General features: G+C 44.3%; 9 protein-coding genes, 1 long non-coding RNA gene and 3 other non-coding genes across 31 annotated transcripts in view; 5 read left to right on the top strand and 8 right to left on the bottom strand.

The window, feature by feature from the left end:
• Positions 1-13,266: 13,266 nt before the first annotated feature.
• LOC115471856 (inter-alpha-trypsin inhibitor heavy chain H4-like) lies at positions 13,267-162,082 on the top strand. 2 transcript variants are annotated; one of them, XM_030205730.1, is made up of 23 exons: positions 13,267-13,374; positions 15,451-15,611; positions 26,906-27,010; positions 27,693-27,855; positions 30,616-30,726; positions 32,309-32,440; positions 36,224-36,340; positions 41,690-41,858; positions 43,761-43,886; positions 54,694-54,875; positions 59,358-59,543; positions 61,315-61,454; positions 71,912-72,066; positions 77,577-77,627; positions 92,128-92,172; positions 99,167-99,220; positions 108,417-108,464; positions 128,293-128,337; positions 131,553-131,666; positions 141,097-141,265; positions 143,300-143,454; positions 151,932-152,034; positions 161,625-162,082. In XM_030205730.1, the coding sequence occupies exons 1-23, from the start codon at positions 13,300-13,302 to the stop codon at positions 161,695-161,697; spliced, it is 2,679 nt and encodes an 892-aa protein (XP_030061590.1). In that variant the 5' UTR covers positions 13,267-13,299; the 3' UTR covers positions 161,698-162,082. The 2 variants fall into 2 exon arrangements, with proteins under 2 accessions (XP_030061590.1, XP_030061591.1); XM_030205731.1 differs by lacking the exon at positions 92,128-92,172.
• LOC115471857 lies at positions 37,868-55,398 on the bottom strand. Its single transcript, XR_003942434.1, has 3 exons — positions 55,385-55,398; positions 40,417-40,434; positions 37,868-37,961 (listed from the first exon to the last, which is right to left on the bottom strand). It is a non-coding gene; the product is annotated as an uncharacterized LOC115471857 (long non-coding RNA).
• Positions 162,083-198,890: 36,808 nt separating the features above from the next.
• Positions 198,891-378,477, bottom strand: LOC115472989 (inter-alpha-trypsin inhibitor heavy chain H3-like). The gene is given in 24 exon segments (XM_030207558.1): positions 198,891-199,169; positions 205,341-205,452; positions 208,075-208,247; positions 210,261-210,465; positions 222,462-222,575; positions 224,822-224,878; positions 240,323-240,343; positions 249,278-249,283; positions 250,305-250,462; positions 264,622-264,752; positions 275,903-276,012; positions 276,015-276,087; positions 284,305-284,483; positions 293,469-293,594; positions 302,142-302,190; positions 302,192-302,311; positions 315,222-315,338; positions 337,901-338,026; positions 347,731-347,841; positions 353,989-354,151; positions 356,289-356,393; positions 365,096-365,262; positions 368,482-368,508; positions 378,364-378,477. Coding segments are annotated over 24 exon segments (2,682 nt in total). The 5' UTR covers positions 378,457-378,477; the 3' UTR covers positions 198,891-199,030.
• Positions 378,478-443,922: 65,445 nt separating this feature from the next.
• Positions 443,923-529,012, top strand: NEK4 (NIMA related kinase 4). Of its 2 annotated transcripts, none has more exons than XM_030206088.1 (16): positions 443,923-444,097; positions 460,226-460,492; positions 464,733-464,930; positions 465,502-465,609; positions 466,619-466,773; positions 479,120-479,246; positions 481,347-481,757; positions 484,496-484,552; positions 486,156-486,278; positions 491,018-491,146; positions 491,253-491,319; positions 512,449-512,558; positions 514,088-514,176; positions 520,458-520,663; positions 521,597-521,730; positions 528,089-529,012. In XM_030206088.1, the coding sequence occupies exons 1-16, from the start codon at positions 443,960-443,962 to the stop codon at positions 528,179-528,181; spliced, it is 2,412 nt and encodes an 803-aa protein (XP_030061948.1). In that variant the 5' UTR covers positions 443,923-443,959; the 3' UTR covers positions 528,182-529,012. The 2 variants fall into 2 exon arrangements, with proteins under 2 accessions (XP_030061948.1, XP_030061949.1); XM_030206089.1 differs by having other exon boundaries at positions 520,458-520,648.
• Positions 529,013-537,995: 8,983 nt separating this feature from the next.
• Positions 537,996-555,367, bottom strand: SPCS1 (signal peptidase complex subunit 1). The gene is made up of 4 exons (XM_030207675.1): positions 555,259-555,367; positions 543,216-543,275; positions 543,054-543,140; positions 537,996-538,220 (listed from the first exon to the last, which is right to left on the bottom strand). Exons 1-4 carry the CDS (start codon positions 555,292-555,294, stop codon positions 538,101-538,103), a joined length of 303 nt encoding a protein of 100 aa, XP_030063535.1. The 5' UTR covers positions 555,295-555,367; the 3' UTR covers positions 537,996-538,100.
• Positions 555,368-555,380: 13 nt separating this feature from the next.
• On the top strand, positions 555,381-627,026 carry GLT8D1 (glycosyltransferase 8 domain containing 1). 5 transcript variants are annotated; one of them, XR_003942596.1, is made up of 11 exons: positions 555,783-555,876; positions 568,178-568,237; positions 568,317-568,415; positions 580,998-581,214; positions 586,735-586,852; positions 590,368-590,452; positions 603,355-603,467; positions 605,475-605,641; positions 607,872-607,984; positions 618,631-619,296; positions 627,016-627,026. XR_003942596.1 is itself a non-coding variant. In XM_030207673.1 (10 exons), the coding sequence occupies exons 2-10, from the start codon at positions 568,219-568,221 to the stop codon at positions 618,819-618,821; spliced, it is 1,122 nt and encodes a 373-aa protein (XP_030063533.1). In that variant the 5' UTR covers positions 555,381-555,447; positions 568,178-568,218; the 3' UTR covers positions 618,822-619,595. The 5 variants fall into 5 exon arrangements, 3 of the variants coding, with proteins under 3 accessions (XP_030063533.1, XP_030063534.1, XP_030063532.1); XR_003942595.1 differs by lacking the exon at positions 627,016-627,026 and adding an exon at positions 619,516-619,553 and having other exon boundaries at positions 618,631-619,424; XM_030207673.1 differs by lacking the exons at positions 555,783-555,876; positions 627,016-627,026 and adding an exon at positions 555,381-555,447 and having other exon boundaries at positions 618,631-619,595.
• Positions 626,482-726,361, bottom strand: GNL3 (G protein nucleolar 3). 2 transcript variants are annotated; one of them, XM_030207670.1, is made up of 15 exons: positions 726,232-726,361; positions 725,690-725,748; positions 718,732-718,869; positions 713,614-713,712; positions 705,890-705,985; positions 683,363-683,498; positions 677,584-677,687; positions 676,644-676,782; positions 667,531-667,618; positions 659,169-659,343; positions 651,669-651,811; positions 633,119-633,255; positions 632,488-632,696; positions 631,642-631,738; positions 626,482-626,841 (listed from the first exon to the last, which is right to left on the bottom strand). In XM_030207670.1, exons 1-15 carry the CDS (start codon positions 726,242-726,244, stop codon positions 626,744-626,746), a joined length of 1,731 nt encoding a protein of 576 aa, XP_030063530.1. In that variant the 5' UTR covers positions 726,245-726,361; the 3' UTR covers positions 626,482-626,743. The 2 variants fall into 2 exon arrangements, with proteins under 2 accessions (XP_030063530.1, XP_030063531.1); XM_030207671.1 differs by having other exon boundaries at positions 676,644-676,779; positions 726,232-726,360.
• LOC115473592 lies at positions 650,931-651,001 on the bottom strand. The gene has a single exon (XR_003942689.1). It is a non-coding gene; the product is annotated as a small nucleolar RNA SNORD19 (small nucleolar RNA).
• On the bottom strand, positions 656,021-656,091 carry LOC115473593. Its single transcript, XR_003942690.1, has one exon. It is a non-coding gene; the product is annotated as a small nucleolar RNA SNORD19 (small nucleolar RNA).
• On the bottom strand, positions 683,238-683,311 carry LOC115473591. The gene has a single exon (XR_003942688.1). It is a non-coding gene; the product is annotated as a small nucleolar RNA SNORD19 (small nucleolar RNA).
• A 201-nt stretch (positions 726,362-726,562) lies between the features above and the next one.
• On the top strand, positions 726,563-969,414 carry PBRM1 (polybromo 1). Of its 8 annotated transcripts, none has more exons than XM_030207669.1 (32): positions 726,563-726,717; positions 738,958-739,113; positions 747,148-747,245; positions 749,251-749,398; positions 750,182-750,328; positions 753,112-753,228; positions 753,784-753,852; positions 760,182-760,280; positions 768,062-768,147; positions 778,693-778,784; positions 794,460-794,522; positions 794,709-794,928; positions 808,847-808,988; positions 824,661-824,758; positions 834,604-834,880; positions 835,787-835,892; positions 841,453-842,095; positions 857,410-857,621; positions 861,235-861,420; positions 864,997-865,154; positions 865,943-866,209; positions 872,338-872,483; positions 873,418-873,575; positions 880,811-880,994; positions 891,535-891,745; positions 899,517-899,732; positions 899,884-900,085; positions 901,307-901,477; positions 928,138-928,296; positions 957,367-957,437; positions 959,693-959,909; positions 967,174-969,414. In XM_030207669.1, the coding sequence occupies exons 2-32, from the start codon at positions 738,973-738,975 to the stop codon at positions 967,344-967,346; spliced, it is 5,277 nt and encodes a 1,758-aa protein (XP_030063529.1). In that variant the 5' UTR covers positions 726,563-726,717; positions 738,958-738,972; the 3' UTR covers positions 967,347-969,414. The 8 variants fall into 8 exon arrangements, with proteins under 8 accessions (XP_030063529.1, XP_030063523.1, XP_030063522.1 ...); XM_030207663.1 differs by having other exon boundaries at positions 726,640-726,717; positions 928,138-928,263; XM_030207662.1 differs by having other exon boundaries at positions 726,640-726,717; positions 872,341-872,483.
• A 16,190-nt stretch (positions 969,415-985,604) lies between these two features.
• Positions 985,605-992,513, top strand: SMIM4 (small integral membrane protein 4). Of its 4 annotated transcripts, none has more exons than XM_030207678.1 (3): positions 985,605-985,637; positions 991,145-991,329; positions 992,234-992,513. In XM_030207678.1, the coding sequence occupies exons 2-3, from the start codon at positions 991,179-991,181 to the stop codon at positions 992,323-992,325; spliced, it is 243 nt and encodes an 80-aa protein (XP_030063538.1). In that variant the 5' UTR covers positions 985,605-985,637; positions 991,145-991,178; the 3' UTR covers positions 992,326-992,513. The 4 variants fall into 4 exon arrangements, with proteins under 4 accessions (XP_030063538.1, XP_030063537.1, XP_030063539.1 ...); XM_030207677.1 differs by having other exon boundaries at positions 985,610-985,651; XM_030207679.1 differs by lacking the exon at positions 985,605-985,637 and adding an exon at positions 985,879-985,949.
• Positions 992,514-996,781: 4,268 nt separating this feature from the next.
• Positions 996,782-1,153,433, bottom strand: part of STAB1 (stabilin 1) — a 299,279-nt gene continuing 142,627 nt past the window's right edge. The window contains exons 34-69 of one of the 2 annotated variants that reach the window (XM_030205497.1): positions 1,152,913-1,153,044; positions 1,152,523-1,152,651; positions 1,149,517-1,149,573; positions 1,145,120-1,145,209; positions 1,141,859-1,142,051; positions 1,133,550-1,133,645; positions 1,132,317-1,132,362; positions 1,126,329-1,126,417; positions 1,125,551-1,125,676; positions 1,123,190-1,123,263; positions 1,117,580-1,117,654; positions 1,114,945-1,115,064; positions 1,112,326-1,112,373; positions 1,109,147-1,109,230; positions 1,105,864-1,106,013; positions 1,101,865-1,102,002; positions 1,096,758-1,096,817; positions 1,094,305-1,094,481; positions 1,089,764-1,089,850; positions 1,083,444-1,083,590; positions 1,080,128-1,080,184; positions 1,074,492-1,074,681; positions 1,058,494-1,058,643; positions 1,057,160-1,057,264; positions 1,051,568-1,051,675; positions 1,045,277-1,045,470; positions 1,043,172-1,043,316; positions 1,029,021-1,029,154; positions 1,026,613-1,026,778; positions 1,025,584-1,025,690; positions 1,025,220-1,025,339; positions 1,015,273-1,015,425; positions 1,010,886-1,010,990; positions 1,004,499-1,004,645; positions 998,057-998,167; positions 996,782-997,418 (exon numbers count right to left, since the gene is read on the bottom strand). In XM_030205497.1, the coding sequence (XP_030061357.1) occupies positions 997,362-997,418; positions 998,057-998,167; positions 1,004,499-1,004,645; positions 1,010,886-1,010,990; positions 1,015,273-1,015,425; positions 1,025,220-1,025,339; positions 1,025,584-1,025,690; positions 1,026,613-1,026,778; positions 1,029,021-1,029,154; positions 1,043,172-1,043,316; positions 1,045,277-1,045,470; positions 1,051,568-1,051,675; positions 1,057,160-1,057,264; positions 1,058,494-1,058,643; positions 1,074,492-1,074,681; positions 1,080,128-1,080,184; positions 1,083,444-1,083,590; positions 1,089,764-1,089,850; positions 1,094,305-1,094,481; positions 1,096,758-1,096,817; positions 1,101,865-1,102,002; positions 1,105,864-1,106,013; positions 1,109,147-1,109,230; positions 1,112,326-1,112,373; positions 1,114,945-1,115,064; positions 1,117,580-1,117,654; positions 1,123,190-1,123,263; positions 1,125,551-1,125,676; positions 1,126,329-1,126,417; positions 1,132,317-1,132,362; positions 1,133,550-1,133,645; positions 1,141,859-1,142,051; positions 1,145,120-1,145,209; positions 1,149,517-1,149,573; positions 1,152,523-1,152,651; positions 1,152,913-1,153,044 (4,167 nt within the window). In that variant the 3' untranslated portion in view covers positions 996,782-997,361. Of the gene's footprint in view, positions 997,419-998,056; positions 998,168-1,004,498; positions 1,004,646-1,010,885; positions 1,010,991-1,015,272; positions 1,015,426-1,025,219; positions 1,025,340-1,025,583; positions 1,025,691-1,026,612; positions 1,026,779-1,029,020; positions 1,029,155-1,043,171; positions 1,043,317-1,045,276; positions 1,045,471-1,051,567; positions 1,051,676-1,057,159; positions 1,057,265-1,058,493; positions 1,058,644-1,074,491; positions 1,074,682-1,080,127; positions 1,080,185-1,083,443; positions 1,083,591-1,089,763; positions 1,089,851-1,094,304; positions 1,094,482-1,096,757; positions 1,096,818-1,101,864; positions 1,102,003-1,105,863; positions 1,106,014-1,109,146; positions 1,109,231-1,112,325; positions 1,112,374-1,114,944; positions 1,115,065-1,117,579; positions 1,117,655-1,123,189; positions 1,123,264-1,125,550; positions 1,125,677-1,126,328; positions 1,126,418-1,132,316; positions 1,132,363-1,133,549; positions 1,133,646-1,141,858; positions 1,142,052-1,145,119; positions 1,145,213-1,149,516; positions 1,149,574-1,152,522; positions 1,152,652-1,152,912; positions 1,153,045-1,153,433 lie in introns of both variants that reach the window. The other variant, XM_030205496.1, reaches the window with a different exon arrangement.

Genomic DNA, 1,153,433 nt, shown 5'->3' on the forward strand with positions numbered 1-1,153,433 from the left:
GAGAGGTGTGGTAGCCATGAAAGCTAATCAAGAAATGTATTAAGTTATGTCCAATAAAAAAGTTATCATCTTATTTTCTTTTCCATTTTTTATTTTGTTTGATTGCTATTGATTACCCATGAAGAAAGAGCTTCTAATATTGTTAAAGAGGTTAACAACAGAATTATAATAAGCAGGACTACCGGTAATTGTGCAGTGAGAAAGGAATTTGTCATTAATCACAGAATCATCTGATGGTCATGTCATTAAATTAAACAGAAGAGTAAGTAAATCAAGTATCTAAAAAGGGCAGTTCTATAACTTAGTGCCTGTGGTTATGCACATATACGCATAAGAACCCTAAGTACTATTCTATTCTATTTATTTATTTGTTGCATTTGTATCCCACATTTTCCCACCTATTTGCAGGCCCAATGTGGCTTACATAATGCAGTAGTGGCAGATGCCAATACCGGCAAGAACAGATACAAAGTGAGGTTAAGACAGGCTAATGATCAGATTTGATAGACATATTGGGGGTCAAGGGGAAGAGTAGGTTAGGTTATGTCCAACATGAACATTTATATTGATGTATTACAGGGTTAGGCATTTAGGTTGAGTCGTTGGAGTATGCCTTTTTGAACAAGTAAGTCTTGAGGAGTTTCCGGAAGATTAGGTGGTCGTAATATAAGAGCAAGCATTAACCTTCGGCTTCTATATAGCACTCCTAGCATTCTGTGCTGAAATCTAAACGTATTCCATATTGACATGCATAACTTAATTGGTTTAACAAGCCAATCAGCGTTGATAACAGCACCTAACAAACAATAATGAGAACTAATTGGCAACAATTAGAATTTACGCTCACAACTCGCTAAGCATATTCTGTAATGAACTGGTTATGGGTGGGGAAACGGGCATTTCGTGGGCGTTCCAAAATTTACAGGCACAGTTATAGAATATGGCCCAGTGGGCGTAAATCTATACGCAGGGATTTATGCCAGGTTTTCACTGGTGTAAATGGAAGTGTGTAGTTTTAGGCGCTAGGATATCAACTAAGCATATTCTACATACTGCATCTAAATATAGGTGCCCCTTATAGACTACGCTTAGGCGGAAATGTTTTCCATGTGGATGCTGATTTTTTAGGCGCCATACATAGAATCTGACCCTAAGTGCTATGGTACGTAACTGCAAGGGGGGGGGGCTTATATATGAAAGGAGTATAGGTGGGGCTCCAAGTTACACCTGTAAATAATATGTGCCATTGTCATATTTAGGCATCCACAGTTATACCAGGTCCATGGCTGGTGTAATTGCAGGTGCCTAAATGTTAGCTGCGAAACAAAATAAAAGTGAGGAGAACCAAGGAGGATACAAAAAAAACTTTATTGGGTAATTAAAAAACGACCCGACATGGTTTTGTAACTGACAACATGATAACTCTATAAGAGAGGAGACCAAAGAAGTCTTTGATTTAACAACATACTTTCATCGGTGTATAATATTACACTGCAACATCTAAGATTGATCAAGACCCCTGAGGCAGGCCTTAGGGGCTTTGAATGAAGTTGCAAAAACCCCAGAAAGGCAGTATATCAAGTCCCAGTCCCATTTCCCTTTCCCTACATTAACTCTATACAAATCTCGCAGTTGGGCAGTAAGTATAATACCTAAAGCTCCCCGTAGCCCATTTCAAAGGGAATTCTCCGGAAGCGTTGGCAACCCCTCTGACTTATGCTTATTCAAACAAAATCCCAAAAAAGATCCAAGTGGCAGGAGAAGACAAATGCACCAGCAAATCGTCTGCAAACGCGGATATCTTAAACTCAGCTGTACCCATATCTAGGTGCCCCCCTTTGCCCGTAAGGACTATTGTACTGGTGTACACAGTGGCGTAGCCAGACTGCCAATTTTGGATGGGCCTGAACCCAAAGTGGGTGGGCACAAAATTTTCTCTCTACCCCCCTCTCCCAGCAAAATTTAGTCATGCTAATCAGATGCATTTGTCACACAGGGTAAAGTGCTGCTTTTCAGTGCATCAGATTTCAGAAAATGTATTTAATAGCCTAACACCCTTTTCAATGAGCTTTCAGAGGCCAAAACCTCCTGCCTCAGGTCAGTATAATGCTGTTACGGTATCCTCGCCTGACCTAAGGAAGGAAGTATTGGTCTCTGAAACTTCATTAACACAGGTACCATATTACTTTATCCTAAATTAAAAATAAAATTATTTTCTTTACCTTTCTTGTATGGCCATTTACTTTTTCTCATTGTGTCGCTCCCAGTCTCTAGATTCTGCTTTCCTTCGTTTTCGCTTAACTCTTCTGCCACGGTTTCCTGGCCATTTCTCATTTTTCTCTCCTTTTTCTTTGCTTTCTTCAATATTTTTCTGCCTCTCTCTCTCTGTCCTGATGTAATTCATTCTTACTATCCATTCTTTAATTTCCTTCATCTACTTATGGCTTTTCATCTTTTTCTCACCCTTGTTCTCCCCATGCCCCTTCCTCTTATTCTCCAGTCTTTCAGTACTCTCCTTTTCCATCCAGCAGCTCTCTTCTTTCTCTCCCCATCCTTCCAATCTCCCCTCTCTCTCCCCATCCTTCCAGTAGTCTACCCTCTTTCTTTCTGCATCCTTCCGTCCAGTGTCACCTTTCTCCCTACCCTTCCATCCAGCGTCTTCCCTCTTTCTCTCCCCATCCTTCCATCCATCTATCCTCTCTCCTGATCCTTCCGTCTAATGTCTCTCTCCCTCTTTCTAACCAGTGTCTCTGTATCACTCTACCCTTTTCTGTTCAGTGTCCCTTCTCTCTCCACATCCTTCCAGTCTCTCACCTTTCTCTGCATCCTTCCAGTCTCTCCCCTTTCTCTCCCCATCCTTCCATCCAGAGTCTCTCTCCCCATCCATCCGTTTTCCCTCTTTCTCTCCCCATCCTTCCATGTTTTCCCTCTTTCTCCCCATCCTTCCATGTTTTCCCTCATTCTCTGCCATCCTTCCATCTGTTTTCCCTCTTTTCTCCCCATCCTTCCATGTTTTCCCTCATTCTCTGCCATCCTTCCATCTGTTTTCCCTCTTTTCTCCCCATCCTTCCATGTTTTCCCTCTTTCTCGCCATCCTTCCATGTTTTCCCTCATTCTCTGCCATCCTTCCATCTGTTTTCCCTCTTTTCTCCCCATCCTTCCATGTTTTCCCTCTTTTTCTCCCCATCCTTCCATGTTTTCCCTCTTTTCTTCGACGAGGCCCGCCCTGCATGCCAGCGCCAGCCCCCATTGCCGGCCACTGCTGCTTTTCCTGTTGAGCAGCAGGGCCGGCGCTACAAAAAAGAAGAAGCGCTAACGGCGCTAAGGACGAGAAATGTTAAAAAAAAAAAGAAAAGCGCGGCACCGGCAGGCACTGTCTCGGGAGCCTTGAGGCATTGGCTGCTGGCTCGCAGGCTCCTCCCGTCTGCGGGAGGAGCCTGCGAGCCAGCAGCCAATGCCTCAGCAGCCAATGCCTCAAGGCTGCCGAGACAATGCCTGCCGGTGCCGCGCTTTTTTTTTTTTTAACATTTCTCGTCCTTAGCGCCGTTAGCGCTTCTTCTTTTTTGTAGCGCCGGCCCTGCTGCTCAACAGGAAAAGCAGCAGTGGCCGGCAATGGGTGCTGGGGCTGGCGCTGGGTGGGCCTGGACTGAAATTGGGTGGGCCTGGGCCCACCCAGGCCCACCCGTAGCTACGCCCCTGGGTGTACAGTTGTGGGTAGTGGGTTTTGGGGGCTCAGCACACAAAGTAAGGGAGCTATGTACCCAGACAACAGATTTTGGGTGGGCCTAGGCAAGAAGTGGGTGGGCACCAAGTGTTCTCCCCCCCACCCCCAACCGCCACCCAAGAAATATCTCAGCTGGTGGAAAAATGCTTCTTTCCACCTTGGCAGTCTGCAGCAGCATGCGCAGGTGCCGGTATCGTGGAGAGTAACATTTTCATTACCATCAGGAGAAAGTCTTCAGCTGACCAAGCTTGGGATCCCATCAGCTACCATTAAACGTGTGCTACTGTTGGGTGAGCCTGAGCTCTGAATTGGTCGGCCCCGGCCCACCCAGGCCCACCTGTGGCTATGCCACTGCCTGGGAGCAATTTATGAAGTCCACTGCAGTGCCCCCTAGGGTGCCCAGTTGGTGTCCTGGCATGTCAGGGGGATCAGTGCACTATGAATGCTGGCTCCTCCCACGACCAAATGGCTTGCATTTGGTCGTTTCTCAGATGGACGTCCTTGGTTTCCATTATTGCCAAAAATCAGAAACGACCAAGTCTAGGGATGACCATCTCTAAGGGCGACCAAATTTCAGGATTTGGGCGTCCCTGACCGTATTATCGAAACAAAAGATGGACATCCATCTTGTTTTCAAAATACAGGTTTCCCCGCCCCTGGATGGGGATGTTTTGGGAAGACGTCCAAATCGAAACGAGGATGTCTCTTTCGATTATGCCCCTCCACATGTTATGAAATGTCAGAAAAAGAGAGATTGAGAGAGAGAGAGAGAGAGAGAGAGATTGATCCAGAATGACGCCAACATTTTTGATGAAGTCTGAGAAGGAATGAAGAATATATTCAAAAGAAAAAACAAAAAAAAAAAAACCCCAAAACAGAAGAGAATGGGGAAAGCGGGAGCGAGAGGGTAAGAAGATAAAGAGATCTTTTTGAGGCATTGAGTACATGGAATAAAGTTGGTGAGCACAGTGTGATAAGTAGCTTCAAAATAAGAAAGTTTAATATTTAAACAACATGTCTACACACCACCTACATATTAGTAAGTGATCAACTGAGTGCCAGAAAGCAATTTCTCAATTTTGTGCCTGCATTTCTGAAATGGATGGACAAGTGTTCACTGTAATTCTGGCAATTTCATCAATCATACTTCCATCAAATTCTTTTGCAAGCAAGGTATTGAGTTTCATTTTTTACATATATTTTATATGCAATGTTATGCGATAAGGAGGACAGTTTTCAGAGCCATCTCCCTGTAAATATAGGGCACAATATTCAAAGCACTTATGCTCCTAACTTGGAGAGTTATACTCATAAATTGACCTCTTTGAAAATTTACTTTGGCTGACTGCATACATTTTTGGTCAAAATTTTACTAACCTCTTAAATTTAGCAGCATAAAAAGTAGGTGGCAATAGGGGAAAATATAGGGTGGGGGAAAGTTAGGAGCTTCAGCATTAGGCTCATAAATCTAGGCAAAAGAATAGCAGGCCTAAATTTATGAACTTAACTTTTAATCTCCTAAATTAAGATGAATTTTCACCTGAAAAGTTATGCTCCTAAATTTGGCTGAAAACTAACTTGCAGCATAAATTTAGGAGCTCAGTATTTTCTGAGGTTATAGTGGCCTGCAGTAGTGTGAGCGCATCTTTTTGCAGGGCCGGTCAAAACCGGTAAGCGGGGTAAGCCCCGCAGGGGGGCGCCTGCCTTCAAGGGCGCCGCTGCGGTGCTGCGCCGCCATACCGCGCCGCCCTTGGTGCTTTAAATCTTTTAATTTACCTCCGTTCCAGCAGCCGCATCATTTGAAAGCCCTGCCCCGTCTCTAGCCTTCCCTCCCTTCGTGAGTTCGTTCCGCAGTCCCGCCTTCTGATGTCATTTCCTCGAGGGTGGGACTGCAGAACGAACTCATGAAGGGAGGAAAGGCTAGAGACGGGGCAAGGCTTTCAAATGACGTGGCTGCTGGAACGGAGGTAAATTAAAGATTTAAAGCACCAAGGGCGGCGGGGGATGCGGGCGATTCGGGCAAAGGAGAATCGCTGGACAGGGGCAGGGTGGGAGAAGAGAGAAAGGAGATGCTGGGGGGGCAGGGCATGCAGGTGCTGGAGGGGGGGGGCGCATGGGCGCCAACTCATCGCCTGCAGGGGGGTGCCAGAGACCCTAGGACCGGCCCTGTCTTTTTGTAACCCTAAGGGGTTATAATGGAATTTTTTTTTTTAGTTGTCTCAGAGTTCCGTTGTGGCCAGCACTGCAGTCCTTAGAATTTGCTGAGAGCCGAGACTCCATTGTCTGGGAAACATCTTGCTGGTCAGCAGAGGAAAAGGGTGAAAGCAGTTGAGAAAGAAGGATGTGCTGAGAGAGTGTCTGAGGCGGAGAGTATGAAAGAGCAGTTGGAAAGTACTTAAAAGGAAAGTTTTAAGTTAAGCAGAGTAGTTGTGACTCTTGCTAAGTGTAATTAGTTACACTGGTGAATGGTGGTAGTTCTAAAGAGAATTTATAAAGAGTTGGTCAGTGTGAATGAGTAGGAGTGAATTTTGGGATAACATAATTTATGAAAAGGAATTCCATGTATTGAGAAGCGAGTCAGGCTGCCCTGCTGTGTGTCAATATAGGTTTTGGTGGGAGTCTGAAGGGGTTGAGGAGTGTCTGTTGGGACCATTGAAAGGGTTGCTGGTTAGGTTTGAGGATGATTGGATGTGCCCTTCTTTAGCATAGGGAAACAGTAATAAAGCTCAGGCCTGGAAGACAGGGACATAGTAACATAGTAACATAGTAGATGACGGCAGAAAAAGACCTGCACGGTCCATCTAGTATGCCCAACAAGTTAACTCATATGTGCTAATTTTTGTGTATACCCTACTTTGATTTGTACCTGTGTTCTTCAGGGAACAGACCGTATAAGTCTGCCCAGCACTATCCCCGCCTCCCAACCACCAGCCCCGCCTCCCACCACCGGCTCAGGCACAGACCGTATAAGTCTGCCCAGCACTATCCCTGCCTCCCACCAACGGCTCTGGCACAGACCGTATAAGTCTGCCCAGCACTATCCCCGCCCCCCAACCACCAGCCCCGCCTCCCGATCTTGACTAAGCTCCTGAGGATCCATTCCTTCTGCACAGGATTCCTTTATGCTTATCCCACGCATGTTTGAATTCCGTTACCGTTTTCATTTCCACCACCTCCCGCGGGAGAGCATTCCAAGCATCCACTACTCTCTCCGTGAAAAAATACTTCCTAACATTTTTCTTGAGTCTGCCCCCCTTCAATCTCATTTCATGTCCTCTCGTTCTACCACCTTCCCATCTCCGGAAAAGGTTCATTTGCGGATTAATACCTTTCAAATATTTGAACGTCTGTATCGTATCACCCCTGCTTCTCCTTTCCTCCAGAGTATACATGTTTAGTTCAGAAAGTCAGAAAGTTCAGAAAGACAGGGACATTTTAATTAATTTAATTTGTGTATAAGTTCAATTGGCCACAGTGTTTTAAAATTCTTTAAAAGTCACCTAGAGGAGTTCCTTTGAAGAGTGACAGGAAGATAGGGTTTTCTTTCCAGTTTTAATTTGATTAAGTTAGGTTTAGGAAGAAGACCTACAAGGAAAAGAAGTGGAAGAACGCTATTTGGATCTTCATCGGGCCCCCACGCAAGAAAAAGTTCTACAACTCAGCTTTTCTCTGGAGAATAATTTGCTCGACCACAGCTAAGTAACTATGAAATGAAAATAAACTGAAATACCTAGTCTTTGGGTGGTCATGTGGTGAATTCTGCAGAGACATAAAAGTACACACAGAGAATCAGATTCTTACAAAAGAGGGAAAAATAATAAATGAAATATGAAAGTTTGTAAAAGAAATTGAAATATTTCAAAGCATGAACTTATCCGATGGTTGCCCAGATTCTAGGGTATTGGTGATAGCCCTGTTAAGAGAATGAAAAGAAATCTTTAAGTAAATTTTTATAAGCTCATATAGAGAAATTTTGTGTTTAAATATTAAAAAAGAAAAATATATTACTGAGTTGCTAAAAAAAAAACAATTTGAAAAATAAAAAAAAAATTTGAATACTTACCTGATTGAGATAGAGGAAAATAAAATAATTATCTTAAAGTTTGGGTCCGATTATTACAAAACAAAATGTTTGACAATTTGATTTTATTATTAATACTCTTAGGCATTGTTTTCTTTAGAAGAAGTTAAATTGATTGTATTTCCTCCCCTTGCTCTTGCTAGGGTCACTCCAAACACTTGGTTATTAGACTACAAACAATAACATCAGGGACATTCACCCTTATGCTGAGGGTCCAAAGGGGTGGGGCTTACATTTTGGGCACGCACTGGGCCATTTTTTACCACATCTAGGAAAAAAAGGTCTTTTTTAAGGGGCCAGAAAATGGACGTACATTAAAATTGAAACCAGTGCACATCCATTTTTGACCTGAGACCTTATCGCCACCCATTGACCTAGCGGTAAGGTCTCATGAGCAACCCGTGCGGTAAGCATGTAGTGTGCTCCAACTGCTGTTTACTACTGGGTAAGTGGCCCATGGTAGAAAAATTATTTTCTACCACAGGATTTGGCACACACCAAATTCGGAATTAACACTTGGCTCACTTGCTAGCCAGACGGTAGTGCCGATTTGGTGCATGCTGTAAGCGCATATAGGCCCTTACGCAGCTTAGTAAAAGGGCCCCTAAGTGTAGTTACATTCGTAACTGCAAATTAGTGTCAATGAACTCTAACTATAGCCAATTATTGATTGTTAATGCCAATTAGCAGCTAATTTTATTGTTATGTGCGTAACTACCAGTGTTCTACAACACGAATGTGCAATTTTGCATACTAGCCCCTGGATTCTATAAAGGCCACCCAAAATTGGGGTGGATTCCAGATTGACACCCAAAATAATTAGTTAATTTGTGCCAATGATTTTAATTATTGGAGCTAAGAAACACTTAATTGGCTTTAATTATGATTTGGGTGGACACTATTCTAAAACAATACGTACCTCAATTGGATTGTGTGCAACTCAAAAGGGGGCATGGCCATAGGAAGGGCACAGACTAGTCAAGGACCTTCACAAAAGATTCACGCTGTATTATAGAATAGCAGGGATTTGTGAAGTTCTTGTGCCCACAGTTGAGTGCCGAATTCAGCACCTAAATTCAGTGCTCAACTCTATTCTATAAAGAGTGTCCATTCGCTCATTCTGAAGCGCCTGTAGTGTTGAGTGTTGAATATTTTTGGTGCTGGATTTTTGGCACTATTTATAGAATCTGGCCCTAAGCATGAAAATGTACACACAGATTAGGGGAATAGAGAAAATAACTTATTGGATTTCATTTTGTGTCAATTTAAATATATTCATTTCATTTTCAGAAAGACATTGATATCTACAGTGTTCATGTGGACTGCCGAGTTTTTTCCCGATTTGCTCGCACTGTTATTACGAGCAGAGTGGTCAACAGAACTAATGAATCTAGAGAGGCATTATTTGAAGTTGAGTTGCCTAAGACAGCCTTCATCGCTAACTACAGCATGTATGGATATTTTGTACTCTCTCATTTACATTTCTCTTTTTTTATTAATTTTATACAATTTTCCAAGAACAAGTCTTAACAGAAAAGATGATTATTCTCATATTAATTTCATATTTTTAGCAAGCAATATTTATCCAATATAACATAATTCTTCACTCATCTATAGTCCACAATGTTGAGGGCAACTCTCAATACTTAAGAAAATAAGTAATTCTATCTCTACAAACAGTTATTAGAGGCTTGAGGGAGAGATTGCAGATTAATTAACATAAATTACAGAGTTGACGTAATTACAATTCTTCAGTGTGATTTAGGTGTAGTCACCATTTTAGAATCTAAGAATGTACTTAACTGTTTATCATTTTAAAAAAACATATTTAACTGAGTTCAGGTTTAATACACATTTACACGGGAAATTTAACCAAAATAAAGCACCCAATTGCAAATTTAAGAAATTCTTGTCTTTCATTTTTATTTCTAAAGTTGTGTCTGCAAAGACATGCAAAACAAATTGATGTGCCTTGTCAACATCGTGGAAAAAAAATCATAAAAGAGTTAGGGGCCCTTTTACAAAGGCACGGTAGGCTCCATGCGTGTGCAGTGTGTGCCAAAATAATACTACCGCCAGGCTAGTTCGCCCCCTGGTGGTAATTTCAGATTTGTTCCTGTACATAAATGCCCTTGAGATATTTAAACATTTCTATCATGTCTCCTCTCTCCCTCCTCTCTTCCAGTGCATACATGTTGAGGTTCATAAGCCTGTCCGTATAATTTTTGCATTCAAGACTGCTTACTAATTTCGTAGCCGCCCTCTGGACCGACTCCATCCTGTTTATATCTTTCCGTAGGTGCGGTCTCCAGAACTGCATGCAGTACTCCAAATGAGGCCTCACCAGAGACTTATATAAGGGCACTATCACCTCCTTTTTCCTGCTGGTCATGCCTCTCTTTATGCACCCAAGCATCCTTCTGGCTTTGGCCGTCGCTTTTTCTACCTGTTTGAAAGCTTTAAGGTCGTCAGACACAATCACCCCCAAGTCCTGCTCTTCCTTCGCACACTGAAGCACTACACCCCCTATACTGTACCGTTCCCTCGGATTTTTGTGACCCAAGTGCATGACCCTGCATTTTTTGGGATTAAACCTTAGTTGCCAAATATCGGTCCATTCCTCTAGCTTCGCTAGGTCCTTCCTCATGTCATTCACACCCTCTAGGGTGTCCACCCTATTGCAGAGTTTAGTATCATCTGCAAAGAGACAAACCTTACCAGACAGCCCTTCCACAATATCGCTCACAAAGACGTTAAAAAGAGCCGGCCCTAGGACCGATCCCTGCGGTACTCCACTGATGACCTCCTTTTCTTCAGAGCAAGCTCCATTTATCACCACTCTCTGTCTCCTACCATTCAACCAATTTTTTACCCAATCAGTTACTCTAGGTCCCACACCGAGGGCACTCAATTTATTTATCAGTTGCCTGTATGGAACCGTGTCAAAGGCTTTGCTGAAATCCAAGTATACCACATCAAGCGCCCCTCCCACATCCAACTGTTTGGTCACCCAGTCGAAGAAGATAGTCAGATTCGTCTGACACGACCTGCCACTAGTGAAGCCATGCTGCCTCGGGTTCCGCATTCCATGTAGTTCAAGAAATGTCACAGTCCTCCTTTTTAGAAGTGTTTCCATTAGCTTACTCACCACCGAGGTCCGACTGACAGGTCTGTAATTCCCAACCTCCTCCTTACTTCCACTCTTGTGCAAAGGAACCACATCCGCCCTTCTCCAGTCCACCGGGACCACTCCAGTTTCTAAGGAAGCATTGAAGAGGTCCGTCAGCGGAGCCGACAGAACCTCTCCGAGTTCCTTAAGCACCGTCGGGTATATCAAATCAGGCCCCATCGCTCTGTCTACTTTTAGTTTGGCAAGCTCCTCACGAACACAGTCCTCTGTAAACGGGTCTTGATCTACCATACATCCCTCTCCTTTAGCCTTTGTTTTCTGTAGCCCTACCCCCGGTCTTTCATTTGTGAACACAGAGCTAAAATAATCGTTAAGCAGTTCAGCTTTATCCTTATCATCTTCCACATAGTTCTCTCCCTCAGCTTTGAGCCTCTCAATGCTATTATGGCCCTTCCTCTTGTCACCTACATATCTGAAAAAGGTCTTGTCCCACATCAATAGCTTCAGATTGTGGAATTGAAGTGTAGAGTGCTACTGTGGGGTGGAGTCATGGATAGTCTCACCATCCAGTAGCGTAGGAAGGGGGGCGGTGGGGCGGTCCGCCCTGGGTGCACGCCGCTGGGGGGTGTCGGCGCCTCGCTGGTTCCTTGCTCTCTCTGGCCTGGAACAGGTTACTTCCTGTGCCGGGGCAGAGAGAGCAAGGAACCAGCGAGGCGCCGACACCCCCCAGCGGCGTGCACTCAGCGGATTGGCCATCCCGCCCGCCTTGCACCGCCTTCCAGGTATGTTCTCGTGGGGGGGGGGGTTGTACTACGGAGGGGGGAGGGTGCGTCGCGCTGCACCCGGGGGGGATGCACAGCGGCGACCCGCCCCGGGTGTCAGCTGCCCTCGCGACGCCACTGTCACCATCCCCTAAGGTTGGCCCTGTTTGAGTACCAGCACCTTATATATATATATATATATATATATATATATATATATATATATATATATATATAATATTTTAAAAAACACTGATTAAAAACAGTTCTGGCACGACAAATGTGACAAAGCCCATAGGAATTGAATAGGCTTTGTTGTATTTGCTGTGCCAGAATTGCTAGCTCAGCTTTATAAAAGGAGCCCTAACTAAGATATTTAGCACTTAGCTGCGGCTGCCTAAGCAAAACTGGACAAAGATAGGACTGTGCTTTACATGGTCTAATTTGTCCAATTAACTTAGGGCCCCTTTTACTAAGCTGCGGTAAAAGGGGTCCTGCACATGCAGCAGCATGAGTTTTTACTGCATGCAGTCCCCTCTTACCACAGTGGGTAAAAAGGTGGAAAAATGAAATGGCTGTGTGGTAAGTTCGCACTTGCTGCACGGCCATTTCGATGTGGAGCATTTACCATCACCCGTTGAGGTGACAGTAAGGGCTCCCGTACTAACCCAGCAGTAACTGGGCAGCGCACGATGCTGCCGATTACCGCCGGGTAACCCCCTGTGGAAATATTTGTTCAATATTTCCACTAGAACCGGAAATGGTGCACACTGGGGGTGGAGCTACCCCCAGCACCCGTGTTGGGGCAGTTAAGTGCTGACTCCGCCCCCAGACCACTTACAAAATAGCCAGCTTTGCTTTTGGTGATCAGTGCTGATATCAGCAGATTGCGTCGCACAAGCGATTTAACTGGCCAGGAACCTCTTCTGCCTGGTTAAATCACTTTAAATATTGACCCCCAAGGTCTAAAAAGCAAATGGCAAGAGTCAAAAGAAGTGAGGGTCTAGAATGATGCCAAAGGTTCTGCTGCAGTCTGAGATGGAATGAGAAATATATCTAAAAGAATGAAAAACTAAAGAGAGGAGAAAGGGAAGGAGGAGCTAAAGAAAGTTTTTCTTTAAGCATGTAGTTAGACTCTGGAACTCGTTGCCAGAGAATGTAGTGACAGCAGCTGGCCTTACGGAATTTAAAGGGGGTCTGGACAGATTCCTGAGGGAAAAGTCCATTGAACATTATTAATTTTTTTTTTTTTTTGGGGGGGGGGGGGGGTTGGTTGCCGGGTTCTTGAAGCCTGGATTGGCCGCTGTCGGAGACAGGATGCTGGGCTTGATGGACCCTTGGTCTTTTCCCAGTATGGCGGTGCTTATGTACTTATGTAAGCAAAAATAAAGAGAATCTTTTTGAGACATTGAGTACATGCAATGGCTTATATAATTTAATATACTGCAACTTCATTACATAAACAGCGAGCACACTGTGATAAGTAGCTTCAAAATAAGAAGTTTAATATTTAAACAACATGTCTACAAACCACCTACATGTTAGTTAGTGATTAACTGAGTGCCAGAAAGGAGTTTCTCAATTTTGTGCCTGCATTTCCAAAATGGATGGACAAGTGTTCACTGTATTTCTGGCAATTTCATCAATCTTACTTCCATCAAATTCTTTTGCACGCAAGGTATTGGATTTCATTTTTTATATATGTTTTATATGCTATATTATGTGATAAGGATGACAATTTTCAGAGCCACTCCCTCCGTACATAGAGCACAATATTCAAAGCACTTATGCTCCTAACTTTGAGAGCTATACTAATAAATTTACCTCTTTGAAAATTTACTAGGGCTGAGTATATAAATTTTTAATCATAATTTCACTAAACTCTTAAATTTAGGGGTTTAAAAGGTAGGTGGCAACAGGGGTGAATTTAGGGCAGGGAAAAGAAGTTAGGAGCTTAGCACTGATTTTCAACACTAGGCTCATTAATCTAGGCAAATGAATGGCAGGCCTAAATTTGTAAGCATAACTTTTAAGCTTCTAAATTAAGATTAATTTTCACTTGAAAAGTTAAGCTCCTAAATTTGGCTGAAAATAGGGCTCAAATTTAGGAGGCTAACTTGGAGCATAAATTTAGGAGCTCAGTATTTTCCAAGGTTATCAGAATACTAAGGGGTCCTTTTACAAAGTTGCAGCAAAAGGGGGCCTGTGCTAGCATCAGCGTGTGTTTTTGACGAGCGCCAAGGCCCCCTTTTACCGCAGTGGGTAAAAGGCAGGTCTCTTTTTAAAGAAATGGCTGCGTGGCAAGTGCTTCACTTGCCACGCAGCCATTTCATGAGAGAGCACTTACCGCCATCTCAGGGATCCCATGCTAAACTGGCGGTAACCGGGCAGCGCGCAGCACTGATTGATTACTGCCAGGTACACACTAGTGCTATAAAAATATGAATATAAATATTTTTGTAGTGCCGGAAATGGTGTACACTGGGGGGGTGGTAACTACCACCGGGCTGCTGTGGTAGCCTGGCAGTACTTCAGTTTTAGTCAGTGGTAAGCCCATGTTGGGCTTAATGCCGCTTTGTAAAATGGCCCCTGTTAGGCGCATAACTGTAAATTAGAGCTAATTAGTGCAAATTAACTCTAATTATAGGTAATTATTGATTATTAATGCCAATTAGCATCTAATTTAAGTAAGGAGTGGAGTGGAGGAGTGGTTAGAGCACTGGTCTTGCAATCCAGAGGTGGCCAGTTCAAATCCCACTGCTGCTCCTTGTGATCTTGGGCAAGTCACTTAACCCTCCATTGCCTCAGGTACAAACTTAGATTGTGAGCCCTCCTGGGACAGAGAAATATCCAGCGTACCTGACTGTAACTCACCTTGAGCTACTACTGAAAAAGGTGTGAGCAAAATCTAAATAAATAATAAATAAGTAAAGTTATGTGCATAACTGACAGTGGTCTACAATGTGTGTATGCAATTTTGCACACTACAACCAGGATTCTAGAAAGATCACTGAATTTTGTGTACCAAATTTTGATCTTGAGATGTGCACACAACAGAATTAGTTAATGAGCCAATTAACTACTACTTATCATTTCTATAGTGCTACAAGGCATAGGCAGCGCTGCATTAACTGGCAATTTTTTAGATTTGCGCACATTTCTGTCTGCGTGCTATTGTAGAAAGTAATGTGCCAATATTGTCTAGCGCACAGCCCAAAAGAGGGCATGGCCATGGGAAGAGCATTCCCATAATTTAGTTGCAATGTTATAGAATTCTTGGGTTGCATGCTCAACTTGTGGGATTTGCACCAGATTTCACTTGGTATAAGTTCATGCGCCTAAAGTTGTTGGCACTAAGCACTTTTCTATATAGTGCACCCCATGCCAAGCACCTTTTATGGAATACGAATTCAGTACAGATCTTTCCAGTGCCTAACTTTCAATGCCATTTAATGAACTCAGTCCTAAGCGTGAAAATGCGTGCCCAAATTAGGGGGATAGTGGAAATAGGTTATTGGAATGTTTCTCAAACCTGGTCCTGGAGGCACCCCAGCCAGTCAGGTTTTCAAGATATCCACAATAAATATTCATGAGAGAGATTTACATGCACGGTCTCCAAATCTCTCTCATGAATATTCATTGTGGATATCTTGAAAACCTGACTGGCTGGAGTGCCTCCAGGACCAGGTTTGAGAAACACTAGGTTATTGGATTTCATTTTGTGTCAATTTAAATATGTTCATTTCATTTTCAGAAAGACATTGATATCTACAGTGTTCATGTGGACTGCCAAGTTTCTTCCCGATTTGCTCGCAGTGTTATTACGAGCAGAGTGGTCAACAGAGCTAATGAATCTAGAGAGGCATTATTTGAAGTTGAGTTGCCTAAGACAGCCTTCATCACTAACTACAGCATGTAAGGACATTTTGTACTCTCTCATTTACATTTCTAAAGTTGTGTCTGCAAAGGCATGCAAAACAAATTGATGTGCCTTGTCAACATCGTGGAAAAAAATCATAAAAGAGTTAGGGGCCCTTATACAAAGGTGCTGTAGGCTCTTTGCGTGTGCAGTGTGTGCCAAAATGAGACTACCGCCAGGCTAGTGCGCCCCCTGGTGGTTATTTCAGATTTGGCGTACACCCATACTGCCGGGACAATTTATTTATTTATTTCTTACCATGTGCAGCGTTTCCAGCATTAATTGGCAGATGGCACGCACTGACCTGTAGCACTTGAGCTCTTACCGCTAGATCAATGGGTGGTGTTCAAGGCTCAGGCCGAAAATAGGCGCATGCTGGTTTCAATTTCACCACAGGCCCTTTTCCTGGCACATTGAGAAAAAGCCCTTTTTCCCAGACACGGTAAAAACTGGCCCGGCATGCACCAAAAATACGTGCCCACACTATTGTAGGTCATGTTTTGCCACGGCTTAGTAAAAGGACCCGTTAGATTCTTATAAACACTTTATTTTATAAAATTGAATATGGTATTTTTTTAGAAGGTGATGATATACAGCTAGTGGTTCTAGTGGTGGAGTCTATAAAGTTGTTTTTTTTTCTTAATCACTGTATTGCCACTTAATAAAAACTCTCAGTCTTTTAATCTGTTTAAAACAGAGATTTGGGGGGGGGGGGGGGGGGGGTTAACCAGAATAGTAAATATTGATGGTTTAGAAGTCCTTTATACAAAATCAGGGTAACTGGAACATTATAGGAGAAGTCTGTTAGTGGGGGTGCACTGGACTCTCATTAAAAGCATACATTAGGAAGTGACCAGAGCTGCTTATTTTTATTTATGTAGATTTTGCTCACACCTTTTTCAGTAGTAGCTCAAGGTGAGTTACATTCAGGTACTTTGGATATTTCTCTGTCCCAGGAGGGCTCACAATCTAAGTTTGTACCTGAGGCAATGGAGGGTTAAGTGACTTGCCCAAGATCACAAGGAGCAGCAGTGGGATTTGAACTGGCCACCTCTGGATTACAAGACCGGTGCTCTAATGCTCTAACCACTAGGCCACTCCTCCACATTCCATGTAGAATCACCAATAAGCAACATTCCATGTACAATCTTTAACATTTATTTATTTTATTTATATTTTGCTCACACCTTTTTCAGTAGTAGCTCAAGGTGAGTTACATTCAGGTACTCTGGATATTTCTCTGTCCCAGGAGGGCTCACAATCTAAGTTTGTACCTGAGGAAATGGAGGGTTAAGTGACTTGCCTAAGATCACAAGTCGCAGTGGTGGGATTTGAACCAGCCACTTCTGGATTGCAAGACTGGTGCTCTAACCACTAGGCCACTCCTCCACTCTATTTTAAATTGCAGGCACTGCAAAGGTGGACCTAATGTCTTGCCAAAAATGAATTTCAAACATTGTCATTGGTCATGTTGGCCTAGTCTCTGTTTACTAAAATGCACTAAGAGGTTAGGACGGGATTTAGCACATGTTAACCATTGGCACCGGCCTGTGCTAACAACTAACTAAAAATAGCCAGTTCAGTAGAACTCCCGCATTAACTGCTTAGCACAGGATGGGGCAGGGACTGGTCAGAGGATGGGCAGAAATTGGGCATGGACTGTACATTGCAGTTAGCACACTGTAATTAGTATGTATTAACTGTCACCTGCTTGAACCGTTAGTTGGTTAAAGGAACAAATAGAAGTTTAAAAAAATCTATTTGTGTGTCTGATATTGGCAGCTGAGGTACATAACCTATCTCATGTCCAAAGATGAAGACTCAGGAACAGTGTCAGAAAATATGTTTTTTTGTGGAATGGGTGGTGGATGCCTGGAATACTCCTATGAAAGAGGTGGTGAGGCAGTGAGCAAAAGAAATTGAATAATTCTGAGAAATCATATGAAGGGTTAATTTTGTTTAAAGGTGCTCAGATATTATTTTAAATTCTCAGTTCTGCTAGCAAGTGAAGGAATGTTATCTGGTTTAAGTTATTTACATTTGCTGGGCTGGGTTAGAAAGGTCAGACACAGGAATTTCTTTCAACCTTGTGAGGGATGGATTGCTAAGCAAACACATGTATTCTATTATGAGCCGGTATATAGCAGGCTGTTTGTTTAGGATTAGTTTAAAATGCTTAGAAGAAATACTGTTTAGAGAGAGGCAATAGATTAGTATTTACAAGTTTTTGATATTTAGAATATGTTTACTCTGTGTAGTTAAATGTAGAATGTCTGTTAAATTCTGTATTACTCTTTGTCTGCTGTTTAAGACTGCAGTTGAGGAGATCAACATGTGGTTAGACTTATCTGCAGTTCTGGCTGGTTTAATATATAAGCTGATAGGTGAACGAGGTCAGGGCTAGTTAGCTCTCGTCTCCTTGATTAATTATAAGCTAAGTGTAGGACTGGGTCAGTTTGAGGAATACCAAACCTATGTAACTGATATTTCAAAAGTAATGATTGGTTGAGGCAAGGTGACCAATCTATTCCTTAAACCAATTGGGAGTAAAGGGGGCTAGGCTAGGAGGAGGGCTTAGGACCCTATTTAAGTAGGAGCAGAAGCAGTTTACGTCAGAAGGAGCTCAGAAGAAAGGAAGAAAGCTGGAAGACAACAGGAGAGACAGCATAAGAAGAGAAGCAGCTGGGACAAAGACACAGAGAGCTGAGAGAAAGACACAAAGAGCTAAGAGAGGAGAAGAGAGCTAGAACTGATGTCCTGCTTTGTTTGCTGGCAAATAAAGAAGATTTCACTCTCATTCTGGTGTGTGCTGTCTGACTCCTGAAGCATCACAAATTCCTATCCCAATTCCTGCAACAATTCTTGGTGGCAGCGGTGGGATAAATCCTGCATTAATCCCAGCACCCAACTGACTGGAGAACATTTGCCGGGTATGTATTCTGTATTTTGTATTGTAATCCTAGCTAGGAAGTTGTAAACCAGCCCCTCAAGAAAGAGGGAAGGAGAATCTGATCAATTCTCAGCAAAGGCCCTAGTACCTTCTAGTCGCGGGGACTAGAAGCGAAAACGCTTGAGCTTATCTGTATCTGAGAAATTTGAAATTGTTGGGTGGGATTTTCTGTATGGGATGTGTGATGCTTGAATGTTAGAAGAGTGCAGACCTCTTACTGCATTCTCAAAAACTCCTTCCCTCTTTGTGTGTTGTAACTGTAAGCATTATGGGTGGGACATCATCTAGAACAATTGCTACCCCCCTAGATTGTATGCTTAGAAATTTCAAAAAAGGATTTTTAATTAATGACTATGGACAGACTTTAAGCTCAGGTACTTTAAGAACCTTGTGTGAAGTTGAGTGGCCATCTATGGGAGTGGGGTGGCCCCCTAGTGGCAGCTTAGATATTGAAGTAATCCGGAAGGTCTACAGCATAGTAGTAGGAGGACCAGAATATTCTGAACAACTCCCTTATATAGATTCCTGGGACAGCCTTGTGACTGACCCTCCCTCTTGGTTGAAAACTTATATGGGATCCCCAGTAAAATTCATGTTAGGCCGTGTTCAAAGAAAGATTAGAAAATCTAAACTAGAAGAGGGAAAGAGCCCTAGGAAGCCTACCACCCAATCGGTGGCCTCCGCCCCTACCCTGTCTGAGAAACCCATACTCTCTGATGACCCCTCAGACCTTGAGCCGCCACCTTATGGCCCATTGTTGGGGTTCCGTGCCGCCCCCAGAGATCCACGCCACCCAGCCCAAGCCTCTCCAGCACAGGCTTCTCCGGATAGTTCTTCCCCTCCTGTGCCAAACCTGCCACACCCTAGGTTGGACTTTTCACCTGGCCTCTACCCTTCTGTGCCAAATCCTCTCCTGTTAACCTCTGAAGACCCGTTTTGGGTTCCACTCCCTGACTCCTCAACTCCCGACAGCCCAGCCTCTCCTTCTAATACCCCTACCCACTCATCAGGGGCCCGGCATCCCTTTCAATGGACTGATTCACCTGTGACCACCTCTCAGTCTATGAGTACCCCTCCCCATCCCTCAGGGGTTCAACACACCTCCACTGAATGGGTTAGACCTGCTGCAATTACCTTTGAGCATGATAGGAGGGTAGCTCCTAGCTCTACCTCAGGTTCCATTCCCACCTCCTCGAGAGTTCTGCCACTTCGTCAGGTAACTACCACTCGACCGGATCCTAATAATCAGGGTCAGGTTATACAGGCACAGGCCTATCAGTATGTACCCTTCACAACCACCGATCTCCTGAATTGGAAGACGCATTATCCCTCTTATACTGAAAAGCCTCAGGCGGTGGTGGACCTAGTGACTAGCATTATGGCCACCCATAACCCAACCTGGACTGATTGTCAACAACTTCTCCTGACCCTCTTCACAACTGAGGAGAGGCGGAAGATTTTGCAAAATGCTGAGGCCATCACGCGAGAGCGTGTCCCCGGGGGGATACAGGACCCAGAGGGATGGGTTAGAGCTCGGTTTCCTCGCGCAGCTCCAGATTGGGATCCGAATGATGGGCAGCACTATGAACTGTTGTCTGGCTATTGCCGGGACTTACTGGAAGGTATGAGGAAAGGCATAAAGAGGCCCATTAATCTGGCAAAGGTCTCTGAAATTCTCCAAGGGGCAACTGAATCCCCTGGGGCCTTTCTAGAGCGACTAATTGAAGCCTACAGAACATACACCCCATTTGACCCTGAAGCCCAAGAAAACCAGAGAATGGTGAATAGCGCATTGGTGGCCCAGAGTATGCCAGATATCCGGAAGAAGTTGCAGCGTCAGGAGGGATTCGCAGGGATGAATACCACCCAGCTAATTGAGATCGCAACCAAGGTTTTCATTAATAGAGATCAGGAGGTGCGCCGAGAGGCTGACCGGAAGATGCAGAAGAAGGCCGACCTTTTAGCGGCAGCCATTACTAATTCCACTCTTAATCGAGGTCGACCTCTAGCTAATGGGAAGCCAAAGTGGGACCCCGGACCACCAGCCAGGCTCCGAGATTCCTTCAATCAATCCCGGCCAAGGGGGGAGAATCCCAGACCAAGATTGGAGAGGGATCAGTGTGCCTATTGTAAGGAAAGAGGGCACTGGAAAGATGAATGCCCCCAGAGGCGCCAGGGACTGAGAAGGGGACCAGGAGATCGAGGAAGCCGAGGCCGAGTTCGAGAGGGAAGGTATGAGCCTCCTGAATCTGACATCATCGGGATAGCCGAGATGGCAGAATGGGACGAATAGGACAGACCGGGTTCCTACAAACTGGGCTCCCAGGAACCTATGGTCAAGTTAACTATAGGGAGCCGCTCAATTCCATTCATGATTGATACAGGAGCGGAACATTCTGTTGTGACGGAGCGATTAGCGCCTGTGTCTGGAAAAACTGTCCGAGTGGTGGGTGCCACGGGGGTGCAGAACCGGAGGCCCTTCCTGACAACCCGTAGATGCCAATTGGGCTCACACATAGTCACTCATGAATTCCTGTATATGCCAGACTGTCCAATCCCTTTGTTAGGTCGAGACCTGCTGTCCAAGCTTAGGGCCCAAATTTCCTTTGACTCTGATGGCCAGACTTCAGTCTCCTTTCGGCCCCCAACATCCAGCCCTAAGGGTATACTGAGTTTCTGTTGCCCTCTTGAAGAAGAATGGCGGCTGCATCAGTCGCAGGGCCAAGTTGACCTACCCCTGGCAGACAGCTTTCAGGTCAGTGGGGTATGGGCAGAAGATAATTCCCCAGGGTTGGCCCGAAATATTCCTCCTGTACATGTAGACTTACTTCCAAGTGCCCGGCCAATCCATCTTCGCCAATACCCAATTCCCAGAAAGGCTCTGGAAGGGATTCAAGCACATTTGAATCGTCTGTTATCCCATGGAATTATTCGTCCTTGCCAGTCTCCATGGAATACGCCACTATTGCCAGTTCAGAAGCCAGGGACTGAGGATTACCGGCCAGTCCAAGACTTACGAGTGGTTAACAAATCCACTATTTCATTACACCCTGTAGTGCCTAATCCATATGTCCTGCTAGGATTGATACCTTCTGGAGCTACCCATTTCACAACACTAGATTTAAAAGATGCCTTCTTTTGTATTCGGGTGGCCCCCGCCAGTCAATTGCTTTTTGCCTTTCAATGGGAAAACCCAGTAACAGGAAGGAAGCTTCAGTATACATGGACCCGCCTGCCACAGGGGTTCAAGAATTCCCCCACTATTTTTGGGACAGCCCTAGGACAAGACCTTAAGACTTTTAAATCTGAGCCTTCCAGGCGAGTTTTACTTCAGTATGTAGATGATCTCCTGATTGCAGCAGTGACTCAGGAAGAGTGTTTTGAGGCTACCAGAGAATTGCTGGAGCTACTCTTGGATGCAGGCTATAAGGTCTCACGCTCAAAGGCCCAACTTTGTCAGTCAGAAGTGAAGTATCTGGGCTTTTGCATTTCCCAGGGAAGTCGGAGATTGGATGCTAGTAGGAAGCAAGCAGTAGCTGCAATTCCCCAACCCAAGTCCAGAAGGGAAGTTAGGGAATTTCTGGGAGCAGCCGGATTCTGCAGAATTTGGATTCCAAATTTTGCATTGATGGCGAAACCCCTATACCAAGCCACAAAGGGGGGTGAAAAGGAACCATTTGAATGGGGATCTACTGCTCAACAATCCTTCATTGCCATAAAGAAAGCCCTACTCCAAGCCCCTGCGTTAGGCCTTCCTGATGTGGAGAAACCTTTCTCATTGTATGTCCATGAGAGACAGGGGGTTGCTCTGGGTGTGCTGACCCAGATGATGGGATCCTGGCAGAGGCCTGTTGCATACCTGTCTAAACAGCTGGATGGAGTGGCTAAAGGATGGTCAGCCTGCATGAGGGCCATTGCAGCAACAGCCTTACTGGTCCAGGAAGCTGATAAGTTGACCTTGGGGCAAGAACTGGTTGTTAAAGTCCCCCATGCAGTTCTCACCCTCATGGAGTATAAGGGCAACCACTGGTTTACAAATAACCGCATGGTTAAGTACCAAGCTAGTTTGTGTGAGAATCCACGGATACACCTGGAAACAGTGGCTACATTCAATCCCGCCACTCTTTTGCCAGCATCTGAGGGACCACCGGATCATGACTGTATCCAAACCATGGATGAAGTGTATTCCAGTCGACCAGATCTTAAAGATGTTCCATGGAGGGACCCAGATGTAATTTATTTCACAGATGGAAGCAGTTATGTGGAGAACTCCAAGCGACTGGCAGGCTATGCTGTGGTGACAGAAGATAAGGTGATAGAAGCAAGAGCCCTGCCCCAAGGAACTTCAGCTCAGAAAGCAGAACTTGTGGCCCTCATACGAGCTCTGGAGTTAGCAGCAGGACTGGTAACCAACATTTATACTGATTCCAAATATGCCTTCACAACTCTACATGCTCATGGAGCTTTGTATAAGGAAAAGGGACTCATAAATGCTGCAGGCCAACCTGTTAAGTATGGACCTGAAATACTTCAGTTGCTAGAGGCTGTGTGGGCCCCTAAGAAGGTAGCTGTCATTCATTGCAGGGGACACCAAAGAATAGATACTCCAGTGGCCCGAGGGAACCGCCATGCTGATCGGGTGGCCAAGGAAGCTGCTCGAGGACCCCCAGCAAGTACTGTGACCCCCCTGTTCCAAATTCGATTGCAAGAATGGACACCTATGTATACCCAAATGGAAGAGAAATGGGCTCAAGAAGAAGGTGCAGTAAGGAGACCTGATGGCTGGTTACATCTCCCTGATACCAGAGTTCTGGTGCCACGCCACCTAGCTTGGCCTGTAGTGTCTCAAGCTCATGACCTATCACACTTAGGGAAAACAGCACTAGCCCGCCTACTCAATCGAGTAGTGGTGCTGGAAGGATTGGATAGTCTGGTTGCCACTGCCTCTGCCCGATGTACTCTCTGTGCCCAGAATAATGCTCGTCAGGGACCCCGTATTCCACCAGGAGTTCAGTTTAGAGGACTAACACCCTTTGAGTCCCTAGTTATAGACTTCACAGAAATGCCCAGGAGTGGTAGGTTCCGATACCTCTTAGTCATGGTCTGTACCTTTTCTGGGTGGGTGGAAGCATATCCTACAGTCACTGAGAAAGCCACAGAAGTAGCTCGAGCCCTCCTTAGGGATGTCATCCCCAGGTATGGACTGCCTCTTGCCATAGGTTCAGATAATGGTCCCGCCTTTGTTGAAGCTACACTTCAGGCCCTGTCCCGCGCTTTGCGCATTACCTGGAAATTGCATTGTGCCTATCGTCCCCAGAGTTCAGGGCAGGTTGAGCGGGCAAACAGAACCTTGAAAAATAGCCTAGCAAAGATTTGTCAGGAAACCCAATTGAAATGGCCACAGGCACTGCCACTAGCCCTTTTCCGTCTCCGATGCACTCCAACTAAAGGAACAGCCCTCTCTCCCTTTGAAATTGTGTATGGGAAGCCCCCAGCCATTTTACAGGGAATTAAGGGAGACATAGGGATTTTAGGGTCTGCCCAGGTGCAGGAGCAGGTAGCCCTCCTGGGTAAGATAATTTCTGAGCTTCAGTCTTATGTGAGAGAAATAAACCCTGTCCCCTTCCAGGCTCAGGTACATTCCTTCCTGCCAGGGGATAGAGTTTGGGTGAAAGACTGGAGGCTCCAGCCTTTGGGGCCCCGATGGAAAGGACCTTTTACTGTTTTGCTTTCTACCCCTACAGCTGTGAAGGTCGCAGGGATAACTCCATGGGTCCATTGGTCTCGAATTAAGTCTGCTGACCAGACTGAGCCCAGCACGGATCAGACGGAGCCTAAACAGTGGAGAGCAGAAAGTGATCCAGCGGAGCCATTGAAGTTGCGCCTGACCCGAATCAAAGAATCTACTAGCTGAAAAGAAGGGTCAACTGCATACTGCAGGAGCGGCTGAACTTCGGCTTCATACTGAGACTCTTTCTTGCCTGATTCTGGCTTTCTTGGAATTTGAAAGCTTGATCCTTGTCAGTTGAGGGTCTATCCCAACTGGTATAAGAACTCAAAGACTGAGAACATTATATGAGAGTAATCTGTGATTAGCACAGACTGTTGAAATATTACTGCTTAATTAGTTTGCTGTATTTGTTTTAGATTAGGAAGAAAGAAAATGTTATTCCTAGTTAGGACCACTATAATCTCCAGAGTCTGAGTTGTGAGACTTATCTCTGCATAAGCTGATTTTAGTCTCAAAGGGGGGGAATGAGGCAGTGAGCAAAAGAAATTGAATAATTCTGAGAAATCATATGAAGGGTTAATTTTGTTTAAAGGTGCTCAGATATTATTTTAAATTCTCAGTTCTGCTAGCAAGTGAAGGAATGTTATCTGGTTTAAGTTATTTACATTTGCTGGGCTGGGTTAGAAAGGTCAGACACAGGAATTTCTTTCAACCTTGTGAGGGATGGATTGCTAAGCAAACACATGTATTCTATTATGAGCCGGTATATAGCAGGCTGTTTGTTTAGGATTAGTTTAAAATGCTTAGAAGAAATACTGTTTAGAGAGAGGCAATAGATTAGTATTTACAAGTTTTTGATATTTAGAATATGTTTACTCTGTGTAGTTAAATGTAGAATGTCTGTTAAATTCTGTATTACTCTTTGTCTGCTGTTTAAGACTGCAGTTGAGGAGATCAACATGTGGTTAGACTTATCTGCAGTTCTGGCTGGTTTAATATATAAGCTGATAGGTGAACGAGGTCAGGGCTAGTTAGCTCTCGTCTCCTTGATTAATTATAAGCTAAGTGTAGGACTGGGTCAGTTTGAGGAATACCAAACCTATGTAACTGATATTTCAAAAGTAATGATTGGTTGAGGCAAGGTGACCAATCTATTCCTTAAACCAATTGGGAGTAAAGGGGGCTAGGCTAGGAGGAGGGCTTAGGACCCTATTTAAGTAGGAGCAGAAGCAGTTTACGTCAGAAGGAGCTCAGAAGAAAGGAAGAAAGCTGGAAGACAACAGGAGAGACAGCATAAGAAGAGAAGCAGCTGGGACAAAGACACAGAGAGCTGAGAGAAAGACACAAAGAGCTAAGAGAGGAGAAGAGAGCTAGAACTGATGTCCTGCTTTGTTTGCTGGCAAATAAAGAAGATTTCACTCTCATTCTGGTGTGTGCTGTCTGACTCCTGAAGCATCACAAATTCCTATCCCAATTCCTGCAACAGTGGTAAAAAAAGAAAACAGTAGCAGAATCCAAAACGGTATGGGATAAACACTAAAAGATCCTTAGTAGCAAGAGGATGGAAATAAGTACTGGCTAATCTGTCTAGAGTAGCACTTACAACCCAAAAACATCAAGATTGCATTGGGCTAAACTAAATCAAGACTTCCTTATGAGAAAACATTGAGAGCTGTCACTTCCTCTCAAGAACACTCCCTCACAGTGTCAGGGCCACCTTAAATCCTTATTCCCCTCCAAGGGGAAGTGACATGTGAGGGGTGAAGCCATGACCCAGGAAGTATAAAAGGCCAGGCCAGAGCTAGACTGAGGAGGCCCAGAGGGAATCAGTGGTGTCTACTACTGATGTTCCACCCTGAAGCTGAGAAAATGTAACCACTACATTCAGACTGGTAGCGCTATAGAAATGATTTATAGTAGTAGTAGTAGTAGTAGTAGTAGTAAGTAGGCCAAGTTCAGCTTAAAGCCTTGAAGCATTTTTGTTTTATCCTGGCCATCTGTAGGCTAGCCTTGTGTACCTGTTAGAGACTGTGCTGGTATCTCTAGATCCAGAGACCAGTAAGAACTGTTGCTGAGAGAAAGATACTCATGTATGCTGTGGCCATGGAGGAGCAGGTCACCCGAGGATACTGTTATATTTACAGAACTAGTTTTGAGTATTGATTCTTCCTTTCCTGTGAAGTGAACAGAAGCCCTTACCTGTCACCTTTAATAAATATTTGTTTTCACTGTAACTTGCTGAGTGTGTGTGGCTTGTCTTACCTGGTCCCATGGCCTGCCCTCACTCATGATACCACATACAACTTTAATAGCTTAGGTGAGGGACATGAATAAAGGGAAGTGGGTGTTGGACTCCATATGAAAATCTGAATGATCATCTAGCCAAAGTGGACAAACAGCTGCTAGGCAGACTAAATAGGGACATTTTGGTCTTTATCTGCTGTCATTTACTATTCTTATATGCTAACTAAAGCAGTGATTTTTGCAATGAGGGTCTTATTTGGCTTTAAGTGGTCTTATGTGATATCTTTGCAAACACTGGATTTCTGATTCGTTCTTAAGCATTACTGAGTGATCATCACGCTATCAATATTATCATCTGATTTCAGGACCATCGATGGAGTTGTATACCCTGGAACAATAAAGGAAAAAAAGGAAGCCCAGCAACAGTATGACACTGCAGTTTCTCGGGGACAAAGTGCCAGCCTAGTTAAGTAAGCCACAATCCCAGTTTTCTACATTTATAAGACTGTCATAACTTTCATTGCTAGACCTATTATTTGCAAGGAAAGTCCCTCATGAGAGAATCCTGAGAAAATTAAAAAGCCATGGAATAGGAGGCAATGTTCTGTAGTGGATTACAAACTGGTTAATGGATAGAAAACAGAGGGTAGGTTTAAAAAGCCGGGTGCTGTAACAAGTCACTTGGGTACTTTCATATTAAGATAATGATGTCAGCACTGTCTGCATTGTTGAGAAGTCTGCGGTCATTTGTATGTTTGGATTTTGCATCAGGACATGTGTGCTTTCCTTTTGAAAACTACCTAAAGAAAAAGTACCTGCCAAAATTTGCATCTAGTTTTTCTGCGAGTACCTTTTCCAGCAAAAACAATAGGCACAGATTTTGTAATTAAAAAGCTACGTTCAATGTTGAAATTTCAGCCCTAACCATGGCCCCAGAGAAGCTTCCATTCAACGCAGGTACAAGTATGTGTGTTGTGTTTTACCTGCAGAAATGGCTTTAAAAATTGTCCTTTTCTTTGAGTAGGAACAACCCTCCTCTCCAGACATAGGCAGTACACTTAAAATACTTTTCCTCTCTTTAATTGGAAGCATTTTATTTTAGAGTAGATAAACCAAAAGAAACAATAAAAATGGAATTGTCTACATTTTCAGAGCTACTGGAAGGAAAATGGAAAACTTTGAAGTTTCAGTCAACATAGCAGCAGCTGGTAAGGTTGTATTTGAGCTTGTCTATGAGGAACTATTAAAGCGACAGCTGGGGAAGTATGAACTGCTTATCAAGGTCAAGCCAAAACAGCTTGTCAAGCACTTCCAGGTAAATTCAAGTCAAACCCCTTCCCCTCCAGGAATCAAGACATGGTTGAAATCACTGGCATCTACAATGAATGAGATTCTAGTTAGTAGTAGGGATGGGCAGTCGCAAACAACGACATTCCCTCTCGTTTCCTGTTGCTGACAAATGAAGAGGAGCAGAATAAAAAAACATGTCATGTTTTTTCGTTTTTCGTCTGTCATTGCAGAATGTTTGCCCTGATATGGCTAAGGATGATATTCAGCCCACCATGTGGTTTGCTAGCTACATGGGGGGGGCTGATTAGTGGCCATGGCCAAATCAACCATTGCCAAGATCCAGTCTTCCTCCGTGATCAACTCCCCTTTGTGTAAGCCCTCTGATTTAGGCTCTCCCAAGCACAAACCCCACCCCCAGATTATGCCCCCTTCCCCCACAAAGTCTACCTGAATACCCACCGAGCCTATCTGAATATTTCTGATGGTCCATTGGGATTGTGTGTACATACGTTTGTAAGTACCAAAATTGTGCCTAAGCTTCATTCTGCAAATATCCACTTAACTTACATAGCGTTTACTTCCAGGTTCCAAGGGGGGATGAACACATAGGTGGAGCTTGGATGGGGCATGGGCGGGGCTCCATCTTACACAAATAATTTACAGAATGCTATAGGTTCCACAGGTATCTGTGGCATTTAGTTGCCAATACTTACACAGATTCTATATCGGGCATAAGTGCTTGCACCTAAGAGCCTACAAATGTATATACCCAGTTACAGTAGATTCTATAACCTAATTGTCACCACCTTGCTCTAGAACTGCCCTTCACATGCATAGCTATGAAGCTTAATTTATGACAGCATTATTCTGTCCTGACTTAAACAGCTCAAGTATACATATAGGGATCAATATTTAAAGGGGTTTAACCAGACAGGAGAAGCTCCTGCTTGATGAATCCCTGCTGAACTGGTCGGCTGATGATATTCAGCAGCACGTAATCAGCTAGGTTAAGGACGGTCTGGGGGTGGGATTTGTGGTGATATTCAGACTGTTAACCAGCTAAGTAAGCGGATAAAATTAGGACAACAAAAACACTGTCCTAACTTTATCTGCTGAGTTAACCAGGCACCGGTCTGAATATCAGCCAGTGTCTGGTTAACTTCCAGGTTGCAGGAACAACAACAAGGAGAACCTCCATGTAGAGAGTCCAATCAAAATAAAAGTAGAAGGTTGACAATGGACACTCCAATATAGGAACTAGTGCTTAAAAGTCGTTTTACTGGGTGCTAGTACAGCAGGACCTGACACGGTCCGTGTTTTGGCGTAATAAACCACCTGCCTCAGGGGTCACATATTCTAAAAACATATAAAAACATAACATCAATCATTACATATAAAATAACACATCTTACATTGTTGCATATTGCAAATACAAAGCATATTAAAATCAAAAAACAATTTTTTGTGCACATGCACTTAACAAATAAAACCACTTGTAAAATATAAGATAACAGCAATGACAGTAGAGATTAAAAAAAGTATATCTTATATAATAAAACGCACCTCCAACATTCTGAAGCTGACTGCATGACTGAGGCATTCCTGCTCTCTGTATCCATCTCCTGAATTGACATCACGTACTTCCGGGTTCGTCACAAGCAGAAGTGACCAACCACACAAGGTTTCTCGGCTTCAGAATGTTGGAGGTGCATTCTATTAAATAGGATTGGTCAGTTCCTTGAAGCACAGCCAGAGCTCAGTGTCCTGCACAGTAACGACACCAGAGAGAGAGAGAGGGGGGGGGCCTGACACCAGAGAGGGGGGGGGAGGTATCTCTATCACACACACTCTCTCTCTCTCTCTCTCTCACAGTCAATGTCTTTCTTTCTCTCTCTCACTCTCACACACTGTCTCTCACACACTCTATGTCTCACACTGTATCACATTCACTCTCTATGTGTCACACAGTCACTCACACACTCTCTTGGTCTCATACACTCAGTCTCACAGAGAGTCTGTGTCTCACACACACTCTCTCTCTCTCACACATTGTATCTGTGTGAAACACACTCTCTCTCTCTCTCTCACACTGTGTCTCACATACGCACTTGCACACACTCTCATTCTCACACACACACTCTTTCTCTCACAGACACACTCGCACCCAGACTCACTCTCTCTCTCTCTCTCTCTCACACACACACACTCACACATTCACTCTCTCACACACAGTCACTCTCACATACACTCTCTCAAACATACACACTCCGAGGAAAACCTTGCTAGCGCCCGTTTCATTTGTGTCAGAAACTGGCCTTTTTTAACTAGTATGATAATAAAAAGTATAGAGGGGACTGCATTATGAAAAATAAAATTATATCTCAAATTTGAACATTAGAAAAAAGTCAAATCTTTTTTATCTCCATTGTGATTTTCATTGATTTCAGTTCCATGTTGCTTCACTAATCTGGATATTCAATGCTAGAGGTTGGATATCTGTTATTAATTCAGTCTGAGGCTGTGAGTGGCTTGACAAGCCGTTTACGTCTGTGGGCTGAATATCACCACTCTCCGTACAGCTGGGTGAAATGCCCTCTCTGGTCACCAGCACTACTTGGATAGTGTCTGAGCTGTCAGGGTAAATTTTCGGTAGCATTATTCATATAGGAGGTGCTTCTATATAGTGGGTGTTCACATTTATGCACATTTGAAAGTTGCAGTGCCTTCTTACTTTTATCTCACACTCCAGGCATGATTATCATTTTCATTTCTTTTATCGTTTCAGATTGATGTTCATATTTTTGAGCCACAAGGCATCAGTTTTGTGGACACTAGCAGTACGTTCATGACCAATGATTTATTTGAAGCTATCACAAAGTCGGTGAATGAAACCAAGGTATTGTGAATGTTACCGCTAAGCCCACATTGTCACACGTGAGGAATCATTTCAAGATTACGTTTTGTTTGACCCAGTAATTTCTTCCTGTTCGTTTGGGTTCTCAGCTGATTTGGAATCAATCTCCACTAGGACTAAGACAGCACAAATGAATATTCAGTGGCACAGCTGCTGTTTAAACATGTAACTTACACTTTTATATGTAGTTTTTAGTGGCACCTTCCAGATAAGTACTAACTTTGAGAATCCACAAATAACTAAGGGGCCCTTTTACTAAGCACGGATGAGCGTTTACATGCGCCCAATGTGTGCCAAAATGGAGTTACTGCACGGCTACCACGTGGCCCTTTTAGTAACTTCATTTTTGTCCTGTGTCCACTATGCGCACCCAAAAAATATTTTTCATTTTCTGGTGCCCGTCAGTTACATGCGCCAAGTGGCATTTGGTGTGTATAGGTCATTACCACTTGGTTACCACGTGAGACTTTGCTGCTAGGTCAATGGCTGGCGGTAAGGTCTCGGACCCAAAATGGACGTGCGGCAAATTTCATTTTGCCGCACATCCAGTTTCGGCAAAAATTTAAAAAAAGGGCTTTTTTACAGGAGCACTGAAAAATGGATTGTTGTGCACCCAAAAACCCACGCCTACACTACCACAGGCCATTTTTCAGTGCACCTTAGTAAAAGGATCCCTAAATGGATAGTTATATGTGTAAAGTTAGATCTGCTATTTAAGCATCACTACTTAGATTTAAAAGGTAATTCAATATGAAGCCTCCTAAAATTAGGCAGCAAGTAGACACGTAAATGACTAGAATTCCATCATATTTACACATGTGTTCACATATGCACGTAAATGATCATTTTCGGCTATAAGTGTGTGCATATCATCAATAGTGCGTACGTTGCAAGTGGGAGGTACATGGGCAGGGCACACATTTACATGCAAGCATTATAAAATCCTGTAATCTAGATGTGTAAGTGGTTGTCCTAAGATCTGTTAGGCTGATATTCTCTAAAGAAACGTGGTGTCTACCTTTCTTTATAGCATAGACTCCAAAGGTGCTTACTTGCCACCTAACAATCGCTGCACTGTTATTACCCTTATCAGCTATGCATTCAGCACTTGAATTTGGACTCTGAATATCTAAACATTTCTGCCACCCTTGCTCCACCCCTAAACTATGCCCCTTTTAAAAATGTACAACTGAGTATTTTACTAATAAAACAACCAGTTTGCACATACCAGTGCCAGGAATTCTTTTAGAAAAAGTACTTGGTGGTATAATTACTTTTGAATATCAATCTGATGAGTTTTCATTCACAGCCGCCCTGAATTTTTTCATTATTTTATTTTTCTCCACATCACATCCAACATGATGATCATGTACTGTTTTTTGTCTCTCTCTCTCTCTCTCGGCATGGCGGTGAAAGCTGTCTCTGCAGTATCCCCAGCCATTCCAAGTAACAGAAGCTGACCTCAGGAGTCAAACTCAAGTGTCCTGTATGACACTGTGTCGCCATGCTATTTGTCCCTTCTGTGTTATTTCTAGCCTACAATTTATTTCATTTGCTTTTATAGGCTCATGTTTTATTTAAACCAACAATAGATCAACAGCGTAAAAGCCCAGATGGGGAAGAGAGTCTCATTGATGGAGACTTGACCATCAGCTATGATGTAAAAAGGAGCGACATGTCAGCCAATGATTTACAGGTATTTAATTTAATATCAGTGCTTATATTTTGCTCTGTTAAGGATTGCCAATAGAAAAGAGACTGGAATCTGTGTTTGGATTGTTAGGGATGCAGGAGCTTTTCCCAGCAGCCTGGCTATTCTTGTGCAATTTAGATGTATTCAAGGCAATTCTATAAACTAGATGCCAACATTTACGTACATGTTTAAAATACTAGCACATATGCACATATGTGTATATGCCAGCACGTCACTAAGTGCTATTCTGCAAATAGTCACATAACTTATCTAGCATGTATGTGCATAGGGGACGCACATAGACAGGGCTCCCACTTAATCACATAACTTACCCACATAACGTATAGTGGTCTGTCTTTTGCATTGGATGTTAATACTTACACCAGTCATGTTAATATTCTAAAAGGGAAAGCAGGTGCCTATATTCCTTTACAGTACAGGCTCCTACTGGGCACCCCCCAGACATCTAATTTTAAGGACCCTGTTACAGAATTTCCACCATTGTTAGATACAGGAAAGAGACAAAAGAAGTCATAATTCTGCAACAGAAATAATTATTTTTGTAGAAAATGAATTCCATTCAGGAGCAAAGGGTTGGACTGAAGTAGTAAATGTACTTTTCCACCTGTCTTTCCAAACAATGTTTAAGACAGTTCACAGAATTATTAATATTCAGGTCCCTGTCAGGAGCTTATATTCTGCACTGCTGACAGACGAGGTGAGGTGTAGTGTAGAAACAATGCTCTGGCTTCAGAGGCTGTTTAGAAAACTGATTTTTGTGACTCCTTCCCTGTTGAGTGCATGTTTTGAAAGGTTTTATGTTTACACAAAACACGTGTCTTCTTGTGTACCTTCAGATCATGGCCTCTTCATTAACAGCACCTTCACATAGCCAAATCCAGAGGAGAAGCTAAGTCAGGAATATTTTAAAATATATTTTGTTTTAATTTCATTCAATCTCTATTCGCTATTTCATAGCATGTAATAATCAAGAATATTGGACCAGATAATGAAAATGGCTTAATCAAGCAGGAGAGACTTTCGCCCAGTTAAACTTTACTGAGCTAGTCATCTGACAATATTCAGCGGCACAGAAGTGGTTAGTGCTGCTTAATATTGCCTGTGACCACCGAAACACTGCCTTCTAGTTGGCTTATGATGGTTTTTTCCCCATAGAAAGGTATTTGCTCCAGTGGCGTAGCCACAGGTGGGCCTGGGTGGGCCGGGGCACACCCAATTAAGGCTCAGGCCAGGGGTGTGCTGGTAAATTGTTAACAGGGGGCTCTCTCTCACCAGCAAAGTAGAAGAGAATTCAGGAGGGGCCCAAGCCCACATTTTGGGATCCATTTGTTAAAGTAGCCATGAAGAACCGGCTCCCAAAGTTCTTAAAAACTTAACAAACGGCTCTCGAGAGCCTGTGAGAGCCTGCTCCAGCACACCACTGGCTCAGGCCCACCCAACAGTAGCACACATTTTGCGGTAGCTGGTGGGGATCCCAAGCTCCGCCAGCTGAAGACTTCCCCCTGAAGGTAATGAGAACACTATTCTCCATGATACTGGCACCTGCGCATGCTCAGTTTTCAGCGCATGCCTGCTGCACACTACTAAGGTGGAAAGAAGCTTTTTCCCTCCAGCTGAGATTTTGTTTGGTGGTGGGTGAAGGGGAGGACACTTGATGCCCACCCACTTCTTGCCTAGGCCCACCCAAAATCTGTTGTCTGGCTACGCCCCTGATTTGCTCAATAGTTTCAGGTTAGCGTGCGTCAACGGGCATCCTCTTCCCTTCTCAGCAGTGTGTTGAGTACTGTATAATTTACCTTTAACTGACCATTGCACTTGAGTGGGGAGGGCAGATTATTAAGGGCAGCCAGGAACCAAGCAGTTGAAAGAGAGTGATAAACAATGAAGAAAGCAATCCTTTATTATTTTAGTGGATATATGTTGGGGTAGAGAAGAGTGTAGAATGCATTTTGACTTGACTAACTAGTCATTCATTCATTATGTGTTAGATTTTCTAAAAGGTGCAATTGCATTACCACATGTTAGCATACAATAACATGTGTTATTTACTGCAGGTCTCATTTTATGCGCTGTGACCTCTTTACTAATAATGATCTCTAATGACATTAGCACATAATAAGGTGGTAGCGCAATCTAGTAAAACAAGCGTCTATTTTACCTCTTCCTTATATTTGAGTTAAGCAATCACTTTTCCTAGATAAGTTACAATCATACATACATGTGGAGGGGCATTTTTGAAAGGGCATCCAAGTCAGAGTAGAGACATCCAGCTCATAACATCCAAAATGGATGTCCATTTCACATGTATTTTCTAACAGGAAATACATGAGATGTATGTCCATGTGCTGAGGACATCCAGCATGAACAGCCATTTTACAAACTAGAATGCCCAACATATGAGCTGCAAAAAAGCAGGGACGAGGATAGCTGTCTGGCAGCATTCTTAGAAGAATGGCCACACAGACATCACTGCAGAGCAGAGGAGTAGCCTAGTGCTTAGTGCAGTAGACTTTAAACCAAGAGACCCAGGTTCAAATCTCACTTTAATTCTTGTATTTTGTAATTGTGAACCCTCTAGAATAGAAAGATATGTACACAATTTCAATAGCCTTCAGGCTTGCAGGTGGTTTATATATTTAGGTACAGTAGGTATTTTTCTGTTTTTGGAGGGTCCACAATACAAAAAGTAAATAAATGAATTAACATAGGATTTGAACGAGTCCCTGGGTTTACAGTTCACTGCACTAACCACTGGGTTACTCCTCAGACTTGTTTCTTACCGTGCTAAAATAGGAGCTGAAGCTGTCATAGAACTTGGTATCCCCTTTCAGTTTCACTTTCAGAGAAGAGGGAGGGGGCAGCAACCACTGGGGGATTAAGGAGATGTCATGTCTTAATCCTTCCAATGGATAGCTACTCATTCATGGGCAGATAATCGAAAACCCTGTTCAGGGGGGCTGGAGATCTGGTGGGTCTCCAGCCCCCTAACTCCCCTAGCATCCCTTCAGATGTCCCTGGCGGCCCTTCCCCACTCCCTGTATATATGGTGTGAAGCCCTGCCCAGCGCATCCCAGGATGCACTGGGCAGGGCTGGGTGCCGCTATTTTCAAGGCGGTGCCGATGGAAGAGGAGGGAGGCCACCTCCTTCCTCCAACTGAAGGTAGGGGGTGGAGAAGGGCCACTAGACCACCATGTCGGGGGGGATTGACCCACGGCCCACCAGGGACATCTGAGGTGTTGCTAAGGGGGGTTAGGGGGGCTGGAGACTCACATGCTACTTGAGCTAAGAGCCCTGTTTTGCATGCATTTGCATTCTAGTTGCATTCAGAGCCTGCGTTGTTTCACGGACTTGGGGGCTTTGATCATGGGGCGGTAGCAAATGCAAGCACTAGAATGGCACTAACAGCCTCTAGCGCCTAAGTTTGCTTCTGATCATCGGCCTATCAGAGTATCTGTTTGTACCCTGGATGTGACTGAAACAGGTCTAACTAAGGATTCCTTCTTTTTAGGCTTGGACGTTTCTTCCCATTTGGTGTTTGCTGTGGGTTGTCCTGATTTTAGGCCGTCCCTGGTCCCACCCAAAATATGCCCCCTTGCTATTTGGATTTACTGTAGTGTTGGACATCCCATTTCTGCCTTTGCAAAATCTAGATTTGGACATTTCAAGCATGTGGACATCCATTTGAGTATCTTGAGATGTCCATATGCTTCGAAAATAAGCTCCATTGTATATTAAATTCTTATAACCCATTTTCTTTTTTCCAGATTGTAAATGGATATTTTGTACACTATTTTGCTCCTCCCAACCTGCCAAAACTCCCTAAAAATGTTGTCTTTGTTATTGATAGAAGTGGCTCTATGGCCGGCAGAAAAATTGAACAGGTAATTAATTTTTCTTTGTAGACAGTATGTTTTCCTTACCTTGCACTCTGTTCGTTGGCGATAGTTGGATAATAAAACAATGTATTAAGCATGGCTGATCCTTACTATTACACAGCTGCATCAGATCAAGTCTCTCTCGGATACAGCTATGTTGATCGTTCATGTTCTGTTTGAAAACAAGATGTGACAAACTAAGGTATTGGGTGGGTAAACAGCACAGACTAGCAGTTGCAACCCTACCCACCTTACAGGGCAGCCTGGATGGGGCATTTAATCTTTATCCAAATCCAGACTGCCCCAATTTGATTGCCCCTATCGGACTGACTGTTCACTTGTCTTTTAGATTGTAAGCTCTTTGAGCAGGGACTGTCCCTCTATGTTAAATTGTACAGCGCTGCGTAACCCTAGTAGCGCTTTAGAAATGTTAAGTAGTAGTAGTAGTTTATCTGTTGTCATCTGATATGTTGCTATGTTATCAAGGGCTAGATTTACTAAATATGTTACCACATTAAGGCATGCTAATGCTGTCAACACAGTTGACCCAAAATAAGTAAGGGACCCTTTTACTAAGCCGCGTAAGCATCTATGCACGCCAAACGCGTGCCAAAACGGAGTTACCGCCCGGCTATCGCATGGCTCTTGCGGTAATTTCATTTTTAGCGTACATCAGGTGCGCGTATTGGGCACACGTCAAGTGGCATTTGACACGCGTAGGTCATTACCGCCCAGTTGCCGCGTGAGACTTTACCACGATGTCAATGGCTGGTGGTAAGGTCTCAGACCCAAAAAGGACGTGAATCAATTTTTATTCTGTCACACGTCCATTTTCGGCAAAAATTTTAAAAAGGCATTTTTTGCAGGTATGCTGAAAAATGATTCTGCGCGCGCCCAAAAACACACATCTATACTACCGTAAGGCATTTTTCAGCGCACCTTAGTAAAAGGACCCCTATGTAAATGACAATGTTAAAGAAGTTGAAATGCGGGAAATTAGTATTGTGTCGGAAAGAGGAGATCGCGCTCTCATCTACTCTGGTGTAGTTTAAAGACTAGACAGAGACCTGAGCGATGATATTGCAAAGGTGGTAATGAAAGAAAATGAAGAAAGCCAAAGCATGATGACTGAAATGCTAGTTCCACTTATTCAGATGCAGAAAGACCTGAAGAACCATAACAATCATGACCCAGGCCTCAGAAGCCTAAAAGAACATTGCATTAAGGAGAAGAAGAAAATGTAGAGTTTAGTTGTTAGTGTGAATGGGCAGACTAGGCATATGGGGGTTAATATTCAAAGCAATTTAACTGGCCAGAAATGGTTCCTTCTCGGTTAAATTGCTTGTTTGGGGCTACCCACTTCAGTAGAACTTAACCAGTTAATGCTGCTGAATATCACCAGAGACTGCTAAAGTGAAAGTTGACTATTTTGTGAGTGGACCAGGGGCAGAGTTGGCATTTATGCAGTTAAGTGACGGTATTCTGCACTTAAGTGCCTAAGGGCTTCTTTTACAAAGCTGTGCTACCGATTCTCAGTGCAGCAAATGAGAGAAAGCCCATTCAATTTCTATGACCTTCCTCTCATGTGCCTTGCAGGAATCACTGGCGCGGATTTGTAAAAGAAGCCCTAAGTTAAGTGACTATATCGGACCACATTAAAGTCAGTCCTATTTCTTGAGGTGTTACTTAGGTAGTTAATTGCTGAGTATTGCACTTAACCACATAAGAGATAGATGACCTCATAAACCTGGATATTCAATGCTGGTGCCATGACATGGCCCAGCATCAAATATCTGGGAATAAAGCCTACGGTGGCTAAAAAAAAAAATGGTCACCGCCGCTAGCTGAGTATTTACCTCATGGTCTTTATCTGTCATCATTTCTTTGTTTCTATGACAGGAAAGTGATGCTTTATAAGCTGAGAACTATAGGGAGTAAAGAAGATGGGGGAGGAATGGTTAAGGGAAAGGGGAAGAACAATGTTTGTAATTTGGACTGCATATTTGGTTGTGGAGCTATATTTATTTTTATGGTAAGCATAATTTACTGCAAGCACCAAGGATAACTAGATAAATAACTAGATAGATAAATAGTACAATAAAGGATTCTGAGCTGATCAATGTATTTGGGTTTGAGAAGGAATTTTTCAGTGTCACAGAACTGACAACAAAAAGCACTTTCAGATCAGAGAAGGGGGGGTTATTTGATTTTCCTCTAGGAAACTGAGTGAGGACAACTATTAAGAGATGAGAACATTGGACTTGGTTAGCTCTGGTTTTCTTTTACTCTATCCAAATACGTACACCACCTTGAGTGACTTCTTTCAAAAAAGGTGGTAAATAAATCCTAATAAATAAATAACTGCTTACCCCAGAGGAGGATACTGCTTACAAATAATTTAATTGCTACTACCAAGTTTCAGTTCTTAACTAGAGAGGTGTGGTAGCCGTGTTAGTCCACTTTTAAAGGTAATCAATAGAAATCAAACAAAATAAAACATGGAAAAGAACATAAGATACCTTTTTTACTGGACATAACTTAATACATTTCTTGATTAGCTTTCGAAGGTTGCCCTTCTTCGTCAGATCGGAAATAAGCAAATGTGGTAGATGACAGTATTTATAAGTGAAACATCCAAGCATTTCATAGTCTAACAGGGTGGGGGTGGGTAGGAGGTATGTATGGGAACATCAAAGCATTTCAGTGATAGTCTAACACTGTGGGCACATTCTACATGCTACCCAAAATCCACAAACCTAGAAAACAGGGCAGACCAATCATATCAGGTATTGGCACACTCACGGAGGAAATATCTGGACTTATAGAGGGAATTCTGAAACCTCTCATGCACAAAACAAACAGCTTCATACAAGACACCACAGACTTTCTGAATAAATCGAAAAATATCAAGCAATTACCACCAAACACCCTTCTGGTCACGATGGATGTAGAATCACTATACAGCAACATTCCCCATGCGGATGGCATAGCTGTATGTGGGAGACTCCTAAAAACATCCACACTGGACCATCAATACTCACCAGAAACTATTACAAAATTAATCAAATTTATTTTAACTCACAACTACTTCCGCTTTAACAATGATATCTATCTACAAATAATGGGCACTGCGATGGGCACCAGGTCAGCACCCCAATATGCCAACCTTTTTATGGCTGAGCTGGAAGAGACATTTCTGAATACATACCAGACTAAATCTCTAAAATACTACCGGTACATTGATGACATTTTAATGATTTGGAAGGAGGGGGAAGAAACTCTGAAACAATTTTACTATTCCTTCAATACATACCATCCTACAATCAGATTCAAAATTGACTACTCCCCAGAAAAAGTCAATTTTTTGGACACCACAGTCTCAATCAGTGATGGCTATATACAAACATCTATATACAAGAAACTCACAGACAGATGTAGCTACCTCCACAACTCTAGCTTCCACCCTTCACATACAAAGTGATCCATTATTTACAACCAAGCCACAAGATACCACCGTATCTGCTCTGACCCAAGGGACAGAGACAGACATCTTGAAATCCTGACCGCATCCTTCGAACGGAAAGGCTACAACCCCAAAATAATCTCCAAAAATATTGCCTCCTCCCTCAAAACACCCAGGGAAAATCTGCTACAGTACAAAGAAAAAAAAAGCCACAGACAGAATCCCCCTTATAGTGACATATAAACCAGAGCTGGAAAAATTAAGAAAAATCATAAAAGATCTTCAGCCTTTACTCCAAGAGGATGAATTACTGTAAGAGATATTCCCAGCCCCACCAATGCTGGCCTTCCGACAGCCACCCAACTTAAAACACAAGCTAATCAGAAGTAAACGCACAACACAGACTGAAAAAGAAGAGAAGGGCACACATCCTTGCAATATATCCAGCTGCAAGCTATGCCAGAACATTTCACAGGACCCCACAGTCATTCACAAAGGAAAAATATTCAACATAAAGGAATCTTTCACATGCTCATCTTCCAATGTGGTATATATCATTCAGTGTAAAAAATGTAACAAAGGATGCGCTCTGCCATCCGCATTAAGAGAAACTTCCGACCATGCCCTGTTTAAGAAACTCCTCAAGACTCATCTATGTGATAAAACCTACTCAGTTGTTCCTTAACTTCCTGCCGTCCCTCCTGGCTTCCCCTGTTGTTCCCCCCTCCCCCCGATGTACCTTTCCTTTGCTCCGCCCTTCCATTTGTTTGATGTTCATCCTCTATATATTGTTAGCCACATAGAGCCTGCTCTGTTGGGATTATGTGGGATATAAATGTTCTAAATAAATAAATATTGGAGAAACAGGCCAGATGCTAAAGACAAGATTTAATCTACATAGACATCACATGAAGAATGCTGGTGCCAGCCTGGTTCCCACTCCTGTGGGACAGCACTTTACAAAACCAGATCACTGTACCATTGACTTCATAGTAAGAATCCTGAGAGGTAACTTTAAAACAATACAGGAACGTAAGACCTTTGAAGTCAGAATGATTGAATATTTTGACACCCAACAGACAGGACTTAACAAGGATCTGGGTTTTCTAGCCCATTATAAACCATAAAGTTGTATTGCTCTGTTTATCACCCTCCTCTCACCTATCCACCCCCATCCTGTTAGACTATCACTGAAATGCTTTGATGTTCCCATGCATACTTCCTACCCACCCCCACCCTGTTAGACTATGACATGCTTGGATGTTTCACTTATATATACTGTCATCTACCACATTTGCTTATTTCCGATCTGACGAAGAAGGGCAACCTTTGAAAGCTAATCAAGACATGTATTAAGTTATGTCCAATAAAAAAGGTATCATCTTATGTTCTTTTCCATGCTTTATTTTGTTTGAGTTCTTAACTAGGAAGGGGAATTGTGAGCCAGGCCATACAAGCAAGGGATCTTTTCATCCCATGATAAAGATTTTTCTTTCATTAGTCTATGACAAAAACTTATCCCTGCAGGCACTAAGTAGAAAGCAAAAGTCAGGCTGTCATCTCTGTGCCCAAGTGTGAGTCCAAATTAGTCCTTGCTTGTTTGGATCCACTCCCATCCTACCAATGTGTTGATGTCTTCAGACTGACTCTAGTGCTATCTGTGCACCTTCAGTTCAGCCACTAAGGGGGGAAGTTAGCAATATGGCCTACCATTAAGACGTTATTCTACCGTTAACTCATGCTCTTTTAGTACAAGTCCCATTTTATGCAGTGAGAATTAGTCATTAATTACTGGGGTTAATCATAAAGTAACCCGTCTTAACATAGCCCATGTTGGTAACTTCCCCCTTGAATGACAAGAGGGAAAGCTAACTTTTTTCTTCTTCAAATAGACAAGAGAGGCCCTTATCAAGATTTTAGCTGATATAAGTCCAGAAGATCATTTCAACTTTATCGTCTTTAACTCCATAATACAAACATGGAGGACATCATTGTTTCCAGCAACTGAAGAAAATGTGAATGGTGCAAAAGATTATGTTCAAAAAACTAGACCTGTGGGAGGTAAATCAAAATGTTATGCAAATAGATTGCATGCAGGCACAGCATCTGAAGGAGGGGCGGGGAGGAAGGGTGAGCTTCCCTCTTCTAGCCTTTAAAAGCAATATGTTAATATAGCCAGCTTAAAGGTCCTTCATTTTGAAATGTGTTCCCAAAACTGTATAATATTATTTTATAGTTCTATTTATTAGGGAAATGCTCTGTTAAAAAAAATGGACTCAATATTCAGTGAGATTTATGTATTGCATTTGTATCCCACATTTTCCCACTTATTTGCAGGCTCAATGTGGCTTACATAGTAACTGTGATGGCGATCGCCAGTTCCGGTATAACAGATACAGAGTGACAATGTAGAAGGTTCGTGTAGGATAAACACATCAGGGAATAAGGAGGAAGGGTTGAGTTGTGATCAATTCGAGTCTTAGTTTCGTTGCGTTGTGGGATCGAGGCATTTAAGTTGGGTCATCAGGGTATGCCTTTTTGAATAAGTAAGTTTTTAGTGATTTCCGAAAGTTTGATAGGTCGTGCATTGTTTTCAAGGTGTTTGGTAGTGCATTCCATAGTTGCGTGCTTATAAAGGAGAAGCTGGATGCATAGGTTGATTTGTATTTAATTCTTTTGCAGGTGGCATAAAAGTTCACTCCATAGTTGTTCGGCTACACATAGAGCTGAGCCGAACAGCTATGGAGTGAACTTTTATGCCACGGACCCTGACGAAGTTAGCGAAACTTTGGCCATTGTCGGCCGTGGACGGCTGGAGGAGTCTGTACATCCTCATAAGCTAAGTAGAAAGCTTTATTGGACTTTGTTTAAATAAATGTTTGGGAGGTTTGTAGCCAATGATGACAGTAAGCACTCCTATAATTGATTGGCTCTGTTGCCAGGAAGGAGCCTGAGGCTTTTCCTCCCTATTTTTAGAACAATTGATAAAAATTGAGTAAAATGGATAAAAAGTGAAAATATATAAATTCAGTAGTACTCATTGGAACAGGATTATTTTTGAGTTGTTCACGATATAAGCTATCCTCAGAAGTTTCCTAAATTCAATGTGCATAGTAGAAGTGTGGTCATGTCGGAGGCATTACTCAAATTTACGCGCATGGTTATAGAATTTGGGGGAATGCACCTACATTTAGGGGTTTTCAGTGGCGTAAGTAGCCATACCTAAATGTAGTCCTGTTCCCCAGCCCTAATGCGCTATTCTATAAACTGCACCTATATTTTAGACGCCATTTACAGAATCTGGCCCTAATTGTGTACCTATCCAGATAAAGTTAGGAAAGCTAAAAGCTGTCCCAAATTTATCCAGGTAGTCATTTTAGACGCATTCTGATGTGTAAAGAGCAGCTGTTAAACGTGTTGCTTGCCTTTATATTTACACATGGTGATCCACATCTCATTTAGGGCCTCTTTTACCAAACCACGCTAGCAATTCCTGATGCGATAATGCCAATAAAGCCCATTCACTTTGAATGGGCTTGGTCGGCAGTGCCCTGCAGGAATCGCTAGCATGGTTTGGTAAAAAAAAGGCCCTTAGATAACAAGCAAATGTGGTCAGGGCATGGAGACAGAGAGGTTTGGGTGGGCCGAAAACACCAATGTTATTCCCCATTTTACAAGGGAAATACTTTTGATCTGAAAATTCTAGACACTGGCATTTACACCTGTCTTAAAGCATACATAAAAGCTGCTAATATCTTGGTTTAATCTGTGAATACTTGGAGTTGATGTCATTATATAAAGATTTTTCCAGAATATCTACAGAATTAGAGGTTTTTTAGTCTTCACTGTAAAACTGTGTAATTGTATTAGCAAATTAGTATATTAGGCTTCCTGTAAAATGTGTAATTGTAATATGCACTCCGTAATATTCACTCTCCATATGTTAATACTTGTTTTGTGTAGGAACAAATATCAATGATGCATTACTTGCTGCAGTAAGAATGTTAACTAAGGCCAGTGAGGATGGAAAGCTATCAGAGAGAAGTGTGTCCATGATTATTTTGTTAACAGATGGTGAGCCTACCTCTGGTAAGTAACTAGCACCAACTTACTGCTTTCCTGCCTTTTACTTTAGTATCTCAGATTCCTAATTGCTAGTTCTAAAAGTTACCTATGATTTTAAAACTTTGAGGAACATCATAATATCTGCCAGTCAACCCTCATTTGTAGAATATCTTTGTTTGAAAGCAGGTGTCCTATTTAGAGGTCATACAAATTTTGGTTTTGGATTCAACATTGAAATTGACCCGAATTCCAGGTTTGGGTTTCGGCTGAAAACGTCTGTACATTTTCAGCTGAAACAAAAACTTGGCCCTCCCCATGATGACTCCCATCTCTCCTCCCTGCGATCACTCCCACCCTCACCACAATTACTCCCTGCCCCCCCCACTTGTCACCAGTAGACCCTCCCTGGTCCTACCTTAGGAAGCCCTGGTGGTCTAGTGGTCCCATGCGCTGCTCCAATGTAAATGGCTACTGAGACTTTTGCTGCAGGAAGTCCCGGCAGCCATTTTGTGGAGGGGACTGGTTCCAATTGTAAAATGGTTGCTGGGACCTTCTGCGGCAGTCTCACAAGACTGCAGTGGGAAGTCTCAGGACCCATTACCATTGGAGCAGTGCATGGGGCAGGAATGAATGGGGTGCATTCCTGCCCCCAAAGAGACCACTAGACCACCAGGACTTGGTAAGATAGGACCGGGGAGGGCCTACTGGTATTGGGCGGAGGGGAGGGAGGAAGGCCGGGAGTAATCATAATGGGGGGTGATCATGGGAGCGGCTGCTGCTGCCACAGCCACTACTAGGGGGTGGGCATTTTTGGTTGGGTGTGAGGGGGCATTTTTGTTTACGGTTTCAGTTTCTGCCAAAACCAAGCAACCAATTTCAGTCACAGATTCCGTTTCGGCAGAAACCAAAAATTTGGGGTTTAATTGGACTCTAGTCCTATTTTAATTTTCCTTGTCAACAAATATATACAAATAGACAGGAAGGTCCATTTTACATAGGACATGAGATTGAAATTGAGACATCCTGTTCAGGACATGCTCAATTCCAGTAGTATTTTAGAAAAGGCTCTGCCAGTTCAAAGCCTTTTGTAAAATACCTGCAAGAGTGCATTTGCCATCATATCCAGTAGGAGCAGCCACTTCAGAAATATATCTGTGATGAAAGTGAACAGTAAAATCCCAGTAGCATCCATATGGAAATCAATTTCATAAGTTCTACATGTGAGCAGTGGCACTCACATGTGTATCTGCCTACAAACCTATATATGTAAGTGCCACCAATTAAGTAGTGAGACTGCAATTTATATTTTGTTTCATTTTGAACATTGAAATAAACAACAGAGAATTAAGGAGTTTTGGCACAAGAATAAGCTACAGTAAATTAATTTTGCCTTGAAGAATGAAACTAATTGCATGGTTCAAAACTGAAAAAAAATGGACTGAGTGTGTTTTGGAAAAGTGCTCGTCATAGAAACATAATAGATGATGGCAGATAAAGTCCTGTACAGTCCATCCAGTCTGCCCAATAAGATAAACTCATTACATATGGAATGTGATTCTTCCTATGTATACCTGGTCTTGATTTATCCTTGCCATTTTCAGGGCATAGACCCCAGGGTCGGCGCAACCCGGTAAGCGTGGTAAGCATGACAGGGGGGTGCTGACCTCTGGAGGGTGCCACATTGCAAGCCATTCTTACTGGCAGCTCAGGGTTCCAGTCTCAGCCACAGCCCCCAGGTCCCCACCTGCCCACCCTCAGATCCCGCGACAGCGCCCTTTTTGTTTCTGCCGCCCTGCATTTAAATCTCTTTTACCTCAAATTGGTAGCATCAGTGAAGGAAGCAGGCTTCCTCGGGCCTTCCCTCACTCTGTGCCACCCTTGCAGAAACAGGAAATTACATCAGAAGAGGGTGGGACACAGTGAAGGAAGGCCCGAGGCAGCAGGAACAAAAAGGGGGCAGGGGCTGTCACAGGACCTGAGGGCGGGCAGGTGGGGACCGGGGGTGCTGACTAATAGGCTGCAGGGGGGGGGGGCGCCAGAAACTCTAGCACCGGCACTGCAAAGATCACAGAAATCTGCCCAGCACTGTCCTTGTTCTAAAATTTCTGAAGTTAACGTCAAAGCCCCTGAACAACTCCACTCCATCCCATCGAAATCTATTCAACCAGGATCAGGGCACAGACCTTAGAAGTTTGCCCAGCTCTAAACCTAAAACGGAATCTGTCCAACCACGATCAGAGCACAGTCCATTGAAGTCTGCCCAATACTGGCTTTGTTTCCCAATTACCAGTGTTGCTTCATGATCTCTGCTAAGCTTCTTTGGATCCATTCCTTCTAAACTAGATTCCTTTATGTTTATCCCACGCTTTTTTGAATTCTGTTATCGGTTTCATCGCCACCACCTCCCACAGGAGGATATTCCAGGTATCTATCATCCTCTCCATGAAAAAAATACTTCTTGACTTTATTCCTGAGTCTGCCCTCTTTCAACCTCAATTCATGTCCTCTCGTTCTAGCGCCTTCCTTTCTCTTGAAAAGGTTTGTTTGCAGATTAATACCTTTCAAATATTTGCACATCTGTATCATATCACCCCTGTTTCTCTTCGATATTCAGATTGCCAGATTTATTAACCAAATAAATCCATCAACTCCTCTGATTTATTTTATCCACATGTAACAACTGTTCAGAAAGTTTCAATATGATAATCATATAGGTGTAAGCACTGGGTAGCAGCACTCTCTTTCTTCAAAATCTATCAACTTTTACTGGGCCTCATACTGGGTGTCCTGCACTGATTGCAAGATAGCATTTTCAGCCTTGTAGTTCTCCTCAGTCATTTGACACTAACATGACTCTACTCCCACTCGTTCTCAACTAAACACTCCCAACCTCTCTTTAGAGGCATTGGACAGCACACCTTCACTTGTATAGTCTTTAGCTTCTTCTTTCTCTGTACCGCTCAACAGTGGCGATCCTTGGTCGGCTGCCACCCGGGGTGGATTGCCACTGCGCACCCCCCCCCCCCCCACCGGGTGCAGTGGCGTCCCCGCCCCAGGTGCATTCTTACCTGCTGGGAGCAGTCGTGCAGCTGTCGGTTCTGCTGGTTCCCTGCTCCCTCTGCCCCGGATCAGGAAGTAACCTGTTCCAGGGCAGAGGGAGCAGGGAATCAGCGGAGCCCACCGCCACGCAACTGCTTTCTGCACCCCTCCAGCGGCATGCACCTGGGGCAGACTGCCCCGCCCTTGGTATGCCACTGCTGCTCAACCAATCCCACTGGATGCCTCCCTGGACTTTGTAAGTATAATCCAATCCAATCCATGTCTTGTATACTGCTCTATCCCAGCAGGAGGTTCCAGGTGGTTTACAGCAAAATGAGGAATTACAAAATTACACAGTCAATTATACAATAAACTAGAATTTTAACCATCATATTTATCAAATAAAAAACAAGTTTTCAACCTCTTATTCAAATGCATATAATTCTGATCTAATCGTATCATACCTGGTAAATTATTCCAGATAGCAACTGCTTGAAAAGAAAACTTACAACCAAGTTGATGTTTATTTTTTTTAATTTTTTTTTTTATTTGTAGCATTTGTATCCCTCATTTCCCCACCTATTTGCAGGCTCAATGTGGCTTACATTATGCCATGATGGCGATCGCCATTTCCGGGTACAGAATTTCAAATAGTAATACATTTAGTTGTATACATACATGGTAAAGAGGAATACATTGTGGTATTGCATACAAATGATTTTGCATCAAGGTGCATACATACATGGTACAGAGGAATGCAATATGGCATTGCATCGAGGTTTCTAAGTGATAAAATGAGTTGTAGCATAAGTTAGGTCATCGATTATAAAGATGTCATCTTCAATTTAGGAAATAGATTGGTAGTGCTTATTGTGAAGCTTTCTTTAATAGCAGTGAGGTTAAACAGTCCAGTGACAAGAGTTTGGTTTTGTCTAGTTCGTGTAAAGTCTATTTATTTTGTATATAAGATGGAACATTATGGTAGGCCTTCTTGAACAGGTTCATTTTCAGTAGTCTACGGAAGATTGTTAGGTCATGTATGTGTTTTTGAATGCAGGATATTTTAATTGCAAACTATCATGAACTCGGGATGACATATAAAAACAGTGAGAAAAAACTGAATTAATAATACAGAACTATTACTATATACTATCTGAAAAACTAAGCATGCAACTTGAAAAGATATCTGCACACGTACATGTCTGGGATGAGTTTTAAGCTTAATAAAATGGGGGGGCTTGTTGCAGCAGAGTTAGACATATCGCGCAGAGGACTTGTTCCTGGTCATAAGGAGACTTTGGGCTTTCGCTGCAACGGGCCTCCCAGGTGATGAGATAAGGGCCTGAAATTCCTGACCAGTAATGTCGTATGTATAATATGTAAATATCTGTCTTATAGCTTTCTTTTAGTTAGATGATTTAATCATTATATATATATATATTATTCATTGTAGAGTTTAGCACCTCTAATAAAGGTCTCATTTACCTAATACGAATCTAAAAGAATCCACAGTAATTATTGAGTAGTCTGTGTCAGTGAGACAGGCTGTAAATCCATAGTAGTACACCCCTTAATTCTGTAACAGGTCACCTGCAGTTAGGCACCAGTTGTGCTCCTAAGTTTTATAGAATACTGGCACTTAGGCACGTGATTGTAACAGTTATGTACGTAAGTGCTAGCTGTGCACTCAGCTGCATTCTGTAACTTATGCATGTAACTGCCTTAACGCGTAATGTAAGGGGGCATTCACAATGGAAGGCGCATGGGCAGGACATGGGATTGTCTCCCACTTACACATGTATTCTGTATGTTTTGCTAGTAAGTGCTACATTTAGGTGCGCATATTTACACCTGCTATAGACATGGCGTAAGTGGATGCACCTAAATTTAGGCACGTTGATGCCAACTTATGCTAGTGTTCTAGAATGGAATCTGGGCACCTAGATTCCATTATAGAATTAGGACCAAATTCTATAAATAGTGCTGAAAAATTGGCACCGAAAAAATAATGCGCTAAGCGTGATTCCAAAGATGGCACTGAAAGGTAGGTGCCTTTCATACAATATGCTTAGCACCAGGATTTGCGCCTAACTTTAGACGTGAGGATGTACACCAAGTAAAACCTGGAGTAAATCCGTGCGTCTAAATTAGGGGCAGATCCCCCTTATTATATAACAGCATGCATAAATTCTAGGAACGCCTCTGATCCACCTATAACCCTCCTATGGCCACACCCCATTTTTGAAGCTGTGAGTAAAATTTACACACAAAGCTCCGCAACTAAAAATGTGTGTGTAAATTTCAATTAATACCAATTAGTGCAAATAATTGATTATTAGCACCCAGTTATCAGTGCTAATTGGCTCATTATTCTATTAAATTGCACGTGCAAATTGGGTACACACTATTTATAGAATTTCAGGGCTAGCGCTTATTGCACTGCATTTAAGTACCTAACTTTTGGTGCTCTTTATAGCATTGCTACGCTAGCGGTGTCATGTAGGTGGGTTGGTCTGGTTGACTATTCATCTCTTTTGTGAAGCGGGTAGGTGCAGCAGATTGTTGTTGTTGTTATTATTATTTATTATTATTATTATTATTGAAAAGCCACATGTACCTAAAAAGTCGTACGTTCAGGCAATGGCCCACAATGGTGCTGATTCTAGTTTGAATTATTGCAGGGCCTTCTGGTTAGATATGGGAAGGGAAGGGATGCTGGGTATGAGCTAGATAGGTCTGCAAGATCCCCTATCTACCCAAAAGGATGGAGTATGAAGGAACAAGATGACAAAAGCTGTCTTGGAAAAGAACGATATGCTGCAGGTGCTCACACTTTGTGCTGACAGCTGGGATAGCTCTTGACAGTGTGAACAGAGATAACTGGGCAGATTGAATGTGTTCATTGGTTTTCTCCTGCCATCACCTACTAGAGTATAGCTATGGGTATTGCATTTGATATATCGCCTTTGTATGTTGCTGTCTGAAAGTTCCTGCCATGTATTGTATGGTGCTGCTCAGGATGAGGGCAATTTTATAACAGGCATATGTGCTACAGGGATGAGCATAAGTTGCAGCACTTTTAACAAGGGAACATGTGCCCCTGCGTGATCGTTTACCATTGCCTCTTGGGAAGTACTTTTACACATTTACAACTGCTCAGAGACATGCACAAATTTCCTGGTTTAGTTTACACACGTATGAGGGCTTTTTTAAAAATAAAGTACCGGTATGTTGTAAGTCCAAAGCCCACTGCAAGGAACAGCTCTGCTCAGATCAGAGAATCTTATGCAGATATAGGGTTTATGTGCATAATTATAAAGAGACAATAGTAAGAGGATTACCATACAGGACTCCAAGATGTAAGGTCACCAAACATATAAAGAGGAATCCAATAAAATTTATATGGAAATATAATGTTTTGATTTTAACAAAATATTTCTAAAAAGCAAGGAAAAGACCTCAAAACGCCCGACCACTTACTTTCAGTTTTCAGCAGCTTTAACTGGGGGCGTGGTGTTCATCACTGGTCATAAAAACTTTGCTTGATTTTAATTTTTAATTTATTTCCAAATAGATTTTAACAATTTTACTCTTTTTGCAAAACATTTTTTTTACAAGAAAATTTTTTTAAAGATATTGACAATATCAATGCTAACTTCAAATTTACTTCGGTTCATAAAAACCTTCACTGATTCATTAGAACATTACAGCTCAAAGTATTTTTTGACAATACATCTGTATCTGAGCAAAGCACTTTTAAGCTCAAATCAAACTGGATGCCACCTGGTCCTTTGGATCCCACAATTTCAACATTTCATCAAGTTGTTCTCAATGAAATATCTAAAACAACTTTCAATCACAGGAAGAACAATCTGACTAAAGAAGAAAGATCGGCACTTAAATCACTGAAAGAAGATGAATCAATCATCATTAAAAAAGCTGATAAAGGAGGTTCAATAGTAGTGCAAAATATGGTTGATTACATAAAAGAAGCAGAACGACAACTTTCTGATACCAACACATATAAGCTTCTGAAATTAGATCCAACTATTAAATTACAAAAAAGAATAAATAGTCTTGTTACTGATGGAGTTCGGCATGGTTTTATCTCTAAAAGTGAGGCCAAGTTTCTGAACAACTCAAATTCAACAATACCAGTTTTGTATTTACTCTCTAAAGTTCATAAAAATCGTGAACTACCACCAGGACGTCCAATTATTTCAGCTCACGGATCCCTTTTAGAATCACTGTCTATTTTTGTGGATTTTTTTATCAGAAATGAAGTTGAAAAACATCCTGCTTATATCAGAGATACAACACACTTTTTGAATATCTTAAATGAAATTCAAGGTGAAGACCAAACATTTCTTATGGTAACACTAGACGTCATTTCATTATATACATCAATACCCCAAGATGAGGCGCTTACTGTTCTTAGAGTGATTCTGAATAAACGTGATAGGACACATAAAGTTCCAACAGAATTTATCATTGCTGCAGCAAGGATCGCGATGAAAGAAAATTTTTTTCTTTTTAATGATCAACTTTACCATCAAATATCCGGGGTTGCTATGGGGGCAACTTTTGCCCCCTCTATAGCCTGTTTATTTATGAATAACTTTGAAGAACAATGGATCTTCAAATCACCTTTTGTGGAACGTATTTATTCATGGCATAGATACATTGATGATGTTTTCCTATTGTGGAAAGGAAACATTGCTGAATTAAAATCTTTTGTACTCTGGGCAAATTCCTGCAACTCTGCAATTCAATTTACCTACAAATTTTCTTTTGAACAACTTAATTTTTTAGATGTTGATATCATACAACAATATTGTAAATTAATCACTAAAGTTTACCAAAAACCATTGAACAAAAATACTCTGTTGCATTTTACAAGTTGTCATCCTAAACATTGCAAAGATGCATTACCATTTTCCCAATTTCTAAGATATAAAAGAATCTGCACAAATGATGAGGATTTTAAATATCAGTCCAAATTGTTAATTAAAGATCTGAAAAAAACGTGGTTACAAAAAACATCTTCTAAAAAAAAGCATACAAACGTGCAAAATTCAATGACAGACAATGGCTTTTAAAAAAATCAATGAACACCACAGATACTGATAATATTCTTACATTTATTAGTAGATACAATAATGCAAGTCCGAGAATTTCAAGGATTATTAAAGAACAATGGCACATTATGCAATCACATGAGAAATTTAAAAATACTTCCCTCAGAACGTCATACTCAAGAGGAAGAAATATAAAAGAGATTCTTAGTCCATCATATCTCCCTACAAAGAAGACTACTGTCAAGAATAAGATCTTAGGGCACTACAAATGTGGACAATGCAAAAACTGTGATGTCACTTTACAATGTAAATCTTTTAAAAATCCTTTTGACAACAAAATATATAATTTAAAACATTTCAGTAATTGCAATACTGCATATGCAGTATAAGGAATTTTCTGTCCCTGCCATCGTTTATATATAGGGAAAACCACAAGAAATTTCAAGCTTAGATTAAATGAACATCGCAGTAATATTAAAAGACTAAAATTGGAGGCTCCATTAGTTGATCATTGCTTGAAATTTAATCATGGATTTGGACAACTCAAATGTTTCAACATTGATTTAATCAAACCTAATATCAGAGGAGGTGATCGTGCAAAACTTTTGTTGAAATTGGAACAGAGATGGATACATAGATTGAACACTTTGGAACCCTCAGGTTTGAACAATAACATTGAATGGAGGGTATTCTTTAATTAATTATGTTTATTCAAGCTACACAAAGTATTGATGCTCTCCTGCAGTAATTTGTTACCAATTCTAACATTAGTAATAAAGTATAAACCAGTTAATCTGTCAAGTAAATATATCACAGTCAGCATTAAGGGTAAAAACCAAATGTGATCTAATTGAAAAAGTGTGGGTTTAGACTTTCTTACAATGTTTGGGTAGGAATATATCAATCAAACAACTGAGACAACATATAGTATGCTTCATATAACTAACGATTAATATTATCCGATGAGATTTAAAGACACCAATTTGAGATCAGTTGTAATTGATAGGTGTTGATTTAATGATCCAACAAACATATTACAACTAGGTATCATTGAGTCTGTCAGGCATTGGCTATATTAACAAACAAGTTGTTTTTGTTATTTATTCATTTAACAAAATTTTGAAAGCCAAATAGAGTAGATTGGCAGTGTAATGTGATCAGGCCTTCAGTGTATTTAGACTCCAGTGGCTAATAACCAAAAGAGTTGTCAACACAAGCAGAGACTGCTTCATTATCATTTGCTCTCACCACAATTTGTCTCAACGAGACAATTGAGAAAATAGACTCTAGTATTGAAAGGGTATATAATTGAAATAAAGTGTGGATCAAATTTTCTTATAATGACTAGATTTTCAATGTATTTAGGACTTTAAAAGTTAACAACTAAGAGTTGCTAATATAAGCAGAGATTGTCTCATTACTATTTGTTTTCACCACAATGCGTTGCCAATGAGACTATTGATAAAATGGAGATAAGTACTGAAAGGGTAAATTAATGCCAATTTATATAATATTACATCATAGTTTTAAAACAGATTGTGATTGGCTTATCTATCAGGTTCTCACAAGTTAAATCAATACAAGCAGAGATTGTTTCATTACTGTTTGGCCCTATTACAATGTGGTGTCAATGAGACAATTAAGAAAATGGACATCAGTACTGAAAGGGTAAATTAAGCCAATTTATATAACATTACATCATAGTTTTAAAACAGATTGTGATTGGCTTATCCATTTGGTTCTCACAAGTTAAATACTGTGTTGAATGATGGGGTTCTTTGTTCAAAGCAGCACTAAGTTATGGTCAGATCAAGAGATAGGGTTAGTACAAAGAGTATTCTTTATTTGTGATGTTCATATGAGTTTTCAATGTTTAAATCTTAGTCATTGTTCTTACAATGCTAGGTTTGAGTAATCTTTCCAATCATTAAATCTAAAAGCTGTGTGAAAATGAAAGTTCTTTGTTTGAAACAAGCAACCAGTCATGGTTAAAATGAGATAAAATGCAAGTTTAAAATACAGCTCTTAACTTGCATTTTTATAGCAGTTTTTGTACATTAACTTTCCAATTGTTTCCCTTATAATGAAATATATGGTAAATATTTTTCAGAAAAAAATTTTCTTAATGCTTTCCCTGTCGAAGCACAGCCCTTGAGAAAGCCCACAAGCGAAAACGGATGGGGCCACCGTCGGGCAACAGACAAGTGCTCGACTTTACTTTATTTTTGTAAAGCTGCTTTAGAGCACTTCATGAGAATCAGTGAAGGTTTTTATGAACCAAAGTAAATTTGAAGTTAGCATTGATATTGTCAATATATTTAAAAAATTTTCTTGTAAAAAAACCTTTTTGCAAAAAGAGCAAAATTGTTAAAATCTATTTGGAAATAAATTAAAAATTAAAATCAAGCAAGGTTTTTATGACCAGTGATGAACACCATGCCCCCAGTTAAAGCCGCTGAAAACTGAAAGTAAGCGGTCGGGAGTTTTGAGGTCTTTTCCTTGCTTTTTAGAAATATTTTGTTAAAATCAAAACATTATATTTCCATATAAATTTTATTGGATTCCTCTTTATATGTTTGGCATAATTATAAAGAGCCATTTCTGCACATAAAATAAAATTTTCATGAAGAAATAAATGCGTTATAGAATTACCCACAGTGGTCCTAAAAACTCCTGTTTATAACATGTAATAAGACATTTTTTTCCCTAAACAGGTGTTACAAACCTTGCAACTATACAGAAAAATATTCAAAGGGCAATTGAGGGGAGGTTTACACTGTACTGTCTGGGTTTTGGCGGTGACGTGGATTATAAATTTTTGGAAAAGTTGGCTTTGGAAAATGGAGGTTTGGCGAGGCGTATATATGAAGATTCTGATTCAGCCTTACAACTTCAGGTATGCAATAGGCCAGGAGGCGTAAAAGGCAATTCTATAAGTTAATACCTATGGTTATACGCCAAATACTTGCTTATGTTACCAAATACTGGAACATATGCAGGTAAAAGGTGCCATTAATTGGCAATTACCCATGTATCTGCTAGCCATGATTCTATAACATAAACAAGCATGGGAGGGCAATGGGCGGGTCTAACTGATATGCACGTAACTTACAGAATACTGTACATTATGCACTAATGTGGTGCCACATAGCACTTACGCATTAACATGGAATGTTTGCTGCTACATATTCACACATAGGTGGCACCTTTGTCCAGTATTCTATAATGGCACATACCCAAGTGCTTTGAGAAATTACTCACAAGGCCACTTTGAGACCTGGTAGTGCCCTCTACAAATGGGAGGAGTGGTGACTTATGCGGCTGGAAGATTCAGGAGATCCAGAATGTTCCTGCTCCAAAGGCAACACTTACCTTTTGGCAGTATCGAGATTTATATGTCCAAACGTAAAATCTTTGCTAGTCCAATATTCTGAGATCAATAAGTCCGCATAAGTCCTTTTGAATATTGACCAGCAGTGTTTTTGGACAATGGCCTTGCTATTGTACAGATGATAGAAAACTTAATGACAAGAACTGGAAGAGGGCATATGTATGGGACTGTAAAATTTGAAAATGATAAAGCCTATGAGTGGGGGTTGTGAGGTGAGGAAAGGGAGGGGAGTATCACTGTAAATGAAATCTAGGCATGCTTTGGTGAGATATGGAAGGCAGTGGTAGGAACAAGGTTGAGATTGTGATCAAATCTAGTGATATAGAAGGCCATGGAGTATCTAGATTGCTACTGACAGCCACAACATTCCAAAAGTCAACCAGATTGTGTTATGATTGGGGTCTGAACCCCTCTCAAACTTACCTCTTTCCTGGGGGTCAGCTTCTTAGCTGGCTTCTGTTTCTTTGTCTGTCCTTTCTGAGCTGGCTCTGTCTCTCTGTGCTGGCAGCTTCCAGCAGCAGGGCTCTGATTGTCTCTTCACTGCAGCTGTGGGTGTAGTCTGAGTTGCTCTAACTCTCTTTGGGTGTACTGGCTTCAAGTGTTTCACGGTTTTGCATTGGTGTGGGTTGGGCCTCTCTGGGTCAGTGTGCTTTTTCCTAGGTCTAGGGAGTGTGACATCATCAGGGAGGGCCTTGATAAGGAAGTGGTCTTGTTTCCTTCAGGGCCTTTGCAACAGTGGTGTTTGCTTTATGTAGGGTGGTGCAGTGTGCACTTCTGACCTTGTGTCTAGTTTCCCTGCTTGCTTTTGCTAAGGGCCAGGTTAGTGTTAGTGCAGTGTGCACTGGTGACTGTGTGTTTAGCTTTCTTGCTTTTCCCTCTTGGTTTTGGAAGCATTGCTGTGTGTAGGGCTTTGGAAGCTCTGTTGCTGATAGAAGTACTTCAGGGTTTGGTGTTGTTAGGAACACTGCAGAGTTTGCTGTTAGAAGTACTTCTGGTGTTTGTGCTATTGGGAGCATTGCAGTCTTTGCTGTTGGTGTTTGGTGATTTAGAATCACTTCTGGCTTATGTGTTAGCTTCCCTGGTTTTCCTTGTAGCTCCCTTGTCTTCCCTTTTTGTGCTAGGAGCTCTTCTGGTTGCTTACCAGAGTAGTGCTTAGGAAGCACCTTGTTAGTTGTTTCTAGCTTGCTAGAGCAGTGCTTAGGTAGCTGGTTAGTTCTGTGTTTAGCTTATTAGTGTAAAGCTCTGCTTGTAGCTTGGTGCTTAGTAGCACCTGTGTTAGCTTTGTGTTTAGTTCCCTGCTCTGTTAGTTTAGGGCTTAGGAAGTCCCTTTCTTGAGCAGGGCTTAGGAGCTCCTGGTTAGCATAGGGCTTAGGAAGTCCTTTTGTCAGTTTACTGTTAGGAACACTCCTGCTGGTTTAGGGCTTGGGAGCAAGTAGATCAGTTTAGGTTTAGGAGCACTTCTGTTTCCAATCCTGGTCCCTATGTCATCCGGTATCCAGTAAGTCCTGTCGGCTACTCGAACCCAGGAGCTCAACTTCTGGGGGGCTTAGTAGCTAAGTGCAGGTGAAGCTGTGTGGACCAGTCCAGTGTGCTCCAGTCCCGTGTTCCAGTCCTGTGTCCTCCAGTCCGGGGGACCAGTCCAGTGTACTCCAGTCCAGTGTGTTCCGGTCCGGTGTGGGTTCCAGTCTGGTGTGCTCCAGTCCAGTGTGTTCCGGTCCGGTGTGTGTTCCAGTCCGGGGGATTGCAGTCCAGTGTTCCAGTCCTGTGTCCTCCAGTCCGGGGGATTCCAGTCCAGGTGTTCCGGTTCGCTGGGCAGTGCCTGCAGTCCCTGCCGTTGTGCTTACCCAGTGTTGGTTGGTGGGTTTTGCCTGCTGCTGTCGCTCCTCGTCAGCAGCCCAAGGGCTCACGTTTGCTCCAGAGCCCAGTCCCGCGGGCTCTGAACCTGAGAACCTGACAGATTGGATCCTAGGTGATTGGGTGTATGGCTTTACTGATTTAATGACTGCTTGGATTGCTGAATGGTGTGGGGGTAAGATCGTATGGGGTAGTAAGGGGGGGCTACAGATTGTTGATTGTTGGATTTGGCATAGAAAATTCTGTACTTAACAGACTGCAATAGTAAAGAGCCAAAGAGGAAGAGAACAAACACTGACTTGAATAAAGGAAGGGATTTTATATGTAGCTCATACCTTTTTCAGTTCAAGGTGAGTTACACTTAGGTTTAGTAGGTATTTTTCTGTCACTGGAAGACTTATAGTCTAAGTTCACAGATGAGGCAAAGGAGGTTTAAGGAAACAATTCCATAACTGGGGATCTCCATTTAGGCACCGGGATGCCCAGATGTCATAGAATACTAGAGTAACCCAGTATCGGCACACCTAATATTTATATGCCTGCACTTACACCAGCCGCAGAGCTGGAGGACACGCAGGGTCCTAAATGCAGCAGGGACAAATTTAACATACAGCATTGTCTAAGTTACATGCATAATTGGGAACTTTGCCCACATCCACACCCTCCTTGCATTTACATTAAGCTTAAGCATACCAGTATGGAATGGCACTCTGGCACCCTGCTGGTACATTCGCGGGTAGGTGTACACTTCACACACAAGTGCTAGTATTCTAGACTAGTAGTTCTCGGGGCACACCCAGTCAGTCAGGTTTCCAGGATTACCACAATGGACATGCATGAGATAGATCTGCATGCCCTGCCTCCTTCATATGTAAATCTATCTCATGCATATTCATTGTGGATGTGCTAAAAAAAAACAAGGACTGGTTTGAGAACTGTTCTAGACATTTAAGCACATGGAGTGCATAAATGCAGGTGCTTAGATTATAGAATTGCTTTTTTATGTGACTTGTCCAAAATCACAAGGAGCAGCAGTGGGATTTGAGCACACTTTCTTGGTTCCCAGCCCGCTGCTCTAACCATTAGGTTACTCCTCCACTCCTGATGTCAAGTGCCTGTGGTTGACAGCTGGGATGTATCATTAGCACTGGCCCAGAATAACTCTTCAGTTCTGATGGCTCAGCTGGCGTCTTTCTGCTATCATTTACTGTGTTATTATGTGACACTAGCTAGACAATGTAGCAACAAGAAGCACAGGTCCTGTTATTGGAAAAGCAGCATCTCGGAGTCCTGCTCTTCAAATGTCCCTTGTAGATACTACAGTTTTCCAGATTGTAAGGTGCCTATAAATTGGTGCCTCATCTTAGGCATCACAAAGGGACATGCTTAGCGCCAATTTTTTAACAGCTTAAGGGCATGCCTAAGTCATTTATAGAATATTAGCGCAAAGCTGCCCTGGTGTGCCAAAAGTTAGGTACGCCGACTTATGACAGGACAGTGGGTGGAGTAAGTGGGCGTGCCTAAGTGCAGAACTGATAGTGTTCTCTAAGTTTCGTGTGTGACTTGGCGACATGCCCATACTCTGTCCACGTGTATTGCCCCACCTCACCCTCTGACAGTTGCACTAAGCAATTTATTTATTTGTTGCATTTGTACCCCACATTTTCCCACCTATTTGTAGGCTCAGTGTGGCTTACATACTACCGTCAAAGGCGTTTGCCCAGTCGGTGGATAACAAATACAAAGTTGTATAGTGATCATATGAGGTATAAGTGGAAGGTCGGAATGGATGAAGATTGCGTGATGCCCTGTTTGATCATAGTCATGCTGTGTTGGTAGGTGAAGAGGGTTACATGGGGTCATTGGGGTAGGCCTTTTTGAAGAGGTTGGTTATAGAATAGCACCTAGCATTTGCACAAATAACTACCAACTATTGGTACCAATCATGCACTTGAGCTCTACTGTTCTATAAAGATGGTTTACTATTGGTGCCTAAATTTAGGTGCCAGTTTATGAAATTGCCTTTCACGTTTCCTACAACGGCACATTATGGCATCATATCAAGTGGTGAAGGTGGAATGAGGCTCACATCTGCTTGCTATAATGTTACTCACGGGCCTGCTTTTTCTTCAGGGCTTCTATCAAGAGGTTGCAAATCCCACACTAATGAAGATTGAACTACAGTATCCAGAAAATACTGTTTCAGAATTAACAAAGAACAACTTTGGGCAGTTTTTTGATGGCTCTGAAATTGTTGTGGCTGGACATATTATCAAAGACAAACTCAATATTTTCACTGCTGAAATTAAAGCTCAAACGGTAAGTAATGTTTGACATAGTAAGTAGCATTGCAGTCTTAAAATGCTGAGAGAAAATATCTACAGTTTCCTTTTCTTTCTTTTTTTTCAATTTAAATTTTATTGAACTTTCTAATGCAAACATTTTCTTCCTTTCATTCAACTATCTCCATTCTGTCTGAGTGTATCTCATCTTCATCACTGTCATCATACATCTTCTACTTTTCTCCGTACTCTCTTGCTCCTTCTCCTACTCTCTGCTAGGGATATCAATCCCAATTCTGGCACTCCAAATCAACTCTCACCCTACTCGTGCAGGCCACACCACAATGTCTCAAATATTAATTCTGTCCTCTCTTTTCCCCTTCTTCTCTGCCTTTCTCATGTGCCCTGTGGAATGCCCGCTCTGTCTCCAATAAGCTTGCCTACATCCATGATCTCTTTATCTCTTTTAACATTCATGCTAATGACCCCTTTGACTCTTATGCCTCTCAGTTTCTTGATTTAACATCCTCTTTCAATCTTCAGCTGTGCTCCATTCCCCTACTCACCAGAATGTCCACTGTCTTGATCTTGTCTTCTTCTCTAACTGCTCATTTTCCAATTTCTGCACTTCCATTCTTCCCCTCTTTGACCATCATCTGATAACTTTCACACTTAATCACCCTTTCCCCTCCAGTCCCATCAAATCTCCACCAATACGTTTAGGAATCTTCAGGCTATTGACCCTTGCACTCTCTCCACCAGTGTTTCATCCCTCTTCTCAACCATTATGTTATCCAAGTCTGTCAATGAGGTTGTCTTTTCCTATAATACTATTCTCTCCTTTGCTCTGGATGCTCTCGCTCCTCCCATTCCCCATTCTGTAAGGCATACCAAACCCCAGCCTTGGCTGACCTCTGGAATCTGCTACCTACATTCTTATACCTGATTATGCTGAACACCTTTGGCTGAAATCCCGTGCCCATGCTGACTTCATTCATTTCAAATTTTTGCTGACCTCCTTCCAGTCTGCTTTTTCACTTGCCGAACAAGACTACTACATCCAGTTGACAAACTGTCTTGGCTCAAACCCTCAACGTCTCTTTGCCACACTGAACTCTGCCCTCAAAATGCCTTCACCTCCAACCTCCCCCCCCCCCCCCTTTCACTTTCTCCCCAGACTCTGGCTGAGAACTTTCATGATAAGGTTCACAAGATTAACCTTGAGTTCTCAACCAAGTCACCTCCACCTCCCCTTCCCCCAGCCCAGTCTCTCAACCCTTTTTCAACCTCTCCCACCTTTTCTTCCATTTCATAAATCAGTGAAGAGGAAACTGCACATTTTCTTTCCTCTGCCAAACTGACTACCACTCTTGAGCAGGTGTAAATGTCATTGTCTGAGTTATGCAGGTACACACCTAGATTAGTGTATGTCTTAATCTATGTCCCTGCTTACAAACTCTGCCCCAGTACATGCCTACCAGCAAAGTATGTGCCATCATATCATGGTGTGTATTTTTACATTGTTTGGTATTTTATACACAAATGTATTCACATATGAGCAAAAATGACTTTGAATTTAGATTTATAAAATTACCTTCTTAATGCATGTTATCCATTTAGTGGTTGAATTTTACACTAAACAAATAAACCTTTGGCCCACAACAAATCTCATCCAAGTTTTATACATACAGCTTTTGGCTTATAACTTATGCATCCAACGTTATGGGGTCAGAACCACTGCTGACTGCTTAACTGCTTCTGAACATCGACCTGGAAATTTTCATATCTCCCTTCTTCATTTGACTTAGCATGCCAGTGATTTGGTTCTTCAAGTTGAAGCTAATGTTGCAGAAAAGGAAGACACATTCAAACATCAACATTATATTTTTGGAGACTTCATTGAAAGACTGTGGGCTTATCTAACCATCAACCAACAGCTGGAGAAACTGTAAGATACTGCTTAATTATTTACTGTAGCTTTTAATCATTGTGGGGGCAATTCTATAACCGGATGCCAGAAGTTAGATGCCTAGACACAGTGCTCTAAGCGCTAATTCTATAATATCATCTGGGCACCCAGATCCTTTATAGAATACTAGCGTAAGTCAACATTTACGCTCCCACTTATGCCGTGCTTAACTTACAGTATGCTGTAAGGTGTGTGCATGTGGGAGCCATGCCCATGGCCCACCCATGCTCCTCCGCCTTGTGAATGCCCCCTTGCATTTGCGTGCTAAGAGAGTTGCTTGTTAAAGTTATAGAATACAGCTAACATACCCCCTAGCAGTTATGCTCGTAACTGTAAAGTGCACAATCAGTGCCTACATTTCACAACTTTATAGAATGGGGGGGGGGGGGGTGTATGTTTACTAATTGGTGTCTCTTATGTACATGATAAACTACCATTCTAATAAAATGGAAGCTTAAGGAAAACTACCAGTTTATGTTACCAACACCTAAAACTTCCATTACTTCATTTTGTCTATCCTCCATTCATTTTGGCGACGGGTGAGGAGGCCAATCTCTGAACTCCGAGATCCTGAACCCTGAGACACAGATCTACAGCCCTGCTCCCCTACTTCGAGTGTTGGGATCTCAGTTTGAAAACAACCCATGGAGCACAGTAACCAGGGAGCACCATCTTACCGCTGTCGGTCTCATGGAGCAGGGGAGACGAGGAGGGCGAACTCACATCCCCCTCGTGGCAGGCACGACAGGGCAGTAGAACCAGACAGAGCAAGGTGAGGACCATCAGGGTGCGGTGACTGAACTGGCGAGACGGCTGGGACCACAGCATGGCCACACGTCGCAACAGATAGTGACCCAGGAGCTCCGCAGCACTGCTGAATACTTCTGGCGAATTGTGCTTGGCAGTGTTCACCTCCCCCCTCACGGCCCAACTCGAATAACTGGTTGGCTCGAGGAGGAGACCTGCTGCACCAACAGAGCCTCCAACTCGAGCACTAGGGGGAGTGGAGCAGGGTTACTGCGGGAGAAAGGCAGAGGACTGAACAGAATTTGGACACACCACCCAAACGGACGTAACCCGCACCAAGAACAGAAAGGCTCCCCACACCATAGCTGGGCAGCAGAGGAGCCTCTGGCAAATGCAGCAGGAGAGACAAGGGAAAATCAGACCACAGCAACACCACTGCCACAAAAGCAATACTGCTAAAAGCAGCTGATGAAACCCAGCACTGGCCCAAGTCTATAAGTTTACCTTTTGGAATTGGAACAAACGGTCCAGGACCCACATATCTATTATCATTACACAATTGAATAAAATAGAAGCTCTCCAATGCAGCACACTTTGCACAGAAAGCCACCAACCTGACAAAACAGCAGAAATTTCAGGAAGGGACTTAAGCAATATAGCTTACAAGAGGGCCCATTATATTCCAGGAAATAAAATCTAAGACAGTCAAGTTACTACTGTTGCTCACAATCAAAAATATTAACACTCACTATCCCAAATACACACACACCCCAAATAAATAAATAAATAAATAAAACCCTCTAGCAGATCCTAGAAAAGACCTCACCTCACAAGCAACAAACCAATTAACACACAACACCACCACCTCGATCTTGGCCCATAGAGACTACTACTCGATCTACACAGATTTCATGGGTAAGAGCACATCCGAAGTCACTCAACACAACACTACAGGAGACAAAATGAACACCGTAAAACTAGTCCTAGGAATTTACTCCCTAAATCTGATCCAAACAATAATAGCCACACCTCGTGATGAAAATAATATCATATCCATGCTATACAACCAATCCAGAACAACCAGGCACACCAACTTCCATCAAACCGACAACAGAACCTACCACAGAAAATTATCATCCTACGAACAAACTCTACAAACTGGAAAAAAGGGACCAAACAAATCTAAACCAATAAACAAACGACAATAAGTCACCAGAATCCCAAATATAGAAGAACCAGACCATATAATTAAAATAGGTTACATTAACAACAGATCCGTAGTAAACAAAGCAGAAACACTAACAGACTGGATCACAACGGAAGCCATTGATTTACTGTTCATCAATGAAACATGGATCCATGACCAAAATGATCCCATAATCCTTGGACCAGAGAGGGAAAAACAGGAGGAGGCATCACTCTAATCTACAGATCTCACTTCACCACTGAGACCACTGCAAAGTGAATAACACCTCAACTCGAAATTGCCTCAATCAGGATTCAACACAAAACCCTATCTGACCATCTGAATTGTCATATTCTACAGACCACCAGGTAACTGGAACGATGCCCAGACAAACTTCATTGACTTCATATCAACCACTTGTACATCTAACTCAAATGTACTGGTCTTAGGAGATATTAACCTCCACTTAGAAGTCCCAAACACAAACGGTGTGCAAGAATGTAAGGAATTCTTCTAGCTGTGGGACTTCAAATGGCCATACTCCAATGCTACCCACATAAAAGGTCACACACTTGACTTACTAGCACATAAATTTGCAACAGACCGAAACTTCATAATAATAGAACATAAATGGTCAGACACACCATGGTCCGATCACTTCAAATTAAATCTGATCTTACAATGGCTGAAGAAGGGACATCACCAAGCAGAAGAAACAACATCATACAATACAAGAGGTCACGTGGATGCAAAAACATTTTGGCAATCGATATACAACAACTGGTCAGCTCCAACTGATTCTATATCCTACCTCGCGGAATGGAAAAAGAGATGCATTTCCGTTCTAAATGAAATAGCCCCTATATGAACAAAAACCTCATACAAACCCAATAAAACACCTTGGTTCAACGACGATTTGAAAAAACTAAAAACAATATCTAGACGACTTGAAAGAGTGTGGAGGAAAAATAGAAATGCACAAACACTAAACATATGGAAAGAATCACAAAGAAAATACAAAAATGAGATTAAAAAATCCAAACGGAACTACTATAAAGTACAAGCAGGGCCGCCGAGAGGGGGGGACAGGGGGGACAAAATTCCCCGGGCCCGGCGCCACAGTCCGGCCCGCCCACCCTCCATCGCTCCCTGGCATTGAACTTAAGCACCTCACCTTCGAAAGTGCAGCAAGCAGTGGCAGACCACTCCTTCCTTCCGTGTCCCGCCCTCACCTGACGTAACTTCCGCGAGGGCGGGACACGGAAGGAAGGAGTGGTCTGCCACTGCTTGCTGCGCTTTCGAAGGTGAGGCGCTTAAGGTCAGATCAGAGGGCCCGGGGATGGAGAGAGGGCCCGGTGGCGGGTGGAGGGGGGCCCAGTGACCTCCAGTGGGGGGGCCCCCAGGGGCGGCCTTGTCCCGGGCCTGGCCCAGTCTCTCAGCGGCCCTGAGTACAAGTAGGAACAGACTACAAGGACATGAAGAAACTATACAAGCTAAATAGATACTTCTGTTTTCACAGAAGAAAATCCTGGAGAAGGACTGCGATGGATTGGAAAGTACAAATGAGATTGAAGTGGATAGAGCACCGTTCACGGAAAAGAGTGTGTATGAACAACTTGAAAAGCTAAAGGTGGACAAAGCCATGGGACCGGATGGAATCCACCCTAGGATATTGAGGGAGCTCAGAGAGGTTCTGGCGGGTCCTCTTAAAGATTTGTTTAATATATCCCTGCAGACTGGAGAGGTTCCGAGGGATTGGAGAACAGCGGATGCGGTCCCTCTTCACAAAAGTGGTGATAGGGAAGAAGCTGGAAACTACAGGCCGGTAAGCCTCACTTCGGTTATTGGAAAAGTAATAGAAGCAATGCTGAAGAAAAGGATAGTGAATTTCCTGGAAGCCAATAAGTTGCAAGATCCGAGACAACATGGTTTTACCAAAGGGAAATTGTGCCAAATGAATCTCATTGAATTCTTTGATTGGGTGACAGGAGAATTGAATCAGGGACGAGCTATGGACGTAATCTACTTAGATTTCAGCAAAGCTTTTGACACAGTTCCCCATAGGAGGCTCTTAAATAAACTGGATGGGCTGAAGATAGGACCCGAAGTGGTGAACTGGATTAGGAACTGGTTGACGGACAGACGCCAGAGGCAGGTGGTGAATGGAATTCGCTCGGAGGAGGGAAAGGTGAGTAGTGGAGTGCCTCAAGGATCGGTGCTGGGGCCAATTCTGTTCAATATATTTGTGAGTGACATTGCCGAAGGGTTAGAAGGTAAAGTTTGCCTATTTGCAGATGATACTAAGATCTGTAACAGAGTGGACACCCCGGAGGGAGTGGAAAACATGAAAAAGGACCTACGGAAGCTAGAATGGTCTAAGGTTTGGCAATTAAAATTCAATGCGAAGAAATGCAAAGTGATGCACTTAGGGAATAGAAATCCACGGGAGACGTATGTGTTAGGTGGGGAGAGTCTGATAAGTACGGACGGGGAGAGGGATCTTGGGGTGATAGTATCTGAGGATTTGAAGGCGACGAAACAGTGTGACAAGGCGGTGGCCGTAGCTAGAAGGTTGTTTGGCTGTATAGAGAGAGGTGTGACCAGCAGAAGAAAGGGGGTGTTGATGCCCCTGTATAAGTCATTGGTGAGGCCCCACCTGGAGTATTGTGTTCAGTTTTGGAGGCCATATCTTGTTAAGGATGTAAAAAGAATTGAAGCGGTGCAAAGAAAAGTTACGAGAATGGTATGGGATTTGCGTTACAAGACGTATGAGGAGAGACTTGCTGACCTGAACATGTATACTCTGGAGGAAAGGAGAAACAGGGGTGATATGATACAGACATTCAAATATTTGAAAGGTATTAATCTGCAAACGAACCTTTTCCGGAGATGCGAAGGCGGTAGAACGAGAGGACATGAAATGAGATTGAAGGGGGGACAGACTCAAGAAAAATGTCAAAGTATTTTTTCACGGAGAGAGTAGTGGATGCTTGGAATGCCCTCCTGCGGGAGGTGGTGGAAACGAAAACAGGAACGGAATTCAAACATGCATGGGATACACATAAAGGAATCCTGTTCAGAAGGAATGGATCCTAAGGAGCTTAGCCGAGATTGGGTGGCAGAGCCGGTGGCGGGAGGAGGAGATGGTGCTGGGCAGACTTATACGGTCTGTGCCAGAGCCGGTGGTGGGAGGCGGGAATGGTGATTGGGAGGCGGGGATAGTGCTGGGCAGACTTGTACGGTCTGTGCCGGGGCTGGTGGTTGGGAGGCGGGGATAGTGCTGGGCAGACTTATACGGTCTGTGCCCTGAAAAGGACAGGTACAAATCAAGGTAAGGTATACACAAAAAGTAGCACATATGAGTTATCTTGTTGGGCAGACTGGATGGACCGTGCAGGTCTTTTTCTGCCGTCATCTACTATGTTACTATGTATGTTACTGGACAAACTACTAGACACCAAACCAGTTACCACATCAAGTACCGGCATTCCACCAGCAGAAGAACTTTCCTAATACGTTAAAGAAAAAATTTCCAACCTACGCAAAACCATGTCTCATGAAAACACTAACCTTGATACCTTCCTTGATGAACTAGACCCACGCTCTGGAGAATAACCAGCAGATCAGACCTGGTCAAACTTCACCCAGATTACAGATGAAACAGTTGCACAGGTGATCAGTAAGCTCTCCACTGCTCATTGTCAACTGGACGCATGTCCCAACTATTTAAAGAAATCACCACCTGATCGATTCATTGCAGATCTCGCATCCTGTCAAAACTACATGTTCCAACAAGGTTCCCCAAGGACAAAGGCAACATTTTACTCACACCATTATCGAAAGACACCAGGAAGAAAACAAATGATATCACCAACTATCGTCCTGTAGCATCCATCCCATTGACAACCAAATTGATGGAAAACATCGTAGCCAAACAACTCATGGAGTATATCGACAAATTCTCAATACTTCATGAATCACAATCCTGTTTCAGACCCCTCCATAGTACAGAAACTGTACTAGTAAATCTCCTGGCGAAGTTCAAGCAAGAAATTAAACTAGATAAAAACATACTCCTACTCCAATTCGACATGTCAACCGCATTCGATATGGTAGATCATAATATAGTACTAAGAATATTCGACAAGATAGGAATCGGAGGGAATATACTCAAATGGATCAAGGGGTTTCTAACTACACGATCATATCAAGTAAAACTCAAACATTTCTCCACCCTGGGAAACTGACTGCGGAGTACCTCAGGGATCACCTCTCTCACCCATCCTTTTCAACCTAATGATTACCCCCCTTAGCCAAGTCTCTTTTCAATCAAGGCCTTAACCCTTTTCTGTATATGGATGATGTCACAATAAATATACCTTTCAAATTGAACCCTTCAGAAATCACCAATGTAATAAACAGAGTAAGCATAATGGACACCTGGGCAATGGCATTCAAACTAAAACTCAACAAAGAAAAAACACACTGCCTCATTCTTTCATCCTAACATTTCACAAACCACCCCAGAGCCATACACACCCTGGAACATTCTCAGACAACTTGAAAATCCTTGGCATTAATATCGACAGCAACCTAATTCTAGAGAACCAAGCCACTACCACTACAAAGAAAATGTTCTTCACAATGTGGAAACTCAAACGGGTAAAACAATTCTTCCCGAGGGAAACTTTCGCAACATGATTCAAACAATGGTACTAACACATGTCGATTATTGCAATGGAATATATGTGGGTTGCAAAGAACAAATCTTAAGGAAACTACAGACCGCTCAGAATACAGCAGCCAGGCTTATCTATGGAAAAACTAGATTTGAAAATGCAAAACCCCTCCTGGAAAAACTGCACTGGCTACCAATCAAAGAACATTTTGATTTTAAGATTTGTACCTTTGTTCACAAAATAATACATGGTCTAGCTCCGAGCTATATGACTGAACTAATCAACGTACCAATTAGAAACACAATTGAATCATCCAGAAAGTACCTAACCCTTCACTTCCCAAGTTGTAAGGGCCTGAAGTATAAATCAACGTATGCGTCCAGTTTCTCCTACATATGCACACAGCTCTGGAATACACTATCAAAAGGCCTGAAAACCATCTAAAATTCCAAAAAAACCTAAAGACTCACCTATTCAAAAAGGCATACCACACAGAACCGATATAAATACCGAATAATGAAACATAACAATTAAACCAGGAAACGGACAATACTCAACCCCTGACACATGATCCCACCCTAGCAATTTGCTTGGGATAAACCACACCAGATCTATTTACTGATACTTCTTTACTGTATTTGTCACTGTAACGGTACCCCTACACTGTATTTCTTCACACCGGAGTCTATAACCACCTCTCCGGAACTATGTAAGCCACTTTCAACCTACTAATAGGTGGGAAAAGGTGGGAGACAAATGTAACAAATAAATAAAATTCTAGCTTCTAACAAAACATATTAGCATGGAGGGAAAACGTATCTCTGTGGGATAAGAGATATAGAGACATATTTCAAAGCAGTTAGACTTACAAAGTACCACAGTAACCTAAGTAAGTCTAAGTACTTTGAAAATGAACCCAAAAGGGGGCCAATGTACTAAAGGTGCTCATTTTCAAAGCACATGGATATCTTAAATGCCTAAAAAAGATCCATCTGCTAAAAACATCCAAATCCTGATTTTAGAAAGTCAGAATTTGGACGTTTCACACTGCAGTTCATCCAAATGGCAAGGGGTGTGTTGTTGGCATGTTTTGGGTGAGACTAGGGAGGTCCCAAAAGTAGCACATTCAACAGGAATTTTCTAATGGGAAGAAATGTCCATGTCTAAAAAGAATGATGTGATCTTCAAAAAGATGTAAATAGGATGGAATCTGTCCAGAGGGTAGCTATTAAAATGGTCAGTCGTTTTCATCATAAAGCATATGGAGACAGACTTAAAGGTGTCAATATGTGTACTTTGGAAGAAAGGTTAGAGAATGGAGATATGATACAGAGATTTAAATACCTCCATGGCATAAATACAGAGGAGATTTAATTTAATTTATTAATTCATATACCCCATATTATACAAACCAGAGGCTTGGGTCAATGTGGTTTACAGTGTAACAGGGATGAATACAGAGAACAATAAATGACAACATAACTCGGTGTAACTAGGGAAGATGCTTGAAACAATGGGTTACAGTGTAACTAGGAAGGGGCATATTGCAGTAGCATAACAGATTAACGGCATCTTAACAAAGTAGCCATGGATAGCGACATTAAAACATTAATTTAAGAAACTGATTAAGCTATGCTAGATACTTAATCATTGCACTAGTGAGAACATTCCTTTCAATCAAAAGAGTTGAGTCTCAATCGAAAGGAAGCTCTGAAATAAGGGGACATAGGATGAAGGTGAAAAGGGACAGACTCAGGAGTAACCTGAGGAACTACTTTTTTATGGAAAGGGTGGTGAATTTGTGGAACAGCCTCTAGTGGATGAGGTGCAGATGAAAACTATCTAACTTTAAGAAAGCTTGGGACAAGTACATAGGATTTCTAAGGGAGAGGAAGGGATAATAGATGGCATAGATAGGTAGACTGGATAGGCCATGGTCTTTATCTGCCTTCATTTTTCTATTTCTTTAAAGTCCAATTTTTCATTGGTTATTTAGAAATAAAATAATACAAGTTACATTGAACATAACATCTAAACACAAATAAGAGTGGTTATGTATCACCTCTCTTACATCGTCTCCATTGGCTCCTTATTGAATTTTGAATTATATATAAGATTCTTATATTAAACATAAAGTTCTACACACTGTTATCCCCTCTTATGTTGCTTCTTTGATCATTCCATACACACCTCATACTCTTCGATCACAATGGACTCGTTCTACCCCATCCCTCTAGAGCACGATGTGAGTCCTCCCGGGTATCTGCCTTTTTATTTTCTTGCACTCGCCCTCTGGGACTCATTTCCTTAACATTTATGTCTTTAATTCTTTAGCTTCTTTTCGAGCATCATTGAAAACTTACTTTTTCAATTGGCTTTTGAACTTTGATGCTCGTTTTGGTTGGCCTTTAAGCAGTGAGGGAAGGAACCCAGTTTTATTATAAACTACTCCCTGTGAGATTGTAGTAAAGTCCAATTTTTGTTGAATGAATGAGGAACCGCTCTTTCTTTCTTTAAATTGGTTTTGATTGGTCTGGGATGAATGTGCTTTCCTATCAATAAATTACATTTTTCAGTTCTTAGTTTTTATTGCATTGTAAACCATTTTGATTTGGCTTCAATGAGAAGCGGTAAAGAAAACTCAGTAACCGATTAACGTGTGGATATATTATGAAATTTAAGTTGTTCGAACTGGCACAGACTGACAATATAAAAGATGTGCGATATGCAAGTCAGGAAATATTTTACATGGGTCTAAAACACTGTGAAGTATTAGAGTTCAGGGTGAATCTTCCTTTAATATGTGATCTTAACGTAAATTATTCCTAAAACCGCAGTTGATATTTTGTATGTTTGTTTCATATCTGTAAATGAGCAGAACCAAGTGCCACCAGAAGTAATCATTTAACATGTTTAGATTTTTAATATTCTGCATGCGGTTAGGATATGTAGAAGTTTCATGTCATAGTCATCTAGTTCTATTGGTGCAAGTAAGGGGTTGCTACATGTCAAAGGTAAAGTGTTGAATAGTCCTCTTGAGATAGTTTCAAATTATAATTTATGCATGTCTAGGCACAGGCATGTACCCCAGCTATGGGGCTGGTGTAAGTGATTGTGCCTATAATATAAGTGCATTTTCTGCCACCTGTGTTAAAGTAGGCACTTAGAGGTCCTTTTACTAAGCTGCAGGAAAAAAGACCCTGTGGCAGTGGCGGGGGCCGGTTTTCCCCCACACCAGGGCCCTTTTTTCTGTGGGTTATCGCCACACAAGCCATTTCCAGCGGTTTTCTTTTTCCCCCAGAAATGGTGCACGCTTGGGGAGGGACTACCACCAGTGACCGCGTTGTGCCGGCGGTAGTCCTGGAACAGCAAGCTATGAGCCCGTGTTGGCTTACGGCTGCTCTGTAAAAGGCCCCCTTAATTTTCTTTATAGAATAGGCTTGAAGTAGGTGCCTGCTTACCCTCATCGTAAGGACCATTTTGTAGAATTACCCTAAGTATGACCCAATTTGCAATTAAAATTCTGATTGTACACTGAATACATTTAATAATAGTAGAATTATTTCAAAAGTATTAAATCAGGGATGTCAAAGTATAATCCTAGAGGGCTGCAAGCCAGTCAGGTTTTCAGGATATCCCTAATGAATATTCCTGAAAGTGATTTGCTTGTATTGGCCACACTGTATGCAAATCTATTCATGCATATTCATTAAGGATATCACTGGTTTGTGACTTCGGGATTGCATGTTGACACCCCTTTACTAAATGATGATCAGTAATGTTGGAAATGTCAGATGTCTATGTAAAGATCTTTCCTTGTTCAGTGTTTCCTTAGAAGGGGACGAGAAGACAAGTCTTCAAAATCAAACTCTGCAGTTGTCCTTGAAATATGGCTTTGTCACCCCTCTCACATCAATGGTTGTTACCAAACCGGATGATCAAGAAAAATTTCTTTTGGCAAACAAACCAGAGGAAGGAGGTAACCTTAAAACTGAGTAATGGGAATCTGTATTTCAGTATATCATTCTCTTCTTATTTTATTTTTTTAGTGTATAGAGATGTTGGCAGCTGATTGTTTTGGTGATTAAATAATATAGGGCCTCTTTTACTAAACCACTCTAGCGATTCCCATGTGGCAAATGAAACACAGCCCATTCAAATTGATTTGGTTGTGTTTTCTTAACCAAAGAGAAGTGATCTTGCACATGTTCAGGATGCATGAGGTGGTTCTTCAGCCTGATCATCAGACCCCCTCTACCCTACAGCAAATTACATTTTCAGGGTAAACAACATATGCAGACCTAACCCAGCTATAGACCTGGAAACAGCACCAACCTCATAAATCTCTTTATTTTAAAATCCAATGCATTTAACTTTGGCTATTTTATTCTCGAAATAGCTAGTTATGCATCTGAAAAAGGGGTATGGTTCAGGATGGGGTGAGGGTGGCAAAAATATTCAGCAGTAAAATACAGCCACTGAACTTATCTATCCAAGTGCAAAAGAGTAAAAAGCAAGTATAACTTTTTAAACATCTATCTGTTTAAAATATACATTTATTTTTCGAGGCAGCACTTGGGGAGTGAGGGTGGGGGCATTATCAACATGGATTGACATTAAGATGTATTTTACTGTTAACCCCAGCTATTAGTAATTAGCAGGCATATTTTCGAAAGTGATCGCCGGGCATCTTCCGACATAAATTGGGAGATGGCCGGCGATCTCTCAAAAGCAGCGAAATCTATATAATCGAAAGCTGCTTTTTTGACAGCATCGCTGCTTTCCCGTCGCCGAGCCAGCAAAAATTCAAGGGGGTGTGTTGGCGGCATAGTGAAGGCGGGACATGGGCGGGCATGGGCGTGGCTACCAGATGGCCGGTTTTCATGGATAATGGGGAAAAAAAAGCGGCGTTCATCAGTATTTCGCCGGGTTTACTTGGTCCTTTTATTTTCACGACCAAGCCTCAAAAAGGTGCCCCAACTCACCAGATGACCACCGGAGGAAATAGGGAATGACCTCCCCATTCTCCCCCAGTGGTCACCAACCCCCTCCCACACTAAAAAAATAAAAATCAAAACCTTTTTTGCCAGCCTCAAATGTCATATCCAGCTCTCTGACAGCAGTATGCAAGTCCCTGGAGCAGTTTTTAATGGGTGCAGTGCACTTCAGGCAGGCAGACCCAGGCCCATCCCCCCCTACCTGTTACACTTGTGATGGTAAGTGTTGAGCCCTCCAAACCCCCCTCCCCCAAAACCCACTGTACCCACATGTAGGTTCCCCCTTCACCCATAAGGACTATGGTAGTGGTGTAGAGTTGTGGGGAGCGGGTTTTGGGGGGGATTTGGGGGGGGGGGGGGGGTTGGGGGATTCAGCACCCAAGGTAAGGGAGCTATGCACCTGGGAGGTATTTGTATATTTTTAAAAAAGTTTTAGAAGTGCTCCCTAGGGTGCCCAGTTGGTGTCCTGGCATGTCAGGGGGACCAGTGCACTACAAATGCTGGCTCCTCCAATGACCAAATGCCTTGGATTTCGCCGGGTTTGAGATGGCCGGCATTTTTTCCATTATCGCTGAAAAACAAAAACGGCGATCTCAAACCCGGCGAACTCTGGCATTTGGCCGGGCTAAACCGTATTATCGAAAAAAAGATGGCTGGCCATCTTTTTCGATAATACGGTTCCGGCCAGTTATTGCGTCGCCGCCAAAATAGATCGCCGGCGACCTATTTTGCCGGCGACGTTCGATTATTTTCCTCTAGGTCTCATTGCATAAAATGGGACCTGAGCTAAAATATCACGAGTTAGTGGTAAAATAACACATCTTAACAGTAGCCCACAATTGATAAAGGCAGCCTCACTTTGCTTCCAGTTTTTCAGGCCATCTTCTCAGCCTGCTTCCAGTGCTCCACTGGTTGGAAGGGGGTTATATGTGTGGAGGAACGGGTGAACAGCGTGTTAAGAGCAGAACGCAACAAGTTGTATATGTGTGAGACCCCGAGGAGAGATTTTGTATTAGCAGGAGGGGAATGAGTTGTATAACTTTCCCTATCAGCTGCATGGGAGTTCCCCAGTTGTGTTTCTGCCAGAGGTGCTTGAATATCATGTTTTCTGCTGCAAACCTCTGAATCTTTTTCACACTCAAAATGACCTTCATTCAACAGGCTTTCAGAAGCAGCCCTAAAAGGTGATGTTAATGTATGCACATACCCTACTCATGTGCTCATCTATTTTGTAAAATATGCACATATATTGCGGTTCAACTACAGCAGCACCCAAACACCACCCCGGGAGCACCTTCACATGATCCCCCAAAGTCTATATATGGCGCCTTAAGTGGCCACACAGCCAAATTGCTGGCACAACTTAATTGATTAACAAGCCAATTAGCACTGATAATTGGTACTTAACAACCAATTAGTGGCACTAACTAATTAGAATTTACGTGCAAAACTTTCTAGGCATATTCCAGTGTGCACAGTCGAAAAGGGGGTATCTCTATGGGCATGGAATGTGTGGGTTGTGGGCGTTTCAAAAAAACTATGCGCACTATTATAGAATACACCCGATCTTGGTGGCCTAAATGGGTGCACCTAAATTTTAGTCACAAAAACAGCGCATGAGCGTAATCTATAAACTGTGCCTAAAGGCATAGTTTATAGAATCATGCTAACCGCGTGGTTTTATGGCGCTGATTTTTAATGCGCCATTTATAGAATTTCCCCTGATGTGCAGAAAAACACTTCCACAAATGGCCACACAATTTTATAACAACCTTTTCCACATGTAAAACTGGCTATAAATGTGGAAACATAGGAGTCAACTTTTCAAAATAATTGGGGGTGTTGAAATTTTTTTTTTTACAGGTGGTACATTCCGCTGTCCCCCCTCCCTTCGAGTTCCAGGCCCCTCTCCCTCCCTCCCTCCCTCCCTCCAAGGTCCAGCCCGGCGGCAGCAGTGAAAGGCGAGCAGGCTTGGCGCTTCACCCTTCCCTTCTCTCTTCTCAGCTCTGGTCCTGCCCTTGCAGAAACAGGAAATGAGGGCGAGACCAGAGCTGAGACTAGAGAAAGGAAGGCTGAAGCGCCAAGCCTGCTCGCCTTTCACTACTGCCACCAGGACCCCGAGGTAAGATGACTTTTAAAATTCTGGGCGGCACGCAGGAAGGCGAGGGCGGACCGGCAGAGGACTGTTGAGGGAGAAGAGGGTGGACACAGGCAGGTCAGGCTGGCAAAGGGAACTTCCAGTTCTGACTTCTGGTGGGCGAAAATATTGGGGGTGCTCGAGCACCCACAGCACCCACGGAGTCGGCGCCTATGTGTGGAAACACATTTATAAAATTGCCCCCTAGAAGTGGAATCCATAAAGAGGTCCATTTACTAAGCTGTGATAAAAAGTGTTCTTAGTGCACCCCTAATGCAGGTCTTTCCCGCACGCTATGGCCATTTTTCTGAAGCTGTAAAAATGCTTTTATTCTATTTTTTCATTAATAACCATGGGCTGATGTTGCTATTAGTGTGCAAACAAAAAAAAGAGGTCCACAATGCTGTAATCCAAATTTGTCACAAACAGAGCAGCAACAATGAACCAGTTGTTTTTTTTTTTTTAATAAAAAATCTTTAATGTTCTCAAAACAACCTTGTGACAAATGAAAATACTGGATCCAAAATACTTTTGATTCATTCATTAGTCCAACATGTTTCGTGTACTGCCTGCTTCAGGGGCAAATTAAAAAATAATTTGGATCAACACACTACCTAGGGCACTGCCTATAATAAATACCTCATAAGATCACACAGGGGGTCTTTTACAAAAGCACACTAGTGTTTTTAGTGTGCACTAATGATTAGCATTCGCTAAAAGCTAGAGACATCCATAGGAATATATGGGCGTCTCCAGCGTTTAATGCACGCTTATTTTTAGTGCATGCTGAAAACACTAGCGAACCTTAGTAAAAGGACCCCAAAGTAAACAGTAACTTAAAAGAGGTCACCAGAGATGCAAAATTCAAAATCAGCCACAGGAGCTTTGAAAAAGCCTAGGTGGTGTGCTAATTCAATTTATTTTATAATTTGCCCCTGAAGCAGGCACTAGCCAAAACATGTCAGGCTAATGAATTAATCAAAAGCAGTGGCGTAGCTACATGGGGCCATGGGGGCCTAGGCCCCCATAGATTTGGCCTTGGACCCCCCTGCCGACGACCCTCTTGACCCCCCTCCCGCCGCCAACCCGCCATCGCCCACCTTTGCGGCGGGGGACCCCAACCCCCGCCAGCTGAGGTCCTCTTCTTCCGGCGCAAGGCTTCATTCAGTTTCTGCGCCGGAAGAAGAGGACCTCGGCTGACAGGGGTTGGGGTCCCCCGCTAGCAAAGGTAGGCGGCGACAGTGGCAGCGAGAGGGGGGTCGAGAGGGTCATCGGCGGAGGGGGGGTCAAAGTTGGTGGTAGTGGTGGCGGCGGGGAGGGTCGGCAATGGCGGGGGGGCTCTAGACCCCCCCCTTCCGCCGCAGTCTGGCTACGCCCCTGATCAAAAGTATTTTGGATCCAGTATTTCCACTTGTCACAAGGTTGTTTTGAGAACAGTAAAGATTTTTTATAAAAACTAACAACTAGCTATTAGTGTGCAGCCAATTTTGACAATTACCGCATGAGCACTGAGCGAACCCATTTCGTAGGCAGTAAGGATTCACTCTGTGTCTGTGCACTAACCAGTTAGTGTGGGGTAGCTGGTTAGCACAGGAACACTCACTCTCCACCCCTGTCTTGGCCTCTCAAAAAAAAAAAAGCGAAGAAGAAAACTTTTAGCACGTGCTTAGCGTAAACATATTTCAAAGTTACCGCAGGATGTACCATTTTTCCATGTGCTAAGTCCTCATTAGGTTTTAGCGCACCTTAGCAAAAGGGCCCCTAAACTCTGTATGACATTTTTAGTAAGATGGATTCTTCAGGGTTCTGGTTGGGGGGGCAGCAATTGTTTCTAGGACCCACCCTGCTTCAGTAAAAATCAGACCACAACTTCAAAAGAAGAGGGCGGACTGAGTAGTCTGGGCCCTCAGGTACTGAGGGTGGACTAGACCCCCCCCCCCCCCGCCCGACCGCTGCCAGACACCCCCTACTGCCGCGCTGCTGCCTCCTACCGCCACAGCCGCAGCCAATGCCCCCGCTGCCCCGAACACAACAAGTAACTCTTTCAGGCACTCCGTCCAATTGGTTTTCCCAACAGGGTTTTGGCAGGAAGCCCCTGCCTGTTTCTGGAGTCTCAAATTGTTCCAAAAATGATTGCTCGATACCTTGCTCAAACCAACACACTATGGTGTGCAACAACATAATTTGTCCTAATTTATTATCTCTGATATCCTTCTCATTGGTTTGGTATAGAGCAAATTGTAAACTCTGCTTTATTGTGAACACAGGTGGGAACTTAATCTTTTATCCACGGTTTCTCAGTAAAAGTCAGGTCATATATGTTTTTTGAAGCTCTCAACTTGTCTTTACTTTCAGAAAAGGAGAACTTTCCTGATACAATTCTGACATCACAAATAAGCTCTGCGGGTAAGTGAACATTGCTTGCTGGGAAATTGGGGGGCCTTTTACGAAGCTGTGGCAAAAGGGGGCTGTTTTTGACACGTGCCGAGGCCCCCTTTTACTGCAGTAGGTAAAAGGCAGGTCTTTCTTTTTTTCAGGAAATGGCCACGTGGCAAGTAAAGCACTTGCCATGTGGCCATTTTGGGGGAGAGCACTTACCGCCACCCATTTAAATATTTTTGTAGCACCACATATCAACAAAGTGAGAGAGACCACTGTGGCTCTAATAAGTCAAATCTATATCAATAATTGAAGAGACCAGTGTTACAATAATATATATTTGCTGCTAATCTTATTAATCCACAAGGTGGAGACCTCAATACACCCGGACGCTAATTTTATTTTTCACGTCTTCAACTGGGGTGATGTGCAATCATCATTGGTCTCATTTCCTTCGTAGGATTTTTTACAAAAATACTTTTAAAATCCTCAATCTTCTTAAATTTTATTCCATAATCTACTTTTTATGACTTTATATAGCTTATTCAAAATAGAGATTGAATTTGTGGCCACAGCTAAGTGCTCAACAATCTGTGCTAACAAACAGTGTGACTCAATACTAATGGGTTGGTCATATGGTTTCAAATCTCATGAGACTTGAAACTACAAGAGCTCCCAAAATTCCTGCATCATGCGATTTAAGCTTGAAGAGAGCCAGAGTCGCAGCAGGGAAGCCAGAATTGTGCGGGGTTAATGCATCTGAAGCCAGCCAAGGTGGGCCAGATAGCAGCACTTGGCAGGCTGTAGGTTGGACAAGCCTGGACTAAATGAATGGGGGAGATACTTATATCAAAAATAGTATTTAATGGTGATAGGTTGGAGGAACTGAAACAAGCCTGGAAGATATGATGGGGCAATTTAACAGAGAAAAGAGTACAGAAAGAACTAAAAAATGAACTTGCACTATTATTAGTAATATGTAATTTATCTTTAAAGTCAAGCATACTACCAGAAGATAGGAGGGTGGCCAATGTAACACCAATTTTTAGAAAGGCTTCTAGAGGTGACCCAATTTATAGATCAGTGAGCCTGACATCAATGTGGAGCAAAATGGAACACACTACTTAAAAGAACAAAATTACTCAGTATATATATATATATACTAGTGAAAAAGGCCCGTTTCTGACAGAAATGAAACGGGCGCTAGCAAGGTTTTCCTCGGAGTGTGTATGTTTGAGAGAGTGTGTGTGAGAGAGAGTGAATGTGCGAGTGTGTGTGTATGACAGAGTGAGAGTGGGTGAGAGTGGGTGCGAGTGTGTTCGTGAGAGAGAGAGTGTGTGTGTGAGAGTGTGCGCCAGGGGCCCCTCCCTCCTGTCTCGCAGTTCCAGGGTCCGCCCTCCATCCCTCCCTCCATCCGTCCGACTTCCAGGGTCATCCTCCCTCCCTCCCTCCCTCCGAGTTCCAGGGTCATCCCCCCTCCCTCTGAGTTCCAGGGTCCCTTCCAGTTTCAGGGTCCCCCCGCCACCCTCTCTCAGAGTTTCAGGGTCACCTTCCCTCCCTCCCAGTTCCATTGTCTGACTCCCAGTTCCAGGGTCCCCCTACCAGTTCAAGTGTCCCTCCCCCTCCCTCTCAGTTCCATGGTCCTGTGCCCTCCCTTCCTCCCTCCCTCCGAGGTGCTTGGTGGGGGGGTTGCTATTTGTCAACCTAAGGAGACACTGCTTCTGGCATCCAGCAGCTAAGTCCTGTCCTGACCCACAGGCAGCTGGAGCTCCCTCATACTCTTTCAGTGACACACATTGACAGGCAACGGCTGGATAAAGTGTTTGAGTGATATTTAGTTTAGATTTCATGATATTCATATGTACAGATGTGTAGCTTTCAAATAAATTAAAAAGATGTGCAGTAAGAAACCAAAAAGAATAACCTTTTGTCCTGTACCTGTTAAGGCGCAGTTTATCCAGTAGAAACAGCTTTAGACGTGTTTCAGATGGAAGAAGGGGGGAAAAACGACAATATCAGCAGCTCGTAGGTGTGTTTGGTTTTGAGTGTATGGGAATGACGGCTGTGTTGGGGAGTGGAAATAGAGATTAACCAATGGGCCTCCTTGCTTACATTGTAGTAGATTGGGCCAGTTCCAGTCGTGTGTAATAATTGTCCTGCTGCATGGCCAGAGTGGGAGAGGAGAGGGGGGTGCGGCGGAACGGTGAGCGAGTGGCTGCGGGGGGACGGGGTGTAGTGGCGATTTTGTTTGGTTTTGAGTGTATGGGAATGACGGCTGCGTTGGAGAGTGGAAATAAAGATTAACCAATGGGCTTCCTTGATTCGTTGATTGTTTGTGCTCCGCCCTAACGTCATCACGTTTGACGTGAGGGCGGGGCAGATACTCATGGGATCTTACAACTACAAATTTAGAACGTTGAAATGTTGGAGGCTTCATTAGAATGTTGGGGTTGTGAATTATGTCTGGATGGGGCGTGGCTGAGGGCGGGTCTATGAGTGAGAGTGAGTGGTGCTGACAGCCTAGCCTACCAACAGTACAGGGCTTCAGTGTTTCCCTGCCACAGAGTGAGCTTCAGAACATTGAAGGTGAGAGTGGTGGATGCTTGGAATGCCCTCCCGCGGGAGGTGGTAGAGATGAAAACGGTAACGGAATTCAAACATGCGTGGGATAAACATAAAGGAATCCTGTTCAGAAGGAATGGATCCTCAGGAGCTTAACCGAGATTGGATAGCAGAGCCGGTAGTGGGAGGTGGGGCTAGAGGTTGGGAGGCGGGGATAGTGCGAGGCAGACTTATACGGTCTGTGCCAGAGCCAGTGGTGGGAGGTGGGACTGGAGGTTGGGAGGCAGGGATAGTGCTGGGCAGACTTATACGGTCTGTGCCAGAGCCGGTGGTGGGAGGCGGGGATAGTGCTGGGCAGACTTATACGGTCTGTGCCCTGAAGAGCATAGGTACAAATCAAAGTAGGGTATACACAAAAAGTAGCACACATGAGTGGTCTTGTTGGGCAGACTGGATGGACCATGCAGGTCTTTTTCTGCTGTCATCTACTATGTTACTATATAGATATATATACAGTGCAATCCACTTAAGTGCAAGGGTCTGGGACCAAAGAAATGCATGCAGTTAACCGGAGCGTGCACTTAACTGCCCAAAGAGGCTTGACATCTGATAAACATATGTACAGTACTGTTTATTATACGTACAGTATACAGTCTCCGTTAACTGACGTTAGGCTTACTTGAAGTAATCAGTTATAGTCCTCTGTACACTATTGGGTCTGTGAGTTCCATAGACTATGTCTGCCAGACAGTAAAAACTGTCATAGCACTGACATCCAGTGGCCTTCAGATAGGCCCGCACAGTGTTGAGACTCTAGCGCTCTTGCAAAAGTGACAGGAGGAGGTTGTTGAATTTCGTCAGCATGTGCCTCACTGTTCATTTCATCATCTGTTTCATCATCAGCCGTTGTTGCCTGAGTGTAGGCGCATATCTCGACATCAGTGCTGTCGTCAGCTGTTTGTAGATCGTAATCAACAGCTACATAGCAATGAAACTCCTCTTCAGTAACATCAGCTGGGATGTCAATAACCTGTTCATCTGAAGCATTTGCAACACCTGCATCTGTTTCGTCCCTCTCCACATCCTTAACAAAGCTTGCCCGCTTGTAGCAGTTCACAATGGTTGCCTGTGTAACATGATTCCAGGCTTCTTTCTGCATATGTAAGGAATCCAACAGTGATAGATTACAAGCCAGTTCAACAGCAAGTTTATCCTTGCCAGTCTGGTCATCCATAATGCTCATCAGATGACATAGCACAAGAGCACAATAATGTTGTTTGAAATTGGCTATTATGCTCTGATCCATAGGTTGGATCAGAGAGGTAGTGTTTGGTGGCAGGAAGACCACCTTGACGTTAGACAGCCTGACATCATCCCTGTGTGCAGCACAATAATCACAAAGCAACAAAATCTGACGCTTTTGTGCCCGCATTCTAGTGTCTAACTTCTTTAGCCACTGCTTCCAAATTTCACCAGTCATCCATGAATTTGCGTTAGCCTCGTATGACACAGGAAGTCGCTTAACTTTCCTGAAGCAATGGGGCTGTTTGCTCTTTCCAATGACGAGGGGTTCCAAATTCTCACTCCCATCCATATTGCAGCAAAGGAGGATCGTCAGTCGGTCCTTCGACGTTTTACATCCAGTAGTTTCGGCATGTTTGAATGCAAGTGTTCCATCAGGAATCGCTCGCCAGTAGAGTCCGTTTTTGTCAGTATTGAAAATGTCACGAGGTGCAAACTCGTTCAATATGGTAGGAAGAACTGAAACAACCCAATTTTCAGCACCAAAGTCATCAGCATCTTGTTTTTCACCATGCTGTTTCTTGAATTTTATGTTCTTCTCCTTCCATCATTCCAGCCATCCAACAGTGGCTTTGAATTTATTTAGTTAGTCCAAGACTTTCAGCTAGCTGGTTAGCTTTCTCCATAAGCAGTGGACCACTGACAGGAAACTGTCTGCTCCTGACTTGAGAAAACCACCGAAGAAGAGCATCTTCTAACTCCTCAGCTTTTCCCGCCCTTTTTCGTTTCCGTTGTGGATTTGTATTGTTTTGCCAGTCTTCCAGAAGCTGGTCTTTCTGTTTCAGGACATGTGAAATTTCACTGGGATTGACACCATATTCTTTAGCAATAGATGCTTGACTTTGTTTTCTAATTTTTCAAGAACTTCTATTCGTTCAGCCAGTGTTAAAGTCTTACAGTTCTGCCGCGACAACAACCCCAGTGTACACTCTTAACAACATTCTTTCGCTTATTCTACCTGTGGAAGTTAAAGGGGCAGTAAATTTGAAATCTTGTTGGTTGTCACGCGCCAATTGGCTTCTATATTCCATGCTTGTGCTTATGCAGAGTCTTTCCTGCAGAGGAGCGGTCTTAAACAATGCATATAAGTGAATCTTGCACTTATCAGTGGTGCACTAAACCAAAGTTTGTCCCCATAGAAATTGATGGTGCCAAAAACGGGACAGAAGTACGGCATGCAGTTAAACAGAGCATGCACTTATCTGACGTGCACTTAAATGGAGAGCACTGTATATATATGTATGTGTATATCTGTATGTGTATATATATATATGTGAATTAATGGGACAAGTCAACATGGATTTAGCCAAGGAAAATCTTGCCTCAACAATCTGCTACATTTATTTCAAGAGGTGAATAAACATGTAAATAAAGTTGAGCCAATTGATATCGTGTATCTGGATTTTCACAAGGCATTTGACAAAATACCTCATGAACGAATCCTGAGGAAATTAGAAAGTCATGGCAATGTCCTATAGTGGATTGGTTTTAAAGATAGAAAACAGAGAGTAAGGTTAAATGGTCAATATTCTCAACGGAGAAGGGTAAATAGTGAGGTTCCACAGGGGTCTTTATTGGTACCATTGCTTTATAAATGGTCTGGAAATGGGAATAATGAATGAGGTGATTACATTTTCTAATGACATATAGTTATTCAAAGTTGTAAGTTGTTAAATCACAAGAGGAATGTGAAAATTTGTAAGAGGACCTTATGAAACTGGGAGAAACTGAAACAAAATAAAAGGAAACACAAGAGTAGAGGATGGCCAACAGACATTCCAACGCAGGAAATAGTACTTAAAAGATGCTTTATTCACCAGTTGCACAAAAGGACCTGACATGGTCCGTGTTTCGCCATAATCAAATGTCTGCCTCAGGGTTCACAATGATATTCTAAAAAACATATACACATATATCAAAAACATAGGACACACTTTATTTATTTATTTATTTATTTATTTATTTTATTTGTTACATTTGTATCCCACATTTTCCCACCTATTTGTAGGCTCAATGTGGCTTACATAGTACTGGAGAGGCCTTTGCAGGCTCCGGTGTGAACAAATAGGGGGGGATGTTGTGGTAAGATCAAGTTCATGTGGCACAGCCACATTAGGGAATCGGAGAATGGAAGAGTTGTGTTATGTCCATTACGTGTTTTAGTTTGGTTGTGTTGCAGATTAGGCATTTAAGTTGGATCGGTAGGGTATGCCTTTTTAAACAGGTTGGTTTTTAGTGATTTCAGGAATTTTAGGTGGTCATACGTCGTTTTCAAGGCTTTTGGTAATGCGTTCCACAGTTGTGTGCTTATGTAGGAAAAACTAGATGTGTAAGTTGTTTTGTATTTAAGACCTTTGCAGCTTGGGTAGTGCAGATTTAGATAAGATCGTGTTGATTCGGATGTATTTCTAATTGGTAAGTTGATCAAGTCTGTCATGTAACTCGGGGCTTCTCCATAGATGATTTTGTGAACCAGGGTGCAGATTTTGAAGGTGATGCGTTCTTTGATTGGGAGCCAGTGTAGTTTTTCGCGGAGGGGTTTTGTGCTTTCAAATCGCGTTTTACCAAATATAAGCCTAGCTGTCATGTTTTGAGCGGTCTGAAGTTTCTTTAAGGTTTGTTCTTTACATCCTGCACAAATTCCATTGCAGTAATCTAAGTGGCTTAGTACCAGTGATTGTATCAGGTTGCGAAATGCTTCCCTCGGCAAGAATTGCTTCACGCATTTGAGTTTCCACATTGAGTGGAACATTTTCTTTGTTGTGGATGCCACTTGGCTCTCTAGTGTTAAGTTACGGTCCATTGTAACGCCAAGGATTTTCAAGCTGTCTGAGATAGGAAGGGTGTGATCTGGGGTGTTGATTCTTGTGGGGATGTCCCTTAGGTAGAGGAACTGGTCAGTCACCTTGTTTATATATTATTTATTTTTTAAAAAAAGCAAATACGGAAAATAGACTTAAAACAATGAGGAGCCCTTTTACTAAACCGCGCAAGCGCCTATGAGTTCCCAACATGTGTCAATTTGGAGTTACCGCCTGGCTACCATGTGGCCCTTGAGGTAATTTCATTTTTTGCACGTGTCTGCCGCACGCACTGGAAAATAATTTTTATTTTCTGGCGCTCAGCAGAAACAAGGCGGTAATCATCATTCCAGTTGCATAGATTATTACCGCACTGTTACCGCGTGAGACCTTACTGCTAAGTCAATGGCTGGTGGTAAAGTCTCAGACCCAAAATGGATGCGTGCCAATTTTTATTTTGCCGCACGTCCATTTTTGGCAAAAATTTTAAAAAGGCCTTTTTTACAGATGTGCTGAAAAATTGATCTGTGCATGGCCAAAATATGCACCTACACTAGCGCAGCCCATTTTCAGTGCACCTTAGTAGAAGGGCCCATATGTAATGTGGAGGGGCATAATCGAACAGGGCCGGCCATCTATATGGGCGGCCATCTCCAAGGCCGCCCCCAGAAAGCGGCATACCCGACCGTATTATTGAAACAAGATGTCCGGCCATCTTTTGTTTCGATAATACAGTCAGGGCCGGCCAAATCTCAACATTTGGGCCGGTGTTAGAGATGGCCGGCGTTAGAGATGGCTGGCGTTAGAGATCGCCGCCATTGGTTTCCCGCCGATAATGGAAACTAAGGGCAGCCATCTCAAACCCGGCCAAATCCAAGGCATTTGGTCATGGGAGAAGTCAACATTTATAGTGCAGTGGTCCCCCTGACATGCCAGGGCACCCTAGGGGGCACTGCAGTGGACTTCATAAATTGCTCCCAGGTCCATAGCTCCCTTACCTTGTGTACTAAGCCCCCCCCAAACCCCCCAAAACACCACTCCCCACAATTGTACAACACTACCATAGCCCTTATGGGTGAAGGGGGGCACCTACATGTGGGTACAATGGGTTTCGGATGGGTTTTGGAGGGCTCACATTTATCACAAGTGTAACAGGTAGGGGGGATGGGCCTGGGTCCACCTGCCTGCCTGAAGTCCACTGCAGCACCCACTAAAACTGCTCCAGGGACCTGCATACTTCTGTCATGGAACTGGGTATGACATTTGAGGCTGGCATAGAAGCTGGCACAAAAATGTTTAAAAAACTTTTTTGGGGTGGGAGGGAGTTGGTGATCACTGGAGGAGTAAGGGGAGGTGATCCCCGATTCCCTCCGGTGGTCATCTGGTCAGTTGGGGCACTTTTTTGAGGCTTGGTCCTAAAAATAAATGGACCAAGTGAAGCCGGCCAAGTGCTCATCAGAGCCAGCCTTCTTTTTTCCATTATAGGCCGAAGCCGGCCATCTCGTAACCACGCCCCGTCCCGCCTTCTGTACCCTGCCAAAACGCCCCCTTTAACTTTGGCCGGCCCTGCGATGGAAAGCAGTTGAAGCCGGCCAAAATCGGCTTTCGATTATACTGATTTGGCCGGGTTTAGTAGATGGCCAGCCATCTCCCGATTTGTGTTGGAAGATGACCGGCCTTCTCGTTCAAAAATAAGCAGGATAGTAACATAGAAAGTGTTGGCAGAAAAAGACTTGTACAGTCCATCCAGTCTGCCCAACAAGATAAACTCATATGTGCTACTTTATATGTATACCTGACCTTGATATTTATCTGCCATTTTCAGGGCACAGACCGTAAGTCTGCCCAGTACTAGCCCTGCCTCCCAACCACTGGTATTGCCAGCCAATCTCCACTAAGCTTCTGAGGATCCATTCCTTCTGAACAGGATTCCTTTGTTTATCGCACGGTTTTTTGAATTCCATTACCGTTTTCATCTCCACCACCTCCCTCGGGATGACTTAAAACAATACACTTACCCCCCACATCTATCATACCATACTGAACTAAGGACCCCATTTACTAAGGTGCTTTTGCATTTTTAACGTGCCTACAGTTAATATGCGCACTAACTGTGTAGGCGCCTATAGGGGATATTGTAGGCGCATACACAATTAACGTACATACATGGTTAACACATGTTAAAAATGTTAACGCGCCTATAACGTGGCTTAGTAAACAGGGCCCTAAATGTTGAATACTAGTTAGGTGTTACTTGGAGTGTAGACTAAAAAATCACCAGCGTAAACACAGTCAAAAAAAAATTGTCAAAAAATTTATTATTTCAGGCAAATCAACCGCAGAATTGAGGAATAGGGTCTGCTCACGGAAGTGCCTCTATTCTATTACAAAGTCATAGATTTTTAAAAAAGGCTGTTGTATTATAGAAAAAAAAAAACTAAACGAACTGCAGTACACGCATAACATAATATCGGTAAAAATGACACCGATGGGACCTAAAACCACCGATATTGCATACTTTCAGAATAGAATAAATAAATAATCCACTATCACTGTGAGTGAAGGATTAAAAGAAAGGTAAGTGTTGGGTCCTTTTGTCTAAGTGGTGAATAAAGCATCTTTTAAGTACTAATTCCTACACTGGAGTGTCTGTTGGCCATCCTCTACTCTTGTTTGTTTGCCCTTTCTACATAGAGGTTCTTCCTGTTTGCTGTTCCTGATTCCCGTCTCCAGAAACTGAAACAAACCTAGAAAATATAATTGGGCAATTTAACAAACTAAAGAGTAGCAAATCACCTGAAACAGATGTATACTTCCCAGAGTACAGAGAGAACTAAAAAATGAACTATTAGTAATATGTAATTTATTTTTAAAATCAAGCAGTACCAGAAGATTGGAAGGTGGCCAATATAATGCCTCTAAATGGTAGATAACATTTAATGTGAGCAAATGCAACGTGATGCACGTAGGAAAGAAGAACCAAAACTATAGCTACATGATGCAAGGTTCCTCATTAGGAGACCTCCACCCAGGAAAAGGATTTAGGTATCATCATTGATGATTCATTGAAACCCTCTGTTCAGTGTGCAGCAGTGGATAAGAAAGCAAATAGAATGTTAGGAATTATTAGGAAAGGAATGGAAAACAAAACTGAGAATATAATTAGGGCTACAAGTTAACCGCAATTAACGCCACTATTAATGCATTAATTATTCATCACAGCTTTAAAATGTAATCACAATTAATAATTTATTTTATTTATTTATTGCATTTGTATCCCACATTTTCCCACCTATTTGCAGGCTCAATGTGGCTTACAGAGTTTTGTTATGACATAGTCATTACATGATATCAGATACAATTAGTAATGTACAGAGAATAAGTAAGGGAAGAGAGAAGGAAGGTGTTATGGAGGATGGTATAGAAGGTGGACTTTAATAACTGGGTGGATTGGTGAGGTGATTTTGTGAGGCTATGGGTTCTCTTTGTAGGCCTTGTTGAAGAGGTGTGTCTTCAATGATTTGCAAAAGTTAGTTATTTCAGCAATAGCTTTCAGGAATGTGGGTAATGCATTCCACAATTGCGTGCTCATGTACGAGAAGGTAGTGGCGTGTATCAGCTTGTATTTTAGTCCTTTACAGCTGGGGAAGTGCAGATTGAGAAATTTGCTTAATGATCTTATGGCGTTTCTGGGAGGCAAGTCCACGAGGTTTAGCATGTAGATTGGGGCGTCTGCATGAATGATTTTGTGTACATTTGTGCAGATCTTGAACGCAATGCGTTCCTTAAGTGGGAGCCAGTGGAGTTTCTCTCTGAGGGGTATTGCACTTTCATATTTAGTTTTTCCAAATATGAGTCTGGCGGCGGTATTCTGGGCTGTTTGGAGTTTTTTGATAGTCTGCAGCCAGCGTATAGTGCATTGCAGTAGTCCAGATGACTTATTACCATTGACTGTACCAAGGTGCGGAAGATATATCTCGGAAAGAAAGGTTTTACTCTTTTGAGTTTCCACATGGAGTGGAACATTTTTTTCGTTGTGTTCTTCACGTGATCGTCAAGTGTTAGATTTCGATCAATGATGACGCCAAGAATTTTCTGATTTTGTGCGACGGGGAGAGAGCAGTATGGTGTAGTTATGGTGGAGTATTTATTTTTATTGTGTTGTGAGGTGAGTACAAGACATTGCATTTTTTCTGCATTCAGTTTTAGCTGAAATGCATCCGCCCACGAGTGCATGATTTGGAGGCTCTGGTTGATCTCGTTGGTGATTTTGTGTAGATCGTGCTTGAACAGGATGTAGATCGTGACATCGTCTGCGTATATGTAGGGATTGAGGTTTTGATTGGCTAGAAGTTTGGCTAAAGGTATCATCATTAGGTTGAAGAGAGTTGGTGAGAGGGGGGATCCTTGGGGAACTCCACATTCGGGTATCCATGGGGGTGATATGTCCTCATTCGTTGTTACTTGATAAGATCTTGTGGTCAGGAATCCTTTGAACCATTTGAGAACTGTGCCTCCTACTCCAAAATATTCTAGTATATGTAATAGTATTCCATGATTGACCATGTCGAAGGCGCTGGACATGTCGAATTGTAGGAGGAGTATGTTGTTACCAGTTGCAATTGCTTGTTTGAATGAGTTCATTGCGGATACTAGTACTGTTTCGGTGCTGTGATTTGACCGAAATCCTGATTGAGACTCATGCAAAATTGAGTGTTTATTTAGGTATTCAGTGAGTTGTTTCGTCACTATGCCCTCCATGAGTTTGGTTATTAGCGGAATGGATGCTACTGGGCGATAATTGGTTAGGTCCATTGTGCTTTTCTTAGCATCTTTTGGCAGCAGGGTAAGTAGGATGTTTCCTTTCTCCGTGGGAAAGAGACCATTTTGAAGCCTGTGGTTTATATGATTCATGAGGTCTTCTTTGAATTGTTTGGGGGCAGATCTTATTAGGCTAGTGGGGCAAATATCTAATTTGCATTGTGACTTGGCGTATTTTCCGAGCCAGTGTGAGATTGCATCTGATGATATTGTGTCAAAGTTGGTCCATGATCAATCTGCTGGGCATTCCCCAGGTTTTGAATGAAGGCATTGAAGGATGCTTGTGTACTCAGTGGTGTTGGTAGGTATCTTGAGTCGGAGCTTTATAATTTTTTCATTGAAGTAGTTCGCTAGATTGGTTGCGGATGGTGTGTCTATGTTGTTAGTGGTAACTGGTGTAGTGTTTAGGAGTTTATTTACGAGTGAGAAGAGTTTGTGTGTGTAACCTGTTCTGGGGCAGAGGGAGCAGGGAACCTGCGGAGCCGACCCCCCCCCCCCCCCCAGTGGCGTGCACCCGGGGTGGACCGCCCCTCCCGCTCCTCCACCACTGGAAGGGAGAGATGCCAGACCATGCAGGTGGGGGAGGGAGGTAATTGAAAGAGAAGCAGGTGGGCAGTGGGGGAACCGGGTAGGCAGTGGTGATGATGGTGGCAGGGGAGGGGATTAAGAGAGAATCACAGGCAGGAGGGGGAAGAGGAGGGATGGAACCTCGGGTGGCTGGGGGAAGGGAACTGAGAGAGATTATTTAGTGGCCAGGGAGGGGAAGGGGGTCAGGGAATTGAGAGAGAGATCCTAAGGTGGCCAGGAAGGGGAGGGGGTCATAGAATTGAGAGAGAACTTGGGTGACCAGGGAGGGGAGGAGGGAATTGAGAGAGAACCTCTGGTGGCCCGGGGGGGGGGGGGGGGAGAGAACAGTGGGCAGGACCAAAAGGGGATGGAGAGATGCTAGACTGTGCATGGGGGGGGGGGGGGTGAGGGAAATAGAGAGAGATGCTAAATTGGGGGAGAGAAGTGGGGAGTGAGAGGGAGAGATATTGGGCTCAGAGAGAAGGAGAGAGAGAGAGAGAACGGACCAGAGTGGAGGGAAGGGAAAAAAAAAAAAAAAGAGAAATGTGTTTAATGAGGGGGGAGGGTTTGGGGGAGAGGGACGAGAGAGAGCTAATGGACCTGGGGGTAGAAGGGAGAGAGAGTTGGACCTTGAGAAAGTGAGAGAGAAAGAAAGAACCTCCACCCTGACGAAGTTGTGAAACCTGGCCAAGTCGGTTGAGGTTCCTGATGCCTTGTGCTTTGCTGCCAGTTAAGTAAATGAATATGCGTAGAACTGCATTGTTGCAATTAAGAAATGGGTTGCAAATAAATAAAACAGGAGATCTTTGAAGAATAGAGCACTAAAAAATTAGAAAATATATTAAAAAATACACATCACAGGATCAATGACGATTTGCACCTGGCTGCCAGAAAACTGTGCATTAAGCAGTCTTGATGCATGAATTTTGAAGATCCTTCACAACATATAAACATATACCATAGAAGTATCTTTAGGTGTGGGCATTTGCACCACATTTTTGTTGGTGCAAATAGCTGCACTCAAAGTTAGGTGTGATTCCCGGGAGTAAGCACTATTCTATAAACCACACCTAGCTAAGTGGGTTTATAGAATAGAGGGTTTTTTTGGCACAATATATAAAATCTAGCCAAAAATGTTCACTGGCACTGATTGCAGAAGAATGAGCTAACTACGCCTCCTCAGATCTTGCATTAAAACCCCAGCATTACACGCACTGAATAGTGAGCATTTCCATTACATGGGATTTTAGAGTGCTTTAGGCACTCATGCACAATACTCATTTTTACATTGGCTGTCCACAAAGTTGTGTGCTAAGCCGAGCTAACCTGTGCACAAAGCCAAGTGCATATTACTGCATTGGCAATCAACTTTTAAGCAGTTTGCCAAGCAACCAGGCTACCACACTGCCACCCAGCAGCTCAGAACCCCAGTTTTGTTTTTCTTCAGGCTGCTGAAAAGAGCCTCCCTCCTCTACTCCATAAGATCATCTGATAAGTACACACATTTGTGCTAGTAACTATAAAGTAATGCAGGAATAGTGGTACCCCTGAAAGATATTAAAAATGGGGCTGAGTTAACCTCTAAGACTATCAACTAGTAGGTAGGCTAAAGAGGTTAGGGCTCTTCAGCTTGGAAAAGAGATGGATGAGGGGGGGATACGATTGAGGTCTACAAAATCCTGAATGGTGTAGAATGAATAGAAGTGAATTGATTTTTTACTCATTCAAAAAGTACAAAGACTAGGGCACATGCAATGAAATTACATGGAAATATTTTTAAAACAAATAGGAAGAAATATTTTTTCACTCAACAAATAGTTAAGCTCTGGAACTCTTTGGAGGATGTGGTAATAGCGGTTAGCATATCTGGGTTTAGAAAAGGTTTGTACAAGTTTCTGGAGGAAATATCTATAGTCTTTTATCTTGCTGCACCTCACGCCAAGTCTGTACGTCTAGCCCCGTCTCTGGCCGTTTTCAAGTCCAAACTTAAAGCCCACTTCTTTACCACTGCTTTTGACTCCTAACCACTACTCACTTGCCCTGTCCGTTTATCCTCACCTCTTTATTCCCTTACCCTTAATTGTTCTGTCTGTTTACCTGTCTTATCTAGATTATAAGCTTTTTGAGCAGGGGCTGTCTTTTTGTGTATGGTGTACAGCGCTGCGTATGCCTTGTAGCGCTATAGAAATGATTAGTAGTAGTAGTAGTAGTAGTCTGCTATTGAGGCAGACATGGAGAAGCTACTGCTTGGCCTGGGATTGGTAACATGGAATGTTGCTACTATTTGGGTTTCTGCCAGGTACTTGTGACCTGGCTTGGTCACTGTTGGAAACAGGATACTGGGCTAGATGGACCATTGGTCTGACACAGTATGGATATTCTTATGTTCACTCCCTTTTACATGTATTTCAGGCATGATATACATTGAGCAGCTTTAGAGGTAACTTTCCATACTTGAATACCTCTCTTTACAGGCCGAAGCCAACGACCAACCATGGCTAGAAGAATTAAGCAGAAGAGTAAGTAAGCCTCCTCAATGTGTAGGTTTTCTGTCAAAAACAAACCCCTCCCCCTGATATTCAGCTGGCAATGGTGAGCATTTTGCTGCCCACAACCAGCGTTATTCCTGAATATTCAGTGCTGGGCCCTGTCCAAGGTTTGGCATTGAATTTCCTTTTTTTTTTTTTTTAGCCAGCTAAAACATAGCTAGTTAGGAGAATATTCAGCCCTTGACTGTATAAGCCAAACTGCTTAAAAACAGGACTGCTATTTATGCATCCTGCTTTCAGTTGGTGTCCCCCAGGGTTCTATCCTTGGACCCCTCCTTTTCTCCATCTATATCTCTTCCCTTGGTACCCTGATTTCATCTCATGGTTTTCATTACCATCTTTATGCAGATGACTCTCAGATCTACATCTCCACCCCTGAAATCTCACCTGTAATCCAGGGCAAAATTTCATCCTGCTTGTCTGACATTGCTGCTTGGATGTCTCAATGCCATCTGAAGCTAAACAGGACCTAAATTCCCCCATTCTCTATCTCTGTTAATGGCTCTCACATCCTCCCTGTCTCCTCGGCTGGTAACCTTGGAGTCATCTTTGATTCCTCTCTCTCCTTCTCTGCGCATATTCAGCAGATTGCTAAAACCTGTTGTTTCTTTATCTACAACATTAGCAAAATCCTCCCCTTCCTTTCTGAATATGCTACCAGAACCCTTATCCAAACCCTTGTCACCTCTTGTTTGGATTATTGCAGTTTACTTCTCACTGGTCTTCCTCTCCGCCATCTCTCTCCTCTCCAGTCTGTCCAAAATTCTGCAGCGTGACTTATTTTCCTCCAAAATCGTTATACCCACACTAGTCCACTCCTCAAGTCACTTCACTGGCTCCCTGTCCGCTTCCGCATACAATTCAAACTTCTCTTACTGACCTTTAAATGCATCCATTCTGCAGCCCCCCATTACCTCTCCACTCTCATCTCTCCCTACATTCCTTCCCGTGAACTCCGCTCATTGGACAAATCTCTCTTGTCATCCCCCTTCTCCTCCACTGCTAACTCCAGGCTTCGTCCCTTTTCCCTCGCGGCACCTTATGCCTGGAATAGACTTCCTGAGCCTGTACGTCTAGCTCCATCTCTACCTGTTTTTAAATCAATGCTAAAAACCCACTTTTTCACCACTGCTTTTGGCTCCTAGCTACTACTCAATTACCTCCCCTTGTTCCTTCTCACCCTGTACTTCCCTCGCCCTTAATTGTCTTGTCTGTCTGTATTATTTTTAGATTGTAAGCTCTATTGAGCAGGGACTGTCTCTCTCTATGTCAGGTGTTCAGTGCTGCGTGCGTCTGGTAGCGCCATATAAATGTTAATAATAATAATAATAATAAATGGTTTACTTATGCGGTGAGGAGCTGAATATCAGCACTTAACCTGACTCTGCCCCTGGAATGCCCACAAGTTAGCTGCTTTTGAATTCAGTGGTGACCAGTCATTTTCAGCGAAGATAACCAGTTAAGAACTGGTGAAAATGACCAGATAGTCATGGACAAGTAATTTTAACAGGTCAGTGGCTGTTTTTGGCCAGTTCAATCATTCTGAATATTGGCTGGTAAAAGTTAGTCTAGAGTACCAAACTGGAGATAGGCTCCACTTATTCTCAGGCACTTGTTTATTCTCCTTGGTCCCAGAATAGCTTTGGAGTGGAGGAGTAGCCTAGTGGTTAGTGCAGTGGACTTTGATCCTGGGGAACTGGGCTTGAGTCTCACTGCAGCTCAAGTCCCATTCCCATTGCCCAGGCAATGGGGCTTCAATTTGTGGAGCACGAGGCTCAAAGGGAGCTCTTTTTAGAATCTCAGAGATCGCTGCTCTGGAACACACATAGCAGTGGAAGAAAGAAGAGGTTGGACAGTATTTTTCTTCTGTAAGTCTTGGGGTGGTGGAGTTTTAGTCTACTTGTGAGTGGCAGTGGCTTAGCCACGGGGGGGGGGGGGGGGGGAGGAGCTGTGGGGGTCTGGTCTCCACACTTTGTGCTTGGGCCCCCTCCAGAACTGCAACATCCCTTTTAATGACTGGCTGAGATGCTGAAATCCTGCCAGCTAAATAAATACAATGCCTGAGCCGCTCCCCTCCTCCTCACGCAGCTTCCTTGTTACAGAAGTCAATGGCATACCTTCAGGTGCCGATGCTGGAACTTCTCACTCATACTCAAACTGAGCATGCTTGGGGAGCCCTGGAGTCGGTGGCTGGAAGCATGCGACTGACTTCTGCATTAGGGAAGCAGCGTGAGGAGGAGGGGAGCGGTTTAGGCTGGTGGGGCCTTGGCAACCTCTCTAGCAAAGCCATGTTTTACGAGCGTGTGAGGGGAGAAGGAGGGAGGAAAGCATTGCTCTCCAGTCCACCCCTTGGTGCCCCAAAAATTGGAGAGCTGACTACACTCCTGGTGAGTGGTAAATTTATCTTCAGGTAGAAAGCATGGAGTCTGGGGGGGGGGGGGGGGTTATATTACTTACTGTACACCGCCTTGAGTGAATTCCTTCAAAAAGGTGGTGAATAAATCCTAATAAATAAATAAATGTTGTAAAGTAGATACGGCAGTTTATGTTATGGGAGCATGCAACGTGGTTTTCTTTGGTAGTAATGCCAGAGGAACAACAAAGAAGGACCAAAACCTAATGAAGAAACAGTGCATGGCAAAATAAATCAAACAGCTGTTCTTGGGATTAAGACAGCCTATCGCAGTGATTGGTTATCCATCCCATTTTTCACACTGACAACCAGAGGTAATTTTCAATCAGTTCATGCCTGGCCACTGCTATGGAACTGTTTTGAACTTGTTTTCCACAACCCCCATCCCTCAAAATGGCAGCTGAAGAGGCATGTAGAAGCTTATATTGACCCACACCTGGTACTTTTTTTCTTGTTAAGAAAATGACCACTTTTGACAACTGATTTTTCAGGGTTAGCTATGTGTTATTACTCCTTGAAAATGGAAGAGTAGTCTGATGGTTAGAGCAGTGGGCTATGAACCAGGGAAGCAGAAAATGTGAAGGCCCACATCCTGGTTCACAAAATCACACAGTCACTGTCTGACTAAGAGTCATCAGATTCTGAGCAACTACGTTCCTCTATACCAGAGTGTCGCTCATCTAAAAAAAGCAAGCCTAAGGTAAAGCATGCCACAGAGGCAAACTGCCACCACAGTGAGCCACACTCTCGCATTCATAAGGATGCACTTTCTCTGGCTCTCGTTCAAGGAAAGCACACCAAGGGAAACACTTCATTTCAACCACAGACTCTGGTGCTACACCGGAATTGAGCAAAACACCCTGTGATTAAGCAAGAGTCACCTGCCCAGCCACACTCCATGCCTGACTTCAGACAAACTCCAGCACAGCCAGCCACGGGTACCTGCTGCCAGTGCAATAGAAACTTCAGAGAAAGAAGATTTCACAACCTATGTGGCTCGCAAAAAGATGGTAAATATGGGGCTCACAGTTCAATGACTTCCCTGAAAAGTATAGAAGATGGAAATCTAATTTTAAGGAGGTCATGGCAATCATGAAGCCTACCCCAAACCAAGAAATGAACCTGATAATAAAATGGCTGGGAACAGAATCAGACAAGCGGGTGCAGGGAATACCAGATGCATATTTGCACGACTCCTCAAGAGGATTGAAAGAAATATGGGAGATACTTGACCAGTGCTATGGCAGCCTAGAAGCTATCCAACAGGCACTGATAAAAAGAAAAAGGAGTTTCCTAAAGATCACCAATAAAGATAAATTACAGATTGGGAGACCTTCTCCAGGAACTGGAATCATTAAAAGGCTGATCCAAACCTACCTGACCTGTACTACTTAGATACAGCTTGGGGCATAAATGAGATTATATCAAAGCTAACACATGAAATAAGAGAAAAATAGTCATCAGTTGCCACAAAGCATAAAGAGGACCACCAAGAGAGATTTCCTCCCTTCACTGTCTTTGTGAAGTCCATCTGGGATAAATGATCCCAGCTTCATGTTTGATGTGCTGAAGCAGTCAAGACAAGCTACTTCCTGAGTGAAAAGCCGGTCAAGTATAAACACCAGAAAACCTATAGCAGTACACATAACAGATGTGTCACCCACAACAATACCACCAACTGATTGTCCTACTACTACACAGAAAGTAGAGGATCAAGACAGACAGTGTCCTATACACAAGAAACCTCATCCTCTCAAGCATCCAAGCACATGGCTAAAGACTATGAGGCAGCCATCAAGTGTATAGAGTGCAATAGTGACCAGCATATCAGTGCTCTACACCCTGATAAGAGTAAACCTAGGGAAATCTTGCCTCACCAATCTATTACATTTCTTTGAAGGGGTGAACAAACGTGCATAAAGGTGAGCCGGTTGATATTGTGTATCTGGATTTTCAAAAGACGTTTGACAAAGTACCTCATGAAAGACTCCAGAGGAAACTGGAGAGTCATGGGATAGGAGGTAGTGTCCTATTGTGGATTAAAAACTGAATGAAAGATAGAGAGTAGGGTTAAATGGTCAGTATTCTCAATGGAGAAGGGTAGTTAGTGGGGTTCCCCAGGGGTCCATGCTGGGACCGTTACTTTATAACATATTTATAAATGACGTAGAGATGGGAGTAACTAGTGAGGTAATTAAATTTGCTGATGACACAAAGTTATTCAAAGTTGTTAAATCGCGAGAGGATTGTGAAAAATTACAAGAGGTCCTTATGAGACTGGGAGACTGGGCGTCTAAATGGCAGATGATGTTTAATGTGAGCAAGTGCAAAGTGATGCATGTGGGAAAGAGGAACCCAAATTATAGCTATGTAGTGCAAGGTTCCATGTTAAGAGTCACGGACCAAGAAAGGGATCTAGGTGTCGTCGATGATACGTTGAAACCTTCTGCTCAGTGTGCTGCGACGGCTAAGAAAGCAAATAGAATGTTAGGTATTATTAGGAAAGGAATGGAAAACAGAAATGAGGATGTTATAATGCCTTTGTATCGCTCTACGGTGCGACCACACCTCGAATATTGTGTTCAAGTCTGTTCACCGCATCACAATAAAGGTATAGTGGAATTAGAAAAGGTGCAGAGAAGGGCGACAAAAATGATAAAGGGGATGGGACTACCCCTATGAGGAAAGGCTAAAGTGGCTAGGGCTCTTCAGCTTGGAGAAAAGAGAGCTGAGGGGAGATATGATAGAGGTCTATAAAATAATGAGTGGAGTGGAAAGGGTAGATGTGAAGCGCCTGTTTATGTTTTCCAAAAATACTAGGACTAGGGGGCATTCAATGAAGCTACAAAGTAGTAAATTTAAAACAAATCAGAGAATCTTTCTTCACTCAATGTGTAATTAAACTCTGGAATTGATTGCCAGAGAATGTAGTAACGGCAGTTAGCCTAGCGGGTTTAAAAAAAGGTTTGAACGGCTTCCCAAAGGAAAAGTCCATAGACCATTATTAAAATGGACTTGGGGATACTCCACTGCTTATTTCTGGGATAAGCAGCATAAAATGTTTTGTACTTTTTGGGATCTTGCCAGGTATATGTGACCTGGATTGGCCACTGTTGGAAACAGTGGACCTTTGGTCTGTCCCAGTATGGCAATACTTAAGTACGTAAGTACAAATCTGCAGGATCCCAGCCCCAGAGTCAAGTCACAACAGGGAGAAGGAGATAGAGTAAGCGTCACCACAAAACATTACTACAAACTGCACACAAGTGTGCGTAGGAGGCCACAGTGGACAGTCATGCACCAAGATATGTGTAGGGGGAGTATAGGGGGATCCTGGAGTGCAGCATAAACTCAGGCTGAGTAAATGAGTATTTGCTGCCATTATAAGTGGCAACTAAGAAGGAGTTAGAGCTTCTGGTGGATGAGGGAAATCCAGCTTGTAAGCAGGAACCTGAGCAGGGGAAGCCTGTTCAAAGCTAGGGTGCAGCCCTGTGAGGTGCATTACTGGAAGAAGGACAGCCTAAAAGGGCTGTGCCTGAGGGAAGTGGATTGGTAGCATGATTACAGGAGCAACCTTGAATTATTGCTGGCCCAACAGGATGGGTAATGGACAGGCAGAGGAGTGGCCTAGTGGTTAGAACACCAGTCTTGCAATCCAGAGGTGGCTGGCTGGTTCAAGTCCCACTGGTGCTTCTTGTGATCTTGGGCAAGTCACTTAACCCTCCATTGCCTCAGGTGCAAACTTAGATTGTGAGCCCTCCTGGGACAGAGAAATAACCAGTGTACCTGAATGTTACTCACCTTGAGCTATTACTGAAAAAGGTGTGAGCAAACTCTAAATAAATATGTATATACTTTAATTTGGCACAAGGAATATAGTGGATGTATGGCTGAGGCTTTTACAAATGGTCTTGGATAGACAAAGGAAAACCTCAGAAAGCACTTGCATGCTGTGTGTAAGGAGTTACCAATTGCTTTGTTTGCCTGTTGCAAAACGTTTAGTAATGTAACAAGTTGACTTGAATTAAATAAAGAATCCTTAGAGTGCAGAGTGGTCACTGGCGTGAGAGTGAGTGCCACTGTGAAGCCAATACCTCAGATCTGTATTCCGGACCATTGATCCACTCCCAAGCTCGACTGCAGGCAAACTGGAGTGTGGTGTGCATGTCCCTGTCTTTTGGCTTGTGTCAGCTATCTGCTTGCTTGGAATTGGGGTTTGGAAGAGCGATTGAGGCATTTACAAATGTAAGATGCAGCATCCTCCTCTTATACGTGCAGGTGCTGCTATTTACATGCACAAAGCCCTGAGTGATGCCATTGTTTTTTGAATATCTATTTTTCCAAAAGGCCAGCTCTTGAGTGTTCATGCCAGTTCTGCATACAGAAAAAGGCTTAAGAAAAAATGGTATATTTTAAGATGAGAATGCTATATATATATATATATATATATATATAACAGTGTACATAGTATTGTTACATTGAAAATATAATGCTGAATAGTATCTCTGCAGCTTTGAACATTTTAAAATTGTTGCCTTTTTTTCTCTTAAGGTCATATACCTGATGACTCTTATTCATTTTTACGTCCCATGAAAATTCAAACGGGTAAGTTAAACAGGGTCCACATTCTTTATTGCACCTTCTAACATGCAACTTATCCTTAAACTCGAGTGTGGTACCGGAAGATTGGAGGGTGGCCAATGTAACGCCGATTTTTAAAAAAGGTTCCAGGGGAGATCCAGGAAATTATAGGCCAGTGAGTCTGATGTCGGTGCCGGGGAAAATGGTAGAGGCTATTATTAAAAACAAAATTACAGAGCACATCCAAGGACATGAATTACTGAGACCAAGTCAGCACGGCTTTTGTGTGGGGAAATCTTGCCTGACCAATTTACTTCAATTCTTTGAAGGAGTAAACAAACCTGTGGACAAAGGGGAGCCGGTTGATATTGTGTATCTGGATTTTCAAAAGGCGTTTGACAAGGCACCTCTTGAAAGACTACAGAGGAAATTGGAGGGTCATGGGATAGGAGGAAATGTCCTGTTGTGGATTAAAAACTGGTTGAAGGATAGGAAACAGAGAGTGGGGTTAAATGGGCAGTATTCACAATGGAGAAGGGTAGTTAGTGGGGTTCCTCAGGGGTCTGTGCTAGGACCGCTGCTTTTTAATATATTTATAAATGATTTAGAGATGGGAGTAACTAGCGAGGTAGTTAAATTTGCTGATGACACAAAGTTATTCAAAGTCGTTAACTCGCGACAGAATTATGAAAAATTACAGAAGGACCTTGCAAGACTGGGAGACTGGGCGGCTAAATGGCAGATGACGTTTAATGTGAGCAAGTACAAGGTGATGCATGTGGGAAAAAAGAACCTGAATTATAGCTACGTCATGCAAGGTTCCACGTTAGGAGTTACGGTCCAAGAAAGGAATCTGGGTGTCGTTGTCAATAATACACTGAAACCTTCTGCTCAGTGTGCTGCTGCAGCTAGGAAAGCGAATAGAATGTTGGGTATTATTAGGAAAGGTATGGAAAACAAGTGTGAGGATGTTATAATGCCGTTCTATCGCTCCATAGTGCAACCGCACCTTGAGTATTGTGTTCAAATCTGGTTGCTGCATCTCAAGAAAGATATAGCGGAATTGGAAAAGGTGCAGCGAAGTGCGACTAAAATGATAGCGGGGATGGGACGACTTCCCTATGAAGAAAGACTAAGGAGGTTAGGGCTTTTCAGCTTGGAGAAGAGACGGCTGAGGGGAGACATGATAGAGGTATATAAAATAATGAGTGGAGTGGAACAGGTGGCTGTGAAGCGTCTGTTCATGCTTTCCAAAAATACTAGGACTAGGGGGCATGCGATGAAACTACAGTGTACTAAATTTAAAACAAATCAGAGAATCTTTCTTCACTCAATGTGTAATTAAACTCTGGAATTGATTGCCAGAGAATGTGGTAACGGCAGTTAGCCTAGCGGGTTTAAAAAAAGGTTTGAACGGCTTCCCAAAGGAAAAGTCCATAGACCATTATTAAAATGGACTTGGGGATACTCAACTGCTTATTTCTGGGATAAGCAACATAAAATGTTTTGTACTTTTTGGGATCTTGCCAGGTATATGTGACCTGGATTGGCCACTGTTGGAAACAGTGGACCTTTGGTCTGTCCCAGTATGGCAATACTTAAGTACGTAAGTACAAATCTGCAGGATCCCAGCCCCAGAGTCAAGTCACAGCAGGGAGAAGGAGATAGAGTAAGCGTCACCACAAAACATTACTACAAACTGCACACAAGTGTGCGTAGGAGGCCACAGTGGACATGTCCTGTTGTGGATTAAAAACTGGTTGAAGGATAGGAAACAGAGTGGGGTTAAATGGGCAGTATTCACAATGGAGAAGGGTAGTTAGTGGGGTTATTTATTTTATTTATTTTTTTTTTTTGTTACATTTGTACCCCACGCTTTCCCACTCATGGCAGGCTCAATGTGGCAGGCAATGGAGGGTTAAGTGACTTGCCCAGAGTCACAAGGAGCTGCCTGTGCTGGGGATTGAACTCAGTTCCTCAGTTCCCCAGGACCAAAGTCCACCATCCTAACCACTAGGCCACTCCTCCACTGTGGACCAATAGAAGTTACCGAGGAAAATCACCCACCCAACCCACAACCACGGTGGCAAAAACCGCCCAATTCCCTGTGACCCACGACATTAAAAAAAAACCATGATGGGTCATGGGAAACCTGCCCAATTCCACGGGAAAACCACGGAATTGGCAACTTTGGAAATGTGGAGGGGGTGGAGGGGCATAATCGAAAAGGACACCCAAGTTTTGCTGAGGACGTCCTCGCAAAATGTCCCGGTGGAGGGGCGGAGAAACCAGTATTATCGAAACAAGATGGACGTCCATCTTTCATTTTGATAATACGGTCGGGGTCCTTAGAGATGGTCGTCCCTAGACTTGGTCGTTTCTGATTTTCGGCGATAATGGAAACCAAGGACACCAATCTCAGAAATGACCAAATGCAAGCCCTTTGGTCATGGGAGGATGCAGCATTCGTAGTGCACTGGTCCCCCTGACATGCCAGGACACCAACCGGGCATCCTAGGGGGCACTGCAGTGGACTTCAGAAATTGCTCCCAGGTACATAGCTCCCTTACTTTGTGTGCTGAGCCCCCCAAAACCCACTACCCCCAACTGTACATCACTACCATAGCCCTTATGGGTGAAGGGGGGCACCTAGATGTGGGTACAGTGGGTTTGTGATGGGTTTTGGAGGGCTCGCATTTACCACCAGAAGTGTAACAGGTAGGGGGGATGGGCCTGGGTCCGCCTGCCTGAAGTGCACTGCACCCACTAAAACTGCTCCAGGGACCTGCATACTGCTGTGATGGACCTGAGTATGACATTTGAGGCTGGCATAGAGGCTGGCACAAAATATTTTGAAAGATGTTTTTTGAGGGTGGGAGGGGGTTAGTGACCACTGGGGGAATAAGGGGAAGTAATCCCTGATTCTCTCTGGTGGTCATCTGGTCAGTTCACCTTTTTGTGGCTTGGCCGTAAGAAAAACAGGACCTTTTTTTTCCATTATGGGTCGAGGACGCCAATGTGTTAGGCATGCCCAAGTCCCGCCTTTGCTAAGCCTTCGACACGCCCCCTTGAACGTTGGTCATCCCCCCAACGGAAAGCAGTTGGGGACGCCTAAAATTGGCTTTCGATTATGCCGATTTGGGCGACCCTGCGAGAAGGATGCCCATCTTCCGATTTGTCGAAAGATGGGCGTCCTTCTCTTTCGAAAATGAGCCTGAAAGTGTCACCCAACCCCCCTCCCCCATCTCACTCTGACCAACCCTTCTGATCATAACCCAAATCCCTCCCATCATCACTCAACACAGAAGGGAGGGGGCTAGGAGAAAGAAAGGGAAAATGGCTACACAGGGCTACAGGGAGAGGAGACATTTTTTTTCTTTTTCTAATAATTTTTTTTAACTTTACATTTTTCTAATAATTTTATAAGTCATACCACTTTCTGGCTATTTCTTTCCTGTCAAATGTTTGTAGTTCCTAACATTACCCATTGTAAACCGCTGGTGAGCAGTATATCAAGACCTAAATTAACTTGAAACTTGAAAGATGGTGCCCAGTAGGAGAGGGGGAGAGAGTTGGGTGATGGTGGGGGGAGGGGTTTGTGATAGGCAGTGGTGTGCTGGTAAATTTTTAACAGGCTCTCTCCCCGGTCCACCTCGGCGCCCCCCCATCCACCTCTGCGCCCCCCGTCCACCTCTGCGCCCCCCCAAAAAAATTGCACAGCTGGCTATAGCTGGGGGGGGGGGGGGCAATGCATTACTCTCTCCAGGAAAAAAAAATTAAATGATCCCAGGTTCTAATCTAATTCATGTTTAATATGGGATAAAATGCCATAAATAAGTAAATAAATATAAACTTTTAACGTTCAGCACCTGATTCTCAAAGTGGACATATTCCAAACACTATAATGAAAATAAAATTTCTTTTCTACCTTTGTTGTCTGGTGACTTTGTTTCTCTGATCATGCTGGCCCAGTATCTGATTCTGCTGCTCTCTATCTGTTCCCTTGACTCCGTTTCCAGGGCTTCCTTTCCATTTATTTCTTTTCTTTCCTCCTTTCTTCTTCATTTCTGGTCCTCCACAGACTTGACTGTACAGTGGATCCAGCTTCTGCCTATTTTCTCCATCCATGTGCAGTTTCTCTCCTCACCTCCTTTTCCCTCATCTAATCTCCTTCCTCTATCTTCCCTCCGTGTCCAGCATTTCTTCTCTCTCCCTTGTCCTTTCCCTTCCCTCCATCCATGTCCAGAATTTCTCTTGCCCTCCCCTCCATCCATGTCCTGAAACTCTCCTCTCTCCCCTGCCCCCCTCTATCCATCCATACCCAGCAATTGTCTTCTCTCCCCTGCCCCCCTCTATCCATCCATACCCAGCAATTGTCTTCTCTCCCCTGCCCCCTCTACAGAAGGAGTGGTAACCAAACAACTCACAAGTTATCTCGACAAGTTCTCAATACTGCATGACGCCCAATCAGGATTCCGTTCGAATCACAGCACAGAGACAGTATTAACTACCCTACTGACCAAATTTAAGCAACGGATCGCAACTGGCTCCAATATACTCCTCCTACAATTTGACATGTCAAGTGCCTTCGACATGGTCGACCACGGAATCCTATTACACATTCTTGAATATTTCGGCATCGGAGGCAATGTCCTAAATTGGTTCAAGGGGTTCTTAACCTCACGCTCATACCAAGTCACATCAAATTCAACCACATCTGCTGCATGGACACCTGAGTGCGGAGTACCGCAGGGATCTCCCCTCTCACCTACAATTTTCAACCTACTGATGACCCCACTAGCAAAACTTCTATCAAACCATAACCTTAACCCTTACATATATGCCGATGATGTAACGATATATATTCCTTTTAAACAAAACATTAACGAAATCTCTAACGAAATCAACCAAAGTCTACACATCATGAACACCTGGGCAGATGCATTCCGACTGAAATTGAACGCAGGAAAAACTCAATGCCTCATACTAACCTCCCAATACAATACAACAAAATATACTACTATCAACACACCTAAACTAAACTTGCCAATTTCAGAAAATCTAAAAATCCTTGGAGTAACAATCAACCGCCACCTTACACTTGAGACTCACGCGAACAACACAACAAAAAAGATGTTCTTCTCCATGTGGAAGCTGAAAAGAATAAAACCATTCTTTCCAAGATCTGTCTTCCGCAACCTGGTACAATCACTCGTATTAAGCCATCTGGATTACTGCAACTCATTATACGCAGGCTGCAAAGAACAAATAATGAGAAAACTTAAGACAGCCCAGAATACAGCAGCCAGACTCATCTTCGGAAAACCAAAATACGAAAGCACAGGGAACGTGTCACCTTTAAAATATGCACATTAGTGCACAAAATCATTCACGGTGAAGCCCCTGCATACATATCTGACTTGGTAGACCTGCCACCCAGAAACGCCAAAAAATCATCCAGAACTTTCCTCAACCTCCACTTCCCTAAGTGCAAATGCATAAAGTATAAAGGACTACATGCATCAACCTTCTCCTACAAGAGCACGCAACTCTGGAACGCACTGCCACGCGGCCTGAGAGCGGTCTATGAGTTGACAGACTTCCGCAAACGATTGAAGACCTATCTCTTTGACAAAACATACCGCAAGGATCAAAACATATAAATCCCATATACATCATAACAATGCCTCAAGATATTACCCCACGTACTCCACGTCCCCGTACTCTCTCCCATTCAATATCTACCCACAGATAAAAACTGTCTACCCCATCGCTCACTTGCTATTATTCGATCAGCGTAGTTATTCCCCTACACCATATCCTTTAGTTTCTACGCCCCAAAGGCGACTGATCTGACTCTGTCTTCCTAATCTATTCACAATATAACCCATAATCGGATTGTAAGAAACTGTATTTCCATCATTTACAATGTATTGTAAGCCACACTGAGCCCGCAAATAGGTGGGAAAATGTGGGATACAAATGCAATTAAATAAATAAAATAAATAAAATCCTTGCCCAGCAATTGTCTTCTCTCCCCTGCCCCCTCTACCCATCCCTGCCCAGCAATTGGCTTCTCTCACCTGCCCCCTCTACCCATCCCTGCCCAGCAATTGGCTTCTCTCCCTTGCCCCCTCTACCCATCCCTGCCCAGCAATTGGCTTCTCTCCCTTGCCCCCCTCTACCCATCCCTGCCCAGCAATTGGCTTCTCTCCCCTGCCCCCTTCTACCCATCCCTGCCCAGCAATTGGCTTCACTCCCCTGCCCCCCTCTACCCATCCCTGCCCAGCAATTGGCTTCTCTCCCCTGCCCCCCTCTACCCATCCCTGCCCAGCAATTCTCCTCCCTCCCCTGCCCTCCCCTCCTGCTCCCAAACATGTGCAACGATTTTCCTTCTCCCCCACCGTCCCCTCCCACTCCCATCCATCTTGTTTAGTACCTCTCCATTGAAGTGCCGCCTTATTTAAGCCCTGTTGCGTCTCCAGCCTTCCCTCCCTGCTTGCTTCGATGAGTTCGTTCGTCGTGCCCTTAATCCCGCCTTCTGACGTATGACATCAGAATGAACTCATCGAAGCAAGCAGGGAGGGAAGGCTGGAGACGCAGCAGGGCTTAAATAAGGTGGCGCTTCAACGGAGAGGTACTAAGCAAGATGGATTGGAGCAGGAGGGGACGATGGGGGGTGAAGGAAAATCGCTGCACATGTTTGGGAGCGGGAGGGGAGGTAAGCATGGCGCCCTCCTGCCATGCTTACCTTTGTAATGGAGCTGGCTCGCCCCAAACAACCGGCTCGCAAGAGCTGTCAAAAATTAACAAGCGGCTCTTGCGAGCCGGACAGAGCCGGCTCCAGCACACCACTGGTGATAGGCATCATGTCACTGAGGCCCAGATGCACTAAACTTTAACAACCCTTTTACAACCCTTTAACAAACAAGTTTTAAACCATGACATGCATTAAAGGCCTTTTTCTGACGTAGGTAGCAGCTAACGAAAATGGAATGCAGATGCGCAATTTGTGTACAAACCCCATTGTAATAAGGTGCACTAACATTGTCCGATTGCCTTAATGCAGGAAAACGCAGGAAATCTAACGGAGGTCTGTACCTCTCGTTAGAGCTGCCCAGCTGCCAAAATGTAATGAAAAAAAATCGGGAGGGAGGGGGAAAAACGGGCGTCAGGAGCATCCTTTATTGACGCCCGAGGTCCCTGCTGTTCCCCGCTCCTCCTGCATTTAAAAAAAAGGGGGGAAAAAGGATCGGGATGGGGCAAAGGCGCTCGTCAGGAGCGTCCTTGCCCCTCCCCCCACCGCCCGAGGTCGCCGCTGCTCCCCGCTTGCCAAAAATCCAAAGTTTAAGCTGCCCCGACTCACCCCTCCCTTCCTCTCTTCTCTTTCTTCCCAGTTCCGCCTCCCGCTATTCTCTGCCCCGTGCCCCGTGTCCAGCAATAATTTTGACCTCCTGCAATCCTGATGAAATCAGTTTGACAATATTAAACCACCTTCTGACCTCTGATAAACTCTCCCCCCATCTCCTGCAGGAACCATTGAGGATGAAATGGGCCAAATGGTGCTCAGAGAGGCCTGATAACCCTTTGTGTTCTCAATTACTCTTGATTAACATACCTTTTGTTCCATATGGGAGCAGGGCTTCAGAGCAACCAAAGCTAGACATAGAGGCTCCATCACTAGGGATTTCAAACAGGACAACCTGTGAAAGTTGTCACCTTTCCTGACTTCAGAAAGTATCTGGAGTTCTGTAAAGGAAATAACTGGGAAAGAGAGAAGTTTTTGATCTCTCTCTGCTCCTGTTCCCTCTCAGTTCTTATTAGGTATAAAGCAGAGCTCACTAGGGCTCTCTCTCTCTCTCTCTCTTTCTCTGTGCAGCAGAGCATAGAGCCCAGCTTAGGATCTACTGCCCCCCCCCCCCTCTCTGTCCCGGGCACTTCTCTGTGTCCAGGGCACTAGGTCTCCCTCTTTCTCTCTCCCTGCAAGCAGAGCACACTGGGCTCTGCATGCACTTTTTCTTTCTCCCTCCCTCTAAACACACACCCCAAGACAGCTTGTACCCTTTTTCCTGTACTAAATGCTGTGAGCCAATGCATATATGCAAATATAATATACTTTATATATCCAAATCCGTGTGGATTGCGTATTCTTTGGGAACCCACTGCCTCTGTGAAGTGGACCCTGGGACCAACCCTAGACAACAATAGCTGACAACCCGCCCCCCCCCCCACCCTCCCTGAAGTCGTCGCCGCCGTTTCCCCCCCTCCACCGGTGCCCCCCTCCTTGTTACCGGGCCGTACAGCGCCTCTCACCTCTGTGTGAGAGCACTGCACGGGGAAGAACAGCTGATCGTCTCCTCTGCAGTCTCCGACGTCCCTCCTCCCTCCTGGGCCCGCCTTCGTCTGGTTACTTCAGAGGAGGGCGGGCCCAGGAGGGAGGAGGGACATCGGAGACTGCAGCGGAGACGATCAGCTGTTCTTCCCCGTGCAGCGCCCTCACACAGAGGTGAGAGGCGCTGCATGGCCCAGTAACAAGGAGGGGGACACCGGTGGAGGGGGGGAAAGGCGGCGATGACTTCAGGGAGGGCGGCGGGGGCGGGGCACTGGGCGGAGAATAGCGGGAGGCGGAACTGGGAAGAAAGAGAAGCGAGGAAGGGAGGGGCGAGCCGGGGCAGCTTAAACTTTGGATTTTTGGCAAGTGGGGAACAGCGGGGAGCAGCAGCGACCTCGGGCGGTGGGGGGGCAAGGACACTCATAAAGGACGCTCCTGATGAGCGCCTTTGCCCCCTCCCGAAACACAAGTGTTTAGGGGTTTTTTTGTTTTGTTTTTGTTTTGACGTTTTGGGACATGCGTAGAGCAGCCAGCATAACGCTTGGCTGCTCTACGCATGCCTTACAGGCCGATTACGGACGTTTTTACCGAACGGTTAGTGAATGCAAGTGAGCTGCAATGAACAGCTCATTTGCATTCCCTATCCTTCGTGCATTCTTCGTTTTTTTACATTCGGTAACTTCTTTAACGTTTTAGATTTTTTTACTTACGGTTGATGCATCTGGGCCTGAGCATGGCCAATTTGAGCCACAAGTTCCCAGCAGGATCTCAAACAAAAGATCTCCTCTAAAACTTTTCAAGGAATTAGAGAAGCAAATTCACACATTTGAAATTAAGAAGTAGACGGTGTTGATGACTTGCCAAACAAATTCTGTTTTTATACTGCAGGTTATGGGAATATGTTCGATTTTGTGAAACTTCTTGCCACAGAAACAGGTAAGTCTGCACTGAATAATTTGCCTTAAGTAACATCCCTAGAGGGATTTGTATTGTTCTCTGACCTGCTATGATACCACATCTACATTACTGTGGTGGTGGGGGGGGGGGGGGGGGGGGGAATGAACTGCAGACAGACCTGAATCTATTACTGAATGCTAGCACAGAACCTACGGTCACAGGCAAGATGCTGATCTGAAGTTAAATGAAAGTAAAAACCATCAAGGATGGCAGTCAGGAAGGGCGGCCCAATGGTTCAGTGAGCCCTGGGTAAGAGAATAGTAGATAGTGTGGGTCACACATTTTTAAATAAATAAAATCTCAGTTCTTGCACAAGAGTGCTACCTATTAGCCAGACTCGTCTGGGTGCATGTCTAATTGGTTCTTGGAGCAGTTGAATTCAATGGTCTCTGACTGAGGCCAAGATGCACTAAACAAAACGAGCCTTTAACGACCCTTTAACGAACAAGTTTTAAACCGCGGCATGCACTAAAGGCCATTTTCCAACAGCGATAGCAGCTAACGAAAACGGAATGCAGATGAGCAAATTGTGCAGAAACCCTATTGTAATGAGATGCACTAACCTTTTCCAATTGCCTTAACGGTGGAAATTGCCGGAAAATTTAACAAGAGGTTGTACCTCTCGTTGGGGCTGCGCTAGATCGAAAAATTGTCAAAAACGTATGTCATATATGCCGCCCAAAGATGCTGTGCCGCTCACCTCCCCGTTTTTCAATCAGCTGATATCGGAGAGTGCAGTTGAAAGCGTCCATCAGAAAAATTGCCTTCCATTTTGGCCGGGTTTTCAATCAGCTGATATCGGAGAGTGCAGTTGAAAGCGTGCATCAGAAAAATAGCCTTCCATTTTGGCCAAATAATAAAAACGTCCTTTTTGGCCGTGCTTCACTCAACTGAGAGACCTGGAAGTCTCTGAGCCAATCACAGCACGTTTACCTTCCAGATCTCTTAGCTGACTGTGAAGCACGGCCAAAAAAGACATTTTTATTATTTGGGTGTGAATAATGGCCAAAATGGAAGGCTATTTTTCTGATGCACACTTTCAACTGCACTCTCCGATATCAGCTGATTGAGAAACGGGGGTGAGCGGTGTCTTCAGGCAAGGTGATATCACAGGTTTGGCGATTGTGCGCATGCGTTTCCTATACCGCTGGCGGAGATTACATCAGATTAACGATACTTTCATGCATCCGATGTTTGAATAGCGCGCCGAACATGTGCGTCTTTTTTTTTTTAGTGCATCCTTCGTTTTTTCTAAAACGGTAATGACTTTTACGTTTTTGGTTGTTTTACGTTTTGTTGATGCATCTTGCCCTGGGGGCTGTTGCAGCATAGCTGACAAATAAAACAGTGAGGTAGATCCAAGGAGGATGTAAAATAGTCTTTATTGGGAACAGGTAAAAGACGACACGACACGGCTGTGTCTGTTGTATCTACATGGAAACAGAAATAGATGTGTAGCATCCATAAAACAATATCATCAGGTTGTTAAAAATGAAAATAAATAAATAAAATAAAACAATGAATATACAAATGAAATGAATTAATATAAAAGAGCAATAAAAACATTGAAATTCGAATTGATGTATAAAATGAAGTGACAAATAATTTTGGTGCATGGCAGCAAATACAATAAAAACATAAAATGAACCAGATAAAAAGTTGGTTAAAAAAATGCCCAGAAACTCTGCATGCTTGCAAACTAAGGGTGATGATATTACAGACCATATCAGAAGCCAGTTAAGATTCATCTGGAAGACCAAGGAGACCTCCTCCCTTCCCTCCCCCTCAATCCATAGTCTAAGAAAGGATGTGGATTGATGAGGCTAAATTAACTATTGAAAGGAATTTTCAGGGAGGCCTGGATAGGTTGCTGGTACTTGTTATACTCTGAACTCCAGAAGAAAGTTCTCTTTGGTACAATACAAATAATGCACTAAAATTGAGAGACTGAGTTCATACTCCATATACCTTGGCTTAGGAGTGAAGTTCATTACTGTCATGGTATGCACAAAACTAACCCATCTGAGGACATCGCCCCATGTAAACAGCAGAAGCTTGTAATGAAAAATTGGCTTCTAGATTTACCTGCACTGAAGAAAACTGAAAATGGGATGGAACATAAAAATTAAGAGAGATAGAATACAAAGAAGATCTTAATTAACAAGAGTTCATTCAGGGCAAGTTTCATTATCTATTGTTGCTCATAGTTGCTCAGATACAGGGCACGTAAAATGGACTGTTTCAAATTTGTCTTGGTCAGGCTGGAGCCCTTTCACTAAGCCGCATAGACACCTATGCGCACCAAATTGGAGTTTCCGCCCGGTTACTGTGTGTTCCTTGTGGTAATTTCAATTTTGGCGCGCATCCGCTACGCGCATCCCCAAAATATTTTTTATTTTCTGACGCGCGGCAGCTACACGCATCAAGTGGAATTTGGCGCACGTGGACCATTACCGCCCAGTTACCACGTGAGACTTTACCACTAAGTCAATGGCTTGCGGTAAGGTCTCAGACCCAAAATGGACGTGCGGCAATTTTCATTTTGATGCACGTCCATTTTCAGCAAAAATTTTAAACAGGCATTTTTTGTAGGAGCACTAAGAAATAATTCTGCGCACACCCAAAACACGCGTCTACACTGCCGCAGGCCATTTTTCAGCGCACCTTAGTAAAAGGACTCTTCTAATAGTAACCTATATGAGTCACCAAATTAAATCAGTCAGGAGAAAATCAGATTCTTTACTAAATGGATTTTGTGACCTACTTTTAATATCTTGTGCCGTGGAAGATCATGTCTTGAATATCCATCTTAGAAATATTTCAAAACTACACAAAATTCCTGGACAATTTCACAACAATTTGTATTTCTTAAGATAAAAAAGATGAAACACAATTTTCCACTTTAGACTAAATAAGAACGTAATCAGTGGGGTAAAATGGAATGGGTCTGCTTTATTTTCTAATCCATAAGTAGTACAAGAGAATTAAGAGTTGTTGGAGAAGGTGTGACATCACTGTCACTGTGGGCAGGACCATTACAAGAGCATCTGATGCCCTATGTGAACTTTCAACCATGTGCCTCCCAGCCCCACCCAAGGAATGGCTCAAAACCCTCTTCCCTATGTCCAGCTTATCATAAGAGTCGGTTCTGTGAGTGCCAGTGTCCGATGAGCACCCCAGTATTGATAAAGCTCCTTCATTGTGTCCGGGTAGCAGTGGCGTAGCAGGGGGGCTGCCACCCGGGGCGGGGCGGTTCGCCGTTGCACCCCCCCCCCCCCGGGTGCAGCACGATGACACCCCCCCCCCCCCCGACCAGCTCTCGCACCCTACCTTTAAAAAAAATATCGGGAGGCGCTGCGCCCTGCACATAAAGGAAATGTGGACCGTCGGGTCTTCCCTCGCTGTTTGTCCCGCCCTCCACTGACGCAACTTCCTATTTCCGCAAGGGCGGGACAGACAGCGAGGGAAGACCCGACGGTCCACATTTCCTTTATGTGCAGGGCGCAGCGCCTCCCGATATTCTTTTTAAAGGTAGGGTGCGGGAGCTGGTCGGGGGGGGGGGGAGGTGTCTATTCGCCGAGGGGGGGGAGCTGGCAGGGAGCACCCCCCCCCCCCCCGAGCTGACACCCGGGGCGGACCGCCCCTCCCGCCCCCCTCTTGCTACGCCACTGCCAGGTAGTGGTAATTTGTATTTTGTATGACACTCCCAATTATTTTGAAATGTTGATTTCTATGGAGCATATCCCTTTTCCTTTCCTACCTTTCTGTAGTCTAGCATATGCCCTTTTCTCCATTCCTCCCCCCCCCCCCCCCCCCCCCACACACACAAATTGTTCTAATCTAATCCTAGATTTATAGACCACATTTTCCCCTGAAAGGTCCAAAGGAGTTTACATTAAAATACTGAATTACAGTTACAATCATGAAGATAAAAAATATAAAAATCAACCCTAATTCAAAAACTGGCTCCCTATCCGTTTTCGCATCCTGTTCAAACTTCTTCTACTAACCTATAAATGTACTCACTCTGCTGCTCCCCAGTATCTCTCCACACTCGTCCTTCCCTACACCCCTTCCCGTGCACTCCGCTCCATGGATAAATCCTTCTTATCTGTTCCCTTCTCCAGTACTGCCAACTCCAGACTTCGCGCCTTCTGTCTCGCTGCACCCTACGCCTGGAATAAACTTCCTGAGCCCCTACGTCTTGCCCCATCCTTGGCCACCTTTAAATCTAGACTGAAAACCCACCTCTTTAACATTGCTTTTGACTCGTAACCACTTGTAACCACTCGCCTCCACCTACCCTCCTCTCTTCCTTCCCGTTCACATTAATTGATTTGATTTGCTTACTTTATTTATTTTTTGTCTATTAGATTGTAAGCTCTTTGAGCAGGGACTGTCTTTCTTCTATGTTTGTACAGCGCTGCGTATGCCTTGTAGCGCTATAGAAATGCTAAATAGTAGTAGTAGTAGTAGTAGAAGTTTTTAGACTTCTGTCATCAGTAGAGAGAGCTCAATCTAGGTCTTAACAGCTGTATATGATAAAAATGATGCCAATATCTTTTTATATTGGATGCTCTTAAAAGATGGAAAGATTAATAAATAAGAACATTTTGACCTGGAAACTTTTCTTACTGAAGGAAATGCCACTAACTAAATCAAACTTCCCCTTCCCTTTTCCCCCTGCTCTGAAGTACTCATTGTGTCCTCTTCCTTCATTCCCTGCACCCTGACATGTTCAACACCTCTCCTTCCCTTCTCCCCCCACCCCAAGGTGTTCAGCATCTCCCCTTCCCTCAGGGCTGGCTCAACCTATAGACCAGGTGAGGCAGTAGCTCAGAGCATGGGAGATAAAGGACACCAAAACTCCAATCCAGCATCTCTTCTCTCTCTTCCTTTCTCTCTGCAGGTGGGGGTGAGGAGAGCGAGAGATGCCAGATTGGGATTTGGGATATTAGCACCCCTTTATCACTGTGTTGGGTGGGGGGGGGTATGTCTTCTGAGAGAGGGGGAGCTACTGGATCTCAGGCGGTGGAGGGGATGCGCGAATGCAAACGTTAGTTCATGGCGCCACAGTCCATGAACTGGCCCTGCCTTTCCTCCTCCTCCTCCCTGTCCCCCATGGAGTGTTTAGCATCTCCCCTTCTCTCCTCCTGAGCTGTTCAGTATCTTCCATCCATTACCCTATCTGGAGCGGCAACAATATGACTGTCAGAGCATTTCTAAAGAAGACTCATCACAACCAGAGCAGGACCTTGAACATCTATGCATGCCCAAGGCCTACAGAGTCTCGCCCGCTCCCCCCTTGAACAAATATAAGAAAAATGTCTCCATTCAGTGCGGGATTGGTTCAGAAATACTTTGGATTTTATGCCAAATGAGTTAGTATCATCCCTCTTGGCTCCAATGTCAAGTTCCTATGTTTCTATGCACTCACTGTTGAGTCATGTCCTGTAAATTTATTTCCAAAGTGTTTCATGGTACAGAACCACTGCTTCATGGATTTAGAATCCCAGTGCTCTCTTCTGTGCTCAGTGCTCTTCAGTGCTCAGTTCCTTAGAGAGCTAAAATATAAATTCTTACTTAGAACACGTGATATTTCCCCCTGGAGAGCATACAAGGCACATTTAGGCACATATGAATGTTGCTTCAAAACTTGGTGCAACGAAGACCATTCTGGGCCATATATTTTGGAAATAAGTGCTGGTGGAGGAATTATGGAGAAAGGAAGAAAAACAATAAGTGTAGGAACAGCGATCCCTATAACCGTAATGGACAAACCAAGAAAGTAGGGTGAAGGGGCTGGCACTTCCAAACACCACGAGAAGATTCTGAAATTTAAATTTTATTAAGGGTGCACTAAAAAGCAAGTGTTCGCGATCACAAATTTTAATCGTGCAGTTAATCGCATAAAGTGCCCCCCTCACATTTTCACCTGTATACTGCAAGATATAGACTGCAGATGTAAATTCTCAAAACTGACATATTGTACTTCAGTTACTAAACTGAAAATAAAATCATTTTTCCTACCTTTGTTGGCCGGTGATTTTATTTTTCTAATCATCTTATTTCGTCTCTGGTCCTGTTCTTCTGTCTGTGCTCTGAACACTATTTTCAGGGCCTCCTCTCTCCTCATTATTTCTTTTCTCTCCTCTCTTCTTCACTTCTTCCCCTATAACATCTTTCACATTCAACTTTCTGCCATTTTCTTCCTCCTTATTTCTGTCTTGTTTCTATCCCTTCCGTTCCCCTTCACCTATGGGAACTATCTCTTCTCTCCTGTCTCTCCTCCCCTCCCCTCCATGGGTACCATCTCCTCCGGTCTCTCCACCCACCTTGTGGGCACCATCTCCTCTCTTCTCTCTAGCATCTGACTCCTGCAGCAGGAAACAGGATGTTTCATCAGAGAAGTCAGGACACTAGAGAGGGAGGGCTCCGATTACAGAGAGGAGTGGAGCAGTGTGTGCTTAATGCTGCTGTGTGTACAAGGCAAGTTCAAAGTGTGGTGGGTGGGTGGGATGAGATGCCAGAGAGTGGGGTGGCGGGAGAGAAAAGGCTTTCAGTGTACAGTGGCGGGTAGGAGAGAACAAGTTGCAAGAGCACCGGGGTCAGAGGGGGCAGCAGTAGGCGAGAGCAGCATAATGCAATTAATCAAGTTAAAATTATTAGCACAAGTAACAAATTTTAACATGATTAATCATGTTAAAACGCATTCAATGAGCAGCCCTAATAAAAATACATATGATACCAAAAGCACATTAAAAACATATCAAAATAAATGTTACAAATATGAAGAACATATTAAAAATATATAGCTTTTAAAAACTAAAGATATAAATCAATATTAAAAGAATGTGTATATTCAGAAATTATAAAAAAATTATAAAAATTACAGTGCATTGACTTGAGGGCATAAAAGGTCCCAGGGAACTCGCTTATGAATAGAGAAAAGAAGTACATTTGAAAACAATTCAACACTTATATTGATTATATATATATATATATATATATATATATATATATATATATATATATATATATATTAATAAATCCCACCTTGAACATTCTGAAGCTCACTCCAAGGCAGAGAAGCTCACTCCAAGGCAGAGAAGCACAAAAATCCTGTAGTCTTCATAGGCTAGGACCAGTCACCCTCACTCATAGACCCGCCCTCAGCCACGCCCCATCTCTCTATATAAAACGCACCTCCAACGTTCTAATGAAGCCTCTCTTAGCAAAGTGAAGGGGGTGAGATCGCATTGTGTCTGCCCCGCCCACGCGTCAAACGTGATGACGTCGAGGGCGGAGCAATGACACAACCAATCGCATCGCTCGGCAGCGAAGCGTCAGGGAAGGAGGCGGCGCTCTCGACGTCTAGCCTTCCCTTCGCTGTGTTCCGCCTTCTTCTGACGTCAAGGATGACATCAAAAGAAGGCGGAACACAGCGAAGGGAAACCTAGACGTCGAGAGCGCCGCCTCCTTCCCTGACGCTTCGCTGCCGGAACCGCCACGGAGGTAAATTTTACAAGAAGAAAAAAAAAAAAAAAACGCATGTTGGGGGGACAGAAGAGGGTGGCCAGTAAAGTACAACAATGGGAGCGGGAGGGCAGGGGAGAAACGACAGCATGGATGCCAAGGGGGGGGGGGGGAGAAGAGGGCGGGCCAGGCTGGGACATGGGAGAGAGAGGAGCATGGATGCGAGGGGGGGTCATGGAAGGGAGAGAGGGGACTTGCTGGAAAAGGATGAATGGAGGCGGCAGGGGACAGAGGAGCATGGATGGCCATGGATTGGGAGGGGAGGGCTCAGGGAGAGGGGAATTGCTGGAAAGGGATGAATGGAGGGGGCAGGGGACAGAGAAGCATGGATGGGCATGGATTGGGAGGGCAGGGCTCAGGGAGAGAGGGGAATTGCTGGAAAGGGATGAATGGAGGGGACAGATGGGCATGGATGGATATGGATTGCAGGGCAGGCCTCAAGGAGAGAGGGGAATTGCTGGATAGGGATGAATGGAGGGGCCAGGTGACACAGGAGCATGGATGGGCATGGATTGGAAGGGCAGGACTCAGGAAGAGGGGAATTGCTGGATAGGGATGAATGGAGGGCACAGATGGGCATGGATGCATATGGATTGCAGGGCAGGCCTCAGGCAGAGAGGGGAATTGCTGGATAGGGATGAATGGAGGGGCCAGGTGACAGAGGAGCATGGATTGGAAGGGCAGGACTCAGGGAGAGGGAAATTGCTGGATAGGGATGAATGGAGGGGACAGATGGGCATGGATGGATATGGATTGCAGGGCAGGCCTCAGGGAGAGAGGGGTATTGCTGGATAGGGATGAATGGAGGGGCCAGGTGACAAAGGAGCATGGATGGCCATGGATTGGAAGGGCAGGACTCAGGGAGAGGGGAATTGCTGGATAGGGATGAATGGAGGGGACAGATGGCCATGGATGCATATGGATTGCAGGGCAGGCCTCAGGGAGAGAGCGGAATTGCTGGATAGGGATGAATGGAGGGGCCAGGTGACAGAGGAGCATGGATTGGACTCACACTTTCACTCTGACTCACAAACAGTCACTCTCACATACACTCTCCCAAACATACACACTCCGAGGAAAACCTTGCTAGCGCCCATTTCATTTGTGTCAGAAACGGGCCTTTTTTACTAGTCTGTACATAAAACGCTACCTCAACATTCTGAAGACAACCTGCTGAAGCCATCTGCAAAATCCCTAAACAGTTCGTAAGTTCATGGTGGTGAAGCCATCCAACTCACCATGTCTCTCTGCCCCGCCCTCGAGGGCAGAACACAGAGAGTAAAGGGATCCATAAAGGCACCCCTACCAACTGGCAACCCCCTCCAACAAACAACGACCCAGGCAGGGGGAGTGTTTCCGTACTCCTCCCCCTGCCTAGGAATCGCTACAGACTGCTGGCAAACTCCCCAACCACACGACCACAAAAGCCACCCGCAACCCCCCCCCACACAAACACACACACACACACATAAACACACACGCAAACAAACACACACACACATAAACACAAACACACACACAAACACACATACACACAGAAACACACACAGAAACACACATACACAGAAACACACACACACAGAAACACACAGAAACACACACACACACACAAACGCATACACAGAAACACACAGAAACACACACACACACACAAACGCATACACACAAACACACATAAACACACACACACAAATGCACACACACACAGAAACACACACACAAACGCAAACACATAAACACACACACAAACACAAACACATAAACACACACACACAAACACACACAAACACACGCAAACGCGCACACACACACGCAAATGCACACACGCAAACGCACACACAAACACACACACAAACACACACGCACACACAAACGCACACACACACATAAACACATACACAAACACACATACACACAGAAACACACACAAACGCAAACACACACACACACACGCACACACACAAACGCACACACACATACACACAGAAACACACACATACACACAGAAACACACACACAGAAACACACAGAAACACACACACAGAAACACACACACACAGAAACACACAGAAACACACACACACACACAAACGCATACACAGAAACACACAGAAACACACACACACACACAAACGCATACACACAAACACACATAAACACACACACACAAATGCACACACACACAGAAACACACACACAAACGCAAACACATAAACACACACACAAACACATAAACACACACACACAAACACACACAAACACACGCAAACGCGCACACACACACGCAAACGCACACACAAACACACACACAAACACACACGCACACACAAACGCACACACACACATAAACACATACACAAACACACATACACACAGAAACACACACAAACGCAAACACACACACACACACGCACACACACAAACGCACACACACATACACACAGAAACACACACATACACACAGAAACACACACACAAAAACATACACATAAACACACACGCAAACACAAACGCACACACACACAAAAACACACACAAACACACACACACAAACAGCCTCGACGGTGCACCTCTAAGTGCCCCCCCCCGCCGCATCGCCACAACAGCCCGTGCAACGGGGCATCAGAAAGCCCCTACCCCCTTCCCTCCTCGCTGCATCACCCAACCCCTCCCCCGCCGCTTCACCAAGCCCCTCCCCCGCCGCTTCACCAAGCCCCTCCCCCCCACATCAACCGCCTCGCCACCCGCGACCGCTAATACAAACTCTGTCCGGCGGCTGCTGCTGCTTCTACTCAGCAGCAGCAGCCCGTACCTAAAGAAAACAAACAAACAAAAAAAAACCTCCTAAAACGCACCTCCATGGAGAACCATCTCACATTGGCTGACGTCTCTGCAGCCGCTCCTCCTCTCCCCTCAACATCAGTGCCCCTGCCGGAAGACCCCGGAGAAACGCCGAGACGTCAGAGGGGAGAGGAGGAGCGCATGCTGAGACTTCAGCCAATGTGAGATGCTTCTCAACGGAGGTGCGTTTTAGGAGGATTTTTTTTTTGGTTTTCTTTATGTACGGGCTGCTGCTGCTGAATAGCAGAAGCAGCAGCCACCGGACACAGTTTGTATTAGCGGTTACGGGTGGCAAGGGGGTTGATGAGGGGGGAGGGGCTTGGTGATGTGCCACGGTGGGGGGGGGTCGGGTGATGCGCGAAGGGGGGGGACAAGGGGCTTTCTTTGGGTGCTGTGCCAGCTGGGGGGGGGGGGAAGTGGGGGTCTCGCTGGACATGGGTGGCTGGAAGGAAGCAGGGGGAGGGTAGGGAAGGGTCGCTGCACGGGGGGGGGGGGCAGGGAACAGGGAGATAGGGATGGGGCTCCACACACCACATGGGTGCCTGCAAGGGGGACAGGGGATACAGAACGGACACTGCAGGGCGGGCAGGGGGACAGAAGGGTTGGTGGTCATCAGGGGGGACAGGTGGGTCGCTGGACATGACTGGCCACAGGGGAGGAACAGGGAAAAAGGAGAGGGGTGTCCTCAGACATGGGTGGCTGCACAGGAGAGGAGGGTCGCTGGACATGGGTAGCTGCAGGGGGGGCAGGGGGACAGAAGGGTCGCTGGACATGGCTGGCTGCAGGGGGGACAGGGGAGAGAGGAGGGACGCTGCACATGCGTGCCTGCAGGGGGACAGGAGGGATGCTGAGGGGGGGGGGGCCTGAGACCACATGGGTGGTTGCAGGGGGAGCAGGGGAGACAGGAAGGACGCAGCAGGGGGAGAGGAGGGTTGATGGGCATGGGTGGCTTTAGGGGGATGCTGGACATGGGTGGCTGCAGGGGGAACACGGGGAGAGGAGGGTCGCTGCACATGCCTGGCTGCAAGGGGGCAGGGGAGAGGGAGGGGGTGAGGGGGTTCCTCACACAACACACACGCAGTCACTCATTCTCTGTCTGCCACATACACTCTCACTCACACACTCACTGTCTTTGTCCCTCTCTCTCACACAGTGTCACACAGAAACACAAACATTGTCTCTCACACACTCTCTCTCTCGCACAAACACATACACTCTGTCTCTCTCTCTCTCACACATTCTCTCTCTGACACACACGCTCCATCTCTCACACACGCTCTTTCTGAAACATACACTCCAAGGAAAACCTTGCTAGCGCCCGTTTCATTTCTAACAGAAACTGGCCTTTTTTACTAGTATATATATATTTCTTATACTCCTGAAGCAGGTACTGATGTGCCAAAACACAGCTGCTGTGTCAAGTCTTTTTGATGTACCTATAATAAAATTCAAATACCAGATTCTTTTTGTCTTCCTTATGGTGTTTGGAAGTGCTAGTGCCTTCAACCTACTTTCTTGGGAGGGATTTTGGAAGCAGATTCAGACATTTTGCAAATCATTAATTAATAATAGTGACAATAATTCTTTCTGTTTTTCTACTATGCTTTTTTGAGAAGGGACTAGAGTCCTCTCTATTATTGGAAGGTCAGGGAATCTTTCTGAAGGTCATTTTGCTTTCCAGGAGGGAGAGGTACCTTCGGACTTTCTGCAATAGAAAAATCATCTTTTTGACATGGCGCTGTAAGAGCATAAACATACAGGATCTGGAGATGATCAGAGATGAACGATCTTTCAGATTTTGGAGTTTTCTGCTGCATAGATAATTTGAGTATTAACTAACTCACTAATAGACCAGAGTTGGAGGGAGGGTTGTATGTTTGTTTTTGTTTTTTTTTTTTTTGGGGGGGGGGGCGGGAGGATAGACAATACAACTTAAAATCAATATTTAGGCATGTTTTACTACCTGAACTGTATAGTATTCCTTTCCTTGTTGGACACATGTTGGCAGAGGTTAAGTTCATTTAGTATCTGTTTCCTGCAGCACCTTTGCAGTTTATGTTCATTCTCCGAGGACAAGCAGGCTGCTTGTTCTCACTGATGGGTGACGTCCACGGCAGCCCCTCCAATCGGAAACTTCACTAGCAAAGTCCTTTGCTAGCCCTCGCGCGCCCGCGCGCACCGCGCATGCGCGGCCGTCTTCCCGCCCGAAACCGGCTCGAGCCGGCCAGTCTTCTTTTGTCCGCACTCGGTACGGTCGTGTTTTCGCCGTGTCGAGCCCCGGAAAGTCGACCTCGCGCGTCCAATTGTTTGAACGTGTTTTTTTCCTTCGGGAAAGTCTTGTCATAGTCGGGAAGTGCTCCGGAAACCCCCCGCCGGGTTTCGTGTAAATCCTCCCCGTACTTCCAGCTTTTTTGCCCCGGTAAGTTTTCTTTCGTCGTCGGGGTAGGCCTTTTTTCGGCCTCGGTCGAGATTTTTTCTCCCTCTAAATTTGGTGCTTCGAATTTCGCCATTTCGGCTTTTGATTTCGCCGGCGTGATTTTTCCGCCCATGACATCGAAGCCTTCCAGCGGCTTCAAGAAGTGCACCCAGTGCGCCCGGGTTATCTCGCTCACTGATCGACACTCGTCGTGTCTTCAGTGTCTGGGGGCCGAGCACCGCCCTCAGAACTGCAGTCTGTGTTCCCTGCTTCAAAGGCGGACTCAGGTAGCGAGACTAGCCCAGTGGAACGTGTTGTTCTCGGGCTCTTCGTCGGCATCGGCACCGGGATCTTCGAGTGCATCGACGTCGTCAGCGTCCAGACCATCTTCCTCGGCCGCCCCTGCATCGAGTGCATCGAGGCATCGGGCCTCTGCATCGGCGCCGAGACATCGGATAGCTGCATCGACGTCGGTGGTACCAGGACCTCGTCTGCTGATGTCGTCGGACGGTGGTGCATCGGGTGGAGTGCAGGTGAGGGCTGTCCATTCCCCTGCTGGTGGCGGTGAGCCCTCGGGTGGGTCTCCGCCTACCCTGAGGGCTCCTGCGGTACAGCCCCCCCGAGATCGACCTTCTTCAGTCTCGGCCCCGAGGAAGCGACGGGTGGATTCGACGTCCTCCTCGTCGGTGCCGGGGAGCTCCGGTGACATGCTTCGGAAGAAATCGAAGAAGCATCGACACCGGTCTCCTCCCCGTGTCGGCACCGAGAGCTCTGGGTCGCCGAGGGATTCGGCACCCAGCAGGCATCGGCACCGAGAGGACCGCTCACCCTCTGTTCAGGAGGTGTCGATGCGCTCCGCTCTGGACAGCCCGGAACAGCCTCCACGCCCGGAACAGGTACTGACGTCGACGCCTGCATCGACCCCTCAGCCTTTCTCTGCAGCCGCTCTAAACGAGAGCCTCCGGGCCGTTCTCCCAGAGATTCTGGGAGAGCTGTTGCGCCCTACCCCTCCGGTACCGGCGGTGCTTGCGCCACCGGTACCGTCGAGCGTGGCGCCGGCTGGCCCATCGCCCAGGTTGAGGTCCCCGACGTCGGTACCGCGTGCGGTACCGACCGCGGCCACCTCCCAGGAAGGCTCCCCGACTACGTCGGCGGAGGGAGCTTCGCCGATGCGGGCGAGGGAGTCTACCTCTCGACGCCCCCATCGTGGACAGGGTTCCACGGAGTCGAGCAGGGCGAGGTTGCAGACACAGGTCCGTGAACTTGTGTCTGACACCGAGGGTGAGGCCTCGTGGGAGGAAGAGGAAGATCCCAGATATTTCTCTGACGAGGAGTCTGGGGGTCTTCCGTCTGATCCCACTCCCTCTCCTGAGAGACAGCTTTCTCCTCCCGAGAGTCTGTCTTTTGCCTCCTTTGTCCGGGAGATGTCTACGGCCATCCCCTTCCCGGTGGTTGTGGAGGACGAGCCCAGGGCTGAAATGTTTGAGCTCCTGGACTATCCTTCTCCACCTAAGGAAGCGTCCACTGTTCCCTTGCACCATGTCCTGAAGAAGACATTGCTTGCGAACTGGACCAAACCATTAACTAATCCCCACATTCCCAAGAAGATCGAGTCCCAGTACCGGATCCATGGGGACCCAGAGCTGATGCGCACTCAGTTGCCTCATGACTCTGGAGTTGTGGATTTGGCCCTAAAGAAGGCTAAGAGTTCTAGGGAACATGCTTCGGCGCCCCCGGGCAAGGACGCTAGAACCTTAGACTCCTTTGGGAGGAAGGCCTACCATTCCTCTATGCTCGTGTCCAAGATCCAGTCTTACCAGCTCTACACGAGCATACACATGCGGAATAATGTGCGGCAGTTGGCGGGCTTGGTTGATGCTCTTCCCCCTGAGCAAGCCAAGCCTTTTCAGGAGGTGGTCAGGCAGCTGAAGGCGTGCAGAAAATTCCTGGCCAGAGGAGTTTATGACACTTTTGATGTTGCGTCCAGGGCCGCTGCTCAAGGTGTGGTGATGCGCAGGCTCTCATGGCTGCGTGCCGCCGACCTGGAGAATAGAGTCCAGCAGCGGATTACGGACTTGCCTTGCCGTGCGGATAACATTTTTGGCGAAAAAGTCGAGCAGGTGGTAGAGTCTCTCCACCAGCGGGACACCGCATTCGACAAGTTCGCCCGCCGGCAGCCTTCAGCTTCTACCTCTACAGGTAGACGATTTTTCGGGGGAAGGAAGACTGTTCCCTATACTTCTGGCAAGCGTAGGTACAATCCTCCTTCCCGACAGCCTGCGGCCCAGGCTAAGCCCCAGCGCGCTCGCTCTCGTCAGCAGCGTGCGAATCAGCAAGGCCCCGCGGCTCCCCAGCAAAAGCAAGGGGCGAGCTTTTGACTGGCTCCAGCAGAGCATAGCCGACACCCAAGTGTCAGTGCCGGGCGACCTGCCTGTCGGAGGGAGGTTGAAAGCTTTTCACCAAAGGTGGCCTCTCATAACCTCCGATCAGTGGGTTCTCCAAATAGTCCGGCAAGGATACTCCCTCAATTTGGCCTCTCAACCTCCAAATTGTCCACCGGGAGCTCAGTCCTACAGCTTCCAGCACAAGCAGGTACTTGCAGAGGAACTCTCCGCCCTTCTCAGCGCCAATGCGGTCGAGCCCGTGCCATCCGGGCAAGAAGGGCTGGGGTTCTATTCCAGGTACTTCCTTGTGGAAAAGAAAACAGGGGGGATGCGTCCCATCCTAGACCTAAGGGCCCTGAACAAATATCTCGTAAAAGAAAAGTTCAGGATGCTTTCCCTGGGCACCCTTCTCCCCATGATTCAGCAAAACGATTGGCTATGCTCTCTGGACTTGAAGGATGCCTACACACACATCCCGATACTGCCAGCTCACAGACAGTATCTGCGATTTCAGCTGGGCGCACGCCACTTCCAGTACTGTGTGCTACCCTTTGGGCTCGCCTCTGCGCCCAGGGTGTTCACAAAGTGCCTAGCTGTGGTAGCAGCGGCGCTTCGCAGGCTGGGGGTGCACGTGTTCCCATATCTCGACGATTGGCTGGTGAAGAACACATCCGAGGCAGGAGCCCTGCAGTCCATGCAGATGACTATTCGCCTCCTGGAGCTACTGGGGTTTGTGATAAATTACCCAAAGTCCCATCTTCTCCCAGTGCAGAAACTCGAATTCATCGGAGCCCTGCTGGATTCTCGGACGGCTCGCGCCTATCTCCCAGAGGCGAGGGCCAACAACTTGTTGTCCCTCGTCTCGCGGGTACGAGCGTCCCAGCAGATCACAGCTCGGCAGATGTTGAGATTGCTGGGCCACATGGCCTCCACAGTTCATGTGACTCCCATGGCCCGCCTTCACATGAGATCTGCTCAATGGACCCTAGCCTCCCAGTGGTATCAGGCCGCCGGGGGTCTAGAGGACGTGATCCACCTGTCCACGAGTTTTCTCGAATCCCTGTATTGGTGGACGATTTGCTCCAATTTGACTCTGGGACGTCCCTTCCAAATTCCTCAGCCTCAAAAAGTGCTGACCACGGATGCGTCTCTCCTGGGATGGGGAGCTCATGTCGATGGGCTTCACACCCAAGGAAGGTGGTCCCTCCAAGAAAGCGATCTACAGATCAATCTTCTGGAGTTGCGAGCGATCTGGAACGCTCTGAAGGCTTTCAGAGATCGGCTGTCCCACCAAATTATCCAAATTCAGACAGACAATCAGGTTGCCATGTACTATGTCAACAAGCAGGGGGGCACCGGATCTCGCCCCCTGTGTCAGGAAGCCGTCAGCATGTGGCTCTGGGCTCGCCGTCAAGGCATGGTGCTCCAAGCCACATATCTGGCAGGCGTAAACAACAGTCTGGCCGACAGGTTGAGCAGGATTATGCAACCTCACGAGTGGTCGCTCAATTCCCGTGTGGTGCGACAGATCTTCCAGGCGTGGGGCACCCCCCTGGTGGATCTCTTCGCATCTCAAGTGAACCACAAGGTCCCTCAGTTCTGTTCCAGGCTTCAGGCCCACGGCAGACTGGCGTCGGATGCCTTCCTCCTGGATTGGGGGGAAGGTCTGCTGTATGCTTATCCTCCCATTCCTCTGGTGGGGAAGACTTTGTTGAAACTCAAGCAAGACCGAGGCACCATGATTCTGATTGCTCCCTTTTGGCCGCGTCAGATCTGGTTCCCTCTTCTTCTGGAGTTATCCTCCGAAGAACCGTGGAGATTGGAGTGTTTTCCGACCCTCATCACGCAGGACGAAGGGGCTCTTCTGCATCCCAACCTCCAGTCCCTGGCTCTCACGGCCTGGATGTTGAGGGCGTAGACTTTGCCTCTTTGGGTCTGCCAGAGGGTGTCTCCCGCATCTTGCTTGCTTCCAGGAAAGACTCCACTAAGAGAAGTTCCTTCTTTCATTGGAGGAGGTTTGCCGTCTGGTGTGACAGCAAGGCCCTAGATCCTCGCTCTTGTCCTACACAGACCCTGCTTGAATACCTTCTCCACTTGTCTGAGTCTGGTCTGAAGACCAACTCCGTAAGGGTTCACCTTAGTGCAATCAGTGCATACCATTACCAAGTGGAAGGTAAGCCGATCTCAGGACAGCCTTTAGTTGTTCGCTTCATGAGAGGTTTGCTTTTGTCAAAGCCCCCTGTCAAGCCTCCTACAGTGTCATGGGATCTCAATGTCGTTCTCACCCAGCTGATGAAACCTCCTTTCGAGCCACTGAATTCCTGCCATCCGAAGTACTTGACCTGGAAGGTCATTTTCTTGGTGGCAGTTACCTCGGCTCGTAGAGTCAGTGAGCTTCAGGCCCTGGTAGCCCAGGCCCCTTACACCAAATTTCATCACAACAGAGTAGTCCTCCGCACTCACCCTAAGTTTCTGCCAAAGGTTGTGTCGGAGTTCCATCTGAACCAGTCAATTGTCTTGCCAACATTCTTTCCCCGTCCTCATTCCTGCCCTGCTGAACGTCAGCTGCACACATTGGACTGCAAGAGAGCATTGGCCTTCTATCTGGAGCGGACACAGCCCCACAGACAGTCCGCCCAATTGTTTGTTTCTTTTGATCCCAACAAGAGGGGAGTGGCTGTAGGGAAACGCACCATATCCAATTGGCTAGCAGATTGCATTTCCTTCACTTACGCCCAGGCTGGGCTGGCTCTTGAGGGTCATGTCACGGCTCATAATGTTAGAGCCATGGCAGCGTCGGTAGCCCACTTGAAGTCAGCCACCATGGAGGAAATTTGCAAAGCTGCGACGTGGTCATCTGTCCACACATTCACATCTCATTACTGCCTGCAGCAGGATACCCGACGCGACAGTCGGTTCGGGCAGTCAGTTCTTCAGAACCTGTTTGGGCTTTAGGATCCAACTCCACCCCCCGAGGGCCCTGTTTGTTCTGTTCCAGGCTACACTCTCAGTTAGTTGGTAAATTTTTTAGGTCAATCTCAGTTATGTCCTCGCCGTTGCGAGGCCCAATTGACCAATGTTGTTGTTTTGAGTGAGCCTGGGGGCTAGGGATACCCCATCAGTGAGAACAAGCAGCCTGCTTGTCCTCGGAGAAAGCGAATGCTACATACCTGTAGAAGGTATTCTCCGAGGACAGCAGGCTGATTGTTCTCACAAACCCGCCCGCCTCCCCTTTGGAGTTGTGTCTTCCCTTGAAGTGTATTGTCTTGCTACATACTGGACTGGCCGGCTCGAGCCGGTTTCGGGCGGGAAGACGGCCGCGCATGCGCGGTGCGCGCGGGCGCGCGAGGGCTAGCAAAGGACTTTGCTAGTGAAGTTTCCGATTGGAGGGGCTGCCGTGGACGTCACCCATCAGTGAGAACAATCAGCCTGCTGTCCTCGGAGAATACCTTCTACAGGTATGTAGCATTCGCTTTGTTCGCATTATCTATGCAATCCCATATTGACCTGGGTAATGTTGGTGCTTCGTGTCAGATAAGATTCCACTGCAAATACCTGGACATTGAAGAGTTTTTACTCTTAATTTCTTGATGCAAATGTTTTTCTTTTGCTCTTGTTTATGTAATGTGGCAGTTCTTATGTATGCCTAATAAAGATAATGTTAAAAAAAAAAGAATATGGTTTGGGTATAGAAATCTGTGCTAAGCACTATTCTGTGAAGAGCACTCAGCCCACAGCACTCTTTATAGAATAGTGCTGAGCACAGATTTTTCCCAGCACCTAATTTTCGGCTCCCTTTACTGAATCTGGCCCATAGTGTGCACTCTTTTCCCCCCAGGGATGTGTGCAAACTATCAAACATGAGTAAGCCATTGCTTATGTGCACCTTATCAGGACTATGGGGCGCTTTTACTAAGCCGCATAAGCGTCTATGCGCACCCAACACACGCCAAAATGGAGGTACTGCCCAGCTACCGCATGGCTCTTGCGGTAATTTCATTTTTGGCGTGTGTCCGATACGCACGTCCAAAAAATAATTTTTATTTTTGGCCGCTCATATTGGGCGCGCACCAAGTGGCATTTGATGTGCGTAGGTCATTACTGCCCAGTTACTGAGTGAGACTTTACCACTAGGTCAATGGTTGGTGGTAAGGTCTCTGACCCAAAATGGACGTGCAGAAATTTTCATTTTTCCTGCATTTCCATTTTCGTCAAAAATTTTAAAAAGGCATTTTTTTGCAGGTGCGCTGAAAAATGATTCTGTGCGCGCCAAAAACATGCGTGTACACTACCGCAGGCCATTTTCAGCGCATCTTAGTAAAAGGACCCCTAAGTGAAGAAAGAGCGTGCTCTTTAAGAGGAGGGTGCACTATTAACGACATTCGTTGAAAACAAAAAATTTCAAATGAAAATGACATAAATATTTTCTGGGTGGCCATTCTTAATATAATCCAAATGCATACTCACAAATGTCCATCCCTAAAGGAGAACTTCTGACTCGGGAGCATCAATTCATTGCAGAATACTGGCTAGCAAGACCCCCTGTGAATTATTATTAACTCCTCTAGTCTTGTGAATTTCAAAGCATTTCATAATGTACATAAGTATTACTGATTTTATTTTTTTACAGTACGTACAACTACACCACCAACATTGCCACCTTCATTGATATACGGTAAGATACTTTCTAAAAGCAGAAATAAGTGTAAAGCAGATTTTCTGTTATAGGGAACATGTTTTATTTTCTCAGTAAAAATGGTGATGGGTCATTACTCGGTCATTTAAGCTTCATTCCTGCCTACATTATTGACATTGAACTCTTTAATGGAGTTTCACTTGAAAACTGATCTGAATCACCTACAGCAAAGTAACAACATTGAGATTATACTCTTCTTAGGCTAAGAAGTATTGTAAGATGGAAATTTTCATGGCTACTGTCTATTCCTCAATACTACATTTATAACTCATGGTCATCATTGATGTTTTAGAGCCCTGGGTGATGTATATGGAGGTGTGAGGCCTTCATACAAAGAATGCCTCTGTATTGCTCCATTGTGCGACCTCACCTCGAGTATTGTGTTCCATTTTGATTGCCGTAGCTAAAAAAAGATATAGCAGAATTAGAAAAGGCTCAAAGAAGAGCGACCTTGTACATGGTGATCAGTCTAGGTTTCTTGCTGGCAGCTGAGCAACAATGTTTGTTGGTTACTGTATCTTATTTGGATGGCGTGTCGTGAACTTTCTCCAGTGGTGGTTTTAGAGATGGATGCGGAGAAGGCCTTTGATAAAGTGTCCTGGCCTTTTATGATGGCCACCTTGCATAGTTTTGGATTTACAGAGAATTCTTTGATGTGGTTATCCCTTATTTATGATACTCCAGTCACTTTTCTCTGGGTTAACGGGGCATATGTGGAATATTTCTCTCTCCATTGGGGTACTCGCCAAGGTTGCCCCTTGTCTCTGTTGATTTTTAAGCTGGTTATGGAACCTTTGACCCAGAAGACCGCAACTGTCCTGGGGTTTGAGGGATTCGTGTTGGTGATCAAGATCATAAAATTTTGTTGTATGCTGATGATATTCTTTTTACTCTCACGGACCCTGCAGGTGGTGTTGTATCATCTGCTCCAGTATGGGAGATTGTCTGATTTTCCTTGAATATTACCAAGGAAATTGAATATCAATGTGCCCAAGTCTCTGTTCTTAAAGAGCGGTTTCAGTTTCAGTGGGCTTCCCAGAGCATACAGAATTTTGGGGTGCTTATTCCTGCGGATTTGAGCCTCTTATTTGCACTTAATTATCCTCCGCTTCTTTGTTAGGTGTTGCCAGATTTAGATCACTGGGAGAGTCTGCAGGTATCATGGGTGGGTAGGGTCAGTGCAGTTAAAATGTCCGTGTTGCCCCTCTTCCTCTATCTTTTTGCTTGTTTGCCCTTGCCTATTCCTAAACTGTGTCTAATCAAGCTGCAGAGGAAAATGTTTGTATTTAACTGGTGGTGCAAGCCACCTAGGGTGGGTCATGGTCATATGTATCTTGAAAAGGAGCAGGGTGCTATGGGGGTGCCTGATTTTGTCTTATTATTTTGCAGCCCAGCGCTTTTTGAGTGGGCAACTTTTCCACATAAGTGTTGAGTACAATTGGAACAGACTTTGATAGGCAGCCTACCTTTACATTATTTAACATGTATGCCTGTGGCTGAGTTGCGGTCTTGCATCCAGTCTGAGCCCTATGGGACTTCTTGTACCCTTGCTTTGTGGTATGCTGTCTGCTCGACTTGGTTCTCTTGTCAGCACTATTTTTATTATGCCCCTATTCAATATGACCCAGGATTTGCGCTGTCAGCTTTTACGACTGTTTCAGTGGTAGGCAGAGAAAGGTCACCGGGTTCTGGGTCAGTTGTTAATGCAGGGTTCCTTTATACCTTTTGAAACTTTACAGGATGAGTATGGTTTGTTGGGGGTGGGGGACCGACTAATTTTCTTTTTGCCTATTGTGGATTTCCTGGTAGGAAGGTCCTTCCAGATTGGACACAGGGGGGACCAGGCCCTTTTGAAGATATTTCATATTTGTTTGAGGACTGCTTGATCTGTATAAAGTCTTGCTCCATAGCCTCCCCCTGGATAGCTTTTATAAGAATTGTTAGGAGGATGTCCTAGGATCGACTCTAGATCAGGCCCAATGGAAGATGATTTATGTGCAACTCTTAAAAGTGCCTCTAATTAAGCGGAACATGGATATAAAATGTTTTTTTCAGTGCTATTACACTCCTTCCCACCTCAAAAAGATTTTTGGTTCTGGCACGGGACAATGTTTGGGGGGATGTGATGAGGAGAACACATTTGCCAACATCTGGCGGACCTGTTCTAAGGTGCAAGCATTTTGGAAAATGGTCTCTTTGCTCTTCCAAGATTTGCTGACTGTACCTTGTCCTCCTACTATTTCTGGCTATTTAATGGATGTCCAAGTTCTTTGCCAGATGACTCTTACCATTTGATGGCCTCTGTTGTGATGATGGCACAGCTTTGCCTGGCCTCGGCTTGGAGGCAACTGGATCCTCCAACACAAGACCATTTATTGGTTAAGCTGGATTTTGTTTATATCTGATGTCCAAATTGACTGCCGTCAAAAAGGATACTTTGGGTTGCTATCAGGCGATCTGGCAGCCATATCGTTCATGGAGGGAAATACCGTGAAGTGGACTGCCTTTCAGGGTTTACTTTGGTTCCCATAGGTGGGCCTCAACCTCAATGTGGTGGGAGGAGGGACTGGGGGGAGGGGGTTGTGATTTGTGTCATTAATGTTCTATCTGAGGTGCACTTGGCATACATCCTGTGTACTAAATGTTTGTTATTAATAAATAATATTTTTAAAAAACAAACAAAAAAAGACTCGTCCTGTTAACTTTGAGAATTAACTGCATCAATCTTTCATTTTGAAATTTTGGGGCCGTTGACCAGTTAAATATTATTTCTTTTGTTAAGTTTCAGTTTACAGATCAAGCGAAACTCTTTTAAATACTATTAAAACAAACTGTCTGGATAAAATTCAAATGGTTTTGTTGGAGAAGAGTCAGAGGTATACCTGATAGTATCTTTTAACTGGATAGTGCTGATATTCAATGATATACAATTAACAACAACCTGTTAAGTCTGGTTGAAAAAATCACCAACCCAAAGTTGGCTGGTTAGTTAGCTGGTTAGCTTTTGACTATGATTTTCACTGACTTACATTAGCCAGTTATAGTCTTTGAACATCCAGTCATAATTAACTGGTTGTCTTATCAGACGTCGTCACAGAATTTTACAATTATTTAATAACTTCTCTATATTGATAGTCAAGTGATCAGCATTGTGCTTAGGTAATGAAAATTGCCTATCTTTCTTTCTTCAATAGGTATCGACTATCCAGATTTTATCTTGCAACTACCATGGCAAAATGATTCATTTTGCATAGACATCAACATAGATCATCAGAAATCTCTGAATCTGGTTTCTGATCCTGACACAGGTATAACCTTTGCCATGGCCTAGTTTATTCCTTAAGACAGCATTTCAACACAATCTAGAAAAATATTGTCTGGGTAAAAATCATTCGTTCACTAGCACTGAGTGTTATTTAATATCGTAAAGTCTCTGCCCCTTAGGAGGGGGAACACTTCAGCCCTCGGAGGTAAACTCCTCAGCTGGAATAAGACAATTCAGACTAAGATTTGGCGCAACCAAGTAGAATCATTGTAAAATCATTTGTAAAGTCATTACAAAAAGAATTGTTCCCTCTGGAGCAGAGTTGTCATACAGCCACGTTTCAGGCTGAGCTAGAAGGCTGCTTAGCTAGGCTTTCTCAGTCTTCATTTATATACTGTTATAAGTTTCATTTCTTCTAAATCTTGTGATTTCTTCTATTCTAACTTATTGTACATATAAGGGAATTTCCTGTTTCCTTCATTATGCAAAAAAGACCATATTCCTCTGATATTATTTCTCATAATACATAAAAGGTAATTTCCTATTCCTGTTTTCTTACCAACCTCTCCTGCTCCAATCACATGCACACTCTGTGCTCATTGGCTAATTCCCTTACCCTATACACATGATCAGCAACAACAAACAAGTTGCATGAAACACCTGGCTCCTTCTTTTTCTCTAAATACATATTTGTAGAGGAACATTTCCTTCTTTGGAGGGTCCTCAGTCTCACTTCACCATCAAGGTTATATCATTTTGTGTCTGCCATATACGGGCCGCATAGCCTCAGTTCCTCCTGTGTTTCTCCTTGTCATGTGATTTACAAGAAGTACCTCTATATATAAAAGGCACCTCCAACGTTCTAAATTTGTAGTTGCAAGATTCCATGAGTGTCTGCCTCGCCCCCGCGTCACAACGTGATGACGTTGAGGGCGGAGCAATGACACTCAACAAATCGGATTGTCATTGGGTAATCTCTGTTTCCACTCCCCAATGCAGCCGTCATTCCCATACACTCAAAACCAACCAACATCAGCGCTGGACCCCGTCCCCCCACCCACAGTCCCCCTCACCCACCCTCCTGCAGCCGCTCGCTCACCGTTCCACCGCCCTCCCTCTCCTCTCCCACTCCAGCCATGGTGCACGACGATTACTACACATGAGCAAGGAAGCCCATTGGTTAATCTGTTTCCACTCCCCAACACAGCTGTCATTCCCATACACTCAAAACCAAGCACACAGACCTTTTTATTTTTCTTCCGAGGAGCACACACACACACACATTCACTCACCCACACAATCACTCTCACATACACTCTCTCAAACATACACACTCCAAGGAAAACCTTGCTAGCGCCCGTTTCATTTGTGTCTGAAACGGGCCTTTTTTTACTAGTATAACAATATTTGCTATTTATTAATCAAGGTACATGCACTCTGTATACAGGCCGCAGTAAGGAGAAGCAAAACTTATACTGATGACAGCAGATCTGAGTACTTACAGGCCAGGCCTGCAGATCAGGCATAGGGAGAAAAATACAAAAGAAAATAATGGAGCAGTGTTCACTGGCATAGCAGCCATATAAAGAAAAGCATGTGATGCATCCACTTAAGTTTAATCCAATATATAAGAAGGAAATTGTCAACCTGGGCTACCGTTAAGATGTGTTATTTTACTGTTAACCCCAATTATTAGTAAATAGGTCTCATTGCATAAAATGGGACCTATGCTAAAACAGCATGAGTTAGTAGTAAAATAGCACATCTTATGGTAGTCTACACTGAAAACTGTTCCCCTTAGTGATTCAATCTTCTTAAACAGAACGACTGAATATATGGTCTAAACTCAGATCTACAAAATGGATAAAATTATCCACTGAAATTAGTACATACAAAGTAGAGAGCTGTTGAATATCACTGCAATCTGTATGACTTTTATCCTGCCCCCAGAAGGACCAGGTCCCTCCTAATCTTATAGGGATTAATTGTAGCTGGACATCAAGTTTTCTGGTTAAAATGTATCTATTAGATGGCACAAAATCTTGAAACCAATGGATTTACCTGAACCTAATCACATAAGTTCTATAGAAGTGGAGGAGTGGCCTAGTGGTTAGTGTGGTGGACTTTGGTCCTGGGGAACTGAGGAACTGAGTTCGATTCCCACTTCAGGCACAGGCAGCTCCTGGTGACTCTGGGCAAGTCACTTAACTCTCCATTGCCCCATGTAAGCCACATTGAGCCTGCCATGAGTGGGAAAGCACGGGGTACATATGTTTAAAAAAAACCTCTTTTTTAAAATAAAATTATTATTCTAAGTTTGTCATGAAATGCCTAGCCACCCACCTGGGGTTACCCCACGGCCACTTCGAGGGTCTGTCCCCAGCACAGCTCAGGTCCACCTGAACCTGCTGCTTGTGCTCTACACTAGCACCCTCCTCCCACCGACTGGGTCACAACTGCCTTGGGGCGAGTCTCCCTCTCTCAAATTATCCCCAGTGATTTCTAGGTTACTGGGGCCACATTCCCAGTGGTTCCACAGTTCCTAGAAAGCACTCACAGATCCAACACACAAATCACCAGGATTCTTTATTAGTCCAGACAGGCAGAGACAATAAACAATTGTTTATTGTCTTAAAAATATACTGAACAATGAACAAAAAATGGGCAATCTGCAAACAATAACAGGTAACTGAAATATGGATAAATTATAACACTAACTAAACATTTGTTTACTTCCTAAAAAGTACCTGGGAAGATCAGGATGCATAACTGTTTGTTTACTAAGCCTCATCAAAGAAATACTGCTCTCTTTTCTTCCTGGCTAAGACTGGAGGCAAAACCAGTACACTCTAAAAGAAATGAGCTCCTAGGTCAATCAAAGCCCAGTCAACAGGATTTCAAAAATATACTACTGCTGCTTGCTTCCTGCTTGTATTAAACTAAAGAAAAAAATATTCAGTTCCCTCTAACAGCTTTACAGCAAAGAAACACCACCTGCTGGCCAAAAAGGAGAAATTTTTATAGCGCCGGAAATGGCGCGTGCGGGGTGTGGGAACTGCTGCTGCGGTAGCCTGGCGGTACTTCTGGGTTAGTGAGCATTAATCCCACATTGAGCTTACTGCTGCTTAGTAAAAGACCCTCTCAGCGAGCACTAAGCCTTATAACTTATAGACAACACCTTCAAAAGTATACATACAGATTGCTTCACACACAACAGAAAAGGCTATTTTAGAACTGTGCATGTGCAAAAAAAGAGCAGTGTCACAAGAGGGATATATACATATAAGTGGCAGCATATAGACATGTGTGATGAGTGTGCTTCTTGTATGTATGTGTACTATCACTAATACACATATATGGGAAAGAGGAGAAGCAGGTTAGGAACTGGAGGACTCATGTTCAAATCCCACAGCAATTCCTTGTGGCCATGGGCAAGTCAACTACCCCTCCAGGGATGGCACTGGCAACCTTACCCCATTTAGGGCCTGCCATGGAAACCAGCATGCTTGTGGCAGCCCCATGAGTCATTCATGACTTGGCACATGTGCACAGGAGAGAGAATACATATATACAGCAAATTTTTGTAACCCTGCACCTACAAGGCAGCTAGTAAGGGAGCTCTCTTCTAAAATTCAAACGTCTGCAGGATGGTAATTTTCAAAGCTAGAGAAGTGAGCATATTTTTCACCTCAAGCTCTCCTCCAAGCTTCAGGTCACATCTCTATATATAAAAGGCACCTCCAACGTTCTAAATTTGTAGTTGCAAGATTCCATGAGTGTCTGCCTCGCCCCCGCGTCACAACGTGATGACGTTGAGGGCGGAGCAATGACACTCAACAAATCGGATTGTCATTGGGTAATCTCTGTTTCCACTCCCCAATGCAGCCGTCATTCCCATACACTCAAAACCAACCAACATCAGCGCTGGACCCCGTCCCCCCACCCACAGTCCCCCTCACCCACCCTCCTGCAGCCGCTCGCTCACCGTTCCACCGCCCTCCCTCTCCTCTCCCACTCCAGCCATGGTGCACGACGATTACTACACATGAGCAAGGAAGCCCATTGGTTAATCTGTTTCCACTCCCCAACACAGCTGTCATTCCCATACACTCAAAACCAAGCACACAGACCTTTTTATTTTTCTTCCGAGGAGCACACACACACACACATTCACTCACCCACACAATCACTCTCACATACACTCTCTCAAACATACACACTCCAAGGAAAACCTTGCTAGCGCCCGTTTCATTTGTGTCTGAAACGGGCCTTTTTTTACTAGTATAACAATATTTGCTATTTATTAATCAAGGTACATGCACTCTGTATACAGGCCGCAGTAAGGAGAAGCAAAACTTATACTGATGACAGCAGATCTGAGTACTTACAGGCCAGGCCTGCAGATCAGGCATAGGGAGAAAAATACAAAAGAAAATAATGGAGCAGTGTTCACTGGCATAGCAGCCATATAAAGAAAAGCATGTGATGCATCCACTTAAGTTTAATCCAATATATAAGAAGGAAATTGTCAACCTGGGCTACCGTTAAGATGTGTTATTTTACTGTTGACCCCAATTATTAGTAAATAGGTCTCATTGCATAAAATGGGACCTATGCTAAAACAGCATGAGTTAGTAGTAAAATAGCACATCTTATGGTAGTCTACACTGAAAACTGTTCCCCTTAGTGATTCAATCTTCTTAAACAGAACGACTGAATATATGGTCTAAACTCAGATCTACAAAATGGATAAAATTATCCACTGAAATTAGTACATACAAAGTAGAGAGCTGTTGAATATCACTGCAATCTGTATGACTTTTATCCTGCCCCCAGAAGGACCAGGTCCCTCCTAATCTTATAGGGATTAATTGTAGCTGGACATCAAGTTTTCTGGTTAAAATGTATCTATTAGATGGCACAAAATCTTGAAACCAATGGATTTACCTGAACCTAATCACATAAGTTCTATAGAAGTGGAGGAGTGGCCTAGTGGTTAGTGTGGTGGACTTTGGTCCTGGGGAACTGAGGAACTGAGTTCGATTCCCACTTCAGGCACAGGCAGCTCCTGGTGACTCTGGGCAAGTCACTTAACTCTCCATTGCCCCATGTAAGCCACATTGAGCCTGCCATGAGTGGGAAAGCACGGGGTACATATGTTTAAAAAAAACCTCTTTTTTAAAATAAAATTATTATTCTAAGTTTGTCATGAAATGCCTAGCCACCCACCTGGGGTTACCCCACGGCCACTTCGAGGGTCTGTCCCCAGCACAGCTCAGGTCCACCTGAACCTGCTGCTTGTGCTCTACACTAGCACCCTCCTCCCACCGACTGGGTCACAACTGCCTTGGGGCGAGTCTCCCTCTCTCAAATTATCCCCAGTGATTTCTAGGTTACTGGGGCCACATTCCCAGTGGTTCCACAGTTCCTAGAAAGCACTCACAGATCCAACACACAAATCACCAGGATTCTTTATTAGTCCAGACAGGCAGAGACAATAAACAATTGTTTATTGTCTTAAAAATATACTGAACAATGAACAAAAAATGGGCAATCTGCAAACAATAACAGGTAACTGAAATATGGATAAATTATAACACTAACTAAACATTTGTTTACTTCCTAAAAAGTACCTGGGAAGATCAGGATGCATAACTGTTTGTTTACTAAGCCTCATCAAAGAAATACTGCTCTCTTTTCTTCCTGGCTAAGACTGGAGGCAAAACCAGTACACTCTAAAAGAAATGAGCTCCTAGGTCAATCAAAGCCCAGTCAACAGGATTTCAAAAATATACTACTGCTGCTTGCTTCCTGCTTGTATTAAACTAAAGAAAAAAATATTCAGTTCCCTCTAACAGCTTTACAGCAAAGAAACACCACCTGCTGGCCAAAAAGGAGAAATTTTTATAGCGCCGGAAATGGCGCGTGCGGGGTGTGGGAACTGCTGCTGCGGTAGCCTGGCGGTACTTCTGGGTTAGTGAGCATTAATCCCACATTGAGCTTACTGCTGCTTAGTAAAAGACCCTCTCAGCGAGCACTAAGCCTTATAACTTATAGACAACACCTTCAAAAGTATACATACAGATTGCTTCACACACAACAGAAAAGGCTATTTTAGAACTGTGCATGTGCAAAAAAAGAGCAGTGTCACAAGAGGGATATATACATATAAGTGGCAGCATATAGACATGTGTGATGAGTGTGCTTCTTGTATGTATGTGTACTATCACTAATACACATATATGGGAAAGAGGAGAAGCAGGTTAGGAACTGGAGGACTCATGTTCAAATCCCACAGCAATTCCTTGTGGCCATGGGCAAGTCAACTACCCCTCCAGGGATGGCACTGGCAACCTTACCCCATTTAGGGCCTGCCATGGAAACCAGCATGCTTGTGGCAGCCCCATGAGTCATTCATGACTTGGCACATGTGCACAGGAGAGAGAATACATATATACAGCAAATTTTTGTAACCCTGCACCTACAAGGCAGCTAGTAAGGGAGCTCTCTTCTAAAATTCAAACGTCTGCAGGATGGTAATTTTCAAAGCTAGAGAAGTGAGCATATTTTTCACCTCAAGCTCTCCTCCAAGCTTCAGGTCACATCTCTATATATAAAAGGCACCTCCAACGTTCTAAATTTGTAGTTGCAAGATCCCATGAGTGTCTGCCCTGCCCCCGCGTCACAACGTGATGACGTTGAGGGCGGAGCAATGACACTCAACAAATCGGATTGTCATTGGGTAATCTCTGTTTCCACTCCCCAATGCAACCATCATTCCCAAACACTCAAAACCAAGCACACAGATGGGTTTTTTTTTCTTCCGAGGAGCAAACACACACACACACATTCACTCTCTCTCTCTCACACACAGTCACTCTCACATACACTCTCTCAAACATACACACTCCAAAGAAAACCTTGCTAGCGCCCATTTCATTTGTGTCAGAAACGGGCCTTTTTTACTAGTATGGACATAAAACATACACAACCAAGTGTCGGCACTTACATATTATGGACTGAAATACCAACATATACATGTATGTGCTGATACTTAGATTTGTAACTTGGCAAGTGGCCTCCATTGATAATATAGACATTCACAATTGCAAAATGGATGCTGCTACTGCATGTAACTGCTGCATACATATCTATTTTTGTATGTATTTTTGAAAAAGTTGTATGTCAGTAGATTCTTTTCTAAAATCCTATTGAATTGTAAACATTCAGACCTGACATTTCAATTCTGATTTTTATTTCACATCAGAAATACACAGAACATGGTATTGGAAATATACCATATATACTCATGTATGTTTAGAAATTTTGTCTCTCAAATGCTTAAAAAAAAACAGGGTCATGTTATCTATGGGTCATAATAAAATTACCATAATAGCTCCCCTCAACCACGTGAACAGCACATCTGGCATCTCTCCCTCCCCTCCCTTTGCCAGCTTGAACTTTAGCATCTCAGTTCCCCCCACCCTCACCCATGTACCTTCAATACACCTAGGTTGCCTGTAGCTTGCTCCAGAGTACTGCCTCTGACCCATCCCCCCATGCTGAAACAGGAAGCTGAGTCAGAGGGGGCGGGACAGGCCAGAAGGAGCATTCCAAAGTAGGCCCCAGGTGGCCTAAATGTATTGCTGCACTGCTGCTGCTCTATAGAAGACAAGTTTGAAAGTATATGGGAGGGAGGGAGGGGAGAAAAATTGAGATGCCAAAACATGGGCTGCGGGGCGGGGGGGGGGGGGGAGGGAGACATGCTGGATCATGGACCGAGAAGGGAGAGAGAGCGAGATTAAAGCTGGATTATGGAAGGGGAGGGAGAAATGTTGGACTCGGAGTTAGAGGGGAGGGAGAGAGAGACCAATATTTGACCTGGAGGGGAGGGACGGAGGGAAAAATGTTGGACCCATTTTTAGCATCAACTTATATATTGGTCACAGCAGTTTTGGCCATTTTTAGTCCCCAAACTGCCCTCAATTTATATACGCGATTGACTTATACACAAGTAAATTTATGCACACACTAGAATAAAACCAGCAGCAGTTCAGTCTGCCCTTTATGACATGAAATGGTCTTGTAACCTTATTTTATATACACATAAGAATTACATGTGGTGTTACTTAGTAGTAATCCCCAGACTCAATCATCTGTTTTTATCTTTCTGCTTCTTCCTCAGCCATTAAATTTACTGTTGCTCACTTTCATATAGTGATGATAAAGTCCAAGAAGCCCACACGTACCCAAATCACTTTACAAAATCAGAATTCTCCTTGAACCCACAAGATTGTAACAAGCTCTATGGATCACTGGCAGTGGGTTTAGAGAACATATGCATAGCTGATACATTTTGGTTTTAATTTTCTGGGTAGCTGAAATACCACAAGAAGTCAGAATGAGTCGTATTTCTAAGTCTTTGCCAGAAGCTCTCAAGAAAGCTACTCTGAATATATTTAAAAAGCTTGATATTCAGTAAAGGACTCATACAATACATGTAAATTACAGTACACCAAAAATAAATATAAATCATTATAAAGAAGTTGGGATTGGAAGAGCCCAAACAAATCATGGATGAGCAAGCAAGAGGTTTGTTGTTCATAGTTTATAACTGGTCCATTTCTAGATGCAAACCCACAGATTTCATCACATTTGATACAACTGTATATTTAAAATTAAAACATTTGTCTTTACCTGCTCGGAGCAAGGTACAGTGAGTCACATACCAGGTAATTAGCAATTGCATAGTAAAACATACAAATGCAAATAGCAATGTATAGTACACATTAACAAAAATCATAGAGCAAAAAAAAAAAAGAGAAAGAAATGAAATAACAGAATCATGTAGACATAAAATGATTTGGGGATTTTGATTTTGATTTTAGAATTTATACTATGTACTCTCATTCACAACTATCAGTGGATTTTTCCAGTACATTCTATCCCCTCTCAACTCACTCTTAATCTAGTCTTTGCAGCCAAGAACAAAGGCTATTTACAGGACTTTGGTCCTAAATCCAGTCAATAGGTGTCACTGTTGAACAATGACTTGGACTTCGTCCCTGCCCCCCCCCCCCCCCCCCCCCCCCCCCAGCTGTGAATAATGTTTCCACAGCATCCTCAACCTTGACTAGCCTAGGAATCAAACCTAAGTCTTCTGCATTGCATTGCCATTGAACCACAATGCCAGGCCCACCGAACACTCTGTGGAAAAATATTTCCTAAAGTTATTCCTGATTCTAGTTCTTTTGTGCCTCATATTACAGTCTCTTGTTCTACACTTTTATTTTTTGTGAAAAATGTTTCCTATGCATCACTGTCTACCTTCTCTTCCTCTTTTCAAGGGTGCATATATTGGCATTAATCGGTCTCGTTTCACTGGATTTTTTTGTACAGGCTCCGCAACTGTACCAAATTTTCAGATTGAATATTTGCCTGCCTACATAACTGCATTTAATTTGTTTTTTCAGGAATCTGGGTGAACGGTAAGCGTGGAAGTATAAACTTTGCGTCATTTGAAATTGCATACAAGAATCCAGAGATGAACTTGTCAGTAACAACAAATAGAATCATAATACAGAATCAAACTGTTTCATACAACCTCCTATGGAAAAAGACTGATTCATTTTCACTGGAAGGGTAAGAAATCAACCATGGTTCCATTGTATAATGATGCTGTTATGGAATAATGTAAACTGACTGAACTACAAATCGTGGATTCTATATAGGTCACCCAAAATTCGGCATTCAGATCTGAGTGTGGATCACAGATCTGCATGCAAACTAATTAGTTAATGAGGTGTTAACAACCAATTGGTGTTAATAAGCATTCGTTTGGAGTTACGTGTGGATCTACCCTATTCTATAACATGCATACCTAAATTTCATAGCATATAACTCAAAAGAGAGTGTGGCCTTGAGAGGGACATGGACTGGTCAGAAGTGTTCCCAAAAATTAGACACAATGTTAGACTACTTGGATTTGAATGCCACTGTCATCGATTGGGTGTGAACATTTATACCAGTGGCGGTAAGCTCAACACGGGCTTAATGCTCGCTAAACCGGAAATTCCATTGGGCAACCGCAGCAGCGGTTCCCACCCCCAGCACGTGCCATTTCCAGGGCTATAAAAATTTTTGTTATTTTTGTAGTGCCAGTGTATGATCATAAGGGCCGAAATAGAGAGTTTTATGAGGGCCAGCAAGTGCTTGTTTTAGTCCAAGTATGTCAGAATAAACTTAAGTGCTCACGCTCAAAGTTAGACTCAGGAAGCATGCCAAGCTACTGTTCTGTAAATAGCGCTCTGCGTGGAGCGGCCTATACTATCTTAGCGTGGCTCATAATGGCCCCTAACTTTGGGCACCACTGTATAAAAATGTTTTCTTTTTCTTGCATATTGCTCAATAAGATTTCTTTGTAATTACTGAAAATTCTCAATTGAAACGTAAACAAACTTTGGGCATCATTTATTTAATCTAGCCCCTAGTGACCAGGGTCAAAAGGCTCTCCTGAGTTATCCGAGTAACAAATCTGGATGGCAGATTGAATATCCCTGTTACTGTTATCTTGCAAGGCTCTCCTTTATCACCAACCTTGTTTAACATCTTAATGTCTGCTTTAGGCTAGGTTTTGAGTTCTGCTGTCTTCAAGATTTTTAGTTAAGCAAATATTGCCTTATTACTTCCTGTCTCTGACAGTTAAGGATGCTTGGATTAAAGCTCATGGTTTAAAGCTTAACAAGGATAAAACAAAGTTTCTATTGTTAGGACAATCTACAACTTTATTGAATGATAATATACTGAAGTTAAGTAGTCCACATTTCACTTTTAAAGAAAACATTAGGGTCTTTGGCATTACAGGAAGAGTGGCCTAGTGGTTAGGGTGGTGGACTTTGGTCCTGAGGAGCTGAGTTCAATTCCCACTTCAGGCACAGGCAGCTCCTTGTGACTCTGGACAAGTGTTGTGTGACCTCTGCTGGTTACCAGTGGAGGCTCAAATTCAATTTAAAGTTTGCACTACAGTTAGCAATTTGCGCACAAGGACACTCCATTTTCCTTTAATATACCAAAGGAAATTGATACTGATCCCTGAGAGAGGCGCTGTTATGCGCCCATCATTGTTTCTAGTTCTGGGGCCCTTTTGTGCTTTTTTTGTGTATTACTTTGCTTTGTGTACATTTGGACCCTCTCTGTTTTTGCTGTCATCCACTAGCGTAGCCACAAGGGGGGCCTTGGGGGCCTAGACCCTCCACTTTTAGCTCAGTACCCCTCCACAACTGGAGAACTCTTTGACTGTCTGGTGAAGATGTCTAATCCCCACCAGCTGATGAAATCCACTACCGGAACTGCCCCTGTGCTGCCTCAGTAGGGAAGAAGTCAGCAGCCTCCCTTTCTGCTACCAGCATCGGCACACCTTTGCACATGCTGCCAACTTCTTCCCTACTGGAGCAGTTCCAGCAGCAGATCTCAGCAACTGGAGGGCATTGAGCATCCCTGCCAGCAAAAGTAAGGAATGCCGCAGGTGGGGGGGGGGGGGGGAGGAAATGCATTTCCCTTCAGTCCACCCCTGGTCCCCCCTAAAAATCCAGTGCTGGACAGGCCCCTGATATCATGCCTTATACCCTTAGCTTCATAGTATTTGTAATGCATTTAAGAAATGTTATTCCTTCTCAGCCTGAAGATTTCAATTGACAAGAAAAGAAGGCTCACAATTACAGATGACGACAAAGCAACAATAATTATTTCAAACATAAACGCCTCCAAGCACTTTCTTCAGTTATTTATAACAGATGGTCATCATTTCTCTGCCAATGTCGGTGGACTTATTGGTATGTATTATCTATTCCATAACATAGGCAATAATACTATAGAAAGAAATAAATCACTTATTAACTGCATTGCATTGTGTAATTTTGAGCCCAACAAAGATCTCCTGAACAAAGCCAGTAGGCCTACTCCAAGTTGAAGAAATCTCTTCTGGGGCCTGGATAGTGATCAGCTTTGACTTCATTATTGATCTACACCTGTTCCAAGGAAATATGGTGCTCATGGGTTTCTCTAATGAACCTACAACTGTAATAAGGATCGGGAAGATATGTTTGAGCCACTTCACAGCATTACCAAGGGGAGTGTTGAGGGCAGGGGAAGACATATCCTTAAAAACCTATGAGGGCAATTCTACAACTGGGAATCTTCATTTAGATGCCTGAAGGACGCACGGTAGGAGTCTATTCTATAACAGAACCTGGATACTCAGATTCCTTTATGATAGTAACATAGTAAATGATGGCAGATAAAGACCTGAATGGTCCATCCAGTCTGCCCAACAAGATACTCATTTTACATGGTATGTAATACTTTATATGTATATCCGAGTTTGATTTGTCCCTGCTTTTCTCAGGGCACAGACCGTAGAAGTCCACCCTGCACCGGTTTTATTCTCCAAATACCGGCGTCGCCACCCAATGTCTGCTAAGATTCCATAGATCCATTCCTTTGTGTTTATCCCACGCATGTTTGAATTCCATTACCGTTTTCATCTCCACCACCTCCCGCGGGAGGGCATTCCACATATCCACCACCCTCTCTGTGAAAATATACTTCCTGATATTACTCCTGAGTCTGCCCCCCTGCAACCTCAATTCATGTCCTCTAGTTCTACCACCTTCCCATCTCTGGAAAAGGTTCGTATGTGGATTAATACCTTTCAAATATTTGAACGTCTGTATCATGTCACCCCTGTTTCTTCTTTCCTCCAAGGTATACATGTTCAGGTCGGCAAGTCTCTCGTGTGGTTTGCAACACAAATCCCATACCATTTTCATAGCTTTTCTTTGCATCGCTTCCAGTCTTTTTACATCTTTAGCCAGATACGGCCTCTAAAACTGAACACAGTACTCCAAGTGGGGCCTCACCAACGATTTGTAGAGAGGCATCAATACCTCCTTTCTTCTGCTGGTTATAACCCTCTCTATGCAGCCTAGCATCCTTCTAGCCATGGTCGTCGCCTTGTCACATTGTTTCTTCACCTTCATATCGTCTGACACCAACACCCCAAGGTCTTTCTCCTGAGTTGAGCTTGCTAATCTCTCACCTCCTATTCGGTATCTCTCTTTTGGGTTTCTACACTCCAAATGCATCACTCTGCACTTCTTGGCATTAAATTTTAACACCAAAAAAACTGAGCACAAACTTTTACTATAAAAAAGCTTTTCTTTTTTTCTTTTCATTAGAATGCATAGTATTATCCTGGTTTCTGATAGTATTTATTAAATTTTAACTGCCAGACCCTCAACCATTCTTCTAACTTTCGGAGATTCCTTCTCATCGTTTCTACTCCCTCCAGGTTATCCACTCTATTGGCTATCTTCGTGTCATCCGCAAAAAGGCACACCTTTCCTTCCAACCCTTCAGCAATATCTCTTACAAATATATTAAACAAAATGGGCCCCAGTACCGACCCCTGAGGAACCTCACTGCTCACCATCCTTTCCTCCAAGCGGATTCCATTTACCACCACCCTCTGCCACCTGTCAGTCAACCAGTTTTCTATCCAGTTCACCACTTTCGGTCCTACGTTCAGCCCTTTCAGCTTATTCACGAGTCTTCTGTGGGGGACCGTATCAAAGGCTTTGCTGAAATCCAAGTAGATTACATCTAGCGCATGGCCTTCTTCCATTTCTTTTGTCACCCAGTCAAAGAAGTCAATGAGATTCGTTTGGCAGGATTTTCCTTTGTTAAAGCCATGTTGCCTCAGGTCCTGTAACCCGTTGTCTTCTAGAAAGTTAACTATCCTTTCTTTCAGCAGCGACTCCATTACTTTTCCTACCACCTACGTGAAACTTACCGGTCTGTAGTTTCCTGTCTCCACTTTTGTGAAGAGGGACCACATCCGCTCATCTCCAATCTTATGGAACCTCTCCCGTCTCTAAAGATCTATGAAATAAATCTTTAAGAGGTCCCGCCAGGACCTCCCTGAGCTCCCTCAGTATCCTGGGATGTATACCATCCGGCCCCACAGCTTTGTCCACCTTCAGATTCTCCAGCTGTTTATAAACTCTTTCTTCCGTAAACGGCGCAGTATCCACTCCATTCCCAAATATTCCTTCAGCAGCCAACCGCGGTCCTTCACCAGGATTTTCCTCTGTGAACACCGAAGAGAATAATTGTTTAGCACATTCGCTTTATCCTCCTCACTTTCCACATAACCATTCTCATTATCTTTCAGTCTCACAATTCCATTCCTATCTTTTCTCCTTTTTCCAATATATCTGAAAAAGGTCTTGTCACCTCTCTTTACATCTAGCCATTTTTTCTTCCGCTCGCACTTTCGCTAGCTGTATTTCCCTCTTTGCTTCTTTGAGTTTAATCTGATACTCTTTTTTTTTTTTTTGTGATCCTCTCGTTGTGTTCTTTTGTATTTCTTGAACAAAGCCTCTTTTGCTCTTATTTTTTCAGCTACTTAGTTGGAAAACCATATAGGTTTCCTGTTTCTCTTGGTTTTGTTTACTTTCCTCGCGTAAAGATCAGTCGCCATATTTATAGCAGCCTTCAGCTTTGACCACTGATTTTCCACTTCTCCTATGCCTTCCCACTTCAACAGCTCCTTTTTCAGGTATTCCCCCATTTTATCAAAATCAGTACGTCTGAAATCCAGTACTTTTAGTTTTGTGCGTCCACACTTTGCCTTCGCCCTTATATCAAACCATACGGTGTGATGATCACTATTACATAGGTGGGCGCCCAACCGGATATTAGAAACACTTCCTCCATTTGTGAGCACTAGATTCAGCATTGACCCTTCTTTCATGGGTTCAGCACCATTTGTCTGAGCAAAGCACTTTCACAGGCATCCACAATCTCCCTGCTTCTTTCTGATTCTGCAGACTGGACGTTCCAATCCACATCAGACAAGTTGAAATCTCCCAACAGTAGTACCTCCCCTTTCATACCAATCTTTTGAATATCCTCTATCAGATCCTTGTCTAGCTTCTCTATTTGTGCAAGAGGTCTGTAGATATCGAGTACTAGTGTAACCCTGTATAGATGTGCCTAATATTTACACTTCTGTAGTTATACCAGCTTGGCTGCAGGTGTCTAAATGCAGCAGACAAATGTCTTATTTACAGTATTCTGTAAATTATGTGCAATAATTGGGTGCAGTAGAGTAACCAAAGAGAGGGTAATAGTATACAAATATAAACAGAAACACAAAAAAAGCAAACACTGGGCCTTCAGGACTGAGAAAAATGTTATCCTTTATTCTGACAACGACCCGACACGGGCTGTGTTTCGACACGCCTGCATCATGGGTCTGACATTAAATACATAAATATGTTAGTAAAAAGATATGTAGCAATGTAAACAAATATAAACAACACAACATATAAATCTCAAATACAAATTTATAAAAAAGGCAAAATACGAATTCAAATACAGAAACAATTTAGAACACAGTCATTAAATCATACAAAAAGAGGACCAAAATAAACATTTCAAACAGAAAAACATAAATGTATTCATCATAAAGGTTCAATAATATAGACATAAAAATATATAAAAATAAATATGACATATAGGTGTCAATTAAATGTTTTTCAAAAAGTAGCGAATACAGAAAAGATTTCAGACCACAATCATCAAGTTATTCAAAAATACCAACAACAAACAGTGCAAACAGACAGATATTCAAATGGAAGAACCTTACCAGAAACGTCCTATAGGTCTGCTCAAGGACTAATAAGATAGAATAAACATTCAGGATATGTATCCTAGTATGGAAGAGAGCACAGGGGAAAAGGAATATATTAGCACCTTAATTTTTGTCACCCCTCCTTACATTTCTATCCATTTGTTCTTCTGCTTGCGCTTTCGCCAGACGTAGCTCTCTCTTGGCTTCTTTCAGTTTCATCCAGTATTCCTCTCTGTGTTCCTCTTTTTGAGTTTTTCTGTATTTCAGGAATGCCAACTCTTTGGCCTTTATTTTCTCAGCCACTTGCTTGGAGAACCACATCGGTTTCCTTTGTCTCTTGCTTTTATTTACTCTCCTTACATAAAGGTTTGTGGCCATATTTGTAGCTTCTTTCAGCCTGGACTACTGTCCTTCCACTTCTCGTTCGGTCTCCCAGCCCATTAGCTCCTTCCTCAGGTATTCCCCCATTTTACTAAAGTCAGCATGCTTGAAATCCAGGACTTTGAGTTTTGAGTGGCCGCCCTCCACTTCAGCTGTCATATCAAACCAAACTGTTTGATGGTCACTGCTGCCCAGGTGGGCACCCACTCGGACATTTGACACACTATCCCCATTTGTGAGCACCAGATCCAGCGTCGCTCCCTCCCTCATGTGTTCCGTCACCATTTGTCTGAGCAGAGCACTTTGGAAAGCATCCATGATCTCTCTACTTCTTTCCGATTCCGCAGATGGAACCTTCCAATCTATATCCGGTAGATTGAAATCTCCCAGCAACAGCACCTCTCTCTTTTCCCAACTTTTGAATATCTGCGATCAGATCATTATCTAGTTCCTCCAATTGTGTCGGAGGTCTGTAGACAACAGCCACGTGGACAGAGGTTCTATCATCTCTTTTTAAGGTGATCCATATCGCTTCTTCCTTTCCCCAGGTCCCTGGCATTTCAGTCGCTGCGATATCATTTCTCACATACAGAGCTACTCCTCCACCTTTACGACCATCTCTATCCTTCCTAAATAGATTATAGCCTGGTATGTTTGCATCCCATTCATGGGAACCATTGAGCCATGTCTCCCTGATTGCAACAACGTCTAAGTCTGCCTCCAACATCAGGGCTTGAAGGTCATGAACTTTATTGCTTAGACTGCGAGCATCTGTGGTCATCACTTTCCATCTACATTTCCGTGGAATTTTTTTCTTCTGTTTAGTTTCTTTTTTAGTCTTACTTCCTGCTCTGTTGGTAAGAAGTAATTTGCTAAGATTGTTGTTTTCATTGCTTTCTTTTCTACTGACACATCTTGTCTTTAGCTTTAGCTAAAAAACAATACATGACATAACTAATTTCCGGAAATTACTAAAAACCAACCTGTTCAATAAAGCATACCATAATGATCCATCCTAAATACTAGGCAACAAAACTCATACCAGAACTGGACTAAACAGAACTCTCTATTCTTGAATGCCTAAGTTACTCTGTCACGATTGAACCTTAACGCATTACCATTTTATTTCTCATCACGAAAATGAATTCTTTTTACTTGATTGCCTAATCTACTCTGTCATCTACGAACCTTAATGCAATATAACTCTGTATTTCTCCTTCCGGAAATGATGATCGCTATTACGGAACAATGTAAGCCATATTGAGCCTGCAAATAAGTGGGAAAATGTGGGATACAAATGCAACAAAATAAATAAATAAAGTGAACTGTCTCCATATGCCACCCCCGCCTTCTAGTTTAAATGCCTAGAAATATATTGTCTGAATTTCTCCCCAAGGATTTTTTTCCTGCCACAGTGAGATGCAGCCCATTGTTACAGTATAGTCTTTTGTTTTTCTAAGTATTGCCCCATCCTCCTATGTACCTAAATCATTCTTGGCGACACCAGGCTTTGAGCCAGCTATTAAAATTCTCAGTACTTTGCAATCTTTTCTCTCCCTTTCCAAAGGTAGGTAGTACTTCATAGAAAGCTATTGTTTGTATCAAAGGTTTTAACCACTCTCCCAGCTCCTGAAAAGCTCTCTGTGTGGCAAGTGGGGTGTTACTGGGCAAGTCATTTGTTTCCAGGTGGATAACAACATCAGTGTTTGACTCCTTAGTTTGTTCTCTGATTATAGAGATTATTTGCTTGGTACTCCTGGTAACTGAAGAGCCTGGAAGGCATTTCACTTTGCATGGCCCCTTGAACTGTGTTTCAAAGTTAATGCCTCTGATAATGGAATCCCCTAGTAGCAACAGTTTCCTGGTATGAGTTTCAACATTAGTGATTTGGGGGTGTCTTTTCTCTTTGGGTACCTTCATATCTTTTTGTTCCACCTTCATTGCTTTTTCTTCCGCCTCAGTTCTATTTTCAGGAACATCACAGTGCTGTAATGGAGCAAAAGAATTCTGTAGGGGCAACACTTGTGAGGGCGGATGCTTCTGTATCACATAACGAAGTCTGCCCGAGCCTACCGTGAACCATCTATTCTTAGGTGGTTTTATCCTTTGAGGCAGTGGTGAGAATTTGGTATGATTCTGTGCAGTATGATTTTGTGTAGTCCTAGAAGCTGCTTTAAGTGCATCCAATTCCTGCTTTACTTTACTGAGCTCCTGTTTTAAACTAGCGAGCTGAAGACAGATAGGACAAGCCTTAAGTCTCCAGATGATTGGCCTTGAAACTAAAGCACCACAATTATTACAGAGAATAAAAGTCATCCTGATTGATTGAAATGGATATGAACAGGTGTACTAAGATAGGGTTACCAGTCTGCAAGGTTGCCTGTGTGTGACTGAAGAGTAGAGTTAATGAGTTTTGGCTTGTCTATATATGACTGGAAAACCCTGGGGTGGGTGAGACTATAAGTCCCAGTGAGTCATCCAAGTGCTGTATCGAAAAAGTTCTCTAGGTATGAACAGAACTGATACAGTCTGATCAAAGAATTTTCAGTTGATTTAACTTTCAATTTCCACTAGAATATAACTAGGACTGGCAGAACCTTTCCACAAAGTTAGAATGCCACAGAACTAGAAGCAGTTAGAAAAGCCTATCCTCTATCAGAGCTAGGCAGGAAAGGAAAGGGGGTAGATCTATGGGTATAGCTGATTAATAATGATTTTTGATTATCCTGCCAATGTGGTACTGCCAACAGTGAGAGAAGCTTGATGAACAAGTTTAAGGAAGGGAAGGTAAAATGGTATCCTATGGTTTCTTATGCAAGTGCACATACACACACACACACATGTATATGCTAGTATTCTAAACATTTACACGCATAACATACATTTAAATGTCAATACCTATTATTTTTTTAAAGGGAATGGTTACAATCAAAGCAGTTTGCATATTACATACAGGCACTTATTTTGTACCTGGGGCAATTTTACAGAAGTGCCCTGATGGTGCTTGCCACAACCCAGACTAGTTAATGGAGACCCTGCTTGTCTATGAATTACCAGTCTTATGTGTTTCCCAGGTACTTATTATTTGAATACTGAATTTTATGGGGGTTTCTACTGCCCCATGGGTCCCCTCTGGTAGGCTGGTCAATCGCCCACATACCAGAGAGGTCTTCTAGAAGGCTATCAGTAGTACCCTCAATTATCTGACTCCTTGTGGGTGTAGGGAAATATAAACACCTTCTCACACCCATCTTCACCCAAAAGATTAGTTACCCCTTTGAATATGGTATAAGAGAGAGAGAGAGAGAGAGGATAAGCTGCACAGATATTAGGCTTTATTTTCCAACTCACCAAAGCAATACAATGCAAATAGATTCACAAGCAGGAGTGGAGGTCCCACTGACAGCATCTCTGCATGGCATCTGGGAGTTCTCCAACCTCACCCAAATTTGCTGTTACTTTTATACCCTTCTGCCTGCATTCAAATCAATGGGCTTCCATAGACTTCAATGTTAAACTTGTTTACTCAAAACTTGCTTGACCGCAAGATGCTCATCGGAAAAGCCTCCTCCTCTATCTCAACTGCTACTTCCCTATTTTTCTTGCACCTGGTAATATCTCAGCAAAACAAGTTTTTTCTAACTCAGATACAGAAATAAGGAAATCCATCTTATATCTGACAGACTCCATTTTGATTTCCGATTCCTTGACTATTCTTTTCCAATTTTAGGTCATTTAGGCCTCAATCTGGGCTAAGAGCTGTGTCCTGCTTTTCCAGCAAACTTCCAGCCATACTAGCCATTACATTATTGACCTGGCCAAGGTTTCTATATGGCCTGAGCTCTAAGGTTTGGCCTTCCACCATTCCGGTGGGGGCCCCTGGCTGTACCATATTTCTACAATACCCAGAACTAATGCTCTGTCAGAGCTGTGTGGGAGTCCTCCACTTATACTCCTGCCAGTGGGGGTGCTGTTTCAACATCACATTTTCAATAGTAGGGGACAGGCAAGTTCTGCTGGACTCCAGAAGACCTGCCTACCCCTAGCGATTGAAAACACAATATTGAAACACATCTCCCCCATCCCCATCCCCCTCCCCCCACACACATACTGGCAATGGTGCAGTTAGAGGACTCTTGCACAGCTTAGTGGGAACTGTGCCCAGAACCCATTCCATATGTCCTTTACTATAAAATGCTATATTGTAACACTTATTTTATGTATTTTTCTTAGGGCAGTTCTTCCTTAACACACATTTTGAACCTGACCAATATCCAGATCCAAGTGAGGATTTAGCTATGCTTAATGTTCTTGGACAAAAACTAATGGCTGCCAGGTAAGGAGTGTACAAAAAGTTAATGTGATGCATCCTTGCTTCAAGAACATGTTGATCCTAGCTCTGTTACAAGTGTGCCTTGGGTTTTTAGATCATCTTGTCTCACTGATGAGGAATATTTAATTTGGGGGATTTTGAATGGGGGGGGGGGGCATTACTAAATGCTCTCTTACATTAGAAATAAAACCTGCACCATTTGATTTAAAACTACTCTCACCTTTCCAAAGTTCTGACTTGGTGTACAATACTGATATGACACTAAAGGACCCTGTTACTAAAGTGTGGTAAAATTTGCAGGTATTGTGGCTTAACATGAGACTTTACCATGCGGTAGCTGCAAATTTTATGTGGCAACCGGTGGGAGTGGAACAAGTATTTTTATGGGCAGGTCCCGCGTTAAAGTGCTAATTAGCATGGAGATTCCCAACATACGATACGTATAGCCGAAGGAGTACGCAACACCTAGGCAGGGGTACACAGTGCCTGGCAAACCAGCCATTGTAAATACTGGGTTTCTTCTGCTGCAGCTCCCTGTCACTTCCACTCACAATAGGAAGCTCATATAGTCCAAACTGTGACCATCCCCTCTTTCTCTTCAAACCCCACCCCATCTTCCCTGGGGCGTAGCCACGGGTGGGCCTGGGCCCACCCAATTTGGGCTCAGGCCCGCCCAGCAACGGTGCACCTCAAAAAAGTCCAAACCGCGACTTTTTCCTTGCTGCTCAGCTGCCGCTCACTTCAGTTTTCCCTCCTCCCAGCCACCCGACCGAATGCCGCAGGATTTGTTCCCTCCCTGTTCCCTCCCCTGTCAGGCTGTTATCATCCCTGTCCGGACCAGCAGAGCCGCGCTGCGCCAGGGCCGTCCGCACGCAGCGCTGCTAAGAATGCTTCCTCTGCGTTGGCCCCGCAGCACGCCAGAAAATGTGAAGCCGGCTGAAGAAGGAACGAAGCAGTCACGTATATTTTGAGTTGAGAAGTGTGGGGTGAGAGAAATAATTTTGTGCCCACCCACTTTGTGCTCAGGCCCACCCAAAATTGGTTGTCTGGCTACGCCACTGCTGCTCACCATGTTGCCTTTCCAAGTTGTCAACTGCGAATGCATGGCAGCAGCAGAAACAAATGTGAAGATGTGAGGGATCCTGTGTGTGCCACTGCCTGCTTTCTCAGTCATGCCCCCCCCCCCCCCCCGATGTAACTTCCTGCTTTGGAGGATGTGACGGCAGAAGCGCATGCAGGGAAATGGCCCCAGTGCTTCTTCATTTTGTTTCTGGTGCTGCCACGGCATTCTCAGCTGATCACTTTGAAAAGCAACAAGGTGGTGGTGGGGAGAGAGATACTGGGTGATGCTGACCTGGGAGAGAGACTGGGTGATGTGGATCTGGGGTGGGGGATGAAGACAGAATGAGACTGGGTGATCCTGATCTGGGGGGTGGAGAAGAGAGGGATTGGGTGATGCTGATTGGGGGAGGGGAGTAACAGAGAGAGAGACTGGATGATGTTAACCTGCAAAGGGGGAGGGGGGTACAGAGAGTCAGAGTTGATGACTTCCTGGCAGGGGGATAGAGGGAGAGAGTCAGAGATGGCTGCATGGCAGGGGGATAGATGGATAGAGAGAGACAGAGACAGAAGAGATGGCTGCCTGGTGAGGGGTGGGGACATAGACTATCACAGAGGAGATGACTGCATTGCAGGGAAGAGAGAGAGAGAGAGAGAGTGTGACAGAGTAGATGGTTGCATTGCAAGGGGGGAGAGTGTGTGTCACGGAGGAGCTGGCTGCATCACAGGGTGAGAGAGAGAGTGCCACAGAGAAGATGAAGGCTTGTCAGGGGAAGAAAGAGAGAGTGTCACAGAGGAGATGGCTGCATGGTGGGAGAGAGGAGAGCGTGTTGCAAAAGAGAAGGCTGCCTAACAAAGGAAGAGAAAGAGAGTCAGTATAACAAAATAGAGGGCTGCATGGCAGGAGGAGGGAGAAGAGGGTGTGTCATGGAGGAGAAGGCTGTATGGCGGGGTGAAAGAGACTGTCACAGAGGAGGGAGCAACATGTTAGAGAGAAAGAGAGTGTGTCACAAAGGAAAGGGTTGTATGGAGGGTGAGAGAGAGGAGTGTCACAGAGGAGAGGGCTGTATGAGGGGGAAGAAGCGTGAGAGAGAATGCTACGGGGGGGGGGGGGGGGGGGGGGGGGAGTGTGCCGCAGAGGAGATCCTGGCAAGAGAGTTAAGAGAAGGCAAAGGAAAGCAGAAAACAGATACTTTGACCAACATGATTAGAGAAATAAAATGACCAGACAACAAAGACAGAAAAAGTTATTTTCTTTTCTTTATTTCTTGATAGAATATGTCAATGTTTGGAATGTGTATCTGCCACAGTTAATTGGAGCTTGGCGGTACTTTGAAATTTTTTCAAATTAGGAGATACTCATCTTGAAGAAGTTGGGAAACCCTGCATTAGCACATGCTACCTGACTGCAATTAACACGGGAGAACTTAGCACCTACTATTTAGGAGGTGGTATTCAGCGGTGTGCTGGAGCTGGCTTGTACCGGCTCACCAGAAAGGTTTTTAGAATTTTGGGAGCCGGTTGTTAAAATAGCTTCTTTAACAACCAGTTCCCAAAATTTGGACTCGTCATGCCTCCTCTTGGCATCCTCCTTTCCTGTGACTTGCTTGGGCATTTCTCCCCCCCCACCTCCCCCACCTCATCAGGTGTACCTCTTCTTCTTGCAGCGATTAAGTTTTTTTTAAACAGTGCTGGCTGGATCAGCCAATCCCGGGGGCTTTCTTACAGCCCGTCCCCCCCCCCCCCCCCCCCAAAATTGGTGAAGCAGCCTGCTTTTTCTGATGGTGCTGGGTGCCGGCTGGAGCTGCTTAAAAAAAGTTAATTGTTGCAAGAAAAAGAGGTGCTGCATCGCGTGGGGAGCAAGGATGTTGGATAAAAAATGGAGTTGTGTTGTCCTTAAAAAGTTGAAGCCAATTAGGTAAGTCTCTATTTTCCCCTACCCCGCAGAACTGTCGTTCTGCGTACACTCAAAACAAAGGAAACCTATGAGCTGCTGCACCCATATTGTCATTCTTTATTGTTGGTAGCATTTTTATTTAATTTCATTTATATTTTCAAACATGCCAGCTTGTAGAGCATATGGATGTACACAGAAGAAGTATAATAATGGAAAAACGTTTCGTAGGTAGAGTAGTAATTTGTTATAAATCGTAATCAGTGTGTCATTTGGAGGGGATAGTTATAGGGACACCTTAGCACGTGTTATATTCGTGCAGAGATTTTTTTTCTCCTGGTAAAGGGCCACTAAAACAGGCATCATGTTAGGTGCTCAACATTCAGAGAGTTTCTATTTATTTATTTATGACATTTCTATCCTACATTAAACATGAATTAGGTTGAAACCTGGGAGCATTTAAAATCTATTTTTTTTCTCTGCCTACATCAAAAGAAAAAGGTGGCATGTGAACTTGCTCCCTTTTGTTTTGTGGATTGCTGTGGTATATTATAAAAATGCACTTTCCTTTTATTATTACTACTCTTTCACAGAGAGGTATTGAATAATGAGGGAAGGGCTTCCTTCATGTTGGCTCAGGCTCCTGCTATGTGAATATTCCATCATTGTTTCATTATTGCTACTCCACATATCATATATATTATGGGCATTTGTTTTAAACTTTGATTGTTTTAATTTGTTTATCCAGACCTTACATGCAAATGGTTTTGCTTTTTAAATTCAAGAGTGAATCCTAAGGTTGGTCAAATAATTAGGTATAAACAGTGGTTCTGATTTTACTTGTTTTGGAGTGCTTTGGGTCCTACTGATCTGTACATCTGCTGTTTGAAATTTTGGAAGAATGAAATTAGAAAATAAAAATAAAATTTTGGATGTACTCTGTAGAAGTTGTTTACTTTTGAAATGTGTGTTATCACTGGAGTTATGTGTTGTACTGCATGATTTGTGCTTAAAAGACTGCAGAAAGTTTAAGGGATTTTAGAAGGCTTGTTGAAGTACAGTATTTATGATGCGTAATTGTGCTTTTGGAGGGCAATTTGCCAGCCGTCTGCACTGGTGCAGAACCAGTGGGTGCTTGTTAGCTGTAGTCCTTAAAACAGTTTTCAAATGAAGATTGTCCAAAGAAGCAGTACCCATTAGGGCTGTACCGAATACTCGTGAGAAGTTCCAGCACGCTGCTCGGAGCCAGAAATAAGCAGTGGGGAGCGGCAGCAGTCCATTTATTTGGCTGTTGGTGCTCGGCATCCCTGCCAGCAAAGTTATTCCTAGGTTCCGCTTTGGGGAGAGGGAGAGAGGAATGTGCTCTCCCCCCCCCACCCCCAATTGCAGGGCTGGCCACACCTGGAGAGAGAGAGCCTGTTGTTAAAAATTTCCTAGCACACCACGGGTGTTATGTCACTGCTTTAGGGGTCCTTTCACTAAAATGCATTAAGCATTTAACATGCAGCTTTGCACGCTTCACTCAGCTGAGAGACCAGGAAGTCTCTGAGCCAATCACAGCGCGTTTAGCTCGGTTAAACGCGTTGTGATTGGCTCAGGGACTCTCTCAGCTGAGTGAAGCACTGCCAAAAAAGACATTTTTATTATTGCGGGGTGGGGGGAGGGAATTACGGTAAACATGGACTTGTTTTTGGATGGGCATCCTCAACTGCACTGTCCTCTGGATCGAGCCACATGGGAGGGAGTGAGCAGCGTGGCGTCTTCAGGGGGAGGGGGGATGACGGCCAAAATGAACAAATGAGCTATTCTTTTTGTTACTTTTGTTGCAGTTTTTCAATCCTGCGCAGCCCCAACAAGAGGTACAGACCTCTCGTTAGATTTTCCAGCATTAAGGCAATTGGAAAAGGTTAGATCATTTCATTACAATAGGGTTTCTACACAATTTGCTCATCTGCATTCTGTTTTCGTTAGCTGCTACCGTCGTCGGAAAAAAGTCTTTAGTGCATGCCAGGGTTTACTACTTGCTCGTTAATGGCTCATTTATGACTTGTTAAGTTTAGTGCATCTGGCCCTTAGACTTAAAGTTCCACAGATTACTAAGGTACTTTGTATGTCTAAGTGCTTTGAAAATGAGCCCCTAAGTTACACACGCAACCGACCTTATTCTATAACTTCTGTGCTCAACTTTGCACACTACACATAAAGTTTATAAAATTTGAGGGTAACTGCTATCGCACGAGCATGGTAACTGCTGCTGTGCTGGCATGACATTGTGAACTAATTGGCATGTTAGCTGCAGCTGTGTTAGGGGGTGGGAACTCGGTGGGTTATGGGTGAAGAATGGGAGTGGACTGAATATTGAATTAGCACATGGTACTTAATTCACACTTTCACTTGTGCAGTTAACTCAGGTGCACTTACCACCTTTAAAAGGAGGTGGTAAGTGCATCCATGCTAATTATAGCTGCTCATTATGCATGGTAAGGAATCTTTCTGTGCAGGAACTGCAGGGGATATCCTGTTCCCACTGTGAATCACACAGTTCTAGATTGCAAGATCAAAGTGAATGTTTAACCAGGCAGGCAAGGGGGGGGGGGGGGGGGGGGGTAAGTGGGATATGAGGGAACAAACAATTATCCTCGGTAACAGTACCTGGCTGCCAGGTAAGGAGTGTACAAAAAGTTAATGTGATGCATCCTTGCTTCAAGAACATGTTGATCCTAGCTCTATTACAAGTGTGCCTTGGGTTTTTAGATCATCTTGTCTCACTGATGAGGAATATTTAATTTGGGGGATTTTGAATGGGGGGGGGGGGGCATTACTAAATGCTCTTACATTACAAATAAAACCTGCACCATTTGATTTAAAACTACTCTCACCTTTCCAAAGTTCTGACTTGGTGTACAATACTGATATGACACTAAAGGACCCTGTTACTAAAGTGTGGTAAAATTTGCAGGTATTGTGGCTTAACATGAGACTTTACCATGCGGTAGCTGCAAATTTTATGTGGCAACCGGTGGGAGTGGAACAAGTATTTTTATGGGCAGGTCCCGCGTTAAAGTGCTAATTAGCATGGAGATTCCCAACATACGATAGTCTCGCTAGAAAGCGGATATCACGTCCTTAGACGGATACTATAATAAATAAAAATATTTTTGATCTTGTCCGTAGACGGATATCACGTCAGTAGATGGATACAACTATAAAGAAAGACATAAAAAATTTAGTCTCGCCAAAGGCGGATACCACGTCAGTAGATGGGTAGAAGTATAATTAAAGACACCTCAAAATTTAGTCTCGCCCAAAGGCGGATACACTTAATCTGTAGTAAGGTATAAGAATTAAGAAAATAATTGAATGACAAATTAATTAAAAAAAAACAAAAGTTGCTAACAATTTAGAAGAGGGACTCCCCACTTCTGTCAACGTGCGGGATAGGATAAAATGTCCAGCACTCCAGAGAATATGGTCCTAACACCATCAGGTGGAGAGACAGAAAGACACAGAAGGCTATAGTAATAATATGAGAATAATCAATAATTGTTTATTACACTTACCAATCAGGAATACAATTAGACTACATAATATAATTAATTATGAGACAGTAACCGGGACACAAACGTGATGTCTGACATTAGCTCTCTCACTGCCTGTGTCCATGATTCTCCCCTTTATACTATTTTCTCCCATAGGCTAGTATTGGAAGTACAAAGTCAGCATATTCAGCATATTCTAGTAAATTCTAGTAAATTCTATCTTACAGAAGCAAAGCTCTCCATAACATATTTGCTTATCATAAGTAAGGTCAGTAAGGTTATCCTACTTTGCAAAAACCATCTTCCCAGCAACAAAAGATATGTCTCCTTCATTATCTGCTTCCATAGTCAGCAGCAAATTTCCCCTTACATTACAGTATTCTCTTGTCACACATATCTTTTTTATGACTCCATATCTGCCTGTCTCCTCAACAGAAAGTGCAAGCTGACATGACACTCACCCATTCTGTATAATTTCTTATGATTTAGCTTCTCAGTGATTCTTAACCTGTTCATAGCCTGTTCACAGAGGCATAGCTGTGCTCATACTTCTCAGTTACTGTTGTAAAGTTATTTTATGGTTCATGACCTGCATGTCCCATATAAACACTACACAGGCTGTGCACTTATTGTGCATTAATTTTTGCTATTAAAGTACACATCGGTGGCGTAGCCATGGGGGGGGGGGGAAGGCTTGGGGGCCTAGACCTCCCACACACACACACTTTTGGCTCAGGACCCCTCCACAGCTAGAGTACCCTTTGACTAGCTGGTGGGGATGCCCAATCCCCGCCAGCCAATGAGATCTGCTGCCAGAACTGTCCCAGTGCTGCCTCAGTAGGGAAGAAGTTGGTGGCCTTCCTTCCTGCCTCTGACATCTGCACTCCTCATGCATGCTCAGTTCACGCATGAACTGAGCATGCGTGAGGAGTTCCAGTGCCAGGAAGGGAGGCCACCGGCTTCTTCACTAGGACTATTCCGGCAGCGGATCTCATCAGCTGGCGAGCACTGAGAATCCCTTGCCAGCAAAGGTAAGGAATGCGGTGGGGAGGGGGGGGAAGAAATGTGTTGCCTCCCCAATCCACCCCAGCCCCCCTAAAATTCCAATGTTGGCTACACCCCTGCTGCATATTAGTAAAATGGTCCCTTAATCAATTAGATGCAGTTGAAAATCCGGCTTAAAGAAACAGTTAAAATTGCTTGGCTATCATATCTGCCCATTAGGTTTTTGAAAATCCATTTTATAATGCTATTCCTGCTGGCCAGCAAAGTATTGATGCTCTCATGCTACTATGGCTCAGCAAGGCATTTCCAGATGTTTGTCAGGACTATATGATACACCAGCAGAGATTTACATGAGCTCAAAGGCATAGCTACCATTGAGCGAACCCAGAAAAATGCCCAGGGCCGCCCAATGGTAGGGGCTTCCTATGATGGTGAATCCCCCCTTTTCTCCCTGCGAATCTGGCATCCCTCCCTTATTCTGACCTTTCTTAGCCACCGCCCATAGATCCAACATCTCTCCAACCCACCCATCTTCTTTTCCCTGTGCAGCACAATTACCCCGTCCCCATCCTCAAAATATACATGTATTTCCATCAGAGGCAGCAATTGGAAAAGGCTGCTTGTAACTTTCTGTGGGCAAGATATGGCACAGGAAAAACCCAGGTGGGGCCAGGCAGAAGCAGCCTGTTTCAATCACTGCTCCTGGCGGTGACTCATGCACGTTTTGAGGATGGCAGTGGGGATGAGGCAGAAAGATAGGAGGTGGGGAGGAGGTGGATAGATTCCCGGCCCATGGGGGTTGGGAAGAGGTAGAGAGATGTCAGGCCTGCAAAGGTGTAGAAGGAGGTGGGTTAGACATATGCCAGACCTCCAAGGAGGGGGTAAGATGCTAAAATGGAGGGGAGAATAAGAGGAGAGAGAGAGAGAGTCCAGGTGCAAAGGAGAAGAAGGAGATGGAGGATCTGGGGAGGGAGAGAGAAAGCAAGACCTGGATCAAAGGGAAGTGAGAGAAATGCTGGACTAGGGGGTTGGTGTAAGGAAGAGAGAGACTGAATGGGGGAGAGAGAGATGCTGAAACAACAAAGGGAGGGAGGAGAGAGAGACAGAGGCTGGACCAGGGATGAGGCTGCAGAAAGAAGAAAAGAGAGAGAGGGGAAGCTGGACATGGGGAGGGACAGGGGCACAAGGAGGAAATGCAGACCATGGAGGAATCATAGGGAAAGGGACCCAGAGGAGAGATGCTGAATATAGAGGGAGGATATGAACACTGAGAGGACAGGTATAGGGCACAAAGGGGAGACAGTGGACAGGATAGATAGGGAGACAAAAGAAAAATGGATAGTGGACACATAGAAGAAATGTCAAAAGGACAGGAGACCCTGGAAAGAGAACTAAGAGAAAACAGAGAAAAGAGACACTGGGACCAAAGCAATTACCAGACAACAAAGGTAGAAAACGGGTTTTGTTCTGAATTTATTAATTGTAAATATAAATGTCAGTTTTGGGAAACATTCATCTCTGATATCTTGTACTTCAGTTTCTATTTCTATTACTGTGACAAGTTTTCTATACATGGGTCTGGAATGTGTTTGCTTTTTGCAGGCTTTGTTTACTGGAGCTCTTAAGGTATACTTCCTCCTCCTCCTCTTCCCTCCCTTCCCCCTCCCTCGAGGTCCCTACTACCTTGGAAGAGATGGAGTTAAGGAGGGGAGGGGGGTCCTTCTTAATTATTTTGCTTGGGGCCCATTCAGTCGTAGCAATGCCACTGTATGGGTTAAAGGCAAGCGTGATAGTACAATGTCGATTATCTGGATGATTGGACAAACCTTTAGAAAAGATTGGATTTGGAGGGGGGGGGGGGCAATGCTGGTCCACTGGCAGAGGAGAGAGAGTGATGTGCTGCTGCTGCTGGGCCCACCAGTAGCTACGCCAGTGTGCACTGGTCTGGTTAATTGGACATCTGGATAATCGACATTCCACTGTACATTGTACAATGTTCTGCTACATCCCATCTGTTTGTGTTAAGTAGAACTCAATGTCCCCACTATTGCCTTAGTACCAAGCTATATACCCTGTCTTCTCTTGGTCTATTTCAGAGGTCCAAGGAAAGGCTACAATCAAGCATTAATCCATGGTGCCCAGATTTCCTGCTGGTCTGTCGTCATATGAGGAACTTGGAAATAAAAATGATCAAAATCCTGCCATATTAAACTTAAATCCCAACTCAAACTGGATCCCATTTCCCATGCAGCACAATCAATGCACACAGCAATACTTCTGTGCCACAAAATTCAATGTCATAATAGTCCGTACAATGTTAGCAACACTCACTTCCCCAAGTATGATTCACCTCAGATTGGACTTCCAAGAAAATAATAAACTCCATTGTTTTTAAACAATGAAAAACATGTATTGTTTATTTTGAAAAATGACATACCAAGTCATCGATAGGGAATGTCATTGCTTGCAAGCTTGCATTTTATTAGATGGTGATGAAATTAATGTGATTTCTAAGCTTTGTATTCCGTAGTAAAGAGTTCTAATTCCACTGAAAGCTACGCTCATCATTATTCATACTTCCTCAACACGGTGAAGATAGAGAATTAGAATTATGTTAAAATATTACTGGCTGAAGATCAACTGATTAAAATCTGTGCATACATAAAAATGGGAAACATTTTAAAAATCATTGGCATCCTTGTAGCGCTATTGTTGAAAGGAAGACAAGTGTAAAATACAATACTGCCACAGAATATAATTTATTTATTTAGAAACATTTACATCCCACCAGTCATTAGCATTTCTAGATGGTGAGCATAATGCCCTTTGGGGTGGATATTCAAAGTGATTTAACTGGGCAGGAGAGGCTTCCAACCGGTTAAATCTCTTGCTTCGGGTTATTTGCTGATATAGACATTCCGCAGCCTAGTGCAGTCATTGGTATTGAGTCATCTGGATGACTGTAATTCCTTATATGCGGGATGCAAGGCTCAAACCATTAAGGGACTCCAGACTGCCCAGAACACCGCAGCCAGACTGATATTCGGAAAGGCGAAATATGAAAGTGCTAGACCTCTTAGAGAAAAATTGCATTGGCTTCCATTGAAAGATCGAATTGCATTCAAGATATGCACCTTAGTTCATAAAATTATTTATGGAGATGCCCCATCTTACATGTCAGACCTAATAGATTTACCAGAGAGAAATAACAAAAGTTCATCACGCACTTTCTTAAATCTCCATTATCACAACTGTAGAGGATTCAAATACAAATCAATACATGCATCTAGCTTTTCATATATCTGCACACAACTATGGAATGAATTACTGACCACCATAAGAACAACACACGACCTGATGACCTTCCGGAAGTTACTGAAGACTTACTTGTTCAAAAAGACGTACAAAAAAGATCCCCCATAAGGAACTGACACCTAAACTTCACCAGATACAATTATAATGGAACTTTTGTAATTTGCATATTTTAATTTACACCCTAATTACTGAACATTACATTTTGTCCTGATATTATATAACATTTTACCTATTTATCCACTTCTTATTATACACTAGAAAAAAGGCCTGTTTCTGACACAAATGAAACAGGCGCTAGCAAGGTTTTCCTCGGCTCCCCTGCAGCCACCCATGTCCAGCGACCCTCCTCTTTCCCCTGCCCCCCCTCCAGCCACCCATGTCCAGGGACCCTCCTCTGGACATGGATCAGCTGTGAGGCATGTTTTTTTCTCCCCCGGGTTCTGAAGTTGACATCATAACGGCTACGGTGATATCAGCCTGATCTATGGAGCCTAGCAGACCAACTCGGAATGAGCCACGGTCCCAGGCAAGTCAGAACGTTGGAGATGAGAATTATTATATAGGATAATTTTCTTATGCACCTTAATTGGAACAATTCTGAAATTCTTACTCCGTTAATATGATTACCATGATATTCTTATGCACCTTATCTGTTATCTATATTCTGATTTTCCTATTCCATCAATGTGATTATCGTTGTATTATATTGTAAGCCACATTGAGCCTGCAAATAGGTGGGAAAATGTGGGATATAAATGCTGCAAATAAATAAATATTCAGTGGTACTTAACTGGTTAGTCCCTCTGACTATTAGTAGTAACTGCTAAACTGAAAACCAGCTATTTTGTGAGCTGTCCGGAAGCAAAGTTGTCACTTGTGCAGTTAAATGTCAATAACTGCCTAAGTTAAGTGGGCAAATAAATAAAGCACAGTCCTATCTTTATCCGGTTTTGCTTAGACAGCTAATTGCTGGATATCACACTTAGGGGCCCTTTTACTAAGCTGTGGAACACATACCACAGGCCTACTGCACGCTAAAACGCGCTACCGCTGGACACATTGAGTTGTCCCGCAGTAGTTTTCCACCTAGCGTGCGCTAATACCACATCAAAAAATATTTTTTCTTTTCCGGCGCGGGAGGCATGTCTGGGGGCAGAGAGTAGGCATTACATTACTGTGTGCTACCTGATTAGTGTGGGAGTAGTGTGGGAGCCCTTATCACCTCCTGACTGTAATGGCCACACACTAATGGGGAAAATTTGTGTGCACAGCCATTTTAAAAAGTTTGTTGTCTTGCTATATGTGGCCACAGCACGTGGAAAACCCACATGCTGACAGCAGCACCACTGCACCAGCCACTTTTTAGCGCGGCTTAGGTAAAGGACCCCTTAACCAGGTAAGGGATAGCAGCAGCATAAACCCAGATATTCAATGCCAGTACTTGGACATGGTCCGGAACTGAAGATTCAGAAATAATATGGGAGGTGGCCAAAAATTGCTGACCACTGCCAGCTGAATATTTACATGAATTGAGGTTGAAGGAGGACAGACTCAGGAGTAATGTCATGAAGTATTTTTTTCATGGAGAGGGTGGTGGATACAAGGAATGCCCTCCCATGGGAGGTGGTGGAGATGAAAACGGTAACGGAATTCAAACTTGTGTGGGATAAACACAAAGGAATCCTGTTTAGAAGGAATGGATCCACGGAATCTTAGCGGAGATTAGGTGGCAACACCGGTAATTGGGAAGCAAAACCATTGCTGAGCAGACTTCTACGGTCTACGCCCTGATCGTAACTGAATAGATATGGATGGGCTGAAGCAGTGGCGTAGCCAAGGGTGGGCCTAGGTGGGCCCAGGCCCACCAAGTTTGGGCTCAGGCCCACCCAGTAGCAGCACACCTATGACGTGACTGACAGGGATCCCGAAGCCCCACAAGCTGAAAACTCCCAACAATTGACCCTCCTGCATACTTTGTAAATAGCAGATCTTCGCCTGGAGTGAGCAGCAACTGATACATACTGCTCGCACCGGCCCCACAGCCTTACCTGTGATGTATTCCCACCTATGCAGAAACAGGAAGTTCATCAGTAGAAAGGCTGTGGGGCCAGCATGAGCAATGTGTATTAGTTGCTGCTCACTGCCAATGAAACTCTGCTATTTAAAAGGTATGCGGGCGAGGGGGGATGTTTGAGAGACCATATGGCATGCAGGTGAGAGAAGGAGAGACCAAATCACCTGTGGGGCGGGGTTCTTCTGCCCACCCATCTTGGGCACAGGCCCTCCCATAGTTGGGTGTCTGGCTACGCCCCTGGGCTGAAGTGTAAATTTTAAGGGGCTTTGACGTTAACTTCAGAAATTTTAGTATAAGAACAGTGCTGGGCAGACTTCTACGGTCTGTGCCCTGAGAATGGCAAGGACAAATCAAACTCGGGTATACATTTAAAGTATCGCATACCATGTATAATGAGTTTATCTTGTTGGGCAGACTGGATGGACTGTACAGGTCTTTATCTGCCATCATTTACTATGCTACTATGTTACCCCTTCATATTTACAGAACAGAAAGTCAATGTCCTGTGTGGAAAAATGCACTTCTAGACACACTCCAACACTACATTCCACAGAGTTATGTACAACAGATCACAATAGGTTCTCAAGTCCTCTGTGTTTCTACAGTGCAGTACATGCTTGCACATAATGAACTTTTGGGACCATATCTTAGAAAGAGCGGTGGCCTTGTGCAAGGCACACTTAGTACTTTATCTCACAAATCAGTCTTCGAGTAGGTTCTCCTGATTATCTTTTATGTTTCATGATTCCTTACTCACTAGCTAGAGTTCTTCGTTCTGTCACTGATCACCATCTACTTCTCCCAAGTCCTAAGTTTGCACATCTTGAATTGACCAGTGCATTTTTCTTCCTTTCACCTCATGTGTGGAACAATCTTCCCCTCCATAGTAATCTCTTTTAGAACTTTAAATCTAAGCTTAAGACATGGCTTTTCAAACAGGCTTTTCGAGTAACAGACAGATAGAGACCAGCCTCCCCCTCCCCCTCTAGCATATCAAGATTTTTATCTCCACCCTCTCCTCTGTTCCCTCCTTTCTTTAGCTCTTTCACCTTCCTTCTTTGTGTGAATGCATTGCTTTTCTGTCAAAAAAATGGAGTTCCTTTCTATTTTCTGAATTTTTGTAGAATGTACACCGCTCTGCTGTGCCCGATCAGTTAGAGCAGTATAGCAAGTAACAAAAAAATTATAAACTATAAACTATTCCAATTTGATAAATCACTACCAGCTCATAAGAAAGATATCTTGTGCAGTTCAGTGGCGTAGCTAGAGTAGTTGACACCTGGGGCCGGTCATTTTTTAACACCCCCCTCCAAAATCCAGTACTAGGCATACCGAGAATACAAAACACTCAGGACCTATAGAGCAATTCTACCATACCATAAGCAGTAATTTCTACCAGTCACATAAGGAAAAGGAAAGCATTTTAAACACTACAGTGAGCACTACAACATCAATTCACCTATTGTAAAACGAAACCAGACAGAATAGTACAGATCGTCGATCCTGCACAGTGAATGCCAACTGAAAGCCATGCCTTTTTCACAAACACAGATACACCCTAAACCACTATAGAATAAGTAATCATAAACTTTCTATTTAGACAAAAATTAAACTGAACCCCTGATGCCAGACTCTGCATACAATGCAACACCACAGAAACAGAAAATGTCCCCTAGTACTGTGCGAAATATAAAGACAGCAGATGTAAATTTGAAAAAACTAACGAATACCAATCACTTTACAAATTAACAAATAGAAATAAAACAAAAATAGAAAATAAAATAATATCATTTTATTGAACTAATACATTTAGCTTTCAGAGGCCAAAACCTCCTTCCTCAGATCAATACAGTATAGTGCTGTTACAGTATCCTATCCTGACCTGAGGAAGGGGGTTTTGTTCTCTGAAAGTCAAAATGTATTAAAATTAGTCCAATAAAGCTTACCTTATTTCCATGTTCTATTTATAAGCATTTATTAACACAGCTACAATACTACTTTATCCTAAAGCAAAAAAAAATAAAAATATATATTTTATTTACAGTTTGTTGTTTCTGGTTTCTGTTTTCCTCATCTTCTTTTCACTGTCTTCCTTCCATCCAGCATCTGCCTTCTCTCTCTCCCTGCCATCCTGTGTCTGCTCTCTCTCTCCTGTCCCCTCCATACAATGTCTGCCCTCTCTCCCTGCCCCTTCCATCCACTGTCTGCCCTCTCTCTCTCTCTCTCTCTCTCTCTCTCTCCTTTCCTTTCCTTCTAGCATCTGCCCTCTCTCTCTCCTTTCCATCTAGCATCTGCCCTCTATCTCTGCCCCCTTCCATCCACTGTCTGCTCTTTCACTCCCTTCTATCCACTGTCTGCCCTTTCTCTCTGCTCCTTCGATCCACCATTTGCCCTCCCTCTCCCATCCATTCAGGGTCTGCCCTCCCTCTCACTCCCCCTTCCATCCAGTATCACTGCCCCCTCTTTTCGACTCCCAGTTTCAGCCCCATTATCCCACCTGCAGCTGCCCCTAGTTCCAGATCCATTGATTCTCCCACCTACCCCTGCCCCAGGCATGACCCCATTCTCCCTCCTGCCCACTTTTCAGACCCCAGTTCCAGCTCCATGCCCCTTCTCCCATCTGTCTCCCACCCAGTCCCTTCTGCCATCCGAGTCCCCCCCACCCTATCTGTCCCCCACCCAGTCCCTTCTGCCATCCGAGTCCCTCTCACCCCATCTGTCCCCCACCCAGTCCCTTCTGCCATCCGAGTCCCTCTCACCCCATCTGTCCCTTCTGCCATCCGAGTCTCCCCCACCCTCACCCTCACCCCATCTGTCCCCCACCCAGTCCCTTCTGCCATCCGAGTCCCTCTCACCCCATCTGTCCCCCACTCAGTCCCTTCTGCCATCCGAGTCCCCCCCACCCTCACCCTGCCCCGTCTTCTCCCTGCCACCCGGTCTTTAAAAAGAAATCTCTGATGCGATAGAGAAGTGCAGCACCTCGTGTCTGCATGTAAAAGAAGTGGATCATCTCATCGGGCCTTCCCTCACTGTCCCGCCCTTGCGGAAATAGGAAGTTGCATCAGAGGAGGGCGGGACAGAGTGAGGGAAGGCCCAATGAGATGATCCGCTTCTTTTACTTGCACTCGCAGACACGAGGTGCTGCGCTTCGCTATCGCATTGGAGATTTCTTTTTAAAGGGCTGGTGCGGGGGGGGGGTGCCAGAGGAGCGAGCAACGGGAGCGGTGGAGCACCCCCCTTTCTGCTGACACCCGGGGCGGACCGCCCCCACCGCCCCGCCCTTGCTACGCCACTGGTGCAGTTTGATACTGTTGCCTGAAACAAGCTCTTAAATGCTTTGAGTAAGTCAGCCTGCCAGAAGGATGATGGATGCTTGGAATGCTTTCCCAGTGAAGGTGGTAGGGACAAAAGCAGGGGTGGACTGACCATTTGGGAAACTGGGCAGTGCCCAAGGACCCAGAGGCCCTAGGGGGCCAAGAGGATCCCCCCCCCCCCCCCACTGCCACACATTACAACCCTCCGAGCCTCAGTGGGCCCTCCCCAGTCCCACCTTGAAGGGCCCTGGTGGTCTAGTGGCCTCTGCAGGGACAGAAAAGAACAATATTCTTTCCTGCCTGCTGCTGCTATTCTGCCCAGCGCCGCAATGCTGTGTTTTAAAAATGGCTGCTGAGACTCCCTGCGGCAGGCTCACGAGAATGGCAAGACCCACGAGACTACCGCAGGAAATCTCGGCCCCCATTTTGAAAACACAGTGGTGCCAGGCAGAATAGAGGTAGTGGGCAGGAAAGAGTGGGATTCTTTCTTGCCCCTGAAGAAGCCTACTGAGGCTCAGGGGACTGTAGTATGCCAGGGGGGGCGGCAGCTGCGGCGGTAGGTAAGCTGTAGTGTGTGGGCGGGGGCGGCAGCAGTGTGGTGGTGGTGGTGGAGGTGATGGTAGCACAGTGGTGGGGGGGCCAAGGGGCCCAGATCACTTTCAGTCTGCCCCTGAATAAAAGCAATGATGAAATTCAAAAAGGCGTGGAATCAATACAAAGGATCCTTATTTAGCAAGAGGATGGAATAAAAGTATTGAGCATTTCTTCTCCAAGCAAAACATAAATGACTTTCACACTTCAAAAAAGCATAGACAGGAATAACCTGCACAGTGACATAGTAACATAGTAGATAACGGCAGAAATAGACCTGCATGGTCCATCTAGTCTGTCCAACAAGATAAACTTATATGTGATACTTCTTGTGTATACCTTACCTTGATTTGTATCTGCCATTTTCAGGACACAGACCGTAGAAGTCTTGCCCAGAACTAGCCCCATTTTCAGGACACAGACCATAGAAGTCTTGCCCAGAACTAGCCCCACCACCCAAACACCAGTGGCTAATCTTCTGAGGATCCATTCCTTCTGCACAGGATTCCTTTATGTTTATCCCACGCATGCTTGAATTCCGCTACCGTTTTCATTTCCACCACCTCCCGCGGGAGGGCATTCCAAGTATCTCTCTGTGAAAAAATACTTCCTGACATTTTTTTTGAGTCTGCCCCCCTTCACTCTCATATCATGTCCTCTCGTTCTACCGCTCTCCCATCTCCGGAAAAGGTTCGTTTGCGGATTAATACCTTTCAAATATTTGAACATCTGTATCATATCACCCCTGTTTCTCCTTTCCTCCAGGGTATACATGTTCAGGTCAGCAAGTCTCTCCTCATACGTCTTGTAACGCAAATCCAATACCATTCTCGTAGCTTTTCTTTGCACCGCTTCCATTTTTTTTACATCCTTAGCAAGGTACGGCCTCCAGAACTGAACACAATACTCCAGGTGGGGCCTCACCAACGACGTATACAGGGGCATCAACACCTCTTTTCTTCTGCTGGTCACACCTCTCTCTATACAGCCTAGCAACCTTCTGGCTACGGCCACCGCCTTGTCACACTTTTTCGTCGCCTTCAGATCCTCAGATACTATCACCCCAAGATCCCTCGCCCCATCCGTATCTATCAGACTCTCCCCCCCTAACACATACTTCTCCCGTGGATTTCTACTCCCTAAGTGCATCACTTTGCATTTCTTCGCATTAAATTTTAATTGCCAAACCTTAGACCATTCTTCTAGTTTCCGCAGATCCTTTTTGGCAGTTAAATCACTAACTACCTTTCTGGGAAGACTAGATAAGCCATGCTTGTTTGTATCTGCCGTTATTTACAATGTTACTGAGTGAAAGGTCCTAAAAAAAAGTTATTTTCTGTTCTTTGCCAGCTGGGGAGGTAGCACTGCTACTGACCTGAATTAGGTGTTAATTAAGGTATGAGAAAGTGGAATATTTTCAAAGGTTACTAAGGGCAATCTGTTTACTGGGCTAGCTTCAAAGGCTTTGTTTAAAGCAGTCTCCTTAGAATCCAAACTATATAGAGAGGAAAGGTCCCACAACTTTCTTTCTGAGAAGTTCTGAGAGAATAGGGCATTTCTCTGGTAAGTGACAATATTTTGCTCTGTGCTTGGTAACTTAAAGATTTAATTTAAAAAGAAGAATTGTAGGATATATAAGTACATAAGTACATAAGTAGTGCCATACTGGGAAAGACCAAAGGTCCATCTAGCCCAGCATCCTGTCACCGACAGTGGCCAATCCAGGTCAAGGGCACCTGGCACGCTCCCCAAACGTAAAAACATTCCAGACAAGTTATACCTAAAAATGCGGAATTTTTCCAAGTCCATTTAATAGCGGTCTATGGACTTGTCCTTTAGGAATCTATCTAACCCCTTTTTAAACTCCGTCAAGCTAACCGCCCGTACCACGTTCTCCGGCAACGAATTCCAGAGTCTAATTACACGTTGGGTGAAGAAAAATTTTCTCCGATTCGTTTTAAATTTACCACACTGTAGCTTCAACTCATGCCCTCTAGTCCTAGTATTTTTGGATAGCGTGAACAGTCGCTTCACATCCACCCGATCCATTCCACTCATTATTTTATACACTTCTATCATATCTCCCCTCAGCCGTCTCTTCTCCAAGCTGAAAAGCCCTAGCCTTCTCAGCCTCTCTTCATAGGAAAGTCGTCCCATCCCCACTATCATTTTCGTCGCCCTTCGCTGTACCTTTTCCAATTCTACTATATCTTTTTTGAGATACGGAGACCAGTACTGAACACAATACTCCAGGTGCGGTCGCACCATGGAGCGATACAACGGCATTATAACATCCGCACACCTGGACTCCATACCCTTCCTAATAACACCCAACATTCTATTCGCTTTCCTAGCCGCAGCAGCACACTGAGCAGAAGGTTTCAGCGTATCATCGACGACGACACCCAGATCCCTTTCTTGATCCGTAACTCCTAACGCGGAACCTTGCAAGACGTAGCTATAATTCGGGTTCCTCTTACCCACATGCATCACTTTGCACTTGTCAACATTGAACTTCATCTGCCACTTGCACGCCCATTCTCCCAGTCTCGCAAGGTCCTCCTGTAATCGTTCACATTCCTCCTGCGACTTGACGACCCTGAATAATTTTGTGTCATCGGCGAATTTAATTACCTCACTAGTTATTCCCATCTCTAGGTCATTTATAAATACATTAAAAAGCAACGGACCCAGCACAGACCCCTGCGGGACCCCACTAACTACCCTCCTCCACTGAGAATACTGGCCACGCAATCCTACTCTCTGCTTCCTATCTTTCAACCAGTTCTTAATCCATAATAATACCCTACCTCCGATTCCATGACTCTGCAATTTCTTCAGGAGTCTTTCGTGCGGCACTTTGTCAAACGCCTTCTGAAAATCCAGATATACAATATCAACCGGCTCCCCATTGTCCACATGTTTGCTTACCCCCTCAAAAAAATGCATTAGATTGGTGAGGCAAGACTTCCCTTCACTAAATCCGTGCTGACTTTGTCTCATCAGTCCATGTTTTTGTATATGCTCTGCAATTTTATTCTTAATAATAGCCTCCACCATCTTGCCCGGCACCGACGTCAGACTCACCGGTCTATAATTTCCCGGATCTCCTCTGGAACCCTTCTTAAAAATCGGAGTAACATTGGCTACCCTCCAGTCTTCCGGTACTACACCCGATTTTAGGGACAGATTGCATATTTCTAACAGTAGCTCCGCAAGTTCATTTTTTAGTTCTATTAATACTCTGGGATGAATACCATCAGGTCCCGGTGATTTACTACTCTTCAGCTTGCTGAACTGACCCATTACATCCTCCAAGGTTACAGAGAATTTGTTTAGTTTCTCCGACTCCCCCGCTTCAAATATTCTTTCCGGCACCGGTGTCCCCCCCAAATCCTCCTCGGTGAAGACCGAAGCAAAGAATTCATTTAATTTCTCCGCTACGGCTTTGTCCTCCTTGATCGCCCCTTTAACACCATTTTCGTCCAGCGGCCCAACCGACTCTTTGGCTGGTTTCCTGCTTTTAATGTATCTAAAAAAATTTTTACTATGTATTTTTGCTTCCAACGCTAATTTCTTCTCAAAGTCCTTTTTTGCCCTCCTTATCTCCGCTTTGCATTTGGCTTGGCATTCCTTATGATCTATCCTGTTACTTTCAGTTGGTTCTCTTCTCCACTTTCTGAAGGATTGTTTTTTGGCTCTAATGATTTCCTTTATCTTACTGTTTAGCCACGCCGGCTGACGTTTAGTCTTTTTTCCCTTTTTTCTAATACGTGGAATATATTTGTCCTGAACCTCCAGGATGGTGTTTTTAAACAGCATCCACGCCTGATGCAAGCTTTTTACTCTGCGAGCTGCTCCTTTCAGTCTTTTTTTCACCATTTTTCTCATTTTGTCGTAATCACCTTTTCTATAGTTAAACGCTAGCGTACTTGATTTCCTAGTTTCACTTCCTTCAATGCCAATATCAAAACCGATCATATTATGATCACTGTTATCAAGCGGCCCTCGTATCGTTACCCCCTGCACTAGATCATGAGCACCACTAAGGACTAAGTCTAGTATTTTTCCTTCTCTTGTCGGCTCCTGAACTAGCTGTTCCATGAAGCTGTCCTTGATTTCATCAAGAAATCTTATGTCCCTTGCGTGTACAGATGTTACATTAACCCAGTCTATATGCGGGTAATTGAAATCCCCCATTATTAAACACAGAATTTTAAAAGAAGAAGAAGAAGCAAACTTTGTTAGCTAGTCTCCACACCCTTTCCCCCATAGTTTGAAATCTTGAATTTTCAGCCACAGCATTAACAGATAGTTCAGTCCTCAATGCCTCTATAATTATGACCACAACGCAAACTGAAGAGTCAGTATCCAGTTCATCATAATGCAGATTTAAGTCCCCCGTTATCCAGAAAAAAGAACAGTCACAATTTAGTATATCCATTCAATAAATAAGTTTACTTTCTCAGAGAAATTACTAGGAGGATACACCATACAAACACCACAATTCTTTTCTCTAATAAAAAGAGCTTCTGAAGAAGATGTGTTCAACTCTGAAGAATTGAGAACATCGATAACTGTTACAAAAAAAATCCCCCCCTCCTTCATCTGAATGAGCACAAAAGCAGGATCTAGATCATAAATGAATCTGCCCCTTTGGTTTCACACAGGTGTTTGGCAGGACACTCTCCTGCTGATATCAAGTGGCACATTACTGATTTTGTTCCTCCATTAGAATTGGGCAGAGATTGAGCCCAGCTTCTCAAGTATTGAGAACAGTACTGGATACACAAACTTAAAACTTTACAACCAGCTGGTATGAATGAAACTATTGAATGGACTTCCCTATTGTGATTGGGCATTGTGATCATGTGACTGCCTTGTGATGGTCCATTCATGAGAGAGTTTGTATTTCAGCTTGGGTGCTATTTTCTAGCTCACTTTTATGGAGTCCTTCGATTTATGTAATTGAAAATATTTGATACAAGTACATTTCTGTTTTTTTTGGTTTGGATTCACTGATTTGTGCTTTGAGGATTATCATTATTATTATTATTTATTCATTATTCAGTTTTCAGTTTTGTTTCAAGAAAACATACTTAAAGCATAGTCCGACTGAGAGGTCAAAATGGAGCAGTTGGTCTGACTCTGTGATCCCCAGTAATGGCTTGCTAGAGATTGATATTTGCCTATGTATAACAGCTCCTGATGACGCCAAGTGAGTGGCGAAACACATGATTGAGACGCCAATTGTGCGGGACAAGTGGTTGTGTCGAGCTGAGAAGAGCTAAGAATGTAAAGCAAAAAGTACTGAAACTGCAAAAATTTGGACACAATTTTGAATTGATATTTGATGTGGAATTTAGAAATGAGATGAAAAGTACAAAGGAAAGACCATCGGGTTGAGTCTGTTAAGATCGGAACCTTTGTTCGTGGGGTTAAAAGAATTAAGACTGTTGGTTGGAGGGTGTTCAATACCCCAATTATACTGAAGAACCCTATGTAAGGACTTAATGGTTCATGTGGTGTGAGCACTGATGGTCATCGCTACTTTAATTTTATATTTTAATTTGAATCTTGATGAGTATGAGAGTATGATTGAGGTATATATGCTATTTTAGATGTGTTGTGTTTTGGTATGTAAGGAATTATAATTATACTATATATGTGAATTTGCTAATAAAGACTATTTTGTACATTATATTGTTATTTATATTTTCCTGTTTTGTTAATAACTAATGCTAGGAGGAAATTTAGATTAGTTTGATTCCTATTTATATATTTTTGATTTGTTATACCTCCAGACAGACCAGGCTGGCATTTTGCTCATGCCTTGTGGTACTGGGTGTTTTTATAGACTCTTCATTAACCATAGGACACTGTAGTGAGAAAGGTTTAGAGTTTTTACAGATGATTTGACAAATAAGAGAGTTGTTCTCTAAGAATCATATTAGAATGATAATACAGGTAGTCATTATTTCCCACCAGGATTACTAATACATAATTGCGCTAAGCTTACCATCTCTTAGGGGTCCTTTTACTAAAAAGTGGCCAACGATGCTGTCAACGCATGGGTTTCCCATGCGCTGTGACCACTTTTTAGTGTGGCTCTAAAATTGCCGAATTTCTATTTGTGCCATTAAAGGCCACACGTTAATTTCCATCTGAGCACCTGCAGGTACATGTTTTTAATGTATTTCCACAGAATTGCTTTGACTCCTGGTTATTTAGGGCAGCTTTTTGTGCCTTATCCATAATAAAAACAGGTCTAGCTCAAAATGTCTTAGTCCTGGACAATTTTGTTTTGTTCCATTATGGTTGAAAACCATCAAAGTCTTAGGAACGCCCAAGTTCCACCCTGAACATGCACCCGGCACTCCCCCTTGAGATTTGGACGCACTCCTGGCGGACTTCAGAGAAAAACATCTAAGAATAGGTTTCGAAAATACTGATTTTGATGTTTTTGTGAGAAAAACATTCAAATGCAGACTTATGCCACTTTTTGGACGTTTTCCTGTTTTGAAAATGAGCCCGATAGTATAATAAGTGCTAGTATTCTATACATTTATGCATGCATGGGGCCTGTACAGTAAAAGCACATGCAGTTCTAGAAATTGCCCTTTAAGGGGTTAATTCTATATATGCGCCGAAAAAAATCGGTGTTGAAGAAAAGTCTATAAACCTTGCCTAAAGTTAGGCACAGTTTATAGACTATGCATAGTGCCCGTTCCCATGACTAAAATTTAGGCGTGACTATTTACACCAACTAAAACCTGGTGTAAATGCCCAGGCCTAACTTAGGCAAGGATTGGGCATATTCTATAACAGCGTGTGTAATTTTTCAGAATGCCCATGCCCATTCCATGGTCATACTCCCTTTTGAGATGTGCGTGTTAAAATTGATGTGCACCACTTTACAAAATACGCTTAGAAAGTTGCATGTCTAAATTCTAATTACTGCCAATTAGTGCTGATAATTGATGGCTAATGGCCAATTATTGGTACCGATTGGCATGTTAGTTAAGTTGCATATACGATTTGGCCGCATTGCAAAATTTGTGTCTGCAACTTTAAATGCCATATATAGAATCTGGGGGTATATGTGTAGATTTGGCAGTGCTGGTGTCAGTATAAAAAGGGTATTTGATATGCTGAATACATTTTGGCTGTGTTGAAGTAACACATTGATCCAATGAAAGAACCCAAACAACACATAATAGTTTCTTTCCTGAAGTTCTGTCAACTTTTCAGTTTCAAATATTTGTATGCAGGAATATGTTAACCTATAACAAGACCACGACGAAAAATTAATGATTAACAAAGGTAAATATTTCAGTATTTTATTCTCAGAAATGGTACTTAAAATTTAGCCCTGCCACAAGGTTACTGCTGTTGCAAGACTTTTATCTATTTCTGCCCTTTGATAGGAGAGGTGTGGTAGCCGTGGCCTTTGATAAAAACCAGAACAGTTTTATAACCCCCTTTTTAGCGGGGGATACTTCTTATAGAGATTAAGGGGGTTGTCTTCAGAGGCTGGAGCAAAAAGCACTAACTATAGCACTGGGGAACAGGTTCTTCAGTGGGTCCAGCAATAAGTGGGAAAGCTTAAGTGGAGAAGTAGCCTAGTGGTTAGTGCAGTGGATTTTGATCCTGGGGAACTGAGTTCAATTCCCACTGCAGCTCCTTGTGACTCTGGAAAAGTCACTTAACCCTCCATTGCCTCTGGTACAAAATAAGTACCTGAATGTATGTAAACTGCTTTGAATGTAGTTGCAAAAACCTCAGAAAGGCAGTATATCAAGTCCCATTTCCCTTAAGGGGATCACTCATTCCTCTGCAGTCTGCTCAAAAATAGTTCATTGTCCTGGTGTTTGTTCCAAATGAGAGAAGTGTACTAATCAGACAAAAAAAGATCAAACAGTAGCATAATCCTCCACTTACCCTCCTCCTTCCTGTACACAATAATTGATTTGCTTACTTTATTTTTTGTCTATTAGATTGTAAGCTCTTTGAGCAGGGACTGTCTTTCTTCTATGTTTGTGCAGCGCTGCGTATGCCTTGTAGCGCTATAGAAATGCTAAATAGTAGTAGTAGTAGTAGATCAAAGCTTCAGTGATTCACTACTATTTTAGAAACACATGACAGTCCATAGACAAATCCAAGCTCAGGGTTTTCGTCACTTACTGAAACGAGACTTTGACCTCCCACTGTTCCCTCTGTGGTTTTTCTTCTCCTCTACCCCAGGACAACTGAAGAAAGTCCTTATGTTTCTTTTTGAATATCAAAAATCACTTCAGTACCTTTTTGGCAAGCGAGGCCAGAACTCAAAATCAGCCTCCTATCCCTTTTACGGAGGAATCTTCATCCTCCAGAACTTTGCTCTTCAAACTCCTCTTGACTCCTTCCAAATGGCAGACTAGAAAGACACTTCATCTCAGCATGGAAAGGAAGAGATGCCTCTCTTCCCCTCTTGTTGAGCACCTGAGAACGCATCTTGGCAGCCTCCCAATATTTGCTGGTTCAACCACATCCAAGGACTCTCTGTGTCACATTTTTATATTCTTACTCCATTCTTGGGGATGGCAACTCAGTCTATATTGCTAACATAGAGCCTTCCTATGCCTGGAAAGTTCTCCTTTCTTAATTATATGGCACACAACATATATTTGAGTGGCCCAAGGAGTCTCTATACATTAACCTCTGGATTCTATATATGGTGCCCAGATTTGGGCACCCAGATTTGGGCGTGATCCTGAGTTGTGCATGCTACTTAATTGGGTAATGAGCAATAATTGGCTGCTAATAATGCAGGGTGCCCAAATTCCGTAGGGCACAACTCAAAAAGGGGCATGACCATATGAGGGGCATGAGTGTGTCAGGGATATTCCAAAAAGTTGCACGTGTTGTTACAGAATAATGGATTTGTGCGCTCAGATTAGGCTCCAGTATTTACACGAGGTTTCAGCTGGCATAAATCTGGCACCCAAAGTTATGGCAGGGGAATCGGAAGTTAAGCACAATTACATAAGTACATAAGTAATGCCATACTGGAAAAAGACCAAGGGTCCATCAAGCCCAGCATCCTGTCCACGACAGCGGCCAATCCAGGCCAAGGGCACCTGGCAAGCTTCCCAAACGTACAAACATTCTATACATGTTATTCCTGGAATTGTGGATTTTTCCCAAGTCCATTTAGTAGCGGTTTATGGACTTGTCCTTTAGGAAACCGTCCAACCCCTTTTTAAACTCTGCTAAGCTAACCGCCTTCACCACTTTCTCCGGCAACGAATTCCAGAGTTTAATTACATGTTGGGTGAAGAAAAATTTTCTCCGATTTGTTTTAAATTTACTACACTGTAGTTTCATCGCATGCCCCCTAGTCCTAGTATTTATGGAAGGCGTGAACAGACACTTCACATCCACCTGTTCCACTCCACTCATTATTTTATATACCTCTATCATGTCTCCCCTCAGCTGTCTCTTCTCCAAGCTGAATAGCCCTAGCCTCCTTAATCTTTCTTCATAGGGAAGTCGTCCCATCCCCGCTATCATTTTAGTCGCCTTTCACTGCACCTTTTCCAATTCTACTATATCTTTCTTGAGATGCGGCGACCAGAATTGAACACAATACTCAAGGTGCAGTCGCACCATGGAGCGATACAACGGCATTATAACATCCTCACACCTGTTTTCCATACCTTTCCTAATAATACCCAACATTCTATTTGCTTTCCTAGCCGCAGCAGCACACTGAGCAGAAGGTTTCCGTGTATTATCGACGACAACACCCAGATCCCTTTCTTGGTCCGTAACTCCTAACGTGGAACCTTGCATGACGTAGCTATAATTCGGGTTCTTTTTTCCCACATGCATCACCTTGCACTTGCTCACATTAAACGTCATCTGCCATTTAGCCGCCCAGTCTCGTAAGGTCCTCTTGTAATTTTTCAAAATCCTGTTGCGATTTAACAACTTTGAATAACTTTGTGTCATCAGCAAATTTAATTACCTCGCTAGTTACTCCCATCTCTAAATCATTTATAAATATATTAAAAAGCAGCGGTCCTAGCACAGACCCCTGAGGAACCTCACTAACTACCCTTCTCCATTGTGAATACTGCCCATTTAACCCCACTCTCTGTTTCCTATCCTTCAACCAGTTTTTAATCCACAATAGGACATTTCCTCCTATTCCATGACCCTCCAATTTCCTCTGTAGCCTTTCATGAGGTACCTTTTCAAACACATTTTGGAAATCCAGATACACAATATCAACCGGTTCCCCTTTGTCCACATGTTTGTTTACTCCTTCAAAGAATTGAAGTAAATTGGTCAGGCAAGATTTCCCCACACAAAAGCCGTGCTGACTCGGTCTCAGTAATCCATGTCCTCGGATGTGCTCTGTAATTTTGTTTTTAATAATAGCCTCTACCATTTTCCCCGGCACTGACATCAGACTCACCGGTCTATAATTTCCCGGATCTCCCCTGGAGCCTTTTAAAAAAATCGGTGTTACATTGGCCACCCTCCAATCTTCCGGTACCACGCTCGATTTAAGTTGCATATCACTAGCAGTAGCTCCGCAAGCTCATTTTTCAGTTCTATCAATACTCTAAGATGAATACCATCTGGTCCAGGAGATTTGCTACTCTTCAGTTTGCTGAACTGCCCCATTACGTCCTCCAGGTTTACCGTGAAGTCAGTAAGTTTCTCCGACTCGTCCGCTTGAAATACCATTTCCAACACCGGTATCCCACCCAAATCTTCCTTGGTGAAGACCGAAGCAAAGAATTCATTCAGTCTCTCCGCTACGTCTTTGTCTTCCTTGATCCACAAAGAGCATGTGCCCTATATAGAGTAACAATAAGTGTCAATCTTTTCCAGCACCATCTATAGAATCTGGTCCTAAATCTTAAGAAATAAGGCAAGGCCCTCCCTCTCCCCACACCTGATCCTCAGGAATGGTGGTTCTATGGAGAGTACATTTGTATAGGGATCCAGACCTATGTTAAATGTGGTCTTTTGATTCTCACAGGGTTATTTATTCACATTATAATGTCATTTATTTAGATTTTGCTCACACTTTTTTCAGTAGTAGCACAAGGTGAGTTACATTCAGGTACTTGGGATATTTCTCTCTCCCAGGGATTTTATATTAAGAAAAGCACATTTGTGGAGGAGTGGCCTAGTGGTTAGAGCACCAGTCTTGCAATCTAGAGGTGGCCAGTTCAAATCCCACTGCTGCTCCTTGTGATCTTGGGCAAGTCACTTAACCCTCTATTGCCTCAGGTACAAACTTAGATTATGAGCCCTCCTGGTTATGTCAGCTGATATAACTGGCTATCTGATAGCCACTAACTGGTGATATTCAGTGGGAGATAGTGAGCTATCCTTGGCTGCATATTGCCGGATAACTGGTTATGGGGCATTTAACCGGCCAGGTGCCAATCCTGACTAGGACTGGGGGCATGCAATGAAGCTACAAAGTAGTAAATTTGAAATGAATCAGAGAAAATATTTCTTCATTCAACATGTAATTAAACTCTGGAATTTGTTGCCAGAGAATGTAGTAAAAGCAGTTAGCTTAGCGGGGTTTAAAAAAGGTTTGGATGGCTTCCTAAAGGAAAAGTCCATAGACCATTATTAAAATGGACTTGGGGGAAATCCACTGCTTATGTCTAGGATAAATACCATAAAATGTATTATACTGTTTTGGGATCTTGCCAGGTACTTCTGACCTGAATTGGCCACTGTTGGAAATAGGATACTCAGCTTGATGGACCTTTGGTCTGTCCCAGTATGGCACTACTTATGTATTTATGTACTTAACCAGCTAGTGCCAAATATCAGCTTGACCGGTTAAGTTCAAACCTGCCAAAAATAAACTGGATATTCAATGCTGGATTTCCAGCCTTGAATATTTGGTATTACTGCTAACCATGAGAGATAGCCAGGTTAACTCCTGTGGTCTGAATATCAGCCCCTGTATATAGTGATTATTTGTACCTGGGGCAATGGAGGGTTAAGTGACTTGTCCAGAGTCACAAGGGGTTGTAGTGGGAATTGAACCCAGTTCCCCATGATCAAACTTCACTGTACTAACCACTAGGCTACTCCTCCACTCCGGGTGACTAAGATGAAAATTAGATGAGTAGGACTTACTTGCTAGTACTTCTGTTCAGCTTAAACACTGGGAGGGCACAGTGGCATACCAAGGGGGGGGGGCGATGGGGGCGGTCCGCCCCGGGTGCACGCCGCTGAGGAGTGCCGCGGCGCGCGCCTGCTCCAAGTTCGCTAAACTTCTTTGCTCGTTCGTTGCAGCTCCTTCTGCCCCGGAACAGGTTACTTCCTGTTCCGGGGTAGAGGGAACTGTAGCGAACGAGCAAAGAAGTTTAGCGAACTCAAAGCAGGCGCGCACCGCGGCACCCCCTCAGCGGCGTGCACCCGGGGGGGGTGTGTCATTTTGCCGGAGGGAGGAAGGTGTAATTTAGTGGGGGGGCGTGCTGCACCCAGGGCGGGGGGCACATTGGCGCTCCACCCCGGGTGCCATCTAGGCAAGGAACGCCACTGGGAGGGCAATTTTCAAAAGCCATTTGCCTACGTCCATAGGCTTTCTGAAAATAACCTCAGTCTCTTAGCTCAGCAAAATATAGGTGGGCATGGGATGTATTTCGGTCATGGTGTGAAAATAATACATGTGCATTACATTTTTGAATCTACACACATTACTTTTTAAGGAAAAAGCAGTTGCAAATCTCTTTGAATAGTAGTCTAATGGTTAGAGCACCAGACTGAGATCCAGGGAAGCCCCATTCAAATCCCACTGCAACTCTCCTGATCCTGGGGTAATCACTTAACTTTTTATTGCTTTGGGTACAAACCTAGGGGGTCTTTTACTAATGATTAGTGCATGTTATCTGCAGCATGGCCTATTATTCCTATGAGCTCCCGTGGCAGATAACAAGCACTAACCTTTAGTACATGACCACCTTAGATTGTAAAACCTCCAGAGACAGGAAAATACCTGCTGTATCTGAATGTAATTCATCTGGAGCTACTACTAAAATAGGCATGAGCTAAATCCAAAATCCTCTACTCCTTCCTTCTTTTTCCTGGGGAAATGTTTCAAAGGTAATGTAAATTCACACTTCCATCTTGACAATTGTTGCAAAGTCTCAGCAAAGAAGGCACTTTTGAAGTAACCCCTTAACCTGCTCCCCAATGACCTTCAGCTCGATGTACTAGCTTGCAAAATTTTCTGTAGTTTAGAAGCCATTTTTGCAATATATAGTTATGCAATGCCCATGAGCTCCTGGCTCATCAGCATTCCATAGCTAAATAATGTTCTATTTGTGCTATCACTGCTGGGAACTATGTGTGCTCTCGGCTGTGGGAACTCAAATAGAAACAAATTTAGACCCTTCATGCAGCAGCAGCAGCAGCAGCAGCAGCAGCAGCAGCTTGATCTTAAGAGGCTATTAGGCCATACCAGAGACCTCCACTGGGGGAGGGGGAGAGATTTTATATAGCATCTATTTATATGGGACATGTAGGTCATGAACCATAAAATAACTTTTACAACAGTAACTGAGAATTATGAGCAAAGCTAGGCCTCTGTGAACAGGCTATGAACAAGTTAAGAGTCACTGAGAAGCTAAATAATAAGAATTACACAGAATGTGAATCTCATGTCAGCTTGCCCTTCTGTTGGAGAGACAGGCAGATATGGAGTCATAACAGAGATATGTGTGGCGGGAGAATACTATGCATGAATGTCGTAATGTAAGGGAGGGGGGAATTTGCTGCTGACCATGAAAGCAGATAATGAAGAGACACAACTTTGGTTGCTGAGAAGATGGTTTTTGCAAAGTAGGATAACCTTACTGACCTTACTTATGATAAGCAAATATGTTATGAAGAGCTTTGCTTCTGTAAGATCGAATTTGCTAGAATATGGTGGAATATGTTAGAATATGCTGACTTTGTACTTCTAATACTAGCCTATGAGATAAAAGAGTATAAAAGGAGAATCATGGACAGAGGCAATCAGAGAGCTAATGTTAGAGGTCACGTTTGTGTCCCAGTTGCTGTCTCATATGAGAATTAATTAATTATATTATGTAGTCTAATTGTATTCCTGATTGGTAAGTGTAATAAACAATTACTGATTATTCTCATATTACTATAGCCTTCTGTGTCTTTCTGTCTCTCCACCTGGTGGTGTTAGGACCATATTCCCTGAAGTGCTAGACATTCCAGGTTACAGGTAACTAGTACCTTTATACCTGGGAGAGGGCAGAAAGATTAACACATCTTTCTCATATACTATCTTACTCCTTCATCTCATTCCTACTCTTACTCCATTGAACTTGCCAGTCTTCAATCTCCTTTTCAAGTATTACCCACTTAACCAGCTTTTCAACTCCCACTCTCATCCACCTACCCAACGCTATCATTCCCTGTCCTTCCACAGCCACTTCCCACCTCCAATCACATCCTCAGCCTCTTTTTTTTTTTTTTTTTTAGTTACATTTGTACCCCGCACTTTCCCACTCATGGCAGGCTCAATGCAGCTTACATGGGGCAATGGAGGGTTAAGTGACTTTCACCAGGAGCTGCCTGTGCCTGAAGTGGGAATCAAACTCAGTTCCTCAGTTCCCCAGGACCAGAGTCCACCACCCTAACCACTAGGCCACTCCTCCACTCTTCCCTTACTACTCACTTATGCCTCAACTCAGTCGGAGTTTGTACTCTCCTGTAAAATCCCCATTCACGCTCTGTCTCTTTTTTTCTCCTCCCAATCCCTGATATCTACACACATCAGTTCATTTAGGGAGTAATTCTAGAACATACTTGCTATTGTCTTGGCTAAGGACCACTCATGTAGACCTAGACAAAGACTTATCTTGTTTGCACGGTGAAAGCCTAATCTAGGTGCCCAAATTCTATAGTATAATACAATACTAGCACAACCCAGTATCTGGTTGCCTCAAATCTAGGCACCCAGAGTTATACCAGCCATAGACTTGGTATAACTAAGCACCTAAAAGCAGCAAGGGCACATGTAATTTCCAGTATTCTGTAAGCGGTATCCTGAAGTGTGTAGTACATGCTGCCATCTTCTGGAGAACGATTCAACTTTTTATTTTTATTTATTTATTTGTTGCATTTGTATCCCACATTTTCCCACATTTTGCAGGCTCAATATGGCTTACATAGTACCGGGAGGCGTTGCCAGCTCCGGTGAAAACAAATACAGATTGATATTGTGGTAGGATAGAGTTCGTGTGGCGCAGTCACATTTAGGGAAATGTGCAGCAGAGGAGTTAAATTATGTCCAGTACGTATTTTAATTTTGATGTGTTGCGGAGGTCAGGTATTTATGTTGGATCGGCAGGGTATGCCTTTTCGAATAGGTTAGTTTTCAGTGATTTCCGGAAGGTTAGGTGGTCGTGCGTCGTTTTCAAGGTTTTAGATAATATGTTCCAGAGTTGTGTTCTTATGTAGGAAAAACTGGATGCGCAAGTTGATTTGTATTTGAGGCCTTCGCAGCTTGGGTAGTGCAGATTTAGGTATGTTCAAGTTGATTTTGATGTGTTTCTCATTGGTAAGTCGATCAAGTTTGTCATGTATCCAGGGGCTTCACCGTAGATTATTTTGTGAACCATGGTGCAGATTTTGAAGGTAATGCGTTCTTTAATTGGGAGCCAGTGTAGTTTTTCCCGGAGGGGTTTTACACTTTCATATCGCGTTTTTCCAAATATGTCTAGCTGCCGTGTTCTGGGCGGTCTGAAGCTTCTTTAAGGTCTGTTCCTTGCATCCCGTGTAAATTCCGTTGCAGTAATCTAGGTGGCTTAGAACCATTGATTGTACCAGGTTGCGAAATGTGGCCCACGGGAAGAATTGTTTCAGGCGTTTGAGTTTTTGAAAACGTAACTGTGCTTTTTTTTTACCACAGTCATTTGGCCATCAATTGTATACAGTGGAAACTACAGTACACACCACTTAAGCCATTTGGTGATGAAGATCACAGTATAGCCCCTGATGCATCCCCTTTGGGCAAAACACAGCCTGTGTCGGGCATTTTATTAGGTTGAAACCCTACAATAAAGGGTTATACCTGTACCTACTACTGATCTGCTTTGCTTGTTTCCACAGGGGTATATGTAAGTGGCAGCATTGCCCCAGGGGCGTAGCCAGAAATTCGAGGGGAGGGGGGTCCAGAGCTCGAGGTGAGGGGGCACATTTTAGCCCCCCCTGGTGCCGCCAACCCCCCCCCCCCGCCGCCGCCACCACCACCACCAACAACAACAACAACTTTGACCCCCCCCCTGCCGACGACCCTCTTGACCCCCCATCCTGCCGCCAACCCTCCCCCGCCGCCTACCTTTGTTGGCGGGGGACCCCAAGCCCCGCCAGCCAAGGTCTTCTTCTTCCTTCGTTCTGTTTCTGAGTCTGACGTCCTGCACATAGCTACACCACTGCATTGCCCATGCCCCTCCCATGTGAATGTCTCCCTTTCATTTACATGCTATGCCACTCATGTGCACCCTTACAGAATAGTACTTAGGTACTTATCTGCCACTTATGCACATGTGTATACTTACCCATGAAAGTGGTAGCATTCCGTATACTTATTCATGTTGATGGCAAGTAGATATGGACACCCAATTATAGAGTTACCTCCTTGTTGATTGTGTTGCTTGCAAATTTATAAAAATCTTTCTAGTATTCTGAACCAGCCAACAATATTCATCCCGCTTCAAGCATGTTCTCTCTAGAGCTGCTTCTCCTTTCCGCTTCCGCCAAAGTCTTTCTACCTTCTCTCAACTCTGAATTAAGCCAAGCAGTATAATGTCTGTAATGACAGCCCTTCTACTCACCCACCAACACACCTATCAACAGTTGATGGCAGCTCCCACAGTTGACTTCAGTTCACTGCCCACTGTCAAAAGCCTCTTCTCAACCTACCCTTAAACATTTCTGTTTTAATCCATTGCCTAGGTAAAGAAGGAAATCCACCAATGGGCTTTAACTACCAATGAAACTTTAAGGTCAACTACAATACTGTATGATCTGACCATGCAACCAGATAGGCCAGTACAATAGGGAGACCAAATCGTGAAATTGAATACTCACGAACAAAAATTAAATTAAGATATGACCTCTACTATGTTTGGGTCCAATAACCAACTACTGAAAACCCAACAAACCTAACATTTCTAAAAATCCTGTACATGCAATATTGTCACCAGCGATTTCAAATCTACTGCCTTGAAGCCACTCTCTCAACAATATTTTCATGATTTTGGGCTTTATGAAGAAGATGATGCCCAGATAGTTCTATAATTGGTTTAAGACCTTAGCCCACAAGAATCCTTGATTGTCTGGGATGACAAGTGAGTTGCAAAAGGTCCAAGCCTTGCCCCTCTGCAATTATTCCCATCTAATTGAATATAAAAATAATGCAAAAACAAAATTATACAAACCATAGTAAATCACTTTTGAATAGTCACTTATACCAATCAGAAACTTAAGTTGATTCAAGGAGCATTTATTCAGCTGTAATAAGATACATGCTCAGTTTGTTGTGATGTAGAAATGCTTTGGTGTAAATAACATAGAGGGGCATTTTCGACAGAATGTCTAAATCAGAATTTGGATCACCGAGCTCGAGTGTATGCTCAGCATGGACTGCTGAAATCACCGCGGAAGTCACAGCGGCTGTAGAGGCTGCTCTAGACAAAAAGCTGCAAGCAATTTTTGATCGAGCAGAGGCGGCACACGAGAGACTGGACGGGTTTCACTTAGATTTGGATCACATGCAACAACGCATCAGCGACATAGAGGACCGCATGGTAGAGTCTGAACAACCGGCGGAGGCCCTACAGAAACGAGTTGTGGAATTGGAAAGTAAGCTGGACGATCTAGAAAACAGATCGAGGCGCAACAATTTACGCTTAATTGGACTGACAGAACAAATCAAAGAGACTGAATTGGGTGCCTTTTTGGAGAATTGGCTCCCACGAGCACTACAATTAAATAACTTACCGGGACCGCTGAGGGTTGAGCGAGCACACCGGTTGGGCCCGAAGCGGCCAGGAGCAACACGTCCACGTGCGGTGATCCTAAAAATATTACACTATGGACACAAGCAAGCAATTTTACATGCAATCCGATCAGGAGGAGAATTGAAACATGAGGGTCAGAAAATCCTTTGTTTCCAAGATTATTCTGCGCGAGTGGCGGCAGCTCGGAAGGAGTTCGCGCCAATATGTGCGGCGCTACATCGGAAAAAAATTCGCTTTGCTCTGATTTACCCTGCAAAACTGAAAATCCAACATGAGGGCGCGGAAAACTATTTTGCTGAGGCGGCAGCTGCCCGGGAATTTCTGGATGGACTGCCGCAGGAGGAAGCTACTTGAGGCGGGGGAACAATGAGATGGTATGAATGAGCTCTGAGGTGAAAAGGCAAAGAAAGACATGCCGTCAAACTATATAAACTATTTTGGATTAAGGGTACGGACTTACATAGTGTGCTTGAGGAGTGAAAGATCATACAAATGTACAAGTAATAAGGTTTGATTGACGAGATGTGCCTGGCTGAATGAGGGGGGCATAAATAAATAGAGGGGAGGGGGAGAGATGTATTCATTGATATTGTTTGCATAAACATGATAGAATGATAAGATCACTGCTGTGGGGTCTGGGGGCACCTTTACGTGACGGGTTCTATTAGAGAACTCCAGGAAGTGGGCATGGGGAGGGGGGGAGAGGGAGGAGAGGGGAAGGGTTTAGGGAGGGCTAGGGAGGGAAGGGCAGAAGGGAAGGGGGAGAAGAGGGAGGGTGGGAGACACAATAAGGTCAGGATTTGGAAAGAATCATATTTAAGTAGAGGGATTAGACTGTCACAAGGGAAGACCCGGGAGAGAGGTAAGCTGGGATACCTCTCTCTTGTAAACAGGAGACAATCTGCAGGGGACCTTGATAGCGGAGAGGCTTAAGGAAGAACCCTGGTAAAAATTGTTTCTTGGAATGTGGGAGGGGTGAACTCCCCCATTAAACGCTCTAAGATCCTACAGACATTGAACAGACACAAAGCGCAAATAGCCCTGTTGCAGGAAACACACCTAAATACATTAGAGCATGGGAAGTTATGTCGGTGGTGGGTTGGTGAGGTGGTGAGTAGTCCAGCAATGAACAAGAAAGCAGGGGTGGCTATTCTGATACGCAAAGGTCTGCAATGTGTGTTGAACAGTAGGATTATTGATTCACAGGGCCGATATATAATTCAGCATATCACACTGCAAAATAAACCACTTCTGTTGGTCAATGTATACGCCCCTAATCAATATGATAAAAATTTTTTCCAGACTCTTGCCAGACAGGTGCAGAGTTTTGAACAAACTCCAATAATCATGGGAGGTGACTTTAATATGGTTTTTGATCCGTGGCTGGACAGCACAGGTCCCTCAAGAGTTAAACCGGTGAATTACAATAGAGGAGTGCCATGGGTATGTTCCTGTTTGGAATTGGTGGATGCTTGGAGATTACTTCACCCAGGAGAACGGGATTATACTCATTTATCTAGGGCCCATGGGACACAGTCTCGGATAGATTATTTGTTAACTTCTCAGAACATAGCGACGTATCTAACACAGGCGGAGATAGGTCCCACACAAGTATCAGACCACGCCATGATTTGGATTACACTAGACTGGGGTATTGACCAAAAACGCCCGTTTTGCTGGAGATTCCCGAGGGCATTATACCATGACACAACATTTCACTCTTTTATACGGGAGAAGTGGAAGGACTATGCGGAACTAAATAGGGAAAGCTATCAGCAGGACCCAATACTTTTCTGGGAAGCAGCCAAAGCTGTATTGCGGGGACATATTATTTCATACTCGGTCCATAAAAAGAAAGCTAGAGAAGCTGAAATGCTGCGACTGGAGGCAAGGGTGCGGAGACTTAGACAAATTTATGGGCAGACACATTCCGCTAAACACAGGAAATTGTATATGGAGACACAAATGGAGTTAAATCAATTGATACACACTCGCACGCAGCAGTCTCAAATATATTATAAGTACCAGCTGTACAAGCATGCTAACAAGCAGGGAAAATTGTTGGCGCGGTTGGTTCATCAAGTAGGGGGCAGAAGATGGGTGACACAAATCCGAGACACACAGGGAAAGAGCCAACATACGAACACAGACATTAATAAGGTTTTTGAAACTTTTTACACCCAATTGTATGCTCCTCCCCCGGAGGAGGGTTTAGAGGCGAAAGCATACTTAGAAGGACAAAAGCTTCCACAGCTTACCAGACAGCAACAGGAGATCTTGGAAGCGGATATTACTGAAGACGAAGTCAGTTGGAACATAAGAGCTAGTTCCCTATATAAATCACCTGGGGTAGATGGATTTACAGCAGAGTGGTATAAAATCCTAGTGGAGGATATTGCACCTTGTATGGCCCAGGTATTCAATTCCCATGTGCACAGAGGAGAAATGCCGAGTTCATTGAGGACGGCGCAGATAATTGTGTTACTAAAGCCAGGAAAAGACCCGAGCCGAGCAGAATCTTATAGGCCTATATCTTTATTATCATTTGAGGCTAAATTACTTGCAAAGATCTTAGCTAATAGACTGGCTAGGTTTCTTCCGCAATTGGTATTAGACCCGCAGGTGGGATTTATACGAGAACGTTCAGTGGCAAAGAACTTGAGAAAAATACTGCTAGCATTGGAACAGGCAAAGTATGGGAATACCCCCTCACTACTTATCAGCTTTGATGCGCATAAAGCGTTTGATAGAGTGAGGTGGGACTTCATGTTTGCAGTCTTGGAGACTTACGGAATAGGAGGTTTTTTTAAGAGGGCCATACACACAATATATAAGAACCCAGTGGCAGAGGTGTTGGTGAATGGAGAGACTTCCTGCCAGTTTCCTATAGCTAGAGGAACACGACAGGGATGCCCCCTCTCACCTTTATTGTTTGTATTGGTGTTAGACCCTTTAATCCGGGACATCACAGGCATTGAGACTGTGCGGGGGGTCTGTCTAGGCACCGAGCAATTTAAAATTTCTGCCTTTGCGGATGATCTCTTGGTCATCCTTCAGAGCCCAAAGGAGTCGCTGCCAGCTCTTTTGGAAATATTTAAAGAATATGGGGATTTCTCAGGATTTTGTCTAAATTTAGATAAATCTGAAGTACAATCATTGTGGATGTCAGAGGAAGAGTGGACACAATTACAATGTCCTTTTAGGAGAACGGACCGCTCGTTTCTGTACCTTGGAGTGCAGTTGCCAGGAGATCCAATACACCTATATCAGCTAAATGTGTCTCGATTATTTGCACACACGAAACAAATGCTAGAGAAGTGGGATAATTTGCCAATATCACTATCTGGGAGGATTTCGTTGTTCAATATGATACTTTTCCCAAGGTGGCTTTACTGCTTCCAGATTTTGCCAATCTATCTGACTAAAAGGGATTGGAAAAAGTTGATGGGCCTGCTTTCCAAATTTTTCTGGCATAAAAGGCGACCACAGATAGGCTGGCAAAATATGATGGATCCATGGGATAGAGGGGGACTCGGGGTCTTGGATTTACGGCAATATAATAAAGCATGTTTACTAAGACATATAGGGGATTGGATGTTAGGAACCTCATATTATACTCCGAGGGAAATGGAAGAGGACTGGGTCCATCCCTTGAAACTACAATTTGTTTTGCAGGCACAGTTAACTACATTGCCAGCGCACCTACGTAGAAATATAGTGATCAGTCCCCTTAGAATGGTATGGAAAGAACTGAGTCGGTCATGGTTATTTGATGAACACCAGAGCAGACTTTTACCTATAACAGGGAATGGAGAGTTTCTACCAGGTATAGAAAGTCCAAGATTCAAACGATGGGCACAAAAAGGGATAACCCTCTTACAAGACATAGTGGACTCTGAGGGGAATATCATAAATCTGGATTCTCTGGGAATGGGAGATTTAATGTGGATGGACAAATTTGCATACCATCAGATTTCACATTACATTGCCAGTATCCCACATCAATCACTTGTTATAGACGTGCTTACCATGCTAGAAAACCTTTTTGAAATGCCCAATGAGGAGGCAATCTCTATCTCACTACTACATAAAAGGCTAATGCAAAAGACTACACAGAGAACGCTAGCGCACCTGGTGGGGAAGTGGTCAGAGGATTTACAAAAGGAAATCACTACACAAAGATTATTGAGAAGCATGAGACAGATACCAAAGAGAATAAGCAACGCGGACCTTAGGGAATGTCAGGGCAGAGTGCTGTTCCGAGCATATACCTCCAAGTTTCGATTATATAAAATGGGAGGGGTGGACTCACCACAATGTGACAAGTGCGGAGGGCCACAATGCACATACTTTCATGCCATGTGGGACTGCCCGGAGATAAAGCGCTTTTGGATACGGGTGGGTACTTTTATGGGAAACATATTGAATAAACACATACCACTGAGACCAGAGAGTGTGTTGTTGGGGGAGGAAGCTCTGGGGGATTCAGGTGCTGTCTATCCTAATTTACTGTTGTATAGAGCATTTCTAATAGGTAAAAAATGTATCCTGGCCAATTGGGTTCAAAAAGAGGCTCCCACATATTGGCAGTGGCGCAATAGAGTCCATGCGTTATTGCTAATGGAGCTGCGAGATGTGCAATGGAAAGTTAAGAGACAAAAGGAGTTTTACTTAATATGGAAATGTTATATACAAATTTTGGCCCCAAGAGCACGCAGTGCAGTCCTCAACCAATTAGGGGGCCTGTGATAGAGGGTATCTTATTACATCTGGTGACAGTCACACCTACCTTTTAGAGAACTGACCTTGGGATAGGGGGGGAAGGGGAGGGGAGAGGAGTAGGGGGAGGGAAGGGAGGGGGTATGGGAGAGAGGGGGAAGAAATTGACAAGTTTAAGACTCTTGGAAGATGGATAACAGTAGAAGTGAGAATTCTCGTTTATTTGTTGAAGAGGAGTTAATAATATTAGTAGAAGACGGCTCATTGAGCCTATGGAAGTAGTTGGGGGCAGGACTGTGTGGTATTTACCATCAATACTTTGCAGTATTAATGTTTTGGTGATGGGGAACAGTCTGAGGAACCAATGTACTTGGAGAAAAGACATTGTTGTGACTGAAGGAAAAAATGAACATGTTACACAATTTTAAGATTGGAATGTTTTATTGATTGTTCAATAAAAAACTGTTTAAAACTAAATCAGAATTTGGACTTTTTACAAAAATGTCCAAATTCTGAACAAGAAAGAAGGTCATTTTCAAAAAAGATAGACATCTATCTTTTATGTTCGAAAATGCTATGGACGTCTTGTGATTTGGACATCATTTTTGGGGCCTATTTTTGAATAAAACCCGTCCAAATGCAAAATGTCCAAAACAGAGGAGGAGTGGCTTAATGGTTAGTGCAGTGGGCTTTGATCCTGGCAACATGGGTTCAATTCCCACTGCTGCTCATTGTGACTTTGGGCAAGTCAAATGCACAGGAGGCATTTTTGGATATGACATCTCTAAGTCTGAAGTTGGGCATTTTTTGTAAAACGTCCAAAATCAGAACAGGAAAGGTAATTTTCTACAAAAAAAAGCCTATCTTTTCCTTTTGAAAATGCTGTTTGGAAAAACGTTTTGTGATTTGGATGTTTTATTTTTTGGTCCATTTTCAAATAAAAAACATCCAAATGCAAAATGTACAAGAAAATCCACAATAGAGTGAAACCATTCACCTGTTCTAAGTGTGGTAAAAGCTTTGGTTGTATTAATGTAAATCTCAAAGTGCATCAGAAAGTCCACATGGGAGAGAAACCATTTGCATGTATAGAGTCTGGTAAAAGCTTTGGTCAGAAGGTAAACCTCACAATGCACCAGAGAATACACACAGGAGTGAAACCATTTACATGTCCTGAGTGTGGTAAAAGCTTTGGTTGGAAAGAAAACCTCACACGGCATCCGAGAATCCACACAGGGATGAAACCATTTACATGCACTGAGGAGGTAAAAGCTTCAGTTGCATTGGGACAGGTAATTACGGAGTGTACACTCTTGATATGAAGTATGGAAAAATAGCACTCTGGTATTTAGATTTATGTAATGAGGCCTCCTTTTCATCATTAGATCTGAATTCAAAGCCTTGATCTAATGATAAACAATAGACACAAGGCTCAGATGTTATTAAAAAAAATAGAAAGCTTGGCATAAGGTAGAATACTGGAAAAGTGACATCCCAGGAAAGCAATAGGGCATCCTTGAGGGCACTGCAGTGGATTTTATAAAATGCTTCCAGGTACACAACTCACCATTGCTCCCTTACCTTGTGTGCTGAGCCCCCAAAACCCACTAACATAGCCCTTACAGGTGAAGGGAGCACCAGTATGTGGGTACAGTGGGTTCCTGGTGGGTTTTGGAGGGCTCACAGTTTCCTCCACAAGTGTAACAAGTAGGGGGAGGTAGAAGCCTGAGTCCACCTGTCTGCAGTGCACTGCACCACTACTAGACTACTCCAGAGACCTGCATGCTATTCTAATGGACCTGAGTATAACATCTGAGGCTGGCATAGAGGCTGGCAAGTAATATTTTTATCAAACTCACAAAGTACTCACTATTTACTCATATAATAATACCTTTACTTATAACCTTTATTTAGTTATAATCAGAGGATATAAACAACCTTCACATATAACACAAAGCAACTCCAGTATTCCTTAACTACCAGCCCCTCAGCCGCTCACATTCACACAGACCATGTATTATATAATTCATTCAACCACCTATTCTTGATTTCTACATACCCAAATACATCATTTCATGACATAACATATGATCTTAGCTCTACGTCAGAGATGAAATTAGCCGCTTGACTGTCCATGTCAAACTCCTTCAGAGTTTGCTTGCAATCACTTCAAAAAAATGATGATAGGCATATTAGCTGTTGCCAAGTCCATGATGAAAGCCTTTTCTTTCTCTGCCGAGTTGGCTACTTCCTGGTAAAATTGTAGCGTGGAGCTAGAGATAGGCTGCTGGGGATACCACCACAGCGTCAATTAAAATGTTCTTAACACATCCTGGTTCTCAATGCGAGACCGCATTTCATCAACATCTTCCTCAGGAGAACCAAACTTCGCAATCTGTGAATGCATATATACCAAACCCCAATTTAACATATCCACTTTATCTCCTACATACATCTAACAATTGCTTCATATGCATGATAAATCACTATCAAACCAATACTTGGCAGCTTACCCATGAGACTGCTCTCCAAGCCTGAGATACCAGAAATGATGCCCAAATGTTCACGCTACTGAAGTTACTTTCACACTACATACTCTCTCATCTGTCCGCCCACCGCCCTACGTCATAACCCTTACAGCCATTCAACTTCAAGATTGAAACCGCCCGGGGCTACAGTATTCCACTGAAATATATACCGCTGCTCTATATTAAATAATAAGCTGCTGACATCTTCACCCCGAGACGGTACTGTGAAAGTAACTTCAGTAGAGTGAACGTTTGGGCATCATTTCCGGTATCTCAGGCTTGAAGAAGAGCAGTCTCATGGGTAAGCTGCCAAGTATTGGTTTGATAGTGATTTATCATGCATATGAAGCAATTGTTAGATGTATGTAGGAGATAAAGTGAATATGATAAATTGTGGTTTGGTATATATGCATTCACAGATTGCGAGGTTTGGTTCTCCCGAGGAAGATGTTGACGAAATGCGGTCTCGCATTGAGAACCAGGATGTGTTAAGAACATTTTAATTGACGCTTTGGTGGTATCCCCAGCAGCCTATCTCTAGCTCCACGCTACAACTTTACCAGGAAGTAGCCAATTCGGCAGAGAAAGAAAAGGCTTTCATCATGGACTTGGCAACAGCTAATATGCCTATCATCATTTTTTGAAGTGATTGCAAGCAAACTCTGAAGGAGTTTGACATGGACAGTCAAGCGGCTAATTTCATCTCTGATGTAGAGCTAAGATCATATGTTATGTCATGAAATGATGTATTTGGGCATGTAGAAATCAAGAATAGGTGGTTGAATGAATTATATAATACATGGTCTGTGTGAATGTGAGCGGCTGAGGGGCTGGTAGTTAAGGAATACTGGGGTTGCTTTGTGTTATATGTGAAGGTTGTTTATATCCTCTGATTATAACTAAATAAAGGTTATAAGTAAAGGTATTATTATATGAGTAAATAGTGAGTACTTTGTGAGTTTGATATGATTATATGTACTCTATTAGGCAAGATTTACCCCGAAAGTTAGAGAAGTAATATTTTTAATCACAAATTTTGGGGGTAAGAGGGGGGTAGTGACCACTGGGGGAGTAAGGAGAGTTGATCCCCGGTTCCCTCCAGTGGTCATCTGGTCATTTGGGGCACCTCCTATGTGGAGTAGAGGAGTAGCCTAGTGGTTAGTGCAGCAGACTTTGATTTTGGGGAAGTGGATTCAATTCCCACTGCAGCTTTTTATTATAAAAATAGGTCTAGCTCAAAACGTCTAAGTTTTAGTCTTGGACATTTTTGTTTTGTTCCATTATGGCTGAAAGACATCTAAGTCTTAGGAATGCCCAAGTCCCGCCTTAAACATGCCCCTGGCACGCCCCCTTGAGATTTAGACGTCCTTCTGACGGACTTCAGAGAAAAACATCTAAAAAGAGGTTTTGAAAATACTGATTTGGATGTTTTTGTGAGATAAATATCCAAATGCAGACTTATGTCACTTTTTGGACGTTTTTCTCTTTTGAAAATGAGCCTGATAGTAACATCTATATAAATAAATCCCACCTCGAACGTTCTGAAGCTCACTCCAAGGCAGGTAAGCACTAAAATCCTGTAGTCTTTGTAGGCTAGGCTATCAGGACCAGTCACCCTCACTCATAGACCCGCCCTCAGCCATGCCCCATCTTTACATAAAATGCTACCTCAACGTTCTGAAGACAACCTGCTGAACCTATCTGCAAAATCCCTAAAGAGTTCGTTAGTTCATGGTGGTGAAGCCATCCAACTCACCATGTCTCTCTGCCCTGCCCTCGCGTCAAACGTCATGACGTCGAGGGTGGAACACAGAGAGTAAAGGGATCCATAAACGCACCCCTACCAACAAGCAAACCCCTCCAACAAACAACGACCCAGGCAGGGGGAGGAGTAGGCTACTCCTCCCCCTGCCTAGGAATCGCTACACACTGCTGCCAAACTCCCCAACCACACGCACACAAAAGCCACCCGCAACCCCCCACACACACACACACACAAACTGCCTCAACGGTGCACCTCTAAGTGCACCCCCCCACCACATCGCCACAACAACCCGTGCTACGGCACATCCCAAAGCCCCTACCCCTTCCCTCCTCGCCGCATCACCAAACCCCTCCCCCTGCCGCTTCACCAAGGCCCTCGCCCCTCTCATCGACCACCTTGCCACCCGCGACCGCTAATACAAACTCTGTCCGGCGGCTGCTGCTTCTCCTATTCAGCAGCAGCAGCCCGTACATAAAGAAAACAAAAAAAAATCCTCCTAAAACACACCTCCGTTGAGAACCATCTCACATTGGCTGACATCTCTGCAGCCGCTCCTCCTCTCCCGTCAAAGTCAGTGCCCCTGCAGGAAGACCCCGGAGAAACACCGAGATGTCAGAGGGCAGAGGAGGAGCGGCTGCAGAGACGTCAGCCAATGTGAGATGGTTCTCAACGGAGGTGCGTTTTACGAGGATTTTTTTTGTTCTTTTCTTTATGTACGGGCTGCTGCTGCTGAATAGGAGAAGCAGCAGCCGCCAGACAGAGTTTGTATTAGCGGTTGCGGGTGGTGACGGGGGTCGATGAGGGCGGGGGGTCAGGGCTTGGTGATGCGCCGGGGTGGGGGGGGTTGGGTGATGCGCAAAGGGGGGGACAAGGGGATTTCTTTGGGTGCTGCGCCGGGGGGGGGAGGGGGGTCTCGCTGGACATGGGTGGCTGGAAGGGAGCAGGGGGAGGGGAGGGTTGCTGGACATGGGTGGCTGCAGGGGGGGCAGGGAAGAGGGAGATGGGGATGGGGCTCCACACACCACATGGGTGCCTGCAGGGGGGAAAGGGGATACAGGACGGACAGTGCAGGGCAGCCAGGAGGACAAAAGGGTTGCTGGTCATGAGGGGGGCCAGGGGGGGACGATGGACATGCGTGGCCACAGGGGTAGGCCACGGAAAAAGGAGAGCAGCGTCCTCAGACATGGGTGCCTGCACAGGAGAGGAGGGTCGCTGGACATGGGTAGCAGCAGAGGGGGCAGGGGGACAGAAGGGTCACTGGACATGGCTGGCTGCAGGGGGGACAGGGGAGAGAGGAGGGACGCTGCACATGCGTGCCTGCAGGGAGAGAGGAGGGATGGTGAGGAGGGGGTCCTCAGACCACATAGGGAGCAGGGGAGACAGGAAGGACGCAGCAGGGGGAGAGGAGGGTTGATGGGCATGGGTGGCTGCAGGGGGATGCTGGACATGGGTGGCTGCAGGGGGGACAGGGGGAGAGGAGGGTTGCTCCACATGGCTGGCTGCAAGGGGGCAGGGGAGAGGGAGGGGGTGAGGGGGTTCCTCACACCACACACTCACTCAGTCACTCACTCTCTGCCTCTCACATACACTCTCACTGACACACTCATTGTCTTTGTCCCTCTCTCACATACACACTGTCACACAGAAAAACAAACACTGTCTCTCACTCAAACACATACACTCTGTGTCTCTCTCAGATTCTCTCTCTGACACACACACTCCATCTCTCACACACACTCTTTCTGAAACATACACTTTGAGGAAAACCTTGCTAGCGCCCGTTTCATTTCTAACAGAAACAGGCCTTTTTTCACTAGTAGTAGATGATGGCAGATAAAGACTTGTAGGGTCCATCCAGTCTGCCCAACAAGATAAACTCATTGTATGTGCTACTTTATATGTATCCCTGACCTTGCTTTGTCCTTACCATTTTCAGGGCACAGACTGTAGAAGTCTGCCCGGCACTGGCTTTGCTTCCCAATTACCGGTGTTGCCACCCAATCTCTGTCAAACTTATGTGGATCCATTCCTTCTGAACAGGATTCCTTTATGTTTATCCCACGCATGTTTGAATTCCATTACCGTTTTCATCTCCACCACCTCCCACGGGGAGTGCATTCCAAGTATCCACCACCCTCTCTGTGAAAAACTACTTCCTGACATTTTTCCTGAGTCTGCCCCCCTTCAACCTCAATTCATGTCCTCTAAGTTCTACCGCTTTCCTGTCTCCAGAAAAGGTTTGTTTGCGGATTAATACCTTTCAAATAGTTGAACGTCTGTATCATATCACCCCTGTTTCAACTTTCCTCCAAGGTATACATGTTCAGGTCGGCAAGTCTCTCCTCATACGTCTTGTAACGCAAATCTCATACCATTTTTGTAGCTTTTCTTTGCACCGTTTCAATTCTTTTTACATCCTTAGCAAGATACAGCCTCCAAAACTGAACAAAATACTCCAGGTGGGGCCTCACCAATGACTTGTACAGGGGCATCAACACCTCCTTTCTTCTGCCACACTGTTTTGTCGCCTTCAGATCCTCAGATACTATCACCCAAGATCCCTCTCCCTGTCTCCCGTTGAGGTGGTGGTAAGGGCTCACGCGCTAACCTGGCAGTAACCAGGCAGAGCTCGGCAATGCCCGATTACCGCCGGGTAAATGATGCACGCTGGGGGTGGGAACTACCACCGGGGTGCTGCAGTAGCCCGGTGGTACTTCCAGTTTAGTGAGCGATAAGGCCGTGTTGGGCTTACCGCTGCTTAGTAAAAGACCCCCTAAGAGAACACAAAAAATAATTTTCCAAATTGAATTAGATATCAGTATCAAAACACTTCTCCATCTGTATAGCTACAATTCAAGAGCTTTCTCACGAGGTGTGACACCATAAAATTAGATAAGAAGTAAAAGAGGAGTTCAATTGAAGAACAAAGACCAGCAAGGATTACTAGTATACCAGCAAACTTTGCCCATAGAATAATTGAACAAATCCAGAAAATTCATTTTAATTTCAACTTTTCCTTTTATACATGTACATAAATTTCTGATTCTTTTTTCTTCTGGTTGTTGACTAACAGAAAGACTAATTAAGGCAAATTAGACTTTTAAACAACAAGGTTGGTGACTTCTTTATGCTATGCTGTATATACTGGGGACAATATAATCTGTATGGACTCCATCAATGAAGCCCTTTCCATTGTTATGGACAAACCAGCAGGGGACGTTCGTGCCAGTCTTGGGATTCTTTCTATAATCTTTCTGCCAGCCTCTGAAATGAGAAAAATAGCATTCAATCAACACTGTAATAAGTTTAGTTTAAGGAGGATTTGAATCTAATGAATTGAGCCTTCTTGAAATCTTGAGTTTAGGCATTTCGAGAAATCAGAGAAAGGTAAAAAGCTTCGTTAGATTTAGTCAATAACTTTTTTCTGCACCCCAAAAAAATAATGAGAGAAACTTTCATATCAACACTTAGGAACTGGATCATGAGCCAGTATTTATACAGTACAACAAACTGTGACCCTTTCACCAAACAGTGGTAAAAGGTGGTCTGTGGTGGCAGTGGCACATGGCTTTGCTGCTCGCCGAGGCCATCTTTTATCGCCGTTGGTAAAAAGGCCTTTTTTTCAGGAGGACTGGGAAATGGCGGTAAGCAAAATATTGTCACTGCCATTTATAGCTAGATCTCTTACTGCGAACTATTTAGGAAGTGATGAGGGCTCCGGCACTAACCTAGCAGTAATCACTGAGCAACCCCCCCCCCCCCCCCCCCCAAGCACTGGAAAATAAAAATGCATTTTCTAGCACCAGCAGTGGTGCATGGCAAAGCAAGGACTACCATCGGGCTCCTGGTTGAGCCCAGCGGTAGACCCGATTTGCCACAAGCCAAGCCCACGCTACCCCTTCCACCCTTTAGTAAAAGATCCCCTTAACCTTTACACATCTGACATATGTTTCTATGAGCGACTTTAGCATTTAGCGCATGCTAATTATTAGTGCATGCTAAAAACGCTAGCATGGCCTTTGTGCTGTTTAGTAGACAGGGCCCTAAGGGTCCTACAGATGTAACTCATGTCTTCTTGAATTACTCCAGTTGCTAAGTGTTTTAGCGCATTAAAGGAAAAGTCCCGACCTTGAGACCGCAGTGCGAAATGCTGGCCAATGTCGGTCGAGGGGCTTTTCTGCTTAGCTGGAGAAAGCAAGATGTGTGCACTTTAATTGTGTTTATAACATTTAGAAAGTTGTAAATTCTTATTGAATATGTGTGGAGTGGTTTTTTGCTAGTGTTGAAGAGTTTTTAGTTCCGAAGGGGTTTCCCTGGAGCTCTCTAAGGATTTTTCTACCCACTATCATTATTATATTAGTGGATGTCCAATGCAGATTTCAATCTAATTGAGGATTGCATTTAAATTGTATTTTGTGTTATTATTTCATAATCTACACATACACTGCTTTACTTGAATTCTGTTACTATTTTTGCCTCCTCTGGGAGGTCATGTCATACATCTACCATTTTTTCTGCAAAGAAATATTTTCTATAGTGACCACTGATCCTAACTAATTTGAGCCTAACATTGTGACCTCTTTCTAAAACTTCCTTTTGTCTAAAAAATATGTGATTCTTGTATTTGTTTCATATCCCTCTTTCTCTCTTCTCAGATAGGATAAACACATTTAAGTTCTTAAGTCTTATAGGATGTCTGTAATGTTTTAGTAGCCCTTAACTGGACTGCCTCTACTCTGTCTGTATACTTTCAGCCTCCAGAACTGGACACAGTATAAATAAGGCACATTACTTCCTTTTTACTACTGGTTATGCCTCTCTCTATGCATCCTAGCACAACAGAGACTGTGGCCACCACACTGTCACCTTATTTCACTACCTTGAGGTCTGTATATATGATCATCTCAAGGTCTATCTTCTGCTTGGTGTTTATCAATATCTCATTCCAAATCACATATTGCTTTCTTTCATTTCTAGAGTCCTGTTTTATGATTTTATACTTTTTTCCTCTGAAATTCAACTATTAAGCACTTGGCAACTCCTTGATGTCTCTTCGACCAATCTTCATTCTGTCAAAGAACTTCAACAGAATGGACAATACTGAGGAACTAGTGTCATCTTCAGAGAAACCTCATTTGGAGTACCGTGTACAATTCTGGGTACTGCAATTTCAAAAGGATATGAAGAGTCAATCCAGAGGGTGGCTACTAAAATGGTTAACAGTCTTTATAATAGAATACTTGAGGATAGATTAAAGATCTAAATATAGACAATCTGGAGGAAAAGGTGGAAAGAGGAAATGTTAGAAACATTAAAGTACCTCCAAACAATAAATGCACAGAAAACAGGCCTCTTTCAATGGAATGGTCATGGGATATAGGTGATACAGTAATCTCAAGAAAAACTAAGAAAATATTTTTTTACCGAAAAGTTGGTGGACAAATGGAACAGCCTCCCAGTGAAAGTAGTGGAGACAATGGCAGTATTAGAAATAAGAATAGAGAAGTTCTGAGGGAAGGGAAGAAACTGTAAAGCAGAGCAGAAGGTATGAAAGGATAGACTGGACAGGCCATATGGTTTTTTTTATCTACCACCATGTTCTAAAGTGGAGGAGTAGCCTAGTGGTTAGTGTGGTGGACTTTGATCCTGGGGAATTGAGTTTGATTCCCACTGCAGCTCTTTGTGACTCTTGGCAAGTCACTTAACCTTCCATTGCCCCTGGTACAAAATAAGTACCTGAATATATGTAAACCGCTTTGAATATAGTTGCAAAAACCTCAGAAAGGCGGTATATCAAGTTCCTTTTCCCTATATATCTAAAAAAAAACCTTTCTTATTATCCTCTGCAAAATTGCTCATGAAATGTTGAATGTAACTGGTGCCGGAGCCAATCCCCAAGGCACTTTACTGTAACTCTTCTATTCTTAAAGTAAACTTGATTTACTACTATCTTCTATTGTCTATTAGCAAATAGTTGATCATATAGTCAAAGATCTTGGTTTCAGAGGCATAGCCAGGTTTTGATCTCAGGGGGAGCAGACTTTTACAAAATAGGCGCCTGTTGGTGTCAGCTAGACAGCAGTGTCTGTGTTGTTGCTCAGGGGCTGTGGCGGGCAATGATTAATACAGGCTGTCTCTGTTGTGTCCTGCCTACAAGGAAACAGTAAGTTACATCAGTAGGCAGGATGCAGAAGAGGTTCCTGGACTGGCCAGAGCAGGCAACCTGTCTTCTTAACTTCAAATAAAAATATTCAAATCGTGACCATCACCTTAGGAATAGCACACCCAGTCCTTCCACTGCTAGACACCTTGTTTAAATCAGATGGGCTTTTGTTTGTGTGGTGGCTCTACAGGATATGAAGAACACTAGCCTTGAGCATTTTTATCTTGGGTGACCTTTGGTGGCCCTTGCCCCAGAGCCTACTTTCAAATAGGTCTAGACACTTTGTGAAATAACACAAACCCCTGCAAAAAGACACCCACAACCTATACTGAAAACTTACCACACCAAAACAGCCCTAACCCACCTATGAAAAGACAATGCTATAAATATTACACTGGGCTCTGGAGCACCAATATACCTACTATTGGGAAACTGGAACAAGCTGCACTGTTACACATTCCTACACAGATGCTACATGCTGGCAGAATCCTTCACCTCAGTCACACATGCAGAACATGGACAGACCCTCATCTATATAACATAAGAGTAGTCATACTGGGTCAGACCAATGGTCCATCTAGCCCAGTATCCTGTCTCCAATGTGGCCAACCCAGGTCACAAGCACCTGGCAGAAACCCAAATTGTGACAACATTCCATGCTACCAATCTAATGCAGAATAGGGAGCCACAAAAAAAAACCCCAAAAATCAACAACAAAAATTGAAATAGAGACCCCCTGCCCAAGGAAGCCAGACTCTAAACAGTGCTATACTGGTTAAAAAAAAAAAAAAGAGACAGAAATGCATTTTCTCCTGTACTTTGCAAAATAAAAATATAAAAAATGTACATTTTACAAAGCAGGTACATCTCAGTGCTTACAAAGTATTAAATAAAAATAATTTTTTTCTACCTTTGTTGTCTGGGAATAGTCTTTTTTTTCCATGTTCCTTCCATGAGTCAGCCTTACAAATTCTTTTCCAGGTTGACCTTTCCATTTCTTCTCTCACCTCTTTCTTCTTCCTTTCCTTCTCTACATCTGTCTCCAAGTGCACCATCATTTTTTCCTCTGCACAACTATTTGTCCTGTCCAGCATCTCCCTTCTGTGTCCCTTGTCCCTATCCTGCCCCCAAGTTCAGCATCTGCCCTTTCTGTGTCCCCATCTCCCCCCTTTTCAGCACAAGCCTACCTGGTCTCCTCATCTCCCCCTTTCTAGCATCTGCCGTCCTGGTGTCCCAACCTCTCACTTTTTCTAACATTGTCCTGTGTCCCCATCTTCCCAGCATTACCCCTGTTACCATCTTCTCTCTTTTCCAGCATTACCTCTTTGTCCCCATCTCACTCCTTTTTCACCATTGACCCCATATCCCCCTTCCAGTGGTGCCCCTCTGTGTCCCTATCTCCCCTTTTCTGTAGTGTCCCTATCTCCTCCCCTTTCCAATATTGCCCCTATCTCCTTCCCCTTTCTAGTCACTACTGTGTCCCTATCTCCTTCCCCTTTCCAGTAGTGCCTTCTCTGTGTCCATATCTACTCCCCCCCTTTCCAGTAGTGCCCCTCTGTGTCCCTATCTCCTTCCCCTTTCCAGTAGTGCCTTCTCTGTGTCCCTATCTACTCCCCCCTTTCCAGTAGTGCCCCTCTGTGTCCCTATCTCCTTCCCCTTTCCAGTAGTGCCTTCTCTGTATCCCTATCTCCTCCTCCCCTTTCCAGCAGTGCCCTTTGTGTCCCTATCTACTCCTCCTTGCTTGTTTTGAACCGAACAGTGCGTGGGGGGGGGGGGGGGGGTGGATTACTCAAATTGGCTTCACCCTCTCTTCTGCCTGTCTCTCCCGTCTGCAAGGTCACTTTTTACTTCCCGAAGCGTTCTCCCTCCGGCACCGGTGATTCACAGTCAGCCTGCCAGTGTCGGGGCTTCTTCTCCTCAGGCGCATCCCGCCTACTCTAAGCAACTTCCTGTTTTCCACAGAGGTGGGGTGCACCTGAGGAGGAGAAGCCCTGACGCTGGCAGGCTGACTGTGAATCACCAGTGCCGGAGGGAGACCACTTCGGGAAGTAAAATTGACCTCGCGGACGGGAGAGCGCGGGCAGAAGAGATAGGAAAGGATTACAGACTCGGGAGGGAGCAGAAAAATAAAATATTTATTGGGTTGAGGCGCATAGGCGCCATTTTTTCTCAACAGCTGTTTAGGGGAGCGACCGCTCCCCCTGCGCCCCACCTGGCTAGGCTTCTGCTTGGTTTGTTTAGGAGTCTCCTGTGCATCATGGTGTCAAAATCTTTCCTAAAATCTAGGTATACTACATTCAATATATATCCTTGATCTTATTCTGTGTTCACTCAAAAAACATTTATTTCTGTGATATGATCTACCTTTAATGAAATTTTTTTATCCATTTACAGACCAGAAAGAAGGCTGTGGTGAATAACAATTTGGGTCAGTTGAAAAATTTAATTAGTATTCTACAAGAGAAAATAATGTGTCTGTGGCAGCCTGAAGAGTGGCAAATAGGTCACTAATAAACTTATAATACAGCATTTTGGGCAGATTCCTTAGTATTTCCTATGGAATCAGGCCCAATAAGTGTTTCAGACAGTATTTAAACAAGATAGTGAAGTGAATGAAATATATGGTCAAGCAATTTAGGCTTCTTGTCCCTAGTTTGAGGTTTATGGTCTAAGGTTTCTTTTTTCTTCTATACCTATTCTATAGGGGACCAATATTAGAAATGTCTAAAAAGAAAAAATTATATCTATTTTAATATAAGTAACATAGTAGATGACGGAAGATAAAGACCTGTATGGTCCATCCAGTCTGACCAACAAGATAAAATCATAGCATAATGAAGTCAATAATACAATCTGAGACCCAATTCTGAGTCAAACTTATGTGTATAACAATTAGAGCGAATAGAGTATCTAAATATTCAGAGACCAAATCTAAAAATCATACTCTATATATTTGCTACTTCGGTAATTAATGGAGGAAAAGCCTCAATACTCTTTATATTTGCTACTTTGGTAATTAATGGAGGAAAAGCCTCAATTATATATTTGCTACTTTGGTAATTAATGGAGGAAAAGCCTCAATACTCTATATATTTGCTACTTTGGTAATTATCAACAAAGGAGTTTTCATCCTTATTTGAGGCTTTTCCTCCATTAATTACCAAAGTAGCAAATATATAGAGTATGATTTTTAGATTTGGTCTCAAACTTATGTGTGTCATTATAAGCTTAGCTCATATAAAAAATATAACAGAAAACATAATACTATTTACCTTGTTACAGTCAGCATATTATTTTTAACGATCATTGTAGCATCTAGTTTCCCTGGCTCAGATGCTGGGTGAATGTCAAACACTTCAAAATCAACACCATGAAAGAACTGTCCTGAAAATGAAAGAGAAAAACAACCATGAACAACTTATTAAACACACCACATTGCTAGATCTATGAATTCCAGTGCACACATTACAAAATATGCACAGTATCAAATGCCCACAAACCTGTAGTTTCAGCTATACTGCACTGCCTATAGGCAGAAAATAGGTGTCTTTGGGGACACTTCACACAAGTATCCTAGTATAAAAATAACCAAACAGAGGGCAATTTTAGATGGCAGTTTTGTGAGTAAAACAGTGTTTTATATGCAGAAATAGGGTTTTATAAAATTGCCCTCCCTACAGGCAAGAAAACTTGGGCGACTAGAGCAGGTATGCACATATGCTTACTTGGACTGGATGGAGGTATTCCCATATGCAATGTTGCAGAGGAGTTAGAATTTAAACACAAACTTTAGAGAATAGCATATTATTATTATTATTATTTGTTGCATTTGTACCCCACATTTTCCCACCTATTTGCAGGCTCAATGTGGCTTACATAGTACTGTCAAAGGTGTTTGCCCAGTCGGTGGATAACAAATACAAAGTTGTATAGTGATCGTATGAGGTATAAGTGGAGAGTCGAAATGGATGAAGATTGTGTGTTGTCCTGTGCAATCATAGTCGTGTTGTGTTGGTAGGTGAAGAGGGTTACGTGGGGTCGTTGGGGTAGGCCTTTTTGAAGAGGTTGGTTTTTAGTGATTTCCTGAAGTTCAGGTGATCATGGATTGTTTTCACCGCTTTTGGGAGGCCATTCCATAGTTATGCGCTTATGTATATACGCACCCAAACTAACCTTGAAATCAGAAACTTGAACAGGAAGATGTGCATAAATATCTAGGAGTGGAGGAAGGAACAATGATCAAGTATAAATCACTGAGGGGTTCATTTACTAAGGGGTGGTAAACCCAACATGGGCTTACCATCGCTAAACCAGAAGTACCACTGGGCTACCGCAGCAGCCCAGTGGTAGAAACCACCCCAGTGCGTAGCGCTATTTACCTGGCGGTAATGTGGCAGTGTCATGTGCTGCCCGGTTACCACCGGGTTAGCGTGGCAGCCATTACCGCCACTTTAATGGGTGGCTGTAAGTGCTCCCCCCGAAATGGCCTGCTGGGACATCAGACGCCGAACTGGATTGAACAGCTATCAACTACAGCACGGCCACAGAGGCCGAAGAAGAACTTTAAAGACGTTGGGTCGGCTGGCGGGGGTTGGGGTCCCCCACCAGCTGAAGAAATATCTTTAAAGGCTGCAAGCGGACCTCGGCTGTTGGGGGGTTGGGGTCCCCCGCCAGCAAAGGTAAACAACGGCAGCGAGGGAGGGTTGACGGCGGTAGGGGGGGTCCAGGGCGAAATCTGCGGGGGCCCAGGCCCCTGTGGCCCCATGCAGATACGCCCCTGGCCAGGGCCCTTTTTACTGCAGCCGGTAAAATGCCCCTCAAAAAATGGCCATGCGGTAAGATTACTCTTACGGTGTGGCTATACGACGGGGAGCACTTACCGCCTCCTACTGAGGTGTTGGTAAGGGCTCACGGTAACCCTGTGGTAACCGGGCAGCGCACAGTGATGCCCAATTACCGCTGGGTTAGCGCTGCGCTAGGGAAACAAATTTCCCAGAGTGCTGGAAATGGCGTGCCCTCTATCCGGAACTAGCCCCAGCAGCTGCGTTGGACCGGCAGTAGTTCTGTTTTAGCGTGCAGTAAGCCCAGTTGGGCTTACCGCCACTTTGTAAAAGAGCCAAGCTACAGGATGGTAATTGTAAGAGAATTTACAAAAAAAAAATCACTATTTACTTGCTTAAATGGATATGAAAATTGTCCTCTACAGAGGCAATTTTCAAAAGTTTTATGCTGGTAAATATATGTATTTTTAAATAAAAATGCTGTTTGAAAATTGCCCCTATGATTATGGCTAAAAGCATACACACTGGATTGTAGCCTATGAGCTTAAACTGCACTGAAAGAGGGTGACACAGAACAGTATGGGTGGAAATTTCATTTTGAAGTCTCTACATATACTTTCAGGCATAAATTTCAAAGGGAAACTCCGCAGGGAGTTTCTCTTTGAAAATGTACTTGCAGAGCCTCCAGTAAAACAAGCTCCTTGTGATTCCTGACAATCACCCGCAAAAGGACAAGTAAATTAAAGCAAAATAAAACTCCTTGAATGTGGAATTTAGAGATCAGGAAGATTGTAGATTTGCTCCTGGGCCAAGTAACAAGAAAAGGCGAATTGTCATGCTGCAATAAAGGGTCCTTTTACTAAAGGGTTGTCACGCAGAAATGGGCTTGGAGTGCAGCAACCCAAAACTACCACTAGCCCAATGTGGATGCCTGCAGAAGGCACGGCTGGAATTTTTGAAAAAGTAATGCCGCAGGGGGTTACCTGGTGGTAAAAACACAAAAGTCCTTACCGACTCCTCAATGGGTGGCGGTAGGTGCTTCCCACGAAATAGCCACACAGCAAGTGCAAACTTATAGCACAGCCATTTCTTTTTTCCACCTTTTTACCCGCTGTGGTAAAAAGGGACTCTGCGTGTAGCAAAAACTCACGCTGCCACTAGCGCCAGGGTCCCTTTAACCGCAGCTTAGTAAAAGGGACCCTAAATGCACGAAATGAATTCTCACCTAGTAATCCATGGGTCCTCTCTGAGAACCTGTGAGTATCAAGAGTGTAAAATCCTAAAAAGTCCTGGTGCAGAGGATGCTTCTTCCACACTTGATGTAAAACAACAACAAATTTTGCGCCATCTTCTACTGACACCACCAGATTCTTTTTCCTGTTAATTATTAGAGTCAGACTGTTTAGAAGAAAAAAACAAAAAGAGAGAAAATAGGTTAAAGTTACAGTGCTAGGAAAACATCTCATTCAGAAGTTGAACGAGGCATCTGTAATGCCGGAAACCACTTTAGTTTTTAATTAGTATTTTCATTTGAAGGAGAAATGTGTGTTAGTCTCTGAGAACTCAGGTGTACCTCTGTACATTTCTGTTATTCTGCGTACTTTGGGGTTTATTTTCGTCATCAAATTTAAGTTTCAAGTTTATTTCACATTTAATATACCAAACACAGAAGTGATGCGAATACAAAGAGGATTTTCAGTATACAAGGATGTTTCATGTAGTCACAGTAGCAACACATAGAAGACCTGACACGGCCGTGTTTCAGAATGTGAGCCTCAGGGGTCATCAAACCTTATAGAAATAAAATGAGTATGTATGAACAAGAACGTTTGCACATAATTAAACAGCCCCCCTCCCTGTGTCCCGCCCTCGTCTGATGTAACTTCCTGTTTCCGTGAGGGCGGGACACAGGGAGGGAAGGCCCGAAGGGAGGTGATCTGCCGCTTTCACAGGGATATGAGGCCAAGGCGCTGCTGATTTGAATGCAGGGGGCCCGGTGGCGGACAGAGGGGGACTGTCGACGGGGCTGGGGGTGGGCGGGTGGAGACTGGGGACTGCGGCGCCGGCGGCCTGAGTGGTGATTGGGAGGGCGGGGCAGCGGAAGGGCCCCAGGCCCGGCTCAGTCTCTCGGCAGCCCTGCATGGCAAGAGGCTCACTTGCAGCATGGCCATTTCTAAAAAGACAGTCTTTTACCCACTGCAGTAAAAAGGGGCCTTGGTGTGAATCAAAAACACATGCCGATGCCAGCGTAGGCCACCTTTTACTGCAGCTTGGTTAAACGACCCCTATATTTGTATTCATATATTCATTCAAACTCATTACTTCAAGTTTTTTAATATTAATCTTGATATTGACTTTACATTACATTTTATTTACACACTTCCTTTTTTTCTTTACCCCTTTTTACTTTACCTTTTTTACTACTGCATACATTATGCTAATGCTCTTTATCTTTAATTATAATATACATCATGTTAATGTTTTCATCCGAACTGCTTAAGTTTTATTTATTATTTTTTTGATTCTATTTATACTCATGCATTTTTAATCATATATATATTTAACTATGTATGTAGTTTCTTATTCATACACATTCATTTCATTTCTGTAAGGTTTCATGACCCCTGAGGCAGGCTCACATTCCGAAACACAGCCGTGTCAGGTCTTCTATGTGTTGCTACTGTGACTACATGAAACATCCTTGTATACTGAAAATACTCTTTGTATTCGCATCACTTCTGTCTTTGGTGTCTACATGTCCATGAGGATTTGGATTTTTGCTTCCTTTCTTGCTCCCCTCCCCACATTTAATATACCATCTTGGCAGTTTACAAAGCAAAATCCCCCCAAAAAGGAAAAAAGATAGAAGATGAAAGAAAATCGCATCTCCGTTATTTATACAGGAGAAATTATAATACAGAGAGGCTAAAATATTCCGGATACAGATATTAGATGTCTCCCATGCCTCCAGTGTTCCAGGTCTGTTAGTAAAGGATAGTTTGTGCAGCAAAAGCTTCCTGAAACAAGAATGTTTTAAGCTCACTCATAAATCATGAAAAGGGCATTTCCTGTCTTAAGTGCATTAGAAGATTGTTTCATAGAGTTGATCCCACAACTCTAAAGATGGATGGTATCCAATCTGATATGTTGAAAAGAAGAGATTACTACACAATGTTGCTGAGTGGATCTACGCGCTTTTGTGGGTGTATAAGGTATCAGAACTCCTGATAGAAAAAGTGGTACCATTGTGTAGAGAATCTTGTGAACTGAGGCAAGGATTTAAAAGGAAATGCTAAATGAAAAAGGTAGCCAGTGTTCATTTCTCAGTTATTAGGCGGGGATGGGAGGGGGATATGATCGAACTTCTTAACATTGGTGTCTGCACACATGTCTTGTTATAAAATACTTTACCCATTCTGTTTCAGGGTGAGTGCGTCCAGCCAGGAAAAGACAGTCATCTCTTTACCATTCAGGATAGCGACTGTCTGTGGCGTCACCTCGATTTTTAAATCCAGCTTCTTGTACAGAATGCCGATTTTTCCAAAATATGTATTAGGTATCTTTGCTGCACTGTTCACACCTTTATCTCCAATAAGCTGCCCATTAACTGTAATACCTAATAAAACCAAACATATGAAGCTGGTTTAAAAATTACACCAATTTTCAGAATTGAAATATTTTATTTACTTGTGCATATGGTTAAGGTGGAGGATGATTTTATGTGATCTTAAGATTTTATGGTATTTTATGTGATTTTTGTGCTGGCATCATATAATGGGGTCCTTTTACTAAGGTGCGCTGAAAAATGCCTGCAGTAGTGTAGATACGTGTTTTGGGCATGCACAGAATTATTTTTTAGTGCACCTAAAAAAAATGCCTTTTTTTCCCGAAATGGACGTGCAGCAAAATGAAAATTGCCGCGCATCCATTTTGGGTCTGAGACCTTACCGCAAGCCATTGACCTAGCGGTAAGGTCTCATGCAACAACCGGGCAGTAATGGTCTATGTGCATCAGAAAATAAAAAATATTTTTCAGATGTACATAGCCGACGCGCGCCAAAATTGAAATTACTTCAAGGGCCATGCGGTAACCGGGCGGCAACTCCAATTTGGCTCACATAGGCACCTATCCTGCTTATTTTCGAAAGAGATCGCCAGCCATCTTCCGACACAAATCGGGAGATGGCCGGCCATCTCATGAACCCGGCCAAATCGGTATAATGGAAAGCCGATTTTGGCCGGCTCCAACTGCTTTCCGTCGCAGACCTGGCCAAAGTTAAAGGGGGCGTTTCCACAGGGTATGGAAGGCGGGATGGGGGCATGGTTATGAGATGGCCGCTTTGGTCGATAATGGAAAAAAGATGGCCGGCTCTGACGAGCACTTGGTCGGCTTCACTTGGTCCATTTATTTTTAGGACCAAGCCTCAAAACAGTGCCCCAATTGACCATATGGCCACCGGAGGGAATCAGGGGTCACTGGAATCCCCCTCCAGTGGTCACCAACCCCCTCCCACCCTAAAAAAAATTTAAAAACAATTTTTTGCCAGCCTGTATGCCAGCCTGAAATGTCATACCCAGCTCCCTGATAGCAGTATGCAGGTCCCTGGAGCAGATTATTGTGGGTGCAGTGCACTTCAGGCAGGTGGACCCAGGCCCATCCCCCCTACCTCTTACACTTGTGGTGGTAAATATGAGCCCTCCAAACCCGCCCCCCCCAAAAAAACCCACTGTACCCACTTGTAGGTGCTCCCCTTCACCCCTTAGGGTTATGGCAGTGGTATAGAGTTGTGTGGAATGGGTTTTGGGGGGCTCAGCACCCACGTTAAGGGAGCTATGCACCTGGGAGCAATTTTTGAAGTCCACTGCAGTGCCCCCTAGGGTGCCAGGTTGGTGTCCTGGCATGTGAGGCATGTGAGGGGGACCAGTGCGCTACAAATGCTGGCTCCTCCTCCCAAATGCTGCCTTGGATTTGGCCGGGTTTGAGATCGCCAGCATTAGTTTCCATTATTGATGGAAACTGATGCCGGCCATCTCTAAAGCCGGCCGAAATGCTGACATTTGGCCGTCTCCAACCATATTATCGAAACAAAAGATAGCCCACTATCTTTTTTCGATAATACGGTCGGGGCGCCGGTTTAAGGCGCCGGCCAAATAGATGGCCGGCCATCTATTCGGTCGGCGCCGTTCGATTATGTCCCTCCATGCCGCTTAGTAAAAAAGTCCCTATGTTCTCAACATGGAGTAGCATGTCTACATACAAAGCCTCCAAGTTTAACTAAGCGGCCCTTTACCAAACAGTAGTAAAAAGTGGCCTGAGCATGCTCCTACTCAGGTCATTCCTGCGCGCGATGGCCATTTTTACAGCTGGGGTAAAATGGTCGATTTTCACCATTTTTGATGTTAATGACCATGCGCTAATTTTCCAAGTAGCACGTGGCCATTAGCGCATCAGCCCCTACAAGCACCTATTTTGTAGACGGTGGGGACTCACGCACTAAACCTGCACTAATTGGTAAGCATGCGGCAATGCCCACTTGCTAACCAATTAGAGCAGAATATGCCCACTCTCAACCCCCAGACCCACCCCAGCACTAAAAAATGTTTTATTTTTTAGTGAATATGTAGCAAGTGCACATCCTCAAATTACTGCGAGATGTCTCAGCACGTCCCACTGTAACCCATTTTTGCTGTGGTAAGCATGCGTTAATGTTTACTGCAGCTTTGTAAAAGGGCCCCTGAATAAAATAAATAAATATAGCATTATTCATACAAATATTATCAGGGAAAGCTGACCTTATGATGCACACTGAAATATTTCTAATGTTGCATGACCACACTTTATTCCAGTTCCAGCTTGTGATCCTCATCCCACCTTCCCCCACCTGTACTTCCACATTCCAGCCAAAATGTCAGTATGCCATCAATGCCATTTTGATTTTGGTGCTGCTGTTAACCAGAAGGAAACTAGCATCATCTTGCTGGTGAAGCTGAGTCTGGGAGACATGGTTGGGTACAGAGATGATGGACTCAACAGGCCTTTGTACTTTGGCATGTGGAGGGGCATAATTGAAAGGGACACCCAAGTTTTGCTGAGGACATCCTCGCAAAACGTCCCAGTGGAGGGTCGGGGAAACCCGTATTATCGAAACAAGATGGACGTCCATCTTTCATTTCGATAATACGGTCGGGGACGCCCAAATCTTGAAATTTAGGTCGTCCTTAGAGATGGTTGTCCCTAGACTTGGTCGTTTCTGATTTTCAGCGATAATGGAAACCAAGGACGTCCATCTCAGAAATGACCAAATGCAAGCCCTTTGGTCGTGGAAGGAGCCAGCATTCGTAGTGCACTGGTCCCCCTGACATGCCAGGACACCAACCAGGCACCCTAGGGGGCACTGCAGTGGACTTCATAAATTGCTCCCAGGTACATAGCTCCCTTACCTTGTGTGCTGAGCTCCCCAAACCCACTACCCACAACTGTACACCACTACCATAGCCCTTACGGGTGAAGGGGGGCACCTAGATGTGGGTACAGTAGGTTTCTGCTGGGTTTTGGAGGGCTCACATTTACCACCACAAGTGTAACAGGTAGGGGGGATGGGCCTGGGTCCGCCTGCCTGAAGTGCACTGCACCCACTAAAACTGCTCCAGGGACCTGCATACTGCTGTGATGGACCTGAGTATGACATTTTAGGCTGGCATAGAGGCTGGCACAAAATATTTTAATAGATATTTTTTTGAGATTGGGAGGGGGTTAGTGACCACTGGGGGAGTAAGGGGAGGTGAACCCCGATTCGCTCCGGTGGTCATCTGGTCAGTTTGGGCAACTTTTGTGCCTTGGTCATAAGAAAAACAGGACCAGATAAAGTCGTCCAAGTGCTCGTCAGGAACGTCCTTTTTTTCCATTAATGCCCATGTGTTAGGCATGCCCAAGTTCCGCCTTCACTACACCTCCGACAAGCCCCTGTGAACTTTAGTTGTACCTGCGACGGAAAACAGTTGGGGATGCCCAAAAACGCTTTCGATTATACCGATTTGGATGACTCTGTTAGAAGGACGCCCATCTTCCGATTTGTGTCGAAAGATGCGTGTCCTTCTCTTTCGAAAATGAGCCTGATAGTGGACCCAGAAGCCATTTGTATTTCAGGGACAGGAGTGGGGTTGGAGCAGTGGCGCAGCCAGAAGGCAATTTTTGGGTGGGTCAACAGGTTGGATGGGTGGGCACTACAACCCCCCACACACACGCGCGCGCGCGCGTCTGTCCAGCACATTTAAAGTTATCGGTGCTGTCTCCACTCACCTTCTCCCACCCCCGCCGTAGCGCTGCCTCCTCTCCTGCACTTCATGGTCTCTGTCTCCCACCCTCGCGGCAGCACTTGCAATTTGCTATCGGCGCTACCTGCCTAACAGCTGACAGACGCAGCGTGACGACGTCCTGCTCCAGGACCTTCCCTCTGCCGTGTGCATTCCGCCCTGCGTAAACAGGAAGTTGAATCAACACGGCAGAGGGAAGGCCCCGGAGCAGGAGGACGACGCGCCACGTCTGTCAGCTGTCAGGCAGGCAGTGCCGATAGCAAATTGCAAGCGCTGCCGCGAGGGTGGGAGACAGAGGCCGTGAAGTGCAGGAGAGGAGGCAGCGCTACGGCGGTGGTGGGAGAAGGTGAGGATGGGCCTGAGACAAAACTGGGTGGGCCTGGGCCCATCCAGGCCCACCCGTAGCTACACCCCTGGGTTGGAGTGAGGAAGACTTGCGGACCCAGTCTTTTTCTTTACTTTATTTTTATTGCATCTAGGGGTCCTTTTACTAAGGTGCGCTGAAAATGGCTTGCGGTAGTGTAGGCGCAGGTTTTGGGTGTGTGGAGAATAATTTTTCAGCGCACCTGTAAAAAGGCCCTTTTAAAATTTTTGCCAAAAATGGACATGCGGCAAAATGAAAATTGCCATGCTTCCATTTTGGGTATAAGACCTTACCACCAGCCATTGACCTAGCGGTAAAATCTCACGCGGTAATTGGGCAGTACTGACCTGCGTGTGTCAAATGCCACTTGATGCGCACCAGAAAATAAAAAATATTTTTGGGACGAACGTAGTGGATGCGTGCCAAAAATGAAATTACCGCAAGGACAATGCGGTAGGCGGGCGGTAACTGAGAATTGGCACATATTGGGCGTGTGTAGGCGCTTACACAGCTTAGTAAAAGGGCCCCCTTTTAACTTACAACATAAGTATAAACTTGTTAAAGAAAAATGAACAGAAAAAAACTTTTCATATATATATTTGTTTATTTTTAAAAGCTTATAGCGAATGCTACATACCTGTAGAAGGTATTCTCCGAGGACAGCAGGCTGATTGTTCTCACTGATGGGTGACGTCCACGGCAGCCCCTCCAATCGGAAACTTCACTAGCAAAGTCCTTTGCTAGCCCTCGCGCGCCCGCGCGCACCGCGCATGCGCGGCCGTCTTCCCGCCCGAAACCGGCTCGAGCCGGCCAGTCCAGTATGTAGCAAGACAATACACTTCAAGGGAAGACACAACTCCAAAGGGGAGGCGGGCGGGTTTGTGAGAACAATCAGCCTGCTGTCCTCGGAGAATACCTTCTACAGGTATGTAGCATTCGCTTTCTCCGAGGACAAGCAGGCTGCTTGTTCTCACTGATGGGGTATCCCTAGCCCCCAGGCTCACTCAAAACAACAACATTGGTCAATTGGGCCTCGCAACGGCGAGGACATAACTGAGATTGACCTAAAAAATTTACCAACTAACTGAGAGTGTAGCCTGGAACAGAACAAACAGGGCCCTCGGGGGGTGGAGTTGGATCCTAAAGCCCAAACAGGTTCTGAAGAACTGACTGCCCGAACCGACTGTCACGTCGGGTATCCTGCTGCAGGCAGTAATGAGATGTGAATGTGTGGACAGATGACCACGTCGCAGCTTTGCAAATTTCCTCCATGGTGGCTGACTTCAAGTGGGCTACCGACGCTGCCATGGCTCTAACATTATGAGCCGTGACATGACCCTCAAGAGCCAGCCCAGCCTGGGCGTAAGTGAAGGAAATGCAATCTGCTAGCCAATTGGATATGGTGCGTTTCCCTACAGCCACTCCCCTCTTGTTGGGATCAAAAGAAACAAACAATTGGGCGGACTGTCTGTGGGGCTGTGTCCGCTCCAGATAGAAGGCCAATGCTCTCTTGCAGTCCAATGTGTGCAGCTGACGTTCAGCAGGGCAGGAATGAGGACGGGGAAAGAATGTTGGCAAGACAATTGACTGGTTCAGATGGAACTCCGACACAACCTTTGGCAGAAACTTAGGGTGAGTGCGGAGGACTACTCTGTTGTGATGAAATTTGGTGTAAGGGGCCTGGGCTACCAGGGCCTGAAGCTCACTGACTCTACGAGCCGAGGTAACTGCCACCAAGAAAATGACCTTCCAGGTCAAGTACTTCGGATGGCAGGAATTCAGTGGCTCGAAAGGAGGTTTCATCAGCTGGGTGAGAACGACATTGAGATCCCATGACACTGTAGGAGGCTTGACAGGGGGCTTTGACAAAAGCAAACCTCTCATGAAGCGAACAACTAAAGGCTGTCCTGAGATCGGCTTACCTTCCACTTGGTAATGGTATGCACTGATTGCACTAAGGTGAACCCTTACGGAGTTGGTCTTCAGACCAGACTCAGACAAGTGGAGAAGGTATTCAAGCAGGGTCTGTGTAGGACAAGAGCGAGGATCTAGGGCCTTGCTGTCACACCAGACGGCAAACCTCCTCCAATGAAAGAAGTAACTTCTCTTAGTGGAGTCTTTCCTGGAAGCAAGCAAGATGCGGGAGACACCCTCTGGCAGACCCAAAGAGGCAAAGTCTACGCCCTCAACATCCAGGCCGTGAGAGCCAGGGACTGGAGGTTGGGATGCAGCAGAGCCCCTTCGTCCTGCGTGATGAGGGTCGGAAAACACTCCAATCTCCACGGTTCTTCGGAGGATAACTCCAGAAGAAGAGGGAACCAGATCTGACGCGGCCAAAAGGGAGCAATCAGAATCATGGTGCCTCGGTCTTGCTTGAGTTTCAACAAAGTCTTCCCCACCAGAGGAATGGGAGGATAAGCATACAGCAGACCTTCCCCCCAATCCAGGAGGAAGGCATCCGACGCCAGTCTGCCGTGGGCCTGAAGCCTGGAACAGAACTGAGGGACCTTGTGGTTCACTTGAGATGCGAAGAGATCCACCAGGGGGGTGCCCCACGCCTGGAAGATCTGTCGCACCACACGGGAATTGAGCGACCACTCGTGAGGTTGCATAATCCTGCTCAACCTGTCGGCCAGACTGTTGTTTACGCCTGCCAGATATGTGGCTTGGAGCACCATGCCTTGACGGCGAGCCCAGAGCCACATGCTGACGGCTTCCTGACACAGGGGGCGAGATCCGGTGCCCCCCTGCTTGTTGACATAGTACATGGCAACCTGATTGTCTGTCTGAATTTGGATAATTTGGTGGGACAGCCGATCTCTGAAAGCCTTCAGAGCGTTCCAGATCGCTCGCAACTCCAGAAGATTGATCTGTAGATCGCTTTCTTGGAGGGACCACCTTCCTTGGGTGTGAAGCCCATCGACATGAGCTCCCCATCCCAGGAGAGACGCATCCGTGGTCAGCACTTTTTGAGGCTGAGGAATTTGGAAGGGACGTCCCAGAGTCAAATTGGAGCAAATCGTCCACCAATACAGGGATTCGAGAAAACTCGTGGACAGGTGGATCACGTCCTCTAGACCCCCGGCGGCCTGATACCACTGGGAGGCTAGGGTCCATTGAGCAGATCTCATGTGAAGGCGGGCCATGGGAGTCACATGAACTGTGGAGGCCATGTGGCCCAGCAATCTCAACATCTGCCGAGCTGTGATCTGCTGGGACGCTCGCACCCGCGAGACGAGGGACAACAAGTTGTTGGCCCTCGCCTCTGGGAGATAGGCGCGAGCCGTCCGAGAATCCAGCAGGGCTCCGATGAATTCGAGTTTCTGCACTGGGAGAAGATGGGACTTTGGGTAATTTATCACAAACCCCAGTAGCTCCAGGAGGCGAATAGTCATCTGCATGGACTGCAGGGCTCCTGCCTCGGATGTGTTCTTCACCAGCCAATCGTCGAGATATGGGAACACGTGCACCCCCAGCCTGCGAAGCGCCGCTGCTACCACAGCTAGGCACTTTGTGAACACCCTGGGCGCAGAGGCGAGCCCAAAGGGTAGCACACAGTACTGGAAGTGGCGTGCGCCCAGCTGAAATCGCAGATACTGTCTGTGAGCTGGCAGTATCGGGATGTGTGTGTAGGCATCCTTCAAGTCCAGAGAGCATAGCCAATCGTTTTGCTGAATCATGGGGAGAAGGGTGCCCAGGGAAAGCATCCTGAACTTTTCTTTTACGAGATATTTGTTCAGGGCCCTTAGGTCTAGGATGGGACGCATCCCCCCTGTTTTCTTTTCCACAAGGAAGTACCTGGAATAGAACCCCAGCCCTTCTTGCCCGGATGGCACGGGCTCGACCGCATTGGCGCTGAGAAGGGCGGAGAGTTCCTCTGCAAGTACCTGCTTGTGCTGGAAGCTGTAGGACTGAGCTCCCGGTGGACAATTTGGAGGTTGAGAGGCCAAATTGAGGGTGTATCCTTGCCGGACTATTTGGAGAACCCACTGATCGGAGGTTATAAGAGGCCACCTTTGGTGAAAAGCTTTCAACCTCCCTCCGACAGGCAGGTCGCCCGGCACTGACACTTGGATGTCGGCTATGCTCTGCTGGAGCCAGTCAAAAGCTCGCCCCTTGCTTTTGCTGGGGAGCCGCGGGGCCTTGCTGATTCGCACGCTGCTGACGAGAGCGAGCGCGCTGGGGCTTAGCCTGGGCCGCAGGCTGTCGGGAAGGAGGATTGTACCTACGCTTGCCAGAAGTATAGGGAACAGTCTTCCTTCCCCCGAAAAATCGTCTACCTGTAGAGGTAGAAGCTGAAGGCTGCCGGCGGGCGAACTTGTCGAATGCGGTGTCCCGCTGGTGGAGAGACTCTACCACCTGCTCGACTTTTTCGCCAAAAATGTTATCCGCACGGCAAGGCAAGTCCGTAATCCGCTGCTGGACTCTATTCTCCAGGTCGGCGGCACGCAGCCATGAGAGCCTGCGCATCACCACACCTTGAGCAGCGGCCCTGGACGCAACATCAAAAGTGTCATAAACTCCTCTGGCCAGGAATTTTCTGCACGCCTTCAGCTGCCTGACCACCTCCTGAAAAGGCTTGGCTTGCTCAGGGGGAAGAGCATCAACCAAGCCCGCCAACTGCCGCACATTATTCCGCATGTGTATGCTCGTGTAGAGCTGGTAAGACTGGATCTTGGACACGAGCATAGAGGAATGGTAGGCCTTCCTCCCAAAGGAGTCTAAGGTTCTAGCGTCCTTGCCCGGGGGCGCCGAAGCATGTTCCCTAGAACTCTTAGCCTTCTTTAGGGCCAAATCCACAACTCCAGAGTCATGAGGCAACTGAGTGCGCATCAGCTCTGGGTCCCCATGGATCCGGTACTGGGACTCGATCTTCTTGGGAATGTGGGGATTAGTTAATGGTTTTGTCCAGTTCGCAAGCAATGTCTTCTTCAGGACATGGTGCAAGGGAACAGTGGACGCTTCCTTAGGTGGAGAAGGATAGTCCAGGAGCTCAAACATTTCAGCCCTGGGCTCGTCCTCCACAACCACCGGGAAGGGGATGGCCGTAGACATCTCCCGGACAAAGGAGGCAAAAGACAGACTCTCGGGAGGAGAAAGCTGTCTCTCAGGAGAGGGAGTGGGATCAGACGGAAGACCCCCAGACTCCTCGTCAGAGAAATATCTGGGATCTTCCTCTTCCTCCCACGAGGCCTCACCCTCGGTGTCAGACACAAGTTCACGGACCTGTGTCTGCAACCTCGCCCTGCTCGACTCCGTGGAACCCTGTCCACGATGGGGGCGTCGAGAGGTAGACTCCCTCGCCCGCATCGGCGAAGCTCCCTCCGCCGACGTAGTCGGGGAGCCTTCCTGGGAGGTGGCCGCGGTCGGTACCGCACGCGGTACCGACGTCGGGGACCTCAACCTGGGCGATGGGCCAGCCGGCGCCACGCTCGACGGTACCGGTGGCGCAAGCACCGCCGGTACCGGAGGGGTAGGGCGCAACAGCTCTCCCAGAATCTCTGGGAGAACGGCCCGGAGGCTCTCGTTTAGAGCGGCTGCAGAGAAAGGCTGAGAGGTCGATGCAGGCGTCGACGTCAGTACCTGTTCCGGGCGTGGAGGCTGTTCCGGGCTGTCCAGAGCGGAGCGCATCGACACCTCCTGAACAGAGGGTGAGCGGTCCTCTCGGTGCCGATGCCTGCTGGGTGCCGAATCCCTCGGCGACCCAGAGCTCTCGGTGCCGACACGGGGAGGAGACCGGTGTCGATGCTTCTTCGATTTCTTCCGAAGCATGTCACCGGAGCTCCCCGGCACCGACGAGGAGGACGTCGAATCCACTCGTCGCTTCCTCGGGGCCGAGACTGAAGAAGGTCGATCTCGGGGGGGCTGTACCGCAGGAGCCCTCAGGGTAGGCGGAGACCCACCCGAGGGCTCACCGCCACCAGCAGGGGAATGGACAGCCCTCACCTGCACTCCACCCGATGCACCACCGTCCGACGACATCAGCAGACGAGGTCCTGGTACCACCGACGTCGATGCAGCTATCCGATGTCTCGGCGCCGATGCAGAGGCCCGATGCCTCGATGCACTCGATGCAGGGGCGGCCGAGGAAGATGGTCTGGACGCTGACGACGTCGATGCACTCGAAGATCCCGGTGCCGATGCCGACGAAGAGCCCGAGAACAACACGTTCCACTGGGCTAGTCTCGCTACCTGAGTCCGCCTTTGAAGCAGGGAACACAGACTGCAGTTCTGAGGGCGGTGCTCGGCCCCCAGACACTGAAGACACGACGAGTGTCGATCAGTGAGCGAGATAACCCGGGCGCACTGGGTGCACTTCTTGAAGCCGCTGGAAGGCTTCGATGTCATGGGCGGAAAAATCACGCCGGCGAAATCAAAAGCCGAAATGGCGAAATTCGAAGCACCAAATTTAGAGGGAGAAAAAATCTCGACCGAGGCCGAAAAAAAGGCCTACCCCGACGACGAAAGAAAACTTACCGGGGCAAAAAAGCTGGAAGTACGGGGAGGATTTACACGAAACCCGGCGGGGGGTTTCCGGAGCACTTCCGACTAGGACAAAACTTTCCCGAAGGAAAAAAACACGTTCAAACAAATTGGACGCGCGAGGTCGACTTTCCGGGGCTCGACACGGCGAAAACACGACCGTACCGAGTGCGGACAAAAGAAGACTGGCCGGCTCGAGCCGGTTTCGGGCGGGAAGACGGCCGCGCATGCGCGGTGCGCGCGGGCGCGCGAGGGCTAGCAAAGGACTTTGCTAGTGAAGTTTCCGATTGGAGGGGCTGCCGTGGACGTCACCCATCAGTGAGAACAAGCAGCCTGCTTGTCCTCGGAGAAACTCATTTACATCCTAAGCGGTTACCAATAAAAATAAACACATTAAAAACAAGAACATAAGTACTGTCATACTGGGACAAGCCCAGCATCCTGTTTCCAACAGTGGCCAATCCAGATTACAAGTACCTGGCAAGATCCCAAAACAGTAGAATACATTCTATGCTGCTTATCCTAGAAATAAGCAGTGGATTTTCCCCAAATTCATTTTAATAATGGCTTATGGACTTTCCTTTTAGGAAGCTATCCAAACCTGTTTTAAACCCCACTAAGCTAACTGCTTTTACCACATTCTTTGGCAACGAATTCCAGAAATACAGTGCGGCTTAGTAAACAGGACCCTAAATGTAGAATGTACTCCGTTCTGCTCTGCTCCGTCAGTTATAGCGGTTTAGCAAATACCAATAAACTATCAACTAACTTTGGAGCTTGAACATAGAGTCCCCATTTCAACTCCCAATACTGCATTCTCTGTATAACCTTGAACATATCACTCAATTCCAACTTAGAATGAGGGAAAGTAATGCTCTCTCTACTACAGAACTGTCAATGCAATATCCAGTGACCCTTTGATTAATATTCTAAATGAAAGAAGGAAGAAAGGATACGTGATAGAAACATCCAAATAGGTGGCAGGTTTTGATCATGCAATTTTCCATAGAACAAGAGATTTAAGTACAAAGAAGATCTTAAAGGAAATTTGAAGAAATTTGTCTTTACTGAAAAGAGTGGTAGAGGCTTGGAAAAATCTCCAGTCATAGACGACAGATACCAATATTATTGCACATTTTTAGCAGGCTTGGGTCACGTATAGAAAGCAGCAGTAAGAACAGGGTTGAAAGACTGAATAAGAAATAGGGGAGGGGAGCCTGGGTGGTGGTTTAAAGATAGAAATTTGTATCATCAACCACCCAGAATGGCAGAGAGTCAAAATTTGGAGGCAAAACAATGGATTTAGATATGGGGTTGTATTCTGCAGGAGCCAAACTTGCCCAGCTGACAACTGGGATATTTTCTTAATTGGAGTACTGTGGAAAGAAGCAGCCAGGCAGACTACGTACATCAACTGGCACCATGTGAATTGTTTAACTAAAATAACGCACCTGTCTCAGGGTCCTTAATTAGATTTAGCACCACTCCTTTTCCTTCATTAATATTGAAGCAAATTGAATCTTTCTTCTTTGGCATTTGTAGAATAAAGTGTGGATCTGAATCAACTGCAAAACATAACAATGTCTCAGGACAATTAACTAATAAGAAAGCCATTTTATAAAGTCATTTTTACGCTGTGTGGTCAAATACATTCATAAATGGCCTGGCATAAATTTCTGACTGGTTCAAAAATACAAGCCATGACATGGTGGTGCATATTTTAATATAGACGTGTACAGGTGGCCGAGATTGCAAGTACACGTGCAAATTATAAAAGAGGTTAATTTACGTGGGTACTTAAAAAGTTTCTTTATAAAGTAGTGCCTAAGTAGGCATCTATTTGTCCTCTTAAACTAAGTGCCATCTTGTAGAATTACCCTCCAAAACTCTTTCAGAACAGTGTCCAGTAATGAAAGAGGAGGGGAGAGAATGCTTTGTTCCGGGTATGTTTCTAGCAGAAAAGAAATGAAAGAAAACATAAATACAAAAATTGCTGGACAACAGACACAGGGGCTCTTTTACTAAAGTCATTAGTGTGTGCTATGTGCCACGTGGCCCACAGTTTTAAAATAGGACTTACATACAGCACTTAGCGTGTGCTAATGTCCATTGACACATCCTAAGCTTTAATAAAAGGGCCCCTCAGTTTGCAGTCTGCAATTTTTTCCTTTAAAGCGGTGCTTCTCAACCCAGTCCTCCTGGCACACCCGAACAGTCAGGTTTTCAGGATATCCACAATGGACATTGTAAGTAGTATACTAGCAGGCTTATTTTCGAAAGAGAAGGACGTCCATCTTTCGACACAAATCGGAAGATGGGCGTCCTTCTCACAGGGTCGTCCAAATCGGTATAATCGAAAGCCGATTTTGGACGTCCCCAACTGCTTTCCATCGCAGGGATGACCAAAGTTCAAGGGGCTGTGTTGGAGGCGCAGCGAAGACGGGACTTGGGCGTGCCTAACACTTGGACATCCTCGACCCATAATCAAAAGAAACAAGGACAACCAAGGCACAAAAAGTTGCCCGAACTGACTAGATGACCACCAGAGAGAATCAGGGATGATCTCCCATTACCCCCCCAGTGGTCACTAACCCCCTCCCACCCTCAAAAAATATCTTTCAAAATATGTCGTGCCAGCTTCTATGCCAGCCTCAAATGTCAAACTCAGGTCCATCACAGCAGTATGCAGGTCCCTGGAGCAGTTTTAGTGGGTGCAGTGCACTTCAGACAGGCGGACCCAGGCCCATCCCCCCTACCTTTTACACTTGTGGTGGTAAATGTGAACCCTCCAAAACCCACCAGAAACCCACTGTACCCACATCTAGGTGCCCCCTTTCACCTGTAAGGGCTATGGTAGTGGTGTACAGTTGTGGGTAGTGGGTTTTGGGGGCTCAGCACACAAGGTAAAGGAGCTATGTACCTGGGAGCAATTTATGAAGTCCACTGCATTGCCCCCTAGGGTGCCCGGTTGGTGTCCTGGCATGTCAGGGGGACCAGTGCACTACAAATGCTGGCTCTTCCCACGACCAAAGGGCTTGCATTTGGTCATTTCTGAGATGGACGTCCTTGGTTTCCATTATCGCCGAAAATCTGAAACGACCAAGTCTAGGGACGACCATCTCTAAGGACGACTTAAATTTCAAGATTTGGGCGTCCACGACCGTATTATCGAAACAAAAGATGGACGTCCATCTTGTTTCAATAATATGGGTTTCCCCACCCCTCCATCGGGTCATTTTGCAAGGATGTCCTCAGCAAAACTTGGGCACCCCTTTCAATTATGCCCCTCCACGCCATACTTTGTATTGTTATTTGAATATTTTTACTGCTGTAATTGCCTATTGCTCATGTTTGATCTATTCTTACTGTACACTGCCTTGAGTGAATTCCCTTCAAAAAGGCGGTAAATAAATCCTAATAAATAAATAAATAAATAAATAAATAAGATGGATTTGTAAGCCAAGGAGGCAGTGCGTGCAAATCCGTCTCATTGTGGATATTGTGAGAACACGACAGGATAGGTGGTGCCCTGAGGACAGGGGTTGAGAAGTACTGCATTAAAAATATGGAAAGGGTTTATTATATTATCATGGCAATGGATACAGCTGGATTTCCTTCTGGGTTAAAATGGCAAGCTGCTTGCTCCAAAACTTTCATTAGCCACAAAGGACTGCTGTTGCTAATGGCTGGAAAGTCAGCCCTCCACAGTCCAAGGAGCTGCTATGATGTACAGCTACTTAGTGCATACATACTGATTTTTACAGTCCTGGGGATCTATACAAATAGAAGGCATTTTTTTAAATAAACTTACCACTATATACTGGGGAGGATGCATAGTTTGATGTGTACCTTGATTGGTGAACTGGAGCTGCAGAAATAAATGAAATGAATTAAAACTCCTTCCTAAATCCAATATATGATAGGCACTGGAGGAGATCTAATGGTTGACATATTACAAAAAGGTCAAAGACAAACAACATTTTTAAAATATCTATTAGATTAGATTTTTACTGCACAGTCTTTTGTTTTTAAGTTGTGATGAACACATACATATTTTTCCAAATCCAATTTTTGGGCATGCCATATATGGTTGGAAAAGAGAAAAGCAATGACTCTTTTGTTTAATATCTACTTCCTTCATTAAGGGCCTCTTTTACCATGCTGCGGCAAAAGGGGGCTAGTGCTGGCATCATTGCGTGCTTTATATGAGGTCCAAGAAAGCACAAAGGCAGATGGTCTGCAAGCTCCAAGATAGAAAATAAATGAAGCAGATCGTTAGCAGGAAAACCGTAGTTTATTAGTAAAAACTAATTAAAATATATGTACACAAACAGCCCGACAGGCCGTGTTTCGCCCAACAGGGCTGCTTCAGGGGTTACAAGAAAAATAATATAACAAATAAAAAATCTACATATTAAAAACACATGTTATCAAACGTTACATATATATGTGTGTATAATATGCATAAAAATGCACATCAGTATAAAAAGTACATATTTAACTTTTTATACTGATGTGCATTTTTATGCATATTATACACCCATATATGTAACATTTGACAACATGTGTTTTTACTATGTAGATTTTTTATGTTTTATATATGAGTGCTGAGGTCCCCTTTTACCGCAGCTGGTAAAAGGGAAGTCTCGTTTTATGACAGGAAATGGCCGGGCAGCAAGTAAAGTGCTTGCTGCGCGGCCATTTTGGGGAGGAGCCCTTCCCGCCACCCATTGGAGTGGAGTGGAAGTGTAGCCTAGTGCAGTGGACTTTGATCCTGGGGAACTGAGTTCAATTCCCACTGCAGCTCCTTGTGACTCTGGGCAAGTCACTTAACCCTCCATTGCCCCTGGTACAAAATAAGTACCTGAATATATGTAAACCGCTTTGAATGTAGTTGCAAAAACCTCAGAAAGGCAGTATACTGTATATAGTCCCATTTCCCTTTCCCCACTGAGGTGGCACCAAGGGCTCCCGTGGTAACCAGGCAGCACATAGCACTGCCCAACTACCACCAGGTGCACTACAAAAATAAATTTTTGCAGCGCCGGAAATGACGGCGTGCTAGGGGTGGGACGTACCGCCTGGCTGCTGTGGCAGCCCGGTGGTACTTCCTGTATAGTGAGTGGTAAGCCTGCATTGGGCTTGAGCTTTATTGAAAAAGAGTCAAGGGGAGAGGGGGAGAGAATATGTCTCTTAGACAGAAAAGGTCTGAGGTCTGAGAGTCAGTGAGCATGAGTATTTCTCAGAGCAGGGGCATAGCCAGACTTAGGCGGGAGGGGGGTCCATAGCCCGACGTGAGGGGGCACATTTTAGCCCCCCCCCCTGGTGCCACCGCTGCCACCACCACGTCTGACCCTCCCCCAGCGCCGTCAACCCTCCCCTTTCGACCCCCCTTCCCGCCGCTGCCAACCCTCCCCCGCCGGCACTGAAGAGGACTTCGGCTGGCAGAGGTTGGGGACCCCCGCCAGCACAGGTACCTGACGGCGGCAGGGGAGGGCTGGCGGTGGCGGGAAGGGGGGGTCGAAAGGGTCAGCGGCGGGGGGCCAGGGCCAAATCTGGGGGGGCCATGCCCCCATGGCCCCACATAGCTACGCCCCTGTCTCAGAGACAGCAAGTATCGCACAGAGACAAAAGTATGTTTGTGTGTATTTCTCAGAATAAGAGTCTCAATTTGCAGCAGCCTCTAGCCTGAAAAAGACTGGACATTTCAGATTGAAATAGTCTCTGGACAAAAAAGTATCTTCAGGGAGTTTCCCCTTGAAAATTAGTAACTAGCAGGGCCGGATCCAGGGCTTGTGAGCCTTGAGTCAATTTTTGATTTTGATTCCTCATCTAGAAGCTAATCTTGCAGCATGAACAACAAATATGTCAGGGCTCGTACCTCAAGAATGAAATCACATTGGAAGATCATATTATTTAACCAGTTGGAGTGGTCCTGGTCTCTCTTTACCACTTCCTCTTCTTAGTTTTCTCCTAAGCTCTTTTCCAGGATGTCAGTTATATTTGCTGTTTATTCACTCTCCTTTTTTCTCTTCCTCCCCTACATCTACCTCTGATGCTGATCCCTGTTGTTTCATCCTTCCCTCCATTTATCTCATTGGCCTTTTTACCAACTTTTAGTTAGATTTCATTCTTTCTTGTTTCCTCCCAGTCTTCACCCTCCTTGTCTTCTTCCCTTCCTCTCCTACATCAGATGTTTATCCTTCTGTTTCATCATTTTTTTCTCATCTATCTTTTCACCTACCTAAAGGTAGATTTCATTGCCCTCCCCTCAAATCTTCAGTCTCACTCTTTTCATGTTTCATCTACTTACTAGTTTTCCATTTCCTACTCTTAACTTCCTTGGTCCTCTCAATTCCCCACCTCTGTCTCATTCTTTCCCCAGCTTCCTATCTCTACCCCCCCCCCCCCCCCCACACACACACACACTTTCAACTCCCCCATCACCAGCCTCATCTACCTTCCACTTCCTCTCATCACCTCACCAGCCCCAGCTCCTTTCCTGCTACTGATCCCCTTTCCACCTCCTGTCCCTTTCTTATATCTTACCCCCTATCCAAGGTAAAATTATGTATAATCATACCTGATAATTTTCTTTCCATTAATCATAGCTGATCAATCCATAGACTGGTGGGTTGTGTCCATCTACCAGCAGGTGGAGATAGAGAGCAAACTTTTGCCTCCCTATATGTGGTCATGTGCTGCCGGAAACTCCTCAGTATGTCGATATCAAAGCTCCATCCGCAGGACTCAGCACTTAGAGAATTACACCCACGAAGGGACACTCTGCCCAGCTCACCACCGCCGAAACGGGGGAGGGGAATTAACCCAGCTCATCCCCACACAAGTGGGGGAGGGGAATCCGTCCAGCTCATCCCCGCGGAGCGGGGGAGGGACACCACACCCGCCGATGCGGGGGGATCTGGCTTATCCTGCAACCGCAACCGCGGGAGGAGCTGACTGACCCTAACACCGCCGAAGCGGGAGGGGTACAAAACTGCCCTACAGCCGCACGAAGCGGGAGGGAGTGCCGGCAGAATTTTAAGTCTCAATCCAGCCCCGTAAAACGGAGGGGAGAGGAATGCAGCAGCTCACTGTAACACAAACTCGTCTTAACTCTTGAAGAATCCAAGTGGAAAAAACTTGAACACGAAGTCTTTCTGAAGTAACTGAAGACTGAACTTGAACCTGAAATGCAACCAGAATCAAAACAGTACAGATATCTGGGAGGGGCTATGGATTGATCAGCTATGATTAATGGAAAGAAAATTATCAGGTATGATTATACATAATTTTACCTTCCATATCATCAAGCTGATCAATCCATAGACTGGTGGGATGTACCGAAGCAGTACTCACCCAGGGCGGGACATAGAAATCCCTGACCGCAACACTGAAGCTCCAAACCGGGCCTCCGCCCGAGCAGCCACAGTCAAGCGGTAATGCTTGGAGAATGTATGGGCCGAAGCCCAAGTTGCCGCCTTGCATATCTCTTCCAAGGAGACGGAACCGGCCTCTGCCATCGAGGCCGCCTGAGCTCTTGTGGAGTGAGCCTTCAGCTGGATAGGCGGCACCTTCCCCGCGGCCACATAAGCCGCTGCAATGGCTTCCTTGACCCATCTTGCCACTGTAGGCTTAGCAGCCTGCAGACCCCTACGAGGACCTGCATACAGGACAAACAGATGATCCGATTTCCGGAAATCATTGGTCACTTCCAAGTATCTGATGATGACTCGTCTCACATCCAGATATTTAAGAGCAGAGTACTCCTCTGGGTAGTCCTCCCTACGAAAGGAAGGGAGACAGAGCTGCTGATTCACATGGAAGCGAGAAACAATCTTGGGCAGAAAGGAAGGCACTGTGCGAATAGTCACTCCTGCCTCAGTGAACTGCAGAAAAGGCTCTCGACATGAGAGCGCCTGGAGCTCGGAAACTCTTCTGGCTGAAGTGATAGCCACCAAAAAGACTGCTTTCAACGTCAGGTCTTTCAGAGATGCCCTTGACAAGGGCTCAAACGGCGGCTTCTGCAATGCTCTTAGCACCAGGTTGAGATTCCACGCAGGCACCACTGAGTGCAGAGGAGGGCGCAGGTGATTAACTCCCTTGAGAAAGCGCACCACATCTGGCTGCGAAGCCAGGGAAGCACCCTTCAGGCGGCCCCTGAAGCAAGCCAGAGCCGCTACCTGGACTTTAAGGGAACTGAGCGACAGGCCTTTGTCCAGACCTTCTTGCAGGAACGCCAACACTGAAGAAATTGGAGCAGTGAAAGGAGAAAGTGAGCCTGCTTCACACCACGCTGCAAAGATACGCCAAACCCTGGCGTAAGCAGTAGAAGTAGAGCGCTTCCTCGCTCTCAGCATAGTGGCGATGACCTTGTCTGAGAAGCCCTTCTTCCTCAGACGCTGCCGCTCAATAGCCAGGCCGTAAGACCAAAGGGGGAGGGATCCTCCATCACCACGGGACCCTGATGTAACAGGCCCTGCTCCACTGGCAGCCGCAGAGGATCGTCGACTGAGAGCCTGATCAAGTCCGCATACCAGGGACGTCTGGGCCAATCCGGACCCATCAGGATTACCCTGCCGGGATGCTTTGCCACCCGGTCTAGCACCCTGCCCAACATGGGCCAGGGCGGGAACACATAGAGAAGCTCTTGTGTCGGCCACTGTTGGAGAAGAGCATCTACTCCCAGGGATCGAGGGTCCCGTCCTCTGCTGAAAAAGCGCGGCACTTGGCAATTGGCCGATGACGCCATCAGATCTAGGCTCGGCTGGCCCCAGCGCTTCGTGATGTCCAAGAACGCCTGAGCAGATAGCTGCCACTCTCCGGGCTCCAAGGTATGGCGACTGAGAAAGTCCGCCTTGACATTCATGACTCCGGCAATGTGGGCCGCTGACAGCTGTTCCAGGTTCGCTTCTGCCCACTGGCATAGACTCATAGCCTCCTTGGCTAGAGGGGCGCTCTTGGTACCTCCCTGGCGGTTGACATAGGCCACAGCCGTGGCATTGTCCGACAGGACCCGTACAGGCTTCAACACCAGTACCGGGATGAACTCCAAAAGCGCCAACCGAATGGCTCTGAGTTCCAGGAGGTTGATAGACCACTTTGCCTCTGCAGGAGACCAGAGCCCCTGCGCTGTCCTTCCCAAACAGTGGGCTCCCCAGCCCGACAAAGAGGCGTCCGTCGTGACGACAATCCACTCTGGGGTCACCAGAGGCATTCCCGCAGACAACTTGTCTGTCTGCATCCACCAGCTCAGCGCCTTGCGCACTGCTGGATCCAAGGGAAGACGCACAGCATAATCCTCCGACATCGGAGTCCAGCGCTGCAGCAGAGAGTGTTGAAGTGGTCTCATATGAGCCCTGGCCCAGGGCACTACTTCCATCGTGGCCGTCATAGAGCCCAACAGCTGCACATAGTCCCAAGCCCGAAGAGGAGAGGCTACTAGGAACTGGTCCACCTGAGCCTGAAGCTTGACAATCCGATTGTCTGGCAGGAACACTCTGCCCACTTGGGTGTCGAATCGAACTCCCAGATACTCCAGGGACTGAGTCGGGCGCAGCTGGCTCTTCTCCCAGTTGATGATCCATCCCAGGGAGCTCAAAAGAGCAACTACCCGGTCCACAGCTTTGCCGCACCCTGCATAAGAGGGGGCTCGGATCAACCAGTCGTCCAGATAAGGATGGACTTGTACTCCTTCCTTTCGCAGGAAGGCTGCTATGACCACCATTACTTTGGAAAAGGTCCGCGGAGCAGTAGCCAACCCGAAAGGGAGGGCTCTGAACTGGAAGTGTCGGCCCAGGACTGCAAAACACAGAAAGCGTTGATGAGGAGGCCAGATGGGAATATGCAAGTATGCTTCCTTGATGTCCAAGGATGCCAGGTACTCCCCTGCCTTCACTGCCGCTATAACAGAGCGGAGAGTCTCCATGCGAAAGTGCCGCACTTTCAAGGCCCGATTGACCCCTTTGAGGTCGAGGATAGGCCGGACAGAACCTCCTTTCTTTGGTACCACAAAGTAAATGGAGTAACGCCCCTTGCCAAGCTGACTTTCTGGCACCGGAACGACCGCACCCAGGCGGATCAGATTGTCCAAAGTCTGCTGCACTGCCACAGCTTTGACCGGAGACTTGCAGGGAGAGAGTACAAACCCGTCTCTTAAGGGTCGGCAGAACTCTAGCTTGTAGCCGTCTCTGATGACTTCCAGCACCCAAGCGTCTGAAGTTATTGTGGTCCACTCGCCCAGAAACGAGGACAGCCGTCCTCCAATCTGCACTGGGGCGTGGACCAAGACCCCGTCATTGGGTACGAGACCCTGGGGGAGGACCGGAGGGAGCACCTCCGGGACGGCGGTCTCTGCGAAAGGAATGCTGCTTGGGGGAGAAATTCCTCTTAAAGGAAGAGGGGGCAGAAAAACCCGACCTGCCCGGGCGGTACCGACGGGCTTCCTGAAACCGTCCTCTGGAGGTACCGGGACGAGCACTAGCCCGAGCCCTGACCTCTGGTAACTTCTTGCCCTTAGACGTGCCGAGATCGGTCACGATTTTGTCCAGCTCGACCCCAAAGAGCAGCTTGCCTTTAAAAGGCAATCTAGCCAGGCGGGATTTAGAGGCGTGGTCAGCAGACCAATGTTTCAGCCAAAGCCACCGCCGCGCAGAGACTGTCTGAGCCATGCCTTTAGCTGAGGCTCTCAAGACATCATACAGCAAGTCTGCCAAATAGGCTAAGCCCGATTCCAGGGCCGGCCAATCAGCCCTCAAGGAATGATCCCAGGGGGAAGCCCGCTGCACCATAGTCAGGCACGCCCTGGCCACATAGGAGCTGCAAACTGAGGCCTGCAAACTTAAAGCAGCCGCCTCAAAGGACGACCTTAAGGCCGCCTCCAATCTTCTGTCTTGGGCGTCCTTTAGGGCCGTGCCACCTTCCACCGGCAACGCCGTTTTCTTAGTCACCGCAGTGATTAAAGAATCCACGGTAGGCCACAGATAGGCCTCACGCTCACTCACAGCCAAAGGATAGAGGCGGGACATAGCCCTAGCCACTTTAAGGCTCGCTTCTGGGGCATCCCATTGAGCCGAAATTAAGGTGTGCATGGCATCATGCACGTGGAAGGTTCTAGACGGGCGCTTCGTCCCCAGCATAATGGCAGAGCCAACAGGGGCTGAGGGAGAGACGTCCTCCGGAGAGGAAATCTTCAAAGTGTCCATGGCCTGTAACAACAGGTTGGGCAAATCCTCTGGGCTAAAAAGCCGCGCTGCAGAGGGGTCATCCGCTCCAACCGAGCGGGGATCCGTCTCCTCCAAGGAATCCGCAAAGGACCGTTGAGAGACCTCAGACACGCTGCCCTCATCTACATCGGAGGAGACAAATTCCTCCAAGGCCTGGGAATCAACCCGAGGGCGTTTGCCTCTGGGAACCTCAACCTCTTTACCAGACGAGGGAGCAGGGGCAGCGTTGTGCATGAGGAAGGCCTGATGCAGCAGCAAAACAAACTCGGGGGAGAAACCCCCCAGACTGTGCACTTCCGCAGCCTGGGCAACAGCCCTAGACGCACTCTCAACCGGCGCTCGGAATAGCGGGGGAGAGACATGCTGCGCATCCAAAATGGCGTCCGGCGCGAAACTCCGCGAAGGAGCCGCGCGGGAAGAACGGCTCTTAACATTAGCCGGTTTTGTGCCGTCGCCCAAATTAAGGGCGTTCATGGCATTAATGTCTCCAACCTCAAGGGCGGCCCCCGAAGAAGCCGTCCGAGCCGCGTGGCCGGCCAAGATGGCGGAGGCGAGGAGCGGGGGATGGGCGTTTATGGCGGGAAAAACCGCCACGCCAGAGGAAGGACCGGGACATTCATCGGTCACTAAACTGTCACCCATCAAGGGCGAATCAGGCTGTAAAACCCCCGCATCCCCTCTAGAAGCGCTCCAGCGATCCGGGGAGCGACCCTTTGCGCCCTCGCCCTCCGACGCCATATGCCACGAGGAGAAGAATCGGGGAACCCCCTGCCCGCTAGAAAAAGGTAAAATTACCTGCTTGCCGCTCCGAGCTGTAACGAACTGGTGTCTCAGTGAGTAGCTGCAATGAACGTTTAAATAAACGCCAAAATAAACGCCTTTAAAGACGTTTAAAATTTTTTTTTTTTTTTTAAACGGAGCCAGCGGGAGGGGGGAGAAAAGGAGGGACCTGGCACCACCAGGTTTGCACTTGCTCAAAAGAGCCCTCAACCCCAGGCCTCAACAAAACCTAAGGATTAGGCTTGGAGGCCTAGCCAGAGCTGCTGCTGTGTGTGACCACCACCTGCTGAGATAGAGAACATACTGAGGAGTTCTCCAAAGACAAGCAGGCTGATATTCTCACAAGTGGGTGACGCCACGTCGGCCCCGGAGGATTTTAAAGCAAAAATCTCAAAATCTCTTTACGGCGTTCCGTCGCGCGAGCGATCGTACTGCGCATGTGCGCACACCTATTCCCGCTCGCCGAGCGGACACGCCCCTCAGTTTTTCTTTTTCCGCGTCTGAGGAGACACGGAGTTCGTTAGGGCTTCGTGTTTTTCTTCAGGTCTTCGGAGTAAATCTCTTTTTTATTTTTTCTTTTTATGGCAGGCTCATTGTGGCTTATATATACAGGTATTTTTTGTACCTGAGGCAAGAAAAAAATTTAAGTAATTGCCAGAGTCACAAGGGGCTGTGCCTCAACGAAGCTTATAAGCTTCTCTTTTTCTTTTTTACTTGAAAGTGCTGGTATATTGTTATCTGTGGGCTCTCTCTAGCCAGCAAATAAAACAAGCCCACATTTTTTGATCCATTTATTAAAACTTAAACAAATTGCTCTCGAGAGCTGTGAGAGCCTGCTTCATGGTGAAGGTGTATGTCACAGCCACTGAATGGGCAGCCTGGTGACACAATATCAGTGGTGTAACCTTTGAAGTGAGTCTCCACCCGTCTCGGCGTCTCCTGCTCTGCAGGTCATTCGGACGCATCGGCGGAAGTGTCTTGGGCCGGATCATCTCCCTGTGAAGCGCAAGTAGTGTCTCAAAGTACCGAGACGTATTCTACTCTGCCAGGGATGCCCAAAGGACCGGATCATCTCCCCGTGAAGCGCAAGTAGTGTCTCAAAGTACCGAGACGTATTCTACTCTGCCAGGGATGCCCAAAGGACCGGATCATCTCCCTGTGAAGCGCAAGTAGTGTCTCAAAGACGAGACTTATGCTACTTGTCAGGGAGTCCGACAGAGACCGATGCACGCTGGGTATAGTTATGCATCGAGTAGGTCTCCACCTGCCTCGGCGCCTCCTGCTTGGCAGGTCATTCGGGCGCATCAGCGGGTGTCGGTACCATCGGTGCCCAGAGCTTTGCTCCCTCTGTTATGGAGGTATTCGGGCTTCAGACATCAGTCGGTGCCGAGAGCGTTGCTCCCTCTATTATGGAGGTATCCTGGCATTGGACGTCGATACACCGCATCGGTACCGGGCATCGTCGGTACCGTCGGTACCGAGTATCATCGGTACCGGGTGTCATGGGTACCGTCGGTACCGAGTATCATCGGTACCATGGGTGCCGTCGGGTACCGAGTATCATCGGTACCATGGGTGCCGGCGGTGCCGGGCATCATCGGTACCGTCGGTACCGAGTATCATCGGTACCGGGTGTCATGGGTACCGTCGGTGCCGAGTATCATCGGTACCGGGTGTCATGGGTACCGTCGGTACCGAGTATCATCGGTACCATGGGTGCCGTCGGTGCCGAATGTCACCGGTGCGTCGGTACCGAGGAGTATCGGTACCGGGAACATTGGTACCATGGTCGGTGCCATGGGTCCCGTCGGTACCGGTGCCATCGGTACCATGGATTCCGTCGGCACCAGGTATCATCGGTGTCGAGTGTCTTCGGTGCATGGGCACCGTCGGCACCAGGTATCACCATCGGCATCAGATATCATGGGCACCATCGATCACAGGTATCATCGCCCATCGGTACCGAGTATCACGAGTACCATCGGTATCGGGTATCGTCGGTACCATGGATAGCTTTCATGGATACCGTCGGTGCATGACCAGGTACCATCGGTACCATGGGTGCCATTGGTACCAGGTGTCTTGAGCACCGTCGATACCATGTGTACCATAGGTACCGTCGGTGCTGTTGGTGCCGAATATCATGGGTACCATCGGTACCACATGTCAAGGGCCCCTTCGGTACTAGGGTATCATGGGTACCATCGATACCAGATATCATGACTATCATCGGTACCAAGTACCATGGGTTCCATTGGTACCGGGGGTCATCGATACCATGTGTATCATCGGCACCGTCGGTGCCATGAGTACTATCAGTACCATCGGTCACATCTCTGTTATGGAAGTCATCTGGCAGTCTGGTTTCGATTCCCTTGCATTGCCAGATGTTGTCCTTGGCTTCGAGACCATGGGTACCATTGGATGCCATGGATGCTACCGCCTCCCGCGGCATCTAGCTTTTCAACTGGTCTCCTTCATGCCTCTGGTATGGGTGTTCGCTCGTAGAACTTACCGCGCCTCCATACCTTGGCTTCCAGACCCAGAAATGCATGTTAAGAACAGCCATTTTGCTACAGGAGAACATATTTTTCCACAGCTGTTCTGTAGAATTGTATGTATGACAGTTGCTCTATACTGGTCAATGTTTGCATCTGAGCTGCTCTGTTTGACTACTTGGCTCAGTTCATTGATGGTTCATCTGATGAACATGAAGGTCATGGGGTTTTCTCTGCTGAGAATCCTCTAGATCCTCTATTTGTCTTGACACATTACAATGGAGATTGTCAATCAGCCCAATGCCAGATGCTCGAGGTCCTGGACTACCATCTTCAACTCAGAACTGATAGCAGTTCTAAGAACTTGCTTCGGCGCCCCCGAGGCCAGAGCATACGTCCTTAGCCTCCTTTGGAGAATGGCGTACCAGGCTGGCATGATCGCGTCCAAGACCAAGTCCTGCCAGATCTTTATGAACATTCCCACCGGAGTAGGCTACATCTTTTTTCCAAGTGTCGCAAGTTCCTGTCCAATGGCGTTTTCATCACTTGTATTGTAACACCTAGATTTCTACTCTAGGTATGGTGATGCGCAGACTCTCATGACTGTGTGCCTCTCACCTGGAGGAGGAGACTCAGCAGAAAATTGTTGATATGCTGTGCATACACTTCCTCATCTCGGAACTTCTTTAAAGAGATCAGCACGCTCGTTCTAGTCAGCGGCGTGCACCTAATCAGGCTCCTGCAGCTATTCCGCAGGAACCAGAGAGGGGTTTTGGAGTGGCTCCAATTCAGCGTAGCCACTATATATAAAAAAAAAAAAAAAAAAAAAACAACAACAAATGTCCGTACCGGCCAATCTGCCTGTCGGGGGGAAGTTCAAATATTCTCCACCACAGGTGACTTCTATATCCTCCAACCGGGGGGGTTTTTTCAAATAGTCCGGTTAGGATACATTCTCAATCTGGAATCAAACCATCCACATTGGTCATTGGAAGTTTAATCCTTTAGCTTCCATCAACAGTGAGTACTTGCAGAGGAACTCTCTGCCTTTCTCAGTACCAATGCAGTCGAGCCTGTTCCACAAGGGTGAGAAGGATTGAGTTTCTATCCCAGGTCCTTCCTTGTGGGTTCCGTCCCATCATAGACATAAGGGGCCTCAACAGATTTCGTTCAGGATGATTTCCCTGGGCATCCTTCTTCCCATACTTCAGGAAAACGAATGGTTATGCTCTCTGGACTTACACGATACTTCTACTCACTTTGCGTCCAGAGTATGTTTTTCCTAGTGCCTAGCTGTTGTTGCAGCGTATCTTCATGGACTGGGAGTGCAAGTGTTCCCTTAACACGTTGATTGCCCGTCTCAACAGATTACAGCACAGTAATATTGAGACTTCTAGACACATGGCTTCCACAGTTCACGTCACTCCCTTGACACTTTTGCACATCTAGAGGATGTAACCCAACTGTTCGCCAGTCTTCGGAATTCCCCTCAGAGGTGGTTAATTCTCTCCATTTTGATTCTGAGGTGTCCAGTCCACCTTACTCAGTCAAAAGCTGCTGACGAAGGTTGCATCCCTCCTGGCTATCCAACCTAATTATTTTAATCAACACACAATCGGGTTGTGATGTACTCGATAACAAAGGAGTACTGGATCTTGTCCTCTGAGTCAAGATGCCATGCAGATGTAGCGGTGGGCTCGCCAACGCGGCTTGTTTTCTCCAAGCCATTTATCTAATTGGCGTAAACAGCAGTCTGGCCGACAGGCTGAGCAACTTAGTTCAATCACAAAGTCCCTCAGTTCTGTTCCAGGCTGCAGGTTCACGGCAGACTACCATCGGATGCCTTTCTCCTTCTTTGGGGGACAAGTTTTCTGTATGCGTATCCTACCATACATCTGGTGGAAAAGACTTTGCTGATTCTCAAGCAAGATTGTGGAGCCATGATTCTGATTGCTCCTTTCTAGCTACGTCAGATACGATTCCCTCTTCTTCTGGAGTTGGAATGTTTTCCAGCTCTCATTACGCAGAACGAGGGAGCACTTCTATATCCCAACCTCCAATCTATGGCTCACACGGTCTGGATGTTGAGAGTGTAGGTTTCGTTGACTTTTCCAGAAGAGTGTCTCCCGACTCTTGCCTGCTTCCAGAAAAAGATTTCACAAAGAGGTGTTATTCTTTTCATGGAAGAGGTTTGCCGTCTGGTGTGACAGCGAGGCCCTAGATCCTGCCTCTAGTCTTATACAGACCTTGCTTGAGTTCTTTCTACACCTGTCTGAATCTGGTCTCAAGACCAACTCGGTCAGTATTCATCTTCGTGCAATAAGAGCTTATCATCAACGTGTAAAAGGTCAGCCGTTAGCTGTCCACTTCATGACGTTTACTTCTCCCACAGTATTGAGAGAATTCCTTGTATGTGTCTAAGGGGGATTATTTCTGTTGGGCTTAGCACCCCCAATAATTTTTACAGTTGGCTCTTATGCTTCGGTCAGAGCCCCTATCACTCCTTATTCAGTACCTTGGGGTCTCAATGTCGTTTTCATCCAGCTGCTGCAAGCTCAATTCGGGCCACTGGATTCCTGTCATCTGAAGTATTGGACCTGGAAGGTCATTTCCTTGGTGGCTGTTCCTTCAACTCGAAAGGTCGGCGAGCTTCAGACTCTAGTAGCTCAAGCTCCTTACCTTACTTCTCATCTTAACAGAGTAGTTCTTCGCATGCAGCCAAGGTTCTTACTGGCGCTGGTATCAGAGTACCATCTGATCCAGTCAATTGTCTTGCCAACATGCTTTCTCCCTCATCTTACAAGCCCTGGCGAAAGCAAGCTGCGCACTTTTTGCGTGGAGCAGTCGAGCTCCCTCGGAAGGTCTGCCCAGTTGTTTATTTCTTTTAATGCCAGTTGCTGTCGGAAACCGCATCATTTCTTCTTAACTGGCAGATTGCATCTCCTTCATTTTTGTCCAAGCTGGACTGACTCTAGAGGGCCATGTCACGGCTCACAAAATTAGAGCCATGGCTGAATCGGTGACTAATCTAAAATCAGTCACTATTGAAGGGATCTGCAAAGCTGCGGCGTGGTCATCAGTCCACACATTCACATCTCACTACTGCCTTCAGCAGAATAGCCGACGCGTCAGTCGGTTTTGGGCAGTCGGGGCTGCAGAACTTCTTTGGGGTTTAGAATCCAACTCCAACCCTCCTAAGCCCATGTTTGTTCTGTTCCAGGCTACACTCATGGAGATGTTTCTCCTTTTCAGGTCAATTTTTATTCTGGCCTCGCCGTTGCGAGACTCTATTGACCACTGTTTGTTGTGTAAGCCTGAAAGCTTGGGATACCCCACTTGTGAGAATATCAGCCTGCTTGTCTTTGGAGAAAGAGTAGTTACTTACCTGTAACAGGTGTTCTCCGAAGACAGCAGGCTGCATATTCTCACAAACCCTCCCACCTTCCCCTTTTGGAGTTGTCTCCTCCATCTTTTGGATATAACTGAGGGGCGTGTCCGCTCGGCGAGCGGGAATAGGTGTGCGCACATGCGCAGTACGATCGCTCGCGCGACGGAACGCCGTAAAGAGATTTTGAGATTTTTGCTTTAAAATCCTCCGGGGCCGACGTGGCGTCACCCACTTGTGAGAATATGCAGCCTGCTGTCTTCGGAGAACACCTGTTACAGGTAAGTAACTACTCTTTTCCGGCAGCACATGACCACATATAGGGAGGCAAAAGTTTGCTCTCTATCTCCACCTGCTGGTAGATGGACACAACCCACCAGTCTATGGATTGATCAGCTTGATGATATGGAAGCCCCCATTTCTCCTCTTGCTTCCTCATTTTTATTCTCCCTCACTTTCTTCAAAGACCTGTCCTCTTCCTTTCTTTCTCACCTTCTCTGTAGCCCTCTGTCCCTTTCAATTGCTTTACAACCCATCCCCAACCTTCCAGGGCCTTCAAACCATCTCCCCCCCCCCCCCCCCCTTTGTTTTGTTGCATTCAGTTTTACAGCCCTATTCATACTTCTCACCCATTCATTTACTCAGTGTCCTCCCTAATCACTACTCGATTTCTTAATCCCCCTATCTCTCACTAATTCCCAAGTCCTCTCTCTTCCACCTTCAGTCCCTTAGTCCTCTCTCACAATCCCTCCCAAGCCCTGAGTCCCACTTATACAATACTACCCAGCCAATAATTTTAGAGTTTGCCTTCTTCTGCTTTTCCTCTGATTCCCCGAGTGTCTGCCTATGTCTGAGTCTCTTCTCTTCTACATCCTCAACTTCCCACTATCTGCCCTCTTGCTTCTTTCTCCCCTTGCCTAAGCATCCAAAGCCCCTGTCTTTTCTCCTATACTTTATTCTCCTCTTTGCCAGCATCTGTTCATCTACTTCCTTCTCTAGTATTCATTGAGTCTGCCTTTCCTCCTCTTTATCTCAGTTTCAATCCCTCTGGCCCGCCCTTTCCGCTTTCTCCTTCATATGCCCTTGCTTTTCTCCCCACTCCCAAAATATCTGTCACTGTCCTCCTCTCCTTTCTCTTCTTGTGTATGTTGAAACTTGAATAATGGCTGCTCCCACTGTACACGCTGGCAAATACACATACACTCCTGCATGTTCTTGAATTTTTTACAAAAGGCTCCACATTCCGCAGAGCATTTTGTGAAATATAGAGGGAATTGTGCATATCTCAGCCTGGATGCCTCAGTTCCAGACTATTATCTAAAATGTAGCTTTATGTATTTTGTTTTCACAAAGTCACTATTAGGAGCAGTTTAACAGTTCAAAACCAACAGTAACTTAAACAGACTGGTAGAAACATACAATACCTTGGTAGGCTTGTATCTTCTCTGTGAATTAGAAAAAAAAATAGGATTACAATTACATTGGTCTAAATACATAGATGCATAAGGCAGAATTCTAATAGGTGAATTTTTTCTAGAGAAAATCAAAATCATGGGATTTGATTATCTAAGCTTGTCACTGCAGTAGCCATAGAACAAGAGGAAAGTGTTGGTGAATCAGGCCTTTACTGGTTTAATTAAATGAAGCCATTAGAGAAACAACAAATCTTTATGGGGCTCTTTTACTAAGCTGCATTAGGCATTAATGTGTGCCTAATGCAGCATAAATGGCTCAACACAGAATGTACTAAAATGCTCTGCGTTGTTTTGCCATCTGCATATGCTAGTAAGCTTTTTTTTTTTTTAATTTGGGAGGGAGGCATGGCATGGGCAGAGAGTAGGTGTGGAAGCGGTTAATGCAGGGTTAATGCGGGAGCCCTTACCGCCTCCTAAATAGGAGGTGGTAATTACTCCCGCATGCTAATAGTAACATTAGCTCACGGCCACAAATAAAACAAATATAAAACAGGCCATTTTACGGCCACACAAAATATGGCTTTAGCGTGTGGGAAAGACCTGCATAAGGATGTGTTAAGGCCATTTCTTACCGCAGCTTGGTAAAAGGGCTTCTTTAGTAGGAAAGTAAACAGAAGCAAAGGAAAAATGTGGCCAGTATGATTTTGAAGTAATGTAAGTGGAAAGGTAGGGGTAAAAAAATGCATTTAAAAAATACAAAGGATCTAAGAAAGAGAACAGGGAAATATCTGGAAAGCCTTTATGTATGTCATGTGTATTTATTCTGGTTTCTACAGGGGTCAGCATGCTGCTTTCTGTTCTTTGTTTATGGTCTGATGTGGGGGAGGTTGGGGTTCATTCGAAAATGGGCATTCAGATGTTTAGCTGTTTAATTTTATGTTCCTCTGTTGTTGGCTGAGTGTCTTTAATAAAGTTTTTAAACGTAAATCTGTTACTTGCCTCAAGCTTAATTTGGTGAAGCATAAAATACAGTAAATGCATATAAATAAATTGTAAATCAGGCCATATGTTACTATGGACAAACCCCTTGGAGGAGGGAGGTCTGCTAAAAGGAGACCATCACCCTGGTGAAGTAGGAAGTACTCCTGAAGCCAGGACCTGCCCACCAGGGGACCTCTTGCACCGAGGATATGTCTCCAAGAACTTCTCCCCAGGCGGGAAGAGTTAGGACAGCTGTTATAGTTGATGAATTGATCTTTAGGCATGTAGATAGCTGAGTGGCTGGTGGACGTGACGATCACCTGGTCTCTTGCCTCCCCAAAACAAAGGTGGCGGACCTCATGTGTCACCTAAATAGGATTTTAGATAATGCTGGTGAAGAGCCAGTGGTCTTGGTACATTTGGGTATCAATGATATAGGAAAATGTGGAAGGAAGGTTCTGGCTGTTAGGTAGAAAGCTGAAATCCAGATCCTCCAGGATAGCATTTTCAGAAATGCCCCAAGTTCCACGTGCAGGCCCACGAGGCAGGCAGAGCTCCAAAGTCTCAATGCGTGGTTGAGACAATGGTGCAGGGATGAGGGGTTTAGGATTGTTAGGAACTGGGCAACATTCTGAGAAAGGGGTAGCCTATTCCAAAAAGATGGACTCCACCTTACCCAGGAACCGGGATGGAACCAAGCTGCTAGTGCTAACATTTAAAAAGGAGATAGAGCAGTTTTTAGCTAAAATGGGGGGGGGGGGGGGGGGGGGGGAGCCCAGTGTGAAGTATCCTTGAGGGATTACTGAAACAGGACATTTAGGGAATCCCAGTACAGAGGTTTCAACAGTGGTGAAAGAAAACCAGGAGTGTTTAAGGGGAGAGCAGAGTAAGAGATGCACATTATCCCCATCAGCTTTTAAACAGCTGGTAGATGCAAGGGGAAAAAACACAATTTGTAGTAACTGTATATAAATGCTAGAAGATGGGAGGATTAGGGTATATAGCACTAAATGATGAGGTAGATATAATAGGCATCTCAAGACTTGGTGGAAGGAGGACAATCAATGGGACACTGTATTAACAGGCTACAAATTATATCACAGTGATAGAGGGGATCAAATTGAAGTGGGGGTTGTGCTATATGTTAAGCAGAGAATTGAGTCAAACAAAATAAACCTTCTACATGAAACAGATAGCAGCGTGAATCATTATGGATAGAAATTCACCTATCATATCCTTGTCTACCTTCCCTATTCTAGTTCATTACGTTCTTTTCACATGTCCTTTGTAATGCCTTTCATAATGTAAGTAGTTATGATCATCACAATTTATAATACTGTTCCTACATTTCCTTGTTTTTACTGTATTCTTTACCATGTAAGATGCTTTCTTTTACTATGTAAGCCGCACTGGACCTGCTGTATGTGGGAAAGAGCGAGGTACAAATGTAATAAATAAATAAATAAGGTGTATTCTTGGAGGGCTCGCCAGGACAGAACGAACAGACAAAGAAAAGTTTACAGAAATTAGGAAAGCTGGAAAATTGGACAACATTATAATAATGAGTGATTTCAATTACCCCAAAATTGGCTAGATAAATGTTACATCGGAGAGTGCCAGGGAGATAAAATTCCTAGATGTACTAAATGACTACTTCTTGGAGCAACTGGTCCAGGAACCAACAATAGGGGAAGCTATTTTAGATCTAGTCCTTGGTAAAGTGCAGGGCATAGCACAAGAGGTAATGATGTTGAGTCTGCTGGGAAACAGTGATCATAACACGATAAAGTTTGAACTACTATCTGGAATGAAGCCACAAAGGAAATCTACTGTAGCAGCATTTACTTTTCGAAAGGTCGACTTTGATAAAATAAGGAAAATGGTTAAAAGGAACCTAAAAGGATTGGCTGCAAAGGTTAGGACATTAAATCAGGCATGAATGTTGTTTAAAAATACCATCTTGGAAGCCCAGACCAGATACATTCCATATATTTACAAATGTAGAAAGAAGAGAAAACAACAGCCAGCATCATAGGCGCCCGGTATAAAAGGCTTGGGGAGGCTAAGCCTCCCCAGCCGCAGCAGGAAAGAGTTAGGCATCGGGCGGGTGAGCGGCGAGTCTCCCCTTTCCCTCCCCTTGTTTACTATCTGTCCCGCGCCATCTTTAATTTACCTGCATCCCAGCGTCGGCCCGCCACGTCATTTCAAAGCCCGCCCTGCTGCCTGTCTCTATTCTTCCCTCCCTTCGCGATGTGATTCGTTCGGCAGAGTCCTGCCCTCGAGGAAATTATGTCAGAAGGCGGGACTCTGCTGAACGAATCACATCATGAAGGGAGGGAAGAATAGAGACAGGCAGCAGGGCGGGCTTTGAAATGACGCGGCGGGCCAACGCTGGGACGCAGGTAAATTAAAGATGGCGCGGGGCAGATAGTAAACAAGGGGAGGGAAAGGGGAGAGGAGAATCGCGCTGGCGCTGGGTATGGATGAAGGGGGGGCCGGGGATAGAAGGGAATTCAATTGCTGGTTATGCATGGAGGGCAGGGGAGAGGAGGGTTGCTGGAATGGGTGGATAGAGGGGATGGCAGGGGAGAGAGGAGGGTTGCTGGAATGGGTGGATAGAGGGGATGGCAGGGGAGAGAGGAGTGTTGCTGGACATGGGTGGAGGGGAGGTCAGGGGAGAGGAGATTTGCTGGACATGGGTGGGTGGCTAGAGGGGAGAGGAGGGTTGCTAGACATGGATGGATGGAGGGGAGGGCAGGGAAGAGAGAGGAGGGTTGCTGGACATGGACGGCGAGACGGGAAGACAGGAAGGAGATGCACATGAATGAAGGGGAGAAATTCTGGACATGCATGGAGGGGAGGGAAGACAGAGGAAGGAGATGAGATGAGGGAAAAGGGAGAAAACCTGCACATCGATGGAGAAAATAGGTAGAAGCTGGATCCACTGGACAGTCAAGTCTGCAGAGGACCCAGCTTTTACTTACGGATGTAAAACAAGAAATGAAGAAGAAAGGCAGAAAGTAAAGAAATAAATGGAAAGGAAGCCCTGGAACCGGAGTTAAGAGGACAGATAGCAGCAGAATCGGATACTTGGCCAGCATGATCAGAAAAACAAAGTCACCAGACAACAAAGGTAGAAAAGATTATTTTATTTTCATTATAGTGTTTGGAATATGTCCACTTTGAGAATCAGGTGCTCAACATTAAAAGTTTATATTTATTTACTTATTTATGGCATTTTATCCCACATTAAACATGAATTAGGGTGTTTTGTGGCTCTACATGAGAATTGTGATATTATGATCCCTTGTTTCATATTGTTGACGGTCTGCATTTTCCGTATGGGTGGTATATTGGTGTATTAGGTTCTGCCCAGTGTAATATTTATGGTACAGTAAGGTTCTGAGTGTGTTTTTGCACAAAGTTGTGCATAGTGTTTTGCAGTTGAGCGATTGTGGTTAGTATATGCTTTGAGCAACCACTTTATTCTTTGACATATGATACATAGCTAATATCTAAATTAAATAAAAGGTATTAATTGTGACTTTTATTTTTATTTATTTATTTTTTCTGTGTGTTATCAGACAATTATGGATTTAAGCTCCACCCCTGGCCCCACCCCTAACCCCGCCCCCTTTAGCCTCCCCAAACAGTTGGGCCACCAACTGCCTATGGCCAGCATGGTTAAAAGGTGAAGTGAAAGAAGCTAATGAAGCCAAAAGTATGTCATTAAAAGAATGGAAAAAGGACCCAAACTAAGAAAATAAGAAGCTACATAAGCACTGTCAAGCTAGATGTAAAACATTGATAAAGAAGGCTAAAAGAGAATATGAAGAGAAAGTTGCTGCAGAGGCTAAAACTCACAGTAACAACTTTTTCAGGTACATCAGAAGTAGACAGCCTGCGAGGGAATCTGTGGGACCGTTAGATCATGAGGGAGCAAAAGGTGCTCTCAGGAAGGAGAAGGCCATGCCATAGCAGAGAAACTGAATGAATTCTTTGTTTCCATCTTTACAGAAGAAGATGTAACAGATCTACCTGTACCAGAAATGGTTTTCAAGGATGATGATGTGGAGGAAATGAAAGAAATCTCGGTGAACCTGTCATTAAAGGTGTCTATAGTACCTGAAGATTGGAGGGTGGCCAATGTGATGACGATTTTAGAAAAGGGTTCCAGGGGTGATCCAGGAAATTACAGGCCAGTAAGCCTGACTTCAGTGCCGGATAAAATAGTGGAAACTATTATAAAGTATATAATTATGGAAAACATAAATAAACATGGTTTAATGAGACATATTCAGCATGGTTTCAATCAAGGGAAGCCTTGTCTCACCAATTTGCTTCATTTCTTCGAAGATGTGGATAAAGGTGAGCCGGTTGATGTGGTGTATCTAGATTTTCATAAAGCTTTTGACAAAATTCCTCATGAGAGACTTCTGAGAAAATTAAAGAGTCATGGGATAGAAAACAATGTTCTGGTGTGGATTAGGAATTGGTTATTGGATGGCAGAGGGTAGGGCATTTCTCTCAATGGAGGAAGGTGAATAGAGGAGTGCCACAGGGATCTGTACTGGGTGCCATTTAACATATTTGTAAATGATATGGAAATCAGAACGACGAGTGATGCTGATTAAATCTGAAGCTGATATAAAACTATTCAAGGTTGTTAAAACATGTCCGGACTGTGAAATATTACAGGAAGACCTTAGAGAATTGGAAGACTGAGCATCCAAATAGCAGATGAAATTTATGGACAGATGCAAAGTGATGCACTTTGGGAAGAATAATCTGAATCATAGTTATCTGATGCTAGGGTCCACCTTGGGGGTCAGCACCAAAGAAAAAGATCCAGATGTTATTGTAGGCAATACACTATAATCTTCTGCCTAGTGTGCGGCGGTGGCCAAAAAAAGCAAACAGGATGCTAGGAATTATTTGGAAAGGGATGGTAAATAAGACTGAGAATACTATAATGCCTTTGTATTACTCCATGGTACAACCTCACCTTGAGTATTGCATTCAGTTCTGGTCGCCATATCTCAAAAGAGATATAGCAGAATTAGAAAAGATTCAGAGAAAAGCAACTAAAATGATAACGGGGATGGAACTCCTCTCATGCGAGGAAAGGCTAAAGAAGTTAGGGCTCTTCAGCTTGGAAAAGTGACAGCTGAGGTTCTACAAGATCCTCAGTGGTGTAGAACAAGTAGAAGTGAATCGATTTTTTTACTCTTTCAAAAAGTACAAAGACTAGGGGACACTCGAGGAAGTTACACGGAAATGCTTTTAAAATAAATAGGAGGAAATATTTTTTCACTCAATGAATAGTTAAGCTCTAGACCTCTTTACTGGAGGATGTAGTAACAGTGGTTAGTGTATCTGGCTATAAAAAAGGTTTGGATACGTTCCTAGAGGAAAAGTCCACAGATATGGGGAAACCACTGCTTGCCCTGGGATTGATAGCATGGAATGTTGCTACTATTTAGGTTTCTGCCAGGTTCTTGTGACCTGGATTGGCCACTGTTGGAAACTTGATATCTAGCTAGATGGACCATTGGTCTGACCCAGTATAGCTATTCTTATATTCTTATGATCTTTTACAATAGATTTTAAGATAATCTCCTAAGTATTGGGGTACATATTTGATAGTTGCCTCACTACAAAGGTACACACACAAGATATGATTTTCAAACACATGGTTACTGTGTACACTGTGTGTGAATATCAAGTTACTATAAAGTATTCCTATACCAAAGTGATGGCATGATTTAGGCTTGTTAGTGATATACTTACAGTGTACCCGCCTTTTGGAAATTAAGGAGGTAGTTTTATAAGGCTTTCAGTGTGTGTATGTTGGTATAAATGTATAAAATGCTTCTGATAAAGCTACTCCCTGTGTTAAAGAATGAGCAATGACAAGAAGGTGAATATTTTTTATACAACATATTTGAGGGTGTAGCTCAGAGTGTGGACATCTACTTGGATTCCTAACCTATTCTAAAATAATCCTCTAAAAGGGCAAGTCTATAACTTGGCGCCTGCATTTCTTTGCGCCTTGCATGTGTAAATGAACAGAATACTAGTACTTCCTATATAATAATTCTCACCTCCAACGTTCTGAAGCCGCCTGGGAGCCTGGCTTTCGCCGGAGGTGGTCTGCTAGGTGCTGTAGATCAAACTGACATCACCAGCCCGACGCACAGCAGCAAAAGCGACCCAGCCGTCAGACACACGCACAGAAACTTGAACAGAACATCATTGAGGAAGCAACGCCGTGAAGCGAAGGCCAGAACAGGACTTCAGCTGACGGGGGTTGGGGTCCCCCGTCAGCACAGGTACTCGACGGCAGCGGGGGGGGGGACGGTTTTCGGCGAGAAGGGGGTTGACAGGGTCGCGGAAGGGGGGTACAGGGGTCCGTAAAGCGGAGGGGGGATTGAAAATGGAGGGAGGGCAGAGTCGGTAGGAGGGGCATGAGGGGGCCTTGAACTGGGTGGGTGGCAGGCCAGGGAGGCAGGGAGGGGACAGAGCGACACAGTGAGGAAGGGTGGGGGATTGCCTTGCTAGCGCCCGTTTCCTTGCCTTAAGAAACGGGCCTTTTTTACTAGTATGTCTATAAGTTCATGCTTACCTGCAAAAGTGCCAGCAGGGCAATTAAGCGCTATTCCGTGAGGGCACACACAAGTGGCATACCCCCTAATTCTATACAAGTCACCACAAATTGCCCATGCAAATCTGGGCATTCACCTAATTTGAGCAATTTAATTGCATAATGAGCCAATTATTTAACAACAATTATTGGCACTAATTAAATTTAATTGGCATCTACATGTGTAAAATTTACACGCAGCCCAAAAAAGGGAGTAGAAATGGGAGGGTCATAGGGTTTTTGGGCAGATCAGGGATGTAATTGGAGCACCATGTGTAAATTTATGTGTGGACATTTATACTACATTTTCATTGGTACAAATGGCAGCGCCTAAATTTACATGCGTAAGCACTATTCTATAAACCATGCCTAACTTTAAGCATGGCTTATCAAATTGCACTTTTGTAGCACTGATTTTTAGGTGCCATATATAGAATTCTCCCCATTGCGTGTAAATGCAAGGGGAGACATATAAATGGGCAGGACATGGACAGGGGTTGCCACCTACTGTCAGCTACTTGTGTCCCTGCCACATTTAGGCATACACAGTGTCTCCAGGTCTATGGCTGGTTTAACTATGCGTGCATAGATTTAAGGTGCGCCGATACAGGTTCATGCTATATTCTATAACAGAATCTGGATGCTATTACAGAATAGATTTTCACCACACGGCTTTGGGGTGCCTAAATAAAATAGACTGAAAACATGCCTCTGAGAAACCCCCTGGAATATTCTTTTCTATGCAGTTAAAAACCTGCGTGTTACGAAAGTATGTGCACACTATTGAGTGGATAGAAATCATTTACCTGCATATGGCTGACGTAGACCTGATATCACTATTTGCACCCTTGTGAAAGGCCCCAATATCATGACAAAATGTTCCCTTTATATTAAGTATCATTATATATATTGAGCTGTATGCATGCTGGAGGGGAGGGGGAAGTAAATAAAAAAGTAGAACTTTATTGTACTTTAAACGGTATCACTGTACATGGCATCAAAGACTTCTAATGGACACGGGGACTTTCCATTAAAGAATGAATAAAGTACTTACTGCTTGATTTATGAATAGCTTGGACTCATTAGTTGATTAATGGAAGAAATATCTAACCAGGCACATAGACATCCTTTCACTAAATTGCATTAGGCAGATAACATGCAAATTAATTCACGACAACTGTTACCATGCTGGTTTAGCAGTGCATGCTAATTTGCACATTAACTGCATGCTGTGTTAGAGGGCGGAGAATGGGTGTGGACTGCACACTGCAGTTAGCACAGATTACTCATAGAAAACTAGAACAAAAATACTGAATAAAGTAAAATTTAGGAAAGCTTACCTTCAGCTAGATGCACAAAGCAGGAGTGTTGGTGGCAGAGAGATTCAGAAACAACAACAACAAAAAAAAACAACTTAAGAATTATCATGGCAAAATCTGGAATATGCAATCATATTACATTTACACTTTCAAGTATCAAGTGAGCCGAAAAGATGTAACTAGTGACAATGGACATAACACTGAGCTTGAAGAATGCTGTCTTCTAAGTGCCTCTGTTTCAAATCTTTTCAAGGGGATGTTAACATTGAGAGGGGCATTTTGCTCGTATGAAGAAAGGCTAAAGAGGTTAGGGCTCTTCAGCTTGGAAAAGAGACGGATGAGGGGAGATATGATTGAGGTCTCCTGAGTGGTGTAGAACGAGTAGAAGTAAATCGATTTTTTACTCGTTCAGAAAGTACAAAGACTAGGGGACACTCAAGGAAGTTACATGAAAATACTATTAAAACTAATAGGAGGAAATATTTTTTCACTCAACAAATAGTTAAGCTCCGGAATTCTTTGCCGGAGGATGTGGTAACAGCGGTTAGCATATCTGTGTTTAAAAAAGGTTTGGACAAATTCCTGGAGGAAAAGTCCATAGTCTGCTATTGAGACAGACATGGGGAAGCAACTGCTTGCCCCGGGATTGGTAGCATGGAATGCTGCTGCTAACTGGGTTTAATACACTGAGGATTTAAGATATTTTCCCTTTTATGTGGTTGTGGTATTAATTCCCCCAATAGTGTTCTTTTTTAGAAAATTTTAGTTGACAATGGACTTGGCAGTATAATCCCCTTATTTTTAATATTAAATTATATTTATTGAACTCTGGGTGAAGGTTAATTATTACTATCTGCCACAGTGACTAAAACCTACAAACTAAACCCTGGGTCCAACTTTTGGACCTTAACTAATATCTCCAAGTCCTGAACTTTTGTTTACAATCTCTTTCATAAGCAGACTGAGTCCCCAATTTTTCTGTGACAGCATGGGAAAGGAAGGAATTACAAATACAATAATAGTTTTAAAATAAATAAAAACACTGTACCTTCTGTTAGCTTGTCTGCAATTAATGTATCATTAGTTTTTTCATCTTCAGGCTTGGTCACCACCATGGATGTTAATGGTGTCACAAATTTATATTTCAGTGATAGGTCAAGCGCCTGGGCTGTAAGGTTATCTTTTTCTTCTCCTTGAGCTAAAACACTAAAATCACAATTAACAACATCAGTGGAAATTTAAGGAAAAAAATTTCTGAAAAATAATAATCTCTTTATTACAAAATGTGTCCTTTCTCCAGGAATCTTATTTTTATAACATTAACATTTTTTTTCTTGATTCCTTATAATTCTCTTCTTTTTAGCTTGTGCTCAAATAAACAGAGGCTCAGCATAAGGCTGACAGAGCTGCCAAGAAGCCCAGTTCCAGGAAAGAGATTTTTATGCCAGTCCTTGATTTCTGTTAACCCCATCCTGATACATTATCGGACTTATTTTCGAAAGGGAAGGATGCCCATCTTTCGACACAAATCGGAAGATAGAGGTCCTTCTCACTGAAACATCCAAATCGGTATAATTGAAAGCCGATTTTGGACGTCCCAACTGCTTTCCATCGCAGGGATGGCCAAAGTTCAAGGGGGCGTGTCGGAGGCATAGCGAAGGCGGGACTTGGGCATGCCTAACACATGGACGTCCTCGATCCATAATCAAAAGAAAAAAAGGACATCCCTGACGAACACTTGGACGACTTTACCTGGTCCTGTTTTTCTTATGACCAAGGCACAAAAAGGTGCCCAAACTGACCAGATGACCACCGGAGAGAATCGGGGATGACTTCCCCTTAATTCCCCAGTGGTCACTAACCCTCTCCCACACTCAAAAAACATCTTTCAAAATATTTTTTGCCAGCCTCTATGCCAGCCTCAGATGTCATACTCAGGTCCATCAAAGCAGTATGCAGGTCCCTGGAGCAGTTTTAGTGGGTGCAATGCACTTCAGGCAGGCGGACCCAGGCCCATCCCTCTCTCTACCTGTTACATTTGTGGAGGAAACAGCGAGCCCTCCAAAACCCACCAGAAACCCACTGTACCCACATCTAGGTGCCCCCTTCACCTGTAAGGGCTATGGTAGTTGTGTACAGTTGTGGGTAGTGGGTTTTAGGGGGGTTTGGGGGGCTCAGCAGACAAGGTAAAGGAGCTATGTTCCTGGGAGCATTTTATGAAGTCCACTGCAAAGCCCCCTAGGGTGCCTGGCATGTCAGAGGGACCACTGCACAACAAATGGTGGCTTGCATTTGGTCGTTTATGAGATGAGCATCCTTGGTTTGATTATCGCCTAAAATCAGAAATGACCAAGTCTAAGGACGACCATCTCTAAGGATCACCAAAATTTCAAGATTTGGGCGCCCCCGACCGTATTATCGAAACAAAAGATGGACGTCCATCTTGTTTCGATAATACGGGCGCCCCTCCATCAGGATGGTTTGCGAGGACGTCCTCAACAAAACTTGGGCGTCCCTTTCAATTATGCCCCTCTGTCACGTCTGTGGCCGTAACCACCCTCAGCCTTACCTTCTTTCTGGGGGTCAGCAGCTCTGCTGGCTTGTGTCTGTGTTTGTGTTAGTCTTGTCTCTGTCCTGGTGTGCTGGCTGCTTCCAGCATGAACCTGATTGCTTCACTAGACCTCACCTGTGTGGGCTATGTCTCTCTAGGGAGTCAGCATCTAAGATGGCTGCCACCGGCTCTGTGCCAGCTTCCAAGATGGCTCCTGCTTGTCTTTCCTGTGGGCGCACTTCCTATGTGTGTCAGTGTACTTCCTGCTTCTGTCCTACTGCTGGTGACTCATCAGTGAGAGCCTTCATAAAGAAGGGCTGTGCTTGCAGTCAGGGCCTTTGCATAAGTGTTATGCTCTTAGGCCAGGTCAGGTTAGTAAGTGTCTGCTGCACTACTGCTTAGCCTCTCTCTGGGTTCCAGCCCAGTTTCTTTCTGTGTCTGTGTCTCTGTTGTCCTTCCGTGGGGGGTCTTCCCTGCCACTGTCTGTCTGTGGACTGCGGGTCCTTCCTGGCTTACCCTGTGTTTGGGGTGAAGCCTCTGTTCCTGGCTTACCCTGTGTTTGGGGTGAAGCCTCTGCTCCAGGCATACCCTGTGTTGGGGTGAAGCCTCTGTTCCTGGCTTACCCTGGGTTGGGGTGAAGCCTTTGTCTGGGTTTGTTCTCTGTCTGTTTGCTGTGCTGCCTGCCCAAGACCCTTGGCCTGTTATTCCTGGTTTGCTCTCTTTACCCTGAACCCTGCCTTGCCTAGCCTGTGTGCCTACCCTGCTTGTATATCCTGAGGGTATATCCTGAATCCTGTATCTGTCTGGCTAGTGTGTTTTCCCGGGTGATTATTCCTGTACCCTGTCTCCACCTAGCTAGAGGGTGTCCCTGTGGGTATTCCCGGATCCCCGTTCTGCCTAGTGTGTTGCTGCCCTAGTCCTTGCTCCTGCTAGCTTCTGTACGCCTTGTGTTCCTTGGTCTGTCTTCTGGGTCTTGCTAGTGACTGTGCAGCAGCACACTGTCTAAGTCTAGTTCCATGCCCTGTCGCCCTCGTGTATCCCAGACCCAGGGTGGGTCCTCTGGATCTTCAGTTCCTGCCTTATCCTGCAAGTCCTGCCAGCCGCCTGCACTTCGGAGCTCAACTCCGGAGGAACGGTGGCTAGGTGCAGGTGAAGCTGTTCCTGTCTCATCTGTTCTAGTTGCCTGCCTTGTACTACTCCAGTCCAGAGTTCCAGTACTGCTCTTCTGTGTTTCCAGTCCCGAGGTGGTCTTGCCTGCCGCTGCCGCTCCTCGGCAGCGGCCCAAGGGCTCACGAACTCCAGTCCTGCCTCGAGGACCTGACAGAATACCAAGGCCCTCGAGAACGCAAAACCTCTAAGTGAAACAAGAGAAAGAAAACCCCTTGAGAAAGCAAGGACAAAGTATTGCAATGAGGGAAAGCAACCGTGTATGCAGGCAGGAATTGAAAAGGAATGACTACTCATTCCCACAGTTAAAATCAGTGCACCCTATACCAGAGAGGCAGAGATAGCTCAAAACCCCTGCCCCCAATGAAGAACCCAGCGAACTGCCAAGACAGGCTTCCAACCTAGGAAGGATCTAAGAAAGCCTAGGATCAGCAACCTTCCAGAGAAAAAGGAGTGTGCTCCTCAGACATGGAAGGTCAAGTGGGCCCTACACAGCAGAAACCCTTAAAGCAGAGCTAGGTCTGTGCCGCACAGAGCAAGCCAGGAGGAAGATGTACAGCCAGATATATACCGTACTAGCACACCAGAGATGACTGGAAGGCATGCCCTTAGAGATAGACAGAGGAGATGCAGCCATGCGCTAAGTGCAAAGAAGGAGCCATAGGCCCCATCAAAGATGCATCCCTGCGAGACAACCAGAGATGGAAACATTCACCATCCCCATAGATGCAACGTAGGCCTGTAGAAAGAGAAGGAGTCCTGTGCTACCATCAGAGACAGAGCCAAGAGCTCCCTAAGCCAATGATACAAGGTTGACTGCTAGAGAAGGAGGCACACGCCACAGGCTGAGAGGGACCGAGCCCTGAACCAGAGACAAGCCCTGCTCAATCATAGAGACAGCTGCTGAACAAAAGCCAGAGATAGGACCCTGCTCAACCACGAGCCAGAGAGGAGCCCCATATGGTCTCCCAAGAGGGAGGCATGCATTTCCACCAGGGAGGTGTGGGACTAATACCCATTACACCAAAAAGGTGTAATAGGGAACCGGACCCTTAGTATAAATGATAGAAAGGTATAAAAAGTAATGGCACCAGATTCCCAGATTGAGCAACAAATCAGTGCAGAGTGGGACAGCCACACAAAACAGATTGAAAAAAGGTTCCCCACTGCTTTGGGTGCCAGCCTCTGCAAATGCACAGGAAGCATCATGAACTATCTTCAGTTCAGAAAAGAACTGAACACATACCTATTTAAAAAAGTCTACAACAAATTAACTTAGCAATGAATGTCCATTCTGAGCAATAATCACAACTATTATATAAATCCAACCCTAAATATAAACTGCACTTGTAAATCATCACTATAAATCACAACCAAACGTGTAAATGTAAACAAATACTGTAACTGTAAATCAGAATATGATTTGTAAGCCACTTTGAACCGAAACTTGTTTTGGATAACAGTGGGATACAAGACTGCATAAATAAATAAATAAATAAATGCAGAGACTGCAGGTGTCCACTAGTCTAGTGACGTAAATCAAGGCCCTGCTGTTGCCATGCAACCTCCGGTGTTTATCACAACATTTTAGATGTTATGATAGGAAGAACCATAATAATGTCACACTTGCATCATGCTGAAGGATCCCACTGATTGTGAGCCATGATCGTAATACACCACCTGCAGATGACATCCCAGCTGTCCAGCTTCTGCGTCAGTCCAGCTGGCAGAAGGAACTCTGACAGACCTTTGCTAGTCTGACTCAATGCCCAAAGGCTGTGAAGAAGACTTAACCCAACATGTAGCAGGATATCTTAAAGAGCCAGATCCAGACTTGTGGTGCCATAAAATAGCATATATAGCTGCCTTAAAGAGCCACATATATACAGTGCTTCTTGTAAGACCATTTGCTACTCCAGAGAGAGGTAATCCTGAGTCTCTGAAATGGGAACATGGCGGACACCCCGAGATAGAACCCTGCTCACCTCAACAGCCAAAGGTGAGCCAAGCCCGATAATCCACAATGGAGTCCCGCTCTATGCTGGGGACGGAGCCCTGCTCACCATGCAGAGATGGATCCATGCTTACCATGCAGAAATGGAGACATGCACCCCAGACAAACTGCGCCACCTTTAGAGATGGAGCCATGCTCCCCAGCCAGAGATGCAGTCACGCCCAACACTCATAGAGGGAGCCACGCTTGATTTTAAGAGAAGGAGCCACTCCTGCCATGCTGAGAAAAAAACACACTCGACCAGCAAAAAGGGAGCCATGGTCGACATGCACAGATGGAGTTATGCTCGACTGTCAGAGATGGAGCCATGCTCAACCTGCTGAACTGGAGATACAAAGTCCATGCTCGATATCCAGCGATGAAGCTCACACTCGACACCCCAAAATGGAGCCCCTGCTCAATATCCAGAGATGGAGCTATGGCCAACAGGAAGAGGCAGAAGCCGTGCGGATCAGCTTGAGATAGAGATATGAAATGCAGCCACACTGCGCCCCCTTAAAGATGGAGCCATGGGCCACAGCTAGTGATGGAGAAATGTGACACGAAGAGGGAGCCATGCCAAACAAGGAGAGAGAGAGAGATAGGCCTACCAGTCAAAGAAGGAGCCAGTTTCCACTGCCAGAAAAGGAGTTACACTCTATAGGCAGCACAGGCACCATGCCTACAGGGTGTGCAGCACCCACACCCCCTGTCTGCAAGTCAAAATCATGCTCTCCCAGCAAGGGTGGAGCTAAAAAAAACCTTCATACAAAGGGGTGCAGAACATGCCAAAAGAAAATTTTGAGCCTGGGGAACCAAGGAACGTGGCCAGCATACTACCACGCAGATATGAGGAAGCAAGAAACACACCCTGAGGCTGTGCAAGGAAAGCTCAGAAGCATGCATGCACATAGCCCCCGAAAGTATACCATAAGCTGCCAGAGAGCAGGATGCTACCTGCACAAGACCCAGACCAGAAGGCAAATAGCCAAGTGGAGATAGCAGGCAGGCCATGAAGGAAGGAGCTATCAGGAAGCTGAGCACTGCCAAGAAACTTCAATACAGGGGCTGCCGCAAGCAGCAGCAAAGAAAGTAGACACTGCAGAAGCCCAATGCAGAATGCCTGAATCTGAAAACTGCCACCAAGCAGCACACAAGGGTCCAAGGCATGGCAAGCAAAATGTATGACCCAGTGTTCCTGCAATGAGGCCCATGCCACCTAGATGCAATGGCGCCCAAAACGGCATATGGTGTCTGCAAAAGCCATACCAGAGTGGCCTTCAAAACACCCCTGACACGTCCCCTTGTGATTTGTATGCAGTGCAGACAAAATGCATAGATAGACATTTGCAAAACAGGTTTTGAAAATACAGACGTTCAAATATTTGAAAGGTATTAATCCACAAATGAACCTTTTTCGGAGACGGGAAGGCGGTAGAACTAGAGGACATGAATTGAGGTTGAAGAGGGGCAGACTCAGGACTAATATCAGAAAGTATTTTTTCATGGAAAGGATGGTGGATACTTGGAATGCCCTCCCGCGGGAGGTGGTGGAGATGAAAACGGTAATGGAATTCAAACACGTGTGGGAAAAACACAAAGGAATCCTGTTTAGAAGGAAAGGTTCCATGGAATCTTAGCGGAGATTGGGTGGCGACGCCGGTAATTGGGAAACAAAACAGGAGCTGGGCAGACTTCTACGGTCTATGCCCTGATCGTGACTGAATAGATAGGGATGGGCTGGAGTGTAAATTTTAAGGGGCTTCGATGTTAGCTTCAGAACTTATCGTTTATCGTTTATTATTTACTATACCGTTACTTATTGCTAGCAAAACAGAACGGTTTACATAAAAGAAAAATATTTAAAACATATAAAAACACTCATAATAACATCTAGGAAATCCAATAATTGATAGGAAAGCACAGCAAATCAAACATACAATAATTAGTAACAAACTAATAATCCTAAATAACAACAAGCTTACTGTCCTGGTTATAATCGAAATAGAAAAATGCCTATATTGTGACCCAAATTGGGAGACAGACGTTTATCTCACAAAACGAATAAAGCGGTATAATCGAAAGCCGAATTTGGACGTTTTCAACTGCACTCCGTCGCGGATGCGGACAAAGTTGATGGGGGCATGTCGAAGGCGTGGTGAAGGCGGAACTGGGGCGTGGTTATCTGCCGATCAGAGATGGGTGCCTTTCGCCGATAATGGAAAAAAATATGCGTTTTTAGCGAGAATTTAGGGCACTTTTCCTGGACCCTGTTTTTCCACGAATAAGGCCCCAAAAAGTGCCCTAAATGACCAGATGACCACTGGAGGGAATCGGGGATGACCTCCCCTGACTCCCCCAGTGGTCACAAACCCCCTCCCACCACAAAATATGCCGTTTCACAACTGTTTATTTTCACCCTCAAATGTCATACCCACCTCCCTGGCAGCAGTATGCAGGTCACTGGAGCAGTTATTAGGGGGTGCAGTGGACTTCAGGCAGGTGGACCCAGGCCCATCCCCCCCCCACCTGTTACACTTGTGCTGGTAAATGGGAGCCCTCCAAACCGCCCCCCAAATCCACTGTACCCACATGTAGGTGCCCCCCAAACCCCTTAGGGCTATAGTAATGGTGTAGACTTGTGGGCAGTGGGTTTTGAGGGGGATTTGGGGGGCTCAACACACAAGGGAAGGGTGCTATGTACATGGGAGCTGTTTTATCTTTTTTTTTTTTGTAAAAGTGCCCCCTAGGGTGCCCGGTTGGTGTCCTGGCATGTGAGGGAGACCAGTGCACTACGAATCCTGGCCCCTCCCACGAATAAATGTCTTGGAGTTATTCGTTTTTGAGCTGGGCGCTTTCATTTTCCATTATCGCTGAAAAACAAAAACGCCCAGCTCAAAAAAAGATAAATGTCCATGTTTTTCGAAAATACGGTTCGGTCCGCCCCTTCACGGACCCGTTCTCGGAGATAAATGCCCATGGAGATAGACGTTTCCATTCGATTATGCCCCTTCACGTATCATAATTCAAGCTATAAGACTGACATCTCTTTCCTATTTTTTTTATTCTGCATTGTTATTAAGTGTATTTTGAAAAAGGTATGTTTTTAGGGCTTTTTGGAAACAAATATATGTATCTTCAAGTCTTAGTAGTTTTGGAAGACTAGTACAAGAACAGTGCTGGGCAGACTTCTACGGTCTGTGCAGTGGCGTACCAAGAGGGGGCAGTGGGTGCGGTCCGCCCCAGGTAGCCTATCCGCTACGTTCGTTCTGTGCTCCCTCTGCCCCAGAACAGGTTACTTCCTGTTCCGTGGCAGAGGGAGCATGGAAACGAACGAAGCGGACAGGCGCGCGGCACCCCCCCCAGCGGCGTGCACCCGGGGGGGGGGGTTCTTTCACCGGGAGGTGTCCTTTCACCGGGGGAGGGGGGGTGCGCTGCACCGCAATCCGCCCTGGATGTCAACCCCCCTAGGAACGCCACTGGGTCTGTGCTCTGAGAATGGCAAGGACAAATCAAACTCGGGTATAAAGTATCACATAAAATGTGTTTATCTTGTTGGGCAGACTGGATGGACCGTACAGGTCTTTATCTGTTGTCATTTACTATGTTACCACATTACCATGTTACTTGTACGTTTTGAGAAGAAATCATGGTGCTTTATGACACTTTTTGGATGTTTTTCTCTTTCAAAAATGAGCTCCATAGTAGTTTTTATAGAAGAAAATAATTTGGTAGTTACTGTTAAGAAAATCTGATTGAAGGCTGACCAGGTACTTGTGTTAGCTTCTGGAAAGGACAAATCCTGGGATAAATGTAAATCAGAAGACTGAGCAGTGGCTGAATTATTTATCATTAAACAATTTGCCCAAAATTTAGAGACCTTGGAACTGAGAGCAACTGCTAATTCTTTTGCAGAAGGGGCCTTGGAGGAAGTCATAGAATTACCCAGTGACTGAAACTTTGTGAAAACTGAAAAACGTTTCCTGGGTTTATTATTAGAAGACTTGATCAATGAAGAATTGTAGGTCCTTTTAGCCAAGAGTAGGCCATGGCAATATTCCTTAATATGTTCCTTATACCTAGTATGTGTTGACAACGTACGCTGGCATCTCCAAAGTCTTTCTGAACACCTCACTTGTTGCTGTAGTAGCCATAAGTCATGTGAAGAATACAACAAAGAAAATGTTCCATTCAATGTGGAAACTCAAAAGAGTAAAACCTTTCTTCCCAAGGGAAATATTTCGTAGCCTGGTACAATCAATGGTACTAAGTCACCTAGACTACTGCAATGCACTCTATACTGGTTGTAAAGAACTAATCATCAAGAAGCTTCAAACAGCCCAAAATACTGCAGCCAGACTCATATTTGGTAAAACAAAATACGAGAGTGCCAAACCCTTAAGAGAGAAACTACATTGGCTTCCACTTAAAATTTATATTTATTAGTATTTCAATAATCACAAGCCAATACCACTTGAGAAGGAAAAAAGCATCCAAAGAGTACTAATTTACAAAGGAAAATAACACAATTTTCTTCAGAAAAAAAAAAAAAAAAAGAGAAAACATCTCCTTTTTAGATGCTTTAAAGTCCACAAATAGGGAGTCCAAGTATTCAAAATACTGGAGATATAAGGAAAAGAAATTAAACATTTCAAGTAAATTGTTACCAAAACTAAGACATCAGCATTCCAGACAAGGTATATATTCATTTACAGAGCTTTCTTAGATGTTAAAAAGGAACTTAAATGGGAAGGGTCAAAATACACATATTTGACATTCTGATAATTAACCAAACATTTGCAAGGATATTTTAAATAAAACGTTGCTCCTAATTGGAGAGTCTCTTGTTTCAACTGCAAAAACTTTTGCCTACGCTTCTGCGTATCTCTCGACAAATCCGGGAAAATCCGTGTTTGTAACCCTCTAAAGGTTTTTTCTTTCTTTAGGAAAAATTTCTTTAATATCCATGATTTGTCAGAGGTCAACGCCACAGTAGCAAGTAAAGTTGAAGCTGTAATTATTTCATTATCTGATCTTTCTAACAATGCAGATACATCTATTGCCTGATTACTTGGAAGTTGTTCATCTTTTTTACCCGGGATATAAAAAACCTGGGAAATAGGAGGGAGTTGATCTTCACCAATTTCCAAGACCTCTCTGAAGTAATTTCTTAACATTTCCCGTGGGGAAATCAGAGGCTGAGCAGGAAAATTTATAAAACGTAAATTATTATTTTTAAGATTGTTTTCAAGAAACTCCGATTTCCTCCTTTGGTTTACCAAATCTTTAACAATTGTTGTTTGCACAGATTGTATATATTGTAATTCTTTCTCAAAATTTTCAGTTTGTGAGGCCACAGTATTAAGTTTAATTTCTACTTCCTTCAATTTCCCATCCAATAAAACAATTTCTTCTGACATTTTTTTTGTCTGAGGGCATAAAGCCCTACCAAGTTCCACAATTAGATGCCAAAGATTGTCTAAAGTTACTTCAGTAGGTTTTTTGAAAGGAAATATATCTTCTGTCTCAGTGTGTATCGGACTTACATTCCCATTTGTTCCTACGGTCTCCTCAGTGGTTCTTCTCTGTATGGGAGCAGTTAAGGTGGGAGTTAACAAACTTCCCAAACCTTCCATCGAGGATAGAATAGCCTCCCGTTCCTCTCCGCTACCTGACCCTCCGGTCTTCGCGTCTGAGTGCGCACTCATCGGGGAACTGCTTCCAATTGGCTGAGGAGGCGGTTCTCTGCCGTCTGGGCTCAACGAAACTTCCAGCCCTGTGTTCGCTTCACTTTCTCCAGCTAGTGTGCGAACAAGCGGGCCACCCATTGACGGAACAACCATGCCTGCGGCTCTCTGCAAAAATGGTTCGATAGAACCAAGAGAAGGTACATTTCTCGGCTGCTGGGAGGCAGTCGCCGCAGCCCTTCCCCTCCTCTTAGGCATAACAACGATATTTTTTTTCAGGAAAAGGAGAGACGAAAAAACGCGTCCGTCCTAATCGGCGGCCATCTTGGACCCATTGGCTTCCACTTAAAGAACGTATTACGTTCAAGGTCTGCACCCTGGTTCATAAAATCATTTATGGAGATGCCCCGGTCTACATGTTAGACCTCATAGACTTACCACCCAGGAACACTAAAAGATCAGCACGCATATTCCTGAATCTCTACTTCCCCAGCTGCAAAGGACTAAAATACAAATTAACACATGCATCTAGCTTTTCCTACATAAGTACGCAGCTATGAAATGCATTACCACTAGACGTGAAAAAAATGGGTGACAACCAACTTTTGGAAATTATTGAAGACTTACCTTTTCAACAAGGCATACCGTAATGAACCATTTTTTTAACTTTAACGTATTATATGAACTTTAAGGCATTACCACTGTAACGTATTATATGAACTTTAACGCATTACCACTGTATCTATTACTCCAAATTTGATTTCTTTATACCTGTTTGCTTAATTCTACAATATCACTTATACTCTTTATGTAATACCACTTGTATCTTACTCTGGAATGGCGATCGCCATGACGGATCAATGTAAGCCACATTGAGCCTGCAAATAGGTGGGAAAATGTGGGATACAAATGCAACAAATAAATAAATAAGTCAAGATAGACCATAGCTGATGAATACCAACCAGTTTACTTAACCTTAACAGATTTTAAAGGTGCTATGTTATCCAACGCAGCTGACAACAATGAATTCCAAGCAGAAATCATTGAGAAAAGTGGTAAAGAAAGTGGTAAAAGAAATAGTGTGATAAGAGGATCAAGAGGAGATGGATCAATTGAGCCAAGATGTCTAGATAACGTAAATAGTTTATGTTCACAGATCAGCACTTTCATCTCCAGATCAAATGTAACTAAGAAGCTATCAGTTCAGGAGAACAACAGTAAGGAAAAATTAAAGAGATTCAACACAGTACTAGGAGTAGTGAGTACCAGATGAAGAGTATGTCCACCTGCATGAGGGGGCAGAAACATGTTGAGCGATATTTAGATCATTTATAAGAGACAAAATAATGTTTATCAATTGGGTGTGTTGGACAATCCATGTGGAAATTAAAATCCCCAAGTACTATAAAATTTTCAAATTTCATAGAGGTGGAGATGAAAGTTTTTGAGAAAGCTTCCCAGTGACTAGACCCTTGTGAAGGCAACAGGTATAGAACCAATAGATGTAAAGTAGGAGTAGTTTCAACATGAAACAGCAGTAACTCAGAGAACGGAAAATCATAAGAAGCAAACTCTATATCTATATCCCACCCTCTTTACCTGTATGTTTAGAGAAAGAAAAGGCAGAAAAACCTTCAAGAAAACATAGCTTCCTCACCCCTGTAGATCCAGGTTTCAACTAAACACAGGAAAGAAAAATAAACCATGATCCTTAATAAGATCTGCGACCAGCACAGTCTTAGCGCGAATAGAGTGAACATTTAAAAGACGTAAGGGAGCGGTTTAAGCATCAGTCAGGGAACCGAACGGGAGTTAGTGCATGGAGTTAGATATCTTACCTGGGACTGAACAAAAGGATGTTTCACTGGTAGTAATTGGTTTCCCAAAAATAATGGGACTATTGAAGACATTAAAAGGGAAAAAGCACAAAATGAAAATCTGAAACAAGAACAAATCCTGGGATAACTGCAAATCAGAAGTCTGGGCAGTGGCTATGAGGCCCTTTTACTAAGCCGTGTAGGTGCCTACGTGCACCCAACGCAGACCAAATTGGACTTACCGCCCGGTTACCGCATGGCCTTTACGGTAATTTCAATTTTGGCATGTGTCCGCTACGCGTGCCTGAAAAATATTTTTTATTTTCTGACGCACGGCAGCTATGCGCATCAAGTGGCATTTGATGTGCATAGACCATTACCACCCAGTTACCGCGTGAGACCTTACCGCTAGGTCAATGGCTTGCGGTAAAGTCACAGAGCCAATATGAACGATCAGCAGTTTTCATTTTACTGCACATCCATTTTTGGCAAAAAAAAAGGCATTTTTTGTAGGTGCACTAAAAAATAATTCTGCATGTGCCCAAAACATGCATTTACACTATCGCAGGCCATTTTTCAGCGCACCTTAGTAAAAGGACCCCTAAATTATTTATCATTAATCAATTTGCCCACAATTTAGAGACCTTGGAACTGAGAGCAAGAGTTAATTCTGTTACAGAAGAGGCCTTGGAGGAAGTCATACAATTATCCAGTGACTGAGATAGTGATAGTGTAAGCTAGGGGGTCACACCTCAGAAGTTGGGTAAAGCAGAGACAGACATGGAGAAAATGTCATGTCCAGTTTCATCATGCGGGGTGCGCAGAAAGATGGGTAAAAGCAGAGAGAGACATGGAGAAAATGTTACTTTCATTTTTGTCATGCTGGACAAGTAGGAAGATGGGTAAAAGCAGAGAGAGACATAGAGAAAACGTTACTTTCATTTTTGTCATGCTGGACAAGTAGGAAGATGGGTAAAAGCAAAGAGACAGATGGAGAAAATCTGTGTGCTTGGAAATTCTTCCCTGTGGTCACCAAAGTGAAGAAAGGGTGGAGACACTAATGTACAAGAAAAGAAAACAAGTGAACACTCCTCATCCTGTCCCCAAAGCCACAATAGCCAGCAGCCAACCATGTTTGTAATGCAAGTGCACAGCATCTTCCAGGTTATCTAAAATCTTACAAACCCAGTATTATTTATTTATTTGTTATATTTGTATCCCACATTTCCCCACCTATTTGTAGGCTCAATGTGGCTTACATAGTACTGGAGAGGCGTTTGCAGACTCCGGTGTGAACAAATACAATGTGATGTTGTGTTAAGATAAAGTTCATTCTGTTTCTGAGTCTGACGTCCTGCACGTACAACGTGCAGCGACGTCAGACTCAGAAGAAACTTTCAGCGCCAGCTTTGCAGACTGCAGTGGAAGAGATGAAAGGACCTCGGCTTGGCTGGTGGGGGTTGGGGGTCCCCCGCCAGCTGACGGAATTCTTTTAAAGGCAGCCGGCAGCGGCAGGAGGAAGCGGACCTCGGCTGGCGGGGGTTGGGGTCCCCTGCCAGCGAAGGTAGGCGACAGCAACGGCGGGGGGAGATTGGCAATGGCAGCGGCTGGGGGGAGGGGGATCGGCAATGGCAGCGGGGGGGGGCTATAATGTGCCCCCTCACTCTGGCCCTGGCCCCCCCTACCGCCGCAGTTCAGATACGCCCCTGCAATAGCCAGGAACTTCCAGGGGCACTGAAGGTGTAGTGATCCTGCCTCTATCAGTGAGGTTGCCACTAGTAGATGGACAGTAATATCAAAAAGCACATAGGCAGGACACCTTAGCTATGGGTTATCTTCACATAGAGGAGAATAACTATACAACAGTTGACAAAAAGTACTATCATAGTGAAAACTCTAAATCTGCTCACAAATTATTTTCCTTTAAAAGCATATTCACATTAATGCAGGTGAAAATATCATTGGCAAATTTTAACATGACACTGCTCATGCACTTTCGCTTTGAAAACTGGTACAATATTGGCAGATGAGAAGTATCCAAAGGTGTTGTCTCTATGTGGGCAGCCTGAGAAGTGCCTGCATATTTGAAATAGCTTGAAATTTGGGTGACGTATGAATTATGAAGGATGCTGCATATTACATGCACCTACCGTTTTTCCAGTAGCTGTTGAATGGTGAGATATGCCCAAAGTCTCTCAGTGAAGTCTCCAAAGATGTAGTCCGGCTCTGGAAGCGGGTCTTGGACATCAATGCTATCCGTAAACAATATGTCATTATCTGCCTGTTAACAATTTAAATATATTAGTAAACTGAAAAAAATGTACTATTAGTTAAAAAGCCTTTATTTTTAAATTAATTGGTTCAGGAACCGAATGGAAAAAAAAAAAAAAAAGAATATTTTTCTGTTGCAATTGAAGGCATGTGGCCTTGTGGCCAATGTTCCAGTAAAATCGTCTATAGTGGCTGCAATACTACAGACACAGGGGCTGTTTGAGGGAATTCTGCAATGGATGATTGTTAATCGCTTGCGGTAAAATGTAGGGAATACAGAAGTATTTTTGTCTCTTCTGAGGCCTCCATGAGTTTTCCTCAACCATTTCCCTGGCTGGGGTTTCTAGTGCAATATCTGGTACTGTGAAAAATGTGGGTATCCTTTTGGATACCCAAATGACGTTCAAGTCTCAAGTTCAAGCACTAGTTAGAAATTCAAATTTTCGACTATAACTGTTGAGTAAGCTCAAATTTTTACTACCTAGAATTGATATGATCTTTAGTGTTTTGGACTATTGAAATATTGTGCATTTAGGCCTTCCTAATTCTTGTTTGCAGGTATTACAGATGGTCCAAAACTCAGCTGCCCAATTGGTGACTGGACTTGCATGGTTTGATCATGTATCACCTGTGGTGTGATAATTGCGCTGGCTACCTGTGACACAGCGGATCAAATTCAAATTGTTGTTACTGGTCCATCAGGGTTTATATCATGACTCTCCCTTTTATTTGTGTACTGTTTTCCAGGACTATGTACCATCAAGGGTGTTGCGTTCAGCTGATGCTGGTCTACTTGTAATATCAGACCTGAGGCGTCTGTGATTACAACTCAATATATATTTCAATTTATTTTCTTACAGCATGTTTGTTGGTTCAACCAACACACTTAGCCACATGCTCCTTATTCTCAATTCACAACTCATATCATGTTTATGTATATTAATACTTATTCATTTTTGTCTATCTCATTCTCTGTAACCCAATAAAGATGCCCAATTGGTACAAAACTATTGACCAATATCCCTCTTAAATATCAAATTTAAATTATAAGCAAAATACTATCTAATAGGCTACAATCATTGGCAAAATCATCTCACTCAATCAGATTGGCTTTATGCCAGGTAAACTCATTAAGCTATTTTTTCATCTATCAGACATTGCAAAATTGGCACTGTACACTGTCATTACACTTTCATTAGATGCTGAGAAGGCCTTTGATAGGGTGGAATGCCCGTATCTTTTCTACGTATTGCAATGGTTCGGAGCTCATCCCTTATTTATTGAAAAAATAATAGTATTACATTTGAATCCAAAAGCTCGTATTCTGGCAAATTATCATCTCTCAGATCCCATCCACTTACAAAGGGGGTCCAGCAAGGTTGCCCCTTTCTCCCTATCTATTCAATTTACCACTTGAGCCACTCTTCATAGCAATCAGATCTCATCCTCAAACAACAGAACTCTTCTGTAGATAAACTTAATAAACGGTTACAGCATATGCAGACAATGAATTGCTATATGATTCTAAGTAGAGGAGTGTGGTAGCCGTGTTAGTCCACTCTTAAGGTTATCAATAGAAATCAAACAAAATAAAACATGGAAAAGAAAATAAGATGATACCTTTTTTATTGGACATAACTTAATACATTTCTTGATTAGCTTTCGAAGGTTCCTCAGATCTGAGGAAGAAGGGCAACCTTCGAAAGCTAATCAAGAAATGTATTAAGTTATGGCCAATAAAAAAGGTATCATCTTATTTTCTTTTCCATGTTTTATTTTGTTTGATTTCTATTGATAACTATATGATTCTAAAAATTCCTTTTCAACATTCTCGGGTTATAAGATAAATCAATGAAAAACTGAAGCACTTTCCCTAAATATCCATGCATACTCTAACCTAGTATGTCCTTTTGGCCTTATCTGAGCCTCTTCAAAAATTAGATATCTTGGCATTGATCTTTAGTCTGCTGTCTTCAGATACTATCAAATACAATAGTGAGGTTGTCATAAAATCCTTAATTCAAACCTGGCATCCCCTACATCTTTCCTGGTGGGGGAGACTAGAGACTATTAAAATGATGACCACCCCTAAGGTGTTATTTTCCAATCCCTTTTACAAACAATTAGAAAAAATTTTCTCTTTCTTTCGTTGGAAAGCCACCCCCCCCCCCCCTCTCATAGAATTAATAAAACTGAAAGCTCCCAAAGAAAAAGCATGGGATACTATTCCCAGATTTCTTTATTTACAATAAAGGCTTTATTCTACAACACAGCTGCTATTGATTATCTGATAAAAATGATTATTCTCCTTTATGGCTAGATTTAGAACAATCCTTACTTGAAGCCTTAACCTCACAACTTATCCCTGCAATGACTCTCGCTCAGGCAAAAAAAAAATTGCTCCTTATTAATACTTACGACTGTTTGCTAGAGTTAGACAGTAACATATATAGTAACATAGTAAATGACGGCAAATAAAGATCTGTACGGTCCATTCAGTCTGCCCAACAAGATAAACTCATTTTACATGGTATGTGATACTTTATACCCGAGTTTGATTTGTCCTTGCCAATCTCAGGGCACAGACTGTAGAAGTCTGCCCAGCAGTGTTCTTGTACTAGTCTTCCAAAACTACTAAGACTTCAAGATACATATATTTGTGTCCGAAAAGCCCTAAAAACATACCTTTTTCAAAATGCATTTAATAACAATGCAGAATAAAGAAAAAAAATAGGAAAGAGATGTCAGTCTTATAGCTTGAATTATGATACATGATAAGCTTGTTGTTATTTAGGATTATTAGTTTGTTACTAATTATTGTATGTTTGATTTGCTGTGCTTTCCTATCAGTTATTGGATTTCCTAGATGTTATTATGAGTGTTTTTATATGTTTTAAATATTTTTCTTTTATGTAAACCGTTCTGTTTTGCTAGCAATAAGTAACGGTATAGTAAATAATAAACGATAAATGATAAGTTCTGAAGCTAACATCGAAGCCCCTTAAAATTTACACTCCGGCCCATCCATATCTATTCAGTCACAATCAGGGCATAGACCATAGAAGTCTGCTATCCTTTCACTAATTCCATTCACACAGTTTTATGGTTTTAATTCTAACATTTGAGTAAACAATTCAGTCATTATCTGGAAAGACTGGGATGAAAAAGGTATATGGACGTTATAGGACATTTGTAATGAGGACAATAAAATATTGCTTTCTCACAGCTTCAATCTAAATACACTCTTTCTCCAAATTATTACTTGAAATGGCTATAAATAAGACACTGCATAAAGAAGACAAATATTCTTCATGTTTTAAGCTATGTCCCTGACATTCTTGTGAAAGCCCTATGGTCCATTGGACATATTGCAACTTCAAAATATAAAATTCTTCTATCTCATCACTACAAGAATGCTACATCTGTACAGAAGATCTTTGGAAAAACTTCTGGTTCACCACCTTGAGGTCACTTTCTTCAACCAATTCTCTCCAATCAATGTTCTTTTTATATCATAAAGCATTATAGACTCCTAGAAAGTTACATTTAGCTGGTCTTACACCAAATAAATGCTGTTGGCATTGTAATACTCAAGTTGGTACTCTTTTACATATGATATATGAATGTGTTGAAATACGTGCCATTGGACTGCTCAAGACATGCTTGAAGTGCTTGAATCGATTTGGAGGGGAGCTGCTCTACAAACCTTGAAATCACTGCAGGTGGCACAGAATTCTGCAGCATGCCTAATTATTCATACTTCTAGGTTTGAGCACACTTCTCCAGTGCTAGCTTGATGCAATTGAAATGCGAATCCATTTTACGATCTTGACTTTGGTTTTCATGGTTTTGAAGAATGAAGCTGTTTTACAACTACTTTGAAAATCTATAAACCTGTGAAAGCTTTAAGATCTGCAGATAAAAACCCTCATCCACACCCTTGTCACCTCTCGTTTAGACTACTGCAATCTGCTTCTTGCTGGCCTCCCACTTAGTCACCTCTCCCCTCTCCAGTCGGTTCAAAACTCTGCTACCCGTCTCGTCTTCCGCCAGGGTCGCTTTACTCATACTACCCCTCTCCTCAAGTCACTTCACTGGCTCCCTATCCGTTTTCGCATCCTGTTCAAACTTCTTCTTCTAACCTATAAATGTACTCACTCTGCTGCTCCCCAGTATCTCTCCACACTCGTCATTCCCTACACCCCTTCCCGTGCACTCCGCTCCATGGATAAATCCTTATCTGTTCTCTTCTCCACTACTGCCAACTCCAGACTTCGCGCCTTCTGTCTCGCTGCACCCTACGCCTAGAATAAACTTCCTGAGCCCCTACGTCTTGCCCCTTCCTTGGCCACCTTTAAATCTAGATTGAAAGCCCACCTCTTTAACATTGCTTTTGACTCGTAACCACTTGTAACCACTCGCCTCCACCTACCCCCCTCTCCTCCTTCCTGTACACATAATTGATTGATTTGCTTACTTTATTTTTTGTCTATTAGATTGTAAGCTCTTTGAGCAGGGACTGTCTTTCTTCTATGTTTGTGCAGCGCTGCGTACGCCTTGTAGCGCTATAGAAATGCTAAATAGTAGTAGTAGCAGATAAATATTGTCACGTAGGTGAGGGTTTCCTTGTTTGTGCTCACCTCGCCCTCTGGTGGCCAGAACCAGTGGCTGCTATGGACTGTCACATGTTCCAGATTTCAGCCCAATCAGGTACAGATCTTCCAGGCTGCCAAACTTGCTTTTCTTGTTTGTACCTGAACAGCACCCGTAGTTGCCTTGTCATTCCTGCAGCTGAACTTCAATTGCTGATGGGCTTTATTAGCCATCTGGAAGCTTCTGGGTTTGCCTTTGCATTGTCTAAGGTCCCTGGTATGTTTGGGTGCTGTTGCACTTCTGCCTAGTCTGGTTTCTTGTATTAGTTTCTTGTTTGTTTCTAGTTAGTTTGTGTGTAGTTTAGCTTAGGTTCATTGCTTGTTTCCTTGCCTTGTTTCTTGTTTATATTTCTGTGTTTAGTTTCTGTTTGTCTGTGTTCAGTGGCTACCTGGCAGTTTTCAGTTCTGTCTCTTGTCTGTCAGTGTTTGTTCCCTGTTTTAGTGGCTGCTTGCAGCTTTCAGTTCTGTCTCTTGTCTGTCAGTGTTTGTTCCTTGTTTCAGTGGCTGCTTGCAGCTTCCAGTTCCTGCCCTGTCCTGTAAGTCCTGCCAGCCGCCTGCAGCTAGGGGCTCAACTCCTGGGGAAGGGCGGCTAAGTGCAGGTGAAGTCTAGCTGTTCCTGTCTGAGTTTTGTCTTGTCCCTGGTGTGGGGTGGTTTTGCCTGCCACTGCCACTCCTCGGCAGTGGCCCAAGGGCTCACAAACCTAGTTTTTGCCTTGAGAGCCTGACAAATATTTGCTTGAGGTTCCAATTTTTCATGTAGTCAGTCTATTTGGTTTAAGATCTTTCACTTTTCAAGTTAAGGGCCCTAGATTATTACCACTGGAACTCAGTAAAATTGATTCATTTCTACTTTTTAGGAAGCAGCTTAAAGCATTCTTATTCCAGAAGGTTTTTTCATAATTATGTTTCATTGTTTCATAATTATATTTGAGTTGTGAGCAGGTTCTCATTTAATTTTAGTTTCCTGTTTTATTGCTTTATTGTTTTGTAGTGTCATTAAGTGAATTTTGTGTATATGTCATGTTGTTTTATATTGTATCCTTTCTTGTGATTTTGATTATGTACATTGGAAGTTGTGATCTTCCGTGGACTGTAAATAAACCATAAAAGCTCTGCAAGATATTCATGGCCTGCTATATCCCGCACAACCTGAAACCACAGCACAGAACACCACTCCCTGTGGGAATAAAAAGACTGAGATGTAGGAGCACCAAACCTAAGACCAGTGCTAAGAGGTTCATAGATGATGCTTGGCATTTAAGCTACAGTACATCTGTTTTGAATGTGATAACACTTTTAGGAAATATTTCAAAACATTTTATGTGGTAAACTGTTGAAGGGAGTGGTCTTTCCTTAAGAAATCCATGCCTACTGAGCTGTCTTTGATCTTCTCTATAATTTATTTCATATATGTGAAGGTGTATTCCTGTTCCTAATTTTTATATCATTGCTTTAATTTCCCACCATAGCATCTGTCTTTACATTTTTTGTACTGAATCATATAAACCACATTATGTGCGGGCAAAGTAATTCGAAGAGTTCATAATCATGCTCCTTTCTATATGCTGTATATATGAACTGAAGCAACAACTGTGAAGAGGGATGCTTCACCAAAGAAACATGCAGAAAAATTTAAGGAGAAGAATAAACTTTCAAAATCAAGCATACTACAGAGAGCAAAGTGACTCCAATAGATAAATATATCTCAAGCAAAGACCACACCCTTAATAACCTCACAATCAGAGTACTTAAATTCAGATTACTCAACAATACAAAATATTTGAAAGTCACATGACCAAATACTTTGGAACAAAAACAAAAAGGCTTAATAAGGACATTGGTGTTCTCCCATTGTCAGATATAGGTCTTATACAGTGCTTTTTTTGTGCCGGTACGCAACGGTACGGCGTACCGGCACCTTTTTCTCCTCCTCCCCTCCCATTACTTCCAGCGATTCTCCGCCTCTCTCCTGCCCTCCCATCAACATGCAGCGATTTTTCCGTCCCTCCCCTGCCCTCACCTCTCTCATATCCAGCGATTCTTCGTCCCCCAGCGTCCTCCTTCACTGCCTGCCAGCCAGTCGGACTCAGAAGCGAACGGTGCAGGCAGCGATTGGCTGGCAGCGTCGTAGCTTCCCTCTGCAAGTCCCGCCTATGCGTAACAGGAAGTTGTAGGCGGGACTTGCAGAGGGAAGCTACGACGCTGCCAGCCAATCGCTGCCTGCATCGTTCGCTTCTGAGTCCGACGCTGGCTGGCAGGCAGTGAAGGAGGACGCTGGGGGACGAAGAATCGCTGGATATGGGAGAGGTGAGGGCAGGGGAGGGATGGAAAAATCGCTGCACGTCGATGGGAAGGCAGGGGAGAGGTGGAGAATCGCTGGAAATAATGGGAGGGAAGGGCAGGGAGAGAGAATTGCTGGAAATCAATGGGATGGGAGGGAAGGGCAGGGGAGAGAGAATTGCTGGACGGGATGGGAGGGAAGGGCAGGGGAGAGAGAATTGCTGGAAATCAATGGGATGGGAGGGAAGGGCAGGGGAGAGAGAATTGCTGGGACATGGGATGGAGGGAAGGGCAGGGGAGAGAGAATTGCTGGACATGGGAAGGGCAAGGGGAGAGAGAATTGCTGGACATGGGATGGGAGGGAAGGGCAGGGAGAGAGAATTGCTGGACATGGGAAGGGAAGGGCAAGAGAGAGAGAATTGCTGGACATGGGAGGGAAGGGCAGGGGAGAGAGAATTGCTGAACATAGGATGGGATGGGAGGGAAGGGCAAGGGAGAGAGAATTGCTGGACATGGGATGGGAGGGAAGGGCAGGGGAGAGAGAATTGCTGGACATTGATGGGAGGGCAGGGATGAGATAATTGCTGGACATGGAGGGGAGGGCAGGGAAGATAGAATTGCTGGACATGGAGGGGAGAGAGGAGAATCGCTGGACGGGGAGGGGAGGACAGGGAAGAGAGAATTGCTGGACATGGAGGGGAGAGAGGAGAATCGCTGGACAGGGAGGGAGGGCAGGGAAGAGAGAATTGCTGGACATGGAGGGGAGAGAGGAGAATCGCTGGCGGGGAGGGGAGGACAGGGAAGAGAGAAGTGCTGGACATGGAGGGGAGAGAGGAGAATCGCTGGACAGGGAGGGGAGGACAGGGAAGAGAGAATTGCTGGACATGGATGAGAGGGGAGAGAGGAGAAATGCTAGAAATGGATGGAGAGGAGAGCAGGAGATAGAGGAGAATTGCTGGACATGGATGGATGGAGGAGTTGGCTAAGAGAGAGGAGAAATGCTGACTTGGATGGAGGAGAGGGGAGAGAGAATTATGCTTTATATGGAGACAGAGGAGGGAAGAGAGATGAGAAATGCTGGACATGAATGGAGGGGAGGAAAGAAAAAAGAAGATGCGCATGGATGGAGATGAGGGAAAGGGAAGAGGAGAAAAACTGCACATGGATGGAGAAATAGGCAAAAGCTGGATCCATGTTATACCTCCACCAGTCAATTCCATGGAGGAGGACCCAGCTTTTACTTATGGATGCAGGGCAACAAAAGAAGAAGAAAGGAGGAAAGTAAAGAAATAAATGGAAAGGAAGCCTGGAACGGAGTTAAGAGAACAGATAGAGAGCAGCAGAATCAGAGACTGGGACCAATATGGATAGAAAAACAAAGTCACCAGACAACAAAGGTAGAAAAAAATCATTTTATTTTCATTTTAGTGTTTGGAATTTGTCTTATTTTGCACTGGGTATACTGGAGCTGTAACAGCTTACAGAAATTATTTATAATGAAAAAAAATCACATTATTTTTTTCTCCTATACTAGTATAATATTTTCAATGATGTCTGTTTATATGCGCCATGGCTGGTATAAGGAGTGTGGCTAATGTGGGTGTGGCTATAATAGGGGCGGTGCCATGTGTGGTGACCCCGCCCACAATGAGTACTGGCACCTTTTTTTCTACAAAAAAAGCACTGGTCTTATATAAAGAACTACTGGCTCTGTCTCCTTTGTCAGACATCAACTGCTCCCCTCCCACCCATCATCTTTCCAGAGCTGTCATTTTAATGAAGCCTGTAACTGTCACGTTCCTCACCTGTTCGGCGCTCCCCCCGACTGGGATCAGCCACGGGCTCCTCAGAAAGGGAGGAGGATCAGGCTTAGGAAGGTTTGGTTCGGTTTCCTAAGCCTGGCAGCCATCATCTAGCTTGGAGCAAGACCACGGCCATCTTGGTTAACTCAGAGGAATCAGCCATGTTTCGGTTTTCCTAGTCCACCAGCCGTCATCCGACTTGGAGCAAGGGCAGCAGCTATCTTGGCTAGCTCAGGAGAGGGCAGCCATCTTGTAGCAATGAGAACAGGAAGGAACTCCATATTTGGTCTTGGGAGGATCTCCTATGGTGGCAGCCATGTTGGATACAGCTGAGTATGGTTGACTCAGATCGCTTCTCTATTTAAAGCCCTGCCTTCAGCCCTTCTGTGCTTCGGCTACTATTCTGTTCCAGGGTAGCTGCAGTGCTCGTGGATCTGGTGTCTGTATTCTTGGTTCTGGACTTTACTACTTGTTCCTGATTATCCTTGTTTGCTGCCAGCCCTGACTACTGCTTGTTCTGACTATCCTAGTTTGCTGCCAGCCTTGAATACTGCTTGTTTCTGACCATCTCTGCTTGCTCCTGCCTTTCTCATCAGGCCAGTCTGCCGACCCCTGGGGTTCCTGAAGTCCCGTTGGCCGCCTGCAGCTGGGGGCTCACTTCCAGTGAACGGCGGTCGCCGCGGGTGAACTTAGTGGTTGTCCGGCTATCCTTTGGAGGCCAGTGGGTTTCTCCGCCTCCAGCAGGACCCAAGGGCTCACAGTATTCGAAATGAGACAGTAACTTTCTAACCTGTGCAAACACACTTCTGCTTAACTGATTCTGGACTGCTTAACCCTGGTATAATTGTGTTGTTTCTTCACTGACTTGATGAAGGTAACACATATCCTGAAAACTATCACAGATATTTGAATTAATAAAAAGCTGCTATTTATAACTTGTTTGATGACAATGAGGGCATAATCAAACAGGAACGCCTATGTGTAAGAACGTCCATCTCTGAGAACGGGTCTGTGAAGGGGCGGGCCGAACTGTATTTTCGAAAAAAATGGACGTCCATCTTTTTTTCGAAAATACATTGGATTAGGGTGTTTTTTTGAGCTGGGCGTTTTTGTTTTTTAGCGATAATCGAAACCGAAGCAGCCCATCTCAAAAACGACCAAATCCAAGGCATTTGGTCGTGGGAGGGGCCAGCATTCATAGTGCACTGGTCCCCCTGAGATGCCTCTATGCCAGCCTCAAATATCATACCTAGCGCCATGACAGCAGTATGCAGGTCCCCAGAGCAATTTTAGTTTAGTTGTACTGCTGCGGGACCATGCAGAGAGGAAAAATCGAAAGAAAAAAAAAAACAAGCAAGCAAGTGCAGTCAGGGACCTCCAAATTAAACCAATAGTAAAAGGGGGAATCAACCAGCACCTTCTGATTACAAGCTCAGTGCTCTAGCCAGTGCACTACGTTATTCAGGTGTGTAGACAGCCTTCCCTTTCCATTAAGTCCCTCCAAGTTTCTGTCAGCCAATCACAGCTCCTTTAGCTGACATCAGTGTCAGCTAAACAGCTGTGATTGGCTGACAGAAACTTGGAGGGACTTAATGGAAAGGGAAGGACATCTAAACTACTGGATATCGTGGTGCACTGGCTAGAGCACTGAGCTTGTAATCAGAAGGTTGCTGTTTCAAATCCAAATCCTTTTACTATCGTGGTAATTTAGACGTCCCTGACTGCACTTGCTTGGTTTTTTTTTCTTCCGATTTTCCTCTCTGCATGGGTCCCGCGCAGCACCAACTAAACTAAAATTACTTCAGGGACCTGCATACTGCTGTCATGGAGCTGGGTATGACATTTGAAGCTGGCTTACAAGTTGGAAAAAAAAGTGTTTAACGTTCGTTTTTTTTTTTGGTGGGAGGGGGTTAGTGACCACTGGGGGAGTCAGGGGAGGTCATCCCCGGTTCCCTCCGGTGGTCTTCTGGTCATTTAGGGCACTTTTTTGGGACATGTTCGTGAAAAAAACGGGTCCAACAAAAGTGACCTAAATTCTCTCTAAAAACGCCTTTCTTTTTTCCATTATCGGCCGAGCACGCACATCTCTGCTCTGCCGATAACCACGCCTCAGTCCCGCCTTCACCATGCCTCCGACACGCCCCCATCAACATTATTCGTTCCCCCAACAGAGTGCAGTTGGAAACACCCAAAATCAGCTTTTGATTATACCGATTTGGGCAACCCCCCGTGAGAAAGACGTCCATGTCCCGATTTAGGTCGGAATATAGGCGTTTTTCACTTTTGATTATAAGCAGGATAGGCAACTAAAACACTTTACTTTCATTTCATTTTCAAATCTAGAATACAGTTTAAAAAAACACTATGGATGCCTTGATTTCATATAAATTGGTATATTTGAAATAAGAACCCTGTAGAATACTTACTCCCTGAGCTTTCACACCTGTAGTAAACTCGTTGAGATCGTTGTCGGTGATCCGTCCTGCCACCACAATTTCAGACCCATCATAGTAATTTCTAAAATTGTTCTGGGTTAATCAGCAACTGTATTTTCTGGGTATTGCATTTCCATGTCAAGGAGCATGGGATTAGCAACTTCATCATAGAAACCCTTTAGCAGTTTAAACGAGAAAACAAAGAATAAATAAGCATGTATTTATTTATTAATTCTCTTATTTAAACAGTTATTCTTATTTCTTCTGAATAATAACTATTAAGTTGTACTCCCTAGTACTTGGAAAGAGGGGAATAATATGGATGACATGCATTCCAGAGAGTTCTCTTTTACTCTTTATTAGGTGAAGGGAGGGTGATTGACAAGTACCTGGGGGCATGACTGAGTGTTTCATAGAAGCCAACTTCTGAAAATGATTGGGCATGCTGAAATCATGAACACAATACAAATTACACCCCTGCCCCAACCTAAAACAAAAAAAGAAAGCATGGAAGGGCATAATCAAATGGGCGCCCAAGTTTTCATGAGGGCGTCCTCGCAGGATGGCCCCGCAAAGGGGCAGGGAAAACCTTATTATCGAAACAAGATGGGCGTCCACCTTTCATTTCGATAATACAGTTGGGGATGCCCAAATCTCAACATTAGGTCAACCTTAGACATGGTCGACCTAAATGTTGAGATGGTCGACCTTAGAGATGGTCGTCCCTGGTTTTCAGCCATAATGGAAACTGAGGACACCCATCTCAAAAATGACCAAATCCAAGCCCTTTGGTCGTGGGAGGAGCCAGCTTCGTAGTGCACTGGTCCCCCTCACATGCCAGAACACCAACTGGGCACCCTAGGGGCACTGCAGTGGACTTCACAAATGATCCCAGGTGCATAGCTCCCTTACCTTGGGTGCTGAGACTCCCAAAACCACTCCCCACAACTGTACACCACTACCATAGCCCTAAGGGGTGAAGGGGGGCACCTACATGTGGGTACAGTGGGTTTCGGGTGGATTTGGAGGGCTCATATTTACCACCACAAGTGTAACAGGTAGGGGGGGGGGGTGGCCTGGGTCCGCCTGCCTGAAGTGCACTGCACCCACTAAAACTGCTCCAGGGACCTGCATACTGCTGTCATGGAGCTGGGTATGACATTTGAGGCTGGCAAAAAAAAAATTAAGTTTTTTTTAGGGTGGGAGGGAGTTGGTGACCACTGGGGGAGTAAGGGGAGGTCATTTGGTCAGTTTGGACACCTTTTCACAGCTTGGTCACAAGAAAAAAATGGACCAAGTAAAGTCGGCCAAGTGCTCGTCAGGGACACTCTTCTTTTTCCATTATCGTCCGAGGACGCCCATCTCTTAATCACGCCCCAGGTCCCGCCTTCACTACGGTGCCAGCAGGCCCCATGAACTTTGGTTGTCCCCGCAACGGGAAGAAGTTGAGGAAGCCCAAAATCGGCTTTCGATTATGCCGATTTGGGCGACCCTGAGAGAACACCAACTGGCACCCTTGGGGCACTGCAGTGGACTTCATAAATTGCTCCCAGGTTCATAGCTCCCTTACCTCGTGTGCTGAGCCCCCCAATCCCCCAAAACCCACTACCCACAACTGTACACCACTACCATGGCCCTTACGGGTGAAGGGGGGCACCTAGATGTGGTACAGTGGGTTTCTGGTGGGTTTTGGAGGGCTCACATTTACCACCACAAGTGTAACAGATAGGGGAAGGATGGGCCTGGGTCCACCTGCCTGAAGTGCACTGCACCCACTAAAACTGCTCCAGGGACCTGCATACTGCTGTGATGGACCTGATTATGACATTTGAGGCCGGCATAGAGGCTGGTACGACATATTTTGAAAGATGTTTTTTGAGTGTGGGAGGGGGTTAGTGACCACTGGGGGAGTAAGGGGAGGTCATCTCCGATTCTCTCCGGTGGTCATCTAGTCAGTTTGGGCACCTTGGTCGTAAGAAAAACAGGACCAAGGGGGAGCTGTAGTTTGAAACGGGCTTAACAAAGCCGCCTCTATGCTATGGTCCGACTAACCAGCATCGGGTCCCATCAGCATTGGTATTTGCGCTTTCAGCGCCTGAACTCCCAAATTGTTCCCGCATATTTGCTGGGAAGCCAGTTTTCCAGGGTTGGAGGAGGGTAAAGCCCTGGTCTTTCCCTTCCTCTTCTCCATTTATCCACAGGGGAAGAGTGCTGCTTTCTCAGGTATGTCAGCTGGGTATCGGGAGCTCAAAAGCGCACGTCCTCTCTTGGCGCCATCTTGTCCCGATCGACAGGGATGCCGCCAGAGATATCTCCCGATGCGGTGACCTCTCGAGCGGCTGGAGGATGTCCTGCCACTACTTCGACCCCAGAATTGTTAAAAACTGGAAATACAAGAGCTATAAGCTCTGTATCTCCCTTGGATCTGGAGGCTGCATCTAAGGGGAGTCAAGGGCAACTAAAACCTGCTGTAATAACGTTGGAGACGCTGTGGGATGCCATTCAGGGTATTAACACAACCCTTACTCAGGTAACAAATTCTATTAAAATGGAACAAGGACAAGAATCTTTATCTGGAAGAATGCAAGAAAACGAAAGACAACTGAAATGCTAGGAGATGAGACAAAAAAATTACAGCACTTAACAGGAACTATGATTTAAAACAGGGAAATTCTGGCTAGGAAGCTGGAATTTCTTGATAATCACGGGAGGAGACATAATTAAGATTTCTTAATTTCCCCAAGTCAACATTGATTCCAGCAATAGATATAGTAAAAAAATATCTTGGCGAAATCTTGGGAGTTCCGACGAAAGGTTATCCACCAATTGTCAGAGCTCAATATATAACTGGAATCAGAACTCATTGGACTTAATCTTACGGAATTCCTGGAAAGTTCTTTGGAGGTGATAACTCAGCGTACAACTCTCCTAGTGACTTTTGCCTTTGAACCAGATAGGAATAATATTTTTCGTCTATATTTTAGACATATGAATGCGCAATTCTTAGGAGCCAAGATAACAAATATTTCCTGATTTGAATAAAGAAACTCAGAAAAGAAGGCGAGAATTCATGGCATTAAAACCAAGAATGCTTGCATTAGGTGGAACTTATGTATTAAAATACCCTTGTAGATGTTTGTATCCTTAATTATGTTAATTATGTATTTCTTGGTCCTGAGAAAATGAAAAAAAAATTTAGTAATTTCTAAAGAGGAGGGTAGTAATGCTAATTTTTTTCCCTGAATCTTCACACAGAATAATATGCTGGTAATATAGCTAGCTGGTATATGTGCTTTTTTTCTTTTTCCTCTCAACTTAACGAAAGATGATATGGTTCCTTAATATATTTTCCTAGTATTTTGTCCCATTATTGTGGTCAATGTAGAAGAATGATAGTCTATACATTTCTGTTAATTCTTTGGAGCAATCCTACATATTAATCCTAATATCTTAAACATGTAAACACGGATGTAAATTGTAAAATTATAAATAAATAAATAATAAAAAAGAAAAGAAAAACAGGACCAGGTAAAGTCCTCCAAATGCTCATCAAGGATGCCCTTTTTTTTCCATTATGGGTCGGAGGACACCCATGTGTTAGGCATGCCCAAGTCCGCTTTCGCTACGCCTCTGACACGTCACCGGGAACTTTGGTCGTCCCCGCGACGGAAAGCAGTTGGGTACACCAAAATTGGCTTTCGATTATACCGATTTGGGCGACCCTGTGAGAAGGATGCCCATCTTCCAATTTGTGTCAGAAGATGGACGTCCTTCTCTTTTGAAAATAAGCCTGCTTGTGAACTAAATAAGAATTTCACTTACCTCTCAACTTTATCTCTCCTCATCTTACCCTCTAGCGCCATTTCTCCTTTCTTACTAATTCCCTGGCCTCCTATTCCCTTCTGTTTCAACCTATTCCCCAGTACTACACTTTTACCTTCTGCACACACCATCCTCCTATCACTCATTTCCTAGATAACTCCTATGGCCTCCTCCTACATGATTCCACCATGCCCAGCATTTCCTTTCCCTTTCCCTTCATACACCCTTATAACCCAGCATCTCAGTGTCTCCCTTTCTGTCCTCCCCCCCCCCCCCCCACTTCTAGCCCAGCATCTCCTGTCCACCCTCTTCTCTCAGGACTTGTAGCCCAGCATCTCCTTGCCCCCTCTCTCTCCTTCACCCCTACGATCCAACATCTCCCTGTCCCTTCCCCTCCACACGTGCGGCCCCAGCATCTCCTTGTTCCCTCTCCTTTCTTTTCACCCCTATAGTCCAGCAGTTCCCTGTTCCTTCTCCCTTCCCCTTCACCCCTATTGTACAGCAAATTCCTGTCCTCTATCCTTCCCCTCCACCTTATGGTGCAGCAGCTCTCTGTCCGCTCTCTCTCCCTTTCCCCCTTTCCCAAAGTGCAGCTTCATAAGTACATAAGTAATGCCACACTGAGAAAAGACCAAGGGTCCATCGAGCACAGCATCCTGTCCACGACAGCGGCCAATTCAGGCCAAGGGCACCTGGCAAGCTTCCCAAATGTACAAACATTCTATACATGTTATTCCTGGAATTGTGGATTTTTCCCAAGTCCATTTAGTAGCGGTTTATGGACTTGTCCTTTAGGAGACCGTGTGACCCCTTTTTAAACTCTGCCAAGCTAATCGCCTTCACCACGTTCTCCGGCAAACAAATTCCAAAGTTTAATTATGCGTTGGGTGAAGAAAACTTTTCTCCGATTTGTTTTAAATTTACTACACTGTAGTTTCATCGCATGCCCCCTAGTCCTAATATTTTTGGAAAGCGTGAACAGATACTTCACCTCCACCTGTTCCACTCCACTCATTATTTTATATACCTCTATCATGTCCTCCCCTCAGCCGTCTCTTCTCCAAGCTGAAAAGCCCTAGCCTCCTTAGTCGTTCTTCATAGGGAAGTCGTCCCATCCCCGCTATCAATTTAATCGCCCTTCGCTGCACCCTTTTCCAATTTCCACTATATCTTTCTTGAGATGCGGCGACCGAATTAAACACAATACTAAAGGTGCGGTCGCACCATGGAGTGATATAACGGCATTATAACATCCTCACACCGTTTTCCATACCTTCCTAATAATACCAACATTCTATTCGTTTTCCGAGCTGCAGCAGCACACTGAGCAGAAGGTTTCAGTGTATTATCGACGACGACACCCAGATCCCTTTCTTGGTCCGTAACTCCTAACAATGGAACCTTGCATGACGTAGCTATAATTCGGTGTTCTTGTTCCCACATGCATCACCTTGCACTTGCTCACATTAAACGTCTTCTGCCATTTAGCCGCCCAGCTCTCCAGCCTCGTAAGGTTCTTCAATATTCAACAGGGCAGTGACATAGACGGGAGAGCAGCAGTAGGAAACCAAGCCTGGTCTCAATAGATTTGGCTACATGATCCTTCCTGGCATAGGCGGTCGGTGCCCAACTGTTTGGGGAGGCTAAAGGGGGTGGGGTTAGGGGCAGGGTTAGGGGTGGGGCCATGGGTGGAGCTTAAATCCATATTGTCTGATACACAGAAAATAAAAATAAGTCACAATTAATACCTTTTATTAAATGTAGATATTAGATATGTATCATATGTCAAGATAAGTGGATGCCCAAAAACATATACTAACCACAATCGCTCAACTGCAAAACACTATGCACAACTTTGTGCAAAAACACTCAGAACCTTTACTGTACCCTAATATTACAACTGGGCAGAACCTAATACACCAATATACCACCCATAAGGAAAATGCAGACCGTCAACAATATGAAACAAGAGATCATATCACAATTCTCATGTAGAGTCACAAAACACCCTAATCATGTTTAATGTGGATAAAATGCCATAAATAAGTAAATAAATATAAACTTAATGTCGAGCATCTAATTCTCAAGTCAGACATATTCCAAACACTATAATGAAAATAAATGATCTTTTCTACTTTTGTTGTCTGGTGACTTTGTTTTTTCTGATCATGCTGGCCCAGTATCTGATTCTGCTGCTATCCGTCCTCTTAACTCCGTTTCCAGGGCTTCCTTTCCATTTATTTCTTTACTTCCCGCCTTTCTTCTTCATTCTTGCCCTACATCCGTAAGAAAAAGCTGGGTCCTCCACAGACTTGACTGTCCAGTGGATCCAGCTTCTGCCTATTTTCTTCATCCATGTGCAGTTTTTCTCTCTTCCTTTTCCCTCATCTCATTCCTTCCTCACTCTTCCTCCCCTCCATCCTGTCCCAGCAATCCTCCTCTCCCCTCCCCTCAATCCACCCATGTCCAGCAACCCTCCTCTCCCCCCCTGCCCTCCCCTCCATCCACCCATGTCCAGCAACCTCCTCTCCCTCCCCTCCATCCACCATGTCCAGCAACTCTCCTCTCCCCTGCCCTCCCTCCATCCTCCATGTCCAGCAACCCTCCTCTCCCCTGCCGTCCCCTCCATCCACCTATGTCCAGCAACTCTTCTCTCCCCTGCCCTCCCCTCCATCCACCCATGTCCAGCACCCTCCTCTCCCCTCCCCTCCTCCACCCATGTCCAGCAACTCTCCTCTCCCCGCCCTCCCCTCCATCCTCCCATGTCCAGCAAACCTTCCTCTCCCCCCTGCCCATCCCTCCATCCACTCATGTTATCCATCTCCTTCCAGCCTCCCCCCAGCAGGCCCATGTCACCATCTCCCTTACTAGCCCATACCCCACTCAATGCCAGACATTTCATGCCTTCTTCCAGCCCTCCCCCCCGATTTCCCGCTCCCCCGTCGTCCATCATCTCCTGTCTGCACTCAGCTCCCCGATAGCCCTCGTTTCCCTTCCTGCCACCACCCTGCCTTTAAACATTGTATTTTTCCTCGAGTCGCGGCGCCAGCATTGAAAGCAGCAGGCTCGGCTCGGCTCCAGCTTCCCTTACATGGCTCCGCCCTCTTCTGACGTATTTCCTGTTTCCGCGAGGGCAGAACCATGCAGAGGGAAGGCTGGAGCCCCGCCCGAGCCTGCTGCTTTCATGCCGATGCCAGACTCGAGGAAAAATACAATATTTTTAAGTCAGGGCGGTGGCAGGAAGGAAACAAGGGCATCGGGGAGCTGAGGGCAGACAGGAGAAGATGGAATGACCCTGGGCGCATGGAAGCCCTGCAGCTCACAGGGTGGGGGCAGAAGGTCACGTGGGAGAAGGTCACGGTCCTGGTCGGGAGGCTTAGCCTCCCAAGCCTCTTCTACGGGTGCCTATGCTTCCTGGGTTGTATCGACAGCAAACCGTACTTAGCATGCTTTGATTTCTGGTGGCTCTGTACACCAGAAACCTGATTAAATGGAGTTTTCTGTTGGCAGTTCAAAGAAGGAAGATGGTATCAGGATTGTTGTAGCTCATCTCCTTCCGCCAGGGCCAGGTTGGGTATTCTGCTACCAATCTTTCCTCTAAGCCACTTCTGTGTTTGTGCCAACTCTGCACCATACCTTCCAGGTGCTCATGACACACTAGTGTGTTGTGACACAATGGTTGAGAACCACTGGTCTAGTGGGATGGGGCAGGAGCAGTCTCCTCCCACCCTGTCCTGGCTACAGGTTCAAACAGCCACAATGACCCCTTACCAGTAGTCTCACGGTATTACTACTAAGGGGAAGTGTTCCAAATAAGGGCTCATTGTTGCCATTTTCAACACAGAGCCAGACAGAGTAGAATGGGACTGCTCCTGCTCTGCCCCACTAGACTATCAGGGAATGTCTTGTAGGGGAGGGGTATCTCATTGAGGGGGTCTTTCTTGTGGCTCGTGGGGGGTTGGAGGGAAGGAGATCTGAGAGGTGCTCTTTATTATGGATCAGGAATTGGGGAGGGGGATCTGAGTGGGGGCAGGGCTTTAATGAGGATCAGGGAGGGGTCAGAGGACTTGTCAAATAAGCTGCTTTAAGGCAGTTCATTTGACTGACCCCTTTGTCCAGGTTCTCAACTAACTTGCATTTGGGACACAGATAGGCTTGACCAGGATAAGTTGAGAATGCATTTTGTGCAGTTGTATATACCCAGTTTACCTGTCTTGATCCTGGCTGAAAATCACCCAGTACCCAGATAAATACCAATTCTGCCCCCAAACCACCCACACAATAGCCAGTTTGGGTTTAACTTGTTAGAGAGGATATTCAGCAGCACTATCCAGGGACGTGCCACTGAATACTCACTCAGGACGAATTACCAGGTAAGATGCTCTCTATCCAATTAACTGGCATTGAATAACAATCTCCTGTTTTTTAACATGAGCTTGTGAGAACCTATGCAAACTAACTCCAGCACATTGTTGCTTTAACTCCTCCAAGTGTACTTCCTGATGAAGAGGATTTACCTGAGGTGCTTTGAGTTATACTGAAATCAATAAAGTGTTGAGTGAAATTTTTACCTGTAACTGCAAGTCAGAATCAGAATCTTCATATATACGGCGTGCCACACCTAAATTTTCCAGTGCCAACTTCTCCAAAAAGTTATAATTCAAGTAATTCCCGAACCAAGTAGTACAAGGAATATTTTCCTGCAACGGATTCTTTTACTTTTTTCGAATATTTTCAGTATTTGATTCCCCTGCAAGCACAGAAAAGTCCATAAAAAGGGTTTGCCCCATGACTCTAGTGCTAAGTCTCGTATTTGTACATACAAACATAGAAAATGAAGGCAGATAAAGACCATACAGCCTATCCAGTCCAGTGGCGTAGCCACAGGTGGACTGTGGCTACGCCACCCCAACAGTAGCACACATTTAGTGGTAGCTGATGGAGATCCCAAGCTCTACCAGCTGAAGACTTCCCCTGATGGTAACAAAAATGCTAGTCTCCACGCTACTGGCACCTGCACATGCTCCGTTTTCAGCGCATGCCTGCTGCAGACTGCCAAGGTTGAAAGAAGCGTTTTCTCACCAGCTGAGATATTTGTTTTGGTTGGGGTGGGGGAGAAACTTGGTACCCACCCAGGTTCTTGCCTAGGCCCACCCAAAATCTATTTTCTGGCTACGCCCCTGAAAATTCTCCAAGGATCCAATCTAGTAAAGTGCCTTCCAGGATCCCTGCTTCCAGATGTACCAACCAAATAAATGTGATCTGAGAAGACGTAAGGATTCTCATACTGATATTGTAATCCACCTGGAGACAAATAATTTGGCCAGTAATAGCAAGGGATGAACAAACATGTGGATAAAGGTGAGCTGGTTGATGTTGGAGGGGCATTTTTGATAGGACGTCTAAGTCCGACTTTGGACGTTTTGCAAAAAACATTCAAAATCTGAATAGCAAAGAAGATCATTTCAAAAAAGAAAAAGGTCTATCTTTTTGTTGTTGTTGTTAAATACTGTTTGAACAGGTTTTGTGATTTGGACTTTTTTGTTTTTTTTTGGTCCATTTTCAAATAAAAAAACGTCCAAGTGCAAAACACACAAAATCAAGCCAATGGGATTAGGAGGAGCCAGCATTTTTAGTTAGACTGGTCCCCCTGACATCCAGGAAAGCAATAGGGCACCCCTAGGGGGCAACTCACCACTGCTTCCTTATCTTGCCTGCTGAGCCCCCCAAAACCCATTACCCAACTGTACACCACTACCATAACCCTTAAGGGTGAAGGGGGCACCTATATGTGTGTACAGTGGTTTTTGGTGAATTTTGGAGGGCTCACAGTTTTCCTCAGAAGTGTAATAGGTAGGGGGACATATGGGCCTGGTCCACCTGTCTGCAGTGCACTGCACCCCCGCTAGACTACTCAGGGACTTGCATGCTATTCTAATAGACCGAGTATAACATCTGAGGCTGGCAATAAGTTTTTAATCACATTTTTCTGTGGGTGGGAGGGTTAGTGATACCTGGGGGAGTAAGGGGAGGTCACCTGATTCCTTTCTAGTGGTCATCTGGTCATTTAAGGCATCTTTTTTGTGCCTGTTTGTTATAAAACAGGGTCTAACTTAGTTTTAGTCTTGGACAGTTTTGTTTGTTCCATTATGGCTGAAAACCATCCAAGGTTAGGAACGACCACATCCTGCCCTTAACATGCCCTGGCATGCCCCCTTGTGATTTGAATGCACTTCTGACGGACTTAAGAGAAAACATCTAAAATTGGTTTTGAAAATACAAATGCAGATTGCATGTTTTTCTCTTTAAAAATGAGCTCTGTTGTGTATCTGGATTTTTTTTATTGCATTTACATTTTAACTTCAAGAACAAATCTTGAAATGAAAAGGATGACTGTCATAATACATTCTAACAGAAATTGTTGTATATCAACTTATTTCCAGCAAATGATCCTTTACTCATCTATAGTCCACTATATTGGGAGGCAGTACACAATACTTAAGGATATAGAAATTAATATCTCTACCATACAAATTTACAGGGCCTGAGAAGAGAGCCCAGTATACTAATACTTATACGGAGTAGAAATGATTACAGTCCTTGGTTGTGGCATTGGTGGGAGTCATCTATCCTAGTTTCCAAGAAAGGGTTTAACTGTTTTGAATCAAAAAATACATATTTAATAGAATTTAACTTTAGACACATTTGCAAGAAAATTTAACCAAATAAAGCACCCAATTGCAAAGCTTTAGGGCATAGTTTTAGAAACTCTTGTCTTTTCTTTTGAGTTGTCTTAGAGACATCGGGAAACATTCTTATTTACAATTCAGGAAAACTTGTTCTTATGAAGAAAATATTGTTTCAGAATCCAGTATCTATCAGGTTGTAATATAAGTTACTTTAGTGTTGCTGGTTGTCAATCCCACATGGTCGTCTTCAATTATTTGAGTTAAATTCAAATCTAAAGTCTCCGTTGGGACACCAACTCCTATTCCATGTTCTACATCTTTCTATACAAAAGGTAACAAATAGTACATTTTTGCTATAGGAGGATGTGAGTGTTCAGAATTTTCAATTCCGTTAGGAATTTTTTAAAGGTAATAAGAGGTGAGATTGAAACCTGCTTAGGAAAATTTATTAACCTAAGCGTGTTAGATCGTTGATTATTTTCCAAATTTCAATCCTATTTGTAGGTATAATTCTCTTTTATCAAATTAACTTGAATTTGTTGACAGTTCTGAATTATTTAGAGTTATTTTCAATTGGAAATTGGGTCTGTAATCTTGATACGTTGGCCCTGGCGTTGAAGTTCTCTGCCCTTGGTATAGAGGATCTCTTGTCTAAAGTTGTTCTAAAAAAACTTTTGAGGGCCATGATGTTGGTGCAGGATGCGTGGGAGGGAGGTGAAAAAGTCATCGTCTAATGTTCTTCTAATTTCTTTTACAACTCCTTTCTCTATCTGCCCTTATTAGAGATGTGTGCTGTTCATGACGTATTCGGTTCTCACTGCTGTTTCATTCCTATTATTTATATTGTTTATTCTTCTATAGATCTGATCCTATTTTTGGATGGTTTACATGATTTGGATCTTGATTGTTGTTTAGTGAACCTATTCTGCTGGCATTTCATCCTTGAGACTGCACAAGGATATATCAGGCCTCTTTTGTCATCTTCAATGTCATGTTTAAATGTATCCATTTTACCTCTCTTAACCTCTTGTCTGAATGCCTTACTACATGCATTAACTTCTTGAATAACCACATCAAAATTGCTATCATCAGTTTGCAGTTTATCAAGTTCTGATTTCAAATGGATCTTAGCTAAATCAGCTTTTCTTTTGGCTGTTTCTATTAGTGGCATAAGATCTAAAGAAAATTTATTTAATATTTTGCACCATTTATCCAAAAATGACTGATCATCTTGGAACATGGTTGGACCTTTCATGATCCTAAGATCATGAGGAATTCTTTGATATCTGCGAAATTCCAAGAGAAAAACATAGTGCAAGTCATTCTTGATGATCTTTTTGATTTTGAATGAGAGTGGGCTATCTGTCCAAAAGGGATGATGGGGCATCATCATCTTCCACAATGGGTTCTTGATTCTGTATAAGCCCATGTAGGTGGTCTCCATGGAAACTAAAAATGCCATCCCAAGGGTGTCCCAAAATAGACACAACAGCAAGCAGGAGGAAAACAGTACTTCCACACAGAGGCAGGGGCAGAGGCTACCAACAATGTTAGAAGACATTCCCATTTTCAACCTGTGTCAATACAGCTTGACTAAAATTGAAGAAACAGTATTACAAAGATGCCTGTCTTTCGTCCCCAGCTCTTCATATGATCCTTTCCGGACAAGGAGTGATCTATTTAAATTTCAATGGAAACTACAGATTAAACAGTTCTCTACATCTACAACTGCTTTACTGGATACCTCTATGGTTAAAAATAACTCAAAATGGAATCCCCCAGGTCTATCTGACCCACTAATCACAGCCTTCAATGAGGTTGTGCTTAGAGATATTAAGAACTGGAAAATAGTAACAAGAAGCATCCATTTTACAATCTGATTAAAGAACATCATCAAGCCCTGTGGTCCTTATCCTCTAACACCAATATTGTCATTAAACCAGCCGATAAGGGCGGTGGGATCAGCATTTTGGATTGAACTGCTTACATTTATGAAGTTATGAGACAAGTCACAGACAGATCATTCTACATGCCTCTAAATGAAAGCCCTACAGAAAACTTGAAGGCTGAGATTTCAGAGGTGATTGAGGTGCGAGCAAGATGTAATACATTAACGTCAAAAGAGAAACAATACCTAACTGTTGAACATCCCACTATACCACCGATGTACATGCTTCCGAAAATCCACACGTCTACCACAAACTCACTGGGAAGACTGATAATATCAGGCAATGGATCTGTCTTGGAGCCTTTATCAAATTTTACAGATTACTTTCTGACCGAATATAACTTTGATAAGTTCCTATGTCCGTGACTCTTCTCACACATGATTTATCTTCTAGAAGAATTCAATGGAGACCTTACTGCTTGTGACCTTAGATATTGAGTCACTATACACAAAAATTCCACAGCTAGAGGCACTCATTGTAATTTAAGAAACTTTATACCACCAACAATCAGTTTGACATTCCCAATAGGCTGATCCTTGCATTAGCAATGATTGCGTTGACAAAAAACTATTTTTATTTCACAGTCAGTTTTATCATCAGATAAGGAAACAGCTATGGGGCCTTCATGGCCCCCATTATAGCCATAAATTGCCAAATTTGAGAAGATGCATCCATTTCAAGACAAAATCCATATGCATAAAAGATACATAGATATATATTTATTCTATGGAAAGGTAGCAGTGAACATTAGACACATTTTTTGTTTGTCTCAACAATCACAATCCACATCTGAAGTTTAAAATACAATTTGATGCCTATGAAATCCCCTTCTTGGATATCCTGATCAAGAAAGATCGATACAGGTTCATCACTAAACTTTATAGGAAACTGACTGACAAGAATAATTACTTGGTTTCTTGAGTTATCACAATAGACAACTGAAGGTGAACCTACATACTGCCAGTTCTTAAGATTATGCAGATTATGCACATAATCTGGAAATTTCTGGCCAACAATCTAAAATTTTTTGCAAGGAGATTTGAACACAGGGATAGGATATCCAAGCAGTGCATTGGAAACAGCTTCTCGAAAGCCAGCAGGCAATCAAGAAATACCTATTTAGAAAAGGAGAGAAAGAAAAGACTTCACCAGTTTCAGTCTGTACATTGCACTTTTTATCCATGGGATACAGCATTTAAAAAAATCATTAAAAGGCACTGGCACATACTACAATTACATCCTTGTTTTAGAGATATAACACCTGTCATCACTTTTAAGCAATCCTAATCTTAGGAATTCACTCATTCCTCCCTGCTGGAGGAAGACCCCCCCCCCCCCCCCCCCCCCCCCCCCCCCCCACGTAGATCATACAGGTCATGCCCCTTGCAATTCATGTTCTGTTTGTAAACACTTCCTTACATTAAGCACATTTACCCATCTGTCCAGTGTCAAACATTACCAACAAAATTTTTCTAGCAAATGCAGTTCTAGCTATGTCATTTGTCATAGTTTGCCCATGCAGTCTACTTCCTTCCTTCCTTCCTTATTCGATCAATTGAGTACGGCTCTTGGTCACTCTATGGATCAGTGTTTGCCATGGCTTCCGATCTCTCACAGCTTCATTCAGTTCTGCTATGTTCATTCCTGTATCTTTCTTGATAGTATCTATCTAGCGAATCTTGGGCAGCCTCTTTTTCTTTTGCCAGGACCCATTCCAAGCATGATGTCTTTTTCAGGGACTTGCTTGCTTGATGTGCCCAAAATAGGAAGGCTACTATACATAGGGTAAAACCAAGAGAATGCTGAGCACTAGAACTATAGAATGTCATAGTTGCATAAATAGGCAAATATCACTTGCTGGAGCCTCAACACACTACAGGTGATGCCCATTATTTGTCAATCGTATGCTTAAGAGAAACTGGCAAAGAGGTGACTTTGATACTGCATTGCTGAGGCTTTGAATTCAAGATGGGTCAAGATTGTCAAAGCATTTGTTTATTGTTGGAGAATAGGGTGTTTTTTGAAGCATTGGACTTCTGGATTTTTTTTTTTTATGGTTGCCGTCTTGGAATACCATTGGTTGTTCTTCTACCCATTTCTGTTTACCTTTGACTGTTGTGGAGGTCATAGAAGCCAGCACTGTGGGTGCTGGTGTGTGCTTGAGTACCCCCAATATTGAGCAAACTCCTTTGACCGAGTACAGGGAAGGGTAATTTCAATTGGGTTTAGCACCCCCAATCATTTTGAAAAGTTGGATCCTATGGTGGAAGTACTGTTTTCCTCCTGCTTGCTGTTATATTTAGTAATGAAACATCAGTAGCCAGTAACATATTAAACTACAAACAAACCTTTTCAAAAGATGGGAAGGTGCTAAGAACTAGAGTACATGAATTTAGGTTGCAGGAGGGCCAATCCAGAATAATGTCAGGAAGTACTATTTCATGAAGAGAGTGATAGATACCTGCAATGCCCATCCATGGGAGGTGGTGGAGATGAAAATAGTAACAGAATTTAAAAATGTGTGGGATAAACACAAGGAATCCTGTATGGAAAGAATGGAACCAAACAAACTTAGCAGTGCTTAGATGGCAACTCCAGTAATTGGGAAGCAAGGCCAGTGCTGGGCAGACTTCTATGGTCTCTGCCCTGATCTTAGCTGGACAAATTTGGATGCGCTAGAATGGAGCTTCGATGACAGCTTCAGTAGTTGGAGAACAAGCCCAGTGCTGGGCAGACTTCTATGGTCTTTGCCCTGAAAATGGCAAGGATAAATCAAGATCAAGTATGAATATGTAGTATCGCATCATAGCTTTGCTATGAATTTATCTTGTCAGGAAAACTGGATGAACCATACAGATCTTTATCTGCCATCATCTATTATGTTACTTCAGTTGTAGGAATTATAGTGCCTGTTGAAAGAAAAGAGAAAAAGACCTACCAAAATCCCTACCTTTTCCTCAGCTGTCATCTAGGTCAAAAAAGTCAGCAAGCTTCTTTATGTAAGATTTACCACTCTTGTTTTGATTTCCTGTTCAGCTTGCTTGTCTGCTCACCTGATATTGGGGTATGCAGCAAACTTAAAAAATGTGTATATATCTGAAGTGTGAAATCTAGCCTGTCTCCTTTGTAGACTTACCTCAAAGATTTAACAAGATACTACTATTCAAAGACCCCTGAAATATAATTTATTGTTCTGTTTGTTTGATTGTACTAAGAGACAGTCTTTGCTTCGCGCGCATTGAGAGAAAACCTAGGAGTGTGTATAGGGATAAGTCCCGTCGCTGCACATTGAATTTATCAGACACCACATCACACTTGACCTCTGACGCAGGCGCTGTGCACCGAAACATGGCCCGTGTCAGGTTATTTACTGTTTTTCAAGTTAAACCATTCAAGAAATTGTGTCCCATGGTGCTTCTTTATGTTTCTTGGACTCTATTGTGTACTTTGGACCCGTTCTGTGTTGTTTTGTTCTGTTTAACGGATAACCAGAATTTGATCTAATTGCTTCCTTGATTTTCCTTTCTCACAAATAGTAAACATTTATTTCCAATTCAATTCAGCTAACTAGTGAGTAGGAACTAATATCTCTGGCAGCGTGATCTCTAGCAGTAGTATTGTTAGACTGCTGCTAGGGGTCACTGGCTTCATTTTGAACCCAGTGCTACCAAAATGCAGGCGAGACTAGAGATCATTCCTGTACCTGACTCTCCTAAATTCCAGGTATTACTGAAGTTAGGCCCTGGAAGGGGGCCTATAGAAGAGTGGGGTGTGATTCGTGTGATTGGGAGGTCTTCAGGGTGGACAGGGCAACCAGAGGTGTGGTGTTATGAGAGGGGACTCATCAGTTTGACCAGCCCCTTTAAGAAGTAGCCGGGATCATCGGGCCAAGGCCTTGAGGCTCAATGTTCCCTGGATGGAACGCCTTTTAACATGTGTTAAGGAGCAAATAGCATGTGTTAGAGCTGTAAATTACCCTCCTATATGGTTGCTTTTTCATCCATTCAATTCACTGTGTTTATTGCATCTTTGGGGTTAATCTTTATCTCTGGTATTTTTTTTTATTAGTATCATTTTACAATTGCACCTTTGTTCTGTATCTGTTACATTTGATATTACCCCTCCTCACCCTCAAAAACTATAAAAACTGTAGAATCTCACTCATTTGCAAGGGGCTTTAGATAGAACACAGTATAAATACAGCACTTTGAAAAACCTGACTTCCAGTCAACACCCTGTGCATGGAAAGAAATCAAACCAAAGTGCAGAAAGCCAACCACAATGTTCAGGGTGACCAAAGTTTATTCTGCCAATCAAATATGCTGATAGAATAACCCAACACGGGCCATATTTCGACAAACACAGTTTTTGTCTAGGGATTCTTTCAAATCAGTAAGTTATGTATTATCATGTTCAAATTGTCATAACAGCATTTCTATTGAGACGCAGCATGGCAAAGTGCTTCGCAATTACCAACCACTGCAGTGGTTTCCACTCTGTGTCTCAATAGAAATGCTGTTATGATGATTTGAACATGATAATACATAACTTACTGATTTGAAAGAATCCCCTGATGAAGACTGTGCTTGTTGAAACACGGCCCGTGTTGGGTTATTCTATCAGCATATTTGATTGACAGAATAAACTTTGGTCACCCTGAACATTGTAGTTGGCTTTCTCCACTTCCTTGGTTTGATACGTGTGACTGTGTGGATTTCATCAGTGCCTTCTGGTGTTTTGTCATGGGAAGAAATGAGCAGGATAGAGGAGTAAATCATTAACACTATACTGTCATGGTATCTCCTTTGAAGGCATCCAGCCAGCAATATTCTGCTCCTTTACCTTGGAAGGTGCAAATATGTTGTCTACTTCAATAAAATTCCACTGTAAAATGGAAACTATGGTAAGGAGATAGCATGTCAGTCTTGATGAATAGATCCCCTCTTCATTAGATTAATGTAATTTTACTGTTAGTACATGTAGTTAAGGGAGCTTTGGCCTTCTTGTGTTGTGACAAATAATCAAGAACCGAGCATGTTGTCTTAATCATGCATGTATAATTTCTAACAACGTGATCTCAACTAAAAAGAAACTTACCTTCATTGGGATCACCATCAGTCAGCAGGATAATCAAAGAAGCACTTCTTTCAGGTACCTCATGTTCTTTATAAGCTTTATTCAGCATCTCGACTGCCAGTAATAAAGGGTCATTTATGTTTGTCGCTGCAAGACAAAAAAGCTCCATTTGTGATCTCAAAACAAATTAGATAAGAAAAATAATTCAATTGTAGACGAGTGGCATAACAACCAAATCAGGATTTAGTAATGCCAAGATTTTTGTTCCAGTGCTTGTTACTAAAGAGGGATACTATCATTACAAATTCCAAACCATCTTTGATAGGTTTCTATTTATTTTATTCCCAGCATTTATATCTCGCTTGCATCTATATGGAATCAAAGCGGGTTAGAATATCAGATAATTAATCATATATTCCAAGTTGACTGCTCAATGCCCTTCTGTTATTTTCTGCTCATTGCAATGAAAGAATATGGAAAATGCTGCATATGCAGTCATTTGCAAACGTTTAGGCACCCCTGAGCAATGAATATCTGAGTGAATAAAATATAAACACAGCATTAAGGGGGAAAAAAGAGGACATTGCACACAACTTCAAGCAATGCCTGTTCTATTTCTAGTGCAATTTTGATTACTACTGATAGATGTCTTCCATACAAAGACAAGACTAGTGAAATTGTTCAGTGTACTTTGGAACAGCAACTAGAACCCGTTCATGTTTCTACTTATTTTATGTAATTTGGCAGCAATAGCTTTAAAGAACATTTTAAATTTTTGTTCTGACCTGGTTTTACAGCCTGCCTCACTGACACCGCACTAACACCAATTACTGTGGATTCTATTGGATTTGTATTAGGTAAATGAGACTTTTATTAGAGGTTCATTATCATCTAAAATACACAATGATTAGGATATATACACAATGATTAAGCTAAATAACTGAAAAGAAACAATATCTATCTATAGTTAAAAAGAAACAATCATTACATCACTGGTCACTACATCCAAGCAAAACTAGGAGTTTCTAGACCAGGAAAAGCAATAATACATCATAACAAACCATCATTATATACAACATCACTGGTCCTTAATCTCTTCTACATCCAGGTTCTTATCATCAGCTGGGGGGGCCCTGTTCACAGCGAAAGCCAGGAGTCCTTTGACCAGGAAATTTAATTCTCTGCGCAGTACGTACGTTACTCACAGATGAGCTCCTAATTTCACTGGCTAAGATTCCCCTTTTTATTAGGCTTAGAACTCATGTTCAAAGCTAAGGAAAATTACAGAATGCTTGAGAATTACAAAAAATATGCTTGAATGTGGGAATGTGGTCACATGTTTCTCTGTCCAGGTGGCCAGCCTGAGCTCAAAACATGCTCCACCTCCCTCTTCACATACCAAATTAATTAGAGCTGTGTCTTAGCTTCTTCTTCCACATTACAAATCATTTTCACACAAACAGAATTACTTCTAATCAAAAATGCAGACTCCAAGTGCACTGTTGGTCAAGGCAAAGTTGAAAAACAATCCTTACAATCTTCTATTACAAATATGGCGGAGAACAATATTTGCAAAAACAAGTGGGGTTCACAGTATCCACAAAAGTTCAACACCACGAAAGAAAGTGGAAAAAACCAACTTCAAGAGATCAAACAAAGATCCGGGATAAGATGCTCCAAAACAAAAACTTTATTCTGACCCTACACGGGCCGTGTTTCGGCTTTTACAAAAGCCTTCCTCAGGGGTCGATCAGTGAGTGCACATTGGTGTACTGATTGACAGTGGAGCACATAAATTGGTATCTCACGCAAACTAATTTATGCCCGTGTAGGGTCAGAATAAAGTTTTGTTTTGGAGCATCTTATCCCGGATCTTTGTTTGATCTCTTGAAGTTGGTTTTTTCCACTTTCTTTTGTGGTGGAGAACAATATTTACAAGATAGAGGTACCACAATAGTGACCATTATAGTCACCAGTGTTGCCATTCTTGGGCTAAATTCTATATAAGGTACCAACAAAATCAGTACTGAAAAAAGCACTATTCTATAAGCCGTGTTTAAAGTTAGGTGCGGTTTATAGAATAGCGCTTACACCCAGGAATCATGCCTAACTTTAGTTGTGGCCATTTGCACCAACTGAAATATGCTGCAAATGTAATTAAGTGTCTATCTCCGTTATTCTATAACAATGTACATTAATTTTAGGAATGCCCCCATTAAGCCCAATAACCCTCCCATTTCTGTGCCCCCTTTTTCAGGTCATGCGTAAGCTTTAGGTATGGATTCCACGCCTAAATTTACATGTGTAAATTCTATTTAAATCAAATTAGTGCCCATAATTGTTTGTTAAAATACCAATTAGTGATGCGAATTAGCTCATTATTCAATTAAGTTGTGCACACAAATTGGACACATGCACAAATGTACGTGCACAATTTTTGGCAACTTGTATAGAATTAGGGGGTTTACATCAGAAAGAAACTAGTTTCTTAATATAAATATCACAAAATACCAAGACTAATATGAAAATATCACCTAATGTACTGTAATTATGGTTTCCTTTATATCTTTTTTTGTTTTTTCCCAATGGTGTTTATGTTTACTGACCCTTACAAATTAATTTGTGAATATGGGAGCCCTCAGTTTCATAACTGTGGCAGCATAGCTCTTGGTATGGAGGAGCAAACATACCCCCCTGTTTACAAAGCCACGCTAATGCCAACACAGCCCATTTACTTTGAATGGGCTGTGTCAGCATTGCCGTGTGGCAGCCGCTAGCATGGCTTTGTAAACAGGGGGGGGTTAATGAATACAGCCTCAATATCAGGCAATAATTAATGCTCCAACCGTATTATCCTCAAAAGTGTTGTATGTGTATAAATGTGTTAAACACAAAAATTCTTGTCAAGTGCCAATTAAAATTTTTTTTTAGTCTCAAATAATATTATAAAAGGGTATACGGTCTCCAAACCATGTATGTGAAAAAAAGAAGAGTGTAAACCAATGCACATTAGTACCATGTTCATTATGCCAGTAAACACTGAAAAGATTTCTCAATCAAAGCCACCCAATAAATATAAGTAGGTTCTTTTTTTTTTTATTTAAACAACATACAAGTTGTAATAACATACTTGTGAAACACAGAGATTATAATACAAAAAAATAAAGATCTTTGAACCCATCAGGCTCATCACTTAATAATAAAGAATTCATATCTCTTCCTCAGACCACTAGCACTTAGCAAGGAGAAGGTGGTGAAAATTATATAGGAGAAACTACAAATAAGAAACATTATCTATTGGTTAGTGCATTACTTCTGATGTTTCCTCGTCTAATTCTTTTAATTATCTCTATTCAAGATTTTCCTATCAACAAAAATCTGTAGCTGTTCTGGATCATAAAAAATATACTTGTTATTCAAATATTTGACAATACCTTTACAGGGATAAGCAAGTAGAAATGAAGCCCCCATCTCTCTCACTTTCTCCCTCAGTAACAGAAATTTTCTCCGTCTTTCCTGAGTTATTCTAGTAACGTCAGGATAGATCCATACTCTTTGATCATAAAATGGTTTCTGAAGATTCTTAAAGTATAATCTCATCAATGAGCTTAAGTCTTGCTCAAATATTAAGGAAACAATTAGTGTTCCGCGAGTCGCCACTTCAGTTATTGATTATTCCAATATACCCTCCTGTCCGAGTACATTTTTCTTTGAAGGCATTTTTAAATAGTAAATTTTATTACAGGGAGGGATGGCTTGAGATGGCAGATTCAGATTCTCAGTTAAGTATTTTTTTAAATAAGTCATTTGAAGATATCCCAGATATTATAGGAAAGTTTGTTACCCTAAGAGTTAATCTTCGATTACAATTTTCTAACTGTTTCCATTTTTCTATGCACCATCAGTTTATCTTTTCTCAATGAATCTGCCATAATCTTTATAGTCTTTATTTCCTCATAATTCCTGAGATATTTTTTCCATTGTTTCTGAATGTACCTTATCCAGGGATTCTGTTAGCAATAGTCATTTTAGTCCCCAATTGAAGTAGTTTCTCGAACGGATTTGGAAACAACTATTTTACTATCCTGAAGAGCTTTCCAAATTAAAGACAGCGTTATTTCCGTAGGAGCTGCTTCTTCCACGCTTTCTTCCGTTTACAAATTCGGGAGAGGCACTGCCTGGCTGAGTGGTTCCGTCAACGCCTACCGTTGCTTCAAACACTCCTTGCTCTGTCCTTTGTGTAGCCGGGCATGGAGGTGGAATAATCCCCCGGGGTCGAAAGAGAGATGTCTAAACCCAGAGGCGCCAGCGCTCTTACGCGGCATCTACAGCAGGGTCTCGATCACAGGCTTCGCGAGGTTGATCAATACGAAGCGCTCCACAACGTTTGCTGCATCGGGGATGAAGTCCTCTGACCGCTGGCAGCTGGCCCTTGGTTGTCCCCTTTCTTTGTTGTGTGGCATCATGAGAAACCGTAAGTTTAAGAAACAAGATTCAGAGGCAAGGGGAGCGTTTTGTATGGCTGTTAGATCGCCATCTTGCCACCGGAAGTCTCTGCTCACCAGATAAGCAGGTTCTTTTTGGACTGGAGCTCTTTACGTTAGGGCAATTGAAGAAAAATGGTTGACTAATTAACCTTACCAACAATACAAAAAGATGTGGCAGCTATATTGATAAGTCCCTGTTATTATGGGACAATTTTTTCAGGTGCTTACAAAGCAATTTGATCCAAGCAATAGTATCACAAGACTATCACTAGGGGTCACTGGCACCATTTGAATCCAACGCCAGAAGGGATAGAAGCAACTGGAAATGCTCCTGCCCTGACCCCACTAGACCCCCAGGATTTGCTAGGTGAACCCAAGGGGGTGGGGGGGCTACAGGGAGAGTGTAGTGAGGAAGGGGGGGCATTCACAGGGAGAATTGTCATGGCAGGGCATCTGGAGGGAAGGATCTAAGTTGTGGGGGCCCTCTGGAGAGGCTATGTAGGAAAGGAGGGTGGGAATACTTCAGTCCAGCCCCGTAAGAATATGTGCCTGATGGTCTGGTGACAGCAAAATAATGCTACTTGTGATGACTGATGCAACCAGCCTTGTTCTTGTCACGAAATGCCTAGCCACCCACCCTGGCATTACCCCACGGCCACTTAGAGGGTCTATCCCCCAGCACAGCTCAGGTTTGTCTGCCACCAGCCGCTTGTGTTCTACACTAGAACCCCTCCTCCCACCAACTGGGTCACAAATGCCTCTGGGCGAGTCTTCCCAATCTTAAATTATCCACAGTGATTTCTAGGTTACTGGAGCTAAACTTCCAGTGGCTCCACAGTTCCTAGAAAGCACTCACAGACCCAACACACAAACCACCAGGATTCTTTATCAGGCCAGGACAGGCAGGGCGAACAAACAAATGTGTTTATTCTCAAAATTGAACAGTGGACAGAAAATGTGCAATCAGTAAGCAATAACAGGTAACTGACAAACTGGATCAATTAGAAAACTAACCTAAACATTTGTTTACCTTTCTAAAAAGTACCTGACAAGATTCGGACATATGGGCCCTTTTACTAAGCCACGTAAGCATCTGCCACGTGCCCAACGCAGCACAAAATGGAGTTACACCCGGCTACCATGTGGTTCTTGTGCTAATTTCATTTTTGGTGCACGTCCCGATACGCGCATCTGAAAAATATTTTTGGACACGCATATTGGATGCGCACCAAGTGGCATTTGACGTGCGTAGGTCATTGCCGCCCGGTACCGGTGTGAGACTTTACGCTAGATCAATAGATGTGGGTAAGTTCTCAGACCCAAAATGGTATGCGCCGCCAATTTTGATTTGCCACACGTCATTTTCAGCAAAAAGTTTTTAAAAGGCCTCTTTTGCAGGCGCGCTATAAAATAGATCTACAGTGCCCAATACACGCACCTACCACTATGCAGGCCATTTTTCAGCACACCTTAGTAAAAGGACCCCCATAATTATTCATGAGCATTAGCAAAGAGATCTGCTTTCTTTTCTTCCTGGCTAGGGACTGGACTCAAAACTCGTACTGTTATTTAGCTTCAAACTCTAGGCCAATCAGAACCCCAGAACACAACATTTCAAAAATATATTGCATCTGCTTCCTGTTGTGTTAAAGAAAAGAGCATTCATTCTCTGTAACAGCTTTACAGCAGAAAACACGACCTGCTGGTCAATTAGGAGAAATACACTTCAAACCATTCAATGCAGGAAAATCCAATGCATTTATAGGCTTAAAACACACTGAGGGTCTTTTTACTAAGGCACTCTCGCTTTCTGGTATGCGCTAAAATTGTGGTGCGCTAAACGTTAGAAATGTCAATGTATCCTATGGGCATCTCAACATTTAGCGCACCACAATTTTAGTGCCGCTTAAAACGTGAGTGTACTTTGTAAAGACACCCACTGTTTCTTCCCATTCTTGTATGTGGAAGGACTTACGTGAGGTGAAAACCTGGCTTTTACCTTACCTTAATAATTACTTTCCTTAATGTGTGTGACATAATTTGAAATGTGTCTTACCCAGAGAACTAGATATTACCCCCCCCCCCCCTCCAAACCAACACTCCCCCCTTGGATCCCTCCGCCTCACATCTCCAGGCTCCCTCGTAATAGTACCACAAGACTACTGCTAGGAAGTCAAAGCACCATTTTGAACCAGGATACTAAACATGGGCAGGAAGACTGGGGATACTTCCTGCCCCACACTAGACACCGTGAAATGCAAGGTAATAGTTGGGGACTGAAGATGTCAGGTGATCACGACTCATGACCAGGAATTATGCTACCTACTGAGGCAAACTTTATTCACCTCCAAACCCACTTGGGAAAAGCTCTGAACAGAGGAATTCAAAGAGCTCTCTTACAAGACTCTGCACCCTACACTACAATATAAGGGGTCCTTTTAGTAAGGTGCGCTGAAAATGGCCTGCTGCAGTGTGTAGACGTGTGTTTTGGGGGGTCGAGCAGAATTATTTTTTTAGCACACCTACAAAAAATGCCTTTTTTTTTGCCCAAAAATGGGCGTGCGGCAAAATGAAAATTGCTATGTGTCCATTTTGGGTCTGAGACCTTACCACAAGCCATTGACCTAGCAGTAAGGTCTCACACGGTAACTGGGTGGTAATGGTCTACACGCGTCAAATGCCACTTGGTGCACGTAGCTGCCGAGCGCCAGAAAATAAAAAATATTTTTTCTACACGCATAGAGGACATGCGCCCAAAATTGAAATTACCACAAGGGCCATGCAGTAACCGGGCGGTAACCAATTTGGCATGGTTGGGCACACTTAGGCGCCCTACAGGACTTAGTAAAAGGGCCCCTAAATGTATAACTATCCAGCTTATTCGAAAGAGAAAGACGCCCATATTTTGACCCAAATCGGGAGATGGGCGACCTTTCTCTCATGGGGCGCCCAAATCAGTATAATCAAAAGCCGATTTTGGGCGCCTCCAACTGCAGTCTGTCGTGGGAACGAACAAAGTTGATGGGGGCGTGTCGGAGGGGGACTGGGCATGTTTATCGGCTGAGGGAGAGAGGGGCGCCCTCGGCCGATAATGAAAAAAAGAAGGGCGGCAGAAGCGAGAATTTGGGCCGCTTTTTTGTGGACCCTTTTTCTCACGAACAAGTCCCCCAAAATGCCCCAACTGCCCAGATGACCCACCGGAGGGAATCGGGATGACCCCCTGACTTCCCCAGTGGTGATTAACCACCTCCCACCCGGAAAAAAAACAACTTTACAAACCTTTTTTTTTAAGATGTATATCCTCACGCCTCTGTCCCTGCAATGGCAGTTGAAGACGTCCTCCCTGCAACGGCAGTTGAGAAGGTCCAAAATGCTTTCAACACCCTCTTTATTTCTTTGGATTGTGGATCACAAGTAGCAGCAGTGGATTCTGAACCAGCCACCTCGGATTGCCAGACCAGTGCTCTAACTACTAGGCCAGTCTGTCACTCTCCACTCCACTCCACTTCCTTGAAATTTGGCCATCACTGGGGGGGGGGGGGGGCAGTATGTAGGTCCCTGGGGACGGTATGTTGTGGTGTCAGCAGAGGCATAAACAAAGGCATTGACGTCCTTCTTTCAAACATTTTGGACATCCTGAACTGCCCCCCTACAAGGACAGCCAAATTTAAGGAAGTGGAGTGGAGGAGTGGCAGGGACTGGCCTAGTGGTTAGAGCACCTGTCAGGGGAAGGTCACTCCCCCGATTTCCTCCGGTGGTCATCTGGGCAGTTTGGGCACCCTCCTTAGGAAGGAAATCGTTTGCAAATGAGCTAACAGCGAGCAGCTCATTTGCATTCAATTTCCCTTCATGCATGCCCGTTTCCTTTCCAGATTAGTAAGGGAAGGGCTTTTTCCATTCAGTTAGTGGGAACCAGTGCACTACGAATCCTGGCCCCTCCCATGACCAAATGCCTTGGAGTTATTCGTTTTTGAGCTGGGGTGCCTTCGGTTTCCATTATCGCTAAAAACAATTCCGCCCAGCTCAAATCTGCCCAATCCAATGCATTTGCCCGGCATGAACCGTATTATCGAATCAAAAGATGGACGCCCATCTTTTTTTGAAAATATGGTCTGTCCCACCCCTTCACGTATCCTGTCCCTCGGAGATAGACGCCATGGAGATGGGCATTCGCGTTCGATTATGCCCCTCCACATCTGGTACATACTTCCTCGGGCATCAATAGACTGGACAAAATTCTTAGCTTCATTCACATTTTTCAGGTGTGGCTTTGATTAAAGATGGTTTCCATGGTTGTACACCAGTGGCAAACAATATAAAATTAAAGTAATCATGCTCCTTCACATCATCCAATATCTTAAGAAGTGCTTCTTTTGTCTAAGAGAGAAAAGAAAGAAATGGAAATAATTTAACTGTGTTTAAAGATCCTTCCTGAGGCAATCCTAATAATAATTCTCACCTCCAATGTTCTAAAGTAGCTGCCCGTGTCCATGGCTCCTGCAGTTGCTGAGCTAGAACATGTTTCCCTACTCCTCCCCCTGCCTAGGAATCAGCTGTCAGTGCCCCCCCTCGGCACATCAACCAAGCCCCTCCCCCGGCACATCAAACACCCCTTCCCCCCCAAAGCACAAACTACCTCGCCCATATTTAACACACCCTTCCCAATATCTCCCTCCCTCCCTCCGAGTGTCATGGCCTCCCTCCCTCCCAGATCCCCGAGTTTCACGGTCTCCCTCCCACTTCCAGGATCCCCCCTCGCTCACAGTTCCAGGGTCATCGTACCTCCCTTCCTCCCTCCCTCCCGTCCACTGCCAGCCCCCCTGCTTACGAATTTGTGAAGTCTCACTTACCCAGTCGGGGTTACGGTGGATGATGACAATGGCAGCAGCAGCACAGTGGCATAGCAAGGGCGGGGCAGTCCGCCCCGAGTGTCCGCGGGTGGGGGGTGCTCCGTCGCGTCTCTTCTCCTGCCACCGCCTGCCTTTTTCTTTTTCTTTCTTTTTTAAAATCCGTGCAGCCACGCAGGCAGCGCTTCGCGTCTGCCCTGCGTGTGCTGTGAAAGAAGTAAATCGCCAGCGCTGGCTTCAGGCCTTCCCTCGATGTCCCGCCCTCTTGTGAGGTAACTTCCTATTTCCTCGAGGGCGGGACATCGATGGAAGGCCCGACGCCAGCGCTGGCAATTACTTCTTTCACAGCACACACAGGTCCAGACGCGAAGCGCTGCCTGCGTGGCTGCACAGATTTAAAAAAAGAAAAAGGCAGGCGGTGGCAGGAGAAGAGGGCTCTGTGGCTCTCAATGGAGGGGGGAACGGGACTGGGTGGGGGGGAGCTCAGAGGGGAGAAGGGGATTGGAGAGGGGGGGGGGGAGTTCAGAGGAGGGGTGCTCAGAGGGAGAAGGGGATTGGAGAGGGTGGGGGTGCTCAGAGGGGAGAATGGGGATTGGGGAGGGGTGGGGGAGCTCAGAAGGGTACTCAGAGGGGAGAAGGGGATTGGGGAGAGTGGGGGTGCTCAGAGGGGAGAATGGGGATTGGGGAGGGGTGGGGTGCTCAGAGGGGATTGGGAGGGGTGGGGGAGTTCAGAGGAGGGATGCTCAGAGGTGAGAAGGGGATTGGGGAGGGTGGGGGTGCTCAGAGGGGAGAATGGGATTGGGGAGGGGTGGGGGTGCTCAGATGGGGATAAGGGGACTGGGGAGGGAAGTGCTCATGGGAGAAGGGGTCTGGAACTGGGGGCTGAAAAGGGACAGGGGCTGAAACTATGGGGACTGGGGGCTGTAAAGGGGACAGGGAGAACTGGCTGGGCTGAAGCTTGGGACTGGTGAGAGAAAAGGGCTGGGGTTGAAACTAGGGGCTGAAAAGGGGACAGGGAGAAGTGGCTGGGGGCTGAAGCCCAGGACTAATGGGAGAAAAGGGCTGGGGACTGGTGGGATAGTGGGGCTGAAAAGGGTGGCAGGTGGGAGATGTGGGCTGGAACTGGAACTAGGTGCAGGTGGAAAGAGGGGGCAGAGAGAGGGGACAGACCCTGGATGGAAGGGGGGAGCGTGAGGGAGGGCAGACCCTGGATGGATGGGAGAGGGAGGGCAGATGGATCGAAGGGGCAGAGAGAAAGGGCAGATGGTGGGTGGAAGGGGGAATGAGAAAGAGGGCAGATGGTGGATGGAAGGGGCAGAGAGAGAGGGCAGACACTGGATGGAAAGGACATTAGAGAGGGCAGACACTGGATTTCAGAGAAAGAGCGAAGACAGATGCTGGATGGAAGGAAAACAGTGAAAAGAAGATGAGGAAAGCAGAAACCAGAGACAACAAACTGTAAATAAAATATATATTTTTTATTTTTTTGCTTTAGGGTATAGTATTGTATCTGTGTTTATGTGTTAATAAATGTTTATAAATAGAACATATAAATAAGGTAATCATTTTATTGGACTAATTTTTAATACATTTTGACTTAACTTTTAGAGAACAAAACCCCCTTCCTCAGGTCAGGATAGGATACTATAACAGCACTATACTGTATTGACCTGAGGAAGGAGGTTATGGCCTCTGAAAGCTAAATGTATTAGTCCAATAAAATGGTATTTTATTTTCTATATTTGTTTTATTTCTATTTGTTAATTTGTAAAGTGGTGATTGGATTTGTTAGTTTTTTCAGATTTACATCCACTGTCTTTATATTTTGCACAGTACTAGGGGACATTTTCTGTTTCTGTGGTGTTGCATTGTATGCAGAGTCTGGCATCAGGGGTTCAGTTTAATTTTTGTCTAAATAGAAAGTTTATGATTACTTATTCTATAGTGGATTAGGGTGTATCTGTGTTTGTGAAAAAGACATGGCTTTTGGTTGGCATTGACTGTGCAGGATCAATGATCTGTACTAATCTGTCTGTTTTTGTTTTACAATAGGTGAATTGATGTTCTAGTGCTCACTGTAGCGTTAAGATGCTTGTGTGACTTGTAGAAATGACTGCTTATGGTATGGTAGAATTGCGCTATAGGTCCTGAGTGTTTTGTATTCTCGGTATGCCTAGTACTGGATTTGGGGGGGGGTGTTAAAAAATGACCGGCCCCGGGTGTCAACTACCCTAGCTACGCCACTGCAGCAGCAGCATCGTTAAACGGCGTACAGGCTTGCCCATCTGTCTCTCAGCTCTGGTCCCGCCCTTGCGGAAACAGGAAATGAGGGTGGGACCAGAGCTGAGAGACAGAGACGGCCCGAGCCTGTACACCGTTTAATGATGCTGCTGCTGCTGCCACCGTCGTCTTCCACCGTAACCCCGACTGGGTAGTGAGACTTCACAAATGCCTCAGAACCAAAGAGGGAAACAGTCAGGAAGCGAATGTAGTTTTTTCCAAGTAATGGATGTGCAATAACCTTTTTTTCTCCTTTGAATTAATTCAACTAAATTTCTGCAGGATGGGGTATGGGAAGCAAGTTTTGCATTTTGTGCCCTGATCTATCAGTGTAATTTAATTCTGTTGTGGTATGAGATTCCAGCCCAAAGAAGGTCAAAACATCTGTTGTATCTAATTATTATGGCATGATATGGTATCAATAACAGTACTATGAATGCTTAGGATTTAAGAGCTGTTTCACCTCCCCCCCAAAAAAATTGTTTTTAAACTGCTGCACACCAGATACAGGATGCTTGGAAATGTATTTGGCTGAACATTGTGTATACTTTTCCTTAGAAAACTAAGGCATATTTTTAATCAAACAAATACACTCAACAGGGAGGCGGAAAAAGAATAGGACATGAAATGTTTAATATTTCCCTGAATTTTTTCATGGGTTGGTATGTCACACACACAGCGAATCACTCTCTCTGACACACACACACACACAATCAATCAATCAACATTCTGTCTTTCTCTCTCCCATACACACACACACTCTGTCACAGTCTATCTCTCTCTCACTCACTCACTCACACACACACATACACTCTGTCACACACACACTCGCACATTCACTCTGTCTCTATCACACACAGTAACAGTCAAACACACTCTGTCAAACATATACACTCAAAGGAAAACCTTACTAGCGCCCGTTTCATTTCTTACAGAAACAGGCCTTTTTTACTAGTATCTTATAATTTGAACCTAAACAGTCACAAGTCTGTTATAAACGCAATCACCTCAAAAGACATCAGATCCTACAAAATGTTCTAAAATCATGTGTGATGTTATGACAAACTGAAGGTGATGTTATAACAAACTAAATGCCGGCTAGCTACTGACTGGGATATTCAGCGGGAGACAGCCAGTTATCTCCTGCTGATTATCCCCTCTGAATATCTTTTATTTTCTTTAAACAGATCTTATATACCACCAAATTAACCCCTTTCCAGGTTTCAGTGTGGTCTACAACATCCTATATAATAATTCTCACCTCCAATATTCTGAGGCTGCCTGGAACCATTGTTTCCACTGGAGGCAGGGTTGCCATATAAAAAAAAAAAATTCCCACACAAAACCGCTCAAAACCCGCTCAAAAACCGCACACACCCCACCCCCGACGTCATCAACCAAGCCCCTTCCGTCATCACCCCACCCCCGCTGTCATCAACCCCGCCCCTTCTGTCATCACCCCCGCCATCATCAGCCCCGCCCCCACTGTCATCACCCCGCCCAATACATCAACAAACCCCACCCAAAACGTCACAAACCCCGCCTCTGTCGCCATTAGCCCCACCCCCCGCCAGCCGAAAAACCGCCCAAAACCCGCACAGAAAAAAGAAAACGAGCCCCAAAAAAACCGCAACCCACCGCGGGCAAAAGTTTCCCGCGGTGGGTTGCGGAAAACCGCCCAATTGGGCGGGGAAAACCGCCCATCTGGCAACCCTGACTGGAGGTGGTGTCCCTCATGTAGTAGATAATAGTTACGTCACACAACCCACACCAGATTGGCCAGTAGAAGGGAGAGGGGCAGAGCCACAATACAGGGAGCAGCGAATCAGCACAACACTGGGAATGCACAGCAACAGGAACAGAAGCCTCTCTCACACAGTTACTCTCACATACACTCTCTCAAACATACATCAGAGGAAAACCTTGCTAGCGCCCGTTTCCTTTCAAACAGAAACGGGCCTTTTTTACTAGTATATAATAAAACAACAAATAAACAATTCATTGAACAATTAAAAACCATCACATATCACTCTTTAGAAACAAAATGTTTTTAGCTTCTTTCTAAAACTATGATAATTATTATTCAACCAAATAATAAAGGGATAGCCAGCTTGAGGACATTTAACCAGCCAGGTGCCAATCCTGGCCAATTAAATTATTATTATTATTATTATTATTAACATTTGTATAGCGCTACCAGACGCATGCAGCGCTGAACACCTGACATGCTTTTAAATATCGGCCAGACTGTCTCAAGATCCTGGTGGCTGGACACCAAAAGCCTGTTAAAACAAAATATTTCAGGCCTGTTTTAACTCTTAGGAAGAAAAGTTCTGTGCACAAGACAGGTCATTCCACAGTATGGGAGCCAACAAGAAAAAGGCTGAGGGGCATTTTTACTAAGCCGTGTAAGAGTCTATGCGTGCCCAACGCACGCCAAAATGGAGTTACCACCCAACTACCGCTTGGCTCTTGCAGTAATTTCATTTTTGGCATGCGTCCGATACACGCGTCTGAAAAATATTTTTATTTTTGGTCGCACGTAACGGACACAGGCCAAGTGGCATTTGACGTGCATAGGTCATTACTGCCCAGATTACATAAGTACATAAGTATTGCCATACTGGTACAGACCAAAGGCCCATCAAACCCAGCATCCAGTTTCCAACAGTGGCCAATCCAGGTCACAAATACCTGGCAAGATCCCAAAAAAGTACAAAACATTTTATACTGCTTATCCCAGGAATAGTGGATTTTTCCCAAGCCCAATTTAATAATGGTGTATGGACTTTTCCTTTAGGAAGCCGTCAAAACCTTTTTTACCACTAGGTCAATGGCTGGCGGTAAGGTATCAGATCCAAAATGGACCATCAGCAATTTTGATTTTGCCATACGTCCATTTATGGCAACAACAAAAAAAGCCTTTTTTACAGGCACGCTAAAAAATTGATCAGCGTGCACCCAAAACCCGCGCCTATACTACCGCAAGCCATTTTTCAGCGTGCCTTAGTAAAACGACCCCTGAGATGTTACTTCAGAACAAGTGTGATGTGAAGCTGGAAGAACCAAACAATGTTTTTTGAGAGAGTGAAAGATGAGTCCTCGAGTAGAAGGAATAGTGACCACAGACAGGTAGTCAGGGGCACCTATGTTGCGGTGCCCTTATATGTCAAAGGATCTTGAATTTGACTCTATATGATATAAGATGCCAATGGAGCTGAATACATAAGGGGGTAACCTGGTCAAATTTTCTGGTGCATCATAAAAAGTGAGCCGATGTAACATGCACCAGTTCAAACTGTTTAATATGAGACTGGAAAATGTCTCTATAAACTATGTTGCAATAGTCAAGCTTGGAATCAGCAGTGCATGAATAAGGGGTATGCAGAGATGAGAAATCAAGGTAGCTGTGAAATGAGTGTAAAAGCCACAGAGCCAGAAAACCCTTTTTGATAATATTAAAAACTTGCAATTGAAATGATCATTTTGAATCTAAGATTGTTCTCAGGGTCTACTATCTGGAAAGGAAAAACAAATAATATGGGAGTCAAGGATGGGTGAATAGAATGATCTGTGCAGGGCCGTGCCAAGGGTCTCTGGCGCCCCCCTGCAGACTATCAGTTGGCGCCCCCCAACTTCAGCAGAGCCTGCCTACCTCAGTGAGCACTGCTACGTGAAGAGGGGAGAGAGGAGAATCACAACTTCAGGTAAAAGATTTTGCAACTGAGCAGACCTCTGGCGCCCTCCAGAGGTCGGCGCCCCCCTGCAGTGCTTACCTCGCTTACTGTGTTGGCACGGCCCTGGATCTGTGATCCATCAAACTAATTGAGTGGATAAAAGTTACATCAGGGAGTGCTAGGGAGTTAAAATTTCTAGATGTAATAAATGACTGCTTCTTAGAGCAACTGGTCCAGGACAGTGGCGTACCAAGGGGGGTGGGGGCGGTCCGCCCCGGGTGCACGCCGCTGTGGGGATGCCGCGCGCCGGTCAGCTTCGTTCGTTTCCATGCTCCCTCTGCCCCAGAACAGGAAGTAACCTGTTCCGGGGCAGAGGGAGCATGGAAACAAACGAAGCTGATCGGCGCGCGGCACCCCCCCAGAGGCATGCACCTAGGGGGGGTTCTTTCACCGGGGGGGGGGTTGCGCTGCACCGGGGGGGGCGCTGCACCCGGGGGGCGGGGCACATCGGTATCCGCCCCGGGTGTCAGTCCCCCTAGGAACACCACTGGTCCAGGAACAAATGAGCGGGGAAGCTATTTTGGATCTAATGCTTAGTGGAATGCGGGGCATGGTATGAGGTAACGGTGTTGGATCTGCTGGGAAATAGTGATCATAACATGATCAAATTTGAGCTGATATCTGGAGTGAAGTTACTAAGAAAATCTACTGTTGCAGCCTAGTCTCTTTTCCACTCTCCATATGTCAGTCTTCGCCTAAATTTTTTTTCCATGGTGGCTTTTCCATTTTTTTCCCTCTTATTTTCTTCCTTTTATTCTCTACATCTGTCTGGCACTGATCTTTCATTTTATGCTTTTCCCCCCACTTTTCTCTCATTCGCATCTATCTACTGGCTTTTACCATCTCTCATTCCATTTCCAGAACTCCCATTGCCCCCTCTGTCTCTTCCTCACGCAGTCTCCTAAACCCCTCCCCCATCTTTCATCCACTTCTTTAGTCCCCCATTCCCATCCTCTGTACTCAACCTCTTAGCCCTCATCTACCCTTCACTGCATCTCATCACCCTATCAGTTTCAGTTCCATCCCTGTCTCTCCTTCCTTCCATTGCCTCCAAGGCCAGTCTTCTGTCTGTTACACTATCCCACTCTCACTCAACTCCTACAGAGACCCATCTCCTTCCTCCCATAGCCCAGTACCCCCATCCCTTTTCAATGCCTCTGATCCCTTCTCCAGTCTTCCAGGTCATTCACATTATGTCTCAACCTTTCCCTAAATCATCCCCTTTTCTTACCCCTCTTCTCATATCCCTCATTTCACACCCTCACTCATTCTCCCAACCCATCAATATACCCCCTCTTCATATCTAAAACTGCCAAGTATTTACTACTCCCTCAAATTCCCACTCCATCTCCCCTATCTGTAATTTCCTGCCCTGGTACTCTTCCTCTCCCCTCCTCCCACACTGCCTAGCCCCATCCTCTTCCACTCTGTCCCCCTTCCCTCTACCCATACCCCCTAGCCCCATCCATCTCCTGCTCCTTCCCCCACCCCCACCCATCTCCTGCTCCTTCCTCCTCCCCATACCCCCTAACCCCATCCATCTCCTGCTCCTTCCCCCCACACCTCCTAGCCCCATCTTCTACTCTGTTTCCCTCCCCTGGTATCCCTCTCCTTCCCTTCCCTCCCCCCAGTCTGGCATCAATCTCCTTCCCTTCTCTTTTCCCCCTCCCCGCCTCTCCCCCCATGGTCTGGCATCTCTCTCCTTCCCTTCCCCTCCCCCTTGATGTCTGGCATCTCTCTCCTTCCCTTCACCCCTCTCCATGGTCTGGCATCTATCTCTTTCCCTTCTCCTATCCACCTTGCCCCACAGTCTGGCATCAATTCCCTTCACCCCCCCCCCAGTCTGGCATCAATGTCCTTCTTGCATCTATCTCCTTCCCTTCCCTATCCCACCCCACCCCATATTTAGGCATTAATGTCCTTCACTTCCCCTTCCCTCCTCCTCCAGTCGGGCATGTATCTGATTCCATTCTCCTCTCCTCCCCCCTTGTGGTCTGGCATCTTTATCCTTCCTTCCCTCCCACTCTTGGCAATATGATGGTTCTCCCCCCCCCCCCCCCCCCCCAATCTGCAGCTGCAGTGTTCCTTGCTTCCTTCACCCCTCCCCTTGCGGGATCTCGTACTATTCTCTCCATTCCCACTTCCTGCTCCCTGCATCTCTGCCCTCATTGAATCTTCCGTGCCGCTGCCCGCTGTCAGCGTCAGTGAAGTAAGCAGACTGCCTTCAGCGGCCCCGGAAGCTTTCCCTCTGCTACAACTTCCTATCCTGCACAGATGGGATGTGTTGTAGCAGAGGGAAAGCTTCAGGGGCTGCCAAAGGCAGTCTGCTTACATCAAACCTGCTTTTTATGCCTAAATATGAGCCTCGACTAAAACCTTTTACACACACAGAGGGAGATTAAATAATATTTGGCACCTAAAAAATCAGCGCTGAAATCAGTGTCAAGTGTACTGTATTCTATAAGCGGTGCCTAGATTTAGGCACTGTATATAGATGAGTACATAAGTAATGCCACACTGGGAAAAGACCAAGGGTCCATCGAGCCCAGCATCCTGTCCACGACAGCGGCCAATCCAGGCCAAGGGCACCTGGCAAGCTTCCCAAACGTACAAACATTCTATACATGTTATTCCTGGAATTGTGGATTTTTCCCAAGTCCATTTAGTAGTGGTTTATGGACTTGTCCTTTAGGAAACCGTCTAACCCCTTTTTAAACTCTGCCAAGCTAACCGCCTTCACCACATTCACACTTAGATGATATCTCAGCACCTAAAATTACATGCATCCATTTACACCAACAAAAATGTGGTGTAAATCCCAGTGTGTAGATTTAGGCACATTGGGCCATATTCTATAACTACGCACGTAATTTCAAAACACCCACGAAATGCCCATTTCCTTGCCCATAGCCCTGCCCCTTTTTGCCTGCATGCATTAGAAATTTGGCGCACTTTGTTACAAAATACACTTAGCGAATTATGCGTATGAATTCTAATTCTTGCCAATTAGTGCTCATTATTGCTTGTTAAATGCTGTTATCAGCACTCATTAACTTATTAAGCTTGTTAAGTCACACACATTGTTATAGAATCTGCTTGTATTTTGGCACGGATCTCTAGGTGTGAAATATAGAATTTGGAGGAAGTTTTCCATAAGGCTTATATTTGGACACAAAAAAACAGCGTTTTCATTGTCGTAATGTTCCACTTCTTCACACATTGCAGACATTTCATCATGCGACAGCTCATCACATATTCAAGCTAAATGCTTTCAAATCATATGTACAGAAGACTTTCAGCATACAAGTAATTGCAGCTTCGCACTTGTCCAAAGAAAACTGGAAGTGCCAGCACACTTTGGCACCTGTTCTTTTGCTCCTAAACATGAGCCTTGCTAAACTCATACTGAAGCCAGGCACCCTTGATTTTCTTTCCTGTTTTATCTACACAGGTCTCCATGATGGTACCTCACTTCCTCCCCTCACCCCATTCCCATCTTCGCTAACCCAACTGCGATATGTGCTATCTAATTGTCTGAGACAAGAAAAGGGTGGGAATGAGCAATGCAATGAGTCAGAGTAAAACTGCAAAATTTGTATTCATATATCCACCAGCATTTGCTTGAAGACAATGCACTAGAAGAAAACAGCTCTTTAAAATGGACTCAACACGACCCATGTTTCGCCCCATGCTTTCATCAGGAGTCCTTATGAACATGACAAGATATGTAAACAGAGAGAAAATGGGGCTTATTTTCAAAGCACTTAGACTTACAAAGTTCCATAGGTTACTATCAGGCTCATTTTCAAAAGAGAAAAATGTCCAAATCAGTATTTTCGAAACATCTTTTTAGACGTTTTTTTTCTGAAGTCTGTCAGAAGTATGTCCAAATCTCAAGGGGGCATGCCAGGGGCGTGTTCAAGGTGGGACTTGGGCCAAAGGTAGAAAAAATCATTTTATTTTCATTTTAGTGATTGGAATACGTCCACTTTGAGAATTTACATCTGCTGTCTTAATGTATAGCAATGTGTTTCTTTCTGTTTTTCTGGTATTGTGCTGCATGCAGAGTCTAACTTCTTAGGATTTCAGGTTAATTTTTGAAGAATTTGAAGAGGGGCTATCTCTGTTTTGCATGTGTGACTGCAAGGCCAAGTGACTGAATAGGGATCTGTTTGTTAGGTTCTGAGATTTTGATAACACATTGTTTTTCAGATTTGGCAAGACTGTTCTCCTAATTCCTGGTCTGTATGCTAATTTGGTTTGTGTCATTTTGGGTATGCCTGTAAGGGCTATGATAGTGATGTACCGTTTGGGGTAGTGGGTTTTGGGGGGCTCAGCAGACAAGGTAAGGGAACAATGGTGAGATGTGTACATAGGAGCATTTGATAAAATCCACTGCAGTGTCCCCAAGGATGCCCTATTGCTTTCCTGGGATGTCACCTTTCCACTATTCTACCTGATGCCAAGCTTTCTATCTTTTTTTTTTTTTTTATAACATCTGAGCCTTGTGTCTATTGTTTATCATTAGAATCGGGCTTTGAATTCAGATCTATAGCTGAAAAGGAGGTCTCATTACATACATATATACGTATATATACACATATCTCATCTGTTCCATCTGTTCTTGCTATCCTCTATATGGCCCCACCACATGTTCCTTCATGTGTTCCCTACTATTCCTACCCCAACTTAACCATTATCTGTATTTGCTTTACTCCGGAATCTATTAACACCTCTCTGGTATCATGTAAGTCACACTGAGCCTGCAAATAGGTGGGAACATGTGGGGTACAAATGTAACAAATAAATAAATAAATACCAGAGTGCTATTTTTCCATACTTCATAGCAAGAGTGTGCATTCCTTAATTACCTGTCCCAATGCAACTGAAGCGTTTACCTCCTCAGTGCATGTAAATGGTTTCATCCCTGTGTGGATTCTCTGATGCCGTGTGAGGCTTTCTTTCTAACCAAAGCTTCTACCACACTCAGGACATGTAAATGGTTTCACTCCTGTGTGTATTCTCTGGTGCATTGTGAGGTTTACCTTCTGACCAAAGCTTTTACCAGACTCTATACATGCAAATGGTTTCTCTCCTGTGTGGACTTTCTGATGCACTTTGAGATTTACATTACAACCAAAGCTTTTACCACATTTAGAACATGTGAATGGTTTCACTCTATTGTGGATTTTCTTGTGTGTTTTGTATGTTTTGCATTTGAGTGGTTTTTGTTTGAAAATGGACCAAATCACAAAACATTTTTGCACGCAGCATTTTCAAAAGGAAAAGATAGACGGTTTTTTTCGTAGAAAATGACCTTTCTTTTTCTGATTTCGGATGTTTTACAAAAACGTCCAAATTCAGACTTAGACGTCATATCCAAAAATGCCCCTTGTGCATTTGACCTGTCCACAGTCATAAGAAGCTGCAGTGGGAACTGAACCCATGTTGCCAGGATCAAAACCCACTGCACTAACCATTAAGCCACTCCTCCTCTATTTTTGATGTTTTGCAGTTGGACATTTTTTACATTTTTATGGTGGCATATGTCGGTTCACGGCTTCTGAAAGATTTGTTTTCGTGAAGTGCCATCTGTCAAATTGCGAGTTCAACAGATAGATACTCAAGTGAAGACTATATGATCATACAGATATTTATTAGCCCCTGATGCAGCCCAGTGGGGCGAAACACGGCCTGTGTCGGGCTTGCTAATTTTATTGACTTGATCCATTAAATATTGTTTTCCACATATATATCTGCTTCATTTGATTTCCAAAAAACAAAGCGTCCATAGTATTTTCGAAAACAAAAGATAGATAGACGTCTATCTTTTTCGAAAACAATCTTCTTTCCTGTTCAGAATTTGGATGTTTTGTGTAAAACGTCCAAATTCTGATTTAGACGTTCTATCGAAAATACCCCTCCACGTAGCTTTGTAAGTCTAAGTGCTCATGTGTTTGAATACGAACACGTAAAACAAATGTATACCAAACAATTATATTGAAAAGGATTATATTAAAATGAAAAGAACACCAATATCAAAATGTGAGATATGCAAGTACAAAGGTGATATAAGTAGTACACAAAAATATGCATAAAAAGTGAAGAAACACACCCAAGCCTGGTGAGCATTAGTTACATGGGTAACGTGCTGCAGCCCTTGTAACTAGCTTTAAATGTTGACCCCTATATGGCTGCTTTCAGCACAATCTGTGACGGCTAATTTTCAAAGGGAAATAATGGATCGTTTCCCTTTGAAAATTGACTGCATTGTACATAGGCTCAAAGTACTTGGGTACATTGCCAAAAGTACACAGCACTGTCTATAGGGCTGCGCTGCCTTTCATGTTTGAGTTCAAAGCAAGTTTCTGCTACAGGGTTTCAAAACCTTCAGTTTAGCTGAAGAAGTTTCAGTAACAGTACCTGAATTAATTTGCGTCCTGACATAGATCCACTTTTATCTATTACAAAAATGGTATTCTTGGGCACAGCTGGAAGGTTTTCAGGTGCGAAAAAGTGGACGAAATAACCATTAACAATCTGAAAAATACAAACACAATGTATAAGAAAGTGAAGGATTTTCTGATTGGTCCAGCTGGCATTTATTTATTTATTCATTCATTCATGACATTTATACCCCACATTAGCCCAAAATAGACTCGAGTTCAATGTGGCTTACAAACAAACAATAAAGTGAATAAAACATAATAATGTACAGAATATAACACAAATTGCAATAACTTCAAGAAGCAAATTAGTACATGTGCAGTGAGCAACCAGACTATCTCAAGAACAAACAATTAAGGGTGGATAGGTGAGAGCATAATTAGGCAGAACTAGATGGGATATGAGATTAAAGAAAAGGGTTTAGGTAAAATTCAAATATCGCCGTTAACGGTAATATGTAAGCCACATTGAGCCAGCAAATAGGTGGGAAAATGTGGGATACAAATGTAACAAATAAATACAATTCAAATACAGCTCTTTGTATTCAGAAAGGTCAGACTGAAGAAATGTGTTTTTAGAAGACTTCTAAAAGTTAGGTAATCATCTGTGAACTTGATTGATTTAGGAAGAGAATTCCAAATTTTGGTGCCTTGATAGGACAAATTAGCAAATTGTTTTATATATCACATTCTTACAGATAGGGAAATTTAAGACAAGATATTCTCTAGATGATGAAACAGCATTATGAGGGGGTAACTCAATAAGATTCTTCATATATGATGGGGCTTGACCACACAGGATTTGTGAATGAAAACGCATAATTAGAAAGATATTCTATCTCTTTTTGGTAACCAATGTAGCTCATATAAAAGAGGAGTGGCTTTGGCGAAGCGAGGAGATCTACATATCAAGACAAGCAGCAGTATTTTAAGCTGTTTGTAATTTTTTGAGAAGACCACCTTTAAGTCCAGCATATATGGAATTGCAATAGACAAATTTGGTGAGGACAAGGGATTGAACCAAAGTATGAAAGACAGATCTAGAGAAAAATGGCCTCAATCTCTTTAGCTTCCAAAGTGAGTGAAAGACACTCAAAGACAACTTAGAGACTTGGTTTTCAAAGGTGAGGAAACGTTCTATTGTGACTCCCAAGATTTTCATTGATGATTCAAGGGAATAGCTTTTGTTCTTAAGATTCATAAGATGGTGAGGGTTAATTATAATTGGAAACTTAGTTTTATCTGTGTTAAGCTTTAGTTTGAAATTAGAAGCCCATGATTCCATAAGTTTTATCCCTAGACTAATCGTGTGTCAAAATATCAGTACTGCTTGACTAATACACTCTATGTTTTCTTTTCCTTAAATACACCACAAACATTTACTGTGTGCATTAAAATGTACAATCTTTATTATGAAATCAATCTAATCTAACAATAAAACACTCTCTGTCAGATGTTCTCACAATATCCTCTCCACATGACACATTCTGCAAATGCTCTTCTTCAGTACTAATAATTAAAACAGCTGTAGCACAATTATCAGATGTTCCAAATTGGTGACCCATTTCACCATATAGTTCCCAATGTTCTCCTTCCCTCAAATCAGGGACATATATTTCTTTTAACTTGATTTCAAATTATTGATAGTTTCTGAAGAGGACCCATTAATCCTTGAAGAAAAAACTGTGGAATATTTGGCATCTGTTCCATCAAATCATGTTAAATATCTTCTGGTCCCATAAACGTTTTTTGGTCCCAACACTGGCTGTGTTTCTTTTATAACTTCATCAGGAGACCTTATACAATACATAATACACACTATTACAATCATACTTTCACCTTCACATTAAAATCTAATAAACTAAAGCTTATTCCCATACCTTATCCAACCTCTAAACTCCGTCGGGTATACCGTGTGGAGCTCTATAGCATCCGATACTTCTACCTCACTTCCTGTTGTACATGAATGGGTGTCTGATTACATCCTTCCTTTATATAGCCATTAATAGTGACCAATCAAGTTCTTTATTTAATCGGCAGGGCTCTACTGTGTTCCACTTATATATCAATTTTTGCTCTTTCCGTATTAATTGTCTTTCTACATTGCCCCTCCAACTCTCAATTTGAAAAAGTACTACAAACTGCAGAACCAAAATAGAATGATGATGTAATATTCAATGATTAACTAAAGGGGTATCCCGCTTTTGTAATCTTATGTTACTTAAATGCTGCGCTAGCCGCAGTTTTATTTTACGTGTAGTTTCTCCAATGTACCATAATTGGCATGGGCAGCAAATGCCATAAACTACATTTATAAAGTTAAAATCAGTTTTTGATTTTAAATAAAACTGCCTCCCAATATTTTGTACCCATATTTGGTTAACGTTCATAGCATGTTAACAATATACACAGTGCTGACACGGACCATGTCCTTTAATCTCCTCACTTACGGGTAACAAAGATCTCTTATTCCTGGACAGGATCTCCCGTATATTTCTTTCTCTTGTACAGGAGAAAGGAGGCTTCTCCCTTAATCCCTTATCTAACATTAATATCGACCAGTGCTTCAATATAATGATTTGAATTAAGTGAGTTTGTTTATAAAAAGGCAACATACAATTTATGTGAAAATTCTTCTCCTTAATAACACTCTGCGATAACCAGTATCTGTGCACGCTTAGCTCGCTTATTTGCAGAGCATATAGCACGCTTAGGGTACCCCCGTTGTTGAAATCTATTAGACAGGAGGAAGTGATGTCAGTGCTAGGAGATGGCTGTCTGAAAACGGAGCTCCGATAACACCAGAGCAACGAGGCGCTGCACCCCTGAAAATTAAAGCGATTGCACGAGTGGCAAGGTTAATAAAGTAGCCCAGAAGCATGGCAGCGAGAAAAAGACTAGCAAAGTTCAAATACTTGCTGGAAATGCCGGGAATGAGGAAGAATGCTGGAACGCGAGGAGCGTCGCGAGGAGCCAAGATGGCCACCGGCGTCTCGGAATCGGACTCAGAACCCGAGGAGCCAACAGAGCAGGAAACTGGCTATGGTAAGTCAGATTTCACTCGTTGGTTTAAAGAACAGAAAGCTGAGATGATAGCAACAAGGACAAGCATCCAGACAGCAGTGGAAGCAATGCATGAGAAACTGAAAGAGATTGGTAACCGCGTAGCAGAAACGGAGATGAGGGTGGAAAATATGGCGGAGGAGGTACAAGACCTACAAAAAGACTTTAAAAAAGAGCAACAAATGAGAGGGGACCTAGAACTGCAGCTGGAGGACCTGGAAAATAGGTCCCGTAGATGCAATCTGCGTTTCAAAGGTATCCCAGAAGAGGAAGAATTTAAGGACGCGGTGAAAGTAGTTCAAGAACTCTGTGACTTTATCATGGGTCCGGGAAATATAGGAGGTGATAAACGAAACCTCAAATGCTTTAAAATTGACAGGGCTCATAGAAGCCTAGGCCCCCAAAGGGAAGGACAGCCTAGAGACATTGTGGTCTGTTTCTTTTTTTTCTTTTTTGGATACAGAGAAAATATATAATTTCACAGCTTAATCGGAAAATTTAAATTCATTTAGACCACAACTTAAGACAAGATACAAGGTAAATATTATATTACATGAAAAAGAAAAACAAAATTAAGAGCAGGATCAAAAGAGGCAGTCCACAGCCAGGTCAGCGAGTACACATGCCCTATTAAGTTACCGGGGTCAAACTTTCTACACTTTCTTTTGAAATCAAAAATTCCTTCAATTTCTTGGGATCCATAAATATATGTAACAGAATTCAATATTATAATACAACGACAGGGAAAATTTAATTTAAACAATCCTCCCAAGGCTAAAGTTCTAGATTTTAAACCGAGAAACTCTCGCCGACGGGCTTGAGTCTCTCTGTTTAAATCAGGAAAAATTTGAATGGTTTGACCAAGAAATTTACAATTCATATTTTTAAAATAAAGTTTAAAGGTATTTGATTTGTCCATTTCCAGTGCGAATGAGACAATGAGAGTAGTTCTTTCAGTAATTAATTCTAATGAGTTTTCTAAAAACTCTGTAATATTAAGTTCTGGTTGCTGTGGTTGAGGATTCAGGAGGTTCACTGTTCTCCCAGTTATGTATGCTGTTCGGGTAATGGGTGGAAATCCCTCCGCTGGTACACCTAATATTTCTCTAAAATACTTCCTCAACATGTCCATAGCTGGGATTAATGGCGGCTTTGGGAAATTAATAAAACGCAGGTTATTTTTTTCCCTTGATTCTCGAGAAATTCTAGCTTCCGTGCGAGAATCTCTCTGTCCTTTGCCACATTCCCAGCAAAAATTTTTAAGGTAGAAAGTTCAGTTCTCAATGAATCAATTTGCACTTCTTGGGTTTGAAAATTGTCCACAAGTTGATTTTGCTTCTGTTTTAATTTATCAATATCTTGAGAAAAATCACGAGTAACTTGAGAAAGCAGAACATTCATTCCCTGGATAACATCCCATAGTGCGTCTAAAGTCAGAACTTTTGGCTTTTTTACCTCCAATAATACCAGAGTAACTCCCACCGGAGAGGGGGTAGAAGTAACCAAACCCCTTTGCTGTTCCGCTCCAATTGGGGAAAGACCTACGTCGAAGCCTCCTGAGGGCAGCGAGATGTCAACCACTTCGGGCGTCTCTTCTGCTCTCACCGATGGGGTCAGTTTACTTCCTGGTTGAGGAGGATTGATGTTCCCAGGCAGGCTAAGCGAAACCACCTCATCGCTGATCTCCGAGGTTGTTACAGCGGAGCGCTCTGAAGTGGGTTGCCGCATGATCAGCGGCTGAACCCCAAATTGTTCCAAGACCGTTTGTCGCGAGGAGGGAACACTCCCAGGGGGTAAGGAGGCCAACGCCTTGGGTTTTCCTTTCCGCTTCCCCATGTCCTGCACGGAAAGACGCGGAACTCCTAACGAGCAAAAGCCTGGTAAGTAAGGAGCTCAGTCACCTCCGTCTGCTCTGATCAGCCATCTTGTCTCCCCACATTGTGGTCTGTTTCCACGAGTTTGGAGTTAAGGAGGCGGTCTGGAAAAAAGTCCGGGGCCTGGGTGAGATTGCCTGGAAAAATTGCAAGCCACAGGTGTTCCAAGACCTGGCAAGAAAGACACTACAGAGAAGGAGAGAGTTCAAGGAGATAACTCGATATCTGCAAAAAGCGGGACTGAGATACAGGTGGCTATACCCATTAGGAATGCAAGTCACAGTGGGAGGAAAGACCCGGAGGCTCCTGACAGTGGAAGGTGCATGGAAGATACTGAAGGACATGGGCTGCACGGATTTACCAAACACAGCGGAGAAGGAACATAGACAGCGGACACCAAGCCCTAAGACAGGCAAAGAGGGATGGAACAAAGTGCAAGGAGCGAAGGAACACGGGTCCCTGAAAGTGGATGGTCACGGATAGAAAGTGAGAGGAGTGGACTGAGAATGGTGGCAGGCGAAGCAGCAGGGCCACAAAGATGACAACGCCATTTACAGACTGAATGTTGACAACTGTAAGGGGGAGGCGTTGGATGGGTAAGGGACTATAACAGGAGACATTGATGCAGGGGGGCAGCAATGGGGGAGTTGAATAAGGGGGGCGGGTCTCTGGCGTGGGCTCAATTCCTCAGGGATAGATCTGGCTAAGAGGGACCAGAGCCAGATGCAGGGGGGGACAGGGAGGGGGAGGGGCGAGGGTAAAGGGAAAAAGGGGGGAGGGTTACAGGTAGGATCATGGAATGTCAATGATCTGAATAACCCTGGGAAATGGAGCATTAAATTTAAAGAGCTAAAAAGGTTGCAGTGAGATGTGATTATGTTACAGGAAACCCATATTAGGAAACAAAATGAATCCTTGATACGGTATAAACAACTGGGGGAATGCTTTCTTTTGGCAAGGGGGGGGGGAATGGGGGGACTAGCTATTTATGTAAAAGCACACTTAAGATTTGTCCAGGAAGAAACATATAAAGGGAAAGAGGGAAGATGTCTAGCGGTTAAAGGGAAAATTGGAGAACAACACATTACACTTATTAATATGTATGCCCCCAATGGTGGGCAAGGTGCCTTTTTTGAAACCATAATACTGGAACTAGGCCTATTTGGGAGGGGACAGATAATTTTGGGGGGCGATTTCAACTTTACGGCCTCAAACTTAGATCACTCTATGGGACGGGATGGGGGAACCCGACAACACAGAGGCAAATTTCTCAAATTAATGACAGACCTGGTGGATGTCTGGAGATTACAGCACCCCAGACAGAAGACATATTCATTCTATTCTCATGCACAGCAGACAAATACCAGGATCAATGCAATATGGTGCAGTCGGTCACTGTGGGGGGCAATAAAGGAAACTGAGATTGAAAGTATACATGCATCTGATCATGCCCCAGTGTGGGTGGTAGTGGGTAAATTGGGAAAAGAGATAAGGGGTAAAGTATGGAGGCTAAATGAAACTTTAATAGCAGAAGAGAAGGACTGTCAAGAGGTGCGGAACATAGTAAAAGAATATTTGCAAGTTAACGATAATGGGGAGGTGTCAGAGGGGATTCTGTGGGACACCCTCAAGGCAGTAGTCAGAAGGCATCTCATACGAATGGGGGCCCAAAACAAAAAAGAACGAGAGGCACATGAGTTGCTAATAAGACAGACATTAGCGCAGTTAGAGGCAAAGCACCAAGAAAAAGAAGACCCACAGACATTTAGAGTTGTTAGACTGCAGAACAGCACTGCAAAAGAATACAACTGAGAAAGATGGAATATAATAGGAGATTGATGCAACAAAAATTCTTTGAATTTAGCAATGTTAGCGAGAAGCTTGAGACAAAGAATATGATCAGAAAAATTAAAAGTGCATGGGACGAGTTATTACACCAGGATAGTGATATATGTAAGCAATTTGTACAGTTCTACACAAATTTGTATTCCAAAGGGGAAGTGGCCTCCCAAGGAGAGATGCAAGAATATCTACAGGAGTTAGATATTAAGAGAATTATGAGTGCCCACAAAGCAGAGTTGGAGCCAGAAATAACAGCACAGGAGGTCCTCAGAGTCATTAAAGGGTTAAAAGTGGGGAAGGCTCTGGGCCTCGATGGATACACAGGAAAATATTAAAAGTATTTGGGAAAGAACTGGCACCCTTGTTAGTAAGGGTGGGCAATGCAAATCTGGGGGGAAATGGAGTGCCGCCAAGTATGCGTGAAGCAGGGATCTCGGTCCTACTAAAACCAGGGAGAGATCCAGCAGTATGCGGATCATACAGGCCGATATCCCTGCTGAACATCGATGTAAAAATCTTGGCTAAGGTCATGGCGGATCGCTTGGGGAGAGTAATGCCCAATCTTATCCACGAGGATCAATCAGGGTTTATAGCCAACAGATATGTGGCAGACAATATCCGTCGCACTTTAAATATAACATGGAGGGCACAGAGAAGGGAGGACTCACTGACATTACTAGCAGTAGATGCGGAGAAAGCATTTGACAGGGTAGCGTGGGAATACCTGTGGGAAGTGATGAGGGCTATGGGAATGGGAGGAGCATTCATAGAATGGGTGAAGGGTATGTATACACTCCCAGTTGCTAGAATAAAAGTTAATGGAGGCTATTTGGAGTATTTCCCAATAGAAAGGGGAACAAGATGGGGTGCCCTCTTTCCTCCCTGTTATTTGCCATTTCCATTGAACCTCTGGCACTGAGAATAAGAACTCTTAGGGACATCAGAGGAGAGACTGGGGGGTCATGAACATAAAATAGCCCTGTTTGCTGATGACATTCTTTTTTATGTCTCCCAGCCAATACTGACGTTGCCTATCATAATAAGGGAGCTAGGCTTATATGGAAAAGTGGCGGGTTTTTCAGTAAATTATGACAAATCTGAGATGATGGGGATCACCATCACGGAGGCAGAGCTGGAGCAGCTGAAACAAGCCTTCCCCTTTAAAGTGACGGATCACAGTTTCCGGTATTTGGGTATCAAAATACCAAAAGATCTGAATAACCTCTATTCCTTAAACTATACACCTCTCCTCAGAAATGTGAGAAGGGATTTGAACAAATGGAAGAATAATTGGCTCTTATGGTGGGGGAGAATAGTAGTAGTAAAAATGAATATCCTGCCCAGACTACTCTTTCTATTTCAGACACTACCGACACCAGTCCCTAAAAGGGAAATATTAAAGTTACAATTGGTGGGCGGGCAGACCAGCTAGGCTGTCACGAAGAATTATGTGGGGGGAAGATAGAAGAGAGGGGGAGAGGAATGCCAAATATACAATGGTATTACTGGGCAGCACAACTAAAGCAGATAGCGGAGTGGAGCAAGGTAGACTTATCTCCAGTAACTAGGCTAGAGCAAATTTTTGTTAGGGAAGGACAGCTAGAGGGATTGCTGTGGGCCTCGCTACCAGAGCAGACATACAAGGAATTAACGTTGAATCCTTTCGTATCACATCTCCTAACTGTGTGGGGAATGTTAAAAAGGAAGGTGAGGGGGACAGAGAATAGATCCACTTACGCATGGCTCATACAGGAACCAGGGTTCCCGGGGGGAAGGGAGAGTAAAGTGTTCCAAACATGGTTTCAAAAGGAGTTAATACGATTTCACGATTTCATGGATGAGGGAAGACTTAGGACGTTCAGGGAGCTACAGGAAATGTATGGGATACCAGAGTCTGACTCTTATGCATTCATGCAGGTCAAACATTTTATGGAGGAGTGGCCTAGTGGTCCTGGGAAACTGAGGAACTGAGTTCGATTCCCACTTCAGGCACAGGCAGCTCCTTGTGATTCTGGGCAAGTCACTTAACCCTCCATTGCCCCAGGTACAAATAAGTACCTGTATATTATATGTAAGCTGCATTGAGCCTGCCATGAGTGGGAAAGCGCGGGGTACAAATGTAACAAAAATTAAAAAAAATAAAAATAAATCACAACAGAGAAATGGGCAAGGGAGGAAACTAAGGAATATGAGGCATTTGAAAAAGTATGGGGAGACATAGACCAGTGGGGGAAAGGACTCTCAAGGATATGTGGAGGGGCATAATCGAACGGAAACGCCTATCTCCATGGGCGTTTATCTCCGAGAACGGGTCCATGAAGGGGCGTGCCGAACCGTATTTTTGAAAAAATGGATGTTTTTGAGCTGGGCGTTTTTTTTTTAGCAATAATGGAAACTAAAAACACCCAGCTCAAAAACGTCCTAATCCGAGCCATTTGGTCATGGGAGGGGCCAGGATTGGTAGTACACTGGCCCCCCTGATATGCCAGGACACCAACTGGGCACCCTAGGTCAGTGCAGTGGACTTCAGAAAAAGCTCCCACATGCATAGCTCCCTTACCACGGGTGCTGAGCTCCCAACCCCCCTCCCCCAAAACTCACTACCAACAAATGTACAACACTACCATAGCTCTTAGGGGTGAAGGGGGCACCTACATGTGGGTACAGTGGGTTTTGGAGGCCTCCCATTTACCAGCACAAGTGTTACAGGTGGGGGGGATGGGCCTGGGGCCACGTGGCTGAAGTGCACTGCGGTACCCACTAAAAGTGCTCCAGGGACCTACATACACGCAGGCCTCTAGGACTGGTTGCTGCTATATAACATTGGCACACCAGTTGACACCTGAAGACTAATCTCTCCGAAAACGTCCTTTATTGGAATAACCGCCTTTACTCACAGTTAACTGCAGATCAGAGGTTGTGCCCCACTAGCAACGAGTCTCCCTGGTACTGAGATGAGCAGTAGGTCAGAGCTGGCAGAATGCTGTACAATGCCCTCTTTCAGCCACATTCAAGGTAAGAACTAAGTTCTGTAACCTGGCTAACACAGGAAAGGGAACTAAAACTGGCTTACAAAAATGGCCACTACCTCATGGACTACAACAGGAAACACAACAGGGCACACTCTGACCCAGTAGGCAGGGGGAAAAGCACCATGGGAGAAGAGCCTACCAACTACCAACATCGTGTGACTGTAACACAAGCTAATAAATTCACGGAGCCCAATACCCTACACCCACCACAATGCAATGCTGATATGACCCTGTACTGCACCCGAGAGCCACATCTGACCCAGGGAAAGGCTGTGAGAGGATCGAACACATTCTGCTGTCATGGAGGTGAGTACGGCATTTGAGGCTGGCATACAGGCTGGAAAAATGTTTTTAAAGTGGGGTTTTTTTGGTGGGAGGGGGTTAGTGACCATTGGGGGAGTCCAGGGAGGTCATCCCCGATTCCCTCCAGTGGTCATCTGGGCAGTTGGAGCACTTTTTTGGGACTTGTTCGTGAAAAAAAAAAGGGTCCAAAAAAAGTGACCCAAAATCGTGGTCAAAACACTTTTTTTTTCGATTATCAGCTAAAGACACCCATCTCTCCTCGGCTGATAACCACGCCCCAGTTCTGCCTCCACCACGCCTCCGACACCCCCCCGTCAACTTTATTCGTTTCTGCGACGGAGTGCAGTTGGAAACACCCAAAATCGACTTTCGATTATACCGATTTGGGCGCCTTTGCGAGACAAACATCTATCTCCTGATTTAGGTCGCACTATAGGCGTTTTTCTCTTTCGAAAATAAGCTGGATGACCACCTAAGGGGTCAGAGATTCATGAAACTGTCCTATATGGAGGCATGGGAAAAGGATTTGAACCAGGGAGTAACTGAGGCAGAATGGAGGAGGATATGTTTGGAAGTCAAGAAGGCCTCAATGTGTGTGTTAATTAAAGAAAATGCATACAAAGTACTGAGCAGATGGTACTATATGCCCGACAGAATAAAAAAATTGTGCCCCAGGGCTTCTGATGAATGTTGGAGATGTGGAAGGGAGACGGGAACATTTTTTCATATCTGGTGGGAATGTACTTTGATTCAGCCCTATTGGAAGGACATAACGGACAGGTTGTCAGAGGCTTTAGAAGGTACATTTCCATGTGATCCTAAATGGTGCCTCCTGGGGTGGGGGAACCAGAGAGGAGGGAGATGGCAACAGAGATTTAAAAGAATGGGATTGGCAGCAGCAAAAACCACCTTAGCGATGCACTGGAAGAAGAATAAAGGGCCAACAATTTACAAATGGTTGGATAAATTTAGAACCATCATAGAACTGGAAAAACTGACAGACAGACACAGGGGTAGATACAATCCTGTGGCGCCAGAATGGACACATCTAGAGGACATAAAGGGGACAAAGGGTGGGGGAAACAAAGAGTAGGGGGTAATCGGACTGTTGGGGAGAGAGGTAAAGAGGGAATAGAGGGGTGGGAGGGGGGAGGGGGGGAAAGGGGGGATAAATGGTTTTGTCAGGATAAGAGTTAAGATAAAAGATAAGTTGTAATCTGTTCAGAGCCAGAAGCTCTACGCTGTATCTGAGATGCTGTTTCAATAAAAATTTATAAGTTAAAAAAAAAAGAAATCTATTAGACAAATCCTGGCCCTGACTCCTAAAATAAGTGTCAGTTGAACATAACCTTTTCATGCGTAGAAACTGTCCCATAGGGATACTTTCTTTTAACTGTCTAGGATGATGACTATTAAATTGCAAGATAGTATTCCTATCAGTGGGTTTTCGATAGGTACTGGTAACAAATTAGTCATGTACATAGTCCACATTAATATCCAAAAACTGCACTGTGTTGCCTTGAGAATGTACTTCAAATTGAATGTTGGAGTCACATTTATTTAGGTCCAAAAATAAACACAATTCCTCCCCTGTGCCCGACCAGATTAATGCACACAGTAATGTGTTTGTAGTATATTTAAGGAAAAGAAAAAAATAGAGTGTATTAGTCAAGCAGTATTGATATTTTGACACACTGTGACTAATTATTGAGAATTTACCCTGTGTTTGGTATTAAGTAGACTAATCATGTGAGTTATATCAAGTAATTCCTTACAGAATGGGGTATAATATGGTGACATCATCAGCATATATGTATGTCAAAAGACCATGTTTTTCTAAAAGATGACCAAGAGGTATCATCATAATGTTAAACAAGATGGGGGAAAGAGGGGAACCCTGAGGGACCCCACAGACAGGAGACCAAGTGGAAGAAAATACACCTGATTATTTGACTTGATACGACCTAGATCTTAAGAAGCCAGAAAACCATTTCAGGACAACTCCACAGATTAAGTAATAGTCAAGAATATTTAAAACAATATTATGATCAACAGTATCAAAGGCACTGGATAGATCAAAGTATCAATATTTTGTTGCCAAAACTTAATTCTCTCCTAAAGTTAGCTAAGCACAGTTTCTGTACTGTAAGAGGGCCTAAAACCAGATTGTGAACTATGCAAAATGGCATGAAGCTGGAGATACTCCATAAATTGGTGTATGACAAGTCCTTCCATTACTTTAACAAGAAGAGGAATTGAGGCTACTGGTCTATAGTTGGAAACTAAACTTAGGTTAGTTTGGGTATTTTTAGGTATAGGAGTCAAAATAACATTGCCATTGTCAGAGGGAAAGAAACCTTGAGACAACATCAAATTAAGATTTGAGTGCAAATGATATAAGAATAAATCAGGAGCCGACTTGAGGAGATAAGTAGGGTATGTATCAAGCACAAAATGTGAATTTGTATATTTGCGACTGACCTGATCAGTAATGACTGGATGAAAAACAGACCTCATTCTATCTGCTTGAGAATGAGGCAGTAAAGAATCATGTAAATAGAGGAAATAGTCTATAGATGAAGGGGTATTGTTTTCTAGTCTGATTTTTGCTATTTTTTTATTAAAAATAAGTAGCCTGATGGTCAGCAGCAGGTGTAGAATTTGATGAATTGGTTGTTAGTTGAGTGTCTAATAAACTATTAACTAATAAGTAAAGTTTCCTTGGGTTGACTACTGTATCACCAATGAATTTGGAATAGTAGGAGGTTTTCACTTTGGAGATCATACCTTTGCAGATTTTCAAATGTTTTTTCCAAGCGATCCATTGTTCAGTGGATTTCACCTTAGCCAAAATTCTCTCCTGTCTCCTGCATTTCCATTTCATTTGTAAAAGATCATCATTGAACCAAAGAGATAATCTTTTCAGACGAGATTTGACAGTCACAGGTGCAATAACGTCAAGGACTGCTTTACAAGTATCATTCTATTGCTGAATGAAATTCAAGGAAGGGTTTGAGGTAAGTAATGTACTGAATGACTCATTGGACCAGAATTTTAAAAGGTCAATTTTGCCTCTACTTTTGAAGGAATATAAGAAATTTTGGGATTTGGAATGACAATTAATTTCCTTCCAGTGCAATTTAAAAAAGAGGCTACTGTGATCTGACCAAGGTATTGGGGTCCAATGAAAATCTGAGATGAAAAAAGTAGTTGGGTCTGTAAATTTCATTGCTAATATATCTAATTGATGACCTTTTACATGACAGGACATTCCGTTGAAAAGCAAAAATTGCCAAACATTAAGGAGTTCTAGGAAATTCTTGGTGCATTTGTTGGTAATGTTTTCAAGATGTAAATTAAGATCTCCAAGCATAAAGCGAATGCTACATACCTGTAGAAGGTATTCTCCGAGGACAGCAGGCTGATTGTTCTCACTGATGGGTGACGTCCACGGCAGCCCCTCCAATCGGAAACTTCACTAGCAAAGTCCTTTGCTAGCCCTCGCGCGCATGCGCGGCCGTCTTCCCGCCCGAAACCGGCTCGAGCCGGCCAGTCCAGTATGTAGCAAGACAATACACTTCAAGGGAAGACACAACTCCAAAGGGGAGGCGGGCGGGTTGGTGAGAACAATCAGCCTGCTGTCCTCGGAGAATACCTTCTACAGGTATGTAGCATTCGCTTTCTCCGAGGACAAGCAGGCTGCTTGTTCTCACTGATGGGGTATCCCTAGCCCCCAGGCTCACTCAAAACAACAACATTGGTCAATTGGGCCTTGCAACGGCGAGGACATAACTGAGATTGACCTAAAAAATTTACCAACTAACTGAGAGTGTAGCCTGGAACAGAACAAACAGGGCCCTCGGGGGGTGGAGTTGGATCCTAAAGCCCAAACAGGTTCTGAAGAACTGACTGCCCGAACCGACTGTCGCGTCGGGTATCCTGCTGCAGGCAGTAATGAGATGTGAATGTGTGGACAGATGACCACGTCGCAGCTTTGCAAATTTCTTCAATGGAGGCTGACTTCAAGTGGGCTACCGACGCAGCCATGGCTCGAACATTATGAGCCGTGACATGACCCTCAAGAGCCAGCCCCGCCTGGGCGTAAGTGAAGGAAATGCAATCTGCTAGCCAATTGGATATGGTGCGTTTCCCTACAGCCACTCCCCTCCTATTGGGATCAAAAGAAACAAACAATTGGGCGGACTGTCTGTGGGGCTGTGTCCACTCCAGGTAGAAGGCCAATGCTCTCTTGCAGTCCAATGTGTGCAGCTGACGTTCAGCAGGGCAGGAATGAGGACGGGGAAAGAATGTTGGCAAGACAATTGACTGGTTCAGATGGAACTCCGACACGACCTTTGGCAGAAACTTAGGGTGAGTGCGGAGGACTACTCTGTTGTAATGAAATTTGGTGTAAGGGGCCTGGGCTACCAGGGCCTGAAGCTCACTGACTCTACGAGCCGAAGTAACTGCCACCAAGAAAATGACCTTCCAGGTCAAGTACTTCGGATGGCAGGAATTCAGTGGCTCAAAAGGAGGTTTCATCAGCTGGGTGAGAACGACATTGAGATCCCATGACACTGTAGGAGGCTTGACAGGGGGCTTTGACAAAAGCAAACCTCTCATGAAGCGAACAACTAAAGGCTGTCCTGAGATCGGCTTACCTTCCACTTGGTAATGGTATGCACTGATTGCACTAAGGTGAACCCTTACGGAGTTGGTCTTCAGACCAGACTCAGACAAGTGCAGAAGGTATTCAAGCAGGGTCTGTGTAGGACAAGAGCGAGGATCTAGGGCCTTGCTGTCACACCAGACGGCAAACCTCCTCCAATGAAAGAAGTAACTTCTCTTAGTGGAGTCTTTCCTGGAAGCAAGCAAGATGCGGGAGACACCCTCCGTCAGACCCAAAGAGGCAAAGTCTACGCCCTCAACATCCAGGCCGTGAGAGCCAGAGACTGGAGGTTGGGATGCAGAAGAGCCCCCTCGTCCTGCGTGATGAGGGTCGGAAAACACTCCAATCTCCACGGTTCTTCGGAGGATAACTCCAGAAGAAGAGGGAACCAGATCTGACGCGGCCAAAAAGGAGCAATCAGAATCATGGTGCCTCGGTCTTGCTTGAGTTTCAACAAAGTCTTCCCCACCAGAGGTATGGGAGGATAAGCATACAGCAGACCTTCCCCCCAATCCAGGAGGAAGGCATCCGACGCCAGTCTGCCGTGGGCCTGAAGCCTGGAACAGAACTGAGGGATCTTGTGGTTCACTTGAGATGCGAAGAGATCCACCAGGGGGGTGCCCCACGCCTGGAAGATCTGTCGCACCACACGGGAATTGAGCGACCACTCGTGAGGTTGCATAATCCTGCTCAACCTGTCGGCCAGACTGTTGTTTACGCCTGCCAGATATGTGGCTTGGAGCACCATGCCTTGACGGCGAGCCCAGAGCCACATGCTGACGGCTTCCTGACACAGGGGGCGAGATCCGGTGCCCCCCTGCTTGTTGACATAGTACATGGCAACCTGATTGTCTGTCTGAATTTGGATAATTTGGTGGGACAGCCGATCTCTGAAAGCCTTCAGAGCGTTCCAGATCGCTCGCAACTCCAGAAGATTGATCTGTAGATCGCGTTCTTGGAGGGACCACCTTCCTTGGGTGTGAAGCCCATCGACATGAGCTCCCCATCCCAGGAGAGACGCATCCGTGGTCAGCACTTTTGTGGCTGAGGAATTTGGAAGGGACGTCCCAGAGTCAAATTGGAGCAAATCGTCCACCACAACAGGGATTCGAGAAAACTCGTGGACAGGTGGATCACGTCCTCTAGACCCCCAGCGGCCTGATACCACTGGGAGGCTAGGGTCCATTGAGCAGATCTCATGTGAAGGCGGGCCATGGGAGTCACATGAACTGTGGAGGCCATATGGCCCAGCAATCTCAACATCTGCCGAGCTGTGATCTGCTGGGACGCTCGCACCCGTGAGACGAGGGACAACAGGTTGTTGGCCCTCGTCTCTGGGAGATAGGCGCGAGCCGTCCGAGAATCCAGCAGGGCTCCGATGAATTCGAGTTTCTGCACTGGGAGAAGATGGGACTTTGGGTAATTTATCACAAACCCCAGTAGCTCCAGGAGGCGAATAGTCATCTGCATGGACTGCAGGGCTCCTGCCTCGGATGTGTTCTTCACCAGCCAATCGTCGAGATATGGGAACACGTGCACCCCCAGCCTGCGAAGCGCCGCTGCTACCACAGCTAGGCACTTTGTGAACACCCTGGGCGCAGAGGCGAGCCCAAAGGGTAGCACACAGTACTGGAAGTGGCGTGTGCCCAGCTGAAATCGCAGATACTGTCTGTGAGCTGGCAGTATCGGGATGTGTGTGTAGGCATCCTTCAAGTCCAGAGAGCATAGCCAATCGTTTTGCTGAATCATGGGGAGAAGGGTGCCCAGGGAAAGCATCCTGAACTTTTCTTTTACGAGATATTTGTTCAGGGCCCTTAGGTCTAGGATGGGACGCATCCCCCCTGTTTTCTTTTCCACAAGGAAGTACCTGGAATAGAATCCCAGCCCTTCTTGCCCGGATGGCACGGGCTCGACCGCATTGGCGCTGAGAAGGGCGGAGAGTTCCTCTGCAAGTACCTGCTTGTGCTGGAAGCTGTAGGACTGAGCTCCCGGTGGACAATTTGGAGGTTTTGAGGCCAAATTGAGGGTGTATCCTTGCCGGACTATTTGGAGAACCCACTGATCGGAGGTTATGAGAGGTCACCTTTGGTGAAAAGCTTTCAACCTCCCTCCGACTGGCAGGTCGCCCGGCACTGACACTTGGATGTCGGCTATGCTCTGCTGGAGCCAGTCAAAAGCTCGCCCCTTGCTTTTGCTGGGGAGCCGCGGGGCCTTGCTGAGGCGCACGCTGCTGACGAGAGCGAGCGCGCTGGGGCTTAGCCTGGGCCGCAGGCTGTCGGGAAGGAGGATTGTACCTACGCTTGCCAGAAGTATAGGGAACAGTCTTCCTTCCCCCGAAAAATCGTCTACCTGTAGAGGTAGAAGCTGAAGGCTGCCGGCGGGCGAACTTGTCGAATGCGGTGTCCCGCTGGTGGAGAGACTCTACCACCTGTTCGACTTTTTCGCCAAAAATGTTATCCGCACGGCAAGGCGAGTCCGCAATCCGCTGCTGGAGTCTATTCTCCAGGTCGGCGGCACGCAGCCATGAGAGCCTGCGCATCACCACACCTTGAGCAGCGGCCCTGGACGCAACATCAAAAGTGTCATAAACTCCTCTGGCCAGGAATTTTCTGCACGCCTTCAGCTGCCTGACCACCTCCTGGAAAGGCTTGGCTTGCTCGGGGGGAAGAGCATCAACCAAGCCCGCCAACTGCCGCACATTGTTCCGCATGTGTATGCTCGTGTAGAGCTGGTAAGACTGGATCTTGGACACGAGCATAGAGGAATGGTAGGCCTTCCTCCCAAAGGAGTCTAAGGTTCTAGCGTCCTTGCCCGGGGGCGCCGAAGCATGTTCCCTAGAACTCTTAGCCTTCTTTAGGGCCAAATCCACAACTCCAGAGTCATGAGGCAACTGAGTGCGCATCAGCTCTGGGTCCCCATGGATCCGGTACTGGGACTCGATCTTCTTGGGAATGTGGGGATTAGTTAAGGGTTTTGTCCAGTTCGCAAGCAATGTCTTTTTTAGGACATGGTGCAAGGGAACAGTGGACGCTTCCTTAGGTGGAGAAGGATAGTCCAGGAGCTCAAACATTTCAGCCCTGGGCTCGTCCTCCACAACCACCGGGAAGGGGATGGCCGTAGACATCTCCCGGACAAAGGAAGCGAAAGACAGGCTCTCAGGAGGAGAAAGCTGCCTTTCAGGAGAGGGAGTGGGATCAGACGGAAGACCCTCAGACTCCTCGTCAGAGAAATATCTGGGATCTTCCTCTTCCTCCCACGAGGCCTCACCCTCGGTGTCAGACACAAGTTCCCGAACCTGTGTCTGCAACCTCGCCCTGCTCGACTCGGTGGAACCACGTCCACGATGGGGGCGTCGAGAGGTAGACTCCCTCGCCCGCATCGGCGAAGCTCCCTCCGCCGACGTAGTCGGGGAGCCTTCCTGGGAGGTGGCCGCGGTCGGCACCGCACGCGGTACCGACGTCGGGGACCTCAACCTGGGCGATGGGCCAGCCGGCGCCACGCTCGACGGTACCGGAGGCGCAAGCACCGCCGGTACCGGAGGGGTAGGGCGCAACAGCTCTCCCAGAATCTCTGGGAGAACGGCCCGGAGGCTCTCGTTCAGAGTGGCTGCAGAAAAAGGCTGAGAGGTCGATGCAGGCGTCGACGTCAGAACCTGTTCCGGGCGAGGAGGCTGTTCCGGGCTGTCCAGAGTGGAGCGCATCGACACCTCTTGAACAGAGGGTGAGCGGTCCTCTCGGTGCCGATGCCTGCTGGGTGCCGAATCCCTCGGCGACCCAGAGCTCTCGGTGCCGACACGGGGAGGAGACCGGTGTCGATGCTTCTTCGATTTCTTCCGAAGCATGTCACCGGAGCTCCCCGGCACCGACGAGGAGGACGTAGAATCCATCCGTCGCTTCCTCGGGGCCGAGACCGAAGAGGGTCGATCTCGGGGGGGCTGTACCGCAGGAGCCCTCAGGGTAGGAGGAGACCCACCCGAGGGCTCACCGCCACCAGCAGGGGAATGGACAGCCCTCACCTGCACTCCACTCGATGCACCACCGTCCGACGACATCAGGAGACGAGGTCCCGGTACCACCGACGTCGATGCAGCTATCCGATGTCTCGGCGCCGATGCAGAGGCCCGATACCTCGATGCACTCGATGCAAGGGCGGCCGAGGAAGATGGTCTGGACGCTGACGACGTCGATGCACTCGAAGATCCCGGTGCCGATGCCGACGAAGAGCCCGAGAACAACACGTTCCACTGGGCTAGTCTCGCTACCTGAGTCCACCTTTGAAGCAGGGAACACAGACTGCAGTTCTGAGGGCGGTGCTCGGCCCCCAGACACTGAAGACACGACGAGTGTCGATCAGTGAGCGAGATAACCCGGGCGCACTGGGTGCACTTCTTGAAGCCGCTGGAAGGCTTCGATGTCATGGGCGGAAAAATCACGCCGGCGAAATCAAAAGCCAAAATGGCGAAATTTGAAGCACCAAAAATTTAGAGGGAGAAAAATCTCGACTGAGGCCGAAAAGAGGCCTACCCCGACGACGAAAGAAAACTTACCGGGGCAAAAAGCTGGAAGTACGGGGAGGATTGACACGAAACCCGGCGTAGGGTTTCCGGAGCACTTCCCGACTTAAACAAAGCTTTCCCGAAGGAAAAAAACACGCTCAAAAATAATTTGGACGCGCGAGGTCGACTTTCCGGGGCTCGACACGGCGAAAACACGACCGTACCGAGTGCGGACAAAAGAAGACTGGCCGGCTCGAGCCGGTTTCGGGCGGGAAGACGGCCGCGCATGCGCGGTGCGCGCGGGCGTGCGAGGGCTAGCAAAGGACTTTGCTAGTGAAGTTTCCGATTGGAGGGGCTGCCGTGGACGTCACCCATCAGTGAGAACAAGCAGCCTGCTTGTCCTCGGAGAATGATATCATCATTATTAATATATGCACTGGAGATCAATTTGGTAAGATCAGCCTCAACTAAGTTCCAACAATTAGGAAGACAATATAACATTAGAAGGCAGATAGGTTTAAATAAAGAATCACAAGATACAGAACAAGTATCAATTTCCAGATTAGGAGATTGGAATTCAGAGATCGTTTTTACCTCAAAGATTTATAGACGATTGCTAAACCATCTCCCCTTTTTTTAGCTCTAGGGAAATGAAGAACAGAATAACTGGGTGGGCATACATCTGGAATAATAGGATCATCTTTTGCGTGTAGCCAAGTTTCAGAGATTATAACAAAATCAAATTGAGCATCAATTATCGTATCTTTAATAATTACAGCGATATATACAGAGAGCATTGACATAACGTAAAGACAAAGAAAAATAAGAACAAATAAAGTTGCTCATCAGTGGGACTTTAATCAAGTGGCATTTATTACAAAAGGTTTTGGAGCCTTTTTTAGTATGATGTTTAGTAGAAGGCACAATGTTTGGATCGTTGTGGTTCAAATAACTAGAAGCAAAACCAGAGGGATTCCTTTCGTCATAAGTTGGTAACAAATAAGGATAATAATATCTTGTAGAATATATCACTGGGATAGCAAAATATGAATCAAACCCATTAGTAGAATGAATTAAGTGTTTAGATAGAAAGAAAAAAGAAATTAAACAATACAGCAGGACTCAGCATCTTTTAAGGAACACTTTGAAACAAACACTCAATGTCTGTGTGAAAGCCAATATGTGATAAGCATAATGAAAACAAAATAAAAAAGAGGCAGTTGTGATTTTATTATTCAGCTAGAATAATGGTAACAGACCTAAATGGTGAGAATAGAGAGAAATAGCAATGATGAGAGGCCTCCAAAGGCCCCTTCGGCACAACACCTGAGGAGCGATGCCACAGAAGTGGGCTGGTTACTATGGCCACCTCCTGCTGACATCAGCAATCGCTCTCACTATGGAAGCAGGAGACCAGAAACAGCTGTGAGTTCAGTCAACAAGACTTCAGTGATTTTAAAGCCCTAGAGAATGTGCAGGGAAGAAGCGAACCCAAATTGCTCAGTTCAAATTTCACAGCACAGGGAGAGCCAATTTTCTCCACTGATAACAAGTAAGACTCCTGTCTAACCACCAAAACTGACAGAAACTTAAAGCACAAATGTTTAGTTCTGATTACTCAGTGGCCTATATCTGAACACAGATCACAATTATTTAGGAACTTTACCCACTTTCCTAAAAAGCTAATACCTAATCTCCAGTATATTTCAGGGCTTTTCCCGTAAGTTCTGGGTTCCCATTTATTGTACTGTCCTCAAACAAATATCTACAGGGCCCTTTTATCAAGCTGAGTAAAAGGGGCCCTGAACTAGCGGCAGCACGTGGGTTTTTTTTTGCCTTGTGCCAAGGCCATTTTAATGCAGAGGGTAAAGAGGCCGAAAAGAAGAAACGGCTGTGTGGTGAGATGGCGATAAGGACTCCTATGCTAACCCATTAGTAACCAGGCAGTGCATGGCATTGCCCGATTACTGCCAGAGTTAATACAGAAATAAATTTCCATAGTGACAGAAATAGCATGTGCTGGGGACAGAATTACCGCTGGGCTGCTGCGGTAGCCCGGCAGTAATTCCGGATTGGCATGCAGCAAACCTATTGCTGCGCACCAGCCCTTTAGTAAAAGGCCCCCTATATTACCTGCAAAGATGGTGTTACTATTAGTAAATGGTAATAATCCGGCTGTGTTAATAATCCAGCTATGTTAATAATCCGTGCTATTCTACAACATGGCACTATAATACGATGGAATATAGCTTGTAGGTGGGCATTGCTATGGGTGAAGTCTTGGCAGAGCACGGGTGGGGCACACATGGATTATAAAATACAATAAGCTTTCTCAAAGTAGACACAATCGTTTATACCAGCTCTAAAGCTGGTGTAAATGATCATGCCTTAATTCTTGGCTGACATGTTACTCTGATATCCTATAAATAAAAGTGAGTGAATCTCCAAGTAGGCATACTGTACATGCTTATATGTAGGTGCCTCTTACCACCTCACCACAGTCTCTCCAAGCATCTGACAATATGCTAGGCTTCCTCACTCTTTCAAAGCCGAAGGGTGATCTTGAATCCTGCTGCTATCCATACACAGTGCTGATGGAGGCAGCACTTTCTAGGGAATGAGTGAAGCAACACTGCCTCTAACATAGGTTTCCTGGTTGAAATCTATAGCACAGTCCACACATGCAGGGTGCAAATGATGTTGATGCTACCTGGCATCATGGGTGGAAAGTCAAAAGGCCCAGAGCAACCCACTGCTTTGAAAGGTAAGAATGCAGTGAGTGGTGGCAGTAGTTAAGGTCTGGGATGGGGAAGGTGAAAGGATATGTCAAATTGTGAGAGTACTAAATTCCCTTATGTTGAGTCTGGATGAACTAATTTATTAATAGAATACTTTGGGCAACTGACAAAAAGTTATTGAAGTTAGAATGTCTGACCATATACCAAGAAAATCTTTAAAACATTTTAAACTGCAAATCAACACTTTTCTACGTCATTTTTTTTATCTATTACAATATCTCTGACAGGAACATTTTTTTCATTGATTATAAAGTAAGCTTTCTTCCACTTGGGTTCTTTCCCATCTCCCCAAAATAATCTAATTTAGTAAACTTACCTACACATTGAAACCATTTCTACCTTGTCCTTAAAAGGATCCCTTCCAATAACATTCAATGTATCGCCATTCCAATTTAGATATTCTGGTCTCAGAGACCTCACTTTTGCAACATGCCTGAATGTATCACCCCAAAGATTGGGAAAGCATTGCTGAGTTTAGGTTTCTGTCATTACTATGGCACTGTCAAAGCAAAAAGCTGACATAACATCACACAGTACTTCCTATTCTCATTCCTTTGGACATAAAACCAATAGATTTTACCTGAACATTCCCTGAAGATTCTCGGTTCACATCATATTTTACAATAAAATCCCCATCCAGCAGAGAAGTTGAACAGTTTTCACATGTTCGCTGTTGATCAACTGTTGGCTTGAAAGACACATGACCCTGAAAAAAGAATTTTTATTGAAATCAAACTTTTAGTTAAATAAATGTAACCTCCTCCCTTCTACAACCAAACCAAGGACATATCAGGGAGTGAAACAAATCAGAACCAGAAGGTTCTCCGGGGTTTCTTTGACATGAGGAAAATTGTTCAAGGCCCTTAGGACCATTGACTTTCTCTGTACCTCTCATAATAATACATGGATCCAGGTTGTTCCAAGAAAAAAAGAAGCTTACTGAAGTAGTTGTGAATTAGTAATAATGTGACAAAATAAACAACTTGAGGGGTAATTCCATGAAGTTGGTATTAAGATTTTTTTTTATTATTATTTTTATTTATGCATTTATATAATACAACCAAGGAAACACTTGGTATAGAAAACAGGATAACAAACAAATAAGATGTCAATAAAGAAACAATAATCTTTAGGCAATGAAACAAATAATGCTATATCCATTAACAGTCCACAGTGTGAGGGGAAATACCAAGGCATGGTATGAAGAAATACAAAAATTCCACAAAATAAAAGCACCAAATCATAGTGAGTCTGTCAGGGTGAGGATGTTATAATTAAGGGGATCTTTTACTAATGGCATCTCAGCATTTAGTGCTATTTGATTTTTAATGTGAAGTAAAAATGCTAGCGCGTCTTACTAAAAGATCCCCTAAAAGAGCAGAAAGACTCATAGAGGTACTTTTGGAAGCCAAGAAAGCATGTAAATGAGCTGGATCATAAAAAATATATCTTAGAAGAATCCAGCTTGATAACACATTTACATGGAAAGTTTAGCCAAAATAATCCCCCTAACTGTTGAACCTGAGATCTTAACTCTAGAAATTGTTTGCGCCTCTTTTGTGTCGAATGTGCCACATCTAGAAAAACTCTAGGCACTAAGATTTCACACCAGCTACATGTGTAAATATTTAGAATACTAGCAAAAACGTACGTATGTGCCAATGTTCCTCCTAAGGATTATTCTATAACTAAACCTAAAGTGACTGGGTTAAAAACTGGTAAAATGGAAGGAGACAAAGGGTAGTGGTGTACCGCAGGGGTCGGTCCTCAGGACGACTCTTTTTAACATCTTTGTGAGTGATACTGTGGAAGGACTTGTCTCTTTGTGGATGATATCAAACTCTGTAATAGGGTGGACACCCTGGAGGGTGTGGACGACATAAGGAAGTTTGAAGAATGGTCCAAAAAATTGGCGACTAAAATTTAATGCTAAGAAATGCAGGGTCATGTACTTGGGTTACAAAAGTCCAAGGGAACGGTACAATATAGGGGGTGAAGTGCTACTGTGTATGAAAGAAGAGCAAGACTTGGGGGTGATTGTGTCTGATTAAAGGCCACACTAATTTCCCATGAGCGCATGAGCCTTTACTGCCACCTATTTTGTAGGCTGTAAGGGCTCCCACACTTACAATCTAATCAGGACACATAGTAACATGTTGAGGGGCATAATCGAAAGGGACACTCACGTTTTGCTGAGGATGTCCTCGCAAAACGTCCCGGTGGAGGGGTGGGGAAACCCATATTATCGAAATAAGATGGATGCCCACCTTCGTTTCAATAATCTTGACATTTAGGTTGTCCTTAGAGATGATTGTCCCTAGACTTAGTCATTTCTGATTTTTGGCGATAATGGAAACCAAGGATGCCCATCTCAGAAACGAACAAATGCAAGCCCTTTGGTCGTGGGAGGAGCCAGCATTCGTAGTGCCCTGGTCCCCCTGACATGCCAGGACACCAACCGGGCACCCTAGGGGGCACTACAGTGGACTTCATAAAATGCTCCCAGGTACATAGCTCCCTTACCTTGTGTGCTGAGCCCCCCAACCCCCCCCCCCCCCAAAACCCACTACCCACAACTGTACACCACTACCATAGCCCTTACAGGTGAAGGAGGGCACCTACATGTAGGTACAGTGTGTTTCTGGTGGGTTTTGGGGGGCTCACATTTACCACCACAAGTGTAACAGGTAGGGGGGATGGGCCTGGGTCCGCCTGCCTGAAGTGCACTGCACCCACTAAAACTGCTCCAAGGACCTGCATACTGCTATGATAGACCTGAGTATGACATTTGAGGCTGGCATAGAGACTGGCACAAAATATTTTTTAAAGATGTTTTTTGAGGGTGGGAGGGGGTTAGTGACCACTGGGTGAGTAAGGGGAGGTCATCCCCGAGTCTCTCCGATGGTCATCTGGTCAGTTCGGGCACCTTTTAGAGCCTTGGTCGTAAGAAAAATAGGACCAGGTAAAGTCGTCCAAATGCTCATCAGGGACGCCCTTTTTTTCCCATTATGGGTCAAGGGATACCCATGTATTAGGCATGCCCAAGTCCCACCTTTGCTATGCCTCCGACACGCCCCCAGGAACTTTGGTCGTCCCCACGACGGAAAGCAGTTGGGTACGCCCAAAATCAGCTTTCGATTATACCGATTTGGGCGACCCTGTGAGAAGGACGCCCATCTTGCAATTTGTGTCGAAAGATGGTTGTCCTTCTCTTTCGAAAATAAGCCTGTTAGTAACATAGTAAATGACGGCAGATAAAGACCTGTACGCTCCATCCAGTCTACCCAACAAGATTTTTTTTTATTTTATTTAGTAATTTACCTCATGCATGTATAATTAATAAAATTTGATGAAGTAAATAAATGGTTCCTCTCAGTTCTAATTCCTCTCTTAAAGTCCCAGATGCTCATATCTTAAGCCCTAGACTCCTTTGAAAAAAGAAAACACAGAAAACCCTGTGCAAACCTTTATCCAATTTTCTAAACTCTCAAATACAGCCCACTGGGCAGTATCTTTAAAACCATTAAGTGCTATCTGACATCATTGCTATCTGTTCCGGAGGAGATACCCGCTTCATTAGTAAGAATGACGGACTTTTAGGACCCCTAATGTAAATAAAATATAGCCAGACTCCTTTTGAATTTCATTTCTGCCTGGCCAAAATATTATACCCCCCTGTTTACATAGCCATGCTAGTGGCTGCCGTTGCGCTAACAGAACTAAAGCACATAACAGCAGATATATGAGTGCCTGAAAGGCCCCAGCTCCTGTTTTGTACAGACACTACAATTACTGCAAGGCCGGACTGAGCCATTATCTTGGCTAGCGGACTTCCAGAAAGGCTTTCTACTTTTAGCCCATGAAGGAGAGATACTTGTACTGCAGCCAAGGAGGACAGACCTCTAACCATCAGTGCACTTATTAAACAATTACAACCTAAAATACACTACAAATATGCATTCAACTGACTCCATGAAGAACTTTCCTGTATGGAAATCATTTTCCATGTCTCAATGATGGTGAAGAGAAATCTCTGAGCAGGCTTAATGCCTCAGGCCCAAGACAGTGCCAGCATTGCATTAAGCACAGTGGAGCACGCTACAATCTTCCATAGTGTTACAGGAAGACCCATACAGGGAGTTAGAAAAAGATTTGTAGAGGGCTCTGACCACCACCTCAAAGGGCTCAGAAATTTGTACTGGACAGGGAATCAGATTATTCAGAAGTCCTGGTTACACTGTACCTGGGCCTCCTGATTTTTAAGGCAAAAGAAAAGTTGACTTTATAAATGCTTATAGGGTTGCTAAATTTTATGTATATCATGGAGTTCTCCGAGGACAAGCAGGCTGCTTGTTCTCACGACTGGGTGACGTCCGCGGCAGCCCCCACCAACCGGAAATAAGCTTCGCGGGACGGTCGGCACGCAGGGCACGCCCACCGCGCATGCGCGGCCGTCTTCCCGCCCGTGCGCGACCGCTCCCGCCAGTTACTTTTTTTCCGCGACTGAGAGAGTTGTGTTTTCCCCTCTCTCTCGTTTCAGCCGCCGGATTTTTTCGACCGCGTTTACGCGGATCGTCGCTTTTGGCCTGTTCGGCCTCTTCTTCTTCTTCTTTCTCTTTTATTAAAAAAAAAAAAAAAGAATTTTGCGCGTGTGGAGCACGCGCTCCTTCTTTTCCCTCGCTTTCTAGCGGGGACGCCTCGTTGCGGCCTAGTGGCCGCTCGGTCAGTTACAATTTTCGTGGTGTGATTTTAGCCACCATTGCCGACTTTGACTTCGCCGACGCGATTTTTCCGTCGATGTCCTCGAAGGTCCCGAGTGGATTTAAAAAGTGTGGTCGCTGCGGCCGGCCGATCTCGCAGACCGACACCCACGCTTGGTGCCTCCAGTGCCTCGGGCCGGAGCACAATCTCAAGTCGTGCGTTTTGTGTCTCGGTCTCCGGAAACGGACTCAGGTTGCGAGGCAAGTTCTGCGGGACCGTCTTTTTGGAACTTGCGCCGGCCCCTCGACGTCGACCTCGACGGCATCGGTATCGAAGGCCGGTTCTTCGGTACCGGTATCGATGCCCGAGACATCGGCACCGATGGCAGCGACCCCAGGAGAACAGGTCCCGTCGGCCCGCCGGTCCGCCGGCGAGAGTGGGGTAGAGAGACCGCGTGGGCAGTCGGCCCCGGTCACTCCCTCAACTCGTGAGCCACGGGACCGAACCCTGTCGGACCCGGTACCCCGAGACCGAGGGGGATCGACCTCCTCCTCCTCCATGCCCTCCGGCACCGGTGACGTGCACCGGAAAAAAGACAAGAAGCGCCGTCACCGGGAGCCCTCGGTGCACCCTGAAGAGGAGTCGACGCCGAAGCGTCATCGCAGAGAGGAGAGATCTCCGTCGGTGGTGGAGGTACCGACACGTCGGGGTTCCGGCACCTCGGTGCCGTCTCCTGGCCCCCAGCAGCTTCCGGCACCGACACCCTTACCGGCCCCACCGCCTTTCCCGGCAGCGGGCCTGGACGAGTGCCTCAGAGCCATCCTTCCGGGGATCCTGGAAGGGCTGATGCGCCAGGCTGTGCCGGCGCCGGGGGTGCTTGCGCCCTCGGCGCCGATGACTGTGGCACCGGCGAGCTCTAGCCCGGCGCCGGGGCAGTCGACACCGCCGCCGCTTGCGGTGCCGGTCTCGACAGCCACGCAGGTGGAGTCCCCGTCGACGTCGATGGAGGGAGCTCCGTCCCCGCCGGCGCGGGGGTCCACCGCTCGACGACACCGAGACCTCGGTGCCTCGACGTCGAGCCGGGCCCGGTACCGGACGCAGCTACATGAGCTAATGTCCGATACCGAGGATGAGGACTCGTGGGGGGAAGAGGAGGACCCGAGATATTTCTCCTCAGAGGAGTCTACGGGCCTTCCCTCGGACCCCACGCCGTCACCGGAGAGGAAGCTCTCACCTCCTGAGAGTCTCTCCTTTGCCTCCTTTGTGCGGGATATGTCTATAAGCATTCCCTTTCCCGTGGTCTCTGTGGAAGAGCCGAGGGCCGAGATGCTCGAGGTCCTCGACTATCCATCACCACCTAGAGAGTCCTCCACGGTACCGCTGCACAATGTCCTGAAGGAGACGCTGCTCCGGAACTGGGTGCGACCACTAACTAATCCCACCATTCCCAAGAAAGCAGAGTCCCAGTACAGGATCCACTCTGACCCAGAGCTCATGCGGCCCCAGTTGCCCCATGACTCAGCGGTCGTGGATTCTGCTCTCAAGAGGGCACGGAGTTCGAGGGATACCGCCTCGGCGCCCCCGGGGCGGGAGTCTCGCACTCTGGACTCATTTGGGAGGAAGGCCTACCAATCCTCCATGCTCGTGACCCGCATCCAATCTTACCTGCTCTATATGAGCATCCACATGCGGACCAATGTGCAACAGCTGGCGGACCTGGTCGATAAGCTCCCGCCGGAGCAGTCCAGGCCTTATCAGGAGGTGGTCAGGCAGCTGAAGGCGTGCAGAAAGTTCCTGTCCAGGGGGATTTTTGACACCTGTGACGTGGCATCTCGTGCTGCGGCCCAAGGTATAGTGATGCGCAGGCTCTCATGGCTGCGTGCCTCTGACCTGGACAACCGCACCCAGCAGAGACTGGCTGACGTCCCTTGCCGGGGGGATAACATTTTCGGTGAGAAGGTCGAGCAGATGGTGGACCAACTGCATCAGCGGGAAACCGCTCTCGACAAGCTCTCCCACCGGGCGCCTTCAGCACCCGCCCCCACGGGTGGGCGTTTTTCCCGGGCACGGCAGGCTGCACCCTATTCTTTTGCAAAGCGTAGGTACAACCAGCCGGCCCGAAGGCCTCGTCAGGCACAGGGACAGCCCCAGCGCGCTCGTTCTCGTCAACAGCGTGCGCCTAAGCAGCCCCCTGCGCCTCCACAGCAAAAGCCGGGGACGGGCTTTTGACTGGATCCACGGGAACATAGCCGCCCTACAAGTGTCCGTACCGGACGATCTGCCGGTCGGAGGGAGGTTAAAATTTTTTCACCAAAGGTGGCCTCTCATAACCTCCGATCAGTGGGTTCTCCAAATAGTGCGGTGCGGATACGCCCTGAATTTGGCCTCCCTGCCTCTAAATTGTCCTCCGGGAGCTCAGTCTTTCAGCTCCCATCACAAGCAGGTACTTGCAGAGGAACTCTCCGCCCTTCTCAGCGCCAATGCGGTCGAGCCCGTACCACCCGGGCAGGAAGGGCAGGGATTCTATTCCAGGTACTTCCTTGTGGAAAAGAAAACAGGGGGGATGCGTCCCATCCTAGACCTGAGAAGCCTGAACAAATTCCTGGTCAAAGAAAAGTTCAGGATGCTTTCCTTGGGCACCCTTCTGCCAATGATTCAGAAAAACGATTGGCTATGTTCCCTGGATTTAAAGGACGCATATACTCACATACCGATACTGCCAGCTCACAGACAGTATCTCAGATTCCGTCTGGGCGCACGCCACTTTCAGTATTGTGTGCTGCCCTTTGGGCTCGCCTCTGCCCCACGAGTGTTTACCAAGTGCCTCGTGGTGGTAGCGGCCTATCTACGCAAGCTGGGAGTGCACGTGTTCCCATATCTCGACGATTGGCTGGTCAAGAACACCTCGGAGGCAGGAGCCCTCCGGTCCATGCAGTGCACTATCCAACTTCTGGAGCTGCTGGGGTTTGTGATAAATTACCCAAAGTCCCATCTCCAGCCAACTCAGTCTCTGGAATTCATAGGAGCGCTGCTGAATTCCCAGACAGCTCAGGCCTACCTTCCCGAAGCGAGGGCCACCAATCTCTTGACCCTGGCTTCGCAGACCAGAGCGTCTCAGCAGATCACAGCTCGGCAGATGTTGAGACTTCTGTGTCATATGGCCTCCACAGTTCATGTGACTCCCATGGCTCGTCTTCACATGAGATCTGCTCAATGGACCCTAGCTTCCCAGTGGTTCCAGGCCACCGGGAATCTAGAAGATGTCATCCGCCTCCCCACCAGTTGCCGCACTTCACTGCTCTGGTGGACCATCCGGACCAATTTGACCCTGGGACGCCCATTCCAAATTCCGCAGCCCACGAAAGTGCTGACGACGGATGCATCTCGCCTGGGGTGGGGAGCCCATGTCGATGGGCTCCACACTCAGGGTCTGTGGTCCCTCCAGGAAAAGGATCTGCAGATCAACCTCCTGGAGCTCCGAGCGATCTGGAACGCACTGAAGGCTTTCAGAGATCGGCTGTCCTGTCAAATTATCCAAATTCGGACAGACAATCAGGTTGCAATGTATTACGTCAACAAGCAGGGGGGCACCGGATCTCGCCCCCTGTGCCAGGAGGCCGTCGGGATGTGGCGTTGGGCGTGTCGGTTCGGCATGCTCCTCCAAGCCACGTACCTGGCAGGCGTAAACAACAGTCTGGCCGACAGACTGAGCAGAGTCATGCAACCGCACGAGTGGTCGCTCCATGCCAGAGTGGTACGCAAGATCTTCCGAGCGTGGGGCACCCCCTCGGTGGACCTTTTCGCCTCTCAGACCAACCACAAGCTGCCTCTGTTCTGTTCCAGACTTCAGGCACACGGCAGGCTAGCGTCGGATGCCTTTCTCCTCCATTGGGGGACCGGCCTCCTGTATGCTTATCCTCCCATACCTTTGGTGGGGAAGACCTTACTGAAGCTCAAGCAAGACCGCGGCACCATGATTCTGATCGCGCCCTTTTGGCCCCGTCAGATCTGGTTCCCTCTTCTTCTGGAGTTGTCCTCCGAAAAACCGTGGAGATTGGAGTGTTTTCCGACTCTCATTTCGCAGAACGACGGAGCGTTGCTGCACCCCAACCTTCAGTCTCTGGCTCTCACGGCCTGGATGTTGAGGGCGTAGACTTCACTGCGTTGGGTCTGTCTGAGGGTGTCTCCCGGGTCTTGCTTGCCTCTAGGAAGGATTCCACTAAAAAGAGTTACTTTTTCAAGTGGAGGAGGTTTGTCGTGTGGTGTGAGAGCATGGCCCTAGAACCTCGTTCTTGCCCTGCACAGAACCTGCTTGAATACCTTCTGCACTTATCAGAGTCTGGCCTCAAGACCAACTCAGTAAGGAATCACCTTAGTGCGATTAGTGCTTACCATTATCGTGTGGAAGGCAAAGCCATCTCTGGAGAGCCTTTAGTCGTTCGATTCATGAGAGGCTTGCTTTTGTCAAAGCCCCCTATCAAGCCTCCTGCTGTGTCATGGGATCTCAACGTCGTCCTCACCCAGCTGATGAAACCTCCTTTTGAGCCACTGAATACCTGCCATCTGAAGTACTTGACCTGGAAGGTCATTTTCTTGGTGGCAGTTACTTCAGCTCGTAGGGTCAGTGAGCTTCAAGCCCTAGTAGCTCATGCTCCATATACCAAATTTCATCACAACAGAGTAGTGCTCCGCACCCACCCAAAGTTCCTGCCGAAGGTGGTGTCGGAGTTCCATCTTAACCAGTCAATTGTCTTGCCAACATTCTTCCCCAGGCCGCATACCCGCCCTGCTGAACGTCAGTTGCACACATTGGACTGCAAGAGAGCATTGGCCTTCTACTTGGAGCGGACACAGCCCAACAGACAGTCCGCCCAATTGTTTGTTTCTTTCGACCCTAACAGGCTAGGGGTCGCTGTCGGGAAACGCACCATCTCTAATTGGCTAGCAGATTGCATTTCCTTCACTTACGCCCAGGCTGGGCTGACTCTTGAGGGTCATGTCACGGCTCATAGTGTCAGAGCCATGGCAGCGTCAGTGGCCCACTTGAAGTCAGCCACTATTGAAGAGATCTGCAAGGCTGCGACGTGGTCATCTGTCCACACATTCACATCTCATTACTGCCTCCAGCAGGATACCCGACGCGACAGTCGGTTCGGGCAGTCGGTGCTGCAGAATCTGTTTGGGGTGTAAATCCAACTCCACCCTCCAGGACCCGAATTTATTCTGGTCAGGCTGCACTCTCAGTTAGTTGTTCTTCGTAGGTCAATTTCTGTTATACCCTCGCCGTTGCGAGGTTCAATTGACCTGGGTTCTTGTTTTGAGTGAGCCTGAGAGCTAGGGATACCCCAGTCGTGAGAACAAGCAGCCTGCTTGTCCTCGGAGAAAGGGTATGATACATACCTGTAGCAGTTGTTCTCCGAGGACAGCAGGCTGATTGTTCTCACCTTCCCTCCCTCCTCCCCTTTGGAGTTGTGTGTTTCATATTTTTTGCTAGTCATTCAACTGGCGGGAGCGGTCGCGCACGGGCGGGAAGACGGCCGCGCATGCGCGGTGGGCGTGCCCTGCGTGCCGACCGTCCCGCGAAGCTTATTTCCGGTTGGTGGGGGCTGCCGCGGACGTCACCCAGTCGTGAGAACAATCAGCCTGCTGTCCTCGGAGAACAACTGCTACAGGTATGTATCATACCCTATACTGTAGGAATTACTGTACCTTGTTTCCAGAGAAAGATTGCTGAAGAACAGGAGATAAATCATTAGTGATGAAGGTTCCTTGAGCCTCTAGGGAGCTGATACCTTGTGGCTCATAAATATGTACTTCAATCTGAAATATACAATGAAGAGAAAAGCATATTATTGGACATTGTATATCTAGAGGTAGAAAAATGAAAGTAGTTAGAAGAGAAACAATGAGCCATTCTGCTGGCAGAAGAGGAAGTTTGGCATCCCTTATCATTTGCAAGCAAAAGGAAAGTTGGTAATTTTTTTAAGTTTTACCACTGCCTTCATGGTTTTGTTGTTGTTGTTGTTGTTATTGTTATTGTTGTTGAATTTGTTTTATTTTAAAGCTTTCTAAACTTTCAAACTTACCACAACGTAAGAAAACAGTAAGAAGATGGATTCAGTGTTAGGAAAATTGGGAGATTCAATCAGTATGTGAGGTGCACATTCAGTTGCTGTATCAGTAAAGCAGTGGAACTCGGCACTAGAAGTCACGTTAAGACTGTTGCCACATTAAAGAGACCCATTGGCCCAAAACAGGCTGCCCCCTGGTGTACAGATTTGTGCTGTTTAAATCAATAAAAGGCAACAGCTGAGTCAGCCAGGGTTGATTATTAATGTATGCTAAAAACTATTGGGACAAACTTGCCTATGTTACACTTCTTTTTGCTGTATACAGCCTGGGGTGAATTTCTTCAAAAAGGCAGTAAATAAATCCTAATAAATAAATATTCAAAAGCATTTATCTGGATAACAGCACCTGCTATCCAAATAGCTACTGCTGTCTGAGATATTCAGAGGGTCTGTGCACTATCCCCCTAATTCTTTATATGGCGTTCAAAATTGCACATGCAAATTTGGGCGCACACACAATTTAATTATATAACAAGCTAATTAGTGCTGATCACTGGGCGCTAACAATCAATTATTGGCACTAACTGGAAATAATTAGAATTTGCACACGCATCTTTGTAGTCACTATTCTATAAAGCTGCGTGCATACAATTTTCCACGTGGATCTGAAAAGGGGACATGGCCATGGGCGGGTCAGGGGCGTTCCTGGAATTTGTGCGCAGTGTTACAGGATAAGACCAATCCGTGCCTAATTTAGGGACAAGTATTTGCATCAGGTTTCACTTGGTGTAAATCCTTGCACCCAAAACTGGGCGCGGATCCAAATGTTATTATATAAATGATGCCCAACTCAGAGCACCATGCATAGAATAGCATTTAGCGCTCATTTTTTTTCAGCGCCATATACAAAATCTAGCCCTATGGGGGCAATTCTAGTATTCTATAATAGCAAATTTAAGCACAATGACTCACGTATGTGTTCACAACTAAATGAAGCACTCGTACACGCAAATGACAGCATTCTACAAAGCACACACTGGAATAGTTTGAATAACCATGACCCACCATGTCCATCACAGATGGTGCTTCTTGAACAAGGTCTTTATTCAAATCAATAAAAAGCGACCCGACACGAGTCGTGTTTCGGACCTTGTTCGAGAAGCACCATCTGTGAAAGGAATTTTTTGGATCCACTGTTCGTTTGCTTGGCTTTCGTTTCTCTCGTGGAGAGGTCACCTTCTGTAGGTGTTGGCCACCATGCCCCTCCCACATGAATGCCCCCCTTGCAGTCATACACTTGAGCATTTGGGCACCATATTACAGAATAGTGCCTAAGTACAGTTACACGGTGACACTCCATTAAAGAATGGAATTGCCATTGTAGCATAGAAGTTATGTACCAGATTGGGGCCTAACGTTTAGAGCATTACATAGAATTAGAGGGGATGTGGATAGTGCTAGGGCGGCCCCAGAATCTAATTAGATAGAAGGGCATTTTCGATATGATGTCTAAATCCGACTTTGGACGCTTTGCTAAAAACATCCAAAAATCAAGTAGTAAAAATGACCATTTTCAAACAAGAAAAACGTCTATCTTCTTTCTTTGAAAATGACCATTTCCTAGATGTTGTTGTGTTTAGTATATTTATCTTTTTGGACCATTTTCCAAAAAAAAAAAAGGCCAAGAGAAAAACGTATAAAATGAAGCCATTGGGATGTAGGCGCAGCCAGCATTCTTAGTAGACTGGCCTCACAGGCATCCCAGCAGAGCAGTGGGGCACCCTAGGGGACACTGCAGTGGACATCACATAAAAGGCCCCAGGTACACATCCCACCATTAGCCCCTTATATTATATGGTGAACCCTTCAAAACCCAAGAAAAACCTACTGTACCCAACTATACACCACTACAATAGTCCTTATGGCCGCAAGTGTCACCTATAAGAGGGTACAGGAGGTTTTGGGGGGGACTGAAACTTTCCACCACAAGTGTAATAGTTAGAGTGGATTATGGACTGGATCACTTTCTCTACAGTGCATTGCACCGACCACTAGGTTATTCCAGGGAACCTGCTTGCTGCTCTAATAGGACCAGTGGCGTAGCTATGTGGGGCCTGAGGGGGCCTGGGCCCCCATAGATTTCAGTCGGGACCCCCCTCCCGGTGAACCCGCCCCCGCCTACCTTCCGTTTTGCTGGCGGGGACCCCACTCCCCGCCAGCCGACATCCTCTCTGACCGTTCCACTGCAGAGAAAAGTCTTCTTCCTTGCATGCTGATGTCCTGCACGTACGTGCAGGACGTCAGCATGCAAGGAAGAAGACTTTTCTCTGCAGCAGAATGGTCGGAGAGGACGTCGGCTGGTGGGGAGTGGGGTCCCCCACCAGCAAAACGGAAGGTAGGTGGCGGCGGGGGAGGGTTCGCGGCGGGAGGGGGGTCGGCAGAGACGGGGGGCGACAATGGTGGCGGGAGGGGGCGGCGGCGGGGGGGGCTAAAATGTGCCCCCTCCCCTCGAGCTCTGGACCCCCCTCCCACGGAAGTCTGGCTACGTCCCTGAATAGGACTGGCCATAATATCTGAAGCTGTCATAAAGGCTGGTATGTACTGTTTCATTTACATCTTTGCGGGGTAGGAGGGGGGTCAGTGACCATTGAAGGAGTAAGGGGGTGCCATTCCTTTATTCCTGCAGTGGTTATTTGGTCATTTAGGGCACTTTTTTGTTGCTTATTCGTTAATAAAACAGGTCTAGACCAAAACATCCAACTTATAGCCCTGGATGTTTTTGTTTTGTTCCATTATGGCAGAAAAAACATCCAATTGTTAGGAACATCCAGATCCTGCCCTTAACATACCCCTGACATGCCCCCTTGTGATTTCAATGCACTTCTGACAGACTTCATAGAAAGAAAATCTAAAAATTGGTTTTGAAAATACCAATTTGGATGTTTTTGTGAGAAACATGTCCAAATGCAGATTTATGCCACTTTTTGGACATTTTTCTCTTTTAAAAATGAGCCCCATAGTGTCAATATTCAGTCTGTTATCTGGATAACATGACAAATAATGGGCTATCTGGACAGCAGACTGAATATAGTCACCATCTGGATAAGTTCCAGCACTGACCACCTTATCCAGATATTCAGCACCAGCCACTATCCTGGCAGTGGTGCTGAATATCTGTATATTTTTTTCACTGCTGCAGCTGGCGTTTAAAAATATCAGTGACCATGATTGCTGAATATTGGCCCATATAGATCAGCAGTTATCTCAGTCAAAAGAGCCTATTTTACTGCCACAACTGTCAGCTACAAATCAGTCCAGTGGATCCTCCACTACCTCATATGTATGAGCATCTTACTATATTGAGCAGTGAGAGTTCCATATTCAAAAAGCAGCTGAGAGAGAAATTCAACCAAACAGCTTTGTGCAGTTCACTTTATCTGAATATTTAGACTGTGTTATGGATGTGTTCCATTTGAAACAAAAGAGGGAATTTCAACATACAGCCATGGGAGGAAATGTTTGGCACAGTATCACCAATTACCTCAAATCGCATCCGATCATTTCAGTTTGTGAAAATATTGATCAGACTATCAAAGCTAGTGCAAAATTATGTGGGCAACTTTGTTTTGATTATTGTTCCCAGAAAAACCATCCAGACACATGCATCAGAACCATTCAAAATACAACAATCTGTCTTATGTGTGGTCTAGGTAGATTCGATAATTTCCCCAGGTTATGAACATTTGCATATTTCCAATCTGAAGAAGAAGGGTTACCTTTGAAAGCTAATCTAAAGATGTATTAAGTTAGTCCAATAAAAAAGGTATCATCTTATTTTTTCTCTGTTTTGATTTATTTCTATTTATTACCTTTAAAGGTGGACTAACAGGGGTACCACACCACTTTACTCAGGTTACAAAAAACTCCACTGGCTGCCAGTGGAGGCTAGGATTCTTTTTAAGCTCTGTTGTTTTGCTTATAAGATTTTGAAAGGAGTGGCTCCATGCTATATGTTTTCAATGATTAATGCATTGATTGTACAGCTTTATTTTCATATCAGGCCTCTCAAGTTTGGAATCTTTTTCCAACGTCGGTGAACTCAATCGTGTTACTTAGTATTTCTTAAGTTTTTCAAAAACAAATCTATTTAGAAAATATGTGTTCCCTAGTTAGATAATGATGTTGTGTCTTGTATTTTATTTCATTTTATGTTAATTTGCTTATTTTATTGTGAGCTCCCAGTTTTGTAGAATGGTTCTCTTTTGAATTGTAATCCACTCTGAACCGATTTTAAAGTGTTGAGGGGAATATAATACTAACATTTATTTATTTATTACATTTGTATCCCACATTTCCCCACTATTTGCAGGCTCAATGTGGCTTAAATAGTACCATAAAGGCGTTCGCCAATTCCGGTATGAACAAATACAGTAATGTTGTGATAGAATAAGGTTCGCGTGTACAGACACATTAGGGAATCATAGAGAGGAAGAAAATCGTAGAGAGAAAGAGTTATTATATGCTCATTATGAGCTTTGGTTTCATTATGTTGAAGGGTACAGGCATTTAAGTTGGGTCGGAAGGGTATGCGTTTTGAACAGGTTAGTTTTTAATGATTTCCAGAAGTTTAGGTGATCATAAGTTGTTTTCACAGCTTTTGGTAATGCGTTCCATAGTTGTGTGCTTATGTAGGAAAGGCTGGATGCATAGGTTGATTTTAACATCTACTTTGTTGGAAACAATGAGGGTAATGCTTTAACAGTGTACCTAATTAGGCATCAAGAATGCACCTATCTAGAGCCTATTCTGTAAGTAATTGTACGCATCTACTTTTCTTGATAGAATGCTAGTAGAACAGGTTGAATACGTGCCAATATTTTAGGCACAAGCACTTACACCAGCCGTAGAGCTGGGGTAAGTGCTCACATCTAGATTGTGAAAGGTCGCACATAGATTATAGTGTTTTATCATTTCCTCATATCAATGTGTACACCCATTTATACCCACCCAAACTCATCGAATGTAAGCACATACCCCCCCCCCCCCCAGAGGAAGAGGGTGGAGAGAGATGGTATGTGATATGCACTGAGAACTATAGAGAGCAAAATAATGGAGTAATATCAATGGAGGTGTTAAGGGTCCTGGTTTTATTTCCAATCCTAGTGGAACGGCTCAGGGAGTGTGCCTGGACCCTTCAGTGAGGGGCCTGTAGGCTTTGAGGCGCATTTTCAAAACACTTAGACTTACAAAGTGACACTGAGGCATATTTTCAAAGCACTTTGGGAGGCTAAGTTCCATAGGTTTCTATGGAACTTTGGGAGGCTAAGTGCTTTGAAAATGAGCCTCATTGTAATCTATGGAACTTTGTAAGGCTAAGTGCTTTGAAAATGAACCAACTTGTATGCTGGAGCAGATGGGAGTCCATGGAAAGTTCTGTAATCCACTGCTTCCCAACAGAAGAGAGTGTATATATTCCCACTGATATAAAGGAAATGAAGAAGTACTTGAGAACTAAAAAGGAGAGGGGTCAAGATCAAAGATTTAAAAGAGGAAATCATATGATAAAGGGGGTATTTTGACTGTATACCTACTCTTAGAGAACTTCTGCTTATTTCTTTTAAAGAGCTGTCCACTAAAGATCATTTTTATCCTAACCAATTGCCTGACCTGGATCATTGCCTGAGAGGCATTAGTGGGAAGATTGTAATTGCTTGGAGAACACCCCACAGAGCTAGGGCTCTGGTAGTGAGCTATACCAGCTCTTTTTCCCATCCAATATAGTCTCAGGGGCAGGGAAGGATAAGTTTGCTCCTGGCCCCATAAGTAAGTCAGGAGTGCAAGTCCTAGCTACCCCGGTTTTACATGTAACTTTATTAACAAAGTCTTGGCATACTACCTGAAAGAGGTTGACAAGCTGCTTTGGTTTTACTTTAATGAACATTTCATATTTTCCCAGGTGTCGTTTCAAAAGCTCCTCATAGGTCAACTCAAATGTGACTTCGCTTCCTGCTGCAACATTCAGTGAAATGGTAAATTTTTCTGTCTTCCTGCCAGATGCCCTATAAATATTAAGCAAATTCATTCAAAATATGAACAGTCAATCATTCCATGAAATGATACTGAAAAATATTCAAGCCTGTATAACTTATAAGGTTTGATTAACTCAAAATGAAGACATAAAACATTTTTCAGCCAAAGAATACTTTCCAATTTCAGCAAATATAACGAATCACACCCTAAAAAAGCATAAATTAAAAGTGCTACATATCTCAGAGAAAAGCATGTAAACTGCTGATACCTGGGTTACAATCTAATCTGAGAATTGTGTAATGCATTTTCAGGTTCATTATAAATACATGAACCTCATTATCCTTTTTTGGATATGTGAGGTCACTTTTCTCATGTAGCTAACTGGATTTTGCAAGGAGGTAAAATTAGTCTGCTTCTACCATTAGGTCTGGCCCTACCATTGTGCAAGATGTTTTTTAGAAACAGCTTCATTTTCAGTCTCTACTGATGAATAGAAATGAGAAATGAGGCCTCACAGTGAGCCACCCCTAATCCTTCCAGTGGAGCACTGGTTAAAATGAGCAACTTTCTCTAACATAGACCCAAGGATAAGATATATATCCTGACCAGTAGCATTCCTATGTCAGCTGCCACCCAGGGCGGATCGCTGCTGCACACCCTCTCGGCCCATCACCCCCCTGGCGCATCACCTCCCCCCTACCCCCCCCCCCCCCCCCAGCACATCACTTCCTAGGGGTGCAGGGAGCGGTTGCGCGGCTGTCAGATCCGCCGGTTCCCTGCCACAGAACAGGAAGTAATGTCAGAAGGAGCAAGGAACCGGTGGAGCTGACAGCTGCGCAGCTGCTCCCTGCACCCCCTTGCAGCATGCACCTAGGGCAGACCGCCCCCACCACCCCACCCTTGGTACGTCACTGATCCTGATACTGATGTTGGTGGACATCAGCGTGCATTCCCCTTCTGACGTGGAAGTCCAAAAGTATGCAAGTGTGTTCTTGCTCCCACCATGTTCCCAGTAACATTTTCTCCATCACAGGTAAAACTTATGCATATAGTAGGACTATATGTATAAGTACCCCCACATATGGGGGTGGGTAATTTTCAAAGACTTCAGTTCTGCACACAGACCCATGATTTAGGTTTTAAAGAATGGCTTTGAATGTTGCCCACAACAATAGCAGGCATATACTCTTACTGACTCAGTTTTCAAAGAGAAATGTTTCACTTTAAAAATCTACGTAGTCTGCAGATACAAAGTTCCCTACACATTTTATAGGCAAGCACGCTTTTTTTAAATTTATAAAGAGTTTTCCACGTTTTCCAGAAGACGAGGCCTTCTATTGAATTGCAAGGTGCTATATAAGCATGCAAGCCAATAAGACAGTGTATACATATATGTGCACCAAATGTAGACGTTTCCCACGGCATAGTTTGAGCAAAGTAGGGCTGGAACTGTGATAAACCTGCATATTTCATATAAATATGTGAACACAAGTGTAGAGTGAATGCATGTATTTAAATATACTTTGGAGCCAGTTTAAATGTATGTTACTTCTGCCGGAATTCTGCATGACTGCGAAGCACAGAATTTATGCAGAATTCACAATTTCTCTGCAGAATGCCACCCGCCCATCTAGTGACCTCTTCAGGGGCAGGAAAAAACCCCATTCTTTTCTGCCCTGCTGCTGCCGCTCTCTTACTGGTGCCGTGCTTTTTCTAACTGGCCACCAAGACTTCAAGCGGTAATCTATTCCTGAAGAGGTTCTCCTGCTGCAGCTCCTCCTCCCCTACCTCACGGGCGAGTTCCGTGGTGGCTGGAGGGAGGGGCTGCAAAAAAGGGGGGATGCTGTGTGTGGGAGGGAAGGGACTACAAAAAAATTTAGAAAATTATGTGCGCAGAATTTTGAAATGTTTTTGTGCATAATTTCAAAGTTTTTTGGCACAGAATTCCAGCAGGAGTAGTATTTGTCAGCATTTGTGTGCTACTGGGGCTGGATCTGGAAGTCTGTTTATAAAAGCCATAGGTGCCCTTGTTGTCATTATAAAACAGGCACCTTTTGGATTTCTCACATAGGTGTCCTGTTATAAAATTAGGCCCTTAGTGGACAAGATCCAAAGGTGGCAAACTCAGTTTTATGACAAACATCATAATGTCTACAGTCATCTTACTTGACTAATCCTGCAGTCTGACCACGAGAAACTGCCTTTTCGTACTGCTTTTTAGCAACTTCCTTTTCCTTTATGGTGCCAGGGTAGGTAACGCCATCAACTGTCCTAAACAGAAAGAACAAAAAGATTGTACAAAAAGTTCAGTTTTCTGCTGTAATATGAATAATATTTCACTGATGTTGCACCCTACTTGTAAAAGACATTCACTGCAAGAACACATTTATTCTTTATTGCACTTGCTATACCACCTAAACTGGTGCACAGAGCTAAGCTGTTTATATTAAAAATAATACATACAAGAGGACAAGAAAAGAACTCCAATAAAAGATAGGAAAGAGGGAAGAAGTATAAAACACCCAGACAACATTCAAAAAAAAAAAAAAAAAGGACAAGGGAAAAACCAATAGGGTAAGTGGAAACTAAAGAGGATGAGAGGTAAAAGAGAAAGGAAAAAGGGTACCAGGACTCTGTCATCACCCCACCATCACAGTCCAAAAGCTTGCTTAAACAACCAGGTCTTGATTGCAGTTTTAAATTTGGGAAGGGAAAACTCACTACGAATAATTAATGGAAGATTATTCCAAGAAGCAGGGGCCAAAAATTAGAAAGCACTATGACATGTTCATTCATACTTGGCAGCTTCATGGCCTGGGAGTACCTTACGATGGTCATTAATTGAACATAGCAAATGCATAGGAGAATAAGGGATAGTAATGGAAGAGAGATAAAGCAGGGAACCCATTCTGAAAGTCTTGAATGCCAGAAGAAGTATTTTATATTGAAATTGATAGGAAACAGGAAGCTTTTGAAAAAGTGGTGAAATTGAATTATGTTTATTGGCATGGCAAAGGAGACGAGCCACAGTATTCTGTAAAGTCTGAAGCTTTTCCAAGGAAAACTTTGGTAAACCTGCAAAAACAATATTGCAATAATCAATTTTTGTAACCAATAAAGATAGGACTAGGGAATGAGAACATAAGCATTGCCATACTGGGACAGACTGAAGGACCATCGCGCCCAGTATCCTGTTTCCAACAGCTGCCAATCCAGGTCACAAGTACCTGGCAAGATCCCAGAACAACAAAACAGATTTTATGCTGCTTATCCTAGAATATGCAGTGGATTTTCCCCAAGTCTATTTTAATAATGGCTTATGAACTTTTCTTTTAGGAAATTATCCAAACCTTTTTTAAACCTTGCTAAGCTAACTGCTTTTACCACATTCTCTAGCAATGAATTCCAGAGTTTAATCACTCATTGTGAAGAAATATTTTCTCTGATTCATTTTAAATTTACTACTTAGTACCTTCTTTGTGTGCCCCCTAGACCTAGTATTTTTGGAAAGGGTAAACAAGTGATTCACATCTACCCATTCTATTCCACTCGGTATTTTATAAACCTCTATCATATCTCCCCTCAGCCGTCTCTTTTCCACGCTGAAGAGCCCTAGCTGCTTTAGCCTTTTCTCATAGGGAAGTTGTCCCATCCCTTGCCCTTCTCTGTACCTTTTATAATTCCACTATCACATCTTTTTTGAGATGCAGTGACCAGAACTGCACAAAGTATTTGAGGTGCGGTTGCACCATGGAGTGATACAAATGCATTATAGCATCCTCAGTTTTGTTTTCCATTGCTTTCCTAATAATGCCTAACATTCTATTTGCTTTTCTTAGCCACCGCTGCACACAGAGTAGAGGGTTTCAATATGTCATCAACGAAAACACCTAAACTGTTTTCCTGGGCAGTGTCTCCTTATGTGGAACCTTGCATCACATAACTATGATTTGGATTCCTCTTTCTCACATGCATCGGTTTGCACTTCATTTATTTATTTATACCCCACATTTTCCCACATGTTTGCAGGCTCAATATGGCTCACATTAAACCGAAAAGGCATTTGCCAGTCCGATAATTGAACAAATACAATATATTGTAGTAATCATATAGGATAGAAAGAACAGGGTAAAAAAGAGTAAGAGGGGAAAGGTAAGAGAGTCCAGATGGTCCATTTATCTGCTGTTTTGAAGGACTTGGATTTATGTTAGGTCCTAGAGGTAGGCCTTCCCGAATAAGCTGGTCTTGAGTAATTTCCAGAAGTTGAGATGATTTTGAATAGTTTTGACAGCTTTTCGCAAGGCATTCCATAATTGAGTGCTGATAAAGGAGAAGGAGGAAGCGTAAGTAGATTTATATTTGAGGCCATTACAAGTAGGATAATGGAGGTTTAGGAATGAAAGGGATGTTCTTGATGTGTTCCTGGATGGTAAATTGATTAGGTTATTCATATATCCTGGGGCTTCTCCATAAAGAATTTTGTGGACTAGGGTGCAGATTTTGAAGCTAATTCATTCCTTTATTGGGAGCCAGTGCAATTTCTCTCAAAGAGGCATAGAGCTATCAAATTTGGATTTTCCAAAAATTAATCTGGCTGCTGTTTTTTGGACAGTCTAAAATTTTTTTACAAGTTGTTCTTTGCATCCTGCATATATACCACTACAGTAGTCTAGGTGACGTGATAGTACCATTGATTGAACTAGGTATCAAAATACTTCTCTAGGGAAGAGAGGTTTTATCTGCTTGAATTTCCACAATGAGAAGAACATTTTCTTCGTAATGGAATTAGTTTGGCTAACAAGTGATAGGTTGCGATCGATGAATACACTGAGTATTTTTAGGCTTTTAGGAAGGGTAAGGTCTGGAGTGATTAGAGAGGAAGGTTTGAACCTATTATGTAAAGATGAAAGGATAAGGCAGCGCGTTTTTTCAGTATTCAGCTTCAATTGAAAGGTATTAGCCCAATTATTCATGGTGTACAAGCAAAGATTGATTTCATTGGAGATTTCGAACAGGTCATTTCTAAAGGGAATGTAGATTGTGACGACATCGGCATAGATGAATGGGTTGAGGCCAAGTTTGGATAAGGATTCGGCCAAAGGAATTAACATTATATTGAAGAGAGTAGGGGATAGAGGGGAGCCTTGAGGAACTCCACAATCAGCTGTCCACAGTGGTGATAGGATTGAACTAGATTTTACTTGGTAGGTTCTAGAGGTTAGAAATCCCTTTATCCATCTAAATACATTTCCTCCAATTCCAAAGTAATCAAGAAGGTTTAAAAGAATGTCATGATTTACCATGTTGAAAGCACTTGACATGTCAAATTGGAGAAGCAGTACGCTGTTACCTATGACTATTTCCTTTTTGAAGTTGGACAGAAGGGTAATTAGCACTATTTCGGTGCAATGAAGGGGGCAAAATCCTGATTGAGGTTCGTGCAATATTGAGAATTTATCCAGGTAGTCATTAAGCTGCTTTGTCACCATACTCTCCATTAATTTAACAAAAAGTGGGATGGATGCAATTGCACTTGCTCACATTAAACGTCATCTGCCATTTGGATGCCCAGTCTCCCAGTATCATCCCAGGTCATCTTGCAATTTTTCACAATCCCCTTGCGATTTGACAACTTTCAATAACTTTGTGTCATCTGCAAATTTAATTACCTCACTAGTTATTCCCATATCTACATCATTTATAAATATGCTAAAAAGCAGCAGTCCCAACACAGACCCCTAGGGAACCCCACTATTTACCCTTCTCCATTGACAATACTGACCATTTAACCCTGTTCTCTATCTTTTAACCAGTTTTTAATCCATGACTTTCTAATTTCCTCAGGAGCCTTTCATGAGGTACTTTGTCAAACGCCTTTTGGAAATCCAGATACACAATATCAACCGGCTCAGCTTTATCCACATGTTTGTTTACCCCTTCAAAGAAATGTAATAGATTAGTGAGGTTGGTTTTGTCTCATTAATCCATGCTTTTGAATATGCTCTGTAACTTCGTTCTTTACAATAGACTGTACCATTTTGCCTGGCACCGACTTCAGTCTCACCGGTCTATAATTTCCTAGATCATGGTGTTACATTGGTCACCCTCCAATTTTCTGGGACCATAATTGATTTTAAAGATAAAATTCCATATTATGAACAATAGCTCTGCAAGCTCATTTTTCAATTCTATCAGAATCATGCTTTTGTATGAATGTAATATATATTATTCAGAATGGCAACACAAAAAGCACAATAGATGAAGAAATCTATATGAAGATGAATTTATTCAACCAACAATGCCCAGTACTGTTTTTCTCATGCATCACCAGTTATTATCACCCCGTAAACGTAAATTGTACTGCTTGCCTCTTTCAGCTTTCTTGATGCACTGCAGGCACATCAGCACCATAAGACCAGAATAACTGCCACACTGTCAGATTTTATATTCCTAGATCTGAAGGAGGAAGGGGTCTCACAGAAATAGATTATACCTATCAAGCAACTATCATAGGCCTCCAGGCTTCACAGCATCATCAGATCTCAATACACAAAAGGTGCTGAAATATGAATGAAAACTTCCAGAATCTGGTTCCAATGTTAAACTTGTACAAGCCTCCCAATGAGTAGAAAGAATGGGTGAAAATCCATCAGTACCAAAAGGGAAGAAAGCAACAGAATTTGCAAAGGAAGAGAAAAAACTCTTCATGTAATTAGATCAGCAAGGGAGAAACAAATGCATACATTTTATTTATTTAGATTTTGCTCACACCTGTTTCAGTAGTAGCTCAAGGTGAGTTACATTCAGGTACTTTGGATATTTCTCTGTCCCAGGAGGGCTCACAATCTAAGTTTGTACCTGAGGCAATGGAGGGTTAAGTGATTTGCCCAAGACCGATGCTCTAACCACTAGGCCACTCCTCCACACAGCAGGAAATACAAAGGGTTACTTCAGGAGCCATTCATTGATCAAAATCGAATGGTTAAGGAGAGATGAATTAGAACCTAAGGATGAGCAACTAATAGTTGCAGCCCAGAACAGCAGATTACACTACCCACCCCAAACTGTTTAGCACAACACCTTGAGGACAAAATCAAAAATGTAAGAAATACAGTAAAAGGGAAGGCAATAAATCTCAATGATTATGAATAAATTATTTCCAGTGGAGAGGTCATAGGACAGAAGAAAAAAGAATGTGCAGCAGATAGAAACTGGTTAAACTTTTCACCTACAGTGGTGGAAATAAGTATTTGATCCCTTGCTGATTTTGTAAGTTTGCCCACTGACAAAGACATGAGCAGCCCATAATTGAAGGGTAGGTTATTGGTAACAGTGAGAGATAGCACATCACAAATTAAATCCGGAAAATCACATTGTGGAAAGTATATGAATTTATTTGCATTCTGCAGAGGGAAATAAGTATTTGATCCCCCACCAACCAGTAAGAGATCTGGCCCCTACAGACCAGGTAGATGCTCCAAATCAACTCGTTACCTGCATGACAGACAGCTGTCGGCAATGGTCACCTGTATGAAAGACACCTGTCCACAGACTCAGTGAATCAGTCAGACTCTAACCTCTACAAAATGGCCAAGAGCAAGGAGCTGTCTAAGGATGTCAGGGACAAGATCATACACCTGCACAAGGCTGGAATGGGCTACAAAACCATCAGTAAGACGCTGGGCGAGAAGGAGACAACTGTTGGTGCCATAGTAAGAAAATGGAAGAAGTACAAAATGACTGTCAATCGACAAAGATCTGGGGCTCCACGCAAAATCTCACCTCGTGGGGTATCCTTGATCATGAGGAAGGTTAGAAATCAGCCTACAACTACAAGGGGGGAACTTGTCAATGATCTCAAGGCAGCTGGGACCACTGTCACCACGAAAACCATTGGTAACACATTACGACATAACGGATTGCAATCCTGCAGTGCCCGCAAGGTCCCCCTGCTCCGGAAGGCACATGTGACGGCCCGTCTGAAGTTTGCCAGTGAACACCTGGATGATGCCGAGAGTGATTGGGAGAAGGTGCTGTGGTCAGATGAGACAAAAATTGAGCTCTTTGGCATGAACTCAACTCGCCGTGTTTGGAGGAAGAGAAATGCTGCCTATGACCCAAAGAACACCGTCCCCACTGTCAAGCATGGAGGTGGAAATGTTATGTTTTGGGGGTGTTTCTCTGCTAAGGGCACAGGACTACTTCACCGCATCAATGGGAGAATGGATGGGGCCATGTACCGTACAATTCTGAGTGACAACCTCCTTCCCTCCGCCAGGGCCTTAAAAATGGGTCGTGGCTGGGTCTTCCAGCACGACAATGACCCAAAACATACAGCCAAGGCAACAAAGGAGTGGCTCAGGAAGAAGCACATTAGGGTCATGGAGTGGCCTAGCCAGTCACCAGACCTTAATCCCATTGAAAACTTATGGAGGGAGCTGAAGCTGCGAGTTGCCAAGCGACAGCCCAGAACTCTTAATGATTTAGAGATGATCTGCAAAGAGGAGTGGACCAAAATTCCTCCTGACATGTGTGCAAACCTCATCATCAACTACAGAAGACGTCTGACCGCTGTGCTTGCCAACAAGGGTTTTGCCACCAAGTATTAGGTCTTGTTTGCCAGAGGGATTAAATACTTATTTCCCTCTGCAGAATGCAAATAAATTCATATACTTTCCACAATGTGATTTTCCGGATTTAATTTGTGATGTGCTATCTCTCACTGTTACCAATAACCTACCCTTCAATTATGGGCTGCTCATGTCTTTGTCAGTGGGCAAACTTACAAAATCAGCAAGGGATCAAATACTTATTTCCACCACTGTATTGAGACAAAAGTATTCAAGAATGTAATGCTAAAATACTCAGAGACCCATTGCCAATTATATACCTGTCCAGTCTATCTACTGAAAACCCCCTCAGAAAGTTATCTTGCTCTAGGAATGACATGGATAAAAGAATCCTTAAATACAGGCTCTTTTCCAAGACAACTTGGCAAAATTATACTTACCCCCATCCCAAAAAAATCAGAAAGGAGACCTAGGAGATGTCACCAACTATAGTGTACAGCACTGCGTACGTCTAGTAGCGCCTTTAGAAATAATAAGTAGTAGTAGTATAGACCAGTGGCTTCAATACATGTCAAAATCTTAGAAGTTATAGTCGCAGAACAATTAACAAATTTTCTGGAACACTACAATCTATTACATCAAAACCAATCTGGTTTCAGAAAAAACTACTGTACAAAAACACTGCTAGGTTCCTTGGTTCACAAATTCAGGAAAATTGTGAGTACTGGCCATCAAATAGCATTGATACAATTTGACCTCTCAAGTTCCTTTGTTATAGTACACCATAAGATACTCCTGGAAATTTTAGAATCCCTAGGAATTAATGTGACAAAGAGATGGCCAAGGCCAAAAGGATGGTTAGCTGCATTGAGAGGGGCATAACCAGCAGAAAGAAGGTGGTGATAACACCCCTGTACAAGTCATTGGGGAGACTACAATTGGAATGTAGTATCTTGGCAAACACGTAAAAAGACTCAAAGCCATTCAGTGGAAAGAAATGAAAATGGTGTGGGGACTACACCAGGAGACATGAGAAGAGACTTGAAGATTTGAATATATGTACCCTCAAGGAAAGGAGATACAGAGGAATATGACACATTAAAATTTTTGAAAACAACCTTTTCCAAAAATTGAGAGACTATAGCACTAGAGTACATGAAATAAAGTTGCAAGGAAGGAAATGTAAAAGCAACATCAGAAAATACTTTTTCATGGCGAGGATGATGGATGCCTAGAAAGCTCTTACATAGGAAGTGGTGAGATTGCAAACAGTGATGGAATTCAAAATGGCATAGGATAAACACAGATGTTTCCTACATGGCATGAAAATGAAATAAAAGTATGGAGCATTCCCACTCACAGTGAAACTTAACTTTCATACTTTAAAGAATTAAAAAGAGGCATAGAGGAGGTAGATTGCATTGAACGCAAGTTGCAACCCTAAAGACAAAGGGAGGAATAACCTACAAGGAGTCATAGGCACAACCCTAGTTGCCTTTCAGGGCAAACTGGATGGGCCATGCTGGTCTTTATCTGCCATCATATAATATTACTATGGGGTCCTTTTACAAAGCTGCGGTAGAAAGTGACCTTAGTATGTCTTTACGCAAGTCTTTCCCGCATGCTAAAGCCACTTTCTACCACAGCCGGATAATGGCCAATTTTTCAAATTATTGGCCACATGCCATTAGCGCACAGCTATTACCAGAAATTAGTGCATGAGCCCTTATTGCCACCTATTTTGGAGACAGTAAGGGCTCACGTGCTAATCCCACACCAATCAGTTAGCGTGTGGCAATGTAGAAAAGCTAGCAAGTCCCAGGACATAGCTGCACTCAGTTGGTTCTAGTCAGCATTTTCTCCATCAAACAAAAAATACTTCAAATAAGATTGATTCAGTGAGACAAACAATTCATTAAGACTTCCATTCATCTCTGATGCATCCCACTGTTTCTCAGATCACAGCACTTACAGTTAGCTAAGCTCTATCAAATTATGTGAGCACAGGAGACACTTCAAGAGTTCTAAAGAACATAGGGCAGACCACAGGCATTCCACTTAACTCTATGGATAGTCTGTGATATTCAGCCACTATCCATATGTAGCTATCAAGGCTTAATTTAGGACAGCAAAAATGCTGTCTTAAATTAAACGCATAGGTATTTGGATAGAGAGTGAATATCACCTGCTATCTGGGGCTGGTCAATGGTCTCTAAATTGCACCAGCTGAATATTGATGTATCATTGACTTTTTCTGTTTCTATCATAGAGTTAAATCCATATGAAAATGCGTATGAGCGTATGAGCTCACAGAGAACAAATCAGCAAAGATTATAGTATTTGTATTTTTTATTATGATTTCTAAATTATATAACCTCTATAATTTAGCTGTTAAATACCTACATTGTGAAACTGGTGATGAATGCTGTTTTTGGAAGATCCACATCAAAGAAGACCTCCTTAGAAACATTGCCACGATTGACAGCTCGACTGCTGATGACATTGTGTGCAAATCGAGAAGTGATTTTGCTGTCAATGGTCATACTGTTGATTTCTATTCCATTAACAATCTGTAGAATAAGCAAATAGTGAAATAAATTCTGGCTCCTTTCTGCTGGAATCTGGATTAATTATTTTACACTCTACGGTGAATCACCATCAGGCTCATTTTCGAAAGAGAAGGACGCCCATATTTCGACACAAATTGGAAGATGGGCGTCCTTCTCACAGGGTCGCCCAAATCAGCATAACTGAAAGTTGATTTTGGGCGTCCCCAACTGCTTTCCGTCTCGGGGACGACCAAAGTTCACGGGGGCGTGTCAGAGGCGAAGCGAGGCGGGACTTGGCAGTGCCTAACACATAGGCATCCTCGACCCATAATGGAAAAAAAGGGATTCCCTGACAACAGGACTTTACCTGGTCCTGTTTTTCTTATGACCAAGCCACAAAAAGGTGACCGAACTGACCAGATGACCATCGGAGAGAATTGGGGATGACTTCACCTTACTTCCCCAGTGGTCACTAACCCCCTCCCACCCTCAAAAACATCTTTAAAAATATTTTGTGCCAGCCTCTATGCCAGCCTCAAATGTCATAATCAGGTCCATCACAGCAGTATGCAGGTCCCTGGAGCAGTTTTAGTGGGTGCAGTGCAATTCAGGCAGGCGGACCCAGGTCCATCCCCCCCTACCTGTTACACTTGTGGTGGTAAATGTGAGCCCTCCAAAACCCACCAGAAACCCACTGTACCCACATCTATGTGCCCTCTTCACCCATAAGGGCTATGGTAGTGGTGTACAGTTGTGGGTAGTGGATTTTGGGGGGGTTGGGGGGCTCAGCACACAAGGTAAGGGAGCTATGTACCTGGGAGAATTTTATGAAGTCCACTGCAGTGCCCCCTAGGGTGCCCGGTTGGTGTCTTGGCATGTCAGGGGGACCAGTGCACTACGAATGCTGTCTCCTCCCATGACCAAAGGGCTTGGATTTGGTCGTTTCTGAGATAGGCATCCTTGGTTTCCATTATCACCGAAAATCAGAAACGACCGAGTCTAGGGATGACCATCTCTAAGGATGACCTAAATGTCAAGATTTGGGCGTCCCCAACCGTATTATCGAAACGAAAGATGGACGTTCATCTTGTTTCGATAATACGGGTTCCCCCGCCCTTCCACTGGGACATTTTGCGAGGACGTCCGCAGCAAAACTTGGGCATCCCTTTCGATTATGCCCCTCCATGTATCTCAGCAGGACTGCACATATATGATACTGATCTAGAAGACTCTCAAATTTTAGGTGATAGGATGGTGCTAATATCCAGCACTCTGATCCCTCAATGCATTCACTCACTCTTATCCCCTTGAGGAACTCAAGCCAGAAGTCCTTAGCCCCTAAGCTCCTCCCAGTGAGCTCACCTCCACCACTGCCCTCAGTGCACTCATATACTTTCAGTTATCCCACACACTCAGGCCTCGATGCTCAGAAGCAAACGCTGGCGCTGGAGGTAATTAGCACCGGACTAACACCTGCATTAACTAGCACAGAATGATCAGAAGGATCTAGCGCGGGAAACAAGTGTGCCAAGGATTAGCGCAAACAGCATTCTAATGTAGTCAAATGGGTGTTAATGAGGTCATTTCTTACGCTAAGAGAACAAAGCCGCCTTACCGCTGTAGAAAATAACACCAGCTCGGAGCAGGCATTAGGGTGTTTCTCATGATTCTTTCTTTTTAAAATCTTCTGGTTTCGATTAGTTTTGGAAGCAGAAGGAAGCCCATGCAAGCCCATAAGCGCTGGTTGTGAGAAACAAATTTGCGCGAGTCAGGGCAGACCCAAAAGTGAAAGCACACATTGGCTCCTGTTTCCTGCATTTGAATATAAGCATTCCGAGCTTTAAAAAAAATTGAAATGCTTATATTTAAAGTCACACCGATGTGTGCTTCATGTTCGGGATTGCCAGGCGCATGCACGACAGGAGCTGAGCTTACAGCAGAACTCTTCTGTGCATATGCCAAACACATTCCCCATCCTTGCTTGCGCTTTAACAATGCGCAAATGATTTGTATACCATTTGCTTTGAGCATTGGCAAGCTATTTGTGTTGTTCCAGCGCTGTTCTTTGTGCGCTGTTGGCTTACTGCGGGAGTTTTGAGCATCAGGGCCTCAGCTATCCCCTGAACTCCTCTTAACACACTTATCCCATGACCATTTCAATGCATTTTCTTCCCAACCACGTCTGAAGTCACCCATCAACTGATTTACTCCTCTACCTTCAGCACCCTCTCCCAATCCCCTCCAATGCTTTTGCCTTTCCCAGTCCCTAGAGATCTCTATCCAGTCCTTCATATTCTAACAGACAGCAGGAATGCAGTATTTTGTACAACATTTGACTCACTGTTAAACTAATTCAGTCTCACAGCTTGAATCTTATAATTCCCTATATAGCATACTGATCTTTTGCTGTCTGCTAGGGAAGATCAGGTGAGGGAGGTCTGAGGAATGAGGAGAGGGAGGTGAAGAAATCTGGGAAAAGGGAGGGAAAGGGATAATGAAAGAAAAACCCTTCCCTCAACTCAGGATCTCCTCCTGCAGCCAATTGTTCATCAGCTAATTCTACATACTGGCATAAAATTTTGTCATGGTAAATTTTACCAAATGTATTTGATGTAATTCTTTTCTTTCTGAGTTGGAACATATTTCAGATACTATCTTATTTATGCTCACACAAAAGAGATGAACAAATCCTGGCTAAGAGGAATACCTGTTCTCACTGCAGGTAAAGTTTTACATGTAATGGCACTTTACCCATAGACAAAGAAAGTCCATTTCTGCAGGCAGAACACTGTTTTACTTGAGGGCATTGCTAAGAAGGTTACCATCCTTATCATTAAGGTGTAATATTCTTGTAGATCATCAATACTCTCTGTATCATACAAATTGCATCTATACTCTGAAATGATGTGCTATTAATCTATCTCTTTAATCTACCAGAACATCAACATTCCTTAGGAAATGTCAATTGTCTCTTTCACCATATAATGATGATCCATTATGTTATTTACTTAATCGATTATGTCAACCTGTTCTTCTATTTAATGTCAATTATACCTTTTTACTCTAGATTGGCAAATGCCATGAAGGAAAATTGTAAGCCACATTGAGCCTGCAAATAGGTGGGAAAATGTGGGATACAAATGCAGCAAATAAATAAATAATATCCATCCCTGGTGCTCAGTAATACCTGGGAAACAATTTACATTAGAACAATTAAACCAAGAATGGGAAAATACTTACCGTATCACTGATGCTTCGTTTCTGTAACTGAAAACAAAACATAGGTGTCAAATTTGTCAGAATTTGTGAAACCTCAGGTTAAGATGGGGGAGGGGGACAGGCATTAACTAGCTTGCGAATGAAAACATTAGTGCTAAAACCCCTTGATTGGCAAAATTCATAAAGATACATCAAAAATCATCATACACAGTCAAAACACCAAAAAGATTATCTCAAAAATAGCAACAAAGTTCATTTACCTCTAAACCTAAAGGGCCCTAAGTACTAAAGTAGCAAGAGGTCCTTTTACTAAGCTGTGGTAAAAAGTAGCCTTAGCATGCCTTATGTGGGTTTTTCCCACATGCTAAGGCCATTTTTACTGCAGCAGTTAAATGGGCAATTTTCTATTTTTTTTTTTTTAATTAATGGCCATGCACTAATGTTAAAAATACAATGGGGGAAAAGAGTATCCTCTGCTTGTACTGCAAAATATAAATATAGGAAAACTCTCGTGGGTATAAGCATATATATATGTGTGTGTGTAATTAGGAGAAAAAAGCCTGAAGAAGCACCTCTTCGCTCAACTATAGTGAAAAGAGGGCTGGGACTTCTTCATCATGGGCAAAAAACCTCCTGTGTCAGTGTGTAAAAAACACCTGATTCAACGCACTCTTTTTAAAGTTCAAGTGATAACAATATCAGTAGACACTTAGCTTAGCGTTGTCCTAACTCTTCTCATCCCTCCTGTGCTTAATGACTGTGATCAATGTTGGCCTCTGTTTCGCCAATGCTGCGTCAGAACCACTAGTCTATCCACAAAAGTCCGTTCAGTCTGCCATTAGCGTGCGGCCATTAAAAACAAGCTATGTGGGAGCACTTACACCTGTTTTGTAGGTGATAAGGGCTCACAAGGTAATCCTGCACTAACCAGTTAGTTAAGGACAAGCTAACTGATTAGCACAGGAACACTCACTTTCTGATATGCCCCTCCAACAAAAGTTTTTAAATATTTTTTAGCACGCAGATAGCACATGCCAGTTTGGAACTTATCACAGGACACCTGAGCACATCCCGCAGTAAACCATTTTAAACTGTGGTAAGCATGTGCTAGTGCTTACCACAGCTTGATAAAGGGCACCCAGATGACTTTCCAAGAGCAAACTGTGTGAGCAGTAACATAAAACACCTAGAAATACACAAAAACAAAAAAAAGCCAAAATTCAGGCTTTTTGACCTATTGTATGCCCATAATACCCCATTCCAGGGGTGTGCTGGTAAATTGTTAACAGGGGGCTCTCTCTCGCCAGCAAAGTAAAAGAGAATTCAGGAGGAGCCCAAGTCCACATTTTGGGATCCATTTATTAAAGTAGCCATGGAGAACCGGCTCCCAAAATTCTTAAAAACTTAACAAACGGCTCTCGAGAGCCTGTGAGAGCCTGCTCCAGCACACCACTGACTGTAACAGCCTGCTAGTAGGATTACCCAAAAATCCCTCAGGGCTTTACAGTTAGTACAAAATGCGACTACCAGGATTCCATGTGGTTTATCAAGATATGACCACATATTGATTGATTGGAATGCATTATGCATTATGTGCCTGTTGAATACAGAATATAATATACAATTTTATTGTTGGTTTTTGAGGTATTACTGGATTTAATGCCATGTGTGATATCTCCTATGCTATACTTACATCAACCAATCAGAACTTTGAAATTGCGTATATTAGATTTGTCTTTGTTTCAGTCAGTCCATTTGGAAGAATTTAGAGGGTCTATTTTTTATATTGCTGGTCCTAAACTGTGGTATAGCAGAGAGAGGGAGCGAAGCACAAACAAAAAGCCAAAGAACAAAACAAAAAACACCAAGGGCCTTAAAAAGAAAAGGGGGATAGAACCTTTAATCATATACATTGGTGAAACAATTCTTGAATGGACCCGACACGGTCTGTGTTTCGGCGCTCAGTGCCTGCATCAGGGGTCACAAGAAATAGCAGAAAACGTGCGGCAGTATTGTGAAACTCAATACAGTTGTTAAGAGCAATATACTGCAATGCCGTGTAGTCCCTTAACTTGAAATAAACATGATTATAAATTGCTTTAAGTGATGCAGCTGTTCCATCTGCAGAGTGGAGAAAAGACAGCTGAGGGGAGATATGATAGAGGTCTATAAAATAATGAGTGGAGTGGAATGGGTAGACGTGAATCGTTTGTTTACTCTTTCCAGAAATACTAGGACTAGGGGGCATGCGATGAAGCGGGAAAATCCGCTGTTTATTTTGGAGATAAGCAGCATAAAATGTATTGAACTTTTTTGGGATCTTGCCAGGTATTTGTGACCTGGATTGGCCACTGTTGGAAACAGGATGCTGGGCTTGATAGACCTTGGGTCTGTCCCAGTGTGGCAATACTTATATACTTATGTAGAAAAATGATGGGTAAAATAGATATGAGTGAGTACAGAGGGAAGTAAGAAAAATGGATTTAAAAAAAGGAAACATTACTGTCAGAGTCATATAGAGGAGGTATGGAAAACAACAGTAAGAGAAGAAATAAAAAGGAGACCCTGAAAAAGAACCTAGAAGGTTGACAAGAAAAATGGAGAACAGAGAAATAAATGACGAGACAAAGGTAGAAAAGAAAAACATTTTCCATTTTTAGGGACTGTCAGCTCAGGATTTGTGCATGTCTGTTTTCTACATATTTGTAAAATACAGGATGGCATGCATTTCAGTTTTTCTTTTTCCAGTACTACACTTCTCAGTCTAGCTTTTTGGGGAGTCTGTATTTCAGTTTTTGTCTGCATTTTCTGTGTCTAATTTGTGATTTCTTATTCTGTATTAGATGAGGGTATATCTATATTCTACATGTGTGCCTGAGATGAGGGATTCAGTTTGTGTGTACTTTCTGAGTAGGGATCTCTAGCAGTTTGATTTGTTGAGTTTCCACAGTAGGAGGTGTGTTGATTTTTCTAGGGCCTTGTGTAATATTTGCAGTGTTACCTTTTCACAGGTAGGGTGCTTGCAGTTTGAAATGTGAGTGTGTGGTGTTTGCTCGGTTCTGAGTGTCTTTTTTGCGGGGTTTTGTGTTACTTCACAAAGAGGGGCATTTTCGAAAGAAACGTCTAAGTTGGAATTTGGACATCTTTGTAAAACATCCAAATTCAGAGGCGGGAAAAAGGTTGTCACGTTTTCCAAGCAGGAACTAGGTTTGTGATCCCTTGGGCCACTGCCGAGGAGCAGCAGCGGCAGGCAAAACCACCCTACACCAGAGACAGGGAAGAACTCTGACAAACAGTTAGGCTTCACCTGCACATGGTCACCTTTCACGAGGAGTTGAGCCCCTGGCTGCAGGTGGCCGGCAGGACTTATAGGACAAGGCAGGAACAGGATCCCAACTAGGCTGAACAGGGACTGAGGGTCACAGGGGAAAGGAAAATACAGGGGCAGCAAGGCATGGAAAGGAAAAGTGAAAGGACAAGCTGCAAGCAGCCACTAAAACAGGGAACAAAACACTGATTAACAAGACACAGAACTGAAAGCTGCATAGCAGCCACTAAGACACAAGCAGACAAGGACTAAACACAAAACTATAACCCAGAGACAAGACTAGCAAACAAACCACAACCTAATCTAACTACACACAGACTAACTGAAAACAGACAAGAATTACAGGCAAGAACCCACACAAAGCTGAAGTGCAACAAGCACCAACAAACCAGGGCCTAAGGCGATGCAAAGGCAAAGCAGAAAGGTTTCAAAATGGCTAATAAGCCCAGCAGCAGCTGAGGCTCAGCTGCAGCAATCACCAGGCAACTACGGGTGCTGTGTAAGTTCAACCAAAGCAAGCAAGTCTGGCAGCCCAGAAGATCCGGACCGGACTGGGCTGAAATCTGGAACGGGTGACAATAACCAGACAGTCCATTGCAGCCACCAGGTCTGGCCACCAGGTGGCGAGAGGAAGGAGAGCACGAAACATGGGCACAACCGTGACAAAGGTCATTTTTGAAAAAAGATGGACGTCCATCTTTGGTTTCGAAAATACCAAGGACGTCCTTGGATTTCGATGTCCTTCAATTTGGACATCTTGGATTTTCGGCAATTTTCAAACGCAAAGACGTCCAAGTCTAAAACGTCCAAATTCAAGTCATTTGGATGTGGGAGGAGCCAGCATTTGTAGTACACTGGTCCCCCATGACATGCCAGGACAGCAATCGGGCACCCTAGGGGGCACTGCAGTGGACTTCATAAAATGCTCCCAGGTACACAGCAACCTTGTGTGTTGAAGCCCCCCCAAAACCCACTACCCCAACTATACACCACTACCATAGCCCTTAGGGTGAAGGGGGGCACCTATATGTGGGTACAGAGGTTTTCTGGTGGGTTTTGGAGGGCTCGGTGTTTCCTCCACAATTGTAACAGGTAGGGGGAAGATGGGCCTGGGTCCGCCTGCCTGAAGTGCACTGCACCCACTAAAACTGCTCCAGGGACCTGCATGCGCTGTCATGGACTTGAGTATGACATATGAGCCTGGCATAGAGGCTGGCAAGTAATATTTTTAATCGTGTTTTTTGAGGGTGGGAGGGGGTTAGTGACCACTGGAGGAGTAACGGGAGGTCATCCCCGATTCCCTCCAGTGGTCATCTGCTCATTTTGGGCACCTTTTTGTGCCTTATTCATAATAAAAACAGGTCCAGGTGAAAACATCCAAGTTTTAGTGCTGGACAAAAGTTGAAGACGTAAGATGTCCACTTGTACCACTTCCATTCAGAAATCAGATTCTGAATGGAAGTGGTACAAGTGGACATGTTTTCGTCGGAGGTTCATTGAATGAAGATGTGGTTTCATTTGCTATACAAAGGTGGTGACGTATATAAAGGATTTCAACATTTCAATATATCAACTTTTGGATGTTTGAATTTCTCAGTAAAAGTCATTAAAGATCAATACCGAGAAAAATCTTACGACTTCAACTTTTGGATATTTGTCTCCTCAATCAGTTAAAGCAAACGAGGATTAATAGAAGAGTTGCGATTGGAGTTTCAATTGAACATTGAATGAACAGATTGAAGGATTATTATGTTGATAGACCTATTGCTTTGGACCAAGTTAAAGGGGTCCACACTTTGAAAGATAAGACAAATTCTTTGTTCATTGTTTATGTTCAACTGTTTGTAAAACTATCTGATTTCAATGTTGACCCCAGTTTTGAATGTGGTGTGTAAGGTTTGTTAAATAATAAATAATGAAATAACTGGCATTTATGTGATGCTGTGTATATTGTATTAATCAATAAATATGCATGAGATAGATTTGAATGCACTGCCCCTTTGTTATGCAAATCAGTCTCATGCATATTCATTGGGAATATCCTGAAAACCAGACTGGGGCGAGAACCACTGTTCTATAGTCTCTGGACTTCATTCCCATATAGACGAATTCATTGAATGGAGCTAGGAAAAATACTTGTTTTCTGTATGACTGAAACTGATAAAGGGGTTTCTAAGGCCTTTGGGACTTATACCACCTTTTATGGCTGATTTAAAGGGGAAAGGGAGGAGTGTGATGTGCAGAAATGTCACTTTGACTTACCTCCCCAAATACAAGGGTTGCTTCCCCTCTGCCCCCCCCCCCCCCCACCAAATACTTTTGTCTAGTGACGCCACTACCCAAGAGACAGAGATGAACACCTCAAAATCCTGACTAAATCCTTCAAACAAAAAGGATACATCCCCAAAATAATCTCCAAGAATATTGCCTCTTCCTTCAAAACACCCAGGGAAAACCTATTGCAGTATAAAGAAAAGAAGAACACAGAGGGAGTGCCCCTTGTAGTGACATACAATCCAGAGCTGGAAAAGCTGAGAAGAATCATAAAAGATTCACAGCCACTGCTCCAGGAGGAAGAATTACTGAAAGAAATATTCCCAGCCCCACCTATGCTGCTCTTCCAACAACCACCTACTTTGAAACAAAAATTAGTGAAAACAACGTTCCCAGTAGAAACTGGAAAAGAGAATGGCACAAGTCCCTCACATGGGAAAAACATTCAACATACAGGGATCCTACACGTGCTCATCTTCAAATGTAGTGCATATTATTCAATGCAAGAAATGTGAATAAGGATGCTATGTTGGAGAGACAGGCCAAATGCTTAAGATGAGGCTCAGTTTACATCTGTACCACATTAACCTCTGGATTCTATATACAGCGCCTAGAGATCCGCGCCAAAATCCAAGCATATTCTATAACAATGTGCGTAACTTAATTGGTTTAACAAGCTAATCAGCATTGATAATGGCTCTTAACAAGCAATAATGAGCACTAATTGGCAATAATTAGAATTTACGCGCACAACTCGCTAAGTGCATTCTGTAATGCAGTGCGTCTAACTTCTAATGCGTGCTGGTAAAAAGGGATGTGGTTATGGGCGAGGAAATAGGTGTTTCATGGGTGTTCTGAAATTTACACACATAGTTATAGAATATGGCCCCATGTGCCTGGGTTTACACCATGTTTTCATTGGTTTAAATGGAGTTTTAGGCGCTGAGATATCAACTAAGTGTATTCTATATACTGTGCCTAAATCTAGGCGCCGCTTATAGAATACACTTAGTCAGCACTGATTTCCACACCGATTTTTTAAGCATCATATATAGAATCTTCTCCTAAACACTAAAGTAGGACAGCATTTTGCCAGACCAGAGCACTGCATGAATGACTTTATGGTGAGAATACTTTAAAAGGAAATTTCAAAACCATCCAGGAATGCAAAACCTTTGAAGTTAAAATGATAAATTGACACCCCCTAGACAGGACTTAAAGAAGATCTGCGTTTCCTATCACATTATAAACCATACATTTATACTGCTTTGTCACCCTGTAATCACCCATCCATCTCTCCCTGTTTCTCACTCCCTGCCCCATCCCACTCCTATGAAACTATCATTGGAATGCTTTTATGTTTCACATACATATTCTGATATATGTCATCACTAGTAAAAAAAGCCCCGTTTCTGATGCAAATGAAACGGGGGCTAGCAATGTTTTCTTCTGTGTGCATGTGGGAGTGTGTGTGTCCCTGCCCTCTGGCCTCTCTTCCCTCCCCCCTCTGAGTCCTTCACTGTTACAGAGCCAGCGATTTGATTTCGTGCTCTGCTGTTTTCCTTCACTAACTGTGTTACAGAGAGGGCGGGGCAGACACTCATAGGGAAACCGGATATCTCGCCCCCTTCACACTTCCGGCTGGAGGCTTCATAGAACGTTGGTGTTGCTTTTTATATAGAGAGATTTGTAACTAAACAATACACTCTTGAATCTTCTACTAGTGAGATAATGTTTTTGGGGGAGGAAAAAGCCTCAAGCAATGGTAGCTATCTCCGTTGTTGAACTTCAACTTAAGGAGTCTCTACCAACTCATCACAGGCTAAAAAGCCTCCTAAATCTTAATTCTATATGCATGTGTATGTGGGTCAGACTTCTAGAAAATTAGTTACTAGACTGATTGAACATAAAAGCAATATCAACATCAAGAAGGTTACTGCACCGCTTGCAGCTCATTGCATTGAAAAAGACCACCCCTGGACATCCATGAGATGTGTTGTGTTGCAACAATTAAAATGGGGAACTCAAGGAGGCGATAAGAAATTAACATTACTGCAATATGAACAACGATGGATATACAGATTGAAAACAATATATCCAGGGGGTTTAAACTTAAAAATCGAGTGGAATCAATTTTTCTAGATTATGGACATTGCACATGCGGTATACCCCTTTAAGAGTTAAGAGTGAAGGGAGAGCGTCTGACGTCAAAGGATATAAAGGTAGCGCCATTTTGAAAGGTATTACGAGCAAAGAGATTGAGAAAAGCGAGTAAGGTGAGCATTTAGACTGAAGATTGGATTATAACGCCACTACTAGTTAGTAATTTATTTTGGATTCTTGCAGATATCGAACTGTAAAGTCCACGGCGCCCTGAAGCAGCAGTCGAAACTCGGCCAGAGTCGGGCCGTGGTTATGACACAGTGGCGATACAGCTTTAAGCTAAGTTAAATGATTTCAGCATGTTGATTCATAGACGTGCATATAGAATTAAGATTTAGGAGGTTTTTTAGCCTGTGATGAGTTGGTAGCGACTCCTTAAGTTAAAGTTCAACAACGGAGATAGCTACCATTGCTTGAGGCTTTTTCCTCCCCCAAAAACATTATCTCACTAGTAGAAGATTCAAGAGTGTATTCTTTAGTTATAATGTATTGAGTTTCTGCACTCTAACAGCTCTAGATTTTTTGAAGAGATATGTCATCATTTGCTCATTTCTGAATTTCTGATCTGAAGAAGGAGGTACCTTCGAAAGCTAATCAACAAATGTATTAAGTTAGTCCAATAAAAAGGTATTGTCTTATTTTATTTTCCTTGTTTTGTATTATTTCTATTTAGTCACTCAACATGTAATTAAACTCTGGAATTCATTGCCAGAGAATGTGGTAAAAGCAGTTATCCAGTTAGCTTAGCACCTTTTAAAAAGGTTTTGATAATTTTCTAAAAGAAAAGTCTAAATCCACTGCTTATTTCTATGATAAGCAGTAAAATCAGTTTTACTCTTTTGGGATCTTGCCAGGCACTTGTGACCTGAACTGGCCACTGTTGGAAACAGGATACTGGGTTGGATGGAGCTTCAGTCTGTCCCAGTATGGCAACACATATGTTCTTATGTTATATATTCTTACATGGATACAATTATCCGCACTATGCCACTTTTAGCCATATTTAGGCAAGGCATTTCTGAGGGCATGATTAGGACAGAATCAAAAACTAACACAAACAGATTGATTTTCTTCTGAAAACATGTATGGGCATGAAAATACAATCTACCCACACAAAAAAAACAACAGGTGCCAAAGTCCATGGTTACTTTGTACTGCAGCAAGTGAAACCAAATGCAAAGTTGCAATGTGGTTTGAAATTTTATCCAAAAGAATTCAATAAATCTAAAAAGTAGCTTTTCTTCAAATGTTGAATTCTCTACAAGTTCTGATATATTATGGGGTCCTTTAACTAAGGTGCACTAATGGTTTTAGTGCATGCTAATGATTAGCGTGCTCTAAATGATAAGATGCCCATCACATTCCTATGGACATCTTATCATTTAAGTGCACATAAATCAACATGTGCTAAATCTGTTAGTGTACCTTAGTAAAGGGACCCCTTTATGAAGTCAATGTATAAATTATCCAAAGATTTTGCGCATGAGATTTCAGTTAACACATAGGTCAATTCTTTAGGTGGAACCTAGTGGATTTCAAAAGCTCTTGAACAAAGTCGGATTAAAATTCAAGAAACTTTATTGTCATGATACATGTGCTGCCAAAGTAACATATGAAGAGGTTAAAAGTAGGAGAATACAAGAACAGAACACCAATAGATAACAGTAAAATAACTTAGAAGTACAGAAAGGACAGTAACAAGAATAATTCCCAGGTTTTGGTGGTGTTCAGTGTTGTATCATTTTAGTAGAATTTTCCAGACCACCTCCATCTTCTGAGCGGGCAATTTTCAAATGGATGTAGCTAAATTAAACTGGATAAGTGCAACTTGAAAGGGCCATTTGAAAGCTGCCTCCTCAATGTGAGAAACAGTGCACATATTTTTGGCCATTACCAGAAAAGGACTGGGGATAGGATTCGTTTCAGAATGGACTCCATTTTGAATTAAACCCAGGTTCTCTGCATGGCAGTGGTTAATCTTACCTCCAAGCCAACACACACACACACACACACACACACACACAGGGTATTCTTGATGATGGATTAGGGCCATCGTTCCCCAAATGTTTTATAATCTGTACATTCTGCTGTTGGCCAGCTTGATCATATTACAAGGAAATGCTTTAAAGAATACTTACCCTGACATTCCTAAATTCTCTGATCAAAAAATCTGATGTTACAAAAGTAGTGAGACACCCTAATAAAACCAAACATAGCAGGAGACGATCCATAATGCAATCAAGAAAGGTGCAGCTCAGATTCTGCAAATTAAATAGCATCCCATTTACACTAGGTTAATAAATAACCAAAGGAAAGGCTAGCTTAGACATTAAACATCCAAACCAATAGATCCACCCCCCCCCCCCCAAAAAAAAAAAAAAAAACAACTTTGATAAAAATCTACAGTAAAATGATTCCCCTATTCAAGCTTGATATACTTCAAGTGGAGGTAATTTCTTCATTTGCTGCAATAAAGATTTGCCAACAAAATTTACAGTGTAACTGTAACCAGATTCTGCTGGTAGGTTCTAAATTCCTCCTTAATTTACTGAGCTTTTGAAACAAGTGGGAAAAGCATGTGGAACATGGTTAATGGAATTCTTTCCAACTTTTCTGCAGTGTGTGTGTGTGTGCCTTCATCTTTGTGTGTGCCCTTTGCTTTGAAGGGAGGAAGAGGGGATGTTTGAATTCAGTGGGGGTTTATCAAACCATTTTTTAAACAAATCGTATAGAGTGCTCTATCTGCAAATCTAAGTGGTATACAAAATATTTATATAACTAAAATAAATGACTCAGCACAAAACAGTACAAAATTAATATGGTGAAGCTTAATGTGCTGCAAATTAAGAGATCACCTCCACTTTACATAGTAACATAGTAGATGACGGCAGAAAAAGACCTGCACGGTCCATCCAGTCTGCCCAACAAGATAACTCATATTTGCTGCTTTTTGTGTATACCCTACTTTGATTTGTACCTGTGCTCTTCAGGGCACAGACCGTATAAGTCTGCCCAGCACTATCCCCGCCTCCCAACCACCTGCCCCTCCTCCCAACCACCGGCTCTGGCACAGACCGTATAAATCTGCCCAGCACTATCCTCACCTCCCAACCATCAGCCCTGCCTCCCAACCACCGGCTCTGGTACAGACCGTACAAGTCTGTCCAGCACTATCCCCGCCTCCCAAACACCAGTCCCGCTGCCCACCACCGGCTCTGGCACAGACCATACAAGTCTGTCCAGCACTATCCCTGCCTCCCAACCACCAGCCCCGCCTCCCGATCCTGACTAAGCTCCTGAGGATCCATTCCTTCGGCACAGGATTCCTTTATGCTTATCCCACGCATGTTTGAATTCCGTTACCGTTTTCATTTCCACCACCTCCCGCGGGAGGGCATTCCAAGCATCCACTACTCTCTCCGTGAAAAAATACTTCCTGACATTTTTCTTGAGTCTGCCCCCCTTCAATCTCATTTCATGTCCTCTCGTTCTACCACCTTCCCATATCCGGAAAAGGTTCGTTTGCGGATTAATACCTTTCAAATATTTGAACGTCTGTATCATATCACCCCTGTTTCTCCTTTCCTCCAGAGTATACATGTTTAGTTCAGCAAGTCTCTCCTCATACGTCTTGTAACGCAAATCCCATATCATTCTCGTAGCTTTTCTTTGCACCGCTTCAATTCTTTTTACATCCTTAACAAGATACGGCCTCCAAAACTGAACACAATACTCCAGGTGGGGCCTCACCAATGACTTATACAGGGGCATCAACACCCCCTTTCTTCTGCTGGTCACACCTCTCTCTATACAGCCTAACAACCTTCTAGCTACGGCCACCGCCTTGTCACACTGTTTCGTCGCCTTCAAATCCTCAGATACTATCACCCCAAGATCCCTCTCTCCGCCCGTACCTATCAGACTCTCCCCGCCTAACACATACGTCTCCCGTGGATTTCTATTCCCTAAGTGCATCACTTTGCATTTATTCGCATTGAATTTTAATTGCCAAACCTTAGACCATTCTTCTAGCTTCCTCAGATCCTTTTTCATGTTTTCCACTCCCTCTGTGGTGTCCACTCTGTTACAGATCTTAGTATCATCCGCAAATAGGCAAACTTTACCTTCTAACCCTTCGGCAATGTCACTCACAAATATATTGAACAGAATCGGCCCCAGCACCGATCCCTGAGGCACTCCACTACTCACCTTTCCTTCCTCCGAGCGAATTCCATTCACCACCACCCTCTGGCGTCTGTCCGTCAACCAGTTCCTAATCCAGTTCACCACTTCAGGTCCTATCTTCAGCCCCTCCAGTTTATTTAAGAGCCTCCTGTGGGGAACCGTGTCAAAAGCTTTGCTGAAATCTAAGTAGATTACGTCCATAGCTCGTCCCTGATTCAATTCTCCTGTCACCCAATCAAAGAACTCAATGAGATTCGTTTGGCACGATTTCCCTTTGGTAAAACCATGTTGTCTCGGATCTTGCAACTTATTGGCTTCCAGAAAATTCACTATCCTTTCCTTCAGCATCGCTTCCATTATTTTTCCAATAACTGAAGTGAGGCTTACTGGCCTGTAGTTTCCAGCTTCTTCCCTATCACCACTTTTGTGAAGAGGGACCACCTCCGCCATTCTCCAATCCCTCGGAACCTTTCCCGTCTGCAAGGATATATTAAACAAATCTTTAAGAGGACCCGCCAAAACCTCTCTGAGCTCCCTCAATATCCTAGGGTGGATCCAGTCCGGTCCCATGGCTTTGTCCACCTTTAGCTTTTCAAGTTATTGATACACACTTTCTTCCGTGAACGGTGCTGTATCCACTTCATTCTCAATTGTATTATTTCCAGTCCATCGCGGTCCTTCTCCAGGATTTTCTTCTGTGAAAACAGAACAAAAGTATCTATTTAGCAAATTTGCTTTTTCTTCATCATTTTCCACAAAGTGGTTCGCAGTATCTTTTAGTCTCACAATTCCCTTTTTAGTCATACTTTCTCAAGTACATCCTGTTCAAATGGGGTTAACATAAGAAAATACGCTATATATGAATAATTTTGCAGTAGAATGACTTAGTTTGGGGGAGACATTCAGTTAAATTACATGGAAATAGTTTTAAAATGAATAGGAGGAAATATTTTTTCACTCAAAGAATAGTTAAGCTCTAGAACTCACTGCCAGAGTGGTAACAGTTGTTAACGTATCTAAGATTTGGACAAGTTCCTGGAGGAAAAGTCCATAGTCTGTTATTAAGATGGACATGGGGGAAGACACTGCATGCCCTAGGATTGGTAGCATGGAATGTTCCTACTATTTGGGTTTCTGCCAGATACTTGTGACCTGGATTGGAAACAGGATACTGGGCTAGATGGACCATTGGTCTGAGTTCTTAAGATAAGATGATCTTTGGTGGAGCCAGAAGTTATGCAGTTGCTGACCGATATTCAGTGCTGGAACCTGAGTACTTAACCAGGCAAAGTTAGGACTGTTTACCCAATTAGTTAATCAAATACTAGTACTCTATATTGCTTTGTCCGCATAACTTCTGGATCCTCCCCAACTCTGTTCCCAATCCACTGCAGCACTATATGGATAATGCCAAGGCAGTCAGAGCCAATATTCAGAAGCACTACCCAGTTTAGTACTACTGAATATCGATGGACAGCCTCATCATCTGCCTGCCTAAACCATATTCAATATTGACAACTGTATTTTTTGTATAAATGTATTGCAATCACCATATTGGCTAAAAAGGCAGTTCTTAAATTAAATTTAATATTCATTTTCAGTAACTTGTTTACTGCTTGCACATGAGAAATGGGTCATAAGTACATAAGTAATGCCACACTGGGAAAAGGCCAAGGGTCCATCAAGCCCAGCATCCTGTCCACGACAGCGGCCAATCCAGGCCAAGGGCACCTGGCGAGCTTCCCAAACGTACAAACATTCTAGACATGTTATTCCTGGAATTGTGGATTTTTCCCAAGTCCATTTAGTAGTGGTTTATGGACTTGTTCTTTAGGAAACCGTCTACCCCCTTTTTAAACTCTGCTAAGCTAACCGCCTTGACCACGTTCTCCGGCAGCGAATTCCAGAGTTTAATTATGCGTTGGGTGAAGAAAGATTTTCTCCGATTTGTTTTAAATTTACTACACTGTAGTTTAATCGCATGCCCCCTAGTCCTAGTACTTTTGGAAAGCGTGAACAGACGCTTCACATCCACCTGTTCCACTCCACTCATTATTTTATATACCTCTATCATGTCTCCCCTCAGCCATCTCTTCTCCAAGCTGAATAGCCCTAGCCTCCTTAGTCTTTCTTCATAGGGAAGTCAGCCCATCCCCGCTATCATTTTAGTCGCCCTTCGCTGCACCTTTTCCAATTCTACTATATCTTTCTTGAGATGCGGCGACCAGAATTGAACACAATACTCAAGGTGCGGTCGCACCATGGAGCAATACAACGGCATTATAAGTAGAGATTACTTGCTGCATAAATTGGCTCTCTGAAAATTACCCTGCCTTAATGCACTAAAGGTGGAACAGGGCCCATATATGTCAGTGAAGGAAAAGTATAGTATATGTATAGACTGCATTTGCAAATTTACACATTACTTTCAAGCACAATTCTAGCAGCAGAAAAAGAAATGAAATGATGACATGTATTTTGCACCCACAGTTGGTAACTTTAAAAACAGGTGCAAAGACCACAAGTACAAGATGCATATAGACTTTGTACCAATGTAGATAACTAGGACATTGCCCCTAAATATGTGCAATGTCTATTTAAGCAAATCTGATCTGTTTGTTTTAGAGACCTATCATGCACATTTTCCTAACTATAACTTCTGATCTTCTTTCCTCACTTGATCTGGAAACTCTTCTTACAGTAGCTGGCACTTTCAAATCTCATTTTCCTAATGTGGACCAAACTATTAAAAAGCTATGTAAATCAGCTTTTTAAAAACTGGCAGGGTTTTGTAGAATAGCATAAGAGGGGGTAGTTATTAAGGTGAGTTATAGCCACAGTACATAAGTACATAAGTAATGCCATGGGTGTAGACTGGGGGGGCCAGGGGGGGGCAATGCCCCCCCAAACGACGACGAGTGGCGCCTGTAGTTGAAAAAAAAAAAAAGCAAGCAGGCACGCACTCGTCTCCGTCCGCTTCGCTTCCCTGCCCTCTCTGTCTGCGTCCCGCCTTCCTAGAGGAAGGCGGGACGCAGACAGAGAGGGCAGGGAAGCGAAGCGGACGGAGACGAGCGTGTCCGTCTACCCCCTCTCTTCCTCCCTCCCTCCAGGCAGCAAACATGCTTCTTCAGTTTTTCTGTGTTCCTGGCAGCAGTAGCGACGTACACGCTGCCTTCGGCTCTGCCCCGGAAGCCTTCTCTTCAAGTTCCTGTTCCCGCATAGGTGGGAACAGGAACTTGAAGAGAAGGCTTCCAGGGCAGACCAAAGGCAGCATGTACGTCGCTACCGCTGCCAGGAACACAGAAAAGCTGAAGAAGACTGTTGCCTGCGCCGGAGGGAGGAAGAGAGGGGGTAAACGGAGTCCATGATCCTGGACCTTGGCGGGGGGGGGGGGGGGTCAGCAGAGGGAAGATGGATGGAACTGGGAGGGGTGGGGAGCAGAGGGATGGACCAGGAGATGGATGGGACGGAGGGATGGTGAGCAGAGGGAAGGAACAGAAGATGGATGGGACTGGGAGGGGTGGGGAGCAGAGGGAAGGAGCAAGAGATGGATGGGACTGGAAGGGTGGGGAGCAGAGGGAAGCCTACTGGAAAGAAGACACTGCATAAAACAGAAGACACTGGGACCAAAGCAAATAGAAAAACTAAATGATCAGACAACAAAGGTAGATAAAAGTATTTTATTCAGAATTTATTAATTGAAATATGTCAGCTTTTTGAAATGTGCATCTGCGATATTTTGCCTGTAAATTTCAATTCCTTCCTCCATATTAGCATATTCATTTGCATTACTTTCAAAGCATGCACATTAGTCCACAAAATCATTCACGGTGAAGCCCCAGCCTACATGTCTGATCTAATAGATCTACCACTCAGAAATGCTAAAAGATCATCCCGAACTTTCCTCAACCTCCACTTCCCTAATTGCAAAGGCTTGAAATACAAGGCGCTGCACGCGTCAACCTTTTCTTACATGAACACTCAATTCTGGAATTCACTGCCACGCAACCTGAAAATGACCTACGAGCAAGCCACCTTCCGCAAACTATTGAAGACCCATCTTTTTGAGAATACTTACGGAAAGAACCAAAACACATAAAGCCCACACCCATGGTTCAATAATGCTTCAATACAGCCACCCTGAATTCTCATCCCCTGTAATCTCACCACACTCATACTTCTACTCACAGAAAATGTATACCATATGCTTTCTTGTTGTTATATACTGCCCCTTTTAGTTTCCCGTTGTTCCCCCAATGTTTCAATGCTCTTTTCCATTTTTATATTCCTTACTGATACTCTGAGTTTGTCTCGCTTAACTCCTCAAAATGCAATCCATAACCGAGTAGTAACAAATTGTATTTCTATCACTCACAACTTATTGTAAGCCACACTGAACCCGCAAAAAGGTGGGAAAATGTGGGATACAAATGCAATAAAATAAATAAATATATATATATATATATATGCAAATGATATGCTAATATGCTCCGCCCATCCTTTGCCCCCCCCCCAAATGAAACAGTCAAACTACGCCTATGAGTAATGCCACACTAGGAAAAGACCAAAGGTCCATTGAGCCCAGCATCCTGTCCATGACAGCGGCCAATCCAGGCCAAGGGCACCTGGCAAGTTTCCCAAACATACAAACATTCTATACATGTTATTCCTGGAATTGTGGATTTTTCCCAAATCCATTTAGTAGTGGTTTATGGACTTCTCCTTTAGGAAATCGTCTAACCCCTTTTTAAACTCTGCTAAGCTAACCGCCTTCACCACGTTCTCTGGCAACAAATTCCAGAGTTTAATTATGCGTTGGGTGAAGAAACATTTTCTCCAATTTGTTTTAAATTTACTACTCTGTAGTTTCATTGCATGCCCCCTAGTCATAGTATTTTTTGGAAAGCGTGAACAGACGCTACACATCCACCTTTTCCACTCCACTCAGTATTTTATATATCTCTATCATGTCTCCCCTCAGCCATCTCTTCTCCAAACTGAAAAGCCCTAGCCTCCTTAGTCTTTCTTCATAGGGAAGTCGCCCCATCCCTGCTATCATTTTAGTCGCCCTTTGCTGCACCTTTTCCAATTCTACTATATCTTTCTTGAGAAGCGGCGACCAGAATTGAACACAATACTCAAGGTGCGGTCGCACCATGGAGCGATACAACGGCATTATAACATCCTCACACCTGTTTTCCATACCTTTCCTAATAATACCCAACATTCTATTCGCTTTCCTAGCCGCAGCAGCCCACTGAGCAGAAGGTTTCAGTGTATTATCGACGACGACACCCAGATCCCTTTCTTGGCCCGTAACTCCTAACGTGGAACCTTGCATAACGTAGCTATAATTCAGGTTATTTTTTCCCACATGCATCACCTTGCACTTGCTCACATTAAACATCATCTGCCATAAAGCCTCCCAGTCTCGTAAGGTCCTTCTGTAATTTTTCACAATCCTGTCGCGAGTTAACGACTTTGAATAACTTTGTATCATTAGCAAATTTAATTACCTTGCTAGTTACTCCCATCTCTAAATCATTTATAAATATGTTAAAAAGCAGCGGTCCTAGCACAGACCCCTGAGGAACCCCACTAACTACCCTTTTCCATTGTGAATACTGCCCATTTAACCCTACTCTCTGTTTCCTATCCTTCAACCAGTTTTGAATCCACAATAGGTCATGCCTCGTATCCCATGACCCTCCAATTTCCTCTGTAACCTTTCATGAGGTACCTTGTCAAACGCCTTTTGAAAATTGAGGAGTGGCCTAGTGGTTAGGGTGGTGGACTTTGGTCCTGAGGAACTGAGTTCAATTCCCACTTCAGGCACAGGCAGCTCCTTGTGACTCTGGGCAAGTCACTTAACCCTCCATTGCCCCATGTAAGCCACATTGAGCCTGCCATGAGTGGGAAAGTGCAGGGTACAAATGTAAGAAAAAAAATATCAACCAGCTCCCCTTTGGCCACATGTTTGTTTACTCCTTCAAAGAAGTAAATTGGTCAGGCAAGATTTCCCAACACAAAAGCCGTGCTGACTTGGTCTCAGTAATCCATGTCCTTGGATGTGCTCTGTAATTTTGTTTTTGATAATAGTTTCTACCATTTTCCCCGGCACCAACGTCAGACTCACCGGTCTATAATTTCCCGGATCTCCCCTGGCACCTTTTTAAAAAATCGGCGTTAAATTGGCCACCCTCCAATCTTCCGGTACCATGCTCGATTTTAAGGATAAATTGCATATCACTAACATTAGCTCCGCAAGCTCATTTTTGAGTTCTATCAGTACTCTAGGATGAATACCATCCGGTCCAGGAGATTTGCTACTCTTCAGTTTGCTAAACTGCCCCATTACGTCCTCCAGGTTTACCATGAAGTCAGCAAGTTTCTCCGACTCGTCCGCTTGAAATACCATTTCCGACACCGGTATCCCACCCAAATCTTCCTCGGTGAAGACAGAAGCAAAGAATTCATTCAATCTCTCCACTACGTCTTTATCTTCCTTGATCACCCCTTTTACCCCTCGGTCATCCAGCGGCCCAACCGATTCTTTTGCCGGCTTCCTGCTTTTAATAAACCGAAAAAAAGTTTTGCTATGTTTTTTTGCCTCTAATGCTATTTTTTTTTCGTAATCCCTCTTGGTCTTCTTTATCTGTGCCTTGCATTTGCTTTGACACTCCTCATGCTGCTTCTTGTTATTTTCAGATGGTTCCTTCTTCCATTTTCTGAAGGCATTTCTTTTAGCCCTAATAGCTTCCTTCACCTCACTTTTCAACCACGCCGGCTGTCTTTTGGACTTCCGTCTTTCTTTTCTAATTCGCGGAATATGTTTAGCCTGGCACTCCAGGATGGTATTTTTGAACAGATCCACGCCCGTTGTAGAGTTTTTACCCTCTCAGTTGCCCCCCTAAGTTTTTTTTTAACCGTTCTTCTCATTTTATCATAGTCTCCTTTTTTAAAGTTAAACGCTAACGTATTTGACTTCCTGTGTATAGATACTTCAAGGTTGATATCAAAACTGATCATATTATGATCACTGTTATCAAGCAGCCCCAGTACCATAACGTCCCTCACCAGATCATGCGCTCCACTAAGGACCAAGTCTAGAATTTTTCCTTCTCTCGTCGGCTCCTGCACCAGCTGCTCCATAAAGCTGTCCTTGATTTCATCAAGGAATTATACCTCTCTAGCGTGACCCGATGTTACATTTACCCAGTCTATATTTGGATAATTGAAGTCACCCATTATTATCACATTGCCCATTTTGTTTGCGTCTCTGATTTCTTTTATCATTTCTGCATCTACCTGCTCATCCTGGCGAGGCGGACGGTAGTACACTCCTATCACCGTCCTTTTCCCTTTTATACATGGAATTTCAACCCACAATGATTCAAAGGTGTGATTTGTGTCCTGCTGAATTTGTAATCTATCTGAGTCAAGGCTCTCGTTAATATACAATGCTACCCCTCCACCAGTCAGGTCCACCTTATCACTATGATACACTTTGTACCCCGGTATGACAGTGTCCACTGGTTGTCCCCCTTCCACCAGATCTCAGTAATGCCTATTATGTCCATGTGTATGTTATTTGCCGCTTAACATGCGTAAAAGGCAATAATATGGGCTTTATTACCCAGCATCTGACCTCACCTGGTCTACAGGTTAAACTTTTTCTTCCCCCCTCCTGATCTGGTCTGTCTGCTATCTTCCCCTCCCCATGGGTCTAGCACTGCTTCCTCGCCTCTCTCAGGACCGTGAGGGAGTGAGAGAGGTGAGGGAGCAGTGCCAGACCTGTGAGGAGCGGACCAGAGGAGGGGAAACAGACTGGACCGGGGGGGGGGGGGGAGGACAGATGCCAACCCAAGGGAAGGAGAAGGGGAGGAAGAAAAGAGGGAGGGGCGCTGAAGCAATGTAATGGAAGGGGGCACGACCAAAACAGGTTGGCTCAGGGTACCATTATCCCTTGAGCTGGCCCTGACCATACTGCTGTGGAATCTATGTTCAAAGCCAAGACAAGCCTGGAACTTGATAAATTGGCAGATCTGTATCTCGCAGGAGCATAGCCAGATCTGCCTTTTTGTGTGGGCTCTGAGTTAACCCAAGTGGGCCCTTCCCACCCCAACCCCATATGTACAGTTTTTTTTTTTAATTTTCCCTCCACCCATGCCCATCTCTCCCTCTCTTTCTTCCCATCCATCCTCACTGCCCCTACTCACATATCGTCATCTTTCTTCCACCCCCCCCCCCACTCAGCATCTCCGTGTCTGTCTCTGAACACCCCCTTCCCCAGTCTACCTCATAAGTATATAAGTATTACCATACTGGGAAAGACCAAAGGTTCATCAAGCCCAACATCCTGTTTCCAACAGTGGCCAATCCAGGTCACAAATACCTGGCAAGATCCCAAAAAAAATACAGAACATTCTATATTGCTTATCCCAGAAATAGTGGATTTTTCCCAAATCCATTTAATAATGGTCTATGGACTTTTCCTTTAGAAAGCCATCCAAACCTTTTTTAAACTCCGCTAAGCTAACCACCTTTACCACATTCTCTGGCAATGAATTCCAGAGTTTAATTACATGTTGAGTGAAGAAAACTCTTTTCTGATTAATTTTAAATTTATTGCATTGTAGCTTCATCGCATGCCCCCTAGTCCTAGTATTTTTGGAAGGCATAAACAGACGCTTCACATCTACCCGTTCAACTCCACTCATTATTTTATAGACCTCTATCATATCTCCCCTCAGCCGCCTTTTCTTCAAGCTGAAGAGCACTAGCCACTTTAGCCTTTCATCATAGGGAAGTCGTCCCATCCCTTTTATCATTTTCGTCGCCCTTCTCTGTACCTTTTCTAATTCCAATATATCTTTTTTGAGATGCGGCGACCAGAATTGAACACAATATTCGAGGTGCGGTCGCACCATAGAGCAATACAAAGGTATTATAACATTCTCATTTTTGTTTTCCATTCCTTTCCTAATAATATCTAACATTCTATTTGCTTTCTTAGCCATAGCAGCACACTGAGCAGAAGGTTTCAACGTATCATCAACGACGACACCTAGAATCCCTTTCTAGGTCTGTGACTCCTAACGTGGAACCTTGCATGACGTAGCTATAATTCGGGTTCCTCTTTCTCACATGCATCACTTTGCACTTGCTTCACATTAAACATCATCTGCTGTTTAAAAGCCCAATCTCTCAGTCTCGTAAGAACCTCTTGTAATTTTTCACAATCCTCCTGTGATTTAACGACTTTCAATAACTTTGTGTCATCAGCAAATTTAATTACCTCACTAGTTACTTCCATCTCTAGGTCCTTTATAAATATGCCATTGCTGACAGTGATTCCTGTAGGCAACCTGTGGCGGCCCTGCAGGCTTCCTTCTACCATGTCCCCTGCTAGTGAAGAAACAGGAAGTGACATCACCAAGGACAGGACACGGTAGACAGAAGCCTGCAGGGCCAGTGCAGGTTGTCTTCAAGAATCACTGCCAGCGAAAGCTCGAAGGTAGACAGAGGAGGGGGGAGCAGGAGGTTCAGAGTAAGATGCTGTGCCACCAGTGGAGACGAGAGAGAGGAGTGAGAGGCACCTCCAATGAGGTGTTTTGGGGGCAACTAGACTGGGTGGTCCTGAGGCAAGAATGAGTGGGCCTGTGCCCACCCAGGTCCACCCATAGCTAAGCCACTGATTCCTGTATGGAGACCAGGAGAAACCTGGCTATATTGATTTCTGAAGTGGAGTATGTGCGGGCCCATTTCTCAAACTATTTGTCTTCATGTTGCTGTTGCTGTGACTGGGCCTTAGACTGATTCTTGTCTCACAAAGTAAAGGTCCACAGGGGAAGGAAGAAGGTTTTTTTGAGAATTTATATGGGGAACAGAAAGCAGTGACTGTGGAGAAAAACAGTTGGCAAGGCAAGGAACCAGGACATGCATTACTTGGGGCTAGAGGGTGGGCCACTGGTACAGCCACATAAGCTGCTGCACCTGAGGGGCATTACTGCATTCTCATTCTCTCCCCTGCAGGAACCTGTCACCTTTCCACTTTAGTCTTCAGGCTGCAGGTGGCAATTAATTAATGGGAACTGGATGTTCCCTCTTGATAGATGGAAGAAGGTAAGCAGGTGCAGAAGGATCATGTAGAAGAACAGATGACACTTAAAAAGCAATAAATACTAAGCTGCTGTACACGAAAAGCTACTGCAAAAGTAAGAAAGAAGCAGAACTGGAAAAAGACTCAAAGATTTGGACCCCAGGTAGGAGGAGGGTCTCCAAAGACTCTTATTTCTGTGAGAATCAGCTTTATAGAAGAGAAGGAGAGAGAGAGAGAGAGAGATCAGTTTGCTACAGGGCACAGGACGGTGAAAAAGAGAAGCAAGTAAGGGCAGGGGAAAGAGGGGAATTGTGGGATATTAGTGCTGGGTGGAGGGAGGGTAGATAGAGGATATGGGGCAAAGGTAGATGAATTAAAAGAAAGAGTCAAGGGCCATATGAACTGGTCAGAGGTAGGGGACGGAGATGCTAAGCATGGGAAAAGAAAGATAACAGATGAGGTCAGGGAATACTGGTGCTGATCAGAAACCAGGGAGAAAGAGAGAGAAGATAAAAGATGGCGGACAAGGGAGAGAGATGTGATGGACAAGCAGGAAAAAGAATGGGTCAAGGGATACTCTTGCTGGGCAGAGGGAGGAGGAGAATGGGGGATGCTTGGTAGGAGGAGAGAGAGAAAGAAAGGAGATGCTTGCCACAGGTTGGGAGTTAGAGATGGGGATGCTGGGTAGAAAACGGTGAATGAGAAATGAGGCAAAGTAACACAAAATGGACAGGAGGTATTACACTGGGGTTGCAGAGTATAACTGGTCATTTTTGGGATGGTCAGGGGTATTAAATTGGGGCTTGCAAAAAAAAAAAAAAAGACATTCAGCAACATAGTTAGCGCCGAGCTAACTGGTTAAAACAAGCTGCTTATCTATAGACCCGCATTGTAATCTCCAAAGATTAGCTAGTTATGCTTCTGAATATCGGCAGTTAATTTTCCAAACGCATGGCTGGATAAATCAACCAAACCATGATAATATTGGGCTAAATGACCTGGCCTACGTAAGTAACCTACGTCAGAAGGAGGCGGGGCCTGGGCCAGGGAAGAAGAGACGCATGGAGACTACAACCAACACAATAGATCTTCCTGCCCGTGCAGCGCTTCTGAAAGAGGTGAGAGGCGCTGCTCGGGTCGTTAATAGGGAGGGGGGTCTCGGTGGAGGGAGGGAGCGGCGTAGTCGACCTCAGGGGGGGCAGCGGGGGCGGGGCACGGGGCAGAAGAATGACGGGAGGCGGAGTTAGCTCTGTAGAACACAGGAACAGGAAGGGAGGGGGACCGGGGCAGCTAGCATTTTGCTTTTTCGGGGGGAGGGGAGCGGCGGAAAGTGGGGAGCAAGGCCGTCCATACAGGACGCTCCTGATGAGCGCCCTTGCCCCCTCCCGATCCTTTTTTTATTTTTATTTTTTTATGTTTTTCTGACGTCCTTTGGACCAATCACAGCGCTTTTAGCTCTGCTAATGCGCTGGGATTGGCTCAAAGTTTGTTTATTTTTTCACTTAATGATTTTTCCTGGCACAGAGCTGTCCTAACGAGAGGTCCAGACCTCTCGTTAGTTTTCCTGCCTTTTTCCTGCGTAAAGGCAATCGGAAAAGGTTAGTGCATGTCGTTTCAATGGGGTTTTCACACTAATTGCTCATCTCCATTCCGTTTTCGTTAGCTGCTGGCTTCCTCGGTAAAAGCCCTTTGATGCATGCAACGGATCAAATTTTCCTCGTTGGAGGGTCATTAAAGGCTCATTTAGCTTTAGTGCATCTGCCTCTAAGAAGAGGAAAAGATGGGTAAGACGAGGGTAAGTACTTTTAATTAGAACCAAAAAGCAGCAGCAACAGTGTCCAATCCAATCTAGGTGATAACAAAGGCTTGAGTAAAAAGCCAAGCCTTTAGGGCAGCTTTGAATGCCTTAAAAGAAGACTCAGCATGAATATGCAAGGGTAGTGAATTCCAAAAAGAAGGGTCAACAAAGAAGAAAGCACGATTCCTAGTAAATTCCAGTTGAGCAAATTTTGGACCCAGTAGAACAAGTTGGTGATCATTTAAAGAAGGAAGTAAATGGACAGGAGACTAGGGAATGGTAAGTGAAATAAAGAGGAAAACTGCAGGCTTAAAGTTATAGAATTGTCCTTTAATGGGGGACTTCTCTATATGGTATCTAATGTTACGTGCTACTGCCACTCTAAGTTTTCGACCCAAAGTTGAGCTCACATTCCAGCGCTACGTACTATCCTAAAAAGGGCACCCATCCTGGAACTCACTTTATAGAATACCATTTAGCACCAATTTTATTTTACGCTGAATTTTGAGCATCATTTACTGAATTTTTATTTATTTATTTATTGCATTTGTATCCCACATTTTCCCACCTATTTGCAGGCTCAATGTGGCTTACATAGTTTGATGTGACATTGTCATACAGGATATCAGATACAATTAGTGATGTGCTAAGATTAAATAAGGGAAGAAAGAAGGAAGGTGTTAGGCGGGTAAGTATAGACGGTGGACTTTCATAGCTGGGATTAGTTGAGTTGTAAGTTCTCTTTGTAGGTCTTGTTGAAGTAACATGTCTTCAGAGATTTGCGAAAGTTGCCCTAAGTGTCTGCCTTGTGTTGTAACTGCAGGACAGATTATAGTCACACCCTCAGCAGTTACAGTAGCGTATCCAACCTCTGATTATCTAACCATCCAGTTTATCCAACAAGCCTCTGCTGATGTCACAGTATTGTCATTCAGACACACATGGCTTTCTCTTTCTTTTACTTGGCGTTGCGTTCAGTCAAAGGGCAGCTGCATTCTTGGGCACATTAAGTTTTTAAACTCTAATTACTGTTTTTTTTCTATATTTACTTTTATTATTCTTATTCTTAGACCAGTTTTCATTTTTTACTTAGCCATACTTGTTACCCTGCACATGCCCAATACTGTTTAGTGGTTGCTGAATGGTATTAATAAACAACATTTGAAACACACATTCTGTTTGTTTCTTATTAATGAATCATCCATGTTTTCTGTATTATCTGATTTTTCAATTATCCAACAACAGGTTGGTCCTATTTTCATCAGATAATCGAGACTACTACACACCGTCCCCATTCCCCCAAAGCCACTTCCCCCTCCCCACCCCACATAACCACTTCCTTCCTCCCTCATGGGCAGATGATTAGAAGCAAACGCAGGTGCTAGAGGCTATTAGCGCCATACTAGTGCCTGCATCTGCTACGCCCCCATGATCAGAGACCCCGAGCTCGTGAAACAATGCGCTTGCGGACTCTGAACATAACTAGCATGCAAATACATGCTAAACAGAGCTCTTAGCGCAAGAAACATATTCCTCCCCAATGATCAGCGACTCGGGCTGGAGGTCCGGCGGACCTCCAGTCCTCCTGACTCCCCCAACACAAGTTCGGGGGGGGGGGGGCTGGAGATCCGGTGGGTCTCCAGCCTCCCTAACTCCCCTCGCATCCCCCCAAAAAAGCCCTGGTGGTCCAATAGGCCACAAATGAACCCCCCCCAAAGCTGGCAGTCTAGCCCAGGATGCACTGGGCAGGGCTGGGAGTGCCATTTTCAAGGCAGCGCTGCTGGAAGAGGAGGGAGTGAATCACAGCCATAGCCTGTCAGGTTTTCCAAAGCAGGAACTAGGATCGTGAGCCCTTGGGCCCCTGCAGAGGAGCGGCAGTGGCAGGCAAAACTACCCCACACAGGGATAAGACAGAACTCTGATAGGGACGGCTAGACTTCACCTGCACCTGGCCACCCTTCCCCAGGAGTTGAGCCCCTGGGTGCAGGTGGCCAGCAGGACTTGCCGGACAGGGCCGGAACAGGATACCAGCAGGATATACACAGGGAGGCTAGGCAGAATACTAGACTAGGACTCTCAGACAGACATGGGACAGAACTGAAAGCTGCAAGCAGCCACTGAAACAGGGAACAAACACTGATAGACAAGAGACAAAACTGAAAGCTGCCAGGCAGCCACTGAACAAGAAACACAGACAACCTAAGAACTACACACTGAACTACAAACAAGAAACAAGATTGGGAAGCAAGCAATACAGTACAAGAAGCTACACAAAGACTAAACTAGAATCAGGCAAGAATTACAGTCTATAAACTGGACTAGGCAGAAGTGCACCAGCACCCCAACATACCAGGGCCTTAGGCGATGCAAAGGCCAAGCAGAGAGTTTCCAAATGGCTAATAAGCCCAGCAGCAGCTGAGATTCAGCTGCAGCAATCACCAGGCAGCTACGGGTGCTGTGCAGGCTCAAACAAGACAAGCAAGGCTGGCAGGCCGGAAGATCCGGACTGGACTAGGCTGAAGTCTGGAACAGGAAACAGCACACAGACAATTCAATGCAGCCACCAGGTCTGGCCACCAGAGGGCAAGAGGAACACAAACCAAAACACAGGCAGAAAGCATACTGAAGCACAGAGAGGCTTAACACACACAGGTGCAGTATAGTGGAGTAATCAGAGCCATGCTGGAAGCAGCCAGCACACAGAGACAGGACTAACTCAGAAAGAACAGACAGAAGCCAGCTCAGAAGCTGACTGCCGGAAATAAGGTGAGTCTGAGAGGGGTCATGACCACAATCGTGACATAGCCTTTCTGCTGCTCAGCCACAATATGCTTTTAAGCTGCTGGCAGCTCTTCGGTCTTCCTCCTCGGCTCCTACCAGTCATTAGGCCTGGCCATTCTATCGCTGCACTCCCGCGCCGCTACTCCTCCCTTGCTCACTCTGACATCCGACCACCCAGTTTCACTCTGGACTCTGCTGCTTTGCCTTGCTTTCCCCACCAATGCACCCACAATGTATATGATGGCGCCACAGTTTCGCAGGGGAAAATCTGCTGGTTGCCATCAGTGCCACAGCTCCTCCACGGCCACAGCCAGCACACACAGAGTTGAGCACAGTGCTCTCTGTGTCTGCACCAACTGCCACCACATGCAAGCCCAGCTGCCCAGGTAAAATAAATATATATTTTTTAAATTTTAACATGTACAGTGTAATGCTGGTTGGTGGTGGGATTCGGTGTGGGGGTAGGCTTTTCACTTACTAGGGCAAAAAAAGTATATTTAATCATTAAATATACCTTTTTTCCCCCTAGGCAGTGAAGAGCCCACCCAGAAACCTACCAACAAAGTTAAAATTAAAAAAAAAAGTTTTAAATTTAATGTAGGTGGGTTTCTGGGTGGAGGTGAGCTCTGCAGTGCCAAGGACATTAAGAAAAAAACCAAAAGATGTTATATTTAATTCTGGTGTTTTTCAGATTGGGGGGAGGAGATGCCAGGGGACTGGGTAGGGGGTAGGACAGGGCTGACGCTAGGCTACAGGGAGGGGTGGGGGTAGGGCAGGACTGATGCCTAACTATGGGATGGATGGTGGGGAAGGGAAGGATTAATACCAGGCTATGGGAATGGATGGGGGGGGGGGGGGGGTAAGATAGAGAAAGGAACAGCTGACTCTGGGCTATGGGGATGGATGGTGGGGTAGGGAAGGGAAAAGCTGATGCCGGGCTACAGGGATGGATTGGGGGGGGGGGGGGGAATAGGAAAGGGAAGGGCTGATGCCGGGTTACAGGACAATTTATAATTTTGGTCTTTTATTCAGTAATTTGATTGATGAGGATTGGTCTGTGTTCTGCGTGTGACCGAGTAGATGAGAGATTCTGCTGTCATATGGTTTCTGTGGGGATCTGATTTGTCTGGTTTTTCCAATGGGATGCATACTGCTGTTGTGTATAGGCATTGCTGCCTTCTTAAAGGTACTATTATTAGAATTAATGCTAAGGTTTGCAACATAGGCTCTAAGAAGCCTCTTTGCAGGATTTAGTGTTACTTCACAGTCAGTGAAGGGATATTGTGTTGCTATTATTTAGGTGCTACCACATAACCAGACTACTTAGAAATGCATCATCAAGTGCATTCTAAGGTATTATTTTCTAGTATCCCACTACTCATACCTATATACACAGTGCCCACCCATATTAGCTGTGGGCCCACCCAAAGTGTCAGGTCTGGCCATGCCACTGGTGTGTGGGGAAGTAACAAAAAACACAGGGGATAAAACAAAATGGCAGGGAACAAAACAGTGAACCCTCTCCCCTCCTCCCTCTACTGTGACCCCCCCTACACCTACACCCACATCTACCAGCCCCTCTTTCACTCTTGGTGATCCCCCATCCCTCCAAGGTCCGCAAAGGTGCAGCCTCAGAGACAGAACTGTTGTCATCCTCTGGTCTGTCTTCCTCCTGCTGCGATGCAGCTGCTGGGGTGCTGGGTGGGTAACGCCTTTCTGGTGATCTGTCCTCCATGGAGGCAGCTGGCTACATTGCTGGAGTCACAGCCTGGGAGGCTGGAATGGAGGTCAGCGCTCTCTCCTGGCTCATGGCAGTGGTGGCCAGGCTTTCCAGTGCAGATGACGGCCACTCATAGTGACTGCACAGTGCCTCTTTCAACCCTGAGGCATCAGCCACCAGCTGTCGCATTAAAAGCAGCATCTTCTGCTGATCCAGCCACAACTGGCTGGGGTCCATCTCCTTCTTCTCTGGATTCTCAACCACAGGTGTGTCTAGGGGTGCTGCCTCTGGCTGAGTGACCTCTGGGTCGGGGTCTTGGCCTGGTCAGGTGCCTATGGTTTCTCCTCCTGCGTTTGGCCGATGGTGCGGAGGTCACAGAGGCCTCTGGCAGTGTTGGCACACTGGTTTATGCCTCGGCCTGTGGCTGTGCCTGTGGTGGTGGGTGCCTTGGCCTGTGGCTGTGCCTGTGGTGCTGCTGGTGGCAGCACCATAGGCTGTGGCTTTGGGGCATTGCCCAACTCCTGTTGCCCCTCCTCCTCCTCAGCATGCTGACCCCCTGCCGGTGGTAGTGTTTTGTGGCACTGGGATGGGCCTGGTTGTGGTTCACATGTATGCAGAGCAGATGAAATATACACGAGACACCTTGACATGGCTACCATAACTTGTGGGCCAGCACACTTGATATATCATAATAGGGTTCAGATTGCTAACAATTGCCTGCTCTTAACTTTGCACATCACCCTGTCCTCCTTTAACAGCAGCAAAAGTGTACCATATATGCACTGTGCACAAATCTGCTTGACCTCTGCACACATTCCCAACAACCTGTGACAATGCATGTTGGTGTCCTGTGCCAGCCATCAGATAGAACCTGGTAGGGGTATGCAGGACATGGGTGCTAGGTTCTAACAGGTAAAACTGTATATCAGCAAATCTCCACTAAGACCAAATAGCTGATAATGTGTATGGCTTTGGAATGGGACCTTGTGAGGGAGGGAGTGACTTTGGGGCAGGATACACTCCCTCACTGGTGCAGTTCAGCCCCCTTTTGCAGATGGCGCTTGACTACTGAGGCAGAGGCCGAGGCTGATTCAGTTCAGCCACCTTTCAGCATGTAGCACTAGGCTGAACCTGTCAGAGAGGTGGGGCTCAGGCCAGGAGGGAGCTAAAAGTCCTCAGGTAGTACAGAGGCCCGATGCAGAGGTTTCTAGGAGGGAGCTGCAGGAGAGAAGAGGACTCCACTTTAAGCTAAGCTGCGGTACCATAGGAGAGGATCAGGGAAGCAGTGTGACTCAAGCTTAACTCTCCAGAGAGTATGTGGGAAGAATCAAGGTAGGAGAGAACCTTGAATCCTGTGCAGAAAGTACCTGTTTTGATGCATGTCCAGAGGGAACCCAGGAAGGGGTTAATGGACACTGTGTTGGACTAGGCTGGAAGCCAGCCCTAGAGAAAGAGTGCTGACAGTGATATCTGAGGAACCAGAGGGAAAACAAAGATTAGAATTGTGTAACGGGTGCACATGTTGAGTGAATCAATAAAATATTTTCCCTTCTTCTTGCAATCCCTGTGTGTCTGTCTGAGTTTATGCCCAGTCCATGCCATATCCTTAACCACATTGTCACAGACCTGATATATCTGTTCTGCTCTCTTACAGGTGTCTTGGAATGCTGGCTACCCTGACTAGTGTTATTTTTGTAGAAAAAAAGGTGCCGGCAGGGTTGCCAGGTTGAAAAAATTTTCCCCGCCCAAAGTTAAACCCCGCCCCCGATGTACCCTCAATGTCATTAACCCCTCCTCCGACGTCTTTAACCCCACCCACGACGTAGCCGCCGATGTCACTAACCCCACCCCCGACGTAGCCCCCGACGTCACTAACCCCTGTCCAGCAACCCTCCTCTCCCCCCTGACCTCTCATCCCCTCCATCCACCCATGTCCAACAACCCTCTTCTCTCCCCCTGCCCCCCTCCAGCCACCCATAACCAGCGATTCTCTTCTCTCCCCTGCCCCCCCTCCAGCCACCCATACCCAGCGGTTGTCCTCTCTCCCCTGCCCCCCTCCAGCCACCCATACCCAGCAATTGTCCTCTCTCCCCTGCCCCCTCAGACCCCCATACCCAGCGATTGTACTCTCTCCCCTGCCCCCCTCCAGCCACCCATACCCAGCGATTGTCCTCTCTCCCCTGCCCCCCCTCCAGCCACACATACCCAGCGTTTGTCCTCTGTCCGCTGCCCCCCCCTCCAGCCACCCATACCCAGCGATTGTCCTCTTTCCCCTGCCCCCCCTCCTGCCACCCATACCCAACGATTGTCCTCTTTCCCCTGCCCCCCCCCCTCCAACCACCCAGGTTGTTCAGTGGATTCTTCGGGGCAGGCAGGAAAGATCCCCGGTCTTTCCTGCCCGCTGCCGGCACTGACTCTCCCGTGGCGCTACTGCATCACTCTTCAAAATGGCCACCGAGACTTACAAGGGTGGCCTCCAAGACTTCAGCAGAAGTCTCGCAAGGCTGCCGCTGGAAGTCTCGGCTGCCATTTTTAAAGAGTGATATGGCAGCGGGGGAGGGTCAGCGCCGGCAGCGGGCAGGCAAGACTGGGGATCTTTCCTGCCTGCCCCGAAGAATCCACTGGACAGCCGGACCTCACAAAAAAGGTGCCGGTACGCAGAACCGGCGTGTACCGGCACAAAAAAAGCATTGACCTTGACACACCTTAGCACTCCAGGTACACTATCTATGCAGATATCAGCCATCCACCGGGTATAGTATATATGATGATGCAGTGGTATATATGCCAATGATGAGGCAGTTGTGGCCCATGCATGTCCATGTACTGGGCAAAGTGGAGGCATATATCCCCTTGTACCTATGTTGGTTGAGAGCATACGGCCTATATCTTCACACACTCAGGAAACGTGCTCATCTATGGGCATATTTATTTATTTATTTGGATTTTGGTCACACCTTTTTCAGTAGTAACTCAAGATGAGTTAAATTCAGGTACACTGGGTATTTCTCTGTCCCAGGAGAGCTCACAATCTAAGTTTGTACCTGAGACAGTGGAGGGTTAAGTGACTTGCCCAACATCACAAGGAGCAGCAGTGGGAATTAAACCAGCACCTCTGGATGTCAAGACTGGTGCTCTAACAACTAGGCCGCTCCTCTACTCCCATACCATCAGAGGCCTGTCACCCACAGAAGCTGGGATGTTGTGCATCTGGCACATAGCACTTTGAAATTGAAGACACATTACATATTTCCATATGCAGGAAATATACCTGGTCTATGGCTAATGTTTGAATAAATAGGCAATATTAGTCAGTACACAGCAAGAAATGTGCTGTAGCAGTTGAGACAACAGTACTCCTCAGGCTGTGATCTGTTTTGTCCAGCTACACCTTGGATAGCCAGCTCCTTCACCATGGCCAATACCCTCTGCTCATGTTCTGTGAGTGGCTCATGAGCAGCTGGTTGTTCTTGGTATCCTTCTTTTTGATGCTATTTCGTGTCACCCTCCACTTTTTCTTGATATTCTTCATCTACCTGTTATGGTGGTTGATGGCATTTATCTCTGCAGTTATTTCTTGCTACAGGCATTGCTTCTGGTGGACATCCCCACTGCTCAATAGAATGGCCTGGTACCAGGTCTATGGCCATTATGGTCTCCTAGGGAGAAAAATTTGATTTTCAGGAGTCTGGCATCCTGGCAGTATACAATACACTTTTGAATATTAGCTGCAGCTGCAACTGTTTATCTGTGGCTCCTGTGGTTAGCACCCTCTAACCGTCAATATTCAGAACGCAGCCGCAGATATGGTAACCAGCTGTCTCTGAATAGTGGTGCTTCACTTTAACTACTGAGATCACTGCTTAATGGGACAACTGCAGTATGCCTACCACAGTGTATTGTTAGGTTTTGGGCAATAACCATTGTGTCATGTGGAAACGCCTACACCAGGAGAGAGGGTCTAGCTAGTCCAACTCTATTATGGGGATATCATTAGGAGAAATGGCATTGCTAGATGATGAGTGACCATCAGAACCACATGAGGCTCAGACTTTAAGGCATGCGACTCCAGGTACAGATTGTGATGTTCACATCTCAAACTTTGCATCTCACAGGCATCTGTCATTTCCCTTTGGGAGCTGTGAGCCTCTGAATCCACCCAAGCCACAAATCCTCCAGAGTGCCCAGGTAGAGCTGTGGCTTCATATTTATTGTTTTATGTCTATGTGGATGATACATTTGACATACCACTTATCATGTTCATTGCAAAGTGGTTCACATTTTAAAGAACCAATATAAAAGCATTATTTATTTATTTATTTATTTACAATGAAAAAACAACCCCATTTCTTGGATACAGTTGCTGCTTCTGACCATAACATTGTGGGGTCAAGTCCTGCTTTTTCAGCACGATTTCTTTAGATTCACATGAGACCTGAATGGAACAGAACAGTACCTACTATCTGCAAATCCTCCATGTAGAGTGGTAGCCTAATGGTTACAGCAGCTTCCTATAAATCATCCCATTGTAGCAAAGTTGCTGTTTCAAGATCCAGCATGGTTGTTTTTTTTTTTTTTTTGGGGGGGGGGGCTGGGGAGCCTTGCATTGACACCAATACAAACTACTGTCCCCAAATGTGTGAGACCTATGCTGATATCAAAAACATTTTGGTATGGTCAGGGCTCTACACACCAATTCTGCCTTGTCATAGATTCTGTGACTGGTTGCAGGGAGCCTGACTATTGTGGGGTGGGTCCCTCAGTGATCACCCCACCCCTGAAGGGTGGTTTGGCATTTGAATACCGGCACCCTTTTCACTAGAAAAAAATGCACTGACAGCCAGATGATCAAAAGCCCCACGCTGTTCCAAACAGCCAGTGCTTTTTTTGTAAAAAAAAAAAAAAAAAGGTGCCGGTACTCATTGTGGGCGGAGTCATCACATATGACTCCACCCCTATTATAGCCACACCTACATTAGCCACACCCCTTATACCAGCCATAGCGCATATAAACAGACATCATTGAAAATATTATACTAGTATAGGAGAAAAAAATAATGTGATTTTTTTTTCATTATAAATAATTTCTGTAAGCTGTTACAGCTCCAGTATACCCAGTGCAAAATAAAACAGCAGATGTAAATTCTCAAATTGGACATATTCCAGACATTAAAATGAAAATAAAAGGATTTTTTCTACCTTTGTTGTCTGGTGAATTTGTTTTTCTGGTATATAAATCACATTATTTTTTTCTCCTATACTAGTATAATATTTTCAATGATGTCTGTTTATATGCGCTATGGCTGGTATAAGGGGTGTGGCTAATGTAGGTGTGGCTATAATAGGGGTGGAGTCATATGTGATGACTCCGCCCACAATGAGTACCGGCACCTTTTTTTTTTTTTTTTTTTTTACAAAAAAAGCACTGGCTGTTTGGAACAGCGTGGGGCTTTTGATCATCTGGCTGTCAGTGCATTTTTTTCTAGTGAAAAGGGTGCCGGTATTCAAATGCCAAACCACCCTTCAGGGGTGGGGTGATCACTGAGGGACCCACCCCACAATAGTCAGGCTCCCTGCAACCAGTCACAGAATCTATGACAAGGCAGAATTGGTGTGTAGAGCCCTGACCATACCAAAATGTTTTTGATATCAGCATAGGTCTCACACATTTGGGGACAGTAGTTTGTATTGGTGTCAATGCAAGGCTCCCCAGCCCCCCCCCCAAAAAAAAAAAAAAACAACCATGCTGGATCTTGAAACAGCAACTTTGCTACAATGGGATGATTTATAGTAAGCTGCTGTAACCATTAGGCTACCATTCTACATGGAGGATTTGCAGATAGTAGGTACTGTTCTGTTCCATTCAGGTCTCATGTGAATCTAAAGAAATCGTGCTGAAAAAGCAGGACTTGACCCCACAATGTTATGGTCAGAAGCAGCAACTGTATCCAAGAAATGGGGTTGTTTTTTCATTGTAAACAAATAAATAAATGATGCTTTTATATTGGTTCTTTAAAATGTGAACCACTTTGCAATGAACATGATAAGTGGTATGTCAAATGTATCATCCACATAGACATAAAACAATAAATATGAAGCCACAGCTCTACCTGGGCACTCTGGAGGATTTGTGGATTGGGTGGATTCAGAGGCTCACAGCTCCCAAAGGGAAATGACAGATGCCTGTGAGATGCAAAGTTTGAGATGTGAACATCACAATCTGTACCTGGAGTCACATGCCTTAGTCTGAGCCTCAGGTGGTTCTGATGGTCACTCATCATCTAGCAATGCCATTTCTCCTAATGATATCCCCATAATACAGTTGGACTAGCTAGACCCTCTCTCCTGGTGTAGGCGTTTCCACATGACACAATGGTTATTGCCCAAAACCTAACAATACACTGTGGTAGGCATACTGCAGTTGTCCCATTAAGCAGTGATCTCAGTAGTTAAAGTGAAGCACCACTATTCAGAGACAGCTGGTTACCATATCTGCGGCTGCGTTCTGAATATTGACGGTTAGAGGGTGCTAACCACAGGAGCCACAGATAAACAGTTGCAGCTGCAGCTAATATTCAAAAGTGTATTGTATACTGCCAGGATGCCAGACTCCTGAAAATCAAATTTTTCTCCCTAGGAGACCATAATGGCCATAGACCTGGTACCAGGCCATTCTGTTGAGCAGTGGGGATGTCCACCAGAAGCAATGCCTGTAGCAAGAAATAACTGCAGAGATAAATGTCATCCACCACCATAACAGGTAGGTGAAGGATATCAAGAAAAAGTGGAGGGTGACACGAAATAGCATCAAAAAGAAGGATACCAAGAACAACCAGCTGCTCATGAGCCACTCACAGAACATGAGCAGAGGGTATTGGCCATGGTGAAGGAGCTGGCTATCCAAGGGGTAGCTGGACAAAACAGATCACAGCCTGAGGAGTACTGTTGTCTCACCTGCTACAGCACATTTCTTGCTGTGTACTGACTAATATTGCCTATTTATTCAAACATTAGCCATAGACCAGGTATATTTCCTGCATATGGAAATATGTAATGTGTCTTCAATTTCAAAGTGCTATGTGCCAGATGCACAACATCCCAGCTTCTGTGGGTGACAGGCCTCTGATGGTATGGGAGTAGAGGAGCGGCCTAGTTGTTAGAGCACCAGTCTTGACATCCAGAGGTGCTGGTTTAATTCCCACTGCTGCTCCTTGTGATGTTGGGCAAGTCACTTAACCCTCCACTGTCTCAGGTACAAACTTAGATTGTGAGCTCTCCTGGGACAGAGAAATACCCAGTGTACCTGAATTTAACTCATCTTGAGTTACTACTGAAAAAGGTGTGCGCAAAATCCAAATAAATAAATAAATATGCCCATAGATGAGCACGTTTCCTGAGTGTGTGAAGATATAGGCCGTATGCTCTCAACCAACATAGGTACAAGGGGATATATGCCTCCACTTTGCCCAGTACATGGACATGCATGGGCCACAACTGCCTCATCATTGGCATATATACCACTGCATCATCATATATACTATACCCGGTGGATGGCTGATATCTGCATAGATAGTGTACCTGGAGTGCTAAGGTGTGTCAAGGTCAATGCTTTTTTTGTGCCGGTACACGCCGGTTCTGCGTACCGGCACCTTTTTTGTGAGGTCCGGCTGTCCAGTGGATTCTTCGGGGCAGGCAGGAAAGATCCCCAGTCTTGCCTGCCCGCTGCCGGCGCTGACCCTCCCCCGCTGCCATATCACTCTTTAAAAATGGCAGCCGAGACTTCCAGCGGCAGCCTTGCGAGACTTCTGCTGAAGTCTTGGAGGCCACCCTTGTAAGTCTCGGTGGCCATTTTGAAGAGTGATGCAGTAGCGCCGCGGGAGAGTCAGTGCCGGCAGCGGGCAGGAAAGACCGGGGATCTTTCCTGCCTGCCCCGAAGAATCCACTGAACAACCTGGGTGGTTGGAGGGGGGGCAGGGAAAAGAGGACAATCGTTGGGTATGGGTGGCAGGAGGGGGGGCAGGAGGGGGGGCAGGGGAAAGAGGACAATCGCTGGGTATGGGTGGCTGGAGGGGGGGCAGCGGACAGAGGACAAACGCTGGGTATGTGTGGCTGGAGGGGGGCAGGGGAGAGAGGACAATCGCTGGGTATGGGTGGCTGGAGGGGGGCAGGGGAGAGAGTACAATCGCTGGGTATGGGGGTCTGAGGGGGCAGGGGAGAGAGGACAATTGCTGGGTATGGGTGGCTGGAGGGGGGCAGGGGAGAGAGGAAAACCGCTGGTATGGGTGGCTGGAGGGGGGGCAGGGGAGAGAAGAGAATCGCTGGTTATGGGTGGCTGGAGGGGGGCAGGGGGAGAGGAGGGTTGTTGGACATGGGTGGATGGAGGGGATGAGAGGGCAGGGGGGAGAGGAGGGTTGCTGGACAGGGGTTAGTGACGTTGGGGGCTACGTCGGGGGCTACGTCGGGGGTGGGGTTAGTGACATCGGCGGCTACGTCGTGGGTGGGGTTAAAGACGTCGGAGGAGGGGTTAATGACATTGAGGGTACATCGGGGGCGGGGTTGATTACGTCGGGGGCGGGGTTTAACTTTGGGCGGGGAACATTTTTTCAACCTGGCAACCCTGCCGGCACCTTTTTTTCTACAAAAATAACACTAGTCAGGGTAGCCAGCATTCCAAGACACCTGTAAGAGAGCAGAACAGATATATCAGGTCTGTGACAATGTGATTAAGGATATGGCATGGACTGGGCATAAACTCAGACAGACACACAGGGATTGCAAGAAGAAGGGAAAATATTTTATTGATTCACTCAACATGTGCACCCGTTACACAATTCTAATCTTTGTTTTCCCTCTGGTTCCTCAGATATCACTGTCAGCACTCTTTCTCTAGGGCTGGCTTCCAGCCTAGTCCAACACAGTGTCCATTAACCCCTTCCTGGGTTCCCTCTGGACATGCATCAAAACAGGTACTTTCTGCACAGGATTCAAGGTTCTCTCCTACCTTGATTCTTCCCACATACTCTCTGGAGAGTTAAGCTTGAGTCACACTGCTTCCCTGATCCTCTCCTATGGTACCGCAGCTTAGCTTAAAGTGGAGTCCTCTTCTCTCCTGCAGCTCCTTCCTAGAAACCTCTGCATCGGGCCTCTGTACTACCTGAGGACTTTTAGCTCCCTCCTGGCCTGAGCCCCACCTCTCTGACAGGTTCAGCCTAGTGCTACATGCTGAAAGGTGGCTGAACTGAATAAGCCTCGGCCTCTGCCTCAGTAGTCAAGCGCCATCTGCCAAAAGGGGGCTGAACTGCACCAGTGAGGGAGTGTATCCTGCCCCAAAGTCACTCCCTCCCTCACAAGGTCCCATTCCAAAGCCATACACATTATCAGCTATTTGGTCTTAGTGGAGATTTGCTGATATACAGTTTTACCTGTTAGAACCTAGCACCCATGTCCTGCATACCCCTACCAGGTTCTATCTGATGGCAGGCACAGGACACCAACATGCATTGTCACAGGTTGTTGGGAATGTGTGCAGAGGTCAAGCAGATTTGTGCACAGTGCATATATGGTACACTTTTGCTGCTGTTAAAGGAGGACAGGGTGATGTGCAAAGTGAAGAGCAGGCAATTGTTAGCAATCTGAACCCTATTATGATATATCAAGTGTGCTGGCCCACAAGTTATGGTAGCCATGTCAAGGTGTCTCGTGTATATTTCATCTGCTCTGCATACATGTGAACCACAACCAGGCCCATCCCAGTGCCACAAAACACTACCACCGGCAGGGGGTCAGCATGCTGAGGAGGAGGAGGGGCAACAGGAGTTGGGCAATGCCCCAAAGCCACAGCCTATGGTGCTGCCACCAGCAGCAGCACCACAGGCACAGCCACAGGCCAAGGCACCCACCACCACAGGCACAGCCACAGGCCGAGGCATAAACCAGTGTGCCAACACTGCCAGAGGCCTCTGTGACCTCCGCACCATCGGCCAAACGCAGGAGGAGAAACCATAGGCACCTGACCAGGCCAAGACCCCGACCCAGAGGTCACTCAGCCAGAGGCAGCACCCCTAGACACACCTGTGGTTGAGAATCCAGAGGAGAAGGAGATGGACCCCAGCCAGTTGTGGCTGGATCAGCAGAAGATGTTGCTTTTAATGCGACAGCTGGTGGCTGATGCCTCAGGGTTGAAAGAGGCACTGTGCAGTCACTATGAGTGGCCGTCATCTGCACTGGAAAGCCTGGCCACCACTGCCATGAGCCAGGAGAGAGCGCTGACCTCCATTCCAGCCTCCCAGGCTGTGACTCCAGCAATGTAGCCAGCTGCCTCCATGGAGGACAGATCACCAGAAAGGCGTTACCCACCCAGCACCCCAACAGCTGCATCGCAGCAGGAGGAAGACAGGCCAGAGGGTGACAACAGTTCTGTCTCTGAGGCTGCACCTTTGCGGACCTTGGAGGGATGGGGGATCACCAAGAGTGAAAGAGGGGCTGGTAGATGTGGGTGTAGGTGTAGGGGGGGTCACAGTAGAGGGAGGAGGGGAGAGGGTTCACTGTTTTGTTCCCTGCCATTTTGTTTTATCCCCTGTGTTTTTTGTTACTTTCCCCACACACCAGTGGCATGGCCAGACCTGACATTTTGGGTGGGCCCACAGCTAATATGGGTGGGCACTGTGTATATAGGTATGAGTAGTGTTTCTTGGGATACTAGAAAATAATACCTTAGAATGCACTTGATGATGCATTTCTAAGTAGTCTGGTTATGTGGTAGCACCTAAATAATAGCAACACAATATCCCTTCACTGACTGTGAAGTAACACTAAATCCTGCAAAGAGGCTTCTTAGAGCCTATGTTGCAAACCTTAGCATTAATTCTAATAATAGTACCTTTAAGAAGGCAGCAATGCATATACACAACAGCAGTATGCATCCCATTGGAAAAACCAGACAAATCAGATCCCCACAGAAACCATATGACAGCAGAATCTCTCATCTACTCGGTCACACGCAGAACACAGACCAATCCTCATCAATCAAATTACTGAATAAAAGACCAAAAATTATAAATTGTCCTGTAACCCGGCATCAGCCCTTCCCTTTCCTATTCCCCCCCCCCCCCCAATCCATCCCTGTAGCCCGGCATTAGCTTTTCCCTTCCCTACCCCACCATCCATCCCCATAGCCCAGAGTCAGCTGTTCCTTTCTCTATCTTACCCCCCCCCCCCCCCCATCCATTCCCATAGCCTGGTATTAATCCTTCCCTTCCCCACCATCCATCCCATAGTTAGGCATCAGTCCTGCCCTACCCCCACCCCTCCCTGTAGCCTAGCGTCAGCCCTGTCCTACCCCCTACCCAGTCCCCTGGCATCTCCTCCCCCCAATCTGAAGGACACCAGAATTAAATATAACATCTTTTGGTTTTTTTCTTAATGTCCTGGGCACTGCAGAGCTCACCTCCACCCAGAAACCCACCTACATTAAATTTAAAACTTTTTTTTTTTAATTTTAACTTTGTTGGTAGGTTTCTGGGTGGGCTCTTCACTGCCTAGGGGGAAAAAAGGTATATTTAAAGATTAAATATACTTTTTTGCCCTAGTAAGTGAAAAGCCTACCCCCACACCGAATCCCACCACCAACCAGCATTACACTGTACATGTTAAAATTTAAAAAATATATATTTATTTTACCTGGGCAGCTGGGCTTGCATGTGGTGGCAGTTGGTGCAGACACAGAGAGCACTGTGCTCAACTCTGTGTGTGCTGGCTTCTGCTGCCTTTTGTGGTGCCGTGGAGGAGCTGTGGCACTGATGGCAACCAGCAGATTTTCCCCTGCGAAACTGTGGCGCCATCATATACATTGTGGGTGCATTGGTGGGGAAAGCAAGGCAAAGCAGCAGAGTCCAGAGTGAAACTGGGTGGTCGGATGTCAGAGTGAGCAAGGGAGGAGTAGCGGCGTGGGAGTGCAGCGATAGAATGGCCAGGCCTAATGACTGGTAGGAGCCGAGGAGGAAGACCGGAGAGCTGCCAGCAGCTTAAAAGCATATTGTGGCTGAGCAGCAGCAGAAAGGCTATGTCACGATTGTGGTCATGACCCCTCTCAGACTCACCTTATTTCCGGCGGTCAGCTTCTGAGCTGGCTTCTGTCTGTTCTTTCTGAGTTAGTCCTGTCTCTGTCTCTGTGTGCTGGCTGCTTCCAGCATGGCTCTGATTACTCCACTATACTGCACCTGTGTGTGTTAAGCCTCTCTGTGCTTCAGTATGCTTTCTGCCTGTGTTTTGGTTTGTGTTCCTCTTGCCCTCTGGTGGCCAGACCTGGTGGCTGTATTGAATTGTCTGTGTGCTGTTTCCTGTTCCAGACTTCAGCCTAGTCCAGTCCGGATCTTCTGGCCTGCCAGCCTTGCTTGTCTTGTTTGAGCCTGCACAGCACCCGTAGCTGCCTGGTGATTGCTGCAGCTGAATCTCAGCTGCTGCTGGGCTTATTAGCCATTTGGAAACTCTCTGCTTGGCCTTTGCATCGCCTAAGGCCCTGGTATGTTGGGGTGCTGGTGCACTTCTGCCTAGTCCAGTTTATAGTCTGTAATTCTTGCCTGATTCTAGTTTAGTCTTTGTGTAGCTTCTTGTACTGTATTGCTTGCTTCCCAATCTTGTTTCTTGTTTGTAGTTCAGTGTGTAGTTCTTAGGTTGTCTGTGTTTCTTGTTCAGTGGCTGCCTGGCAGCTTTCAGTTCTGTCTCTTGTCTATCAGTGTTTGTTCCCTGTTTCAGTGGCTGCTTGCAGCTTTCAGTTCTGTCCCATGTCTGTCTGAGAGTCCTAGTCTAGTATTCTGCCTAGCCTCCCTGTGTATATCCTGCTGGTATCCTGTTCCGGCCCTGTCTGACAAGTCCTGCTGGCCACCTGCACCCAGGGGCTCAACTCCTGGGGAAGGGTGGCCAGGTGCAGGTGAAGTCTAGCCGTCCCTATCAGAGTTCTGTCTTATCCCTGTGTGGGGTAGTTTTGCCTGCCACTGCCGCTCCTCTGCAGGGGCCCAAGGGCTCACGATCCTAGTTCCTGCTTTGGAAAACCTGACAGGCTATGGCTGTGATTCACTCCCTCCTCTTCCAGCAGCGCCGCCTTGAAAATGGCACTCCCAGCCCTGCCCAGTGCATCCTGGGCTAGACTGCCAGCTTTGGGGGGGGGGGTTCATTTGTGGCCTATTGGACCACCAGGGCTTTTTTGGGGGATGCGAGGGGAGTTAGGGAGGCTGGAGACCCACCGGATCTCCAGCCCCCCCCCCCCGAACTTGTGTTGGGGGAGTCAGGAGGACTGGAGGTCCGCCGGACCTCCAGCCCGAGTCGCTGATCATTGGGGAGGAATATGTTTCTTGCGCTAAGAGCCCTGTTTAGCATGTATTTGCATGCTAGTTATGTTCAGAGTCCGCAAGCGCATTGTTTCATGAGCTCGGGGTCTCTGATCATGGGGCCGTAGCAGATGCAGGCACTAGTATGGCGCTAATAGCCTCTAGCACCTGCGTTTGCTTCTAATCATCTGCCCATGAGGGAGGAAGGAAGTGGTTATGTGGGGTGGGGAGGGGGAAGTGGCTTTGGGGGAATGGGGACGGTGTGTAGTAGTCTCGATTATCTGATGAAAATAGGACCAACCTGTTGTTGGATAATTGAAAAATCAGATAATACAGAAAGCATGGATGATTCATTAATAAGAAACAAACAGAATGTGTGTTTCAAATGTTGTTTATTAATACCATTCAGCAACCACTAATAACAGTATTGGGCATGTGCAGGGTAACAAGTACGGCTGAGTAAAAAATGAAAACTGGTCTAAGAATAAGAATAATAAAAGTAAATATAGAAAAAAAACAGTAATTAGAGTTTAAAAACTTAATGTGCCCAAGAATTATGCTGCCCTTTGACTGAACGCAACGCCAAGTAAAAGAAAGAGAAAGCCGTGTGTGTCTGAATGACAATACTGTAACATCAGCAGAGGCTTGTTGGATAAACTGGATGGTTAGATAATCAGAGGTTGGATACGCTACTGTAACTGCTGAGGGTGTGACTATAATCTGTCCTGCAGTTACAACACTAGGCAGACACTTAGGGCAACTTTCGCAAATCTCTGAAGACATGTTACTTCAACAAGACCTACAAAGAGAACTTACAACTCAACTAATCCTCCTTACCAACACACCCAGCTATGAAAGTCCACCGTCTATACTTACCCACCTAACACCTTCCTTCTTTCTTCCCTTATTTAATCTTAGCACATCACTAATTGTATCTGATATCCTGTACGACAATGTCACATCAAACTATGTAAGCCACATTGAGCCTGCAAATAGGTGGGAAAATGTGGGATACAAATGCAATAAATAAATAAATAAAAATTCAGTAAATGATGCTCAAAATTCAGCGTAAAATAAAATTGGTGCTAAATGGTATTCTATAAAGAGGCATATTTTCAAAGCACTTTGGGAGGCTAAGTTCCATATGTTTCTATGGAACTTTGGGAGGCTAAGTGCTTTGAAAATAAGCCTCAAAGTGAGTTCCAGGATGGGTGCCCTTTGTAGGATAGTACGTAGCGCTGGAATGTGAGCTCAACTTTGGGCCGAAAACTTAGAGCAGCAGTAGCATGTAACATTAGATACCATATAGAGAAGTCCCCCATTAAAGGACAATTCTATAACTTTAAGCCTGCAGTTTTCCTCTTTATTTCACTTACCATTCCCTAGTCTCCTGTCCATTTACTTCCTTCTTTAAATGATCACCAACTTGTTCTACTGGGTCCAAAACTTGCTCAACTGGAATTTACTAGGAATCGTGTTTCTTCTTTGTTGACCCTTCTTTTTGGAATTCACTACCCTTGCATATTCATGCTGAGTCTTCTTTTAAGGCATTCAAAGCTGCGCTAAAGGCTTGGCTTTTTACTCAAGCCTTTGTTATCACCTAGATTGGATTGGACACTGTTGCTGCTGCTTTTTGGTTCTAATTAAAAGTACTTACCCTCGTCTTACCCATCTTTTCAGCTTCTTAGTCTGTTTACTGTCAGGTTGCTTATCTGCTGGATGTGTATCTTTCCTAGTATCAACAATTGTAATTTTTCTCCTTTTTAATATTTTTTTTACAAAACCGCTGAGACCTGCTAGTTAGCATTAGTGGTATAGCAAATTTTAAATAAACTATGGGCCCTGTTTACTAAGGTGCACTAGCTTTTTTAGCATCAAGAAACAGGATAGACTCACTGAAATCTCGCCATCTGTATTTTATAGAACAGTGTAGAAAAATGTGAACAAAATACAGAGGTTATAACTACTGTTTCTACCGGCTATAATAAATTTTAAGCTGTTTTAGTAATATTCAATTTTTATTTCATGATATTTATATGTAGATATGGGAAGCTTTCAAGTAAATTAAAAAGCTGTCAAGTAAGTAAAAAAAAAATCTTTTGTCCTCTACCTTTTAAGACACTGCCTATCCAACTGGAACAGCTTTAGACTTTTTACAAATGGACCACACATTTATTTTTCATAATCTTTTGCTATTGTTTTCAATAGCATTTGCTGTTTTGGGTGAACTAAAGCTCGCCTACTGCCGGCAAGCTCTGCCTACTGGCTTTAGCCTGTATAATGGACTAGATAGGAACACCCCATCTCCTGTTTTCTTCAACCTCTGCTTCAACACATATAATAGGCTAAATAGCCTCGTACCAAGGCGGTTTAATAGACAGGAGACCAAGTGATGTCAAAATGTTGAAACCAATTAGGTCAGTCTCAGTTTCCCCTTCCCCGTGCAGCCGCCAAGTTTATACAAAGTTAATTATGTTCAGTGGAAAATAAATCTGTTGGCTTAGGCTGCCTGCTATGTGAATATTATTATTTGTTGAATTTGTATCCCACATTTTCCCACCTATTTGCAGGCTCAATGTGGCTTACATTCCATCGTTGTTTCATTACTGCTATCATGTATTACACATGGCATTTGCTTTAAACTTTAATTGTTTTAATTTGTTTATCCAAACCTTACATACACATGGTTTGCTTTTTAAACCCAAAGGTGAATCCTAAGGGTGGTTGAACAATTAGGTATAAACTGTGTTGTTTCTGACTTTACTCGTTTTGGACTGCTTTGGATCCTGCTGATCTGCACATGTGCTGTCTGGAATTTTGGAAGATGGAAATAAGGAAATAAAAATTAAATTTTTGATGTACTCTGTAGAAAATGTTGTTTACTTTTGAAATGTGATGGATGCCTGTTCTAGCGTGTGCATGTGATAATCTTTGAATAACTGTCTATACTTACGGTTATGATTTCTGAACAGTGGCGTACCTAGGCATACCGAGAATACAAAACACTCAGGACCTATAGAGCAATTCTACCATACCATAAGCAGTCATTTCTATGAGCCACACAAGTAAAAGGAAAGCATCTTAAACACTACAGTGAGCACTAGAACATCAATTCACCTATTGTAAAACGAAACCAGACAGAATAGTACAAATCATCGATCCTGCACAGTCAATGCAAACTGAAAGCCATGTCTTTTTCACAAACACAGATACACCCTAATCCACTATAGAATAAGTAATCATAAACTTTCCATTTAGACAAAAATTAAACTGAACCCCCAAGATGCCAGACTCTGCATACAATGCAACGCCACAGAAACAGAAAATGTCCCCTAGTACTGTGCAAAATATAAAGACAGCAGATGTAAATTTGAAAAAAAACTAACAAATACCAATCACCACTTTACAAATTAACAAATAGAAATAAAACAAATATAGAAAATAAAATACCATTTTATTGGACTAATACATTTAGCTGTCAGAGGCCAAAACCTTCTTCCTCAGGTCAATACAGTATAGTGTGTTACAGTGTCCTAACCTGACCTGAGGAAGGGGGTTTTGTTCTCTAAAAGTTAGTCAAAATTTATTAAAATTAGTCCAATAAAAAGATTACCTTATTTACATGTTCTATTATAAACATTTATTAACACAGCTACAATACTACTTTATCCTAAAGCAAAAAAATAAAATAAAAAAATATATTTTATTTACAGTTCGTTGTCTCTGGTTTCTGCTTTCCTCATCTTCTTTTCACTGTCTTCCTTCCATCCAGCATCCGTCTTCGTTCTTTCTCTGCCATCCAGTGTCTGCCCTCTCTGCTGTCCCTGCCACCCAATGTCTGCCCTCTCTCCCTGCCCTTTCCATTCACTGTCTGCCCTCTCTCTCTCCCCCTTCCATTCACTGTCTGCCCTCCCTCTCCCCCCCATCCATCCAGGGTCTGCCCTCCCCTCTCCCCCCATCCATCCAGGGTCTGCCCTCCCTCTCCCCCCCATCCATCCATCCATCCATCCATCGTCTGTCCCCTCTCTCTCTCTGCCCCTTTTTTCAGCCACCAGTTCCAGCCCTCTTATCCCACCTGCCCCTAGTTCTAGCCCCAGCCCACATCTCCCACTTGCCCCCCCTTTTCAGTCCCACTATCCCACCAGTCCGCAGTTTCAGCCCCAGCCCTTTTTTCTCACCAGTCCTGAGCTTCAGCCCCAGCCACTTCTCCCTGTCCCCTTTTCAGCCCCCAGTCCCACCAGTTTCTGCCCCTGCCCCCTTTCAGCCCCCAGTTCCAGTACTAGCCCCCTTATCCCACCTACCCTCCTTTTCAGCCCCAGACCCATTTTCCCACCATCCCCAGGCATGGCTCCCATTTTCTCGCATTGGCCCCTTCCCCCCCCCCCCGTCTCCTTCTCTCCTCTTCTCCCATCTGAGATCCCCCTCCCCACCCCAGTCCCCTTCTCCCCTCTTCTCCCATCTGAGACCCCCCACCCCCCTTCTCCAATCTGAGGCCCCCCTCCTCAGTCCCCTTCTCCCATTTGAAAACCCCCTCCCCAGTTCCCTTCTCCCATTTGAAAACCCCCTCCCCAGTCCTCCTCTCCCATCTAAGCCCCCCCAACCCGACCCACCTGCCACCTTCGTGGAGAGACGACAGCCCTTGTCTCCTGCCTCTATCCTGCTGTGCCTTACAGAAAAATCTGAAAAGCAGCATGGCAGGCATGCTTCGTGTCTGCCCTGCCTGCTTGTAAAAGAAAGCGGCAAATCTCGTCGACGTTGCGTCGGGTCTTCCCTCACTGGGTCCCGCCTCCGCGAGGACGGGACCCAGTGAGGGAAAACCCAACGCGACGTTGTGACGTCCACGAGGAGGTTTGCTGGCGCTTTCTTTTACAAGCAGGCAGGGCAGACACGAAGCATGCCTGCCATGCTGCTTTTCAGATGTTTCTTTAAGGCACAGCAGGATGGAGGCAGGAGACGCGGGCTGCCTGCAGTGCTGACGGAGCACCCCCCCACCCACTGACACCCGGGGCGGACCGCCCCCCCTTGGTACGCCACTGTTTCTGAACACTTGGTATCATTAAAGGACAAACTTTTAAATGCCTAGTTGGGTATATACGCTAATCTCAACTTTGTTAAATGTTTCAGACATATCCATCTATTTGTTCCCATGATATAATTGAATTCTATCATTCTGTCTCACTGTATTTTCAAATGTAAGCCACATTGAATCCAACTTTGCTTCGGATAATGTGTAATATAAATGTTTTTAAAAAAATCCTTTATCCTCCACCTTTTAAGACACTGCCTACCTGCAGGATAGTGATGGCACAAGGAAAGCAAGTTTGGTCCAGTGAAGACTAATCAAAATAACCTGTTCCTTAGCTGGGCCCTAGTATTACCATATTAAAAATGTGACCATACTATGCCTCTGTGGTTATGTTCCACTAATAAGTTAAATGATTCACTGGATTTCTTGAAAGGATTATATAAACATAGGATGCATGACTAGGGACACAAACATATACTTACTTATTCAATATCACAATTCCTCATGTACAAGCCACAAAACAATTTTTTAGGATGTATAGTGTTCCTTTTATTATTGACCAGACAGAGATAAGAGTTTTCAGTTTTGGCACAGTATAAGTCATCACAAGAACAAAATATTATTTATTATTATTATTTATTGCACTTGTATCCCACATTTTCCCACCTATTTGCAGGCTCAATGTGGCTTACAAAGGCCTGTTATGGCCAGGATGAAGAATACAATTGGTATTAAAGAGTACAATTGGTATTAAGGAAGTCAAGGAAGACAGGGAAACAGGAGGATTTGAGCAAGCAGTTGTCGAGAGATACATTCTGAATAGTCAAGGATTTGATCAAGCATTAGTAGAGAGATACATTTTAGATAGAGTTGGATAAGTGTTGTGTTGTAATTAGTTATGGGTTCTTGTGGTAGGCTTTGTCAAAGAGGTGAGTCTTCAGAGATTTGTGGAAGTTGATTAATTCGTTGATCGTTCTCAGCTGTGTTGAAATTGCATTCCTCAGTTGTGTGCTCATGTAAGAAAAGCTGGTTGCGTGTGTTAGTTTGTATTTTAGTCCTTTACAGCTAGGGAAGTGTAGATTGAGGAATGTTCGGGAAGATTTTTTAGCATTTCTGGGTGGTAGATCCACTAGGTCTAGCATATTGGTCGGGGCTTCTCCGTAAATGATTTTATGAACAATCGTGCAGATCTTGAACGTGATGCGTTCTTTGATTGGGAGCCAATGTAGTTTTTTTCTCTGGGGTTTTGCACTTTCATATTTTATTTTCCCAAATACGAGTCTGGCTGCGGTGTTCTGGGCTGTTTGAAGTTTTTTGATGGTCTGTTCTTTACAACCGGTATAGAGTGTGTTACAGTAGTCCAAGTGACTCAATACCATTGATAGCACCAACTTCCGAAAAATGTCTCTTGGGAAAAAAGGTTTTACTCTTTTGAGTTTCTACATGGAATGGAACATTTTCTTAGTTGTATTCTTCACGTGGCTTTCAAGTGTGAGGTTTCGGTCAATAGTAACACCCAGAATTTTCAAAGTATTTGAGACGGGAAGGGAGAAGTTTGGGGTGGTTATGGTGGTAAATTTATTTGTATTGTGTTGTGAGGTGATTATAAGACATTGTGTTTTTTCTGCGTTGAGTTTTAGTTGAAATGCATCCGCCCAGGAGTGCATGATTTGGAAGCTTTGGTTGATTTCATTGGTAATTTCCTTTAGGTCATGTTTGAATGGTATGTAGATCGTGACATCGTCTGCATATATGTATGGGTTGAGGTTTTGATTATCTAATAGCTTGGCTAGTGGTGTCATCATTAGGTTAAAGAGGGTTGGTGAGAGGGGGGATCCTTGAGGAACACCTCATACAGGAATCCATGGGTCTGATATCTCCGTGTTAGTTGTTATTTTGTATGATCTTGTTGTCAGGAATCCTCTAAACCAATTAAGAACGTTACCTCCCACTCCAAAGTATTCCAGGATATGTAGTATTATGTCATGGTTGACCATGTCGAATGCACTGGACATGTCATATTGTAAGAGAAGTATATTATTGCCAGTTGCTATCGTTTGTTTAAATTTATTCATTAAGGTTACTAGTACTGTTTCTGTGCTGTGGTTCGATCGGAATCCCGATTGAGATTCGTGCAGAATTGAGTGTTTGGATAGGTGGTTAGTGAGCTGTTTCGTCACTACTCCTTCCATAAGCTTGGTTATCAGCGGGATAGATGCTACTGGACGATAATTGGTTAGGTCATTTGTACTTTTCTTTGCATCCTTAGGTAACGGAGTAAGTAGTATATTTCCTTTGTTCATTGGTAAGAGACCACTTTGTAGCATACAGTTTAGGTGTTGAATTTTATGGGGGGCTAACTGTCCCAAGGGTCCCCTCTAGTATGCTGGTCAGCTGTCCACATACCAGAGGGGTTTTCTAGAAGGCTACTCATCTGACTCCATATTTGGGTAGGAAAATATAAGTGCTCCCTATTACCCATTCCAATCCAAGAGATTAGTTACACCTTGTTGTATAAGAAAGAGAGAAGATAGGTTTCAAAGATATATGGCTTTATTCTTACCAAAGCAATACAAGGCAATCAGGTACACAGGCAGGAGTGGAGGTCCGTCTGACAGCATCTCAGTATGACAGCCTTGGAGATCTTCAATCCCACCCAAATTTGGTCAGTCTTTTATATTCTTCTGCTTACATTCAAATCAATGGGCCACCATACCTTTCCATGATAAAAGTTGTTTACTTCTTTTCATGCCTAACCGCAAGATGCTCCTCAGGAAGTCCCCCTCCCTTTCGGACAGCTGTCCCACCCCTATCTTATTTTGGGACTTCCCTATTCCCCTGTTGCCACCTGAAGATATCAAGATATTTCACAATCCTTCCAGTCAACTGCAAAAACAAGTTTCTTCCAACTCAAATACAGAGATAGAGGAAGCCATTTTACAGCTGAGATTCCATTTTGATTTCAGATTCCTTGACCAATCTTTTTTCATTCAGGCCCCAGTCTGGGCTTTTTAGGCTGTAGGCCGGGCCTTGCTTTTCCAGTAGGCTTCCAGCTGTACAAGCCATCTAATTTTTTAACTTGGCCAAAGTTTCTGTATGGCCTGATCCTTCAGGTTTGGCCTTCCACCATTCCGGTAGTGGCACCTGGCTTTATCGTATCTCTACATTCCCCTCTTGCTGGTGCCATATATTGGAGGCAGCACCAACAGGACTTGGGGTAACGTCTAAATTGCTACCATCCATTCCAGAAGGTGCTAGACTACCAAACGAGGAGACGTTAATATTAACATTTTCAGTGTAGCATAAGGAGTTCCCCTTCTATTTTTGTACACTAGCTACCCCTCTCAGAACTTATTCAGATCTGCGGTGAGGTATGGCAAAAGGTCCATCCATTAACCACTCAACCCACTGATGTGCAAGCATGATTACATATATACAAAAAATAGGATTAATATATCCTTACAAAATATTGCTAAGTCCTTCATGCTGGTTATAGGAAAATTAGGTTCTTACTTTGGTAATTTTCTGTCCTTTAATCATAGCAGATGAAGCCATTACGTATGGGTTGTGTCCATCAACCAGCAGGGGGAGATAGCGAGCACTCAACTTTTCACAGTGCCTCATGGCCAGCCAGCTCCACTGCCTCTTCAGTATTTGAAGCTTCCAAAGCAGTATGACAAACCGCAATGGGAATAACATGAACTTTCCTCACAGCGAACGATGGCCCCTTAACAAGGGCATGAACTCAAAAGGAGCGAATGAACACATCCTCCTGGAGAGAATAAACTCGTCCTCCTTATTGTATAACTGGAGGGGATACATGCAACCTCCTGGAGGGAATAAACTCATCCTCCAAAACATAAACTGGAGGGAATGGACTCATCCTCCTATAAGTGAACATGAATCCTGAAGACTGTTTTCCAACTTTCTCCCAAGGAAGGAACTTCAGGAAACAAGAACAGAACCTGAAACAGATTCACAGCATACAGACAATCATACAGGGAGGGCTCATGGCTTCATCTGCTATGACTAAAGGAAAGAAAATTACCAAGGTAAGAACCTAATTTTCCCTTCCTTGTCATCAAGCAGATGAAGCCATTACGTATGGGATGTAACAAAGCAATCCCTATATAGGGTGGGAACAGGTCACACCACGCGCTATCACTTGTGCTCCAAAACGCGCATCCCTCCTAGCAGCCACATTAAGCCTGTAATGTCGGGCAAAAGAGAGCTTAGAAGCCCATGTTGCTGCACTGCATATCTCTTGACAAGAGAGTGCTCCAGTTTCAGCCCAAGAGGAAGAAATCGCTCTGGTAGAATGCGCCTGAAAGGCTACAGGCGGAGACCGGCCGGCAAGCAGATAAGCTGAAAAGATAGTTTCTTTGAGCCAGCGGGCAATAGTGGCTTTTGTTTAAATGCTCCCCTTTTAGACCCCTTCTGGACTCTTCCACATGGGGGAGTAAACATCTTAAGTTCATCCAAAAGGTTCTTTACAGTTTCCCTCCAATCCCAGGGGGGTCTGTTCTGGGGAGGCATCAACAGCCGCAATTCGAAACTAATTCCCATAACCACTGCTTTCTGCCTTTCTGGATCTAGGTGTATCCTGGGCCATTTATGTTCCCACATATATATGTGTTTTTAATCTACTCTTTGTGGTTCAGTGAGTGTGGTTTATTTATGTATAGCAGATAATAAGGAAAGAGCACATATAATACAGTATGTAGGAATAAAGACAAAGATAGTTTTCAGGAATAAGATCTTGTTTATTCTTACCAAGATAAAGTCTTCAGCTTAATACATACATCTAGGTCCAAATGCACAGAGCTCTGCTGTCGGTCAAGTGTTGAAGAAGCTTCTAACTTTTCTGTCTGAATGTTAGCTCTTTTATAGGCACAGATCTCAATAGTACCTATTTTTTTTCATCTTATTGGCCAATATCTCTGTACCAATTTTTTTTCCTCTTTTCCGGCAGATGTTGATTTGTACTCTTTGTACCATCTTGTACCAACTCTTTCCTGTTCTAGTTATTTTGAAACATTTCTTTTCCGGCCAGGTGTCCATCTGTACCCAACTGTCTTTTCCGGTAAACATCTCTTGCTTTTGCTATTTCAAAACCTCGCATCTTTTCCGTCACCCTGAACATCTTGTCTTTATCTTTTATAGAAACATCCAGTTTCACAATCTATTTTTATATAATCTTATGACCTGTGTGCCATGTTATAGAAATACAAGCTAAATTTTACAAACCATTTTTATCTATTATTCTATCATCATATATGCTATATTCAATTTGTAATTTGTTTCAGGTTTTATTAAGACTTCATCATATAGTCCTGCATTTGCAGGTTCTCAACTGTTATGCCATTAGTGGGTTATCAGGCCTAGTCAAGGCTTCTCTGCTGACCAAAGTCCTGTAACCTAGCTTACCACCATTCCAGTGGATACTCAAGCTCCAATCCATATTAACATTCCCCTCTTCACCCTATCCCATAGGGTGACACCAGGGTTAAGTACCATGGTACCATCCATTCCAGAAGGTATCCTTATAAAACTGTTGTTCTGCAGAGTCTATTCTAAAACCTGATATGGTCAAATTACTGAGATTCAGATCATAACATAGGCACTACTTCAGTCATTTCTTTTATACCAATACTTTTTCTCAACCCATTAGTATGCAGGTTCTATTCTTACTCTTATATAGGTGTGTATATATATTCATAACAATCAATCATTCCTTTGGTTATATACTGATTATAGGTTAAATATAGAGTTTTGCATTGATTATATAGTTATATTTCTTTGTTTTTATTGCATCATTTCATAAAGCTTAACGTTCTATATTGTATCCGTGTGCTGTATTTGATTATACAGTTGCAGACATTTCTACCATGTCTCTAGCATTTGCATAGCGATTGGTCCGTCTCAGAGGGAGATAGTCCAATGTGTTATCTCCTGTGGTGTTGGGAAGGAGATTTTCGTATAGAACATATTGTCCTGCTGTGGTCCTTTTTGTTATTGCGGTTTCAATTAAGCGTTCTACTAAGCCTCTAGCACAAGGGATTATGCAACATCCTACTAGTACAAAAATTGCTACCACTATGATTATGGTCGTGGCTGCTGAAATGATAAATGTTTTCCATTTACCAAAAGCTCTATCCATCCAACCTGTCCAGGATGTATCAACGCCAGAGTTTTCTGCCAATTCTTGTGACAGTGAGGTTAAGCCTTCCAAAGCTCTGGTGATTGATCCATCTGGAGCAGTATTGTTGGGGATAAAGGTGCAACACTGTGTACCTATCTTTTGGCACACCCCGCCATCTGCTGCTAGAAGTTGGTCAAGCACTAATCTATTTTCCAACGTCATCCGGCTGGTGGCGTCTAATTGTGTTGCAATTCCTTGAACTGCGTCCCTAGTGTAGTTCACAAATCTCTGCTGGTTGTAATATATATAATTGATCCAGTCTAAATTCTTATTTATAGTAGCCCACCAAAAGAAAACTGATTCGAATCCTGCAGCTATTTGGTTTCTGGCTTTGAACTCATCAGGAACCCCTCTTGGAACTCCAATAGCATCTATATAGACCCGATCATCAAAAGATCCAGGCATTGCATTTCTCTTCACTCGTGAGGAAGAGCTGCTGTGAGGAGGGAGTAAGGATGCTATAATGATTGGAATTACCAATTTGACTAGGGCACATCTGCCTGTCCAACTCCTGTGGAGTGTATGGTGGATAGTATGGGTTCCACAGTACCACCATATGTCTGCTCTAGCCTGCGAAAAATCTGTGAGATTTAGATTTCGCAGAGTCCCTTTTTCTAAGGTTGTGTTACAATTGGTCAAATTTCCTAAAAACCGTGTATTTTTCACCCCATATCGTTCCAGACATGTATGATATCTGGTAGCAGGATCTGGAATCCTGAATGCGGGTGGGACCCTCATCCGAGGGGGTAAGTAGGGGTGGTGCTCGTCAAGATGCTGACAAGACTGATTGATTTCTTCTTTTACCTGCAATAACTCTAACATACACCAAAACCCATCTGGATCATTGCGGAGATCTAAAGGGAAAGGAACTACTGTTGGTTCTGCTCTTGCATGGGAACAAAAATAACAATTAGAGACATTCAAACTCTTTGTAGTATAATGTGCCCATTCGAGCCATAGGTTTGTCTCTCCAAATCCTGTTTCTAGTGCCACTAAATCTTTAGAATTGTTAATCGGCACAATCTGGTAAGGAATCTTTAACTCTGGGATCTTCGTCGGCATCAAAGGATTCTTTTCTGGTTGGGCTGGGGGTGGAACAATCTTGAATTTTCCAATGGGATCTCTACCTGTGGCATCAATTCCTAAGGAATAAGTTCTGTATGTAACAGCCGTTAAGCCTCTGAAAGTGATAGCCACTTGATTACATTTGGTCATTGGACAAAGGCCAGTCACTCGCAATTTCATGATGGAAATGCTCTTTTTTAGATCTGGAATCTCACTACCTGAGTAGGGAACCCATGAACCTGTATACCACCATACTTGTGCCCAACTGCCGCAATTGGAGAAGGGACACAGGTATACCTCAAAAGCTGACAAATATTGCTGTACAGGATGTTCCCCACACATTGTATAAGAACATACATCAAGGGTTATTGTGGTTGTGTCCTTGGTAGTGGGTAATGTTATTTCATAAGTGGTCGTAAATTGTTGCAGAAAATTTTCTAGATGCTGTGCTCCTTGTATCATGGGCATGGTGAGCACACACAACAGGAGGGCTAAGCACTTCATGTTGGTAGTTTTCATAATCAAGCACTGTATCAAGATTGTACGAAGGGTAAGTGACGGCTAATGATTAAGGTGAGCAACAAAATTATCCCTAGGGTCTTAGCAAGAGCTGCTATCACAACAATCAGTATTCCAAAATATATCAAGGCTTGATATATCATTAAGTGTGACTTGGGTATGGGGGGTAAACTCTAATAGCCCCTCTTTCAATGGGATTGGGTACCTCAAAGAGACTATATATTTCCAAAGGTCCCAATCCAACCTCTCTGAGAAACAGAAAAGGTATCCAATCAGTGTCAAGTACGGCGTATGTGAATAACCAAAAATCTACTACGTCACCAGTTTCTGGTCTTATTAGGAGATCGTCGGTCTGTTCAACTTGTAGACCCAAACTTCCTCCAAACAATACCAGAGTGTGAGTAACTGTTCGACTGGGGCCGAGTGTCCAATTCTCAAGTAAAGGTTCACACAGTGTCTGGTATCGAGTGAGGGGATCCCAATTGGGATTGTCTTCTGGAGCGGGGTCCCAATGGGGAAATAATAATTCACGAGGATCTAACAGGTACTCTGGGGGTACAGGGATTACCTGTTCACCTAAATTGAAAGGCGACAATGGTGGAGATTCTCTTCCACAGGACATATATTGATAGTTACTTGGGGTGTGGAGCTATCTGGGAGGACGAGTAGCTGGGACTCTGGTACTTAGAGTGGCTAAGGTAGTATTCGTGGGAGGAGGAACGTCACTATCAGGAACCAAAGGATAAGGAGGAGGGGTGGGTTGTAATTCAGGCAAGGTAATATTATCCTCAAAAGTAGTTGTACGATTGGGGACAGTATGGACCGAGCTACTGATATTATTGGGAACACTTGTAGCATGCAAAATAGGAGAATTAGTGAGGACAGGAGTAGTTGCAGAGTCTTCAATAGGCACTGTAGGATTGCCAGTTGAAAAGTCTGTTGTGGCAGATGTGTCTGCCCAGGGGGTGGGATTACTGGTGGCAATGGGACTGATCTTTTTGATTGTTTGGAAGGATGTGTGTCCGAACAAGCGTGTGAATGTGGTATACTGGTGGGGCTTTGTGTAGTCTGCAGTAGTAGTTATTGGAACCAGAGTGGTTGCAAACACCGAGGCAGTAGCAAGTACTGCTGGGGTGGTGGCAAGCACTGCTGGGGTAGTTGCAAGTACAGAAGTAGTTGCAAGTACTGTGGCGTTTCCAACGGGTAAGGTGACGTTACCAGTGGGAAAGGCACTAAATGTGATCCAAAGATCCGCAAGGTTTCTGTCCACCGTATAGGTAAACAGGGTAGTGAAAAACAACACCAAACCTATACAAAGTAGGATGAGACACAAGAGTCCAACAGCAAACAATCGAGCAGATGGAAAGCAGAAGAAGAGGGTGTACTGATGTAGCACCGTTACTGCAGCTGAAACAACACTTGTACAGGTGCTGTTGGCATCCGTGTCGTCTGGAACGGTGTCGTCTTCCAGAAAAGTGCCGTCAAAGTCGTTGGACCAATGAGAATTGGTTTCAGATAACTGTTCTGAGTCACATTTATCAACAGGGTAAGGGTAAAGTTCAGTGTTCTGAGGATCTGGTTCCTTGATGTCGTCAAGGGCAGCAAGGTTCTCAGCAGTTGGTTCCCTGCGGAGAATCTTGCCAGCGGGGGAGGGTGGTGGTATCAAAACTTTCACAGGAGTGGTAGGGAAAGGTGCTATTGGTATAGGAACTTTATGTAGAGAAATAGTCCGTAAGGGAATTAGTTCCTCTGGAGTGAACAGCGGCGGAACTACTTGTGGCATTTATCTGGCTTGATTCTGGAAATACAAATGTAGAATGTCAAGCAGCTCACCGATGTTGCTCTTCAAATTCTGTACTTGTGAAAAGTGAATAGAACCAGGTTCACCCGGAGCCAATTCTTCCAAATCTGCTGCTAAGTTGCGGATTCTGATGAGGCGGATACGAAGATCAACGTAGGGAAGTGGGAATTCTGGAACACTGGAAGGTGGAGGTGAGGATGGCCACTCAAATGCAGGTTCAAGTACTGGTGGTTGTTCAGGTGGTGACTCAGGCGATTCTGGGATTGTTTGGATGATGATATCAGCAAGATCAAGGAGGTGCGATTCAGGAGATGGATGGTCTAGGTTAATTAAGTGGTTAAGTCTTTGGTCGAGTTGATCAAGATGATTCAAGAGTGTTGGATGTGGGGTCGGTGGTCTTGGGCTCAGTGGCGGTGGAGATGGGGTTCGTGGTGGGACTGGTCTCTCCAGTGGCTGCTGAGCTGGAAACATCAAGGAGGCCTGATTCGGAATTCGGATAGGCTCGTATATCTTTCAGGTGGACCCAGGATGTGTGGTCCTCCAGCTTAGCAGCTGTGGCTGACAGGGCTTCTATCTTGAAGGGCCCAACGTAGATGGGGTCTCGCCAGGTCTTATGCGTATAATAACGCCGGTGCACCAGATCGCCCACTTTAAAAGGGAGGGATCTATTGGCATCACAATCCCCTCTTCTGTCCGAAATAGCCTGTGGAATTGAGGACAGAGAACTTACAATAGTTTGTAAAATATCCCAATATACTGAGTATTGATCGGGCACCAAAGTGTCTGGATTGCCAGGAATGAGTCGCATACGGCGACCTGTACATAATTGAAAAGGTGTCAGTTTAAGGGAAGAGGATGGAGTGGCACGGAGAGACAAGAGTGCCAGTGGGAGGGCATCAAGCCAATTCTTAATCCCATTCGCCATAAGCTGACGCAATTTGGTTTTGAGCAACCCATTGTATCTTTCAACCAGACCATTACTGGTGGGTTTGTACACACAGACAGTTCTGTGCGTAATGCCAAGTGCTGGAAGAAGGTTCTGCAAAAGTTCATTAACAAAGTGTGTACCATTATCTGTGGTGATCTTAGCAGGAATGCCAAAGCGCGGGATAATCTCAGTACAAAGTGACTGTGCCATGGTTTGTGCGGTTTCTCTAGAGCAAGGGTAAGCTTCCACCCACTTAGAGAAAGCGTCCACGCAGACAAGCAGATACCGTTTACCACGAACGGGTGTCTGCATATCAGTGAAATCAATGTACCAATGTTGGCCAGGTCCCTGGACAACAGGCAAATGACCTGAAGGAATGACAGGTCCTCGTTTAGGCGTGTACAAAAAGCATTTGTAACAGTTATGAATTACCGTGTGACACATGGGCAACATTTGAGGAGCCCATAATTTGGAAGACAATTGATCATACAATGTATTAGCATTCAAATGCAAAGGGTAATGGAGGGCATGCAGGAGGAGAGACAAAACATGCTGTGAAACACATAATTGACCGTTGGGATGGGTCCAAATACCATTAGGATTAAGAAAACAGCCTGCTTGCTTCCATAAGGTGATTTCTGCTTGTGAAAGGGAGGAAGTGAGGGTAGTAGAGAAGTCTGAGGTTAGGGATTCAGAGGGAGGGGACGTTACAGGGGGCCCTGATTCAGGAGAAAGTAAGGAGGTATTGACAGGAGGGGTTTGGAAAATAGGTGGGGTGTTTGGAGAGGAGGATTCAGAGTGTGTGGAGTCCGAAGGAGTAGAAGGAGGTGTGTCAAAGGGAGGCGCTTCGGACGCAATTACGGGAAGCGTAACATCTGAAGCGGATACGGAAGGAAGACTGGGAAAGGAAGTGACTTCACGGGCTAGGTCATCAGCAGTATGGTTGCCATTAATGGCGAAAGAAAAAACTGTCTCCTGATGTGCTTTAATCCAGGAGATACTGGTGCGGAGGCCTTTTTTATGGCGCTTCTCCAGCGCATCAAAAAGTGCTGTCCACAAAGGTAAGTGACTGAGAGGTTGCCCAGTAGAGGAAATCAGACCCCTCTGGTTCCATTTGCGAACATGGGAATGCAAGGAAGCAAAAACATAGTCCGAGTCGGTGACAATGCTCAAATCTGAGTGTAGTGCTTTAAATAGCAGAACGTACAAAACAGCAGCAAGTTCCGCAGTTTGGGCTGTGAATGCCTCTGGCAGTCTAAATTGTACAGGGTCAAGTATATGTTCTTCGGGTGTGTAGCGTAGGGCGGCAAAACCCGCTACTCCGTTTTGCTGTGAACCATCTGTAAACCAAACCTCTCCACTCTGCAAAATTTCTGAATGCAGATGGAGAGATTCGGGAACAGACAATTGGGTAGTGCACTCATGGGGAAAGATAGCATTCTGTGCTGTCTCTGTTACAGTGAGTAATGGATCTAGGTGTTGAAGGTCAGTTAAAGTTAATGGGTGAATAGAGTGCACTACACTAAACAAAAGTACTTGATACTTTTGCAAACGGCAGACAGTCATGTGACTAATCTGTTTGTCCAATAGATATTTAACATCATGGGACGTGTGGAGAATCACCGGGAGGTGAGGAATGTAGCTGTATAGTTTGGTAACAGCAGTACTGGCGGCAACAAGACCTTTCTCACAAGTTGCAAATGCTCTTTCAACGGGTGAAAAAGTACCCGAAAGATAACCACAAGCAAGGTCATCATGCTCTTGTGTAATCAGGCAAGACCAGGTATCCTCAGTATGCACGACCCAAAGGTGCACATCCTGAGAGACATCAATGGTTGCTAATGGTGAGGAAAGCATAACATCTTTCACAAGGGCCATAAGATCAGTTGTTTCCTGAACTGTAAAGTATAAGGGTTCATGTTTCACTTTCTGTTTTCCTTGTAGTTTCATGTAAAATGGCTGAGTCCGGGCGGAATAATTGGGTATCCAAAGGCGACAGAAGTTTAGCATGCCAAGGACACCTCTGAGATCAGAAACTGTTGTGGGCATACGCAAAGAAGAAACGTGTTGTAGGGTATCAGGACCTAGGCCCTTCTGACGGGGGCCGATATGATGGCCAAGGAAGGTAACATGTGTCTGAGCAACTTTTAATTTCTTTCTGTTAACCTTGTAGCCTTTCGTAGCGAGAAAGCCTAGAAAGTCACAGGTGACTTGAATACAAGTGTCAAAGTCAGGGCATGTGATAAGCATGTCATCCACATACTGAACAATCGAAGTGTGTGGTGGGAGAACATACCTGTCACGTTTAAATTCTTGTATGTGTTCTGCTAAAGTTTGGGAAAAGATGGTAGGACTGTCAGTGAATCCCTGGGGAAGGCGAGTCCACTGATATGTTGTGTTATTGAATTGGAAGGCCGTTAGCGGACGGCTTACAGGGTCGAGAGTGATGGAAAAGAAGGCGTTGGATAAATCAATAGTGGAATGGTATGTCTGCAAGGAGATGCTATTGAGGAGTGTAGTCGGGTTTTCCACATTTGGGAATGTAGCGTAAGTGAGGTCATTTAGCGCTCGCAAGTCCTGCACTATCCGGAAGGTTCCAGGATCCTTCTTTGGGACAGGGAACAATGGAGTGTTGTATGGTGAATTACATTTTTCAATAATACCCTGCTGTAACAAGGAATCAATTTGCTCCTGAGCACCAGCAATAACTTCAGGTTTTAGCGGATACTGGGCGATTTTAGGGCCTTTGCAGCCGGGTAAGAGCTGGATACGATGGGGAGGGCCTGTTACCTCACCATAGGGTTTCTCAGGTGTGGCCCAAAGAAAACCTGGTAGGTCATTCAGTGCAATCTCTATTTGTTTCTCAACCATAGAGGTGACAGCCATCATGAGTGAAGTGCTTTCATTAGGGGAAGGATCAAAATGAATTTCAAAGTGAAATAATGTTAACAGGTCTCGTCCTAGTAAATTGACAGGGCATAGTGGGGCATACAAAAAGGGGGCCGAAAGCTGAAGATCGGCATATTTAATGGGCAGGGGTTCGAGCAGTGGTGTGTCCGTTGGGACACCATCAAATCCTGTGGTGGTAATATTGTCTGGGGAAACTTTAAGAAGTTTCTGTAGTTTGTGTGGAACATGGGCTAGCACAGAGCGAGAAGCGCCTGTGTCAATTAAAAAGGGGACGGGAACATCACAGATTAACAAGGTGATCATAGGATCATCCAGTCCTGCTGTAGTGTGGACCACGCCTAGTCACTGCGGACGGCGTTGATCTGGGTTCCACAAAGGGAATGACTGGCGTTCTGGGGGATTTTGGCGGACTTGATTTCTGGGTCTGTTTGGTAATGGTTGTGAACATTGACGTGCATAATGACCGTATTGGAGACAGTGATAACACTGAATATCTGGATAGCGGTCCGGACTAGGGCGGGAATAATAATTGTTTCTGAACCGTCTGTTATCATCAGGAGGGCCCCTTGGGGGACCTCGCTGAGGTTGAGCGCGACGACCTCTTTCTTCAGGGTAATCAGTTCTACGGTCTGGGCGGTAGGGCCATGGGCCTTGATTTCGGGTGTTATTGTCATAGCGTTGGTCAGCATACATAACAATAACAGGGGGAGAGGTCTCGGGGGTATTGGGATCTGCGTCAGAGCTCTTAGAGGCTCTTTTCTCCTTGAGATCTTCAGTTTGTAGCACTTCTAAGTTAGTGCGTACTGTCTTACGATGTAGAGCTTCATCTTGCTTGCTTTTAATAAGCCGTCTGCAATGATGAAGGATGTGTTCACGAATTTTTGGCCATTTTTCCAATTGGAGGCCAACTGTGTTCTCCAATTTATTTTTTATCTCTGAAGGTAGGGTTCCCTTAAGTAAATGATAGAACACCGGAAGAGCATTATCGGAATCAAATTTCTCCTCCGTCTCTTCTTTAAAGAGATCTTGGAGTCTGAGTAAGTAAGCCTCAATAGGCTCTGAATCCATTTCCCATCTTTGGGAAGTGATAACTGAAAAATCTTTAAGAGCCGGATACATGGTCCGGATTTCCTGAAATACCTTGGTCTGAATCTCTGTTAAAGGACTGCCATCATACTGGGTATCTGTTACAAATTTGGCATAGCCTGATTGAGTGAATATGTCAGTGACACTGGCGTGTGGGGTTCTACCCAAAAGCGCTTTCATGTCTCCAACTGACAGGGTGGTACCCAGTGTAATGTCCTGTAATTTCTTTAACCATCGGTTGCCTCCCATTGCAATATCTGGGAGTTGTAGTATGAGGCTATTTAATTCAACAGCTGAAAGTGGGGTGTACTCCGTATGAGGAACACCACCTGACATCTTATTCAGCAGGGGAAAGAGTGTTACTTTCTCAAAGGGTTTAACCAATGAAGATGTAAGAAGATCGATTGCGGCGGTTGGGGGAAATTGATTCTCGTACTTTTTCCAAACCTGAAGACCTTGGACTAGGTAGAGGGTTGTTTTCTGATCCCAATGGGGGTCAGGGTGGTCATAAATAAGATCTCTCACTAGTGAGAGCTTATCAGACCGCAAGGATCCTTCACGTGGGAAGAGGGCGGACTGGGGCTGGAGCGCCTCAGACCATCCTGCAAGGTTATCAATCCATGGTTGAACATAATGCCATGAATTCTCATGTAATGCCACATATTGGGCAGGTGTGCTAGGCGGACTAGATAAGATGGGCTCTCTACTGATATTCAGATCTGTAGGGTGACGGGGACTGTCAATGACTGCAAGGCAGCGGCTGGATCCCTCATCAGTAAGATAACTTTGAGGGTGGCGCTGTCTGGTATGATGAGAAATAACATCATGTTGCTGGGGTATTTCGGATTTTGGTGCAGCGGATGCGATAGTATCCGGGAGTGTTGAAATGGACTTACGTAAGGAACGAAGTCCTTCTGAAACGAATGCGAGGTCATCTCCCATACTGGCCAATGTGAGGCCATGTTGTGGCATACGACATGCCCCTGAAGGAATTGGAGTGTCAAGGGGAAGGGTCTTGGGTAGTTCAAGGTGAGATGAATCACCATCCAATGAGGAGGAGAAACTTAGCACCGGGGGGGGTTCGTTTTGAATATCCTCCAGGTCAGATTTTGTTGGGAGTTGTTGTTTTAAAACTTCCCATGCTTCCTCCAATGGGGAGGGTCTAACCTTTGGTTGCCCCTCGTTAGCCGGTTTGGCTGGAAGTACCAGAGGACGCTTTGGTCGTGCACCTAACGTGTCCCATCTAGGGGGAGTAGAACATTCAGGTGCAAGAATGGGCATGGATGGATTATCCAAATTAGGGGGTAATTTTACATAACCCTGATCGTATAATTCCTGACAAATTGCGCGTGCCTGTGTGTTAGGACTGCATGGAATAAAACCCATCTGTCGTAACTGAGACAGAGTAGGGCATGGCAATGAGGGCGGGGGCAGGGGACCAGTTTGGGCAGAGGAGTCCAAACGTGGTGGTGGAGGTGATGTCTGAGTTGTGTGTCCCATATATGGGTAGGTAGTCGTTTGGGTGGTCATGTGTGAGGCCTGACCCTTACCCAGTTCGGGGTAGGCGGTGTTTATTCCCAATCCTGGGTAGGTGGTCGTCTGGACCGCGGTATCTATTCCTCTATTACTTAGAGGATGGGTAATGACCGGAACCGTCTGGCTCTGGACACAAGGATACTGTTCAATAATAGGAGGGGGTATTTCAATCTCATAACCGTCGATAGTACGATAGACATGACGTGTCTGTGGTGTAAGAGTCTGGGTCTGGGTAGTTGCTTGCATCGTTGGAGCAGTTGTGACAGTGGGCGACTGAACAACAGTCTGAGCCACTGGTATTGTTGCAGGGGTTACGGGCGGCTGAGTTGGTGCCGACCCCTGGGACATAGGGAGAGGGTTCTTTTGAGATGAAAGAGGAGATATATCGACGACACCAGCAATGTGCACAGTGGTAGGTGGGTCGAAAATCGCAGGAGCTAAAGATCCCGCAGTCAGCGAAGGTGTCACTGTTTGTGATCCCTGGGATGAGGAGGTCCCCGTCTGAGATCCCTGGGAATTCTGTAGCACAGGATCTGTGATAGGTTTATCACAATATCCTGGGGGTATTGGAGTATATCCCACTGCACATGGTAGCAGCTTAGTAGTGCTTGCGGCAGCAGCTGTGTCATAAGGTGGTGGGGCAGTAGGTGTCACTGGATCTTGGTAAGGGGCTTGATCGCAATCAGACTTACCCAGAGCTCTATCATGCTGGTTTTGTGCAATAAGTATAAACTTATTAATAGCAGCTAAATGTTTATCCCTAGATTTTCCTGTTTTGTTGGACTCATTGTAGCAGACCAAGGCTTGGAGTTTGCCCTGATCAAATGAGCCCTTTGATGGCCATTCCAGTCCTTGATCCTTAGCGGACCAAGCGGTATGCCAGGTTTGACATAAACGGGTAAGTTCTTTTCTATCAGCGGGAAAGAAATTAAGGACTCTTTCCAAGGGACTAGGGGACATAGTGGAATCTGAAATAGGGGGAAGACAATCCACATAGGAACTCATAGAAAAGTGTATTCAATATAATGCAATATCTATACGTGAGGTGGTTCGAGTCAAATTTCAGAAATCTATAACTGCGGCAACTACAGTATACAAACAAAAACGTGCAAGGGAAAATTATCTAAACAAAAAAAACATGCATCATGCGTATATAAAAAAAAAACACTTTTATACTCACGCGTCTTCGAGAGCGTCCCGGTGGCGGAACCTAGAACAGAAATTACTAATTGGCGGAAAGCTCAATGCTTTTGCCGCAGGTTATATGAATGGAGAAATGGAAGTAACAGGATAAAAGCAGTGTTTAAGAAAATAGTGCTAATGTGAATGTTGTCAGCTTTTATATATATTTTTATACTATTCTATCCCAAATTAATAAAGACCACTCCCCAGAGTGTGCTTCTAAAGACAGCTACAACTTGTCTGCCAACAACTTTTCCTGGTTATCGGCCATGGGCTCCAACCCAAGATAGAGTCCCCAAAAAGGGACATTGCAAACACCCCCGAAAAGAACCCAAAAAACCTGCGAATAAGGTCTCCTGAGTCGAGGAGCAGCGGTCCAATGGGTCCCGCTGATTAGCTACAACATAATCACCCCAATGGACCTGCAGTGATCTACAAACCATCTGCAGGGTCAACAAACCCTTAGCGCTACAACGCTGTAAAATGAAAATTTTATAGGTTAGGCTCTCCCGCGTATACAACTAACCATTTCTAAAATTTTGAATGCCCGAGTCAACCTGTACACAATCTCAACCAATGTCTTAGGCGTCCCTTTATTGTCACGGCGATCATATATACAAGTAACCCCAATGTGGGCAATAATGCCGAATCCGCAGGCCATTCCAAAAATGGAATGGAATTCTGCACAAAATCTACTAATTGAGATACCGTCATCCATTGAAGAGTCCCCTCCAATGGGTGTAAGCCCCCCTCCGGCATCGATATCAAAGCCAATAGTTATAGCGTGACACTGGTAAAAGAAATAATAATAGAAAAAAAGAAAAGGAAAAAGAGAGAAATAAAATATGTGGCATGTTCCTAGAAAGAATCCCTGAAACCTATTCCAGAGATAGCAAGTAAAAAGAAATAAAAAAAACATGTAAGCTCTTCGGGTACGGTACATTCACAATACACTAGATAATACACTTGCCACACAACAAATGGAGACCCTCTGTGAGGACCTGATAGCAAAACAAACAGATGATCATAGATCCTGAAAAGAGATAGTAACTCGCAGATACTGCAGCAGAGTCCTGCGCACATCCAACAGGTGCAACTGCCCAAAAGATTCTGGAAACTCCTCCTTATCAAAGGAGGGCAAGAAAATAGGCTGGTTTAGGTGAAATGCTGAAACCACCTTAGGCATGAAGGAAGGCATGGTCCGAACCATGACCCCGGACTCTGAGAATTGCAGAAATAGGTCTCTACAGGACAGCGCCTGGAGCTCTGACACCTGTCTCACCGAAGTAATGGCCACAAGAAAAACAGCCTTTAGTGTCAAATCTTTCTCCGATGCTCGCCGAAGCGGCTCAAAAGGAGAAGCCTGCAGGGCCTTCAAAACTAGCCCCAGGTTCCAAGCTGGACAGGGTGCTCGCACGAAAGGCTGGAGCCGAAGCACCCCACTAAGAAACCGTGACACATCTGGTTGAGCAGCTAAAGACATGCCTTCAACCTTACCACGAAGGGAGGCCAACGCTGCCACTTGCACCCGCAGGGAATTATAGGCCAAGCCTATTTGTATACCATCCTGCAAAAAGTCCAGAATCGGCGAGACAGGAGCCCGCATGGGTGTGATCGCTTTTGAAGCACACCAAGACTCAAACTGGCGCCAAATCCTGGCAAAAGCCACGGAAGTGGAACGCTTGTAGGCCTGCAGGAGAGTGGAAATGACTGTGTTTGAATAGCCTTTGTCCCTCAATTGCGCCCTCTCAATCGCCATACCATAAGACTAAAGCGGCAGGCGTCCTCCATGGCTACAGGCCCTGTGACAACAGGTTCGGTACCAGAGGTAAAGGAAGGGGAGCCTCCACTAGCATCTGTCAGAGGTCCGCATACCAAGGCCTCCTGGGCCAATCCGGGGCGATGAGGACCACTTCTCCTGGGTGCAGCCGAATCCGCAGGAGCACGCGCCCTATCAAGGGCCACGGAGGGAACACATATAGTAGGCCCGGAGGCCAGGGCTGAGTCAAGGCATCCAACCCTGCCGAGCGAGGATCTCTCCGTCTGCTGAAGAAGCACGGGACTTTGGTATTTGAACTTGTCGCCATAAGATCCATCACGGGCTTGCCCCATTTGGCACATATCTGCAGGAATACTTCGTCTGCTAGTTCCCATTCTGCTGGATCGATCTGATGCCTGCTTATATAATCGGCTTGCACGTTGCTCTGACCTGCAATGTGAGCTGCCGACAGAAGCTGAAGATGCAGCTTGGCCCAGTGGCAAATGTGTTCGGCCTGCGCGGCCAGTGCTCTGCACTGAGTGCCGCCTTGTCGATTTATGTAGGCCACTGCTGTTGTCCGACATCACTCTGACAGCCAATCCTTCCAGGGTCACTTGAAAGGCCAGAAGCGCCTGAAACACCGCTTTCAACTCCAGGCGGTTGATGGACCACTCCAACTCCTCAGGTGTCCATAGACCCTGGTCATGCTTCCCCTTGCAATGTGCGCCCCAGCCCTTCAGGCTGGCATCTGTCACTACTAGAAACCAATCGGGGAGCGCCAGCGGCATTCCTCGCCGCAGCATGCTGAGAGCCACCACTCCATGCTGTGTCGGGCCGCAGGGAGCCAAGAAAGTCTGCATTGATAATCCTGAAAAACTGGAGACCATCTTTGAAGTAGGGAATACTGTAGAGGTCTCATGTGCGCTCTCGCCCAGGGCACCACTTCCAATGTGGCTGTCATCGACCCCAGCAGCTGGACAATGTCCCAAGCTCACGGGCAGGGCATCCTCAGGAGCAGATGGACCTGATTCTGAAGCTTGCACCGCCTTAGCTTGGGTAGGTATACATAGCCCGAGTCTGTGTCGAACCTGGCCCCCAAATATTCTAGAGATTGCGAGTGGGTCAGGTGACTTTTGGCCATATTGACGACCCAGCCTAGAGATTGAAGTACTGAGACCACTCTGGCTGTAGCTTGATAGCTCTCTGATACAGAGTCTGCTCTGATGAGCCAGTCATCTAGGTACGGGTGAACGCTGATACCTTCTCACCTGAGCAAAGCAGCTACTACCACCATTTGGGGAGTTGTGGCGAGGCCAAAAGGCAAGGCCCGAAACTGGAAATGTTTTCCCAACACCGCAAACTTCAGAAACGTCTGGTGCGGGGGCCAAATTGGTATGTGCAAGTAAGCTTTTTTCAGGTCTAGAGACATGAGAAACTCTCCTGGCTGTACCGCAGCAATGACGGAGCGCAGGGTTTCCATGTGGAAATGCCGCACTCTCAGGGTCTTGTTTAATTCTTTTAAGTCCAGAATAGGGCGAAAAGACCCACCTTTTCGCGGCACCACAAAGTAGATGGAGTATCGGCCGTAGCCGTGTTCGGCGGGAGGTACTGGGGACATGGCCCCTAACTGAATCAGACCTTGCAAAGTCTCCTCTACCGCCGTCCGTTTGGTGGCAGAACCGCATCGGGACTCCACAAACACGTCTCTTACTGGGGCGTTGAATTCTATTCTGTAGCCATCTCTGATCAGGTCCAGAACCCACTGATCTGAGGAAATATTGGCCCACTCCTTGGCAAAGAGGGAAAGACGTCCTCCGATGACAGGAAGCGAGGAGGGGGCCGGCGCACCATCATTGAGAGGGTCGCCCCTGAACTCCAGGCCTAGAGCCGGTGGCTGCGGAACGCTTGTCCGAGCAAAAGGAGTTCCTCTGCTGAAAAATGGGCACGAGAAGTGAACCCAGCAGAACGCCCCGGGCGGTACCTTCTAGCTTCACGGAAGCGAGGTCTATAAGAGGAGTGGATCGCCTGGCCCTTGGAGGAAGGCCTCGGCCTATCTTCGGGCAAGCGCTGGGGTTTAGGATCTCCCAGGCCTTTAACAATTTTTTTTTCCAACTCCTCACCAAATAGGAGAAGGCCTTGAAAGGGCAACTTCACCAACCTTTGCTTAGAGGCCATGTCCGCTGCCCAATGTCGTAGCCAAATAAGACGGCGAGCCGCCACTGCTACTGCCATTTGTTTAGCCAAAGCTCTGACAATATCATAAAGGGCATCAGCCAAAAAGGACAAGGCCGACTCCAGCCGTGGAGCCACATCCGAGAAGGGCTCCGCTCCATCTCCGGGCTGTTCCACTGCCTGTTGCAACCACGCCAGGCAGGCTCTAGCAGCATAACAACTGCATGCAGACGCCCGAACAGTAAGACCTGCAATTTCAAAGGACCGTTTAAGTGCTGCTTCCAGCCTACGGTCTTGTATATCCTTCAGGGCAACTCCTCCTTCCACAGGGAGGGTAGTTCTCTTTGTCACCGCAGTGACTAGGGCATCTACTTTAGGCATTGCAAAGCGAGCCAAATGCTCCTCACGCAGAGGGTATAATTGCCCCATAGCCCTGGAAACTTTCAAAGGTCCCTCGGGGTCAGCCCACTGAGCGGAAATAAGCTCTTGGATGGAGTCATGAAAAGGAAAGGCTCGAGCAGGCTTTTTGGTACTAGCCATCCTAGGATTCACAGAGGAGGTCGTGCCACTGTCAGGCTCTTCAATAAAAAGGACCTGTAGGGCATCTGAAATAAGCGCTGGCAGCTCATCACGGTGGAAAATCCTCACCGCGGAGGGATCATCCAGATCCTGTGGTAATTCTGCACCTGACTCTGGCTCCTCAGACCACGAAGGCCTGCCAGAACGCTCCGAATCTTCACAGCCCGACCATGGGGGGGGGGGGGGGGGGGGGGGGAGGTGCACCACAATCTGAAGGGGAATTAGCCCTTCTACGCTTTTCTTTATGCCAATTATCAGGGAAAATAGCCTCAGCGGGCAGTCCCAGGCCAGAATCCACCGGGGGGACAATAGAAGGGGCCTCAGACGACCCTTGAGGGAGAGCTCTTTTCAGCATGTATGCTTTATGCAATAATAACACAAAATCAGGGGAGAAAAACTCGCCCTGGGCACCCAGATCCCGTCCAGGGCTAGACGCTCCCTGAATAGCCTCAATTCAAGGTTCCCCCCCCCCCCCCCGGGCTCAGGACTCTCCGTCTCTACGGAGGCCGTGCCATGCGGAGAATTCAAAATGGCGTCCGCTGCCAGCTCTGAGCGGGAAGAATCATCGCTCGCCATGCTCGGGCCGGCTCTTACACCTGTACAGCACGATTTACAGAGCCCCGCTGCTGATTTGCGCTTGCCACATCGGAACAGCGCTTTACATTCTCTGCAGCCATCGCCGAAAATGGTGGGAAAATTCAAAATGGCGGTTTCACGCCAAAAACGCCCCTATCGCGGGCCCACCCCGGAGGAGTTAGAAAACACTCTTACCTCACCGGACCGAGTATCACAGCTCCGGTCCCATAGAAGAATCAAAGGAAAACCTCTGTTCCATTTTTTTTTTTTTAACGCTGTGAGGAAAGCAGAGGTAATAAGAACTCCGGAGGCTCAGATGAGTGGGAAAGGCAGGGAAAGGTGAACCAATGTGCCTGCATCCACTGAGTGGGAAAGGACAGGGAAAAACAAGCTAATATGTCCACATCCACGGGGGCATGGGTAAGGCAGGGAAAGGGCTAACCTATGTGCCTTCAAAGTGAAGCTGCTATAGCCTCTAACACCCCGGCTAACAACTGGCAAGCCAGGAGCCACCCCCAGGCAGATTTCTGATGGAGCTTGAAGAAGCTGCAGCCACCCTGCTTGGGGAGATAGAGAATCAGTGAAGAACCAGTGGAGCTGGCTGGCCATGAGGCACTGTGAAAAGTTGAGTGCTCCCTATCTCCCCCTGCTGGTTGATGGACACAACCCATACGTAATGGCTTCATCTGCTTGATGACAAGGAAACATGTATATATCTTCTACAGGCTATATATTGATTATGTAGTGATTACATATTAATCATCATCAATTAGCATTGTTTAATATTTAGCATTTCTTAACAATAGTTAGCTATCCCATATGTATCATACCATTAAATGGTTGCAGGTCCTTCTATGGCACCTATTGCGTCTGCTGCATAGCGGCTTGACCTAAACATGGGGAGATAATCTAATGTATTCTCTCCAGTGGTCCTGGGAAGGAGATTTTCATACAAGACATATTGTCTTGCAGGCTCTTTCTTGCTTAAAGCAGTTTCAATTAAGCGTTCTACTAGTCCTCTAGCACATGGGATTATGCAACATCCTACCAGTATGAAGATCGCAACCACTACTATGATGGTGGTTGCTGCTGAGATGATAAATGTCTTCCATTTACCAAAAGCTTTATCCATCCAACCGGTCCAAAATGTATCAACCCCAGAGTTAGCGGCTAGTTCCTCGGAAAGTGAGGTGAGGCTTTCCAAGGCTCTGGTATTGACCCATCTGGTGCTTTGTTGTTGGGGATAAAAGTACAACACTGGGTACCTATCTTACGGCACACTCCACCGTCTGCTGCCAACATTTGGTCAAGAACCATCCGGTTCTCAAACGTCATCCTGCTAGTGGCATCTAGCTGCGCAGTTATTCCTTGAATGGCATCTTTGGTGTAATTTCAAAATCTCTGCTGGTTGTAATATATGTAATTAATCCAATCTACGTTCTTATTGATGGTTGCCCACCAAAAGAAAACAGACTCAAATCCTGCAGCAATCTGGTTTCTAGCTTTAAACTCATCAGGAACCCCTCTTGGAACACCAATTGCATCAATATATACCCGATCATCAAAGGATCCGGGTACTGCATGTCTCCTTACCCATAAGGGAGAGTTGGTGTGGGGGGGAAGCAGGGAGGCTATTATTATTGGGATTACCAACTTTACCAAAGCGCATCTGCCTGTCCATCTTCTGTGTAGAGTATGGTGGAGAGTGTTGGTTCCACAATACCACCATACGTCTGCTCGGGCTTGAGCAAAATTTGTAACATTCAGATCCCGTAGGGTACCTTTACCTAATGTGGTATTGGAATTAGTCAAATTACCCAAGAAGCGTGGATTTTTAACTGCATGTCTGTCCAAACATGTGTAAAACACTGTGGCCGGGTCTGGAATCTTGAATGCAGGTGGTTCCCTCAAACGTGGGGGTAAGTACCGGTGGTGGTCGGCAAGATGTTGACAGGATTGATTAATATTTTCCCTGATTTGGAGTAGCTCCAAAATACACCAAAAACCATCTGGGTCATTGAAGAGATCCAAAGGGAAAGGAACAACTGTAGGTTCCGCTCTTGCATGAGCGCAGAAGTAACAGCTGGAAATATTCAAACTTGCAGTGGTGTAATGGGCCCATTCGAGCCACAAGTTTGAATCTCCAAACCCTGTTTCGAGTGCCACCAAATCCTTGGCACTGGTAATCTGTATAACCTGGTAGGGAATCTTGACTTCTGGGGCCTTAGTCGGCATAAAGGGGTTGCTCCGCTCTGTTTTGGGAGGAGCAATTATAAGAAAGGTGGCAATGGGATCCCTCCCTGCGGCATCTATCCCAAGTGAATAGGCTCGGTACGTGACAGAGGTTACCCCTCTAAAGGTAATGGCCACTTGGTTGCATTTGGTCGTTTCACAGTTAGGATTCACTCGTGGCTTCATGATCGAGATACTGTTCTTAAGAGTGGGGATCGCTCTATCTGAATAAGGTGTCCATGAACCTGTGTACCACCATACCTCTAACCAGCTACCATATGTGGAAAATGGGCACATGTAAATATTATATGCAGAATAATATCTCTTGTAAGATAGCTCACCACATCTGGTGTAAGCACACACATCAAGAGTTACGGTAACTGTCTCATTGGTAGGGGCCAGCAATACCTTGTAAGGAATCAGGAGCTCTGGTCCTGCTATTTGTGGTATGGAAGGTACCAAAACAATGGTGAGGAAGTACAGAAGAGGGTAGAAGACCGTCATTGCTGAACCAGTTTGAGGCATTTCGGCAATTAATGTGAAAGTTGTGGTGTTGGGTCAAGGCAAAGTGAGTGGCAGCTGTCGAATGGTGAATAGTATAAACAAAAGGATTAACCCAAATGTTTCAGCAAGGACCGAAATCACAAAGAGTACTATTCCAATATAAAATAAGTGTGGGTAAAGCATCAGTCACTAGTGCATTCAGGGAAGATTCGAATGGCTCCTGCAGGGGAAAGAGTATATACCTCTAATGGTCATTCTCCAACTTCTCTGAAAAACAACCAAGGTCTCCAACTAGTATTGAGTAGGTTGTAAGTGACTAGCCAGAAATCAACTACCTCGTAAGTGTCAGGCCTGACCAAAGGTATATCTGTCTGTTCTTTTCTTAAGGCTACACTTCCTCCAAATAAGGAAAGTATGTCAATTGTATTTCGGTTAGGACCAATGGTCCAGGGATCAAGTAATGTCTCACACAATGTCTGGAATCTGGTTAGCGGGTCCCAATTGGGGTCGTCTTCTGGGGCTGGGTCCCAGTGAGTCCACCTTACACTATCTTCTGAATCTGAATCTGGATCCCAGGGAGGGACAAGTAATTATGTCTAGTGTATGTCCTTTAATATGGGTGGGTTGCATATTTGGCCATTGGAACTCCCATAATTGAAGGAAGTCTTTGCATTCATTCACATTTGTTAGGTTATTGTCCTCGAGGTGGAGACTGATGTCACCTACTATAAGAAGGTTTTTTGTAGTGACACATGTGTTTGATATAAAATCCATGAATTGTGTTTGGCAGTCTTGCCAGTTACCTGGTGGTCTGTAAAACAAGATAAGGTTTAGGTGATCCTGTAAGGTTGGGTGATTAATTCTGACTGAGGCAATTTCAAGTTGGAGAAGTATGGATTCAGCTGTTGTTGTGACGGTGAATTGGGATCTATAGATTATAGCTAAACCTCATCCTCTTTTTCTGTTCCTTGTCCAGTGGGTGATTTTGTACCCTGGAGGGCATAGGTCTAGAATTATGGGGTCTTTGAGGTCATGGATCCAGGTTTCGTTTATAAAGAGAAAGTCGAGATTGTCTGTTGTGATCCAGTCGGTTATTGTCACGGTTTTGTTGACTGCGGATCTGGCATTTATATAACCCATTTGTATTAATCAATGGGGTTCAGTTAGGGTCGAGGACGTGATGATTTTTATTAGTTGTCTGTCTTCTTGGTCATTGATTTTGTTATGTCCCATCTTTCCTTTCTGTTGGCTGTTTCCGTGGGTGGATGGTTGTCCTTTCCATTTCTTAATCTTTTGGTTGGTTGTGTTGTATTTGGGTTGCGTGCATGGTTTATGTGTTGTGGGAAGGGTGTTGTCTGTGAGGGGGGTTGTTAGTGCGTGGTGAATTAGAAAAAGACAGTAGATGATTAGGAGGAGTTTGTTAGTGTTGATGTTAGCGTTAGTGTATGTAGTGTTCACTCGTGTACTTCAGTATGTGATGTAATGGAGCATGGAGCATAGGTCAGTTTTAGGAGATCACAGTCCTAGATGCAGTGTAGTGCTACGAGATGCATAGTAAGCATTTTAAAAGCATTTAGCAGATTGCAGATCTAGATTCAATGTAGTACTATGAGCTGTAAAATAAGCATTTAAGAAGCATTTAGCAGTTTACCGTTCTGGCTGTATAATGATACTATGTAGTATAATACTATGAGATGCATAATAAGCATTTAAAAGGCATTTAGCAGGTTACAGTTCTAGAATCAATGTAGTGCTATGAGATGCAAAATAAGCATTTACAATCATTTAGTAGTTTACAGTTCTAGGTTCAGTATAATACTATGAGGCATTTAAAGGCATTTAAAAGGGTTTAGCAGATTACAGCTCTAGATTCAATATAGTATTGTGAGGTACATAATAAGCGTTTTAAAAAGTGTTAGTAAATTACAGTTATAAATTTAGTATAGTGCTGTGAGAATCAATGCTACAATTATTCTAAGATTTGACCCTATATAACTTGTATAGCAGAGAATACTGAGCTCCAGATTAAGTTTGTCGGTCCTAGGTTACTTGAGTCGTCAGTCTCATCTGCAAAACAAGTTTTCTGTTCTGCCTTATTAGTTCAAGGTGTCGGTTAGGTGAGCGTTCGGTAGCGCTGGAGGTGTTCTATCAGTATCCGGATGCAAGCTTGTGGTGCTGAGTTAGTGGTGGACTCCTTCGGTCGAGAACGGGTAGATAGGATTATTATTATTATTTATTGCATTTGTATCCCACATTATCCCACCCATTTGCAGGCTCAATGTGGCTTACATAGTTTTGTACTGACATTGTCATTCCAGAATATCAGATACAGTTAGTAGTGTGAAGAGATTAAGTAGGGAAGAAAGAGGAAGTGATTGGGCGGGTGATAGTAGAAGTGGATTTTCATAACTGGTTGGGTTGGGAAAGTGAATTAGTGAAGCTGTTGGTTCTCGTTGTAGGCCTTGTTGAAGAAGTGTGTCATTTGCGAAAGTTATTTATTTCGACAGTTGATTTCAGGTCTGTGGGTAGAGCATTCCATATTTGCGTGCTCGTGTAGGAGAAGGTGGTGGCATGCATCAGCTTGTATTTTAGTCCTATACAGCTGGAGAAGTTCAAATTGAGAAATTTGCGGGATGTTCTTGTGGCGTTTCTGGGAGGCAGGTCCACAAGGCGGTGTAGTCTCTTAATTGGGTTCGAAGCAAATCTAAGGCAGACGATTCTCGGGTCTTTCCTGATTTAGGTTTTCAGACTTGTACCTCGGGCTGCACACGTTGGTCGGTCGCGACCACGTGGCGTGCCGAACAATAGGGTATCGGCTTGTTGGGCTTGGAAGGCTGTGCTAGGGGTGCATTAAGGGCTTATAGTCATTTATGTTTAAACAAAAGAGATTTGCATGAAACAAAATATTTATTTTTATTTTGACTTATAAAACCACTTGCCCCTGAAACATGTTCAAAACAGAATCCATTTGTGTATCTAAAAGGTAAACTTCTACAAAACAGATGAAGATGTGATTCCATGTGCCCCAATGAAAGGCGAGTTTAATTCTACTTCCATTTAATTTCAATATATTCTATCATCTTTATAACAGCAGGCTTCCCAAGGCAAATTACAACAACAGTTAAGATGAACCCATCAGGAAACAGGATATCCTCATTGAAATCTGGCCATCTATATTGTATAGAAGAACAGTGAAGAAAAATGAGAACAAACTACAGTGTTTATAATTGTTGTTTCAGCCAGCTACAATTATTTTTGAAGCTGTTTCAGTGATATTCAATTGTTATTTCTTTTCTCCTCCACCTTTTAAAGTACTGCCTATCCAACTGAAACAGCTTTAGATTTGTTACAGATGGACCAACAATAAAGAAAAACAACGTGGATCAAGATGCAGTAGCTCATAGATTTGCTTACTTTTTGTGTTGCGTGAATGGCAATGACGGCTGCGCGGGGGAGTGTAAACAGAAATTAACCAAATTAGCTTCCTTGTTTACAGTGGACTAGATAGGCTCACTTCTACTCCTGTCTATTAAACCTCCTTGCCTCGTTCTTAATCTAACCTCCTTGGTCACTACAAGTGTCAGATGACGCATATCTGCGCCGGAAGTCAGAAAATGGGTCCGCCCCTTTCCGTGGTTGCTTGGTAACGCCGAAGCCGCCGAGTAAGTCGCCTCGCCTGGGGCCGCGGCCGCGGGCCGCAGTTGCAAGTTGGCGCCAGGCGCTGGAGCCTTAACGTCGGGAGGAGGATGCATGAAGCTCTGTCTCCGGCTATGGAGAAGCAGAGTCAGCCCGGGAGGTTGGCGGATTACTGCATTCTTCGGGCCGTGGGGAAGGGCAGTTACGGAGAAGTGAGCCTGGCCCGGTACCGTAACGAGGGGAAGCAGGTAAGGGCTTTAGTCCAAGGAAGAGGAGGACAGGCAGGGATAGCCGGGAAAGAGTGGAGGCTGGGGAGAGAAGCTAAAGGGAAATATTCCGGGCCTGTATTGGGAAATTGACGTTTTATAAAAGCAAGAACTGTCTCCAAATCGTTCTTAGCACAGTGATGTCGGCTCGCCAGCCAGCGCTGCGCTCGCAGGCTCACTGGTCTGGGATAAGATTCCAAGGAGTTCACATCTTACTGGGAATGGGAATAGCAGATGTTAAACTTTAAAGATTTTGCAAGATTTAACCTGGACCTAGGGCAGGAGAATCACACTGAGCGCCCAGGTAAAGCGTTAGCAATAAGATCTTGGAACAGAGTCAGGGACAGCTTGAAATTCATTTCCCTTCTTGAGGCTTCAGTCAATTGTAACTAATGCCTGACTTGACTTTTTTTTTTTTTTTTTGAAGGATGGGTTTTAAGTGGCTGTTATGGTAATGAACTTCTTTACTGATGCCGTTTCTTATTTTGTTTGTGATTGAGTTCCTTGCTTATTGTTGACATTCTCATTTTCTGTGGATCTCCCTTTCTTTCCCTTTCGGATATTTTCTAGACGGATCATATGATTTTGCTTTTTTTAAAATTTATTTATTTGCTGGATATATATCCTTATTTTCTGCGTAAGATTTTCTTGTATTGTTTTAAATTGATAACTGTGTAAATAAAAATAAATTAATAAAGCCATGCTGCATCTCAGGACACTACAGCCGACAGCAGTGCCTCTAAAGCTGAAATAAAGCATTAAAAGTTCATTTGTGGGTGGCAGACTGTTTTCAGTACCGTCCATCCATTCTGTTTGCAAATGGAGAGGGTCATTTTGAAATTTGTGGTGGGCCTTACAACCTCCAAGTATAAGTGAAGTTTGATTTCAAAGAGAAACCTATTGCTGAGGTTCTCTCTGAAAATACCTCTGGCACACACAACCCACGTATAATGTATATTCTGGAAAGTGATCTGTAAATGTAATCACTGTACATACTTTCTTTCTCCTGACCTGTTCCTGTCCCTTTCTTAAAGTGAGTAAAAATACGCTTGTGAGTAAAAATGGTGCTCATTCTTAGGGTGTGAGTCAGTAAAACTTTAATTATTGGCCTCTGTGTCTTCTTGATTATCCTGCAGCAATGAAAGACTGAATGCAGAGAGAACAGAAAGAGATGTATAAATTTAACAAGTCTGACGGGCTTGAATTCAGTCTAAGACCTGAAATTCTTCAACCTGTGTAGCATTTGCTGCTTTACTTTTAGTTATGGAGGTACCGTTTCCAGCTAAAATGTGCATCTGTGCAAATAATTTAAAACATGAGGATTGGAGAAACAGTGGTTCTCAAACCTGCCCTTGGGGTCCCCAGCTAGTCAGGTTTTCAGAATAACCACAGTTAATATGCATGAGAGAAATTTGCCTATGAGAGAGGCAGTTCATGCAAATCTATCTCACGACTGTTCATTACGTACCTGCTTTTCAATTTAACAACAATTTTTTTATTTCCTCTTGCTTATACCAAACATTAATTTGTTCCCACATTACTAATCAGACAAGGCTGATTAATGAGACTTTTCTAGCTGATAAATGATAGTTATGTCAACTGTAAGAATTTTTAAAGTGAACATTATCATATTACTTGTTAAATATATTTATGGGGTGTGATAAACCCCAGTGTCATGAGATTACCTTTGGTTCACAAATGTTCTGAATGAGGTTTGAAGGTATCTGTATGTATGTGGTTTGATAGTGAGTGAATGCGGGTATAAGAACACTGTTTTTTTTTAAACAAAATATTTATTTTTGTTTTTATTTTGACTTATAAAACCACTTGCCCCTGAAACATTCTCAAGACAGAATAATCCATGTATGTATCTAAAATATAAACTTCTACAAAACAGATTACATTAAGATATGATTCCATGTGCCCCAATGCAAGGAGAGTTTAATTTTACTTTCATTTAATTGCAATATGTTCTATCTTTTTTTTATATAATTGTCTTTATTCGGGTTCTCATCAGTACAACACTGTTTATAATGTGTAACAGAATACAGGAACTGTATAAAACATAATACTGCACTCATCCGCCATAGTTTAATCATCCAGTATCCCATGTTGAGTTGTCCCTCAAGAACATAACTGAAATATATAAGCACTCAAACTGTGCACACCCTTGCTTTTCATAGTTAGTGACCCTCCCTTCCCCCCTACCCTTATCTACCCCTCCGTCCTTCCCCAGTCCCCCCTCCAGGACTGCTTATAATCTCTAGATCCATCACCCTCTCCACAATTTCCCCAGTATTCCAGAGCGTCACAAGATTTCACACATTTAATATCAAGCTCCACTCCCTGTGAGGCAGCAGAGCCCAGTAAGGCTCCCATAAATTCTGGAAAAATTTCCATTGGTTCTCAGCTGCATTTCCCACCATTCTGCGCTCTAACATAGCCATCTCAAACTCATCAATCTCCACATTTTAAACTTTGATGCTTTTCGCATGCGCCAGTGTATCAATGTGACCTTCTTAGCTATCATTAGCGCCTTTGCCACCAACAAATTTTTTGCCCCTGGCACCCGTGGTAACTGAATCCCCTCCAAAAACAGAAAACCCCGTGCCCCACGTACCCCTATCCCTCCCACACATCGGGATAAAAATGCACCCACTTTATTCCAAAAGAGCTGCGTCTTCTTGCAGGCCCAAAACATATGACCCAACGTAGCAGTATTCATCCCACATTTTAGGCATCCCCCCTCTTGTGCAAACCCTGCCCTATAGGCCCTCCATGGTGCCTCATACATTCTCAAAAGAAATTTATATTCCTGTTCTCTATACAACTCGTTGTTAGATATTCTAATTATATCTCTCAGAAACTGTTGAAGTACCCCTACTTCTACCTGTGTCTGTAACTCTCTCTCCCAAGCCTCCGCCACCCCCACTAATGAGACATCTGGCACCTCCTCATTTATAGCGTTCACATACTGGCACAACCTCGGTCTCTCCTCTTCCAGCTTCAAATTCTCCTGAATCTTATGAGCAAAAGGTGCATCGAGGTGTTCTGGTGCTAGGGAGGACACATATAGGCATATTTTCAAAGCACTTAGCCTTCCAAAGTTCCATAGAAACCTATGGAACTTTGGAAGGCTAAGTGCTTTGAAAACGAGCCCCATTATGTCGCATCTGCAAATACACAAAATGGTCTGAAGCCTCCAACCCATATTTCCTACACAAAGATTCAAAAGATGCTATTGTCCCATCTTCCTCTAACAGGTCCCCCACCCACCTTATAGCCTCCTCTCTACCCTTACGAAACAATTGTCCTTGCCCCAATCCTGGGCCAAAATCTACATTCCCCTTCAGTGGTAGAAAAAGGGACACAAACCGATGTCCTCCATACACATTTCCCAATGCTGTCCACACATTCCTCATATATTTCCAGATCACATGCCGCTTCATATCTTCTGGTAAATTCACCCCTTTAGCATGCAGCATATACTCAGCCGAAAGAGGCTGCAGAAAACATGTTTCCACCTCCATAGGAGTAAACCCAGAGGTGCCCATAAGCCAGTCCCAAATATGCCTCATTCCAAATCCTAGATTGTATCTCCTTACATCCAAAAGTCCCAACCCTCCCATGTGTCTCGGGAGCATGAGTGTATCCAAAGATATCCTTCCTCTCTTACCCCGCCACAAAAATACCCTCAAAGCTGTGTGTAATGTCTGCAGATCGTGCTCTTGCAACCAAATGGGCAGTGTTTGTAAATGATATAGCTATCTAGGTACTATGATCATGTTGTATAGAAAGACTCTCCCCTTAAGGCCCAGCGGTAACCCCGCCCACATGCTCAAAGATTCCTTTGTTTTACGTAGCAATATACCTACATTCAACTCATACATTGAACTAGTGTCTGCCGGGATACTCGCCCCCAAGTACTTAAGCCTACCCGCTGCTTCCTTCAGAGGGAAGTCCGTCCCCAACTCCTCAATTCTCAAATTTATGGGAAGCGCTTCCGACTTGGAAACATTAAGCTTGAGCCCCGAGAGCTGCCCAAAGTTGTGAAACACCTGCAATACTCTCTGCCACGCTGTATCTGGGCTTGTCACCATTAACATTATGTCATCCGCAAAGGCCATGCATTTTAGAGGGGCCTGGTTCGGTGATACTACGACCCCTGGTATCCTCCCATCCCCCCTAAGTCGTTCTAACAGAGGTTCCAGAAATAAATTATACAGAAGAGATGACAAGGGACACCCCTGCCTCGTGCCCCTCCCCAGTGGAAAGACTTCCGATGGCAATCCATTCACCAACACAGCTGCCGACGGATTGGCATACAGAGTCTGAATGGCCTGAACAAAAAAACCCTCCATACCATAAAAACCCAACAGAGTGAACAGAAAAGACCATTCAACCCTGTCAAAGGCCTTCTCCGAGTCAAAACTTATAGCCAAGGCTGGAACACTCAGCTGCACACATCTCTCAATCCCCAAGATCAGTTTCCTAACATTCACTCCCACACATCTTCCTTTCACAAAACCGACCTGATGAGGTCCTACCAACTTTGGAATCGCCACTGCCAAGCGTTCTGCTAAGACTTTTGCCAACAGCTTCAGGCCTACATTTATTAAGGAAATGGGCCTATAAGACCCCAGCTGCAGTGGATCTTTACCAGGCTTGGGAAGCACCGTGATCAGGGCTTGATTAGCCCCTTGCGAAAAATGCCCTTTCCTAATAGTTGTCTCAAAATATTCTCCCAAGATCCCCACTACCTGCTCATTCAAAATTTTATAAAATTCACCGCTCAAGCCGTCTGGGCCCGGAGATTTATGCAGTTTTAAGCTCTTTATTGCTCTCTGCAACTCCTCCCCGCTAATTGGCTCATTTAAACTGGTCTTCTCTACCTCAGTCAATCTAGGCAACTTACATCCCCTAAGAAAGGCCTCAACAGATCCTCCCTGCCCCCCCCCCCCCCTCCGCCGTGTACAAAGCTTTATAAAACTGGGCAAAGATCCATTCTAGCTGCTTCTGCTCTGTGACCACTCTTCCCCCAGAATCACACAATGCCAAAATCGCTGACTGCCCCGACCAATTCTTAACCATACTCGCCAGCAGCTTACCCAGTTTATTCCCAAACCTGAACAACCTGTAACTATAATAAAAAGCATTTTTCTGTGCCTGTTCCTGAAGCATATTGTTAAGCGCTTCCTGCACCCTTTCTAAAGCCTGTCTCCCCGCCTCAGATGGATGCGATTGCCACTGTCTTTTTAGCAATCTGATCTTCCTTTCCATATCCACCATCCGACTAGCCTGTTGCCTTTTGCTCTTAATCACATACGCTATTATGTCCCCCCTAATCACAAAAAACAAAACAGCGAAGATGACTCACAGGAACAAAAATAAATATAAATAAAAATAAAAAACAAGAATATATAGAAAACCATCAAATTTTAGAAATAATCATAAAATATGTATTTAAAAATATGAATACATAAAAAGTAATAAAAATTACATAAAAAAAACAACACTTTGGTTGTAAAAATTAAAAAATAAACTTTATTAGCCAAAAGGTAGCATGGAGAAAGGGACTCAACACAGCTGTGTTTCGGCCGTACAGGCCTGTGTCAGGAGTCTATACAAATCAAAACACATAAATAATATGAAATAATAGCGTATAATAATATAAAGAGACAATACAAATGTCTAAAACATTCTCCTATTGCAAGAGATGTTATCAAATTAACATAAAACCAAATATAGTGAACAAATACTGACTTAACAAACCTATTACGTATCTGAAGCAGTCATACTTCTAGAAAAGTGTCATGATATAGGAATAATATATGAATATCGAAACAAAATTTTTTAAAATAATATTCTATTAACTGTACACAGGATTATATATATCCCTAATAATTATCAAGCGCAATGGGCAATAAACAATGCACATTAAATCATTTAAGAACTAATAAAAATGATATCAATGTTCAATAACAGAACCTAATATCAAGTTAGGTATTGACAATTTCTAAATAAATGAATTTTTCATAAATTTTTATATCAGCAGTATCTAATATTACATATTGAAAAAAACATAAAGAAAAACTGAAGAACTAACAACTTATGTTGTGTTAACAATGCATGTTAACTGTATGAAATAAAAATAAGCTGATTTCTAATTCTATCCAATTGTAGAATAAATATATGTCTACAAAAGATTGTCATAATGAAGATTGTGAAAACCTAATGAAATGAAAGTACTCTAATGAAATCTTAAAGCGTTAATCATATGATAACTTATAAAAGCTTTCTTTTAAGCTTATAATGATAGAAAACATAAATATCAAATATGTTTTAAGTGTTTACCAGTACCATAGTCAGAATCGTTATTATTAACCTAGATAGCGTTTTTGAAAAATATGATAAATTTATTGAAAGTTAATGTTTACCTTCTATAGATTGCAAACTACACTTATCTTAAACTAAAAAAACGTTATAAAAGAGAGTGAAAAAAAATAAAGCATTGCCGTTTAGAACCGCCAATCTTCCCTTCTTGCTGATGTGATAGCGCTAGATAATACCCAGAACAGTGTTACGCGGAAAAGCTCAAGACAGCATGTCAAATCTATGCAACCAAACAGAGCTAGTGTCTGAAAACATCTTTAGAAATATATCGATATGTGCAGCTTCATATCAATGTGATCCAAAGAGTGCTATTGTGACGTGTATGAAGGATAAATACATCCGATATTCTCATATGTCGTTTACAAATTTAAGATGTGGTTTTCTAACCCCAATTTTATAGAAAGCTCTGCAAAATCGAAGTGAAAAACCAAAAAAACAACCCCAAAAATTGCCATATATACACACTATCCTTACCTCTTTTCTGATGCTGTAGCGTTAAATCATACTTGAAACAAAGTCAAGCGTAAAAGATCGAAACAGCGTCTCGTCTCTATGAAATCAAACAGAGCTAGTATTTGCAATCAATTTTAAAGTATCCTGCCAAAAGTAAACCGAAACTCATGACGTCATTTCCGAATTCTTCATGATTGTCAAGGATGGAATCAATTATTAAACGTGATTATCAAATTGACCATTACATAATAATTGGCCACTTATATGAATTATTAACATTAAGCAGACAGAGAAATACAATACTATGATGTCAGATCGTTTAATATTTTGAAAGAGGCAAACTGTCTATCTAAGCTAGAAAATACCGATAAATTAAATAAAACAACATGGCCTCTAATTAATTGATAGAATAATATAGAGTACTGGAGTGAGAAGGTAAATGCACAAACACACTAAACGTTGAAAACAAGGGTGTATGGCATTAAAAAAAATATATATATATATATAAATCAATTTAGAGTTCAAAAGAAAAAGATAGTGCAACTTAATATTTGTAGCCACATTTTCCATAAATTATAATCTGAATTGACCAGGAAAAATAATTTGAATTTCATGAGAAGTAAAGTGTTTCTTTTACAGAGCTAACCAAAGGAACAATGTTTTAACTAGCTTAATATTTGTAGCCATATTTTCCATAAATTATAAACTGAGATAACAAGGACAAATAATTTTTAATTTCATGAGAAGTAAAGTGTTGGGAATGTATTTGTGATTTTTTAGAACCATCTTGTCAAAATAAAATGATCTTTTGGGAAGTGTTTATATTCCAGAGCTAGTCAAAGGGACAATGTTGTAACAAATATAAAGCAACTAATAAGGATGCTGAAGTGAAGAATACTGTAATTGTGAAAATGGTGTTTGAATTTTTTATTTAGATACTAGTAAAAAAGGCCCATTTCTCTTACAAATGAAACGGGCGCTAGCAAGGTTTTCCTTGGAGTGTATGTTTCAGAAAGAGCGTGTGTGAGAGATGGAGCGTGTGTGTCAGAGAGAGAATGTGAGAGAGAGAGACAGAGTGTATGTGTTTGTGCGAGAGAGAGAGAGTGTGTGAGCGACAGTGTTTGTGTTTTTGTGTGACACTGTGTGAAAGAGAAGGACAAAGACAGTGAGTGTGTGAGTGAGAGTGTATGTGGCAGACAGAGAATGAGTGACTGCGTGTGTGGTGTGAGGAACCCCCTCACTTCCTCCCTCTCCCCTGCCCCCTTGCAGCCAGGCATGTGCAGCGACCCTCCTCTCCCCGTGTTCCCCCTGCAGCCACCCATGTCCAGCATCCCCCTGCAGCCACCCATGCCCATCAACCCTCCTCTCCCCCTGCTGCGTCCTTCCTGTCTCCCCTGCTCCCCCTGCAGCCACCCATGCGGTCTCAGGCCCCCCCCTCAGCATCCCTCCTGTCCCCCTGCAGGCACGCATGTGCAGCGTCCCTCCTCTCTCCCCTGTCCCCCCTGCAGCCAGCCATGTCCAGCGACCCTTCTGTCCCCCTGCCCCCCCTGCAGCTACCCATGTCCAGCGACCCTCCTCTCCTGTGCAGCCACCCATGTCTGAGGACACTCCTCTCCTTTTTCCCTGTTCCTCCCCTGTGGCCAGCCATGTCCATCGACCCACCTGTCCCCCCTGATGACCACCAACCCTTCTGTCCCCCTGCCCGCCCTGCAGTGTCCATCCTGTATCCCCTGTCCCCCTTGCAGGCACCCATGTGCAACGACCCTCCCCTCCCCCTGCTTCCTTCCAGCCACCCATGTCCAGCGAGACCCCCCTTCCCCCCCCAGCCGGCGCAGCACCCAAAGAAAGCCCCTTGTCCCCCCCTTCGCGCATCACCCGACCCCCCCCCCACCGTGGCACATCACCAAGCCCCTCCCCCCCTCATCAACCCCCTCGCCACCCGCAACCGCTAATACAAATTGTGTCCGGCGGCTGCTGCTTCTGCTATTCAGCAGCAGCAGCCCGTACATAAAGAAAACAAACAAACAAAAAAACAACCTCCTAAAACGCACCTCCATTGAGAAGCATCTCACATTGGCTGAAGTCTCAGCATGCGCTCCTCCTCTCCCCTCTGACGTCTCGGCGTTTCTCCGGGGTCTTCCGGCAGGGGCACTGACGTTGAGGGGAGAGGAGGAGCGGCTGCAGAGACGTCAGCCAATGTGAGATGGTTCTCCACGGAGGTGCGTTTTAGGAGGTTGTTTTTTTGTTTGTTTGTTTTCTTTATGTATGGGCTGCTGCTGCTGAATAGAAGCAGCAGCAGCCGCCGGACAGAGTTTGTATTAGCGGTCGCAGGTGGCGAGGCGGTCGATGTGGGGGGGGGGGGGCTTGGTGAAGCGGCGGGGGAGGGGTTGGGTGATGCGGCGAGGAGGGAAGGGGGTAGGGGCTTTCTGATGCCCCGTTGCACTGGTTGTTGTGGCGATGCGGCGGGGGGGCACTTAGAGGTGCACCGTCGAGGCTGTTTGTGTGTGTGTGTCTTTGTGTGTTTATGTTTCTGTGTGTGTGTTTTGTTTGTGTGTGTGTGTGTGTGTTTCTGTGTGTGTGTTTGTGTTTCTGTGTGTGTGTGTGTGTGTGTGTTTCTGTGTGTGTGTGTTTGTGTGTGCGTTTACGTTTGTGTGTGCGTGTGTGTTTGCGTGTATGTGTGTGCGTTTATGTGGGGGGAGGGGGTTGCGGGTGGCTTTTGTGGTCGTGTGGTTGGGGAGTTTGCCAGCAGTCTGTAGCGATTCCTAGGCAGGGGGAGGAGTACGGAAACACTCCCCCTGCCTGGGCCGTTGTTTGTTGGAGGGGGTTGCCAGTTGGTAGGGGTGCCTTTATGGATCCCTTTACTCTCTGTGTTCCGCCCTCGAGGGTGGGGCAGAGAGACATGGTGAGTTGGATGGCTTCACCACCATGAACTTACGAACTGTTTAGGGATTTTGCAGATGGCTTCAGCAGGTTGTCTTCAGAATGTTGAGGTAGCGTTTTATGTACAGATGGGGCGTGGCTGAGGGCGGGTCTATGAGTGAGGGTGACTGGTCCTAGCCTATGAAGACTACAGGATTTTTGTGCTTCTCTGCCTTGGAGTGAGCTTCAGAACGTTCAAGGTGGGATTTATTAATATAGATTCAGTCAATCTTCATGAAATATGCATAAACCTTAATATGTATTGTTAATATTAGTGCATGAAAGATTGTGGTGAATCTTGACATATACTGCACATATAAAAAAAATATGAACATGTAAAAATATATATGTATATATAAATGATCTAAGAATTGCATATATAAAAAAAATATATATACATACATTTATGGAAAACATTATTTTTATACATCACTAATAAAATTAGAACACGATTCGCATGATTCTATATCATATTGTCACATTGCATATGTCATTGGTTATTGTTCATAAAACAATTTTCGTATCAAATTTCCAATGTGACCAACAAAATTTAATCCTTATACACAATCAATTTTAGCATCTATTGCACATATATAAGAAATAAAAAAAAATCACAGCCTTCCCAGCGTCCCACAACAATATTGGATTATTTATATGCTCCTTGTTATTAACCAAATATTCTTCCCATTTTGTTCTAAGATAATGGCGAAACCCCTGATCTGTATACAGTTGGGCTGGAAATTCCCACCTTCCCTTGCCCCCTACTCCCCCACCCCATGCCTGCAGTTGTACCGTGATTGGTGTATGATCAGAGATCACAAAAGGTCCTACTTTTGCCTTCAACACCGCGTGAAACAGATCCCGAGATACAAAAATATAATCGATTCTGGATCTCGACCCGTGAGCCCTGGAAATTTGAGTAAAATCACGCTCCTGTGGGTGGAGTGTTCTCCATGGATCAGCAAGATCCAAACTTCTCAGCAGTATTCCCAATCTCTCCAGAGATCTAGGCCTAGATCGCTGTGGCCCTGCTGTCGTATCCAGTCCCTGGTCCAATATTGTGTTAAAATCTCCCATTACTATCTTAGGCCCTGTAATCAGGGACAATTTCGCAATTAAATTTTTAAAGAAACCCCTCTGCTTTACATTTGGAGCATAAACTGAGACCAGCGTAAGTGGTGCCTGGTGCATTCTGCCCTCCACTATCACATATCTCCCATTCTCATCTTTTGTGACCCGGTTATGAATGAAAGGAGTCGATTTGCGTATCAAAAGAGCCACCCCCGCTTTACTCTTGGGTGCTGACGCATAGAAATATTGTCCTACCCATGATCTCACCAATTTCTGATGCTCCATATCACTCAGCTTGGTCTCCTGAAGACCCACCACATCAGCTCTGTGCGCACCCAAGTATTGCAATATTTTGGCCCTCTTTATTGGGGAATTGACCCCCGATACATTCCAGGAAATACAGGTTAACCCTTTAGGTGTCCCCATCTACAACAAACAACCTCCAATGTAATCCCGTCTGTATATCCGTCTGCTTTTTCCCCCTTGGAGCCCAGCCCCCCCCCCCCCCCCTCCCACAGGGTACATCAAACAAGAACCACTCCACATGCCCTGCAAACACTGCAATCTGTGTCCTCATCTCTCCCCCCCGCTTATTATTCATCCAGTCCTGCTTGTTACCCTCCCTCCCTTTACCCCCTCCCCTCCTCTCCTCCCATCCCACCCCTTCCTCCCCCCTCCTTTCCACCCCACTCCCACTCATAAAGGTCATAATCGTAATGCATTCCGACCCCCCCCCTCTCCACCTTGACCCCACATTCACTCTATTCCAATACCATTTCTTCTCCACTATCTCCCATCCCCTACCCTCCCCCATCACAACTCCCTTTTACACAACATTTTTCAGTAAACATTTAACAAACTACCCCAAAACCCCTGCTCAGACATCAATCCAAATCCAGGAACATCATCCAGAACCTATTCGTTCACTCCTGGTTACAGTTCAATCACCTCTTCAACCAAACTTAATAGCAAACACAGTGCATCTCGTCCTTTCAGTTGGGGAACCATTGCTGTAACTGCTTTTTCGCCGCCTCGCTGGATTCAAAAACATAGTTTTTCCCTTCTCTCACCACACACAGCCTCGCCAGAAACTGTAGGATAAATCTCAGCTGTTTCTCCACCAATCTTTTGCAAACTTCGGAGAGTCTTTTCCGCAGTTGTGCAACTGCTACGGAATAGTCCTGAAAAAGCAGAATCCTAGAATTTTGGTACATCACTGATTTTAGGGAGCAATATTTCCGCATTACTTTCTCTTTTTGTGCGAAGTTCAAAAAACGCACTATCGCCACTCTCAGCCTCGTTGCTCCTTCTTGCCAGCACCCCACGCGATGTGCACGCTCCAGTTGTATAGGGCCCTCAGCGAACTCTGGCCCCATGAGGGTTACAAACCAAGTCTCTAAAGTCTGCTTGAGATCCCTTTCATTTGGCTTTTCTGGAATTCCTACAACACGTAAGTTATTTCTCCTCAATCTGTTTTCCAGATCATCTAACTTGGATGTACAGCCTGCCACCTCCTTTTTCAAGCTCGCCAGTTCTGCTAGGACCTCGTGTAGTCCATCCTCCGTGGCGCCAACTCTCATTTCTAATTCCGTTACTCTGCTGTTAAAATCTGTGATCACTTGCGTTAGCCCCTGGACACTGCTTGGATCCCATCTAATCGCTCACCCCGCGCTGCTATCATTGCTGCTGAGAGCTTCGCGATCTTTTCTTCAGATACCGCCAAGTTGTCTCCGCCTCCTCCGCCATCTTGGCTTCCGCGCCTGTTCCCGTGCAGTTCTTAGCACTGTCTTTTTTTAGCCCCTTTAGCTGCCATATCCACTCCTCCTTTCCGAATATATTTGTCCATAGAGGTCGGAGCTTACACTTTGCGCTCAAAAGGGGGACAAATCTAGCAATTTTTGCTTGCAGGCTTTAATAATCGAGAGAGGGTTGGAGAGCCCGAGGAAAACACAGCCTCTCAGCTCCAACGCATCAAGTGATGTCCACACTGTTTAAGATACACAAATTAATGTTTGGTATAAGCAAGAGGAAATAAAAAAATTGTTGTTAAATTGAAAAGCAGTTACATGGTGTAAAAATTTAATTAGATTGTGACTGGATTGAAATATAGGAACTCATATTAAGTAGGTAACAAATATTCATTGTGGATATTCTGGAAGCCTGACAAGCTGGCTGTCCTTCAGGATAGGTTTGGGAACTACTGGCTTATAGATCAACAGAACATGCCTGTTGAAATGAAGAATATATGATCAGAAGCTTTTGGCAGGCTAGTGAATCATGACACAATGAATCCACTATCGTTTGTTTATAGTCCAGACCATGATGATGTTTTATTTGTTTGTCGTTAAGCGCATTTGCGTTCTGCTGAATTTTTAATTTACATAAAGTATTATTCAGAGTCCTGATGCAGGCCCTATATCTGAAACACGGCCTGTGTCGTGTCAAATGAAGACTTACAATAAAAGATGTTGACGCTTCCAGTTGTTTTTTTGTCACCTCCACTGTTGTGCTTCTTATATGAAAAATATCACCATGCTATACTAATAAGAACATTTAATCATCTAAACAGACCAAATGAAGGAACCTGACCAGAATGAGAACCAAACAAGCACACACACACATCAGCAATAAGGGCGTGCCTCTGGATTGATCTGTTGGGACTAATGGGAATTATCAGGTAAGGACTAATTTTACCTTCCATAGCATCCCATAGATCAATCCAGAGACTTGTGAGATGCACCAAAGCAATCCTCAAGTAGGACGGGATAGTGCCACCCCAGAAGCCAGAACTGATGCTCCAAAGGCTGTGTCCTGGCAGGCCGCGTCCAGACGGTAATGCTTAGCAAACATATGTACTGAAGCCCACATTGCAACCCTGTAAATGTGCAATGGAACCAGATGAGACTCCACAATTGAAGTGGCTTGAGCCCTCGTAGAATGTGCCTGCACCTGAAGGGGGGGCAGCTTCCCCATGACAAGGTAGACCAGAATAATCGCCTTGCGAAGCCATCTGGCCACAGTAGCTTTGAAGGCCATAGCCCCTTATTGTGCCCCGCAAACAACACGAAAACATGATTGGAACGCCGAAAGCTGTTTGTGGCCTCCAGATACAGCAGAAGAATGCGTCGCACGTCCAGACAGTGCAGCTCGCTGTAGTCTGCTGGATAATCCTCACGCTGAAAGTCTGGCAGCATCAGCGACTGGTTCAGGTGAAAGTGAGACACTACCTTGGTCAAAAAGCTTGGAACCGTTCGAATACAGACCCCCCCCCTCCGTGAAATGAATGAAGGGGTCCCTACAGAATAGAGCCTGAAGCTCCAAGACATGTCTCGCTGAGGCAATGGCCAAAGGAACACTGTCCAGTGTAAGGTCTTTCAGAGAATCCCTATTCAAGGGTTCAAACAGGGCCTTTTGATGGTGTTCAACAACAAATTAAGGTTTTATGGTGGTACCACCGGAACCCTAGGTAGTTGCAGGCGCTTAACTCCCCGGAGGAAGCGCACCACGTCCGGGTGAGCAGCCAAGAAACAACCCTGAAGGTGGCCACAAAAGCAGGCCAGTGTCTCCGCTTGCACTTTCAAAGAGCTCAAGGAAAGGGATTTATCGAGACCATCCTGCTAATATCCTGGAGGCAGAACACTGAGACTCAAAAGTGCTCCACACCCACACGTAAGCTGTGGAAGCAGAGTGCTTTCACGCCTGCAAAAACATAGAGCTCGCCCTATTAGGGTAACCCTTCTTTCTCAGACGTGCCCTTTCAAAAGCTAGGCCATAAATCCAAAAGGGGAGGGATCCTCCATAGCTATAGGTCCCTGAAACAGCAGGCCGCAGTGACCCATTAGCCACAGGGGTCGATCGATTGTCAATCAGATGAGATTCGCATACCATGGCTGCCTGGGCCAATCCAGAACTACCAGAATCACTGGCCCCAGGTGCCTCGCAATCCATCCCACCACATGGCGCACCGTGGGCCAAGGAGGGAACATGTACAGGAATGACCCTGGCCAGGGTTGAAGAAGCGCATCGATCCCTTCTGATCTGAGCTCCCTTCCCCTGCTGAAGAAATTGGCGTTATCTTTTTGTGCTATCAGATCGATCGCTGGAACTCCCCAGCGTCCAGTGATTTGATCGAACGCTCTGAGAGAGCTCCCATTCCTCCGGATCCAGCTGGTTGTGGCTGAGGAAGTCCACCTGTATGTTCAGAGCTCCCGCAATGTGAGCTGCTGACAGTAGGGTCAGAGAAGCGAAGAGGCAGAGAAGTGAAGCCTCTTTTGCTAGCGTTATAGTCCAGGTGCTACCCTCCCTTTTTGTTGGCATAAGCAACTACTGTCACATTGTCTTATAGAACCTGGAGCAGCCTTCCCCGGATGAGAGATTCGAATGGTCGCAGAGCCAGCTGAATCGCCCGCAACTCCAGGTGGTTGATCGCCCATGCTGATTCCACCAAGAAACAGGTCCCCTGGGCCGTCTGCCCAAGACTGTGGCCTCCCCCCTCCAGCTGGACAGACTGCCATCTGTGGTTACCACTGTCCATTCTGACGTTGCAGAGGCGTACCCCCCTGCAAAGTCTCCGGTAGCAACCACCAGCGCATTACAAACCGTGCTTGTGAGGACCAAGGAATTCAAAGGGAGTAATCCTTGAACAGGGGCCACCAACAGCTGAGCAGTGACAACTGTAGGGGCCACATATGGTGCCTGGCCCACTGCACTATGTCCAATGTCGCTGCCATCGAACCCAACATCTGCACATCGTCCCATGCCCTGGGGGCCGGGACCCACAGTATTAACTGCTTCTGCAGGTGCAGTCTGCGGGCCTCCGGGAGGAATGCTTTGCCCTTCTGAGTGTCAAAAAGCACCTCCTTGACGTCAGAAGAAGGCGGAACACAGCGAAGGGAAGGCTAGAGACGTCGGGAGCGCCGCCTCCTTCCCTGACGCTGCGCTGCCGGAATTGTTTGGTTTTTTTTCCGCCCTCGACGTCATGACGTTTGACGCGAGGGCGGGGCAGAGACGGCTGGCTGGCTTCACACCATGAATCCACGAACCCTACAGGGAGTGTTTGAGTGACTTCAGAACGTTGTCTTCAGAACGTTCACGGTGCGTTTTATTATATTAGATGGTAAAATATGTTGAAATAATGGACATTAACATCATTAGCACAAAGCACAAGTTAATAATGCTAGCAGTAAATAAGCAGGCTAGAATCCAGTATGCTTTACATTTTTTTAAGGTTGTGTTATTCTTGCTGTAAAAAGGTTTTTCTTTTTGCTTTTGCAGTTTGTCATCAAGAAGCTCCATCTTCAGAACACATCCAGCCGAGAGCGGAAAGCAGCAGAACAGGAGGCCCAGCTCCTGTCTCAGCTGAAACACCCCAACATAGTCACTTATAGAGAGTCCTGGGAAGGGGAGGATGGCTTGCTGTATATTGTTATGGGTTTCTGTGAAGGAGGAGATCTATATCACAGGCTTAAGGATCAGAGGGGCAAGTTCCTGGAAGAGAGTCAAGTGGTGGAGTGGTTTGTCCAGATTGCTATGGCACTACAGGTATTAACTGTTCATACTGCTCTTCCTTCTTTATCACATTGGTCCTAATCTTTTGAGGTTTTTCTCCTGTTCTGTTTCTGTGGTAAAAAATAATCTTAGTAAATTTGGCCCATTGTGCCCACAGCTTTTTTAGACATACCTATACCTTTTGTGAGGGAGTGCTGGGAGCAGAGAAAGCATCTCTGAGTAAGTGAACTTTACTTTGCTGGAAGATTTGGTGACTTAAAGCTTGGGATAGAAGAGAATTTGTAGGTTTATTGATAAAATCTATTTTAATGTCTATAACAAGCAAAATTACTCATTAGTTTGGTTTCTAATTATTTGCTTCTGTTTAAAGGTAGGTAATATATTGGTTAAAGGGTCTAATATTCTTTTGCCTGAGTTTTAAATTTTGCTACAGCCCTAGAACATTTGTCATCACAGAGTATTTTCATCTGCAAGTGATTCACCATAAACAAATTTACAGTTCTTCTGAGAAGCAAACACAAAATAAAAAAATAATCTTTAAACTCTTCATATTAGTTTAGGTATCCCTAGTCCCTTAGCTACTTTAAATAGCTAAACAACTCACTGTACATCCAATCACAAAGCAGGGGGAACCTCCAGCCCCAAAGAGGTAACACCACCAGATTGTACAGGCAGACAACTTGGGTCTAGTCCCCACTAACATAGTTAGTGTGAACATCTGGAACCCTGCTTGGGTGGTTGTAGCCAGATAGGGAAGACTACGTGGGTGGTGGCAGGGGAGGACTAACCTGTCCAGAATTTGGATAATTCCATGAGCATTGGGAGTGATAGAGCACTGAGAAACTGAATTGCATCCTAATTAGCATATGATTTGCATAGGTGGACAAACTGAGTTTTGGCTTGTCCACAAGACCCAAGTGGAGTAGACAGGACCCTGCTAGCACTAGAGGGGGTCAGGGTGTGGGAGTATTGGTGCCCCACTGGACTGCAGTTTGCCCAGCGGTGGGTACAACTTTGAGTGACCCACCCTGAGTAAAGAATGGGGCTCTGATCAGGGAGCCCAGGAGATTAGAGACTGGTCTTTCCTGTCTGGGTGGTAAGAGATCTTTTGGTGTGTATTGCCACTGGCTAACCCTTGTGTTGGACTATTGCTGTGGATGGACCTTTTGCAATTATTTATTTTTGTTACATTTTGTACCCCACGCTTTTCCCACTCATGGCAGGCTCAATGCGGCTTACATATTGTATACAGGTACTTATTGTACCTGGGGCAATGGAGGGTTAAGTGACTTGCCCAGAGTCACAAGGAGCTGCCTGTGCCTGAAGTGGGAATTGAACTCAGTTCCTCAGTTCCCCAGGACCAAAGTCCACCACCCTAACCACTAGGCCACTCCTCCACTAATAATCCAGTCAAATGGACTAACCATTTAACTGGATTATTAGTAGTAGATGGACTGTGGAGGATATCTGGCCTACACCCTCAGGTAGGCAGTGAATGGTTGCTGGATACTTTGCCTACACTTTCGGGTAGGTGCCGTCAACACCTGCCAATACTAATATGCAGACAGGAATCCAGCAGCAAGTTGGTTGCTATCCAGTATTTTTGCATTGAGGGCCACATGTATGATTATCTTCCAGTTGGTGAGAGGTTGTATATGTGCACTAGGTGGAAAGAGATTTTGGCTCTCGGTGAACAAGTCTGATCTCTAAAGGAGTTGAGGCAGACATAGAGCTATATAGAGGAGACCTACAGGGATACAGTAGAGAAGTCCCAGTTCCCAGCTATTCATTTAAACTGCAAGGCTATATGGACGCCTATGTTGTTCAAATGAACATGGAGGCCTAGGATGCACAAGAGGAGGAAGCAGCCCTATGTTAAGCCTTCAATTTTTTCTCCTCTTGCTGCATGATCTCTGCAAGAGAGGAGGAGAAAGATTGAGAAGATCAGCTGATGCCAGTGGTGGAGTGTGTGCCATGGGGATGATGATGGGGGGAGAGAGAAAGGTGAGTGTGTTTCATGGGGATGATGGTAGGGGGGCAGAGCAAGCTGAGAGTGTGCCATTTGTTGAGTGTGTGTGTGTGTGTAGGGGAGATCAAGCTTGCGAGTGTGCCATGGGGGAAGCTCAATGTGGCTTACATGGTACCGCAACGGTGTTCGCCAGTTGCGGTATGAACAAATACAGGTGTTACTGTGGTAAAAGAAGGTTCGTGTTTGGTAGATACATTGGGGAAGTTAGGGAGGGGGGATGAGGGTTAAGGTGTGTCCATTACAGTCTTTGGTTTTGCAGTGTCACAGGAACTTAGGTTTTAATGTTGAGTCGGTGGGGTATGCCTTTTTGAACAGGTTTGTTTTTAGTTCTTTCCGGAAACTTAGGTGGTTGTACGTTGTTTTTACTATCTTTGGCAGAGCATTCCATAGTTGTGCTCTTAAATAAGAAAAGCTGGATGCATAAGTTGATTTGTATTTGAGTTCTTTAGTACTTGGGTAGTGGAGATTTAGGTAAGTTTGTGCTGATCTTGTTGTGTTTCTGGTTGGTATGTCTATGAGGTCTGTCATGTATCCCTGGGCTTTGCCATATATAATTTTATGAACCATGGTGCAGACCTTAAAAGCAATGCGTTCTTTGATTGGGAGCCAGTGCAGTTTTTCTCGGAGGGGTTTGGCGCTATCATAACGTGTTTTTCCAAATATAAGCCTGGCTGCTGTGTCCTGGGCGGTCTGAAGTTTCTTTATAATTTGTTCTTTGCATCCCGCATAAATTCCATTGCAGTAATCTGCGTGGCTTAGTACCATTGATTGTATCAGGTTGCGAAATATATCCCTCGGGAAGAATGGTTTCACGCGTTTGAGTTTCCACATTGAGTGAAGCATTTTCTTTATGGTCGATTGTTACTCCGAGAATGTTTAGGTTGTCTGAGATGAGGAGGGTTGTTGGATTTGTATGTGTTGTGTTGAGAGGAGATGATGAGACAGTGTGTTTTTTCTGTGTTGAGTTTTAGTTGGAATGCGTTTGCCCATGAGTCCATGATGTTCAAGCTGAGCTTGATTTCGTTGTTGATTTCTGACAGATCTTGTTTGTATGGGATATATATTGTGATGTTGTCAGCATATATGAATGGGTTGAGGCCTTTAGTGGATAGGGCCTTGGCTAGTGGGGTCGGTGATAATGGTGATCCTTGTGGTACTCCACAGTTTGGATTCCACGGTGATGATAAGTTAGTGTTAGATTTCACTTGATATGTTCTGGTGGTTAGGAAGCCCTTGATCCATTTGAGTGTGTTTCCGCCAATTCCGAAGTAGTCTAGGAGTCTTAGTAATATCTTATGGTTGACCATGTTGAATTGGAGGAGAAGTATACTTTTACCTATTGCTATTTCCTGCTTGAATTTGGTTAGGAAGGTAAGTAGTACTGTTTTGGTACTGTGTAGGGGACGGAAACCTGATTGAGATTCGTGTAGTATTGTGAATTTGTTTATGTAATCGTATAATTGTTTGATTGCCAAACCTTCCATTAGTTTGACTACCAGTGGGATAGATGCTACTGGTCGGTAGTTGGTAATGTCATTTGATTTTTTTCTTGGTGTCTTTTGGTATTGGGGTGAGTAGAATGTTGCCTTTTTCTTTTGGGAAAATACCTTGTTGAAGCATGAAATTTAAATGGGATGTGAGGTCTGTTATGAATTGGTGGGGGCGGATTTTATTAGGTAGCTAGGACAGGTATCCAATTAACAGTGACTGTTGGAATATCTGTTAATCGCTTGGGTGACAGTATCGACGGTGAGGAGGGCGAAATTTGACCAGGTTTGAGCCACTGGGTATTCATCGGGGGTTGGGTCCAAGCCATTTATGAAGTTTTTGTTGTCCGTGTTGTCCTGTGGTAGAATTTTGCATAGGTTCACTATTTTTTCGTTGAAGTATTTAGCAAGGTTGTCTGCAGATGGGGTGTTGTTATTGGTTGTGGCGATCGTTGTTATGTCTAGTAATTTGTTCACAAGATGGTATAGTTTCCTTGTGTCTTTGTAGTCCGGCCCTATTTTAGTTTTGTAGTATGACCTTTTGGTTTGTCTTATTGCATATTTGTATTTCCTTTGTAATTGGTTAATTGGTAAATGGTAAAAAAAAATAGAATATCTACCTAGTTTAAATATAGATCTTTTTGTTTCTGAAGTATCTTATAGTGCAGTAAATCTTTGTATGGAACTTTGTACATTTGGTCCTGTGTGTATCTCTGTCTGTCTTATCGGTAATTAAATGTTTTATTTTGGTTTTCAGTATTTACATGATAAACACATCATGCACAGGGATTTAAAGACTCAAAACATCTTCCTGACACGAACAAACATTATTAAAGTGGGAGATCTGGGAATTGCCCGAGTACTGGAAAACCAGTATGATATGGCCAGCACCCTGATCGGTACTCCATACTACATGAGCCCTGAGCTCTTCTCCAACAAGCCTTACAACTATAAGGTACTGCAGTGCTTTAAGATGGAACTGTAATTAAAATTTGTACTCCTGAGTGTCCGATTAGTAAGAATATGAAAAGTTCAGAGAGTTGATTAGAAATCACTTTATTTTGGTCTTTGACACACTAACCCCCATTTTTACTAAGCTGCGCGGCAATGCTGACACAGTCCATTCAAAGTGAATGAGCTGTGTCTGTATTAGCGCATGACAGTAGCTAGCGTGGCTTAGTAAACGGTGTGGGGGGGGGGGGGGGGGATAAGCCTGCTTTGAAAAGCTTTTAGGAACTGATGATCAAATCCCATTGCTTGGTTTCATCTCCTAAAAAATAGTTCTTATGAATTTTGCATAAGAGAGAGAGCTCCTCTACTGACTTGGATCCCTAGGGCCTATTTTACCAAGCAATATTCACATGATAAGTATCAGTATTAACACCATTGCCCATGTGAGGGGTTGCTTTACATTTCAATAATTTGCTCTTGAGTTGTGATTATAAAATGTTTTGAAATCCACATGAAGCAGTTGTTCTCATTCCTGGAATGGCACTAATACTGGCATTCCACTGTTCTCTCTACAGTCAGATGTGTGGGCTTTGGGCTGCTGCGTCTATGAGATGGCCACTCTGAAGCACGCCTTCAATGCAAAAGACATGAATTCCTTAGTATTCCGCATCATTGAAGGAAAGGTGACCCCCATGACTGAGCTTTTCTTTGCATGCACTTAAGTCTTTTCAGAGCAATACAATATTCTTCATATGCTTTGTCATTGCTCATTTTATTTTTTTCCTACACATAGATTCATATAATCTTTAAGTGTCTTTCTTAAATCAGGGATGAACATAAATATAAATATAGGTGCCTAACCAGTACCTTCACAGGGACTTGAAGATTTTTTAGCCTGTTGTGTTTGTCTATTCTGAGGCACTTCCTCTTCTAGAACTCTTCCATCCTGTACAGTCTCTTCCTAATCATTCTGTTTTCTGTAGCTATTAATCCGGATTTTGCATGTTGGTTTAAAGAAAGATGTTGATCTCTGTCTCAGATTTGTGTAGCTTTTTAAAGATTTCAGTCCACATTTATGCTTTTGTAAGTTAAGCACAATTATTATCTGCATCATCAAAATATTTGTTGGTGTTTTCTTTTCAGTTTAGTGATGTGAGAGCTGTCCCACTGAACATGCTGGAAACTGGTGCAAGTTTAGCATGGGCTCCCTGTAATGCCTCTTTGACGTGCCTCAGAGCTGTAATGGAGGGTACATCCCTAGAAATAAGAGGATAACTCAGTTTCCATGTTCATTCAGTTCCTAGCCTCTGCTAAGATGGACAGTGGAGATTCCAAATATTTATAAGTGTATGGTATAAGAGTTTCTATTAGACCTAACATGAACATACCAGGGCACTTAACAGATTTTATATAAAACCTTCATCCCTAATTTAAGCAAGATATGTTAGTTAAAACTTTAAGTACTTTTCTTTGTAAGTAGCCACACACTAGCTAATGTCCCTGAACCATATATTTTCTGATTTTGGACTGATAAATGATGAGATATCTCTGACTCTTTTTTTCTAAGGAAAAGTGGGATTGGATAAACCAACATGGCAATAAACTCATTTACACATAAAATATGCAAGCTACACAACTAAGAAACTTACAATGTCGTATTTATTCCTGAAATAATGTCCTCTCACTTGTCAGCTACCTGCAATGCCAAAGCATTATAACCCCCAACTTGGAGAGCTGATAGGAACAATGCTGAGCAAACAGCCCGAGAAACGGCCAGATGTGAAAGATGTTCTTAGGCGACCCTACATCAAGCACCACATCTCACTGTTTCTGCAAGCCACAAAGGTGTAGGTATAAAAATATATTCAAATTTGAGATTTTCTATATTTTTCACAGTCCACTAGCACAGACCTTCCTTTTGCGGTTTGAAAAGTTAACAGATAGCAGACTATACAATAAAGCTCATATAAAAACAAATTTTAGTATAATCTCACAAGAACATGCAATAGACACATTAAAAAGACACTTATGGGCTCATTTTTGAAACAGAAAAAGTCCAAATCGCTACTTTCAAAACCCATTTTTAAGACGTTTTCCTATGTAGTTTGTTTGCAGTGTGTCCAAATCACAAGAGGGTGTGTCGGTGGTGTGATTTGATCTTTTTCTGTGTGGATAATCGGCCATTTAGTCCCACTCTGTTTTCTGTCTTTTAGCCAGTCTGCAGCCCACAAAAGGGCATTGCCTCCTATCCCATGACTTTCTAACTTTCTGTGGGGTCTCTTATGAGAGACTTTTTCAGTTGCCGTCTGAAAATCCAAATATGTGAATTGGTTCACTATTATCTACTTATTTTGTTTACACCTTTAAAAAAATGTGACTAATTGGAAAGGCAAGATTTGGCTTTGCTGAACCCATTCAGATTTTGGTCAGTAAATAGCTTCAACCATTTTGCCCAACACCACCATCTGGCTTACCAGTCTACAGTTTCCCAGATCGCCCATGGAGCCCTTTTTTAAAATTGGCATAACACTGGTCACTCTCCAATCCATTTTGATTTGATTTAGATTTGTTAATATATTACTAATAATTTCTAATTTACTATTAGAGCTGTTTCAGGACTCTGGGATGTATTCCATCTGGTCTTGGCTGTTTGTTGCCTTGAGTTTGTCACTTTGATCAATTACTTTGTTATGAATAATCACCATCAAAGAAGGTTTCCAGTGTGGGTATGACTGCAGTATTCTCCTCCGAAAAGATCCAGGCAAAGACATTTTGGGGTCCTTTTATTAAGGTGTGTTAATGGATTTAGTGCATGCTAATGATTAGCGTATGCTAAATGATAAGGTGCCTGTTATATTCCTAAGGGTGTCTTACTTAGCATGGGCCAATCGTTAGTGTTCACTGCCTGTTAACACATCTTAATAAAAGGACCTCTGTGTTTTTTCTTTTTTGTTTTTTGCTGTTACTTTATGCTCCCTGAATACAGTGAAGGTACTTACCTGTAGCAGGTGTTTTCCGAGGACAGCAGGCTGTTTTATTCTCATAAGTGGGTGACGGTGACTCGCATCGCCCGGTCTGGAATTTACAAAAGTCTAATGAGAGCTTTGAGGAATTCAAGACACGCTCCACCGCACATGCATGAGTGCCTTCCCGCCCGCTGCGCGAACTTGGTCTCCTCAGTTTTATACTACAGCAAAAATAAAGTAAAATAACAAAGGAGCAACTCCAAGGGGAGGTGGGAGGGATTGTGATAATATAAAGCTTGCTGTCCTCGGAAAACACCTGCTACAAGTAACTATCTTTGCTTTCTCCAAGGACAAGCAGGCTTATTAATTCTCACAAGTGGGGAATCCCTAGCATCCAGGCTCAACAAAAACAGCAAACATTGGTCAATTGGGCCTCGCAGCGCAGGGACATTAACCTGAAACTATTTACAATCTGAATGAGAGTGCAGCCTGGAACATACTATAATGGGTCTAGGAGGGTGGAGTGAGATTCTAGACCACAAACAGATTCTGCAACACTGCCTGAACCGACTGTCACATCGGGTATCCTGCTCGAGGCAGTAATATGCTATGAATGTGTGGGACTGAAGACCATGTCGCAGCCTTGCAGATTTCTTCAATGGAGGCTGACCTCAAGTGGGCTACTGAAGCAGCCATGGCTCTGACATTATGAGCCGTGACATGACACTCTAGGGCCTGCACAGCCTGGGTATAAGTGAAGGAAATGCAGTCTGCCAGCCAATTAGAAATGGTGCATTTCCCGATGGCAACTCCCATCCTGTTGGGATCAAAAGAAACAAAAAGCTGGGCAGACTGTCTTTGGTGCCATGTTTGCTCTGTGTAGTGGGCCAATGCTGTCTTGCAATCCAATGTGTGCAATCTGCTTTTGCCAGGATGGGCATGAGGTCATGCAAAGAATGTTGGTAAGACAGTCAACTTGTTAGATGGAACTCCAACACCACTTTCTGCAGGAACTTAGGGTGCATGCGGAGGACTACTCTGTTGTGTTGAAACTTAGTATAACAGTCACCAAGAAAATGACTTTCCAGGTCAAGTACTTCAGATGGCAGGAATTCAGTGGCTTGAAAGGAGCTTTCATCAACTGGTTAAGAACGATATTGAGATCCCATGACACTGGTAGAGGTTTGACAGGGGGCTTTGACAAAAGTAAACCTCTCGTGAAACGAACAGCTAGAGACTGTCCAGAGATGGGCTTACCTTCTAAACGATGATAAGCACTAATTGCACTGAGGTGAACACTTACGGAGTTCGTCTTGAGACCAGACTCTTGATAGTTGTAGAAGGTATTCAAGCAGGGTGTGTGTAGGGCAAGCAAGTGGGTCCAGGGCCTTGCTGTTACACCAGAAGGCAAACCTCTTCCATTTGAAAGAATAGCACCTCTTAATGGACTCTTTCCTGGAAGCCAGCAAGACCCGGGAGACACCCTCTGGAAGACACAAGGAAGCAAATTATAGGCTCTCCACATCCAAGCTGTAAGAGACAGAGACTGGAGGTTGGGATGTAGAAGGGGCCCCTCATTCTGCTAGATGAGGGTTGGAAAGCACTCTGATCTCCATGGTTCTTCGGAGGACAACTCCAGAAGTAGCGGGAACCAAATCTGCCATGGCCAGTACGGCACAATTAGAATTGCGGTTCCGTGGTCTTGCTTGAGTTTCAACAAAGTCTTTCCCAGTAGAGGTATGGGATTATATGCATATAGAAGACCTGTCCCCCAGTTGAGAAGGAAGTCATCTGATGCCAGTCTGTTGTGGGCCTGAAGCCTGGACCAGAACTGAGGGACCTTGTGGAAGCCATGTGGCCCAACAATCTCAACATCTGCCGAGCTGTGACCTGCTGAGAGGTATGAACCTTGGACTTGAGTGCAACCAGATTGTCTGCTCTCATCTCTGGGAAGTAGGCTCAAACCATCTGAGTATCGAGTAGGGCTTCTATGAACTTCAATCGCTGGACAGGGCAGAGATGGGAATTGGGGTAGTTTTAAAATGAATCCTAGTAGCTCTAGCACCTGAATAGCCATCCACATGGACTCCCAAGCACCCTCCACCGAGGTGCTCTTCACCAGCCAATCGTTGAGATATGGGAACACATGGACTCCCAATCTGTGTAGCGATGCTGCAACTACTGCTAGACAGTTGGTGAAGACTCCGGGAAGCTGATATGAGGCCAAAAGGCAACACGCGGTACTGAAAGTGATATGTTCGAAGATACTTCTGGTGGGATGGAAGCAGTGGTGTGCTGGAGCCGGCTCGCAAGAGCCGCTTGTTAAATTTACTGGCATCTTGCGAGCCGGTTGTTGGCCAGTGCGAGCCGGCTCGCCTCTGCACCCCCGCTGCCCCGGTCGTCCATCATCCGTCTTCCCTGTGCTCCCCGACAGACCTGGTTTCCTTCCTGCGCCGCTGCTTGCCTTTAAAAATTTTATTTTCCTTCGAGGCGCGCTGGCGTTGAAGGGAAGGCAGCAGGCTTAGCTCGGTTTCAGCCTTCCGTTCCCTTCCCTCGCATCATGGCTCCGCCCTCTTCTGACGTATTTCCTGTTTGCGCGAGGGCAGAGCCATGATGCGAGGGAAGGGAATGGAAGGCTGAAACCGAGCTAAGCCTGCTGCCTTCCCTTCAACGCCGGCGCGTCTTGAAGGAAAATAAAATTTTTAAAGGCAAGCAGCGGCGCAGGAAGGAAACCAGGTCTGTCGGGGAGCACAGGGAAGACGGATGATAGACGACCGGGGCAGCGGGGGGGGGGGGGGGGGCTGGAAGAAGGCAGATGGAGGGGAGGAGAGCAGGGGGGGGAGACGAGGGTTGCTGGACATGGGTGGATCATGGAGGGGATGGCAGGGGGAGACGAGGGTTGCTGGACATGGGTGGATGGAGGGGAGAGGAGGGTTGCTGGACATGGTTGGATGCAGTGGAGGGGGGAGAGGAGGGTCGCTGGACATGGGTGGATGGAGCATGGAGGGCAGAGAGGAGAGGAGGGTTGCTGGACATGGTGGATGGAGGGCAGGGGAGAGGAGGGTTGCTGGGCATGGGTGGATGGAGGGCAGGGGAGAGGAGAGGAGGGTTGCTGGACATGGGTGGATGCAGGGCAGGGGGAAGAGGAGGGTCGCTGGACATGGGTGGATGGAGGGTAGGGGAGAGGAGGGTTGCTGGACATGGGTGGATCATGGAGGGGATGGCAGGGGGAGAGGAGGGTTGCTGGACATGGGTGGATGGAGAGCAGGGGAGAGGAGGGTTGCTGCTGGACATGGATGCGTGGAGGGCAGGGCAGGGGGAAGAGGAGGGTTGCTGGACATGGATGGAGGAGAGGGAAGGGAGAGAGAAGAAATGCTGGACATGGATGGAAGGGAGGGAAGAGTGAGGAATGAGATGAGAAGAGGGAAAAGGAAGAGAGGAGAATAACTGCACATGGATGGAGAAAATAGGCTGAAGCTGGATCCACTGGACAGTCAAGTCTGCGGAGGACCAGAAATGAAGAAGAAAGGAGGAAAGAAAAGAAATAAATGGAAAGGAAGCCCTGGAAATGGAGTTAAGAGGACAGATAGCAGCAGAATCGGATACTGGGCCGGCATAATTAGAAAAACAAAGTCACCAGACAACAAAGGTAGAAAAGTTCATTTTATTTTCATTATAGTGTTTGGAATAAGTCCACTTTGAGAATCAGGTGCTGAGGGCTGAATGAATGAGCTCTCAGTGGGCAATTTGGAGGTTTGAGATACGAATTGAGTGTGTATCCGAGATGGACTATTTGGACAACTCACCGGTTGGAAGTTAGAAGAAGCTACCTTTAGTTAAAAAAAACTTTAACCTCCCTCTGACCAGCAAGTCATCCGTGATGGACACTTTTACTGTGACTATTCTGTGCTGGAGCCAGTCAAAAGAGTGTCTCTTGCTTTACCTGGGGAGCAGCAGGGGCCTTTGGCTCACTCTGTTGACTTGAATGAGCGCGTTGGGGTTGAGCTTGAGTAGGCTGGCAAGCTGAAGGGGTTGTACCTATTCCTGGGATAGTAATAGGAACTCCTCCTCTGGCTTGCCAAAGGTCTTCCTAGCTGAGGAGGCTGATGCAGAAGGTGCTTGGCTGGAGAGAGTAGAGATGGTATCAGTGTGTTTTCTCATTTGTTGTGGCTACTTCCTCAACCTTCAAGCTCTGCTGCACAGAACGTTCTAAGTCAGAAACACGCAGCCTTGAGAGTCTCCGCATTCCTATACTTTGAGCAGAGATCCTTGATGCCACATCAAAAGTGCTGAAAGTGCGCCTGGCCAAGAACTTTGGATACACCTTGTGCTGCTTGACCAACTGGTGAACTGACTCGGCCTGCTCCGACATGGGAGGAAAAGCTTCCTCAGCTAAACTAAATGAGGCGATGGTGCCTGAAAAAGAAAAGGAAATTGTCAGGCCGAAGTCAAGGCCTAAAAGCAGCCTGATGATGATGAAAAATAAAAGGAAACTTAAAACTGTGCAAAACAACTAAGATTTTAAAGAAAAAGTAAAAGACTGAGGTTCCATAACAGGAACACAAAGGATGAAAAAAACAAATGAAAAATAGCTGAAAGGCACAAAAAAGCTCTCTAGGAACGAGCGATATGAGGAGACGGTAAAAAATCCGCCCTCTCCTGACCACGGTAGAAAAAGAACTGAGGAGACTGCGGTGGGCGGGAAGGCACTCATTCATGCGCGGTGGAACGTGTCTAGCGCTCCACAAAGCTCTCATTAGACTTTTGTAAATTCTGGACTGTGCGACACAGATCGGTGTCACCCACTTGTGAGAATTAATAAGCTTGCTTGTCCTCGGAGAATCCTTATAACCCTTTTTGTTGTCCAGTGGAACAACTCTTTCATGGGCTTTTGGACGAACTTGACAAAGTTCTTAATATTAGTTTGTACCTTTCTAGCAAGCTTCTTTTTAAAGTATCTCTTAACCTGCTTTATTACATTTTTAAATCTTAATGCCAGTTCTTAATACAAAAGTTAAAAATTGTGAAGAAAGCTACTAATTATTTCTATAGCGCTAGTAGTTGTACGCAGCGCTGTACACATTATATGCAGGTACTTTCTCTGTCCCTAGAGGGCTCGCAGTCTAACTGTACCTGGGGCAAATAAGGTCACAAGGAGCTGCAGTGGGAATTGAACACCAGGATCAAGGCCCACTGCACGAACCATTAGGCTGCTCCTCCACTCGCAGATATAGACCATGTCCTAAATGCCACAACGTTTGTATTAAGTTTTACGTGTATATAGTAATCCAGTCTAAAGCAAGCAGCATTTCCATATCATCAAGCTGATCAATCCATAGACTGGTGGGTTGTGTCCATCTACCAGCAGGTGGAGATAGAGAGCAAACTTTTGCCTCCCTATATGTGGTCATGTGCTGCCGGAAACTCCTCAGTATGTTCTCTATCTCAGCAGGTAGTGGTCACACACAGCAGCAGCTCTGGCTAGGCCTCCAAGCCTAATCCTTAGGTTTTGTTGAGGCCTGGGGTTGAGGGCTCTTTTGAGCAAGTGCAAACCTGGTGGTGCCAGGTCCCTCCTTTTCTCCCCCCTCCCGCTGGCTCCGTTTAAAAAAAAAAAAAAAAATGTTTAAACGTCTTTAAAGGCGTTTAATTCGACGTTTCTTTAAACGTTCATTGCAGCTACTCACTGGGACACCAGTTCGTTACAGCTCGGAGCGGCAAGCAGGTAATTTTACCTTTTTATAGCGGGCAGGGGGTTCCCCGATTCTTCTCCTCGTGGCAATGGCGTCGGAGGGCGAGGGCGCAAAGGGTCGCTCCCCGGATCGCTGGAGCGCTTCTAGAGGGGATGCGGGGGTTTTACAACCTGATTCGCCCTTGATGGGTGATAGTTTAGTGACCGATGAATGTCCCGGTCGTTCCTCCGGCGTGGCGGTTTTTTCCCGCCATAAACGCCCATCCCCCGCTCCTCGCCTCCGCCATCTTGGCCGGCCACGCGGCTCGGACGGCTTCTTCGGGGCCGCCCTTGAGGTTGGAGACATTAATGCCATGAACGCCCTTAATTTGGGCGACGGCACAAAGCGGCTAAAGTTAAGCGCCGTTCTTCCCGCGCGGCTCCTTCACGGAGTTTCGCGCCGGACGCCATTTTGGATGCGCAGCATGTCTCTCCCCCGCTATTGCGAGCGCCGGTTGAGAGTGCGTCTAGGGCTGTTGCCCAGGCTGCGGAAGTGCACAGTCTGGGGGGTTCTCCCCCGAGTTTGTTTTGCTGCTGCATCAGGCTTTCCTCATGCAAAACGCTGCCCCTGCTCCCTCTTCGGATAAAGAGGTTGAGGTTCCCAGAGGTAAACGCCCTCGGGTTGATTTCCAGGCCTTGGAGGACTTTTGTCTCCTCCGATGTAGATGAGGGCAGCGTGTCTGAGGGTCTCCCAACGATCCTTTGCGGATTCCTTGGAGGAGATAGATCCCCGCTCGGATGGAGCGGATGACCCCTCTGCAGCGCGGCTTTTTAGCCCAGAGGATTTGCCCAACCTGTTGTTACAGGCCATGGACACTTTGAAGATTTCCTCTCCGGAGGACGTCTCTCCCTCAGCCCCTGTTGGCTCTGCCATTATGCTGGGGACGAAGCGCCCGCCTAGAACCTTCCACGTGCATGATGCCATGCACACCTTAATTGCGGCTCAATGGGTTGTCCCGGAAACAAGCCTTTAAGTGGCTAGGGCTATGTCCCGCCTCTATCCTTTGGCTGTGAGTGAACGTGAGGCCTATCTGTGGCCTACCGTGGATTCTTTAATCACTGCGGTGACTAAGAAAACGGCGTTGCCGGTGGAAGGTGGCACGGCCCTAAAGGACGCCCAAGACAGAAGATTGGAGGCGGCCTTAAGGTCGTCCTTTGAGGCAGCTGCTTTAAGTTTGCAGGCCTCAGTTTGCGGCTCCTATGTGGCCAGGGCGTGCCGGACTATGGTGCAGCGGGCTTCCCCCTCGGATCATTCCTTGAGGGCTGATTGGCCGGCCCTGGAATCGGGCTTAGCCTATTTGGCAGACTTGCTGTATGATGTCTGGAGAGCCTCAGCTAAAGGCATGGCTCAGACAGTCTCTGCGCGGCGGTGGCTTTGGCTGAAACATTGGTCTGCTGACCACGCCTCTAAATCCCGCCTGGCTAGATTGCCTTTTAAAGGCAAGCTGCTCTTTGGGGTCGAGCTGGACAAAATCGTGACCGATCTCGGCACATCTAAGGGCAAGAAATTACCAGAGGTCAGGGCTCGGGTTAGTACTCGTCCCGATACCTCCAGAGGACGGTTGCAGGAAGCCCATCGGTACCGCCCGGGCAAGTCTGGTTCCTCTGCCCCCTCTTCCTTCAAGAGGAATTTCTCCCCCAAGCAGCATTCCTTTCGCAGAGACCGCCGTCCCGGAGGTGCTCCCTCCGGTCCTCCCCCAGGGTCTCGTACCCAATGACGGGGCCTTGGTCCACGCCCCAGTGCAGATTGGAGGACGGCTGTCCTCGTTTCTGGGCGAGTGGACCACTATAACTTCAGACGCGTGGGTGCTGGAAGTCATCAGAGACGGCTACAAGCTAGAGTTCTGCCAACCCTTAAGAGACGGGTTTGTACTCTCTCCCTGCAAGTCTCCGGTCAAGCTGTGGTAGTGCAGCAGACCTTGGACAACCTGATCCGCCTGGGTGCGGTCGTTCCGGTGCCAAAAAATCAGATTGGCAAGGGACGTTACTCCATTTACTTGGTGGTTCCAAAGAAAGGAGGTTCTGTCCGCCCTATCCTCGACCTCAAAGGGGTCAATCGGGCCTGGAAAGTGAGGCACTTTCGCATGGAGACTCTCCGCTCTGTTATAGCGGCAGTGAAGGCAGGAGAGGTCTTGGCTTCCTTGGACATCAAGGAAGCGTACCTGCATATTCCCATCTGGCCTCCTCTCCAACGCTTTCTGCGTTTTACAGTCCTGAGACGACACTTCCAGTTCAGAGCCCTCCCTTTCGGGTTGGCTACTGCTCCGCGGACCTTTTCCAAAGTAATGGGGGTCATAGCGGCCTTCCTGCTAAAAGGAAGGAGTACAAGTCCATCCTTATCTGGACGACTGTTTGATCCGAGCCCCCTCTTATGCAGAGTGCGGCAAAGCTATGGACCGGGTAGTTGCTCTTTTGAGCTCCCTGGGATGGATCATCAACTGGAAGAAGAGCCAGCTGCGCCCGACTCAGTCCCTGGTGTATCTGGGAGTTCGATTCGACACCCAAGTGGGCAGAGTGTTCCTGCCAGACAATCGGATTGTCAAGCTTCAGGCTCAGGTGGACTAGTTCCTAGTAGCCTCTCCTATTCGGGCTTGGGACTACGGGCAGCTGTTGGGCTCTATGACGGCCACGATGGAAGTAGTGCCCTGGGCCAGGGCTCATATGAGACCACTACAGCTATCTCTGCTGCTGTGCTGGACTCCGATGTCGGAGGATTATGCTGTGCGCCTTCCCGTGGACCCAGCAGTGCGCAAGGCGCTGAGCTGGTGGACGCAGACAGACCAGTTGTCTGCAGGATTGCCTCTGGTGACCCCGGAGTGGATTGTCGTCACGACAGACGCCTCTTTGATGGGCTGGGGAGCCCACTGCTTGGGAAGGACAGCGCAGGGGCTCTAGTCTCCTGCAGAGGCAAGTGGTCTATCAACCTCCTGGAACTCAGAGCCATTCGGTTGGTGTTATTGGAGTTCATCCCGGTACTGGTGTTGAAGCCTGTACGGGTCCTGTCGGACAATGCCACGGCTGTGGCCTATATCAACCGCCAGGGAGGTACCAAGAGCGCCCCTCTAGCCAGGAGGCTATGAGTCTTTGCCAGTGGGCGGAAGCGAACCTGGAGCAGCTTTCAGCGGCCCACATTGCCGGAGTCATGAATGTCAAGGCGGACTTTCTCAGTCGCCATACCTTGGAGCCCGGAGAGTGGCAGCTATCTGCTCAGGCGTTCTTGGACATCACGAAGCGCTGGGGCCAGCCGAGCCTAGATCTGATGGCGTCATCGGCCAATGGCCAAGTGCCGCACTTTTTCAGCAGAGGACGGGACCCTCGATCCCTGGGAGTAGATGCTCTTCTCCAACAGTGGCCGACACAAGAGCTCCTCTATGTGTTCCCGCCCTGGCCCATGTTGGGCAGGGTGCTAGACTGGGTGGCAAAGCATCCCGGCAGGGTAATCCTGGTGGGTCCGGATTGGCCCAGACGTCCCTGGTATGCGGACTTGTTCAGGCTCTCAGTCGACGATCCTCTGCGGCTGTCAGTGGAGCAGGGCCTGTTACCTCAGGGTCCCGTGGTGATGGAGTATCCCTCTCCCTTTGGTCTTACGGCCTGGCTATTGAGCGGCAGCGTCTGAGGAAGAAGGGCTTCTCAGACAAGGTCATCGCCACTATGCTGAGAGCGAGGAAGTGCTCTACTTCTACTGCTTACGCCAGGGTTTGGCGTATCTTTGCAGCATGGTGTGAAGCAGGCTCACTTTCTCCCTTCACTGCTCCAATTTCTTCAGTGTTGGCGTTCCTGCAAGAAGGTCTGGAGAAAGGCCTGTCGCTCAGTTCCCTTAAAGTCCAGGTAGCGGCTCTGGCTTGCTTCAGGGGCCGCCTGAAGGGTGCTTCCCTGGCTTCGCAGCCAGATGTGGTGCGCTTTCTCAAGGGAGTTAATCACCTGCGCCCTCCTCTGCACTCAGTGGTGCCTGCGTGGAATCTCAGCCTGGTGCTAAGAGCATTGCAGAAGCCGCCTTTGGAACCCTTGTCGAGGGCATCTCTGAAAGACCTGACGTTGAAAGCAGTCTTTTTGGTGGCTATCACTTCAGCCAGAAGGGTTTCCGAGCTCCAGGCGCTCTCATGTCGAGAGCCTTTTCTGCAGTTCACTGAGGCAGGAGTGACTATTCGCACAGTGCCTGCCTTCCTGCCCAAGATTGGTTCTCGCTTCCATGTGAATCAGCAGCTCTGTCTCCCTTCCTTTCGTAGGGAGGACTACCCAGAGGAGTACTCCGCTCTTGAATATCTGGATGTGAGACGAGTCATCATCAGATACTTGGAAGTGACCAATGATTTCCGGAAATCGGATCATCTGTTTGTCCTGTTTGCAGGTCCTCGTAAGGGTCTGCAGGATGCTAAGCCTACAGTGGCAAGATGGGTCAAGGAAGCCATTGCAGCGGCTTATGTGGCCGCGGGGAAGGTGCCGCCTATCCAGCTGAAGGCTCACTCCACGAGAGCTCAGGCGGCCTCGATGGCAGAGGCCGGATCCGTCTCCTTGGAAGAGATATGCAAGGCGGCAACGTGGGCTTCGGCTCATACATTCTCCAAGCATTACCGTTTGACTGTGGCTGCACGGGCGGAGGCCCGGTTTGGAGCTTCAGTGTTGAGGTCAGGGATTTCTATGTCCCGCCCTGGGTGAGTACTGCTTCGGCACATCCCACCAGTCTATGGATTGATCAGCTTGATGATATGGAAGGTAAAATTATGTATAATCATACCTGATAATTTTCTTTCCATTAATCATAGCTGATCAATCCATAGCCCCTCCCAGATATCTGTACTGTTTATATTCTGGTTGAATTTTAGGTTCAAGTTTAGCCTTCAGTTACTTCAGGAGGACTTCGTGTTCAAGTTCTTCTTTCACTTGGATTCTTCAAGAGTTGAGATGAGTTTGTGTTACAGTGAGCTGCTGCATTCCTCTCCCCTCCGTTTTACGGGGCTGGATTGAGACATAAATTCTGCCGGCACTCCCTCCCGCTTCGTGCGGCTGTAGGGCAGCTTTGTACCCCTCCCGCTTCGGCGGTGTTAGGGTCAGTCAGCTCCTCCCGCGGTTGCGGTTGCAGGATAAGCCAGATCCCCCCGCATCGGCGGGTGTGGTGTCCCTCCCCCGCTCCGCGGGGATGAGCTGGACGGATTCCCCTCCCCCACTTGTGTGGGGATGAGCTGGGTTAATTCCCCTCCCCCGTTTCGGCGGTGGTGAGCTGGGCAGAGTGTCCCTTCGTGGGTGTAATTCTCTAAGTGCTGAGTCCTGCGGATGGAGCTTTGATATCGACATACTGAGGAGTTTCCGGCAGCACATGACCACATATAGGGAGGCAAAAGTTTGCTCTCTATCTCCACCTGCTGGTAGATGGACACAACCCACCAGTCTATGGATTGATCAGCTATGATTAATGGAAAGAAAATTATCAGGTATGATTATACATAATTTTACCTTCTTTTCAGTGGAAACTAATCCTCCAACTTCATTTCTGTTTTAAAGAAAATCTGGAAAATCTCGTAGAAGAGCCTTGGACTCTAAAGCCATTTGTGCTTCAGAGAATGCTGAAGCTTCTGAAAAGAACGTCCCTCAGAAACAGATCCTAGAGCAACAGAAGAAGCAGAAGCTGGTAGGAATATTCTATGGATTAGATTGTGGTATATTAGAAACTAAGATAGACAAAATTCTGGCCGTACAAAACTACTTGTACACCAGAGACAGCAGCAGTTCCCCTAAATTTCATGTTTTGTGTTGCATAGGTTTATTAACACTATTACAAATATGTGCCATATATGGAGTTTTATTCTCCTAACAAAAGGATTTATAATTCTAAACAAGTCTCTTCTAATGTGGTGCTTATTAGTGCCATATTGTATTTCTCTGTTGCATTTACTGTGGTTAAGAGAACCTGGTGTGTTTCTTACAGGTGGTGTGTTGTATTGGCTTTGCAAGTATTAGTGAGATGAATTTGCATTCTCTCCTTCTATTCAATGTCCAAAGTTACCAGTCTGAACTTTAATTGCAGGTCTCTATCAGTGCTTACAAACTGATGTTTGAAATAGGGTATTCTTCACTTTTGTAGGGATGGAAAAGAGAATGACAGGGTTTGAAAAAGGAGGCGATGTAACTATCAGTTATAGGGTCCTAGGGTTGGTTCTTTTTAACGTCTTTGTGAGTGATATTGCGGAAGGTCTGTCTGGCAAGGTTTGTGTCTTTGCAGATGATACCAAACTCTGCAACAGGGTGGACACCCTAGAGGGCGTGAATGACATGAGGAAGGACCTAGCGAAGCTGGAGGAATGGACCGACATTTGGCAACTAAGGTTTAACCCCATAAAATGCAGGGTCATGCACGTGGGTCGCAAGAATCCGAGGGAACGGTACAGTATAGGGGGTGAAGTGCTTGAGTGTACGAAGGAAGAGCGTGACTTGGGGGTGATTGTGTCTGATGACCTTAAAGCTTCCAAACGTAGAAAAAGCAACGGTCAAAGCCAGAAGGATGTGTGGGTGCATAAAGAGAGGCATGACCAGCAGAAAAAAAGGAGGTGATAGTGCCGTTGTATAAGTCTCTGGTGAGGTTCCATTTGGAGTACTGCGTGCAGCTCTGGAGACTGCACCTACGGAAAGATATAAACAGGATGGAGTTAGTCCAGAGGGCGGCTACAAAATTAGTAAGTGGTCTTGAATGCAAAAATTACAGGGACAGGCTTATGAACCTCAACATGTATACGCTGGAAGAGAGGAGGCAGAGAGGAGACATGATAGAGACGTTTAAATATCTCAAGGGCATTTATGTACAGGAAGAGAACCTTTTTCAACTGAAGGAGAGCTCTAGAATGAGGGGGCATATGATGAAGTTAAGAGGGAATAGACTTAGGAGTAATCTAAGGAAGTACTATTTCACAGAAAGGGTGGTGGTGGCGTGGAATGGCCTCCCAGTGGAGGTTGTGGAGTCTAGGACTGTTCCAGAATTTAAAAAGGCATGGGATAAGCATGTGGGATCGCTTAGGAAAAGGAAGAGTTAGGGGTTACAGAGGAAGAGCAGACTGGATGGGTCATATGGCCTTTATCTGCCGTCATGTTTCTATGTTTCTAGATGTTAAGAAGCAAATACTACACATATTCCTTAGACTATCAACTAACCTGTTTCTTCTTTCCAGTCCATCTTTTGTTGGTTGTTAATCTTGGTTTTGTTTTTAATCTGTTGACCAAAGAATTGTAAAAAATGTTTAAAAAATATTCTGCCTAGGCACAGAGTGAATCTCCTGTTAGTTGAATGCATGGTTTTTACATACTGGAAATTCTGGGGGACCAATCAGGATTTTCCATTTGAGAAGGCTTGAATGCACAGACAATACACATCAGTATATCTGAACCTTGAGTAGAATAGAAGCTTATAATCAAACCCACCAAGTAAAAGCCTCCATTAGATGGAAATGATGAAAGCTGGTGGGGAGCACTATCCCAGAAATTAATGAGCTTTTAGTCATGTTCCATTGGAAGTCACATTATACTTATGTCTCAGTGTAAATAATAATGTTCTTGTCTTTCTTCCCTTTGGATGTTCTCATTCCGTTCAGTAGCACAAATTATCTGCAATGTCATCTACTTCAGAGATGCCTGCATCATCTGGTCCAGATGTTTCTGAAGAATATTATAATTGTGCTTGTAAGAAAAATGCTATTTAAATCCATTTGTCATTGTTAAAGCTTGATGTTCATTTTTGCAGAATAAAGAAAAGAATCCAGACAAAAGCAAACATGTGTGCACTAACCCTGCAGAGGCATCTACTAGAGATTCTTCCAAAAATTCTCTCAAGAATGTGCTAGACAGCGCTGGACTTTCCATAGTGACGGTCAGTAGAGTGGATATTGACATCTTACCTTTTGAACAAGAGAACCCTGAAGGGGATCGCCTGATACTGGATGAGAGAATTCAGAGCGTGATCACTTCTGCTGAAAAAGAATCTAAAGGACTTCCTGAGGGCATGTGGCTGAAGGACAACCAGCACATTAGAAAGGTGGCTTCTAAACCAGAAAGAGAGGATTTTAACCAGACCTCTACCAAGAACATGGAAGATGGAGATGACACAATGAAACTCTTACAGCCCGTTTTCAAAGACCAGAGATCCAGTGACCAGGTAAGAAAAGCCTATGAGGTAATCAAATAGCACGAGTTGTGCATTTCACCACTTATGAAATGCAGTTCTTCAGGTAGATTTTCACTGAAGCTTGAGGTTATCAATAGAAATCAAACAAAATAAACATGGAAAAGAAAATAAGATGATACCTTTTTATTGGACATAACTTAATACATTTCTTGACTAGCTTTCGAAGGTTGCCCTTCTTCGTCAGATCGGAAATAAGCTTATTTCCGATCTGACGAAGAGGGGCAACCTTCGAAAGCTAGTCAAGAAATGTATTAAGTTATGTCCAATAAAAAAGGTATCATCTTATTTTCTTTTTCATGTTTTGTTTTGTTTGATTTCTATTGATAACCTTAAGAGTGGACTAACACGGCTACCACACTCCTCCACTGAAGCTTGAGAAATTTAGAATTGCCTTTGCAATGCTCATTACAAACAAGTCGTTCCATCAAACCTGTTTGTATAGTCTGTGGAAGGCTTCTTCGAAAGAAACGTCTAAATCAGAATTTGGACGTTTTACAAAGGCGTCCAAATTCTGAACAGGAAAGAAGGTCATTTTTGAAAAAGATGGACGTCTGTCTTTTGCGTTCGAAAATACTATGGCCGTCCTGTGATTTGGACGTTTTGTGATTTGGATGTCTTTGTTTTTTGGCCACTTTCGGAAAAAAAAAAAAAAACGTCCAAGTATAAACGTCCAAAATCAAGCCATTAGGACGTAGGAGGAGCCAGCATTTTTAGTAGACTGGTCCCCTTGACATCCCAGAACAGCATTAAGGCACCCTAGGGAGCACTGCAGTGGACTTCATAAAATGCTCCCAGGTACACATATGACCATTGCTCCCTTACTTTGCTGAGCCCCCCAAAACCCACTATCCCCCGACTGTACACCACTACCATAGCCTTTACGGGTGAGGGGGGCACCTATATGTGGGTACAGTGGGTTTCTGGTGATTTTTGGAGGGCTTACAGTTTCCTCCACAATTGTAACAAGTAGGGAGAGGTAGGAGACTGGGTCCACCTGTCTGCAGTGCACTGCACCCACTACTAGACTACTCCAGGGACCTGCGTTCTATTCTGATGGACCTGAGTATAACATCTGAGGGTGGCAAAGAGGCTGGCAAGTAATGTTTTTCATCACATTTTTGGAGGGTGGGAGGGGGATTAGTGACCACTGGGGGAGTAAGGGGAGGTCATCCCTGATTCCCTCTAGTGGTCATTTGGGGCAACTTTTTGGGCCTTATTCGTAATAAAAACAAGTCTAGTTCAAAATGTCTACATTTTAGTCCTGGACATTTTTACTTTGTTCCTTTATGGCTGAAAGACGCCCAAGTCCCACCTTGAATATGCCTTGCACGCCCCCTTGAGATTTGGACGTCCTTCTGACGGACTTCAGAGAAAGACATCCAAAAAGAGGTTTCGATAATACTGATTTGGACGTTTCTGTGAGAGAAACATCCAAATGCTGACTTATGTCACTTTTTCGATGTCTATCTCTTTTAAAATGATCCTGATTGTCTCCTTTTCATTCCACAGAACTGGTACCGCTTACATTCTCACTCTTTGCAATTTTGTATCCATGCTGGCTCTGATGCATTTTCAGTACACTTTCTATTCATAGTACTTAGACATTTGGATTTTTTTCTTATTGGTGCAGTCCTATATTTTTCCTTTTCCTAATCAGATTTTGCACTTTCCATTGATTGTCTGACATATTTGGATTTTGTGATCCTTGCAATGTATGAGTTATATGCAGATTCTATTTATCTTTATCTACCATAGCACACCTACCCTCAGCATTATTTATTTAAGTTTCTTGTTTGTCTTCATTTTATATATTATTTATTATACTACACATTTTTTCATGTATATAGTTTTACATTTTATTATGCATTCTGTATCAGTTTATAAGCATTTTATGTGTTTTTAATAATTTATTTCTGATTTTATGATTTTAAGTTTATGTATATCTGTTTTTAATATTTCATGTTTCGACCCCTGACACAGGTGGTTTCACCGAACCATGGACCGGGTCAGGTCTAATCAATAAAATTTAATGCCCCCACTCTTGAAGGCTCCTTGTACGTTTTTGATTTGTTGCTCCTTTGTGTGTCCTACAATGCAAGACTAAATTTAAGTACATAAGTATTGCCATACTGGGAAAGACCAAAGGTCCATCGAGCCCAGCATTCTGTTTCCATTCCCTTAATGGAAATGGACCAGAGTACTTAAAGAATAGGATCTCCCTCTATACACCTCCAAGGTCATCAAGGTCCTCCCAAGGAGTATCCATGACTGCACCCTCTGTAAAGTACATCACTGTTATTTTAATATTTTTACTGTAATTATTGCCTATGTTTGACTTATTCTTGCTTGCGGTACACCATCGTGGATGAAGTTCTTCAAAAAGGCAGTAAATAAACACCAGAAAACCCCCACTCCCCCTTGCATACCTTTGATCCACCACTCGGGATTTGTCTTTTTTTGGTACTGACTCCTCAGCTGTAAAAAAGAATATAATAAAAATAAAAAATATGTATTCAACCAGAAAGGATACCCAGCAATAGCGCTCATTTCTCAAAAACACTGATTAAAAAAACAAAGTTTTTGTACTTTCAAAGAAGCCTTCATTAGGAAGATAAACACCTAAATCTATAATTTATAAATAATTAAAAATAGAAGGCCTGAGATGTTCCGAAATGTTGCCTAAAAGTGCAAGGTCTTTGTCATTGCAGGAGAATCTGGACTCTACAGAGAAACTTCTAGAACCATTTGTTCCAGTTCTAATTTCTGTAAGTTCCAGCACATTTTGTCAGCTGACAGCATTGACCTGTAAGCGAATAAACTTGGTAGTAGCTGCTTAGAGCTCATCCAGCAACATTTTTCTTTGTTCACTTGTTCTAAGGGATATTTATAGTAACTTATTTATTAAGCACCAATATTGCTAACAGAGAGATCAGGTTAGATCTATCATTCAATTCCATAGTGACTTGGAAGGTCTGTATTATGCTGTCCTGTATGTTTGCAATGAGAAGTGAGGAAAAGTCAGAGATCAATTAGAGTTTCTTACTGTTGAAATAGAAGATACTGGAAATGTGGCGAACTAGATGGGCTTTACAGTCCTTAATTTGCCATCATGATCTGTCTTTCATTACTGTGAAATGTCAAATAAATTGCTATTAGGTGGTTCTAGAAAAATCAGAAACCACATGAGCAAAGATTAAATGGTGTGTAATGTCACTGATACTCCAAGACTGATCAATGGGTACTGTCTTGGGTACCAGCTGGAACCGCAAATGCGTCAGACTTCCTCTTTTTATGTTCTTCTCCTACTGCACATATGGTCCTTTCCAGAAGAAAGAACACTTCATGTTCTCTGTGGGCATTTAGAAAAGCAGAATTAGGATATACTCGAACAGGAGAGTCTGCCTGACTGTCCTCTCTCCTGTTTCATTTTGTGGGCCTGTAATGAGATTGGCAGTTGCACAAAGAGAGAGCAGGAGCATATAGGTCCAGAAACCCGAGGTACAGGGAGTGCATGTCTTGGGAAATACAGAAGTAGCTGTATTGTTGTCTTTGCAGCAGCTCTTACCTCCCAATCGTCCCAAATCAATATATACCGTATTTTTCGGACTATAAGACGCACCGGACCATAAGACGCCACCTAGGTTTTAGAGGAGGGAAATAGGAAAAAAAAAATTTTCCTTTTTCCCTCCTCTAAAACCTAGGTGCTCCTGTGCGTCTTGTCCGAGTTTTGGATCGCCGTCCCGTACTTACACGATGCCATGTTCCGTGGTGGTCTAGTGACGTCGGGGCAGGAAAGAGCCCCCTCTTTCCTGCCCATCGCGCTGCTCTCCGTGCTCCTCACTGCTTCCTGACGGTCTCGGCGAGATTCAAAATGGCCGCCGAGAATCTCGGCGGCCATTTTGAATATCGCCGAGACCGTCAGGAAGCAGTGAGGAGCACGGAGAGCAGCGCGATGGGCAGGAAAGAGGGGGCTCTTCCCTGCCCCGACGTCACTAGACCACCACGGAACATGGCATCGCGTAAGTACGGGACGGCGATCCAAAACTCGCTACCTTCGGACTATAAGACGCACCCCCCATTTTCCTCCCAAATTTTGGGGGAAAAAAGTGCGTCTTATAGTCCGAAAAATACGGTATATTGTTTAAAGTGGAAAATAGAAACCATGGAGGGGACAGTAAGAGGAAGAACTACTGCAGGGACAGTAGAACACTTCCATGTGTGTCATGGGCTGCCACATTTCTGCTGAGTGAACAGAAAGGGAAATTTATATTGAGAAAACTCAAAGCCTATTAAGTTCACCACAAGCAAATGTAAATATATTCCAGGCCATTAAACTATTTTATATCATTGTTTTTTTTTCCCCTTTAGGATGAAACTTATTCTAAGAACTCAAGAGAAACTGAGGTAAAATCAAACAGTGCTCTGAAGCCCCATAGCTCTTTGTCTGAGCCTTCTCTATCATGGCAACGAAGGCAGAGGAACATGGAGCAGGTATTTAAGCTGAACAGCTTTGTAGTTCTTAACTTCCATCACATCACATCACATCACTTCATTGCCTAATAGTACAGACATCTCTAACTTGAAAGCAGTACTTCAATGTAGTCAGCTTGAAAATTGGCTCTGTTCAAATGCTTCATATTGGGTGTATAATGCTAAAATGAGGTTCTGTATACTCTTATGAGGAGAAAATAACTAAATAACTTTCAAATTTAGAGTTGGTTTCCTTTTTAATTTAAAAGCCAACCCCGAAGCTACTTATGGAAAGCAATGACTTCCTAGCAGGAAGAGAGAGAATTTATGTATACCGTATTTTTCGAACTATAAGACACACTTTTGTCCCCCAAAATTTGGGAGGAAAATGTGGGTGCGTCTTATAGTCCGAATGTAGCGTACCTGCTCGCTGTGGGGGGGAGGGGGGGCGGCGGCGGCAGCCAGGGCCAGTCTTAGGCCGAGGCGAGCATTGCGACCGCATAGGGTCTCGCGCTCAAAGGTGCCCCGTGCAGCACGCCTCAACTCTACCCAGTGCTTTTTTTGTGAGGTCCGGCTCTCCTGCCCGCTCCCTTCCGTTCGTGCACCTGTGCTGAGAGGGAAGGGAAGCGACGAGGAGGCGAGCCTGCCTACCTGCTGCTTTTTGCCGTGACTTCGGGTATGTAAATTAAAGATTTCAAGGCAGGGAGCATGGTTGCACTAATGGAAAGTTGGGGAGCTGAGGGCAGGCGGGTGGGCGGGGGTTTGAACGAATTGCTGGACATGGGGAGGGGAGGAGAATCGTTGGACATGGATGGCAGGAGAGGACAAATTCCACTGCAGAGCCGCACAGGTTGTCAAAACTGCTGTCCCCATACAAGAGTGTTGCACAACCTGTGGTCCTCCAGGAGATCTCCGCCACACTTTTTGCTTCAAAATTTTTTTTCCTATTTTCCTCCTCTAAAACCTAGGTGCGTCTTATGGTCCGAAAAATACGGTATATGTAATTACAAAAATGTGCATAATAAAAACAGTAGCTATAAAATGAAACATAACATTAAAACCCTCCTCCTCCTCTTATCCTGTTAACTTTAAGCTGCTCACAAATAGTACATTTAGGGCCCTGTTTACAAAACCGTGCTGTAGGTGTGCTAACGTAGCATGTGCTAATGCTAGAGACACCCATAGCAATATATGGGTATCTAGCGTTAGCGCGCACTAATTTTTAGCACACGCTAAAAAGTTAGCACGCCTACAGCTCGGCTTAGTAAACAGGGCCCTTAAACTATAAAGAATGCCTGCACAAATAAATGTGTCTTCAAAAGCTTCCTAAATTGCACAGTATTGTTACATAATATTGTTACACAGCCCCAGTGGACCGACCAAAGAAAAGGCAGTGCCCCTAGTTTCTGTGTAATGGGCTTCAAAATTCTATTGAATCAACCACCACATAGCAGTCTCTGAGAGTAATTGTTGACAAAATGGCAACAGTGCATTCCTGGTATACATTAGTCCCCAGATTTTAGAGGGTATAGTGAAGTTACTTACCTGCAACAGAGGTTCTCCATGCACAGCTCAGGATAAATTGGCCACACTAGATCCTTGGGACACACCTAGCTAGTCAGGTTTTCAAGATATCCACAATGAATACGCTTAAGAGAGATTTGTATGTACTATATCCGTTGTATGCAGATTTTTCTTTTATGTATATTCTTTGTAGGTGTCCTAAAAACCCAACTGGCTAGATGTGTCCTGAAGACTGGGTTTGTGAACCCCTGCTGTGCTTGGTTGAAGCAAGTTAGATTGGTTTTGGAACACAATCTGTAGTTCAGGAGGACTGAATCTAGCAGTAGTGGTTTATGAAGGTCATGTGGCTTCAGTGTGTAGGGTGGAGAGAGAGAGAGGAAAACATTGTTAACATTGTCAACTTGATATATGAAGGCAAGAGCATCTCTAACAGCAGCCCAAATTGTTTAACAGCTGTGCTGTTTCTCCCTATATGACCTGTAGTTACTTAGGGGCCCTTTTACTAGGCTGTGTTAGGTGCTAACATGTGCCTAGCCTAGCAAAAAATGGACTAACATGGAACATGTTAAAGGATAACATTAGTTTTTGAATATGTTCGTGCTAATGGCATGCTAATTTGTTTTTGTTTTTTTGATGGGGAATATCGGGGACAGAGAGAGGGCATTCTATGCTAACCAGTTATTAGTGTATCTACATTACCGCATGCTAACTGGATTACACACGGTTAATGTGAGAGCCTTTATCACCTTCAAAATAGGTGATGGTAAGTGCTCACACGGTAATATTTTTTTAAATGGCAGTGACCAATGGTAACTACTGCATGGCTGTTAATGGAATAAATAGAAAATAGTTTTTTGGGGGGCCAAGATAAAAATTGGCCTAAGTGTGAGGGAAAGACCCGTGTTAGGGTGTGCTAAAGCCAATTTTTATCTTGGTAAAAGAGCTCCATAGATCATAGAGCTCAGTAGTAGTTAAGTTTTAACAAGGTAAGGTAAATCACCCAACTAGGAGAGCTCAAAGGAAAGTGGCAGGAAGAGGTCACAGATCTAGAAAGTAATTGTGTGAAAAATATTTCAATTAAAAAATGTTCCAGATTCAGTTCAGTTCAGATCTTATATACTGCTTAATATCCCCCGTTCGGAGATCAGTGTGCTTAAGTTGGATACAGTGTTATAGGTAGGACATTCGTTGAATACAGTTTTACAGTCTTATTAGATGAGTAATCTTGTTTAGCACTATAGAATATGAGAGTAGTAGAGAAGTTTCATTTGATGTTTCTGTGGCCAATTAAGGGACATATAGTAGAAGTGGTTGTTCTGTGGCAGTCTTTGGAAGGAGAAAGGCTTTTGTTATATAGTAGTCTTTGGAAAGAAAAAGGTATTTAACTGTTTTCGGAAGCTGAGGTAGTTTAGTCTCAGATCTGATGGCAAGGGAGAGTGAGTTCCATAAAGAGATTCCTGATACTGGGAAGAGTGATCTAAAGATCTTCTGAAATCGGATTTCCCGGTAGAACAGTGGTGCTAAAATTAGTTGTTCTTTCAGTCTGCTGGAATGAACGATATACAAAGATGAGAGATTAATCAATAGTTCAGATGTGACACCTTGTAGAATTTGGAAAACTAGACAGGTGGCCTTAAACCTAATTCTTTCAGCTATTTATTTATAACATTTGTATCCCACATTTTCCCACCTATTTGCAGGCTCAATGTGGTTTATATAGTACCGTAGTGGCGTTCACCAGTTCCAGCATGAACAAATACAAGGTGTTATTGTGGTAGAATAAGGTTCATATAGGTATAATGAGGAACTTAGGGAGGAGGAGCTATGGGTAACCAATGTAGTTTAGCCAGATATGGCGAAGCACTAGTATATCTATTCTGTTTGAAAATTAGTCTAGCCGCTGTGTTCTGTATGATCTGTAGTTTTTTGTGATATTGAATCTTAATTCCTCCGAATAATTGGTTGATATGGGAAGAGAATGATACCCAGCACTTTTACTTCTGATTCAGTCGTGAAGGTTCTTTCATTGGATAGTGTTATTGAAGTTGGGACATTAACTCCTTGATTCTGGAACCAAAGAATCTTAGTCTTCTGTGCATTTAGTTTTAGATTATTAGCCAAGGCTCAGGTTTGAATAGTATTTGTCCCGGTTGTTACAGATTGGCTTATATCTTGATGTGGAGGTGACAACAGTAGGAGGAGCATGATGTCGTCAGTTTATGATAAGAGTAATTCATCTAATTCCAGGTGTATTGAGGTGTCATAGATTTGGCTTTGGTCCAGGCTCCTGGTGGATGGTATATCAGGAGTAGAGCAATATGATTGGTATCTTGGAAGTTGTCATAGAATTTGCATAACATATATTTGAGTTCTGGGAGCATTCCTGAACTGACTAGGATGCATGAAAAAAAGCTCTTATAAATGAGAGCAAGTCCGCCCCCTTTTTTTCCTTGTCTTTGAGAATGAAGTAAATCATAACCAGGAGGGTATAACTGGGGTATTATTGGACTATTGACTTCCGTAAGCCACGTATCAGAGATAAACAGAAAACCTAGGTCTAATGATTGTAGAAGGTCCCTTATTAACAAGGCCTTGTTCCCCACAGATCTAGCATTGACATAGGTTGCTGGTACGGGAGTTGTGGGTCATGTGGTCAATGGAAGAGGATTGTTTGGTCATGTTCAAAAGAGATTGAGTTTTAGGCCATTTAGGGGGATTCTGTGTGTCTGCCTGAGAGTTGAGCTTGGTAAATTGCCCATGGCCTGAAACGGTAGTGGCACTCTGTGAACAGGTGTTGGTACAGTCTTTCAAATATTTGCCAGTGAGAATAGGCTGTTTATGAACCCCAGGTTTCCTAGGTATATTACATACTACGGGAATTTGACTAATGCCACCATCTTCAGGTAGGTTTCCTATCATGGTGCCCAAGAGGACTAAACAGAGCATTAACAGCCACCACATGGTGTTAATTCTTAAAGGTACAACATTAGTCTATATTCAGTAAGATATTGTATATATAAAGCTTATCCCTTTCTTGAGACTGTGGGGAACAGAGAGTAAGTTAGGACTCACAAGAAGTGTAACTTAGGTAATGTTGTAGCAGATAGCTAGTAGTGTTTGGACTAGCAGGGAATACAATATAGTAGATGCAGCAATGAAAGAGAGAAGAAAAAAATAAAAAGTGCTCTGAAATAGGAACAAAGCTCTTTAGCTTTGTTTGTTTGTTTTGTTTTTAGTTGGAAGCTGTTGCTCCTCAGAGGCCCCTACCATCCCCTCCTAGTGTGCATAAAGTAGCTGTGAAGAAAACCTGCAGCAATTCAGATCAGCCTGCTACAGACTCAAGCAGTCAGATACGAGTATCGCAGGTATGTGGCCTAAAAACCTGCAAATAGTTTGGTTTGTCCAGCTGTCATTTCTTTTGTATGAGGTATTGTCTGAAAGACCTCTGAGTGACTATTCCTCTTCTTTAAGGATCGGCCTCTCTCAGCCAGAGAAAGAAGGAGACTCAAACAGTCCCAAGAGGAACTGCTGCCTCCTGGTAACTTTTTCTCTTCCGTTTCATTTCTTTGCTTGATGGCTGCTCAAACAAAGAGTCCCACCGTGCACTGAAAATAACAGCAAATAATTTTAAGATAAGACTTTTTCTTTTAAGAGGATGGACTCAGGATTGAAAAGGGGGGATTGAAAATCACTGATGTTTGCAACTGCAGGGAAGCAATAAAGAAGCAGCAGTATTGGCCTATATTGATTACTGTGTTGCTTCAGTTGATGTGTTTTTGTTACATAATTAAACCTCACAGTAGTCATTGATGCATTCATTTTCTAATACTTCTGCAACACCTCATGAGTGAAAGAGGATGGAAATCGTAAGGTTCTGTAAATGGGTACAAAAGACTAGAAAGTTCTTAATGCTGCTTTCAACATTTTATTTATTTGTTTAAACTTATATTCTACACTATCTATAAAATTCTAGACGGATTACAACTCACATACATAATAAAGAAACAAATCAGTTATGTTTATTTACAAAACTTGATAAAATCGCCAAAATTGGACAAGCCAAGGCCAGGTAATGTACAATAACATAGAAAAGCTGAGTGCCCTTCTTACTCCTTGCTAATTTTTCATAACTCTTCAAGAAGTAGCATCAGAAGGAGACAACAGGAACTTGGTGCCAACCCATTTATAAGTTTCAAATCATCAAATTATTTATGATAAAAAACCATGTAAACATGAGTTCCACTAAACAGCTTCATTCAAACTTAGGTCAAATGCTTGTTGAAATAAAAATTTAAGGCGGTTTAAAGCTCAATAAATTTTTTTAAAGACTGTTTATACAGTTCAATTAATTCCATAATTTAGGACTTACTACATAAAAATGATGTTCTATGTTATTCTATTCTTGTTTCTATGACCAAGATCTTAAAACTGAGGATTCTGTGGTGCTTGGTGAATTCTGCAGCATTTAACACACCTTTGGAATTATGGAGCACTGGGTCCCCTACATACACTTGAGCTGTAGTGATAAATTCTTGAGGTAGAAATTTTCAGGTTCTGCTACACAAGGAAATACAGAGCAAAGACTATTAAATTTAGTTCTGAGTAGCCGAAAGAACACTAGCAAGATATACAAGGGACTTTGGAAGAGGAGACAATCTGGTCTAATGTGTTGGTCCAGTAAAAATGTTTCTCTAAGGACAAGCAGGTCATTAATTCTCACAATTGGATAATGCGATCCTGTGTTGCCCGGTCTGGAGCTTGTAACAAGCTAAAAAAACAGAGTGCAGGAGCTGCTACAACGCTCATGCTTGAGTGCCTACCCCCTACTACAAGAGCTTGGTTACCACAGTTATTTTTCTCCCGCAGTGAGGAAAGATTGTTTTTCTACTATCTCTTCACACTGCTTGGTCTGGAAAGAGCTTCTTTTAGTGCCTTTCGGCATTTTTTGCTTTATTTTTCAGTGTTCCCATTCTCAGGTCCTTCCCTGTTTCCCCCCGTATTCTTAGGGTTTTTTTTTTTTTTTTCAAAATTTTAAGTTTTCTTTATTTTCCATTGTCATTAGGCAGCTTTTAGGCCTTGACTTTGACCGGGATTTTCACTTTCTTTTTCTGGTGCCTTGCCCCTTTTCTTAGGCACCATCGATTCGTTTGATTTAGCTTGGAAGTTTTTCTGTCCATGAAAGTTCCCAGTGGCTTCAAGTGCTGTACCCAGTACAGTCCGTCTATCTCTGACAAAGACTCCCATTCCTGGTGTATTCAGTGTGTAGGACCTGACCATAGCCCTGCTAAGTGTGTCCTCTGTCTTCGGATGAAGAAGAGGACCTAGGTGTCCAGAGAGGCTCAGTGCAAGAAAACGTTTGGAGCCAGGTCAGATTCCTTGATATCTGTATCAGCATTGATGTCAGGGGCTGCACCGGCATCGGGAGTATCAGTCTGCATAGCTGCTGCGAGACCCTTGTACACTGGGAGCAATGGTGCGTCGTGTGAGGGGTCTCCACCTGTCTTGATGCCGACTGCTGGGCAGGCACCCTGGGACCATCCCTGAGGTGACGTGAAGATTCAACATTGCCCTCATCAGCACCGAGAAGCCTCTATGCTGAGCTTCGGGTGAAGTCCAAGATGCATTAGTCTTCCTCGACGTATGGTGAGGGATTAGGCACCCGAGAAGCATTGCCACAGAGAGGATCGCTCTCCCTCTATCCAGGAGGGTAAGATGCATTGGTCTCCTAACAGCCAGGACCTGCCTCCCATCTCATTCCCATCAGTTCTGCAACCTGTCTCAGAGCTGGCACCCCAGCCTTTCCTGGTGTTGGCCCTCGAGCCATATCCGAGTCTTGCTTCCTGAGCTTCTGGATGGCCTCTTGCAATAGTGTGCATTGGCATCGGGGTTGCTTGCGCCTATTCTGCCTCCCGTTGTGGTCCCACTTGGCCCTCAGCCTGCGGTGTGCGGCTCTGGTGTCAACTGCCACCCAAGCTGGAATCTCTTGATGTTGGTGGAGGAAGCTTCGCTGGAGTCAAGGTGCGAGCCAACTCCTTGACGACCCCGCTTGAAGGCATGGCTCCTCTAAGTCGAGGCAGGCTCGGTCTCAGCCCTCCCATGAGGAATTGCTGTCTGACATCGATGAGGTCCCATGCTACACCTTAGGACCCTGAACAAATTCCTGGTCAAAGAAAAGTCCGGGATGGTTTCCCTGGGCACCCTTCTATCCATGATTCAGGAAAACATTTGGCTATGCTCTCTGGACTTAAAGGATGCATATACTCACATCCTGAGACATCCAGCCCACTGGAATTATCTCCAATTTTGGTTGGGAACAGCGTATTGCCGTTTAGTCTCGCGTTGGCTCCCTGGATATTTACCAAATGTCTAATGGCAGTTGAAGCGTCACTAAGAAGACTTTAGTGTTCCCATAGCAAAACAGTTTACAGGCGTGGAGGGGCATAATCGAACGGGGCGCCCAAGTTTTCCTGAGGACGTCCTCACAGGACGTCCCCGTGAAGGGGCGGGGAAACCCGTATTATCGAAACAAGATGAGCGGCCATCTTTCGTTTCGATATTACGGTCGGGGACGCCTAAATCTCAACATTTAGGTCGACCTTAGAGATGGTTGTCCCCAATTTTCGGCGATTAATGGAAACTGAGGACACCCATCTCAGAAATGACCAAATGCAAGCCCTTTGGTCATGGGAGGAGCCAGCATTCGTAGTGCACTGGTCCCCCTGACATGCCAGGACACTAACCGAGCACCCTAGGGGGCACTGCAGTGGACTTCAGAAAAAGCTCCTAGGTACATAGCTCCTTTACCTTGTGTGCTGAGCCCCCCAACCCCTCCCCTCAAAAACGCACTCCCCACAACTGTACACCACTACCATAGCCCTTAGGGATGAAGGGGGGAACCTAGATGTGGGTACAGTGGGTTTGTGGTGGGTTTTGGAGGGCTCACATTACCACCACAAGTGTAACAGGTGTGTGTGTGGGGGGGGGGGGGGGTCTTGGTCCGCCTGCCTGAAGCGCACTGCATTACCCACTAAAACTGCTCCAGGGACCTGCATACTGCTGTCATGGAGCTGGGTATGATATTTGAGGCTGACATAGAGGCTGGAAAAAATATTTAAAAAATTTTTTTAGGGTGGGAGGGGGTTAGTGACCACTGGGGGAGTAAGGGGAGGTCATCCCCGATTCCCTCCGGTGGTCATCTGATCATTTAGGGCACATTTTTGTGGCTTAGTCGTAAAAATAAAAAAGGACTAAGTAAAGTCGCTCAAGTGCTCGTCAGGGACGCCCTTCTTTTTTCCATTATGGGTCGAGGATGCCCAAGTGTTAAGCATGCCCCAGTCCCGCCTTCGCTATGCTTCCGTCACGCCCCCGTGAACTTTGGTTGTCCCCACAACGGAAAGCAGTTGAGGAAGCCAAAAATCGGCTTTCGAGTATGCCGATTTGGGCGACCCTGGGAGAAGGACGCCCATCTCCCAATTTGTGTCGAAAGATGGGCACCCTTCTCTTTCGAAGATAAGCCTGTAAGTTTAATATTGGAAAGGAGTGGCATAATCAAACAGGAAAATTAAAAAGAGACCAGCGAAGAATTGGCAAGCAGTGGTCCAGTATAAGGAAGAGAGAGACGAGGAGTCTGAACCTCTTAGGTCCAACTTTATCCACTAGTCCTGTATGAAAGCACGGGCAAAGAGAAGCGTTTTGAGTCCAGCCTTGAACTTAGGGAATGAACAGGAGGTGTCATCTTGCATAATTTGGAGGGAAGAATAAATAACCCTTTCTCCAAAGACAAGCAGGCTGATATTCTCACAAGTGGGGTGACGCCACGTCGGGCCCGGAGGATTTTAAAGCAAAATCTAAAAATCTCTTCTACGGCGTTCCGTCGCGCGAGCGAACGCACTGCGCATGTGCGCACACCTCTTCCCGCTCGCCGTGCGGACACGCCCCTCAGTTTTTCTTTTTCCGCGTCTGAGGAGACACGGAGTTTATTAGTGCTTCGTGTTTTCTTCAGGTCCTCGGAGTAAAATCTCTTTTTTATTTTTTTATTTTACCCTTTTTGGGTGTTCTTTATTTTTTCATTTGATCCTTTCATGGCAGGCTCATTGTGGCTTATATATACAGGTACTTTTTTGTACCTGGGGCAAGGAAAAGTTAAGTAGTTGCCAGAGTCACAAGGGGCTGTGTCTGAAAGGAAAACAAAGCATATAAGCTTCTCTTTTCTTATAAGAATGCTGGCATATTGTTATCTGTGGGCTCTCTCTCGCCAGCAAACTAAACAAGCCCACATTTTTAGGATCCATTTATTAAAACTTTACAAATGGCTCTCCAGAGCTATGAGAGCCTGCTCCAGCACACCACTGTCTTTAAGCCCCACAAGTGTGAAGGTGTATGTCACAGGAAAAACCAGGAACCTAAGCAGGTGCATCCCTGGTCAGCCACTGCATGGGCAACCTGGTGACACAATATCAGTGGTGTAACCTTTGAAGTGAGTCTCCACCCGCCTCGGCGCCTCCTGCTCTGCAGGTCATTCGGGCGCATCGGAGGATGTGTCTTGGGCCGGATCATCTCCCTGTGAAGCGCAAGTAGTGTCTCAAAGATGAGACGTATTCTACTCTGCCAGGGATGCCCAAAGGAGATCATTCTGGAGTCCGACAGAGACCGATGCACGCTGGGTATAGTTATGCATCGAATAGGTCTCCACCTGCCTCGGCGCCTCCTGCTTGGCAGGTCATTCGGGCGCATCGGCGGATGTGTCTTGGGCCGGATCATCTCCCTGTGAAGCGCAAGTAGTGTCTCAAAGAAACGAGACGTATTCTACTCTGCCAGGGATGCCCAAAGGAGATGCCCAGAGCTTTGCTCCCTCGGTTATGGAGGTATCCGGGCTTCAGACATCAGTCGGTGCCGAGAGCGTTGCGCCCTCTGTTATGGAGGTATCCTGGCATTGGACGTCGATGCACCGGTACATCGGTACCAGGTATCATCGGTGCCGTGGATACCATCGGTGCCAGGTGTCATGGGTACCGTCGGTACCGAGGAGTATCGATACCAGGAACATTGGTACCATGGTCGGTGTCATGGGTCCCGTCGGTACCGGGTATCATCGGTACCATGGGTCCCGTCGGCACCGGGTATCATCGGTACCATGGGTGCCGTCGATGCCGAGTGTCATCGGTGCCATGGGTGCTGTCGGTACCGGGTATCATCGGTGCCATGAGTGCCGTTGGTACCGAGTATCATCGGTGCCATGGGTACTGTCGGTACCGAATATCATCGGTGCGTCGGTACCGAGGAGTATCGATACCAACTACATTGGTACCATGGTCGGTGTCATGGGTCCCGTCGGTACCGGGTATCATCGGTACCATGGGTCCCGTCGATGCCGAGTGTCATCGGTGCCATGGGTGCTGTCGGTACCGGGAGTCATGGGTACCATCGGCACCAGGTATCATGGGCACCATCGACTATCGGTACCAGGTATCATCGCCCATCGGTACCGAGTATCATGACTGCCATCGGTACCATAGTATCAGGTATCGTCGGTACCGTGGATACATGGGTATCAGGTATCATGGATGCCGTCGGCACATGAGTACCATCGATACCAGATATCATGACCAGGTACCATCGGTGCCATGGGTGCCATTGGTACCAGGTGTCATGAGCACCGTCGGTGCCATGTGTACCATCGGTACCGTCGGTGCTGTTGGTGCCGGATATCATGGGTACCATTGGTACCACATGTCATGGCTACCATCGGTACCAGGTATCATGGGTACCATCGATACCAGATACCATGACTATCATCGGTACCAAGTACCATGGGTACCATTGGTACCGGGGTCCATCGGTACCATGTGTATCATCGGTACCGTCGGTGCCATGGTCTAGCAGTCTGGTTTCGATTCCCTTGCATTTCCAGACTTTGTCCTTGGCTTCGGGACCATGGGTACCATTGGATGCCATGGGTGCTACCGCCTCCTGCGGCATCTGGCTTTTCACCTGGTCTCCTTCACCGATGCTGCCTCTGGTATGGGTGTTCGCACCCTACTGGAGCAACTTCTCGACCCATAGTAGCCTCCATATCGGACGCGTTTGGATCTGAGCTGCTCTGTTTGAGTAGTTAGTTCAGTTCAATGATGGTCATCTGACATTACAGTGGAGATTGTGAATCCCAATGCCCAGATGCTAGAGGTCCTGGACTACTATCTTCACCTGAGTCTTCTGCACTCAGAACAGATAGGAGTTCTAAGAACTTATTTCGGCGCCCCCGGGGCCAGAGCATACATCCTTAGCCTCTTTTGGAGAATGGCGTACCAGGCTGGCATGATCGCATCCCAAATCAAGTCTTGTCAGATCTTTACGAGCATTCCCACCGGAGTAGGCTAAACCTTTTCACCAAGTGGTCAGGTAGCACACGGTGTGTCGCAGGTTCCTGTCCAAGGGCATTTTCGACACTTGTAATGTAACACCTAGATTTCTGCTCTAGGTACAGTGATGCGCAGACTCTCATGACTGTGTGCCTCTCTCCTGGAGGAGGAGACTCAGCAGAAAACTGTAGATATGCTGTGCATACACTTCCTCATCTTGGAAGTTCTTTAGAGAGAGGAGTAGTTTTCCTTGTGCCTTAAGGGATTGTACCTATACTCCTACTTCTCGACAGCCGGTTCGGGCTATGCCTCAGCACGCTCGTTCTAGTCAGCGGCGTGCACCTAATCAGGCCCCTGCACCTATTCCCCAGGAAACAGAGGGGTTTTTGACTGGCTCCAATTCAGTATAGCCACTAAAAAAAAAAAAAAAAAATGTCCGTACCGGCCATTCTGCCTGTCGGGGGGGAAGTTTACATTTTCTCCACCAAAGGTGACTTCTTTTATCCTCCAACCGGTGGGGTTTTTCAACTAGTCCGGTTAGGATACATTCTCAATCTGGAATCAAACCCTCCACATTGTTCAATGGAAGCTTAATCCTTTAGCTTCCATCAAAAGTGAGTACTTGCAGAGGAACTCTCTGCTTTTCTCAGCGCCAATGCAATCGAGCCCGTTCCACCAGGGCAAGAAGGGTTGAGATTCTATTCCAGGTCTTTCTTTGTGGGTTGCGTCCCATCATAGACATAAGGGGCCTAAACAGATTTGGTTCAGGATGCTTTCCCTGGGCATCCTTCTTCCCATACTTCAGGAAAACGATTGGTTATGCTCTCTGGATTTACAGGATACTTATACTCTCTTTGCATCCAGAGTATGTTTTTTTCCTAGTGCCTGGCTGTTGTTCCAGCGTATCTTCATGGACTGAGAGTGCATGTGTTCCCTTAACACGATGATTGCCCGTCTCAACAGATTACAGCACAGTACATATTGAGACTTCTTGACACATGGCTTCCACAGTTCACGTAACTCCCATGGCACTTTTGCACATGACATCCGCTCAGTGCATCCTAGCTTCCCAGTGGTATCAAGTTTAGGGTATCTAGAGGATGTAACCCGACTGTCCGCCAGTCTTCGGTATTCCCCTCAGAGGTGGTTAATTCTCTCTATTTTGATTCTGAGGCACCTTACTCAGTCAAAAGCTGCTGACGAAGGTTGCATCCCTCCTGGCTATCCAACCAAATTATTTTAATTCAACAAACAATCGGGTTGTGATGTACTCGATAACAAAGGAGTACTGGATCTTGCCCTCTGAGTTAGGATGCCATGCAGATGTAGCGGTGGGCCCGCAATGCGGCATGTTTTCTCCAAGCCACTTATCTAATTGGCGTAAACAGCAGTCTGGCCGACAGGCTGAGCAGGATAATGCTACAGTTGAGCATGCCTATAGTTCGAAAGACCCCTCAGTGGATCTTTTTGCTACTTAGTCCAATCGCAAAGTCCCTCAGTTCTGTTCCAGGCTGCAGGTTCACAGCAGGCTACCATCGGAGGCCTTTCTCCTTCTTTGGGAGACAGGTTTTCTGTATGCGTATCCTCCCATACATCTGGTGGAAAAGACTTTGCTGTTTCTCAAGCAAGATTGTGGAGCCATGATTCTGATTGCTCTTTTCTAGCTGCGTCAGATAGGATTCCCTCTTCTTCTGGAGTTGGAATGTTTTCCAGCTCTCATTACGCAGAACGAGGGGGCACTTCTACATCCCAACCTCCAATCTCTGGCTCACACGGTCTGGATGTTGAGAGTGGGGTTTCGTTGAGTTTTCCAGAGTGTCTCCCGACTCTTGCTTGCTTTCAGAAAAGATTTCACAAAGAAGTGATATTCTTTTTCATGGAAGAGGTTTGCCGTCTAGTGTGACAGCAAGGCCCTAGATCCTGCATCTTGTCTTATACAGACCTTGCTTGAGTTCTTTCTACACCTGTCTGAGTCTGGTCTCAAGACCAACTCTGTCAGTATTCATCTTCGTGCAATAAGAGCTTATCATCAACGTGTGAAAGGTCAGCCTTTAGCTGTCCACTTCACGAGTGCTTTATTTCTCCCCCAATATTGAGAAAATTCCTTGTATGTGTCTAAGGGAGATTATTTCTGTTGGGCTTAGCACCCACAATAATTTTGACAGTTGGCTCTTATGCTTCGGTCAGAGTTCCTATCACTCCTTATCCAGTATCTTGGGGTCCCAATGTCGTTTTCATCCAGCTGCTGCAAGCTCAATTCGGGCCACTGGATTCCTGCCATCTGAAGTATTGGACCTGGAAGGTCGTTTTCCTTAGTGGCTGTTCCTTCAACTCGTAAGGTCGGTGAGCTTCGGTCTCTAGTAGCTCAAGCGCCTTACCTTCTCTGGCGAAAGCAAGCTCCGCACTTTTTGCGTGGAGCAGACGAGCTCCCTCGGACGGTCCGCCCAGTTGTTTATTTCTTTTAATGCCAGTTGCTGTCGGAAACCGCATATTTCTTCTTGGCTAGCAGAGTGCATCTCCTTCATTTTTGTCCAAGCTGGACTGACTCTAGAAGGCCATGTCACGGCTCACAAAATTAGAGCCATGGCTGAGTCGGTGGCTCATCTAAGATCAGTCACTATTGAAGAGATCTGCAAAGCTGCGGCGTGGTCATCAGTCCACACATTCACATCTTACTACTGCCTTCAGCAATAGCCGACTCGTCAGTCGGTTTGGGCAGTCGGGGCTGCAGAACTTCTTTGGGGTTTAGAATCCAACTCCAACCCTCCTAAGCCCATTTTTGTTCTGTTCCAGGCTACACTCATTTAGATGTTTCTTCTTTTCAGGTCAATTTTATTCTGGCCTCGCCATTGCGAGACTCAATTGACCACTGTTTGTTGTGTTGTGTAAGCCTGGAAGCTAGGGATACCCCACTTGTGAGAATATCAGCCTGCTTGTCTTTGGAGAAAGAGTAGTTACTTACCTGTAACAGGTGTTCTCCGAAGACAGCAGGCTGCATATTCTCACAAACCCTCCCACCTTCCCCTTTTGGAGTTGTCTCCTCCATCTTTTGGATTTAACTGAGGGGCGTGTCCGCACGGCGAGTGGGAAGAGGTGTGCGCACATGCGCAGTGCGTTCGCTCGCGCGACGGAACGCCGTAGAAGAGATTTTTTAGATTTTGCTTTAAAATCCTCCGGGGCCGACATGGCGTCACCCCACTTGTGAGAATATGCAGCCTGCTGTCTTCGGAGAACACCTGTTACAGGTAAGTAACTACTCTGTATACAAAACTAGACATCTTTCTGTAGGAGCTCAAAGGGGGCTTTGACACATTATGGTATGCTGCCTCCTTGATGACCAGCTAGGCCATCAGTTTAGGAGTGCCACTATCTTGTAAGCCAGCTGGGCTTAAACTGGAGAGAAAGGTGTGTTTGAGAACACAGAAGATTGTGGCTGAAATGTTCAGTCTGCAGAGGTCAGAACCAGAGGGATCCCTAGACAGGGAAAGGGAAATGGGACTGGATATACTGCCTTTCTGAGGTTTTTGCAACTACATTCAAAGCGGTTTACATATATTCAGGTACTTATTTTGTACCAGGAGCAATGGAGGGTTAAGTGACTCGCCCAGAGTCACAAGGACCTGCAGTGGGAATTGAACTCCGTTCCCCAAGATCAAAGTCCACTGCACTAGTAGTGTGTGGAAGAAGAAGAGAGAGCGGCAAGTGAGACCTGTATCCCATATGCATCCCTTTTCTTTTTTTTTTTAATTTTGAATTTTTTTTTGAAAAGCTCAGAAACAATGGTAGTGATAACAAGTCTCAACCAGGATTAGTTGCTCATAAACAGTTAATATTAATGTTATCAACCTTTCTTTTACAAAATATCACCCTCTATAATCCCCCCCTTCCCTCCCCTTTGTTACCCTAGGACCATGTTTCCCCCTCCTGTCCCCAAATAGTACTTCCCCACCCCTTTTCCCGTGCAATTTCTTCCCACCCCAACTCCTCCCTCCTGTTTTTCCTGCATTAATTATCCCTTAAGCTATTTCCAATATTCGTTCCAAATGTGTCCATTCTTTCGCCTCCTGGTTGAACCGCCTTGTTCGGTGGTCTGTTAGTTTTTCTAGGTCTGCTACCACTTTGACCTTCGATCTCCAGCTTTGTATAGTAGGACCAGAACTTTGTTTCCATTGAGAGGCAATTAGAGTTTTTGCTGCAGCTAGACACAGGCGTTTGATATGTCGCTGCCATTTCAACCCTCTCCTGTTCCCCCAGCCCAGGAGGCACCATTTCGGTTCGCAAGAGAACACATAGTCCAGAACTACTACTACTACTATTTAACATTTCTAAAGCGCTACCAGGGTTGCGCAGCGCTGTACAATTAACAAAGAAGGACAGTCCCTGCGCAAAGGAGCTTACAATCTAAAGGACAAAAAGTGCAGTCAATCAAGATTGAGGCAGTCTAGATTTCCTGGATAGAGGTACAATGGTTAGGTGCCAAAAGTGACATTGAAGAGGTGGGCTTTGAGCAAGGATTTGAAGATGGGTAGGGAGGGGGCTTGGCATATGGGCTCAGGGAGTTTATTCTAAGCATAGGGCGAGGCAGAAAGGGCGGAGTCTGGAGTTGGCGGTGGTGGAGAAGGGTACTGAGAGGAGGGATTTGTCCTGTGAGCGGAGGTTAAGGGTAGGAGCATAAGGGGAGATGAGGGTAGTGAGGGGCTGCAGATTGAGTGCATTTGTAGGTTAGTAGGAGAAGCTTGAACTGTATGCGGTACCTGATCGGAAGCCAGTGAAGTGACTTGAGGAGAGGGGTGATATGAGCATATTGGTCTAGGCGGAAGATAAGATGCGCAGCAGAGTTCTGAACGGATTGAAGGGGGGATAGATGGTTAAGTGGGAGGCCAGTGAGGAGTAGGTTGCAGTAGTCAAGGCGAGAGGTAATGAGAGAGTGGATGAGAGAACTGTTGTTAGATTTCGAGTTACATCTTGCTAAAAAGTCTGCAGAGACGGACAAGACCACCACATATAAAAAAAAAGGTACCAATATCCCTCCCACATCTCCAACATTGATCAGTTGAGCCTGGAAACATGGTCTTCACCCGATCAGGTGTATAGTACCACCTGCTTAATACCTTATACGCATTCTCCTTTATTAACAGTCATATAGAAGCTTTTTTCACCTCTAAACATATAGCTTTCCATTCTGCCATTCTCAACAAACGTTCCAAGTCCTTTTCCCATGCCAACATATAGGGTAAACAAAGTCGTGCCCCCTAAGGTGACTATATAGCATGGATGTTGCCTTCCCCATCTTATCTATAGAGCCCCATAGGTTCTCCAGATGCTCCTTCTCCTCTGGGTCATCCATCCCTGCCCTGCAATGAAGTGTTTAATCTGTATATATGCAAAAAGATCTGAGGCGGGTAATGCATAGGACTCTTGTAGCTCACCAAACGGCCTGATTTTGCCATCCTCCAGAAAATCTCTAAATCTGACTAGGCCTCTACGGGACCATGCTGTAAAAACCCCTCCCAGTCTGCCTGCTGGAAATCTGGGTTCCTGGGTGATCAGTGTATAAGTTGACAGGGCCCGGGTACCCCGCAGTTTGTATTTTAATGTACTCCACAGTGTCAACAGGTGTGAAATAAATGGGTTGGGTGCCAATTGCTTATAGGTATTGGCTGAGGCCCAAAGCATACCATCTAGAGTACCATCGGGCACGAAACACTGCTCCAAAATAGTCACTGGGGACTGTACCTCCTTACTTCATTCCACTATCTGTTTTAATTGTGCTGCCCAACAGTACCACATCAAGTTAGGCATGCCCCTGCCCCCTGCTCTACTTCTCCCCACATTACCTTCCTCGATAATCTTGCAGGGCGCCCTCCCCAAACAAATCCAGATAATTCAGAATGAAGGCGCATTAGCTCCCCTTTAGGTACCCTTAACGGGAGTGATTGAAACAAGAATAACAACCTGGGTAGGACTTTCATTTTTATTGCTGATATTCTTCTCCACCACGATAACCACCCCATTCTTCCATCTGCTCAAATCTCTCCGGAGCTCCCTAAACAGGGGGATATACAGTGGGGGAAATAAGTATTTGATCCCTTGCTGATTTTGTAAGTGTGCCCACTGACAAAGACATGAGCAGCCCATAATTGAAGGGTAGGTTATTGGTAACAGTGAGAGATAGCACATCACAAATTAAATCCGGAAAATCACATTGTGGAAAGTATATGAATTTATTTGCATTCTGCAGAGGGAAATAAGTATTTGATCCCCCACCAACCAGTAAGAGATCTGGCCCCTACAGACCAGGTAGATGCTCCAAATCAACTCGTTACCTGCATGACAGACAGCTGTCGGCAATGGTCACCTGTATGAAAGACACCTGTCCACAGACTCAGTGAATCAGTCAGACTCTAACCTCTACAAAATGGCCAAGAGCAAGGAGCTGTCTAAGGATGTCAGGGACAAGATCATACACCTGCACAAGGCTGGAATGGGCTACAAAACCATCAGTAAGACGCTGGGCGAGAAGGAGACAACTGTTGGTGCCATAGTAAGAAAATGGAAGAAGTACAAAATGACTGTCAATCGACAAAGATCTGGGGCTCCACGCAAAATCTCACCTCGTGGGGTATCCTTGATCATGAGGAAGGTTAGAAATCAGCCTACAACTACAAGGGGGGAACTTGTCAATGATCTCAAGGCAGCTGGGACCACTGTCACCACGAAAACCATTGGTAACACATTACGACATAACGGATTGCAATCCTGCAGTGCCCGCAAGGTCCCCCTGCTCCGGAAGGCACATGTGACGGCCCGTCTGAAGTTTGCCAGTGAACACCTGGATGATGCCGAGAGTGATTGGGAGAAGGTGCTGTGGTCAGATGAGACAAAAATTGAGCTCTTTGGCATGAACTCAACTCGCCGTGTTTGGAGGAAGAGAAATGCTGCCTATGACCCAAAGAACACCGTCCCCACTGTCAAGCATGGAGGTGGAAATGTTATGTTTTGGGGGTGTTTCTCTGCTAAGGGCACAGGACTACTTCACCGCATCAATGGGAGAATGGATGGGGCCATGTACCGTACAATTCTGAGTGACAACCTCCTTCCCTCCGCCAGGGCCTTAAAAATGGGTCGTGGCTGGGTCTTCCAGCACGACAATGACCCAAAACATACAGCCAAGGCAACAAAGGAGTGGCTCAGGAAGAAGCACATTAGGGTCATGGAGTGGCCTAGCCAGTCACCAGACCTTAATCCCAGTGAAAACTTATGGAGGGAGCTGAAGCTGCGAGTTGCCAAGCGACAGCCCAGAACTCTTAATGATTAGAGATGATCTGCAAAGAGGAGTGGACCAAAATTCCTCCTGACATGTGTGTAAACCTCATCATCAACTACAGAAGACGTCTGACCGCTGTGCTTGCCAACAAGGGTTTTGCCACCAAGTATTAGGTCTTGTTTGCCAGAGGGATCAAATACTTATTTCCCTCTGCAGAATGCAAATAAATTCATATACTTTCCACAATGTGATTTTCCGGATTTAATTTGTGATGTGCTATCTCTCACTGTTACCAATAACCTACCCTTCAATTATGGGCTGCTCATGTCTTTGTCAGTGGGCACACTTACAAAATCAGCAAGGGATCAAATACTTATTTCCCCCACTGTAATTCAGTGAATACAGGTGGGTTAAGTCTCGTGGAATCTGAATACCTAGGTACCGAAAGCACTTATCTGCCTTTTTGAATGCAAAAGATTGCAACATTCTATTGAGCTCTTGATCCGAGATCGTAACCCCCGTGCATCCCTTTTCATGTCTGAGAGAGCACAGTGCCGTGGCAAAAGGGAACAGTCTTGTATGGTACATCTGTCAGTTCTCAAACTAGGATGTGTTTTGTACTGTTGTCTGAAAGCAAATATTCCTCCAATTTTATCTCCATGCTGGAGATAGATTTTGTTATATTTTGAGATAAAAGGGAGTTTTGAATTTTGTTTATAAACATCCAGCTTTTACTGTACAGTGATGGTGTCTGTTTAAGAAGTAAGAGACGTGATAGGAATATATGGGTGTCTTTGCCTTAGTAAACAACCGTTTATTTGGTAGTTTCAGTACTTGCAACAGCTGTTGATTTTGCTTTTTGCTTTTCCTTTTCCTGAACTGTAAATACTTCAGGGGGACCAACAACAAAGGTGTTTTTAGTTAAATATATCCACAGTGCCCACTTGACTTTTGCTGCATTTTGGTGTTATTTCACTTCAGCTTAGGTTGTGAGTTGTTTTCTTTTTCTCTATTATAGTGCACTTTTTATGCTTTCTATTTTTTCTTCCTGCTTAAAAGCACCAGCCACTCTTTTCTTTTTTTTATGTAGTACCTCCAGGACTACGTTAACACCCTTCATGAGAGGTCGGTTACACAGTTTTAAGAATATAGCCATGTTCTTCTCACTGTGTTTTTAGAGATCCATATAGATCACACATTTGTCTTGTATTCTTTGGCATTCAGGGCAAGATGCACAAAAGTCCTCGTTAGAGCCGTTCCGTACCGAATTCCATAACAAATCGGTACGGAACGGCTATGCAAGAAGGATGGAATGCAAATGAGCTGCTCGTTGCAGCTCACTTGCATTCACTAACCCTTCGTTAAAACCGTCGGTAATTGGCCCGTAAAGCATGCGCAGAGCAGCCAAGCGTTATGCTGGCTGCTCTGCGCATGCCACAAACGTAAAAAAAACAAACCCAAAACAAACACATCCTTTATGGACGGCAGTGACCCCCCTGCCCCGCCCAAGGTCGCCGCTGCTCCCCGCTCCCCCCTGCATTAAAAGCATGACTTTTTTAGGCAGCCCCAGCCCCTCTCCTTCCCTCCCTTCCTCTCTTTCTACTTTTTTAGAAAAAACAGCTCCCGCCACCCCCCCTGAGGTCGTCGCAGCCGCTCCCCCCCTCCACCGGGCTCCCCTCCGTCTGAAACCGGGCCCGTGCAGCGCCTCTCACCTCTGTCAGACGAGGGCGGGACCAGGAGGAACGGAGGGACGTCCGAAGATGCGATGCGATCAGCTGTTCTTCCCCATGCTGTGCAGCGCTGTCACACAGAGGTGAGAGGCGCTGCCCGGGCCTGGTAAGACGGAGGGGGGCCCGGTGCAGAGGGGGGAGCGGCGGCGATGACCTCAGGGGGGACGGCGGGGCACGGGGAGGAGGATGGTGGGAGGCGGAGCTGAGGAGAAAGAGAGGAAGGGAGGGGGGCTGGGGCTGCCTAAAGTTTTGATTTTTTTAATGCAGGGGGGAGCGGGGAGCAGCAGCGACCTCGGGCGGGGGGGGGGGGGGGGCATGGCCATCCATAAAGGACGCTCCTGACAAGCGTTTTTGTCCCCCCGTGATTTTTTTTTTTTTTTTTAACATTTTACTTTTTTAAGCCGGGCAGCCCTAACGAGAGGTACAGACCTCTCGTTAGCTTTCCCGGAGTTTTCCATCGTTAGGGCAAGCGGTAAACTTTGATGCATCTCATTTCAATAGGGTTTCTACACAATTTGCTCATCTGCATTCCGTTTTCGTTTGCTGCTACCGTCGTCGGAAATTGGGCTTTAATACATGCCAGGGTTAAAAACTTGTTCATTAAAGGCTCGTTTAGTTTAGTGCATCTTGCCCTCAGTCTCTGTTTCTTGCACTCTTGTCTCATTGTATAATATGCTGCAAGTTCTCCTGCTGTGAAAGCACCAAAAGGGAGTTTGTGTGTGATCAGTTGTTTTAGCCTGACTGTTTGAATATATTGCCTTCATGATATATACAGTTTTGTTAAGCTGAAGAACTTTGTTAGTTTTGTAATTTTCAGAAGATGGACAGAGGGTTATCTACAACATAGGCTTATGTGCTACTTATATGCATAAATGTTTAGAATAATGGCATTTACGCGCATATGTTTGCATATATGTGTATAACTGCCAAAATTTTGCTTAGGCGCAATCCGGTAAATTTCTCCTTAACTTACATTGCACATATTTGCAAGGGGACATACAAATGGGCAGAACTTGGGTGGGTGCTCAAAATCTGCAGCACTGAAGCACTAACACGCCTGCTGTATGGCTGGTGTTAAGTCCTGGTGCTTAATTGTTAACACTAGTATTTCATAAAGGAAGGTAGGCACCTATGCTCCTTTAGAAAATAGGCTCCACCTAGTTAGAGGCCCAGATATAAAGTTGCCCTCATAAGGGGCAGTTCTGTAACTGGGCATCTAGTAAGAGCCTCTTCTTAAAAAAAAAAATAATAAGTGCCTACTTTATAGAATACTAGAGTAACTGTTCAAATATGAGCCTATTAATTTTGGTGTGAGCACTTACACCAACCGTAGAGCTGGCCTAAGTGTGTGCACTTACGTCCCGGAGTACATGTCTAACTTATAGTAGTGTGATTCCTGCCCATGTGTATTAGTACCTGTAAAATACACACTATATAAGATGAGCATGTGTTTACAGAATAGTGCATAGGTGAAATTTTGGAATATACATGTGTATGTGCATATAATCGACATAACTGTTCATGTGTACTTCATAGAATTGACATACACATGACCATGTAAAATACATGCTGCTATATCTTACCGCTTAATGGCAGCACATGCTTTATTACAGCTGCTTCACCACGGCTTTTTTGGGGGGGATCGACCGGGCACTTGTAACCTGAGCTGTCACTGTCAGATAGAATGTTGGATTCGACTCGATATAGCTTAGCTTGTGTTCTTATGAGCTTTCTGTTGATCTTATATAAGGTATTATTTGAACTTTTTATTAGATAAGGATTGCATTTGATAGCAGAAAGCAAGGAAGTGGGGGGTGTTCAGCAGTTTGCTGCTGTCTGCATGTGTGAGAAATCTGCTCACTTGAAAACCAGGCAAAAATTTAGAAAATCTGCAAATAAAATTGCAGTCTCTTCCAGTACTTATTCAAGAGATTTTTTTATTTATTTTATTTATTTATTTATTTCTAATATTGATTAAACACAAGCATTGTTTGAATATATTTCTATTCCTAATATAATTTGTCATTTTATAGAATTTTGAGCATAAGTGTACTATTGTGTTAGATCACAGATCTCATGTGATATGGTAGCTTTCTAATATTGATTAAACACAAGCATTATTTGAATATATTTCTATTCCTAATATAATTTGTCGTTTATTTATTATCACATTTATACCCCACATTTTCCAAACTGTTTCAGGCTCAATGTGGTTTACATTACACTGGAAAGGCAAGCGCCAATCCTGTAAATTAAGCTAATACAAAATAAAACCTACATAAGAAATAATGGAGAGGATGGGGAAGCAATGAAAGGAACAGGAAAACCAGGAGAGAGGAGGGAAGGGTGGATGTGCCCAAAATTGTCGTAAAATTGAAGTGTATCAAGCAGTGGAGACACAGGCTGAGTCCTGGGGGTAGGCCTTTCCAAATAAAATGGTCTTAAGAGATTTCCTAATGATTACAAGAGATTTTCTAATGATTACAAGAGATTACAAGAGATTTCCTGAAATTTAGATGGTTTTGGATGGTTTTTATAGTTTTTGGCAAAGCATTCCATAGTTGTGAACTGATGAAGGATGAAGCATATGAGGATTTATACTTAAGACCGTTGCAACTTGGATAGTGAAGGTTTAGGTATGAACGGGATTGTCTTAATGCATTCCTGGATGGTAGGATGATTAGTTTAGTCATGTAGCCCGGGACTTCACCATAGAGAATTTTGTGAACTAGGGAGCAGATTTTAAAGGTGATTCGATCCTTGACAGGAAGCCAGTGCAATTTCTCTCGGAGGGGGTTGGCACTTTCAGATTTGGATTTTCCATAAATTAATCTGGCCGGGCGGTCTGCAGTTTCTTAATAAGTTGTTCTTTACATCCAGCGTAAACTCCATTGCAGTAATCCAAGTGACATAATACGATTGACTGTATAAGGAGACGAAATACCTCTCTCGGGAAAGAAGGTTTTATCCGTTTTAATTTCCACAGCGTGAAGAACATCTTCCTTGTAGTGGAATTTATTTGGCTTTCGAGTGAAAGGTTGCAATCAAGGGTGACTCCCAATATTTTTAGGCTTTCTAAGATGGGAATGGTGAGGGTAGGGGTGATTAAGGTTGAAGGTCTGAACTTGTTATGTTGAGATGATAGAATAAGGCAGTGCATTTTTTCAGCATTCAATTTTAGTTGGAAAGAAGTTGCCCAAGTGTGCATAGTGTTCAGGCCATGATTGATTTCATTAGAGACCTCGGTCAAATCATATCTGAAGGGAATATAAATTGTAACATCATCAGCATAAATAAACGGGTTAAGTCTCAAGTTAGATAAAGTCTTGGCCAATGGAATCATCATTATATTGAAAAGTGTGGGAGATAAAGGTGAGCCTTGAGGGACTCCACAGTCTGCTTTCCACGGTGGTGATAAATCTGAGTTGGTGATTACTTGATAAGATCTAGAGGAGAGAAAGCCCTTAATCCAGCTATGAACATTTCCACAGATCCCTATGTTATCGAGAAGGTTGAGTAGAATGGTATGGTTGACCATGTCAAAAGCACTCGACATGTCAAACTGTAGCAATAATATACTTTTTCCTATTGGAGAATCAGTTGCGATGTAAAGAGTGCATATAGAAAACCAATGATAATTGTATCTGAGATACCCTCAACTATTGGAAATTCTGAAAAATATTTAGGATCTGAATACAAGCATTGTAAAAAATAAAAAGTGGATTGTCATTGATCTAAATAAAATTACAGAACAGAAAATGAAGACAATTTTTTACAGTGCGAGAGCAAGGTTTGGATTGTTTTATAGAACAAAGATAGCAAGTATATGAATAATAAGGCCAAAACATTTGAGGATCCTGAAGAACTACTGGGATATTATGATTATCTTTTCAGAAAAGAAAATGGTTATTCAGTGCAGAAGGAAAGGATAGATGGGGAGTACCAGGGTGAGACAAAGTTTTACGTCTTGGCTTTCGGACTAGGTGCGAGAGTTTTGATTTGTACTGTTATAATTGCAAATAAGAGTTTGTGTTTGGATTTAAGTAAGATTATTGGTTACAGCTGTAGAAAATATTGGAGTACCTAGGAGACATATGAAGAATTACTGTGAAATTAGTGTAGCTTGAGCTCTACAAATTTTGGAAACAATGAAGTCAGACTGTGAAGTAAGCATCCACTGTAAATACTAAGTGGAGTCCTATTATGCTTCTATACAATGTGAAAAATATTCTGGAGATTTTCTGTGTATTGTAATAGGTGTGTAGAAAATCATAGTAGTACAGGTTAAAGGGATTTTGCTTTGAGTTATCTTTTTATAAAGGTCAGGAAGCGATTATATAAACAATGATATGTGCAGTGCATCATTTAATTTTTAATGTGAACCAACCAGTTTAGCCACAATGTATGGCTTTAAAAGAAAAGATGGAGAAAAAAATAGCAGAGTGTACGAACTAACTGAGCTTGTTTTTGTATTAGAAAGGACTTTAAGAACATGTCAACTGAAAGTGGCAAGTAATCTGGAGTCAGCTATAATGGAAGCTTGCTGTTCTAGCCCCTCCTCTTTCAGTTATTGTGTAGAGAACAGGAGGGGAAGGGCAATGCTGGAGTAGACTAGCAGAGAAGAACTACCCAACCTCCTAGTCCACCCCTTCTTTCTTATAATTTTCCCTCCCCTCCCATCAAGTCCATGCAGAAAGCAGGAGGGAAGGGAGAACACTGGAACTGAGAGAGCAGAGGAAATAAAAAATGACTTTGCTTCCTTAGCCAGTTCTTCTCCTCCTGTCATTCTCGGGGTGGGGTTGGGGGTTGATGCAGGATATAAAAGTGCTGGCAATAACAAAAAATAAATAAAACAGATCCTAAGCTTGCTTAAATTCTGTCATATTATCAGCTCTGCTAGAAAACTATTCCAAGCATCTAACATCCACTTAGTGTGGAAATATTTTCTTGTTTTCTTTGAATTATCTTCCCTACAATTTCAGACTAGAAGTCCTTTTTTTCCCCTTTTCTAGTGAGATATTTACCTTTCTGTAGTTTAAAATAATACTCTTGATTCTTCATCTTGAGCCGGGTTTCTGTGGCTTCCTAGCTGAGGGTCTATAGGAGTGAGCTATCCTGATAAACTGGTGGTAGTGAAATAATGTTGTATTAAATAGTGTGGTGATAGTATCTTTTAGACTAGTTAAGTAAGTTATGTTTAAATTGTTCAGAATACTAGTGAATTCAATAAAAGATTATGAACACACAAAATGGTAACAATTTTGAGATAATCTTAAAAATACCTAATGAATTTTTTTTATATATATATTTAGTACTTGTAGCTAGAAGAGCCTCCCACAGTGTTGCTGAAGAGGCAAAATCTCTAGCAAGCAATCATCACATTTCAACAAGTCGATCCTCTCCAAACCTTGTTTATCCCCAGGTAAATCAGATTAATTGACAATGATAACATGAAATGTATGTGATGCGCCATAGTATTGACTATTATGGCCATTGTATTTTGAGCTGTCATAAACACGTTCAGTTTGTTAGCATTGATTTCAAAATGAGTTAAGTTTGAGTAAATCATGCTTTGCAAGGTAGTAGGAGGTCAATATTTACAAAAAACAACTTGAGCACCTACCAGCAGGTGGAGACTGAGAAGCACTGACTCTGAATACTGTACAAAGTGGTGGACGTTCTTAGGCTACAGTGGAAAGTAGGCGCCTAAATATGAGCACACATTCTAGAATTGCCCTTTTAGCAGGAGAAATTTTCACTGAGGTTCCTAGGTTTTTTGAATGTTGGCCTCTGTGTTACTGATATGATCAGGTTAACTTCAACCTTACAGGGCTAATTTTATAACAGGGTGCGTATGTCAACGTTCTAAAAAGGCTTCTATTTTATAAAGGCAATGTAGAGGTCTAGAACTAGTTCTGTTGGTGCGCAAATACTTGTGCACAAATTTACACCTGCTCCTAAGCACACATAAATGTATCCATGTGAATTATCCATGTACATTGCACTCTGCCCCTACATTTGTCCCAGGAGTGCCTGTGTGGGCAATTTTGTAACCTGGTGCCTAAGTGCCACGTGCTAATTCTATAATGGCATCTTGTATTTCTCTGTTTATCACCCTCCCCTCAACTACCCACACCCATCCTGTTAGACTGTCAATTGAATGCTTTGATGTCCCCATGCATACCTCCCACCCACCCTGTTAGACTATGAATGAAAGGCTTGGATGCTTCACTTACATATACTGTCAGCTAGCACATTTGCTTATTTCCGATCTGACGAAGAAGGGCAACCTTCGAAAGCTAATCAAGAAATGTATTAAGTTATGTCCAATAAAAAAGGTATCATCTTATTTTATTTTCCATGTTTTATTTTGTTTGATTTCTATTGATTACCTTTAAGAGTGGACTAACACGGCTACCACACCTCTCTACTTAAGATTCTATTGGCAACTAAGATCGTAAGCCAACATTTAGGTTTGCCCACTTAAACCAGGTCTATAGCTGTCATAAGTTGGTGTGCCTTACAGTGTTCACAGCTTACTCTATTCTATAAATTACGTTTGTAAATTACGCTTATGTCCTGCCCATACCTCCTTGCAGTTATGTGCAATATCATTTAATGCACTCCCTTATAGAATAGTGCTTAGTGCAGCTTTGTGCATAAGTACTAGTTAAAGCACCACTTACACCCTTGCCCAGGTATAGAATTCCCCGTCACATGTGTGTATGTGCAAGTTTTTAGTGCATATATTTTTTAAATGGGTATTTGGCCATACAGTTTTGAGATCCCTTTTCCTATTGTAAATCAGGCTTTGCATGTGACAAAAGCTTTGTGAAATGAATTCCAATATGTATATATTGATCAAAGAAATATTTTTTGATTATTATATTTCATTTGAATTTAAGACAGAGTTTTTAATAGAACACTTTTATTTTATATTGTCTATAAAAGAAAACAAAATTAGTCCGTCATCTCTCCGATGATGAGTTCAGCTCTTCAGCAAGCTCCACAGACAAGTCAGAAGGCGATTCCAAAGAAGGGTGAGTGCCGTCTTCGCCCACACTGAGTAGAACAATTTCTTTTAGAATAGTGGACCCTTTTGAAGATTGTTAGACCAATATAAGACTTATCCAGAGATGATCATGTATATTAGTTTTCAAGACCACATATGTCTCTGCTTCAGATGTCCTCTGAAAATGTATTTACAGGATTGGGAGGAACAAGATGGCATCAGGGTTGGACAACTGAAGATTTCACCTTGTTTGGATAGAAAAGATTGAGGAGTGTTTGGAATATGTTTCAACAATTAACTTTTTTTGATGTTGACTTCGGGCACTAGTGGTAAATGTGCTTATTTATTTATGTGTGACATTTATATCCCATATTATCCCAAACAAGTTTGAGTTCAATGTGACTTACAATAAACAGTATAAGATACGTAAAGAATAATGCATAAGAAAGTAATTTGTTGTAAGAATCCAATTTTACAATACAGTATCTTAAAAATACTAGGATAGCTATGGATGTTTAACATTTAGAAAATATATTATGAATGACAAATTGTACATGAAGGAAAGAGAAACTTAATGGTAAATAGAGTAATAACCAATTCAGGTAATAATTAGTTGTTTGAGATATGGTTATTCTTTGTGACGGTTTGTTTGAATAGGAACGATTTGAGGATTTTGCGGAATCTAGTATGTTCCTGTATATTTCTTATTTTGGGTGGTAAGGAGTTCCACCATTTGGTTCCTAGGTAAGTGAAGTCTGCAGAGTAGACAGTTTTGTAGATCAATGTATTGCAATTTGGGAAGTGTAGTCTAAGATAGTTTCTTGTCTCATATATAGCGTTTCTTTGAGGTAAGGTTTTATTAATGGTACCATATGGTCTGGAGCTGTGCCATTTAGGATTTGAAAGATAAAGGTACATAATTTGAAGGTGATTCTCGCTTTGACAGGAAGCCAGTGTAATTTCATTAATAAGGGGAGGCACTTTCAAAACGAGAGATTGAAAGTGCCTCCCCTTTATTAATCAAATTACACTGGCTTCCTGCAGAGTTTTGAGCTGGTTGGAGTTTTTTTTCAACAGGTACTCCTTGCAGCCAGTATATAATGGCATTACAGTAATCAAATTAGGATAATGTTAATGATTGTACCAATACTCTGAATGTTTCTGATGAGAAATAGAGTCTGATCATTTTTAGTTTCCAGAGAGACCTGAAAGATTTTGTGATTACTGAGGAAGCTTGAGTATCAAATGTTAAATGTTTGTGTATAATTACGTTTAGAATGTTCAGATTATTGTCAATGGGGAATGAAGTGTTGTCAATTGTGAAACTGTTGTAGTCATTTTGGTCAAATAGGTTGATAATGACCATGAATTTAGTTTGTTTTGTATTTAGCTTTAGTTTGGATTCTGAGGCCAAGTTTCCATAACATTTAAGCCAAGTTTTGCCTTTTGTAAGATGTCTTGAATGTTCTTTTTGAAGGTTATGTATATGGTAACATTGTCAGCATATATGAATGTTTTGAATCCTGCTGTTTCTAGTCTGTTACCTAGTGGTGACATCATTAAATAGTATAGACGATACTGGAGAGCCCTGAGGGATGCCACAGTCTGGTGACCAAGGAGAAGAAAAGGTTCCTTTCATTTTCACTTTGTAAAATCTTGATTTCAGGAATTCTTGAAACCTTTTGTGGTACTGTGCCACATATGCCAAAGTTGTCTAGTATGTTTAGTAGGATATTATGATCTACTACATCGAATGCACTAGATATATCGAACTGCATTATTAAGATCTTAGACCCTATGCTAATTTCTGAGATTTGATACTAGGGAAGTAAGGACAGTCTCGGTGCTATAGCATGGTCTGAAACCTGATTGTGATTTGTGTAGTAGTGAGAAATGTGAAAGGTAGTCTATAGCTTGTGCTGCTACTGTTTCTTCCATCACCTTTATCATCAAAAGAATGGAGGCTACTGGTCTGTTGTTTGTTACATCAGTTATGGTGGTAGAATTGTTTTTTGGTATTGGTGTTAGGATTATAGAGCTTTTATTCTCAGGGAAAGTGCTGTGGAATAGTAGGAAGGAGATATGCTGCTGAAGCAGATTAATAGATATAGAAAAAACTCAATACCATGGTTTAACGAAGAACTGAAAGAACTAAAAACACATGTCAGAAGATTAGAAAGAGAATGGAGAAAAAAAAAGATGAACACACACTCAAAGACTGGAAACAACTACAAAGAAAATACAAATATACTATCAGACAAACTAAAAGGACGTATTATAAAACCAAAATAGGACCAAACTACAAGGATACACACAAACTCTTCTCACTTGTCAACAACGTCCTAAATACTACAACTGTTACCTCCAACAACACAGATACACCATCAGCAACTAATCTTGCGAATTACTTCAACGAAAAAATCATAAAGCTCTGACTCATGATACCTACCAATATAACGGACCACACAAACATCCTTGAATGTCTAGACCCAAAACCCGGAGAATACCCAGCAGATCGATCATGGACCAACTTTGACACGATTTCATCAAATGAAATCTAACATTGGCTTGGAAAATACACCAAATCGCAATGCAAATTAGACATTTGTCCTACTAGTCTAATAAGATCTGCACCCAAACAATTCAAAACAGACCTCACGAACCATGTAAACCACAGGCTTCAAAATGGGCTCTTTCCCACGGAGAAAGGAAACATCCTACTTACTCCACTGCCAAAAGATGCCAAGAAAAGCACAATGGACCTAACCAACTATCGCCCAGTAGCATCCATTCCACTCATAACTAAACTCATGGAGGGCATAGTGACGAAACAACTGACCGAATACCTAAATAAACACGCAATTCTGCATGAGTCTCAATCAGGATTTCGGTCAAATCACAGCACCGAAACTGTTCTAGTGTCCACAATGAACTCATTCAAACAAGCAATTGCAACTGGCAACAACATATTCCTCCTACAATTTGACATGTCCAGTGCTTTTGACATGGTTAATCACGAAATACTACTACATATACTAGAATACTTCGGAGTAGGAGGCACAGTTCTCAAATGGTTCAAAGGATTCCTAACCACAAGATCATACCAAGTAACAATGAACGCGGACAGATCACCCCCATGGAAACCTGAATGTGGAGTCCCCCAAGGATCCCCCCTCTCACCATCCTTATTTAACCTAATGATGATTCCTTTAGCAAAACTTCTAGCAAATCAAAACCTCAACCCTTACATATATGCAGATGATGTCACAATTTACATTCCGTTTAAACATGATCTAAATGAAATCACTAACGAGATCAATCGAAGCCTCCAAATCATGCACACTTGGGCGGATGCATTCCAACTAAAACTTAACGCAGAAAAAACACAATGCCTTGTACTCACCTCACAACATAACACAAAAAACTTCTCCACCATAATCACACCATACTGCTCTCTTCCTGTCTCACAAAACCTGAGAATTCTTGGAGATACTATTGATCGTAACCTCACTCTCGACGCCCACGTGAAGAACACGACGAAAAAAATGTTCCACTCCATGTGGAAACTCAAAAGAGTAAAACCTTTCTTCCCGAGATACATCTTCCGCACCCTGGTACAGTCAATGGTAATAAGCCATCTGGATTACTGTAATGCATTGTATGCGGGCTGCAAAGAACAGAGTATCAAAAAACTCCAAACAGCCCAGAATATTGCCGCCAGACTCATATTGGAAAAACTAAATATGAAAGTGCTACACCCCTAAGAGAGAAACTTCACTGGCTCCCACTTAAGGAACACATTGCGTTTAAGATCTGCATGATTGTACACAAAATCATCCATGCAGAAGCCCCAACTTACATGCTAAACCTCTTGGATTTACCTCTCAGAAACGCCACAAGATCATCCCGTAAATTTCTCAATCTGCACTTCCCCAGCTGTAAAGGTCTAAAATACAAGCTGATGCATGCCACTACCTTCTCCTACATGAGCACGCAGTTATGGAATGCACTACCTACAGATCTGAAAATAATCGACGAAATAACTAACTTTTGCAAATCTCTGAAGACATATTTCTTCAACAAGGCCTACAAAGAGAATATATAGCCTCAATAATCCACCTCACCAACCTACCCAGTTATGAAAGTCCACCTTCTACACTTACCACACTAACTTCCGTCTTTCTACCCTTACTTAATCCCTGCACATCACTAATTGTATCTGATATCCTGAAATGACAACGTCATAACAAAACTATGTAAGCCACGTTGAGCCTGAAAATAGGTGGGAAAATGTGGGATACAAATGCAAAAATTATAATAATAATTAGGGGCTTCCTTCATAAGGTGACTAGGACAAGGGTCTAGTATGCATTGTGAGGCTGAGTATTTTAGGAGGTAATGTTTTACTGTATCATGGGTTGGTAGTTGGAAGGAAGACCAGATTCTGTTAGTGACTATTCCTGTATGTGTATCTGACTATTTCTCATAAATGTCTTGATGGTTGATTTTTAATTTGAGTAGTCCGTGTCTGATTTTAACTATTTTTTGTTCGAAAAAAGTAGTCAGTTGCTCTGCCTTTGGTGGGTTGTGGTTATTTATTTGTGGATAATAGGCTTTTTATCAGATTGAAAAATGTACTAGTCTTAAGGAAATTACCACCAATTATTTTGTTATAGTATTGAGTTTTTGCAATTTTAATCTCATTTTTATATGTTTTGATGTCAGTTTTCCAAGTTAATTGGTTTTCGTTTGATTTGTCTGTAGCCCATTTTCTTTACAGTTTTGATTAAACCAAGGTGAAATTTTCTAGGTTGGTTTGGATGTAGAGTTGATGGGAGCTATGTTATTTAAGACATTTTCTCATAGGTCATCCCATTTAATCATGAAGTTGTTATTGTCTGCTGGAGGAAGAGCAGGCGTTAGACCATAAGGTTTTTTATTTACTTTTCCTCTAGTTTTGTGAGGAGTCATAGTACTTTCATATTTCATTGATTTTGTATTTTCCCTCCACTAGAGGGAGAACTCGAGTTTACTGTTGTCTGACCAGGGAGTTTGAGTCCAAGTACGGTTACTTTTAGCAGCATAATGGCCAACTTTTTAAAAAGAGGTGTGGTTTGGGACAGAGCACGGGCAGACAAAAAGGTTAGAGGTTCAGGTTCACACTAACCACTAGGAGTGGCCTAGTGGTTATTGTGGTGGACTTTGGTCTTGGGGAACTGGGTTCGATTCCCACTTCAGGCACAGGCAGCCCCTTGTGACTCTGGGCAAGTCACTTAACCCTCCATTGCCCCAGGTACAAATAAGTACCTGCATATAATATGTAAGCCGCATTGAACCTGCTATGAGTGGGAAAGCGCGGGGTACAAATTAAAAAAAAAAAATTCAGCCTTTGAATGTATAATTTATACATCAAAGTGGCAGCACCTAAATAGCAGATGACAGTCATATATGCAGGGTGTCACACAATTATGTCAGTTGTGTCCCAGTATAGAAAAGGTTCAAAACCACTGCTCTAGGGCTAAAGGAAATGGATAAAGATCAGATACATATTCTGTATCCCGAGGAATCCTTCTCCCAGCATTGGGTACAGTGCAGAACTAGATCATTTCCTAATACAATCACCATGCAAGCAATAAATAAATTCCAGTGTCATCTTAATAACAGCAATACAGACATTCTCTGCTACCATGTACATTGTGAAATAATAATAATAAAACTACAAAAAAAATCCACTCTGCAGAAGTGTAGCAAAGCTTCTGTACTATAACAGCACTAAGTCTTTGGAATCAAAACAATTCTATCTATCAAAAAGCTGTGGTGGGACAACAGTGCATCCTCTATTGTAAAAATAGAACAAATAAGACAACTTCAGATCATTGTGCCCCAGTAAAATACCTCAATTACATGAATATAACAGTCATATCTTAGCAAAAACAAGTCATTAAGGGGGTCTTTCACTAAGATACGCTAGCATTTTTACCTCACGCTAAAAATCAGCTGAAGCTAAACGCTGAGACACCCATAAGAATATAATGGGCATCTTGGTGTTTAGCACCAGCTGATGTTTAGCACGAGCTAAAAACACTAGCTCACCTTAGTAAAAGACCCCCTAAACCCTAGGTTGCCTCAGATACAGACTCTTATTGTAAGCTTTCTTGGCTAGGGAACTTAACTGCCTTCTGTATTCAGTTGTAACTCACCTTAAGCTTGGATTTGGAAAGGTGAATATAGCTGAGAGTCCTATATGATTTACTATTTATTGAAAAGTGTGCTAGGTTTATGATGATTTGGGGTTTTTTTCTTCTTCAGAAAAGTTGATTCAAATGAAATGCAGGATTTGGTTCAGCTGATGACTCAAACACTGAAACAGGAATCTAGGGATCAATGTGACGCTCCTCGAAACCCCTTCCCCAAATCAGAGTTCAAGCTTCACCGCAAGTACCGTGACACATTAGTTCTGCATGGAAAGGCAGCAGAGGATCCTGAAGACTTCAGTTTTAGTGAGTTTCCCTCAGGTATTTAAGGAACATTTTACTATCCAGTTCTAACTTCTTAGCTTGAGCAAGATCACAAGAAAATCCATATGGTTACTTAAGTTTATTTAGCCAGTGGTCACACACAGGTCAGAAAAGTGGGGTTTTTTTTTCTTTATTTTCTCATGTTGAATCTCTTCTTAAATGAAAATTATAAAATTGTATGGAGAATGCATTCATAAAAAGTAGGCACATTGCATGGAGGATGCATGCACCTACCTTTACAATACATGATCTCTGTGTTCTTTTGGAAGTATCACAAGGCTGCTGCTACAGTTCACGGCAGCCATTTTGACGAAGTAGCTGCACCAGGCAGGAGCAAGTGGGCATCGCTCCTGCCTGTATTCACCAGAGAGCTGCAAAGGTAGGCCCAGGGGGAGGGGCCTACCGAGGAGGGGAGCATTGGGATGGGGAAGGGAGAGGGGGTTCAGGACTAGTGGCAGCTGGAACCCCTCAGTCGCTGCTGGAAGGTTAACTGGGCTCCGCCCAATATTTGATATGTGCCCAATGGCCTCCGTGGCCAAAGTTTGGACATCCTTTTTGCTGTCCTGACTTAGCCACTTCCTTCTTCTCCCAGGCTCTGCCCAAGCTCCAGCCATGGACTGCCCCAGCACTAACTGGACAGTGTGTGAGTGGTTTGTGGTGATATTCAGTAGCACTCTCTGGTTAAGTGCTGCTGAATATCAGGGCTTTGGCAGCCACAGGCGATTTAACTAGGCCCAGTTACATCACTTTGAATATCAGGTGGATACATTTTGTAGAATACATGTGTACATTTTTGCAAAAGGTGCAGATTAGTGCATTACTGGGAGTCACTGTAGGAGCCTGTGTATAAAGCCTATATATAGGCACATTTCTTACAGGAGCTTTGTTATAACATTAACACCTCAATGACTAATCTTTCCTTTATTCTAGATGCCATTTCTGCTCCACAAAAGGTCAGGCGAATAATCGAGGCACTGAGGGCTGATGTAGTGCAGGGACTGGGAGTTAAACTCTTAGAGAGAGTCTATGACGTTATGGATGAAGATGATGACATAAAGAGAGAGGTAAGTTTAGTTGTAGCTTAGTTTATTCTTAAATTTGATAGTCCACGTTTGAGTCACTTGTCTAAGCGAGGACAATTAAGTTAGGAACCCGTTTACTAAGCTGCGTTAGGCGTTAACTCGTGCGCTAAAATATATATATATATTTTTTTTGAGGGGGCAAAGGCTTATTTACCTTTATATCCCCAGCATAAAATAGTTTTGGAACATGAAAATAGCATTTGTATTTTACTGACCCTGAAGTCAGCTGTATTAAAATCATTTGGCAGGGCTGTGTGAGGCCGTGCAACCTGCAAATATATTTTCCCATATCATTTGGTATGGTTGTCTCTCAGAGAGCTCAGAAAACCCCCCGTTTTTCTGACCCTGCATGGGGTTCCTGTGGAGCCAGCATCTTGCAAGACCCCCGGTCAAAAATCATCAGAGCTGTGCTGTGAAATTTTTCATTTTTAGCCTGTTCAGTGAATAGTAATTGTGGATGACAAGGTGATAGTAGCTCTGCTTAATTTGACCATTACTGTCAGACAGATATGGTATGCATGGGCTATGCATTAGTAACACTGAGATTAGATTACTGTTATGCTCTTTATTTAAGGATGTCAATGTCACCAGTGCTGATAGGTTTGCATTGGATGTTTAGTGTAAGTTTGGGTCACGTTTAAGTCATGATCTCTGGTGTTTCACACTGCAAGGAATAGAACTAAGATACCTTCCTTAGCATATGCAGCAGATGAATCCAAGAATTGGTAGGGCTGTGTCCATCTACCACGGCCAGCTCCTCCTTCACCTCAGTACATCTCTATCTCCAGCAGGTGGTGGACGGCGCTTCAGCAGCTCCTGGATTTGTTTGTTGGGGATACTCCTGGGTCCTGTGGGTCAGTTGAGTTTAGGCACAAAGGCAGCAAGAATCTCCTGAGCTAGAAAGCCATGTTTGCCTAAGTGGGTACATTGATAGCAATAGGCCTCACTGTGGTGAATTTAGATTTTCTTATAGTTCCTGCGTTGGCTAAGGCTGTTCCTGGTGTGGGAAACAGTGAACAGCATCAGAGCAGGGCTCCTTGTATGTTGGGCCCGTGAAAGGGCCTATTTAGTGTTTTTATTTACAGACTTTTCTGTCCCCTCAGTTTTTCTCTGAGGGCAGTTGCTTGAACAGCTTGGAAGTTTCCCTCCTTTCTTTGTGAAACTCTTTTTATACTGGCTGTACAGGCATTGCCTATGAGCACACCACCCTGAGTGTGCCTGATCTCTGATCTTGGAAGCTCAGCAGGGTTGGGCCTGGCTGGTTTCTACTTGGATGGGAGACTGCCTGGGAATACCAGGTGCAGTAGTTTGTTTTTTTTTCCTACACCTTTTGCTCCTTTACAATTACAAGTGGGAGTTTCTAGGCTTAGTGCCTTTGGCTCCACCTTTCTGTGGGAAATGTTACATATTGTTACAAGCCGTTAAGCCCATTAAAACGGGCAAGATTTTTTGCTAATCTCCAAGATGAGTTACCATCGATTCTTATATATTAATGCAAGCTGTTAAGCCCATTAAAATGGGCAACATTTTTTATTTGTGAAATGTAATTCCCTTATTGTTGTAATATTTTGTGTGTGTGTGAGAGAGAGAGAGAGACAGTGAGTGTGTGTGAGAGAGAGAAAGTGTGTGTGTGTGTGTGCCTGTCTGAAAGAGAGAGTGTGAGAGTGAGTTCAGAGAGAGAGAGAGAGAGAGAGTGTGTGTGTGTGAGAGAGAGAGAGAGAGACAGAGAAAGTGTGTGTGTGCGTCTGTCTGAAAGAGAGAGAGAATCAAGGAAGGAGAAGATAAATTTCTCCCTGCTTCTGTTTTTCTTGTAAAAGTACAAGAGGTAATATTTTGTGTGTGTGTGAGAGAGAGAGAGAGAGAGAGAGTGAGTGTGTGAGAGAAAGTGTGTGTGCGCCTGTCTGAAAGAGAGAGTGCGAGAGTGAGTTCAGAGAGAGAGAGAGTGTGTGGGTGTGTGAGAGAGAGAAAAAGTGTGTGTGTATGCATCTGTCTGAAAGAAGAGAAGGCCCGTTTCTGACAGAAATGAAACGGGCGCTAGCAAGGTTTTCCTCAGCGTGTGTATGTTTGACAGAGTGTGTTTGACAGTGACTGTGTGTGAGAGAGAGAGAGTGAATTTACGAATGTGTGTGTGTAAGAGAGAGTGAGACTGTCTCCTCTGTCCCCTGCCCCCCCCCTCCAGCCACTCAGAGATTGTTCTGTCTCCCCTGCTCCCCCTCCAGGCACTCAGCAATTCTCCTCTGTCCCCTGCCCCCCCTGTAGCCACCCAGCGATTCTCCTCTCTCCCCCCTGCCCCCCCTCTCCAGCCACCCAGCGAGTCTCCTCTCTCCCCTGCCCCCTGCAGCCACCCAGCGATTCTCCTTTCTCCCCTGCCCCCCCTCCAGCCACCCAGCGATTCTCCTTTCTCTCCTGCCCCCCCTCCAGCCACCCAGCGATTGTGCTCTCTGCCCTGCTCCCCCCTCCAGGCACCCAGCGATTCTCCTCTGTCCCCTGCCCCCCCTCCAGCCACTCAGCGATTCTCCTTTCTCCCCTGCCCCCCCTCCAGGCGCCCAGCGATTCTCCTCTCTCCCTTGCCCCCCTCCAACCACCCAGCGATTCTCTTCTCTACCCCCCCCCCCAGGCACACACCAATTCTCCGTCGCTTTCCCGAGCTTGCCTCTTTCTTTTTGGCCTGCCCACTGCCCCAGCCAAACAGCTGATCCATGCCGGTCCGCTCCCTGCTCTGCCGCTCTCACTCCCTGCAGCATCCCTTCGCCGATGCAGGACGCGGCCAAAACTTGACGCCGCCCTAACCCCCGCAAATGAACAGTGCTGGCTCTTGATTTGCCCGGCAGCAGGGTTGATCTGGTCCTGCCTCTAATCACGTAGGGAGAGACCTGTGACGTGACGTGCATGCGCGGCACGTCGGTCACTCTTCATTTATATAGTAGGATTTTCTGGGGCTAGTGCTCTGGTCTCCATGGTAACCATGGAACCTCAGTGCTGTTGTCATGGGGGCTTTTGCTCCAGGAGCAGTAGTTTCAGCAAAATAGTTATGTTTTTCTGGAAGATGGTTGGCTTTCAGCCTGAAGGTCACAGGCTTAAGGCTGGTTTGTGCATCATATTAGAAACTATGGCTCTTTTCTATGGAGCATATTTTACTTCCCTCTCTCATGTTGCTTGCCTTGACAAGCAGTTCTTTCCATAGCTGGGACAGTTTACACTAGGTTACAGTGCCAAAGGTTAGCAGTGGTGGTTTCCCACAGCAGCTCTGCTCTTCCAGTTTTGCTGTCTGACTCTGATCAAAGTATTGCATTCCAGCTCCAGCTTCAACTGTATCTGTGGCACTTCTAGCTAGCTGTTTGTTGCAGTGTCTCTAAGGCTTTTATTGCACTTTTTCTTTATATTGGACAGCTAGCTATATTCAGAGCTACTTCAATTTAGCCTGCACTTCTCCCTTAGGAAGCATTTCTTTTCTTTCCTCTTTGGCCCCATCATCTGCAGTTTCTCTGTTTGGCCGTTCTGAGCCCTCATGTTCAGTTCCAGGCTCTGGGTCTGCTCCTGAGTGGATGATCCCTTTCGCTTTGGTCTTACAGCGTGGTGTTTTGAGAGGTCGACTCTGAGGAACAGAGTTCTTTGGACGCAATGGTTACTGTTCTGTTGCGATCTTGTATGTGGTCCACGGTCCACTGCAACCTTATATTCTCAGGTGTTGAGAATTTTTTGAGGCTGGTGGTGGCCCATGCTTGGTCTTCATTGTGGGCATCTGGTTCCTCAGCGATTGAGTTCTTTCTGCATGATGGGTTGCAGAAGAGGTGGTGCATTTCTTGCAGAGTGCTTTGCTCCTCTGCTGCTGCGACCTTCTTCTCCCTGAAACTTTGTTCGTATTCTCCGAGTCTAGCTTGGGGTTCCTTGTCTACCGAGCATTGCTTCGGATTCCTTTTGTTCTTTTGTAGAATGCTTCGCTTAGGAACTTACAAGCAGTGTTCTTGGTCGCCAATTCTTCGGTACGCAGAGTGTCTGAATTTTTAGTGCAGCCATTCCGAGCTGTTTTTTTCTGCAATTTGCTGAGTCTGGAGTGACCTTGCATTCAGTTCCTTCTTTCTTTTCCGCCTGTGGTTTGGCTTTTCTTTTTCAGCCTCTCTTTCTTCCCTTCTTTCGAGAGGAGGATTTTCACACGGAGTACATGGCGCTTCGTCTTATGGATGTTCAGAGGGCTCTCCGGTATTTGCAGATGTTGCATGTTTTTCAGCATTCAGATCTTCTCTTTGTCTTTGTCACTGGTTCTTGCTGTGGGACGGCAGCCTCTGGTCTGATCTGATTTTTTTTTCGTTGGATTGCAGATAATTTGTGGATTTTTTGGAAAGGTTGCACCCTGCCGGTGGCATTCCAGGCTCGTTTCATTAGTTTTCTATCTACTTCTTGGGTGGAACGGGTGTGTTTTCACTATTCAGATGCTGCCTTTGCAGCGGCGGTTCTGTCTCGGGGAGCGGCGACTTCCCACCCTACTTAGAACTGTGTCCTGAAAGGAGTCCTGTGACCTTACTAAACACATATTTTTCTGTTACCCTCACAAATATATAAAATATAAACAAATATACAAATTATTTAAAATATTTATGATGTTCATAATATCTGTATTGTGTGAAAAATGTTTCCAGAAAAGATGTTTTTGAGTTGATGCCAGATCATTTCTGTTTCTCCCTTTACTGTGATTTAGTGCCACTGAAAATTCAGAGATAGCAGAGGTCATGGTGGAGATGAAGATTGTATCTGAATTCAAGGAATCATGGGACAAGCACAGAGGATCTCTGAGAGGAAGAGATTGTAGAGCTTAGGGATTATTATGGCTGGGCAGACTGGATAGGCTACGCATGGTCTTTAACTGCCTTAAGTGTTTTTTTAATGTCAGGCTGTTTGTATTTAGCAAAATGTTATTTGGATTGCATGGGGACAGAAATCTTACCCATCCCCGCCCGTCCCTGCTAGAATCTTACCCATCCCCACCCATCCCCGCAAGAATTTAATGGTACATACAAGAAATTTCTGGTCAGCTCCCTCAGTCTCTCTCTGGATTTGAGCCACATCACTGTAGGCAAGGAAGGAATGGAAGCTGAAACTTAGAACACTCTGGTGTGCACATGTAAGATTTGTCTCTGATTTCTGGCACTGTGTGCTGAGAGGTCAACACATGCACGCGCCAGTAGGTCAGGTGACATCCGATGCTCTTGCCTTTGTCAGAGCTGAGGTCTGCGTATCAGCCTGGGAGCAAAGAGGGTTAATTGTAACATACTAAGTGACAGCAAATAAAGACCTGAACGGTCCATCCAGTCTGCCCAATAGTCACACTCATTATCAATTCATGATTAAGTCAATGAATGTGATATTATATACTTTCTTTCGTGTTTCTGGAACATAGACCATAGAAGTCTGTCTGGCCCTATACTTATGTTCCAGCTGCTGGAGTTCTCGCTGAAGCCCACCCCAGTCTATTCATCTTCTTATTTGTGGGATACAGACCGTAAAAATCTGTCCAGCACTGTCCTTGTGTTCCAGCCACTGAAGTTGCTGTCTAAGCCCTTTCTAGCCCATCCTAAACCAGACTGCCATATATTAGACACAGACCATACAAGTCTACCTGGTATCGGCCCTAGTTAATCACAGCCAGAGTCGCCATCTAAGCATCACTTGACACATCCACACACATGCAGTCATTTAAGGTTAGGATTTTTATAACTTCCATTTTCTAATTAGAGATCCTATGTGTTCATCCCAAGCCTTTTTGAATTCCATCATCATTTGTGTCTCTACCACCTCCTTAACAGAAGACTTTCCATCCCTGCGGAAACCCCGCAGGACCTGCTTCCGTCCCCGCGGGAACCCTGCAGAACTGCTTCCGTCCCCATGGGAACCCTGCAGGACCTGCTTCCGTCCCTGCGGGAATCCCGCGGGTTCCGCAGGATTCCGGCGAACCCCGTTCCCGTGCAGCTGTCTAGTTTGACAGCAATAACTACATGAAAGAAAGGGTTACAAGATATTTGTGGCTGGAAGTAACCCATTCTAGCACAATACATGGCAGTGAAAAGTTTCCTAGGTTTGTCTAATGTCTGTCTTGAGAAAATATATTTGCAGGTGGCATGGCCTCACACAGCCCTGCCAAATGATTTTAATACAGCTGACTTCAGGGTCAGTAAAATAGAAATGCTATTTTCATGTTCCAAAACTATTTTATGCTGGGGATAAAAAGGTAAATATATAAGCCTTTGCATCTTTTTAGTTTTGCAGTTCATGTAGTTCCTTTGTGTGGCAGTGTTTACGATTTTTACTAGATCACACCTTTTGATACATCTTACCTTCCCTTTAGGTGGACATGAAAGAGTTTATGGGAGACAAATATGAAGACTACAGCATGAAGGTTCGGCAGCTGAAATTGTTTGAAGACAATGCATCCTTCTGAACACATGAATGAAATGGGCCATTTCCTTCTCTTTTCGCAAGATTATTATGTTTCTCTAGCTCTCTGTACTGGAAGCTCTCAGGACATGCAACTGCCCTGTGAATACTTTTTGACTTCTTACTAGCAACAGTTTGTACTTTTTTATTTTTCAGATGTTAACACTTCATTTATTTTGTTTGTAAATATTCTTCATTTTTTGGAGAGCCAAAACAAGGCCCCCTTTTATGAAAATTGAACATTTTGGAATTGGGTTCTTTACCCTTTGCTTTTTTTTATAAAGGATTTTTGCACCTTTTTTTAAAGTATAAACCTTCGAAGAAATGAAGTACATATGCTGACATTGTGATTGTGAACTGATGGCATTCATAAAACTTTGGACTTATTGACACTGAATGTCCTAGAGCAACTCTTATCATTTTTACGTTAAACTGTGCCCTCTTGTAAAACAGAACCAGTGTCCTTTTGTAAAAGTAAGTAGTGACACTTGTTTACTTGTAAGGATGAACAAAATCATCTTTTTAACCTATATGTTCATAGGGAAATCATTTAATTATATTACACTTCCTCTCCCCGGTAGAACTGGTAAATACTGCCTCTCGGGGCATGTACTAGATCTGCAGGAAAAATACCCTGCTCATGTGTGTCCTACTGACTGCAATCCTCCTCTGTCATCTGCTGGTTTTTGCCAGGAATAGCTAGCAGCTCAAGCAGCATTACTTGTTGGAGGGAGAAGTAAAGTTTTATGTTATAAAATCCCAATGTTGGAGGAGGTTGCTAACGCATAGCTACCTGAGCTAATAAGAAAGGCAGTGTCTTTCATGGATGGGATCCCACCAGAGTTCTCCCCCCCCCCCCCCCCCCATCATATGACTATCGCTTACAGCATTCTGCCAGCAAAGGCTGTCAGGACTAATCACTGTTGTCCTCCACAGGACAGAGCACTTCTCCACATCTGCCATTTTGGTAGAGGCTGTGGGCACCATCTTTGCCTATTGTGGTCCATGAGAGAGCCTACAAAGATTAAGTGGAGGAGCAGAGGAGTAGCCTAGTGTTTAGAGCAGTGGGCTAAGGCAGGATTCAAGTTCCACTACTGCTCCTTTGTGGTCTTGGGTAAGTCACTTAGGGCCCTTACAAAGGCGCACTAGCTAAAAATTAGCATGCACTAATCATGTAGATGCCCATAGAAATATTATGGGCATCTACACAGCACATGCTAATTTTTAGCATGTGCTAAAAATGCTAGCGTGCTTTTGTAAACAGGGCCCTAAACCTCCATTGCCTCAGGTACAAAATAAAGCACCTGTATATAATATATAAACTGCTTTGATTGTAACTACAGTAAGGCTCAAATCCATCCTCTTTCAATTGCCTCAGGTACATACTGTGATTTATTTGTAAGCCCTCCAGAGAAAGGGGAATACCTAGTGTACCTGAATGTAACCCACCTTGAGCTACTACTGAAAAAGAATGTGATAAAATGTTTAAAAATTTTTGTAAGAACGGCATGGCCACCAACCTTTCCTTAAAGTTATGTCCCCCCTCCCTCAGGATTAGGCCATCTGGTAGTTGCTGCTTCCACTTTATAGTTCCATGTAGGGTCCCAGGTTGCATCTTTGGTGGGGATAGAAAGGGTGGCCTTTCACCTTTAAGAATTCTCTACTTGTTAACTGTAATAAGTTTTCTAGATGGTTAAATGTAAAAGGGAAAATGAGTATTTTCCCATCTGAAAATGACCTTGTTAAATCACCATTTAACTCTTGGAGAACTGTGAGAAATTTATACCTAAGGCAGAAAAGGCTCATAGACATGATCTATGATAACCTGTAAAGCACTCGAAGGAAGCTCCAGTGGTTTTGCCTCAGTTTTGACGTAGTCACAGTATATATAGAACACCTGTCCTGGAAATGCTGTCACAAGTCAGATTTTCAAGATAGTCTTAATGAGTACGCTTAAGATAAATCTGCATATATTGGACTCTCAGTATACGCAAATTAACGTGATGCCTTTGGGAAGCTGTGATAATGAAGGTACCCCCCATTCCTTCCCCTATGGATCAGAGCCTCAGATTTTTATTATTTTAGTGGTTAGAAGTGCAAGTTAAACTTCTACTTATAACTACTAAAGTTAAAAACAGTAGTAAAAAAATTTACTACCATTTTTAGTGCACATTTTAAGAATACATTTTATAACTATCATATGAGCTGCAGTCTTCAGCTTATTACACCAGAAGTTCTTTTTTTAATACAGTAGTTTAAAAATATGTGCTGAAAATTGGAGAACATTTAAGGGTCCTTTTACCAAGCATCGGTAAAAGGACCCCTATGATGGCATCAGCATGTAAGTTTGCTACATGCTGAGGCCCCCTTTTACCACCACCATTAAAAGGATTTTTTTGTTTTAAAGAAGTAAATGGCCATGTGGTAAGTTTAACACTTGCTGTGCGCTTTTTCCTGGGGGACCCCTTGCCACCTTGGTGCTAGAAAATACAAAGGTATTACTGGTGGGCACGCCTCCAGCTTTAGAAAATGCAGAAGTATTTTCTAGCACCTTAGTTGCCGTGTGCCAGAAAGCAGAACTACCGCCAGGCTCCTGAGTGAGTCCGGTGATAGGACCAATTTGGCGCACGGCAACATGGCCGTATAGGTCCCACCACTTTGTAAAAGGGCCCCTTAGTGCCAGTGTTATTACTTTGACTCAAAGCTTATTACAGCATTCAGAGAGATTGGAAAGTTGGTGAAATGGCAGACCTGTTAAGAGTCTCAAAGGCTTCTGTACACTACATTCCAGAAATGTTTCCAGAACTGGATGTAGGCTTGAGCTTCAGCACACTGAGGGTGCAGTTTCCAGTTTTAGAGGTGTGATCGATTGAATACTTCTTTCTTCATAATAAGACACAAGTCAGGTTTTTTTTGAGTAGCAGAGCTTTAACAGTCTAAGGTAACAAGGTTGCTGGGGGGGGGGGGGGGGGGGGGGGGGTTGAAGTATGAATACTACGTTGATTGCTTTTATGGCATCACCAATGTCTTTATTTTATTTTTTTCATTTTTGTGATCATCAAGGTAGTATTTTTGATTGTAATGACTGAATTGAAAGCTCACTCAGTACTGTAGTGTTTGCCAGACAATTTTGTTCCTAAGCTTGATTTCCATATGAACCAAAAAAATTGTACCTTTGTTGTGCTCAATTCAAGAACTCTTGGCAGTTTGTATTTATGCGACCATGGTATGATGCCACTGCCCACCCAAAGGTGTGGGCTGAGTATGTGTGAATTCAAAACAAAAGCAATAATCCAAAGCCAAGGTGAGTCCACAATTCCTTGGCAAAAGTTCTGCCAACAGGCAGTCCACAATCCTGCACCAGAAAGACCTCTCACTTTCAGCCTTAGGGTTTTGCAATGAATTCACCTTTCTGGTCAGGGTGAATTAGGGCTACCTAGCAACCCACCCATGTACGGATCCCCTAAGGGCCTGCAGGAAACAATATCCCCCCTTGTGGCCAACAGATGTCTTTCCTCCCTTTCACAATCTTATTAGCAAGGAATGTCCATAGTCTAACTTGCTTATACAAATGAAGATACTAGATTAGTTAATGGATGCTTGCCACTCGCTTTCAGTGAAGGGAATTCAAAATTAGAGAGCTGCATGGGAGCAGGGATCCTCTCCATGTCTGTGGGGATGGGCCCAGGTCCTGCGGGATCTTCGCGGAAGTGCCTTCCCGGCACATACTGCAAGGTAACCTGGTAGTCTAGTGACTTCTTCGGGGTAGGAAAGATCCCCCCTCTTTCCTGCCCTCTGCCGCAGCGCTGATCCTCTCCTCTCTGCTCTTTTAAAATGGCTACCAAGACTTCCAGCGGCGGCCTGGCTGCCACTGGAAGTCTCAGCAGTCATTTTAAAAAAGCAGAGAAGAGAGGATCAGTGGCAGAGGGTAGGAAAGAGTGGGGCTCTTTCCTGCCCTGAAGAAGCCACTCGACCACCAGGGTGCCTTGAGCTATGTGCCAGGAGGCCACCCAGGGATGGAGGGGAAGAGGATGGATGGAGTCAGGATTCGTGAATCAGGATGGTAAAATAGGTGAGTCTCTGTTTCCCCTTCATCATGCTGCCGTCATCACCATACACTCAAAATCGAGCAAATCTATGAGTTGCTGCATCCACGTTGTCGTTTTGTATTGTTGGTGGCATTTTTATTTAATCTCCCTTATATTTTCAAACATGCTGGCATGTGCAGCATATGGATATACACAGAGGAAGTCTAATGACAGAATAACTTTTCATTGGTTGAGTAGTAATTTGTTATAAAAATCAGTCTGTCATTTGGAGGGGCTGGTTATAGGGACACCCTAGCACTGTTATATTTGTGCAGAATTTTTTTTCTCCAGGTAAATGGCTACTAAAGCAGTCGTGTTATAAGAATCAGGTGCTCAACATTGAGTTTCTAGTTACTTATATGTAGATCTTACATTAAACATGAATTAGGTTGAAACCTGGGAGCATTTAAAATCTTTTTTTTTTTTTTTTCCTGTGACTACATCAAAAGAAAAAGATGGCATGTGGGAACTTGCACCTTTTGTTTTGTGATTTGCAGTGGTATATTATAAAAATGTACTTTACCTTTTACTGAATAATTAGGGAAGGGCTTCCTTCAAGCAGAAGTTTTGTCCAGCATTAGTCTAAATGTGCCCACATTGTCCAGTTCAGCACACTATTAGCTGCTTAGTTCATAACAAAGTTAACTATGTTCAGTAGAAATCTGTTGCCTCAGGCTGCTTGCTATGTGAATATTTCATCACTGTTTCATTCTTGGCACCAATTACATAAGGGCATTTGCTTTAATTCATTTATCCAGTCCTTACATGCACCTTGTTTTGCTTTTTAATCCCAAAAGTGAATCCTAAGGTTGAACAATTAGTTATAAACCATGTTGTTTCTGACTTTACTTGTTTTGGAATTTGGACTGCTTTAGGTCCTTTGCTGTCTTAGTACAGAAGACAATGATTTGTTACTTTTGTATTTTTACTGCTTCTAGAATCTGGCTTTCTTAGGGGGGGGGGGGGGGGGGGGAAGAGGGTCAAGGTGACTGCAGCACATCAAGGGCTTGGCGGGCCAGGAGCTTGGATGGAGATTACTTGCACCAGGGACGGACAGGTTAGATTCCAGTGGGGATGGATTAGATTTCAGTCCTCATTCAACTCTGTATTCCAAACCAATGCCAGAAAGGTTAGTTCCCCCCCCCCTCCCCGTAATCTCCCACATAGGGGTCCCTGGTCTTTGCCCTAACTGTATGGGTGGGCCACAGTACTAACTTCAAACCCAGGTGTTTGGTGTACAGCGCTGTGTATGCCTTGTAGCGCTATAGAAATAAGTAGTAGTATTACCATTAGTGTGGCTAAATGGGAATCACTAAATGTGGTATTTAGCAGATGGAGTCTCCCAACTACTAATTGCATCCTCTCTTAGGTTGGTGTTTTGTGAAAGCCTATTGGTCTGTGGCAGAAAAAAAATCCTACTGTATCCCCCCCCCCCCCCCCCCCAAATCTCCTTTCTATGAATTCCTACAAGTCAGAACCATCCTACCCAAATTTATCTTTTTGGCTACTGATGCTGTTTTGAAGAATTGATAGGAAACTGCAGAAATGAAGAGCCCTAAAACTAGTTTGGGGCTGCTAGAGAATTATAGCCCCTGATGGGTAATATGTGTCAGTACTGACTGTTCTAGGAGTTAATAAAAAATGTACCTTAAAAAGACCCCTATGAAGATTTTACATATTCTCTTGTATTTGTCATTTTGTTACCTTAAGAATAAAAAATACATATTTGCTAAAGAATAGAGGTAGAAGTGTAAGTACTGTATAGCAGAGGATGACTAGGATGAAGAGTCCTGGTAGATAGTGTGGTTCTTTGCTTTTGGGGATTGAAGTAAATTGTGTTTTGTATTTTTTTTTTTTTTTACGAAAAAACCTGTAAACCAGAGTTGGAGGAGTTCAGTTCTATATTGCATGCCTTTCCTCTGCCTGCCATTGTTTGGGTCAGAAACAATTAGGAGGTGGTATGGAATTGTCTGGCAAAAAAAAAAAAAAACTTTTTCATAAAGAGAATTGCTTTACCCAGAATGAATCCTCAACTTCAATATAAAATAACCTTACTATACATTTTATGTTCTTTGTACAGACATGGTATTACTGTGTATATTTTATCAACTGTTTTAGGTTGACATTTTTTAAGTTCTTTATACAGCAGTCCTGAAAGTCCCCCCTAAACACCTAAGAGTAATCATGTTAGGAAGATATATAAATTATCTGAGATACTAGTTGGACCTGACTGGTTATATTAACTAATGATATAAATGGCATCACATAAAATCTGATTCTAGGTCATGTGAGATGATTTGTGATGCTTGTTCCCCCTGGAATGGGATCCAAGAGCATTTCAATGGCACCCTTTTTGTTTAAGTTCATGCACTGCCTATGCAAAATTATGCCATCATGCTTGGGACTGATTCCCTTCCATATGTCATTTCTATAAGAGAAAGGAGTATGGAGGCTTGAAGAAAAAAAAGTTAAAATATATTTGTTTAAAAACATTGATCCTATTGTCATTCTCCTAGGTTTCCCTGGCAAGGGCAAAATGGAAGCTCAGTAAGGTGAGAAGCAGCAGTTTACACTGCTTCAAAAATGTGTATGTGGAAAATTCTTTTTTTTTTTTTTACAAATGATTGATTATTTTGAGTAGTTTCCCCCTCTACAAGTTGATGCTGCTTCTAACATGGACAGTACATTATTCTAATAGGTACTGATGCTGTAGGAGTAGCATGTCCAAAACTTTTCCTGCTTAAACAGTAGGTCTTTGTTTACTTCCACCTCGGAACTGCTTGGCAGATTGCTAACTCTACCTTTCATGAAGCAGTGGTAGCAGCCTCTCCGTTTACCTTTTAATATGAAACACAGATTGCTCTAGAGGAAATGAAGCGCTAACAACAGTGCCTATTTTCTTTTTCGGTAATAAAGAAGAGTATTTTAGTGAAGGAATAACTGCCTAGAGTTTTTTTGTTTTTACCATAGTGAAATGTTGCTGAATTATATATTTTGATGACTAAATATTTCTTGCAGTATCAATTGAAGGGATATGTATGCAATCCTTTTTTATGCTCATTGATGAGAACAACTGGATGGGAAAAAAACAATTTGATATATGAAATAAAGACCAATAACAGTACTCATTTCTATGTATTTTATGCCACAAAAATAATTTTCATATGCACTAGTTACTAATATATACTATTGTTAGTATGTTAATGTCATTAATGCACTTTCTTAATCATTCACTAGACTGGTCCAGATGAATAGGTTAAGCAGGTAAAGAACTTGTTGTTACTTGGTTGAGGTTTGGCACTTAAGGTTTCTGAGCTTTTTGTTCAACCTCCATAGCCCTGGGAAGGTGCCTGGAGGAGTCCAGGTCCCTCTTCTGCTCTACCATTCCTTAGATCAGAAGTAGCCACTGCTGGTAAACACCACTGCCAGCACCCCTTTTTCTCATCAGTTTAAAAGTTAAAAAACAAAAACAGGAGAATAAAGAAGAAGCTAAAAGACAGGCAATGAGGCATTACCACTGTGAGGAGACTGTGAAGTGGCAGTGTATGTACATGAAGTGAATTAGCCCTGGCTATGTCAAATTGTACTAAGTCACATGAGGACAGGATAAATTCAGCAACTGAAGAGCACTTTTCCAAAACCCACTCAGTCAATTTTGTTTGTCAGTTTTGAGCTATATGATTAATTTCATCCAACAAGGCAAGATTCATCATTCTCTGTAGCTTATTCCTGTGTCAAAACTCATGAACTTTGTTTTGGCACAGCAATAAACTAGAGAATGAATCTTGATGAACAAAATTAATTGCATAGCTCTGACCAAACAATGAAGTGAATGCGTTTTGGAAACATGCTCTTCAATTGCTGAATTTATCTTATCATATGACAGTACAGTTTGGCACAGCTAGGGCTAATTAATTTCGTGTACACTTTTGAAGGTGTCTTCTTATAGCCAAGCCAAAATATTTAAGACTGCTACAGCAGGACAAGAGGTGGACAGTTATCCAACAATTCTTAGGCAGATTTTTGTTGTTGTTTAATTAGTTTTCTAAAACTTACTGGAATAGATTTCAGATATACACTTTTACTGGCTTTTACTTCCAAAACTATAAGACAACAAAATATGAACATTTTTTTTTATAGTCACTAATGCTGGATTATGGTTTTTTTTTTTTTTAATATCAGTGACAGGCAGTGCCATGACCCCATCACTGCCTTCTGGTCATTTTTATTGGGGAAACAAAACATACTTAATTCAGACTTGTTACAGTTTCATAAAACAAAAGATGTGATGCTATCTAAATACACTTTTATAACTTGTTTTAAATGAAAAACATTTTTTATTAAATAATCCACTGAAAGATCACAAAATTATTCTGTACTTATCCAACAATAAGACAGTTTGCTCAACGGTGAAATACACAGAAGCTTTTAGTCATTTTTATATATTTGGCTAAAATGCAACAGTACATATTTTGTATTTGCAACAGGATACTTGAATTGGCAAGATGAAACATTGTAATTAACTAATGATCTAACAACACAACCTGCTTTATTGCTGAATTTTACTATGTAAAGACATCAGTAAATTACTTTCACAACCTTTCACTTCCACAAGGCCTAACATAAGGGCCCTTCTAAGCAGCGGCAAAAACTGGCCTTAGCGCATCCTTAGGCAGGCCTTTCCCTTATGCTAAGGCCATTTTTACTGCAGCCATAAATGGCAAATTTTCTATTTTTTTTTTTGTATTAATGGCCATGTGCTAATGTTGCCGTAAAAAAAAAAAAAAAATACCACACAAATCCTTACCACCACCAATTTTGTAAGCAGTAAGGGTTCTCATAGTGATCCTGCACTAAGCAGTTAGCACACAAAAATGGAATGCTCACTCTCCACCCCCTGACATATGTCCCCTCCCAAAAAATTTCTTAGCACCTGGCTAAGGGCTTCTTTTACAAAGCCGCTCTACCGCTTCTTGGTGCGTCAAATGAGAGGAAGCCCATTCAATTCCAATGGGATTCCTCTTATTTGCCACACGGGAACTGCTAGCATGGCTTTGTAAAAGAAGCCCTTAGTGCAAGCTGTGTCAGTTACCACAGGATGCCATTTTAAGATGCATTTAAACCTAATGCAGCTTCGTAAAAGGGTCCCATACTAAACAACAGCAGATAAAGACCTGTACAGTCCATCTAGTTCGAGTTGTATCTGCCACTCGATGCAGCCTTCTATGCCTTAAGTGTGAAGAACCGCACCAAGCTTCTGAGGCCAAAGCAAATGCTACAAAGCTTTAGATTAGATGCTGTTGGTAGAAAGCAAAATAAGCCATGGTTTGTATGATTCAGCTCTCCTCTTGATTTGCTGAGGGAGAAGAGTGACCAGCCCATCTTTGCCGTCCTCTCACAGTTCTTGTAAGGAGATTCAGGAGAGCCAAACAAAGTTAAGTGTGCTTAACAGGTTGATATCCAGTGTGTTGCCACTGCCACCTCTTAACTGCTCTCTATGGAAGTTATTATATACAATCCCTAACCAAGGTGCCTTCAAAGAAAAAGTACATTCTTAAAAGATAGTTTAGAGCCAGAGGAACTACTCTGATCATTAAGGGGAAAGGAAGGGCAGAAAAGATAAAATGTGGTAGTCTTGAAACAGGTTGCAAGCATTAGAGCACTTGCTTGGCTAGTGCTTCTGGCCGTAAAAGATAAACAAGCAAGAGAACTGTTCTGATTTATTTCACATGTCTGGCTTGAACTTGTAGCCATTAGTTGAGCTATAATACCACCAGTGTGGTATTATAAATGGAACAAATATTAAATGTTGAAACTTCACATACTGTAATGGAGCTATTTGTGCTTTTTGGACTTTTTATCCACTTGTCTCTTATCGTCTCCTGCTCCTGAGTCTTGAACAGGGAGCCATTTCAGTGGATGCCGTCGGTACAAAGGCCAAGGTGGAAGGGTGAGCTTTAATAGGAAATAAAATGAACAGTCAAAAAAAACCTTGTTTTGAACTACCTACTTGTGAAAATATTACAAAATCCTTCCAATGGTCCTATTTACCACAGCATTTTTTCATGAAACTAGAGGAAAAAAATACTTACTAAATAGGGCCTATCCCTATAAAGAATTTATTTCAAAAATAAAATGATAAATATCCCAAACTATGAAGACTTTCAAGGTAGAATTCAGCACCAGAGTAAATTACAAGGCTCTTCTGGCAGTTCAGTAAGCCTATGGTAAAAGGATAAACTCTATTAAATTTTAAGACCTAACTACCAAATTAAGGGCCCTGTGCACTAAGCCGTGCTCTAGGCATGCAAACTTTTTAGTGCATGCTAATGATAGAGACACCTATTATATCCTATGGGTGTCTCTATCGTTAGCACGCACTAAAAAGTTTGCGTGCCTACAGCATGGCTTAGTAAACAGGACCCTTAATGTACAGTTAGCTACTGTGGTAAAGTTTAACCTACATAAGTACATAAGTATTGCCATGCTGGGAAAGACCAAAGGTCCATCAAGCCCAGCATCCTGTTTCCAACAGTGGCCAATCCAGGTGACAAATACCTGGCAAGATCCCAAAAAAAGTACAAAACATTCTATACTGCTTATCCCAGAAATAGTGGATTTTCTCCAAGTCCATTTAATAGTGGTCTATGGGCTTTTTCTTTAGGAAGCCGTCCAAACCTTTTTTTAAACTCCGCTAAGCTAACCGCCTTATCCACATTCTCTGGCAACGAATTCCAGAGTTTAATTACACGTTGAGTGAAGAAACATTTTCTCAGATTCATATTAAATTTACTACATTGTAGCTTCATCGCATGCCCCCTAGTCCTAGTATTTTTGGAAAGCATAAACAGACGCTTCACATCTACCCGTTCAATTCCACTCATTATTTTATAGACCTCTACCATATCTCCCCTCAGCCGCCTTTTCTCCAAGCTGAAGAGCCCTAGCCGCTTTAGCCTTTTCTCATAGGGAAGTCGTCCCATCCCCTTCATTTTCGTCGCCCTTCTCTGCATCTTTTCTAATTCCACTACATCTTTTTTAAGATGCGGCGACCAGAACTGAACACAATATTCGAGCTGCGATCGCACCATGGAGCGATACAAAGGCATTATAACATCCTCATTTTTGTTTTCCATTCCTTTCCTAATAATACCTAACATTCTATTTGCTTTCTTAGCCGCAGCAGCACACTGAGCACAAGGTTTCAAGGTATCATCAACGACAACACCTAGATCCCTTTCTTGGTCTGTGACTCCTAATGTGGAACCTTGCATGACGTAGCTATAATTCGGGTTCCTCTTTCCCACATGCATCACTTTGCACTTGCTCATATTAAACGTCATCTGCCATTTAGATGCCCAGTCTTGTAATTTTTCATAATCCTCCCGCGATTTAACGACTTTGAATAACTTTGTGTCATCAGCAAATTTAATTACATCACTAGTTATTCCCATCTCTAGGTCATTTATAAATATATTAAAAAGCAGCGGTCCCAGAACAGGTCCCTGGGGAACCCCACTAACTACCCTTCTCCATTGAAAATACTGACCATTTAACCCTACTCTGTTTTCTATCTTTTAACCAGTTTTTAATCCACTGGGGCAGAAAAAAAAATGGTGTGAATTTAGCGGCACCTGAACAGTCACAAATCTTATGCAAATCACAAATGGTGCACTCTCACAGGCCAAATGACCTCAAAAATGTTGAAGAGAAAAGGTCTATGTGCTCAATTTGGATGCTCCCACTGTTAAAGTGAATCATCTTTTTTGGTATGCAAACTCCTTTGATTGTGACTAAGGAGCTACCTACATAACTGGACGTGGCAATTACATGAGTTTTGGTACTCTTCCTTTAAAAGCCTACCCTGTCACTAGCATGGCGATTGTTGCTGCATGTTTGTATCAATGTCCAGCATTTTTATGTTGTATCAATAAATTTTTATTGAATATTTTACACAAGAACAAACCCTGAACACCATTTCCTAGTCTAGCATTTTTTTTTTTTAATAGTTTGCCTGGTTTATATGTGCATGGTCATTAAGTATTTTGCAACTTCATTTCTTTTCAGAAATGCTTCTGCATATATGTAAGGCTTCTGAGTTTGGGTTTTCACTGATAAAAAAAAAAAAAAGCTATCACTTTGCCATGTTCTGTGTCACCTAGAGGCCCACCACATTTCAGTTTTGGCAGCAAAATCGGCCTGAAATCTGGGTTAAAGTTTCATCTGAAAATGCCTGTGCATTTTTGGCTCAAACCCAAATTCTCTGCCCCCCCCCCCCCTTAGGAATCCCTAGTGGCCTCTTCAGGGGCAGGAACGAGCCCCACTTGTTCCTGCCTTGTGCCATCACAATGTCTGCTGAGACTGCTGCAGGAGGTCCTAGCAGCCATTTTGCAATAGTAAAACGGCTGCCTGCACCTCCCGCAGGTAGGCCCAGGGAGGGCCTACGGGTGGTTGGGTGGGATGAGGGGGGTTTGGTTTCTCCTGAAACCAAGTGACCAATTTAGTTTGCAGATTCGGTTTCAGCAGAAACCGAAGATCCTGGGTTCTGTCAGGCTCTGTCACCCCTCTCCTGCCTTGTTTTGTATCCTCCACTTGGGAGGCATGAGCACAGAAAAGGCACAATTAAATGACACAAATGTACATGTTTGATTCCACCAGAAAAGTGTCCAACAGTAGTACTTATGGCATAAAAACACAGATTTTTTTTTGTGTAGCCTCAAAAAAAACATAACTTATCTTACAGCTAAACAACTTATAATATATTAACACCTAGGAACAGAAGCACTGATTATAGTCTTATTATTGTTTATCACTATCCCTTTACACAGCAATCGTAACAAAATGTGGTCCACATCAGTTGAGGTCTTCCATATTTGCAGAATTCTGGTCAGAAACAACTACTGTTCCAGCATGGTTTGGATTTTAAACTTAGCTTATGCCTTCCTCAGCAGTACATACAGATTTCATGTTAGGAGGCACACTATGATTATAAACTCTTTCTGCCATACTGGTGTTCAAGCAGATCAAGAGTGTACCTGGGTTTTTTTTAAATTATTATTTTTATACGAGCATGTTCCCCTAGACCTTCTTTAATATCGATAAAGGTAACAGATTACCAGTCCTATGAGACAGTGCTGCTTGTAATGCACTTTGCACTGAATGTATGACTTTAGTTTGTAACATGTCTAATGTAACCACTGGTTAAACCAGAGTGTATGAATGCTGCATTTATGTACTAGAGTTACTTATTCTGAGCACAGCCTTTATTCCCACTTCCTTTTTCATGCTTTCTATATATTTTTTCATATATTTATTTCCCACCTGTTTGTAGGCTCAATGTGGCTTACATAGTACCGGAGAGGACGTTTGCAGACTCCGGTGTGAACAAATACAAAGTAATGTTGTGGTAACACATTAGGGCATTGTATAACGGAAGAGTTGTGCTATGTCCATTACATACTTTAGTTTTGTTGTGTTGCAGATATCAGGTATTTATGTTGGATCGGCAGGGTATGCCTTTTTAAACAGGTTAGTTTTTAGTGTTTTCCGGAAGTTTAGGTGATCGTACGTAGTTTTCAAGATTTTTGGTAATGCGTTCCACAGTTGTGTGCTTATGTAGGAAAAACTGGATGTGTAGGTTGATTTGTATTTGAGTCCTTTGCAGCTTGGGTAGTGCCGATTTAGGTACGTTCGTGGTGATTGGATGTGTTTCTAGTTGGTAGGTCGATCAAGTCTGTCATGTATCCCGGGGCTTCACCGTAGATAATTATATATACAGGCCAAATACAAGTCTTCATCAGACAAAAAATCTGAGATGAATTACTTGGATTTTAGAAACAAGGTAAAAACTTATTTTTTTTTCTCTCTAGGAAGTTTAAATGTAAAATGTTGTTTAAGGTGCGGTTCTTAATTAGCAATAGATGCTTAGTGATACTAGGGGGGTTTGATGTTGTTACTGGCAGATAGGCATGAACAGTCACTAGCCTTAGCAGAATCTGTGACATGCAGTAATTAATATGGTGTTATAAATCGGGGTGCTCAGGAAATGAGATACTTAGCATTACTGAGGTGATCTGGATATTTGTTATATTCCACTTATACTGTGCTCTGGCCAAAACCTATGTGGGAGAGCTATTTTGTTTTATGGCTGTGTTGTAATGCAATTGAAAGTGTGATATTTTTGTTTTAAATCAATTTGAGCAGCCTTGATCTAGAAGGAGGTTTAAAAATCAATTAAATACAGTGAACCCTCGATTTAACAACCTAATTGGAGGGGGGTGGGGATGTCTGTTAATCCAAGTGTCCATTAAATCAAAATGTTCAAAAAAATATTCAATTTTATATATTTTGAACTGCACTACAATCAGTTTTCATATTAAAACCCACAAATGTTAGCTATATGCGAGAACATTACATGTCATGCGTTAATATATACTGTACATACATATAAATAATTAATTGTTTTGGAATTCTACTGCTTCTAAATTCTGAAATCTTGGCCATGACTGTTGAAAAACTGTCAGCACTGTGGTTATAATGCACACAAAGCCGCTAGCAATTTGTCTGTTTAATCAGAGTCCATTAAATCGAGGGTTGAATGTACAACAGCAACCTCCTCTGGCTGACAGCACTACCCACCTACTCTGGCGAGCCACTGTCACGATGGGTGAAGCACTTGAAAGAGCACTCACCTTCATGGTGAGTACCGGTTAGCTCTCTGGGAAGGAGCCAAGCTTCCTGCCTTCAAGATAACATTTATATGGTCCAAAAAGCTCAAGTGTGACTTACCAAGCATGAAAGAGCAAATCCAGCCATAACTATGTAGACGGTCCAACCAAATTGCTCAATGATATAACCATAGATAAATCCAATCACCTACAAGAAACGATGTCTCCCGTTAACATCACAACACAAGCAGCTGTAGAAGAAGAGTAGGAGAACAATACTTACAGCGGAGACAAGAATGATGCCTTGGAATATCTGTTCTGCCAGTTTTTGGCCCTTATAATCCTGGCAAAAATGAAATAAAAGTAAATTAGATGAAAAATGCTAAGCTTTCCTCTACATAACCTCCAAATACTTTCTCCCTCAAAATCATTATAAAATCATATTTTACATACTTTCCTCACTTTCTTTTTTAGAACTTATTTTCCAGACAGCATGGGTGGATAGTGCAGAATTATTCACTGGAACAGAGATGCACGAGGTCTCTGACAAAACTATTCTTTGGGCTAGCAGGAGGTGATACCTTAGAGCTCAAACACATCACTACCACCACTGCAGCCAAGATTCTCTATTTCTATCACGTGCACGTTAAAAACTGAATCTTCTGCACTGCAGCTGAATCATGGAGCCAGCCCTTTCTATTCTCATTTTACACCAATAAAAAACTGAATCAACTAAAAAGAAAACAACTGCATGCTAAAATGGCATTTTTTTTTGGCTGTCTGATAAAATTCAGTGTCAAAAACCATGTCATTAGCTAGAGGACATCTTCTTCCTTTATGGCTGAAGCATGAGGATTAATTCACTTACAGGCTTCCTTCACAGGAAGCAAGTTGACAGATTTAGTTGAAGACATTCAAAATATAAGTACCAAAGGAGACACAGTTTCTAGTTTTATTGAATTTGCTAGTAAGGAGATCCTGGATTCTCTAAAGGAATAACTATTCCAGCAATTGCTAAAGGAACCTACATGGGATGGGGCAATACTGGACTTAATGCTTACAAATGGGAAGTGTATGTTTGATATAGTGGGTGATCCATCTGGCATCCAGTGATCACCGGACAATGTGGCTTAACATTAATACAGGTGTGCAAGAGATAGTGGTGTGACGTGCTGCTGTACAGTTGCTCTTTGAGATTACCTGTTGCTGAGAATTTTCATTTACCTGCTGTCTCTGAAGCCGAAAGAAAGGGCATGGTGGTTTTTCTGACCCCCTCCAGATCAGCTGGTCAGAGCAAAATTACCGCTTATACAGCATGAGCAAGTGTGGAAGGTGGGGGAGTTGTTCCTGCTACATGCTCACTTGGCGGAAGGCTGAGTGGTTAGGGAGAAGAGCTTTTGCTCAGCTCCCCTCTGCAGCTACCTCCGACATTCAGAATGCCTGGACTGATGGAAGAAAAACAGCCATCTGGGTGCAGTACAGTTAATTTGAGCCTCATAATTTGACTCCTCCCAGCCAAGTTGGGTTTGGATCCCGAAAGTGTGCTGGGTGTATTTATCAATCTCTGAGGGCTAACTGGTATCTAGCCGCAAGATTCCTCATTACTCCCACTTTATGAAGGAGAAATTAGGTCCTACCTGATAATTTTCTTCCCATTAGTCTTTCCACTATTCCAGAACTTGTGGGATAGTTGTGCTCATCAACCAGTAGGTGGAGGCAGAGAACTGAGCCAAGACATCTCTCTTAGCATCCAGTCCAGCTCCTCAGTATTTATATAGACAAGCAATAAGAAGAAATTCAGAATAAACACAACAACCTTAAACAACCTGCTAACCTAACACTAACCAGACAAGCAAACATGTGGACCTCTCTCACCCCTGGACAACTTGTAAAGAACAAGAGATGTGCAGGAAGCAGCATGCAAGGTGACAGTTGTTATTTGACCCATTACTCTGCACTGACTAAACATCTCAGAAACCTCGGGCAGGCCTCTGGAACAGTGAGAAGATTAATGGAAAGAAAATTATCAGGTAAAACCTAATTTCTCCTTCCATTATGTACCTTCCCACTATTCCAGAACGTGTGATATGTTCAAAAGCAATCCCTAGAGTGGGTGGGATCCTGGCGCGCCACGTCCACAGTTTAGTGCTTGAGAAAGGTATGCAGTGACCAATTTGCAGCCTTGCAAATATCCACCAGAGACAGTAAGGTGGACTTCACAGAATGAGCCTGCACAGCTTGAGGAACCTGCTTCCCTGCATGCAAATAAGCTGAGATGATGGTCTCCTTCAAACATCTAGCAATTGTGGGCTTGGAAGCCATGAGGCCAAGACTCTACCAAAAAGCACAAACAGTCTATGAGAACTGCAAAACTCATTTGTGACTTCCGGATATCAAATGAGGACTAAACGCCCATTGAGAAGCTCCTCTCTGTGAAAGGACGGAAGCTCCACAGATTGGTTGAGCTGAAATGCTGATACCACTTTCGGAAGAAAGGAAGGACCATGAATAGGGAAACCCCTACATCCGAAAGCAAAGAAAGGGATCCCAAGAGAGCCTGAAGCTCTAAACTCTACCTGCTGATACAACAGCCAGCAAAAACGCTGTCTTTAGTGTAAGATTGTCAAGAAGGCCTTTCGGAGAGGCTCAAAATTTGGCTTCCAGAGTCCAAAGGACTAAATTAAGGTTCTATTCTGGACACGGTGTACGAAAGGGAGGCTGCAAGCAGCTTAGCTTCCCATAAGAATTGAATGATATCCAGGGGAACCGCAAGAGATCTTCTGCAGTCAGCCCCTGAAACAGGCCAAAGCAGCAATCTGAACTTTTATAGAACCCAAAGCCAATCCATTCTGAAGGCCTGCCTAGAAAAACGCTAGGAAGTGCGTGATCTGAGCAGAGAAGGGAGAAATTCCAAGCTCAGAACACCAGTCCTCGAACGTCCTCCACACCCTCACATATGTTATGGATGTAGAGCATTTCTGAGCCTGAAGCAAGGTAGTAATGACCGAATCAGAATAAGCTTTTCATCTCAACCAAGCCCTTTCAATAAGCAAGTCATATGTTCAATGAGCCCTGAACTTTACTTCAGTAGGCCATGTACTTGCGGAAGGTGGAGAGGACCCTGTCCAGAAGTCAAATCAGATCCATGTATCCAGTTCAATCTGAGGTTACAAGAATTAGTTGACCCTAGTGAAATGTGATCCTTTTCAACAGGCAGGCTACCAAGGGCCAAGGAGGAAAAGCATTCAGTAGATGTGTCTCCAGCCAGGGCTGCAGTAGGGCATCGATCCCCATTGAGTCCAGTTCTTTCCAACAGCTTAAGAACTTGGGCACTTTGACATTCCTTTTCATCACCATCAAGTCCAGAAGCGGAGAACCCCATCGGTCCACTGAGACCCCTGGCTGAATACTTCCCATTCTCCTTGGTCCAAGGAGTGCCTGCTGAGAAAGTCCACATTGAAGGACCCTATAATATGAGTTACAGAAAAGCAGAGAAGGATTTTCTCTGACCAGCTCATGAAGGAAGTCCCATCAAGCAGGCCTACCCCGCTTCCAGGTGGCTTTATGGCACTCATCTTGTGTTGCTGATGTCATGTCAGGCATACTCTTGCCATGAACGAGCTGCACACTGCAGCCCAAGAAAAGGCACCTATATTTCTTTACAGAATACTAGTACCAGTGACAGAGAAAGTTCATACAATGATGTGTAGATATAAATGCCTAAAGCCTAGAAATATGCACGAATGCATGTACAATATGGTATTTTATAATTTGTGTGGGTACATATGCAGTCTACCCATTGGCAATGTACAGGTGGCATGCACTTTTCTGTTAGGTGGTATTCTATAAGAGGTCACATATGCATAAATTACTAAAATTAGGGAGTTCCTTTCAGAATTACTTCTCAAAGGGATCTGATTTCATATACTTTTGTTTATAGAAAAGTCCCATTATAGAATTACCCCTTAAGGCTGGATAGATTTGGATGGGCTGGAGTGGGGCTTTGATGACGTCAGAAGTTTGAGAATAAGGACAGTGCCAGGCAGGCTTCTACAGCCTAGAACATAAGAGTAGCCATACTGGGTCAGACCAATGAATGGTCCATGTAGCCTAGTATCCTGTTTTCCAAACAGTGGCCAAGCCAGGTCACAAATGCCTGGCAGAAACCCAAATCGTGGCAACACTCCATACTACAAATCCCAGGGCAAGCAGTTGCTTCCCATGTCTGTCTCAATAGCAGACTATGGACTTTTTCTCCAGGAATATGTCCAAAACTTTTTTAAACCCAGATACGCTAACTGCTGTTACCACATCCTCCAGAAAAGAGTTCCAGAGCTTAACTATTCGTTGAGTGAAAAAATATTTCCTCTTATTTATTTTAAAAGTATTTCAATGTAACTTCAAGTGTCCCCCTAGTCTCTGTACTTTTGGAATCAATTTACTTCTACTCGTTCTACACCACTCAGGATTTTGTAGACCTCAATCATATCTCCCCTCATCCATCTCTTTATTTTTTTTGAGATTTTTTTTTTATAAATTCTTTTTTATTTTTTTCAAAAGTTAACAATTACATGCTTCTTTAAATCTCCTTTGTACACCACATTTGAATAATATTGATAACAAAAACTTATAATAACATCTTTTTGCTGATGCCCCTCTATTCCTCTCCTCCCCACCCTCTCCACCTCAGCAATATAGTATTTAACAACTCTATATGCCTCGCCATTGTTCGTATGGATGCCATATTTTCTGGAACTTCTGGAGTTGCCCCTTGCGCAGAGCTGTCAATCTTGACATTTGGTAAAGATAGTGCAGTCTGCCCTCCACCACTTGCATAGTTGGGACCTCCCTCTGCCGCCAGGCTTTGGCCAGTGCCAATTTCGCTGCCCCAAAGAGATGGATGGCCAACCTATGGCTTTGTATCGGGATCTTTCCCGGTCGTATATGTAGTAAGCAATGTATGGCCTGACAAGGGTATTCTATCTTTATCATTTCTTGTGTCTTTCCTAAAATCTCTTCTCCAGAATGCGTGAACCTTTGGGCATGCCCACCAAATGTGCCAAAATGTTCCCCGCTCCCCACACTCTCTCCAGCACTCTGTTGAGATCTGTGGATAGAATTTTTGCAGTCTAACTGGGGTATAGTACCATCTATATAGAATTTTGTATCCATTTTCAGCTAGTGGCTGGGCGATGGACGGTTTCAGTAAATGTCTAAAGCTATTTGCCCACCAATCCCTTGTATATTGTGTCTGTAGCATTTCCTCCCAACGCCCCGTGTAAAAGTCTTGGGGCGAGGAGAGAAGCAGCAGGGCTCTATAGAGTCGGGTTATACTACCCCTCCCACCTCCGCCTCTAATAGCCCGTTCCATCCCTGTTTCTGCCAATTCCAGCTCATCTCTTGCTCGTCTAAGAATATAATTCCTTAGGCAGATATAACATACTAATTCTCTATCCTCTAAATCATATTCTGCCTGCAGGTCCTCAAAAGCTTTTATTTCTCCATTAACCCAGACCTGCCCCAGGGTATGTAGCCCTTTCTTTGCCCATATCAGGTATATGTTTTCTTCTTTTCCTAAGGGAAAACCCGGTGCCCCTCTTATAGCCATCTGCATCCATCTCTTTTCCAAGCTGAACAGCCCTAACCTCTTTAGCCTTTCCTCATATGAGAGGAGTTCCACCCCCTTTATAATTTTGGTCGCTCTTCTTTGAATCTTTTCTTCTTCCACTATATCTGTTTTGAGATACGGTGACCAGAACTGAATGCAATACTCAAGGTCACATCATGGAGCAATACAGAGGCATTATAGTATTTTCAGTCTTATTCACCATCCCTTTCCTAATAATTCCTAACATCCTGTTTGCTTTTTTTGCCCGCCGCCGCACAGTGAGCAGTAGATTTCAGCGTATTATCTACAATTACACCTAGATCTTTTCTTTGAGCGCTGAGCCCCAAAGTGGACCCTAGCATGAGGTAACTATGATTCAGATTACTCTTTTCAATGTGCATCACCCTACATTTGTCCACATTAAATTTCATCTACCATTTGGCTGCCCAGTCTTCCAATTTCCTAAGGTCTTCCTGCAATATTTCACAGCCCCCACGCGTTTTACCAACCTTGAATAGTTTTGATTCACCTGCAAATTTGATCACCTCGCTCACTGTTCCAATTTCCATATTTATAAATATGTTAAATAGTACTGGTCCCAGTACAGATCTCTATGGCACTCCACTATTCACCCTCCTCCACTGAGAGAAATTACCATTTAACCCTACCCTCTGTTTTCTGCCCAATAACCAATTCCTAATCTACACCAGATCCTTTATCCCATGTCTCTTTAATTTTCTCAGGAGTCTCTCGTGAGGAACTTTATCAAAAGCTTTCTGAAAATCTAGATATACTACATCAACTGGCTCACTTTTATCCACATGTTTTTTCACACCTTCAAAGAAATTCTCTTTTGTTTGTTGGAAAGAAATGAAGCAAATCCGGGAAACTACAGACCGGTGAGTCTGACATCAGTGCCGGGCAAAATGGTGGAGACTATTATTAAAAACAAAAATTAGAGAGCATATTCAAAAGCATGGATTAATGAGACAGTCAACATGGATTTAGTGAAAGGAAATCTTGCCTCACCAATCTACTATATTTCTTTGAAAGGGTGAACAAACATGTGGATAAAGCTGAGCCGGTTGATATTGTGTATCTGGATTTGCAAAAGGCGTTTGACAAAGTACCTCATGAAAGGCTCCAGAGGAAATTGGAGAGTCATGGGATAGGAGGTAGTGTTCTATTGTGGATTAAAAACTGGTTAAAAGATAGAAAACAGTAGGGTTAAATGGTCAGTATTCTCAATGGAGAAGGGTAGTTAGTGGGATTCCCCAGGGGTCTGTGCTCGGACCGCTGCTTATTAACATATTTATAAATGACCTAGAGAGATGGGAGTAACTAGTGAGGTAATTAAATTTGCTGATAACACAAAGTTATTCAAAGTCGTTAAATCGCGGGAGGATTGTGAAAAATTACAAGAGGACCTTACGAGACTGGGCGTCTAAATGGCAGATGACATTTAATGTGAGCAAGTGCAAAGTGATGCATGTGGGTAAGAGGAACCCTAATTATAGCTAAGTCATGCAAGGTTCCACGTTAAGAGTCACAGACCAAGAAAGGGATCTAGGTGTAGTCATTGATGATACCTTGAAAACTTCTGCTCAGTGTTCTGCTGCTGCGGCTAAGAAAGCAAATAGAATGTTAGGTATTATAGGAAAGGAATGGAAAACAAAAATGAGGATGTTATAATGCCTTTGTATCGCTCCATGCTGCGACTGCACCTCGAATACTGTGTTCAATTCTGGTCGCCACATCTCAAAAAAGATACAGTGGAATTAGAAAAGGTGCAAAGAAGGGCGACAAAAATAATAAAGGAAATAGGATGACATCCCTTTGAGGAAAGGCTAAAGCGGCTAGGGCTCTTCAGCTTGGAGAAAAGGCAGCTGAGGGGAGATATGATAGAGGTCTATAAAATAATGAGTAGGGTTGAACAGGTAGATGTGACGCGTTTGCGATTTCCAAAAATACTAGGACTAGGGGACATGCAATGAAGCTACAATGTAGTAAATTTAAAACAAATCGGAGAAAAGTTTTCTTCACTCAACGTGTAATTAAACTTTGGAATTCGTTGCCACAGAATGTGGTAAAGGCGGTTAGCTTAGCGGAGTTTGAAAAAGGTTTGGACGGCTTCCTAAAGAAAAGTCCATAGACCGTTAATGAATGGACTTGGGGAAAATCCACTATTTCTGGAATAAGCAGTATAAAATGTTTTGTACTTTTTGGGGATCTTGCCAGGTATATTGTGACCTGGATTGGCCACTGTTGGGAACAGGATGCTGGGCTTGATGGACCTTTGGTCTTTTCCAGTACGGCAATACTTATGTACTTATGGTGTGGCAAGACTTCCCTCGGCTGAACACATGCTGAGTCTGTCCCATTAAACCATGTTTGTCTGTGTGTTCCATAATTTTATTCATTAGAATAGTTTCCACTACTTTGCCTGGCACCGACATCCAGCTTACCTGTCTATAATTTCCCTGATCACCCCTAGAACCCTTTTTAAAAATCGGCATCACATTGGCCACCCTCCAATCTTCAGGTAATATGGACGATTTTAATGACAGGTTATATATTACTAACAGCAGATCAGCAATTTTATGCTTGAGTTGAGTACCCTTGGATGTATGCCATCCGGTCCAGGCGATTTACTACTCTTTAATTTGTCAATTTTGCTCAGTACATCTTCCAGGTTCACCGAGATTTCTTTCAGTTCCTCTGCATCATCACCTTTGAAAATCATTTCTGGTTTAGGCAGATCTCTTAACATCTTCTTCCATAAAGACAGAAGCAAAGAATTCATTCAGTTTCTCTGCTAAGGCTTTGTCCTCCCTGAGCACCCCTTTTGCTCCTTCGTGATCAACAGTCCCAAGGATTCCCTCGCAGGCTTTCTGCTTCTGATGTACCTGAAAAAGTTGTTACTGTGAGTTTTAGCCTCTGCGGCAAATTTCTCTTCATATTCTCCTTCAGCCTTCTTTATTAATGCTTTGCATCTGACTTGCCAGTGCTTATGTTGCTTCTTATTTTCTTCATTTGGGTCCTTTTTCCATTCTTTGAAGGACAATCTTTTGGCTTTAATAACCTCTTCTACTTCACCCTTTAACCATGCTGGCTGATGTTTTCTTTCCTCCTTTGCAAATATGTGGAATGCATCTGGACTGGGCTTCCAAGCTGGTATCCTATATAATAATTCTCACCACCAACGTTCTAATGTGGGACTGCCTGTGTCCGTGGCACCTGGAGTTGCTGAGCTAGGCTCCGTAGCCAGGATGATGTCACTCACAGCTGATTCCAGGCAGGGGGAGGGCCTACTCCTCCCCCAGCCTAGGAATCAGCTGTCAGTGTGCCGCTGCCTGCCACTTCGGAGCAAGTGGCTGGGAGCGGCGCATCAAAAAGCTACAAGCGCGGCACCACAGAAACACCCCCCCCCCCGGCACATCACTCAAGCCCCCCCGGCACATCAAACAGCCCCCCCCCCCCCCCGAAGCACATCAAACAAACACCCCCCCCCCCCCGCAGCTGCCACTAGTAACGCTGTCGGGCCGCTGCTGCTTCTCCCGTTGAGCAGCAGTGGCCGCTACAAAAAGAAAAAAAAAAACATAAATGTTTTAAAACCCAGCCCAAATCATTCGCAAATGCCCGAGTCTTAAAATGCAGTCTCTGCAGCTGCTCCTCCTCTCGCCTCCACGTCACTGCCCATGGAGTAAGACCCCAGAGGAGCGCAGCGACGTGATAAGCGAGAGGAGGAGCGGCTGAAGACCGTGTTTTAAAACTCGGGCATTTGCGAATGATTTGGGCTGGGTTTAAAAACATTTATCGCTTTTTTTCTTTTTGTAGCGGCCGCTGCTGCTCAACAGGAGAAGCAGCAGCGGCCGGACAGCATTACCACTGGCAGCTGCGGGTGGCAAGGGGGTTTGATGCGCCGGGGGGGGGGGGGGGGGTCGCTGGAAATGGGTAGCTGGAGGGGGGAGGGGAGGGTCGCTGGACATGGATGGCTGCAGGGGGGGCAGGGGAGAGGGAAGTGGGTCCTGAAACCAGAGGTGGGGGTGGGGAGGGGGGCCCTGTGAGAGGGGGGTGGGGGCTCACACTCACTCACTGTCTCTCATATACACTCTCTCTGACACACTCCCTGTCTATCACACTCTATCTCTCTGTCACACACACACAGACACTCTGTCTCTCACACACTCTCCCTCTCACACAAACACACACACTCTCCCTCTCACACAAACACACACACAGTCTCTCTCTGACACACACACCATCTCTCTCAAACATACACACTCAGAGGAAAACCTTGCTAGTGCCCGTTTCATGTGTGTCAGAAACAGGCCTTTTTTACTAGTTTTTTAATAACATCCACGCCTGATTTAGGCCAAGATGCACTAAAGTCGTCGTTAGAGCCGTTCCGTACCGAATTCCATAGCGAATCGGTAGGGAATGGCTATGCATCAAGGAAAGGGAATGCAAATGAGCTACTCGTTGTAGCTCACTTACATTCTCTATTCCTTCTTAAAACAGTCAGAGAATCGGCCGGTCAAGCCTGCGCAGAGCAGCAAAGTGTTATGCTGTCTGCTCTGCGCATGCCAAATACGCCTCTGTGCCGTCCGAAGACGCCGCCGTTCACCTGATATCGGAAAGTGCAGTTGAAAGCACCCATCACAAAATAGCCTTCCATTCTGGCCGGTTTTCAATCAGCTGATATCGGAGAGTGCAGTTGAAAGCGTCCATCACAAAAATAGCCTTCCATATTGGCCATTATTCACACCCAAATAATAAAAACATCCTTTTCGGCCGTGCTTCACTCAGCTGAGAGACCTGGAAGTCTCACGTGAAATCACCCATTGTTACAGCATTGCCCAATTTGCCAGCTTTCCTAATCTCTGTAAACATTTCTCCATCTGTCTGTTTGTTGTGTCCCAGCGGACGGTAGTACAGCCCTACAAGAATACTCCTTCGCTTCACACATGGAATTTCTATCCATAATGATTTCACGCTGCTATCTGTGTCATGTGTAATGTTTATTTTGACTCAATTCCCTCCTTAACATATAGTGCAACCCCCTCCCCCCCCCCCAATTTGATCCTATCATTGCAGTACAATTTGTACTCTGTTAACAGTGTCCCACTGATTGTTCTCTTTCCACCAAGTCTCTGAGATGCCTATTATATCTACTTCGTCATTTAGTGCTATATATTCTAACTCTCCCATCTTATTTTTTAGGCTTCTAGCATTTGTACACAAGCATGTCAAATTGTGCTTTTTCCTTTGATCTACACGCTGCTTAGACGTTGAAGGAGATAATGTGCATCCTTTATCCTGCTCTCATTAAGCACACCTGGCTTACATTCAGCATTGTTGAAACCTCTCTACTGGGATTCCCTAAATGTCCTCCTTCAATAGTATCCCTTAAGGATACTCCACACTGAACCATGTGCTCCTGGGTGACTGCTTTTTCCCCCATTCTAGTTTAGGTGCTCTATTTCCTTTTTAAAAGTTAGCGCCAGCAGCCTGGTTCCATCCCGGTTAAGGTGGAGCCTATCCTTTCGGAACAGTCTCCCCCTTTCCCAGAATATTGCCCAATTCCTAATAAATCTAAATCCCTCATCCCTGCACCAGCATCTCAAGCACACAGTGAGAGTTCGGAGCTCTGCCTGCCTTTTGGGTCCCGTGTGTGGAATGGGGAGCAACTGTGAAAATGTGACCCTGGAGGATCTGGACTTCAGCTTTCTACCTAAGAGACTATGCCTGTGCCCTGAAAACGGCAAGGACAAACCAAGATCGGGTACATATATGAAGTATCACATCATACCTTATGAGTTTATCTTGTTGGGCAGACTGAATGGACCTTACAGATTTTTATCTGCCGTCGTCTACTATACTACTCCTAGAGGTCTTTGCTTGCTGTGTTTTTATCTGGGAGTACACCTAGTGAAATGAGAGTTCCTCTTTTCAGCCTTAAGGAGCAATTCTATGACAGGACACCTTTTCTATAAACGAAAGCATATGCTTAACGAAATTATAGCAAAATCCTGTATGTACACACAGCAATGTAGAACAAATGGCAGCCCTAGAGGTAGTGTAAGTGTTGGTACCTAAATGTCAAAGACACATCTGTGCCCTGAAAAAGACTGGTACAAATCATGGTAAGGTATACACAAAAAGTGGCACTTATGAGTTTATCTTGTTGGGCAGACTGGATGGTCCGTGCAGATCTTTTTCTGCCTCATCCACTATGTTATAGAACACTTTAAGCAATATACCAATCACAATACCTATCTGTACACTAATCTGTCAAACAAGTGCCATATAACACATGCATGTATTTAAAGAACAGCGCTTGAGTGGAATTTTGGCACGTCTGCTTGTACTTGGTGCCTACTACTAATATTCATTCATAGAATTACCTCCCCCCCCCCCCCCCCCCCCCCCCTTAGTGCAACTCGACTTCTGCCTATTCTGTGAGATGGCTCGAGTTTATTGGGATTCCTTATTACACAAAGACGACGGAGCTCACACACTAGAAAGGATCCGGCGGCTCTTCCCTACATAGCACTCCGAGAGGCCCGCTGCACTCTTTGCATAGACAGTGGCAGGAAAGAACAGTCCCCCACCAGTGGCACGGAGTGTCCGGTTAACGAGAAATGTACCCTTTGGCTACAATATCGAATGTGTGGTTGAAAAAAAATACACCCGTATCCGCTTCCCCCTCACATACCATTTGTGTAGGGATAGAAGAAAACATGTCCCACATCTTCCCCAGCCAACCGACTACCGCACCACTCTTCTTTGAACACAGACCGGAAGCGAGCGCAGCAGGCCCTCAACGCCGCGTCAGCACTATCATCGAGGCCCCGGAGGGTGTCTGTCCACAGAGTTGCCTGCAGTATTGCCGAGACACCGGAGGGTATCCACGGAGCCGCCTGACTCGGCTTTTTCACGATTTACTTATACTACTAACCTTAAAAATAGTAGCATTCCCTGGAAATAATATTTACTTCCACGAAACATTCCTTCCATACTTTGAACACGGTATCTCTACAGAGGCAAAGACGAATTGCTGTGATACTAGCAAACAGAGAGCTGTGTAAAATCAGAGCCCGTCGGTGTTAGCAAAGTTGGAGGCGATAGCTGCTGAATAGTATTAGAAACGTTAAAATACGTCTTTTGACTTTTGCCCGCGCAGTGCGTTTGCAGTGGTTCTAGCTGCTCTCTGCAGCGCTCCTCCGCTATTTCTACTATCTCCTCCTCCTCCTCTTCCCTTTCTTCTGTTGAGTTGGCATTTGGCTGCTGAGAGACACAGAACTGAAATGCTGGGATAGAAAATGACCTAAAGGTACCCTGTCTGCTTTCGGAAAGAGATAAACCCTTACAAAGTTGCATCTTTCCGATGTCTTATGCGTCCGTCCGACAGCTTTTTTATAAGCTCAGACTGCACGCCGTTATGTAACTTGGGAAAAGTTCCCTCACTGCGTCCAAAATAATTATTGACCTATCCCGGTATCCCTGGGATGTCAGGAAGTTAAGGATGCGCGTCTTTCTTTCTTTCTTTCTCTCTTCTTTATGGGAAAACCCGTCATTACTTATCAGATCTGTTGGGGTCTCAGGATTTTGAATAATGCTCGCTGGTCTGTCGTTGAAGATCTTGTTTGGTAGACTGACTACACTTTTGAAGTTTGGGAAGTAGAAAAAATCTCAGTCTGTTCTTTTGGACCCAATGCTGTTATAAATTTGTACGCAATGTTATCCGCATATTTTTAGAGCTATGCTAGAGATTTTGAAGAATTTTGTGGGCGAGTCAGGTTCTCATGTGTGAAACATCTCGGAAACTAAAAAATATAAAAAGAGGAGAAAACGTCTGGAAACTGGGAAGAAAGACATGGAAACTGGGAAGAAAGACATGGAAACTGGGAGGGCCCCACGTATAATTAGATGTACATACACGTGTCTTATTGTGTATGACTGTAAAAGAATATTATACACTTTACATAACTATTTCTTCTCAATTTTTAGATCTGATTTTTTTTCTATTTTGTGTCCACAAGGGTTAAGGTGTCTTGCCTTCAGTATATTCATTTCACTTCTCATTAAAATAAAACTAAAAATATTTAAAAGTGTACAATGGGCAAAGAGATCACCAAAATCTCAGGGCAGGCATATATCTGACATATAAAGGGATTATTACCACAGGGATCGGTCCTAGGGCCGGCGCTTGTTAACGTCTTTGTGAGAAATATTGCGGAAGGGCTGTCTGGTAAGATTTGTCTCTTTGCGGATGATACCAAATTCTGCAACAGGGTGGATACCGTGGAGAGTGAATGACATGAAAAGGTTCAAAGAAGAGCAACTAGAATGATAAAGGGGATGAAACTCCTTTCTATGAGGAAAGGCTAAAGAGGTTAGGGCTCTGCAGCTTGGAAAAGAGATGGATGAGGGGTTAATACTGCAGCCGCAGTGTTCATATCTGAGGCTGTAAATAGATAAAAAGGCTCATCGAGGTCCGGAGTTATCAAGTGCCTGACTTCCCTATAATGTCAATCAGATTCTGCAGAATATCCTTCTCACCCTTTGACAGTTAAACGGGTACTGCACCAGCTGTAGGGCCTTTTCCCTTCAGATGTTTCCTCAATTCTCTGGTATAGTGTGCATACTTCGGTACCCAATCTCTACAAAAGTTCAGGAGTCCCAGTACAGCTCTAAGTTGCCTGACAGTAGTCGAAAGGCTGATTTTTCTGATCTCTTTTTTCTTAGCCTGGTCCAACCCTCTGGAGTCACTAGAATAGGTGTGTCCCAGAAATGTTACCTGAGTCTGGCAGTACTGCAGCTTATCCCACAACTGTACACCACTACCATAGCCCTAAGGGGTGAAGGGGGGCACCTAGATGTGGGTACAGTGGGTTTCTGGTGGGTTTTGAAGGGCTCACATTTACCACCACAAGTGTAACAGGTAGGGGGGGGATGGGCCTGGGTCCGCCTTCCTGAAGTGCACTGCACCCACTAAAACTGCTCCAGGGACCTGCATACTGCTGTCAGGGAGCTGGGTATGACATTTGAGGCTGGCACAAAATATTTTTAAAGTTTTTTTTTTAGGGTGGGAGGGGGTTAGTGACCACTGAGGGAGTAAGGGGAGGTCATCCCCAATACCCTCCGGTGGTCATCTGGTCAGTTCGAGCACCTTTTTGAGGCTTGGTTGCAAGAAAAAATGGACCAAGTAAAGTCGGCCAAGTGCTCATCAGGGACACCCTTCTTTTTTCCATTATCAGCCGAGGATGCCCATATGTTAAGCACGCCCCAGTCCCTCCTTCGCTGTGCTTCTGACATGCCCCCGGGAACTTTGGTCGTCCCCGCGACGGAAAGCAGTTGGGGACGCCCAAAATCAGCTTTCGATTATGCCAATTTGGGCGACCCTGGGAGAAGGATGCCCATCTCCCGATTTGTGTTGAAAGATGGGCGTCCTTCTCTTTCGAAAATAAGCCTGAAAGTGTTTGGCCCTATTTGAAAGTAGGCTGTGAGGCAAGGAGCACCTTTGGTGACCTTTGTCACACAAAACAAAAATGCTCAAGGCTAGTGGTCTCCACATCCTGTAGAGCCCATCTGATTTAAACAAAGTGTCCAGCCCTGGAAGAAGTGTATGTGCTGTTCCTGAGGTGATGGTCACAATTTTAATATTTTTACTTGTAGATAAGTAGACAGGTTGCCTGCTCTGGCCAGTCCAAGGATCTCTTCTGCGTCCTATCTCCTGATGTAACTTCCTATTTCCTTGTAGGCAGGACGCAACAGAGACAGCCACTACACCTGAAAACAACACAGGCGTTGCTGTCTAGCTGACACTAACCGGCGCCTATTTTATAAAAGTCTGCTCCCCCTGATGTCAAAACCTGGCTACACCTCTGAGCCCTATCCCATTTCTTTTAGTTTCAGTAATTGAAACCAACAGTTTCTGTGTTGTTTCCTCATATCCCCTCCAAGGAGCACAAGTGATTAATTAAATTCAGTTTAGTTAATAGATCTCTTCCCAGGAGGTTTACTGGTGAGTCTGGGGCGTTTAGAAATTCAGAAGCAACAACTTCACCTCCTAGCTCTAGTGACATAGGTAAAATGTACCTTAAATGGTAGGATTTCCCAGAAAATCCTGCAGTTCTAGCTGACTTATTTGATAGTGAACAGGGATTTTTACCTTTTTCTCCTGTGCCTATACTAGCAGAGCTGCCAAGGGGTCCCGATTTTTGAGAGGGAGATTTTAGTACACGCCTCCAACCCTGCACCAGTGTATATTGGCTCCGCCCACTCTACCTCATGGCTCCACCCATTCATACACCTCAATTCCACTGCCATGCCGAAAATATTTTATTTACACCAGTGACAGCAGGGATGGTAAGAGGGAGTGTTTCAGTTCACTCTGTTACACCCCCTATCCAGCATTTATTCCCCCAGGGACATAACCACGAGGGGGCCTTGCCCCCCCCCCACTTTGAGCGTAAACCCACCCGAAATTTGTGGCTCTGGTTGAATCGCTGGCGGAACTGCCCAAGTTCCGCTAGCTGAAGAGGTCCACTGCATGATCCCCAGACCGTGCAATTTGAGCACGCTGATGCCAGCCCTCCTGCATATGCTCAGTTCAGGCACTTGAAAATGGAAAATAAGATGATACCTTTTTATTGGACTAGCCTTATACCTTTTTCAATTAGCTTTTAGAGGCTGTAGGGTAAGATAAATAATACCTAGGGCAACAGGTACCCACAGATTACTTATACCAAGATTCCCTGATGCATAAGTCTGCCTAACAGACTCACTAGCTCTGTCTAGGGTGAGATACAGGAATCTTGCTTCTGGCACCTCTCTAGGTGTTGGTGTGTAGAGTGAAAAAGAAAGACACAGCTGATAGATAGATATACAGTGGGGGAAATAAGTATTTGATCCCTTGCTGATTTTGTAAGTTTGCCCACTGACAAAGACATGAGCAGCCCATAATTGAAGGGTAGGTTATTGGTAACAGTGAGAGATAGCACATCACAAATTAAATCCGGAAAATCACATTGTGGAAAGTATATGAATTTATTTGCATTCTGCAGAGGGAAATAAGTATTTAATCCCTCTGGCAAACAAGACCTAATACTTGGTGGCAAAACCCTTGTTGGCAAGCACAGCGGTCAGACGTCTTCTGTAGTTGATGATGAGGTTTGCACACATGTCAGGAGGAATTTTGGTCCACTCCTCTTTGCAGATCATCTCTAAATCATTAAGAGTTCTGGGCTGTCGCTTGGCAACTCGCAGCTTCAGCTCCCTCCATAAGTTTTCAATGGGATTAAGGTCTGGTGACTGGCTAGGCCACTCCATGACCCTAATGTGCTTCTTCCTGAGCCACTCCTTTGTTGCCTTGGCTGTATGTTTTGGGTCATTGTCGTGCTGGAAGACCCAGCCACGACCCATTTTTAAGGCCCTGGCGGAGGGAAGGAGGTTGTCACTCAGAATTGTACGGTACATGGCCCCATCCATTCTCCCATTGATGCGGTGAAGTAGTCCTGTGCCCTTAGCAGAGAAACACCCCCAAAACATAACATTTCCACCTCCATGCTTGACAGTGGGGACGGTGTTCTTTGGGTCATAGGCAGCATTTCTCTTCCTCCAAACACGGCGAGTTGAGTTCATGCCAAAGAGCTCAATTTTTGTCTCATCTGACCACAGCACCTTCTCCCAATCACTCTCGGCATCATCCAGGTGTTCACTGGCAAACTTCAGACGGGCCGTCACATGTGCCTTCCGGAGCAGGGGGACCTTGCGGGCACTGCAGGATTGCAATCCGTTATGTCGTAATGTGTTACCAATGGTTTTCGTGGTGACAGTGGTCCCAGCTGCCTTGAGATCATTGACAAGTTCCCCCCTTGTAGTTGTAGGCTGATTTCTAACCTTCCTCATGATCAAGGATACCCCACGAGGTGAGATTTTGCGTGGAGCCCCAGATCTTTGTCGATTGACAGTCATTTTGTACTTCTTCCATTTTCTTACTATGGCACCAACAGTTGTCTCCTTCTCGCCCAGCGTCTTACTTATGGTTTTGTAGCCCATTCCAGCCTTGTGCAGGTGTATGATCTTGTCCCTGACATCCTTAGACAGCTCCTTGCTCTTGGCCATTTTGTAGAGGTTAGAGTCTGACTGATTCACTGAGTCTGTGGACAGGTGTCTTTCATACAGGTGACCATTGCCGACAGCTGTCTGTCATGCAGGTAACGAGTTGATTTGGAGCATCTACCTGGTCTGTAGGGGCCAGATCTCTTACTGGTTGGTGGGGGATCAAATACTTATTTCCCTCTGCAGAATGCAAATAAATTCATATACTTTCCACAATGTGATTTTCCGGATTTAATTTGTGATGTGCTATCTCTCACTGTTACCAATAACCTACCCTTCAATTATGGGCTGCTCATGTCTTTGTCAGTGGGCAAACTTACAAAATCAGCAAGGGATCAAATACTTATTTCCCCCACTGTATATATTAGCTTTATTATGGATAAGAAAATAAAAATACTCTGCGCTAGCTTATGCAATAAAAATATCCCTTACTGATATGAGCACTACTGAAAATATATTGTCTAAACTACACTCTGATTATCCTGAGACTAAGTACGGTAATGATTAGAACAGTACAAATGATAACCTAATAATCCTTATGAAACTTATCACATCTTATGCAAAATACACATTAGATGCTTTCCCTGACCAAGAGCTGACATAAACCAGTCGTACTTAGATAAAACCACTGCCTAACCCCAGACCAGGAAATATATCACTGTGATCTTACCACGCTGTCGTGATGACGGCTTCAGATAAGACCGGAGCAGAATCTCCCCAGACGCTATTTTAGCTGTCTGTGTCTTATGTAGTGCAGGTCTTTATCAGCCCACTTAGGTTCCCGTCACTCCTTTGGTTATCAGAGCCAATATCTCTGCCACAGGTATTTGCACCAGGATGCAGGTCACGATGTTGGTATCATACAAATTCTCTGGCTCCCCCCACCCCCCCCCCCCCCCCCCCAGAGCCTTGCTGGATTTCTCAGGTCCTCTTACCAGTTGCCCCTCTTCCAAGGGTCTCCGACTCACTCCCCTACTTCTGTTCCCGCTTTCCACGTACCTCTCGGTCAGGTGACGGTAGGAACCAATCTTGATCTTGTCCAGTTCAGTACATGGCAAGAAGAGTTCTTTGTTTTGTGACCTTGGAGAATGGTAACTTCTGGAGCCATGTCTGCCTCCCTACTCCGTTCTCAGGGTGATAGAAGGGGTGTTTAGAACACAGACTGTCCTTGGCTTTAGCAAGCCTGTCAGTGATTTTCCACAAGCTGAAGCTGGATCTTGCTGACACAGAGATGTTGCAGCAGCCATCTTATTATACCAAGATGTCATAGGCTTGTATAGGCCAAGACCAGCTTAGGCTAGATCACAGGGAAATACCCCTACAAGGCCAAAACCTCCTGCTTCAGGTCAGGACAGTATGTGGCCTAGTGGTTAGGGTGGTGGACTTTGGTCCTGGGGAACTGAGGAAGTGAGTTCGATTCCCACTTTAGGCACAGGCTCCTTGTGACTCTGGGCAAGTCACTTAACCTTCCATTGCCCTATGTAAGCCACATTGAGCCTGCCATGAGTGGGAAAGCGCAGGGTACAAATGTAATAAAAATACTTCTATTATGGTATCCTTTTCTGATCTGAGGAAGGAAGTGTTGGTCTCTGAAGGATAATCAAAAATGTATTAAAATCAGTCCAATATAAAGTTATCACCTTAATTTCTATTTTGTGTTTTATTTGCATTTATGAACCTTTATTAACACAGCTACCACATTACTTTGTCCTAAATTATCTTTGTTGTCTAGAAATTTATGTTTTCTAATTGTGTTGGTCCCTTGATTCTGCTTTCCTTCGTCTTCTCTTAACTCTCTTGCCAGGGTATCCTGTCCATTTGTAATTTTTTTCTCTCCTTTTTCTTTGTTTTCTTCAATTTATTCTTCTGCCTCTCTGTCCAGATTTAATTATTTCTTACTATCCAGTCTTTAATTTCCCTCTTTTTACTTCATCCACCTATGGCTTTTCATCTTTTCCTCACCCTTGTTCTCCCCATGCCCCTTCCTTATTTTTCAGTCTTTTACTAACACTATCCTCTCCCCCTTTCCATCCAGCGTCTCCTTCTGTACCCCTCTTCCATCCAGCGTCTCCTGTTACTGAAAGTGCAGATAGGGACCGAGGAACCAATGGTAGTAGCAGACGTAAATGGCAGACTGTCAGTTCTTGTACCAAGTAGAGCGCTGCTGAGCCCGGTACTCGGACTAGGTTCTGCTTGGCGGCTGGTTAACCCCGGGTTTCACCTGCACTGACCGCCGTTCCCTAGAGGTTAAGCCCCTAGGTGCGGGCAGCCTGCAGGACTTACGAGATGGAGCAGGAAGCGGGGTATGCCTTGTAGCGCTATAGAAATGCTAAATAGTAGTAGTAGTAGTGATGAACGTGATGGCAGATAGGCAGCAGGCAAGAGAGTGATCCAGGTACAGGCAGAGTCAGTAAGCAGGCAGCAGGTCAAGAGAGTAATCCAGGTACAGGCAAGGTCAGGAGGCAGGCAGCAGACATGAGAGTGGAGGAGTGGCCTAGTGGTTAGGGTGGTGGACTTTGGTCCTGGGGAACTGAGTTTGATTCCCACTTCAGGCACAGGCAGCTCCTTGTGATTCTGGGCAAGTCACTTAACCCTCTATTGCCCCATGTAAGCCGCATTGAGCCTGCCATGAGTGGGAAAGCGCGGGGTACAAATGTAACAAAAAAAATTCAGGTACAGGCAAGATCAGGAGGCAGGCAGCAGACACAAGAGTAATCCAGGTACAGGCAGAGTCAGTAGGCAGGCAGCAGACACGATAGTAATCCAGGTACAGGCAAGGTCAGTAGGCAGGCAGCAGACACGATAGTAATCCAGGTACAGGCAGAGTCAGTAGGCAGGCATCAGACACGAGAGTAATCCAGGTACAGGCAGAGTCAGCAACAAAGAACAAAGTAAAGGAGAAGCACACTACTGAGCAAGTAACACCTACCAAAGTAGAAGCCAAAGCAAGGAGTCTAGGGAGAGCTCAGCTGATAAAGTGCTGGCGTCTGGCATCAGCAGGGAGAAGGGGCACAGCCATAGGACAAGAGCAGGGGAAGGAGGAACCGGAAGACCAATAGGAGAGAAACAAGGGAAGCCAGGTGCATAGAAGCAAAGCAATCAAGGAGCCTGCAGCCAGAGAAGAACTACACACACATGACTCAGGGCTGTTCTAGTCAAGTGTGTGTGTCGACGGGACCCTGTGCAGCCTGAGGACGCTGCTTGCATTGAGGTAGGGGACATGACACAAACCTACAGAATTATTCATTGATAACTGGAGCTACTATCTCTAGTAGACAGACTCCTGCTTTGGTGGGTCATCTCATACACTCCCGCCAAGCGGGAAATTCTCCCACTGAGACACCGAGTCAGGCGATTGCTTTTTACCCACACTGCCACCACCGCTGCTGCTTCTCCTGATGAGCAGCAGTGGCAGCAAAATAACTAAAAAAGCAAACACATGGCCACAGCAGCCTTCAGGCATGTGCTGTCGACTTTGCTGGCCCTCTGTCCCTGCTGTTGTGAACTTCCCTTTCTGGGAGCTGAGAGAGGAGATAGGACCGGCAGAGCCGACAGCGCATGCCTGAAGGCTGCTGTGTCCCCACGCTTGCCGATGCAGCCTTAATTGGTGAAACGTGGCCACGTCGGGTCTGTAAGAATAAAGGAACTGTTTGGACTTCCAGTGTCTGCTTTCTGTTTTTCAATACAGTGTCTGTTCTGAGGTTTAAATTGTATGTTAGCCATCTGTGTCTGAATTTGTTCTATTTGTGAAGACAGAAACTTGTTCTCTAGGTCTCTGTGCTTGGTATGTTTTTTTTTTTCTTCTCTGCTCTCTGCTACAGGAAGTGATTAATATGCAATACAATCTCTTGCCATGGTTTTGCTTCTATTCCCACAACATCCTCGAGTTTTTGCTGTACTTCTTTGGGTAGACCTGTCTTTAATACATGGTAAAAGAGGGTCGAACCACCACCCGTAGTATTCCACCTTGATCCTACTTCTGCAAACCATCTGCAATTTCTTGATGTATTGGTGTAAATTTTCAACCTCCTTAAGCTGTCTGCTTGTAATGTTATAAAAATCTCTAACATCTGGGAACATCTGTGTCCGAGATGTCCAGACTCATTATTGGAGTGGATCAATTAGCGTACCATTGTGTTCAGGAGAGGCGATGGTCACTGTATCTAATCCTGCATTGTTGAGGACATCTTGTGTTCTATGCTCTATAATTTTTGCAAGTAAGGAGGTATTTATGTTTCCCATTGCTAGGCTAATTCCTGCTGTTAAGGTTCTTACTTTGCCTCTGTAAAGGTTTCTACTTTGCCTATCCATGCTGACGCTCCTTTCTCAATAGGAGGTAAGGCTTTTGCAAAATTCTCCAAATCTGTAAAACTCCAGCTAACGTACCTCTAGGCCTTGCTCTCCCATCTAAACCTTCTGTGTACAAAACTGGGCTTGCTAGCCCCTTACTCTCGTACTTTTTCCACACTTTTATTCCTTCCCTCATATAATTATTATTCCATTTTGGGTCACCCCATCCTCCCGTTAAACACAGGCAGTGTTTATGTGCTGTAGATCTAGACTCCCTGTCATGGCCAGGGCAGCATTTGAGGATTTTCCTCAGTTCATCCCACTAAACTGTCTGACCAAGGATTTACATAGACCCAGTTATGTCCTTCCCCTCGGGCTACAATCTGTTGTGGGGTTAGCTCCCTCTTAGTTGCAATTCGCTGTGGGGCATAATTTCCCTATTTTGTGTAACTACTGACACATTTCCTGTGCCTGTCTATGGGTTTGGTAGCTCACTATCTGTCCTACAGGCATCAAAGAGAAATTTGCACCACTGAGGTGAGGAAATTATATCTAACTTGAAAGAATTGGAAGTACTTCCATCTGTCCTCAATCATTGTATCGGGGTTTCCACATGAATTGGGGGCTGTTGCCTTGACTCTTTTGCTTTGTAGAGACCCTGATGGTTAAGGTCATTACTGTTTTCCTCCTCTAATTCTGCCAAAACTATACTCTGGCCCTTCTGTACTTGTGGGTTTATGGGACGCTGTCTCCTGAACTTCTCTTTATGTACCCATCCCTGTGCTTTTCCCTGTGCTAGCAAGTGTGCCACGTCTGCTTTTTTTTTTTTACCCATCCCTCCTTTTCTAATTGTTCATCAGTGGGCCTATCCTCATCGTCCTTCTCAAATTTCTTACTGGATGAAAGTGGGGGATTTAATCTTAGTCCTATGCCTTTCTCTTTTTTTCTGTTCTTGTAAAAACAGAGCACTAGGGGTGGTAGCTGGCTTGACTGTGGGATTAGTATAACCTGGGGCCGCAGGAGGATAGGCCTGCGTGGGACATTCAGTGTAAGCAGGTGGGGGTCTTAATCCTGTCTGATCTACATACCACGATCTCTGTGCTTCTAGACCTGTTTGGGAAGCTTGCCAAGTGCCCTTGGCCTGGATTGGCCGCTGTCGTGGACAGGATGCTGGGCTCGATGGACCCTTGGTCTTTTCCCAGTGTGGCATTACTTATGTAGATGCCATAACTTAAAAATATCTAAATGTATCTTCCTACTTTTTTTCTTTTTTTTTTTGTGACTTCTATCCATATTTTCAGGGCTTCCAAGCTGGACTTATTTAATGAGCCCCACTCCAGTCAATGGTCAGAAAGACCTTTAGTGCCTTTCATCCATTTTGTGCAGTATTCATATAGGGATTCCCCAACAACTGGAACAGTGTCTACAATTCTAGACAGTGGGGTCTCTATAGGTATGTCTACTTTCTTAGGCATTTTCCTTGAGAGAGCAAGAAGAACAGAACGATGACAGGGTATGCCTCGGATGTTACCAATAGAAGAAGAAATGAGTGGCAGCAACTGGAATGTTGGGAGGGGTCTTCTGCATAAAGGCCACACCCAGAATACTGCTGGGAAAGCTTACAGTCCTTATGGTAAAGCGGATTTAGGTTCAAAATGCAATGCAAGCGAAATAAAGTCAGAAACTCTATGCTAACCACAATAAGCACAATTCTCAAATATCACAAAATATAAAACTTATCTCTCCGGGATCTTCTGACAGGAAACCACAGCCCTGCAGGATCCCTTTCTTCTCACAGTAAATGATCTAGGAGATTCTAGACCTGAATGGTCCAGAATTTTGGCTGAATCAGAAGTTTTCCTAGATCATGAGGCCATGTGGCAGCAGAAAGCTTTAGCACAGTCCTGCTGCGGTCGCCAAGTTGTACCGGCAGAGCTCGGCCCTACTATACACTCGTGAGGTTTGACCTCTTCACACCACCTCTGCAATGGGTGAAGGCTTACTCAATGATTCTCACTCAACCGTTTGTCTATTCATCAAACTTCTCTTTATTTTTCTATAATCATAAAGAAAATAGCAAAGCGAAAACAGCTGCTAAGACATAAGAAGAGGAAAGATTAGAAGTGGGACTAGCTAGCAGACACCTGACTTCTTAACTATCCACCAGACTCTCCCAGCCTGTTCTCTTATTTTTATAGGTCTTTTACCTTATCTATCTATCCCTTCCTTCTCACCTAGTCTTCACCCCTCCCATGTTCCAGACTAATCTTTCCCTCCTTCTATCTTGTTCCTTTCACATACAGCTATGGTTTATTTTGTTTTTCTAAATTCCTAACATTCTCTAGTTAGTTAGCTGCATCCCATTGTTTTCTTCTATGAGTCCCTTCTGGTTCCTCCTTATTTACTTAATATACAAGCTTAAAAATGAACAGAACAAGTGTTTAAGTACATATTCTCCATGAAGGCTATATATATGTATATGCAGATCCCTATCCAGAGGTGCTTACAATGTTTCTTCTGCAATGCTCAGGGTGAACAACTCCTATGTGCCTGTCAGCACAGTTAGAGTTCACGTATAGTAGATCCAGGACCCTACTCCTTGGTCACGTCTTTAATGTTTTAAACTGTGAGACAGCCCAGATCTGTACGATCCCTTTGTTCGATTCTTCTTAGTTGTCTGTCCAGGCCATTGGCCTGCTTTGGCCTACCTTTCTGACAGTAACAGTGCCCAGTTATAGCTCCCTGTGCTGCATTAAGGGGATACCAAGTTACAAAATTGCCTCCTGTATGCCTAAGTGTCTGGGAACATTGTCTTCTGTTTCATATCCCTCTCCATCTGTATTAGCCCATTCATTGAGACACAATCTTCAATCAGAGGCCAAAAGTCAGGGTTCTTTCTGGAACTTTGTGATTTATAAAAATCTAAATCTGACCACTAGGTGTCACCATTGTGTGATGACTGGGACTCCCTCAGGGACTGCAATGCTTCCTAGGCAAGTGAAGAGGAAAACCTGACCTGGAAATCATATCACATCCTCCTCTTGGCACTGCCATTGAATTGACGCTATTAATTTTTCTTCTGTAAACCAGATTAAGAATTTGTTAGAGAATAGAAGCAACAAACCATTGCAGAGAGAGCAATAATACAGTACATTTGGTTCTTGCCTGCATTTTCTAGATGTTTAAAATTTAACATGCAGTTTTTGTTCCTGTTTCAGATTGATGCTGTGAACACTTTCAATCAGCAAAAGTGTACAAAATGACGACATTCCGAAAAGGTAAAATCTTGAAGATACTTCTTCTGTAAATGCTTCAAAATCAATTAGTTTAATGACATGTTTCTTTTGTATCTTTCAGTAAACATTATTATTATTCTACTGGCTCTTGTGATCTTCTTATTGGTGCTGCACCATAACCTGTTGGGGCTGAGCAATATCTTGAAGAGGGAAGGATCAGGTAGAAGGACAGTTTTTTTCTTTTCCACTAATGATTTTTGTTTTAAACCCAACAGGAAATTTGTTGTTGGTTAAAAATCAATTCTCTGTTTAACTAAGTGCTTTCTTGATGTATCTCTATCTATCTATTTTCCCATGTGTAAAGCATGTGCAGTGAGTGTATTCAAAGAGCTCTAATAACATCGTATGGCTGAACACATGCATGTAAGTATGTGTACCAACGATCTGTGTATACTTGTATGTGCACTGTACTACATTTCTCCTTATGGCACTGGAATGGAGTTCCATATTTTATTAAGTACATATGATCATTATTATTTGCTGCATTTGTATCCCACATTTTCCCACCTATTTGCAGGCTCAATGTGGCTTACATTATGCCACAATGGTGATCACCATTAACGGAGTAATAATACAGAGAGGTGCTACAATGACGATAAATGGAAATATCATAAGAATTAGTTGCAAACATTAAGTAACAAATGAATAGCAGAAATATATGAGTAACAGGTGTATAAGGTGTAAAAGAATAGAACAAAATAAAACGTTCAATAGCATTGATTTGAATTAAGTAATCAGATTGATGAAAACATGTTAGTTTGTTCTAATGCATTTTAGATATCAAGTCTTTTGTGATGGATTTTTGTTATAAGTCTCTTTTAATAGATTTATTTATTTATTTATTTATTTATTTATTTATTTATTTATTTATTTATTTATTTTATTTATCACATTTGTATCCCACCTTTTCCCACTGATAGCAGGCAATAGCTTCTGGAAGGTTAACAGGTTGTGTGTTCTCTTTATGGTATTCGGTAGTGCATTCCACAATTGCGTGCAGATGTAAGGAAAGCTGGACGCATATATCGATTTGAACTTAAGTCCTCTGCAGTTGGGATAATGGAGGTTCAAGAAAGGTCGTGATGAGCTTTTTGTATTTCTTGCTGGAAGGTCTAGGAGGTCAGACATATATGACGGAACATCTCCATGTATGATTTTATGAGCTACAGTGCAGATCTTGAATGCAATGCGTTCTTTTAGTGGAAGCCAGTGTAATCTTTCTCTGAGGGGTTGGGCACTTTCATATTTTGCTTTTCCGATTATGAGTCTAGCAGCAGTGTTTTGGGCTGTCTGGAGTCTCGTAATAATTTGTGCTTTGCAACCGGCATAGATGGAATTACAATAATCCAGATGGCTTAGTACTAATGATTGCACCAAATTGCAGAAATCCTCCCTAGGGAAAAAAGGCTTCACTCTTTTAAGTTTCCACATTGTATGGAACATCTTCTTTGTTACATTTTTCACATGGTTGTCTAGTCGCAAGTACATGCCTAAAGTACATGCTACCTTCAGAGAAGGTGTGAGCTTGTGGCCATAGGAGTTAGTTCTGGGAACCTATTTTATACAGACGCACAGACAACTTTTTTAAAATTATCTCCATAATAGTGAAAAGGTATCTCAAGTAATATATCAGGTTCGAACTAGGGGCCCTGTGTACACAAAGGGGGGCAATTCTATAACTGGGAGCCTATTGTATAAAAAAAATAGGGTACCTACATTCCTGTATAGCAGGCTTGTCCAACCTATAAAGCTTGCTTGGCAGTTCTCAGAACCTTTCCACACAGCCATTTGGCTTTGTGAAAGCTTGAGTTGAGTGGTGCGAGAAGTTCGGGTTGGTCTCAAGCTTGCAGGAAGCTGAATCTCGAATCCACAAGACCAACCCAAACTTTTAGCACTGCACAGCTGAAGCTTGGAGGGATCCAAGTCGTGGCAGGGAAGCAGGAATCTCACTATTTCTTTTTTGCTAAAGCCAGGTTAGGGGAAAAACTGGGGGAACTTGAGAGAGAGAAATTGGGTGAAGGCTGTGGAGAGGGGTACATAAAAGAGCGAGAAAGAGACTGGATGAAGGCTGGGGGGGGGTACATGGGAGATAGAGAAAGAGACTGGGTAAAGGCTAGGAGAGATAGAGAGCATGAGTGTGCACACATGTCTTTTGGCCCTCTGAATGTTATGAAATATAAAATGTGGCCCCTGATTTAAAAAAAAAGGTTCAATAAGCCTTCTGTATATGATCTTAGCATAATCGTGAATATACATGTGTACAAGTTATGTGTGAGCACTCATGCCTGCCAGCAAGTAAATGTATACACCTAAGTGCCGGAGATACACATGTACTTTGCAGTATTCTGTAAGTAATGCGCAGAACTTTGTGCACCGTCCATGCCTCACCCAGATTCCACATATGCGTACGCCCACCTGTAAAGTATATACTATGGAAGATACACAGAAGAGTGCTTAGGTGAAATTTGGCATATATACACAAGTATATGCTGCTGTTCTAATGGAATGATGCAAAGTTGCCATTATAGCTTAAGTCCGCAGTTAGGTGCCTAACTTTAGGCGCCAGCACATAATTGTTCGATGGCTGATATAAATGCTCTGCCTAACTTCTGGTATTCTATAACCTGTGTGCATAAGTGCAAGACATGCCCCTGACTGCCCATGCCCCTCCCACGTCCCCTCCCCTTTGCAGCCTTGGATTTTGTGCACACAGTTTATAGATTACTGATTTGGAGTAGTTACACATGAAACTGCTAATTAGTGCCAATTAGCATCAATTAACACCAATTATAGCCAATAATTGGTTGTTAATGCCAATTAACAGCTTCTTAAATCTATCAAGTTATGCGCCTAACTGACAGTATTCTATAGCTTGCCTGCGCAACTTTACAACTAAGCATAAAGTTGTGCACACAGTTTTATAGACTTAGAGGAACATGTTCTGTAGCTCAATTGCAATTTGCACATATACTCCCTCATTCTACTACTACTACTTGACATTTCTAAAGCGCTACTAGCGTTACGCAGTGCTGTACAATTTAACATAGAAGGTCAGTCCCTGCTCAAAGGAGCTTACAATCTAAAGGATAAATGTACAGTCAGTCAAATAGGGGCAGTCTAGATTTCTTGAAAGGTATAAAGGTTAGGTGCCGAAAGCAACATTGAAGAGGTGGGCTTTGAGTAAGGATTTGAAGATGGGTAGGGAGGGGGCTTGGCGTAAGGGCTCAGGAAGTTTATTCCAAGCATAGGGTGAGGCGAGGCAGAATGAGCGGAGCCTGGAGTTGGCGGTGGTGGAGAAGGGTACTGAGAGGAGGGATTTGTCCCGTGAGCGGAGGTTACGGGCGGGAACGTAAGGGGAAATGAGGGTAGAGAGGTAATGAGGGGCTGCAGAGTGCATTTGTAGGTAAGAAGGAGAAGCTTGAACTGTATGCGGTATCTGATTGGAAGCCAGTGAAGTGACCTGAGAAGAGGGGTGATATGAGTATATCGGTTCAGGCGGAATATAAGACGTACAGCAGAGTTGAACAGATTGAAGGGGGGATAGATGGCTAAGTGGAAGGCCAGTAAGGAGTAGGTTGCAGTAGTCAAGGCGAGAGGTAATGAGAGCGTGGACGAGAGTACGGGTGGTGTGCTCAGAGAGGAAAGGGCGAATTTTGCTGATGTTAAAGAGAAAGAAGCGACAGGTCTTGGCTATCTGCTGGATATGTGCAGAGAAGGAGAGGGAAGAGTCGAAGATGACTCCGAGGTTGCGGGCAGATGAAACGGGGAGGATGAGGGTGCCATCAACTGAGATAGAGAGTGGAGGAAGAGGAGAAGTGGGTTTTGGTGGAAAGATGATAAGCTCGGTCTTGGATATGTTCAGTTTCAGGTAGCGGTTGGACATCCATGCAGCAATGTCGGATAAGCAGGCCGATACCTTGGCCTCGGTCTCCGAGGTGATGTCTGGTGTGGAGAGATATAGCTGGGTGTCATCAGCATAAAGATGATACTGGAAACCATGAGATGAGATCAGTGAGCCCAGGGAAGAGGTGTAGATTGAAAAAAGAAGGGGTCCAAGGACAGATCCCTGGGGAACTCCAACAGAGAACTCCAAAAATTGCATGTGCAATTTAATTGAATAATGAGCTAATTAGTGCCAATAATTGACTTTTTAGCAAGCAATTATTACCACTAACTAGATGCATTTACACATGTAAATTTAGATGCAGGATCCCCACCTAAAATTTATGCACAATCTGGAAAAATGGGTGCGGAAATTAGAGGGTCATGGGAGTAATGGGGGCGTTCCTAAAATTAACACACGTTGTTATAGAATAACGGGGATACGCACCTAATGTAGCCTTGTACATTTACACCACGTTTGAGTTGGTTCAAATGGCTACGCCTAAAGTTAAGTGAGATTTCCAGGCGTAAGCACTATTCTATAAACCACACCTAACTTTAAGTGCGGCTTATAGAATAAAGCTTTTTTTTTGCGCCAAATTTTTGGCACCATATATAGAATCTAGCCCTTAATATTAGAAAATATATGGGCAATTCTATAATCTAGGTCTCTAGAATACTAGCACGAATGGTGGTATATGTGTACTTATCCAGGTAAGAGCTAGCAGGGTGCCTTGATGCTCTTCTGTAAATATGCACATGACTTACTAAACGTGTATTTGCAAGGGGGGACATACAGAGGGGTGAAACATGGGCAGGGCTTCCACTTACACGTGTAACTTACAGAAAACTGTAAGTTCTGCGTGTTCGTGCTGCATTTAGGTGCCCGCACTTGGACCAGGTCTGTGGTTGATGTAACTGCTGGTACCTAAATGTTATGCATGCCGATACAGGTTTATGCTAGTTATGCTAGTACTCGCACCTGCCCTGAAGATGTAAATGTGTGTGTGTGCACTTTATGCATGTACTTGCATATTTTATAAAAGAGAGTAGATCACAGGAGGTGAGCTTAAAAATTCTTTTATTAACATAGCCCAAAATGGCCAAGTTTTGCTTATAGAAGGCATTATCAGGGGCAGCAACTGCTGATCAGACATAAGCCATAAATTAAATTAAAAACAAACAAATGTAAGCGTAAGAACATAAGCATTTGCCATACTGAGACAGACGGAAGGCCCATCAAGCCCAATATCCTGTTTCCAACAGTGGCCAACCCAGGTCACAAGTACCTGGCAAGATCCCAAAACAGTAGAATACATTTTATGGTGCTTATCCTAGAAATAAGCAGTTGATTTTCCCTAAGGCCAGGTTAATAATGGTTATTGACTTTTCTTTTAGGAAGTTATGCAACCCCTTTTTAGACCCTGCTAAGCTAACTGCTTTTACAACTTTCTCTGGCATCGAATTCCGGAGTTTAATTACACATTGAGTGAAGAAATATTTTCTCTGATTTGTTTTAAAATTACTACTTGGTAGCTTCATTGCGTGCCCCCTAGTCCTAGTATTTTTGGAAAGAGTAAACAAGCGATTCACGTCTACCCATTCCACTCCACTCATTATTTTATAGACCTCTATCATATCTCCCCTCAGCCATCTTTTCTTCAAGCTGAACAGCCCTAGCTGCTTTAGCCTTTCCTCATGGAGAAGTTTTCCCATCCCCTTGACAGTGGGCGTACCATGTGTACTTGACACCCAAGGCCGACTCCCCCAATGGAAAAATTATTTTTAGCAATAATCATGAAATGAGAGAAATGGTCAGAAAAGAAACAGAAAGTGAACATTTTCTTTTATTGAAAATTGCATATGTAATCATTGTGCCAGACCAGTAAAAACAAACATAAAATAAATATCACAATACAAAAAGGGGAAAAAGTAAAGGATTAATACTTTTTAATGACATTAATGTTTTTTTTGGAAAAAATGGGAAAAACCCATACCTACATATTGGTCTGTCGCAGTAACTAATAATAACATTATAGTTTCTGTTTTCGAGACTTTTCTGCAAATTTGTCAATGACTTCATCAAAATTGATCTCCTTTGCATATTCAAAATTTGTTCACCAGAAAAATCATCATAAATTTCATCTATATTTGGTAAAAACTTCCAAAGTTTTTCTTCTTCTGCAAAAATCAGAGCAAATGGCTGAATGATAGCGAACGCTGACATTATTTAATCTATTGCTTTAGAATGAGTCTCCAATTCTTGGTGAAACCGATCAAGGTATTAAAACATAGCTCTTTTGATTTTTTCTGACAATGTAAGACCAGCATCTTTTGCTGTTTCTTCAGGTATTCTTCAAAATTAGATTTTTTTTTCCTATGGCAATGTCCATTTCCTTACATTTTGTTGTTGCATCGTTAATGGCCTTCTCCACAATTTCTGTGCGCTAATCTTCAAGGAACAATTTTAAAGCTTGCATTTTCACTGTACATTGTTCAAGGCTGATTCCAGCTGTTTGCAAGTATTTTTGTGTCTAATTAACCTCATCTAAAACATCACACCAGAAAAAAACTCGGAAAAGAAAAATCGCACACAGCAGAGAGCAAAGTCTGAGCTGATCCTCTTGTATCCACATTTTCTTTTGGATCACACAGTACTTCAAAGGTAGAGATTAACTTTTGAAAATGTGTCTTTACTGTGCGCACAGCTTCATAATGAGCACTCCATCTTGTCTGGGAAAGTCTTTTTACTGTTACACCTACATTCTGCAGCATTTCCCATCGATGAGTTGAGACTGAAAAGAATGAATACATTTTTTCCAAAGTTCCAAAAAATGTCACACATGAAGAAATACTTCCAAAAGAGTGAACTCCGCAAAGGCTGAGAGAATGATTTGCACAAGGCACAAATAAAGACTTGGGATTCATTTCTTTGATTTTTTTTCCTGAACACCAGCAAGAATACCAGCCATAGTTGCAGCGTTGTCATATCCTTGACCACAACAGAAGTTTATGTCCAGTCCATCACTATCCATTTGTTTCAAGATCTGTTCTGTGAGTTCAGCAGCACTCTTCCCAGAAATAGGAAAGAAGTCCAAGAATAATTCCTTTATTTCAACTTCACCATCTTCAATATGGACATATCTGATCACTTCACACATTTGATCAGTGTGTGAAACATCAGGAGTGCTATCAAAAAGAATTCCAAAGTATTTTGCTTTTTTAATATCTGCCACTATTTTTTTCATTTTTTTTTAAAAACAGACTTCTGCATTCGATATAGAAGCTCGTGAGCTTTTTGTCTACTTTTGCGCACGGAGCGCTTTTGTTTTTTTTTTCCCCATACCGACTATAGACATTATTTTAAAGTGGACTTTCCCATGCAATGTAAGAGACTCCTGATGCAGGCCTTGTTAGCCGTAACACAGCTGTGCCGAGTCTCCTTTGTTTTATAATAAACATTCAGACTATCTTAAGCATCATTTGCCCATTCTTAAGTCATCTTCACAGTTGTGTCTTATATTCCCTACTCTGCGAGGATTTGTTTCTTCTGTGTATACATCAATCAACTTTTTTTTCTTTGACATAATTTCCCAGAAGATGAATAAATTAATTTTGAATCTTTGGAGATAAGTATGAAGTCAATCTCCTTTCAGAAGGAACAGTATGACTGATTTTTACAAAATGTTCCTTCAAAATTGGGTCATAATTTGAGAGTAATTCTATCAACGCCAAAAAATGTCCTTTGTTTGCTGATGACATATCCTCTCTGTGACCACAGAAAGGAAGGTTTTGTTTGGCCAAAAACATAATTATATCCAAAATATGATATAAAATGTCTCTTCAGTTTTTTCTCTCTTTATCTATTTCCACTTGATGGATTTTATCAGTAGTTTTTTGGAGTTGCAGTCCCACTGCCAAGGTCTTCCATTTTTCTACGCAAGAGAGATGTTGTTCAGCTATCTCATGTTCAGAGACTTTAGGATTTAACTTCCACCAGTTTTTAAAGCCAATTATAAAAACAGATGTTCCAGATTTTGTCTCATTATCTGCAAACAGTCTGCAGCAAAAACAAAGCAAACTATTTTTTTTTTATCTTGAATAAACCATCCAATTTCTCAACACTTTTTCACCCTTTGGTAAAGATTTATAAAACCATGAAGTTGTTAAATGTCAACTGCCTGTTTTGCTCTTTTTTCCTTCTTGTTGAACTGCAGAGGAAGGTCCAATTTTATTCTGAAGAGTTTCATTTCCCCTTTTAACCAGATTAACTCTCAAATCATCTGGAACCGGTATTGGCGTAGCAGTGATATGACAATAAAGTAAAATATAATTTGTTGCCATTTCTTCAAACTCTTGGTCTTTACTACTAGTATCACTTTCTTCTCCATTATTTATTTTATCCTGTTGACTCATGTTATCAATTCCTTTCTCTTCCTCATTATCAGTGCTTATAAATGACTAGTAAAAAAGGCCCGTTTCTGATGAAAATGAAATGGGCGCTAGCAAGGTTTTTATCAGAGTGTGCACGTTTGAGAGAGAATGAATGTGCGAGTGTGTGTGTGACAGAGAGAGAGTGAGAGTCTCCCCCCTCCCCTCCCTCCCCCCTCCCAGTTTCGGAGAGCAGTGTTTGGTAATTATACAGGATTCCTGCTGTGTTTTTCACTGTTTGTATTTGTCAGGACTCAGAAGCTGTGTTACAGAGAGAGCGAGGGCGGGGCAGACACTCATGGGGAAAACGGATATCTGCACCACTTCACACTTCTGGCTGGAGGCTTCATTTAGAACGTTGGTGGTGCCTTTTATATATAGAGATGATGATTCATTGTCATCTTTCAGCCCTTTGTCATCTGAATCATCTTGTGTTGTTTCTAGTTGTTAGGATGCGCCACCTTGCACTTCTTCCGAATTTTCATTACCTATATGCGATGTTGAAGGCATTACATATTTCAACAGAGATCCAGACATTGCTTCAGTCGCCTCCTCTTTTGCTTTTTTAATTTTTCTTTGTTGTGCTCCACTGAGTCAGTGTCGTGCTCCACTGAGTCAGTGTCGTTTCATGTTGGTATCCCACCTCAAATTTCTTTAAGAAATTCAGAATAAATATGAACCAGTTGCTGGTTTCACAATAATGCAGCACTGTAACAGAAATCCTGAGGTTTATGTATGAATTACTACTAGCTTTTCTAGCAGCTTAAAATAGGAATAGAGATTTCTAACCATCTTTTGCTTTCTTATAATTACGAAGATTTTAGAAATTCTTTATAAAAACTTTACTTCTTTGAAGCTATGTATGTACATAAGTAATGCCATACTGGGAAAAGACCAAAGGTCCATCGAGCCCAGCATCCTGTCCCCGACAGCGGCCAATCCAGGTCAAGGGCAACTGACAAGCTACCCAAACGTACAAACATTTTATACAAGTTCTTCCCGAAATTGTGGATTTTTCCCAAGTCCATTTAGTAGCGGTCTACGGACTTGTCCTTTAGGAAACCGTCCAACCCCTTTTTAAACTCTGCTAAGCTAACCGCCTTCACTACGTTCTCCGGCAACGAATTCCAGAGTTTAATTATACGTTGGGTGAAGAAATATTTTCTCCTATTTGTTTTAAATTTACTACACTGTAGTTTCATTGCATGCCCCCTAGTCCTAGTATTTTTGGAAAGCGTGAACAGACGCTTCACATCCACCTGTTCCACTCCACTCATTATTTTATATACCTCTATCATGTCTCCCCTCAGCTGTCTCTTCTCCAAGCTGAAAAGCCTTAGCCTCCTTAGTCTTTCCTCATAGGGAAGTCATCCCATCCCCGCTATCATTTTTGTCACCCTTCGCTGCACCTTTTCCAGTTCTACTATATCCTTCTTGAGATGCGGCAACCAGAATTGAACACAATACTCAAGGTGCGGTCGCACCATGGAGTGATACAACGGCATTATAACATCCTCACACCTGTTTTCCATACCTTTCCTAATAATACCCAACATTCTATTCGCTTTCCTAGCCGCAGCAGCACACTGAGCAGAAGGTTTCAGTGTATTATGTTAGTTATTTGAATTGTACATTTCTCCTTTTTAATTTACTACTACTACTTAACATTTCTAGAGCGCTACTAGGGTTACGCAGCGCTGTACAATTTAACAAAGAGAGACAGTATTTTATGTATTTTATGTAATTCCTAGATTATATTCTAGCTTCTTTTAATTGTTAACTGCTTAGAACTGTGAGGTGGTAGTGGTGTATAAGAGTAGCTATTATGTGCATTACGTTAAATTGTAAGTGCTCCAGGAGACAGGAAAATACATACTGTATCAGGCTTGCATATCCCCTTGAATTGTGTTAATGCAACCTTTAGGTACCAGAAAAAAAAATGATGGTAAGTACAAGCAGACTGACCTATAGATTAAGGTGTGCTAGAGTAGTGTGTAACAGTTTAGGATTTTGGAAAGGCTATAGAGTAAATGGTAAACTTCCAACTTACATAGTAACATAGTAAATGACGGTCCATCCAGTCTGCCCAACAAGATAAACTCATTTTACATGGTATGTGATACTTTATATGCATACCCAAGTTTGATTTGTCCTGGCCATTCTCAGGGTACAGAACGTAGAAGTCTACCCAGCACTGTTCTTGTACTAAGTTCTGAAGCTAACGTCGAAGCCCATTAAAATTTACACTCCAGCCCATCCCTATCTATTCAGTCACGATCAGGGCGTAGACTGTAGAAGTCTGCCCAGCTCCCGTTTTGTTTCCCAATTACTGGTGTCGCCGCCTAATCTCTGCTAAGATTCCGTGGAACCATTCCTTCTAAACAGGATTCCTTTGTGTTTATCCCATGCATGTTTGAATTCCATTACCGTATTCATCACCACCTCTTGCGGGAGGGCATTCTACATATCCACCACCGTGAAAAAATACTTCCTGATATTAGTCCTGAGTCTGCCCCCCTTCAACCTCAATTCATGTCCTCTAGTTCTACCGCCTTCCCGTCTCCGGAAAAAGTTCATTTGCGGATTAATACCTTTCAAATATTTGAATGTCTGTATCATGTCATCCCTGTTTCTCCTTTCCTCCGAGGTGTACGTGTTCAGGTCAGCAAGTCTCTCCTTGTATGGTTTGCAACGCAAAGCCCATACCATTTCCCATTACCATCTGACTGGTATCCAGCATGTAACCACTTGGACAATTCCCACTCACCAATTGCCCCCTTGACAATTGCCATCTAGGTCAAATTCCCCCTGACCATTTCCAGCTTCAAATGTCATACTCAGATCCATCACAGCAGTATGCAGGTCCCTGGAGCAGTTTTAGTGGGTGCAGTGCACTTCAGGCAGGCGGACCCAGGCCCATCCCCCCCTACCTGTTACACTTGTGGTGGTAAATATGAGCCCTCCAAAACCCACCAGAAACCCACTGTACCTACATGTAGGTGCCCCCCTGCACCCATCAGGGCTATGGTAGTGGTGTACAGTTGTGGGTAGTGGGTTTTGGGGGGGATTTGGGGGGCTCAGCACACAAGGAAAGGGAGCTATGTACCTGGGAGCAATTTATGAAGTCCACTGCAGTGCCCCCTAGGGTGCCCAGATGATGTGCTGGCATGTGAGGGGGACCAGTGCACTACGAATGCTGGCTCCTCCCATGACCAAAGGGCTTGCATTTGGTCATTTCTGAGATGGGCGTCCTTGGTTTCCATTATCGCCGAAAATCAGAAATGACAAAGTCTAGGGACAACCATCTCTAAGGACAACCTACATTTCAGAATTTGGGCATTCCCTACCGTATTATCAAAACGAAAGATGGACGTGCATCTTGTTTCGATAATACAGGTTTCCCCGCCCCTCCACGGGATGTTTTGCAAGGATGTCCTCAGCAAAACATGGGCGTCCCTTTCGATTATGCCCCTCTATGTGTATAACGCAAGTCAAATTAGAACTACCGCCCAGCTACCACGTGCAGTAATTCTAATGTTGATGGGTGTCCAAAACACATGGCAGAAAGTAATTTGTATTTTCTATCGCGTGGCGCCAACCAGGTGGTAATCGGCAGTATACGCACACTGATGATTCCCGCCCAGTTAACACGTGAGACCTTACCACTTAGTCAACGGGTGGCGGTAAGGTCTCAGGCCCAAAATGGACACAAGCTGATTTTTATTTTGCCACACATTAATTTTTAGCAAAAAAAGGCCTTTTTTGCAGGCATGCTGAAGAATGGACCTGCACACTTCTAATACACTCGCCTACACCAGCGCAAGTCATTTTTTTGGCACACCTTAGTAAAAGAGCCTCTAATTTTTTTTCTTTCTGGTTTACTACTTGAAAGTCCAGTTTTTTGCTTTCCAAAAATGAAGCCTTATTTTATAAATTTGCTATGAGCGATGGTAGATATTGATTCAGGTACAGCTTAGCTTCTGAGCCCACTTAGGCACGGACATAACTCTTGTACCTGAAGTAACTCATTTAGAGCTCAGATTTGGCAAAGGTGAGTAATAAAGCTAAAATCCAACACCAGTTTTATAGGGAAAAGGCATATTGGTGCTTCGTTACCAACAAAGATCTTTCGTTGCCGGAGAACGTAGTGAAGGCGGTTAGCTTGGCAGAGTTTATAAAGGGGTTGGATGGTTTCCTAAAGGACAAGTCCATAGACTGCTACTAAATAGACTTGGGAAAAATCCACAATTTCGGGAATAACATGTATAAAATGTTTGTACATTTGGGTAGCTTGCCAGGTGCCCTTGACCTGGATTGGCCGCTGACGGGGACAGGATGCTGGGCTCGATGGACCTTTGGTCTTTTCCCAGTAAGGCATTACTTATGTACTTATGTACTTATTTTTAATGAATATTTTTTTTTAATTTAGATTTAGGTTTCCTGAAGCTTCAACATCTAGATTTTATACCAGATGCACCTGAAAGCTTATTGGATGATAAGACGGAGCAGGAAATCCCCGTGGTCCTCACCGCAGTAGAGGAGCGGCTCGGGGGAATCGTAGCAGCCATGAACAGCATTTCCACTAACACCAGATCAAAAGTTGTGTTCCATATTGTAGCTGCTAACAATACTGTGGACCATCTGAGGTAACCTTTTATCCAAAATCATCTTTAAACAAAGGGCCTTGTTTCATAAGACTTTGTTTTTGTTCTGTCTGGGGGAGGGGGGAAGCTCACTAAATATAACTTGCTTTGGAAAAAGACATGAGCTAAATGTTAGTACTAATCAGTGCTTTTTTTTTGTAGTAAAAAAAGGTACTGGTACTCACAGTGCCAACCTTAAGGGCGGGGTCACTATATATGCCTGCACCCCTGTGGTAGCCGCACCCCCACATTAGCCACACCCATATAAAAGGCATCTTTGAAAGTAGTACACCAGTCCTTATGTTCAACAAAACAGCCCCTAAGAGTGACCATAAACTAATAAAATATGTAGACAAAATTCCAACTGAACCCCCTCAAAAACCAGACTCTGGCAAGCAGGACAACACCAGAAAAACAAAAATATTTTCCCCTTGTACTGCTATAAAGCTAGCAGACATAAATTTCAGAAACTGACATACTCCATTCACTACTTTACAAATTAGCAACAACAAATAAAACAAAAAATTAACACAGCTATCACACTACATTATCTTAAAATAAAAATAAAATTATTTTTCTACCTTTGTTTACTGTCCACGTACTTTATTTTCCAATTGTCTTGGTCCCAGTGTCTGATTTCTACTTTCCTGGTCTTGTCTTAACTATATTGCTACTATTTCCTGTTCAAGACCAGGCTGCTTTTATTGACAAGTAATTCTGTCTTGTTGATTTAAAAATTGATTTTTGTGTCGTGGGTGAAATGTTACATATTTTAAATTCAATTATTTCAAACTAATAACCAACACTAAACCACACACATATATTCAGAAACAATTCAACTGTATTTAAAAAACCCTCAAGAGGCAGGAAGTTAAAACAAAGTAGGCAGGACTCGCAGAGGGAAGGCCCCAATGCCGACAGCCTGTCTTAAATGCTGCTGCACTGCCAAGTCGCTAAAAAAAAGTACGGAGGGTCGCGGGGAAGAGGGGAGCGAGAGGAAGGGAGTGGGCCAGCTGCAGAACTACTACTTGCCTTGCCTGCTGCTGCTGTTCATTGGGAGAAGCAGCAGCAGCGGCTGCTGGAGCTGGGATGAGCAGGCAAGGAAAAAAGGTGCCGGTACGCTGTACCAGTGTGTACCGGCATAAAAAAGCCTGGTAGCAATAATAATAATAATAAATCAGGCTCCTTGCTTTTTATAATGAATGAAATAAAAAGGAATGGGTGGTGTTCTGTTTCACATTAAAGCAGGTAAATATGGGAACAGTTTTCAGACTTTCCAGAGAGGGACAAACCCCCTCATTCTATCTAGTGCATGAAAAGTAAGGTGACAATTTGGTGCTACAATGGCATTATGTGCCAGAATTGGGGTGAAACAAAAGGTACACGCATAAGTGCACTTCCATTACGTAGCTTCCCACTATTCCAGAACCTGTGGATAGTTGTGTCCATCAACCAGCAGGTGGAGATAGAAAATACTGAGGAGCTGGACTGGATGCCAAGAGAGATATGTCTCAGCTCAGTTTTCAGTCCTCTATCTCCAGCAGGTGGATGGACATACTTTTCTGCCTCTGATTCTGAGTGCTTTGCTCCTGGTCCAGTTCATCAATTGGTCCCCAGTTGAGCTTTGTGGGTGGCTTGAGTCTGCAGAATCATATCTGGAGGTCTTCAGATCCCTGTCTGATGCCCCATGAATTTACTTCTTCCCTCCGTTCACCTCTCTCCTGTTTCCTGTGGAGCTCTCTTTTTTTCCAGCACAATAATGTTTAAAAAAAAAAGGAGAAAGAAAGAAGTTTTTTTGGCGAGCGTGGGACAGAGTGTCAGTCCTGAGCCTTTCTCATCTATGGTAAGGCTTCTGGAGACTGTGAGATTGGGGGTAGAAGCTGGCAGTGGTAAGTCTGACTAAAGTTTGACTCAGAACCGCTTAGAGGGCTGCAAGTTCTACTTGGTGCAGGGAAAGGGAAAGGAAATGGGACTTATATACCGCCTTTCTGTGGGGGGCGGCCTTGACCCGGGCCCGGCCCAGTCTCTCGGCGGCCCTGCACCAGTGTCAGGGCATTGCTGTGCGTGCAAACTGGCAATCCTACGAGACACAGAGGAAATGGTTAGCTACAACACATCTTCAGATTTGGAACAGCATCCAAATATGCTAGAGTCTTCAGGCTCTCTGGCAGGGACAGTGCACAGTTTGATGCTGGAGACCAAGGGAACAGGTACCATTTTTTTAGTGCCGACTGGCAGTGAGGAGCAGCCTCTGTCTGATCACATGTGGAGCACAACTGCCATTTTACAGCCTCAGGTCCTGACAAGAGCATTCAGCTGCTTTGGGATCTTTGTTTTCTCCGGAGTGTATATTGTTCTTACACCAGACCTATTTACTGAAGCATGGACAGTCAGAGTTGCTGCAGGCAGTGGTGTAGGAAGGGGGGGGGGATGGTGGGGCGGTCCGCCCCGGGTGCACGCGCTGGGGGGGGGGGGTGTCGGCTCGCTGGTTCTCTGCTCTTTCTGCCCCGGAACAGGTTACTTCCTGTTCCGGGGCAGAGAAAGCAGGGAAGCAGCAGAGCCGACGCAGCTCCCAGTGACGTGCACTGGGGGAGGATCGGCCCTCCCGCCTGCCCCCCGCTGCAAGGTAGGGTGCGTTTCGGGGGGGGGGCACTCTGGAGGGGGGGGGGGGCGCTGTGCCCTGCACCCGGGAGGGGGGGGTGTGCAGCGGCGACCCGCCCGGGTGTCAGGCACCCTCGCTACGGCACTGGCTGGAGGGTGCTTCAGGTTCTTGCCCTCTGCCCCTCTGGCTCCTAAAAGATCTTGTTGAGACCTCCAGGAGTGTGCAGATTAGGTTATCTCTGCTAATTCCTCCTTATCAGATGTGGCCTTGGTCTATTCAGAGGAGCCATCATTGAAGAAGCCAGTAGAAGAGCTCCCTCCTGAGGAGGGGGATGGTCCCAAAGTACTGAGGTTGTTTCATAAAGAGGAGCTCAGTACTCTTATTTCTGAAGTACTGGCGGCGCTTTCCAATAAAGAACCTTCTGCCTCGGCATCAGGAGTTCCATGTTCGTCAATCATGAGGGTGCTTAGAGGTCCTTCTAAAACCTTCCAGATGCATCCAGACATTCAGGACCTGATTGCAGCAGAATGGGTCTCAACGGACACAGGGCTGAGAGTAGGAAGAGTTATGGCTCACATCTACCCATTAATTCTGGAGGAGAAAAATAAGTTGCAGCTTTCCAGGGTGAACTCCCTGGTTATGACAGTAACTAAGAAGACCACCTTGTTGGTGGAAGAGGGCATTGCCCTAAAAGACCAACAGGATAGGAAGCTAGAAGATTCACTGAAACAAGCCTTTGAAGTGGCCTCTTTGGTCCTTCGATCGACAGTGCGCAGCTCGTTCATGGCAAAAGCATGTCTGAAGTGGCATCAGCAGTTGGCTACATAAGACGGGTGCCATAACGCCCAGCTGGGAGCAGGCTTGGCTTACTTGGACGATGCTATTTAGGACATGTTACAGGTTATGGCCTGCAGTATGTCTTTGGCTGTCACAGCACATCGGCAACTCTGGTTGCAGCTTTGTGCAGCAGATACAGTGTCAAAGTCATGTCTAGTTAAAATGCCCTTTCAGCTCTCAGTATCCTGGTGAAGGAACTGGGGAAAACTAAGCCATAGCAGTTGCCAGAAATTAAGACAAAAGCCTCTGGTCGTCTGTCTTCAGGGGGCTCTCGATCTTGATTTCGAGACAGCAGACAGTACCGGCCTAGTCGTCAGCACTATGGTCAGATGTCTCACTTTCAGACATGCCAATCTTCCTTTACTGTGGACAGGAAGTCCTCCTTTCAGTCAGCTAGAGCGCCCGATGCTTCCAGAACTTCTCAGTGGTGCAAGGCTGGTCCACTCTTCTCTTCCTCCAGTAGGAGGATGTCTTCAGGAGTTCTGTGAGTGGGCCAAAATCACATCAGACCAGTGGATTCTGGATGCTCTTACAGAAGGTTATAAGTTGGAGTTATCCCGCCCAGTTGCTCCTCTCTTCTTTTCGAAAGAGAACCAAGGCAGTTGAGGTTCAGGCCACTGTAAATTCCTTGCTGGCACCATGGGCCATTTTCTAGTTCCCCAGGCCGAAAAGGGACAAGGCAGATACTCTTGTCTACTTCATTGTCCCAAAGAAGGAAGGCACCTTTCATCTGGTCTTAGATCTCAAAGGTCTAAACCGCTGCCTCTAAGTGTCCCTTTTTTGCATGGAAACACTAAGAGCAGCCATAGCCTCAGTTCAAGAGGGAGAATTTCTCACTGCCCTCCATCTCAAAGAAGTGTACTTGCATATACCCATAAGGCCATCGCATCAGAGGTTTTTATGTTTTGTGGTGCTGCACCAATCACTTCCAGATCAGGGTTTTGTCCTTCGGTCTCACCACAGTCCAAAAACGTTTACCAAAGTTGTGGTGCTGGTGGTGTCCTTCCTTCGGCACCAGGGAATCAGAGTTCACCCATATCTCGATGACTGGCTCATTCGTGCGGCATCCTATTTGGACAGTGTGGTGGCAACGGTTAAAGTTGTCAGTCTTCTGCAGTCATTGGGTTGGGTGGTCAATTTTGAGAAGAGCAGACTAGCTCCATTGCAGATGCTGGAGCATCTGGGTATTCTATTCGACAGCATGGGAGAGGTTCTTCCTCACAGAGTGCAGGAGGTCGAAGCTAGCTCAACAGATTAGTTTTCTCCTCACTCAAAGCAAGCCCAGGGTCTGGGACTACGTCCAGGTTTTGGGGTCAGTGCCAATGCCAATACAATACTTCTTGACCACTGTTTTCCTAATACTAGGGTTCAACATGGTGTTCATTAATAAAGAATAAGATGAAATATAATGAAAACAATCTAATGAGACATAACAACCAACAGTGCCAATAAACGAAATTAAACCTGAACAGATAAGAACGTTTTCAGCATTTTACAAAACTTAAAATAACTCTGTTCAACTGTAATCATTAATGGAAGAGAATTCCATTTAGGGATGACAATAACCAAGAAAATAGTATTAATTATCCTCATGTAGTGTATACTGTTAAAGAAGAGAAGACAGAGTCATTTGGTCCTGCAATTATTGAGAATAACCAAATAATGTCCTAGAAACCATGCTCATTAATAGACAAATTTAAGGTCATGAATAATCTGAAACAGCAAACAAAATGCCTTAAGCAGTATATGTTTGACCAGTGGAAGCCAGTGTAATTTTAATCTATATTCTGTAACATTAGTAAACTTATTTACTCTAAAAATTAATCTTAGAGCAGTGTTCTGTATGAGTTGAAGTTTCTTAAGATATTTGAAATTTAACCCTAAATAGAGTACATCTTTGGCCGCTATGAATTTAGCTGGCCAGTGCTGAATATCAACTTGGCCGGCTATGTTTTTAGTGGCCAAAGATAAACCAAATATTCAACGCCAGTAACCAGAAACGGCCCGTCTACTTCCTGCATTCTGAATAATCGGGCCCACTGTGATCTTTGCTTTTCTTAATCCAAGCTGTTTTTATTTTTCAGAGCGTGGCTTAGTGGTACCGAGCTGAAAAACCTGAACTATAAAATCTTAGATTTTGACCCTCAGATTTTGGAAGGGAAAATACGGGTGGATCCTGAGCAGCCAGAATCCATAAAACCAGTAAGTGCCATCTCGTCTCCTGTCTACTGCATATGGATGATTTGCCACATTTGCCCAAGATCCTGGAAGAGAGAGCCCTCTGTTTATAGTTAAAGCTCCCAAGTTTGGTGTAGGGATATTTGTAAGATATTGTCTATAGTATTTTACTGTCACCTGATTTTTCATGGTGGATATGGGATGCTATAGAGCCTTGTTTTATGGTATTTATTGCTAGGGTGCACCATAAATATCACACAGCTCAGAGATAGGCAAGTCAATAATATAAACCAAAAACTCCAAATTGCTGTGCATAAGTTGACCTTAAAAATTGCCATTGTAGAAATAAAATTCATATATTTTAAGAATAGTACATTATCCTCCAGATTCTATAAACTTGCATGTGCAAATTTATGCCCTAGTGTGCAAATTTGCATATGCAGGTTATGGAATAAGGTCAGTTGCTCTCACAACTTAATTTAATAAGTGGAGTTAATTGGCATCAGTTAGCATTTACGCGTACAACTGTCTTTAATCACTATTCTATAATTGTGCGTACCTGTTCCCATTGTGTGCAACTTCTAGGGGAGGGGGATGTAGGAGGTCATGGGCAGGTCAGGGCATGCCAAGGAAGTAGGCGCACAGGTTTATAAAATACTAGGAGTTAGGCGCCTAACTGCCAATAGTTAGGTGTGAGCACTTACACCAGCGTTTGACACAGCGTTAGGCGTGAAACTGCAGAATTATGCTAGTATTGTATAACGAAAATACAAAAGAGAGGGAGACCCAAAGCAAAACAACAAAAGCAAATAGCAATAAAGCACAAGGAGCCTTCAAGAAAAGGGGTGTCTCAACCTCGCTTTATTGCTCAGACCCGACATGGTCTGTGTTTCGGCAGCAACCGCCTGCATCAGGGGTCTATCAATGGTATCTGAATTCGAGAAAAAACATCCAGTGTTACAGAACACCCATGTTTTTAAAAAGACAAATGCTGCTGTAAACTGAAATAAATGGCGCCAAGCCAAATAGCCCAAACGCAAAACAGATTCAATAAAATCTTACCGCCCTTAAGTGGATGACACTGTTATCCAGTGGCATAGCACAAGTGGGCCTGCGTGGGCTGGGGCCCTCCCACTTTGGACTCAGACCCACCCAAAATTGTGACACTCTTGCTGTGGCTGATGGGGAGCCCTAAACCTTGCCAGCAGAAGATTTTCACTCCTTGGGCAGGCAGCACTCTTCCATGTCAGCCAGCAGCACTTGTCTTGAGCTGATGCTGAGACTGGCCCTTCTGCATACGCTTAGTTTTTGCACATGCAAAAGCACTGAGCATGCACGGCCTGCTGGCAACAGCATCAGTTTGAGGCAAGTGCTGCCAGCTGCCGTTTGGAAGAATGTTGTTTGTTCGAGGAGGAGGCAGGGTTTGGGGATCTCCACCAGCTCAAGTATTTAATATTTGGTGTTTGTGGGGAGGGGTGGAGAGAGGAGCAAACTGGAGGGGTGCTGGGGCGAATTCCATGCCCACCCACCTTGGGCTCAGGTCCACCCAAAATTAGCCATCTGGCTATGCCCTTTCTGTTATCACTCAATAATTAGAATCAGCTGATTGGCTGAATTTATAGTGCAGTTGTCTGTTTGACAAACATTTAGTATAATATCCATGAGTTATCTTTTACATATAACCCTCTGACTGTCTGTATGGGTAATATGCTGAGGTTGGAGTCTAACTGAGGGGCTATACATGTACATGTCACTCCGACTCCTGCAGCGTAAGGGATAAGGAGGTTCCTGCATTGTTCTGCAGAAGACAGTGGCTCATTGGTGGCTCGACCTTGCAGTCTGGGTGAAGCAGTGGTAGGCAATGTTCCCTCTAAGATGTGGGAGTGTCCTCCAATCGCATTCCTGCCACTGGGCGGTGTTGCTTCAATATTGTGTTGATGCATGTGGGAAAAAAGAACCCGAATTATAGCTATGTCATGCAAGGTTCCACGTTAGGAGTTACGGACCAAGAAAGGGATCTGGGTGTCGTTGTCGATAATACACTGAAACCTTCTGCTCAGTGTGCTGCTGCGGCTAGGAAAGCGAATAGAATGTTGGGTATTATTAGGAAAGGTATAGAAAACAGGTGTGAGGATGTTATAATGCCGTTGTATCGCTCCATGGTGCGACTGCACCTTGAGTATTGTGTTCAAATAATGAGTGGAGTGGAGCAGGTGGATGTGAAGCGTCTGTTCACGCTTTCCAAAAATACTAGGACTAGGGGGCATGCGATGAAACTACAGTGTAGTAAATTTAAAACAAATCGGAGAAAAGTTTTCTTCACCCAACGCATAATTAAACTCTGGAATTCGTTGCCGGAGAAAGTGGTGAAGGCGGTTAGCTTACCAGAGTTTAAAAAGGGGTTAGACAGTTTCCTAAAGAACAAGTCCATAAACCGCTACTAAATGGACTTGGGAAAAATCCACAATTCCAGGAATAACATGTACGTTTGTGAAGCTCACCAGGTGCCCTTGGCCTGGATTGGCCGCTGCCATGGACAGGATGCTGGGCTCGATGGACCTTTGGTATTTTCCCAGTGTGGCATTACTTATGTACTTACGTGTTTTCAATCACAGGGGATGGGCAGGACCTCTGGAGTCCTACAGAACATGCCTGTTCCTCACTATTGAAAATGTGATATTGAAACAGCACCTCCACTGGCAGGAATATAGGTGGAGAACTTCCACATAGCTTAGAGGAACGTTGGTGGTAGGATAACAGTAGCAGCAGTAGGAAGGGGGCAGGGAGTGGGGGCATACAGATGCTTTGTCCCTTCACAAATGTTTGGCTGGCATCAGCTAATCCTATATAATAATTTGCACCTCCAACGTTCCATCACTGTCTGGCTGCCTGGGTTCGTAACATCTCATGACGTCTGCTAGCCTCTAGCATTCCATTCCCCCTCACTGCCCCGCCCTTGTGTCAGAATGTAATGACGTCAGAGGGCGGAACAGTGAGAGGGAAGGGAACGCTGGAGGCAAACTGACGTCAGGATGTTAACAATGGAAGGGAAGCCAGCCAGAAAACGATGAGGTGCAAAGAAAGAGAGAATCGCAGCACATCGAGGGGAGGGCAGAGCAGAATCGATGGACATGGATGGGATGGGAGGAGAGGATAGGAGAGGAGAGGAGAATCACGGGACACGGATGGGAGGGCAGGGAAGAGGAGAATTGTTGGACATGGATGGGAGGAGAGGGAAGGGAAGAATTGCTAGACATGGAGGGGAGGGGAGGGCAGGGGAGAGACAAAAAATCGCTTACAAGAGAGCCTTTCTAGGGCCCATTTCATTGTTGAGGAAACGGGCTGGGTTCCACTAGTATAGTTATATTTACCTAGATCTCTTATATAGAAATCAGCATTATTTTTAGTTAATTGGCACACATTGAATTTTTTTAATGTGCCTTATAACAGCTTATATGTTGAATATTGGCATGTAAAAACAAACAAACAACAGAGCACACTTGAATAGTGATTTTTTACTTTATTCCTTATTCTCTCAGTTAACCTTTGCAAGATTCTACCTGCCTAATTTATTGCCGGATGCAGAGAAGGCGATATACATGGATGATGATGTGATCGTGCAAGGTAACACGACTCTACAGTTACATCCACTGGACCAAATGAATGGTGCATGTTAACTATACAATAAAATTAAAGAGACCTTATCCTTATAGTGTGGAGATAAATTCAATCCAAACTCTGAAGCGTATCCCAAACACTGTTCAATTTCCTACATTTATAGATGATATCGATCACAGCAACATTCACAACTATTTATAGTTGCATATTATATCTTAAATGGGGATCATCAGATTTTTTGATCACCTCCACCATCTGGGGAGACCCCCAGCATTACATTGGTGACACCCACTTCTTCATTGATCAACCTGTATACGATCTTAATTTTCTTTACTATTTTTTTCTATTTTTTTTTTATATCCAAATGTTCTTATATACATCAACCTTAAAGATATTTATATTCTTCTTCGTAAAGCAACAATTCCATACTTTTGTATACAAATAATGCTTGATGCTACTTAGCTACTTAGCTTTTAAACAACTTTCAGCAGCGATGTTTTCTCCCAGGTCAAACCTCCGCCAACATGGCCAGGTTTCGAAAATCTTCGTCAGGGAAGAGGCATGCATCACTAAGTTCGCTCCTGCATATAGAGAAAAATGAGTGCCCATTTAAAAGCTAAGTAGCATCAAGCATTATTTGTATACAAAAGTATGGAATTGTTGCTTTACAAGGAAGAATATAAATATCTTTAAAGTTGACGTATATAAGAACATTTGGATATAAAATAGAAAAAAATAGTAAAGAAAATTAAGATCATATACGGGTTGATCAATGAAGAAGTGGGTCTCCCCAGATGGTGGAGGTGATAAAAAAATCTGATGATCCCCGTTTAAGATATAATATGCAGCTATAAATAGTTGTGAATGTTGCTGTGATCGATATCATCTATAAATGTAGGAAATTGAACAGTGTTTGGGATATGCTTGAGAGCATGTTAACTATACACACAGACTGGGGGACAACTTTCACTGTGCTTGACTTGTGTTCAGCCAGGTGGTAATAATGTGTATGCGTGTGTTCTTCTATTGTGAGCAGTGAAAGGGAATAACAACACCCTGAATTATTAATTATTGAGTGAAAAGCCACCTTTCACAATAGACAGCATGTAAACACCCAAAGAATAGAAAGAAAAAGGGACAGATCAAGCGTCTCAGCCTGACTAAATTTGTCTTAGAGCCTAATGAAAATCTTGTTGTTAACAAGGATATAGGACCAGTCTCTGCAGATAAACAGAACACAAAAAGTGGTGATGACCCAGGATGAGAGTGAAGACTAAGGAGTCCAATGTAATAAAATATGTCTGCATCAAGGGTCCAAAAATGAGTGGATACACCCAAAGATAGATTTACAATGTATCAATTTATTGCCTGTTCATTGCTCCATGAATCAAGCATCTCTGTCTGCTTTGTGTGAATAGAAAGTGACTTTGTCTTGAAACAAAGACAAAGCTAACATGGATTTAGTGAAGGGAAATCTTGCCTCACCAATTTATTATTTTTCTTTGAAGGGGTGAACAAATATGTAGATAAAGGTGAGCCAGTCAATATTGTGTATCTGGATTTTCAAAAGGCATTTGACAAAGTACCCAATGAAAGACTCCAGAGCAAATTGGAGAGTGATATAGGAGGTAGTGCTCTATTGTGAATTAAAACTGGTTAAATGATAGAAAACAGAGAGTAGGGTTAAATGGTCAGTATTCTCAATGGAGAAGGGATAGTAGGGTTCCCCAGGGGTCTGTGCTGGGACCATTGCTTTTAACATATTTATAAATGATCTAAAGATGGGAGTAACTAGTGAGGTAATTAAATTTGCTGATGATACAAAGTTATTCAAAGCAGTGGCGTAGCTAGGGTAGTTGACACCCGGGGCCGGTCATTTTTTAACACCCCACCCCCCAAATCCAGTACTAGGCATACCGAGAATACAAAACACTCAGGACCTATAGCGCAATTCTACCATACCATAAGCAGTCATTTCTACAAGTCACACAAGCATCTTAAACGCTACAGTGAGCACTAGAACATCAATTCACCTATTGTAAAACGAAAACAGACAGATTAGTACAGATCGTCGATCCTGCACAGTCAATGCCAACCGAAAGCCATGTCTTTTTCACAAACACAGATACACCCTAATCCACTATAGAATAAGTAATCATAAACTTTCTATTTAGACAAAAATTAAACTGAACCCCCGATGCCAGACTCTGCATACAATGCAACACCACAGAAACAGAAAATGTCCCCTAGTACTGTGCAAAATATAAAATTTGAAAAAACTAACAAATCCGATCACTTTACAAATTAACAAATAGAAATAAAACAAATATAGAAAATAAAATACCATTTTATTGGACTAATATATTTAGCTTTCAGAGGCCAAAACCTCCTTCCTCAGGTCAATACAGTATAGTGCTGTTATAGTATCCTATCCTGACCTGAGGAAGAGGGTTTTGTTCTCTGAAAGTTAAGTCAAAATGTATTAAAAATTAGTCCAATAAAATGATTACCTTATTTATATGTTCTATTTATAAACATTTATTAACACAAACACAGATACAGGGTATGATACATACCTGTAGCAGTTGTTCTCCGAGGACAGCAGGCTGATTGTTCTCACGACTGGGTGACGTCCGCGGCAGCCCCCACCAACCGGAAAAAAGCTTCGCGGGACGGTCGGCACGCAGGGCACGCCCACTGCGCATGCGCGGCCGTCTTCCCGCCCGTGCGCGACCGCTCCCGCCAGTTGAATGACTAGCAAAAGATGAAACACACAACTCCAAAGGGGAGGAGGGAGGGTAGGTGAGAACAATCAGCCTGCTGTCCTCGGAGAACAACTGCTACAGGTATGTATCATACCCTTTCTCCGAGGACAAGCAGGCTGCTTGTTCTCACGACTGGGGTATCCCTAGCTTTCAGGCTCACTCAAAACAAGAACCCAGGTCAATTGAACCTCGCAACGGCGAGGGTACAACAGAAATTGACCTACGAAGAACAACTAACTGAGAGTGCAGCCTGACCAGAATAAATTCGGGTCCTGGAGGGTGGAGTTGGATTTACACCCCAAACAGATTCTGCAGCACCGACTACCCGAACCGACTGTCGCGTCGGGTATCCTGCTGGAGGCAGTAATGTGATGTGAATGTGTGGACAGATGACCACGTCGCAGCCTTGCAAATCTCTTCAATAGTGGCTGACTTCAAGTGGGCCACTGACGCCGCCATGGCTCTAACACTATGAGCCGTGACATGACCCTCAAGAGCCAGCCCAGCCTGGGCGTAAGTGAAGGAAATGCAATCTGCTAGCCAATTGGAGATGGTGCGTTTCCCGACAGCGACCCCTAGCCTGTTAGGGTCGAAAGAAATAAACAATTGGGCGGACTGTCTGTGGGGCTGTGTCCGCTCCAAGTAGAAGGCCAATGCTCTCTTGCAGTCCAATGTGTGCAACTGACGTTCAGCAGGGCGGGTATGCGGCCTGGGGAAGAATGTTGGCAAGACAATTGACTGGTTAAGATGGAACTCCGACACCACCTTCGGCAGGAACTTTGGGTGGGTGCGGAGCACTACTCTGTTGTGATGAAATTTGGTATATGGAGCATGAGCTACCAGGGCTTGAAGCTCACTGACCCTACGAGCTGAAGTAACTGCCACCAAGAAAATGACCTTCCAGGTCAAGTACTTCAGATGGCAGGTATTCAGTGGCTCAAAAGGAGGTTTCATCAGCTGGGTGAGGACGACGTTGAGATCCCATGACACAGTAGGAGGCTTGATAGGGGGCTTTGACAAAAGCAAACCTCTCATGAATCGAACGACTAAAGGCTCTCCAGAGATGGCTTTACCTTCCACACGATAATGGTAAGCACTAATCGCACTAAGGTGATTCCTTACTGAGTTGGTCTTGAGGCCAGACTCCGATAAGTGCAGAAGGTATTCAAGCAGGTTCTGTGCAGGACAAGAACGAGGTTCTAGGGCCTTGCTCTCACACCACACGACAAACCTCCTCCACTTGAAAAAGTAACTCTTTTTAGTGGAATCCTTCCTAGAGGCAAGCAAGACCCGGGAGACACCCTCAGACAGACCCAACGCAGCGAAGTCTACGCCCTCAACATCCAGGCCGTGAGAGCCAGGGATTGAAGGTTGGGGTGCAGCAACGCTCCGTCGTTCTGCGAAATGAGAGTCGGAAAACACTCCAATCTCCACGGTTCTTCTGAGGACAACTCCAGAAGAAGAGGGAACCAGATCTGACGGGGCCAAAAGGGCGCTATCAGAATCATGGTGCCGCGGTCTTGCTTGAGCTTCAGTAAGGTCTTCCCCACCAAAGGTATGGGAGGATAAGCATACAGGAGGCCGGTCCCCCAATGAAGGAGAAAGGCATCTGACGCTAGCCTGCCGTGTGTCTGAAGTCTGGAACAGAACAGAGGCAGCTTGTGGTTGGTCTGAGAGGCGAAAAGATCCACCGAGGGGGTGCCCCACTCTCGGAAGATCTTGCGTACCACTCTGGAATGGAGCGACCACTCGTGCGGTTGCATGACTCTGCTCAGTCTGTCGGCCAGACTGTTGTTTACGCCTGCCAGGTACGTGGCTTGGAGAAGCATGCTGTGGCGGCATGCCCAGCACCACATCCCGACGGCTTCCTGACACAGGGGGCGAGATCCGGTGCCCCCCTGCTTGTTGACGTAATACATTGCAACCTGATTGTCTGTCCGAATTTGGATAATTTGGCAGGACAGCCGATCTCTGAAAGCCTTCAGTGCGTTCCAGATCGCTCGGAGCTCCAGGAGGTTGATCTGCAGATCCTTTTCCTGGAGGGACCACAGACCCTGGGTGTGAAGCCCATCGACATGGGCTCCCCACCCCAGGCGCGATGCATCCGTCGTCAGCACTTTCGTGGGCTGCGGAATTTGGAATGGACGTCCCAGGGTCAAATTGGTCCGGATGGTCCACCAGAGCAGTGAAGTGCGGCAACTGGTGGAGAGGCGGATGACATCTTCTAGATTCCCGGTGGCTTGAAACCACTGGGAAGCTAGGGTCCATTGAGCAGATCTCATGTGAAGACGAGCCATGGGAGTCACATGAACTGTGGAGGCCATATGACCCAGGAGTCTCAACATCTGCCGAGCTGTGATCTGCTGAGACGTTCTGGTCTGCGAAGTCAGGGCCAAGAGATTGGTAGCCCTCGCTTCGGGAAGGTAGGCCTGAGCCGTCTGGGTATTCAGCAGCGCTCCTATGAATTCCAGAGACTGAGTTGGCTGGAGATGGGACTTTGGGTAATTTATCACAAACCCCAGCAGCTCCAGAAGTTGAATAGTGCACTGCATGGACCGGAGGGCTCCTGCCTCCGAGGTGTTCTTGACCAGCCAATCGTCGAGATATGGGAACACGTGCACTCCCAGCTTGCGCAGGTAGGCCGCTACCACCACGAGGCACTTTGTAAACACTCGTGGGGCAGAGGCGAGCCCAAAGGGCAGCACACAATACTGAAAGTGCCGTGCGCCCAGGCGGAATCTGAGATACTGTCTGTGAGCTGGCAGTATCGGGATGTGAGTGTATGCATCCTTTAAATCCAGGGAACATAGCCAGTCGTTTTTCTGAATCATTGGCAGAAGGGTGCCCAAGGAAAGCATCCTGAACTTTTCTTTGACCAGGAATTTGTTCAGGCCTCTCAGGTCTAGGATGGGACGCATCCCCCCTGTTTTCTTTTCCACAAGGAAGTACCTGGAATAGAATCCCCGCCCTTCCTGCCCGGGTGGTACGGGCTCGACCGCATTGGCGCTGAGAAGGGCGGAGAGTTCCTCTGCAAGTACCTGCTTGTGATGGGAGCTGAAAGACTGAGCTCCCGGAGGACAATTTGGAGGCAGGGAGGCCAAATTCAGGGCGTATCTGCACCGCACTATTTGGAGAACCCACCGGTCGGAGGTTATGAGAGGCCACCTTTGGTGAAAGAATTTTAACCTCCCTCCTACCGGCAGGTCGTCCGGTACGGACACTTGTAGGGCGGCTATGTTCCCGTGGATCCAGTCAAAAACCCGTCCCCGGTTTTTGCTGTGGAGGCGCAGGGGGCTGCTTAGGCGCACGCTGTTGACGGGAACGAGCGCGCTGGGGCTGTCCCTGTGCCTGACGAGGCCTTCGGGCCGGCTGGTTGTACCTACGCTTCGCAAAAGAATAGGGTGCAGCCTGCCGGGCCCGGGAAAAACGCCCGCCCGTGGGGGCGGGTGCTGAAGGCGCCCGGTGGGAGAGCTTGTCGAGAGCGGTTTCCCGCTGATGCAGTTGGTCAACCATCTGCTCGACCTTCTCACCAAAAATGTTATCCCCCCGGCAAGGGACGTCAGCCAGTCTCTGCTGGGTGCGGTTGTCCAGGTCAGAGGCGCGCAGCCATGAGAGCCTGCGCATCACTATACCTTGGGCCGCAGCACGAGATGCCACGTCACAGGTGTCAAAAATCCCCCTGGACAGGAACTTTCTGCACGCCTTCAGCTGCCTGACCACCTCCTGATATGGCCTGGACTGCTCCGGCGGGAGCTTATCGACCAGGTCCGCCAGCTGTTGCACATTGGTCCGCATGTGGATGCTCATATAGAGCAGGTAAGATTGGATGCGGGTCACGAGCATGGAGGATTGGTAGGCCTTCCTCCCAAACGAGTCCAGAGTGCGAGACTCCCGCCCCGGGGGCGCCGAGGCGGTATCCCTCGAACTCCGTGCCCTCTTGAGAGCAGAATCCACGACCGCTGAGTCATGGGGCAACTGGGGCCGCATGAGCTCTGGGTCAGAGTGGATCCTGTACTGGGACTCTGCTTTCTTGGGAATGGTGGGGTTAGTTAATGGTCGCACCCAGTTCCGAAGCAGCGTCTCCTTCAGGACATTGTGCAGCGGTACCGTGGAGGACTCTCTAGGTGGTGATGGATAGTCGAGGACCTCGAGCATCTCGGCCCTCGGCTCTTCCACAGAGACCACGGGGAAGGGAATGCTAATAGACATATCCCGCACAAAGGAGGCAAAGGAGAGACTCTCAGGAGGGGAGAGTTTTCTCTCCGGTGACGGCGTGGGGTCCGAGGGAAGGCCCGTAGACTCCTCTGAGGAGAAATATCTCGGGTCCTCCTCTTCCCCCCACGAGTCCTCATCCTCGGTATCGGACATTAGCTCATGTAGCTGAGTCCGGTACCGGGCCCGGCTCGACGTCGAGGCACCGAGGTCTCGGTGTCGTCGAGCGGTGGACTCCCGCGCCGGCGGGGACGGAGCTCCCTCCATCGACGTCGACGGGGACTCCACCTGCGTGGCGGTCGAGACCGGCACCGCAAGCGGCGGCGGTGTCGACAGCCCCGGCGCCGGGCTAGAGCTCGCCGGCGCCACAGTCATCGGCGTCGGGGGCGCAAGCACCCCCGACGCCGGCACAGCCTGGCGCATCAGCCCTTCCAGGATCCCCGGAAGGATGGCTCTGAGGCACTCGTCCAGGCCCGCTGCCGGGAAAGGCGGTGGGGCCGGTAAGGGTGTCGGTGCCAAAAGCTGCTGGGGGCCAGGAGACGGCACCGAGGTGCCGGAACCCCGACGCGTCGGTACCTCCACCACCGACGGAGATCTCTCCTCTCTGCGATGACGCTTCGGCGTCGACTCCTCTTCAGGGTGCACCGAGGGCTCCCGGTGACGGCGCTTTTTGTCCTTTTTCCGGTGCACGTCACCGGCGCCGGAGGGCATGGAGGAGGAGGAGGTCGATCCCCCTCGGTCTCGAGGTACCGGGTCCGACAGGGTTCGGTCCCGTGGCTCACGAGCTGAGGGAGTGACCGGGGCCGACTGCCCACGCGGCCTCTCAACCCCGCTCTCACCGGCGGACCGGCGGGCCGACGGGACCTGTTCTCCTGGGGTCGCTGCCATCGGTGCCGATGTCTCGGGCATCGATACCGGTACCGAAGAACCGGCCTTCGATACCGATGCCGTCGAGGTCGACGTCGAGGGGCCGGCGCAAGTTCCAAAAAGACGGTCCCGTAGAACTTGCCTCGCAACCTGAGTCCGTTTCCGGAGACCGAGACACAAAGCACACGACTTGAGATTGTGCTCCGGCCCGAGGCACTGGAGGCACCAAGCGTGGGTGTCGGTCTGCGAGATCGGCCGGCCGCAGCGACCACACTTTTTAAATCCACTCGGGACCTTCGAGGACATCGACGGAAAAATCGCGTCGGCGAAGTCAAAGTCGGCAATGGTGGCTAAAATCACACCACGAAAAACCAAACCGACCGAGCGGCCACTAGGCCGCAACGTGGCGTCCCCGCTAGAAGCGAGGGAAAAAGGGGAGCGCGTGCTCCACACGCGCGAAATCCCTTTTTTTTTTTTTTTTTTTTTAACAATACAAAAGAAAGAAAAGGAAACCGAACGGGGGTTCAAAAGCGACGATCCGCGTAAACGCGGTCAAAAATCCGGCGGCTGAACAGAGAGAGAGGCAATTGCACAACTCTCTCCAGTCGCGGAAAAAAAGTAACTGGCAGGAGCGGTCGCGCACGGGCGGGAAGACGGCCGCGCATGCGCGGTGGGCGTGCCCTGCGTGCCGACCGTCCCGCGAAGCTTTTTTCCGGTTGGTGGGGGCTGCCGCGGACGTCACCCAGTCGTGAGAACAAGCAGCCTGCTTGTCCTCGGAGAAAATACTATATCCTAAAGCAAAAAAATTAAAAAAATATATTTTATTTACAGTTTGTTGTCTCTGGTTTCTGCTTTCCTCATCTTCTTTTCACTGTCTTCCTTCCATCCAGCTTCTGTCTTCGCTCTTTCTCTGAAATCCAGTGTCTGCCCTCTCTAATGTGCCTTCCATCCAGTGTCTGCCTTCTCTCTCTGCCCCTTCCATCCACATCTGCCCTCTTTCTCTCTCCCCCTTCCACCCACCATCTGCCCTCTTTCTCTCTGCCCCTTCAATCCGTCTGCCCTCCCTCTCCCATCCATCCAGGGTCTGCCCTCCCTCTCCCATCCATCCAGGGTCTTCCCTCCCTCACGCTCACCCCCTTCCATCTAGGGTCTGTCCCCTCTCTCTGCCCCCTCTTTTCAGCCCCCTCTTTCCACCTGCACCTAGTTCCAGTTCCAGCCCACATCTCCCACCTGCCACCCTTTTCAGCCCCACTATCCCACCAGTCCCCAGCCCTTTTCTCCCAGCCCCCAGCCACTTCTCCCTGTCCCCTTTTCAGCCCCTAGTTTCAACCCCAGCCCTTTTCTCTCACCAGTCCCGAGCTTCAGCCCCAGCCAGTTCTCCCTGTCTCCTTTAAAGCCCCCAGTCCCCACAGTTTCAGCCCCTGCCCCTTTTCAGCCCCCAGTTCCAGACCCCTTCTCCCATGAGCACTTCCCTCCCCAGTCCCCTTCTCCCCTCTGAGCACCCCCACCCTCTCCAATCCCCTTCTCCCATCTGAGCACCCCTCCTCTGAACTCCCCCACCCCCTCTCCAATCCCCATTCTCCCCTCTGAGCACCCCCACCCTCTCCAATCCCCATTCTCCCCTCTGAGCACCCCCACCCTCTCCAATCCCCTTCTCCCCTCTGAACTCCCCCCCTGACCTAGTCCCGTCCCCCCTCCATTGAAGCCACAGAGCCCTCTTCTCCTGCCACCGCCTGCCTTTTTCTTTTTTTTTTAAATCCGTGCAGCCACGCAGGCAGCACTTCGGCTCTGCCCTGTGTGTGCTGCTGTGAAAGAAGTAAATCGTCAGCGCTGGCTTCGGGGCTTCCCTCGATGTCCCGCCCTCTTGTGAGGTAACTTCCTATTTCCTCGAGGGCGGGACATCGAGGGAAGCCCCGAAGCCAGCGCTGACGATTTACTTCTTTCACAGCAGCACACACAGGGCAGAGCCGAAGCGCTGCCTGCGTGGCTGCACGGATTAAAAAAAAAAAAAAAGGCAGGCAGTGGCAGGAAAGAGACGCGACGGAGCACCCCCCACCCGCGGACACCCGGAGCGGACCGCCCCCACCGCCCCGCCCTTGCTATGCCACTGATTCAAAGTTGTTCATTCACAAAAAGATTGTGAAAAAATAACAAGAGGACCTTAGGAGACTGGGCATTCAAATGGCAGGTGACATTTAACGTAAGCAAGTGCAAAGTGATACATGTGGGAAAGAGGAACCCAAATAGCTATGTAATGCAAGGTTCCACATTAGGAGTCACCTACCAGGCAAAAAATGTTTTAATTGGGTTTTTTTTGTGGGAGGGGGTTGGTGACCACTGGGGGGGGAGTAAGGGGAGGTGATCCCTGCTTCCCTTCGGTGGTCATCTGGTCAGTTAGGGCTCTTTTTTAGGACCTGGTCCTAAAAATACATGGACAAAGTCCGGCCGGCGAAATGCTCGTTTGAGCTGGCCTTTTTTTTTCCATAATAAGGTGAAGCCGGCCATCTCGTAACCCCGCCCCCTTCCTGCCTTCGCTACCCTCCCAACACGCCCCCTTGAAGGTTGGCCGGCGCCGTGACAAAACAGCAGTTGAAGCCGGCCAAAATTGGCTTTTGATAATACCGATTTGGATTGAGAGATTGCCGGCGATCTCCCAATTTGTGTCTGAAGATCGCCGGCGATCCCTTTCGAAAATAAGCCTGAGAGTAAATTAGGTAGTCAAGGAGAAAGAGTTAAGTTTTGTCCAGTTCTGGTATAAGTTTCATTGTGTTGCAAGGTTCAGGTGTTTAGGTTGGATCATTATGGTATGCCTTTTTGAACAAATTGTTTTTTAATGATTTACGGAAGTTTGTTAGGTCGTGCATTGTTTTCATGACGTTTGATGGTGCATTCCTTAGTTGCGTGCTTATGTAGGAGAAGCTGGATGCATATGTTGATTTATATTTTAGTCCTTTGCAGCTTGGGTAGTGGAGATTTAGGTATGTGTGTGCTGACCTTTTTGTGTTTCTGGTTGGTAAGTCTATGAGGTCTGCCATGTAGACCGGGGCCTCGCCATGAATAATTTTATGAACCAGGGTGCAAGATTTTGAACGTAATTCGTCTTTGATTGGGAGCCAATGTAGTTTTTCTCATAAGGGTTTGGCGCTTTCGTATCTCGTTTTTCCAAATATGAGTCTGGTTGCGGTGTTTTGGGCCGTTTGGAGCTTCTTAATGATTTGTTCTTTGCATCCCGCATAGATTGCATTGCAGTAGTCTAGGTGACTTAGCATCATTGATTGTACCAGGCTGCGGAATATTTCCCTTGGGAAGAAAGGTTTTACTCGTTTGAGTGGAACATTTTCTTTGTTGTAGTTTTCGCTTGGCTTTCTAGCGTGAGGTTTTGGTTGATTGTAACTCCGAGAATTTTCAGGCTGTCTGAAACAGGAAGGGTGTAGTCTGGGGTGTTTATATTGGTGGGTTTGTTCGTGTTGTATTGTGATGAGAGGATGAGACAGTGTGCTTTTTCTGCGTTGAGTTTTAGTTGAAATGCATCCACCCACGAGTTCATGATTGCAGGCTGAGTTTGATTTCGTTTGTAATTTCTGTTAGATTGTGTTTGAACGGGATGTGTATCGTGACATCGCCTGCGTAGATGTAAGGGTTATGGCCTTGGTTTTAGGATCTTGTCAGATACTTGTGACCTTGATTGGCCACTGTTGGAAACAGGATGCTGAGCTTGATGGACCTTTGGTCTGTCCCAGTATGGCAATACTTATGTACTTATGAAGCAATTAAAAGGCAATGAATGGATACATTGTAGACCCATCTTCAGTTTCAGACCTGTGATTCGAGCAAATTTTCCCAAAATGCAGCTGGGTTGGGTCATTGTGAATGCTGCACCTCCGAGTCTCTGGATACTTCAATAAATCTCTCTTTATTATATTGGACAGCCTAGTCTTCATTCCCATCCTGGGATGTCACCATTTTTTTGTCTTCTTGCCTTCTTAATAAAACAGGACCTTAAAAAAAGGTGATAACTGAAAAGAAATGATTTGGATTTGGCTCATACTTTTCTCAGTAGTTCAAGGCGAGTTAAATTAAGATACAGTAGGTGTTTTCCTGTCCTTGAAGGACTTACAATCTGAAAGAATGGAAGGTTAAGTGATATGCTCGAGGTTTAAGATAGTAAAGAATTGGTTTATTAGTTCTGTGGGTAGCTAACATTTTTATATCCTGTATTATTGTATATATATATTTTTTCTAATTCATGTAAACCTCTTTGCCGTACAAAGCCATGGGAATCGAACCTGGCTTCTCTGGTTCTCAGCCTGCAGCTATCCCCAGCCCTATCACCTCTGATGCACAGCAAGGTCTGTCAGGAGCTCTTCTATGTCTTGCAACTTTCCCTAATCAAAGGGGCACAGAGCATTTCTAAGAGGGTTTTTTTGGGGGGGGGGGTTGGGGGTAGGCTGCAAGATTCCATCTTTCCTTGCCGGTTACTGCTGAGGTATGGTGGCAGCGAACATTTTCCTAGGAGTACTATTCAAAGTACTACTGCAACAAAAAGATACAAGCTTCAGAGTTTTGTAAGAGAAAGCAGTTTTTAAATGGCCTACACATTGCAAGGTACACAAGTAATTTTTACCCACATACTTTCTATTAATTTTCAGTGAGAAAGTGGAAGTATCCTTTCATGTTGCCTAAGGAAAAGTACTCACATACATCTGATCTTTTTTGTGTGACTGCTTTTTTGACTAAAATAATGCATGTAGTTTTGAAAATGAAAGAGTACGCATGTATTTCCAAACACTGCTCCAGGAACTCTTCCCTTATCGTGGGTATAATTATGCATGGGTGTTATTCTACCCAGTTAGGACAGGAAGTTTTTAAAAAGTTCACTTCTGTAGGATCAGAACTGTTTTACCTGAGGAGAAGGCTCTGAACATTGGCCTCATAATGTTAGGTAGAGACTGAGTATTTGGCTCTGGTGCAATGTGGAACTCTGTTAATGCCATTGGTAGCAGTGGTGAAGTGAATTGTACATAGTTTTTGAACAGCACATTTCTTGACTTTCAATTTCTGCAGATGATATCCTTGAACTTTACAACACTCCTCTGAACCCTGGACACGCAGCTGCTTTCTCTGAAGATTGTGACTTAATCTCTGCTAAATTCCTTGTGCGAGGAGCAGGAAACCAGGTGTGTTCAGTTCTAATGAAACCAGTGTTAGGTTTTAGCACTGTCCAGTTCATAGGTGCTCTGTATAAGAGGTTTGAGGAGGCACATTACCATCAACAAAACAATCTTTCCCTGCTGTGTTCAAAAAGTGCCCTCATTGTCCCTTTACTGTTGACACAGGTATGGTCCCTCCATCCTGGGATGGGGTGTGGCAGGACTTAAACGGCCTGCCACACCCCATCGCAGCCCCCACTAGTCCTGCCCCACTTCACTTTAGCCTCCCCAAGCATCTGAGTCAGTAATCGCCTATGGTCCAGTTGCAACATTTTAGAGAGTAATTTTCCATTTCTTCACAAGGCTTGGAAGTCTCTACGAGGTCAATTCTTTAAAGAGCCACCTACAGTTAGGCACCTATAGGGCAATTTTATAAAGTATGCCCTCAGTTATGCACAAGTCATATATGCACATATACGTACATATGCGCCAAAATTCCACCAAAGCATTATTCCATAAATACACATCTATCTTACGTATTGCATATTTTGTAGGTAGGAATTCACATAGACAGAGTCTGGCAGAGCATGGGAATGACGTACACTTATGTACATATCACCAGCACTTAGGAACACACACACCAGCTCTATGGCTGGCCCAAGTGCTCACACCTAAATTATAGAGATGTATTTTTGCTGTTACGCTAGTATTTTATAGAGGAAAATGGCCTACATTCCTTTAGAGCAGGGGTTCTCAACCCAGTCCTTCTGACACACCTAAACAAGAAGCATAGCCAGGAATATTTTACAGGGGGTCTTCTCCCCCCCTCCCCCAGTACCTTAAAATTCTCTCAGCTGCACTCTTCACCCAGGCAGCAGCACTCATAGGCTGCCTGCAGCCTGCACTGGGATTTCCTCCATGAACCCTCTCGGCATTCACAACACAGGAAGTTACATCAGAAAGGGTGGAAGAAGTCCCAGTGCAGGCCACAAGCAGCCTATGAGCGCAGCTGATGCTGCCCGGGTGAGAGTGCAGCTGAGAGGATTTTAAGGTGGAGGCGGGGGGCCAGGTCCGACAGGGGATGTGTACTCCACTGATGCACCTGATTTAAATATGCCACTGACCTAGTCAGTCAGGTTTTCAGGATACCCACAATGAATATGTATGAGATAAATTTGCATACAGTGGAGGTGTAGGGCACGCAAATCTATCTCATGCAAATTCATAGTGGGCATCCTGAAAACATGACTGGCTAAGTGTGTCCCGAGGATTGGGTTGAGAACCGCTGCTTTATAGAATAGGCTCCTACTTGGTGCCCAGTTAGTGAATTGCCCCCTAAGTGACCCCAGAGCCAGTTTGGTTTTTAAGACACCTGCAATGGATATACATAAGATCAGTGGCATAGCTACATGGGGCCACAGGGGCCTGGGCCCCCTTAAATTTCCTCTGGGCCCCTGGTTTTGCTGGCAGGGGTCCCCAACCCCCGCCAGCTGAGGCCTTGTCCAGCGCCGGTCTCCGGCCCTGCTCTTTCTTCCCCCTCATGTCCTGCACACTTCTTTTAGTGAAATTGAGCTCAGTTTCACTAAAATGAGCATACAGGATGTGAGGGGGAAGAGCGATCAGGGTAGGTAATGTGGCGGCGCCGGAGACTGGTGCTGGAGAAGGCTTCAGCTGGCGTGGGTTGGGGACCCTCACCAGCCAAGTTAGTTGCTGCAGCAGTGGGTGGGGAGGGAGTGGCAGGGTGGCGGCAGACCAAAATTGCCCCCCACCTTGGGCTCTGGCCCCCTCCTACCGCGAGGTCTGCCTACACCCCTGCATAAGATAAATTTGCACATATTGGGTGCCCAATGTATGCACAATTATTTCAAATGCAGGATCAGTAGGACAGGTTTGGGAAGTCCTTTTTTGACCTCTTCTGGGTTCCATCAGGTAACATTGGCAGCAGTGATTTCAGGGCTGCCATGGTACATCTGTGTTTTGTGTTATCATTGTAAAAGAGACCATAAAACAGTGTCTTCTCCCTTTTGCCTCCAGTACAATTATATTGGTTTTCTTGATTATAAGAAAGAGAGAATCCGAAAGCTGGGTTTAAAAGCCAGTACCTGCTCTTTCAGCCCTGGTGTCTTTGTTGCTAATCTAACGGAATGGAAACAACAAAACATCACAGAGCAGCTAGAAAAATGGATGAAACTCAACGTGTTGTAAGTGCATAAAAAAGCATATTTCTTTTCACTTCAATGTAAGAGACATTTTTGTGTATATTACCACAGCAACATTTCTCCTGTAAGTCACTGATCTGAATCTGCCCAGTTTGGTTGAGGTTGTAAAGTTGTTACCTGGGTTGCTCTGCTGGGTGGGAGCCTTGGGTAGCAGTGCATGTTTCCAACCTCTGCTCTTGGGGTTGGAAGATGCTGGGAGTACTGCAGAGGCAGATAGTGCCCTCATCAAAACTCAAACCTACCCTTTCATTGGGTTTCGAAAGACATGATGACACATGTCTTTCAGCTGCAGGATTGCTGCTGTTCTGCTAGACCAGGCATGTCCAACCTTGGCCGTCACCAGGTTGGGTTTTCAGGATTTCCGCAATGAATAGGCATGAGATCTATTTGCATACAATGGAGGCAATACATACAAATGGATCTCATGCCTATTCATTGCGGAAATCTTGAAAACCCGACTGGATTTTTGCCCTCGAGGACCAAGGTTGGACAACCCTGTGCTAGACTCTTTCAGTGAGACGGACATGGGAGGGGACTTATGGTACCTGTATATATGTTTTTTATGAGTAACTCTACTGTATAGGGATGATTTTATAAATGATTTCTTTTGCCCGTAAAAGGGTTTTTATAAAATTACCCTGGTGCATACTTGTACGTGTCCTGCATGTAGGCTCAAGGACAGAGTGCCAGTAGAGTTGAGATTTATGCATGTCATAAGTACATAAGTACATAAGTAATGCCACACTGGGAAAAGACCAAGGGTCCATCGAGCCCAGCATCCTGTCCACGACAGCGGCCAATCCAGGCCAAGGGCACCTGGCAAGCTTCCCAAACGTTCATAAATGTTCATGGCTTTAATTTTGTAAGGCTACATAGGCAGCTATCAGGGGCATTTTCGAAAGAGAAGGGCGCCCATTTTTCAACACACATCGGGAGATGGGCGTCCTCTCAGGGTGGCCCAAATTGGCATAATCGAAAGCCGATTTTGGGCGTCCTTAACTGCTTTCCTTCGTGGGGATGACCAAAGTTCCCGGGGTGTGTCGGCAGTGTACCGAAGGTGGGACGGGGGCATAGTTAAGAGATGGGTGTCCTCAGCCGATAATGGAAAAAAGAAGTGCGTCCCTGATGAGTATTTGGTCGACTTTACTTGGTCCATTTTTTTTCATGATCAAGCCTCAAAAAGGTGCCCAATGACCAGATGACCACTGGAGGGAATTGGGGATGACCTCCCCTTACTCCCCCCGTGGTCACCAACCCCCTCCCACCCTAAAAAAACAACAAAATTTTTTTTTGCCAGCCTCAAATATCATACCCAGCTCCCTGACAGCAGTATGCAGGTCCCTGGAGCAGTTTTAGTGGGTGCAGTGCACTTGTGCTGGTAAATGTGAGCCCTTCAAACCCTACCACAAACCCACTGTACCCACATGTAGGTGCCCCCCTTCAACCCTTAGGGTTATGGTAGTGGTGTACAGTTGTGGGTAGTGGGTTTTGGGGGGCTCAGCACCGAAGGTAAGGGAGCTGTGCACCTTGGATCAATTTCTGAAGTCCACTGCAGTGCCCCCTAGGGTGCCCGGTTGGTGTCCTGGCATGTGAGGGGGACCAGTGCACTATGAATGCTGGCTCCTCCCACGACCAAATGCCTTGGATTTGGTCGTTTTTGAGATGGGCGTCCTCGTTTTCCATTATTGCCGAAAACCAGGGACGACCATCTCTAAGGTCAACCTAAATGTTGAGATTTTGGCATCCCTGACCGTATTGTCGAAACGGAAGATGGACGCCCATCTTGTTTAGATAATAGCGGTTTCCTCCCCCCCCCCCTTTTCCCGGACATCCTTAGAGATGGGCGCCCTTAGAGATGGTCGTCCCCGTTTGATTATGCCCCTCCACATGTCTTTATAAAATAGGCCGGAAATAGTGCGTATCCAGCCTTTACAAATAAATAATCTGTTATAAAATTACCCTATAGATAGGTTGTTCACCCAGATTTTATTATCAGTGTCTTCCCTCACTGAGAAATAGTAAACTATAGTTTCTTAATTTATTTACTGTATGTAGCTTTAAAGATGAAAAGGAAGGATTTATGTTCAACAAGCTGCCAAAGAGTGTAATATCTTACTGTTGGTAGTGCTTTAGCTTTTAATAAGAATACAAAAAAATGTTTGCAATGTTTTTAGCTTTATGATGCCTACACTTTTGCTTTTTTTCCTTTAAGAGAGGACTTGTACAGCAGGACTCTAGCAGGCAGTATCACAACCCCGCCTCTGCTAATTGTGTTTTATAAGAAACATTCTGTCATAGGTCCAATGTGGCATGTCAGACATCTTGGTAAGTACAAGCTATGCAACCTCTTTGCCTCTTGATATTTTCCACCTTTTAACTTTGCATGCATATGGTATTAGCACTAAAGTCTTTACTGGTTTTTATGGGCTGCGTGGATAAGGGAGTAGAATAATGAACATTCTGAGGAAAATATGTCTGTGATTTCTTATGTGAATGTATGACATATTTGTTCCCAGTGTATTTCCCTTGTTTGGCCTTCAGATGGTGTCTGTTTTTTTGTTTGTAAAGCTGTTGCAGAAGTGACTGTTTTTCTTCCCACCTAAGCTCTGAGACAAAAAAAGTAACATGCACTGCTGGTGGCCAGAGGCCACTCAGTGTTTATGCTTCGGACTTTGATTGAATGTGCTGGAAATCTTTAGTCTCAGAGGTGAACATCTCTGTCTTAAGATCCTGTTCAAGGCTTGTGAGCAGTTATCCTGAAACTCCCTAGGTGCTACCCAGGTAGTGATAAAGTATTTAGAAAGTTTTAATATTGATCCTTATTCAGTTTCCTGTTATTGCCTGTTACTTTTCCATCTGTTTTATATGGTTCACTGTTCTAATTCTGTGGCAATAAACCTTGTTAGTTTATTGGCTCTGTTTTCCTGGACTGACTAAGAATCCTGGTGGTTTGTTTGGTCTGTGGGACCTCTGAGAGCATGTCCCCAGTAACCTAGAAATCACTGGGGAATAACTTGAGAGTCTGACTCGTCTAGAGGCAAGTGGGACCTAGTTGGGTGCTAATACAAAGAATGTGCCCAGGTGCAGGCAGGCCTGAACAGTACTGAGGACAGACCCTCCAGGTGGCCGCAGGGTTAACCCCAGGCAGGTGCTAGGCATTTCGTGACAATGTCATTTGATGGAGCCCGGCTCAGAAAAGAAAGTAAACAAAGTTGTCTAAGTTGCCGAAGTTTTCTGAAGAGGTTAATCATACATGTGTGGGGCTTTCTGCAGTTGCAGTACAGAAGTCACATTTGTTTTTGATCTGTGGTGATGCATCCCCAGCATCCAGTGCAGATCCAAGGCAGAAAGTGTGGGGAATCCAGCAAAAACATTAAAATTATCCTATCACCACAGATAGCAAGGAAATATCAATCTGTTTAAGGTCAAGCATCAATAGAGGCCACATGGACTGACCATCACTGAGGTCCTGCCAGATGCAAGGAAAATAGTCCACTGGATTGGCAACAGAATAGAGGGATTCTGATGCTGATCATGGAGCAAAAGTGAAGAAATTCCAGGAGTAAGAACCTCTTGGCAGCTGCCATTCCTCCTCCAAAATATTCCCACAGAAAAGACCACTCATTCTCAATAGCATCTTGGGCAATACAACAGTATCCATGGGTCTAGGATCATTTACTGATATACCTCAAGTGACACAAGAGGATGTCATCTCTCTTTCTGCACCCCATGCAATACTGACACTGGTAGGCTTTGAGGAGTTGGACAGAAAGGCTCAGGAGCTGCAGAATTACCATTTAGCATAGCACTAACTACAACACCACGGGTACTGAAGGAAGTTCAGCTAGTTCTGAAATCCATGGCAATTTGTGGGGACATGGCATTGATACTGGCTGCTGTGATGTCCATTTCCAATGCATTGGGAGAGGAAGGTTTGAGGTTCTGGTCTTCATTGAAGCCTAGCTCACAGACAGGAGGAATCCTCCGAAACACCTTGTCTGCTAGACAGGTGAATATCCAGACCAGGAAGAATGCTCACAAAAGCCTTGTCTGCTAGACAGGTGAATATCCAGACCTCTGTTACAGAATGCTTTTCAGATAGAGAGAGTCTGAGAGCAGTGGAGGAGTAGCCTAATGGTTAGTGCAGCAGGCTTTGAGCCTGGCCACCTAGGTTCAATTCCCACTGCAGCTCCTTGTGACCTTGGGCAAGTCACTTAACCCTCCATTGCCCCAGGTACAAAAACATAGATTGTGAGCCCTCTAGGGACACAGAAAGTACCTACATATAAAGTGTACAGTGCTAAGTACATCTAGTAGTGCTATAGAAATGATTATTATTATTAGTAGTAGTAGTAGCAGTAGTCTTGGGTCTATAGTGCAGAACAATTGCCTGATCTGGTGTGTTTAGTTTCCCCTTGAATCCCTCTTCTTCAGTGAATTGTTAGGGAAATATCTGCAGCCATTCAGTTAGAGAAGGACATTGAGTAAGGTGCAGAATTGTTAAACATCCTCCAATTTCTTCACCTCCCTTCCCCCAGGAAGGTATGAGAGTGCCTGTTCTTACCATCCTTAAGGATGCACCAGATGAGAATGAGTGAGACCCCTCTCTGTACAAACTGTGAATGAGAAAGCCGATTCTATATACAGAGTTCAGAAGGCTCCCAAATTCAAGAAACAACAGTTACCTTACTAATTGGTGATAGTCAAATCCATTCTCACAAAAGCCAAGTAGACAAAAATTCACTTGATTCAGGTAGGCCAAGTTTTATCTTGGAACCCTGTGGAAACTTTAATACTGCAGGCCAGGCCTGCTTTTGAGTTATCTTGAGCACAAAGACTAGTGCACACTGTGGCCCCTACCAGGGACAGGCCACAGGGAGATTATTCTTGAATCCCAAAGACCATTTTGTTCTCATCTCATCAAGCTAATGGAAGGAACAGGATGTAACCTTCTTTTGAATATTAATATAGTGTTTTTACCTTCAGCCCTCTGAGCAGTTGTCTGTTAAGGTTTCATGCCCAACCCTCGCTCACACTGATATACCAGGCAAGGGAGACCAATGTCTCACTATATTTGGAAAACACCTGTTACAGCTAAACAACTTTGATTTATCCTAGTCATTGCTAAAGCCAAGGAATTTCATTTGCAGTAGCACCTAGTCTGCACCAATTCTTCCTATCATTTTGTAAATTAATTGTGGTACAGCAAATACTACTTAGACGGACAAGTGTCACAGTGGGTACAATTTTCATACTATCCATATTGGGACAAAGTTCCTGAGTAACTTGTACTTGCTCTGCACCACTTTGCAAAGATAAACCGCATGCAGGTACAAAGCACTTGTGCATATCTTACATGTACTTTTTGTGCAGGTAGATTTCTTCAGAAAATAACATGCATAACCTTGAAAATAAAATTGGCATACATTATCTATGAAGGTCATGTCTAAAAGCTGCTGCTGCTACTACTACTACTACTACTACTTATCATTCAAGAACTGCAGATTTGGAATCAGGTGGTGACCTCTACTTTGGATGAACTAGCACCAGCTAAAATAGTAAGGAGTAGACCTAAACAGAATTTTTGGTTTACAGAAACTTTAGTTATGCTTAAGAGGAATTGTAGGAGATTAGAAAGAATTTAGAGGAAAATTAAAGCTCAGGATAGTTATATATGATGGAGACAGGAGATTAAGATCGATATTAAAAAAAAACAACTATCTTAGAGGCAAAAAAGGAGTATTATGATAAAATTGTAGCTGAAGTGAATAATTCTTCAAAATGTTTATTTCAGATATTTAAGACACTAACTCCCCTGATTACTAAGCAATACTGGCAGCTGCCATGCACTAATGCTGACACAGCCCATTCACTTTGAATGGGCTGTGTCGGCATTGCCATGCGGTTTAGTAAATGGGGAGGGGGGGGGGGGGTAAATTTACTGATAGTAATCAAATGATTCCATTAGAAATGCAACCTACACCCGATATATTGGTTAAACGTTTTCTGTCTAATGTTGAGAATAGGAGACAGATAAACAGGATGCTGAATCTATAATCTGGATTAAAGAGAAGAAAGATAGACCTATACATGGCGATCAGTATTGGTGTCAGATTTCTATAGTAAATACTTTAGATATTTATCTGAAGAGGTTATTGAGGACACCAAGTATTTTTAGATGTCCTTCATATTTATTAAAGGACATGTCTAGGAATATTATTTGGTTAATGGGATTTGTAAACTTGGTTTTCAGTAACGGGGTCTATCCTACAGATCTTGCTCAGATTTTGTTAATACCAATTCCTAAATCGATGGGTGCGGATTTGTCCAAGGAGAAATTTAGATCTATGGCAAGTACCCCTTGGCTCGCAAAACTATTAGAATTTGTAGTGGGAATACAACTTAATGATTTTGCATTAAAATTTGATATTTTACACATTTCACAACATGGCTTTCGACCCTTTCATAGTACAGAAAAGTGATTGTTGGAGTTGATAACAGAATTAAAATTATCCTCAATTAAAGGCAAACAAATAACTCTGTTACAGTTTGACATATTGGTGGCCTTTGATGCAGTTGACCATGGGCAGTTGCTTTGTAGATTGAGCGAGTTGGGACTACATGGACTAGTTGAGCTGGTTTTGGGATTTATTTTACAGAAGAGATCTTACAGGGTAAAGAGATAATGTATCATTTGCATGGCAGGCAGTTTGTGGGGGTTCCACAGGGCTCTCCCCTCTCACCAGCCTTGTTTAATGTGTATTTAAGTAAGATGGGAGAAGCTTTATTAACTCTAGGAGTGATGATATTTTCATATGCTGATGGTATTATGTACAGCATTAGATAAATTTGAGGTTACCTTGGTTTTGATAAAAATATTATAGCTAAGTGACTGTTGGACAAAAGATTGTAATTAATAGGTTACAAACAAAAATAGTAGTTTGGAACATATGACTAGTTGCCTAGAAAACATTTAAACTAGAGTTTGGTGAGGAGTTAACAATTAATGATCATTCAAAAGTATTGGGAGTTATTTTGGACTCCATGTTTTCTTTCGAATTACCAAATAAATGCCCTGGTTAAAAGTTCTTTTTTTAGATTGAGACAATTAAGAGCAATACGCTCCGCTTTATCCTTTAGTAGTTTTAGAAGTGTAGCACAAGGTATTTTAAGTCCTTATTTAGACTATTGTAATTTTTTATATGGAGGAATTTCATGTAAACTGATTAAGAAGCTGCAGTTCTTCTGTTATCTAATATTTAACTTCCCACCCCCCCCCCCTTTTTTACAAAGGTGTGGAGCAATGCTGGCACAGCCCATTCACTTTCAATGGGCTGTGTCGGCATTACTGCGCTGGCAGTCACTAGTGCAGCTTGTGGAAGGGAGGGGGGGGGGAGGGTAAGTCGCTTCATGGAGATAACTCTAATGGATTCGTTTTTTATTTGAACTTTCCATTTGCATTCTGTGCGGCTGGTAAAGAACAGTGCTGGAAGTTAAATTATCCATCTGTAAAGAATGTATGGAGTAAATATTTTAGAATCTTCATACTTGTATCAAGGAGTGAAAGTTTGGAATGGATTGCTTTTGAATATTAGTTCTTAAAACTATTTTTTTTAAGAAGAATTTTTGCAAAACTGTAAAAATCTGCAATTTTATTGTGTATAGTGGGAAGACGTATTGCTATTGTTGTGATCTGCTCAGAATCTATTTGAAATGTAGCAAAAATATAAGAACTATATAACATAACAATGTATGCAGTACTGTACACTAACCTTTCAATTCTAAAAAGCACAAAAAATTCAATGCACTACTTTGGGCACTTGCAATTTTAATTGAATAAAGAGCCAATTAGCACTGATAATGGAGATCTTAAACAATTGGTTCTAATTGGATTTAATTAAAATTTACACATGGGTGCAAAAAGGGGGTACAGTCATGGGCGGATCAAGGGCGTTCCTTTAATTTACATGTGTTTGGCAGATGAAATTTAATGTGGACAGAAGCAAACTGATGCACATTGGGAAAAATAATCCAAATCATGGTTACCTGACGCTAGGGTCCACCTTAGGAGTCAGCACTCAAGAAAAAGATCTAGGTGTCATTGTAGACAATATGCTGAAACCTTCAGCCCAGTATGTGGCGGCAGCCAAAAAAGTACGAAAGGAATGCAAAATAAGACCATAATGCCTCTGTATTGCTCCATGGTGCGACCACACCTTGAGTTTTGCATTCAATTCTGGTCGCCGTATCTCAAAAAAAGATGTAGCAGAATTAGAGAATGTTCAGAGAAGAGTGATCAAAATGATAAAGGGGATGGAACTCCTGCCATATGAAGAAAGGACAGCTGAGGGGGGATATGATTGAGATCTATAGGTGGTGTAGAACGTGTAGAAATGAATCGATTTTTCACTCTTCCAAAAAGTACAAAGACCAGGGAACACTCAATGAAATTACATGGAATTAGTTTTAAAACAAATAGGAGGAAATATTTTTTCACTCAAAGAATAGTTAAGCTCTGGAACTCTTTGCTGGAGGATGTGGCATCAGCAGTTAGCGTATCTGGGTTTAAAAAAGGTTTGGACTTGTTCCTGGAGGGAAAGTCCATAGGCAGTTATTGAGATGGACATGGGGGAAGCCACTGCTTGTCCCGGGAGTGGTCGCATGGAATGTTGCTGCTAATTGGGTCTCTACCAGGTACTTGTGACCCGAATGAGCCACTGTTGGAAGCAGGATACTGGGCTAGATGGATCACTGGTCTGACCCAGTGTGGCTATTCTTGTTATAGAATAAAGGGGATCCATGCCTAATTTAGGCATGGGGATTTACAAGAAGGTTTCGTTGGTATAAATATTTGCACCTAAATATAGCTGCTGTTCCCAACTGTAAGCGTCATTTGTAGAATAGTGCTTACCACTTTTTTTTTCGGTGCCTACAGTTAAGTCTTAAAAGCGTAAGAGACTGTCCCTGTTTGAAAGAGTTTACAATCTAATCAAAACAAATAAGAGATTAGGGAATTACTTATGTTGGGAATGGTTAAAACAGACATGGGTACTTTACAATTGCCTAGGAGTTAAAAATAGCCTCAAAAAGATGAGCTTTTAGCCTGGATTTGAATAGGGCTAAAGACAGCTTGACGTACTAACTCATGAAGTCTATTCCGGGCATATGGTGCACCAAGATAAAAGGAACAAAGGCTGGAGTTAGTAGTGGAGAAGAAGGGTACAGATAAGAAAGAAAGACCCAATGAACGGAGTTCCTGGAAGGGATGTAGGGAGTGATATTGAGGAGCTGCAGAGTGAATATACTTGTAAGTCAATAAGAGGAGTTTGAACTGTTTGCAGAAACGGACGGGGAGCCAATGAAGTGAGTCAATGCAAGTAATTTTAGCCAAACTGAGGGAGGCAGTTTGTACTCATAAATTGCTAGTTGTAGGTCCGCTTTTTATACAGGACACCTTTTCAAGATGGCTAAAAAGGCAACAGACACCTAGAACTAGCTACAATAGCACACGAATTCCAATTCCATTTACATCTCATCCAAAGTTGCTGTAAATGTGTGCATGCACTCTACACATTTATCCACATATTTTGTAAAGTAAGCACATACTTTGCAACTCTGGGAATGCCTATACATATGTGCCATTATGTCATGAGCGTTCATATACACATCTAAAAACAGACAAGTTTAAAAAAAAGGGCCTTTTCTGGGTTTAAAACTGACTTTATGCAAGGAAAGGTGAAATTAGGCCTTACCTGCTAATTTTCTTTCCTCTAGACCCTCCAGACCGGTCAAGATGCGTGGGTTATGCTCGCCTACCAGCAGAGGGAGACTGAGAACACTAACTTCAAACTATGTACATATAACCTGTGCCCATCCCACAAAAGCCAGTATACACTTAGCAAAGCAGAAAAACCCCCTGCAACAGTAACTCTGAATCTAGAACCCCCTGTGCCTGGAAAACCAATAGTCAACACCAACAGTGTGCTCAGACAGATGGAACGTCAAGCGCCCCGCTCTGTACAGTATTATGGGCAAAGAAACCTCTCCGGCCCACTGAAAGTAAAGGAATAGTCATAGCAGAACACGGCTCAAATACTTCTGATACTACCAATATCTCTGAAACTCAATAGGGCGGGCCCTTTTGACCGGTCTGGAGGGTCTAGAGGAAAGAAAATTAGCAGGTAAGGCCTAATTTCACCTTCCTCAGCGACCCTCCAGACCGGTCAAGACGCGTGGGAAGTACCAAAGCAGTAGAAACTTAAGGGTGGGACCCTCGCAAAGCAGAAGACAGCACAGCCGCTCCAAAACACACATCCTCTTTTGCCTGAACATCAATCCTATAATGCTTCACAAAGGAATGAATGGACGACCATGCTGCTGCCTTACAAATATCCTGTGGAGGAACAAAACTACTCTCCGCCCAGGAAGCAGCAACCCCCCGAGTTGACGGCTCCTCGCATTTCCAAACTGCAGGCTCAGATCCGTCAGCTCCGAGCTCAGAGGGCGCCTGCGGCGTGGGAGTATCTTCAGGTGTTAGGTCTGATGGCTGCGTCTATAGAGGTAGTCCCTTGGGCCAGGGCCCACATGAGACAGTTGCAGGGTGCGTTGTTGTCTCGTTGGTCCCCTCAGTACCAGTGTTTGGAGGAGAGGCTAGCGCTGCCGGAGATGGTTGGTGGCTCCACACTCCGAATCTAGCGAGGGGTATGCCGCTAGATGTGCCGAATTGGGTGGTACTGACCACGGATTTGAGTCTGTTAGGCTGGGGGGCGCATTGTCTAGGGCAGGTGGCCAAGGGCGCTGGACGTCAGAAGAGGCGTCGTGGTCCATCAACCGCCTGGAGACTCGAGCAATTCGGTTGGCTCTTCGGTCTTTCCAGAGTCTGCTAGAGGGCAAGGCGGTCAGAGTTCTTTCCGACAATGCCACGGCCATCGCCTATGTAAATCGGCAGGGGGGGACGAAGAGCCCAGGATTAGCTGTAGAGGCGGCGGAGTTGCTGGGGTGGGCAGAGGCTCATCTTCAGGCTCTTTCGGCAGGCCACGTAGCAGGAGTGAACAATGTGAACGCGGATTATCTGAGCAGGCACACTTTGGATCCCGGAGAGTGGGCTCTCCATCCCTCTGTGTTCGAGCGGATAGTGTTGCAGTGGGGTCGGCCAGTGTTGGATCTCATGGCGTCAGCCGACAATGCTCAGGTCGCTCGGTTCTTCAGTCGTCGAAGAGATGCTCGAGCCGAGGGTCTCGACGCGTTGGTGCTGCCGTGGCCGGCTCAGCAGTTGCTCTATGTGTTTCCGCCATGGCCGCTGGTGGGCCGCGTGGTGCAGCGGATCGGTCGTCATCCCGGCTTAGTGATTCTGATAGCGCCCAATTGGCCTCGTTGGCCATGGTACGGAGATCTGATGCGTTTGCTAGTGCAGGATCTGTTTCCCCTGGGGCCTCGGGTGAGACTGGTGCAGGGGCCGATCGAGATGGCCGACCCCTCTCCATTCTTGCTTATTGCTTGGCTCTTGAAAGGCACAGATTGAGAAAGAAGGGTTTCTCGGCCAGGGTAATTGATACGATGTTGCGGTCGCGTAAGAAGTCCACGTCGTTGGCTTATGTGCGGGTGCGGCGCATCTTTGAGAGTTGGTGTCAAGAACGGAATTTTGTCCCTGTGAAAAATGCGGACCACCGACGGGTCCTCCCCAGGCACTGTCTCTCTATCTGGCCCAGACAAGGACCCCTCCTCCTCTTCCAGAGGACTAAAGTCACCCTCTGACTCCGGGGGAGAAAAACAGTCCAAGTCCTCGGCCCAGTCAACATGTGGCCTCTTAGCGCTCGTGACCCCCGTTCCCAGACTAAGGGGCTCCGTGCGCGACGGTCCCGCCTGCCAGGCCTGAAATAAGGACCCAAACAAATTCCGGGGGGAAACCCATCCTTCCCGAAACGTCCCCTCCAGAAACACCAGCCACTGGGCTGCCCTGAGGTCCACCGACTAAGTCCGGGATTCTCGGGGCCGAATCCAAGATGGCGGCGGTTCCCGCCAAAATCGGGACCGCCGCTGAACCGCTAGCCGGAGCCCCTGCAACCTCCTGCAAGGCCGGCACGGGAAGCTCCACTGCTAACACCGGCGGAGCGGAGGACTGGGCCTTCGGTTCCCCGCAGAAGCGGCAGGAACCGCCACTCGCGTCGACCCCCCGACGTGCGCAAAAACGACAACGAAGCTGCTTCGCGGACATCCTCTGTCCAAGGTAAAGGAAAAAGGAACTCACCCAAAACAAGCCACTCACAGCTCACCTAGAATGGCTGACCAGCTCCGGCACTCCGGAGTGCAGCTGCACAGCTCTCCACACCGTCTGGGTCTTTTAGTTGTCTTTTTTTTTTTTTTTTTACTTTATTGCAGCACAATTTGAGCCCTGCTGCTACTATCAAATCCCTGGCACTCAAGGCTGCAATATAAGAACTGCAGCCGAGGCACAAAGCTGCCCAAACGGGAGAGCTAGCTCGGGGAGGGACCCGGCCACCCGGGTGTGACACCCCAGAGGGGACAATGGCAGGCCCCACCGGACCACCAAGCCCCAGCACACAGAGTTTTGGCCAGGCACAGGGATGCTCCACAGAAATGATCAATAGACCAACCTAAAACTCTCAATTAATCCCTGACTCCTACCAGACCGGACAAGCTGCACAGGCTGCCTGCCTACCCTCTGCTGAGACTGAGAAAATACTGGCTTTTGTGGGATGGACACAGGTTATATGTACATAGTTTGAAGTTAGTGTTCTCAGTCTCCCTCTGCTGGTAGGCGAGCATAACCCACGCGTCTTGACCGGTCTGGAGGGTCGCTGAGGAAATCTTGGTCTCTGTTGAATCACATTACTAAACTTGTACAATGTGAAGTTAAGATGTTGTGTGCCAGTGTATTTTGTTCCTGTCTTCATGTCATAAAATGTATCAATATAATAATTATATTCAATTTCCTGTCTTTATATTAAAAGGCTCCAGCACAGGGAAGCGGTATTCCCCACAATTTGTGAAAGCTGCCAAACTGCTACATTGGAATGGGCATTTTAAACCCTGGGGAAGAGCAGCTTCATACTCTGATCTTTGGGAGAAATGGTACATCCCAGATCCCACTGGAAAGTTTAGCCTGATACGGAGACATTCAGAGCTGGTGGATGCTAATTAAAGCAGCATTGATGCTGTCCTGATTATTTCAGACTGTTTTACAAGTGCTTTAAAAAACCCCTCTATTTTCTCAGGAAACAATAAGAATGCTGTTTGAAACGAATAGTATTTTTGAGATGTCTGAACTGCTACCGTGTACTGTATTTCTGCATGCTGCCACTGAGGACCTGGTTGAGGAAACTATCTTAGTGAAACTATGTAAAAGGAGTATTAATAATCTTGTTAGGTGTTATGGATCCTCTCAACACTGGCTTTTCAAATTCAACCTCATTACATATTTTTACAACCACTTTCACTTTGCTTTATCCTAACAAACCAATGATTTCTCCCTTAAAGAGATGTGTGGTAGCCGTATTAGACAACTTTTAAAAGTAATCAACAGAAATAAAATAAAAGAGAAAATAAGATGACACCTTTTTTTATTGGACTGACAATATATATTCTGATTAGCTACCTTCGAAAGCCAATCAAAAAATGTATTGTCAGTCCAATATAAAAGGTATCATCTTATTTTCTTTTCTACGTTTTATTTCTATTGATTACCTTAATTAAGACATGTTTTCTATAACATAACTTCCGGTTTGCTTTCATTTGGATTATAAATGTATGTTGGAAAATATTAAATGCTCTCTTGATTCTTGGACCATTTGACAATGGGAACATGATGGGTACAGTGGTCCCAGGTCCTATCAAAGAGAGACCTCTAGTAAAGTCCATAGACCATTATTAAATTGACTTGGGGAAAATCCACTGCTTACTTCTGGGATAAGCAGCATAAAATGTGTTGAGATTTTTGTGGGATCTTGCCAGATATTTGTGATCTGGATTGGCCACTGTTGGAAACAGGATGCTGGGCTTGATGGATCTTTGGTCTGTCCCAGTGTGGCAATACTTATGTACTTATTTTTAAGTGTTGCCTGCCTGTTTCTCTGACTGAGGCATAGTTTGGATTTACAGTAATTACTTGTCTTTGCAAAGCCAAGCTCAAGGCAAGTGATATTCAGGTACACTAGGTATTCCCTTATCCTAGGTCTTATAGTATAAATGAGGCAATGGAGGGTGAAGTGACTTGCCCCCAGTCACAAAGAGCACCAGTGGGATTTGAATGTTGGCTTCCCTGTTAACCTTCTGCTGTAACCACTAGGCTTCTGTTGTACTTTGAAAAGTGGAAGTGTGAAAGAGAAAACTGCCCAGTTGCCCTGAATGAAGGGCCTTGCCATCTCATCTTTGGATGTCCAAGAATCTAACAATGGAAAGTCCAAAGAATGCAGAGTCTGATCAATGTAGTATGGTTATGTAGTTTTGTAAATTTAATTTAAACCTATCTTTCTGATGTTAATACATAGCAGGGAAAGATAAAGCTTATAAAAGTAAACACAATTGATTTTGTCTGGCTAATGCACAAAGGTGTTCTTTTACCAGGTATTTTCACCAAAAGCTGCTATCATTTTTTTATTGTATTTTTATAAGTATTAACAGTTTTTCAAGAAACTCTTGACATGAAAAAATAGGAGATAAGCAATACATTTTTAAGAAAGAAATTGTTCTTTTTTTTAATTGTCCACATTTTCTCCCAATCATCTATTTCAAGTCCACAACTATTAGGGAAGACAAGGTATAATTCCATGAAATATTTGTTCCACTAATATAAGGTTGGAAAATTAAAGAGATACACTATATGCCATTTCAACTATAATTACAGAGATGGAGATAATGCTGCTAGTTGTCGATTGGGGGTAACAGCGAGGTACCTAGCCCCAGACTTCTTCCTGGCAAAGCAAAGCGGTCCATCGGTCCTGTCGATCTCACAGGTGTAGTGGGGCTCACACGCTGCTTGCCCCTCGGTTTCAGCATGAAATCAGGTAAAGCGTATCAGATATGGAGGAATCGGGTGAACAGCTGCCTTGTAGTGTTCCCTTCAGGACACGATCTTGCCTCCCTGCCCTATCATTTTAATTTCCTATGAACACATGCTTTGTAGTTAGATTATTACATAAAAAATAAATATTTGTCATGCACATTGAGCTCGACTGATTTTTACGAAAACTCTTGCATTCTCAAACTGTTGTATGGACTACAGAAATTGAGTGAAATTTTTCTCTTTCTAATCCATTTCTATGTTTAGTCTGGGATGGCTTTTCAAAGATGCACATAAAAGCTAAGAACATAAGAATAGCTATACTGGGTCAGACCAATGGTCCATCTAGCCCAGTATCCTGTTTCTAATAGTGGCTAATCCAGTTCATAAGTACCTGCCAGAAACCAACATTCCATGCTATCACTCCAAGGGCAAGCAGTGGCTTCTCCATGTCTGACTCAATAGCAGACTATGGACTTTTCCTCCAGGAACTTGTCCAAAAGGTGACTGCCCTTGACACAGTTGGGCCCAGGGGATGACCCAGAAACCTACCTAACATTTGTTGTACTAGCCATCCTATTCTTTCAGTGAGCTATCAGATTAGCCATCTAACAGGCAGCTTATAGGGCGCTGGATACCAGCAAAGTCCTGGACCATATGCAAACTGCCATCCAGGACCAATTAGGGGACTCCCCCGAACAGTACAGGAAGTTTAGAAAGAGGGAATTCCAGAAGGAGGTGCAGCCAAGGGCGGTAGCACAAAACCTTATGGACTTAGCCACATAATGGTTAGAGCCCAAACAGTAGACTACCAAGGCCATTGTACAAAATTATTCTATTTTCAGCAGCTAAGATGTGGGTGACCCAGCAAGAGCCAAAGAGCATAGGGGAAGCCATGACCCTGGCAGAACGCTACTTAGAGGCCGGAGTAACAGGAAATAGGAGCAGAGACACTCCTCCCAGAGAAACCCCGGGATTTATGGAAATTGAAAGGAAAACACCCAGATGAGAAGTATGGGGTACCACCTGGGGAGACGGGGAAGGGTGGTGGGACCCTCCTGGGTGTTGGTCCTCAGCCAGATGTCTGATCCTCTTTGAGATGTTTTAGCTGTGGGGAGAAAGGCCATTTTAAGAGAGCATGCCCATTGATAGAATGTTCATTTACTAGTATGAACCTTGGCTCTGCCCGAACTGAGGGAGGATGGAAGTAGGTCCTAAAATGAGGGGGCGAGGGTGGCTGGATTGGATTTAGTGGCCCTATTATATACCCATTATTGTCAGGGTCCCTCACCAGAAGGATAGGCATTGGGAAGGAAAGGACATTGAGTGGTCAAGTGCAAGTCCGATGTGTCCATGACGACATAAAACAAGAGGCCACCTATAAGATTAGAAGCACCTGGGAGGGGAAAACGCAACCTTTAAAAGTGGCAGTCATGGAAAGGCTACCCTTCCCTCCAATATTAGGTCGGGATTGTGTGGGAATGTAGGAGGCATTAACACCGAGAGAGGATTGGTTATCCTCCAGCTAAAGGACTACCCCCTTGAGAATGCGGACCTGTTCAAAGGAATAATTCCCATTCCCACTTATCTAAATCTACATCTTCCCAAATGTAAAGGAAGCGAGTATAAAACATATTATGCATTCAGTTTCCACGTTATAGGCAGCAAGCTCTGGAACACCTTGCCAAGATTGATTCGAACAGTCAATGGCCTTTTACCCTTCTGGAAGCTGCTGAAAACTCACCTTTTTAAGCAAGCCTACACATATGATGAGATTTAAATTAGATATTCATCTGTGATACCTGGATGTACTACTTAACAGAAATTTTTTATCCTTTTGAGTTCATCCCTCTTCAAACCATTAATATACATTCTTCCTTACTCACAACACATTACCCCAACTTACACCATCTCCCTGTTCCCTACCTCTACCACCTTCCTCCTTTTTTATTGTCTACCTCTTTATGTTTAGATGTTTTATTCATTTTGCTTTATCTTATAAATTTGCTATATTATGTAAGATGCATTGAGCCTGCACCCCGCGCTTTCCCACTCATGGCAGGCTCAATGCTGCTTACATGGGGCAATGGAGGGTTAAGTGACTTGCCCAGAGTCACAAGGAGCTGCCTGTGCCTGAAGTGGGAATCGAACTCAGTTCCTCAGGACCAAAGTCCACCACCCTAACCACTCATCTAGTGACTGGGATAAACACTTAAAAACAATTAAGGAGCTGTCTCCCTAGGCCAGAAGGAAGTGCAATACCAAGGCAATTTGGTGTGTGGGGGTGGGGGGCGGCTAGATAAAACCCATGCTTTCAAAAATAGAAGCCATTCAGAATGTAAACATTTCCCAGACCAAGAAGCAGCTATGAGCCTTCGATAGGATACTACTGGATATTCATAACAAACTTTGCAGAGCTAGCTGCCAATCTCACAGCCTTATTACAAAATTTCCAACCCAACAAATTAAAATGGGACATGGGAAGTTGAGGGGTAGGAGAAGAGAAACACCCTCAATAGGAAAAAGAATGTTTGGCAGTAAAGCAACTTTTAGAAACCCTTAGATATCTTCTGGGGAGATACTTAACTTTCATTACAGACCATGCATGCTCCACAGAAACAGTTTTAGATTTAATGAAAAAACATAATGCCAGGCTATTGAGGTGGTATTTAGCACTTCAGGTCTCTGATTTTTCAGTGGAGCATCACATTAATGCTGACTACCTGTTACAGGAGGGTGTTGATCCACGGAGCAAAAGCCCTGAGGAGGTAGGACAAAGTCCTAAAAAAGAAAAGGAGGCAGGTATGTGACAGAGTGTATGTCCCATTACAGAGTAGTGGGGTCCTACAACCCAGAGGATGAACCAAAACCAAACCTTATGAGAGAACAACTTGGGTTCGAGGTAAGTTCCTTAGCCCATTCATACAGTTGAGTGAGGATATTGGGACCCTGCTTGGGGCAGTGGGTCTAACCCGTCCACAATGTATTCTGATAATTCCCAGTGTTAGAAGCAAAAAAAAAAAACAAATACCCAGATGTACTACAAAGACTTAGACTTATTTTCATCCAATTTGCATATGCAGATGAACTAAGGACTTTGCTTGTCAAAGACTAGAGAGAAGGATCCTGCTATGCAAGGGAGGGAATAGTGGTATACTCCCAGACTACCCAGAGCTGGGTGGAATATTGAGGGCCTTGGACTCAGATCAAGCTGACCAGATGATTGGAGACCGATCTCTCCCTTTTCAGAGGTTCTTCAGATGGACTGCTGAGGATTACCATGGCTCAGCCTTTCTTTGGACTACTTCCACAGATGGACCTTTTGCTGGACTGCCCCTTTGCTGAAGGAGCTAGTCCATTGTGCATGGTGTAGGATACTTGGCCAATACCTTTGGGTAGGCAGCAGATAGCCGGTGGATTCTCAGCCTATGCCTTCTGGTAGGTGGAGGTATCATACTAACTTATAAAATGTTGGAAAAGATTTACATGAAAAGGAAACAGTATCAATTCATCTATCCATGGACCAATAACACTAGATCCATCTGGGGTGTACCAAGAAATGTGCTTTTGTCAAGAAAAAATTTGCCACTTGGGGCTCATCTGGCCATAAATTGGCATTTTAGGAAACAGATAGCATTCCTTGTTCCTAAGGCCTTTCTATAGTTTTGGTCATTATTTTACTGCCTTATGCTGCTTTACCATTATTTACCTTACTGTTCTATTGCCGATTGTTACTCACCTAGAATGTTTTTCGACATATTGGTATATGCTAAATATTTATTTGTACCCCACATTTTCCCACCTATTTGCAGGCTCAATGTGGTTTACATAGTATCTTGAGGTAATAGCCACATTTAACTGCAGATCAGAGGTTGTGCCCCACTGGCAAAGAGTCTCCCTCGGACTGAGATTAGCAGTAGGTCAGAGCTGGCAGAATGGTGTACAATGCCCTCTTTCAGCAACATTCAAGGTAATAACTAAGGTCTCTAACATGGGTAACACATGAAAGGGATCTAAAACTGGCTTACAAAAATGGCCACTACCGGAAACAAAACAGGGCACACTCTGACCCAGTTAGCAGGGGGAAAAGCACCATGGGAGTAGAGCCCACTACCCTACACCCACCACAATGCATTGCTGATGTGACTCTGCAGTGCACCTTACAGAAAAGGTGTCACACTCACCCGAGAGCCACATCACAACCAGGGAAAGGCTGTCAGAGAATAGAACACATTCTGTTGTCATGGAGGTGGGTATGGCATTTGAGGCTGGCAAAATATGTTTATAATTGTGTTTTTTTAGTGTGGGAGGGGGTTGGTGACCACTGGGGGAGTACGGGGAGGTCATCCCCGATACTTCCGGTGGTCATCTGGTGAGTTGGGGAACTTTGAGGCTTGGTCGTGAAACTAAAAGGACCAAGTAAACCCGGCGAAATACTGCTTAATGCTGCTTTTTTTTTGTTCCATTATCAGTGAAAGCAGGCCATCTGGTAGCCACGCCCATGCCCCGCCGTCGCTAAGCTACCGACACGCCCCCTTGAACTTTCGCCGGCGAAGCAAGGGGAAAGCGGCGATGCTGTCAAAAATGCCGCTTTCGATTATACCAATTTCGCCACTTAAGAAATCGCCGGCCATCTCCCAATTTATGTCAGGAAATGGCCAGCGATCACTTTCGAAAATAAGCTTGATTGTAACATCATCAGCATAGAGGAATGGGTTGAGGCCCTGAGTGGATAAGGTCTTGGCTAATGGAGTCATCATAAGGTTGAAAAGGATCGGTGATAGTGGTGATCCCTGAGGTACTCCAGTCTGCTTTCCATGGGGATGATAGATTTGAATTTAATTTCACTTGGTAAGTTCTAGTGATGAGGAAACCCTTGATCCAACTGAGTATCTTACCACCAATCCCGAAGTAGTCGAGGAGTCTCAGTAGTATATTATGGTTAGCCATGTCAAATGCACTAGACGTTGAATTGGAGAAGTATGTTGTTGCCTGTTGCTATTACCTGCCTGAATTTGGCCATGAGGAGGAGTGGCCTAGTGGTTAGAGTGGTGGACTTTGGTCCTGGGGAACTGGGTTCGATTCCCACTGCAGGCACAGGCAGCTCCTTGTGACTCTGGGCAAGTCACCTAACCCTCCATTGCCCCAGGTACAAATAAGTACCTGAATATAATATGTAAGCCGCATTGAGCCTGCTATGAGTGGGAAAGCGCGGGGTACAAATGTAAATAAAATAAATGAAGGTAGTTAACACTGTTTCAGTGCTGTGGCGGGGACGAAAACCCGATTGCGATTCATGTGGTGGAGAATTTGTTCAGTAAGCTGTTTGGTTACCAGGCTTTCCATCAGTTTGACTACTAGTGGAATAGATGCCACTGGGCGGTAATTGGTGAGTTCATTTGTCTTTTTTCTGGTATCCTTAGATATTGGGGTGAGTAGGATGTTGCCATTTTCCCTGGGGAAGAGACCCCGTTGGAACATGAAGTTTAGGTGGGAAGTGAGATCTGCTATGAAGCGATCGGGCGCAGATTTTAAAAGGTAGTTGGGACAGGTGTCCAAATTGCAGAGGGTGTTGGAGGCTCTATTATGCGCATGGGTAATTGTTTCGGTAGTGAGGACAGCGAATTCTGACCAGCATCGATCCGCTGGGTATTCTCCTGAGGATGGGTCTAGGCCATTGATGAAGTCTTCAAAATGACTATTTATGTCAAAGTTGAGTCTGGTTTAGTGTTACAGAGGTTGGGAAACACAGAAACAGGCTTCAAGCACTCGGGATTAAGTTAGCAAAAGCAAGATTCCCAAATCCAATATTCTGCTCATTTTAATTTCAACAACACAGAAATTTTGTGGAATGACAGTACTATCACTGGAAAAGTATTTACATTCACACAGGAATCAAAAGTTAACACAAATTTACAAAAAAAAAAAACCCCAAACCAACAACTGTACAGGCTTTGCTACTATAGAACTGAGCAACTAATCCTTGAAAATGAGTCTGGCTAAGTTTACTAATACACTATATACAATATTTTACATACATAAAAATCTGTTAAATAAATCACTATTTATACAAAATCTGTGTTAAAATCATAATCATCATTCTCATTTGCTGGCCGGTCCAGGCTGACCCACAGATCCTTATCTTTGGTATTAGCTTGGATATCTACATGGAAAACAAAATCAAAACCTGTGGTTAATGTGTTATACTGGCTGTTACAATGGGCTTGGTGTAAAAATAGTTGAAATTTGTGGTCTGCAGCAGCCTTTATTCTAACTTGAATACTAATAGCAGTGTGCCTCTTTCATCTTCTAAAAACATCAAAACACATGCTGGCAGGTGTTTAGACATACGTGCACATCTCAAAAGCATACATGCCTGGCTTAGCTCTATAAATACAAAATACACAGGACCTCAATTTGTTGTACTACTCTATCAACATTTTGAATCACTTATTCACAATATAAGTGATTCAAAATGTTGAAAGAGTAGAACAACAAATTGAGGTCCTGTGTATTTTATATTTATAACTAGTCGTTAAGCCCGTTAAAACGTGCAAGCTTTTTGTTTTTCAAAATGTAATGAAAGAGCGAATGGACGAAATGAAAGTTGAGGGGCAAGTTTTTTGTTGTTGTAAATTTAATAATTCTCACCTCCATCCATCCATGTCCAGCAACCCTCCCCTCTCCTCCCCCCATGTCCAGCAACCCTCCTCTCTCCCCTGCCCTCCTTCCCATGTCCAGCAACCTTCCTCTTCTTTCCCTTGGCCTCCCCCCCCCCCCCCCCAACCCTGCTCTCTCCCCTGCCCTCCCTCCATGTCCAGCAACCCTCCTCTTTCCCTTGGCCTCCTCCCGTCCACCAACCTTGCTCTCGTCCCTGCCCTCCCCTCATGTCCAGTTACCCTCCTAGCTGCCGCTCCATCCCCCCCCTCCATGCCAGGCCCCCTGCACTGACATGTCAGCGCCTCTCATCTCTGTGTGAAAGCGCTGCAGGCAGCAGAAGATCGATCTTCTGCTGCCTGCAGCGCTTTCACATGGAGGTGAGAGGTGCTGTCATGTCTGAAGCTGTACTACTGATTTTAAGAAAATAGAGAAATACAAGAGGGCCTGATGTTCAGCTGGCGGTGGGCAGAGCTTTTGCTGTCACCGGTGTTAAACCACAAAGAATAAAGGGTACAGACTATAAATCCTCTTTGTCCTATCAAAATTCAGCACCCACCTTATATTATCCTGTCACAAATCCAGTCTGACCCAGGTGGACCAGCCTGGGCGCCCAGCTCACAAGCCAGTACCCCCAAGATCCAGTCAATATTCTAGCGTCAATGCCAATTAGAGAGAATGGGCGTTAGGAGCCTCACAATGTTGGATCCTTATCCTTCTTGGGGATAACAATAATTTACTGCCAACCGCATATAAATAGGGGAGTGTGCAACCTACCTCCAGGGAGTTAAAAAGATGTGGCAGAGAGCCCTACACCTTATCCATCATGCACAGGTAGAGGATATTCCCAGGTTGCTACTCTCCTTTGACAAACAGAAAGTCGTTTGATTGAGTGTCCTGGCATTTATGTTCACTGTTTTGGGTAAATTGAGGTTTTCAGGATGATTTTTTCACTGGGTTCATCTGCTTTATGCCAATCCCCTAGCTTGCCTCAAAATTAATGGAACTTTTATGCCCATCTTTGTGCTTCATAGGGGAACAAAACAGGGCTGTGCTTTACACTGTGCCTTCATGACAGCACCCCTAGCTCAGGCCATTCATACCCAACTGGGGATTGTGGGTGTTTCTTGGGAGTTAGTCAGTCAAAAATCCAGCTTTTTGCGGATGATATTCTCCTTTTCAGACGAAGACCCTCTTCTACTTCTATCCCTCTGCCTGTCGGCGTACCTCAGGGTTCTGTTCTTGGTCCCCTCCTCTTTTCTATCTACACTTCTTCCCTTGGTTCATTAATCTCATCCCATGGCTTTTCCTACCATCTCTATGCTGATGACTCCCAAATCTACCTTTCTACCCCTGATATCTCACCTTGCATCCAAAACAAAGTTTCAGCGTGCTTGTCTGACATTGCTGCCTGGATGTCTCAACGCCACCTGAAATTAAATATGACCAAAACCGAGCTTCTCATTTTCCCCCCCAAACCCACCTCCCCGCTCCCCCCGTTTTCTATTTCTGTTGATGGCTCTCTCATTCTCCCTGTCTCCTCAGCTCGAAACCTTGGGGTCATCTTTGACTCTTCTCTCTCCTTCTCTGCTCATATCCAGCAGACCGCCAAGATCTGTTGTTTCTTTCTTTACAACATCCATAAAATCCGCCCCTTTCTTTCCGAGCACTCTACCAAAACCCTCATCCACACCCTTGTCACCTCTCGTTTAGACTACTGCAATCTGCTTCTTGCTGGCCTCCCACTTAGTCACCTCTCCCCTCTCCAGTCGGTTCAAAACTCTGCTGCCCATCTCATCTTCCGCCAGGGTCGCTTTACTCATACTACCCCTCTCCTCAAGACCCTTCACTGGCTCCCTATCCGTTTTCGCATCCTGTTCAAACTTCTTCTACTAACCTATAAATGTATTCACTCTGCTGCTCCCCAGTATCTCTCCACTCTCGTCCTTCCCTACACCCCTTCCCGTGCACTCCGCTCCATGGATAAATCCTTCTTATCTGTTCCCTTCTCCACTACTGCCAACTCCAGACTTCGCGCCTTCTGTCTCGCTGCACCCTACGCCTGGAATAAACTTCCTCAGCCCCTACGTCTTGCCCCATCCTTGGCCACCTTTAAATCTAGACTGAAAGCCCACCTCTTTAACATTGCTTTTGACTCGTAACCACTTGTAACCACTCGCCTCCACCTACCCTCCTCTCTTCCTTCCCGTTCACATTAATTGATTTGATTTGCTTACTTTATTTATTTTTTGTCTATTAGATTGTAAGCTCTTTGAGCAGGGACTGTCTTTCTTCTATGTTTGTGCAGTGCTGCGTATGCCTTGTAGCGCTATAGAAATGCTAAATAGTAGTAGTAGTAGTAGTAGACCCAGGAATCTTTAACCGAGTTAGTCACTTGACAGATGGAAGAGCATCAATCTCTTAAGGTGAGCAGGATTCAGGCTTTAAAAATTTTGGTTTTACCAAAATGAATTTATGGTTCTGCCCTCGCCCAGCCCACAACAGTTTTTTTTTTGATAAATTAAAGAAGAAAGTGTTTGTATACATCAGGAGAAAGTGCCCGCCAAGAGTCCAAAGAGGTGTTTTTTTAGCAAACTAAAAAGCAGGGAAGGATGGCGGTCCCGTTCTTTAATACCAGGCAGCACAACTTCATGTTGGCTAACTTGGTCACCAAAGACGTGTGTTTGGAACAGATCTAAATGGATTCTACTCCCCTTTGGGCGAGCCCTTGGCTCCCTAAACGACTTCTTTTTGAAACAGCAAAGCAAGCTCCTTTGGGGATAGATTGCCTTCCTTCTACCTACATAAGTACATAAGTAATGCCACACTGGAAAAAGACCAAGGGTCCATCGAGCCCAGCATCCTGTCCACGACAGCGGCCAATCCAGGCCAAGGGCACCTGGCAAGCTTCCCAAACATACAAACATTCTATACATGTTAGTCCCGGAATTGTGGATTTTTCCCAAGTCCATTTAGTAGTGGTTTATGGACTTGTCCTTTAGGAAACCGTCTAACCCCTTTTTAAACTCTGCCAAGCTAACTGCCTTCACCACGTTCTCCGGCAACGAATTCCAGAGTTTAATTACGCGTTGGGTGAAAAAACAATTTCTCTGATTTGTTTTAAATTTACTACACTGTAGTTTCATCGCATGCCCCCTAGTCCTAGTATTTTTGGAAAGCCTGAACAGACGCTTCATATCCACCTGTTCCACTCCACTCATTATTTTATATACCTCTATCATGTCTCCCCTCAGCCGTCTCTTCTCCAAGCTGAAAAGCTCTAGCCTCCTTAGTCTTTCTTCATAGGGAAGTTGTCTCATCCCCGCTATCATTTTAGTTGCCCTTCACTGCACCTTTTCCAATTCCACTATATCTTTCTTGAGATGCGGCAACCAGAATTGAACACAATACTCAAGGTGCGTTCGCACCATGGAGCGATATAACAGCATTATAACATCCACACACCTGTTTTCCATACCTTTCCTAATAATGCCCAACATTCTATTCGCTTTCCGAGCCGCAGCAGCACACTGAGCAGAAGGTTTCAGCGTATTATCGACGACGACACCCAGATCCCTTTCTAGTACCATATTTGGGAGAGATTCTTTTCAGAAAGGCAATACATTTTGCAAACAGCAGTGCAATTTGCTCCAGGATTTGTACCAAGCACATTTGATACCACTTTTCATCACTGGGCAGCCCAGGAGCTTCACACATTAGGTCAAACCTGGGAAGAGGGGAAGATATTGCCTTACTCAGAATTGTAGGAAGAGTATGGTCTTCCCCAACTCATGCTTTTTTTTTTTTTTTTTCCAGTATAGCCAAATACAGAACTATATGTTATGCAGGGCTCGGGGGGAGCTGAGTTTAGAGGAAACACTTTTGGAATACAGCCAAACTAATCGCTGGCCATCAAAAATATGACATGTAACCCCTTTCAGAACAGCCCACTGGCTGCCAACCTCCTATCATATCACTTAGTTTTCAAGATACATAATATAGGAGAACCATTATCTTTCTAGGTGCTTAACTCCCTGCTGTCCCCTCATTGTTGCCCGTATCATGGAACTCAATATACTCCTCCAACAGGTGCTCCACCTATCAATCCACTTACGAGTCATCCAAGAGGATATCATAATCCGTGGACCTGCTCTCCTCCCGCAAATCCACTCAGACTGGTGTGTGGTCTAACCAGGTGATCACTTCTATCCCAGAAAGGTTTTCCAGGTCACAGGTCTGAACCATATAATATTCCCTCTACTTCAACAGGTTTCCCCTTCTCTACATTACTAGATGTTACACATACCTGTGGTCGGCTGCGATGGTAATTCTGCCTGCTTTGCATTCTTTTCTCTGTGACTTGCTTTGCTTTCCTTTGCCAATGAGCCCCTGCTACTAATATCCTGTTAAAATAGGGAAAAAAAGTTGTAGAGTGATGGGAACCACTTAAAAAAAATGGATTGCTCAAAATATTTCAGTGAATATATCAAAAGGTTGCTGAATATTACCTCTTATGATTTAAAGAGCAAACCCTGATAAGGGACACATAAAATGCAAGGTGGGTGGGGGAAGAGGAAGCTTGTTATTTTCCTTATTCTCATTTAAATCAGCCACATCACATTTACTGTAGTTAAAAACCCTGCCCCAGCGGTTCACCTCCCTTATTTTAGTAAGGACTGTTTATTTAAATCAGAGCTGTTAAAGTTCCTCAGTAGTTGCTCATATCATCCATTTGAGATCAGCACTACAAAATCCAAAATGAACTGAAATGTGAATATTTCTAGAGCTTTTGAAAGCTGGGTCCCATGTTTAGCCGGGATTCTGAAAATCAGCTCTCACAGGGTACAATTAGAACCGTCTTCAAAGTTAATAAAATATGGATACAAGTCTACCTGCTGATCAATCATTATGAAACCAAATCTGTTTGTACCTCAAGACAGCTGACAATGCCTACTGTAAACCAACATCACTGAAGCCCAATTTGAAAAATGTAAAATCCCCCCCCCCCCCCATTTTTTTAAAAACACAAAGTACTAGACAAATGGGTAAAGCTACCTTTCAAAAGGCAAGGAGGCAAGAAACACCTCTCTAATAGCATTCTGAGCAATATTTAATCATTAAATCTGAGTGCTTTTGGAGTTATGAATTTTACCCTGCTCTCCTCCTCCTCCTCTCCACTTAAGTTATCTTCCTCCTTCTCTTCATTAAGGCTTATGTCCTCCTCCTGGTCCTCTTCTTCATCGGAGATCATTTCTTCACTTGCTTTCATTTCTTCCTCCATCTCAGGCTCTTCAATCACACCATCTGTAAGATCAGGGGAATGGAACACTACACTGCTTGCCATGCTGGGGCACCTCGCAACTGCAGGAAGAAAAGAAAATCCTTCTATGTAATGTCTGTACTTGATTGGTCTCCACCACAAAAGGTTAAACTGCCCCCCCCCCCCCAACAAAAACCCCAAAACAAACAAACCCCAAAAATGTATATATATGAACTGTGAAACAACCAAAGACTCAAGTCATTAGCTAACTAGCTTGAGGGAAATAAGCAGCAGCACGGGCTTAGGAAGAGCCATCAACCCAACCTGTCTTACAGAAACCTTAATAGAAGCTAATAATTCCATTTAGATTTAAAAACAAAATTGGCAAGTCAGTAATGTGGATAAAATGCAGCATATATATCTGACTTCATGATAAAAAAAGTAATTCTCACTTCCAAGATCTATGCTAGATAAATAATAACTTTATGCACAAATCAATCACATGGTGCTAGGAGATGCTCACACTTAAGAGTGCGCAAGTTGTTTTGTTGCAGCTCTTGCGGGTCAATTTTACGCCAAGTGTCTTCTTTTAGCTCCTGGCTGAGAGATGTTGGCAGAATGAAGGAAGCAGGAGGCTTGGAATGGTAACTTATTTTAGCACTAGAAAATATATCAAAACAAAATTGGAAAAAGACATTTATATATCTATCTAATCTAATCTAATGAGCAATAAATGCTGAGAGACTAAAATGTTGAAACAAGTCTGCTATACCTTAAAAGAACATTACAGTTTCTACAATAATATGAAAGGTGTGAAAAAAGTTCCAGCCAGCCCTGGATTGCACTGGAGAACAAACTTTAACATTAATGAAACTGAACATTAATGATTTGTTTCCATAATGAGATTGGGTGTTTCTTATAGAAAAAAATGAAGATGATTTGGTTTGGTACTCCCTCTGTTTCTGCTCCATTTTCCCCCAAGTATTTTTAGGTGGAATGGAATTTAAGTTGGAAACATCTTTGCGCATTCTGGAAGTATTGTTGGATTCCAATTTGACAATGGCGGTCTAATTAAATAAATGAAGGGGGGATTTTTATAAATTAAAAGTATTGTGCTAAACAATTTTTTCTTCAGAAACAATTGATTTTATTACTTCAAGCCATAATACTTTGTTTTGGATTATTGTAATCTACTATATATTGGATGTTCAGATACCAATTTTTTTTTTTTTATCGTTATCAATTACTACAGAATACGGCAAGATTGATCTTTGGAGCCCGTCATTTTGATAGGGTAACTCCCCTTTTGGTAGAACTTCACTAGCTCCCTACTACTAATAATCATTTCTATAGTGCTACTAGACATACGAAACATTGTACACTTGTATTTTTAAACTTGTTACTATTGCTTTTAGAATAATACATGGCTTGACCCTCAGCTCTTTGCCTTCCTTATCTTTGTCCAGTATAAAAATATTTATAGCGCAATATACACTATAAAGTGAATGATACATACCTGTAGCAGGTGTTCTCCGAGGACAGCAGGCTGATTGTTCTCACGACTGGGTGACGTCCGCGTCAGCCCCCACCAACCGGAACAAAACTTCGCGGGTGGTCCCGCACGCAGGGCACGCCCACCGCGCATGCGCGGCCGTCTTCCCGCCCGTGCGCGACCGTTCCCGCCAGTTGAATGACAAGCAAAAATAATGAAACGCAACTCCAAAGGGGAGGAGGGAGGGTAGGTGAGAACAATCAGCCTGCTGTCCTCGGAGAACACCTGCTACAGGTATGTATCATTCACTTTCTCTGAGGACAAGCAGGCTGCTTGTTCTCACGACTGGGGTATCCCTAGCTCTCAGGCTCACTCAAAACAAGAACCCAGGTCAATTTAACCTCGCAACGGCGAGGGAACAACAGAAATTGACCTACGAAGAAACAACTGAGAGTGCAGCCTGACCAGAATAATTCGGGTCCTGGAGGGTGGAGTTGGATTTACACCCCAAACAGATTCTGCAGCACTGACTGCCTGAACCAACTGTCGCGTCGGGTATCCTGCTGGAGGCAGTAATGTGATGTGAATGTGTGGACAGATGACCACGTCGCAGCCTTGCATTTCTCTTCAATAGTGGCTGACTTCAAGTGAGCCACCGACGCTGCCATGGCTCTGACACTATGAGCTGTGACATGACCCTCAAGAGCCAGCCCAGCCTGGGCATAAGTGAAGGAAATGCAATCTGCTAGCCAATTGGAGATGGTGCGTTTCCCGACAGCGACCCCTAGCCTGTTAGGGTCAAAAGAAACAAACAATTGGGCGGACTGTCTGTGGGGCTGTGTCCGCTCCAAGTAGAAGGCCAATGCTCTCTTGCAGTCCAATGTGTGCAACTGACGTTCAGCAGGGCGGGTATGCGGTCTGGGAAAGAATGTTGGCAAGACAATTGACTGGTTAAGATGGAACTCCGACACCACCTTCGGCAGGAACTTTGGGTGGGTGCGGAGCACTACTCTGTTGTGATGAAATTTGGTATACGGAGCATGAGCTACCAGGGCTTGAAGCTCACTGACCCTACGAGCTGAAGTAACTGCCACCAAGAAAATGACCTTCCAGGTCAAGTACTTCAGATGGCAGGTATTCAGTGGCTCAAAAGGAGGTTTCATCAGCTTGGTGAGGACGACGTTGAGATCCCATGACACTGCAGGAGGCTTGATAGGGGGCTTTGACAAAAGCAAGCCTCTCATGAATCGAACGACTAAAGGCTCTCCAGAGATGGCTTTACCTTCCACACGGTAATGGTAAGCACTAATCGCACTAAGGTGATTCCTTACTGAGTTGGTCTTGAGGCCAGACTCTGATAAGTGCAGAAGGTACTCAAGCAGGTTCTGTGCAGGGCAAGAACGAGGTTCTAGGGCCTTGCTCTCACACCAAACGACAAACCTCCTCCACTTGAAAAAGTAACTCTTTTTAGTGGAATCCTTCCTAGAGGCAAGCAAGACACGGGATACACCCTCCGACAGACCCAACGAAGCGAAGTCTACGCCCTCAACATCCAGGCCGTGAGAGCCAGAGACTGAAGGTTGGGGTGCAGCAACGCCCCGTCGTTCTGCGAAATGAGAGTCGGAAAACACTCCAATCTCCACGGTTCTTCTGAGGACAACTCCAGAAGAAGAGGGAACCAGATCTGACGGGGCCAAAAGGGCGCTATCAGAATCATGGTGCCGCGGTCTTGCTTGAGCTTCAGTAAGGTCTTCCCCACCAAAGGTATGGGAGGATAAGCATACAGGAGGCCTGTCCCCCAATGAAGGAGAAAGGCATCCGACGCTAGTCTGCCGTGTGTCTGAAGTCTGGAACAGAACAGAGGCAGCTTGTGGTTGGTCTGAGAGGCAAAAGGTCCACGAGGGGGTGCCCCACTCTCGGAAGATCTTGCGTACCACTCTGGAATGAAGCGACCACTCGTGCGGTTGCATGACTCTGCTCAGTCTGTCGGCCAGACTGTTGTTTACGCCTGCCAGGTACGTGGCTTGGAGGAGCATGCTGAACTGGCAAGCCCAACGCCACATCCGGACGGCTTCCTGACACAGGGGGCGAGATCCGGTGCCCCCCTGCTTGTTGATGTAATACATTGCAACCTGATTGTCTGTCCGAATTTGGATAATTTGACAGGACAGCCGATCTCTGAAAGCCTTCAGTGCGTTCCAGATCGCTCGGAGCTCCAGGAGGTTGATCTGAAGATCCTTTTCCTGGAGGGACCACAGTCCCTGGGTGTGAAGCCCATCGACATGAGCTCCCCACCCCAGGCGAGATGCATCCGTCGTCAGCACTTTCGTGGGCTGTGGAATTTGGAATGGACGCCCCAAGGTCAAATTGGTCCGAATGGTCCACCAGTGCAGTGAAGTGCGGCAACTGGTGGAGAGGCGGATGACATCTGCTAGATTCCCGGTGGCTTGAAACCACTGGGAAGCTAGGGTCCATTGAGCAGATCTCATGTGAAGACGAGCCATGGGAGTCACATGAACTGTGGAGGCCATGTGACCCAGAAGTCTCAACATCTGCCGAGCTGTGATCTGCTGAGACGCTCTGGTCTGGGAAGCCAGGGACAGGAGGTTGTTGGCCCTCGCTTCGGGAAGGAAGGCCTGAGCCGTCTGGGTATTCAGCAGAGCTCCTATGAATTCCAGAGACTGGGTTAGCTGGAGATGGGACTTTGGGTAATTTATCACAAACCCCAGCAGCTCCAGGAGTTGAATAGTGCACTGCATGGATCGGAGAGCTCCTGCCTCCGAGGTGTTCTTGACCAGCCAATCGTCGAGATATGGGAACACGTGCACACCCAGCTTGCGTAGATACGCCGCTACCACCACGAGGCACTTTGTAAACACCCGTGGGGCAGAGGCGAGGCCAAAGGGCAGCACACAATACTGAAAGTGCCGTGCGCCCAGGCGGAATCTGAGATACTGTCTGTGAGCTGGCAGTATCGGGATGTGAGTGTATGCGTCCTTTAAATCCAGGGAACATATAGCCAATCGTTTTTCTGAATCATTGGCAGAAGGGTGCCCAAGGAAAGCATCCTGAACTTTTCTTTGACCAGGAATTTGTTCAGGCCTCTCAGGTCTAGGATGGGATGCATCCCCCCTGTTTTCTTTCCACAAGGAAGTACCTGGAATAGAATCCCTGCCCTTCCTGCCCGGGTGGTACGGGCTCGACCGCATTGGCGCTGAGAAGGGCGGAGAGTTCCTCTGCAAGTACCTGCTTGTGATGGGAGCTGAAGGATTGAGCTCCCGGAGGACAATTTGGTGGCAGGGAGGTCAAATTCAGGGCATATCCGCACCGCACTATTTGCCAGCTGAGGTGGATGCTGAAGGCGCCCGGTGGGAGAGCTTGTCGAGGGCGGTTTCCCGCTGATGCAGTTGGTCCACCAGCTGCTCGACCTTCTCACCAAAAATATTATCCCCCCGGCAAGGGACATCGGCCAGTCTCTGCTGGGTGCAGTTGTCCAGGTCAGAGGCACGCAGCCATGAGAGCCTGCGCATCACTATACCTTGGGCCGCAGCACGAGATGCCACGTCACAGGTGTCATATATACCCCTGGACAGGAACTTTCTGCACGCCTTCAGCTGCCTGACCACCTCCTGAAAAGGCCTGGACTGCTCCGGCGGGAGCTTGTCAACCAGGTCCGCCAGTTGCTTCACATTATTCCGCATGTGGATGCTCGTGTAGAGCTGGTACGACTGGATGCGGGTCACGAGCATGGAAGATTGGTAGGCATTCCTCCCAAACGAGTCCAGAGTGCAAGACTCCCGCCCCGGGGGCGCCGAGGCGGTATCCCTCGAACTCCGTGCCCTCTTGAGAGCAGAGTCCACGACCGCTGAGTCATGAGGCAATTGGGGCCGCATTAACTCTGGGTCCGAGTGGATTCTGTATTGGGACTCTGCTTTCTTAGGGATGGTGGGATTAGATAATGGTCTCATCCAGTTCCGAAGCAGTGTCTCTTTGAGGACATTGTGCAACGGTACCGTGGAGGACTCTCTAGGTGGTGATGGATAATCGAGGACATCGAGCATCTCAGCCCTCGGCTCATCCACAGAGACCACGGGGAAGGGAATGCAGATAGACATATCCCTGACAAAGGAGGCAAAGGAGAGGCTCTCAGGAGGGGAGAGCTTTCTCTCTGGTGAAAGCGTGGGGTCGGAGGGAAGGCCCACAGACTCCTCTGAGGAGAAATATCTGGGGTCCTCCTCCTCCCCCCACGAGGCCTCTTCCTCGGTGTCGGACATAAGCTCATGCAGCTGAGTCCTCAACCGGGACCGGCTCGACATCGAGGCACCGAGGCCTCGGTGTCGTCGAGCGGTGGACTCCCGCGCCGGCGGGGACGAAGCTCCCTCCATCGACAGGGACTCCACCTGCGTGGCGGTCGAGACCGGCGCCGCAAGCGGCGTCGAAGGCCTCGGCACCGGGCTAGAGTTCGCCGGCGCCACGGTCAACGGCGCCGGGGGTGGCGCATCAGCCCTTCCAGGATCCCCGGAAGGATGGTTCGGAGGCACTCGTCCAGGCCCGCTGCCGGGAAAGACGGGGGGGGGGGGGGGGGGGGGGGGGCCGGTAGAGGCGTCTGTGCCGGAAGCTGCTCGGGTCCAGGAGACTGCACCGAAGTGCTGGGACCCTGACGCGGTGGTACCTCTACTACAGAGGGGGACCTCTCCTCTCGACGCGGACGCTTCCTCGGCGTCGACTCCTCTCCGGCACCGGGGGCTGGATGCATCGATGGCGACCGATGACGGTGCTTCTTGGATTTCTTGCGATGCCCGTCATTGGCGCTAGGTGGGATGGAGGAGGAGGAGGTCGATCCCCCTCGGCCTCGAGGGACCGGGTCCGACAGGGTTCGGTCCCGAGGGCCCTGGGTAGAGGGAGTGACCGGGGCCGACTGCCCACGCGGCCTCTCACCCCTGCTGTCACCGGAGGACCGGTGGGCCCTGTGCTCCTGGGGTCGATGCCATCGGTGCTGATTTCGTCGACATCGATACCGGTACCGAAGAACCGGCCGTCGATACCGATGCCGTCGAGGTCGACGTGCCGGCGCAAGTTCCAAAAAGACGGTCCCGAAGAACTTGCCTCGCTACCTGAGTCCGTTTCCGGAGACCAAGACACAAAGTACACGACTTGGTATCGTGCTCCTGCCCGAGGCACTGGAGGCACCAAGCGTGAGTGTCGGTCTGCGAGATAGGCCGGCCGCACCGACCACACTTCTTAAATCCACTCGGGACCTTCGAGGACATCGACGGAAAAATCGCGTCGGCGAAATCAAAGTCGTCGATGGTGGCGGTAAAATCACACCTCGAAAAGAAATCGACCGCGCGGCCACAAGGCCGCAACGCGACGCCCCCGCTAGAAGACGAGGGAAAAACAGTACAGCGCGTTTTTTTTTTTTGGAAAAAATAAAGGGAAACGCGGCAACGAAGTTAAACGAAAAAAATAACGAAGATACGCGCTCCGGTTTCCGGGACTGAGAACGAGAGAGGCGATAACACGTCTCTCTCCAGACGCGGAAAAGAAAGGACTGGCGGGAACGGTCGCGCACGGGCGGGAAGACGGCCGCGCATGCGCGGTGGGCGTGCCCTGCGTGCGGGACCGCCCGCGAAGTTTTGTTCCGGTTGGTGGGGGCTGACGCGGACGTCACCCAGTCGTGAGAACAAGCAGCCTGCTTGTCCTCGGAGAAAGCGAATGCTACATACCTGTAGAAGGTATTCTCCGAGGACAGCAGGCTGATTGTTCTCACTGATGGGTGACGTCCACGGCAGCCCCTCCAATCGGAAACTTCACTAGCAAAGTCCTTTGCTAGCCCTCGCGCGCATGCGCGGCCGTCTTCCCGCCCGAAACCGGCTCGAGCCGGCCAGTCCAGTATGTAGCAAGACAATACACTTCAAGGGAAGACACAACTCCAAAGGGGAGGCGGGCGGGTTTGTGAGAACAATCAGCCTGCTGTCCTCGGAGAATACCTTCTACAGGTATGTAGCATTCGCTTTCTCCGAGGACAAGCAGGCTGCTTGTTCTCACTGATGGGGTATCCCTAGCCCCCAGGCTCACTCAAAACAATAACATTGGTCAATTGGGCCTCGCAACGGCGAGGACATAACTGAGATTGACCTAAAAAATTTACCAACTAACTGAGAGTGTAGCCTGGAACAGAACAAACAGGGCCCTCGGGGGGTGGAGTTGGATCCTAAAGCCCAAACAGGTTCTGAAGAACTGACTGCCCGAACCGACTGTCGCGTCGGGTATCCTGCTGCAGGCAGTAATGAGATGTGAATGTGTGGACAGATGACCACGTCGCAGCTTTGCAAATTTCTTCAATGGAGGCTGACTTCAAGTGGGCTACCGACGCAGCCATGGCTCTAACATTATGAGCCGTGACATGACCCTCAAGAGCCAGCCCCGCCTGGGCGTAAGTGAAGGAAATGCAATCTGCTAGCCAATTGGATATGGTGCGTTTCCCTACAGCCACTCCCCTCCTATTGGGATCAAAAGAAACAAACAATTGGGCGGACTGTCTGTGGGGCTGTGTCCGCTCCAGGTAGAAGGCCAATGCTCTCTTGCAGTCCAAAGTGTGCAGCTGACGTTCAGCAGGGCAGGAATGAGGACGGGGAAAGAATGTTGGCAAGACAATTGACTGGTTCAGATGGAACTCCGACACGACCTTTGGCAGAAACTTAGGGTGAGTGCGGAGGACTACTCTGTTGTGATGAAATTTGGTGTAAGGGGCCTGGGCTACCAGGGCCTGAAGCTCACTGACCCTACGAGCCGAAGTAACTGCCACCAAGAAAATGACCTTCCAGGTCAAGTATTTCGGATGGCAGGAATTCAGTGGCTCGAAAGGAGGTTTCATCAGCTGGGTGAGAACGACATTGAGATCCCATGACACTGTAGGAGGCTTGACAGGGGGCTTTGACAAAAGCAAACCTCTCATGAAGCGAACAACTAAAGGCTGTCCTGAGATCGGCTTACCTTCCACTTGGTAATGGTATGCACTGATTGCACTAAGGTGAACCCTTACGGAGTTAGTCTTAAGACCAGACTCAGACAAGTGCAGAAGGTATTCAAGCAGGGTCTGTGTAGGACAAGAGCGAGGATCTAGGGCCTTGCTGTCACACCAGACGGCAAACCTCCTCCAATGAAAGAAGTAACTTCTCTTGGTGGAGTCTTTCCTGGAAGCAAGCAAGATACGGGAGACACCCTCTGGCAGACCCAAAGAGGCAAAATCTACGCCCTCAACATCCAGGCCGTGAGAGCCAGAGACTGGAGGTTGGGATGCAGAAGGGCCCCTTCGTCCTGCGTGATGAGGGTCGGAAAACACTCCAATCTCCACGGTTCTTCGGAGGATAACTCCAGAAGAAGAGGGAACCAGATCTGACGCAGCCAAAAAGGAGCGATCAGAATCATGGTGCCTCGGTCTTGCTTGAGTTTCAACAAAGTCTTCCCCACCAGAGGGATGGGAGGATAAGCATACAGCAGTCCCTCCCCCCAATTCAGGAGGAAGGCATCCGACGCCAGTCTGCCGTGGGCCTGAAGTCTGGAACAGAACTGAGGGACCTTGTGGTTTACTTGAGATGCGAAGAGATCCACCAGGGGGGTGCCCCACGCCTGGAAGATCTGTCGCACCACACTGGAATTGAGCGACCACTCGTGAGGTTGCATAATCCTGCTCAACCTGTCGGCCAGACTGTTGTTTACGCCTGCCAGATATGTGGCTTGGAGCACCATGCCTTGACGGCGAGCCCAGAGCCACATGCTGACGGCTTCCTGACACAGGGGGTGAGATCCGGTGCCCCCCTGCTTGTTGACATAGTACATGGCAACCTGACTGTCTGTCTGAATTTGGATAATTTGGTGGGACAGCCGATCTCTGAAAGCCTTCAGAGCGTTCCAGATCGCTCGCAACTCCAGAAGATTGATCTGTAGATCGCTTTCTTGGAGGGACCACCTTCCTTGGGTGTGAAGCCCATCGACATGAGCTCCCCATCCCAGGAGAGACGCATCCGTGGTCAGCACTTTTTGTGGCTGAGGAATTTGGAAGGGACGTCCCAGAGTCAAATTGGAGCAAATCGTCCACCAATACAGGGATTCGAGAAAACTCGTGGACAGGTGGATCACGTCCTCTAGTCCCCCAGCGGCCTGATACCACTGGGAGGCTAGGGTCCATTGAGCAGATCTCATGTGAAGGCGGGCCATGGGAGTCACATGAACTGTGGAGGCCATGTGGCCCAACAATCTCAACATCTGCCGAGCTGTGATCTGCTGGGACGCTCGCACCCGCGAGACGAGGGACAACAAGTTGTTGGCCCTCGCCTCTGGGAGATAGGCGCGAGCCGTCCGAGAATCCAGCAGGGCTCCGATGAATTCGAGTTTCTGCACTGGGAGAAGATGGGACTTTGGGTAATTTATCACAAACCCCAGTAGCTCCAGGAGGCGAATAGTCATCTGCATGGACTGCAGGGCTCCTGCCTCGGATGTGTTCTTCATAAGTACATAAGTACATAAGTAGTGCCATACTGGGAAAGACCAAAGGTCCATCTAGCCCAGCATCCTGTCACCGACAGTGGCCAATCCAGGTCAAGGGCACCTGGCACGCTCCCCAAACGTAAAAACATTCCAGACAAGTTATACCTAAAAATGAGGAATTTTTCCAGTCCATTTAATAGCGGTCTATGGACTTGTCCTTTAGGAATCTATCTAACCCCTTTTTAAACTCCGTCAAGCTAACCGCCCGTACCACGTTCTCCGGCAATGAATTCCAGAGTCTAATTACACGTTGGGTGAAGAAAAATTTTCTCCGATTCGTTTTAAATTTACCACACTGTAGCTTCAACTCATGCCCTCTAGTCCTAGTATTTTTGGATAGCGTGAACAGTCGCTTCACATCCACCCGATCCATTCCACTCATTATTTTATACACTTCTATCATATCTCCCCTCAGCCGTCTCTTCTCCAAGCTGAAAAGCCCTAGCCTTCTCAGCCTCTCTTCATAGGAAAGTCGTCCCATCCCCACTATCATTTTCATCGCCCTTCGCTGTACCTTTTCCAATTCTACTATATCTTTTTTGAGATACGGAGACCAGTACTGAACACAATACTCCAGGTGCGGTCGCACCATGGAGCGATACAACGGCATTATAACATCCGCACACCTGGACTCCATACCCTTCTTAATAACACCCAACATTCTATTCGCTTTCCTAGCCGCAGCAGCACACTGAGCAGAAGGTTTCAGCGTATCATCGACGACGACACCCAGATCCCTTTCTTGATCCGTAACTCCTAACGCGGAACCTTGCAAGACGTAGCTATAATTCGGGTTCCTCTTACCCACATGCATCACTTTGCACTTGTCAACATTGAACTTCATCTGCCACTTGCACGCCCATTCTCCCAGTCTCGCAAGGTCCTCCTGTAATCGTTCACATTCCTCCTGCGACTTGACGACCCTGAATAATTTTGTGTCATCGGCGAATTTAATTACCTCACTAGTTATTCCCATCTCTAGGTCATTTATAAATACATTAAAAGCAACGGACCCAGCACAGACCCCTGCGGGACCCCACTAACTACCCTCCTCCACTGAGAATACTGGCCACGCAATCCTACTCTCTGCTTCCTATCTTTCAACCAGTTCTTAATCCATAATAATACCCTACCTCCGATTCCATGACTCTGCAATTTCTTCAGGAGTCTTTCGTGCGGCACTTTGTCAAACGCCTTCTGAAAATCCAGATATACAATATCAACCGGCTCCCCATTGTCCACATGTTTGCTTACCCCCTCAAAAAAATGCATTAGATTGGTGAGGCAAGACTTCCCTTCACTAAATCCGTGCTGACTTTGTCTCATCAGTCCATGTTTTTGTATATGCTCTGCAATTTTATTCTTAATAATAGCCTCCACCATCTTGCCCGGCACCGACGTCAGACTCACCGGTCTATAATTTCCCGGATCTCCTCTGGAACCTTTCTTAAAAATCGGAGTAACATTGGCTACCCTCCAGTCTTCCGGTATTACACTCGATTTTAGGGACAGATTGCATATTTCTAACAGTAGCTCCGCAAGTTCATTTTTTAGTTCTATTAATACTCTGGGATGAATACCATCAGGTCCCGGTGATTTACTACTCTTCAGCTTGCTGAACTGACCCATTACATCCTCCAAGGTTACAGAGAATTTGTTTAGTTTCTCCGACTCCCCCGCTTCAAATATTCTTTCCGGCACCGGTGTCCCCCCCAAATCCTCCTCGGTGAAGACCGAAGCAAAGAATTCATTTAATTTCTCCGCTACGGCTTTGTCCTCCTTGATCGCCCCTTTAACACCATTTTCGTCCAGCGGCCCCAACCGACTCTTTGGCCGGTTTCCTGCTTTTAATGTATCTAAAAAAGTTTTTACTATGTATTTTTGCTTCCAACGCTAATTTCTTCTCAAAGTCCTTTTTTGCCCTCCTTATCTCCGCTTTGCATTTGGCTTGGCATTCCTTATGATCTATCCTGTTACTTTCAGTTGGATTCACCAAACAAGTGAATAAACTATGGGCTTTGCTGATCAGGATCATAACTGGTTTCAGGGATTTCTCACACAAGGTTCATATAGAGTTAAAATGGATGACAAATTGTCAAATAGATGGATCAACTAATGTGGGGTCCCCTCAGTTTTCACCCTTGTCTCCCATTCTCTTCAGTGTTTATGTGCATTCTCTAGGCTAATGTCTGCAAAAACTGAGGGTTAATTTTTACAGTTAAGCAGATGACGTAACTGCTAATTCCTATTGGCACCTTGGTATCTTTACACTCTAGCTTATTTCAGGATATGATGGATACTTTGCAAAATTGGATGGAACTACATAAATTGAAACAATGCAGAAAAAAATTAGCAATTCTTTTGTAGTAGCACATATGAGTTTATCTTGTTGGGCAGACTAGATGGACCGTGCAGGTCTTTTTCTGCCGTCATCTACTATGTTACTCTCTTGTTACTATGTAAGCTGCATTGAGCCTGCGATGAGCGGGAAAGCGCGGGGTACAAATGTAATAAATAAATAAAAGAACATGATGTAATAATCAATTAGGTAATTTATATCTTTTCTCCAATTATCAGAATTTTAGGTGTACTCCTGGATTCTAGATTAGCATTATAAGCACTAACACATTGACTCCGAAGGCTTTTTTTGTCTGTCTGAATTTGGATAATTTGGTGGGACAGCCGATCTCTGAAAGCCTTCAGAGCGTTCCAGATCGCTCGCAACTCCAGAAGATTGATCTGTAGATCGCTTTCTTGGAGGGACCACCTTCCTTGGGTGTGAAGCCCATCGACATGAGCTCCCCATCCCAGGAGAGACGCATCCGTGGTCAGCACTTTTTGTGGCTGAGGAATTTGGAAGGGACGTCCCAGAGTCAAATTGGAGCAAATCGTCCACCAATACAGGGATTCGAGAAAACTCGTGGACAGGTGGATCACGTCCTCTAGTCCCCCAGCGGCCTGATACCACTGGGAGGCTAGGGTCCATTGAGCAGATCTCATGTGAAGGCGGGCCATGGGAGTCACATGAACTGTGGAGGCCATGTGGCCCAACAATCTCAACATCTGCCGAGCTGTGATCTGCTGGGACGCTCGCACCCGCGAGACGAGGGACAACAAGTTGTTGGCCCTCGCCTCTGGGAGATAGGCGCGAGCCGTCCGAGAATCCAGCAGGGCTCCGATGAATTCGAGTTTCTGCACTGGGAGAAGATGGGACTTTGGGTAATTTATCACAAACCCCAGTAGCTCCAGGAGGCGAATAGTCATCTGCATGGACTGCAGGGCTCCTGCCTCGGATGTGTTCTTCACCAGCCAATCGTCGAGATATGGGAACACGTGCACCCCCAGCCTGCGAAGTGCCGCTGCTACCACAGCTAGGCACTTTGTGAACACCCTGGGCGCAGAGGCGAGCCCAAAGGGTAGCACACAGTACTGGAAGTGGCGTGTGCCCAGCTGAAATCGCAGATACTGTCTGTGAGCTGGCAGTATCGGGATGTGTGTGTAGGCATCCTTCAAGTCCAGAGAGCATAGCCAATCGTTTTGCTGAATCATGGGGAGAAGGGTGCCCAGGGAAAGCATCCTGAACTTTTCTTTTACGAGATATTTGTTCAGGGCCCTTAGGTCTAGGATGGGACGCATCCCCCCTGTTTTCTTTTCCACAAGGAAGTACCTGGAATAGAATCCCAGCCCTTCTTGCCCGGATGGCACGGGCTCGACCGCATTGGCGCTGAGAAGGGCGGAGAGTTCCTCTGCAAGTACCTGCTTGTGCTGGAAGCTGTAGGACTGAGCTCCCGGAGGACAATTTGGAGGTTTTGCCCCTTGCTTTTGCTGGGGAGCCGCGGGGCCTTGCTGAGTCGCACGCTGCTGACGAGAGCGAGCGCGCTGGGGCTTAGCCTGGGCCGCAGGCTGTCGGGAAGGAGGATTGTACCTACGCTTGCCAGAAGTATAGGGAACAGTCTTCCTTCCCCCGAAAAATCGTCTACCTGTAGAGGTAGAAGCTGAAGGCTGCCGGCGGGCGAACTTGTCGAATGCGGTGTCCCGCTGGTGGAGAGACTCTACCACCTGTTCGACTTTTTCGCCAAAAATGTTATCCGCACGGCAAGGCGAGTCCGCAATCCGCTGCTGGAGTCTATTCTCCAGGTCGGCGGCACGCAGCCATGAGAGCCTGCGCATCACCACACCTTGAGCAGCGGCCCTGGACGCAACATCAAAAGTGTCATAAACTCCTCTGGCCAGGAATTTTCTGCACGCCTTCAGCTGCCTGACCACCTCCTGAAAAGGCTTGGCTTGCTCAGGGGGAAGAGCATCAACCAAGCCCGCCAACTGCCGCACATTGTTCCGCATGTGTATGCTCGTGTAGAGCTGGTAGGACTGGATCTTGGACACGAGCATAGAGGAATGGTAGGCCTTCCTCCCAAAGGAGTCTAAGGTTCTAGCGTCCTTGCCCGGGGGCGCCGAAGCATGTTCCCTAGAACTCTTAGCCTTCTTTAGGGCCAAATCCACAACTCCAGAGTCATGAGGCAACTGAGTGCGCATCAGCTCTGGGTCCCCATGGATCCGGTACTGGGACTCGATCTTCTTGGGAATGTGGGGATTAGTTAATGGCTTGGTCCAGTTCGCAAGCAATGTCTTCTTCAGGACATGGTGCAAGGGAACAGTGGACGCTTCCTTAGGTGGAGAAGGATAGTCCAGGAGCTCAAACATTTCAGCCCTGGGCTCGTCCTCCACAACCACCGGGAAGGGGATGGCCGTAGACATCTCCCGGACAAAGGAAGCGAAAGACAGACTCTCGGGAGGAGAAAGCTGTCTCTCAGGAGAGGGAGTGGGATCAGACGGAAGACCCTCAGACTCCTCGTCAGAGAAATATCTGGGATCTTCCTCTTCCTCCCACGAGGCCTCACCCTCGGTGTCAGACACAAGTTCCCGGACCTGTGTCTGCAACCTCGCCCTGCTCGACTCCGTGGAACCCCGTCCACGATGGGGGCGTCGAGAGGTAGACTCCCTTGCCCGCATCGGCGAAGCTCCCTCCGCCGACGTGGTCGGGGAGCCTTCCTGGGAGGTGGCCGCGGTCGGCACCGCACGCGGTACCGACGTCGGGGACCTCAACCTGGGCGATGGGCCAGCCGGCGCCACGCTCGACGGTACCGGAGGCGCAAGCACCGCCGGTACCGGAGGGGTAGGGCGCAACAGCTCTCCCAGAATCTCTGGGAGAACGGCCCGGAGGCTCTCGTTTAGAGTGGCTGCAGAGAAAGGCTGAGAGGTCGATGCAGGCGTCGACGTCAGTACCTGTTCCGGGCGTGGAGGCTGTTCCGGGCTGTCCAGAGCGGAGCGCATCGACACCTCTTGAACAGAGGGTGAGCGGTCCTCTCGGTGCCGATGCCTGCTGGGTGCCGAATCCCTCGGCGACCCAGAGCTCTCGGTGCCGACACGGGGAGGAGACCGGTGTCGATGCTTCTTCGATTTCTTCCGAAGCATGTCACCGGAGCTCCCCGGCACCGACGAGGAGGACGTCGAATCCATCCGTCGCTTCCTCGGGGCCGAGACTGAAGAAGGTCGATCTCGGGGGGGGGCTGTACCGCAGGAGCCCTCAGGGTAGGCGGAGACCCACCCGAGGGCTCACCGCCACCAGCAGGGGAATGGACAGCCCTCACCTGCACTCCACCCGATGCACCACCGTCCGACGACATCAGCAGACGAGGTCCTGGTACCACCGACGTCGATGCAGCTATCCGATGTCTCGGCGCCGATGCAGAGGCCCGATGCCTCGATGCACTCGATGCAGGGGCGGCCGAGGAAGATGGTCTGGACGCTGACGACGTCGATGCACTCGAAGATCCCGGTGCCGATGCTGACGAAGAGCCCGAGAACAACACGTTCCACTGGGCTAGTCTCGCTACCTGAGTCCGCCTTTGAAGCAGGGAACACAGACTGCAGTTCTGAGGGCGGTGCTCGGCCCCCAGACACTGAAGACACGACGAGTGTCGATCAGTGAGCGAGATAACCCGGGCGCACTGGGTGCACTTCTTGAAGCCGCTGGAAGGCTTCGATGTCATGGGCGGAAAAATCACGCCGGCGAAATCAAAAGCCGAAATGGCGAAATTTGAAGCACCAAAATTTAGAGGGAGAAAAATCTCGACCGAGGCCAAAAAGAGGCCTACCCCGACGACGAAAGAAAACTTACCGGGGCAAAAAGCTGGAAGTACGGGGAGGATTTACACGAAACCCGGCGGGGGGTTTCCGGAGCACTTCCCGACTAAGAGAAAACTTTCCCGAAGGAAAAAAACACGCTCAAAATAAATTGGACGCGCGAGGTCGACTTTCCGGGGCTCGACACGGCGAAAACACGACCGTACCGAGTGCGGACAAAAGAAGACTGGCCGGCTCGAGCCGGTTTCGGGCGGGAAGACGGCCGCGCATGCGCGGTGCGCGCGGGCGCGCGAGGGCTAGCAAAGGACTTTGCTAGTGAAGTTTCCGATTGGAGGGGCTGCCGTGGACGTCACCCATCAGTGAGAACAAGCAGCCTGCTTGTCCTCGGAGAAATATTTTTATACTGCTTCTTTTTCCTGTAAGTGATGGAATTCGTTGCCATTAGTGTTGACAGGAATCCTCATATTTAAGATTTAGGAAAATGTTGAAGACCTATCTATTTAGGAAATATTTGACAAGTTAATAATAAGTTTATTTTCATTTATTGTATTACATTTAAGGAAATATTTGCTTATTTATTTTTTAGTATATTGTTATATCAGAGGAGAATGTTCTCTTTTTCTTTTATAATTTTGTAATCCGCTCTAAACCATTGGGTAACTTGTGGAATATAAGACTCTGTACTTTACTGTATTTTTGGATGTCGATCACAGAAATGACCGTTTTTCTACAACATATGATTTTCCAGAAATTTACAGCAATTTCTTATGACGTGTGTCAATATGCTATCACTACTAAATGAATGTAGTTTAAATATGCTATTTAGCCCTATCTTTATGTATTGCTTCTAGGTTAATCAATAGTTATTCATTAGGTCATGCAATATCTAATCAAACTGAAAATATCACAGAAAAGTATTAGTCATGCTGACATTTTCTGCTCATTTGCAGTGTGTTCTGCTCATTTATGGTGTGTTGTATCTTAAAGGCGCAAAGAAGAACCACGATTCCACTGGTTAAGACGATCTATGAACTATATTTGGGATGTAAAGTTGGCGATCAAGACAAAAGCTGGGATTCCATATTTGTTGTGCATCATGTGCACTTAGTGACATCATAATATATTTAAACTGAATGGCCTTCATTTACTAGCGATATTGTGCTGATGCACGTGTCAAACTTCTAGAAAACCATATGCAATAGAAACATTTTGATGTCATTGCTGTAATTAGCAAACAATCTGTAACATTCAATCTCGTTGCAAAAACAAAAATCATGTCCATAAAAATGTTTGTATAATGACTCATGGCAACTGTGTAATAATACTACTGAGTAGTACAGAGTTTATTTGTCTAGGTTTATAAAACTAGCCTGGGGGCTCTTTTATTATTGCGCTCTTTTACAGCGGAACTAGCTGTAAACCATCTCCCTTCTCCCTAATGCTTCACAACAACTGCTGTACACATAGCACCAAGCGGCCTCTGGAGGAGGTTAGGAGAGAGAGGACGACGACTGGTGGTACAGAGAAAACTTTGAAACATTAAAGAGCAAGTGTGTTCTCATGGAGAAGAGAGGAAGAATGAGAGAGGACAGAACTTCATTTTCATTACTTGAGTTTCTCTAAGCAGCCAAAATGGCTTATCATCAAGAGGGGAACTCATCTTGCCCAGCATGATGGGTACATTATCCAGCAATGGTTCCAGCTCTCACAATGAAGAGGAGGAGGGAGTTTTTTTTGCCCGTGAACCTGCTTGAAAAATATCATCACCATATTATGGGATTCTGCGAGATCAAGAGGGCACATCTTAACCACAAAAACCAACAGTGCTATCTTAAAAGGAATCCCAGCAACTCACTTCACTTTTAACAGCTGGGAACTTGCCCCTTCCAGTTTCTTTTGCTCACATTGTGTCAAGTTACTCTGATGTACAGCCTGCCAGAATACAATGATACCTCACATATTGAAAATACAAGCTGGTAAGTAGGGGAAGTCATGATCAGCTAAACAAACCCCTGCTCACAGCAAACACTTGTTGGATCCCAGCTGGTTTTAAAGATAAATCACTGAGCTCAAAAGCCGGTCACAGGTTCACACCAAAGAACCAACCTAAACCTGGATTGGGTAATGCATACAGCATTAAACACTGCTAAGCAGAGCGAGATCAGAGTTGGATCTGACAGTCTTCACTGATATCAGACAACATTAATATCCTCACTTCTCGCTCTGGCATAGTGTTCTGTAGGAAATAACTGGCACCAAGGTACCATAAATAAAACATTATAATAAAGTACAAGGCAGACCATCAAGATCTCAAAATGACATGCTAAGATGGGCAAGACTTGGGCTGATTAGGTTCTATTTGTATGCACTCTCCTAGACCCATGTCTTCTTCCAGTATTCTTTCTATACGTCTATATCCATCTTTCAGTACAGGCAGCTATTCTGTTGTCTAGAGCTCAAATGCTTCTATGGGTGAGTTGGCCTCCAGTACCCACTGTGTTGGCCACTTGTTCTGAGACATAGGACTGGTGAATGACTTGGAACATGGAAGGGAGGGAGCTGGACTGCACTAACTCAGTGCTTAGCCCGGTCCTCAGGGACCACACAGCCAGGATTATCCACAATGACCATGCATGAGATAGATTTGCATGCCAAGGGGCAGTGAATGGCTTATGCATATTTTATTGTGGATATCGTGATAACCCAATTGGCTTACTGTGCCCTGAGGACTGGGTAGAGAATTACTGCACTACCTTGTCACCCAGACTTAAAAAAAAAAAAAGCCAAAAAGCAGTGGATTTGAAATTCGCTAAAAAACTAGCAGACTAATTATATTTGGTTGTTTAATGTAAAATCCCAGAACAAGTCATATGCAGACAGAATTTACCCACTCCAGTCGCTCAGCAGTAACCTAGCTGCGCCCTCCGTGTCAGGAATGCCTCCCTTTTTCAGCATGCCTCGTTTATTAGCCAGAAGAGTTATAAACTCCAGAGGACTTTTGAAGTCTGCGACATTGTACTGCAGCATTATCTGAAGCAAATACAATAAAAAAAGTTACAAGAATAAAGTGTCTTAAAAAAAAAAAAAAGACAAGCCAAAAATACTGATATGGTTCCTCAATTTGTTTGCTTTTATGTTCTATGCAGTAAACACAGTACAGTACAATTCAACGTTCTTAAAGACAGAAAGAACATATACATTGCAATCCCTACCCTTAACAGCACTTAAAAAGGTACCTTACCCATATATACCAGTGGAGGAAAAGGTAAAAATGTACTCTTACTTGTTAATTTCTTTTCCTTGAATGCTGTTAGACCGGTCCACACCGGTGAGTTATATCCTCTAACTAGACGACGAATGAGGTGATTAAATTTTCAGACGACAAAACTATTCAAAATTGTCAAAACACATGCAGATTGTGAAAAATTGCAGGAAGACCTTAGGAAACGAAGTCTGGGCAGCCAAATGGCAGATGAAATTTAATGTAGACAAATGCAAAGTGATGTGCATTCGGAAGAATAATCCGAATCATAGTTATCTGATGCTAGGGTCCACCCCTTCTGCTCTAACTCTATTTTGATCCTACTTGAATATGCCTATTTTTCCTCTTACGGCCCAATACTTGCCATATCACAATATACTATTTTTAGTTAATCTAATATGACTTATGAACTTTTCTTTCAGGAAGCTAATCAAACCTTTTTTAAACCCCTCTAAGCTAACTGCTTTTACTACATTCTCTGACAATGTGATTTATGTGTTGGTCTACCATGTATTTTGACAGTGCAGAACATGAAAAGCGTACTTGTAATCCCCGATCACTGCTACTGCTGAAAGAAATCTCATGCAGCTCAGAGTTTGCTACAGCAAGTAAGTAAGCAATTATGTTTTGAAAAGAACAACTTTTTGCATTATGATTGATTCTAATTTGAAGTTGTATGCCTACAGCCGTAGAGGCACAGAAAATGGAACTTTTAACTGCTACCTGAAAAATACTAAATAGATAATCAAACTGGTAATAAGTCAATGCTAAAAACCAACACCAGCCTGTGCTCAGAGTCACCAATCTTCCATAACCTCCACAGGGACACACACACACAAAAAAAAAAAAACCACAAATAAAGGAACCCCAAAGCTTCCCAGTGAGGAAATTCAACAATGACCAAAAAGCACCACCACCCAACACACCTCAACCGCAAACGAAGCAGGACATCATCACCAGCCTCCTCATGAAACAAAGAGGAAAAAAAGAACCAATGACAAAAAAAAACTTCCTCCAATTGAGAAAAAAAAACATTATTCCCCCCCCCAATCTCATAAACACATGGAACCACGAAAGAAAGAACTCCAAAACCCGAAAATAAATCACACTACAAAGGGACCCCCCCCCAAAAAAACCTATCCCAAACATTCAACAGGCCTGCATCGAAAACAAAAAAAAAATGGTGAAACAGTCTGCACCCCATCCAACAAGAGAAGCACTCTAAACTTCAATCTTCCATGCAGACCTCCCCCCCCCCCCAAAGGCATTCTCCAGCAGCAGCACTCAAAACCCCTACCATGATATCTCCAGTGAACTGCCGAAATCCACACCAAGCAAACACAAAAATCCTCAACAAGAACGCTCTGCCCCGCTGCCTCAATGCCGCCAAACAACTCCACGATCACCAAAATTGACTCCAAGATGGCTGAGGAACTTAAAAAAAAAGAAGAAAAAAAGAACCCAACCCATGGATCCGCCAATCAGAATCCCAGACCCAACCAAAAGTATACCACCTCAAAAGAACACACTCCACTCCTCCATCCAACCCACAAGGCTCTACAGCACAAAGCTGGAAGATCCACCTTTGCTCCCCACACCAGAGCAAGTTCTCATGCTAAATCTATACTAGCAACTATAAGAACCAGTTAGTGTCAACTCCAAGATGGCTGCGGAACTTAAAAAGACACCAATTTATGGATCCGCCAATCAGAACCTTAGATTCAATTAAAGGTATATCACCTCAAAAGAATGCATTTCATTCTACATTTTTATTTAACCCATAAGGTTCTATAGTATTAAGCTGGAAGATCCACTTTTGTTCTTTACGCCAGAGCAAGTTTTTATGATAAATCTATACTAGCAACTACAAGCACCAATTAGTGTCACTGTTTCAAAACCTGTGGGGATGTTCAAAAGCAATCCATAGAGTGGATGGGATCCTGGTACCACAGCCCTAAGGACTCAAACCCTAAAACTGGCTTCCGAGCACGACACAATATCCACCCTGTAGTGTGTGGCAAAAGTATGCAGCATTGACCACGTTGCAGCCTTGCAAATATCCAGAGACAGTAAGGTAGTTTCCGCCCAGAATGTCACTGTATGCCTTGTAAAATGAGCCTGCAAGGTCTGAGGATCCTGCTTCCCTGAAAGCAAATAAGCTGACACAATAGTCTTCTTCAGCCATCTAGCAATTGTGGGCTTGGTCAAGTGTTTGATTACCAAAAAGCACAGTCTTTGCGGAACTCATTTGTGACATCCAAATATCTAAATAAGGACTCTATGCACATTGAGAACCTTCAAGAAAGAACACTGAGTCTCTTGGTCCTCTCTGCAAAAGGACAGAAGCTCCACAGATTAGTTGAGATGAAATGCTCATACACCTTTTGAAAGAAAGGAAAGAACCATGCACAGGGAACTCCCCACCTCCAAAAAGCGAAGAAATGGACCCAAACATGAGAGCCTGAAGCTCCGAAACCCTACATGCCAACGCAACATCCACCCTATCTATAGTGCAAGATCTTTCAAAGAGGCCTTTGGGAGTGGCTCAAAAGGAGGCTTCTGAATAGCCTGAAGGACTCAATTAAGGTTCCACTCTGGACACAGTGTATGAAAAGGAGGCCACAAGCAGCCTGCTCCCTGCATGAATCAAACAATATCCGGGTCAGCCACAAGAATCATCTTCTATAGTTGGCCCCTAAAAACAGTCCAAAGCTGCAACCTGAATTTTTAGAGAACCCATCGTCAATTCTTTCTGAAGACCTGCCTAGAGAAATGCTAGATGTGCACAATGTGAGTAGAGAAGGGAGAAATTCCACACTCAGAACACTAGCCCTCAAACGTCCTCCACACCCTCCCATATGCCATGGATATAGAGTGCTTTTGAGCCCGAAGCAAGGTAGCAATGATCAAATCAGAATAACCGTTTTGTCTCAACTGAGACCCTTCAATGACCAAGCCGTAAGACCAAAGGGGCATGGATTCTCTGTGAGCACTGGACTTTCCTTCAATAGACTGTGTACCTGCACAAGACAGATAGGATGAGTCATGGTCCCTCCCCTGCACTAAATAGATCTTGCAGCCCTCCAGGCAGTTCAGAGTCAAATTTTAGTCAGACTTACCACTGCTGGCTGCTCCCACCAAACTCAGGCTTCACAAGTTTTACCACAGATGAGAAAAGGCTCAGGACTGATACTCTGTCCCCCACTCTCCAGCAAACCTTCTCTTTTCTTTTTTAGGTTGTTGTGCTGGAAAAGGAGTGCTCCACAGTAAATATGATAGAGGTTAAGGGAGGGAAGAAGTAAATTCACAGGGTACCACAGAGAGGGATCTAAAGATCTCCAGATACGACTCTGCAGACTCAAGCCATCTGCAAAGCTGAACTGGAGACCATTTGAACAACTGGGCCAGGAGCAAATCACTCAGAACCAGAGGCTGAAAAGTGTGTACATTCACCTGCTGGAGATAGAAAATACTAGAGAGCTGGACTGGATGCGTGACAGAGATGTCAACTCAGTTTTCAGTTCTCTACCTCCACCTGTTGGTTGATGGACACAACTATCCCACAGCCTCTGAACCAACAGTCAGAACCAGAGAAAAACCCTACGTAGATGGAGATCCAAAAAGAAAGTAGGGCAGGATAATGGCAAATCTGGAAAGAGCCAAAAGGGAAGTCTAAAACAAGAGGTTTATTGATAAAAGCACCACAACCAACAGACCCAACACAGAGCAGTGTTTAGGAAAAAGTCACATGCCTCAGGGGTCACAGATTAAATAAAAAAAACAAAAACAGACAAAACATCCAATAAATTATAAATGTTTAAAAATTCCATAATTCTACAATTAAAAAAGAATGAAATAATGAGAAAACAATGATTTATCTTTATAACCAAGGATAAGGTGTTTTTTTTAATTATTCATAAACAAAGCAAATAATAGTTCCTTATGCACTAAATGCATATCCTGGATACATTAAGCGCACACTGGGCAAGATCAGAGTTGGATCTGACAGTCTTCACCATATCAGACAATTTTTGCCTCATCATTTCTTGCTCAGGCACAATGTGCTAAAGGAAACAAATAGCCACAAAATATATAAATAAATTTAAAATGACAAACTAGGAAGAAGGTTGCCCAATGAAAAAATGACAAGCAACTTACAGGCACAAACAAAACTCAATGTGCTACAGGTTCCACAGAAACCAATGGGACAATCCACTTTTACTGAAATAATTAGCTAAGTGGCATACAGGGAAAGATGTGAACAGCTGAGTACCACCAACCTGACCACTGCACCTGGTAGGTTCAGAGGTGTGCAAACATGACTCTTACAAAACTACAAAGTCCCATAGGCACTCCTGTGGCGTCATTCACATTTTCAAACATCTTTGGTTAGGGAGGGCCAAAAAGCAGAACGGATCGCAGATGAAGATGAAATAGCAAAGAATTCAGCAACAAAGCTGCAGTAACATCTCAAGCATGTATTATTTATTTATGACATTTATATCCCACATTATCCCAAGCAAGTTTAGGGTCAATGTAGCTCACATGAAACACTAACCCCCCCCCCCCCCCCCATTTTACTAAGCCACACTTTGAATGGGCTGTCAGCATTGCAGTTCAGCTTAGTGAATGGGGGGGGGGGGGGGAGGCGGGGGAGGTAAACTTACTGACAGCAAGTTCAGATTACATGAAAGAGGTATATAAAATAATGAGTGGAGTGGAACAGATGGATGTGAATTGTCTGTTCACGCTTTCCAAAAATAGTAGGACTAGGGAGCATGCGATGAAACTACAGTGTAGTACATTTAAAACAAATATGAGAACATTTTTCTTCACCCAATGCGTAATTAAAAACTCTGGAATTTGTTGCTGGAGAACGTGGTGAAGGCGGTTAGCTTGACAGAGTTTAAAAAGGGTTTGGACGGTTTCCTAAAGGACAAGCCCATAGACCGCTACTAAATGGACTTGGAAAAATCCACAATTTCGGGAATAACATGTATAGAATGTTTATACGTTTGGGAAGCTGCTAGGTGCCCTTGACCTGGATTGGCCGCTGTCGGGGACAGGAGGCTGGGCTTGATGGGCCTTTGGTCTTTTCCCAGTATGGCATTACTTATGTACTTACATTACATTAAATATACATTCCATCTTTTAGTACACTGGTAGGAGAAACCAGTATTTTGGATTTTTTTTTCTATCTTATGTTGTTACAATTTGGGAAGTGGAGAACTGGAAGTCTCTAGAATTTCTAGATGCATTACATATTAGTAATTCAATAGGGTTCTAAAAATAAGATGGAGATAGACAATATATGATTTGATAAGCAAATACACATAGCTTAAAAGTTATACATGCATTTATTGAAAGCCAGTGTAATTTTAATAATATAGGTGTCGATTTGGAGTAACGAGAAACTTGAGTACAATGCAAACCGCTATGTTCTGGACTGTTTGTAATTCTCTCAATAGTGAGACTTTTAATCCTGCATAAATGGAATTACAATAGTCAAATTTAGATAGAAGTGATTTGAGTTAAGGATCTAAAAACTGAGCTTGGAAAGTATGGTCTCAGTCTTTTAGTTTACATATATCGCAGATGTAAAAATTATTTAGGTCTGTGAATCTAAATGAAAGAATATCAAGTTGACCACCTTCATTATGACATTAATTAGCTGTGGTTAAAGACGGAAGAGAAAACTGTCAGTTTGTCAAACTACATGCTGTAGATGTTACTGTGGTTTTGTTGCTGAATTCTTTGTAGAGGATTATTTTTTTAAAGTTAATCCCTATTAGTCTTGCCCCTGATGTAGGCTTCAAGCGAAACATGTCAATGTCTTCTCATCATTTTTAAATAAAAGTATTGTTGTTTGATCTCCATCTGTGATCCTGTATATCACAGAGGCCATAGCAAGGTGCAAACCCTCTATATTTCTAGTTTTTTTTATTTTAATATTGCAATTTTGCTTTTCTTGAGCTGGGAGCAAATCTGGAATTGCAAGACAGCTATAAAACTGTATTCTTTCTGGTAACTACCCTTCTAAGGCTGTGGTTTGACATTTGGCCTACGCTAACTTGTGATAAGTTGGTGGTCAGCAACTAAGAGCCAGAGACTCCTATGACTAAGGACACCTGCAGTATTCAGATAAACAATTAGAAGGAGAAGTAAGTGGGTGTGGGTAAAATTGTAGGCTCAGCAAAAGGGTGGAGGGGGCTAGTATGATGACTGTGCATAACAAGGCCATAGGTCAACCCATATTTATTTGCTGCACTTGTATCCCACATTTTCCCACCTATTTGCAGGCTCAATGTGGCTTACAAAATGTTACAATGACATTCACATTAATAGAATAAGAATTTCAGAATATAAAGCAGATAAGGTGCAAAAGAACCTCACAGCAATCATCTTAACGGAATAATAATTTCAGAATACAAATAAAGGTGCATAGGTATATCATATATCAAATGAAAACTTATGCTTTATATGACTGTAAAAGAATTTGATGGAATAAATGATGGAACGTGCTGAAACAGAATGTTCTGGAAAGATGAATTAGGTAGGAAGGGTAATTCTAATTAAGATAATGAAGAAAGGAAGTATTTTGAGAGGAAACAGAACTGACGATGGCAAGCCTCAATGTGCCTACACTAGCAGATGAACATATTGACAGCACCCAGGGAAAACTCTGTTTTAATTTGCTACACCTTATACTCTATTGGGATTTTATTTGTTGATATTTCCATAATTACCGATTGGCTTCTTTGACTATTTGAATAAACGTTTATTATGTCTAATACTTATTTAGTAGCTAAAGTTTTTCTTGCCTGGGGTTCTGCCTGAGGGGCAAGGGTCCACCCTCCAGGAAACCTCCAGAAGGCTATTCCTGTCTCAGCAAAATAGGAAATGCAATCCTTTCTGCTTTTTGGGTTACCCTGTCTGCGGATCTGTACCGCTTCTCTGTTGGAGTTGATTGGGGGGGGGGGGGGGGGGTGGAGACTGCAGTGTACTATGGTCATATGAAGAAACCTATGGCAGGGCTGAAGTTTACTTATCAGTGAAAATACAGAATGCAAGAACAGTGCTAAATAGCTACTTCTAGTTCAGTTTCTCTGATTCCCATCCACTTACCTGCTGCTTATTACAGTGTTTCAAAATAGCATTAACAGCATTTAATGGGTTCTCTTCATCAATATCAGGCATAGCTCTCATAGCAAGAGTGACAGCAGAGCTAGAAGGAGATACAATGATACCAGGGCTGTCCAAAATATTGACTTGTCCGTCAATCTTTACTTCTTGCATGCACCTGCAGGAGAAGAAACACCTCAGCTAAAATCACCAGTCAAGAAATTACCAAAAAGGTGAACATTTACAGCAAGAGCTCTTACCCAGGGTGTGGAGAAGGGTCTTGAATAAAATATCTATCTAGACAGTTTCAAAAAGTGTGACTTCTTTGGTGGTATAACTGCATATCTCACTAACTTATCAGTTAGCCACTAACAGTGCTATCTGATAACAGTTGTTGAGATATGTAGTCATCAGAAGTCACTAGTGGACACTGGTTTAGAAAGGGAGTCCAAACATTGCCTCAGTAAAAAGGGGTGCAGGAACTTAAAAAAAAAAAAGGTTAGGCAACTCTGATTTACAGGCGCAGAACTGATGGGAAACTAACATCTTCAATTCTCAACCTTTTTTCAGGTCAGCACACACCTGACAGACGATGTTCACATACGTGACCCTCATGAACCTTTGGTCTAACACAGTATGGCAATTAATATGTAAATGTAAATATAGTGAATGATACATGCCTGTAGCAGGTGTTCTCCGAGGACAGCAGGCTGATTGTTCTCACGACTGGGTGACGTCCGCGGCAGCCCCCACCAACCGGAAGAAGCTTCGCGGGCGGTCCGCATGCAGGGCACGCCCACCGCGCATGCGCGGCCGTCTTCCCACCCGTGCGCGACCGTTCCCGCCAGTTGAATGACGAGCAAAAATGATGAAAACGCAACTCCAAAGGGGAGGAGGGAGGGTAGGTGAGAACAATCAGCCTGCTGTCCTCGGAGAACACCTGCTAAAGGTATGTATCATTCACTTTCTCTGAGGACAAGCAGGCTGCTTGTTCTCACGACTGGGGTATCCCTAGCTCTCAGGCTCACTCAAAACAAGAACCCCGGTCAATTGAACCTCACAACGGCGAGGGTACAACAGAAAAATTGACCTACGATGAACAACTAACTGAGAGTGCAGCCTGATCAGAATAAATGCGGGTCCTGGAGGGTGGAGTTGGATTTACACCCCAAACAGATTCTGCAGCACCGACTGCCCGAACCGACTGTCGCGTCGGGTATCCTGCTGGAGGCAGTAATGTGATGTGAATGTGTGGACAGATGACCACGTCGCAGCCTTGCAGATCTCTTCAATAGTGGCTGACTTCAAGTGGGCCACTGACGCTGCCATGGCTCTAACACTATGAGCCGTGACATGACCCTCAAGAGCCAGCCCAGCCTGGGCGTAAGTGAAGGAAATGCAATCTGCTAGCCAATTGGAGATGTTGCGTTTCCCGACAGCGACCCCTAGCCTGTTAGGGTCAAAAGAAACAAACAATTGGGCGGACTGTCTGTGGGGCTGTGTCCGCTCCAAGTAGAAGGCCAATGCTCTCTTGCAGTCCAATGTGTGCAACTGACGTTCAGCAGGGCGGGTATGCGGCCTGGGGAAGAATGCTGGCAAGACAATTGACTGGTTAAGATGGAACTCCGACACCACCTTCGGCAGGAACTTTGGGTGGGTGCGGAGCACTACTCTGTTGTGATGAAATTTGGTATACGGAGCATGAGCTACCAGGGCTTGAAGCTCACTGACCCTACGAGCTGAAGTAACTGCCACCAAGAAAATGACCTTCCAGGTCAAGTACTTCAGATGGCAGGTATTCAGTGGCTCAAAAGGAGGTTTCATCAGCTGGGTGAGGACGACGTTGAGATCCCATGACACTGCAGGAGGCTTGATAGGGGGCTTTGACAAAAGCAAGCCTCTCATGAATCGAACGACTAAAGGCTCTCCAGAGATGGCTTTACCTTCCACACGATAATGGTAAGCACTAATCGCACTAAGGTGATTCCTTACGGAGTTGGTCTTGAGGCCAGACTCTGATAAGTGCAGAAGGTATTCAAGCAGGTTCTGTGCAGGGCAAGAACGAGGTTCTAGGGCCTTGCTCTCACACCAAACGACAAACCTCCTCCACTTGAAAAAGTAACTCTTTTTAGTGGAATCCTTCCTAGAGGCAAGCAAGACACGGGAGACACCCTCAGACAGACCCAACGCAGTGAAGTCTACGCCCTCAACATCCAGGCCGTGAGAGCCAGGGACTGAAGGTTGGGGTGCAGCAACGCTCCGTCGTTCTGCGAAATGAGAGTCGGAAAACACTCCAATCTCCACGGTTCTTCTGAGGACAACTCCAGAAGAAGAGGGAACCAGATCTGACGGGGCCAAAAGGGCGCTATCAGAATCATGGTGCCGCGGTCTTGCTTGAGCTTCAGTAAGGTCTTCCCCACCAAAGGTATGGGAGGATAAGCATACAGGAGGCCGGTCCCCCAATGAAGGAGAAAGGCATCCGACGCTAGTCTGCCGTGTGTCTGAAGTCTGGAACAGAACAGAGGCAGCTTGTGGTTGGTCTGAGAGGCGAAAAGGTCCACCGAGGGGGTGCCCCACTCTCGGAAGATCTTGCGTACCACTCTGGAATGGAGCGACCACTCGTGCGGTTGCATGACTCTGCTCAGTCTGTCGGCCAGACTGTTGTTTACGCCTGCCAGGTATGTGGCTTGGAGGAGCATGCCGAACTGGCAAGCCCAATGCCACATCCCGACGGCTTCCTGGCACAGGGGGCGAGATCCGGTGCCCCCCTGCTTGTTGACGTAATACATTGCAACCTGATTGTCTGTCCGAATTTGGATAATTTGGCAGGACAGCCGATCTCTGAAAGCCTTCAGTGCGTTCCAGATCGCTCGGAGCTCCAGGAGGTTGATCTGCAGATCCTTTTCCTGGAGGGACCACAGACCCTGGGTGTGGAGTCCATCGACATGAGCTCCCCACCCCAGGCGAGATGCATCCGTCGTCAGCACTTTCGTGGGCTGTGGAATTTGGAATGGACGTCCCAGGGTCAAATTGGTCCGAATGATCCACCAGAGCAGTGAAGTGTGGCAACTGGTGGAGAGGCGGATGACATCTTCTAGATTCCCGGTGGCTTGGAACCACTAGGAAGCTAGGGTCCATTGAGCAGATCTCATGTGAAGACGAGCCATGGGAGTCACATAGACTGTGGAGGCCATATGACCCAGAAGTCTCAACATCTGCCGAGCTGTGACCTGCTGAGACGCTCTGGTCTGTGAAGCCAGGGACAGGAGGTTGTTGGCCCTCGCTTCGGGAAGGAAGGCCTGAGCCGTCTGGGTATTCAGCAGAGCTCCTATGAATTCCAGAGACTGGGTTGGCTGGAGATGGGACTTTGGGTAATTTATCACAAACCCCAGCAGCTCCAGGAGTTGAATAGTGCACTGCATGGACCGGAGGGCTCCTGCCTCCGAGGTGTTCTTGACCAGCCAATCGTCGAGATATGGGAACACGTGCACTCCCAGCTTGCGTAGATACGCCGCTACCACCACGAGGTACTTTGTAAACACCCGTGGGGCAGAGGCGAGCCCAAAGGGCAGCACACAATACTGAAAGTGCCGTGCGCCCAGGCGGAATCTGAGATACTGTCTGTGAGCTGGCAGTATCGGGATGTGAGTGTATGCATCCTTTAAATCCAGGGAACATATAGCCAATCGTTTTTCTGAATCATTGGCAGAAGGGTGCCCAAGGAAAGCATCCTGAACTTTTCTTTGACCAGGAATTTGTTCAGGCCTCTCAGGTCTAGGATGGGGCGCATCCCCCCTGTTTTCTTTTCCACAAGAAAGTACCTGGAACAGAATCCCTGCCCTTCCTGCCCGGGTGGTATGGGCTCGACCGCATTGGCGCTGAGAAGGGCGGAGAGTTCCTCTGCAAGTACCTGCTTGTGATGGGAGCTGAAGGATTGAGCTCCCGGAGGACAATTTGGTGGAAGGGAGGCCAAATTTAGGGCGTACCCGCACCGCACTATTTGGAGAACCCACTGGTCGGAGGTTATGAGAGGCCACCTTTGATGAAAAAATTTTAACTTCCCTCCAACCGGCAGATCGTCCGGCACGGACACTTTGAGGGCGGCTATGTTCCCGTGGATCCAGTCAAAAGCCCGTCCCCGGCTTTTGCTGTGGAGGCGCAGGGGGCTGCTTAGGCGCACGCTGTTGACGAGAACGAGCACGCTGGGGCTGTCCCTGTGCCTGTCGAGGCCTTCGGGCCGGCTGGGTGTACCTACGCTTGGCAAAAGCATAGGGCGCAGACTGCCGGGCCCGGGAAAAACGTCCACCTGCTGAGGTGGATGCTGAAGGCGCCCGGTGGGAGAGCTTGTCGAGGGCGGTTTCCCGCTGATGCAGTTGGTCCACCAGCTGCTCGACCTTCTCGCCAAAAATATTATCCCCCCGGCAAGGGACGTCAGCCAGTCTCTGCTGGGTGCGGTTGTCCAGGTCAGAGGCACGCAGCCATGAGAGCCTGCGCATCACTATACCTTGGGCCGCAGCACGAGATGCCACGTCACAGGTGTCATATATACCCCTGGACAGGAACTTTCTGCATGCCTTCAGCTGCCTGACCACCTCCTGATAAGGCCTGGACTGCTCCGGCGAGAGCTTATCAACCAGGTCCGCCAGTTGCTTCACAGTGTTCCGCATGTGGATGCTCGTGTAGAGCTGGTAAGATTGGATGCGGGTCACGAGCATGGAAGATTGGTAGGCCTTCCTCCCAAACGAGTCCAGAGTGCGAGACTCCCGCCCCGGGGGCGCCGAGGCAGTATCCCTCGAACTCCGTGCCCTCTTGAGAGCAGAATCCACGACCGCCGAGTCATAGGGCAATTGGGGCCGCATTAACTCTGGGTCCGAGTGGATTCTGTACTGGGACTCTGCTTTCTTGGGAATGATGGGATTAGATAATGGTCTCATCCAGTTCCGAAGCAGTGTCTCTTTGAGGACATTGTGCAACGGCACCGTGGAGGACTCTCTAGGTGGTGATGGATAGTCGACAACCTCGAGCATCTCAGCCCTCGGCTCATCCACAGAGACCACGGGGAAGGGAATGCAAATGGACATGTCCCTTACAAAGGAGGCAAAGGAGAGGCTCACAGGAGGCGAGAGCTTCCTCTCTGGTGAAGGCGTGGGGTCGGAGGGAAGGCCCACAGACTCCTCTGAGGAGAAATATCTGGGGTCCTCCTCTTCCCCCCACGAGGCCTCTTCCTCGGTATCGGACATAAGCTCATGTAGCTGAGTCCTTAACCGGGCCCGGCTCGACGTCGAGGCACCGAGGCCTCGGTGTTGTCGAGCGGTGGACTCCCGCGCCGGCGGGGACGAAGCTCCCTCCATCGACGGGGACTCCACCTGCGTGGCGGTCGAGACCGGCGCCGCAAGCGGCGGCGGTGTCGAAGGCCTCGGCACCGGGCTAGAGCTCGCCGGCGCCACAGTCAACAGCGCCGACGGCGCAAGCACCCCAGGCACAGCCTGGCGCATCAGCCCTTCCAGGATCCACGGAAGGATGGCTCGGAGGCACTCGTCCAGGCCCGCTGTCGGAAAAGACGGGGGGGAGGGGGGGGGGGCCGGTAGAGGTGTCGGTGCCGGAAGCTGCTCGGGTCCAGGAGACTGCACCGAAGTGCTGGGACCCTGACGCGTCGGGACCTCCACTACCGAAGGGGACCTCTCCTCTCGACGCTGACGCTTCGGCTCCTCGCCGGCACCGAGAGCCGGATGCATCAAAGGCGATAGATGACGGTGCTTCTTTGATTTTTTGCGGTGCCCGTCATCGGCGCCAGGTGGAATGGAGGAGGAGGAGGTCGATCCCCCTCGGTCTCGAGGAACCAGGTCAGACAGGGTTCGGTCCCGAGGGCCATGGGCAGAGGGAGTGACCGGGGCCAATTGCCCACGCGGCCTCTCACCCCTACCCTCACCGGAGGACCGGCGGGCCGACGGGACCTGTGCTCCTGGGGTCGATGCCATCGGTGCCGATTTCGCGGACATCGATACCGGTACCGAAGAACCGGCCGTCGATACCGATGCCGTCGAGGTCGACGTCGAGGGGCCGGCGCAAGTTCCAAAAAGACAGTCCCGTAGAACTTGCCTCGCAACCTGAGTCCGTTTCCGGAGACCAAGATACAAAGAGCACGACTTGATATTGTGCTCCGGCCCGAGGCACTGGAGGCACCAAGCGTGGGTGTCGGTCTGCGAGATAGGCCGGCCGCACCGACCACACTTCTTAAATCCACTCGGGACCTTCGAGGACATCGACGGAAAAATCGCGTCGGCGAAGTTAAAGTCGTCGATGGCGGCGGTAAATCACACCTCGAAAAATAAATCGACCGCGCGGCCACAAGGCCGCAACGCGACGCCCCCGCTAGAAAACGAGGGAAAAACAAGCGCGTTCACCTTTTTTTTTTTTAAACGAGAAAAAGAAAAGGGTCCGGAACGCGCGGGAACCAGAAACAAACAAAAAAATAAGAAATTCGCGAAAACGCGACAGTTTTCCGGGGCTGACAAGAAAGAGCGGCGACGCACGACTCTCTCCAGCGCGGAAAAAACAAGACTGGCAGGAACGGTCGCGCACGGGCGGGAAAATGGCCGCGCATGCGCAGTGGGCGTGCCCTGCGTGCGGACCGCCCGCGAAGCTTCTTCCGGTTGGTGGGGGCTGCCGCGGACGTCACCCAGTCGTGAGAACAAGCAGCCTGCTTGTCCTCGGAGAAACTTTGCATCCACAAAAATCCAACCTCCCCTAAACAGGTGCAAATGAAAATTAGTACATTTCACCATGATTCTCATGTCATTTGAGTAACTGCAACAACTGAAAACTCCTTCATAACTGAGCCAGACTACATCATATAATTTGCAAGGGAGACCTTCAGCGTAAGACCATGATAAAACAGGTCTAAAAAGGTGTGGAAGCAATCAACAAGGGCTTCTTTTACAAAGCCGCATTAGCGGTTACCATGCAGCAAATGAGAGGAAGCCCACAGGAATTGAAAGGGCTTCCTCTCATTTGCCACATCGAGAATTGGTAGCGCGGCTTTGTAAAAGAGGCCCTAAGTCTTATTATGAGTTATATCCTGCATTGCCCCAAACAAGTCTAAGCTAGATTGCGCCAGCATTCTTTTAAATTTAATTTAAACATATCATTACTCTTCCTTAAAAATAAAAATAAACTAAGTGCTATAGCGTCCAACGTAAATTGTGCTACTGTACACAAAAAATATACAAAATACTGATTGTGTTTCCACAGACTTGACATGTTCATCATGGTGCCTACACAGAAGGTCTCCTTCACAAATTATATGATTTACCGAGTGGTATATAGTCTGACTTATTTACGGGGGAGTTTTAAGTTGTTAAGATAATTCCACCCCCCCACCCTTTGAAATATATTTTCATTTGGAGTAACAGCAATAGTATAAGACATGCTGAAATGCAAAACCTTAAAAAAAAAAATCATAACAACATACGTGTAGCACTAATTTCTATGATTCAAACAGCATGAACCCTACCTATGAATAGGCAGCACTATTAAACAGAGCCCTAGAACAAGTGGTGGCGTCAGCGAAAGTGTCAGCGGGCAGGAAAACGTGGAAACCTTTCCTGCCCCGAAGCAAGCCACTAGATCACCAGGGTGATGTGAGGTACATGTGGGAAGGCCATCCAGGGCTGGAGGAGAGGTGAACGGAAGGGTGGGAGAGCGGGAGTTGAAGACATGGTAGTCTCCGTTTCCCCTTCGCTCCTCCGTTCCCTTCTGCTCCACTAAGCGGGAACCCCGCAGGACCTGGGTACATCCCTGCGGGATCCGCGGGAATCCTGCTATCCCCGTTCCCATGCAGCTCTTTAACCTACAGCTCCTTATAGAATGAGATTGGTCAGTAGTTCTCATTCTCCCTCTGCTGGTAGGAATGCATATACCAGCCAGTTAGGAATGGTCTGGAGCAGACAATAAGGAAAGTGGGTTTTTTCCTCCCCAAACAAACTGCTTTCACTGCATCCCAGACATGGGAATAATGCCTTATATTAAAAACGTTAGTTTCCATACACAGGCTATGCAATTCAAAAAGCAGATTCAGATGCTTCCCAATTACAGAACTAAGATTCTCAAAGAAACATGAACAGATCTTACATAACATCATTATGTTGCTCTTGAAGGGAAAAGCAACACATCAATATTGCAACGTTCACTGTTATCCAGGGGAACATGTAAGCTGTCATGATTCTCTTTATTAAGAAACAAATTAACGAGATTAAGGTAACTCGAGAGGGTGTGCACAAATGGACCAAATTATGCAATACATTTTTAAAAAGCAGTAAAGGAAAATATTCTCTACTAAGGCGCTTTTAATAATGTAGATACTCACTTTGTAGTGCCCCTTGCTGGCCCAACATTACATACTCGCACTTGCTTCAAACTATTGATTAAGCTGCTCTTTCCAACATTGGGGAAGCCTGGAGAAAGGAAGGGACATACGAACATGAGATAAGACTTACTGAGTCCAACCAAAGTTCATCGAGACCAAGACTATCCTATCTCTAGAAGTAGCATGTAGACCCAAAAGAGATATATTTCTCATTGGTTATTTCAATATTTTATCTCCAGTAACTACTATATATTTATTCCTTCAAAACCTCATTACTTATACAAATCTTCCTTATTGAATACAAAATTACAAAAATGCAATAAAAGATTTCTTATCCTTGCTGTCTTACTCAACTTTCATTCCTCATTCATACCATACTTAAATCATCAGGTACTAAGTTCCCTGTGTGTTTTTCATAATCATATTCCTATTTATTTATTCATGACCAACAGCATGAACCCCTAAGCCATTTCAAAGCTATATGATGACAGCTTATCCATTCTCATCAATTATACTGTCCAATATTCAGTATCCAACATATCTTATTTCTTCATTCTTTGGATCATCAATGTTCGTTCTTTTTTTTTTAAATTTTTTTATTTATTAACTTTTTACATTTATATCCACCAACATAAATGTATTGGAAATATCAGAAATTATAATAGCAGTATAATACATTATATCAAACTGATATAATCTTGACATAAACATTATAATTTGTCCACAATAAGAAGAAATAGATCAAGATACTAAGAAATTTCTACTGAGTAATACAATAACATAGTATAACTATTACGAACGGAAGGGAAAAACGGATGATCACAGCCGGCTTATACAGCATTAATTATGGGAGTTTCTACAGGTGAAACATCTTTTTCTTTTAATTCAATTAACTCCAATAATTTCTTGGGTGTAAAAAACACAAAATTCACTTTTGCAAAGGAGACATAGCATTTACAAGGAAATTTTAAAATAAAAGTTCCACCTAGTTTAAGAACTCTTGATTTATACATCAAGAATTCTTTTCTCCTTTTTTGTGTGTTTCGTGCCATATCAGGAAAAACCTGTATCTTTTGTCCCAAGAAAGAATCATTAATATGGCGAAAGTATGAGCGAAAAATATTGTTTCTATCAGGTTCAAGAGCAAAGGTGACTAATAATGTTGTTCTTTCGGTTATTAGTTCAAGAGAACTCTCCAAGAATTCTGTCAAGTTTAGATCGGAACTAGGAGCAGGCTGAGGTTGTTCTTTAGGCACCTTAGTTATCCCAGTTATGTACTGGGCCCTTGTTATGGGGGGGTATCCCTCAACGGGTATTCCCAGTACATCAGAAAAATATTTCTTAAGCATGTCCAGAGAGGAAATAAGAGGTGACTTAGGGAAATTTAGGAACCTTAAATTGTTCCTGCGTCCATTATTTTCCAGATATTCCAATTTTCTTTCTTGGATTTCTCTATCTTTAATCAAAGTCGTGGTTAAATTTTTTAGTTCTTCAATTTCTCCTGACATTTTAATAATTTTCACGTTCTGTTCTTGAGTTTGCTCAGATAAATCCTTATTAGACTTTTTTATCTCAAGTATTTCACCTTTAACTGAGGCATTCATTAATAATAAAGTACTATTCACACCTTGTATGGCGTCCCATAGTGTGTCTAGCGACACCACTGAAGGTCTTACAATTCCTCCGGTACTCACTGCCACGATCTCCCGGGTTGGTGGAACAATATCCAACATAGATGTCTCTTTTCCCGGGGTCGAGGTGCCCATAGGTCCTCCTTCCGCAGCCAGCTCCGGGTTTTCATTCTCAGGTAGCTGTGACCCCATGGTCAGCAAATCGTCTCCGGGTCGCGGAGGAGCAGTGTGGGAAGGAGGGCTCAACGACGCTCCTTCTATGCTGCACTCAAGGCCCAAAATGGCCGAGTCCGCCGAAGTGGGCGCCCGCTCTCCAAGGGCTCGAACACCAAAGTTCTCCATAGTCATCTGACGAGAGGTGGGTAACGGAGGCGGAACCGCGGAGGAGGGAACCGCCGTCTTCCCCTTTCTCTTACCCATCGCAAAGTCGGGTAAGTGATCCTCTCACAGAAGCAATGTTGATTCTCGGGAGCTACTGAGCCTCACAACCGTTCACGTCGCCATCTTGATCTTGATGTGCTACCCCAATGTTCGTTCTTTTCAGTTGACTCATGTACAGATCAGTCACAAGGTTTCTTAGATCCGTTCTTGTATCTTTTCATTCCATCAAACCTACTATTCCTTCAGTAAATACCGGCATCCCAATCTGCAGTTCTTCATACAGCATTATTTTCTGAAAACTGTGTTGATGTATACAGCTTCGCCAAAGCCCTTGGTTATTTCAAGGGATAAACAATTGCTTTTCTAAGTCTTCCTCACTAATAAAAGTTTTGTTAATGGACTTTTTCTCCAGAACATCTCCAAACTTCTTTTGAATCCCACTATGTTAGTCACATTGACTATATTCTCTGGCAACAGATAAGCACATGCCTTACTGGGGACAGACTGAAGATTCATCAAGCCTAGTATCCTTTTTCCAACAGTAGCCAGTCCAACACCAAGATTCCACAGCTTAATTATGTGTTGTGTGAAGGAGTGGCCTAGTGGTTAGAGCACTGGTCTTGACATCCAGAGGTGCCTGGTTCAAATCCCACTGCTGTTCCGATCTTGGGCAGGTCACTTAATCCTGCCTCAGGTACAAACTTAGATTGTGAGTTCTCCTAGGACAGGGAAATACCCAGTGTACAAAAAGGTGTGAGCAAAATCCAAATACTTTCTGCAATTCTGTTAGTTTCATGGAATGTCCTTTTCAATTAATTGTGTTTGAAACGTTAAAAATAACCACTCTCTATTTAACTCTTGCACCCCTCTCAATTAAAAATATTCTGTCACAACCCTCTCAGTTTTCTCTCCAAGCTGAAAAGCCCAAATTTATTGAGCCTCTCTTCTGAAAGGAGGTGTTCCATTCCTTTTATCATTTGTTGCCCTGCTCTTAAACTTTCCTAGCTGTGTTATATCCTTGCTGAGATAGGGGCAACTAGAACTGCACAGAACACAGGTTGTGATAGCACCAAGGACCACCAGAGGCATAATGTTCTCAGTTTTGTTTTCCATTCCTTCTCAAAATCTCTTGTCAGAAAGTAACAAAGCTAGTTGCAGAGCACCATTCACTGCAGCAGATGTTTCTCAGACTTGTGATGAGTCAGGTTTATACTTTGCTGCTGCTTTATTAGAAACTTACTATACCACTCAAACTGGCAGAGCACAGATAGGTGGTATATAGGCTAAAACATAGAATATGAAAGGAAGAAGCAGCGATATGGATCACCTTAAAAAGAGATAATAGAACCTCTGTCCACGTGGGTGTCTACAGACCCCCGACACAACCGGAGGAACTAGATAAGGATCTGATCGCGGATATTCAAAAGTTAGGAAAGAAGAGAGAGGTGCTGTTGCTGGGAGATTTCAATCTGCCGTTGGCGGAATCGGAAAGAAGTAGAGAGATCATGGATGCTTTCCAAAGTGTTTTGCTCAGACAAATGGTGACGGAACCCACGAGGGAAGGAGCGACGCCGGATCTGGTGCTCACAAATGGGGATAGCGTGTCAAATGTCCGAGTGGGTGCCCACCTGGCAGCAGTGACCATCAAACGGTTTGGTTTGATATGACAGCTGTAATGGAGGGCGGCCACTCAAAACTCAAAGTCCTGGATTTAAAGCGTGCTGACTTTAGTAAAATGGGGGAATACCCGAGGAAGGAGCTGATGGGATGGGAGGAAATACAAGAAGTGGAAGGACAGTGGTCCAGACTGAAAGAAGCTATAAATAGGGCCACGAACCTTTATGTAAGGAAAGTAAATAAAAGCAAGAGAAAAAGGAAACCGATATGGTTCTCCAAGCAAGTGGCTGAGAAAATAAAGGCTAAAGAGTTGGCATTCCAGAAATACAAAAAAACTCATGAAAAGGGACACGAGGAGGAATACCGGATGAAACTAAAAGAAGCCAAGAGAGAGATACGTCTGGCGAAAGCGCAAACGGAAGAACAAATGGCTAGAAATGTAAGGAGGGGTGGCAAAATTTTCTTCAGGTATATTAGTGAAAGGAGAATGACTAAAAAGAGAATTGTGAGACTAAAAGATACTGCGAACCGCTATGTGGATAATGATGAAGAAAAAGCAAATTTGCTAAATAGATACTTCTGTTCTGTTTTCACAGAAGAAAATCCTGGAGAAGGACCGCGATGGACTGCAAAAAGTACAAATGAGATTGAAATGGATAGAGCACCGTTCACGGAAGACAGTGTGTATGAACAACTTGAAAAGCTAAAGGTGGACAAAGCCATGGGACCGGATGGATCCACCCTAGGATATTGAGGGAGCTCAGAGAGGTTCTGGCGGGTCCTCTTAAAGATTTGTTTAATAAATCCTTGGAGACGGGAGAGGTTCCGAGGGATTGGAGATCGGCGGATGTGGTCCCTCTTCACAAAAGTGGTGATAGGGAAGAAGCTGAAAACTACAGGCCTGTAAGCCTCACTTCGGTTATTGGAAAAGTAATGGAAGCGATGCTGAAGGAAAGGATAGTGAATTTCCTGGAAGCCAATAAGTTGCAAGATCCGAGACAACATGGTTTTACCAAAGGGAAATCGTGCCAAACGAATCTCATTGAATTCTTTGATTGGGTGACAGAAGAATTGAATCAGGGACGAGCTATAGAGGTAATCTACTTAGATTTCAGCAAAGCATTTGACACGGTTCCCCACAGGAGGCTCTTAAATAAACTGGATGGGCTGAAGATAGGACCCGAAGTGGTGAACTGGATTAGGGACTGGTTGACGGACAGACGCTCCATCTCTGGGTTGAGCCACTGCCTGTTGCAGCCAAGCTAGGCAGGCTCTCACAGCATAACAGCTGCATGCAGACGCCCGAACAGTGAGACCTGCAATTTCAAAGGACCGTTTCAACGCTGTTTCCAGCCTACGGTCTTGAACATCCTTCAGGGCAACACCTCCTTCAACAGGGAGGGTAGTTCTCTTTGTCACCGCAGTGACTAGGGCATCCACTGTAGGCATTTGAAAACGAGCCATATGTCCCTCACGCAGAGGGTATAACTGCCCCATAGCCCTGGAAACTCTCAAAGGTCCCTCGGGGTCAGCCCACTGAGCCGAAACAAGCTCTAGGATGGAGTCATGCAAAGGGAAGGCCCGAGCAGCTTTCTTGGTACTAGCCATCCTGGGATTACCCGAGGAGGCCATGCCACTGTCAGGATCTTCAATCGAGAGGGCCTGCGGGGTATCTGAAATAAGCGCTGGCAGCTCCTCATGGTGGAAAATCCTCACCGCGGAGGTATCATCCAGATCCTGTGGTAAATCCGCACCTGACTCTGGTTCCTCAGACCAAGAACGTCTGTCAGAGTTCTCCGAATCATCACACCCCGACCACGGGGAAGTGCACCACAATCTAAAGGGGAATTAACCCTTCTGCGCTTATCTTTAGGCCAAGCATCCGGGAAAAAAACATCACTGGGCAGTCCCAGGCCAGAATCCATCGGGGGGGCAATCAGAGGAGCCTCAGGCGACCCTTGAGGAAGGGCTCTTTTCATCATGTATGCTTTATGCAGCAAAAGCACAAAATCCGGGGAGAAAATCTCACCCTGGGCACCCAAATCCTGTCCGGTGCTAGCCACTCCTGAAATAACCTCATCTCGAGGTGCCCCACCCGGCTCAGGTCGCTCCGTGTCCACGGAGGCCGCGCCATGCGGTGTAAGCAAAATGGCGCCCGCTGCCAGCTCAGAGCGGGAAGAAACATCGCTCGCCATGCTCGGGCCGGCTCCTACGCCAATACAGCACGATTTACAGAGCCCTGCTGCTGATTTGCGCTTGCCACAAGTGGAACAGCGCTTTACATTGTCCGCAGCCATCGCCGAAAAACGGCGGTAAAATCCAAAATGGCGGTTTCGCGCCAAAATCGCCCCGATCGCGGGCCCACCCCGGAGGAGTTGGAAGACACTCTTACCTCAAAGGATCTAGTGTACAACTACGATCCTACTGAAAATCAGGTCAAAAACCTCTGTTCCAGCGTCTCTGCGTTTAAAAACGCGACGCGACTTTTTTTTTTTTTAAGCTGTGAGGAAAGCAGAGGTATTGAAGACTCCGGAGGCTCAGATGAGTGGGAAAGGCAGGGAAAGGGCGAACCTATATTCCTGCATCCACTGTTGGTGGGTAAGGACAGGGAAAGCAAGGCAATATGTCCACATCCACAGAGGTATGGGTAAGGCAGGGAAAGGGCTAACCTATGTGCCTTTAAAGTGAAGCTGCTATAGCCTCCAACACCCCGGTTAACAACTGGCAAGCCAGGAACCACCTCCCGGCAGATTTTTCTGGAGCTCGAACAAGCTGCAGCCACCCTTCTAAGGGAGATAGAGAATACAGAAGAGGCAGTGGAGCTAGCTGGCCAAGAAGGCACTGTGAAAGTTTGAGTGCTCTCTATCTCCCCTGCTGGTTGATGGACATAACCCATACATAATGGCTTCATCTGCTTGATGACAAGGAAGTATTTTTTCACGGAGAGAGTAGTGGATGCTTGGAATGCCCTCCCGCGGGAGGTGGTGGAAATGAAAATGGTAACGGAATTCAAACATGCGTGGGATAAGCATAAAGGAATCCTTTGCCGAAGGAATGGATCCTCAGGAGCTTAGTCAAGATCGGGAGGCGGGGCAAACTTATACGGTCTGTACCAGAGCCGGTGGTGGGAAGCGGGACTGGTGGTTGGGAGGCGGGGATAGTGCTGGGCAGACTTATACGGTCTGTGCCTGTGCCAGAGCCGGTGGTTGGGAGGTGGGGCTGGTGGTTGGGAGGCGGGGATAGTGCGGGGCAGACTTATACGGTCTGTGCCCTGAAGAGCACAGGTACAAATCAAAGTAGGGTATACACAAAAAGCAGCAAATATGAGTTATCTTGTTGGGCAGACTGGATGGACCATGCAGGTCTTTTTCTGCCGTCATCTACTATGTACGTTACTAAGTGCAAAGTGATGCATGTGGGTAAGAGGAACCCGAATTACAGCTATGTCATGCAAGGTTCCGCCTTAGGAGTTACGGACCTAGAAAGGGATCTGGGAGTCATCGTGGATAAGACGTTAAAATCTTCTGCTCAGTGTGCTGCGGCAGCTAAGAAAGCACACAGAATGTTGAGTATTATTAGGAAAGGGATGGAAAACAAACACGAGGATGTTATAATGCCGTTGTATCGCTTCATGGTACGACCGCACCGCGAGTATTGTGTCCAATTCTGGTCGCTGCATCTCAAAAAAGATATAAAGGAATTAGAAAAGGTGCAGAGAAGGTCGACGAAAATGATAAAGGGAATGGAACGACTTCCCTATGAGGAAAGGCTGAGAAGGTTAGGGCTCTTCAGCTTGGAGAAAAGGCGGCTGAGGGGTGATATGATAGAAGTCTACAAGATAATGAGCGGAATAGAGCGGACAGATGTGAAGCGTTTGCTTACACTTTCAAACAACAACAAAACCGGGGACACAAGATGAAGCTAGAATATGGTAGATTTAAAACAAATAGGAGAAAGTTTTTCTTTACTCAGCATGTAGTTAGACTCTGGAACTCGTTGCCAGAGAATGTAGTGACAGCAGCTGGCCTTACGGAATTTAAAGGGGGTTTGGACAGATTCCTGAGGGAAAAGTCCATTGAACATTAATTTTTTTTTTTTTTTTGGGGGGGGGGGGGGGGGGGGTTGCCGGGTTGGTCGCTGTCAGAGACAGGATGCTGGGCTTGATGGACCCTTGGTCTTTTCCCAGTATGGCGGTGCTTATGTACTTAGCTAAGAAAGTTAAAAAAAAAAAAAAAAAAGTTTTTTCCCCCCCAAACTAACAATAAAAGAAAAAAATAGACAGAAAGGACCCCCCAGAAACTCCAGGGCCCTATCAGACCAGTCAGACTGCACAGGAGACTGAGAAATTACTGGTTAGTTGGGTCTCTGCACAAGTGACTTATACAGTGTTCAAAGCTCAGTGTTCTCAGTCTCCCTCTGCTGGTAAGTGTGCATAACCCAAGCGTCTTGACCGGTCTGGAGGGTCGCTGAGAAAGTTATTTTACTCTCAGGGTCCTAACCCCGCCTTCTGTGTCATTGCTGGAGTGGAGTAGCCTAGTGGTTAGTGCAGTGGACTTTGATACTGGGGAACTGAGTTCAATTCCCACTGCAGCTCCTTGTGACTCTGAGCAAGTCACTTAACCCTCCATTTCCCCTGGTACAAAATAAGTACTTGAATACATGTAAACCACTTTGAATGTGGTTGCAAAAACCTCAGAAAGGCGGTATATATAGTACCATTTCCATTCCACTGACATTCTAGTTCACATGACGGTTTAAAAAGTAACTAGGAATGGGATCTAGCCTCTACAGGAGGAGAAATACATTTTCTTACTGAAATTAAAACATATCCTTCAAGTTTTACACAGTGTGGAATATCAGGAATGTTGTTTTTGGGTTTTTATAGAGCATACATTTTCCCAGAGTGTTTTGGATGGGCTGTGTAGTGTCTACACAGTGTCAAAAGTGTACATCCTCTAAAGGAGAATTGGGACATGTTTTCTGGAAAATGTCCTCGAAGTCGAACCTTTTGTAGTGCCATTGTCCGTTTCCTTAATAGGATATTAGGACAAAATATAAACCGTCAGCTTTTGAGGTCTGATCTTGGAACGCACTTCCTTCTTTTCTCATAAAACATTTGTATAAAGCCCATTTGGAGGCTGTTCCATGTGTAAAGCCAGATTTACATACAGAAAAGGCTGAATATACACACACACACACACACACACACACACACACAAATACACTTTATACCTGTTTCAAAGCAGATGTAAATGTGTGTGCTACTGGGGCTGGTTATGAGAATCTATTTTGTAAACACACATGGGTGCCTATATTGCCCTTGCAAAACAGGTGCCTTTTTCGACTTCTCAAATAGGTACCCAGTTATGTCCAATGACTGTGCTGGCAGATCATTTCAACACTTGGCTATAGGAGCCATACTGACAGCCAGAGTTTGATGGCTTTAACTTCAGGAAGTTAAACAACTTCATAAGACGTGCTTACCTACTACTCCAACTTTTATGACCTTATCTGGGGACTGGCGAAACCCTCTCAGAAGTTTCATCAATGTGTTACCTCCCAGGCAAGTGTTACCTCTGGATACATCTATAACGCGCGATGTCATTTTGGAATGCTTCGCCTGCTTGAAGATAAAAAGTTACACCAAAATCCCTAGTCACATAAGAGAAGTAGCCCTGACTTTTTAAACATTTTGTCTTCACATTATCTGCTGCATGGAATAACTTGGAGAAAATCACGTACATTTGCAAGGTAATGAGCATATCACCAGTTTTCAGTGTTCAAGATTCTCTACTCTACCCTTCTAATACATAGGGCCTTGGATGGCAGTTATTTAACAGCTAATTTCCATAAGGAATTTCTCTTCTGTTATCTCTATGAACAAAATCTTCAGAGATTAACCAGCAATAGGGTCTCAGTTATGCAGAATCACTCAGATGCACACAGCTAATTTTTACATACGCTTTACTGCTATGGTGACTCAAACTTGTGCTTTGAGCTCAGCTTGTTAGAATGCTTTGTGTTCAAAGTGAAAATTTTATTCATCTTCAGAAATATGCCAAAAGGCATCATGTATCAAAACAACACTGGCATCAGTGGATTGTAAGGATACTGCTTATTGGATGTGCATGTGATTTTCAGGGCTTGTGTTTTTAAAACTTTGCTGAAACAGGACCCAGTGTCTGTCAGAGGGCTAGATACTAAAATATGTATTAGTTCAGGGAAAATTTGTAGCAGCTCATTTCACAAATTATTCAGAGCGGATGTTCTCAAAATGGTCTGTGTGGCTCTGAATGGCCCTTTCACAGAAAACTTATATGCGAATCTGTACAGCCTTATAGAAATGTGTGCCGATGTGTCATGTCCTGTCTTACCTATTACTGGATCATGTAAGTATGGTAGTTGTCTAGAAGTTAGCACTCACCAGAATTCTGTCCCGGACCTGTGTTGCTGCTTTAAAAGCCACTGTTGGAAGCTCCTTCCCCAAGAACTTCAACCAATTCTCTACGATTGTCTTTGGCACCAGATCTTGAAAGGTGAGGCAAACAAATTATCACAAAATGTAAGCACCATACCGTGGATAATTCAAATGCTTATTTAACAATAATAAAAAAAAATTATAATAAAATAAAGAAGGGCTACTCAATTCCAGTCCTTGAGGTCCACAGGCAGGCCAGGTTTTCAGGATAGCCATAATGAATATGCATGAGAAATTTGCACACCCCGCCTCCTTGGTATGCAAATCTCTCTCATGCATATTCATTGTGGATATCCTGAAAACCTGGCCTGTCTGTGGACCTCAAGAACTGGAATTAAGTAGCCCTGGTCTAAAACCTAGTTACTTGCTATGACAAATTTAAAAATGAGACCCAGGCTCCTAGTGACTGCCATTTCAGGTTTCTAGCTACTGACTTGTAACTTTGATCTTATCCTTGTGTGTCCTTCTGTCTGTCCTTCCCTTCTCCTTTTTGGTCCTGTCTGTTTGTCCTGATTTAGATTGTAAGCTCTTTTGAGCAGGGACTGTCTTCTTCATGTTCAATTGTAAAGCGCTGCGTACGACTGGTAGCGCTATAGAAGTGATTTATAGATGAAATTCAAGTCATGTAATCAAATAAAAACAACATTGGCAACTCCAGATCTGGGAGTGCTGTAAACCTTTATTTTTTACCCAGCAGTCAGTATATAATACAATATAATACAAACAAACCCAATACCATAAACACACCGGACTACACCCTCCCGGTCTCAGACAGCTTAAAAATTCTGGGAGTCACAATCGACCGAAATCTCACACTTGAAGATCATGCGAAAAATACAGCAAAAAAAAAAAAAAAAAAGTTCTACTCAATTTGGAAACTTAAAAGAATCAAACCTTTCTTCCCAAGGGAAGTGTTCCGCAGCCTAGTACAATCAATGGTGCTAAGCCATCTAGACTACTGCAATGCCATTTATGCTGGATGTAAAGAACAAATCATTAAGAAGCTTCAAACCGCTCAAAATACAGCAGCCAGACTCATATTTGGGGAAGCAAAATACGAAAGCGCCAAACCCCTAAGAGAGAAACTACACTGGCTCCCACTAAAAGAACGAATTGTGTTCAAAGTTTGCACCCTGGTCCACAAAATCGTTCACTGGGAAGCCCCGACCTATATGTCAGACCTTATAGACTTGCCTACCAGGAATGCAAAGAGATCAGCATGCACATTCCTCAATCTCCATTACCCTAACTGCACAGGACTAAAATATAAATCCACATACGCGACCAGTTTCTCATACATTTTTATTTTTGTTACATTTGTACCCCGCGCTTTCCCACTCATGGCAGGCTCAATGCGGCAGGCAATGGAGGGTTAAGTGACTTGCCCAAAGTCACAAAGAGCTGCCTGTGCCCGGAATCGAACTCAGTTCCTCAGTTCCCCAGGACCAAAGTCCACCACCCTAACCACTAGGCCACCCCTCCACATCTGCACGCAGCTATGGAACGCACTACCGAAGGCCATAAAAATAATACAAGACCTAACTATCTTCCAAAGGCTACTGAAAACAGATCTGTTCAAGACGGCATATCATAAACACCCATCTTAAACACCAAAAAATAAGACTTTACACGACATAGACATAATTGAAATCTTATCACTTGACTGATCAACCTCCTTACCACTAATGAATAAGCATAACCACTTCAATCTCTATGTCAAATATGGTCTCTCCATAGTCGATGACCTAAAGAATGATACAACCCAATTACGTACTCAGGAACGTTCATGTATTACTATAATTTATTCTTCCAATTTCTAACTCGGGAACTTTCATGTATTACCATAATTTATTCTTCCTTAACATATATATGCACATGATATATATCTATACCATGATCTGTTCACGTATGTTATGTTACATGTATGTATGCAACTTAACACATTACCATTTGTAATTCTGTTACCCGGAAATGGCAACCACCATTACGGCACATGTAAGCCACATTGAGCCTGCAAATTGTTGGGAAAATGTGGGATACAAATGCTACAAATAAATAAATAAATAAATAATATGCCATGGATTGTAGTGCTCCGTTTCTAGCTCTATGGGTGTAAACTCATGCTCCTCCAGAAACCAATCCCCAAGGTGTCGTAATAAACAGGCTTGATTATACACTTGCAAATTAGGCAACCCCAAACCTCCATGTTTCCAGGAGCCTATAAGATATTTAAATGCCATTTTGGCTTTCTTCCATGTCCAACAGAATCTGGATAAAAGCTTCCTTAGTGCTTGCAAGTCCCGCTTCAACAGCCTAATCGGCAACACTTGAAGCGCATACAGCCATCTGGGGAATAAAACCATATTAAATAATTGTATTCTGCCATGAATTGATAGTGGTAAATGTGTCCACTTTAGCAGCCAGTCTCTTGTGGATTGTAATAGTCTATCCACATTATATTGGTATAACAGGGCACTTCTATTGCCAAGTCTAATCCCTAAATATCTAAAAAAAAGTGTCTTCCCACTTTAGTGGAAATGCCCCCCCTCCAATCTCGGCGCACCGACGTACATGTTGGAAGAGCTAAGGATTTATCTAAGTTTAACTTAAAGCCAGAGAATTTGCCATACTCCCTCAAGCTATCCATCAACGTTGTTAAAGAGATCTGGGGTTCTGTAATATGAAATAATAAGTCGTCTGCAAATGCAGAGATCTTAAATTCTTGCTTCCCCACTCAAACTCCTTTTATCTCCGGATTGCCCACAACCTCCCGAACCAAAGGGTCCACTGATAAAACAAAGATTAAAGGAGACAGGGGACAACCCTGCCTAGTATCCCTACTGATCTCAAAGGGGGCCGAAAGCAACCCATTTAATCCAATCATTGCCTGGGGCGAATTATACAAGGTCTGCACTGCTTTCAAGAAAAACTCTCCCACGCCATAATGTTGCATGGTATCAAATAAAAAAAAAACCCCAATCAACACGATCGAAGGCTTTTTCCGCGCCGAAACTAACTAATAAAGATGGTACCTTCATCTGTTCCACCTGTTCTAGGGAAATGAGAATCCTCCTCATATTTTTGGTGATGGTTCGTCCACGCACAAACCCCACTTGTGGTTCAGCTATCACCGAAGGTAATACCCGGGCCAGTCTATTCGCCAAAACCTTAGCAAACAGCTTCCGCGTTCAGCAATGAGATTGGCCTATACAAGGAGGGCTGTTTGGGGTCTTTTCCCGGCTTCAGCAACAAAATAATCTGAGCTAACCGAAGGGATCTAGGTAAAGTCCCATCCTGGACAAACTGCATAAACGACGACTGCTACAAAGGCACAACAGACGGAGACAGGAGTTTATTAGGCTCGTAGCCCATCTGCACCTGGTGACTTACATAACACACTTTGCTGAATGGCCAGGGCCACCTCTTCCTCCGTTATTGGGTTTTCCAGCTTGTCCCGGTCCTCCTCTAGTATTCGGGGGAGGTCTAGACTATTTAAGAATACATCTCCCTCCATTACCTCCTCCTCTGACCTGGCATAAAGACGTTTATCGTAATTCACAAATACCTCTGCAGTTTCTGAGTCTTCCCTCACTAGTACCCCATCTCCTCTTTCCATATGAACTATTCGAGAGGGGCCCCTTGCTCCTTTAACTAATTTTGCCATTAATTTCCCAGATTTGTTACCATGCCGGTATAACTGAAATTTGTAATATTGCAGCGACTTAACCGCCCTAGCATGAAGCAACTCCCCCAGTGTAGTTTGCAAAGCTATCAATGAGCAACGTCTATCCTCTGAAGGGGATTTTCCATAGAGTATCCGTTCCTTAATCAGTTGTTTTTCAAGCCTTAGAATTTCCCGATCTCTCGCCTTTCTCTTAAACGCAGTGTACGCAATATCCCCTCTAAGCACTGCTTTTGCCGCCTCCCAAAAAAGCACAGGGGTATGCGCATGTTCAGCGTTATTAGCCTGATATTCATTCCACTTGTTTACTAAATATTCTCAGAATTCTACATCCCAATATAGCTGTATCGGGGAACCTCCATCTGAAGGACCCCACCTCCTCCGATCCTATCTTTACTGATGAAAAAATGGATGTCGACACCAGCCAATAATCAATACGCGACTGCGTCACATGGGCCCTTGAAAGATGAGTGTAGTCTTTATCCTCTGGATGCAAAGCCTGCCAAACATCCAAAAGATGCAAAGAAGAGCAAAGTGACAGAATTCCTTTACTCTGATTCCCCACCTCTTGTGCAGAGCCGGGTCATGTACCATGTTGAAGTCCCCTCCCATTAGTATTGGGATATCTGGCATCTCCAAGAGCCTATGCATGATAGATTGTGTGAATTTATGATCATATACATTTGGGCCATATACGTTACACAGGAGCATCTCTTTTTTGCAAATAATAGCTCTCACAATTAGGATTCTTCCCTTAGGGCCCCTCCAAGTTTGCAACTTATGTACTTCCAACCCTTTCCTAAATAGAATCATCAACCCTGCCGTGCGATTAATCGCCGGAGCTTCCACCAAATCTCCAACTCACCATTTTTTAAATTTCATGTGCTCTAACGTGGATAGGTGGGTTTCTTGTAAGAAGACCACATCTGCTCTCTGCAGATTTAAAGCCTGCATAATTTTTTGCCTCTTAACAGGTGAGGACAACCATTAACATTCCATGAAATTAGTTTAATTGGAGTCATGGATGATAAAAATGATTATACATCCAACTATCCATTACTGTAAACCGGGCTTTGGGGCCACCCCAGCATATAGCCCCCAGCCCAAAACCCTTTCAATGATTGTCCAAATCTTCAGCCTCCTCCCCCACCGCACACGTCTGCCTACTAGAGAACAAAGAACAAAATGTAGAAGAAAAAAAAAAAACATATAAAAGAACCTATCCCTTCCCAAGCACAAACCCCATCCTCCACCCCCCCCCCTTTTGAGAATTGATTCCTTCCCACCCCCCTCCCGCCTGCCTACTCTCCCATCCTATTCCACCCAGTCTAATCCGAGGGGGCCCATTTTGTTTAATATATTTGTGAGAGATATTGCTGAAGGGATGGAAGGAAAGGTTTGCCTTTTTGCAGATGACACGAAGATAGCAATAGAGTGGATACCCTGGAGGGAGTAAAAATGATGAGAATGGATCTCCGAAAGTTAGAAGAATGGTCGAGGGTCTGGCAGTTAAAATTTAATACTTGTATATAAAGTACTCACACAAATTGTGTATAAATTTTTAAACAACACCTTTTATTAAACAAGTGTTATAGTTTGTACTCTATTAGAAAACTTCCCCCTAAGTGAAAAACTTAGTTAAAATTTAATGCCAAGAAGTGCAGAGTGATGCATTTGGGGGTGTAGAAACCCAAAAAGAGAGATACCGAATAGGAGGGGAGAGATTATCAAGCTCGACTCAGGAGAGAGACCTTGGGGTGTTGGTGTCAGACGATATGAAGGTGAAGAAACAATCCAAGCAAAACAAGAGGCCATATTTTACTTAGCATAAACACTTTGTTGCTCCTGGGCACACAGAATAACTATCATCATAGACAGAAGGATAATTATTGTGCAAGTTATCCAGACTACTTTCAGCAAGATGAGTGATCAGAGTTGGATCTTACAGTCTTCAGTGGTAAATCAGACTGCATTAGATATTTTCCTCATTTCTGCTCATCACAAAATCTTTTTAGTTTGATCACCGACTCTTACTGTACTCACCAATTTTGTTTAAAACAAAAACCAATTTTTTGTTTTCTTCAGACTGCAGGACTGCTTGCTCCACTTGAGGACATCTAGAACCTTGAGGATCCCTGGCATCCAAGACCTCCAGAACTATATCTGATGCCTTAATCACCTATTTAAAAACACACACACAAAAAAAACAGCATTACGATTTTACTGAAGCATTTTTTCATAACTGATCAATACCATTTTTTTCTAGTTTAAAACAAGTCTTTCAAAGTATTATGGCAAAGTTTCAGTCTCTCACTAAAGCACACAAAACTAGGGCAATCTAAGGCTAGTAGAAAGAAAATAGAGCAATGCTTCCCAAAATTTATGTGGTTGTTACAACATTTTGGGGACAAAGAAGTCTAAGAACCCCCTCCTCAGCCCTACAATGCTGCCTGTGCCACTGCTCCAGGCACTCATGCAGCATCAGTTGTGATGCTTCAGTAATCCCCCGCAAACCTAGTTAAAACATCCCTATGTGGTGCGATAACACATCTTCTTCCTGCTGTGGTCAAGACCCCAAAGGAAAAATGTCTTACCTGATAATTTTCTTTCCTTTATTCACAGCAGATGAATTCAAAGACTTGTGGGTTATGACCATCTACCAGCAGGTGATGATAGATAAGCCGCATTGAGCATAGATAAGCCGCATTGAGCCTGCCATGAGTGGGAAAGCGCGGGGTACAAATGTAACTAAAATAAAAAATAAATAAAATAAATAAAGCACTAAACTGAATTATCATATACGCAAGTGTGTTCCTTGGAAATGTAGTATTTCTCAGAGCAAAGCAGAAGAAGAATTAGTCCAACATGTCTCCTTCCTCACAGGATATTCCAACATTTCTCCTTCCTCAAAGGATCAAAGTATGAAGAATAAAATGAAATATAACCAGAAACAACATAATGCAGCACCAACTCTAAACAAAGAAAAATCGATGAATTGTGCAGAAAAAGGGAGAGGTGGGGTTCTGAATTGATGGAAAGAAAATTATCCAGGCAAGACAATGTTCCCTTCCATGTCATCAACAGCAGATGAATCCAGAGGTGGGAAGCAGAAATACCCAGAGAGGATCGAGCTGCGATGTCCAACAGTGCTTGTAAAATGTACGTAAACAAGATCACGTAACCGACCTACATCTCTCTCCCATGGAGTAAGCCGTAGACTTTGCCCAAGAAGTTGACAGAGCTCCGGTAGAATGAGCTCAAAGCAAGGACGGAGGTTGTTTGCTAAAGTGCATAAGCCAAGGTAACAGCCTCTTTAATCCAGGAGAACAAAAAGGTGATCCGATTGGAGAAAATCATACAACTCCTATCTTGAAATCTCTTTATTGGTTGCCTGTAAATTTTCGAATTGAATTTAAGGATTTGTTGCCAATTGTTAAAAGTGATTTCTAGCTTGGAGTAAGGTGGAAATAACCTTGACAGGAGGAATCTTTCTTCCTTAAAGTTGACCTCTCAAGAGCCAGGCCATAAGACCAAAGCAGAACGGATCTGGACAGGGCCCCGAATCAGAAGTCTCTGACGAGGAAAACACAATGGTTTGTCCACAAGTAGATGAATCAAATCTGCGTACGATGGTCTCCAGTGCCAGTCTGGGGCTATTAGAATTACAAGACTTTGATGATGCAGCCTGTGCAGAACCCAGCCTATAATTGGCCACGGGGGAAGAGACAACGGTGATCCGAATTCCAACCACAGTTGGAGAAAAGCGTTGAAACCCTTGGAACCAAACTCTTCTTCTGCTGAAAAACCTGGGAACTTTGGCATTGCTCCAAGATACCATGAGATCCAGTGTCAGCATGCCCCACTTCCGTGTTACAATCCAGAAGGCCTCCAGCGACAATTCCTGTTCCCCTGGGTCCATGGATTTCCTGCTGAGGTAATCTGTCTGTACGTTCAAATTTTCCACAATGTGTGCTGCCGAAATCTGTTGCAAGTGTTTTTCTGCCCAGCAGATGAGCTTCTGCAAGAGGGGTGCTGTCACAAAACACCTAGCACCCACCTGGGATTAACCCTGTGGCCACCTGGAGGGTCTGCCTTCAGCACTGTTCAGGCCCGCCTGCACCTAGGCATGCACTCTATACTAGAACCCTCCACCCCACCGACTGGGTCCCACTCGCCTCTAGGTGAGTATCCCACTCCAGTTAATTCCTGGTGATTTCTAGGTTACTGGGACCACATTCTCAGGGGTCCCACAGTTCCTGGAAAGCACCCACAGACCCAACACACAAACCACCAGGATTCCTAGTCAGTCTAGGACAACAGAGCCAATAAACTAACAAGGTTTATTGTCAGAGAATTAGAACAGTGAACCATATAAAACAGATGGAAAAGTAACAGGCAATAACAGGTATCTGATAAGGATCAATATTTAAAATGTCTAAAGGGAAAGGGGGGAAATGGAATTGGGACTTGATATACCACCTTTCAGTAGTTTTTGCAACTGCATTCAAAGTAGTTTACATAGTATATACAGGTACTTATTGTACCTGGGGAAATGGAGGGTTAAGTGACTTGGCCCAAATCACTGCAGTGGAAACTGAACCCAGTTCCCTAGAATCAAAGTGTCATTATATGGGTAGCGCCTGGGGAGTTTCAGGATAATAATAACTACTCACAAGCCTTGAACAGGGTGAGATGTTTACCTCTATGCTCCCATACAGAGACTAAAAATTACCTCACAGCTCAGAAAAGAAAAAAAAACAAAACGGTCGCTTCTCTAACAGCTTTACAAAAAAAAAGAAAAGAAAAGAAAGTCACCATCTGCTGGCTGAACAAGGGTAACGCACTGGGGAACAAACGTGTCATACAGTCACATAAGAAGTCAGACATAAGTCCCCTGTTTCGTCATAGGTGCCTGAGAGTGCTCCCTTGTCTGTTGATATGAGCCACTGCTACGACACTGTCCAATAGGACACAGACTAGTCTGCCCTCCAGTAGTGGCTGAAAGGCCACAAGAGCCTTGTGAACTGCTCTTGAGTTCCAGTCGATTGATTGGAACAGAACAGAGTCACTGTGGCCAGAGACCCTGAGCGTTGCGATGGAGACAATGCCCCCCCCCCCCAGTCAGGCTGGCATCTGTTGACCACCACCATCCAAGATAGCGAGGCTAGAGACGTGCGTCCGAGGAGATTACAGGACTATAGCCAGCGCAAAAGGTTAGCCTTCGCATGAGGAATCCATGCTAGACGGAGGGCAATCAATGGCTCAAGAAAGCCTGATGAAGAGGGTGCATGTGGGTTCTGGCCCTTGGAACCACGTCCAGATCCACTGCCATGGACCCCAACGTTTGAATGTAGTCCTAAGTCCGAGGACTCAGCGACATCATTAGAAGATGACTCACAGACTGAAGCTCGACTTGTCTCTGCTCTGATAAAAAAAAAAAAAAAACTTGCCTTGACCAGTTTCTAAATTAACTCCCGGATATCCCAACATGTGCCTGGATGCCAAGTGGCTCTTGGGCAGGATTGAGTACCCAACCCAGCGACTGCAACAGAGAGATCACTCTGGAGACCACCTGATGACTCTCCTGCGCCAAAGAGGCTCTGACCAACCAGTTGTTTAGATAGGGATACCTTCAGGAACGCCACTACCACTACCATGACCTTGGAAAAGGTTCTGGGAGTTGTAACAAACCCGTAGAGCATAGCTTGAAACTGAAAGTGTTGACCCAAAATTGCAAAGTGCAGAATATGTTGATGAGGTGGCCAAATGGGAATATGAAGCAATAAAATCTGGAGAATAGGGATCCTGAGAAGCTGCAGGAGCAGAAACCTCAGGCATAGCAGAAAAATCACTAGTAGTGCGTGCAGGCAAAGAAACATCTGAAGTTGAAGCTAGCACAGCAGTCCCTTCACCCGCAAGGCCAAATCTGGCAGAGACAAAATGTCCGTGGTTCCGGGAAAGAAGCACATCTGTGTGAGAGCAAGGCCTCGAGTTTCCCATGCAGTATGTTGATTGCTCTGACAGCCCCAAGCTTGCATCGGTCAAATTCAAGTTGGCATAATCCTCCGGATAGGTGCTGCTCAAGCTGTGGGAAGCTAACAACCCGTGCTGCAATCATAAAGAAAGCAAAAGTAAAACCAGAAGAGCAGTAAGAATATAAAAAGCTATACTCATCCAATTGCTGATAAGGAGAGTACTTCTCTTAAAAGATTGAGGCTTTTAATTTGGCCCCCCAAAAGCCACATTGAAATTGCTCACATCTTTGCTAAAACTCTCCTTCCCTTTTTTTATTGTGAGGAAAGAGAACAGAAATGGGGGGCGGGGGGACTGAACAGGGAACCCAAACAGGAGCTACAGTAAAGATGAGACCAGGAGATTGTGAGATAGAGTCTATCGGATGCTGGAGACAGAGATATACTAAAATAACCAAGGAGCATACTGTCCTATATGAGACTTGAGTTTAGTGCTCTCCATCTCTACCTGCTGGTAGAATGTCATAAATCACAAGTCTCTGGATTCATCTGCTGTCGATGACAAGGGATGTGTGTATATTGTGACCCTATTCAAGGGTTGCAACCCAGAATCTGGGAAGACCTGAAATACAGCATTATTTCAACATGCAGAAGCCTTCAAAATATATTACGTCTTTCAAACTACACTATATATATATATATATATACTATAATAAAACTCACCCTCAACGTTCTGAGGACACTGACGTCAGTGAAGCCAAGCCCTGACTTCCTTCAAAAAGGTTCGAAGGTTTGTGGTGGTGAAGCCACCAAAATTGATCCGGGCCCTGCCCTCGAGGGTGGAGCAATGGCACAACGACGAAGGGGTTGGCAGGGAGGCAGGAAATCGCTCCGGGCCCCACCCTCGCGTCAAACGTCATGACGTTGGGGGCGGAGGGGGGTGCTGGCGATGAAAACCTTGCTAGCGCCCGTTTCATTTGCTCTGAAACGGGCCTCTTTTACTAGTATATATATATATATAAAGAAAAAGCGAGTCCCCTAAACATTTTGCAATAACAATCTTGAACCTACACTGAACTAATTAAAATTTTTACATGCACAAAGTGACATGTATTTGCGTCACCGATACCAAATTATATAGGAATCCCTCGTCCCGTTTAAGAGCTTTTTAATTTTAACGAACTGCTTTCACAAATCTCAGTTCCTCCACGACCCTCCAGACCGGTCAAGACGCGTGGGTTATGTCCTCCTACCAGCAGAGGGAGACTGAGAAACACTGAGCTTTTGAATACTGTATATATAACCTGTGCAGTACATCTACTAGCCAGTATTTTCTCAGTCTCAGCAGAGGTAGAAGGACAGCCTGTGCAGTCTTCAATAGTCTGGTGAGGTAGTTTGGCTATTCGGTTAAGGGGATTTTACTCTTCTTGCCAATTTATTGGTTTTTGAATATATCCTGTACGTGTGTTGTTAAAAAAAAAAAAAAAAAAGTGCTTCGGGGCCCTGGGTCCGGTTTTTCCCCCTGGGGTGTCACACCTGTTTCGGGTCCCTCCCCCTGTGCTGCTCTCTATTGAGATTTCTGGCAGCTTTGTGCCTCGGCTGCTTTTATTATATTGTAGCCTTGAGTGCCTGCCACTTCTCAGCTGCCAATTTCTGGTGATATCTCTTTAAGAGCTCTCTGGGCCTTTATCTGTCTAGGAACGGACGGCAGGTTCGGTTCCTGTTTGTAACGAGAGAGCAGTGCGAGTGCTTTGTGTGAGAGCACGGTAAGTGAGATTTTTTTGGCGCTGCTTCGCACAGCATGTTGTGAGCTTCAGAGTTATGGCAGGCAAACTCCTTCAGTGTTGCGCGTGTTCGCGCCGAGAGGTAGAAACTTCGGGAGGGCAGTGTCGGATGTGCAGCGAACCGAAGAAGGCCTTGTCGATGGCGGCTCCCCCAGTGTTAATTGCGGAGGGTCCTGCAAATTCGGAGGTGTCTGGGGTAGCGGGAACTCCGGCAGGGACGGCATCGGCGAGTTTAGTTTTGGCAGGAACGTCCGCCATTTTGGATGCTGCGCATCCCGCGGAATCTGCTGTTTTTGGGCCTGCTGCCCCTGTGTCGGCTCCGAAAGTGGTGTCTGAGGGTCCAGGAGGCGTTGGTTTTCATCCGGAGTTTGTTTGGACCCTCTATCAAGCCTGGAAGTCGGGACCCCCGCCTTTAGGGGAGAGGGCTAGTTCAGCACTGGCTAAGAGGCCTCGGTTCGAGTGGGACGACGAGGAGGGATTCTCTCCTGTAGGGTCCAAAGGTACTCTTAGTGAAATAGGGGATCATGAGGGGTTTGAGGACTCTCAGGATCCGGATTTTGTGGTTCCTGGAGAGGATCCTTCTGTAGTGAGGATTTTTCATAGGGAGGAGCTTGCGGAGCTCATTGAGCAGGTCACGTCCACCCTTAAGTTTGAACAGCCAGAGGCGGCTTTGGGGGAGGCTAGACAGGTGGATCCCTTGGTTAAGGGTATTCAGCGGCAGGCTAGGTCCTTTCCCATGAATAAGGATCTCCGGGATATGGTGTTTCAAGAGTGGCATTCGCCGGACTCTCCCTGTAAAGTTTCTAAAGCGATGACGAGACTTTATCCGCTTCCACAGGAAGATAGAGATTCCTTTAAGGCACCCACAGTAGATGCTGTGGTGACAGCAGTTACAAAAGCCACGGCTATTCCGGTAGACGGTGGGACCGCTCTCCGTGATCTCCAGGATAGGAGGCTTGAGTCCTTTCTCAAGCAGAGTTTTGATTTGTCGGCCCTCGCTCTGCAGGCCTCGGTTTGTGGGGGGCTGGTTGCGCGGGCGTGTTTTCGTTGGGCCGAGAAGCTTCTTGATGATTCGGTGGAAGTTGGGACCTCGGGGGTGCAGGAGTTAGCCAAATTGGAGATGGGATCGTCCTTTTTGTCTGATGCGCTTTATGATTTGCTCCGTGCCTCGGCTAAGAATATGGCTCTGCTGGTGGGGGCACGTAGGGCCCTTTGGTTGCGAGGTTGGGTCGCGGACGCGGCCTCTAAAGCTAAGCTGTGTTCGCTTCCCTTTAAGGGGTCCATGCTTTTTGGCGAGGATTTGGATAAGTTGGTGCGCGGTCTCAGCGATGCCAAGGCCCCTCGTCTTCCGGATTTTCGTGCCAAGGCGGCTACCAGGGGCACTTCCTCCCGAGGTCGGTTTAAGGAGGCTCGTCGGTATAGGCCCGGGAGGACTAGTGGGTCTTATAGAGGTCAGTTCTTCCAGCGCACCCAGTCTTTTCGTGGGAATCGGCGCGGAGGGCGTGATTTTTCCGCGGGAGGGCAGATTTTGGGGCGTAATTCGCAATGAAGGTGTGCGGGCCCAGGCTCTGGTTCGGGTAGGGGCTCGGCTGAGTCTGTTTAACCAGAATTGGGCCCAAATCACATCGGATCAGTGGGTTCTCGAGGTGGTGCGAGACGGATATGCACTGGAGTTCGACAGCTCGCCTCCCGAAAGGTTCCTGGAGTCCCCTTGTCATTCGAGGCTCAAGCGGGCAGCAGTGTGGGACACTTTGGCTCACCTAATCAGTCTGGGGGCAGTGGTACCTGTTCCCCCCGCTCAGCACCGCTTGGGCTGCTATTCGATCTATTTTGTGGTCCCAAAGAAGGAGGATGCCTTTCGGCCTATCTTAGATCTGAAGACAGTCAATGAAGCTCTCAGGGTTCCCTCTTTTCGCATGGAAACGTTGAGGTCGGTCATTGTCGCGGTGCAGGAAGGGGAGTTTCTCACGTCTTTGGATTTGACGGAGGCTTATCTGCACATCCCCATTCGTGCTACTCATCAGCGATTTCTTCGCTTTGCAGTATTAGGGAAGCATTTTCAGTTTTGTGCTCTGCCTTTCGGATTAGCAACGGCTCCTCGAACATTTTCCAAGATTATGGTTGTAGTGGCGGTGGCCTTGCGGAGGCAGGGTATTCTGGTGCACCCGTACCTGGACGATTGGCTGATTCGGGCCAAGTCCCAGTCGGAAAGCGAGGTGGCTACTGCTCGAGTGGTACAGTTTCTTCAGTCTCTGGGCTGGGTAGTGAACTTCTGCAAGAGTCACCTGGTGCCGTCGCAGTCGCTGGAGTATCTGGGGGTTCTTTTCGATACCAGGAACGGTCGAGTCTTCCTGCCGGGTCCCCGGATTCGCAAGTTGCAGGGTCAGATTCGTCGATTTCTGGCGGAATTGGCTACGACGGCCCGGGAGTATCTGCAAGTCCTGGGGGTGATGGCGGCCACCATAGAGGTAGTTCCATGGGCCCGGGCGCACATGCGGCAGTTGCAGTCAGCTCTTCTCAGTCGTTGGTCTCCTCTCTCTCAGGAGTTGGACATGCGCCTTCAGCTGTCGGTAATCCCGCGCCTCAGTCTCCGGTGGTGGCTAGACCCATGCAATCTGCAAAAGGGAATGCCGTTGGAGGCCCCGCAGTGGGTGGTCCTCATCACAGACGCCAGTCTCCAGGGCTGGGGAGCTCATTGTCTCAGGCAGGTAGCTCAAGGTCGCTGGTCTTAGATAGAAGCTCAGTGGTCCATCAATCGTTTGGAAACTCGGGCCATTCGGTTAGCGTTTCAGAGTCTTCTTGTTTCGAAAAGCAGTCCGGGTGTTCTGCGACAACGCCACCGCCGTGGCTTATGTCAACCGTCAGGGGAGCAAAAAGAGTCAGGCGGTCGCGGAGGAGGCGGCGCTGTTGTGCCAATGGGCAGAGATTCATCTTCTAGCGCTCTCCGCGGCACATGTGGCTGGAGTAGATAACGTGGAGGCAGATTACCTAAGCAGGTATTCTCTAGACCCCGGAGAGTGGTCTCTACATCGGTCGGTGTTCAATCGCATTGTGTCGGTCTGGGGAATTCCCGTGATGGATCTCATGGCAACGGCCCGCAATGCTCAGGTTCAGAGGTTTTTAGTCGACGGAGGGATCCTCAAGCGGAAGGCATAGATGCGCTCCTGAAGCCTTGGCCTCAGGAGTTGCTGTATGTTTTTCCTCCATGGCCGTTAGTCGGTCACGTGGTTCAGCGCATCACTCGGCACCCCGGACAGGTGATTTTGATAGCCCCGAATTGGCCGCGTCGGCCGTGGTACGGGGATCTGGTTTGGCCGGCAGTAGCGGATCCTCTGCCGTTGTCAGATTCAGTGGTGTTGTGTCAGGGACCGATAGTTATGCCAGATCTGGATCGGTTCTCACTTACGGCCTGGCTCTTGAGAGGCACAGGTTAAGGAAGAAAGGTTTTTCGTCCAGAGTTATCGATACGATGTTGAGTTCGCGTAGGCAGTCCACTTCGTTGGCATATGTCCGGGTCTGGAGAGTCTTTGAGCATTGGTGCGCAGGTAGACAGGTTCTTCCCTTTCGAGCGTCGGTGACGGATGTATTGGAGTTTTTGCAGGATGGTATGGACAGGGGTCTGGCCTTGTCTTCCTTGAAGGTACAGGTGGCAGCTTTGTCGTGTTTTCGTGGGAAGGTTCAGGGGAAGTCGTTAGCTTCTAGTCTTGATGTTGTTCGTTTTTTTGAAGGGTGTTAAGTTACTGCGACCGCCCCGGCGGCGGATGGTGCCTCCTTAGGATTTGAATCTCGTTTTGGATGCTTTGGTGAGGCCGCCGTTTGAGCCCTTGGTTTCTTTTTTGGATAAGGATCTTTCCCTAAAGACGGTGTTCTTGGTGGCTATTACTTCAGCTCGGAGGGTGTCGGAACTTCAGGCTTTGTCTTGTAGAGAACCCTTTTTGTCTTTTTCCAAGGAAAAGGTTTTGTTGCGCCCGGTGCCGTCCTTTTTGCACAAGGTGGTTTCAGAGTTCCATGTAAATCAAGTTATTTCCTTGCCAGTTTTGGGTGATTTCGCGGGGGATGCGGAGCAGCGTCAGCTGGCAAAATTGGATGTGCGAAGAGTCTTGCGCTGTTATATTTCTAGAACTCGGCAGTATAGACTTTCTGATCGTTTGTTCGTTCTTCATGGTGGTGCAAGAAAGGGCACGGCAGCTTCCAAAGCTACGATAGCAAATTGGTTGAAGGAGTCGATTGCTTCTGCTTATTTGCTGAAGGGTCGCTTGGTTCCTAAGGAGTTTTCGGCACATTCTACCAGGGGAATGGCGGCCTCTTGGGCAGAGAGTAGTATGATTCCTCCGTTAGATATTTGTCGAGCGGCGGTTTGGTCATCATTGCATTCCTTTGTTAAGCATTATAGGATTGATGTGCATGCCAAGGAAGAGGCAGGCTTTGGGGCTGCAGTGTTGACCTCTGGCCTTCGTGGAGCCCGCCCTAGGGTCTTTACTGCTTTGGTACGTCCCACGCGTCTTGACCGGTCTGGAGGAAGGTGAAATTAGATCTTACCTGCTAACTTTCTTTCCTCTAGACCCTCCAGACCGGTCAAGGCCCGCCCTGTCTATTTTAGGCCAGGTGGTCTGCTTTGTCTGTTGTTATCTCTTGGCAGCTGTTGAGTGTGGTTTCTATGGTTTCAGACTCTGGTTTTACCAGTTTTGTTGGTATGAGTCTGGGCAGGTGTGACCGTGTTTGATAGTCCACCAGTGGAAGCACACACGATAAAGGGACACAGTGAGAGAAATGAAGAAAGTGTCCAGTTGGCAGTGACCACGTACAGGGTTGTTCGTTATAGTTAGTGTTATTGTTTTCTCTGCTTTGTTAGGGTTATACTGGCTAGTGGATGTACTGCACAGGTTATATATACAGTATTCAAAAGCTCAGTGTTTCTCAGTCTCCCTCTGCTGGTAGGAGGACATAACCCACGCGTCTTGACCGGTCTGGAGGGTCTAGAGGAAAGAAAATTAGCAGGTAAGATCTAATTTCACCTTTCCGACATGACTTAATTACTTACTCACTAATGTCATCTGTGACGTCACTGCATTGATAAACAAAATGTCAAAAAGATCAAGTTTTAACTAAAATACTCATGAAGCATACAACACTAAGGTAAAATTATGTATCATACCTGATAATTTTCTTTCCATTAATCATAGCTGATCAATCCATAGACTGGTGGGTTGTGTCCATCTACCAGCAGGTGGAGATAGAGAGCAAACTTTTGCCTCCCTATATGTGGTCATGTGCTGCCGGAAACTCCTCAGTATGTCAATATCAAAGCTCCATCCGCAGGACTCAGCACTTAGAGAATTACACCCACGAAGGGACACTCTGCCCAGCTCACCACCGCCGAAACGGGGGAGGGGAATTAACCCAGCTCATCCCCACACAAGTGGGGGAGGGGAATCCGTCCAGCTCATCCCCGCGGAGCGGGGGAGGGACACCACACCCGCCGATGCGGGGGGGATCTGGCTTATCCTGCAACCGCAACCGCGGGAGGAGCTGACTGACCCTAACACCGCCGAAGCGGGAGGGGTACAAAGCTGCCCTACAGCCGCACGAAGCGGGAGGGAGTGCCGGCAGAATTTAAATCTCAATCCAGCCCCGTAAAACGGAGGGGAGAGGAATGCAGCAGCTCACTGTAACACAAACTCGTCTCAACTCTTGAAGAATCCAAGTGAAAAAACTTGAACACGAAGTCTTTCTGAAGTAACTGAAGACTAAACTTGAACCTGAAATGCAACCAGAATAAAAACAGTACAGATATCTGGGAGGGGCTATGGATTGATCAGCTATGATTAATGGAAAGAAAATTATCAGGTATGATACATAATTTTACCTTCCATATCATCAAGCTGATCAATCCATAGACTGGTGGGATGTACCGAAGCAGTACTCACCCAGGGCGGGACATTGACATCCCTGACCTCAACACTGAAGCTCCAAACCGGGCCTTCGCCCGTGCAGCCACAGTCAAGCGGTAATGCTTGGAGAATGTATGAGCCGAAGCCCAAGTTGCCGCCTTGCATATCTCTTCCAAGGAGACGGACCCGGCCTCTGCCATCGAGGCCGCCTGAGCTCTAGTGGAGTGAGCCTTCAGCTGGATAGGCGGCACCTTCCCCGCGGCCACATAAGCCGCTGCAATGGCTTCCTTGACCCATCTTGCCACTGTAGGCTTAGCAGCCTGCAGACCCTTACGAGGGCCTGCAAACAGGACAAACAGATGATCCGATTTCCGGAACTCATTGGTCACTTCCAAGTATCTGATGATGACTCGTCTCACATCCAGATATTTAAGAGCAGAGTACTCCTCTGGGTAGTCCTCCCTACGAAAGGAAGGGAGACAGAGCTGCTGATTCACATGGAAGCGAGAAACAATCTTGGGCAGGAAGGAAGGCACTGTGCGAATAGACACTCCTGCCTCAGTGAACTGCAGAAAGGGCTCTCGACATGAGAGCGCCTGGAGCTCGGAAACTCTTCTGGCTGAAGTGATAGCCACCAAAAAGACTGCTTTCAACGTCAGGTCTTTCAGAGATGCCCTCGACAAGGGTTCAAAAAGCGGCTTCTGTAATGCTCTTAGCACCAGGTTGAGATTCCACGCAGGCACCACTGAGTGCAGAGGAGGGCGCAGGTGATTAACTCCCTTGAGAAAGCGCACCACATCTGGCTGCGAAGCCAGGGAAGCACCCTTCAGGTGGCCCCTGAAGCAAGCCAGAGCCGCTACCTGGACTTTAAGGGAACTGAGCGACAGGCCTTTCTCCAGACCTTCTTGCAGGAACGCCAACACTGAAGAAATTGGAGCAGTGAAGGGAGAAAGTGAGCCTGCTTCACACCACGCTGCAAATATACACCAAACCCTGGCGTAAGCAGTAGAAGTAGAGCGCTTCCTCGCTCTCAGCATAGTGGCGATGACCTTGTCTGAGAAGCCCTTCTTTCTCAGACGCTGCCGCTCAATAGCCAGGCCGTAAGACCAAAGGGGGAGGGATCCTCCATCACCACGGGACCCTGATGTAACAGGCCCTGCTCCACTGGCAGCCGCAGAGGATCGTCGACTGACAGCCTGATCAAGTCCGCATACCAGGGACGTCTGGGCCAATCCGGACCCACCAGGATTACCCTGCCGGGATGCTTTGCCACCCGGTCTAGCACCCTGCCCAACATGGGCCAGGGCGGGAACACATAGAGAAGCTCTTGAGTCGGCCACTGTTGGAGAAGAGCATCTACTCCCAGGGATCGAGGGTCCCGTCCTCTGCTGAAAAAGCGCGGCACTTGGCAATTGGCTGATGACGCCATCAGATCTAGGCTCGGCTGGCCCCAGCGCTTCGTGATGTCCAAGAACGCCTGAGCAGATAGCTGCCACTCTCCGGGCTCCAAGGTATGGCGACTGAGAAAGTCCGCCTTGACATTCATGACTCCGGCAATGTGGGCCGCTGACAGCTGCTCCAGGTTCGCTTCTGCCCACTGGCATAGATTCATAGCCTCCTTGGCTAGAGGGGCGCTCTTGGTACCTCCCTGGCGGTTGACATAGGCCACAGCCGTGGCATTGTCCGACAGGACCCGTACCGGCTTCAACACCAGTACCGGGATGAACTCCAAAAGCGCCAACCGAATGGCTCTGAGTTCCAGGAGGTTGATAGACCACTTTGCCTCTGCAGGAGACCAGAGCCCCTGCGCTGTCCTTCCCAAGCAGTGGGCTCCCCAGCCCGACAAAGAGGCGTCCGTCGTGACGACAATCCACTCCGGGGTCACCAGAGGCATTCCCGCAGACAACTTGTCTGTCTGCATCCACCAGCTCAGCGCCTTGCGCACTGCTGGGTCCAAGGGAAGGCGCACAGCATAATCCTCCGACATCGGAGTCCAGCGCTGCAGCAGAGATTGTTGTAGTGGTCTCATATGAGCCCTGGCCCAGGGCACTACTTCCATCGTGGCCGTCATAGAGCCCAACAGCTGCACATAGTCCCAAGACCGAAGAGGAGAGGCTACTAGGAACTGGTCCACCTGAGCCTGAAGCTTGACAATCCGATTGTCTGGCAGGAACACTCTGCCCATTTGGGTGTCGAATCGAACTCCCAGATACTCCAGGGACTGAGTCGGGCGCAGCTGGCTTTTCTCCCAGTTGATGATCCATCCCAGGGAGCTCAAAAGAGCAACTACCCGGTCCACAGCTTTGCCGCACTCTGCATAAGAGGGGGCTCGGATCAACCAGTCGTCCAGATAAGGATGGACTTGTACTCCTTCCTTTCGCAGGAAGGCCGCGATGACCACCATTACTTTGGAAAAGGTCCGCGGAGCAGTAGCCAACCCGAACGGGAGGGCTCTGAACTGGAAGTGTCGGCCCAGGACTGCAAAACGCTGAAAGCGTTGATGAGGAGGCCAGATGGGAATATGCAAGTACGCTTCCTTGATGTCTAAGGATGCCAGGTACTCCCCTGCCTTCACTGCCGCTATAACAGAGCGGAGAGTCTCCATGCGAAAGTGCCGCACTTTCAAGGCCCGATTGACCCCTTTGAGGTCGAGGATAGGCCGGACAGAACCTCCTTTCTTTGGTACCCCAAAGTAAATGGAGTAACGCCCCTTGCCAAGCTGACTTTCTGGCACCGGAACGACCGCACCCAGGCGGATCAGATTGTCCAAAGTCTGCTGCACTGCCACAGCTTTGACCGGAGACTTGCAGGGAGAGAGTACAAACCCGTCTCTTAAGGGTCGGCAGAACTCTAGCTTGTAGCCGTCTCTGATGACTTCCAGCACCCAAGCGTCTGAAGTTATTGTGGTCCACTCGCCCAGAAACGAGGACAGCCGTCCTCCAATCTGCACTGGGGCGTGGACCAAGGCCCCGTCATTGGGCACGAGACCCTGGGGGAGGACCGGAGGGAGCACCTCCGGGACGGCGGTCTCTGCGAAAGGAATGCTGCTTGGGGGAGAAATTCCTCTTAAAGGAAGAGGGGGCAGAGGAACCCGACCTGCCCGGGCGGTACCGACGGGCTTCCTGAAACCGTCCTCTGGAGGTACCGGGACGAGTACTAGCCCGAGCCCTGACCTCTGGTAACTTCTTGCCCTTAGACGTGCCGAGATCGGTCACGATTTTGTCCAGCTCGACCCCAAAGAGCAGCTTGCCTTTAAAAGGCAATCTAGCCAGGCGGGATTTAGAGGCGTGGTCAGCAGACCAATGTTTCAGCCAAAGCCACCGCCGCGCAGAGATTGTCTGAGCCATGCCTTTAGCTGAGGCCCTCAAGACATCATACAGCAAGTCTGCCAAATAGGCTAAGCCCGATTCCAGGGCCGGCCAATCAGCCCTCAAGGAATGATCCGAGGGGGAAGCCCGCTGCACCATAGTCAGGCACGCCCTGGCCACATAGGAGCCGCAAACTGAGGCCTGCAAACTTAAAGCAGCCGCCTCAAAGGACGACCTTAAGGCCGCCTCCAATCTTCTGTCTTGGGCGTCCTTTAGGGCCGTGCCACCTTCCACCGGCAACGCCGTTTTCTTAGTCACCGCAGTGATTAAAGAATCCACGGTAGGCCACAGATAGGCCTCACGTTCACTTTCAGTCAAAGGATAGAGGCGGGACATAGCCCTAGCCACTTTAAGGCTCGCTTCAGGGACATCCCATTGAGCCGAAATTAAGGTGTGCATGGCATCATGCACGTGGAAGGTTCTAGGCGGGCGCTTCGTCCCCAGCATAATGGCAGAGCCAACAGGGGCTGAGGGAGAGACGTCCTCCGGAGAGGAAATCTTCAAAGTGTCCATGGCCTGTATCAACAGGTTGGGCAAATCCTCTGAGCTAAAAAGCCGCGCTGCAGAGGGGTCATCCGCTCCATCCGAGCGGGGATCCGTCTCCTCCAAGGAATCCGCAAAGGACCGTTGGGAGAACTCAGATACGCTGCCCTCATCTACATCGGAGGAGACAAAGTCCTCCAAGGCCTGGGAATCAACCCGAGGGCGTTTACCTCTGGGAACCTCAACCTCTTTACCAGACGAGGGAGCAGGGGCAGCGTTTTGCATAAGAAAGGCCTGATGCAGCAGCAAAACAAACTCGGGGGAGAAACCCCCCAGACTGTGCACTTCCGCAGCCTGGGCTACAGCCCTAGACGCACCCTCAACCGGCGCTCGCAAGAGCGGGGGAGAGACATGCTGCGCATCCAAAATGGCGTCCGGCGCAACACTCCGCGAAGGAGCCGCGCGGGAAGAACGTCGCTTAACTTTAGCCGCTTTTGTGCCGTCGCCCAAATTAAGGGCGTTCATGGCATTAATGTCTCCAACCTCAAGGGCGGCCCAAGAAGAAGCCGTCCGAGCCGCGTGGCCGGCCAAGATGGCGGAGGCGAGGAGCGGGGGATGGGCGTTTATGGCGGGAAAAACCGCCACGCCGGAGGAAGGACCGGGACATTCATCGGTCACGAAACTGTCACCCAACAAGGGCGAATCAGGCTTTAAGACCCCCGCATCCCCTCTAGAAGCGCTCAAGCGATACGGGGAGCGACTCTTTGCGCCCTCGCCCTCAGACGCCATATGCCACGAGGAGAAGAATCGGGGAACCCCCTGCCCGCTATAAAAAGGTAAAAATTACCTGCTTGCCGCTCCGAGCTGTAACGACCTGGTGTCCCAGTGAGTAGCTGCAATAAACGTTTAAATAAACGTCGAAATAAAAGCCTTTAAGGACGTTCAAAATTTTTTTTTTTTTTTTTTAACGGAGCCAGCGGGAGGGGGGAGAAAAGGAGGGACCTGGCACCACCAGGTTTGCACTTGCTCAAAAGAGCCCTCAACCCCAGGCACTCAACAAAACCTAAGAATTAGGCTTGGAGGCCTAGCCAGAGCTGCTGCTGTGTGAGACCACCACCTGCTGAGATAGAGAACATACTGAGGAGTTTCCGGCAGCACATGACACATATAGGGAGGCAAAAGTTTGCTCTCTATCTCCACCTGCTGGTAGATGGACACAACCCACCAGTCTATGGATTGATCAGCTTGATGATATGGAAAAGATTAATGGCTGAATTTCTGAGAGAAAACTAGGCTCTTGCATCTGTGAAACTTTTGGGTAGTGCTATTTAAGATTTGGCATCTGGGGAGGAAGTGACGTCACGCTCCGTTATGGAGGTCTAATAGCGGAGCTCCCGACACCCAGCCTGGAAAAACGAAGCTTTTAGCTATATTTAGCGATTTTGAAATAGCCCTGGAGGCGGATTAGAGCGGCGAAAGGCGAGTGATACCAAAGATGTCGAACACTAAAACTAAACCAGCTGATTTAGCCGCTTTTGCTTACCATCAGCGGGAGGCCAAAGAAACAGCACAGGCCGCGAGCACAAACGCTAACGAAAGCGCCATGCGGTCTCGAGCATCATCGCCTCAGCAAGAAAGCGGGGACGATGGAGATAATGAATTGCTGCCCGATAAATGGGAGCAGCTTAAAACCTGGTTCCAAGATATTAAAACGGAAATGAAAGAGATACGCAAGGATTTTGCCCAGCTTGGAGCAGAACTCCGAGGAGAAATTACGGAATTAGGGAACAGAGTTAATGAAGTAGAAATTGGCCTGGAAGAGCATGCAGACTCCCTAAATACCATCGAGACCACTGTGCAGGAACAGCGCACGAACTTACGCTTTTTAACAGATAAAGTGGAAGATTTAGAAAATCGGAGCCGAAGGTCCAATATTAGGATACGAGGGCTCCCTGAACTACCAGAGCATAATGATTGCGAACAAGTTGTAAAGGACATAGCAGCCCAACTCCTGTCTACATCGGAGCATGTGGTCACCGCTGAGGAAATAAAAATTGAAAGGGCGCATCGGGCGCTAGGCCCACAACGGGCTAATGTACCTAAAGACATAGTTGCCTGCTTCGCTGAATATAAAGTTAAAGATCAACTTATGCATAAAGCACGGGCAAATAGCCCGATCACATGGAATACCTATCCGCTGGAAATATTTCAAGACATTTCGGCAACTACACTCAAGCGCAGACGAGAACTACAGCCACTTACAGCGCAACTGCGAACAGAAGGGATAAAATATAAATGGCAACATCCATTTGCCCTGCTATTTTATAAAGCGGGTAAACAGTGCAGAATAACATCGCTGGAGGAAGCCCAAGAACATCTGGGCCAAGGAGCAATGGCGGAACCTACGCACTCAAACTGCCCAAAGGCTATCCCACAGAATAGCGCTAAAGCGCGATGGCAGCGTGTCTCGCAAGGACGAGGAAGGCTAAGAAGGCAGCAATCAGGTCAAACAGGGCCCAACCAACGCTGATGGATTACAAATAGAGGAATTAACAATGAGTCAAAATAGACATCAATGAAGAGGGCTATAATGGCGTGTGATTGAACAATGCACAGCAATACCAGGCTGGTAATGTTTTGGGATCGAACTCACTTACCTCCTAGGCATGTCATACCCAAGGGGAAGGATATGTCATACATGGGCTTTGGGGAGGAGGGGAGGGGGGAGGCAGGTAGGGGATTGGGAAAGGGAAGTCAGTGGTAATTTTATAACTAAAAGTTGTTATATGTATGGTTGATAAAGAATTGAAAATTGTTACTTTAAATGTAAGAGGGCTTAATTCACCTACAAAGCGAAAGTTAATGTTTAAAGATATGGTACGCTTGCTGGCTGATATAGTCCTTTTGCAAGAAACTCACTTGAAAAAAGTGCATGAGAAACTGGTGAAACATGGACGATACTCTGTTATTAAGTTCTCCTCTTGTGCTGCTATGCCTAAAAAGCGAGGGGTTCTGATAGCGCTGGCAACGTCTCGTCCATGGCAGATTTTGAAAACTGTAAGTGATAAAGAAGGGAGATATCTATTGATGGTGGTTTCTGTATATAATACCACGTATACTATACTTAATGTGTACGCCCCTAATCAGGGGCAGGGCCCTTTCTGGGAGCAGATAGAAGGGGTTCTGAAGCAACACCAGCAGGGCCACTTATTAGTGGGTGGAGACTTTAATGTCACCATGCACCCCCATATAGATAACTCTACAGGGTCTGCAGTGTATGCCAAAACAGATAGGAAATTATTGAAACAGTTAATTTTTAGGTATAACTTGTCTGGAATGTTTTTACGTTTGGGGAGCGTGCCAGGTGCCCTTGACCTGGATTGGCCACTGTCGGTGACAGGATGCTGGGCTAGATGGACCTTTGGTCTTTCCCAGTATGGCACTACTTATGTAATGGCCCGGTGGGGACTGATAGACATTTGGCGAGAGAAAAATGGTAATGAGAGGGACTACACATATTACTCCCCCAACTATAAAACATATTCTAGAATAGATGGTTGGCTGGGAGATGTAAATATAGCAAGAAAGACACAAGATGCTAGCATAGAACCTCGCACATGGTCTGATCATGCCCCGGTAATACTGACACTTATCCTAGGAACTCACCTTGTAGGCATACGATATTGGCGACTAGACGATACCTTACTATATGATGAGAGAAATATACTAGAGATAGAACAATATATTATGGAATATCTTAAATTTAATGATACAGGCGAGGTCAGAGTGAGTACCTTGTGGGAAGGTCTCAAGGCAGTGATCAGAGGGCGTCTAATAGCACTACGAGCCTATATATCGAAAACTCGCATGGACCAGGAAAACAATGTTAGGAACGAACTCAGGCAAGCAGAACAGAAACACAAAGCACAACCAGACGATACTAATGAGGCAGAAAAGTTACACCAGTTGAGATTAGCACTTAACGAACTCCAAATGGAAAGCCTAGCGGCGCAACTACAACAGACCCAGCAAGAACATTTTGAGTTTGGGGAGAAAGCGGGTAGGCTTTTGGCCAATAAGCTTAAAAAACAAGTTCAGCGAAATCATATAGGGGGGATACGAGATACGAACGGGGAACACATCACACAATTAGATCAAATACAGAGAACCTTTCTAGAATACTATACCTCACTATATGAGAAAGAGTCCACATTGGAGCCAGCAATCGTGGAACGATACTTGAAAGAGAGTGGTATTCCCCAATTACAGGGAGTGGAGAGCGAAACACTATCGGCCCCCATAACATCGGAGGAAATTAAATGGGCAATTAAAGATAGTGCACATGGGAAAGCACCAGGCCCAGATGGGTATACTATAAAATTTTATAAAACATTTGCAAAACACCTGATCCCAATATTAGAGAGGGTATTTAATGAGCTGGAAGAGGTTCAAGAGATACCACAAACATGGAGACTAGCAGCAATAACACTGCTCTTAAAACCAGGCAAAGACCCCCAACAATGTAGCTCCTACCGCCCGATATCCTTGCTCAACGTGGATTATAAACTCTTTACGAAAATATTAGCACATAGGCTACAGAAACAGCTCCCAAACTTGATTCACGAAGATCAGGCGGGATTTATTATAGGGCGACAAACGTTTGACAACATTCGAAGCCTCATCCATACTATCCAATACACCCAAGATGAAAAAGTACCAGCAGTATTACTATCCATTGACGCAGAAAAAGCGTTCGATCGTGTTGATTGGGCATACCTCTTTGCGGTGCTTCGACAGGTGGGATTAAAGGGGCGGTATCTAACATGGCTGCAACTTTTATATAAAGACCCGAAAGCAATATTAAAAATTAATGGATCATATACTGCGGCCTTCCCGCTTCGGCGGGGAACTAGACAGGGGTGTGCCCTCTCCCCGCTTCTGTTTGCTTTAACGGTAGAGCCGCTCGCTTGTATATTGAGAAATGATGAGGAAGTAAAGGGCATAGTACGAGGGCGAAAAGAGCAAAAGCTTCTACTTTTTGCAGATGATATACTACTCACTCTTGCGCAGCCTGCAATATCAGTACAAAAAGCAATAGATCACGTGTCATATTATGGAGCAGTGTCGGGATTTAAACCCAATTTAACTAAATCTACCTTATTAAACATAACAGTACCGAATGAAGAGATACCGGCTCTGCGAGAAGCATTTCCATTTGCCTGGGCGCAAAAATCCATTAAATACTTAGGAATACAGATCACACCCAAGATAGAAGATCTATTTCAGGCTAATTTTCCAGTAAAGATAGCTGAACTTTTTCAGGAATTAGATAGATGGGAGGGCCTCAATATATCTTGGAAAGGGCGTATACATGCTATCAAGATGATGTTGCTCCCTAAATTATTATACTTATTTCTGGCACTGCCCATACCGATACCTGCCTCCTTCTTCACGCAATTAAATAAGAAAATGTTTCGATATATATGGAGGAAAAGGCCACCACGGGTTAATAGAGCCACGATGTATCAAACACTAGACCGAGGTGGTATGGGAACACCCAATTTTTATCTATATCACCAAGCAGCACAATTAAGAATACTAGCTGACTGGGCTCCAGGGACAATAAAGAAATGGATGCATTGGGAGAGAGCATGGATAGGTAGGTACACGATAGAGGACATATTGTGGATATCAGGGAGAGATCTGACATCTATATTGCAGGAATTACCTATGAGTCTAAAACACCCGCTCCAAACGTGGTTACAAATTAGAAAGCATATGTTCCCGGAAAGGAAATATTACCGAAAAACAGCAATACGATGGGCGGAGGGTTTCCCACTTGGGAGATCAGAAAAGGTGTTTGATAACTGGGCAAAAGCAGGCTTATACACACTGGGACAGGTATGGGCGGAGGGCAATATGATTAGTTTCCAGGAACTTCAAGAAGAGTATGGTCTATCGGAAAAAGATCTTGTTTATTACTGTTGTCTGCGTAATTTTATTAAAAGACGAGCACAAGATGAATTAGATCTAGAAGAGACAACTCTTGAATTAGCAATGCGTAAGGGAGGGGGCAGAGGTAGTATCTCCCGGATATATCTTGCACTATTGGGCAGGACAGACCCTCAAATTCTTTATCATAAGAAATGGGAAAACGTTTTGCAATGTACACACCCTAGAACAATTTGGATGAGCAATTACAAATATCTGCTCAAGGCATCCCCAGCACAATCTATCAATGAAAATGGCCATAAGTTATTGTACTGGTGGTATTATACCCCAGATAGATTGCAAAAGATATATCCGGGGACCTCGGGAAAATGTTGGCGGGGATGTGGCCTTCAGGGCACGTTTTACCATATTTGGTGGACATGTCCGAAGGTGGAATTGTTTTGGGAGGCAGTAGTGAAGTTGGTAAATACAGTATTGCTTCAACCATACCCAAAGAAAGCAGAACATTGCCTCCTCCATTTCCGGCCTAGCTCAATACCCAGTGGACAACATAGATTGGCTACTCAGTACTTTGTAGCGGCCAAGATAGCCTTAGCCCGAGCCTGGAAACAAACTGAAACACCAACACTACAACTGATAGCTCGCAGAGTGGACTTTCTGTATCAGATGTCGAAATTGACTGCTAAGAGGAAAGGCACTATGAAAGTATTCACGAACATTTGGTCAATATATGAACAATCTCAAGAATCAGAAGCAACACCACTGACGGAGAAAGGGAGGGGGGGGAGGGGGACCATGAACAAAAATTGGTTACTGATATTTGATGTTATTTGGTTATGATTGTAATTTGCTAAATTGCCAATAAAATATTGGAAAAAAAAAAAAAAATAAAATAAAATTTGGCATCTCAGTAACATTAAAGTGCATTTCTACCTTTAAAGCCACATAACATTGTTTGAAATAGATGTCATTTTGTGCACGTAAAATTTTAATTAAGTTGGTGCAGGTTTGCGATTGTTATTGCAAAATGTTTAGGGGGCTCACTTTTTCCAGACACACTGTATTTTGCCACTTAATTTCAGACGATATTCTGTAATGCTTAATGTAAAAAATAGTTTACCTTGATAAGCTCCCGGCACAGTACTTTTTGAAGCGGGACTTTTTTTGAATTTTTGTCACACTGTTTGTTAGATGATTGCTGTTTCAAGGAGGATGTCTACAAAACAAAAAGATGCAGCTTAAAAGCTAAGTAAGGTTTGTCCTTCACTCTTTCCTTCCACTTTTCCGTGGCTTAAATTACAGAGCTCTACACAGATTAGATCCTTCTTGAGATATCCCCTAATACTTCAGCAATAACTTTTGACTCCTGCACCATTACTGACAGATAATGCCTTGTATTCCTTAAAATCTCAATTAACAATTTACTTTTATTTTCTCCAACATTTGGGTTGATTTCCATGTGTTTATGTGCACTTGCTGCCTTCTTACCCTCTACTAGTACATAAGAGAGATAACTGCAGGACCATATGAGGCTTTCAGCACAAACCAGGAAGAAAACAAGACTGTGGAAACAAGCAAAGATCAATAGCAGGTACGAATAAATCGTTATTATAGGTTTTCAGCCTAATAAAACACCCGACACAGGCTGTGTTTCGACCAAAGGGGCTGTGTCAGGGGCTTAAATGGTGTATACACTAGTTTTCACCATATACAGTTGATGGCCAAAATGACTAGGGCATAGCAGGTGTAAAAAAACAAAACAAAACCCCCAAACAGCACAGTTTCTTTCTCAAAAGTTAAATCGCTCTCTAGAAGATGGCAGCGTGTTACCTCACACTTCAGATTTATTCGTACTTACTACTGATCTGCTTTGCTTGTTTCCACATTGGAGTTGCGGATAGTCTGCCTTGCTGTTTTTTTTAGGAAAAAAAAAAAAAAAGTCAAGCCACAAAAAAAACCCCCCAAAACAAAACCAAAACACATTTATGATTATGAATTACTTGCCTTTTCCTAGGGAGAGTCACAATCAGAAAGTAGATCCTTTTCCTGTCGCAGCACGAAATCTAAGACTAGAAGACCTATCCAGACTGATCATCTATGTCATCTACTATCCCTTTCTCTCCCTTAGAGATCCTATGTACTGTCTGTCTCCATCATCCCCACCGGGAGGCCATGCCATGAACTCACCACCCTTTCTCTGAAGTATTTCCTCAAGTTCCTTCTGAATCTCTCTTCTTTCACTCTCATTCCCTTATTCCAGAGCTCACTTTCATTTGAGAGATTCACCTCCTGTGCATTTATGCCGCAGAAGTATTTAAATGAGTCAAAATTTCTCCCCTCTCTTACCTTTCTTTCAAAGTATACATATTGAGATCTCCAAGTCTGTCCCCATATGCTTTATGACAAAGACCACTGACCATTTTAGTAGCCTTCTTCTGGACTCCATCCCGATTATATATATATTTTTTGATGGTGTAGTTTGCAGAATTGTACACAATATTCCAAATGAGGTCTCTGCAGAGTCTTATACAGAGCAAGGTTGCTTTAACTACCTATGGGGCATTTGACAAATTTGTATGGATTGCCACCCAAGGGCCAGCAGCAGAGCTTGCTTAGCTCCCTGCCAGTCAAGCTGCTTCCTGCTGAAACAAATGCAGCATAAAAAGGTACAGACCCAACGTCTAGGTCACACTGTTGACGATTCTGTTGGTTCTGCACCATGTCAGATGAGGCAGGACCAGCAGAACCATCAGCTACGCAGCCGAAACAAACTCCACCCCAATACTACTCCCCCCCCTCCCCCCGGAAGCAGCAGGGGTAATGTAGGAAAAGAGGGAAGATGGGTGAAGGAAGCTGCTGGAGCTGGAGAAGGGAGAGGTAAAACATACTGGACAAGAGTGCAGAGATGCCAAGGGTGACTCATTCCAAAGACTGAGAGCCAATAAGTGAGATTTTTCTCCTGGTGCATTTCAGGTATAAATTTGGCATAGTGGCGAAGGGATTGAGGTCTAAGTAAGGGCTGGCTACTTTTATTGACAAGTAATGACTTCATGTGAACCTAAAAATAGATTTCTGTATCATATAAATATTTTATACTCAATTTCAAGCAATATGAAATTAAAAATAATATACTTTTTTTTACCTTTGTAGTTTAAATCAGCGATTCCCAAACCTGGTCCCGGAGGCACCCCAGTCAGTCAGGATTTCAGGACATCCTTAATAAGTATTCATGAGAGAGATTTCTATGCACTGCCTCTACTGCATGCAAATCTCTCTCATGAATATTCATACTGACTGGCAGAGGTGCCTCCAGGACAAGATATGAGAACCACTGGTTTTAACAATTTCATTTTTCCTATTTGTTTTGGTCATTCTATCTCTTTTCTGTTTCTTCTGTCTTTGCAGGGTGTCCTGGTCATCTGACATTTCTTCTCTCCCCATGAGAACCATTCTTCTTCCCTCTGCACCCATATATGTCCTGTCTAGCATCTCCCTTGTGTCCCTGTCCCTATCCTACCTCCAAGTTCAGCATCTGCCCTCTCTTCCCATCTCTCCCCCCTCCATGCCCATCACCTCCTTCCAGTAGTGCCCCACTGTGTCCCTATCACCCCTTCCAGTAGTGTCTCTCTGCGTTCCACTGTCCCTACCCTCTCCCTGTCCACCATCGACCCTCTGTGTCCTTGCCCCTCCCTGCCCAGTATTTCTTTTCTATGTCCTCCCTGTCTCTTCCATCGCTCCCCATTCCACCTCATGGCCACATATCTCCCAGTCTGCTCCCACAGACCGGCATCTCTCCCTCTTCCAGTCCAGCCCTTTTCCTTATTCAGCCCCCGTCTTGCATCTTTTCCTCTCCCTTCTGTCCACCCTCTCCCCTTTGCATGGTCCTCAGTACTGTCCTCAAGTCTTCTACGGCACCAGTGATTAACAGTCGGCCTTCTGCCAGCATTGGGGCCTCTCCTCAGGCGCATCCCGCCCATGCGGAAAATAAGAAGTTGCATCAGAGTAGGCGGGACACGTCTGAGGAAAGGCCCTGATGCCGGCAGAAGTCTGTGTTAATCGCCAGTGCAGAAGGCTTCAGGGCAGTATCAAGGACCGTGCGGACAGGAGAAAGCGTGCACAAGGGAGAGGGAAAGATGAAAGATTTGTGCTGGGGACAGAAAGATAACATACTGGAGGATAAACTGACCAATGGGCAAGCTTGACCCTTCTCTCTGTGCAGGGGCAGCTGCTCTCTTTGTCCATTGGTAAAAGTGGCCCTGATAGAAGCATTATCCCCTCCTTTTTCCTGCTGGCCATTCTTCCACCTGTGCACCCAAGCATCCTTCTAGCTTTCTTTGTTGCCTTTTTCTGTTTGGCCACCTTAAGATCATCACATATGATCACACCCATTCCTCTTTTGTGCACAAACGTTCTTCGCCCCTTAAACCGCACCCTTCTCTCAAATTTCTGCAGCCCAAATGCATGACCCTGCATTTTTTAGCTTTAAATCTTAACTGCCAAAATTCTGGACCATTCTTCAAACCGACAGGTTCCCCCCTCATGTTATCCAGGTCATCAGCAGTGTCTACCCTATTGCAGATTTTGGTATCATCCACAAACCTTACCAGACCGCCCTTTGGCAATATCACTTACAAAAATGTTAAAAAGAATCAGACCAAGAACTGAACCTTGCGGCACCCACTAGCAACATCCTTTTTCTTAGCATGAGCTCCACTTACCAATACCCCCTGTTGCCTTCCACTCAACCTGTTTCTAACCTAGTCAATCTCATTATGGCTCATACCAAAAGCACTCAGTTTACTTATAAGTCGTCTATGCAGACTTGTGTCAAAGGCTTTGCTAAAATCTAAGCATTTAAAGCACTAAGTACTGTTTTCACACAAACTGGGAGAAAACCTTTTAGGTATAAACTAAGAGACCTGTTTTAACTAGACAATGGAGAACAAAATGACCTGCCCAAGGTCACAGGATTTGTACTCTGGCTTCTCTGGATTGCAGCCCTCTACTCTGAGCACTTCATTTATTCATGTTAGAGTTCACTTTGTGATCTACACCATTTTATTGAGCAAGTGTCTCTGGTGCACTTAACATAGCTGTGCTCATGAAACAGATGTTGTACATACCCCTCCTTTTTTTTTTTTTTAATGCTTTATTTATATCTTTTAACATTTACGTATCCACATAAATGTAATGGAAATTTTCAAGAAATATAATAATTTTAATAATAAAGGAAATATCTTTCTCCATAATATTTTGTCCACAAATCAAATCTATAATCCAAGCACTAGGAAAAAAGTAATGGAAAATTAATACAAATGAAATTCAGAGAGTGAACAAAATCCCGCAAGCCTACATTATAGCATTTACCTCACTGAGAAACAGTTAAAGGCTTTTCCACACATTCTTGTGCCTCAATAAATTGCAACAACTTTAAGGGTTCAAAAAATATATAATTATTTTCATTGAGAGATACCAAGCATCTACATGGAAATTTCAAATGAAAGCTAGCACCAAGCTTGAGAGTTCTTGTCCTATAAGACAAGAATTCTCTTCTTTTCTTCTGGGTATCTCTCGCCAAGTCTGGAAAAATCTGAACTTTTGAACCCATAAATTCTGTATTAATATGGAGAAAATAAGTCCGAAATATATTACTTCTGTCCATCTCTAGTGCGAAGGTAACTAATAAAGCTGTCCTTTCAGTCACTATCTCCAAGGAGCTTTCCAGAAAATGGGTCAAATCCAAGTCCGGTGCAGCTTGAGGTTGTCCATCTTTATACCTTATTCCAGTTATGTACTGGGCCCTGGCAACGGGTGGAAAACCTGCTGCTGGTATCCCCAATACATCAGTAAAATACTCCCTCAACATATCCAAAGGGGAAATCAAGGGAGATTTGGGGAAATTTATAAACCTCAAGTTGTTCCTGCAACTCTGATTTTCCAAATATATTTTACGAGCTTCAATTTCTCTCTCCTTGATTAGAGTGGCTACTACATTCTGAGATTTAGAAACCTCTGTTCCCAATGTCGTTACCTTATCAGTATTCCCTTGGACTTTTTCAGCCAGGTCTTTATGTTTTTCTTTCAAGTCAGTTATTTCCCCTTTAAAAGAGGAAGAAATTAGTTGTAAAGAAGTGTGTATACCTTGAACTGAGTCCCAGAGCGCTTCGAGCGTTACCACAGCTGGTCTTATGAGGCCTCGGTTTCCTTCAGGAGTAGAAACACTATTCAAAGACGAGGGAACAACTTCCTCCGTTGTTGGTTTGGTTGGCGTTGAGGATACAACTGGCCCTCCCAAAACAGTTGGCAGGGGCGATATACGATTAATCACACCAGCCTCCTGTATCTCCGCCATATCGAAGCCTGCTCCTGGTCGCGGGGTGGCTGCTTTCGGAGGAGGACTAAGCGAAGCCTCCTCAATGCTATGTCCGCTTCAGCAGCAGCGGACCCTGTAGAAACGGGTTGTCTCTCTCCGAGGATCGTCACTCCAAACGATTCCAAGACGGTCTGTCGAGCAGCAGGGCCCATAGCTTGGCTCGGGGAGGTAGGAGCTTTTGCTTTCCCCTTTCGCTTCCCCATGTTGTTTAATAGGAGAACTGACGCATGGCCGTCTAAGGGATCAGGAGTACTGATCCTTGCGTCAAGTCGCCATCTTGGATCCCTAATACCCTTACCCCTCCTTTTAAAAGTGCAAACAGTGGCACTGGCCTGTCAAACACAAGTTCATATGGGGCTCATTTTCAAAGCACGTAGACTTATAAAATTCTATAGGTTGCTATGGAACTTTGCAAACCTAAGTACTTTGAAAAAATGCCTCTGATAATTTGATTATATCTTGAATTAAAATCTCAGAAAGTATCTTACTAAATCTTGAATTTTAAGGTTACATAAGTACATAAGTAGTGCCATACTGGGAAAGACCAAAGGTCCATCTAGCCCAGCATCCTGTCACCGACAGTGGCCAATCCAGGTCAAGGGCACCTGGCACGCTCCCCAAACGTAAAAACATTCCAGACAAGTTATACCTAAAAATGCGGAATTTTTCCAAGTCCATTTAATAGCGGTCTATGGACTTGTCCTTTAGGAACCTATCTAACCCCTTTTTAAACTCCGTCAAGCTAACCGCCCGTACCACGTTCTCCGGCAACGAATTCCAGAGTCTAATTACACGTTGGGTGAAGAAAAATTTTCTCCGATTCGTTTTAAATTTACCACACTGTAGCTTCAACTCATGCCCTCCAGTCCTAGTATTTTTGGATAGCGTGAACAGTCGCTTCACATCCACCCGATCCATTCCACTCATTATTTTATACACTTCTATCATATCTCCCCTCAGCCGTCTCTTCTCCAAGCTGAAAAGCCCTAGCCTTCTCAGCCTTTCTTCATAGGAAAGTCGTCCCATCCCCACTATCATTTTCGTCGCCCTTCGCTGTACCTTTTCCAATTCTACTATATGTTTTTTGAGATACGGAGACCAGTACTGAACACAATACTCCAGGTGCGGTCGCACCATGGAGCGATACAACGGCATTATAACATCCGCACACCTGGACTCCATACCCTTCCTAATAACACCCAACATTCTATTCGCTTTCCTAGCCGCAGCAGCACACTGAGCAGAAGGTTTCAGCGTATCATCGACGACGACACCCAGATCCCTTTCTTGATCCGTAACTCCTAACGCGGAACCTTGCAAGACGTAGCTATAATTCGGGTTCCTCTTACCCACATGCATCACTTTGCACTTGTCAACATTGAACTTCATCTGCCACTTGCACGCCCATTCTCCCAGTCTCGCAAGGTCCTCCTGTAATCGTTCACATTCCTCCTGCGACTTGACGACCCTGAATAATTTTGTGTCATCGGCGAATTTAATTACCTCACTAGTTATTCCCATCTCTAGGTCATTTATAAATACATTAAAAAGCAACAGACCCAGCACAGACCCCTGCGGGACCCCACTAACTACCCTCCTCCACTGAGGGTACGTAAGAATTGCCATACTGGGAAAGTCCAAAGGTCCATCAAGCCCAGCATCCTGTTTCCAACAGTGGCCAATCCAGGTCACAAATACCTGGCAAGATCCCAAAAATGTACAAAACATTTCATACTGCTTATCCCAGAAATAGTGGATTTTCTCCAAGTCCATTTAATAACGGTCTATGGACTTTTCCTTTAGGAAGCCGTCCAAACCTTTTTTTAAACTTGGCTAACCGCCTTTACCACATTCTCTGGCAACGAATTCCAGAGCTGAATTATACGTTGAGTGAAGAAAAATATTCTCTGATTCATTTTAAATTTACTACACTGTAGCTTCATCGCATGCCCCCTAGTCCTAGTATTTTTGGAAAGCGTGACCAGATGCTTCACATCTACCCGTTCAACTCCACTCATTATTTTATAGATCACTATCATATCTCCCCTCAGCTGCCTTTTCTCCAAGCTGAAGGGCCCTAGCCGCTTTAGCCTTTCCTCATAGGGAAGTCGTCCCATCCCCTTTATCATTTTCGTTGCCCTTCTCTGCACCTTTTCTAATTCCACTATATCTTTTTTGAGATGCGGCGACCAGAATTGAACACATCTTCTGTGTCCTGCTTTTGTGTTGCCCCCAAAACAAATCTGTGACAGCTTGCAGGAGACACACAGAGTATTGTGCACAATAAAGGTCTTCCATTGGCTAATGTCTATTTCAGGGTCTTTAATACAGACAATATGCGTACAGGAAAAAAAACATTATCCAGTTAAAACCATTTAAGTCAATAAACCATGATCACCCCTTTCAGAGATAGTTCATTTTGCCACTTCAAAGGGATAGCACTACAGAAACCAGAAATACATGTATCCCACCTTTTGTTTTGGCGCATCTTTTTTCTTTGCATCTAGTTTTCTTTTCTTCTCGTGCTCCTTCTGCCTGTCCAATTTCTGCTTCTGTTTCAGCTCTTCAAGCTAAAAAACAAACAAAACCCCACACAAATGTTACATACATATTTCCACATCCACTATTTTGGCATTGTGTTTACTTATGTGGTGTAAACCTTTTGCATCTTGCATTATTTTATTCTGGTGTATTAAACCAACCTATTTAAATACTGGGATACAAACCAGGTTTCAGTTTACCAGAATTCCTCTATCCTTCTCTACCTCTGTAGTGAACTGGTCAGTTGGTATATAAAATTCATATGGAATTACTGTAAGATGAAAGAACCACCCAAATCCAAATAAGGAAAAAGTTAAGAGAAACTAGTATAAAACAAATTACCAACCTGGTTAGTACAGCGGACTTTGATCTTGCTTGACTGGGTTTGATTATCACTGCAGCTCCTTATGACTCTGGGCAAGTCACTTAACCCACCAATGCCCCAAGTACAAATAAGTACCTGTATATACTATGTAAACCACTTTGAATGTAGTAGCAAAAACCACAGAAAGGCGGTATATCAAGTCCCATTTCCCTTTAGAAAATTATCCAAACCTTTTTTAAACACTAAGCTAACTGCTTTTACCACATTCTCTGGTAACAAATTCCAGAGGTTAATAGAGGGAAGAAACATCCAATTTCCACTTTTCTTATGGGCCATATTTACCAAACATTAGTGCACGATAAAACAATAGCATGTACTGCTGCTACTACGCCCATGTTATTCCCATGGCTGTGACAGCAGGTCGTGCATAACAACATTACATACACATTTATTTCTCCTGTCTTAACTAGGCAGTAGGCCCTTTGGAGCAGGGACAGTCTTTTATGCATATAATTTGTAGAGCTATATAGAACTTAAACCCATAGTATACATATATAATTTGCACCCTAGCGTAAGCTGTGGATTGTCTATCTTCGTGTAAGTGTGCCTCTGCATAAGTGGCACCTATATATTAGCTGCCCCTGGGGTGTGCATACACATTATTATACGCTGAATGCTTGAGTGCAGGTCTTAATGTGCAAGGTACAGATGACCACAAATCGTAAGTTTTAAAAGCAAATGTGCACATGTCCAAACAAAAAGTGAAAGCACACAGAATAAGCACCGGTGTGTACTAACATTTCTGGTTTTGTCTGCACACTTGCACAAGAGCGGAGCTTAACACAAAACCTGTGTGTGCACGTGCCAGGCACATTCCTCTCTCCACTTCTGGTTTAATAGCACGATTCAACCGCAGAAAACATTTGCATATGATTTATGTGTTGCTGTTGGGTAGTGAGAAACAGCACGTTTAATGGTCACTGCACATCTGTGTAGCCAGGAGAGTGTATAAACTGCACCCTTGTATTTATTTATAACATTTGTATCCCACATTTTCCCACCTATTTGCAGGCTCAATTCGGCTTACATAGTTCCGTAGTGGTGATTACCAGTTCCAGAAAAAAGAAATACATAGTTAAGGTAGAGGAGACAGAATGGAGTAATTATTCAGTTAGGAAAGTTCATCTTATAATAAAAATCGTGATAACTTAGCTTGAACAATCATGAATATTAAACTTCAAAATTAGTATAAGCGATTAGGAAATAAATAAATATTGTGAAAATCCAGTGTACATCTTGTTAATTGACAATCAGGGTGCATTATTATGGTAAGCTTTCTTGAATAAATTGGTCTTCAATAATTTACAGAAATTAATTATGTTATGGGTTGTCTTTATGGTTTTTGGTAATTCATTCCAGATTTGCGTGCTTATGTAGGAGAAACTAGCTGCATATGTTAGTTTATATTTCAGTCCTTTACAGTTGGGATAGTGTAGATTCAGGAATGTACGAGCTGAGCTAGTAAAGTTCCTGGTTGGTAGGTCTATGAGGTCTGACATATCCCGGAGCTTCACTGTGTATGATCTTATGAACCAGGGTACAAACCTTGAATGCAATGTGTTCTTTTAATAGAAGCCAATGTAATTTTTCTCTTAAGGGTCTGGCGTTTTCATATTTCATTTTGCCAAATATGAGTCTGGCTGCCGTGTTTTGTGCAGTTTGAAGTTTTTAAATAATTTGTTCCTTGCACCCGGCATAGATAGCATTGCAATAGTCTAGTTGGCATAGTACCAATGTTTGTACCAGTCTGCAGAATGTTTCTCTTGGGGAAAAAAGGTTTTATTCTTCTGAGTTTCCACACTGAGTGAAACATTGTCTTTGTTGTGTTTTTTGCATGGCTTCGATCGATTGTAACTCCTAGAATTTTCAGACTTTCTGAAACAGGAAGTTTGGCATATTTAAGTGGGCTTTACTTGTTGTGTTGCGATGAGAGAATGAGACATTGTGTTTTGTCTGCTTTGAGTTTCAGTTGAAAAGCATCCGCCCATGAGTTCATAATATGGAAGCTGTTGTTGATTTCTTTAGTGATTTCTGTTAGGTCATGTTTAAATGGGATATAGATCCTGACATCATCTGCGTAAATAAAAGGATTAAGGCCTTGCTTGGATAACGTTTTGGCTAATGGTGTCATCATGAGACTGAAGAGGGTCGGCGAGAGTGGTGATCCTTGAGGGACTCCACATTCCGGTTTCCAAGGTGATGATATAGTTGAATTTGATATTACTTGGTATGCTCTTGTTGTTAAGAAGCCTTTGATCCAGTTAAGTATGTTTCCTGTAATTCCAAAGTATTCTAAGATGTTTAGCAGTATTTCATCGTTAACCATATCAAATGCACTGGACATGTCGAATTGCAGGAGAAGTACGTTGTCTCCAGTTGCGATTGCTTGCTTAAATTTGGTAAGGAGAGTGATTAGCAGTTTCTGTACTGTGGTTGATCAAAATCCTGATTGTGACTCATGCAATATTGAGAACTTGTTCAAGTAATCGATAAGTTGTTTGGTCACCATTCCTTCCATTAGTTTGGTTGCTAAAGGGATGGATGCTACTGGGCGATAGTTGGTTATATCATTTGCTTTTTTCTTTTTGTCCTTAGCTATTGGTATAAGTAATATATTTCCTTTATCATTAGGGAAGAGTACATGTTGTAACATATGATGTAGGTGTTTCGTGAGGTCTGTTATGAAGTGCTGAGGGGCGAATCTTATTAGGTTGTTGGGGCATGTATCAAGCTTGCAGTGGGACTTAGCAAACTTATGATTCATCAGTGAGGATATTGAAGTTAGACCAGATTCTGTCAGTTGGATATTCTTCTGGAGTTGGATCAAAGCAATCGAAGAATATTTCATGGTCAGTAGTAAAAGATGATAATGTGCATCAAAACAATTTTCTCATTAAAGTATTTAGCAAGACTATCTGCTGATGGGGTATCTGTAGTAGTTGTAATGACTGGGGTGGTATTTAGTAGTTTGTTCACTAGTAGGAAATGTTTGTGTGTCTCTTTGTAGTCTGGTCCAATTTTGGTTTTGTAGTAAGATCTTTTAGTAGGTCATATAGCACATTTGTATTTCCTTTGGATTTGTTTCCATGTGTTTAATGTGTATTCATCTTTTCTTTTATTCCATGCTCGTTCGAATCTCCTGAGTTTTTAATTTTTTCAATTCTTCATTAAACCAAGGTATTGAATTGTTTCTTCGTAATGGTGCTATATTATCTAGTGTATTTCTGCATCTAGTGTCCCAATTTTGGAGATGATTATTTGATTCTGTTTGTATTGTCCATTCGTCCTTGTAAAGCTGTTGAAGGATCAATTTGTCCTCTTGAGGTGTAGGTTGTGCATTCTTGGTTATGGCGTGTGTTTTTTCTTCACCATTGTAAGGATATGTTTAATTGATGGTGATCTGACCAAGGCACTTCTTCCCATTTTGTATCTTTTAGAGTTAGGTTTAGATCTGATGCTAGTTTGTATGTAATGAGATTCAAGCGTGTGTCCTTTGTCATGGGTTGCTTGTATATTTGGCCAGGTAAGGTCGCAAAGTTGAAGGAATTCTTTACATTCACATACATTAGTTGAATTGGAGTCATCTAGGTGTAGGTTTATATCCCCTATAATAAGTATGTTGGAATTAGCTACACAGGTATTCGATATAAAGTCCACAAGTTGTGGTTGGCATTCGTGCCAATTACCTGGTGGTCTATAAAACAGGACAGCATTCAGATGGTCGAACAAGGAAGTGTGATGGATTCTCACTGAGGCTCTTTCAAGATGGGATGTTATAGACTCAGCTGTTATGATGAACTGAGATTTATGGATTAATGCTATACCTCCTCCTCGTTTTCCTTTTCTTGTCCAATGAATGATTTTATAACCTGGGGGGCATAAGTCTAAAATTGTGGGGTCATTTTGATCGTGGAGCCAAGTTTCAGTGATGAATAGAAGGTCGAGGTTGTCAGTCGTGATCCAGTCTGTTATTATTGTTGTTTTGTTAACTACTGATCTGGCATTTATATAATCCAGTTGGATTGCTTGATAAGGGTCAGTTTGATTTGAAGTTATATTAATTTTATTAATTGCTTACTATCTTGTATTTTAGGTTTGGTCCCTTCTTTCCTTTGTATTGATTTTGTCCTCGTGTAATAGTTCTTCTGCTGATCTGGTTATTATTTTGGTGGGGTATATTGTTCTTGGGTGGTCTATTAAGATTATATATTGTGGGTATGTTATTGGTAACTATAAGTGGTGTAGTTAATGTGTGATATATAAGGGATAAGGATTAGATTATTAGTAGCAGTTTGGCTGTTTTCATTTTGGTGTCAGTCAGGTGCGGTGTTAAAGTATTTAGTAGGTGTGTTATTCTAGTAGGCCCTGGATTGATTTGATATATTACTTAGTGCAATTTAAAATCCAATGAAAAAAAGTTTCAAAGAGAAGTATATATCTTACGGGTATATAGTACAGATAACAGGTAAACATGACCATATGTCTTAGAGAGAGCAGACAGACATGAGCATTACAGTATTAGCTGTAACTTCTCTAGTCAAAATGTAAAAACAAATATTGGCTGCAGCTTATATATGCGAAAATACAGTATACACGTCTATGGCATTTGAGGATGGTTCCTCAAGTTTTCATGGCTCTGATGTGTAGTCAACCGGTATTTTACCCTTTGCTTCCGCTGCTCTGCTTCCCGAAGAATTTCTGCTTTGAATGGAGCATCATTGGGAATCCCAATATCCTTCTTTGGCTTTCTGTGTCCAGATTTTTTTCCTTCTTTCCTGAGCTTTCGCTTGTGTTCTCGAACCTGACAACAAGGAATCAACATGTTATCACCACCTCGTCAACCTGTAACTCATTAACATCCTCTCACAGGTGTTTAACACTATTCTACTTTCTTAGTGTTAGTGCACAAACTAGTAATTCTTTGCTCACCAGAATTCTAAACATGTGAAGGCAAATTTTAGAAAGAACACACAAATTGGGACATCCAAACAAGGATGTGTCTTCCAATATACTTTAGGAAAGGATCTGTTGACAGAGCATTTTCTAAAATGCACACAAGCATGAACATGTTATGTGCCAGCTATGTCCGGCAAGAGCATCCATTTTACAACTGCCAACATGCAACTTACAAGCTCGAGTGTCAATACTTACGTATGTTGGCAATTTCAGAACAGACATGTATATTTGCTATTTTAAAAGCCTACTCATCTATCTGCATCCAATAGGTACAGAGCCTGTAATCGTTTGGCACAATCATAATTGGGGAGAGGGAATACAGGGGAATTAAGAAAGCAACCCCAACTAATCCCCCTTGTAGAACGCTGCCCAAAAATGAGGACTTTGCTGAAACCTCGACATGACCCAGACATATAAATTCAGATATTGATTGCGATGCATAAAAACACACATTCTCTTTATGAATTTTGCTCCACCTCAGGCCCTGCCCTCTTGCCATATACTTATCCATTCCTTTTTGGAGATCATTTTTATGCATCTTTCCCTTAAGTCACCCTTATTTTCTATATAATGCCTTTTATTCAGTTTATGTTACACCCTATGCTATTAAGATATTTAATATGTTACTGTCAACGTAATGCATACTGCGCCATGTATACCAATATTGAATACTAGTAAAAAAGGCCCGTTTCTGTATGAAATGAAACGGGCGCTAGCAAGGTTATTCCCCTCCAAGTCCCATGGCCCCCTTTCCTCCCCTTTGATTTCCATGCCATCTTCCCACTCCCCTGCAACTCACCACTTTGTCCATAAGTTTCCAGGTGTTCTGTACGGGCCTGATTGTGTGGGAGTTTTTTTTTTTAACAGGTGGTGCATTCCCCTCCTCCTCTGAGTTCCAGGCCCCCTCCCTCTCTCTGTCCGTCCTTCAAGTTCCAGTCCCCCCTTCCTCCGAGTTCCAGACCCCCCTCTCCCCTTCCTTCCCAGAGTTCCAGACTCCCCTCTTTCAGTCTCACACACGTCCTTCCGATGTCTCCACCCGTGCCCCCATTGGCCCCGCCCATCCTCACTGCGAGTCTGCTCCCTTCCCTTCTCTGTCAGCTCTGACTCTGGTCCCTCCCTCATTTCCTGTTTCGCAAGGGCGGGACCAGAGTCAGAGCTGACAGCAAACTCGGTGACCTGCTCGCCCTTCACTGATGCCGCCGGGACCCCAGTAAGAGGAGGAGGGGGGATAGGTAGGTTGGTGATTTTGGGAGGGCGGCAGTCTCGGTAGGTTTTCCATGAACGTTCGATGAAGCTGCCTGGGCCCGCACTGCACAGCCAATCAGAAGCGAGGCACGGTCGCAGGCAGCCTCAAGGAACGTTCAGAGCAAATTATTATATAGGATTTTTTTACTGCTGTAATTGTCTACTATCTATGTCTGGCTTTTCTTCCTGTATACAGCCTTAGAATTTATTTACAGCCTTTTGCAGAAATTCATCCAATAATAAATAAACTCCTGGCTTTCTGAAATGCCAGTATAAAGCCCAACTGAAACCAGGATCTTTGGTTTCTGCCAAGCTCACATCTGCAACTGAAACTGGCCACCTGGTTTCGGTAGAAACCAAAGATGAAAATTAAACTGGGGGCGTGTCAAGATGGCGGCTTGAGCGTTTGTGGACTGTGCATGGTGAAATTGTTGAAAGCCTTGTTTTTCCTCTTCTTACCTTTCAGTTGAAAATGCCCCATACCAAAAGGAAGGGGATAGTAAAGGGCCAGACGCCAATTGCCCAAACTTCCTCCCCGTTTCAACAAACACTGGACCGGTTTACAGCGCCCATCCCCGTTGTAAAGGCGAGCGACGCCGATTTGGAAGCCGTTGGAGGAGCTTTGGCCCCCTCGGACTTGGAAATATCATTGTCGCCGCCAGATAATCGCTTCTCATCTTTCCCCCTAAACCAACCTCTCCTCCTCCCCCATTCTCTATCTCTGTGGATAACACTCTCATCCTTCCTGACTCATCAGCTCGTAACCTTGGGGTCATCTTCAACTCCTCTCTCTCCTTCTCTGCACATATTCAACAGACTGCTAAAACCTGTCATTTCTTTCTCTATATCACCAAAATTAACCCTTTCCTTTCTCAGCACACTACTAGATCCTTTATCCACTCTTATCACCTCTTGCTTAGACTATTGCAACTTGCTTCTCATAGGTCTCCCACTGTTACATCTCCCCCTTCAATCTGTTCAAAATTCTGCTACATGACTTACATTCCACCAGTGTCGTTATGCTCATATTAGCCCTCTCCTCAAGTCACTTCACTGGCTTCCTATCCATTTCCGCATACAGTTCAAACTCCTCTTACTGACCTACAAGTGCATTCATTCTGCAGCTCCTCAGTACCTCTCCACTCTCATCTCTCCCTACATTCCTCCCCGGGAACTTCATTCACTGGGTAAATCTCTCTTATCTGCACCCTTCTCCTCCACTGCTAACTCCAGACTCTGTTCCTTTTATCTTGCTGCACCATATGCCTGGAATAGACTTCCTGAGCCGGTACGTCAAGCTCCATCTCTGGCTGTCTTGAAATCTAGGCTAAAAGCCCCCCTTTTTGATGCTTTTAACTCCTAACCCTTATTCACTTTCTTCAGAACCCTTATTTTATCATCCTCACTTTAATATTCTCTTATCTCGTTTGTTCTGTCTGTTTTAATTAGATTGTAAGCTCTGTCGAGCAGGGACTGTCTCTTCATGTTCAAGTGTACAGCGCTGCGTACGTCTAGTAGTGCTTTAGAAATGATAAGTAGTAGTTCTTTGCATCCTCAACAACATTCCCAATAGATCTAGTAAACAGGATATAAACTAATATCAGCATACACGAAATAGCGAACTCCTTTTTCTGATAAGGTGGTACCAAAGATGACATCAATATATTAAATATTGGTGACAATGGGGACCCCTGAGGGACCCCCCACAAGTTGCTCACCAGTCCTCTGAGTTTGTTTTTCATTTTTACTTTGTAAGCTCTTAAAAAAAAAAAGGGCAGGCTATAAATCACTTGCTGGCTTTGTCCCCTATACTAATATCCTGCAAAATTGCCATCATAATCATATCAACTAAATTAAAGGCACTTGACAGGTCAAATTGTAATAATAGTACCTGCCTACCTTTACTGATATGATTTCTAATTTCAGATATAAGGCATTGCTGTTTCTATACTATACATTCTACGAAAACCTGATTGTAATGCATGTATATATCAAATAGATCAATTTGATATATACATGCATTACAATCAGGTTTTCGTAGAATTTCGTACAATTGTGTAGCCACAATACCTTCCATAACTTTTGAAATTAAAGCAATTGATACTAGAGGCCAGCAGTTTGTACCATCATGTAAATTTACCTTTAATATTTTTGGGAGTCTCTGTTAATATATTATCTAGATATTCAGGGTATGATCCTTATTGGAATTGCTTCTCAATCCAGTTTGTTAATACTGACAATAAGTGGGCAAAATCCCCTTCAAAAAAGGAAGGACAATTATCCAATATTTCATAATAACATCAACCGGTAAAACATATGCCACAATCTATCTATAGGAATAGCATCTTCCACAAGAAGCATTCTAATCTAAATTTACTAAGTTAGTATCTTTTACAAAAGTGGTAGATCTAGTATTCTCAATCTTGCTTTTAAAATATTTGGCTAATTGATTTACTGTTGGTATAGTAATGTCTCTACTGTAATGTCATCCGGTTTTATAAGAAAGTTTACCAATTTAAACAAATTGTGTTTCTAATTTCTCTTTTCCTTCTAAATCTAAATAATAGTTTCATCTAGCTCATCTACTGTCTCTCTCAGGACTAACTGCCATAACCCCTAGTTCACCTCTCATTCAGGAGCTGTCCGCAAAGCTCCCAGGGTCAAGTACCCGAGACCAGGGGTCATAAAACAGATGAGAGAACTTCAAGTAAGCTGGGCACTGGCTGGGGCCAGGCTAAATCCCGGTAGGCCAAAGGGTACTTTTTCCTGGGCACTCTTATTTCATTCACACACACAAAATAGGCAGCAATCTCTGTATTTCAACTTCAAGTTGCTTTACTAACAGTAACTTCAAAAGCAGTTCATAAGCTGTGACACTTGGAGGTAGATGCACTAAACGTTTTTCATCGTTAAATGAGCCCTCAGGGAAGAATTTCCTATCCTTTCCATGCACTTAAGCCTATTTTCCGACGACAGTAGCAGCTAACGAAAACGGAATGGAGATGAGCAATTAGTGTGAAAACCCCATTGAAACGACATGCACTAACCTTTTCCGATTGCCTTTACGCAGGAAAATGGCAGGAAAACTAACGAGAGGTCTGGACCTCTCGTTAGGACAGCTCCGTGGCAGGAAAAAGTGTTAAGTGAAAAAATAAACAAACTTTGAGCCAATCCCAGCGCATTAGCAGAGCTAAAAGCGCTGTGATTGGTCCAAAGGACCTCAGAAAACACATAAAAAATAAAAATAAAAAAAGGATCGGGAGGGGGCAAGGGCGCTCATCAGGAGCGTCCTGTACGGACGGCCTTGCCCCCCCCCCCCGCTGCTCCCCACTTTCCGCCGCTCCCCCCACCCCGAAAAAGCAAACTTCTAGAAGCCCCTGCCCCCCTCCCTTCCTCACTACTCTCTCACCTCAGCTCCGCCTCCCGACATCCTCCATCCGTGCCCCGCCCCCTTTTGGGGTCGTCGCCGCCATTCCCCTCCTCCATCGGGCCCCCCTTCCTCTTACCGGGCCCGTGCAGCGCCTCTCTCCTCTGTCCGAAGGCGCTGCACGGGCAAGAAGAAAGCTGAATCAGCTGATGCCTGCCTTCGCCTAGCTTGGATAGAGCGTCTTTCTCCTCCTGGGCCCGCCCCTGTCTGACGTCAGTAACCTACGTAGGTTACTGACGTCAGACAGGGGCGGGCGCAGCAGAAGAAAGACGCGCCATCGCGAAGGCAGGCATCAGCTGATTCAGCTTTCTTCTTGCCCGTGCAGCGCCTTCGGACAGAGGAGAGAGGCGCTGCACGGGCCCGGTAAGAGGAAGGGGGGCCCGATGGAGTAGGGGAATGGCGGCGACGACCCCAAAAGGGGGCGGGGCACGGATGGAGGATGTCGGGAGGCGGAGCTGAGGTGAGAGAGTAGTGAGGAAGGGAGGGGGGCAGGGGCTTCTAGAAGTTTGCTTTTTCGGGGTGGGGGAGCGGCGGAAAGTGGGGAGGGGGCAGGGGCTGCTAGAATTTTGCTTTTTCGGGGTGGGGGGAGCGGCGGAAAGTGGGGAGCAGCGGGGGGGTGGGGGGCAAGGCCGTCTGTACAGGACGCTCCTGATGAGCGCCCTTGCCCCCTCCCGACCCTTTTTTTTTATTTTTGTTTTTATTTGGGAGCCATGTGCTTGCGATTTGACTGTGTTTTGACTGTTTGTGGCATGCGCAGAGCAGCTAACATAACGCTTGGCTGCTCTGCGCATGATTTGGGGGCCGATTAACGATGTGTATTGTGATTCTTTGATACATTGTACGTTTCACTACCGATCTCAGCATGTGTGACTTTTTTTTTTGGTGCATTTTTCGTTATTTTAAAATCGTTAGGGACTTTAACGATTTTGATTTTTTTACGTTTGGTTGCTGCATCTGCCTCTTGGTCTGTACATTTCAGGGCTTTCCAGATGATCAGCACAGGGTCAAACAATCTCCCAATGATATTGGAACATTCAAAATCACAGTTCAGTTCTATCTTAAATCTTCTCTATTTGCAAACCAAAACACAGTACTTAGTAATCTCCTCATAGACTGCTAAACAGTTTCTCAATCATTCCCACATGATTACCTCAGTTCACTCTTTCCCACCCTAGAACAGGGGTCATTCACATGTGTAATGAAAGTCCTGTCAGAAGTGAGGCACTCCCACTCCTCCTGCCTAGGTTAGTGCAGCAGACCAAGATCTGGGGTACCGAATTTAATTCCCACTTAACCCTCCATTTCCCCAGGTACACAGATCGTGAGCCCACTAGGGCCAGAGTAAGTACCTACATATAATGCATACATTTAGTAGCACTATAGAAATTAGTAGTAGTAGCATTCGTTCCCATGTCAGGAACACTCCACAGGCACCCTGTGGCAGGGGCTTCAGTCATCACCCACTGTAAAATCCTCCTGCCTTGTTTCCCAGGATTTTCCCCTCAGAATGCAGGGTTTTGGCTGGGGTGGGCTACCAAAGACCAGAATTTTCTCCGTACAATCTGTTTTATATGGGCTGACCCGTTCCAAAGGGGGAAAGGGAAATGGGACTTATATACCGCCTTTCTGGGGTTTTTTTTTTTTTTTGCAACTACATTCAAAGCGGTTTACATATATTCAGGTACTTATTTTGTACCAGGGGCAATGGAGGGTTAAGTGACTTGCCCAGAGTCACAAGGAGCTGCAGTTGGAATCGAACTCAGCTCCCCAGGATCAAAGTCCACTGCACTAACCACTAGGCTACTCCTCCACTCCAAAGCCACCGACCAGTTGACAATCAAAGACCTTCTTGGTTCAGTAACTGCCTTGAAAATCTTTCCTCCAACTACTCCAACCAAGGACATTTTCGGGAGGGAGGATCACAAGGCAAATTATTTTAAATTCAGCTTTAACATAAGAACAATAACCCACACAGCCGCCCTTCAGGCTTTACCTTTTTCTGGATTTTATATCGCTTCGCACAAGTCATGCGCTTACTCGCTTTTCTCAGCTCTGTGAAGAAGAGATGATACGAGACACCGTAAAAGACAGGCTCTTAAGAACAGTGCAGTTAATTCAGTATGTATGACCATTTTTCAAAGAACGTTCTTAACAGACATACAGACGTGTCACAAGGCCTTACTCCTCACGTAACAAGGAAAAGAACCCCAGCACCACCTGATATAGGCCCGAGTAGCACACAAATCACTAATTAGTACCTATCATGAGTACCCCTCCTCCCCTAACCCTCATACAGACGTGTCACAAGGCCTTACTCCTCACGTAACAAGGAAAAGAACCCCAGCACCACCTGATATAGGCCCGAGTAGCACACAAATCACTAATTAGTACCTATCATGAGTACCCCTCCTCCCCTAACCCTCATACACCCCAACTTATCACTCCTCATCCGGGTAACAAGAATACAAGCAGAAAAGACCACCCCCCCCCCCCCCCCAAAAAAAAAAAAAAAAAATGAAAACCACCCATACTTACTTGGTCTCTTCATGGCTGCCGCACTCGCTTCAGCAGCACCACGTGGAGAAAGACAAAGATTAGTTAAGGCCGTAAAGCAAAGCAACCCTTCGCCTTCCGGCTAGAATTGGGCCCCGCCTAGTCAGTCGGGAGTCGCTCGCTGGTTGGTCCCAAGGAGGTTTGGTTGGCCCTTGCCAAAACCTCCTTGGTCCTTGCTGGTAGTGGTCCGCGGAGGGAGGCAGGGCTCTAGTGGGGAGGGGGGCGGCGCTACCGGATGCTTGGGGCGCGTGCTACCTTTAGGGTTTGTGCGCGTAGTGTGTTTAGAAAGAGAGAGAGCCGGGGTAGGGGGGTGGGCCTAGCAGCAACACCGTCGCTCTTCGCCAGCTGCGGGCGGCGGGCAGTGGCTGGCTTGGAGGGTACGGACCAGACGCAGCGGTGGCGGCGGCGGCTCTGTGGCAGCGGCAGCGGCTCCTGGGCTGGAAGGGGCAGCGGAATCGGCAGCGAACGGTGAGTTCCGGGTTGAACGTCGTTCCTCCTGGTTCTTGCAGCGCGGGTTGACCTGGGAGAGGAAGGCCGCCTTTCTTTGTGTTCGGCCCTGTAGTCGGCTGGAGGTTAGTCCCCCTGGTTTAGCTCTCTTCCCGTAAGATCAAGCAACAGATCTGACAGTAGGTAGCAAACTGGATTTGAGCCCGCTCCTTGCGATCTGTAGAGTGGGGATAAATAGGCGGCGCTCCCGAATAATACAGTTCACTGTCCATTCATTAAGCTTTTCTCCTGGATACTGTAACCATTCCATCCAGAATGTTTTCTTTGTCACTGTATCCTGTTCTTGATCGACTATTTTTAACTTTTTATCATGATATGTGACCTAAAACATTTTTATGGCTTTAGTTCCACCTATTAATCATGCCAGACAAATGGCACGTTTTGAATAGAGCTGTCTTTTTGTGAGTGATGCTGCCAAAATTTACCTTGATCTCCTGCCAAATCCTGCAGGTGTTATGCCAATTTAACGTCTTATTTGAGTTTTATCAGTTTTTTTTATTCGATTAAGCTTCTGTAAGTCATAAACCCCTCATTTCTAATTGAAACCTGTATTAGTTTTCTTGCTTGAGTTCCTGGTTTATGATATAATTCTTGGGCAATAGGTTAGAAAATATTATTATTTTAAAATCCTCTTTTTAAAACGTTGCTACTTGTTAGTCTCCAAAGCATAAAACCTGACTTTTAAAGATATTTAAAATGTTTGTCTTGTGCAGCCTTGAGCAGATATGTATTCAGGCTGTGTTACAAACAGACAAGAATGGATGAAAACTGTAAGGTACATCTGGTTTGCTCAGATTCCTGTTGCAAGACCCTGCTTAATCTTTGGCTTTATTGTTATTCATTTATAGCTAAGATTTCATATTGTCTTACTATATGCATTCTTGAATTGTATTGTTTTGCTTCTCACCCATCTGCATTCTGTTCTATGCATCTACCAACTTTCCTGTGAAGAAATATAACCTAACATTGTTTGGAGTCCAGAGTAGACCCTTTTGCACCTTGTATCATGAGCTTGTTCAGTAACTTTCTGATAAAAAAACGATTGTTACCTTTGTGCGTTTATGTATTTTGAGGTATTTAAATGTCTCTATCATATTTCCTATATATATCGATTCTTTTAAATGTGTCTGTTAAAGTTGTCATCTTCATCTTCTCATTCGTTTCACCTTTTCCAACTAGAGTGTTCCAAGTGTGTTATAGCAGATATAAGTACATAAGTAATGCCACACTGGGAAAAGACCAAGGGTCCATCGAGCCCAGCATCCTGTCCACGACAGCGGCCAATCCAGGCCAAGGGCACCTGGCAAGCTTCCCAAATGTACAAACATTCTATACATGTTATTCCTGGAATTGTGGATTTTTCCCAAGTCCATTTAGTAGTGGTTTATGGACTTGTCCTTTAGGAAACCATCTAACCCCTTTTTAAACTCTGCTAAGCTAACCGCCTTCACCAAGTTCTCCAGCAACGAATTCCAGAGTTTGTTTATGCATTGGGTGAAGACAAATTGTCTCCGATTTGTTTTAAATTTACTACACTGTACACCAATGTAAATGGCCTATTTGAGACAAATGGAACATTTACATTGGTCTGTTATGAATTTTGGTTACAAGGATTATTTCTCCATCAAACCCTTTAAAAGGTATTGTAATGATCAGAAAATGTATTTTGTGAAAATACGCCCTGTTAAGTTTGTGACTTAAAGGCCAACTTGAGCCATGATTTTAGCAATTTTCTAATGCTGGGTGATGAGGCATACTAAAGGGTTGGGATTAAGCTCAAGCATGGTTTGCCTTGTAGCTGTAAAGTGCAATTACTGAAGAGCAGGCACTCATTGGCAGGTTTGGAATTGGGACCACTGGTTGAATTTTGAATTGGCAGCCAAAGTAAATCAGAGCACAGGTGGGCAAACTACAGCCCACAGAACTTTTTTTTTTTTAAACTTAGGTTACCCACATTTGATCTCTTTTCCAATATTGTTGACCCACAGTCATATTGAAAGAACATCAGAAGTGTGTCTCCACAGCATGCATGCATGCACAAAACTGAAAACAACATACAATATCCAGTCCCTCTCTAAAATCAATTCCTTCAGAATCTTCCCTCTGTTTTCATCATTTGAAGGACCCTGGTGATGTAGGAAAGAAGGGTGGTGGTGCTCTTGGGCCCCTCTGTTGCATGCTCTGAATGGTGGAGGAGATGGTGGGGCAGCTGAATGTGAAATGCACAGAGCACCACTACCAACTGTGCAAGAGGTGTGACAAACCCCACTGCCAAAACTCATGAAGACTGCAACTACTTCAGAAGGAATTGCGGACTTGAAGAAAAGCAGCAGGGGGCTGTGATGAATTATAAGAAAGGAAGCTGTTCTGCTGACAGATTCATATTAATGCATTAACATTTCAAATGCATTTGCTTTGGGAAGAATGAGGGAGAGATTTTTCTGATAAATTTATTTCACAATTTATAAACCGCTCTATCCTTCATACTAAGGTGGTGTACAAGCATAACATACCTAAAATAAACAGAAATATCTTAAAAACTATACTCATGTCATCAGAAACATAAATATACAAAACAGGCATACAATTCAGTAGCCAATCCAGTTCATTTAAAAGCCTGAATAAACAGAGGACCTTTAATGATTTCCAAAACTGTAAAAATTAAATGATGTGTAGGAGGAGAGAGAGTATACAATGATACTTATCCCAATTACATTATAAACAGGGAGGAGGTGATGAAGACAACTATATGGGGGAGTGGAAGAAGATGGAGGGGTTTCATGTTGACTTTTCAAAAGCAGCTGAATGTTTAGGAAATACTTCATTCAAATTACCCTTTCCCTACTCCCTTCAATGACATAGTATGAAAAGAATTCCATAAGCCATGCTTTGTTCCTTTGTTTTTGTCCCAACCCAATGAATGTTGGACATAAATTATACATAAGGAATCTAGAATGTCCATTTATGAGTCTATGAGCAAAAAATTTAACAGAATAGGACCAAAGCTGGTGTGGTTAGGAAAATCTGGGGAATTAAAAAAAGGGTTGGATCAGATCAGGAACTAAATAAATATAAAGCCTCTCTTCCCCCCCCCCCCCCCCCCAAAAAAAAAAAAAAGACAATACATTTCTGTGGGAAAAGTTGTTCCACTTACTGCAGCATAGAAATTTTGATACACTGAAAAATAACTTAAGGAATTGCTCTTTTCAAAATGCTAGACCTCTCCTCTCCTCTGGCTTAGTGGTTAGAGCACCGGTCTTGCAATCCAGAGGTGGCTGGTTCAAACCCCACTGCTGCTTCTTGTGATCTTGGGCAAGTCACTTAACCCTTCATTGCCTCAGCTACAAACTTAGATTGTGAGCCCTCCTGGGACAGAGAAATATCCAGTGTACCTGAATGTAACTCACCTTGAGCTATTACTGAAAAAGGTGTGAGCAAAATCTAAATAATAAATAGACAGAGTCGACATCTTACCCCACATATACAACAGTTTTGGAAATACTGATTTCTCTGATGCACACTACTATATCACTATCCCTTCTGGACTGGCTTCCAATGATTCAGATGTGTATTTCACGTTCTATGTTGCAAATTTTGCTGTGAAATGTATCTTAATGGCTGCTATGTACAATGACACCTAGTGGCTGGACCTTGTACTCATAGATTGGTACTGGTCAGTATGCATATGGTTGCCAAGTGATGGAGAGACAGAGCAAAGCCTGTTGCCTTGGAACCATGATGCCCTGTGGTTAAACTGTAAAATCTGACAAACCCCAAAAGGTAGGACAAAATGCCCACCTTACAAGAATGAGGTTTACTCAGAACAGGGGCTATGGTGTTAATACTGGCCATCTTTAAGCTCCAACACTGTAAATCATCAGTCCCAACAGGCCTCATTTCATCTGTGCATCAAATGATGTGCATAACTCTGAAAACGTTTCATCAAAATCATGATCTATACCAAAGTTATACCACAAAATTCATCAGATAGTTTATAGTTTTACACTTGCTATACTGCCCAAGCTGACTTGCAGATCTGGGCGGTTTACAAAAAATGAGTTCCTTCTATTTACAATGCATATTGTATACAACTATAAGACACTAGGAGGCCCTATTACTAAACTGCAGAAAAAATTGGCCATAGCTCTCCCTTACATGGATCTTTCTCATTCGCTAAGGCCATTTTTACTGCAGCCATAAAAACCTCATTTTTTTTTTCCAATTAATGGTCACTAGTAAAAAAAAGCCCCGTTTCTGATGCAAATGAAACGGGGGCTAGCAATGTTTTCTTCTGTGTGCATGTGGGAGTGTGTGTGTCCCTGCCCTCTGGCCTCTCTCCCCTCCCCCCTCTGAGTCCTTCACTGTTACAGAGCCAGCGATTTGATTTCGTGCTCTGCTGTTTTCCTTCACTGACTGTGTTACAGAGAGGGCGGGGCAGACACTCATAGGGAAACCGGATATCTCGCCCCCTTCACACTTCCGGCTGGAGGCTTCATAGAACGTTGGTGTTGCCTTTTATATAGAGAGATGTGTTCATATTGATAGTAGTGCACTGCCATTAAAAAAAATTACTGTGGGAGCACTTACTGCTACCTATTAAGGAGGTGGTAAGAGCTCATGCGTTATCCGTGTGCTAACCAGTTAGTGCATGATAATGTAGATGCATTAACCTAGTGCAGGGACACCCATTCTCTGCCCTTGTCATGCCCCCCTAAAATATATATATATTACTACATGATTAGTGCACACACGGCAGACCGCTTAAGTGCATCCTGCATTAGGCCATTTTTGCTGTGTTAGGTGTGTCTTAGCACCTAATGCGGCTTAGCAAAAGGGCCCCTTAGAAAAATGAATGATTGCTTCATCTTGAAAATAGTGAATGCCTTTGCAGCATGCATTCACTATTTTTTATCAGCAGGTTTTATTTCACTCACCATAGCAATATGGAATGGGCCAGGAGAAACAACTGCAAAACAGCATGAAGGCTGACAGTTAAAATAAGAACACAGCACTGGAGCCCTCAGTCTTTGTATGCATTGAAGGCAGGCCATATTCCCACCCACTCTAATAGGACGTTTGCATGGAGTAGGAGGGGACCTAGCCTGTGAAGTTCAACCACACCGCATATTACCGACTTTCCTGCTGAGCTTCTGCTGCTCGCCATAATTATGTGAAGTTGCCGACTGCAGGAGCCTGATCCTGGGTTTGTAGTACTTCCCTCCGTGGCTACACACTTGGCCCAGCAGCTGGTTTAATTGGAGCTGCATCCCTGGTACCGGCCACAGATCACAGACTTGCGGAGGTCCGTCCCTCCTTCCTTCCTACAGCCGCTGTGCCTGTGCAATTGAAACGTGTATTTGAACAGCGGAGTTTTGTGACTGTGGATTCCTATGCAGTTCAAATAAGTCAAAACCCCACTGTTCAAACACAGGTTTCAATCATGAATACCTGGTGACTGTAGAAAGAAAGGGGGTTGCAGCTCTAACTAGACCAGCGTACAGGGAGTGCTTGGGGTGGCAGTTGCCATGGCTTAGTGACACCTTTGCTTTCCTCGACTCTGCAAGGCCATCGGGCTGTCTATATTTTTATTTTTTTTATTTTTGTTACATTTGTACCCCGCGCTTTCCCACTCATGGCAGGCTCAATGCAGCTTACATATTATATACAGGTACTTATTTGTACCTGGGGCAATGGAGGGGTTAAGTGACTTGCCCAGAATCACAAGGAGCTGCCTGTGCCTGAAGTGGGAATCGAACTAGTTCCTCAGTTCCCTAACCACTAGGCCACTCCTTGGAGTGCAGGAAATTTGGGAAGTCTCATGGTTTCAAGTCCTGCGAGATTTGAAACTGCTGGACTTCCTGAACTTCCTGCACTGTGTGGATCAAGCATATGGAGAGCCCAATCACTTTGCAGAGCTGGGAGAAGCAGTTTCTGTGGCAGTTCTGTGAAGGAAAAAGAAAATCTTTCGAGGGTATGAAATTTCTAGGTGCTATTGTGACCTGGCACCTGGGGTTTTTTGAGCCCTGGACTAGTGTCTGTCTAGATGAAAGTGCTTGCAGTAGATGGCATGAGAGCAAAGAGTCTTGAGGACCTAAATATGTTTATCCTAGGGAAGATACGATATGTCTATTTAATTCTTAATGCCCTAAAAACCTGTGCGAAATGAATGGAAACTGTAAAACTAGGGGACTTAATATGAAACTGCAACAATTGGAAATTTTTTCACAGAAAGGTGCTTGAGGTCCTGGACTACAAGTCTCCTCCTAGAGAGGCTGTGACTGTCCCTCTCCATGAGATAGTGAAGGAATTCCTTGATACGAATTGGGAGTCCTCTCTGTCGGTCCCTGTCCTGCCCAAGAAGATTCACACCATGTATCGGATCCACAGCACACCTAGTTTTGATTGCCTCACAATTCCATTGTGTTGGAATCCACTCTCAAAAGAGCCAGGAGTTCTAGAGTCTATGCCTAGGCAGAGAAGCTAGGACCTTGGACTCTTTTGGGAGGAAAATGTTCCAGAGAAGATGTCCCAGGCCTCAATGCTCATGTTCCGTATACAATCTTACCAGCTCATTACGAGCGTGTACCTGCATGACTCGATGCACAAGCTATTGGACTTGGCAGACTGAGTTGGTACGCCAGTTGACCAAGCAGCAGAAAGCGTGTTGTAAGTTCTTGGCTGGGGCGTCTACACCTTTGACGTGACATCAAGGATCTCTGCTCAGAGTATAGCAATGCGCAGTCTCTCGTGGCTGTGTGTTTCTGACTTGGAACAGTTGGTTCAGCAGAGGTTTATTTTATTTATTTATGTTAATTTATATACCGTATCTTATTGCAACTGCAAAACAGAACGGTTTACATATGTATAAAAACAACTAGTGTATACAAATAAACAAACATGGAATTCCATTTATGACAGGAAAGCACAGCAAACCAGAATAAACTACATAATAAAATCAGTACAAATTAAAATCTAATATACAGTTAAGCTACCCCTTTTTTCTTTTTGACCTTATCTCATTAAGCTAAGTTCTGTTCTACATAGCTTATAAAGAAAAATGTTTTCGGAAATGGAGATAGGATTTCTCTGATCTCCTTTGGGAGGCCATTCCAAAGGGAGGGTGACAAATAGAAAAAAGCCGATCTCCGTGTAGATTCCCATCTAGCCTTAGCAAGAGGGGGAATAACTAACCTGTTATCTGTTAGGGATCTAAGAGTTCGCATAACGGTGTAGGGAATTGTTAAGTTCGACAAGTAACTAGGATTTAATGTATGAAAGACTTTGTGAGTCAGAACAAGAGCCTTAAACTTTACTCTTGCTTCGACCGGGAGCCAATGCAGACGATGCAGTAAAGGTGTTACTCTGTCATCCCTCCGGGCCCTACAGATCATACGTGCTGCTGTGTTTTGAATTCTTTGTAATCGCTTTAAGTTGGCTTGAGTAATCCCAGCATATACAATGTTACAGTAGTCTAAATGTGAAGTAATATACGCAAATGTCAGTGTTTTGAGAGAGTCCTTACTTACTGAATTTCTAACTGACCGAAGCCGCCTGAGATGAAAAAAAGATTTTTTTCACTACATCGGATACTTGTTCCTCAAAAGTCAATGTGGAATGAATAATGACCCCGAGATATCTAAAGGACTTAACTGTTGGAATATTCTGACCAAATAGCATAGGTACCACAGAAGGATATGTGCCTTGCCCTACTATCCAAGATGTTATAGTCTTATCCGGGTTCAGTACCAACTGATATGTTGTCAACCAGTCTGCCACTTTATCCAGACATATTTGAATTGTGTAAGATCTATGTTTGATGGTCTAACATAATGAATAAGCAGAAAATCATCTGCAAATGAGTAAAAACTGATACCCATTGTTTGAATGAGGAGCGCCAGGGGACTGATGTATAGGTTAAACAGTAGTGGAGATAAAACCGAGCCCTGAGGAACTCCACATAAGTTGTATGATGTAGAACAAGATTGCTGCTGAACTACTTTAAACGAACGATCCGTGAGAAAGGATATAAACCATTTCATAGTTGTCCCTGAAATACCAATCTCACTCAATCTATCAAGAAGTAAGTTATGATTAATTAGGTCAAAGGCCGCAGACAAATCTAATGAAACAACCAGGGCAATATAATTTAGCATGGATTTCACTTAACAGTGAGGTCAGAATAGTCTCTGTACTGTGACCCTTCCTAAAACCTGATTGTCTGGGATGTAACAAATTTTTTCAATCTACATAAGTTTGCAACTGTCTAAACACTATTGTCTCTATAACTTTGGATAAAAAAGGAAGATTAGAGACTGGTCTATAGTTAGTAGGTAATAAGGGATCCAATGAAGATTTCTTTAGACTAGGTTTTACTAGCGCTTCTTTCAAAATAGTAGGGACTATCCCATCAGAAAGGCTCAACATGACAATTGAGTACATAAACTGTTGGACTTCTAGCGTATGTTTTTTCAACCATGCAGAAGGTATAGGATCCAAAGAACTATAAGTGGGCGATAGACCTGCAACCAAGGTATATAGTGATTCAGCAGATGGAATTTCAAAATCCTGCCAAGGTACAAATAATTGTGAACTTGGGGAATTGTCAGTATGACTGAGCCCTAGTACCCGTGGGAAGCGATTTTAGAGCTAAAAAACTTTGCTAGAGTTTCAGATTCAATAGCAGGCGATTCTATATTTTCATTAGTTATTGTTGTTAAGCATTTCATAATGTGGAACAGTTTTTTCTGCGAACTGGCTGCTCCTTTTGTCTCTTTTGAGAAATATGCAGTTTTAGCATCCTTTAATTGTGACAAATAATATTTTTTACACTGTTTGCACTTTTCTTTTAATTCTACGGTCTTATGCTTATGCCATTGGCGTTCAGCTCTACGTACCTGTTGTTTACATAATTTTAATCCTGGATGGTACCAAGGTTGGAAACATTTCGTTGTTTTATTAATTATTCTTTCCGGTGCAATATCGTCAAGGGCTGTTGAAAGAACTTGGTTCCAAATTTTAATTTGGTCATCTATCGGTTGCGGATGCCCCATGCCGAAGGGATAACCTTTTTTGAGAGAAGGTTGAGGAGGTCGCTGACCAAATCAAGAAGCACACTGATACCATCTCTTTTCTCTCCTGCTGGGCATCTGCATCGGCCTCCTCACCTAGGAGGTCTTTTGACAAATCGAGGAGGGGTGCCTACTACTCCCAGAGATGTAGGTATGCCACCTCCTCTCACCAGCCTGCTCAGGCTCAACCTCAGTGCTCTTGTTCTTATAAACATCATGCGCCTAAGGCCCCTGCTGCTCCCCAGTCAAAGTAAGGGACAAGCTTTTGAGTGGCTCCAGCAGGGCATAGCTGCTGTCAAAGTGTCCGTACCGGATGACCTGCCGATCGGAGGGAAGCTGAAGTTTTTTTTACGAAAGGTAGCCCCTTAAAATCGACCGGTGGGTTCTCCAAATAATCCGCTTCAGATACGACCTCAGTTGGCTTCGAAAACTTCCAAATTGCCCATCGAGAGCTTATTACTTCAGCTCTCAGCATGAAGCAGGTACTTGCAGAGGAACCCTCTGCCCTACTGAAGGTCCATGCGGTCGAGCCCATTCCATCAGGGGAAGAAGCGCAGGGATTCTATTCCAGGTACTTCCTCGTGCAAAGAAGACAGGGGAGATGCATTCCATCCTAGACCTAAAGGCCCTGAACCAATTCCTGATCAAAGAAAAGTTCAGAATGATTTCCCTGGGCACCCTTCTTCCCATGATTCAGCAACACAGTTGGCTATGCTCTCTGGACTTAAAGGACACATATACACACATCCTGACACTTCCTGCTCACCAGAAGAGTCTTCGTCTGGGAACACACCACTTCCAGTAACGTGTGTTGCCTTTTGGCCTCGTGTCAGCACCCAGGGTGTTTACCAAATGCCTAACAGTAGTCGCAGTATTGCTACACAAGCTGGAAGTGCATGTGTTCCCTTGCCTCAACGATTGGCTGGTGAAGAGCATGTCTGAGAATGGTGCTCAGGAGTCCATACGGAGGACTATTCAGGTGCTAGAGCTACTAGCGTTCATTTTAAACTACCCCAAGTCCCATCTTCACCCTGCCCAGCAGTTGGAATTCATTGGAGCCCTGCTTGATACTCAGAAAGTTTGAGCTTGTCTCCCAGGACTGAGAGCGGACACTCTCGTCCCTCTGGCTTCTCAGGTTTGAGCCTCTCAGCAGGTCATAGCTTGGCAGATATTGAGGCTGTTAGGCCACATGGCTTCCACAGTTTATGTGACTCCCATGGCATTCTTTCACATGAGATCAGCCCAATGGACCCTAGTCTCACAGTGGTGCCAAGCTACAGGAGATCTAGAAGATGTCATCCGAGTGTCCCCAGAGCTTGTTCACTCTCTGCTGTGGTGGACCATTCAATCCAATTTGACTCTGGGACTTCTATTCCATATTCCTCAGCCTCAAAACGTTCTGGCGACTGATGCATCTCTCCTGGTTTGGGGAGCTCACGTGGATGGGCTTCACACTCAAGGAACATGATCCGTCCAGGAAACAGGTCTTCAGATCAACCTTCTGGAGCTCTGGGCAATCTGGAATACTCTAAAGGCTTTCAGATATCGGCTGTCTCACCAAATTGTGCTCATTCAAATAGACAACCAGGTTGTAAAGTAGTACACCAACAAGGGGGGGAGAGGGGGGGGGGCAACGGATCATATCTTCTGTGTCAGGAGTCCATCTGGATGTGGCAATGGGCTCACCGACACAGCATGATCCTGTGAGCCACTTATCTGGCGGACAAAAACAACAGTGTGGCTGACAGACTGAGCAGGGTTATGCAACTGAATGAATGGTCTCTCAATATGGGCATTGCCTGTGAGATCTTCCGACAGTGGGCACCCCCTCGGTGGATCTCTTTGCCGCTCTAGTGAACCATAAAGTCCCTCAGTTCTGTTCCATATTTCAGGCTCATGACAGACTAGCGGTGGATGCCTTCCTCCTGCATTGGGGGACAGGTCTTCTGTATGCGTATCCTCCCTATTACGTGGAGCACACAAGGTGTCACAGACAGTCTACCTAACTTTTTGTTTCTTTTGATCCCAACTGGATCCCAACAGGATGGGGGTCACCATTGGGAAATGCACAATCTCTAATTGGCTGGCAGATTGCATTTCTTTCACTGGGCTGTCAAGGCTCACAATGTCAGAGCCATGACTGCGTAGGTAGCCCATTTAAGGTTAGCCTCCATGGATGAAATTTGTAAGGCTGTGACGTGGTCTTCAGTCCACACATTCATATCTGATTACTGCCTTGAGCAGGATACCCGACATGCCAGTCGGTTCAGGCAGACAGTGTTGCAGAATCTGTTTGGGTCTATAATCCAACTCCACCCCTGTAGGACAGTTTTATTCTGTTCCAGGCTGCACTTTCACTGAGTTTGTTTATAATTTCAGGTTAATCTCGGTTCTGTCCTCGCCACTGCATGTTTATTGTTTTCAGTGAGCCTGCATGCTAGGGATACCCCAATTGTGAGAATTAATGGCCTTCTTGTCCTTGAAGAAAGCAAAGATACTTACCTGTAGCAGTTATCTTCCGAGGACAGCAGGCCTTATAATCTCACAAACCTTCCCACCTCCCCTTGGAGTTGTCACCTATTTTTTTCTTTTTTTATACTGTAGTATTTAACTGTGGTAACCGCGCTCTCGCGGCAGGCGGGAAGGCACTCGTGCATGCACAGTGGAACATGTCTCGCTCTCCGCAAAGCTCTGTTAAGCTTGTCATAAGCTCCGGACTGGGCAATGGGGGATCGCGTACCCAATTGTGAGAATATAAGGCCTGCTGTCCTCATAGAATACCTGCTACAGGTAAGTATCTTTGCTTCACCCATGCACTGACATGAAGGGGGTCATTTTAGCAGAGAGCTGCAGATTATTGCCATGTCGTGCATTATTTTTTCTGATGATACACACTTTTTTTTTTCTTGTGGCTATAATTTTCATGCTCATTAGTTACTGCATCCTGGTAGTAAACTTTTGCATTAGAAGCTATGCAGTCAAGTCATCTACATGAAGCTTTCTGTATCAATCCTTGAGGATTTTGGGGTTTTGTTTGTTTGTTTGCTTTGTAGGAGACTTTTCTGACCAGATTCCTATAAGATGCTAAGAAAGATTTTGTTTGATTTTAAAATCCATTTTCTGATTTCTTTAGGACAGCACTGATTCTATGGGCTCCAAGAGGCGAAGAGCTACATCTCCTTCTAGTAGTATCAGTGGAGGAGATTATGATGATGGGCATCAATCCACCTGTGCTCCAGGGCCAAGCAGGAAAAGGAGGAAACTTTCCAGTCTTCCCACAGTAGATCCCGTGAGTATCCATTCATCTGTTAGTACAAAGTGTGGCAAAATATTGTCAAGGAATTGCCTTCAGCAGCCCTCAGAAAGTAGCGGCAGTATAATGGGGCTGCCATTTTTTTTTGTTAGATTATTGCAAATGTTTTATTCACTGCTGTTTGGAAATGGGATCTGTTTAAAAAAAAAAAGCCTTTATCTTTGTAATTTTTAACATGGTGCTCAGAATTTATTTCAGTAGTACGCGGAAAGTTGGAGCTGGGTAGGTGATGTTTCTGCAGGAATGCTACGTTTTATATAAAAGTTATATAAAATTCTAGTTCCTCATTGTCTCCAAGACCAGTCCAGAACCAGTGGATTATATCTACCAACCAGCAAATGGAGATAGAACAACACCTTGTGACTCCTGCACTAAAAAAGGCACCCTGGAGCCTTTTACTAACCAGTATTCCCTGTCTCCAGCAGATGGTGACTTACATACTGTTCAACTGGCTGAATTTTTTTGGTGGAGATCTGCTCCTGAGCCTGGCATGGAGAATCTAGGGAACAAGCCCAGGGCTGGTTGCAGACTTGAGGGATACCTGGAGGAGTTACTTTTCTCCTATCTTTTGATTGTGGGTGTGGGTGTTCTTCCTGAGTGCTTTTGGGGTAGGACAGCAAATCCTAGTTGTGCTTAGAGGAGGAGGAGCTATTGTTCACCACTGCACTAAAGTGCAAACAGCCTTTAGGCCTGTGACTGCAACACTGACAGCATTCTCGTGCAACACAGCAGTTGATATGTAGGGATAGGCAGGCTGTTTCACTAATGGAGTTCCTACTGGAGTGTTGTTCCCGCTGTGGCGGCCACCAGAACAATGCAAGCATAGGCAGTATGGGACCTGCCACAGTGGGTTGCAAGGCCAACACCTTAGATCAGTGATTTTCAACCTTTTTCATCTTGTCGCACACTTAAAAGGTGCAAACATTGTTCAGGCACACCACTGTAGTCAAACCCATACCTGCCTATCCCTGCTAAGATCCATCCCCATCCATACCTGTAAACTTCAGAAGCAGTTATTTCACTTAAATACGCTACTGAAATACATTACAGCACCAATATACCTGTTACTGAGAAACTGAAACAAGACAGACTGTTACAGATTCCTACAAAGACACCACATGCCAGCAGAATCATTTACCTCAGCTGCCAGTACAGAACATGACTCACGTGATACAAAATATGGAACCACAAAAAAATATGCAGACACAAACTGAAAGCCAGAGATACAGGACTCTGTATGTTGTGCAACACCAGAGAAACAAAGAAATGTGTGTTCTCCTGTACAGTGCAAAATAAAACCGACCAGTAGCGTAGCTGTGTGGGGCCATGTGGGCCTCAGCCCCCCAAAATTTGCTCTGGGCCTCTGGTTTGGCTGACCGGGGTCCCCAACCCCTGCCAGCTGAAGCCTTCATCCAGCACTGGTGTCTGGCGCCGCCACATTGCCTGCACTTCTCTCTCTTCCCCTCACATCCGGCACGCTCCTTTTGGTGAAACTGAGCATGCTGGAGACCAGCGCTGGACGAGGGCTTCAGCTGGCGGGGGTTGGGGACCCTTGCCAGCCAAGGTATTTGTTTCGCGGTGCTTCAGCTGGTGGGGATTGGGGACCCCTGCCAGCCAAAATATGTCAACAGCAGCAGCAGTGTGTGGGGGCAGCGGACCAAAATGTGCCCCCCACCTCAGGCTCTGCCCCCCTCCCACCTCGAGGTCTGGCTATGCCCCTGAAACCGACACAAGCAAATTCTCAACACCGACATAATTCGATCTCAAAACTGAAAATAAAATCATTTTTCCTACCTTTGTAGTCTGGTGATTTTATTATTCCAGTCATCTTGTTCTGCAGCTTTGGTGCTGGTTTTCTCCAGGGCCTCCTTTCCATTTGCAGTTTCTTTTCTCACCTCCTGCCCTATGTCTGTTTGGCACTGATCTTTCACATTCAGCTTTCTTCAATTTCTCTGTTGCCTTCTGAAATATATCCTGTCTCCTCTTTTTTCTTCCCTTCACGTGCAGCCCGTCTCCCCTTTTCCCTTCCTTTCACGTGCAGCCCGTCTCCTCTTTTAGCTTCCCTTCATGTGCAGCCCGTCTTCCCTTCTCTATATGTGCAGTCCATCTTCCCTTCCCTATCTGTGCAGCCCGTTTCCCATCTCATCTTTCCTCTTTTCTTCCATATCCATTATCCATCTTCTCTCTGTGGCCCTCCTTATGCTGCCCCCATGTTTATCATCTCACTTCCCCTGTTCAACATCTCTATTCTGTATTCCTACCCCCCTTTTTCAGCATTACCCCTCTGTGTTCCTATCTTCCCATGTCTAACATCACCCTTTTCCATGACCATAGGCTCCCTTCTGTGATCTTAACCACCCCTCCCCCGTTCAGCATTGGTCCTCTCTGTTCCTATCCCCCCATGTCTAACATCATCTTTTTCCATGACCATAGGCTCCCTTCTGTGTCTTTAGCTACCCCTCCCCCAAGTTCAGCATTGGTCCTGTGTGCCCCACCCTCTGTCCCTTTTCCTATGCTCCTCCATGCCCGCTGTCTCCCTTCTGTGTCCCTATCCCTCCCTATGTCCAGCTTCTTCTTTCTGTCTGCCCAGCATGCCCCCCTCTTCCTCCATCTCCCACAGACCACAGTCCCACACCTCTCCCCACTATGGCATCTCATCTCCCTCTTTCTCTCTGTGGGTCCCCCTGGGTAGTTTTGCATCTCTCCCTCTCTGCCCAGTTGCCCCCTGGTAGTTAGTCACAACCCCTCTGGGTAGCTTGGCATCTCTCCTCCCCAGCCCCCCTCACCATAGTTCTTCATTTTCCCCTTCCCTTCAAGTCCAGGTTTTCTTTTGCCCCCTTCCTTTGCCAGTCTAGCAGCTCTTCCTTCCCCCGCCTAGCCCTGTGGCGTTTGTAACCTGTATCCTTGCTCCCTTCTCCCCGAGTGCAAAACAGCAGCTCTCCTGATCCCCCTGTGGGTGCAAACACCTCTCCCGCTTCTTCCCATGCCCACAGCACTTAAAATTATTCTCTTTGCTGCAGCAGTAATCAGCACACACTGTCTGCATCTGGTGCTTGAACCTTTTCTCTGCACGTCCCAGCAGAAATTGCATCAGCAGTGAGCGGGACATGCAGGGGAAAGGTTCCAGTGCCAGCTGCAGACAGCATGTGTTGATCGCTGCTGAAGAAAAGTTTGAAGTGCCGCGGGTATCAGAAGAAGAGGGAGAGGTGTTCGGATCCGGGAGAATATCAGGAGAACTGCTGACTCACTCGGGGAGGAGGGAGAAATGCAGCTTGAGGGAAAAAAGATATGGCTACAGACAAAAAAAAATCGGACACTGTCACACGGATTCCCAAACTCCCGCTGCACACTTGGGGAGCAGCCACGGCACACCGGTTGAAAAACGCTTCCTTAGATAAAGGGGAGGGGGGGCTGTAGGACTGTAAGCAAGCAACGGGCGCTGATGGATGGAGAGGCAGGAATAGTTGTATGGAAGGTGCAGAAAGCATGGGAACAGCAGCCATCTTAGCTCCTCCTCTGCTCAGTGCTGCAACTTTTGCTTCTCCAATGCTGGGCTTTTTTTTGGGGGGGGGGGGGGGGGAGGCTCTTCTACAGAGGCACTAGTTGCAGCTTGAATATAGCAGTCATGGGAATTATTTTTCCCCAAAATTTTAACTCGCTGTTAGACCCAGCGAGCCCCCCCACCCCCACCAGTGGACAGGCAGAGGGCTGTTTCTCTGGAGGATCAGAGGACACCATGCAGGACAGTAGGTCACATCTGGATCCACAGGGGGCTTGGGAAATGCAGCTGAGTTCTCCAGTGGGGATTTGAGAGCATGAGGGGACCTCCAGCATGATGGACAGGAAGACATATGTGCCCTCCCTGCCCATTTTCAAGTGCTTACTCAAAGCCCATCTCTTCTCCCTTGCTTTTGGCGCATAACCACCTTCCCCATTCATGATGCCTACACTGACTACTTAGTTTGTTACCTTTAGATTGTAAGCTCTCTTGAGCAGGGACCGTCCTCCCCATGTTTAAACTTGTACAGCGCTGCGTAACCCTGGCAGCGCTATAGAAATGCTAAGTAGTAGTAGTAGTTGGAGCCTTTGGAAGAGAGCTTTTGGCAGAAGGAGGTGAGCTGTCAATAGTCAGGATCTTTAGAAGACAATTGCTGTTGACATCATTTCCCAGGTGCTGGAAGTGTTCAGAGTCTTGAATGTGCTGCTATAGGATGCAGGGGGTTTGGGAGAGCCTATTTTGGAAGGCTCTCCACACTGTGATTCCAGTGGAGTGGGATGTGCTGAAAGCTGGGCCCCAGGTTGGTTGGGCCATGTTAAGCTCCACCTTTTTGTCTGGAAGAAAAAAAGAAACTTAGGTATCCAAAAATTAATACATTAGTGATAACTGTAATGAAGACGACTACTATCCTTGTATAAGGATGTGCAGCTTCTTCAAGAAGAGTAGCTTGTGGCCCTTCCAGTGTCTCCAGTATTTTGGAACAGAGTTCGTCATGGGGAAAGGGAAAGTTTTCCCCCTTGAACAGAGAAGTCTGAAGGTCGGGTTCATATTTGTTTGCTTCTGGCTCAGGAAGCCCTGCGAGCAAGAGGCTTTATGTAGATACTGGGATCTATGATGTTGACTAGCAAAGTGGTGCCGTGGGCTTAGTAGGTGCCTGTTTCACAGTTCTCTTTTGAGTTATCAATTGGCACAAACCGCAGAGCTATAAGTGCTCAGGCCAGCTTGAGGTGGTGGCTGGATGCTTGGAATCTTATAAAGGGTATGGATCTAGAAGCACCCAGGTAGGTAGTGCTGACAACAGATGCCAGCCTGAATGGCTGGGGTGTTCAGTTCTGACAGTAGGCAGCTCAAGGGCTTTGTTCAGTGACCAAATTGTTGTGGTCGATCAACAGCTTGGAGATCAGGGTCATATGGAAGACTATGCAGGCGGTCTTCTCTCTTGCCCATGGCAAGGCAATCGGGAGACACTATGGCAGCGGTGGCCTTTGTGAACAGGCAAGGAGACAAGAGAAATGTGGGAGTAGCCTGGAAGACCTTACTTCTATGCGAGTGGGCTAAGTCCAGATTGCAAGCAAGGGTTCAGAATGTGCAGGCAGATTTTTTTTTTGTGTGGATACTGTCTTGATCAAGGAGGGTGGGACTTGCTGGAGGATGCCTTCACTGTGATCAGAAGTTGCTGAAGCAATCCAATCATGGATTTGATGGCCACAAGGAGGAATTGAAGGTGACTTGGTTTTTCAGCAGATGGTCAAAATGAGTAGATGCCCTCCTTCAGGCATGACCCCAGTCAGGGATGCCTTGTATTTCCCCTCTTGGGCTCTGCCAGCTTGGGTGGTGCAGAAGGTAGTGCCTTATCTTGGATTTGATCACAAGGCTATGTGCAGCTCCAAGTGGGGGGGAAGGCATTTAGCTTTCACAAAAGAGGTGTCTTTTGATGCAGGGCCAGGTTCCAGTGGATGGACCAAGTCACTTTTTGTCTTGCAGTTTGGCCCTTGAGAAGTTGTATCTAAGGCAGAAAGATTATGCAGAAGATATCTTTGATCCAGGCCTGTAAGAGATCTACCTCCTAAGCATATGCCAGAGGCTAGAGAGTTTTTTGGGTTTTTTTTTTTTTAGTACTGGTGTGCACAGCGGGTGTTTTGCCGTTTGTGGATTTCAATTGTCATATTTTCTCTCTTTTGCAGGAGGGCTTAAAGGATTGCCAGTAGGATTTAGATTATAAGCTCTTTGAGCAGGGCCTGTCCTTTTATGTTAAATTGTACAGCGCTGCGTAACCCTAGTAGCGCTTTAGAAATGTTAAGTAGTAGTAGGATCCTTGAAGATCCAGGTTGTGGCCTTGTCCTGCTTTAGGGGTAGTCTGGAAGGAGCACTCTTAGCTTCATATCCAGTTGTAGCTAGCTTCTTGAAAGGAGTGTTGCATTTGAAGCCTCTAGTTCACTGTTCCTGTCTGATTTGGAACCTTAGTTTAATTCTTGCCCTGCCCTTTGAGTCTCTAAAAATGTCCATCCTTAAGGACCTTACACAAAAGTTGACTTTGGTGACATTCAGTGAGATGAACATCTGAGTTAGAAGCACTGTTCTGCCATGAACCATTCTTGTGTTTTATGGAGGCAGGTGTTTCCATTTGTTCAGGTCCTTCCTTTTTGGCAAAGGTGTCTTCAGTGTTTCACGTTAATCAGTTGATACTACTATATTCAGGTAAGGACATTTGTGGGAAAGAGTTTCGTCTCATCCAACTTCTGGATGTTTGCAAGCTCCTCATGTGTTTCTTGAAGGTGATGAATACCTCCTGGAAGCCAGATTGTTTGATTCTGTTGGGGGTTTCTAAGAATGTGGAGGCTGCTTCAAAGGTTACCATTACCTGTTGGCTAAAAGATTATTTCTTCAGCCTATGTTCTATAAGGTCTTCAAGGCTCTTTCAACCAGGGGCTTGGTGACTTCATGGGCAGAGTTGCACATGGTTTGGTTGAGATTTATAGAACGGCTACACAGTCTACCTTACATATATATAGTCTAAGCATTACAGGCTAGATTTATTTGCCTGGGAGTATTGAAGCCTTTGGTGTGGGGTTGCTTAGAGTAGTGGTTTCAGGGTCCCATTCAGTTTAAAGGGTTCTTTTGTTACATTAAGCTGGCTCTGGAATGGGGGAGAAGAGAGGGGAGAGCAATAGAGAAGGAAAAATTTGGTCTTTCCTGCTAATTTTCTTTCTTTCAGTCCTCCAGACCAGTCCAGAGTCTTGCCCCATGGTACTCTTTGTGTTTGTATTTTTGTTCTGGAGCAGAAAGGATTCCAGGAAGTCTCCTAGGGTTCTCTCAAGTTTGTGGTTATATTGGTTCCCTGGGAATGTTTTTTCCTTCCATGGTTTTAGGGAATTGGTTTATCTTTCTTACTTTGTTACAGAAATACTGATGAGCAAAGGCTGCACAGTTCTCTTTATAGGGCAGAGATGAGAAGACGTTGCTGTCTGTCTCCATCTGGATGGCAGACATGACCCACTGGTTCTTGACTTGTCTAGGAGACTTGAGGAAAGAAAATTAATAGGTAAGATCAAAGTTTTACATAGGTTCATTAGAGGAGAAAAAAAAAATAAAACTAGTACTTGGCGCCCCCCTTTCTGATGTTCAGAGCTTGAGTAGCCATATTGGTTTGGAAGCAAACTGAATTTTTTAAAAATTTGTGATACTTTATTTATGGATCCAACAAAAGATGTAGTTCTTGGGCCTTCAGGACCATTCAAGTCCATTCTTTAGATATTATCACTCTGGTTGGTGATCAGAAATCATTACTTGCACTTACTAAAGAGGAAAAAATGATACCCAAGATCTAGTGCTTTTGGTAGGTGTTTGAATGAACAGGAGAACGGTAACTTAATTGAGAAGTATTTCTCACTGAAGATACTGTGATATTTTTGTTTTATTTTAGGCTTTGTGTTTTTATAAAAGTAGGTCCCTGTTTACAAAGCCGCGCTAGCACCGACACAGCACATTCACTTTCAATGGGCTGTTTCGGCAGTGCCGCATGGCTTTATAAACAGGGAGGTAAGAGTAGTTTTTGCACTGAAGTAAGCATTGTGATATATTGGTGCCTCTGGTACCTTGCTTCCCAGTACTTATAGTTGGACTCCAGTGCTTCTATTAGCTAGAGCAAGCAGATTAAACAGCGTGCTGTGATTGATGAATATTTAGTCCCTATGAGGCATATTTTCAAAGCACTTAGCCTTCCAAAGTTCCATAGGTTTCTATGGAACTTTGGAAGGCTAAGTGCTTTGAAAATGAGCCCCTTTGTCATTTTATTTTCAGAAAGCTCTACCAAGAATGCTTGAGAAAGATTGTTCCCTTCATATTGGTGCTATTTCTTCAGTGGTAATTCTAGATCTACTTACTAGGTGCACTGTGGATTATGTTGTGCTCTTTTAGAAGCTATAGGTAATCTGAATGGTGATCAGTCTTTCCATAATAGCCTTATAATTTGATGTTTTGCTACTAACGTAATGATGATTTTGTATTATCAGATTGCTGTGTGCCATGAACTTTATAACACAGTCCGAGATTACAAGGATGAGCAGGGCAGGCTCCTGTGTGAGCTCTTCATTAGGGCACCCAAACGAAGGTAAGGGGAAATATGGGTAGCCTTTTGCTGATGATTTGATTTTTAGATTTCACACTGGCATAATCTCAAAGTATGCAGCTTTTTTTTTTTATTTATTTAATATTAAGAGTTGGGGACACATCAGGGTCTTAACTGCTTTTTTGTACTTCCAATCAGGGGTGTAGCCAGACCTCGGCGAGAGGGGGGGTCCAGAGCCCAAGGTGGGGGAGCACAATTTTAGCCCGCCTCTCCCAGCCGCTGACCCTGCCCCACCACTTTCGATCCCTGCCGCTGCAAGGTACCTTTACTGGCGAGGTCCCCAATCCCCGCCAGGCTTACTTTTCTTCAGCGCCGGTCTCTGGCACGTTTGCTGATCTGTGCTGCGAGTCCTGACTGACATCCTACATGCACGTCCATGTTAAGTGCAGGATGCACATGCAGGACGTCAGTCAGGACTCACAGCGCAGATCAGCGAACACGCCGGAGACCGGCGCTGAAGAAGACTAAGGCTGGCGGGGTTTGGGGACCCTCGCCAGCAAAGGTACCTGGCGGCGGCGGAGGGGGGGTCGAAAGTAGAGGGGGACCATGGCTAAATTTGGGGGGGGGGGCATGCCCCCTGCTTCCAATCATTCAGAAGTAAACTCTTCTGGAGTTTTTGGCTCTTTTTAATCTCACCTCTCGTTTAACCCAGTTATTGCAGCAGTAGTCCTTTGCACAGGGGCCGCCATGCACACCGAATCTAAATACTGTGTGTGCATATTTAATTCAATCACAAGGTGTGTTGCGCAGTGACTAGGACTTTCTCTTTGCCTTTCCCCAGGACTTTGAGCACTGTCTTCATTGCATCTTGAGACCTGACTATCACAATAAGCTGGAGGAGAACATTTTTTTTTTGGGGTGGGGGGAGAGGAACCCATCAAGCAGCGTTAGGGCCTTCATGCATGCTAAATGCTATGAAGCCCATTTTATACCTATGGGCTTCTCAGCATTTAGCGCACTCTAGTTTCCTAATGCATGTTAAAATTAAGGCCCTAATGCTGCTTGATGAATTCTCCCCATGATGTGGTAAACTTGATATTGCTGAACAGCTTGCCTGGCTTAGGCAGGTACAAGACTAGAGTTACCAACTTTTTGACAGAAAAAACCCAACACCTGCCCTGCTTCATGCCCCACCCAAGTCTCTTGCCATACCTATTGTCTGATGGTTTTATCTTGCAATACTCTCTGAGATTAGAAGTGAATCTTACCAGAACAGCATTCTTTTGAGACACTGTCCAAATTCTTTTACAGCAGTATACACCATATTTACCAGACTCCTGGTAAGGGGTGTGGGAAGTTTGTAAGCCACCTTGGGTGGTCTGTAACCATGAGGAGGGAAATAGTAAACGCAAATATAACAAGCTTCTTGGTTTTGGAAAGGGAAAGAATGTTCCCTATATTCACATCAGAAATCAACCTACCCTTTCCGCTTTTAAGAAACTTGTCAAAACCCACCAGCTTAGAAGCCTTTTCCAGGCCATATAGCAGTATATCAAATCTGAGAAATAAATTATACTCAGCTCTCTTGCTTCCTGTGAAAGCTGATTTGCTGTAATATTTTTAAAGGATAATATTCAGATAAGTGTGTGGTTTTTTTTTTTTTTTATAAATTAGTTCTATGTACTATGTAGAAGAATGGAGTAAGTCTAATGGTTAGAGCAGTGGGCTGAGAACCAGGAAAACCAGGATTCAAATCCCACTAATACTCCTTATGATCTTGGGCAAGTCACTGTACTATCCATTGCCTTAGATTGTAAGCCATCTGGGGACAGGGAAACAACCTACTGCACCTGAACAGAACTTACCTTGAGCTAGTTCTGAAAAGTGTAAACTAAATCAAAACTCCATCCCCTTCCCTTCCTGTGGACTATATTTTTATACTCGGAATATATGTTTATTTTTTATTTTGAATGCAGTGAGCACCAATTGTTAAACTTGAAACCTTTTTTTCCTTTGTCTCTTTTTCTTATAACTTATTTCATGCCAGAAACCAACCGGACTACTATGATGTAGTTTCCCAACCAATTGATTTGATGAAAATACAACAGAAGCTAAAGATGGAGGAGTATGATGAAGTTAATCTGCTGACCGCAGATTTTCAGCTGCTGTTTCAAAATGCAAAAGCCTACTACAAGGTGAAGGAGCTTTGTCATCCATGTTCAACAGCAACTGAAATAACAAATTGCAGACTGAAATATCTCATTAGTAACATGCATAGTCTACAAGATCTTATCTCTGTTGCACTCAGATTCTTTCCCAAAAAGATTCTGATGATTACAATTTTTGAATACTCCTCTTAAGCACATGCACCATAATAAATCTAATTAAATAAGGAGTGCTGCTGTATTAATTATCAAACTCCTGTGTAGACATTCACTGATGCATGTACTGTAAATTATGAATATGATGACAAGTAATAATTGCTGCCATAGGGAAACATTTTTTTTATAATGGATGCACTCTTTTTATTACAAAAAATATAAAAATACAAAAAGTAGAATATATTAGAATAAATTGAGAAATGTGACTCAGGATTTAAGCAAAAAGAGGAAGCTATTGAGAATACTTTTATCAGTCTAGTAATGCATTTGAATGAGCCTTAAAGATAAAGGCTGTAGTTGTCAGAATATACATGAGATTAGTTGATATAAGATTCTGATTGTACCACTTCACATTGGTCAAAAAGTCATTTCATCATCAACTATGTTACTTTTCAGACCCTTGTAGAGAAATATGATTCTTTTCACACATTGATGAAAACTTCATATAGGTTGTAACAATGGTTATTTTTCAGTACATGCTGTTCCTTTCTGAAAATAAGTTAGAAAACATATATTTTAAATTTGCTGGAAATCTGTCCATTAAAAAATATTTTTGTGTTTGGTTTTTGTATCTTTTGGGGGTGGGGTTACACACAGCCAGATTCTCCTGAATTTAAAGCTGCCTGTAAGCTATGGGATCTGTATTTGCGCACAAGAAATGAATTTATTCAAAAAGGAGATTGTGAAGAGGATGACGATGAGGACGAAGGGCAGAACAATCATGGAACAGTTCCCGAAGGAGAGGTATGCAAATGTAAAACCTGTGTGTCAGATAAGATGAACCATTTTTCTGAAATAAGCAACATGAAACCAACTGAATGGGCCATTTTAAAGGTTTGCTATTAAGTAGAATTACGTATCTTAGTAAAGTGGGGTGTGGGCAGAACAGCAAACATTACTATTTTTATAACTGATTTTAGGGGGTGAAAATTTTTCATTTAAGGGAATTAACAAGGAATCAAGGAAGTAGCTTTTAGATCCCCTCTCTCCTTCCCCTCCTCATGGTTCTTAACACCAAATAGCTACCGCTCTGGAGTTAATAGATGAGAGAAGCAGGCATTTCATGGCACTTGTCTGCATGATGTAAAACTTGCTTTCTCCTCAGGTAAATGCCATAGGTAAAGGAAAGAAAATACATGCTGCCATTTGAAATATGCAACAAGGTTCAAAAAGTGAAAAAAGGGAGTGAGGCATTCATCGTGACCCAGAGGATTAGGAAAGAGGGCAAAGGGGGAGTCCAAGGGCTTAGCATGTGCTAAGGAGTGACTGTGTGTTCTACCTGCTACCTAACCCATAGAAATAAAAGCACTGAATACAGTGCACTCCATTTAAGTGCACGTCTGATAAGCGTATGTTCTGTTTAACTGCATGCTGTACTTTGGTCCCGTTTTTGGCGCCATCAATTTCTATAGGGACAAACTTCGGTTTAGCGCACCTCTGCAGGAAAGACTCTGCATAAGCGCACGCACGGAATATGGAAGCTGATTGGCACGTGACAAAGGGGGCGGTAAATTTGAAATCTCGTTGGTTTAACTGCCACAGGCAGAAGAAGTGAAAGAATGTTGTTAGAGTGTACACAGTCAAGCATCTATTGCTAAAGAATATGGTGTCAATCCCAATCAAATTTCACGTATCTTGAAGCAGAAAGACCAGCTTCTGAAAGACTAGCAAAACAATACAAATCCACACCGGAAACGTAAACGGGCGGGAAAATCTGAGGATGTAGAAGATGCTCTTCTTCGGTGGTTTTCTCAAGTCAGGAGCAGACAGTTTCCTGTCAGTGGTCCACTGCTTATGGAGAAAGCTAATCAGTTAGCTGAAAGTCTTGGACTAAATGAATTCAAAGCCACTGTTGGATGGTTGGAAAGATGGAAGGAGAGGAGCAACATAAAATTCAAGAAACAGCATGGTGAAAAACAAGACGCTGATGACTTTGGTGCTGAAAATTGGGTTCAGTTCTTCCTTCCATCTTGAACAAGTTTGCACCTCGTGACATTTTCAATGCTGATGAAAACGGTCTCTACTGGCAAGCGATTCCTGATGGAACACTTGCATTCAAGCAAGCCGAAACTACAGGAAGTAAAATGTCGAAGGACCGACTGACAATCTTCCTTTGCTGCAGTATGGATAGGAGTGAGGAGTTGGAGCCACTCGTCATTGGAAAGAGCAAACAGCCCCGTTGCTTCAAGAATGTTAAGCGACTTCCTGTGTCATACGAGGCTAACGCAAATTCATGGATGACTGGGGAAATTTGGAAGCAGTGGCTAAAGAAGTTAAATGCGGGCACAAAAGTGTCAGATTCTGTTGCTTTGTGATAATTGTGCTGCAGACAGTGATGATGTCAGGCTGTCTAACATCAAGGTGGTCTTCCTGCCACCAAACACTACCTCTCTGATCCAACCTATGGATCAGGGCATAATAGCCAATTTCAAACAACATTATCGGGCTCTTGTGCTACGTCGTCTGATGAACGTTATGGATGATCAGACTGGCAAGGATAAATGTGCTGTTGAACTGGCTCATAATCTATCACTGTTGGATTCCCTAAATATGCAGACAGAAGCCTGGAATCATGTTACACAGGCAACCATTGTGAACTGCTACAAGCGGGCAAGCTTTGTTAAGGATGTGGAGAGAGACGAAACAGATGCAGCTGTTGCAAACACGTCAGATGAACAGGCTATTGACATCCCAACCGGTGTTACTGAAGAGGAGTCAACACTATGTAGCTGTTGATTACGATCTACAAACAGCTGGAGACAGCACTGATGTTGAGATATGCGCCTACACGCAGGCAACAGCTGATGATGAAACAGATGATGAAATGAGCAGCGAGGCACATGCTGATGAAATTCAACAACCTCCTCCTGTCACTTTTGCAAGAGCACTGGAGTGTCTCAACACCGTGTGGGCCTATCTGGAGGCCACTGGTTGTCAGTGCTATGACAGTTTTTACCGTCTGGCAGACGTAGTCTATGGAACTCACAGACACAAGAGTGTACAGAGGACTATGACTGATTAGTTCAAGTAAGCCTATCGTCAGTTAACGGAGACTGTATACTGTACGTATAATAAACAGTACTGTACATATGTTTATCAGATGTCAAGCTTCTTTGGGTCACAACGGTTAAGTGCACGCTCTGGTTAACTGCGTGTATTTCTTTGGTCCCAGACCCTTGCACTTAAGCGGATTGCACTGTACTTGTTGGTCACTTGCACAAGTCTTGGTTAATTCCGTTAAAACTCTCAAAATGTAACAGTTTTGGATAAATCCTTATGTTGGTTCATAAAAGGTATCACTTTCCATAAAGAATCCATAGTTTCCATGGACCATTATGGCTACTAGAATTCTGCACTACAGTTATTTATAAGCAGGTGCAGAATGGATATTTTTGCTTACTTAATATCTTTTTTTTGTTCCTTGTGACTACAGAATGCTTTGGAGTCTTTCTGTATTTAAAATAATGTATGAAGCATTGTTTGGTTCTCCATAAAGGACTTTTGGATTGCTTTGTTTTCTCTGACAGCCTTCTCCAGGTTACTTGAAAACAGTCCTTGAGCAACTGCTTGAGTCTATAGCCACAGCCACACACCCTACAGGGCGACTTATAAGTGAACTTTTTCAAAAGCTCCCCTCCAAAGTGGTGAGTTTTCTGTCTAAAGGCAAGGTATTTTACCATTTTGGTGGGTGGGGGGTTGGACTTAGGTCCTTGTGTACAAAGCAGTTTTCTGATGGGGACACACACAACTTTTTTTGGCCCATATAGTCTTAAGAGTTAGTCAGTTCTCTACGGAGGTTTTTGCCAATGTGAAACAGCAAGCAGCATTATCTCTCTTATTTGTTCCCTGAAAAGCAGCTCATGCTAGTTCCTCTAAGTCCAAAACCTTCGGCTAACAATATATTTGGTTTGGTCATTACTTTGAAACATTCAGAGATGTAGGAAACATTGTCTGTGGAAGTAAATTTACACAGGAAAGCCACATGTTCATCTTAGATAGCTTACATACATGCCTCTTAGGGGTTGTTGTTTTTTTTTAAATGTTTGTTCAGCATAATGGATGTGCAGCATGTTACTGTTTGCCCAAACATTCCCACCACTGAATGCATGTGCGCTGTCCTTCCAGTCCAGAGTAGAAGGGGATTTGTGAAACCACCTTCTCTTGCATGTTCGTTTATTATAATATTTTTTATTTTCTAGCAATATCCAGATTACTATGCAATAATTAAAGAGCCCATAGATTTGAAGACAATTGCCCACAGGATACAGGTATGACTATAGCAGTGCTGTGCAAAATACACCTTCTTCCAGCTAAAGAAATTTGTTGTGCATCTACCTAGTGTTTACTGGTTACAGACAGACTTATAACACATTGCTTGTTTTTTTAGTGATCTGTTTATTAGCAGATAGTAAAATGGCTTGTTAGCGTGCCAAAAATTTGCATATGATTCACTAAACTGCAGTAAAAGAAGTAATAAGGAAATGTTCGGGGTTACTGGCATCAGAGGATTAAAATGAGTGGGCATTGCTTCTCTCTCCCCCCCCCCCCCCCCCCCAATTAGACCCCCAGGGATGTCCTGGTAAATCTGGAGAGGGATCAAGGAATGGATAGACTTTATGGGGAGGAGCAGTTTTCTTTTAATTACTTCCTTTTCCAGGTTGGGGGGGGGGGGTGTAGTGAGAGAGACATGGCCTTCACCACTACCTCCCCAGGGCTTTTTGTATTAGAACAAGGATTACTCTTAAACCAGGCAACACCTAGAGGTGAACTTACAGTTTATATTAAACAGAGTTCTAGAGGGAACTGCAGTTTGTAGCCCTTGGCTGGGGATGGTCATGAGTATGAGAGTTTAGGGTAGAAAATATAAAATGTGGGTAGAAATCCATAGGTGGTTGTGAACTCAAGGCTAATGTGCTGTAGCCCAACAGATGCTGTTTCCAATTAAGCTGGAAGCCTAAGGGACTGACCTCCTGTAAATTTCTTCCCTGGAAGCATCGGCTCATGCTTAATTATGTTGATGCTCCGTAAGGAAAGTTAAGTTTTCCTTTTGGAGTGCTGTTATGTATCTTGGAATAATGCAGCTTGCAAACTTTAGAGCAAGCCACACTGTTCAGTTTGCCTATTAGTGAACTGTTTTGCATATATTTGCATGCAGCCTAGTTCATTATTTTGGGATTGTATTGCCCCAGTTTTTGCCATGATAAGACAAATATCTTGCAAAATTGGAAAATGTGCAACTGTTTATTTGCTTTCCCACAACTTCAGAAACAGGTCCCTTAATGTTAAGCTATGTCATACCTCTAGTATTTCAAGTCTTATTTTTTGAAGTTCCAAATAGTTCCAGAACTGATTCAGACTCTTCCATTAATACTTTAATTTTACCACGCGAGATATGGAGACATGAAAATAATAAAAGTACCAATCTGGGTCCAGTTAAAATTTGATGTGGATTGTTTATTTAGCCATGAATGAGTCTGACATGAAAGTAGAAATGTATGACACACTATTGCTGGAAGTTGTTGTTGATTTTTTTTGTTTGTTTTGTTTTATACCCACTTTTTCAGCATGACTTTTAGGAGGGGCACAAATCTTGTGATGGATCAAGTTTTTCTTCACTGGGATATGTAAAACAGGGTTAACATTTGGTTACCGGATGATTAGTAAAGCCTCCAAATTAAGAAGGTGGGAGGACGTATGGATCTGGGCATGTTGCCTAGTAGACTTTTCCTGGCACTGTAGAGAAGCCTTACAGTTGCTTCTCCACTCTTTGCTTTATCAGACTACAACAAGAATGAAGCTGATAGGTTAGCAGTAGCACAGGGACGGAGTTGAACATGTGATCCCAGTAACTTCAGTGTCTTCTCGGTTAGAAGTGTGTGAAAGTGAGGAGAAGACGTAGAGACTGATTGCTGCCACTGACCTGCTGACTCCTTCAACAGTTCCAGGAAGAAGAGAAAAAGAGGGGGAAGGGTGGGCAGAACCTGGAAAGAGAAAAGCGAGGCAATGAATGTAGATGAGCATAATGAAAAGGGTGTATAGAGGAGTGAGAAGACAGAGAGGTGGAGATTTCATTTTTTCTAGGGGATGTTTATGATGGGGGAATGTTTGAGAACAACAACATGGTTCTTAGATGACATAATGGCATGCTTGCTGTTCTGCCTAAATACAGGGTGACTGTAGGGGCTCACTTCTTTCATTTTACAAAGGCTGAATGAGTGTATGCAGTGGCATTGGAACATCTTTTTAGTTGGAGGGGGTCAAACATACCAATCTCTAGCCATGCCCATAAGCTCTCTAGTTGCTGATGTTGTGTTAACACAAAATATTGATCGGGCCATGGCTCCTGTAGCTCACCCCATTCCACTACGTATAAGTATGATAAATCTATTAATACTTTGAACCTCTTACTTCCTACTTCAACCCTGTTTTTCATTCCCCCAACAATATTTTCTTTTGCACATCTGGTTAAGTGTTGCTATACAGAGGACCTAGATTTGATTCCTTGCTCAGATCTGCACTTAGAATCAGTTAGCGGTTTGGGATACAGTGGAGACAGCAATCATAGCTGTTGGTTGGGGGGGGGGGGGGGGAATCTCTGTGATTGCATAGTGATGGTCCACAGTTGTGGCACAATCTTTAGGCACCCCTGGTAAAATTGTTTGTGTCACTAAATCCCTAACTAATAAGAAGCTAACACAACCTCTACATGGTGCAAAGTTAAACAGTGTTGTATTGGCAAGAGAAAATGCAATGTGTTTCTTCACATTTTAATTCATAATTACTATTTATTTGCTGTTTATAACAGATTGGAAAAAAAAGAAAACATGGCAGGTGCAAAAGTTTAGATACCTCTTCCAGTCAGCATTTTGTAATACCTCCTTCAGCAGAAATACATTTCCAAAAATTGGTTACAGCCAGCTAAGAGTCTTTCTATTCTTACTTTTGGGACTTTTCCCCACAATTTGTTGGAGAGCCTTTCTAGCCCAGAAATATTTTTAGCTCTCTGCATTGATGTCCAGAGACTATGAGGGCAGTTCCAGAATCTTCATCTTTCTTTCCTGTAAAAACTTCATGATTATTATTCAGGTATGTTTCAAATCGTTGTCTTGCTGAAATAGTTCATCTCCTCAGATACAATTTCTTCACTGACTGGGGGTCATTAGCTTCCAGTTATTTATTTGAATCCATTCATCCTTCAACCCGCACAATATTTCCTGTGCCACTGGCGGCTACACAACTGCAAAGCATAATAGATCCACTGAAATGATTGGCGAGGTATTCTTTTCTTAAAATGTTTACCCTTTTTTCTCCAGATACATCTTGTGTAGTTGTTGCCCATCAGTTCAATTTCTATTTTATTAGTCTGAAGCACTTATCAAGGTTTTCTGTTGCCTACTTTAGGTGATGACGTTTTTGATGAGATTGTTGAAAAAGTTTCCTTCTAACAATTCTACGTTTCAGATTATTGCTGTATAAGTAGAGCTGTACTGTGGACCTCTATCACCGTGTCAGCTAAATGAAATCAGCAGATGGTTTGCATTGATCTGTGGGTACACTGTTGGGAGATCTGACCAGTTTTCAGGCAGTTGCATCAGGTTTTACTTGATCTTCTGAATCTTGCCTTGACTCATTTTTTTAGTAGTGTTTCTTTCCAACAGTTGCTAGCTGGAAACGTATAGAGTTTTTTTTTTTTTTTTTGGATAATTTACTCTTACAAGGCAGGGTAAGTTTATCTTCATTTTCAAATGCTCAGACAGTTGTTGAAAGTAGGCAGAAAAACAGTCACGAGCTGAGAGGTTAGAAGAGGCAAAGCATTTGTTCAGCTGTGGAATTTTCTTTGCCTAAGTGAAGGCTTAATGAGCCGTTAAACCTTTTGGGCATTGTTAACAACTTTAAAAGAGAATTAGTAATGATTGAATTGGAAGGGTGCCCTAACTTTTGTACTTGTCATATTCACTTTATTTTTCAAGTTGTTAAAAATCAGCAAAGGGTAATTATGGATGAAAAACTGCAGAAAAATGTGGTCATAGTCTGTATGATGTAGAAGTTATGTGGGCTTCTTCTGTTCATGCAAGCATTCAGTGAAACGTACAATTAATCAGGGAAGTCAAATCTTTTGCCTACAAATATATCAACCAGATTGGGGAGGGAGCTTCAGTTTGTGGCCCCCACCTTGGGGGATGGTTCCTGTGATTTGAGTTTCTGTTAGAAGATAAAAAGTAAGGGTAGAAACTCCTACGTGGGGTGAATGCAGGCTCTGTGGTGTCATAGGCTAACAGAGTCTGGTTCCAGTTGATCTGGAAACCCAAAGAAACAGGAAGAAACTATTGGGCTAAAGGAAAAAAAAAGTAAAGATTGTACATCTTAAGAACATAAGAAGTGCTGGGCTGGGTCAGACCAATGGTTCATCAAGATCATCATGTCTCAGACTGTGGCCAGTCCAAGTCACAAGCATCTGGCAGGATCCCAAAAAAATATATATCCAATTTATGCTAATATCCATGGATAATATGTAAGCTGCATTGAGCCTGCCATGAGTGGGAAGCGCGGGGTACAAATGTAACAACAACAACAAAAAAAATAAGTAGCAGCTTTTCCAAGTCTGTATGATTAATAATGATTGATGAACTCTTTCTTAAGGAGCCTCTCTGTAAACCCCTAGTACACCCAGTTATGCTAAATGTTCTCACCACATCCTCTGGCAACATATTCCACAGTTTAATTGTGCACTCTGTCCCGTTGTCTTAGTACTGTTTGAAAGGATAAATAACTTCCTTAAGTGTGCTGGGGAACAGGTGCAGGTGATGGGTCAGTGGACCAGTGTGATCTACATCACACCAGGAAATTGCCGGAACATATTTTTTGCACAGTCTGGAGTAGCCTGTTTTCCCACAGTCCCTTCACTTCTCTTCTCCCGGTTCTATGATAGCCTGTGTCCTCTGCTTCACTAACTTGCTGTAGTCCCATTTAGTGATTGTGGGACGGATATTTAGCAAGTACTTTTCTGGTGCCTGGATTACACAGATACGGACACATTATCCAGCATTTTATTTGCTTTTTTGACAGCAGTTGCATATTGATGTAACAATTTCAAGTTTACTATTGGAATAAAAATAGCTCAGTGTCTTTAGGATGTGGCATAGTGAGCATATGTGTGACACAGAGCTGTGCTTCTCAGCTTGGCTTCCGATGTGATTGGGTGTACCATGGAAGAAAGCCACCTCAGCCTAATTTTCAGATCCAGACTGGTACCAGAGCTCTTCTGTCTGTAACAAGACACACCAGAAAGTGACTTTGTTGTGCAGGAGCTGTCTTCAAGCACATACATGGTTAATTATGCCTCTCATTCCTAGCTACTGGTTAATTATGCCTCTCATTCCTAGCTACTGCTTGAGCACCAGAGTGTGGGAAATAATGGGCAGCATGCAAGTCTCAGACAGCAGAGCCCCTTTTAGTGCAGCGCACACGTCTCATACGATACTGTTGCCTCTTTATTCTTACAGTATTTTCCTAGCTTTTCGTTTGACCATAGGAATCCTTCTTCATATTCACACTGTCTGCTGTGCAGCACAAAATTTTGTTAATGTAACTTGGACTTGAAAAAGTTGGGGAACAGTGATGCAGAGGAAGTAAAGTGTTAATCTGAAAGAGAAAGCAAATATATCTAAGGTCTGAAATTGACAAAGAGCACTAAGGACCTGATTTGTTAAGGATTTTATCCCTTTTTGTATCTATGGGAAAAGCCCTTGATAAATTGAGCCTTCAGTTTAAACAATAAAATAAGGTAAAACTAAAAAAAAAATTAAAGCAAAATAGTGTTGGGAGATGTCCGATTCAATAATAGTAAGCCTGATGTGATTAATTCTTTACAAACAAGGGCTGACTCAAGGAACTGTGGCACCCTGAGCCAACTTTTGGTTTGACTGCCACCCCCCCAAGCCTACGTTTTTAAAGGCAGTTTTCCTCTCCAGAATACCGACAGCATTTCACCCTAACGCTACCTGCATCAACCCCGGCATCTTCTCTCTGTTAAACGAGGGGCCGGGGCACGGCAGAGGGAAGACACAGGGACTGATGCGGGTAGCATTAGGTGAAATGCTGTCTGTGTTTGGGAGGGGAAAACTGTCTTTAAAGGTAGGCAGGGAAGGTGGTCTGAGACGGAAAGAGGGAAGTGACTAGCTCTTCTTTTTTTCCTTGCACACACAACATCGCCAGGTAAGCTCTGGGCCAGCTTAACCTATAAGGCCAGTGACATCACAAGCTCAGGCGTTTGGTGCCTTTTACTTCCGGCACCCTGATCCAGAGCCTCACCTGGTCCATAGGTTAAGCCGGCCCTGTTACACATAGTAGTAGTAATTAAAAGCTTAGCTCTTTCCAATTCAATGTGGGTTTTTTTTTCTGTCCCTTTAGAGAAGATCTCAGTAGGAAAAGTCTTGGTCATCTAACAGAAAGGATGACTTAAAAACTGAATGAAATGTTGGTGTTTTGCTTGATTTGGAGTAAGGGTTTTTATTCCATTTTTAATGTATTAGCATTGAATGATTGTGCTTTCTATAGTTGTGAAGTCAGAGCAAACTTTTATTTTTCTTTTCATTAGACTGGACATTACAAAAGTGTTAGTGCAATGGGAAGAGATATTGATCTCTTAGCAAAGAATGCCAAAACATACAATGAACCAGGATCTCAAGTATTCAAGGTTAGTTGCTTGAAAATCTTTCTCCATTTCCCAGTATGTACTTGTTAGTGTTATAGAGTGAAGTTTAAAAAACAAATTTTTAATTGGCTTGTGTGTTTTTTTTCTAATTATTTTTAATCATTTTTCTCATCTCGGCTATTTTGTCCTATGCTGTACTTACTGTATCTGAAAGTAAAGGTATTGATTTTTAATTAGTGCCCTGATTTTGTTCTCTCTTCATAGTTTCTCTGTTGAAATAAACTCACTTTTTCTTATCACCCTATTGGATTAGTGCAGACCCTTACGCTTATGCTACTGTGCCAGTAGATGGATCAGAATCAGTTTTTTTTACCAACAGCACCCCTGGTTCAGCAGAGGAGCAGTTCTCTATTTGCAGCAGATGGTAGCACACATGGACTGGTGCAGCAGCTTTGAAACAAGGCTCCTGGGAGCCAGTCTGCAGCGGGTCATCTTCAGTTGAGTTGGTGGGATTGGTATTCATGGTCACTGTCTTCTTGGATGATCGTCCCCTTCCCTCTGCGATCTGACCTGTTGTGGCAATGTGTTCCTAGGCCAGCTGTGAGAGCATGGGGTGTGTTCTGAAATACTTCATAATGCAAATAACGTCCAGCATCAATAAATGTATTAAATGTACCCATCCATGTTTTCAGACAAACACAAAATGGGAGAATCTCTTTAATAAACCATTATAGACATCTTTAGTAAACATGGTAAGTATGCTGTGTAATCATAAAGGCAATTCACCAAATATTAAATTATTAATAAATTGTATAGGAGTTGCCCATAAAAACAAGATTGCCATATACCCATGATTCTACTACCCAACATTTATAATCCTAGGTCCCATATCTTATTTTAATTTTTATTAGTGCTGCATTTTGATTAAAGTTTTTAATAGTGATTAATCATATGATTAAAGGCAGGTATGTAACCAGCAGTCTGTTTTTTTTTTTGGGGGGGGGGGGGGGGGGGGGGCTGGGGGAGGGCCACACATTCCCCCTGCCCCCCCCCCCCCCCCCCCCCCCCGTTAGGTATAATATCTTTCTTGGATGCCAAAGCCCTGCCAGCCAAAGAAATCACTGCCTAACTGCCTAAGCCTCCCCCTTCCTTGTCATTCTGTCTCAGGAGCGAGGAAGTCAGCACTATGCTTCCAGCCGCCGATGCTGGCACTCCTTGAGAATGCTTGTTCATGAAGCAGCATGAGGGGGAAGGGCAGCCTGGATAGAGGATTTCTTCAGCTGGTGGGGCTTTGTCAACCCTGCCAACCATTGAAAGGGGCCTGAGCCTAAACTAAGGGGGGGAGGCCCAACATGCCCCCCCCCCCCCCCAATGCTATGCCACTGATGTCTACCTCTCTTCCCTTCCTCCCCCTGGTACATTATGTATCTCTCTTTTTCCTTCCATCTGCTCCCTCCTCTCCTGTAGTCCAACACCTCTCTTTCTTTTTTTCTCTACCTCCACCCCCAGACCATTATCTCTATCTCCCTTCCTCCCACTCCCCAGGTCCACTATCTCTTTCTTCGTTCCTCTTTCCTCCACCCCAGTGCGCAGTTGAGCATCTTTCCCTCCATTTCCCTCCCTCTCGCCCTCAGTTTGACAATTTCTTCCTCTTTCCTTCTCTCTCCCCCCCACCTTCCCACCCGTGGTTGGACAGCTTTCTAAATTCTCTGCTCCTCCCCCATGCCCTCCACCTGTACCTTAAAATCAAGTCTTTTAGCCCCAATAGTGATGGCGATGCGATACACACTGCTTGTGACCTGCACTGGGGCTTTCCCTCTGACCTGTCTCACCCCTTCTGAAGCAACTTTCTATTTCGGCAGGGATGGGACGGGTCAGAGGGCAAGCCCCAGTTTGGGCCACAAGCAGCACGTGAGTATCGTTGCCACTGCTGTGGCCGAGAAGAGACTTGATTTTAAGTTACACCTTGGGGGGGGGGAGGGGAATTCTGAGAGCTGTCCAACTTCAATCCTAATAAAGTGCAGCCCTAATTTTTATAAACACAAATTATATTTTATATCATATATCCACTGAACAATGAATAGGAAGTAAAAGAAAACCACAGTCGGCGGGCAAATTGATACAACAGTAAAGAACTGATTCCTATACTCTCTCAAGGCCACAAAATTGTTAAGGACCCGTAGAAGAAAAGCCTTAGAGCAAGGCATCTAAATAAATGTCTCCCAGTATGTGAGATTTCCATTTTTATTGCCCATATAGAAAATATATACCCCTTTTGTAGAACTCGCAGCCCTCATCTTTCTGAGCAATACCAAAACCAAACTATGGCCACCTAATATCTAAGAATGCTCTTAACTAGGTAAGTTCAAAAAATACATATTTAGCAACTTGACATCTAAGTATCTATTTACAATGAAACTGAATTAAAAAAAAAACCCTGAAGCCTCAGTGTGCATCTCCAAAACCACTTTCCTCCTGGCCTGTTTCTCACGAGACAGGCTAAGAAAGCAAACAGAATGTTATGCATTATTAGGAAAGGAACGAGAAACAAAAATGAGGATGTTAACATCGCTCCATGGTGCGGCTGCACCTCAAATACTGTGCAGTTCTGGTCACCGCATCTCAAAAAAGATATAGTGGAATTAGAAAAAGTACAGAGAAGGGTGACAAAAATGCGAAAGGGGATGGGATGACTTCCCTGTAAGGAAGGGCTAAAGAGCCTAGGGTTCTTCAGCTTGGAGAAGAGATGGCTGAGGGGAGATATGATAGAGGTCTATAAAATACTGAGTGGAGTGGATCTGTAAAGTTAGTGAAATCACTTGTTTATGCTTTCCAAAAATACTAGGATTAGGGGAATGTAATGAAGGCACTAAGTGTAAATTTAAAACAGCCCGGAAAATATATTTCTTCACTCAACACAATAATTAAACTCTGGAATTTATTGCTAGTTAGCTTTGTAGGGTTTGAAAAAGGTTTGGATAATTTCCTAAAAGAAAAGTCCATAAGCCATTATTAAGATGACTTGGGAAAATCCACTGCTTATTTCTAGGATAAGCAGCATAAAATTTGTTTTACTGTTTTGGGATCTTGCCATGTACTTGTGACCTGGATTGACCACTGTTGGAAATAGGATACTGGGCTTGATGGACCTTTGGTCTGTCCCAGTATGGCAACGAGTACATAATAGCCATACTGGGTCAGACCAAAAGTCCATCAAGCCCTGTATCCTGCTTCCAGCAGTGGCCAATCCAGGTCACTGGCAGGAAACCCCAGTTAGTAGTACCATTCCATGCTGCCAATCCCAGGGCAAGCGGTAGCTTCCCCCTTGTCCATCTCAATAACAAACTGTGGACTTTTCCTCCAGGAACTTCACCAAACCTTTTTTAAAACCAGGTACACCAACTGCTGTTACCACATCCTCCGGCAACGAGTTTCAGAGCTTATTTTTTTGAGTGAAAAAATATTTTCTCCTATTTGTTTTAAAAGTATTTCCATGCAAATTCATTGAGTGTCCCTTGGTATTTGTACTTTTTGAATGAGTGAAAAATCGATTTACCTCCACTTGATCCACACCACTCAAAACCTTGTAGACATCAGTCATATTTCTCCTCAGCCATCTCTTTTCCAAGCTGAAGAGCCCTAACCTCTTTAGCTTTCCCTCATATGGGAAGAGTTTCAACCCCATTATCGTTTTGGTCTCTCTTCTTTGAAGCTTTTCTTACTCTGCTATATCTTTTTTGAGATATGGTGACCAGAATTGAACATAATATTCAAGGTGAGGTTGCACCATGGAACAATACAGAGACATTATAATATTTTTGATCTTATTTTGCATCCCTCTCCTATTAATTCCTAGCATCCTGTTTGCTTTTTTGGCCACCACCACACACTGAGCAGAAGATTTCAGCATATTTTTTTACAATGACACCTAGGTCAGGGAAAATTGAAACCTACTGACCCATGAATAGCACTGGTAAATTCCTAAAAGTACACTCAGTATGAATTTTCTCTTTTGACGAAAAACAAGGGAGACTAAGAAAGTAGCTCTTTTTCAGAATTGTGAGTAGACCCCCCCCCCACTTCTCCCCTGTCTATTGGCATCAGATCTTTCTCCTCCAAAAAGGGGAAGATAACCCCCTGCTGCAAAAATTCTGTCTTTAGGGATCTTAAGTACTTCTGAATAAGATTCAAAAGAAAATCAAACAAGATTAGCAAAATTCAAGCAACTGTTGATGTACCAGATTAGTCTTATCTTTGGATCAGGCAGGTTTGTGAAGTTAGCCCTCTGTTGAATAACTTATATTGGCTAAGATTAGAACCTTGAATTCAATTTAAAATAGCCTGTCTGGTCTATAAATGTGTTTATGGTGCTAATTCAGTTATGGTAGGAAACTTGCTTATATTCCCAAGTCATCTAAGGAGTTCTAAAAATCTGTCTCTCAATGTCTCATCTGTAAAATAAAATAAAAAATGCGATTGAAGTCTGTTTGGGAACACTCTTTTGCCTTCCAAGGCACAAAAATATGGAATAGTCTTATCTACAACAGTTTGCTTTACTACTCCTTATAGTTCTTTTTGAAAGGTCGTAAAATCTTTTGTTCACTTCTTAATGTTATATTTTTTGAAAATGACTCTAATATCTCTTTATTAAGATTAGATTATTGATTTTAATGTAATTCTATCCAGTTAGGATCTGTCTTTGCTCTGTGATCCGCTTTGATTCGCATGTTAAAAGCGGAATAGAAATCGCAGAATAGAATAGACATACTTTTGCCCTGAATTGTACTGAATCTTGCTACAGCTTTTTAGATTTCTGGCTCTAAGCCTCTGTGTTCAGATCCTGGGATTGCATTTTAGTGTGTGAATCCAAAGTTAAACAAACTAAGGAAACCATCCCAGGTTCTGTGTGAGCCCTTGGGCTGCTGCAGACAAGTCCTCTGGGGAGGCGCAGAGCAGTGGCGAACCAGGCACTGAATACAAACAAGATACCAGACATGGCAAATAGAGCTCACTCAAGACAAGGTGAAACCCGAGCCTGGCTAAAGCGAAAACCAGGAACGGAACTTAACAAAGGCAGGAACCAGGAACAAAGGAAGGCTACTCATACGGTCCAAACTGGAACCCACCCGTAACAGAGTCCAAGCATACAGACCGCAAGGCCGAACTGGAACCCACTCATTCCAGAGGGAAGGCAAAAGAAACAGAACGGAATCTCTTGAGCAAGTACTACTCAAGCAGTGTACACACACTACAATAAACAGAGCCACAAACAAGGGGTCAAAAGACCCTACATAAAGGCACAAAGAAACTGAAGGGGTAAGGACAACCGACTCACATGGTAGAAACCACAAGTAAAAGATAAGAAAACCACACAGGGAGGCAGCACAGGGCTGTGCTTAGAACCACAGCTATACACGAATAGTCCTAACCAAGTCAAACAGAAATCACACAGAGAGGTAGCTCAGGGCTGAGCTAGTAGTCCCAGCTACACAGAAGAGCAACCCACTCAAACACAAACAGAAACCAAACAGAGAGGACGCTCAGGGCTGTGCTAGTAGACACAGCTAAACGGAAGAACAGCCCACTCATGCCGCACAGAGAGGCCGCTCAGGACTGCGCTAAAAGTCACAGCTAAACGGAAGAGCAACCCACTCAAACTCAAAACAGAAATCTCACAGAGAGGACTCAAACAGAAATCACACAGGGAAAACTCAGGACAAGGCCACACGGCCATAGTAAAGGAACACTCATGGCTGTGCCACGCAGCACTCAAGGGTAAAGGGAAGCCACTCATAAGAATACACGAGGCTGGCCACGCAGCATTCGAGGGTAAAGGGAGGCCACTCATAGGAATACACGAGGCTAGCCATGCAGCACTCAAGGGTAAAGGGAAGCCACTCATAGGAATACACGAGGCTGTGCCACAGAGTCAAATAGCAGACCCTAGAGATACATGGAAAAGCAAACAAACAGTGAAAGCTGCCTTTACATACACAAATGAGATAAGGAGCAATGCTCACAAGAATCAGGAGACAAACACAGCAGACAAAGAGTTAAAGCAGGCTAAAGGGAAGGGCTGCTTCTAATACACAAGTCAGAAAGAAGCAGGGCTTACAAAAGAAGCAGGGCTTACACTGCAGTCAAAGGTTTAAAGCAAACAAAGGGAAAAACAAACAATGTTCTTACCAGAACTCTGCCAGCACCCACAGCCAGGTAGGGAAAGGGAAGGAAGGCAGAGACAGAGCAGTCAGAGCACACACAGCTGCACGGAAGCAAAGTAATCAAGGAAAGCAGCTTGCAACAACCACACAGGGAAACGTAACAGGCTATGCTGGAGAACCGAGTTAACAAGGAAGTAATCTATTCAGGTTCAAACCACACACACAGAAAAACAGAACAGGGCTTTACTTGGGAGCAAAGTTAACGGGCAAGTAATCCATACAGATTCAAACAGCACAACACACACACAGAAACAGAACAGGGTTTTGCTTGGAAGCAAAAATAACAGGCAAATAATCCATACAGGTTCAAACCAAAACTACACACACAGGGCTCAAGGCTGTGCCTAGACGCACAGCTAACAAGACCACCAGCTCCATCAGAATCAAACAAGAAAAGGGAAAAATAGACCTGTTGCAAAGGCAACGCAGGGAATCTCCCTGGGTCCTTATAAAGGAATAGGCTAATGATGTCACAAGTATGAAATGAAGCAGAAGCAGGGAGACCAAAACGAGGCTTGGCTAACAGGAAGAACAACAACAACAAAAGGCAGACTGGAGAGGTCACAGAGCTAGATACAGAGAAACAGTAGGTCTGGACATAAGGACACGGCCAGAACTGTGACTGAAACAAGTCTAAGGTATGTTGGCACTACATAAGTGTTTGCAGATGATTCCATGTATGCTGATCCAGTGTAAGTTAACTTTTAGCAGAGTAAGAGAAAAAATTTGAATCACATTTCTTAAGCTTCACAATCCTTGATGTACCAGCTCAGGAAGTCTATTCCAGGCATATGGTGCAGCAAAATAAAAGGAACGGATTCTGGAGTTAGAAGTGGAGGAGAAGGGTGCAGATATGAGAGATTTACCCAGTGACAGGAGTTTCCGAGGAGAAGTGTATGGAGAGATAAGAGTGGAGAAGTACTGAGGAGCTGCAGAGTGAATGCACTTGTAAATCAATAAGAGGAGTTTGAACTGTATGTGGAAACGGATAGGGAGCCAATGAAGTGATTTGAGGAGAGGGCTAGTATGTGTATCGCAACACTGGTGGAATATAAGTCATGTAGCAAAATTTTGAACAGATTGAAGGGGAGAGAGGTAACAGTGGGAGACCTATGAGAAGCAAGTTGCAATAGTCTAAGCAAGAGGTGATGAGTGCGGATAAAGGTTCTAGTAGTGTGCTGAGAAAGGAAAGGGTGAATTTTGGTGATACAGAGAAAGAAATGACAATGTTTAGCAGTCTGTTGAATATGTGCAGAGAAGGAGAGAGAGGAGTCGAAGATGACACCAAGGTTATGAGCCGATGAGACAGGGAGGATGAGAGTGTTATCCACAGAGATAGAGAATGGGGGAAGAGAAGAGGTTGGTTAGATTAGAGCCAGCCAGCAACACTCAGGTGAATACCAGGTTCTGCTATCGAGGTAAGTGTTTTTGAATATCAGGGCCTATAATGCTGATTATAGGTTTTTAAATTATTTATTACAAGTAAGTATCCTGTGTACGTACGGCTATTTAATGAGTATAAAATTGTATGCAAGAATTGCATTCAGTTAAGAGTTGAGTTCAGAAAACATTTATATAGGACATTTTTATTTTTATTAACAGGATGCAACAACAATTAAAAAACTATTTGCCTTGAAAAAGTCTGAAGTTGATCATTCAGAGTTTGCCAAGTCAAGCCTCCGGATCAGGTATTATGCTTAAAGAAATCTGTGATGTTGCTTATTTTACTTTTTCTTTCTCTGATTATGTAACGTACGTATCTTATATATTCCTGTTGCATGAAGACATGACTAACAATCGGGAGTCACAATCTTTATTGAAGTTGTTAAATTTTGGTCTGCTACACAGAGAGCAGTATAGATGAAATCAAATATATTGAAACAGTGGTCATAGTTCGTATGTTCAACCAAAGGGTGTGAAGGTCAGAATGGGGGGAGGGGAGGCTTCCTTAGCATCCTCACCAGATCAGTCCAGAAATTGGAGTGTTATTTATTTATTTGTTACATTTGTACCCCACATTTTCTCACCTATTTGCAGGCTCAATGTGGCTTACATAGCGCCATGGGACGAAAGCCTCCTCCGGTGAAGAAACAAATATAGAGTGATGTTATTTTAAAGAAAATAGATATGTACAGACACATTAGGGAAACATAAGAGGGAAGTTATATAAAGTTCATTAGTTCAAACAAACTTGAGTTTCTTTGAGTTACTGGATTCAGGTAATTAAGATGGGCCCTTAGGATTTGCCTTTTCGAACAGGTAAGTCTTTAGTGATTTCCGGAAGTTGAGGTGGTCGTACGTAGTTTTCACGGTCCATCAGTGTACAATAAGGTGACTAGACCTGAAAGTTTTGGGGAAAATGATATACGTTAAATAGATTCTCCTGAAATTTGAGACTCTTCCTTTTGTTTGGAACATGCATTTTATGCTAATTGCAGACCAGTTGGAGATAACCTGCTGTTTCTTCCCATTAGGAGAGACAAAATGATGTCTCTTGAACAGATGTTGCTGCCACAAAGGCCCTAGGCATAAAGGATTTCTCTCATTTTGGGACAAATATAAATAGCTGTGTGTTAGAACTGTGTGCTGAGCTTCAGTGCACAGTTACCTAAAGTATATGCTAAAAATATATTTTATTGTGGCATTAAAGAAAAATTAGCAAAAACAGAAAATTGTGTGCACATTGCCGTGTTAACATACTGCAGTTTTCTGCATAAGGCAGGAAGAGGTTGTCAGGTCTAGGGCACCCTCCTCTCCCCACCCCCTTGGCTCCCCACAGCTTTGTGGTCCAGTAATAATTACCTGGTCCTCAGGAAGCATACTGCAGCAGCCTCTTCTGCTATCATCTTGGACTGTGGTGATGCTTGACCCCTCGCAGAACAATGGAACATACCATTAAGGATTAGCCTGCCAAATAATACATCGCGCCTGCTTCCTTACCTAAAGTTGTGTTGGGGAAGTAGTTCAGGGCCCACTTGGGGCACGAGATTTATCTGTGGATGAGAGAGCTTTGATGCCCACTTAGGCCACCAGGGATTTTTTTGGGAAGCTGGGAGGCGCTTGGGCCATCAAGGATTTTATTTTACAAGGGTAATTGGTATGGATAGGCCCACAAATATAGTCAGACAGACTGACCCTCCACAACAGGTATTCACATTTTCATGTGAAATATGCCCAATAATAATCTAATGCTGTCAATTTCATTTAATGTAGAACACTTCTGTTCCAGCCTTTCACTCAATGAAGTGTACAGGGTGAATATCAAAACATAAAACTGACAATTAAACAAATTCCCAATCAAAAACCAATAAAGAAAAATGTATAATAGAAAATAAAAATAAAGTCCTTCACCAACTTCTGCACTCTTGACAGTTGGGAAAAGAAACCATGTTTTCAGATGTCATATAAAGGACAGATAATGTTCTTGTTTCAAAATCTTTGGAAACTTACTCCATAAAAGAGGAACAGCACCACTAAAAGATCAGTCCATTAGAGTCACTTGATTAAAAATAAAGGGACCAAGAATTGCCAAATTTAACACAGCCTGCAGATCTAATAACTGGATGGATATGTGCTAGATTAATTTATCTGCCAAATATTCTGGTTCATTGCCCTGCAAAGCTCAAAATGATAATGTAAAGTATTTTAAAACTACTTCTGCTTCTACAGGAACGAAATGAAGTGCACTCAATAATGGTATAGCTCAGGAGTTCAATTTGTCACTTGAAACCAGCGTCCTAATTTTTTCACAAACAAATATACATTTTCAAAGCACTTAGACTTACAAAGTTCCATAGGTTACTGTGGGGCTCATTTTCAAAAGAGAAAAATGCTCCAAAGCACCATTTGGACAGATTTCTTCTTAAAACATCCAAATCAATATTTTTGAAACCTGTTTTGCAGATGTCTGTCTATGCATTTCATCTGCAGTGCATCCAAATCAGGGTGTTTCGGAGGCGGGCTTAGGGCATGCCTTACACTTGGACGTTTTACAGCCATAATGGAACAAAACCAAAACGTCTAGGACAAAACTTCAACATTTTGGTGTAGACCTGTTTTTCTAACTAATAAGACATAAAAAGGTGCCCTAAGTGACCAGATGACCCCCCCCCCCCCCTTACTCCTCCAGTGGACACTAACCCTACCAAGCCTCCTCCCCCAAAATGTTAATTAAAATAGAACTCACCAGCCTCTATGACAGCCTCAGATGTTATAGCCAGGTCCATTATAGCACCATGCAGATTCAAGGAGTAGTGTAGTGGTGGGTACAGGGCACTTTAGACAGGTGGCCCCAAGCCCATGCTTCTCCTAGCTGTTACATTTATGGTGGAAACTGTGAGCCTTCCAAAACTCACCAGAAACCACTGTACTCACATTTAGGTGCCCCCTTCACCCTTATGGGCAATTTTAGTGTTATACAGTTGGGGTTACTGGGTTTTGGAGGGCTCAGCAGACCAGAAAAGGGAGCAACTGTGAGATATGTACCTAGGAGCATTTAAAAGAAGTCCACGGAACTGTCCATTTCTCTCTTGAGATGTCTGCAGGGCCAATGTGCTAAAAATGCTGGCCCCTTCTATATCCCAGTGGCTTGATTTTGTGCGTTTTTAACTTGTATGCCTTTTTTTTTTTTTGAAAATGGCCTAAAAACACACAAAGCACAAAACTTTGTTCGAAACAGTGTTTTTGAAAAAACAAAGGACTTTTTTTTTTTAATGGTATAATTCCTATTTGGATTTGGTACGTTTAGTGCAAAATGTCCAAAGTCTGACTTAGACGCACTATTGAAAATGCCCCTCCACGTAACTTTGTAAGTCTAAGTGCTTTGAAAATACGCCTCAATGATGAGTTATATATGAATTTAGAGCAGTATTTTTTAATGTGAGGCCTGTGGATCAGTTGTGGCCCCTAAGCACGCCTCCTGTGGCCCCAGTGTTATTTTACTTTGGGCTTCTAATTTGTATTTTTTTCTTTTCTGCTTCTTAGCAGCAGCATTAGTGACCATACCAAAGGCACACAGGGTGGGTCAACAGGCCAGTGTGATCTGGATCACACCAGGAAATTGCCTGGACATATTTTTCCCACAGTCTGGAGTAGCCTGTTTCCCTGCAGGTCTGTCACTCCTCTTCCCCTGGTTTTGTGATGGCTTGTGTCTCTGGGACCTCTACTTTACTCGCTCTCTGTAGGCCTATTCAGCAATAGTGGGATGGATGTCTAGGAAGTACTTTTCTTGTGCCTGGATTACATAAAATCCCAAAAGGATGGTGGTAAAAGGACATCATTTAGCCTAATTTTATTTGGGTAAAATGTAATGTAAAAATGTAGATGATTTGGCCGGGTTATATCCGCTGCCATTAACATGGGGTAGCATCAAATGTTCTGTTTCCCTTGAATTATATTTCATACTATGAATCTTAATGAACTATGCATAATAAATGTGCATTTAGCAGCGATTACATAGTAACATAGTAGATGACGGCAGAAAAAGACCTGCATGGTCCATCCAGTCTGCCCAACAAGACAAACTCATATGTGCTAGTTTTTGTGTATATCTTACCTTGATTTGTAACTGTCATTTTCAGGGCACAGACCGTAGAAGTCTGCCCAGCACTAACCCCACCTCCCAACCACCAGCCCCGCCTCCCACCACCGGCTCTGGCACAGACCGTATAAGTCTGCCCTTCTGTTTTTATCTTTCAAAAGAAGGGATAGTTCTAGACTTAATCTCTGAGTTCTCAGCACCCACCCTTGAAAGTCACATATAGGTTTATTTCTCAGAGTGAACTCTTGGACTAGGGATATACAGATTATAAGGGTGAATGTTCCCTCTAGTCATTCTCAAAAATTGCGGTCCTTGAAGATCAGAATTGAGAATCCGTGCCCTAAAGTTCTGCTTTATTGCAAACTTATCTGATTAAACAGACTCTTCAGTTTCTTTGTGTCACAAAAAGTTTTCTCCTGTTTTGTGTCAGGGGGAGGAAAACGCTTAGTAAATAGAGCCTTACACGTGCCAGTCTTTAGAGTGATTTCTTAATAGTTGCTTTGGAATCAAACTGAAAAGGAAGTATGAATCATCCAAATTACTTGAAAAGCTTTATAAAAGAAGAACACAGAATTTACTTATTTGATTGGGCCCACTTTTTTTTTTCAGTTATAGCTCAAGGGGACTTAAACATTCAGACAAAATATTTATCTGTTGACCACTGAAGCTTTGAATTTCATGATCTTTGATCCAAAATTTCAAATTTTCCCCCAAATAGTATTTTCTGATCCAAAAACAACCTTGTAATGTTAGTTTATTTTTTGAAAATTGAGAAGTGTTTTCAAATTAAAGCTTATGGAATAGAAGTAGTATATATAGATAGATACATTGTGAATCTATAGGTTTATAGAAGTATAAAATTCATTAGGTGCCAGATCTCCTTCTCTAGCTCTTCCATACATACACAGTGACTTGCAAGCTACTGTGAGTGTGTAAAAGAACAATGGGTGTTTTATGCTGTCAGTGTTTTGCTTTGATAAACCCATAATCACTGGCAGCTGCTTTGAACATTGCCCCATTAATGGCTTCTGGAGGGAACATCTGCTAGCTGGCTCCAGGATGAGGAAGCATTCTGGTTATCCACCTATGAAAACCAATCAAATAATTTTCAAACCATCATTATGCTATCTTAAACCTTCATTATCATATATATGGCTTTAGAATTGAATACATCCCATTTTATGTTAGTTTTTAATGTAATTGGTCATTCCAGTGATTTGTTTTTTATTTTATTTTATCTGTAATGTTATTCTTAACGGAAAAATGTTTAAGGACCCATTGCTTTAGGAAATTGATTTTCTGTTTGAACAATTTTATTTATCTTCCAGGATATAAAAACAGAACAATCAATTTTATAGACTTTCTTAATAAATGGTTAATAAAAGAAATACCTCAGAATTTTTATATAGTTTCAAATTGCCGACTTATGTATGCTGAGCATCAACAATTTTTATCGTCTATTGCAGTGATGGACAACTTCACTAACTACCGGGAAGTTCCAGGCATCCTCTCAAAATGATCAGGTTTTTTTTGCTTTGTGATCTCCCATTCCCAGGGTACTTGATGCAAACCTAAGGGCACACTTCGAGAGACTGTAGAATATTAAAAAAAATAGCTGCAGTGTCTGGAGCAAAGATTGTGGGATGGAGGATAGTGATAACTGTAAAGCCTAAAGGGGGGGGGGGGGGGGGGGGGGTCTCTCAGCCTCAAACTCCACATACTGAGTTAGTGGTCAAAACCAGAAAAAATATCTTTCCTGAAGTAAAAATCAAGGCAATGTAAAAATGGTCCAAAGCACAGAATAAACAAAACAAAAAAAAGTATACAGTTTAGATACAGAACAGAAGAAACTATCCATACCCTCTGATTCATATACACCTTCAACCAACAGAAGGAAAATAGGGAATTCTGTTGTTTCCCCTGGGGTCTTCGTCTCCCTGGAATCCTTCTGTGGAACCTCAAGAATCCTTTTCTCTCCTTGATAGATTTTGCACACATCCACTGAAACCCTTCTGGAATTCTTCCAACTTTTAGACAGTGAAAGTAAATGCCTCATTTTCTTAATGAACAGAGAAGCAACTCCTACTTTCTCCTTGAAGCCTGGGCACAGCCTTTGGCTTCCCCTTCAGTTTCTTGAAACCATGGAGAGCTGCAGTGCTTCATTGCTTCCCCAGTTCTTTGGACAATAGCTTCACACCAAATCTCCACCTAGTAACTTTTGTAGTCATAATTTGTAGCATCTGCTTACTTTAATCTGCCTTTAGGGAAAGGTCTTTGATATCATTCAAAATTAGTATCACACTTTGGGAAACATCTGCTTACTATAAAACTCTCTATTTTACTCTGGACACAAATGTCCTTAGAAATTTGAAGGCCTTTATAGCTGTAAAAGATGGTATATTCCACAGTCACCATCACGCCAACTTCAGGAGTAGAGTAGAGCTGTAACTGTGAGCCAAAGAAACTGGACTGGACTTAAAAGATTTTTGACTCATTAAAGCAATGTTTCTTAAACTGGGTTCCTTGAACTCTCTTCAGTGGGGGGCTCCTCAAGAAATTAGATTGTATTATCTGTTTGTATGAACATACATATGTATATAAAAATTAAGGGTTCCTCAGTGTCTTGAAAAAAAAATATTTTAAGGGTTCTGCCATAGTAAAAGGTTTGAGAATCACTGCCTTAAAAAGAGCAATGCCCATATTTGTTTCATTGAAGAAACAAATTCTGGCATGGGGGAGGTCAACTGCAGGTACATTGCAGACTGCAACTTTTTAGAATGCTTCCTTATTAATCCTCTTCCTGAAGGAAATTCCTTATTTTAATTCATAACCAGAATCTTTTGGAGAGGGGAAAAAAAACGTTTCCCTACTCAAATTAAGAATTGTAGCGTAAGAGCCAACTCAAAAAGCGGGAAGGGAGTTTTATTCCAGGTACTTCTAATTCCAAAGGAACCAGGTGGCCTTTGTCCCATCTTGCCCTAGATTCTAGATGATTACCTTATCTATGCTATTGCCTCCATTAGCTAGTTTTCATTATTTTAAATCAAATATCTTGCATAGGCTGTCTGGAACAAAGGACCCATGTTTTAGCTTTTAGGAGCCGTATCATCTCCCTGTGGTATTTTTTGTAACATTCAAAGCCTTCTGTGTTTAATATGTTGGCTCTCTTACTATTAGTTAAACAAGCTTAGCAATGATTAGATGGCAACACCAGTATCTGAGAAGCAAAGCCAGTGCTGGGCAGACTTCTACAGTCTGTGCCCTGATCTTGGATGGGCTGGAATGGGGCTTCAGAAGTTGGAGAACAAAGTCAGTGCTGGATAGACTTCTACGGTTGTGCCCTGAAAATGGCAAGGACAAATCCAGATCAAGTATACATATATAGTATTCTAAAAATTGCTTGTAGCCAGCTAAGAGTCTTTCTATTTTTACTTTTGGAACTTTTCCCCACAATTTGCTGGAGAGTATTTCTAGCCCAGAAATACTTTTGGGTCTCTGCATATAAGTCTAGGGACTATGAGGGCTGTTCCAAAATCTTCAAATACTTCATGGTTATTATTTAGGTATGTTTCAGATTGTTGTCTTGCTGAAATAATCCATCTCATCAGATATAGTTTCTTTACTGACTTTGGGGGAGCCATTAGGAGTGGAGTAGCTGCCTAATGATTAGTGCAGTAGGTTGAGAACCTGGGTTTGAATCCTACCTCAGCCTAATGGTTAGTGTAATGGGTTGAGATCCTGGGGAACCAGGTTAAATTACCACTGCAGCTCCTTGTGACCCTGAGCATAAGTACATAAGTACATAAGTACATAAGTAGTGCCATACTGGGAAAGACCAAAGGTCCATCTAGCCCAGCATCCTGTCACCGACAGTGGCCAATCCAGGTCAAGGGCACCTGGCACGCTCCCCAAACGTAAAAACATTCCAGACAAGTTATACCTAAAAATGCGGAATTTTTCCAAGTCCATTTAATAGCGGTCTATGGACTTGTCCTTTAGGAATCTATCTAACCCCTTTTTAAACTCCGTCAAGCTAACCGCCCGTACCACGTTCTCCGGCAACGAATTCCAGAGTCTAATTACACGTTGGGTGAAGAAAAATTTTCTCCGATTCGTTTTAAATTTACCACACTGTAGCTTCAACTCATGCCCTCTAGTCCTAGTATTTTTGGATAGCGTGAACAGTCGCTTCACATCCACCCGATCCATTCCACTCATTATTTTATACACTTCTATCATATCTCCCCTCAGCCGTCTCTTCTCCAAGCTAAAAAGCCCTAGCCTTCTCAGCCTCTCTTCATAGGAAAGTCGTCCCATCCCCACTATCATTTTCGTCGCCCTTCGCTGTACCTTTTCCAATTCTACTATATGTTTTTTGAGATACGGAGACCAGTACTGAACACAATACTCCAGGTGCGGTCGCACCATGGAGCGATACAACGGCATTATAACATCCGCACACCTGGACTCCATACCCTTCCTAATAACACCCAACATTCTATTCGCTTTCCTAGCCGCAGCAGCACACTGAGCAGAAGGTTTCAGCGTATCATCGACGACGACACCCAGATCCCTTTCTTGATCCGTAACTCCTAACGCGGAACCTTGCAAGACGTAGCTATAATTCGGGTTCCTCTTACCCACATGCATCACTTTGCACTTGTCAACATTGAACTTCATCTGCCACTTGCACGCCCAATCTCCCAGTCTCGCAAGGTCCTCCTGTAATCGTTCACATTCCTCCTGCGACTTGACGACCCTGAATAATTTTGTGTCATCGGCGAATTTAATTACCTCACTAGTTATTCCCATCTCTAGGTCATTTATAAATACATTAAAAAGCAACGGACCCAGCACAGACCCCTGCGGGACCCCACTAACTACCCTCCTCCACTGAGAATACTGGCCAAGCAAACCTACTCTCTGCTTCCTATCTTTCAACCAGTTCTTAATCCATAATAATACCCTACCTCCGATTCCATGACTCTGCAATTTCTTCAGGAGTCTTTCGTGCGGCACTTTGTCAAACGCCTTCTGAAAATCCAGATATACAATATCAACCGGCTCCCCATTGTCCACATGTTTGCTTATCCCCTCAAAAAAATGCATTAGATTGGTGAGGCAAGACTTCCCTTCACTAAATCCGTGCTGACTTTGTCTCATCAGTCCATGTTTTTGTATATGCTCTGCAATTTTATTCTTAATAATAGCCTCCACCATCTTGCCCGGCACCGACGTCACTCACCGGTCTATAATTTCCCGGTTCACCTCTGGAACCCTTCTTAAAAATCGGAGTAACATTGGCTACCCTCCAGTCTTCCGGTACTACACTCGATTTTAGGGACAGATTGCATATTTCTAACAGTAGCTCCGCAAGTTCATTTTTTAGTTCTATTAATACTCTGGGATGAATACCATCAGGTCCCGGTGATTTACTACTCTTCAGCTTGCTGAACTGACCCATTACATCCTCCAAGGTTACAGAGAATTCGTTTAGTTTCTCCGACTCCCCCGCTTCAAATATTCTTTCCGGCACCGGTGTCCCCCCCAAATCCTCCTCGGTGAAGACCGAAGCAAAGAATTCATTTAATTTCTCCGCTACGGCTTTGTCCTCCCTGATCGCCCCTTTAACACCAATTTCGTCACTTAATTCTCCATTGCCCCAGGCACAAATAACCTTAGATTGTGAGCCCATTATGGACAGAAAAGTACCTGCAAAAATAGTATATGTAAACCGCTTTGACTGCATAGCAAGTGTGAAATATACATAAACATTATACCTTATGCTATGAGCCTGCGATGAGTGGGAAAGCGCGGGATACAAATGTAATAAATAAATCTTGTTGGGCAGACTGGATGGACCACACAGGTCTTTATCTGCCATCATCTACTATGTTACTATGTTGGTTCAACTTTACTATCAAAATGATCTTGTTTCTCTTTTTTTTTTTTTGTGATTTATTTTTGGTGCTGATAAAAAAAATAATGTAATTTTTTAGAAAGATTAGAAAGGGCTGTTGAGCAGCCTTTAATTTTTTTCCCCTATCATCAAATTATACCATTAAACCTGTAGTTATGAAGGATAATACATGACTAGTGAACTAGTGACTCTCTTATTTATTTATTTGTTTGTTTGTTGCATTTGTATCCCACATTTTCCCACCTATTTGCAGGCTCAAATGTGGTTTACATTATGCCGTGATGGCGATCGCCATTTCCGGATTGAGAAATACAAAGTGGTATTGCATTAAGGTTCATAAATGATAAAATAGATTACAGGGTGGTATTGCGTTAGAGTTCATAAATGGTAGAGTAAATTATAGAGTAGGTTAGACATTTAGATGTAAGAGCTCATAAGTGGTAGTGCTTAGGATGGATCTTTGTGGTATGCTTTTTTGAACAGGTTGGTTTTCAGTGATTTTTGGAAGATTGTTAGGTCGTGCATTGATTTTATGGCATTTGGTAGTGCGTTCCATAGTTTCACGCTTATGTATGAGAAGCTAGATGCATAAGTTGATTTATATTTAAGTCCTTTGCAGCTGGGGTAGTGAAGATTCAAGAATGTGCGTATTGACCTTTTTGTGTTCCTGGTTGGCAAGTCTATAAGGTCTGATATATAGACCAGGGCCTCACAGTGAACAATTTTATGGACCAGGGTGCAGACTTTGAACGCAGTTTTGCTTTTTATTTGTAGGAAAAAAAGATCAGCCCAAGGAGATCGCTTATCTGCCATCACAATGGCACTACAGTATGGTTCTGAAAGCGAAGAGGATGGCAGTCTAGCAGGTAGGAACTAAAGCTCACATGATTCAAATTTCTATTTAGCTCTCAATTTCACCAGAATATGCAAAATTATAGGGATAGGATGCTAATTAGTTTTCAAGCTATATTTTTGATACTTTTATTGCAGTGTGGTTAAGACATTTTTATGATACTGCATTTTATCCAAAGCTCTCACAAAGAGAACCAATATCAGCATAATACTGTTCACAATAGAAAGTAGCAAGATGAGTCATGCATTCTGGTGATGAATCTAGTGAGAAATTAACTGTGTATTTTTTTTTCTAATTGAAAAATTGAAAAAAAATAACTGAAAGTAGTAAATAATTCCATAAGTACAACATGCGCAGGTAAAATTTGGGAGTATCTGCTTAGGATGTGGGTGGAAGAGCAGAGCAAATAACACACACAGCGGGATTTAAGAGGACAAGAGAAAACATTCGTGCAGGAACAGCTAATGAAGGTGCAGAAACATAGCTTCCTGCAATGTCTGCTGGGGTAACATCATGCTCATATGTATTGTGTCCTAGTGGAAGGATTTGTATGCAGGTTTTTGAAAGATTGTCTAATGGCTACATTCTAACTTGAAGGCTAGAAGGAAAAAAAAATAGGAAAATTGAATGGGTTGGAAATTGCAGAAATCAAAATAAGATGAAAAGATATAGGTAAAAAATTTTTTAGAGAAAAATGGACGATTTAGAAGGGGTGATGATATAGGTGGTGGTAAGTTTTAATAAAAGAAGTGATGATGACACGACATTCTTATCTTTTCTGTACAAGTTCTAGAACTGTGGAATAGACTATGTTCCTCCCTCCAGAATTTAAGTCGGAGCTTAAGACTTCTTTTTTTCCAACGCCTATGGCTAATACTTGTCCTGCTATAGGTACACTGAACAGCAAGCCTGACTCGCACGTTGTCTCTCCTAATTTGTAATGCACCCCCCCCCCCCCCGCTTTCCTATCAATTGTAGTTTGACCCCCCTCTCTCTGTCCACCCCATCCCCCACTATTCGACAACTCACCCCAGTCTCTTACTTTCTTTTGATTGTAACATGAAAGCTGCCCAGATAATGTGTTTGATGGGTGGGGTAAAAGCCCCGAATAAACTTTGAACTTGGATCTACAATGAGAGGTGGTACCTGTCTAGAGAATTTGCCAAGTGGAGGGAAAATATATGACCATCTCTGAGGAAAAAATGAATAAAGTCGCAGATCCAAAATGTTGAGAGTGGCCGATTTTCACATCATCGGTCCACAATGTCAAAATTGAGTTAATGAGTTCCGTTCAGGGGCCCTTTTACTACAGTGCTAAAAGTTGGTCTGTGCTTTTAGCGCAGCTGTAAAATGGCCGATTTTTCATTTCCTCAATAGCCGCATGCTAATTTCCTAATTAGCACATGGCCATTAGCGCATGAGCCCTTACTTATACCTAGTTAGGCGGAAAGGGTTCACACACTAGCCATGCGCTAATCAGTAGACGCTGGACGTACCTACTCTCCACTCTCCAAACATGCTCCCAGCGCTAAAAAATAAAAAGTGGGTTTTTTTGCGCATGGGAAGCATGCATAGAAGTCAATACTATTGCGGAATGCTTGAGTGCGTCCTGCTGTAGTACATTTTCCCATGTGGTAAGCACGTGTTGGTGCTTACCGCTGCTTAGTAAAAGGACTCCTACGTTTTTGATCTAATCTTTAATTTTCTAACCTCTTGTTGTACAACAAATTGCTCTAATAGAATTTATTAAAACTTCATTTTTTGTTTCTGGTAACTTTAGTCTTGTTTTCTCAAAGATGGTCACATGTAATGGTTATTTAGCCACTTCTGGATGAAAATTGGGAGCCAGATTCTAGAGGTCTGTGTTTGGAGTTCGGATGCATACGATAACGAAAATACAGCAAGCAGGCCAGTATGATCTCATAATTTGCTCCAGTTTTTGCACTGTTCTTGGAACAATTCTGCAGGATGGAGCAAAACTAGATTTTATGATATAAGAGATGATATTAGTCTGTATACAGTGGGACACATTCTTATCTTGCAATAATTACCATCTCAGATATGTCACAAAGAAGACTTAGATCAAATGAGGATCTGAGTAGTTTGCTGTAGAACTGAGGGAGGAGAATGCAGCAGATAGGTGGCATACAGAGCTGGAATCTTATGTATATTCTCTGTTGACAAGCAGGACGAATCAGCCACATAGGTAGGTAATGTCATCCAGTGACCCTAGGATAGAGGTCAGAAGGTGCTAGAAAAACTGAGCATAGATGCTGTCATATACTTATCTCAGTTTGTTCTTATCTGTTCTGCCAAACAGATGTGTCTTGTGACTCTTTCTGCACATATTAATTTTTTTTTATTCATATACCTTACAAGAAAAGGGAAAAAAGCCAAAAATAAGCTCCCTTCTTCATTTCAGACTTTTTCTGTTCTCAGTCATTGAGTTTAATCTGACAGTGGCGCTCTTTAGCACATTTAAGAAGAAGCCAGGCTTCAAGAGGTGTCCTACATCTGGCAGGAAATTGGACCTCAAGGACAGACATGATAACTGGTTACTGTGCCTTAATCCAGGTCACACTGAAGATAGCTAATACAGTTGTGGCAAAATGTAATTGAATCCTTGACACTGAGCATCGCCTTCAGTAGAATAGGGTGTATTCCTGCCCATAAAGGGCCAGATTCTTTAAATGGTGCTGAAATTTGGTGCTCAATGTTATTCTATATAAAGGGTGCTTCAGGATGAGCACTCTTTTTGTAGAATAGCATTGAGCACGAGGACTTAAACCAGATGAAACCTGGTATAAATCCTGGCAAGCAAATTGGGTGCAGATCCTTCTACTCAGTAACACTGAGAGGGAAGGGAAGGATGGAGGCGAGACTACTACGTAGTACCTCATTTGCATACGGTTACAAACCCAGCCAGCCAACCATCCATCCAGGAACACAGATTGATGAATTATTATATAGGAGATTCCTTACAGCCTCAAGCTGATCCCCAAAGTCCAGTATGCTGTTTAAGTAACTGAGAATGAGGTTCAGAGGTAAACCTGCAAAGCCACATCTTGAGGCTTGTCTTAAAGTGGGTATATGGCATTGCATTTCATAGGCTGGATGCTGTAATGTGAACGGTGGTTTGTCAGATAGCTTACAGTCTGACAGATTGGTTTGGTTATGATCTAAGCAATTGGGAAGGAATATTAGATGATCATCTGCCACTGGCAAAAAGGCAGTGAAATCATTTTCTCAATGTTTTACTCCTAATATAGTTGTTACAGAGACACATGAACCATCAGTAGTACAAGCAGCAGGATTTTTGCCTTTAATTTATTTTAATAATCGATGAATCTGTCGTGTAGACTATAGTAGTATAAGATCAAAGGCGGAGGCTAAATGTCTACATGTAATGACAATATTTGCCCAGCACCATCAATTTTCAGTGAGGCGTCGAGCGGGTCTCCACCTGTCTCGAGGCCCCCTGTTTTGCAGGCCCCCTGGGACCGACCGTCGGACCCGGCCCTGAGGAGACGCGAGGATTCCACGTACTCATCGGTACCGAGGAGTCTCGATGACTGGTGTTGAGCGAAGGCGAAGAAGCACCGTCATCGTTCTCCTTCGACACACGGTACCGGGAGCTCCGGGGCGTCGAGAGAGTCGGCTCCAAGAGGATCACTCCCCCTCGATACAGGAGGTGCCGATGCGTCGGACTCCTAGCAGCCCGGTGCCTCCACAGATTCTGACACCGCCTGTTCCATCGACCCTGCAGCCTTCTCCGATGGTGGCTCTCGATGGGTGCATCCAGGCCTTGTTTCCAGAACTTCTGGAAGGATTGCTGCGCCAGTCAGCTTCGGTGTCGGGGGTGCTTGCGCATTCTGTACTGTCCCTGCGGTGAGGTCCCCGACTGCGGTGCTGCCTGCCACCCAGGCCGACTCCCCTTCGATGTTGGTGGAGGGAGCTTCGCCGCAGTCTGACCGGGTGTCGGCCTCTCAACATCGCCATAGAGGACATTGTTCCTCGGCTTCGAGGCAGGTTCAGTGTCGAAGCACCTTAACACAGGCTTTATCCGATACTGAGCAGGAGCACTCATGGGAGTCAGAGGAAGATCCCAGGTATTTTTCTTCTGACGAGTCCTTTGGGATTCCCTCTGATCCTTCCTCTCCGCCAGAAAGGAGACTATCTCCACCGGAGAGTCTGTCCTTTTCCTCTTTTGTCCGGGAAATGGCTACGGCTATTCCCTTCCCTGTGGAGGTTGAGGATGAGCCCAGGGCTGAGATGCTCGTGGTCCTGGATGATTATTCTCCACCTAAAGAGGCTGTGACAGTTCTTCTGCATAAGGTACTGAAGGAAGTCCTTATGCGAAACTGGTCGGCTCCTCTGTCTGGCCCTGTGATTCCGAAGAAAGCTGAATCCCAGTATCGGATCCACAGTGAACCTGGATTGATGAGGTCCCAGTTACCCCACAATTCCATGGTGGTGGTCTCCGCCCTCAAGAGAGCCAGGAGTACTAGAGACTTTGTTTCGGCGCCCCCAGGCAGAGAAGCTAGAACTCTTGATTCTTTTGGAAGGCGGACGTATCAGGACGCTATGCTCGTTGCCAAAATTCAGTCTTACCAGCTCTTCACGAGTGTACACTTGCGGGACTCGATACGGCAACTGTCGAGCTTGGTTGATGCACTCCCTACTGAGCTGGCCAAGCCTTTTCGCCAGGTGATTAGGCAGCAGAAGGCGTGTCGAAAGTTCCTGGCCAGGGGCACGTTTGACACTTTTGATGTAATATCCATGATTGCTGCTCAGGGTATAGTGATGCGCAGACTCTCATGGCTGCGTGTCTCTGACTTGGATCATTCGGTCCAGCAGCGAATGGTGGATTTTCCTTGCTTGGGGGGGGGGGGGGGGGGGGGGCAACCTTTTTGGTGAAAAAGTAGAGGATCTTGTTGATCAGATCAAGAAGCATAATGATGCTATGGATTCTCTCTCCCACCGGGCGCCTTCTGCTACTTCCTCCTCATCTAGGAGGTATTTTGGGGGGGAAGAGGAGTGCTCCCTATTCCTATCCTAGGCGTAGGTACACTCCTGCTTCTCGGCAGCCTGCCCAGGCTCAGCCCCAGCGCGTTCGTTCTCGTCAACAGCTTGCATCTAAGGCCCATACTGCTCCCCAGCAAAAGCAAGGGACGAGCTTTTGACTGGCTGCAGTTAAGCATAGCCTCAATAAAAGTGTCCGTACCGGCTGACTTACCGATTGGAGGGAGGTTGATATTTTTTCACCAAAGGTGGCCTCTTATAACCTCCGACAGGTGGGTTCTTCAAATAGTCCAGTTAGGATACACCCTCAATCTGAAATCCAAACCTCCAAATTGCCCACCAGGAGCTCATTTTTACAGCTCCCAGCACAAGCAGGTACTTGCAGAGGAACTCTCCGCCCTTCTAAAGGCCGGTGCGGTCGAACCCGTTCCACCAGGGAAAGAAGGGCTGGGATTCTATTCCAGGTACTTCCTTGTGCAACAGAAAACGGGGGATGCGTCCCATCCTAGACCTAAGGGCCCTGAACAAATTTCTAGTCCGAGAAAAGTTCAGGATGGTTTCCTTGGGCACCCTTCTTCCCATGATTCAAGAAAACGATTGGCTATGCTCCCTGGACTTAAAGGATGCTTACACACACATCTCAATACTCCCAGCTCACAGGAAGTATCTTCAATATTGCTTAGAAGAATATTGCCCACTCTATCTCTTGAATGAGTCCTTGAGGTTTTATATTTATCAATGACAGATTTTATTCTTGCTCACATCAGACTAAAGATCAGGATAAATCCTTGCCTCAATTTTAGAGTCAATTTCAAATCCTCAGTTTCATGTTGCACTGCCCCCAATGTGCAGCCAAGGGGACATTTACCATAGCGGTCCTGGAAGAAATAGTCTTAATATATATAGAAATATATATATATATACACAGTGGAATCCGCTTAAGTGCAAGGGTCTGGGACCAAAGAAATATATGCAGCTAACCAGAGCGTTCACTTAATCGTTATGACCCAAAGAAGCTTGACATCTGATAGACATATGTACAGTACTGTTTATTATTATATGTACAGTATACAGTCTCCGTTAACTGACATTAGGCTTACTTGAAGTAATCAGTTATAGTCCTCTGTACAATCTTGGGTCTGTGAGTTCCATAGACTACGTCTGCCAGACGGTAAAAACTGTTATAGCACTGACATCCGGTGTTGAGACTCTCCAGCGCTCTTGCAAAAGTGACAGGAGGAGGTTGTTGAATTTCGTCAGCATGTGCCTCGCTGCTCATTTCTTCATCTGTTCCATCATCAGCCGTTGTTGCCTGCGTGTAGGCGCGTATCTTGACATCCGTGCTGTCTTCAGCTGTTTGTAGATCGTAATCAACAGCTACGTAGCGATGGAACTCCTCTTAAGTAACACCAGCTGGGATGTCAATAACCTCTTCATCTGACGCGTTTGCAACAGCTGCATCTGTTTCGTCTCTCTCCACATCCTTAACAAAGCTTGCCCGCTTGTAGCAGTTCACAATGGTTGCCTGTGTAACATGATTCCAGGCTTTTTTCTGCATATGTAGGGAATCCAACAGTGATAGATTACGAGCCAGTTCCACAGCACGTTTATCCTTGCCAGTCTGGTCATCCATAATGCTCATCAGACGACGTAGCACAAGAGCCCGATAATGTTGTTTGAAATTGGCTATTATGCCCTGATCCATAGGTTAGATCCGAGAGGTAGTGTTTGGTGGCAGGAAGACCACCTTGATGTTAGACAGCCTGACATCATCCCTGTGTGCAGCACAATTATCACAAAGCAGCAAAATCTGACACTTTTGTGTCCGCATTCTAGTGTCTAACTTCTTTAGCCACTGCTTCCAAATTTCCCCAGTCATCCATGAATTTGCGTTAGCCTCGTATGACACAGGAAGTCGCTTAACTTTCTTGAAGCAATGGGGATGTTTGATCTTTCCAGTGACGAGGGGTTCCAACTTCTCACTCCTATCCATATTGCAGCAAAGGAAGATTGTTAGTTGGTCCTTCAACCTTTTACCTCCAGTAGTTTCAGCATGTTTGAATGCAAGTGTTCCATCAGGAAGCACTCGCCAGTAGAGACCGTTTTCGTCAGCATTGAAAATGTCACGAGGTGCAAACTCGTTCAAGATGATAGGAAGAACTGAACAACCCAATTTTCAGTACCAAAGTCATCAGCGTCTTGTTTCTCACCATGCTGTTTCTTGAATTTTATATTGCTCCTCTCCTTCCATCTTTCCAACCATCCAACAGTGGCTTTGAATTCAGTTAGTCCAAGACTTTCAGCTAGCTGATTAGCTTTCTCCATAAGCAGTGGACCACTGACAGGAAACTGTCTGCTCCTGACTCGAGAAAACCACCTAAGAAGAGCATCTGCTACCTTCTCAGCTTTTCCTGCCCGTTTTCGTTTCCGTTGTGGATTTGTATGGTTTTGCCAGTCTTCCAGAAGCTGGTTTTTCTGCTAAGACATGTGAAATTTGACTGGGATTGACACGATATTCTTTAGCAATAGATGCTTGACTTTGTTTTCTAATTTTTTTAAAACTTCTATTCGTTCAGCCAGTGTTAAAGTCTTACAGTTCTGCCGTGATGACGACGACCTAGCTGTACACTCTATCAACATTCTTCCGCTTATTCTGCCTGTGGCAGTTAGAGGCAGTAAAGTTGAAATCTCGTTGGTTGTCACGCGCCAATTGGCTTCTATATTCCATGTGCTTGCTTATGCGGAGTCTTTCCTGCAGAGGAGCGATCTTGAACCATGCATATAAGCGAATCTTGCACTTATCAGTGGGGGGTTAAACCGAAGTTTGTCCCCATAGAAATTGATGGTGCCAAAAACAGGACTGAAGTACAGCATGCAGTTAAACAGAGTATGCGCTTATCCGACGTGCACTTAAATGGAGTGCACTGTGTATGTGTGTGTGTGTGTGTGTGTGTGTGTGTATATATATAATTTATTTATTTTACAGGGACACGAGATAACATATATCACTCTTGTGATAGCACAGTTTGTTTTATTCTGTAACCTATGGGTTAATCTCAATTGTGAGTGTTGACGCTTATTAGACTCAATCATATGTTGACAAACTATATACATTGACCAATTTGAAATGACCTTTTTTCAACCACCCCTATATTAACTGTATCCTGATAGTATGTATGGATGAGATAACCTCTTACATTTTTTTTCTCCTTTGGAAAGCAAAACGGGGTTTATCCTGAAACTCCAAGTGAATTTTCAGAACTTCCCAATGTTGCAAAATAATTTTTTGATCATATTTGCCTGTGGAAAATAGGGCAGAACATGTGTGATGCTTGATTCATGATGACTTTGCCTATGATTTAATAAAGTATTCTGATGTATATATTTTGCACTTTTAACAGCTTTATTAATAAGTACACCATGATAAGATTTTTGGTCAAATCTATTTTTTATCTCAACAGTCTTTTTACTACTTTAAAATCCTGTTCATGTGAACATAAATGCCATAGCCGTAAAGATTTCCACTTTACCCAACATTTTACCTATACCACATCCCAGTGATGGTGAATGTGTCTTGCACATATTGGAGTGCAAAGAACTTTTGTATTCTGTTTAGAGAGAACTGAAGTGCTTAGAAAATCCACCAGTTTTGTTGTTTGTTTTGAACCCAGTAAACCTGGGATTGCTATTGCCAAATGCACAGTATCTAATTGTACCCAGCAGACCTAAACTTTGAAGGTTGTGTTAAAGCTCACAACGTCCGAGCAATATTGATGGCCCTAACTATTGTTGACCTCTGTGAAGATATATAAAGCTGTAGTATGGATTCACATCCCATTATTATCTGGATAGGGATTCTTGATGAGAAGTTAAAATTTGGTCAGTCTGTCCTACACAATGTTTTGAGTTTTAGAATACAAGTAGGGCCTTTTTTTTTTTTTTTAGGTTGTCTTTTTTTTTTTTTTTTTTTTGTGGGGGTGGGTGGTCAAAAGGACCCCCCAAAACTGAAAAAGGCCTGTTGCCAACAAGGACATGTTTGCTGACTTCCTATTGGCAGTCTATTTTTGATTCCTCATTTTGTTAAAGGTAACCTGTATCTATGGATTCCCTCTCATGAGGACTTACTGTTCCACCTATCCTTGGAATGAGTGCAGTTACTTATAACAGGTGTTGTCCTCTATCCAGGACAAGAGGATATAAGACCTCACAATACTTACCCTTCTCCCCCTGGTGGTGTATTTAACTAATAAGCTAAATATTTATTTATTTATTACATTTGTATCCCACATTTCCCCACCTATTTGTAGGCTCAATGTGGCTTACGTAGTACCGGAGAGGCGTTTTCTGACTCCAGTGTTAACAAATACAAAGTGATGTTGTGGCAGGTAAAGTTTGTGTGGCACAGCCACATTAGGGAATCGTACAGCGGAAGAGTTGTGTTATGTCCATTACGTGCTTTAGTTTTGTTGTGTTGCAGAGATCAGGTATCTAAGTTGGATCGGTAGGGTATGCCTCTTTAAATAGGTTAGTTTTTAGTGTTTTTAGGAAGCTTAGGTGGTCTTATGTCGTTTTCAAGGCTTTCGGTAATGCGTTCCACAGTTGTGTGCTTATGTAGGAAAAACTGGATGCGTAAGTTGATTTGTATTTAAGTCCTTTGCAGCTTGGGTAGTGCAGATTTAGATATGTTCGTGTTGATTCAGATGTGTTTCTAGTTGGTAGGTCGATCAAATCTGTCATGTATCCCGGGGCTTCACCGTAGATAATTTTGTGAACCAGTGTGCAGATTTTGAAAGCAATGCGTTCTTTGATTGGGAGCCAGTGTAGTTTTTCGCAGAAGGGGTTTTGTGCTTTCAAATCGCGTTTTTCCAAATATAAGTCTAGCTGCCATGTTTTGAGCGGTGTGAAGTTTCTTTAAGGTTTGTTGTTTGCATCCGGCATAAATACCATTCTCCGAGGACAAGCAGGCTGCTTGTTCTCACGAATGGGTGACGTCCACGGCAGACCCTCCGATCGGAGATCTTCACTAGCAACAGCGTTTGCTAGCCCTCGCGTGCGCATACGCGACTGTCTTCCCGCCCGAACGCGCTCGTGTTAGTCAGTCTTCTTTTTTACACGCCTCAGGACGCCTGTTTTTCGGTCGTTTTGCGCCCCAAGGAGACCCCTTGCGTCTTTTCGCCGCGTTCTTCCGTTCGGAAGTGTCCGGTTTTTGTCTTTTCCGTCGTGTGTCTCTTAGTTTAAAAAAAAAAAAAACTTCCCTTATTTCAAGTTTTTTCCGTAAGTTTCCTTTCGTTGTCGGGCGCAGCCTTTTTCGCCGCCCGTACGGGGTTTTTTCTAACTTTTTTGGTGCCATTAGCCGCCGGCGTGATTTTTGCGCCCATGTCCTTGAAGCCTGCCAGCGGCTTCAAAAAGTGCACCCAGTGCAGCCGGACTATCTCCCTCACTGACAGGCACATTTCGTGCCTTCAGTGTCTGGGGGCCGGGCATCGCCCCCAGGCCTGTACTCTGTCTTCTCTTGAAGAAGCGGACTCAGGCGGCGAGATTGGCCCAGTGGAACCTTTTGTTCAGGGCCTCGTCCGGTGCTTCGACGTCTTCGGTACCCAGCTCTTCTGCCGGTGATCAAGCATCTACGATACCGAGGTCATCGGTGGTATCGATGTTGTCGGAGGGTGCTTTGTCTTCCGGAGTGCAGGTGAGAGCTGTCCATTCCCCTGCTGGTGGCAGTGAGCCCTCGAGTAGGTCTCCGCCTGCTTCGAGGGCCTGCGGTATAGACCCCCTCACCCCCACCCCCCCCGGGATCGACCTCTTTCGGACCTGGCCCACAGGAGACGTGTGGATTCGACGTCCTCCTCTTCGGTACTGGGAGGTACCGGTGACGTGCTTCATGTGAAGGCAAAGAAGCATCGTCATCGGTCACCTTCCAGACGTGGTACCGAGAGCTCTGGGTCGCCGGTACCACCGGCACCCAAGCGTCGACATCGGGAGGACCGCTCACCCTCCATTCAGGAGGTGTCGATGCGCTCCCCTGTGGACAGCCTGGTACTGCCTCCGCGTCCTGGACAGATTCGGACTCCTTGCCTCTCTCGACAGCCGCTCTGAACGAGAGCCTCAGGGCCATCCTTCCAGGGATCCTGGAAGAGCTGTTGCGCCCTTCTCCGGTGCTGGGGGTGCTTGCACCGCCGGTACCGACGACTGAGGCGACGGCTGGGCCCTCGTCCGTGGTGAGGTCTCCCGTAGGCATCGGCTGCCTCCCAGGCGGACTCCCCGACGACATCAATGGAGGGAACTCCATCGCCGCCAGTACGGGAGTCTTCCTCTCGACGCTCCCACCGGAGTCGAGGCGGGCACGGCTTCGGACAGAAGTTCATGAACTGGTGTCCGACACCGATGGTGAGGCCTCGTGGGAGGCAGAGGAAGACATCAGATATTTCTCAGATGAGGAGTCTGACAGTCTTCCTTCTGATCCCACTCCCTCCCCTGAAAGACAGCTTTCTCCTCCCGAGAGTCTATCTTTCGCGGCCTTTGTCCGGGAAATGTCTACGGCCATTCCCTTCCCTGTGGAGGGCTGAAATGTTTGAGCTTTTGGACTATCCTTCGCCACCTAAGGAATCGTCCACAGTACCCATGCATCATGTCCTCAAGAAGACATTGCTGGCGAACTGGGCGAAGCTGCTAACTAATCCCCACATTCCCAAGAAGATCGAATCCCAGTATCGGATCCATGGGGACCCGGAGTTGATGCGGACTCAGTTGCCTCACGACTCTGGTGTGGTGGATCTGGCCCTTAAGAAGATCAAGAGTTCTAGAGAGTATGCTTCGGCGCCTCCGGGCAAAGACTCTAGAACCTTGGATTCTTTTGGGAGGAAGGCCTACCATTCTTCAATGCTCATTTCCAAAATTGAGTCCTACCAGCTCTACACAGACTTGGTGGACAAGCTCCCCTCTGAGCAAGCCAAGCCTTTTCAGCAGGTGGTCAGGCAGCTGAAGGCGTGTTGTAAATTCCTGGCCAGGAGTGTTTACGATACTTTTGATGTCGCGTCCAGGGCTGCTGCTCAAGGTGTGGTGATGCACAGACTCTCATGGCTGCGTGCCTCAGACCTGGAGAATAGGCTCCAGCAGCCGATAGCGGATTCTCCTTGCCGGGGGGATAATATTTTTGGAGAAAAGGTCGAACAGGTGGTAGAACAGCTCCACCAGCGGGATACCGCTTTCGACAAATTCTCCCGCCGGACGCCTTCATCACCTACCTCAACTGGTAGACGTTTTTATGGGGGAAGGCAGACTGTTACCTGTTCTTCTAATAAGCGTAGGTACAATCCTCCCTCTTGCCAGCCTGCTGCCCAGGCCAAACCCCAGCGCGCTCGTTCTCGTCAACAGCGTGCGCCTCCACAGGCCCCTGCAGCTCCCCTGCAAAAGCAAGGTACGGGCTTTTCACTGGCTCCAGCAGACCATAGCCGCAATCAAAGTGTCCGTGCCGGACGATCTACCGGTCGGGGGGAGGTTAAAATTTTGTCACCAAAGGTGGCCTCTCATAACCTCCGACCAGTGGGTTCTTCAAATAGTCCGGCTAGGATACTCCCTCAATTTGGTCACAAAGCCTCCAAATTGCCCACCGGGAGCTCAGTCCTTCAGCTTCCAGCACAAGTAGGTACTTGTAGAGGAACTCTCCGCCCTTCTCAGCGCCAATGCGGTCGAGCCTGTGCCACCGGTGCAAAAAGGGCTGGGATTCTATTCCAGGTACTTCCTTGTGGAAAAGAAAACAGGGGGGATGCGTCCCATCCTAGACCTAAGGGCCCTGAACAAATATCTGGTCCGAGAAAAGTTCAGGATGCTTTCCCTGGGCACCCTTCTCCCCATGATACAGGAAAACGATTGGCTATGCTCTCTGGACTTAAAGGATGCTTACACTCATATCCCGATACTGCCAGCTCATAGACAGTATCTTCGATTCCGTCTGGGAACACGGCACTTTCAGTATTGTGTGCTGCCCTTTGGTCTCGCCTCCGCGCCCAGGGTGTTCACAAAATGCCTGGCTGTCGTAGCAGCGTCTGTATGCAGACTGGGAGTGCACGTGTTCCCTTACCTCGACGATTGGCTGGTGAAGAACACCTCCGAGGCAGGAGCTCTACAGTCCATGCAGATGACTATTCGACTCCTGGAGCTACTAGGGTTTGTAATAAATTATCCAAAGTCCCACCTTATTCCAGTTCAAAAACTCGAAATCATAGGAGCTCTGCTGGATTCTCAGACAGCTCGTGCCTACCTTCCGGAAGCAAGGACCGACAATCTTCTGTCCGTCGTTTTTCTGGGTGAGGGCGTCTCAGCAGATCACAGCTCGGCAGATGTTGAGATTGCTCGGCCACATGGCCTCCACAGTGCATGTGTCAAAGCCCCCCCTGTCAAACCTCCTACAGTGTCATGGGATCTCAATGTCGTTCTCACCCAGCTGATGAAACCTCCTTTCGAGCCACTGAATTCATGCCATCTGAAGTACTTGACCTGGAAGGTCATTTTCTTGGTGGCAGTTACTTCAGCTCGCAGAGTCAGTGAGTTTCAAGCCTTGGTAGCTCATGCTCCTTATACCAAATTTCATCATAACAGAGTAGTCCTCCGTACTCACCCTAGGTTCTTGCTGAAGGTGGTGTCGGAGTTCCATCTGAACCAGTCAATTGTCTTGCCAACATTCTTTCCCCGTCCTCATACCCGCCCTGCTGAACGCCAGCTGCACACATTGGACTGCAAACGAGCATTGGCCTTCTATCTGGAGCGGCACAGCCCCACACAGTCCGCCCAATTGTTTGTTTCTTTTGATCCCAACAGAAGGGGAGTGGCTGTCGGGAAACGCACCATCTCTAATTGGCTAGCATATTGCATTTCCTTCACTTACGCCCAGTCTGGGCTGACTCTTGAGTGTCATGTCACGGCTCATAGTGTTAGAGCCATGGCGGCGTCAGTGGCCCACTTGAAGTCAGCCTCTATTTAAGAGATTTGCAACGCTGCGACGTGGTCATCCGTCCACACATTCACATCTCATTACTGCCTTCAGCAGGATACCCGACGCGACAGTCGGTTCGGGCAGTCGATGCTGCAGAATCTGTTCGGGGGTTTAGAATCCAACTCCACCCCCCTAGGCTCATTTTTATTCTGTTCCAGGCTGCACTCTGTTAGTTGGATAAGTTTAGGTCAATCTCAGTTATGTCCTCGCCGTTGCGAGGCCCAATTGACCCTGTTTGTTGTTTTGAGTGAGCCTGGGGGCTAGGGATACCCCATTCGTGAGAACAAGCAGCTTGCTTGTCCTCGGAGAAAGTGAAAGCTATATACCTGTAGAAGGTATTCTCTGATGACAACAGGCTGATTGTTCTCACCAACCCGCCTGCCTCCCCTTTGGAGTTGTGTCTTCCCTTGTCTATGTCTTTGCTATGTACTGGACTGACGAACACGAGCGCGTTCGGGCGGGAAGACGGTCGAGCATGGCGCACAGTGCATGCGCACGCGAGGGCTAGCAAACACTGTTGCTAGTGAAGATCTCTGATCAGAGGGGCTGCCGTGGACATCACCCATTCGTGAGAACAATCAGCCTGCTGTCCTCGGAGAATACCTTTGCAGTAGTCGATGTGGCTTAGTACCATTGATTGTATCAGGCTGCGAAATGTTTCCCTCGGGAAGAATTGTTTCACGCATTTGGTTTCCATATTGAGTGGAGTATGGAACTGATATGTTCCTGTACAACTTTGCAGCCTGAGAAATGCTGCACATACCTGGTCAAAGCCTTAAGAAGCTCCATAAGTTTCTAAAGCTAAGGGAAACTTTCCCATGCTGGGTTCTTTTGGTTGACATCACCCGCTTATAAGGACTTCTGTCCTGCTTTCCTCAGAGAATACCTGTTACAGGTAAATAACTTTGGTTTCTGAGATGATGGGCCAGGAGCTAGGGGAGACAACAGAAGTGTCTTTGACTCCAGTCAGGCCCAGACTTAGGAGGTGGCAGATGACTAGGTTATCTCAATTGAGGACTTGATGCAGCAGGTGAGACATAGATGGGGAGGGAAGAAGATAGAAAGTGAGAAGGGAGAAGAGAACAGGAAACAGTCGGAGTGAAGGATGAAGTAAGAAAATTACAAGGGGGAAAAATAGGGAAGGAGAGAGAACAAAAAGAGAGGACCAAAGCGATGCAGGGTGCACTGGAAAGGAGAGGGACTAATTATCCAGCATGAGATGAGGTAGAGGAGAGAAGGGATTGAGAAGTGGCGGAAAGTGAGATGGCAGCATTGGTGTGGGGTGTGCATTTACATTAGAAGAATTATACTTATCAACTTTTTCCATGTCCCAAAAAATAAATTATAGGGGAGAAGAGAGGGAATTGGGAGTACATAGCAAATGCATTTGGTCCCTGGCAAGTAATTCTTGGAGAAATTTTAAAATCCCTGGCTGTGACTTTTATGACTAGCTAATTACAGTGTATTTTCATTCCAATATTCTAAGGTAATTGAATAATTCATGGTTTGACAGTGTAAGGTAATATTTAATTTATTTTCCTTTTGCCTGGCAGCTATTTCCTTCTCCTTTGGGCGTTAGGGTCAGTTGGATCCAGAGCTGGCTTCTGCTGTGGTTGTAGTTATAAACCTTCATTGACACCTGGGGATTTTCTGTTTTATCTCCTACCTCTCTAGCCCAGCCACTTCAACAACAGTTTCCATCCAGAGGCCACAGACTGCAGCTTTCTCTGGAACCTGGTATGTATGCACTTTGAACTTGGCCAGCAGATGTCGCTGTTGCACAATGCTGCATATCCCTATCTATCAATGTAATGTAGTAACATAATAAATGACAGCAGATAAATACCACTTGGTCCATCCATCCAACCTGGCTAGCCAAACTGCAAGTGTTGCCTCATCGATTTAATGTGTCTTCTGTTCTAGTCTCCTCTGGACGAGATGAAGAAGGAGAGTCTGAAGCAGAAAGCAGTGGTTCATTTATGGATATGTCTAATCCCTTATATCAGCTTTATGAAACAGTTAGGGGCTTTAGAAACAACAAAGGACAACTTATAGCTGAGCCCTTTTTCCATTTGCCATCAAAAAAGAAGTATCCTGACTATTATCAACAAATCAAGGTTCCCATCTCATTGCAGCAAATTAGGTAAGAAAGTGTGAGTGTGAATTACATGAATTAAGAATAGTGTCTGCTCCATGTATCAAACTAGTGTAGTTATGAGAAGCCTTGACAGATTCTTTTAAGCTAGCTGAAATCCTAGGAACCAGAAATTGAGAACTTTTATAACCTCCCCCATTGTTATCACATAAATTGAAAAGTTGGAGCTAGAGATAGAAATTTTATGGTTTTCCTCTGAAGATCTCCTGTGGTCTCTTTAGGACCTGATTTTCTAAGGCTGTTTTCCTTTTGTTTTTGGTGGGGAAAAAAGTTTAATACATCAGGCCATCCTAGTGCCTCCCCTCCCCCCCCCCCCCAAATTGCTGCACCTGAAGGTGGTGTTCTCTTTGTTTTACCTGTCACCCTGACCTAAGTCCTCCCACCAGTCCCCTTCTTTTCCCCCCTCTCAATCCCATCACCTTGACCAGCAGATGTCGCTGTTGCACAGTACTGCATATTGCTATCTATCAATGACTGTAATGTAGTAACATAATAAATGACAGTAGATAAATACCACTTGGTCCATCTATCCAACCTGTCTAGCCAAACTGCTAATGTTGCCCCATTGATTTAATGTGTCTTTCTCATCTCCCTATCCCATCAGTCTCTCTATGAAATCTTTCAATGGCTACACTCTTGTTGTTTCCCTGCCTCATTTGAGCTTGCAGTAACTGGGCCAATAACAGAAGGTCCCCATAGACTGAGATTGTCAAACAGTTTCAGAATACTGTGCTTGTGTCTTGCATAGCATCCTACCAGCTGTTTGTGGGCATGGACTTGTGGAACATTATATGAGGAACTGAGTTCGATTCCCACTTCAGGCACAGGCAGCTCCTTGTGACTCTGGGCAAGTCACTTAACCCTCCATTGCCCCATGTAAGCTGCATTGAGCCTGCCATGAGTTGGAAAGCGCGGGGTACAAATGTAACTAACAAAATAAATAAATAAATATGCAATGTTATGTAGTTCATTTACACTCTTCCTCCTAGAGAGGAAGTCAAAGACCTCTGCTCACTAGTAACCAAAGGGAAGGAGTGTGGGGAAAATACATGGTCTGTGTGACCTATGATATTTTCAATATGACATTGAGTTTTTGCTGAGGATATTGGCGCCTGCAGACTCACCTGGCTGAGGTCTTCCGAGCTGACAGGATGTACAGGAAAAGCTTGTGCCATGCCATGGAGAGAATCTCTTTGAGATAAGATGAGGCTGCCCCTCTCATCATGCACCACAGCGACACTCTTAAGATTCTCTAGGCCCACTTCTGACCTAACCCCTTCTTATAATAGGTATATGAGTGGAGGGCAACAGAAATCCTGTTATTCTCATAGTTGCAAATATCCTCTGCCATCCTGCTCCTCCCAGTCTAGACAGGGTTCTTGCTGATGTTCCAGACAGCAGAAGGGAAAGGGAAATGGGACTTGATATACCGCCTTCCTGTGGTTTTTGCAACTACATTCAAGGTGGTTTACATTGTATATACAAGTACTTATTTATACCTGGGGCAATGGAGGGTTAAGTGACTTTCCCAGAGTCACAAGGAGCTGCAGTTCCCCAGGATCAAAGTCCGCTGCACTAACCACTTGTATTGCTTTGGTATTGCAGCCTGCTCACTTGATCACCACAGACTGCTCACAGAATAAAATACTACAGATTCTTTTGGATTTGTATTGGGTAAATGAAACTCTTTATTAGTACTTTAAATGAAGAGCGTACTGCATCACAATGATTAAGAAATAAACACACTAATCGAGTACATTACTAAAGGAAGGCTATAGAAAAGTAAAATAAGAAAAAAAAAGTGCCATTGCTTCTGACTTTTCAAAATTAATTCTGAGCCCCGAGAAACTGCCAGACCTTTGTATTAAATTCACCAAGACGGGAATCCCCCGAGACGCCTGTTCCAAAAAATTCAGCATATCATCTGCGAAAAGATTGATTTTATATTCTTGTGACCCCACCCGAATACTCTCCAACTCTGTTGCTTGGCGAATCTTGCAGGCCAGCGGTTTCAGCGCAAGGACAAATAACATAGGAGAAAGGGGACACCCCTGCCGCGTTCCCCGCTCCAGGCCAAACTTCTCAGTGAGGCTCCCATTAATCAAAATCTGCGTAGAACCCAAAACAAATAATCCCACAGAACTTTGTCAAACGCCTTTTAGGCATCAAGGCTAGTGATAATTGCATCTCCTGGTCAGCCCCTTTTCACCTGCAGGGCCCTCAACGCATGCAAAATGTTAGTGGAAGCGTATATGCCAGGTACAAAGCCTGTTTGATCCCCATGGACCAAGCAGGGTAATACCTTGCCCAGTCTAGCGACCAGTATACTAGCAAAGTTCTTAATGTCTTGGTTCAACAGAGATATAGGTCGATATGAACCCAACTGCTCCTGATTCCGCCCAGGTTTCGGCAACACCACTATAGTGGCATGTGTCAAATACCCAGTCTGCTGGTTGGGATTACTACTACTACTACTTATCATTTCTATAGCGCTATTACACAAAGCCTGGCATAAATCTGCGAAGGGGCCAATTAACTGAGTCCCCAGAATCTTATAAAATTCAACCCCCAATCCATCTGGCCCAGGCGCTTTTGCTAATTTTAGTTTCTTTATGGCTTGTTGGATCTCAGCTCCTTGAAAAGACGCATTCAGGCTTTCCAATTGTTTAAATGACAAAGCCGGCATACGGAGGCCCTCAAAGAAGGCCTCCCGCTCTTGCACGTCACAGTGACCAGAATCGTACAATGACTGGTAGAAGTCAACAAAAGCTTTCTGAATATCCTCTCCCTTGTAAAGCACAGTCCCAGACCGGGCCCTAATACGTGTTATTAATTTTTTTTTTCAAATTTTAATAATTACAATATTCAATAAATCTTGAATAAAATACACAAAATATGCAACATCATCATAGGAAAACAGTAATACAAAGAGAAATAGAAAAAAACCCTCTTATCGACCATAATTTAGGAATTGATCCAAGAAAAAGAAATTAAATTATAAGCTAATATAAAGCCTATTCTCTAATTGTTAAACCAAAGACTGCACCATGCTCTGTTGACTTAATCCAAGCTACTATACAGTGTTACATTCAGGATTAAATTTTCACAATTACACTCTCTTTGCTTAATAGAAAATCCTCTAACTGCTTAGGTTCAAAAAATTGGTATTGCTTTGTTTGATACAGTATCCTACAAACACAAGGAAATTTCAATTGAAAATTTGCTCCTAAAGCTACTACCCTAGGACGCTGTAAAAGAAATAAGTTTCTTCTCTTTTGGGTTTCCCTGGATAAATCCGGGAAAACCCTTACTTTTGAACCTAAAAATAAAGAATTCAAATGCCTCAAGGTCAGTCTGAGTACAGCATCTCTATCTAATTCTAATGCAAATGTCACTAACAAAGTAGTTCTTTGCATGACAACCTCCAGAGATGATTCCAGGAACTCAGTCAAGTTCATTACACCTTGAGGGTTTAAATTATCTGGGTTTTTCCCAGTAATTTGCAAATAGTATGCCCTTGTAATAGGTGGTAAAGAATTTTCAGGTAGTCCCAGGATTTCTACTAAATATTTCTTAACCATTTGTACTGGTGACACAAGTAGAGATTTAGGAAAGTTAATAATTTTTAGGTTAAGTCTCTTTGATTGATTTCTCCAAATATTCCAAGCGTTTAGAGGCAAAATTCCTTTCTTTAATCAAAGACTGCTCCATGATTTCCATTTTTTCAAGTTTGCCAGAGAGGGCTTTTACCTCAGCTGCTTGGAGATCATTAATTTGTAATTGTTTCAATGTAGACCCAGTCAAAACCTTGATAGTTTCAGAATTCTTTACTATCATAGTTTGTAAAGCAGAGAGAGTTGTGGAATTTAAATCCCAAAGTGACCCTAATGTCACTACAGCAAGTCTTTCCAATTTCCCTTCAAAAACCAGTGGAGGTGCTTTAGCAACTTGTTCCAGGATACTCACAGTCACAGCAGGAGTAGAGCTTTTCTCTGGAATATTCAAGTTTACAGTGTTTGTTCCAGCTTCGAGCAAGTTCCCTCCCTGAATGCTCCTTTCACCTGACAGGATTGAAGCAACAGGACTCGCCACAAAGCTCTCTCTTCCTGGTTGGGGTGGTGCTGTACGTGGGACAGGGCTCAAAGAAGCCCCGTCGACACTGTCGGTCAGCTCCGAGGGGCGAACTTCAGCAGCAGGAGTAGAGGTCATACCTGAGCCAGCCGCAATTCCAAAGTGTTCGAGCGTCGGCTGTTGGAGCGGGGGTTTATCGCCTGGGGCAGAGGGAATCTCCCTGACTTTCCCTCGTCTCTTACCCATCTGAAACAGCAGGTAAGAGGCTCTTTCCAGAGTCAGCTTGAGCACTATTCAGAACGCGTCTGTCGGTGCAAGTCACACCTTCGCCATCTTGGATCCCTTACGTGTTATTAATTTTTTGGCAGCTGTACTCCTAATCATCGTTGCCAGCAGTTTACCTGCCTTGTTTCCCCATAGATGCAGGTTATATTTATAAAGCTGAACATCCAGTAGGGCCCTCCGATTTAACACCTCATTGATTTGCCTCTTGACTTTCCAATATGTATCCCTATCCCCCTGGGAGCCTCCTGTCAACGCCGAGGCTCGAGCCTCCTGAAGCTGTGTTAATGTCACGGTTGTGCCCATGTTTCGTGCTCTCCTTCTTCTCGTCACCTGGTGGCCAGACCTGGTGGCTGTAATGGACTGTCTGGTTACTGTCACCCGTTCTGGATTTCAGCCTAGTCCGGTCCGGATCTTCCGGGCTGCCAGACTTGCTTGTTTTGTTTGGACCTACACAGCACCCGTAGTTGCCTGGTGATTGCTGCAACTGAGCCTCAGCTGCTGCTAGGCTTATTAGCCATTTGGAACCTCTCTGCCTTTGCCTTTGCATCACCTAAGGCCCTGAGGTTTTTTGGGGTGTTGTTTGCACTTCTGCTCAGTCTAGTTCTTGCCTGAAATTCTTGTCTGTTTTTAGTTAGTCTCTGTTTAGTTTAGGGTTTGCTTGTTTCTTAGTCTTGTTCCTTGTTTGCAGTTCTTTGTGTCGTGCTTAGGTCTCTGTGTTGTCTGTCTTTAGTGGCTGCTTGTAGCTTCCAGTTTCTGTCCCCTAGCTTGTACTTTCCCTGCCTTGTGTTGCGTTGTCTATCTGTGAGTCCCAGCCCAGTTTCCTGCCTTGCTGCCCATGTTCATTCCTTTTCCCTCTGACCCTCACTCCCTGTGCTGCCTAGCTGTTATCCATTCCTGCCCTGTCCTATAAGTCCTGCCAGCAGCCAGGGGCTCAACTACTGGTGAAAGGTGGCCATGTGCAGGTGAAGCCTAACTCTTTATCAGAGTTCTGCCTTGCCTCTGGTGTGGGGTGGTTTTGCCTGCCGCTCCTCGGCAGTGGCCCAAAGGCTCACAACCCAGTTTCCTGCTGTGAAAACGTGACAGTTAATAACTTAAGAAGCTCTTCATCTCTCTCCCTGCAGGTGCGACTTGTGTATGCAATGATTTTCCCCCTCAGCACCGCCTTGCCAGCCTCCCAAAACATTATGGGGTCCACCTCTCCAACTTCGTTCTCTGTTAGGAAATTTCGCCACTCTTCCACTAAATACTCAGGAAAAAAAGGATCTTGATATAGTGCAGGATTCATCCGCCAGCCAACAGCACCTGGCCCCTTAAACAGTCCCACATCTACCCATACCAGGTTATGATCTGATACTACCCCAGCATCTATGCCTGCCGCACGCACTGAAGATAGCATTGAGGGAGAGAGCAATACATAATCCAATCGGGCATATACCTTGTGAACATGTGACTAAAAGTATAGTCATGAACAGGGTTAAGGACATGCCAGGCATCCAGCAAGCCCAACTCATGCATCAGAAAATTTACACCCTTTCCTTCAGCTCCTTTCATCCTGGGTTTGGGACGGCTGCAATCAATTAGTGAGTCTGCAGTGATGTTAAAGTCTCCCCCCACTACTAACTTATACTTGTTCAGCGGGGTCAGAACTGCCAGAACGTCAGAGAAAAATTTGTGGGAGTACAAATTTGGGGCATACACTGAGCACAGAGCCACCCTTATTCCCTGAATTGCTCCCAGCCAAATGACAAACCACCCCTCGGGATCTTGTATGACTCTATGAATAAGAATAGCCACTCCCCTCTGCCTATTATTATAGGAGGCAAAAGCCAACTCGCCAACCCAATTCTTTTTTAGTTTCACATGTTCTGAGTGGGAGAGATGCGTCTCCTGGAGAAGCAAATCGTCTACCTTCATGCGTCTGCTATAGCTAGGTATTTTTGTACTTTTGACCGGCGAATGTATGCCGTCAACGTTTAAAGTGGCCACCCGAACACTTCTCACCATTCCATCCAAACACAAGGGTGTCAGAGAGAGTAAATGTAGGTGACACCCTCCCAGGGGTGGCGTCCCAGCCAACCCCCGCCCCCCGGAAGACACACAGAGAAACTGCTTTTGCACCCTTGTAAGCAAATCCCGGACACAGGAATTGCCAACCCCCCCCCTCGTCCTGTTCCCCCCAGCCATGTGAATCCCTCCTCCCCTTAAACCCCCCAGTTCCCCCCAACAGCCCTTCTTTCCACAAGCATACCCCAACTAGCCCACACACATGCCATACTCCCCACTATCATCCAAAACATGCTAAAATCAACACACATCCACTCCCCAGCCCTTCCCCCACCCTTTTCCAATCCTAATTCTAATTCCCCAAAAGCCAAAGTGGCTCTATACACCCCAATTTCCATAGTTCCCTCCCTCCTCCCCTCCCGCCGCTGAAAATACCCACAAACAGTACATACTACACACCTCGGCAGTGAAAACACAGCCAAACAGTAATAGCAAAAAGAGTCTGTACGCTACATTTAGTCAAAGTTGGCCACGGGTATACAACCCGAGTCTTTGCCAATAACAGAAGAACTCAGACTTATCCAGCCCGCATCTCAAACTGACAGAGCATAAACTACATTGGATTTGTCCAGGGTGCAAATGAACAAGTAACACTTCTTGTATCGAATCTCTCCAGCTTTAGCAGCTATCAATGCCAAGTAGATTTAGGTAATTTGTCCACAAACGCCCGTAATTCCTCAATCTTGGTTAGGGTTACTGTATGATTATCATGGGTGATGCGAACCTGAGCTGGGTATTGGAAAGCAAACTTTACCCCTCTCGAAAATAGTTGGGAGCAATAAGGTGCCAACAACTTATGCTGCTCCACCACGCGCACTGAGAAATCCTGAAACAACAACAGCTGAGCTCCTTTGTAGTCCAAGGATTGCTGTTTCCTGAAAAGTTCTAGTAGTTTAGCTTTAATCGCGTAGTTGAGGAAACGCACTATTATCGGGCTCGGCTGTGGCAACATTATCTCTCTTGACTCCAATCCGATGTATACGCTCCACTTGCACTGGGCCTATCTCAGAGTGGAATCCCAGAGCCTGCGGCAGCCATTCGTCAGCAAGCTCCATAAGAGCAGAATTGGGTATGTCATCCGGAACACCAATGATTCGTAAGTTTTTCCTTCTACCCCTGTTTTCTTGATCTTCTACCCTGTCAGTCAGGATATGTACTTGCGCTTCTAATGCACTCAGTCTTCCCAGCATCAATTTTGCCAGATCCTCCTGGGTGAGACACGTTCTTTCACATGCTGGATTCTCACTGCATGGCCAGCTACAGAATCTTTTAGCTCCTCCATGCTAGAGTGCAATTTTGCCAATTTGTCATCAAGTAGTTGTGATAAGTTCCTGATGGACACCTGGACATTGTCATCGGAGAGAGCCAGCTGGAGTTTCACTGGAGACGCGGTCGCCGCCATTTTTTTGGAGTAAGTGCAGCTTTTTCACGCCCACTCGCGCATTTTTAGCCGGCATACCACAAAGGTCCAGTTGCTTTCACTTGCCAAAAGGGTTCGTTTGGCTTTCCCAATGCTCATTAGTAGTTTTCCCATAGGAAATTAGGCTTGAAAATGGTATAATTGCAGATTTAATCAGCAGGGGAGAGGGAAGCCGAGCCAAAGACGTCCGCTCAGGTCGATGCCATCACGTGACCCCCATGTTATCCTGATATATTTCCTGTTCATGTAGGTTCTTTTGATGTTAATGCCTTACTGTGGGATGCGGGGACCCATGCATCAAGACGTGCTCTTCCTTTCACTGCACTTGAGCGTAGTGGATATGATGTGCAAAGACATGGGGGGTACTAGTAGGGGGGGTGGGGGTTGTCGGGAGGTTGAAGAGTAGGTGGGGGTGGAACGCTTGGGTTGTTGCACTGCTTGTTTGTTGTGTGACTTGGAGAAGGATGTTTGTATTGGTTGCGTGGTGTGAGATTGTGTGTCAGGGGCAGGTGAAAGTGGTTTGATGGTACAGGAAACTGAAGGGGGAAGGCTGGGCACCCTAGTTTCCTTTTTTCAGATTTTTCACCATCTTACTACACAAGGATCTGGAGACCAGGTAGATGGCTAGTGGTACCACGTAAAATGTGGGAGGGATATCCACCCTGATGAAATGCAGTAAAATCTTGTCTGCCTTAAAGCGTCACAGGGTGGATATTCCCTGTCTGCAAGAGACAAGACTTACAGATGCATAACACCTTAAACTGAGACGAACCTGGGGGGGGGGGGGGGGTGGCAGCGAAGTATTCTATTTGTCCTCTAGTTCTCGTAGAGGGGGTATAATTTTGTTCAAGAATCTTTACAGTATAAGGCTGACCTAATTACAGAAGTTACTGCTGGCCATTATTTGTTTCTCTGGGTTTGGCTCAGGGGTCATCAATTTTTATTGCTTGTTTTGTATGGGCCAAGACCCTTTGATAAGTCCTTTTATAGCTGTTTTAGGTATTTTTGTCCCTTATGGAAATGACTTGATGGTGATAAGTGATATGAATCTAGCGATGGATCACACATTAGATTGCTCTTCGTGGAAAGGATTGAGCATTGGGAATGTGGCGCTTCATTCCTTTGTGGAGGAATTGGATTTACTAGATACTTGGCGTGTGTTGCACCCAGAAGAAAGAGATTTTACACACACCTCCAGGGCTCATGATACTTGGTCGCATTATACTTTTGTCTGCCGATCTTTGTTCCCGGTGATTGGCCCTGGAGAGGTGTCTGACCATGCAGTTCTGTGAGTGGAGTTAGAGTCCGTGCCTTATTACCAAAATATTGGGGGGGGGGGCATTTTCCCACCTATTTGAGTCAAGATATAGAGTTTCACAAATATTTGAAGGTGAGATGGGATCTTTATACTCTTAATAACTTCCAACTTATTGATTAGCCTGCATTATTTTGGTCTGCGGCTAAAGCGGTCATAAGGGGAGATATAATCTTGTCTCTCTGTGTAATAAAAAGAATAACACGGGGGATCTTGACCTTGGAAACCCAATTAAAGACGGCAATGCATACTTATATTTGTAGACCTACTAAAAATTATTTGTTTCAGTTTCTTATTGCAAATAGCAAATAACTTTCATTTATTATTTATTCCAAAACCACTTATGTTCATCTTATTTCTAAAAGAAAAAACGCCGAGCACTTAGCTAACACCCAGCTCCGTTTCACTTCTACGGCTTCCTCAGAGACTGTGCTTCCACATTAACTGATTCCCAAGGATGGTGTCATTCATTTCAATGCACACATTGCATCCTATGTGGAACCTAGCGTCAAGTAACCATCATTTGGGTTATTCTTTCCATATGCATCATTCTGTACTTATCTACATTAAATTTTGTCTGCCATTTGAATGCCCAGTCTTATAAAGTCCTACAATTTCTCAATTTCCTGCAAAACCGTGGGAAAAAAGTGGGGTATAAATTTGCAAAATAAATAAATAGTTGGCATTTGCTTTAATAACTGAATAATTTGATGTCATCTGCAAAAACAAAACAAAAAAAACCTCCAATATTGAGTACTTATTCAGGCATTCTGACTTGTATGTCTTCTTATGCAGCCCATAGGAGCTATAAAATTATTTGCAGGAGATGTGAAATTGTCTACATTGCTCAATTTAAGATAAGTAGTTCTTTCTTGTGATAATGCTGATTAGAAATTTTGGCATCAAAGCATATAAGATGTCTTACTAGGGCAGACTAAAGGTTCATTGAGTTCAGCATTCTGTCTTGAGCAGTGTTCAGGCCAAGTCAAGTACCCAGCAGGATCCCTAAAAGATCCATTACTTGCTACTGTTTACTTTTCTCAAGTCTGCATAGCTAATAATAGTTCATAGACTTTTCATTTAGGAACTTGTTTAAACCCTTTCAAAATCCATATCCTCCAGCAACAAGTTCCACAACCCCATTGTGTGTTGAATTAAAAAAAAAATAAATCCCCCAAAACCTTTCTTCAGCTTGTTTTAAATGTGAGGGAGGATATGTGACTCAATAGGACTACTTCCTCCCCCTTCTTCCTAGACCACTGCTAGAGGAGAGGGGCACTATGGATGGCTGAGGCCATTCACTAACCACTGTTGGAGGAGAGAGTCCTCTGTAGTTGAGTGGAGCTACTCCCATCCGACCCCTCCAACCCAACATTAGATGAGAGAGGCCGTGTGACTTAGTGGGGCAACTTTTCATTGTCATTAGAGTTGAAAGACCTGCAGTTATTTTATTTACCACCCTCAAGAGAGAGGAGTAGTCAGTCTTTTTCCACCTGACAGCTGAAAGGAGAGAACAGTGTTAACCAAGGCCATGTGTCTTCAGTCCATGGCTGCAATCAGTCTCCATTTCCTCACCCAAAAAGAGCTATTAACACTGATCAAGTCATCACCACTCCCCCCAGTCATCTTCCACAGTGCCACCAAATAAGTGAGAAACCTAATGGAAGGAAAACCATCCATGCAAGCACCTGGAGAGAGGTGACCAGAGAGAGGCTACTATCATATTACAAAGATGTATCTTTATGAGAGAGACTTCTTTGCTGTCACTGCTATAAAATCAAAACATAGAAGCCAATTAGATATGGAAAATGACCCCATGAACAATCATCAGAAAAACACAGCCCCAAGGCAGATAAAAAGCAACAGAATTCACAATTTAATATCTGCTGTTCATGGGGTCATTTTCAGTAGCTTTTGTATTTTGATTCTACAGCAGTGACTGCAGAGAATTCATTCTCATACTTCTACATCATTGCAAATTACAGCAGCAATTCTCTGGCACCTCTCTCCATTTGTAGTGCCAAGACAGATAACCTTCTTCACTTGTTTGATGGTGCTGCAAGGGTAGACTTAGAGGCCAAACAAAGTTATGAGAAGGGTGGTAATGTGCTTGATGTGATAAAGGTGAGAACCATTGCTCTAAATGTTATTCTCCAAAGATAAGCAGGATATAGTAACTTTACATGTGCATGACAAGAACTTGCAACTTTTTTTTTTAAGGCAGTATGGAACAGAAAATTAAATGGGCCTGCCTGGGAATGCTCTTCAGCTTGTTTACAACAACTTTTTCGAATATTGCACCACACATGCTCACGCATGCTATTTTGTGTGGGATGTAGCCAGTTGCCATTTTTTTTTTGCAAAGCTTATTGATTGCACTTTTCTGTACTCCCCTGAGCTCGTGTCAATTTGGTTTCTCTAATTTTTGCACTTTTTCTTCCATCCAGTGTTTTTCTTGTCTTCAGTTATGCGGAGACTATTTATGAACCCCTTTTTATTTTCTGTGAACAAATATCTGGTGAAACAAAAGTTCAGGATGGTTTCCTTGGGCACCCTCATATTTATGACACAAGAAGGAGGTTGGTTGTGCTTTCTGGACTTAAGGATGCTTAAACCCACATAGAGATCGATCCAGGTTACCGGAAGTATCTGAGTTTTGTAGTAGAGAAATGCCTCTTCTAGTAACATGTACTGCTTTTTGATCTTATGTCAGCACCAAGAGTTTTTACAAAGTGCCTAGCAGTTATCACAGCATTTCTGTGAAGACTGGGCATTCACGTGTATCCCATCCTAGAAGATTGGTCAAGAACACATCAGAGGAATGTTCTAAACTTTGCTCCAGAAAATTGGAAACTTTTCCAGCACTCATAACTCAGGACCAGGGATTCCTTCTGTGTCCCAGCCTCTAGTCCCCTAGTCCTCTCTTCTTGGATGTTGAGAAGGTGGTAGTGGATTCATTGAACTTGCCTGATAGTGTATCTCAGGTCTTATTAGCTTCCAGAAGAGCTTCCACTAGAAGGTCCTACAGTTTTAAATGGAAGAGGTTTGCCATCTAGTGTGAGGGCAAGGCCCTAGATTGTTTTTCCTTCCTACACAAAGACTTTTTGAATACCTTTTATACTTGTCAGAGTCAAGTTCAAGATCAACTCTGTTAGGGTTCACCTTACTGCAGTTGTTGCATATCATCACCAAACAGAAGGTAAACCCCTCTTTGCTCGGTCTTTAGTTGTTCACATTATGCAGGGCTCAGTTTTATTAAAGCCTCCCATCAAATCTCCTGCAGTGTCATGGAAGCTTGATATCGTTTTAACCTAGCTGATGAAAGCTCCTTTTGAACCACTAGATGCCTGACTGGGTTACTGTTTTTGCTGGTGATTGGTGAACTCTCGGCCCTAGTAGCTGATTTCACCTTAAACTTTTATAATGATAGAGTGCTCACACGTCCTAAATCCATTCCTAAGGTAATATAGGAATTCCAAAATTGTTCTACCAACAAGAACTCATGTCCATAAAGATGAAAACCCACTACTTGCTTCAGATTGCAAGAAAGCCTTGGCTGTCTATCTGGAGCAAACTAAAGCCTATAGAAAGTCTACCCAGCTTTTTATTTCTTTTGACCCAAACAGGATTGAGGCTGCCATCGGTAAACACACTCTTTCTAATTGACTAGCAGATTGCATTTTCTTCTTTTATGCCAAGGCTGGGCTACCTCTGGAATGTCACATTACAGTTTATACTGTCAGAACTGTGGCTGCATTGGTATCTCACTTGATATCAGCCTTCATAGAGGAAATTTGTAGAGATGCAATGTGGCCTTTGCTCACTCATTCAGATCCCATTATTTTTTGAAACAAAACTCCCAGAGCAACAATCAGTTTGGTCAGAAGGTCCTTCAGAGTCTCTTTTGGGTCTTGAATACAGCTTCACCCCGCTAGGCCCATGTATTTTTTGTTCCAGACTGCCTTAAAAAAATGTTGCAGGTTCTTGTTTTGCTTATCACTGTTCATTAATCCTTGCCTGTTGCACAGCCTGGTTGGCAACCCCCTTGACAGTAATAAATTATCACAGTCCTTTGTTTTCTGTTAGCACTTCCTTCCCTCCTTTTGTATCTTAGATTTGTATTTAATTTTAGTGCTTCTATGTATTATTCCCTTCCTTTGTATTATTAATTAATGTTCTGTAATTTAGGCTCCTTTTTCTTATTATCCTGCCTCATTTTCCGTATTGAATTGATTTTATATTGTGAACTGTTTAGTTGAGTGACTTGTGAATCCCATTTGTTGAAGGCAGTCTGTAGCTAGGGAGTCCCACATGTAAAACTATTATATCCTGCTTATTCTCAGAAAACAAAGCCTTATTGGAGTTGAATCCTTTCAGCTTAAAAATTTGACTGGCTAGGTCCTGTACAACAGTGACAGGAAGACACATGCACAGAGCAGCATTATAAAAAGTTATTGTAAGCAAGCTGGAGAGTGTTCCCACGTGGGCTTTGTTGGATGATGTCACCACATGTAAGGCTATTTATCCTGTCTCAGAGAATGCTTGGTACAGGTAAGTAACTGCATTTCTTATGTAAGTTTAAGCAGACAGTTCATTGGAATCTCCTGTGTTTTGCACCTGCAATAATACTTATGCCATAAATGCATATTCTGTAAACTGTAATAGTTTTGAAATAATATAATATTAAGGAGCATGTACTGAGCTCTCAATACTGGAATAAAAATTTATAATCCCATGTATCTATATTGTAGAACCAAGCTGAAGAACCAAGAATATGAGAGTTTAGACCATTTGGAGGCGGATATGAATTTAATGTTTGAAAATGCCAAACGTTACAATGTTCCAAATTCAGCCATTTACAAGAGAGTCTTCAAGTTGCAACAACTCATGCAGGTGAAGTATTTGTATGGAAAACTATGGGATATGGTCAAGACTCCATGTGGCCACAACAATTCTTGCAAATTGAGCTCATGCCACAGAATTGCAGGAGACCAGGGGCAGATCTTAAGGGACAAAACTGGCTGAGTACTCAGGGACACATGTCCTTCATATGCTCACTGATGACCTGCAGGAAGAGTAGCACCTTGAACTATGTTCCTCCTGCCACTGCATCTCTGAGATTACTTTTCTCCCCAACCCCCACCCACCCCCCAAAAAAAATCAAGAACCAAAGAGTAAGACTATTTTTATAAAGGAAAAAATTTAAATCATTTAGGGACTTATCGTTTAAGCTTTTATTATGTGATGACAACAGGGCACTGTGTTAACTGTTAGGTGTTTAATGTGGCAGTTAGTTCACGCTAATGTGGAAATTCGTATTAGAGGTGTATATGGTGAGGACCGTGTGTTACACTTCCAAAGGTGCAGCTAGCTGTGTTCCACGTTATTGGCTGTGTCATTAGCACATGTAAGTAGTCATTTCTCTGCAGTAAACACATAACTGTCTGCCTTAAAGTGCCAGGAATTCTCCAACTTAGAGATTTATGCCTTAGTAAATAGGTCCCTAAGGGGGTCTTTTACTAAGCCACAGTAGCGTTTTTAGCTCGCAGTAGAAATAAGCTGGTGGTAAATGCTGAGATGTCCTTAGGAATTTATTAGATGCCTTAGCGTTTACCACCAGCTGATTTCTACCACAGCTTAGTAAAAGACCCCCTTAGTGTTCTGATTTTTTGAAACCTGACTCTTGCCTCTGAATATGCCCCAAAGTTCTTTTGGCAAATGGAAATCTGTAAGTGTGATTATCAATGAAAAAGTACATCCAAAGATCAGTTTGCACTCAGCCACAGTATATATTCATTCCATTTTGACCACAGTTGTTTGTTAGATTCTTGGCGTACCTTCTGTGGTACAATCAAAGCCATTTACTTATTAGATAAAGGTATGTTTTTGTCCCCAGTGGGCTCACAATCTGTTTTGTACCTGGGGCAATGGGCTTGCTGAGGGTCACAAGGAGCCACAGTAGGAATTGAAGCCAATTACCCTGGTTCTGAGCCCACTGTGCTAAACATTAGGCTACTCCTCCACTCCATTTTCTTCAAGGTACCTTAAAAGAAAATGCAGCATTACATAAGTACATAAGTAATGCCACACTGGGAAAAGACCAAAGGTCCATTGAGCCCAGCATCCTGTCCATGACAGCAGCCAATCCAGACCAAGTGCACCTGGCAAGCTTCCCAAATGTACAAACATTCTATACATGTTATTCCTGGAATTGTGGATTTTTCCCAAGTCCATTTAGTAGCGGTTTATGGACTTTGTCCTTTAGGAAACCGTTTAACCCCTTTTTAAACTCTGCTAAGCTAACCGCCTTCACCACGTTCTCCAGCAATGAATTCCAAAGTTTAATTACGCGTTGGGTGAAGAAACATTTTCTCCGATTTGTTTTAAATTTACTATACTGTAGTTTCTCCGAGGACAAGCAGGCTGCTTGTTCTCACTGATGGGTTGACGTCCTCGGCAGCCCCCTCCATCGGAAAGTTTACTAGCAAAGGCCTTTGCTAGTCCTCGCGCGCCCATGCGCACCGCGCATGCGCGGCCGTCTTCCCGGCCGAAACCGGCTCGAGCCGGCCAGTCCGCGCTCGGTACGGTCGTGTTACGCCGTTCGTGCCCCAGAGAGTCGACCTCGCGCGTCCTTTTCGACGTGTTTTTTGCTGTTTTTTCCTTGAAAAAGTTCGGGAAGCGCTCCGGTAGTGTTCCGGAAGACCCTTTCGGGTTTTCTGCCCTTCCTGTATTTCTCAGTTTTTGCCCCGTAAGTTTTCTTTCGTTGTCGGGGTAGGCCTCTTTTGGCCTCGGTCGAGATTTTTCTCCCTCTAAATTTTGGTGCTTCAATTTTCGCCATTTTGGCTTTTGATTTCGCCGGTGTGATTTTTCCGCCCATGACATCGAAGCCTTCCAGCGGCTTCAAGAAGTGCACCCAGTGCGCCCGGGTAATCTCGCTCACTGATAGGCACTCTGCGTGTCTTCAGTGTCTAGGGGCCCAGCACCGCCCTCAGAACTGCAGTCTGTGTTCCCTGTTACAAAGGCGGACTCAGGTAGCGAGATTAGCCCAGTGGAACGTTTTGTTCTCGGGCTCTTCGTCGGCATCGGCACCGGAGGCATCGAGTGCATCGACGTCGTCAGCGTCCGGACCATCTTCCTTGGCTGCCGCTCCATCGACTGCATCGAGGCATCGGACCTCTGCATCGGCGCCGAGGCATCGGGCGACTGCATTGACGTCGGTGGTACCGAGACTTCGTCTGTGCTGATGTCGTCGGACGGAGGTGCATCGTCAGGAGTGCAGGTGAGGGCTGTCCATTCCCCTGCTGGTGGCGGTGAGCCTTCGGGTGGGTCTCCTCCTACCCTGAGGGCTCCTGCGGTACAGCCCCCCCGGGATCGACCCTCTTCGGTCTCGGCCCCGAGGAAGCGACGGATGGATTCTACGTCCTCGTCGGTGCCAGGGAGCTCCGGTGACATGCTTCGGAAGAAGTCGAAGAAGCATCGACACCGGTCTCCTCCCCATGTCGGCACCGAGAGCTCTGGGTCGCCGAGGGATTCGGCACCCAGCAGGCATCGGCACCGAGAGGACCGCTCACCCTCTGTTCAGGAGGTGTCGATGCGCTCCACTCTGGACAGCCCGGAACAGCCTCCTCGCCCGGAACAGGTTCTGACGTCGACGCCTGCATCGACCTCTCAGCCTTTCTCTGCAGCCGCTCTAAACGAGAGCCTCCGGGCCGTTCTCCCAGAGATTCTGGGAGAGCTGTTGCGCCCTACCCCTCCGGTACCGGCGGTGCTTGCGCCTCCGGTACCGTCGAGCGTGGCGCCGGCTGGCCCATCGCCCAGGTTGAGGTCCCCGACGTCGGTACCCGCGTGCGGTGCCGACAGCGGCCACCTCCCAGGAAGGCTCCCCGACTACGTCGGCGGAGGGAGCTTCGCCGATGCGGGCGAGGGAGTCTACCTCTCGACGCCCCCACCGTGGACGGGGTTCCACCGAGTCGAGTAGGGCGAGGTTGCAGACGCAGGTTCGTGAACTTGTGTCTGACACCGAGGGTGAGGCCTCGTGGGAGGAAGAGGAGGACCCCAGATATTTCTCTGACGAGGAGTCTGAGGGTCTTCCTTCTGATTCCACTCCCTCTCCTGAGAGACAGCTTTCTCCTCCCGAGAGTCTGTCTTTTGCTTCCTTTGTCCGGGAGATGTCTACGGCCATCCCCTTCCCGGTGGTTGTGGAGGACGAGCCCAGGGCTGAAATGTTTGAGCTCCTGGACTATCCTTCTCCACCTAAGGAAGCGTCCACTGTTCCCTTGCACCATGTCCTAAAAAAGACATTGCTTGCGAACTGGACCAAGCCACTAAGTAATCCCCACATTCCCAAGAAGATTGAGTCCCAGTACCGGATCCATGGGGACCCAGAGCTGATGCGCACTCAGTTGCCTCATGACTCTGGAGTTGTGGATCTGGCCCTAAAGAAGGCTAAGAGTTCTAGGGAGCATGCTTCGGCGCCCCCGGGCAAAGACCCTAGAACCTTAGACTCCTTTGGGAGGAAGGCCTACCATTCTTCTATGCTCGTGGCCAAGATCCAGTCTTACCAGCTCTACACGAGCATACACATGCGGAACAATGTGTGGCAGTTGGCGGGCTTGGTTGATGCTCTTCCCCCTGAGCAAGCCAAGCCTTTTCAGGAGGTGGTCAGGCAGCTGAAGGCGTGCAGAAAATTCCTGGCCAGAGGAGTTTGACACTTTTGATGTTGCGTCCAGGGCCGCTGCTCAAGGTGTGGTGATGCGCAGGCTCTCATGGCTGCGTGCCGCCGACCTGGAGAATAGACTCCAGCAGCGGATTGCGGACTCGCCTTGCCGTGCGGACAACATTTTTGGAGAAAAAGTCGAGCAGGTGGTAGAGTCTCTCCACCAGCGGGACACCGCATTCGACAAGTTCTCCCGCCGGCAGCCTTCAGCCTCTACCTCTACAGGTAGATGATTTTTCGGGGGAAGGAAGACTGGTCCCTATGCTTCTGGTAAGCGTAGGTACAATCCTCCTTCCCGACAGCCTGCGGCCCAGGCTAAGCCCCAGCGCGCTCGCTCTCGTCAGCAGCGTGCGCCTCAGCAAGGCCCCGCGGCTCCCCAGCAAAAGCAAGGGGCGAGCTTTTGACTGGCTCCAGCAGAGCATAGCCGACATCCAAGTGTCAGTGCCGGGCGACCTGCCGTTCGGGGGGAGGTTGAAAGCTTTTCACCAAAGGTGGCCTCTCATAACCTCCGATCAGTGGGTTCTCCAAATAGTCCGGCAGGGATACACCCTCAATTTGGCCTCAAAACCTCCAAATTGTCCACCGGGAGCTCAGTCTTACAGCTTCCAGCACAAGCAGGTTCTTGCAGAGGAACTCTCCGCCCTTCTCAGCGCCAATGCGGTCGAGCCCGTGCCATCCGGGCAAGAAGGGCTGGGATTCTATTCCAGGTACTTCCTTGTGGAAAAGAAAACAGGGGGGATGCGTCCCATCCTAGCCCTAAGGGCCCTGAACAAATATCTCGTAAAAGAAAAGTTCAGGATGCTTTCCCTGGGCACCCTTCTCCCCATGATTCAGCAAAACGATTGGCTATGCTCTCTGGACTTGAAGGATGCCTACACACACATCCCGATACTGCCAGCTCACAGACAGTATCTGCGATTTCAGTTGGGCACACGCCACTTCCAGTACTGTGTGCTACCCTTTGGGCTCGCCTCTGCGCCCAGGGTGTTCACAAAGTGCCTAGCTGTGGTAGCAGCGGCACTTCGCAGGCTGGGGGTGCACGTGTTCCCATATCTCGACGATTGGCTGGTGAAGAACACATCCGAGGCAGGAGCCCTGCAGTCCATGCAGATGACTATTCGCCTCCTGGAGCTACTGGGGTTTGTGATAAATTACCCAAAGTCCCATCTTCTCCCAGTGCAGAAACTCGAATTCATAGGAGCCCTGCTGGATTCTCGGACAGCTCGCGCCTATCTTCCAGAGGCGAGAGCCAACAACTTGTTGTCCCTCGTCTCGCGGGTGCGTGCGTCCCAGCAGATCACAGCTCGGCAGATGTTGAGATTGCTGGGCCACATGGCCTCCACAGTTCATGTGACTCCCATGGCCCGCCTCCACATGAGATCTGCTCAATGGACCCTAGCCTCCCAGTGGTATCAGGCCGCTGGGGGTCTAGAGGACGTGATCCACTTGTCCACGAGTTTTCTCAAATCCCTGTATTGGTGGACGATTTGCTCCAATTTGACTCTGGGACGTCCCTTCCAAATTCCTCAGCCACAAAAAGTGCTGACCACGGATGCGTCTCTCCTGGGATGGGGAGCTCATGTCGATGGGCTTCACACCCAAGGAAGTTGGTCCCTCCAAGAACGCGATCTACAGATCAATCTTCTGGAGTTGCGAGCGATCTGGAACGCTCTGAAGGCTTTCAGAGATTGGCTGTCCCACCAAATTATCCAAATTCAGACAGACAACCAGGTTGCCATGTACTATGTCAACAAGCAGGGGGGCACCGGATCTCGCCCCCTGTGTCAGGAAGCCGTCAGCATGTGGCTCTGGGCCCGCCGTCTCGGCATGGTGCTCCAAGCCACATATCTGGCAGGCGTAAACAACAGTCTGGCCGACAGACTGAGCCGGATTATGCAACCTCACGAGTGGTCGCTCAACTCCAGAGTGGTGCGCCAGATCTTCCAAGCGTGGGGCACCCCCTTGGTGGATCTCTTCGCATCTCGAGTGAACCACAAAGTCCCTCAGTTCTGTTCCAGGCTTCAGGCCCCCGGCAGACTGGCATCGGATGCCTTCCTCCTGGATTGGGGGGAGGGCCTGCTGTATGCTTATCCTCCCATCCCTCTGGTGGGGAGGACTTTGTTGAAACTCAAGCAAGACCGAGGCACCATGATTCTGATTGCTCCTTTTTGGCCGCGTCAGATCTGGTTCCCCCTTCTTCTGGAGTTATCCTCCGAAGAACCGTGGAGATTGGAGTGTTTTCCGACCCTCATCACACAGGACGAGGGGGCGCTTCTGCATCCCAACCTCCAGTCTCTGGCTCCCACGGCCTGGATGTTGAGGGCGTAGACTTTGCCTCTTTGGGTCTGTCAGAGGGTGTCTCCCGCATCTTGCTTGCTTCCAGGAAAGACTCCACTAAGAGAAGTTACTTCTTCCATTGGAGGAGGTTTGCCGTCTGGTGTGACAGCAAGGCCCTAGATCCTAGCTCTTGTCCTACACAGACCCTGCTTGAATACCTTCTGCACTTGTCTGAGTCTGGTCTCAAGACCAACTCTGTAAGGGTTCACCTTAGTGCAATCAGTGCATACCATTGCCGTGTGGAAGGTAAGCCGATCTCAGGACAGCCTTTAGTTGTTCGCTTCATGAGAGGTTTGCTTTTGTCAAAGCCCCCTGTCAAGCCTCCTACAGTGTCATGGGATCTCAATGTCGTTCTCACCCAGCTGATGAAACCTCCTTTGAGCCACTGAATTCCTGCCATCTGAAGTACTTGACCTGGAAGGTCATTTTCTTGGTGGCAGTTACTTCAGCTCGTAGAGTCAGTGAGCTTCAGGCCCTGGTAGCCCAGGCCCCGTACACCAAATTTCATCATAACAGAGTAGTCCTCCGCACTCACCCTAAGTTCCTGCCGAAGGTTGTGTCGGAGTTCCATCTGAACCAGTCAATTGTCTTGCCAACATTTTTTCCCCGTCCTCATTCCTGCCCTGCTGAACGTCAGCTGCACACATTGGACTGCAAGAGAGCATTGGCCTTCTACCTGGAGCGGACACAGCCCACCAGACAGTCCGCCCAATTGTTTGTTTCTTTTGACCCCAATAGGAGGGGAGTGGCTGTAGGGAAACGCACCATATCCAATTGGCTAGCAGATTGCATTTCCTTCACTTACGCCCAGGCAGGGCTGGCTCTTGAGGGTCATGTCACGGCTCATAATGTTAGAGCCATGGCTGCGTCGGTAGCCCACTTGAAGTCAGCCTCCATTGAAGAAATTTGCAAAGCTGCGACGTGGTCATCTGTCCACACATTCACATCTCATTACTGCCTGCAGCAGGATACCCGACGCGACAGTCGGTTCGGGCAGTCAGTTCTTCAGAACCTGTTTGGGCTTTAGGATCCAACTCCACCCCCCGAGGGCCCTGTTTGTTCTGTTCCAGGCTGCACTCGCAGTTAGTTGGTAAATTTTTTAGGTCAATCTCAGTTATGTCCTCGCCGTTGCGAGGCCCAATTGACCATGGTTGTTGTTTTGAGTGAGCCTGGGGGCTAGGGATACCCCATCAGTGAGAACAAGCAGCCTGCTTGTCCTCGGAGAAAACGAATGCTACATACCTGTAGAAGGTATTCTCCGAGGACAGCAGGCTGATTGTTCTCACAAACCCGCCCGCCTCCCCTTTGGAGTTGAGTCTTCCCTTGAAGTGTATTGTCTTGCTACATACTGGACTGGCCGGCTCGAGCCGGTTTCGGGCGGGAAGACGGCCGCGCATGCGCGGTGCGCATGGGCGCGCGAGGACTAGCAAAGGCCTTTGCTAGTAAACTTTCCGATGGAGGGGGCTGCCGAGGACGTCAACCCATCAGTGAGAACAATCAGCCTGCTGTCCTCGGAGAATACCTTCTACAGGTATGTAGCATTCGCTTTCATCGCATGCCCCCTAGTCCTAGTATTTTTGGAAAGCGTGAACAGACGCTTCACATCCACCTGTTCCACTCCACTCAATATTTTATATACCTCTATCATGTCTCCCCTCAGCCATCTCTTCTCCAAGCTGAAAAGCCCTAGCTTCCTTAGTCTTTCTTCATAGGGAAGTCGTCCCATCCCCGCTATCATTTTAGTTGCCCTTCGCTGCACCTTTTCCAATTCTACTATATCTTTCTTGAGATGCGGTGACCAGAATTGAACACAGTACTCAAGGTGCGGTCGCACCATGGAGCAATACAACAGCATTATAACATCCTCACACCTGTTTTCCATACCTTTCCTAATAATACCCAACATTTCCTAGCCGCAGCAGCACACTGAGCAGAAGTGTATTATTGACGACGACACCCAGATCCCTTTCTTGGTCCATAACTCCTAACGTGGAGCCTTGCATGACGTAGCTGTAATTCGGGTTCTTTTTCCCCACATGCATCACCTTGCACTTGCTCACATTAAACGTTATCTGCCATTTAGCCGCCCAGTCTCCCAGTCTCGTAAGGTCCTTCTGTAATTTTTCACAATCTTGTCACGAGTTAACGACTTTGAATAACTTTGTGTCATCAGCAAATTTAATTACCTCGCTAGTTACTCCCATCTCTAAATCATTTATAAATATGTTAAAAAGCAGCGGTCCTAGCACAGACCCCTGAGGAACCCCACTAACTACCCTTCTCCATTGTGAATACTGCCCATTTAACCCTACTCTCTGTTTCCTATCCTTCAACCAGTTTTTAATCCACAATAGGACATTTCCTCCTATCCCATGACCCTCCAATTTCCTCTGTAACCTTTCATGAGGTACCTTGTCAAACGCCTTTTGAAAATCCAGATACACAATATCAACCGGCTCCCCTTTGTCCACATGTTTGTTTACTCCTTCAAAGAATTGAAGTAAATTGGTCAGGCAAGATTTCCCCACACAAAAGCCGTGCTGACTTGGTCTCAGTAATCCATGTCCTTGGATGTGCTCTGTAATTTTGTTTTTGGTAATAGTCTCTACCATTTTTCCCAGCACCGACGTCAGACTCATCAGTCTATAATTTCCCGGATCTCCCCTGGAACCTTTTTTAAAAATCGGCGTTACATTGGCCACCCTCCAATCTTCCGGTACCACACTCGATTTTAAGGATAAATTACATATCACTAACAGTAGCTCTGCAAGCTCATTTTTCAGTTCTGTCAGTACTCTAGGATGAATACCATCTGATCCAGGAGATTTGCTACTCTTCAGTTTGCTGAACTGCCCCATTACATCCTCCAGGTTTACTGTGAAGTCAGTGAGTTTCTCCGACTCGTCCGCTTGAAATACCATTTCTGACACCGGTATCCCACCCAAATCTTCCTCGGTGAAGACCGAAGCAAAGAATTCACTCAATCTCTCCGCTATGTCTTTATCTTCCTTGATCGCCCCTTTTAGCCCTCGGTCATCTAGCAGCCCAACCGATTCTTTTGCCGACTTCCTGCTTTTAATATACCGAAAAAATTTTTGCTATGTTTTTTTGCCTCTAATGCTATCTTTTTTTTCGTAATCCCTCTTGGCCTTCTTTATCTGCGCCTTTCATTTGCTTTGACACTCCTTATGCTGCTGCTTGTTATTTTCAGACGGTTCCTTCTATTTTCTGAAGGCGTTTCTTTTAACCCTAATTGCTTCCTTCACCTCACTTTTCAACCACGCCGGCTGTCTTTTGGACTTCCGCCTTTCTTTTCTAATTTGCGGAATATGTTTAGCCTGGGCCTCCAGAATTGTATTTTTGAACAGCATCCATGCCTGTTGTACAGTTTTTACCCTTTCAGTTGCCCCCCTAAGTTCTGTGATAAATGTGGTAATACTATTTATTTGGATTAGGCACTTACATTTTCAGTAGTAATTCAAGGTGAATTATACTCAGGTATTTCAGTTATTTCCCTGTCCCTGCAGGGTTTAAAATCTATATTTGCAAGAGAGGTAAGTGATTTGCTGAAGGTCACAAGGAGCATCAGTAGAATGTGAACCCTGTCTTCCCTGGTTCTCAGCCCACTGCTCTGACTGCTAGTCTATTTCTGCCACTCCATTAATCAGTATATTAAATTTAGCTATAATGGGTTTACCCAGATTAATTTATGACAGTACATAAGTGTTGCCATACTGAGACAGACCAAAGGTCCATAGGTCAGAAATACCTGGTAAGATCCCCAAAAAGTACAAAACATTTTATGCTGCTTATCCCAGAAATAAACAGTGGATTTTTCCCAAGTCCATTTTAATAATGGTCTATGGACTTTTTCTTTAGGAGGCTGTCCAAACCTTTTTTAAACCCCGCTAAGCCAACCGCCTTTACCATATTCTCTGTCAATGAATTCCAGAGTTTAATTACACGTTGAGTGAAGAAATATTTTTCTCCAATTTGTTTTAAATTTGTAGCTTCATCGCATACCCCTTAGACCTAGTATTTTTGGAAAGAATAAATAGACAATTCACGTCTACCCTTTCCACTCCATTCATTATTTTATAGACCGTTCTCATATAGTAACATAGTAAATGACGACAGATACCTGTATGGTCCATCAAGTCTTCCCAACAAGATAAACTCATTTTACATGATATGTGATACTTTATATGTATACCAGAGTTTGATTTGTCTTTGCCTTTCTCAGGGCACAGACCGTAGAAGACTGCCCAGCATTGTTCTTGTACTAATTCTGAAGCTAACCTCTAAGCCCCTTAAAATTTACACTCCAGCCCATCCCTATCGATCAATTCATTCATGATCATGACATAGACTGTAGAAGTCTGCCCAACTCCTGTTTTGTTTCCTGATTACCGGCGTCACCACCCAATCTCCGCTAATATTCCGCAGAACCATTCCTTCTAAACAGGATTCCTATGTGTTTATCCCACGAATATCTCCCCTCAGCCGTCTTTTCTCCAAGCTGAAGAGCCCTAGCCTCTTCAGCCTTTCCTCATAGGGAAGTCGTCCCATCCCCTTTATCGTTTTCATCGCTCTTCTCTGCACCTTTTCTGTATCTTTTTTGAGATGTGGTGACCAGAATTGAACACAGTGTTCGAGGTGCGGTCACACCATGGAGCAATACAAAGGCATTATAACGTCCTCATTTTGTTTTCCATTCCTTTCCTAATAATACCTAACATTCTATTTGCTTTCTTAGCCGCCGCAGCACACTGAGTAGAAGGTTTCAACGTATTATCATTGACAACACCTAGATCCCTTCCTTTGTCGGTGACTCCTAACATGGAACTTGCATTGCGTAGCTATAATTCAGGTTCCTCTTTCCCACATGCATCACTTTACACTTGCTCACATTAAACTTCATCTGCCATTTAGACACCCAGTCTCGTAAGGTCCTCTTGTAATTTTTAACAATCCTCTTGCGATTTAACAACTTTGAATAACTTTGTGTCATCAGCAAATTTAATTACGTCACTAGCTACTCCCATCTCTAGGTCATTTATAAATATGTTAAAAAGCAGCGGTCCCAGCACAGACCCCTGGGGAGCCCCACTAACTACAGAATACTTGTTTTAGCAGTTATACTGCCCTATCTTAATTGTTCAAATTGACTTGCCTGTTCTGGAAACCAAATTTAGGCTCCTAGGTAGAAAGCTAAAATCCAGGTCCTCCAGGGTTGTATTTTCAGAAATGCTCCCCATTTCATGCGCAGGACCGAAGAGACAGGCAGAGCTCCGAAGTCTCAATGAGTGGTTGAGACGATGGTGCTGAGATGAGGGATTTAGATTTGTTAGGAACTGGGCAGCATTCTGGAGGAGGGAGAGCCTGTTCCAAAAGGATGGGCTCCACTTTAACCCAAATGGGAACCAGGCTGCTGGCGCTAACACTTAAAAGGGAAATAGATTGAGGGTGGAAGCCGACAGTGGTCCCACTTTTCCTAGAAAGCACCCACAGACCCAACACACAAACCACCAGGATTCTTAGTCAGTCCAGACAAGCAGAGGCAATAAACTAAAAATGTGTGTCATGAAAAAGAACTGTGAACAGAAAAGGTGCAATCAGTAAAACAATAACAAGTAACTGAAATATGGATCAATTATAACACTATCTAAACATTTGTATACTATCTAAATAGTACCTGGGGAGATCAGGACATATAGCTGCTCACAGATTATCAATTTTAACTGTTCGCAGGACCTCAGCAAAGAAATATTTCTTTCTCTTCTCCCTGGCAAAGATGGAGGCAAAAGCCAGTACATCCTAGATGAATTTGAGCTCCTGTGCCAATTGGAGCTCAGAACAACAAGTTTTAAAAGTAGCTGGCCACATCACTGCAGGCTACCTCTTATCTGTGTTAACTAAAGAAGGAACAGTCAGTTCTTTGTAACAGCTTTAAACATATACATGCACCACCTGCTGGCCAAACTAGAGAAATACACTTCAAGAAATAATACAATTTTACAGACTTAAAAATCCACTGTTTTGCCACAGGCTGTTATTGAGATGGACATGGGGGAAGCCACTGCTTGCCTTGGGAATTGTATTCGTGCCAGGTACTGGTGACCTGGATTGGCCATTGCTGGAAGCAGGATACTGGGCTTGATGGGCCATTGGTCTGACCCAATATAGCTGCTGTTATATTTATTTATTTATTTATTTATTTATTTGTAGCATTTATATCCCACATTTTCCCACCTATTTGCAGGCTCAATGTGGCTTTCATTCTTTTTCTGTTGCTCACTTTTTTGTTCTTATTATGCAGTCTATTATTCTAATTATTTTGATTGTATTTTTATACTTCCTGAAATTGTGTGCCACATACCTTCTTGTGAAGAAAGGTTTTGTTATTTGAGGCCTCATTTGGCTGTGTTGTATTTTCTTTCATGGTATTTCTTGTAGATTCACTCATGGCCTGTAACATACCACCACCACCACAGGGAGCTTTCCAAGCTTAGGGGGTCTTTTACAAAGCAGTGATAAGCCCAACGTGGGCTTACCGCAAGCTAAAATGGAACTACCGCCGGCCCAATGTGGCTGCCAGCGGTAACTCCAACTGGAGCACACACCATTTTTGGCGCTTAGGGAAATTTTTTTCCCCTAGCACAGTGCTAACCCGGCGGTAATCCAGCATCATCGCGTGCTGCCTGTTTACTGCGGGAGCTCTTACTGCCACCACATGGCCACACAGTAAGGGTTATTTTACCGTGTGGCCATTTTTGGGGGGCTCTTGCTGCGGTAAAAAGGGACCTGGCATGGGAAAAACAGCCCCCACCGCTACCGCAGGGCCCTTTTTCCTGCAGCTTAATAAAAGGACCCCTTAGAGTTATAGAATTCATTTAGGAGCATGATATATTTGATAAATATTTTAAGTATTTTACTTCAAAATTTAAACTTTATCATACCCCATTTCTTCTTTCCCCACCAATTTAAATCCATTAATGAAGAAAGTTTCTTCATTTTCTGCCTGTGCCTCTTCTTTCCTGTGAGTTTGTTGCCAAGGGATTTGTTTGTCCAGTTGCAGCTGACAGCCATAGCTTTTACTTAGCTTTAAGAGCACCGTTGTACTTTAATATCTATGATGCTTTGGCATCTTATGGGAGCTCCTGTGCCTTGGAAGAAGCTTATAACAGAGGTGGTTCTGTGCTTTTAAACTTACTGTTGTTTCAGGTGTTCTCTATACTTCAGGAACATCTGTTTTAGTGCTATGAATCACAGGGACACCCATATGCATTAATGTTTTGAGTGTTTACATGTATGCTTTCAATGTGTCTTGCTCAATATCACATGAACTCTGATTCCTGTTGCTGTATGTAAGTGTTCATTTATCTAGATAATGTGTGTTCAGAAATACCCTTGTTTTGCATAAACACTGTCTCCTGGTTAGCATGTATTTTCCTCAGATGTCTGTGTTCTTATATTCCATACTTTACTGCATGGCATCTCAGTACTTTGAGTTACTTTAAGCTATGGCAACATGTACAAAATGCTTTGCTTTTTTCCTTTTCCGTGATGCATCCTTGCAATCTTGAGCAAGTTGCTTAACTGTCCATTCCCTCAGATACAAACTTACCTCCCTGTTTTACTAAGACGCATGACAATCCTGACACAGCTCATTCAAAGTGAATGGCCCATGTTGACATTAGTGCACGTCAGCCACTAGCATGACTTAGTAAATGGGGGGGGGGGGGGGGATTATATTGTAAGCTCTTCAGAAGCAGAAAAATACCTGAATGTAACTCACCTTGAAGTAAAAGTGTGCGCTAAATAAATAAACAAAATCTCTGGATTGCGTTGATGCACAGTAGTGTGAAGTATTCGTGTGTAGTCTTTTTTTTTTTTTTATTATTATTTTTTTAAACCTGATCCATCTTTATAACTGTTGTACTCGAAGGATTAGATATTTTTCTGATTTTATCTCTAACAACAATGTATTGGTATGGATAACATCTAGTGAGCTAGAGTAGGCCATTTTTCCTTTGTTAACTCATTAATCAATTTCGAAGGTAAGACTTATGAGGCTGAGGTTGACAACTAGTCTGAGACAATTGTGAACATAAGAATAGCCATACTGGGTCAGACCAATGGTCCATCTAGCCCAGTATCCTGCTTCCAACAGTGACCAATCCAGGGCACAGGTACCTTGCAGAAACCCAATTAGTAGCAACATTCCATGCTACCAAACCCAGGGCAAGCAGTGGCTTCCCCCATGTCCATCTCAATAACAGACTATGGACTTTTCCTCTAGGAACTTGTCCAAACCTTTTTAAAACCCAGATACACTAGCTGCTGTTACCACGCCCTCCGGCAGTGAGTTCCAGAATTCAACTATTCTTTGAGTGAAAAAATATTTCCTCCTATTTGTTTTAAAAGTATTTCCATGTAATTTCATTGAGTGTCCCCTGGTCTTAGTACTTTTTGAAAGAGTGAAAAATCAGTTCACTTCTACCCATTCTATACCACTCAGGATTTTATAGACCTCAAACATATCCCCTCTCAGCTGTCTCTTTTCCAGGCAGAAGAGCCCTAACGTCTTTAGCCTTTCCTCATACAAGAGGAGTTCCATCTCCTTTTTCATTTTGGTCACTGTTCTTTGAACCTTTTCTAATTACATCTTATCTTACATCTTATATCTTTTATGAGCAAAGTTCTTCACTGTAACTGGTGTTAATCCAGGATAAAAGGGTCATATACCATAGGTATAAAAATTTAGAAAATAATGTATGAAATGTGAACATGCAAGTTTTGAATTTTCCTCAAATTCCTGTGATTACCTCATTGGGACTTCTGAGAAAATATTTACAAGAAGTATCAAAGATATCAGATGGATTTTCCCCTATTAATAAGGTCTGTTTTCTTCTGGGAGGAAGAGAGCCCAGAGTTTCAGGTCCTGAGGAGGTGGCCCTAGCCTCTTGGTGAACAATCTTTTACTAATTAGCCTCTTGGAGTGTTTGCTGTGGGTAAAAATACATATGCAGTTATACTGGATGCATACTTTTCACAAACAGATGGCAGACAGTTCTGAAATGCATTTTATATGTGTGTACTGTATATGCTGCATAAGCTACAAAAAATATCCAGAAAACTGCCACTGTGGTGGCCCTTGAAGAAACTGTTTTAATTCTGTTTCGTCTTCAGTTATTAAGGCACAATTTTAATTTATATATCAAGAAGACAATTCCCCCCACCCCTGTTGGGAAATGAAATCATTAAATCTCCTGAAAATGCAGCACAAATGTGTTTGTTTTTTTGTAGCGTGACAGAGTATAACCAGCATATAAATGCAGTAAATTATATGTAGGATGGTGACTAGAAGTCTTTGCAGTGTTTTAATTGTCTTGCATCATTTCTGGCTGTATCTTTCCAAATGAACCTGATCTCTGCAGCTGTTTAATATTCATGTATTCTGGGAGCATTTGGCAGTGTGTGCCTCACTCCAGGGATTTGTTTTCTTTCAGGCTAAGAAGAAAGAGCTAGCAAGGAGAGACGACATTGAGGATGGAGACAGCATGATCTCTTCTGCCACATCCGATACTGGCAGTGCAAAAAGGAAAAGGTATGTGTCAGTTTTTCTTTAACCACAAAACATCCTCCTGCCTCTTGTTCCATTTGTTTCCCACAGCTGTGTAAAAAGTGGGCTTTGAGAAAAGGGGAGAATTTGAAAGAGCATAAATGTCACTGTGGTGGACTCATCATATATTTTAATTTTCCTTGATAAATTTCATGCAGTGAAGATTAGTTTTCTTTTGTCAGCTGAAAATGTATTTATCATTTCACCTAGTTCGAGCAGCCTAGTATATATAATTTTAAATGTCATGCAAATTTATCATCTTATGGAGAAATATTTGATTCATGCAGCATACTTCTGAAACTATATGATGTGTAGAACAGGCCTTAAGGCTCTCAGTGCCATTCCCCCCACCTCCCCCTTAGGGCCCGATTTACAAAATCTGTTTTCCCATTAAACAGACCCTTAATATGCCATTGTACAGTGCTGACGGGACCTAGTGCTTTATCTCCATCCGCCCCCCCCCCCCCCCCCCACACACACACACTGCACCACCACACTGTTAATAGCATGTAGTGATCCCTGAAAGGCATGCCTGAGATAATTGACAGTTTATTTTGTTTTTATATTCCATTCATTAATTAACTAAATTCCTGAAAACTCTAAGGAATGCGCAAAAAAACATGAAACAAAAAATACAAAACTTACTTCCAAAATTGAGGTTCCTTTATCCTAGCTCATGTTCCATAATATATGCTCCATAAATATATATATATATATATATATATATATATATATATATATATATATATATATTTATTTATGGAGCATATATCTTCTTCTTGGTACTACTTCTAATGTACCTTGTTCACTGTGCAGTGGTCAACCAGGAACCTACGACTGCAGTTTCTCTTGTAAATAAGTAGGAATCCTTGACAGTAAAGACTTTAGAGACAGAATCTTGAATTCAGTCCTAGCACACACCGGAAGCCAGTGTACTGTACACCCAGCAGGCCAAATATGATCAACCCTTATACAGTCTTTGTTGTTGTATTCTGAGCAGCTGCAGTCTGTTTAGATGTTTTTGTTTAGGAGCTCCCTTTAATAGCGTTACAGTAATCCAGTCTCCCTGTGACAAAAGAACCACAGTCAACAAATGTTCTTGATCTGGGTTTGAATGCATGTTATGAGGTAGAAACACCTAATCCTTGAATCTGTGTAAGAGGAGCAAAATTCATTTATTATTTATGTACCTGTAAGGCCTCAGTTTTCTGAGGATATAGTAACAACCTATTCTAGCCCATCTAATCAAAAATATCTTCTGGACAGAACATTTTCAGTTCAAGGTGTCTGTTTTCTCCAAGAGCTAAATAAATTTGAAGATCATCTGCATAGGTTTGATACTGCAATTCCCTATTTCTGATTATCTGCCCCAATAGCTGCACATAAATGTTAAACTTCGAAGGGGATAGTACTATGCCATGAGGGACTCCATGTTCTGTAGGGCCTGATCCCTGCAAATCTTGCTGTATTGATGATCATTGAGTTCTTCCTGGAAAATAAAAATAAGATTCAAACTAGGATGCTGCTACAACCCATCAATCCCACAGACTAGAAGCCTGATGATCGTCGTGTCGAATGCTTCAGTTGTATCTAAAGATGTGAAGTATTGCAGGAAGACCTTAGCAAATTGGAAGACTGGGCATCCAAATGGCAGATGAAATTTGATGTGGACAAATGCAAGGTGATGCACATTGGAAAGAATAATCTGAATCATGGTTACCTGATGCTGGGGTTCACCTTGGGGGTCAGCACTCAAGAAAAAGATCTAGGTGTCTTTGTAGATAATACACTGAAATCTATTTCTCAGTGTGTGGCAGCGGCGGCCAAAAAAAGCAAACAGGATGCTAGGAATTATTAGGAAAGGGATGGTGAGTAAGACAGAAAATACTTTAATGCCTCTATATCACTCCATGGTGCAACCTTGAGTATTGTATTCAGTTCTGGTCACCGTATCTCAAAACAGATATAGCGGAATTAGAAAAGTTTCAAAGAAGAGCGACCAAAATGATAAAGGGGGGTGGAACTCCTCTCATATGAGGAAAGACTAAAGAGGTTAGGGCTCTTCAGCTTGGAAAAGAGACTGATGAGGGGGAGATATGATTGAGGTCTGCAAAATCCTGAGTGGTGTAGAATGAGTAGAAGTGAATTGATTTTTTACTTGTTCCAAAAGTACAAAGACTAGGGGACACTCAAGGAAGTTATATGGAAATACTGTTAAAACAAATGGGAGGAAATATTTTTTCATTCAACAAGTAGTTAATCTCTGGAACTCTTTGCCAGAGGATGTAGTAACAGGGGTTAGCGTATCTGGATTTAAAAAAGGTTTGGACAAGTTCTCGGAGGAAAAGTCCATAGTCTGCTATTGAGACAGACATGGGGAAACAACTGCTTGCCCTGGGATTTGTAGCATGAAGTGTTGCCACAGTTTTGGTTTCTGCCAGGTACTTGTGACCTGGCTTGGCCTCTGTTGGAAACAGGATACTGGGCTAGATGGGCCATTGGTCTGACCCAGTATGGCTACTCCTATGTTCTTATGTACCATAGAGATGAACAAAGTCTCCATATTATAGCCAGGTGTAAACCCCAGTTGTCCCACATTCAGCGAGTTCCTCGTCTTGACAAATTGTCCTAACTGAGAAGATACTGATTGTTTAATCATTTTAGTTAAAACCAAAAGGTTAGTGGTTAGTCTATAATTACTCACATCACTCTTCTCTAAGGTTAGTTTCTTCCTCCAGGTTTGCTAAAAAAAAATATTGTTCCTTCTAATTGATTAAATTAAGAAGTGAGGCACAATTTTTAATTAACCAGGCAGAACAGGGATCAGTGGGACTTTGACATACTTTAATGGGCTGAAGCATCAACTTTTCAGAATCCCAGCCACCTCTAATTATTCGACTTTCTTCTTATCTGTTCCCAGTTTTTTCTGCTGTGTTCTAAACACATGAATACCAGTCAACTCCTTTTCATCCCCTCCAATTTATGCTAGAAAAAAAATGTTCAAAATAGAAGATTTCAAATGTCTATATTCCAATCTTACTCCTTAAGGAGGTCTGCAAAGATTAAACTATTTGAAACAAGTCCTTAGGGTGATTCAGAGCTCCCCTAATTCATTCTCCATTAAAAAAAAAAAAAAAAAAATAAAAAAAAAATCTTTGTTTTGCATATTAGGTACGGGTACTTTCTGTACCCTACAGAGATCATAATCTAAGTAATTGGTCAGTGCAATGCCCAGAGACCACTGGAAGCCCTTGAGGACCTTTCTTGCTCCCCTATTGTCATCTTTTTTTTTTTTTTTTTCCTCCAGCAGCAGAAGGAAAGCCTTAAGTCAACACATAGCAATATGCTCTGAACTGATTTATTTTTTTCTTGCTTTACAACATCCTGTCTGCTCCCTTCCTGGGTTGGCTCAGCAAATCACTAATGATCAGTGACACAAGCACAGTGGATTCAGAACTTGTGTATCATGTGGGTTGTACATCAGGTTGCCATTGCCCTAAAATTGCATCTGTATCTAATAGCAAAGCTCTTCTGGTGAACTTGTGGCTGCTGCAGCTTAAGGGACATACCAAAATCACATGCATTAGGCATGTGATACATGTACTTGGGCCCCTTCTCCTGTTGAGACACACAAATGCCCTGTTCACACACATGCTCCTGGCTGCTCCCCCCCCCACCCCATGGTCTGGCATCTATCCCCCTTCCTTTCTCCCTCTCCTTCAACCTGGCATATTTTGTGCCCTCCCCACCTCCAGCAGCCTACCAACCTTACATTTGTGGCCAGTAGCATTGAAGACACTTTGCCTCCAGCTGGTGCAGGCCTCTTCCCTCTGCTGCATACCACCTCTTCTGACTCAATTACCTGTTTCTGGCAGGCAGGATGCAGTAGAGTGACGAGGCCTACACTGACTGGAGGCCACATGTCATTAATGCTGCTAGCCACAGAGGCAAGGATGGTAGGTGAGTAGGGCAAGAGAGAGGAAGTAATTCCGAACAGGGAGGTGCAGAGTGGAGAAAGAGAAATAGGGGAAGGAGATAGAGAGAGATGCTGGACCGACAGGATTGTGGGGGAGGACAGGAGTGAAGGGAGGAGAGGGAGAGATGCCAGGATTTGCAAAGAAAGGAAGGAGAGAGATACTGGACCTGTGGCGAAACAGGTGATCAGGCTGGAGGGAAGAGAGAGGGACACTTGCTGGACCACTGGGGTGGAGGGAAAGGAGAGGAAGAGATGCCAGGACATTTGGGAAGAAGGAAGATGGAGAGATACTGGACTCTTCCAGGAGGGGTGGAAGAGAGAGAGACATTCCTGGACCTCCTGAGAAGGGGGGCGGGAGAGAAGGACTGAGGCAAGGACAGAGGGGTTATGCTGCACAGGGCAGATAGAGATGCAGAGGGAACATGGAGAGAGAAGGAATATCAAATGGACAAGGAGATCCAGGCAAGAGAGTTAAGAGAAGACTAAGGAAAGCAGAGACTGGGACCAACACAATTAGAAAAATAAAGTAATTACAATTGACAGTTTTCTAAAGATTTGATAGCCTTGAGGACTAAAGTTAGGAATTTAGGGGCCCTTTTATTAAAACTTACTGTGTGATAAATTTTGTGCATCCTGTTTTATACTTATAGGCCACATTGTACTAAGAAAGGGTCTTTTACAAAGCCACGCTAACATTTTTAACTGGCGGTAAACACTGAGATGCCCATTATATTCTATGAGTGCCTCAGTATTTACCTCCAGCTGGCTTTGTAAAAGGCCCCTTAAGTGCATTCTAATGTCCGTTAGCATGCGCTAAGGCTTAGTAAAAGGGCCCTTTGGAGAATAGTTAGATCTGGAAACCTTTGTTTTATAACATTTCCTAATTCTTTAACATTCCATGAGGAATGTTTCAGAAATATTTATCTGAGGTTTGGCAATTCCTGAACATTACTATTATTTATTTATTTAATACATTTATACCTCACATTTCCCCACTAGTTGTAGGCTTAATGTGGCTTACACAGAACCGTAGGGTAGGCTACAGTTCAAAAAAGCACAACTAAACAAAGTAGTAATAGGATAATAGGCATATTTGTATCATATAAACAACAAAGAATAACAAGGGTAATACAGGGTAATAGGGTCCATGAATATTGCTGAATCCAGGAAGAAGTAAGATTAGGTTGAGTCTGGGAAGTAAGCCTTCTTGAACAGGATAGTCTTCAATAATTTTCTGAAATTTAAATAGGTCTGAGTTGATTTTAAGGATTTGGGTAAAGCATTCCATAGTTGTGTGCCTATGAAGGAGAAGTTGGAGGCATAGGTAGATTTGTATTTAAGGCCAATGCAATCTGGATGGTGTAAATTAAGGTAGGATCGGGAGGAACTGGTACAGTTTCTGGGTGGTAAATCCACAAGATCTAACATGTATTTGGGAACTTCTCCATAAATGATTCTGTGAATAAAGGTACAGACCTTAAAGGCAATACGTTCTTTGATGGGAAGCCAATGTAATCTTTCACGAAGGGGCTTTGCAGATTCAAATTTAGATTTACCAAAAATCAGTCTCGCCGCTGTGTTCTGGGCAGTCTGAAGTTTCTTGACTAGATGTTCTTTACAACCTGCATAGATTCCGTTACAATAGTCCAGATGGCTTAATACCATTGATTGTTTTAAATTACGAAAAACAATTTATGGCATTTATATCCCACATTATCCTGAAAAATGGGTTCGAGTTCAACATGGCTTACAGATTCTAATTTAAAATACAGAGTATTAAGTGCGTGTGCATCGGATTTGCACCTGAATCCTAGTCAGCAAGATCCGACACAGATAATAATGTGGAGAGACCTCTTTGTATTTGAACAGATAATACTGTGGCAGAAGTGGGAGCTGTAATAGCTATTTTGGAGACATCTGTTTCGTATTCCATAAAATCAGCTACTCTGTTGGTAACCTTTGCTTTGGCTGCATACTGAGAACAGCTACTGAGACTGTATTTTTACAGTCGTCAAACTGTTCTACAGTTTAAAAATGTAGGGATTTCCAGATGTTTCAATAGGTTATCAATAGAAATCAAACAAAATAAAACATGGAAAAGAAAATAAGATGATACCTTTTTTATTGGACATAACTTAATACATTTCTTGATTAGCTTTCGAAGGTTGCCCTTCTTCCTCAGATCGGAAATAAGCAAATGTGCTAGCTGATCGAAAGCTAATCAAGAAATGTATTAAGTTATGTCCAATAAAAAAGGTATCATCTTATTTTCTTTTCCATGTTTTATTTTGTTTGATTTCTATTGATAACCTTAAGAGTGGACTAACACGGCTACAACACTCCTCTACTTCAGATGTTTCAATAGAAACTCAAAAGAAGGCAGAAACAATTTCTGGTGATGCAATCAGGTGTATTGCAATTAGGTGCATACTTAAAATTTCCTTACAAGTGTGTAATCAAGTATTGATCTCAGAAATATGTATTTTTTTTTTTTATACCTTCTCAATTATTTGCATTTTTGTCAACTAAGACACCCTTTGGGTTCTTCGGTTAAGGGTCTTGATAATGTCTCCGAGGTCACCATTATATTAGTTGTCTGTACCTTTGTCATCTTGCATGAATCCTTTTACTGTCTGTTTGAATTAGTACTTTTTCCCCCTATTTCTCCTTATGAACTTCCTCCTTGTTGTGGACATGAGATGTTTTTTTTTTTTTTTTTTTGATGTGTGAAGATGTATATCTTTTTCTTTTCCTTTAATAAGTTATACATATTCCCCTTTTCTGTGCAAGTGCATTTATTTAAATATTAAAACTTTGCATAAATAAAAAATTAAAAAGAAAATGACTGGTCAACAAAGGTAGAAAAAGGAATTTACTTTCTAGTTAATTAGAATATGTCAGTTTTGGGAAAGTACATCTGACAGAGCTGGGTTTAGACATGGTTAGGGCCTGCAAGAAAAGCCTCACTCACTGGCCTCCAATCTGCTGCATAGCAGTGGTAAATCTCCACCTGTGGGATGGGTCACCCTTGGCGTTTCTGTAACTGAGAGAAGAATTTGCACAAATAGCGTTATTTCGCTGTGCATTTCTTAATCCTACTTTTAAGTGGATAGTTATGGTAGCATTTCGTTTCTCACATTTTTGATGCATTTTGGCTGGAGATAGTGTTTATTGTTGGGCGAGGATGTAATTGTTTCTGATGTATTAACTTGGAAAGCATTTTGTGTGTAACTAAATTCATTGTTTATAAAGTCTGTTTCCTGAGATATGTTTGCCAGTTTCTTATCAGTGAGGTTTTCCCTGTTGTGCCCCTCTTGGCATGGTAATCTGTTTTCAGAAAAATAATTAATAAGGACCCGTCCTGAAAGCCCCTGAGAGTCCAGAGTATATCGCTATCATAACTAGCACATTTCCAGTTTTAAAGAAAAGTGTGGTGGAGGGGATGAAACCAAACAGTAGAATACTGGTGATATTATGGGAAATGGGAAGTGGAATGGGAGGAGGTGGCCCAATACATTTCTGTACAGAAGCTTGTTTCAGTTTCTGAAGGCTATAAACATTGATACATTGAATCACCTTTTCAAAGTGCCTCTGCTCTCTACTCCAGTTCTACCACTCCCCATCCCTGCTAGACTGTCTATTATGTGATTCAGATATGTATTTCATTACCTTTGTTGTCAATTGTGCTGTGAAACCTAGTGCATGAACCATACAGCTGTCTTAATGGTGTATAATGATGCTTATTGACTGAATCATGCAGTTTGCTACTGGTTGCTCTGTGTACCTCCAGCTAGAGGAGGTGAAGTATGGCAACACCTCTGAAATCTATTAATAGTGACATTTAATGGTTTATATTGTCACAATTGGGGGCCCTTTTATTAAAGTACCTTAAGCATTTAATGTGGAACTTAGTGCAGCTGTGCACGAACAGCATATTGCTAACAGTTAACACGGTAGCTTGACAGGATGCCAATTATTTTTAATGCTTAGTATGCAGGGGGCTGGGATTCAGTGTAGACTGTGCCTTGTAGTTAATTCATGGTAGCTAAACAGTTTAACTGTTACAAGATAATGCAGATCACTTATCTCCTCAAAATGTGGCATTAAATGCATCAGCGTTATCTGTTGTGCATTTAATGCACAGTAAATATGTTTTCCCTGTATTAAATGTATAGGCAGATACTGGGCAAGCACACAACAGTTACCGCAGAGACTTTGCAGTTACCACACTAATGCTTTCAGTTACATTTGTGTAACTGCAAATTTTTATCACACTTTAGTGTAAGGGCACCATGGAGTCATGTTATTTGTTTTTCAAACCAGCAGAAGGTTTGAGTGCTGCCACATGCAAATAAGTTCTCCCCAGGTCAGTCACAAACAGAAATAGTGCACACATTCGCTCAGTTCCATCAGTTATTTCTTCACTTATTTTTTAAAATTTTCGTTAACATTTGTACCCCGCGCTTTCCCACTCATGGCAGGCTCAATGCGGCTTACATATACAGGTACTTATTTGTACCTGGGTCAATGGAGGGTTAAGTGCCTTGCCCAGAGTCACAAGGAGCTGCCTGTGCCTGAAGTGGGAATCGAACTCAGTTCCTCAGTTCCCCAGGACCAGAGTCCACCACCCTAACCACTAGGCCACTCCTCCACTCCTTGCTTCATGTATCACCATGGTCCAGGTCCCCACCAGTCTTCCTCTCTCATTCCCCCACATCCTGCTTTCACTTACTGTCTGTCTCTCATATTCTCCTGCACCCTGCCCTCACCCTCTCTTTTCTCCTCTAGAAGTCAAACTTAAGTTTTTACATGCCATGGCAATCTAGCACCCAGGAATTGAGCCCTTGTGTAGAATAATGTACAATCCAGAGATTCAGTATAATAAGGAAATGCTTTTTTGGATTTTTACCACCTCCTTTCTCATTTTCCACCACTAAATTATTGCTCATGAATTGTCAATTATATTTCAGTATTTCTGTATAATGAGAGCAATTTTCAAAGCCATTTACCTGGATAAATTGATCTGTCTGAAAGCGCTCACTGTTTCTATAGTGTTCTTGCTTTAACTGGAGTAAAAAGAGGCATTGCTGGGGGTGGGGTGTTAGAGGAGGAAGACAGTATGCACGTTTTCAGTTTTTAGATATGTATGCCCCGTTTGTACCTGCTATTTGTGCAGGCTGCTGAGCAACAAAGTACCTGAGCACTTTTTATTTATTTTTATTTGTCAAATTTCCACACTTAACAAACAAGTCGCTATTTGAAAAAGCAATATTACATTTGAATAAGAGAAAATTAAATTCCCCCCTTCCACTCCCCCCTCTTCCAAAAAAAACCCAAACCCAGTCACTCTGGGCCTCCACTGAAAAAGAAAGGCAATGCAAAGATTTAAATCCATGATATACGCTACTTAAAGAGACTCCCTTGACCCCCTTTTTGTTCAGAGTCTTCTAAACGTCCCGTACCTGAGCGCTTTTAATATGCATATTGTTTGGCTTATGTTAAAGACAACATGCATGGTTTCAGTTTGAAAATTGCAGTATATGTAGACAATTCACATTTGCCCCCAGTATGTCTACACAATATTCCAATTTCTGTAGAAAACCTGGATTGAATGAAGTTTGACTTTTAATATGCTGGATGTACCATTATATTTAGTTACCAGCGATAGTGTTTGCAGAGACAGATTATAATGCTTCCATTGATTCCCGTCTATAAAGGTTTTTGGAGGATCTTTTCTTCCATTTACACCTTGCGTTGATAAAGAGCGCTCCTTGTATGTGCTTAGTACATAACTACACCCTTTTTTGTTTGTTACATGTAATTGGAAACTACTTGACTATTTTCCTTCCAACAGTAAAAAAAACATTAGGAAACAAAGGATGAAAATCTTGTTCAACGCTGTGTTGGAAGCACGGGAGCCAGGTACAGGCAGGAGGTTGTGTGACCTTTTTATGGTCAAACCTTCCAAAAAGGACTATCCAGATTACTATAAAATCATTTTGGAACCTATGGACATGAAGATTATTGAGCACAACATCCGCACTGACAAATACTCCGGGGAAGAAGCTATGATAGATGATATGAAACTAATGTTCCGAAATGCACGGCATTATAATGAGGAAGGCTCGCAGGTATGGTTTACATTATGTAAGAGCAGTTGCCTTCGTCTTTCAGTACAGAATTGTTATGTCACACTCACACCAAGTATCAACGTGTCACAGATTCTTTTCTGCTTATTGAAAATATGATGATTTCTAGTTCTTAAACAGCTCACATATCTCGCTTCTAGGTCTCCTGACACAGGATTGTTTTTTCTTGCTTTACTCCTCTCCAGCAATTTGGTACCTGGATAGCACTTTGTGGTATCAGCTAGGTTATCTGATCTTCTTTACTTCACGTCAAGCAGTAACTCTTCACACTCCCTTCTCACTGCTAGAATCTCATCTCCTCTGAAGACAAATTTAGGAGTGAATTCTTATTTCCTCAGTTTTTGGGGGGGAGGGGGGGGGAACACGCCATTCTAGATAATAGCACAGGACAGATAGTGCAAAGAGCTGCCAGAAATATAACACAAACAACCTTTTCTTGGGTTGCTAGATAAATCCTAGGGTTGTACCACTGAGGCCACTCCTACAGGAAAGGTCTTAGCAAATAGTTCAGTCACGTAATGTACTTTTCAACTTCAGTGTATCTTCTGGTGGTAGACACATAGAACCTGATAATGAGCCCACAGGCCTCTTGTACTATAAATTAAAACTTGGATTCATTTTTTTGTGTGAGCTCGTGTGCTATGCTTTAAAGAACCTATTTCATAATTGGGCAAAGTAATTGAGTAAAGTGTTTTATCTGATAAAATGTGTACATAAAACATATCATAAAATATGTCTGCCAAAAAGCTACTTTAATTTCTTTCAACATCTCTGGCTATAGTACATGATTATACTAAGGCTCTGTATTTTCTGCTTTGCAATGAACTAAAAGAGGAGATAATAAAATACAAGTGTGCAGTTAAAAGCCTTAATATTTTTAATGACTAGGTATACAATGATGCCCATATACTGGAGAAGATCCTTAAGGAGAAAAGGAAAGAACTGGGACCTTTACTTGAAGATGATGATATGGCTTCCCCTAAACTGAAGCTAAGTAAGTTATCAGTTCTTCTTAGAATTCAAAGTAGCAAGTAGTGATACAAATTTGCACACAAAAAAAGGTTACTGAATGGATTTCTACTTAGTGGTTAGCATATCTGGGTTTAAAAATTTCTGGAGTAAAAGTCCCCATTCTGCTATTGAGATAGATATGGGGGAAGCCACTGCTTGCCCTGGGATTGTTAACTTGGAATGTTGCTGTTAATTGAGTTTCTGCCAGATACTTGTGACCTAGATTGGCCACTATTGGAAGCAGGATACTGGACTAGATGGACCATTGGTCTGATCTAGTATGGCTATTCTAATGTTCTTAATTCCTATTCACTTATATAAACAAAACTTATATGACTAAAGTATTATTTCTAGGACTGCAGGTTAATCGCTATAAAAGTGTTAATCATTATTCAGGATTTAAAAAATTAATCATGATTAGTGATTAACCAACCTCCCTCCCTCCCTCCCTCCCCCACGCACACGCCCGGTCTGACGAATGTTCCTCCCCTCCCACTGCTGTGGCAGCATATTGAAACACTGCCACGGCCTGCATTGAGCCTTTCCTTCTGACCTGTTCCGCCCCCTTCTGATGCAACTTCCTGTTTTCAGAAGAGGGTGCAAGGTCAGAAGGAAAGGCACAATGCAGGCCGAGGCAGTGCTTCAATATGTTGCAGGGTGAAGACTTGAATAACAAGGTAAACTGGGGAGGGAGGGGAGATCCGCAGGCGGCCTGGGAGAGATAGCAGGCAGGTGAGGAAGGGAATTGAGGGAGAACATGGGAGGGAGAGGAGGCACATTTGAGAGAGGGAGAGAGAGAGAACTGGTGATGGCCGGGGGCACATGGAGAGAAAGAGAATGGGTGAAGGCACATGGCGAGAGAGAAAGAATGAGTGAAGGCACGGGGGGGGGGGGCACAGAGAGTGCGAGAGAGAGAATGGGTGAAGTCACAGGGGGACACGAGAAAGAGAATGGGTGAAGACCCCCTCCAAAGCTACAGTACCTGTTTTATGGCTGGTGGGGTAGCTGAAGCCCCGCTAGTAGAAGACATCTGCTGCCTGAGTCATCCCCTTCCTCCTCATACTGCTTCAAGAGCAAGGAGGTCAACAGGGTGCCTCTAGCCACCAACTCTTCCTCTCCCCAAGCATTCTCAGTTGGTGCATAAACTGAGCATGCTGGGGGAGTGCTGGCATCGGTGACCTCACTCCTGAGGCAGCACAAGGAGGAAGGGGGGATGCTTTGGCAGTGGATTTCTTTGACTGGCTTTGGCATCCCCACCAGCAAAGGTATGATAACTAATGGAGAGAGGGGGGATGCTTTGGCAGTGGATTTCTTTGACTGGCTTTGGCATCCCCACCAGCGAAGGTATGATAACTAATGGAGAGGGGGAGAAGGGAGAGGAAATTTATCCCCCCCCCCCCCCAACGAACAGCTGGCTATACCCCGACTTTAATCACGCAATTAATCGTGATTAAATATTTTAATCAATATGCAGCCCTAATTATTTCTTAACTTAACAAAAAGGTGATCAGTTTATCTTTAGGTATACATAGATCTTTGGATAAATAGGACAGCTGATAAATATTTAAGCTTTCTCAGGGGCCTGTGCAATACGTTTTAACTTACTTAATAAGGTCTTGCTGCATAGAATGCTTTAACATTCACAATAAAACAGTCTTCTATTTATATTAATACTAGTAAAAAAGGCCCGTTTCTCACACAAATAAAACGGGTCCTAGCAGGGTTATCATGTAATGGCGATTATGTTTTTAAGGGAACAGTTAGGAGAAATGTTCTGTCATGATAAGTAGTAATTGGGAAGGGTGTATAATGAGTAATATACTCCAGGGGTATGAGATACGGATTGTTTTATCTATGGATTTTTTTGTTTTAATCTTTCTTTTTTTGTGATTTTTATTTGTAGTATTTTTTAAAAGATAGAATAAACAGGCTTCATCAAAGTCCAGCATTCTCCTCTCTTCCCTCCCCTCCATCCATGTGCATCTCCTTCCTGACTTCCCTCCCCTCCATCCATCCATGTCCAGCAACTCTCCATTCTCCCCTGCCCTCTCCTCCATCCACCCATATCCAGCAAATTTTCTCTTTCCCCTGCCTCCTTCATTCATCCATCCATGTTCATCAATTCTCCTCTCTCCCCTGCCCTCCCCTCCCCTCCATCCATGTCCAGGAACTCTCCATTCTCCCCTGCCCTCTCCTCCATCCACCCATTTCCAGCAAATTTCCTCTCTCCCCTGCCCCCATTCATCCATCCATGTCCAGCAATTCTCCTCTCTCCCCTGCCCTCCCCTCCATCCATCCATCCATGTCCAGCAACTCTTCTCTCTCCCCTGCCCTCCATCCATCCATATCCAGCAAATTTGCTCTCTCCCCTGCCCCCTCCATCCATCCATGTCCAGCAGTTCTCCTCTCTCCCCTGCCCTCCCCTCCATCCATCCATGTCCAGCAATTCTCTCTCCCCTGCCCTCCCCTCCTATCCTGTCCAGTGATCTCTTCTCTCCCCCTGCCCTCCCCTCCTCTCCTGTCCAGTGATCTCTTCTTCCCCTGCCCTCCTCTCCAATTCCAGCCATCTCCTCTCTCCCCCTGCCCTCCCATCCATGCCAAGCGATTCTCCCTGCCCTCCCTCCTCTCCGTCCCCCCCCCCCCCCCGGCGCATTTAACCCTTTTACTTTCAGGCGCAGCGACAACAATGAAGAGGACATCACAGCTTCTCCCTTCCCTCACACAGTGTCCCGCCGTCGCGGAAACAGGAAATGCATCATCGTAGAAGGCGGGACACTGTGTGAGGGAAGGGAGAAGCTGTGATGTCCTCTTCACTGCCGTCGCTGCACCTGAAAGTAAAAGGGTTAAACACGCACAAGGGGGGAGGGGGAGGAGCGGAGAGGAGGGCTGTCGGTCGGGGAGCCGAGGGCGGGAAAGAGTGGAGGTACCATCCGAGAGCTGCCTGGGGAAGGTAACGGTTAAGCCTCCCCAAGCCTCTTCTATGGGGTGCCTATGACTGTCCTCCCATCCCATCCATGTCCATCAATTCTCCTCTGCCCTGCCCTCCCCTTGATGTCCCGAAATTCTCGCCTCCTGCATTCCCTTCCTCCTCATTGTTCCGCCCTCATTATGTTTTGACACGAGGGCGGGGCAGTGAGTGGGAATGGATGTTACGAACCCAGGCATCCAGACGTAGAATGTTGGAGGTGCAAATTATTATATAGGATGTTAGCATTAAAATTAGTACCTACCCATATTTAAATGTGGCCTTGCTGGGCCTGCAGGAAATAACAGAGTATGCGCTCTTTGTTCATTACTTTATGTGAGCTTTGTAAAGCTTCTTAGGGTCAGGTGTAAGGCCTAAAAGTGCTTAGCTTCAAGTAGAAATCTACTATGCTTAAGCCTAGAGTGGAAGGTCCAGTTAGCATGGGAAACATCCTTGTCTCCTAAATGCCTTCTCATAAGATGTGCCATTCCCCCTCCCCCACAATTCCTCCTCTATCACACAGTTAAAGTCCCAATCCTCTGATTTCAGAAGGAGGAGCCTCCTCTGCAGCAGCCCTTTACCTGTTTGCCTGATATCAAATGAGAGAGCCCCCTCTGGGGCAACTCTCTCCCTCCCTTCCTTCCCAAAGAATAACTGCTCAGGGTAGGAGAGGCATTACATCACCGTCTTCCATTAAAAATGCTGATACCTCTGAAGTGTTGGGTGTGTATTCCAACAGGATGAGTCATATGTGGCTTGCAGAGGGAATTCTTATATATTTTTTTTGGGGTGGGGGGGGGGGTTGGAAAAGGGTTGAGATGGGAACATGTTTTCCCCACCTCTTTTTTTAGGGATGTATGGAAAAAGGACAAACAGGGGGACACTTTTTTGGTTTGACATAAGTGTATAGGTCCAGAGTTTGCCCTGCAGTAGATACCTTCTTTTGATGTCAAAGGATTAGATCATTTTGACGTGGTGGGGGAGGCTCTCATGATGGTGATTCAGGGAGAGAAGAATCCCTATGCAAACCTACCCTTTAACTTTGGTCTGGTATGACTTAGAAACAGAAGAACAAAAACTCTTGCAGTGAATCACACAAACCCAGCAAAAGTGTCTGAAACAGTAGCCAGATGATGTAAAAAGTTCAAAAAATCTATTAACATCCAAGACTCATCACGGCCTGCATTAGGAGTCTTTCGCACGATGTTAACCAAAAGCAGGTCTGTCTGGTGTCATTGCAGTGCTCCAGCAGCAATACTGGTCTTTAAGTGAGGTTTGAATGTTGGTCCAATGGCAAGGATGGCCGAATACTTTCCTTGTGTTTGTGTTCATTAGAAGAGGAGTTTACCACACAGAGGGTGGCATACATGGTATTGTTTTTATTTTTATAGTTTTTGAGGGTTTTTTTTAATGCATGTTAACTACCATGGTCGTGCTAAAAATGTGACAAAAATTAAAATGCACACAGTAAAACTTCTTAGCAAGGTTTTACCGTGCACATGAAATTTTTATCCATTTACACAGCAGACATTTTCACTGTCTTTGTTTGGAAGTTGGGGGAATTAAAGCTGGGTGGTTCTACCTTGGAGCACTTTAATGTCTATAAATAAAGCACAGTCTATTGCATTAATTGAGAGAGAGGAAATGTGGGAACTCCTTCCTACTGGTTTTTGAACATCATGCTGTCTTTCTTTGCATTATTATACAATGATAAATGGTTAGGACAAATTAAAAATTACTGTTTGTTTTACTTATTTTCATTAGTTTATGCTTCTTTAGTTGGATATTCTCTACTTCTTTGCATTTTGAATTTGCCCACAATAAAATCCAAACGTGGCATCATTCCATTACCCCCAGATTCTATATAGTGCGACTTGAGTTGTGTGTGCAAGTTTGCATATTGCAAAGTTGTGTATTCTAATTTGCACGTGCGACTCAATTGGTTAAGCCAATCAGCGTTGATGGTTGTTAAGCAATTATCAGCACTAACTGGCACTAATTAGAATTTACGCACACTACTTGCATAGCGTATTTTATAAAGTAGTCCGTGTAAATTCTACCATGCGGGTTTCAAAAAGGGGTGTTATCGTGGGTCTTGGGCGTTCCTACAGTTTACGAGCAGTGTTGTAGAATAAGCTGTTTCGTGCCTAAAGTTAGGCATGGACATTTGTGACCTGGATTGACCACGGTTGGAAAGAGGATGCTGGGCTCGATGGACCTTTGGTCTTTCCCAGTATGGCAATACTTATGTACATTTACACTAGCTTTTCATTGGTGTAAATGAGTGCACTTAAATTTTAGTCATGTGTTCTGTAAACTGCACCTATCTTTAGATAGAGGTTATAGAATACAGGTAGGCATGTTTTTCATCTTCGCCAAATATAGAATCTGGCCCTATAAGTCCTCTGTAATTGAACTGCCGAATACAACTACAGGTCTGATTGTTATTAATCCCTATGAATGCTGCTTGGATTACCAATTACAGATTCTACAAAAAAGGATGCTCGTGGGTGAGCGCAGATGTTTAAAAGTGTGCTTGCTTTTTATGCATGTTTATATTTTTTAAATCTATCTCTAGGTAGAAAGAGTGGTATCTCCCCTAAAAAGTCAAAATATCTCAGCCCGATGCAGCAAAAACTGAATGAGGTGTATGAAGCTGTAAAGAATTACACAGACAAACGAGGCCGGCGGCTGAGCGCGATCTTCCTTAGGCTTCCTTCCCGGTCCGAGCTCCCTGACTACTATGTCACTATTAAAAGACCCATTGATATGGAGAAGATTAGGAGCCACCTCATGGCCAACAAGTACCAGGACATTGATGCAATGTTTGAAGACTTTGTGATGATGTTCAATAATGCTTGCACTTACAATGAACCTGAATCTTTGATTTATAAAGATGCCCTAGTGCTTCATAAAGTTTTGCTTGAAACACGAAGAGACATTGAAGGGGATGAGGATTCTCATGTCCCCAATGTGACATTACTAATCCAAGAATTGATCCACAACCTTTTTGTGTCTGTAATGAGCCATCAAGATGATGAGGGAAGGTGCTATAGTGACTCATTGGCTGAAATACCAGGCATTGATCCCAGTTTCCCTAACAAACCTGCTTTGACTTTTGACATTATTCGTAAGAATGTGGAAAATAATCGTTACAGAAGGCTAGACTTGTTCCAAGAGCACATGTTTGATGTGCTGGAAAGGGCAAGGAGAATGAACCGGTGAGTTAAACCGTAAGCTTTTTTTATTATTATTTCATGTAATACTCCCACCATCACTTTTTTCACTCTTCAAAAACATTTTGCTTAGAATCTATATGTACCACAGAATAGTAACTGTTAATAGAAATATTAATAAAGAGACTTTGTAAAGGCTCTGCTATCACACTAGGACTAAACTGTATGACACTGTTGTCCTCTAGGTTTCCCATGCCTACTGATAGTATCTGACTACAGTTTTGGAGAGTTAATGTGGACCCTATGCAAAATACATAATTTAGGCCATGCTCAAAGTATAATGACATGATGCGCTTGGGCTTGGCATCACACTACCATTGGTGCCTTCTGCTGTGTAGTTATCTATATGTATGATAACTATTTGAGAATGGTGTCTGTTGTAGCCCATTTGGATGTGTATATACACCCTGTGGCGAGAGTCTGACAGATATGGAGGCTATTACTGCACGAGAGCTCTGAGCCCTGGAAAGGAAACGATAAATCAAGGTGATCAGCTTCTATGACACAGAAAGAGAGGAGAGAGGACCATGGTGGTAGTATCCTTTTCCACATAATGTGGAGGAGAGAGAATACAGTAGGTAACTCAGGGATTCCTAGACCTCTCCCGCTGACCCTACAGCCTCAGAATCTCTGTAGTGAATATTCATGAGATAAATTTGCATATATTGAAGAGACAAATACAAATTTTATCTTGGGCATGCTCATTATGTATATCTTTGAAACTTAACTGACTGTATGTTACTGGGACAAGCTTTAAGCCTTTGGCTATTTAACTCGATACCTAATAGGAGAGGACAAGAGAACCATGACTATAGGTTCCTTTGGTCCACAGTTTAGCTGAAGGAGAGAACTACAGTTGCTAGCTCCTGCAGACACATGAAAGTAGATACAAGAACTGCTGCTTGTTTTTTCTACTAAATTTTTAGAACTAAAGCAATCAAAGGTATGGAAGAGTTTGCAGCTAAGATTACAAAAAAAGATGAATTCCAGACTAGAGATGGTGGTAGGAAAGTGGTCCAGCTGGTTGCTGACATGCAAGAAAATACTATCGGGCTAATTTTCAAAAAAGAAGGACGCCCATCTTTCGACATAAATTGGAAGATGGACGTCCTTCTCCCAGGGTTGTCAAAATCGGTATAATCGAAAGCTGATTTTGGACGTCCCCAACTGCTTTCCGTTGCAGGGACGGCCAAAGTTCAAGGGGGCGTATTGGAGGTGTAGCGAAGGCGGGACTTAGGCGTGCCTAACCCTTGGATGTCCTCGACCCATAATCGAAAGAAACAAAGACGTCCCTGACGAACACTTGGACGACTTTACCTGGTCGTGTTTTTCTTACAACCAAGGCACAAAAAGGTGCCCGAAATGACCAGATGACCACTGGAGAGAATCGGGGATGACCTCCTCTTACTCCCCCAGTGGTCACTAACCCTCCTCCCACCCTCAAAAAAATATCTTTCACAATATTGATTGCCAGTCTCAGATGTCATACGCAGGTTCATGACAGCAGTATGCAGGTCCCTGGAGCAGTTTTAGTGGGTGCAGTGCACTTCAGACAGGCAGACCCAGGCCCATACCCCCCCCCCTTACCTGTTATGTTTGTGGAGGAAACAGCGAGCCCTCCAAAACCCACCACAAACCTACTGTACCCACATCTAGGTGCCCCCCTTCACCTGTAAGGGCTATGGTAGTGTTGTACAGTAGTGGGTTGGGGGCTCAGCACACAAGGTAAGGAAGCTATGTTCCTTGGAGCAATTTATGAAGTCCACTGCATTCACCCTACAAATGCTGGCTCCTCTAACGACCAAATGACTTTCATTTGGTCGTTTCTGAGATGGATGTCCTTGGTTTCCATTATAGCCAAAAATCAGAAATGACCAAGTCTAGGGACGACCAAATTTAAGGATTTGGACGTCCCTGATGGTATTTTCGAAATGAAAGATGGATGTCCATCTTGTTTCGAAAATACGGGTTTCCCCGTCCCTGGATTGGGACGTTTTGCGAGGACGTCCATATCAAAACATGGACGTCCCTTATGAAAATTCTCCTCTATGCGGTTGGCTGAAGTGGCGATGAGGGTTAGCAAACTTACGGAACTGGAATGGAATGGGCCATAAGCACAAATTTTTAATTGATAAATGAGACAATCTGAAGAACATGCTATGCTGGAACAGTCCATACACTATTGATCTTCTCAAAATGGCTGAAGGTAGAGAGCCAGCTCAGTTCTTTACTGCATAGATTCCTCAGCTTTTTAACCTAGAGGTGAAATATCGTGTGAAAAATAAATAGGGCCTTAGCACCAGTCCCTGTCGATGGCAGCTGCCCAGGTGCATGTGATCCTCAGGCTCTATAACGTTCATGATGGTCTGAATTTGGATGTGGCATGTAGAACTAGGAAATTTACTAGAGTTATAAGATACTTTTTAAAAACGTTTTCTGTGGCGGCAACAGAGTTTTGAGCATTAAAAGAACACATGACAGGCTTACAGTATGCAAAGCTTTATGTACAGAAAATTTGGAATACCCCCCAAATTGCTTAAGACGGTACCATCCTAGAGGAAGATGATGGTGGAAAATGCTCTGATGTAGCAGGAGTCGATCATTCTCTAATTTTGTAAAAGTTGACATTCAAGCAGTGATGCATGTTGACTTTTTGTTTTGTTTCCTTTTCAATGCTTTTGTTACAGAGCTAACAGGGTTACTGAGTGCCTCAATAAGGTGGACTTATTCTGTTGGAGACTTTATTTTTTGTATGTAGCTCATGCCTTTCCAGTGGTAGTTCAAGGCAAGTTGAGGTACTTGTTTGTACTTGATGTAATAAAGGGTTATATGACTTGCCCTGGCCACAAGGAGCTCTGGTGGGATATGAGCTCTGGTCTCTCTGGTTCACAGCCTGCTCCTGCTCTGCTCCTTAAGGCTTATGGCGAGGCACGGCTGCTGTACATTTCTTCTGCATTGCAGATCTTTTTATCTTTTTCAGTTTATATTGTTTGTGTCTGAAATTTGTGTTTCTGTTTTTTGTATTGCGTGGGTTCTGTGTAAGTTTGAGGATCTGATGTGTTTGGGTAGGAGGGACATAACATAATTGAGTCACGAGGCTATGTTTTGGGCCTGCTCTGTGGGACTGGGCTGGCACTCAAAGATAAATGTGAGCAGTGGATTATGGGTTGAGGGCTAGGTTTTGAAAATGGTTTGTTTTTATTATGTCTTAAGAGTTCTTCCAACCAGTAAGATTTAGCACGTGGTTTTGTTCTAGGCTCCCTTGTCTTCTGAGCTCTGATTCTTTCTCAGGGCTGGATGAATGGGATTCAGATTTTTTTATTTATTTTTTTAAGTTTACAGGGGATTAAGGGGGTTGTTGGGGGGTTTATGGTTGTAAGTTTAAAAAAGAAAAAAAAAGTTGAAATGGCATACAGAAGGGATGGCTTGGCTTGTCTAACTGTGGAGAGGGGTCTGTGCTGAGTTACTTATGGTTGGATTATGCAGTGGAGAGATGCCCAAAGTTAATAGAAGGCAACTGTATATATATTAATAGGGGTGCTTTATGACCTTTGTTAACTGTGTGTACCTCACTGTTAGAAGGATATTTCTTACCTATAAGCATAAAAAGATCTTTTAGTTGTTTTGTTTTTAAGACAAAGAAAAAGCATATTACTTTTCTTCAAGAGATGGATTTGACTAAAGAAAGAGCACCAAAGGCGTCAGAGGGACTATGTTGTGCAGATAGGTTTTGCTTCATATAATTAAAAAAAAACAGGGGTTCATAAGGTCCCACCTCTGAATGTTTTGAGATCTTACTCTAATCTAAAAGGTCATTTTATAATCTGAGTGTTTATTACACTAAGTTCCTGTCAACCTTGGTCACTGTCTGTGGCACTGATGTAAATGATCAGGCCTTCTATAGCACATTGAATGAATTCGCTGAACTTGCAGACTGATACTTTAGAATTTGTTGCTGGAGGATGCGTTAAAGGGGATTAATATGTGATGTCATTTGTCTAAATATGTCCCACTATATGTTTGTTGTTACCTTTTCCTCTTATAAAATTGTGCTTGTAAACTGCTTAGATTTCCTTTTTGAAAATTTGTTATATCTACTAAATTGAGTCTTGAACCTTAGTTTGTTCTATCTCTACACCCAGGCTTCTGTTACTGTTAAGAGTAATAAACTTTTTGGGCCTCATTAACAATGGAAAAAAGAAAGCAGTGGGGTTTTATCAGTTTTTAGAGGTTCTGTCCTCTTAGAGCAGTGTTTCTCAAACTGTGCACCGCGATGAACAGTTGCGTACTGAGGGAAGGGGCGTACAGGGCTGGCAGTGGGGCAGTGTACTGTCACTCCTCTGTCTCCCTTTTCTCTTCTGTGCTGCATTGCTGCTGCCAAGACTTCGGCAGACATTTTGAAAACCTGGCCGGCAGCGAAACAGTGCAGCACAGAAGAGGAAAGAGAGACAGAGGAGTGGCAGAGGACAGAAAAGAGTAGGATTCTTTCCTGCCCCCGCAGCAGCCACTACACCACCAGGGCAGCCAAGAAGGATCAAAGTAGGTCTTCTTTGGGGGGCGGGGGGCGGCAGCAGCAGCATCGGCATCCACTTTGTCATTCTTTATTGTTGGTAGCATTTTTTATTCTCACATATTTTCAAACATGCTGGCTTGTGAATCATACGGGTGTGCACAGAGGAAGTATAATAACGGAATAACCTTTCATAGGTAGAGTAGTAATTTGTTATAAATTGTAATCACTATGTCATTTGGAGAGGCTGGTTATAGGGACGGAGGGGGGGGGGGCACGGGGACTGGTGTGGCCAGGGCGTCAGAAATCGGTGGGGTGGGAGGTGCCGCAAAAAAGCGTTTGCACACGAAGGGTGCCGTGAACTTAAAAAGTTCGGGAACCACAGACTTAGAGATTCCATGAAATATACCATTTGATGAGGTATGCCTAAACTTGTGCTCACACTGTAATACATGGACATCCTCATGATACACTACAACATAGCATGACTTAGAATGAAAGTTCAGATTCAGAATCAGATGCTATTCATCTTTCAAAACGCACTTTATGCTTAGAGGTAGAAACTAGAGAACCTAATACTTTTTTAAAATTTTGAATTTATAAGCAAACAAAACAATACAGTTGTGAAAGCAATGCGGAGCCAACAATTCAAAGAAAAATAAATAGTTCAATAAGAAAAAAAAATCTAATCATCCTTTTTAGACCACAAACATAGGAAAGATAAAGAAGAAAAAATGAGGAGCATCCATCCTAAGAAACATACAGACAATAAAGGCCTTAACATGAATAAACCCCTGCATTATTACAATATCAATATCAATCACTAACTAACAGATCTTATTTAAATCTATAAAAGCCTTCCAAGTGGTCAGGAAGGAAGTAAATATATTTTACTCCAGGATATTTAATCAAACATTTAAGATATGCTAATAAAAAAGAGGCTTCCAGTTCTAAGATCCTGTCTCCTGACCAGAAAAAATGTCCTTCATTCTTGTTTCAGTCTGATTACATCTGGATAAATCCATATATTTTTAACAAAAAAATGAACTTGAACATTCCAGAAAAACAACCTCGTAACAGCATTCAAATCCTGCTCAAAATCAAATGAAACTAACAAGGTTGTTCTTTCTGAATCCTCTGTCAAAGATGCTTGATTTGAAGTGCTAGTCTCTTGTCCCTTAGTGCAGGGAGCCACACTCAACACTTTGAGAGAAACAGAGAAAATCCTGCTTACCAGTGGAAATTTGCAATTAAATATTTCTTAAAGGCCTCCATAGATGAGATTCCTGGTGACCTTGGAAAATTCAAAAGACATAAATTGTCTCTGATTATAGTTTTCAATTTGCTCAATCCTTCTATTCAACAGTTTTATCCTTAATTATAGCTGTTGTTAACTCCTGCAGTGATTTCACATGTTCTTTAACGCCTTGAATTTGAGTAGTAAATTCCAACTTAGTATCTTTCCAAACCTTTGGATAAGGAATCTGTTTTATTCACAAGAGTAGTGACTTCCAAACGTTGAGTCCAGTCTCTGGAAAGCCGTCCATATGCTCTCCAGAGTAACTTCCACGGAATCCTCTGTACTAGCTGCCTCTGCAATTCCAATGCTGACAACCTCTCTGCTATCTCTTGTATTAACCGGGCCCTCGATCGGAACATCCACAGCCACAAGTTCTGCTCTGGGAAGTACCTCCAGTGTCAAAGGGTCAGGCGATCGTGGCAGTGGGGTGAGAGTGAGATATCCAGGCCTAAAGGTACAGAATCTCTTCTGCCTGAAACCTCTACAGAGACAATTTTCACAGTAAATTGCAAAAGGGTCCTGGAGGCATATCTGTTGATCAACTGCTGAACAGGGGATATGATTGAGGTGTATAAAATCCCAAATGATGTATAATGGGTAGAAGTGAATTGTTTTTTTCACTCTTTCAGAAAGTACAAAGACCAGGGGACATTTAATGAAATTACGTGGAAATATTTTTTTCACTCAAAGAATAGTTAAGCTCTGGAGCTTGCTGCCGGAGGATGTGGTAACAACGGCTGATGTATCTGGGTTTAAAAAAATGTTTGTACAAGTTCCGAGAGGAAAAGTCCATAGTCTGTTGTTGAGATGAACATAGGGGAAGCCACCTGTTCCCTGAGATTTGTAGCATGGAGTGTTGCTACTGCCAGGTACTTGTGACCTGGATTGGCTACTGTTGGAAACAGGATACTGGGCTAGATGGACCATTGATCTGACCCAGTATGGCTGTTATGTTCTAAGACCTAACCGGCGAGGGAGCAGCCTTGACTATCCCCTTCATCTTGATATGGGGCATATCAAACGCAGGAAAACCGAACAGCAGGTAAACTGCCAGAGAATGCCAACCAGCTAAATGCTGCCATTTTAACTCCACCCCTTAGATCCTAATACTTTCAAAAATGTTGTTGTGTAAATAATGATGATATAGCAATTCAATGATGTTTAATCAGACAGGAGACACTCCTAGCTGCGTAAACCCCGCTCAGCCATCCCTGGATATTCAGCGGCACTTAACCACATATTGTCCCCTCTGTGACCACTGTGGCATTGTCCAAAGAGGTCCGTGGGAGACGTTGAGGAGGAACTGGCAGTTATGGAAGCACTGGCTATATTAGTGCCTAGGACTGCAGAAAAGACTGTCCTATGTTTGTTCGCTTAGCTATGTAGATGCCAACATTGAATATGGACTGATATCTGCATAACTTCCAGGTTATTGGTTGACCGAAATATTTAATGCTAGTTTCCATTGGCCCTGACAATGAATGTCTGGGTTAAATTTAGACCATGGTAGTCAGCAGCTCTAAAACCATGGGCTGAATATTGGGGTGGGGAGGGGGATGTTGCATATTGCAAACTTGATTTATTTAGTTGATGATTCAGTATTGCTCCTTGTTTAAAAGTTGAATTGAATATTATTTATTTTATTTATTTAAATTTTGTTCACACCTTTTTCAGTAGTAGCTCAAGGTGAGTTACTTTCAGGTACACTGTGTATTTCCCTGTCCCTGGAGGACTCACAATCTAAGTTTGTTCCTGAGGCAATGGAGGGTTAAGTGACTTGCCCAAGATCACAAGGAGCAGCAGTGGGATTTGAACCGGGCACCTCTAAATGTCAAGACCAGTACTCTAATCAGTAGGCCACTCCTTTAGTCCATATTGTTTTTTTATTAGATTGATAGTCACAAATTGAGTTGAAGCCTTAAGAATTGGTGCTACTATTCAAAAGTTTCAAACTTGTGTTAATTCATCCCATTTTTTTAAAGTTAGGGTTTATTTACTACCTTTTTGAAGGAATTCACCTAAGGTGGTGTACAGTAAGAATAAATCAAACATGAGCAATAGACAATTAATGGTAAAAATATTCAAATAATACAAAGTATGGCATAGTGTACTACTTACAATGTCAACACAATACGTAATAGAGCATTGTAATTGACAGTGTAAAGTATAAGCAAAGATGGAACATATAGATTGGTAAGAAGAGTTAGAAAATAAGGTGACTATTTAAAGAAAGTTGCACATGAAGTCAGAGAGATGGTTAACATATAGATAGGTAAGAGAGTTAGAAAGTAAGGTGACTAATTTAAAGAAAGGTGCACATGAGGTCAGAAAGATTGTTAAATATTATCTCAACTAGGGTAGGAGTGGATAAACATACTCTGCTGTAGTATGTGCAGCCCTTGTCACTCCTTGTGTGTGTGAGACTAACAAGTTAGTTACTTCTTCTTCCATTAAAGGCCTGGATGAAGAGTCAAGCTTTCACCTGCTTCCTGAAGTAGAAATAGTCTTTTGTTAAGCGGAGCCTTTCAGGGAGTACATTCCAGAGTGTGGGGGCTACTCTGGAGAAGGCTCGCTTGCGGTTATCACATTGTGTGTAGTCTTTTGTGTGTGCTATTTGTTTTGTGTATGAGCTTTTATTTTTTGGGGGGGTATACGGTTGTTTCAGAGAACTGAAAATAGTTTGAAAGAGGGATTATCATGTAAGGGACTGGACAGTTTGTCACTAGTTATACAGCTGTTCAGAGGGAACTCTGAAAAGGAAGTGAGCTCATGGTAATGTCAGGAAATGTTGTGCTTTTGAGTGTCCTGAGCATTCTGGGACATTATAGTATATGAGTACTTAAGTATTGCCACACTGGGACAGACCAAAGGTCCATCAAGCCCAGCATCCTGTTTCCAACAGTGGCCAATCCAGGTCGCAAATACCTGGCAAGATCCCCCCCAAAAAGTTCAATATATTTTATGCTTCTTATCCCAGAAATAAGCAGTGAATTTTCCCCAAGTCATTTTAATAACGGTCTATGGACCTTTCCTTTAGGAAGCCATCCAAACCTTTTTTTAAACCCCGCTAAGCTAACTGCCTTTACCACATTCTCTGGCAACAAATTCCAGAGTTTAATTACACGTTGAGTGGAGAAAAAATGTCTCTTATTTGTTTTAAATTTACTACTTTGTAGCTTCATCACATGCCCCCTAGTATTTTTGGAAAGAGTAAACAAACGATTCACATCTACCCGTTCCATTCCATTCATTATTTTATAGACCTCTATCATATCTCCCCTCATCCATCTTTTCTCCAAGCTAAAGAGCCCTAGCCACTTCAGCTTTTCCTCATAGGGAAGTCGTCCCATCCCCTTTATCATTTTCATCACCCTTCTCTTCACCTTTTCTAATTCCACTATATCTTTTTTGAGATGCAATGACCAGAATTGAACACAGTATTCGAGGTGCATGGAGTGATACAAGGGCATTATAACGTTGTCATTTTTGTTTTCCATTCTTTTCCTAATAATACTTAACATTCTATTTGCTTTCTTAGCCGCTGCAGCACTGAGCAGAGGGGTTCAAGTGAGGAATTAGCTAAGATTCTGAACACAGGTGAAGGGAGTCGAATACCTGTAACCATTCTAGAGGTGCTGTATAATGAAACAAAAGATAGACAGTTGGTAGAAACAAGAGCAACGTGGATGCAGTGGAGCTTAATTGTCAGGAATGCCAAAACCCTAAAGTGATGTAGGGACTTTATAGAATGCTGATATGGATTTTATAAAGTATTTAAGGAATAGAAGATGGCAGGTTCAAGCCCTAGGCTGTCATTTGTACTTTTTGGGGTTAGGCTAATTGAGAGAGGGAAGTTTAATACCTGTGGGAAAGGCAGCCTTGATTTATTTGGATAGGGTTTGTCTATGAAAGGTCACAGTTAGAGTCCATGGTAAGACATTCAGCTAGCAGACTAGCACATATCTCCTATCCAGGTATTTAAGAGAGACACATTAGGAGTCACCAACCAGGAAAGGGATCTAGGCGTCATCGTTGATGATACGTTGAATCCCTGTGCTCAGTGTGCGGCAGCATTGGCTAAGAAAGCAAATAGAATGTTAGGTATTATTAAGAAAGGAAGGCTTACTTGTGGGTATCACATCATGTGATGTCTTTTGGAGAGGGTGTGGTTAGGGATAGTCCTTGGGGGAGGATCTTAGTGACCTTGGATGTGTGCAGAGGGAAATCCTGTTCTTAGGAACTCTGGGCCATTTCCTTTATTGTAGTATCATCTGCCTCAAACCCATACCCACCTGCTTCAGGAAGAAGGTCAATCTCCTCCTGCAGTCTAGCCACTTCTACAGGAAAAGGATCAAGGCTTTTCTAGGTGTTTTCTGACACTCAAGAAGATGGGGCTTATACCCTATCTTGGGATCTCAGTCTTTTCTCTCAAAGAGAAATTCTGAATGAACACTCTTCTCTCCAACTCCCTTACCTGAAAATAGACTGGTTGTGCACACTGGATCTCAAAGATGCATATATGTATAGTCTGGGGTTCATCATCAATTTTCAAAAGTCAACCATGTAACCTATAAACAAGATTTCATTTCTAGGTGTGATTCTGAATGCTGTGCAAGCAAAAGCTTTACTAACATCAGACAAAATGCAGTCCCTGATGCTTCATATCCACAATGTTCAGATGTCTATGACTGTTGCGGCCAAAGCCTATTTACAAATGTTGGATCACACAGCTGCTGCTGTCATGTGGTCCTATTGTTACAAGAAATGATTTACTTGGGGGAAAGAGCTCTAGAGCACTCGCTACTTTATATAATTTAAGAGCAGGTGCTGTATTTATAAGTTTTAGGATATGAATTTCTCCACCAATCACCAAAGGTGATAATTGCAATATTGCAATAAATTAAATAAATTAAGTATATATATATATATATATATATATCACTGTTGAAATGCAGTATTCTGTACTGCAAGATTTGAAAGCATGTACTCAGAGCATGGCACTAAGTTTAAAGGTGTCCATGCACTATCAGTATAACTTTAAAAGATACCATATACTCAGAACAAAAGAGACCGTATTTTTAGCTTCAAAAAGGTTGATTTAATATACAAATCATGTAAATAATATTGCAAACCAAATGAGAGGTAGGTCTTACAGATCTTTACAGACAATCTGTACTTAAGTAAGGTAGCAAATCTAGATCAAAAGTTATAACTTACAGGAGAGTCTTTGTCACAGAGCTGAGTGATGAGCACATGGTCAGGACAGGAGCAGGGCTTCTGCAGTGAGTGGATCTGAGTTGCTTGCAGCTGGAGAGAGTATCTGAATCTTGGGGAAACAGCTTTTGCTTTTATATCTTGCAAGCTGCAGGAGGATATGATCACAGAATCCCAGCACCTGCTTCCTGGTTTGTACTGGATAACTTGCAAGGCATTATGGTTATTGTAGTCTGTTCACATGATCTGCAGATGTCCTGGCATCCATTTGTCTGATAGTTGATGGGAGGGGCAGGTATACCTCTGATGACAGGCAAATGTTTTGTTTATGCTTTTTCTCTGAGTTCTTTGTTTTCAATGGGGTCTCCAGACTTTCTGTCTCTTGGGTCTTTGGCTTTCGGAGATGTCTAGATGGAGTATTCAGGTACCCACCTTAGTCAAGCTTTTGTTAGGTGGAAGGGCAGAGGAAGCTTATATATCTCTCTTTTGTCTTTAAGTGTTTGTAATTGACAATCCGTGCTATCAAAAGTCCCCAGGAGAAAGGGAGGGGGAGAAGAGGGGCTTGAAATGAAACTATTTTCTCTGCTGTAGTTTAAAACTGTATTTTTCCAGCAAAATATCATGCTACATATTTCAATAATAAACTGATACCATTACACTATTTGCCCATCTGAAGAAGAGAGCCTCAGCGGGATCTCAAGTTCTAGTGAAATCAGCATATCTAGTCTTTGTCTATACACATTACTTCTTATGAACTCCAGAAGGAAACTCTGTTTAGCATGATTCAGTACTACGGCTATGTTCTTAGTGAATTTAAGGGACCGAGATGATACCTCGCATACCCTGGTTGCCATTGTATGTGCAAAACTAATCTTATGTATAAGCAAATGTACTAATGGAAGAGTAAAATTCAACTTAACACATTACTAAAAATATTTTGCTATAAAATTGAGAGAAGACCCCATTTAAATCTAATCATTAGTAAATAAATGAGCCTCAACTGCCCAGGGAAAGTCGTTCACTTTTATTCTTAGAAACCTGGGCTCTATCATCGGCTCCTGTAGTAAGCCTCAAAAATAGCAGTGGAAAACAACTCCCCTATAAGGAGAAAAAAACCACTACTGAAAAAAGCAGCCACACACAGTGTAGAAATAACTACCAACTTATGGTGCCTTCTCAGCTCAATTTTCTATATGATACAAAAATCAGTTCCATAAGAAAGAGCTACGCTAGCCAAGAAAAAACTTCACTTTTGTGACAGTCATTCCTTTTGACAAGAAGTGCAAATGTTTCAGTTTCCATGTCCAAAATCGTGCTGAAAAGGCTGCTAAAAACACGACTCCATTACCCCAACAAGGGTCTCCTTTGTTTCGCTAAGCCGCTTCAGAAGGAGGAACTTCACAACAATGTTGAACCAAGGAAGGGTTTGCTGAGATGTTAGAAAACATTGCTTCAAGGCATCTAAGTGAGTTGGTCAAAAGGTAATTTTTGAAAGGATAATAAATTTGCAGATAACCCTGTTATGCCTCCTCGCTCATACCTTATCTCTGTCTTTTTCCCTATTTAAAAATAAGAAATAGGGGGGGAGATAAAAACAGACTATTAAACAGTGTGACAAACAGTTTTTTTTATCTACAAATGTTTCATGTTTTTAAGTTACTTTGTATCACAAATTGGCTTTTAGAGGCATATGAAACAACTTTTTAAAAATTCTGCAGATGTAGTACATAATTACCACAGAAAGATCTGTCCTTGAGAAGCTAAAGAGAACTAGTAACCTTAATTACAGCTATATAAAATCAATTATCTGTAACAGCTGAAGGATAGATTCCTGATCTGTCCTAGTTGTTATAATAAACAGTTTGAAGCAATTTCTCTTTGTGTCAAATTTGGAACTATATACTTCAGGAAACCAAAAAGGCGTATTCTTACCATTTTTCATACTGGTGTATTTACCATGATTGCATTTCAGCTCATGTCCTTCTGTGCCAAGAGTGGTACATAATATAAACAGCTTTCAAGATACAGATCATTGTTCTTATCCATGTCCCTCTTTCTCTTTAAGTAATCAACCTAAGCCATCAACAGTTAGCAGGATTGACTTGCACAATTCCAACTTGGTTTTCTTCTGCATTCTATACTAATGACTGACTAGTCAGTCTGTACCATGCTTTATCAAAGAGCAGTCTGCAAAATTAAATCACCCAAAGGGATTCGGCAGCAGCCTGAAAAGCAATTGATGAAATAAAAATGAGATCTTTGCACAGGCAAAATTTGACTACAAGAAATCACAGGAGGGCAGTAACTTTTTAAAAATATGGTACTGCTTTTCTGTATAACAGAATTTTAGCTGTAAAAAATCATACTAGAATTTGAAAATTTATCAATAGATATTTATTGCATTAAAGATGTAATTCACACGGTCATATAAATTGAAGCCTAAGATCATCTATTAGATATAGAGCCCTGCTGTTTCTTAGATTAATTGTACATTGTGGTCTGTGCAGTTCTAAACAAGCTGGTAACATTCCAGATTCAAATAATTTCAATTTCTGGTCACACCAAATTGATGGCTATCTATCTATCTATCTATCTATCTATCTATCTATCTATCTATCTATCTATCTATCTATCTATCTATCTATCTATCTATCTATCTATCTATCTATCTATCTATCTATCTATCTATCTATCTATCTATCTATCTATCTATCTATCTATCATCTATCCTCCCTCCAGCCAACCAACCAACCAACCAACCATAAAGGTGGATATTATTGTACTCTTAAGCTCTAAAGGCATGTGCAATGAGGAACTATTATTCCTGACCAGTAACATGACGTTTGCCTTCAACAACTACTTTTGAAGTGTGGTTGTAATTCTACTAAAACAATAAACTCTGGTCGTTGAACTTAACAGCAAGGCCTGGTGAATATTTTAGCTTTTATATTTTGCAAAAGGAACTTCCCTGACCCAGGACAGGGAGGTCATCCTGAACAGATGGTGACTGAGACTCGGCTTGGTTCACAGCTTCATTCTGTAACCACTACAGTGTAGGTATCCTACAGATTATTTTCCTGTTCCACTAAAGGCTAACTGCATTGTTTATTAACTGTGTGTTCTGTTACCTGTCTTCTGCACTTTTAATTTGATCTAACTGGGGTATTTTACATTTCAGATCTCCATGGCAAATATATATCCGTAGTACTAAGGGGCCAGTTCTATAAATGGGCACGTCCTTTTTGGTGCCGCGATGCTCTGTGGTGAGAGCCTATTCTATAATCGTATCTGGGTGCTCAGATTCCGTTACAAAATACTACTGTAACCTGGCATCAGTATGACTTACATTTAAGCACCTGCAGCAGTGTTGTAGCCAAGGGTGGGCCGAGGCCCACCCAGTAGCAACACGCCTATGATGTGGCTGGCAGGTATCCCCAAGCCCCACCAGCTGAAAACTCTCAACAACTGTCCCTCCTGCATACCTTGTAAATAGCAGATCTTCACCTGCAGCGACTGATACATACTGCTCGCACCGGCCTCACAGCCTTCCCTCTGATGTATTCCTGGAAACAGGAAGTTGCATCAGGAGTTGCTTCTTGCTGCCAGTGAAAATCTGCTATTTAAAATCTATGCAGGGGAGGGGGGATGTTTGAGAGACCATATGGCATGCAGGCGGGAGAGGGAGAGACCAAATCACTTGTGGGACAAGGCAGGGTTCTTCTGCCCACCCATCTTGGGCCCAGGCCCACCCAAAATTGGGTGTCTGGCTACGCCCCTGGCCTGCAGTTACACCAGCTGTAGATCTGGTGTGATTGCAAGTGACAGGTAACCATGCAATTACAATATTCTGTAAATAGAAGGCCCATCCATGCTCTACCCATGTTAACACCTCCTTTTATTTACACTCTATGCCAGTGTTTCCCAAGTCTGGTCCTGGAGTACCCCTTGCCAGTCAGGTTTTCAGGATATCCACAATGAATTTGCATGAAAGAGATTTGTATATAATGGCAGCAGTGTATGCAAATCAAGTTCATTCATATTCTTTGTGGATATCCTGAAAACCTGACTGGCAAGGGGTACTCCAGGACTAGGCTTGAGAAACACTGTTCTGTGCCACTTGTATGTGCGCTTAGTCGCTTTGCTTCCATTGACGTGCCTAAGTGTATACCTACCTGCGAAAGTGTTGGCATTCTTTATGTTTACACATTCAAGAGGTGTGCAAATGTCCTTCACCTGTATGTCCTCATATGTTTGTGTTTGAACTTATCCTTGCAGAACGGACTCAGAGATATATGAGGATGCTGTGGAGCTTCAGCAGTTCTTCATTAAAATTCGTGATGAGCTCGCCAAAAATGGGGAGATTCTGCTTTCACCAGCACTCAGCTACACCACCAAGCACCTCCACAATGATGTAGAAAAGGAGAAGAAGGAAAAGTTGCCTAAGGAGATAGAAGAAGATAAACTGAAGAGAGAGGAGGAGAAAAAAGGTACATTATTTATACTGCAAAAATTAAGCAGTATGAATGATAAAACCAAAATACCTCCCAAAAACATCATAATCCAAAACAATTCTCATGATCAGGCTATTTAATTATGATTGAGAACAATGCTCAAAATCTGAGTACTTAAAATCCCCCTGTTTTCTTTTAATATTTTTCCTCATTTGTGCTAGAGGAAAAGTGATTTTGAGGTACACCTGAGGGGGGGAATTGAGAGAGCTTCCAACTGCACCCCTAATAACATGCAGCCTAATTTTTATGTATCAACGGTTTTTATTTGATAACAAATCAGAGCATACAACTTCATCCTAACTCAACAGATACACAGCATTGTTTATAGTCATCAAACTTTTAACATTTTTACCCCTCCCCCCTCAGCTGTGCATAATATTTAACCTTTTTATTGATAACTCTATCCAACCGGTACATTTAAACCCTGTACCATAACTCTGGCATGAACTGCAAACAAGCAAAACCACAGCAACCCCCCTCACTTAGTAGATTACACAAACCGCCGAGCTGATCTTCCACCCCCAGATACTTTTATTCCCTCCATACTATTACTGGAGGCGATCAGATCAAAACAAAATTTACTATATACTTCAAAATACATGACAATCGCCCATTGACCATCTGAACAGCATTGATTTCTTTGCATCATTAACATGCAGCCTAATTTTTATAAACACAAATTACATTTTAAATCATACATTCACTAAACAATGAATAGGAACTAAAAGAAAACCACAGTCAGCTAGGAAGTGACACAGCAGTAAAGAACTGATTCCTGTTCTGAAGCCCACAAAATTAAGGACCAGGAGAAGAAAAGACCTATATCAAGGCATTTAAATAAATGTCTCCCAGTATGTGAGGTTTCAATGTTTATTACCCATATAGGAAAACATATTCCCCTCTCGTAGAACTCGCAGCCCTCATCTGTCCAAGCAGTAAACCAAACTATGGCCACTTAATATCTAAGAATGCTCTTAACTAGGTAGGTTCATAAAAACACATATTTTAACACCTTGATATCTTAAGTATCTATTTATAAGGAAACTGAATTGAAAAAAACTGCCCCGGTGCTGAAGCCTCAGTGTGCATCTCCAAAACCACCTTCATTCTGGTCTATTTCTCATGAGACAGGATAAGAAAGCAAATAGAATGTTAGGAATTATTAGGAAAGGGATGTAAAACAAAAATGAGAATGTTATAATACCTTTGTATCGCTCCATGGTATCAAATGCACCTCAAATACGATGTGTAATTCTGGTCACTGCATCTCAAAAAAAGATACAACAGAATTAGAAAAAATACAGAGAAGGGTGACAAAAATGAGAAAGGGGATGGGATAACTTTCTTATGAGGAAAGGCTAAAGCAGCTAGGGCTCTTCAGCTTGGAAAACAGATGGCTGAAGCGAAATATGGTAGAGGTCTATAAATTCCTTGTTATGAATACCAGACCAGTCCAGAATAATGGGTTATGTCCATCCACCAGCGGAAGGAGATAGAGAAAATAGCTCCAAGTACTTCGCCCTTTAAGAATATCGTGCAGCCTGGAATGCTTAGTATTTTCTCTGTCTCCTAGCGGATGGTGGACAGATTTGCACCTCTTCTTGGTGATGGCTGGGTGACAGTTGAGAAAAAGGTGTGCTGCTAATCCTTTTTGGATTCCTTTAGATGATACTCAGTGCTCCTGGGTCCCTCATCTGCCAGCTAGGGTATACTTAGTACTACAGGGTTCCTCTCCTCCCCTATCGTGCCTGAGGCCTTTGAGGCTCAGCGGACTTATGTGGCAACCTACAGGCTTGTATTAGCTCCTGCTAAGCAGGTATGGATGTTTCTTTTGGCATATTCCATCTCCTTTGAACCACTCTCAGCAACACCCATTAAATTCCTCACCGGCATGATGTCGGTGCATCAGGGAGCTGCAAGCTCTAGTGGATTACCCACTATACACCTTCCTGATGAACGACTGAGCCATCCTTAAGACTCATCCTAAGTATACCCAGTATAGTCTCTGTCTTCCATTTGAACCAAGTCTTTGTACTGTCCACACTCACTCAGAGCTGTACACGTCCTCAGAGCTGTGCAGCCTACATTCTTTGAACTGGGTGTGGACCCTCTGCACCTATGTCAAGTGGAAGAAGCATTCCCTGTTAATCTTCCAACTGTTTATATAATAAGACCCCACTTGACTGAGGCACCTGGTCTCCAAACGTACATTGTCACTCTGGATCGTTCAATGTGTATCCTTCACTTATCAAAAAGTGGGATTGCAACAGCCAGTTGGTGCCCATGCACACCAACTTTGGGCTCTCGCCACCACTTTAGCCCACCTGCACTCCACACCCTTGGAGGACATTTGCGACGCAGCCATCTGGTCATCCATCCACACTTTCACCAAACAGTATTACCTTGATCTGGCTGTACGGACATCCAACTCATTCAGTTACACCAGACTGACCTTCTGTACAGTCATTATAACCACATTAAAATGTGGCCACTCTAAAGCTTCACTACTCTAACAAGAGTTTCCTGTTCTGCCCTACAGAAACTTTAGGCATCTTGTGCATGGTCATGCAGTTTGCTGTAGTCATCACACAGATGAAATTCAGCTACTTACTTTGTGTTAGTTAATCACCACACTCAGAATGAGTCTGATGTTTGAGTATTGCATGTCTTCCTATTTGATATTGAGTGTCCTCCAGTTTGATATTTGTGTTCTACTGTTTTCATCATTACTATGGACTACGTTGGTCCTTGTTTCCTGTGGGGTCCACCAATAAAATTGTTCTGATTATTTTCACTTCTTGAATCACCTGGGTGGGCTGGACTATCCTACCTCAGCACTTCAGTGGATATAAGAACCAAAACCACAGGGACACCTAGCCGCTCTTAATGTCCCTTGGCTCAGGAGTCTCCTATTTGTGGCTGACGCATTTTGCTTGTCCTAGGAGAAAGTGGAGTTACCTGTAATGGGAGTTCTCCATAGACAGCAGTATAAGTCAATCCCATAACCCAACTACTTCCACCTCCCCGCTTTGGATGATCCATCCCTTACTAGGGATTGATTGAGGCAGAAAGTAGGATTTCCTCACAGGGATGGCAACTGCACATGCTCACATAGATATTTTTAAAAAATCTCTCTGAGCTATTGGAGAGCATATCCTTCTAATGGGAGCTGTCAGAAGACAATCACATACATGTGGCTGATTTTATCCTGCTGTCCATGGAGAACTCTTGTTAAAGTAAGTACTCCACTATCACAGTGGGATCAGATCTCTGATTATCATCGCTGTGAGTCGCATGACACCCAGTATTGTTTTCAATATTTTGAGAGCTCTGATGCTCAAAGATACGCTTTGCTCAGCGCAGAACGAGTTGCATAATCCATCACTGTGAATCCATGACATTTCCAAAGTTACAAAGAGAAACAGTAATGGCCAAGATGAGATTTAAGTAAGTTGATTCCCAATTCTAAAATGTAAGCACTGGATCATTGTTGTTTTTTTGACTAGCAATTGTACTGGTGTTTGCGTAGGAAAAAATATTGCTTTCTTTTAAAAGTTTCACATTTTTATACTTTCTGTGTCGGAATAAGAAGCTGAAAAGAGTGAAGACATTGTTGGAAGTTCAGGTCATGCAGGATTGCATCGCACCTACAGTCAAGACTGCAGCTTTAAGAACAGCATGTACAGAGTTGGAGATTATGTCTATGTGGAACCTGCAGAACCCAACCTGCAGCCTCATATAGTCTGCATTGAAAGACTGTGGGAAGATTCTGCTGGTGAGTGCCTTACAATCATGTGGGAACTCAAGGCTGTGTTTTCTGTGTTCTTTATGAAATGCTCATGGCATGTTAAAAAGCATATGGAAGAAATTCATCCAATTAGGCACACAAAAGAGACAGATTAAGCATTGTATGGTAGGATAATATTGTATTTTCTTATGTAATAGATGCAAAGCTGATCAGTTTTAACATCAAGATAAATAAGACCATTGATTATAAGAACTATTGAGTGGAACTCCATTCAAGCATTTTTGGGAAGAGATATGTGATATATAAAAAAAACCTCTCAGATTTTATTTCTACGCATCCAGTTTCTCCTTTTTGGGCAGCCAGCTTTGGAACGCTATACCCAGACCAATCCGATTAATAAACGACTTCTTGCCCTTTAGAAAAATGCTGAAAGCTCATCTCTTTAAGCAGGCCTACCCTAATGCCCCAACCTAATCTCTCTAACTTCCACCCCCAATTCTGTTCTGACTTAAATACCAACCTCCCATCCTTCTCTTTCCATCTCTCCTTAATTTTATCCCTCCTTACCCTTTCTCCCAAATTACACTATCCTATCCTGTCTACCCTCTTTTATCCTAGTCATATATTATCTAGCTCAACTTATCATACACTGCTAAGCCCAAGTTTACATTGTTTTACTACTATTTTATTAAAATGCTATTAACTTTGTATTTCAAATTACTATGTAAGCCGCATTGAGCCTGCATTATGTGGGAAAGCGCGGGGTACAAATGTAATAATAATAATAATATTTGTGCTTTATTGTATTTATAAACATGTAACATCACAAAACAACATCATTCCCCAAAAACAATCCACGTAATACATTAAGACTCCCTCCCTTGGCCCTCTTTCCCACTGGATTTTGTTCCTTTGATTTTGTATATATTTTTTTTTTTTTACTTTTTATTCCAAAGGTGTTAAACATGTTGTTAAATTGTTCTTCATGTACTCTTACAGAAGTAAACACATACAGTGCTATGACTGGCTGATGCATTTATAATATAGAATTCTAGGAGTCAATATTCAGCCAGTGGTGGTGAGGTTTTTTTTAGCTGCCGCTGGCATTATTCCCAGATATTCAAGGCCAGGCCATGTCTGGGCATTGGCATTGAATATCTGTGGTCATGAGGCCGGCTATCTCTTCTGCAGTTACTGCATAAGCGACACTGCATGAAGATAGAACTGACTTTTATGTGGTCCAATTTGAGGCATATTTTCAAAGCACTTAGCCTTCCAAAGTTCCATAGAAACCTATGGAACTTTGGAAGGCTAAGTGCTTTGAAAATATGCCTCAAATTTGTCTGCTAAATTGCTGACTCCGCCCCAAGAATAGCTGGCTTTGAGTTTGCTGCTGTATCAACTGAGAGCCCCACACAAGCGATTTAACAGACCAGGAGCCATTTCTGGCTGGTTAAATCACTTTGAATATCAACCCCTTAATATCGTTACCTATTTTTAACATAGCAGTTTATATATTTTCTTCTGCTGTCCTTCCTGGAATTCACATCATTGTGTTCATTGCTGAGATTTGTATATTACCTGTTTGCATTTTACTTTAGTTAAAGAAAATACAACTTGAATTTGTCCAAAATATTTTCTTTTCAGAAGCACAGAGATACTTTTTAGTTATACTGCAATAGAGACTTGTGGGACAGTAAAATGCAACATAAAGTTCTCTTTAAGTTCTAAGTTTCTGAATCTTCTCAAACTAGTGAAGAAATGTATTTCTGAATCTTCAAAGAGAGTTTTTGACGATGGGAAAATCTGCTACTAAGATATAGTTTACTCAGCAATTGTAATCATACAATATTCACACATTTCCAAAAACAGGATTTATTTTGTTTTTGTGCCCCACCTTAGAGGAGACAATGGGGCCCTTTTACTAGGAGGTGAGAGGCTGATGGAACATACAGGGAGAGGGAACTTTGTGACAAAGTGGTGGCCGTAGCCAGAAGGATGCTAGGCTGCATAGAGAGGGGCATAATCAGCAGAAAAAAAGGGGGTGTTGATGCCCCTGTACAAGTTGTTGGTGAGGCCACGCCTGGAGTATTTTGTTCAGTTTTGGAGGCCATATCTTTCTAAGGATGTAAAAAGACTTGAAACAGTCCAGAGGAAAGCAACAAAAATGGTATAGGGCTTGTGAGAAAAGACTGGAATACTTGAATATGTATACTCTAGAGGAAGAAGGAACAGGGGAGATATGATATAGATGTTTAAGTACTTGAAATGTATTAATATAGAAATAACTCTTTCCCAGAGAAAGGGAAATGGTAAAACTAGAGGACATGAACTGAGGTTGTGGGGTGGTAGACTCTAAAGTATTGTCAGGAAATTCTTTTTCACAATGAGGGAGGTCAGTGCCTGGAGTGTCCTCCCAAGGGAGATGGTAGAGACAAAAGCTGTGATGGAATTCAAAAAGGTGTGGGATGAACACAGAGGATGTGTAATTAGAAAATGGATGGTATTTAAAAAAAAAACAACTTAAATGGCTGCATGTGTGTGGATGTGTTGAGTGGCACTTAGATGACGACTCCAGCTGTGAAGAACTAAGGCCAGTTTTAGGCAGACTTCTACAGTGTGTGTCCCGTATATGACAATCCTGTTTAGGATAGGCTGGAAAGGGCTTCAACAGCAACTTCAGTAGCTGAAACATGACGACAGTGCCAGACAGACTTTTACTGTCTGTGTCCCACAAATGACACAGATAGATTAGGATAGGCTGGAGTGGGCTTCGATGGCAACTCCAGTAGTTGGAACGTAAGTACAGTGCCAGGCAGACTTCTGCGGTCTATATCCCAGAAATGTCAAAGAAAGACCATGATCAAGTATTTTATAACACATTCATTTTTGGTTTAATGATGAATTGATAAAATAAGTGTGACTGTTAGGTGTTTACCTGCCTTCATTTCTTATGTTTTATTTATTTATCGCATTTGTATCCCACATTTTCCCACCGTGTGGCAGGTTCAATGTGGCTTACATATTGCTAAAAAGGCGGTTACAAAATTTAGATTTGTGGAAGTCTAGTACATAATACAGAAGTACAATAAACGGTTAGGTTGATAAATTAGCATATTGTGAGAGAGTTTAATATTATTGTTTTCCATTTCTGAACTTTTCGTGATGTAAGGTGGTGTGGGATTAGGTAAATCCAGGAGGGAAAGACTTCTTGAAAAGATGTGTTTTCAGGTTTTTTTCTGAATTGTAGGTAGTTTTCTGTAAGTGTCAGGTCTTTGGGTAGTGAGTTCCAAAGTTGTGTGCCTATAAACAAGAGACATGTTACTGTGTCACTTTGAGAATCGTACTTTAAAAGCAGGTGTTCTTTCGTTTACACTGATGAAAGTACCAAACACCAGGCTCCTTTTGAATTCCCTTTTCAGAACCAGTACTAGGCACCTGTATAAAGGCGGGTATTAATTTCAGTAAAGCTCTTAAGAAAAGGGTTATTTATTTTTCTTGGTGTAGTGACAAGTTAACTTTGATTAAGAAGGTTCAAATTGAATTAAAAAAATTTTGGTTTATCTTCAACTCAGCTAGTAATTTTCCAAATATTTTATTTAGGTGAGAAATGGTTGTATGGTTGTTGGTTTTATCGGCCAAATGAAACATTTCACCTTGCAACACGGAAGTTCCTGGAAAAAGAAGTGTTTAAAAGTGACTATTACAATAAAATTCCTGTTAGCAAAATTCTTGGAAAATGCGTTGTTATGTTTGTTAAGGTAAGTACATTAAGTCATGCATCCTTATTTTATATTGTACTCATTCTCTACTATAGACCCTAGGCTTCAGTTATGACAACTTTCCCCCACTACGGTGACTTGAGATTATTCTTGAGATTTAATCAAGAATATCCTACCCCTTATGTTCATGTGTGTTTTCCGTGATGGAGATTGTGTATTTTGTAGAGATAATATGTTTGGCTCTTGGGACAGGGCCAGTTGTTACTGGCAGAAATCATACTTAATCTTTGAAAGAAACAGTCCTTTCAATCATCTGTCAACAGAGCAAATTTATTAACCTACCATTTCTCACCGGATTTTCTAAGTAATCTTTTCATTACCTTTCTATTACATTAGGGTTTTATAAGTGTAATATACACGTGTGTTTGCCTTTATAAAATAGGCTTCCAGAGCTAGCCTCAGTAGTGCGCAAATGCTGTCATACAAAGTTTAGTTGCCCTAAGGTGGGTACAGGTATGTGCATGTAGTCTGTGCAAGTATGCACATACCTCCCAACTATGTACAGATGTTCCCCTTAGGAATGTCAATGCAACAGTCACACAAAAGTACACATGCTGTGAAAAGCATGCATAATTATAAATGTGTATACACTCATACACTCGTTTTCTGCATGTGAGTAGTAATGTACTGGAAGTTTAATGTTTCATATTACGTCTGTTTTTTCCCACTGCAATGCTGGATGTTAACATATTAAAATATAATAACAAATTGGATGCCCTGCACAGAAAAGGCTGTTTCTTTAAATAACGTTTTTCTTTTTCAAACAGGAGTATTTTAAACTATGCCCAGAAAATTTCCGAGATGAAGATGTTTATGTTTGTGAGTCTCGTTATTCTGCTAAAGCCAAGTCCTTCAAAAAGATTAAGCTCTGGACAATGCCCATCAGTTTGGTAAGGTTTGTTCCCCGGGACATGCCTTTGCCAGTGGTCCGTGTTGCTTCAGTATTTGCTAATAAAAACAAGGTGGAGGATGAGAAAACTACTGAAACGTTAGAAGACAGCAAAGTGGAGGATGTTACGCTTAGCCTTGAAAAGGTATGCAAGACAGTATGACTTTAATGTTTACAAAACTATTGTACTGGCTAAAAAAGGAAGGCTTTTCAAGAAAAATTATATGGGGCTGCGTAATGTCATAGAACACTGTATAATTTTATATATGTTTTTCAGTGACTTGGAGGCATATTTTCAAAGCACTTAGCCTTCCAAAGTTCCATAGGTTTCTATGGAACTTTGGAAGGCTAAGTGCTTTGAAAATATGCCTCTTGGTATCATACCTAACTCTTTACATTTCGTAACAGGGTTGAGCAACTCCTGATTGCTAAATCAAAAACTGGACTGATTTTGAAAACGTCCACAGTGAATTTTCATGTGATATACCTGTATTTGCGTAGCTCGGTGCTAATTAAAAAAAAAAAACTGGACTGCTTTGCCTATTTTGGTTATTCTGTCAAGCAGAACAGTTTCTGGTTCCTGTTTATATAATTAAATCAGGACAGGTCTCCCTCATCCAGTAGCATGTTATGACAACACTGCAATATGCTTAGGCCCAAATTAACTAAACTCCTCGTAGTTACCTCTTATCTTACCAATCCCCATTACTGCTCACCGATTTTTAAAAAGCCAGGCATGCACGAAAGAAATTGCATGCATATGAGCTGCTTGCTGTTAGCTCATTTGCATGTGATTTTTTCCATAGCAGGGGTTGGGGGGGGGGGGGCTAGTTGGTTAGCTGAGCATTCGCAGAACAGCCAGTTGCTGAGCATGGCTGCTCTGCGCATGCCACAGACGGCTTTTATACATATAGACAAGCTGCGTGTATAAAAGCCTTTTTATCTTTTGGGGTTTTTTGTTTTTGTTTTCCACTCTTTCTCCCGGTGCGCCGGCGCTGATCTGGTCTCTCCTGGGATCACCCATCATCTTCTCGCTCCTCCGAGGAAGGGAGCCTCCCAGCGTCCCTGATTGTAGGTGCACTTCTGCTGGGCCAGCTTCAGTGCAGCCTCTGCAGGTTCCCCTTGCATCGCTGTTTCTATGTCCTGCACAAGTCTCATATGCTCCCAGCTGGGCTCCTGAGCCCACACCCCAGGCCCGCGAGATCGGGATCTCTCCTCTTTCCTACCTCTTCTCTCTGCACTGGCTGCCCCGACACCACAGAAAACTTTTTCTGTTAGGAGCTGGCACTTCCGCTTTCGAGCCTGTTCTTTTTTTTCTTTCTGCTTTTGGATCATCGGGCCACCCCCTCCAGAAAAACCAACAGAGAAAGGGAGGGCTAGGTGGGGCTTTGTGCTAGGCTTGAAGCACTGCAAGCAGGCAGTTCAGCTAGAGACCGTATCTTCAAAGCTCTGACAGGCTGGATTCTTCCCTCCACCCCTTCCCTCCACTGTTTCAGCTGTCATTCTAGGGAGTACCGGCAGCTCCTGACCACCCGTTAAATTTTTCATGGTAAAGGTAGGAGCTGCTTCTGTGCATCACTGGGAAAACAACTGTGCATCACTTTGCATGCACATTTGTATAGTAATTAGCTCATTATAATAGCTTTGCATACAATTTTCGTTAGCTGCTATCATGAAAGTAGAAGAACTTGGAGAAACCTTTTGTGTATGTCTCGCTTTACTCCTTGCTTGCTAAACCGGCTAGAACCAGTGTAAAAACCACACTGGCTCATTAGGTTTTATGAATCTGGGCCTTAGTGAAAATATTGGCTGTTATGGTCTAGCAGAAATCTTCTAAGCTTTCAACCACATGCTGAAAACCAGTGACTGAAACCTTATTGATGGTTACCACTAGGATTATATCACACTGCCTCTGTGAAGACTTGCTAGTCATGTAATAAATTATTTATGAAAATCACATGTTAAAGTTTACACAGACTTTTTTCAGGCCAGCTAAACAGCCACAATAGCTGCTTATTACTGTAAATATCAGTTTACAATTGATGCAAATGTTTTTTCTCCTCTCCTGATTTCTACTATTATCGAAAATCTGAATGGTTTCTGATCTTTAAACAAAACATAATATTAGACTGAGGCAACCTGAGTAAACACAACACAGTTTTTAAATTCTTACTTCATTTTATGTAAGGAACAAAGTTATCCAACACTCATATCACTCGTGTGGAAAAAGTAACTGCCCCGTAAGTTTAATAATTGGTTGCACCACCTTTAGCAACAATAATTGCAACCAACTGCTTCCTATAATTTGATATCAGTCTTTCACATTCTTGTTGGAGGAACCTTAGCCCTCTCTTCGTTGCAAAACTTTTTTAATTCAGACAGATATTTAGGTTTTTGTGCATGAACTGCTCGTTTTAGGACCTGCCACAACATCTTTATTTGGTTCGACTTTAAAGTTTTGGATTGGTATGGTCAATTTTGTTTCTTCTCAGCCATTCAGATGTAGACTTGCTTTTATGTTTGGATTCATTCTCTTTCTGCATAACTCGATTATACATCAGGTTTAGCTCAGGGACAGTTGACCAGGTACTCTCCTTAAGAAGTTTCTGGTACAATGCTGAGTTTATGGTTCCTTCAATAATGGCAAGTTTTCCAGGACCTGAGTTAGCAAAGCATCTTCACACCATCATGCTACTACCATCGTATTTGACTGTTGGTATAATGTTCTTACTGTGAAATGTTATATTTGATTAATGCTAAACATATTTATTAAGGCTGCATTTCATTTAACATTTATTAAAGGCATTCAGTTTATTTATTTCCCACCGCAGCTACTTGTGACTCTGGGCAAGTCACTTAACCTTCCATTGCCCCGAGTACAAGATAAGTATCTGTACATTATATGTTGACCGCTTTGATTGTGACCTCAGAATGGTGGTATATCATATCCCATACCTGTTCCCTTCCCTAAAGGACCGTTAATCTCCTTCCTTTCCACCCCCAGATCCAGCATCTTTCTCTTTATCAACCTTCACTCCCTCTCCTCTTCCCCCAGGTCCATTATCTCTCTTTCCTGAGGCCCATTATCTCTCTCTCTCTCTCTCTCTCTCTCTCTCTCTCTCTCTCTCTCTCTCTCTCTCTCACCTCCACCTCCACCCCTATGAGCAGCAATAGAAACTTCTCTTGGCTTCTCATAGCTTCCTTCAGTGACCCCTCCATTTCTGCTTGCGGGCCTGCAGCTCACACTTCTCCCCCGCTGCTGTCTGTGGCCTACTCTGAAGCTTTCCCTCTGGCCCATTCCACCTCCTCTGATATAATTTCATATTTCTGCCTGGACGGGACAGGTCAGAGGGAAAGCTTTGGCCCTGGCAGCATATGTGCAATGCTGTCACGGCAAAGATCAACACAAGACCACCTTTAAGGTAGACTGGCGCAGGGGGGTGAGTGATGTTGAATTGCGGGTGGGGGGGAATGATGTTGGATTGCACCGAGGACAGCAGTTGGGAGTGGAAGGGAGCAGAAGTGATGTTTGAAGGAGACAGGATACACTGCAATTTGATTAGCTGTTTTTAATCGCAATTAATGATTTAGGGGTCCTTTTACTAAGGTGTGCTAAATGATAGATGCCCATTATATACCTATAGGCATCCTATCATACAACATGCGCCAAATCCATTAGCGTGCCTTAGTAAAAGGACCCCTTAATGCATTAATTGCAGAGTTAACTACGATTAAAGTACAGCCCTACCAAAGAGTTCCACTTTTGACTCCTCTGTCCATAGAACGGTATTCCAGAAGCTTTAATGATCATCCAGGTTTGTTTTTGCAAGTGTGAGACAAGCAGTGATGATACTCTTGGATAGCAGCAATTTCTGCCTTGCTACTCTCCCATGAACCCTATTTTTGTCCAGTCTTTCTTCTTAATACTGCATGAGTGCTTACAATAGCTGAGGCTAAAAAGGCCATCAGTAATCTGGATGTTCTTCTGGGATGTTTTTGGGTGAGTTGTTGCTATGCCCTTGGGGTAATTTTGGCAGGCTAACAAATCCTGAGAAGATTATCACTGTTCCACGTGGTCTTCGTTTGGAAAAAAATGACTCTCACTGGTTCAATGGAGTCCCAAAGCTTTTGAAATAGCTTTGCAACCCTTTCCAGACTGATATGTAAACAACTTGTTTTTTCATCTTTTCTGGAATTTCCTTTGATCATTATCATTATTTATTTATTTATTGCATTTGTACCCCACATTTTCCCACCTATTTGCAGGTTCAATGTGGCTTACATAATACTGTCAAAGGCTTTTGCCCAGTCGGTTGATAACAAATACAGGTTGTATAGAGATCGAATGAGGTATATGTGGAGGATCGGAAGGGATGAAGATTGCGTGATGTCCGGTACGATCATTAGTCATGTTGTGTTCCTGGGTGAAGAGGTTTACGTGGGGTCATTGGGATAGGCCTTTTTGAAGAGGTTGGTTTTTAGTGATTTCCTGAAGTTCAGGTGGTCATGGATTGTTTTCATTGCTTTTGGGAGGCCATTCCATAATTGTTCGCTTATGTAGGAGAAGCCGGATGCTTGAGTTGTTTTGTATTTGTCCTTTGCAATTTGGGTAATGTAGGTTTAGGTATGATCTTGACGATCCAGCTCTGTTTCTTATTGGTAGATGTATAAGGTCTATCATTTATCCTGGGACTACGCCGTATATAATTTTATGGACTAAAGTGCAGATTTTGAAGATGATCCATTCTTTGATTGGGAGCCAGTGCAGCTTTTCTCGAAGGGGTTTTGCACTTTCGAATCGTGTATTGCTGAATGTCAATCTGGCTGCTGTATTTTGGGCGGTCTGGAGTTTTTTTTTGAGTTCTTTGCATCCCGCGTAGATTCCGTTGCAATAGTCTGCATGACTTAGGACTATTGATTGTATTAGGTTTCGAAAGGTTTCTCTTGGGAAGAAAGGCTTTAGTCGTTTGAGCTTGCACATTGAATAGAACGTTTTCTTTATTACAGAGTTTACCTGGCTCTCGAGAGTAAGGTTGCGGTCGAGAGTGACGCCGAGTATTTTCAAGCTGTCTGAGGTAGGGAGGGTGTGTCTTGGGGCATTTATGGTTGTGGGTTTGTACTTGTTGTGTTGGGAGGATAGGATGAGGCAGTGTGTTTTTTCAGTGTGCAGTTTCAGTTGGAATGAGTTTGCCCAGGAGTCCATGATGTTCAGGCCATCATTGGTTTTATTGGTTATTTCTGTCAAGTCTTGTCTGAAGGGAATGTAGATTGTAACGTCGTCTGCGTAAATGAACTGGTTAAGGCCTCGATTGGATAAGGACTGTGCCAGTGGAATCATCATCACGTTGAAGAGTATTGGTGATCCTTGAGGTACTCCGCAGACAGCTTTCCACAGTGGTGATATGTTTGAGTTTGATATTACTTGATAAGGTTTTATTTTTTGTTACAGTTGTACTCCGCGCTTTCCCACTCATAGCAGGTTCAATGCGGCTTACATATTATATACAGGTACTTATTTGTATCTGGGGCAATGGAGGGTTAAGTGACTTGCCCAGTCACAAGGAGCTGCCCGTGCCTGCAGTGGGAATCGAACCCAGTTCCCCAGGACCAAAGTCCACCACACTAACCACTAGGCCACTCCTCCAAATTGTTCTGGTGGGTAAGTAAGTTCTGGTAGTAAGTAAAGAGGCAGTTACTTTTTCACATGGGTGGTACAAGTGTTCAGCAACTGTGTTCCTTAAATAACTGAGGTAATCATTTAAAAATTGTGCTGCATCTTTACTCTGGTTCCTTTTTGTCTAATATTACATTTTGTTTAAAGATCAGAAACTATTCAGTGTGACATATGCATTAATAGGGGAAATCAGGAGTGGAGGAAAACGTTTTTATATTGATTTACAAGTTTACATGGTTCAAAAACATTATAAATATTTAACAGACTTTACAAATAATGACAGTATTGTGCAGGGTAAAAATATCAATCCTTAAATTCTGTCTACATTCTGGACTTAGTAGAACTGCCAGCAGACACATAATCTCCAATTTTTGGCAATTAAAAAGAATCCCTTTCCTTTTCCTGTTTATAATGCTGTTGCGGTTTTCTAGTGTAACTGATCTTGCAGGGACAGAGCAAGTGGTGAATTGGCTAATACATCATTCTAAAAGCAATTCTGCTGGGAGCAAGATGTGACCTTTAAATTCATGGAAACCTTCCCTAAAGTGAATCAATAGTGGGGTTGATGTTACTTGAGTTTTACTGCTGTATTTTTCCAGGAGAAAGAAGATGTGCCTGTCGATATGCCAAATGGAGAACCTGGTTGTCAGTACCATGAACAACTACGTTACAATGACATGTGGCTGAAGATTGGAGACTGTGTTTTCATTAAATCACATGGTTTAGTACGAGCTCGGATTGGCAGGCATGTGGAAAAATTTTTTTTCCTTCTTATTTGAGATTGAAAGTATTGAAACTTGTTGCCCTTAAATGTGTAAAATTATTACTGTTTGCTGTCTTTCTGGATTTGTACCATGGCTAACAGCATCCTTCAGTGGGGTACCTTCCCCACGAAATTACACATGTACATTATTTGGCATATTTAGGGACTGCCTCTCCCCATAAAGGCTCCAGAGTGGTTTATAACATTAAAAACATAACATCTTCAAGCAGAATAAAAACAATAGAATTTAAAATGTAAAATAGATCCTGCAGAAGACACTCATACACAAAAAGCAGTCACACTCAAGCTGATTCTCATGCACAGAGTACCTAAGAAAATTGTGTTGAACATTGGGATTTTTAAGTGGCTAAGCATGTGTATATAATACATATATGCTAAAACATGTTCAATATATGCATATTGTTGAAAATTAACCTAGTTCTGCTGTCCACATTGATAGTTTTATCTCTATCATCATTTTTTACTGCTAGATCGTTGCCTTTCTCTTTTCATTGGTATTTTTAAGATGTGCATTAGTCAGTTTTATTTGGGATTAGTATTCACACCTTTAAAAACATTTTGGAATGAAACTGAATTCCATAAACAATGAATCTTTTCAGAAAACGAGTGTTTAGTCATCTTTTCAAAAGCTTTTGTTAGGCAGCTAGATGCTGCTGAATTAAGCTGCAAAATGCTTTTGAAAAGCCTGATGTACAAGAGGTAAATGGCCCTATGGGGATCTGGCAGCTATCAGCTCCATCCATGCCAACCCTAAGATCCAGCATTACATGTTGTCCTTCCAGTGCTGTCCTGTCAGTGAAAATTTGCCTTTAAGAATCTTCAGAATTTAGTTATCTGGACATGTCTTTATATTGTCCTTTCTTTTACATCACTTAAGCTTTTTGTCTTTCTTTAGAATTGAGAAGATGTGGGTACGAGATGGAGCTGCGTATTTCTTTGGTCCAATCTTCATACACCCTGAAGAAACAGAACACGAGCCAACAAAAATGTTTTATAAAAAGGAAATGTTTCTAAGTAATCTAGAAGAGACCTGTCCTATGAGCTGTGTTCTAGGTAAAAGCATATTTTCCAAAACATCTGCATTTTGTGAACAAAATATACTAACCTAAAGTGGCAATTTTCCAACAGCCCATCTAGCTGCAAAGTCCTCAAGTATCTTCTGCCCTCAGATCTTGCAACTGATTTTCAAATGGAAATCACCAAGGTATTTTCCACTGGAATTTGCCTACAAGGCCCATTGAAAAGTGCCTATGGACTTTTTTTCTCAGAAGATAAATGCATATGAAGTTGAAAATTCAAGCCACATGCATTGTTTTTCTGCTCTTGCTCAACATAGACCTTCAAAACCCTCCATTCAATCCACTAAAAAGTATGCATATTCTGAAACCCTGCTCGTAGTTTTAGTTGGGCAGAGGAGAGTAATTTTCAAATAGGCAAATTTACTTGTATCCAGTGCCTTTAAAAATAGTCTTTCCATGTTGCTCTGCTATTTGGAAGTGCATTGAATCATCCCTGTCAAAGGTAAAATTTACGTTTGGATCCAAAAAGGGGGGGCATGGCCATGGGAGAGGTATGAGCAGATCAGGGACGTATCTGGAATTTGCGCACAGTGTTACAGAATAAGGGAGATCCACACCTAATTGAGGCTCGAGTTTACACCAGTTTTCAGTCGGTATAAATACTCACACCCAAAGTTGGGCTAGATCCTTGCGCCAAACTCTATACTAAAAACAGTACCCAACTCTGAGTGCTGTTTATAGAATAGTGCTTAGTGATAATTTTTATTAGCGCTGATTGTTCGGCGCCTTATACAGAATTTAGTTCAATATGACAAAATAAATTCACAAAAAAAAATTTTGTTAAGTTAAAACAAATGTGGCCATGTTTTAGCATCAGGGATATGCCTTTATGCCTGATATTAGAATAGCCTTAGACCAAGGGAAACCAATGTTGGTTGTTTCAGCTGTATTTGACTCGGCAACCCATGAGATCCTGCTTGCCCATCTGAGTGATTTTGAGTTGGGGACCCAGTGCATAGGTGTCGCTACAGAGTGACACGGGTTGGCAAGTGCCACCCCAAAAATATTGCCTTGCCACCCCAGCCAGAATCATTCAAGTCTGGCATCGCCTTCCTGCCTTCCTCATCCCTCGAGTTGGTAGGTCTCTCTCCCCTCAGTTGCAAGTTTACATGCTTGCAGCGGTTGCTGGCAGCAATTAGATCAGGCCTTTTCTCTGGCCAGCCCCAGGGTTCTTCCCTCTGTTGCAACTTCCTTTTGCCGCATGGGCGGGGTGTAGCAGAGGGAATATGTTGGGGTAGCCAGGGGAAGTGCTAATCTAATGGCTGCCAGCAACTGCCACAAGTTTGTAAACTTGCGGCTGAGGGGAGAGTGATCTATTGTACCTGTGGGGGAGGAGGAAGGTAGGGGGATAGAGTTTGGCCACACGGGAGGGAATGGGGGTAGGAGGAGGAAAACTAAAGAGGGAAAGAAAGAGGGAGAGATGTTGCACATGAAGGGAAGGATAGAGGGGGTGATGTGATGCGCATAAAGGGAAGAGAAGGGTGACTTGGTGCACATGAAGGGAAAGGAAGAGAGAAGTTAACATAAAAAAAAAATAAAAGTAGTAATACCTGTTTTTAAGGAAAACTTTTCTTTTTTAAGCTTCTTTTTTTTTTTTTTAAACAAGATAACTGTGGAATATAATTCTCTTAGAGCCTTTTTATATTCAGTGAGGGGCAGGAAAAGTAAATAATCCCTTTCATATTAGACATTATCTATATCAGCTACCAAAAAATCATCTTAGAGTTTTTAATGCCATTTCTGTGCATTAAATAGTGATTTATACTTGAAAAAAGTTTGCTATAAAATTGCGTGCATGTAATGGCATTTTGTATGGTTTATTGCATTTATTATACTGCTTTTCCTGAACTCATAGCAAGGTAGTGTACAGACTAAAGGTCAGGCAGAAAAGAAAGCCAATCTTAATAGGAAAGTAGAAAGAAATAAGTCACTTAGCCATACTCTGAAGACAACAGTAAATGGAGTTGCTATAGACAGCTACCAATCAGTCCAGACGGGCTAGTTTATCTCAGCGTCCAACAACGGTCTGCATCGTCATCAAATGCCATTTTAAACAAGTGTGTTTTTGGTGCACTTTAACCTACGGTGAGCACAGGCATTCCTGGTGGTAGAATTGGGGTGGAATTTGGATTTGTACACATTCTTTGGATTTTCAAATGTATTTGCTTAATGTTTTTCACATTTTGTGCATACTAAACAACAGTTGTAAATGTGTTTGGATTTTTCATTGAAAGTATGCACAAAACTTAAAGAACAGGTAATTGAGAGAATCTGTCACAGAGGTTTATAAAGTTGTCATATAGGACAGGTTAATATGGAAATATCATTTACTCTTTCAAATAGTAATAGAACAGGGGACACTGTGAAACTAATAATAGCAGATTTAAAACAAATCTAAGGAAATATTTCTTCAGCAAGTGCAGCAGTGGAATGGAATTTGTTATCAACTTATCAGAGAATGTGGTAAGGCTAGTAATATTGGTGAGTTTGAGGAAAGCTTTCTGGAGGACAGGCTCATTAGGAAGAGTTATTAAACAGGCTTGAATTTCTCTACATGCCCCTTTGTGGGTTTTAATTGTTTTCTTTGTGCTATTGTTTCTAAAGATCCATTGATTTCTGCTTTGTTTAGCTTATTTTGGGGGTTGGTTGATTCCCTATAATCTTGGTTTATCTTTGCTTAATGGGGGCCCAGAAGTTGGGGTGACATATATTTTCAGGCTTTTCAATCCCAGATCACTGCCCACCCTTCAAATATTGAAGTAATTATGGACAACAAACATTTTAACAAATTAAAAGGATTAGTAGATGTTTGCCATTATTTAGTATTCTAGTCTCAATTAAGTTTACTGCTGAACAATTCAAACTGTTATAATGCCTTTGTATCGCTCCATGGTGCGACCGCACCTCGAATATTGTGTTCAATTCTGGTCGCCATATCTCAAAAAAGATATAGTGGAATTAGAAAAGGTGCAGAGAAGGGCGACAGAAATGATAAAGGGGATGGTACAACTTCCCTATGAGGAAAGGCTAAAGCGGCTAGGGCTCTTCAGCTTGGAGAAAAGGCAGCTGAGGGGAGATATGATAGAGGTCTATAAAATAATGAGTGGAGTGGAACGGGTAGATGTGAAGTGTCCACGCTTTCCAAAAATACTAGGACTAGGGGGCATGCGATGAAACTACAATGTAGTAAATTTAAAACGAATCGGAGAAAATGTTTCTTCACTCAATGTGTAATTATTAACTCTGGAATTCGTTGCCAGAGAATGTGGTAAAGGTGGTTAGCTTAGCGGAGTTTAAAAAAGGTTTGGACGGCTTCCTAAAGGAAAAGTCCATAGACCGTTATTAAATTGACTTGGGGAAAATCCGCTATTTCTGGGGTAAGCAGTATAAAATGTATTGTACTTTTTTGGGATCTTGCCAGGTATTTGTGACCTGGATTGGCCACTGTTGGAAACAGGATGCTGGGCTTAATTGACCTTTGGTCTTTCCCAGTATGGCAATACTTATGTAGACTACCTTCCTGTCTCTTCTTGTTACTTGAATTCAAGGTCGGTTTGAAATAAAACTTATCTTATTAAAGTTTGATACGTGATAGGTTGTTTTTGCATTTATCACTGAAACATGGATAGTTAATAATGTTCCTTGTATTCTGTCTGTTCTTTGTTCCCCTGGATATAGTTCTATTGATCATTCAAGATTAGATAAGAAAGGGGCAGGGGCATTGCTGTCATTTTTAAGGTGTTTTTTTAAAAAACTTGATTCTATTTCTTCTTTGGACCTTGAAGTATTATGCTGTAGGTTAACGGATTCTGTTTTTTCGGCTTCCGTTGGTTTAATAGTGATTTACCATCCTCCAGGTAAATGGAGTTTAGTTCATGAACAACTGCACAAATTTCTTTTATCTCAGTCTACACATTTTACTTCTTTGTTGTTAATTGGAGAGATCAATCTTCATTTGGAGAATGATACTAAAGTTGCAAGTTTTAGGTCTATTTTAGATTCATTAGGTTTTACACTTGGTCAGCCTACTTGTTCTGCCCTCTCTCCTGGTAGGCTCTCTCTACTCAGGAGATTAGCATGTAGTTAACCAGAGTATAGAACATCACTGTGAAGACTCAGAACTGTTGAACCAAATCTTCTTTAATGCAAATCAAACAAAGGAAATGTGATTTACAGTTAGACTTGTTCAACAAGAGTCTCTGCTTTGCAGACTGGGAGCCTGTTCTCACCAGCTAACCCTGTAACCAGGGAAGCCAGGAAATCTCAGCACTGGCTGATGAGTAGATGCTGTCAATACGTTTAAATGGTAAAAACTTGGTCATTTACAGTAGTTTGAAGGAGGAGTATGCAACATGTACAGTAGAGTTAGCTTACAGTCCTTAGAAAACCATGCTGCAGACACACTCTGAATCCCAAAAGGAGAGAAGAAGGGCAGGCTACATCCCAGCGTACACAGGGGCAAAAGCCTGCCAATAGGAAAAGTCCCACAAGGCATAGGGTACTGGGACATGTGCTCCGGAAAAGTCTATTACAGAGCACTTCAGGAAGACTAATATTTGTAGTCCAAAGGCACTTCCTGCCTTTCTTAAAGGCACAAGCAAAGTAAACTGTTACAGGCAATTCAACAGAACAGTACTCATGTTAAAGGTCATAATTTTGATTTTATAGCTTCTACCCCAGGATAGTTCATCTAATTCATAGCAGTGTCTGATGTTCATTGGCAATCAATACCTTGTTCTGACCATTTTTTTAGCTCATTTTGCTTTTTCTTTTAAGCATCATAGTAATAACCTTTTATTACACAACTATCAGGAGAAAGTTAGATGCTAATATTTTTTGGAACAAAGTTTTACCCCAACTGGACTTTGATTTTTCAAGTCCTTTGAATTCTTACACTGATTGGCATTGTGTGTTATCTGAATCCAGAGATGCTCTAGCTCCTTTAGTTAAGGTAGCTCCAGTTTCTCATAAGCTTAAATGGTTTACTCAGGATCTTGCTAAACTGAAAACTGAGTGTCGTCGTTTAGAACATCATTGGCATCATCTTCATGATGATTCCTTAAAGTTAGAATGGAGGAAGGCTAAGTCTTATTATGGTTCTTTGTTAGATAATTCTTCTTTATCTTCTAAGCAGCTTTTTACAATTCTTAGGGATTTAATGCCTAACTCCTGTGTTAATATAGATAAGGAGCAAAATCCTTCAGCTTCGGTTTTAGCAGCATATTTTTAGATAAGATAGTTAAATTAGGGGATGTAGTTCCCCCTAGACTTCCAGATGTGATTGATCTGTCCATTCAAGCTTTATTAAATATCCAGGCTATTCCGGTTGACAGGATATGGACCATTTTCCAGCCTGCCAATAAGGAATAGGTGATTTCTATCTAAATTGGCTTCTTCCTCTTGTATATTGGACAGTTGCCTAGCTCATATTTTGAAATCACCACCTCTCTTAGTAATTGAATGGATCACATTATTTTTGACTCTTTCGGTTAGGATGCTATCCATCACAACTAGGTGGCATTGTTCTTACTCCAATTAAAAAAAAGCTAATGCTGACCCTAGTTTCTTTTAATTTTCGTCGTTGCCAGTATCCCCCTATCCGAGTCTATTGTCACTTCTCAACTGACTTCATACTTAGATAGGTATAATTGCCTTGTCCATCACAATTTGGATTCGGGTCATTTCACAGTACCGAGTCAGCACTCTTAGCTTCGGGGGCTCATTTTCAAAGCATTTGGACTTACAAAGTTCCATAAGTTATTATGTAACTTTGTAAATTTAAGTGCTTTGAAAGTACAGCTCTACATGTTGGATGCTAAAGCTAAAGCATTGATTTTTGCTACAGTTTGACTTGACTTAGCAGCATATGATACAGTGGACCATGAAGTCCTTCTATTTAAATTAAGTTCTATAGGCATTTCTGGTAATGTAATTCAGTCGTTTAAAGAATTTTTGCGTAATAGAAAGTATTCGGTTAAGATGAACGTTGGCCTTTCTGCTTCTCGGATACTTCCTTGTGCTTTGACAGCCTAAGCACCCTTTTGTTAAAACACGTTTTTGTGCACCTTAAAATATTGTTCAGGTCAGTATACAATCCATGTCTAAAGTAAATACTACCATGTCATGGTTGAGGGGAAGAGGTTGACCCATAATAAATATAAACATTGAACTTTGGTATTTTGTTATGAAAGGTGGTATATCCAATTCTCTAATAAGCTTAGGTAATTCCATATGTAAGGTGAATTTCTTGGGGGGGGGGGGGGGGGGGGGGGGGGGGTTGTACCTTTTCTCAGGACTATTGCAAAGCTGTCATTCCAAGGCCCCCCAGATAGTGTTTTCCACTGGTCCTTTCCTCTTTCTGTCAATGCTTGCATATTCTTTTCCAAGGGAACAGGTTCTTTCTGGGGGAGGGAGGGAAGGAATTTTCCTTCAAGGTCAGGTGTAGCTCTCCATTGTTCACCGCAAGCACTCAGAGATTGATGTGGGTTGCTCCAGCTGATGACTTTTCAGTTCTTTGGGTAAGTGGCTTCCAAATTACTAGACAAACCTTAATCCCTTCTGACTGAAAGTCAATCTCTCCTCTCTAGGATCCTATTCCACACAGACTCTCTCCAGATGTGAGTGTTTCCCCACAATAGCTGCTCCTATTTTGTGCCCCCACCCTTTTCCTTTTGCTTATGACTCAAGATCTTTCTTCACTCTTCTGTTCAGCAGGTAGGCAGATGGGTGGATAAAACCACTATCTTTCACATACTCTTAACACAAGACACTAACTTAATACTTGAGGCATCACTGAATAGAACATAACGAGGCCCAAAATCCAAGCCTTAACTTAAAAGCATTGCTTCCTTCAGCAAGTCCACACAGGTCCATCAACACTCATCCACCCCACAGACCTTAGGAGTCTCTGGCTTACAGTCATCCTAATAGGGGACACTTTAGCAAACTGGTATACACCTCCTTTCTACATTGAGTTGGTATGATCCTGAAACCAGGAAATAGTGAGGGTCCTGAATGGATCCTTACACATGTATTCTTTTATTTATTGTGTAGAATACTTGATTCTCAGATTAAAAGGTCACAACAATCTTCAGGCATTTTGTGAAAGTGTATAACCAATTATCCAGCTTTTGTTCCAAATCAGTATGTTTTGTCTTTGGCCACACAATAATGCCATCTTATAACTGCAGTGTTTTTCCTCCCCTCCAGGAAAGTGTGCTGTATTGTCATTTAAGGACTTCCTATCCTGCAGGCCAACTGAGATCCCTGAAAATGATGTTATGCTTTGTGAAAGTCGCTATAATGAAAGTGACAAGCAGATGAAAAAATTTAAGGGGCTGAAGAGATTTTCACTCTCGGCTAAAGTAGTGGAGGATGAAATTTACTATTTCAGGTAATAATTGAATGATCATCATGGCGTATTCAATATACCATTTTAATTTGCAGTAGATTTAGAGTCCCAAGTTTTATTTATTTCACAGTTCTATTCCACACAGTCCTGCGTTCTTGGCGGATTACAGAGTTACATACACAGTAATAAAATGTATTTATTTTATTTTTGTTACATTTGTACCCCGCACTTTCCCACTCATGGCAGGCTCAATGCGGCTTACATGGGGCAATGGAGGGTTAAGTGACTTGCCCAGAGTCACAAGGTGCTGCCTGTGCCTCAAGTGGGAATTGAACTCAGTTCCACAGTTCCCCAGGACCAGTCCACCACCCTAACCACTAGGCCACTCCTCCACTGGTATTTATCTGCCTGCATTTTTCTATGCTTTTATAGTTACTCTGAGTGCAAGTTAATCAGTATGTCAAGTAAGACAGCAAGGTGACGTGATCTTCTGAAAAAGATTTAATGTTACAATGCTATGTAGCCTGAAAACAGTGAAAATTCACTTTCCCAATATCATTCAGGCCAATTAAATAGAAACACTTTACTCACCCTTAACTTTTCTCAATAATGTCCGTTTGTGAAGAGTAAGTAGGAAACAGACATGCAAATTGCCTAGGACACAAATCAGATCCTTGCTAGTCCTATAAATACCCTCTCATAGTCTCTCTCAAAGCGTTGGAAAGTGTTCAATAGTCCAGTTCATCCCTGTCCATCTTCTTTGTAGTAAATGATGTAGAGGCCGACCAAAATTGCTTTTTCCAGTTTCGGTGGCTGAAACCAAAACTGTCTAAACACTTTCGGCTGAAATTGAAATCTAAACATTGGTTCTGTTGCATGTTGACCAATGAGGCCCACTAGGGGTTGTCTGTAGCCCTCTGCTAAACCTACAGATTATTACCTTCCAGTCCAGGAACTGCAAGTACAGGCTGACAATTGGGAGAGTCATTTTATCAAGGACTTCTTAACAACTCTGAGACAGGAACTGTAAAAACAATCATGGTTACCAGCTTTTTATTTTTACCAAAACTGAGCACAAGTAGCAAGTGCTTTGAAAATGAGACCCTATGTAAATTAGTATCGGATGGGTCCTTTGGGAGTGCTTTGAGTTTGTTTCCACACATTTTTCCCTCTTTCTTCCATCTTCTGATGTGCAGTGCAGAATCTATGCTGATGACCTTTTTTATCTGTTTTTATCACTTCAAAATGAGTCTATCCTGCTTTGTATCAAGGTGTGCTTATCTATCATGTATGCATTTCGATGTCACAAAATCAGCTAGCTCTGAATCTTAAGAAGACCGAGATAGTTTGGTCTTGCTTAGTTTAAAAGTCAGGAAATGATAATCAAATTATTCTGAACCACTTTTCCTGTCCTCTGTTTATATTTAGATGTAATTCTTGATTCTAAGCCCATTTTGAGCTATTACAAACTTAAGCTGGTTACCCTTAAATGTTTTCTTCATCCTTCTGATTTTTGGATGTTGTTAGTCATTGGTATTAGACAGTTTTGCAGTAATCTGTGTTTATCCTTTGCCTCTTCCAAACGCATTACTTCAAGTCTTATAACTTTTTCAGAATCCTTCTGTCATGCTAATTACCAATGATGACCCTTGTGAATGGATCAGTCTTTGCCTGAAAGACTTATCAGGTGCCAGTTGACTGATGAATAACATTTAAGGCCTTTAGAAGAGAAGGTTTTATGTATATGAAAGATATTTTGGAAAATTACACCATGTGTTGGCCCTTCAAGTCCGAACATTGGTCCCCATGGCTGCTGGAGCTGCAGCGGACACTGAGTGCACCAGCATTGAGGAGGTCTCCACCTGTCTCGACATTGGGCACTGATAGTAGGCTTCAGAACCAGTCTACATCACATCTAACATTGGTGACGTGTATGGATTCAATATCATCCTCATCGACACCAAAGGACCACAATGTTGTGCATCTGGAAAAGGGTAAGAAGCATTGCATTGATCATCCTCAAGTCACAGAGCTGGGAGCTCCAGGTCATTAGTATCACTGGCACCCAAGAAGTGTCTGCACCAGGAGAAGTGCTCCTCCTCTGTAATAGTCGTGGTGCACCCCCGTCTACCACAGCTGGGACCCCACTTCCAATTTGACAGTTGCAGATTCTCAGGCTGCCTCCATACCAGCACCGTCCCAGCCTTTTCTGATACTTGCCCTCAAGGAGCAGATCCCGAGCCACGCTTTAGGAGTTTATAACATCAGCAAAATCCGTCCCCTCCTCTCTGAGCACTCTACCAGAACCCTTATCCACACTCTTATCACCTCTCGCCTAGATTATTGCAACCTGCTTCTCACCGGCCTCCCTATTAGCCATCTCTCTCCTCTTCAATCAGTCCAAAACTCTGCTGTGCGACTCATTTTCCGCCAGAGTCGCTATGCTCACATTAGCCCTCTCCTCGTCACTTCACTGGCTCCCTATCTGTTTCCGCATTCAATTCAAACTTCTCTTACTGACCTATAAATGCATTCACTCTACCGCTCCCAAGTACCTCTCCACTCTTGTCTCTCCCTACGCCCCCCCTCGGGTTCTCCATTATGTGGATAAATCTCTCTTGTCTGTCCCCTTCTCCTCTACTGCTAATTCCAGACTCCGTTCCTTTTATCTCGCAGCACCTCACACCTGGAATAGACTTCCTGACCTTGTACGTCTAGCTCCATCCTTGGCCGTTTTCAAATCCAGGCTAAAAGCCCACCTCTTTAACGCAGCTTTTGACTCCTAATCACTACTCACTTGCCCTGTACCCCTTTAATCCCCTCTTTAATTCCCTTACCTCTTAGTTGTTCTGTCTGTCTGTCCTACTTAGATTGTGAGCTCTTTGAGCAGGGACTGTCTTTTTATGTATGATGTACAGCGCTGCGTATGCCTTGCAGTGCTATAGAAATGATAAGTAGTAGTAGTTGCTGGGGCACCTCCTTGTAGGGTGTTGTGCAGACACATTGAAGGTGCTTGTGCCAAACATGGAGCCGCTTCAGCCCATCCTGGAGGCTCATACCCTGCCTGTTAGGTGGGTGTCAGTGTTGGTACCTCGTCGGTAATCTTTGTTGGCACCAACTGATCCATCTGTTCATCAGGGGAGGAAACTGCCCTGGAGTATGAGGGACAGTCTGCACCTCATCACCCATCATTGAGGCTTGGACCTCCTACCGAGGCAGGCACAAACTCAACTGCCTTATGATGACTTTTTGCTGAACCTGAGAACTTCTCAGAAAAGAGGGTCTTTAGGCATACCTCAGATCCCTCCTCTCCACAAGATAGAAAAACGTTTCCTTCAGAGGAGTTCTCCTATTTTGGCTTTCTTAGGGAAATGGCAGCTGCCATTCCATTTCAGTTGGATGTGGAAGACAAGCCCAGGGTTGAGTTAATTTTAATTCTTTAATTTAATAACAACATTTGTAGCATTTGTATCCCGCTTGACCACTAAGTTCAGTGGATAACAGCAAAAAGTTTCATCAAAAGCATACAACATGTAAAATTCAGTCAACACCAGAAAATGCAAACATGATCATGAAAAAGTACTGGTGGTACAGCAATTAAAAGAGGTAACTGGAATAGCAAAGTTTTTATAGCTCGTTGAAAACTCATATAATATATAATATTTCTGACTTCAGATGGTACAGTTCATAACCTTTGCCAGATAGTGTACTGTTTTTAGTACTGACTAAGCAGCAATTAGCTGATGGTAATGCAAATAATAATTCCTGTGAAGATCGCAAATGACATAGTGGTTTATAAGTGGTTACTAAGTTTGTTAAATTTCCAGGATTTAGACCATGCAAAATCTTAAAAAAATAAAAGTCAAAGCTTTAAATTCAGTTCTTGCTTGAATAGGTAGCTAGTGTAATTTATGTAAAAATGTTGTTTCATGGTCAAATCTATTTCCATGTAAGATCAACTTAGAGGCTACATTTTGTAAGACTTGGAGTCTTACAAAGGTTGTTAACTGTCCTGTTTGATTCTCCTGTGCGAGAGGCTGTGACCTTTCCTGTTCATAATGTCCTGGGGGGGATGTGCAGGTAAGAAACTGGGAAACACCTCTTCTCTGTGCAAGTGGTACCTAAGAAGGCAAACTCCACATTTAGAGTCCAGAAGGCTACCGGATTTGAAAGGCTCAGTTGTCCCACCATTCTATGGTAGTCAAATCCACTCTGAAAGGGCCAAGAGCTCCCACCTCTGCTCCTCCAGGTAGAGAGGCTCAGATTCTGGACTCCTTTAGGGGGAAAGATTTTCAGGCCTTGATACTTATTTCTTTTATCCAGACCTACGAGCTCTACATGAGCCTGTACTTTTGAAGTCCTTGACCTCCAGTGTACTCACCTTTGCAAACGCTCTCCCACTGGAGCAGGCCACAGAGCTTCGTGTGTTTCTGACCTAAAACCAGCAGTTTAGGAGAGATTGATGGACGTCCCTTGTCATGGAGACAATCTTCTTGGGGACAGGTTGGAAGAGGGGTGCGGGCTTCATCAAGAAACATGCTGATAACATCAAATCTCTGTCTCGGCCTCTTCCTTCTGCGTCCACCACATTGTGGAGGTTTTCTGCAAGATATAGAAGAGGCATAGGTATACTTACTCTTGTCCTCAGCAACAGACTCAGGCCCAGCGCTCCTGTCCTTGGCAGCAGCAGGCCCAGAAACCTCAGCAAGCTCCTCAGTTGAAGCCAGAGATGAGCTTTTGACTGGATCCAAAAGAGCATAGTTGCAATGAAAGTGTCGGTTCCAGATGACCTTGTGAGAGGGAGGCTGCACTTTTACAGGAAAGGGTGGCCCCTTGTAACCTCAGACTGGTGGGTTCCGAAAATAGTCCGGACTGGTTACATTTTCAGTTGCAACACAAACCTCCAAATTGCCCTCCGAGAGCAACATTCCTCGGCTCTCAACACAGGGCAGTGCTTGCAGAGAAACTCTCCTCACTTCTCAAGGCTCACGCAGTCGAACCTGTTCCACCAAGGAGAAAAAGGGAGGGGCTTCTATTCCAAGTATTTCTTGTACCCAAGAAGATGGGAGGATTTCTTCCCATCCTAGACCTAAGGGCCCTGAAAACCTTTTAGTCAAAGAAAAGTTCAGAATGATTTCCCTGGGCATCCTTCTTCCCATGATTCAGAAAAATGCTATGTTCTCTGGAATTAAAGTATGCTTACACCCATGTTCAGATACATCCCAGTCACAGGAGATTCCCACATTTTGAGTAGAGAAGCACTACTTCCAGTATTGCATCTTGCAGTTTGACCTTGCATCTGACCCCAAAGTTTTTACAAAGTATCTTGCCATAGTCACAGCGTTGCTATGCAGATTGGGGGTGAATGTGTTTTCCTGCTTGGACAATTGGCTAGTCAAGAGCACATCAAAGGAAGGTGCTCAGGAGTCAGTACAGAGGACTGTTTGGGTACTGCAGCTACTAGGGTTTGTTATAAACTAACCCATGTCCCATCTACTCCTGGTACAACACTTGAAGTACCTAGGAGCCTTGCTGGACACCGTACAGACTTGGAACTACCTAACACTGCCATGGGCGGATGCCCTCATTGCCATTGCTACTCAGTTTCAAAGCAGCCAGCAGGTTGCATATTGGCAGATGTTGAGATTGATGGGCCACATGGCCTACACTGTGCATGACACTCACATAGCTCACCTCCATTTGCTGAGCGCCCAAGGACCCTTGCTTCCCAGTGGTGTCAAGTCACAGGGAATCTTGCGGATGTCATCTCCATTACCCCGGAGTTGGTCCAGTCACTTCTCTGGTGGATGATTCAACACAATTTGTTCCTGGGACCCCCATTCCAAATTCCGCCCCCTCAGCAGGTGCTTACAATAGATGCATCCAGTCTGGGGTGGGGAGCCTATGTAGATGGGCTTCACACTCAGGGTCTTTGTTCCGCTCAGGAGACTGAACTTCACATCAACCTCCTAGATCTACGGGCAATATGGAACATCATTCATGGTATGGTGCTCCGAGCCACATACCTGATGAGGAAGCAGAACAGCCTGGCAGACATACTAAGCAGGGTGATGCAACTGTATGAGTGCTCTCTCAACATGAGTGTTGTCCAAAAGATCTTTCGAGAGTGGGGCAACCTCTCAGTGGATCTTTTTGTTACTCATCTCAATATCAAGGTCCCTCAGTTCTGCTCCAGACTTAGGTCACATTACAGACTAGCATCGGATGCATTCCTCCTTGTTTGGGGAAAGGGTGTGTTTCCTGTATGCATAGCCTCCTATCCCTCTAATAGGGCAGACTCTGCTGAACTCAGACAGGACTGGGGGACCATGATCCTCGTGCCTTACTGGCCAAGACAGGTCTGGTTCCTCCTTCTTCTGGAGTTGTCCACCGAGGAGACCAGATTGTTTTCCAACTCTGATCACACAGAACTAGGGGTCTCTTCTGCACCCCAGCCTCCAGTCCCTGGCACTCACAGCCTGGATGTTGTAAACATAGAATTTGCATCCTTAGGCTACCAATCCCGGTGCAAGCAGTGGCTTCCCCCATGTCCAGCTCAATAACAGACTTTGGACTTTTCTTCCAGGATCTTCTCCAAACCTTTTTTTAAACCCAGATACACTAACTGCTGTTGCCACATCCTCCAGCAGTGAGTTCCAGAGCTTAACTATTCTTTGAGTGAAAAAATATTTCCTCCTATTTGTTTTAAAAGTATTTCTGTGTAATTTTATTGAGTGTCCCCTGGTCTTTGTACTTTTGGAACGAGTAAAAAATCGATTCACTTTTATCCGTTCAGCACCACTCAGGATTTTATAGACCTCAATCACATCCCTTTTCAGTTGTCTCTTCCAAACTGAAGAGCTCTAACCTCTTTAGCCTTTCCTCATATGGGAGAATTTCCATCCCCTTTATCTTTTTTTATAAGTATAAATCTCTCTGCCAGTTAATTCATTTTTAGAAAATACCTTTATTATTTATTTACTTACAAAACCTAATACCTTAACATATCATTCCTTCATACACACTCATGCACACTCACTTACAAATGTACTCTCATACACATTTCACAATAAAACCTTAATGGAGCAAACCCACTAATACATGTTATATCCTAACTGTTCAAAATGCCCAGTAACCTCAGCAGGATATTTGTTCAAAAGGTTCCTCTGATGCTAGTGCTGCACTACCCCCACGGGGTGTGCCTGTTGCTTTAATCTTCCATACTGGTCCAGGAAGAGGGAGAAATGGAGGGTCATCCATGCCTGAAATGAAGCTTGCATGTAGAAGTTCATCAGTTGCATATATTTCAGCATTTCTTGTTTTGGCAACCAGGGTTAAGTCCAGGGAGCCATGTCTCCCACAATCGATTGTTCAATTTTTTACCAAGGTTTTATAGAGGGTTGGCGTAATTCAGCAATAATTTTTAATTGAGTTGCTCTATGATAATCCTCAAGGTGAGGGACTCCCATCCCCCCAAGGTGCCTGCAGTTTATAGAGTATATCTTGTTTTACTTGGAGGGGGGGGGGGGGTCCAAATATAGTGGAAGGCTTTTCTAGTAAGCTGCTGGGAAAAAAACCCTTGTGGCAGGTTGATTGGTAACGCCGTGAAGTGAGAGAGCAATTTAGGTAGTACAAGCATTTTGATGGCATGAATTCTCTCTGAGTCAACAATCTCATAAACTGAAAACAGTGATTAAATAATCAACAGTCTTACTTATCTTAGGATATATTTAGTGAGCCAACTTTTCCATGTCCACCAAGACAAATGATGGCCAGCGTTTCTCATAAACTCCTGATCCGCACAACTGTATCAGAGTCCTTGGAACTGGGTATTCTCAATAGATCTGTCTAACATAGCTGCTTACACATATGGTAAGATAAGTGAGATTGTTGATTATTTAATCACTGTTTTCAGTTTTTAGACACTATACTGGACACGATATTGAATGGAACATATATAAGATGTATCTGTGTGGGTTGGAAGGTTTTTTCCAATGATGATTAGATCTAATTTGATCTTTATAGCTCTATAATTTGGTCTGACTTGGAGCTCTTTGTGGCTTTTCCTTTCTGAAAACTGATTGAAATTATTTTTAATATGTATGTAGTATGATTTTTGTATATACTAAATAAAAAATAACCTGCTATTGTTATGGTTCTCTGAGGACAATCAGGATCTCAATGGTTGCCATTTTTCCATGGGTTTGAGTACTCTCTCTTCATAGTAACAGATGGCAGATAAAAACCAGCATGGTTCATCTAGTCTGTCCAGTAAGTTGGCTAGAGGCATTCCTGCCGTTTTGTTCAGAATGTGCAGGTTACTCCTCTTTAACTTTGTTTAGGATTGTACCTGTCCACTTGACGAAATCAAGGATTGCTTTATGGAGCAGCTGGTACAGGAGCCGATGAGAGAAGGAAAAATTCTACACCTAGTCCTTAGTGGATTGCATGATCTGGTGCGGGAGGTAATGGTGATAGGGCTGCTTGATAACAGTGATCGTAATATGATCAGATTTGATATTAGCTTTGGAGTAAATATACACAGGATATCCAATCATTAGCGTTTAACTTTCAAAAAGGAGACTATAATAAAATGAGAAGAATGATGGAAAAAAAACTGAGAGGAGTGGCTGCGAGGGTCAAAAATTTACAACAGGTGTGGATGCTGTTCAAAAATACCATCCTGGAAGCCCAGGCCAAATATATTCCATGTATTAAAAATGGAGGGAGGAAGACCAAATGACAGCCGGCATGGTTAAAAAGTGAGGTGAAGGAAGCTTTTAGAGCTAAAAGAAAATCCTTCAGAAAATGGAAGAAGGAACCGACTGAAAATAATAAGAAACAGCATAAGGAATGTCAAGTCAAATGCAAAGCACTGATAAGGAAGGCAAAGAGGGACTTTGGAAAAAAGATTGCGTTGGAGGCAAAAACAAATAGTAAAATTTTTTTTTAGGTATATTAAAAGCAAGAAGCCGGCAAAAGAATCAGTTGGACCGCTAGGTGACCGAGGGGTAAAAGGGGGCAATCAGGGATGACAAAGCCATAGCAGAGAGATTAAATGAATTATTTGCTTCTGTCTTCACCGAGGAAGATTTGGGAGTGATACCAGTGCCAGAAATGGTATTCGAAGCTGACGAGTTGAAACTGAGTGAAATCTCTATAAACCTAGAGGATGTATTGGGGCAATTTGACAAATTGAGGAGTAGCAAATCACCAGGACCGGATGGTATTCATCTCAGAGTACTGATAGAATTGAAAAATGAACTGGTGGAACTATTGTTAGTAATATGTAAATTAAATTTAAAATCGATCGTGGTACCAGAAGATTGGAGGGTAGCTCATGTAATGCCGATATTTAAAAAAGGTTCCAGAGGGGATCTGGGAAATTATAGACCGGTGAGCTGACATCGGTGCTAGGCAAAATGGAAGAGACTATTATAAAGAACAAAATTACAGAGCATATTCAAAAAGCATGGATTAATGAGACAAAGCCAGCATGAATTTAGTGAAGGGAAATCTTGCCTCACCAATCTATTACATTTCTTTGAAGGAGTGAACAAACATGTGGATAAAGGTGAGCCAGTTGATATTGTGTATCTGAATTTTCAAAAGGCGTTTGACAAAGTACCTCATGAAAGGCTCCAGAGGAAATTTGAGAGTCATGGGATAGGAGATAGTGTCCTATTGTGGATTAAAAACTGATTAAAAGATAGAAAACAGAGAGTAGGGTTAAATGGTCAGTATTCTCAACTTAGAAGAGTAAAAGAAACATCATTAATTAAGCAGGCTTAATCTTTAGAAATGTGTAGGGCGCCTGGGATGTTTCAAACCCCCATGAGAAATAGTTTAATGTTTTTTCTGGGGTCAAGGGAAAGGACTGATAAGAGAAAGTCAGTCTCAGCCTTCTCTTCTATCAAAAGAGTTATTTTTCCTTTGATTTCTGTAAGCTCAAATTAACTATTTCTTTACCACATTCCACAGTAGCCAATACCTAGGGAATCCCACTTATGAGGATTGTATATCCTGTTTGTACTCAGAAAAAGCAAAGTTGCTGACCTGCACAAGCTATTCTCCAAGGACAGCAGGATAATCAGTCCTTACCTTCCCTGGAATTTGACTTCTGTTTATGTTTATATGGACCTGAAGTGAGTCCTATGCAACAATACCGATGTCGAAAGTCCCATTCGTGCACAAAGCATTGTTATAGAAAGCTATTAGAGCTTTGTTTACATTTTCTCATTCCTGGGCTCAATCATTTGATATCACCCCACTTGTGAAAACTAATACTGCTGACCTCGGAACACACCTGTTACAGGTAAGTAACTTTGCTTTCTTTGTGACTCAGAAAATCAGGGTTTCTCCTAGAGAATTAGTGTACACAGTGCTTCTTCATTTCCCAATTGTAAGAGGACTATGTATACCATATTGACTGTCAAGCTTCTATTGTCTTAGAGTAATCACATAACTTATGTCTTAGATTCAATATGCTTGTGTTTATCAAACCATATTTTTATCAACCATGTTTTCTCTGGTATCATTAACACTTAGAAAGATTTAAAATCTCATTTTGGCACTGTTCCAGGAAACCCATAGTACCTCAGAAAGAGCCATCTCCACTTTTAGAGAAGAAGATCCATGAACTAGAAACCAAATTTGCTGAGTTGGAAGGGGGTGATGATATAATTGAAGAGATGGGTGAAGAGGAAGGTGAAATCATTGAAGCTCCTTCCATGCCTCAGCTTCAGACACCACTATCTAATGAACTGGACATAATGCCCTACACCCCACCACAGGTAAAGTTCTGATAGATGTCATTCTTTTTTCCCCTGGAATTATTATGCATAAATGTGATACAAACATTTATTACAGTTTTGGACAATAAGTATCTAAGCTGTTATCCATTATTGGAATATCACACATGCATAAGTTTCTTCTGGTGGTTTTACACTGTTGTCAGTACCACTTGGTGAAACAATTGTGTATGTGTGTGTATTCAGGATGAAAACCAATAAGGCATTTAAATCTGTGCAGAAGTACATTAATTTGACAGCCATTTGACCAATTCTGATGTAAATGTTTTGGTGAAGGCAAGGTTGATCTTGTGCTTGGCATGTACTCTTTTGAAAGTGAGCTTGATCTGATAAGGGTAAGAAAAGTAGTTGAAAACTGTTCAGTATCTATGCATATGTGTGGTTTGATTTCCCTTGTTTAGATTTTTTTTTAAATGCAATTAAAAAAAATTATTCCACATGTGAAACATTGAAAGAAACTTCAGGTTCTATTGGTAACAGTGTTAATTTCAGGCAGAGTAGAGTAACATATCAAGAAGAAATCAGCATCTATAGAACTTTCTGAAAAGCCCACAATTAAGGGGGAACAGAGGTTTAACAAGGAGAAAACAAAACAAAATATTTAAGAAACTGAGCGTGCAGCAGTTAGGTTAAAAACCTCATATCTCATTAAAGCAGAGTAAAAGAAAAGCTTACATAGTGGGAATCCCTGATGAAATATTCTGGAATTTTGGCCTAACACTCTTGTTACTAAAAAAAAAAAAGTGTCAATTGAGAAGGTTAAAAAAATATGTATTTAACATTCTCAACCCAAATAACACAATGTTCTTTTCTGTTTTGTTTCTTATGCGTATTTTTCATTTTGATTATTGTAAACTGCTTTGATATTTGTATTATGTAAAGCAGTATATTACTATCTAAAGGGAAACAACAGCAAGAAATGAGCTGCCAAACGTAAAACCTGGGACGAAGCAACAAGAATTGTTTATTCCTTTTCTCAGTGACCTTGTCCACATCTGGGAAGACCCATAATTAGTGGTCCAAGAATTTTTTTCTTCCTATACTTTATAACAGAGCTTCAAAATTCTATCTCTGGTAGATTCTGATTCAATCGTTGCTGTCTGTTGATGTAGACATAGCTTAAATGTTTATGGACAGCTTGCTGATAAGACTATGTTCAGATAAGTCAGGACCAGTTGACTCATTACCTACTCACGTCTTTTGGTGGCGTAGATATATAAAACACTTTAATCATCTTCAGGAGACGTTTAAATTTTCCAGCAAAGTCTGAGGATAAATCAACTTCCTAGGAAAACTGATAAATCATTGATTATTTTTTGATAAATTTTCCAAATCGTCGAGGTTTCTTTGAGTTACTAAATTGTCTTTTCTCAAAGCTGCATCCAGAGTTTCGCTTTTTTTGCATTTTCAATTCTATAGAGTCAAGTCTCTTGTCCTGATCCACCATATTCAAGTTTGCTCTAATAAGTCTATTGAAAGTGTAATGACCTTGTCTTCCACTGAATTAAACATCTCAGTATTTTACCTAAATTATGTATTGTAAATGATAGCGATTCCAGTGTCACTACTTGAGGCTTCTCAGAGATTATTTGAGAGCCTTGTTCTGCTCCCAGTTGGTCTTTGGAAATAGAAAAATCTTCAGAACGCACTTTTACAGGCTCTTGCTGTGCTTTCTTCTCGCTGTGGCTATTAAGAGAAGATGCTGCCACACCCAGCAAATCGGATGCAAGCTGTGAACCATTCTTCATTTCAAGCTCACTTTCCAGGGTCTTTGCTCCTAGCCAGAGTGGTTCTGTGCAGTTTAGGTGATAGAGATGTTTCCAGTGCCAGAAGGAAAGCCACCTCTCTCATCTGCGGTCTATCCCTAAGCGGCACATTCTCCAAAACTGTGTTAGGAGCCTGGCAGCAATGAGTAAAAGAATAAATCAGACCAGCCACCGAAGAATTCAGGGACTTGCCTGTTGATGGCTTAAAAACCCCTTTCTGGGGTCACGTGATGCCTGCCTCCTAGCAAGCAACAGCAGAGCCAAGCTTCGTGAGGACCCTGCAAAAACCTGTTAATTATCAGTAGCCAGAGGGGGATTTCTTTATATTCAATTCCCGAGGAAGTTGAGGGAGTATCTAGAAGGTGATGCTGCAGGACAAATTTCAGTCTCCTGGTTCTGTAAGCTTATGGAGAGTGAACAGCCACCACGGGACGTAGCAGAGATAGCAGCACGTTGGAGTAAGGATATGCAGAAACCAATATCTGAGACACTCATACGAAAGTCATTGATGGGGGTAACACGAATAGTACATAGTGCAGAACTTCAGGAATGCCAATTTAGAGTAGTGCACAGAGCATATTTCTCCCAGAGGAGGGCATTCCATGCAGGAGTAGTAGACGACGACAGATGCCAAAAATGTAAGCAAGAAGGAGCCACATTTATACACTGTATCTGGCAATGTAGATCTATTAAATTGTTTTGGCAGAGATTGGAGAACTTCCTTAGAGGGATTCTGGGGCACAGGATAAATATTACATTTGAACGTATGATGTTTAATATGGACGGGCAAGGGGGAGGGGGTACCAAGGGCGAACAAATGCTGACAAATAAAGCCTGTGTACTGGGGAAAAATGTATTCTTAACGGATGGGTGTTTGACATGCCTCCCTCCTATTGGTGCTGGAGGAATAAGTTTCATCAGCTCATGTTACGGGAATCCCGAGGGGCGAGATTGTCACCAAAAAAGCAGGTGAGATTCCTGACAATATGGCAACCATACCTCAATACCATATCTACCAGAGCACGCAGCCAAGTCCTGAATAGATTACCGGGGGGCATGGCTAGGCGCGGGGAGTGATGTCCTAAGGGACCAGTATGCGGAATGGGGGGAGGGGAGGACTTAGACTTCAGGGAGGAGGGAAGAGGGTGGCGGGAAGGGAAGATACAGCCTAACTGTAGGGGCACAGAATTAGAGGGGGAGGTGGGGATGTAACAATTCAAAATTTGATGGCATAAGGTACTATCTCGCTGTTATTGAAAACTCGGTTTTTGGTTTTTTTTCTTTTCCATACTGGAATTGTATACATTCAGACTGTTTAATATGGTTATCTGAAAATGTCATCAATAAAAAACGTTGAAACCTATATTCAATTCCCGGAGGAGCAGCTGGAGCACATCGGAAGAGCGTGGTATGCCTGCGAAGACCCCCAAAACAGCCTGACAAAAAGTATTGCCGACAGCAAACAAGATGGCAGATAGCACCACGCTGATTACTGCACCGGCGTAGGAGTGAGCCTAAGAAATATCTAGGAATGTAACTGGCATTGGGGTAGATGGAATAAATGAAAAATTCGATACTCCCACCAAATCCCAGAGGTGGAATGCAGTTTAGGAGTAGGAAGATGAAGCCGTGTGAGTGTTGAACCAGCTGGGTATCCTGCAATTAGAGAATGCTGAGCTACGCATGAAGGAGCAGGGGAATAGAGCCCGCAGGAATAACTTGTAGGTTATGGGTCTCTCCAAGGAAGTTTCTGATACGGAGCTGTATACATTTTTTTAGGAATTAGCTTCCTTGTCTACTGGGTCTGGACTGTACTCCACCAAGTTCAGAGGGCTCACAGAATCAGGCTTCGCCGAGATGCTGACACCCAGCCCCGCACAGCCATCACTTGTTTCCTCAACTGGGTGGAAAAGGAAGCCATACTGAGGGCATACCACAAGCTGGAGTATTTGGATTATAATAATAACAAGCTCTTGCTATTCAATGATTAGTCTTCCCAGATAGCCCTCCAGAGGAAAGAACTTGCAACTACGTGCTTGGAATTGTACCACAGGGGTGTACATTTTTCTTTAGTATACCCTGCTAAACTGAAAGTGTGGCATGAAGGAAAACTTTTGCACCTTCCTGATAAAACAGCTTATTTATTAATGGACTGCTTACGGTAAGCTTTGATCTCCAGAGGGATACCCACCAGGGCTGCCCATTATCTCCTCTGCTCTTCCTGTTAGCAATTGAACTCTTGGCGATCAAAATTCAGCAGTATAGTAAGATAAGGGGATTATGGTCGGCAGTTTAGAATGCGAAATCAGCCTCTTTACAGATATTTTATTGTATTTACACCAAGCATCTCAACATCTAGGTATTACCCTGCGGATCATTCAAGAATATTGGAAACATTCGGGGCTTAGGGAAAATTGTGATAAGTCCAAACTTCTGGTGGGTAGCAGAGTGGAACCATAACATGCATATTTACCCATTCCCGCGGTGAAAAAACCTATGTGTTATCTGGACATATATTTAAGTACTAATCAACAAGACATGTATAAGTGTAACTTATTAGACCCATTAGAGAAAATCAGAAAATAATGCCACATGTGGAGGAACATCCCCTTGTCGTTGATGGGCAAAGTAGCTCTTGTTAAGATGGTTCTATTGCCCAAATTGGTGTATCCCCTGCAGAATATCCCAATCTGGCTGACACATAAGGATGAAAGAGTGTTTTTGTAGCATTCTCCAATCTTTTATTTGGCGCAGCAAGAGGGCTCGAATAGCTTTTTCGACATTGACCATGTACAAAGTACAAGGAGGTTTGGGTCTTCCCGATATATGCCTTTATAATGTTGCAGCTTTGATGCGTTTGGTTTTGGAAGGGGGTCATGGGCAAATCAGTGTTTACCCTGGAGAGATGGCTGGAGCGCTCTGCTTTCTTTCAGCAACTTGCTACATAATGAAACCTGCTATTAATGCATGACATGCTTCTTGGCTTCAATTCTTGCAGCCGGTGAGATTAGCCTAGCGATGGTGGTAGAGAGTTCAATACAAGGTGACAACAGTGCCGTCGTCTCTCCCCCCGTTACAGTTTGAGGGCAATGTGGACTTTTCCTCAGGTCTGGAAGCGACACCATTTGGAGACTGGACTAGGCAATATCCTGATACATTCTAACCGTACATCCTAGAAAATTCTTAGAAATACTCATAATAATGAGCCTCATAATCTATTCTTCATCGGACTCCAATACAAAGTAGTAATCAAGAGTCTCAGTTGAATTTGCATTGTCTACTGATGTTTCAAGTCTCTGCATCAAGGAAAGCACCAGTTCTTGAATGCAAATGTAAGGAGGTCCCTGGTGTATGCACGGATATGGTAAGGGGAACCTCTTAATTAACATAATTTATTGGTTTGGGGCAAAGGCTAGGACCAACAAATGCCAGGAGGCAGTTTCACCACACATCTGCACCCTCCACACTATCAATGAAGTAGACAAATCCAGGATTGGTGTTCTGAACCAATGGATATAAATTGGGACAATTACAGTTGAAAGGCAGTAAACTATGGCAGTGGCAGAATATAAATATTGTTTACATAGTCTCTTATTCTCCTTCTCACCCTTCTCCTTGTTAGAATATGTTAATATTCTCTCTTTAGCCTTCCTTAATAACAATTTAGTGGGTAGTATACTTAGTCTCAAAGAAGATTCACTTATGATCTTAGTTGTTAGAGAGCTGAGAGACTCAGGGATTCTGAGGTTCCTAAGCTATGCTTTAGATAGCTTGGTGCTGGCTGTATGCATGATAGTCCACAGAGAACCTATAGTTTTAAGTGGTTCTTGTTTGTTCAGTTTCTGGATCTGGTCCGGGAACCTATGTAGATGATAGGTGGTCCTGGTCACCATGCTGGAAATACACAACTATACCCAGCTTCTCCTTTACTTCTTGGTCCCAGAAGTGGGTACAGCAGGTTCCTAATTTCCACTGTTTCAGTCATAGTGCGGAGCTTAAGCAGCCACTGTCACTGCTAGGTGCTCCTGAGATTTTTCTTATAGGTTGCCCTGACTAGGGCAGTTAGGTATCTCTATCCCCTATATTTTCTTGACTTTAGATGGCTAGGGTCCTTAGGACTAGATGGGTTCTCTCCTCACATGTAGGTTATCGGTTGGGGAGGCTAGGATCCAAAGAATAATTTAATTGATACCCATTGTTGTGGGTGTACCAAGATGGTGGTGGCTGCATTGGGGAGAAGTGAAAACCACCTTGGGTGGACTGGCTTCAGCTTTGTGACATCATGCCGTCTCCTGTTCTTTCTCCAACCTTGGTTCCAGCAGATGGCAGATCTGAACCTCTATCCTATCTGTTGTAAAGCTGTATGCTGACATCTGAGCTACAGTGCTGGCACCTACTTGTTTATCTTTTGTACTGTGCCAGCAGAAATATTAGATCTCTAAACATTGTAGGATAGATCCACCCAAATAACACATCAATTATAAATAAAAACATAGCTTGATTAGTGTTACAACTTCATGGGTCCAGATATATATAAGTGTGATTTAATTGGACATGAGGATGATATTGCAGTTATCCAACCGACCCTAGTTCATTTAAAGTAATGAGCTGTAGGTTATCTTCTCCTTAGTATTGCCTTTAGCACTTCATGCAAACGTAATGATTACTGAAGCCTATGGAAAACAATTTGTATAGAAAGTACCATTATAAGACTAAATTCATTTGTATTTCAAAATGAACAAGAGACTGGAATAAAAGAATAAGATAATTTGCATCAATTTACTGTTTAACTTTTACAATGTTGCTTTGTCAATAGTCCTACTTAATGTTGTTTCTTTTTTTTTTTTTTCTTGTGACAACTCAAAGATGGTGCGCAATATTGTACTATTAAAAAAGCAGTTGAGCTTTGATGGTTTTCTTTGCAAGTTTCTCATTTTCAGTGCTGACCAACTGCCTGTGACCTAGCAGTCTGTTTGAAGATTGACCAAGGTATCAAAACACAGAAATCTTCTAGGTCTATCAGGCTTCAGCTGCATTGTGCTCAGTATACTGAACATAACTGGACCCTTTATTTTATAACTATTTAACCAGAAGTGTGTCTTCCTCAAACACCTGAGGACACATTGGTGGATAAGGTCATGTTTTGTAAAACCATTTTTAAGAAAAGTACCTTTCTCTTTCATTTATGTTTGTCTTACTTTAGGACGTTAGTTTTGCAATTCTAACGTCCTAGACACAAGACGCACTCTTTCCAGAACAAAAGCTACCTCCTCATTGACCTCAACTTTAAATAATCAGTAGTAAAGTCTGACCTGGTTAATTCATATATATTTATGGATTTTTTTTAAATCTGAAATTTAACAAAATATTTTAAAATATATATATTCAGGTTGATAAGACCCTGTTGCAAAAATATTATAAAATTAGTGTTAGGTAATTATTGCATATCTTTCCATGTCTGGGAGAAAGAATGGTTCTGGGTACTGAGCTGGGATTATGCATCTAGACAGCATCTGAATTTCTAGAATCTGCAGCAGATTTTCTGCATGGCCTTAATTTTTACTTTTTATTCCCCCATTCTTAATTTTACCTAGTTGTAATTGGAAGATAGCAATGTTTTCCTTGGGTCTTCTAGAGGCTGCTATACTGAAAATGTACTGCCAAATTATCCATTCAGAAATGGCAATATGCACATTTAAAACATGGTAGAATTGTAAATCGCTTTTATTTCTTACATGAATATAAACTATTTCTATTAATTTGTATAGATCAATTATGGATTAACGAGGTCTGGCTACATAGATAAGCAACAGCACCGTGTAGCTGCTCTGCTTCCCAAGTTTTCCTATCTAACTCGTGAAAGAGTCCCGTCCCTTCTCTCCCCCTCCTATCAATTCAAATTTATCTGGTCATATGCAAACCAATATTTTTTTTTCAACTTTTTTTCCCTAATCATTTGTAACCCGTGTTTCAAAACACTAAATCAGGCCGCTGCTGCCGTACCGCCGAGTTCCCCCCGATGCTCCGACGCCCTGACATCATCGGTCAGGCTGCCCTCCCCCTCCTCACTGACGCTAAGGGGGAACGTAACAGAGACAGAGCAGGCACAAACGCCCACTGACAGGCCAAATCAAGATGACGATCCCGGGGAGGCGGTGGACAGAAGCTCCAAATTACAAACAATGTGTTTAGACAACAGAAAGGTAAATTTGGAAACAAAGGTTGGAGATCATCTTGATTTGTGTAGCGGGAGGGATATGGCTACATTTGGGGTGGGGAGAAGCATAATAAGTATTGCTGCTTGTTGTTGTGTTGATGACATCGTGGGTTGGTTTTTTTTTCTCTTTCCAACAGTCTACTCCCAAATCTGCTAAGAGCAGCAGTAAGAAGGAAGGATCCAAGAGAAAGATCAATATGAGCGGCTACATCCTTTTCAGCAGCGAGATGAGGGCTGTGATCAAAGCTCAGCACCCAGACTACTCTTTTGGAGAACTCAGTAGGCTGGTAGGGACTGAGTGGAGAAACCTAGAGGCAAACAAGAAAGCCGATTATGAAGGTAAATGATGGTCCCTGCACACACTGTTCTATATAGTCAGATCATCAAAATGGAGTTTCTTTTTTTGATAAACTAAGAACCTGATGATTTAAGAGGCTTTTTTCCATGGGCATAAACTGGGAGAAAGCCCTTTAAAAATTAGACAACAAATGTTTTATTGTTTTGAGCACTTGTTTAAAGAAAATGCATAGAGAAAATACACTTTCATTATTGGGAGAGTATCACATGACATGGGGAGAATTTTCCTAGTTTTTCAGTGCTGTGGGCATCTGTTAGCTCTCTAAAGTTGCCTGCACCAAGCTGGTTTCTTAAATGTTTTCCAGATTTAGCACTGTTTTTTTTAATTCTCTGCTTGGGCTTGAAATAATTTTCTCTGATTTTTCAACCTGAAATCCTTTTGCATAAAACTATAGATAAAAACCCACAATCGTTTAAAATATTTGTAATTTCCTTGCTGCTCACTTGACCAGTGGGGAAACACTGGTGATACTATAGTCATTTCTGACATTTTGTGGCATAATGCAAGGAAGGCATTCTTCTATATTCCAGCTGACAGTGGCTGACCTAGGCCTCAGATTTGCATCTGTTGATGAACATCAGATAAGAAACTGTTTTATCTAGGCCTCTACATGCTTTCTTATTGCATCCTCTGCTCTACACATTGGACATAAGCTTGTTTTCACTTGTGGTCAAAAGTGTATAGAGGGACGGCTCCTAAATCAAAGTACCTGTTAGTTATCACAACAACCATTAATATCTTACTCATTGATGATACAAATGATTCTGTTAGGAAAAAAAAGAAGAAATGGGAGTTTAATAGTAAAGAACTCCCACCCATGTTTTTAACTTTATCTTTGTAGAGGCATCAAAAGATGAAATGTTCTGATCTACACAAAAATTAGATGTAATATTAGCAAGACACCCTCTGGATCTCACTACCTTTTATTCTTAACTGTGATCCATTTTGTTTTTAAGTGTTCTAGATCAGATTAAGATCAGAAATGCACAAGGTATTTACACTTGTTCATTCTAGTTGGCATTCAATATGTATTTACTGCATTTGACATATTACAGCGTAAGTACTTTAAAAGGCATTCAAAATTGCTTAGTTGACCCTGTCATGAAATTTTGGCTTACACAACAAAGCTATAAAATAAAACCAACCAAATAAATAATAAACAACCTAAACAACCAAAAAAAAAAACTATAATGCTTTTGCAGAACGAGCAGCCAAAGTTGCAGAACAGCAGGAGAGAGAACGAGCAGCACAACAGCAGCAGCAGCAGCAGAATACGTCCCCCCGAGCGGGCACCCCAGTCGGAGCTCTTATGGGGGTGGTACCTCCACCAACACCAATGGGGATGCTCAATCAGCAGATGACACCTGTCGGAGGTAAAGTGGGAGTGTAAACCATGATGGGCACCACAGCGTGAGACTGACAAAGTTTATAAACAAGGAGACACTGCTTATATTTTGAGAGAGTTGACGTACTTATTCAAAAGTTTGTTTCATATCACAGAAAAGAGAGGCTTTTAAAAAAAATACTTTCACAACATAATTTTGAAAACTTGCTTTGCTGTATGCATTTTGTAGTCTTGAGCAAATGAACCTCATGTCTGTAATGAAACTGCTGAGCTGAAGGGCACCAGACTTCTCCTGTACACCGGGTTGTAAAGTCTATGCTGTGATGGTTCTTACAAATATAATGTTTTTTGGCACATCACCAGTTAACTTATCACAAAATATAATTTTGAATTTGTTTGATTGGCTAATAGCTAATCCTGGCTATGTAAACGTTCTTCTACAATTAAAAATGTGCCCCTTTCTGAGGATTTAAAGTTCAGCAATAAAATGCTTCTAGCATTCTAGATTCCATTCCAGATTTTAGCTGAAAATTAGTAAACCTGTTCTCTCTCTTACCTTAGGCTTAGACTTGTACTGAGAATTTAGAAAATACCTGTCATCCATAGTCATCTGAAGGTGTCTGGCAGGGCACTTCTCAGTATGTTCAGCTATGGTAGTCCAGGCTCTAAAGAAAACATAGGAAAACATATATATTTAGTTCTCGGCTAGAGGCAGAAAGGCCCCTGCAGGCTTTCATTGTCCCACATTAACACTCATAAGTGTAGCTGTTCAATAGATTACACTTACTACTATGGGATATTATTGCCATATTATTGCCATATTATTGGTTAAAATGCTCCTGGACATCAAGCAATTTTATATAGTAAGAATGAAAAAAAAAATATACATGTACATATCTGCTGGTATCCACTTAGCATGCATAGAACATATCAATCTTAAACCTTTAACTCCTGCATTTTTTTTTCACTTTAAATTTTTTTATTATAACAACCTTGAACAATCATTCTCTCAGAGAGCACATCCCGCTCACATTCACCCACGCAGGGGCCCATAAGTACTAAACTGCTACATCTGGAACTAGCTTAGCTATTATATATACTGCTCCAAATCTCATGACATCAAAATGTTCCCATAAACCGTATTCACTACCCAACTAAACCATGCACCCCTAACATACATCATCCCCTTCCCCAACCCTCTTCCCATCTCCAAACCCAACTGAACGCCCCCTGGTTCTTTGGAGCACTCTCTCTCCCCCTCCCCTCCCCCCTCCTATAATACTCCACCACCCTAAATACCTGTCAGTCTCTTGTAGTTTATCCCACCCATCCTTATACCGCAGTACTCCCTCCCTACGGTAAGCCGTTAGACGCTCCATTTGTATTAACTGACCCAGTTTTCATTTCAAGTCCCCCAATGTCGGGGGGTCTACCCTCTTCCAATACTGTGCTGTTAAACACTTAGCTGCTGCCAATCCCAGGCGCAACCATTTACGCTCCTCCCAAGAATTCCTCTCATTATATAAACCCAAGGCACACCAAAGACGATCCAACCAACTTTACTAACGCTTTCATTATAGCGTGCCAAAAGGGCACCACCTTAGAGCAAGCCCACCATATGTGTATAAATGACCCCTTTTGTGAATTACACCTCCAACATAGGTCTGATGTACCAGGGTACATCCGCTTCAGTCGTTCAGGTGTGTAATACCATCTGGACAAAACTTTATATGCATTTTCCTGCACCAAAATACATACTGACACTTTCTGAACCTCCCCACAAATAACTTCCCACTCCCGATCAGAAAAGCGGCAACTTAAATCCTCCTCCCAAGCCCCCTGAAAACCAAATGGTTTGGTATCATACCCCCTAAAAAATCTGTATATCACTGATATTGGTCTGGGAACCTTCCTCAACAGAAGCCACAGGTTTTCCAGACTTTCCGTCTCCTGAGGTCCCCCCCCCCCCCCAACCCAATGTCCCCACAAAATGTTGAATCAGTATATAGGAAAAAATGCCCCCCCCCCCCCACCCGGGCAAACTATACATGGAGCACAGCTTATCAAAGCTCTTCACCCTCCCTCCCCCCCCCCCTGCAGCACAGCACGGAAATTCACAATACCCGCTTGCTCCCACCGCACAAAAATGGCATTTTCTCTCCCTGCCCCAAATTTTGGCTCCCATCTCAAAGGCACCAGTGTTGATACCCTATCAGTCTGTCCCCATCTCCTCCGCACTTTTCCCCACAGTTCTACCAGATGCCTCACATATTGATTCTGTATCCCAGCCAAGATCACCCCCATTCCTTCAGTAGTCCATAAATACGAGCTCATCAGCCTGTGTGTGCTATACGAATGCTCCAACTGGCTCGCAGGCTTAATTATCCCCCTCTCCCCAGTCCATAATCATCCCCCTCTCCAAGTCCATAATCATCATTTGGTCTGCAACATAATACCATTCAATATTGGGCACCGCTGTACCCCCCCTCTCAGGAGCGCCCCATAACACTCGTCCAGCCAACCAGGGATGCCTACCCCCCCACCCCCCATATAAACTGTGATACCAAACCCTGCGATTGTTTAAATGTCCATTTCAGAACCGCCACCAGCAGCGCCTGAAACAAAAATAACAATCTAGGTAGCACGTTCATCTTCACCACTGCCATACGCCCCCACCACGAAAGCCACAATCCCTTCCACCAAGACAGCTCCCCCTGAATCTGATTTATTATCTTCCCATAATTGAGATCATACACCCCTCCCAAATCCCTAGGAATTCGAATCCCCAGATACCGAATGTGATGCCTGGCCCACTTAAATGCAAACAATGCTCTCAATGTACTTGTTTCCCCATGTGTCAAAGATATCCCCAATAGCTCACTTTTATCCATGTTGACCCTTAGGCCAGCATATGTTTCAAATTCCCTAAAAATCTCCAACACCACTTGTAATGTCTGCTCTGGATCCACTACACAAAGCAGCTTATCATCCGCAAACAATGCAATACGATGCTCCATCCCCCCAAACCTAATACCCCGAAAATCTGGATGCTGACGTATCATTACTGCCAATGGCTCTATATACAGTGCAAAAAGGAGGGGCGATAAGGGACAGCCCTGCCTAGTCCCTCTACTGATTGGAGAAAAAGGATGTATATCGCCCATTAATATTAAGGCATACCTTAGGAGCTGTGTACAAAGCTGCCAACCAGGCCCCAAAGTTGTCTCCCAGGCCCATGCGAGTCATCACTTCCTGCAAAAACCCCCAACTTACCCGATCAAATGCTTTCTCTGCGTCTATGGCCAACAAAACTGTACTAGCCTGGGATCTTTGTGCCTCCCATATTAAATGAAGAGTACGCCTTATATTATCCCCTACCTGTCTCCTCAGAATAAACCCAGATTGATCTATATGGATCAATTTTGGCAACACCCTAGCCAACCTGTTAGCCAGCACCCTGGCCACTATCTTTGCATCCACATTCAAGAGTAAAATAGGCCTATAAGCACCACAAACCACCGGATCTTTCCCAGGCTTAGGCAAAATCGTTATCCCAGCCTCAGACATAGATACCGGTAGCCCCCTACCCTCTAAAACTCCATTGCCTACCCTTACCAAGAGATCTCCCAACTCCTTCACGAAGCATTTATAAAACCTCGCCGAGTATCCATCTAAGCCTGCTGCTTTACCATTAGGGAGCCGTTTTATCACACCCTGTACCTCCCCTAATCTAATGGGTTCCCCAAGCTGAGCTCTTTCAGACTCATCTAAGCGTGGTAATGGGATCTGATCCAAAAACTGAGCCATATCCACCGTCGGTGGTTCCTCAGACACACTATAAAGTTTTTGATAATATTTCATAAAACAATTTCCAATATCTGAGTTGGCATAGTGCCATCCTCCCCTCTCATCCTTCAGCTTCTGAATATGGGAGCGCACTCTCCGTGCCCGCAAATAACGGGCCAACATTGCACTGGATTTATTGGCAAACTCGAAATATTGTTGCTTAAGCTTGGTTCTCATAAATTCCACCTCTGCCATCTGCAACTGTGCTATTTCCCACTTGCTTAAGGTCTGTCCACACCTGTGGCGAAGGGTTTCTTTTGTGCATTTGCTCTAAATGCAACAACCTCTTCTGTAAAGACAGCGAGTGCTGCCCTTTTTCCCTTTTCTTATGCCCCCCCCCCCACTTAAAACACCCCTCACCACCACTTTCAACGCATCCCATAACATCCCATCTGTTACTTCCCCATTATCATTAAAGCGGCAAAATTCTTGAATAGTACGCTGAATATCTTCCCGCACTTGCTCAAGCAGTGATTCATTAAGTCTCCAGACTCCTTGTCTCCTGCATTGCCCCAACCCAATTAATTTAATCCACATTGGCGCATGATCAGAAACACTAATGGTCTCATCTCAGCAGCCCCCACTATATGCCATCCATTGCGATGCACCCATAACCCATCTATCTGGGAATACGTCTGTGCTGCATGCAAGTAAAAGGTGTAGTCCCATTGTACCCCATGCATCAACCTCCAACAATCCACCACCTCCAACCTCTTCAAAAATTTTAATAATGCTTTCCTCCCAGGGCCACTCTGCTGACCTCCTCCCGTTGAATGATCTAATCTTGCATCTGGGGCAATATTAAAATCCCCCCCATACCACAACCTGGCCTCCTACAAATCCTGATATTTCTTCCTTTAATGTTTGAAAAAAGTCCCTCTGCCCCACATTCGGAGCATAAATATTAATCAATGTCAGCTCCTTGCCCTGCAACCACCTTCTGAGACCCACACAACACCCACTAGTATCCCGAAACACCTCTTTAATCACAATACCATGAGTTTGTCTTATCAAAATAGCCACTCCCCCCATCTGTTTTGGCCCTATTCCCTGATGTACCACCACTTCCTGAAAAGGCCTACGACGCAACAGGTGAACATCCCTCGGTCTTAAATGTGTTTCTTGCAAAAATGTCACATCCCATTTCAACCTACCCAGCTCCTTAAATACTCTACTACACTTCCCCTGGTTATTTAGCCCATTTACATTCCATGTTCCCACCAATAAAGTCTCTCTCTTCCCCCTCCCCTTGTCCCCTCTCTTTCCCCACACGCAATCTCTGCCCTCCCCCCTGCTCCAAACCCACCCTCCTCTGATCCAACTTATCCCCGTCCCCAGTGCAGTTTTTCTAGCAAAAAAGGTGCCGGTACTCAAATGCCAGGCCACCCTTCAGGGGTGGGGTGATCACTGAGGGACCCACCTCATAATAGCCAGGACCCGTGCAACCAGTCACAGAATCAATGACAAGGCAAAATTGTTGTGTAGAGCCTGAGCTCTTTCATTAAAACTTGGGGACCATGGGTCAACTTTAGCAGACAATGGAAAAGGTGCCGGTACTCAGTACCCCCAAGTACCCCCTCAAAAAAAGCCCTGCCCGTCCCCTCCCCCATCCTTCCCTTCCCTCCCCCATCCTCCTTTTCCCTGTAGCTGATTTCTCTGTCAGTAAATCTGCCATCCCAGGAGGAATCCACAAACTCTCCTGAACTTTAACCTCTCCAACGCTAATCCCTATCTCTCCCAGCACCCTATGTCACCCACACTCCTTACATTCATGCAACCCACATTCCTCCACCCAACCTCCCCACTGATTCAAGCTTTTCATCACCAGTCCACACAAATCTGATCCCTCAGGAAGCTTGCTTGTTAGAAGTCTTTCCCCGTTCCACCATCTTCTGCCACGTTCCCTGGTGATCTCCCGCAACTCCTTCTGAACGGGAACATCTCTGCACCGCAACGAGCGCAGTGTTGCCCATGCCTCTTCCGAGGTCTTGACTTTACGCGATTTACCATCCACTGTTAGCCACATCCCAAATGGAAAAAGCCACTTATACCGGATCCCCTTTGACCTCATATATATTGTGGCTTCTCTGAAGGATAGACACTTTTGCAGCGTAGTCCAGGCCAAGTCTTGGAACATTCCAATCTTACAATTTTTCCAAATAACTTTTTTTTGCTGCCTTGCTTTGGTCAATATCTTCTCCTTCATGGGGAAGTCAGCAAAACACACCACTATGTCCCTCTGGCAAGCATCCCATTGCGGACCAGCCACTCTATGCGCTCTCTGAATTCCAAGTTCTGGCAATTGGCCCCCATCCTCCCCATTCAAAATGAACCCACATAGTTCCCGAATCACTGCTTCGCAATTGTTAAATATATCAGAGTCAGGAATTCCCTTAAATCGCAGGTTATTGCGGCGCGACCTAGTCTACAGGTTCTCCACCTGCTCCCTGAGTTGTTGTAATTCCCGCGAGTCCTCATTCACCACATTGTGTAGTTTTCCCACATCTTGCTTGACAGTCTCCATCCCCTCCTCCACCTCACCGACACGCGTTCCCAGATCACGAATTTCAGCCCTAATTTCTCTGAGGGCAGTTTGTATATCCTGTCTGACCCCTGCCAAATCAGCCTTCAGGTCCTGAAACCAATCCACCATCTCCTGTTTCACGATGTCACCAGATTCAGGGCCCTCTTCAGCTTGCTGCTCTCTGGCCCCCACCGGACTCGCAGCCATCTTTGTTCCACTCTTCTCTGTCCCTGCCGATTCCACCAAGGTTTTTTTCCCCTGTTCCGCCGAATAACGGAATCTCTCCAATCCCTTCTTTGGTGGCATTCCTCAGGGATCTTTCCCCCTCAAGGCACCCTTCAGGATGCCACTTAATTCTATAGGATTCACTTACTCAGATCACAGCCCCAATAGAGCTCTGCACATCAGCTGTCCTCACAGTCCGTGACCCACAGGCACCCCATGGTCTTTTACAGTCCTTTCTTCTCTGTCACTCAGCCTGCACACGCTCTTCTTCAAAAGATCAGTCCTTTCTAAAGGAAAGGCTTAGGCTGAAGCAGTCCAAAATCAGCTGTTGACAGTCTTTCTTTCAAAGCTATGCTGATAGTATAAGTTTCAGTACAGAGAACTGCACTACCTCTCAAGTCTCTGTAATTTGCAGCTCCTCTCCCAGCAATGCCCCAGCTGGCCTCTCCACAAGAACGGCGATTCTCCTCCGCCCGGGTTGGGCCCCCCGCCTCCACCCCGAAGGAAGACGCTGACGCCGCTGGGCCCCAACTCTCTGAAAGCGTCCGGCAACAGCTCTCAAATGCCGCCGCCCTCCGCAGTTCTCTGCCTCCTCAGCGGCTGCCCTCCCCCTTGCCTGATCCGCCGCTCCTGCCTCGTGATGTACGCTGTTCCTCCCATCTGCAGCGGCGGCACCTCTCTCCCAAAATTGCCAGCCCACTGCGCCCACCACATGCAGACATGGGCACGCTCTTCTGATCCTCCACGCTCCTTGATCTCCTCACATCAGCACCTCCTGGCCACCGACTTCTCAGCCCCCAATCCCTGGTGATCTCAGCTCTCACTCCGTGCAGGTACGGGTGTGCATCCGTACCTTTTTGGGTGCAGTGTCTCGGAGGGACTCTGGACACATCCTCCTACTTGGCCGCCATCTTGGATTCTAACTCCTGCATTTTTAAGCTACCACTACTGCTTGGGTTACATTTTACTTCCCTAAAAATTCCCTGTTCTAAGTACTAAAGGGTTAAGGCTAATAACTATAATGACCCTGAAGGCTGGAAGATGGAAGAAATTTTCCTAGGCTTATTAATATGTTATAGACTTTGTGCATTTTTTTCTGTTCTGTAAACAGGGTGTCTCCAGTATGTTTATTTTCTGTTTTATTTTTCAATTAGTTTTATTTTTTCATGATAAACTAGCACATATCAAACACAGTAAAATGCAACCTATGTACTTATTTTGTCATGAAAATATAAGCACTAGGAAGTTCTGAATTATAAGTGTGATAGCTTTTGATTGCCCATTCTATACATTTGTAGGTATCTAACTTCATGTTTGGTCAATGTGTACCAAATTAATTTGGATCAGTAATAACATGCTGACCTTTGATTTAAGGATTGTTTGGTGAATTCCCAAAATAGATTGTCTATTTTAATTCTGTTCTAGCTTTATTTGTTCCCATTTCTTCTCAATTCTGGGCTTTTGCTTTATTTAAATTAACTTTCAGCACCGAAGAACTACGGAGAATTCAGTAAATTGTCATAATAATAACTAATGCCAGCATCTGGCACTATTGGTAGCTCCTTAATGATTCATAACAGCCGTTGAATTATCCTACCTGCAGAGGGGCTGGAGCACAGCAATTTACTCTTGATTTTCTTGCTCTAATTTTACTCCCGCTGGAGAAAGAAAGATTTTCTTGGGAAAATCCACTGCACTAAAAGTGGTGCAGTGGTCACGCAAAATGTATGCAAATAGCTGCATAAAATTTTGCTTCTGATGTGTAAAAGAAAATAACTGCACCATAATCTAGTGTAGTTGTTTATTCTCTGCAGTGCTGAATATTAGATGCAACATGGGAGCAAAGAAATCATCAAACTGTTCTTTGACCACCAGGAAAACCTTTGGGATTTGGGGGGGGGGGGGGGGGGGGGAGAACCTGGGGCTACTTGGGTCATGGATATTTGTGCTGTAGGATGGGATAAAAGGATTGGTAGTGTCAGGTAGGTATAGGGCCTATTAGATCACAAGGGAACTTTTGCGGGATAGGACAGGAAGGACATCTGAGGAGTTGGGGAGCGCAACCTGTTTTTAATATCTCGTCTCAGTCGCTGCATGAGCAATACCCAATCATGCCCTGACAGAAAGGGAGATATTTACTCTCAATGCAGCAGATGACTGCATAGCACCACAGCTATATTTGCGTTTTTTTCTGATAGTGCACAGCTTTTAATGTAGTAATTTTCATGCCATGAATTTACTGCATCCGGAATACGAGCTTTGCTAAGTGTTCAAATGCAGTGCTTACTGCATCAAGGCCAATGAGTGAAAGCCAGTAAGTTGCCATAATTGTTTTATCATGGCCAGCATATGAATTAAGAATATAATTTACATCATGAGAGAACGCACATTTCAGAATGAGAACACAATAGAAAAGGTATTTAAAATTTTTCCAAAAGGTTGATTTGGAATATATCTTATCCGTTAACCCCATCAATTTTGCGTTTACTACAAACTGTATATTCTTCTTACGACTTTGTAATTCTTTATATTGTTACTATGTAAGCCCCATTGAGCCTGCCATGTGTGGGAAAGCGCGGGGTACAAATGTAATAAATAAATCTTATTTTGTGGTTGAAGTTTCCTCTTTAAGATGCCAAACAAGTAGGTAGAAATTAAAAACAGAATAAATGTGTCTTAAAGCAGTAAACCACTTTAAGCCTTTTTGGAATATCTGAAGTCCAGAAGATTACTAGGGGGGAAGGGGAAAAGAATCACAACAAATTCTTTTTGATTGAGTTACCAAGGAACTAAATCAGACAGAACATTATGAGCTAGATTCAATAAATGATGCCCAAAGTTAGGTACCAGGATGATCCCCGCTAAAGGGTACTCTGTGTGGAGCATCCTTTATAGAATACTAGCTTAGCGCACATTTTGCGCCTAACCTTGGGCGCAAGCACTAATGTCTGCCAAAGGCTGGTATAAATGCTGGGACCCAACTGTTGGCAGTTGTGTCTAAATTCTGAGATCAACCCTGCACGCTATAAAATTTAGGTTTGCATTTTAGAAAATAGGACATAGGGCAGAACCGTGCATAACTCCTAATTACTACTCGTTAACTCCAGTAATTGATTGTTAGCACCTAACTGGCTAGTATACATGCGGATCTAGGATCCGCACCCAAATTTGGGCAACCTATGTAGAATCCACGGGTATATGAGGTTTATTTTACTTTTAGTTCTTTTTCTTTTTTTTTTAATCTTTATTCAAAAATCCAATTGCAGCAAACAGAGCACAAGAAGTAAATATAAAGAATTGTAAAACTGAAGCAGAAGCTGGTAGTGCTGGCTGCAGCAAACATCATTTTGGATGTTCTTTAGTTGTAGTTTTAATCACTTCTTCCCCGCAATTCTCTCAATCTTCCCTACCTCCCCAACCCCAAAATCTTCCTTTCCTAATTGTTTAGAATACATGACATAATCTGTATTTCCAATATGGAGACTAGAGTACATCATTCTAAGTTTATTGATTAAGCAGCAAACTTTATGCTCTGTGAGGTAAAGAATTCCAGTAATCTTCCCACACCAGTTGAAAGGACTGCTGTTTACAACTGGAAATATCTGCAATATTTTTCCTTTCCATTAAAGCCATATTGAGTAATAACTCTCTTTCCAGACCCTGGATAGTGGAGGCATATGCATTTTTGAGCTAGGAGGAATGTCATCGTAGCAATGTTTTTCCCTCTGTTTATGAACTATTGTTCATAAAGTCATCAGACAGTACCTGTACCGGTGTTAAAGGGATCACTCATCCTATCAGCCATTCAATAGTTCTATGTATTTGAGCCTAAAACTTCATTACCACTGGACAGGACCAAAACATGTGCCCTGAGAAAGCACCCTCGCCCCTAGATTTAGAATAACACACCTTCTTAATCTGTTCGTTCTTTCTTTCTTTCTTTCTTTCTTTCTTTCTTTCTTTCTTTCTTTCTTTCTTTCTTTCTTTCTTTCTTTCTTTCTTTCTTTCTTTCTTTCTTTCTTTCTTTCTTTCTTTCTTTCTTTCTTTCTTTCTTTCTTTCTTTCTTAACCTGGGTTGATTGTGAGATGGTAAATTGAGTTAGAAACTGGTCATGTGATAGAGTAGCTGATGGAAGTAAATGAATCAGGGCTTGTAGACAAAAAGGAGGTGGAACTGTTCAGCTAGGGGACAGGTTGGGAAGGTCGTGGTTAGGAGCAACAGGAGAAGAGGGGCTGCATTAGGGAGTAGAGTGACTGTTCTCTGCCCTGCTCCAGTCCCACCTACTTCCCTGCAATGTGCCTGTAAGGGAGAGGATGGAGAATGACAGCCCTGCTGATCTGGAATCAAAAAAGTGGTAGAACTGTGTTCCAGGCTGTTCCCACAGAAATTAAACTCTGGAGTTAACTTTAAAGCAAGGAGGTGACAGCAGAGTGCTATAGGGATCAGGGGCAGCTATATTCCATGTTTTCATGAGTTATTTTGCATGAGGATCCTAAGGTTTACAACAGGGTTGACGTACCTGAAGTAGTGGTGGTGTGTTTTAGGTTTTGTTTTGTTTTTTTGCATTAAATCATAGTTACAGCTAAAAGCTGTTATGTACTTAGGATGCAGAACCCCCAGGAAACATAAACATGGTGAAATGAGGGTATAGTGAGCACCTAACAGGAAAGTTATTGAGGGTCATCATATCTGATGATCTCAAGGTTGCAAAATAGTGTATCAAAGGAAAGAGCCAGTTTTAAAATTTTTTATTTATAACCATTTAAAATTTTACAAGCGATAAAACAACTTGCTGGAAATACAGAGAAAGTAATATGTAGAATTATTCCAGTCAGGTAATTCTATTCTCTTCCTTAGACCACTAAATAGGGAGAGTGAAACAAGATAAGGAGATCAATTAAACAGTAAACAGAAAGCAAAAACTGTGGTATTAACCTGATTCTCCGAGGACAAGCAGGCTGCTTGTTCTCACTGATGGGTGACGTCCACGGCAGCCCCTCCAATCGGAAACTTCACTAGCAAAGGCCTTTGCTAGTCCTCGCGCGGCCGTCTTCCCGCCCGAACCGGCTCGTGTTCGTCAGTCTTCTTTTGTCCGCGCTCGGTACGGTCATGTTTGCGCCGTTCGCGCCCCTTAAGTTGACCCTCGCGTGTCTTTTGACTTTTTCACTTTAAAAAAAAAAAGGGATTTCGGAGAAGGGCCTTTCGGTCTTTTTCCCTTCCCCGTATTTCTAGTTTTTGGCCCCGGTAAGTTTTCTTTCGTTTTCGGGGTAGGCCCCTTTGAGGCCTCGGGTCGAGTTTTTTTCTCCCCTTCTTTTTGGTGCCTTACCGCAATTATGAGTTTTGATTTCGCCGGCGTGATTTTTCCGCCCATGTCATCGAAGTCTCCCAGCGGCTTCAAGAAGTGCACCCAGTGCGCCCGGGTAATCTCGCTCACTGATAGGCACGCGTCGTGTCTTCAGTGTCTGGGGGCTGGGCACCGCCCGCAGGCCTGTAGTCTTTGCGCCCTTTTACAGAAAAGGGCTCAGGTAGCAAGATTGGCCCAGTGGAACGTTTTGTTCTCGGGCTCTTCATCGGCACCGGGAGTATCGAGTGCGTCGACGTCGACAGCGTCAAGACCTCCGCCCTCGGCCGCGACTGTATCGATTGCATCGAGGCATCGACCCTCTGCATCGTCGGGGCCGAGACATCGGAAGGCTGCATCGGCGTCGGTAGTACCGGGACCTCCACTAATGCTGATATCGTCGGACGGTGGTGCTTCGTCTGGAGTGCAGGTGAGGGCTGTCCATTACCCTGCTGGTGGCGGTGAGCCTTCGGGTGAGTATCCCCCTACCCTGAGGGCTCCTGCGGTACAGCCCCCCTGAGACCGACCTTCTTCGGCCTCGGCCCCGAGGAAGCGACGGCTGGATTCTACGTCCTCCTCGTCGGTACCGGGAAGCTCCGGTGACATGCTTCGTTTGAAAAAGTCAAAGAAGCATCGACACCGGTCTCCTTCCCGCGTCGGTACTGAGAGCTCTGGGTCACCGAGGGAGTCGGCACCCAGTAGGCATCGGCACCGGGAGGACCGCTCACCCTCTGTTCAGGAGGTGTAGATGCGCTCCACCTTGGACAGCCCGGAACAGCCTCCACGCCCGGAGCAGACTGACTTCGACTCCTGCATCGGCTTCCATGTCTTTCTCCACAGCCGCCCTGCACGAGAGTCTCCGGGCCGTTCTCCCAGAGATCCTGGGAGAGCTGTTGCGCCCTTCCCCTCCGGTACCGGGGGTGCTTGCGCCACCGGTACCATCGAGTGAGGCGCCGGCTGGCCCCTTGCCCGGGGTGAGGTCTCCGACATCGGTGCCGCTTGCGGTACCAACTGCGGTCGCCTCCCAGGAAGGCTCCCTGACGACGTCGGCGGAGGGAGCTTCGCCGGTGCGGGCGAGGGAGTCTACCTCTCGACGCTCCCACCGTGGCCGTGGTTCCACGGAGTCGAGCCGGGCACGGCTTCAGACACAGGTTCATGAACTTGTGTCTGATACCGATGGTGAGGCCTCGTGGGAGGAGGAGGAGGACATCAAATATTTCTCTGATGAGGAGTCTGATGGCCTTCCTTCTGATCCCACTCCCTCCCCTGAAAGGCAGCTTTCTCCTCCCGAGAGTCTGTCTTTTGCGGCCTTTGTCCAGGAGATGTCTACGGCCATCCCCTTCCCGGTGGTTGTGGAGGACGAGCCCAGGGCTGAAATGTTTGAGCTCCTGGACTATCCTTCTCCACCTAAGGAAGCGTCCACAGTACCCATGCATCATGTCCTAAAAAAGACATTGCTGGCGAACTGGACCAAGCCTTTAAGTAATCCCCACATTCCCAAGAAGATCGAGTCCCAGTACCGGATCCATGGGGACCCAGAGCTGATGCGCACTCAGTTGCCTCACGACTCTGGAGTTGTGGATTTTGCCCTAAAGAAGGCTAAGAGTTCTAGAAAGCATGCTTCGGCGCCCCCGGGCAAAGACTCTAGAACCTTAGACTCCTTTGGGAGGAAGGCCTACCATTCCTCTATGCTCGTGGCCAAAATTCAGTCTTACCAGCTCTACACGAGCATACACATGCGGAACAATGTGCGGCAGTTGGCGGGCTTGGTGGACAAGCTCCCTCCTGAGCAAGCCAAGCCATTTCAGGAGGTGGTCAGGCAGCTGAAGGCGTGCAGAAAATTCCTGGCCAGAGGGGTGTATGACACCTTTGATGTTGCGTACAGGGCCGCTGCTCAAGGTGTGGTGATGCGCAGACTCTCATGGCTGCGTGCCTCCGACCTGGAGAATAGGATCCAGCAGCGGATTGCGGACTCGCCTTGCCGTGCGGACAATATTTTTGGAGAGAAGGTCGAACAGGTGGTAGAGCAGCTTCACCAGCGGGATACCGCTTTCGACAAGTTCTCCCGTCGGCAGCCTTCAGCTTCTACCTCCACAGGTAGACGTTTTTATGGGGGAAGGAAGACTGTTCCCTACTCTTCTGGTAAGCGTATGTACAATCCTCCTTCTCGACAGCCTGCAGCCCAGGCTAAGCCCCAGCGCGCTCGCTCTCGTCAGCAGCGTACACCTCAGCAAGGCCCCTTGGCTCCCCAGCAAAAGCAAGGGACGAGCTCTTGACTGGCTCCAGCAGAGCATAGCCGACATCCACGTGTCAGTGCCGGTCGGAGGAAGGTTGAAAGGTTTTCACCAAAGGTGGCCTCTCATAACCTCCAATCAGTGGGTTCTTCAAATAGTCCAGCAAGGATACACCCTCAATTTGGCCTCCAAACCTCCAAATTGTCCACCGGAAGCTCAGTCTTACAGCTTCCAGCACAAGCAGGTACTTGCAGAGGAACTCTCCGCCCTTCTCAGCGCCAATGCGGTCGAGCCCGTGCCATCCGGGCAAGAAGGGCTGGGATTCTATTCCAGGTACTTCCTTGTGGAAAAGAAAACAGGGGGGATGCGTCCCATCCTAGACCTAAGGGCCCTGAACAAATATCTGGTCAAGAAAAAGTTCAGGATGCTTTCCCTGGGCACCCTTCTCCCCATGATTCAGGAAAACGATTGGCTATGCTCTCTGGACTTGAAGGACGCCTACACGCACATCCCGATACTGCCAGCTCACAGACAGTATCTGCGATTTCAGCTGGGCACACGTCACCTCCAGTACTGTGTGCTACCCTTTGGGCTCGCCTCTGCGCCCAGAGTCTTCTCGAAGTGCTTGGCTGTAGTAGCAGCGGCGCTTCGCAGGCTGGGGGTGCACGTGTTCCCATATCTCGACGATTGGCTGGTGAAGAACACATCCGAGGCAGGAGCTCTACAGTCCATGCAGATGACTATTCGCCTCCTGGAGCTACTGGGGTTTGTGATAAATTATCCAAAGTCCCATCTTCTCCCAGTACAGAGACTCGAATTCATAGGAGCTCTGCTGGATTCTCGGACGGCTCGTGCCTATCTCCCAAAGGCGAGAGCCAACAACTTGTTGTCCCTCGTCTCGCGGGTGCGAGCGTCCCAGCAGATCACAGCTCGGCAGATGTTGAGATTGCTGGGCCACATGGCCTCCACAGTTCATGTGACTCCCATGGCCCGCCTTCGCATGAGATCTCGTCAGTGGACCCTAGCTTCCCAGTGGTTTCAGGCTGCTGGGGATCTAGAAGACGTGATCCACCTGTCCATGAGTTTTCTCAGATCCCTGTATTGGTGGACGATTTGGTCCAATTTGACTCTGGGACGTCCTTTCCAAATTCCTCAGCCACAAAAAATGCTGACTACGGATGCGTCTCTCCTGGGGTGGGGAGCTCATGTCGATGGGCTTCACACCCAGGGAAGCTGGTCCCTCCAGGAACGCGATCTGCAGATCAATCTTCTGGAGTTACGAGCGGTCTGGAACGCTCTGAAGGCTTTCAGAGATCGGCTGTCCCACCAAATTATCCAAATTCAGACAGACAACCAGGTTGCCATGTATTACATCAACAAGCAGGGGGGCACCGGATCTCGCCCCCTGTGTCAGGAAGCCGTCAGCATGTGGCTGTGGGCTCGCCGTCACGGCATGGTGCTCCAAGCCACATACCTGGCAGGCATAAACAACAGTCTGGCCGACAGGTTGAGCAGGATTATGCAACCTCACGAGTGGGTCGCTCAACTCCAGAGTAGTGCGCCAGATCTTCCAGGTGTGGGGCACCCCCTTGGTTGATCTCTTTGCATCTCGAGCCAACCACAAAGACCCTCAGTTCTGTTCCAGGCTTCAGGCCCACGGCAGACTGGCATCGGATGCCTTCCTCCTGGACTGGGGGGAAGGTCTGCTGTATGCTTATCCTCCCATACCTCTGGTGGGGAAGACTTTGTTGAAACTCAAGCAAGACCGAGGCACCATGATTCTGATTGCTCCTTTTTGGCCGCGTCAGATCTGGTTCCCTCTTCTTCTGGAGTTGTCCTCCGAAGAACCGTGGAGATTGGAGTGTTTTCCGACCCTCATCACACAGGACGAAGGGGCGCTTCTGCATCCCAACCTCCAGTCTCTGGCTCTCACGGCCTGGATGTTGAGAGCGTAGACTTTGCCTCTTTGGGTCTGTCAGAGGGTGTCTCCCGCATCTTGCTTGCTTCCAGGAAAGATTCCACTAAGAGGAGTTACTTCTTTCTATGGAGGAGGTTTGCCGTCTGGTGTGACAGCAAGGCCCTAGATCCTCGCTCTTGTCCTACACAGACCCTGCTTGAATACCTTCTGCACTTGTCTGAGTCTGGTCTCAAGACCAACTCTGTAAGGGTTCACCTTAGTGCAATCAGTGCATACCATTACCGTGTGGAAGGTAAGCCGATTTCAGGACAGCCTTTAGTTGTTCGCTTCATGAGAGGTTTGCTTTTGTCAAAGCCCCCTGTCAAACTTCCTACAGTGTCATGGGATCTCAATGTCGTTCTCACCCAGCTGATGAAACCTCCTTTTGAGCCACTGAATTCCTGCCATCTGAAGTACTTGACCTGGAAGGTCATTTTCTTGGTGGCAGTTACTTCAGCTCGTAGAGTCAGTGAGCTTCAGGCCCTGGTAGCCCAGGCCCCTTACACCAAATTTCCTCATAACAGAGTAGTCCTCCGCACTCACCCTACGTTCTTGCCAAAGGTTGTGTCGGAGTTCCATCTGAACCAGTCAATTGTCTTGCCAACATTCTTTCCCCGTCCTCATTCCTGTCCTGCTGAACGTCAGCTGCACACATTGGACTGCAAGAGAGCATTGGCCTTCTATCTGGAGCGGCACAGCCCCACACAGTCCGCCCAATTGTTTGTTTCTTTTGATCCCAACAGAAGGGGAGTGGCTGTGGGGAAACGCACCATATCCAATTGGCTAGCAGATTGCATTTCCTTCACTTACGCCCAGGCTGGGCTGGCTCTTGAGGGTCATGTCACGGCTCATAATGTTAGAGCCATGGCAGCGTCGGTAGCCCACTTGAAGTCAGCCACTATTGAAGAGATTTGCAAAGCTGCGACGTGGTCATCTGTCCACACATTCACATCTCATTACTGCCTGCAGCAGGATACCCGACGCGACAGTCGGTTCGGGCAGTCAGTGCTTCAGAATCTGTTCGGGGTTTAGAATCCAACTCCACCCCCCTAGGCCCATGTTTATTCTGTTCCAGGCTGCACTCTCAGTTAGTTGGATAAATTGTTAGGTCAATCTCAGTTATGTCCTCGCCGTTGCGAGGCCCAATTGACCATGGTTGTTGTTTTGAGTGAGCCTGGGGGCTAGGGATACCCCATCAGTGAGAACAAGCAGCCTGCTTGTCCTCGGAGAAAGCGAATGCTACATACCTGTAGAAGGTATTCTCTGAGTATAGCAGGCTGATTGTTCTCACAAACCCGCCCGCCTCCCCTTTGGAGTTGTGTCTTCCCTTGTCTTTGTCTTGCTACATACGGGACTGACGAACACGAGCCGGTTCGGGCGGGAAGACGGCCGCGCATGCGCGGTGCGCATGGGCGCGCGAGGACTAGCAAAGGCCTTTGCTAGTGAAGCTTCTGATTGGAGGGGCTGCCGTGGACGTCACCCCATCAGTGAGAACAATCAGCCTGCTGTCCTCGGAGAATACCTTCTACAGGTATGTAGCATTCGCTTTATTCCCAGATATTACTCGTCTAATTCATTATTCCACATTGATCATCTGATTGGCTTCTTCAAGGCCAATACAGTTTATAGTCAAATAATTTCATTGAAAAACATACTTATTGTCCAATATTAGTTAGAAATAATACATCTGATTACATTCTTTCTCTTTTAAAAACCAGAAGTTATTTAACAATACATATACTTAAGTCTCTAATTCAAATCCCACTGATTAAAGTAATCCCAGTTTTCACAGGCTTCACTCCTTTTAAAATAATAATTTGAGGAAATATTTCTGAGGAAAACTTTAGGAGTCATACCCGGAACTCTGGGAAAAACAATAATCTTGATATTAATCATCTATAATAATATTCATTTTATTATTCAAAATTTCTGGTCTATTATCATAACCATTTCTTGCTCATGTAGAATCATTTGTTATATCAGTTCTTTTTCTCTCAAAGGGTTCAGTTGAATTGTCCATGTAACTCTCTAATAAAATTATATCTGAAACAAAATTATTTACTGCCACCGTTAGGTCCCGAAGCGCCTTCCAGATGGTATTCAATGTAACCTCCACGGGAGCCAAAAATTCCAAGTTGATTTCTCATAGGTGTTTAGGAGTGGTTCCGCCGATTCGGGTTCTGCTGTAAACGTCCTCCGTTTCAGCATATACCTCTAACTCACTCTTCCACTCCTTTGGACATGGTGGTTGAATAATTTGGGAGCGATGAAGTTGTTTTTTCCAGGTCCAAGAGCGTCGATGCTCCTTCGCCGGCGCTAATCAAAGGACTCACCAACCCTTTCATCTGTGGGCAGTTCGTCGCGCTGCGGTCCCGCACTTGCTGCTCAAGGGATAAAACGCTGGCCATCGCCAGCTGATCGCCGTTTGTCCCCTTCCTCTCAGTTAAGGTAACTGCAATTGCAGAGAGGAAATTTACGTAAAGAAGACGAAACTTCAGAGGGCAGCTGGGCCATTGGGCATACGAACTTCAGATCACCATCTTACCACTCTCCCAGTTTGGGACACTCTTTGTCTGGTTTCTCCTCAGAGGCCTGTCTGATATGGGTAACCCTTCAGCATAGCCCTCTAAGTCACTGAAACACACAAGCCCCTCCACCTCTACAAGGTGGTGTCCCTTCGGAGGGGAGGAAACAGCCAGTTTAATAGTAAAGTATATAATGAAAAATATAGTAAATGGAAAAGTTTGGAAAAGGGGAGAGGATGATACCTCTGTATATTTTGTTAGCAAAGCCTCATCTGGGATGCTGTTTTAAGTTCTGAAGAGGACAAAGTTGAGTCAGCCCAGAAGAGGCCTATCAAAATGGATCAGTGTCCACACCAGTCTGAGGTGAGACTTAAAGACCTTTCTAAACTTTTGGAGGAAAGGGAGATTTTATAGACCTTCAAACACCTCAAAATGTAAGTAATGTAGAAATCTCAAAAACATTTCAATAGTAATAGCATTCCAGAGCAAAAGATCACAGTATAGAGCTGGTGAGGAAAGCACAAGAAAGTGCTTCACAAAAGGTTAATGTTCACATGGGACAGTTTCTAAACGGAGTTTATGAAGACTAAAAAAAAATAACTATTCAAGAGAGCAAGGTAAAAGGATGGGAAAAGTGTCATATAGGGTCTGCAGTGTTGGAGGAGCTCATCTTATTTTATTCTATATTTCATTTAGATTGAATTCCTACTAGCAAGTATCATAGTATTTTTTAGTCCTAGGTGATAAGTCATTGACAGTGGTTAGAGTGCTCTTTTTCATACTTTGCCTGGTTCTTCAGTGAGGGGAGTTATCGAGCTGCATTTAGAGATCTAAGTCATGTTGTTTGTCCTTTAATGCGTGATAAAGAGCACTAACAACAACCTAAATTACCATAACACAACGATAGCCATGTCACCATGGGGTACATAGCAGTGATATGCAAAACATACAGATGCATGTAAAGCAGCTCATTACTACATAAAAACTGTAACACAACTTGTGGCGAACACCACAAGACGCATTATAGCTGGAAAAATAACCCCAGCCAAAAACTTGGGGGGAGGTTTACTGTCCCAAAACTATTGGGCCTCAAAGTTGTGGCCTGATGCTCCCTGGCTCCATCTTAAAGGGATCATCTGTGCTGCTGGGCAACTGAGGATCCCTCAACCCCCCCCCCCCCCCCCCCCCCCACCACTGAAGTCAATGCTCAGATGATCCCTCAAACCATCCCGCTCAAGATTCAAACCCTACAGAAGCCCCAACCCTGATCAACATCCCCACCTGTCAAATGACCCACCCCCACCCCTAGTTCTCCTCTGGACCTGTGGTCCAGGGCCTAGGACAGGAGCAATCCCTAGACCACACCTTTGGTTAATATGGCACCCTTTATATGGAAATAACCTAAATACAAAAAAAAGACTTTGAGACCAGTATTCAAAGCAATTTAAGCGGTGTGGAGAGGCAGTGTCGCTGAATATCACCTCTGACTGGGCCAAAAAAAGTGGGCCGGTCAGGGGTGGGCCAGAGGCATGTTGGGGAGGAGCCGGGGCTTATGCAGGTGCCAGCGATATTCAGCCAGGGCCCGCATAAGCTTAAGCGGGTGAATTTAGGGCAGCTCAAAAGCTGTCCTAAATTCACCCACTTATGCTGGCCTCGGCAGTCCAGGGCCGCATATGTTTTTTTTTTTTTTTTTTTTTTAATTTAAAGCTCCTCAAGCCCCCATTGCATCACATCCCTTCCTCTTCCTCTCCCAACCCGCATCCACAAGCCACCCCCCCCAAGCCCCCCCACTCCCGGAGTCCATGCTACCTTAATCCCTGGTGGTCTAGTGGTGGTCGGGGGCAGGAGCAGAGCCCCCTTACTCCTGCCACTTGCAGCACCTTTTCAAAATTACTGCCATGACCTCTAACAGCAGCTCGTGCTACTTTTTACCTCAAGCTGCCACGAAAGGTCACAGCAGCCATTTTGCAAAGGTGCTGCAAGGGGCAGGAGCAAAAGTGCTCTCCTCCTGCCCCCAATAACCACCACTGGACCACCAAGGATTAAGGTAGGCCCTGCATGGACTCCGGTGGGGAGTAACTTGTGGGTTGGGATGGGGAGAGGAAGGGATGCGATGCTTCAGGGGCTCAGGGGGATTTAAAAGAAAAAAAATTAACTTAAGCAGCCCCAGCTGAATATCGGCAAAAGCTGCAGCAGCCTACTCTCCCCAAATTGGCCCACGATATTCAGTGCTGGTGCCTGAACATGGCCCGGAACTTAGTATCGGGGGATAATTTACCTGGTGGTGATTAGCATTTTTAAAAAACGCTGACTGTTGCCGGCTGAATATTGGGGGGGGGGGGGGGGGGGTTGAGTATTAAATAGGGAGTTCAAACTGAAAATTAACCTACAGAATCTAATAAGGGTGAGGGTATGAAGTGTTACAGAAGTATGGCAAGACCGTCAGATCGCCCAAACTACACTAGGCTCTAATTATTTGAGAACTTACTCCCCTTTTACAAAGCTGCGGTAGCTGCTAGTGCGGCTTTGTAAAAGGGGGAGTTAATTTGTGCACACTGTTTCACTCACAACCACACAACAAAGTTTTTCAAGTGTATCAAACATCACAGGTATGATCACAGTCTCTTGCTTGTTCCATGCCTTTCATTCACCTCCAAGTCCTCTGGTGTTCTTCTTTCTCCTTCTCCTCTTCAGTCCAACGTTTTGGCATCCCCGTGTCAGATGATGCCTATGGACCAATCACAGACTGTGTAATGCTGTCCAGCCAGTTTCATGGTCGTGAAGAGAGAGAGCCTTTGTGTAGCCATGAAACTTATCAATGGCATGCAAACCTCCCTGTCTGATCCCATACTCCTGGAGCAGAGTGTCTCTCTCTTCCATTCTTCCCAGGAGATAACTGGGCTAGTGTGCAACAAAGAATTTGTCCTTAGATGAAGTCATCTTGGTATGCTCAGCAGTAATTTTCCTTTTTGTAACCAAGCTGGTTTCTGCTGGTTACTGATGTATACAGGCCACAAACTGTAAAATCCATATTATTGTAACAATGGCTGTATAGGCCAAAACCAGCAAAGGTGAGATCTCAGGTAAATACTCCTACAGTACATGCCCCGATAATCAAATTCCCCGTCCTGTCTTGAACAGCACTGAAAAATTAGCACCAGAACAGCACAGGGAATTAAAGCCCCGATTATCAAAACTAACTGCATTCAAATTTATGTGCATTATTAGTTTGATCATCGCTCGGAAAGCAAATAGAATGTTGGGTATTATTAGGAAAGGTATGGAAAACAGGTGTGAGGATGTTATAGTGCCATTATATCGCTCCATGGTGCGACCGCACCTTGAGTGTTGTGTCCAATTCTGGTCGCCGCATCTCAAGAAAAATATAGTGGGCGTGTCAAGATGGCGGATTGACTGGAGGTTGCCTCTCTAGCTCCTGAACTTTTCCGTGGTGCAACGTTTGTTTCTTGCTACTGTTTTCCTTTTTGCCTCAAATGCCGCACACTAAGCGGAAAGGAGCGGTCAAGAGCCTACCGGCAGCGGCTCCGGAGGCCGCTCTGTGTCAGACGACGCTCGACAGGTACGCCACCAGCACTCCACGATTTGCCGGCTCGAGTATTCCCGCGGTGAGAGACGTAGGTGGAACGCCGTTCTCACAGGGAAGTACAACAACATTGTCCTCGCCGGAATTAAATCCTCCGCCTTGCCCAGCCGGTCTCAGAAGTGAGCTGGAAGGCCCAGAAGTGTCCGAAGTTGGCTTGAGGGGAACTCTTACTGCCGGAGCTCACACTGAAACATTGGGGAAAATTATTAACATCGAGCAGCAAGCTCACGAGGCGATAACCTTAGAAACTATCTGGGCTGCGATACAAACACTCACAACAACAGTTGCACCAATCGTGAGTAAATTAGACTCATTGACTACCGCTTTTGAAACTTTTAAGAAAGATTCGGAAAAGGTGAATATAGCCGTCCAAACGGATATCTCTAACCTAAAAGTAAAAACAGACATGCTTATTAAGGACAAATTAATGATACACCGAAAGATCGAACAATTTGAAAATTATAATAGGCGTTTAAATCTACGCCTTTTGAACTTTCCAAGAGCTTTAGAATTAACAGCAGCTGCAATGTTTAAAAGATATTTGATTGAAGTGCTTCAATATTCCCCAGACCTGATTCCTCCTTTTAGTAAAGTATATTACCTTCCTGATTTAAAGCGTGGAGAAAAATCGAAAGAATCCGATGGTTTACAAAACTTGACTGATTTTCTTGAACAGACTGATACTATAGCCCTGGAAAGGAAAACTTTATTAGTTTCGATGGTGTTCGAACAAGATTTGAATTCTTTAATGAAAATATTTTTCAGAAATTCAACAAAAATGTTTCTTGGTGACAGAATTTGGATCTACCCTGATATGGTGAGAACCACTCAGGATAGACGTAAAGCCTTTTTATCACTTAGAGAAGAGACACGAAGTTTGGGGGCTAAATTTCTTCTCTCTTATCCCTGTAAATGCTTAGTAAATTACCTTGATAAGAAATATGTTTTCTTTGAACCAGTGCAACTGAAAGAATTTTTGCAAATGAAAAAAAGTTACCAGTTAGTATTCTGAGAAGTAAAAACTTGGATTTATTATGTTAATACGTGGATATCTCCAGGCCTTCTATGTTATCATTCTATTTCTTCTTTTTAAAATATATACCACCGATGTTTCCTAACGCCCCTATTTCTATTTTCTTTTTGTTGTTTGAATTAGGTGGTCTAAGAAAGAGTTAATATATCTTCATGTTAATTTCTTTAAACAATATCTACTCTAATTTTCTGTAGCAAGATCTAAATGCTTGTATTTAAATTGTGAAATTTAAAGTAAAAAAAAAAAAAAGATATAGTGGAATTGGAAAAGGTGCAGCGAAGGGCGACTAAAATGATAGCGGGGATGGGACGACTTCCCTATGAAGAAAGACTAAGGAGGCTAGGGCTTTTCAGCTTGGAGAAGAGATGGCTGAGGGGAGACATGATAGAGGTATATAAAATAATGAGTGGAGTGGAACAGGTGGATGTGAAGCATCTGTTCACGCTTTCCAAAAATACTAGGACTAGGGGGCATGCGATGAAACTACAGTTTAGTAAATTTAAAACAAATCGGAGAAAATGTTTCTTCACCCAACGGGTAATTAAACTCTGGAATTCGTTGCTGGAGAACGTGGTGAAGGCGGTTAGCTTAGCAGAGTTTAAAAAGGGGTTAGACGGTTTCCTAAAGGACAAGTCCATAGACCGCTACTAAATGGATTTGGGAAAAATCCACAATTCCAGGAATAACATGTATAGAATGTTTGTATGTTTGGGAAGCTTGCCAGGTGCCCTTGGCCTGGATTGGCCGCTGTCGTGGACAGGATGCTGGGCTCGATGGACCCTTGGTCTTTTCCCAGTGAGCCATTACTTATGTACTTACATAAATCTGCATGCCTTAATTTCTAGTTTAACGCAGTTTAAATGAATTTAGTACATACCTACAGTCATGGATATCTTTTATCCTGAATTTTGTACCAGTTCTCAAGGGGAAAGTGGTTTCAGCTTTAGCTCGTGCCTTTTCAGTTGTAGCTCAAAGGTGAGTTACATTCAAGTACATTAGAAATTTTCCTGTCCCCAGAGGTTTTATAATCTAAATTTGTACCTGAGGCAATGATTTGTACCTAAATTTTAAATGACTTGCCTAAATTCACAAGGAGCCTTAATGTGATTTGAATCGGGTTCCTCTGGTTCTTAGCCCAGTGTTCTAACCATTAGACTTCTCTTCCCCTAGTGGTTAGAGCACCGGTCTTGACATCCAGAGGTAACCGGTTGAAATCCCACTGCTGCTCCTTGTGATCTTGGGCAAGTCATTTTAATCTTCTGTTGCCTCAGATACAGAATTAGATTGTGAGCCCCCTGGGGACAGAGAAATACCCTGTGTACCTGACTGTAACTCACCTTACGCTACTACTGAAAAAGATGTGAGCAAAATCCAAATAAATAAAAATAATGTTTCTTTGAAACTTGTTCTGGGTAAAAAGTGCCCATAGAAGCTTGCACTTGCTTTTTTGTTAGGGTACATTTTATATTTTGTAATGGAATATAACTGAAAATACAAACAACATGGATTAATTTCCTCCTCGTTTCTATCCCATCCTCCAACTGCACACATACTTAAAAAGTACATGCATGACTTTTTTTGTTTGAAGGTTTTCACAGTTTTTAAACACAGAATTATGCATGCATTTCTGCTTTGAAAATTATCCTAGGGATTTTATGCACTTACGTAAACACCTGTTCTTTATCCCACACACTTTCTGTTATTTATGCACATATAGCTGAATTTTTTAAGTATATGCCTAACGGCAAAACCCCTCGGCCTTGGCTCTGTCCAGTCTGTACACACAAAACTGCGTTGCAGATCAGGTATGCAGTTTTATAAAAACTTATTTGTGTACTGCACTGCTTTATGCACAGAAATACTTTTCAAAAGGGACTCTATTTACTGAGTCGGGGTCATCTTAGCTGCATTCTGGAGGGAGCTGCAGTTTTTAGCCCCTGGCCAATAACTATCATTACAGGGGATGCTATGAGTTGTATAGGACAAGTGGGGAGAATGATCAGATAGTTTCAAATAAGGGTTCATGTTTTTATAAAGGAGAAAATGGTCAAGCAAGAAAAGTCCTTAATGATATCCCCCCCCCCCCCCCCCCCCCCCCCCCCCCCCCCCCCCCCCCCCCCCCCCCCCCCCCCCCCCCCCCCCCCCCCCCGGCTGCTGGATGGAAAATATTTGATATAAAAATTGAAAATTAGACAAAGCTGACCAGATTGCAGCTATATTTCAAATTTCTTACAGTACACAAAACCAGAGAGGTTGTTTTCCTTTAAGCTAACTTTTCTCCAAAATCATGAGCATTCTACATTTTTAGTAAAATATTTTCCTTTTAAACCCTGTTAGAAAAGTTAAGTCCAAACAGTTCTGCCTTTCTCTTTAGTTACTGAACTTGAATATGTTGAATTTAAAAACTCTTGACTATCAAATTATAAGCTGTTGATTTTTTTATTTATTATTTTTTTGTGTGTTAGTGTTTTTAAAACAAATGTTTACTGCCTGCCCTGTAGCAGAGGTCATTTTAAAGAATCATTTTTCACATGGATGTGGCCTGTTATAAAATTAGAACTAGTGCAAAAGTATATGTGTTGACATTGTGATGAGCACATGCCAGTAGGCATGCACAGGGGTAAAGTTTGGATGCATTCACAAGTATGTACATAGATTGTAAAATACGCAAATAAGTAAAGAGCTGCAGAAGTTTATATCTGATCTCAAATGTCTGTGTCTGGATTATTCAAGTACGTTCCTAAATTAGCCTATTTTATAATCTGTGTGTATACTGTGCCCAAACTCCACTCCTGTACATGCGTACCAGCAAAATATAGAACTCTCAAGAAGATGTAAAAGCCCGTGGCTGCAGTATAAGAGATTCCTTCCACATTTGGTGCCTTTGTGTTTTTTTAAGATAGCTCCTAAGTAGGCTTCTAGCTGCCCTGTTAATTACCTCCATTAAGATGTTGACAAATTTTTCCTACTTTAGAATTTCTTTAAAGTGCTCACTTGCAGCTCCTTTGAAATCCTGTTTGCTGCAGATGATCTCACATAAAATGGGGTCTGTTTTCTACATGGAGTGTTTGTGTGTAGCCTGAGTGTGAGATTTTGTTAGCCATGTTAACATAAGTATTTAGTGGGCACTTGTATTAAGCATGTTTCAATGTTATTTCATTATCCGTAGCACTCAACTTTGCATCTGCAAACTTGGGCATGTTTTCCCATGAAAACCTACCTCTGCTTACTGTGTCACAAACTAATTCATCTTTCTAAAGTATTTCACATTGCTAAACATGTCATTTTTGCAAGAAAGTGAGTTGTATATCATGTAATACTAACATTTGTAGTGCATGTTATATTTAGATCATGTTGCATGTTATTGATGCATGTTTAAAATTTGTTGTGTCCTTCAAGGCATGATAGGTGGCTATCCGCCTGGCCTGCCACCTATGCAGGGCCCAGTTGATGGCATTATTAGCATGGGCAGCATGCAGCCACTTCACCCTGGGGTGCTTCCTCTACCCCATCACCTTCTGCCAGGTATGCCAAACATTCCAGGCATCCCAATACCGGGTAAGAATGTCATCCTCATTCACTCCTTATTTCATCTTCATGTTCTTTCAACACCTCTCTCTAATCACCTACTACCTACTTGCTTGCAGACTGGCATGGGAAGAACAAGCCGAAAAAAGTTTTGTGCCTGATAGTGTTTGCTTTGAAGAAAACTCTGTATGACTTGTATTGAGCAGCTTTCAAAAGTTCATATGGCAAGCACATAGTTGTTCTCCTTAAACTAGAAATGTCAGTGTATGTATTAATAGAGTTCTAAGAGATGTTTTCTGCTTCTCTGGTAGTACTGTCATCTGTCTTTTGATGTGAGAATTGCAAAGCTTTGAGTTTGTTTCCACAGGACGCAAGTTACCATCAAGTGGGATGCATGAAATTCCATTACCTTACTAGTTTGGCTAGGTGTGAGCTTGCTTGCAGAATCAGCCCCATCTAAGAGCCTCAGTTTTGCTAGCTGATAATATACATGAGTGCTATACATACTCCATAACCTCTGTTAGAAATTATTGTTAAAAAAAGATTTTTAAAAAAGCATAACTGTAAAATTGATATTTTTGCCACAGTATTAGGACATCAACTTGAAAATAGAGATTTGCAGAGAAAATTTGCATAAAATAATGAAATCATTTCATTGAATAATACACTTGTAGACAGTTATCAAGGGGATGAGGTTCTTTAAATGGCTGTCCTCATTAGAGACCTGTCACGTAAGCAAAAGTCTAACATTTTTTATGAAACTTCAGTGGATGAGGTTATTTGTGTCCTTTTTAGTACTGTGTACAAGCAGAATCAAGTCTGATGCTATGTGGTGCACACGCATTGCAAAACATTTTTTTTTTAATTTATGGGAGAACTTGGTTTCAGCAGACATTGCCTGCCCCAGCTATTGGATAGTCCTTCCACAATCTGGAATCCCAACCTGGCTATCCTTACACTTATACACAATCCACAGAGGAAACAGGCAAACTATCATACAATCAGAAACCAAATTTTCCTGCTCAACTTGCTGGCATACATGTGACATACACAAATATAATGCAAAAATAAGCTCAGATGAAAAAAAAGACAGGAAGTATAGCCTCAAAGCTGAACACCCTTTCTGAGACAAAAGTTTCTACAACAGGGACTACAGCAGATCACAGGCAAATAACTGTCAATACCAAACAACATAATTCAGATGGAGAAAAAAACCAAACAGCATAAAAAAAACTCTATCACAACAATGTGTATGGTCACAGTACGTCAAACAAAAAAAGTATGACTACAAAGGACAACAGCACTGGGAAGAGTAGTCTGAAACACAAAAGACCATATGATCCCCCGGATTCTGTATAGCACAACTTAAGTTGCATTCAGATCCAGTTGTATTCTGGATTTGTTTGTGCAACCTAATTAGTTAGCAAGCCAATCAGCACTGATACAACAGTTATTCACGTTAATTGGTATTAGAATTTACACACAGAACTGTCTAAGCTTATTCTATAATGTTAGGAGTCACGGCAGGGGCGTATCTGAGGTTCAGCGGTAGGGGGGGGCCAGGGCCAGAATGAGGGGGCACATTATAGCCCCCCCCCCCCCGCTGCCGCCATTACTGACCCCCCTGCCGCCACCATTGCCGACCCCCCCCTGACGCCGTCACCTACCTTTGCTGGCTGGGGACCCCAAACCCCCGCCAGCCGACGTCCGCTTCCTCCTGCCTTTAAAAATATTCCTTCAGCTGGCGGGGTCTTCTGTTCTTCTTCGTCCTCAGTGGTGTGCTGTTCATTCAAAGAGCTGCAATCCAGTTTCGGAGTCTGATGTCGCTGCACGTTGTACGTGCAGGACGTCAGACTCAGTTTTATAGGCATGATTTTTTATTTTTTTATTTTTGTTACGTTTGTACCCCGCGCTTTCCCACTCATGGCAGGCTCAATGCGGCAGGCAATGGAGGGTTAAGTGACTTGCCCAGAGTCACAAGAAGCTGCCTGTGCAGGGAATCGAACTCAGTTCCCCAGGACCAAAGTCCACCACCCTAACCACTAGGCCACTCCTCCACTAGTCCGATATGCACAACACAAACTTAATGTAGCTGTGAAGTCTTCAATGTGTGCATGCAGTCCAGCCAGTACAGGCTGAAATGCCCAACAAGGGGCCCCTCGTTTCGCCGAAGCTGCGTCAGGGGTAGAGAAGTTTCAGACATAGACATTGAAGGTACACTAACCACAGTAATGCTTCTTGCATTGTCCCATCCAAGTAAAGGGCAATTCTATAACTGGGTGCCTTTAATAGGCACCTGGAGAGCATGCAGTGGGAGCCCATGCTTTATAGGAAAGTAGGTTCCTGTCATAACCGGGTATATACATGCTGAATATTTAGGCACAAGTACTTAGCGCCAGCCATAGAGCTGGTACCTGTGTCCTGATTGCAGATCTGTACTATGTAAGTTAAGCGGGCGATATACTAGGTTTGCTGCTCTTCAAATAAAGTATGGATGTACCTATTACTGATCTGCTTTGTTTATTTCTATAGTTTGTTTATTTATTTATTTATATTTTGCTCACACCTTTTCCAGTAGTAGCTCAAGGTGAGTTACATTCAGGTACACTGGATATTTCTCTGTCCCAGGAGGGCTCCCAATCTAAGTTTGTACCTGAGGCAATGGAGGGTTAAGTGACTTGCCCAAGATCACAAGGAGCAAGGATTTGAACCGGCCACCTCTGGATTGCAAGACCTGTGCTCTAACCACTAGGCCACTCCTCTACGGGTAGTAAAGGACTAGCACTTAGGCATAATTTTGGCAGTTATATGCATATGTGTACACGTACATAAATGCCATTATTCTAGGGGTGATCCAGGAAATTACAGACTGGTAAGCCTGACGTTGGTGCCAGGCAAAATAGTGGAAACTATTATAAAGAATAAAATCACAGAATACATAGAGATATTCCCATCCCCACCAGTGCTGGCTTTCCGACAGCCACCCAACTTAAAACACAAGCTAATCAGGAGACCGGCAAATCCCTAGCAAAAAACAAAAACTCGAATGCAGCGGTGCGCGGGCAGAGCGAACCGCGCATGCGCGAATGGCTTCCCACCCGCTGTGCGAGCGTGCCCTCTCAGTTTCTTTTTGTCCGCGATCATTGAGTGACACGTATTTTTCACTGCGCTCAGTTTTTCGGCTCAGGAGACGTTATTTAGCGTTTATCGCTCCCCCTTTCTTTCTTTCTCTTAGTAGCTTTTTACAATATTTAAAAAAAAAAGTTTTTCCCCTTATTTCTTAGTTTTTGTCACTTCTTTGTTTTCTTCCTTTTTTTGTTGCGGACGCCTTTTAGGTTGCTCGGCCGGGTCTTCTTTTCCTTTTTTGTGCCTTTTTATCTGGCACGATCGAGTCCTTTAATTTCGCAGCCACCGTTTTTCCTTCCATGTCATCGAGGACTCCCAGCGGCTTCAAGCGTTGTACTCGTTGCAACTGGACCATCTCGGGTACCGACCCCCACGTGTGGTGTCTCCAGTGCCTTGGGCCCGAACATTTGCCAGCTTGCTTGTAAGCTGTGCTCTCTAATGAAAAAACGGACCCAAGTGTCTCGGGAGGCTCAACGTGAAAGACTTTTTGCTGATCAGTCCGGTCTTTCGACATCTGCATCGACATTAGTACCGAGGTTGGCAGTGTCGACGTCGAGGGAAGCATCGACTTTGAGAGCGCAGGTAATGGCTACCGAATGACCACATCGCACTGGGAGCAGCGAGGCATCGAGTGGGTTTCCACCTGTCTCGAGGCCTACTGCTATGCAGGCCCCCCGGGACCGACCGTAGTTGGACTCGGCCCCGAGGAGGCGTGAGAATTCCACGTCCTCCTGTTCGGTACCAAGGAGTCTCGATGACGGGCGTCGAGCGAAGGCTAAGAAGCACAGTCATTGTTCTCCTTCCATGCACGGTACCGAGAGCTCCGGGGAGCCGAGGGAATCGGCACCCGAGAAGCGTCGGCGCCGAGAGGACCGCTCACCCTCTTTACAGGAGGTGCCGATGCGTCGGTCTTCTGGCAGCTTGGTACCGGCTCTCGAGCCCCCTCAGATTCTGCCACCGGCTACTACACCGGCCCCGCAGCCTTTCCCAATGGAGGCTCTCGATGAGCGCATCAGGGCCCTTCTTCCAGAGCTTCTGGAAGGATTGCTGCGCCAGTCTGCGTTGGTGCCAGGGGTGCTTGCGCCTTCTGCATCGATTGTGGAAGCGGCATCTGGGCCTTCGCCTGTGGTGAGGTCCCTGTCCTCGGTGCCACTTGCAGCATCTGCGTCAGCCGCCACCGGGGTCGATTCGGCGTTGGCGGAGGAAGCTTCGCTGCATTCCAGGCAGGAGTTGACTTCTCGACATCCCCCTCGAGGCTGTTGTTCCTCGGCATCGAGACAGGCTCAGGTTCGGGCTGCTCTTAGAAAGCTTTTGTCTGATACCGATGATCAGTGCTCGTGGAAGGAAGAGGAAGATCCCAGGTACTTTTCTGAAGAAGAGTCCTATGGGTTCCCCTCTGATCCTAGTCCGCCTATTGAAAGAAGGATGTCTCCCCCTGAGAGTCTTTCTTTTTCCTCCTTTGTACGGGAAATGTCTAAGGATATTCCCTTTCCTATGGATGTTGTGGATGAGCCCAGGGCCGAGATGCTCGAGGTCTTGGACTATCCTCCGCCCGCAGAGGTTGCAACGGCCCCCTTGCATAACACACTCAGGGAAGTTCTTATGCAAAACTGGTCGTTCCCTCTATCTAATCCAGTAGTCCCCAAAAAAGCTGAGTCCCAGTAGAGAGTCCATGGACAACCAGTTATGATGAAGGCGCAACTACCTCACGATTCCATGGTGGTGGGCTCTGCTCTCAGAAGAGCCAAGAGTACTAGAGACTATGCCTCGGCGCCCCCAGGCAGAGAGTCTAGGACCTTGGATTCTTTTGGGAGAAAGACGTATCAGGCCGCTATGCTTGCAGCCAAGATCCAAACATACCAGCTCTACACGAGCATCCACTTGCGGAACTTGGTGAGGCAACTGTCCAGTTTGGTTGAAGCGCTTCCTCCAGAGCTTGCTGAACCTTTTCACCAGGTGGTCAGGCAGCAGAAGGCGTGTCACAAATTCCTGGCCAGGGGTACTTACGACACTTTTGATGTGGCATCCTGAGTAGCTGCTCAAGGTATAGTGATGCGCAGACTGTCATGGCTTCGTGTCTCTGACCTGGATCATAAGACCCAGCAGCGAATGGCGGATGTTCCTTGACGGGGGGATAATCTTATTGGAGAAAAAGTAGAGGACATGGTTGATCAGATCAAGAAGCACCATGATGCTGTGGATTCTCTCTCCCGCCGGGTGTCTTCTGCTACCACCTCCTCATCTAGGAGGGTTTTTGGAGGGAAGAGGAGTGCTCCCTATTCCTACAATAGGCGTAGGTACACTTCTGCTTCTTGGCAGCCTGTCCAGTCTCAGTCCCAGCACGCTCGTTCCCATCAACGGCGTGCGACTAAGACCCCTGTGGCTCCCCAGCAAAAGCAAGGGACGGGCTTTTGACTGGCTCCAGAGCAGCATAGCCTCAGAAAAAGTGTCCGTGCCGCACGACTTGTCGGAGGGAGGTTGATATTTTTTCACCAAAGGTGGCCTCTTATAACCTCCGACAGGTGGGTTCTTCAAATAGTTCGGTTAGGATAAACTCTCAATCTGGAATCCATGCCTCCAAATTGTCCACCTGGAGCTCAATCCTTCAGCTCCCAGCACAAGCAGGCACTTGAAGAGGAACTCTCCGCCCTTCTAAAGGCCAATGTGGTCGAACCCGTTCCACCATGGGAAGAAGGGCTGAGATTCTATTCCAGGTACTTCCTTGTGCAAAAGAAAACGGGGGATGCGTCCCATCCTAGACTTAAGGGCCCTGAACAAATTCCTAGTCCGAGAAAAGTTCAGGATGGTTTCCCTGGGCACCCGTCTTCCCATGATTCAAGAAAGCAATTGGCTATGCTCTCTGGACTTGAAGGATGCCTACATACACATATTGATACTCCCAGCTCACAGGAAGTATCTTCGATTTCGGTTGGGAACTCGGCACTTTCAGTACTGTGTACTCCCTTTGGCCTCGCATCTGCGCCCAGGGTCTTCACAAAGTGCCTGGCAGTTGTCACAGCATCGCTACGCAGACTGGGAGTGCATGTCTTCCCTTATCTTGATGATTGGCTGGTGAAGAGCACCTCAGGCAGGCGCTCTATAGTCCATGTGGATGACTATTCGAGTTCTAGAGCTACTGGGGTTTGTAATCAATTATCCCAAGTCCCACCTTGTCCCGGTTCAGAAATTGGAGTTCATTGGAGCTCTGTTGGACACACAGACGTCTCGAGCTTATCTTTCCCAGGCAAGGGCAGACAATCTCATGGCCCTAGTATCCTTGGCTCGAGCGTCTCAACAGAGCACAACTCGGCAGATGTTGAGACTCTTAGGGCACATGGCTTCTGCAGTTCATGTGACTCCCATGGCACTCCTACATATGAGATCAGCTCAATGGACCCTAGCTTCCCAGTGGTGTCAGGCCACAGGGGATCTAGAGGATGTGATCCATCTCTCCACCGACTTTTGCAGTTCCCTTCAGTGGTGGACCATTCGATCCAATTTGACCTTGGGACGTCCATTCCAAATTCCTCAGCCGCAAAAAGTGCTGACAACGGATGCATCCCTCCTGGGGTGGGGAGCTCATGTAGATGGACTTCACACTCAAGGAGCTTGGTCCTTTCAGGAAAAGGATCTTCAGATCAACCTCCTGGAATTACGAGCGATCTGGAACGCTCTCAAGGCTTTCAGAGATCGGCTGTCCAATCAAATCATTCTAATTCAGACAGACAATCAGGTTGCTATGTATTACACCAACAAGCAGGGGGGCACCGGATCTCGCCCTTTGTGTCAGGAAGCCATCAGGATGTGGCTTTGGGCGCACCATCACGGCATGTTTCTCCAGGCCACATATCTGTCAGGCGTAAACAACAGACTGGCCGACAGGTTGAGCAGGATCATGCAACCTCAAGAGTGGTCGCTAAACATGGCCGTTCACAAGATCTTTCGAGTGTGGGACACCCCCTCGGTGGATCTTTTTGCCACTCAGATCAATCACAAAGTCCATCAATTCTGTTCCAGACTTCAGGCTAACGTCAGATGCCTTTCTCCTTCATTGGGGGACAGGCCTTCTGTATGCTTATCCTCCCATTCCTCTAGTAGGGAAGACTTTGCTGAAACTCAAGCAAGACCGTGGAACCATGATTCTGATTGCGCCTTTTTGGCCCCGTCAGATCTGGTTCCCTCTTCTTCTGGAATTGTCCTCCGAAGAACCGTGGAGATTGGAGTGTTTTCCAACCCTCATCACCCAGAACGAGGGGTCGCTTCTACATCCCAGCCTCCAGTCTCTCATGGCCTGGATGTTGAGAGCTTAGAATTCGCCTCCTTGGGTCTTTCAGAAGGTGTCTCCCGAGTCTTGCTTCCAGGAAAGATTCCACAAAGAGGTGTTACTCTTTTAAATGGAGGAAGTTTGCCATCTGGTGTGACAGCAAGGCCCTAGATCCTCTTTCTTGTCCTACACAGATCCTGCTTGAATACCTTCCACACTTGTCAGTCTGGTCTCAAGACCAACTCTGTAAGGGTTCACCTTAGTGCAATCAGTGCTTACCATCAACGTGTAGAAGGTCAGCCTATCTCTGGACAGCCTTTAGTAGTTCATTTTATGAGAGGTTTGCTTTTGTCAAAGCCCCCTGTCAAGCCTCCACCAGTGTCATGAGATCTCAACGTCGTTCTCACCCAACTGATGAAAGGTCCTTTTGAGCCATTGAATTCCTGCCATCTGAAGTACTTGACCTGGAAGGTCATTTTCTTGGTGGCTGTTACTTCGGCTCGTAGAGTCAGTGAGCTCCAAGCCCTGGTAGTGCATGCACCTTATATCGTTTCATCATAACAGAGTAGTCCTCCGCACTCACCCTAAGTTCTTGCCGAACATGGTGTCGGAGTTCCATCTGAACCAGTCAGTTGTCTTGCCAACATTTTTACCCCATCCACACACCCGCCCTGGTGAGGATAAGTTGCACACCTTGGACTGTAAGAGAGCATTGGCCCTATAGACTGTCCGCCCAGTTGTTTGTTTCTTTTGACCCTAACAGGAAGGGAGTCGCCATCGGAAAACACACTATCTCTAATTGGCTAGCAGATTGCATTTCCTTCACTTATGCCCAAGCTGGGCTGAGTCTGGAGGGCCATGTCACGGTTCATAATGTTAGAGCCATGGCTGCATTGGTGGCTCACTTAGTCTCCATTGAAGAGATTTGCAAGGCTGCAACATGGTCACCAGTCCACACATTCACATCTCACTACTGCCTTCAGCAGGATACCCGATGCGACAGTCGGTTTGGGCAGTCGGTGGTGCAGAATCTGTTCGGGGTTTAGAATCCAACTCCACCCTCCTAGGCCCATTTATGTTATGTTCCAGGCTGCACTTTCACTTAGTTGTGTTTCCTTTTAGTTCAATCTATGTTATGTCCTCGCCATTGCGAGGCCCAATTGACCAATGTTCATTGTTTTGAGTGAGCCTGGGGGCTAGGGATACCCCAATCATGAGAATAAGCAGCCTGCTTGTCCTTGGAGTGTTGATACACACCTGTAGCAGGTATTCTCCGATGACAGCAGGCTGATTGTTCTCACAAACCCTCCCTCTTCCCCTTTGGAGTTGTTCTATTCTCTGTTTTGCTTTTTATTAAACTGAGAGGACACGCTCGCGCCACGGGCGGGAAGTCGTTCGAGCTTGCGCGGTTCGCTCTGCCTGCACGCAGGTGCATTCGAGAAGTTTTTGGTTTTTGCTAGGGATTTGCAGGTCTCCTGGGCCGTTGCAGACACCGACCCAATCATGAGAACAATCTGCTGTCCTCGGAGAATACCTGCTACAGGTATGTATCTACACTATATTGGAGAAACAAGCCAGATGCTAAAGTCAAGATTTAATTTACATAGACATCACATGAAAAATGCTAGTGCCAGCCAGGATTCCACTCCTGTGGGGCAGCACTTTACAAAACCAGAACACTGTACCAGTGATTTCATAGTAGGAATCCTGAAAGGTAAATTTAAAACAATACAGGAACGTAAGACCTTTGAAGTCAGAATGATTAAATATTTTGACACCCACCAGACAGGACTTAACAAAGATCTGGGATTTCTAGCCCATTATAAACCAGCTCTGTTTGTCACCCTCCTCTCACCTATCCACCCCCATCCTGTTAGACTGTCACTGAAATGCTTTGATGTTCCCATGCATATCTCCTGGTCTAAACCCTATCCTGTTAGACTGTTACTGAAATACTTTGATGTCTCACTTATATATACTGTCATCTACCAACACTTGCTTATTTCCGATCTGACGAAGAAGGGCAACCTTCGAAAGCTAATCAAGAAATGTATTAACTTATGTCCAGTAAAAAAGGTATCATCTTATTTTCTTTTCGATGTTTTATTTTCTTTTATTTCTATTGATTACCTTTAAAAGTGGACTAACACGGCTACCACACCTCTCTACTCAGAATACATAGACAAACTTGGTTTAATGGGTTCAGCCAAGGGAAGTCTTGCCTCACCAATTTTTTGAAGGTGTCAATAAACATGTGGATAAAGGTGAACCAGTTGATGTAGTATATCTAGATTTTCAGGAAGTTCCTCATGAGAGACTCCTGAGAAGATTAAACAGTCATGGGGGATAGGAGGCAAGGTTCTGGTGTGGATTAGAAATTGGATATTGGACAGAAAGAGGTTAGGGTTAAATAGTCATTTCTCTCAATGGAGGAAAGTGAACAGTGGAGTGCTGCAGGGATCTGTATTGGAACCAGTGCTACTTAACATATTTATAAATGATATGGAAATTGGAACGACGAGTGAGGTGATTAAATTTGCAAATTATATAAAACTATTTAAGGTTGTTAAAACACGAGCGGACTGTGAAATATTGCAGGAAGACCTTAGGAAATTGGAAGACTGGGCATCGAAATGGCAGATGAAATTTAATGTGGACAAATGCAATGTGATGCACATTGGAAAGAATAATCTGAAATATGATTACCTGATGCTAGGGTCCACCTTGGGGGTCAGCGCTCAAGAAAAGATCTGGGTGGTGGTGTAGACAACACGCTGAAATCTTCTGCTCAGTGTGCGGCAGCAGCCAAAAAAGCAAACAGGATGCTAGCAATTATTAGGAAAGGGATGGTGAGTAAGACAGAAAATACTGTAATGCCTTTGTATCACTCCATGGTGTGACTACACCTTGAGTAGTGCGTTCAGTTCTGGTCGCTGTATCTCAAAAAAGATATAGCGGAATTAGGAAAGGTTCAAAGAAGAGTGACCAAAAAGGGGATGGAACTCCTTTTGTATGAGGAAAGGCTAAAGAAATTATGGCTCTTCAGCTTGGAAAGGAGATGGATGAGGGAAGATATGAACTAAGTGGTGTAGAATGAGTAGAAATCGATTTTTTACTCGTTCCAAAAGTACAGAGACTAGGGGACACTCGGAAGTTGCATGGAAATACTTTTAAAACAAATAGGAGGAAATATTTTTTCACTCAACAAATAGTTAAGCTCTGGAACTCTTTGCCAGAGGATGTAATAACAGGGGTTAGCATATCTGGATTTAAATAAAGTTTGGACAAATTCCTGAAGGAAAAGTCCATAGTTTGCTATTGAGGCAACTGCTTCCCCCAGGATTGGTAGCGTGGAGTGTTGCTGCTAATTGGGTTTCTGCCAGGTACTTGTGACCTGGCTTGGCCACTGTTTGGAAAACAGGATACTGGACTAGATGAACTATTGGTCTGACCCAGTATGGCTACTATTATGTTCTTATGTTCTAAACATTGGGTGTGTCAGTGTTAGAACATATATTATAGAATTACCCCTTAATGTTTAGAAAAAACCTGCAATGTGCTTTAATAAGAGCTGGAATTCTTGTCATGTTAAAAGTAATTTACTTTTTCTCACCTGCCTCCCCTCCCCCCCCCCCCCCCCCCCAAAAAAAAAAAAAAAAAATTAAATCTGTCTGCTTTCCTATGAACTCCATGAATGGGAGCATATGTGTACAGGGTATCATCTAACAGCAGTATTTGTTTGCTGTTTTCTTGGCAGCCTTTCAGTTTAGTAAATAGGGCACATGGACAAAATGAATTTGGCAGCATAAACAGCGGTAGGGTTTTGACAGCTCCATTTCCTTAATTCAGATATAGGAAAAGGTCGTCTCAGGAGATAACATTGGAGATTCCCAAATGCCCAAAATCAGTATCAGAGACAAAAGTCTGGGCACTGATATTTAAGTTTCAGTACATGAAAAGAAATTAATACCTTTTGGGTAGTGGTCTATCAGCATCAGTCTTGTCTTCCCCTGGTGTGTGAAGTGACATCAACATGTGACCCAGAGCATGACAATAACCCATGATATCAGAGAATAGCCTCTCTCAAACTTTGCAAAGTAGCTTCAGCTGCTTTCTATCATTAGCCTCTGTTCAAATTATCATAATTAAGAGCAGCATCATGTTAACAACCAGGTAGAACTATAGTTATCATGGATACAGGTGCATTTACAATATGACACCTACTTCATTGTTATTTCAGAAACAATTGATTATATGAAAATTAAACGGATCAAAATATTTATTTACTAGTAAAAAAGGCCCGTTTCTGTTAGAAATGAAATGGGCGCTAGCAAGGTTTTCCTTGGAGTGTATGTTTCAGAAAGAGCGTGTGTGAGAGATGGAGCCTGTGTGTCAGAGAGAGAATGTGAGAGAGAGAGAGACAGAGTGTATGTATTTGTGCGAGAGAGAGAGAGTGTGTGAGAGACAGTGTTTGTGTTTCTGTGTGACACTGTGTGAGAGAGAGGGACAAAGACAGTGAGTGTGTGAGTGCAAGTGTATGTGGCAGACAGAGAATGAGTGACTACGTGTGTGGTGTGAGGAGCCCCCTCCCTCTCCCCTGCCCCCTTGCAGCCAGGCATGTGCAGCGACCCTCCTCTCCCCGTGTTCCCCCTGCAGCCACCCATGCCCATCAACCCTTCTCTCCCCCTGCTGCGTCCTTCCTGTCTCCCCTGCTCCCCCTGAAGCCACCCATGTGGTCTCAGGCCCCCCCTCAGCATCCCTCCTGTCCCCCTGCAGGCACGCATGTGCAGCGTCCCTCCTCTCTCCCCTGTCCCCCCTGCAGCCAGCCATGTCCAGCGACCCTTCTGTCCCCCTGCCCCCCCCTGCAGCTACCCATGTCCAGCGACCCTCCTCTTCTGTGCAGCCACCCATGTCTGAGGACACTCCTCTCCTTTTTCCCTGTTCCTCCCCTGTGGCCAGCCATGTCCATCGACCCACCTGTCCCCCCTGATGACCACCAACCCTTCTGTCCCCCTGCCCGCCCTGCAGTGTCCATCCTGTATCCCCTGTCCCCCTTGCAGGCACCCATGTGGTGTGTGGAGCCCCATCCCTATCTCCCTGTTCCCTGCCCCCCCTGCAGGCACCCATATGCAGCGACCCTCCCCTCCCCTCCCCCTGCTTCCTTCCAGCCACCCATGTCCAGCGAGATCCCCCTTCCCCCCCAGCCGGAGCAGCACCCAAAGAAAGCCCCTTGTCCCCCCCTTCGCGCATCACCCGACCCCCCCTCCCCACCGTGGCACATCACCAAGCCCCTCCCCCCTCATCAACCCCCTCGCCACCCGCAACCACTAATACAAACTGTGTCCGGCGGCTGCTGCTTCTGCTATTCAGCAGCAGCAGCCCGTACATAAAGAAAACAAACAAAAAAAAAATCCTCCTAAAACACACCTCCGTTGAGAAGCATCTCACATTGGCTGAAGTCTCAGCAAGTGCTCCTCCTCTCCCCTCTGATGTCTCGGCGTTTCTCTGGGGTCTACCGGCAGGGGCACTGACGTTGAGGGGAGAGGAGGAGCGGCTGCAGAGACGTCAGCCAATGTGAGATGGTTCTCCACGGAGGTGCGTTTTAGGAGGTTGTTTTTTTGTTTGTTTTCTTTATTTACGGGCTGCTGCTGCTGAATAGAAGCAGCAGCAGCCTATTAGCGGTCGCGGGTGGCGATGCAGTCGATGTGGGGGGGGAGGGGCTTGGTGAAGCGGCGGGGGAAGGGTTGGGTGATGCGGCGAGGAGGGAAGGGGGTAGGGGCTTTCTGATGCCCCGTTGCACAGGTTATTGTGGCGATGCAGCGGGGGGGGGGGGGCACTTAGAGGTGCACCGTTGAGGCTGTTTGTGTGTGTTTGTATGTGTGTGTTTGTGTGTGTGTGTGTGTGTTTATATGTGTTTGTGTGTGTGCATTTGTATGTGTGCATTTTTGTGTGCGTGTTTCTGTGTGTGTTTGTGTGTGTGTTTATGTGTGTGTGTGTGTCTGTGTGTGTGTTTATGTTTGTGTGTGTGTCTATGTGTGTGTGTTTGTGTGTGTTTGCATGTGTGTGTGTGTGTTTGTGTGTGTGTGTTTATATGTGTTTGTGTGTGTGCATTTGTATGTGTGCGTTTTTGTGTGCGTGTTTGTGTGTGTGTATGTGTGTTTGCGTGTGTGTGTGTTTGTGTGTGTGTTTATGTGTGTGTGTCTGTGTGTGTGTTTGTTTGTGTGTGTGTCTATGTGTGTGTGTTTGTGTGTGTTTGCATGTGTGTGTGTCTATGTGTGTGTGTTTGTGTGTTTGCATGTGTGTGTGTTTATGTGTGTGTGTTTATTTGTGTGTTTGTGTGTGTTTATGTGTGTGTGTGTGTGTGTATGTGTGTTTGTGTGTATGTGTTTGTGTGTTTATATGTGTGTGTGTGTTTGTGTTTGTATGTGTGTGTGTTTGTTTATGTGTGTGTTTATGTGTGTGTGTATGTGTGTGTGTGTTTGTGTGTGTGTGTGTGTTTGTGTGTATGTGTGTGTTTATGTGTGTGTGTTTCTGTGTTTGTGTGTTTGTGTTTGTGTGTGTGCGTTTGTGTATGCGTTTGCATTTGTGTGTATGCGTTTGTTTATGCGTGTGTGTGTTTGTGTTTGTGTGTGTGCGTTTGTGTATGCGTTTGCATTTGTGTGTATGCGTTTGTTTATGCGTTTGCGTGTGTGTGTGTGTTTCTGTGTGTGTGTGTTTCTGTGTTTGTGTTTCTGTGTGTGTGTGTTTGTGTGTGTGCGTTTGCGTGTGTGTTTATGTGTGTGTGTTTGCGTGTGTGTGTGTGTGCGTGTGTGTGTGTGTTTGTGTGTGTTTCTGTGTTTGTGTTTCTATGTGTGTGTGTTTGTGTGTGTGCGTTTGCGTGTGTGTTTATGTGTGTGTGTTTGTGTTTGTGTTTGTGTGTTTGCGTTTGTGTGTGTGCGTTTGTGTTTATGTGTGTGTTTGCGTGTGTGCGTGTGTTTGCATGTGTGTGTTTGCGTGTGTGTGTGTGTTTCTGTGTTTGTGTTTCTGTGTGTGTTTGTGTGTGTGCGTTTGCGTTTGCGTGTGTGTTTATGTGTGTGTGTTTGTGTTTGTGTGTTTGCGTTTGTGTGTGTGCGTTTGTGTTTATGTGTGTGTTTGCGTGTGTGCGTGTGTTTGCATGTGTGTGTGTGTTTGTGTGTGTGTGTGTTTCTGTGTTTGTGTTTCTGTGTGTGTTTGTGTGTGTGCGTTTGCGTTTGCGTGTGTGTTTATGTGTGTGTGTTTGTGTTTGTGTGTTTGCGTTTGTGTGTGTGCGTTTGTGTTTATGTGTGTGTTTGTGTGTGCGTGTTTGCGTGTGTGTGTGTGTTTCTGTGTTTGTGTTTCTGTGTGTGTTTGTGTGTGTGCGTTTGCGTTTGCGTGTGTGTTTATGTGTGTGTGTTTGTGTTTGTGTGTTTGCGTTTGTGTGTGTGCGTTTGTGTTTATGTGTGTGTTTGCGTGTGTGCGTGTGTTTGCGTGTGTGCGTGTGTTTGCATGTGTGTGTGTGTTTGCGTGTGTGTGTGTGTTTCTGTGTGTGTGTGTTTGTGTGTGTGCGTTTGTGTGTGTGTTTATGTGTGTGTGTTTGTGTGTTTGTGTTTGTGTGTTTGCGTTTGTGTGTGTGCGTTTGTGTTTATGTGTGTGTTTGCGTGTGTGCGTGTGTTTGCGTGTGTGTGTGTGTTTCTGTGTGTGTGTGTTTCTGTGTTTGTGTTTCTGTGTGTGTGTGTTTGTGTGTGTGCGTTTGCGTGTGTGTTTATGTGTGTGTGTTTGTGTGTTTGTGTTTGTGTGTTTGCGTTTGTGTGTGTGCGTTTGTGTTTATGTGTGTGTTTGCGTGTGTGCGTGTGTTTGTGTGTGTGTGTTTGCGTGTGTTTCTGTGTTTGTGTTTCTGTGTGTGTTTGTGTGTGTGCGTTTGCGTTTGCGTGTGTGTTTATGTGTGTGTGTTTGTGTTTGTGTGTTTGCGTTTGTGTGTGTGCGTTTGTGTTTATGTGTGTGTTTGTGTGTGCGTGTGTTTGCGTGTGTGTGTGTATGTGTTTGTGTGTGCGTGTGTTTGCGTGTGTGTGTGTATGTGTTTGTGTGTTTGTGTGTTAATTTGTGTGTTTGTGTGTATGTGTTTGTGTGTTTGTGTGTGTGTGTGTATGTTTGTGTGTGTGTTTGCGTGTGTATGTGTTTATGTGTGTTTGTGTTTGTATGTGTACATTTGTGTGTGCATTTGCGTGTGTGCGTGCGTTTGTGTGTGTGTTTATGTGTGTGCGTGTGTTTGCGTGTGTCTGTGTGTTTGTGTGTGTGTTTGCGTGTGTGTTTGTGTGTGTTTGTGTGTGTATGTGTTTGTGTGTGTGTGTGTGTGTTTGTGTGTGTGTGTTTATGTGTATGCGTGTTTGTGTGTGTGTGTTTGCGTGTGTGTTTGCGTGTGTGTGTTTGCGTGTGTGTGTGTTTATGTGTGTGTTTGTGTCTGTGTTTGCATTTGTGTGTGTTTGTGTGTGTGTGTCTGTGTGTGTTTGTGTCTGTGTGTGTGTTTGTGTGTGTGTTTGTGTGTTTGTGTGTGTGTGTGTCTGTGTGTTTATGTTTGTGTGTGTGTGTGTTTATGTGTGTGTGTGTTTGCGTTTGTGTGTGTGTTTGTGTGTGTGTGTGTTTGTGTGTGTTTGTGTGTGTATGCGTTTGTGTATGTGTTTGTGTGTGTATGCGTTTGTGTGTGTTTGTGTGTATGTTTGTGTGTGTGTTTGTGTGTGTATGCGTTTGTGTGTGTTTATTTGTGTGTATGTGTTTGTGTGTGTGTTTGTGTGTTTATGTGTGTGTGCTTGTGTATGTGTGTTTATGTGTGTGTGTTTGTGTTTATGTGTGTGTGTATGTGTTTGTTTGTGTGTGTGTGGGGGGGGGGTTGCGGGTGGCTTTTGTGGTCGTGTGGTTGGGGAGTGCCAGCAGTCTGTAGCGATTCCTAGGCAGGGGGAGGAGTACGGAAACACTCCCCCTGCTTGGGTCGTTGTTTGTTGGAGGGGGTTGCCAGTTGGTAGGGGTGCCTTTATGGATCCCTTTACTCTCTGTGTTCCGCCCTCGAAGGCAGAGAGACATGGTGAGTTGGATGGCTTCACCACCATGAACTTACGAACAGTTTAGGGATTTTGCAGATGGCTTCAGCAGGTTGTCTTCAGAATGTTGAGGTAGCGTTTTATGTACAGATGGGGCGTGGCTGAGGGCGGGTCTATGAGTGAGGGTGACTGGTCCTAGCCTATGAAGACTACAGGATTTTTGTGCTTCTCTGCCTTGGAGTGAGCTTCTCTGCCTTGGAGTGAGCTTCAGAATGTTCAAGGTGGGATTTATTAATATAGATATTTTGTTATTCTCCAAATTGTTAAACACCTCAAGGCAGTTTACAGTAGCTACTTGTTGAAACATAGCAGAACAAGGAAAGAAGGTGGAGACAATGGACAGACAGGAGCCATAAGGGAGGTTAATTACAGATTACAAAATATGTGAAGGAAGGGAAACAAAAATTACAGCACACTGCAGAACCTAGAGCTACCCAAGCCGGAGATCAGATGGTTTCCTCTTATAGCTCGGCAAAAGCCGCATTGAAAAAACAGCCAATACAAATAAACTAAAATGGTTCTCAAAATGGAGCCTTGTGGTGATACAAAGAAGAAATACTACTACTACTTATCATTTCTAAAGCGCTACTAGATGTACACAGCGCTGTACACTTGAACATGAAGAGACAGTCCATACTCGACAGAGCTTACAATCTAATTAGGACAGACAAACAGGACAAACGAGATAAGGGAATATTAAAGTGAGGATGATAAAATAAGCGTTCTGAACAAGTGAATAAGGGTTAGGAGTTAAAAGCAGCATCAAAAAGGTGGACTTTTAGCTTAGATTTGAAGACGGCCAAAGATGGAGCTTGACGTATCGGCTCACGATTCTGCTGTCTAGCTTTTCCCTTTTTCTGTCGCAAGTACTAGACCCCTATTCTCTGGGTCGTGCTCTTAAGTCAAGCCAACAAAAACTGCTCATTGTTCCCACATGCAAATAAAATACAATCATATCAAACATAAATCTTTAGTGTTTTAGGCCCCAGCCTTTGGAACTCTCTTCCTAATCATATAAAATTCCAAGAATTGCTGTATGGAATTAAAACTAGTCTGAAAGCTTTCTTGTTTGAACTGGCACATTCTTATAATCCTTCTCATTAAGGCCCTGCTGGGCTTGGAGGGGATTGATGGTGTGGATAGAGAGAATGGACTGTGCATCTATCGATCTCTTTAAAGCCTTCCTGTATGAATGGAGTTCTCTCTTATTAAATCTTTAGATTTAGCTATTGTTAACCACTCAGAACCCAATGGGCAGTATAACAAATAATAAGTATATTTGGAAACTTGATAACTTTCCAAAGTCTGTCTCTAGGAATTCATCCAAACCCCTTTAGCTAAGTTAGAGGCTTGATATGTCCTCTGGCAACAAACTCCACAGGTTTCTTGATGAGTGAAAAAATATTTTCTCCACTTTGTTTTAAATTTGCCACTTACTAATTTCAAGGTATGTCCAATTTCAAGGTATAAATAACTGATCCCTGTTAGCTTGTTCATTTTACTTACGATGGACGTTTAATAAAATCATTTCTCCTTTCGGTTGTCTCTTCTCCAAAGTCATGAGGGAGCTGTTTCATCTGTATCGTTTTTGTTGCCTTTCTCTTGATCTTTCTCAGGTTCTTTGCATACTTTTTGAGCTATTGCAACCAGAACTGCACCTAGTACTCGTGGTGCTGTCATTCATATGCTTACTGTGTCCTCTGTAGGCAGCAAAATGACACCCCTTTCTTTAGGCTTAGAAGGCTCCTGATTAATCGCTGATAGAAATTAACATTTCCAAGAAAAAAATGGACTTTAACATGATATGGTACCGATGTTCAAATACGGGAAGGTGGTAGAATTAGAGGACATGAATTGAGATTGAAGTGGGACAGACTCTGGGGGGAAAAATGTCTGGAAGTATTTTTTCATGGAGAGGATGGTGGATACTTGGAATGCTGTCCCGTGGGAGGTGGTAGAAATGAAAATGGTAATGGAATTCAAAAATGCGTGGGATAAGCACAAAGGAATCCTCTTCAGAAGGAATGGATCCACAGGAGCTTAGCAGAGATTGGGTGGCAACACCGTTAATTGGGAAGCAAAACTAGTGTTGGGCAGACTTCTATGGTCTGCCTTGAAAATGGCAAGGACAAATCAAGGTCTGCTATACATATAAAATAGCACATACAATGAGTTTCCTATCTTGTTGGGCAGACTGGATGGACCATACAGGTCTTTTTCTGCCGTCATCTACTATGTTATCCACTATGTTATCCTTGTATGGTGCCTGTTTGAAAGCTGCCCTAATCTTCCTGGTTTCTTTATACAGCTCATAAAGGATGATATAGCCCAGAAAATCAATATGCCATTTGTTAAATTCATATTTTATAATGATGCATATATGTCATTTCTGAACCAGTCTAGATTCAAATATGCATGTGTTTGATTTCTGTCATTCAGGTAGTTGGACCACAAATTAGGCTAGCATTTCACAGATTTATTTAGAGCCCTGTTTACTTAGCCATGCTGTAGGCGTTCTAGCTTTTTAGTGCACGCTAATGCTAGAGACACCCATGATATATGGGTGTCTCTAGCATTAGCGCACGCCGAAAAGTTAGTGCGCCTACAGCACGGCTTAGTAAACAGGCCCTTAATGAGTTCTGAATACTGTCATTGCCTTCTTGAATTTGTGCTACAGACCTCTGACAGTTCTAGATGATAAAGATGTGAAATATGCAGAGAAATCAAATTTATTTGCAGGAGAGGTACCAGCTTTCCATTATAATTGTATCTAATATGTGCATGGATCCCCAATGAGAGCCTCATTGGGGATCAAGAAGATAGGGACTCTACTGGCTATGTGGAAGGTCTAATGGATCCTTTTTTCCCTAGATTATCTCGTAAATACTCTTTCAGAGCTTCCAATTTGGTTTCTAAGAGCATATCCTCCCAAAAGACAACCCCTTCTTTGGCTTCAGATTACAGGGACAGTTATTGTTCCTGTGGAGGGTAGAGCATCAGCTGATGTCTTAGTGAATACTTCAGGGTAACATAGTAACATAGTAGATGACGGCAGAAAAAGACCTGCACGGTCCATCTAGTCTGCCCAAGAAGATAAATTCATTTGTGCTACTTTTTTATTTGTACTGTCCTCTTCAGGGCACAGACCGTATAAGTCTGGCCAGCCCTATCCCCGCCTCCCACCACCAGCTCTGGCACAGACTGTATAACCTTACTGCTCCCCCCCCCCCCCCCCCCATATTCAGCGCTATTTAATTGGCCAGAATGGCTCCTGGCCAGTTAAATAGCACTTAGCCAGCTAAGCCCTAATATTCAGTGCAAGATAGCCAGTTACCTCCACTGAATATTAGCGCTTAGTGCATAGCGGCTCTATCATGCAATATAACCGGCTAGCTGCAAATATTGCAAATATTCAGCTCTTCACCGGCTAAATTTAACGGCCAAATTGGACCTCATAAATAGAAGTCCTATTTTGGCTGCTATAAACTTAAAACTGGCCAGTACTGACTATTAACTTGGGGGGGGGGGGGGGGGGTCTTTTACTAAAGTTTAGCTCGAGTAAGCTGCAGCAGGACCCATTTTATTCCTATGGGTCCTGCTTCAGATGAATATCTAGGCTCAGTGACAATCAAGGCAGTTAGCCAGCCTGCCCGTGAGAAAGACCCCTTTGATCGGTTAAGTTTAAACTGGCTAAAAAGAAATGGATATTCAATGTCAGTCACCGGAAAGGGCCTGTTATTGAATATCTAGGTTCAGCACCAATCAAGGCAGTTAGCTAGGCTGCCTGTGACAAAGACCAAAGACCCCCTTGGTCGGTTAAGTTTAAACTGGCTAAAAAAAACCCTCGGATATTCAATGCCAGTCACCGTAAATGGCCCGGCATTGAATATCTAGGCTCAGCGCCAATCACGGCAGTTAGCCGGCCTGCCTGTCGGGGGCTGAATATTGTCTAAAAAAGGAAGCCACACAAAGTGGGGAGGTGCACTTAATCCCCACGAAACAGTACAGGAAGAAAAAAGAGAAGAGTGGGGGAAGATAGGCTCTTTCCAATCAATAAGGGAGATGTATATTTGAAAAAAGTATAATGTTTATTATAACAGGTCGACTCGACACAACCGTGTTTCGGCGATGTAGTGCCTTCTTCAGGAGTCTACAAAGCCAAATATAAAACATAAATATGTTTGTAAACTGTAAACAACAATGATCATAAAAGAATATTATAGATATATTAACGTAGAAGACATCTATGAAAGCATGAATTATAATTAAAAAAAGACATCAAATAAATTTATAAGTACAAAAATGCATGAAATGTTTCCACGAAAAGTAATTACAAATTAAACAAAATTAAAAACATAATTAAAAACAAACAAAACCAAATGAGATGTGGTGTTGCAAATAAAAACTTAAATTCCTAAAATGCGCAGTTAGTGCCTAAACATAAGAGTTAAGATTGTATTATACATGCATGAATACACTGTTCACACATGTAAATGCTATCCCCCGGATTATATTGTGGTCACCCAAATTTGGTTGTGATCCTGAGTTTTGAGTGCATTAGTTAATGAGTCATTAACACTCAATATTTGGCTGCTAATGATAAAATATTGGTGTTAATTAGTGTGAATTTGGAGTTGCGAATGCAACTGCCTATGGGTGATTCTATAAAGAATCACACTTAAAATCTCTCACGTGTAACCCAAAAGGGGGCCACGGCTATGGGAGGAACATGGGCGGGTCAAGGGCATGCCTATAAGTTATGCGCAGTGTTACAGAATTGGGGGATTTGTGCCCAATTGGTGTTCAAGGATTTACACCTGTTTCAGCAGGTGTAAGTCTCAGTGCCTTATTTTAGTTGTGGGAATCAACGCTCCACGCTATTCTCTAAAGGGTGCTCATCGCAGAATGCCCTTTATAGAATGGCACTGAGTGCTGATTTTTTTCTTGTACCTGGTTATCAATAGAAATCAAACAAAATAAAACATGGAAAAGAAAATAAGATGATACCTTTTTTATTGGACATAACTTAATACATTTCTTGATTAGCTTTCGAAGGTTGCCCTTCTTCGTCAGATCGGAAATAAGCAAATGTGGTAGCAGATAGTATATATAAGTGAAACATCCAAGCATTACTTTGACAGTCTGACAGGGTGGGAAGGAGGTATGCGTGGGGTCATCAAAGCATTTCATTGATATTCTAACAGGATGGGTGTGGGTAGGTGAGAGGAGGGTGATAAACAGAGAAATACAATTTTATGGTTTATAATGGGTTAGAAAACCCAGATCTTTGTTAAGTCCTGTCTGTTGGGTGTCAAAATATTCAATCATTCTGTCTTCAAAGGTCTTATGTTCCTGTATTGTTTTAAAGTTACCTTTCAGGATTCTTACTATGAAATCACTGGTACAGTGTTCCGGTCTTGTAAAGTGTTGGCCCCAAATTTGGGATCCATTTACTGAATCTAGCACTATGTGCACATTTAGCAGTATTCTATAATACTTTGCTAGATTTGTCTTGTGTATTACTGCTGCCAAGTAGTGTTCATTAGGTTGCTACAAATCTCCTCTATTTAACCTCTCTTCCTATTGTGGGCAGACAGTTTCTTGGCAGCCAAATTATTCAGGGACCATTGAAGTCTATTCAGATAGTCCTAGGGTACTAGAAAATTCTGGTCAAAGCTAATCATCTCTTGGTGGTCCTTTGATGTAGCTATTATGAACAGGTCTGTGGCCCACAATTACTGGTCCTGAGGCTAATAGGAAGCTGTTTCCACCATGATGGCTATTCCTTTCTGATGCATTGGAATATTGTATAGCCCAGAAAAGGTAATGGCCATAAATAGCAGATGTCCCAGAGTCAATCATGGCAGTTTCTCATCTCCTCTGATTCTTCAAGGACTGCCATGCTAGTATTAGCCTATACATTGGTCTTGGAAGGCTGGCAAATCCCATCCTCCAGCACTCTGTCCCTCTGTTGGAGTTGAGGTGGTTTGTTTCCTGCTGCTAAACCTTTTATTCAGTTCTCTAGTCTGTGTATACTACTCATTGGTACCAAGCTTACCCACTGACTAGGTACAGTTCCTCTTGGTGGCCTCTCTCCTTTTCAGACATTGATTTTATTAGATTTAGTAATCGCTTTTCTAATTGCCCCAAAACAATGAATACTCTAAAATAGAGCCCAATGTACAATGATGTCACAAAGTGTTTTCCTATCAAGGCACATGCCACTATCTTTTCAGAATATCAGACAGAAGGCTTCTTTCTGCTTTATAGATGGTTTCCTAAAAAATCCCTTGACTCATTACTCTCAATTAATTTACTGTTTGAAAGTCAGCAAATAATTCTATGCTCAAAGACTTGTTTTCTTTTATGTAATGTTATATGTAATGTTTTTAGCTTATGTAACGCACCTGTAAAGCACTGGTGAGACATCTGGTCCAATTGAAATAAGTAAATAAATACAGAAGAAGTATATACTTTACTGAATTGCTTGTGCTGCAGGCATTGTGTTTAAACCCTAAATATTTGCAAAGATGTCTCAAATCTGCAACAATCACTTTGAGCACTACATACATAGGAGGGTAAATAAACTGCAGTAAAATATCTCATTTCAGTACCACAGATTAGTAACTCCTGCAGTATGTGAATAATTCAACTAGCAACCAACTTGCAAGCTGCATTTTATTTTGCGTATCTGGAGCATCAGGCTGCAAACGCATGGCCAGAGTCTCCCAGGAGCATGTTTAAGAGACTCGTAAAAAAGAAAAAAGTCCTATATGAACCTGCCTGCCCTGACCCCCAAGCCAAGCCCTCCACTCCTCCAGGACCTACCAGGGGTTCTCTGATATCCACTGGCAATTCCCAGTTGCTCCTGCCCCATTCAGCTCAGGTAGTAGCCTTGTGGTACTACTGCTAGTGGTCAACCAATGCCATTTTGCACCCTGAGACCAATGAGACAAGAGTGATTGAGGATCAGTAGGTCCCAGGGATTGGAGGGGCTATGGGGAGGGGGGAGGAAGCTCGACTTTGGTTCAGGGTCTTTAAGGAGGTGCCCCAGAGCATCAGGCTGCATGTTAATGACTGAATTTTATGGGGAGGAAGAATCATGTCGGCTCAAAGCTGGTGTTATTTTTCTACAAATAGCTTGCAAAGTTCACGGCAACCTTTTCTATTTGATTTGCATAATAATGAGGTGCTTTACAAGTATCCATGCTTTGTATCTCTTTAGTATGCAGCGTATTGTAAAATAACAGAATTTTGCCATATAAAGCGCATTAAGAAACAAATTCCCTTAACACATTTTAGTAAGTGCCCCCATAATTGCTTGACCATCACCACATTTTAATCAATGTTTCCTAAATATACAGAGAACTAATTCAACACAAAACATCTTATTATATTGACCCACAAATGTATAATACAAACTAACTTCTTAGCTAGTATAACCTAGTAAGCTACCCTACCAGTTTCAGCAGTAAGACCACTTCTGTGAGATACCAAATAGTACAGGTACAGCTGTGAAAGGCAGTAAAGGTGTTGATAGTACAATTCTCTGCTCAGAATTGAATGTCTTTTGAAAAATCAAGATTTTAGAACCCTAGTGGAAGGACATTAGGTATATCTCCAGCCTCAATTCTTTAGGCAGAAAATGCCAGAGCTTTGGAGAAAGATGGGATTGGGTTGAGTTCTCTGGTTTCATCTCCCAAGTTCCAAAAGCTTCAGGCCTTGTCACTAAATGACATTCAATAAATTGATGGTTGATCTGCCATCACAAGGTCACCAGTGACTCCAGATCTTTGCAAGTTCAAGTGATATCAGTATATTTTTTATTGGTCTGACTGGCTTCATAGGGATCAGGTTTATTCTTCTCAACATATATGGCCCAGCTGTGAAATTCAGTGGTATAGTCCAAAATCAAATAGTTTCCTTGTTATAAAATTCTCCAGCTATTCTCAGCTAACTGTACCCTAACTAGTTCCCCAAACATACCTGTGTCATGAAAGTTATAAACTGCTCCAGATTATCCAACAGCTGGCTGCCTTGTTCTAATAACAGAGTTACCCAGATTAGGACTTCTGTGTTAATTTCAGGAGGTCCATCCATGTGCAAGGGCAGTGCAATCTGAAAAAAGTCTCCACTGATTTAAGAATACTTTTGACAGCCTTTTGAGTTCCGTCAAATTGATCAAGGACTTGTTTCTGGAGTTCTTGGGCCATACAGAGCTGATGTTAGACATGCAGAGGCCCAGGGCATAAACTTGCAAGAGGGCCACAAAGCTCACCTGCAGGCTGTGTTTCCTTTAGCTTCAGGCAGCCTTGGGGCCCAATGCCAGTTGACTTGTTTGTCACCCCCTAACACCCGCTCTGGGGACATAAACAGCATAATGAGGGGATAGTTCAGCCAGGGCTTTCACATCGCCTTGCCCCATAGCCATAGGGGTTGCATGGGTTGTATCTATGCCTGCACGAGGTGTATAGCTGAGACCAGTTATTTAAAAATATTAATATGGTCCATAGCTGCATCCCTAGGGTAGGCATCTGTTACATTTTGGGCTGGTACAAACTGTCAAATGTGGTTAGGAGCATGGGTAGGTGAAACACACTGAGGAGACCAGTCAAGATTGTGGGACTATTAAAAAAAAAATGTTCATGGATCTTCTTGGAGCTCAAGAATTCCACCATCAGAGCTTCTAGTACTTCTCAGTCAGTTTGGGCAGGCTCAGGAGAATGAGTCACAATCTTGAAAAACTCTGGTACAATTTAGGCAACAGCCCAATTAGAATTTTTCAGGTGAATCAGAAGCCAAATGCAGGAACAGGGCTATAGGTGAGAGATTCCAAGATTCTTAGCCGAGATTGGGAGGCGGGGCTGGTGTTTGGGAGGCAGGGCTAGTGCTGGGCAAGACTTCTACGGTCTGTGCTCTGAAAATGGCAGATACAAATCAAGGTGTAAGGTAAGACTCAAAGCCCACCTCTTCAATGTCGCCTTCGGCACCTAACCACCATACCTCTATTCAGGAAATCTAGACTGCCCCAACTTGACATTTCGCCCATTAGATTGTAAGCTCCTTGGAGCAGGGACCGTCCTTTTTTGTTAAACTGTACAGCGTTGCGTAACCCTAGTAGCGCTCTAGAAATGTTAAGTAGTAGTAGTATACACAAAAAGTAGCACATATGAGTTTATCTTGTTGGGCAGACTGGATGGACCATGCAGGTCTTTTTCTGCCGTCATCTACTATGTTACTATGTTTTGTGACAACACTGTATCCCTGCTAGGTCCAGGCTAAAATATTGTGGCTCACCAAGGGAGCTCCCTTCTCAGAACCAGGCAGGCCTAATCATTTTCTTAGCAGGAGAATGAATTAACTCGTTCTTCTACTTCCCCTACTCCTCTGAATTTCCCCATTAGGATCCTGGCCTACTATTTCTGAAGCTGCCAGTTCAAGATCTGCTAATCCTAACAGCACAGCTATATTTTCCTTTCATTTGTAGTGAATTACCTTACCTTTTGGCTTGTTGCACACCATTGTTAGTTGCCTTACTTCTGATACTAGATATCACTCTATGGTCCTCATTTTACAAGCGCTATTTGCATTTGATACATGCAGAAACTGGCACTTAAAGCATTTATCTTGCATAAACTTCTAAGTCCCTATTTTACAAAGCCAGTATATGCACGTATCAAACCCAAGTGTGTGCAAATGGCAAGGGGGCACGGTCTAGGTATATTTTGAACAGGAGAAGGGTGTGGCAAGTTCATAGATGTTTATTCCCCATTTCAGAAGGGGACTAAATGTCTATGTCCTAAAAGATTGACAGAAGTTACACCTTCTACCAAGCACGTTTAGGATTTGGTAAACAACTGCTATTGAGCAGCACTCTACTGAAGGCATAAGGGGGAGTTGCCTCCTTAATTCTCCATTCCACCACCACCCCTCTCAATTCCAAATTGGTAAAGGAAACTGGTCGCTAACAGCATCAGGATAATTCCTGATTATATTTCTAAGATCACAAAGATAACTGTTTATATTGCTACTGTACCACTTAATTGGGTATTTGCCAGCTTTGAACGTGTCAATATTTTATATGTTGGTTTTTCTAAAATGGATGTTTATCTGCACGCACCTGGTGCATAAACGTACATTTATTCTGTATTTTAGAACAGGCTGTTCATTGGCAGATTCTGTTCTAAAACACTAGTGAAACTTGAGACGCGTTGACCTGTATGTCTCAATTCCTACTTCACGACCTGTATGAAATGGGTACATGTGTTGAAATATTTTTTAAATAACTCAAATACCACTTAAGAATATTAAAATTCCAAGAATTAGAATTTGTGTTGTAGGTAGGAACAAGCAGGAGGCTTTTATGTAGTTAGTCATTATTCCATAGTTGGTTAGATTTAAAGAGGGACCACAAGGGTCAAGCCTCATCTAACAGCTGTTGCAAGCTATGTAACAACTTGTGTCTTTTTGCGAGAGCAGTTTATTTTGGTTTTTACAATTTAAATAGAGTTATGCATTCTGTGTAATGACAAACTGCCAAAAATATTACAATGCCTTTTAGAAATCATCATATACTGGTACATTTTTCACATTCTGCTGGCTAAAAATATAATTCAAAATGCCTTAAAGAAGGAGTTTGAAAACATTGGGTATGTTGTATAGACCAATGAAACAAGGTCCTACCTTAAAGCATTTTGAATTACATTTTTTAGCCAATAGAATGTGAAAAATTCATTGGGGTGTGAAGTTTGAAGGGTGAAAATAAGCATACGCTTTTTCCTTCAACACTAGAAAGCACCATTATCCAAATATCTTAAATCTTGCTAGGCACTGCATTTTTGCAGCCATATTGGACTAGAAGATATCTGGATTCCATAAGTGTTGGGTGTTACGATACCCATTCTTGAATCAGTATAAAAATAGTCCAAAGGTGTACGTTCACTTTTGGGGCTAGGTTGATCCTTTTTTTTCCCCCCCCAGAGGAGATGAACTCAAGTAATAAACCATCTTTACATTTCTGTTGCTTTTTTCAGTATAAAAAAAAGTATTATAAAGAATTCAGGGGTCCTTTTACAAAGGCGCGCTAGCATTTTTAGTGTGCGCTAAACACTAGAGACGCCCATAGGAATATATGGGCGTCTCTAGCATTTAGCACACACTAAAAATGCTAGTGCGCCTTTGTAAAAGGACTCCTAAAAGAATTTTTGAGAATTCATGAGCAATATGGACTACTTCCTTGTAAAGTGGAGGAGCAGCCTAGTGGTTAGGGTGGTGGACTTTGGTCGTGAGGAACTGAGTTCAATTCCCACTTCAGGCACAGGCAGCTCCTTGTGACTCTGGGCAAGTCACTTAACCCTCCATTGCCCCATGTAAGCCGCATTGAGCCTGCCATGATTGGGAAAGCGCGGGGTACAAATGTAACAAAAAATAAAAATAAAGCAAAATTATCTGATAGGGCAGTGGTTCCCAAACCTGGTCCTGGAGGCACCCTAGCCAGTCAGGTTTTCAGGATATCCACAATGAATATTCATGAGAGGTAGTGCATGCAAATCTCACTATGAATATTCATTGTGGATATCCTGAAAACCTGACTGGCTGGGGTTCCTCCAGGACCAGGTTTGGGAATCACTGTGATAGGGTGTTTAGATTTCATATCTTTTAAGGGTTAGTTGTCATGGTACTAGGTCTGAATATCTGTGTATTTTAACCAGATTCAAAGATCTAGAATTTGAGTAGAGATATAAATTTGTTTATTTAATTATACATATATTTAGCTTGCTCTATCGATAACGCCCAGAACAGGTTACAAATATACATAGTCATATTAATACACACTTACTTCATTATGATATAAATCACAGATTCAGAATCCATCATCCACAATACCTCATAACAAAGTTAAAAGTGCAAACAGTCTACCTAATTAAACAACCAAATTTTAATGCATCTACGGAACTCTAAAAGATTATCAATATTCCTAATAGACAAAGGAAGATGATTCCACAGAGATAACAAGGAACAAGAATAGGCATGCTTATGAGTACACACAAGTATAAAAGAATTTGCAGAAGGAAGAGAGAAACGCCTCTCACTTTGAAAACACAAAACATGACAAGATGTATACAGAGGTAGCTTCCTAAGCACACACTTTGGCGCTACAGAATGAAAAATGTTAAAAGCCAAAACCAGCAATTTAAAACAGCAACACTTCTCAACGATGACAGAACAGGAGAAATATAGCAAAATTATGAAGAAGTAGTCAAGAGATGAGCAGCAGCATTTTGTGCCTCTTCTAGTCTTCAAACGTCTAGCAGGCAGACATACAAACAATGCATTGCAATAATCTATACGGGAGATTACAAAGGTATACACCAGTTGAGCCGGATAGATTTCAAATGCCGAAGATGTTAGGAATTGTTCTGGTCTGATTAGTATCAATATTGAGAAATCACTATGAAATGTAGCCAGCTTTGTATATTTATATGTCATTACTATTATGGACAAAGTTATTTTGAGTGCACTGTTATTTTGTAATTCAAATTTAGTGTTTCAGAGAGTGGGTAATTTGTTTCCTGCTGAAAGAATAAGGCTATAATATGGGTTACTTTGTTTTAAACTTAGGTGTTATGAGCCAGGGTATCCCCTCAGTGGTAGGATCTGCAGCACCAGGAGGCTCTCCATATGGCCAGCAGGTAAATAAAAGTATACTAGTAACTGTTTTTGAGAAGTAATAATCTTGCATTTCTAGATTTTAGGTCTGTGATAGTAGATTTAAGCTTGCATTTATAAAGAGTTTTTGTACTGCTCCACATACAGTGCCTAATAAAAGTCCTCATACCCTTTGTCCATTTTTCACATTCTGATGTCCAAAAATATAATTCAAAATACATTAAAATACCTTAACTTTAAACATAAAAGAACAATTATAGATATATTCAAAAAGTGATTGAGAACAAGAAACCAAAAATCTTAGTTGACTCAATACTTTTTGCAGAAGCCTGTTTTGCAGAAATAACAACCATGAGTCATTTAGGATAAGAAGCTACCAACTTTGCTTAGTAGGATAGTACAGATTTTGCCCTGTTAGACTGAACAGCTCAGACTTTGGCAAGTCAGCTTGGGTCATCTGAGGACTACTGTCTTCAAGTCTTGGCCAAGGTTTTCTGTTGAATTCAGATGTAAATGTTGACTGGGCCATTCGAGGACATTCACTTTCTTCTTGCTGAGCCACTCAGTTGCTTTGTGCATAGGATCATTTCCCTACTAAAGTTAATTTCTTTTTCACCAGTCCTAGAAACAGGGCTTCTCATAGGATCTGCTTGTACTTTGCATCTTTCAACGTTTCTTCTGTCTTCAAAAGCCTCACTGTTCCCGTCCTTCTGTCTTCAAAAGCCTCACTGTTCCCGTTACTGCAGTGCATTCACCCAGCAACATATTTCCTCCACCATGCTTCACTCTAGGCATGGTGTTTTACACCACACATATTGCACAGTATTACACTGGATCTTATCGAAAAGGCCAAGAAGCAATAGATCACACAGTATAAAGATCAAAAAGTTACATTTTGGTATCAAACCACAGTACTTTCTCCCACATGCTTTCATTGTCTCTTAAATGTTTCTTTACAGACTTTGTGTAGCGCATCTTATGGTGCTTCTTCCTTTTTAAACACGCAAAGACAGGAGAAGGTCCAATCCTCACGAATATGCACAGCAACAGGCAAAATGAAGTGAGGAAACCAAGCTTGTGAATAGAAGTCTATATTATTAATCGTTCTGAAGAGCCTATTGCTGGAAGACTCGACACGGCCTTGTTTCGGCTATTGTACTTTTCATCAGGAGTCTTGTTTCCTTAGCAATTGGCAATACAAGGAAAGCAAGGCAATGGCAGGGTGCACTCAAAGTGCATCCAAAGCAGTACAAACTTGCTCATACAGCGGAACGCTGCTTTCCCTGTGTGAGTGAGTTTGTACTGCTTTGGATGCACTTTGAGTGCACTCTGCCATTGAAAGGTATGAATTAAGTTCTTAAAAACAAATGATTATATTTGATCATACATGTACTAATCTTAACATGAATTGGTGTGCAAAATCATGTGTTTGAAGATGAAAAAATAATAAGTCGTCTACTACATTACTACTACTAAAACATTTTTTTTGTCAGTATTAAAGAAAAGGAACACAAGAAGTAAGAAGAAACCAAAATATGGAGTCAAAAGGGAGCAATTAAGCGACTACATATTATAGGGCAGGAAAGGGGACCAGAGAAGTTGTAGAGGTTTATGTAGGGGGAGCTTCAAGAGTTTGACAGTGGCATTGTTGAAGAAAGAGAAGCAGTTTGGTCATGATTGTAGGATGAGACAGAATTTTGAACGTGCCTTTAATAAACATCCTTTAACTATTTATTTGACTAGTACTGCAGTACATAATAACCAGGTGCCCCCCATAATCACTAATCCATCTATCTGAAGTGAATTTTTATTTCCCCAGATTTTTAAATATTATTTCTAGCTAATTCTCATGTGCTCTGCAAGTTCAATACAAGTCTCAATAAGGAATCCAAAAATGTTTAGAATATTATGATTTTGTTCCTTGTGGCAGATGATTTGAGGAGCATTAATAGGCCCGTTTCCCAAATATTCTGGATGTTTTTGTTATAAATGTGCACTGAATAATTTTAAACAGTTTCAGCATTATGACTTTATATACCAAAGTTATACTAGAGATAGGTTTAGTGTGTATGAACACTGCTTAATAAAATAAAAGTACCTTCCTTTAGAGTTTTATGATATGCAAAATTATATACATGAGTACAATATACCATTATTCTTGAAAATATAGTACAGTGAGGCCTTGGGAGAGTTTTAGTTCTAAAACTCTATTACTGCCCTCTGCTTTGATAGACTGCTTTTGGAAAATACAAGTTAGTTTCATGTTTTGGTATTTCAGATGGGAATCCTTGGGCCTCAGGGTCAGCAGGCTCCACCTCCATATCCTGGTCCAAGTCAAGTGGGTCAGCAAGTCATCCAGCAGCCCAGCACGCCTATGTTTGTAGCTCCTCCTCCAAAGACACAGAGATTGCTGCATTCGGAGGCCTACTTGAAATATATTGAAGGACTTAGTGCAGAGTCTAATAGCATTAGCAAATGGGACCAGACCCTGTCAGGTAAAGCTTCTGGAATGAGCAAAACGTCTTTGCTGTGTTAATTTACCTTTTTATGTATACATATCTAACAAAACAGACTGTTGAGAGTGAAACTCCCTCTATCAGGATAGTCCATTGAGCCAAGGAAAATGCTATTGACACTTGTAATGCACTTTAGATTGAACTGTCAAAGGGATTTTAACTTTGCCAACTAAACTGATGGATTAGTTGGCAAATGCTGTGCAAAAGGTCACAGGCTCAGTATCAGTGATGGGTGGTTAGGGGTAACACCTGGTAGCCACATTCAGGTCCATCAGTGCAGAGTTCCAGAAGGATCTGTGGAGCATGGCCTCCAGCTAAGGACTGTTGCGATTATCAGGCAAGGTATGCTGGGGTGAGGGAAGGGGAAACATTCCTGGATAATTGTGAGTGAGGGTTCATGTTGCCAGATCCCAAAGAACTATTCCTTCACTGTGTTTCCCTACAAAGAAAGCTGTAACAGAGCTCTTTCAGAGTCCTTAAGGATGTACAGATGAGAATCCTCCCCACCCCCGCCAAGTCTGTGCACCCAGTCAGTAAGAAGTTGGATTCTCTCCATAGCATGTAAAAAGCTCCTGGATTCAAAGTTCTTAAATCACAAGAGGATTGAGAAAAATTGCAAAAGGACCTTACGATACTGGGAGATTGAGTATCCAATGGCAGGTGACATTTAATGTGAGCAAGTGCAAAGTGATGCATGTAGGAAAGAGGAACCCAAACTATAGCTACATGATGCAAGGTTTCACATTAGGAGTCACAGCCCAGGAAAAAGGATCTAGGTGTCATTGTTGATACGTTGAAACCCTCTACCCAGTGTGCAGCTGTGGCTAAGAAAGCAAATAGAATGTTGGGAATAATTAGGAAAGAAATGGAAAATAAGAATGAGAATATTATAATACCTTTCTATTGATCCATAGTGCAACTGCACCTCAAATAGTGTGTGCAGTTCTGGTTACCATATCTCAAAAGATATAGCGGAATTCGAAAAGGTACAGAGAAGGGTGACGAAAATGATAAATGGGATGGAACGAGATGATTTCCCTATCAGGAAAGGCTAAAGTGGCTAGGGCTTTTCAGCTTGGAGAAGAGAAGGCTGAGAGGAGATACGATGGAGTGGAGTGGGTAGATGTGGAATCGCTTGTTTACTCTTCCCAAAAATAGAAGGACTAAACACAATGAAGCTACTAAGTAGTTAATGCAAAACTAATCAGACAAAATATTTCTTCACTCATCGTGTAATTAAACGCTCAAAAAAAATGCGCAAATTCATTGCCAGAGAATGTGGTAAAAGCACTGTAGTTAGCAGGGTTTAAAAAAGAGTTAGATAATTTCCTAAAAGAAAAGTCATTAAGCCATTATTAAGATGGGCTTGGGAAAATCAACTGCTTATTTCTAAATTAAGCAGCATAAAATCTGTTTTACTATTTTGGAATGTTGCTAGGTACTTGTGATCTAGATTGACCGCTTTTAGAAACAGGGTACTGTACTTGATGGACCTTCGGTCTGTCCCTGTATGCTTATGTTTTTATACTCTTATTTTCAGGAGGTAGATTGGATATGTTCTCTGGACCTAATGGAAGCATACACCCACATAGAGATACATCCCAGCCACCGGAAACACCCCTAGAATCCGTTTAGCCTGGTGTCGGCTTTCACATAAATTCATGAAATGTGTAGCCATGATAACTGCACACCTCCAGAAACAGGAAGTGTATATGTTTCCATATCTGGACGATCAGTCAAAAGTCCATCTTGGGAAGGATCCCGCGGATTCATGGGTGTAACCATTTGTATTGGTGGAGACATAAGTTTTGTTATAACTACCTAAAATCACATTTTATCCATCACCTGAATTGGAGTTCATAGCAGCTTTGTTACATGGCCATTACACAACTCTCAGAATGAGACAAAAACCAAGGGCATTATTTTCTTAGTGGAAAGCTACTCAAATTACGAGACAGAGTGTGGATCAACAAACCTCTGTAGGACCCTCTGTCCTGGTGGATGAATCATTCTAATTTAGCTGAAGGAATCCCCATTCAGATTCCTCCCATACAAATTGTCCTACTAACAGATGTGTCTAAACTAGGCTGGAGAACCCATGTAGATGGGTTTTTATACTCAGGATCTTTGGCCTGCTCAAGAAAAATGTTATCAGATAAATTTCTTTGAGTTAAGGGTTCTATGGAATTTTCTAAAGGCTTTCAGAGACTGGTCACTAAAATAATTCTGGTCCAGATAGACAACCAAGTAACCATCTACTACACCAACAAAGAGGAAGAAATGGCATTATAACTCCAGAGCTGGGAAACTATTAAAATGTGGAACTGGGCCATCTCTTGAGGGATGACTTTGAGGGCCACATGCTTGCCAGGGAAGAACAGTGGCCTAGCTGAGTTGGGTACACCAACCAGACTAGTGGTTGAGATCGTAAGAATGATCTTTCACGAGTGAGGCACACTTGTGGTGGACTGTATCTTCTTTGAAAAAAGTACTTCAGTTCTGTTCCAGGGTAGGGACACACAACAGATTAGCCATTCTCCTGAATCGGAGAGAGGGATTTCTTTATCGTTTATTAAAATTTACTATACTACTTTTGTTGCGTACAAATTTAAAGTGGTTTACAAATAAAATAATAATAGAAACAAGAAATCAGAAAAGAACACCATTTTAAAAATAGGAAAGACCTAGCTGCATAAGACATTCATACAAGTGCAATCATACAATTTAACAAGATCACTAAAGATGCAAACTAACATAATCCACACAGAAATTAAACCCGCACATTCTAACAGCCTCCTGACTCCCGTCGCAGAATCTACCCTGACCTACACCAGAAAAGCCCGGTGAAAAAAGTGAGTCTTCAGTAAAGCTGGAGAATGTATGGGAGAGAATTCCATAATGCTGGTGAGACAAAATAAAAAGCACTGGATCGAGTGGATTCTAGCTGTAGACGGGTGTGGAGGAATTAGTCTATTGTCTGTTAAGGAACGCAGAGTACGAGATATGGTGTACATGGAGTCACCATAGAAGACAGATAAGCTGGGTTACCATTATAAAAGACCTTATGGGTTAAAGCTAACACCTTAAATTTAATCCTGAAGTCAGTTGGTAGCCAGTGAAACTGTTGAAGTGGTGAAGCAAGATCAAAACAGGATGCTCAACAGAGTATCCGTGCAGCAGTATTTTGTAATGTTTGCAATTTTTTAAGATGATATTTAGTAATTCTCGCATAGACAACATTGCAATAATCATACCTTGAATGTAGAAAACCATAAAACAGAACAAAGAGCATCAAACCTCAATAGTTTACGAATTGCCCTTAGTTTACGTAGAAAGAAAAAGCCTGTTTTCAAAACCTGTGATATCTGTGGCCCAAAGGACACCGCAGAATCCAAGATAATGGAAAGATGAAACTGGGGTAATAAGCCTATCAAACAGAAATGAGGTTATATTTGGTGGAGACACGGACCCGGTAATCCAACAGGCCACTGTTTTCTCAGGATTTAAGACCATGTGGTGGTCTTTTAGCCAGCCTGCCATACGTTTAAACAAGTTTGAAGAGGCTCCAAGTCTACTGAGCTTGGAACTTTGTAATAGACTAAAATAACTAATCCCCAAAGACTGTATAAGTAGAGCCAGGGGACTAGCAAATGGATTGAAAAGAATTGGGGAAAGTACTGACCCTTAAGGAACTCCGCATGTTAAGGGAAAGGAAGCAGAAACCGAAGAACAGTGAGCTAACTGGAAAGAATGGTGTCCAAGAAAAGAAGTAAACCATTCTTGAACCATACCAGTAGACAAGAAAAATGATGCAGGAGAAAATTATGAGTAATGAGGTCAAACACTCAGACAGGTTGATGAGACTAATAAAGCAATTTTTCCCTTTTCCAAGTTACTATGAAGTTCACGAGAAGAGTTGCCAGTACCATCAGTACTGAATCCAGCACAAAAACCCCGACTGGTGGGGGTACAAAGAAATAATAGACTCAACATGAGTAGAGAGCTGGTCGAGAACCACTGATTTAATCGCTTTAGAGAGGGTAGATTTGAGACTGGGTAATAATGTTTTGCCATCAAAGGATCAAGATCTGATTTCTTCAAGATGGGCTTAATCAGAGCTGACTTTAGCACAGTTGGTAAGTTACCAGACGTCAAGCTATTAATGGCAATAGAATGTAAAGATGGAAGTAAGCCTAAGGATGTTACTTTTAACCAACTAGAGAGAATAGGATCCAGAGAGCAAAAAGTGCTATGTAAATGCAATAATATTGTGGAAAAAGATTCCAAGGAAGGAAGATTGAACGAAGACCAAGTGACAGACTAACTGCTAATAGATATTTCAGGATTTGAAAGAGAAACAGTTGGCAGGAAACTTGTCTGAAGCAACAGAATTTTAGTAGAAAAGTAATTAGCAAAAACATCTGTTAAGTGAACTTTTGAAACTAAATGTATAGTAGTAGTAGTAAGAGCATTGAAGACGTTAAATAATTGTTTTGCAGAACTGCATGCTTTCTGGATCTGTGTAGAATAATATGTCCGTTTAGCAGCCCGTAATTGAGCTACATAATACTGCTGAGTGTTCCTCCTATAACGAAGACTCTCCTAAAACTCAAACTGAATCAGGGAACCATGATTCTTTTAGCTCCCTACTGGCTGAGGCAGATCTAGTATCCTCATCTGGAGTAGGCACATCAGTCTGTGAGATCCTCCAGCGATGATTATGCAAACTCAGTGTCAGGTCTCTTACTTTGTTTGTATGTCCAGAGGGTAACCTTGATTCCCTAAATGTGCCTAATAGAATATTGCTGTTTTTGTGGTTTCTAGGAGAGACACCACTTTGGCAATCTTATGGTTTTAAGTAAAGGAGGTTTGCCATCTGATATGATAGAAAGGCGCTAGATCCTTTTTCCTTCTACGTATCTCTGAGTCGGGTTTAAAAATCAGCTTCATTTGGGTCCACTTTAGTACAGTTGATGTTTTATGTTTTGAAGCCTCTTGTCAAGCTTCTCGCTGTATCTTGGGCTTCTTTGTTGTTCTAACCCAACAGATGAAAACTCCTCCTTGAGCCACTAGCCAGTGATTCCCAAACCTGATCCTGGAGGCATCCCAGCCAGTCAGGTTTCAGGATGTCCACAATGAATATTCATGAGATAGATTTGCATGCAGTGCAGGCAGATCTCTTTTATGAATATTCATAGTGGATATCCTGAAAAAAACCTGACTGGCTGGAGTACCTCCAGGATCAGGTTTGGGAACCACTGCAGTATACTCTTGTGACCTGACCTGACCTTGAAGATCTTATTTTTTTGTGGCAGTTATTTCAGTATGCAGAGTTGGTGAACTCCAGGCCTTATTGACCGACCAACCCACCCTATACCAAGTTTTCTAGCAAAAGGGTGGTTATGCACACTCAATTTGAAGTTTGTTTTAAGGTGGTATCATATTTTCAACTTGTCCTTCCAGCATTTTCCCCTAGATCACATACCCAGAGTGTGTGGGTGTATCTTATACACTTTGGATGCAAAAGAGCTTTGGTCTTTTACTGGGAGCAGTCGAAAGTCCATGCAGCTTTTTGTTTTTGACCCTGATAAAACTGGGACTGGCATTGGCAAATGTACAGTATGCAGTTGGCTAGAAGACAGCATCTCTTTTACTTACGCTCTAGCTGGCCTGATGCAGGAAGCTCATACTGAGGCTTGTAATATCTGAGCTATAGCTTTATCAGTAACCTACTAGAGGTCAGTCTCTATGGAGGAGATTTATAGGGCTGTAAGTCCACTGAGCTTGGATCGGTATAATAGACTAAGAAAGTCATCGGCATATGAGTATGAACTATTCCTCAAAGACAGGGCACTAACAGATTGAAAAGAATTGGGGAAAGTACTGACCTTTGAAGACCCCGCATGTTAAAGAAAAGGAAGCAGAAACTGAAGAACATTGGGCTACCTGGAAAGAATGATGTCCAAGAAAAGAAGTAAACCATTCTAGAACCGTACCAGTAATACCAAGACAGGAAAGATGATGCAGGAGAAAATTGTGATTAATGAGGTCAAACGCTACAGATAGATCGATAGAGACTAATAATGCAAATTTTTCGCCTTTCCAAGTTACTATAAAGTTCATTAAGAAGAGTGGCTAAGCACCGTCTCAGTACTGAATCCAGCACGAAAACTCGATAGGCGGGGGTGCAAAGAATTAATAGACTCAACATGAGTAGGGAGCTGATTGAGAACCGCTGATTCAATCACTTTAGAGAGAAAGGATAGATTTGAGAGTGGGCAATAATTTTTGCTAGCAAAGGATCAAGATCTTATTTCTTTAAGATGAGCTTAATCAGAGCTGACTTCAGCGAAGTTGGTCAGTCCATACATTCACATCTCATTACTGTTTGGAAAAGGATTGCTGATGTGACAATGAATTTGGTCAGTTTATTCTCCAAAATCTCTTTTGAGGTTTAGAATCCAACTCCATCCCCCAGTAGGGACCATTTTCTTAATTTCCAGGCCCCTTTCAAGAAGAAATAAAACTGAAAAAGTCTCATTGCTCCCAAAACCAAATTTCAGTGTGCTCGTTGGCAGTGCCTGTGCTACACATTTCACCCCCCCCCCCCTTTTTTTTTTTTTTGTAGCTTGGGAGTTGATTCTGTGAGAATCATGTTTGTTCTTGGAGAAAACCAAGTAAATTACCTTTGGTAGATGTCCTCCGTGGACAGTAGGATACAAGTCCTCACATATCCGCCTATACATCTCTTAACTAAGCTTTTACAACGACAATACTTGGTTTTCCCAAAGGGAAAATCAGAAACAAAGTTCAAAAAATAAGTTCTAGGGGATATGTTTTTGCTAATTTGACATAATGTTTATTCCCAAAGATACAAAATGAAATAAAAGTCACACCTTGGGGGGGGGAGGGGAGGAGATTCTATTTTATTTTGTATTCTAACTAAAACTACATATATTTTGAGGGTTCCATTATACCTTGCTGGACAACTTTGTAACACATGTTGTTCCTTGAATGTTCATGGTTAAGGATAATAGCTTAGTATGCTCTACTTCTGCTTCTTTTTATGTGTGTGTTGAGTATCGTTTCTATTCACGTTCAAGTATGTTGTATTGCAATTTGCATACTGTTCAATAAAACCTCTTCTAATTAAAAAAACAAATAAAGTAAAAGTCTTGTTTCATTAAGAGAGCCAAAAAGAAAGTGAAAGCTGTTACTTCAGCCTATTTTATTATGTTTTCAGCACGAAGACGGGATGTCCATCTGTCAAAGGAACAAGAGAGTCGCCTGCCTTCTCATTGGCTGAAAAGCAAGGGGGCCCATACTACAATGGCAGACGCACTATGGCGCCTCCGGGACTTAATGCTACGTGATACCCTTAACATCCGTCAAGCATACAACCTGGAAAATGTTTAATCCATGTTGTGCTTTGTTTTTTTACCAACAGAAGAGTTTTGTGTAGCTATTGTACTGGCCTGGATGGTGACAAAATATTTTTAATGCTTCTGTACATTGCAAGATCATTTTGATATAAGGACATTTTTATTAAGATTATTTCAGTTGTGTTACTTTTTATTATATTAACTTGACCTTCATCAAATAAGAACTTTTTTCCCATATGAATTTTATGTGTCTGGAATCCAGTTTCACATTTGGTTGTATATGTAAGCATCAAGTTATAATTGTTGCATCATTTTTATATAAAAAGAGAAAAGAAACCTGTGTTTACAGATTTAATTTAAAACAAGTATTGCAATAAGGCAATAGATATAATTACAGTGTGGGTGTATATACTGTATATCAGCTACTTGAAACAGTAAGCACAGTTTGCGTAAGAAGTGCTTTTGTGGAGACTATTTAGAAATATTTAAGTACGGGGAGGCCATCTGAATCCTCTCCAAACTCCGTTCTCACTCTGAGTTTTACCTCCTTTTTCCCCTTGCCAGAAGGGCAGTCTCCATTGATGCTGAGCCAGTCAATGCAGCCTGTCTACCAGAAGGGGGCACCAGAGCTTCACAGGATCAACCACCTCCTGGGGTCCAAATAAATTTTTCTTGCACCTAGATCCTGTTAGGCAACAGAAGTAAGTAGCCCTGATTTGTCTCCTAGATAAGTGTGGTGTCAAACAATTCAAAGTTAACATTGCTGGTAAGGTGCAACATAAAATATAGGTTGCCCTTGCACTATGGTACTTCAGTCTTCATTTTTTATATTTTTTGTAAGATTTATTTATTATTGCTACTTTGTTCCTTTTTCCACTGTATATCATGAAGCTCGTGTGTGCTTAACTCTGCACATTGATGCTTTTTATAATGTTTTACATAATACTCTAATTCTATACTAATAAAGTTAGATTATAATAATAATCCTTACATTGTACTAAAAAAGCTAAATCCCTACAGTGTGCCAAGGCTCCTTTGGTAGGAAAAATTGTTTGTATTTCAATATTTCCCTCCTCCCCTTTCAAGTTTTTATATGCAATGGAGCCTCTGAAAAGCGTGGATGAAATATTTGGACATTATTGCCATTTTCAGGCTGCTTTTTCATGGCTTTTTTTTGTGCATTTTTTTTGCTTCTTTTCATGTTTATTTTTCTTTTTGCAAACCCTGAAGTTTCCTACCTTTTGATATTGCTACAACCAGCCTGTCCTCACTAAAGTTGAACAGGCAAGGTGTTGGAGACTCAAAATGTGCAACCGAGTGGAGAGAAAAGCAGGATACCACCAAGCTTAGAGCAAAGAATAGTGGAGAAATGAACACATGGACCTAAGCAAATCCCCATTGATTTTATTACCTTTCCTTGTGGGACTATTGAGCTGAAAGATAATATGTTTAAGTAAAACACCAAAGAACGTAGATAGATTTGATCTACTTATTTTTTACATTTCATTTCAGCATTTATTTTAAAAATCATGCTTTTGTATAGTTGTTCATTTTGTTGAAATGTGCAGTGGCAATACGAGGGCTAAAGACTTGATGGCTGTAGCCTATAGTTTCTAAATTAGCAAGATTTATTTAACCTTTTTAAAAATTAGATGGTAAAATATCTTGTTTACAGATGGTTGGACTTCTGAATTGTGTGCCTGTGAGGAAAAAAGTAAAAGAAAGAGGTGTGAGTTGCAAGCCCTGTATTAGGAATGGGGAATCTTGGGGATCTGTGTACAACTTTTCCACTGGCTCTAAGACTTTGAGCAAGATGCCTCTCTCCATCCAGCTGTAACTCCTCAGGGCATTCTGAATCTTCTTCCCAGAAAGAAGAAAATGAAGTTTTTATGTGCTCAGAAGAAGAAACCAAGCTTTCTGTTGGTTGTGTATTGCTTACTGTATTCACTGTCAAATTTGGGTAGGCTACGGCTTGGTTTATCTTGGTGCCTTTGTATGCAAATGAATCAAATTAAACCCAGTCTCATACCTTGTGCTGTGTGCCAGCATGCCATCAACTTGTTTGCCTTTTAATCTGAATAAAAATGACATTTACAAACCAATTTTGGATTAATCAGGTCTGGTTGCTTTGTTGTGATTTCTGGCATCAAAAATCTAAAACCAAAAAAGCACTAGGCAACTGCTTGTAGACAGTCTTGTTTTGTAATATGCCTTTCTTTTAAATATAATGACAGGTTTTTGTAGCTCAGAACTGTGCTTGTAACCATCACTGAGATAATTGGCCTGAAAGCACAATTTATCAGATACCAGCATTCTGTCACAAAACCTTGTTCTCCGATGACAAGCAAATATAACAGAGCCACACGCATGGGTCATGGACTCTAGCATGTAGGATGTTCCAAGAACTTTCTAAGAAAGATCCCTTGCATTCATGGTTGATTCCTGTGTGGCACTAGGTCTGCAGCCACTCAGGGGTTTTTTTTTCTGTTGTCAGAATGAAATAGGACTGCATACCAATTAAAAATTTTAAATGCTTCATTCCATATCATCAAGCTGATCAATCCATAGACTGGTGGGTTGTGTCCATCTACCAGCAGGTGGAGATAGAGAGCAAACTTTTGCCTCCCTATATGTGGTCATGTGCTGCCGGAAACTCCTCAGTATGTTCTCTATCTCAGCAGGTGGTGGTCACACACAGCAGCAGCTCTGGCTAGGCCTCCAAGCCTAATTTTTAGGTTTTGTTGAGTGCCTGGGGTTGAGGGCTCTTTTGAGCAAGTGCAAACCTGGTGGTGCCAGGTCCCTCCTTTTCTCCCCCCTCCCGCTGGCTCCGTTAAAAAAAAAAAAAAAAAAAAAAAAAAAAAAAAAAAAAAAAAAATTTTAAACGTCTTTAAAGGCGTTTATTTCGACGTTTATTTAAGCGTCTATTGCAGCTACTCACTGGGACACCAGGTCGTTACAACTCGGAGCGGACAGCAGGTAATTTTACCTTTTTATAGCGGGCGGGGGTTCCCCGATTCTTCTCCTCGTGGCACATGGCGTCGGAGGGCGAGGGCGCAAAGGGTCGCTCCCCGGGTCGCTTGAGCGCTTCTAGAGGGGATGCGGGGGTCTTAAAGCCTGATTCGCCCTTGTTGGGGGGCAGTTTCGTGACCGATGAATGTCCCGGTCCTTCCTCCGGCGTGAAAAAGGCCGCCCTTGAGGTTGGAGACATTAATGCCATGAACGCCCTTAATTTGGGCGACGGCACAGAAGCGGCTAAAGTTAAGAGCCGTTCTTCCCGCGCGGCTCCTTCGCGGAGTTTCGCGCCGGACGCCATTTTGGATGCGCAGCAGGCCTCTCCCCCGCTGTTGCGAGCGCCGGTTGAGAGTGCGCCTAGGGCTGTTGCCCAGGCCGCGGAAGTGCACAGTCTGGGGGGTTTCTCCCCCGAGTTTGTTTTGCTGCTGCATCAGGCCTTCCTCATGCACAACGCTGCCCCCGCTCCCTCGTCTGGTAAAGAGGTTGAGGTTCCCAGAGGTAAACGCCCTCGGGTTGATTCCCAGGCCTTGGAGGAATTTGTCTCCTCCGATGTAGATGAGGGCAGCGTGTCTGAGGTCTCCCAACGGTCCTTTGCGGATTCCTTGGAGGAGACGGATCCCCGCTCGGATGGAGCGGATGACCCCTCTGCAGCGCGGCTTTTTCGCCCAGAGGATTTGCCCAACCTGTTGTTACAGGCCATGGACACTTTGAAGATTTCCTCTCCGGAGGACGTCTCTCCCTCAGCCCCTGTTGGCTCTGCCATTATGCTGGGGACGAAGCGCCCGCCTAGAACCTTCCACGTGCATGATGCCATGCACACCTTAATTTCGGCTCAATGGGATGTCCCAGAAGCGAGCCTTAAAGTGGCTAGGGCTATGTCCCGCCTCTATCCTTTGGCTGTGAGTGAACGTGAGGCCTATCTGTGGCCTACCGTGGATTCTTTAATCACTGCGGTGACTAAGAAAACGGCATTGCCGGTGGAAGGTGGCACGGCCCTAAAGGACGCCCAAGACAGGAGATTGGAGGCGGCCTTAAGGTCGTCCTTTGAGGCGGCTGCTTTAAGTTTGCAGGCCTCAGTTTGCGGATCCTATGTGGCCAGGGCGTGCCTGACTATGGTGCAGCGGGCTTCCCCCTCGGATCATTCCTTGAGGGATGATTGGCCAGCCCTGGAATCGGGCTTAGCCTATGTGGCAGACTTGCTGTATGATGTCTTGAGAGCCTCAGCTAAAGGCATGGCTCAGACAGTCTCTGCGCGGCGGTGGCTTTGGCTGAAACATTGGTCTGCTGACCACGCCTCTAAATCCCGCCTGGCTAGGTTGCCTTTTAAAGGCAAGCTGCTCTTTGGGGTCGAGCTGGACAAAATCGTGACCGATCTCGGCACATCTAAGGGCAAGAAGTTACCAGAGGTCAGGGCTCGGGCTAGTGCTCGTCCCGGTACCTCCAGAGGACGGTTTCAGGAAGCCCGTCGGTACCGCCCGGGCAGGTCGGGTTCTTCTGCCCCCTCTTCCTTTAAGAGGCATTTCTCCCCCAAGCAGCGTTCCTTTCGCAGAGACCGCCGTCCCGGAGGTGCTCCCTCCGGTCCTCCCCCAGGGTCTCGTACCCAATGACGGGGTCTTGGTCCACGCCCCAGTGCAGATTGGAGGACGGCTGTCCTCGTTTCTGGGCGAGTGGACCACAATAACTTCAGACGCTTGGGTGCTGGAAGTCATCAGAGACGGCTACAAGCTAGAGTTCTGCCGACCCTTAAGAGACGGGTTTGTACTCTCTCCCTGCAAGTCTCCGGTCAAAGCTGTGGCAGTGCAGCAGACTTTGGACAATCTGATCCGCCTGGGTGCGGTCGTTCCGGTGCCAGAAAGTCAGCTTGGCAAGGGGCGTTACTCCATTTACTTTGTGGTACCAAAGAAAGGAGGTTCTGTCCGGCCTATCCTCGACCTCAAAGGGGTCAATCGGGCCTTGAAAGTGCGGCACTTTCGCATGGAGACTCTCCGCTCTGTTATAGCGGCAGTGAAGGCAGGGGAGTACCTGGCTTCCTTGGACATCAAGGAAGCGTACCTGCATATTCCCATCTGGCCTCCTCATCAACGCTTTCTGCGTTTTGCAGTCCTGGGCCGACACTTCCAGTTCAGAGCCCTCCCGTTCGGGTTGGCTACGGCTCCGCGGACCTTTTCCAAAGTAATGGTGGTCATAGCGGCCTTCCTGCGAAAGGAAGGAGTACAAGTCCATCCTTATCTGGACGACTGGTTGATCCGAGCCCCCTCTTATGCAGAGTGCGGCAAAGCTGTGGACCGGGTAGTTGCTCTTTTGAGCTCCCTGGGATGGATCATCAACTGGGAGAAGAGCCAGCTGCGCCCGACTCAGTCCCTGGAGTATCTGGGAGTTCGATTCGACACCCAAGTGGGCAGAGTGTTCCTGCCAGACAATCGGATTGTCAAACTTCAGGCTCAGGTGGACCAGTTCCTGGTAGCCTCTCCTCTTCGGGCTTGGGACTATGTGCAGCTGTTGGGCTCTATGACGGCCACGATGGAAGTAGTGCCCTGGGCCAGGGCTCATATGAGACCACTACAACACTCTCTGCTGCAGCGCTGGACTCCGATGTCGGAGGATTATGCGGTGCGTCTTCCCTTGGATCCAGCAGTGCGCAAGGCGCTGAGCTGGTGGATGCAGGCAGACAAGTTGTCTGCAGGAATGCCTCTGGTGACCCCAGAGTGGATTGTCGTCACGACGGACGCCTCATTGTCGGGCTGGGGAGCCCACTGCTTGGGAAGGACAGCGCAGGGGCTCTGGTCTCCTGCAGAGGCGAAGTGGTCTATCAACCTCCTGGAACTCAGAGCCATTCGGTTGGCGCTTTTGGAGTTCATCCCGGTACTGGTGCTGAAGCCTGTACGGGTACTGTCGGACAATGCCACGGCTGTGGCCTATGTCAACCGCCAGGGAGGTACCAAGAGCGCCCCTCTAGCCAAGGAGGCTATGAGTCTATGCCAGTGGGCGGAAGCGAACCTGGAACAGCTGTCAGCGGCCCACATTGCCGGAGTCATGAATGTCAAGGCGGACTTTCTCAGTCGCCATACCTTGGAGCCCGGAGAGTGGCAGCTATCTGCTCAGGCGTTCTTGGACATCACGAAGCGCTGGGGCCAGCCGAGCCTAGATCTGATGGCGTCATCGGCCAATTGCCAAGTGCCGCGCTTCTTCAGCAGAGGACGGGACCCTCGATCCCTGGGAGTAGATGCTCTTCTCCAACAATGGCCGACACAAGAGCTTCTCTATGTGTTCCCACCCTGGCCCATGTTGGGCAGGGTCCTAGACCGGGTGGCAAGACATCCCGGCAGGATAATCCTGGTGGGTCCGGATTGGCCCAGACGTCCCTGGTATGCGGACTTGATCAGGCTCTCAATCGACGATCCTCTGCGGCTGCCAGTGGAGCAGGGCCTGTTACATCAGGGTCCCGTGGTGATGGAGGATCCCTCCCCCTTTGGTCTTACGGCCTGGCTATTGAGCGGCAGCGTCTGAGGAAGAAGGGCTTCTCAGACAAGGTCATCGCCACTATGCTGAGAGCGAGGAAACGCTCTACTTCTACTGCTTACGCCAGGGTTTGGCGTATCTTTGCAGCGTGGTGTGAAGCAGGCTCACTTTCTCCCTTCACTGCTCCAATTTCTTCAGTGTTGGCGTTCCTGCAAGAAGGTCTGGACAAAGGCCTGTCGCTCAGTTCCCTTAAGGTCCAGGTAGCGGCTCTGGCTTGCTTCAGGGGCCGCCTGAAGGGTGCTTCCCTGGCTTCCCAGCCAGATGTGGTGCGCTTTCTCAAGGGAGTTAATCACCTGCGCCCTCCTCTGCACTCAGTGGTGCCTGCGTGGAATCTCAACCTGGTGCTAAGAGCATTGCAGAAGCCGCCGTTTGAACCCTTGTCGAGGGCATCTCTGAAAGACCTGACGTTGAAAGCAGTCTTTTTGGTGGCTATCACTTCAGCCAGAAGAGTTTCCGAGCTCCAGGCGCTCTCATGTCGAGAGCCTTTTCTGCAGTTCACTGAGGCAGGAGTGACTATTCGCACAGTGCCTTCCTTTCTGCCCAAGATTGTTTCTCGCTTCCATGTGAATCAGCAGCTCTGTCTCCCTTCCTTTCGTAGGGAGGACTACCCAGAGGAGTACTCTGCTCTTAAATATCTGGATGTGAGACGAGTCATCATCAGATACTTGGAAGTGACCAATGATTTCCGGAAATCGGATCATCTGTTTGTCCTGTTTGCAGGTCCTCGTAGGGGTCTGCAGGCTGCTAAGCCTACAGTGGCAAGATGGGTCAAGGAAGCCATTGCAGCGGCTTATGTGGCCGCAGGGAAGGTGCCGCCTATCCAGCTGAAGGCTCACTCCACAAGAGCTCAGGCGGCCTCGATGGCAGAGGCCGGTTCCGTCTCCTTGGAAGAGATATGCAAGGCGGCAACTTGGGCTTCGGCCCATACATTCTCCAAGCATTACCGCTTGACTGTGGCTGCTCGGGCGGAGGCCCGGTTTGGAGCTTCAGTGTTGCGGTCAGGGATTTTTATGTCCCGCCCTGGGTGAGTACTGCTTCGGTACATCCCACCAGTCTATGGATTGATCAGCTTGATGATATGGAAGGTAAAATTATGTATAATCATACCTGATAATTTTCTTTCCATTAATCATAGCTGATCAATCCATAGCCCCTCCCAGATATCTGTATTGTTTTATTCTGGTTGCATTTCAGGTTCAAGTTTACTCTTCAGTTACTTCAGAAAGACTTCGTGTTCAAGTTTTTTCACTTGGATTCTTCAAGAGTTAAGACGAGTTTGTGTTACAGTGACCTGCTGCATTCCTCTCCCCTCCGTTTTACGGGGCTGGATTGAGACTTATAATTCTGCCGGCACTCCCTCCCGCTTCGTGCGGCTGTAGGGCAGTTTTGTACCCCTCCCGCTTCGGCGGTGTTCGGGTCAGTCAGCTCCTCCCGCGGTTGCGGTTGCAGGATAAGCCAGATCCCCCCGCATCGGCGGGGTGGTGTCCCTCCCCCGCTCCGCGGGGATGAGCTGGACGGATTCCCCTCCCCCACTTGTGTGGGGATGAGCTGGGTTAATTCCCCTCCCCCGTTTCGGCGGTGGTGAGCTGGGCAGAGTGTCCCTTCGTGGGTGTAATTCTCTAAGTGCTGAGTCCTGCGGATGGAGCTTTGATATCGACATACTGAGGAGTTTCCGGCAGCACATGACCACATATAGGGAGGCAAAAGTTTGCTCTCTATCTCCACCTGCTGGTAGATGGACACAACCCACCAGTCTATGGATTGATCACCTATGATTAATGGAAAGAAAATTATCAGGTATGATTATACATAATTTTACCTTAATTGCAATTACAATTTTTAATCACAAGATTAATATAAACTGGTCTTAATGAAAGGAAATGTACAGAGTCAAAATAAATTTAACATGCATACAATATTGATTACATTTTTTTTAATTGTTTCTAAAAATCACTACTTTAATGTTTACATTCAAAAGAGGTGGGTGAAAAAAGTTGTCACCTGGGGTTCAACAGCTCTCTTATCTTCATTCCCTCTCACTTGTCCAGCATCTCTCCTCTTCTCTATCCCCATGATCCAGCATCTCTTCTCCTCTATTTTCTTCACTCCTAGGAGCCAGAATCTCTTCCCTCCATTGCCCACAGTCCAGCATCTCTATGTCTTCCCTTCTCTACGAACCTCTCCCCTCTCCTGAGGGTCCAGCATCTTTCCCCCTCTTTTCCCTCCATCCTGTGAGGTCCAACATTCCCGTCTCTCCTCCCCCCCCCCACCCCTTGCAGATGTGGCATGTCTCCCTCCTCCCATAGTCCTTTGCTCAACCTGCATGCATTGGCATCACCACCAGCAGCAGGAGCATTTACCACAGGCTATCTCCTGCCATATAGGGCCCCTTCCTCTGCTGTGTCCTGTCCAAGTGGAAACAAGAAGCAGAATCAGAGGAGGTGAGACGTGGCAAAGAGAAGGACCAGAGTGGCTGGAGGCAACTTGTATTCACTGCTGATGCAGGCAAGTTTGAGCTTAGGACTGTACAGGGGGGGAAGAGGACAGAGATGCCAGACCTGAAGGAAGGAAGGAAGGGAAGAGGGACAGATACCAGAATTTTTGGAAAGAGAAGCAGGGAGCAACTTGGGCGTGACCAGCAGTAGCATAAAACTGGCACCTAGATTGGCTGGTTTTCTGTTTTGTCAGGAGGTCAGTAAAATCAGTGGTGCAGCATAAAAGGTGAATCACCTCTGTGCATGAAAAAAAAAAAAGTAGGATCTGGAGGGATTGTATCCAATGATCTTAAGGTGGCCAAACATGTGGAAAAAGTGATTGCAAAAGCCAGAAAGATACTTGAGTGCGTAGGGAGTGGAGGAGTAACTTAATGGTTAGAGCAGTGGGCTGAGAACCAAGGAAGCCGGGTTCAAATTCCACTGCTGCTCCATGTGATCTTGGGCAAGTTACAAACTGAAGGACCCTTTTGCTAAACCACGGTAAACGCTAACACTCGCTTAATGCGATGTAAAAGGGTCTGCTGCAAAACACATTAAAGTGTTTCATAGTAGTTTGCTTCTTAATGCAAGCTAAGTGTGGGCTATTTATATATTTGAGGGGGAGGGGCTTGGCATAGCCAGGGAATGGGCCTGGAAGAAGTAACCAGCTAGTGTGTTCTGACTAGTGTGCGCTAACTGGCAAGTGCTCCTGCATTATTTTGTTGCAAGTCTGCACTAATTGAGGGGGGTGTGGGACCTGCAAAAACAGAAAAAATCAATATACTGCCGCAGTAAATGGGAAGGGAAAGGGAAGGGAAATGGGACTTGATATACCGCCTTTCTGTGGTATTTTGCAACTACATTCAAAGCGGTTTACATATATATAGGTACTTATCTGTGTTCAGTGCACAGGAAAGTCCTGCGTTAGCATGCGCTAAGCCCAGATTTTGCCTTGACTTATTAAAAGGGGAAATTAGGCCATACTGCTAATTTTTTTTCCTTTAGGCACTTTAGAGCAGTCCAGATGCTTTGGTTATGCCTGTCTACCAGCAGATGGAGACTAAGAATACCTGACTTTGAAACTGAGTAAGACCCCTGTGCAGTTCCTAGCCAACCAGTTTTTCAAATAGCAAAGCAAATAACAGGGGATTCCACAATAGCTGTTTCCTTGACCGTCAGGGCAAGTGCTTAGCACTTTTTCTTTTTTTTTTTTTAGTAACCAACAACACAATACAGAAGAATTATGTACATAATAGCTTATACCAGGGGTAGGCAACTCTGGTCCTCGAGAGCTACAGGCAGGTCAGCTTTTCAGGATATTGTTTGTGCATTTTGTGCCACGCCTCCAGAGTCTAATCACGGCTGGGCACTACTCACACAAATGCAATCCCCTCGACCACGGCACCTTAAAAGAACCAGACAACTGGTAGCACTATTTAGACTGCAACAAAGACAAAAAGAGACCAAGGAAGTGCTTCCTGGGGTTAACACAGGTTTATTTAATTATCCAGAGATTAGGATAAAAAAATAAGAAAATATTCAAGTATAGTCTAGTATAGAAAAGAGGAGAGAAAACATGAAAGGACAATGGAAAATGATCAGGTCCGGCTCTCCATCCCCTGGCATGGGGCAGAGTGCACTAGACACTGACCAACCTCTTATCTGGCAAAGACATAATATATAGAACTTTCTTTCCCTTACAAGACAAAAAGGGAGCACAAGGGGGAGGGGTTGTCACACCCCCTTAGTTAGCACCTTACAGTCAGTCAGGATCTCTAGTATCAATAAAATACACAGCATCTGTTTATATTTCCTTTTGAAGATGCATTTGGTCTGTTGTCCAAATGTTTTGGACATACATTTCTCAAACCTTTAATTTAATATCTCCCCTATTCTAAAAGAGGAGACAAAAGTTTACTGCTTCCAGTTACTATAGAGGTGTTAGGTTTCTCTTGTCAATTTATGTCATGTTGCTCCCTGTCATAAAACCACTACCACTTGGTTCCACAGTGTTTGTTTCTCAGAGAGAGACACAGTGTTTGATCTCTTCTGCAAGGTGTTTACCTGCTATGTCTCCACATAGTTAAAAAGAAGGTAATTCTCTCCTGGATTGAAGAAGCCTTACTTCCAAGGGGCATGGGAAAAGAATTCTGTCACCTGAATTTCCCTGAGACCAGTCACACTTAATGGGTGAGATTGGGGGCAATTCAGCTTTACAATTCACCTGGCTTGGCAAGAGGGGGGAGGTAAAGTGTAATTGCTATTCCAGCAAGCTCTGTTTCTCATGATTTGGAAGGAGAGAAGCCTTCATTCCTCTCTGTCCAATATGAGAAAATTAATTCTGTATATTAAATATTTGGAGGCCTTCCACCTCCTACAACAATATCCACAATGAATATGCAGGAGATAGATTTGCATGCCATGAGGCAGTACTTGCAAATCTATCTCCTGCATATTCATTGTGGATTTCCTGAAACCCTGACCTGCCTGCGGCTCTCGAGGACCGGAGTTGCCTACCCCTGGCTTATACCAACAGAATTCTCTTCAACCTACCTCCAAAGCGTTACAACTTCCGCGTCCTCCATCTATCTTCATATGGGAGGTTCTGGACCAGTCTGAAATGCCTAAAGGAAAGAAAATTAGCAAGTAAGGCCTAACTTCCCCTTCCATTGTGGTACTGTAGACCAGTTCAGATGCATGGGAAGTACCAGTTAAGGGCGGGACAAATCAACACTGCCGCATCTTGCTTTGCCTGAATGTGCAGGCAATAGTGCTTCAGAAATTAGTGCAAGGAGGACCGAACCACCATCCAACAAATATCTGACAGCGGGATCAGGCTGTTTTTTGCCCACAAGGCAGAAACTCCTTTCACAGAATGCGACTTAAGAGCATGCAGTACCGGGCAGGCCTTCAGGATATAAGCAGATGCAATGGCTTCTTTAAGCCAATGGGCTGTGGTTGCCTTGGATGCCACTGCTCCTTTATTGTGACCCCCAAACAGCACAAATAAATGATCCAAATGCCTAAATTCTTCCATCCTTTTCAAATACTCCATCAATACTCTCTTCACAGCCAAGATAAACGCTACTGATCCTTTTCGCCTTTCACGCCTCCCAGAACTGGCAAGGAAAAAGACCTTGGTAGAGAAGGAAGGAACCAGTCGCAAAACCACTTTGTCAGGGAAAAAACTGCAAGAAAGGCTCCCGACATGACAAAACTTGCAATTCTGAAATTCTGCAAGCTGATGAAACAGCCACCGAAAAGACCACTTTCAAAGTGCCAACTGACAACAGCTGAAAGGGAGAAGAGAGCTCAGAGCACCAGAATTGAATACCACTGAAGAAACACTAGTCAACGCGGCAGGCGGAGGAATTTGACTCCCTAAGGAACTGGACCACATCTAGCAGTGAAGCCAAAGATTTACCATTAACTGGCCACCGAAAACACACTAGTGCCGCTATCTTTACCTTCACAGAGGCCAAGGCCAAACCCTTGTCTAGACCATCCTGTCCTGAAGAAAAACTAATATCTCAGCATCGACGATCGCAAGGGACTACTAACCTTTCTCCTAGCACCAACCTTCAAAAATACACTAGGCTCTGATGTAGGCTAAAGACGTAGACCTCTGGTGTGACTTCAACATTGTAACAATGGCCCGAGGAAAGTAACCTTTCTTCTCAAACACGCCCTCTCAAAAGCCAAGCCATAAGCAAGAATGGAGCATTTAACTTTCAAAAAGGAGACTATGATAAAATAAGAACGATGAAAAAAAAAACTTAAGAGCAGCTGCAAAGATTTAAAAAAAATTACATCAGGCGTGGATGCTTTTCAAAAATGCCATCTTGGAAACCCAGGCCAAATATATTCCGTGTATTAAAAAAGGAGGAAGGAAGACCAAACGACAACCAGCATGGTTAAAAAGTGAAATAAAGGAAGCTATTAGTGCTAAAAGAAAATCCTTCAGAACATGGAAGAAGGATCTGACTGAAAATAATAGGAAACAGCATAAGGAATATCAAGTCAAATGCAAAGTGCTGATAAGGAAGGCAAAGAGAGATTTTGAAAAGATTGTGTTGAAGGCAAAAATGCATAGTAAAAACTGTACTGGTTGCATTTTTATTATGCTATTCTTAGAAATAAAGGAAAAGTCAGACTAAGTTAGAAAGAAAGGTATCTTTATAACTCACCAGTACAGGATCAGATATCAGTAGCAAGTTGTGGAAAATAATAGCAAACTTACAAAATCTAACATCAGTAGCTCAGGTAATTATAAGCAATCAGCCTAATTATATAAAGAAGAAAAAAAGGAGGAAGGAAAATGTATTCCTCACTGTCATACCAAGGTCACAGAACTGAGTGAAAGAAGAGGAAGAAAGAAAGAATCATTGAAAGATTTTTAGCTGCAAAGAATTAGTTCTTACAAGGGGGGGGGGGGAGGACACCCCCTCCCTTTGGGAAATAGGCTGTGGGCAAGGATATGAAACGTCTCTTGCCAGCCGGGCCATTTCAGAGTCTCTTTAGATGCGCAGTTACTTATATACCCTTCCCATCACAAAGGACCCACCTCATATATCACCCAATCAGCAATCCTGCAAGTACATAGGAGTCCTATGATAGGGCCTTGGTGTCCTTGCCAAACCTCTGCTCAGTAACTTATATTTGTAAACAGTTGGGATGTCATGACAATGGGGGCTCTTGTCAGTTTGTTTGTAACAAGACAATTGGTTGGGATGTCATGGCTATGGTCTTTGTCAGTTTGTGGTCAACCAGAAATTCCTGTTTTGCAACTATCAGTGGAAACTCACAGAAACACACAGAAATAAGCAGACCCAAAAGAAAAGACCAGAAAATTCCAGAACATCTTCCTTCTTGGCTCCCTGGAAAGGGAACAGGGAGACAAAACCAGAGTTTAGGTAGTGGCATGTTCTTTAGCAAGAAAGGGTGATATGGAGTGGGAATGGTGGGAGGGATCAAGCAGTGCAGAGGTACTATGACGGGCATGTGAGACAGTTTGCAGCACGATGTTAGTAGATAAGGAGGTAGCGAAAAGTTTCTTACAGAGAGAAAGAAGGCAAGGTAAACAACAAAAGGAAAGTAGAAGAATAGGAAGGAAAACAAGGAGTCCCAGAAGGAAACGTCAAACAGATGGTAAGAGACCACAAGGAAGAGGCATCAAGAGGAGAGGAGTAATCAGAAACAGAGAATTTAGCAAGGTTAACAATTTTTTTTCATAGCATTTCTAACAATGTGAGAACGAGTAACAACAACAGTACAACATTCAGAACAATTTAAAAAAAACAATTCCACATATCCACCACCCTCTCTGTGAAAAAAATACTTCATGACATTAGTCCTGAGTCTGCCCACTTGTGGAGCGGAGGAGTAGTCTAATGGTTAGTGCAGTGGCCTTTGATCCTAGGGAACTGAGTTCAATTCCCACTGCAGCTCCTTGTGACTCTGGGCAAGTCACTTAACCCTCCATAGCCCCTGGTACAAAATAAGTACCTGAATATATGTAAACCGCTTTGACTGTAGTTGCAAAAACCTCAGGCGGTATATCAAGTCCCATTTCCCTTTCCCCCCTTCATCCTCAATTCATGTCCTCTAGTTCTACCGCCTTCCCGTCTCAGGAAAAGGTTTGTTTGCGGATTAATACCTTTCAAATATTTGAACATCTGCATCATATCATCCGTTTCTCCTTTCCTCCAAGTTCAGCCTCGTACGGTTTGCAACGCAAATCCCATACCATTTTCGTAGCTTTTCTTTGCACCACTTCCAGTCTTTTTACATCTTTAGCAAGATACGGCCTCCAAAACTGAACACAATACTCCAAGTGGGGCCTCGCCAACAACTTGTAGAGGGGCATCAACACCTCCGTTCTTCTGCTGGTTATGCCCCTCTCTACGCAGCCTAGCATCCTTCTGGCCACGGCCGTCGCCTTGTCGTATTGTTTCTTCACCTTCAGATCCTCCGACACCAACACCCCAAGGTCTCTCTCCTGAGTCGAGCTTATTAATCTCTCCCCTCCTATCCGGTATCTCTCTTTTGGGTTTCCGCACCACAAGTGCATCACTCTACACTTCTTGGCATTAAATTTTAACTCAATGCTATATTTAGGGATCTCCTCAGTTCAAACTGGTGTGATAAACTAATAATATCAACAATTCCACCAGTGTTTATTTCTATATCGTATGTTCATATATATGTTTTTAAATATATTTTTTAATATGCAGTGCTCAGAACTTGCTCGTGTGCCATATGTTATGGAATCGGCCCGCAGCATCCAACCATCATTGCACTGGTCCTACCTGCCTCCTAGTTTGAAACCACTACAGTCGATCATAAGTATTTGACCACTACTCATTTATAAATATATTCACTTATCTGTAGATGGTCAATTGGTGCCAGTGATAGGGCTGGTGTTGTTGCTGCTGGACCTTTTAACTTCACTACAGCACAAGGGTGAAGGTCCAGCAGCAACGACACCAGCCCTATCACTGGCACCAATTGACTATCTACAGATAAGTGAATATATTTATAAATGAGTAGTGGTCAAATACTTATGATCGACTGTAGTGGTTTCAAACTAGGAGGCAGGTAGGACCAGTGCAATGATGGTTGGATGCTGCGGGCCGATTCCATAACATATGGCACACGAGCAAGTTCTGAGCACTGCATATTAAAAATATATATTTAAAAACATATATATGAACATACGATATAGAAATAAACACTGGTGGAATTGTTGATATTAAATTTTAACTGACAGACCCTCAACCATTCTTCTAACGTTTCTACTCCCTCCAGGGTATTATTATTATTATTATTCTTGTATCCCACATTATCCCACCTTTTTGGAGGCTCAATGTGGCTTACAATTCATCGTGGATACTGGAAATAGAAAATAATGTACATTTGGTTTTACAGCAAGTTTTGAGTACATGATGGTGAAATACATAATACTGGAAATAGAAAAGAGTGTACATTTGGTTTTGCAGAAGTTTTGGGTACATGATGGTGAAATACATGATAGTGTTAAAGCCATAGACATTAGATACATGATAGTGTGAAAGCAAAAGACATTAAAGAACATTCCTGGATATCTTAAAGAATGTAGAGTTACGGGTGTTGTTCTTTATGATATATTTTGTCGAAGAGATAAGTTCACTCTATTGGCTATTTTCGTGTCATTTGCAAAAAGGCACACCTATCCTTCCAGCCCTTCAGCAATATCTCCCAAAAATATATTAAACAGAATAGGCCCCAGCACCGACCCCTGAGGAACCTCACTGCTCACCTTCCTTTCCTCCGAGCGGATTCCATTTACCACCACCCTCTGCCACCTGTCGGTCAACCAGTTTCTTATCCAGTTCACCACTTTCGGTCCTAAGTTCAACCCTTTCAGCTTATTCACAAGTCTTCTGTGGGGGACTGTATCAAAGGCTTTGCTGAAGTCCAAGCAGATTACATCTAGCACACGTCCCTCATCCAGTTCTTTGGTCACCCAGTCAAAAAAGTTAATAAGATTCATTGGCAGGATTTTCCTTTGGTAAAGCCATGTTGCCTCGGGTCCTGTAACCCGTCTGTTTCTAGAAAGTTAAGTATCCTTTCTTTCAGAAGCGACTCCATTATTTTTCCTACCACTGACATGAGACTTACGGTCTGTAGTTTCCCACTTCTTCCCTGTCTCCACTTTTGTGAAGAGGGACCACATCTGCTCGTCTCCAATCTCGCGGAACCTCTCCTGTCTCTAAAGATCTATTAAATAAATCTTTAAGAGGTCCCGCCAGGACCTCTCAGAGCTTCTTCAGTATCCCATCTGGCCCCATAGCTTTGTTCACCTTCAGATTCTCCAGCTGTTTATAAACTCTTTCTTCCGTAAACGGCACAGTATACACTCCATTCCCATATGTTCCCTCGGCAGCCAACCGCAGTCCTTCTCCAGGATTTTCCTCCGTGAACACCAAAGAGAAATAATTGTTTAGCACGTTCACTTTATCTTCATCACTCTCCATATAGCCCATTCTCATTATCTTTCAGTCTTGCAATTCCATTCCTATCTCTTCTCCTTTCTCCAATATATCTGAAAAGTCTTGTCACCTCTCTTTACATCTTTAGCCATTTTTTCTTCCACTCGCGCTTTCGCTAGCCGTATTTCCCTCTTCGCTTCTTTCAGTTTAATCCGATAATCTTTTCCGTGATCCTCTCATTGCGTTCTTTTGTATTTCTTGAACAAAGCCTCTTTTGCTCTTATTTTTTCAGCTACTTGTTTGGAGAACCATATAGGCTTCCTGCTTCTCTTGTTTTTGTTTACTTTCCTCACAAAAAGATCAGTTGCCATATTTATAGCAGTCTTTAGCTTGTACCACTGTTTTTCCACTTCTCCTATGCCTTCCCACGCCAACAGCTCCTTCAGGTATTCCCCCATTTTATTAAAATCAGTACGCCTGAAATCCAGTACTTTGAGTTTTGTGCGTCCGCACTTCACTTTCATATCACACCATACGGTGTGATGATCACTATTACATAGGTGAGCACCCACCTGGATACTGGAAACACTACCTCCATTAGTGAGCACTAGATCCAGTATCGACCTTTCCCTCGAGGTTCCGTCACCATTTGTCTGAGCAAGGCACTTCCGATTCCGCAGACAAGATGTTTCAATCCACATCAGACAAATTGAAATCTCTCAACAGTAGCACCTCCCCTTTCATACCCATCTTTTGAATATTGTCTCCTTGTCTAACTTCTCCGTTTGCGCAGGAGGTCTGTAGATAACTCCCATGTGGATACAGGTTCCGTCTTCTCTTTCCGGGGTGATCCATAAAGCTTCTTCTTTTCCCCAGGTTCCCTGCATTTCAGCCGCTCTGATATAATTTTAAGCTGTTTTAGTGATATTCAAGTTTTATTTCATGATATTTATATCTAGATAGCAGAAGCTTTCAAATAAATTAAAAAGCTGTCCAATTAGTAAAACACATTAAAAAAAAAACATTTTCTCCTCCACCTTTTAAGATACTGAAACAGCTTTAGACTTTTGTTACAGATGACCCAGGCTCACGCATAGGCAGTCCCTTATTTTTAATAATCTTTTGTTATTGTTTTCAATAGGGTTTTCCTTTAGTTTTGGGTGTACTAAAAACGCGGCAAGCTCCGCCTACGGGGTTGTGGTGGCGTCAGCTTTTACAGCGGCCTAGATACTCCCCCTCTTCCCCTGTTTTATCCAACCGCCTTGCTCTCCTCTGACGCAACTTCCTGTTCCCGGCAAGGTGGGGGGGGGGGCACCACCGGAAGAGGAAGGCTGTGGGGTGGGATTGTTGGTGAGTGACCTCAGGTATGAGTTTGGCGGCGGTGGAATGTTAGAGAGAGAGGTACAGTAGAACGGACAAGGAGAGTGGAAGATAGAGGTAGATCAGGGGGAGGGGATGCCATCCCTTCCCCCCCCGATCGCGTGTGAAAGTTTGAGCACAGACGATTGCGTGTGGTTTAGTATCTTTGCTTTTGCTGATTCTGTTTGGGACATTGGGCAAGTGCAAGTCGCTTCGTTTTTTCTCTGACTTATATTATTATATTAACTGTCTGGATAAAGTGTCGATTTATCTGTAGCTCACTTTGAACTTGGGTTTGAAAAGGTAAAATAATTAAATTTAACATGCAACATCAAGCTTGGAACACGGGTTTCAAAGTGCACAGCTGCAGCTCTAACTTGTAGCCTTAAGTTATAACTGGAGTTAGTTGTCAGGTCTTTGTATAGAGTTAATCCATAAACCCTTAAACGGAAGATAAGGGATTTATTCGATCAAGGGGAAAAGGCTCAACTTTTTAAGTTTCGAGTTAAACATTCAGTTATTACCCTGTCCCTGTAGGGCTCACAATCTAAGTTTGTACCTGAGGCAATGGAGGGTTAGGAGACTTGGATGCCAAGTTCCAGACTGGAGACTTTTTGGCCAGGCCTAGTTTTGAACTTGCATCCCAAAGCAGTGTGGGATTTTGCAGTGTCTAATCCTGCATAATGAAAACAGTACCGCAAGTCCCTCCTTGATAGTGTGGTCAGAAATCCAGGGCTGTCCCAAAAACTCCAGCCTGGAACTGGGTAGCCTGGCATGTTCAGTGGCTTACAGGGATGGCTCATTAGGAAGCTGTTATAATGGCTAGAATAAATCAAGACCAGGTATACATATAAAGTTATCACATACAATATGTGATGAGTTTATCTTGTTGACAGACTGGATGGACCGTGCAGGTCTTTATCTGACATCTTCTACTATGGTACTGCATGTATGTAACTTAATTATAACAGCTTCCTAATGAGCCATCCCTGTAAGCCATTGAACAAGCTTCTCAGCCCACTATTCTAACCATTAACCTACTTCTCAGTATTCATGGGCCAGACTGCTGTTCAAACCCCATCCCTTTTTTTTCATCTCCAGAGGATGCTAGACATTTGCAAACAAATCCTTGAGCCATTGTAAGAACACAAGAATAGCCATACTGGGTCAAACCAGTGGTCCATCTAGCACAGTATCCTGTTTCTAGCAGTGGCCAATCCAGGTTGGAGTACCTAGTCCTAAATTTTGTAATAATAGCTGAAGGAGAAACTTTACAATCCTTAGACATAGAAGCTCTGTGGTACATGAGACTATTAAACTATAAATATCCTTTGAGGGGGAAATGGTCATTGGGTCTGATAGTTTGCTGGGCACACAGGTACTTTTGTACCCTTGGTCCTGCAAGCTCATTTTCAGTCAGTGTTTGAATGTAAACTGTAGAGAATATAGAGCTCTGTGGTATAGGAGAAGTAAATAAAGTGAAACTCTCTAATGGAGTTTGCCTTGAAAAATCTAACCAGTAAGGTACTTTGTTGCTGTTTGTGTGGGATGAGACTGGCAGAAAGTATATATGCTGTGAAGTCACATATACTTTTACATGCACTTCAGATGGGCAGTTTTCAGAAGTCCATTTTGTACACGTAAACATGTTTACTAATGTGAAGATGTTTGAAAAATGGCCTCTGAAGTATAATTTGAGTAAGAAATAATACCTTATTTTTTACCAGGCACTTCATTATTGTAAGGTGATAAAAGGCAGTGCTCTCTGATGCAGAACATTGACTTAAGTTGTGATTTATTTCAGAAAGCAGGAATGTGATAAATTTGTTAAATAAGTGAGCATTTTATTCATAAAGTTAACACTACTCAAGCCTCATGTGAACTTACTTGATTGCCAGTTCATGGGAGGGAGCTGCAGCTTCTTCCTTACTTTCTAGAACAGTCCCAAGTTTCCATGAAAAGTAGTCTTGAAGCAGAGATTCTCAACCTAGTCTTTGGGACATAACATAGTAATATGGTAGATATCTACTATAATAAAACTCACCCTCAACGTTCAGAAGACAACGTTCTGAAGTCACTCAATCACTCCCTGAAGGGTTCGTGGATTCATGGTGGTGAAGCCAGGCAGCCTATGCCCCGCCCTTGCGTCAAACGTCAGAACGTTGCCTTCAGAACAGTAAAGTAAAAGGAAGGGATCGCAACCAAGCAGGTGGAGGAGTACCCTACTCCTCCCCCTGCCTAGGAAACGAAGCCCACCAACCTCCAGACCCACCCGCGAAAAAAATCTGGAGGAAAACTACCTCCAAAGTTCCGGAGTCCAAATGACTCCGGACACCAGTGTTCGATGTGCAACCCCCCCTCCCAAGCCACCCACCAAAGCTGCAGTTCGAAAGAAGCCCCGCCAAAAAAATGCAGGAGGTGCAACACCCCCCCCCCCCCCCGCAACACCCCTCCTCCGCAACATCTCTCCCCCCTAAGCCACCCACCATCGCGTTGCTTTGCCGGCGGGGAACCCCAAACACCGCCAGCAGAAGTCCTGTGTTGTCTGCTGAGTCTCACTCCAGCGATCTTCGGCGTTGCTAGCCTGTGCAGGCAGGGCTTCTGTGCGTCTGACGTCCTGCTCAGACGCACAGAACCCCGCCTGCACAGGCTAGCAAGCAACGCCGAAGATCGCTGGAGTGAGACTCAGCAGACAACACAGGACTTCTGCTGGCGGGATTTTGGGTCACCCGCCAGCAAAACTACGCGATGGTGGGTGCGATGGCGACGGTGAGTGGGATGGCAGCGGGCGGGTGCATCACGGTGGGTGCGATGATGGCGGCGGCGGGGGGGGGGGGCATCGCGCTTCCTTCCTTCTTTAAAGCAGGATCCCCCCATAAAACTAGACCAGAAGTAACTGATAACAATCACTAGAGTTTGCTTTACAGTTACACATTGTCACCAACTGAAATAGATCTTCTGGACAAGCACCCATTAAAAACTTAAAAACTAAACATAACACTTTAAACATAATTCCAATCGGTAACCAATGTAGCTCCGTCAACACAGCAGTCACATGATCAAGTTGAGATTTGCAAAAGATTAATCTAGCAGCTGAATGTTGTTGAAATGAATTTTAGAAAACAACTTAGAGTATATACCCAAATACAAAGAATTTTCATAATCTAATAAAGCCAAAATTAAAAGCTGCACAATGATTTTGAAATGATCTCACAGAATATAAGAACGTAAAAGACGCATTGCTTCAATTTAAAATAAGCTTTCTGAATCAGCCTATTAATCTGGGGTTCCATCGTCAATAAGGAATCCAACAGCACCCCCATGACTTTGAACACACTCTCAACATTTAGTTGTTCCCCATCATAAGTTAGAATACACAGCAGGATATTTTGCAAATCAAGAGTAAACTATAGATCTTAGTCTGACTCGCTTGGTCTCATACACTCACTCTCACAGAGAATCTGTGTCTCACGCACACTCTCTCTCTCACACTGTCTCACATACGCACTTGCACACACTCTCATTCTCACACACACACTCTGACAGACACACTCACACCCAGACTCACTCTCTTACACACACACACTCACACTTTCACGCTCTCTCTCACACACAGTCACTCTCACATACACTCTCCCAAACATACACACTCCGAGGAAAACCTTGCTAGCGCCTGTTTCATTTGTGTCAGAAACGGGCCTTTTTTACTAGTAGTAGATAAAAACCTGTATGGTCCATCCAGTCTACCCACAAGATAAACTCATAGTACACGGCAGCAGTTCCCAAACTATGCACCACAGCACCCTGGTACGCTGCAGCGAACTCTCAGGGGTGCTGTGGCACATCCTGACCTCCCTCCCATATACCTTTTGCTGGCTGACTGCATTGGTTCAGCAGGCATGCTGGCATGGCTACAGGAGCACGTGGTGGCTGCCTCCGCCTCCTGAGCTCCCCCCTGCATGTTGTTGTCCAAAGCGAAGCCGTTGCAGCATGAAAGAGGAGCCTGCCATGTGCTGCAACTTCCACCACTGAGGTCCGAGAGCAAGACACAGACAGGACTTCCCCAGACCCTGTGCCCGGCCCATGGCTTTAGCAAGCTTAGCTCAGAGGGCTCGTCAGTGATCAGGCAGGCTGCAGGCAGGAAGGGCCGCCTTCTGCGCTTCCCCCGCGAAAGTGCCACTTGCAGCAGGGAGCTGAAGGAGGACAGAAGGAGCCTGCCATGAGCCGCAACTTGCCCCGCGGCGCCAAGGTAGGACTTCGGGACTCCCAACCAGGCCGTTAGAGCTAGGCTCAGCATTGCAAGTTCAGCTCCCTTAGCTCAGCCATCAGAAGGGCTTACACCACAGTAGGAGAGTCTGCCAGTGCTGTTCCCAGAAGGCACTCACTGCCATGCCAAGCTAGCTTGCTGTGTGGGTTTAGCTGGGGAGGGGTGCTAAATCCCTCTCCATCGCTGTGGGCCATTCATTTGGTTTGTTAAGTTTTTAAAGGTAAAATAGCTTTGGAATAATGAGTGGGTGGGGGCAAGCAGAAATAATAAATACCTATTTTGAGGGGGGGGGGGGTCTTCAGAACAAATCACAAATAATGTGGAACAAAATGTGGGGCAGGGGGAGTAGAGAATTGTGTGGCTGAGGGGTGCCACAAAAAATTGCTGGGATATTAAGGGTGCCATGAACCAAAAAAGTTTGGGAACCACTGGCATGATATGATACTGCATATGTATACTTGATCTTGATTTGTCCTTGCCCTTTTCAGGGCACAGACTGTAGAAATCTGCTTGGCACTGGCCTTGTTCTCCAGCTACTGAAGTTGTCATCGAAGCCCCATTCCAGCCTATCCAAACTTGTCCAGTCAGGGTACAGACCATAGAAGTCTGCTCAACACAAACCTTGTTCTTCAGCTACTGAAGCTGAATCTGCCCAGCCATGATCAGGGCACAGACCATACAAGTCTAACCAGCCCTGGCTTTGCTTTTCACTTACTGGTGTTGCCATCTAATCACCACTAGGCTTCTTTGATTCCATGCCTTCTGTACAGGATGCCTTTGTGCTTATCCCACGTATTTTTTAAATCCGTTACCATTTTCATCTCTACCACCTCCCTCCACTATTCGCTATCTTCATGTCATCTGCAAAAAGGCAAACTTTCCTTCTAACCCTTCAGTAATGTCTCCCACAAATATGTTAAACAGAATCGGCCCTAGTATTAACCCTGGGGCATTCCACTACTCACCTTCCTTTCCTCCGAGCTAATTCCATTTACCACCACCCTCTGTCGCCTGTCGATCAAGCGGTTTCCAATCCAACCAGTCTGGTTTTCAGCGTATCCGCAATGAATATTCATAGAAAGATTTGCATACAGTGAAGTGCATCATATTCATTGCGGATATCCTGAAAACTTGACTGGCTTTGGTGTGTCCTGAGGACTGGGTTGAGAAACTCTGCCCCTAGAAGGATCTTGCCTACTTATGCTGATTATTTGCTTGTTCTTTGTTGCAGCCTCCTAGTCCTGTGATTTCTGAGTGTCCCAGAGATGTCCCCAAGTAAGACCATTAGGCGCGTCCTGCAGCTGGTGCCTGGGAAAAAGCGTTTTGGCGTCTACCGATTTCTTCCTTTCTTCTTCCTCCTGGGGGGTGCTATGGAGTGGTTCATGATTAATGTCAGGCTTGGCAAGGAAACATTTTGTAAGTGACACTAGGAGAAGGGCAGAAAACTTATGCGCCCACTTGAATTCAAATTGGACAATGGCTTAAAATATTAATTTAAAGCATTAAATATAGCAGGAGTAAAAAAAATGTAATACCAAAGCTTATAATCTGCCCTTGCAATCAAAAATAGTATAGGGCGAAGTACAAAACACACATTAAGACGGCTCATGGATTTGATAGAGTGCCTTTCTGTGGTACAATCAAAGCGATTTTCATGCAGGTATTTTCTCTGTTCCTAGTAAGCTCATAATCTTAAAGGGCCTTTTTACAAAGATGCGCTAGTGTTTTTGGCTCGTGCGTTAAACGCTAGAGATGCCCATATATACCTATGGGCATCTCTAGCATTTAGTGCATGCTAAAAATGCTAGCGCGTCTTTCTAAAACACCCAAAAAACATGAACATTATAAATCAATATATTTAAACAATAAAAAAAATCTATGTAAGTTGTAAACATCAATTGCTATATTACTACCAAAAGTATTAAAATAGAAATTATAAAACAAAAAAAAGTATAAAATGTTTTAATGCAGTGGGGCCTCTAATCACGATGGATGGGATTAAATTTGCCATTTTTGTCTGGTCATTTTGACTGCAACCAGACAAAAAATTATCCCCTTTATTGTTTTGCTTAAAATTTAGTGTAAAAAAGAGTTTTGAACTCGGAATCATTCCCATTGCATGGACCTTTTGTTTTTTTATAAGAGGCATTTTACACACACATACTGGTAATATGTATGCACAATCTTTTATAAAGTTACCCCTTCATATTTCTGACTATTCTCACAGCTTGGATTTCCTGTCTAGAATAGATGTATTTTGTGTAGCTTTCTTTTGCTTACTGTTCACTACAGTAACCAGGCAAATATCTTTCATTGGCAGATGATGTTTACCGAAGAAAGCAATCAGAAAGACAGTACCAGCAGAGGCTGGAGCAGGATGTGATTACAGAGTCTCGGACCTCTGTGAAATGAAGGCTTCGACTCCTCTAAGGACTTTCATTTCTGTGCTGGGGAGATGTCCCATGTTTTGTTGGTCTGCTGATTTTTTTTCTGCACATTCTAACAGTGGATTTTTAAAACTACGTGATGGTTTGTACCATAGGAGCCAACTTTTCAAAATGATTGGGGGTGCTGAAATTTTTTATTTTTTTACAGGTGGTGCATTCCCTCCCTTCGAGTTCCAGGTCCCCCTCCCTCCCTCCCTTCGAGTTCCAGCCCCCCCTCCCTCCCTCTGAGTTACGAATTTTAAAAGTCATCTTACCTTGGGGTCTCGGCGGCAGCAGGCAGTGAAGGGCTTGCAGGCTCGGTGCTTCAGCTTTCCCTTCTCTCTCTCTCAGCTCTGGTCCTGCCCTTGCGGAAACAGGAAATGATGGCGGGACCAGAGCTGAGAGAGAGAGAAGGGAAGGCTGAAGCACCGAGCCTGCTTGCCTTTCACTGCTGCCGCCGAGACCCCGAGGTAAGACGACTTTTAAAATTCTGGGCAGCATGCAGGAAGGCGAGGGTGGGCACCTTGCTGGCGAAGGGAACTTCCGGTTCCGGCAGGCGAAATATTGGGGGTGCTCAAGCACCCACAGCACCCACGGAGTTGGCGCCTATGGTTTGTACTAAAGATATAGACTAAATATGTAAAAATATAAAGGAGAGAACACACTGCCAGTTCCAGTACTGTACCTTCCATGATGGCCACTTTAATCCCATTTGAAAGATAATATATTTTGTTTATTCTTAAATATGATTGTTTGTTTATTTAAGACCTAATGAGTCCGTATGGGGATGTTGTAGTATGACTATAAGTATCAAAGGTTCTCTGTGATGTCATTGAATACTATAGAAATAATTCTCTGAACAAAGAAAACATAAAATATCTGAGTTTATACAGGGCTGATCTGACTAAAGCAGAGCTAGCTTTACACCTATGAATGTGAACGAAGGGCTGTATATAAAATGCTTGGATACCAGTCAAAAATGTTTAGGAGCTCGCTGCAGTGTAAATCGCACCCGAGCAGCTCCGCCTGGAGCTGTTCCCTGATCTTCAGATGTTGGCTGCCCCACTCTTGGGGCCTTTTCTAGCGTTGTTGCTTTGAGGTCCCTTAATATCCACATCTGTCACCTATCCTGTCTACTGCCTTTAAATGAAGCACTCCAAAGAATTGGGGATATGTCACTGGTTCAATCATCTGCAACTGTGGCATCAAACCTGAAAGACATCTTCATGTTGAAAGATCTTGCAGAATTCAGTAAATGTGTGAGTAAATGAGCAGACATGGGGTAAAGAAAAAGGAAGGTGATCAAGTTTGCAAGCTCTTCACAGCACAGTTATCTACAGTTTAAGCTTTTATGCATAAAAAGAGAGAGAGAGTGCATTATAATATTTATTTTATCACTGACTTTCTTTAGCATATTACTTCTTGGCTTATCTTTTTAAAACCCAGCAGTTAGCTGCAGAGAAAATGGAAAGTGCTTGGAATTTTAGTGGAATTTTGGCCACCCAAGACAATTAGGGGTTATAGGCTTCTGTAGAGCTTAATCTGTGTCAGAAGACTACAGTACAGAGTTGCATGAACAATATTTGATTTCTTTTTCAGGATTTTTTTGTTCATCTATTCAAGGTAATAAATATTAACACATGATAATTATGACATGTGTTAATGTGCATTAAATTGATTCTGTGTGCTAGCTGCAGCCCAGATGGTTGAAGGTTGACTATTCAGACAAAGTTAACTGCACAGGGCTGTCCAGTTATGCTTCCCACTTAGAGGCCAATACAGAAGATCCACATGCCGATGGCTGAGCCATGTAGCTTGTACTGCAAAATTACCAGTAAAAGAGACCACAGTGGTGCTGTAAGCTAATGAGATGGAAATTTCAAGCACACAATTTCTTTTTTTTTTTTTTTTTTTTTTGGGGGGGGGGGGGGGAGGGAAACATATTCACAAAGGTTCTTTTGTAAGAGTGCTTTCACTGTTTGCATGGCTGAAGAAAATGGTAGAAACCAGAATTTATTTATTTGTTGTGCTGGGTCCGTTGCTTTTTAATGTATTTATAAATGACCTAGAGATGGGAATAACTAGTGAGGTAATTAAATTCGCCGATGACACAAAATTATTCAGGGTCGTCAAGTCGCAGGAGGAATGTGAACGATTACAGGAGGACCTTGCGAGACTGGGAGAATGGGCGTGCAAGTGGCAGATGAAGTTCAATGTTGACAAGTGCAAAGTGATGCATGTGGGTAAGAGGAACCCGAATTATAGCTACGTCTTGCAAGGTTCCGCGTTAGGAGTTACGGATCAAGAAAGGGATCTGGGTGTCGTCGTCGATGATACGCTGAAACCTTCTGCTCAGTGTGCTGCTGCGGCTAGGAAAGCGAATAGAATGTTGGGTGTTATTAGGAAGGGTATGGAGTCCAGGTGTGCGGATGTTATAATGCCGTTGTATCGCTCCATGGTGCGACCGCACCTGGAGTATTGTGTTCAGTACTGGTCTCCGTATCTCAAAAAAGATATAGTAGAATTGGAAAAGGTACAGCGAAGGGCGACGAAAATGATAGTGGGGATGGGACGACTTTCCTATGAAGAGAGGCTGAGAAGGCTAGGGCTTTTCAGCTTGGAGAAGAGACGGCTGAGGGGAGATATGATAGAAGTGTATAAAATAATGAGTGGAATGGATCGGGTGGATGTGAAGCGACTGTTCACGCTATCCAAAAATACTAGGACTAGAGGGCATGAGTTGAAGCTACAGTGTGGTAAATTTAAAACGAATCGGAGAAAATTTTTCTTCACCCAACGTGTAATTAGACTCTGGAATTCATTGCCGGAGAACGTGGTACGGGCGGTTAGCTTGACGGAGTTTAAAAAGGGGTTAGATAGATTCCTAAAGGACAAGTCCATAGACCGCTATTAAATGGACTTGGAAAAATTCCGCATTTTTAGGTATAACTTGTCTGGAATGTTTTTACGTTTGGGGAGCGTGCCAGGTGCCCTTGACCTGGATTGGCCACTGTCGGTGACAGGATGCTGGGCTAGATGGACCTTTGGTCTTTCCCAGTATGGCACTACTTATGTACTTATGTACTTATGTTGCATTTGTATCCCACATTTTCCCACCTACTTGCAGGCTCAATGTGGCTTACATAGTGCCGTAGAGGCATTTGCCAGTACGGTTCTTAGCAGATACAAAGTTATATTGTGGTCAGATGAGGTGGGGTCAAAGGAGTGAAGATTATAGGTTGTCCAGTACGATCATTAGTTATGCTGTGTTGCTTGGTGCAGGGATCTATGTTGGATCGATGGGATAGGCCTTTTTGAAGAGGTGAGTTTTGAGTGATTTCCTGAAGTTTAAGTGGTCATGGATTGTTCTCACAGCATTTGGGAGTCCGTTCCATAGTTGTGCGCTTATGTAGGAGAAGCTGGATGCGTAAGTTTTATTTTGTATCTTAGTCCTTTACAATTTGGATAGTGTAGGTTTAGGTATGTTCGTGATGATCTGATTCTGTTTCTGGTTGGTAAGTCTACTAGGTCTGTCATGTATCCAGCTACTATGCTGTAGATAATTTTGTGTACCAGGGTGCAGATTTTGAAGATGGTCTGTTCTTTGATTGGGAGCCAATGCAGCTTTTCTCGTAGGGGTTTGGCACTTTCAAATCGTGTTTTGCCATATATCAGTCTGGCTGCTGTATTTTGGGCGGTCTGGAGTTTTTTTGTGAGTTGTGCTTTACATCCCACGCAAAGGTTGCCAGAACCTGCTCTGGTTGCAGAATAATTAAAAAGTACTATTACTACTATAAATCATTTCTATAGCGCTACCAGTTGTACACAGCGCTTCACAAATGAACAGGAAGAAAAGACAATCCCTGCTCAAAAGAGCTTACAATCTAAATCAGGACAGACAGGACCAATAAGGGTAAGACAGACAGAAGGACACATAGGGAAAGGGACTATTGAAGAGAGGAGAACAAGATAAAGGTTACGAGTAAGTGACAAGTTAGGAGTCAAAGGCAGCATCAAACAGGTAGGCCTTAAGCCGGGATTTGAAGGCAGCCAGGGATGGAGCTAGAAACAGACATTAAATTCTGACAACCAACCCTTCCATGCTGCCCCAGACCTAGCAATAATTTTCTCTCACTATGGGCGCATTGAAATCCCCAGTTTTGTGCATTGGAGGATTTCCTAATGGCCTCATTACCATGTGCACCCATGTATACCGTGTGAGTAACTGCCGCTGTGAACCCCTTTCTGTATGATACGACTAGGAGCATACAAGCAGAATGCTTGCTAACCACATGCTTATGCCTGCAGTAGCTTTCTGCATCAGCTTCTTATTGGCGTTTTGAATAGTGACCCTTGTGTGCTTGTTTTATTTGATTATTTCATGACACTACTACTTGGGCCTATGCCACACTGAGGAAACATTCAGCAGAAGTAACCATTAAAAAAAAAAACTTATGCCTTTTAATCCATGAAACGTAAAAACAATTAGTGTAAATTGAATGAAAGCTAAACTGAAATTTATTTTGCCTTTGACTGCCTTCACTTCTATGGTATTATGGAAGTATGTTTGTCTGTAATATATCTTGAAGACAAAGGTTTCAATTGAAGAAGGTGAATACTTAACTTGAAATAGTTTGCCAGCTTTATTAACACAGTAGCCAGTGAATTGGGTTTGACAAAGCAAGTAGCTACTGCGACACCTTCAAACCTAGCTGTATGGTGCCAGTTCAGAGATCATCATGGGAGGCAGGAGCTGTGCAGTGACATCCTCAGACAGGTTTACATAATGCCCTTTGGGATGTGTCATATAGTTGGTTAGGTTGAAAGAAAACCAAAGATCCATCAAGTCCAACTTAGAATAGGTTTGAATATTATCCTTTGCAAAATGATGGTATAAAAGAGTGGTCAGCTGTTAAATGATATCCACGCTTAGGTTGCTCTTCATCTCTATCATTCTTGGTTCCCGTTTAGCTCTGTAGTGTCAGGTCTGGTTAGCACCTGCTTTGGTTGTCATAGAGCATCTTAATCATCCTCAAGAATCCTCTGAGTGTCTGAAAAATTGTCATTGTCGAAGATCTCCTGTAATACAGACACACCTGAAAATTGTATTATGTGCAGAGAAACTTAACACCTATTGTCAGAGCTTACTAACAAGAAATGTACTGAGGGTAGATTGCCCGTGAAAGGGAAAGTCAATATGGTTTGCATACAGCCTTTATAGAATTGCACTAAGCTCCAATTCCTGTGCCCAGTCTTTGGATGCCAGACTTATGCCTGCTGAAACCTGGTGTAAATGCTGGCATCCAAATTGGGCAGGGTCTTTTATAAGTATGTGTGTAACATTTTAGAATTGCCCCTCCCCCTCCCTTGGCCATGCCCCTTTTCAGGTACACACTACAGAAGTTAGATGACTTGCATTATAGAATAGCATGCAGCCAGGTGTGTGCACAAATTCTAACAGTTGCCAATTAACCTCAATAATTGCTTAGAGCCAATTATTGAAGGTTCAGAGCTCACGTGAGGTAACATTGGCCGGCTGTTTGGAGAGTTTCTATCTGAAAACATCCTTGCAGAGTAGATCTGCAAGCAAACTACAGCGTTTGTTTATTGCTCTCTATATGTGCTATGGAACAAAGACCTAGCAGACCTCTTTATTCTCTCCTACTGCAAGTATTACTGTATTGTTGTAAAGACTGTCTGGTATATATTGAACTTACATCAAATGTTTCTGAGAATGAGTTGTTGGGTCCATAAACTGGATTTGGTATGGACACTAATGGCGGATTTACATCTTCTCTGGCAAATACCTCCCCCTCATCCATCTGAGCCTGTGGAGGCACCAAGAGAGTCTGAATGAATGATTTAGTCAAATTTAATGACACACATCGTTCAAAACCCAAAGTAAATTATAGCAATCAGTAAAACAGCATAGTATTAGCCTAGGAATGAGCAGGATTTACACTGACTGTATTTACTCTTAAAAGGTCTCTGAAACTAACCAGGCCCTAACTTCTTTTCAAAAGGATGGCATGAGTTTGAAATATGGGAACACATGGAGGAATGGACCATGATGTTGCAAAGGGCCAGAAGAACCATCTAGTCTGCCTGGTTTCATGTCCTCCTCCAGTATCAAAGATCACATATGATCACCTGATTTACCACTACGAGACCCCTCCCAAAGAGTGAGACTGATGGGCAAAGCATGAAAGTTTTCAGGAAATGCACTGGGATATAAACCTGAACTATGAGGAAAGGTGGGTGGGATACAAAAATGGTGGCCACCGGTGTGGCTTCAAGTCTCTCATTCCCTAGAGTTGTCGTCATCATCGTCATCATGCAGGACTAAGCTAAATCTTGCCAAAGGGAGGAGCACATTTCTGCCCCTCCCCCAACCCACCAAAGTGGGAATGGGAAGTGTGCAGGGGGAGGGGAAAGATTGAACACGGGAAGCTTTCAGACTGGAAATGCAGTGGAAGAGAAGATCCATTCTAGTTACATTTTAGCAATATAGTTGACAAACGCCAAGTAAAACACCCCTTTCCATCCACACAGACAATTACACATTCCCTCCACCCCCCCCCCCCCCCCCACCTGGAGGATCCCTGGTACTCTAGAGGCATAGAGTGGGAGTGGTCCTGCTCTACTACTGTGGTCTAGGTTTCAAAATGCATGTCCTGCCCCCTAGCAGTTGGTTTGCAATACTACTGTGAGGGGTCAGAATAGTAATTTTTGATACCCTGACCCAGATGGGGTAGGAGCAGAGGGGAACCACTTCTTTAGACTACTAGGGAATGCCCTGGTGAGTGCCAGAGGGAGTGTTTGGGGGTATCTAGGAGAGTTAGTACACAGGAGGGGTCTTTATAGTGGCGGGGGCCTTTGTGAGGGTAAAACTTGATATTGGGAGGATTGTCATTGAGGGATGCCTGGTGGGGGGGGGGGGGGGTCTTGATTGGTGGGAGTGAAATGGAGGGGGAGGGAGATGCCCTTTATATGCCTATGGATCCACTACCTCTTGAGCTGGTTTTAAGTGCAGTCATACTAGCAGCAATCATGACAGCCATTCCTTGGCTGTACCTCATCACATCCATGGCCTGCCCCTACCCACATTAAGCTGTTAGTGTGGGATTTTTACAGTACTGGCTGGCTCTAATGTGCTAAGCATTTTTTGGAAATAGTCCCCATAATGTTTATTGCATCTAGCTCTACATTTCACTTTGAGCATCATTTACTAACCTGTAAAAATATTTAGTGCCCATATTTGCAAGATTTAGCTATGGTTTGCAATTGAGTTTATGGTCCATCCAGAATCTAAATTTTGCAATAGCTGAAAACTCCACACATTCCCTGCAGCAGTAATTTGTGAAATATTTAGAAAAATATTAATTTAATAAATAGGCCATTTGTGTACCCCTTTATTTGGGAGCCTGACCCCCCCCCCCCCCCCCCCCACACACACACGTGTGGCCATTTTGATTGAAGCAACCACCAGGGTAAGAGGAAGTAAAGATTACTCTTGTTCTCCACATCCAAAATTTTCTGAGTGAGTCAGGATCCCCAAGAGGATTTTGGGGGGGGGGGGGGGGGTAGGGAAGGGACAGCTAATGGGGCTGGGGATGAGACCTAGAGGCATGGGACTTTAGGGGTCTCCTAGACTTGGGATGACCACCTGATTCATTTAAGTAGGGTGCTAGACCAAATCATGGAGGCCCGCCTGACTATCAAAGCCCAGCTAATATCAGATGGGGATGGCAGAAGTCCAATATGTAGGGCACAGAGTGGACAGTTAAAGCCTGAACCAGCTAAAGTGGAAGCGATACAGAATTATCCCACTCCCCAAACCAAAAAGCAGGTATTGGCCTTCCTTGGGACAGGAGGATATTACAGGAAGTTTGTGCCTAACTATAGCCAAGCACCTGACCTAACTAAAAATAGACTGCCCCAAATAATTGCCTGGTTGCCACAGTGTGAAGCAGCCTTCCAAAAATTAGAGACTGCATTGTGTACCACTCTGGTACTAGTTGCACCTGATTACTATCAAAGATTTGTGGTATAGACTAATGCCTCGACATATGGCATTGGGACTGTACTCAGTCATGTGAATAGCAGAGGGGAGAAGCACCCCATTGTTTACCTGAATCACAAGCGGATTGACAGAGAGGTAGCCTATGCCACTATCGAGAAAGAATGGCCTTAATGTGGGTCCTTCATAAACTACAACCATATCTGTATGAGCAAGACATTACTGTAATCACAGATCACAATCCATTGGTCTGGCTTAAAAGAGTCAGGAGAGAATGGGAAAATACTCCGGTGGAGCCTGTCCTTGTGATTATAACTTCACCGTACAGCACCAGAAGAGCAGTGAATTTGGCAATGCGGATGGACTCTCCAGGAAGAAGGAGCCAGGACTGCTCTGACACTGGACTGTTGAGACCCGACCAGCGGTCTGATGAGGCCACAGTCTGGGGTCTCTCTTAGGGGGGGGGGGGGGGAGGTATGGTGAAACAGGGAGTTTTCCTGCTTGTAAGTTGTATAGCTGTTTTTTAATGATGTGCATTTCCTTTATATGGCCAACAGATGGTGTCTGTCCTTTGTTTGTAAAGTTACAGAAGTGATAGTTTCTTCTACCTGCCTAAACTGAGGAGTAATCTGTACTGCTGTTGGTCAGAAGCCCCTCAGTGTTTATGCTTTGGGCTCTGATTGAATCTGCTAGAAACCTTTAGTCTCAGTATGGGAGCACAGAGGTAAGCATCTGTGTCCTGAGACCCTAAAACCTCCACTACCCAAATTGCAAAGGACTTAAACAACCCATGCTTCTAGCTTCTCATACCTAAGTGCACAACTATGGAACGCACTTCCAAAAGCTGTGAAAACAATCCATGACCACCTAAACTTCAGGAAATCATTAAAAACCAACCTCTTCAAAAAGACTTACCCCGCCGATCCAACGTAAAATCCCCACACCCAGCAACACAACACAACCAATGACCGTACTGGACAATTTACAATCTTCCCTCCTTTTAACCTTCATGGTGCCTGAAACGCACCTACCTTATTCGACTACAACATAACCTTGTATTTGTTCTCAACCGGACTTGGCTTATGCCTTTACGGTACTATGTAAGCCACATTGAGCCTGCAAATAGGTGGGAAAATGTGGGGTACAAATGTAACAAATAAATAAATTGAAAGCAGTTTACTTAGTATATACAAGTACTTATTTGTACCTGGGCAATGAGGGCTGCAGTGGGAATCAAACCCAGTTGCCTAGGATCAAAGTCCACTGCACTAACCACTAGGCTACGCCTCCACTCCAATAACCATGAAGGCCTCTGGGGGCAGTGTTTTGAGCAACCTGCAAGGCTTTTAAATTATTCCTAAGCAAGCCCGGAAGTAGACCATTACAGTAATCAAAGCATGGAATAACAATACTCTGAATAATTAAATGGAAGTTCAAGAAGGTAAGAAGATTTTGCAGACGCCTAGTCAACCTTAGCCTGTAAAATACTTGCTTAATTACTTTCTGAACATGTATACTTATTGTTAGCTTAGAATCTAACACAACACTTTGATTTCTAATAGAGTTAACACTGGGATAGACACATTGCCAATGACAAAAGTCAGGAAGAATACTATCGCACAAAGAACCAGACAGAATTAAGATCTGTGTTTTTTGCCATATTCATTTGAAGATGATTATCCCGCAACCACCGATTAACAGCATTCAAATAAAGAGTAAGTAACTTAAAAGTATCATTAATAGAGGTACCGAGCAGGTTATAGAATATTAAGGACAGTTTCTGCATACAGTTCAAACTCCTCTTATTGACCTATAAGTGCATTCACTCTGCAGCTCCTCAGTACCTCTCCACTCTCCCTACATTCCTCCCCAGGAACTCCGTTCACTGGGTAAATCTCTCTTATCTGCACCCTTCTCCTCCACTCCAGACTCCGTTCCTTTTATCTTGCTGCACCATATGCCTGGAATAGACTTCCTGAGCCGGTACGGCAAGCTCCATCTCTGACCGTCTTCAAATCTAAGCTAAAAGCCCACCTTTTTGATGCTGCTTTTAACTCCTACCCTTGTTCACTTGTTCAGAACCCTTATTTTATCATCCTCAGTTTAATATTCCCTTATCTCTTGTTTGTCCTGTTTGTCTGTCCTAATTAGATTGTAAGCTCTGTCGAGCAGGGACTGTCTCTTCATGTTCAAGTGTACAGCGCTGCATATGTCTAGTAGCGCTATATAAATGATAAGTAGTAGTAGTATATGCATAACTGCAAATTAGAGCAAATTAGCCCCAATAACAACCAATTATTGGTTATTAAACCCAGTTAACATCTAATTAATCAATTATGTTATGCCTATAACCGACTTTATTCTATAACTTCGCTCACATCTCATCATCATCTCACTCACTGTTCAATCCACTGTGTTCTCCGCAGGCAGCAAAGGGAGGTTCGGCCTACACCTCGACCTCCAATTCTCATCTGAAGTCCTTCCTACCATCATATTCTCGGCCCATTTTGGACTCTCTCACCCTTCCTTTTTATTTCTTTTTATCTAATCTATTTTCTGTTTTCATTGTACCCTTACCCCCTCTGACCAGACCACAGCCTTCCAGTGCATTTTCCCCATCTCCTCTCCCTCTGATTCTTCTGCCCTCTTTATTGTCATTGTACTTGATTTTACAGTTCATTGTAAGCCACTTTGTGGCTGCTTTAAGTGGTATAAGGCGGGGTATAAATGTTCTGAAATAAATAAATAAAAACTTGGGCGCACAACTTTCTATGCAAAGCGTCAAGTTGGGCATGCAAGTTTATAGAATTGGGGTTAGCACTGAGCTCTTGGCCTAATTTCTGTTCCGTCATGATATACATTAATTCTTGCTCAAAATCATTTTAGATCCACCCTCCATTTTGACACACCAAGTTTAAAAAGTTGGGTTGGGTTAGATAGGAAATAGAAAAACAACCATATTTGTTGTGAAGTTTATGAACAAGAAACAGCTACCAGAAAGTGTGGTTGGTGATGGAGGTACACAGTTGGTCTCACTGGTCATAGGGAAGAGGGTGATCAAACAAAAGAGGTAGAATATGTATGTAAACTAGGCAATGCTTGCCCAAAAGGATGTGTACTTAATGTTCCCTTAGTGAAATGCATGCTTTCTCGTCCTTTAAGAAAAATAAAGAAAAAAAAAACAAAAATAATTTAGATGTTGGATTTTTGAGGAACAAGTCCCCCAGCCTTGACAAGTGGAAAAAGCATGCTGAGCATAATGCATGGAATGCTTTCCAACCCCTCTGCATATATGTGTGTATACACATAGGGGTAATTTTTTATATGGCATCTTAAAAATTGGCACCATAAAACCATGCAGTTAGTGTGATTCTATAAACTACTCCTAAAATTAGGTGTAGTTTATAGAATAACTCACATGCTGTACTTGTGCCTAAAATTTATTTATTTATTTATTTTATTTGTTATATTTGTATTCCACATTTTCCCACCTATTTGCAGGCTCATTGTGGCTTACATAGTACTGGAGAGGCTTTGAAGTCTCCGGTGAACAAATACAAGGTAATGTTGTGATAGGATAGAGTTCATGTAGCACTGTCACATTAGGGAGTCGTACAACAGAAGAGTTGAGTAATGTCCATTACGTACTTGAGTTTTGTTGTGTAGCAGAGTTCAGGCATTTAAGTTGGGTCGGTAGGGGTAGTGCATTTAGGCGCGCTCATGCCACCTGAAAACCAGGTGTGCATTTAGGCACACTCATGCCTCCTAAAGCCAGGTGTGCATTTAGGCGCACTCATGCCACCTAAAACCAGGCTTAAATACCTGCGCCTAAGTTAGGCACAGATTCGATGTATTCTATAATTAAGTCGCATAGTTTTTTGAACCGCCCATGACCATACCCCCTTTTCAACTGTGTGCATTAGAATTTATGCACACTGTGTTATAGAATATGCCTAGAAAGTCTTGTGCATAAATTCTAATTAAAGCCAATTAGTGCATTAGCGCTGATTGGCTTGTTAATCAATTAAGTTGTGTGCACAGTTTGGCCATGCAGCCAAATCAGTGCGCACTGTTCTGCCAGCTAGCAAAGAACGATCAGATTGACATAACTAGCCAGATAGGGATCTCAGAAACCGTACCTGAAAGTATCTGAACTGGAAATCTCTGTTTCTTAGTTTGAAGTAATAACAGGACATGACAATGGCAGCAAGTAGTAAGAATGCAATAGCTACAACTGCTGTCACAGCTCCCGTCACCGTTTGAGGATGCTTCACCATATTCATCACCTGCAAAACATGAACCAGCTTTAATAAAGGTACTTTTATAATAGGTCTCCTATGTATGAGGGCTATGTAGGCACCTATTTTTAACCTACTTTATAAAGATACATAGGCATCTATATGTCTTTTTAAAATACTAGAAGTAAACTGGTCAAATTTTTCCTAAATTGAAGCTGCAAATATTTACACCTGTCAGGAGCAGGCATGAATGTTGCATCTAAAGTACATATGCATTTTGTAAAGTATGTATGTAAATTGCAACTTTGCTTGAACTCTACTCATGAACATGCCTACATATGGATTGTATAAAAGTACATACCTTGTCACCATGCATACTTTATTCTCATAAATCCTGGGCTAAGTTTTATAAAAGTCCTTTTTTTCTTTGAAAAACCTTTTATAGAATTTCCCCCAATATGTTCTATGCTCTGCTTTATTGTATAAACGCTAATGTGGCACTGACACCACATCCAGCCTCTTAAGGAGGCTACTCAGAATGAAAATTGTTCATAGTCGATTGCATTCAGTATTATGCAATACATTTCAATAGAGTTAGGATGTGTCCAGCAATTTTTTTGGCCAGGCCAACTTTAAACATTTTTAATGGTTAGACAGCTGTTTACTGATTAGCAGAAAAAGGAAAGGGATGGAAAATTAAAATGGAGAATGTCATCAACCTTTATTAGCCAGCGGCCAATGCAGATCAGGGGTACTTAGCAAGATCCCAAGGAATAGGAGATCCATTCCTTATCGTTTGTACCCAGACATAAATGGTAGCTTTCCTAGGTCTAAGTGGCATAGATTTTTCTTGTAGGAACTTGGTTAAACCCCTTTTACACCCTGCTGTGCTAAACACTTTTACCACATCTTCCAGCAACACAGTCTATTGTTTTGCTCTCATCTGTTTTAAATGTCATACCTACTGGCTTCGTGGATTGTACTCTAGTCCTAGTACTATTTGAAACAGTAAATAACTGTTCCACTCCTCATAGTGGAGGAGTGGCCTAGTGGTTAGGGTGGTGGACTTTGGTCCTGAGGAACTGAGTTTGATTCCCGGCACAGGCAGCTCCTTGTGACTCTGGGCAAGTCACTTAACCCTCCATTGCCCCATGTAAGCCGCATTGAGCCTGCCATGAGTGGGAAAGCGCGGGGTACAAATGTAACAAACATAAATATTATCATATCCTGGCTCCGCTGTCTTCTCCAAGCAGTGGTGTTGCTATCATCTTTGATGCCTGGGAATCAATGTTTGTAGCACTACAGGCTATTTAAAAATTAACCCCTGAATGATCCATGTCATAACACTGTGTGCCATTGCCTACAACATAATATGATGCACTGAACTGCTTGGTAAAGGCAAAACTTTACACAGCAATAGGGGTGCTGTGATGGCTGAAGTTGAAGTGGGGAGGAGGGCTCTAAAAGGTAAGTTTTTCTGCCTCTGCACAGCAGTAGATTCTCTGTAATGTCAGTGTTATGATGTAGCTTTCAGTCCATATTAAGTGGGGTGTGCAAAAGTCAAGAGGTTCACCAGAGGCCAACATCCGAAAATGAATTCTTTCCCCTATATGGGCTGTTCTTTGAATAATAATGACTTTTCAACTACTGTCACAATATGAACCCCTAATGGTTTGCTAAAGTGTCCTTCATTTAATTTAGAAAGTGACTATTTTTTTCTCCTAAATCCTGCTGATGCTTTGCTGACAATGACCAGAGCACTGTGCAGAGGTCCTGCCACACGGTTCATACACTTCTTATAGTTCTACACAATATCACTGCACAACGATACCTGAAACATTACACTCTCTTGGTGTAGTTTCTTATTCCTTCCTCTTCCTCCCCGTCTACTTCATCTTTTACAACAAATGTATGTGGGGGGGGGGGGGGGTGGAGGTGGAGGGCTGTGGTAAAGTTAAAGGGGAGAAATAAAATAAATGAGTATCTCACCTGTATTTGTCAAAATGAATTGATTTTGACAGGTGACTTCTGGGTTTTCAAATGCTAGGACATGCCCAAGCCACGCCCCCTCCACACCCCCTCACATGACCTAAACCCACTACCATACTCCCCGCCCCCTTCGATGACCACTGGATATGATGTCCTGACCCCACCGAAGCCCTTCCCCTTTTGCATAACCATACTCCTTGCCCCACCTTATTTGCATAGCCCTGAACCCCATGCCCTTTTTGCCCCAAACCCTGCTCCTTTTGATGATGTCATGGGAAGCGACAGCCATGCCCCTTTTCCAAGATGGTGGCCACTACTATATACAATGTGTCACTTCCTGTTTCTACTACTAGCTACCATCTTGGATAGGGTCACAAGACAGGAATTGACATAAAAAACCCCCGACACCACCCCCTACAGCATCGGTGAAATTTATTTGTGCATGCACATCTTCACTTTTTTCTCACAGACTGATTGATGAATGACAGCCATTTTAGGCTTAAAAACAAAAGAATCGACCCCTCTTCCTCATCCTTTTTGCTTTAAAACGTACATATAGACAAAAGCCAAGCTGTTTTAAGAGTAAACACCCCCACAGGTGTATGAGATCGTGCCCTGGTTTCTCACAGCAAAAGAACTGGCCTTCTATTGTAAGCAGGATGTCTATATTTTACAAAAAGCCTGTGTCCTGTACAGAGAGGAAATTATGAAAATGACAGAGAGGGTTGCAGAGGTAGACGTAGACGAAATAACAGGGGCGAGGCAGTGACCCTAAGGAATTGTATAGGCCCATTCCAATACATCACACTCGCTTCCATGTGTATGGCCATGTTCAGGTTCATATGTTTAAAACCAAAAAACATAGCTCTGCTGGCAGATAATGATTATTATCAACAGACCAAAAGATATTGAACTGCCAGTATTCACTGGCTGATGTACACTGAGGACAAAGAACATATACAAATCGGGCACGCTCTAAAGGGAGGAAAAATGCAGGTGGGTGATTACTTTCTTGACGGGTATGCCTACGACTTGCTATGATTCTAAAAAACAGAACCCGTTGATGGGACACCACCTTTAGGTTTCTCAATTACAAAACACAATGCAAGGCAGATTACCTAAAAGAGAAAGGGTTTAAGGTCGTCAGTATTTGGAAAATGAGTGGGACAGTTTGTTTAAAATGGATAGGGAATTTGCAGCCTTTCTGAGCAGAGCTGCATTACCCAAACCTTTAGTTCCATGAGATGCCCTTTTTTGGAAGCAGAACGAACGTCGTGTGTCTGTAGTATCGTTAAACAGGGTGAGAAAACATACTATTATGATTTTACCAGCCTGTACCCTTTTGTCAATAAAACTAAGGAATATCCGATCAGTCACCCCCAAATCATCTATGACAATTTCAGCCCCCTCGCCGATTATTTCAGGCTTATGAAACTTAAGGTGTTCCCACCACGTGGACTCTTTTTCCCTGTACTGCCTTTTAGGGTGCACAGTAAACTCAAGCTCCCGTTGTGTTGCACCTGCGCTGTAACGAGTCAGTGGGAGAAATACACCCAACGTGATGGCGAGAGAGCCCTGGTGGGGACATGGTGTGCTATAGAATTGGAAATGGCTATCTCTAAAGGACACAGGGTGGGGGAAATCTACGAGGTCTGGCATTTTGAACAGACATGTACACAACTCTTTGCAGAATACATAAACATGCATCTACAACAAAAGCAGGAATCATCGGGGTTTCCTCAGTGGTGTACTGATGCTGAACAACAAAATCGGTACATAGATGATTTCTATCGTAAAGAAGGTGTGCTTTTACACGCTGATCAGATAACCGTGAACCCTGCAAAACAACAAATTGCAAAACTATTCTTAAACTCTTTGTGGGGGAAGTTTGGTCAAAGAAGAAATCTACCTAACACAAGCATCATGAGACACCCCAATGAGCTGTATATGTACCTGTTTTCTCTTGAATATACCGTGTTGTCTTGTGATCTTATAGACAATGATGTGGCATGTGTCACCTGGAAGTGAACAAAGGAACTTTGTGCACCACCGTGTAACACTAACATCTTCATAGCCTCTTTTACAATGGTGCATGCCCGGCTAGAGCTGTACAGGGTTCTTGATGCTTTACAAGAGCACTCCTTTTATTATGATACAGACTCTGTGATTTTTGTAAGTAAGGAGGGTGAGTGGATCGTTCTTTGGGTGACTAGGTGAATTAACGAGCGAGATCCCTAAAGGTCAGCATCTCACAGAGTTTGTCTCAGCTGGTCCTAAAACATACAAGTACAGGCTATCCAGTGGTGAGACCCGTCTAAAGGTAAAAGGCATAACACTCAATAGTGAAAACAGTGAGAAAATACATTTTTGCAGTCTAAAGGAGCTAGTTATGGATTACGATCATAGGGTGCCACTGATTGAACTAAGATGTACATTCAGCAAAAAGCAATAGAAATGAGGCCTGGTGGCTGACTGTGAAATATTGCAGGAAGACCTTAGGAAATTGGAAGACTGGGCATCCAAATGGCAGATGAAATTTAATGTGGACAAATGCAAGGTGATGCACATTGGAAAGAATAATTCAAATCAAAGTTACCTGATGCTAGGGTCCACCTTGGGGGTAGCACTCAAGAAACAAATCTAGGTGTCGTTGTAGATAATACGCTTCTGCTCAGTGTGCGACTTGGCCAAAAAAGCAAACAGGATGCTAGGAATTATTAGGAAAGGGATGGTGAATAAGACTGAAAATACTATAATGCCTTTGTATCACTCCATTGTGCGTCCACACCTTGAGCATTGCTTTCAGTTCTGGTCCCGTATCTCAAAAGAGATATAGCGCAAAAGAGACAGATGAGAGAAGATATGATTGAGGTCTACAAAATCCTGAGTGGTGTAGAACAAGTAGAAGTAAATCAATTTTTTACTCATTCCAAAGTACAAAGACTAGGGGACACTCATGGAAATACTTTCAAAACAAATAGGAGAAAATATTTTTTCACTCAACAAACAGTTAAGCTCTGGAACTCTTTGCCGGAGTGTGTGGTAACAGTGGTTAGCGTATCTGGGTTTAAAAAAGGTTTTGACAAATTCCTGGAGAAAAAGTCCATAGTCTGCTTTTGAGACAGACATGGGGAAGCAACTGCTTGCCCAGGGATTTGTAGTATAGAATGTTGCCATGATTTGGGTTTCTGCCAAGTACTTGTGACCTGGCTTGGCCACTGTTTGGAAAACAGGATACTGGGCTAGATGGACCATTGGTCTGACCCAGTATAGTTACTCTTACGTTCTAACAGAGTGCATAATCTCATGCAACTGTAGGAAAAAGGGAGGGGGTATTGATATGGGGTTTGTGGATTCTCTCACACAAAATTTATTTTTCCTTTCCAAACTGCTGAAAGCACGGCTTGCTTTGCTGAAAAGCTGTGAGAAACCAAGGCACGTTCTCATACATCTATGAGGGTGTTTACTCTTAAAACAGACATTGACCCTGAAGCAGTTGGAAAAAAACAGTGGCCATTGTTGGTTTTTGGTGCTGGATGAAGGCTCTGTGACTTGGCACTCCAACTAAAGAGCAGTAGAGCGTATGAAGCTAAGTAACAGTTTATTTGCATTTAGCCAAGATATTGCTTTTGAAAGACATTTATCAAACAATGATGAATGGTTTCAGCCAATAAAGGAGGCTGCAACTTCATAAGGGTATTATCCCCAGAAGCTCTATGAGGCTTCTTCCTGTGGTCAGTGTATCTGGATGTATCAGATATAAATAAAAACACTCAAGAAAGAAGGAAGGTGATTTTTATCCTTGAGGCAGGATACTAGGAATGTTGAGGCTACTTTTCTGTTAGTATATCCTTGTAAATGTTTAGTCCGTTTTGCTGGAGTAAAGTATGTATTCTTTATGCCACAACAGCTAAAGACCTTCATAGATTTAAAGAAGATCTTCATTGGGACTACTTGTGTTACGGATAAAGGGGGGGTCCAAGTACGCACATTAAGTCTTAATATTTGCAATAGATTTTTCTTAGTATTTTCCATTTATTCGCACTCCTCCCCCTGGACTCCCTTTATTGTGGTCTAAGGAGAAAGGTAGATATTTCTTGAAAATGATTTAGTTCACTATTTTCCTCTTATGTTGTTTCGATTTGTGTTTCTTTCAACAAGTGTATACTTGTGAATGTGTTTTCAAAGTTATAAATAAATAATTAAAAAATAAATAAATGGAAACAGTATGAAAGCATTAACCTTCAGTGTTGTAAGCCACAGACCAAAAATATGCAAATCAAAGGAAAAACAACTTACAGGTTCTACGGGTGCAGTCAAAGGTCCTTCTATGGCATGAATAATTCCATTAAATGACAGGATGTCCCAGTCAATGATCACTTTATCATTAACCAGCCTTGAAGCCTGCATATTAAAAATGACCATACTCTAATCAAAAATTACATTTGTAATGCACAGTTTTTAATGCTAACAACTGAAATACTACTATTACTACTTATCATGTCTATAGCTCTTTCAATGTAATTGAAAGAGACCAATAGCTCCCATTTGACTGAGATGGATTTGATATCCTGAACTTTAGGATTTGTCTCTGTGGAGACCATTCAAATTGGTAATGTCTCCAACTCTAATCAGGCAGCATTCCTCCATCTCAACATTCAGGCTGGCCTCGACAGCTTGAATATTGCATGGGATGGTGTATATACCCTCAGTTTCTCCAAAAAGGCAACTATAAGCCTTCTGCCTTCTAGAAAGGAGACCATCAGAATACCCTATGGTTTTAAATGTAGGAGATTTGTCGTATGGTGATAGTAGAATGCCTTAGATCTCTCTTCTTACCCAATAAAATTACTTGGATACTTTTTATATCTTTTAGTCTGGTCTAAAATCCAGCTCTGTTAGTGTTCACTGTTGTGTATCTGACATTTACCATTAATATATAGAAAGAAACCCCATTTCTATACAGCCTCTGTATTCATTTGGGGTTTGCTTTAATTGAAGCCTCTAAACCCCAACATTGTCATGAGCAGAACCCATGCTGAGATCCCAACCGATGCAAGACCACTTTAAGAGTGCTTGGGGGAAATAATAATAAAATGTATGCTTTATATATATGGCAATATCCGGTGACAGTAGAATTGATGAAGAATATCTGAAAAGATCAATAAAATACTGTGATTTACAAATTATAATGGAAAGACTTGGAGGAAATAATTGATGATAATATGTTACGTTATATTACGTTATGCTCTGCTTTTATTCCGCAAATACCATGAATGGTTCATTGTGGATTGCAATCTCTGAAAACAGATTACCAAAAGATAGAACCCAATACATATCACATCACAGATCATCTCATATTAACATAACTAACAATCAAAGCAGATAGCTTCTGTAAATAAAAATGTCTTGAGGGCTTTTCTAAAAGTATATTAATTAGCCAAGATCTGAAGTTGAAGAGGTAACGCATTCCATAAAAAGGCAACATGACGATAGAGAGAAGATGCAAACATCCTACGTTTAGTAATCCATCTAATAGAAGGAAAAGTCACTAACATTTGATTTCGGGTTTGAACTCTGGCTTTCATATGTAATAAAGTAACTCAATCCATAAGATAAAAGGGAGCATTACCATATACAATCTTAACTGTTAACACACAGAGCTTAAATTCTGATCTCACATATACAGGAAGCCAATAAAAGCCTTTGCAATAATGATGAAGCTGATTCATATTTACTTGATGAGAATATTAACTGAGTAGCTGTGTTCTGGACTAATTGTGGCTGCTTAATTAAAGTTTTAGAGCAACAAATGTACACGACATTACAATAGTCCAGTCTAGATAATAACAGTACTTGAACCAGTAATCTAATTATTTCAAAATATTTATGAATCACCCTCAATTTCTTCAACATAAAAAAAGACATCTGAGCCTGCAATGTCACATGTTTGGAAAATGTCAATAGACTGTTTACCTCAACCCCTAAAATTTTTGAGCAGGATACAAAAGAGAAAGTATTAACATCAATAGTAAATGATTGACTCATGTGCATCCTTAGGACCCAACCATAAAAATGTAGTCTTATCACTGTTTAATTGTAATTGGTTATAAGAAATCCAACATTCAATCAGACCTACACAAGAGACTATTGAAGCCAATGTAGTGGCCCAATCACCCACTACTGGGAACAACATAATAGTATCATCCACATAGATATAAAATGGGACATAAAATTTTTCCAGTAGTGATCCCAAGCAACGAAGAAGGAGGTGGTAAGATGGTGGTAAGATGGTGGTAAGGGAGACCCCTGTGGAACCCCACATCTGGCGCTCCAACATGCAGAACAATTACAATCCTTTTGAACCTTATACCTCCAGAGTCCAATTTCACTCAACCTAAGTAAGATGATGTCACCATCAACCAGATAATACCAATTGTGATTGGAGCTCTTGTAGTAATACCAATTGTACTCCCAAAGTACTTGGAAATTATAAAGAAGTGTAACCCCATCAATTTTGCACTGATATCTCTTATGATTCCTAGGTGTTTAGGTAGGACCCGTATTATACAGTTCACACTTGAAGACATAATAGCAATAATAACTGAAGTTGTAAAATACCAAACCATAGCAATGTCAATGACAATTATTTAATATGACCCTTGCAATGGTGAACAATATTGACAAGTCAAAGAAAGAATTGTTGAAATTTTGAAAAGAACTTTGGAATAACAAAGGAATGCAAAAGGGAGGCAGCTTGGTCAAAGGAAGCTGAATTAACTGGAAGCCATATGGAAAATTTAATACCACCACTAGTATTACTTGAGAAACAGGCAAAGAAGATCAGAAATTGGACAACACCAGGAAGTGATGAACTTCACAGATTCCAGATAAAACACCTGACCAGTTTGCACAAAAAAGTTAGCCAATTGAACACCATACTACCAGCAGGAGAAATTGTTGACTCATAAAACATCACCTTACGAACAAGACCAGGCAACTACAGACCAATATTCCATCTCCCAACAACCTTCAAATTTCTGACGAGTAAGCCTTATACATTTTTCAGAATGCTGTGAAAGATCCTTTCTGTTTGGTACCAAGCATGGTCACATGACCCCATGTGCCACTAATTTGATTAGATATGTAAATTCAACTTTATTGATTGAGACCCTATCAGGCTTATTTTCAAAAGAGAAGGGCGCCCATCTTTTGACACAAATCAGGAGATGGGCGTCCTTCTCTCAGGGTTGCCCAAATCGGCATAATCAAAAGCCGATTTTGGGCATCCCCAACTGCTTCCCGTCGCAGGGACGACCAAAGTTCCCAGGGTTGTGTTGGAGGCGTAGCGAAGGCGGGACTGGGGCATGCCTAACAGATGGGCGTCCTCGAGCGATAATGGAAAAAAGAAGGGCGTCCCTAACGAGCACTTGGCCGACTTTACTTGGTCCATTTTTTCTTATTACCAAGCCTCAAAAAGGTGCGCGAACTGACCAGATGACCACAGGAGGGAATTGGGGATGACCTCCCCTTACTCCCCCAGTGGTAACTAACCCCCTCCCACCCTGAAAAAAACAACTTCAAAAACTTTTTTTGCCAGCCTGAAACGTCATTCTCGGGTCCATCGCAACAGTATGCAGGTCCCTGGGAGGGGAGGTATGTGTGTGTCAGCGGAGGCATAGCGAAGGATTGAACGTCCTGAACTGCCCCCCCCCCCCCCCCCCACACACACACACAGGGACGACCAAATTTCAAGGGAGTAGAGTGGAGTGGAGGAGTGGCCTAGTGGTTACAGCACTGGTCTTGCAATCCAGAGGTGGCCAGTTGAAATCCCACTGCTGCTACTTGTGATCCAAAATCCAGAAAAATAAAGGGGGTGTCGGAGGCATAGCAGGCATGGATGTCCTTCTCACAGAAACATCCACATTTAGGACGTCCTCAACTGCAGTTGCAGGGACGGAGGCATAGCGAAGGACGTCCTTCATCCATGCTCTAAAAAATAAAAAAAAGACGTCCCTGATGAGCACTTGGACGTTTTCACCTGGACTTGTATTTTTCTAAGGTTGTAGATGGCAATTTATTTAATGTTGTAGACGGCTGTTATATACGCAGCTTGTCTGCATGTGTGAAGCCGTCTTTGGCTTCCCCTCCTTAGGAAGGAAATTGTGTGCAAATGAGCTAACAGTGAGCAGCTCATTTGCATGCGATTTCCTTCATGCATGCCCGTTCCTTTCCAAATTGCTAAGGGATCAGTAAGGGAAGGGCTTTTTCTGTTCAGTTAGTGCATCAGTTAGTCCACTGCAGTGCCCCCTAGGGTGCCCGGTTGGTGTCCTGGCATGTCAGGGGGACCAGTGCACTACGAATGCTGGCTCCTCCCATGACTAAATGACTTGGATTTGGTCGTTTTTGAGATGGGCGCCCTCGGTTTCCATTATGGCCGAAAACTGGGGACGACCATTTCTAAGGTCGACCATCTCAACATTTAGGTCGACCATCTCTAAGGTCGACCTAAATGTTGAGATTTGGGCATCTCCGACCGTATTATCAAAACAAAAGATGGACGCCCATCTTGTTTCGATAATACGGGTTTCCCCACCCCTTCACGGGGACATCCTGCGAGGACGCCCTCAGGAAAACCTGGGCGCCCCGTTCGATTATGCCCCTCCACATGTGCTATGTTACTTACAGGAAGTCCAGCACAATTAACAGAGGTGCAGTCTGCAATGGAGAGGTTGTATCCCAGTCTGGAGGGCAGAACACTTCCATCAGTCAAATTTAAAGAGGAGAGGAAGGTGTCAGTCATAGAAACATGATGCTCAAGATCCCTCCATGTTAGAGTCTGAAAAACAAAACAGCACATGAAGTACAGGCTTATTTTATATCTAGCTGCATTCAGTGAAAACTATATGGCCATTCCCCAACTCTCCAGGTCACCCACAGCACTACTTTCTTTCTCGTCTCCTACTTGTGCTTCTCCAGGTATCCCCCTTCTTGCTATCTGGCCATCCCAATACTTCCCTTCTCTGTATTTTAGGGGTCCTTTTACTAAGGCATGCTAGCGTTTTTAGCTCACGCTAAAAACCTAAATGCTAACAGATTCTTATGGTGTCTCTAGCATTTAGTGCGCACTAAAAATGGTACCATGCCTTTGTAAAAGACCCCCTTACTGCTTTACATATTAGCTTACAGCTTCCCCTGGTGGTCACAGGCAAAAGCATGGACAACCAGTGAACCAACAACCTAGGCCTCTAATATACCCAGAAACGTTTGTGTTTTACTCAGCCTAAAATTTACAAGTTAGCAGAAGGAATCAGTTTTTAGGATATGGTGGGGGGGGGGGGGGGGGGGGGGGGGGGGGGGGAATGGAGTGGCAGGGTCATGGAAGTTGCAATATTAATATGCAAAATGTCCTGGATCTTACAAATCACAAATTTAAAAGGTCTATTATTACAAAAGCCCACAGGCTTTATACTAACTTTCAATGCAGAAGAATATGCAGACTTTTGCTATGGAACTTACCATGGTTCCACAGAATATGTGATCTCTTTTCATCTTTACATTTTTATTGAGGTTAAGCTGAGCATATATTTAAATAACATTAAAAAAATAAAGTAAAACCTCTATTTGTCCAAGTATCTCTGATAACAATACTTGCACTGGTGGTCTAGGAATAAGGAGAAGTTGACTGGCATCACACATCAATCGACTTCTGCATTAATCAGTGCCATGCTTTACTGAAAGAATGAGAGGTATACTTTCTTCAGTTAACTTTCCCATTGTCATCAACTCCCAGTCTCCTGATAACCACTGAAATTTATGTGGAGAGAGAGTTTTCATTTGATTTTTACCATAGTACATCTCCTAATCATTGGTAAGTGATCAATGTTTATTTGTAATAGTAATAGTGTGATGTGGGAGGCATTTTCGATATAACGTCTAAATCTGACTTTGGACATTTTGCTGAAAACATTGAAAAATCAAGTAGTAAAAATGACCATGTTCAAGTCAGAAAAATGTATGTCTTTTTTTCTTTGAAAATTACCATTTCCTAGAAGATGATGTGCTTGGTACGTCTATCTTTTTGGACCATTTTCCAAAAAAAAAAAAAAAAAAAGTCTAACTGAAAAATACACAAAATCAAACCATTGAGACATAGGAGGAGCCAGCTTTCCTAGCAGACAGGCCACACAGGCATCCTAAATCAAGCCCTTGGGACATAGGAGGAGCCAGCTTTCCTAGTAGACTGGCCACACAGGTATCCCAGCAGAGCAGTGGGGCACCCTAGGGGGCACTGCAGTGGACAAAAAAACCTGTACCCAACTAGACACCACTACAATAGCCCTTAGGGCTGCAGGAGTTGCTTATATGTGGGTACAGTAGGGTTTTTTTTTTTTTTGGGGGGGGGGATGACTCCACCACAGTTGTAATAGAGTGGATTATGGGCCTTGGTCACCTGCTTGCTGCTCTAATAGAGCTGGCCATAACATTTGAAGCTGTCATAGAGGCTGGTATGTACTGTGTCATTTACATCTTTGTGGTGTGGTAGGGGGTTAGTAATCACTGAAGGAGTAAGGGGGTGTCATTTTTTTTTTTATTCCTGCAGTAGTCATCTGGTCATTTAGGGCACTTTTTTGTGGCTTATTCATTAATAAAACAGGTGTAGATCAAAAAGTCCAGCTTATAGCCCTGGATGCTCTTGTTTTGTTCCATTATGACAGAAAACATCCAAGTGTTATGAATGCCCAGATCCCGCCCTTAACATTCCCCTGACATGTCCCCTTGTGATCTGAACGAACTTCTGCTGGATAGAAAAATGTCTCAGAAATACTAATTTGGACATTTTTGTGAGAAAAACGTCCAAATGCAGATTTATGCCACTTTTTGGATGTTTTTCTCTTTTGAAAATGAGCCCCTTAGTATCTTGAATAATTTGATATAGCGCCTTTCAAACCAAAGGTACAACAAATTGATAATGAGAAATAGTAAGCACATCAAGGTATTATGAAGTAGTTTACGTTATATATCAGAAAAGGAAAGTACAGAAATATAGTTTTTAGGATTACCACAATAAATATGGATTTGCACACAGTAGGTTTCCAATGTATGCAAATTTATCTCATGCATATTCATTGTGGTAATCCTGGAAACACGGTTGGGAAGGCGGTAGAACTAGAGGACATGAAATGAGATTGAAGGGGGGCAGACTCAGGAAAAATGTCAGGAAGTATTTTTTCACGGAGAGAGTGGTGGATACTTGGAATGCCCTCCCACGGGAGGTGGTGGAGATGAAAACGGTAACAGAATTCAAACATGCGTGGGATAAACATAAAGGAATCCTGTTCAGAAGGAATGGATCCACAGAAGCTTAGCGGAGATTGGGTGGCACAGCCGGTGGTGGGAGGCGGGGCTAGTGCTGGGCAGACTTCTACGGTCTGTGCCTGAAGCGGGGCTAGTGCTGGGCAGACTTCTACGGTCTGTGCCCTGAAGTGGAGCTAATGCTGGGCAGACTTCTATGGTCTGTGCCCAGAAAATGGCAGATACAAATCAAGGTTAGGTATACACATAAAGCAGCACATATGAGTTTATCTTGTTGGGCAGACTGGATGGACCATACAGGTCTTTATCTGCCATCATCTACTATGTTATGTATGTGCCTCCAGGAGAGGGTTTAGAAGCTACTGTCATCGAGAGAAGCTAGTCTGCAAAACATGGCAGCATTCTTCATTTTTAATGGATTTTTGTTTTTAAATGCTAGTAGCAGTTCTTGCCTGGAATATTTACCAGTAGCCGTGAAGCACCACTGTTTGTACACTGCAGTTTGAAAACATATCTACTCAATAATTATTTGACCAACCATTAAAAGTTAGATTAAAGTTTAAGTATTATATATCAAGTGGGTTATTTTTTTGTAGGATCTCATATGAAATAGGTTATACACAGCTTTGGACCTTCTGTAGGGAATAAGTAGGTTACAAATATCAGATTAGATTAATTTTGCTCTTGAAGCTTTCAACCCAGTCTTAATCTCAGGATTCTCTAAATTCTTCACACAAAAAAAGCTGATTTAAACTGAACTAAATTACTTTCCCCTTTTAATTCTGGTAAAAAGGAATTCGAAAGAAGTGATGTAAAGAAAAGGATGTGTTTTTCATTAACTCTAAGCAGAACTAAGAAGATGGGAGTATTCAAATATTGGGAGTAAGTTAGTTGAGCAGATTGGTAGAGGATAAATAACCTAGAAAAGTATACTGTACAGTCAGTATGTAATACCATAGACAGAATGATAAATACTTCTAAGGTTCATTGGCAACCAGTGAAGGGCTTTTAATATAGGTGAAACATGGTGGAATTTGTTAACATTATCTATCAGCCTTGCCATGGTGTTCTGAAGCGATTGTAGAGGGTGTAAGAAAGCCTGGCTCAATCTGTTATATGAAGAATTGCAGTAATGTAAATGGTGCAAGGTCAAGATCAATGCAGAAGTCAGAGTCTGATCATTAGCCTGCGGCAGTCAGCAAATTTAAGGGCACTGACCACCAGGGCCGTGCCAACACAGTAAGCGAGGTAAGCACTGCAGGGGGGCGCCGACCTCTGGAGGGCGCCTGAGGTCCGCTCAGTTGCAAAATCTTTTACCTGAAGTTGTGATTCTCCTCTCTCCCCTGCCCTCCCCTCTTCACGTAGCAGTGCTCACTGAGGCAGGCAGGCTCTGCTGAAGTTGTTTGAAAGAATACAACGAGTGCTATATATGTCTTTGGTGTGGGAAGAACTCCTTAGTCAGGGTGAGCTTGAACAACATTCAAATTAAAGAGAACAGGTTTGGAGGGAGGTGTGCAAGTGAGACTGGGGAGAAATAAAAAATAAATAGTGTAATTGTTAGAATCTGTAAGTGGTTCAAAGTTTTTCTGAGCATGTACACCGAGAGGAGGGCATGATGATTGTAATGATGTGTGCATAATTATCAGGTAACCTGAGATATCTAGAGCTAAAAGCCATTTCATTGGCTGATGGTTCCAACAATAGTTTCAAAGAAGTTTAGCTGACTGTTTAGTGTTTGAAGAGCTGATAAGTGAAAATCTGATTGCTTTTTTTTTGTGTTTGTTTTTATATAAAACATTCTCCTTGGATAGGAAGAGTAAAGAGTTTGTGATATGTGAAAATACATTTTGCTTTAATGAAATTGCTAAACTTTAGAGTCAGTGCTAGCGATCATTTTCATGGTTAAAAATCATAAAAAATTATTTGCGATCAAGTATTTTGCAAGAAAGGCTTGTAAGCCTTGCCATGATTGCTATTGAGAATGATATATGTGCCCAGTTAGATATCAAAGATTTAATTACCAATTTCGTGAACATGAAAGCACGAAAAGCTAAGTGGTTGTAAACCCTTTATTTGTTCAGCAATCCCATAAAGATGCACTCCATCTTTCAGCTCCTATTTCCTTTGCATCTTGTGCCACACCGGGGGGGGGGGGGGGGGGGGGGGGGGGCGCCAACTGATAGTCTGCAGGGGAGCGCCAGAGACCCTTGGCACGGCCCTGCTTGACCACTGCAGGCTGAATTTGATCCAGATATTTAATGCCTGGCCTAATCTGGGGACCAGCATTGACTATCTGGGTCTGGCCAGTCACTGGAAGTTAACCTTGGTTCCTTCTTGACATTGAGATAAGTGCCCAGATAACAGCCTGTATAAAGTTAGGCCAGCCTTTTAGCTGTTCTAACTTTATCCAGGTGCTTACCTGATTTAGCAGACTGAAAGTTGGGCAAGTTCCCAGATAAGTCCACCTTGCTTTGCCCCCACACCACTAACTGGATAATACTGTGGTAGTTAATCCAGTTAAGTGCCACTGAATATATGCTCTGGGGCTGGTAAGAGCCTTTCTACCTGGTTAAATTCTATTGAATATCTACCCCAAAGTTTTAAAGGGCTTAACTGAATGGATCTGCATTGAAGCCCGTTCTAAGAACAGATGATGTTTGAGGCCGAAATTATAAGGAGTCCGTTTTGACTCCTAAAATGGTAATACATTCATAAAGGAATTGGAATTCCCTTTAGATATAGACTCAGTCAAAGAAGGTGAAGGGACCACAATACCCATAGAGCAAGTGGTTCCCAACCTGGTCCTGGAGTCACCCCAGCCAGTCAGGTTTTCAGGATATCCACAATGAATATGCATGAGAGAGATTTTCATGCAGTGGAGGTAGTGTACATACATCTCTCTCATGAAGTTGCAAGAAGCTGCAAAGAATCATTTTCTTCAATATTTTAAGACATTGGGCAATAGTTTGCAGAAATTGATGTGTCCAAGAATTTTCCTTTAAGAAGTAGTTGAATTAAGTTTCCAAGATGAAGGGAATATACTTACATTCAGACTATGATTAATCATTAAAAGTAGCAAAAGTACAAGGCCCACAAGCTAGTCTTGATTAGCTTGGGTGAAAAAGTATTCTTCCTAATGGATAAAACTTTGGACAAAGTGCATATTTAAGAACTTGTCTAATCTAAATTTTGTTTCTTTGCCTTGTAGATTTGAGAAGTGAATCCCTTTGTGGAAACATATTTGAGGCCAGTTAACGAGCCCAATACAAAATTCTTAATCTGACATGGAAGTTATCTCTGAACTCTTTTTTTTTTTTTGTTTACCTCATTGACATTATAGAATGTTATACATTATCCTTGTTCTCAAATACCTGAAATGAATGGTATATCTATTCATTTCTAATTTATATTATACTAGTAAAAAGGCCCGTTTCTGCCGCTGATGAAACAGGCCCTAGCCGGCAATGGACTCCCTTCCCCTCCCCCTACGCTTGTCTCCCTGGTGGTCTAGAGGTACCTGTTCGGTCGGGGCAGGAAAGAAAGAGCCCCCTCTTTCCTGCCTGTAGCAGTGCTGCTAGCTTCCTTGCTGCATCGTGTGGGAGTCCGGCTCTCGGTGTTTCAAAATGGCCGCCGAGAGTTGAAGTCTCGCGAGGCAGCTTCAACTCTCAGCGGCCATTTTGATTCGCCGAGAGCCGGACTCAGACATGATGCAGCCGGGCAGCTAGCAGCAGCACTCCGGGCAGGAAAGTGGGGGTTCCTTCGTTCCTGCCCGAGCGAACAGGTACCGCTAGACCACCAGGGATAGTGGCGTAAGGGGATGGGAGGTGACATGGGGGAGGGAAGGTGATGAGGGGAAGAGTGTGGTACCGGGGGCGGGCCGGTACCTTGAAAGGGGCGGGGCGATGTGGTGAAAGGGCCCGGGGTGATGGGCACGTCGTTGTTTGCGGCTGGGATTTGTTGGACGGGGAGGAGTACTGCTCCCCGTGCGTTGATTTGCCTTGTTTTCGTGTTCCGCCCTCGACGTCATCACGTGTGACGTGAGGGCGGGGCATGCAGACATGGTGAGTGTTGTGGCTTCACCACCATGAACTTACGAACCGTTGTGTGAGTGCCTGCAGTGACGTCAGTGTCCTCAGAACATTGAGGGTGTGTTTTATTATAGTAGATTTTCTGTACTTTAAATGCAATAATATTCTGTATTTCTCATTATGGTAATGGCAATCGCCATTACGGCATAATGTAAGCCACATTGAGCCTGCAAAGAGGTGGGAAAATGTGGGATACAAATGCAGCAAATAAATAAATAAGTCTGCAGTAAATGTCCTAGCTGAACAGAAGACTAATCCGATCAATATTTAACAAGTGGCGGTCAGAATTAGCCCTGGATATTCAATGCTGGGCCGCACTGAATATCTGGAGCTAAATATACTTGAGCTGGCTGTGGGAGCTTATACAGGTCCCACATAACACTGAACAGATTCTGATTCCTACCCCCCCCCCCCCGCCAGTTAAATTGCATTGACTATCTTTATTCTAGCAGGCGCATCTAGGTACACCCATATTAGTCCTGTTTTCAAGAGTTTCCATTGGTTACCGAAAGAGCAACAAATAAAATTTAAAATACTTTGTTTAGTTTTTAAAGCATTGCATCAAACGTTTTCTCCTATTCTTGCTTCTTGTTTACAAATCTATCAACCGGCCAAGTCTCTTCGTTCCGGTTCCCAGGATTTACTGAAGATTCCTTCTTTTCATCTTAGTAGACTTGAAGCTAATAGGAAATTTATGTTCAGAATTATGGCTCCTAAGCTCTTGAACAAATTCCCCTTATCACTTCTTTTGTTCAGTTTAAGAAGGAACTAAAAACGTTGTTTCAAGAGGTTTATGGTGATTAGATTCCTCTATTGTTATAGCTGCCATGGTTAGCTTGTTTTTATGAATTTTGTCTTTGTTTTTGTATGACAATATTGGATGTGATATATTTATAAAGTACTGTGTATATTTTTTCTGTAACCCACCCAGAACTGTAGATGGAGCGGAATCTAAATTTGTTAAATAAATAAATATATTTTCAAACTCTGAAAATCAAGGAATCTGCCTTCACCAATTGTACTGCAAATTTTAGACCTAGTTTATCCCTTCTGAGAACCATTTCAGACTCTAATTTCCACGAAAACATCAAATTATTCACATGCAGATGGATTGCCGCTCGATAAGTATGTGTAAAAATTTGAAAATGTCATCTATGTGTGTGCTTTTACATCCTTGACTTAACATCCCCAAGACAGCCTCCTCTTGATATTCTACCACAGTATTTGCTTTTAGCTATACTGATGGGCTGATGCTCAGAACCTAACGCCAGAGCTAGAGCCACATAGCATACTGGAACAGACCGAAGGTCTATCAAGCCCAGTATCCTGGTTCCGATAGTGGCCAATACAAGTCATAAGTACCTGGCAAGATCCCAGAACAGTAAACTAGATTTTATGTTGCTTATCCTAGAAATAAGCAGTGGATTTTCCCAAATCATCTTAATAATGGATTATGGATTTTTCTTTTAGGAAATTATCCAAACTTTTTTTTATATACCCTGCTAAGCCAACTGCTTTTACCATATTCTCTGGCACTGAATTCCAGAGTTGAATTACACATTGAGTGAAGACATTTTTTCTCTGATTTGTTTTAAATTTACTACTTAGTAGCTTCAGTGCGTGCTCTCTAGTCCTAATATTTTTGGAAACCGTAAACAAGTGATTTACATTTACCCTTTCCACTCGATATTTTATAGACCTCTAACCTATCTCCCCTCAGCTGTCTCTTCTCTAAGCTGAAGAGCCCTAGCCTCTTTAGTCTTTCCTCATAGGGAAGTTGTCCCATCCCCTTTATCATTTTCGTCGCACTTCTCTGTACCTTTTCTAATTCCACTATTTTTTTTTGAGATGCGGTGACCAGAATTGCACACAATATTCGAGGTGCGGTTGCACCATGGACCAATACAAAGGCATTATAACATTCTCATTTTTGTTTTCCATTTCTTTCCTAATAATTCCTAACATTGTTAAATCTCAAGAGGATGTGAAAAATAGCAGATGGCATTTAATGTGAACAAGTGCAAGTGATGCATGTGGGAAATAGGAACCCAAACTATAGCTACGTGATGCAAGGTTCCACATTAGGAGTCACCGACCAGGTAAAAGATCTAGGTATCATCCTTGATGATACATTGAAACCCTCTGCTCAGGGTGCTTTGGCGGCTAAGAAAGCAAATAGAATGTTAGTAATTATTAGGAAAGGAATGGAAAACCAAAATGAGAATGTTATAATGCCTTTGTATTGCTCCATGGTGCGACCGCACCTCAAATACTATGTGCAATTCTGTACTAGTGCTGGCGTTAATCTGCTTAGAATGTTCAGAGGGCTCTAGCACAGGGAACAAAGTTTGCACCAAAGATTAGTGCAAATAATATTTAAAAGTAGTCAAGCGGATGTTAATGAGGTAATTTCCTATTCCCACCCCAGTGCTCAGAGAACAGTGCACAAAAAAAAAACAACGTCCTGACAGTTGGAAACCTAATCCCAGTTCGGAGCTGGCATTAGGTTGTTTAAAGAGAGGATTTCCCATGATTTTCTCCTTAAAATCTACCAGTTTCGATTGAATTTGGAAGTGGAAGGAAGCCCCTGGAAGCCTCTAAGTGCTGGGAGTGAGAGACAGGTGCAAATCTGAGCAAAGCCGAAAATGAAACCACAAATTGGCGCCTGTTTTCTGTGCTCAAAAATAAACCTTCAGTGAAAAAAATTTGAAAGGCTTATATTTAAAGACACTGAAGAATAGCGCCAATGTATTCTTCACTTCCGGGTTTGTCTGCTGCATGCGCACAAGGGCTGCGCTTGCCGTGAAACTCTTGTGCGCATTTGCCTGGCACGTTCCTCCCCCCTACATTTGGTCTGACAGTACACATATTATTTGCATGCAGTTAGTGTTGAGCATCAGGGAGCTATTTTCCTGCACGGTTCCCAGGTGTTGTTCGCTATAGTGCCGGAATTCTAAGCAACAGCCCATGAAGGAGGCCACCTTTCAGCCAGCTGATTAACACAAGTGGAATACTTTTTAGTTACCTATGGAATTGCTTTGAGGATAGCCCTCTTTCACACTTCATATCTTCCTCCTGTCATTCAAATTAATAAAATCCATACATGATGTTGTATAAAATGTAATATCTTTACTATGTACTTTCAGGATGACACGGGGTAACATTAGAAAGCCATGTGTTTATGGTGTCATTCTACATCTAGCACAAGTTTACCTCTCCTGTTCCTTACCACATTCTCTTTAAAGCCAGAGTCCAATGGTACAAAGAAAGTTTTATAGGATGTTTCATTGGACAAGAAGTCGAGGAATTCATCCCCTTGTTCTGTGGCATTGGCATAATCCAACAATAGCTGGGAGAGAGGAGAAATAGAAAGCAAATTTGTGTATTACTTTCCTGTTCCAGTTGTTCAATAAAATACATAAAATTCAATACAAAATGCATATCAAGAGATTAAATAAAACAAAACAAAAATAATCTCCAAACTTATTTCCCGAAAAAGGAGTTCTACAGTTTCTTTGTATCCAAAAGACACTCTATTCGCTGTAATTTGGAATCCTAAACAGAACTCACTGGATTATAGTACTGATGCATACCGAATAGAAGATGGAAAAGTTAGAACTGATAGCCAGAACTTCCAAGAGGTTCCCATTGCAATAGTTTCCATCACCCACATAGCCATAGCGACAGATGCATTGCACATCTGGAAGAAAAAACATGGAAATCAAGGCAATGGAATCATTGACTATTTCCACTTGATTTTGCTCCTTCAAACAAAAACAGATGAGCTATATTGTTTATTGTCTCTAACCATAGACCTGAGGTGATCTACAACAAAGTCAAGTTACCAATAATTCTTTATCACAACATAAAATTATTTAACGTCCCCCCCCCCCATTCCCCATCCCTATCATCTTCCCATTTTCTATAGGTTCCAACTATATCTTCTGTATCATTGTGTTTCCTCCTCTCCTCCACGTGCTGGAATGAATAACCATGTTGTCACCTTTCTCCCAACATCTATATAAGCCTTATAATTCTGGATCTCTTATGAAGCCCATTCCAACAACTCACACCAACTGCCGACGATGCCCTTTATTTTGTACTCTCTGATCGCATCTGATATTATCACTGCATTCTCTTACTAACAACTTCTAACTTACCCGTAAAACTGTATGGAAAATAAAGTTGCACCTACGACTTAATTGCTAGCCCCTGAGATTAATTTAATCTCTGCTGTCATTGGGAATTTTTGGTGTAAAGGGTACTCTCACCCTTGCTAGTACTGAATGCCAAGAGGGACTGTTTATGTAAAATATATTCTCAATTAGAAATGTATGGGAGGAGCTAATCAAATGTATGTATGATGTAATTTGGCGTGTAAAAACCTCTGTTTGGAGGGATTTCTGTCTGATTTTTTTTTTTTTGGGGGGGGGGGATTCACTGCTTCATGGAGAATCAGTGGGGAATTAGGAGTTGAAGGTTTTCCTATTCCTCAGCCCACTGCTAAAACCACTAGGCCCAACTTACTCTGCTTGTTCCCTATATTTAATTCAGATACAAGGGTAATGTGGATATTGTGTTAGTTCATTTGAGTGGAAGGTCAACAAAATATAAGACAATACCTTGATTTCTGAAGCAGAAAGCATCCCATGTCTCACTCAGGTTACTTCGGATCCTATAGTCCATAATCCCAACGTGGTTGGAGCCGCAGCTGGGGTTAGGGTATGTTGTTGGATAGCCTGCTGTGCCGTTATCGAGCCAACCAACCAAGCATAAATGGAAGCCCATCTGTTTATTGGTACAAAGAAGAGATGGATGGGGTGCTAATTTCCCGTCTCTTGAAAGAGAAGCACACATGCCAACAGGGAGGGAAGAAGGGGGACTCGTTTTCCCCCTCTCACTAGACGTTCATGCATTATTGAGATTTGTAACTATTTCTATGACTTTGTCTTCAAAAAGCCTTGTTTATTAATTTGCTGTGCCCCCTGGAAGCACATAAGCTATTTCATTCTTAATATACCTTTCCTGAAACTGAGAGAAATGTTGCACAAGACACTTTTCTGTTTTGAAGACATCTTTACACATTTCATTCCGCACATGTTACTTTCATTTTGCCTTTATCCCTTGTAAACAAAAGCCTTCTTACGAAAAGAGTGGTGAGGTTTTGCAATTACTATATGGTAATTGCCAAAGTTAATGTACAGTAACTGTAAAACCTGTATATTAATTGTTGAGGAAGTTCCTAGCATTTGTGGGAGGGCTATCATGGATTTGTTTATTTTCAGCCTTTTCAGTAGTAACTAAAGGCAAGTTATATTGAAGAACAGCAGGTGGTTCCCTGTTCCTTGTGGACTTAAAATCGAAACCCCCTGTTACTAAGCCGCATGGCAATGCTGACACAACCCATTCAAAGTGAAGGTATTTGCACACTACCAGCTGCTAGCGTGGTTTTGTAAACAGCGGGGTAAGTTTGTACCAGAGACAATAGAGTGTTAAGTGGCCTGCCCTGGGATTTGAACCTTGGCTTCATTGGCTCTCAACGCCAAACACAGAAGAAAGCAGACCGCCATAATGGAAAAACCAAGAGAAGGGCATAGCGAAGGTGACAAAATAGATGATGCCAATCAAACTTCTACTGGACTCAAAAAAAGTTCACAGCAAGAGTTTATTCAAAAAAATGGACTCGACACGAATCGTGTTTCGGCCACTCTGGCCTGCCTCAGGAGTCCCTGTATGGCACAGTGCTGTTGATTCTTTAGGAAAGGTCTTCTCCCAATGTTGGGGTTTGCTTAAAAAGACCTGGAAAATGTTGAATCAGAGAAACCTTTCAGCTCCTTTATAAACGGCACTGCTCGAAAAGCATAAAAACTGTGCCGTTCATAAAGGAGGTTAGGGCTCTTCAGCTTGGAAAAAAGAAGGATGAAGGGAGATATGATTGAGATCTACAAAATCCTGAGTGGTGTAGAACGAGTAGAAGTAAATTGATTTTTTACTCGTTCCAAAAGTACAAAGACTAGGGGACACTCAAGGAAGTTACATGGAAATACTTTTAAAACAAACAGGAGGAAATATATTTTCACTCAATAAATAGTTAAGCTCTGAAACTCTTTTGCCGGAGGATGTAGTAACAGCAGTTAGCGTATCTGGGTTAAAAAAAAGTTTGAACAAGTTCCTGGAGGAAAAGTCCATAGTCTGCTATTGAGACAGACATGAGGAAGCAACTGCTTGCCCTGGATTGGTAGCATGGAATGTTGCCACGATTTGGGTTTTTGCCAGGTACTTGTGACCTGGCTTGGCCACTGTTGGAAACAGGATACTGGGCTAGATGATCTGACCCAGTATGGCAACTCTTATATTCTAAGATATATTGCTTCCCTTGCCAGGAGATTAAACATTTGCAAGGTGACCTTTAAAAAGTGCCTCCCCTTCTAAAACCTTTGAGTTTAATTGAAGCAATAGTTTCCTCCTTAGCTGCGTAGTGCGAGCTACATCAGGAAACAGTAAAAGTGACCAGGAGGGTAGCTCTCCTTGCAATATTATCAATAGATGTTGCTAGGAGACTAGTCAGGTTCAAGCTACTACTCTCCAGGGAGTCAAATTCTCCTTCCTCACTATTTACTGCGCAAGTTTCATAAGGAAGATAACAACATTGATAAATATTCATAGAATTTTTTATAAGCAGTACTTCCTTAAGATATATCAGCTGAAAGCAATTTGGTGACAATAAAATTGCTGGGGTTTACTAAGCCACTAGCGCGGCTGGCTGTGCGTTAGTGCCAACATAGCCCATTCACTGTGAATTCATGCTAAGCGAATTACCCTCCACATGTTCTAGTTAGAGGTAAGACATCAAAAGTGAGTGTGTACATGCACTTCTCAATGCTCAGCGGGACTTTTGCTTTGATTACTGCCTAGGGAAATGTTTGCTTACAGAGGTTTGCACCTGCTTTCTCCATGCAGAAGTTCTTGGCATAAAACAATGGGTGACATTTTGAAAAGAGATGCAAGGTGAAATCTGGTTTCTCTGTACCTGCTGGGCAGCGGCCAGCTGTTTCAGCGTTGCTAGTGAAGCTCCCTCAGCAGCACAGCCAGCGACAGCCTCGTCGTAGGTGAATTTGTACTTGCCTTTTGGTGACTGCAGATGGAACACGCCTGCAGTTTTTTCTGGAAAACATTAGCATGATAGTAAAGCAGGTTTCCGTTTGTCATTCACAATAAAGACTATGGTGGCAATTCTCCAAATTGGCACCCCATTTTAGGTGCTACAAAGGGACATGTTTAGTGCCAATTCTATAATGACTTAAGGGCATGTCTAAGTCATTATAATAATAACAAAATAACAGGAGAACTCTGCGCAGGCAGGTCCTGCAGCTCCTCCTCACTGAGGTCATCCGGTCACTCTTGTGTTAGGACAGGCATATCTGATGTCTGATGGCCGCTGTCAGTCGCCTTCAGCATGCTGCTAGTCTCCTAACACTACCAACAATAACACTTTATCTGTATTCTACATTATCTTCAAAATTCTAAGTGGAGAACAAAATACAAACACAACAAAATAAAACTTACAAAAGTAGAAAAATATAAAACAAAATCAAATCATCATAATTAACAATAGCAGGATAATCAAAACATCATACAGTGAATTAAAATAAAATCTTCATTATTCTATTACTACTACTACTACTTAACATTTCTAAAGCGCTACTAGGGTTACGCAGCGCTGTACAATTTAACATGGAAGGACAGCCCCTACTCGAAGAGCTTACAATCTAAAAGACAAATGTACAGTTAATCTGATAGGTCAGACAGATTGGGGCAACCTATATGTTCGAAAGGTTAGGTTCCGAATGCAGCATTGAAGAGGTGAGCTTTAAGCAAGGATTTGAAGATGGGTAGGGAGGGGGCTTGGCATAGGGATTCAGGAAGACTGTTCCAGGCATAGGGTGAGGCAAGGCAAAATGAGCGGAGCCTGGAGTTGGCAATGGTGGAGAAGGGTACTGAGAGGAGGGATTTGTCATGTGAGCGGAGGTTACGGGCAGGAACGTAGGGGGAGATGAGGGTAGAGAGGTAGTGAGGAGCAGCACAGTGAGTGCATTTGTAAGTAAGGAGGAGAAGCTTGAATTGGATGCGGTATCTGATCGGAAGCCAGTGAAGCGACTTGAGGAGAGGGGTGATATGAGTATATTGGTTCTGGCGGAATATGAGACGTGCGGCAGAGTTCTGAATGGATTGAAGGGGGGATAGATGGCTGAGTGGGAGGCCAGTGAGGAGCAAGTTGCAGTAGTCGAGACGAGAGGTAATGAGAGCGTGGACGAGAGTTCGGGTGGTGTGCTCAGAGAGGAAAGGGCGAATTTTGTTGATGTTGAAAAGGAAGAAGCGACAGGTTTTGGCAGTCTGCTGGATATGCGCAGAGAAGGAGAGGGAGGAGTTGAAGATGACCCCGAGGTTGCGGGCAGATGAGACGGGGAGGATGAGGGTGCCATCAACTGAGATAGAGAGTGGGGGAAGAGGAGAAGTGGGCTTAGGTGGAAAGACGAGGAGCTCGGTCTTGGACATGTTCAGCTTCAGGTGGCAGTTGGACATCCAGGGAGCAATGTCGGATAGGCAGGCCGATACCTTGGCCTGGGTGTCTGCGGTGATGTGCTACTATTGTATAATTGCTATTGACCCATATGCTTGAAGGAAAGGACAGGATTTTAGTTCTTTCTTAAATTGTGTTATACTTTGCAATGTACGAAGCTCAATTGGCACGTTTTCCAAAGTTTAGGGCCTATAATATAAAAAACCAGAAGATCTGTATTCTTCCAGCTGTACCGTATGATAAGATGGTACATCAAGAAGCAATTATACAATAGTAGCACAAAGCCATTTTGGGGCACCAAAAATTAGGCACCCCTACTTATAACAGGTCAATGGCTGGCATAAATGGGTGAATCTAAGTGCAGTAATCCAACGGAATAGGTAGAATCTATTATCAAACAAAAACACACCTTCCTTCCTTGTGTACAACGTGTTTGAAAGCAACAATGGCGTCCCCAAGGTGAAAAAATAACAACAAAAAATGTGGAGAAAAAAAAAGACATCAGATCCCACGGAAACACCTCTTTGTCAAAGGACACGCCTTTTGTATAATGAGGGAACCATATCAGTCATGTGTCTTCAAAAAAAAAACTCCACAAAACAATTTTACCACAATTTTTTGAAGACACATGACTGATATGGTTCCCTCATTATACAAAAGGTGTGTCCTTTGACAAAGAGGTGTTTCCGTGGGATCTGATGTCTTTTTTTTCTCCACATTTTTTGTTGTTATTATTTTTTCACCTTGGGGACGCCATTGTTGCTTTCAAACACGTTGTACACAAGGTAGGAAGGTGTGTTTTTGAATCTAAGTGCACCCATGCAATGTGTGCAGCTAATAGTATTCTAGAAGTTGGGTGTGTCATTTGGTAACATGCCCATGACACCCTCCTGCTCTACCCACATGTACACCTCCTCTGACAGTTGCTTGCTAAGCAATTTAACTGCCCTGTTGACTGAATAGCACCTAGCGCTTATGCATGTAATTGTCAATTATTGGTGAGTAAAGTAGTGTTGAAGGTGTGTTAGTTCACCAGTGCTGGCCTTCAGACAGCCACTTAATTTGAAACAGAAATGAGTGAAAAGCAAACTGCCAGTTCAAGCTTAAAAAGAAGAGAATGGCACATGTCCCTGCAATATACCTAGCTGCAAACTGTGCCAACACATCTCACAGGTTCCCAGAATCACTCCCATGGGAAAAACATTCAGCATAAGCGGATCCTTCACGTGCTCATCCTCAAATGTGGTTTATATCATTCAATGTAAAAAGTGCGAAGAAGGGTACTATATTGGAGAAACAAGCCAGATGCTAAAGATGAGGCTCAATTTACATAGACACAATGTTAAACATTCCAATGCCAACCAGAATGCCACCTCTAGGGGACAGCACTTTACAAAACCAGAACACTGCATCAATACTAAAAGGAAATTTTAAGACAATCCAGGAACGTAAGACCTTTGAAGTCAAAATGATGAAATATTTTGACACCCAACAGAACTTAACAACAATCTGGGGAATGGGTCTTGATATACCACCTTTTAGCAGTTTACATATTATATACAGGTACTTATTTGTACCTGGGGCAATGGAGGGTTAAGTGACTTGCCCAGAGTCACAAGGAGCTGCACTGGGAATGAAACCCAGTTCCCCAGGATCAAAGTCCGCTGCACTAACCACTAGGCTACTCCTCCACTTTCTAGCTCACTATAAACCATAAAATTATACTGCTTTGCCACTCTCTTAGCAGACATCCATCTCTCCCTGTCTTTCACCCGCCCAGTTCTCCCCGTTTCTCACCTAACCCACTTCATCCTCTTCCTGTAAGACTGTCATTGGAATGCGTTTGTTTCACATATATATTCTGATATTTGTCAACATTTGCTTATTTCCAATCTGAAGAAGGTGGATTACCTTGAAAAACTAATCATCTTGAGTAGAGAGGTGTGGTAGCAGTGTTAGTTCACAAAATAAAACATGGTAAGGAAAATAAGATGATACCTTTTGTCCTGTTTCGGTTATTGGTGAGCCCTTAGGTTCCCTGAGGCCCCGCAAGACCTACGAGGAGAGCCGCGCACCCCGAATCTTCACCCGCGGCGACCGCCGTTCACCAAGGGTTGAGCCCCCAGCTGCAGGCGGTCAGCAGGACTGCTGGAACCGCGGGGTGACGGCCGGCCTGGCTGGTAGTCAGCAACACAGTCTCTGAAGGGCAGCTAGCAAGGACGGCTAGCACTGAGGAGGAACACAGTCTCTGCAGACAGCTAGCAAGAACGGCTAGCACTGAAGGGGAACACAGTCTCTGAAGGTGGCTAGCGGACGGCTAGCTTGAAGCGGAACACAGTCTCTGGAGGTGGCTAGCAAGGACGGCTAGCTTGAAGAGGAACACAGTCTCTGGAGGTGGCTGGCAAGGACGGCTGGCCTGAAGAGGAACACAATCTCTTGGAGGTGGCTAGCAAGGACGGCTAGCCTGAAGAGGAACACAATCTCTGGAGGTGGCTAGCAAGGACGGCTAGCCTGAAGAGGAACACAATCTCTGGGGGCTGCTGGCAGGGACGGCCAGCAAGTCAAAGGAACTCAGTCTCTGAAGGCTGCTGGCAAGGACGGCCAGCAAGTCAAAGGAACTCAGTCTCTGAAGGCTGCTGGCAAGGACGGCCAGCAAGTCAAAGGAACACAGTCTCTGAAGGCTGCTGGCAAGGACGGCCAGCAAGTCAAAGGAACACAGTCTCTGAAGAATCAAGCTTCCCAGATCCGTGGCGTCAGCTTCGGACAAAAGAACCGGAAGCACTGGACTCCTCCAGTCTGTCCGTTTAAATTTAGCGCCAATCCGCCCCTCCCACGGAGAGAGAGCCAATCCCCTGGTCCTGGCAGACAACAGGGGGCTCGATTGGCCGAACTGCCATGCAGGCGGAGTCCTAGCGCCGGTGCTCCAATCCGGCGCGAGGGGGCGGAGCTTCTGCGCTGCTGATCCGCCCCTAACCAGGGCGATGTCGACGCCGGGGCCGCCATCTTGGCCGGCGTGCTTCCTCCTCCGAGGCCGGCGTTCGGTCCAGCGGACCGCCGGCCTCGGTCTGACCCGCGGCAGCATCGGCTGCAGCGGGGGTCCGTCTCCGCCCCCTGAACGCTGCGCCGCTCGAGGGCTATCGCCTGCCCCAACGGGGGCACAGGTAGGAGCAGGAGACATGACAGTATCCTCCCCGGATGCCCCCTCTTCCCCGGGGCTGGGTTTGGAAGGAAAACGGGCATGGAAGGCTTTGATCAATTCTGGTGCGTGTACATTCGTCGCGGGTTCCCAGGAGTTATCTTCGGGACCATAATTCCTCCAGGATAACAAATAATATAGCCTTCCTCGCCGCCTCCTGGAATCCAGAACCTCCTCCACCTCATACTCCGGATCGGGATCTGCTTCTAACGTCTCGGACTCCTGCCGTCCAGGGTGCCATCGAGACTCCTGAAAACTCTTCAATAAGGAAATATGGAAGGCATTATGCACCCGTAGAGTACTCGGTAACCGCAATCGGTAAGTCACCGCTCCAATTCGTGATTGGACAGCAAACGGTCCAATATACCGAGGCCCCAATCTCCGCGAGGGCACACGGAGTCTTAGGTGTCTCGTACTTAGCCATACCTTTTGCCCTGGTTGGAATACTGGAGCGGTTTGCCGACGGCGATCTGCGAAGACCTTGTATTTGGCAGCTGTCTTCTGCAGTTGTTCTCGGGCCATCTCCCAGACCCTCCGCAGATCTGCCAGAGTTAACTTTACCATGGGGGTCGGAGATCCCGACGGAAGAGGTGCTGGAAGCCGAGGATGTTGTCCATATACCAAGAAGAATGGAGAGTCTCCTGAGGCCGAATGGGCGCTGTGGTTATAAGCAACCTCAGCCCAAGGAAGCAAAGCGGCCCAGTTATCCTGACGCTGGTTGACAAAGGCCCGCAAGAACCCTTTCAAGGTTTGGTTGACCCTTTCGACCATGCCATTGGTTTGAGGATGGTAGGCCGATGAGAAGTGGGTCTCCACCCCCAATGCCGTACACAAGGCCCTCCAGAAGCGGGAGGTGAATTGGGGTCCTCGATCACTGATGATCCGAAGGGGTAGCCCATGAAGCCGGAAGATGTGTTGAATGAAGTGTTGGACTAAAGAGGTCGCTGAGGGAAGTCCGGGCAAGGGGACGAAATGGGCCATCCTGGAAAAACGGTCAATTACCACCCAAATCACCGTGTGTCCCCGGGAGCTGGGGAGGTCGGTGATAAAATCCATGGATAACTCTGTCCAGGGAGCTGTTGGCACCGGCAGTGGTTGCAACTCCCCCATAGGGGGCCCCCTTGCTGGCTTAGTCCGGGCGCACACCGGGCAGGTGCTGACGAATTGAAGAATGTCCTGCCTCATCTGAGGCCACCGATACTGTCTTGCAATGAAACGAAGGGTCTTGTGATACCCAAAATGCCCGGCCCATCTGGACGAATGCCCCCATTGCATTACTTTCTCTCGATCGGCGGCTGCCACTACTTCCTTCGTAGGAGCGACCCCTCCCACGGCCGCGCTGATGCATGCCGGGTCCAGCATGGGATGGATCTCCTTTGTCTCCTCTGGAGTCTCAAATGCTCGGGAGAGAGAGTCCACAGGGGTATTCTGAGCAGCAGCCCGAAATACCAGTTGAAAGTGAAATCTGGCAAAAAACAATGACCAACGGGCCTGTCGGGGATTTAGCCGTTGGGCCTCCTGCAGATACAGCAGATTCTTATGGTCGGTAATCACCGTGAACCGGTGTTCGGCTCCCTCCAACAGATGCCTCCATTCTTGCAAGGCTAATTTTAAGGCTAATAGTTCTCTGTCCCCAACCGTATAATTACGTTCCGCCGAGGAGAATTTCTGAGAGAAGAAGGAGCAAGGTTGGTTGGCGCCGGCCCCTGGTGTTAACTTGGGAGAGAACCGCCCCGGCCCCCAAAGCGGACGCATCCACTTCTACGATAAAGGGTTTCTCTGGATCCGGGGCCAACAGGATGGACGCTGAGTTGAACGCCTCTTTGACCTGGCGGAAAGCATCTTGCGCCTCGGGCGGCCAATCCCGGACATTCGCATGTTTCTTTGTGAGCGCCGTCAACGGCGCTGTCAGTTGCGAATAGTGAGGGATAAACTGGCGATAGTAGTTCGCGAACCCCAAAAACCGTTGCAGTGCCTTTAATCCCAGCGGCTGCGGCCATTCCCGAATAACCCGGAGCTTGTCAGGTTCCATCCTCAACCCCTCGGGTAATAGAATGTGTCCCAAAAACGGCAGAGACCGCTGATGAAAAGCGCACTTACTGAGCTTAGCAAACAGGCGGGATTGCCGTAGGCGTTGCAGCACCGCCCGGACATGCCTCACATGTTCGGCGGGGTCTTTGGAGAAAATTAAGATATCGTCCAGATACACTATCACCGTGGAGTTCAACAAATCCTCGAGCACAGAATTGATGAGTCGTTGGAACACTGCCGGTGCGTTGCATAGACCGAACGGCATCACTCGATACTCAAAATGTCCCTCATGAGTATTAAATGCGGTCTTCCATTCGTCCCCCCGCCGGATCCGAACTAAATTGTAAGCCCCCCGCAAATCCAACTTAGTAAATATCTGGGCTCCTTGTAGCCTGTCCAAAAGTTCAGGAATGAGCGGTAGGGGGAACCGATCCTTTACAGTGATGGCATTTAACCCTCGATAATCAATACAGGGTCTCAAGGAGCCATCCTTCTTGGTAACAAAAAAGAATCCGGCCCCGGCAGGGGACGTAGAGGGTCTGATGAACCCCTTCTGCAAATTCTCCGGGATGTACTCTTGCATCACCTTGGATTCCTCCCGGGACAAAGTGTATAATCGGCCCTGGGGTGGCGTCGTGTCTGCCATCAATCTAATGGCGCAATCAAACGACCGATGAGGCGGTAGGCTCTCCGCTTCCACGGGACTGAACACATCTGCAAAGTCCCGATAGGCCACCGGCAGGGAGTCCAGTTCTGCCCGTGCCCCCTCGCGTGTCATAGTTAATGCAGGGCAGCCGCCAGTTCGGCCCCTACAACAGGTCTCCCGACAGGTGTCACCCCAAGACCGGATCTTCCCCCCAGTCCAGTCAATAACGGGACTATGACACCGTAGCCAGGGCAAGCCTAGGACCACCGGGTGAATGGTCCGGGATAGTACCAGGAATTGAACCTCCTCCCGGTGATTCTCCCCTACCTGAAGTCCCAAAAAGGGGGTGATCTCCATGACTGGCTGCGGTAGGGTGGTTCCCTGAATGGAGGTTACTTGCAATGCCGGTCGATGAGGAAGTGTAGGCCAGCCCATTTGTATCAATAGTTCGTGGCCAATAAAGTTGCCCCCTGACCCGGAGTCTACCAGGACCTGGGTTTGGATCACCGTCTCGTGCCAACGTAGTGTTACTGGCAATGTTAGTAGGGAATCCGGTAGGGGAGCGGAGTGCCCCAAGACCCCTCCCCTCAAGGCGCCTTGGGGGGAGCGTTTCCCGCCCGCGCGGGACAAGTACGGACAAAGTGCCCCGCCTCCCCGCAATAAAGGCACAGTCCGTCCCACAGGCGCTTTTTCCGATCAGCGGGAGCCAGCCGCTGACGGCCAATTACCATCGGCTCCTCCCCGTTCCCCTTGGAGTCCCGGTTCCACCGGCGAGGAGACGGCCTTTTACTGGTCCGGGAGGCTCCCTGCGCCCATTTTTGCCATTCAGCCCGGGCTCTAGCTCGCTCCTGGAACCGGGTATCTACCCGAACACAGAGCGAAATCGGAGCATCCAATTGCCCCGGCATCTCGCGTCCTGCCAGTTCATCCTTAATTCGCTCTTGTAGTCCTTCCATAAAGATAGCCACCAGGGACTCCTGATTCCAACGCAGTTCCGTGGCCAGGGTCCGAAAACGAATGGCATAATCAGCCACCGTCCCCTCCCCTTGTTGAATCCGCAGCAGCTCCGATGCCACGGAAGACGGTCTGCCTGGGAGGTCGAACACCATGCGGAAGCGCCGCTGGAATTCGCCATAATCATCCAAGACGGGGTCCTGTTGTTCGTTTAGCGGTGACACCCATGCCAGGGCCTTCCCTTCGCATAGGCACATGATAAACCCCACCTTACTTTGGTCTGAAGCAAATGCCTCCGGTTGCATCCGGAAGGCCAGGTTGCACTGATTGAGGAACCCCCGACACCCTCCGGGAGCCCCATCATATCGTGCCGGCTCAGGGAACCGAGGTCCCGTGCGGAACCCTCCCGAACGGGGAGTCGCTGCGGCCCCCTGGGCCGCAGCGGCCTGGTTCTGTACCTGAAGCGTGGAAAGTTGAGAGCACACGTTCTGGAGCGCCCCTGATAGGGCGTTCAGCTGCTCCGGCTGTTGCTGAAGTACCTTGGCCAGGTCCCGCAGATCAGGCTGCGTAGGCGAGCTCATGGCTTCCGGTTCCTGTCCTGTTTCGGTTATTGGTGAGCCCTTAGGTTCCCTGAGGCCCCGCAAGACCTCCGAGGACAGCCGCGCACCCCGAATCTTCACCCGCGGCGACCGCCGTTCACCAAGGGTTGAGCCCCCAGCTGCAGGCGGTCAGCAGGACTGCAGGAACCGCGGGGTGACGGCCGGCCTGGCTGGTAGTCAGCAACACAGTCTCTGAAGGGCAGCTAGCAAGGACGGCTAGCACTGAGGAGGAACACAGTCTCTGCAGACAGCTAGCAAGAACGGCTAGCACTGAAGGGGAACACAGTCTCTGAAGGTGGCTAGCGGACGGCTAGCTTGAAGCGGAACACAGTCTCTGGAGGTGGCTAGCAAGGACGGCTAGCTTGAAGAGGAACACAGTCTCTGGAGGTGGCTGGCAAGGACAGCTGGCCTGAAGAGGAACACAATCTCTTGGAGGTGGCTAGCAAGGACGGCTAGCCTGAAGAGGAACACAATCTCTGGAGGTGGCTAGCAAGGACGGCTAGCCTGAAGAGGAACACAATCTCTGGGGGCTGCTGGCAGGGACGGCCAGCAAGTCAAAGGAACTCAGTCTCTGAAGGCTGCTGGCAAGGACGGCCAGCAAGTCAAAGGAACTCAGTCTCTGAAGGCTGCTGGCAAGGATGGCCAGCAAGTCAAAGGAACACAGTCTCTGAAGGCTGCTGGCAAGGACGGCCAGCAAGTCAAAGGAACACAGTCTCTGAAGAATCAAGCTTCCCAGATCCGTGGCGTCGGCTTCGGACAAAAGAACCGGAAGCACTGGACTCCTCCAGTCTGTCCGTTTAAATTTAGCGCCAATCCGCCCCTCCCACGGAGAGAGAGCCAATCCCCTGGTCCTGGCAGACAACAGGGGGCTCGATTGGCCGAACTGTCATGCAGGCGGAGTCCTAGCGCCGGTGCTCCAATCCGGCGCGAGGGGGCGGAGCTTCTGCGCTGCTGATCCGCCCCTAACCAGGGCGATGTCGACGCCGGGGCCGCCATCTTGGCCGGCGTGCTTCCTCCTCCGAGGCCGGCGTTCGGTCCAGCGGACCGCTGGCCTCGGTCTGACCCGCGGCAGCATCGGCTGCAGCGGGGGTCCGTCTCCGCCCCCCTGAACGCTGCGCCGCCCGAGGGCCATCGCCTGCCCCAACGGGGGCACAGGTAGGAGCAGGAGACATGACACCTTTTTTATTGGACATAACTTAATACATTTATTATTAATACATGTATTAAGTTATGTCCAATTAAAAAGGTATCATCTTATTTTCTTTTCCATGTTTTATTTCTATTAAAAAATGAATCAAAAAATGTATTTTTAGTCCAATAAAAAAGTTATCTTATTTTCTTTGCTATGTTTTGATTTATTTCTATTACAATCATTGGTGCAAATCATATGCATAAGTGCTGCTATTCAATCAACTAGGTGCACTATTGGTGCCTTAATTCAGATGCCTGCTCATAGAGACCCTGGTTTTCTCATTTGTAAGGCAATTTCTATCAGGAAAAATACAATGAGAGAACAGGTTATACTACAAAAAGTAGTTAAATAATTAATATATGTATGGAGTAATCTCAGAGTAATAACTCACCCAAGCGAGGAAACACACAAGCGATTTATACCTCTAAGGGTGGACAAGCTTCTCAATCATTGATCTACTCCGTGTTTTTAAATTTTTTAGTGAGCAAAAAAACCAGTGCTCTAAAGGAAACTTAACCTCACTCAAAAATGCTCAAAATACCTATTGTCTCAAAGTGCTTCACCCGAGACACTCACGCTAGCACTCAATATTAATAATACAGCATAAGTGCTCTCTCTAGGATCTTGAAACTCCAAGACCTCCCCCAGTGGTTCTTACTTAAAAATTACTATTGTCCACTAATTGGGGGAAAGGGAGAAAAACATTTCAAAGGCACTTAGCTTTTATAAAGGTGGTCCGCTGGCAGGACATATATAAGTCCAAAACTTCTTTTGTATCAGCGTTCAAAACTCCCACCAATTACTTCTTTGAAGCACATACAAAGCATCAGGAACAATTGCAGTCTATCCAAAAAGTCCCATGTGCTGGTGATAACCTTAATAAATTAATAGTCCATGCTCATCCATTCCAAAGTAATCTTTATGATAGATCCCTTCAAACCTCTGCAAGTTCAACTCTGCAGGGTTTCGTTGTCAACTTCATCAGGAACTCCAGAGATGAAACGGTCTGATAAGCTGGAAATAACATGCCTCTTTCTAAATTATTACCAGAAAGACGGTACAGTACGGAATGTATGTGCACCTGTCACAATGCTGAAGCTGCTCAGTGGGGACAGAGGCACAAAGTTGTGTCCATTAACTATCAACAAGGCCTTTCATTTTCTGCATCAGCCCTAGAGTTGGTTCTGCTACAAGGTGTATGCAATCTTACGGCATTTCTGTGGTGGAAATTATGCCTGTTTTATTTTAGAATTGAAAAATATAATTGTGGTTGAATTCCCAACTAGAGTTGTTGAAACTACCCAAGACTACAACACTATCAAACATAAAGGTAGTTTTATATATAAACTATGGACCATCAGAAAGTAAGCATAAGCATTCACATGTGACCTACAGTATACAGCATCCAATAGGTTATGCCTCCAATCCTCATCGGTCCAAATTTTTTAAATGTCTTTTAATTTTTTTCAAAATCTTTATAGTGTCCATAATATCCAAAACAATTTCTTAAATTCATTGGTTATTACAATTCCTGATAAGTTTGGAAAACTTCTCTGAATCCAGAATGCTGCCACTCAGGCACAGAAAAGCATCTGACATAGAGACATGTTTTGCTTTAGCTGCAAAGAAGCATAATCAACTATTCTTTAGCTCTCATTCCATCCCCTCTTCTCCAAACTGAGTGGCAGCAACCTAGAATACCAAAATACTTCCTATTGAAAATACAGAACAAGTCAGACTGCTACAGATCCCTACATAGAAAATAAACACTAGCAGAATTCCATGCTTTGGTTACATGCACAAAACACACAGACAGACCATCAACAAATACGTCAGTAATAGAAATATGAAGACAAAAAGACTGAACTGGAAACTTCAAAAAGTCAGATGCTGCCAGGTACAGCAATACTAGTGAAACAGAAACTGTAAGATATCAGAGAAGCACATTTGTCAAAATTGACATATTCCAATTAATTAAATTCAGAATAAATATTGTTTTGTTTTTACTTCTGTTGTCTGAGCATTTTATTTTTCAACTTGCTTTGGTCCCATTGTCTCTTTTCTGCTTTTCTCGTCATGATCTTCTGTCCATTTCATATTTCATCTCTCTCCGTGTCCACAATTCATCTTCCCTCCATAGCCCTAATGTGTCCTGCCCAGTATCTCCCTTCTATATCCCTGTCTCCATCCTCCCCCAATATTCACCACCTGCCCTCTCAGTGTCCCTGTTCCTCCTTTTGCGTCCAGCATTGTCCCTCTGTATCCCTATGCTCCCTCCATGCTTAACATCTTTTTTCTATGTCCCTTTCCCACCCTTGTCCAGTTTATCCCCTCTCTTCCCCTTCCCCCACACCCTCCAACATAGGCCCAGCATCTCTCCATCTCTCTCCCCTGCCTCCCTCCCCTTATTTAGAATCTCTCTCTCTCTCTTCCCTGATTCCCTGGTCCCATTTCTCTCTCTCTCTCTTTCTCCCTCCCTCCTTCTACCCTCCCTCCCAGGAGTCCAGCATCTCTCCTCTTTTCTTCTCTCTCCCCACCTTGGACAAGTACCTCCAACCCCTTACTTTCAACTACCCTCCCAGTCTAGCATCTCTCTGTTTCCCCCTCCCCTCCTGCAGGTCTGGCATTTCGTCCTCTGTCCCCCCAAAGGGTCTGGGTTCTCCCCATCTCTCCCCTTCCACATGTCTGGTTTCTTCCCCTCACATGTGCGGCATATCCCCCCCCTCGCCCTAGTCTGCCATCTCTCCTCTCTCTCCCCTCATGTTTGGCAACCCTCCCTTTCCTGCTCACGGTCCTCCAACAGCAGTGAGTCACTAGCATCCAGGAAGACACACTGCTTCCTGCTGCCCCGGGCTTCTCTCTGCTGCTGTCCCGCCTCCTCTGATGTAACTTCCTGTGAGTGGGGCAACAGCAGAGAGAAGCCCTGGGCAGCAGGAAGTAGTGTGTTTTCCTGGATGCCGGTGACTCACTGCTTTTTGAGGACCATGGGGTAGAAGAGAGGAGGGAGAGATGCTGCTGAACCCATGGGACCCTGGGGATGAAGAGAGTGGTACACTGAGAGCTTCTGGATTCAAGGGAGAGAGGAAGGGAAGAGAAAGATAGTCACCAGACAACGGGGGTGAAAGAAAAATACTGGCTTTTCTGATGCCAGTTTTAATGTTCTTCCAGCATCTGGCCTGGCCATTAAAAAACCAGCCAGGCCAGCTGAAAATCATCTAGTTGGCAACCCTAGCACAACCTCTGCTACCATACCATTCTGGCACTATTCAGATACTGTTGATGCGTTCCAGTAGCGTAGCCAGACAGCTGATTTAGGGCAGACCTGAGACCAAAGTGGGTGGGCCAAAATTTTCACGTTCACTCCCCCAAACTAATGCCAAATGCAAATTTAATTTCCACCTTCCCCCCTCCCCAAATAAAATACCTCTGCTGGCAGGGATCCCCAAGATTTGCCAGCTGAAGATCTCTTCCCCGTCAAAAGAAATTAAACCTTGGGCAGCTGCCAGCACTGTTCCTGAGCTGCAGTTGCCAGCTGCTGGCCTCCAGATATGCTCAGTATGGTGCAAAGAATGAAAACTGAGCATGCGAAGTGGGGGTGGGGGGCGCTGTGGCTGGCAGCAGCAGCTCAGGAACAGTACTGGTGGCTGTCCAAGATTTAAGTTGTTTCAGCGGAGAGGAGATCTTCAGCTGGCGGGGGCTTGGGAATCCCCACCAGCAACACTAAAGTAGATAAAATTTTGAGTGGGCCTGAGCCCAAATTGGGAGGGCGCCAGCCTACCCAGCCCCACCCGTGGCTACACCACTGATGTGTTCTGTAAAGATATTCAGACATTGAATATCCATGGTCAGTCCCGGCCAGTGTGAATATCTGGATAACTTCAGAAATTATCTGGATATTTGCATTCGAATGTTGGGCCCAGGATATTTTTTGCAAAGGGACTTCACAGTGTGACTGTGAGACAGGAAATGCAAAATCTTGTACCTTGAAAGTAGAGGTCTAAGCAAGCGGCCTCAGGATGACAGTCTCCATTCATTTCTAGGCAGCGATCCACAGGAGGAACGGCTTTCTCCAGACACTGGACTCCATTACCTACATAACCTTCTCGACACTCACACCTTCGACTGTTCTGCAAGACAAAAGGGCCAATCCATCATCCTTGCGCTAGATAAAAAATGAGACACAAGGTAGTATATATTGCTGCAAAGTCAACACATTTAGAGGCTTGATGCTATAAGAAATACTGCATCACCAGTACTGCTATTATTATACGTTTGCTATTTATATTAACTGTACTTGGAAAAAGGTATGAAAATTTGGTTTCCAGAACACGATTATAATAAAAATTGGGTGTGTTACACATGATATAAAAATGGCTTTGAAATGACGTACTAAAGTGCAAATGTTTAGTATTAGGAGTCTTAATGCAAACAACATGCAAAATGCCCTTCAACATATGAAATTTCCCCTTTTCAAATAAGAAACTTTCAAGTTGAGTAAAATTCTGCATCAGTGAAATGCTGTGATGCAAGATCATGCAAAGCAACTCATGGATGCAAAATTCAGTTAAAAAGCAGCATGTGAAGATGTGTACATGAGCCTAAATGATCTCAAAGCAAAGTTTTACACACAAATTTACCATGGAGCTCATTTGCATTTGTAGCAAACCAGAAAAAGGCTGCTAACCACGGGACATCCCGTAGGTGGTGCAGCAGCCTCTTAGTTGACATAATCCCTATGTTCATTTGGATTTAGCTCACACCTTTCTCAGTAGCTCAAGGTGAATTACACTCAGGTACAGTGGGTATTTTTTCTGGCCCCAGAGGTAGGGAAAGGGAAATGGGACTTGATATACCGCCTTTCTGAGGTTTTTGCAACTACATTCAAAGTGGTTTACATATATTCAGGTACTTATGTTGCACCAGGGGCAATGGAGGGTTAAGTGACTTGCCCAGAGTCACAAGGGGCTGCAGTGGGAATTGATCTCAGTTCCCCAGGATCAAAGTCCACTGCACTTACCACTAGGCTACTCCTCCACTACAACATAAGCCTCCCTAGGGTTACCATATGGCTCCACAAAAAAGAGGACAGGTTGAGCCAGTCTGGGTTTTACTTCCATTGCTTTCAATGGAAGCAAAACACAGACTGGATCAATGTGTCCTCCTTATTCTGGAGCCATATGGTAACCCTCCCCCCCCCCCCCCCCCCCCCCCAGATATTTAAACACCGTGGTCGGCGTTGTCTTAAAACACTGACCATGATGTTTAAATTTATACCTGGATATTTAGCATAGGGCCAGTACCTGGATACTGGCACTGATTACCCAGGTGTATAGCAGCTGCCAGAAGTTATTCAGGTGCTGCTTATTTGGGTACCAGTCGTGCCAGGGTGATTAGCAAGGATTTTCAGTGACATTATCTGGACAGTGCTGCTGAAAACCAGTGGCTGGCCCGTGTGGCACTCCTACATCTCCAGCCAGCTAGGTTTTCGAGATACCCACAATGAATATTCATGAGAGAGATTTGCATGCAGTGGAGGTAGTGCATGCAAATCTCTCTCATGAATATTCATTGTGGGTATCCTGAAAACTTCACTGGCTGGGGTGCCTCCAGGACCAGGTTTGGGAATCACTGCCCTAAGTAGGGTTAAGTGACTTGCACAAGATCCCATGCAGTAGCAGTGGGATTTGAACCTGGCTTCCTTGGTTCTCAGCCCACTGCCCTAAAGAGTTCATGGATTTGATATACCACCTTTCTATATAAGTAATAAGTATTGCCATACTGGGACAGACCAAAGGTCCATCAAGGCCAGCATCCTGTTTCCAACAGAGGCCAATCCAGCCCTCCTGGGCTCACAAACTAAGTTTTTGTACCTGGGCAATGGAGGGTTAAGTGACTTGCCCAGGATCACAAGGAGCTAAAGTGGGAATCAAACTCAGTTCTTCAGGATTTCAGCACACTGCAGTAATCATTAGGCTACTCATCTACTCCATCAACATTTATTTTGTAGATCTAGCTTTAAACAAAAGTTCTGGCACTCATAAGACAACCAAATGTGCCCTCATTCACAGACTACTCTGATATACTAACCGGACCGATGCTGATGCATGTTGCATGTTCACTGCAACCCCCATTCCTACCATCTGCACATCGGTCTATAGGCCTGCAGACATGACCATCTCCTTCATAGTCAAGGAAACACGTGCAGAAAACGTTAATGCCAAGCTGAGCACAGTTAGCATGTCGACTGCAGCCTCCATTCTCCTCTTGACACTGGTCAATCACTGTAGTAATACACAATATGCAGTTCGGTTTTGAAAAACAGCACTCAAAAGTTATCAATGAAAGTGAAAATGTATTGAAGCAATGGGAGGTAGCAACAAGCAGCTCAGGGTAGGGAGGTAGTGGAATATCTCATGGCGGGGGGGGGGGGGGGGGGGGGGGGGGGGGCAGTAGCCAGGAATCCATGAGCACCAGGAGAATTGGAAAGAGAGGAGTTAAGACTGCTCATGAAGGGACATTTCATCTGCTGTGAGTGGCAGACAGCAGTTAAGAAACGTGTGAGCCAAGTTTTCAGAGGAAGAGAGCTAGGAAAAGGGTGCACAAGACTCTTCTAGGGGAGTGGAGGGAAACAGAAGGCAGGGTCAGTGGGAAGTAACGAGCAGCCAAAGAAAAATGGGTGTAAGGAGTAGAGCTGGCAGAACACTATTAAACCCCCTACCTCCAAATATATAATATTAAACTAGCTTGCGGAATATGGCTTATGGAATTCTTTCTGAACTTCAGTGCATGTGTGTACATAGCTGTGCTGTTTGTGTGACTTGGATGGGGTGGGGGAGGAGGTGCTTTGTTCATGGGAGGTTGGGATAGTTTTGAGGCACGTAGAGGAGGTGGGAATAGTTGTGTGATGATGGGAGTAAGTAGGATGTGAGGAGCTGAGGTAGTTACTAGGATGGAGGCAACTAGGAAGCATTTTTGGGGAGTGGAACAATTTGGGGTGAGATAGGTAATTGTGGGGAGTAGTTCTGGGGTTGTTGAGGGAACATAGTTGGTGTGGGGGATGTAGACATGGGGTAGGAGAGCAATTCATTTCAGACAACAGCACAGTGTTCTCTGAGGAAAATAGGTATAGCCTCTACTTTTCTAAAGGTGCAATCAAAGTTAAGTGTATTACTTTTATTCCTTGAGGACTATTTAGATTTGAAACAGATGAGGCTGTTTTTAGAAATGCACTTGTTTTTGATGAGATTTTAATGTGTTATATTGGGGCTCATTTTCGAAAGATAAATCGGAAGGTGGACGCCCTTCTCCCAGGGACGTCCAAATCGGTATAATCAAAACCCGGTTTAGGACGTCTCCAACTGCACTCCGTCGCAAGCACGGCCAAAGTTCAAGGGGGCGTGTCAGAGGTGTAGCAAAGGTGGGACTTGGGCGTGCCTAGCACTTGGACGTCCTCAACCCATAATAAAAAAAACCAAGGAAGTCCCTGACGAACACTTGGACGTTTTCACCTGGACGTGTTTTTATTACAACTAAGGCACAAAAAGGTGCCCGAAATGACCAGATGACCACCGGAGAGAATCGGGGATTACCTCCTGTTACTCCCCCAGTGGTCGCTAACCCCCTCCCACCCTCAAAAAACATGTTTAAAAACATGTCGTGCAAGCCTCTATGCCATCCTCAGATGTCATACTCAGGCCCATGACAGCACATGCAGGTCCCAGGAGCAGTTTTAGTGCGTACTGCAGTGCACTTCAGACAGGCAGACCCAGGCCCATACCTGTTACATTTGTGGAGGAAACAGTGAGCCCTCCAAAACCCACCAGAAACCCACTGTACCCACATCTAGGTGCCCTACTTCACCTGTAAGAGCTATGATAGTGGTGTACAGTTGGGGGTAGTGGGTTTTGGGGAGATTTTGTGGGGCTCAGCACATAAGGTAAGGGAGCTATGTACCTGGGAGCAATTTATGAAGTCCACTGCAGTGCCCCCTAGGGTGCCCGGTTGGTGTCCTAGCATGTCAGGGGGACCAGTGCAGTAGAAATGCTGGCTCCTCCCACGACCAAATGGCTTGCATTTGGATGTTTTTGACACGGACGTGTTTGGTTTCGAAAATCACCGAAAATCAGAAACGTCCATGTCTAGGGACGTCCAAATTTAAGGATTTAGACGTCCATGACGGTATTTTCAAAATGAAAGATGGACGTCCATTTTGTTTCGAAAATACGGGTTTCCCTTCCCCTGGATTTCGCCATTTTGCAAGGACATCCAAATCACAACTTGGACGTCCCTTTCGAAAATGCCCCTCCACGTCATCCGCGTAGATGCTTTGATATGCTGGCTATAAATATTTTAAATAAATGAATTTCATGAAGCAGTATAATTTGGGACATTTGTCACTGGACTACAGTTACATTCACACCTGGCTTATTGGACATAAAAAGTCTTTATGATGCTCATGGTGCTGCAGTTCAGCCACTATAGTGATCTTATCTTTAGCCTGTAGAAGCAAATGCTGAGAGTTTGGGTAGCACTGGTCTGAAACCTTTCTTTGTTTTGGGACTGACAAGTGTGGTTGTTTCTTTTGTATTATCTATTCTTGACTATTGTAATGCTATATTGTTAGTGCTTCCAAAGACATTGGTCCAACAAATACAATCAGTTCAAAATGCAGCAGCTAGAATGCTACTCGGTAGACCGAGAAATGAGAGTGTGATACCCTATTGAGGAAACTTCACTGGCTACTAGTTGTATCAAGAGTCAAATTTAAGATCTTGTTGTTGATGTTTAAAGCATTGAAAAACACAAGTCTGGAATACTTGTATAATACAAGGGAAGGATATGTGCCATATAGGACTTTGAGATCAAGTTAGGATCTATTACTGTAAGTACCCACGTTGAAAGAGATCAAAGGCCAAAGGCTGAGATTCAGGATGCTTTCAGTTATGGCTTCGACTCTGTGGAATGTTTTGCCAAAAGATCTTAGGTTGGAAACTTGTGTCCACAAATTTAAAACAAGGCTGAAAGCCTGGTTTTCACAGGATATGATTTGATTATTGTTTGTTATTTTTTCTAATTTGTTTATTCGAATTTAGATATGATATGCTGGATGGGGGAAATTAGATTTTTTGAGCAGATTATATTTAAGTATTTGTTTTTGTATAATTTGATTATGAATGTATTTATTGTGAACCGCTTTGAACAGATTTTTTAATCAGTATAACCAGTATAGAAATTTTTAATAAAGATAAAGGTATGCCCCTACTACTTTAGTTGTTCCTCCGATTGCTTATTTTTGACTTAAAAAATGTATTACCTGCCAATTCAAGAAAGACTTTCCCTTAGCGGGAATCATGTGGGGTGAGGGGTAGTTGAAGATAGTTTGTGGGCTGGTTGTAAGTGGGTAGTCTGTAGGGTAGTTTTGGAAATATGTAAAGTGGTTTATGTATTATGTAAAGGTATTTATTTTGTACCTGGGGCAATAGAGGACTAAGTGAATTGTCCAGAGTCACAAGGAGCTGCAGTGGGAATTGAATCTGGTTCCCCTGGTTCTCAGACCACTACACTAACCACGAGGCTAGGAGGGTAATTTTTCAGGGGTGGGGGCAATTTGGGGGGGTAGGTTTCAGGGTGAGAGACATTTGTGGAGGGCAATTTTGAGGTGGATGATTGGGATTGGTGGGGAGCCTGTGGGATAGTTTTGGGAGATGGGGGGGGGGGGGGTAGTGGGTCAGATGCAGGAGGGTAGTTTTGAGTACTGGCAGTCTGGAGGGTGGTGAACAGTAATTGAAGTGGGATAGTTTTGTGAGATAGGGCAGTTGAAGAGGAGTTTGTTGTTTGTTTTGTGGGATGGGGCAGTTGAGAGTTTTAAAGGAGCAATTTCCTAACTGTTATGTTTCACTGTATGGTGTGTGTGTGTGTGGGGGGGGGGGGGGGGTGGAGGGGGGCTACAGTTTTTTGTGGTGGGGCATTTGCGGAGGGTAGATTTGGGAGGTGATTGGGCAGTCACAGGTGGTAGTTTTACGGTTGGGAACAGTTGCAGAGTGGTGGAACAGTCTCTGTGGATGCATTCATGGAGAGGTAGCTTTAGGGTGTGGGGCAGTTTATAGGGTGGGGCAGTTGCAGATGGAGTAGGTTTGGTGAGTGGGAGCAGTTGGGAGGTGGGTAGAGACAAGGGGAGAGGCAGTTTGAAAGCAGCAATTTACTAACTGCTATGTTTCACTGTATGTAAGTTTCTATGATACAGAAGCTGGAACTGCTTCTCCTATAGAAATGCAATGGTTTTGAACTCTCACTGGCTTTCCTCCATGCCAAGTTTCATTCTAAAACATTAAATTGTTGGAGAAATTGTTTTTTGCCCCCGACATATACTCTCAACTTCTTTTGGGATGGAAAGAATAAAAAAGGCAGAAGGAGTAAAGGGAGGAAGAGGCTAAGAAGGAGAGAGCAGGGGCGTAGCCAGACAACAGATTTTGGGTGGGCCTAGGCAAGAAGTGGGTGGGTACCAAGTGTTCTCCCCCCCCCCCCCCCCCAATCACCACCAAATAAATATCTTAGCAGATGGGAAAATGCTTCTTTCCATCTTGGCAGTCTGCAGCAGGCATGCACTGAAAACTGAGCACGCGCAGGTGCCGTTATTGTGGAGAGTAGCGTTTTCGTTACCATCAGGGGGAAGACTTCAGCTGGCAGAGCTTGGGATCCCCATCAGCTACCGCTAAACGTGTGCTACTGTTGGGTGGGCCTTAGCCCTAAGTGGGTGAGCCCTGGCCCACCCAGGCCCACCTGTGGCTACACCACTGGGAGAGAGGAGGGAGAATGTGAGAGAATAGGGGGCTAAGAGAGAGTGGTGGAGACAGAGAGGGAAGGGAAAGAGTGTGGCTTAGATGGACTAGAGGAAAGAGAGTGGTGAGGATTGACTGGGGTGAGAATGCTATAGATGGATTGGAGGAGGGAGAGAGAGCATGCTGCAGTGGGTGAGGAGGAGGAGGGAGATACTGATGAATGTAAACTATGACTGAGGAAAATAATACTTAGGGGTCCTTTTACTAAAGTGTAGTAAGTGTTTGCACTTAACACGTGTTAAGTGCAAAAAGAAGTATGCTGTAAGCTCAAAATCTGTATGGTAAATACAGAGGGTGGCCCAGCGTCAAGGCACAGGGCAGACACTGCACAAACACCACTTTACAAACTTGAGCAAATAGCTTGGGTGAACTCACACTATCTGCCCCAGGAAGTAATATGGCTCTGGCACTGCTGCTAATACTGCACCAATTCCCCTCCCCCCCCCCATGGTACCCCTGCCCTGCCTCTCCAATTCAATCCTCCCTCAGAAAACCTCCAACCCAATGTGATCTCTCCTCCAGAAGACCGTCTCCCCTAGTCCAATCCCATAAGAAGACATCCTGCCTGATCCAATCCCCTCTCCCAATACAATCCCTCCTTCAGAAGCCCTCCCCCACACCTAATCTGATCCCTCTAGAAGCCTTTCCCCCTGAATGCAACCCCATGGTCAAGTCCCTTCCCTGGTGAAAAGCTCCTCTCCCTCACTCCAAGCTGACACCCCCCCTCCCCAACCACACTCAGAAGTTACTCAGGTGTAATCCAGGTTTCAAAATGGCACTGAAGATGGGTGGCGTTAAGTGTACTGCACTATGGGCAGCGGTAACAGCTAGTATGCAGTACTATACCCCACCCCTCTGCTGTACTTCTGTCATGCCCATAAACCACTCTTACCTGCATCCAACAATCTAGCATGGGATTTTTACCACGCTGGCTGCTTTTAACGTATGGTAGCCTTTAGCTACCATACATTAAAACTGCTTAATGCAGCTTAGTAAAAGGGCCCCTTAGTTTCTGATCTGGTCACATGAGTCTTCTTCATTCTTCACAGTTTTTAGATATGGGCTGATCAGTGACACTCAAAATCCACTTTTTTTTTTTTGCTTGGAGGTGTTGAGTTTGTGAGTTTAATACCCCCAATTATTTTCAAAAGTTGGCAGAATTCCTGCTCAGCTGTTTGTATGACTTATTGATTCTTCTTCCTGTTTAATATAGTCATGTGATTTATTTTGTACAACACCAGTACTTAGAGGACTCTGCAGTATTATTACCCAGGGTGGTGAACAATTGACATATACAGTAAGCAGCAGAATGGGGTGGGTAACAGGGGCCATGACCTTACCAATGTTTTTCCTCACACAGCTTCAACAATCAAGGAGATGGGATGGCAGGGGCAGAGCTTGGTTTACTTATCCCTCCCAAGCAAACATTCTCTGCTACTCTTGGATTGGCAGATATTTTTTTGTATAGAGAGATATACAATTACAGATGGCACAGACACAGTCAGTTCCCCTTCTTCACCATAAAGTGTTAAAACTCTACCTGTGCACGTTCTCCCATCTCCTTCATAATACGGATGGCACTCACAAACATTCTCAGATCGGCAGCTGGCATTGCCATGACAGACTGGGGAGCACACAGGTTGCTTCTCTAAACAAACACAGAGGTAATGAGAAAAATGCAAATGTTAAACCATTACATCGTGGACAAAATCTGGTGACAAGTTTGAATCAGAATAGTTGAATGTGGAATCCTCCATTCATTTCACTGTACCTCCCACTATTAACCTCAAGACTTTAAGCAAGTCTATAGGGGTGCATTTTCAAGAAAGGCTGGGCACCTCACACAGCAGCCAAATTTTGGCTGCCAAGGTTTAGACAAATGTTTAAACCACGATCATAGGTCCCTAACTTCATCTGAAACTTCTCCCAAATTTAGGTGGTCAAAATGAGGTTCCTAGATTTAGGATGCCCATACTTGGACATCTTAAATAGCCAGAAAACAATATCCAGCTAAGTTTTTAACTAAAGAATCTTTCCTTCCTCCCCTCCTTCCCAACGCTCTGACCCTCCTCTCTTCCTCTGACATCCCATCCAATAAAAAAGTCTGCCTTCCTTGAGTCCACATCCTCTCTCCATACTGCCACTCCATCCAAGTAAAAAAAAACAAAAACCCAAACCTGCCTCCCTCATCTCAAATCCCAGCCAGACCCTCCTATTGGAGTGTCCTTTGGAGGGTCTTCTCTTAATAGACAAGAGAGAAGCAACAGCCCTTCTGCCAGTGTTAAGGTGCACTGCTGAATGGTGCCTCGTACTAGGATAATGATAGGGGAATCAAGAGTGAGGATTAGAAGTTCAGAATGGGGTGCTGAGAAGGAGGGAGAAAGGAGTGGGGCTGGAGAAGTCAGTATATTATTTTGGATGAGGTGCTAGGACTGATCAGAGTTTGGGGACATCCAGATTTTGGTCTATTACTGCAGCAACTAGATTTGATGAGCCAAGTTAGGTGTTTGGTGCTGGATATTAGTGCTAGGCACCTAAATTTCCTGTCCTAATTCCACAGTCACCCACTTTTTGCCTGCCTAATTTAGGAACTCAGCGTGGCTCAGTTTTGCAAGGACCCAATTTAAGTAATACTTAAGCCCCTTGAAAATGGACCTTTTATTTCCTAGGCTTGAGCCTATACTTGGATTTTTAGGGAAGGGGCACAGTAATCATGTGAATCATCTGGCATTGTGCTGCGTGCATTAAAGGTTGCTAGATGAATAATAAATATTATCTTTTTTTTGTTACACAATAGGATACAGCTGGAACAAGACTTAACACAGCATATACTGAGCCAAACCTTTGGACTACAAAAAGAAAACAAAACAGCATTAAAATGAAGTAAGGCCATTATGGGCTTTTGTGTATCCCCAGTATCAGTGGTTCTCAATCTAGCCCTCATGACACACTCAGCCAGTCAGGTTTTCAGCATACGCCCAATGAATAGAAACAGAGAAAAAAAATGGCAGATAAAGACTACAAGGCCTATGCAGTCTGCCCATCCATGCCATCTACCATCCCTTCTTTCCCCTTAGATACCCTTTGTGCTTGTCCCATGCTTAACTGAATTCAGATACAGTCTTTTTTTCTCCACCACCTTCACTGGGAGGCCATTTCACACATCAAACATCTTTTCCATAAGGAAGCATTTCCTGAGATTATTCCCGAGTCAATCCCCCTTCACCTTCATCCTATCCCTCCTCATTCCAGAACTTTCTTTCAATAGAAAGAGACTTGCCTCCTATACAGTTATGCCAAAGAGCTATTTAAATGGCTATTATATCTCCTGTCTCTCGCCTTTCTTTCAAAGTATACATATTTAGATCTTCAAGTCTGTTCCCATACGATTTATAATGAAGACCAATTGCCATTTTAGTAGCCACTCTCTGCACTGACTCCATCCTGTTTATATCTTTTTGAAGGTGAGGTGTCCAGAATTGTATAAAGTACTTTAAATGAGATCTCACCAGTGACTTTTTCTTGCTGGCCATTCTTCTCCCTATGCACCCAAGCTCCTTCCAATTTTTGCAGTCACCCCTTCTATCTGTCTACCTTAAGATCATCAGTTATGATCACCCCTAAGTCTCACTCTTCATTGGTGCACAGAAATACTTCACCCCAGGGGCATAGCCAGACTTCGGCAAGAGGGGGGTCCAGAGCATGAGGTGAGGGGGCACATTTTAGCCCCGCCCGGCGCCGTCGATCCCCCCGCCACCACCGCCCCTCCCCCGACCCTTTCAACCCCCCTCTCCTGCCGCTGCCAACCCTCCCCCGCCACTGCCAGGTACCTTTGCTGGTGGGGGTCCCCAACCCCCACCAGCTTAAGTCCCCTTCATTGCCGGTCTCCGAGTCTGGCACGTCAGGACTCACAGAAACAGAATCCAGATCACCAACGTGCTGGAGACCGGCGCTGAAGAGGACTTCAGCTGGTGGGGGTTGGGGACCCCTGGCAGCAAAGGTACCTGACGGCAGTGGCGGGAGGGGGGAATATGGCGGGGGAGGTTCGGCAGCGAGGGGTGAATGCAGGGGGGGGGGCAAGGCTAAATCTGTAGCGGCCCATGCCTCCGTGGCCCCACCTAGCTACGCCCCTGCTTCACCCTCTACTGTACTGCTCCCTCAGGGTTTTGCAGCCCAAATGCATTACCCTGCACTTTTTAGCATTAAATCTTAGCTCTCAAATTCTGAGCCATTCTTCAAACTTTGCTAGATCCCTCCATACAGTAGAGGCAATGCATGCAGATTTCTCTTGGGCACCTTCACTGTGGATATTCTGAAAATTTGTCTGGCTAGGAGAGTCCCAAAAATCAGTTTGTGAACCACTATCCAAAATCCATAGTGGGTTTTCCATGATATTCTGTAGTGTCCCTGAAAATCGGTTGCACCTCTAGAGACTTTAATAAAGCACAACATAGACTGTCACAGGATGCCTCAGGCTACCAGTACCCTTAAGGACGAGCCCTGTATTAGCCACACAAAACAATGTAATATAACATCACAACCAAACATATTTGTGATGCCAGTAGGAGGACCCAGGACTGAGTTATGAGTGTTATAAGTTTGTGTATCTTATACCAAAATTCATAAGGACTAATCTCCAGTACCAGGCATAACAGGTGAAAGTAAGTAAGTTGGACCGAGTGTAGATGTACAGTCTACCTACTATAAGCTTTTTGAACATGCCTTTTAAATTAGGTTTTAAGAGATATTTTGTATTATATTTGCAGTTTAATGTGGCTAATTCTCAGGTCAGTATTCAGCTGTGGTGGTCAAAAAATATCCAGATATTCAGCGCCAAAACTTATCTGTATAGGATTCATATTCAAAGCGATTTAAATGGTCAGGAGAGGCTCCTGGCTATTTAAATCACTTGTTCTGGGCTATCCATGGATATTCAGTGGCACTTAACCGGAAAGTGCTGCAGAATATCTCCTCTAACCGCCTAAGCCATAACCATCTAATCTGTGGGTGATCCAGGGGCAGAGTTAGGGCAGAGGGAAAACTTAGCCAGTTAGCAGCAATTTTCAGTCTGCTAACTGGCTAGGTAACCATAAAAAGTTAGGACAGCAAAATAGCTGTCCTAACTTTATGTGGTCAGTTAAACAGGGACCAGTCGGAATATTGGCTGGTGTCCAGTGAATGTCCAAGTCCCAGGCTGAAGTGTTGCCAACCCTCTCCCACCCGTGGAACATTCCAATTCCCCACACTCAGAAGCAGATGAATCCCCCTGCAGGATTCCCCCCTCTGATCCCCCAGAAGCACTTGAAACACCCCTCAGGATCCCTTTTCCTTGCTTCCCACTCCCCTGGAACCTGAAGACTCCTCCTCCTGGATTGTGGTAGGCTTATCTGCCCATGCCCTGTTAGTCAAGTGATAAATGGGCAAGAAGGATGTGATGAAGGTGTCCGTTTATTGTATTTCATGTACCAATTGAAATAAGATGATGATTCAAAGTATGGAGTTATAAATTAAAGAAAATGATTGAAGAATAATGAATAACGTTTCGTATTGTTGGAATGTAAAATGAAGCTTGGATTTGAAATTTGTGATAAATAGATTGAAGGACTTAACAGCTGGGTTCCACACCATCCATCTATACACTTGCTCCTGCCCGGCACTGCTGGCTCTTTAAAATGACTGTTACAACCTCTATCTGTTGTTATCCAGATAAACTGAATATTACCACTACCAGAAAAGTTCTGGGACCACCATGGCTCCACCTATGCTCTGCCCCAGCACTATCCACATAGTGCAGAGGTGGCCTGTCAGGATGTTCAGAGGCACTATCTGGATCGTACCTTTGAATATCCAGGTCAACAAACCCCTTTGTCTTTATTGTTTGCATCATTTTGATTACTTTCAGGCTTATTTTCAAAAGAGAAGGATGCCCATCTTTCTACACAAATCGGGACAATAGGTGTCCTTCTCCCAGGGTCGCTCAAATCGGCATAATCGAAAGTCGATTTTGGGCGTCCCCAACTGCTTTCTGTCATGGGGACGACCAAAGTTCCCAGGGGCATGTCGGAGGCGTAGCGAAGGCGGGACTTGGGCATGCCTAACACATGGACGTTCTCGACCCATAATTGGAAAAAAAAGGGCGTCCCTGACGAGCACTTGGACGACTTTACTTGGTCCTTTTTTTTTACGACCAAGCCACGAAAAGCCCGAACTGACCAGATGACTACTGGAGGGAATCGGGGATGACCTCCCCTTACTCCCCCAATGGTCACCAACCCCCTCCCACCCTAAACAAAATAGTTTAAAAATATTTTTGTGCCAGCCTCTATGCCAGCCTCAAATGTCATACTCAGGTCCATTGCAGCAGTATGCAGGTCCCTGGAGCAGTTTTAGTGGGTGCAGTGCACTTCAGGCAGGCCGACCCAGGCCCATCCCCCCCCCCATCTGTTAGACTTGTGGTGGTAAATATGAGCCCTTCAAAACCCACCCGAAACCCACTGTACCCACGTGTAGCTGCCCCCTTCACCCCTTAGGGCTATGGTAGTGTTGTACAGTTGTGGGTAGTGGGTTTTGGGGGGCTCAGCACACAAGGTAAGGGAGCTATGTACATGGGAGTTTTTTCTGAAGTCCACTGCAGTGCCCCCTAGGGTTCCCGGCTGGTGTCTGGCAAGTCAGAGGAATCAGTGCACTACGAATGCTGGCTCCTTCCACGACCAAAGGGCTTGCATTTGGTCGTTTCTGAGATGGGCGTCCTTAGTTTCCATTATCGCCGAAAATCAGAAATGACCAAGTCTAAGGACGACCATCTCTAGGGACGACCTAAATGTCAAGATTTGGGCGTCCCCAACCGTATTATCGAAAAGAAATATGGACGCCCATCTTGTTTCGATAATATGGGTCCCCCCCACTTCGCCGGGACATCCTGCGAGGATGTCCTCAGGAAAACTTGGGCGCCCCTTTCGATTATGCCCCTCTATGTGTGTTAACTCTTCCTCAGGTGTAAAGATAGTCATATGATATGGATTGGCTGCTGTTGGAAGCAGGACACAGGGCTAGATTGGCCATCAGTCTGACCCAGTATGGCTATTCTTATATTCTTCATAAATGAAATGAGAGTGACTGCAATAGACTGTACCTAATTTGGTTTCACAGTACTGCCCTGTCCATCCAGTTGAGCAAAAACAGGATCCATCCCCAGAAATTCCTTCGTTGCACTCTCCATTCTCAGTGCACTTACATTCTGCAAGAGATGATATAAAGGACAGTACAGTAAACTTCTGTGCTGAAGCTGGGGACAGAGGCAGTAAACTCTACCCATTAGCTATCAAAAAGGCCTTTTACTTTCCGCGGCAGCCCAAGGGTAGATTCTGCTGCAAGCTGTGTGCAATCCTGCAGAAGTTTTGCAGCATAAATTACACCTATGTTTTATTAGACACTGCTGCATAGGGAAGGAGAATATTTCTTCTGCTGGTCAGGCATTGAAATTAATGTCCAAGAAAACAACAGGGTAACCGATCTGCAAACTCCAAGATGGAAAACAAACAAAGCAGATACGTTGATGAAAAATCAGTATTTATTAAAAATTGGTGGAATTTTATTTCCACCAATTTTTAATAAACACTGTTTTTTCATCAACGTATCTGCTTTGATTGAAATTAATGTGACAGCTACTTAACATAGGATATCTGCAACAATATCTGAAATCACTGGATCTCTCATCTATTATTCCAAATATAATGTAGTGGGGAAAATTTGGTTAACCTTACTTGAGAACATAGGAGCCAGGGGTGTGCTGGTAAATTGTTAACAGGGGGCGCTCTCTCTCTCTCGCCAGCAAAGTAAAAGAGAATTCAGGAGGGGCCCAAGCCCACATTTTGGGATCCATTTGTTAAAGTAGCCATGGAGAACCGGCTCCCAAAATTCTTAAAAACTTAACAAACAGCTCTCGAAAGCCTGTGAGAGCCTGCTCCAGCACACCACTGATAGGAGCCAACTTTTCAAAATCATTGGGGGTGCTAAGCCCAATGGAAATAACCCCTCCCTGGACACATACAAGGAATTTTCTTAATATTGGGGGTGCTTAAGCACCTGCAGCACCCACAGAGTCGGCTCCTATGCTTGAGAAACATAAAATTGTTTCTAACACAGGAGACCTGGATACTACACAGAGTTTGATCAGCTGTGTGGTTGATCTCGCCTTGAAGTATCTAACTATAGTATTTTATTTTTATCAGTGTTGCTCCATCAGCACCAAATTTATTGGAAGACACAATTCATCGTGAGTATAGTAAACTGGTATAGGAGATCCTGATTCTACGCTGGTCTTCAGTACTCCTGGTGTGATGTTGAATGAATCATATTACTCTGTTTAAGCACAGGCTTAGATATACATTTTTTGGAGCAGGGCAACTTGATGGAACACCAGTATCCTACTGAACACTTCACATGATCTTGTTCTGAAGTACTTACTTTCACAGTCTGGACCATATCTACCCGATACACACAATTCACAAGCGGTTCCGTCGAAGCCATTATTGCAGCTGCAGTCTCCTGACCCACTTATCCCGTCATCACATGCTCCACGATTACTGCAGGGAGCCTCAAATCCTCCTGGACACACTGAAAGCAAAGAACATAAGAGTAGCCATACTGGGTCAGACCAATGGTCCATCTAGCCCAGTAACCAGTTTTCCAAACAGTGGCCAAGCCAGGTCACAAGTACCTGGCAGAAACCCAAATCGTGGCAACACTCCATACTACAAATTCCAGGGCAAGCAGTTGCTTCCCATGTCTGTCTCAATAGCAGACTATGGACTTTTCCTCCAGGAATTTGTTCAAACCTTTTTAAAGCCCAGATACACTAACCACTGTTACCACATCCTCCGGCAAAGAGTTCCAGAGCTTAACTATTCGTTGAGTGAAAAAATGTTTCGTTTTAAAAGTATTTCCATGTAACTTCCTTGAGTGTCCCATAGTCTTTGTTCTTTTGGAACACGTAAAAAGTCGATTTACTTCTACTCATTATAAATCACTCAGGATTTTGTAGACCTCAGTCATATCTCACCTGCAACTTAACTACTGTATATACTAGAATATTAACCTAGGTCCCAATATTGAGACAGCAGGAGTTAGACCAGCTAACTCCCGCTGTCGCCCTCGAACCTGGCAATTCAATGCCGGGGCCTTATCCAGCCACCAGCATTGAAATTCCGTTGGGTTTTTTGGTGCCGCAAACTTAGCCGGTTAAGCCGCTGCGGCATCTGATGGTTCCTGTTTGCATATGCTTCTGACCCCTGAGGCAGGTAGCATCATCTGCTGAAAAATTGTTCCATGTCAGGGTCCTGTATTGGTGCTAATTTAATAAACTTGTATTTGTATACATTTGCCCACTGGGGGTCACTGTGTCATTCCTTACTCTTCTTTCTGCCTCTTGAGATTGCCATAGGAGCTTTTCTCCTCCACAGTTACCAGCATTTCTTACTCCACACCCCCCCCCCCCCGTCCCCTTACGGTTACCTGTATTTCTTCATCCACTCTTCCCTCCCCATTCCCCCCCCCCCCCACCCGCAGTTATCAGGGTTTTGCTTGAAGTTCTTACCTCCTTTGGCAGACGCTGATAAAGCTATGCACTGGACCGGTGCAGGAGTAAGAAATGCTGGTAACTGTGGGGAGGGGGGTGTGTGGCGGAAGACATGCCTGTTGTCAGGGAGGAGGGGGAAGTTACCATACACTTGAATAGAACCCCCCCCCCCCCCAGTTTTCCTCCTGTTTTGAGTGAAAAACGTATCTCGGTTTATACTCGAATAGTTTCATATTCGTGTATATATGTTATTTTCATAGAGTGGGGGAGTAGCATAATGGTTAGTACAATGGGCTGAGAACCTGGGGAACTGAGACCTATTCCTGCTGGTGCACCTTGTCACCCTGGGCAAGTCAGTTATCCCTCCATTGCCCCAGGTACAAAAATATAGATTGTGAGCCTACTAGGGACCAGTGGCATAGCCACAGGTGGGCCTGGGTGGGCCAGGGCCCACCTACTTAGGGCTTAGGCCCACCCAACAGTAGCACAAGTTTAGTGGTAGCTGGTGGGGATCCCAAGCTCCACTAGCTGAAGACTTTCGCCTAATGGTAACAAAAATGCTACTCTCAACGATACCGGAACCTGCGCATGCTCACTTTTCAGTGCATGCCTTTGCAGACTGTCAAGGTGGAAAGAAGCGTTTTCCTGCCAGCTTAGATATTTTTTGGGTGGTGGTGATGGTAGTGGTGGTGGTGGTGGTGAGGGGGGGAGAACACGGTGCCCACCCACTTCTTGCCTAGGCTCACCCACAATCTGTTGTCTGGCTACGTCCCTGCTAGGGACAGACAAAGTAACTGCATATAATAAAGATAAACTACTTTTCTGCCACAGAAAGGCATTATATCAAGATCACGACTCTTCCCTTTCAGTCACAGCATTCAACTTTCCAGCAGAACCAGCCTTCTAAGCCTTTAAAGAGGTGAAAGGTTTGGTAGCCATGTGCAAAGGCTCTCCAGTGACCCCTTCTTTAGTTCAAACATTCTAATTCCCACCCTAATGCATTCTATTCCATTCATCAGACAGGGTCAAAATTCCAGAACACAAGACATAGTAACATAAAAACACAGTAAGTGATGGCCGATAAACACCTGAATGATCCATCCAATCTGCCCAACAAATTAAATCAACAATGAACGTGATATTATATACTTGATAATGGTCTTTCTTTGGTGTTTCAGGGACATAGACTGTAGTAGTCCGCTCGGCTCTGTCCTTATGTTCCAATGTACTGGAGTTACCGTCCTAGCTCACTCTGGCCTATCCGAATCCGTCTTGTCATTTGTGGGACATGGACCATAAAAGTCTGCCTGGCACTGTCCTCACATTCCAATTACTGGAGTTTCAGTTAAAGCTCAGTCACTCAGGCCCATCCTACAACCAGATTGCTATAAGCAAGACTCAGACTGTACAATCCAGCCATAGGCGGTCGGTGGCCCAACTGTTTGGGAAGGCTAAAGGGGGTGGGGTTAGGGGCGGGTTGGGGTGGGTTGGGGCGGTACTTACTTCCATAATTGTCTGACGACACACAGAAAAAAAAATAAGTAAAAATAAAATAGTCACAATTAATACCTTTTATTAAATTTAGATATTAGATTGTAAGCTCTATTGAGCAGGGACTGTCTCTTTGTGTCAGGTGTTCGGCGCTGCGTGCGTCTGGTAGCGCTATACAAATGTTAATAATAATAATATTAGATATGTATCATATGTCAAAGAATAAAGTGGTTGCTCAAAGCATAAGCTAACCACAATCGCTCAACTGCAAAACACTATGCACAACTTTGTGCAAAAACACACTCAGAACCTTACTGTACCATAAATATTACACTGGACAGAACCTAATACACCAATATAGCGAATGCTACATACCTGTAGAAGGTATTCTCCGAGGACAGGAGGCTGATTGTTCTCACTGATGGGTGACGTCCATGGCAGCCCCTCCAATCGGAAACTTCACTAGCAAAGGCCTTTGCTAGTCCTCACGCGCTCTTCCCGCCCGAACCGGCTCGTGTTCGTCAGTCCCATAAGTAGCAAACAAAGCAAGGGAAGACAACTCCAAAGGGGAGGCGGGCGGGTTTGTGAGAACAATCAGCCTGCTGTCCTCGGAGAATACATTCTACAGGTATGTAGCATTCGCTTTCTCCGAGGACAAGCAGGCTGCTTGTTCTCACTGATGGGGTATCCCTAGCCCCCAGGCTCACTCAAAACAACAACCATGGTCAATTGGGCCTCGCAATGGCGAGGACATAACTGAGATTGACCTAAAAAATTTACCAACTAACTGAGAGTGCAGCCTGGAACAGAACAAACAGGGCCCTCGGGGGGTGGATCCTAAAGCCCGAACAGGTTCTGAAGAACTGACTGCCCGAACCGACTGTCACGTCGGGTATCCTGCTGCAGGCAGTAATGAGATGTGAATGTGTGGACAGATGACCACGTCGCAGCTTTGCAAATCTCCTCAATGGTGGCTGACTTCAAGTGGGCTACTGACGCTGCCATGGCTCTAACATTATGAGCCGTGACATGACCCTCAAGAGCCAGCCCAGCCTGGGCGTAAGTGAAGGAAATGCAATCTGCTAGCCAATTGGATATGGTGCGTTTCCCCACAGCCACTCCCCTCCTATTGGGATCAAAAGAAACAAACAATTGGGCGGACTGTCTGTTGGGCTGTGTCCGCTCCAGGTAGAAGGCCAATGCTCTCTTGCAGTCCAATGTGTGCAGCTGACGTTCAGCAGGGCAGGAATGAGGACGGGGAAAGAATGTTGGCAAGACAATTGACTGGTTCAGATGGAACTCCGACACAACCTTTGGCAAGAACTTAGGGTGAGTGCGGAGGACTACTCTGTTATGATGAAATTTGGTGTAAGGGGCCTGGGCTACCATGGCCTGAAGCTCACTGATTCTACGAGCTGAAGTAACTGCCACCAAGAAAATGACCTTCCAGGTCAAGTACTTCAGATGGCAGGAGTTCAGTTGCTCAAAAGGAGGTTTCATCAGCTGGGTGAGAACGACATTGAGATCCCATGACACTGTAGGAGGCTTGACAGGGGGCTTTGACAAAAGCAAACCTCTCATGAAGCGAACAACTAAAGGCTGTCCTGAGATCGGCTTACCTTCCACACGGTAATGGTATGCACTGATTGCACTAAGGTGAACCCTTACAGAGTTGGTCTTGAGACCAGACTCAGACAAGTGCAGAAGGTATTCAAGCAGGGTCTGTGTAGGACAAAAGCGAGGATCTAGGGCCTTGCTGTCACACCAGACGGCTAACCTCCTCCATAGAAAGAAGTAGCTCCTCTTAGTGGAATCTTTCCTGGAAACAAGCAAGATGCGGGAGACACCCTCCGACAGACCCAAAGAGGCAAAGTCTACGCTCTCAACATCCAGGCCGTGAGAGCCAGGGACCTGAGGTTGGGATGCAGAAGCGCCCCTTCGTCCTGCGTGATGAGGGTCGGAAAACACTCAAATCTCCACGGTTCTTCGGAGGACAACTCCAGAAGAAGAGGGAACCAGATCTGACGCGGCCAAAAAGGAGCAATCAGATTCATGGTGCCTCGGTCTTGCTTGAGTTTCAACAAAGTCTTCCCCACCAGGGGTATGGGAGGATAAGCATACAGCAGACCCTCCCCCCAGTCCAGGAGGAAGGCATCCGATGCCAGTCTGCCGTGGGCCTGAAGCCTGGAACAGAACTGAGGGACCTTGTGGTTGACTCGAGATGCGAAGAGATCTACCAAGGGGGTGCCCCACACCTGGAAGATCTGTCGCACTACACGGGAATTGAGCGACCACTCGTGAGGTTGCATAATCCTGCTCAACCTGTTGGCCAGACTGTTGTTACGCCTGCCAGATATGTGGCTTGGAGCACCATGCCGTGACGGCGAGCCCAGTGCCCCCCTGCTTGTTGACGTAATACATGGCAACCTGGTTGTCTGTCTGAATTTGGATAATTTGATGGGACAGCCGATCTCTGAAAGCCTTCAGAGCATTCCAGATCGCTCGTAACTCCAGAAGATTGATCTGCAGATCGCGTTCCTGGAGGGACCAGCTTCCTTGGGTGTGAAGCCCATCGACATGAGCTCCCCACCCCAGGAGAGACGCATCCGTGGTCAGCACTTTTTGTGGCTGAGGAATTTGGAAGGGACGTCCCAGAGTCAGATTGGACCAAATCGTCCACCAATACAGGGATTCGAGAAAACTCGTGGACAGGTGGATCACGTCTTCTAGATCCCCAGCAGCCTGAAACCACTGGGAAGCTAGGGTCCATTGAGCAGATCGCATGTGAAGGCGGGCCATGGGAGTCACATGAACTGTGGAGGCCATGTGGCCTAGCAATCTCAACATCTGCCGAGCTGTGATCTGCTGGGACGCTCGCACCCGCGAGACGAGGGACAACAAGTTGTTGGCTCTCGTCTCTGGGAGATAGGCGCGAGCCGTCCAAGAATCCAGCAGAGCTCCTATGAATTCGAGTCTCTGCACTGGGAGAAGATGGGACTTTGGATAATTTATCACAAACCCCAGTAGCTCCAGGAGGCGAATAGTCATCTGCATGGACTGCAGGGCTCCTGCCTCGGATGTGTTCTTCACCAGCCAATCGTCGAGATATGGGAACACGTGTACCCCCAGTCTGCGAAGTGCCGCTGCTACTACAGCCAAGCACTTCGTGAACACTCTGGGCGCAGAGGCGAGCCCAAAGGGTAGCACACAGTACTGGAAGTGACGTGTGCCCAGCTGAAATCGCAGATACTGTCTGTGAGCTGGCAGTATCGGGATGTGCGTGTAGGCGTCCTTCAAGTCCAGAGAGCATAGCCAGTCGTTTTGCTGAATCATGGGTAGAAGGGTGCCCAGGGAAAGCATCCTGAACTTTTCTTTGACCAGATATTTGTTCAGGGCCCTTAGGTCTAGGATGGGACGCATCCCCCCTGTTTTCTTTTCCACAAGGAAGTACCTGGAATAGAATCCCAGCCCTTCTTGCCCGGATGGCACGGACTCGACCGCATTGGCGCTGAGAAGGGCGGAGAGTTCCTCTGCAAGTACCTGCTTGTGCTGGAAGCTGTAGGTTTGAGCTCCCGGTGGACAATTTGGAGGTTTTGAAGCCAAATTGAGGGTGTATCCCTGCCGGACTATTTGGAGAACCCACTGGTCGGAGGTTATGAGAGGCCACCTTTGGTGAAAAGCTTTTAACCTCCCTCCGACTGGTAGGTTGCCCGGCACTGATACTTGGATGTCGGCTATGCTCTGCTGGAGCCAGTCAAAAGCTCGTCCCTTGCTTTTGCTCGGGAGCCGATGGGCCTTGCTGAGGCGCACGCTGCTGACGAGAGTGCGCGCGCTGGGGCTTAGCCTGGGCCGCAGGCTGTCGAGAAGGAGGATTGTACCTACGCTTGCCAGAAGCGTAGGGAACAGTCTTCCTTCCCCCGAAAAATCTTCTACCTGTAGAGGTAGATGCTGAAGGCTGCCGGCGGGAGAACTTGTCGAATGCAGTGTCCCGCTGGTGGAGCTGCTCTACCACCTGTTCGACTTTTTCTCCAAAAATATTATCCGCACGGCAAGGCGAGTCCGCAATCCGCTGCTGGATTCTATTCTCCAGGTCAGAGGCACGCAGCCATGAGAGTCTGCGCATCACCACACCTTGAGCAGCGGCCCTGGACGCAACATCAAAGGTGTCATACACCCCTCTGGCCAGGAATTTTCTGCACGCCTTCAGCTGCCTGACCACCTCCTGAAAAGGCTTGGCTTGCTCAGGGGGGAGCGCATCCACCAAGCCCGCCAACTGCCGCACATTGTTCCGCATGTGTATGCTCGTGTAGAGCTGGTAGGACTGAATTTTGGCCACGAGCATAGAAGAATGGTAGGCCTTCCTCCCAAAGGAGTCTAAGGTTCTAGAGTCTTTGCCCGGGGGCGCCGAAGCATGCTCCCTAGAACTCTTAGCCTTCTTTAGGGCCAAATCCACAACTCCAGAGTCATGAGGCAACTGTGTGCGCATCAGCTCTGGGTCCCCATGGATCCGGTACTGGGACTCAATCTTCTTGGGAATGTGGGGATTAGTTAGAGGCTTGGTCCAGTTCGCCAGCAATGTCTTTTTTAGGACATGGTGCATGGGTACAGTGGACGCTTCCTTAGGTGGAGAAGGATAGTCCAGGAGCTCAAACATTTCAGCCCTGGGCTCGTCCTCCGCAACCACCGGGAAGGGGATGGCCGAAGACATCTCCCGGACAAAGGAAGCGAAAGACAGACTCTCAGGGGGAGAAAGCTGTCTCTCAGGAGAGGGAGTGGGATCGGAAGGAAGACCCTCAGACTCCTCATCAGAGAAATATCTGGTGTCTTCTTCCTCTTCCCACGAGGTCTCACCCTCGGTGTCAGACACAAGTTCACGGACCTGTGTCTGCAACTGTGCCCGACTCGACTTTGTGGAGCCACGTCCACGATGGGGGTGTCGAGAGGTAGACTCCCTCGCCCGCATCGGCGAAGCTCCCTCCGCCGACGTAGTCGGGGAGCCCTCCTGGGAGGCGACGGCAGCCGGTACCACACGTGGCACCGACGCCGGAGACCTCACCCCGGGCGATGGACCAGCCGGCACCACACTCGACGGTACCGGTGGCGCAAGCACCGCCGGTACCGGAGGGGTAGGGCGCAACAGCTCTCCCAGAATCTCTGGGAGAACGGCCCGGAGGCTCTCGTTCAGAGCGGCTGCAGAGAAAGGCATGGAGGTCGATGCAGGCGTCGACGTCAGAACCTGTTCCGGGCGTGGAGGCTGTTCCGGGCTATCCAGAGTGGAGCGCATCGACACCTCCTGAACAGAGGGTGAGCGGTCCTCTCGGTGCCGATGCCTACTGGGTGCTGACTCCCTCGGCGACCCAGAGCTCTCGGTGCCGACACGGGAAGGAGACCGATGACGATGCTTCTTCGACTTCTTGGAACGAAGCATGTCACCGGAGCTTCCCGGCACCGACGAGGAGGACGTAGAATCCAGCCGTCGCTTCCTCGGGGCCGAGGCCGAAGAAGGTCGGTCTCAGGGGGGCTGTACCGCAGGAGCCCTCAGGGTAGGGGGAGACCCACCCGAAGGCTCACCGCCACCAGCAGGGGAATGGACAGCCCTCACTTGCACTCCAGACGAAGCACCACCGTCCGACGACATCAGCAGACGAGGTCCCGGTACCACCGACGTCGACGCAGCTGTCCGATGTCTCAGCGCCGATGCAGAGGGCCGATGCCTCGATGCACTCGATGCACTGGCGGCCGAGGATGAAGGTCTGGACGCTGAAGACGTCGATGCACTCGATACCCCCGGTGCCGATATCGACGAAGAGCCCGAGAACAAAACGTTCCACTGGGCCAATCTCGCTACCTGAGTCCGCTTTTGCAAAAGGGAACACAGACTACAGGCCTGCGGGCGGTGCCCAGCCCCCAAGCACTAAAGACACGACGCGTGCCTGTCAGTGAGCGAGATGACCCGGGCGCACTGGGTGCACTTCTTGAAGCCGCTGGGAGACTTCGATGTCATGGGCGGAAAAATCACGCCGGCGAGATCAAAAGTCGAAATGGCGGAAAAGGCACCACAAAAACAAGGGGAAGAAAACTTCGACCCGAGGCCTAAAAGCGGCCTACCCCGATGACGAAAGAAAACTTACCGGGGCGAAAAAGCTGGAAATATCGGGGGAAAAGAGACCGAAGAGTCCCTTTCCACACACAGAATGTTTTTTTTTTTTTTTTTTTTAACACGAAGAGAACGCGCGAGGTCGACTTTGTGGGGCACGACACGGCGAAAACACAACCATACCGAGCGCGGACAAAAGAAGACTGACGAACACGAGCCGGTTCGGGCGGGAAGACGGCCGCGCATGAGCGCGCGAGGACTAGCAAAGGCCTTTGCTAGTGAAGTTTCCAATTGGAGGGGCTGCCGTGGACGTCACCCATCAGTGAGAACAAGCAGCCTGCTTGTCCTCGGAGAAACCACCCATACGGAAAATGCAGACTGTCAACAATATGAAACAAAGGATCATAATATCACAATTCTCATGTAGAGCCACAAAACACCCTTTTAGGGTGGATAGTGTTCACAATGAGCTCCTTTTATTAACAACCATATGTAGATCCTTCAAGAGGTAGTATGTCATGATTTAGGCTCTACACCCTTTCTGATGTTTTGGTGCCAGCTCAGTAAGGCCAACACACAATCTCTCCACTGCAAAACACTATACACAAACTTGTACAAAAACACACTCACAACCTTACCAAACCATAACAGCGCTAATTACAAGTACAGGACGAGCTACAACTTTATGCGTGGAAAGGCAGCACTGTAATTACACTGAGCTCTAAAACACCAGTACACAAGCTAGTGAAAAAAATAAAAAACAAAAAGGGCTGCAAATACTACAAATACTACATGCTAGCTGAATACTGTACCTTGAAACACATGACACAACAGATATGAAGGCAAAATACTGAACTGGAAAGTTACCTCAAGAAGTCAGCATGCAGCAATACTAGAAAAATTTAAACTTGCATGCAAAATATCACAGATGCACATTTCCAAAAGCTGACATATTCCAATTAATAAATTCTGAATAAAAAAAATGTTTTCTACCTTTGCTGTCTGAGTGTTTAGTTTTTCTGTTAGCTTTGGTCCCAGTTTCTTCTGTTGTATGCAGCAATTCTCTTCTCCCCTGCCCTCACCTCCTCTCCAGGGATCTGTTCTCTCCCCCTGCCTTCCCCTTCTCTCCAGCGATCTCTCCCCTCCCCTCCATCCATCCACCCATGGCCAGAAAATCGCCTCTCCCCTGCCCTCCCCTCCAGTGATCTGTTCTCTCCCCCTGCCCTCCCCTTCTCTCCATGTCTTGTCCAGCGATCTGTTCCCCTCCCCTCCCCTCCATGTCCAGCGATTCTCCCTGCCCTCGCCTTAACCGTTTTACTCTCCCTGGCAGCAACGTCTGTGAAGAAAAAGGCACTACAGGCTCGCCTCTGGCTTCAGCTTTTCCCTTCGCTCTTCACACAGTGTCCCACCTTCGCGATGATGCATTTCCTGTTTCCGCGAAGGCAGGACATTGTGTGAAGAGCGAAGGGAAAAGCTGAAGCCAGAGGCGAGCCTGTAGTGCCTTTTTTCTTCACAGACGTTGCTGCCAGGGAGAGTAAAACGGGTAAATGCGGGGGGGGGGGGGGGGGGGGGGGGGGCAAGGAAGGCTGCTGGTCGGGGAGAGCAGGAAGGAAGGAGGGACGGTGGGAGAGCTCCCTGGCTGCTGCGCAAGCCCTGCGTTTGTGAGGGCAGCAGCCAGGGGAAGGTCAAGATTGGGCTGGGGAGGCTTAGCCTCCCCAAGCCTCTTATACGGGGCGCCTATGAATCCAGCCCAGCTAATACAGCCAGAATTGCCAACTAACTACTACTACTACTACTATTTAGCATTTCTATAGCGCTACAAGACATACGCAGCGCTGCACAAACATAGAAGAAAGACAGTCCCTGCTCAAAGAGCTTACAATCTAATAATCTAAGCATCACTTGACATGCAAACACTTATGCAGTGCTTTTTTTGTAGAAAAAAAGATGCCGGTACTCATTGTGGCGGGGTCACCTCATATGACTCCACCCCTATTATAGCCACACCCACATTAGCCACACCCCTTATACCAGCCATGGCACATATAAACAGACATCATTGAAAATATTATACTAGTATAGGAGAAAAAAATAACGTGATTTTTTTTCATTATAAATAATTTCTGTAAGCTGTTACAGCTCCAGTATACCCAGTGCAAAATAAGACAGCAGATGTAAATTCTCAAATTGGACATACTCCAGACACTAAAATGAAAATAAAATGATTTTTTCTACCTTTATTGTCTGGTGACTTTGTTTTTCTGATCATGCTGGCCCAGTATTTGATTCTGCTGCTATCTGTCCTCTTAACTCCATTCCCAGGGCTTCCTTTCCATTTATTTCTTTACTTTCCGCCTTTCTTCTTCATTTCTTGCCCTACATCCGTAAGTTAAAGCTGGGTCCTCCGCAGACTTGACTGTCCAGTGGATCCAGCTTCTGTCTATTTTCTTCATCCATGTGCAGATTTTCTCCTCTCTTCCTTTTCCCTCATCTCATCTCCTTCCTCACTCTTCCCTCCCCTCCATCCATGTCCAGCATTTCTTCTCTCTCCCTGCCATCTCCTCCATCCACCCATGTCCAGCAACCCTCCTCTTCCCCTGCCCCTCCAGCCACCCATACCCAGCGATTCTCTCCTCTCCCCTGCCCCCCCCTCCAGCCACCGATGCCCAGCGATTCTCCTCTCTCCCCTGCTCCCACTCCAGCCACCCATGCCCAGCGATTTTCCTCTCTCCCCTGCCCCCTCCAGCCACCCATGCCCAGCGATTCTCCTCGCTCCCCTGCCCCCCCTCCCTCCAGCCACCCAGGTTGTCCAGTGGATTCTTCAGCGCAGGCAGGAAAGATCCCCAGTCTTTGCTGCCTGCTGCCGGCGCGGACTCTCCCGCAGCGCTACTGCATCGCTCTTCAAAATGACTGCCAAGACTTACAAGGGCGGCTTCCAAGACTTCAGCAGAAGTCTCGGCGGCCATTTTTAAAGAGTGATCCTGCAGCAGGGTAGAGTCAGCGGCGGCAGCGGGCAGGCAAGACTGGGGATCTTTCCTGCCTGCCTCGAAGAATCCATTGCCTTCTTCAGGTATGACTTGGACCCTGTAGCTCGGGGGAGGGAGGAAGGAGAGTCGGCTCGCCCTGAAGAACAACCGGCTCTTGCGAGCCAGTGCGAGTCAGCTCAAGCACACCACCGGACAGACCTCACGAAAAAAAGGTGCCGGTATGCCATATCGGTGCGTACAGGCACAAAAAAAGCACTGCACTTATGCAACCTTTAGTTTTGTTTTTTATACCAATCATTTTCTAATTAGAGATCCTCTGTGTTCATCCCACACCTTTTTGAATTCCTCCACAGTTTTTTCTCCACCACCTCTCTCGGAAGGGCATTCCAGGCATCAACCACCCTCTCCGTGAAAAATAATTTTCTGACATTACTCCTGAGTCTACCACCACACAACCTCAATTCATGTCCTCTAGTTTTACGTGTTCTCTTTTCTGGAAAATATTTGTTTCTATATTAATACCTTTCAAGTATTTAAATGTCTGTATCATATCTCCCCTGTCCCTCCTCTCCTCTAGGGTATACATATTCAGGTGTTCCAGTCTCTTCTGATATGTCTTTTGGCGCAAGCTGCAATTCATTTTTGTCACCTTCCTCTGGACTGCTTCAAGTCTTCTTACATCTTTACCAAGATATGGCCTTCAAAACTGAACACAATACTCCAGATGGGGCCTCAACAACAACTTGTACAGGGGCATCAACACCTCCTTTCTTCTAACCTCTCCCTATTTAGCCATGTATCCTTCTGGCTACAGCCGCCACCTTGTCACACTGTTTCGTCGCCTTCAGATCCTCAGATACTATCACCCCAAGATTCCTCTCCCTGTCTGTGCATATCAGACACTGTGGGAACAACCATTAAATGACCTGTATTGATGCAAAACCTTCAGGTGCACTTATATGTAGACTTGCACAAAGGGAAAATACACACACCACCTGATATTCAAAAAGGTTTAATTATGGGCTAGATTCAATAAATTAAGCTAGTATTCTGTAAAGTGTGCTTTGCGCAGAGCGCCTGTTATAGAATACTAGCTTAGATCACATTTTCCCGCCGATTCTATATAGTGTGACTTAAGTTGCACATGTACATCCATTCGTATTACAGATTTGCGCGCGCACAACGTAATTAGCTTAACAAGCCAATCAGCACCGATAATTGAACTTAACAAGCAATTGACACTAATTGACATTAATTAGAATTTACACACACAACTATCTAAGCTATTCTATAAAGTGATAGCGTAAATTTTAAGACATGGATCTGAAAAGGGGGCATGGCCATGGGCGTTCCTTGAATTTACGTGCTGTGTTATAGAATATGCCCATTCCGCATGAAATTTAGGAGTCAGCATTTACACCAGGTTTTCATTAGCGTAAATGGCCGTGACTACATCTAGTCACTAAAAACGGAAGTTGGAGGTATTCTATAAACTACGCCTATGTAACCCCCCCCCTATTGCACGGGGTTACTGAAAGGATAGAGCCCTTGTAGAAGGTCACTGGGGTGGGGGGGGGGGGGGAGTATCCAGGAGGTCCCTGGGTGAGAAGTAAGCCCAGCCCAAGGGGACGGGTTAGGAAATAAAATGCAGCAAGATGGCGCAGAAAAAGGATGAGTGACATGTTGAAAAGAGTTAGGAGGAGATAAAAGGGTTATCATGTGTTTGCACATGGTCTTTTGGCTGTCCAAAATTCCCCTGCTGGACACCAATGTGGAGTAAGGGGAGTCCATGTTTAAGAACTGACAAGCTGTGGATTTGGGAATAGGAGACAAGTCATAGTCCAGACATACAGATACTGTCAGGAGCTCTGGCGCGTGGGTCAAGGGAGTCACATCCAGGAGCTGGAGATAGGAACTGGGGAGGGTTCCCCTATGAGATGGAACCCTCCCCAGTTCCTATCTCCAGGAGCTGGAGATAGGAACTGGGGAGGGTTCCATCTCATAGGGGAGCCGGGACACCTGAGCCTGGAATCCTTACATAGGAACCACCCAGCCCGTGTGAGATGGATTGTCAACTGGAAGGGATAGACAAAGAGTATATATTTCTGATCTGTATTCTTGTAAATACTCTGCTAAAATCAAGTCACTTATATTGGACTGTTATCTATTTCACAGGTTTGAACTATCTGAGCTGCTGATTGCAGAAATTAATAAAAGTTCCAGTTGTTTTTCATATAAATCACTGGACTATGAAGTGATTTGATCCTAGAAAGTGCCGTGGAAACCAAGGGCTCTCAGGAGCTGTTCTAATTAACTGCCAGCTTGCATCCCGCGGGAGATTTGGAGTACAGACTGAGTTCCTGGGAGAAGAAGAGGGTCTCCAAACCCACTAACTATTTCTTTTTCCTACGTGGAGGCGTCAACTGTGAGGTGAAAGGGTCCAAAGGAGTCTGCCTGTCGAGGAAGCTCCCCTCCCACTCGGACCCCAGACCCAAGGAAGTGCTGGGAAGGGGGCGTTTCACCTACATTTAAGCATATTCTTTAAACTGCTCCTAAATTTAGACACAGTTTATAGAATACACCTAGGTGTATTTTTTTTCAGCACCGATTTTTTTAGGCATGATATATAGAATCTATCCCTTTGGGCATGAGCAAGGCTGGCACTCAACTGATGGCGGTTAGGTGCACAAATGCCCCTCCCATAGCCACACCTCCTGGAGTCCTAAGGCAACATTGTCTCTGTCTCTGGTTTTTACTCCAAACAAGGAGGGAACATTCCAGAACCTTTTTTTTTTGTCCATTGATCTATTTTCCCAAATTAATGCCCCTAGTAATGGAGTCTCTAAGCAGTAACAATTTTCTGTTTTGAGCTCTTTTGACATAGCCTGAAGGAATTTTGGTGCAGTGGGTGTTAGTGTAAACCACATTACCTTTCTTCTCTAAGGCCATTTCAGGTTCTGTTATTGGATCCTAATCATTTACCAGCACAGAGAAGACATTTTGCAGTGGTATCCTTTGGGGAGTGGTTTCTCTGTAATACAGAGTCCACTATAATCCATCTATGCCTGGATTGTGTGATTCTTTGCACTAATGGGGTGCTTTATCTTTCTGTATCCTGGAAGAGGCCCTTTTATTTGCAGAGAGCTGGAGATAGATAGAGGAAACTCTAAGGCTCCAAATGGTTTGTTTTAGGATTATGACACTGCAGCTTTTGCATTGAATAACTGTAATTATGATTACTGGATCTAGTATAACGTAGCTGTATTATCAAAGATAATGTATTATCAAAGGTAAAGTATCAAAGGGAGTGGAGGAGTGGCCTAGTGGTTAGAGCGCCAGTCTTGCAATCCAGAGGTGGCCGGTTCAAATCCCACTGCTGCTCCTTGTGATCTTGGGAAAGTCACTTAACCTTCCATTGCCTCAGGTACAAAGTTAGATTGTAAGCCCTCCTAGGACAGAGAAATATCCAGAGTACCAAATGTAACTCACCTTGAGCTACTACTGAAAAAGGTGTGAGCAAAATCTAAATAAATAAATGTGATTTTCATTTAAGTTTATTGGTTATTCCCCTTATTTTATGAGTTGGGTGCCCAAATTCAGTGCTAAATGGTTCTTTAGGCACAGAAAAGGCGGAAGCATGCTAAGCGCAATTCTGGTGGCCAGTAGTTGGGTGTGTGTCTCTGCCATGTCAACTGAATTACCATGCCCAAAATGAGGGCATGGACAGAGTACTGAACATACCCAGCATATTTTTTTTTGTTACATTTGTACCCCACACTTTCCCACTCATGGCAGGCTCAATGCAGCTTACATGGGGCAATTGAGGGTTAAGTGACTTGCCCAGAGTCACAAGGAGCTGCCTGTGCCTGAAGTGGGAATCAAACTCAGTTCCTCAGTTCCCCAGGACTAAAGTCACTACCCTAACCACTGGCACTCAGTGTGTATTCTGCAAATGGTGTGTAGTGTGAAGACACAACATTTCAGCACTGAATTCCACACCTACTATTAACACTACATAAGTACTGGAAAAGCATCTCGTGGGACCTGGAGAGTGTGGTGTTGTGTTCTTTTTTTTTTTCTGCAGTTTGTGATTTTGGTGCATTCAGAGACCCTACCCAGGATCTTCTTTGTGGATGTTAGAGTGCTGTGGGTAACCGTCTGGAGAATAAATGCAACTGTATGCTTTATGAAACCAGAAACATGGGGCGAGTGGGTGAGTGGTAGATAGAGAGGGATTATAAATGCCCAGTGATTGAACTATCTAATTAGACTATTACTTGTATAGATTTATAGTCTGTGTGTCATATCTCACCTCGACAATCGCTTCCATAGTGGTTCTTGCAACACTTGGGAACCCACTTTGAGGAGTAGCAACTCTTCTTGCACCCGAGGACCGTTTGGCCATGAAAATCCAAAGGGTTAAATGAGGTGTCCATATACATAAGGAAGGAGTGGAATCTTAGAGGTCGTCTATTAGGATAAAAGCAGGACTTTATTGTTCCCTATGGGAAAAGAAGCACCCAATAAACAAACAGTTTTCTTTCCCTTTCTAAAGCATAGTTCAAAGCAAAGATGATGCGAAGTCCCAATTTTTTGACATTGAAAGAGTGTGCAATAGGCTGACTACTGTATCAGACAATCATTTTCTAATCATATTGGTAAAATGTACAGTGCATGCTACACATGTGTACATAGCAAACCAAGTTACTTATCGTAGCTGGTGTTCTCCAAGCATAGCATGACCTACATCTTCCGATGGAGCCCAGCATGGGAAAAAGCTTCTCTAGCTTGGAAATTTTCCAGACGTTTTTGACAAGCATCACCGTGCACCCCAGTCTTTAGTAAGCATAGAATAGAATACATCTTCTAGAAGAGGTAGATGGGTATGTGAGGACTTGTATCCTGTTGTTCATGGAGAACACCTTGCTACAAGTACATAACTTGGTTTTCTCTGAAGACAAGCAATATAGCTAGTGCTCACAGATGGGACTCTCTAGCTATAGGCTGCCTTGCACAGAAAGAAAATATATATATCACGAAAGGTGTTGCAACAGGCAAACATCAAAGTATTTTGGTGGAAACTAGCCTTTTCACATTTTATCCTTTTTTTAAAAGCAGGCTGAAAATGAAGAGATATGGGCCGGGGGGAGGGGGGTGGTGGTGGTATAGAACTGGATTCCAAAGAGATTCTGGAGGACAGACTGGCCAAATTAATGGTCAAGTCTCTTTCAAAATAGTAGTGAGATGTGATAGAGGTCCATGCTATAGCCTTCCAAAGTTCCTTCATGGAAGCTGATCTCTACCACAGCTTGGACATTATAAGCCTTGACATGACCATCAAGAGTCAAGCCTGCCTGGGCATAAGCAAAGGAAATGCAGTCTGCTATCCAATTAGAGTGCATTTGAAACTGGCAGTCCCTAGCTTGTTGGAGTCAAAAGAAACAAAAAAACTAAGTGGACTTTCTAAGGGCTTTAGTCCACTCCACTCTAAAGCTTGTTTCAAATCTCAATTTCACTAAAAGGAGCGTGCAGGACTTGAGGGGAAGAGCGAGCAGGGCAGGCAACGTGGCAGCGCCAAGACCAGCTCTGGATGAAGGCTTCAGGCTGGCGGGGGTTGGGGACCCCCACCAGCCAAGGTATTAAATTGTGGCAGCGGAGGAAGGTGGTGAGGCAGCAGCAGGGCAGCAGATCAAAATGTGCCCCCCCCCCACTTCGGGCTCTGGCCCCCTCCCGCTGCGAGGTCTGGCTACGCCCCTGGTTTACTTTGAAGGGCAGTTTATAACATTGAATAAAACATCTAAAAATTTGGCCCACTTTGCTCATTGCTTTATTTCCTAGATTATTAGTTAATAAAATCTGCTAATTAAGAGTGGTCACACTATACAGTGGGGGAAATAAGTATTTGATCCCTTGCTGATTTTGTAAGTTTGCCCACTGACAAAGACATGAGCAGCCCATAATTGAAGGGTAGGTTATTGGTAACAGTGAGAGATAGCACATCACAAATTAAATCCGGAAAATCACATTGTGGAAAGTATATGAATTTATTTGCATTCTGCAGAGGGAAATAAGTATTTGATCCCCCACCAACCAGTAAGAGATCTGACCCCTACAGACCAGGTAGATGCTCCAAATCAACTCGTTACCTGCATGACAGACAGCTGTCGGCAATGGTCACCTGTATGAAAGACACCTGTCCACAGACTCAGTGAATCAGTCAGACTCTAACCTCTACAAAATGGCCAAGAGCAAGGAGCTGTCTAAGGATGTCAGGGACAAGATCATACACCTGCACAAGGCTGGAATGGGCTACAAAACCATCAGTAAGACGCTGGGCGAGAAGGAGACAACTGTTGGTGCCATAGTAAGAAAATGGAAGAAGTACAAAATGACTGTCAATCGACAAAGATCTGGGGCTCCACGCAAAATCTCACCTCGTGGGGTATCCTTGATCATGAGGAAGGTTAGAAATCAGCCTACAACTACAAGGGGGGAACTTGTCAATGATCTCAAGGCAGCTGGGACCACTGTCACCACGAAAACCATTGGTAACACATTACGACATAACGGATTGCAATCCTGCAGTGCCCGCAAGGTCCCCCTGCTCCGGAAGGCACATGTGACGGCCCGTCTGAAGTTTGCCAGTGAACACCTGGATGATGCCGAGAGTGATTGGGAGAAGGTGCTGTGGTCAGATGAGACAAAAATTGAGCTCTTTGGCATGAACTCAACTCGCCGTGTTTGGAGGAAGAGAAATGCTGCCTATGACCCAAAGAACACCGTCCCCACTGTCAAGCATGGAGGTGGAAATGTTATGTTTTGGGGGTGTTTCTCTGCTAAGGGCACAGGACTACTTCACCGCATCAATGGGAGAATGGATGGGGCCATGTACCGTACAATTCTGAGTGACAACCTCCTTCCCTCCGCCAGGGCCTTAAAAATGGGTCGTGGCTGGGTCTTCCAGCACGACAATGACCCAAAACATACAGCCAAGGCAACAAAGGAGTGGCTCAGGAAGAAGCACATTAGGGTCATGGAGTGGCCTAGCCAGTCACCAGACCTTAATCCCATTGAAAACTTATGGAGGGAGCTGAAGCTGCGAGTTGCCAAGCGACAGCCCAGAACTCTTAATGATTTAGAGATGATCTGCAAAGAGGAGTGGACCAAAATTCCTCCTGACATGTGTGCAAACCTCATCATCAACTACAGAAGACGTCTGACCGCTGTGCTTGCCAACAAGGGTTTTGCCACCAAGTATTAGGTCTTGTTTGCCAGAGGGATTAAATACTTATTTCCCTCTGCAGAATGCAAATAAATTCATATACTTTCCACAATGTGATTTTCCGGATTTAATTTGTGATGTGCTATCTCTCACTGTTACCAATAACCTACCCTTCAATTATGGGCTGCTCATGTCTTTGTCAGTGGGCAAACTTACAAAATCAGCAAGGGATCAAATACTTATTTCCCCCACTGTATATCCCTGGGACACACTACTAGTCATCTCTCTCTAATGCAGGGGTTCTCAACCCAGTCTTTGGGACACTCCTAGCTAGTCAGGTTTTCAGGATGCGCACAAGGAGTATGCATGAAACATGACCCTCGAGGGCTAGAAGTAACGACCAAGAAAAAGGTGTGAGCAAATAAAAAAAAATGTGAATGCACTACAAATTTGCATGCACTACCTCCACTGTATGCAAATCTATCTCATGCATATTCATTGCAGGCATCCTGAAAACCTGACTGGCTAGGTGTGTCCAAAAGTTGAGAACCACTGCTCTAATTGGGAAAACGGACTATTATTCCTACCAGGGGCGTAGCCAGACTTCAGCGGGAGGGGGGTCCACAGCCCGAAGTGAGGGGCACATTTTAGCCCCCCCCAGCATCGCCGACCCCCCTGCCACTTTTGACCCCCCCCCCCGGCGGCGCCGCACCTCCCCCATCTCTTTTGACCCCCCCCCACCGCCGCCAACCCTCCCCCGCCACCGCCAGGTACCTTTGCTGGCGGGGGTCCCCAACCCCTGCCAGCCGGTCCCCTTCAGCGCTGGTCTGCAGATCCCATTTTATGCATTGGAGCATTAACGGCATGCCCTGCTTCCCTCGAATGCAAATCTATTTCATGCATATTCATAGAGGATATCCTGAAAGCTCGCCTGGCTGTGTGTGTCCCAGTGACTGAAGCTATGAATGACTGGTCTAATCTCTAATTTTTCATAGCCTGTTTCAACATTCTAGGTAGGTAGACAATGTATAAGCAAACTCCTATCCTCTTCCATTACATGAATGGAATCTCTATTCATAAAGAAAAAACATATCTGTGGTGTCACAATAATTATTAGACTGTTTCAGACATTCATAAAAATGTCTTTACCAGAAAACTTGCAACATATTTCAAATATCGTACCACATAGAAATGCTAAAAAGAGAACGGGGTCAATATTCAGTCCACAGGAGTTAGCTGGGCTGACTCTTGCAGTTGGTGCTGATAATTTTCTTTCCTTTAGTCTCAACAGGTCACTCCAAAAGTCCACCTCAGTGTTATTTTCTTTTCTTTGCTCACTTTATACACGATTATCCTGTTTTTTACCATCACATAGGAGTCCTTTTACTAAGGTGCGCTGAAAAATGGCCTGCAGTAGTGTAGGCGTGTGTTTTGGCCATGCACAGAATAATTTTTCAGCGCACCTATAAAAAATGCCTTTTTGGGGGGCCAGAAACAGACATGCAGCAAAATGAAAATTGGCGCACATCCATTTTGGGTCTGAGACGTTACTGCCAGCTATTGACTTAGCAGTAAGGTCTCTCGCATTAACGGGCCAGTAATAGTTAAATGCCAATTACCGTGCACGCACCATAAAATACAAATATTTTCTGACCTGCATAGTGGACGCACGTCAAAAATGAAATTACCGCCTGGGCCACACGGTAACTGTATGGTAACTCAGAATTGACACGCATTGGGCGCATGTAAGCGCTTACGCGGCTTAGTAAAAGGACCCCATAGTTGGTTCTCTTTTCCATTAGATTTCTCTCCTGTTTCTAAAATCAAATCTGCCTTCAGTGGGAATTTGTGTATCACTATTGAGTGGCCTAATGGTTACTGCAGTGGGTTATGGGCCTGGGGAACTGGGTTTGATTCCCACTGTTGCCTACTGGTCGGCAGTGGGTTGAGATCCTGGGGAATCGGGTTCAATTCTCTCTGCAGTTCCGTGTGACCTGGGCAAGTCACTGAACCCTTCATTGCCCCAGGTACAATATACTACTTAGATTGTGAGTCCATTAGGGACAGTGCCACTACCTGTAAAGAAAATGTAAACCATTTGGTATAGGTGATATACGAATACTGAAAGTAAACAAAAAATACTGTTCAATAGCTCATGCTTAAGTTGTAGAGCTCTGTATCACTACAGATTTATAGCTACAAAATTGTATGTCAAAGTATGATAGTTCCTGCCTCAGATGATCAGCTGTGTGGCAGTGGACTACAATTACTTCTGCTTCTTTTGGAGATCTATGTTTTAGTAGAGGTCAATAGTACCTTCTGGGTATGAGTAATGCATGATTAGGGCATCTGGTCTGATTTATGACCTTCATTGCTTTGTCATTTGAAATAATGAGGGGGAAGCTATCGAGTGGACTACTGTTAAGACAAGTCATGCTATTTTAGCACAGGGTCCCATTTTATATAACAGATGTTGGCAATGGAGGTGAGCTAAAACAAAATTAGAAGAGAGAGAAAATGGAGAGTTGCAAGATAGCTAACAAATAAAATTATTTTCAAGCTGGGGTGATATTTATTAGACAAACAGAAATATCCAAATGGGTAGTATACAGGAGCTTCTGAGACCAGGTACAATACAAATTTACCACAGAAGAACTCAACATTGAAACAGAGACAAAACACCTGAAAGGCTTCCTAGAGGGAAATTAAAAGTGTCTAGTCTTTACCTGCTCCACTGATCCAGAAGGACAAGGAAGTGGGAAGAGACAGTGGGCACAGGAGCTCTGTAAAAACAAACCAGAAATACACATTTCACATTTTTTTTTATTTGCTCACACCTTTTTCTTGGTCGTTACTTCTAGCCCTCGAGGGTCATGTTTCAGGATATCCCTAATGAATATGCACAAGAGAGATTTACATGCCTACTATCTCTATAGTATGCAAATCTTTCTTATGTGTACTCATTAGGGATATCCTAAAAACTTAATATGTTGGTGGCCCTTGAGGACTGGGAGTGAAGTCCAAGGTTCTTGATGGTCATATATTCTGCGAAACATCTTATACACTGAGGCATTCTGAGTTTGGAAACCTTCAGTGGAGAAGGTTGAACTCAATTTTACAGCAATATTTTCTTTTATTTTAAAAACAGAGCACATAGAATTTAATGATCACAGGATATTTTATAAGCATAGCCACCATCCAGGATATTCCCTCCTCAAATAAACTCAAGCCTTTCTAGGGTATCTCCATCTCTCCCATCCTCCTATCTGACAGAGGGCCTTGAAGGGTCATCTCTGTCCATCCTTTCCTTATTAAGGAGCCCTTTTACAAAGCGGCGGTAAACTCACCGCAGGCTTACCACATACCAATCTGGAGCTACCGTTAGACCAATGCAGGTGCTGGCAGTAGTTTTACCCTAGCGTTATGGCATTTCTGGTGCTAGCAGAAATATTCGAAAAATATTTCCACAGGCGCTAAGCCAGTGGTAATTGGGCAGTGCCATGTGCTACTTGGTTACTGCTGGGTTAGTGCGGAAGCCTTTATTGCCACCTCAATGGCACTTTGTTCTGAGAATGCGTGTTTATTGGAAGTGCCTGATTTTTGACTTTTTGGATTGGAATACACCAGGAGGAAGCAATCCAATAGAGTGGAATAAACTACCTGTTGTCCTCAGGAGACAGAAGAATTGGGTTTTGTTTAAGAAATTATTAAAACATCATTTGTTGATGCAGGCTCCAATCTGATTGCTGTATAAAAAAAAGAGTCTAATTGTATTTTTATGTATATATGTCTTTTGTTTGATGTATTTTTTTATTATGTGTTTCGCATTGTACTCTGCTCTGGATAACAGTGGAATATAAATGCTAATGAATGAAATGAAAATGAAATAAACTCCATTTTCTGAACAGTGCTGCAAAGAATCTTGACCCCAGAACCCCCTCCTCCTGAGCCCCGGAGTCAAGATTATTTCTTTCTCACAGGAAATAATACCGCTAACCCAAACACCCAGCTGACAGAGCAAGGTTGGAGTTATGCGATAAGGTGGGTTAGAGGCAGGATTATGCAAAAGGGGTGGGGTTGTGATGTCATATCTGCTGATGTCATCAAAGGGGTGGAGAATGGGGCAGAGTGGGTGTGGCCTGTGTCGGTTCTCAATTCTGATTGGCTGATATGACCGGAAGTAGGCGTAGCTACCTGTCAAAATCAATTAAAGATAGTTAACGGTTGACGAATGCCAGGAAGGTATACTATGGAGCCTCAAGCCTCCCCTCCTGACACCTGTTATGATACAGAATCTCTTGTGGCTTCTTTCCCCAAACCTAGAGAATGACACGGGTGATAAAGTTTGTCTCCATCCCCGCCCCGTCCCTGTGGGTTCTGTCTCCATCCCCACCCCGTACCCGCAGGTTCTGTCTCCATCCCCGCCTCCGCAGGTTGTGTCCCTGTCCCCGCCCCGTCGGCTCTGTCCTCATCTGCAGAAGCATTGAACACTTATGATTTTATATTTAAATCTTTTTATTAAAGTATAAAAAGGAACAATATGCTGTGCAACTGTTGTATATAAATTACAAATAGAGAACAATAATAACAATGAGCAGCTATAATAACCCTCCTTCCCACCACCACCCTCTACCCTTCCAACCTCAACGATAGGTGATTTCTACTACATCAAGGAATCCTAATTCACACTGTTAAAATGTCCAGGGGTATAAAATACAGCCCGTTCTATATGCCCTATAGGGGAAAAATATACCCTATAAAGCACTATTATGGTTTTTTAATCTGTGGATAAATAAGAAGTCATCAACAATCTCAGGATTCAATCTAGCTCTCCTGTCTTCCATAGTCCTTCCTGGAATAGAAGTTGTCTTCTTAGAAGATGTACTAGTAGCAGGATGTACAGGATCTCCCATGCAAATTTTGCTAGTTGTGGACAGTATGGTTGCTTGTTTTTCCAAAAAAATCATAATATCTTTGTAGGCATCACTTAAACATAAATAACAGTCCAGTTCATTAACAGGCTTCAAAGTAGAAAATGACACAGGGACTAAATTTGTCCCCTGTCCCCATCCCTGTGGGCTCTGTCCCCATCCCCACCCCATCCCCTTGGGATCTGTCCCCGCCCTGTCCCCACGAACTCTGTCCCCGTCCCCATCCCCCACAGTTACTGCGGTTCGTCGTCCCTGTGTCATTCTCTACCCAAACCTTCCCCCAAAAGATCATGACACTTCTCTGCAATTGTAAAGGAGATCACATTCTTCCTACCACAAAGAACAAAACCCTCTTTGGGATTCTGGAGGAATGCCAGCAATGTTCTGAGTACTGGAGGGGTAAGTTGTCATGGATCTTCTGGGTGTGGGTGAATGAGGGTGAGTAAGTCACCAGGAATTCTTAATTATATCAGACAGTGGGAAAGAGGGGATTGAAGGAAGGATATAACAGCACTTGTGAAGGGGGTTGAGGCTCTGGATAAGACAATGGGAGAGAAGGGATTAGAGGGAGGATATAGCAGCACTTGTGAGGGGGGCGGGGGTCGAGGCTCTGGATAAGAGAAGTGGGAATGAACAGCAGATTAGGTGGCCATTGTTTACCAAGGCTGAATATACTATATCTAGGCAACCAAATGTTAACCTCCTAAATTTATAAGAATTTTCAGATGAACCTAAGTGCTTAAATTTCTGGCTCAAAAATTTTCTAAATCTAGGCAGCCATTATTTGGTACTTAGCTGTGACTGAAAATTCATTTGTAGGCTTCATTTTGAACATCTGCAATCACAGGCACTATGTCAAACCACCACACATTGCCACTGCATGATGACTGGAAGTTTCTAGGGAACAAAAGACTTGACCTGGCAATTTCAACTCAAGCCCTTTACATGACAATGCACAGCTCTTGTATTGAGCCAGTGGGACAGCTAGGTAGTTGTTTTTGAACATTGTACATCATCTTGATTTTTATGGTAAAAAGGCAATTCATTAAATGGGAATAAACATAAACAAACAAACAAACAAACAAACATAATCAAGCCTCAGTGGTCTTACATCAGTTTCCACAGTGTGAAATTCATCACAATGTGCTCCCAGGTTAGGAGGCTCCAACAGCTGGTCAATGCCATGTGCAATCCCGTTGCTGAACTCCATGTTTCTCTGCAGGACCCTCGCATTCTGATCTCCCACCATAAGCTCCCCCTATGAAAAGAGTGGTTTAAAATCTAAGTTTTTACCAAAACTAACAGCAACAGGCAAAGTTAATCTGCAATCTCTCTCTCTCTCTCTCTCTTCAAACATTCTAAGCACTGTAGGACATTTTTTTTGAATTATGAACATAGTAACATAGTAGATGACAGCAGAAAAAGACCTGCACGGTCCACCCAGTCTGCTCAACAAGATAAACTCATGTGTCATTTTTTATGTATACCTTACCTTGATTTGTACCTGTCTTTTTCAGGGCATAGACCGTATAAGTCTGCCCAGCACTATCCCCACCTCCCAACCACCAGCCCTGCCTCCCACCGCCAGAAAAAACATAGAACATGACTGTTGATAAAGACCGTAAGGTCGATCCAGTTTGTCCATCCACACAAATTACTAGGCTATATAATCCCTTCTTCTCTCTCAGAGTTCCTCTGTGTCTGTTCCATGCTTTCTTGAATTCATACACAGTCCTTGTTTCTACTGTCTCCAATGAAAGGCCATTCAACGTATCCACCACCCTTTCTGTAAAGAAATATTTCCTCAGCTTGCTCCTGAGTCTATCCCCTTTCACCTTTATCCTATGATCCCTCATTTCAGAGCTTTCTTTCTATTAAGAGGTCTATGTCCTGTGGATTTCCCCAAGCGCACTTCAATTATGGTTTATTAACTTTTATTACAGGAACTTTTAAACCCAGCTATGCTAACTGCTTTCACCACATCCTCTGGCAACAACTTTGAGAGCTATATTATGCACTTAGGGTTACCATTCGTCCGGATTTCCCCGGACATGTCCTCTTTTTGAGGGCATGTCCGGGGCGTCCGGCGGATTTTGCCTGCACCCACGTTTGTCCGGATTTCTGGACAAACGCGGGTGCGGGCAGGCGCGTGCGTGTGGGCGGGCGATCGGCGCCGTGGTAACCCTACTCCCGTCCCCTCCCCTTCCTTACCATGTTCCCTGGTGGTCTAGTGACGTCTTCGAGGCAGGAAAGAGCCCCCTCTTTCCTGCCTGGAGCGCTGCCTCCCCTGTCTATCATCCTCCTCGGTCTGGCTGGGGATTCAAAATGGCCGCCGAGAGTTGAACTCTCGCGAGGCCACTTCAACTCTCGGTGGCCATTTTGAATCTCCAGCCAGACCGAGGAGGATGCAGCAGGCAAGGACAGGCAGCGCTCCGGGCAGGAAAGAGGTGGCTCTTTCCTGCCCCGAAGAGAAGACCCTACTAGACCACCAGGGCTAGATAGTAAGTGAGGGGGGGAATATGTGAGGGGGGGGAAACATGTGACGGGGGGCGGGGAATAGAGGGGCGGAACGAGGACCCGAAGGGGGCGTGGCGGGGGCGGGGTATGAGGCGTGGCGGGGGCGGGGTAGGGGGCGTGACATGTGTCCTCTTTTTCAGAGGACACAAAATGGTAACCCTATATGCACTGAGTAAAAAAATATTTTCTCTGCTTTGTTTTAAAAGTACCACCTAGTATAGGGGTGTGCCATAACCCAGTCGGGTTTTCAAGATTTGCACAATGAAAATGCATGAGATCTATCTGCATATAATGGAAGCAGTAAACACAAATCAATCTCATGCATATTCATTGTGGAAGTCTTGAAAACTGGAATAGGTTGTGGTCCTCAAGGACTGTGGTTTCTCAACTCTGACCTAGTAACTTCATGGTATGCCATCTATTCTTTGTAATTTTGAAAAAGAAAAGACAGATTTACATTTACTTGTTTCATTCCACTCATCAATTCTGTTACATCACCCCTCAGCCATCTGGAGTGGAGGAGTAGCCTAGTTGTTAGTGCAGCAGACTTTGATCCTGGGGAACTGGGTTTGATTCCCACAGCAGCTCCTTGTGACTCTGGGCAAGTCACTTAACCCTCCGTTGCCCCTGGTACAAAATAAGTACCTGAATATATGTAAACTGCTTTGAATGTAGTTGCAAAAACCTCAGAAAGGCAGTATATCAAGTCCCATTTCCCTTCCCCCTTTCCCTCTTCCTTAGCCTTTCCTCATAGGGGTTTTTCCATCCCCTTCAGCATTTTGGTTACCCTTTTCTAATTCGTCTGCATGTCTTTTGAGAAGCAGTGACTAGTCACACATAATTCTCAAGGACAGGTGAGGTCACAACATGGAGTAATACAGAGACATTATGAGAATCACTGTTTTATTCTCTATTCCTTTCCAAATGACACTTAACATTCTGTTTGCTTTTTGGCTACTGCTACATGTTCAGCAGAGGATTTCAATGTATTGTCCACAGTGATGCCTAGATTATTTTCCTGAGTGGTGACTCCTAATACAGAGACGTTGGCTCATGTAGCTATCATTTGGTTTATTCTTTACAATGTACACAATTTTGTACTTGTTCATATTTAATATCTTCTGACATTTAGATGTCCAATCTGCCAGTATCACAAGGTCCTCTTGCAATTTCTCATAATCTTCTTATGACTGAACAATTATTAATAATTTGTGATATCTTGAAATTTGGCAGCAGGCACCATTTTGAACTTGGCACTATTTATTTATTTAGATTTTGCTCACACCTTTTTCAGTAGTAGCTCAAGGTGAGTTACATTCAAGTACACTGGATATTTTTAGCAGGAGCATGACTGGCTGGGGATTGCTCTGTCCTGTGACCCCCTGGCATCCTGTTACATAATGTAAACCCAAATCCGCCTTATGCTATAGCATTACCATAATGAGGCATTCATATGAGAGTTGCATTCCTATGCCTGTTTCGAAGTGACTCCAGCCTATGTGGGGGGAATACCAGCTGGACAACAATTGTGGTTGAAATGAACGCAGTCTGACAACCTTTGCAATAGAGGTAATTTTAAGGGGCAAATTTTAAACAGTTGCAAGTTACACAGCGATTTTAAGGCATGTGCTTTACTCAGATTTTAGAAAGACTAAGGAGGCTAGGGCTTTTCAGCTTGGAGAAGAGACGGCTGAGGGGAGACATGATAGAGGTATATAAAATATTGAGTGGAGTGGAACAGGTGGATGTGAAGCGTCTGTTCACGCTTTCCAAAAATACTAGGACTAGGGGGCATGCGATGAAACTACAGTGTAGTAAATTTAAAACAAATCTGAGAAAAGTTTTCTTCACGCGTAATTAAACTCTGGAATTCGTTGCCGGAGAACGTGGTGAAGGCGGTTAGCTTGGCAGAGTTTAAAAGGGGGTTAGACGGTTTCCTAAAGGACGTCCATAAACCACTACTAAATGGACTTGGGAAAAATCCACAATTCCAGGAATAACATGTATAGAATGTTTGTACATTTGGGAAGCTTGCCAGGTGCCCTTGGCCTGGATTGGCCGCTGTCGTGGACAGGATGCTGGGCTCGATGGACCCTTGGTCTTTTCCCAGTGTGACATTACTTATGTACTTATGTATTTATTTAGTATGTTGTTCATGTCTTTTCAGTGGTACTGCAAGGTGAGTTTTGGTATTTTCCTTTCCTCAGAGGGTTTACAATCTAAGGAGTCCTTGTACCAACAGCATTAAGCCCTATTGCGTGCTTTGCTTTAAGTGTGTTTTAACTAGTTTTTAAAAATATGTTTTAGAGGGGAGCATATCGTGGGCAGAGACCTGGCATTCCTGCATTATCCATCTACCGTGTTTGCATTAGCCAGTTTACTTTTGGCCAGTTCAAAATCAACCGGCCAAGCCAATAAATAGTACTGGCTGGTTAAGTTTGAACCGGTCAAAGATAGGCCTTGTATTCACGTTGCCAAATATGGCCGTCAAGCTTGCACTGAAAATTGGCAGATACCTGGTCATATCGCACGATATAACCAGCTAGAAGCTAGCCATGACTTTTCAGCTGGTCATGGCCAGCCATATCCTGCATTTGGAGAGGGCCCAATAAATGGGTATTTCTATTGTTACCCTGATTTGCTTCCCTAAACAGATTACACACAAAGCCATCAGGAACTTTTTAAACAAATTCCATATGTCTGCGGAGAAGATTTTGGACAAGAGGTAGATTTTATAGCCACAAACACCACTGACTTGTTGTGTACCTGCCTTGAGTGATGCATATGAGAAAGAGGAACATGAATTATAGCTGCGTAATGCAAGGTTCCACATTAGGAGTCACCGACCAGGAAAGGGATCTAGGCGTCATGGTTGATGATACATTGAAACCCTCTGCTTATTTCTAGGATAAGCAGCATAAAATGTATTGTACTGTTTTGGGATCTTGCCAGTGAATACATTTTTGGATTATTTCCAGTCCCCGAGACACCCCCAGACCAAATGGATGTATCTCGAGTACAGGAAACTCCCCAAGGCTGCCTCTAATATATTCACCTCGTATATCTGAACTTCTTAGTTACCAGAGTATGAGGAAGGCAGGCAGGAAGTTGGAGGCCTATGGGACCATTATTTTTCACATGGTGGGTAAGCCAAGAAAAATTATTTTGATTTTCTTTTTTTAAATGTGTATAAATAAACAGCAAATGAAATGTAAAAAAAAAAAAAAAATAATAATAATAAAAAGTTGAAAAGTGCAAAATTTTTCCATTCCCAAAGACAAAGAGGCCAACAGCCACTTATAAACTCATGTATGTCTGTTTGGGGACTGGGTGTGAAAAGACATGGTAAAGTTTATCTCATTATTTATTTAGATTTTGCTCACACCTTTTTTTCAGTATTAGCTCAAGGTGAGTTACGTTCAGGTAAATGAGGTATTTCTCTGTCCCTGGGAGACTCACAATCTAATTTTGTATCTAAGCCAATGGAGGGTTAAGTGATTTGCTGAAGATCACAAGAAGCAGCAGTGGGATTTGAACTGGCCACCTCTGGGTGACAGGGAAATGTATAAGGCATGCGTCTGTATGTGTGTTGTGTTTGTGCCTGTGTCTTTGTGTGTAAGTGTGTGTATATCTGTCTCTGTGTATGTATGTGTGTGTGTGTCTTTGCTCTTGTAAGTACAGATGGACAGACTGACAGAGAAGAATAGAGCCTTCCCAATAGACACTATCGCTTGGGTAAAACATGCCTAAAAATAAAAAGTTTGCCAGTACACATCTTAGTGCAAAGGATCTCTGGCTTTTGTCCCAAGTTTGAATATCAAATTCTGGCCCTAAAAGAATGTGAGCCATTCTTTCTTTCTTTGTTACATTTATATCCCACATTTTCCCACCTATTTGCAGGCTCAATGTGGCTTACAAGTAACCGTGAAGGCATTTGCCGTTACGGTTGATAACAAATACAAGATTGTGTTGTGGTCAGATGAGGTAGATATGATTCAGGCGTCATTGGGTTGAGGGGAATGATGATAGTAAGTTGTCCAGTATGATCCTTGATTATGTTGTGTTTCTGGGTGTGTGGAGTTATGTTGGATCGGAGGGATAGGGGGGATAGGCTTTTTTGAAGAGGTGTTTTTAATGATTTCCTGAAGTTTAGGTGGTCATGTATTGTTCTCATAGCATGCGGGAGTCCATTCCATAGTTGTGCGCTCATGTAGGAGAAGCTAGATGCAAATGTTGTTTTGTATTTTAGCCCTTTGCAAATGGGGTAATGTAGGTTTAGGTATGATCGCGCTGATCTGGATCTGTTTCTAGCTGGTAGATCTATGAGGTCTGTCATGTATCCTGGGACTACGCCGTAGATGATTTTACGGACCAAAGTGCAGATTTTGAATGCATGCAATTTTAGCTGCATTGAGGGGAGATCTCCCTAGTACTGAAAAATCACACACAGAAGCAGGTCTAATGTCAGTGGGTACAAAATACATAAGCAGGATGTCTGAAAGCTGCTCCTTCAATAACTAAAGTTATATTCTAGTCTGGTGAGTTCTAGGAATGGCCAGGCATTCTGGGTTGCCAACCAGAAGCTTACAACTTTGAAGTATTATGGTATGATTTATCAAAAACCTAATGTTCCTTGCTTCTGTCCACTCTTCGCTCTAAGCTGAGAGGGAGTCTTCCACCAACAAAGTTCTGCCAGTGGGTGGTGCTGTTTCACTATCACATTTTCAATAGTGAGGGACGTAAGCTCTGCAGGACTCCAGGGAACCTGCCTGTCTCTAATAAATGAAAATACAATATTGGAGCCCCCCCCCCCCCCCCCCACTGGCAGCAATGCAATTGGAGGACTACTGCTCAGCTTAGAGGAAATGGTGGTTCTGTCTCCAAGCTGATAAATAATAAAGCCAAATCACTCACAATATTGGTTTTGCTGCACTGGATCGAGATGGTGGAGCCATACATGGTCCTCATTTCATCGGAGAGTGGCAGATTTACAGCTGTTATCTAGAAGTGAACAAATATAATCTGAACAACATTCTAAATGCTCCCCTTGAAAAAGCAGATTTTCTGAATACAACAACAATGAAAGACATTTTAATAAGAAGTTTTGACAAAAAATATATCAGTAAAGCTGGTATTTGTTTCACAATATTTTGAATACACATCTGGTCTTGGCTACTTTATAAACATCGAAAATGTTGATTTGAGACAAGCTTGTTTCATGACGGCTGCAACATAGGGACACCACAATATTATCATAATTTGTATAAGCCCTTGCATTGTCTAATCACATACTTTTACTCAATACACAACTTAAGGATAAACCCAATAGAAGATTTAGGACATGGAAGATCCTTAGCATGAGCATTATTTCCAATTATTCAGCAGTCACCAATTGTTCTTGGAGTTGAGTTCATTCAATTGTTTTGTAAATGCTGAAAATCTTTTAGAAAATGAGCTTCTTGCTAAGGAAGCCTGGGATTCCTGATCACAGAGCTATACTCAACACAGCTATGGATGTTCACCTCTATATTATCATGGGGCGCAAGGCCATGGAACCAAATTTCATGCGTATGGATGAGGTAGCCAACATACATTCGTTAGTAGACATTCAGTTTGTTTAGTGTGTTTAAAAAGGTTAATTCATGCCACATCAAGTTATCACATGCTACAAAGTTTTAGGGAGCAATTCTATAATTTGACACTTCATCTTAGGGGTCCCTATGCCGTATGCTGAGTGCCATGCTTTGTTTTAGGTGCAACCACTTACAGTCAATGGCAGAGGTAAATGGGCATGCCTAAGTACACCATCAGGCTTATTTTCGAAAGAGAAGGGCGCCCATCTTTCGACACAAATCGCAAGATGGGCGTCCTTCTCACAGGGTCGCCCAAATCGGCATAATTGAAAGCCGATTTTGGGCGTCCTCAACTGCTTTCCGTTGCGGGGATGACCAAAGTTCAAGGGGGCATGTCGGAGGCATAGCGAAGGAGGGACTTGGGCGTGCCTAACACATGGGCGTCCTCGACCCATAATCGAAAAAAGAAGGGCATCCCTTAACCAATTAGCGGCACTAATTCACTTTAATTAGAATTTAAGCACACAACATTCTAGGTGTATTCTATAATGTGGTGTGCGTAAATTTTAATGTGCGCAACCGAAAAGGGGGCATGACCATGGGTGTGGAATGGACGGGTTCTGGGCATTTCAAAAAACTATGCACACTATTGTGGAATACACCTGATCTGTGCCTAAGTTAGTGGTTTTTTGGTGCTGATTTTTAAGGCGCCATTTATAGAATTTGGCCCTATGTGAAATATGTGTATTTACAGAATAGCACTTTGGTAAAATTTAGACAATTATGCATGCATGTGTGCACATATTTACATATATGTCATTAAACTAATCATTCATGCATGTAATCTGTGTGTAAATGGTAGCACCCACTTTATAGAATTAACCCCTTAGTGTTATTTTTAATGTTAGCCATCTAATTTGGCTGGCCAAACCTATATAAGTGCAGGGATAAACTGGCTTAAATATAGGAACTATGGCTAACTCTCTCTACCCAATTTGAAATAATAATCATGGTCTGATACACCTTTACCTATGTTAAAAGAAGTTGTAAAGTCCATGCTCTAGTCTAAGCATTGCACCAAGGTGATTTTTTTTGGTGAGTGGATAATTTGTGTGTAAGTTAGTGGGAGACTGCAGATGTAGTGAAGAAATGGGTAATTTATGTGTAAATGGCTGGGAGAGTGTGAGTGACCTGATGAGCCCCATGTGCGTACAGGAGGATGCGTGTGACTGGGTGGGTCCCATGTGAGTACAGGAGGATGCGTGTGACTATGTGGGTACCATTTGAGTACAGGAAGATGGGAGTGACTGGGTGGGCTCCATGTGAGTACAGGAAGATGAAGTAACTGGGTGGGACACATGTGAGTACAGGAAGATGGGAGTGACTGGGTGGGCACCATGTGAGTACAGGAGGATGGGAGTGACTGGGTAGGCACCATGTGAGTACAGGAAGATGGGAGTGACTGGGTGGGTCCCATGTGAGTACAGGAGGATGGGAGTGACTGGGTGGGCACCATGTGAGTACATGAGGATGCGAGTAACAGGGTGGGCCTCGTGTGGGTACAGGAGGATGCATGTGACTGGGTGGGCACCATGTGAGTACAGGAGGGTGGGAGTGACTGGGTAGGCACCATGTGAGTACAGGAAGATGGGAGTGACTGGGTGGGTCCCATGTGAGTACAGGAGGATGGGAGTGACTGGGTGGGCACCATGTGAGTACATGAGGATGCGAGTAACAGGGTGGGCCTCGTGTGGGTACAGGAGGATGCATGTGACTGGGTGGGCACCATGTGAGTACAGGAGGATGGGAGTGACTAGGTGGGCTCCATGTGAGTACAGGAGGATGGGAGTGACTGGGTGGGCTCCATGTGAGTACAGGAGGATGGGAGTAACTGGGTGGGCACCATGTGAGTACAGGAGGATGCGAGTAACTGGGTGGGCCACATGTGAGTACAGGAAGATGTGAGTACAGGAGGATGCGAGTGACTGTGTGGCTCCATGTGAGTACAAGAGGATGTGAGTGACCGGGTGGGCCCCATATAAGTACAGCAGGATACAAATGACCAGGTGGGCCCCATGTGCGTACAGGATACGAGTGACTGGGTGGTCCTTCTGTGAATACAGAACAGTGAGAGTGACTGGGTGGCCCTATGCTAGTACAGGGATGTGCAGAGTATGCACAGTATATGCAAAGAAAGGGGCGTGAATCAGCCTTCCAATCATCTCCTTTTTCCTTCTCTTTCTTCCCTCCCTCTCTGATCTTTCCCTTCAGTCTTTTCTAACCTTCCCTTTACTTTTCTTCCCCACCCACTTTATCAGTCACAGGTACCGGCTTTGGGCTCAACTGCACTCTGATCCCACTGTGATGGATCTTCACCTTTCTTTATGCTGGTGAGTGCTGTAGCCCCTATCAGCACCAAGTTCTTTCTCCACGGTTGCTTGAGCCTCTTCTCCTCCTTACATTGCTGAAATTTTAGTTTCAGATGTGCAGATAGTAGGAGAGACCCTCTGCACAAGGTGCTAACATATGGGGCAAAATGGACCTAAAAGATCAATTGTAGCTAAACCCTGCTGCACCACCAAATCCCCGAGTTTAAAAAGAAATAGTGGCTGATCCCCAATCCCAATGCTCACTCCCCTCCAACCTAATTTAAAATATTTCGCACTGATCCTCCAGCCACCTCCCCAATTTCCAGAACCCTACAAAATGCCTCATTGCTGAGCTGTAAAGATGACACAGACGGCATCCTCTTGTCCAATGATGTTCTCTATCTTCCTCCCACCAAACCAATGCAGCATTTTTGAGAGAAGGTAAACACGGGGAAGAGGGTTGAGGAGGGAAGGGGGGAGATGGCAGACCATAGCCAGGTAGGGGTTGGGCAGCATCTCATCCTTGACTCAGGTAGCTGATTGTCAGGGGCTGTCCTTGCCTTTAACTTATCAATGAAACCCTCATACCCTCTTCCTAAACTATGGGTCCATTAGTGACTACTGACAGCTACATATGTCGCTGTTAGCTACTAATAGTGTTATTTGCTAACATGTCGCTAAATTTACATCAGTACACAGTTATACTACTACTAACTGCCTTTACTCTGTCTAAAAAGTTTCAATAAATTGCCTCCGATTTCAAGACCCTTCTCTGTACCCTGACTGACCTCTTCCTGCACACTACTTGTTAAGAACCACTGATCTAGCAGAGAGAATAGGGAAATACAATAGGTAAGGAGAATCCATCATGAATGGTTTTAAAAGTCAGGTAGGGTGGAAGGGATCAGAAGGGGGTATTGAGTGGTGGTTTCTTTTCAGGCTTGGATGGGGGACAATTGTGTGTTGGGATTTTTTGACAGGATTTGGTTGGCTAGCACTGTTTTGCATTGCTAGCCACTAAAGTGTAGATAGCCAAGTTTGTGTAGCTTTTGACTAGTTGTTTTAAACTCACTTTCAGCTGAGAATTGAGGTGCCAGGCTTGACTTGGTGCTCAGCTCCTTTTTGAAAAATGACTGCTTTGTGTACCTCTATAGTGTAGTGTAGGCCTTTGTAGCAATATATGAGACTTATTAGTAGCCCAATAGCTAATCATCAAGACAAAAGTGTCTTTCATAGCTACACCAACTGCTAATTTAGTTATTTGTTACATTTGTATCCCACATTTTCCCACCTACTTGCAGGCTCAATGTGGCTTACATAATACCGTAGGCGTACGCCAAGCCGGTAAGGAACAAATACAAGGTGGTATTATGGTAGAATAGATACTTGTGTTATAGACATATTTGGGAATCGTAGTGAGGAGGAATTGCGTTGAGTCCAGTTCTAGCTTTAGTTAGTTGTGTAGCAGTGCATGGTTATTCAGTGCATGAACTCAGTGCATGGTTATTCATACCTTCATCTGTCTGATCATGTGAAATTTGAGGTAGGCAGCAAGCTTATCCCGGTGTTCTTCATGGTAGAGCCACTTCTGCCTCTCCTGAGGAAGGGACTTAAATGCTTCATCCGTGGGCCACAGCATCGTGAAGTATTTGTGAATGGGGTCATTCACTAAAGCCAACAGATTTGCATCCTGTCACAGATATATATAAAATCACGTTTTTATTTGTACATCTACAGACACATATAAACACATAAACACAGGTATAAGTGAGAAGGGAAAAGGGACTTGATATACTGCCTTTCTGTGGTATTTTGCAACTACATTCAAAGCGGTTTACATACATACAGGTACTTATTTTGTACCTGGGGCAATGGAGGGTTAAGTGACTTGCCCACAGTCACAAGGAGCTGCAGTGGGAATTGAACCCAGTTCCCCAGGATCAAAGTCCGCTGCACTAACCACTCAGAAAGTGAAGGGCTTAAAAACAATTCAGGAATATTTAATTTCTTCAGCTGAACACCTGCCGAGAATGTCTAAATAAGATGCTTTAAATTAAGTACTAACAAGGCAAAAACTAGTCAGTGTTTAGATGTCAGTTCCAGTAGTAGGGAAGTATGGCTAGTACTGGGCAGATTTCTACAGTTTATGTCCCAAATATGGCAAAACAGGGCAGGCTTTTACAGTCTGTGTCCTGATTATGAATAGGCAGCAGTGGGCTTTGATGGTAACTCCAGTGATTGGGAAATAGGACCAGATAGACCATGAGGGTCTTTATCTGCCTTTATATACTATGCTACATAACCCCTAGTGCATTTATGAGATATTTATTATATGCTTTGGGTAAAATCCACTATGCCTTGATTTCAGAACCTCTGTTAAGCACCTAATTTAGACTCCTGTCTTGAAATATTTTTAGGAGTTTAAAAACTGGTCGATATTCCAAGCGATTTAAGTGGCCAGGAGAAGCTAAATTAGTCCGAATAAAACACAGGCCTATTTTTATGTGGTGTCACTTAAGAAGTAAAGTGCTGAATATTGTACTTAATCACATGAGTGATAGCTGGCTGTATAAACCTGGATATTCAATGCCAATGCCCAGACATGGCCCAGCATTGAATATCCATAAATAATTCCGGCAATGACTAGAAAATTGCTTACCGTCGCTTGCTGAATATTACCCCCTAAGCTGAATATAAGATCCTAAATTAAATTTAAGATGCCTATACTTAAGAAGGATATTAACTCATCTAAGTAACCAGTACTAAAAAGCAGAACTGATCTACCCCTTTCTGACTTGTCCAGCCCCCGTTTTTAGGAATCCAATTTTAGGTGCCTTTCGAATTAAGACACCTAAATTGAAATGCAAGGGAAAATGTTAAAAAGACCAGTTCAAGGCACCTGATTTGAATGAACAGTTCTCATATGTGCAACTGACTACCAGCCAGCAAGAAACTTTCAGAACCACAACACAGGCAGGTTCTATGGAGTTGCACAATGCGCAGTACTGGATTTAAGAATTTGGTATCCAAGGGTGAAATCAGACAGCAGATCCCACAAAGCCAAGTGAGTGTCAGAGATCCAAAAATAGTTGGACAGGCAGGAGAAGAGGAAAGTCTTTGTGTTACAGTTGTACCCCTACAAAGCAGCAGATACACATGGCCCTGAAGTAAGTGGGAGTAGAATATCCATTGGCTGGGATATTTGGCACCTTCAAAATTGGGCTCTCTAAGTATACAAATACATAACCATTGCCATCAAGCCCAGTATCCTGTTCTCAACAGTGGCCAATCCAAGCAGGATCCCAAAAGAGTAAATATATTCCATGTTGCCTATCCCAGAAATAAGCAGTGGATGTTCCTCAAGCCACCTTAATAATAGCTTATAGCATCTTGAATTCTAATCTGCTATGAACTACATAATTGGCTTTAGCGGGCTATAAATACACATTCTCCGACATTTCTCCAATTTGTTCTAAATATGCTACTTAGTAGCTTCATTGCCTGCCCCCTAGTCCTAGTATTTTTGGAAAGAGTAGTACACAAGTGATTCACGTTTACCTGTTCAACTCCACACATGATTTTAAAGGCTTCTATCACATCTCTCCCTCAGCTGTCTTCTCCAAGCTGATGAACCCTAACCTCATTAGCCTTTCCTCATAGGCGAGTCATTCCATCTCCTTAATCATTTTGGCCTCCTTTCTCCGTACCTTTCCTAATTCCGCTACATCTTTTTTTGAGATGCGGTGACCAGAATTGCACACAGTATTTGAGGTGCAGTCACACCATGGCGTGATATAGAGGCATTAAGATATTCTGTATTATTGTCCATTCTTTTCCTAATAATTCCTGTGCAGTTGCCTAGGTTACCTATGCCTAAATCTGGGCCTGACAATGTGCAATTCTTGGGGAAGGAACGTACTTCTGTGTATTACACAGTACATCAGAAAACAGAATTCAAAATATTACCTCAAGTAGCTTGCTAAATATTGTGTATCCATAGCTCTTTGTGGCTTCAGTAATGTTTTGCTGGAAAGGGAAAATTTAAAGAGACACACATAAAAACCATTGCAACAATTTTTCCTTCTTGTAGAGCAGACCCCCGATAGTAGGAACTCATGTAATATCAATGGTCAGTATAATAGATTGCCTTATATGTAATCCAGGTGGAATGTAACATAAATACAACCACATATGATTATATTATTTAACTTCCTTATCTATCACTAGCCCTTTTAGCTGATCTGGCTCAAAGAAGACATAATTAGTGTTTGGGAAGATAATTATACATGTTGAAGAAATTTTTGAATAAAAGTAGTACCTAGAGCCAAATCTCTACCTTTTAACTGAAGAAACTCTCTGTGTCTAAAGTGAGTGGCCTTAGATACATCAGGAGATAATTGATGTTTTTTTCTTTGGCTATTTCTTACATTCTTCTCTATCTCCCTTGATGTGGGCTACATAGTTTCATGTAAAGTGCTGATATGTGCTTGTTATTTGAAAACAAAAAAAACAATATTAAAAACACTAGTATTTTACAAAAACCTATAGGTGCCTATCAGGGGAATTTTTAAAAGAGAAGGGCGCCCATCTTCTGACATAAATTGGGAGACGGGTGTCCTTCTCTCAGGGTCGCCCAAATCGGCATAATTGAAAGCTGATTTTGGGCGTCCTCAATTGCAGTCTGTCGCGGGGACAACCAAAGTTCACGGGGGCATGTCGGAGGCGTAGCGAAGGCGGGACTGGGGCGTGCTTATGAGATGGGCGTCCTCGGCCGATAATGGAAAAAGAAGGGCGTCCCTGACGAGCATTTGGTTGACTTTACTTGGTCCATTTTTTTTCATGACCAAGCCTCAAAAAGGTGCCCAAACTGACCAGATGATCACTGGAGGGAATCGGGGATGACCTCCCCTTACTCCCCCAGTGGTCACCAACCCCCTCCCACCCTAAAAAAAAAAATTAAAAATGTTTTTCTGCCAGCCTCTATGCCAGCCTCAAATGTCATACTCAGCTCAATGACAGCAGTATGCAGGTCCCTGGAGCAGTTTTAGTGGGTGCAGTGCACATCAGGCAGGTGGTGGTAAATGGGAGCCCTTCAAAACCCACCCGAAACCCACTGTACCCACATGTAGGTGCTCCCCTTCACCCCTTAGGGCTATGGTAGTGGTGTACAGTTGTGGGGAGTGGGTTTTGGGGGAGGGGTTGGGGGGCTCCGCACCGAAGGTAAGGGTAATGTATCTGGGAGCAATTTCTGAAGTCCACTGCAGTGCCCCCTAGGGTGCCTGGTTGGTGTCCTGGCATGTGAGGGGGGACCAGTGCACTACAAATGGTGGCTCCTCCCACGACCAAATGGCTTGGATTTGGTAGTTTTTGAGATGGGTGTCCTCGGTTTCTATTATCGCAGAAAACCGGGGACGACCATCTCTAAGGTCACCCATCTCAACATTTAAGTCGACCATCTCTAAGGTCAACCTAAATGTTGAGATTTGGGCGTCCCCGACCGTATTATCGAAACGAAAGATGGACGCCCATCTTGTTTCGATAGTAGTGGTTTCCCCGCCCCTTCGCCAGGACATCCTTAGAGATGGGCGCCCTTAGAGATGGTCGTCCCCGTTCGAGTATGCCCCTCCACGTCTTTTTAAAATAGAGCGTGAGTAGGCATCTACTTGCCTCTTAAACTAGGTGCTCTCTTATAAAATTGTCCTCTCAAAGCACCATTAGTTGTTTAAACCCTGTATTTGTCTTATTATATTGTTTCTAAAAAAAATATATGCATGATTCATTGTAAGCTGCGTAGATTTTTAGACATGTGGATTATAAATATTTTAAATCACTCACGGGCCCTTTTACAAAGTGGCGTAAGGCCAACACGCACAGTCATATCTGATGCCACAAAAAGATTTTAATTTTTGTAGCACTGGCGTGTACCCGCAGGTAATCAGGCAGTGCTGCGCGCTGCCTTGTTACTGCCAGGCAGTGGCGTAGCTATGTGGGGTCTGAGGGGGCATGGGCCCCCGTAGATTTCAGTGGGGACCCCCCTCCCGGCGAACCCACCCCCGCCGCCGCCTACCTTCCGTTTTGCTGGTGGGGGCTCCCACTCCCCGCCAGCCGACGTCCTCTCCCGTAGAACACAGCAGCACTGGCAGAGAAAAGTCTTCTTCCTTGCATGCTGACGTCCTGCACGTACAACGTTCAGGACGTCAGCATGCAAGGAAGAAGACTTTTCTCTGCCAGACAGTGCCGCTGCGTTCTACGGGAGAGGACGTCGGCTGGCGGGGAGTGGGGTCCCCTGCCAGGAAAACGGAAGGTAGGCGGCGGCGGGGGAGGGTTCGCGGCGGGAGGGGGGTCGGCAGAGACGAGGGGCGACAATGGCGGCGGTGGGGGGGGGGCTAAAATGTGCCCCCTCCCCTCGAGCTGTGGACCCCCCTCCCACGCAAGTCTGGCTACGCCCCTGCTGCCAGGTTGGCACAGAAGTCCTTACTGCCACCTCAATGGGTGGTGGTAAGTGCTCCCTCTGAAATGGCCACGCGGCAAGTGCTTCACTTGCCACATGGCCATTTTCTGAAGAAAAGAAAGACCTACCTTTTACCTGCATCGGTAAAAGGGGGCCTCGGCGCATATCAAAAACAAAGGCTGACGCCAGCGCAAGCCCCCTTTTGCTGCAGCTTAGTAAAAGGGGCCCTCAGTGAATCTCCCTCTACTTTGAAATCTAATGCCTTTGGAACACTTGAGATGAAAGCCTTTTTTTTAAAAATGGCATTAAAGTCTGGGCTGAGCACATCTTAATGCAGGGCTTTCCTGCATGCTAAGCCCAGATTCAACCTGGCAGTGTTTTGCAGGTCCTACACTATTTTTTCTCATAGCGCATGGTACCTGCAAAAAATTAGCATGGGAGCACTTACCATCTCCTTTTTAGGAGGCGCTCAGTACTCCCACATTAACTCTTCATTATTCAATTAGCGTGAGCTACTCAGAAAACACTAGCTGGATAATGCTTCCATGTCCATTTTCTGCCCATGACACACTCCTAGCAAAAAATATTTTCAACAAATAGTTAATGCATGGTTTAGCATGTGCCAGTAGACAGGGAAGGGCATTTTCGAAAGAAACGTCTAAATCAGAATTTGGACGTTTTACAAAGACGTCCAAATTCCGAACAGGGAAGAAGGTCATTTTTGAAAAAGATGGACGTCTATCTTTTGCATTCGACACTACTATGGACATCCTGTGATTTAGACGTCTTTGTTTTTTGGCCATTTTCGAAAAAACAAAAAGGTCCAATTGTAAAACGTCCAAAATCAAGCCATTGGGATGTAGGAGGAGCCAGCATTTTTAGTAGACTGGTCCCCCTGACATCCCAGGACAGCAATAGGGCACCCTAGGTGGAACTGCAGTGGACTTCATAAACTGCTCCCAGGTACACATCTGACCATTGCTCCCTTACCTTGTGTGCTGAGCCCCTCAAAACCCACTATTCCCAACTGTACACCACTACCAAAGCCCATACGGGTGAAGAGGGCACCTATATGTGGGTACAGTGGGTTTCTGGTGAGTTTTGGAGGGCTCGCAGTTTCCTCCACAATTGTAACAGGTAGGGGGAGGTAGGAGGCCGGGTCCACTGGTCTGCAGTGCACAGGACCCACTACTAGACTACTCCAGGGACCTGCATATAACATCTGAGGGTGACACAGAGGCTGGCAAGTAATGTTTTTCATCACATTTTTGGGGGGTGGGAGGGGGTTAGTGACCACTGGGGGAGTAAGGGGAGGTCATCCCTGATTCCCTCCAGTGGTCATCTGGTCATTTGGGGCACCTTTTTGTGCCTTATTCATAATAAAAACAGGTCTACCTCAAAACGACTAAGTTTTAGTCCTGGACATTTTTGCTTTGTTCCATTATGGCTGAAAGATGTCCAAGTCTTAGGAATGCCCAAGTCCTGCCCTGGTACGCCCCCTTGAGATTTTGACATCCTTCTGATAGATTTCAGAGAAAGACATCCAAAAAGAGGTTTTGATAATACTGATTTGGATGTTTCTGTGAGATAAACGTCCAAATGCTGACTTGTGTCACTTTTTGGACGTCTATCTCTTTTGAAAATTATCAAACCATCCACAATGGCGCAATCTCCATAGGTACTACCTGCAGAGTTTGCAGAAATAAAGCAAAAATTTGCAAAGATTACGCAGAGACTGCACTAGCTTTTTCTACATATACAGCCCCCTTTTAGAAAGTACATTATACATCCAGTGGAGGATGTCTCTAGTTTCACAATTATTTTCAGACCAGAATCTGCTGACCTGGGGTTTGTTCTAAAATACAGAAGAAATGGACATTTATGCACAAGTATGTGCGATATAAACATCCATTTTTGAAAACAAAAAAAGTAGAAAATCTATGTTTATCTTAGCCAGTTTAGAAATATTTAAATGTGTATTTTCCTGATGCTGTCACAGAGATTGTTTGTGCTTGGTAGAAGGTGTGATTCGTGACGTCAGTCTGTTAGGGCATCTATATTTATTCCCCTTCTGAAATGAGGACTGAACATCTATGGCATGCCCTAATCTTGCCCAAAACACGCCAACACCATGCTTACATTTGGGTTTTTGACATGCACATCTTGGCTAGACGTTTGTTTATACACATCTCATACACAAACAGTACTTCTAAAATTTTTTCACTGGAAAATATTTGTAAGTTTTCAGTTCTTTGAAAACCATGCATGTGTTTCTGATCTTTGCTGTCATTCCACTCCGGCACCAACTCTTCACTCTCCGGGTACAAATTTTGTCACTGAACAACATGCACACATTTACCACCGGTTGGTCAACAACCACAGCCCAACTTTCATGGGTAAAATAATGTTTTAGCCACAGGAAAAGCTTTGATTATTGCCATGCAAGAGTTGGACCTGAAATGAAAGCAAACTTAGGTTATGAAACAAAAGCAAAGAAACAACAGTGGGAAATGAAGGAATGAACAGAGATTCACTACAGGTGTCACACAATATGTGTAAAATAAAACTAAAGCAGCTCTGCGAGACCTCTCCTTTGAGACACTGTGATACTGAGAGACATACCTGACGTGCTGAGTGAAGGATGGTCCGATTCTGGTAATCGCTTGGAAGCAAAATGTTGTCAATGAAATGGATAACACCATTTGTTTTAAGATTGTCCCCGCTAATTATTTTTGCCTTGTCATTCAAATAGATGCCATCCTACAGAAAAAGAACACAGAGAGGGTCGCTTTATAACATGGCACCTAGGCAGAAAGGGGACATAGGTGGATATGTCATGACTATTGTAGAAAGGCAACTTAGGCAGCTATATTCTTTTATAAAATAGCTTACCTTCTACCTACAAGCTTCTACACAAAATTACACCTGTTCCGAGGCAGGAGTAATTCTGCATGTGTATGTACTAGTAAGAAAAAGCCCATATGCATGTATTTTGGGAACATACGTGTGTAGTGCCAAACCCACCCCAGGGAACACCTGCATACATTTATTTTATTTGTTACATTTGTATCCCACATTTTCCCACCTATTTGTAGGCTCAATGTGGCTTACATAGTACCGGAGAGGCGTTTGCAGACTCCAGAGTAAACAAATACAAAGTGATGTTGTGGTAAGATAAGGTTCATGTGGTAGGACCACATAAAGGAATCGTACAACGGAAGAGTTGTGTAATATCTATTACGAACTTTAGTGTTGTTGTGTGGCGGAGATCAGGCATTTATGTTGAATCGCTAGGGTATGCCTTTTTAAACAGGTGAGTTTTGAGTGATTTCCTGAAGTGTAAGTGGTCGTACGTAGTTTTCAAGGCTTTTGGTAGTGCATTCCATAGTTGTGTCACATAGGGGCTATATTTTCTGAATGCCTACTTTGATAAGTGTATAACCCCAAGTGATTTTATAAGTGTTTATCTGTACACGCAAGAACACTTGTCTGAGGGGTCCTTTTGCAAAGCCGTAGTAAAAAGTGGCCTGCGGTAGCGTGGGTCCATCTTCTATGAACGCAAAGGACCATTTTATGGCGTGGCTGGGAAAAAGGCTATTTTTTAATGGGCCCGGAAATGGAAGCACAAATATGTCCTCACTCTGGGCTTTTTAAAAATTGTATGACCGCATCCGTAGGCCCGTAGAAATTCTGCACCTACTTTTTCTGCGATCTGTGTGTAGGCATTCCCAGGAGTGTAGTTTTAGAGGAATGGAGGTTGGAGCTGCGATGCACATTCATATTTTAAAAAATACCCGTGTAAACACGTAGAGAGTAATTCTGTAAAGATCGCCTAAAGTTAGGTGTGGATTCTACAATGGCAGTTGCACAAGTACTGTTATAAGATACTAGCATTACTGATTCCACATTTACACACCTAATTTTAGGCACAAGCACGTGGACGGGCTGGCGTAAATGCTTGTACCCACCTGTAGGCAGTTAGGAGCATACATGCTAGTATCTATATCCCGTGTGTATCACTGCTCAACATGCCCCTGGATCTGCCCATGCCCCTCCCAGGTTCACACCTCCCATGGAGTTGCGTGCTCTGGAATTTGAGCGCGCAACTTATATAATACCAACTAGGGGAAGTTAAATATGTAACTGTCCATTAATGCAAATGAAGACCAATTAGAGTCAATTGGTTGATTGTGCTAATTAGTAGCCAGTTAAGCTATTAAGTTCTGTGTGCAACTTTGCGTACTAACCCTCAGATTCTATATATGGCACTCAAAATTGCGCACAGAAATTAATTTAATTGAATAATGAACCAATTAGCACTGATAATTGGGTGCAAATAATCAATTATTGGTGCAAATTGACAGCAATTAGAATTTACACGTGGATCTTGCTAAGTATATTCTATAAAGGTGCGCACATAAATTCTAGTGCATGGATCTGAAAAGGGGGCATGACTATGGGAGGGGCATAGTCAGGGCATGGAAATTCAAGAATTTGCTTGCACTGTTCCGTGCCTAATATAGGCTTGGGAATTTACACCAGGTTTCAGTTGGTGTAAACCCTCTTGCCTAAGAGTTAGGCATGGATCCCGGAACAATATTCTATAGATTCTGGAACAATATTCTATAGATCCCGGAACAATAGTCTATAATCGGTACCCATCTCGTAGCACCATTCATAGAATAGCACTTAGAACTCTTTTTTGTGCCATATAAAGAATTTGGTTCTAAATGTAAAATTGGACACACAAGTTGATAGAACGAGGGGGGTAGAGTATATGCACATAATTACAACTGCTCCAAAGAAAGTACATTTTTGAATCTACTTTTGTGTGCTCTCAGGGCTAAATCTGGGAGCCTATTTTATAAAGGCACTTAGGCACCTATGTTGTTTTTAGAAAATAGGATTCAAATAAGCGCCTTTTTGGACTTCTCCCTGTTATAAAATCAGGGGTTAAGTAGGCACCTTTTCAGGTGCTGTGTTATAAAAAACATGGAGGGACATTTTGGATAAGGCATCGAAGTCGGACTTGGGATGTTTTGTGCTAAACGTCACAAATTCGAAAAGCAAATGTAACCATTTTCGAAAAAGCAAAAAGTCTTTTTTTTTAATACCTCTTGTAACAAGGCTTGTGCTCTGTGCGTTTATATTTTCAGGCCATTAATAAAAAACCCACACAACTGAAAAACATAGAAAATCAAGCTACTGGGATATAGAAGGAGCCAGCATTTTTAGCAGACTGGTCCCCCAGACTTCCCAGGACAGCAATGGGGCACTGCTGTGGACATCATATAAATGCTCCCAGGTACGCATCTCACCGTTGCTCCTTTATCTTGTCAACTGAGCCCTGGCACAACCCATCCAAAACCCACTACCCGGTAAAGGAATTCAAAACTGCGTGGGATAAACACAAAGGAATCCTGTTTAGAAGGAATGGATCCATAGAAGCTTAGCAGAGATTGGGTAGCAACACCGGTAATTGGGAAGCAAAGCCAGTACTGGGCACCCTTCTACGGTCTGTGCCCTGGAAATGGCAAAGACAAATCAAGGTCGGGTATACATATGAAGTATCACATACAGTGAGTTTATCTTGTTGGGCAGACTGGATGGGCTGTACAGGTCTTTATCTGCCATCATCTAATATGTTAATATGTAATATGTTAACTGTACACCACTACAATAGCCCTTATGGGTGAAGGGAGCACCTATATGTGGGTTTCAGGTGAGTTTTGGAGGGCTCACAGTTTCCATTACAAGTGTAACTTTAGTCGCCATATACAGAATCTGGCCCCATGTATTTTTACAGAAAGTTTCTCTGAGGGGACATGGGTATGGAAGCATTAAGCGGTTGGGGCACTGAGCCAGATTCTCTATATAGTGCTTAAAAAATTTGCATGGAAAACATTTCCACATAAGCGTATTCTATAAGTAGTGCCTAGATTTAGGCGCGGTATATAGAATATGCTTAGTCGATATCCTAGCACCATTTACACCAATGAAAATGTGGCGTACATCCAAGTACACAGATTTAGGTGCAAAGGGCCATATTCTATAACAACGCGCATAAAGTTTGGAATGCCCACGAAACGCCTATTTCCCCTCCCATAACCATACCCTTTTTGCCTGCGCGCATTAAAATTTAGGCACAGTGCGCTATAGAATACGCTTAGGGAGTTGTGCATGTAAATTATAATTATTGCCAATTAGTGCTCATTATTTTTTGTTAAGTGCTGTTAGCAACACTGATCGGCTTGTTAAGCCAATTAAGTTACGCGCATTGTTATAGAATATGCTTGGATTCAGGCACGGAGCGCTAGGCGCTCTATATATAACCCAGGGGATTATGATTAGTGCATGCTAACTGGCTAATACAGAAGCCACTTAGCACCCACATTAACCTTCTGCAGGTATTGCACACTAATCACAACATTAGCACATGACTTGCCAAAAGAGAATAAGAAAAAGCCCTTTAAAAAGTGCCATGTTAAATCTGGGCTTAGTGCATGGTAAAGTTCCACATTATAACGTGTTAAACCCAGATTTTACTGCATTTTTGTAAAAGGGCCCCATAAAAAAAAAACAACAAATGATAAAACATAAGCAATGATGTTCAGTAATTACCTCTTTCACAGAAATGTTGATTTTGTCTCCTGCTAAGGAAGTGACAGACTTTAAGTTTCGCAGATCACTGATTAGCAGCTGCTCTTGACATCCTACTATGTGATAGAGAATCAAATTCTCAGTGAGATTCTTCTTCTTCCACTCTTCGAACTGCAGAAAAAAATTAGCATAGAAAGTTTTATTCTCAGTGTGGTTCATATTAAAATCCTGCTGAGTAGATAAGGGAACTAGGTACATTTTTCTGGCTATTTTTATCTGCATATTCAATGGTACTTAACCAGGTAAATGTGCCACTGAATATTCATTCCAATGTTAGCCAGACAAAGTTGTCCCCAGCTAACTTGAGGTCTCCTATTCAACTGACCATAGTTACAGAGATAACATTGGCTGGCCAGTGCTGAGTACTACCACTGAGCACCGAATGTTACAGTTAAACCATGCCCTAAAAAATGTCTCCAGTACTCACTCTCTGTCTAAATTCTGTGCATTCAACAATTTGCCCAGATATAATTTAGCTGGTCAGTGGTCGGTTAATTTTAACCAAGAAAATATGTCTGGTTAATTCCTAAGATAGACAGAAAAATCTTTTGAATGTTTCTAAAATACTGTGGAATATCAAAGCCAGGAAACACGAAAGACTTTATGCTGGTTGCATAGATGCCAACTTTTCAAAGTAATTGGGGGTGTTCAACATAACACAAGCTATCCCTCTCTAGACAAAATGAAGGTACTTGTTCAATATTGGGAGTGCTCAGCACCCATAGAGCTGGCACCTATGAGAGCCCTGGAAAATTAATCATACAGAGAGACATACACACAAAGAAAGGGTATGGAAGAATGGAAGAGGGCTGATGGGGGCTGAGCATTCTAGGATGAAGTCTTGAAACAAAGAGTCTGAGGGAAGGAAAAGACCTAAGAGAAGGAATTAAAGAACTGTAGTGGGAACTCACATTACTATGCACTACTATGTAAATTTCACTTGGCTTGATGAGACAGCAAGAGTGATTGTAATAATAATGATAATGCTATCTACCAATACCAGGTGGGGAGTGTATGCCCCCGGCAGCCTTACACTAATTTTATAGTGTAGCCCTAAAATGTGATTACATGCCTTTACTGTTATTCTCACTTCTAAGGATTTTTACTGCTGCCATCACTCCCTGCAAAGATATATGCGCAATGCATTGTGTGAAATGTAGTCTCAAATGTACTGCAGCCACCCCTGCTTGTTTGTATAAAGTTTGTTACTAGTGGTCTATTCTCCTGCAAAGGCCTCCTCCCTTTCTCAGCTGAGCTTGATTCCTTTGTTTACCTACTGTCATTTCCTGATTATTTCTACTATCTTTCTCCTCTAGGACCATCTCTGCTACCTGGTCTCAGGTTCTGCCCCTATTGGTCCTTTTACCTCACCCTCCCTGGGCTTGTGGGTGCTTTTCCTTGACTTCTCTGTTTTCAAAAGCCAGAAATTCTCCATCTTGTTGAATGCACAAGTTCTGCTGCTCCCCTACAGTGAACCTGTCTTTTTAGCCCCGTTCGTTCAGCATCCCATCTCTGAACCACCTTCATTCACCTGTCAGCTCTCCTACCTCTGCCATAACTATTCCTTCACTTCATATTTCCATTCTCACCTTTCGATACAGCTAACAGAACTACAAAGTCTCTTGCCTCAGGGCAGTAACTTCTAAGAATCTACTGAGTAAATTGGCTACATTTATTCAATAAAAGTAAATCTCAGAAAAAGTAAGAAACTTCTGGTGTTTGCTGCCATGCTGAGGTTATACTATCTATCTACTTATCATTTCTATAGCACTACAAGGCATACACAGCGCTGTACACCATACACAGAAGACAGTCCCTGCTCAAAGAGCTTACAATCTAGATATCTGATTATTTTGGCACATGTCTGCTTTAAGAAGATATTACGCTTTAAGAGATCAGAAACACCCACAGAGCTGGCACCTATGAGAGCCCTGGAAAATTAGACAGATAGACAGACACACACACACACACATAAAAAAATGGGTCTGGAAGAATGGAAGACAGCTGATGGGTGCTGAGCACTCTACGATAAAGTCTTTGCACAAAGAGTGAGGGAGGGAAAAGACCTAAGAGAAGGAATTAAAGAACTATAGTGGGAACTCATATTACTAGTCATTGTGTTGCACCACTATGTGAATTTCACTTGACTTGAAGAGACAGCAAATGTGATTTTTCTGTAGCTTTGTCAGGTGGTGGAGGAATCTGAGGCATGGGCTCTTTTTTGTGGCACGCAATGAAGATACAATGTAGTAAATTTAAAACAAATCAGAGAAAAATTTTCTTCACTCAACATCTAATTAAACTCTGGAATTAATTGCCAGAGAATGTAATAAAAGCAGTTAGCTTAGTGGGGTTTAAAAAAAGGTTTGGATGACTTCCTAAAGGAAAAGTTCATAGACCATTATTAAAATGGACTTGGGGATAATCCACTGCTTATTTCTAGAATAAGCAGCATAAAATGTATTGTACTGTTTTGGGATCTTGCCAGGTACTTGTGACCTGGATTGGCCACTGTTGGAAACAGGATGCTGGGCTTGATGGACCTTCAGTCTGTCTCAGTATGGCAATACTTATGTACATTTTAGAAAGATGCTCAAAATTGCTTTTTTTGAAGACTTTCTTGTTTCTAATTAGGTAATTAGGACCTTATTGTAAACCGCTTTGAACCAAGTAGGTACTCGCGGCATATAAATTATAACCTGCAGCCTGTAAATTATAACCTGTAACCTGAGTCAATTGAACTATAATGCATGGAAACTGGACCTCAGACTAAGCCATCTGGAATGTGTGCACAAACCTGACCTAAACAAGCTACAAGAAACCTGGCTGTCCCCCAGGGTGGAAGTCATTTCTGGGATCCAGTAAATGGGCGGAGTTGAAGTTTTGTGCTTTGTTAGTCTGCAATACATCATGTTTAATTTACAAAATCTCTTTACCAGTTATAAGTCATATATACCTATGAGGCTAATTTCATAAGAAGGAACTCTATGTCCAAATTCCAGAAACATACTCATTTTGGCTTTCTCAAGGCTCTGGCGCTGGACCCCCTCTCCTTACTATTCTAGAGCCCACAGTGTGTAGATATGGTATTATAAGTAATAAGACAAAGCTGAGTATATTATAACTCTGATGCTCCCATTGTGATGTAGATCCAGAAATTTTCTCTGCACAGTAAAATCAAAGACCTTCAAAGATAAAAGCAGTACAAATTCAGAACTAAACACTATAACGCAACCAACATTACCGTTGTGCTGTTACCAACTGCATCTTGATGAGGAACAAAGACTGTGTAAACTCTTTTGTCAGATAAGTCCTTGATTTTATTGACCTGAAACAGGGAGAGGTGAAAAGTTATATATTTTACCTGTGCATTTCTGAAAACTTACATTTCAAAAAGAAAGTTTGAGATGATATGAGAATGAACTACAGCCCTGTATGAAGGTAACTTTCCACAGCAAGTAATGTGTGATGAGCCAGTATTATCATATGTGACTTTTATATGTTTCAGAGCTGTCTAATGATTCCATCCTTTTTGAACTTGTAATCCTGGTGAAGTCCAGTCCCTGCTTTTTCCTTTTGAAATCAGCACTTACAAGTACTAAACATACATCTGGAAATGATGTCTGAAAACCAGCGCCGATATACAGTCTGCTTCAGAAACTAGGTTGCTTGAATCTAAAACATTTCAGGACTGTTTCATAAAACAAGCAAGGACTGATACTTTGATGATAATTTTTAAAACTTGCAAGAAACTTGCAGCCATTATATCCGTAGGCCTGCAAGACTGATTTCATAGGGAAATTGCATTGGTGTTTCCCTTTGAAAATCTCACAGTGGCTGATACTTCACAGATCCAAAGTGCATGATGGGAAGAATGTGAAGGATTGCAAAATAAAACCCTTGCGTGTACCCTGCAGCCTATGCGGGTAAACATCAATTTACCTACAGAGAATATATTTTAAAACTGTCTTCTTTGATTTGGGATGGCAGAGTATGCAAAAAATAAAATGATGGTCACTGCATCCCTACTCTGTGTCAGGATTTTTCCAATATTGTCAGTTTCTATTTACCATATACAAAATGAGTATTTCTCTTCTCTTCTTAATGGTGAGAGTTTGGGCAGGGAAGGTGTAAGGGGGAGTTATTAGGGTACAGGTAGTTTTAGCATTAGAGTGTAGGTGTAGACCTAAATGATAAGTTGAGAAGCTGACTTCTTTTTCTATTAAAAACCTAATAAAAATATAAAAAAAAAAAAAACAAAAAAAACCTAATAAAGAATAATTAGAAAAAAATAAGTACCCACTGGTTACTTTCTGGATTCCCAATACAGCTCTCTTTACCATACTAACCAACAAAGCAATTAAGGTCTCTTATTTGTTGTGTCTGTGTGTGTGTTTATTAGATTGTAAACTCTCTGGAACAGGAGCTCTCTCTCATTTTTATCTGTACTGTGCATGTCAAGGAGCTCTATAGAAATGATAACTAATAGTACAATCTGGACCTAGTGCTTATAAATGAGGAGTGTTTCTAATGTTATAGTGGATGATCATCTGGCATCCAGTGATCACCAGATGACTGTGGTTCAATATTAAGACACACATGTATTTTATTTTATGTATTTATTTAGATTTTGCTCACACCTTTTTCAGTAGTAGTTCAAAAGTGAGTTACATTCAGGTAGACTGGATATTTCTCTGTCCCAGGAGGGCTCACAATCTAAGTTTGTACCTGAGGCAATGGAGGGTTAAGTGACTTGCTCAAGATCACACGGAGCAGCAGCGGGATTTGAACCGGCCACCTCTGGATTGCAAGACTGGTGCTCTAACCACTAGGCCACTCTGCCACTCAGGTAAAGGGTTTAGCCAAAAGTGAAGGTTCTAGATGTCAGAAGCACTAACTTGGTCAAGATGGTGGAACAACTGAAGGAATTGTTAGCTGGATGGGACCAACAGGGGAAAGCAGAAAAACAATGGGCAAAATTAAAAGGAACTATAAAAAGGGTGATGATCCTTTTTGTTAGGAAAGTAGATACAAGTAAGAGGAAAAGAAAGCCACTTTGGTTCTCAAAAGTAGTAGCTGAAAAAGGTAAGGAAAAAGATTAGGTTTCATAAATTACAAGCGATCGCAGAAAGAGGAAGACAGTGACAGTATCTGGAAAAGCTAAGAGAAGATGGTAAAGTAATCAGGAAAACAAAGATACAAATAAAAAAAAACATAGCCAATGTGATAAAATAGGAGGACAAGACATTTTTTTAGATCTGCTAGTGACAGGAGGACGAGTAAAAATGGCACTGTGAAACTCAAAGGTGAAGGGGAGGAATATGTTGAAGCTGATAAGGATAAGGCGGAATTGCTTAACAAATATTTCTGTTTTGTGTTCACAGATGAAGGGCTGAGAATAGGACCACAGAAGACAAACGCTAATGGGAATGGAAGTGTATTATACCTTGAACTATTTTCAGAAGATTGTGCTCATGAGGAGCTAGCTAAACTAAAGGTAGACAAAGCGATGGGACTAAGTGGGATACATACATCCAAGGGTATGAAGGAACTTAGGAAAGTTCTGGCAGCTCTGCTATCTGACCTTTCCAATGCTTCTTTAGAGTTGGGAGTGGTCCTGGAGGACTGGAGAAGGGCAGATATGGTCCTCTCCACAAAAGCAGAAGAAAGGAGGAGGTTGGGAACTATAGGCTAGTTAGTCTGACCTCTGGGATGAGTAAATTAACGGAAACATTTCTAAAAGGAAGGATACTGAGGTTTGCAGGACCAGATACAGCCTGTTTTTACTACAGGTAAGTCTTGTCAGACAAATCTAATTTCTTTGACTGGGTGAGCAGACAGTTGGGTTAAGAGAGTGTGTTAGATGTGGTGTACTTAGATTTTAGCAAAGTCTTTGACACAGGACTACATAGGCAACAAAAATAAACTGTGTGCCCTAGGTATGGGCTCTAAAGTGAGTGGAAGGCGACAAAGTGACATGGTAAAAGGAGTTCACTCTGAGGAAAGGGACATTAGCAGTGGTGTGCCGTAAGGACTGGTTTTTGGTATGGCTCTTTTTAACATTTTTGTAAGTAATATTGTGGAAGTGCTATCTAGTAGGGTTTGCCTCTTTGTGGATGATATCAAAATCTGCAATTGGGTAGACACCCCTGACAGCATAGATACCCCTCATGAATATACATGAGAAAGATGTGCATGCCCACAACATTCACTGTATGCAGATCTCTCTCATACATATTAATTAAGGATACCTTGAAAACCTGGTCTGCTTGCAGCTTGCAGCCCTCAAGAACTGAACTTAGACAAGTCTACTCTAGACTGTTACAAATGACTTGGTGACAAAGGTCCAGACTGAAATGAGCTTGATACTTTCCATCTGGACATTTGCAGTCCTTATGGAGACCTTCTGAAACTGCTACTAACCTGCAGCTGTGTACGGAAGAATGCTGCTGCTGGATCATGGGCGAGTTCCTGGAACAACAAATAGAGATATTAGGTTTTTTTTTTGTAATAGAAGCAGCTCTTTGAGTATTTTTTTCATCAATTTGTTTGTCTTGGTTAGAGCAGCTGTATGCCAGGATCTTCCCTCTCCCCTACTGATTGGGTTGCTCTAGGTACCTGCACATAATAAAAATATGTAAACTACTTTGGTTGTACCATAGAAAGGCAGTATATCAAATCCATGATCCTTTACCCTCTAAACAGAATGAATGGCGCCTACTTTCTCAGATGCACAAAGTGTGTTTGTAAATGTGGATCTCCCAAACAATGGCCAGTCAAAATCCTCTTGCACCTTCCTGACATGTCTTGATAGTTTGGTGTGGACAGGACACCAAAGGAATGGGTTATTATGGGGAAAGAAACATACATGGAGTTCAGTACATAATGTTTGTGTGTACATATTTATATTATGTTCCTGAAAACTGTGCTGATCAAACTTCCTGCAAGGTTTATGTAGTCTTTGCTGTGATGGACTGAATGTTGGATGTGACCCATTCTCCTCTGTCTCATGAAGTCCTTGGCTTCATGTCCGAACTCAAGATGTAACCTTTGAACTCATTAATCATCTCTAGGAGTCTCTAGTCCTTGTGGGTAATCTGTTGAGCCAGAGAGCTCCATCTTGAATAGAAAACCAGCCACATTGCTGCCTTTCTTTTCCCTCTCTATGTAATGCATTGCATTCTTACATAGAAACAGAGAAAAATATAGGCAGATAAAGACCATATGGCCTATCCATGCTATCTACTCTCCCTATCACTCCCATTGAGATCCTATGTACAAACATGCTCCCAAGCTCTCTTGAATTCATTATTAATGTATCCATATATTTGTACTGAATGAGACTCGGTGAAGCATTCTTGGTTTCAACTATCTACAACAAGTTCCTTGGTTTTTTTTTTGTTTATAATAAAACAGTTGGATGCTGGTCTGATTTAACTTGCTGTGTAATTCAGCCAATAAGGCTTATTTTTGATAGAATGTAGAAATCAGGTTAGGATATTTACAATTGCAGTAGTATTTTAAAAAAGAATCTGCCACTACGGTACAAGTCAAAACATCCGGACTGCTCGGGTCAGTTCGGATTTTCTGGATTCTCAGGCAATACTTATAAAATTGAAATTTAAAGAAGAATAAAGAGATGAATAGGCAAATCTTGTTGATTTATCCCATTACCAACATCTCTTTCCCCATCACTCTGTCTCCCTTTCCCTCATCCAGCATCTCTCTCTGCCTCTCCCCCATCCTGCATTACTCCATCTGTCTCTTTTCCCCATCCAATCTCTCTCTCTCTCTCTACCGTCCAGCAGGGGCGTATCTAGAATCCGGCGGTAGGGGGGGCCACAGCCAGAGAGGGGGGGCACATTTTTGCCTGCCTCCCCCCCCCCCACCCCGCCGCCGCCGCCGCCGCCGCCTCTCTCTCCACCCCCTCCCCGCCGTCAACCCTCCCCCGCTGCTTACTTTTGCTGGCGCCGAGGTCCGACCCGCAATCTCCGTTTTTCGTCTTCCTCCGTGGCCATGCTTCCAGGAAGTAACGCTGCAGTGCTGATTCGTTGAATCCAGTTCGACGTCTGACGTCAGACGCCGAACTGGATTCAACGAATCAGCACTGCAGCGTTACTTCCTGGAAGCATGGCCACGGAGGTAGACGAAAAATGGAGATTGCGGGTCGGACCTCGGCGCCAGCAAAAGTAAGCAGCGGGGGAGGGTTGACGGCGGGGAGGGGGGCCAGGGCGAAATCTGCGGGGGCCCAGGCCCCTGTGGCCCCACGCAGATACGCCCCTGCCGTCCAGTGTCTTGTCTCTCTCTCTTCCCTGTCCAGCATCTCTCTGTGTCTCTTTTCCCCATCCAATGTCTCTCATCCCCAAAGGAGGGGGCCGAGGTGCCTGGGCCCAAAGGAGGGGGCCCAGGCCCCCAAGGCCCTCCTGTGGGTACGCCTTCCCCCTCCCTCCCACCCTCACAGTCTGGCGACTCCCCCTTTCCTCCTGGCCCTGCCCGTGGCTCTCTCTCACTCCCCCGGTGTACAATACCTTTTCAGAAGTCTTCTATGTTGCAGCACCAGTGGCAGCTTTACCCACAGGCCGCCTCCAGCATGCACCCGGCCTTTCCCTCTGACCTATTCTGCCCCTTCTGATGCAACTTCCTGTTTCAGAAGGGCAGGACGGGTCAGAGGGAAAGGCCCAGTGCCAGCTGGAGGCAGCCAGTAAGGCTGCCACTGGTGCTGCAGCATGGAAGACTTCTGAAAAGGTATTGTATATCGGGGGAGTGAGAGAGAGCTTTTTATGTGCAGGTATTGCAGTATATGCATTGAATCTGTGCATATATTGTGGAAACCTATGTGACCCCTGACGAAGGTTTTTCCGAAACCTGGCCAGGTTGGGTCCTGTTTCCATTAAAGTTGACATCTGGATAAACTCTTGCAGTGTTTGTTCTTCCTTGGATTGCTGCTGCTGCTGTTTGGTTGTCTTTTATCAGGTTCAGCACCAGATCACAGGCTTGGTGATATATAAACTATCTTCTTTTTCATATGCAGGCTGACATTACCTGAGAAATTGTGCCTATGCAGATGATTCCATCTCCGACAGCGTCTCCTTTACAGACACATTTTCGAATTGCAGGACTTAAATTTATACAGATAGCTAAAGGACTGCAACCCCCGTTGTTCTATTAGGAAACACAACAGATATACTTCATAAACACAGGAAAACAGGAGAAACCCACTAAAACATTACTTTACTGATGGGCCTTGAATAGGTATGAATAGAGAAGCATCTTTTTATTTCAATTCATAATGTGACCATTAGCTGAGAAAGGAATACCATTCAAATCTATGCTTGCTACTGTTCAGGAATTTTATGAGATCAGGAACAGTGGGAAGTGGACTACGGCTTTCCCAGGACAAATGAAGAGAACCTCAACATTTCAAAATCAAAATTTATTGAAGACTCAAGACTCGACACAGTACTGTGTTTCAGCCATGAGGCCTGCCTCAGGAGTCTCAACACTGTGTTTGGTGAAAATGATTCCAATGTGACAAAGGGATATTGGAGGAACAGTCTTGAGAAAGACCTTTGGTTAATCTAGTGGAAGTGCAGCAATGCTTTCTGAATGCTGGCAAAAACACCGTCTGACTACACCGCTTGTCCTGGGAAAGCCATAGTCCACTTCCCAGTGTTCCTGTGCACCTTGTGGAATTTCAGCGTTCTTCCGCTATGGTGGATTGTTTTATGATGCACTTTGTGGGCAATTCTATAGAATTGGACGTCTGAAAGGTGCATGTTAGAAGTCTATTCTATAAAGGAATAGAAGCCTGCATTCCTTTATAATGGGGTTCTCAACCCAGTCTTTGGAACACACCAGGCCAGCCTGGTTTTCAAGACAGCCACAATAAATATGCATGAGATAAATTTACATGCACTGCCTCCATTGTATGCAAACCTCTTGCATGCATATTCACTGTACATGTCCTGAAAGCCTAACTGGCTTGGTGTGTCCCGAGGACTGGGTTGAGAATTCCTGCTTTATAACATTCTAGAATAACCAGGTATCAACATGCCTAACATTTAGGCGTGATCACTTCTGCTAGCTCTGACAGCCTAGTTCATTAAATCTCCTGAACTGGCATTATTTAAGAAGTGTTTCTTTTTAAGATAAGTGCACTTTTACTTTTCACTTGCTGATTTTGTTGACTTTGAAAAACTGCATAAGCCAAAATTGTATAAAATGGGCTGGTGATGATTATGTGGTATTGAAATCATTGCAAAAGGATGGATAGGTGATTGAATCAGAAGTGGCGGGATGCCATAGAGAGAAGACCCATGGCTTGAGCAAAGGCAGCATGAAGCTGCTGCTGCCTCTGGTAATTCTCACATAGGTTACAAGAGTGGGGGAAGGGAGGGAGAGGAAATGAGGAGAAGCAGCAATGTCGGACCCGTGGGGAGGGGGATGTGAAGGGGGAGGGAGAGAGAGACTGAGTCCAGGGGTGGGGAGTGGCAGGGAGAGGTGCTGGAGGGAGGGAGAGATGGAAAGAGAGATGTCAGACGTACAGAGAGGAGGGGGAAGAAAAGGTTAAGTTAGACCAGGTGAGGTCATAGGTTGGAAATTTTGGCGCCCTGAGCCAGTGCCTCACCTGGTCCAATGGTTAAGCCAGCCCTGTACCAACACTCTCACTGTATATATTATATCAAAAAGAGTCAGATCACCAGAAGATAGGCTTCAGAAAAAAATGTCCAGAAACCAATACCATTAACTTCTCATCGATTAGTTTTTATTCATATACTTCATAATGTGGTCACTTACATAAAATACTAATAAACGTTTTAAGTCATCTTTTGGAACCAATTGTACAACATATGCCATATACATGACAGTATGCCCATGTGATTTGACTTATATAAGGACTACCCGAGTGGTGAATTTGCACCTTAATGTGCATAAGTCATGTATACAGACTAGTATGGAGTATGCTCCATTATTCTCCAACTGGCAGTCCAAATGTCACTCTATAAATGGCATACACTTGAGGTGATAGACGGTATATGGCTGGGAGCAGAAGGAAGAGCTTTTGATTGATAAACTATAAGGAACAACACTGGATATTTGAATTAAACATGGTGATCCTGAATGGACTGAATGAAGAGCTTGAATGGTTTTCCTTGGTATGCGCTGATTGGTGGATTTTGGTCTGCTGTTTTACGTGTGTATATTTAAGCAATAATGGCTAGATTCTATAAATGTTGCCTAAAAAATTAGCGCCAATAAAAGCATTTTTCTATAAGCCACGCTTAAAGTTAGATGCGGTTTATAGAACAGCGCTTACAAGAAGGAGTCGCATGAAAATTTAGGTTCCACCATTTGCTGTAATGAAAATGTGTAGCCTCCATATTCTATAATTACTCTTGTAACTCAAAGCCACGCCCCCAATCCACCCATGACCCTGCTATTTCTGTGCCTCCTTTTATTGGTCATGCCTAAATGTATGCATATAAATGTCAATTCATTCTAATTAGTGCCAATAATTGCTTCTCTTCATAGAACTGCTCAGTAAAACTCCTATGACAGTAAAACTCCGGAAAGATCTATGGCAGTCTGACTACACATGTGTCATGAAAGAAGAGTAAGTTTGTGGAAAGATTCAGTGCAGCTTTTCCACATTATTATAACATGAACACTGTCAAACCTCTCTGCAAAGATCGATGCGTTCACATTTCTCTTTTCCGTCACCTCTGAAACCAGTCTGACAATTGCAGGCCACCTACAAAATAATGGATAGGGAAAAAAAAAAGACAGAAATCCTAAAATTAACGTGCTGAAGTGACAATATTTTATATTGCAATAGTCAAATAACTTATCTTAAATCATTGAAACAGCTGGTCTATAGATGTGGCCTGTTTTTCATGCAACCTGAGCCACTGCATCAGGGATCGTATTGGCTGTTGCAACAAAAATTTTTAAGAAGTATTCTTTCTTATCGACTGATGCTCAGCTAGGATGTGCTATAAGTGTTACTTAAGTCTGGATTTTGTTGGATTAATTTAGACTGTTTGATTTTGACAGGCGCATATATCCCTGATGCAACTGGGTGAAACATGGTGGTATGTGGGATTATGATGCTCCTACACATCGTACTAATAAATAAAAGGGAACAGGAAGGAAAAGTCTACACTTCAAATGAGGAAGCTGTGGCAACTGTGCATATAAAAGACCGTCAAAGAGCTAAGCGGTTCGCCATTCATCTTCTTTTTGATTTGTATTTGTGAAGAGTTGGTAGACAAGTAGCAGCAACCTATACTGGGACTATTGAGGACCTATGAGGGAGTTTCCCCTGTACTTTTCCCCTTTTGTTTTTCATTTGAGACTTTGGGGTGGTTTTTTTGCCAATGATAAGGAGCGGATCCTCTTAAGACCAAATCATTGGAATAGTCAATGACTATCTACCTTTTCGGAAGCTGCTAAAAACTTACCTCTTCAAACAAGCCTACACCAATGACCTGACTTAAACTACGAGTCCATCTGCACTACCAGATCAGACCATGAAGACAGTACCTGGAATATGCTCCCCTACTTAATCCTTTCTAGTACATCCCTCTTCCTACCCCTCCCTACATACTCTAATACATCCCTCTTCCTAACAATCCATTACATTTCCCATACTAAACAATAAGCTAATCCCAATATATACCTTCCTCTCATTCCCCTACCTCTACCATCCTCCTTCCTTGCCCATCTTACCTATCCATATATAAACGACCACCTCTCTATTTACTATATTACAGCTACATCCACTATATATTACTTTGTTAACATGTTGTACTATGTAAGCCGCATTGAACCTGCTAATGAGTGGGAAAGTGCGGGGTATAAGCGTTACAAATAATAATAATAATAATAATAATAATCATTGGTCAACAGGATCAATTGTTGCTTGTGAGATCGTTTTGACCCAGGCACCTTGAGGCTTTTTCCTCCTATTAGTCACATGTGATATATAATGTGTTATCACACTATGTGAGTACATACCATCCCCTTTTTACAAAGCAGTGGGAGTTGTGAATGCCAGTATATGTGATTTAATAACTACTTCCACCACCACCCTATATCATATAATATCAAAAACATCCATTGTGTCAATTCTCACAAAATTGTACTTAGCTTGACTAAAAACTATAGGACTAGATTCAGTAAATGGCACCCAAATTTGGATGCCTGAAACCTCGTGTAAATCCTTGTGTGTAAGTTAGGCCTGGATCCCCTGAATTCAATAATACTGCATGCATCTTTAGTGAACGCCCATACCCCTCCTATGGCCATTCCCCCTTTTCAGTTGCATGCTAAAAGATTTGCACGTGCATTTTATAGAATAGTGTTTAACAAGATGCATGTGCAAATCCAAAATTGATTATTAGTACCCAATTATTGGTGCTAATAGGCTCATTGCTCAGTTAAATTGTGCGTGCAAATTAGGTGTGTACCCACAATTGTGCACACAATTTTCAGCACCACATATAGAATCCAGGGGATATTGTGGAAACTTTTTCTGACAGAATTTTAAAATCATCCTGGCTAGAGAAAGTAGGATTTAAGGCGAGGACAAGGGCGTTTTTAAGCACTAATAGGGCCTGGACTTACTTGTGAGGATGGGCCCTCCTTTACTGAAGTCAAATGTAAAGATATGGGATCTGTCAAGAGGCCCGAAGAAGCTGACCCTTTTGTCCATATTTAATATATGTCATGGATAGCTCTGCCCTTTTGGGGGAGCACAAGGTAAATCGTTTTGCTCCGTATGCCTCCATCCATTCAGCTATAAATGAATCCTTCCTAATATTTCTTTTTCCATTTATTTATTTCAGTTATTTGTCCTTTCCAAACACCAGTCTCTGGGCAGGTAACAATTCAACATATACAACTATAAAATCAATACATCACATATATATATACTTAAAAGCAAGACTCTTCCAACCATACATAATCCTCTCAGCTTAATGCTGGCTAAGAAGATAAGCCTTCAGTTGCCTTTTAGAAACAGAGTAGCAAAACTAAACACAACACCTGAAGCAATGTATTCCACAACAGAAGGACGTCAACAGAAAAAGAGTGTGTTCTTATGGTCACCAATCACGCTACATCCAACCCTGAGACTTCCAACAACTTTGCATCTGCAGAATATAAACTCCTTTTTGGAATATACCAATTTAACTTAAATTTTAAACAACTTGGTCCTAACTGCTTAAAAGCGTGAAACTGATAAATATCACCATAAAAATCTTTTTCACCATAAATCTACTAAAACAGATGAAATAAATTTCCAAAACCCCCACCTGTCTCAAAACCTTTGCCAATGTATTTTGAACCAATTCCAGTTGCTGTAAACGTCTTGCTTGCAAACCCAAATAAAGCACATTATAATAGGCTAAATGGATTCTAATCCCTGAATAAACCCCCTCCCTCCCCAGAGCAAAACCATACTCCGTAAAATGATAATGTATCCTTCTCTACTGCCACAACAGGAAAAAACTGTGCACCACCAGTGAAACCTGAAAACACATCAACCCACTATCCAACTCTATCCTCAAACCTCAAATGTGGTCCTGGGCTATCAATTCAACTCTCTGCCAATTCAAAATTGGGTAATCCCTCTGTAAAACAGACTTACATAACCACCAGAACTCTTTTTTTCTGGAGATACAAATGTAACTTATTTTAAAACATCAATCCGGAAAATTATAGACTGGTGAGTCTGATGTCGGTGCTGGGTAAAATGGTAGAGACTAATATTAAGAACAAAATTACAGAGGATATTCAAAAGCATGGATTAATGAGACAAAGTCAACATGGATTTAGTGAAGGGAAATCTTGCCTCACCAATCTATTACATTTCTTTGAAGGGGTGAACAAACATGTGGATAAAGGGGAGCCGGTTGATATTGTGTATCTGGATTTTCAGAAAGCGTTTCATGAAGTATCTCATGAAAGACTCCAGAGGAAATTGGAGAGTCATGGGATAGGAGGAAGTGTTCTGTTGTGGATTAAAAACTGGTTAAAAAACAGAAAACAGAGAGTAGGGTTAAATGGTCAGTATTCTCAATGGAGAAGGGTAGTTTGTGGGGTTCCCCAGGGGTCTGTGCTGGGATCGCTGCTTTTTAACATATTTATAAATGACCTAGAGATGGGAGTAACTAGTGAGGTAATTAAATTTGCTGATGACACAAAGTTATTCAAAGTCGTTAAATCACGGGAGGATTGTGAAAAATTACAAGAGGACCTTACAATACTGGGAGACTGGGCGTCTAAATGGCAGATAACATTTAATGTGAGCAAGTGCAAAGTGATGCATGTGGGAAAGAGGAACCCGAATTATAGCTACGTCATGCAAGGTTCCACGTTAGGAGTCACGAACCAAGAAAGGGATCTAGGTGTCGTCGTTGATGATACGTTGAACTTCTGCTCAGTGTGCTGCTGCGCCTAAGAAAGCAAATAGAATGTTAGGTATTATTAGGAAAGGAATGGAAAATAAAAATGAGGATGTTATAATGCCTTTGTATCGCTCCATGGTGCGACCGCACCTCGAATACTGTGTTCAATTCTAGTCGCCGCATCTCAAAAAAGATATAGTGGAATTAGAAAAGGTGCTGAGAAAGGCGACAAAAATGATAAAGGGGATGGGACAACTTTCCTATGAGGAAAGGCTAAAGCGGCTAGGGCTCTTCAGCTTGGAGAAAAGGCGGCTGAGGGGAGATATGAAAGAGGTCTATAAAATAATGAGTGGAGTTGAACGGGTAGATGTGAAGCGCCTGTTTACTCTTTCCAAAAATACTAGGACTAGGGGGAATGCGATGAAGCTACAATGTAGCAATTTTTTTAAACGAATCGGAAAAAATGTTTCTTCACTCAACGTGTAATTAAACTCTGGAATTCGTTGCCAGAGAATGTGGTAACGGTGGTTAGCTTAGCGGAGTTTAAAAAAGGTTTGGATGGCTTCCTAAAGGAAAAGTCCATAGACCATTATTAAATGGACTTGGGGAAAATCCACTATTTCTGGGATAAGCAGTATAAAATGTTTTGTACTTTTTTGGGTTATTGCCAGGTATTTGTGACCTGGATTGGCCACTGTTGGAAACAGGATGCTGGGCTTGATGGACCTTTGGTCTTTCCAGTATGGCAATACTTATGTACTTATGTAAATATCCCACCTTATCCAAGCATGTCTGCAATTTAGCTAACCTTTCCACCCAATCCTTTCCCAATGGGTCTGAATATCGTCTGCAAATATAAAATACCCTACTCCAACTTCCTTAAAAAGATATTCACAACTGGTGCCCCCCACCAAATGTTAAACAATAGAAGGAACAATGCCCCCTGAGGCACTCCACAATGTACAAGGTGGTCCCATCAGCACTGTCCATCTACCAAAACTGTCAGTGCCCTTGTAAATAAGACAAAAAAAGCATGTCGCTACCTTACCATCTTTTCCCTTTTCTACTTTGAACAGACTCTCCAAGTTGCTGGAAACTTTCTCTCTCTCTCTTTGTCCTTTGACTCCCTGTTTTGCTGAAATCTCCAGAATCTTCAGCAGTAGAGAAGCTGTTGGAAGATTCTAGCAAAATCAGCCAATCTCCAGCTAAATTCCATGAAATCTCCAGCACAGATTTGTGGGCTTTTGGAAATTATCTTTGAAACTGGCATGCAGTATATATTTCTTAAATATCAAGCATGATTCTAAAATGTCATGATTATCAATCATAAAAATTCAGAGTTAAACTTGAAAATGTGCAAGTCAGTATTCAAAAGGATTTATGAGGTTAGTAGTGGATCTGTGGATGACAGCTGCCAGGGCAGAAGAAACTGAGATTTGCTCCTGCCACCGTTGCCCCTCACACCTCTTGGGGTGGAATTGGAGTCCTGGGGGGCATCTGAGGTGGGGGAAAGGTCAGATCTTGATGAAGAGAAGAAGCAGAATCTCAGGAAAAGGGAAGGGATTCAGGGAGCTGGATCTCTTTAAACTTTCAACCCTACTTCAGGATTTGGGGGATAGAGGTCCCACTGAGGACTTCCAATTCAGGCTAGAGGGCCCTTTACATTTTGGCTGCCGTCCTCTTTCTTTCCGCGCTATCACAGCCTAGAATGTGCAACTTTCTTGGCTGTGGCAAGACATGAAAACCTCCATATGAAATTTAGCTAGTGATACAAAATGACCCAAGAGTTCATTTGCATCTCCTAGCCAAATTTTGCTAAATAGGTACTAACCTGCAAACACTGTCATAGATTAGTATAAAGACCTCACTGTTCTTACCATATTGGGCCCAGTTTTAGTACACTCTGCTCTCCGATGGCAGCCTCCATTGTTCTCTAAGCAGCCATCAATTTCTGTGTGGAAAGAGTAGATGAGAGATTCAGCACAGTGCTTCTAACTTTGAAGAACTACATATGAAGCTATCCACGACCCCATGGAAGACTGTTGGGCTCCAATACCACACTGCAGGCCTGCATTTAGCAGAAATTTATTTTAATCTTTATCTTTATTTGGTTTTTAATATTAACACAAATTTCAATTATACACCAAGGATAATTATATAGCAATATACAGAAAACAACCAACCAATGGGTATATAAATAAGAAAAATAAATTAAACTTTACCTCATTCATGAAGGGGGTAATATTAAGCAGTTTGTAAGCTGTTCACAGCCGTGGGCAGAACTAACCCTGAATATTCAATGCTGGGGCATGTGCAGCTCCCACCACTGAATATCCAGGTATGTGCGCTGACCTGGAAGTAAACCAGGAACCGGCCTATATTCAGACTGGTACGTGATTGAAGTTAGGACACCGTTTTTGCTGTCCTAAGTTTATATGTTCACTTATCCGGTTAGTGGACTGAATATTGCAGCTAATCAGTTAAGTTGTGTCTCTGCCCAAACTCTGCCTCTTATCAAACCAGTTAGGGAATGGCCAGTTAGCACAGATATTCAGCAGCACTACCCAGTTGAATCACGCTGAATATCGGCAGCCAGCCAGCTCAGCGTGGGTTAATCAGGCAAGAGCATCTCCTGCCCAGTTAACGCCCTTTGAATATCGGGTCTGGTATCTCAACCATGTCTGCACATTAACTAATACAAACAAGTTATTCTGAATCCTCAGCCATTGTACAAATGTTAAATTTTTTTATAATTCCCCATCCAAATTTTTACTATAACCTCTATACACAGCTCCAAGAAACATGATGAAGAGAAGAAGCAGGATGTTAGAAAAAGAGAAAGGATTTATGGAGGGGGTCTCTTTAAACTTTCAGCACTACTTCAGGCTTTAGGGGATAGAGGAATCTGGCCCACTAGAGAACAGAGGTCCCACTGAGGACTTCCAATTCAGGCCAGAGGGCCCTTTACATTTTGGCTGCTGTCCCCTTTCTTTCCATGCTATCGCAGCCTGGAATGTGCAACTTTCTCCTGAATGTGGTTACATGTGCATTCTTCTGAACTGATTCTTTTTTTTGTTGTAGGCAAGTAGAGCTGGGGATAGATGAGTCATTTGGTGTGAATGGCACTGCATGGATAAGCAGCTTCGTTCTGCAGAAATGTTAGAGCTACTGAAATGCTAATTCCCAAAACATTAAATTCAGAACGTTCAAAAGACTTTGGAGTTGGTCACGTACATATTTGCTGGTTTATTTACTTTTATATCTCTCCCAAGTTTGCCCGATAAACTTGGCAATTTTTTTTCAACAATACATTCCTAAGAGGCAGCCAGTGCAGTTTATTTCTGTGGATAGATTTAGACAAACTGAACGTAAAACTATCTAGTATTCAAATTTGTACATTTGGGGAGCAAGTCTATAAACTGGTGCCAGGATGTAAGAGCCGCAATGAGGTGCCTTTAATGCCAGTTCTTTAACAGCTTCAGGGCACACCTAAGCCATTTCAGAATACAGCGCAAAGTGAACCAGAGAAAACACTGATGAGGAGGCCAGATTGGAATGTGAAAATAGGCCTCCGAGATCCAACAAGGGGAGAAACTCACCAGGTTGGACTGAAGGAGTTACCAAACGCAAGGTTTCCATTCTGAAGTGAAAGACTCAAAGCGTTGTTGACATACTTGAGATTGAGGATAGGAAAGAAGGTGCCCTCCTTTTTAGGAACTAGAAAACAGATGGAATACCTGCTCTGGCCCTACTGTGATTTGGGAACTAAAATAAAATTACACCACAAAGCTGGTGTGTGCATTCTATTACAACAGTCAGTACCGCCATTACAATCAACAAGAGCAGCGACAGATCTGCAGTTTGAAACCTGGCAAATTTTCACTCTTTCTGTGCTGTCCTCTGCTTGCTTGCATTTCAAGTAGAGGAAGGACAGAACTGTAAATCACAAGCCTCCTTAGCATATGTGAAAAACTGTGGATAAAGTGATCCAAGATTCAGTGAAAATTCTTTAGTAACATGGATTTATAGTACAATCATCACTGAACTTCTTCCCAACCTGTGAAAAGGGTCCCTATGTTTCATGCCACTAAGAACTTACTAAATGCTGTTGTTCTTAATGGTGTCTACTCATGAACATATTAGAGACTTCCTTGATCCTATCTATCCATCTACTAGTTAGAAATGGTCTATTGTAAAATGTGAAGTCACTGAAGTGTATAAACCTCTTCTGCACTCACCCAAACACACAATCCCATCTCCAGTGTAGCCTTCATGACAAGAGCACGTCCTCTCTCCCGCTGCGACTTTAGTGCAATTTGCATGGGCAGAACAGCCACCATTATTGTCAACACAAGGATCAATTTCTAAAAATCAGATGAGAAGCAGAAATAAATTAAATCTACTTATCCCTTATAACCTACATTTGAAGGGGGGGGGGGGGGGCTAATTCTAGTGTTCTGGGATCAATACACCAGAATAACAAGGAGCCTATTGGAACAGAGTGTTCCAAGTTGGTGCAAAAAATGTTTTATGATAGGGCTGCACAAATAGCTCAGTGGCATTTACTGAGTGCTGCCATGTGGAGGACCTGAGTTCATTTCATTCATTAACTTATTCCATTTAAAAATCACACACATACAAACAAACTTAATTTAATGCATAAATTAAACAATCCAAAATAACATATAATACACAAAATTAGATTCTTGACCCCCCCTGGGCCAGCCTGGACATTTATAGCCCCTGAGGGAGGGAGACCTAGTCATTGCTCGACAGTGACACCTATTCACCAGCTTTAAGGACAGGACCATCGCTGCAATGACTGACCTAAATAAGTTGGGAGGGGATGTCAAATATAGGGAACCATATTACCCAACTACTCATTCCATCACACTATCAAGTTAAATTATATAGAGGCCTATTTTTCACCCTACAAAAGTTCTTAGGTAACATGATATCTAAACACTGCTTATAGAGTTTATCAGTTCCTGTCTGGTTTCCTTTCAGAAATAATACCTGTGCAAAAAGTTCCGTTTCCAGTGTATCCAGCAACACACAAGCAAGTAGGTGGGGCACTGGGCAACTCTGGAGATCCTGCAATGCAACTGATAGGAACAATGATAACTGTAGCTCCTTCACTACAGCAGAGGTCAAGAGAAACAAGAAACAGAAAATGACAGTAGATAAAGACCACTTGTGCCTGCCTGTTGTGACATCGCAGGTCTTACTTAATCTGACATTCTCTCTCATCCTTAAGAGTCTATTTGAGGACAGAATTTAAAGGGTTCTTATCAGGGTACATAGCTCAAGGGTTCTTATCAGGGTAGTGGCTCAAGGTGAGTTACATTCAGGTACACCTCTGTCCCTGGAGGGCTCACAATCTAAGTTACTACCTGAGGCAATGGAAGGTTAAGTGACTTTGCCCAAGATCACAAGGAGCAGCAGTGAAATTTGAACAGGGTCACCTCTGGATGTCAAGGCTGGTACTCTAACCACCAGACCACTCCTCCACTCCACAATGACCTCTGAAAGCTGCTTCTTCTTTCAGTGAAAGTAAAAGCAGAAATGCTGTTTTACAATGCATGTATTTTTATACTCGGAAAATAGAAGATGGTTTTGTTAGATGAGAGGATATGCAAGGTGATTTCATTCTGAAATCACTGGGTACTTCCCAGTCTGTATTTTATAACTGCTAGAAAGCAAGTGCAAAATTCACTATCCAAAATGGTAGAAGACAAGAAAAAGGAGATGACAAGACTGACAGCTAAGAAGCAGGGAGTTGAGCTCGTACACTTGAGAGCTGGGAGAATCCGCAGGACGGTGTTTCCAAACCAGTGCGCTGTGGAGCAGATCAGGCATGCTGCAAGTTTTCTCTCTGCCAGTCAGAGATGTTAGCAAGGAGAAAAGTTGAATCAGGGAAAAGCCACTGCACTGCCAGTATTTGCAAAGTCCTGTTTTAAGAGCCACTGCTGCTCCCTCCTCTGCTGAGGCCCGCATTGTTTTGATTGCAGGAGGACGTAATAGAGGGGGAATAGCGGCAGCAGGAAAGCTGGCAGTTATAACCCAAAACAGCAAGATAGCATTGGAGGTAATTTACATGGGGTGGCAGTTATAACCTTAAAAGTCAATGATGTTTAACTTTGGGGCCCTTTTACAAAGTGGAGGTAAGCCCAACATGGGCACCAGTGGTAGTTGCAGTCCCAGTTCGCGCCATTTCCCATGCTGGGGAAAATAGGGCTCGATTTTTTTGTGCGGTGGTTACCCGGCAGTAATTGGGCAGCACTGCGTACTACCTAATTACCTCTCCAGGTTAAAAAGGAGTCCTTACATGTTCTCCCCTGCATGGCCACGCGGTAAGAACAATCTTATAACCAGGGGCGTAGCCAGAGAGTAGATTTTGGGTGGGCCTAGGCAAGAAGTGGGTGGGCACCAAGTGTTCTCCTCCCCCCCACCACCAAAAAATATCTCAGCTGGTGGGAAAATGCTTCTACTTTGGCAGTCTGCAGCATGCATGCACTGAAAACCTAGCATGCGCAGGTGCCAGTATCATGGAGAACAGTGTTTTTGTTACCATCAGGGTGGGCCTGAGCCCTAAGTGGGTCCCGGCCCACCCAGGCCCACCTGGGGCTATGTCACTGCTTACCGCATGGCCATGTATTTTTGCTGCCTTTTTACACACAAACGGGATCAGCTTTCCATCTTCCACCAGTTAGCCTAATTGGATGAGCCCCTGGGTCACCCAGGCTTGGTAGCAAGGGTCCCGGGCACCCAAGGGGAAACCCCTCATCACCCCAAAGGGGGTAGTTCAAAAATATTGTTGACCTTTTAAAAGACGTGTCCGGGCTTGAATCCAGGCGCCCAAAGTGAGTTGCAAGTAAGGATTTGTCACCCTGGCCAAAGATCGTAACTCCCCCAGTGATACCCAAGGAAGCTGGGCACATAAAGTGGGAGAGTAAAGGGATCTCTCAATCTGTACCCAGCTTTTATGGCCGTCCTTGTGCTATGCTAAAAAGGATTTTAATTGGGCCGCCTGATAGCATTGCCTGAAGTGCGGGACTGTCATTCCTCCTTTCTATTTAGGGAGATAAAGTACTGAACGCTATACATGTGGGGGTTTATGCCTCCAAATACATTGAAAAACTTTTTTAGTGTGAAAAAATGTTTCTGGTAACACAATAGGAAGGGCCGTAAACAGATATAACAAGCTTGGGAGGATCATCATTTTCACATCCTGGATCCGTCCCAACCACGAGACATGTGAGTTCTCTCAACGCTTTATATCAGCCCAGATGTCCTTGAGAAGCAGGGGATAATTTGCCTCATAAAGCAAGCTTCTACGTGACATGATATTAATCCCTAAGTACTTTCAAGCATTTGAGGACCAATGGTATAGAAAATGATCTCTCAGCCAAGTACATTCTTGAGCATCCACTGAGATGATCAAAATTTCTGATTTAGTCGCATTAATCTTAAAAACCTGAACCCGCCCCATAAGTCTGCAGTACCAAGAGCACTCCCAAGAGTGATTCATGTGGCTGAGTTAATGTCAATAGCACATCAGCAGCAAACAGCAGCAATTTGGTATGTATGGACCCACTTGTAATACCATGTATAGACCTAGTTTGACATATCTGCTTAGCCAGAGGTTCCATAGCTAAGGTAAACAGGAACGGCGAGAGAGCACAGCCCTGTTGAGTTCCCCGATGGGAGTTCAAAATTATTTGTGTATCCACTGTTAATCTGGAGAAGGCTAACAGTTTATTATAAATAGATCTTTTCCAGCCCGTAAAATGGCCTTGTACTCCCATCTTTGACAGGGTGCCTAGCAAAGAGGGCCAGGACACCGTCAAAAGCTTTTTCCACATCAATCCCCAAGAGTAGAGCCAATTCTCCTTCCTGCTTGGCAGACCACAACAGGTTAAGGACTCTACGAATGTTATCAAGAGTCTGCTGACCCTCTATAAACCCAGCTTGGTCATCACATACCAGCTTGCCTACATAAAGTTGCAATTTAGGTTAGAATCTTGGTAAATCTGTATCCAAGAGGGATTTAGGCCTATATGAGCCACATTGACTTGAGTCTTTATCTGGTTTCAAAATCAGGGTAACCCCTGCCATACGCCATGAGAAAGGCAGCTCCTCCCGCTCTTTTAAACTATTCAATGCTGCTGTCAGTAGCTTTACCAACAAATTTTTAAAACATTTGTAAAAATGATTGGTGTTGCCATTGAGGCCCAGTGTCTTACCTAATAAAAGATATTTAATAGCCTGCATAGTCTCTTCTTCCCTAATCAGGGCAGACAATTGGTTAGCCTCTCCAGGGGTCAGTAAAGGTAGGTCAATATTATCTAAATAGTGCTTAATCTGATCTTCACTGACGATATGGTCAGGTGTATATAGTGTTTGATAAGAAGTAGTAAATGCTTGTGCTATTGCTGAGGAATCCCTACAATCCTGTCCCACCGAGTCCCTGATCAATGTAAGTCTATTACGTAACGCTTTCTTTCATAGCTTATAAGTTGGAAGCCTCCCTGCTCTATTTCCAGATTCAAAATATTCCTGTTGCACTGACTGGAGCTTCTCATGCAATTCTTCTAGATCTAGGTCTCGGATGGAATTGCGCAGGGTGTCCATCTGGGGCACTAAGGACCGCAGTCCCTTTCCCTGTTTATGTCGGGTTTCCAGGGCACATAATTGCTGTCTCAACCACTACTGCTTAACACCCTGCTCTTTATGTCTGGAGAACTAAGTGAGATAACCTTGCCTCGTATGACCGCCTTGAGGCCATCCCAAAGAATAAAAGGGGAAATCTCTGGCCCAGCATTAAGATGGAGATATTCCCTCAGCTCCCCCTCCAATAGAGTCATATTTCTCAGGTGTAAAAGCAACCCATCAGGGAACCGCCAAAAGCGTTGTCCATAAGGAGGGAGCCAGTACACAGTAACAAACGGACCAGGGCATGGTCAGACCACTCCCTGGCTCAATAGCCATTGTGTCCACCCATGTAACTAGCTCATGGCTCACCCCCCAAAAAATTTTATTTGGGAGTACAAGTCATGAACCACCGATTAACAGGTATAATCCTGAACAGCAGGGTGCCAATGTCTCCATGGGTCAAGGAAGTCCCACACTTCAAAAAAAGCTCTGAGGCATTTTCTGTCCACCTGTCTATAATGAACCAAACTAGAAGAGTTATCTAACTGAGCGTCCAAAGTCAAATTAAAATCCCCCCTACAATGAGGTGGCCCTCAGCATTATTCCATAATAAACAATCTAGTTCCTCAAAGAAAGCTGTTTAGTCAGTTTTGGGTGCATAAATATTAACCAAAGTGAACACAATATGGTTTAGTGGTTTTTATGAGTAAGAAATGCCCCAGTTTGTCCCGAATAATATCATGAACTTGAGGATTAATGGAGTGCACAAAAATTATACCCACCCCATTGGTCTTGGTCCCCTGTCTATTAGAAGCCAAGTAAACAAGGGGATAATTCTTATGTCTAAATAAATGTTCATGGGAGGGCTTATGATGTGTCTCTTGAATAAAACCCACCCCTCCCTGCAATCTGTCAGTCTCTTTAAATAGCAATTAATGTTTATGCGGAATATTGAGGCCCCTCACATTCAAAGTAAATAATGTAAGTTTCCCCGAGCCCATTCACAAAACAAATTGAAAGATAATAATACCAGGGCCCAAAGTATAACCTAATCCCTCTATCCTATGTAATAGATTACAGATCCCTTTCCTCTTCCCCCCCCCATAAAGGAACATAGAACACCCTTCCCGCCTAAGATCCCCACCCCCACCCCTACCCCTCCTCCTGCCAAAAAATAGTCCATCTACTTATGGGCTCAATTAGGAAGCAAAGCCCACCCAATGGGCACCCCCCGATCTCCCTCCAGAAAAGTCTAGGGACTACCCCTAATCTCTCCTGGAATCGAGTGATCACAGCCCTTTCCTCTTTCTCCCCATAAAAAAAGCATAAAACACCCTTCTCGCCTAAGATCCCCCACCCCCACCTCTCCCCTCCCCCTGCCAAAAAATAGCCCATCTACTTATGGGTTCAAATAGGAAGCAAAGCCCACCCAATGGGCATCCCTCAAACTCCCTTCAGCAAAATTCAGGGACTATCCCCTAACCTCTACTGGAATCAAGTGATCCGCAGCTTATATTAAACTAATAGAAAAAGCTGGATCTAGTATAACAACATTATAACCAAATGTTATGCAGGCTGTTCAGCGTATACGTCACTCAGAACAGTATATAGTAATTATCAAAAAAGAGTATATGAAAATGCCTCAACCCAGGCGATCAGAGGCAGCAGAAGGGCCATCAGATTTGGTCTGCTGCTCTGGCGTGGACGCTGGCTGATATACAAACACCTTCAGATCAGGCTTTCCTTTTCGCCCTGCCATGCAGCCAAGTCTATCTGCCACACTCTCCTATTGGGTAAATGTGTTATATCGGGCAATCAGTCCGCTAATAATAGCAAATAGAAGTGGAGACTGGAGGAGCTTGACAACTAGGCTGCCATCTCCACTTCATTTCCTCTAAAAGTGATAATTTCAAAGCAATTACAAGTAAAAACCAAAACATACAGAAAGTATAAATCTCTTAAATCAAAACTGAGAAAAACATAATTATCTTGAAAAAACCAGGAACATTGGGCCACATTTTTATACTCAGTGCCATCCTATACCCAATATTGGAGCTGAATATTTGGGTATCCTGCAGCCTCTGGCACTTATCTGGGTACCAGTGATATTCAGATTGGACCCCAACTTCATCCGTACAGTTACCCAGTTAGTGGGCCGAATATATTCTCTGGCTCCATCCACACTCTGTCCTGACCGCCCTAGCTCTGCCTGGATAACACCAAAGTGGTGTGACTGGATTTTCAGTGGTATTATCTAGTTGGAGTCGCTTCTGCCCAGGTACATCCTACTGAATATTGGCCCATAGATTCTATCACCAAAGTGTGAACTGTCCCTATAACTTTACTCACTTGGCATAGTCACTGCAGGTGTCATTGCACAAATCATTTGTAATATCTGCAAAAGAAATTAAAAGATTTAAAATCAGCCTTGATTCTTCATAGGCTAAGATCCTCTTCTAAACTCTAAGAAAGCAATAAGATAACATCGGCTTCTACTGATTCATGTTGGTTGCTGCTGAACTATTTATTCTGGCTAAATGGAAAAGTGTATTTATTATTTACTATATATTTATTTATTAGGATTCATTTACCACCTTTGTGAAAAAACCCATCCAAGACAGTGTATAGTAAGTATAACCCAGAGGTAGGGAACAATTACAGAGTAAAAATATTCAAACAGCAATATTTGCTCTGGCATAGTATGCAACATTCAGAAAGCAACAAGGTACTTGGTCCACCAAATCCAATATGGACAATAAAAAAATGAAGCAGACCTTGTAAAAAAAAACAATGTCTTTATTTGTAGATTAAAAGCTCCCAGGTATTCAACATAAAATGCCCAACATGGCCATGTTTCGCCAGTATAACAATGGCTGCATCAGGGGCAATAGGTCACCAACTGATATAAAACTTCAAAACAAACCAGGCTGGTGTGATTGTAAAAACATAGAAAGCTAGATTCTGAGAACATTCTCTCAAAAGAAACACTGTGGTTGCAGTGAAAAACCCACAACTGAAGGCCCTAACGCAGCTTGCTAACTTCTCCCCATAAAGTTTTAAATTACAATTTTTAAATTAATTTGTGTATTTCTCATGGAATAGCTGCATATTTTTCCTTGATGCAACTTATGTGCAACCACAGAAATTAAGCAGCTCTTTATAAAATTATCCTCTATCAGGGTAATTTTATAATAGATAAAATGTAGATTGCTATAAAAAATTTGAAAAACATGCTTTGTTTTCCATGGGTGAGATGGTTCCTCTTCCCATCTCCATATAATGCAGTAGGATACCTGAAACTAGTTCAAACGTCTGACAGAAAATCAATAACGTTTTAAAAATATTAAGCTTTCCTTTTTAATACATTGTAAATTTTTATACATTTTCCTTGGAAGAGAGGGCATGGCACCACAGGCATGGGGCAGAAGATGATGAAGTAATTTTTCTAGGGTTACACTGTAAATGTCATCAGTATATAAACCAGCACCATAAATTTCACCAAACAGGTAAATTTAGTGTTTTCTATAGGACAGACCTCCACCTTGAATTACATTGCTTTTCCATGCTCCTTAATGCACTTACTTCTGTCACAATTATATCCCTTCCAGCCTTTGTAGCAAATACACTTTCCATCACCAAGAAGTCCATCGTTGCACTTCCCATTCTTGCAAGAACACACTGGAAAACAATCACAGATAATCCAGAGAAATTAAAACTGCTACTTTACTGCAAAAACCATCAGACAGCCACTACTGAGTCTCTGACTAGGTCAGTCTCTCCCTCTTCACCTGCGATTGGCCAAGTCTACACCACACAAAATTCAAGTTTCAAATTCATTACAACTTGATATACTGTCCAATAGAAAACTTTCTGAATGGTTTACCTAGTTTTAAAATAATATAAAAACAAGGAAAAGAAAAGGAAATTATAATTTTCTTGTTTTAAAGAGCAGAAAAAAAGTGAAAGACCAATACCCATGTAGTAAGTCTAGCAGCATCCCCACCCCAGTCCTCTCACTTGCAGGCCACCAGGCAGGAAGGAGGTTACAAAAAATGCTTAAGGGATTAAGGGCCAAATGCATCATGAAACAAAAATGTCTTCTATCCAGTCTTGAACTTCTGAAATAAACACTCCAGACGAAAGTGAAGGGGAACAGCGTTCCACAGAGTAGAAGCTGTAATGCTGCAAATAATGCTCCTAATAGAATTAAGCTGAATATGTCTAAGAGAAGGAACTATAAGGCAATTTTGTTGTGAGGACCTGAGTTGTCTAGATGGAATGATTACATATACATGCACATTTGCACCCACCTGCCAATCACATGTAAGGCCCCAAGAAATTTTTATGAAGTAGTAGAAGGGACAATATTTGGCTTGGCAGAGCAGATCAGAAGGATGGCCTCCCACTTAGTCACCTCTCCCCTCTCCAGTCGGTTCAAAACTCTGCTGCCCGTCTCATCTTCCGCCAGGGTCGCTTTACTCATACTACCCCTCTCCTCAAGACCCTGCACTGGCTCCCTATCCGTTTTCGCATCCTGTTCAAACTTCTTCTACTATAAATGTACTCACTCTGCTGCTCCCCAGTATCTCTCCACACTCGTCCTTCCCTACACCCCTTCCCGTGCACTCCGCTCCATGGATAAATCCTTCTTATCTGTTCCCTTCTCCACTACTGCCAACTCCAGACTTCGCGCCTTCTGTCTCGCTGCACCCTACGCCTGGAATAAACTTCCTGAGCCCCTACGTCTTGCCCCATCCTTGGCTACCTTTAAATCTAGACTGAAAGCCCACCTCTTTAACATTGCTTTTGACTCGTAACCACTTGTAACCACTCGCCTCCACCTACCCTCCTCTCTTCCTTCCCGTTCACATTAATTGATTTGATTTGCTTACTTTATTTTTTGTCTATTAGATTGTAAACTCTTTGAGCAGGGACTGTCTTTCTTCTATGTTTGTGCAGCGCTGCGTATGCTTTGTAGCGCTATAGAAATGCTAAATAGTAATAGTAGTAGTAGTAGTAATGTACCATCTTTCAACAGCTCCCCCTACTGGAGGTTGCTGCAATAGGGCATTCCAGCATTCATGTTAGGAGAGATCCCTCCTAGATCTTCTAGCAGTAGTAGATGAGTATTTAAGAAAAGAACTGTGAGAGCTCAAGAGCAGGAGCTTTTTATCTCCATTTATCCTACACTAGATCTACAAGTAGAACACCTAGAGGCAGATATTCAGCCAACAGCGGTGAGCATTACCGCCGCTGGCGCAGGCCATGTCTGGGTGCCGGAATTGACTCTCTGCTATGTAGTTAAGTGTGATATTCAGCACTTAACTGCCTAAGAGACACTGCACAATGATAGGACTGAGTTTTTTTGCAGTCCGATTTAACCACTAAAGTGGTTAAGTACAGGATATTGGTACTTACTTGCATAAGTGCTGACTCTGTCCCTAGAGAATGACATGAGGATGGAGACCTGCGGTAACCATAGGGATAGGAATGGGGACAGAGCCCACAGGGATGGGGTGGGGCACAGGGATGGGGTGGGGACAGGAACAGAGTCCACGGGGATGGGGACAAACTTTGTCCCCATGTCACTTTCTACTTTGAAGCCTGTTAATGAACTGGACTGTTATTTATGTTTGATTGATGCAGATGACAATATTTTTATTTTTTGGAAAAACAAGCAAACATGCTGGCCACAGCTAGCAAAATTTGCATGGGGGATCCTGTACATCCTGCTACCAGCACATCGTCTAAGAAGACATTTTCTATTGCAGGAGGGACTGTGGAAGACAGGAGAGCTAGACTGAATCCTGAGATTGTTGATGACTTCTTATTCATCCACAGATTAAAAAATCATAACAGTGCTTTATAGGGCATATTTCTCCCCTCTAGGGCATACAGAATGGGTTTTATTTTGTACTCCTGGACATTTTAACAGGGTGGATTAGGACTCTTGGGGTAGTAAAAGTCAGCTATTGTTGGTGTTGGAAGGGTAGAGGGTGGTGGTGGTGGTGGGAGGGTTTATTATAGTTGCTCATTGTTATTATTTGTAATTTATACACAACAGTTGCACAGCATATTGTTCCTTTTTATACTTTATTAAAAAGATTTAAATATAAAATCATAAGTCCTTGAGGCTTCTGCAGGTAAGAACAGAGCCCACAGGGATGGGGAAAGAACCTGTGGGGACGGGGCCTGCGGGGACGGGATGGGGATAGAGACAGAATCCACGGGGATGGGAACAAATTTTATCCCCATGTCATTCTCTACCCTAGACCGCCCACAAAATAGCTGGCTTTGGGTCCTTTTACCAAGCTGCGGTAAAAAGGGCCCTGCAGTAGCAGCGGGGGCCGTTTTTACCGCAGTGGGTATAAAGCCCCTAAAAAAGACATGGCTATGTGGTAAGATTATTCTTACCACGTGGCCTTGTAGGGGGAGCATTTACCGCCACCCATTGAGATGGTAGTGAGGGCTTCTGCGGTAACCCAGCGGTTGCCGGGCAGCAATTACTGCTGGGTTAGCGCCTTGCTAGAAATTACAGAATTGTTTTCCATAGCACCAGAAATGGTGCATACTTGAGGTGGATCTACCACCAGCAGCTGCGTTGGGCCAGTGGTAGTTCCAGGTTGCAGCATCAACCCTTCAGTAAAAGGGCCTCTGAGTTTAGCAGTCTGTGATGATATTTAGCGGCACTAACTGGTTACGTGCAGCTGAATATCAGCGGATAGCCCCGAACAAGTGATTTAACTGACCAGGAGCCATTTCTGGCTGGTTAAATCACTTTGAATATCGACTCCCTGGGTGTTAGATCTCTGGTGTTCACAGAGAAAATAGCTGCTTGTCCATTTCAAGGAGCTGGTGAGCTGGTTCTCACTTTTTGTCACTGGCATACCAAGGGGGGGCGGTGGGGGCGGTCTGCCCCGGGCGCACGCCGTTGGGGGAGTGCCGCGTGCCTGTCGGCTCCGCTCATTCTCTGCTCCCTCTGCCCCGGAACAGGTTACTTCCTGTTCCGGGGCAGAGGGAGCAGGGAACGAGCGAAGCCGACAGGCGCACGGCACCCCCCCCCCCCCAGCAGGTAAAAATGCACCCGGGGGAGGTGTCCTTTCGCCGGGGGTGGGGGGCGCTGCACCCGGGGGGGGGGGGGGGGGCGCATCGGCAATCCGCCCCGGGTGTCAGCCACCCTAGGAACGCCACTGCTTTTTGTCATTTCTTTTTGGAAGAAGATCATTCCACCTTTCCTTCCTAGTGAAACTGGAAAGTGGTTGCCCAAGAACTGGAAGAAGGCCTTAGTTCTTCTTCTTCCTTGTGAGAGGGAGACTATTAGATACTTTTGGACGGATGGTTAATTTTTTGTGACTGCAGTTTGAGTCTGTTGGAGGAACTCAAAGCTGGCTTTGTAGAACTGTTTTGCTCGAGCGAGTGCCCAGTCAATCCTATTCAGCAGGAGGAAGGAAAGAGCTACCTTTGTTGGCTACTCTGGTGCTCACCCAGAGGAGCATTTCCTACTAGACACACTGATAAGAAGAAGAGCAGTGATAACAGCGGACAGCAAGCAGTGAATCCCAGAAGAACCCGAGGGAGTATTCAAGGGAGCAGCAGATTTATTTTTTTGACTATTTCAGTGTGTACCATAGATGCCACATCAAACAATATGTACCAGATATCACATTTTAATTTAAAGAAGTTTTCTCAGTAAAGTTAAAGTTGTATTGGAATACTGTTCCTGTGTAAAGAGTATTTATTCAAGAAAAAGTTGTAATGAGGTAAAAAGATCTCAAATTCATCCCCTTCCTTCAGGACTCCCTTCCCCTCAGAAGAACCTTGGGATGATGAGAGTAAGAGGATTCAGCTAGCCCCATATCCCCATGCTCAATGAGGGCATACATCCACAAGGTAATCTGAAATGTCTGGATAATATCAATACTGTATTTAAAGGGAACACACCCTAATAACTGCATTTGGAAGACCCAAGCAACTTCATGGAAAACTGATTCAAACTATATGCTAAGTTCTTCAGATGTAAGGGACAAAACCACATCCTAAGCTGTTGGTACTGGAGCCTCTCAAATACATTATGGCTGACATTTTGGAAATTACTCTGCAGATGTGCCAATTATGATTTTCAGAACAGCTCCAGTTATTTCCTGTATGGTTTCTCAAACTTTTTTTTTTTTTAACAGTTACAGCCCTCTCCTACTTCTATAATATTTTTATCTTCCCTCCATAAAAGGTAAAATTAGCTTCTATTAAAATGCACCCTGTAGATTGCAATTACACTTTTTTTGTTACATTTGTACCCCGCACTTTCCCACTCATGGCAGGCTCAATGCAGCTTACATATTGTATACAGGTACTTATTTGTACCTGGGGCAATGGAGGGTTAAGTGACTTGCCCAGAGTCACAAGGAGCTGCCTGTGCCTAAGGTGGGAACCGAACTCAGTTCCTCAGGACCAAAGTCTACCACCCTAACCACTAGGCCACTCCTCCACACAGATGCTATATGCTAAACCAAATATTTTGCACCTGTCCCTCCATGACCCATTCCATACCCAGCTTTACTGACACTCGTGCTTGAACCTTAAGGAAGAGAAATATCATCGATGCAAGCATGAGTGTCCAGTATATGATCTGGAACTTTTAATGGATCCACAGTGGTGGTGGTGATCTTAATGGCACCTCTGCTGATAGGGCCGGCCCAAGGCAAGATGCTGTCTGAGGCGGAGCTAGGATGCTGTCCGCCCCGGCCGAGATATTGTCACCCCCCCCCCCCCCGGGCCGTCATGCTGCCCCCCCTTCCTACCTCCAGCCTGTTTGCGGCATTGCCCTGCTGCCGGCACCCACCTCTTCCCTTTACTGCAGCTGCCTGAGCTTCTGATGAAACAGGAAGTTACATCAGAGAGGCGGCAACAGTAAAGGGAAGAGGCGGGTGCTGGTGGCAGGGCAGCGTATGGAAATCACTGCTGCTGCCGGGTAATGCCGCAAAAGGGAGATGCCACTCCTGAAGAGTGCCTCCTGAGACCCTCACCTCAGGTGGCCTAACGGTCAGGCCACCCCTGTCTGCTGATACACTGCTACCAAATTTAACTTGGATTAATTCATAATAATTTGCATTACATGGACCAGTGGGACTGTTTTCACTTAATGTCAATTATATAGAAACAGAGAAAAATGAAGGCAGGTAAAGACCATGTGGCATGTCCAGTCTGTCCATTCATATCATCTACTATCCCTTTCACTCCTTTAGAGAGTTCAAAGGAGTGCAGTGATGGAAAGAGTGCCAGAATTTGGGCACACTTGCCATTATTAAATAAGTACTACTAAATAAAACATTTTTTAGGAGTAAATATGAGTTTCAAAATATAGGAGTCGATATTCAGCCAGCACAGTTCAGCATTTTGCCCGTAAATTCAGTTTGGGTCATGTCCAGGATCGGGTGTTGAATTTCCAAGTTTACAAAGCTGGCTGTACATAGCCTGTTAAGTGCAATATTCAGCACTTGACCGGCTATGGGTTACCACCTAAAGGGGCCCTTTTACTAAGGCTCGTAGGTACCTACGTGCATCCAACAGGCATCAAATTGAAACTATTGCCCGACTACTACATGCCCCGGGTGGTAATTCCATTTTTGCCATGTGTCCAAAATTTGTGGCAGAAAATATTTTCTATTTTTTACCGTGTGGCGCTAACCGGGTGGTAATCGGCAGTGTACGCGCTCTGAAGCTTACCGCCCGGTTAGCGTATGAGACCTTACCGCCAAGTCAATGGGTGGCAATAAGGTTTCAGGCTGAAAATGGACACGCACTCATTTTAATTTTGCTGCATGTCCATTTTTGGCCACAAAAAAAAGGCAATTTTTCCAGGCGCGCTGAAAAATGGACCTGCGTGCATCTGAAACACACACCTACATCAGTGCAGGCCACTTTTCAGCGCACCTTAGTAAAAGGGTCACTAAGTGCTGAATATTAGCACTTAACTGGCCAAGTGCTGACTCCGTCCCTGGAATGCCCCCAAAAGAGCCGGTTTTGTGGTAAGTATTAACTGGGCATTTCCAGCGGCACTAATCGTTTTAAGTGCCATTGAAAATAACCAGTTAGAACTGAACAAGTGATTTCAACCAGCTAGGTGCCATTTCTGGCTAGTTAAATCACTTTCAATATTAACCCATAAACAATAAATTAGGCTTTCTTAATAATACTCATCCTTTAGGTAAGTTGAATATTCAATAAAAGTTGCTGAAAAAATAAACTATGGCCATTCCATACTGTAATGGAAGATGTAAAGGATTGCTTTTCAATCCTGCTTTGTCCAATAATACACTCTGAAATCTTCTGTCTTTGACCAAAAGTAACTTTCCTTGTAAATACAAAAACAAGTTGGAAGAAAAGACACAGCTCTAATTAATTTGGTATGCAAAGGGGAGGATGGCACTTGCTTTAGGTGCCTGGCCACCTGGACTTGGAAAGCATGTGACCATGTTCCCACAGTATGGCTTGTTTACCTAAACAGAGAAGCAGTCTGTAATTTTCCTTAGCTCTGAATATGAGTTCTAAGCCTTATAAAAAGGGGAGTTTCTTTCAGTGAAATGGGGGCTCATCTGTGAGTGGATGCACTGTGCAGAGGACTTGTTCCTGGTCCAAGAAACTCCTGGCTCTCGCTGTGAACTGTGCCCCCCCAGCTGATGTTAAGAGCCTGGATGATATAGAACCAGTGATGTTGTATGTATTATTGCTTCTTTTCCTGGTCTAAGAACTCTTAGCATTGCTCAGATGTAGAGGCCAGTGATGTAAAAATTGTTTATATAGCTAATCGTTGTATGTGTCTTAACCATTGTATATATCTTAATCAGGGAGGAGTGGCCTAGTGGTTAGGGTGGTAGACTTTGTTCCTGGGGAACTGAGGAACTGAGTTCGATTCCCACTTCAGGCACAGGCAGCTCCTTGTGACTCTGGGCAAGTCACTTAACTCTCCATTGCCCCATGTAAACCGCATTGAGCCTGCCATGAGTGGGAAAGCGCGGGGTACAAATGTAACAAAAATAAATAAAAAATAATAAAGGTCTCATTTACTTAATAGGAATCCAAAAGAATCCACAGTAATTATTGAGTAGTCTGTGTTAGTGAGACATGCTGTAAATCCATAGCAGTACACATACCCACCCATTTTGAGAATCATTGACTGTAGAGTTTTTTTTTCCCTCTTACCCCAGACAGCACTGGAACCCTTGGCTGGAGAAAAGTCTCCTCTGAGCACTCATCTTGCTCCGAGAGGGGTTTTGCTGCAGTGGTGTCGGTTGTTTTCCTTTCCTCTTCCCACCTCAAAATTATCATTATTGCAGCAAGCCAAACTCTGCCGCCCCATCAAACTGAAGACAATAGCGGCTTCAGTCCCAGAAGGTTTAACCCTCATGAGACACAGTAAACGGATTGGAAGCAATATTCTAAAAAAAACATATGTGACCAGCAGTAGGTGCTGACTGCAAGAATGTTTTCTTTAAAAAATGTAATTCTGTGGGGAATGCATAAATTCTGGCTGTTCAAGTCATAGGATGGCCAGAATCTCTGTGTTGGATTTGGGAAAAGGCTGGAAATGGATGAAAAAGCTATACAGGGGGGCTGCAAAATTCAGCCACTTTGCATATAACTTAAAAGCATAAGTGCAGAGACACAAACCTGTATAATCAACAGTGTTTATAGCTGTCAAATATACACATAAATGGATACCTTAGCTGCATAAAATCATGTGGCTAACCTGTCACTGAACAGTTTTTTTTTTCTGTGCTACTCCAGTCTTTCTGAGGGTTGTATTAGAAATATTCATCACATCCAGTATGCTACCTTTCCTCAGAAACTGTATACCACCCACATACAAACTGTCCTGTAAATGGCACACATACCTGATTGACAGTTGGCTCTATATCGACCAGCTTCACAGGTTTCGCAGGCTGTGCCATGAAAGCCTTCTTTACAGGTGCACTGCCCGTTGCCTGTTATGCCGTCCTTACAAATGCCATTACCAGAACAATTCCCACCCTTCCCTGGACACATCAAGCAATGTTCTCCAAAATAACCCGGGCAGCAACTAGGCACCTATCGAGACAGAGGGGGCAAAGAGAACAAACTTTTAATTTAATTTAAACAGAATTCTTACATACCGTCTCAGCCAGGAGCTCTGTATGGTTCACAAATACATAGAAACCCCTCCAGGAATAAAACAATCATAATGAGACAAACCTGTTAACAAATAAGTGGCTAAAATATTTCTGACATAACCAAGTTTTTCAACAATTTTCTAAACATAAAATAGCTTATTTCACACCTCAGAGCCAACGGTAAGGAGTTCCACTTAGATGGGAATGCAATTCTAAACAATTTCATACAAGTAGAAGTCTAATGAGTGTATTATTACATAACTAGTAAAACATGCCCGTTTCTGGTGCAAATGAAACGGGCGCTAGCAAGGTTTTCCTCCCGACCCCCCCCTCCCTGCTCACCCCTTCGGCGTTGTGAAGGCACTGACCGCCATTGTTGCGGACCTCGTCAACGCACGCCAACGCCACCTTCAATGTGCTGAGTCATTGGTTGTGAAGCCACTGATGCCATAGCTCCGCCCTCGATGTCATCATGTTTGACGCGAGGGCAGGGCCCCAACACAGTGATTTCGGTGGCTTCACCACCACGAACCCTTCGAACCGGAAGGAAGTGCCCGGAGGAACTGACAGTGACGTCAGTGTCCTCAGAACGTTGAGGGTGAGTTTTATTATATAGGATTATATTAAAGGTATTCTATGAATAAGGTTTTAAGATTCTTATGGAATATCAAATAGTTTGGTATAACACGAATCAACATTGGTAGCAAATTCCACACAAAGGCAGCTCGATAGTATAAAGAAGAGTTAAATATTTTAAATTTTTTAACCAGCTTAGGCAATAGAAAACAAAGTAACATTTGATTACCAGTCTTACTACAATCACCCTTGGAAAGAAGTGTTACCTCTCGCCTTGACTACTGCAACCTACTCCTCACTGGTCTCCCACTTAGCCATCTATCCCCCCTTCAGTCTGTTCAGAACTCTGCTGCACGCCTTATCTTCCGCCTGGACCGATATACTCATATCACCCCTCTCCTCAAGTCACTTCACTGGCTTCCGATCAGGTACCGCATTCAGTTCAAGCTTCTGCTTCTAACCTACAAATGCACTCGATCTGCAGCCCCTCCTTACCTCTCTACCCTCATCTCCCCTTACGTTCCTACCCGTAACCTCCGCTCTCAGGACAAATCCCTCCTTTCAGTACCCTTCTCCACCACCGCCAGGCTCCGCCCTTTCTGCCTCGCCTCACCCCATGTGTGGAACGGACTCCCTGAGCCCATACGCCAGGCCCCCTCCCTGCCCATCTTCAAATCACTGCTTAAAGCCCACCTCTTCAATGTCACCTTCGGCACCTAACCACTACACCTCTACTCAGGAAATCTAGACTGCCCCAACTTGACATTTTGTTCTTTTAGATTGTAAGCTCCTTTGAGCAGGGACCGTCCTTCTTTGTTAACTTGTACAGCGCTGGGTAACCCTAGTAGCGCTCTAGAAATGTTAAGTAGTAGTAGTAGTTATCCAATCAGCTAAATACAATGGGGCCTCACCATACAGAATACGATGAACTGAGGTACAGAGTTTGAATTGTACCCTGGCAAACACAGGCAGCAGCCAGTGCAGCTTCTTAAGCAGAAGCAGAAGGAAGCACAAACTTGTTAGAGTGAATCAGACTTTGAGACGTTTGGCCAAAATTAGTTATTCTCAACATCATCATATAAGAAGGAGCTTCACCATCACTGTTCCCTCTAAGCTGAGCGGGAGTCCTCCGCTACAGTCCTACCACTGGGGGGTGCTGTTTCACTATCACATTTTCAATAGTGAGGTATAGGCAAGCTCTGCAGGACTCCAGGGAACCTGCCTGTCTCACACGATTGAAAACACAATATTGAAGCACTGCCCCCCACTGGGAGGCACAAGCGGGGCCGCCGAGAGACTAGGCCGGGCCTGGGGCAAGGCCGCCCCGCCTCCGCTGCCCCTGTCGCTCCCCCCTGCTGCTGCCGACCCCCGTCACTCCCCCCGCTGCTGCAGTCTGCGGTCTCACCTGCCTGCCTCCACGGCTCCGGGCCCCCTGCATTCAAGGCGGCAGTCTCAGATCACCTCTCTTCTGGTCTTCCCTCCCTGTGTCCCGCCCTCGTCTGATGTAACTTCCGGTTTTTGCAAGGGCGGGACACAGGGAAGGAAGACCCGAAGGGAGGCAATCTGTGACTGCTGCTTCGAATGCAGGGGGCCCGGAGCTGAGGAAGCAGGCAGGTGAGACCGGGAACTGCAGCGCCGGCGGCCTGACCCCGGCGCTGGGCCCCCCTTGGAGGCCAGGGCCCATGGAATTTTGTCCCCCCTGCCCCCCTCTTGGCAGCCCTAGGCACAAGTAGATCAGATATGTGTGCCCCCCAGTGGCAGCAAAGCAGATGGAGGACTCCCTCAGCTTAGAGGGAATAGTGTTCACAATAAAGCAATTTAAAAACAGCACACAAAATCCAAAACCAATTCATACCTAAACAGGTAGCCAGTGCAATTTCATTAAAAGTGGAGTTGTACTATCATATTTAGTTTTATTCAGAATTAGTCTCCCAGAAGAGCACAATTCCATTTGCCTTCCTCAGCGGTAGCGCTTCCTGCTAAGTGGAAACTCTGTTCTCTCTTTATGGCTTTGGCAGTGCATCTGTCTTCCTCTTTCATGAGCACCTTGGGCATATAGTCATGCATGGGTACATGCCGCTCCTATACCTTTTGTGCTTTATACAATTTGAGTGCAGGTCCTGTGCATGCCTACTGATGTACTGGGAGAGGAGATATTGGAATGCATCATGAGTCAGCAGCTATGCATTTGAAATTAGGGTGAGAATCAGTGTAAACCAATTTTCCTCTTTGCAAAAATCTGATAATTCATTGCTGAAAATTGGTGTTGCTCTTCTATCCTTTAGTTTTGTTCAGTCTACCTACCTTTAGATGATCACTGTGAAGCCCCTCTTCCCCCCCCTCAATATACCACACTATGATCATTAGGGTACAGTCCCGCTGGGTGCATGCTAATTAAATGGTAACACATATAGAGATATTTTTGCTTACTATAGATGAAGCGACACAGCTGAAGGTGCAACCACTCAATAATTTACCCCTCTTCAGGTATGTACAGTCAGGTATTGCCCTCCTGGAAATCTCCTGCACAGAAAGATAGAATTTATTTAGTGGATAAATACACACTCAGTACATAGGGCATGCTACAGACTTCACCAACTCAGATATGTTCGGAACGATCTTGTTAATAATGCACTACACACTCTTTCATGCTTTCATAGGCTCTCAATATGATTACTGTAATTTTGTCTATGGCGGCATTTCCCAAATGAACAATTGCAGTCCTTACAAAATATGGTGGCCTGTCTTCTATGTTGAGCTAAACAATAGGATCATGTCACTGCTGTACTTTGGGGCTCATTTTCAAAGAACTTGGACTTACAAAGTTCTATAGGTTACTGTGGAACTTTGTAATCTAAGTGCTTTGAAAATACACCTCCACGTCACATACATTGGTTGTCCATTAAATACAGGATTAAATTTAAGATATTGACTTTGGCTTTTAGTGCCCTACATGATGGTGACAGGTGTCCCTTGCTATTTGTCTTCTTTCACTATTCCATATGTTCCTTCACTTTCTTTACGTTCTCTAAATGATCATAGATTGGTTCTCCCTGGTCCTTCTCAGGCCCTTAGGATCCACCCAACATTTTCGCAGCCCCCCCCCCCCCCACAAATGACCTTCCTTTCTTTGTGCTCTCAGGACAACTTGAAAATGTATTCCTTTAATATCATTTATGGAGAGCCGCTGGGGACCTAGATGTCAGAGATGCAAGTACTAGAGATTTTATGCCTCATTCCATCTAACCAGACTATTATGTTCTTGAGATGATGCTAATTAACTCTCTAGGGGTAATTTTATAACTTGACCCACATGATGCTGCTGAGTGCTAATTCTATAATGGCATCTAAGTACCAAGATTCTGTTATAGACTACTAATGTAAGATGTCATCGGTGCGCCTATATGCATGCCTAAATGCAGCAGCCTTGGCACATAACTGATAGCATTCTATAAGAAAATAGACATCCAAAAACGGTTCAATGAGGCAGAACAGGAAGGAAAAGTCATTCGACAGCAGCTGAGTTAGAAGCGCTGTTAAGAGAACCCCAGCATTGAGGACCCTGAAGTAGCAGTGCGTAACACTGGCCATTGTTGGTCCTGAGGATCTCATCTGCTATTCAGAAGCTAGCTCACAAGAAGTCCTTTGAGATAACTGTTGTGTTTGCAAGACTTTGTGAGCTTTTGTACTATTTGAACTTGGATTAGACACTTTAAAAATGAATGGAAGGTTTTTGCCAATGATGAAGAGTAAATCCTACTGACTGACATACTGTAACTCTATAGGTTGTTTGACCTGGAGCTCTTTGAGGCTTTTCCTTCCTGTTCTGCTACATTGAACTGTTTTTTGGATGTCTATTTTCTCTAGTTCTTGAGTGGAACATATTATTTGGATTTTGAAGTATATTTTGTGCTTCCACACCCATTTTGTATTTTATCGCATTCTATAAGATACATGTGTAAATTGGAGACACATCCATAGCCCAACCTTATGGAATAGCATCTAGTGCTGTTACGCAGTTAACTGCTAACTATTGGCACCTATGATATGATAAGTGGCATCTAATCCAGGCACGAATTTATAGAATTGCCTTTCACATTTGAGTGCAGTTATTCTTGGCTGACTGCTGCTTTCCTATTCAATTATGCAGTTCCTCTTCCTTTCTTAATTTTAGTCTGTAAACTGCTTTGACTTGGTTTTCAAATGAGGCAGTACAAAAATTTTTTTAATAAAGGATAAATGATAATTTATGTCAAGACTGGCTGAAACAGGAGAAACATGATTAGTTTCCACATTCTTACTACCATTTTGTTTTTGTACAAGACATGGCTCTTGGTAAATTGCTTGTATTTAGAAATATTGGGGGGGGGGGGGGAGAGTTGGGTGGTGAAAAACCTTTTTCTTTAGGGGATGGTTGACTTATTGTTTCCTGTTTAAGTATCTTTATTGGTGTGACACTATTTAGTATAAGATCTGAATGCTCATCATGTGATCCTTGTGCTAAGTTTGAAGATACTTTTAAGAAAATCTCTTGCTGTATGGATAACAAAAAGGTGAAGAAACAGTGTGACAAGGCGACGGCCATGGCCAGAAGGATGCTAGACTGCATAGAGAGGGGTATAACCAGCAGAAGAAAGGTGGTGTTGATGCCCCTCTACAAGTCGTTGGTGAGGCCTCACTTGGAGTATTGAGTTCCATTTTGGAGGCCGTATCTTGCTAAAGATGTAAACAGACTGGAAGCAGTGCAAAGAAAGGTACAAAAATGGTATGGGATTTGCATTGCAAACCATACGAGGAGAGACTTGCCGACCTGAACATGTATACCTTGGAGGAAAGGAGATATAGGGGTGACATGATACAGACGTTCAGATATTTGAAAAGTATTGATCCACAAACGAACCTTTTCTGGAGACGGGAAGGTGGTAGAACTAGAGGACATGAATTAAGGTTGAAGGGGGGCAGACTCAGGAGTAATGTCAGGAAGTATTTTTTCACAGAGAGGGTGGTAGGTGGTGAAGATGAAAATGGTAATGGAATTCAAACATGCATGGGATAAACACAAAGGAATCCTGTTTAGAAGGAATGGATCCACGGAATCTTAGCGGAGATTGGGTGGCAACGCTGGTAATTGGGAAGCAAAACCGGTGCTGGGTAGATTTCTACAGTCTAAACCCTGATCGTGACTGAATAGATATGGATGGGCTTGAGTGTAAATTTTAAGGGGCTTTGACATTAGCTTCAGAACTTTTCATACAAGAAGAGGGCTGGGCAGACTTCTACAGTCTGTGCCCTGAGAATGGCAAGGACAAATCAAACTACATATAAAATATCAAATAACATGCTTAAGCTAAATGCAAGCAAAATTAAAGCACATTTTAATTCCCTCTAGGATTATGCTAACCACTGGTAAATCGTTGCAGGTTGATGATAAATCTAAGGTTCTTGGTACCTTTATGGATTCCTTGCTCACTTTTGAACCTCAGATTACCAAATTGTGGGAAAAACCCCCCATTTAAGACAACTACAGCTAGTAAGATCTTCTTTCCACGAACATTATTTCACTCTCTTGGTCCAAATGTTGGTTTTATCCCATGTGGACTACTGTAACTCCTTGTACATGGGATTAAATTCTGTATTATTAAGAAAATTGCAACTGATACAAAACTCAGCAGTTTGATTGATCTTTCGAATTAAAAAATGTGATAGCATTTCTGGTTATCTTCTTAGGCTTTATGGGCTTCCTCTGAAAGCCCACATTGCTTTTAAAATTGCTTGGTTTTTCATGTATTACATGAAAGTTTGCCAGATTTATTGGTTCAGCTCTTGTTTCAATCTTTTTTTTTCTTCATCTTGGTACATGACACATTTCTATTAAGATACCCTACTGTTAAAGGATTACGATATAAGAGATAACTACATACTATGTTTTCCTTTTTTGCTATTTCTATATGGAATGATCTGTCCCAATGTATTAGAACTGAATCATGCTATCTCCAATTCAGAAGGAAATTGAAACCTTTTTTGTTTGAAAAATTTTGTTAGCTCCACTCTGTTAGTTATAGTTTGTCATATCTCTTATCATTTTAATTTTTAATGAAGTTGAAATGTTGAAAATTTTAATTATGTTGAATACAAAATTACCTATATTTTAAATTATATGGGTCTCTTGTGCTGTAAACATTTTAGAATCTCCCAGTTTGTGCGGTAAATACATTTTGTATTAGATTAGATCCTTTCCTCAACTTCTATATCTCTTCTGTCTGGTGTGCTTTGGTACTTTCTTATTTGCTGACTCTTGGCTTTGTTCTGTTATTAGTTTATGAATGAAACTGTTTGGATGGTTATCTTTCCTATCTTTTTATTGGTGTTCTTTTCATTCTTGTTTGTTTTGTAGCTTAATTTGTTCACTGCTTTGACTTGCCAGTCACTAATGACAGTATAGAAAGCTTAAATAAACTATACGTTATATAGATTTTGTCTTATTTTGCATTTTCCATTTCTTTCTTTGCCCTATTCCAAACTAAAGCAAAAGGTCTTCTGAGTTTAGCCAAAGAATCCCGGGACATCTCTGTGACCCTTCCCTTATCTTACCCAAGCCATGAGTCAAAATATGGCAGGACCAATCAAGTTAATACTACCTCATTGGTCCCACATTCCAAAATGACATCTGACTGACCTGAGACTGGTGCCATTTCAGAATATGGTATGGAATCATTCCCACCTAATTCCGATGCATGACTTTCTATCTAGAATTTAATATACTGTCATTCAAAATCCAAGACAATAGCATGTCAGTGTACAAATGACTCTGAGAGAATTGTACTTACTTTGTTAGTTGTTCCAGGTGGGCAGCTGATCCTTTTATGACAGTCATTGCACTTGGCCTAGGTTAGAAAAGTCAAGTAGAAATTGTCAGAAACCGCAGTTAGATGGGATTTAACCAGATCAGGGCCAGCACAGACCTGCACAAGTAGAGACTCATAGTGGGCTGCCGGAAGCACAAGTTCGAGAGACATTTTCTTTTTCAACAAATGGTCTTTTTCAAGACCTCTTTTAGAAGTTCAGTCTTTGAAAACAAGCATGTGTGGCTGTCATTTTCATCACAGAAGACAGGACATATTTACAAAACACTATTTACTAGGGACTCCTGGGGCAGGCATGTTTGTGCTGAAACATGGTACCGTGTCGAGTCATTAAGAGTCATCAATACATTTTTATTCATATTTTGGGTGCCCCTTCCTCTGTTTTTGAAATGTCTGATCTGTCTCCCACTCCTGTTTTCTGCTTTGAAAATGAGTCCCATAGTAACCTTAGCCTTTCAATATAATGATGTGATGAAGTTCAACTTACAGACTGGGAACATTGTGTTTTTTTGCCATCTCAGAATGAGAGGCCAGTTGAAACCTATATTAACTGAATGTAATCTGTTGAAGGTTGTTCATTCTTTGGTAACAAGCAGGCTACTGTAATTCTGTCTTTCAAGAAGTTAGTAAAACTGGACTGCATAGATTGCAACTGGTGCAAAGCAGAGCAGCCAGACTTGTGACTGGAAGTAGGAAGTATGATCATATTATGCCTGTCGTCTACCACTTGCATTGGCTTTCTGTAACAGCTTGTATAGCCGTTAAGACTTTATGCTTGGTATATTTGTATTTATCACTGCAATCTTACAGTTTATCTTTCAAAGAAGTTAAAGAAATATGTGCCTCAAAGGACACTTCGGTCATCACAGAAATGTCTTCCCCAGCTTCCAGCTTTTGATGACATAAAACTGTCCACTACTAGAAAGAGAGTCCGGTCAATTTTCAAAGCAATTTAAGTGGGCAGGAGTCTCTCCTGTACACTTAAATCACTTCCTGCTGCCTAAGTATGAATATTCATCGGAAAGTGCTACTGAATATCCCTACAGACCGCCTGACAAAAAGTGGACAGGTATGGGGCAGTGCTGGGGGTGGCATTGGGGAGGAGCTGAGGGATATGCAGGTGCTAGCAATATTAATTGCCAGCATCCGCCAGGGACATAGCCAGACCTCACGGTGGGAGGGGGCCAGAGCAAGAGGTGGGGGCAATTTTGGTCTGCCACCCCCCCCCCCCCGCTGCCTCGCTGTCTCACCTGTCGCCCTGCTGCTCTCCCTCGCCGCTGCTCCCCCCCCCATTGCTGCAGCAAATACCTTGGCTGGCGCTGGTCCCCAACCCCTGCCAGCTGAAGCCTTCTCCAGCATCGGTCTCCAGAGCCGCCGTGTTGCCTGTCCTGCTCTCTCTTCCTCCTCACATCCTGTATGCTCCTTTTAGTGAAACTGAGCTCAATTTCACTAAAAGCAGCGTGCAGGATGTGAGAGGGAAGAAAGAGCAGGGCAAGCAATGCAGCAGAGCCAGAGACCAGTGCTGGATAAGGCTTCAGCTGGCAGGGGTTGGGAACCTCTGCCAGCAAAACCAGGGGCCCAGAAGAAATTTGAGGGGGCCCAGGCCCCTGTGGCCCCACATAGCTACGCCGCTGGCACCCGCATAGCTAAGTGGTTTCATTTAAGACAGCTCAAGAGCTGTCCTAACTTGACCTGCTTAGCTATGTGGGCCCCGACACTGAATATCAGCTGGGACCAGCATGACAGCCTGGTGCCTCTAAAGTCCCCCTGATCTCCTTCTCGGCCTCCAAAATAGGCCCCTGTCCCTCCTACCCTCTTCCCCAACCCTTCGGACTTTTTCTCCTGCTTCCCTCAGAACAAGCCCCTCCCCCCAATCCCTCCCCAAGGTAAAGGTAGGCCTCTGCAAAATGGCTGCTGTGACTTCTTGTGGCATAAGAGGTTGCAGCAACCATTTTGCAGAGGCCTGCCACAAGGGGCAGTAGTGAGGGGGACACTCTGCCCTACATTAATTACCCCAGTAAGTACTAAGAGCCCTGTTTACAAAGGTGCACTAGCATTTTTAGCATACGTTAACAGTGTAGACACCCATAGGAACATTATGGTCATCTACACGATTAGCGCCTTTTTAAGCAGGGTCCTAAAAGTCAGGGGAGATATGAAACTTGAAAGATATTATTGAACAAACAAATCTTTTCCAAAACTGGGGATGCTACAGAACTAAAGGACATGAAATGAAGCTGCAAGGAAGGAAACTTTAAAAGCAACATCAGAGAATACATTTTCATGGAAAGGGTGGCGGATATCTGGAGTACTCTTCCACAGGACGTGGTGAGAACAAAATCAGAGGCAGAATTCAAAAACGTATGAGATAAATACAAGAGAATGGAATATAAGCACAACTTATATGACTTGCACACTTTAAAAAAATGTGAAGGGGAGGGGCAGGTAAACTTCATGGAATGGCAGTTACAACCTTTAAAACACAAGGGGTAGGGGAGGGATAACCTGCACAGAGCAGCAGGTAGAACCCTAAACAAAGGCAAAGAGAGGTGTAACTTGTACAGAGTGGCAGGTACAACTTTTACCCCCTTTCTTGGCAGACCGGATGGGCTGTACTGGTCTTTATGTGCCGTCATCTACTATGTTACGTAAGTCAAATTTACAGAAAATGGAATGGCCTCTTATTATGGACAGCACATTTCCCCTTAAAAAATGCTGAGCTTTCCTCTGACTCCTGTGAATGAGTTGCTCTGATAATCTTCCATTCATTGTAACTGCAACATCATGCTAACTCCAAGAGGAATCATCCCAGTACGTCTTTATTTAACAAGAATTTAGAAAAACAAAAACACAACAACCCTTTAAAACCTAAATTGTAAGCTGGCACCGATGAATACGAGTGCAGTGATCTGCATGTCTATAAACACAGCAAGTCGTTCTGATCACTCCTTCAAATTCTGTGTGTTTTACCTTTTTAACAGTTGTGCTCTGCCGGTCACAGCGATTTTTCTGAATTTCAAGAACCTGAGATACCCCTATCAGCATTCCGTTGTTGGTTTCCAGAAAAGTGCCATCCAGAGGGATGCTGTTAACATACATCTTCCAAGAGAACACAGAGACATTTATTCGAAAACAGGTGAAGCAAGAAAACCACAAGTGCTCTCCACAGTAGATACGTTAGAGTGATATATCATTCTAGGTTTGATGCTGTCAGAGCTATGGCACAAGACACCCAGCTGCTAACAACTTGTGGAAATATGCATGTGGGTTCAAAGTGCCTAGGTATTGTAATTTTGACAGCATTTCATTTTTTATATTGGAAGATAATTTGTATAGAGAACAAAATGTTTCTCTCTTTACCTGGTTTTCTCTCTTATAAAATACGACTCTGAAAGACAGGCCCAACATGGTTTCCTCATGCATTCCATCTTTCAGGTCTGAATGGGTCAGTTTTTGTCCAAAGATAATGTGATATTTCACAATGTGATTACCCTGCAAGAAAAAGCAAAGAAGGAAATTCTCTGTTTCAAGTTTTGTTCACTGCTAGATTGTTTCATTCTCTTTTAATTAGATAATTAAACATAAGCTGCTCTTTTTAGACCAGGGGTTCTCAACCCAGTCCTCGGCGGGACACATCTAGCCAGTCAGGTTTTCATTTCTCCACAATGACTATACATGAGATAGATTTGCATACAATGGAGGCATGAATTTAATATACTGCCTTTCTGTGGTACAACCAAAATGGTTTTACATATTTATATGCAGGTACTTTCTCTGTTCCTAGTGGGCTCCCAATCTAAGTTTTCTACCTAGGGTAATCGAGGGTTAAGTGACTTCCCCAGGGTCACAAGGAGCTGCAGTGGGAATCAAATATAGTTCCC

This window comes from Microcaecilia unicolor, chromosome 6, assembly GCF_901765095.1.
Source record: "Microcaecilia unicolor chromosome 6, aMicUni1.1, whole genome shotgun sequence".
NCBI classification, from domain to species: Eukaryota; Metazoa; Chordata; class Amphibia; order Gymnophiona; family Siphonopidae; genus Microcaecilia; species Microcaecilia unicolor.

Coding starts and splice junctions, on each gene's coding strand:
- GLT8D1 (XM_030207673.1), top strand. Junction 586,853..590,367: donor AGCCAGAATCCATAAAACCA/GTAAGTGCCATC, acceptor TTATTCTCTCAG/TTAACCTTTGCAAGATTCTA. Junction 607,985..618,630: donor GTGGCATGTCAGACATCTTG/GTAAGTACAAGC, acceptor TTATATTAAAAG/GCTCCAGCACAGGGAAGCGG.
- LOC115471856 (XM_030205730.1), top strand. CDS start 13,300: ATGGATGGACAAGTGTTCACTGTATTTCTGGCAATTTCATCAATCTTA. Junction 54,876..59,357: donor ATTCAGCCTTACAACTTCAG/GTATGCAATAGG, acceptor CTTTTTCTTCAG/GGCTTCTATCAAGAGGTTGC. Junction 143,455..151,931: donor CAATGTCGGTGGACTTATTG/GTATGTATTATC, acceptor TATTTTTCTTAG/GGCAGTTCTTCCTTAACACA.
- SPCS1 (XM_030207675.1), bottom strand. CDS start 555,294: ATGTGGGACATGTTTTCTTCTATCCCTACACAAATG. Junction 543,276..555,258: donor CTTCTATCCCTACACAAATG/GTATGTGAGGGG, acceptor CATTTTTGCCAG/GATTATAAGGGCCAAAAACT. Junction 538,221..543,053: donor GATTTGCTCTTTCATGCTTG/GTAAGTCACACT, acceptor TTCCTATTAAAG/CTCACCCTTCCACCTTGGCC.
- SMIM4 (XM_030207678.1), top strand. CDS start 991,179: ATGTCCCCAAGTAAGACCATTAGGCGCGTCCTGCAGCTGGTGCCTGGG. Junction 991,330..992,233: donor GCTTGGCAAGGAAACATTTT/GTAAGTGACACT, acceptor TTTCATTGGCAG/ATGATGTTTACCGAAGAAAG.
- GNL3 (XM_030207670.1), bottom strand. Junction 705,986..713,613: donor AAGATGCGCCAAAACAAAAG/GTGGGATACATG, acceptor TTTGTTTTGTAG/ACATCCTCCTTGAAACAGCA. Junction 651,812..659,168: donor AACACTGTAATAAGCAGCAG/GTAAGTGGATGG, acceptor TATTTGCTTCAG/ATAATGCTGCAGTACAATGT.
- NEK4 (XM_030206088.1), top strand. CDS start 443,960: ATGCATGAAGCTCTGTCTCCGGCTATGGAGAAGCAGAGTCAGCCCGGG. Junction 486,279..491,017: donor GGCAGAGGAACATGGAGCAG/GTATTTAAGCTG, acceptor TTTTGTTTTTAG/TTGGAAGCTGTTGCTCCTCA. Junction 491,320..512,448: donor AGAGGAACTGCTGCCTCCTG/GTAACTTTTTCT, acceptor ATATATATTTAG/TACTTGTAGCTAGAAGAGCC.
- PBRM1 (XM_030207669.1), top strand. CDS start 738,973: ATGGGCTCCAAGAGGCGAAGAGCTACATCTCCTTCTAGTAGTATCAGT. Junction 739,114..747,147: donor GTCTTCCCACAGTAGATCCC/GTGAGTATCCAT, acceptor TTGTATTATCAG/ATTGCTGTGTGCCATGAACT. Junction 794,929..808,846: donor ATCTCATTGCAGCAAATTAG/GTAAGAAAGTGT, acceptor TCTATATTGTAG/AACCAAGCTGAAGAACCAAG.